The 1,046,608-nt window shown below is 42.4% G+C and overlaps 1 protein-coding gene across 10 annotated transcripts; it reads left to right on the top strand.

Moving 5' to 3' along the window:
• The first annotated feature begins 80,985 nt into the window (after positions 1 to 80,985).
• Positions 80,986 to 1,045,973, top strand: LRRTM4 (leucine rich repeat transmembrane neuronal 4). Of its 10 annotated transcripts, none has more exons than XM_037886267.2 (6): positions 80,986 to 81,622; positions 161,394 to 161,486; positions 441,805 to 441,864; positions 654,197 to 654,401; positions 656,540 to 658,086; positions 1,043,616 to 1,045,973. In XM_037886267.2, the coding sequence occupies exons 4-6, from the start codon at positions 654,398 to 654,400 to the stop codon at positions 1,043,838 to 1,043,840; spliced, it is 1,776 nt and encodes a 591-aa protein (XP_037742195.1). In that variant the 5' UTR covers positions 80,986 to 81,622; positions 161,394 to 161,486; positions 441,805 to 441,864; positions 654,197 to 654,397; the 3' UTR covers positions 1,043,841 to 1,045,973. The 10 variants fall into 10 exon arrangements, with proteins under 10 accessions (XP_037742195.1, XP_043392232.1, XP_043392235.1 ...); XM_043536297.1 differs by lacking the exon at positions 80,986 to 81,622 and adding an exon at positions 156,529 to 156,633; XM_043536296.1 differs by lacking the exons at positions 80,986 to 81,622; positions 161,394 to 161,486 and adding exons at positions 329,365 to 329,462; positions 356,785 to 356,898.
• The last annotated feature ends 635 nt before the right edge of the window (positions 1,045,974 to 1,046,608 follow it).

The raw sequence follows: 1,046,608 nt of genomic DNA, 5'->3' as shown, positions 1-1,046,608 counted from the left end.
AGACTTAACGGTAATCCTAATTTATTTAGTTCAATTCATCCCAAAGCATTTTACAAATGACAAACAGGGAGTGCTTAGGGCCAGTTTTTCAAAGGTATTTAGGGGCTTAAGGATGCTCATGGTATCGTGTAGACGACAGACACTGCGTGCCCAGTGAGCACAAATATAAATAATGGTCTAAACAATGTGGCATTGCTTAAGTGAGTAGAGACACGCCTGAACCCGACGGGTATTGTAGCTGGGTGGTCACCCTGCTCCGGCCCTGAAGGGGTTAAAACAGCCCTGGGAGAGGGCTTCCCTGGGGAGCCAATAGTAAAAGCAGCCTTGGAGAGGGCTGGGGAAAAGGAGTTAAAGCATCAAACCGAGGCTGATTGGGGGAAGTGGCCACAGCTGGGGCCACGCCCCAATCGGGCCACAGCTGGTGCTATCAGAGGGCTGTGGGCCAGAAGCAGAGGAGTCTCACTCTAGTAGCTGCCTGGGAGCAAGGTACCTGAAGTGGAGCGGTGCAGGGGAAGGGCAAAGGAAGCTGGGGAGCTCCAGCCTGGTAAACCCACAGGCTGCAGGCCTTGTTGAAGGCCTAAGGAGGCACTGGGGCTGCAGAGGTGCAGCCTGGGGACAGGCAGAGGCAGCTGGTCCTACCCCCTAGCCAGTGATGAGTGGCCATTACAGACTGCAGTCTGCCCCAGTGAGCGGGGGCTAGATGGTGACTGGCAGTAGCCACTGAGGCAAGGTGGGTTTAGAGGGTTGGGGGTTCCCCTGGCAGGACCCTGAGGTAAAGGGCACCGGGGTTCGTGAGGGACACAGAGACAGTGGCAGGCGAGACACCGGCCTGCAGAGGGCACTCCGGACTGGAAGAGCTAATTCCCAGGACGACCAGCAGGAGGCGCCATGCTGGTGAGTCGTCCCTGTGCTACAGTATGTACCCTACCTGGCACGCTACATGCCCAAGGAGTGCATCCCTTGTCTACATTGATGTTAATAGCAGTATAGTGTCCTCTGACAGAGAACATGGATGCAGCAGCCTTCCTTTTACTGTGTCATGTAGTTACCTATAGCGTATACAAGCTGTATATAGCTACCTATAGCACACACCTATAAGCGTAGACAAGGCCTCAAGATGCAGAGAGGTGTCGAATAGGATTTTCAAAAGTGCCTGTGGAAGCTAGGCTTTCCAGGCTGATTTCAATGGGAATGAGGCATCGAACTTGTTTAGACCCTTCTAATAGCCCAGTGGGCACATACCTGAATCTTTAGGTGCCAAGAGACCTCTGAAAATCTGCCCTTAGCCCAGCCCCCCCGGGGACTGAGATGATTATTCCGCCATCCTCAGCAATGTTACACAGCCATTTAGGAAAGGCAGTGATGAATCCAACTGATCCAACTTAAGCACAGAGGGAATATTGGTCAACCTGGTGGAGTTACCCAAATTCCAACTTAGGCGTGGAAAAAAATGCGCATTGAGGAATGTGCAGCATCTGCACCTCCTTCCCCCGAGGCTGCTGCACTCTTAATCTTGCAAAAATGCGCCAAGGGATTGAGTGATCACAGAACGTCATCCAAAGGACTGCGCAGCCAGCAGCGCAGGAGTTGAAATGGCCACGCTGGAGCATCAGCTTTGTGGTACCAATAGGGGAACCATGCCGTCTGCTGAATCACCATTTCCTGCAATACCTACAGCGGGCCTTGAGCCAACATCCGTTAGCGTCAATGGAAAAACTCCCGTTTGCTTCAGTGGGTGTTGCATTAGGCCCCGCATGCATCCCACCAACGTACAACCCAGGTCCACCTTGCTTAGTTTGTAAAGCCTGGCAGTCAGTGGTACAACGTGACCAATAGCATTACGCCACAACCTCATTAAATGAGTAGTCAGGCTAGCGTTAGTCACTGGTAACACATAACTTTTGTAAGGCAATGATTTCTTAAGCCTGAACTTTCAGGCCTGTGTTTCCTGCAGCTCTGAGAACAAGTCCCACTCTTAGCTCTGCAGGCGTGCACTGTAATCGTGGCCGTGGTGCTTAGTCCATTGAAATCAATGGAAAGACCCCCGTTGACTTCAGTGGACATTGGACCAGGCCTGCTTTCAACAGCACACAGACAGGCTTAAACTAAACTGCTGGATATGAATGTTCATAAATTCAGTTTGATTTAAATCACTTCGGTAAAAGTGAAACTCAAGGCTAAACCCTCTGGTTTCATAAAGCCGTATAAATTGATGCCGTTTTCCAAGGAATTAGAAGGGCTGCTTAGGGTCCCTGAAGATTAGTACACTCCAGTATGTCTACCTGTACCAGGTTACCTGCTGTCACAAGAGTTGTTAAGACTCCACAGTACTCTATCTTGAAAATAGCAGGTGTTCCTGGGGGCAGCAGAAAGCTGAGCTCAGAAAGTTTCACACAAAACTTAGCAAAGTGTCCCATTTTCAAGCCCCACACTAGCTCAGTTCTACATGAATTCATTATCAAAGGTCTGCTAATGACTATCAAATGAACAGTGATCATGGCTACTCACAAAATTATCACCTGCAGAGTAATTTGGTGCAATTCTTGGTTCTCGTTCCAAGGGCCTAGCATGAAATCTACAGAGATAATCAGCAGGGGATGACACTGAACAAATATGTAGACACGGGCTACATAATGCCCAGTTATTACCCGGGTTCCAGCACCTTTGCTAGCAGCTCACATCGTCCTGCTTCTGCTAGCACATTTTTCCCTTTCATATAATATTTTTCTAATGCGGTTGAAAGCTACCAAAGGGTGATTGATCTGAGATTTCTTCCACTCCCATTGAAATCAATAGATACTTCCACCAAGTTCAGGGCAAGCTGCATCCGGGCCTTTCTTCTCAGAACAAGTATAAAATGGGCAGCAACAGAGTAGACCGTGACCAAGTGTCTCAAGAGAGGACTGAGGGTATGTGTAGACTCTGCAGCTGGGAGCAGGTTGCCCTGCATGGGAGACAGATGCACCGGCTCTGCTTGAGCTTGTGTGCTAAAAATAGCAGTGTGGCCACAATGGCACAGGTGCTGAGGAGGGGCTAGCCACCCAAGTACAAAGCCCACTCATGTGGCATGCCTGTGCATGTTCCCACCGATGCCACCGCAGTTCTGTTTTTAGCAGGCTAGCTCAAGCAGAGCTTGCGCCTGTCTGTCTACCTGTACTAGGGAGCACACTGAAGACATACCCTGCACGTGCCTATAACAGGTAAAAAGCAGAACTGGGCAAAAAATTTTGGGCGAATAGTTTATTTGACAAAAAATGCTATTTTGGTCAATGTGAAAGTCTTCACAAATTTGACCCAAATAGTTTTGGCAATTCATAAAATGGCTGGAAAAATTGGTGGTGGTAATGTCCCATTTTGTAATCTTTAACTCAGTGGTTAGGGCACTGACTTGGGGACTCAGGTTCAAATCCCCACTCTGGAAGAGACCCAATGTGGACTTTTTCAGTTCACTAGAAATTCTCCCTCCTCCTCCCCCAAAATCAGATTTGGTTAGACCTGCATCATTTTTTTTTTCACAACTGCCATAGAAGCAAAGCAACAAAAACAATCCAATTATTCACCTAACTTTAGTGAAAAGATTGTCTCTCTGGCCCATTCAGTCCCTGGCTTCTCTGCTCAAGCTGTCAACAAGTGTACCAATTAGTGTCAAATGTGGGTGGTGCTTTCAGTGTGACTAGTGCCTTCCTAATATTGCACAGAATTCTTCTATTTTCTATGAGGATTTAGCCTGGGATGCTTAGATTCATCCTCTTAACATATCTTTTGCAACTTAATTATGGTTACTTCACTTTACATGTTTTAGAGGTGCTTAGTGTTGCTATATCCCCGCATATTAAGTCTTCACTATTTGCTTAATTTTCATATTATTCATTATTATTTTCCTTAATCCTAAATAATACACACATGGAATAAAGTTGTATAACCATCAGTTTCTCTGTCTTATTTCACACCTCTCTTCTTTCTCCCCCCAAAGGCATCCAAGCATTTGACCCTTTACGCACAATCTTGTAAATGGGAGACCATCCAACATTGTAGTTCCAACACGAGCAAGGTTTGTTGGGATTTCTTTCGTCCCATCCTCTCCTCTCATATCAAAGTGTGATCTGAGCAAATGCTGCAATTAGTTCCCATAACACATAATATTTTTCAGCTTCACAGTCCAGTAAATTTAATCCTTTCATTGGATTGACCATAGCGGCAGCATCTGAAGAAAAAACCTTACTGCCGTTGTAACATTAATGATGCTTCAAGGAAAGCAGCGTATGGTCGAAAAAATAAACATGCCACACTTCCTGAGTTAACAACCCAGTGTTATGAATGATCTTCTCTATAGCAGCATGCCAGTTTTTTTCTATTTCTTATACACTGAATTCTTCCCCCCTAGGTAGACAGACAAACAATTCCTTATTTGTTATGTTGTTTTTGAATTGCTAATGATTTATAATCCCCCACTATAATAACAAATGTAATTGTAACCTCAACTACAGAGCTACATAATACTGGTCCATAATTATGGTTAATACAATGAGCCAAATTCCCTGCTCGTGTAAATTGGCACAACTCCATTCAAGTCAATTGTATTTACAACGCTAATTTACAGGCATGGACAATTTGGCCCATGGTGACAAATTGCTCTGTAATGATCGTATGTGTGTGTGTGTACCACTGTCCTCTACAGGATGAAATCAAAAGAGCTCAGTGTATTTTGTCTTAACCCCTATACTGCTTCACCAAGGGTTATGGTGGATTTTCCATCACTGACAATTTTCACATCAAGATGGGATGTTTTTCTAAAAGATCTGCTCTAGGAATAATTTTGGGAAATTCTATGGCCTGTGTTATACAGAAGGTTAGATTGGATGATCACCCTTCTGGCCTTGGAATTTATAAATCTATGAATACTGATGAATTTATCCTCACAGCTTGCCTCTGAGGTTGGTATTATCACTATTTCATAGAAGTGGAGCTGAGACCCAGAGAGATTAAGTGCTTTAATGATAGTGATTCATGGAGTCTGATTACTGGTTATATCATAATCTCCTATCTTCCAAGTCCTACTCCGGTGCTGTAACCAAAAGGCCATCCCTTCTTCCTGGCCATACCATGGAGATTCTCCTTTAACACAAATGCTAAGGGGCTTGTTTTTTCAAGGGCCCTGCAGTTTGGGACCTCAATCATTGTTACTCCACCCCTGCTTTCAGGCAGCATTGAATATCTTCATTCCAGCCAGTACTGAATCAGGACGTGCAGAAATGGCACAAGAAATCCTTTTCAAGAAAGCTCATCTGTATAAGATGAAGGCCTGGCTCCGACATCTTTATAGTGAGTCGAACCAAAATTGTCAATTCAACCTTCACACAGTCCCAAACTTCGGCATGTTCTGAGCTTTGTTCCCCAATTCTATCTCTTGTAGCCATAGAGCTAGCTTAAAAATATTGTATTTAGCAGTAACGCAAGAAACGTACAGGCCATTTTCCTTCCCCACCTTAATCATGCGCATTTACAACCAGAAATTCCTTCTCTCTATGTTTAGACAAGGATAAACCTCTCAAGGTCAGGGGTTTGGCTTTGATTCAGGAAAGCTTCCAAAGGTTAAACAGCTTATCCAAAGAGTAGCTGAACGAAGCACTGTATAAACACACGGTAAAAGAGGGAGTCCCTCAACTGAAGAGCTTACAATGAGGCACAGAGAGGTGAAGTGACTCAAAGGTCACATCTCAGCAGAGCTGAGACTCGAACCCAGGTCTCCTGGGTAAAGCTGGGAATTTTCGGCCAACCTTTTTTTTGGTGAAAAATGCGGATTCGGTGACGCCACAACATTTTGCAAATTCATATTGGTTTCACCGAAGAGTTTGTCTGAAAAAAACAACCGAACAAATGAAACATGTCCATGTTTAAGTTTAAAACAACTTTTCATTGAGAAATTGCCTATAATTTTATTTAAAAAACAAAAAAACCCAGTAGAAATGTTGAAAAATGCTTGTCTGAAATAAAATGAATTTTTTGAGTTGCTGAAAATTTTGAAAAAAATCATTTTGGGCTCAATCCAAAACATTTTTTTTTTATTATTTTTGGAATTGCCAGCAAACTGAAAAATCCTTTATTTGTACACCTCTGCTCCTGAGACCCAATCCCAGATCCTATCCACGAGACCACTTTGCCCCTCGAATCATGTTTCTGTTGCTTTACTTATTTTTGTTTTCTAGATCAGCTTTTACGAGTTACTCAGCCGTGGATGAAAGGTACAGCCTTCCTCTGCAGCTCATGTGCAGAATATACACAGCCAGCCGATTTCCCTAGCTGTTTCCCCAATCTATCTATTTTTAATCATTTGTAATTATTAAAATGTTCTGTTTTTTGATTGTGTAACTGTTTCAGAAAGCTGAGATGAAAGTCAAATACGGTAGCATTTTTCTTCCACTTTTTTCATCAGGCCTCTGGAAACTAATGAGATTTATTCTGAGAATTAGTTTATAATTGTGCTTTAACTGCACTGTGACATTTAATAATGTCAGAAGGATTTTGCTTTAGGCAGAGTGATTTCAGTCTCTGTAGAAAATTAATTACCACTTTCTGAATAAACTGATTTTTTTTTTCAGTGAGCTAAGCAATATTTTCAAGGTTAAGCTGCTTTCTCATATTTTCCCAAAGTCTTAAAGAGAAAAATGTGTATTAGAGATAGAGATCTGGCATGCTGGTTTACATTCACTGCTGTACAAGAAACTGATTGCTAAGCAGTCCGAGTCCTGACAATGACTTCTTTTTGTTTTTTTCTTTTCTTTTTCTTTTGTGATTTTATTTGTCCGAGAATTTTCAAAGGGACTAGTGATTTTTGGGAGTCTCCATTTTCGGATATCCAGCTTGACACCTTATGGGCCCCTGATTTTCGGAAAGCACTGAGCACCCACCCTCTGAAAATCTGGCTTCTCTATGGAATTGGGCAACGAAAAGTCACTCATCACTTCTGAAAAACTTAGCCATTTTCCATAGTGTGGGACTAATCGTTCGAGCTAGATGTAATTTTTTGACTGAAACTTTTTTTGGCCAAAAATATACATTTGGTGACACTGAACCATTTCACAACTTCTTGTCCATTTCACTGAATTGTTCAGTTAAAAAAAAAATCCAAACAATTGTAAATGTGCTTTCAACATTTTTAAAATGAAACATTTTGATTTTTCAGATCTAAAGAATGTCTTGTTTCAAAATGTCCTTTAATTTTTTTTTTAAAGCAAAAACATTTTAAAATGGTCAAAATCGAAACAGTTTTTTTTTTTTTTACATTTTTCGATTCACCAAAAATTTGGGATAAAATTGCTTTTGGTCTGACCAGAAAGTACTTTTCCCCCACTTTTGGAATTGCCAGGAAACTGAAAAATCTATTATTCACCCAGCTCTAAAATTACCACCTCATTTCTGCCACCCTTCATCTGTCTTGTCTATGTAGTTATAAGCTCTCTGTCTGTACAGAATGTAGCACCTGATGTCATAGGTGCTGACTTCCCCTCTGCCCGGTGGGTGCTCGACCATCCATGCTTCAGGCCCCGCCCCTGCCCTGCCTCTGGCCCCGCCCCACCCTGCCTTCGCCCCACCCCTTCCCCAAAGTCCCCGCCCCACCCCGCCTTTTCCCATCCCAGCCACGCCCCCTTCCTGCCCCCATTCGACCCCCTTTCCCCAAGTCCATGCCCCTGCCCTGCCTCTTCTCCGCCTCCTCCCCTGAGCACACCATGTCCCCGCTTCTCCCCTTCCCTCGCGGAAAGTCCTAAGTGCTGCCAAACCACTGTTAGGTGGTGGGCCGGAAGCGCTGGGAGGGAGGGGGAGGAGTGGGGATGCAGCATGCTGGCAGGGGGGGAGAAGGAGGCAAGGATGGGGAGCTTGGCTGCTGGTGGGTACAGAGCACCTGCTAATTTTTCCCCATGGGTGCTCCAGCCCTGGACCACCCACGGAGTCGACGCCTATGACTGATGTTGTTTTGGGCACTGTTGCTCTAGGCACTATTGGAATACAGTCAATCGATAATTATTTCAATCTGCCTCACTGTAGCATGGCCTGCTCTCGCAAAACTACCTCTTCCCAACAATGGGTGCAAATGAACTGTCAGCATGTTCTAGCTGGAACTGTGACCTTGGAGAAAGCCTGTCTAGCACCATTTCAGAATCTGTGGTTAAAAACATGATTTATCCTTGGCTGCATTTGCAGCTAAATTGCGCTCAGGGCCAGTTCAACAGTGATTTTGCTAGTATAGACAAGATCTTTCTCACAACCTGTCTCACTTTCCAACATAAGCCGCACCTTTGTGTCCATGCTTAGCTCAAAATCTCGCCTTCAGTCTGTTCTCATTTTAGCCCCACTTCCCCTAAACCTTGTTGTCCAAGCCCAAGAAAAGGAAAACAACGATCCAGATGGAACCTATTTGCTGTACTGCTGAACAGAACAGATTAAATCCTAGCACCCCATTGGTTTTATGGAGATATTAATGGATGATGGTAGTACAGTGAAGTTAGTGAACAAAAGGATTAATCATACGATCATATGCAATATAGTGTATGGCATTGCCCTAATATTTCCTCTGTCTTTTGATGGAACTGTAGATCTTTTTGCAACAAAATAGCTTGGTCTTGGAATTAGACGAATATGGGAAGCAAAGGGAAACCAGCTAGTAAAGCTGAATGTATTTATTTTGCCCAGCTCAAAACCGATGTGAATATTATGAGTTGGAAAGTGTGAGTCAAACTTGCATGTTACTAGGTTTGCATTTAGCTGAGACTGTGAGGGGAAGCTGCAATAGAGAGGGGGAAGAAGAAGAAAATGCTGATGAAAAAATAAATACAGGATGTATACCATATATCTGGTAAAAAGGGTATTGAGTACTAGCCTAGCTTTGATGTTAGTAATTAGTTCTTCTAATCCAAGTTCAGGGTTTTCTTTTAGCTCGAATATGCTGTTTTAATGTAATAAAATAAGACCAAAGGTTAAATTGGGGGCTGTGGGGGGTGCAATTTGGTGAACTTGTACTTGGGTTGTGAAACTAAACACTGTACTAGTTAGAGTGGTTTGAAAAAGCCTGAAGGTCCAGGAGTGACACGTCGTCACACAACAAAACTTGAGTGGACATTTCTATATGCACTTAGTGTGAAGTACCACTAAGGCTACTTAAAAAGAGCTACTTTGCTGCCTTATCAGGAAGTAAATCTTCCAGTCGAGTGTGTTGGCTTTGCCAAGGGTATGGCAGCAAGGCGGATTAATTTAAACTGCCGACTGGTAAATCAAGCATGTTTGTGACTTTCAGAATAACAGCTGCATTTACATTCACTTTAGGTCAGATCTCAAATTTATTGAAGTCAATGGAAAGCCTCCTGGTGACCTCAAAGGGTGTTGAAACAGGCCCTTAATTCCTTGGGAGTGAATTCAGAGTCAGAAAACTTGCCTATACTCTCACAATGCCTGCTTATGCCCTGTGTGTCTGCTGGCTCTACTGATATCGTCTGAACTCTTTTCTCCTCTACTGTGACTGTTTCTCCTGTTGTGAATAGTTCTTTGATCATCTCATCCTGACCACTAACAATTTAAAACTCATTCTACCTGCTTGACACACTCATTGTGATTATTGTGCCATCGTCTATAACAGATGCCTTTAAAGTGAACTTCAGTGGGAAACCATATTAATTATCGGAAATAAGTGGCTGGGAGAAGGCAGAAATGATCAATTCATTTCTCAACAGGATTCCCACGGTTGCAAATTGTGGGGTCAGTTCCTCAGAAGGTGTAAATCAGTGTAGCTCTCCGGGAGCCAATGGAGTTACACCAGTTGACACCAGCTGAGGATCTGGCCCTGTACGTTTTCTTTCCCTTAAGCCATGGGAGTGAAAGCTCCAAGTGAAGCGCGAAGCCATTCCATCGCTCAAAGTGACAGTGTCTAAGAAAAATGGGAGTGGAATGATGGTATTTAGAGATTCACAGATCCTTTGGGGGACAAAACAACCCAATTCAGGATGGAGCAAGCTGCTGTGATTAAACAAAGTCCTGATATTAAATGGTGAGTTTCTCTCACCTGTCTTTTTTTTTTTTCTTTTTTTTGTAAAGTGCAGTTCAACCCTAACGAGCGGGACAATGGGGATTCCATGATCATGGGTGTCTCCTTGTCACGCCATGTTCTGCCGGGCTTTTGCTTTGCTAAAGGGGAAAAGGTGAAAGGAGCCTTTATTCCCTTGAATCCCCTGTATAGAGACTGGTCACAGTTGCAGTCCTCCTGTCTGCTCTCTGATAGCACCGTTCGAGTGCAATTCAGCACAAATAGGTGGGCCTAGGAGCCCCACCCATCACCTCCGCATTGCCTAATAGAGCTAGCCAGCCATTCAGGCCAGTGCATGCTGCTCACTCCTGAGGTGCAATGATGCTGCACTTGGCAAGAGGGATTATGATACACCCAACGTGGATGTCTAGCATAGTGCTTAGCATCTACACAGATCAAAGAGGCCCCCGGTTTATTAAATGTAATTCAGAAAACCTCCATGCAGTAAACTGCATGGAACTCAGCGAATGAACTCTGGACCATTGAAGACTTCAGTGGGGCCATGAGTTCACCCAGTCTGTTGGCTTTGGGAGGATTAAGGGGTGAGTTGACATTTGAATCCACATTTCAAGAACTAAGGGGGTAGTTGGTACAATTTCTCTCTTAGCACTTAGCTCTAGCCCACAGCTGCAACCGTTCATCATAAGAACACAATTCTTTTCCAAAATCTGGCCCTTATCTAGGGACCTAGAGGTGTTATGGTGGTAAACACTTCTGAAAATCTGTTCCTAATTGTGGCTGGTGGGAACTTGAAAATCTAGCCCTAAATAATGCTCGTGAGATGGAAAACTGATCTTGGTTTATCAATGTCACAGGTCAGCTGGCCCTTTAAGAGCAGCTGGTCTCAGCCAGACCTGTACCAGATTCGCTGTCCCCGGCCCCTGCTGGTCCTGATCATCTGGGAAATTTCTTTAAAAGGGCCAAAAAGCTCATTTTGAGAGTGGAACCTCAGAGGCGTGCTTCCTTTGGAAGGTGCTGAGTGAGTCTGCAGGAGGGCTCCAAGGAAAGACGCAGAACTGGAGCCAGAAAGGTAACCCAAAGGGGACTGGGAACTGAGCCCCGTGGGTTGGCTGGAGAGGCGCACCAGTGGGGAGAAAAAGCTTTTGATTTTGGTTGAACTCTTCTCAGATGGAGAGCTGAAGCATGAGAACCCTGCGAGAAAGAGAACATCCGGAGGCGGAAGAAATGGAGGCAGGGCCTGGCTGCAGTGCTACACTTGGCCAGCAGGTGGTGATGCAAGGTGATGCCCTACAACAATATTGAATTCATTAGCCGTAGAATGTGTATATATTTTATGATTATTATAGTGGCCTCAACCAAGATCAGGACCCCATTGAGCTGGATTTTTCTTCTTTTGGTGTTGGCAGTGCTTGCCGAGCCATCCAACAGCAGCTTCATCAGCACAATGAAGGTCCCTAGGGCCACCATAAAATCTAGTCAGTTGACACTCATCGGCAACATGCACCATTGACTATTGAGCTAGATGCTGTAAATATACATGGTAAGAGACTATCTTGGCTCTGAAGAGCTTGCAGTCTAAGGGTAGATCTGTGTTGCATGGAAAGGTGTGATTATAGCATTGGTAGGTATACCTTTGCTAGCTTTAATCCAGCTAGCACAGGTAACAGGAGTCGTGTTGATGCGGTGGCAAGGGCTAGGAATTGGGGTATGTACGTAGGGTCCCCAGGGGGCTTGTACTCTGCCAGCCCATCCTGTCATGTCTACAGGATTATTGTTACTCATGCTAGCTAGCCTACCCATGTTACAATTACACCTTCGGTGTAGAAATACCCCTAAATGACACTCTCAGAATAAGAGGTGAAAGACGGGTGTAGAGAGATGAAATGACTTGCCCAAGAACACGACAGTGGAAAAGTGGGGACTAGAGTCTTAGACTTTCCAGGGCCTAGCCACTGGAGCACACTGCCTTTCATTGTCAATAACTTGCGCTAATAGCCTCAGAATTCAGTATCCATAGGCATACACTGGATATGAGCACTTCTATTCTACTGTAGCTCCTAACTCCTGTAATTTCCAATCCAAACTCCTCAATTTTAACTCTCATTAAAAACAAATGTCTTAAAACCAATTTATTTCCCCCCAGATATTTAATCCATTAAAAGTTTCATTATAATAATAACTTTAGGGAACTTCCTGTCAACTTGGTAATGACCACATCTTGGATAAATGCTTCGGCCTTGGGCCTCCGGAATATATTAGCCCAGGGAACTGGTTGTTACCTCAAACAGGAAGTACCTTCAAGTGATTTAATGACTCGTGTTTCCCTCATCCTGGGCTTGTTGGAAGTTAGTCTGACACACTGGAGAGATGAAGAAGGTTAAAATAAGTAAAAAAAAATAAATAAATCATAGTTTCCACTGGCAATTACTTAATGACACACTGGTGTTAATGGACTTTTGAAAAGTCAGTCCAAAACACTATGGAATAATCTGCTTTAGCTGTTTATCAAGTAATTCACATAATCTTGGATGACTTCTCTTGTGTTTACTTATGTAAAGTGTTGAATAAATGTTTTGCTAACATACTGCCTTTGCCATTAACGTGGTGTCCTACATCACTTTTCAAGGACTTCACCTGAAGACATGCAAATGAATTGCTAGCTCTTAATGAGGACGCCAGACTGCTCATTTCACCAGGAGTAATTTGATGGTGGGGTTTTGTTTTGTTTCGTTTTTTAAAGAAAAATGTAGGAAGGAAAAGTACAGAGAAAATGAGGGATTTATTTCTGTTCTCAGCTTGTGCCTCATTACCACCGCTTGTTTGTCCAGATTGGCCTGAGAGGAAGGATGGCCTTTTGGTTAAGGAACTGGAGTGGGTCTCAGGAGATCTGGTTTGATTTCCAGCTCTTGTTGCGATTTCCTATATGACTGGACGGATTGTGGAATCTTTGTGTCTCAGTGTCCCCAACTGTAAAATGGGGATAATATTGACCTACTCATGGAAGGGTAGGGGGAGATGCAGTGAAGATGAAGTCAGTAATGAGTGTGGGGAGACACCAGGGTGTGGAGGGCAGTAGAAATATCTAGAGGTTAGGAAGAAAAGAGGTAGGTGTCAGGATCCTAAGCGAAGATAGGTGGAACTAGTGTCAAAAGCATAGTCGGAACAACTTCTGGGGTTTGGGGTCTGTAGTCTGGCCCAGGGTCAGACTGAAGGGTAAAGCTGGAGACAGGTCAGGGATCAGGCTGAGGGTTAAAAGCGAGTATCTGAGTCCTTGTGGGTATTCCAGGGTTGGAGCAGCAGTCAAGTTCCAAGTCAGAGCTGAGGTCAATACGAGGAGTTCAAGAACAGAGAATACAAGGCGGTTGTAGCTGCTAACTTGTGATCCACATTGTTGCCTGGACACTTCCTGGAATGCTCCTTGGGTTAATGTAGGGCAGGGAGCCAATCAGGCACCAGAAGGCTGCTGTCTGTCGAACCCCTTGAGGCAGGACTTCCTGTTGTCTTTATCGGCAGTGGGTCGCGGGTAGGGGAGCACGAATCGGTTACAGCTGCTGCTGGGTGGCAGTGTGGAGGTGTTTCCTGCCCAGCAACTCTGCAGGCCTGGGTTGGAAACCCATTGGGCCTTACATTAGGAGACTGGAGGTGTTGGGACACAGGTAGTGGCATATGGATAATTACCCTCTATGCTGCCTGTTCAAACCCACATAGGTCAGTGGTAAAGGAAAGTTATCAGCTGGCAGCTTTCAATGACCTGTCGTGCTTGGTAGAGCTCAGCCCACTTTCTAATGGGCAAGCATCTCTCAGAAAATATACCTCAACAAATGGAACTTACATTGGGTGACTTTTGTGAAGCCTCAGCAGAGAGGCCAAACACTGGGGGGGAAAAAAACCCTTGGAGATTGTTTATCCCCTAGAGGTCATTCCTTCACACTCAGGTCTGATTTAAGGCACGCTGATGAGGCCATAAGGGGACCTGTGTTGTGCTAAGTATGCAAAGGAGACTTTACTTTCAAGGGGCCTGATTCTGATCTGACTCTCACAAGTGTAGATCTGGAGCAACTGCATCAAAATCAATGGTGTTTCACCAGTGTAAATCAGAATCAAGCCCAAGGCTTGAATCTTGCTCCTTTCAGCTGCACAAAACGAACTATTGCAGTATTTAAAAGAAAGAAGTTTAATCCCTGGAGAAAGAGGCACCTGGTGTTTGGTACAACAGGGCCTTGGTCAGTATTGCCAACCCCAAGCTTTCAAAATTCATGCGGGATGGCCCCCAAAATTCTGAAATTGGCTAAAAATCATGTTTTAAATAAAATAAAATAAAATATAAAATACCTTGGGTTCTTTGTATTTGCCTTCTGGTATCAGAGCTTTTTATGTTTGTTTTCGGCTTTCTCTGCTTCTGTGAAAGCTTAGAGACTGACGTTTTTGTTGTTGTTTCAAGTAAGTTTCTCGCCTTCGTGGCTCACATGATAAAGCGATAAGAGTTGGCAACACACAGCTTGATCCTGCACCGTGGAAGTCAATAGAAGTTACGCCATGAACTTCAATGGGAAGGGGAGCAGGAGCATGCCCCAACAGCATCGGCGCTGTGACAGAAAAAGCAAAGGTGGGCAGGAGCAGCTCGAAAAATGACTGTGAAACATCCCCATGTAACAGTGCATAGAAGCTGCTGCATCATGGCAATCTGGATGATTGCCTGTTTTTTTCATTCCCTCTGAAGCACCTGGTATTGGCCACGTTTGGAAGACAGGGTACTGGGCTCGATGGACCATGCGTGGCTGTTCTCATATTCTTATGGTCGGAAACTTGTTAGAAGTGACTTGTAGGGATGTATTTTGATGTCACAGGTGCCAGCCCAAGCAGAGTTACTCGCTTGTGTAACGAAGCGCAGAATTCATCCTGCTAGCCCTGATGGCAGAGATCCGGTGCAGTATTGCATTGCAAGCCTGTTTCCAATCCCTACACTACAAAGAAAGATGTTTGGTTAGTAGGCTTTCTTTCCTTCCCCCTCTGTGGGTTTGTGATTCCAAGATTTACTAGGAGTAGCAACAAGCCCCACATGCTCCAAGTGTTATAAATCACTGCAGTCCATGGGAAGGAAAATACGAAACTCACGAATGAGCTGCTTTCATGCTTTACCAAGCTCTCTCCAGCCTCAGCGAGCAGTCCTTTGAACACCAGTGGTGGTGAGTCAGGCAGTGAAATGCTTAATGAGGAAAGCAAATGCTTCTGATCACACTCTGTTTCCAGTTGTTTGTTTGCTCTCGCTTATTGCATACGGAAGCAGGAGTGTAACACTCATGCTCATCTGGAAGCTAGTAGATGCGCCTTAGTGATTACGATGTGTTAGGAAGGAACGTGTGCCTTTCAGAGATGTACTAAATTGTGTGAGTTTACCTTTTCTTTTCTTATTTTATTTCTCATCTATGAGTTGAGCTGGTCAAAAATTTGTTGTCAAATGATTAAAAAACCCAACCCTTTCTGTGGGAAAATTTCAGTTTTGCTGAAAAATTTTGATGTTGGGGAAAATCAAAATGGCAGCTCCATGGCTGTCAATTTCAATTTGACTTTTTCCCCATGAAATTGACAAAAGCTTTCTGGGAGGGTTGCCAAGGCTAAGCACCCTAATTCTCCATCTCTCACTACTTCCCAGCTCTAGGGATGGAAAGGCAGAGAACCTGGGTGCTCAGCCTCCCTGCCCCCTTTGTGCCACCCCATCCCCACCAAGCTCTCGGAGTGAGAGAGGCTCACCTGCAAAACTGAAAATTTCAAAATTCCCATTTTCAGAAGTGATTTATGTGCTTAAATGTCATTGAAACTCTGTGTGCCAAGTGAGCTCCTCACTGCAGACTTGTAAAGGTATTAATGGTGCAGATAGGCAACGAGTGGGATTTTCAAAAGCATCTAAGCACCTAACTGTTGCTGATTTCAATGGGAGTTAGGCACATAAACACATTTTAAAATCCCACTAGGTTTCTATTTGCATCTTGAGGCACTGTAACAGGGTGACTGTCCTGATTACAAGATAACCCTCCCCCCCCCCGCCCCCGCACACACCCACACCTGAGAGGAATCAGGTGATCCCAATATAAAAGGCAGCAGGAAGCTGCGTTGAGGAAGCTTAGGAAACAGAAGGTTGTGTGGAGCTGGGGATGGTGGAAGTAGCAGCTACAGAGAGAAAGTTGGGGTTGTGCAGAGCCCTAGCAAGATGAAGTAGGAATTAAAGAAGGGAAGATGAGCTGAAAAACAGTGTGTTTCGTTTGGGCTTCCAAGTTCTGTTTTTTTGCAAACTCTGTTGCCATCCTGAGGAGACCTGGTGAAGAGTGAATTTGAGCAGAGAAGGTCACTGGAGACTGAGTGAGTTCTGAAAAGGGCCTGGTTGAAGGGGACATAGAGGCAGAACGGTCAGAGAGGCAACTCTAGCCACGAGGGGGTAGTTCGGAAGCAGTAGGTGGCCTCTGAGCTACAGGCACCTTCATACCTTTGAAAATCTGATAGTTCAGAAAAGAAATATCCTAAGTCATAGAAATATCCTATAAGTATCCTAATATCCTGGTGCTTTTTGGAAATTCCACCCATAAGGCTTATTTTCAATTAATAATTTTTCTTTTGTCACTCACAACTAGCTATGAAAAATAAATGGAACATTTCAGAACCCGTCATTAATACTTATGAGCTTTACATATGGCCAAAGTATTTCAGTTCATTAAACAGAGTTCCAACCATTAATTATGTACTGCTCATTCAATTTTAATAAAATTGAATATAGTAATATGTTGGAACTGCATGATGTGTTCAGGCCAATAACATTCCACTGATTCTTCCCAAAATAAGAATTACTCGCAGTACATTTTTTTTTCCTGTGTGTGTGCGCACATGCGATCTGTCGTATATAATATGTGTTTATATGGCGTCCATCATTGAATATTTGTAAGGAACACAGATATAAATATATTTACCCCTGTGAGTTAGAGATTTATTACTATTATTGTTGCTGGTTTACACATGGGAAATTGAGTCACAGAAGGATTTAAAATTAATGTAAATGTGTCTAAACCCCTACACTCCTTTAAAAATGTCAACCACTGTCTTCTTTTTCTTTTCGCCTGTCTATTCTATTGTATTTGAACATTGTAATAAACATAATTCCTGATACACCACAGCACTTGTGGCAGGACTTAACTTTAAGAATGTGCTAAAGTCCATCCCTTTTCAGTCAAGTACTTAAGCACATGCTTAAAGTTCAACACATAGAATCATAGACTATCAGGGTTGGAAGGGACCTCAGGAGGTCATCTAGTCCAACCCCCTGCTCAAAGCAGGACCAACGCCAACTAAATCATCCTTGCTTAAGGGTTATGCTGAATCAAAATTTTAAAGATTGAGAATGGGATTGTCAAACCATAGGAGAGCTAGGTGCCCAATTCTCATTCATTTTAGTGGAAATGGGATGTAGCTTCAAAATTTCACTCTAAAGTTCTAACACAATGACCATTGAAGTCAATGTGAGCCGCTTTGTTGGCTTCAGTGGGTATTGGATAAGAGGCCACACTAGCTTAAAACTCTCTCCTCCCCCCCCAGCCCGCCGAAAGCCCCTCTTCCCTGCCCCTTTCTGCTGGATGTCTCCTCAGTTGTGGAGTATCTTTAGCAAATGTCTTCTGTTAATGGTGCACAGCAGCACTGAAGTATAAAGGTTAGTTATATCAAAATATAGACAGTCACACCATGCACAGACACAGCATTGCAGCCTGAAGTCTTTCTACTGACTTCAATGAGAGCTAGATCAGGCCCTGAATGAGCATAACAGTAAACAGCCTTCTTTCCTAAACTATAATCATAGAAATGTAGGGAAGGAACCTTGAGAGGTCATCTAGTCCATCCGACCAGACTGAGGCACTGCCAAATATGCCATCCCGGACAGGTGTTTGGAGGTGTTTTAAGAACAGGTTGATCAGTGGTGGACATTCCACAACTTGCCTTGGTAACCTGTTCCTATGCTTAACTATCCTTATAGTTAAGTTATTCCTAATATCTAACCTACATCTCCTCTGCCTTGCTGCAGATTAAGCCCATTACTTCTTGTCCTACCTTCAGTGGACATGGGGAATAACTGATCCCCATCTCTTTATAACAGTCCTTAATATATATGAAAACTGTTGTTATGTCCCCCACCCCAGTCTCAAATGGGCAGAAAGGGATCTAGAAGGTCTCTGGATAGTTCTGTGGAACCACAGCCCTGGTAAGAGCTCACTGCTGAGATCAGAAGGGCAACATGGTGAGAACTAAAGAGGGATTTTGAACTGTTTTGGGTGTGGAAGAACAAGGTGAAATTTGTGTGAGTGCTATCCCGAGGCCAAAATTTGTTTTTGAGAGGTGGCGGGTGTTATGTTCATGGCATGCAAACAAATGAGATAGAAACACAAAAATAATGTTGCAGGAAGATTGCAGTGTAAAACTACTTTATTTCTTTTTTTCAGAATGATAACATACAAGAACTAAAACTCAGAGATAGACAAAGCAGGCTGCTCCCTAAAACAGCGAGACACAACTCACCCCCACCTTAGACGAGACTGGCTGTCAGCAGACTGATTGCACGGTTCCTTTTAGAGTCCTCTAGCCTTCTAGCAGGACAGGAGACTGCATAGTCTTTACGTGATAGCTTATAATTTTAATACAGTTTTCACCAGTTTCCCACTGCTCTGCGGCTCAAATTGTAGACACTCCCAGCTTGGTTTAATTTTTATCTTTCCCTGTCTTCATCTCTTATAGAATTTAAAAAGAGATGAAACCAGCCAGTTTCTATGGAAGTGTAATGGGGTCAGGTAGAAATTACTCTGCACTCGAAGGGGAAATTATATCCCTGCTATATAATTCTTTGTTGGGTCTAAAAAACACTATAGAAAGTTGCTAATTTTCTTTTCAAGACTATAGGATTTTTTCCCATAAGAGGTATCCAATTGAAAACAAATAATTCACAAGCACGGTGGTTGCTGACAGAACCTTTTGGTTTACTCCTGTCCCATACAAATAAGGGTTTGGGGTTTTTGTGTGTAGATGTGATTAAAGCTAGCACTGTTTTCAGACATGCACACGTTTCCAAAGGACACATTTTATTTCCTATCCTTAAGCATGTAGTCGGGCTGTTCCCATAATAGGCAATGAGGTATATCACGCTGAAAGTTCCTGTTGTGAAAGCAGCATAACTGCGCTGAATGATTTTAATTCGCAATCGAAAGAATCTTGTACTGAAGTGGCTCAAAGGTGAATTACTCAAAGTATTGAGAGCAGAGACTCGGGAGGCTCTTTTTTTCCAGTCACCTTTGCAGCCCTGTAACTTATTTGCAAGTGGCTTATCGGTGCGTATTTTGAATATTTCAATTACACACTTGAAAAAATACTTTAGCGTCATATGACCCAACCCCCCAAAATCCAAATGGTGCTCTACACGTTAGCATTTAAATCAACTCTGAAATAACATTTTAAATTAAAATCAAATACTTTTTGATTTTTATTCCCCCGCTCGGTGAAGAGCTGCTACTGAAGTGTAGCCTTCAGATTATTAAAGACCAAAGAAGGTAGGAGGTGCCCGTTTTTAAAAATGGAGAAAGTAGCAAAATGAAGGGATAAAACAAAACAAAAAGTCAGAGTGTGTGCAGATCGTTATTGTTAAGTCAGAGACTGAATCATGAGGGGATGATATTTCAAGAACCTAAGAACTGATCCAAAACGAATTTTCAGTCAATGGGAAGATTCACATTAATTCCGATGGGGTTTGCATCCGAGTCCCGATGATATATAATGTTTTCACTGCTAGGCATTTTTATTTTTCTTCTGGTGACATGTAAGTCACGAAAGCCTATGTTTAATTTACAGGCACATTATTTTAGTCACACTTGGATTTTGCAGAACCAAGCTCGTGGTGGTTTGCGTTAGAGGTTTGTATTAAATGCAACCCAAATCTTCATGGGTGTTTGAATTTACCAGTCTTAAATCAGTGTGATTATGTTCAGTGTTTTGGGGTTTTTTTTAAGTGGTTGGAGCAGGAGATTGCAGAAACTCTGGTTGCTTGAATTTTGTTCCCGGCTCTGCCTCTGACTCTCTGTACAACCTTGGGCCCTGATTCAGGAAAATACTTCAGCACACATTTAATTCCATCTTTACTCAGGACAGCCATTAGGCACCTGGTTCAATTTTAACCCCATGCTTGTAGTGTTGGGTTCAATAGGCTTTAAGCATGTGCTTAACATTAAGAATGTGCTGAAGTGCTTTGCTTTGCAGTGACCCATTGCTTGCTTATATATATTTGATCTCATGGGTGTAGATTGGAACTAACGTATGTACTTAACTGGGTTATGCCATTACATGATGCGCACTAAGGAGGAGTGAATTTTGCATCAACCATAATCTAGAATCTACTGGAAGATGGGATGAGACAACTGAGGCGAGGGGTAAAACTTTCAAAAGCGCTTAAGTCCATTTTCAGAAGTGACTTTGTGCCAGTTTTTCAAAGGTATTTAGGCACCTAAAGATGCACATTTGATAATCCCACTAGGCATCTCAAATCGGCATCTCTAGATGCCTAAATATCTCTTAAAATCTGCCGTTTGGGAGCCTAAACCCGATAGAAAAACAGTAGAACTTAAGCTCCTAAGTAATTTTTTAAAGTTGGATTCAGGATCCTAAGTCAGTGCGGGTAAGATTTCCAACTGAACCTGAGCATTAACACAGGATTGATGCCTGCTGTGGCTACATGGACTCAGATTCCTTTTCCTCTAGAAAGAAGTTTCTTTTTAAAGACTTGATAAATTCTTAAAATGAGAAGTCTGTTGCAGTCACTGTAAAAGTACTTTTAAAGTGTCAGCAACAGACTGTTATTAGTCGGGAGTAAGACTTTAGATTGTTCACATACTGTCTTCAAAATTAGACCTTGTGGGCCAAAAAATCACTTTCTGAATGGATTTTTAGTCTGGGGGTATGAATCTTTCCGGTTGTTAAAGGATATATATTTTTTCCTTTTAGTGTTTATCTGTAGAGATCCATCCTGTGCTGAATACTGGCATGTTATTAGTGTCATTTCCTCAAAGGCACTTACAAGACTTTTTGAATTTTGACACTAAGATTAGATAAGGGCATAGAATTGACTGCTGATTACCAAAGAGCTCTACTGATGCACAAATGGCTATACTCTCACAATAGAGTGAGTTTGTCCTTTCAGATTACCTCAGTGCCTTGATGATCTTTGAATTGTGCCCCAGGGGTATGTGTGTGACTGAAAGAAACAGCTTCTTCTGTGCTGCTCTGCCTGGGAGCAGAAGCACTTCAGGTGGTGTAGGCCGGTGGTTCTCAACCTGTTTATCATCGTGGGCCGCATGTGTGGCCCATAAAGTATTACCTGGGCCACAGGTTGAGAACCACAGAGCCCCCCACCTCGCCCCCCCCAAACCCCTATGCCCAGCGCCCTCTGCCCAGAGACCCCAACACAGAGTGGGGCCAGGAGCGGAGAGCTGAGTGGGGGGTGAGGGGCGGGGTGGGGCAGGGATCCCAATTCCGGACACTGCTGCACGGGGACCCCCGACCCTGGACCCTACAGTGTGGGTCGAGGGGGGCAGCCAGGGCCCAGACCCTGCTGTGTGGTGCCGGGCAACAGCAAGCAACCTGGACCCTGCTGTGCGGGGCCGAGCGGCAGCCCACTGCCCATACCCCAGAGCCCGCCCCGTGGAGCTGGCGGCAGCTGTCAGCCCGCTGTGCGTCAGGGCAGCCGGGACCCCGGAGCCCGCCGCCTTTGGCTGTTAGCTAAGGCTGTAGAGCAAACTCATTTTATCTCTCTCTTTAAGTGGTCTCGGTGCCACTAGATGGGACAGAACACCACCCCCAGAAGGTGTGTGGGTTACACTTGCTTTTTAGTTTTGCTTACTTTAGCAAACTATTGGGTCTCCTAATCTCAAGTGTGTGGTGCACACTGGCATGGGTCAATATCTGCTACTCCTATTGCATATCAAAGCACAGCATTCCTGCTACAAGCACAGTGGCAGATTGTTCAAGGTACAGGAGGCTGCATGCTACAGGTCTGAGATGACAATCTGTCCCATGCTGGATATCCTGGAGGCAAGGAAGGGGAAAAATAAATCTGTGTCTTTATCAGAAGGATGGTGGTTTTTTTAAAGCAAGTAAGTAACAGAATGCAAGCTGGTGACTTCCTCCAGGATAGTGCTGCTTGGAAGGTTTCTGTCTGGATAAGATGCTTTTCTCCCACACCAACTCTTGGTTATTTTTTATTTACTGTGCACTTATTTGTCTGGTGCCTCGCATGGGTTGGCTCTATACAGGACCTAATATGAAATCAGTGTATGCGTTTCAGGTAGGCTTCCACAATTCATCTAGCTCCTTTGGAGGGAGAAATGGGGGAGAAAAAGAGATTAGTCCCTTGGTTGAAGGAGACTGGAGGTGACTGGGTTCCCAAATGCTTCTTCTAAGATGAAGGCTGTCCTGTTGAATTATCTTGTGTGGAGCAGAGGGCCGGATCCAATTCATACTGAAGTCAGTGGAAGTCTTTCAGTTGATTTAGTGGGCATTAGATCAGACTTAGAGTGGGATCCCGACATAGGCCAAGACCCTTTGCACCTGTTCATTTTGTACATGGTTTGTGTCCCTAATTTTAACTCTTTGTCCCACAGGATGCTCCTGGTTCAATGCCCAGGGAGATCAATAGAGGTCAATAGAGGTCTTTCATGCCTCAGAAGGTAAGAGGTAAGTGGATCTCTGAGATCTGCCAAATCTCCCTCGTCAGTGGATGCTTAACGGTCACAGAACATGTGACCGGCACTGTCAGGTGACTCGCTGCGTTGTAGCAATTGGTACTTGTTACGCATACACCAGTCATCGCAATCCCAAATACATTTGTTTACATGGTAGCCACCAGAGCTGGTCCAGACAGAAAGAAGGATTATATTGCATTAGTACTAAAGTAGAACAACGTCCAGGATGGCTTCAGTTTCTTAAAATCAAATCTTCAGCGAAGATAGGTGGCCTACCATAAAATATTCTGAGACTATACAGGAGATACTCTCTTTAAATAGAAGAAAAAGCTTTACGATCGCTTATGTTCACAAAATGGGATAATTCCCTGGCTTTATTACCAAGTAACTTTGATGTAGAATTAGAACAAATTTGCATTTGAATGCATAATTCGCTGTATTTTTCCTTTGGGGTAATCCCCTGCTTGAAAGCAAGTTTCTTTGTAACGTGCAATGCAAGATTGTAATAGTTTTCCCCTGAAGATGGACAGAATTGTTATGGAAAAGGTCATGCCCTCTTTTGATCAGAAGTGTCTGGAAGCTTGTGTCTGGAGGGACCTGCTTTTTTAAACTACCCAGCCTATCGCTGCAAAATGCCCTTGACTCTCTTCTGTTCAGTCGCTCCTGAAATTGTTGTCCTTGAAGGTGGTAGCTTGCTGTGCTAACGTCTCTCCCTCTGCTCATGCAGCTATGTTCTTTTTTCAGCTTGGTGAGAGCTAGCATGGGTATGTCTTCTCAAGTCACACCCACAGTTCAAAGTGTAGACATACCCTTAAATGGGGATAACAGAAACTCCCTGCCTCATGGGAGTGTTGGGAGGATAAATACGATAAATACCTAGAAGATTGAAGTGCTCAGATACTAGAATAGTGGGGGACCAGGTAAGTACTCCACATAGAGGAAGTTGATGGGAACTCAGACTTGGAGCCAGTAGGGTCAAGGGGATAAAAGATCTGTAGTGAAATCTTGCCCTCATTGACCTCAGTTGGGAGAAATGCCATTGACTTCAATGGGGCAAGGATTTCACCCATTCACTCTGTTTCTGGATTGATCATTGACCTGATGTGTGACCTTGAGTAAGTCACTTCACTTCTCTGAGCCTTTGCTTTCCTGGATGTAAAATGAGGATATTGATCCCTTCCTAAATTGCTTTGACATGCACAGGTGAAAAGTGCTACATGACAGCTAAGCATTATTATTTCCATGCAGTATATTAATGTGGCTTTACTAAGAATTAGTCTCTGCTTTTTCAGGATTGCATTTCTTGTTGGATTCAGACATGAGTTAGATGCCCCAGGAGACGTTAGTTTAACTGTGCCCAAGTTTTCCATTTAAAAGAACATCTTAGTTCCATTTATAAAGGTGGCAGAAGCACCAGTGTAGGCAAATAGCCGCAGCTCCCATTGACTCCAGTGAAAGTGGGGTGTACTCAATACCGTGCAGGAGGCATTCAGCACAATGTAAGCTTAGGCCTCTATTCCTTACAGTCAGGTCTTCCTGAAGACAGCATTTTAGATCCAGAAATTTGTCACTCTGTGAGTGGACTGTGGATTAAACTTCCATGCCTTGTGCCAGTCAACTACAGAATAAACAATGCCCTGGAAAATACGCTGGAGGGGACAATCTTGTATTCATCATGTTTGCACTTAGAGAGCTGACGACTGGAATCTTCAGGAACACCAAGAATTTTTAGCAAGATGCAGAGAGGGATTGGATATTTGTATGGACAACAATATCCAGAGCTAAAATAAACAGTACAAAAATGGTTTGGGGGGAATATAGAAGCACGGGCATCAGAGTTGAAGCCAGTCTGCAACTATTAGGGCTGAATAGGAGACTCTACTGGGGGCAAATTATCTGCCTATGATGGAGTTTCTTGGACCTTCTTCTGAAGCATCTGGTGCTGGCCTCTTGGACTTGAGGAAGAGACAGAATACTGGACTAGGTGGACCATGAGTCTGATCCAGTGTGGCAATTTCTACGTTCCTAGAACCTTGTGCAAATAGAGGATCAATTTTAAACTTCTATTTAGTTACATTATTAGGAGGTTCAAGGGAAGAAAATACCTATAGGCATCAGATAGAAAGAAGGGGGAGATCATGTTTCTTCTTTCCAGCCTGAATATTGAAATGTGAAAATCTCTGTATCTGGGACAAAGAATACATACATTCTTCTTCCAAAGAAAAGAGAGAAAAATGAGAAACATCACCCAGTAAGAATTACAGAGGTGTACAATAATAGCCTGGCATTTCTATACACTCAAAAGGCAGTTTGAAGCTTTGAAGTGAGCATATTGTCCAATTTATCATCTTCCATGCAGCGTTTTTACTTTTAGCAAGGGACATGCATCATAATGTTCAGTCCATTTTATAAATGGATTCTCAACATGAACAGATGGTGTTTAAGATGCCTGATGAGAAAAGACTGACTTTGCTTGGAATGTGGCAATGTCAGAAGAGAAGACAGCTTCTTGGGTTGTTGTCTCATTCTCTGTGACTGGTCAATGTTTGACGCTCTAAACAGTCACCTGCTATGCAGAGGGGCCCATCATTAAAACCTACAGGAAAAGAATTTTTGCTGATGTGAGGTCAGTGCCTGCCACCCACACGTGCCCTGATAACCGAGATAACCTGGCCTAGAAGTTTGAGTTCTAGCTTTACTGACTTTGGATGCTCCGAAGATGCTTATGGTGTTTTGGTAAAGCATTTCCCCTCCAAGTGAAATCAGGAAAGATGCCTAAGAAAAGGCCCTATATATATATATTACCAAAAAAGGAAGCAAATGAATACAGTATTGTCCATGCCACACCCACCCCAACGAACTTTCAGGACTAATGTGCTTTGGAATTTGCCAAATATTTGCAAGAACCTGAGCATTGTAAATTCCCCAGAGCCTAACTACTATTTTTATATGTTACAGTTTTGAACGAGTGTCTGTGGACTAATAGTTAGCTGTGAGTCCACAGCTTATTAGTTTTTGTATTACAGTATGTTATAGTGGTCCTAACCAATGTGCTAGGTGCTGTACATACACACATTAAGAGATGGTCCCAGCTCCAAGAAGCTTACAGTTTTAACAGACAAGTCAGGCAAAGGGTGGGAAGAAACAAAGTATTATTATAATCCCTGTTTTACAGATAGGTAATTGAAGCACAGAGAGACTAAATGACTCTCCGACGGTCACACTGGAGGACTCTATGGCAGAGCTAGGAAATGAGCTTCAGGCCTGTGTGTTAACAAGACCATCCATCCTCTCCAATAACCCCTCCTGCCAAAATGTATTTAATAATATCACCTAGCTTTTAAGTAACACTTTTCATCTGTAGTCTGAGTATTTTACAAAGGAAGGAAAGCATCGTTATCACTTTTTTACAGATGGGGAAACTGAGGCACAGAGGGGCCGTGTCTTGCCCCAGGTCACCCAGCAGGCCCAGTGGTCAAGCTGGGACTCCCGGCCCAGTAAAGCTGTACTGCCTCCAGACTCAGCCGCTATAATGTACTACAGTCTTCTTTAAACTAAGGTGGTTTCACTGATAAGCCATCTCTTCTGTTCTTCCACTGAATTACCGTAAAATCCTGGCTGTGAGTGATCTGCAGTGGCTTTATCTCTATCACAGTCACCTGCGTAGGACAGCTGCTGCTCCACAGTCTTTAATTTGTCTATGCACTCCCCTGATCCTGATTTCATTTTCGTGGCAGAATGCAGACAGTAAAATCTCAGAGGGATTCGTTTAGGTCCCCTACAAATCTTCACTGGAGGTCGACAGTCAAATTAATGTGTGGTATGCAGTAGTTTACCTCCTGGAGCACTTGACAAGCTGTGTGCTGCAGCAGCAGCAAAGTCACCAGGAGGAGGAAGTCCATGCAGCAAGGGATTGAAAATGGGAAACAAACACTCGCTTGCCCAGGGTGATAAACCAAACCAAAGGTTTCCCCCACACATCCGCTTTTCTCTTTCATTTGGCAGTAACTTCCCAGACACCCTGCTGAAGGGCGTTACAAGCTAAGGGGAAACCTCTGATCCTCACAGTTCAATGATGCCCATTCCCCTCTTGGCTGGAGTTTTCTACCTAGTTTGACCAGCTGCAGCTTTCAGAGGATGTCTTCTTCCCAGTTGTGACTTCTCCATGTCCTCTGCAGAGACCCTGGAATCCTAAAGCATGAGTCTTTACTGTTCAGGGACCCAAGTCCTTTAGTGTGGAGGCAGCAGCAGACTCTAGACCTCTTCATGTGGTCCAGGCACTGGGATGTGACAAAGACCCACTTCGGCCAGCGTGTTACATGTTCTATTGCCTGGGGTGAAATCTTCCCCCAAATCCTGGTGATCCCTGGTTGCCAGATCAGCCCCTTTTAGTGTTACCGCAAGACTCTGCCTCGCAAATACCTGTCCCAGGAGGAGGAGAACACAAAGGTCAACAGATCTCCTGAGCTCCGGGGCCATAGCTGCAGCTGCGAACCCGTTATCATTTGACATCCTGTGAAGATTGTGTGCAAGTCAACCAAATAAAAACACAAGGTCCTCGTGCTCTCCTTCCCCTGGGACTGCTGTTTGCTGCGCCAGTCCCCTGGTGCAACTTAAAGCAGCCTGAGGGTGGCAAATCGTGAGCTGGTGTAAACTGCCATAGCTCAACCGAGCTAGCTCTGATCATTTACACTGAGGATGTGCCTATTTTTTTGAAAGCTCTCTACTTTACAGTTTAGAAGCATTTGAGCTCTTATGATTAGCACTTTGATTTTTTTTTAAAAAAGCTCATCAATAAAATATTATATTTACCAAAGTAATTGTAATTAAAAAAATAAGCTTTATCCTTTTTCTTCTTCAATTTTCATATACACTTTAAATACACCAATGAAATCCATCGCAACTTGGTCAACATGAACAAAAATGGATACTTAAAAAGTGCCCTAGACAGCAGTGGGAAATTACAGTATTGCGCACCGCTGATGGCTTACTGTTAAGGAAAGTAAATATAAATTCGAAGCTAATGGGACAGCAAGGTTTGTATAGTTTCCTATTCCTATAATTGAAGTTGTTAATTTTGCAAACTTTGTTAAACATCATTCGTTTTAATGTGAGCTAAAAAGGGATAATTTCTGGGTATGTTTGTCTTTATTACCATCCTTATCAGCTACCTCCTCCCCCCACAATGTAATTGACAATTGGGTCTCATCTTATTGTCATTCTCTGAAGTCAGATCATTTTATACCACTCAATGCCTACTATAGCCACAGGAGTTCCATTTATGGAATGAGGGTAGGAACCAGCTCTAATTGATTAAGATCTTTTATACACGTGGAAGTAATTCATTATCATTATCATTAATTGTTCAAGATCTCTCCAGTATCATTGTTGCACTAATGGAAATAATAGTCAGTTAGTCCTGTGCCATAATGTCTGGTTTTGCTTCATTTGTTTATTATTCCATTCTGCAGTCAAATTGAAAACAAATAAGATCTTCAGGTGGAGTAAATTACCATTGCTCCACGGATTTCAATTATTTCTAATCCTCAGTGTGTATTTGAGCAGACAGGAGAACACTGTAGAAAAGGGATTTTTGTCTCTCATCTGTTGTGTTACAGGTTCATAGTTTTCAGATGCTCCTTTATTCCTTATCTCTGAGCTGATACGGAATTAGATATTCATCAGCAGCAAATAATATGGGTGTATGGAATTGAATGGGGTTTCCAGGGAGCTTCCTCTTCAAGATGTTCAGCCTTAAGGCTGTGGTTCAAAGAGCAGTTTTCTAAAATACAGAACACGATTTAGTTGTTTAATTTTCAGTCTGTGATACTTAGATGTTTCCTGGGGTCTTATTCATCAGTAATATAAGTTAACTTTAACAATCAATACATTATAAAAAGTTTAAATTGTACTGGGGTCATAGAAATGGATACAAATATAGAAAATTCCTGCAGCAAAGGTGCTGTATATCAGTCTGAAGGATCTAGTGCACTCACAGGTTCTCAAACAGTAATTCCTGTGTACTAGGAATTACTTTCCTTCTGTTACAGGTAAAGTACGGGACTGGGAAATAGGACATCTAGCACTTATTCCTGGATTTTCCATGAGACTCTCCTGTATGATCTTTGGCTGGCTCATCAAATGATGTTATTTAGGGTAGGCATGCGTGTGCACACACACAAATGCACTATGGACACTTTTCAGGCTTTAGGAAACCTGGAACTATATTTCAAAGAGCTAAGTCCCCATTTTAGACACCAAAACGCATATGCAGATATTTCCAAGGAGGTCAGCAAGAGAATGCTGAGTTGTCTCACCTTGCAAAAATGTTCAAGATCTTGAAGTGGGGACAAAAATTTGAACTCTCAAATTTTTGCAAACTGACAATTAAAAAAAAAAATTTCAGATCAGGTCAACCAAAATGTTTTTTGATCATTTCAAAATGTTTTATTTTGATTTCCACCATTTTAATTTTTTTATTATAATTAGTTTACATTTTAAACAAAGTGGTTTTGAACTGGACATTTTTTCGTTTAGAAAATATCTAAATTAAACGTTTTGCTAATTTCATAATTTTTTTACACAACAATTTTTCAAGTCAAGAAATTCGTCAAAACCAACCCTTTTCCCACAAAAAAAAAAAATCTGCATTTCTCTCTCTCACACACACATATACAAACTTTTCATCAAATAATTCCTGACCATCCTAGTGCTGAGCTCATTTGAAAATCTGGCAGTCAGTGGGAGCTGCTGGAGAGCCCTTTAGAAAATCTGAACCCATGTGTTTTGAGCACTGAAAAATCTGACCCAGAACTCTTTTCAAAATCTGATCTTTAGGACCTGAGTAAAGCAGGGGCAATGACATTTTTTGTTTTGTTGTTTTCTGGGGGGATGGGTGGGAAGGGAAGCGGGTTTTGGTGGCAGTTCTGAAAAAATTGGGTTTGGGTCAAACCAAATCTGAAAATGTTGGAATTTTTGTTGAATTGAAAAAGTCCATTTTGTCTTTGTTCCAGAGAGGGAATTGGGGCCAGGATCTCGCACGTGCCTGGTGAGTTCCCTACTCGTTGGGGTAAGGGTGCAAAGAAGAGAGGACTGGAGTGGGAGGGAGGCGGGCAACAGGAGCAGCATCTCTACGTCTTCTTGCAGCTAGTTTGTGACGAGCCAAAATTATTTGTGTCAAATTTGCAAATAATTTGGTCAATGAAACCAATATTTTTCATCAAATAAACTATTTGTCTGAAAAATGTTGCCAAGTTCTCGTGCTGAGCACCTGCAGATCCTACTGATTTCAGCTACTGTTATTTATTTAAAAAGAACAGGAGGACTTGTGGCACCTTTGAGACTAACAAATTTATTTGAGCATAAGCTTTCATGAGCTACAGCTCACTTCATCGGATGCACCGAATGCACCGATGAAGTGAGCTGTAGCTCAAGAAAGCTTATGCTCAAATAAATTTGATTTTCCACTGAGTGCATCCGATGAAGTGAGCTGTAGCTCACGAAAGCTTATGCTCAAATAAATTTGATTTTCCACTGAGTGCATCCGATGAAGTGAGCTGTAGCTCACGAAAGCTTATGCTCAAATAAATTGGCAAGTCCTCCTGTTCTTTTTGCAAATACAGACTAACACGGCTGCTACTCTGAAACCTGTTATTTATTTGTTTTACAGTAGCACCACGACACTCCAACTGCCAACAGGGGCAGTGTGCTTGGGTCTCTAGATCCATGTGTATATTTGCTGCCCCAAGGAGCTTGCTGTACTAATAGAGAACACAGGCACAGGAATGGTCTACGTCTCCATTTTACAGATGGGGAAACGCAGAGACAGAGTGATTAAGGGGCTTATCCAAGGCCACAGAGAAGATCTGTGACAGACCTAGGAACTAAACAGAGATTCTCCGGATTTTTACATTTACTGCTTTAACCACAAACCATCTGTCAAGGTTCCTTCCCCACTCTGAACTCTAGGGTACAGATGTGGGGATCTGCATGAAAACCTCCTAAGCTTACTTTTACCAGCTTAGGTTAAAACTTCCCCAAGGTACACATTAATTTTACCCTTTGCCCTTGGAATTTCCACTGCCACCACCAAACTTTAACTGGGTTTACTGGGAAACGTAGTTTGGACACGTCTTTCCCCCCAAAATCCTCCCAGCCCTTGCACCCCACTTCCTGGGGAAGGTTTGGTAAAAATCCTCACCAATTTGCATAGGTGACCACACACCCAAACCCTTGGATCTTAGAACAATGAAAAAGCATTCAGTTTTCTTACAAGAACACTTTTAATAGAAGTAAAGGTATGACCTCTGTAAAATCAGGATGGTAGATACCTTACAGGGTAATTAGATTCAAAACATAGAGAATCCCTCTACGCAAAACCTTAAGTTACAAAAAAGACACACAGACAGGGATAGTCATTCTATTCAGCACAGTTCTTTTCTCAGCCATTTAAAGAAATCATAATCTAACACATACCTAGCTAGATTACTTACTAAAAGTTCTAAAACTCCATTCCTGTTCTGTCCCTGGCAAAAGCAGCAGACAGACAGACAGAGACCCTTTGTTTCTCTCCCTCCTCTCAGCTTTTGAAAGTATCTTGTCTCCTCATTGGTCATTTTGGTCAGGTGCCAGCGAGGTTACTTTTAGCTTCTTAACCCTTTACAGATGAGAGAATTTTTCCTCTGGCCAGGAGGGATTTTAAAGGGGTTTACCCTTCCCTTTATATTTATGACACCATCTTTCCTCTCAACTGGATGTTTAACGCTTCTGACAGTCCAATCATTACCCTTTCCGGGCCCAGTGGCTCTCTGATCAGTTCAGAATTCTGTAGATCATGCCAGTCTGGTTACTCAGGCTGCACTCTGTGCTATGGAGGCCTGCTAGGTTTCCCATCAGAACATCCCTCCATGCTTGCTTCTTGAGGCTGCTCTTTTGAATCTATCCCTCTGAGGAGAAAATGGCCATGTATGCCTTGGCAGGTTCATTTTTGCTTTAAAAACAAGAAAGAGGGAAAGATGGAAATGAGTGTGCAATAAATATGACACCTTGGGCAGGCCTGTTCCCATCTTTGAGGTGTCAGTCCCTCACCACCTTCTGTCCCTGCTTCACTCCCTTCCCTCTCCATAAAACAAATCTCTCAAGGGTAGGATGAACAGACAGAAAATGTGATAATAGGTGGTAATAGGAACCTATATAAGAAAAAGACCCAAAAATTGGGACTGTCCCAATAAAATCGGGACATCTGGTCACCTACTCAAGGGGCACCGGTGTGGATCTAACAGTGAGGTTATATGTCAAGGCTGCAGAGGCATCATGCTCATTGAGAGGCAATTGTAGGAGATGTATGAATAAACAGAGACCTTTGGAAGGTTAAAAGTTGGTTTATGAGGTGCAGTGACTTTCCACCCTTACACATGTGTGCATGCGTGTGCAGCCCTAGGCTAAAGCACTGTCTCCAAAAATGTCGGACATCCTGGCAAAGGTAAAACCAAATGCGCACAACAAAGTTTGTCCGGAGCCACTTCTTTGCTCCAACTTTGCAAATGCATCCAGCCACCCCCAGAGAGAGGAGGTCTGTGCTGTGTCACATGCCACGGCCGCTGTTACAAATGCCATGAAATGATCACTTAAAAAAACCCCAAAACCTACCAGACCTTCTGAGGAACGGAATTGTCACTACCCTGTGTGGAACCTGATACAGCCTGCCATATTCACAGTGCATGCTCTTGGGTGGAAGGCTGTGCAGGCTAGTGGATAGGACAAAGGAGTTCTAGGTTCTACACCTGATTCTGCTGTGGACATACAAAAGTTCAGCCCAGTTGACTCAGGGCCTGATGATTCAAACCTTACTCACGCTGTTGAGCTTTTCCTTGTGTGAACAACCAATGAGGTTACAACAGAGCTCCTGAATGACAGAGAGAGACAGTAAACCCTGTGGAGTTAAGGTTATACCCTCTAACCCTCATCTGTTAAAAGGGTATATTGTGGCGTAGTGAGTAAAGCAAAGGGGGCACTGGTTTGTTGGAGGCCTTTGCTATGTACATAGTCCCAAGAACACGATGTAAGTTGGATCACAGCTCTGCAGAATCGGTCACGTTTCATCTATTTGTGTTTTCAGTGCTGATGATTAAAGAGTCTGAGGTGGCTGAGCTGAGGAGGCTGAACTGGTACGTGAAGGGCAGAGGAGAGAGCTGGATAAATTAGGGGCAATCAGGTCAGTGCTCACAGGCCATAGCAACAGGATGATGATACGGAGGCTGGCAGGGAGACAATCAATCACATTGCAAAAGAAGTGATGAAAGAATCAGAGTGGCACCATCAGCTGTGTTTCGTCTTTGAGAGAACAATCCCGAGGAGGCATCAGAGGGGCCCGAAATAGACTCTCTCCAGTCTTTGCAGATGTTTGGACTCAAATCCACTTACAGCAACTCACAGCTATTCTACTGAAGCAAAACGCTTTGGGGTGAGTGTCCATAGGTGGGGAATGTCGACATTTCATTTCCACAGGGGTAAATAGAGCTAACCCTACTCATCTGAGTGGAGGGGAGAGTAAGGAGAGATCCCCCCCTTTGTGTGATAAGGGCTGGCTGGTATCGCAACCCCTGTGCACAGTGGAGCTCCTACTACATTCCTGTCCGTGTGGAAATATACTGCGCTTCTTAAAAGGGTTAGCAAATTGGTCCCCTCCCACAATCCCTGGTGACCAGGCTGCTCCAGGATTGTTTAATTAGCGATAAGTGATGTGGCAGGCAGGTAGAGTTGAAGGGAAGAGCTCTTTACTTAGTATGCACAGAGGCTAGTGTTTAATAGCAGCCTGGTCCAGCCCCTGATTGGGACCAAACTAGGTTCCTCCTGCAACTGACCTTAATTCTTCAGTTTCACTCATCATATGACAGGGAGGCTTCCCAACGCACTCATTGGGGAAAGAGAGCGGCACTGCCCCTTAGAACAGGTATTGTCTGTCCACCACAGTTTGGCGCCTAGTGGCGAGTTCTACAACCATATTTGCATCAAGCAACACTTACACAAGTAGTCCCTAAACTCAGCTTCTGGGTCTAGCGCCATGTGGCTATGTCCTCACTACAAAAAAAATTAAGCATGTTCTTACCATGGGTTAAAATAGCCATGAAGACACATCAACTAGGCTTTTAACTCAGGTTAATCCACAGCTAGAATGGAGCCTGGAGTTGAATTTGTGCTGCTAACCCAAGTCAAAAGCCAAACTGCCATGTTTTCACTGCTATTTTAATCTGAGTTGGGTCACTAACCCTAGTTAAGAATGCACTCCCCCTGTCCCCCCCCCTCCACCGGGGCAGTGAAGACATACCCTGAGTGAGTACGACTTAACTTGAGTAAGTGTTGCAGAATTGGGCCATGAAGAAGAAGCCCTAACTTTGACTACACAGTAATTTTAATCTCAAGTTAAATGATTGCCAATTAACTCAAGATATTCTAACACCTTGGTAAGGCTAGTTAGACACTGCCCCCATGTCCGTTACAGGCCAAAAACATTTCTTGTATAACCTAGCCTGATCCCTGGTTTGACCAAGTATGTGTTACATGTGGGTGAACTTCACTAGGGAAAAAAGCTATGTTCTTAACTCATGTTAACTAACACGAGAGAGGATCCTAGTGAGGACAAGGCAGTATACACTTTTAACACAAGTTAGTAGGTAGAGGGAAAGACTGTGGGGAGGCCTAGAGTTACACTAACCTGATAACTCATGTTAAAGCTACGAGCTGCCTTGTCTTCACTAGGATTTTACCTTGTGTTAGCTAACACAAGTTAAGAACTCACCGTTTTTCTTAGCAAAGACAAGGGTATGTGGCTTTGTGGAGCCTGGCCCTATTACTATCCCATAAAACCTAGGAGATGTGTAACAAAGGAAACAAACATGGAACAACCTATAATAGAATGTGGATAGTGATAACAACAAGAGATTTTGTTGACTTGTCAAATCTGGGCTTGAATTTACATAAAATCAAGGCATTCATTCTTAAACAGAGCCAGATCTGACAGTTCTGTGTCCTTGTGTTCTGCAAACACGGAGATAACACTGAAAATGGAATTTTAACACTTGACTAGCTCTGCACGTTTACATAAGGCTGTAATGTAAATTCCCAAGATACTTTATTAAGAATTCACTCTATGCCGATTTACATAATGGAGCAAGCATTTCCAATAAAGAAACTCATTTAGTCTGATATTAGTGAAGAATTCTCATGACATTAATACCATAGTTTCATGGATTTTAAGGATCATTAGATCATCTAACCTGACCTCTTGCATAACAGGTCATAGAATTTCAGATATCCAAAAATTTGTGTTTGACTAAAGCATATGTCCCAAAAAGGCATCTAACCATGAGATGGAGACTCCAGCGCCTCTCTTGGTAGTTTGTTCCAGGGGTCAATCACCCGCACTGTTCAAAATGTTTTTTAATTCTAATTTGAATTTGTCTATCTTGAACTTCCAGCCATTGGTTCTTGTTATGCCTTTCTCTGCTAGATTAAAGAGTAGTACTTGGTATTTTCTCCCTGTGAAAATATTTATACCCCTATATACGGTTGTTAGATGCTGAAGTTAGATGGGGAGTTCTGACTGGCATTCTCTGTGTGGTGGCAGGCTCTGTCTCTCAGATCTGGTCTCTGGTAGGTCCACAACAGTTTTTAGTAGCTTTGCACTCCCTGAGATACTCAGATAAAAGGCACGATATAGGATTCCAAATACTGTAATGAATTGGTTACACCATGAGTGTGTTGTATGTACGTACAGTTTCTCTCTAGTTTCTGAAACAAGAACTGCTTAGCTGTGTGTCATGGGACCTGTACTGGTAAGAACTAATGGAGATTCACCTTTCACTCAAGGGGAGGGGCCTGTACTACTCGAGCAAGAGCATTTGCTATTGTCATAAAGTTCAGAGTAGCCATAGGCACCTAATGACTCATAGGAACTACATTTGACAGAGCACTGCACGGGGAAGCAGCAGACCGGGATTCTATTTCTGGCTCTTATACTAACCTACTATATGCCTTTGGGCAAGTCACATCCCTTTTATGTGCCTCAGTTTTCCCTCTGCAAAATGGAAATAATAATGATTAACCACCTTTGTAAAGCAATTTTCAATCTACTGATGGAAAGCACTGTTGTAAGGTAAAAGTAGCATTACTTAACACCGACATATATTGGTGGCACATGAAGATTTCTCATGTAATTGACAAGTGATCATTTCTGATCCATAAAACAAAGAACAAAGTGCATGTGAGCGTTGTACAGACAGACACAGAAACATGGAGGTATTGGATGTGACTGCGGTCAAAGTAGTAACTGGAGGTTATTTTGATGGATGCTACCTACCATTGTCCAAAAACAAGTTCACTGTGTTATGGTGCGTCTGGAGAAGTTGCCTCGGACAATAGCCTGTAATGTATATAAGAAGAACTTGACATTTATATGAACAATTCAGTGAAGCATACCTGACTGCAGTTTTATACTAAACACAGCAAGGAAGGGGGCAGCAGGACATACGTTCAAACCCTAATTCAGGCAATGATGGGCATATTAGAGCATCCCCAGGCTGTCACACTGCTTGCCTATCTCTTCTCTTGGTACAGAGATCTCATCATGCTGAGTTAGTTTTCAACACATGCAGACAATAGAACAGTGTCTCTGTTCAAAGTGTAGGTTCTTTTAAGATGCAGCTGACAAGTAATTGGGGCAGAGAGCCCTGTGCTGGAAAACATTATATTCCATGTAGAATTCTTTAACTGATCATTAAGTTCACTAAAGAATCCTTCTACCTGATTATTAAAAATTATAGGGGAGAGGAGATTATGTCAAATACGGAAAATTAACATTGGAAAACATTTGAACTCTGATTAATACTATGTAGCATAGTATGAAAAGGAAAATAAGTGCTTTTTTTGTTTTGCTCTGTCATATTTCTTAAATGTGGATGTAAAAAATTCAGATCCCAGTATGAAATAAAGCAGTAGCTGAGTGGATCTTAAAGAGACACTGTCAAGTTTAAAAAAAAAGGGGGGGGGGGCAAAATGTTCACATGAGGATGTTGAAAATTACATTCCTAAAGCTATATTTAGACTCTTAAATACAAGTGGATTGACTTCAAAGGATGTTGCTAATCCTCAGCACAAGTGCAAATTAGGCCACTTTTATTTCAGACACCAGCTTTACGCATCTGTGTTGGAGAGTGCTACCACACGGTCAGCATTGCCAGTTCTAAGCATTCAAATATTATGAGTCCGGCCTCCAAAACGCACGAGATTGTCTTAAAAATCATGAGATTACAAAAATATATTTTTGGTCCTTTAATTTGCTGTCTGTGTTTCCGAATCTGTATAGTTCGTGCTTTCCAGTTTTCCTCTGCAGCCATGGTGGCTAGAAACCCTTTTTTCAAATGAAAACCCAGATTATCCCATAACAACTTTACTGCAGGAGCTGGGGCGTAAAGAAAAATACCAAATATTGTGCGGCACAATAAAACTGAGAGGCTTGGCCAACACTGTGTAGTGAAAAGAAATTTTCTTAGTAAGATTTTGGATAATTAAATGAAAGAATTTTAACAAGCCAGTTTTCTTTTCACCATTTTTTTGGTTGATCATTACATTTGATCAGTGGAACTAAATGGGTCCATTTCACTTTCTCTTTGTATTCACTTTTGACTTTCCAGTTCTCATTCACGAGCATAATGTGGGTGCATATAATTAAACTTGCTTTCTTCCTTATGGATTATTTTATTGTTAGAGCACAGGTCATGGAATTAAGCAATCTGGGTCCTATCCCTATCCCTGTGTTTGTTAAAATATTTTTGTTCCTATTACTTTTGCAAAACAGCTTATCGGCCTAGATTCGGCAAAAGTGCATTGCTGAGTAGAGAGGGTATGCTTAAATTGTTTGCTGAATTAGGGTTTTCGATCCTGAACTAAGTGATGGTCTCCCATTAATTTAAACTATGGCTTCAGCCTGGCTGATCTAGGATGTAATGTAAAATTTTGTGAAGTGTGTGCAAACCACTCTCTTGTGCCATATGTTGAGGGTGTATTTTTGTGTGTGTGATGAAACTGAAAAGACACACAAAACTTGCAGAGAGACTCAGTCCTTCATTTTCTTTAACAGAGAGTCTTGTTGAAGTGTTGGGAAAATGGAGACAAGCTCATGGAAACAACAACTATGATCAAGTCACTGAGATGTGTGTGTGTGTATATATATACACACCCACACACAGAGAGAGTATACTCCTGTTTAGCTGAAACCCTATTGTCCAAAACTTGGCAATATTAGAATCCCATCCATGTCCCCCAGCATGATCTAGATGCCCTCTGAAGCATGTTGGGGAACTACTGTCATGGGCCCACACAATCATTCCCATGATAGCAGGGCAGCAGAGGGCTTCCTGTGCTGTTGCAGGGCGGGTGGCACCCAGTCTCTGAAGCCACAAGGTGCAGGGACGGGTTTGGTCCTGGCGTGGCAGAGCAGAGCCCTCTGGCTAGGACTGCGAAGAGCAGTAGGACAAGGAGACCCTGTCCGTGGGGGAGAGGCCAGCCCTCTGCTGAATGGCTCCTACCCTTTTGATTATCCAAATTCCCGATTGTTTGCATAAAATCTGTGCCCCCTGCCCATGCTATTTGGGTAATTGGGAGTATATTCTGTGTGTGTGTGTGTGTGTGTGTACATACACAAACCGACATACTTCATAAGCAATTATTGTGGTCAGCTCTAGGGAATGGCTTGTACCAGGACAACACTTATAAGGTAGCCCACGAAAGCTTATGCTCAAATAAATTTGTTAGTCTCTAAGGTGCCACAAGTCCTCCTGTTCTTTTTGCGGATAAAGACTAACACGGCTGCTACTCTGAAACTTATAAGGTAATGACTTTTTCTTTTATTTCTTGTATCCTATATTAAAGTGCTTTGTTGTGTACATTTGTGCCTTGTATTGACAAGCAACTGAAGAGACACAATGTTCCGGTAACACCAGTGACCTATGTTCTTCATATTTGGGAACTTTTCAGTTTCCTAAAATGAAGTCTCCCGTCACTTCAGACTTAGCCCAAGGAGATTATAACATGTTTGTGGCCCCCATTGTCTTTACTCTGATCATGAGGGAGTGTAGAAGGAAAGACTGCATGCTTTACCAGATGGGGTGTGTGTTTGCAGGTGCTGTTTTTCTTTGTTTTGAAATGGAAGAACTACAGCAGGGAATATGATGTGTCCCACAAAATAATGTATAAGAAAAAAGCATACTAGAAATAGTCCATTCAGAGCCTGCTTAATAATATGCAGGAGTGAACAAGATGCTTGCTTTTCCCTTGACTCGTGCTTCACCTACAAAGACCTGCATTCATATGAATTTGTTGCTGCTGAGCTGTCAGGAAGCCGGTGTCCGTGCAGATACGCGACACCCCCAACCTCCTGTGCCTGTGACAGATGGCCCCAAGGACTGCCTTGTTTGGAGGCTGAATTTTTCAGGAATGTGGGAGTCTTTAGGGGTTAATGGAGCAAAGCCCCATCCGTAATGTCACAGCCGTTCAGTCTAGGGGATGTGTACTGCAGTGGGCAGTACCACCTGCTACAGTGGGGAATCGTGGTGGGGCTAGAACTGCTTGAGAGGCTGCAATACATCTGGCTGACAACAGCGATCGGCCCTGCAACATGTAGACTGCAGGTAGCAGGAGGAGGAGGCACAGAGCAGGGAATGCTAGCTTTGGTGGTGCTAGTCCTACCGATGCAAAATATAGAGCCATCTGCACAGAATATAGGGCTGCCTAGGGCCTCCACCCTCTGTAATCCCTGCAGCAAGCAGCAGAGGGGGCAACCTCGGTTTGTTGGCGCTGTGTACTGTCGGGGAGCTGTGGAGGGGCGAGGGCCAGAATGTACACACCTAAATGTCCCTTCAAATGTGATAGGTCCTGAGTTCTTCCCTGAAGAGATTTGCCTCCCCTCCCAGACCCTGCTGTGGGTTTTTGTACGAGAAAGGGCCTTGGCTTTGTCTTGTTTCTCACTCTCTGCTGCCTCTTGTAAGAGGTGTTTTTTTTGTTGTTGTTCAAATGTCTGAAAGGAATGGGAAAGACACAGCCGACATGAAGGCCAGACCCTATTATACTCCAAACAGTTGACAGGCTCAGCCATTGCCATGGCCTCAAGTTATTTCCTGTTGTTTTGCTCGTGGAATACATGCTTTTCATTTCACCATATCGCCGGCGAGGGTCAGAGTTCGTGGTGTTTGAGTGAAATCACGGCAAGGAGTAAACATAACAACAGCATGATTGAAACCCCAAAGCCTTTCCGCTGACAAGTGATGTTGATAGCAGCCTATCTAGACGTCAAATTAATCATCTGAAGTTTAATTACCTCTGATTGAAGTGACCTATAATTCTATTCTATTTGAGCAGAGCATCCGTAATAGATTCTCCCCTCCTTTTTTCTCATAAATGATGCTCACATGAGAACCAGAGCTATGGAAATGAGAGACAATAACCTGTTTGCTCCACTTATGTGTAGAATAAAGCAGCGTAACAAACAAGGGACCTTTTATTTTTAGTTGCCATGTGGGGCCAGGTTGTACTCCGCTTGCTCCATGATGAGTGCCATCAAAGTCTATGGGGCTGTTTGTGCAACAAAGTGGAGCTCAGTGTGAACAAGGGTATCAAACTCTAGTCCAAAGTGAGGAGTGACGAATCGATGGGATTACTCATGTGGCTGGTTGCTGCACTCCAGCGAGGGTGGCAGAATGTGTGTTGGGTGGATGTCCCTGATGACCCTTGCTACTCTCGAGCACCAGGAAGTCAGGAGGCTTCGTGGTTTCTTGCATGCACACCCGTAGTTTGCGTAGCAGCGCAGGGTGGGAGAGAAGCTTGCCTCTGCCCCTCCAACAGCACAGCGGAGTTGGCATGGAGGACGAAGGTAAGGTGTGCCAGGAAAGGGCTGGCATAACTTGGTCTCTACTTGCTCCAGGGAGGAAGTATCAATGGTACTTATACAGCCCCCATTACTATAGTTCTGAGCACCTCACCATCATTAACGTATTTATCCTCACAACACCCCTGTGAAGTAGGGCAGTGCTCTTAATCCCATGGTACAGATGGGGAACTGGAGGCTAATTGACCTGCCCAAGGTCACCCAGGAAGTCTGTGACGGAGTAGGAGTCTGAACTTGGCTGTCCCAAGTCCCTAGGCTAATGCCCTCACCCCTGGCCAATGCTTCCAAACTGGGAGGCTCACAATAAAACCAGTCGTGGCTACTGGGAGTAACCATCATTTCATTAGTATTAATTACAGTAGTATGTAGGGCCCCAACTCCAGTGAGGGACTCATTATGCTAGGTGGTGTACATGCGCATAATAAGTGACTGTCCGTGCATTTAAGAACGTACAGTCTGCAGAGATAAGAGAGAAAGGAAGCCTCAACATCCCCATTTTACAGATGGGGAACTGAGGCTGAGAAATTATGGGTAAATTTTTGAATGGCACTTAAGTGATTTAGGAACCTAAATCCCATTTTCAGAGGAGACTTGGGCTCCTGGATGACTAAATTCCATTGACTTTCAGTGAGACTTAGGCTCCCTGAGTGCCTAAGCCACAGCTCCCCAAAGGTATTTAGGCACCTTATTCCTGAGAGGATCTGGGCCTCTGGGAGTTAAGCACCTAAATACTTTTGAGGATCTGGGCATTAAGTCGCTTCTGGAAATGGAATTTGGCCTCCTAGCTCACCTAACTCTTGTGAAAATGTTACCCTGTGCAACTTGCCTCAGATCAACTGGGAAGTCTGTGGTAAAGTTGGGAACCGAACACCTCTCCCAGTTCATTGCTTCAGCTACAATGCAGCCAAGCTCTCCATCTGACCAATCCTACCTTTTCTAGAGCACCTACCACCGTAGCATCTTATCTTCCAGCCACATTTCCAGGGAGGCTGTGATTCCTGTCCCTTGAAGTGTGTGAGCAATATCAACCATCTTGTATGGTAAATGTGTGCATTATAGCAGGCATTAAAGCAAATCCTGTGATCCACAGCTTCAATTTGGTGCTTCACGCTATTACTTGAATTTCACCTCCAAAATATATATCAAGCTTTATTAGCTTTACTTATGTTGCCATAGCAGATGGATGGCATCCTTGTATCTGACACGGTGAAAGAATTGATTCCCATTAAACACTTTGCTAGCAATTGCATTGGCATGTCATTAATTGTCATTGTAAATGTTGTCCCTGTTCTTGGCAAGAAAGATTTTGGGCTTTTGGTATGTGGCACCCTTTTAAATATTAAGTTGATACCATAAAATATGTTTGATTGTTTTTGGCTACGTACTTCCTTTAGAAGAATTAAGCCACTATTCAGACTGATCATCCAGCAAGAGTAAGTATTTTTGAATTTTCTCCTCAAAAATCAATGATGTTTGCATCTCATTTAGGGAACCAAAGTGTCTGGGTTAGAATCCAAAATTTTGGGTTCTTTTCTGAACAGTTACTGACTTTGCAGAATTGGTTTGGAAATAAGGCTTAATGGTATGTATGTCTTGCATTGGGCTTCCATGCAGGGTAAATGTTACACACGGTTTTGTGCTGGTATAATTATGTCGGTTAGGGGTAAGATTTATTTTTTTAAACCAAAATAGATACACTAATAGGGACAGATACCCAGTGTGGATGCAGTTATACCAGTATAAACATGCCTCATACCTGTATAGTGTATTCTCCTTTCCCATATAGGAATAAGCATATAAGCATATTTATACTGGTATGATTAAGTCCATACTAAGGGGATTGTACTCTTTAGTATGGTTAAAGTGGTACAACTTTTGTGTGCAGACAAGCCCTTAGGAAGTATCAGAGTAGCAGCCGTGTTAGTCTGTATTCGCAAAAAGAAAAGGAGGACTTGTGGCACCTTAGAGACTAACCAATTTATTTGAGCATAAGCTTTCGTGAGCTACAGCTCACTTCATCAGATGAATAAAGTGGAAAATACAGTGAGGAGATTTATATACACACAGACCATGAAAAAATGGGTGTTTATCATACACATTGTAAGGAGAGTGATCACTTAAGATGAGCTATTACCAGCAGGAGAGTGGGGTAGGGGGAGAGAAAACCTTTTGAAGTGATAATCAAGGTGGGCCATTTCCAGCACATTTCCAGGAGTTAACAGGAAGTAGTTACTCTGACCAAGATGAAATCAGTCCATTGCTACCGACAGGGATTTAGGAAATGTTCAAATGATAGCGATTCATTTTTCTTCTGTGCTTCTTCCCATCATTCTTTTCTGCTTGTTGGCGATAAAGTACACAGTGACCATTCTGAGCATCTGAACCTTTCGTCATGCATATAATTTGCTGTGAGGATATAATCGTTAAAGGCACACTAGCCGCCTCCACTGAAAGTCAAGCAACAATTTGATTGTGATATATTTGTTAGGGGATCTACACTGACGATGTTCCATAGGATCTAGCCGATTGCAAAAGTAGCCATGTGCCCCATGATGCACAGCAGGTAAAAATGTATTAAATTTAAAACAATAGCAAAGAGGAAATCATTATTTAATGGCTTATATACTCAGGTGACACGTACAAAGCATTTTTTAAAAAGGTGTCATTTGCAGCTGTACCGAAGCAAGCTGTGTGTTTGTCGAAGGGCATAAACTAGCCAGGCTTTGGTTGGATAAGCCCTGGGATGGGAAATCTCTCGGGGAAACTCAGGCGCTCTAGAATGTAGCATTTGGTGACTCAGCAGTGGGTGCTGGTTTGTCGGAATTGGCATTGAATCAATGTCACCAGTGTGGCATGAAAGAGCGAGGTGCTGTATCCGAGATCAGAATTAAAATCTCGGTCATGATTGGTCACAGATGTCTCATGGCATTGTTTTCAAGAGTCACTCAAGTGCCTTTGCCACATCCCATCTGGGAGGCAACATATATTCAGCCTTCTTAAATCCCCCCGTTGGTTGAATTGGACGTTTCAGGTTCCTGTCTCATAACCTCGGTTGGTGTTGCTGTGCCCGCTTCAACAGGCGCTGTGCTGCATGCCAGAGATGTGCGTGCTACTTTGGAGAGCAAACTGATTCCTATTTGTAGTAGGAAGCCTGTACAATCAATGCACATGGTTGGAAAATCTCTTTGGGAAGAAAGGAGATCCCACGGTGCTAGAAAAGTTTCCATTGCACTGGAGTGCACACGTTTTGGGATGGGGACTGTCTTTTTTTTTTTTTTTTTTTTTAATATAGCTGTGTGTGCACAATTATCTAGCACAATGGGCCCGCAAGCCCGGTCAGGGTCTCTAAGCGCTACGGTAACACACACACACACAATAACAACAAACAGTGGGAGCACGCAGGGTCTGATCCATCTCCACTGTCGTCAACAAGTCTTTCCATTGGGGTTGAATCAGCATCTCAGAAAGTTCTTACTGGTTCCGCTCTTTATCCCTCAGAACAACAGAAGCATTTTCAGTCTGATTCTAATTTACACTGCTCTGGCAGTGTACAGGGGCTTTAAACAGGAAATAAACTATACCCATCTTAAGGCTCTTTTATGCTGCCAGAGTGATGTAAAGTGCCTTTAAAGTAAATTGGACTTAGCCCCTGTTCGTGTGACCACTGTATTCTAATGGAAACATTCTTCTCCTCCTTTCCTGGCAGCTATTGTGCTGACAAAGAATTAATCCTTTCTGTATGCTCCTAGGCTTATTCTAGGGTCATGTTTGCCCTTCTGATGGCAGTTTTTGCTCTTTTCAGATGCATCTTCATGTTGTTTCTTTGTTCCCTCTTTCATAAGCTATCAGGATACTGCAGAGCTTTAGAAATGATTCCTTGCCTATCTTGTGTATTAGTTCTTTACTTGGAGATGCTTTGTGATAGCTGGTGTCTACCTGCGATCATAACCGCACTCAGTCCTGCTCTTCCCCAACTTCCACTCCACGTTGTCGTATCACTTCATTGGACGCTTGCTTTACCCTGCCTATGTTATTTTTAATATGCCTTTCCAGGTGTGTGCTGACCTGTGCTGGGATCACATCAGCTCTCATAAGTCCAGTCAAATCAGTTTTGGACTGGAGACCTGCAACTGACCCCCAAGGTGCTGTAGGAAGTATTGCTGGTTACTGAGTTGGTATGACTCTTCCTTCTGAGTCATTAGTGAAACAGTGACCCAGCACAGGGCTAACATGTTCCCTTCTGCTAGAGGAGTTGTTTTTTGGATGAGACATTAGCCAAGGTTCTGACCGTGTGTGGCCAGCAGTTTTTGCAAGAGAAGGGTTGTTAACTCAAGTGTCCTAAAAAAATTACATTGGGAACTCTGCTTTCTCCACAGGCGCTCTCTGCACTGAGAAAGTGCTTGGCTTTCATTCCACTTCTTCCCTTCCCATGAGGCTTTGCTCCTAGTTTACAGTGCCGGTACTGCAAGCCCAGAATTCTCTTGATCAGTGGCAGGGACTGGAAACAAGAATGTGGAGCCCCCCTAAAAGAGCCCCGTGATCTTGTAAAAGTCCTTTTCTTCCGTTGCTTGTCTGAAGGAATCCTGATCCTGCATGCTCTTTGCTATTACATCTAATACACTAATTCCAACAGAGAGTAAGGGCCATAGAGTAAACTAAAATCCAATTCCAAAAGTCATACTCTATTAAGAGAGCTTTCAAAGGAGAACATTAGCATTGGCATCTCATCTGAATTGATTGCAGTAGATGGCAAGAATACACATTTTAAACCAGCACAGGATTCTCATAATGCTCCTACACAGAGGGAGTTACATGAGTACAGAGAGAAAACAAAACCCTTGTATTTCTATTCAGAAAGTGAATAGTGCATGGAACAAAAATAGTTTTTGAGGGGCAAGAAGCATTCTCATTAAAATCAATCTTCTTTCTTCTTGAGCTCTATTGTTCACACCATGTATTCTATATTTCCAGTACATTACATTCTACAGTAATATTGTGCATCTGAGTTTAAAAGAGTGTGTTTCACAGGCCTCGGTTGGAATATCTGGTTTTATGTAGACAGGACGCTAAGGAGCACTGGATTGCCTTTTACTCTGGAGTTGACATAGAGTTACAATGCGATGGATGGCAGTCATGTATCCTGCTATAGAATGTTAGCAGCATAAATTACTGCCATTTAATAGTAAGGAATATCTAAAATTCAGCTAAAGCTTAGCTGCCTCTCTTCTTTCATCCCTCTTTAATATGTATGACAGAAACCAAAGCTTACATTTAAGGTATTTCTGGGACAGAGAAAGAGTAAACTAATGAGAAATCCACCCAAATTTATAGAATTTCACTATACTGAGCCTCGTTGGAACTTGAACAGCTTGGCAGTTGTAACACCGCAGAATGTTTTATTGTGGTGCATTTCCCACAAGGTGAATTAAAATAAGGATTAAAAAGACCCTATAAATCAGATTTTTATAGCTGCCGAAACCGCCTGCAAACTGTTGGTACTTGTTTTCAAAATCCACCATCATTCTGCTGTCAAATTGATCTCCGTTTCATTAGCTGAGCTGGCATTGTCTGTGCTGGCATAATCAACTGGTTGCATAAATTGCTGGGAGTTTAATTGTAAGCAATGTCTTAATTTTGTCAACAGCATTGCAGAGTGCCAACGATACCCTTTATGTTCTATTTTTAAGTGTCTCTGCTGAATGTTTTTTCAGCAAATTTTACCTTATTGGGAAATAACGGAGAGATTATATGAGCACTTACTGTAGGCAAAGGGATGCTGTGCATGAAGCCTAAAAGGATAGATCACCAAGGGATTCAAGTACTGGCAAAATGCTCCCTACTCAAACGGTAACTTGGTAAGACATGAGAACAACAGAAGTGACATGTTTGTGTGACTGAGCTGGCAAGTACTGTTGAATAAAAGTTGATAACAGGAGTTTGTCTGGGGGGAAAAGCTCTGTGTGCTACCATCTTATTGCCAAGATCGATTCTTGGCTTTTTTGCAGACACAAGCTTTTAAAACCATAAGAATGTCCATACTGGTCCATCCAGCCCAGTGTTCTGTCTTCTGTCAGGGGCCAATACCAGATGCTTCAGAGGGAATGAATAGAATGGCAATTATCGAGTGATCCTTCCCCTGTCATCCAGTCCCAACATCTGTCACTCAGAGGCTTTGCGACACCCAGTGCATGTGGTGGCATCCCTGACCATCTTGACTACTGGCCATTGATGGACAATAGGATCCATCAATTATAGAAGAGGTCAAAGTTACTGAAGACACTTTAAATCCTGGACTAAGAGCCTAATTCTCCACCACTTTGCAACTAGTGTAGTAATTTGCAGTCATGCAAAGTGGCCATAAAACTGCCGCCATTTGGATCTGTCACTTTTTTTTTTTTACACTCGCCTTGTTCTCGTTTGGCAAATGAGCACAGAAAGTGCAAGGCAGCAAACAATCACTGAAGCCCCCAGTAGTCAACACTGCAGCTTATATGACACAAATAAATATCCAACACTAGTATACTTGACCCTTAATTAATGGTTCACCTATCTTAGTGGCTGTGCAAGTCAACATTTGCCGTACAGGGAAAAAAGATTATAAGACGAATTATCTAAATATGATGCACGCTCCAGTGGTTGTGGAAATAGTTGTCAAGGAGAATTTACTGAGATGATTTATTGACAAGAGGTCTCGTGCTCCTACTCCCACTCAAGTTTTGTAATTTATTTCAGTAGGAGGAGGATCAAGCCATTGTCACTTATTTTTTTGTGTGCACCACTTTTAACATCTTGTGGAAAACTTCTTTTAATGCAGAGATTCAAGGATATTTCCAAAGTCTGCAGAATTTCACTGTAGGATGTTGGAGTAAAATCTCTGTCTCATCCACAAAATGAACCTTTACTGTCTGATTTACACTAATTTCCAACACAGAACTCAGGTTGTTGACAACATACAGAGGGCTTGATTCTGAGAGGTAGTGGCACCGATTGAAAACATGCACAGTTCTGTTCAAGGAGAGGTTTGGGTCTATACTCTTTGGGGAATGATGCCTTTCTCCTCTCATGTGCATAGAATCTTCTGTGTGTATTTCCTCCACTGATCCCTATGGTCCTAAAAAAAAATCAAGCAGGACAAAGACACGGTCATATTGACTGGACCAACCAGATCAAAACGAGTTGGGTTTCCTTGGCTTACCTTCTTTGCCTCTCCTCGCAACTGGCCATCAGTTTTCCACCGATGCCCAGTCTTCTCACACAGTGTTCAGGGAATATCTTTAACCCCAAAATGAACATGCTGAGGCGCAAGGCCTGATACCTAGATGTTTCTCAGCTCCACAGAGGTTCAGGAGTTTCTGCTCAACAATAGAAAAGATACTACCAGAAAGATTTATCTTCAGAAATGGAAAAGGTTTTACCACAGGTGTGCTCACTACAGTTTGTCTTCTATTGACTCTCCCGTCTCTGAGGTGTTAGACTACTTACTGTGAAGAAAGCACAAAGTTCACCTCATTGCCATCACAGCTTTCCGTTCTCCAGTACAAGGCTTTTTGGTATTTGCTTACTCTGCAACCATCGAGGTTTTATAAAAGGTCTGTCAAATCTCGTCCCTAATGTTAGACAACATACTCCCACCTGAGACTTAAATTTAGTTCTTCATTCTTTGACGAAACTGCCCTTTGGACTGTTAGAAGCCTGCTTTTTTCTGAACCTCTCCATGAAAATGGAATTCCTAGTAATTACCACCTCTGCCCAAAAGGTTGCAGAACTGGGAGCTTTAAGGGCTGACCCTCCATGTACTGTCTTTCAATGATAAAGTTTCTCTTTGACCGCATGCATGCTTTTTACCCAAGCTTACTTTGGATTTTCAGATCAATCCTTACATTAATCTCCCCGTTTTCTACCCCAACCTCATCAGTCAAAGCAGGAAGCTCTCCTTAATACCTTACGTGTCAGGAGAGCATTGACATATTATGTGGACAGGTTAAACCTCTCTGATCCTCCATAAGATTCTTTCTTTTGCAGCCAGAGCTAAAGGGATTCCTGTGACAACTCAGAGGTTTTCTAAGTGAGTTTCTGGTTGCATTCTCACCTGATATGAGGTTCCTAATGTAGCTGAACTTCTAAGGTCATTGCTTATTCTAGGACTCCATGTCTGTGATCCTGCTAATGGATGCATCTACTGTGGAAATATACAAGGCTGCTCCATGGGTTTCAGTTCCCCCTTTCTCTGGACACTATGCCTAGGTTGATGCTTCCCAGGCAGATGCTGCCTTTGGCTCTGCAGTCCTTCCGACAGCCTTTGACTGAGTTTTGTAGCCTCCTTCAGCGGTACCGCTAGGGAGCCACTGCAAGTGGAGCACCCCCAAGGATGTTACTTGAAGTAGAAGTACCTGGCGCAGTAACTGGAGCTCTTCAAGATTTGTGTCCCTTTGGGTGCTCCGCTGCCCACTCTCCTTCCCTTTGCTTTGGAGTCTCATTCTGTTGGGGCTTTACAGTGGAGAAGGACCTGAGGGCAGGGCATTCTTACATCCCTGTGTATTCTCAGTACGGGGCATGAGGATGCACATAGCTCGTGCACGAGCTGAACAGACACTGCTGCCGCAAATCTCTGATTGAAGGTGCATGGGGCACAGGCACACCTCAAATGGAGCAACCACAGGGGGATCACAACTGAAAGAACTCCACTTACTGTACAAGGTAAATAACCTCCCCTTCCTGGGTCCTGAAGGACCAATAAAACATCTCATTGCATGCTGCAAATGGTTTCCCCTGAGAAGCTCTGTAAATGGAGCTGTTAACGTTGAAGCTGATCAATACCTTCAACAACCAGCTCCACAGGAAGTGCCTAATATACGGTAGGATTCTCACTGTAGATTGAAGGGAAGGACTTTGTCCTGATTCAATAAAAAATAAGCACCATTCTGTATCATTGCATGGAACAAGAAATAGTCCATCACCAGCTGATGGATTGATTTGTCCTGTGATTGCCCCTCCTCCCCCAAAGCTCTTTAGCAATATACCTTATATTTAATGGTATATAAATGGCAAACATAAAAAACTCCTGATCTGTAGAACATAAAAGTCTGATGCTCCTCTGTTTCAATATAAAATCCTTCACAGATTTTGTTAACACATACTGTACAGGGAATCCATCCATCTCCTTCATCTTAACTTGAAGTGATAAAACCAGGGACATTGGGTACTTAGGAATTTCATTTATCTAATTAAGCATTACAGCATCCCTGTAGGGGATGTATCTTTATCCCCATTTTGTAGATGGAGGAGACTGAGGCATGTCACAATCAAGGAGGCTCCCTACTCCACCTGGAGGACTACCCTATTTAAAACCGGAAGAGAAAGGGGAGGAGGGGTGGGGGGTGGTGGCTGCAGCTCCACACCTGGCAAAAGAGGGTGATCCTTGGCCCAGCTCCCTGAAGACTGGTCTGACTAGACACACAGATTTTTGTTTGGGGACTTTGAAATTCTGAGAATCCAAACATGGGCTCTGAGGGAAGAGCGTTTAAACTACCATTCCAGTGGTCCTTTCAGAAGGCTTCATAAGGGGAGGCATGCTGGTGTTAATTAGTGTTTGGCTTCTCCTTGCCTGGGCTATTAAAGTCAAGTCACTGTTACGCCACTGAAAGGGAAACTGAGGCAGGCCTCAGCCGAGCCACAGACTGCCATGGGGGAGTACATAGGGGTAGCCAATACTTTTTACACCCTCTTACCAGGTAATGGTGTTTGAGAGAGCTGAGTATGTCAGTGGAGATAGTCAGCAGCTCCCAGGATTGGATCCCAGTTTTGCAGGCTCAGGCATCAACTTAACAATGCATTTAAGTATGTGCCCTAGTCCTACTGATGCTATGGGTATTAAGTTACCCAAATAAGTCCTGATCCAAAGCCCAAGACCCCCATTGACTTAAGTGGGTTTTGGACAAGGTCCTTCGTTCAGGTGAGCTTTGGACATGCGTCCAACTTTCTGGGATGCTTATCCCGCCGGACCGAACCATTGAACTTTCTGAGATTTTACCCCGTATTCACACCCAACCCACGTGTTCTGCAGGTGGCTCTTCAGTAACTAACAAATGACTGTAAATATCTGGCAGGTAGGTGTGTGTTGGTTTGGATTTCCTAGCTACTCAGTCAGTAGAGAGAATTTTTGTTGTTGCTGGGAGTTTATCCAAAATCAGTTCAGAGTGAGAGAAAGCATTGACCACCCACCGTGAATGCGTTTTTCTGGTCTCTGCTGCTTCCCTGTTCAGACTCATCTTCTGCGTTGAAAATTAGAGGGGTAAATGTACAGTGTATCATGGCAAGGCATCCAAGATTCCTGTCCTGAAGAGGGAGGTGCTCATCAGCCGCAGAACTCAGCAGAGCCCTTCTGTCCTTAATGATGCTTCCAGGAGCACTGAGAATATGTTCAGCACATGGCTGGCTGTTGGGTAGCTCAAGAAGCATTCAGTTCTGCCACTATTGAAGCGGATTGGCAGACTTCAATGGGTGCAGGATCAGACTGGAAGAGATTATCCATTTATTGGCAGTGCTGGTTACAACAGCTTTCCCTGATGTCTTTGATCACAGAAATATTCTTCCGTGGACAAGGAGGCAGATGGAATTTGGCCAGATTGTCTTGTACCACTGTGAAGCACTGACAAAACAGACAAGTCCTATGTCAGGATAACTCACCTAAAGTTGATGGCACGTCAATGTACAGAAAACCACCTTACAGGCCAGATTCTTGGCTGGTGTAAATGGCTCTAACGCCATTGTTTTCACTGGAGTTTTGCCAAATTACACCTGTGGAGAATCTGGACCCTTTTTCTTGCCTTATTGAGTTTTTATGGACATGAAATTAATCCCCACCATTAACGTGAAAGCTGTGACTCAACACTGAAATGTCATATAAAGCTCAGATCCACGAGACTTCTGTTTTCCTTTGACTTGAGTAAATTTTGGATCTGGCCGTAAAGAAGAGCCAGACAGAGTGCTGTGAATCTGCCCGTACTTCAGTGGATATTATTTGAGTAAAAATGGGTTTGGAAGCAGTGAATAACTTCAGGGAAATTTGCACTCTAAATTGTGTCCGAGCTTAAATATTGGAGTAGATTGTGGAACCCTTATGTCGGTGAGTAATCCTGTTAAATTCGGTGGGACGATTCTTGTGAATAACTGCTCACCAATGTTAACTGTTCAGCAATCTTAGCCAGTAATGATTTTGGGGTTTGATAACATCAGGAGGAGGTTAATCTGAAAAGTTCTAAGATTTGTGTGCTATGGGAAAGTGTCCTAGATGAGAAGAGAAAGCATTAGGGGGAAAATAAATAGAATAGAAGGACGAGCACATTGCAGGATCAGCTGCTTCCTTTATAATCTAACAGAAATGAGCAACATATGAGATTCATTGTACTGTAGCTCATCTGTGGTTTGCCAACGAGAGCTAGGATTGGTACTTTAATGCCTGTGGTATTTATAGGAAATTACTGTAGTAGGTTTATAATTTCCAAATGGAGGGAACAAATATTAATTATGCACCAGTTTCACAGTCAGTCAGAGTCTTTGGAACAAGCCCCATATGAATGTGTTTACCCACTGCCATAAAACTTGTATAGTGCAATGTTTGTACTTCCATAAGCAATAAGTTAATGCAAAAATATTGTTTTAAAATATGTGTTGTGACTCAAATGAAACACAGTTAAACATAGTTCATAAGTTAACAGGTAAAGAGAAAGTTTGCAAGGTGATTGTGCAAGACTCCATCTGTTCAGACAAAGTAAAGCAACCAGAGGACATCTTTAAAGGATGAATGCAAGAGGTTTTGTTATTGCTCTTGATGAGTTTAATTACAGAGAATAGGGACCATTAAATATATCTACAGGACATATTGATTGCTGCATAAATGTACACCTCCTTTTAAAGGCAAAGTCAAAGAAGATTCACCTTTAATTATATGGGCCATCAAGACACACATTGTTGAAAGAGGAAATATTTGGCAAAGTGGAAGCCTCTCTATTATATTTCAGCTGTAAAGTACTCTCGGGTAGTTAGCAAGGGGGAAGGTGTGATTGCTGCACATGCAGCTATACCCAGGATAGCCAGCTCAAAGATAGCTCACGTGATAATAGCAGTGAAGCCTCAGCAGAACGGGGGAAAGCATCTCAAATACGTTCCCAGTGTCCCGGTTGGGCGGGCTGCGGCCATACCACCACCGCTTGTGCCGCTGCATCTTCACGATTGTTGTTCAAGCTACTTTGTGCTGCGGTCACTTCTCCCAGCTGCGGGGGACGCTAACCCCAAGACCCCAGGACAAGGCCGATGTGCGGCATGCGCCTTGTGCTGCCCTCCTGTGTGTGAACTTCTCTCCAAGGGAATGGTTTGCTTCCCTGGTTAGAGACAGGAACTGGGATTCCAAGAGTCCCAACTCTGCAACGGACTGGGTCTGTTACCTTGGGCAAGTTACCTGTAATAGGCATGAGGATACTTAGCTCGTTGGACGGATCTTTGTCAAGTGCTGTATGGCCCTTGGATAAAGGCTGCGCTGTATGATTTTAAAGTATTACTGTAACATTTACCTCCATGGCAAGAATTGCTTTAATAGTTCCAGAGGAAGGCTCTGTTTTGCTTACAAATTCTGGGGCAGATCCTCGGCTGGTTTAGATCAGCATCGCTCCATTGGAGCTGCACCAGTTTACATCAACTGAGGATCGTGCCTTTTGTTAAGAGTGAGGTAGAGGCAATGTTGCCTAGTGGATAGAGCAGAGCTGGGCAAACTACGGCCCGCAGGACTGTCCTGTACGGCCCCTGAGCTCCTGGTCCAGGAGGCTGTCCTCCCTCTCCCACAGCCATGCGCAATGCTCTGGGCGGTGGGGCTGCACGAACCCGGCCTGACTCAGTGCTCTGTTTTGCGTGGCACAGCTGCCTGTCCTGGTGCAGCCAAGCTGCCAGCCACCGGTGCTCCAGGCAGCCGGGGAGGTGGGGAGGGGGGTTCGAGGGGTGGTCAGGGGCGTGGACAGGGGTCGGGGCGGTCAGAGGGCAGGGAACGGGGGTTGAATGGGGGCAGGGATCCCGGGGGGGAAGTCAGGAAGGAGAGGAGGGGTTGGATGGGGTGGCGGGGGGCGGTCAGGGGACAGGGAGCAGGGAGGGTGGATGGGGCAGGGGTCCCAGGGGTGGGGCATTCAGGAAGGAGAGGGGGGTGGAGGGGCAGTTAGGGTCAGGGGGCGGGCAGGGGACTGAGAGCAGGGGGGTTTGGATGGGGCAGGAGTCCCGGGGGGCCATCAGGGGGCGAGAAGCGGGGGAGTCAGATAGGGGGTGGGGGCCGGGCCATGCCTGGCTGTTTTGGGAGGCACAGCCTCCCCTAACCGGCCCTCCATACAATTTTAGAAACCCGATGCGGCCGTCAGGCCAAAAAGTTTGCCCGCCCCTAGGACAGAGCACTAGACCGAGACTTTGGAAATCTGCATTCATTCCTGGCTCTGCCACTGGCCTGCTGGGTGACCTTGGGCAACTCACTTCACCTCTCCGTGCCTCCGTTTCCCCACCTGTAAAATGGGGTTAAAGTGTTTTGAGATCTACTGGTGAAAGACACGATATAAAAGCTCGGTATTATTACTGTTATTATTGTGGCTCCACAAGAGGCTTTAGTTTTTTTAGCTTACATTTTTCTTTGATTCATGCAATAATATCAAATAGCTGCTTCCCTCATGAAAGACTTTTCCATACGCTAATAAATGTAACTAGGATGAAGCTTTTCCATATACAGCCAACCTGCATTTGTCTTTAATTATGGTCATTCTGTAATTACTGTCCCTCAGGGCTAATTCCCTTACGGGGAAAAATCCTATAGAATGTCGTAGTAAAAGGATAAAATTTCAGTATGTCGGATGCAGTGTTGGAGCTGTGCCAGTCCTAGGATATTTGAGAGACAAGGTGGGTGAGGTAATATCTTCTATTGGACCAACTCCTGTTGGTGAGAGCTTACACGGAGCTCTTTGGGTTGAAGAAGGGCTGACCTGAAGAAGAACACTGTGTAGCTCAAAAGCTTCTCTCTCTCAATGACAGAAGTTGGTCCAATGTAAGATATTACCTGCCCCTTCCTTGTCTCTCTAAATTTTCAATAGGCATTTTGGATGATCCTCTTATATTTAACAGAGAATTCTATTCCCAAATTAAAAATACTATAGGATGGCTCAAATATCTATGGAAATGATGGAATTATTTACTAAATATAGATTTTTAGAGTAATTTTTACAGAATTCTATACAATAACTATCGATCCTTATTCCTTTAATCCTTACTAGATATTTTTCAGAAGGGGTCCCAACTTCAGATTGTTGTAGGCTGCCTCAATGGCAAGTTCAATTTGAGAATCAGTGGCAGGATTTGGCTTTTAGTTTTGAATTTACCTTGTATAGAAAAATATCATTCCCTTTCTGCTTCTGAGAAGGGGCCTGATTCTGATCTCAGTTTCACCAGTAACTCCATTGAAATCAGTGGACATACACCAGTGTGAAGTCAGAATCAGGTCGAGCAAGCAGGTGTGAAGATGGTGGGACCGTTTTATTTTATACACCCCGATTAGCTGATTCTGCAGTTGAATTCTTCCCTTCGTATATGTATTGCCATCATTCCAATTACGCACTGGAAAACATATAGGTTTAAGACATAGTATTTTACCACTTAAACTCGCTTTTTGACCAATTTACGCGACTGCAATATTGTTGTGGTATTTGTGCGTGTAGAGGGTGGTATGTTTTGTTTTGTTTGTTGAATGCATTCGACCTTTTGGCAACAGCTGCTCCTAAAAAGTCCTGTTGTCATGGGGATTAAGGCGAGGACAGAATTTATTGGCCATGGGCACAGTTTCAAAAAAAGAATTGTGTCATATCTCGAAGATCTAACTGCCTTCACAGTCTGTGAAACAAAATGTGGGAGATGAGGGGCAAAATTTTGAGAAGTAAATGACTGAGGAGCCTAAGTCCCATTTTCAAAAGTGATTTAGGCACCTTTGGAAATTTTACCTTAAATGTCATAGAAAGTCAATGAGACTTAGGTTTCTAAGGTATGTCTACACTACGAAATTAGGTTGAATTTATAGAAGTCGGTTTTTTAGAAATCGTTTTTATATAGTTGACTGTGTGTGCCCCCACACAAAATGCTCTAAGTGCATTAACTCAGCGGAGTGCTTCCACAGTACTGAGGTGAGTGTTGACTTCTGGAGTGTTGCACTGTGGGTAGCTATCCCACAGTTCCCGCAGTCTCCGCTTCCCATTGGAATTCTGGGTTGAGATCCCAATGCCTGATGGGGCAAAAAACATTGTCGCAGGTGGTTCTGGGTTCATGTCATCAGGCCCTCCCTCCGTGAAAGCAATGGCAGACAATCGTTTCGCGCCTTTTTTCCTGAGTTACCTGTGCAGACGCCATTCCAACGCAAGCATGGAGCCCGCTCAGCTCACTGTCACCGTATGTCTCCTGGGTGCTGGCAGATGCGGTACTGCATTGCTACACAGCAGCAGCAACCCATTGCCTTGTGGCAGCGGACCGTACAATAGGCCTGAAAACCATCCTCATCAAGTCCGAGGTGCTGCTGGCCGCCTCGGTAAGGTTGGTCAGGAGTGCCTGGGCAGATATGGGTGCAGGGACTAAATTAGGAGTGACCTGACCAGGTCATTCTCTTTAGTCCTGCAGGCAGTCCTATTGCACCATCTTCTGCCGAGCAGCCATGAGATGTGGATGGCTTGCAGTCCTTCTGCACTGTCTGCTGCCAGCCAAAGATGTAAAAGATAGATGGAGTGGATCAAAACAAGAAATAGACCAGATTTGTTTTGTATTCATTTGCTCCCCCCTTCTTCCCTCCCTCCCTCCATGAAGTCTGGCCTGAAATACCAGAGGGAGGGATAGCTTAGTGGGTTGAGCATTGGCCTGCGAAACCCAGGGTTTTGAGTTCAGTCCTTGAGGGGGCCATTTTGTGTGACAGTTGTTTTTGTTCCTCCTTGATGTAAAGCCATCCCCTTCGTTGATTTTGATTCCCTGTAAGCCAACCCTGTAAGCCATGTCATCAGTCGCCCCTCCCTCTGTCAAAGCAACAGCAGACAATCGTTCCACGCCTTTTTTCTGTGCAGATGCCATACCACGGCAAGCATGGAGCCCGCTCAGATCACTTTGGCAATTAGGAGCACATTAAACACCATGCGCATTATCCAGCAGTATATGCAGCACCAGAACCTGGCAAAGCGAAACCGGGCGAGTAGGCGATGTCAGCACGGTGACGAGAGTGATGAGGACATGGACACAGACTTCTCTCAAAGCATGGGCCCTGGCAATGCAGGCATCATCGTGCTAATGGGGCAGGTTCATGCTGTGGAACGCCGATTCTGGGCCCAGGAAACAAGCACAGACTGGTGGGACTGCATAGTGTTGCAGGTCTGGGACGATTCCCAGTGGCTGTGAAACTTTTGCATGCGTAAGGGCACTTTCATGGAACTTTGTGACTTGCTTTCCCCTGCCGTGAAGCTCATGAATACCAAGATGAAAGCAGCCCTCACAGTTGAGAAGCGAGTGGCAACAGCCCTGTGGAAGCTTGCAACGCCAGACAGCTACCGGTCAGTTGGGAATCAATTTGGAGTGGGCAAATCTACTGTGGGGGCTGCTGTGATGCAAGTAGCCAGCACAATCAAAGATCTGCTGATATCAAGGGTAGTGACCCTGGGAAATGTGCAGGTCATAGTGGATGGCTTTGCTGCAATGGGATTCCCTAACTGTGGTGGGGCCATACACGGAACCCATATCCCTATCTTGGCACCGGAGCACCAAGCTGGAGAGTACATAAACCGCAAGGGGTACTTTTCAATAGTGCTGCAAGCACTGGTGGATCACAAGGGACGTTTCACCAACATCAGTGTGGGATGGCCGGGAAAGGTACATGACAAAAAAGAAGCTTACAAGAAGTGGAAGATTGGACAAATGACCAGGGAAGAGTATAAAAATATTGCTCGGGCATGCAGGAGTGAAATCAGGAAGGCCAAATCACACCTGGAGTAGCAGCTAGCAAGAGATGTTAAGAGTAACAAGAAAGGTTTCCTCAGGTATGTTAGCAACAAGAAAAAAGTCGAGGAAAGTGTGGGCCCCTTACTGAATGACGGAGGCAACCTAGTGACAGAGGATGTGGAAAAAGCTAATGTACTCAATGCTTTTTTTGCCTCTGTCTTCACAAACAAGGTCAGCTCCCAGACTACTGCACTGGGCAGCACAGCATGGGGAGGAGGTGACCAGCCCTCTGTGGAGAAAGAAGTGGTTCGAAACTACTTAGAAAAGCTGGACGAGCACAAGTCCATGGGGCCGGATGTGCTGCATCCGAGAGTGCTAAAGGAGTTGGAGGATGTGACTGCAGAGCCATTGGCCATTATCTTTGAAAACTCATGGCGATCGGGGGAAGTCCCGGATGACTGGAAAAAGGCTAATGTCGTGCCCATCTTTAAAAAAGGGAAGAAGGAGGATCCGGGGAACTACAAATAAGAGTAACTAGGCTAAATGTAACTTGAAACAAATTTAACTTCTCTTCAGTTGAAATTTAAGGTTGAGAAAATTTTTACTGTTTTCCTGCATGAACATCTGACGTTTTCTCCTAGAAACCAAATGCCCTAAAGACATACCGGATTGCTTATTCAGTTATGGCTGCCTTCCTAACTCATAGTTTTTAGAGAATTCATTTTTAATGACTTTATGCCTCGAGAAAATGCCAGCAATATTGCTCATAAATCATTGTCCTTTCCTTGAGCTCTCCTGGATTAATATAAATTCATTTTAATTACATTTCTGGTTGGAGAAATTGCACTTAATCCCACCTGTTTTTCTAAGCAGGTATGAAGTAGACTGCTGCAGGCCATTAAATAGCAGTGGTATAGATTAATATTGTGATTAGATATAGATGAGCTATATTGAGGGAGAATTTATATGCCACTAGCTATATATAAGGCATTTTAAAGAGGGAGCAGTTATGCTGTACAATTTTTCTTGACTGATTAATGTTTTCCATTTAGCTCTAGATCTTTGTATAAATTTGCCTGTTGTTGTCTAGAATTATTAAACATTCGTTTGGTGTAAAAGTGTGTATATTAATGGTGGAATGATGAATAACATAGGCCCCCATCCTGAAAGTTGATCCACATAGATGTGATAGCGGATAGATTAATTTTAAAGAATGCTAAAGAACAATTATGAGATGTCAGTGAAGCCAGCTGCAACCTCTGCTCTTTTACATATGTGATCTGGTGAGTCAGCATTGCTCTGGGTCGAAGTGGTAGACCTCTCAGCCAGACATGAGCCAAGATGATGTCAGGTATCTAACTATATTTTGGCCTAATCCTGTAAATTATTCCAGTCACATGGATCTCTGTGCCATTTTGGAGTTTAACTGGAGTCTGAACAGTATCATTTCACTCCCACTTTTCACTAGTATAAATGATCTCACAAGGTACAGATGTGAGTATGGTGAGTTGGCTTCAGTAAAGCTTACTTCTGTGTCTGTGTACATGAGATCAGAACTGGGCCCAGTGGGAGTTTGGGCATGGGAGATCTCCCAAAGTACCCAGCTCTTTAAGGTTGTTGCCCCTGTTTTTGGCTGAATATCAAGCTGAGAAAAAATGTCCTATAAATATTTTATTTTTCTTTGGTGACATATTTTGACATGATTAAACTGAAAGTGCTGCAAAAAAATATTGTCAAGCAAACCCCGCAGCCCAAGGAATATGAAATAAAGCTGTGCTCCAGAAAAGCTTTCAAAATCGTACCAGCTTTTCTAAAGCATAATTAGTAGCATAGCTCCTTCCAGTTGTCATTCTCCTTAGCTCTGTCCCCCAAATTACTCCTCCTCCATCTACGAAATTTCTGCTCAGTGCTGACTGCTTTGCTTTATGCCAGCTCACAAAGCTAACCGGGCTGAAAGAATAATACGTTCATAAGTTTGAGAAGTTTTTTGGAGAGCTGGACCAAGAGGAAGAGTATTTTTAGCAGGTAAATCATTCTAATAAGCTGTAATAACTTCATTCCCCCTTTCCAGGTGGTAAATGGACAAAGGAAGCTCAGCGTGTAAGAAGCTATTTTGATGTTCGGAGTGATTGTTTTAAAACAAAGCAGCCCCTCTACCCTGGCCTTGCTCCAAAACATTCTTTGGTTTACTCCAGACTTCCCCAAGCAAGTTTTGCGGACCCCTTTTGATCTAGATATTAAAAAAAAGATATGTCATCCACTTTTGAATTTTGTAGGTTGGCAGAGGAATTTCTGCAGAGCCCTGTGGGTTAGAGAGGAAGCGTGGCCTCCTGATTAAAGCCCTGAACGGAGACTCCAATTCAGTGACCCCGCTACAGCTTTTCTGTGTAACCTTAGACAAGTCACCAGGGGCCAGACTGTCAGAGGTATTTAGGCACTTGTGGGATTTTCAACAGTACCTAAGCAGGTTAGCGGGAGGCAAACCCACTGTCAGACCTGGGAGGTTCACTGAGCTGCAATGACTCACCCCTCCGACAGAGCCTGCAGTAACTCATCACACAGGCCTGCGGCAGCAGCCTGTCCCTGAGCTGGGCCTGGGTCAGATGCATTTCACAGCCCTGTCACCCGAGCCAGCTGACATAGGCCGGCCATGGGTGTTTAATTGCAATGTTAACATCCCTTTGTCTGTGCAATGGCAGTACTCAGCCGGGAGCCCTCCTGCTGCCTTGCAGTGTTACTGACTCCCTAGGTTTCCAGCTTGCTCTTGGCTGGTTCCTGTTCCTGTCCCCCCCCCCAGCCTTGCATGAGCCTTTTCCCAGGCCACTTCAGCCTTGTCCATGTTCTATCCTGACGCTGCTCCAGCCCTGCACTTGCCTCTTGACCCCCCAGACCCTTGGATTGACTCCAATCCGGCTTCAGCCTGCTTCCTGACTCAGACTACGATCCTGATTTGGCTTGGCTATAAACTCCTGACCCTGGTTTTGACCCACTGCCTCTCCTCGGACCCTGCTTTCAGCACTGCCCTCTGCCTGGTCCTGATCCTACGGTCAGGCTTTGACTGCCACTGCAACCACGAGGCCTCACCACCTACAACCCAGAGCTGAAGTCAATGGCAATTAGACCTCTAACCTGTTTGGGTATTTTTGGGATACCACCAGGCACCTACCTTTAGGTATCTAGGTACCTGTGAAAGATCCAGCCCTGGTCTCTCGAGTATACCACACTGCACATTAAACCCAGGGGTATGGGGCGTGGGCTTGTGAACATGGTATTTCCAAGCCCATGTTTGAGCATCCACACCGCATTGTAAGCCTGGGTTTACAATGGCTGGACCTGGGTCTCACAGCCATGCTGTCACGTCAATGCTGCACTACACAGACCTTCTGACTCTTCTCTGCAGCTTGAACTGCATCTGTGCTGCAAAATGACAGGGCTTGGAGCCCCCCTCCCCAGCAGATCCTCAGTCCTAAGTGCTTGCCGACCCGAGTCAGTCTGATCTGTGTGTGGATAGAAGAGTTTGGGATCATACCTGAGTCAGAGTCCGGGCTTTGCCTATAGTGTAGACCTACCCTTCAGTGCTTTCTACCTCATTGCTAAAATGGGGAAAGAAATGCTTACATTCTCCCACCCTCTGTCTGTCTTGTCTATTTAGAGTTTAAATTCCTCAGGAGAGTGACTGTCTCCTACTATATATGCTTAACACTTAATACAATGGGGTCCCAATCTCATTTGGGGCCCACAGGGGCTGCTGTAATACATTATAATAATTGGGATCGTTCCTATTAAATTCTACAGAATTTAGCAGAAAGGGAGTAAATGCAAGATTTTTCTGCTTTTTTCCAGACCAAAAGGTCTAGAGTCCGAATTGCCAACCCTTTTGATCTTTCACTTAGCAACACAAGTCAGTGTTTTATACAGGCAAAGCAAAGATGATTTATAGAGTTTTGCCAGCCTGGGTAATGGAGCTTGTTAGAATAGAGCCTGCTTTTGCTTTTATTTTATTTAAACCTTGCAAGAGAGGAGCCGCTAAAGGCAAATGACAAAGTTTCGAAGTCCATTTCGACTGTGTACGTTGCGTGATGTGATCATGTCCCCCTGTAGGGGGTGGGAAGAGAGGAGAGGGAATGGCCCAGAGTAGAAAAGGAAGATATGCCCCAGTTCTGAGCTAATGAGAAGGAAATGAGATATTACTCTGCAAACTGATAAGTAGACATCTTCTTTGATTAGAAGGAATAACTTGAGCACAAGATTTTTACAGACTGTGGTCTACAAAAGGCATTGTGTAAAATCAAATCTGATTGCGAAGTAGAGAGGCCCTGAAGGTAGGGAGAGGAAGAAAAAGGCAAAGCCTAATTTATGCCACCATGTGGGCAGTAAGGGTTAGTGAGTAGGGCACTTAACTCGCACACAGGAGGCAAGGGTTCTGTTCCTGCTGGGGTAGGTCACTTTATCTCTTCCCCCTACCCCCCTCTGATGTGGGCTACACAACATGCTTCCCAACAGGAAGGTCACTTTTGTGTTTAAGGTACTGGATTGGAACTCAGAGATCTGCCATAGGTTTCCTGTGCGACTGTAAGCAAGACATTTTACTTCAGTTCCCTCTCTGGAAAAGAAGGGAAATAACACTTCCTTTGTTTAGACTGTACACGCTTCAGGGCAGGTACTGTCTCTCACTGGGTGTTTGTAAAGCCTCTAGCACTATGAGGCTCTCCTCTTGGTGGGAGCTTCCAGGCGCGGCTGAAATACAAAGAATAAACTAAGAAGAAGTTAGGTAACTAAGGCCTGCTCTGCACTTAAAACTTAGCTCAACCTCGATACGTGACTCAGAGCTGTGAAAAGTCTAGTTAGAGTAACCAACGCCCCACTGGAGATGCAGGAACAGAGGAATTCTTCTATTGCCTCTTGGAGAGGTGGATTATCTGCATCGACAGAAGCACTCTGTCAATGTCGGAAGGATCAACGCTACAGTGGCATAGCTGCAGCTGTAGCCCTTGTAGTAGAGAGAGCCTAATTCAGGCCAGCCACTGGAGGTTTAAGTCTGAGGCTTGGTGACTGAGTGGGAAATGCTCCCAAGTGTAAAGCAGCTTAGCTGGAAATTGCTATTTTATTCTAGCTATTAATCTACCTTGAATAAACACTGAAATACAATCATACTTGGCATTTTGGTGAGATCACCAGGTGGTGTCAATTAGTGTAATTCCATTGTGATTTCCGGCCGGTTAGGATTTGGTCCTTTACCACAAAGGAGATCAGAGCACTTTAGAAGCAGTAAGCAATCAACCCTCACAACACCCCTGTATGGTAGATAAGTTTGATCATGCCCATTTTACATGAGGTATTGAAGGGCCAAGTTATTTTCAAGGTGACAACGTGAGAATGTGGGTGAGCTGGAAATAGAACCCAGTTCTGGTTCCCAGTCACCTGCTCATATAACTTAGAGAAACTAACATTGTTAGTAAGAAGATCCACACAAGATCAGGACCCCATTGTGCTGGGCACTCAGCAAACATACAGTATGAAAAGAGCTGTCTGGAAGGAGCTTACAGTCTCAGACTAAACAGACACAAGGGAGGGGGCAAATGCACACAGAGATGACAAAACCTTTCAATATAACTATGGAGATAGGTTGCAAAGCCAAGAACAGAACCTAGATCATTTGAATTCCAAAGCCTGTTCTTTAAATATTAGCCTGCAAATCCCACATTTTTCTAGATTCTGCCGTTATTACTAGTGGGAAAAGATGAGAGATTATGAAAGGAAGTTGTTTGGTTTTTTGTGGGGGTTGTGGGGGTTAGTGGTTGAAAGTAGGACAAAGGGGAGCAGAACTCCTGGATTCTGTTCCCACCTCTGTGTGTCATTTTATGACCTTGGAAAAGCCTTTCAGTGCCTCATGTAAAATACAAGGTATGTTTGATGAAGAGCTGCATGCCGCTTACATGGATCCTTAGCTCAAAGTAGAAATCTGGCCTTGTTAGACTGGACTGTGGTTTTGTTATTGAAAGTAGCATTCAATTCAAGTATGATCCTCCCTCCCCTCCCGCCCCCCCGCTTTCATTCTTTGCAACTTCCAGAACAAGAACTGTGGCCACATTTCCCTCTACCAATTGTGGCAAATCCAAAGAGTTCTATGTTATTTATGTAATAGCATCTAGGGACCCCCCCCCCCCAAGATCTGACCCAATTGCACTAGGTGCTGTATGTACATACTATGGGAGATTATCCCGGTATTGAAGAGTTCAGAGTCTAAATAATGTGGGGGAAAGGAAGTATTATTATTCCCTTTTTACAGATGGGGAACTGAGACACAAGAGAGCATAAGGGCTGGATTTTCAAAGGTATTTAGGTCCCTAAAGTTGCAGATAGACACCTAGTGAGATGTCCAAAAGCACCTAAGCAGATTAGGCACCTAACTCTGATTTAAATGGATGGGAGTTAGGTGCGTAGTGGGGTTTTAGAAGTCACCTGTCTTCATCTGTAGGCACCTAAATACCTTTGAAAACCTTGCCCTAAGAGACTTGCTGTAGTTCACAAAGGAGAAAATTGTGGTAACATTAGGAATTGAATGGAGATTTACTGGGTCCCAATCCAGGGCCACCCTTCCTCTGGATGCGTTGGTCCACCATCCTCCTTCTTTCCTGTCAGCACGGGTGATGCCTCTACAGCTCCTACCTTTATAGCTATGAAGTATTTGTTACAAAGTGTCAAAGTCCCTGGGTACCGCTGCCCTTTTTGACACCCTTTTCTAGTCCCCCGAATGCACCCCTTTCAAATGACAGCTCCGTGCCTCCGCTTCTCTTCTGGGTGGGATCCCACAATCCAACCACTCTCTGGCTGGCTCCCCGAGTTACACCCGGCCGTCTTACCAACCTCGCAGGCTCAAAGCACTGGGCAGCTGCAAACGTTTCCTTCTGTGAGCCTGTGGATGGTAATAGCATGAAGTGACATAGCTTCTTCAGAACAAAGCATTATTTAACTGCCAAAATGGTGCAAGTGGATTTAAAACATCAAAGAGACCTAAACGTACACGCTATCCTACCAATGTTAGGCATTCCGGCTCAAGCCCCAAGGACTTAGCCTTGGTCCCCTTCCCCATTCTCTTGTGTACCCACGTACAGCCTGCTTGCTGTAGACCCTGACACTCAGGGTGTATCTGTGCAGCCTGGGTAGATATATGCTCGCTAGGTCTGACTGAGCTATCACCTAAAATAGCAGCGTAACTCTAGCAGCATGGGCAGCGGCTTGGGTAGCCATCCGGTCTCAGAGAGGATTGTCCTAGGGCAGTTAGCCCAGGCCGCAGCCCATGCTGCCATGGCTACACTGCGATTTTTAGAGTGCCAGCATGTTCAGCGCTAATGTGTGCCCCTCTACCCGAGTTGGGAATTGCTCCTCCTGGCTGCACTGTAGATGTGCCCTCAGTCAGTCTGTGCAGCCACTGGCAACTTCCCCCACTCCCTTTCTGCAGGGTACATCTTTGAACTGCCAGGTTCTCACCATAAATGGAGGCATGTACAATATTCCGAAGCAATAACAGAGATATTTTACAGTTCTCCACACTGAGGCTTGGTCAACACTTAAAAGTTCGGTTGACCTGGCTACTTTGATCAGGGGTGTGAAAAAACCCCACACCCTTGCCTGCCCTAGCTATGCTGCTCTAACACCCAGTGTAGACACAACTGCGTTGACGGAAGAACGCTGCCATTAACATAGCTACCTTTGTTCAGAAAGGTGGTGTTCCTACACTGATGGAAAAGCCCCTTTGGTCAGTATAGGCTGTATCTACGCTATGGGTTTTTCTTGGCACAGTGATGTATCTATCCCAGTATAGCCTCCATAGTGTAGACATACCCTATGTTTTTGGCAGTCCCCAGAATCACTCGCATCAGAGGTGACAGGGAAACTGTTGGCACAAATGCATGTGACCCAGCAAACTCCTTTCACAGCCAAGCCTTGCGACAAATTCCGACTGACAGCTCATAGCCTCCTCCTGCATTGCTGGTGTCAGAAGAAGTTTGCAGAAATATGTACGTGAAATCATGCGAATCTTGAAGATACGAGAGTTGACAATAGAAGTCTTGTGGGGGGGGGGGGGGAGAACCATGCAAATGAAATTCCATAATTGTTTATTAAGTATGTGAATAGAATGTGCTCCTAGTTGGTACAGCATGGCTACTTTTTTCATCGTGAGAAGTCAATCATATATCAATTAACCTTAAGCCAGATAAGTAGTTGAGGATTAATTTCCATGATAATATTGGAAACTCGGAGGATGCAGAGGATTTGTTGGAAACCATTTGAAATGTCGTTAATGTCCCTTTTAAATGCACAGAGAGATAACAGAATTAGAGTAATAAAAAAAAACCCACCCCATTTTTCCCCTCCCAAATAAAAAATATAGGACCCTTGAAGGCCAGATTCTCAGCTGCTGTGGCTCTGTCACTCCATTCAAATCCAATTCATACCAGTGGGGGAATCCTGCCTTTGCTAATATCGGAACAGAACGGTGATTTTGAACTTTTGTGCACACGGGCAGGATGCTGATTGAATCTCAGAACGTTAACCCAAGTCCTTCTGCAAATCAGTATTGTCTACACTTGCGTCGGGAGCGGATGCCCCCTCAGATTGGGCCCATCCCTGCCATGGACAGAGCATCTTCTGCAAGGTCCTGAGTTTCCACATATGCTGGCTTTGGCAGAAGCCAAGGGTGCTCAGTCCCTGGCAGGATCTGGCCCCAAAAGTAACTTTCCAGCAGTACTGACTGTTTACCCTTTTGGGCAAAGCACATCTTTAAAAAATGTAAATATCCCGAGGGCTAATTTATACCCTTAGCATTTGGGGAGACTTTTTGTTAAATGATTGACAGGCGGCATGATTAGCTGCTTGTAATCTCCTAATTAGCAGAAATGTCACTTGCATTGCCCTGCCTTCTTGCAGTTTTTTCCCCTGAATCCTCTTTTAGCAGTTATCCCATCACCCACTTGGCCAAAAAGTGTTACTGGGTGTATAATCAGGGGAGCACTCGCAGGGAAACCAACTGTGGGCTCTCCGGCAGTGTTTCTCAACTTTTTGAGCTTGGCCAACCTCCTTACATTTACTATAAAAATGAGAGTAAAAACCTGTATCACTTATAACCACGACAAGCCCATATAATTGTGTGTATTTTGGGAATTTGACAGAATACTTGAGTTTGAAAGGTAAGCAAGTGTGAGGAGTGGGAGAGCAAGATTTCCTCTGCTTTAGATTGGGAGGGAAAAATCCAGCTCCTTCTGACCCACCAGATTGCCCTGGGGTTAAATTATTGGTTCTGCTGGATGCTCTTGGGCAAGTTATTGCCTTATCTGTGCCTCAGTTTTCCCCACTTTAAAATTGGGATTAAATGAGACTGACCTTTTGTAAAGCCCTCTGAGATCTATGGATGACAAGTGCTGTATTGTTGCTTGTTTAGCATTTAGGAAGACATGTACTGTGCCAGGAGATTATGCTACACAAATAGAAGGACGCTAGCCCTAAAGTACTAGATCAGTAGTTCTCAATTTTTTTCCACACCAGGATCCCTACTCCTATCCACCTCTCCCATCTGGCTGAGATCTAGGCAGGATCATATCTCCAACTCCTTCCCATTCACACAACGCACAGTCAACCTGTGAAACTCCTTACCAGAGGATGTTGTGAAGGCCAAGACCATAACAGGGTTCAAAAAAGAACTAGATAAGTTCATGGAGGATAAGTCCATCAATGGCTATTAGGCAAGATGGGCAGGAATGGTGTCCCTAGCCTCTGTTTGCCAGAAGCTGGGAATGAGCGACAGGGGATGGATCACTTGGTGATTCCCTGTTCTGTTCATTCCCTCTGGGGCACCGGGCACTGGCCACTGTCGGAAGACAGGATACGGGGCTAGATGGACCTTTGGTCTGACCCAGTGCGGCCATTCTTATGTTCTTCTTGTGTTCTTTAGCAGTATGAGAAAGGAAGGCTGGTCCTGACCCTCAGATGCAGAACACATATAATAACTGTTACAACTCCATAAACTGTGCATGAATCTGGCCCAAAATGATGACTGTATTTTACTCCTTCAAGTCAGGGAAGGATCTTGAATCAAATATATTGGATATTTGCTTTCAAAATAAGACACTTTCTGTTCCCTTGGCTCCTTTCCTTCCAGACAGCTCCTAAAGTGTTTTTGTTAGAGGATGGAGAGAGAGATTTTTTCACCGAACACAGTCATTTTGGGTCATAGCTTAAGTGGAAAGGGATAAGTACATCTGTCTTGCAGTACTCTCTCAGGCATTGTGACCCATGTAAAAAAGTGGCTTTCATTAGCCTGTGGCATGACATGGAATATGTGCTGTACAATAATAATACCTCTGTCCTCCTTCAGATTCTACTTTAAGGCCAGAAGGGACCATTATGATGATCTAATCTGATTTCCTCCACAACGCAGGCCAGAGAATCTCACCCAGTAATTTCTGCATCATGCCCACAACTTTTGTTTCGGCTCTAGTGTGTCTCTTAGAAAGATATCCAGTCTTGATTTAAAGTCATCAAGTGATCCACCACACCCAGAGGTAAGTTGTTGGAGCGTTTTTCATCTGAAGATATCAAAGCACTTTGCAAACATCCATTATGACTCACCATCCCTGGGAAGTGAGGTGCTATTACTCTGGCTTTACAGTGCAAGGTTATGTTAAGCCTCAGAAGACTAGATCCTCAGCTGGTGTAAATAGCCATGCCTTCATTGACCTCTTTCCTTTCTGGATCTTGCCCTATAAGGTAAGTTAAGGCTCCACTTCAACAGAGCACTTAAGCATATGCTTACATTCATCCCTGTTCCAGCAAAGCTCTGCTGTGCTTAAATCCCCTTGACTTTAAGTTGAGCATGTGCTTAAGTGTTTTGCTTATTAGACTGAAGCACATGTTGAGTTAAGCACAATGCAAGTTAAGCACACAGCACATAGCTTTGCTGCATCAGGGTCTGAAATGCTGGTTCAAGGTCACACTGCGAGACAGTGGAAGAGCGAGGAATGTCATCCAGGCCTTCCGAATCCTAGCTTCCTGGTTCAACCCCTAGTGGATGCTTCCAAAAAGACATGCATATCGTTCCAAGAAAACAACCGCGCTGTCCATGTGTGTGGCACAGAAGGTAGCAGGAAGCAATATGTAGAAATCTATTGTGATGTCTGACTTTCTTTTGTGTTTATGCTGTTCCACTTGGCTGCTACTGCAGTTGCAGAAACTCGGCTTCTGTTGTATAGATACTAAACTCTGTGCATCCCAGGGTAATGGGTGCTGTGCGAGAAATGAAGCATTATCCCACTCTACCTAACACGTCTGTAGGAGAATCCATCAAAATCCATAGCTGTCCATTTATCACTGCAGGTAAATGGCTCCGTTTAACTGGAGAAGCCAAATTATATAAGAGATGGTCTTTTGTCACTGCTGTTATATAAAGAGAAAAAAGAGTGAGATGGTATTTTTACCCCTCAGTGGGATGCAGAAGCGCCTCTTCCTTCCAATTTTTATATAAATGGATTTCACATTACTCAAGTACAATGCACCGCAATGATTGGAAATGTCAGAGTGATTAGAGTAAGCTGACATTTCTAAAGCATCCCACTACATGATCTGGCAAGAAGTTTCAAATTATCGTAAGCAGCTAAAACGCCAAGTTTTTATCCCATGAATGTGACACAGTAATTTCTCTTTATGTGCAGGAAAGGCCTCTGTTGAGCTTCCTCTGATTTTGTTATGTATGAAGGGCAGAGTTTGAGAGAAATGAAGGTATGTCAGGCATTCTGGGAGTGAATTGTCTCTCTTACGATAAAGAACAGTTTATTAGCTATACTTCCTGGACATCCTAGGTTCAATTGATATGCTGTGATCATAGCAGTAAAAATTCTATAAAAATTGAAGATAAAGCCATCAAAGGGGATTTGTATAAACAATATTGTTGCCCCTTTTAACCTGAGCGGTTATCCAATATTTACAACCTTCCGGGTTGTCTCCATTGGGACAAGAAATTGATGGTAGCAGTCAGGTATTTCTTTGGTGCAATACTCCTCATTTACAAAGAATGTTAACAAAGGCCTGTTTCCTTGAATACATTAGAAACAAGTGACAGGAGACAGTTTTCTTGTTCAGAAAGCACTCTCTTGGCTTCCTCTTAGATTCACTGATTTCTCCTGTCTGTTCACTTTTTTTGTACTTTCTGGTTCGGTTCACATATATTAGATGGGGTGGGATCTGAGTTACTACAGAGAATTCTTTCCTGGGTATCTGGCTGGTGAATCTTGCCCACATGCTCAGGGTTCAGCTGATCGCCATATTTGGGGTCGGGAAGGAATTTTCCTCCAGGGCAGATTGGAAGAGGCTCTGGGGGGTTTTCGCCTTCCTCTGTAGCATGGGGCATGGGTCACTTGCTGGAGGATTCTCTGTACCTTGAAGTCTTTAAACCACGATTTGAGGACTTCAGTAGCTCAGACACAGGTGAGAGGTTTATTGCAGGAGTGGGTGGGTGAGATTCTGTGGCCTGCATTGTGCAGGAGGTCAGACTAGATGATCATAAGAGTCCCTTCTGACCTTAATATCTATAAATCTCTGAATCTATAACTGCAACCAAATAAATGCTTCACCCCTTGTGTTGACAATCAGTCTCCAGGGAAGCCTCAGGCCAGATGGCTCAGCTGGTACTCAGCTGAATTGGTCACATTAGTCTGTGGCTTGGGTGGTGGCTTCTATTGTTTCAGCTATCACTAAATAAAGGGGTGTTTAATTGTTCCCCTATTGAGTTTGAAGTGGATTGCAGAGAATTGGGATAGAGAGGACTAAGGAAGTTGTCCCATGGAATCGTGGGATACTTCCAGATGATGCCTGGGACCTAAGTCAAGCAGGGCTGTGGCTACGCTGCAAAGCAATAGGGCTTGGACCCTCGGTCCCGGCTTGATTTGAGCTTGGACCCTCCAGCCCTGCCAGGTCCTGGGACTTGGGTCTGAGTCCTGGGTTAGTGCAATTGCACTGTAGATGCAAGGTGGTCTAGCTTGGAGCCCAGGTTCAAGCAGAGGCTCACATTGCTGTGTAGACATATCCTTTGCGGCCAAACGGGAACTTCTGGTTTCTGAGTTCTCTTGAGAATCTGTTGACAAGAGTTGCAAATCCCAGTCTCTTGTTCAGACCACTACACACATCCCCTCCCAGGTTATCTGAGGAAAAAAGGTAGCAGAGCTGTAGTCAGCACAAGTTCTCGTCTCAAAAAGTTCACCTACCCCAAGGGAAACTGAAAGGGAATCCAAAAGGCTTTGCAGAAAACCAAGACATTAGAAATAATTTAATATCTGTCTTAGGGTTTTCTACTGCTGTCCATCACTCTCGTATTTGAGCACCTTCCATGTAAAATTGATAGCAACAGTAAAGTTCCTTGTGTCATCACGCTCACTATTTCATGCTTGGGATAAAATCTCTGTTTAGGGTATTGATTTTATTTTTATTATTTACTCTTTATTGTTTTGGGGGTGGGTATAGGTTGAATTGTTTCAGTTTGGTTGGTTGCCTGTTAGGGAGTTTGGGGTAATAAGGAGTGTCAATATAGTGAGTGTTGTTATTCTGGTGGAAAGGCCTGTAACCTAGAGGAAGATTTTGCAGTATTGTCACACACTGGACTTGCCGGCTCTCCTCTGGAAGTCTGTAGCACAGGAGGATCGACTGAGAATGCTTTGTCCTGAGCTCCCAACATGCACAGTCTCAGCTCCGTGATCTGCATTTGTGATCTTGAAAATCAGAATGTATGTCTCTCACAAGGAGAAATACAGATCCCTACACTCAGGTCCTTGAAGGTAAAAGGAGCAAAAAGCCTCTTAGTTTTGCCTTTTAATTAAAGTCACTTATTGCTTTAAATTATTTCCCCTTCAGCTCCAATCCTGCTTTGAGAGTTTTTCCTATCCCAGCGATGAATCATAGTTGCTTGTGGGTGAGAGCCAGATAAGCGAGAGACCTCAGAATGGATCATTACTGCGTAAGTAAGCATGAAGCATAGTTTTTCCCTCTCCTACCATAAGAAAATTAAAACTGTTTATTTCTTCCTGTTTACGGCAGTACTTATGAAATTGCTTGTAAGAAAATTATATCTTGAGTAGTGATCTGGGATTAAAGCATATCTCTGAATGACCCTGTAAGAAAGCAGTGATGCAATTTATGCTGATCCAAATCCCCTGAGATGCACCCCATGATTCACCACACACAGCTTGTTCTGTTGCCCATGACGGTATTCTCATATTTCTATTTCCTGTGTAAAACTAGCTTTTGTAGCTGATGGTATTTTAGCACTGGTTGAATGTTCCTGTGTGTTCATGGCTGCTAACTCCTAGTGACTTTAGCTGGGTGATCAATGACTGAACGTGACGATCACACCGATTGCAGATCAATAATGGATTTTATGCGTGCCAAGGTACTAAATTTGCCAAGGGGGAAAGAAAAATGTGAAGTGAGAAAGGTAAAGAGATGAACAAGTGAATTGCTGGAGAACATCTGCGTTACCTTTTATTAATGAAGACTTCGAGCCAGATGGAATTTTGGAATTAATCCAAGTGGCTCAGTAGAGTTATGCCAGGGATTAATTTGACCATTTATTTATTTATTTGTATTGTATTGAAGCCCCACTCGTGGACCTGGACCCCACTGTGCTAGACCCGATACAAATACAACATGAAAAGATGGTCCCTGCCCCAAAAAGATAACCTCAATCTCTGATTCTTATTCTAGTAATTTCATGGGGTGGAATTCCCCCCTGTGGAGAGCTCAATTCTCCTCAAGGTCTAGGTACCACTCAGGCCTTCAAAATGGGGCATGAGTGGGATTTACTTAATGCACAAATCTTCTGCATAGAAGCAAACTTTATCCATCCATGATGAGCTACTGGCAAGTACTTTTCAGTTTCTCTAGCACCCAAATAGACACCCATTTTGAAAGGCTGTGAGTAGTCCACTACGTTTTTTTGTGGGTTTGCCTTAGAACAAGTTTACTGTGTATAAACAACAGGAGTCCCCAAAGGGGGAAATTCACAGTTGGGTTATGTCTGCACATATGGTGCCATGTACAATACAGGCACTGTAGACTCAGCTAGCATGGGTATAAACAGCAGCACAGACGGTGAGGCACGGCTTAGGGGAATACTGTAGAGTGCCCTTCACACCTGAATCCCCAGACTCTATACAGCCTCTCCACATGCCCAAGAAGGGCCTCCTATGTCCATCCTGCTATTTTTAGCAGTTTAGTGTCTTGCTGCTGGACTCTCTTTCCCACCACAGTGAAAGGCTCCAGCAGCAGGGAAAGGCTCTGACAGGGGAGAAGCAGTGGGGCAAGGCTCAGTCAGTTCCCTCTACTGGTGCCTTTCCCCGCTGCCTTTCACTGCAGCGTGTGGCTATGCACCACAGGGACAAGTACGGATGCAGGCTGGCTTTTACTGTGGAGTGCAGCTTCGTGTTTGGTGCTTGTACTCGACATGCCAACGTAAGCGTAGACATAGCCTTGGAGGTGAATTGGGAAAGGATCTTTACAAATGGATCAGTCATAGCTCAAGATACCAGTCTCAGATGCCTTACTTCTAATGCAGTGGGGAGCGATGGTGGCAACCTTCACGTGGTCCTCCCTGTTAAGTACACTTTAATCTATGTGTACGAACTAATGCCACCACTTTGCAGACTTGCGATCATTTGTCGACTTCCCAGTCAAAATAGCAACTTCTCCAAGAAAGACGTTTTTCATAGCCACACTCATCAGCTAATATACCTGTTGATTCTTCTAGGCCAATTCAATGTCGAAGGCCTATCTCGTTCAAAGGTTGATGGACAATAACATAAATGTCCTGGCAGTGCAAAAAACACATGTTGCGGAAGAAGACTCATCATGCCTCAAGACAGCAGGGTATGTCCTTCTCTCCATCCAAAACCATCCAACACTTGGAATGGCTGCCTACGTCAGGCCACAACTGAAACACATAGCCAAAGCACTGCCAGAAATGGATGATGGTTTCATCACTGGTCTCTGAGGCAGGGAGCTGACAATGTATAATGTGTACAAGCGGCCCAACCATCCGTGGCCCTGACTCCTACCAAAATAACAGCTCCTATCTATGGACCTTGGTGATTTTAGCAGCCATCATACAGCATGGGACTATTCGATGAACAACATGGCAGGTGAGAAGCTCACTGAGGGGGCATCAGTACTTGCTGTTGGATGCAAAACAAAAGGATACTTTCTGCTCAGCCTGAGAGAAGAAAGAATACACACCTGACTTATGTTTTGTGCCCACAGACGGCAGCAGATCACCACTCATTGCACCACAAATTGTCCTGGACCTCTTCCAGCACAGGGCAATGGTGGTACACATTGGCCTCAAACTCCCCTGAGACAGGAAGATTGGAACCTGAGACAGGTAGATTGGCTGGGTTTCTCCATTGCTGTCAAAAAGCCACCAGTAGCATACCACCGAAGCCCAGAAACTTCAACCCCTTCACAAATGTTATTATTAAAGCTTCAAAGAAGAATATTCCCCAGCTACAGGAGCAACTTTGCTGGAGCCCACAGAGCAAAATGCTCCTATGGGAGTATGAAGCTGCTCTGACTTGGACTGCTGTCCTGGAATCATCGGACTGTACAAGATGATGACAATGGACAGAGATGGTGGAGGCTACAGACTTCATGCACTCCAGCCATAAGGCATGGGCCCTTCTGCAACACCATCACACGCACAAACACTGTTAGTCACTGCGAACAGCATTGCCAGCCTCCCAGTAAGAAATTAAAAGATGACTGAAAGCCAACAAATGAAAAAAGAGGTGAAAACGGCTCTTAAGGAATCCTGCATGCAAAGTGCCCCTTCAACAAGTCTCTGTCAATCCTCCACAAGAGCTGAGATCGACACTACCCTCTCTGAAACCAAAGCAGGAAAATCAGCTGGCATTGATGGAATTCCTTCAGATTTCCTTTACCATCTCGGGCCAACAGGGCACTACTGGGTGGCAGCACTATTCACAGAAGTCATCACCACTGGCAAACTCCCAACAGCTTGGAGACGATCAAAGGTTATCACCATTTAAAAACCCAGTGCAGAGGGCAGGCCTGGGTTCCCCTGCCAACTCCTGGGAAGTGGCACGGGGCGCTGGCAATGCCAGACAGACAGCTGGTTTGGAAGGACTTTGAGTTCTGCCAAAGGGGAGGACCACGAACAAGAAGTTGCAGCTCAGAGAGCGAGAGGGGCCGCAGGGAGAAAGAGATGACGGGTAGAGACACCGCCAGAGGAGGGCAGTGCCTGGCAAGAGCTAATCCCTGGAGGCACGAGGAGAAGGCGCCACATGAGGTGAGTGGACCCTGTGACAGGTGGTGGTCATTTTAGACTGTAAATCTGATTAGGTATGGTGCATACAGATTTTCATTAGGGCATTTTTTGTTTCTTTTTAAATGGAAATCTAAGCAAATAGTAAACATTTAGCCAGGGGAAACTCTACTGTTCTGTGATTTACCCATTGGCAGTTGTAGGGTTAAAACCATAGGCAATCAATTATCTGCAAGAAGAGAAACTGTAGATTAAAAACTAACTCCTTAACACTCGGATTGTGAAAAGGGCCCCGTCACCGCTGGGTGGGAGGGTGCATCTGTCTTCATCCCTTATTAGATGAGGAAAAGGAAAATATAAACAGAGAAGAGTGCCAATCTCGTCCCTCACCTTTCTCCCACCTTGCCAAATGCCACTTTACTGAGTGGTGTTGTGGGCTATTGCAGCTGGGAGTACATCTGCTATTCCCACGCTACTTGCCATGGGGATGGTCCCGACAGGATTTCTCTATAACCGCAATCTGTTGATGCAAATATTGACAAGCGCCATCTTCCCTTTCTGTTTTTTCTCCAACCCTTCCTCGCCCCGCACAAAAAAAGAAAAAAAAGAAAAGGAAGTGCACACACAGAGAGACAGTACATGTATATCTTTCCCCAGAGAAATTATAGATAGCAGAGGTAGGCTGAGAGAAGGGAAGGAGGGATATCCTTCCAACCTCCACTAATGCATGTAGATAAATGGACATGACTTGTTCTCGCCTGGGGGTTGGCACCTGGTTTGTATGGTGCTCAGTTCAGAAAGTTCATTTGACTTGGAAGGATTCTGTCCTGTTGAGGGAGGTTTCTTATTGATACCTCTGCTGGAAGCAGTACATGGGACTGGAAGGGATTTGGAGGTCATCAAGGAACCCCACATGCAATCATCTTCATAAATGTATCAAGCTCCATCTTAAAATTAGGTTGGTTATTTGTCCCTATTATTACTATCCAGAGGCTGTTCCAGAGCCACACTCCTCTGATGGTAAGAAACCTCCTTCTAATTTCCAGCCCAGCAACATCTCTCCAAAACAGTCACAAATGTTTAAGCACGAGCAGTGTGCTGGGTCTCATGATTATGATGCATAATGGGTTATGGCAGGGAAGGCCCAGTTACATTGTTCCAGAAGCAGTATGTGAAGAAAGATGGCCTCGTGGTTAAGGACATGGCCTGAGACTCAAGAGAGTCTTTGGGTTCTGTTCCTAGTTCTGTCACGGACTTGCTGTGGGCAAGTCCCTTATTAGATCTGTGCCTTATTTGCCCATTTGATCCTTCCTTTGTCTGTTTTTCAGGGCATGTACTCTCCCTTTACTCCGCTTTTGTACAGTGCCTTGCACAATGGAGTCCTGCTTTCAGCTGGAGCCGTCTAGGTGCTGCAGTAATATAAATTACGAATAATAACTAGGTCAAACACAGATTTCCCCAGTGGCTGCCTCAGGCAGCCTAATAGCACCCAAGTGAGCCAGCGTTTCCTGGTTAACACTCTTTTAGCTGCTATACCACTGAGATTGATGGCTGCAGAGAACACAGCACTGATAGGGTTAATTCCCAAGCTGCACCCACCCCTCAAACGCATTTGTCTTGTAATCGCAAAAATCCCGGACTGATATTAATGAAAATGTCACACTTATCCCCTTGCATAAAAAAAAATTCCCTTCAGTAATACATTCCAATGAATGTGATGGTCTTGTCAGTATTTTACATAAACCTGCATGAAATTTTAAATTATTTCTTTAAGAATCCACGTGTTTAGCATCAGACTGGTCCCAGTTCTTCCATGAAGCCCATGGAGTTACACCAGAGCTGAATTTGGTCCCTTTCTCCATCAAAGGCCTAATTTGTCAGGATTTCTGGCTTAGTCTTCCCTTGACGTGTAATAATTAAGCTGATCAGTGTCATGAGATTTTTCCCACCTTTTCCAATCTTTGGGATTTGTTAGGTACATCTCTGAAGGTTGATAAGCACTATGTGTTTCCTCTCTCTTGACACACAGGACTACAAGCTGACGTACCTAAGGCCTGATCCAGTTCTACTGGAGTAAATGGGAAAATGGGATTTTTTTTCCCCACTGAATGCGTCCGATGAAGTGAGCTGTAGCTCACGAAAGCTTATGCTCAAATAAATTTGTTAGTCTCTAAGGTGCCACAAGTACTCCTTTTCTTTTTGCGAATACAGACTAACACGGCTGCTACTCTGAAACTAGGTTCACTTTCTGGATCTTCCACTTTCCCTCCATACTCCCTTGGGCTTAATTACCAGGGAGGTGTGGTGGTTCAGAAATTACGAGCACCAGGCCCTTAATCTTTGTGGCTGTTTGCCCTGCTGTATGGGAGTATAACATGGTGTTTACCTTAGCCAGAAGGCTGGGGACAAGCATGGTTCAGTGGGAAGGGTGCTGAGACACCCGGGTTAAATTCTCTACACTTTCAAGGCAAGTCCCTTAGTCTGTGCCTCGGTTTCCCATCTGTAAAATGGGGATAAAAGCCTTTCCTTACCCCGCAGGGGTGTTGTGAGAGTAAATACATTAAAGATGATGAGGTGCTCAGCTCCTATGGTAAAGGGGGGGGGGGTTAAATCCTTTAAATAGCTTAATATTGGTAAAGTAGTTTGAGATGATTGAATGAAAAGTGCTGTGTGTGGTCACCATTCAATCCCTGATGCTGGCAGTAAGGTTTGTTTCTCGGTCATTTGGCCCCAGAGGTAGGGTTCATGTCACTGATGCACGAGGAAGTTTGAATGCTTCTCTGAATTTCAAAGATCTGCAAAGCAGGATCAGAGATTTCCAAAGTGCAGCTTTCTTCAGTGTGGCTGGATTGCGGTTTGGACAAAACGCCTGTTCTGGGGAGGAAGGATCCCCCTTAAACCCTTGCACAGGCTACCTGGATCTCGGAACTGAAGGGTTACTCGGTGCTGCAAGCCCAGTGAGTGGGAATAGCCAGGCAGGGAAAGATGGGAGCAAATCATAGAATACCAGGGTTGGAAGGGACCTCAGGAGGTCATCTAGTCCAACCCCCTGCTCAAAGCAGGACCAATCCCCAATTTTTGCCCCAGATCCCAAATGGCCCCCTCAAGGATTGAACTCACAACCCTGGGTTTAGCAGGCCAATGCTCAAACCACTGAGCTATCCCTCCCCCCCCAAAGCGGGAGGGTATCTCAGCCTGAGCCTCGGAGGGCTAGTCCTGGGATGGTGCAATTTATGCCCTGCTCCTTGCCCAAGGCTGTGCCAAAAGCCACAATCCTAGACCTGTTTTTTTGGCACTTCTCTTTCCAAACTGGACCAGAAATGCATTTTTTTGTTCTGTCTTTTTAGCAAACTATGCTTTCCCCTCCCCCCCCCCCCCATCTCAAAAGAACCTTGTTTTGGGCTCAGTTTGAGTTTGGAATGTCAGCCATGTTTTTTTTAGCCTAACCACTTTGTTCACCCCTTCATACTTGTACAATCCACATCCTGTGCTCCTCACTTTTCCTTTAGTGGTGACCGGGCCGCATATAGAAGTTGATAAACTGCTGCAGCTTGGTTACCAGAGGTCTGCCGTTCAGCCCGGGCAGGAGAAACTCAGGCTCTTTAAACCAGAGCTCCGAGGTTCAATCCCAGTTGTGATGACCAATCCAAGAGCAACTGTTATTCCTGATGGCATTGAGGGCCCAAGGCATCGAATTGTGTGTTAGAAATCTCTAGTGGGAACAGTTTAAAAAGATCCTCTCCCTTTGAAAAATCAGTGCTAACTTTGCCATTGACTTTCAAGGGAACAGAGTCAGGCCATTAGTGTGATAGCAAAAGCTGCTTTTTCTCATCTTTGATTAACACTTCTTCATATTTATTTTGAGAGAATCACTAGGCATTTGCATCTCATGAAATATAACCTGAATAGTTTGAATGAAAAGGAAAGTTTGGGTCCAGATTTAACAAAATAAATAACTGAGAAGTGAATCAGTGAAATACCACAGGGAGTGGTGGAGTGATCATTCCATCTCTGCTATTTACTTCAGAGTCAGAAATTGCAAGCAAACATCCAATTTAAATACGAAGAAATAAGATGACCGATTAATGTTTTCCTTAATTTTGGAGTCTGTGAAATGCATTGGTGACCCCAGGCTTCCATTCAGGACAGTGTTTAAGTCCTCTTGAAGTGAATTGCTCTTAAAAGTACCGTTAATGTTAAGAATGTGCTTAAACTTTATCCTAAATGGGGATGGGTTTATGTATGTGCTTAACTGCTTTCCTGAACTGGGCCTTCAGCTTAGTTCCTAGTGGATAGTTGCCTATGACTCAAAAAATCTCCATCTCAGTTTATCCTAAATTTTGCACCCTTTTCAGCATATCCTACAGAGAATCTGAAGACTAAATAGACCCTAGGTATTTAGGTGCCTAAAGATGCAGATTAGGTACCTAACTTCCATTGATATCAATGGGAGTTCGGCGTCTAACTCACTTATCCACTTCAGAAAATTCCACTATCTGCATCGTTAGGTACCTAAATACCTTTTTAAAAAAAGACCAAACTACCCTTTACCACAGTGAGAGTTGTAAAATGCAAAAACATCAGGCCACATCCTCAGCTTGGGTAAATGAGCACAGCTTCATTGGTATGAACAACTAAATAAGTCACTGCAAGAATTTGTTCACTCCATATCTCAACTGAGACACATTGCCCTACTGTATTTTCCACTGCATCTATCCGATGAAGTGAGCTGTAGCTCACGAAAGCTTATGCTCAAATAAATTTGTTAGTGTCTAAGGTGCCACAAGTCCTCCTTTTCTTTTTGCGGATACAGACTAACACGGCTGCTACTCTGAAACATGGCTAAATAAAGCACTTATCCTTGACAGACAGAATTATAATTCCAACCCATTCCATCAGTCTTAAATGCTGTTTTAAAATGCCTCCTTACAAATTACACAATTTTTTTTTCAAGTAAATAAACTGATAGAGCGTGAATTTCAAATCTCCATAGACACCATTTCGTGTCTGTATTTTTGCAACTGAAATAAATTTCAGGCACACAAGCTACCATTTTGGACTCCAGCTGTTTGAGCGCCTGAAAATCAGGGGCTCAAATTTCAGTATGGTAGTATCTGCCCACAATTCACTGGGGTCACAAAAATACAGATGGAGTTGGCCTCAAGTACTAAACTGTGCCTGCAGAAGGAATCGGTTAGGCAGATCCTGAGAATCTGACTGTGCTAAGTATGTACATTCATTCACAAAACCTACATTATTAATTTGGATGCATTCTTAGGGAAATGACACATTTGTAAATGTTTATGAATCCACAACATCCAGGGAAAAAAATAAGATGTTTGGCTTTTGGTAGAGGTCATTTTATTCACAAAACTGTACGGGTTTTTCTAACAAACCACTTGCAGTCTGCAATTTTCTGCAAATGTACATTGTTGCTAAAAGATACTGTTGGATAAACTAAATTTGCTGCATTAAGAATAATTCCAAGAGAAATTAGAGAAGCAGATGAGTTCTGAAAGAAGTATTTAGTACTTTGTGTTAGCTTGTATATGTGGCATATTAAATCTGATCAGTATGTTGAGTATGAATTGGGAAATTACTAGGTTCTGTGATAGAGCAAATTTATCATTTCATGTTTTTAGCTAACGCTTTCTGAGTTTTCTTTCCATATGATTCTGCTATGAGATGTTGTGACAAATATGACAATAACCTACAATATCCTGGACAAACCTTTATTGACTTCAGTTTAATATGATAGGAGTTCATTATATCAAATATTCAAATGTTGATGTACTATTAAGGATTTGTATATATTTCCTTGAGGGTAGGGGACCACAGCCCTCCAGGAACTAAGAACAGCATGACTGGGTGTGCTTCCCCACGCAGGCCATAAGAGAGCTGAGTTAGGCCAGGTGGTCCCAATCAGCCAATTAAGTTGCAAAGAGGGGGAGGGGGTTGTAAGCTGAGTGGAGGATGCTAATTAGAAGGACGCTCACCTGTGAGGGAACAGGTGGGGCTTCTCTGAAGCAGGAGGCTGACAATAGAGTGGGGCTTGGGGAGGAAGTAAGCCTGCAGTCTTGCTCCCTCAGGTAAGGGAGATAGCAACACCTGAGAAAAGGGAGAAGAAGGGTTTATCTGTTGACTGAAGACAGAGGGGTCTGACTAGGAAGACTGAAGAATGAAAAGCGTGGAGAAGCATGATAGGAATTAGTCCAGGGGCGAGAGCAGCAAGGTAGATGTGGTCTCAGACCTTCACTGCTTTCTGTAAGGCCCAGGAGTGGAACCCAGAGTAAAGGGTGGGCCTGGGTTCCCTACCAACCACTGTAGAGTGGTGTTGCTTGGCCAGTGAATAGGAAGACTGCTGGAGTGACATTGTTAGGGACGGGGGTGGGAGGACTGCTTAATGCTGCTGGTGCAGAAGGACTTTGAAAGACGGGGGAATCACAGTGTGACCTGACTGGAGAGCCAAGTTGTGAAGCAGCCGTACTGTGACTCTGTGAGTGGGAGGAGAGCTCCAAGTTGGACGACCAGACAGCGGGCGCTGGACTTGGCAGAGCTAATCCCCAGCATCACCAGAAGACGATGCTGCCCTGACGGTGAGTAGCACACCCTGTGACAGGCAGTTAGGCAAACTCACTCAGGTTGCAACACCTCCAGAGAGCTACCACCACCGGGGGAGGAGAGGCTCCTATATACTCGTTCAAACTGGATTCTCCAGGGACCAACAGACAAAGAAAGGTCCTTTGGATAAATACCCTGAGTGTAAAGCGACTCAGGGCCTTCTTTCCAGTCCCACAACTAACAGGACCTCTGGTCCAAGGGGGACCCCCAATCCTTAGGGAAGCGTTGGAAGGTCTTTGACCCTCTGAGGCCCCATAAGACTTTGGTGCTTGTTCTGAGCTGAAACAGTGATGAGCTTGTGACCATAGGAAAACCCCTGTGTGGGGTTTGAAGGATTAATTGCCAACCAGAACCCTTGCCCAAGTGAGGGGGTAATTTCTCATAAGCTTGTTAGCAAGCATTAGAGGTTCTTTTATTGTCTTAATATGTTTTCTGTGTCAAGTTTTTACCTTAAGAATAAATGAGCTTGTTTAGAAACAACTGCGTGGTAACTTAACTGAGGCAGTTAGACGGTGTACCATCTCTGAGAGAAACAAAGCAGGCCTGCTGAAGTAGTCTGTCTTTTTGCTGCAATACAGTGGAGGCAGGGAATTGTTCAACCTGGAAACACTTGGGTCAGAAGGGAGAGAGATGCATATCTCCACCCAAGAGAGCGATAGCTGGGGAGCCAGAAGCCTAAGAGTGGGGAAGACCACAAAGGGGAAATAGGGGTGCAGTTGCCCTGAACCCTGACAGATGTATCCTTTCTACAGGGGCTGTATATGATGAGTGTGAAATTCATCTCTGTACAGAGAAGCCATTACAAGGTCTGTGCACCACTTATGTTCTCAAAATTCGCAGTGCATAGGCCTTGTGCTTGACTTCTGGACATCAGTGTATTTCACATTTAGGGCATATTTTCTAGAATTGGATCGATCTCTAGCGGCCTGATTCTCGCTTACAATAAGGAACCTGTCCATAGATTCGAAGGCCACAAGAGACCACTGTGTCATCTAATCTGGCCTCCTGCATAATACAGGGCATAGAACTTACCCAAAATAATTTCTAGAGCATATCTTTTAGGAAAAACATCCATCTTGATTTAAACATGGTCAGTGATGGAGAATCCACCGCAACCGTTGGTTAATTGCTCCAATGGTTAATTACTCTCACTGTTAAAAATGTATGCCTTATTTCCAGTCTGAATTTGTTGAGCTTTAACTTCCCAGCCACTAGATCATGTTGTACTTTTCTCTGCTAGATTGAAGAGCCCATTATTGAATATTTGTTCCCCATGTAGGTACCGATATACTGTAATCAAGACATTCCTTAACCTTCTCTTTGTTACGCTAAATAGATTGAGCTCCTTGAGTCTATCGCTATAAGGCATATTTTATAATCCTTTAATCATTCTCGTGGTTCTTCTCTTTCCAATTTATCAACATCTTTGTTGAACTCTGGCCACTAGAAATGGACAGTATTGCAGCCATAGTTGAACTGCTAGAGTGGTGTAAAATGTCCTTAGAGTAAACGAGGATCTTGCCCATTTTCTTTGACTTTGTGTTGCTTTTCTGCCCCTTGAATTTTGCTGTGGATTTGGGGGTTAAGGATGCTCAAACCAAAAACTCAGTTGAAACAGCAGAGTTTCCTCTCTTTTTACATAACACATGATATCGTGGTTTAGAGACAAAAACATAAATCAATCAAGGTTTATTCCAAAGGCTTATGAATCTTAATGAACTTTTTGAGCCACCTAGGCTCAGTTTTGCATCAGTAACAAAACTCAGAGGCAGGTGCAATTCGCATGTTTTCAGGTTGGCTTGCCAACCTCTGCACAGCTCTGTCTATCTCAACTGTCTATTTTATCTACTCTATTCGATCTATTTCTATATTGCCCCTATCCCCATGGTATATGAGCAGCTCCCTGTTTCCTCTTTTGCAGTAGCACTGGATAATGTAAGAATAATCTTGTAGATTTGTCTTTAGTTCTGTTGCTGTCTGCTAAGAACGCTTTTCATACTGACGGTATGTACGGTGGTATATAGTCAGGGAATGTTTAACTTGCCAACATCCATATAAAAATATGGACATTATATTCAACATATTAAACACTTGCTGTTGGGAGCTCAGCACATGGGCAGAACTGGACCTTAACTGTGTAATGAAAGCAGATGCATTAAACTGTAAAGACTAAATCCTGAAGCTCTTACTCAGGGCTTGCCTACGCTGAGAAGCTATTGAGAAATATGCATGCATTTAAAGACAGGAGTTGTTGCATACTAACTCTTCATATGGACACTCTTATTCCACATTATTGGTATGCGTACACTGCAGTCAGATGTATGACGGCAGCACGGGTAGACATATATGAGCTTGCTTTAATCTAGCTACTGTGAATACCAATAGCATTGATACCATAGCAACGCGGGTTTCTGTATGGGCTAGCTGCCTAAGTAAAGACCCAGAGTCTGGGGCAGGCTTTTACAACCCACCATAGGCTGGGGAGACATCCTAAAGGTGTCTTTTTGTGGTACAACTTCATTCCACTCATGTGGAATAAGAATGCCTGCATGGGAAGCTAGTGCGGAATAGCTATTCTGAAAGAGTTCCACATTTAGACAAGCCCTCAGACAAAGCTCCCACTGAAGTCACTTGGAGTGTTGGGAGGGTGAGGACCTCAGGATTTGGACCTATGGGTGAAATTCACCCTGTGTCGAGAGTTTGCACAAGGCCTGGGTGACTAGTGCTAGCCCTATGCGTAGGGGTGAATTTCACCATGAGGGCATCACCAGGAAAATGAAAATTGGGACAAGCCATGCCATTCTAATAATGCTGCTCAAATGCTAACTTGTTCTTAACCAACCCTGTTTTTTTTAATTGATGATTACTAAATGCCCCGAGCTCACTTGAAAACTGTGACAGATTGACAATATCCTGTAACACCCTGAATGAACTTTACTGAATTAAGTTAAACCTTATTGAATTAGAGTTAATACCTTGGTGGGTCCATTGTATTGCACAATTTCATTTTTAAGTGTAACTGTTGAATCATAAGTGCTTTCTCTAGGAGGGTGTGGGGGGAAATGTTAATATACCTATTGTATGAGCAATTCTTTAAGAACTCCTGCCCCCTCCCACCCCCACCCCAGAGAGGTATGCATATATTAGTTCAAACTGGATTCTCCAGGGACCAAAAAGCCAAAGAAAGGATTTTTGGATAAACAGCCTGGTTTTAAACCAGCTCAAGGCCTTCTTCCTGAGCCAGCAAACGGACAAGATCCTGGTCCATGAAGGGCCCCAATCCTTAGGGAAGGGTTGGAAGGACTGGGCCTACCAAGGTCCCATAAGACTGGGTTGCTTATTCTGCGCTGAAACTGTGATGAACTTGTAACCACAAGGAGTCCCCTTGGGTGGGAATTTGAAGGACTGCTCCTGCCAAAATCCACGTTGGGGTTGGGGTGAATGTTGGTACGTTTTATTAGGCACCGGTGCCGACTTTTCAAAGTGCTCGACTCCTAGCTCTGACCCAGGCCCTGCCCCCACTCCACCCCTTCCCCCAAAGCCCCACCCTTGCTTCACCCTCGCACCACCTCTTCCTGCCCAGTTCCGCCCCCTCCCCTGAACGTGCCACATCCTCCCTCCTCCCCCTCCCAGACTCCTGCTTCGCGGTGGGAGGGAGGGGGAGGCCGCTGATCCGCGGGGCCTGCTGGTGGGTGGGAGGCGCTGAGAGGGAGGTAGGAGGGAGCTGCTAGGGGGGTTGTGAGCACCCACCATGTTTTCCCTGGAACACCCACGGAGTCGGTGCCTCCGTGTGAGTGTCGGTTTTTAATATTTTCTCTAGGGATTTTTACCTAAAGAATCAAACAGGCTTGCACAGGAAGAGCTGGGTGGTAACTTGTAAGTGTTGACAATCTCTCTCTTATCTGTCTCTGAAGAGAAAGCAAGCAGGGGTGCTTGGCCAGCCTGCCTCTGCTGGGAATAACACAATGAAGGCAGGGAATTCTGCAGCCTGGGAATACTTCAGCCCGAAGGGAGTGAGACGAAGGCCTCCACCCAGAAAGGGAACCTCTGGGGAGCTGGCAGCCTGAGAGTGGGTGCCGATGCTGAGTCACGGAGGGGAAATCCAAGCACAGTTGCCCTGAACTGTGACACACACACTGTGGGCCTGGTTCTCATTTACACTAAGGCCCTTTACACTACTCTGGCAATGGGATTTAAGGTGAGAGTAAATTACATTGGCTCTCATTTTAAAGCCCTTTTACACGGCCACAGCAAGGTAAGGGGGATTTACTGTAAATGAGAATCAGGCCTTTTCAGATATTGCATTTGCTGATATATTTCACCTTCTATGAGGCACACTTTTAGGCGTATCAAATTCTATTTTAATTGGTCATTCTCATGACCTTTCTAAGTACCGCCTTGGTCACTTCCAACACAGATTGGTGGTGGGAGAGCGCTAAAGCGTTTTACACCGGCATTCAGTTACCATGGGCCTGACCCAAAGCCCACTGATGTCAACAGGAGTCTTTCCGCTGACTTCAGTGGGCTTTGAATCCGGCCTTATATCAGCAGGGCTTCCATACCTGCTGCTGTGACATTTCTGGCACCCTGCCTAGTCCTGTTGTTGCTTACATGTAAAAGGAGATTTGCAACATCCAGTTATCCAGGAACAAACCCCTAGTGTAGCTAGCTGAGTTGTTAGATGTTTACACGGTCCTGTGCAATGCACAATAGCTACCTACTGCCCGCAGTAAGAACATTCAAATATGACATTTTGGGTAGAAACCAGCTAATTCAGACTGCTGTCTATCTCTGTGTATTTATATAGCACCCATAAAAATAGGGTTTAGATAGGACCTGACTGATGGTTAGACTACATACTAGCTGCCTACACAAGGGTGAATTTCACAGGAACCAAGTATAGTCTGGTTAAAATGGTCAGTATTGTATTAAGAAGAAAGGCTTAGTGACATGAGTCAAGGAGCATCAGCTATGTTTTGCCATTCTGACACGCTTTGGGGGATCAGCTGGCCTTTGATTCTTATAGTCCATACCGTACATCTGCTTGTGAATGATCACAATGAGATTCATGTTCTTAGTCAGGGCACAGGGGCTGGAATGGGAAGAAGCGATTCTCATTTTTCTTGACTTTAAAATTAGAAAGTTTCTATCTTCAAAACAGCAGCTTTTCCAGGAGTTCTCTGAAGAAAAAAAATAACCTTGGCATGTTACTGTAATTGTCACTTGCTGCTGTTTCCCTCAGCAGTGTTAGGACAAGTGTAGCTTGTACCCTCGAGGCAGACAGCAGTGCTAAATTCTACCCAACTGTGACTGTTGCTTTATTACCAGGAGGACATAGAACTGAGCAGACAGTGCAAAGAAAGATATTTCAGATTCCTCTTATACCCTCAGTTTAGGAAATTACATTTTGCCATGTAGTTTTTAATCTGGTGTATAGACCATACAAAATGACAAGCGGGAATGATTTAATTTTACGATAGCGCCGCACTGGATGGCCATTTTATGTTGCAGTAAAAGAGGGATTTGAAGTATTGGTGTACTTTGCTCTTCCTTCCACTTTTGAGGTCCTTATTTCTTTGAAGTTTGACAATAAAACTCTAAGCATGTTTTCATAGCCTTACTATCTGCTCCGGGAGCCTGAATTCTTACTGCAAAATGGATATAAACAACCAGCTTAGACTGGTAGTTTCTTGCAGTCAGTTTATGCAGGTGTAACTGCACAAGGTAGTGGGGAATCTATTCCTGCCTTTGCGTTGCTGTATGAATCATGTCACAGGATGGGTCTTCTCCTGCCCTGTGAGTACCACTGCCTAGGCTGCTCTTGTGGTCCCCCAACCAAACAAGCACAGGTTGTTTCCATTTCAGCAGGTGTGCATTTATTCTTCAGTTCCAAACAACAGAAGGTACCATAGATATATGGCAAGAGGACACTTGAGCACAGCTTTCTCTCCTCTCTGAAGCTCTCCCTCCCTTTCATTTCCTCTTGCTCCCAAATATATATCCTGCCAGTTGCCTCATCGGCCCCGCCGTTGACACCCAAGCATGAGTAAGCCCCAACAGAAATTAAGCCTGCAGTTTCCCCAGTGCTGCAGCAACCTGAGTAACCAGGGTGCTATGGCGAGCGCCCTGTGACAAATCATAGCTAGATGCTCCCTATCTTGAATGAATCAGCCCTAATTATTTGTTGCCCGGCACTTTGTGCGGTCATTTACACCACTGCAAATCTGCCAGTACTCTGATGTGGTAGCATTTTACATCCACTTTGCGCTGGTGTGAGTGGCGATAGACTCAGACCCAGAATGCGGTTCATAAACATTGTTTTCTTCAAATGTAAAACTTGTTTCCATTACTGGTCCTTGGTTAGAAACCAGGTGACAGATTTTCCAGGCACGTTGGTGTAAATCAGGTGTCAGTTGAAGTGAATGGGATTACACTGGTATAAGTGAGATCAGAATCAGAACTCAGAGGTTGAAAAGACCTCAGAACATTTCTCAGACTTAAAAAACAATTCTAAAAAAGGGTGACTATTTCAGGGTTCTGATTTCGTTCATGCCTTCATTCATTCATATACATATAGTTCAGTACATCCCAAATTTAAACTAGTATGTCAGACAACCAGCTGGTATAAATCAACCTAGTTTCATTGAAAGTCAATAGAGCTACATCTGTTTCTACCAACTGAGAATCTGATCCTGTGTTTTCAGAGACAAAAGTTACTGTGTTTCTCCTGCTGCTTTATTATGCCTTCATGGGAGGCTGATTTTTATAATGTTGAACCTCAAAGGTAGAAATAAAATATTCTTACCACTGTAGTGATACCCCACCCAGTGATGACTTCTACACTGCAAATCTGCATTTGTGTACACTGTATTTCTTTGGGGTACCCAGAAAGGTGATTTAAAGCCATGTAGGGTTTTCTATTATGTAGCAGCTTTGAATAATCATCATGTAATTTACTGCATTGCACCACAGAAATCAAGTCAAATCTAAGGTAAGCTTCCTTTTCAGAGTTCCTTGAGGATTTTTTTTGAAAGTCTGCCAAGCTTAATTCAGCTTTGCGTGCCTTAAAGTTCATGCAGCAAAAATACATACTCCTGCCAAAATTTATTAAACTGGTGATTATTGGAGCTCGGAGGATAATTGCTTAGAGTTCACTTGTTTCTTCGTTCACCTTCTTAATTATTGAAATGACTGAAGTTAACAAGTCTAATCAGATTTGTGGGAGTAATTAAGGTCAGCATTTGTAGGTTCGAGAGAGAGAGAGAGAAAAGGAGGGTGGGTATTACATACAAATGAAATTATTATCTTCGCTTTGATGGATAAGCAGAGAGCAACCTACCAAAAAAAAAAAAAAAAAAAAGAAAAAGAAAAACCTTGAGCAAATTTTCCTCTAAACATTTGTAAGGCTTGAATGATTTTTTTTTAAAGTTTATAATACTCTAACATTTCACGGGAGAATGGGCAAAAGGGAAAAAATTATCGCACAAAGTAGCCTATTACACCCGAATTATTTCACACCCGACATAATTAAAGGAATCTTAATAAATGAACTGCAAAGCGCTGTGGAGTACAAAGCAGAAACAAATGTATTTCATAGTGGGATCTTTGCAGCCTGCTCCTACTTCAGGAGAGACATTCAGGTTTTTTCAAACCACATAGCAAAGTGAAAGGATGCTAAGGACAATGTGGGTATTATTATACACCAGGTTGGCCACTTGGAGGGCAGCATCAGGACAAGTGTCAAGGGTTACCTTGAGGCAGAGACTCCACGGAGCAGGCTCACACCAGGTTTCACAGAGAAGAAATTATCACTGAAGTCAGAATAACTACCTATGCACTAAATTCTATAACACAAAAAATAGTCCTTCACAGAGGTCCAAGGCAAAGTCTGTAAAGCTTAGGCTTCTGACCAAACCAGGTTACTTGAGTTAAAGGGAGAGCTTTTCTGTCCTGATTTCACCCAGGGCAGCCCCCCTTTTTATCTGGGCTGCTGAGCCCTGATTGGCCTCCACCTGCTCCCACCCCTTCTAGATGCTGGAGGAGCAACTCTTACTGATTCTTGCCTGCAGCTGATTGTGGGATGCCTCTCTAGGCAGTCCCTGGAGGTCTAATGTCACTGCTCTTCCCATTCATCAGGACAGTTTGTTAGGGAAGGATGCATCACAGCAACAGGGCCTTCAGTGACAGTCAGCAGATGCTTGGTACATCCTTTCACAGCCAGTCTGATGTAGTGATGTTAATATGGCTTTCTGATCTGGTCCAAATAGTCCTAAGGTGAAATTTTGCTCCTGCTAAGAGGATCAGCATCAGGTCTCTGCATCACTTAAGCTCTTAAAATGAGACTTTATGGCTGAATTTCACCCATAAAGATCTGTCCTTTACTTGCAGATTTAGGCAGTTCCCAGCATGCCATGGCCCCATAAATTTCTACCTGATCATAGTTTTGTTTTCTTTTTCTTCTCATGGATTGGCCCTTTTCTCGAAAACACATGATCAAATCCTTCAGCCATTACTCAGCCAAACTCTTACCGATGTCAGGAGGAGTTCCACATGCATGGCTCATGTCTAGCAGTTTGTCCAGCCCGATGGCAATGGAAAGGGTGGGAGTCAGAGACTGTAAATGGACAAAAAGAAAAGGAGTACTTGTGGCACCTTAGAAACTAACAAATTTATTTGAGCCTAAGCTTTCGTGAGCTGTAGCTCATGAAAGCTTAGGCTCAAATACATTTGTTAGTTTCTAAGGTGCCACAAGTACACCTTTTCTTTTTGCGAATACAGACTAACATAGCTGCTACTCTGAAACCTGTAAATGGACAGTAAATCCGCCCCTAGAACGTATTGGTATAAGATAGGTCTCTTCTGTTGTTCTGCTCTCTTCTCCCTCCCCCGCCCCGTCCTTCGCCCCAAAAGCCAAGTGGTGGAGGGCATTGTGGAGCAGGAGGAGATCTAGATAAGGAGTTCCTACACTCCACAAAGCTTATAGGCCCGACCCATCCCTGGCAGCATAGGGAGCAGAGAGGCACAAACCACCTCTCTTCTGTCTGTACTGGCCCACCGGATGCATGCAGATACAGGACTGTAATGCCACTGATGTCAATAGAGTAACATTCAGGATAAATTGGGCCCAGGTGAAAGAACTCGGTACATGTGGTTAAAACTGGTTGGGAAATGTATGTGTTGTTTTAGTGTTCGTCAAACTTTTGTGAGATGTTTTTGTTTTCCTAGGCCATTTTGTGTGTGTGTGTGTATATACATACATACACACACGTATTTTTTAAATCAAGTTTTTGTTGAAAAACCAAACCATTTTTGTTTTGCAGTTGCCAAAGCCTAAAAAGCTTTCATGTGAAAACACAATCTTTCCAATTAAAGACATATATCCAGGCTTTGGGTTGAGTTTTCCAGTGAATATCTGCCTATTTTAATTGAAAATAATCTGTTGTGAAAACATTCATTTTTGATGAAACGCCATCTTTTGACACAGGTTTTTTGTACAAAACCATTTTTTCTTGTTTTAATATTTAAAATTTGAAATAAAAATTTCAAAGTATTCGAGCATCTTTTATCAGCTGTTTGTTTAATTAGGTGTTCAGGGTCTTGTCTGTAGGGAGACTGTATGTATGTATTGCATTGGAGTTACACTTCTACAGTATGGGGAATTGCAGACTACATGTTTCAAACTACCAGTTTCTATTGTAGAGTAGATATCAGCTCCTCTGTACTCATTTTAAACATTTCACCAGAAAATTTCCACAGACGTGAAACATCTTATTGCAGAAGCAGGAGCTGGGTTTGACAAGAGAAGGCAGCAGTGTGTTCTTACACCATTACACAATCCCACAGCCAATAAAGATTCAAAATCAACTCTCCATCACTTTCAGTTCTCTACTTAGTGGGAGTTTAAATCTTATAACTTGCAATACTTGTATAGTCAACAGAGGGGAATTCCAAATGGATGTCTCTCTGAAACTAAGCAACAGAGGACCAAGACAGAGACTGCACGAGGGATTCTTAGATTAATTGCACATAGCTGATATAAAACCATGAGAACACTTCAATTAACAGGAATGGATTAAGCAACGTCAGGGCTCATTCTGTTTCCCTTGACAGAATAAATCAGGAGTATCTGCATTAAGCTCAACTACATTGTACCAGTGTAAAACTGGTGTGAGATCAGAGACAGGCGTATCAAGGAGGGGAGGGGACTCTGTAATAACCTTTTATGTTAAAAATTCCCATGGCTGGAATCCCAGTTCAGCTCTGCCGAGGGTGGCAGTGAGGGGAACGCTGCATAGGTCAGTTGTGGGCATTTTTACCGCCCCATAGTTTAATCTTGAAATTCAAGCTATGTCTTTTTATGTTCTCAGTCAAATTGTAAGTTGGCTACTGTACCATGTCTCATGAAGCTGTGTCTCCGGGCACAGGCCTACTATGATGGGGCAGAGCAACCCCACTCCAGCAGAGACGAAGATAAGGAAAGCTCATGGGACCAACTAGCCCCGCCCTCTATACTTGCAGCCAATGCCCAACCTGGAAGGGGAATAAAAGGAAAGAGCCTGGCTCATTTCAGGGCTGGCCGGCCAGACAGGAAGATGGAGTTCTGCCTCTCTCTGCCTGAAGCGAGCTTGGCTCGCAGAGTTGCGGAGGGTTGGGCCTGCTGGCCAGAGTAGCCTCAGGGGAGGAGCAGTTAGACCCCAGGAGTGAGTGGCACTTGGGTAAGGGATTGTTTGGGAGCTGAGCCTGAAGGGAAGGACAAGGATGCCCCTGTGGAGGACAGCCCCGGTATTGAGTTGGGTTTGCTGTTTGTTTTGGAATGTTTCAGGGCTGAGCCCCTCCACACCATCCCATCCTCCTGTCTCCGGGGGCATGGGGTGGGAGATAAGACTGGAAGGTTTGCTACACTACACACAGGAGCCATCCGCCCTCACACATAAATATTTTTCTATTATTTCTAAGGCATCCATCATCTTAATATGTAGAATTTATTCCATGTGCATCTCCTTTTGTATGGAACTGCCCCTGAATCACAAAGGAAGTCTGGCACAGTCAGGAGCTGAACCTATTTCTCTCCAGTGTCTTCACCGCAAGACCATCCTTTCTGTAGCATGGCTTTTCCCCATGGGCTTCTAGGTGCATCTTGCTTTCGTTTGGTCTTCTAGATTGTAAAGTCTAAGGGTCAGAGACAGTCCTGGTGATTGTGTCTTCTACAGCAGGATTTCCAACTGTTTGATAGGGTTGACTTCCTACAAGGCGTTTATTGAGTGAACATTTCCCCTCCCAGTTACACCTAAATTGACCACCTCCCCTTCCCTTCATGATCACAGAGCCATGACAGAAATTGTTTCTGTGAGGGAGTAGCATTTAGAAATGATTTAATATGATTTTGAAGATGGAAACGTGGAGGAGGATCCAGTAACCAGCGACTCTCTCTGGTAGTTGGGTTTGTATAGTGCCAATCATATGGTCAATAATAGAGCTTATGCTGAGGGTAGAAATTCCATTTGGAGAAGGATTTTGAGATTTTAAAATTTGGTGTCCTTCCAATTTAGAACAAAACCAGAAATAATGGAAATTCTCAAGTGGAATTTTTATTTTTTAAGGTTTAATTTCTGATCTCTCAGTCAAAATGTTGGACAAAATTGAAATACTTCTTTCCAGTTTTGACTTTTTTTTTGTTTTGTTCATATATACGATTGTACATTTTCTTTTAAAAATTGAAATGAGAAATGGGAATGAAAACATTCTGTGCCCGGGAAAGCGTTCCTAGATTATTCCCTATGCAGCATGAAGCACAGAGTAGCACATAGTGTGGGCTGAGAAACCATTGTTGGATTTTTTTTTTTCTCTGAAATGAAATTTCAGGAAAATCAACACAGTTTTGCAAAGTATTTTGACTTTGACAGAACAACGTTTTCTGATCAAAACTGGCTCTGTCAAAGTTTTCCGACTAGCTCTACTAATAATACTGAATTTCTGACCCTGTTAGGTTGTCAGTTCACAAGTGTATAATAATTTTAGAGGGACTCACCTTTACGAGAGAGGTAATTGCTAACTGATTTCTCTCCGTTGTTGTTCTAAGCTAAACTTACAGGCTCTTTATACCGGAGATGTTTATTTTTTTAAGAGCAGTCTGCTCTGCACAGTTATCAAGAGGACACCCCCCGCCCCTGCAATCCACCCATATAAAACACTTAATTACTCTGCAACTGTGCATATGAATTATTTTATTTTATTCCTTTTTAGATAACATTGTTCTCATTTATCAAGAGAAGAAGCCCATGGTTTTAAATATGCTAGGAGAGAAGGCACAATTATCCCCTATGAATTATCCATTATTTCTTGCCATTATAAATTAGTGATTAGACGTCTCCAACCTAGATGCTGTCTTCCAAACTGAACAATATCAGGATGACCTCAGGCGACTTCATTGTGAATTGAGACCTATTTCTAACTCGACAATTTCCCTCTATAGGAATGGTATTATCTGTGGACCTTTTTCAGCCCTAGCTTCATTTTTATGCTCAGTCTGAATAGTAACCAAAGTTACCTGTCACATTCCTTGCTGGTTCCTGTCTTGAACAAGTCACGCTTGTCTTTGCTATGTGAATTTAAGCATACCAGTGCAGATGCTGGGGAAGGAAATATTGTCTAGCAGGCATATGAACACGGGGCACTACAAATCAGGACATTTGGGTTCTATCTTCACCTTCGCTGCTTGTGGGCCTCAGGTGAACACATTGTGCTCCAACTGAAGTTCGAGTGAGCAGGATTTTGCCCTTAGCCCCTTTGGCTTTGCTTATACAAGAGAACTTTAGCTTGCTAACCACCATTTGGTCCCCCTAGGACATCTATCACACCTTGAGTTCACACACAAAAGTGCTCCTAACAGCATGCTGCCATTACAATCTTGTTTTGGATTCGACTTTCTTAAAGCAAAGGCTGACCACTGTATGTTATCCCCCTGCACCAGTCTCAACCAGCCAAGTGTCAGCATGGATGGGAATTACTGGTATAATAGCCCCAACTTTGAAAATAGTCCTCTCGCTATTGTCCCAAAACACACTGCTTAAATAGCCTCTCTGGTGTACTTTCTGTAGGAATCAAGCTGTCTGGAAGTTGCTTATCTGTGCTGTACACGCCATGGGGCTCAGCTGAGTTATTTTCAAGGAGCCGGACTCAAACTGTCAGAGAAGCATGAAAAGAACAATTCCCAAAGTTACACAGTAATCTCACTGTAAAGAGCTGGAAAATGTCAGATGTTGCTGCAAGAAATAGCTATTTGGGAGCTAGGAGCAAAGCGTCTTCATGAGATTTTTTTTTTTCCCCCGTCTGCCCATGTGCCAGACCACTGCACTTAAATAGCATGCTTGACTTCCATACCTGCGATCACATTTCATTCTTGTGGTGGTTAGAAGTTGTGCTCAAATCATCTAACATGGTTCATTCCTGTGTGTGGATAGAAAAAATAACGTGCTAACCATTTCGGACAGTTATTAATTATTTGTGTTGCAGTTGTGTCTAGAGGCCACCAATCAGAAGAAGGATGGTCTGGTGGTAAGAGACACCCTGGTTCAATTACCTGCCCTACAACAGATTTCTTGTGTGACCTTGGGCAAGTCACTTGGCCTCTCTGTGCCTCAGTTCCCCATCTTTAAAATGGGGATACCACTCCCCAACCTCACCAGGGTGAGGATAAATACATTAAGTCAGTCCAATCACTGGAAGGTTTTTTTTCAACAGGTTTGACAAACATCTGTCACGGTGGTCAAGGCATATTTAACCCTGCCTCAGCACAGAGGTCTGGACGAGATGATTTCTTGAGGTCCCTTCCAGCCAGAGGCAATGCTAGGTGGGCAGGGGCTGCAAGGTCATGTCCACCTGTCCCACCCCACCCACGATTTGCTGCTTGGCTTCGACTACTGAACATGCTCACGTGGACTAAGTACGTTCAGTAACCCTGCTGAAGCCGACTCTCCCCCCACACTCTGTCCCCCTAATATCGGCAGGCATGGGTTGTCTCTGCTTCCAGCCCTATGAGTCTATAATTAAAGATGGTGAGGTGCTCAGAAACTCAATTAATGGGGACTATATAAGCGCCGCATAGTGTCTTAAGCTGTGCATCCAACCACCAGTGTTAAAATCTAGTTCTTCAGCAAGACTGTGACATGTTTTCCCTGTTCAGATAGTTCAAATAGGGCCTGTTATATTTTGTTTAGTCCCAACCAGGTTTAAACAAGGTTATTTTTGTTTAGAGGAGGCAGGAAGGTCAAATGGGCTTGAAGGGTTTTTATGTTTCAATGGATGTCTTTTTAAAGGCGTGGAGGGGAAAATCAATTTCTTTTTCTTTTACTCATGAACCATTGCTTAAAGAATCACTTATCCATAGGGAGAAAGACAGCTTTCCCCCCCCCCCCCCCAAAAACAAACAAACAAACTGTTCTTTCATAAGGATTTACTTACTTTGTCTTTTGAAGATATATCTATATGTAGGCAAAGAACTGGTCCCAGTCTGGGAGTAGCAGTCTCCAGGTGGTGCCATCTGGTCATTTGAAAAATCATATTCAGAAGGGATTTTTCCTCATTGATGCTTACAGATCTTTGTAGCTGTAGGTGGCACAGAATCCCACTGCAGGAAGTGTCTTTGAGTGTGTGGGGGAAGCCCAGTGTTAATGTTAAAGCTCAGGATTCTTCTAAACATTCAAAGTTGCCAAATGAAAGCCCAGACCCTGCAAACACTTATGCAAGTATGCTTAACTTTATGCAGAAGTTTAAATAGTCTACTCAAGAGCAAAAAGTTGAGCAGGCAGACCAATGCTTGCAAGATCAAGGCATTAGTTGCAGTGTTGATTAGTCTTGCAATCTGATTGTGAGTCTCATGACATTAAGGAGCAGGCCCCCCTCCCTCCCCCCCTGCATGGTAATACATGATTACATGAGTCTCAATTTAAATGTTGTGTTTAATGAATGTTTCTAGACCTCATGATTGCAGTGGGAAGTTTGACGTGATTTGCGTGTAATCTAAAGTCTTAAAAACTAAAAGCAAAGAAAAAAATCCCTGCTTTTTAAAAAAATGCCTTTTAAAGACCATTTCAATATTTTTTGGGGGGGAGGGGGGTGATAACGTATAATTTTTGAATGCTTGGGAGTGGCACTGCTTCACCTGGGCTGAAAATGTGTTTCCTTAGGTCTTTCATCCTATTGGTGTCGGGACAAGCAGTCTAGTATGGGTAATTTCAGAGCCATGCCACAGTCATTCATAGAATATCAGGGTTGGAAGGGACCTCAGGAGGTCATGTAGTCCAACCCCCTGCTCAAAGCAGGACCATTCTCCAAATTCAAGCCAAACCTTTTTATAAGGCTAAAAAAATATATATATTTTTTAAATTCCTGGATGCCTCTGCAATTTTGGGTTCCAGCGGAGATATGAAGCAAACTAGTGACAATAATAATAAAGAACTGAAAGCATAGAAAGATCTTAACTAATAGATCCTTGCAGTGCTCCTCTGAACTAGGGAATTCCCATCTCCACTTCACAGAGGCACAGAGAGGTTACGTGACCTGTCCTCTGCCTCTAAGTGAGTCAGTCTCAAAGCCTGCAGGTCTCTGACAAAGGAGGGTCTTCAGCGGGACTTGCATGAGGAGAGGGCAAGGGACTTCCAGTGGAACTCCAAACATTGAGTGCAACTGGAAGAAGACTCAGATGTTTGTGTGAGCAACTGACAAGTGGATGGAAAAGGCTAGAGTCACTGGTGAAGCAGGGGGAGCAGAGGACAGGGAAGATATGGGCAAGGCTTTTGATGGTGATATCAAAAGTTTGAACTCGATGTGGTGCTGGGGGGAAACCGGTGGAAGGAGGAGATGTTCAAAACAACTGGCAAAGAAAATGGTTACTTGGGAAGAGGATTTTATATAGACATGACTGTGTGTATGTGTGTGCGTGTGTGTGTGTGAGGCAGGTGGGGGGGGGGAATAGATGTGAGACCAGATGCTTGGGTGACGGTCCCTGTAAACATCTGCCATGCTTCCTCATTTTCCACCTTGAAGTCTGTCTTCAAACTTTCCTTTGCAGATATGTGTGCAAAAGTCTTGACAACCAACAATTAGGCTGTAGGTGCACACAGACCACTGCCGACCACGCTGACCAATATTGTCTCATTGTTTCCTTGCACTCCCTGATCTCTCTCTTCACTTATGCTAAGATTGTAAGCCGTTGGGAGTGGGAACCATATTTTCATTCTGTGTTTGTACATCACCTACCACTATCTGTGACTGGGATGCCTAGTTGCTATGGTAATACAAATAATAGAGTCAATTTGAGCAATAACAGAGGCCTAGTTGAGAGCTGAGATTGGGATAGAGGTAAAAGAACAGGTCTGGCAGTGGTTGCTTCACTGGAGAACTGACCAACATAATTTCTCAATGCTGAACTGGAAGCAGGTCAGATACCCGCAAGAAGTAAGCACTTCAAGGTGTCTTCGGGCAATGTAAAGAGAGAAATATTTTATCTCTAGCACATCCAAACTTTTATTGACTGAACTGCTTTAGCAAGGGACCTAGTTAAAAGAGGAGGCAGAAATTGTAAAGTCAAGCACCTTGATACAATCTCACCAGCCTGGCTTGGTGACTGGACCACTTGGAACTCCAGCTTTCAGCTGTTGTAAATCAGGTGCGGAAGGCTAAGTTCATTACCAGAGGGGATACGCTGGAAGGAAAGCTGCAGATAAACTGATCAGCACTGTGGTCTGCATGTTGTCATGGCTAAGAGGGCTTGTGATTAAAAACTAAAGCCTTAATTGTAATTGTCACTTCCATATTTAGTCACCTCAAGGCATGAAACATTCTGCTTAAATATTAAACAGTGAAGTTCTTGGGCCTGTTATATCAGCACTAAATCAAGATTCAAGGTGCATTCCAAGTGTCGGCACTGGACTTCCCTATTGCTGATGTTGCAATGTCCCTTTTCAGATGACCATGGCTGTTAATCTCATTAATATGTATAACAGAGTAATGATGGTCTTGTGGTTAAGACACTGGACTGGGAGTCTGGGAAGTGTGGTTCAGTCCCTGTGTGACCTTGGACAAGACACTTAATTTCTCTTTACCCTACTCTCCTTCTGTAAAAGGACACACATACTATGGTGATAAAGGTGATATTAGCACCTCAGTAGGCTGTCACATGTACATCAGTGATATTAAGGAAACAGAAAGACATGGAGAAGGATCTGTTCACCATGAAGGCTTGGTAAAAAGACTGCAAACGTAATAGGATGGGGTGGATCATGTTAAGATACTATCAGACAAGGTTATGTACAACAAAGTATATCCTTGTACTTAACATAATAAAGATGTTATTCTCCATCTTAATCCAAGATTAAATAGAATCATAGAGCAATACGGTTAGAAGAGATGACAAGGGTCAGCTACTCTAACCCCCTGGCAGGATGCAGGATTTTCTGTCTCTTAACTATCCAAGCAAGATAGCTCTCCAGCCTCCTTTTGAAAACCTACACAACTTCCCTAGGCAGTCTGTTCCATTGTCCTACTGATTTTACAGTTAGTAAACTTTCCCTGAGATTTAATCTAAATCTGCTATGCTGTAGTTTGAACCCTTTGCCTCTGGGCCTGCCCTCTGTGGCAAGAGAGAACAATTTTTCTCCATCTTTTATATGGCAACCTTTTAAGTATTTGAAGACTGCTGTCATGTCCCCCCTTAATCTCCTCTTTTCCAAACTAAACATATCCGGTTCCTTCAGCCTTTGCTCATATGGCTTGCATTCCATCCCTTTGATCATCTTTGTCACTTGCCTCTGGATCCTTTCCAGTTTCTCTACATCCTTTCTATACACTGGTGACCAAAATTGGACACAGTACTCCAGCTGAGGCCTTACCAGCACCCAGTAGCTGGTACTATCACCTCCTGTGACTTGCATGCTATGCCTCTGTTTAATACAACCCAGAATTGCATTTGCCTTTTTTGGAGCAGCATCGCATTGCTGACTCACGTTGAGGTTGTGATCCACCACAACTCCCAGATCCTTCTCAGCAGCGCCGTTGCCAAGCCTGTTATCCCCCATTCTGTGTTTGTGCATTTGGTTTTCCTTCCTTAAGTGTGGCACTGTACATTTGTCTTTGCTGAATTTCATTTTTTGTCCATAGCCCAGTTCTCCAATTTATCAAGATCCCTTTGAATTTTAACTCTATCCTCCAAAGTGCTTGCAACCCCCTAGCTTTGTGTCATCTACAAATTTGGTCAGTCTGATCTCTCTCGGTCATTAATAAAGATGTTAAACAACACTAGACCCAGAACAAATCCTTGTAGAACCCCATTTGAGACTTTCCTCCAATCTGACATCATTCCATTAATAATTATTCTTTGTTTGCTATTGTTTAACTAATTGCATATCCACTTCATGGTAGTTCTGCCAAGCCCACATTTCTCTAACTTATTTATGAGAATGTCATGCGGGACTGTGTCCTGTAAGCAGTGACTTGGGGGTCAGTGATTGTGGTGTGTGATTTGCACCAAAGCCAAAGAAATTACTTTAAATTGTACACAGAAACAATCCATAAAATTTTGCTCCGTGAATGTTTGTTGCGGAACTGGGTAAACTGCATTAGTTTTGTAAGCATCTCCACTGGATGTGGCAAGGCGCTAACATCTAATTTAAATTAAGTCTTCAGTACCTTTGTATTGAGGAAACCTGATCTGGGACACCATATAGTAAACTGTAGCCAGACTGTGCTACAGAATGGCATCTCAAGAGTGGATCCATCCCTGTGATTCACCATTCTAGCCACTGAGGGCCTGCTGGGAGTTTCAAGTAGGCTCTACAGAAGATTTCTGGGTGAAACCGAAGAGAATCCAGACAACCTAGTTGCTTTTGAGAAAGAGAAGCTGCAGGCGTGTTAAAGTAAATGCTCACATTTGTTTACCTGTTCAGAGAGAGAGAATCTTTGTCAGGCAATAGTGTTAAAATGCTGTCAGTGTTTATGTGGCGGCAGACAAACGGTTTGCCTACAAGAAGCACATAGACAGGAAGCTTGTGTGGCTGCATGTTCCGGGTGTTGGGGGACCTGGGAGTTTGAGGCAAGATTTAAAAACGCGTCCAGCTGGAAATGTGAGAAGGAGCATGGATCTTGTCATGTATTTATCTGACTGGAAAGGCTTTTATGAGTTGAATTAACCACACAATTTAGTGCAAAGTAATGACCATTTTGCTATGAGAGTGCTGCTCTTAACACATTTCATCTTGCAGCAAGAAGATCAGAAATCAGAGTACTGTGGTTTGGCTGAAACATACAATTTCAGTGCCTCATATTCCACTGTCTTTGCACCTTCTGTCATCATTGACACCAGTGCAAAGTGGTTATAAAATGCTACTAAATCGGGGGGGACATGTTTTACACCTGCCTTGCACTGGTAGAAATGACTGCCCAAGGTGTTAAGCAGTGGAGAATCAGGCTGTAACATTTTCATGCTTAATAGGGTTATTCAGAGGCCTTACACTCAAGAAGGAAGGGAAGTTACTGGAAAACATTATATTGTGAAGCATTTGCTCAGTAACTGCTTTATAGTTGCAACTAAGGGTTTGTTTTCTAAACAGCCTGGAACTTTTTAAAAATGTGGTTCTAAAGCAAGGCGTAGGGGCTTTTATTAAGGTTACTGGGGCATGTGGATGTGGACTCCTGGGGAAAATGGTTTACAGTGTCTATAGTGGGCCCAGGTATCTCTCTTCCCTTGTATTTCTCCTAGCATAAGTTAAACACAATGGGCCTCATTCTGCAGCCACACTGCAGTAAATCAGGAGTAACTCCACAGAAGCCAGTAGAGTTACATGAGTGCAAAAACAGTGGTGTGTGTGAGAGAGTGCCGAACCAGGCCCAGCACGAGTCAAGAACCTGATCCTCGGCTGTGGCTGAGAATGGCATAATGTTGCTCAGGAGACAGAGAATGCAAATGTAGCCTTGATAATTCCCAATACTGGACTGGCTCAGAGCTAGAGACTGTTAGAGCAGTGTCAGGGTCACCCTAGCTTGTCCAACCAAGAGACTTCTACTGCACCACAAGACTGCTGGGGTGATGGGAAGCTGTTGTACCCTTGCACTGGCTGCTGGGAGGTGGGGGTGGCAGCATAGCTGTTTATACTGGTCGTGGGAGATGTCCAGAGGAAGGTGTGAACCGCGACACCACCTTTAGGATGGCTTTGTGATGCCTCGGCATACAGCTGTTGCAGTGCAGCTGAAGATTGCAGCTGAAGACGTAAGGAGGGACGGTTCAGTGGTGAGGGCACTAACTTAGGATAGGACTTGGTCCAGTTCCCTGCTCTGTCACACTTCCTGCATGAGCTTGGGTGAGTCACTTTGGGTCTCTGTGCCTGAGTTCTCCATCTGTGGACAGTAGCAAATTCCTACCTCACAGGGGTGTTTTGAGGATGGATGCATTAAAGTTTGTTAGGTATTTTGGTAATGGGCAGCACATGAGTGCCTTTAATAGATTTAGTGTTAAATCGTAGGGATCTGTCAAGATACTCACAGCGGGGGAAAAAAAGTGATAGTGTCTTTCTCTCCTGCTTAAATCAGAATCATGTCCAAGGTACCTAGTGAATTGGTGGTTGGGACCGTTATATTAATGATGCATGGACTGAGTAAGGAGGACAGTGATCAGATGCAAGGTTTTCCTGGCTTACATACTAAGGATAATTAAACATACTGTAAAATGGAACATAGCAGAGAAGGGAGTTGTACTGGTTTCTAGGCAGGAACTGTGTGATGGCAGGGTAGGCAGGAGATTTTTATGCCGTTATGAATTCTGAAAAATTATCTTGGGGGGCAGTTAGGTCCCAATCATGCAATCAGATCCATTTGGGCAGACCCACTGAAGTTTAATGGGGCTCTGTTTGGATTAAGTGATCTGCTCACATGGATCCAGTTGCATGATAAAGGTCTTTGTGATTAATGGATTGAAGGATACTATCTGGCGCATCATGGTTGACTCTGCATGGGATGTTACCAGTTTGAAGTTAAGTCACATTAAGTGAGGATTACACAGAAACCTGAACCCTAGATCTGAATGTCCCATAGACTTTGGGGAAGTTGGGGTGAAGCTGAAGGTCCCAACTTGATACGTCACCCACCCCCTTTCTATAATGGACTGAACCAGTAAATCTCATAGGTAGGGGAAATTCAGATACATAAGCAATCCTTATGGCTCAGCCTCATCTCAGATTATAAGGCTGATTGCAATAATAGAATAAGTTATCCTTTGCAGACTTGACTGTTTTAGGCTGCCTTATAAGAATGGGAGTTTGGGACAGTGGGATCTTCAATATTTGACACTCAAGGTAAGGATTCTTATTGTAAACAGATGTGTTGCTGACTTTTTATTATTATTATTATTATTATTATTATTATTGTGAAAATAATAATGAGGATCAGGCCAAAAAATTTATTCTGGTTGGATCAATAATTGAATTCTGATACTGTATGGAAAACAAGCCCTCTATCAATCCCTCAAAAGAAGAGTTTAGAAATAGAAAAGAATCACACATAGAAAAAACTCTCCTTAACTATATGTTTCAGAGTAGCAGCCGTGTTTAGTCTCTATTCGCAAAAAGAAAAGGAGTACTTGTGGCACCTTACAGACTAACAAATTTATTTGAGCATTTGTTAGTCTCTAAGGTGCCACAAGTACTCCTTTTCTTTCTCCTTAGTTGTGTTACAATTAACCACCTCGGGCCTGATTCAAAAGTTCATGTGGCCACCTCTGTTGCGGGCAGCAGGGACCACCGGACTGGGAGTCAGGAGAAATGGGTTCTCTTCCTGCCTCTGCCACAGACTTCCTGGGTGACTTTAGACAAGTCCATTTCACCACTCTGTGTACCTCTATTTCACTAACTGCAAAATAGGGTTAAAATGCTTACCTACCTTTGAGTCCCGTGGATGAAATGTGCAGTGAAAGAGTTAAGGATGACTATTATTCATTCATTCATAGAATGGATAAGGGGCTGCACTCCACTGTATGAAGGCTATCTGTGACTTGGTTGTTGGGATGATTACTGTATGAAGATGCTGGTTTAGTTGAGTAGGGAGTTGTAAATGAAACAATGGTTCAAGATAAGCCACCCCGGAAATCATTTCAGAGTTAAGAGACAATGACCCAGCAACTAGCAGTGAAGATTCTAGCTCTTGGCTCCAGTCGAGTTATAAAACTTGTTTTTGCCACATAGGGCCCAAGTGGGAGGCATCAGAAAAAAAGGAACTCTGGCTGCACAAAATAAATGACTCTTCACTTCTGTAAGGGAGGAGCTGTTGAGGCTGTAGTTGGTGAGCTGTGTAGATTGAGGCCCAGAACCCACTGGGTTGTCTAAAGAAGCTAGGCCTAAGATTGTAGAAATGGACAAATAATTGATTTTTCTGTTTGACGGCAGTTCTGAAAAACTGGAGAGTTGACAGTCAACCTGAAACAGAAGAAGAATGGTATTTTTTCAGTAAATCAAAATGTCAGGGGAAAAAAATTAACTTCGGGTTGAATGAAACCATTTAAAAAAAGTAGAAGTCTAGATTCACAAGCGGACTTAGGTGTCTTTGGGATTCATAAAACACAGGCTGAGGTGGTGGGGACCCCCCTCCCTTACCCTAAAGCTCAGAACACAGACACACTCATCTGCCATGTGGGAGAACCAAGTCTGAAATCTTTCTCTGGAGCAGAGACTTGAATTTAGATTCACCCCCACCCAGATGACCCAAATAATTACTATTCTATCATTTCATTTCCTTGTAAATTTTTTGGCTTTTCATCCTGATTTGAGATGAATTTTTTCTTCGTAATCTCACAATTGTTACAGGATGGAAAAATCTCTTTTCTGACCACTTATATTCACAACACTCCTGGAAGATGTTTAAATCCTGAAATATCTTTATTTTAAATTTAAATAGTAATTTAATAACCTCACAAGAACATTTCTCCTTCTACAGGCTTTGTGAATGCTTTTTTATTTAATACCACAACAGGACTTTCTTTTTAATCATGAACCAAATAGCCATATCTCTAAAAATGTACTGGGTACCTGTTACGAAGAAAAATCAAAGCTGCCTAGATATCTCTGGATGTGGTCTTTTTGGCGGTGGTTCTGCCCCCCCCCCCCCCGCCCCCCCTGGAGCTGCAAGTGTTACTTTTTTTCACAAGTATAAACTAAATGTATTCACTCTGCTTTGATGTTACCTTTCAAGATGTACTGCTGTATTTTGGTACACAGTGAATGACTTTCTTTTTGCTTGTCTTTTTCAAAACATAAATTCCATTGGGAATACACTTCTGTGATTAACCTCACTTCTTCACACCTGTCACTCATAGATTCTGCAGTTGGCATCAGTTTTATCTTGGGTTTAAAAACCTTGACGCGAAGGAAATTGACTTATAAAAACATTCTGAGGTAGAACATGACTAGTGTGTAATTTTTGTTGTTCATTTATTTATTCTGTGTATGTTTTGTGTTTTTGTTTTTTTGACTCATTTGATTGCTAGCATATCACGACTGAGGAAAAGCTCATGCAACTGGATGAAATACAGAGGGGGGGAATTTTTTTTTTTCCCTATCGCCTTCAGCAGTAAATTAACTCTTGGCGCTCTCTGGAGCATTGCTGGAAGGTCTGAGCAGATTCACGTTGCACTCAGAGTATGAAGCTGTTGACTCCCATTGACTTGCAAGTAAGTTAGAAATGGGCCTTCAGCACTGTGACCAGTCCCATTCGTTCAAAAAACCATGAGTCAGCCTACCCCCAAATCACGAGATATAAAAAAAAATGGGATCTTATCTTCAAGTTTGAGTATTTAGAATACACTAGGGTCAAACATGAAGGCGAGAAACTATTTTTTTAATGAAAGATGACTTTCTCACATAATGGCATGACTTCAGGAGATGAGACTTTAATATAAACTCCAGATATTATGAGTCCGATGGCAAAATAGTGAGATATGGCAACAATATCTTTGCCACTGGGGGGCTGAGAAGCTCCAAAGCCCATCTCATCCATGGACCTTACCATCATAAATCAGCAATGGGCTTCCATCCCTCCTAATATTCAGTCATGGTTTATGTTTAGGTCTATTGTTGCCATCCATAATGAAAAGAGGTCATGTCTCTCTCTGCTGGATTTATACTTGGAATAGCAAATAACAGTGAAGAAGAAAGGCTTTATGGTTGGTGTGTGACAGCTTGGCCAATGCCAAAGATTGAACTCGGGGTCTCCAGAGGCAAATTAGGCACAGAGGCGGGACAGAAGACACATACCACAGCATTTCTCCCTCCCTGCCTCTGGGGATTACCAAGGCAGTAGACAGGATTCAAGAAGTCTGTATTCAATTCCTGGTTTTGCTGCAGGTTTCCTGTGTAGCCTTGGGCAAGTCATTTTTGTTCAGTGCCTCAGTTTCCTCAGTGGTAAATGGAAACAGTTTCTCACATCCTTTGCCTATTATGATGGCAAACCCTTTTTGGCAGGGTCTGTCTCTTTCTTATGTATTTATGCAACATTTAGCCCAGTGGGTCCCTAATCAGGGTAGAGGCCCCAAGGTGCTACTAAAAAAAATAAATAATAATAGCAGCTGCTTGGGAGTTGCTGGCTAATGTTGACTTCATAATGGGGGTGGGTCAGGGTGTGAGAGAAAAGATGAAAGGAATTGAAGGAATAAGTATCTCATGAAATGACAAGGTTGTTCTTCTCAATTCAATCGCTTGTAAATTAAGAAGGGCAAGACCTTTAAACAAGTGGCAAATGTCAGGTCAATTTACTTCTGCAGGATTTTGTTTAGAAATAAAGCTGCTAGAAAACAACCTGATCTGGTATTACGTTCAGTCAGGTGAGGCCATTCAAAGGTAGGATTAATTGTTAAATCAATTGTACATAAACGTTTTCTGTGTAATGAGTGGATGAGTCTTGACTCCCAGGGTGAGAAGTCATGGCGGTACAAATCAGCTTTTTCTTTCCCTGAAGGACAAACTTCTTTTTTTTAATATGGGGGGAAAATACCCCAGTTTCAATTTTCTAAAACCTCCTGGGTTTCTCTGCAAGTTCCACTTTGAGATGAGATAGAGATCCAATACTGCATTAGGTTTGTCGTACACTTCCAGTAAAATGGAATCGACGCTGAAGGAGTTGATTGAATTGCAGCCAAACGGCAAAATGCCATACTGAGGTTTTCAGAGCTGATTCCAGCTCTTACACACACACGAGAAATGATCCCGCTTTAAAATATATATATATATATATACTCCCCCACCGCAAATATAAACCAAAGGAAATTCAGTTAGCCCACAATACTGCAAAAGGAACATCTGTCTAGCTGAGTCCAGGCACAAAATTGACTTGCTCGTCCTAACACTGATTTTGTGCAAGTCTAATGCTATAAGTGAATAGACTTTTCCAGGGCTGATCTAACTTATGCAACACACAGAAATCAGGATGTTCAGAATAAAGGCTGAAAAGCTCCCCAATGTGCCTAGGTATATGAGCATATCACTGAAAACTGTGTGTCACTGGAATTAAAATATGTGCGGTAATACCTTGGAACCACAGGATGGAGTTACAGCTTTAACTTTGGATTTTCTTGACTTAGTCAAACTACTAATGTTGTTTTAATGCACTGTGTACTTTGACTGCTGTGTAAAATTACAGTGGGTGAGAGTCTTCCTTGTGCAGAGGGCCAGAACAGGGCTTATATATTACTTATGTCCCACTTAAACCATATTTTGAGAATTTAAAGTGCTACATGGGCTTTGTGTGGGTGCACAGAACAGCACTGAATTTCACCCATTGAGATTAATGATGGAGGAACTAGTACAGGCAAAGTAACAATTGTCCAATTCATGCAACACTCGTAGGGTTTAGTTCAGTTGGATTAAGAAGTTTCTTCTCTAGACTGCCCCTCATCAGAAGCCTCTTTAGCTTCTGCGTGCGCGCACACACACACAGAGAGCATTGCATCTTTTGAGTGAATATAGTCCTTGAAGGAGCTGGCTCAACACTGCTTGTGACTGAAGTCTTTTGTTTTGTGCAGATGTACTCCATGGGCAATGACATGCAAGCTTCCTCCCACCTATGGGACTCAGCCCTGATCTGCTGGGACCCACCAATGTGCGTGAGATGAGAATTCAGCCTCTGTGGCCAGTTAAGTCCTTGGCCTCTCTGGACTGGTAGCTGGCAAGAAGGGCTATTTGTGCCAGTTGTGTAAGTGGCTTCTGGGTTGTGGACACTTGTCCACTGGGAACTGAAAGAGGACACCAGAAAATCTGTAGATATTAACAGCTGTCAAACATTACTGACCTGAGTCAGATATATAGACAAGCAACCGAGCTTCGAAAAGCTCCACATCCCAATACCAATGCCCCGAGCCATTTTAAACCCCACTCCCCATTTCCTAGTCTCTCACAGTAGCCTTACATAATTGCAGAGCCCATCTTAAACAATCCTCTGCTTTGCTGCTCTTCATGCTCTAGTGGCTGATGGAGTCAAATGTCTCACATACGGTTTCTAGCCTTGAGCAGACAAAGATTCTATTACAAGTGAAGGTTCTGATACCAGGTCAGGTGGATCTTGAAATACTGCTTTCCACAGGGAGGTGGGATTTAAGAATACGGACAGGATTGAGGTCTAGGATGGCTGGAGAAAAGTCTTCCTTTAAGACTTCTGCTAGAGTGGGAAGGAGGGTTGGAGACATCTTGTGAAGAAGCTTTTTCCAGTCAAAGAATGGGGCTGAGGTACGAGAGTCTTGCCCCAGAATCCGATGAAGTGAGCTGTAGCTCACGAAAGCTTATGCTCACATAAATTTGTTAGTCTTTAAGGTGCCACAAGTACTCCTTTTCTTTTTGCGGATACAGACTAACACGGCTGCTACTCTGAAACTTGCCCCAGAATGTATCTCTTTGGGTCAGGGACTATCTTTTGCTTTTGTATCATAAAAGCATGTAGCATGATGAGGTCCTGGACTGTGAGTGCAGTGCCTCGGTGCTACTGTAATAAGAATAATACCTGTTGCTGACAATGCTTGCAGAAGCATCCCCAGAGGTAAAGGGCAGGGCCTCACAAGACCTTGTTGCAATCTTTCAGTCATTCGAGTGGGTCGTGGCTACAAGGCACAGGAACGGGAATCAAAAATGCTGGCTTCTCTTCCTGGCTGTGCTACAGATAAATGTGACCTTGGGCAAAAATAAATCTTCGCTAGTTTCCCCATCTGTGGAAGGGGGACTTATGGGATAAGTTCACTCACATTTGCAAAGCACTTTGAAATCTTTATACGAAAAAGATGCCATAGAAGTTCACAATATTATTACTTCTAATCCATACTCAACCTTTTATGGTTTGTTCGTTCAGTGGAGATACAGTAACTCTTCCTTGGGAATTTTGGAACAGTTCATGAGTAGAGCCGATTAAAAAGTTGTTGGTGGGAGAATTGTGAAACATTTAAAGTTGTATCCATTTTGCAGGGTTTGAAACAGACCCTTTTAAAAACATTATTGGCACATTTTGTTGACCCAGAAGCTGTTTTTTTCAAGAAATAAAAAATTGACAGTTGTGGTTTTTTTTTTTTTTTAAACAGTTGTCAATTTAAGAATTTTGATATGAATTTTAAATACGTAGTGAAATTTTACAAAATCCAAAAAAGTCCTCAGTTTTTCACAAAATATTTCACTTTTTGGAGAAGGATATTTTTCTTCAGCCAAAAAGCTCTTTGTTCAAAAAATATTTTCACCAGTTCTGTTCATAAGACTCTGCATGACCCTGCCTTTTAGGGTCAGAAGAAACACGTTACCGCTTTTAAAAATTATTATTTGGCGTGCAAGCTGACATTTCCTTTCCCACCCCTTTCTTGTGAAAAGTTAAAAACATATTTCCATTTTTCTGACTCCAGGATTTTTCACTGAATATCAGACACGAAGACGGTTACTGTGACCCCGTTTATAAAAATATCCTAGAAACCACAGTCCTTTGTAGTGTTTTCTTTCTAATATAATAAAAACAAAGTACAATAATCAAAGAAGTCTTTATTATCAGTATCTGTACTTCCTTGGCTTCTGGTCTTGTCACATTTCTAAAGCTAAGCAGGGTTGGACTGGGTCAATATCTGGATGGAAAACCTCAAAATGAATTGGCATTAGTGAGTCACTAGCTAGTACAGTACCTTTTCTCTGAGTCACTGCTCTGGAGCATAATGGTTTTGGCACGGTATCATCCTTTGGATGATGCATAAAGCAAAGGTCTTTAGGAAACGATCCCTTTCTTAAAGGAATGAAAAGGAAGAAATATTGAGCACAATGCAATCGCTATTTAAATTCTGTGCTGTGCACCTTTTTTTGGTCTTATTCATTCATTCCTGGATGCTAAAGCCAGAAGGGATCATCTAGTTTGACCTCCTGTAAACCCGAGCCATAGACCTTCCCCCCCGAAAATTCCTAGAGCTGATCCAGTCTTGATTTAAAAATTGCCAGTAATGGAGAATCGACCACGACCCTTGGTGGTAAATCTGGTAAATTTGTTCCAATCGTTAATTACCCTCATAGTTAAAAATTATTTATACATTAGTTCCAGTCTTAATTTGTCTAGCTTCAACTTCCAGCCATTGGATCTTGTTATGTCTTTCTCTGCTAGGCTGAAGAGCCCATTATCAAATATTTGTTCCCCATGTAGGTACTTACAGACTGTAATCAAGTCATTCCTTAACTTTCTCTCTGCTAAACTGAATAGATTGAGCTCCTTGAGTCTTAAAACATAAAATCCATGTTCTTGTTAAATGATTCACTATTTCTATCAACTCTTACAGGAGAAGTCTCTCTCAGAATGTCAGGCACCAGCAATTTAACAGCAATAATGCAAAATCTGAGGTAATTTTCTTATACTGCTTTTGTTCCTCACATCGTATTCTATTAACCACCCATCTTTTTAATATATAGTCTGCTTGTGTGTGAATTTAGGCCCTGATTCAGCAGTCTAACCAAATTCAACAGCTTGCTGAAGTACTTTGTTGAATTTAAACATACATGCTGAAATTTGTTGCTGACTTGGGGCTATAGCTGGTTAAAGGTGACTGATTTTCAGCTGGTATAAATCCAGATGACTTCTCAGGAGCCATGCCCATTTAAACCGGTTGAGATCTGGCCCTCAAGGCTTCTATTTATCCATAGATCAGGCACCGCGTGGACAGTGGTGCTGCAAGCTTCCACTCCACCAGAGTGCCTTAAACCTGACCTGGAAGAACCATCTTGAAGGGTGGTTGAGTCTCCATCCCTATTTCTACAGAGTCAATATACTCTACTGTCTCTTTTTCCCATAAATTTGTTCACAGACTGTACTTCTGCTGGGTTCCTTTTTTCCATCTCTTCCAATCACTCTTACATCCTTTGGTGCCTCTGTCAGGACGGCTAACGGTGTTAAGTAGTGCCGATGTGTATCATGCTTTCTTGGCTGTGACCATTTTTCCAAAGGTAGCTTGGCTGAGACCATGAAAGTCATTTCACAGGAGCCTTTCAGCCACAATTGGATGGCAACTGCTTTTAGTCACTATCCGCCTGGGCTGGATTTGAACCGACTGTGGAGAGGAAAGGTGCTTAAATCTGTCACCAACCCTCAGAGCTATCCAATCTGTACGTTTAATAAATACAGAGTAGACAGAAGGAGTGAATGGGTCCTGCAGCCTTTTGGATGCCTCTGAATTTATTGGTGTCCTGAATCTTGTCTCTGGACCTGCCTGCTCATCCAGTCGACACAACTGGCTGCTGCAGTGATCCCAATTTTGGCTTCCGGGCCGCGCTGAATACAGGGATAACCACGCAGCATGCGTTCCGAGTGTAGTTTGGGGTACAGTTTTGCTGACCGCTATAGAGTGGGGAAGGGCAGGGTAGGAAAGAACTTCTTTCGCTGAGAGTCTGTCTACACTGCTAGCTTGGGGACCAGAACTCTGAAGGTATGGCAGCATATGCCAGCTGCCTGAGTAATTACCCCGCGTTCCAGAAAGGGCTGTAAAGCCACCACTGAAGCATGTGTTGCTGTGTCCTGACTGTTCCAAGCTTGGGCGTGTCTCCACGAATTGCAATCACACCCTGTGACTGCAGTGTAAACCTCCCCCGTGAGAGGATCAGATTGCTTGGGAGATGTTTGGTGCAGCATAGCAATAAAATACACTCAGCAGATGGATAGGCTCCTGCAGATTCCAAAGAAATGATTATCAATGAAAATAAAACAGGGTTTATGAATAGCCACATTCCTGGCACATAGATCTATCTGGCATCATTTCTTGATGCTATTAATGCACATTCCTGCAGCTTTTCTCTTATTCTCCACCTTAGATTTTATTAATCTCATATATGTCCGTTTCCAGATTCCATGATGCCTGTCTAAATCTCTTCCCAGATGCTTACAGCATCCATTTCTTATCCTTCCAGGTAGATTCTGAGCTTCTTCCAGAGTAAACTGATCATGCTACTTAGTCCCCAAGTAATGCATTCGTTTTCACAAAGTTGATAATCTGTCAGCTATAGCTTTGTGAGACTGTCCCTCATCCCGTTGGAAATGCCATCAGAATGCTATTTGCAGTACGGCTGGCACTCTGGATTGCAAAGCTGCTGCATGGAACGATCTGATTTTCGCAGATTTATGTCAGTGTACTCGGTTAGCCTCAATCTGATGTAAAGATAAAACTCTGGAAGCCAGTGGAATTGCCTGGTGTAAAGTCAGTGGAAGTGAGAACAAAACCCTTCTGTACTGAATTAAATTACATAATTACATTGGGATCAGTGTTGTGGAATTTAGTGATTGCAGGCCCTACATGCCCACAGGTACCCAGAACACCTAAATAATAATGAAAACTGCATGATGTTCAGAGAAAATCAATGGCAACTGTAGGTTGCCTCAGGTATCTTAAATGGAGCATGCAGTTATTGTGTTGTGGTGAAATCTCTTGGTATCCAAATTATAAATCTCTTTATCTATATAGATGGGGAAGACTATGTAACACTAGAATGTACATTATTAGGACTTTTTATGGCTGAGGTTTCAAAACCAGCTAAGTGATAGGGATACTCCCTTCGTATAATATGGAGACACACTTGTATCACACAGGTGGGACACACTTCCTACTGAGGCACATATCCACATATAATGAATTCTATATCGCAAACTCAGGGAAAGAGAATATAAAAATTCATTGGCCTAAAATCTATTAACCTAAAAGGACCATTATGGTTATCTTGTGTGACCTGTTGCAAAACACAAGCCAAAAAAAACTCCAGGCAGCAACTTCTGTATCAAGCCCGTAACTTCTGTTTGAGTTACAGCATGTCTTTCAGAAAGATATCCAGCCTTGGCTTAAACACCGTAAGTAATGGACAACCCACCATATCCCTAGATAAAGTCGTTACAGTGTTTAATTAATTACCGTCACTCTTAAACATGTGTGCATTATTTCTAGTCTGAATTTGTGAAGTTTCATTTTCCAACCATTGGACCTCATTATGCCTGTTTTCTGCTATATTAAAGAGCCATCTATTGTCATAAATCCCTTTCCCATGTAGGTCACGCATTATTAGGGCAGTCAGTTTAGGAGTATATCCTCTTTCTCACTCTCTCAGTCTGCTAGATTGTCTGTTTAGACTGTAAGCTCTTAAGGGCAGAACCCTAGCTTAACAAATGACTATAAAGCATGCGGTACTTGGCTTTATGTAAATAACGATGCTATTAGAAAATTTTGCCTAAGTGTTGCATATTACATGAGTGGCATGGGAGTATAAATGACGCTCAGAGTCAGAATTATATTGACTACATGTTTCGTTGATACATGGGACTCTGAAGTATTTTTAAATGATTTGCGTGTGCCCTGGAAAGATTGTTCCTAGCATGATGGAATGGCTCTTGTTCCACGTCAGGGCAACAATTATTGAAACCAGGACACAAGTTTTCATGTGAGCATCTCTAGGATGAATAGAGAAGGTGAAGAATTTCAGGTGATGCAGTGAGGATGTTTTCTGCTCATATAGGGGGAAAACACTGATGTGCTTGTGAGAGGTATATAAGAGGCATCATGTGACATCTGAGATCTACATGTAAAGGGTATAGCCCCAATCCTGCAGTGACTTCCCTGCTTGTGGTCCCATGTGCTTTCATGGAACCCCTTCAATTTACTGACAAGGGTAAGAGTACACCCTTACAGGGTATCCTTTCAGGATCTGGGCTTATGTTTACCTGTCCATAGAGTATCCATTTGTATAGGGTGAGATCTTGGTCCCACTGAAGCTAATGGGAGTGAGGCTAGGACTTCACCCCAGATCTTTTAAATAAGCTGTGGTTAAATCTGGTTGAAATTTTTTTTAATGGGAAATCCAATTTTGATTAAAAAATAAAATATGTCCGCAATTTTGGGGGGGAGAGGAAGGTTTTGTTTTTTCCCCAACAGTGATGAAGTAGGTTGAGATTTTTTTTAAAAAATATTTTTAAAAGGTAGTCATCCAAGTGTTGCACTTTTCCCCCCTTCAAACAGCTCTGCTGATATTTTTAATGGGCAAACTAATCAAAACTGAAATTATTTATTATATGCAAAGCCTGAAAAATGTGTATTGATCATAATCCTTTTGTGTTTTCAGCTGAAAAACCATGGAGATTCAATTCCATGATCGTAGAGTGTAGGGGAGTCAGTGTGGCCATGTGAAGAGAGCACTACACTGGGGACTAAGAAGATGGGGGGAGGAGGGTTATTGCCAGATCTGCCACTAGCCTGCTGGATGACCTTGGGCAAGTCACTTCCCTGCTCTGTGCCTCAGTTTACCCATCTGTGAAATGGGCATAATGATTCTACCGTCCTTTGTAAAGACCTTTGAGATCCACAGATTAAAAGTATTCTGTAATAGCCAGTTATTAGTATTCCAAATGTTCCAAGAAAAATTTCAACCAGCTCTTACCACAGTTTATTTAAAACACATCCATTTATTCATCAAAAAGTTATGGCTTTTAATGAGCAGCAACCAGTGGAAGCATTTTAGTCTTAAAATGTGTACTAATCTTCCCAGCTACGAGATATAAAGGCCAGTTTTATACCAGTTGCCATACCATTTTGAAATATCAGAACAATTCTGTATCTCTAATCTAATAGACACAATTGATCATTTACCTTATATGTTTCTGGATGGTAATGCTGTGTTTAAAGGCATATGCATCTGAATGTATACACTGTCCACACGATCAGCCCCCAGCTCTTTTGCGTCCCCCCTCACACAGACTTTGAGGAATGCTGGTATAGATTTTCTTAATGTGAGCCATCCTTTCATAGGTGAGCAATGAACTAGCTCCTGTTGATATTTAAATTAAACTATCATTATTGGCATCTGAGTTAGCCACCACTGAAATGGATGAGTCCGTTCACACCGAAGAACGACCGTGCAGGTTCTCTAGAAACTCGGGTAGAGTGGCGTCACTCAGTTCGTGAAAGTGGCTTCTTCATCTTATGTCATCTTCAGGTCGTGTAGGTTTATTATGAGGCCCAGACTCTTCTGATGAAATCTTACTGACTCGAGCTGAAATCATTCATCTTTAGATGCTGCACAATTCCTCCCCCCCCCCGCCCCCCCGGAGTTCAATTAATGGATACGCATTTTGATTATTTATACATTCAAGTCCTTTAATAAAGATTTAGTTGCTGTCATCATGGAATGTGAAAAAGGTTGGCTTGCAGCAGATGCTTCTAAAGATGATTTATTGCTGTGACTTTCTTCACTGAGGAGCTCTGATGCTTGGAGAGGAGTCTGCCTTATGCCTGTGGATTTGGGTTTGAGGGCGAAGGGGAGCTCTCACTTTGGAAAAGCCATTAGCTAAGAGATGCAGGAACAAAAATCACTGACATTTTTGACTCTTACTCATGACATTTTTGAATATTTTAAAACCATCACTTGCATCACAGCACTGCCTCAACATCCCAGTCAGAATCAGGGCCCAGCAGTGCTAGGTGCTATGTGACCAGACAGAGGCAATCTTTACCCTGAAGCGTTTGTCTGTCTTATCCATTTAGATTGCAAAGGGTAGAAGAGGGGAAAGAGTCCGAGAGAGATGAAGTGACTTGCCCAAGGTTACGTTGCAGGTCAGTGACAGAGTTGGAAGTAGAACGCAGGAGCTAGAGCCTCAATTTTTTGTCAATTCTCAAAGCTCAGTTGAAATCAATGGAGCCAGGGCTGGTTTTAAGGGCAGGCGAGCAGAGTGGTTGTTCCAGGTGCCTTCTTCTCTACTGATTTGCTAATTTTCTGTTTTTGCTTTGCTGATTGGCTGGTTTTTTTGTTTTTGTTTTTTTGCTTGGCCTGTTGTCACTGAAAATGTTTTTTGCCCTTGCTGGAAAAACAGCTAGGGCTGCCCCCCAATGGAGCTAGCTATGACAATTTACACCAGCTGAGGATCTGGCCCCAGGTCTTCTGACTCCTAGTTCAGTGTCCTTCCCATTTTAACATAGTCTGTCCACATGCGGCCCAGATTCAACAGAAAAGTAGGGCACAGTCTCTCCAGTTTGACAGCAAATTCAGTAAGTATAGTCAATGGGTCTGACCCACAATGCATTAGACTAATTCTATGCAAGTGTTACCACATTGAAATTAATGGGGTAAAACTGGAATAATTCAGTGGTGAAAAATATTTAGGCCTCATATGCATTTGAGTTATACAATATGAATGACACCTCTGTACAAGGGCTGAAGCCACAAGCAGCCATTGCAAGGCTTTGCTCATGTAACCCACACACCTTGTGGTTGTGGTGGTCTGTCCCATCTGGTGGCACCGAGACCACTTAAAATGAAAGATAAAATGAGTCTGTTCTACAGCCTTAGCTAACAGCCAGTTGGCTTTTAGCTCATGCGGTAGAGGCTCACGCACTAAGCTCCAGAGGTCCCCGGTTTGATCCCGCCCGCCGATGACCGGGGTCTGTCGGCCTTACACTAAGGCCTACTCCACGAAGGCAAGCGGAGGTACATGACTGCTCCCCACCCCAAACACTTTACTGTCCAGTTTTGGAGAAACCAAAGAGAACGCTGAAGCCAGTGAGAGCAGTTGCATGAATAAATGCTCTCTTCCATGAATAACAGCTCTGCAGCCTTGCCCAGGATTTCAGTGGGACTAATCCTATGAGGGATTGCTCACAAACGTGATTAAGAGTTGCAAAATCGAGCCCTTATTAAGCAATGTGAAAATACATGCAAGATTGTCGAGGGGTGATGAAGAGCAATAAATAGATGCCCTGATGTGGAAAGCACATGCTTAAATTGACTTGAGTGGGATTTAAGCACCTGCTTCAGTGCTATCCTGAATGGGGGAAGGGACAGAATATGAAACTGAGTCCTTTCAAAGCAAAGACTCTAGATAAGGGGGCGGAAATAACAACAGATAAACTAAACGAATGTAGTAACAGCAGAAATCTTTCAGGAAACCTTATATACTGTCTATACTTCTTATTGTAGAATGAACATTTAAAGAAATGTACAGCTGTGGCATGACATATACTAATGCAGTAATATGTCACCTAGATTAGAGCAGGACAAATCACACGTGCTGGATACAAAGAAATAGTAGGATTTGGTGCTAAAGGCTGCATAACAGTCCTCTTTCCCCCGGCCCCTTTGGCTGAGCTGCAATGTAGCACTATTTCTCTATTACTGGTTACATTTGACTAATCTGAAGAGCATGATAAAAACCCCATCTTTTGAATTATTTAAAATCCGACTGGACAAAATGCTAAGTACCCCTGTAGGTGGAACAATACTGCATTGTCAGGGGATGGCCAACAGATTCTAATGCATGTGTAATTTCCGTGAAAGTGACTGATGTGGGAGAGGATATGCCCCTTCTGGGTTGATTATACAATTCTTCTGGACACGTAGTAAATAAAAGCATTTCCACCATGGCTTATGAAGCATTGTGTGGGACATCAGCTACTTAAAATTGCATGACAAGACTGGTTTTGCACTCTTGGGGGTTACTCATGACTCAGATATTAATCATGCCTACGCTTCTGTGAATGTGCTGTAACAGACAGTCACTTAAACCTTTTATTTTTTTTAATGGCTAGTGTAGTCTGATCACCACATAAATGCAGAATCCTATAAAAGTGTGTGACAGAAAGATACGTGCATGGTGTTTACAGCAAATGTTAAAAAATATTGAGTTTCTCCCATTTCCCAGCACAAATTCCATATAACTATTTGTGCAGAAGCACTCATGCAATGGAATAGGTAACGTGATTGCTGCACTATAAAAACATCGGAATCTTGTCTTAGACAGGTATTTGGTTCATGCTTGGTTGAGTCTGACTGCAAGTGTGTTGGATTCTCTAACGGAAATTCAATGAAAATCTATTTTGGGTCAGCTTCTCAGCTGGTGTAACTTGGCATAACTCTACCAGAAATCTGTTGGACTGTGTCAAATTATACCAGCTAAGGATCAGACCCATTATCCTTTTTAACAGGAGAGGGAGAAGTCCGAAATACATCCATTTCCATTATGCACTGTTTTCTGTCACAATCCAGATTAATTCTGGAGAACTATGGAAAGCTGTGTTGCTTCTTGCATCATATTTATTATCCCCTAGCAATTTTTGTATCATTTCAATTATGCTCTCAGGTAATGAGTTCAATATACTTTTGTTTTTTTACTGTAAAGCTGTTTATGGGATGACAAGACTATATGATATGGTATTACAGTTACTCCATAATACTCCAGAGTAATTAGAACATAAAATTGAACTGGAACTTTAAAACACATTTCAACTCTATTCCATATATATTGCTCTTCCCTAGGCAAGGACAGTAAATTAATCTTATAGTAAAAAGTCAATATCATATAAATGCTAATGACATTTAAATACAGTATGGTGACTGTACCTGAAAACACAATTAATAAATGGATATAAAAAGTGTGGAATAATTGCTAGAGTTTAGGAACCAGTTGGTTCGGTCTCAGTTTAAAAAAAAAAGAAGGCAGAGTTGATTGCAGAAATGTTCTCTGTCTCATGGTTACACTTGTTTAAGTGGGAATAAGGAAAGGCGTGCATAATATGGCTTAAGGTGTTTTTACTTTGTGCTGTATCCTATCCTTCAAAGCTGTGCATGTTAGACCTGCTCTTTTTCTTTTCACTTTTTAAAAGAGATTCATTAAAATGTGAGAGGTTAAAAATAAGGATTTGTCTTGTAAATTGAGAGGCATACATTCTTCTGAATGCTATAGGACAGCATGAAAGCCTTTGGGCGAATCATGCCACCCATGTTTATGTTGAGTCGTACCCTATTCCACGGATAACTCAATTGGATTCAGTAGTACTAGATGCCAAGTGATCAGTTTCTCTGCGTGAATAAGGGTGGTTGAATGTTGGCTGGAAAAATGAAGTCCCAACTACAGCTGTCTTCACATCCCTTGCCTCAAGGCTTGCTTTATTTCCAAAAGCCTGAACAAATCAACTCAAGCTACTTGGTAGTAACCACCCAAGGCTTCTCCAGTGTCAGCCAACTGGGAGAGGGAAAGGACACACCCTTCTCATAGAGAAGACTCTTATATGCTAGCTTCCCTTATAACTTTGCCCAGATCAGCTGTATGGTAGAGAGGAGCCTGGAACGTGCTGTAGTTCCTTCACAGCTTGTCACGCTGGCCTTTTAGAAACATGACTGTAAGCTGTTGAACATGTGGTCTTGTACTGAAGTCCCCCTTCCCCACACACACACTTTTTTAAAACAAAGGCAGCAGAATTGTGAAGTGAAATGCATGAAAAAAAACAAGTGAAATTGACCCCAAAATCATGTTTTACATTATGGCGTGTGCACAACATATGTGTGAATGCAGAAGATCTGCAAGGCAGGTGCAAAAGATACAATTCCTTCACTATTCTTTCCCCCAGGCTTGTTTGTGTGTTGCTCTGCCTGTTCTAGCCGAAGGCCCTGATCATGCAAACACATCTGTGCTTGACTGTCCAGCAGTGCATAGCCTCATGAGGTTTCTCATGTGTCTACTCGCAAGTAGTGAAGTTAAGCATGCACAAAGTGTTTGCACCATCATGGTGTAGACCCAGGTGATGTAACTATCCATTTCAGTGGACACCTGTGTTTCCATGGAATCCTAATGGGAGCTCCAGCTTGGATCTCAAGGACCACCCATGTGTCTGCATTCAAGGCTCTGGACTTCTGGGTGTTTTGTATAGGGCTGTTGCAGGTGGAGCGTGTCCCAGACCACCTGTGCCTAATTAGACACCTAATGAGGGATAATTGCCTCTTACAATGCTCAGCGGGGAACCTCAGTGGAGAAGAAGTGATGGAAAGCTGGAAGGGTTCTGGCAGGACCAGAGGGTGGACTGCAGAGAAGGAATGGCAGGGGTTCTTCAGAAGAGGAGTGAGAACAAAGGTGAAGGACTGACTGAGTGTCCTGGATAATACCGTAACCAGCCCAGATGGTTGAAATACTTTATTATGAGGACACAGTATATAAGACTTCACAAAGCCTCGGTGAGGCCAAGATCATTTTGCTTGTAATAACTTTGATGTGTAGAAAATAAAAGGCGAAGTTGGGAAGAGAGGGGCCTGCATGATAACTTGGGGTTCAGAAGAAATGGACTCGAGGCCAGGAGCGGACACTTGGGAGACAGTCACCTGCTGACAAATGCCTAGAAAAATCTATATCTTAGGGTTTTATATTCATAGAAATGTAGGGCTGGAAGGGACCTCGAGGTCATCTTGTTGAGCTCCCCATGCTCAGGCAGGTCCAAATATTCCTAGACTATCCCTGACAAATGTTTGACCAACCTGTTCTTAAAATCCTCCAGTGATCCCTCCCTTGGCACCTATTCCAGTGGTTAACTAGCCTTATAGTTAGACCGTTTTCCTAATATCTAACCTAAAGCTCCTCTCCCTTGCTACAGAGGAAGCCCATTACTACTTGTTCTGTCTTCAGAGAACAGTTGATCACCGTCCTCTTTATAACAGCCCTTAACATATTATCAGGTCCCTCCTCGGTCACCTTTTCTCAAGACTAAACATACCCATTTTTTTAACCTTTCTGCATAGGTCAGGTTTTCTAAAACCTTTATTACTTTTGTTACGTTCCCTTAAACTCTTTCCAGTTTGTCCACAGCTGTCTTAGTGCGGCACCCAGCAGTGGATACAGTTCTCCACCTGAGGCCTTACCAGTGTCTGCCCGTGTCTTACATGTGACACTCCTGTTAATACACTCCAGAATATTAGCCTTCTCTGCAACTGCGTCACACTGCTGACTTTCATTCAGTTTGTGATCCGCTATAACCCCCAGATGCTTTTCAGCAGTACTACAGCCTAGCCAGTTATTCCCCATTTTGTAGATGTGCGTTTGATTTTTTCCTTTGTAAGCATAGTACTTTGCACTTCTCATTACTGAATTTCATCTTGATTTCAGACTAATTCTCCAATTTGTTAAAGTTGTTTTGAATTCTAATCCTGTCCTCCAAAGTGCTAGCAAACCCCCCCCACCCCCGTTTGGTGTCATCTGCAGACTTTGTAAGCAAACACCCTCTCTATTATCCAAACAATTAGTGACAATATTGAATGGCAGGACTGACCCCTACGGGACCCCCCTGGATATGCCTGGCAGTCTGACAGCAAACCATTGATAACTACATTGAGTTCGGCCATTCAACAGTTGTTAACCCACCTTACAATAATTTCACCTAGATCACATTTCCATAGTTTGCTTATGAGACCGTCAAAAGCCTTATTGAATTTGATATTTCATGTTTACCACTTCCTCCCGAGCCATTAGGCCAGTAACCCTAGTAATTTCAAAGAAGGAAATTAGATTGGTTTGGCATGATTTGTTCTTGCCAAATTCATGCTGGCTATTCCTTATAATCCTATTATCCTCTGATTGTTTAATCATTTGTCTCTGTATCTTTTTAATGATAGGTACTATGTTTGCCCTTTTCCAGTCGTTTGGGACCTCACTCATCCTCCATGAGTTCTCAAAAATAATCACTAACAGTTCTGAGATTGCTTCAGCTAGTTTCTTAAGTACTTCCGGGTGAATTGGATCGGGTCTTCCCGACTTGAATACATCTAACTTATCTTAATTTCTTTAACCTGGTCTTTCCCTATTTTGGCGTGTATTCTTTCCCACTTGTTGTGCATATTAATTGTGTTGAGTATCTGGTCACAATTTACCTTTTTATTGAAGATTGAAGAAAAAGAGGCACTAAATAACTCCGCCTTCTTGACGTCATCCATTATTAGCTCTCATTCCACCAAACAGACTGAGTGCCTACACTCACAGGTGCTGGAACTAAGGGTGCTGGGGGTTCTGCCATACCTCCTGGCTTGAAGCGGTTTACATCGTATACAGGGTTTACAGTTTGGTTCAATAGCTCTCAGCACCCTCACTGTGCAAATTATTCCAGCACCCCCGCCTCCACTTTTCTTCTTCCTCCTATTAAATTTATAGAATCTCATCTTATGGCCTTTTATGTCCCTTGCTAGCCGTAACTCACGTTGTGCCTTAGCATTTCTGATTTTTGTCTCTACGTGCTTGTGCTATTCTTTTATACTCCTCTTCAGCAATTTGTCCATATTGCTACTTTCTGTAGGATTCCTGTTTTATTTGCAGGTCACTGAAGAGCTCCCACATCGCCACCTATCACTGTAGTATCTGAACTTCTTTGATGTAAAATCAATAGTGAAATCTGGGGCCCTAATCCTCATTGATGCTACTGTAGCACACATAATGATAGCCTAGTCTTCAGGGGAAAAATATTGAGTGACATCTTTAAGAAGCTTGGTGAAATGTTTTTGTGTAGAAGATGGATTCAAAAATCTTTGCATCCCCCGCACCCTCCCTCTCCCCTTCAGCTACAGGGACTGCATTTTAGCTTCCAAAATCATCCATTTGTGAGATCTGAGAATCTTTTTTCTTTCCCTGAAGTGATAAAAATAAGAATTGCAAGATTGTTGGCTTTCTCTCTCTAAATTTCTCCATCTGCTTCCACAGATGTAGAGTAGCTTAGCCGCGCATGAAATGGTTCTCATAAACTATGCAGTGGCTGTCTGTGTATACTTTCCCAGCCAATGGCGTCCCGTTTTTCAGCATGGTTTAATTTTCTACATCACAGAACTCAAAGCTGGCAGATTAATTTCTCCATCCTTTTCTTTATTTGTCATCCTTCCTCCCAACCCTTCCTTGCCTTCCCCCGGGCCACCCCCCAAAGAAACAATTTGCTGGGGTTCTTAGAATTGTGGGTTACTGTTTTTACCCCTCTGAGCCTCAGCAAGTGTGAGTTTTGCTACTGCTAAGCTGTGTGACAATTCCCTGAAACACAAGCTTGTCTGCCTTGCCAGCAAACTCTTTAGGACTCTGCCTGTCCAAATCTTGCCTTGTAGGTAACAAACAATGAACCCCAACCCTTGAGCGCCCCACAGATGTTTCCCTGAAGTGTCCAGCCCTCTCCTGGAACTCTCACAGAAGCTATTAAGTTTGTTGCTCCTTTAAAGAGACAATACACTGCACCGTTAGCTTAACTGGGGTTAACACACCCTTCCCTTCAATCAGCGCACTGAATTGGCTTATAGTTCAAGTAAAACAAGTTTATTAAACAAAAAGTCATAGGCTTCAGTGATACCAAGTATAAGGAACAATGATAGAAAGGGTTACAAGCAAACAAAAGTAAAACTATGCTTCTAAGACTCAAATTTAATTTTGGCAAGTTACAATCTTTGCCTAAGCGCGTTTCTCACCTAAACTCCGTTCCCAAAGACTTCAACCTCCTTGGCTGAAGGATCTAAAGTTCTGTGATTTCAGGAACTCTGGCGCCTTCAGTCCCTCAGATAGTGGATTCCAAAATGGCTTCCTGTGCTTGCTTATATCCTCTACAGTTCAACGATCTTGCTCCAGGAGACAGGAAGCTTGCTGTGGAGACCAAGGAAGTGACGCCATGTTAAATTTTGCAGTCTCCCTCCCCCATCACGCTATTTAAGAGGCTGTCTTCTCCCCTCGCTAGTTTGATGGTTTTGTTTACTTCTTACACAAATTATCTTCATTATCTCTGCCTGATGATCAGGCTGTTCAGACAAGCAAATACACATTCCTCCAAGTCAGATTGTGCTTATACATTGCTTTCCAAACCAATTTAAAGACCATATTCTAGCACATATTTATAACACTTCCTACATGCTCTGTACATACACCCCACAAGAAGATTAACTATCAGTGAGTTACTCATTTTCCAATGATATATCACATGCCACCTTATGGGTTTAAATTGTGACAACAGTGTGTTAGGTGTAGTGAATATGTCAGGCCTGATAAGAGTTGCTGACAGAGCAGTGAACCATCAGTGGGCCCCTGTGTCACAGGAGGGAATAGTGAGGGTCAGGTTTTCACAGTCATAAAAATAGATCAATTCCTAAATCTTTCAAGAACCCATTGTAACAGGTTCCCCAAAGCAATCTCTCTCTCTCTCTCTGGCTACTTCATGCATTCTGTTCCAAGAAAACCCAGGTGTCGGGGATTGCTTGCACTTTTCAATATACCGGTTCATGTAGTTAGCCCCTGAGCGATAGGGCCCTCAGCACTTTATCAATCTTAGAAACAGGTCACCCGGATTACTAGTGTTGCTGCTACAAACTAAACTGCTCTTTTGGTGCGATGTTTTATGTCAGAAAAAGAGACCACGAGAAACCTGATTGGGAGTTATGTTCCCCACCAAAATATGTAACAAACAACTTTTTTACACTGTGTACTTGGGGAAAGAGATACAGAAGAGAAATAGCTTGAAATGGCTGATAATTTTTTTTCACGTCCATCAATCACTGCTCCTCAGGTGTCTTTCAAAAAATATTGGTTTATGTGCATCCCAGTACAAATGTTGCTGCTTCTTTTTCCCCTCCCTCCCCCAATTGTTGCCCATGCTTCATTTCAGGAACTCCGTGCTGACGCAGATGGAAAACTTGAGGCCTGTGCTGGATGCTGTCTAAATATACACTCGGAGACAGTCTCTGTTCTGAAAAGCTTACAGTCTAAAAAGACACTAAGGCAGGCACGGGATGAGAGGGGAAACAGAGGCAGGAGGGGTGAAGTGACTTGCTCAAAGTCATACCGTAGATCAGTAGAGGAGCTGGGAACAGAATCTGAGTCATCTCCCCAATTCCAGTCCAGTGACCTGTCCGCTAGAGATCTTGCTTGATATAAGGGTCCCAGTCCAAGGGGCGCCCCTGATTTCTGTGGGTTTCTGTGCAGGTGAAACGTCAGACTGGCAGGGACCTTGGGGCAAATTGCCTTCCTCTGCAGCATAGGGCCTGGATTGTACGTTAGGAGCATTTGGGCATATTTCACCTCGTCAATTCCTTGACATTGCTGGGGGCTCAGGCATTTGTGGCACCCGGGTCCCTCTTGTTCTCTGCCTGTGGCACACAGTGCAACTCTCTTGAGGACTGAAATGTTTTCGTTTAACACAAGTTACTGGGCTCAATACGGGGGAATGGAATGGAATGTGATATACAGGAGGTCAGATTACATGATCTAGTGGTCCCTTCTGACTTTAAACTCTGTGAATCTGTGATCTGATTGTAGGTTCAGGGTACAAGTGTGCACTGAATGTTTGGATGGATTGTGTCTTGAACACAGGCTGCTGTTGGGGCAGCGCAGAGTCACGCTGCTCAGTGGGAGCTCAGAGCTGACGTTCCTTTGGAAGTGTAACTTCTCAGATATGTGACTGCAATCGCCGTTTGTGTGTGCAAATTAACCTTGTACAAATGGCACCAGCCAAAAAAAATAAATAAAAATGGCTGGATCTCAGCCCAGCAAAAATTAGATTGCGGAACGAGGATGCAGAGTTAATCATTTGTCAATGGGATGACTTGCTGTTGGTCTAGACCAGAACAAAGGGGCAGCAGGGGAGGAATTATGTCTGAGTGGTACTACTGAGGCACAATCCCTCAGGGGATGCTTCTTCTGCAGGCCTGTGCCTGGAGGCACCCTGTGGCCCTAAGATTTGAATGGGAGTTCTCAATCTGGGCCATTTATTGCATTTCTCAGGTCTTGGATTTTTGTACAATAATGGAAGAAGGGAGGCAAAAAGTCTTTTCTAGGAGAGACCTTTTAGCCTCTCCCCTCCCCCTTTTGTGCAGCTACCCAATGGGTTGAACACCAGTCAGTGTCTGTTTAAAACATGCGGCCGAAGGGCTTCTCCGAAGGCGGGGAACAGTGGGATGAAGAAGGCAGGTCATTTTGATTGGTTAGTCTTTCTGTAGCTGATTGAACAGGGACAAACATCCCTCTGTTTTGGTGGCAGGAATCAAAGACGTTGAGTGGTCTGCAAAACACTGTTGGAAGAGGAGGAGGAGAGGGGATTAAAAACAACACTAAAAACATATGAAGAAAATACAAATAAATGGAAAGGACTTCTGTGTTGCTTTTCTTGGGGATGTGTTTGCAAACTGCGATTTACAGCACACAACAGATTACTCTTGATGAGAACGTTTTGACTGCCTTTAGTCAAAGCTCTTCCACGCTGTTAGTGCTCTTCCTCCTCATAATGGGTTTCCCTGATAGACGTATCCACCTGCGCGTTCTTAACTAAAATGATTTCAAGCGTTATTTCTTCAGTGTGTGTGTGTTTATTAATTATGATGCTTTTACTGCATTTGAGTATGTTGCACGGTGTCCTGAGGGCTGGGACATTTCTTATTAATAATAGGTGTTGAATAGGTCACCTTTCATTCACAGATTGCAAAGTATTTGATTAATTCTGCAAAGAGGGTCTGTTTTACCCAGTAGTGAAATGAATTTGTGTTGGGGGTGGAATAGCTATGGTGAGGAAATGCAAAATGGTTTATTCCGTTTCAAGATACGAGGGGAGTTGCAGACTGAAAGCATGGAACTACCCAATTGCAACTTAGCTAAGATTGACAGCAATACCTGTCCTTTTCCCCAAAAGGGACGTGTGATCTTTAATCACCACTAGAGGCCAGAATGTTCCTTGTATTTGACCTTCAAGAGGATAGAGCCCCTGGAGCCCCATAGGGTAGTATTTCAGCAGTGCCATCTTCTACAGCATCCTGGGGTACTTTTTTCCCTTTGTAGTTTTTTGGGCGTGTGGGGTGAGGTTTCCCATCTACGTAAAACTCAGGCTCAACTTTTCTCGGGTTGAGTCGAGCTAGGCAAAATTTCATGGCCAAAATGTTGTATGGCAAAAAGCTTAGATTGGAAACCCCACCATTTTTTTGCAAATTTGTGTCTGTTTTGCAGACTTGTTTTGGCGTAAAGATGGTGAAAAAACGTTAAATGGTCAACATTGAACCTTTTTTATTTTTTGGGGGGTCCAGGTCACTAGTTTAATTTGACCCTAAATGAATTTTGGCTTCGCAATTCACTAGAAATTTAAATAACAACCCGGTGTTCAATTCGACCCCAAACTTTTTTTTTTTACCTTTTGAAATTGCCAATGTGTTAGAGAGCTTATTCCTTCACTCTCCCACTTCCCTGGTCCTTCTCGCATGAACAGAGAGCAACAATACCCGAAGTCCGAAGGTGCAAACAATTCGATGTTTATTGGGGTGAACTTCCAGCAAGCTTAAATCCAAGTTCCTTTTTCCTTATTTTCGAATCCCAACTTACTTCCTGTTTGCCCCTAATTTATATAGTAATAGTCTTAGCTATACCTTAACCAATCATTCTACTGAAATTTAACTAACCAATCCTAACATATTGTAACATGATTAGCTAACCAATTATATCCCACCACCTTAATTAGATTACACCCAGCAAAATTAATTATACAGCAGACAGAAACAATCACAGAACCAGACAGAGATTATACAGACAGACAATAGCAAAGTGGGAACTCTAATGACAAAACAATACAGAAGCGAGGATTTCACATCCCAGCTATTGATAAGTGAGTTCTTGCCAGACAGGATGCTATCAAACTAAGTTTCCTTTTACATTTTCTAGGCACTTCCCTTTCTCTGGAGGTGATAGGAATTATCAGGACAGGATTGTATTCAGGACAGGATTGTATTCCTAACAGCCCAATAGCACCTTCTTTCCATGTGACTAGTTTGGAATGTGAGGATGTGACTGTTCGCTTCCTGGCTTATGGCTGCCTCTGCTGCTTAGCCAAAGGCCTTAGCCTAAGAACAGGGCCTCAAACTGTCACAGTAAGAGAAGGCCCTTACACCAGCAGACAGTGATTTTGATTCTTTCTTTTATACCTCTAGAACTAGCCAAGTGATAAGAATACCCCTAAATTCTTAAAGTACAGGCCTTTACAGACAGGCCTGAATATCTATATCCTAACACAATGAAACTGAAAAATCCATTATTCACCTAGATACGAGACCTAACGAGACCATTTCCTGAGCTATTTATCACCTTTCGGGTTAGCTTGTGGAGGGTGTACTGTTTTCAGTTTTGTTCTTTTGAGCATCCACATCAATTAACTGAGAAATGAATTGTGTGCCACCTTAACAGAATTCTTCAACGTATCGGTAATATGCTGGCTAATAAAGATGGTCAGTTGAGTCAGCTTTCTGTCCACTTTATTTCAAATGCATTGTGGTGTCTTGGCTGTGGACCATCTGTTATTTACAAAGGTGTAAAATTCTATCAGTCTGATCAGGTAGCACTTTAGATTGGAATAAATGACTGCACATGGTGCAAGGCAGTGGGGTATCAGGCCCTAACGTTTTGTGAGGATAGGAAGTGTCAAAAAAGAAACTAGAGAAACCTATAGACTCAGGAGAATGATCCTTCTTTGCCGAACTGTTCTTTGTATGAGAAGTTCAACCCGATTAACATCAAAACATTGTGCATGTCCTTTCAGCTCAAGGTCTTCTTTGGTTGAATAACTTCTCGGTGGTTGAGTAAAGGAAAGCTAAAAGTAGCAATTCTTTCGACCTTATTAAGCACGAGGAGCAAACTCCTTGTTGACTTTTGGGAAGCAAAAAGTATTTTGTCTTCTGTTCAGCTCTTCATAGTTAAGCACATAGTTAAGCACCCCTTGGGTGAAGAGGGCCACCTACAGAGTCACCACTCTCAGCACCCTCCCATCCAGGTAGTGACCTAGCCTGACCCACTTAGCTTTAAGGCTCTGGCAACATCTGAGTTAAGGTGGGACAGCTGAGCTAAGCATCTGAGTGATCCCAGCAATCAGGATGGATACGAGCAAGTGGCCAAAACTTGCAAATATTTGTGGGTTTGTTTGTTTTGCAATAGGATTTCCTAAACTTCTGCATAGTGTGGACAACTTTTTCAGCAGAGTGTCTGTCTCTCGTTGACCAGCCTCCCTTCTCTGTATGGCTGCATACGTTACTTTTCCCATTTGGAAAGATCTAACATTCCAGTGGCAACTACAGCAGTTGCACACATGGAAAAATGAGGAAGTAATGTTGGGGGGGTTTAACCTGTTTTTCATGTGATTAAGCAGCTGGAAATGAGGGGGGGAAAGCCAGCACTGTGTGACCAGGGAAAACTCTGCCCGCCACCCAATGGTCCATAGTTTGGGAATTGCTGTCCTAAAATACTGAGGGTTAGATTGTTACAGCTCTTACTTGGAAGCTTTCCTTCCATTTCCCTATTCAGCCCTGCACCGATTGTGACTCCGGGCATGGAAAGGAGAGCAGGAGCTGCTGGTATGCTACAATCCATAGCGAGCAAGTGATGTCCCTTTTCCCTCTCACTCACTCACTAGAGAGTTGAGTGATTCATTCTGAGCTCTTGAGAAGGTGCCACCACATGCCACCCCTTAGATCAAAGCAGGTTTTAAAGGCTATAAACTAGTTTTAGGGTGCACATTTTTGGTGGATCTGGGATCTTGTCCTCATACATGCCTGTAAAGTGTGTTGCATAAGGCTGGCACTGTAGAGCTAAAATATAATTATAATGCTCTCAGTGTCTTGGCAAAGACATTTTGTAAACCAAATCAGAAAACTTTGCTAACTTTGCATACTGTTTCTGAAGATAATGAAAGTCCAACGACATATGGAACAACTGGTTGGAAATGCCCCCAAGAATCCCTCACAATAAGAGGGTAGCATTAGTTAGGTCTTGGATTACAGAACATGGATGCCTCATTCTAAAACGTTGTACTCAAGGAAGCCAGTGGCCATTTCAATGGTAGGTTTGCTGTTGTCAAAGCTAACACAGCCTGAGACTGCTTAGTAAATGTCCGAAGAGATGTGGATTGTTGTTAGGCTCTAGATTTCTCAGAGGTGTTTGCTCCTTTAAACCTACAGCTATAAAAATTCGCTCTGGGAGAATATAAACCTGTCTTTGATAGGATGATGAATTGTGGAACATCTAGGTCCTAAGGCAAAAGTGATACCTACTGGCATTTTGTTCATCTATGCTACAGGATACCTGTGATCTCAGCAACCCTAAGGGCAAATGTAATTGATCTCAGGTCTCAAAGAAAAGGAGGCCCACCTGTACTAATTTGTGTTGTCCCTTATCACTGGCATAGGACTCTCTCTAAGTCTAAGACATCAAAAGTTGGTTCCAAGATATTTAAAAGTTCAGACTGCAGGTTCCAAGGTATATAATTGCAGGTGAGCTATCCTCATGTTACAGTGACTATATCAGTCTAAACTGGCAGCTTTTTAGAAAATCCCCCCCTATTTTTTCCCTTTACCAGCATCTCGTCTTTCCTTTTTGTACACGTCTCTTCACTGGGATGATTTCAAAATGAGTTATACAATAGGTTAGGTAGCATGAACAGAAAGTGAGCCATCATTGCTACAAGGCCTTTTATGACTGATAAATTAAAATATTATTGTGATGAGATGAGACAGAGAATTGAGTTGTTGTAGAAGGGGGAATCTAGGGAAGAATTTTGAAAAAAAAAATCACAAAGCTAGAATTGCGTGATATGTATGTAAGCCAAATTCAGAGAGGGATAACAATGGCGAACATGACATATCAGTTCATTTGTGTAGATTTGTGTGACTTAGGTGCCCATGGGGCAAAGGGTAGCCTTGTAGCGAGAAAAGCAACCAACAGGATAGCAAAAGATGAAGAAATTACTTTCCTGCTTATTCCTATTGCTGCCAGGTAGTTGCAATTAACCATGCCACACAGCATAATGACAGTTAGCTCTGGTGAAAGAAAATGGGAAATAGTTCACCATCTTTTTTTTTAAATTCTAGAAACTTCAACCAACTCTAGATAATTGCATGAAAGAGGCAGTTTGGGAAAATTGCAATATATATTTTCTCCTCTTTAATTTCGATGAAGCTAGTCACAATGACATATTGTGAAAAAATGTTAAAATCTGTTTGTTTTGATGGGTTTAAATGGACCCTTTGCTGGGTTTTTTTTTTACTATTATTTCACATAATTTTTATTGACATCTGAACCTTAATGAAATTTTTGCTCACTGGAAACCAGGTGTCAGGAAAATGAAAACATTCATAACTATTTTAATAAGGGTTGATATTTTGGATAACGTTTCAATTTTTATAAAAATGTCAAAGAAAGCTGCAGAGTGTCATCGGTATTTCTTTTTTTTTTTTTACTTTTTGAAAGGAAAAGTTATGTCTGATGGAAAAATTTTCTGCTTTTAAAAAAACTTCACAGTTCTATATTCAAGCTTTAAATTTTGACGTCTTGGAAAACTCAGACGATTCTTATGACAGTTGCTAAAATCCTAGGTGGTTATAGCTTTTTGTTTACAGCTGATCAACAGTTTTCCCACAGATCATTATTCCACTGGAAAATGCCAATATGTGGACACTGAACCTTCCTACAGAAACATGCTGATTTTGGCCATTGAATTTTGAGAGGAAAAAAAGTATTTAAATGCAGTTGAAATGTACTGTTTTGACATTTTTGGAATGGAATGTTCTGTTAAGCATAAGGGGCTCGCATATGTTGTAGGAGACCATTTAAAATGAAACATTTTAAGTGACCCAATATGAAATTTTTTCAGAAACTTCATTCCAAGAGGAGTTTCAAAATTCTTTATTTTAGTTCTGATTTGGAATGAAACAAATTTTGAAATCGCAGAATTTCCCATTAAATAGGAATTGTGGTTCCTGCACAGCTCTAGTTTTGTTATAACGTGCATGGACTTCAAAGGAGTCTTGACCATGCAATTACATACACCAGACTGATTTTAGATCGTTGACGGAGCATCAGGCTCACACACACAAAATACATCCAGTCGCTCTGTAAATATTGAGATATTTATGACCATGTGGTTTTCCTGCCATGTCACAGGTTGCGGAGTATTAACCCTGAGGCACGCAGTTTAACCTCAGGACTGATGTCACATCTCTTGGTATGATTAATGTTTGGGGAACTGCTGCCTCTTCAGATACAGTGCAGTTGAGATGGATATTTCAGCATGATGGAGTGGCAAGTGAGAGGGTCCTCATATTCATGACGACGACTTCAGTAGCTCTAGCGCAATCCAACATCCCTTACTCATGAAAATAGTTCCAATGGGACTTACGTGCATTGGGGCCACTGACCTAAATGAGGGTTCCAGCACTTGGATTCTTTTATCCACATATCTCTGTTCGGCAGCCAAATGCAATGACAGCTCAGGAAGTAGGATATTCCTAATGTTTTATCTATTTACTGTATATCTATACAATAGATAAATACTACAATTGTGCGAGCCATCCTACTACAAAACACCTCTTGGCCTAGGCTCTGAAAGCATTGGCCTTTCGCATTTGCTTAGAGCATCATAGTTGTGCCTGGTTAACTTCCAAAGAGCTGTGAGGTGACACTACTGTTTGCACTTCCACTGGTGTAAATCCAAAGTAACTCGGGAGCAGAAAATGACACAGATTTTGACTCAAGAGCTGAACCTGTCACTCCCTCTATATGACTGGTAAATTAAATCTCTGTTGTAAACTGAGGCAGAGATTAGCTGATTTGCACATAGGTCATAGGTTGAGTCAGTGGTGGAGCTGAGAATAGAATGTGTTTTTCTTTTACTTTTATGGCTTCAAGGTTATGCTGTGTTTGGGATTCTTGGGCCCCGATCCTCAAAGGTGTCCAGGCACCTAACTTCCAACGATTTCAGTGGAAGTGAGGAGCCTACATACCTTTTAAGGATCTGGGCTTTGGTGCCCGTACCAGTGCATGATCTGTTCCTGCCTTCTTGCCTCAGAGAAACCTGCTCAGACTCACTGGTTGGGTATCCACATGGTGCTTGTTTAGTTCAGATCCGTCCACCAACACCTTTCAAGTTTTGTGCAACAATGTCTCTTGAATTCTCAGTCCCTATCCCAGGGCCCAAGAGGAAAAGAGGTCTTCCTTCCTGGAGATCTCAGACTCTGGACTCAGCTAGCCCCATTCCTCCCCGCAGCACTTCCTTCTGTGCCTTTTTATCAGTCCCCAGCTGATGGGCTAATTAACCCTTTAACTCACCCAGACTGCTATCCTGATTAGCTAACTACACTTCATTCCCCAGTCAGACCTCTCTGGGGGAGCCAATTAGTGCCAAAGCGATCATAGTGCAGGCGCATGTGTTAACTCCCTGCCCTCTGTCACAGCGCCTATCCCATAATACATTGTAATTTGTCTCTGCAATAAGACTCTGATAAAAATGAGGTGAACAAGGAAATGCCCGTTGTTATATGCAATGCATGTACAATATTCCCTAAATGGTGCATTGTTAACCTGTGGAACTGATTGCCACACTGTAAAAGCAAACCCCTCAGGAAATGTAAGATTGAGAAGAGGATTTGAGGTTGATTATAAATAAGAGTACCTTTAGTTACACTGGCTAGAACACAAGTATATGGCCTCTCAATCCTCCCACTTCAAGGCACCCATGTGTAAAATTTTCAAAAGCGCAAGAAGTCCCATTTTCAAAAGTCTATTGGATACTTGGAAGCCCTTTTAAGTCTCTCTGAGATTCCTGGGGTAAATTTTTAAAAAATGACTAAGTCCAGATTTACAAAGGTATTTAGGCACTTAATGATGCAGAAAGGTACCTAGTGGGATTTTCAAAATGCCAAGGCAGGTTAGGCACCTAACTCCTATTGAAAGCCAATACATAATCTCCTGGAATCAGGATGAAAAAATTCCTTCCACAGGGTAGTGCTAGCAAATTAGCTGCACTCTAGTAGTTTTAAATATGCCTCTGAAGCAGTCTGTATTGGCCCCTGTCAGAGATGTAATACCAAACTCCGGGGATCCTTGGTTTAGTCTCGTATGTCACTTCCTAAGTCGTTGCATTTGTCTTATTAGCACAGCCTGTCTCAGAAGAAAGTAAATTTAAAGGGGAAGAAAAGTTCACCTTGTTTGTCACATGCTGTTGCCCTTTATTGCCCTACTTTTGTTGTTGTTGCACATTGCACTGGCTAATTGAATAATAAAATATGCTTAATTTAAGGGTAACTGATTTGAATTTCTTTAAATGAACTTCAACTAGGTACTAATTTGGATTCACTAAATTGGATTTGACAATTGCATCCGTTTACCTTATTATGTCTATTAATTTGCATTGCATTACATTTCCCTTCTTGGAATGAACATAACTGCTTTACCACTTGGCACTATATTTCCTTTTTAAACAGGGTTTTCACTATTTTTATTTTTTAATTAGCACTTGGTTTTTCATTTGACTTAACCCCATGGCACGACGATATTGTTAGCAAGACAAGCAGAATTACGTTTTTCGGACACTTAAGGCTGGAAAAGTCGAAACATGGTCACCCCCAGTTTTATGAGTTCTGCAATTAATTTTAATTAAGTTACAACCGACTTTTTTTTTCTTCTTCTCTCTCAAACAAAACCCACAGAAATTAAGGCCAGTCCTCCAAACTGTTACACACGTGAGTAATGTTACTCATGTGAATAGTCCCGCTGAGTTTGCCACTGGCCGCAAGATGAAATACAGTCCCAGGTTTATGAATAGTCACAGCATTAGGTGGGTGTAGCCCATGGCAGCTCCACCGGTGGCTACCACAAGCTCCTCTGTCTCCCCATCTGCCAGGATCCCCCAACTTACCATTTCCTTTTAGATTCCTCGCTGGATAGACTTCTCCCAGCTGTTGTGACCTACAGGTGGTTATGCAATCAGTGATGGATACATATGATGGGAAGCCAGGGAAATTTCCTCTCTTCTAGATTAACTGTTTTCTGGTGCTTCTAAAGTTCAGTATTTTCCCAGCCAGGTGATGCACCACAGAAACTGTCATGTCTTCTCTATTTCTAGCGATCTGTAGTTCTATTTCTCTGTTGTTTGTTTTTTCCTGTGGCTTGCATATTCAGTTTGTACCATAGCTTATGAAATCTTTGCATAATTGCTCTCCTCAAGACTTAAACAAATGGATCACTTTATAAAATTATGAGGCCAGCTCCAGAGATGTAGGTTGACGTGCAAAATAGTCTGTTGCAGCTCCCTGTTTCTGGGACCCTTTCTTTGCCAGCCCAGGCATGATTTTAGAGCAGCCAACTGAGAACAGCAAGTGTGCAGTGGTGCTCAAGCCACATCCCTTCATGCTCCTTAGGACACAACTATACTGGCTTTACCTCAGCTGAGGAATATCCTATTGTCATGGAGTCTTGGCTATTTTCTGGTTGATTTGCACAGTGAGATCAGTGCAAAGTGGCAGGATCTCAAAGGAGCATTTGGGACGCTGTGTTCAGTTCTCATCAGAACTAGCTATGAAAAATAGTCTTATCCTGAATGGTTCTTGTCTTCAGGAGAACGCACCCATGGATTTAGTTTTCATTTCATGTGGGTTAGGTGGTTTCACACATTTCTAGAATTCCCGCTTTTCGGAGCAGGGTGGTTTTTGACTGCGCCTATAGATCTTCCAACAGGAAATGTGCATGATGAATTTGATTGTTTCCCATTACAGATTTTTGTCCATCACACGGCTTGTAAGGTCATCCCTCATCTACTGGATGTGCTTTTATGACAGGCTGTTTTTCAGTATTTAATGTGATTTTAATCTCCGTTATTGGCATCTGAATAAAAAATGCAGATGGATGTCTGCAGCATACAATAAATTAAAATTTGCCATGTGATTACAAAGAGGGGAGTTTAGTCTCCCAAACCATCATCTATGACAGGATGTAGGCAGGATTAAAAACCAGGTTATGGCATTGTCCATCTGATTGATGTGTGTGTGTTTGGGGGGAGGAGGGAGGGTTAACTTGCAGGCTAACCACAGTTTTAAAATGAAATTAATACCTGTGAAATTAATTAATCCAGCTGTGAAAGCTGGATTCCCAGGGCTTTGAGGCCGTCTAATCGTGCCTACAATAGTTAACGTGGGCAGCAACTTCCTTTACGCTCCACCTCCATCAGTCACGAACTGGTAGGAGTTCCTCCTTGTGGTGTATTGTGGACTGCGTTGGAATTGCAAACTCTCTCTTTAAGAGTGGGGTTTCCTGGACCTGTCAGCGGGCTAGGGGCTCTGTAGGGAACTGTGCGATCAGAGTCAGTCTGGTGAGAGCCAACTTAAAGCAAGGTTAGGTGAGTTGTGCTTGTCTCCCTTAGAGAGCAGCCTCTCTCTCTCTCTCTCTTTTCAGTTTCCTATGTACTATCGTTCAGAATTCTGAGATGTAAAGTAGTGTTATATTGCAGACTTCCAGCAAGAGTATTAGTGTGTTTACATATAAACTTCTGTGTGTCGGCTGTGAACATAACGCTCTTTGACTGAAAGGACCTATAGGGCTCTGGTCTCTCTTGGGACCTGCCCCCCTCTATGCTGTTCCAACAGCGTAAAAGGAAAAGTTTACTACAGTAGCCACCCCCGGAGGAATATCCTCAGGACACGGTCATCTGCCAGTCTGACATAGAACTCTCCTAAGAGTTCAACACTAGTCTCTCATGTAGGGGAAATAGAGGAGAAGTGACAAGAGCATTCAGCACTCCATCATTCTCAGCTGCTCTCAGCCCCTTTAGGGTCATTGGCTACCCTACAGTAAGCTGGAGCAGCCTTTGGGCTTCCCTAATGGAAACCAGGAGCTGCTGCCCCAAGAATACAGGGAGCACAAATGTGGCCTGAAGCCACCTTTGCCTCCAACTCAGAAGCACATGAATGGACTGCCAGCGCATCAGGGCTGTATTTCGTGCCTATTGAGTTGACACATGACATTTCCAATGCCCACTGGGTAACAAAGCTGACCTGAAAATTTTCAAAATTAGCTATTTTGATGACAGTCATCAAAATTTCAGATTTGGGGGTGGGAAGAACATGACATTTTGATGTTTTGTTTGGTTTTTGCAACCAGCTCTGTTGAATAATCCACTCACCTCCCTACCCCTCCAGGTCCCTCCCCTTTCTGAAGGTAAATTCTATGATGCAGATTCCTGTGCACAAAAAACTGGACTGAGACCAGTTTGTATTACATAGGCTGCCCAACAGCCTTCTGGAAGGCTGACTGAGTCAGAGCTGAACTTGTGACCTAGACGTGGAACACGTCGTTCTACAGCCAGTCCCCAACATCCAGTCAGAGAGGGGCCTGACATGAGTTACTGGAGCTTTCCTGTGCTTGACTGTTCCTGAGCCTGAGATGTTCAGGCTGCCCTGCTCTTCCTGAAAATACCAGTAGCTCATCATTGTCCATGAGGCTTCGAAGCCTGGTTATTCCCCTTTTGCCTTCTTCCCACATTCTCTGCCTCCTTCAGCACAGGGTGGGGATTCAGTCCATTCCAATCGTATCCTTTAAAGGCACTTGGCTTTGGGGAAATTCTGTGGCCTTGGGTTATATAGCAGGTAGACAAGGCGATCACAATAGTCCATTCTGGCCTTGGAGTCTATGAATCCTTCTCTGTTTTACGATTCTTAAACAAGCCGTTTTCTCGTTTCTACCAAACAGCTGAGGTGCACGCAGTGCATTATCAGTTCAGAATCTGACGTTTTGGCTGTGATGGAGCCCAGCAACAATGATTTATGTCTGCGGATGGGCAGGCACTTGATATTTGCTATAGCTCAAACGGTCAGCATGTCTGTACTCCCAGCTAGTGGACACAGTGTTACTTGAAAATACATTTTAAAATCTACTGCAGACAAATGGTCTAAACTTAGAGCTAGTGAAGAATTTTTTTTGAAATTAGAAAATACCATTTTTTTCAACTGTTTTTTTTCTTAAACTAGCTAAAAGCTCCAATCCTATTCATTCTTACACATGTGCTTAGCTTTACTGATGTGACTCGTCCCACTGAAGTCAATTGAAAGTAAACTCCATGTTAGCTCAGTTTGGTTGCTCCTACGTTATGGGGGATAAGAGGAGAAAACGAGCCCATTAATAATATTCGAGTTGATAGAAAAATGGAATTCCTGTAGTGTAGGGGATTCTGATTTTCAGCTTTTTTTTTTTCCTGTCCCAAATGGGCTGAAAAATCAAAATATTGAAACATTTTAATAGAATGAAGTTTTGAAAACTTCCAATTCAGAAATGTCAAAACCATTGGTAACAATATTTTTGACTAAAACTAATGTTTTTACTACAATAATAATAGCACCTAGCTTTTACATAGAACTTTTCATCTATTGATCTCAAAGCACTTTGTAAAGGAGGTCATTGTGATTATCCCCATTTTACAAGTGGGGAAACGAAGACATGGAGAGTGACTTGCCCAAGGTCACCAAGCAGGCAAGCCTGAATTGAAATTAAACATTGAGCTTTTCAATTTTGATTGTAGAAAATGCCCCTGAGAAAACTGCCAAAATTAACTATTTCCCATGGAGAATTTCAGCTTAGATAAAATCCCATTTTCAGATGGGAACATTTTTCATTTCATTTATTTTTGATCAGCCCTAAATAATATATAATAATGCCACAGATAAAACTCAGCAGTCTTGGTGCCTAGTTCTCTGCTCTAATCACTAGACGCGCTGCCCTATAAGAAAACAGTAATGAATACAGAATTATATAGTTATTGTGGATTCTTTGCAACGTTTGGTTCATTTTATTGGATGTCACGTTCTCACCCATTTATCATTTTAGTTCCTTTCAGCAGTTACTCTTACAAAACTGCGTTCGTGCCAAGACTCAAAGGGAAGCTGTAGTCACACCTCAGTGCTCTGTGGCACTGTTTATTCACCTCACCTTTTCAATTAGCAGATGTGCTATTGTAGAAAAAACATCAAGGGGCCCCAACTGAAGGCTGTGTTTCCTCTCTATTGACTTGATTGGAAAACTGGAAAATGACGGTTTTTGCCAGCAGGCGTGTCAGTTTAAGGCAGAGAATCAACCAACCTCATACCTGGCTGCCCAGAGAGCAGCCTGGTAAACCTTTTGGGGTCTGGCCAGCTTTCGCACCTGTACATAAAACAGCTCCTGAATTATGGAGACACTATTATTAATATCTCACTATTTTGAGGCTGAAGTGTATTTCCCCTCCGTAAACTCAGTTGTAACCTCTGTCTTTAACAGTAGGGTGAGGAAAAAAACTTTCCCCAGAGACAGGCTATCCCATAATAGTCTACTGCAGGGTTTCCTGCATCTTCCTATGAAGCAGCTGGTGTTAGAGGCAGAGTGCTGGACTAGGTGGCCCACTGCCCTGATCCAGTCAGTGCGGCAATCTGTGTTCCCAACTTTTCAAAATTGAAATAAGTCTGCTTGCAGTTTCACATGCATGATCGTATGCCGGCGTGTCTGAGGAACAGCGATTCAAGTACTGGGGGGAGAGAGGTGGGTTCTTGATCTGTGCTACACGCTGTGCATGCAGAGAGCAAGAAGATGATCCCTGACTCCAAGGGCTTAGTCTAAGTAGAATCTAAGCACAGATCCAGGTTTGCCTTCTGGACCCATTCTCTGCTTTTGTGTATATTACAGAGGCTAACCCAGGTCAGCGTGCGAGGCACTGTACAAACATACAGAGAGAAAGTCCCTGTCCTGAAGAGCTTACAATCTAAATAGACAACCAAAGGAGAGGTGGACGAAGCGAGGGTCACAGAGGGGAAGTGGTTTGCCCAGGTTCAGACAGCAGCTCAGTGGCAGAGCCAGGAATATAACCAAAATCTCCTGACTCCCAAGCCAGTGCCCTATATACCAATGCTCCTCAACACAGCTGATTCTGAGCTCTTCAGAAAGCAGATTTATGGAGAAAATTCAGAGAGATGGACCGTCGGAGTAAGTTTAAAAAAAAAAAAAAGATTTGTAACTTAAAAAAAAAAAGAGGCTTGATATATTTAGTGGGTTTTTTTCATTATTACTAATCATTTAATAGAACAACTGAGGTTCTCTTAGTGTCCTCCGCTGAATCAAGAGAGGTTTGTAAAGGTGATTATTTGTGCTACACTCTTAAAGTATTATGTTTTGATTCCCTGTCACTTTATTTTGTTCAGACCTCCACATGTTTGGCAGTGATGTATTGTAAACTGAATTATTATTTATAAGCTTCTAGTCTTTAGGTCTTGAGTAGTTTTGCTGTGCACTGTTTAACCACTGCCATGTTCCACCCTTGCAGTAACTGCATTGTGGTGGGTGGTGGACATGCAATATATAGTTGAAACTAGTAAAGTGTGGGGATAAAAGGCACTACAGAAATGCTAAGTTTTATTACTCCTCATAACAGAATATCAATATCACTCTGAAATGTATAAGTTGTCTTGTTGCTTAAATAGAGTTGAATTGAGTTTATACTTATGGGTTAGGAAATGATGGCTCAGTTCTTCAACCCTCACTCAGGTAAGTTGCCCTTACTCAATAAAATGTCTGTGGCGGGGCGAGAAACTGCCATGATACTCTTCCAAGCTCCACCCATGTGATATACCGGAATGAGGAACCACTCACAAGAGACAATGCACATGTTCAAAACATGATCATGCTAATGACTCCCTGGTTTTGCCGAAATCCCATCTCAAGACTTATCCCATTTCCATGAGTTGTGGCTTGTAATTGTGTCTTATTTAGCCGTACAGTCTAAGTACTCTACTAGACTATATCTGCTACCTATTGGTCTGTTTCTTCAAAGTGCTGATGGTCTCCTGCAAGCTTTTGAGCCTTCTCAACCCCAGGTGGAATTCGATGAGGGCTCCCAACATCTCATCACCTTACTAGATCGACCCTGTAAAGATAACGAGGTGACTATAAAATAGCTAGAAGCCTGTAGGACCAAAGCAACCCTTCGCCCAAAGCTGGAACTAAACTAGTTTTTGAACTTCAGAAAATTTGGATCAAGCTCTCTTTTTTTCCTAGCCAGACACGAGTGAATGGGAGACCCCAGAGTTTCTAAGGGAAAGCCTAGAGGGCAGGTTTTCTCACCAGAGTGTGAATCTGTGGCAAATGATTCATCCTGCCACATATTTGGCATCTACCCTTCATAAATGTCAAGTGTGATAACAACAGGTTTTAATAAACCTGTCAGAATTGTTACATTTCAGATTTAGTGAAAAGGTTATGCATTTTTTTTAAAAACCGAAGCAAACCCCAACCACCACGACCCATCACACTGCTGAATTTCATGAGAATTCCTGGACTGTCTGAGTTGAAAGCTCACGGCCAGGTTGATGAGTTAGTTAAAAAGTAAATTCCAGCTCTAACGGGTATTAAAACCTGCAGCACCACCACATCCACGCACAGAGCAGCTAACGGGAAAAGAAGCGTTTTAAGCCAGTCACTTCCTCACTGACGACTTAATTTTGGGAACTGACAACAAGCCCTTGTCGTGATATGCCAGATAAAGAGAGATGCCCTGACACCATCCTGCTCCCTGAAATTTTGTTCTATTTTTTTTTTTTCTTAAGTGGCAGCAAGAATGAGAATTGTTTTGGGACCCAGTTCAGGAAATGAAGTGGTTGCCTCAGTGCCTAACTTTGGCTGAATACATGCAATTGGTTCATATTTATTAAAAGAACAGAGTGCATCTTGTCACCAAGTAAGCTGCTGTCCTCCCACGCATCCTCCAATGCATTTAATTCTCTTCTCTCCATCCGCTGCATAATCATTCCATTACGATTGCAAGGGAAAGAGGTAATTGGTTTCAAATGTTCCTGGCTTGACCAATTTATATTTTAATACTCTGCTGGGGACTTGTTGTTTACAATGGAGCACTTTAATGTTGCGTACATTACTGATTATTCCCTGAGTACTCAGTATAAAAATTTCCCGTCTTCCCCATCAGCTATTTTTGTTTGACCTTGCATGGGCATATTAATATAAGGGTGTCTGTTAAGTTGTTCTTAACTGAATGACTGTAATAATGTGTACAGTAGACAGAGTTCAGAGCAGCCATTAGCCAATATACGTGTCCATTTTAATACTATTGCTGATTTGAATTTAGAACTGTGTTGTGCTACAATATACCCGCTCCTGCTTTCACACCTCAGGCTGCGCGGGGCAGGGAATTGGTCCTTAGTTGGACAGTTGATCATTACACGGTACAATGCCCATTTACAATGGTGCGTGGGTGTGTATAAATACTAAAATATGCACTCGAGCGGTGAGTAAATAACTGCATCTGTGGCTGCAGTGATCTTATGCAATTGCACTTTATTTTGCATTAGGAGGAGAATGTTTATCCAAATCCCCCTCTGTCCCCTAACAGTTTTCTTTTGATCAATTAATCTTCAATTATGCATTTCCATGTGTCCCCTGCCTCCCCCCCGACAACTGAAAACTGAAGGCCAGCAGCCTAACTAGTAGAGACTGATCCATTGTTAATGAGTTTTCTTTCTTTTCTCTTTACAACTGTTTAACATCCGCTCTTCATGTTTGATCAAAGACTCTTGTAGAACTCTGAGATGATTCTATTCAGCAGTCTACCGATCAGCAGGTGCCTTCAGGGACAACCCCAGTCGACACCCATTTAGCACTCAGCCTCTAAAACATGTTCTGTAAATTAGTAACCCATTGATAACTTCTCAGTGACAGGATTCATGAAATATTTAAAGAGCAAAATGTTTGATTTGGTAGATACTGACAATAACTAGTGACTGCATTCCTGTTTGGAATAACATTTATGACAGGTATCAAAGGCAGAGAAAGGAGGGTGATAAATATAACTCAAAATACAATCTGACTATGCATGTAACTTTAGGGACTGCTTAAACATGCCCAGTATTATCACCGTTTGTACGGTTTCAGAGTAGCAGCCGTGTTTTTCTGCATTCGCAAAAAAATAGGAGGACTTGTGGCACCTTAGAGACTAACAAATTGATTTGAGCATAAGCTTTTGTGAGCTACAGCTCACTTCATCGGATGTATTCAGTGGAAAATACAGTGGGGAGATTTATATACACAGAGAACATGAAACAATGGGTGTTACCATATACACTGTAAGGAGAATGATCACTTAAGATGAGCTATTACCAGCAGGAGAGCGGGGGGGGAGGGGGAGGAGAAAACCTTTTGTAGTGATAATCAAGGTGGGCCATTTCCAGCAGTTGACAAGAACGTCTGAGGAACAGTGAGGGGTGGGGTGGGAAAACAAACATGGGGAAATAGTTTTACTTTGTGTAATGACCCATCCACTCCCAGTCTCTAGTCAAGCCTAAGTTAATTGTATCCAGTTTGCAAATTAATTCCAATTCAGCAGTGTCTTGTTGGAGTCTGTTTTTGAAGCTTTTTTGTTGAAGAATTGCAACTTTTAGGTCTGTAATCGAATGACCAAAGAGATTGAAGCGTTCTCCCACTGGTTTTTGAATGTTATAATTCTTGACGTCTGATTTGTGTCCATTTATTCTTTTACGTAGAGACTGTCCAGTTTGACCAATGTACATGGTAGAGGGGCATTGCTGGCACAGGATGGCATATATCCCACTGGTAGATGTGCACGTGAACAAGCCTCTGATAGTGTGGCTGATGTGATTCGGCCCTACGATGGTGTCCCCTGAATAGATATGTGGACACAGTTGGCAGCGGGCTTTGTTGCAAGGATAGGTTCCTGCGTTAGTGGTTCTGTTGTGTGGCGTGTGGTTGCTGGTGAGTATTTGCTTCAGGTTGGGGGGCTTTCTGTAAGCAAGGACTGGCCTGTCTCCCAAGATCTGTGAGAGTGATGGGTCGTCCTTCAGGATAGATTGTAGATGTCAAGGTTCCTTCCCCACTCTGAACTCTAGGGTACAGATGTGGAGACCTGCATGAAAACCCCCTAAGCTTATTTTTACCAGCTTAGGTTAAAACTTCCCCAAGGTACAAACTATTTTACCTTTTGCCCTTGGACTTTATTGCTGCCACCACCAAGCGTCTAACAAATATATAACAGAGAAAGAGCCCGGTTGGAAACGTTTCCCCCTTCCCCAAAATCCTCCCCAAACCTTACACCCCCTTTCCTGGGGAAGGCTTGATACTGTTCGTATGATAACACCTAGAGGTCCCAACTGAGTCAGGGAACCCTGTGGTAGGCACTGCACAGACACAAGAGAGTCCTGGCCAAAAGACCTTGCACTCCGGGGCAAAACTGACAAAGGGCGGGATACAGAGGCACAGGGAGGTTATTACTTGCAGCAGAGTACATCCATCTGTGCCATCCATGGATTTGGCACGGTGTGTCAGAGAATGAAGCAACTTGATCCAGCTCCTATTTTAGTCCATTTTACACTGACTCCAACGAGAGTTGGGTCAAGCTCCTGATCTGAGGGCCGAGGAAGAGGAAATGTGGGTTAAGTCCCTAGCTCTGCCACTGACTCGTGGGGCTAGGTTTTCTCATGTGGCTGAGGGAAGGGGAGCTGAGTTTGGGGTCCAGCTCCAACCCAAGCTACATCTGCTGCCTGGTAGCTTTATATTCCACCATTGACTTTGGACCTCGCGTGGAAGCTTGCTCTTACAGAGCTCCTCCCTGAACTTACCCCAGCACTGAGGCCGACGTGTAAGTCCCAAGAAGGGAAAGAGGAAGGAGGGTCCAGTGGCTAGGGTGCTAACCTGGGACCTGTGTTCGAGTCCCTGCTCAGCCATAGGCTTCTTGTGTAACCTTGGTCAAGCCGCATAGCCTGTTTCCCATCTGCAAAATGGGAATAGTAGCACTCCCCTACTGCAGAGGGGTATTAGGCAACGGGCATTTGTGATTGTGAGTTGCTCGGCTACTATGGTGATGGGGGACCTGTCACAGCGTGGCTGGCCTGTTAAAGGAAGATGGGCCTCAGACCACCTGTCACGAGTTGAACTTTGCCGCCCCAGGTAGGAGAATGATTTGCCATTTGACAAACTCAATCCAGGCCTGAGGATTGGAGGGAGAGGTCTGAAGGGAAGAAGGGGATCGACTGTGGGAAAGAAGTCAGCCAACACACAGGCCCAAGAAGGAGGGCTGTGCAACCACTACACTTGAGGGTTGATTTATGTGCTGGGGAGGCAAAGAATTAAAGCCACAGTCCTAGGAAGGAGGACTGTGAGACCCTAAAGCTGAGGGGTGAGCAGAAATGGGCCTTTATGGGAGGTGAATGATATTAAATAAATGAGAAATGGAATATTTTTCCACTGACCTTGCCTATGACTGGATTATTTTGGGGGAGCTCAGACAGAAACCGAAACAGGGTGCCTTCAGGGCCACAGTGGGGTACCCTGAGGAACAGTGCCTGTTTTCTGGGCCATATAAGTACCTTAGCTAGAAGGGGGGTTCTGCCTGCTTGAGTGATGACACCAGATTCACATCATGTAACAGCTAAACACCCACCCACATCTAGCTGTAACAGAGCATCTCTCCTTTCTGCCTTTTTCTTTGTGTTTATCTGCTTGTTTTACTGGGGTAAACTGACTTAACAAAGTTACAGTGGAGTGAGTGAGCTGAAGACATTTTGGCTGCCACCCATTTAACTGCTTTATAATAACCATGTAAATACTGCCATCATAGCTTGAAAAGCATAAGAGACAAAGGCGATTTGGGATGTGAAATTTCCCTTGTAGCATGTAGTTAACACAGTAGAAGGTTTACATCGTGTGTGCTCATTAAGAAACTAAAACCTGGAGTGAATCCCTCCCCGTCCCCCCAAAAACAATTATCACTAAGCATGGGGTTCAGCAATATAACCTCTCAAACAATCCTAGAACCAGGATACCTGCCTTTGCCTCTTCGTTTAGGGTTGTTGAACAACCAATAATTTCCTTCCAGAAACATTTTGTTGGTTAATCAGCTTAAATTCTCCAAACAATTCCATTACTTTGTAATGGATGCATCCGATGAAGTGAGCTGTAGCTCACGAAAGCTTATGCTCAGATAAATTGGTTAGTCTCTAAGGTGCCACAAGTACTCCTTTTCTTTTTACTTTGTAAGTTATTCCCATGCTTGTTTCACTGGCCATGCCTTTCCATTCTTTCTCACACTGGACTCAGTCTGTGAGACACTGAGACATTGAAGGCAATGGGACTTGATATTAAGCACTACACGAGGAGGCCCTGTATTGTTCGTTGTTCAGCGACTCTCCAAAATCATGTTGATCAATTTGGAAATTCTAGAATAAGAAATTCTACTGTTACTCCCAGTTTCTTGTGCAACATACATCTATTTCTTTCTTTGCTTCAAGTTTCAGATCTGATTTACTTGTCCCAAAGGTAGTTTGTTCTGCTTCATGTTGCCTCGTTCCTCTTGCTTTTGTTGCAAATAAACTAATCCTTTAGATTCCAACTCATGTCATTATTTAAGCCTCATGTTCAGTTGTGTTATAACATCTGCTACATGGCCAGATTTCAGCCTATCACTTTGGTTTTTTTGGCTCGTAATTTAACCAGCCAACTGATATGACAGTGTCAGTCTTTATTTGCCTGCCTGCTATTCACACAGGGTGAAAATCACCCCTGTGCGGGGGGCTAGAGGAGCAAGGACTATAAACAGCTTCAGCCCCATTTAAGCAGTGTCTTGAGGGCTTAAGTGAGAGTTAACCTCTGGAAAGGGGTTGTGCTGGGTTACTTTGCACAGGGTGACCTTCTCCCTCCCAGAAGAGTGTAATATCTTTTTCCCTGTTGGTGAGAGAGACAAGCTTCCGAGCTGACTCAGAAGTTGGCTCACTAAGAGATTGCCTCACCCACCTTGTCTCTCTAATGTTCTGGGACCAACACAGTTACAACAACGCTGCGTGCCTAAACTTTTCCCTGTGTAAAAGTTTCATTGTGTAATCCCGTGCCATTTTACAAGACAGACTGTCCCATTTTCATGAAGCATCAAAGAAGTAGGCCAGTTTCATGCAGGGAACATACACTGTTACAAATCCTATCTACTTTGATGCTGGCTGAATTGTCTCCAACGTAAATTTGAAGCTAAATCCTTTCTACTGTGTGTGAACCAGGTAAACGTAGCAGGTTTACGGAGGGGCACAAAGAGACTAACGGATTTGATGAAGGACACACAATGTGCCAGATTTGCCAGCTGGCACAAAGGATCTATGTACTTGAGATTTCCCATTATCTCTGTCAGGCAGCTGTGATTGTCATTAGGAATGTAGGTCACAAATGCCTGCCCCCTCGAAATCACGGACTCTGACCAAGGTTTTCAAAGGTGACCAATGATTTTGGGGGTATCACTTCTTGGGTGCCCAACCTGAGTCACCTTTAAAGTGGTCTGATTTTGTTTTCAGAGGGTAGCACTCCCTTTCTGGCCTTTTTAGGCTGTCAGAGGAGGCAATAGAGTTTTGCTGTCTATTACCCTGCTGTACCCCGTATCCCAATCCCCTTTAAAAGCAGTGGATAAAATATATGAACAGCCATACTGGGTCAGATGAGTGGTCCATCGAGCCCAGTATCCTGTCTTCCGGTAGTGTCCAATGGCAGGTACTCCAGAGGGAATGAACAGAACAGGGAATCATCAAGTAATCCATCCCCTGTTGCCCATTCCCACTTATGGCCAACAGATATGAAACATTAGAAATAATACGTAAACATGTCAGCACCCAAAATCACTGGTGACTTTGAAAATCTTGGCCTTTTTGTTTTTTTGGTTTTTTGTAATTGCTTTGCAAATGACCTACCTTTTGGACTCTGTTCCTGTAAGTGACAGCAGGTGTGAAAAAAATGTATTTCCTTTCCTCTTTAAAGGTCATGCGGTGGCCATTAAGTCATGTCATAGCTGACATTCCTTCACAGTCTTGGATCGTATACCTGTTGTCAGTGGGGAAGCTGGATTCCAACTGCAAGTTGGTATTTATACTGCTGCTATTCATCACAATCCAAGTATTCATTTCGGTTGCAAAGCTTGTAAAAAAGCGTGGAACCAGGCACTGGGTGAGCCTCGCCCTTTTTCAGATACTGAACTCCCTTCGTATGAGTAGATAAATAGTTACCGTGTTCCCTGATGTTTTGTGTGCACACATTTTAATCTGGAAACTCTTCTGAATTGCTTCAGGACGCATTATCAAAACTTGCTCTGATGTGTAATTCACTTTGAGAAAGCTTGATTCATTTCAGGGGGTGGTGCTGGTGGTTAAGTTGCAATAGATATATCCTGATGTAGAATGTTCTTAATGTAATTGAGGGTAATTCCTAGAGATGGGCTATCCTGGGGTCCCACTCACTACGAGGGCACCTCCTCCTGATTGCTCTGGGGATTAGCTCCTTCCGGGTTGAACACCCCAACCACTTTCTCTCACTCTGTGCAACTCCAGATACCCTTCCTTCATGGCTTGGCCCTCCAGCCAGGTCACTGTGTGTTTACCCCTTTCTTGGGTGTCAAAAGTCTTTGTGTACAGTCTCAGGCAGTCTTCCCATTCACTGCCCAGATGGTACCACTTCCCCAGTGGCTGGCAGGGGAACCCAGACACGCTGTCTACACCAGGTTCCAGCTCAGAGACTCTCTAATCAGCAGGCAAGGTCTGCACCATTGTAAACCCTGCTGCTCTTTCCCTAAACCTTTTCCTACACCCTTTCCCCAAGGTTCCCTTCCTTCCTTCTCTAATGTCCAGATAACAGCTACATGTTCCCTCACTGCCGCCCCTTCCTGGCCTTCTATTAGCCTTGCCTGTTTGTTCTCAGCTAGGCTTCATCATCAGCTGTGGTCTATCTGGTCTTTAGAGGGACTTGAGATGAAAAGACCCTCTGCTTGTCCTTGGCATAGGAGCAAAATTCACCCTTTGTGATTATAACCATCTGCTAATGAGGAGAGGTAGATAGGGCCCAGAGTGACCTAGACAAATTGGAGGATTGGGCCAAAAGAAATCGGATGAGGTTCAACAAGGACAAGTGCAGAGTCCTGCACTTAGGACGGAAGAATCCCATGCACCGCTACAGGCTGGGCACTGACTAGCTAAAGGAAGTTCTGCAGAAAAGGACCTGGGGATTACAGTGGATGAGAAGCTGGATATAAGTCAGCAGTGTGCCCTCGTTGCCAAGAAGGCTAACAGCATATTGGGCTGCATTAGTAGGAGCATTGCCAGCAGATCTAGGGAAGTGATTATTCCCCTCTATCTGGCACTGGTGAGGCCACATCTGGAGTATCGCATCAAGTTTTGGGCCCCCCACTACAGAAAGGATGTGGACAAATTGGAGAGTGTCCAGCGGAGGGCAACAAAAATGATTAGGGGGCTGGGGTACATGACTTATGAGAGGCTCAGGAAACTGGGCTTGTTTAGTCTTCAGAAAAGAAGAGTGAGGGGAGATTTGATAGCAGCCTTCAATGGAGCTAGGCCCTTCTCAGTGGTGGCAGATGACAGAACAAGGAGCAATGGTCTCAAGTTGCAGTGTGGGAGGTTTACATTGGATATTAGGAAAAACTATTTCAGTAGGAGGGTGGTGAAGCACTGGAATGGGTTACCTAGTGAGGTGGTGGAATCTCCATGCTTAGAGGTTTTTAATGCCCAGCTTGACAAAGCCCTGGCTGGGATGATTTAGTTGGGGTTGGTCCTGCTTTGAGCAGGGGGTTGGACTAGACGACCTCCTGAGGTCTCTTCCAACCCTAATATTCTACGATTCGAATGTATGCAATTAATTGCACAATTTCCCCAGATTGTTTTTGTTTTTTAATTATTCCCTTTGTTCTAGTAAGGCATTAGAGCTGAGTGACATTTTTGGGGCTGAAAAATGCAGCTTTGGGTTGATTGATATGGTGAATAGTTCTGGTGGGGGGAACTGGAGAGAATCATTCTTGAAAAAGTCACTTTTTTTTCCAGCACTTTCAAAAAAACAAAAACAAATCCAGCTACATTTCAAAAGTCAAAAAGTTTCCTTTCAAAATGGTTAAAAATGCCTGAAAATGAAATGGAAAAAAACATATATATATATTTTTGGCCAAAAAACTTTTTTTTTTGGTTTGTTTTTATTGTGGTGCAAAAAAGGTGAGAACAAAAATTGGATGGATTTTTGGCCACAAAACTGAAAAAAAAATCAATTTTGTCCTCAGCTCTAGTAGAGTCAACAAGATCAAACAGAGAGAGGAAATCTTTCCTTCTTGGGTACCCAAATGCAGCCTGGGCAGCATCATTTGGTGCAAACTTCAGCTTGCTGACTCAACCCTTTTGTGGATGGATTCCCTGTCATGGGGAGAGGATAGTTAAGTCTTCATGGCACAGTCCTTTCCTTCTCTTAATACAAGGAGACTAAGTGTGGTTGCACTTTCTTACAACATGCGCCACTAGTCTGAGAATGAGCAACTCATTTCACATCAGCCACTGAACAGCCAATGGATAGTCATACTCTTCAGACACGAACCCCCTGCGCTACGATCGAACCCGTGACTTCATCCCTGATTCTGCAAAGACTTCTGCTCATGCTGATCTTTAAGTTAACTCAGGGGATCTCCACAGGTTGAGCATGTACATGAGTCTTTGCCGGCTTGAGATCTTGGAATATAAAAGTACCATAGATCCCTTACAAATTCTGTGAGCTCCTAGACAGGAAAGTAAATAAATTGGCCAGATTTTCCAAAACAAATCGAAAAAATGTACTTGGCATGTTTAAGAATAGTGGGTTCTGCTAAGTGCTGAGAGATCTCTGGAAAATAGGCACTTTCCATCAGGTCCCGAAATGAGGTGAGGTCCTTTAAAAATCTGGGCTTGATATAATTACCATGTATGCCAAATACAGTAATCTAATAAACAGCAAAGAAAGATTCCATTTCAACTCATACATCTCGAATTCGACCATCTTTTGATCTCCCAGAATAACCGATGAAGGAATTTGATAGCAAAAAATTAAGTGGGTAACTTAGGATGTCCTTTTATTTTCCTAGTTGGCTAATACTGAAAATATTCAGACTGGATAGCGGTGTGGTTCAGATCAATAGAAATTTTCTATTAGTGCTGAATTACCCTCATGAGTGGAAGGGAAGCAATCAAGTCAGCCACAAGGAAAGGGTAGGTACCCATGTGTGTAAATTGAGATTGGACTTACATGACTCATTCTTATGTTAGTGCATTGAAATTGTAATGTGGTGCATGCAAATATCAAATGTCATCCGAATGGGTTGTCATAGTAATGTTGACAGGGGCTGATTTCCAATCAGCCAAATAACTATTGAGTGAATCCAGTTCATTTCCAGAAGTCTCTTGTGGCCCCACTTGGTCCCATTACCTGGAATTTCCGAAGGGCTTGTTTCACTGTACCTGGTCAACATTTTTTCCAAGAATTAAAATTTTGGACAAAACGATTTAACAAAATAATTTTAAAAGTTTTATCCTTTTTTGACCAGCCCTGGGTACTAATTGTCACCTAATTGCAGCAGACAGGTTAAGGGATGTTGCAGATACAACTACGGAGTCCCGCCTGCCTATTTAAGGAACTTATGTGGTGCCCCATTACTGTAGTAGCTGAGCATCTGACAATCTTCAATGTATTTATCCTCACAACTAAGAAATTCCTGCAATTATTATAGCTTGACTGAAAGGTATTGCTTTTCCAGCTTGTGTAATAGAGTTTCTAGCACGTTGGAGCGTCAGGAATTAACCTTCCCCTTTGACTTGCCTTCAGGTGAAACAAATAGAAAACAGCACTAGCAAATGGCTTTGATTCAGCACTTTTTTATATTTAGCTGCATACAGAGCTGTAAAGCAAGAAAACAACCTCAGGAGGCACAGGTCCAACGTCGCCACACACTTTTTAGCAAGGAGAGAGATCAGCTTATTATTCTGTGAAGATCAGGGATTTACCTACGTAACCAAAAGTGAGTTTATAATTCAAAATGCAAAAAATAAAAACCAAAGGACAAAGTCCACAGTCCTGCAAAAACTTAGGCAACTGTTTAACTTTTCTCATATGGATAGTCCCGTTGGAAGTCATTGAGCTGTCTTAGCTGAGCAAAGCTAAGTAGCTGTGTAAGCGTTTGTAGGAGCAGCATCTAAATTACACCTGTGACAGATTGTGTACACGTGGAAAATTCAAAAACTCTTACGTCAATTTTATAAATGTTATGTCTGTCTCTATGGGCTTGCTAGCGACTGCATTCCTAGCTCCATGGGGAGTTTCCTGCAGGAACTAAAATTTCTAGAAATTATTTAATGCAAATCCCGAATGCAGGTATCAACTCAGTGGAAGTTTCACCCCGTAGGGTACTAGCTTAAACTGGATTTGTCTGGTTAAAGAGGACTGACCAACAAGAGAGCTCTAAACTGTATAAAGTATCCACCCAAACATGGGGAGAGAGGTCACTCACTTGATCCAAGAACTGACGTGAAACTTGGACCAAGAGTCCCTTCAGAAAGGGCTTGAAGTACCTTGGAATCTACCATGTGGAAGATGGGTGACGCTTGGTAAGCTCTATGCATGCATATAAGCTGTTGGTTGTTTTTAAGATGTATTTTCTCTAGAATGCTTTTCTTCTGAATAAATAGTACTTTGCTTTATCAAAGCTTCGTGGTCACTGATTAATCCTGTCGTTGCCCTTGGGAGAATGGGACTGCAGGTGCTGAACTAAAGTCAACTCTGCTGTGATAATCGCAATGCATAGAAAGCTTCTGCAGCCCAAGTCCCAGTCTGGAGGGAGAGGAAATTGGGGTACTGCCCTAAGACATGTGATGGCTAACGGCCTGAGCCCGAGCCCATGCCCTCAAGGACACAGTGAGAGGGTCAGAAGTGCAATCATCTCGGGAATGGTGAGAACTCCCGCACTGGATTTAATAGATTTCTAGCTTTACAATGTGTGAAGGACCCTACAATCTGACCTCCTACATAACACAGGCCACAGGACCTCACTCAGTAAAGCCTTCTTGAGGTGGCTTGTCTTCTCTTCCTTTATGCTTTAAACCTTGAGGCTGCAATGGGAACCATGTGGGTGGATCTTGGCACCTGTGGGGTGCTCCATTGCAGGATTGATGCCTTAGATAGTTGCAGTCTCAAAGCCTCACTGTTTTTTAGGGTTTTTTTTTTTTTTTTTTTTTGGTATTATGTATCCCCCAGCTGAGCATGCTGCCAGAACTAAAATAATAATAATAATAATAATCCAAATAGCAACCTGTGCTAACACCGTATAGCTGTTTGTCTCCTTCCAGTGGGAAGATTGGATATAGATGTTTGAATCTGCTAATGAACTTGTTTCTTTAGCTAAAGCAGAAGAGGCTCTTCCTTTAGGATCCAGAGGTCCTGGTCTCAATTCCTTCACATGAACCATCTAGGGATGCTGTTAAATATGTATATAATGACCTGGTTTGTATGGCTGTCACTTTTGATTGAATCATACAGGCACTAAGAGGAGGCAATAGAGTTTTGCTGTCTGTTACCCTGCTATACCCTGTATTCTAATCCCCTTTAAAAGCAGTAGATACAATATAAGAACATAAGAACGGCCATACTGGATCAGATGAGTGGTCCATCTAGCCCAGTATCCTGTCTTCCGGTAGTGTCCAATGCCAGGTACTTCAGAGGAAATGAACAGAACAGGTAATCATCAAGTAATCCGTCCACTGTTGCCCATTCCCACTTGTGGCCAACAGATATAAATCATTAGAAATAATACATAAACATGTCAGCTTTTCTTTTTTCTTTTTTTTCTTTTTTTTTTAAAAAGCTACTGTCTTTAAAATTTCTGTCCTTGAGCAGATTTTCGTATGACTGGAATCAAATGTCATTTTCACTTGAGTCCTAGTCAACAAATCTCCAGTGAAATTCTATTAATTTTCAATTAAACTTCAAGTAAACCAATTAGCATTTTCATTTTTCAAGAGCAACAAAGGCAGAATCTGTAATGAGCCTATCCAGTCATTCGCAGAGGAATAAATGGTCTGGACAGATTTCTGCAGTCAATCTTTCTGTGTAACTTCATCAAGTATATTACCCTTATCTTCTCCTCGCTTGTTTTAGGCCTTATGTTGGCTTTCTTGTGGTGTCTGCAATCTCTTCCCCTTCCTCCCTCTTAGTGGGCTCATGTTCCTCCCCCTTTTTTTCACCCCAGTCTCCTCGTGTCATTATGTATACCAGAGTAGCACTTCATGGCTCCATCATGCTGAGGCGTGTACACATGGTGAGAGACAATCCCTGCCCCAAAGAGCTCTATAGCCTAAATAGACCAGGCCAGTGGAAGGAGATATTATTATTCCCCTTTTACAGATGGAAAGTTTAAATGACTTGTGTCAGCTTACCAAGGGAGAGTTGGTATTTGAACCTAGCTTTCCTGAGTCTCAGTGCAGTGGTTTAACCCCAAGGCTATCCTTTCTTGCTACGCTTAGCTCTATGTATGAAGATCAGATTGATTGAAGCACTTTAAGACAGCAATCTAAGCACCCATGTGGCCCCTGTTAGCACAGTAGCTTCATGCTTCACAAGCTTTAATGTATTTATCTTCCCACCACCTCTTTGAGGCAGGACAGTGCTATTATCCCCATTTTACAGATGGGGAACTGATGTACAGGGAAAAAATAAGCTACTTGCCCAATGTCTCACAGCAAGTCTATGGTGGCACAGGGGATTTGAACCTAAAAATCCCAAGTCCTAGGCTAGTGCTCCAAGCACACAGTTACCTCTTTAAAAATGTATATATCTACATTTTATACATGCACAGTATAAAAAAATATTCTGTGTGTGTGTGTGCGCGCGTATATTTGGAGGTGTTACTCTTCATAATCCTACATTCCCATGGAGGAATGAACACAGCAAAGGCTAAGCACTAATATGGAACTGCTTATTTGGAGATTACTTGTCCATTCAGAAAGCATCTAATTCTATTAGGTTTCTGGCAGACCTATGGGAAGCAAGCAGGTGAAGTATCTGTTATATTTCTGAACTGGCAAGGGCTTCTGAATCATACTCTCACTCCTGTAGCATGCAACAGTCAACTAAACACAATTCCATCAATATATGTGTGAAGAAGTAGTGCTATCCAGGGCCCACTTAACATAAACCTAAGTGTGTGTTCTTCTTGACATCCTGCAGAAATTACAGCAGCAGTTCATTGTTCTCCTACTTTGTAGCAACCAGATTTTAAGTGACTCATGGTGGCTTCTGTGGTCATTTTAATCGCGCTTTTGCAAAATGCTGGGTTGAACTCAGTTGTAGAGACCTGAGTTGCCAAGTTCAGAACTGGATCCCTATCCAAATTTCCCAAACCAAGATCACAGGATTCTCTTCATTTAGAAAACCTTTTTTTTATAAAACATGGTATTCCTTGAGAAGTGTGTGTGTGGGGGAGGGACCGTTGGTTTCAGTTGCATGGAGAAAAGGGTTTGTGAACTCAGACTAGTTGTAAGCATTGCAAAACTAATCTGCAAAACTTTGAACCCCATGCAGTTCTTCCAGATGAATGCTGTGGTTTAGCTTTCACGACAAGGTGAGACATATCTGTGTTTCAGTGCTAAGTCCATTGAAATTTTAGGGTTCAGCCAAACCTGCAAAGTGAAACAAAACACAAGGGACTAAAATTTAAAAAAAGGACTAGTGATTTGGGGAACTTCGGACACCTTAATGGGGTCTGATATTCAAAAAGTGATGAGCAATTGCCTTCTTCATATTGGGTCTCAAAATAGGACCCCAAAATTGTGAATCACTTTTGAAAATGTTGAGCAGAGAGTACTGCCATCAGAAAACAGTTCACGTAACCCCATCAGCTAACACGGTCTCGCAACACCAGTAGATCAGTGATTCTCAGCCAGGCTACGTGTACCCCTGGGGATACGTAGAGCTCTTCCAGGGGGTACATCAACTCATCTAGATATTTGCCTAGTTTTACAACAGACTACATAAAAAGCACTAAAAGTCAGTACAAACTAAAATTTCATACAGACAATAACTTGTTTATACTGCTCTATATGGTGAAATGAAAGTCCATATTTATATTCCAATTGATTTATAATTGTGTGGTAAAAATGAGAAAGTAAGCAATTTTTAGGTAAGAATATGGTGTGACACTTGTATTTTTTATCTGATTTTGTAAGCAAGTAGTTTTTAAGTGGGGTGAAACTTGGGGGTACGCAAGACAAATCAGACTCCTGAAAGGGATACAGTCGTCTGGAAAGGCTGAGAACCACTGCAGTAAAATAACCTAATCTGCCTCTTTCATCTAATTTCGCTGATTCTTGGAAGAAAATATATCTGTTCAACTGGGAGAAATGTGAATATACAAGACAAGCTATTAATAACACCCAACGGGTGCTGAAACAGAATGTTTGTTAATTGGCAGGATTGCTTCAAAGCAGCATCTGATAGTTAGGAACAACCTAGACAATGGATGAATTAGGAATCCTGACTGTTTTCCAAAGTGTTATTGATTTTGAAAACAGAAGGGTGGGGGAAGGAGGAGGAAACCCCATTGTGTGTGTATTTTCCTCAGCTGTAGGAACACAGAGCATGTGTGCCTCAGCTGTGCATCTGTAACATGTCAGCCCACCTGTGATTCTTCACTACATTCTCTGTCTGCATGTTTTGTTGAGGGGTTGCTGGGGTGAGGTGGGGGCTGTTTTTGTTTAACTCCCTGGGGAACCGGTTGTGCTCATTATTTCCCACGTGAGCTGCTGGAGGTGACACTTTGCCACATATGGATTTCATTCCCATGATGGGCCCTAGGCATACAAAGGGTAAGGAAGAGATTAAGGTGGAGACTAGGAAGCCAGGCATGCTGCAGGTGAAACTGATTACAGCTCCTATAAAAGCCATCTCTGCAGAAGACAGCAGGGGGCTGGAGAGAAGTACTTCCTGAGACTGAGGAAGAAGGGACTTTGCTAGCCAACTGGAGCACTAAACCTGTCGGGGAATCCTTTCTCTTGCCTCAAAAGAAGTCTACCTGGTTAGTGTTTGGACAGGCTAGAGGGACTGGTTAAAACAACCTGGTCTGTGGACTTTAAATTGGGTTGGTGTGAGCTTGTTTGTAAGCAGTTTTGTTTGCCTAGACTGATGCAAAGGCATCTTTTCCGCCCGAAAGAATAATAGCTGGAGCATGGAACTTCCAGCTCTTGTCTCTTGCTTCCTTTTTTCGGGCCTTTCAAGGACAGTTGGTTGCAGCATTTGAACAGAGGAGAAAAACAAACATTACCTCCTGGGAAACCTGGATTAGCAAGCAGTTTATATTGTTGTCTACAAGTTTAATATGTAAATAAAAAGGAGTAGAAATGATGGGTGAGTCTGAGATCCTGGCCTAAAAAAGTGGGGAGTTTGGGTACTGTGTGCAAAACAAAACACGGATTCATCCTAGGAGCTTTTCCCAGCTGTGTGAAATTCTGGTGCACATTGATTTACAATGGGATTTAGGATCATAAATCACCCAAGCACTCTTGAAAATTGTATTCCCAATCTACACTATCGAGAGAACTAAATTATAAACAAGTTTGCCAAGTATCTGGAGAATATGGAAAAATCCTACATAAATTTTAAGCTCAGTGGGCCAGATTCTCAGCTGACATAAATCACTGTAGCTGAAAGTTACTTAAATTACCTGGGGATCTGGTCCATTTCCATTACCGTCGATACATACAGACCTAGCAACTTGAAGTGACATCTGTCATGCAGAAAAAAAAATGTAGCACTTACCCTGAAAGGGCAGGGGTGTCTGAGGTTTTTTTTGTTTGTTTTTTTATACACAGCTTCAATACTGTATACAAAGAGAAGTGGGGGAAATAAAGACAAAAGTGGGGGAAATAAAGTCAAAACCTACCCTGTAGCTTCACCATCTTTATGAATAGTTATCTGCATCCCAGCCTAGCAGTGATGGTTGAAAAGCTTAACAGAGTAACAAAAATCCTTTGATTTGAACCCTCATGATCTTCAAGTCAAAGGGATATGATGAGATGTAACAAGCATGTGGCAGGAACACGTGCACTCTCCTGTTCCAGGGATGGGGCTGATCGCTAATGAGCTGTCAATTGCTGTGTTATTTCAGGTTTCAGAGTAGCAGCCCTGTTAGTCTGTATCCACAAAAAGAAAAGGAGGACTTGTGGCACCTTAAAGACTAACCAATTTATTTGAGAATAAGCTTTTGTGAGCTACAGCTCACTTCATCGGATGCATTCAGTGGAAAATACAGTGGGGAGACTTATATACACACAGAACATAAAACAATGGGTGTTACATACAGACTGTAACAAGAGCGATCAGGTAAGGTGAGCTATTACCAGCAGAAGAGCCGGGGGGGGGGGGGGAGGGGGATCTTTTGCAATGATAATCAAGGTGGGCCATTTCCAGCAGTTGGCAAGAATGTCTGAGGAACAGTAAGGGTGGGGGGGGAAATAAACATGGGGAAATAGTTTTACTTTGTGTAATGACCCATCCACTCCCAGTCTTTATTCAAGTCTAAGTTAATTGTACCCAGTTATTTCAGATGCTAGGAGTAAAAGCCTGTTTACCTGGCACCTATGGCCTAGATAGAGCACTCATCCAAGCAACATATTGAGTAAACAACGTGCTATCTTGGGAGATGCTGTCGGCAGATAATGTATATCTAATATAATCTATAGAATAGAAGATGATATCGGTCTCTTTCTGATGACTGCAAGCTCAAGTAGTAATTCCGTCTTTAACAACCTGCTCCAGTATCACTTCAGGTTTGGTCTGATATCATCAGACCTCTGCAATGAAATTATAGTTTTCTGGACATTGTTTCTTCTCACCTACTGTCTGATGAGACTGCAGTTAGACTATCCTGAGCCTGATGTTCTGGTTTTATGGAACCCGAAGCCTGCTTTCCTCTCCTTTACTCCAGCAAAACTTCACTGCAGAGTTACTCCTGATTTACACTGCTGTAAGCAAGAGGCGTTTTCCTCCTCCATCTTTTATTTATTTATAGTAAAAACAAGAGTTGTCTGATTTCCCAATGCTGCAGGGTATAGACAGGGCTTTGAATTGGCAGCAGTCCTGTGCCACTTCTTAGTTGCGTCTTTTTTGGCAGGGAGGGGGCACTTTTTGGGGGTATACTGTATGGTAAACTTCAAAAAAGTTGATACGTTGTGGGTTTGTTTGTTTTTTTTAAAACTTGCATCTCTTAAGAATCTAACTAGTTAATTTCTGCCTGAGAAGATTTAAGGTGCCATTATTCCCATAATTTCTGCTGTGGGGATCTGTCTGTTGTAGTTGCATGTCCCTTATGACTGTAGTATCTGTGCACCTCTGTAACGGCGTCAGACTCATCTCTGCGGCGCCTCCTGCTGGTTATCAGCTCACCAGCCTCCGGAGCGCCCCCTGCAGGCTGGTGTCTCGCTTGCTGCTGGGCCCCAAGTCCCTCCCGGACCTCGGTGCCCCCTTTCACGACGGGGTGCTGCCACCTGCAGTACCCTGCACAGATCTGGGTCTCCCCTCCCCAGGGAACCCTCAGCCCCCACCTCGCCTCAGTCTGTGGCCACTGCCAGTCATCACCTAGCCCCCGTTCCCTGGGGCCGACTGCAGTGTAAGCGCCACTCATCATAGGTGAGGGGGATTTGGACCTGCTGCCTCTGCCTACTCCTTGGGCTGCCCCCTGCAACCCCAGTACCTCTTTGGCCTTCCACTAGGCCTGCAGCCTGGGGGGTTTCCAGGCCAGAGCTCCCCAGCTCTTCTGGCCTTCCCCCAGCCCTGCTCCAGCTCAGATACCTTGGTATGCTCCCAGCAGCCAGGTCCCTCCCTCTCCACAGGCTAGAGAGAGAGTGCCCCGACTCCTGGCTTCATTGGCTTTTATAGGGTCAGCCGGGTCTGTTTGGGGCATGGCCACAGCGGAGGCTGCCTCCCACGCAGCCCAGCATTTCCCCTGCCCCAGCCCTCTCCCAGGGCTGGTTTAAGAAGCCCTTCCAGGCAGGAGCGGGGTGACAACCCTGACTACACCCTCACAATCTTTTAATTAGAGCTGGTCAAAAACTTTCTGATGGAACACTTTTCCATCAAAATATGTGGTTTCATCCAGATTGAAACTTTCCATGGGAACGTGTCTATTTTGACCAAGTCCGGTTGCGGGCGTGGGGGAGAGGAACCTTTTGACGCTTTCGGAATGGAACATTTTCATTCTGAGGTGACTTTTTGATTTGAAATGTATTTTATGCAACATTATGTGATAATCAAAACTATTTTGAAATAAAAACGAAATGTTTCGCTTGACACCTCCTCCAGCCCCCAATGAACTTTAAAGGTTCATAAAAACAAATGTAGAAATTGTAGATTTTCCCCAAGAATTGGAAGTTGTTACCTGCACGACTCCACTTTCAATGTATTTATCATCACAATATCCCAATGAGATATTCTTTAATGACTTCCCTACACTGCCAGTTTGGGGCTCGATTATGTGCCTGTGGAGAGACGCAAAGGCGGGCAAGAAACTACCCCACACCCCATTCAGGCCCTAGTAATGCCCCTGTGGTGCTACCAGACCTTGGCTCTGGTCACGGGGGGCCCACTACACCTTTCTCCTCCCTAAGCAGGTGGGCAAAGGCTGGATAGGGAGCGTATAGAACCTAGACTCTGTCTTTCTCTACACACCAGTCAGTGAAGTGGATTAGCCATAAGGGGGAGAAATAATTTGCTGGTGGTGTGGGTCAGTAATCGTGTAGCATAGTTCTGTCCCTGTGTTGTTTCTGGGATGGTGCAGCTGTGCACTGCTTCTTTTTTTCAAGGGCTAGCAGCAAAGCCACAATGTAGCCCTCACTCAAAGCATTATATTTTGGTTACCAACCAAGGGGATTTGCACAGAGCTGTTTCTGGAATTTCTATGAGAAATTTAAAGGTTTTTACTTTTTGTCCTGACTCAGGATGAATTTTTCTTCCAACATCTCAATTTTCAGTAGGACAGAAATTCTGTTTTTCAGCCAGCTCTAGTTTTGCAAAATCTAATCTGATTAGAAATGTTTTCATGACTTCTCAGAATGTGCATACTTTACACTAATGATACACAGATGGAACATTAATAGAGTGCTAATATCTGGGCTCCTGATTCTTGGCTGGACCTTATCTAGAAATTTTCACCAGTGCAAAGTGAATGCAGAACACTGCCATTCTGATCTGGTAATGTTTTACACCCATTTCACACAGCTATAGTAATTACACAAGGTACATTGCAATGGAAAATCAGGCCTTGAGGCATTTGCGGCTTATGCTTTTTAAGTAGTTACCTGTTTTATAAATGCTATACAATATAGCATTTACAACACAGAGCGATGTGTGTCCATTCTACAGTGATGGCCTTGAGCAGACTAGTAATACTGCAGGGAACTCTGATGTTTGGAACTATTATTAATAATAATTTGAGTCAGTTTGTGATCCCCTGATGAACGCTGCTGTATAATTATAAATCTGAATTAATTATTTTACACTTGAGTTAATTGAGGTACAGAGAGGTTAAATGATTTGCCCAAGGTGTCACACCGAGTCATTGGCAGAGCTGAGAATAAAACACAGGAGTCTTGCCCCCCACTGTCCTTTTCTAACCACTTTCAGTGCAAGAATAATCACTCTTTCTTTTTAAATAAGGGTTACCTCACTTGCCTTCTCTAAAATTCAGCCGATCCAAAATGCCCAGGCAACAAGGGAAGAACATCTGGTCTCAGGAATACCAGCACTCTGTTCTCATCAGTGATTTCTCTTTTTATCACCTAGGCCAAAAAATAAAAACCACCAGTGGGAGTGCATGATGCAGTGAAATGATCAAGCAGGCTAAGGAGAGCTCCAGTTGCAATTTGCATATACAAGGTAATCCACGCAAACACTCCTATAAATCAATCTAATTTATATAAGTGAGACTACAAATTAGAGAGAACAACCAAATGACAAACTATTGTAATTACACAAAATCAACTGGTGAACTAATTGAAGTGACAATCTATCAACAAAATGTATATGTTTAAACACCGTGCTACATATAGTAATGAGAAGGTTATGCTGGTGAAAACTGTCTGTAGCTTAGGGTGAGAAACAAGTGGGACTGCACTCACAGAGGTGCATTTTTCAAACCTGACTTTGAAAGCGCCGAAAAGGAATCTTTCTTTTGGTACACGGTCCAAAGCCTATTGAAGTGAGTGGGCCTCATTCCATTGACTCCAGTGGGCACTGGTTCAGTTCATAGAAGCAGGGAATAAGATGAGTTTGTTTTCTTGCTGTCCACAAAGGAGAAACTTGTGCCATGAGGTTGTATGAACACTCAATTTGGGGACCAGAGTGATTTAGATGAAGTGTCATCCAAAAGAGTCACTTTCAGTCATATTCATTCATTTATTACTTGGTTATTTATCTACTTTAAGAAGGCTGAGCTGACCCAGTGGGCACTGAAATGTGGTTCCTAGGACTTTAGATCTTATAGACCGGATACGTGAGCTCATAGATTCTTCCCTCCTTGTTGTTGAATTTAGAGCTGTTCGATCTTTTTCAATGTTTAAAATTTTGATAAAAGTGCCATATAGTCCAATTTTTACCAGAAAAGAGGGAAATATGTTTTGAGATGCCTTTTTTGTGAATGTTGGTGGGTGGGGAGGGGTTGGATGGTCTCGGTTAACAAGGATTAGTAATAGATCTGGACATGTTGAGTCTGTAAACTTTTGGTTTGCCTTCACGTTGAATTAAGTTTGATGGTTCAAATGACTTCTTAATTGTTTACTTAGCTTTATAAACATGCTAGGGAAATGAAAATGGCACCTCTCCACACTCCATACAAGTTCTTCAGTACCATTAATATATAACCCACTGCCAGTAAGCCAGGCAACCTAAAAACTCCAAATACTCCTCCAGCAGTTTCCCGCCCTTACAATTCTGATGACCAGTTTCCCTGGGTCATACAAACTAAGGTTCCTTCCTTGCATCCTAGCATTCAGCAGCTCGATACTCTTCAAGTAGTCCCATTAAAATGAGCGAGAGTACTCGCTAAGCAAAGCACTACTGAATGTGACTAACAAGGGATAGATTCTTCCACTATTTAGCAAGAAACCTGCTACTTTGCTTTTAGACAATAGTCCTGTGGAAATGGTGGAAGAAATATCTCCTCCTGCAAAGTTAATACAAGCTGTAATACTAATGATGCTTCATGTTAACACTCTATGCCATCAGCTGTTGGTAAAACAAGAGCTGAAAAGAAACATGCCTCTGGGGACTTGTTCAGACTCCCCGTAGTCACAATTCTTGTTATCTTTATAATACACACTAAGACAGTATCAAAGACCATGCCAAAGCACAATTCACTCTGGTAAGGCATTAACACACACATGGGGGGGGGGGGGGGAAAGGAGTACGCAAGAAAGAGAAGAGATTATAAACTTCAAAGAATTGCCTTTAAGCAAGTAATATGTATGCAGTAGCTTTTGTAAAGCTGAATGCTTCCAGTACTGATGCATGAACAATATTCACTTCAGCTAACAGCTGCTAAATGCAACTGTCGTGAAGAGCAATCCTCATAAGAATGGCCAGACTGGGTCAGGCCAATGGTCCATCTAGCCCAGTATCCTGTCTTCCGACAGTGGCCAGTGCCAGATGCTTCAGAGGGAGGGAACAGAACAGAGCACTTATTGAGCGATCTTCCCATCCCAGCATCTGGCAGTCAAAGGTTTAGGGACACCCATGGGTTTCCATTCCAGACCATCTTCGCTACTAGCCATTGAGTGGTAACAGCTCATTTAGACTCCCTTTATTTTGTATATATAGTTGGGATTATGTTTTCCCCTGTGCATCACGCTTGATGCATGTTTTCCACTGTGCATTAAATGCCATGCCTGTGAATTTGACTGCTGGCAATTGGCTTGGGAGCTTTCTCTAATAGGAGGCCTGGTGCAAAGTGCCCCTTTGGTACCCCTCCCCTTCTGCATAATTCTGCAATGTTAGTAGTCAGATTGGCACTGTTTGGGGGTCACAAAGGCCACAGTGGGTGCTGAATAGGCTTGTGATTGAAGTGGAGAATGCGCCAGAGGTAATTTTGTTGATATGGCATCATGCAGCCAAAATTAATACTTTCAACATCTATGGGTAGTAGTACACCAAATGGAACTAGAGAAAGAGGGACCTAATTTGATGCAAAACCAGATGCTCAGGAATGCAAGCTGTGACCAGGCTGCTACCGACAAACACAGGCCTCTAAGCATGTATCCCTGGCCTCTGTGCATGCTCAGTAAACGTCAGAACTCTACCATCTGTGTCATTTATTGCTAATGAAACAACTAGGACCAGTTTGGTTCAAAAGCGTATCAATGCTGTATAACTGTCCATTTCTGATTTGGAGGTAGACAGTCAAATATTGGATGCATTTTATATCTCTGCGGAGATTCTGCACAAGGTGAATGCACTGCCCAAAGCTCTATTTTGAGGACCTAAGTGGGCTTCAAGTAATTCATGGACCTTGAGCTGGCTTTCTGTACAGGGGTGTATTTCACCCATTGAGGGACTTTTCCTTCATCTCCAAAGTCTCACCATTTTTATCCCTGACTTTTTATTGCTCGTATCTGATGGGATGGGCTATCTCACTAGAACTTTCTGGTTTTGGAGAGATTAACTGTGCAGATGTTTGGGGGAAGTATCTGCAAAAATCATCTTCTAGGAGTTAAAAATCTGGGATGCACATACGTGGGATTTCCAAAAGCACTCAGCCTGACTGCCTTAGTGGGAGCAGTATTATGCCAAACACTTGTGAAAATCATTTTACTAGTTTGTTTTCTTACCTGTGGGTCAAATTCTGCCAATCTTTCTCAGTCTCTTATTCTGGAAAGAGTTCCATTTAACATCAACAGTAGAATCTCTCTGATGTTTTTTATGCACTGTTTCATTCTGAAACATTCGCATCATAATTCTATTGTTTTTTATTTGTCCTTGTATTCAGTACATGTATAGTTGTCATGGAAATGTATTACACATCCTTTGAAAGATCCTCAGTCACCCTCTTTTACTTTCTAAGATTAATAAGATTCATGGCTGGAAACTTTCGGTGGCTTGTTTGTTTATTTTAAATCCTTTTCTTTTTTTTCTTCTTTTTTTTTTTTTTAAGCATATATCTGCAGAGAGAAATACACAGCATGTAGCCATTCAGTAAAGGCTAAATCTTACTTCAGTAAGAATTATACAAACACATTTAACTTGTTTACTGAACAAACATATCTTCACAGAGCTTTCAGTTACACTGTTGACTTCCAGTAGTATGCAGTGTGGAAATGAGCAAGAGGATAAAAAATGGAGGATACAAAAGAGGAGGAATAATAAACATGTCATTTTTTTCCTGAAGAACAAAGCTGTTTTACATTCAGCCACACTGCCCTTCCTCCCTGGTAATATATTTTTAGAATGACTTAAGAATCCCTTAGAGTTTCAACTGTTTTGAGGGACTTCTGCAGTCGTGCTCTCTCTGACATGACTAAATAAAATATCTTGGTAATGTCCTCCTCAGCTTCTCATAACCCTTCATATATGTATCCTCACAGCACCCCCGTGGGATAGCACTGCTCTACCACCCCCCATTTTACTGATGGGGAACTGAGAGAGTGCGTGACTTGCCCTAGATCACATAGGGAGTCTGTGGTGGACCAGGGAATTTTATCTGGGGTTCCCAAATCCCAGATAGGTGTCCTAACCTCCAGGCTGTCCTTCCTTTAGCTGGTTTAAATCTAACCAAAGCCTATTACTTGAGCTTGGTAAATAAATAACAGCAAGTAATTGATTCAGAGTGAAATTCATCCTCGTGTATCGGGCCAGCATAATGCCTCTGCTCCGTTGAAGATCCGCTGATTCTGGGAAGGTCAACAGATGAGGGCTGTTTTGAGCATTGAAGGGGAGAGAGCAAATTACGAAGTGTAAGGGACCTCACAGAATATGCCCTGCCGGCACCCTTCCACTATGATTTCAAGGAGACCCTGGCACAAAAAAACTCGATTGACTGGAGGAAGTTGAGTATCCAGGGGCAAGGAGGGGAAAAGTACCTCAAGAGTCACATGGAACAATGAAACAAGAATTCAATGTCTCATCCACACAAAGGTCTTGTACAGAGTGATGTAATGACTTGGTTAGGTGTGCAATTTTTCGGCACAGCGACAATGATTGCCTCGTTCCCATTAGTACAAAGAAGGCGTGCAGTCTTGCATGCCGTTATCTGAAAACATTTTTCCAGCTCACAACTAACTTTGCAGCTGTTGTCTGATCTCTGTGAACAATCAGAAAGACTTGGGCAAACCAAGCAGGGCTTTTACAGTCCGATTAGAGAAAACAAGGAGAAATTTGCTTGCCAAATGCATGTTCTCCTAAAATGGAGGGAAACTGAATTTGTTCAAACCAATGGAAAAGTCGACTAGGATGTGTCTCCGCTCCAGTAGTACAGGAGGTAGAATTTCCAGCTTGGGTCGATAGATGTACATGTGCTAGCTCTGGTCGAGCTGAGTCGCAACGCAGCCTGGCTGCCTGAGTACAATTTTATCCAAGACGTACTCTGCCGTTGCCCAGGCAGCTGCGGCCACTGGCTGTTTTTAGCACATTAGCTTGGGGGGAGGGATAGCTCAGTGGTTTGAGCATTGGCCTGCTAAACCCAGGGTTGTGAGTTCAATCCTTGAGGGGGCCATTTAGGGATCGGGGCACAAATTGGAGATTGGTCCTGCTTTAAGCAGGGGGTTGGACTAGATGACCTCCTGAGGTCCCTTCCAACCCTAACCTTCTATGATTCTATGACCAAGCTAGTGCATGTGTGTATATCCCAACTGGGAATTATACCCACCCGGCTGCAGTGTACACGTACCCGAAATGTCCTTCCTAAGATTAATCAACTCAATGAAAGGATACTGGATTCAAAGTGTTAAATACAAAGAAAATTATTCATATTTGAGATCTCCCTTTTGCAAAAATTGTTCCTGCTCTTTTAGGAGGACTGTACTTCTGAAGGAACAGGTCCTCACAGTGGCCTTAGTCTCTCTCTCTTTCTTTTTTTAATATAGAGTTTTGTTTGCTTGTCAGTTAATTTTAAGAAAAAATATCATATCCCTACATTTCATGAGACTGAAAAATATCTGGATTAAGAGGCTGTGTTATAAAACCCTTTGGGGAAAATGGCATTTAGTTTCTGATGGTGAAATATATCCCTGTGCAAAGTGCCAACACAAGTCCTGGGGACCGCTTAAACCCTTGTTTTGAAGGCTTAACTGGGACTTAAGTCTTTTTGCTTGCCCTTTACACTAGGATGAACTTCATTGTTTCCATGACATTGACTGTTTTCTATTTTAGCAACTAAGGAAGATTTGATCAAATTTGATAGAGACCATAAAAAATTCAAAGTAAAGCCCTGCATAGCTCGGTGATTTTATTTGACCTGAGGTTTGTGAGATTTTTTTTTTTCCCCCCTGAGCTTCACCTGGCATTGTGTGGAAAACAGGTTTCTCTCATGGCTTCCAGGCATACCCATAATCCAGCCTAAAACTGATGTAAAACTGACCCAAGTTTGCTTGGAGTTTAGTCAAAGTGAACTGCTGAGCAAAAATGATCCAAGCCTCCCTTTTGCAGGATATTCCAAAACCAGGATCGGTTTGCAGGCTTCTGTTGCTGTCATTTCACACATCTTCTTCAAAGCCTCCTCCATGCAAGGAATTTGATTTTTTTCCCCCCCTCCCACAAAAGCTAAAGGCCAGTCCTGCAAAACGCATATGTGGTGGTAACTTTTCCTTCCCTTTCTTAGTCTACCTCTTGTTTTCAGACTGTAAACTCCACGAGGCAGCGATTGTTCCTTACCACAGTATCTAGCACAATGGGGCTCTGATCTCAGCTGGGGCCTCTCAAAGTTAATAGTAAGCAGTAATAATAAATGTTATGCAATTGATTGGATGGCAACTGTTACATTATGCTGATAAAATCATAGATAGCTTGTGGTTAGTTGTCATTATAGTCTGAACTTGCGATGTATTGACCCCAAAACAGGAAAGCTACAGCAACTTCTGAAGTCTTTGAAGTAATATACTGCACTGAGACCCTGGAAAAGCTTTTTCCCCAGTTCAGCAAATGCTTGTAGGTTTTGATAGATATTCTAAATTATTTTTCAAAAATGAATTATGAGTTCTGAAAGGAACAGAGTATGCCTCTTTAGAGACTCCACTGAGTATTCCCATAGCAGGAAGGTTACAAGAGCCAAAAAAACCAACAACCACCCATCCCTTATTGCTTATACCAGCAATACTGTGAGGCACTAAGAGAAATAAGCATGCTATTGTCTTACGTATGGTGGGTCTGTTTGTGCATGTTAGTAGGAGACTTGGCTCAAAGTCTTCATCAAAGCTTTTCTTTATGGAAAACTAGGTGTTATGTTTTGTTTTTCCTTTTCATTAACTGGAAACTGTCTCAGAAAATGCCCACTTGCATCAGAATGTTTTGGGTTTTCATTGCAAAAAATAACCCCAAACAAAGAAAATACTTTTGTTTCACATGAGACGTAACGGGGGGAAAGAGGCCTAAACAACTCCCAAGTAAGTTAACGTGTGTACATACGTTAGGCAGTGTGGACTGCTAGATAGAGCAGTGTCCTCAGACATCAGAGAAGTGGGTTCTATTCCTAGATCTGCCACTGACCTTCTTGATGGCCTGGAGCAAGTCAATTCCCCTCTCTGTGCCTCCGTTTCCCCACCTGTAAAATGGGGATAATGAGATACTGACCTCTTGTAAAGCTCTCTGAGGTCCACTGCCGAAAAGTGCCAAATAAAAGCTAGATATTATTATTACGTATATTCATATTAGATTCATACAATCAATATTTATATGTATATAACTAATTTTATATTACACACACCAGACAATAAAATGCTATATGAATGTTTATAGTTTACAGACGGGATTTTCCAAAGAATTCCAAGAGAGATAAGTGCCTAACTCCCATTTTAATTTCAATGGGATTTCAGTGGCTCGCTCCATTAGCCTGAGGGTTACTGTTCTGAGCATTGGCTGCATCAGTTGCATGATATCCCACAACAGTGTTTCACTGGCAGATCAGGATAGATCGCTCCCTGTTTGACAGTGTTGGTTGCGTGCGGTCTCGCACGTGTAATGATGTTGTTTTCCTGTCACTCGCTCTTGATGATTTAGACTGTTAGACGTCATTACATGTGCTCTAGGACTTTTTTTTTTTTTTTAACTCGAATCAATCTGACATGCAGAAAACAGACACTTCAGTGAGAGGATGGAACAAAAGAACGGGCTGGTTGTGTCACTTAGTTCTCTAGAAGCAGAGCTAGAAGGATGATTGCTGTCATCTTGTATTTTACTTCCTGACCCACACAGAGCTTAACCCAGCTCCAACAAAATTCATAGATTTTGTTAGCCATACTTCATTTTGTTAGCCAATCTCAGGAGCAAAACATTAGGTCAGTGGAGGAGGAGGAGACGTGAACCTACAAGGATGCAGAGGGATGATAACACTGCACTGGTGTATACCTTAGGGTCTCAAAGCTCTTCACATGCTGTCTAAGATACTTATAGCCCCTCCCTCCCCACGCCTACTGCTGAGCACCTTACAGTCTTCAGCGTATCTATCCTCACAACACCCCTTTGAGGTAGGGCACTGCCCTACTCAGCACTCCGTAAAAATCAGGCCCCTTTTTTATGTTGGCCACCTTAAAAAAATGGAGGCTTCCAAAATCTACTTCGGAAAATCTTGGCCCGTGACTGATATCCCAAGACAGGCCTACTTAATTGAAAACCTATGCTTCCCATTTCATTGCAAACTTATGCAGGTTTTTGGTATTAGTGTTTGTGTAGTGGGGTGTGTGTGTTTTGTATTTCCAGACTCAGAGTTTGTTGCTGGCACAAGCTGCACTGTCGTCATGCCTGCCAAGGGTTTAATAAAACTAGACCATTAAAGAAATCAGACCTAATTAATGCTCTTATTGGATTTGACATCTGGGCACAGTTTAGAGAAAGAATGCAATCACAGAATGGAATGATATTAGATAAAATGAGAATTCACATTTCTTTTTGAAACCTTTAAAGCCAGGACTTCAAAGTGCACAAATCTTGAACATGTTGTGGTCAGCCCAATAAATTAACAGATGAGAACTCCTGCTATCATCTGTTCTCTCACTATCCACTTTCCCTGTCAAAGTTAATGTTTTAATAACATTGGGATAATCTGCTTTAGTTCAGAAATAATCTGATTGAACCAAGTATTAGCACAGGGAGAGTGGCATTCTGTGTGTGTTTGGAGTCACCTTTGCATGCTCTACATGTTTCTCCTCTTAGCTACTTTAGCACATTTTTCATTTTTTCCAATTAATTCTTTATTATATTGCGTATTGCTATCAGCTCATATATATGTAGATGGATAGATATTGATATATATAGATATAGAGAGAGTTTGATTGATGCCAAGCTTAGCTGGGCTTTCTCTTGCCCTGCAGAAGGTGGGTAAAAGTCTGTCTTGTTGTTCGAGGTCAGGCTAGGTTATCATTACTTTTCCTTCTGGCCTTACAATTTATGGCCAAGGCTTTCAAACATGACGAGTGATTTTCAGGTACCCAACTTGAGACACTGTAGATGGGCCTAACTTTCAGAAAGTGCCGAGCATTCGCCCCTCTGAAGATCAGACCCCTTTTTAAGGTGTCTCTCCATTTGGGCACTGTGATGGGCCACACTGGTCAGTAAGGGGTTAATGGAACCCTGGGGAGGCTGTGCATAAAGCAGCCAATTGAAGAGGGGCTGCGAGGAGCAGCCAATCAGGGCCAGGTAGACCCATATAAGAAGAGCTGCATGGCAGAGCGGAGGCAGTTGCCCTCTAGAGCTCAAGGAAGGAGTACTGGCTGCCTTGCAGGAGAAAGAATGCTAGTACCTTGGACAGAGCAGTGCTGGGCAGGATCAGGGGCGTGAGAGTGTGCTCTTGGCTGGCTGCTAACACTGGCATGGTGAGGCCCTGAGGTAAAGGGTGAAGAAGATGCTAGCGTGGCGGGGAAGTGGCCCAGGGAAATGTGCTGAGAGATTGGAGGGGACGCAGCATGTTGCTGCCATCTACAGAGTCCCTGGGCCTGGATCCGGAGTCGTGGGCAGCCCTGGGTCCGCCCCCCCACCTCCCCACTCGACACTGAGGAAGTGGCTGGACCAGCGGACTGCAGTACTGTCCCCAGAAGGGAGGAGCATGGAGTGGGACACAACCAGAGGGCTGTGTCCTGAAGAGGATGTCGTGGTCCTTGGAATGACATGGGTCCAGGAGCAGAAGTGACAGCTGCAAGACATCACCAGAAGAAGGAGCACTGGCTCGCAGAGCTAATCCCCAGGACAGCCAGCAGGAGGTGTTAGTGTGGTGAGTCACAGCCCATCACAGGCACAAAAAATAACTAGTCCTTATTGAGAATCTAGGCTTATGCATCTGTGAACATGGCTTGTGTCTTCCTTTCCCTTCTCTACCCAGTGCAACAACTGGGTAGAATCTGGTCCTGTATAAATAAAATGATAGCCATTAAACTGGACATGCTTAACCTTGTTGTATTACTCCAAATGAGATTGTATACAACCAAAGCTTCTTTAAGACAATGTCCTGTGCTGATTTTAAATCAATTAGCAAAGGTTTATACAACTCAAATGAAAGTAGATCAAAGCAGTTTAGGAATACAGTTCTAACACTGAAAGATGCTTCCCTCCCCCCGCCCCCTGGGGGAGTTATTATACATTCCTGCCACTTACTAAATTGCTCATCAGCCTAGATCATTTCGGCACTTTGCACAGTTCCACAGCAGAGTCGTACTTTTCTGGAAATTAGAAAGCACAGTGTGTGACAGTAAGCAGCAATTAAAACCTGGGATGGCAGAAGGATAAAGGTAAAACCTGCCTCTGTGTATCATAGATTCATAGAATCATAGAATATCAGGGTTGGAAGGGACCTCAGGGAGTCATCTCGTCCAACCCCTGCTCAAAGCGGGACCAACCCCAACTAAATCATCCCAGCCAGGGCTTTGTCAAGCCTGACCTTAAAAGCCTCAAAGGAAGGAGATTCCACCACCTCCCTAGGTAACGTATTCCAGTGCTTCACCACCCTCCTAGTGAAAAAGTTTTTCCTAATATCCAACCTAAACCTCCCCCACTGCAACTTGAGACCATTACTCCTTGTTCTGTCATCTGCTACCATTGAGAACAGTCTAGATCCATTCTCTTTGGAACTCCCATTCCGGTAGTTGAAAGCAGCTGTCAAATCCCCCCCTAATTCTTCTCTTCTGCAGACTAAAATCCAGGGAAATGAATGGAGCAAGTATATGTGTTGGGTAGGGTTATACATTGCATTAAGTTCCAAGCACCTATTAGGTCAGACCATAGCATGTGGCATAATAGCTATGCCAGTGTTCCATTTTGGTTTTTAAATAAACTTTTTTTTAAAAGGCCCTTCACAGTTCAGGAAACAATTACCTCCCAAGGAGAAAATAAAAGGAATAGATGAAAGGTAGCCGAGGACAGACTGCATACATAATTCAATCCCAGTAAATCCAATACATACAACATTTGACAAGAGTAATTAAACACCCTTTGAGATGTTTTATCTGCTGTGGAATATAATATACTGAAACTGTGATAACCTAAAAATGGCCTGACTTCTAAATAGCATTATATCTTATTTGGCTCACACGATGGGTAATTTGCCATATGTTCCAAATATAAGAGCAAAACAATTTCACTGTGTCATTTGGAAAAAGCTTTGGCACCTAATTTTCAAAGGTGCTAAGTGGACTAGCTGCAAATTTTCCATCACAACAGGTTTCCAATGGGAAAATGGGCTTTTGACTCAATAGACCCCTTTTTTTTTCTGAAGAAAAAAAATCTGAAAAATGTCACTTTTTTTGTTTTGTTTTTTGGTCAAGCTAAATACCCCCAAATTAAGACATGTTTGATTCTCAGATGGAAACCAAAATATTGCAGTTGAAAGCTGGATACGCCATTGCAGTTTCCTCATCATTCTATTCTCTATGGAGTGGCTACCCCAGCTAGTCTACATCTCCCATGATGCATCATGGTCAGAGACACCCACGGTGCAACACCTCCCCACACCAACACAGAAGCATGGGAGCAGAGGCACACAAACTGCAACTCCCATGGGCATTGTGCTGTTTCCAAAAAGTATAATTATTTTTGCAGAACCCACCCTCTTCTTTTGACTCGCTCTAGTGCTGAAGTCCTTTGGCATCCAGTGGAGCTGTTGGTGTTCATTGTTAAGATCTGGACTTAGGAAGCCACTTGCAGCGTGTAGCCAAAACAACTTTATTGAATCTACTAACTTGTGAGCATGGCTACGTATTCTGAGCTGCCAGCAGATAGTGCTTTTTAGCAGCTACCCATCTGTTCATCTTCTGGTTTTGTATAGTGCTCCAATACCAGAGTGGTGGGGAACATTTTCGTGAAGACTTTTGTGTAGGTCCAAAAGGATGTTGCAATGCTCTCTGCAGTCAATGGGAAAAAATAAATCCTCCTTGAGGCAAATAAACCGCTGATATGGGGTAGGGGCCAGAACTTTGAAAATGAAGCAGGGGCACAAGGACTAGCAATAGGGCCAATAAGTCAAGTTCTGAACTCAATACCGGAGACTAGAGTATATTTATCTCTAAACACTGGGGAGTAACAGTCCTACTTGCCCCGCTGTGATGCACAGAGTAATGAAACGGAACAGAACTAATGAATTGTTTTACCCAGATGTCTGGAGGCAGCACCTTAACTGAAGCTGCACTGATGATAAGCTTGGAGGCACCTTTTGGGAAGTGGTGCTGGGGAGAAAACACAGAGCTTCTAAGATTTGGGTACCTGATATGCTCCTCCTTGCCCCTCTCTATTCTGGAAGCGGTCATTTACAACTGTCTTTTTTTAGCCACAGGAAATCCCTTCCCTTGAATCAGAGAGGTAGATGAAATGCTCTCCCTCTGAAGGCAACATCTGTGCGTCTCTGTGAATCAGCCAGGAGGGGTGCTGTATATGCTAATCAGCTTGACTACAGTATTGTTAAGGAATGATAATTATTTTCAGGTGGGAACAGGCACTGTTTGACACCTATGGAGGCAAGACAGATGGCATAATTTATTACATATATTCACAACGCTGGGCAGCTACAACTTTATATATTTATATATATATAAATATCATTTCTCTTTGTTTTTGTTTAGCCACTTGCCTCTGTGTTTTTTAGATTAAAAGTGAAAAATCATGCAGCTCGGTACAAACTTCAGTTCATTAGCATGTGTTTACGGTGCAAGAGCTTGGAAAACATTACTCTGTTTTTAATAATTGGAAAAAAGATATTGTGCATTGAAGTAATTGCATTAAACAGACCAACTGGGGTGAGGGGGGGAACCTTTCACATTTCTATCCTCTGCATCTTACACAGTGAGCCCTGTTCCTATTCCTGTTGTTAACTGTTTTGTTAATTTATGAGTTGCAGTTTGCTAATGCCTGCACATCCCCAACCAAGATTAGGGACTCAAGGTGCAGGTCACGCTATAGACACTGCAAAACACAGCCCTTGTCTAGAAAAGCTTTCAATCTTACCAGCCAACACAGACACAGGAAATAACGGTTTTTAGGTCTCCCGTCCTCTCCTGTTCACACCCCTGATGTTAGTGTGTTCCACCCACTTACCTTCTGCTCAGGCCTGCTACTTTTCAAGGTGCTTTAAAATATTCACCCCATGTCAATATATTGCCAACTCTGCTCCTATGTCTCGTCTTCAACATGCTTCTGGAAAAGTGAGTAAAGAAATGTTCTGAGGCTGCGCTGAATATTTGTGACCGGTTCAGCGGGTGAGGGGTTGGCATTTTGCGGATTACACAGGCCAGTAAAGGGTTCTGTCACTGCGTGTCCTGTAACTCTGGGGCCTTTGGGCTGTGCAGCTACGGTTCATAAGAATATAAGAACATAAGAATGGCCATACTGGGTCAGACCAAAGATCCATCTAGCCCAGTATCCTGTCTTCTGACAGTGGCCAGTGCCAGGTGCCCCAGAGGGAATGAACAGAACAGGTAATCATCAAGTGATCCCTCCCCTGTTGCTCATTCCCAGCTTCTGGCAAACAGAGGCTAGGGACACCATCCCTGCCCATGCTGGCTAATAGCCATCGATGGACCTATCCTCCATGAATTTATCTAGTTCTTTTTTGAAACCTGTTATGGTCTTGGCCTTCACAACATCCTCTGGCAAAGAGTTCCACAGGTTGACTGTGCACTGTGTTGTCAGTTGTGCTGACAACAGCCAGCCCACTACCATAAGTCTCATCTTGGTTCTCACCGGCCCAGTTACGGCTTGGAGGGTGACACCAACAGCCCTTCTATTCCCGAGTCTTCCAAATACGTCCTTTCCAAATTCTTAACTGCCAGACATTTGAACTCCGCTCCCCGTTAATCATCCCTGGAAATGTGAAACCAACCCCCTAGATACCAGCTGACTTTAGCATGCATACTCTACACCTGTTTGAGCACCAAAGACCTGCATTGTTTGGCAATAAATATATATTTAATAGAAACACCACAGATTTGAAGTTGAAATAGTCAGAGAAACTGAACATATAAAAGTTATGCAAAAAATAAATGGTAACACACAACCTCAGGCTTCACTCTTCCATATCCATTAAAATCTGTTTTCTCATACACGTTATCTATTGCCATAAAATAGTTTCTCAGTGTATCCCCTAGCTATAGAAAGAATCCAGGTTTATGAACAGCCTCGTACCTTGAGACTGTCCCTCAAGTTCTAGATAAATTCACTCCCAAGCCTGCTATTAAAAGTCTTTTCCTTTTCTCTTTGTCCATGCTTCTGCATGTTTGTTGAGAGTGGGGAAATTTCCTGGGATGTCTTAATGTCTTTCCATAAGCTCTAATGGTCCATCATTGTCTTTTTCTGGGCTGCCCAAGGGATAGCAACTTGAATCCAGTTTTGTGTAAACACCTGGTTTGGGAGGGGCTTCTTCCTGCTTGACTACTTGCCATCCTGCAGTGAGGTGTAGTTGAAGTTGTAATATAGATTAAGAATACAGTTTTCTATATATACAATTGCATAGATTTATCATCACAGTCTGTATGCAGATCTCATAACGACCACCGAGTTCCGAACGTGAGAAGCTTGCATAAAAGACCTCACTTGATATACTTTTACAGTACAATAATGCAATATGCAGTCAGTTGGTTTAATCTTCTGTTCTCCCCTTGCAGTGCCTGGAGCCTGATTGTCATGGGGGGAGAATCCTTTTGCTTCTATCCCCTGTGGTGGTAGGTCGTGTTCCACTATAATTATTGTGCATTTATAAATACTCTGCTTTCCTAAATAGTTCCCTACCATTTAAGGAGTGGATATGTTGGAACAACATCATGTCCATTATGTATTTATTTTCCGGGCCAAATATTGTTTGTCTGACTGTTGGGTGAAATTCACCCCTGTTTTGGGGTCCTACTTATAACCTATGCACCATTTAACACTCATATCAGCCCTCAAAAGAGGGTGTAAGCGGTGCATAGATCTCAGGCTCCTTTTCTGCACAGGAGTGAATTTCTCGAGTGGAGAAGAGAAGAAAGATGGTCCAGTTCTTGAGGTGTTTGTCTGGGATTCCAGGCACCCACACTCAGTTCCTTGCAGCACCATCGACCTTTTGTAGGACTTTGGGCAAGTCACTTTGTCTCCTTGTTTCTCATCGGTAAAATGAGGATAATAGCCCTTCTGTACCGCAGAGGGTTCTTGTGAGGATAAATGCATTAAAGATGGTCCGTTGCTCAGATATTAAAGAGCTATTTAATCTGGTGGACAAAGGCAGAACTAGAACCAATGGCTGATGCTGAAGCCAAATATTCAAATCACAGATCAGGAACACATTTTTAACAGTGAGGGTGATTACCTATTGAGACAAACTATGATGGGAATTTGTGGATTCTCCATCTCTCGATGTCTTCATGTCAACATTGGGTGCCTTTCTGGAAGAGATGCTGTAGTCAAACAGAAGTTATTAGGCCCAATACAGGGGTAATTGGGTGAAATTTAAGGGTCAATGATATACAGGAGGTCAGACTAAATGATCTAAGGGTCCCTTCTAGTTTTGAACTCTAAATCTATGGTAATAGGAGCCATATAAATAACCAAAGGTAAATCTTATACTGCAGATACAGTAGTCCCATTATTTTAGGGTACGCAGCAAGGGAAGCAAAATCTGAAGGGTAAATCCTCAGCTGGTGAAATTCCATTGAACTCCACAGATGCCAATTTAAACCAGATGGGGATCTGGCCCTGATTCAATGGTGAGATTCGGACAAAATCAATATTGTATTTTTCACTATGTTGGATCAAAAACTGTCTGGTGGTGAAATATTATCTGGGAGCATGAAATACTGAGTTTAATAATCTTATATGATCTGGGTCATAATAAAACAGCCCTGCTGCATTATGTAAAATAGATATTCGGTAACTGTCATAAATTAGTTGATGGGATTTTTCATTCAATTTCGACATGCAGAAAAAAAATTAATTGGTTCCTTGAGTCTTAAAATCTGATCAATAATTTAGCTAGCTTGTCTCTTCAATTTTAAAATGGCATTGCCAGCATTTTTAAAGAAATTAAATGTTATTGATTTACACAGTAAATACAATTAGAGAATCTAATCATTCAAACCCCATTAAGGTCTATTTGAGCTCTGTTTTGAATGTGTACTATGTTGTCTTGCAGAGAATGAAAGAAAAATGGATTATTGATGTAGTTGTCTATTATGCATTCATATGTCCTACCAAAAATAAACTAGCAGTAAAAATGGTCTTGTGCTTTGTGACTGAATAGTACTGTGGGACAAAATAGCTACTATGAGGTTGTAAGGATAAAGTTGCATTGCACTTTATCAAGGACTTATTAGCAAAATTAAACTTGTTCCTATTGTTAGAAATGTACAAAGGCTCAGAGTTAGGGCATGTTGAATATTGGGAATGGATGATACATAGGAAGGAAGTGTTGCCTAGCGCAGTGGTTCTCAACCAGGGGTACGCACACCCCTGGGGCTACACAGAGGACTTCTAGGGGGTACATCAGCCCATGTAGATATTTGCCTAGTTTTACAACACGCTACCAAAAAGCATGAATGAAGTCAGTACAAACTAAAGTTTCATACAGAAAAGGACTTGTTTATACTGCTGTATATACTGAAATGTAAGTACAATATTTATATTCCAATTGATTTATTTTATAATTATGTGGTAAAAATGAGAAAGTCAGCCATTTCTCAGTAATAGTGTAGCTGTGACACTTTCATAGTTCTATGCCTGATTTTGTAAGCAAGTAGTTTTTAAGTGAGGTGTAACTTGGGGGTACGCAAGACAAATCAGACTCCTGAAAGGGGTACAGTAGTCTGGAAAGGTTGAGAGCCGCTGGCCCTAGTGCATACAACACTGGGGCTCGGGAGATATGGGTCCTATTCCCAGTTCTACCCCTGCCCTGCTGGGTGACCTTGGGCAAGTCACTTCACCTCCCTGTGCATTAGTTTCCCCATTTGTAAAATGGGGATGATGATACTCTCCTCCTTTATAAAGTGCTTTGAGATCTACTAAGGAAAGGCACTGTGTAACATTTACTTGTTGACTGAGACAAGTGAGGCCCTACATTCAACTTGATAGCATTTCTGTTTGTCTGTCTGTAACGAGATAACTTTTGTACACAGCATCCAATCAGTTCTCAGATTTCCTCCTTTGAGGCAGGTTAAGTTAAAGGGGACTAAAGCCTGGTTTCTCCTGAACGGAAGCATCCACGTGGGGGGGTTAACGTGCTTCAACTTATAGTTTGTCTACACTTAACATGCTACAGCTGCGCTGCTCCAGTGCTTCAGTGTAGATACTACCTATGCCAATGGGCAGGGTTTTTGCATTGGTGGAGGTAATCCATGTCCCCGAAAGGCAGTAGCTAGATAGATGGTCTTCAACTGTGTCTACACAGTTGATTTTTCACATCCCTGACTGACGTAGTTGAAACAACCCATTTTTCGAGTGTAGACCAGGCCTTATTTCCATTGAGTTCATACATTTTGTTGATTCACCGTAATTTTTCTGAGTGTCCGTATGTAATCAAGCCCTGAGTGGAGAGGCTCGTTCCTTTCCTGTCTCATAGCGTTGAACGGATGTTAGGTTCCAGCAAACCTCAGAGGTACCTTTGTTTCAGTGCTGGGTTAAGTGATCCTGGAATATAATTTATGTAACAGTTAAATATTTTAAAATATGTTGGGATCCATAAGAACATAAGAATTGCCAGACTGGGTCAGACCAAAGGTCCATCTAGCCCAGTATCCTGTCATCCGACAGTGGCCGGTGCCAGGTGCCCCAGAGGGAATGAACAGAACAGGGAATCATCAAGTGATCCATCCCCTGTCGTCCACTCCCAGCTTCTGGCAAACAGGGGCTAGGGACGCCATCCCTGCCCATCCTGGCTAATTGCCATCGATGGTCCTATCCTCCATGAACTTATCTAGTTTTTTTTTTTTTTGAACCCATCCACTAGGGTAAATGGTGCTGAACAAATGGAGGATGCTCTCTTGGGGCCTAATTTTGTGCCATTGAAGCCAGTTTTGCTATTGATTTCAGTGGGAACCAACAGGTTTATCATTTTAAAATGTGACCCTAGACTGCAATTCAGGAAAGTAACCTCATTCACGCTTTCCTGAGTTGAGGCCCTAGGCATGCAAGTCTCAATTGCCCATTAAACCCCCCACTCAAAGCCACCCAGTCTCTCCCCGTTCAACCATTTCCGAAATGTTAATGAAGCAGGTTTTGTGTTGCAAAAGTATTTGTGGGATTTTAGAATTGGCAGCTGGGTTCATGTCCTTTAACTCAACACAGAACTCCTTATTAAATCTCCCTTTAAAATCTAACTTGAGATTGAGAAAGGGAGACAACCAACAGTCTACCCAAACACAAAGAAAAAGTGCAAATGGTTTGGCATATGCAGCATGATAATGTGCCCTTAATTTTTCTCTAACGAATGAAAAATAAGTTTTAAGATGGAAACAATTTCATTTAATTTTGAAAATAACAATAAAGTAATGTTATTTTGTTTTATAGTAGCACCTGGAAGAACCATCTGAGAGTGGGGCCCCATTTTGCTAGCCATTAAACACATAATGGGAGGCAGTCCCTGCTCCAAAGAGCTTACAATTCTGAATAGACAACAGGGAGAAAGGGAAACAGAGATAAATGATCAAGCAATATTAGTATCACCGTAGATCATCAACTGGGAATAGAACCCAGCTCTCCAGAATCACACTCCAGTGGCCTATCCACTAGATATCACTGTGTTTCTGCTTTGAGATCATTAAAAAGCAATTTAAGCTTGAGTTTTCACTGCTCGTATTTGCTTTTTGGAAGCATCTATGCTTCAAGGCTTGCTGCTCATTTCAACACATTAACATTTAACTAGTCCAGCCAGACAGACTTTCTTAAATCCCACCCTGCTGATATTCTCTGTGAAGCTGCAGATACGGAACCATTGCATTTAGCTTTTGAACTTGGCTTGTTTCAAGCTCTGCAGTCGGGGAAAAGACAAACAAATGCTTCCTTGTGTTAAGTTTCCCTACTGAGAAAAACAATTAGTACAGTGGGAATTTTATACTCCAGAGGACTGAAAATAGCTGCGGGGTAGGCCAGGTTGGTGTAGTGGCTAGTTTCTGAAATGAGCCATTAGCCTCTAGCGAAATGAGTGGATAGTCTGAGTTCACTTCCTAGGAGGACAGATAGCCTCATCACAAAAGTTCCTGCCACTGTCCATCAGTTGGCACATTTTTCGGAAGCCTCAGCAGAATGGCCAAGGACTTTGATGGACATGGACATTGAGCTGCTTTCTGAAGTCCCTGTAGGTCTGACTTGGGGGAGATGGGTAATCTCACTTTTGCACTTGCACCACACCCTATCACCAGAGCATACATGTCAAGTTCTGTTGGGTTCTATCTTGTCATCCCTCTTGTTCAATATATGGATTTGTTAGGGTTGTAGTGAGAAGGGACAGGTTTATGGTGCCTTGGTTGTGTAAATGGCACCCAGCCCTTTGTCTCCTCCTCATCCCTCCTAAATTATGATCACTTAATCTAGTGTCTGGTTTTGATTGGAGCGTAGTTTAGAGCTACTGTACCTGGCTGAATTTTAGTCCGCACAAGACCCAAAGGCTTGTTATGTATAATAAATATTGTTATTTGGTGGGATTTTAAAGTCCCATTGCTTAGGTGCTTTTGAAAATCCCAACCAGTAGCTTTTTTTATTATAAGTAATAAGCACTTCAGCCTTATGTGGACTGACTTTAAGCCTGGTAACTCTGAAGTGATTTAGACGCATAAGTCACATTAGTTTTCATTGGGGCTCATGCTCCTAAATCGCTTGGACACTTTTGAAAATCCCATCTGCTGCCCATAATGAGGAAGGTGGCTTGGAAATTATATTTTTCAGATAAATTATTATTAGCCCAGTTATAGTAATCGCATAAGAATATTCACTCATAGAATATTCACAGGTAATTCACACAGTGCTAATTAAAATATGCCTCTGAAATGCTTTAATTGTTTTTATCGGTCCTAATCGGTGTAAGCTGTCTATCCTGTGCTCGTTATCATGGTATCCAAGCCCTTAATATCTGATTGTTTGTTTGTTTGTACTGTATTGCCTGAAGGCCCCAGCTGAAATCAGTGAGCCATTATACTATGCACTGTACAACTCTGCGAGTATATAGTGAAAGACAGTCCATCGGCTGAAGACCATGTGATCCAAAAGACAGCTCCAGCAAAGGAAGGGTGATTTCCACTTTGTAGATGGGGAATTAAACCAGGGAGAGATTGTGATTTGCCTCCAGTCACACAGAGTGTCTGTGGCAGAAACAGGAATCTCTTCTGTCCCCGCTGACTACCTTGGCCATAAGATCATATCCCACCCCTTTGATATGCGATTCGTATCCTGGGGTGAAATTATGGTCTCACTGAAGTCAGTGACACAACTCCCAAAGACTTTAATAAAGCCAAGTTTTCATCCATTATGCCGACCACCCCACTGGACTCAGCTGAGGGTGCTCAGGGTCTCTTCGGATCAGGGGCTTAGCACTAACAAAATACCGTTCCCAGTGTCTAGAATCTCTGCATAACAGATATTCTGGCTCTCCCCAGTATCAGGTTATATAGGAGCAGCTAACCTTATTGCAGATGGTCAGTGCAGCAAGCTTTGCCCTGCTTTCTAAAAGCCATCCATGCCTTTTCTGTGTCGGAGAGCACTAATCATACGAGCCTGTTTATTTTAGTAAAATCACTTGCTTAATAGCAGTAGCTAAATATTTCATTATGAACCCTCACACCTGCAAAGCACCCCAGCGACACACACACACCAGTCAGTCTTGTGTCCTGGTTGGATGCACTCTGTGAAAGAACACAGGTTTCATTTGAAAGCGAAGATACGAATTTTTTTCCTGTGTAGCAGGAAGATACAGAAAATCCCTCCCTTTTAATATCTGGGAGCCCCACAGTTTTCAATTACTGTCAGCTCTGTTCCACACTATCCTATCAGGACACAGTTCCTAATTTAGCCTTCACAGTCTCCCACCTGGGAGCCTGCTTTTTGTAACCTGGCAGTGCATTCAGCCATGGGATCATAGCTTCCCCAGGAGTCGAAGGGAAAATTCAGGCATAAACTGAACAGCAGGATAGCCAGCATTGCAGGCTTTTTTCCTGGCTTCTGATTTCAACACCTAATCACATGAAAAGCAATAACAGATCCAATAATTATGCCAAGTATAGCAGTGGAACATACATCAGCATTTTCCTTTGTTTGAAATGCCAGTATGCATTTAGATTTTGTGATATAACCTTTGATTTTATTTCCACCATGCTGGTGTAAATGTGGAATGACTCCATTCAACTCATGCTGCATTTACAGCAGGGCAGATGAGGTCAGAATCTGGCCCATAGCCTCCTAATATGGGGGAACAAATCTCTATGTATTTTTAATACATACCAGAAGTGAGAATATTCAAGTTTTCTAAGTTTTATGCATCCGAGGCTTTTAAAGAGAATACACACACATTATGTTCTAACTGGATACATTGCCCTTCTTTCATTCCTGAGCTAAATTGTTGTGCAACATTAAATACAGTCAGGTTTCGGTCCAGAACTGACAGCCATTTAGTTGAACTGTGATAGTGGGTCAGATCTTGGTCCATCTTTCCAAGTACCCTGTCTCTGACAGTGGAACATACCAGAGCTTCAGGGAAAGTATACAGAACAGGGCAATTGTGGAGCAATTCCTGTCTTCCCCTCCTGGATGCTGGAAGTCTGAGGTTTAGGGTTGTCCCTAGCCGGGTGCGGGGCCTGGGACAACCCCGCCCCAAACCCCACCCTGCCTCTTCTGGCCCCTTTTTGTATAGTTGGGATTGTTTTCCAATGCTCATTACTTGGTGCTTACTGAGGTTAAATTTCATCTGTCATTTCATTGCCCAGTCATCTAGTTTTGTGAGAGCCCCCTGTAATTCGTTGAGGTCAGCTTTGGAGTTAACTTTGCCACCTTGCTGTTTACCACCTTTTCCAGATCATTAATAAATTTGTTAAACAGCACAGGTCCCAGTTCAGATCCTTGGGGATCCTCTGCTCACCTCTCTCCATTGTGAAAATGGAACATTTATTCCTACCCTTTGTTTCCTATCTTTCAACCAATTACTGATCCATGAGAGGACCCTTCTCTCTTATCCCATGGCTACTTAGTTTACCTAAGAGCTTGGGATGAGGGACTTTGTCAAAGGCTTTCTGAAAATCCATTGACTGGATCACATTTGTCCACATGCTTGTTCGCTCCCTCAAACAAAGAGGCATGTTTTTTCTTGACAAAACCTATATTGATCCTTCCCTGACACATCATCATCAGACACTCAGATAAACAAGCTGTTCTTTACTATAGTTTCTACCAATGTGCCTGGTACTGAAGTGAGGCTTACCGGCCTATAATTGCCAGTATCGCCTCTGGAGCCCTTTTTAAAAATCCGTGTTACATTAGCTACCTTCCAGTCATCTGATACAGAGGCTGATTTTCCGTGATACGCTACATGCTATTACAGTTAGTAGTTGTGCAATCTTATGTATGAATTTCTTCAGAACTCGTGGGTGAGCACCATCTGGTCCTGGTGACTTATTACTGTTTAGTTTAACAATTTGTTGTAAAACCTCTTCTCCTGACACATCAATTTTGGAAAATGCTTCAGATTTGTCACCCAAAAAGAATAGCCGTGATGTGGAGATTTTCCATCACATCCTCTGCAATGAAAACCAATGCAAAGAATTTATTTAACTTATCTGCAATGGCTTAGTCTTCCTTGAGTGCTCCTTTATCCCCTTCGTTTAGTGGCCCCAGTGCCTGTTTGGCAGGCTTCCAGCTTCTGACGTACTTGCAAAAATTAACAGTAAAATATTTTTTATCTTTAATTTTGCTTCTCAAATTCTTTCTTGGCCTGCCCTATTATCCTTCTACATTTTACTTGCCAGAATTTAACTTCTCCAGATGTGCCATCATCAGATTCAGGCACAATAATATGCTTAAGAATTTTCCATCAGCACTTTTGTTCAACCGAAAATTTCAGTTTTTGATTCCCCCCCCCCCCCAGGAAGCGTGTATTTTCCTTGAAAAAATTCAATTTTTCATTGGAAAACTAAAAACCAAAAATTTGACACTTTCAGGGCTTTTCAGTTTTTTGACAAAACCCATTTTCCAATGAGCTCTAATTCTTAGATTGATTTCATTACAATTTCCTGTAGCAGAGATTACTACATGTGAGCACAGAAGGTATTTGTGGAGTACCATACTACTCAACATGTGGGAAGGTGGCAGTATCTGGTTCTTATGTTGTAAATCAGTGATTAGATATTCTAAGCTCTTCTGAGCAGGGACTTGTTTGTTTAGATCCAGGTTCCCTTGTACTGCTTTGGCAAAGTAAAGCGACATAAACGTCCCATGTGTTAGTATCCCAGGTGATAGTACTTAGCACAACCTGATCCAAACCCCACTGAAGTCCATAGGAATCTTTCTGTTGATTTCACTGGGTGTTGGATCAGGTGTGTCTGATAAAAATGCGGACTGTGAACAATGAATTTAAATGAATTTGGTAAGTAAAAACCATACACACGATCGACTAGAGACAATCACTTTTTTGCATACCGTATGTATGTCTGAAGTCAAGTGGGTGGAGACATGAATGTTTTATAAAACAGGTCTGCTTGTACCGCAGTCCCCTTCTGACCACTGGCAGACGCTGAGATAGGCAGCTCTGTTGGCAGCAGGAGTCCTGTGCTTCATTTCCAGGTGCAGCACAGAGTCTTCCTGAATTAAGTGAAATTACAGCTGAGACATAAAGGTAACATGGCTGCGTGGCAGAGATGTGCTCACTACAGTCTGAGGGTGAAATCTTGGCACGACTGTGAGTATAATATGTTGGCCAAGTGTGTCATGTTGCTCTCTAGTGACTGGGTTAGACAGAGGTTAACAGCCAGTTGCTGCGACAACTTAACAGACGTGATGCTGAAGGTAGGGAGGGTACTATCCCAGTTGATAACCTATGCTGATGGGGGTGCTCTTAACACATATGGCTAGGAAGGGACATGAACGCCTCCTATTGGTGAATAACCCAGCCGTACACTAGACTGGGAGATCATTATGAGGGTAGACCCAATGCACAAGATGGGAAGAGGGGTTCTGCAGTTACTCAATGATCAGAAGCCACAGAGTTGCTGTCAGGGAGGGCAGGGCTTTTGGATAAATAACCATCTGCCATCAGCAGCCAAACACGGCTGCTGACACCTTCTAGAACAGGTCTGACTGCTGACTGCACTGGGTCTGGGAAGGTGGTCGAAGCATTAGGTCTCTAATGACTGCCACATTGCTTGGGTGTAGCAGAAAGGGGTTAGAAAAGGTGCTCTGGCAATGCCCCTGCTCCTTGGAGACTTACCAGTTGTGGTAGGTTAGACCTGCTCTGATCTATGCTTGGGCCGGTGCAGTTCGGTCCAGAGAACCAAGCTCCCTGGTGGCTCCTCCTCACTCTTCTACACTGATTAGATTGCAGTGCAAAAGAGAATTTGTGTCATGACCTCTTTTACCATCCCCAAAACTTGTCTCTAACTTCACAGAATTATCCCAAGGAGAAGAACACATTTTGAAATGTTTTTTCCAAGGTTCCTGGTCTTTTTAAATATCCCCCCTTTATAATATCATATTTTTGTAATTACTTTAAAGAATAATAATACAAATCTATGACTCCAGGAACAACATCAAGCACCTTTGTATCCTCTTATGTCTCCACTAAGCCCTCCAATCCCCATATCCATCCATCCTGCACTTATCTCAGAGTCATCTAAGCACCTAACAAAATTACATAAATCCATGTGAATGGCTGTAAACCTATAAATTCTAATTCTACAACTAGAGGGGAATTAGGAAAATATCCGTCAGCCAGTTCTGTAGCTCCAGGCTTGAACATCAGCTTTATTTTGTCAATGAAATGGAACTTTTAATAACTGATCGATTGCTCTCTCTCTGCACATTACAATATCAGGAGTAAATACAATTGTATTTGCAAGATAGAAAGACTTAAAGTCACTTAAAATGACAAGCAGCTTATTGGAAATGGACATCACTGCTTTAATATGAAAAATGTTCATGGGCTATAAAAAAGGTAATTCCAGGTCAGATAAAATCTAGTTTTTGATTGCTCGGCCTATAGTAGGATTACACTGCAAAGCAAAGAGATTGTATTTGTCAAAAATGACAGAGTTTTTCTAAGAAATCTATACTCCAGGAGCTATAATTTACTTGACCTAGTTTTTATTTATTGAGAGAAATCGGTTTATTAAACATTTAGAAAAAAGAAAAGGAGTACTTGTGGCACCTTAGAGACAAACAAATTTAGTCGCTAGGGTGCCACAAGTCCTCCTTTTCTTTTTGTGAATACAGACTAACACGGCTACTACTCTGAAAACTAAACATTTAGAGAAATTCTCAGAATACAAGAAAAGGTTTGGAAGGACAGGTGAATAGGCCAAACTCAAGTGTCACAGAAATAACATCTGACTTACAAAAAGCCATATTAAAACATATTGTTTGTTTGTGCCCAGCTTATCAAGCGATCCAAATCACACTGAATCGCTTACTTGTCCTCTTCATTATTTACCCACTCCCCCATTTTTTATCATCTGCGAACTTTATCAGTGATGATTTTGTTTTCTTCCAGGTCATTGATAAAAGTGTTAAATAGCAGAGAGCTATGAACTGATTGATCCCGGCTGGGCCCCACGAGAGAAACACCCATTTGATTCTTCTTTTACAATTACATTTTGAGACCTATCACTTAGCCTACTTTTAATCCATTTAATGTGGGCCATGTCAATTTTAGATCATTCAAGCTTTTAATCAAAATGTTGTGTGATGCTAAGCCAAACACCTTAAAGAAATCTTAGTATATTACACCAAACAAACCTGTAATCTCATCAAAAATTATATCAAGTCAGTGTGACGTGGTGTGCCTCGGGCAGCCCTGCAAAGGGGAGAGCAGATACTCCCAAGACTGGTGGATAACACTGAAGTTAAACTCCCAACCAGTCACAAACTGTGCTTCTGATCCCCCACACTGGTTATCAAGAAGCACAAAAGAAATCAGAGCCCCATTTATTGCATTCCAGTTCTCTGGCTCCCAGTCAGCACATAGGTCCCGTATAGTGATAAGTTATTTAAAAATCTCTGCTCACATATACAAAACGTTCTTCTGAAGCCAAAGGGTTAGCCACGTTACCAGGGCAGTATAGGTTTGGATCTTACCCAAAATACCATGCTGCCAGTCAATCCTTTAGTGTCTAAAACTAAAGGTTTATTATTAAAAAAAAAAAAAAAAAAAAAAAAAGGGGGGGGGGGGAACAAGAAGAGAGATTTTAAATGGTAAAACAGTCACATACATGCAAAGATTCAAGTTCCTAGCAGTATGGTTGAGTTTGCTGGCTTCAAAGTTCCTCGGGAACACATCCACAGCTTGGATGGGTCATTCAGTCCTTTGCTCAGAGCTTCATTTGTGGAAAAGTTACTCCAAAGGTAAGAAGCAGGACTGAAGACAAAATGGAGAAGATGCAGTTGCCTTTTATATTCTTTTGCCATGTGGCTTGTGCTGCCTTTGTTCTAGACTCAAGCTGCCCAGTACATGGCTTGGAAGCTTAGAGTTCTGTCCATAGGCATGCCCCTGTATGCCCTGCTGCGTTAGAAGGTGTACCCCTTGCCTTCTCTCAATGGGTCTGTTGTATAGCTGATGGTCCTTGATGGTCCATCAAGCAGGCTCAGCAGTGCTGATGCCAAACTGTTTGGGGGTATGCCCCAGAAACAAAGCACATGTTTTGTAATACAGACATACATAGACATCTATAACCCAAAATACAAAGGTGATAAAAACACATAAATGAGATTAACATATCTGGCAAAGTATAACATTTTTGCAGACATCTTACATGGCATATCTGGCACAACTCATTGCCATTTTACAATAGTGATATTCATAATATCCTCCAGTGTCCCACAGATTCCATACAGCATTACAGGTCGTTGGACAGAATCTTTTTTCTTTAAAGTCATGTTGACTGGCATATTACCTTCCTTGCATTCTTTATTAATTAAGTCCTGTATCAGCCACTCCTGCATCAGCTGCGCCAGTATCTTGGTTAGGATCAATGTCAGACTGACAGGCCTATAGTTACCCAGATCATCCCATTTACCATTTTTTAAAATATTGGCACAACATTAGCTTTCTTCCAGTCTTCTATAACTTCCCCAGTGCTCCAAGACACATTGAAAATCAACTTTAATGCTCTAGTGAGCTCCTCACCCCACTCTTCTAAAACTCTTGGATGCAAGTTATCCAGGCCTGCTGATTTAAAAAGTCTAACCTTGAGTAGCTGTTTAACATCCTCCTGAGACAGTAGTGGAATGGAGAGTGTTATCAAATATAATTGTATTATCACTCTTCCCCCCCAATATAGAACGGAAATATTTATTGAACACTTTTCTGCATTATTATTAATTCCATCGTTTCCATCTACTAATGGACCAATACAGTTGTTAGGATTCTTTTTGCTCCCAATATACTTTAAAAACTCCTTATTGTCCTTAACTCTGCTTCTCATAGATTTCTCTTTGTGTCCCTTCATTTCCCTTATCAGTTTTGTACAGTTCCTAGCCTCTGATCTATATTAGTTACTATCATCTTCCACTTTTTTACATTTGCAATATATTATGTTTGTATATTGCAGAGCTGCCTTAACTTCCCCTCTAAACCAGGTCTTTTTTTAAAAAAAAAAATAAACCCAACTAATATGGCCTTCTTCCTCAATTGTGGCTTTGGGGGCATCCAGTAAAGTGTTCTTAAACAATTATCAGTCACATTTTTCTGATTAATTATTCCTGTCAGCTGATCTGGCTCATAATTGTTTTCAGCTTTGTAAAACTGGCCCTTTTAAAGTACCAAGTATATATGCTTGTACTTTATTCTGTTTGCACATTATAGGCATGATCAAGTCATCAGGTCCAGATTTATACCTTATGCCTCCCTGGGCACAGCATCTTCAGCCTACAGCTGTTGCACACAGTTTTAGAGACGTAAGCGCCCCTAGAAAGCAAACACCCTATGTACATGCCTACTGGGCCTAATTGGAAATCCAGTCCTGCAAGTCATGATAATTTGTACCTAAGCACCCCTCAACTTATAGTTCTGTGATCTGTCACAGCCAAAGGTCTAATGTAGAATTCCCCCATGTTTAGGGTGACCGGACAGCAAGTGTGAAAAATCTGGACAGGGGTAATAGGTGCCTACATAAGGAAAAAGCCCCAAATATCGGGACTGTCCCTATAAAATCGAGAAATCTGGTCACCCTACCTGTGTTGGATGTGTGACATTTTGGGGATCACCCATATCAGTAAGGGGTTTTATCACCACCTGCCTTGTAACATTGGGTGCCTTAATTCTGTGTTATGGCTCAGAGCCCCGTCACCAGTAAACAGCCCACAAGCACAAACGTCTCCCGCTGATTTCCACCAGCATAGTTATTCCTTGCAGGGTGACCCACAACAGCCTTCCTGATCCCAAGTCCCCCTGCCCCAAATCCATCTACTGTTCCCAGCTAACAGACGCTCAGACTTTCCCTCTCTGGTTCTTCACCCCGGAAGGTATGAAAACAGCCCCCAGTTGTCAGTTTGCTTTGGGACATAAGCTCCACACACTTTGCACACCAGAGACCTGCTTGGGGTAAAAAGAAACAAGAAGTTTGTTGAATAGAAAAATCACAGATTCAAAGATGAAATAATAAGGGAAAGCAAACACAAGTTACACAGAAAATAAACATAAAGCTGCAGCTTCAGGATTTACTCTTCTCCATTAGATAAATTCCCTTTTCCAGCATAAGTTACCTCTTGCCTTCGAATAGTTTCCCAGAATACCCTCTGTCATAGAGGTTATCCAGTGTTTCACAGACAGCTTCCCACTTAGAGGCTGCCTTCAGTTTTTTGATACTTTTCACTTCAAACCCCTGCCCTTTTATCGGTTTTTTGTTTGTTTTTTTCTTTTCTTTTTCTCGGACTGGTAATTCATGGTTATTCAGAGAAGAGGGGAAATTCCCTCTCTATTTGATTGCCAGGGTGTCTCAGTATCTTCCCATTAACTGTAATGGTCCACCATTTGTCTTTTTCCTGGGCTATACTATAGATTACTTGTGTCTGGTTTTGTGTAAACACCAGGCTTGGGAGGAGCCCTTTCCTGCTGTGAGTTATATTTGAAATTATAGTACATGTCATGAGCACAGCATTCTATACGCAGAGATTCATAGCCACGTCTGTACACAAATCTCATAATGGCGATCAAGTTCAGAATATTAGAAGCTGTCATAAAAGACCTTGCTTGATGTATTTTATACACTAATGCTGAACACAGCCGGTTGATTCAATTGCTTACTCTGTGTGGGGTTCAGACCCTCTGTTCCCCCCCTTGTGGTGTCTGGAGACTCATTGTTCCAGGCTGCAACACTTTTTGAGTTGATAAATTGTCATCTATAATATTTAGAATAGTTTTTCAACCATCATTGAAATGCGATCGTGTCTGGGATGAAATGTAGCCCGTCTTTTAGGGGCCATATCTTGATAGGCACTGGGCACCCTCCTTTTCTGTGGACGTCAGGTGGCTCTCAGAATTTTGCAGTAAGATCAGGGGCTCCTAGAAAGAGTGCGCAGCCATTCAGGAAAGAAAATAAAAAATAATGCATCCAATTGAAACTGCAGGGGAGTTTGGGTAAGAAGAGTGCAGTGAGGGCAAATATGAATAAACACTAGAAACCTGAAACCCATGATCATTTGAAAGCGTTTGTTGTATGAATGAAAAATCAAAGCGGATAGGACGTTTTTGGATGTCTGTGCATTACAATACACTTGGAGTTTGTGTTGGCTCGTGGTGGGTCAGATTCACCCCTATGGAGAGGGCCAGCCCAAGATCTATAAAGTCCCACTTAAACTGTTCAGACCCTGTTCTGGCTTTTTTCACAGGGCTGAATTTCACCCTAAAATGACCAGCAAATGATAGCTGTTTACAGTGTTATCTTGGGAGGAGGGGGAGAAACTGTGCTGAATTAGCTTCCAAGGGAAATAAATGCAAATAACTGTGGGAGGAAAGCTCCTAACAGCTGCAGTTTCACCTAGATGCCCTTGTCTGTTACAATGTGTATGAACACACCATCCTCTCAGCAGGGATTGCTGCAAAGGAAGTAATGGGAATATTTGTTTTGAAAGGAAGTTTTATATGTATATGTGCTTGTTCCTTTGAGAACAATGATGATCAATTATGTAATGAGACATGTTTACCCAAAGGCATAATAAATCTTGATTACAAATGTCATAAACAATAATTATGTAGAAGCCTCTGAAGAACAGCATTTGAGAAGCACCCCAGATTCCAAGCATTGGCAATGGTAATACAAAAATTTCTTAAAATGGAGGAGAGAAATTACAGGGCATCCTGAGGCCCCAATCCTGCAAACAGAGTAGTTCAGTGGAGCACAATGGGTGAGCTACATCCCACGCAGAGGTCCAGCGAAAGCCTACATACCACTTAATTCAGACTGAATCTGGTGGTGTGGAAGCACTGTGCTGACCTTCTGCACAGAGGGAACTCCACGCAGTGGGCCAGCATCTGTCTCTTAGTATTGCTGTGGTCACTGACAAGGTTTGTATCTGGGCTGAAATCTAACTTCCAAAATATCAGAGGTTCTTCTCCAGTCTGATTCATCTCCCTGGAAAAGGTCCGAAACCAAGTATCCAAACTTGGCCAGGATTTGAAAGAGTTAGATTAGCTGTTCTAGTCTAGAATCATAGGAAGGCTGGTCTGATGCTTACGGTTCTGGATGGGGACAGCATCGATTCCGGACTCCATCCAGACGGTGTAGTGAGACCTGAAGCTCCCTTTGACTTCAGTTGCAGTTGTGGGGTCTCATCTCTTCTGCAATTTGAGCCCGGAGCTTTGCTCCGCCTCATTTGACACTGAACAAAATCCCTGTCTGCAGCTCTATGGCCAGGGTTATGAAGCAGGTCAGACTAGATGATGATAATGGTGCCTTCTGGCCTTAAAAATCTATAAACCTCCTGGGGCATTCTGAGGCTTAATCAATTGTCAGCGTTGTTGCTCTTTGTATTATTGTGGTGCCTAGGAGCAGCAGTTATGAACCACAGCCTCAACGTACAAGGCGCTGTGCAAACACAAACCAAAAAGATGTTTGCTCTTCCAAAGAGTTCGCAGTCGAAGGGTATATCGACACTTCACTCGGAGCATGACTGCAGCATAGTAGACATACTATGGGCCAGCTTTACCTGCACTAAAATAGCTAAAAATATCCATGTAGATAGGGTGGCAGGGGCTGCAGAAGCATACTAGGGGCCCTGTGTACCATTTGTATTGCTCGCCCAACCTGCCACATCTACCTGGCTATTTTTCGCTATTCCAGCATGGGTACGTGTGCCTGAGCGGCACTCACCCCTCCGAGTGCAGTGCAGATGAACTCTCAGAGGAAGAGAATCGGCAACAGGTACGTGCAGACTGGGGAGCGCAAAGAGAAAGTACTGGTCAGCCTGACAAGCAGCAGCGTAAAGCGCTTCGACATTCTTGCCATAAACCGATGAGGTAACTGCAAAGTGTTGTCAGGACTGGGAACATTTCGTTTTTGATGTTACGGTCTTTCCCTTTCCTAGATTAATAGATTTTAAGGCCAGAGGGGATGGTTGTCGGCACCTGGTCCTCCTCTGAGCTCCTTCATAACACAAGCTGTAGATTTCACCCTGTGATTTATGCATCTAGGACCTAGCCCATGTCTTCTAGCAAGACTTCCAATCTTGATTTAGAGACTTCAAGGGATGAAGAATCCGTCACATCCCGCGGCAAGTTGTTTCACTGTCTAATTACCCTCACAGCGAAAGATGTGCTCTACATTTCCAGTTTGCATTTGTCAAGCTTCTAAGTTGCTACTCTGAGTCATTGGACCTTGTTATGCCTGTGCTAAATTCAAGAGGCCTTTTATTGTATATAGCCTCCCTGTGTGTGTCATCATACGCCGCAAACAAGTCACATGTTCACCTTCTCTTTGATACACAAAGCACATTAATCTCCTTAAGCCTGCCATTGAAAGGGACACCTTCCAGTCCTCCACTCATTCTGCTCACTCTTCTGTGAATCCTATCCAGTTTCATTCTCTCTCAGTATCTATTAGCGCAAGAAGGGGACTGGATTTTCTATTTCATAGGAAGTTCTGTGATTTTTTTTTTTTTAACATTTTTCTGCTCTGAATTATGTCACAATTTTTTAAAAAACAGTTTCAGGTTGATCAAAACATTTCATTCCAGTAAAATTCAACAGAAGTGGTTTCCACGAAATGTTTGGCTTTCAATGAATCAGCAGTTCTTCTATGTATATAATGATATAAGGACACAGTTAAAGCTGATATCGACTAAGTGAGACAAGACGGGTGAGGTAATATCTTTTATTGGGCCCAGTTCTGTTGGTGAAAGACGAGATTTAGATCGACATAGAGCTCTTCATGTCTGGAAAGGTCTGAAGAAAGGCTCCGTAACTCAAAAGCGTGTCTATTTCACCAATGGAAGTGGGTCCAGTAAAAGATATTCCCTCATCCACCTTATCTCTCTAATATTCAGGGACCAACAACACTGCAAACATATAATCTAAGCAGCAGATACAGAATTATGAATTGTATTGACATTATCCCTGAATAATTCTGCTGTCCTTCATTCTCCATTCGCCAGCTAGTTGTTTATCTCATATGGGTTGTTTCATTTTTACAGAAAAGCAAACTTTTCTTATTTCTTGATGAATGAAATGAAAAATTGCATTAATATCAGTGCCAGATAGCTCAAGGCCTGGAGAACTGTTTAGATGAAGGCTGTGTCCCGTTCGTCAGAGTTTTGCCTCTGTAGACGACAAGGTCATTAAACTACATTGAATTACTTCTCTTTCTGGCTCAATACAGAGTGGAAGATGTTATGAACTGCCCCTCCCCCTCTCCCTGACAAACAGCAAAAATATAATTAGGCCTGCTTATCGGTAGGGGGGAAAATGTGTTTATTAAGCATAGATTAAAGATATGGGACTGGTCGATTTTTATCTTTTTTTCACTCACAAGATCCAATTTAGCCGATCGAGAATACAGCCTCCATAGAGTTCTGAAAGTTATTCATTCCCCCCCACACACGTAACTAATATTAAACTTGCAAAGCATGTCTCTGGATATGTTTCTTTTCAAATCATGCATTTACTGTCACTTTTATGTAAACTTCAGGCACATTTGAATGTGTCAGTTTAATTTTACTCCAGTTCCTAAAAGGCTGAAATTTTCAAAGAGCTAGGTGCCCAACTACCAGAGAATTTCAATGAGATTTGGGATCTTTTGAAAATCCAGATCTAGGAGTTTAGGTCTCCAGTTTTCCTACAGAGTTGGCTGATGACTTGAGCTGGTATCAGAAGGAACATATGGTGGGGCGTATAAGCCCCACACTAGTAAGGACGGGGGTTAATAAAGGCTTGTGATTAGGGCACTGATGAGGCTCAAGTCCCTACTCCAAATGAGCCAGAGCAGGGATTTGAACTTGGGTGTCCCACCTCTCAGGTGAGTGCCCTCACTACTGGGCTGTTGAGGGCAGTTCTGCTTCTCATTTTCTTAAAAATTCCATCCTGACCCGAGAAATGCTTCCCAATGAACTTTTTTGCATTGAAACTCATACATTCCCGCTAAACATGTTAGTTTCAATGAATAACTGTTTGGCAAAAAAATTCCCAATGAGCTCTCGACCTTGTTCGAGCTAGTGGAGATTGAGTGTTGACTTTGCTTTTTGCATAGAGTTCATGGAGCCCTATTTAATTTCCTTCCACTCTGTTAATGGAATTGAAAATTTTCCTATAAAGGAGGTGTGACCTAGGGACGGCCCTCACTGGAAATGCCAAGGTCAGACCAGGCTGTAAAAAGGAGCAGATTGATGTCCATTGTACAGCTGATGTCCTTTGACTGGCCATCAAGAAGGCCTAGTGCTGATGCCAATCTGTCTGGGGGTGACACCCAGAAACACAGCACAAGTTTGGAAATACAGATATACCCTACATATCTATAACCCGTAATACAAAGGTGATACAACCACAAAAACAAGATGATCCTATCTGGCAAATCATAACATTTCCACAGATATCTTACGTGGCAGATCTGGTCAGATTCCTTGCAATTTTATGGTATCAGCAATATCATAGTGTCTCCCAGAATCTGTACAGCAGCACGGGAGGTATCAAAGATACAGTTCAAAAAACAAAACACGTTAATGTGCCAGTTACCAATGAAACAAAGTGAGATCAATTTCAGATGGAAGCTTCGTCTATTTGAAAAGAAAAGGCTAAATACCTCCAAGAGGATATGTGCTTGATAAAAATGCTTGTTTAATTTGGTGTTCACCTCATATGAATAACGACTTGCCTCCCTTTTCTCCACCCACCCATTCGCATTATCCAAAGCCCTGTCATCCACTGCAGTCCGATGTGCTCAAGGGTAGGGGAGAGGAGCCAATTTTAATTTTCTGTAGATTATTCAGATGCCTGCATCTGTTGTTTATACTATTTGATACCCAGTCTGCTACAAATCAACAATAATTTGGGTTAGATGTTTGCTAGCTCAAACGACAGCAGATGCCTTGACATGAGAAAAATTGGAGCACGCACATTGAATTTTGTTTGGTGTGGTTTTGCTGTGGCTGCATCTTCAAATGTGCTGAGCTACGTGACGTGCACTGCTGTTCTGGCAGTGATTTTCAGTTGTGTGTGTCTAAGTGGGAGCACTATATAGGATGATTACAGGGACTGATCCCTTGTTTGTCTCATCCATCAGTTATGTCTTCATTGGACCGCTTGCTCTTTGAAGTAGGGACAGCTACTTACTGGGTTTTTTTCCTTACAGTGCCTAGCACAGTGAGACCCAAAACCCGTCTACAAAAAAAAATCGGAGCACGCATGTTGAATGTTGTTTTGTGTGGTTTTGCTGTGGCCGTATCTTCGAATGTAATGCTGAGCTACGTGACTCGCTCTGCTGTTCTGATGGTGATTTTCATGATACCACAGCATAAATGTTAAATAATAATACATTCGTTCAAGGTGCCGTGTACCCCATCTCCCAATGACTTCAAAGGAAGTCCAGTACTCAGCATCCTGGAATATTGATCCTTGCCTCCTAGAATGATCGTATCTGAGTTTCAGTTCCTTTGTTATTGCACTCGGGGTAGGAATGGTAGAGGGGGTGGAAGTCAGTGGGACTCAAAGTTAAGTACACGTGCGCCTCTTTGCAGGGTTGAAGTCTTAGGCTGTAAACTCTCTGGGGCAAGGACTGGCTCCAGATCTTGGCAGGAGCCTGCATGTGCAACTGTAACAGAAATCCCCACCACCATGCTAAGGATTTGCTGGATGTATCAATGCGATGCCATGTGTTTTTATTACATAGAATGTAAAGAAAACAAGAGTGTTCTGAACTTTGAGAACTAGGGCCCTTTGAACCAATTTGATTGGTCCTCTTCTCAACAGCTGCATCGTTATATTCTGCATATGACATGCAAAGCATTCCATGCATTTTCCCCAATTGGATGGCTATTGTCAGTATCTCAAAAGAGCCTCCTGCTCCCTGGACTCGGCTTTGCCATCTCTTCCTTGCCGTTCGTCAGTATCTTCGCGGCAGGAGCCCTTCACTCACTCTACAATTTCCTGATCTTCCCCCTTTCATTGCAGCCTCTTGCGCTCTGTACAGGGCAATCACCGGGATCTCTCCAAGGTGTGACTCATTCTGTAATCAGGACTGGCTAGCTCCAGCCCCTAATAGTATAGCTACATGGGCGGGGGAGGAACCCAGGGCTGGCCCTGAACAGCTGATTTGGGCTGTGGGGCTGAACAATTGCTGTGTAGATGTTCAAGCTCGGGCTGGAGCTTGGGACCTTGTGAAGGTGGAGGCACGAGAGGTAGCGCTCCAGCATGAGTCTGAATATCTGCACAGCAATCTTTAGCCGCGGCCAGGCTGCAAGGCGTTTATCCCCATGTAGATGCACCCTAAGGGGTGAGCCACACTGTTACAGTGACTCAGACGTGATCCAAACAGTTCATGAGAATACTGAGCAAGACATGCAGAACTGTTTTCACAGCTCATTCACGTAATGTCATTCTGACAGTAGTTGCAGGTGATTAGTAAGTTGGCTGAGCCAGAAAAAAAAAACACTCTGAATGAAGGGGAAAAAATCTGACACAGCTACATGTGAAAATCCAGCAACATTTGGCATACATCAAAACATCTTAAAATCAACAGTCATGTTTTAGGACATGCCTAGAGGTATCACTGTGATCAGCAAGGGCTGTTTGCCGAGATTAACCTTCCACCGGAGTCATAAACGGCAGAGATGTGCATGGGATGTCCGTGGAAAAGTTAAATGCTTGACACTCCTTTTATTACTTTGAAAGGATTTAGTACTGGACTGACAAATTTGCAGGCTGAAGACGCCTGTTTATCTGCAAAGTAAAGTATAGCCTGGGTAACGTAAATGCACCACTCTGCTGCAGAAATATATCCCAACCCTGAATTTGGATGCACAGCCTAAATCATTTGGATGATTTAGCTGGGGATTGGTCCTGCTCTGAGCAGGGGCTTGGACTAGATGACCTCTTGAGGTCCCTTCCAACCCTGATATTCTATGATTCAAGAGTTGACAAGGTAACTCAGTGTCTATGGTCTTTGACCACTTTGTTGAAATTGGCAATTCGTGCCAATTACTACTCATTCAGCGTTCACTTTAGCTATACACAGAAATCAAGTTTCTTTTTTGATTACTATTACTTCTTATATATCATCTTGTGCACACATGGTACTCCACTAACAAAGTAAGGAAAGTTCCCTCCTCTGAAGACCTTGCAGTCCAGTAGGCAATGGAGTACATCAGAAAAAGTGGGTGTATTTGACGATCTTGGGCTTGGTTACCACTGTGGTAGTCCAGTTTTCTGTCAGTGTAATGCTATAAAAATTAACAGAATAATGGAGTAATGCAGTAATGAATCAGGCCCCATAACTTGTATATGTGGATATGTATATTCTAATGTTGGAAAATGTATGATGGATTTTAAGATCTACAGTAGGGAGTGTACCTCTGAGGGGCTGAACTGAAGAGGAAGAACAAATCAGATGGCCAAATTGTATTTTGCTGGGTTGCTTTGGAAAAGGATGTTGACTGCATACATCAGGGAAACAACTGGAGAAACTGGTTCTGTCAAGTATGGAAGAGGAAAGATACTGTGTCAAGTGATGGCTTAAAAAACCAAACAAACACGAGAGAAGGAAAACCGAGCTCTAAAATAAATGTTTTAACTTAGATAAGCTTTTTAGTTTGTAGTCCATTAATCGTTATACATCTCTGTCACAAAGTTTGGAACTCAAGATTCAGAAGTGCTGAGCACCCAAAACTCAATGGGAAGTCAATGGGAAACGTATGTGCTCCGCAGCCTTGGAAAATCAGGTCCTTTATAAAGGTGGTAGTGTCATCTAGTGGTTAAGGAGAGAGACCAGGAGTCAGGACTCCTGGGCTCCATTCCTGAGTCTGCTACTGACTCGCTGTGTGACACAAACACTGAGAGTCTAAATATCCCAGTGCTCTAGGGAGGAGATTAGGCAGCTTTGGCCCAATTGACTGCTCAGTCAAAAAGCAAAATGCTACATCTGGAAAATGTGTGCTGGCAGCAGAAGTCCTTTGTACAAGAGCATTTGAAGCAACCTAAATCTGTTTATCAAAACAAAGGGAGGACATAACATGTGCATTTGTATTTAAATGGAACCCAAACAGTCATGGACTTGGCAGTTTTGTATCCCATGACGTTCCAATTCCAGGCCCAGGGTAAGAAATGTGTTTTTTGTTGGATCTGGTTGGATATTGTGTGCACGTACACGTGCATGTAGATGGACAAATATATTCACCAGTAAGTGGCTCCAATTCAATTTGTTGCTCTTTGGGGATGGTATAATTCATCATTAGTGACCCCTTGCAGTGCCAGCAGTCTCCGGATGACACCCAACTCTGCATCTGCTTTACATCAACTGTAGCCAGCATTATCTCCCTGCTTTCTCAATACCTAGCTGAGATCAGCTCCTGGATGAAATGCGGCTTGATAAAGCTGAACCCAGGCAAGACTAGGGGGATGCGGGTGGGAAGAGGGGAAACCATATGAAGAGCTCATTCCTTCTTTTCAGATTAAGTGAGCCTGCAGGGCTGGGGTCCACATGGTCCTCATTGCTGTTGACACCAAAATAGCATAAAAACACCCACTTCTTATCTATGTGAAGCTAGTTTTATGCCCTGACCTGTTGCACACAGATCAGGCCACAGCGATCCTTTCCTTTGTAACTGTCTAAAAAGGAAAAGGTGGCAGGGGAAAAAATTGGGAACATTTACCTTTTTCTAAAGTGTTCATGAACACAGTTCAGCTAAAAATTGAATTTTCAAAAATTCAACCCCCTCAATTTGTGTCTTCCAGGCTCGATTCACTGCAAGTTATTTGCAGCTGAAGGCAAAGCTCCAAGCCCTAAAAAAGTTTCAGCTAGTACAGAATGGAGCAGCCCATCTACTGAGCAGTGCAGGTTGCTTGAAGCACATCACCCCAGTGCTCTTCTTTCTGCCCTAGATGCTTCTTGACTTTACCTACATATGCTAGTTTTATGGCCCCCATTACCACAGTATTTGAGTGCCTCTGTCAAGGTTCCTCCCCCACTCTGAACGCTAGGGTACAGATGTGGGGACCTGCATGAAAACCTCCTAAGCTTATCTTTACCAGCTTAGGTCAAAACTTCCCCAAGGTACAAAATATTCCACCCTTTGTCCTTGGATTGGCCGCTACCACCACCAAACAAATACTGGTTACTGGGGAAGAGCTGTTTGGAAACGTCTTTCCCCCCAAATACTTCCCAAAACCTTACACCCCACTTCCTGGACAAGGTTTGGTAAAAAGCCTCACCAATTTGCCTAGGTGACTACAGACCCAGACCCTTGGATCTTAAGAACAATGAACAATCCTCCCAACACTTGCACCCCCCCTTTCCTGGGAAATGTTGGATAAAAAGCCTCACCAATTTGCATAGGTGACCACAGACCCAAACCCTTGGGTCTGAGAACAATGAAAAAGCATTCAGTTTTCTTACAAGAAGACTTTTAATAGAAATAGGAGTAAATAGAAGTAAAGAAATCCCCTCTGTAAAATCAGAATGGTAGATACCTTACAGGGTAATTAGATTCAAAACATAGACAATCCCTCTAGGCAAAACCTTAAGTTACAAAAAAGATACACAGACAGAAATAGTTATTCTATTCAGCACAATTCTTTTCTCAACCATTTAAAGAAATCATAATCTAACACATACCTAGCTAGATTACTTACTAAAAGTTCTAAGACTCCATTCCTGGTCTATCCCCAGCAAAACAGCATAAAGACAGACCCACAGACCCTTTGTTTCTCTCCCTCCTCCCAGCTTTTGAAAGTATCTTGTCTCCTCATTGGTCATTTTGGTCAGGTGCCAGCGAGGTTACCTTTAGCTTCTTAACCCTTTACAGGTGAGAGGAGTTTTCCTCTGGCCAGGAGGGATTTTAAAGGGGTTTACCCTTCCCTTTATATTTATGACAGCCTCAAACTCTTCAATGTATCTATCCTCACTTCTGTGAGGTAGGCAAGTGCTATTATCCCCTTTTTCCAATGGGGAACTGAGGCACAAAGACACTAAGTGACTTGCCCACACTCAGAAGGAATAACATGATGGGGAAAGCAATTGAACCCAGGTCTCCCAAGTCCTAGGCTAATGTAGGATCCTCCTCCTTCTCCAAAAAGGTGCAGTTCTGATCCCTTGATAAAGCCAATCCCATCGTGGGCTTGGACTATCTTTGGGAGGAATCATGTGTCCTCTACAGACTGTGACTTCCAATGACAGTAATGTTTGACTGGAATGATGACCCTGTTGATGAAGAGAGGGAAGATAATGAGTGCTCACGACAGAACTTCCACAGAAATTGCATCTAGATTACAGATGTGGTGAGGTCTCTATCTCCAAGCATTAGGGCTGTGGGAACCCTAAAGTTTTTCTTGCAAAAAGTTCCCTTCATTGCTAATTCTCATGTGGCTCCATGGAGTTTACCCCATTTCACCTTGTGCACCTGCCAAATGCTTGAGGCCACACAGTGTGGCAAAGCCGGGGTGAGGACACAGGACTTCTGTAACCCCATTCTATCTTCACACCTCATCTCACTCCTCCCGCTATGTGGAACAATCTCTTAAATCAGACACAGATTCTGCCTTCAGCAAGAGACCCAGCATTTGTGGTTCTGTGTTATCTGGTATTTGTGGTTCTGTGTTTCAGCTGAGCTGAAAAAGCCCTCTGAGCAAGGTTTTCTTACCAAATTGGCTTGAAGGCTATTTGTCACAGGGGGCACAGTCTGGGTGCTCTGGGACTGCTCTGAGTGAAGCCAGTCAGGACTCTGGTGTAGCGTGATTCCCCTCTCTGGGCATGCTTACACTGTGGCAAGAATCTTCTTTGTCTTTGGCACTTCCTGGGTCTGACCTCTGAGTATTCAGCCCCCTGTTCATCGCATGAGCTCCCTGCAGCGAGTCCACCTGGATGGGACACCTTGGGAAGCCTCACATGCCCCCAAAGGGCCATGCGACCCAACTTCGCAGTCAGCAGTGACTCTCAGACATCGTTATAAAATAGAAAGGTTTGTTAGTCGACAAGAGGAACACAGTGTAGAACAGAGCTTGCTAGTACAGAAATCAGGAACTTTCAGTAAAGTTCAGCTTGCGGGGGGGATTCAGGGCCTCCCACCTCCAAGTCCCAAACCAGGAGAGTGACCAGTTTCCACCAGCCCAACATCTGACCCCCTTGTAGCCCCTCCTCTGTCCTTTGTCCCTTTCCCAGGCAAAAGGTCACCTGATCTCTTTGTTCCAATGCCTTGCAGAGGAGGAGGGCTGGCCATCGGTTGCTAGGTCACAGAGTGTCGGCCAGTCTCTGTGCTATCGATACTCATACCTGCCCTCAAGGGTGTCTCTGAAATGATCACACACTCTTATCCCACCACCCAGATACTTAAGCAACACATCGGGAAAACTGAGGCACACACACAGGTTCAGAGACAACATTGAGAACATTCCCATTTTGTCACACCATTCTCTGAGTTGCAAAGAAGTCTACGGAACAGGGCAGCGTTTGGACCCACAGTGCGGGCGGGGACAATGGAAGCAACATAAAATGGCAGTCGATTACCAGGCACTTAACATTCTGCTCATCACATGGCTTGTGCTCTGTGTTAGATCTACCATTATAATTCTGTGTTAATTACACAGTGTTGATTATATAACTGCTTAGCAGTTCCTCCTTTTTTAATGAGCACAGCTGTTTTCTGTCCAGCTTCAACAGGGAAAATTTCCTATCTCTAATTTAAAAGTAATACACTCAAAGAAAACTCCAGAGGGTTCTTGGGCTCCTGCTGTTTAATATGCTTTAACGTTTGTGGTGCTAACAGACCTCTTCCAGCTATAAGAGAACTTCAGGCCAACTCTCCCTCCCCCCGCCCCAGTTAGGTGGATCTTTATGACTAATGAACTTTTAATGGAGTTACAAACCGAATAAAAGCCTCACCTCGGTGTATAGAAAACAGTGTTATTTAGGCAGGTTATTTTAAACTGTCTCATGTAATTGTGATAGTTTGGATTTGTGCACTGTGTTCGCTACTTATTGGCCAAGGTGCTTTCTGTTAAGAAAGCCAACAGGCAGCCTTCCCGACAGATAAGCATGGTACAAATGGCTATTTATTTACATTACAGTAACAGTTAGAAGTCCTGAAATAAAGATCCCACTGTACAAATACCTAGCAAATAGAACGGATTGAAATGTTTTCGATGGAACAGTTTTCCCTGGGAAAATGCAGGTTTGTTGAAATTGACATGTTGCTGGGAAACATGTTGTTTTTGACAAAATTTTCAATGGAAAAGTATGAAAATGAATTGTTTCTTGACTTTCACTTTGATTAATGTCAACATTTCTGTTTTCATAAGGCAAAATATTGCTTTAACTTCCTTTTATTTCATTTTGTTTCTACTTTTTAATTTGTGTTAATATTATAATTATTATAGTTAATATTTTATATTGTAGTGTAAGGATTTGACATTATCAGAAACATCATTTTATCCCATTGAAATGAAACATCTTGATGTTTCTGAATTAATATTTTTTGGAATTTCTGTTCCACAAGAAATTTAGAATTTCATCCTGATTGGGAACAAAAACAAATTTTGAAATGTCAGACTTTCTTGCGAGATGTAAATTCCATTTTCCAACCAGCTCTGATAGCAAATGACAATCCCTGTCCCAGAGAACTTGCAATCTAAATACACAATATGTACAAAAGGTGAGAGAAGTGCTGTTATCCCCATCTTACAGATAGGACACTGAGGCACAGAGGGTGTCATTTGCTAAAAGTTACACACAGGTAGTTCAGTGCCTTAACTACATCATCATCCTTCATTTCGAGGACAGATCTGGATCCCAAGCCCCCAGAAAGATCAGGGCCATTAGGATCCACTGATTTAATTTCAAAGTATGAAAGGAAGCAAACATTTACGAATAGCTTATTACGGGTTACTAAATTGTTAATAATGTTTGAATACATGGTTAATCAACTGTCAGTGTCCCACAGGTCAATAGCTTGCCTATAACCATATGTAATGACTTCTGTTGATGTGCTTTTAACCTTCTATAACACACACTACTCCCATCTGTCACGTGTTTTTAAATAATTTTTAATCCTCTATAAATATACTCTTAGTTTAAACTATGACTAATTCGCCCATAATTAGAGGCAGATGCCTCATCCATACAGCTCTGCTGAGGCCAGGCCGACACTACAGCGTTAAGTCTACGTAAGCTGCCTAACGTTGATCTAACTCTGTAAGTGTCTACGCTACAGCATTACTCCCACCGATGTAAATCCCAACGTTCCCTCTAACTTTTTCTATCCATGTGCAGAATGAATTTTGTTATGTGCACCAATATCAAGGTAATGTGCGGATGGGCATCACCAGTAGAAACAAAAAACCTCGATATAATATATATATTTTTTAAAAAGTTACCATAGGGATAATTACTCCAGCCAGGACAGGTTAGGGATTTTAGAACTCAGTACTCAAAGAATTAAATATAAGCATAAGAGGGAAATAAAATTATGAGATGCGTGGACCAGTCAAAAAATGAAAACACCAGCACTTTGAAAGAATAACATTACAGAGAATATATGTGTGTTGCAGGAAGTACCAAGAAGTAACAACAACATTAATAACACAAGTATGTGTTTGGAGGTGAGTGTGAAAGAGACTCTGTGTGTGTGTGAGTGAGAGAGAGAGAGTGTGCGTGTGTGTGTGCTGGCTGCTGGGGAACTGTATGAGAGACTGTGCGCGCTCTCTCTAAGCACAGCAGCACTCACCAGTCTGAAGGCTCGTTCAGACCGCAGCAGCTGCGTCTAACTCCCGAGCCCCCTCTCCCCTCCCCGGCTCTGCGGTACATGGGCCGGGGATAGGCGAGGGAGGTGGACAACCTGACATCAGCACCACCACTTCACCCGGCTCTGTACAGCAAGGAGGAGGGTCCCTGGAGCAGGTGGCCATGGCTCTAAGGCAGAGGGCAGGAACAACACGGCTGCAGAGCAGTGTGGGGAGGGGCACCTGAACACAAGTCGCCGGATGTGTGCGGCACTTGATTGACTCTTGCAGCGCCGCGCAGCTTAGGGGGAACAAGGTCCACTACACCAACCAAATTACTCCAACTGCAGCTCCATGAGAGGCGTAGCGCTTCATAGACTCATAGAATATCAGGGTTGGAAGGGACCTCAGGAGGTCATCTAGTCCAACCCCCTGCTCGAAGCAGGACCAATTCCCAGTTAAATCATCCCAGCCAGGGCTTTGTCAAGCCTGACCTTAAAAACTTCTAAGGAAGGAGATTCTACCACCTCCCTAGGTAACGCATTCCAGTGTTTCACCACCCTCCTAGTGAAAAAGTTTTTCCTAATATCCAATCTAAACCTCCCCCACTGAAACTTGAGACCATTACTCCTCGTTCTGTCATCTGCTACCATTGAGAACAGTCTAGAGCCATCCTCTTTGGAACCCCCTTTCAGGTAGTTGAAAGCAGCTATCAAATCCCCCCTCATTCTTCTCTTCTGCAGACTAAACAATCCCAGCTCCCTCAGCCTCTCCTCATAAGTCATGTGCTCTAGACCCCTAATCATTTTTGTTGCCCTTCGCTGGACTCTCTCCAATTTATCCACATCCTTCTTGTAGTGTGGGGCCCAAAACTGGACACAGTACTCCAGATGAGGCCTCACCAGTGTCGAATAGAGGGGAACGATCACGTCCCTCGATCTGCTGGCTATGCCCCTACTTATACATCCCAAAATGCCGTTGGCCTTCTTGGCAACAAGGGCACACTGCTGACTCATATCCAGCTTCTCGTCCACTGTCACCCCTAGGTCCTTTTCCGCAGAACTGCTGCCTAGCCATTCGGTCCCTAGTCTGTAGCGGTGCATTGGATTCTTCCATCCTAAGTGCAGGACCCTGCACTTATCCTTATTGAACCTCATCAGATTTCTTTTGGCCCAATCCTCCAATTTGTCTAGGTCCTTCTGTATCCTATCCCTCCCCTCCAGCATATCTACCACTCCTCCCAGTTTAGTATCATCCGCAAATTTGCTGAGAGTGCAATCCACACCATCCTCCAGATCATTTATGAAGATATTGAACAAAACCGGCCCCAGGACCGACCCCTGGGGCACTCCACTTGACACCGGCTGCCAACTAGACATGGAGCCATTGATCACTACCCGTTGAGCCCGACAATCTAGCCAGCTTTCTACCCACCTTATAGTGCATTCATCCAGCCCATACTTCCTTAACTTGCTGACAAGAATACTGTGGGAGACCGTGTCAAAAGCTTTGCTAAAGTCAAGAAACAATACATCCACTGCTTTCCCTTCATCCACAGAACCAGTAATCTCATCATAAAAGGCGATTAGATTAGTCAGGCATGACCTTCCCTTGGTGAATCCATGCTGACTGTTCCTGATCACTTTCCTCTCATGTAAGTGCTTCAGGATTGATTCTTTGAGGACCTGCTCCATGATTTTTCCAGGGACTGAGGTGAGGCTGACTGGCCTGTAGTTCCCAGGATCCTCCTTCTTCCCCTTTTTAAAGATGGGCACTACATTAGCCTTTTTCCAGTCATCCGGGACTTCCCCCGTTCGCCACGAGTTTTCAAAGATAATGGCCAATGGCTCTGCAATCACAGCCGCCAATTCCTTCAGCACTCTCGGATGCAACTCGTCCGGCCCCATGGACTTGTGCACGTCCAGCTTTTCTAAATAGTCCCTAACCACCTCTTTCTCCACAGAGGGCTGGCCATCTACTCCCCATTTTGTGATGCCTAGCGCAGCAGTCTGGGAGCTGACCTTGTTAGTGAAAACAGAGGCAAAAAAAGCATTGAGTACATTAGCTTTTTCCACAGACTCTGTCACTAGGTTGCCTCCCTCAGTCGACGTAGTCAGGGTGACGCGGTGTCTGTGTAGTACATCCCCGCTGCCAGGCACTGAGAGCGGAGACCAGTGTGCGGTCAGCACCTGGCAGCAGGGCTCCCAGCTCAGCGCCCCGCGCTGCCCACCTTGAGTCGGTGCAAGCGCTCCTTTGTCATGTAGACAAGGCCTGGGGCTGACATAGCTATAAGTCACTCTATGTTTTGCATAGCCTAAATGGCACACTGATAGCCTTGATTCTCGAGATACAAACTGTCCTTTTGTTTTTCTCAGTATGTTTCCTTGAAAACATATATCAGTGTGTTTCCCTCCAGGTGCTCTTCACAGATGGACCTTGGGTTTACATTATGATAATGTTCTGTTCCTTCTTTGTATTAATAATTGCACTCAGGAAAATGTCTCCTGATCAGTAGAGCAATTTATTTCCTTGATTTTTTTTTCCTGTAGTGCTAGTGAGAATCAAAGTAAATCCTTCTGTTGCTGAATGCTTCATGCTGACACAGCATGCCCTTCCAACTCCTTTCCCCTTCCTCCATTATTCCAGCCTCCTAGTGCTACAGCATAGCAAATATATTTGATTTATTAAAATAAAAACTCAGGGTCAGTTAAACTCTGGAGTTCAGAGCTCTGCCTACAGCATTTAGAGCTGAGGACAACCAGAGCTTTGGCAGTTACTTCCCTGCTATGCTAGAGAACTTTCCTAATGTATCCAGACAGCGGCAGTGGTAATCATGTGTTTTATACTGTACGTTGGCAGGTGAAATGACACGAGAGTAAAGCAGATTGGTGGGCAAAAATAACATAAAATAAAATAAGAAAGGGAGGGAATCCAGTGTTGTGACTTCTGCTGAGAAACAACATTACTGTGAAATGTGATAGCAATTCAATGCCCTCAGCAGAGAGGATGGTGTTAGGGCTTGGGAAAGGCTACGGTAAATGTATTTCTGTGCTTGACTTTGCTAAAAAGTATTGACAGAGTCTTGCTGGATAAAGCCTCATCTTTGTGGCAGCACCAGGAGGTCTGTTCCATTTTTCTATCTTGCAAAGCTTTGGAATGTCATTTGGTATCTGGGCCAGATCTTCAAATGGCTTGAATCAGTATAGCTCCATTGACTTGAATGGAATTACACCAGTTATACCAGCTGAGGTTCTGAGCATGTGGAGGGGTATACTGAAAACAGTGTATTCAAGAGATAGTGTGATCTATGACTGATATCTTACTCCTGGTGGATTTTTTGTTTTGTTTTTATAACCTAAAATCTTTGGTGTAAATTCTGCTGATTTCACCAGGGTTACAAACGGTTTGAATTTTGGGAGGATTTTTTTTTATTATCATTGTTTGTGTAAAAAGTAAAAACGTGAACCAGACACATCTAGATTCCATTTACTTAGATCTTCAAAACCATGGGTGTATGATGGAACTAAGCCAGACAAGAAAGGCTCAAGAATACACCATAATGATACCTGAGAACTCTTTTCCCAGAGGGAAACCAATCTAGTAGAATTGGGAAAGAGTCTTCAGTTGTAAAGTGGCATCTCGATAGCAGGTTCCTGCCTTCTTCTATGGGTGCAGAAGTGTTAGGGTCTGGATTGTGAGTCACTGAAGACTTGCAGGAACCCAAGCTGTTGCATGCATTGTTTGTGCTTTAATGCCCTGAATGGTCTTGGATGATGAGATCCATTCACCCGCTGCCCCCTTACAGCCATGGCAAGGGTTGTGGAACTTCTACTCATGGGGCATGTCTACACTACAAATTTATGTCCACCTAAAGTAATTCAATCACTTTTGCGTGTCCATACTACTCTCCTTGTGTTGGCAGTATGTGTCCTTACCTGGAAGGCTTCTACTGACTGTACTGTCAGTGCGGAGCATTGTGGGATGGCTTCTGAAAGCCAGTAACACTTGACGTAAACACCGCAGTGTCTATCCTGACACTCTGTCAACCTCACTACACCGACTTTGACTCTACTCCTTTCATGGAGGTGGAGTCAAGTCGGCATAGAGGGGCAGTTATGTCGGTGAGACCGAAATTTTAGTGTGAACGCTTACATAGTTAGGCTGACGTAATCTGCCTTGTGTCGACCTAACTCTGTAGTGTAGACCCGGCATTAGGGTTCTCTGAGACCGGACACTGAGCTTGAGAGAGGGCCTTGGTTTGCCTTTGAAATTCTCTTCCCCTGCCAGAGCTGGGATTTAGTGGCCATTAGGGTGTCAGATTCTGCCCTCATTTACACCGTGGGCTATCCCATTGTTCTTAGTAAGAATAGCCCAATGTGTAAAGGAAGGCAATGTTTGAACAAGACTAGGTCAAGCAGGTGTTTGTGCGACAGTGGTAATGGAAGATGGGCAAATCTATTGTGTCTGCTTTATTATGCAGCTAAGTATTTATTCTGTGCTCATTCTAGTATCTAGTCAGCACTGCACTCCATTTCACCTCACTGCATTAAATTTGTATTTTTCATTGAATTATTGCTGTAAAACATCTGTTTTTAAAACGGTGAGGAACCCATAAGCCATGGCAAACAGCACTATAAAAGAATCAAGAACAGCTACAGAAAAAGGGTTAAAAGTTGCCTTTTATCACAGCCCCCAGAGTAGGACGGGCACTGCCACATCCCCAGAATATCAGACATTCGGGTACTTCTGGGAACAGCATGGGCCTGCCCCGGCCGGTGTGACCTCAAACACATGGTGCACGTAAGGTCATGCGGCAAAAAGGAAGCCATTTTTCAGACTGCATTGCTCCGCCCCCAGTGATGTCACCTTGCACGGGCGGGGGGCGGGGTGGGGTGGCGTGCTCTGAAAAATGGCATCCTCTATGTGTCCACCGACTCCATGTGAAAATACCAGACAAAACCTATATCCGGTTCCAAATCACTACTCGATGATTTTTTTTAGAAAACCAGGACTTAAAACCGGACAAATGGCCTAAACAATGACCAGGAATCGCCCTGGGAAGTATTATGCTTCCAAGATAACCCCTCTGAATCATACCCCTTTGGGCTTTCGATGTTCTGCTAAAAAAATGTGCTCTAGTTCAAACAGGAATTATTTTAGGGAAGATCTGTGGCCTGCATTATACAGCCGATCAGGCTAGATGATCACAGTGGTCCCTTTTGGCCTTGTAATGGATGAATCTATGAACTGTACCTCCCTTGCTTAATCCTTGATCCGGGGTTGGGGTAGTAATTTGCTGCTGGCCTGTGTCAGGAAGTGTGAAGCTGAGACTTTGCTGCATTCCTTGCCTCTCCCCAGCTACCACCTGTGAGCAGATAGTAAGTGGCTGAATATTCGTGCTTACTCCTGGGTGCCGAGACTCAAGGTCTGGGTCGCCCATGCAGAAATACTTACTCCTTCAGCTGAGAGCACAGTCCAAATCACAACCTTGCTCTAAATATATAAAAGCAAGTCAGGTTGGCCATAAGCTGAAACAAAGTGTTACCCCTTTTCCTAACACATGAATGTGTCTCACCTATTAGAAGTCAACACGGGTAATTATCCTGTTGCTCTAATTATCTCTATTAGGTGAACCACACATAAAGCAGACCTCTAATTTCTTTGAAGAGGAAGCACATACCTCAATGCCTGTATGCCTGTTAGCCCATTGCAACGGAAATATTATCAGAGGAAAATAGTGCCTTACAACACAGGCAGACTCCTGGCATAGAACAAAGAGGCTGCTTTTTTTAATTAATTATTTACACAATTAATGGAAAGGAAACACTGGACAACTTTGAGAGGATTCATGGTTCATTAGCCTAAGTCGTAATCACCTGCTAATACTATGAAAAAGGATGGTGGAGTGATGAATTATACTTGTTTAGCTAACAACAGGGAGGGTAGGATTGTATTTATCCACGGAGCATGTACCGGCTAGGACAGCGGGGCTGTTGTTGTACGAATGGTCTGGAAGGAAAGAGAGACAAAGGGCCTGAGTCTGCTCTCACTTACTCTCCGGGCTTGTCTACACTTGAAATGCTGTGGTCGTGAAGCTGCAGCAATGCTTCAGTGTAGACACTGCCGGCATAGGTAATCTACCTTCCCGAGAAGCAGCAGCTAGGTTGACAGAAGAATTAGGGATGAGGTCGGCTTAACTGCGTTGCTCGGGGTGTGGATTTTTCTCGTTCCCGAGCAATGTAGCTGGGTCGACCTAACTTTTTAGTGTAGTGCAGCCTTCAGTCTATGTCTACACTATGGAAACTACACCAGCATAGCTATGTTGGCATAGTTATACCAGCATAACCCTGCAGTGTAGATTCAGTCTGCCCAGATGGAAGGGGCTTTTTTCATTGATGTAGGAAGACCACCTCCTGGAACAACGGTAGCTATGTTGACGGAACCATTCTTCCATCACCATAGCTGTGTCTACACTGGGTCTACCCAGCATCAGCATGTTGATCAGGGGTGTGGTGTTTCACACCCTTGACCGATGTAGCTATGTCAGCTTAACTTTTGTGTGTGTGGACCAAGCTTTAAGGATTCTCTACATGGGGAACATTCACAAAAATGTGTGTTTAGAGGAAGGATGGTCCAGTGGCTAGGGCATTAGCCTAGGACCTAGAAGATCTAGGTTCAATTCCTGGTTCCTCCAGACTTCCTGGGTGACTTTGGACAAGTCACTTAGTCTCTCTGTGCCTCAGTTCTCCAGCTTTAAAATGAGCATAACAGTACTGTCCTACCTTACAGGGATATAGTAAGGATACAATCAAAAGATTGTGAGACACTCATATAGCCCCATTATCGTAGTATCTAAGTACCTTAGATGGACAGATAGCTATTTAAGGCAGTGATTGTTTGTTCAGTGCCAATTATGATGGAAACAGTAGATATTACCATAATAGAAATAATGATAAATAAGGTCTCAGGACCAAGCCCCATATTGAATGAATAAGGATAAGATTGGAAGGTGATGATGCTCACTTCCCAAACACGCAAAAGTTTGGGGCTGTTTGGATTGGATTTTGATTTGAGGCCCATTTCTACTCAGTAAGTGGAAGAAAAAACCAAGACTTTTCCAGAGACATTACGCAGAAGAAGAAAACAACAACAAAGCAGTCGTAGCCAAAAGACCAGTTTACGCTTCTTGAGGCATTATATTCTGTCAGAGAAGGCGGTTTCCTTTTATACTGCAGAGTTTGTGTGTGTGAGTGGAGTAGGGAATTAATGTAATATTTCGAACAGCCCCACCAAAACAATGCAAACATAAGAATTCTCTCTCCAATATGTGTCCTAACAAAGAAGGCAACAAACAAAAAGAAATCTAACACTTCTTCAGAAATTGCATGTATAGATAGAAAAACAAAAGTATTCCATATGCTGCTTTCCTTATTATTTCTATTTAATGAACTGGCAAATAAATTACAAAAAGCTTTTTATAAGCCAGTTTGGTATTAATTTTGTATTTCCTGCAACAGCTTGTTAAATTAATGAATCAAAGAAATGGAAATGTCTGCTAATTTAATTACATGCTTACCACTGCTCTAGCATTTGTTTTCGGGATGTGTAATAGCTAGCGGTTGGTTTATTCATTTTTTTGAAGTAAATGATTTTAAAATTAATATTTGCAAACTATTTTTCATTGTAGCTTTTGGGTTATTTTTCCTTTAATTTCTAAGTTTGCTGGAGAATATTAAAAACAAAGAAATAAAGAGATGGTGGCTGGAATAGGTTTAACTTCCTATTACGTATTTGTGGTAGTGTCTACGTGCTTTCTGGACACTTGAGTGCAATGGTCCCTGTTCTGAGGATCTCATAGTCTGACAGAGGTTAGTGGGAGGGTATAAGAATCAATAGGACCAGACAGTGGGTCTGGGAGGCTCCAGCTGACTGAAGCTTCCATGTTGCCACCCATCAGCCACGGCACAGCTGCGATTCATGCACTGTAAACCCTATAGGACTAAGCAGCACAGGAAATGCTGTTCAGGTAAGACCTGACTGGCAGTACCCCCCAGGACCTCTGATTGGTCCAGGCACGCTATTTAAGCATGGAGGGAGTTCCAGGCAGCTGTCTGTGCACCCTGGCCTGTTGCAACAATAGACCGTGTTCTCATTCCCTTTTTCAGACTCCAGCTCTGTTCTCCAGCTCTGGGGTGGGGCTGAGGATGAGGGGTTTGGGGTGCAGGAGGGTACTCTGGGCTGGGATTGAGGGGTTTGTAGGGCTGGGGCAGGGAGTTGGGGTGCAGGAGGGGGTCGGAGGTGCAAGGTCTGGGCAGTGCTTTCCTCAAGTAGCTCCCGGAAGCAGCAGCATGTTCCCTCCTCCGCTCCTATGTGGAGGCATGGCCAGGAGGCTCTGCACACTGCCCATCCACAGGTGCCGCTCCCGCAGCTCCTATTGGTCATGGTTCCTCGCCAATGGGAGCTGCAGAGCCGGCACATGTAGGAGCTGGAGTGGGGACATGCTGCTGCTTCCGGGAGTCATGCCAGGCAGGGAGCCTGCCTTAGCCCCACTGCGCTGACTGGAATTTTAACATCCCAGTCAGTGGTGCTAACCAGGACCGCCACGGTCCCTTTTCAACCAGACGTTCTGGTCAAAAACTGGACACCTGGCAACCCTAAGGAAAGTAGGTCCATTTTGACTCTGAATATGTCTTGTTGTTGAGTGTTGAGATTTGGGACTAGAGAACAGTCCTGGCCAACTATATGTGGGAGAGGTGTCTTTCTTCAGCTCCCTCTAGCGTTCTCAAGTGCGCATTGCACTGAACTCACTGCTACTTGGTTCGATAAAGTCAGGAAAGAAAATCAATGTTTGCCAAGGGAGAAGTATGCATAGTCGGAAAGGAGGAGAGGAGAAATTCTATATCTATGAACATTTTACACAGCACTTGTTTCAGATTGGTTTAAGGCTTTGCCAGGGAAAGTAAGCTTTGATCAATTGCTTTCTTGCGGAAGGGACTATACACTAAAAGAGAAACTGCCTGCACTTAATCTTGGGGCGTATAGGATATATTATTTTATGGCTATTAATTCCATTAATTAGGAGGTAAAACACAACAAATTACTCGTAATAAGCCTTTCAGACAGGATTTTGTTTTAATGGGCAGGCTCATTTATGTCTATGAATGTTTATTTTTCCCAAATCAAATTAACATTCTCCGTATGCTCTGAAATGACCTTTATTTACTCACTGGCAGATACAGCAAGTAATATTTTTTTCCCAGTGCCCAATAGGAAAAGGGGGGAAACTATTTTGTTTTTCAGCACATTGTAGGAATTTTGCTCCCTCCATGCGTTGCTCCTCTATTCCTTTCAAAACAGAGGCATCAAAGGTAAGAAAAGAAGAATGCTTTCTAACGTGGTCATAATTTAAAAGCCAAGGGAATGAGTGACTTTTCCTCCAAAATCACACCAAGTTCTACATGTAAAGGAAAAATGTCGTAAGAGTAGTAATTATTTGCTGGATGTCAGATACCTAATAGACCACATGTAACAAAGCAAAAGGACATGAAAGGAATCCAGACTTTGATATGCAGCATATCTTTGAGAGAGAGAGAAAGAAATAGCACCTAATCCTGTAGAAGCTGATACCGAAGGGCCCAAATTTTGGGGGAGGAGCTGAATTCATAGAAGCAACAGTGGGGAAACTTTCAGCATTTTAACTCCCAAAAGTCTCAAATCATCTAGGCTGGTTCAGCAGGCTGGCGAGATGAAGCAACTTGTTCAAGGTCACTCAGTGCGTCAATATCAGAGTAGTAATTTAGACAGGACTCTTTATAAGAAAGTAAGGACTGAGTTTTTAAAGTCCTTCACAATGCCAGAGCCATGGAGAGTCATTACACTCACAAAACCTTGAATTGTTGCATGGTGAACTGGCCTTGAAAATTTGATCATTTACCGTAGGATTTTCAAAGACACTCATAATTGGTATAATTCTTGTCTCTTTGAAGTCCATGGCAGTTTTACCACTGATGTCAATGGGAGGAGAGTTTGGCCATGGCAGGTACAATCTCAGGTTGAAATTCAGTTCATTTCAGAAGGCCCATTTGAAATTCTATAATTCAGGAGAAAGTGTTTCTACTTCTACATTAATAGAAGGCAGAAAGAAACCCGACCCATTTTTAAGCTGGCTTGTCTTTGTTTTTTCCCCCCACCCCCCATGAGATGAATTTAAAGCTCTTGAAAGTTACCTCACTGACAACACAGGAAACAGTAATGGTCTCCTCCATAGGTCAGGCACAGAGTGGCATAGCCCCAGTTTCTTCACTTAGTCCGCAAATGTGCATCCAGCTTGACCTATGGTGGCCTTTGTGCTGATTAAATCCTTGGCCTGATCTCTGAGGCTACCAACACTGCTGCCGGTTATTGCCAGTGGGCCAAGATTTTAAGTAGGGACTAGTGATTTTGGGTGCCCACTTTGTGACTTTTTAAAGAGGCCTCATCAGCACTTTTTGAAAATCTGGCCCCCTTGAGATGTCTTAAACTGGGCACCCGGTATAGTCACTTGGCCATAGTATTTGTATTCGGCGCCTGTCCAAGAGGAATTGGACAATAGCCCACTCATGAGATGGTAATATCTATTTGCTCCTTTTAATATCTGCACCACTTCAAGCCAGTGACCTACAGGTTTAAATCTCCATATCTCATTACTCAATCCTTGAGCTATTTGTATTTATTTATTCTTGTTCTAGAAATACTTTTGGATGATAGGAAATAATTTAGAAACATAACAATGGCTGAAGCAGTCAAATTGGAAATCGTTTTCAGCACACACTGAGCAAAATATATGGCTGCTTCGTATTCCTGGGAACTCCAGCTATTACTGACCAGGTAATCAGCCTCATTAAGAGGATTTTCATGTGTAAATCTCTGCTTATCAAAACCATGCCAGAATTTATTTTTTCTTCCCTTTTTTTAGAGATCTATCAGTTTAAAAAAAAAAACTTTAAACAAGAAAAAATGAAAACAGGAGGTGCTGAAACTAGTCGTGGGCAACACATCTCCGAGGTTTGGAGTCTTCGTTTGGAAACCACTCTGAAGTCCACGCTTACATTTTCAAAAGTGATTAGTGATCATTGTGGTGCCAGTGAATACACCTTAAAATGGCCTGATTTTCAGAGGGGTGGATGCTCAGAGTAAAATTTGCTGACATATCAGAGAGATTGAGTAGACCGTGAGAATTTATTGAAGGTTTGTTTGTTTTTTCCAGAGGGAAAATGCTGATTAATTGAAACGGAAACTTTTCATGGAAATGTATTGGTTTCAACAAAAAATCCATCATGAATGTTTCTCAAGTCCAGGAGTCCCCTCCCAATGTGCTGGGTCTGGCCCTGTTGTGGGCTACCAAGGTTCAAGTCACTGCTGTGAATCAGGCAGAGCAGGGACTTGCAACTAGGTCTCCCAGGTGTGAGTGCCTTAATCGCTGGGTTATTGGCTATTGTGGTCTCGCGCACTCTCATTTATTTTAGGAAAAGTTCTGAAAAGTTGTTTATCTTCTGATGCGGAACATTAACAAATGTCAAAACCTCAAATTTTTTCGTGTAAAAGAATTCTACTTTTCTGGCCAGCCCTGAAAGGCTTAGAAAACCTGACCTGGGAGGAAAGGATTAAAAAAACAACAGGGCATGTTTAGTTTTGAGACCAGAAGATGGAGGGGACACTTGATAACAGTCTTCAAATATGTCTAGGGCTGTTATAAAGAGGATGGTGATCAACTGTTCTCCACGTCCACTGACGGCAGAACAAGAAGCAATGGGCTTCATCTGCAGCAAGGGAGAATTAGGTTAGATATTAGGAAAAACGTTTGAACTATAAGGGTAGTTAAGCTCTGTAATAGGCTTCTAAGGGAGTCTGCGGTGGTTTTTAAGAGCAGGTCGGACAAACACCTGTTGGGGATGATCTACGTTGACTCAGTCCTACCTCATTGCAGGGCACTGGACTTAATGATCTCTCGAGGTCCCTTCCAGCCTTACATTTCTATGATTCTACTACTGAGATTTAAATAAGACTTAAGCTCTGAAGTGCCTGAGTCACTTTTGAAAATGGTACGTACTCTGTAGGCTCCTATGTCATTCAGTGGGTTTTCAAAATTTTACCGTCCAATCTTTGAGGTCTCTAAGGTTGGGCACCCAAAATCATTAGTCACTTTTGAAAATATGTTGGGCTGGAAATCTTATGTGAAAGTCAAGCCCACTAAATCCACAGCAGAGCTGGGAGCAGAACCCAGATCTTACGACCAAGTCCTGTGGCTTAACCACAGATCGTGCTTCTTCATCCTATCTCACAAATAGGTGATTGCTTGGGTCACTGCATAGCTTGTGCGCAATTAGCCATTTGCATGCTCAGACTCTCCTGTTCTTTGGCACAACATATGTTGCTGAGTCTAGTGCTGGTTTGAGTTGCTCTTTCTGCTCCTGTGTGAGTTTCTCCTACCAGATGAGTTTGCAGAGCTTTCCCATTTTGGTAGCAAAAAGAAAAGGAGTACTTGTGGCACCTTAGAGACTAACCAATTTATTTGAGCATAAGCTTTTGTGAGCTACAGCTCACTTCATCGGATGCATACTGTGGAAAGTATGCATCCGATGAAGTGAGCTGTAGCTCACGAAAGCTTATGCTCAAATAAATTGGTTAGTCTCTAAGGTGCCACAAGTACTCCTTTTCTTTTTGCGAATACAGACTAACACGGCTATTACTCTGAAACCATTTTGGTAGCCTTTCTCTGTGGCTACCTGATTTAGATCAAGACCTGAATGTAAGTTTTACTGGCATGTTCCTGAGAGATGGGGGAAAGAGAGAGAGAGACGGGTTTTTTTTTCTGGCAATCCTGGAAAGGTCATTCACCATGTGACACATACTGTATGCAAAACAGGCTTATCTTAAATCTCCAAACTGTGAACTGTTCAGGCTGGTTCCCACAAGGCGGTGATCGTGCTGGCTCACAGTCTCTATATCCAGCCTTCTGTTATATATAGCCATGCTTTAACCTTGTCTGCTGCTGTTCTTGTTTAATTTTTCTTTCTTGTTTTTCTTTCTTTCGTTCAAGCAAGGCTCCTTTAAGTCAAAATCTTTGTTTAGGCATCTTCAGGGACGTGTGATCAGTGGACCCTCATGTTCAGGCTTAGGTCCTGTAAGGGTCCCAAACTTGTTTTTATTTGATATAATTTATAATTAGTTACTGTCGTATTTTTTCTGAAGCAAAAATGTAACCATAAAAATGTGCAGAACTACAGTGAGCAGAGATGGAAACTGAGGGAAAATGTTGACATGATATTAGCCATACACATAAAATTCATAATTCAAAGATGTGCAGGCCAGAAGTAACCATTAGATCATCTAGTTTGACCTCTTGTATGACACGAGCCATAGAATTTCACCAAGTTACCCCTGTATAGAGCCCAATAACTTGTTTGACTAAAACATATCTCCCAGAAAGGCACCCAATCGGGATTTGAAGACTTCAGGGGATGGAGAATCTCCACTTCCCTTGGAAATTTGTTCCAATGGCTGATCGCTCACACAATTAAAAACGTGCCTTATTTCTCATTTCATCTCATAAGTTTGTCTGGTTTTTGCTTCCAGCCATTGGTTCTTATTCTACCTTTCTCAGATTAAAAATCCCTTTGGAACTCTGTATTTTCTCCCCGTGGAGGTACTTAGATACTGTAATCAAGTCATCTCTTGATTGTCCCTTGATAAGTAAATAGATTGAGTTCCTTGAGTCTCTCACTGTAAGTTTTTTTTGTTTTTTGTTTTTTTTTTTCTCCAGATCTCACATCATGGTGTGGCTCTCTTTTGTACCCTCTCTAGTTGTTCAACATACTTTTAAAAACATGGACACCATATTCCAGTATTGGTCTTATCAGTGCCAAATACAAAAGTAAAATCCCCTGCCTACTCCTGCTCTCTAGTCCTCTGCTTATACATACCTATCTCCCTGCCCTCCCCCCCCCCCGACCCCGCACCCTTATTTTGTTTTAGAATGGTCTTTTCAAAAACCTTTAAGGGACACTGCATGGAATAGTTTGAAAACCTAATCTCCTTAGGCTCCTTTAAATATTCCCACCCAAAATTCCCTTTTACTCACAGTTGATTTAAATATAATTTCTCAGACATATAAAACAAGAGTTACTTGGATGTCAAAGGAGTTATACTCCAGTGTAAATCACATTGGAATCAGACCCACAACACCCTTGGTACTACTGAAGTAGTGGCAATAGACAGATCTGTGCAAACAATTAGGTTTCTTTGCAGCCTGGTTGATTTGACCAGCCTGGTTGATGTGACCGAATGCTACTGCTTCCACTATCTGCCACAATCTTGTAAACTGCAGGGACCTGGGAAACGTTCTTTTTTTTCTTGAAAAGAAAAAAAAACCCGGCAAGCAATTAAACAAATAAGATGAACATCCGCGTTGCAACTAATACGTTTTTTAAACCTCTTTAAAAATAAATCAGAACAGAAAGGCTGGGGAAACCAAAACGCATGCACGTACAAATAAATCCTAACTTGGAAAGCAGTAAATTAATGACAAGGGTTCATGGGACTGCGGAGTGCATCGGGGCACAAATAGTAGAGCAAAATATAATATCTGTGGAAAGTTAACATAATATTAATAAAGAAGACTCTTATTGACTTGAGTGGGAATTTTGCGGGAGTATATTTATTTATTTGTCTTGCAGTCGTGCCCAGAAACTCCAGTCAAGGGGCAAGGACCCCACTGGAACAAAACTAGTGTAAAGGATTTCTTTCAGATTAAAGCCACATCAGGATCATTATATCATCTAGTCTGATCTGCATAACACAAGTTATAGATTTTCACCCAGTGGTTGCTGAATTGACCCAATGTGTTTCTTTTTAATATATTTTGGCTTTGACTTCTCTTTGTGAATCACTTGGTCTAGAGTAGGCATTGATAGATTAATGCTTCAGTATTATGTTGCTTCTCTCTTTTAAAGAGGTGAGACACACCATAGATTTCCTTCAGATCTGCAAGAGCGTCTTAGCCTTCTCAGTAGCATGCCTAAGGCTCTGAAACCCTGTTGCAAAAGGATCAGAAAGAGTCCTGGGCTCAGTCTCCGAGGCCATACTGCCTCTTAGTTCAATGTCAGTAGCAGTGGTAGAATTAGTATTATTTGTATTCCACTAGTGCCTATAGGTCCCAACCAAGATCAGACTCCCATTGTGCCAGGCGCTGTATAGAAGTATAGTAAAAGAGTAGTCTCTTCCTGCCCTGAAGACCGTCAGTCTGAATAGACAAGATGGACTATTACCCCCCATTTTTACAGTTGGGGAACGGAAGCACAATGAGGTTAAGTGACTTGTCCAAGGTCACAAACAAAGCTGGTGGCAGAGTCAGGAACTGAACCCCCATCTTCTGATTCCTACTCTCGTGGCTTCTTTTTCCTATCTGTCAGCATGTGGCCAAACCTTTCCTCAAAGAGTCAGAGTAGGATTAAGCCTGATTGCGTGCTCAAAGATATAACCAAATAAATAAACTGAAGCGTAAGAAAAAGATTTGACTGACTTCTCAGGACAGCATTCAGTATTTTCCATAATCTGTGCTCATTATGGTTCCCACAGACTATGGTGATAGGCACTTCAGAAATGCTGATGAGTAACAGTGGGTAGTGGGATGGATAGAGGTTTTCCTCTATTTTGAGTGAAATACAAATAAATTAACATGTAGAATGCAGCATCTGAAGAATGAGAAGCCTGCAAAGAGTTAATCTGTTGTTAGGTTTGACAAAAAGCCATCTGTTTGAATCAAAACTGATGATAAGAACTACTGCTTTTAAATTAATAAATACTGTGTTATAAGAGTAATTGAAAGTTGCATAAAATATGGATTTGAGACTTTGGATATAAATAATAGAACATATAATTTTGATGAGGGCTTTAAAAGATTTCTATAAAAAGTACCACTCCTGTGATTACTGCAATATTAAAATATGTAACATTTGTCAGATAATCCCATCGGACGATTGGGATTAGTTGGAATAGCATTATTTTCTAAACTGGCATGTCAAAGTTTCACCATTATTAAAAACTGGATTAGAGAGTTATCCTTTAGAAATGGAGTTTAAATCCCTATGAAGTGCAAGTTACTTTACATTTGTTTTAGTGTTGTTCACAAGTTTAGAAAGGATTGCCCTAATTTCATCAACAAAATGGATACTGATGGAAAATGAGCAAGTGGTATAGAGATAAACATAGGTTACAGGAAGGCCACGGACAAAAAACTTCTGACGATAGCTGGCGGTAGGGCTCTGACAATTGTCCTGTGCAGTTTCCATTCTGACCACTTGGGGACCAGTAATGAGAGGTGCTGAATAGGGCTGACCAGAAAACATTTCTGTTTCCCTAATTGTTGAAATTTGGTTTTGTTCTGAGACCTTTCTCTCTTCTCTGCACCTCCCCTGTGCCCCCAATACCAGGTGCTCGGAGAATTTGCCTGGGATTTAGGAGACCCTGGTTCAAATTTCTGCTCTTAAATCAGAGCAGGCACTTGAACCTGGGTTTCTTATATTCCACGAGTGTCCTAACCACTGGGTGATCGGTTATTTTAGAGTTGCTTTCTCTGGTTCCGACCTGCAGTTTCTTCCTGGATCTGAGAAAGCTTCTAGTTGAAATGGCATTTTTTGACAGATTTTTTTTTTAACCGCTCTACAGCTGGTTGCCCTCTGTTTACACTGGGACTGATCCTAGAAGGAGTTGAGAACTTCCTGCAAACTCTGGGATGCCCTCAGCACCCAGGGAACTCAGTAGAAGTTGCGGGGGTGATCAGCACCTTGCTGGATCAGTCCCATTGATTATAGAAAGAGTTGAGGGCACCTGACAGGATTGGGCCCTATGGAAGTACCATGCCAGTTTCTACAAGGACAGGGGTCTTAACTCTGGAGTCTCGTGCTCTTCTCAACAGTCATACCCACTTTTTCATTTCAGCTGGATCTTCCTTTCATGCCCTAAGCTTAGTGTCTTGTGGCTCTGCACTGTTAAACAGCTGCCCCACAAGGGGCTGATTTCAGCAGTTGATGGTTGTGATCAGACATAAAGAGCAGGGGGGTTGCCTTTTGCAAATGAAATGATGGCGAGGGCTAGCAAGAAATGACTTCCCCATCCGGTCAGGATTTTTGAGATTTTGAAAAAAAAAAAAAAATCCTGTCTCAAATTGGGGCGACAGATTGAAATCTTGAAAATTTTTGCAAATTAACAAACTGCAAAAAAATCAGAGGAATCTGTCTGTAATCCCTCTATGGGGTTCCATTGCTTGCTAACAGATTACGGCAGTGAGAGTATGCTACCTCTCTGTTCACAGCCCTGCCCTGACGAAATTTTTGCATAACTATTTTCAGTGGTAGAAGAGGGAAGCCTGGAGATACCAGCCAAGTAAATTATCTTTGGTGTAAATGTTTTCTTTTCTCATCCTTGATATGGAACGACAGTCTACCTTTAACATAATGTGCCAGCACTACATTAAACCAAACCACTACTCTGTATTAAGCATTTCTGCTGTGCATTAAATCTTGTGACCATGCATTTAATAATTGGTGCTGTGATTTAAGCATAGTTGCTTTTTCAATAAAACCTGTTGTAAAAACAAAAGGGATGGGGAAAAAAGAAATTTCAGTTTACAAATCTCATTAAAATAATCTTAAACTGGCTGGATTAACCTCTCAGATTTTGGAAACCCTGAGAACGTGTTGCCATGGCCTCTTTTTTACTTTGCTAGTTCTGTTTTGTCAGATCCCCTCGGTCATGTGGATAAACGGGATTCTAATATACATTTCATGGCAGAGCAAGCCAGGTCCTTTTAATCTAGACTGCCCTGTGAAAAATTAGGGTCTGCTATTATCAGTGCTGCCAGACACTAGATTCTGTGGTGGTTGGAGGTAGCCCGGCTTGGGCAGGGAGAGGTGGCTGACGGAAGAAGGGTTGTGATGACTTCAATGCAGAATGACCCAGTTTAATTCAGAAGACTGCAGATTTGCTCCTATGGCCTCTGAGGGGAGGGGAAGGGCTGGGAAGATTGGTGAGGAGATTTGTAGACAAATTCCCTCCCCTGCATTTTTCTCTTCTGTACTGTCTACCCAGGGTGACCTGTAAGCTGCAGGTTTAGCAGCGTGCAGTACAAGTTTATGAAATTACTGTTACCTGGTGGGTGCATTGCAATTTCAGCTTTAGAAACAATCTAATACTCTTACACTGTGAGCTGTCTTTATTACCTGATTTTACCATCCCTAGTATAATGAGGTCCTGATCTCCGATTGCCATCCTTAGACAAGTACAACAAAAATAAGAATCGATTTCCTTTTCTAATAACTTTCTCCTCACATAGTAGATATGAACCCTGCAAAATTTACACCCTAGTATGAAGCAGTGGGGTTGGTGATTTGCACAGCATGCTCCGCACATGGCGACTGCCAGAAGCTGGGAGTTGACCACAGGGGATGGATCATTCAGTGATTGCCTGCTCTATTCATTCTCTCTGGGGCACCTGGCACTGGCGACTGTACGAAGACAGGACGCTGGGCTAGATGCAGCATTGGTCTGACCCAATATGGCCGTTCTTACTGGCAGTTTGCCTCTTCCCAGGCTAGAAAAGCTGCCAGAAATGTACACTATTTTCTTTGAGCATGGTAATAAGCCTTAAAATAGCTGGGGCCTGGACCTACAAACATTCACATTTACTCTGAGTGATGGGATTACCCACATGCATAGAGTTAAGTATGTGCCGATGTGATTGAAGGGCTGGTTTTACATAGTGTAGAATCTGGTGCTGGCTTGAACATTTTAAGTTAAAATGATAGGGCCCATTTGCATTTGTTGGCAAACTATTCAATTTCATAGACTCATAGAATATCAGGGTTGGAAGGGACCTCAGGAGGTCATCTAGTCCAACCCCTTGCTGAAAGCAGGACCAATCCCCAACTAAATCATCCCAGCCAGGGCTTTGTCAAGCCTGACCTTAAAAACTTCTAAGGAAGGAGATTCCACCACCTCCCTAGGTAACCCATTCCAGTGCTTCACCACCCTCCTAGTGAAAATTTTTTCCTAATATCCAACCTAAACCTCCCCCACTGCAACTTGAGACCATTACTCCTTGTTCTGTCATCTGCTACCACTGAAAACAGTCTAGATCCATCCTCCTTGGAACCCCCTTTCAGGTAGTTGAAAGCAGCTATCAAATCCCCCCTCATTCTTCTCTTCCGCAGACGAAACAATCCCAGTTCCCTCAGCTTCTCCTCATAAGTCATGTGCTCCAGTCCCCTCATCATTTTTGTTGCCCTCCGCTGGACTCTTTCCAATTTTTCCACATCCTTCTTGTAGTGTGGGGTTCAAAACTGGACACAGTACTCCAGATGAGGCCTCACCAATGTCGAATAGAGGGGAACGATCCTGTCCCTCGATCTGCTGGCCATGCCCCTACTTATACAGCCCAAAATGCCGTTGGCCTTCTTGGCAACAAGGGCACACTGTTGACTCATATCCAGCTTCTCGTCCACTGTAACCTCTAGGTCCTTTTCCGCAGAACTGCTGCCTAGCCACTCGGTCCCTAGTGATTTCAAACATGTGTAATACTGTATTGAGTAAATACTGTATTTATTTTCACACTGCAAACTGCAAAATTTAGCATTTTGGGGGGTGAAACCTTAATTTTGTGTAAAAAAAAAAAAAAAAAAAAAAAAAAAAGGCGGGTGGCTTTGAAACCATAAAATGGTCCAGAGTTGACCTGCACATTTTTCCCCCTGTAAAATTTCACTGCACAACTGTAGCCTAAAGTAGGACAATGGGACAATGAGAAATCTAAACTGAGGCAGGAAGACAACCAGCTGCAAACGATCAAGAATGTCCATGCAGATGTAATTTTCCTCTTCAGTGCATAGGCCCTGAAAGCATTTAAACATGTATTTAACTTTAAGCATGTAAGCAATCCCATTGTTATTCAGTAAAGCATCTGAGGAAATGGCAAAGGGTATTCTAATCTGCACTAGCTATCAGAAAAGCCTAAAGAGATTTCCAGCTTTCAGGACGTCATGTTCATGCCTCTTACACCAGCGATGTGAGAAGGCCTGGGAATCCATGATACAGGTTTACATAATAGAAGGATCTTCTTCTTCAGGGGAGATCCTGATCTCCAGAGGCTAAATTTACTGATTTTCGGGTAGCCTACTACTACTGCAGTGATTCAAAATATCCAGAACATACTCTGTAGTAGGGCATTGTCTTTCTCCTGTGTGCATTCCTGATAGCTTTTTTGGTGGATGCGGGAAGGTTCGTATTGAAGTCCCTCCTGGCAGCTATGCCCTTGTGTATTTTTGTGTGTGATGCCATCCAATTGATTAAACTTCAAGACTTTGTTTCTCACCCTGCTGTTGAGTGCAATTTAAATATAAAAGTTTATTCAGCTAGCCATGGGAACTGCATTGCTACGATATGTATAGGAACTGCAAATAAAGTTAACAGCTTCGCCAGAGAATGACAACATGCTGTGCGGGGTGTATGAGTGTGTGTGTGTGTAACTCAGTTTAAAGATGCAGCTCAATTAGAGAATAGGTCAGTCTGCAGAGTTTTTAAAACCTAGTTCAAAGTTTGTGCAAGTTCTTCATTGAATACGATCACAGGCTTTCAGCTCAGTTGTAACTTGTTGCAGTATTTATGGGCAGGAGCAGAGCGAACAGGAATCATGTTGTTAGCGCCTTTCTAGGCATTAGGCTTAACACACAAAACACAACCACCCTGTGCTAATTGATATTGAAATTTAATCTAACTCAATTTGTTTGGAATTTACAATTAAATTAATTTAAATAACTTTTGACAGTACACTCTTTTGAAAGCCTTCCCCTTTTAAAATCCCCAGCAAAGTAAATCACTTCCATTGAATTATTTACGAGACAATTTCATAGGGAGAGCTTCAAAAACCCTCCAGGCAATAATAAAATGTTCTTCACTGTTATAGTCACAATTTGTTCTGGATAATTGTCTGCATTCTCCCACTGGGGAATAGCGTAGTTTAAATGCCAGGTAGGTGCTACTCCTTGGCAAGAGGACAAGCAGTGCCATTCTCAATGGCTAGCGTTGTGCCAGGATTTCTATTCAACCCCCCCGCCGTTTTAGGCTGTTTACATCCTGCCATCAAGACTTGGCAGAGCAGCCCAGAAGCAAACATTGTTGCTATTTAAAAACAAAAAAACCCCAGCCTTTTTTATCCACAAATGAGCAACTAACTGACCGAACAAAAGACCAGATTTTCAAGAGTACAGCACCCAACCCCTCTCACTGGTCACTTGTTAGGGGTCTAAATGGGGAATGTCTGGTTTCAAATCAAAGTTCTTTATACATCTTATCAGAAAACAGAATTTTTTCCCCCCCATGTAAAATTGCTGGCGGGGGGGGGGGGGGGGCCGGGGGGGAGGATGAATTCTGTAGTGTCTCATGGGAGTTGTAATTTGGCTGCATTGTACTCACATTCTCTTCCATAGGCTGTGCTCCTGGGTTGGACTACAGCTCCCATGATGCACCATGATCCCCTTTCTGGTGATGGGAGATGGTGCATCGTAGCCACTGCACAAACATGGTGTATTGTGGGAGAGGAAGTCTGACGGGGGAGACTGGCTTATAAAGGACAATGGGAACAGGAGGCACCTGAACTACGACTCCCGTGAGGTACTGTGGCGGCGTTTCAGAATCTGTTTGGCTTTTCATGCACTCAGTTTTTTGACGAAAAATAGCCTTTTTTTCCCCATGGGAAGCAGACCTGTGTGTGTGTGTGTGTGCGCGGGCAGGGGAAGTCAGCACCTCAATTTTCCATCAAAAAATGTTTTCATCGAAAACTGTGATCAGCCTTAGTCATTTAGGGACAGATGTTCAAGTGAGATCAGTTCCCATTTGGCAAGTTGAAGAAATTAGTAGATTTACTCCGCGCTGATTAGGCCTCAGCTGGAGTCTTGTGTCCAGTTCTGGGCGCCACATTTCAGGAAAGATGTGGACAAATTGGAGAAAGTCCAGAGAAGAGCAACAAAAATGATTAAAGGTCTAGAAAACATGACTTGTGAGGGAAGATTGAAAAATATGGGTTTGTTTAGTCTGGAAAAGAGAAGACTGAGAGGGGACATGATAACAGTTTTCAAGTACATAAAAGGTTGTCACAAGAAGGAGGGAGAAGAATTGTTCTTCTTAACCTCTGGGGATAGGACAAGAAGCAGTGGGCTTAAATTGCAGCAAGGGAGGTTTCGGTTGGACATTAGGAAAAACTTTCTAACTATCAGGGTAGTTAGGCACTGGAATAAATTGTCTAGGGAGGTTGTGGAATCTGCATCATCAGAGATTTTTAGGAGCAGGTTAGACAAATACCTGTCGGGAATGGTCTAGATAATATTTAGTCCTGCCATGAGTGAAGGGGACTGGAATAGATGACTTCTCGAGGTCTCTTCCAGTTCTGTGATTCTCAAGGAGAACAACAGGAACTGGGAACTGCTTGCTGAGATCTGGTTCTAAGGACCTGATGTGGCTCCCACTGAAGTCAATGGAAAGACTCTCATTGAGTTCAGAGGGAGCTGATCCAGACCCTCGGTTAATAATCAAAATTTGTAACCATTTTACATTCTGACCTACCGACATCCTCTCGTTAATGATCAGGACTGACGGCTTCATCCCACACTTACATGTCCTTTTTGTAGAGAACTTCAGAAATTGAACAGGTTCCAATATTTGATGTGGATGAAATGGAAAAAAACAATAGGGTAGGAAAACAAGGCGGGGGGAAGAGGGAAAGGTGTGAGGGAGGAAGAATACTAGGGAAGGAGAGGGAAGAGAGACCAAAGACAACAAGTAAGTTGTTATAAGTGTATCCGTATAAGGAGAAAGGGAAAGGTGTTGTGTACAAGAATTGGGTATGTCAAGGTTCCTCCCCCACTCTGAACACTAGGGTACAGATGTGGGGACCTGCATGAAAACCTCCTAAGCTTATCTTTACCAGCTTAGGTCAAAAACTTCCCCAAGGTACAAATTAATTTTATCCTTTGTCCCTGGATTGGCCGCTACCACCACCAAACAAATACCGGTTACTGGGGAAGAGCTGTTTGGAAACGTCTTTCCCCCCAAATACTTCCCAAAACCTTGTACCCCACTTCCTGGACAAGGTTTGGTAAAAAGCCTCACCAATTTGCATAGGTGACCACAGACCCAAACCCTTGGATCTGAGAACAATGAGAAAGCATTCAATTTTCTTACAAGAAGACTTCTAATAGAAATAGGAGTAAATAGAAGTAAAGAAATCCCCTCTGTAAAATCAGGATGGTAGATACCTTACAGGGTAATTAGATTCAAAACATAGACAATCCCTCTAGGCAAAACCTTAAGTTACAAAAAAGATACACAGACAGAAATAGTTAGTCTATTCAGCACAATTCTTTTCTCAGCCATTTAAAGAAATCATCATCTAACGCATACCTAGCTAGATTACTTACTAAAAGTTCTAAGACTCCATTCCTGGTCTATCCCCGACAAAAGCAGCATATAGACAGACAGAGATCCTTTGTTTTCTCTCCCTCCTCCCAGCTTTTGAAAGTATCTTGTCTCCTCATTGGTCATTTTGGTCAGGTGCCAGCGAGGTTACCTTTAGCTTCTTAACCCTTTACAGGTGAGAGGAGTTTTCCTCTGGCCAGGAGGGATTTTAAAGGGGTTTACCCTTCCCTTTATATTTATGACAGGGTATATCCCTTTAAGCAGTTTGGCAACCTTCCAGGAGGCCTTTCTGTCCTTTGTGACCGAAGCCACCAGAACCCAGGCAAAGCGACAGCTGTGTGTGTCCGTATGTGTGTACGAATGGAAGACAAGTGACCAAAACACTACAGCACGGGGTAGGCAACCTACGGCACGCGTGCCAAAGGCAGCACGCGCGCTGATTTTCAGTGGCACTCACGCTGCCCGGGTCCTGGCCACCAGTCCGTGGGGCTCTGCATTTTAATTTAATTTTAAATGGAGCTTCTTAAACATTTTAAAAACCTTATTTACTTTACATACGACAATAGTTTAGTTATATATTATAAACGTATAGAAAGAGACCTTCTAAAAATGTTAAAATGTTTTACTGGCACGCGAAACCTTAAATTAGAGTGAATAAATGAAGACTCGGGACGCCACTTCGGAAAGGTTGCTGACCCCTGCCCTCCAGAGCTGAGGCAGGTGATGGCGCTGAGATGACGTGGGCTGAAGCCACAGTGAGCAGCAGCCTGCCTGAGGGACTTAGGTCACTTCAGCTGGGTCAGGTGGTGGAGCAGCCCGAGCAGCACTTCCCTTAGGGGCTGAAGGGAGACTGATCTGACACTATTCTTGGACCACTCTCACCCTGGACACCGAACTGTGAGTGAGAAAGCTTGGGAACAGGCTAGAACGCATTAGCCACGCAACTGGAAGAGGAGGACTAACCCTCAATACAACGTTGGGTGTGTGTGTGTGTGGGGGGGGGTGTCTTACCTAATAGATATTGTTAATTGCGGGCTTTCCCAAATTAAATTATTTCCCCTACCCCCTTATGTGATAGAATTCTCTGCCTTTTAAAGCCCTGGATTCAGTACTTGTGAGTTGGGAAGTATTGCCCAGCAACAGTGGCCAGGGTGAGATGTATAGTTTTCCAAGTTGCTGGGGTGGTGCTTGAGCTGGTGTTTGTTCCAGAAGGAACTCCTAGGAGCCTGAATGCCTGGGGCACATGACTGACGAGGAGAGGCTGAGGGAATTGGGCTTATTTAGTCAGCAGAAGAGAAGAATGGGGAGGGATTTGATAGCAGCCTTCAACTACCTGAAGGGGGGTTCCAGAGAGGATGGAGCTCGGCTGTTCTCAGTGGTGGCAGATGACAGAACAAGGAGCAACGGTCTCAAGTTGCAGTGGGGGAGGTCTAGGTTGGATATTAGGAAACACTATTTCACTTGGAGGGTGGTGAAGCACTGGAATGGGTTACCTAGGGAGGTGGTGGAATCTCCATCCTTAGAGCTTTCTAAGGCCCGGCTTGACAAAGCCCTGGCTGGGATGATTTAGTTGGTGTTGGTCCTGCTTTGAGCAGGGGGTTGGACAAGATGACCTCCAGAGGTCTCTTCCAATCCTAATCTTCTATGATTTTATGAAATTGAAGCCAGCCCTTTTTGCTGCCAACACCACCTGGCAGAAGGATTATACATAGATAAGCCTTGTTTGTTTATATATAGTTTGTAGACATGGTTATTTGGCTCCCAACTGTGGTTCCCTCATATTTGTAATGTTATGTAGAGAGCAAAGACACAACAATCGAAATTCAGTAGAGTTGCACCCATGTATGCTGGGCCTGAAAATGGCCCCAAAGTTTCCCTTTCCTTGGGTGAATTAAAAAAATATCCCAAGGTCTCAATATGTTTTCTACCTCAGCACAAATGTAAAACGAGGTGATACCCCCTCCTGATTCCATATATGATGACCAAAAGGAGCACCAATTGCATTAGGAGAAGTTCTCTGCTTGGCTGGCTTATGGAATTTGAGGGGACACAGGGTGAGATGCATTTGGAAAAGAATAATTTTTTTGCCGTAATGGAACTGTCAAGCATTATATTTAGCTGTCAGCAAACTGTTAAAGTTTGCTTGGATTCCAGGAAATATTCACTACAGCTTTTGCACTGATGCCTGCAGTTTGCTCTTCTGATAATCACAGCTTCCTTTGTGTATTCTTTTGCATTTATGCAATTTACCAGAAAAATGGAAAGATTGCCTTTCACTCCAGTAACTGTAATTTAGTGCAGCCAACACTGAGAATGAAAAATGGAGGGGTAAACCTTAGGCATTGTTTTCTCTGCCAGAATCTGAATGAAATCCTTGCAGTTTGTAAAGAAATATGCCTATGGCAACCCAGTTCTGTCTATAAAATGTCCAAGGAGAAGAACTAAGAGATGCAAAAAATTAAGACTGGGGAAAAGGAGAGTGAAATGTCGGGCCTGAATTCTGCAATAGTATTATATGGGTGGACCCAAGCATCCACGTGGGATCCCAATGAAGTCAAAGGCTTCATATGTCAGCAAGTAGATGATCATAGACTCATAGAATATCAGGGTTGGAAGGGACCTCAGGAGGTCATCTAGTCCAACCCCCTGCTCAAAGCAGGACCAATCCCCAACTAAATCATCCCAGCCAGGGCTTTGTCAAGCCTGACCTTAAAAATATCTAAGGAAGGAGATTCCACCACCTCCCCACGTAACGCATTCCAGCTTTTCACCACCCTCCTAGTGATGTTGGATAAGACATGGGTCTGACAACTAAATCAATGCTTTAGTGGTGAGACATCTGGTTAGATGTTAAGCAGAGAAGTCAGAGAGGCACGATGTGACTATAGAGCTGGACATAAGCAGCATTGTTCAAAATTTTCAGTTTTGATTTTTAATTTAATTTTTTCATCAAAATATTGGCCCTTTTTCTTTACAAAATATTCACCAACATCTAATGTAATTTTTGATTTTTTGTGAAAATGTGAGGGAAAAAATCCCTTTTTTGTGTGTGTTTCTGTTTTTGTTTGTTTCATTTTAAACCAGCTCTAGGCACAAAATTCCTGACTTTAATGCCACTTCTGTTTCCGGTTCCCTCTGTGGCTATGGACAAGGCATTTCATCTCTAAAAATCTGTGCAGAAAATCATATTGAATTCACAGGTGTCTTCAGCTAGTTTTGGGTTATTTATGTTTCTAATATTATTTTAGTGATTTGAAGATGAATATACAATGCAGAAGATGGTGCATCGTCAGGTGGAACTTTGAAAATAAGAATGGTTATTATTTTGACAGTATCTCACGAAATACTAGGTGTTTCAAAAACATATATATTTTTAAATAGTCGGTGTCTGCAACAAAGAGCTTGGACAATGGTTTGAAGCAAAGACTTGTATTCATCCACAGGCTGTTGATCATGAAAGCTTCAGGAGAAGTGTGTATATTTGAAGGAGACAAAACAAAGTAAATTGTGCATGTCCAAAACTGAGATTTTATGTGACTGTGGGCAAGTTTCTTTATTAGCATCTCTACAATCAGGGCTGGTGTACACTAGAAACTTACATCAGTATAGCTACATCTCTGAGGGGTGTGAAAAATCCACAACCCGAGAGGCGTACTACACCAGCCTAAACCCCAGTGTGGACGGTGCTAGGTTGATAGAAGAATTCTTCTGTAAACCTAACTACCGTCTCTCGGGAAGGTGGATTACCTACAACAATGGGAGAAGCCCTCCTGTTGGCGTAGGTAGGCCTGCTCTACCTTAGGAAATTTAGGTACATTGTTCAGGGGTGTGAAAAGTCAACATCCCTGAGCGACGCAGTTAAACCAACCTAATCCCTGGTGTAGACAGCACTAGGTCGATAATTGAATTTTAGCTACTGCTTTTCAGGCATATGGAATACCTAGGCTGATAGGTATTATTAATCTATTAATTTTTCAATACAAACTTTTTCTTTGACATAAATGTTTTTTGAAAACTCTTTTTTCCCCAGTTTTTATGTTTATTTGATTAAAGAATGTTATGGGAAATTTCAGAGAGAATTTCTTCTAAATTTCCTACAAAAAATAGGCATTTTTCAGCCAGTTCTATCGATTTTGACTTTCCCCATACACATTTTTGTTGATTGGTAAAGTAAGAAAAATCTCCTTGTCCTTTCTAAAGACACAGTCTTCCTACCCAGCTTTGTGCACAATCCATTACACAGTTTTCTGTTACTATAACAGTGAAGGTGGTTCTTCATTTGCATATGGTTTCAGGATTCAGTTTTGTAGCGAGGCTCGTGACCTCCTTTGAAAGATTACATTGTCTTCAGTGGGCTTTAGATCCATCTTTCTATGTGATATCTTAATGGTTTTTGCAGTGATTATCTTTTAAAGGCACTGAAGAGCTATCAAAATAAACACAGTTGCACTCCCTGCCTTTCAGAACTTTATCCAAAGCCATGGGAGTCAATGGAATTTATCAATAGATTGGTCCCATGCCTACTTCAGCATATCACTAGTTAAAATTTAAGGGCAGGGCTTTACTAACCACTTGGGTAAGTGTAAATGCGGATCCAAGGAAAGGAGGGAGTAGCCAGATAATCCACACTGTGCAGTGGTATTGTCTCCCCATAAAATTTGTCACTGTCAGGAATAAATCTTAGGTTATAGAATGTCCCCGTCTAACCGTGATATCAAACTGGACAAATCCCTGCTGTGGAAATCAGCAACAGAATCATCACATCGGTTTGATAGAGTATGATGAATTAAGATCTGTACTAAAAGCATGATTTACAGCTAGTGGGCAGTAGGTAGCTCTCTCAAGTATCATTCGGAGGTTTCATTTCAGGGCTGTCACTATTGTCGGGTGCATCTGAATTACTATTGCAGATGACTGCCAGACAGCAATAGCTGGCGGAGGACACAGAACCTTTACCAAGTTCCATTTTAGAGGAATGCAATTAATTTTTTTTTCCATCATGAGATGTTATTTCCTGTTCATTACAAATTTATCAGCAACAAAAATGAAAAACATAACCTACCCTTCTTTAATAAAGTTACGGTGAATTATATTATTTTTCTTGTTTAAAGAAGGGTGTATTTTTTGTTCTTCATATGTATTTTTAAACACATGAAAAGGAATTTTGAGATACTGACCAAAGTGACACCAGTTTAAATCAGCAGTAATTTCACTGAAGTCAGTAGAGCTACAATCTTGATAGCAGTGTATTAGCAAGATCAGAATTGGGTCCACTGTATATTATTTCAAGATTGCACTAATTCAGAGGAAGAGATACACGTTATTTAAAATAGGACAGGTTTAAAACCTTTTGTACTGTTAGAAGTAGAGGTACCAGTTACATTTCTACAACTAGGACTGGTTGAAGATTTTCTATCAAAAAGGGGAGAGACTGTGGTGCATTCTGGGAGATGTCTGGCCTGTCAGCCCAACCTGTAGAGGAAAGATGGGACATGGGAACCCAAATGATAACTCTCATGAAGCACCTTGGGAGAATGCTCACATTAAAAAAAAAAAAGAGGCCACGTTTTCAGTTTTCTATGAAAAGTCTACATTTATTTTGGGGAAAAATAATTTTCTGTGTAGCTCCACTATAATTCTTCTCAAAGGATCAAATGACACGTTACAGATGGTACACAAGGGGATGCTTCTTCGTCCACTGCTAAAATACAGTTACCTCTGGGGTGAAACACAGTAGCTGTTTAGCAGCTCACAGCAAAATGATGCCCTCAGAGTATTTTTCCAGGTGGAATTACAGGGGAAATTTAGGGAGTGAAAGTACTCAAATAAGAATATGCCTAGGGTACCAAGATTCATGCCTCTGATCAAAAGACCCTTGAAATCTATGGGAGTCCTACCAGTGTTTTCAGTAGACTTTGGACCAGGCCTCAGATCTCTTACTAGAGCTAGCTGGAGGAGGACAATTGCATTTCATGACTGCTTTTGAGGTTTTGAAATTTCTTGTTTTGTTCCTCGTTGGTATTTGGTATTTTCCATTCGATATTTGCTCCTCTCTTGGTGGTCCCCCCTTCAGGAGAGCCTTCCTCTGAAACCAGTGAAAATTCAGATGAAGTGGCAGGCCCCACTCGCATAGGGGTATGGCCCCATCTTCAGCCAGGTGACACAGATGCTGCCAGATGCATCATGCGCTAGCTAGAGACACGGCTGCTCCCTTTCAAAGGAGGAGCAGCAGCAATGGACACTCCACCCCATGCAGTATGACTGCCTGACCTGCTCATTTGCCCTGTGCTGACAGAAAGGCTCTTGGAAGTAATGATGTATGGCTGCTGCCATTTTACCCTCTCCCCGCACCCCCACGGTGATTTCTACCTTTCCTAGGTATCCTGCATTAGGAGAGTTTGGGTCTTTGTCTCCCCCCCAACCCCCTTTCTGGCTGGTCTCTGTAAAAGGATGAAGAGTCTACTACAGCTATCATTGAGGAGATTTAGGTGAAATTTTCTAAAGCACCTTAGGGAGTTAGATGCCCAGTTGCCATTGAAAGTCAATGCCGGTGCAGCATTATTCACAATATATTCTCAAATGCTTTGTCCGGTCTCTGGTCCTGATCCTACAATTGGATCTGCGTGGAGCCCCGGTGGCTTCACGGGTGCTCCACTGGGGTGCACCGATCTGGCTGTGTGGACCTGTTTGGAGGCCTCATTTTAAATGCCTCCCAGCAGGAGATTCCCATCGTTTCTCATGAGAGACTGTGCCGTGGTGTCTCTCTTTGGATACATCTGCACTCGAGCGGGAAGTGTAATTTCCAGCTTAGATAGACGTTCCGGTGTAACCCATGTCTGCATTACACATGTGCTAACTTTGGTCGAGCTAGCGTGTTAAAAAAAAGAAATGTGTCCTCGGCGGTGGATACCAAGCTGGAAATTAAACCTCCAACTTGAGTGTAGACTAACCCTTTCTGATAGTGAGCCTTATTTCGACTTCTGTTAATTCCCCAGCCTTGGCTCTGGTTCCTCCTTCTCAATATTAAAGTTTTTTTTCCTCTCTGTTTAAACAACATACCACCTCCTCCCCCTTAAAATTAAATAAGTGTGATGTCACAATGTTGGAAGGGGAGAGAGTGGGGAATGGGTTACACTGTGGTTTGGTGCAGTGAGTGTACTGATGTGTTTTGTGGCTTTTCCTACATAAATACTAGCTATGCTTTTCAATTGCCCAACATTCAACTTTTGCATGGCAATTCTGGACATTTCAAATGATGGACTGAGGTCCCCTCTTGAGATCTTCAAGATTGGGCTGCAGCCCTATCTTAAGGAGTAAATAAGAACACATGGCCACCAAGTGTGATGCAGGTTTTTTTTATAAAAAATTACCATTATTAATGCACTTTCGCAAACAACCCTTAAGGCACAAAGTGAGTTTGGTCCAACTTATGAATTATTCTTAAAAAAAAAAATTAAAAAAATCCCCCACTATAATTTGCTGCATCAAACATTTAGACGAGCATTCTACTCCGACTCCTTAAGCATATCTTCTCTTATGAAAGGGACTTTTTTTTGCCAGCTGAGTGTAAAAAGTTGGCAGATAAATTTCACATCATTCCACAGGTATGCAAATCCTTTATTTCTATCAGCGTCCCTTCTCCCTCCATCACTGTTCTCTTTAGAATCATTGATGTCTAACTGATGTTAAAGTCTCTTAATATTGGCATGGGTTATGAAATTGATAAATGAGATGCCAGATTATTGAGGGAGCATCGTTGTTTTTAATTAATTCTCTGCTGAGGAGGGTTTAATTTTTCATTAAATGCTGGCATTTTCCCCAGTGGTTTTAATATTGCCAAGCTGGTTTTATGTGAATGAAGAAAGTTCCTTTATAAAGATGGCTTAGAAATTATTTTTAGTGTTTACATGGCAGGAATTGGTGGCTGTCAATCCTTTCCCATCTTGATATGGATCCACATTGCAAACATGGCAATAATAGTTGGCATTAGCTGTCCTCTTTGATAACCATATCAGATGAGACCAAGGGCTAGAACTGGCTGAAAAATGGGCTAACATTTAAATTCGTCATTGAAATGGAATATATACATTTTTTAATTTTCAACTTGTCCTACCAAGCACTGAAAGGTTCGTGGAGCTAGAATAACCCTATAACTTCAGTTGTAGAGAATTTGGATATTAAAGAGTTAACTGGAATTGGTCTAAAATTATTAATTTTTATATATATTTGTTTTATAAAAATGTTCCTTCCCCCCCGCCCCCGCCACTAGCTGTAGAGTTAAGCATGCTGCTTACATGTAATTTCATCCCTGACTCAGAGACAGGCTTCTTCCATGCTATGAACTAACAACAAAGCACTCACTGGAAGCATGGTGTGTATCCATGTCTCCAATCATTCCAGAGCTATAAACACTGTAACTTATTGCTTTATGGTAGCACGTGCAGGCCAGGGTTCCATTATGCTAGGTGCTGTACAAACATACAGTCCCACATGTGAAAAAGGATGATCCAGTGGTTAGCTTGCTAGCCTAGATCTTGGGAGAACTGCATTCAAGTTTCTGCCCTGCCACAGACTTAATGTGTGTCCTTGAACAAGTCTGTCTGTCTTTGGTGTATATGTGGCCCCCAGAGTGTCTGAGTGCCACCCAGTTTTGAATGTGTTTATCCTTATGATACCCCTCTGAGGGAAAGCAATGCTGTTGTCCCCATTTTACAGATGGGTAAATGAGGCTCAGAGAGAGTAAGGCCCAGTTCCCCCAAGGTAACTGAAATCTGGGGGAGTTAGCTGCCTAAATACATTCGGTGATCTGGGCCTAAGGACTTGCCCCAGGTCACACAGGACGTTTGTGTCAAAGCAGGAACTGAGCTTGCGTCTCCCACAACACAGGCTAGTGCTCTAACCACTAGGTCGTGTTTCCTCACTTAGTCTCGCTGTGCCTCAGTTCCCCATTTGTATAATGCGGATAACAGCACTGTCCTACCTCACAGGGGTGTTGTGAAGATAACCACATTGAAGATTTAAAGGTGCTCAGAGCTGATAGTAATGGTGGTGATGTGAGTACCTACCTAAGACAGATAGCTAGTTCGTTCCTGCCCAGAAGAGCTTACACTAGAGACCTGATCCAAATCCCTGTGAATAGAGCTGGTTGAAAAGTGCCAACTGCTTTTCACAAGAAACTTCAAAAATATTTCTCTTTTCCCCCCAAATTCGCATAATCCCCCCCCCTTTGTCCTCCCCTCAACCCCCTGTGCCCAAATAGAAAAGGGAAAAGTGTAAGGGTATAAAGAAGAAGAGCAAAGGAGGGTTAGGGGTGGAACTGACTGGAAAAAAATGTCCACTTTTTAAATGAAAAACTGTTCGTTTTTTAAATACGGGAAATGGCCCTCCCCCCAATGAAAATTTGTGTGGAAAAGTTTCATTCCTTTAATAAAAAAATGAGTGGCTCCACAGAGATCTTGACTCTCCAGTATTGCCAATCTGCCATTTCCAGAAGCATTAAAATCCACTCTGAGAAAAGGTTTTGCCCAGTGCGCAGCTCCCCTGGCATTGTGGCATTAAGAGACAAGTCATTGGATAGCCTGACCTTTTTTAATTTGCTCCACTTGATTAGATTGAAGAAGAACCATGGGATGTCCTGGTAGTTACATCTACACATACCGTTGATTGGTTTAATCTGTGAGTGAGAGAGATTTTGTGACGACCGCTACTCCCCCCCCCCCAAAAAGGAACAGGTTTCAGTGATTAACTTTATTTTCCTTACAGATTTCTCCACTGATTTGCACTAACCTCTTCCAAGACTTATTGAGCAAAGTGGGTATTTTTTTCCAATAAAGCTAGAGGTCGGGTAGGTTTTTCCCACTTCCATTTACGAGAAGGAAATCCCTTAACTATGATTAGCCTTTATCTTTTGTGTCTGGAAACACAGAAGGAGATCTCAGTTTTTAAATCTTTCAAACTTCTCGCTTCGGAGAAGAAGACGAGTATCAGTCAAACCCAATTCGCTGCTTTAAAAGCCGGCTGTCCATGACAGTGGTTATTACGGATCCCACTGCTTCAGTGATGAAGACATCATTATTATTCCTTATTGCTGTTACAGTCGTGTGAAGAGACCTCACCTGAGATCAGAACCCCACTGTGTTTTACAAACACACGGTAAGAGACAGTCCATGTTTCAGGGCACTTGCAATCAAAATCGAAAAAAGCAGTGAGAAAGCAGTGTCTTCAGGAGCCTAGCTTTGGGATTCCATTTTTGAAAACGTTGGCCAACAGCTTTTGGGTTCTTAGACTATCTGAACTGAAAAACTTTTTTTTTGTTAATGATATACGGCCACAATATGCTTGATCTCTGCACAGATATCCAAGAGGGAAAGAGGGCAGATAAGAAGCTCCCCCATAATGCCCCTGTGCAGGAGCCCCACCCCCATCCACACCACCCAGTAGAAGAGAATGGAACACAGCGCTTTGTTTAAGGACATCTCACCAACAAGATGTGTGCAAGAATCAGAATTTCCTTTTCATGGGGGGAAAAAATCAGAATTTTTGTTCCAAATCCGAATGGAGTGGGGAAAAAAAGAATTTTTCTGCAAAATGGAATTTTCTTTAAAAAAACAAAACAAACAAACAAAAAAACAACAACAACAAAAAAACCCACCATTTTGGATCAATCGGCATGATTCATTTCCATAAAATCCAAATGTTTTTATTCTGATTGTGAAATAAATCAAATAAAATACATTTTGAAATGAGAAACCAGAACATTCCGTTCTGATCACTCTTGACATAGAGGGATTTGGCATCACCCAAATGTTTCTTTCCAACTTTTTTCTTAAATGGAATTTTGTCAAAATTGACGCATTCTCGTGGAAAGTTTCCCTTTCAATAAAATGGCATTTTCCAATGGAAAAAAACATTCTGTAAATTTCCAATGAGCTCTATCACTGATTTTCAGTGATTTTTCTGCACTTCAGGCACAAGAGACCGAATTTTCAGAAGTGCTTAGCATCCACAAGTCCACTTGAAGTCATTGCACCTCTGACAATCAGGACAGATGTCTTTCAGAGACTATGCACTGCCGCACCATTTCCATCGTAGGCACAGGCCTTAACATTACACTGTAGTCCATCGTGTATTTCAATGATCTTCTTTACCTGGGCAGATCTCCTGATTACACATGACTCAAGGCTAATTATATAATTTCATTAATGTTGTTTACACTGGTCTTAGAAAGGACTATTCTGTTTTTCAGCAATGAAGAAGCGAACCAATTCTTTATGAACATGGTCACCTGAGATAAAATTGTTTGGGGCCCACACATTCCACGTAAGGGCAGAAATTTTCCTGAGCAAAGTTCATAGATTGCATGATTACCATACTGTAGCTATTGTAAGCAAACAGTTCAGAATAATGTCACCTAGTTGTCTCACATCAACTTTCTATTTTTAAATCATCTGTAGCTGCTACCAGACTCTTCATTAGCTTATAAAGTGAATAAATCCTTTCAAAATAGGAAATTTCCATCCTCCAGCCTTTCTGGCTTTATTTTATAATGATCTCTGTACTTTGCTGTGTGGAAGTGCCAGCTGAGGAAGAGACAGTCCCTTGCTCAATGATCTTACGATTTGAATACACAAAGAGTGGGAGAAGGGAAGTATTATCCGTGTTTTACAGAGAGGAAGCTGAGGCACAGAGAGATTAAGTGATTGGCTCCAGGTGGTACATGGAATCTGTGGCAGAGCTAGGAATTGAATCAGTCTCCTGAGTCTCAGTCTAGTGCTTTAACCACTATACCATCTTCCTTCTTAGTATGACTTAAGACACCAACATTAATAAAGCGCTGCATGGGAGGAGGTGGGAGGAGAACAACAGAAATCTGAAAACCAGAAAAGTTTCAGTTCTTTAGCACAAGAACTAGACACCCCCCCACACACACAGTTTTTCTTTCTTCAGAAAACCAATCTAATTCCATGATAAATTTCAAATGAAAGAAACACTCTTAGTTTGTTCAAAATCTTCCATCAAAAATAGGTGTTACAAGTATTATTGTTTACTGTTTGTATTACCGTAGAGCCTACAAGCCCTGGTCAGGGACTAGGACCTCATTGTGCGACAAACACAGAACAAAAAGACAATCCCTGTTTCAAAGAGTTTGCAATTTAAGTAGCATTTTTTGACCTGTTCCACCCAACATATACCACTGCAAACAACTCCCCGCTCTCCCTCTTGAATCTGATATTTCCCAAATGATTTTTGGCTCAGCACTGGTATGCAATTCTCCTCTGAGAAAGCAAATAATTTCCAACCACATATGGAGTGGGCTTGGTCGCGGGGACAGTGAAAGCGCAAAACTCATATTCATCGAGCTAAATCAGTGTCAAGCTCCATGCTTGTGAGATCACCAGGACTCTTTCTCCTCTCTCTCAGAAGAAAGGCTTTTAAACATCTTGGTCTTTTTTATTTTGTTTGTTACTGTTGCACACCAGAGAGTGGGAGAATCCCAACTATTTTGCTCCTCTTGTAGTTCTTATTTGGTAACCCATTTATTCATTTCCAAAGTGTTGATGATACATGTGGTAATATAAATGTACCCTCTCCTTTCTGACAGTTACATTGCTTTAGATAAGACCATGACTGAGAAAAATGGAAAAGACTCATATGATAGCTCAGGATGAAATCCTCCAATAGATGATATATTTAGGATGGGATTTTCAAAAGAGCCTGGGAGTTGGTGTCCGACTCCTCAGGTTCCTAGAAAATCCCTGTTTTATTTAATAATTGTTAGAGAGAGTGGCTCAGAACTATAGAAAGCAAAGAAGACATGTCCATATTATATGCATGTATGCAGGTGTATTTCTGACAATGCTGTAAGTTGGTTTGATAAACTCTTTAATGACACTGTTTATAACTGATATAGGATTTCATTCAGACGCCCCACTGTAATTTATCATTACTTAATGAAGACGTATAATAAAGTGTTCAAACTAATGTCATATCCCCTCCAATGCTCTGGATATTTCATCAGCTCCGGAACTGATTTGCATAGCAATTAGAGAACGCCCCTTTGGATAGAGATCAGAACCTTCTGCCTATATTTGTCCATATTCACCAGCTGCCTTCTGGCTCTAGCGGCTGTTTGGTAAAATTAAGCAAAGGATTAATGTGATTCATACTGTTAAATGCCCAGGAGGAGAACATAAAACATTTGTACATACGGATAGCACGTATCAATAGTCTATTTTATGATTATTCAGACTTCTTTAAGCAACACTGCCCAGTCTTCAGATGGATTATCTTATTTTTTCTTTAAGTGTTTTCTGAGTTTTGAATTGAGAGCACCTGTATCATTTTGCTCCCCGCTTTGGACTGTTGTGAGCCTAACTGGAACCTGCCTGGCTATGCAAATGGCAACAATTATGTTGTTTGTACGGTATGCATTCTGTACTATCTTCCTTAAAAAAAGGAAGTCACTTACGACTGAAATGATAAAAATGCCATTTTTGAGTATATCGTATGGAAGGTACTAATCTGTGCTATGTGTATAAAATACAATCACATGCCATAAGCCAGTGTATCTCCCATTTGTGTTTGGTCCTAACCAGCTGCTGTATACTCAGCACTGAAAGAAAAGCTCTTTTAGCTCACTTGGTAAAGGCCTATGTCTTTGGTTTGCAGGATCATAGTTTCAGTCCTTGGTGATAATTCTGGTGTGTGTGTGTGTGTGTGTGTTCTTGTGAAACAGCTCGTGGGCAACACACTGTAGATTCAGCTGGACCTCTAGAGCTAAAAGCAGAAGCTGGAGCTAAAGAGCCAGGCCTCTGTAGTCGCCAGTTGTAACATCTTATATCCTCTAAAAGAAAAGGAGTAGTCTCTAAGGTGCCACAAGTACTCCTTTTCTTTTTGCGAATACAGACTAACACGGCTGTTACTCTGAAACCTTATATCCTCTGTGCATGAGCACAAAATGGGACCTGTAACACACACTCATCAGAGGGTTACACTTGTGTAGAGTTGTAACTCTGGAATTTAGTCCAAAATAGTCCAGATTTGGTGAACTTCTAGACATGCTGCAAATTATACCTGTTTGATAGAGCTTCTGGAGAGGTGAGGTTTTGTTTCCTACATAATGAAGGGACAGAAAGGAGTTTTTGTCAGAGGCTGGCTGCCTGAATTACTCCTGAATTGATCATTTCAGTGCTGCTGAGACTTGACTTGTATTGTTAATAGTATGTCTGGGTGCCTAGAGCCTGAGGAATCTCTTTAGTTATTTTTAAATCTCAAGAAAGAAATAACATCTCTCTTCTAATAAATTGATTAGATATATATCTATTGTTTCTGCACATTGTTCATCATGGAGCTAATTTTCAATGGAGCTCTGAAAATATTCTGTATTTTGTATGTGCAGTTTCTCTAACAGTGCACCCAACTATCCAATTTACACATACAAATTTGGAGTCCTGTTGAAAATTGTCTATATATGTCAATGAAAGTGAAAAACAAACAAAAACCTGTTTTTCTTTGAAAAAATTGGATGGCTTTGTAAAATGTCGTTTTCATCTAAAAAAAACAAAGTTTCCAATAAAAATATTCAGCCTTCTCTGGAGTTATATCATTGTAAGTGAGAGAAGAAACGGTCCAATTGTTTCCATGGAGAAGTACTCAGCTGTGCCTTAAACCAACTCCTTTGGCTCTGTCACTGTGCTCATGGGACGACATTCCAATACAGAGAAGAGAGGGCTCCACATCAGACAGACTATAAATATTTCATATTAGAAGTTGCAGCTCTGAATGCCTGAGTTATATTGCAGTTTACGAAGATCCTTGCTGTGACAAAGACAGGAGGAAAAAAACAAGTTCCTGCGAGCTTTTTTGCCAATGTCAGCTGGTAAAACTGTGTCACTGGCAAGAGTTAAACCCGCAATATATATTCATGGACAGAACTATGACTGAAAATTCATATTCTGGATGCTTTACTACCAGCCAACTAACGAAAAAATGCATTTGAAAGGAAAGTGTGTGTGTGTGTGTGAGAAACCGCAGGAAAATAATGGGGCATATGAAGGTTAAATCCAGTTGCTGGTGGGAAACTTGTTTCTATCCATTAGAGAGTCACCTTCAGGAAACACACATGTAAATCAGCAAAATTTTTGGCTAAGTGTGACCTTTTAAAAAAAATAAAGAAGAAGAAGAAAAGAGAGAAAATCTGTAGGTTTTTGAACATGGATTTTAACACCTGTTAGGATAGGTAGGAGGGTTTGTTGTTGGCATTTAGCTCTTTTCGTATTCTGCAGGTACAAAAGGCCACATTCAAATGAAGCTAACGTGAAGAAGAGTTGAATTTGCAGACACGACTCATTGTGTGACCATGAAACGACAAATAGCAAAACAACTTTTTTTTTTTTAAAGTACAAAGCGATCAGCCCTTCCGATTTTTACTCGTTATGAACAAGTGCCTAGTTGCTGACAAATTTGGCCATCTTTTGTCATGTAGACTCAGGTCGCTTTTATGTGAGTAAAAAACAACAATCCTACTCAGATACTTCTTGGAACAGCCTTCTTATAAGTGCAATAGAAAGGAAGGGGAAATCTTGTGATTAAGGCACTAGGTTGGGGTAAAGGAAATCTGTATTTCAATTTCTGGCTCTCTCTCTCACTCTGTATGACCTTGGGCAAGCCACTTAAGGCTGGATTTTTCCAAGGTTTTGATCCCATGTAGTTCCTATTACCGTCATCTAGAAGTGGGATGATTGTTACCTCTGAATGTTAAGGCCTTGGTCGGTCTGCCTCACTTCTTCATCTGTTAAAAAGGGAGGGGGGGGGTATAGTCCGTCTTTTCTCCTACATTTTGTCTTCGCTCCACGTTTGAAGCTCTGTGGGGACAGGGCCTGTTCTTTACTATGGGCTTGTACAGTGTCAAACACAATGGAGACCTGTTCACGGTATGATGGAAAGCCTATTGAAGTGAGGGGAAAGATTCCAGTTGACCTCAAGCAGCTTTGGATCAGGTCCTGGAGGCCTTTACACTCTACTAGTATGTGAATAATAAATGTTCTAAGAGCATATGATCCTGTACCATGAGCCAAACATTGGACTAATATTCCTTAAAAATAAGCTTTGTTCCCTAGTTGTCATACAGTTGTCCACTGACTGCAGGTGGTCATCCAACTGGTCAGCCATTTCTTTTGGGAAAGATCTGAATAAATAGCTAAACTTACCTGCCCATGTCGTGGTAGTTAATGTCTACATAATACATTCATCCCATTCTCAGTTTATGGTGGTAAGACCCCTGGAAGGGCCATCTGTTCGGCTGCTATTGCCTGAGTTAAAGGATCAAATCTAAACATTTAAAAGCAGTAGCAGACTCAAACCTCTAGAAGGGGACAAAATGGTGTACTGTGTTACTTTGGGATACTTTATATTCTTGAAAAGGCTTTACTCATAGAAGTAGTCCCTTACTCTTGTCAATAGTCCTTTTCCAGATCTCAGTGAACTATTCTCCTGAGTAAGGGTCGGCAGAATTTCCCACCCTTCTCTCCTCCCACCCTTTTAAAATTCCTCCTTTCCTCCAGCGGATTTTCTGCCCTGCGTGATGAATTCCACTGACTAACACTGGGTTCCTGTACATTAAAAAATTATCCCTGGTGGACAGGAGGAAATGTCCAAGGGCCAGAACTGTTTGTATTTAACATTTTTTTTAAAAGAACTTGCCTTTTGTCCATTGAAACTGTGCAGTCTAGTGGCTAATGCAACAAAGTGGGACTGGGATTCTATTTCCAGCTCTGCCATTAATATGCTATGTGATTTAGAGCAAGTTGCTTTGCCTCGCCGTACCTGAGGTACCTCCACCCTTTCTCAGTCTTGTTTATTTTGATGATAAGCTGTTGGGGGTCAGGGAATGTCTCTTACTGTTTGTAGAACGCCCAGAACAGTGGGGCACATAACTCGGTTGTGGGGGAGGAGGGGTGGTCTCTAGGTGTCATCGTAATACAAATAATGAAAACGTTATTCAAGAAGCAAATACCCATCAAACTTTGTCTCTGCGGCACTCAAAGCCTGTAAAATCTTCAGGAGTGAGATGCTGAGCCTGAGAAAGAAATGAAGCGTCTATTAACTTTGCATTGGATAACACTGGCCAAACATTTTATAACTTAATTCAACTTACATTTAACAAATTTAGCCTGATATAAACTATACATGTGCAACTTTTGTCCTTTTCTGTACGTTAAACACAACATTTAGTCACTGACTTGACACCTACAAGTTCTATAATCAGACACAAATTAATTAGCCTCAGCTTGTCAGGTATTAATTAGAATAATTGACTAATGTCTTTCTGGCTGAACACTGCTTTTTGGTTATTTTATGTGCTTAGGGAAATGGGAAATGCAACCACTGAGATGCAGAAAGCCCCCTGAGGTCATCTGCATCCTTCTGCCAATGTATGTTTGTTCTTCCCTTGAGTGTCTTCACTGGTCTAGTTTAAAGCACGAGGGCAATATGGCTTCCACCACTTCTCTTAGGAGAGACTGGTTCCATGGTCTTATCCACCTCTATGACGAGAGATTGTCACCAGATGTTTGGATATGAAGTGAAAGGCTTTCCTTTACAGTCTATTGCACTTTTAACATTTCTGAGAACTTCACCTGAGTTTAGAGTTGGCAGCCCCTTTTATCTCAAACTTGCTGCCGCTTGCAAGAAGACACGGGCTCTTACACAGACAAATTCCAGCAGGAGTAAGCCATTCCTTCCGTAAGGTTGTCAAGGTTCCTTCCCCACTCTGAACGCTAGGGTACGGATGTGGGGACCTGTATGAAAACCTCCTAAGCTTATCTTTACCAGCTTAGGTCAAAACTTCCCCAAGGTACAAAATATTCCACCCTTTGTCCTTGGATTGGCCGCTACCACCACCAAACAAATACTGGTTACGGGGGAAGAGCTGTTTGGAAACGTCTTTCCCCCCAAATACTTCCCAAAACCTTGCACCCCACTTCCTGGACAAGGTTTGGTAAAAAGCCTCACCAATTTGCCTAGGTGACTACAGACCCAGACCCTTGGATCTTAAGAACAATGAACAATCCTCCCAACACTTGCACGCCTGCCTTTCCTGGGAAATGTTGGATAAAAAGCCTCACCAATTTGCATAGGTGACCACAGACCCAAACCCTTCGATCTGAGAACAATGAAAAAGCATTCAGTTTTCTTACAAGAAGACTTTTAATAGAAATAGGAGTAAATAGAAGTAAAGAAATCCCCTCTGTAAAATCAGGATGGTAGATACCTTACAGGGTAATTAGATTCAAAACATAGACAATCCCTCTAGGCAAAACCTTAAGTTACAAAAAAGATACACAGACAGAAATAGTTATTCTATTCAGCACAATTCTTTTCTCAGCCATTTAAAGAAATCATCATCTAACGCATACCTAGCTAGATTACTTACTAAAAGTTCTAAGACTCCATTCCTGTTCTATCCCCGACAAAAGCAGCATATAGAAAGACAGAGACCCTTTGTTTCTCTCCCTCCTCCCAGCTTTTGAAAGTATCTTGTCTCCTCATTGGTCATTTTGGTCAGGTGCCAGCGAGGTTACCTTTAGCTTCTTAATCCTTTACAGGTGAGAGGAGTTTTCCTCTGGCCAGGAGGGATTTTAAAGGGGTTTACCCTTCCCTTTATATTTATGACAAAGGTCCTGTGTATAATTAACTCCTAGCTAAGTTCACTCTAAGCTCTTGCTTAGAGTTAACTCTGCCTCCAGCCCAAGGTTGCTGTGTAACTGGAACATGGGACAAAGGTCAGTAGTGTCCCTTCCAGACAGCACTAAAAGAAAGACCTGAACACCCCACCATGGGTGAATACTGTGCAGCTGTGTGGTAGAACTTGTTTGTCCCATGTCTATGACTATGCCTTCACTGCACAGTTAAGCTGGGGCCTGAGCACTCAAGTTAGCCTGGCCTGGATGTGCATATTCTTTGTGCTGAGAATCCCTAGGATTCTTTTCCAGTCAGTCATGTCACTTACGGGAGAACTTTTGTCCGTTGCGGGAAAGGACTGTCAGCACTCTGGTGGTTTAGCTGGTGTCCTCACTGTAGAGTGGGCAGGTTCCAACTCAGGTGAAAGTGGACCATGGATACTGACTCTCATCCCCAGCCAGGTCAATTAGCTTAGAGTTAATGCACTCTAAACCTATGTCAGAGTGTCTTGTGTGGATAGTAAGAGGTTAAGGCTAAAACCCTGGTAAGATCCTAGGTTAACGCTGCAATGCAGACATGCCTTTAGACTCTGTAGGAGCCAATTTACAGAAATCCACGTTGCTTCCACAGCAATCCACTCTCTGAGTCAAAATCTACAGGCCAGATCCACAGACCTTTAAAGTCAATGGGAATTTTTGGAACAGAGCCCTTTAATTGTGAAGTGTCTCAAAGTAAAAGCAAGAGCGTCATGTCCACAGGGCTGCATTTCAATACAAGAAAATCATCAAACAAAATTTTTTTATCAATAAAAACTCATTAAAACACAAGTTCACATCACATTACATTAAACAGCTTTTTGTAATCTTAAATTGAGTTGCATTGACTCAGCCTAATGAGTGCAATTTAGGTTTGCCAAGGCTTTTTAAATTGTTTTATTACTCTGGATCGCAGATCATTTTACAGAAGAGCAACAATTCTCTGGCATGCTTAGGTATGAATCCACTCCTATGATTTATTCATAGAGGGACAATATCCTGCTTTACTACAGAAGCCAGACCTGCAGGGAAGTGATTTCAGAATAACAATGCCAAGAAGGCTGTAAGATTTCCATTCCATACTCCTATATTTATATATTAACACACACAAACTATGTTAAAAGAACATTATGAAGGTTGCAAAGTTGGGCATTCAAAAGTTAGGAAATACCAGAATGAAGGTTGCCTATGCAAACTAAATTCCGACCCCTTTGTGTGTATGCATAAGGATAGACAAGGGGTAGGCGCGAAACAGAGACTTGTCAGATGTCACACAGCAGGTCAGTGGTGGAGTCAGGGATAAAACTCAGGTCTCCTGAGTTCTATTCCGGTTCTCCATCTATTAGATCAGACTGCCTTTCAGTTGCCTGCCACAGTTGTATGCAGTTCTGATTCTATGTTATAGAAGGCAGAGGTACACATACATACTTGCTGATTCATTAGAGTGTATTACAAAGCTGTACCCAGACCCCTCTACCCACATGGTTGACCTTGAATGGTTACACATCATTATCCATGTCAACTTTCTAGATCTGGCAGTTTCCTTCTGTAGCCACAAGGGGAAAAATTTGCCAGGTTTTCTGTTCGGTGGTAGCTGCCTGTGCTCATCTTTGTTTGCAAAGAAAAGAGGTGACTTGACTGTGGCCAGTAAGAGACTGTAAGAGGTTGCATTTGCCAGTTTGCTAATCCCTGTAGTCACAAGCAGTCCCAATAGGGAACAGCTCAGCTTGGAACAGGGATGAATTGCAACAGACGCACTGTGGCAACAAACCATGAGCTGCATGGCCTGTGAATAGTTTTTTTTTTTTTTATTATTATTATTATTATTATTATTATTATTCCTTTTTCGTACTTTAGGGGACTTCTGAAACAAATCATGTGTGTGTGTATGTTTCCCTTTGGCTAGCAGCAGGCTGTCAGCTTTGGTTTTGCTCCACAGAAGCAAGATTAATATTTGTTCCATGGATTTAACTCACCAATAAAAAAAAAAATAGGCTTTGGTCTAACGTGTAGAAAATCTAGCATTGCAGCTGGTTTTATTTTACTCTTAATGAGGGGAAATGGTAAAGTCTTTGGTTGGTATTCAGAGTAGTTTAATGCTACGATATTTTTATAAGGTAGATAAAACACATGTAAAATGTATTCACTTGATGGTGGAATCAATCTTAATACCTCCCAACCCCCCAAAAGGAAACCTAAGATTTACCATACTGGGTCAAACCAGTGGTCCATCTAGAATTACCCAGCTCTTTTTGTCCATAGATCTCAAAGCAGGTTAGCATCGTTCTGTACATTTTTTTTACAAATAGGAATACTGAGGCATAGGGATGGGGACTGACTTACCTAATATCACCCAGTAAATTGGTGTAGAGCCAGAACTAGAAGCCAGGTTTCCTGACCAGTACTCTATTCACTAGGCAACACTGCCCACATTTTATCCAGTATTTTATCTCCAACTGTAAAGCAATAGGCCAGTGTGAGATAATCTGTCCTTAGGGGAAGTTTCTTCCTATCCTCCATTCATTAGATGTTTGCTTATGTCCTGAAGCGAGACATGCCTCTTTTAAACATCTTGATAACAGGTTCTGAGTGTTTGCCTGAAACACCACACACCAATTCACAAATTGTGGAAGTGGTTCTCTCCGACGTGGGTTGAGCAGTGTTGAGGGAGGAACGCCTCAGATTTCCAAGCCTAGAACAAGATTTGAGCTGAACTTAGTTTTCTGATTGTCAATTTCTTTATTATTGTTTGGGAGCTTTGCTTTCAGGCGGTGAGTTTGGGCTTCTCATGGTTGTGTAGACTGTATTTATAGAACAGTTTGGGAAAGGCATGGGCTCACACCCATATTAAGCGTCTCTCTCTTGGACTCAATTCTGTTCTCTAAATACTGAAGAGACTTCATGCAAGGCAAAGTAATCCTGTTTATGAGGTAGTGAGTATGGTGAAATAGTAGTAAATACTCACAGTTTATGACTGTAATTTCAATCCAAATTCCAGGTATGTTACTCATGCCAGAAATATACATAAAATCACTATTACAATCAAAATTTAAATCAAGGCTCATAAAGCCAACTTGAATCTTTAATGAAGACTTTTTCAAGGGTTTGCTGTCAGTGTAACAAATCAGCATAGTCGGCTTCTCTGCATTCTAGCGAACAGCCTGCAGTTCTAAAGAATGCTTGCCAGTCTCTGTTCTAGAAGGGGTTCACTGTAACACAGATACTGTTTCTGCTGGGTTGCTTACTGCAGGTTTTAGATAGTGATGGAAAGTTCAGAGTAAAAATCTGGTCTAGACACGTATGTAATGACCAGGGTTCCTCCACAGGTCACTGCTTGTAAAGATGCCCCTGACTGAGTTATGTGGGGAAACTGAACTCAGGACCTCACGTTCTATGCACATGAGCCTCTACCGCTTGAGCGAAAAAATTAGCCTTAACGGTAATAGCAAACTTGACGTGGGTCAGTCACTAGAGTGAGACAAAGAGACACACTTTTAGTATTGGGTTCCGTTATCCAGGCTATACAGACCTATCGGTTATGTAAAAGGTGAGTGGCATTCTTAGGAGAATAGATTTTTTAAATAAGGTTTCTGGTATTTCCTGTATTTAGAGAAGCTGGAAGCTAGCACCAGAGCAGCCTTCTGTGAGTGGTAGGTATTCTGGCAGGTCCAGCCCCGGCAAGAATTCAAAGATGCAGAAGGGCACGTGAAAATGACAATACATGAAAACCATATTGTTAACTTCAGGACAGTTCAGTCACATTCTGGAAACAAACATAGGAACATGCGTTCTCCAGATCAATGTGGAAAGTCCAGATTTTATTGAATGAAGTGAGTCCTGGGTCCCTGATGTTTGCAACCATTGTGTCTGAGTGGATTAATAAGAACATTGCGAGGGTCTTGGGTGGAGCTAGCAAAGCAAAAAAAAAAAAAAAAAGTCTGTGGCCCACACTGGTAAAATGGCCTATCAGGAGGTCTTCCAGAGTGCTGCGAAAGAAGAATCATGACCCTACCCCTGACACATAAACCAGATTTCACAGGAGGAAAATAGAGGGAAAGACTTGGCGGTTGGAAAAGGAAGAAAAAAATACAAATTATTTGTGGGGAAAGAAGGGGAGAGATGAGAGGATTGGTGGGTAGAAGAGAGTCGGTAAAATATAATAATAATAATTGTTAAGCTTTGGCACTGTTCTGGGTGCTGTTAAAGATTCAGAGGAGGACAGGACCAGAGTCCTCAGTCGTAAATCAGAGTAGTTCCACTGAGTTCAGTAAAACTAGGCCTATTTACAGCTGCTGAAGACCGTTCTCAGTGTCCCTTCTCCAAGGAACTGATTATCTCAGGAATCTTTTGCAAAACTTCCATAAAAAATGGAAAATGTCCTGCCACTTGAAAAGCAGCCTTACAAGTTCTACTCTAGAGCTCTCCAATCAAATGGGAAAACCATATTCCATTTAAATGCCTATTTAACATCTTTGAATGGAACAGAGATTCCAGTATATCTCACTTCTAATAGGAAGCCACAGGGGGAAAAAATAATTAAATTCCTTCATTTCCTTTAAACACCTTTCAGGGCAATAGCATGAGTCACCCAAGGCTGAAAATATTATTCTTGGTGAAAAAGTCCTGAGGACATTCAATACAACACTAATAATCCTGTTCAGGCCTGGTGATGTTGTCACTGTTGTTGGCAAACAGAACAGTCGTTGTTTTCTGTGAAGATCATGTAAAAATCTATTAAATGGCTTGACAGCTGGAACAGAAAATTGCCTGATTTGCATTTTAAGGGAGCAGAAGATGTGCCGAACTGCATGTGCTTCCTCTGCTATATTCTTGATAGATGAATAAACGCTAAATGTGGCTGGGAGCATCCAGACTTTATTTGTGTACAGTTAGCTCTTCTTAAGAAAATGCAGATAAATCTCAGAGTTTAGCAATTCTTTCTCATCTTATGCACTTATCTTCGCTGCTCCTGTCTGACAGATTTCTTTAAGTGCTTATTTCCTCCCACCCCCTTAAATTTGTCTATGGCCTAAGCTCCAAGACTTTCAAAATGGAAATCGAGCTAACAATTGTTCTTGAGTCATACTTTTTTCACAGACTAAGGCAGTTACCTTGTTGTTGTGAGGAATAAGGGATGTTTGAAACAGGGAAAATTAATCTGGGATGGAGAGGATGAAAAGAGGACTCTTTTGATCAGCAATGAATATGGGTTTTTACTGAGTTAAGTGGTGGATCCTGCACCCTTTTGATCATTCAGAGTTTATGACTGAAGCATTTTATTCTTTTTAATCTTCACTGAATACAGGTGCCGGGGGGGCACTCTGTTGTTATAACTTTAGAAATGCTCTTTTCTGGGAATGAAGAAACATCAAATGAGACCGGGATGAGACAATAAATTGTCTTCACTTAGATATTACTTACTTGCAGTTATTTTCATTAAATGTTCACAGGCATAATTTCAGTTCTTTAAATCAACATGATGACCTAGTTTAAAAAAAAAAATATCAGTTTGGTGGTAATGTAGCTTTTTTTGGTTTTTTGAAAAAGGGGGGGGTGTTTTGGGGGGGGGGGGGTGAGAAAACCTGGATTAGTGCTGGAGGTGACCCACCTTGATTATCATGCGCATTATAAAGAGGGGTTTCAAAGGGGGATGGGTTGTTGCCAGCAGGAGAGTGAATTTGTATGTGTGTGTGTGGGGGGGGGGGGGAAGGGTGAGAAAACCTGGATTTGTGCTGGAAATGGCTCTACTTGAGGATCACTTTAGATAAGCTGTTGCCAGCGGGGGAGTGAGGTGGGAGGAAGTTTTGTTTCATGGTCTCTGTGTGTATATAATGTCTTCTGCAGTTTCCACGATATGCTATGCATCCGATGAAGTGAGCTGTAGCTCACGAAAGCTCATGCTCAAATAAACTGGTTAGTCTCTAAGGTGCCACAAGTACTCCTTTTTTTTTTAATGTAGCTTTAGTTATTTTCAGTGATTGCTTTATAAACCTTACAAAGTACATAAATGTAATCTAACATTAATGTAAGGCTGCCACGTCAGCGAAACAAACAACAGAATGGCGGCTTCTTTTATTTAAATCAAAACACACCTAACTTTTACTGAATGGAGAGAGAGAATTCCATGCGTGATTAATGTTACTTTATACAGTGAAAGCCTTTTATAAATGGGAACATGACAGACTTTTAGCCTTCTATACATTTTCAACAGTTTTTTCCTAAATAATTTATATAACTCATATGATGGTAGACATGAACCACTTCCAGCATGACACTATATGTATAATAATCTTATGCTGAAAACTGTTAATGGGTCTGTGATCGAAAGAGAGTCACAAGTCTGGATAAAGGTGAGGGGTGTGCAAGCACTCTTCTTTCAGGGTAAATGGAAGGCGCAATTAAGCACCTTTTATGTAGTAAAACAGAAGGGAATAACAAAAGCCACTGCCCAAGACAATCAGCCACATGGTAAGGCCTGAGCAAAAACAAAACCAGGTGAATTAAGAGGGTTTTCCCTTAGATTGATTGCAGACACAGAGGCTACAATATTGGTTTTGCATGCATTAGAGCTAAAAAGCCAGCAGAAGGTAACAGATGCAGGTATGAGGATGACCATGAGGAGAAGGAGAGAGAGAATGCTTCTTGGGCACAGGACTGGGTGGAAAGACAGGCTGGGAGTTTGAAAACCAAGGAACCTACCTCCTGTTGTTGTTGTTGTTGTTTCTGTTGTGTTCAGGGAAACAGGACTATGGGCACATTCTCTGTGAACAAGCATGTTTTTGTGTGTGTCACACACACAGAAATGATTAGAAATTCTCACATTTCGTCTTGGTAGATCAACAGTTTCCTGATATTTTTCTGCTGTATTCTCATGGGGCACAAAACTAGCTGACGACTTGAATTTAAAAAAAAGTTTACAGAACAGAAGTACTATTTTATTGCATGAATCTGAACATTTTAAAGCTGATTGACCAAGAAAGCTTGACATGAAAGAAGGATTGCTGCACTATGGGGGCTTCTGCAGTTGTACCAGAAAACTGCTGCAGCTGGTGCCTAATACCCTTGAAAGCGAAGTAAGCAGTTCTTAAATAAGGATCTATACAAATGAAATTTACAAGGCCTTTTTGTAAATAATCAGGCCTGTTTCAATAACTCCGGGCATGTCAATGAGAACTATTTTACTACTTCATAACAAGAAGACTACTCTAGTTGTAGCTTGAGACAGACTAATTGGTTCTGAATATGAATGTTTATGACTTTTAAAGTTCTCAGGTAAAGTCTGTTGCTTGATTGTATATGTACCAATTTTATTTGGTTCATTAATTTTCTGCCATCATATTGCACATTTCTCATAGAGATTCATGCTTTGATGATATTGGACAGACTTTTTCTATTAATAATTCTTGGGTCTGTTCATGAGCGATTTGTTGCGTGAATTTTAAATTTGAGATGCTTTAACAGAACGTGGTCCTATGGTATTTTTCTGCTCCTTAACTGTGACCCTGATTCAGTAATTCATCTAAAAGACTTGCTCTTCAAAGATTTATATGCATGCTTAACTTCACACACTGTAAGAAGTTACACTGAGGTCCATGTGACTACTCATGGGGTACGTCTATGCTGCAAAAAAATAGCACTGAAGACATTCCTGCTTGGGCTGAAGTTTGGACTCTGAGACCCACCCTGCTCTAACCACCCACCCCGCTCATCAGGTTTGAGTCAGAGCTCCAGCCCAAGCAAAGTTGTCTATAGTGCTATATTTAGCACTTCAGCGCAAGCCCGCATCTATAGACCCGGCTCTAAGACTTCCTGCTGCAGGTGGTTTTTTGCCCCATCGACAAACCCACAGTGCTTACGTGAAATCCTTGCCCCCTCCCCCTGTTCTGGCCCTGTTGTGCTTGGTAAGAGGGATGGAGTGATGTAAAGGGACCCTAAAAGGCCTGGTTTTGACTGGGGGGAATATTTGTGGAGCAGGAACTAAGGAGGACAACCGTAAAGCTGTCTTAAGAGTATCCCTTCACCAGCCAGGATGGAATCTAAGAATGCAGTTCTTGTAACCCTGGGAAGCTGCTGTAACTTAGCCAGGTCCCCAGGGCAGTTACACTGGGGCAGCCCAGGTTTGGGAGGGCCCTAAGATAACTTCAGGTTACCTCTCTGCCCTCCTCCTGGGCTGCAGGTTCCGTACTGCACATCTCAGAGGCTCAGCACACTATCTCACCCCATGTGCATAAGTGCTTGAGAGATTGAAACCTTTTTCAGTAAAACACTGGAGCATATGCTAAGTCCCATTGACTTTAAGACTTAGGCACATGTTTAAGTGTTTTGCTAACTATGGATGGATTTAAATCCACGCTTGTGTGTGTGTGAGATTATATATTCCATTGAAGTTTGACTTTAGGACGGAAAATATTGTCACCAATTGTGTCCACCTACAGCTGTTGTTCACAAAATATTTTTTTTCAGAACTGTAACCTGGCTGCACGTAATTGCTTCTGAGTTGGAATTAACCAAGTTGTCGTTTTGGTCTGGAAGTAAAGTTTTATATATACAGATGGGGAGAAATATGTGGAGCCATTTTTTAAGTCAAGAAAACCCAAACAAAACAAACACACAAATTAAAAAAAAAATCAAAATCCACTTAAATAATAGAGGTTTTACAAATCATGGATGGAATTTTCAAAAGTGCTCAGCACAAGTTTAGATCCAGTGTGTGCATAGTTTGGTCAACAATGAGCACTAATGACATTTGTAACGATTCAGGTGTGAAAGTCAGATAGGGTTAAATAGGAATAAGGTGCATGCTTTGGAGTACACAGATTTTGGCCCATTTTCCAGCAGACGTGTAGGATTGGTGATGTCGGGTTTCTCAGGGTTCAAAGTGAAACCAGATGAAATTCTAACTTTGAGGGGGTGCAAATCCTTTTTCCCCCAGTAGACTGACACTAATGAAATGCCCTTATGGATTTCTGCAAAGATAACCCATCAAAAACTGCACAACTGTGGTGACTAAAATGTCCAGCGAGGAAAGAGAGGTGGAAACTCCCCTGACAACGTCTATGGTCTTCGCACTGAACCATACAAGAGGTTTCTGTTGTAGGAGAGTGCAGTCATTGGTGGACTTCTTCTTCTTCTTTTTTTTTTTAATGTTTTCACTGTCACTGTATTGCCCCCAAAATCGCTGATCTTGCTGAACTCCACAAAATGAAAAAATTGTCCCTGAGCCTCAGTTGGCATAGCTCCATTGATGTCAATAAACTTATGCTGATTTACCCTGAGAATCTGTCTCACAGAGTGTTGATTTATGTCTCTAGGGTCAAGGGTCTCTCCTCAACCAGTAGTTAACCCAGGCCACACCAGATTCATTCCCAGCCGGTTATAGCAGACTGCTCATTGGTTAGTCCATTAGAATGTGTACATAGAAGGGCCGTGAAGTTGACAGCACTGTTAAGGAAAAGTTAGCACATGTGACTCCATTTTGGTTTGGGGCCCACCATTGTCTAAAAGCAAGCACATCATGCACCAGGAGGAGTGTTCCTTAGACACTGCATCCCTGTGAAAATCCTCCTCCTTTTCTCCAGCCTGCCTTGACTCCCAGTATCTGTTTTTTGTCAGTCTCTAACTCCCTATCTCCTGGCCTTTGATGTGAGGCCTCCCATCCTGATAATAAAAGTTACTGATGCATGGCTTTAGGACCATGCTGTGTAATTAACATACTGGTTTAGCACAAGGAATGCACCAAGCAGGGATAGGTGGTAGATAAGAAAAGGGTTTGTTTATTGGCTAAGGTTTCCGATGCACGAGGGCAACATGCTTTGCTAAAAAGTATATAACCTTTGTATAATCTGTATTTGGGGTCCCCTCCTGGCTAGCGGGGGGCACCACGCTCGAGCGTAATAAACTTGGTGTTTTTTGGGAACTCTGCAGTTGTGGACTTTGTTTACGTGCCTCAGCCTAGATTCGAACTGTGCGTGACCTATCAGGTATAATTCGCAGCATTTGTGTGCGTGTCCTACCAGGTGTAATTCGCAGCAGTTGTGTGCGTGTCCTATCAGGTATAATTCGTAACAGCACTCAGAAGAGGGCGATGCTGTTGTAAAATGCTATTGATAAGGTGGAGTTACTGAGGGATGTCCTACAGCAGGGGTTCTCAAACTGGGGGTCACGAGTTTATTACATGGGAGTCGCGAGCTGTCAGCCTTCACCCCAAACCTTGCTTTGCATCCAGCTTTTATAATGGCGTTAAAAATATTAAAAAAGTGTTTTTAATTTATAAGGGAGGTCACACTCAGAGGTTTGCTGTCTGAAAGGGGTCACCAGTAGAAAAGTTTGAGAACCACTGTCCTACAGAGAATTGGTTCAGGATCCAGATTAATGTATTTTTCAAGACCCTGAACGTCAAACTCTAGCCCCAGATCTTCGTGAAAAGCTCCTATTGCCTTCAACTGAGTCATGTCCGTGCTTCTCTGGAGACCATCCTAATCTACACCCCACACAAACTATGGGGAGCACGGAATGAGATGAGCTTCTCACCTTTTTCGGATAAGCTTGTGCTCCTGCAAAGATTTACACACATCCTTAACTTTATCCATTAGAGTAGTCCTATGGAGTCCAAGATCCACTCGTGTGTCCAACGTTAAACACATACTTAACTCTTTTGCAGGATTAGGGCTTGAGGCTCCAAGGCCCCCTCGTAATAGAGCACTTACACACATGCTTAATGGTCATGGCCAGTCCCATTCACTTCTACTTGGTTTTTCTTTTCGCTGCACTCTGGGTTTCATTATACATGCAGATCCAACAGACATTTAATTATTATTAGCATTTATTATTTGTATTGTGGTAGCACCCCGGATCCCAGCCATGGACCAGGACCCAATTGTGCTAGGAAATCAGCAAACACAGAACAAAATGACAGTCCCTTCCCCAAAGAGCTTACAATCTAAGCATAAGACGAGATAACAAATAGGTGCATATAGACAGAATTGACGAGATAGAATTAGACAGTATGGATGAATAGACATCCAGCGGTCCAAAAAGAAAGAGTTCTGCCATGTGGAGGAAATAATGACTGCAGAGTATCCATTTACCACAAAGACTTATTTTTAAATAGCTATTAGTAACTCAATTTCTCCCCACAATTGAAATAATTAAAGCCATCTGTAAGATTTCTGATAAGACAACAAGCAGTGGTGAGTAACAGGTCATGTTTCTTAATAACAAAACTGAAACCACACAACTAGATCTCTTCTTTAAAAGCATTTGGAAAGGCAATGCTACCTAGGAATTAAGACTCTAGATAATTTATTTAAATTAAATTGTATTTCATTAATGCGTGCAAAGGAGAAAGATGTTAACAGATGGGTGGCTATCCTGCTGTCACTGGATGGGCAGATTCAGTTGATAAAGATGAATATCTTGCCAAGACTATTGTATCTGTGTTCTACAAATCTTTTTTTTTAAATGTACTTGGCTTTCATTTTAAAATGTATTTGCCCCCAAATTATATGTATTTTTTTAAAAAATGAATGCCATTATCTTTGTGATACAGAAATCAAAGCGCGTTAGGCATTGAAAAGAAATAAGCAAAGACATGGGTGAAATCCTGATCCTGTTAAAGTTGATGGCAAAACTCCCATTAATTTCAATGGGGCCAGGATTTCAAACATGGTCCTTGCTCTGGAAGAACGTGTACTACAAAACTCCTGATCCTGTAGGGTCTTCCGAGTGTAAGCAGGGGAATAGTCACGCTATTGTGAGGAACTTTCCTGTCTGGCAGAGTCCTCGTACCCCAACAAGACTGGACCCAGGATTCCTGGGGGGCTCGACCCCCCAACCCTGCTGTGGCTACCTAGGACCGGGGCTAGGGTGTCCCCACTCCGGGGTACTCTCTCTGCACTGGGCATTTCTCTGACCCACTGACCACTACATACAATTTAAAGCAAATGCAAGTTATTTAATCAACAATTAATTTTAAAAAGAATAAGGAATAATGGGAAAGGTTAAAGGAAATACATCACCCCGCTCTGTGGCAGGGAACATCACAAACAGCGTCTCTGGAATGTCTGGGCAGTTCACAGTCTGTTCTTGTAAAGTCCCAGGCCGCCTTCTCAGGCCCTGGCCGTGCTGCAGGGATGCTGTGGGCTGGACACTTGCTCTGGTGGTGGCCACACGCTCTCAGGCTCTAAGTGGTAGGACCCTTCTTCCCGGTGTCGCCCCCGCCCTGTCGGGGTTACGATCCAAGCCTGGCCTGCAGAGCCTCTTGGCTGAGGCGTCTCCCTGTGCTGGGCCCACTGCCCAGGGTCCCCTTCGCTCTCCCTAGCTGCTCACCGCACCCAGCTCCGGAGACTGCTCCAGCCCCAGCTCCACCACTCGGTCTCTGCACTGCTGCTCCCGCTCTGCCTCCAGCTCCCTGGGCTGCTTCTCTGGCCCCTCTGGCTCTGGTTGCTGCAGCTCCACTCCCAGGTCAGGTCTGCTCTGCAGGCTGCTTCTGTGACTCTGCTCCCAGCCCTGACCTGCTTCCTGGGCTGCTTTTCTGGCCCCTCTGGCTCTGGCACAGCTCTGCTCCACAGCTCTGCTCGGGCCCCTGCTTTCTCCTTAGCTCGGCCCCACTCTGTCTGACCCAGGCAAATCCAGCTCACACGGAGGACGGGCCCCCTGTCTCCCTGATTATCCTGCTTGCCCTGTCATTCAGGCTGACCTGGAGCATTGGCCTCTCCCCATTGTTCCTGGGGGTTCTCAGTCTCAGGGTCCTGATTCCCCATCGACCCTTCCCCCTTTTTAGTACTGGAAGCTAGCAACTAAAACACCCTCACTGAATGTTAGTAAGGGGGCAACAGTCCCCTTACACGAGGTTATCAGGATGAAATACACATGGAGCTTGTCCTTGCAATTCGCTGAACACTCAAACCCCAATCCAGCACAACTTTTAAGTTTATACTTAACTTCAATCAGGAGTAGTCTAATTGACTGAAGTTCGTTACTAGATCAGGGCCTGAGAAGTTCCCATGGGTTCTCCTTAGCACTTTTTGAACTCCTTCCCGGAAGATAGGGAAGTTTCTGCCTATCATGTCTCAAAAAGTCATACTATCTACTTCAGTGAAGACAGGGGAAAAACCCAATATTTTGGGGTCAAGTATCTGATGGGTAGCCGTGTTAGTCTGGATCTGTAAAAGCGGCAGAGTGTCCTGTGGCACCTTATAGACTAACACATATTAGTCCATTAGTCTATAAGGTGCCACAGGACTCTGCCAATATTTTGGGGGTGAGGTGTTAAAGAGGGAGGTGTGAACAATATAAGCCAAAGTCTGTCACGATTTTATTTATCTGGATTAATGTTCAGGGGGCTGGATAGAAACCAAACTCACCCTTATTGTGGATGGGTTCTGGCTTCCAGCTGAGATGATCTTCCTAGCTAATATCATCCAAATGTTTCAAACAGTCCTGTCTGTCTTTGCGCCAACCTTTCTCCCCACCGCACCCCCAAATTGATCCAGTAATAAACATCATACCAACAGTTTGTGACAGTTCTGCTTTCAGCACTCAGTGACTCACATTCCAGCAATAAGGCATTCAATGAACCTTCCTTCCATTTCTAATGTCGTGTGAGGACGGGGTGTTTATTTCCAGTGTATCATAGAATCTGGCAGAAGCAACATGGGATTATTGCATGCAAGTGTTCTTTGCTTAGGTCTACTCAGATTCTTGGCAAACACTAAATCTTGGTTTCCTAATGCCCAATCATACCCTGCTGTAATAAATGTTAAAACAAATGAAAAATAAAGATTAAAGTATACTATAGTTGAATTCCTACAGCACTTTAGCTTACACTTCAATTTCCACAAATAGCTTTCTGTCTTAGGTGCCATGCATTGGGGGGAAAATAATAAAATAAAATAAAATAAATAAATAGTTCCACTTAGATTGAAGATTCAAGAGTAGCAATATGCCGCTAAATTACGTACTGTCATCTATTTTTTATATTGCAAGCTCTGTTGTTGGTAATCCATGTCAGTTACAAATTAAGTTGCATGGAGGTATAGTCCTCGATAGAAATCAATTTTTCAGCACAAAATGCCTTATTTGCAGTTTTATGGCTGAAAACTACTGAAAATAAATGATTTACTGTTTGCATGGGGAAAAAAAGGTATTAAGGGGGTTACTGTTTGAATTTGACTTTTTCAGTCTTTATTGGCAGTCTTTGCCTTCAAATTCTTAATGTACAGTAATAGGCCATTTCATGTAAAATCACTCTCAGGCAATAAAGTGTGCACATTGTCATAGAGGAGTCTGTGTCATATGCAGGATTTTGTCCAGTGAATGGCATGATCTTTCCCAAATTATACCAGCAATATTTCAGACTGCCGAAACTAGGAGAGGTAAAGAGCAGAAGTCATTAGGGGTAACGCAGTGTGAATCTTCATTACTGTATTTATTTTAACTTGGTGACAGCTTCACTGTCTAAGAAATACCATAGCTAAATAGTTGGATGTTTATGTTGGGTAGACCCTCAGCGGTTATAAAATGGTTTCAGAAGAGCGACGTCATTTGGCTTCAGTGGACTTCGCTGGAGCTGTGTCAATTTATAGCATCCAAGAATCTGGCCCATGAAGCGTGTCTACAGTCAGAAGTTGAATTTGATAAAGACAATGTCCCAGATATATTGCATTTTAACATGATGTTTTTTGTTATTAATCCAAATTTCATTTTGCAGAGTAAGAGCTAGGTAGCTCTTTGGTGGTGTTTAATATAGAAAGACCCATGAACAGTTATAAATTCAGTTCTTTTATAGCACTATTTTCTCCTCAAATTCATAAATGTAATCATGTGTACTAAACGATTTAATGGCTGGTTTTCTACTCACTCCCTTCAGTATAAATCTGGAGTGAAGTCTTTGGAATTACATCTCCTAGTGTGAAAAGAGAACAAGACTCACAGTATCACAAATCTGTATTTGTATCTAATAGGAACGATAGGAACTAGGGGATGGATTAGAGCTAGGACATTGGTGTATATTTGTGCTGATTTTGTAGCATTATACATGCCCTTTTTGGCAAGTGGTTATGCCAGTTTGCTTGCATCGGCCAGAGTTTGACCCTCTCACTGTTCTGCTGAGGGGTTTTGGCTTAAAGGAGGCTTTTGCATTTAATGCTTGGCTTCTCAGCAACTTTCTAATCCATTTTTTCCTGTTTTAGAGTTTGTAAGACAATGTGTGATTGCATTACACCTTGTCAGAATATGAGATGGGGCAAAAGCAACGTGCAGCAGAATATAATGGGGAAAAATGTACCGGATGAAATATTTGTTAGCCTATCATGATTGCTTATTCTCATATAATGTAGCACACTGAGGGAAAACTAACAGCTGCCTGCAGGTCTCACAATTTCACAACACTGTATTTGGAGTGTTCAGAACTTCCTTCTGTTCCACAGTCGAATACTATATAGCATGTCCAGCTGTTTTTTTTTTTAAAAGACTCTTGTTCTCATCATAACTGATACAGAATACACAACCGATACAACAGAAAAACTTTCTACCTTTAACAGTTCTACTTTTAACAGTCTTATTCAAGGGCTATTCCTCTGTGTTTTCTAATGCTGGGTCCTATCCTTCCATCTATCTATCCCCCACCTCTCAGAGTGATATTCTTGAAAGATAGAGATGGTTTTGACTTGCTTCTTCCACCCCTGCGCATCTTCTCTCAGATCCACTGAATCACACGGCATCACACTGAAGTCCTGTAGTAGAGATCTTCCCTTTTGTGCAGGACAGAAGAAATGTTAATGCTCTGTGGGCCAGATTCTCAGCTGGTGCAAATTGGCGTAGTTCAATTTGAGCCAATGGGAACTGTGCTGTTTTGCACCAGATCAGGGGCTGGCCCCATATCTGTCGCTATGCATGACCCAACTGTATTTCCCCGTTTCACACAATTCACATTACATGTTGACTAAACTTAGAAATTCTTTAAAAAATAAATAAATAAATACATAGTTTTTAATAAATAAATAAATACATAGTTGGGTACAAAAGTTTACCCAACAAGATGCTATATTGTCAGCCTCATGGGAGGTCTGTCTGGGAAGGGAACAAAGTGGGAAGGAGAGATTTAAGAGCATTCGAGGACAAGTACAATCAGATACTTCCTCTGTTACTTTGCAAGGTGTCTCTCTCCTTTACTTTATGGGGGAGGCATGGGAATGACTGTATTGAAGAGAGACTGCTGAACCCCATGGTGCCATACAAAACTGACAGGCACTCAACTTTTTCTTCTACTTTGGTTACATTTGTCTCGCTACGAGGTCTCGCTACGAGGACTTGCAGAATGGGTGGTTAGAATCATAAGATTTTCTCTATACAAAAGGTGAATCAGTTTGTTCTTGTTCATAGGTCAGAGGGATCAATAATCCCTATAACAGCTTGAATCAATGGAGGATTACAAACAAAAAAACAAGCCAAGCAAATGGAACATGGAACGTACCAAACAGTATGACCTTCTCAATATATACTAAAACTAATCAACAGGTCACAAAAGGCGTAGGGGCAGATGTACAAGGTACCTAAATTATTGTTATGAATTATTTTGTGTTGCTGTAGTTCCTAAGAGCCCCAGTCATGGACTTGGACCCCATTGTGTGAGGTGCTGTACAAAAAGATGATCTCTACACCAAAACGCTTGCAATCGAAGTATGAAATGGGAGAGAACAGATGGACACAGACAGAGAGATGGAGTACATGGAATCAGTGAGACCATATTGGTCGCTATTTTAGACAGTGGTCTCAGCACGCCAGCAGCCTAGCCATTGTCAAGTGTTTTGTAGGCACTGTGGGAAAAAGTTTTGAGGAGGCTTTAGAAGGTTCACAATGAGGTGGTTTTGCCGATGTTGACAGGGGACTCCTCCGAAGTATGAAGATCCTTCTTTGGAAATGGAACGAGTGGGCAATATAGGCTGGCATCATGGGCCAGTCGGAGGTTGGAGATGACTTCTCAGTAGAGAATGAGAGATTATAGGTAGCATGGGGCCTGGCTGTGAAGGGCCTTGGAAGTTAAGATAAAGTAGACTCCTACATGGATTTACAGAAGCACCCAAACAAGTTAGTCCCCTAACTCCCATTAAAAGTCAATGGGAGTTTGGCACCAAGCATGCTTAGCAGCTTTTCTAAATCTCACTAGATACGTATATGCATCTTTAGGAGTCAAAATATCTTTGTAAATTTGGCCTTTGATCCTGAAAACCCTTCCTTGGTCACACTGAAGTTGAAAGGAGAAGTCATGTGATTAAGGGTTTCCAGAATCAAACCCCATTTCTACCTAATATTCCCAGATTAGGGATCTACAAAACCTTTACACATTCTGATCATAATTAGGGGTAGAATAGCTGGGCAGGACCTGAACGTGGCATATAAAATAGACGAAAGTATTAAATTGGTAGAGTAGAAGGGACAATGGAGAAGCTGGTGGGGAAAGAGGAAGACTTCAAGGAGAACTAATGGAGACTCATTCATTCTCACTGTGTTTCCACTACGTCTTGCTGCGTACCCATTGGCAAGTTGCCTAATGTCACTTTGTCCATCTGTAAAATGGGAATAGTGGTACTTGCCATCTCCCTTACGTAACCCCTTTACTCTCTTTTGAAAATCCAAGCCTTAAGGTTTAATGCCAGAAATAGGCATGGATCGTGCTTATCTATGCCACTCTTGTGTAATCTGTGGATGATCCTTGTACTTTTGCAAGCATGATTCACAGGGGACCTGAGAGATTAAATTTTTGAATGAAAAGCCCCATGATGGGTAATATTAATAGTTGTAATAGAGAGCATATGTCAGAGTGAGAAGAAAACCACTGTTCTATTGCCAAACTATAATCAGTTGCTACAAATTGATGCTGTACAAGTCCCAGAAACAATGCCAGGCAGTAAAAGAGAAATGTTCAGACAGTGTCGCTCTCCACCAGAATTGCCTGATGCCTCCAAGCATGGTGCAGTGAGACTCCACAGTCGCTGTGAAGAAAGTTTTGACATTAACTACAATGGCACCTGCTATTTGACATGGACTTTCTGTTGCTGGAGTTTTAGCTGACCGAAAGAACTGAGAGATTTTCTTTTTAAACTGCTTAAACAAAAAGGCCTGGTCATCTCGTGTAGCTTTTATCCAGAGGGGAAGAAAAGGCAACCTAGGTAAAGATAGTGGGTGGTATGTATTCCCCAGGAGATGCTAGGAGGCATGTTGTGTGACTCATTTAGGTTGCCAACAGCTGCAACCGATCCGGCTCTCCTCAGGGCATCCAGGGCCGTAATTCCACCCCGCTTTTTGCTATTAGTTCAATATATCACATGCTCAGTCATGTCTGTTTCCCTTTCTCTCAGTGTGTTAAAAACTGGATCCTGGTTTGCTACATTCTCAAAAACTCCCCTGCTCGGCAAAGCTGACTGCAGAGCATGAGCTGAATTCAAACTCAACATGCTGTCAGGAGATTTCTGCATCAGGAGATGGAATGCAGGTGCTGCTATGCAGCCTACCTATGGATTTTGCCGTGGTGCTGGTCACGCGTGCCTTCAGTTTAAATCATTTAGTTATGCCAAGTCCCGAGCATTCCTGAGAACCCTCAGCTCCAGTTGAAACTCAGGCTCAGCTCTGCTCAGGACTGAGTCCCAAGTCGCTTGTGCTAGAAGCAGGGCCGGTTCCAGGCTCCAGCGTTCCAAGCAGGTGCTTCGGGGAGGGGCTAGAAAGGGACGGCGGTTCCTCCGGCCGCAGTGGCAATTCAGCGGCAGGTTCTTCCTTTTGCCGTACGCGGCAGCAATGTTTTTCACTGCTTGGGGCGGCAAAAACCATAGAGCCGGCCCTGGCTAGAAGCAATGCTAATCAGGTCAATAACCAATTGATAATGCTTCTGACATTGAATATGCATCTCCACATGGAAAAAATAATCACAGTTTCTATTCATGCCACAACAGTGCCTACCTGGCCTGGAAATGAGATGAGCATGGATTTCACTGGGTGCTGAGCACATACTTAGTGAGAGACAGCCCCGGCCCTGAAGAGTTTACAATCAAAAGATGAAACAGACAATGGAATTATTATCCTCATTTTACAGAGCGATTCAGTGACTTTTCCAAAGTTACACAGGAAGACTGTGGCAGAGCAAGGAATGGAATCCAGCTCTCTTGAATCCGAGTTCCATGTCATAGACACAAGACCATGTTTCCTTCCTATTATATCAGTTCCTCTTAACAACTCTAACACCTTCAGTATTATACTGGATGAACATCTCAAGCTGGCTCTGTCAAAAGGGAAGATATGTTTTCGTCCCTTCCATCTCATTGCATACCCAGACTTACTCATGGGGGTTAAGTTTGTTGTTGTTTGTTCTGATAAATGACTGCATCCCTTGAACTGGCAGACTGTAAAGCCCATTGCAAAGAGAATGGAACACCAAGGGTATCCAATTATATTTTCCTCCAAACTTGCCCTTTAAAATCTATTTACATTTGATATTTTTGTGGCTCACTTTTGGGAATTTAGGAGGTCGTCAGTGACAGAAGGTGTAAAGAAGAATTTAAATCATCTTGTGCTCTGGAGGGAATTCCTCTGGACTTTGAAGCTCAGAAACTTTGGACCCTGTGACTTTATTAAACAAGTGAATCTAAGATGCTTTATCCACAAGCTTGCCCTCTTACTAACTCAGTGCACTTCTTGATGTACGGTACTAAAGAGAGCACCAGTTGGACCCTGGCTTTGAAATGTGTTTCCACTTTATCTCTCTAAGAATTTTCAGACCTAGTATGTATTAGCAGCTGTTACTGTCTTCTAACACCACAGACTCTTTTAGGTTTTTCACTCTTTACTTCTATTTAGTGGTCTTGAAGTTGAGTTTGATGCTGGCCAAGAGCCATGTCTCCTGTGGAAGTTCCCTGTATTTCCACCCCCTCTGCTTATTAACTTGGATAAACATCAGAAAATGCAGTCTGTTCCTATGACAGTCCAAAGGAAGAAGAAAAGATATATTGACCATTTCACTTTTGGAGATGCTATCTCCTTTTGCACGGCTCATGCTAACATTCTTCTCCTGCAGACCTCTAACCAATAGGACTGCTACATTTAAAAAAACAACACCACCGCTACCTGCTTTGGTAAAGTAGCAAAGGGATTAGATTCTTTTGGCCTGATTGTCTTTTACATGGTGGTCCCTTTACATCACTCTAGAAGTATAAAGGGGCACAAATTACATTTACATTGACCTAATTCCCCTTTACGCTGCCAGAGCGGTGTTAATTAGTCTTAGTGCAAATGAGAATCAGGCCTGTAGAAATGCATGCGTCTTGCTGTGGTTTCTGTGGTAAAGCTAATTCATTTAACCTGCCCTAGCAATAGGTCACTCATATAGATAAATTCATGGAGGACAGATCCATCAATGGCTATTAGCTAGGATGGACAGGGATGGTGTCCCTAGCCACTATTTGCCAGAAGCTGGGAATGAGCGACAGGGGATGGATCACTTGATGATGACCTGTTCTGTTTATTCCCTCTGGAGCACCTGGCATTGGCCGCTGTCGGAAGACAGGATACGGGGCTAGATGGACACTTGGACTGACCCCGTGTGGCCGTTCTTTTGTTCTTCTATTACTTGCACAATTTACATGCTACCTGAAACAGTGGTTTTTCGCACCCAATCCTGCAGTTGGATACAAGAAGTGGCAACCCCAGAGGAGTTCGGGTGAGATGCAATCTAAACAAATCAGTGTACTTGACATACATTAAACCTCCTTCAAGGCCTAATCCAAATTCCCATCAACTTAGATGGGGCAGATTCAGGCCCTCTAACATTAGCAATATATTCTTGAAGTACTTGAGTAAGCTACTACCTGTTTCCCATGGGGGAAATCCACTCCTGTGCAGAAAGCCCGCAAAGAGCCCATACAACACTTACATCCCATTTCATCCTTATGAAGCGGAGCCGAGACTTTTCAGTAGGTTGCCCATGTTTCCCAAAGGGAAAACGGGACACTCCAAGCCGCTCGGCCAAGCCCTCCACCCCCCACACATGGCTGTTGCCAGTTGCTGGAACCCTGTTAGCCCCCTGCATGCTGAAATGCTGTCTCCCCATCCCCCCAGCCATGGGGCTGGCATCTTTGCTCGCCCTCCTCCCCTCATGGTCCTCCACACCGCCCCCCATTTTTTGGAAAAAAAATTGACATTTTTCCCATTTGCTCTTGCCCACTGATCAAGTCGACAAGAGAAAACAGAACAAATGTCCACTTTTTTGTGGGGTGGGGGGAAGGCGGGATGGCTGCGACAGGGCTTAAAAAAGAGACTGTCCCGGCCAAAAGTCACCCTATGTTGCATGTACTCTTTGTAAAGGGGAGAATTCCACCCCTTATAATTTGCCTAAGAGTGGCTGGTTTGTCTCTGTTTGCTGTCTCACAGCTTTGGCTGCGCTGATCCAGTAACAGAACCACTCACCCTGTGGGGTAGGGCTAAGAGTGAAAGCTTACCAATGAGTGGAGTGGTGATTTTTATCATAAGGATGCTCACCCACGGGGAACTGGGGTGAGACCATCAACCCTCTTTGCCTAAGCCACTGAATACAACTAGTTAAAGCCTGAAGTCTTTAATTGGCCAAAATCCTCACTGGAAAAAATATGCCTCAATTTATATGAGGACAAACTGAATAAAACTTAAGGATTTGTCCAAATTATCTCCTGCAAAGTTAACAGGAGTCAGTGACAGACACATCATCTGTAAAAATCACTGGCACCTGGAGGATGGTGCTGTGGTGGAATACTATGACAACGTTACTCTTGGATCCATGATTCCCAGCTTGCACAAGCACACTCGCACTTGTGATCATTGAGCTAGTGTGCTAAAAATAGCAGTGTAGCCATGGTAGCTCAGACAGTGGCAAGTGGCTGCTGCATGGGCTAGCCACCCCAAGTATGTAACCATGGGCTCATGGCGGGTTTGTATTCGGGGTGGCTAGTTGTGCATCCTTCTTAGTCATTTTTGAAAATCCCACTAGGTGCCAAAATACATTTTTAGATGCCTAAAAAAATCTTTGAAAATCTGGCCCTGTCATGAATATAAAGGGAAGGGTAAACACCTTTAAAATCCCTCCTGGCCAGAGGAAAAACCCTTTCACCTGTAAAGGGTTAAGAAGCTAGGATAACCTCGCTGGCACCTGAACAAAATGACCAATGAGGAGACAAGATATTTTCAAAGCTGGAAGGGGGGAGAAACAAACATTCTGTCTGTCTGTGTGATGCTTTTGCCGGGAACAGAACAAGAATGGAGTCTTAGAACTTAGTAAGTAATCTAGCTAGATATGCGTGAGATTCTGTTTTGTTTAAATGGCTGATAAAATAGCTGTGCTGAATGGAATGGATATTCCTGTTTTTGTGCCTTTTGGAACTTAAGGTTTTGCCTAGAGGGATTCTCTATGTTTTGAATCTGATTACCCTGTAAGGTATTTACCATCCTGATTTTACAGAGGTGATTCTTTTACTTTTTCTTCAATTAAAATTCTTCTTTTGAGAACCTGATTGTTTTTTTCATTGTTCTTAAGATCCAAGGGTTTGGGTCTGTGTTCACCTATGCAAGTTGGTGAGGATTTTTATCAAGCCTTCCCCAGGAAAGGGGGTGTAGGGTTTGGGGAGGATTTTTTGGGGGGAAAGACGTTTCCAAGCGGGCTCTTTCCCTGTTATATATCTGTTAGACGCGTGGTGGTGGCAGCAATAAAGTACAAGGGAAAAAGGTAAAATAGTTTGTACCTTGGGGAAGTTTTAACCTAAGCTGATAAAAATAAGCTTAGGGGGTTTTCATGCAGGTCCCCACATCTGTACCCTAGAGTTCAGAGTCGGGAAGAAACCTTGACGGGCCCTAAGTATCATGTTATATATTTGGAGACAAAATAGATACATTAGTAATGTCATCCTATCTTAGAGAATCCAAATAACCCCACTATATGGACACATAGCATTGCCATCAAATTACATCTGAATGTAAGTACACAAAGGACAAGATAAAAGAAAGGAGACAGAAGAAAAGAAAAGAGGTGTTGTCGCTGATCATGTGGTTTTTACGTTGTACCCTTTTATATATATTAATTCTTAAAAAGCAAGGGATCATTAACTACCTTTTCTCTCCATACCTTGTACTGTTTGTCATTCTATTAATAATATGCACAGTCTTATTAAGCAAACTATCCAATTATTAATCCATTAGCAATTATAATGCACAAAATTCATTTGTGATGTCTCGTCAGTAGGCACGTATTTGACAGACTGTTTTTTTTATTGTCTAATTATGATTTAAAAGGTCGTCTTCCCAAACATAATGAGGAATTAATGAATTGTATTATCCCATAGTTTGCTCGGAGAACCTGCTCACAAATGAAGTGTAATTCCTGTTTTCTGCTTTGAAAACTCATCATAGCCTGTTTAAGTTTACTAGGTGTTGCTGCCCTTTTTCTGAGAGGAGCTGAAAGGTTATGTAATAAATGGCAGCAATTATGGTGTTACCAAAAATAGAACAATTAGTACAGTGAAACCCAAGTTGTAGTTGAGATGTACTCAGATGTCATTTGAGAAGGTCTTTGTGGATCTTGCATTCACCTTCTGATTGTTATAATATTCTCCTTTCTGCTAGTGGAGGTGTGTACTATCTGACAGCATTCAGCCACGAAAGTCTCTAAAGTGACTGTGTGGAAAAATAGCTTTGTGGTTAAGGCACCTGGATAGGTCTCAGGAATAGGGCTAGTCAAAAATTTTCCACTGAAACTTGGTTCAGATGGAAAATTGGGGTTGGATTAAACAAAAATCTTCACAGAAAGTGTATGCTCTCCTCAAAAACTTTTGATTATTTAATTGGAAAAATCCCCAAACCTGAAAAAGTTTGGCTGAACATTTTTTTGGAAAAAAAAATTGTCAAAAACTTCTGAAAATTCATTTTTTTAGTTTACAGTTTTTTGATGAAAAGTTGAAAATTTCACTGTTGAGGGCATGGGGGAAAAATACATTTTCTGTCTAGCTTCACTGAGAATCTGGAGACAGTCCCCAGTTCTACCACTTAATTTCTGTGTGACCTTGGACAAGACAGAAAAATTTTTTGTCTCCCAGTTTCCAGTCTGAAAATGGGGATCATAATACTTCCTTCCTCAACAGGGTGTTGTGAGGATACATTACTTGTCAGGTGCTCAGGTAGTGTGGTGATGGGGGTCATATAAGGTTTGAATCCAACAGAGGATTGAAGTGTGCATTCATGAACCTGAATAGTTAGACTGATGTGAAATGCCTTGCTAGGTAGATGAGGCAATGGAGAATGCTTTCAAAGAAAACTTCTATTTTTTGATGCCCCGTCCCCTTTCTTTCCTGGAAAGAAGTCCTCATAGATGCTTATTATTTTCCTTTTCCCTGCTTTCAGTGTAGTCATCATTCCTTTCATGAATGCTTAATCGCAGGCCAAAAGTCAGGGAGAATCTTTGTGTGTGGTGACACAAAGCAAAAGGCTTTTTTATGGCTCCACAGAACGGTGCGGGGGGAGGGGGCAGTGTCCAAAACTTTGTCTTATTGCAACACAGGGTCACACTATGGATAAGATTGAGAACCTCTAGTGCCCAGGAGTATTAATTCTTATGGGAGACTGTGTTGTCCAGTGGCTAGGGTACTGCCCTTAGGAATCAGAAGACCCGGGCTCTATTCTTGGCTCTGCTGTTTGACCTTGGGCAAGTCCCTTTTTTTTTAATGGGTTCTTTTTCTGCCCCTGACTCATTCTGTGGAACTTGGGTATGTTTTACTTCACAAGGGTGGTGTGAGGCTTCAGTCATGTTTAAGGTTCTTTGAAATCCTTGAATGAAAGTGTAGAGTGCATTAATTATTTGGATTTTTCACTATCAGAGCTTAAGCACTTATGGAGATGTCGGCAATGTTTTAATTGAAATAACTTACACCCAGACTGAGTGGCAATCATTTCATATAGAGCTTCAGATGGTGATTAGCCATTTGGACTCTGAGGATTGTATGTTTTACTGTTTCACTGTCTGAGCTGTGAGGATTAATAGATTGTTCTCCACTTTAAATGACATTCTATAACTCACTTAGGATATTAAAGGCACTGTGTTATGTCTTCTGCTTTACCATCTGAAGTGTTTTGTTAAGGAAACCTAATGGTTTGCTAGGAATTTCATTTCCTAGTCTTATTAGTCACAGGTAAATGGAATGAATACCCACGTCATTTTTAACAATGGATTCTCATCACCACTATCCAGCAGACACTCCAGTTTGTAGTGCTGCCCACTTAGATTGTTATATTTGGTCCCAGCAGAGAAGGAGATGGACACAGGAGCAGCTGATAGAAACCCAGCTGTTTGTGGCTGTGTCTTTATGGTTCAGGCAGCAAAACAGAAATCAAGGCCAGGTTTTGTACTGAGGAGGGGGATCACAGAGCAACCAAACATTTCAAGGGACAGGACATCACGGAGAGCTGTTCCTTTTCAAACATGTGCTGCTTGTGCAATTAAAAACTTCCTAGTACAAATGGTCACACTCAGAGAAACCAAGAATTAATATTTCATCTGATAGCAGTCACTAGACTATTGGCAGCTTCTTACTGGAATTTTTTTTTAAATCCCCCGAACTGGAGAAATGGTTCAAAAGAAATGGGGTGATCGTTGTTATGGGAAAATGAACACATCCAGTACATGGACAAGGAAATAGAGGAGAATTAAATACCTGGATATCTCTGCTATGTATCAATACTCATAGTATACACTCACTTGAAAAGAAACCATCACGTGAAAATGTTTGAATACTGATAGCTATAGTAGGGTTATTAAGGGAGTAAAGACAGAATTATTTTTCACTTAAAGAAAATCCCCAGGTCAGAATACCATGGCTGATGTAAGGAAGTTCCTCCTCTGACATGGTAAAAGTCTGCCCAATTCTTCTTAGTGTAAGCGCAACGTGCCTCAGGTGGCATGTGACCAGGATTCATCACCGAATTTGGTCCACTGGTTTGATCATTACCTTTCCGAGCTTGGTCCAGGTACTGATGAGGAGTGCGACATAAATGCTGATCCATGTCCCCGACCCTGTCCAATAGATAAACAGGACCGTATCATTGCAAAATAGAGAGACAAAGTGGGAGAGGTAATACCTTTTATTGGACCAGAAGACCTGAAGAAGAGCTCTGTGTGACTTGAAAGCTTGTCTTTCACCAACAGAAGTTGGTCCAGTAACAGATATTACCTCACCCACTTTGTCTAATATCCTGGGACTGACATGGCTACCACGACACTGCATCATTGCATAATGTCATTCTTAAAACACAATCAGTCGATTATAATATTTGTTACTATTGCATTGTCGGTGGAGGTATGAATGATGATTTGTAGCACTGCATATTCTTTCCTAAACACCCAATAAAATTAATCCCATCACTAAGCCCTAAACCCTTCTGTAGATGTAGAATACAATTCATTTGAGGTTGGATCATGCCCTAAAGCCAGGCTGGGCACTACTGGAGGAGGAAGGGAAGTAGAAAGGGGGACATTTGCCCCAAAATGATCTTCAAGGGTCCCCAAATTATTGTCAGAAAGGCCAAAATATGTACAAAGTTGTCCAGCTAAGCAGTGTAATAGCAATAAATTGGAGAGTCCTCATCTTTTATGTAAGCTATAAATCACAGCAAAATATTGATACAGTAGCCAAATTTTACTCCTTTAAACTCTAAATATCCAAGATTTTTCCATGGGTCTAATCTTGGAAGGTTATTTGTTTTAAAATAGCAACGCCAGTGCTCTAAAAATAACTACTTGCACTCCCCATAATGGGACCCGAGAGCCAGCCCTGCCCAAAGCATTAAGGTTTCCTAACCTTTCCAAAACTTGGCACTTTTGAAAATCCTGCTAGGGGTCAATCTGAATCTTTAGGAACCTAAATACATTTTAAAATCGGGACCTTTGCAATTTCCTGTGACAATGAGTTCCACAGACTAATAATAAGATGTAGGGGGGGGGGGAGAGTATTTTCTGGAAAAAAATGAATTTGACACCTTTTCGTCTTGCAGAATTCCAGTTATGTGTCAGGGATGCTGTCATAAATATAAATATAGCACCTTTCTGTATACAATGCTGTAAAATCCCTCCTGGCCAGAGGCAAAACCCTTTCACCTGTAAAGGATTAAGAAGCTGAGGAAACCTAGCTGTCACCTGACCCAAATGACCAATGAGAGGACAAGATACTTTCAAATCTGGAGGGGGGGCAGAACAAAGGGTCTCTCTATCTGTGTGATGCTTTTGCTGGGAACAGATCAGGAATGCAGCCTCACAACCCCTGTTAGTAAGTAATCTAGCTAGAAATGTGTTAGATTTCCTTTTGTTTAATGGCTGGTAAAATAAGCTGTGCTGAATGGAATGTATATTCCTGCTTTTGTGTCTTTTTGTAACTTACGGTTTTGCCTAGAGGGATTCTCTGTGTTTTGAATCTGATTACCCTGTAAGGTATTTACCATCCTGATTTTACAGAGGTGATTCTTTTACCTTTTCTTTAATTAAAATTCTTCTTTTAAGAACCTGATTGCTTTTTCCTTGTTCTTAAGATCCAAGGGTTTGAGTCTGTCTTCACCTATGCAAATTGGTGAGGATTTTTATCAAGCCTTCCCCAGGAAAGGGGGGGGTAGGGTTTGGGGGGATATTTTGGGGGAAGACGTCTCCAAGTGGGCTCTTTCCCTGGTCTTTGTGTAAGACGCTTGGTGGTGGCAGCATAGGGTTCAAGGACAAGGCAAAGTGTGTACCTTGAGGAAGTTTTTAACCTAAGCTGGTAAGAATAAGCTTAGGGGGTTTTCATGCAGGTCCCCATATCTGTACCCTAGAGTTCAGAGTGGGGAAGGAACCTTGACAGATGCCATGAGGTGGCCTTTATTGTGAACTGGTATGTTTAATTGATCATTGAGCACATTTTGCACATAAGCCATTATGTTGCATGCAAACAAATGGTCACACTAATATGCTATTTGAATGCTGGCATATTTGCCTCCTTGAATTTTAAAGATCTAATCTTGTGTACTGGAGTTAGAAACTGATGCCAGTTGCCAGAAATATGATTCATCAGCTGCCATCTCCAAACATTTAATTAGAAGTCAGGGCATAACAGTAATAACTTATCAGCATTATAGGGTGATTTGTCATATATTTACAAGCACCTGGGGGCAGGAATGGGAGGGGTCAAAGAACTTCACCTTGCTGAACAAAAGAAGGTTTGGTTTAGTGATCACTGATTCAATGTTGTTTAAATGTTCAGCTGAAAAAAAAAATGGAATGTAACGGTACATAAATTCTCCAAGGAGAAAATAAAGTGTGTATATACATCTATATTTTATGTCCTGAATGTTCTGCACTGTGACAAGGACATGGATGAAGTTATCTTATCCCAATGGCAATGAAACATTGATTAAGAGACTGGTAGCAATTGTGAATTGGCTGTTGCCAGCAAACCGTTACAGTTTACCCGCGTCATGTGGATGTGTTATCTACACCTGAAAATAACTCATTTGCTTCAGAAAATGATTTCCCTCCCTTCAGTCCAGCATTGCAGCTCTTCTTTTTAATTTCTTTTTGAGGGTGTGTTTTACTTTTTTATATCACAGAATTTTATATGCAAGATATTTTCTGTATTTAAAAGTTAGTTGAGTTAAAGAAGCAATTACTCCGAATGGTTGGAATTAGAGAGAGAGCGCTCCTGGGTTCCTAGTTCTGCCAGTAATTTACTGTGGACCTTAGGCAAGTCATAGAATCGTAGAATATCAGGGTTGGAAGAGACCTCAGGAGGTCATCTAGTCCCACCCCCTGCTCAAAGCAGGACCGATCCCCAATTTTTGCCCCAGATCCCAAATGGCTCCCTCAAGGATCGCTCTCCCTGCACCTCAGTTTATCTGTTGCCACCTCTGCTATTTTGTCATGAGTCTCATGATATCTGAGGTAATCAGGTGACTCCTGGACAAAAAGCCAAAATCTCAGCATTTTCTCAAAATGAAATATTCTGAAAATATTTCATTCCAATATTACTATAAAGTTTCATTTGTCGGTTTTATAGTCAAATGATAAAGTTGAAATGAAACATTCTGATAATTGCCTGAAAAAGTTTCAATTCATAGAACCATAGGGTTAGAAAGGACCACAGGGGTCATCTAGTCTATCCCCCTGCCAAGAATCAGGATGTGCTGAGTCTAAAAATCAATATGTTAAATCAGTGGGTACCTAAAAATGTTTCAATTTTGCCCAATCTTTTTCTGATTCTGTTCAATATCTTCATCAATGATTTAGATAATGGCATAGAGAGTACACTTATAAAGTTTGAAGATGATACCAAGCTGGGAGGGATACAGCGTGAGTTAGGTGACCAGTCACCGAGCATGCACATCAAATTACAAGCAGAGAGTGCTCAAAGTAATACTTGCAGCAAATTGGTTGTGAGCAATCCATAAGTTGAGGTATGTTAATATCAAATATGTTGAAACAGGGTGGGCTGCCCCTTTTGGGGCAGGAGGCTCGGGGTCAGCTAGCTCTATCATTGATCAGATGTAACTGAGGAGGGGGGCCTTTTGTCAGTAAGGAAGGGGGAGCAGGAGGGAATTGCCTGAGAGAGGCTAGCAAAGTTGCCATTGAAGGTAGGCAGTGGGAACCTGCTGGGGAGAAAAGGACCTCCCAGTAGAAAGCCAAAAAGTTTGCCAAAAGAGCAAAGAAAGATTCTGCAGAGCCAGGGCATAGCAGCAAAGAACTCATAGAAGGGGTGCTCACAAAAGGGGGCAAATGTATGTTTTCTTTTGTTTAGTAAGGACATGGTGGGACCACTGCTGAAGGTCATAACTGGAGGAGCCTTGACAGGGGCAGACGATCCTCTGTTTATGATTTTTAGTCCTTTGGGCATTGTCAGATTTGGACTCTGAGGACATCATCAGAGATTCTAAGGCCAGAAACGGTCATTGTGATAATCTTCTCTGTCCTACTGTACGTCACAGGCCATAGAACTCCCCCCCGCCCCAAATCCTAGTGCATATTGTTTAGAAAAACATCCAATGTTGATTTTAATATGGTCAGTGATGGAGAGTTCACCACAACCCTTGGGAAATTGTTCCAATGGTTAATTACTCTCGTTGTTAAAAATGTATGTCTTATTTTCAGTCTGAATTTGTCTAGCTTCATCTTTCAGCCATAGGATTGTGCTACACCCTTCTCTACTAGGTTGAAGAATCCATTATTAAATATTTATTAAATATATATAAGTAGGTACTTATAGACTGTAATCCAGTCACCCCTTAACCTTCTCTTTCAGCTCAAATAAAGTAAGTCTATCCATATAAGGCATGTTTTCTAATCCTTTAATTATTCCTGCAGCTCTTCCCGGAATCCTCTCTAATGTATCAACATCCTTCTTGAATTATGGGCACCAGAACTAGACACCGTATTCCAGCAGTGGTCACACCAGTGCCAAATACAGAGCTAAAATAACTTCTCTACTCCGACTCAAGATTCCCCTGTTTATGCATCCCACGATCACATTAGCTTTTTTGCTCTTAGCATCACACTGGGAGCTCACGTTCAGCTGATTAATCGCCGCAACCCCCAAATCTTTTTCAGTCACTGCTTCCCACGATAGAGTACCCCATTCTGCAAGTATGGCCGGCATTCTTTGTTTCTAGATGTACACATGTACATTTAGCCATATTAAAATGCATATTCTTTCTTTGTGCCCAGTTTACCGATTGCTCGGAATCAGTGACCTGACATCTCCATTATTTATTACTCCTGCAATTTTTGTGTCCTCTTCAAATTTCATCAGTGATTATTTTGTTTTCTTCTAGGTCATGGATAAAAATGTTTAATAGCATAGGGTCAAGAACTGATCCCTTGCAGGACCCCACTGGAAACAGACTGTTATCGAAATGAGGAGTTTGTGATGTCCCTGTTCAAGAGTCTAATGGGGGAAACTGAGGCACTGCAATGTTGGGTCTTGCCACCAGGTGGTGCTATGGGATGGGACATTGTGTGACATGTCTAATTGTTTGGAATCAGGAACAAATTCTTCAGAAAATAAACCTGTAGGCAAATAACTTGTTAAAAGAGAAAGGACTCAATTTGTTAAAGAAGGCTCAGATTTTCAAAGGAGCCTAAGTTAGACACTCAAACCCGGCTGAAATTCAGTGTGAGTTGGGCATTTCACTCTCTCAGCGGTTCCTGAAAATCTCACTCTAGATGATTTCCTGTTCATGGTCTATCTGGTTCTATTCTCAAACAATCCATGGACTGAAATATGTTTCCAAAAAAAGAAAAAGGAATAAATACATTTGCACGAAACATAAATCAAGTATTTCACCAGATTCGTGGAAATAGTGATCAGTTTTCAAATGGAATTTGCCCGGTGAATTTTTCACTACCGTCACCCAGCTCTGCCCACAGGGGCATTGTGAAGCTTACTGACGAATGTTTCTTAAAGCACATTGAGATCTGCAGGAGAAAGATCCTTGGATGTAAGAGCAAAGCACTATTTTTAATTTCAGGGATATCTCTGTTACTTAAGTATTAAGTCTGCCTGCAGGCACCCCATGCCAATTAGAAGTGTTCTTTCCTTTAGTTACTGCATTTAGTTAAGTTCACGCCATCTGTTCCCATGGTCAATAGTCTTCTATTGATTCTTCTTCAGTATGAGAAATTCACAGGCTGAGCCGTAAAACAACTCTGAGACTGCTCATAGAACCTTTCCTCACTGTAACTCAGCTAATCGCTTGGCACTTACGTCAGTACTGCAGAGAACTTTTCGTTGGTGGGAGTTTTGCCATTCACTCCAATGGGAGCAGGATTTGGGCCTGGGACTGCCTGAGTTCTTGAAGTTAAGTGTGTGCTTAAATGCTTTGTTGGTTCAGTGCCTTAATCTATTGGTGCTTTCAGTGTAGTTTGCAAGAAGGCTTCCTTCCTACCCCTTCATTGGGTACGTCTATAATGCAGTCTAGCTATCTCGCGTCCCAGAGCAGTGAAGCTGGAGCAGTGAGCACTGCAGCTTGGGCTGGTCCCAGGGTTCCAGGCAGGCTTGTCCATCCTGAGCTGAAGCCCATGTTGCTGTAATTTAACTGCTCCAGGACCCAAGCAAACGAGGTTAAATCGAGCTTGGGTATGTCTACTTGAGCTGTAATTACATGACAGACCTACCCCGGGTCACCACAGGAGGCATTACGTTTTCATGGACGAGCCTCCTACCTTTGAGCTGGTGCATCGTCATCGACTGTCTAATTGCTCTGTGTTTTGAAGCTTATCTCACATCAAGGGCGTGTCTGGTGTGAGGAGGAATCAAACACCTTGGGAAAGTTGTCTGTGATGGTTAACAACTCATAAGAACGGCCATAATGGGACAGACCAATGGTCCATCTCGCCCAGGATCCTGTCTTCCGACAGAGGCCAATGGCAGGTGCTTCAGAGGGAATGAACAGAACAGGTGATCATCAAGTGATCCATCCTCTGTTGCCCATTCCCAGCTTCTGGCAAACAGAAGCTGGGGAATGGGTAACTCAGGTAGCGAAGAAAAAGTGAAGATAGGGCATCTTTCTTAAAACATCCATCCTTCTCCCCCATATTATCTTTTCCATGAATCAGAGCATGGCCTTTTATCAGGAAACTACAGAGAACACAGCCACCTGGTAATTAAGCTAAGTTTCATCAGCTTGATTTCTCAAAGGGTTGTGGTGTTTTGTTTTTTAATTTAACTTTAATTTACACTGGTTATAAATAGGAAAGACTCTTGCAAGAGGACAGCATTGGTGATGAATCACTCCAAACTGCCTAGTGGGGTCCAAGGTCTGATGATGACAATGATAAGGACACACTGCTATGGATGTGAATCTACTCCAGGATGTGGGATTCCCTAAATTGCTCACGAGGGTAGTCATGTAGCTAACTGTGATTGAGTTCTCTTGCCAATACGGTAAATTCAGTCCATCTCTTCAAGCCTCAGGACTGTCAGAAGTTCCTACACAGATGAATCTTTTATAGATAGTCTGAGATTTTGGTGCTGCTCCACTTTAAGGAGACACAAAAGTCAGGGCACAATTCACTGTTGCTTCATACCTTGTGCAGTTGTGACAGCTGCCATCTGTGCATACTAGTAGGTTACCCACTTCCGCTGCTCAAAGGAAGCTCGTCTCAACCATCCAAGACTCTCAGTGGTTCAAATGCTGGATGAGCTGCTCTTTTGGCCGACACGCCAGGGATTGAACCAGAGCTCGCCAGAGCTAAATCATAGAATCATAGAATATCAGGGTTGGAAGGGACCTCAGGAGGTCATCTAGTCCAACCCCCTGCTCAAAGCAGGACCACTCCCCAACTAAATTATCCCAGCCAGGGCTTTGTCAAGCCTGACCTTAAAAATATCTAAGGAAGGAGATTCCACCACCTCCCTAGGTAACGCATTCCAGTGTTTCACCACCCTCCTAGTGAAAAAGTTTTTCCTAATATCCAACCTAAACCTTCCCCACTGCAACTTGAGACCATTACGCCTTGTTCTGTCATCAGCTATTACTAAGAACAGTCTAGATCCATCCTCTTTGGAACCCCCTTTCCTTTCTCTGGCCCTTGGATCAGCAATAAAATAGCTAACGAGGCTGGCATTGAAAGGATCAGAGTTATTAACAAGCCCTTTTAGTAAGCTGAACCGTTTGCACCGCTCATAGATAATGTGTCACGGTGTCTGTAGACTTGGGCAGAAATCAGCACCTTGGTTGACCCTTCATTAATGTTTTGGAGGTTACTGTTGCAGCTATAAGGGCTAGATACTCATGCATGAGCTGCTACAGCTTGAGCTACGATAACAAGGCTTTGTCACTCATATCCTCTGTGGATCAATGCAGTGGGGGACCTGTAACACTAAGTGAGTTACATGGTCACTTACAACAGTGCAAAAAGGATATAAAACCCTGGAATTCTCACTTTGCACTGGTGCAAATCACTGCACATGTACAGGCTGCTGTCATGTAACCCCGCCCCCCCCCCGGTCTGCTCTAATGTACGCCTGCCCAGCCCTAGAACACAGGGGCCCCTGAAAGTCAATGGCAAAACTCCCCCTGAGTCCAATAGGACCAAGGTTGCACCCAGGAAGTGGAATAGTGGTTTAAATCTCAGGGCAGGAGCAGGGTAACTGAGAGTCTGGTGCACAGTTCCAATTAAGTGGAGAAGAATTAATCTTTGACTCATAAATATGAATGTACCTCTTCTTAGCAAAAACTCAATTAGTAGCATTCTCATTACTAAATAAAAGTGTAGTCAATTATCCCGGCAGAGTGGTATTTTCAGGTAGTCTGCATCCAGCACAACAGCTAGAAGAGAGGAAAGAGGTTCGGTTCTATTCTATTCTATTCTGAATCTTATACCAAGCTCATCACTGTAGTATCTGAGCACCTTCCAGTAATGCATTAAGCAATGTGACTGTCACGTGTGGATTGTTCTTTCATCCTCTCCCCAAGGACATTGTGTGTACAGTGGAGGGTTTTGTTTTGATAGGGGTTTTGTTGTTTTTATCTACATGTATTTATGTTAGAGAAGGGGTTCAGACAAGTGAGCCTTGCACTTGAAGCAGAAGGGATGAACTCTGTGATAGTCCTTTGGTGCCATGGGAGTTTATTCCACAGGCACAAACTGGCCCCAGGGAAAGCTCTGTCTCCCGCACAGATGAGCTGTAAACCGTAGTTGAGAGACAGGTGCAGAAAGAGAGATCTTCAGCTTAAAACACAATACGGCCCAGCTTGAATGCAAACGGTGACTGTATGTTGGATATTCATGTCTTCTCCCCTCCCCTGCACAGAGATTTCTTGCACTAAATGACACCAGTCACAGCTATGAAGGAGGAAGGGGACAAAAATAATCTGCTGTTCATAAACGTGTAACTTCCGAATATAGCAATTTAAGAGCAGAGCGATTAAAACTTTCTGTTTCATATAGATGTACTGTGGCATAGGGCTTAATTTCAGGACTCACTGTGCTTTTTGAATATTTCACAGTGGTACCTGCCAAGCAAGGATTGGAAAATGAGATCTGTGCAAACAAAAGCAAGTCTCCTAAAAATAAAATTGGGGAGTGAAATGGAGTGGGCTTTAGGTTTACTGGAATGCAAAGAAAATGCTGCTGGATGAAGCAATTTTAGCTTTGGTTTAGAGATTCAGGAACCTATATGAGTAACCTATTACCTTCTACTGCCACTGCTGTGTCAGCCAATCTTCTGCTTGCTGTGCTTGAGTATAGGTTTCTCATTCAAACAAATAAAACTTGGAAGTGGAAATATATTCCCAACCTTTCCGTGCTGTTTCTTGAAATTAATAATCAGCTTGGTAAAGCTATTGTGAGGGGCACAGTGAGGGCAGGCCAGTTTAAGATAGACCATTATTGGGTCTTTTTTAATGGAAAGAATGCAGGTCTCCATTGAAAAAGGGCCTCCTCCTGACCTGTGATTTTATGGGCTCAATTTCATGCTTGAAGTCTTGAACGCACAATTAATTGTTGTGTGGCATGTTGGACTGAACCCACTGATCAGGTAGACAAGCACGTAAATGGAGTAAATATCTCACTAGGAGTGCATGGAATTAGACCCACGGATCAAGTATTTAGACATGTAAATGGATGTCGTACTACACTAGAAGTTAGGGGACTGGGTTCTATTCCCTGCTATACCAGTGACTTGTTGTGTGGTCTCGGGTAATGGCTGGTCAACGCTTAAAGTGACCGAGCTACGTCGCTCAGGGGTATGAACAATTCACACCCTTCAGAGACTTCGCCCTGATCCGCACTACAACCTTTGCCAGTATAACTATGTCACTCCAAGGTGTGGAAAATCCACAGCCCCGTGTGACGCAGTTCTACTAATTCTTACTTATTGTCGGACAGTGGGCAGCTAAAGAGATGGGCCCAATAAGTTAATTTAACCCCCACCCTCTTTGAAAGAGGAGGGGACGTTCCAGTCCCGGCCGTGGTTGAGTTTCCTGGTGAAAATAAGGGTAATCTTTTGTTCACTTCCTTTGCTCTATGCTTTGATTTTTCTCTCTCTCTCTCAGGCACTTATGATTCCTGTTACCAAAACATTTGTATACCTAACAATCTGTAATGTATTTATCCTCACAAACACCCCTGTGAGGTAGGAAAGTGCTATTATTTTCACTATTCAGATGGAGATATGACACAAAAAGACTAAGTGACTTGGCCAAGGTAATATAGGGAGTATGTAGCTTGAATGGAGATCTCCTGAGTTGTAGGCTAAGGCTGTAATCAGAGCCGTCTCTTGGGTACAGCGAGTCAGGGCAACCGCTCCAGGCCCCGCGCTTTGGGGGGACCCCACGGGCCACCAGTGTGATTGGCCGGCGCTGGGCGCAGTTGGTCCCGGAAGTGACAGATTCGTCACTTCTGCCCCGGGCCCCGCACCACCTTAGGGATGGCCCTGGCTGTAACCATTGGACCAACCTTCCTCCGTGACTTATTGGGGATTTTTTGCAGATTTGCATGCCGTATTTCTTGACTTGCACAGTATGCAAGGTTTTGCATATGAGGGAAAATGCCTGATTTTTGTCATTGTTATTGTTCATTGATGAAATGCTAATTATTTCCAGAGTAATAGAGCTCCTGCCATCTCAAAAGCCATCTCATCCTTTCATTACACTTAAATGTTTGGCTGAGATTTTCAGAGCTGCCTAGGTGATTTTGATGCAGTTACTTTTAATTTTAACTGGAATTGGGTGTTGAAATCACTTCCCCTGTCTTGAAAATCTCAGCCTTCAAGACTTGAGGCTGAGCTTTGTGAAGCTCCCCATACCCCAGCAATTCTTAGAGCTGCCCAAAGGTGTTCCATAGGAAATGTATCAAAAGGAACAGAAAAACACAATTGAAATGGTAAAGGAGAACATACCAATCAAACATAAGTTACTGGGCTCCCCAGATGTAACTGGGTGAAATCTCTTGACAGGTGTTATACAAGAGGTCTGACTAGATGACCTAATGGTCCCTTCTGATCCCTTCAAATGTGTGAATCAGAACAGGCCACTTCACTGTCTGTGGCATTGACCAAGATCTGATATTGCAGGTGAAGGCAAACAAACCCAAACACCTTAAAGAGAATATCACTCACCTAGCTAATTGTGCAGTGTTGTAAATTCTCTGTCCCTCGGAGTCTTTAAGTTCAGACTGGGGGGGAGTCCTGGCCCCAATGAAGTCAATGTCTTTCTGAGGCTATGTCTACTCTTTGAGCTGGGGATGCGATTTCCAGCTTGAGGAGACATACCAGCACTAGCTCTGATTGAGCTAGTATACTAAAAATAGAGGGTAGCCGTAGTGATAAGGTATGAGGGTGCAGAAGGGGTTAGCCACCCATGCACATGCTTAATGTCTTGGATGGATTTAGACATGGGGTGGCTAGACCCTCCTGCTGCTCTTGCTCCAAGGCTACCCTCAACGTTGAGCGTTCTATCTCATTCACAGCTGCTTCGGGTATGTCTCCTCAAGCTGTGAGTCAGACCTGCAGCTTGAGGTGCAGACATGCCCGTAAGGAAATGCTCGAGCTTGACCACAAGTTGTTGAATAGCTGCACGAATCACTGGATGAAATCCTATGGCCTGCATTATGCAGCAGGAAGTCAGACCAAATGATCCATACGGTCTCTTAAAAGTTTATGAATCTATATGGAGAAAAAAAAAAACCTCTCTCGGCCCTGTGCTCACCAGTTTATGCCTCGTTGAATGAGATTTGATCGCTCCGTATTTAGAATCCATTAACACGAATATTATTTCTGGTTGCAGTAGGAGATGTCTGTGGTGTAAATGTATCTTTAAGCAACCCTGCAATTCCTGTAGGATGCAGTAGGTACTCAGCGAGTGTACATTGGTGTAGCTCCGTTGACTTCAATGCTGAAAATCCTGGACCTAGGAAACCACTAAGCAGAAGTACGTTTTTTGGTAGCTCATAAATGGAAGGGATTGCAGGGCTCCAAGGACTGGTAATGGGCTATGGCCCTGATCACTCTCAGTTCACCGGTTGGAATTTAGCCCAGTCGTGGATGAGGTACAGTACCCTGGTGGGGACAGTGTGAGGGGCTCGGGAACTGCTGCTGCCCAGGCTATACTTGCTCTGAAAATAAACAACTCATTTATTTCCCACGGCTGCCAGCTCAACCCCTTTCAGGAGCATCATAGGGGATAATCATCATAAACTTGAAATTCCCTTTTACATGATTTGAGCGTAAAAGCTGTAGCAATGACGGAAGGGGCTGAGCCACCTGGTTCAGACCCCGATCCAGATTTTGAACAATCCAAAATTCAATAAGTGTGAAATTGTGACCATCTTTACATGCTCCATAGTCCCCTGCTTGGGCTGCATGCACTGTTACAGCACAGGCTAGGAGAGGAAAGAAGCCTCCATGGGGTCTACTGCTCTCCGTTGCATACATATGGGAAGGGAGCGGGTAAAATCCGGACTCCCCATTGCACCTGCCAGGACAGCTGAACCGACGTTGAAGGGGGAATAATCTCTGCAGGTTATTTCCGCCCTGGAGAAAGGACAGAGCCAGTGACCAGCCTGGGGCTTGGAGTCACCATTCTGCCCCTGCCCTACTCCTGACGCAGGACAGCTACGGGCTTTCCCTTACTTAGGGCTCAACTGCATAGTTACCATAAACCCTAAGGACTCAATTCTGCAAGTCATGGAGTGTCTCTTACACGGTGATGAGCAACACGTAACTTCCCTGAAGTCAAAAGGGGTTAAGGGCATTCAGTCCATCGCAAGATAAAATCGTGAGGATCCCATTCTGCCTTGCCCTACCTTGTAGAGCACAAAGCGGGTATGAAGCACTACCAAGCCCTGACTTTGGTACAAATGACTCCATGTTGTGCAGGGCAAGGGTGAATCAGAACCTTATTGGCCAGTACTTTTTCCCTGTGTCTTGCTGAAAACCAAGGTGGCAGTTGCCTCTAAACACTCATTCTCTCGCTGATAAAGGTTGGGATTTTTCCCCCCCTGCAGAACTTCCAACCAACCATAAAACATTCAGGGGTGTCAGTAAAAAGATCTATGTCCTAATGAAGAGGGATGTCTCCTCTGAGCTCTGTTGGTTGCCAAGAAACTACTTTTGCAAGTGTGGAAATCTCCAACCACTCCTAAAATAATTGACTGGATGGACACTGGGTGACCTAGCTGCTCTCCAAATGATTTCCTGGAACGTGTGCTCAGGCACCGGGGTAATGCATGCAATATAAATGCCGAGAGAGAGAGACTGCCAGCAAAATGGATGCCTTTAACTAAATGGATTCAAATCCTGTTTGTGCCGGGGAAGCAACATAGTTTAACAGATAGCATACTGGACTGGAGACCTACCTGCTTACACTGGCTTTGCCAACGGACCTGCTGTGTGATCTTGGGCAAGTCCACTTCACCGCTCATTCCCTTCTCACCCTGTGACTCTCTCTCTCTGTTGTAAATTCTTCAGGGGATTGTCTCTCACTAGGGGAATGTCTGCACCAGCGGTTCTCAAACGTATTCAGGCCCCCCTTCTTTGTGTCTGAAGTAGTTTTAGGCCCCTCCCCCCCACAAGTACAGACACCAATTTAAAAAAATGAACATGCAACTCTCACTAAATATTAAAAACAGGAAGGCATTGATTCAAATAGAGCCAACAATCCTCTGTAATAAGAGCAAAAGCAAAACTGCAGTTGTGGTCGCTGCTTACAATTAAATATGCACACCACACTGTAGAAAACAGATTCATGTACAGATGGCAACGACTTTGTATAACACTATGCAAGCTTAACAGAAATCCATCAAAATGCACAGCGCCATTTGAGGACCTGATATATCCGGGGGAGTCAGCTTTGCTCGTTAGTCATTGCTGAGGGGTAAAAAGTATGCAGCTTCCCCCTAACGCTTCTCACACCCCACCCCGAATACATTCCATGCCTCCCCGGGGGACCCCCTCCCAGTTTGAGAACCTCTGGTCGACCCTACAACGACAGTGCTGTGGCTATATCACCGGAGTGCTGCCTGGCAGGAATTCTGGGCAACCTGACAAGCACAGCTGGCCTGCAGCAGGCTGCTTGACTGGCTACCATCCCGGTTCAGTTGGAAGAGTCAGCAGACTGGCCCTTAAGTCCAGCAGCAGCCATAGCCGTTCAGTAGTTACTCAAAGCATTTGTCCATTGCTGTGATAGGACCTGATTGTATCCCACTCTGCTCCTGACTTGGCCCCAGACTTACTCCTGCCTCACTCCAGGTAATTCAGCTCTGGCACCAGGTCACTGACTCCAGTTCTGACCCTGGGCTCCAATCCCTGGCTACCAACTCCTGGTCCTAACCACTCGGCCTGACTCCTGCTATGATCATTGAGCCCGAGTCCTGCTCCAACTACTAGCCATGCCCCAGCCACAGGACACGGTGGCACAGAAGCTTTCTACATTGACGGAAGGGGTTTTCCTTTCATGTAGTTGATCCACCCCTCCGAGAGGCAGGAGTTAGGTTGACAGACAGAATTCTTCCAGCGACTTAGCTGCATCTACACTGGGGGTCAGGTTGACCTAACCCGTGGCAATTTTTTCACAGCCCTAAGCAACGTAGCTAGGTCGATCTAGTTTTTAAGGGTAGACCAGCGCTTAGCGCAATGGGGGGCTCTGACCTCAGTTGGGGCCTCGAGGCACTAATACAAATAACAACAATAGTTAAGTTCCTGGATCAAAAGTGAACCTTGCAGATCATTTATCCCTGTGCAAAGTCAATCAGAACTGGCAGCATTTTACGCTCACTTGGTGTTTACTCCACCCAGGTCTCAATAGCACAAGGTGCAAGGCAATGGGGAGTCAGTATTGTGTATGTACTGTCTTGTAGCCAGCAAAGCAAGGAGCGATCAGAGTGCTGCACTCATCTATTATAGTCCAATATTTTTCCCATTTATATAAAATACTTGGGCCAGATCTCCATCTGGCATTACTCCATCAAAGTCAATGGGGAGTTATGGCTTGAGATCTGATCTCTCGTGATATTTTTGTTATAAGCTGTGCAGTCTGAACCTCAGGTATAAAACCCTTGGGAGAAAACTCTCCGGGTGAAAGATTTTTTGTAAGATTTGTTGTTGGACCAGACAATCCATTTCACCAGCTAACAGCTAATTTACACGGGTCTATACAGCTCATACAAAGGTTTTGTTTACTTCTAAAGAGAAAACCTGTCGGCCAGTGGTTCTGTGTGTTTCCTTTCATTGATTCTCATAAAACTAAAGTTGTGAACTGTGGCTTTTGAAAAGCTCTCCTGCTTTCTCATACATAACTTACTTTTTTTTTTCTGTATTTACAGGACACAGTTGCCAACTTTTACACAGTAAATAAGCACCCTGACTTTCACAATAAGTTAAAAATCAAGCCAATCCCATTTCAAAACCAGGCTAAAACAAGCTAATCCCTAAGAACCCCAACGCTCTACGTGACTAGATCCCTCCAGCGTGCAGTCTGGGACTGTGGTGGGCCCGCTGTGCACTCCTGACTCTCTCCCCCACTTGCTCCTGCTTGCCGGGAGCTGATCAAAAAACAGAAGCAACAAGCTACAAGCCAAAAACTAGCCAACTAGCAACTCACAAGCCAATTAAGCCCAAAACAAGCCCAATTTCAGCGGTTTCTTCATGGGTTTGGCATGTCTGTTACAGAAGATGAAAATCCAACGTAACGGCTATTTAACAAAACAGAAAACCAGATCAAGGCATATTTTTGCAGTCCTTTCTTTTCAAGCCTCTGATATTCAGGAATCAGGAGTTTGGAGGGTTAACAGATTTCATGGTCTCCGCAGTCTAGTCATCTTGCAAGCACTGCCGCTGCCGTGTTGATCCCCTGCCCTCAACTCTGTGGTGTATGAGGCCCCATTTTTTAGAAAGCAAAAGCAATTTTACTGTAGTCTCTGTGATTTAAAGCTTTGTTCCCTGATAAAACACAAAAAAACCTCTGAAGATTTAAAAGCTGTACCACCAGGTTTTTACAACACCCAGAGCCCCGGCTTGTAGTTGTACTACACTTTTGTTGTTGTTGTTGTTGGCCAAAGTTGTGTGAGAAGTTTTCGTAGTTGAGGAGAGATTCTTGGGCTGAGCATGGGTAAAAGGAGTTCTACCCAGATCTGACAGCAGGGCATAAAGTTAAGCACATGCATAAGTCTTTGCAGGATGGGGGTCAAAATAGGCAAGGGATTAAGGGGGAGGAGGCTTATCCAAGGTCACGTAGCTGGTCAGTTTCAGAGCTGGGAATAAATGCAGGTCTCTTGGATCCCGGTCTGCTTTTTGTATCAAATCTGCGATCGTGATGTCGCTCAGTGTCATGATAGTAATTATTCAAGATGTAGCATTTCAAATATCCACACAAATAACCTAACGCTACTGTTATACGTTTTTTGTGATAACAAAAAGTAGCTTAATGAGTATCATAAAGTAGCTGTTGTGAATAAAATCTGTCGTTACTCCTCTGCTTCGGCCCAGTTTCTGCAGGAATGAGTTATCGGCATTAGTTATCGCTCTTTTTTATAGTTATAGCCTGTAATTTCAGACTTTAAATACTCTAAAGCATAAACAATGCTAATTTAATTATGAAGCTCGAGTTGCTGGAATTTGCATGCAGAGGAAGAAATCATTAATAAAGTTTATACAGAGAGAAACTTACAATAAGAATTAACATTTTCTGCATTCCTAGTATAGTGGAGTTTAACGGTCTCTTCTTAGCCAAGGCCAGGACGTAGAAAGATGCCAGGCAGCTCAAGCTGTGTTAATCGTTGTGAGCCACAGCAAGCCAGAGAGAACCACAGAATCTGTCCGCACCAGCCGTTAAAGAATCTCCTTTTTGTATTCATTAAAGCCAAGCCCTGTCTCCTCTTTACCTTGAGGGACTTTACACGTGAAAGTGTAGAGATGGGTTTGAACATCTCCAAGCGTTGGGGAAGTCTAGCTCTTGAGCCTAGTCCTGTGGCTCATATAAAGCTGCCCTCAACATCACACAAAACCTGTCCCCACCACACAGTCTCCCAGCTAAATCTTCACATCTCCCGCTTTGTTGTTCAAACCATTGTTTTACTTTAATCTTGTACGTTTCACCCGCTGTGGAGTCTTTTAGGTAAGTCTTGCACTAAAGGCTTATTTCCTTCCTTAAGCAATGGACTTCTCTATGGAGGAGTAAAGAAGTTTTGGCAACAACAGGCTGAATCATAGACTATCAGGGTTGGAAGGGACCTCAGGAGGTCATCTAGTCCAACCCTCTGCTCAAAGCAGGACTGATCCCCAATTTTTGCCCTAGATCCCTAAATGGCCCCCTCACGGATTGAACTCACAACCCTGGGTTTAGCAGGCCAATGCTCAAACCACTGAGCTATCCCTCCCCCCGAGGAACTGTTTCGTTTGGTTCATTTTTGCTCGGAACTTGCCAAAACCAGTAACTTCCCAGTACAAGCTACTTGGTAACATAGACTTAAGCATATGCTTCCATCCCTGTTCAGCAAAAGCACTTCAGCACATTCTTAATTTTAAGCATGTATTTAAGTCCCATTGAAGTAAAAAAGTCAAAACCAGAAACTCCCAGTCCTGGCTACTTGACTTCTCGACACTGAGGCCCCAATTCAGCAGAGCACTTAAATATGTATTAACTTTAAGCACATGCGTAAGTCTTGTTGGAATCTTTGGAGCAGGGACTCTTATGATGTGTCTGTACAGTAACTAGTACAGGGGGCCTGATCTTGGTTGGCAGGGGGCCTCTATGCACTGTTGTAATACAACTAATAGTAACAATAAGTGTACTGAAAGTGATTAAGGATGTTGAATTGTGATAAGAGGCACATTAATATACCCCATGCCTCACTTCCCAATCTGTAAAATGGGGATAATGCTTCCTTACCTCACCAGGTGGTGTACTACAGATTGTGAGGTGATGGGATTCTTTGGTGATTCGTGCCATGTAAGCAGATGGATAGATACATAGATTGCTGGCCAATATTGTCTTATTGTTTCCTTGGGCTCCCCACATCTGTCTGAATCTGCCAGTTGTCTCTTGTCATATACTTCGATTGTAAGCTCATTGGGGAGGGACTATCTTTTTGTTTTGTGTTTGTAAAGTGCATTGCACAGCAAGGTTCTGGTCCATGACTGGGGTTCCTAAACACTACGATAATATACATTTGTCAAGGTTCCTTCCCCACTCTGAACTCTAGGGTACAGATGTGGGGACCTGCATGAAAGACCCCCTAAGCTTATTCTTACCAGCTTAGGTTAAAAACTTCCTCAAGATACACACTTTGCCTTGTCCTTGAACCCGATGCTGCCACCACCAAGCGTTTTAAACAAAGACCAGGGAAAGAGCCCACTTGGAGACGTCTTCCCCCAAAATATCCCCCCAAGCCCTAAATATCCCCTTTCCTAAGGAAGGCTTGATAAAAATCCTCACCAGTTTGTACAGGTGAACACAGACCCAAACCCTTGGATCTTAAGAACGAGGAAAAAGCAATCAGGTTCTTAAAAGAAGAATTTTAATAGAGGAAAAAGTAAAAGAATCACCTCTGTAAAAATCAGGATGGTAAATACCTTACAGGGTAATCAGATTCAAAACATAGAGAATCCCTCTAGGCAAAACCTTAAGTTACAAAAAGACACAAAAGCAGGAATATACATTCCATTCAGCACAGCTATTTTACCAGCCATTAAACAAAAGGAGATCTAATGCATTTCTAGCTAGATTACTTACTAACTTTTTACAGGAGATCTGACCTGCATTCCTGATCTGTTTCTGGCAAAAGCATCACACAGACAGACCGATCCTTTGTTCCCCCACCTCCAGCTTTGAAAGTATCTTGTCTCCTCATTGGTCATTTTGGTCAGGTGCCTGCAAGGTTATCTTAGCTTCTTAACCCTTTACAGGTGAAAGGGTTTTGCCTCTGGCCAGGAGGGATTTTATAGCACTGTGGACAGAAAGGTGGTTACCCTTCCCTTTATATTTATGACATTTTATTATATTATTATTTGCAGCACCTCCCTCTTCTTCAAGATATTCAAGATGTATCTAAGTAGCACAGAAAGATCTCCTCACTAAGAGAACAGAAGAAACTAAACTCCTTCCCTAACTCAGCTGGTTTCTCTAATGCAGCAACCTTTTGGGAATACAGAAGGACATTGATGATTTGCTGCTAAATGGGGCTCTCTCCAATTCACTTTATTTTTTATTTATTTTGGCTTGTCCCAGGCAGATTCTAAGACAGGTTTAGACGTTCCCATAAACCATTCACGCTCTCCCAGAATGAAACAAAGGAGTTCACTTCTATGTTTTGATAATTCAACTTGCCCGGGATTAGCTGTTTCTTTAATACATAAATCTCTTTATAAATACAGTTGTTTCTGACACAATAAAATGCTTTTATGAAGCTGAGAGGAGGCAGAGCACTAGCTGCAGGCATACAGTTAGCTGAATAAACATAGCACAAGCAAGACCTCTCACAGCTTTATTCCATGCAGTGCTGGGAAGGTACCATATAGATCTAGCTCGCTGTTTTACCGCACTTCTCTGCTGTAGATCTCAAAGCACTTTACAAAGGAGGTGAGAATCCTGATCCCCGTTTTACAAATGGAGAAAGTGAGGAACAGAGAGTTGAAGTGACTTGCCCAAGGTCACCCAACAGGCCAGTGGCAATGCCAGAAATGGAATCCAGGGTTCCTGAGTCCAAGGCCAGCACTCAGTCGACTAGGCCATATTACTTTCCCATTTGTATTTCCAATCGCAAACATTCAAAAGTCCCCAAATCATGAGCTTGGCTTTAAAATTATGAAATTATTTTTTCAATAAATCATCAATTTTTATTTGCTCTTCTGGCTTTTGAGACTTTAGGGTTCATTTTCAAGCTTTTCTCTGCAAGCATGAAAGCTAAATGCTTTTTTTAAATGAAAGTGTAAATACTTACCTAATCAGAGGACTCCAGGAGCTGGGGCTTTGAGAAAAACACCAAATATCACAAGAGCTGTCAATGCTTCACCACACAGCAAGGCCAAATGGAAATCTTCCCCATCTGGGGAGTGACCCAAAGATGAGCGCTCAACCCAGGTGCTCAATTTGTCCTCCTTGCTTGACCTACTTTTTTCCCCTCTTTGCCACTAACCAAATGTATTAAAAATGATATAATACGCTGCATGCAGCTATGCTCCTATTGAAAGTTGAGATGGTTTTGAGATCACTGGTCTCATCTTCCCTTCAGCCCTTTTGTGCCAGCTAGGCTGGTACAAAGAATCCTTAGGGTAAGCGCTAGGGAAGAACATCAGCAAAGTGGGGCACAGCGTGGGCTCTGCCACCTTTGCAAATGCTACCCCTGTCTCCCAGCATGAGGGTAATTTTTGGGTGAGCTCAAAGACAGAAGGACAGACAGTTGGGGCCCAGCTAGAATGGACCTGCACCCTGATGATTCTGCGCCACTCCAATCGCTCATAGGAGTTAACTGAACACCGCTACATCTTAGGGCCGTGAGTAGGAATGGTGCAAGCCACTTTCTCTGTCTCTGCACTGGTGGATCTGGCCCTGAGATTACAGTGTGTTGAGGGTAAGTGCCAAGGGCCCTGATCCAGCAGAGCACTGAAGCAAAAACTGAACTTTGAACACATGACTCGTTCCCCTGAAATCAAGGGGACTGCTGTATCCCATGTTTAAGCACTTTGCTGAGCTGCGGCCTGAATAATTACATTGCCATTGGGATAGCCCGGGCCCGAATGTCTACACAGCTGGTTTCAGTGCTGTAGTGTGAGCCCTGCAAGCCCGAATCTGTAGACCCAGGCTCTGAGACTTTTTGCTGTGGGCTGCCGTTTGTCATGTAGCTGTACCCTGAAAGTCCCAGCACTGGGTTATCGGGAAGCGGCAGGCAACCATGTAGGAGACAGTGTTCCTACCCATTGTTAAATATGTGAAGTTTTATTTTTTTTAAAGAAACCCAACAAATCGGAGTTTCTCTAACAAGTATGGATCCTGGAAATTATCAGTGTCTCAGCCCTTCCTTCAGCACCTCTTTGGCTTCTCCAGAGCAGAGAATTTCTCTCATGCCAATTTTTGCAGTGGTTTAAGTAGCGTGGAAAGATAAATTATGAAATATGTATCAGGATTCCTCCATACTGAAAACAGGTCCCCCTCCAAACAGATCACAGCATAAATTTTGGATTACTGTCAGTTTCAGCTATGCTTAAATCGGAAAGAAGTAGATGCTGCTCATGAATGTTTTCAGACAGACTTTCAGCCCTAATAGTGTTTGTGTGTTTCGCTTTTGCAGATATTTCATGTAAGCATGAGATGACATCTTCCACTCAATTTCAGAACCCATTGGTATTGCCAGAAGAGACAGGCACATTAATGCTTGCTTGATACTGTTTAATGATCTAGTCAATAAATAATAATGCTTAGCACTTAGAATAATCCTTAGCATCCCCAGAGCATTTTCCATCTTCCAAAGATTAGCTAATCATATTACTTTATAGAGAACTCTTTATCTGAAACTAGGATTTTTATTACAGGAGAGCCCTAGAGGCCCACATAAAGATTGGGGCCTCATTGTGTTAGGTGTGGTACAAACAGTCCCTCCCCTGAAGAGTTTACAGACGAAACAAACAAGGCAGACAAAGATGGGAGGGGGAACAAGAAGTACAGGGTGACTTGCTCAAGGTCAGCTGTTGAGCAGTGGAGCTGGGAATAGAACCCAGATCTTTGAGGTACCAGTGCAGTGCTATAATCACTGGGCAGCCTGCTTACTGCCAAAGGGTTTGGGAAAGGCTGCTCTTGAATGTGACGGGCAGGTTTTTTTTCACTTGAAAATTAGAGGAACATGACCAAGGACACAGAGCGAGTCTGTGTCAGAGACACAGGAAGAAAATCCAAGAATACCCCATCTCTTGATCATTTTATTTGTATGGGAGTAATAAGTAGGAGCCCCAATGATCAACCAGAATATCCACAAACAGTCCCCCATTTGTCCGTTGAGTATTTCCATACGGGGACAGCCTTAATTTGGGTCTGTGTATCCTACCCTGAGAATGGCAATTAAAGGGTTGACGCCACCCAGTGCTGAGCACTCCAGCCTGATCCAGCAAAACACATACGTACCCGCCTAACTTTAAGGAATGTTGAGTATCTACGGTCTAAAGCTTGCAAGAGTGCTAAGCACGGGGAAGGATGGAGTCCTGGGAGCCTGTTTCCACTGAAGCCAATGTCCCTAGCCTCCGTTTGCCAGAAGCTGGGAATGGGTGACAGGGCATGGATCACTCAGTAATTCTCTGTTCTGTTCATTCCCTCTGGGGCACCTGGCATTGGCCACTGTCGGCAGACAGGATCCCGGGCTAGATGGACCTTTGGTCTGACCCAGTATGGCCGTTCTTATGTTCCCATTGACTTCAGTGGTGCAGGATCAGACTCTATAGGTGAAATTCACCCCATGCAAAGGGTCAGTATAAAGCCCATCCACTTCAGTGGCCTCGTGAATAGAGTACTGGACTGGTACACAAAAGACCTGGCTTCTAGTGCTGGCTCTGCCCATGGCCTGTTGGGTGACAAGTCACTACACTTCTCAGGACCTATATTTTCCCGTCTGTAAAATGGGTATAATGATGCTGACCTCCTTTGTAAATCCCTTTTTGCTCTACAGATGGACAGTGCTGTATTAAAAAAGCTGAGCATTATGATTTAGTCCTAATTTGACAGAGAACTGGCACATAAGCCTTTGGGCCAGGCCTTTTGCACAGGGTGGGAATTTGATGCTGTATCAATGGATTAATTCCTAAAAATAGATATATATCTCAAGCATCTGTTTATAAATATGCCACAAGGCTGAATTTGAAAACAAAAGGGCATCTGGGTGCTTGTAAGCTTCTGGCAGACATACTTAACTGGCTATGAGAATGCCAGGACTGCGAGATGGGGAATGCAGCTGCAAACCTTGCTGTTCTCTGAGCTTATTGAGACAGGCAATCAGGTCTGGTTATGAAGCACAAGCTCAAATTCTTCAGCTGTTTTTACACAGAGCTTTCTGTCTTTTCCTCTGTGAAAAATGCACAGCTTCTTAATTCCACTTGGCTGAAAGGGGACCTGTAGGTGGCTTCCTTTATAAAGCAAGGGTAATATTGATCTCCACTAATCACATGTTGCTACATCATCTTTCTGTTAGCTACAGCAGAGAGACAGCAATTGCTGTCACACATTTCTTGCTGAGCTGCAGGGCTGACAAATGAGGGAAGGTGGCTGGTGTCACGCCAGCTGACAAGATCAAGCATTGTTCTGTTGCTGAGGGGGTTTTTTTGAGGGAGGCAGAAGGATCACAACGAGAGATCCAGGAGCTGGTGGTGGTTGTTGATATTCAGCTGCAATGAAAATTGAGCCGCAGGGTTCAAGCAGGGACAAGAATTGCCACCACAAATGAACTCAGGAATTGCCAAACCGGATCAGACCAAGGCTCTGTCTAGTCCACAGTCCTGTTTTCATTATTGGTCAGCATCAGATGCTTCAGAGACAGCCACAAGAAACAAATGTGGGAAATTATGGAATAACTTGCCCCCAAGGAAAACTTAGACCCTCATTTTATTATTAATTTGTATTCCGATATCACAAGACGCACCAGTCATGTACGAGGATCCCATGGTGTTAGGTGCTGTACACACCCGGTCAGTCCCTGCCCCAAAGAGCTCACACTGTATTAACATTACAGTAGCACCTACAGGCCCCGTTGTGCTGTACAAACAGCCCCGGCCTCAAAGAGTCGACAATCTAAATAGACAGAGGAACCGGTAGTCCTATAAATCAGCCTACCCCTCTGGTAGAATTGAATTAGAGGAAGTGATTCTCTCTCTCCCTAAACCACTGTCAAATGTGGGAGTAGATTACTACTCACTTTGTACTGAAGTAAACAACTATGCAGGTTGCAGGGCAATACTGAATTGGGTCCTTGGGCCCCCATATGACCGAGAAGTCTATCGGGGCTAGTATTGAGTGGAAATTTTCCAGTGGAACATTTTTCTATCAGCAAATGCTGCTGTTAGAAGCGAAATGTTGAGTGGGAACAGACTGCTTTTGACAAACTTTTGTTTCGGGAAAATATATGGAATGGAGCATTCCGATATGGTTGAAACATTCCATTTTGACCTTTTTGGAAAGGAACACAGCACTTTTCCATTTTAATTTGTAACATTTTACATTATACACTATAATATATAATTTTTTTTAAAAGTCAAAATCAGAACAAACCCTATTAATTTTGTTGAAACAAACTCTTCCGATCAACCTGAAAAAAAAAATTTCTCCTCAAAGTTTCATTTTGCAGGAAGTGTTAATGCTTTTTTCTTTCTGTTAGGTTTCAGATTGGGGAAAAAAATCGTACATGTGGAAGTTCCCTTGAAACTGAAAATCTGGTACCCACCCAGCTCTAGTGGACTTTGAATAAATGTCTCCCTTTGCACGCTTATGGCCCTATTTTGGTCAATGCTGTGTAGTGCAGTGGTTTTCAAACATTTTTTTCATTTATGGACTCCGTAAAAATATTTTAAATGGAGGTGCGAACCCCTTTGGAAATCTTAGACATAGTCTGCGAACCCACAGACCACAGGTTGAAAACCACTGCTATAGATTCTGTAGCCTGCCACAGTTTGATGGCTATTAATAATACCTTTGATTATATTTTCTTGTTCAGTGCAGTTATAGAATATGTTTTAGGAATAAATCCATACACATTCTTTCACCGTCTTCGTGTGTCTTGGACTCTTCCGGATTCAGAGTAGGTACTTTGTTTTTATCTGACTCCCTTTTGATGCAAGGGAAAATACTACCTTCTTTGTGACCTGGTGGCCTCCAATGCTGTTCAGAGTTTTTCTCTAACGTGTACTCAGATCAGATCAAGAGTAGTTGAGCCTATTAATGTCCTGTCAGATATTGCTGACATGGCATAAATGAGATTTATTTAGTCTATTATTTTTAGAAGTAGCTGGGTCAAATAATATTAGGCCTCTCATGAGAAAATAATGTACAATCCATTAATACTTCACCGTGTGTGTGTGTGTGTGTGTGTATATATATATATAAGCCTCAGATAGCATTATCAGTAGTCACTTACATGCTCAAGGGAAACTGCATACGATTAAATTGCTCAAGAGTACAGACGGATTCTCTGGGATATGAATTCCTGAATTGGCATGAGGCCGTACTTTCTGGAGTACTCTTTGTGCTTTTATTTCCCATAAGACGTATGCTGTTAAGGCCCCATCCTGCACGGTGCTGAGCACCCTCAGCTCTCATTAGTCCGTAGGAGAAGACTGCAGATAGAACCTCCTAGGATGCAGTTAGGAACACAGGAATTGCCAGGAAAGAAAATTGCCAGGTGTCCTGATAGAGTTTAATGCCTTATTCACCAGACCTTTTTCAGAAAAGGCATCTACTTATTATATATGCTACCATAGCACATACGAGACCTAGTCATGGACCCAGATCCCATTGCAGTAGACACTGTCCCATGCTCTGTGACCAAGCACTGCTATCCTCTGCAACAGGTAAACAGCCAAGAAAGAGAAAGCAAAATCAGATCCTATGAGTAGATAAGGCAGCCTCCAAAGAGGGAAGGCAAACAAGTATTCTCCAGAGGCAGGTGAGATTTTCTTTTCATTTCTAGGTTCTATACCTCTCCTTTCCCCTCCCCAATAGCATCAGACCAGAATACTCTCTGGCAGAGATTTTCAAAGCCACCTAAGGAACCTGGATGATTTGGTGGCGAATTCCAGAGGCAGCTTGCCTCTTTGGCTCCAGAAAGACTTTCCACGGCAATGGAAACATTTAGAAAACATTGTTTTTAATGTTTATTTGGGGGCTGTCAAACAACAAAGTAAGCAACCCCCTCCCTGCTCTGGTTTTGATGAGATTAAAGCAATTCCACTTTACGATGAGAGGATAATGCTGTAATCTGTGTCTCTTCCCATGCATAGCCTCCCTTTTAAAATATTGTCCATTCTATTAGTGTTCTTACTCACTGGAGCAAAAGCATATTGATAAACAAACAAGTTTGACTCCCAATAACTCATTGCTAGATTGTGGCTATCCGATGGGGTGGCATGTATATGAAATGCACTTCAGGGCGGGATTCATCTTGAGTGGGAAACGAGTGGTGCAGAGGTCTCACGTTGGCTCTCCATAGTTGTGAATGTCATCCACAGAGAGCAAAATTATCTTCTCCCATCATCACAGCAGCAGCTCCCTGTTGCTTTATCTTCGGTGAAATGTCACCGAGGATAGGATTTGGCCTCTAGAGTAATTACACTGACACTATCAATGTGATTCACTTATAAGTTATTCATGTGCCTTTCTCACACAACATGTGATTAAAACTGTGGAACGCCTGACCATGGGAAGTTGAGCCCAAGAACTGAACAAGATTTTAAAAGGGATTTCATAGTTAGATGTATATCAAGAACATCCAGTGTTGTTATTAAAAATAACAACAAATAATGACAACAAACTGGAATGGATGTTAAACCTCAGGCTTCGGGGCCTGTCACCTTTTAATCTGGTCTCTAACTCTTAGGGCGCCACTTCACTGCAGTGTTGGTTAGAGCCATAACTTGAGTTTTCACCCGTACCTGACTCCTGTCCACACACAAAATTCTCTCGTTTGAGTTAACAGGTGCTTTAAGCTCAAGCTAACTGGTTTGAAGCTCAAGTGCTGCTGATGCTGGAGACATTAAAGCAGTGGGTATGCTGCAGCTGAGTTACCAAAAAATCAACAACTGCTAATGCAATCACTTTGTGCTGCTAATGCAATAAATTTGCATATCTCCAGTGTTGTTCCCCAGTTTGATCACTCTTACTGGAGCCAGGCTAGAACAAATGGAGTAACCTCTGTACTTATCTGATCTAACAGTTGCAGTGAAGACAAACCCCCAGAGATAGGATGATATCCATGTTGTTGTCCAATTATCCCACATCTGCCTATTGTGGGGTTCTGACACCTTCCTCTGAAGCACCTGCTGCTAGCCACTGTCAGACACAGGATTCTGGACTAGATGGACTATGGGTCTGATCCACTCAGGCAATTCTATGTTCCTGTGTGAAGCTATACTTTACTTTATCTTACTTTGCTGATCTCAGGACAATGGGTGATGTTACAGTTGATTCAGATGGCATAATCTAGATGCAATGAAATACTTTAAATATAGTTCTTTGATTCTTTTAAATCTGTTTCAGGCCAAACAGCTATTTATGAAGAAAAACACTAGACACAATTAATGCACAAACATGGTGAAATCAGTGGGATTTTATGTACTGTTTATACAGGGTATTTGCAATACAGCAGCCCCTAGAGACTCCAGCTGAGATTGGGGTCCCATTGTGCAAGGTACTCTTCAGGCACTTCTTAAGAGACAAGTCCCTGTCCTGAAGAGTTTACAGTATAAGAGATTGCTCCAAAGCTGTAGTCAGTGGGAGTTTTTTCGTTATGTTTGGATCGGCCCCCTAAAACCGATACAACAGGTGGAAGAAAGGAAGGATGATTATTCCTATTTTACAGATGGGGAACTGAGGCACAGAGATTGAGTAATTTGGCCAGTCCGTAGCAGACATAGGAATTTTTTTTTCTCTGTTTCAAATCTCCATCCAGTGCTTTAACCGTAAGACCCCGTCCTTTCTCTCCAAGTATAGTGCATACAATCAACCAAATTCTGTTCTTTGTTACTCTAGTATAAATACCAACTAAGCCAATGTCACTGCTCTTCTTTCAGAGTGACACTGGTGTACCTGAAAGCAAGCTTTTGGCCTCGTACAGACAGAACCATGGGAATAGCTCACTATCATGATACTTCTCTTATCAATCATTTTATGGGGTCCTTCACACCCAATACAATGTCAGTAGAACCATTACAATGCAAATGTAACTATGCAAGCTCCCAAGATTCCCATGATAAAATTCATTAGACTTGTCCAGCTTCAGTATGGATGATCTTGCTTGAACGTCAGCTAATCCTATACATTTATGTAACTTGTTCCACTGTAAAACCATTGCAAAAATTCATCCTTGTCCTCCAAATTTGACCTCTTTTCATTTCCTATATTTGCTTATGGAGCCTGTGTGGCATTTTATTCTCTCTTTGCGAAGAGAGTGCTTCAGTGTGTTTTTTATCAGTTAAAAATAAATGAATAAATGAAGAAAAAAAATCAGTGCCAGAAGCCACAATACACAAGAATAAACCTCTGGCAATGAAGAAGAGAATCTGCACCATGGAGTGGGGGGGGAAGTCAATAAGGGAATTGATTTTGCTTTCAAAGGGTCGTAACAATTTTTTTTTACAATATTATGAACAATATGTTTACAGTCTTTTAAAATTATTTTTTCCTTCTTTGCAAAATGCGATTTAAAAAAGAAGAAAAAATCTGCATGCCAAAATATCAGAGAATTCCGACTCGGAGCTGGTTGGATTCCCCTCTTCCCCGTCCCACCCAGAAAAAGGTGACTTTTGTCAAAAAATGTTGAATATTGGGGAAAGGTGGAGTGAGAAGAGGGAAGCACACACTTCCATTATCTCTTGAGAAGAGTTAAGATGGAAAAATTTCGAGTGGCCCTGTTCCCAAGGCAAAACCCAAAGATCTTCTCATTGGCTGAGTCCACAAACCGAGGGGATGAGAATGGAGATGGACAACCATTCCTCTCGACCTGATCCAGCACAGTACTTAAACATTTGCTTAACTTTGAACACATGAAGAGTCCTACTAAAGTTTGTTTGGCAACGAGTCACTATCAGATGGTCATTCAATGCAAAATGTTCATGTGAAATATTCTGAGATACAGCACCCCTCCCCCCGCCAGCCCCTTAAGATTGCCTCTATCCTGTAAGTCCTCGCACTGAAATATTAGATTCATTGAGTTTTTATTTAATTAAAAGGAGTAACAACAAAACAAGATGGTTCCTTGTTGAAGGAAAGATTGGACTGGAGGATTGATATATGAACTGAATGATGATCTCTGAAAAGCTTCCAACTTTTGTTTAAACTTTATAATTAGCGTTGGAATAGGAGAATTGCCAAACTCTCATGATGTATTGTGAGTCTTGTGATATTTGATTTTATATATATATATATATATTTAAAGTCGCAGCTCCTGTAGTCAGATGACTGCCTGAAAATCTCAGCTTTCATTAAAGAAAAAAGACCATTTCTTTTCTTCTTATTTGAAGAGAAAAGCTTGAAAATCAACCATAAAGGCACAAAACCCAGGTGGCCAATTAAAAGACCAAACATATATTATTTCCTTGGCTTAAAAATTATGAGGTTTTTTTTTTAACGTCCTAGTTTGTTGGGAGCAGTCTTGTGATTTTTGAACACTTGGGTGTTCCAAGATCGTGGTTCCATTATTCCAGACACTATACAGTCACACAGTGAGAGACACTCCATAACCTAAAGAACCTTTCATTTAAATAGACAAGACAGACAAAAAGTGGGTGGGAAAACAGGCACAGGGAGGTCAGCTGATGTGCCCAAGGTTACCCAGCAGGGCAATGGTCGAGATTAGACTAGAACCCAAGGGCCCTGACTCCCAGTGATGTGGTCTATGCACCTTTTTGGGGAATGAATATTCAAAAGGGAAGAGTGATTATTTATTTTATCTAAACAAGTTTGATCAGGCTTGCTTATCAAGAACCAATTTCAAATTTTTTTCCACAGAAATGTCTGGCCCAATTCATTGCTGGTGTCGGTCTGTCAAAGTCAAAGCGGTTATATCAGCAAAGAATCTGGCCCACCTAATATAAGCTTTTTTTAAGGAACTTTGTGGAAATCTAGTCACCCTTTCCTCTAAGTGATGGAAGTGTTTTGTTCTACTTTGCTGTGCACCTGAGTATTTTTTACAACAGAAGGACTTGCCAGTGATAGTCCCCAATTGTGTTTATTATTTTTCCATTTCTACCTTTCACACCATGAAGTTTTTAACCTTGCAGATCTCAGAATCTCTCTGCATTTCTGGGGTCATGAAGAAAGAAAAATGGAGAGTTAATGACAGATGCAGCTGATGCTGGAGGGTGTTATAGTTTTTAGCCTGAATATTCACAAAGGAAAATGAAGGTCGACCCCAAAGAAGCATGGGAACATTTTCATGAGTGGATGGGCAGGGGATACTATTAAAAACAAAAAGAGCTTTCTGATTATGATTTGTGGCAGACTGTAGGCAATTAGGAATCAGGTCAAAACAAAACATCAGACCCTCAGAAACGACATCTGATAAATTTTCATGAAAAGCAGCAAAAACGAGTTGGTTTATTTATTTAATGTATGTGTTGGTAGTTGGGAAAGAAATGTTGGCTAGATATTCTAGTTCTGATCTTGGGGCAGAACCCAGAGAATACCGGATAGCCTTACAGAACCACAGGTTAACTTTATTCAGGGCTGGATCAAGGCAATGACCCCACCCATGCAAGGGGCTCAGTTGTAGGGTGCCTCCCTGCACCACGGAGCAGCACCAGGCACCTTTTTCTGCTGGTGATGGTTCTGGGGCCAGGTGGCTGCTTCTTCCCTGGTTTATAGAAACGGCTGCTCCTCCCTTTGCTCAGGCAGAAATCACTGCCTTGTTAAAAGAACAGGAGGACTTGTGGCACCTTAGAGACTAACCAATTTATTTGAGCATAAGCTTTCGTGAGCTAGAGCCCACTTCATCTACTGCATGCATCCGATGAAGTGAGCTGTAGCTCACGAAAGCTTATGCTCAAATAAATTGGTTAGTCTCTAAGGTGCCACAAGTCCTCCTGTTCTTTTTGCGGATACAGACTAACCCGGGTGCTACTCTGAAACCTGCCTTGTTAACACTCACTCTATGATTTCAAGCTCTTCTTTGCTAAAGTGGGGGGCTAGAAACAGACCCATGCATATAAAGTGAAAGCTGATATTCTGACACCATCATGTACTTCTGGGAGCAGGGGCCCATTGTGCCCCATCACTATTCTAGACCTCTCTTTATGCATCATTATTATTATTTTAGGATACATTAAGGCTAGACTGAGCCCTAGAGGAACACCTGGGAGGAACTGTGTCTCAGAGACTCACAATTTCACCCCTGCTCTCCTCTCGCTATTGTGCCGGGGGTGGCGGGGTGAGGGTGGGGGAAGAGAAAATTACCTCACCCCCTTCTGATTGTTTTTATGCTAATTTTAAAACTATGTAATACTAGCTGTGCTGCAAAGCCAATAAAATGCAACAATCAAAAGATACAGTTCAACTGCAAACTTAAGGTCTGATCCTGTGTGTATCTGAGCATCCGTGCAACCCACTGATTTCAGCTGGAGTTGAGCACCTCTCAAGGATCAATCTCTTAAACTGCAAAAGGAAAGAATTCTTATAATTAATTAATTATTTCTATTCCATTAGCACCTACAAGATCCCAATTGAGATCTGGACCCCATTTTGCTAGGCAACATGCAGAAACGTAATAAGAGACGTCCCTGCCCTGAAAAGTGTCATCTTAATTTCGAGTAAAAGACAGAAAAAGGATTACTATCTTTAGATTGCACGTAGAGCACCAATGCAGAGAGGGAGAGTGATTTATGTAAGGTCGTCCAGAAAGTTGATAGTAAAGTTAGCAATTGAACCCATGACTCCGAGATAGGGTGACCAGATATCCCGATTTTATAGGGACAGTCCCGATTTGTGGGTCTTTTTCTTATATAGGCTCCTATTACCCCCTGTCCCTATTTTTCACATTTGCTGTCTGGTCACCCTACTCCTGGATCCCCATTCACTGCTTTTAACTTCTCTTTCTATTCCATGGTTACAGGGCATGATTACTCATTTCCTACTTCTTTTCTCAGCAATTTTATTTCCAGCTGGGCAAAGCACTACTTCCACACTGCTGATATGTATGCTAGCTGTGTGATTCAGTGGTTCGATCACTGGATTTGGAGTCAGGTGGTCTGGGTTGTACACGCACAGTTACATTACTGTGAACAAAGAACTTAACCTTTCTGTGCCTACGTTGTACTCATGATCAAATAGGCATGCAGGGAATGCAAAACCACAGTGGTGGTCCTCCTTCCTTTAAGGTCTTTACTCACGCTGATACAGAGAGGTGAATCAAAGGTACGTGAAGGAGGCAGTGTAGTCTAGTGGCTAGAACACTGAACTGGGTCTTTGAAAAACTGGGGTTTGTTCCTGGTTCTGCCACTGATCTGATCAGTGACAGTGGGCAAATCACTTCTCCTCTCTTTGCCTCATTTTCTCCATTTATAAAATGGGGCTGATGCTACTGATCCCCTTTGTAAAGCGCTTTGAGACCTCTGGATGAAACGTTCTGTCTAAGAGATAGGTATTATAGGTGCAATTTGCACCTAGTGTCTGCTGTTGACCAGGCAGCATTTGCCTCCAGAGGAGAGCAGGTTCTTTCCATCACCACTGGTAATGGAACAACTCTCTTTGACTTCAGTGGAAGATCAGTCAGGCCCTCAGGTTGTAGCTGGAGATTCCACTGATAGAAGCTGCTCAGGGAATGCTGTGAACCAACATATCTTCTACGTGTGCTAGCCGTGGCTCCTCCCAAGTCCAGTTGTGGCTGCCCTGGCAGCTTACCTTTGGACATCCTGATGGAAGAGAGGCTACGGCCATCCTCCATTGATGGAAATGCCTCATCCCCCCCAGGCCCGCTTTCCATTAGTGGGTGCCTTCTGCCAGGTTTTGCCCAAACTTCCTCTGGTAACTCGAGTGAGTCAGGCTTGTAAATTTCACTGCTGTTATAATTCTTCACCTTGTTAAGCATAAGAGAAGTAAAATAAGGGCAGAATAAGAGAAGCAAACTCCAGGGGAGAAATTAGCATGCAGTTTGTTCCCCCTCAAAATAAAAAAAACTAACTCATTTGCTTGCTTCACCTGGAGGAACAATTAGCTGCTAGGCACACAAAACGACTGACAAATAGTGTTTGTTAGTAGCAGCTGCTTGTTTCTAAAGGAAATTACCAAAATTTGTTAGGTGTGGGAGACAGTTGTTTTCTAGCAATCCCATTTCAAAGAGTGGTGTGCAAGGTCACTTAAAGAGAAGAGCAGGGTGGCCTAGGAAGGGCAGCATGATCCAGTGGTGAGGGCATCGGTCTAAGCTGTGGGAGACCCCCATTCAATTCCTTGCTCCCCCATGCACTTCCTGTGTGACTTTGGGCAAGTCACTTATCCTTTCTTTGTGCCTCAGTTACCCCTCTGTAAAATGATAATAATACTGCCCTGTCTCACAGGGGTGTTGTATAGATACTATGGCACAGACTGGTGTAGCTCCATTAGTCCAGGGCCACTATTCCTGATTTCCATTGGTTTCACTTAGAGAAGGGCACATGCCACGCTTCTTTACTCAATCTGTCATCCCCTGAACAGCAATAGGACTGTCACACAAGTGGGCACTCCTTCAAAGGGTCTGTCTACATTTGCAGAGTTTTTGCGCTGGAAGTTTCACTGGTGATAGGGAACCGGTGAAAGTAAAGCGCTGGTTTGTGTACTCAGTTACACAGGCGTCAAAAAGTGTTTACGCTAGCAGCCCTTCCATCGCTGGATGAGAGCAGTACTCTAGGGCAGCTATCCCACAGTGCAGCTCTCTCCATTTTGACGATGGGTGTTGTGGGAAGGGGCGGGGGCATCCTGGGTCCCTGCACAGCCTCTTCTCCCCAAAACACTGATCAGCTCCAGTAGCTCAGCATTGCTCCAAGCAGGGGATCCTTTGCTCCGTGGAGCAGCCATTGTCACCTGGCCAGATAAGTGAGCACTTGCCAAGAAAACAGGAAGGGGAGTTTCAAAGTTCCCCGGGGCTTTACACAGGGAGGGATGCACTGTTTATCTGGCAGCAGAGCTCCTGGCCAGAGTGGTCTCACCTAGGCACTGTGGGATATCTTCCGGAGGCTAAAAGCTGTGTAAACAGGAAGAACGAGTCTTCACTTGCACATCACCGCAAAAGCATCACCTATAAGAGCCGTACACCTCTTGCGCAGCTGGTTTTCTTTTTGCGGTGAAACTTCTGAGTTTCAAGGCAAAAAGTCATTGGCAAGGTTAGACGCTCCCACGGTTTTTTGCGCAAAAAAAGGGACTTTTTCTGCTTTAAATGGCAAGTGTAGACATAGCCAAAGTCAGTTCAGCTACATCAGTGTAAAACTGCTATCATTGCAAGGAGTATCAGTGCCAATGGGGAGTGAAGTTGGACTGATTTCAGCCTCAAGAAAGTGTCTGGGGTGAGATGAGACATAATGAGTGGGGAGACAGTTGGTTTTGTGTGTGTTGTTGGTAACTAGGGCCTCAGTTCAGCAAAGTACCTAAGCACATGCTTTATTTAAAGCACACGAGTCATCCCATCCATGTTCACCAAAGCATTTAAGGCCAGAATGTTAAAGGATTTAAACTGTCTAAAACCATAGGAGTTAGGCATCTAAATACCTTAAAAATCTGGTCCTTTAATCATACATTTTCCTTGGGGCAAACTGCTATTTAATAAAGAACAAAATCCTTTGTGTACAATTTTCAAATCCATAGAACTTAATGGAGAATCATCTCCCTGTCCTAGGATTCAATAGGATGGTTCCAAACACCTTTAGAAAGTCTCTCTTTTGCTATAGGATTTTAGAACCATTACTTTAGAGTCCTATTAAAGTTGTATAGAACCCTGTTGGTTTCATCCCTATTAAATTCTACAGGACGCTTCCATCTGGGATGGAACAATAACAGGTCAAGAGAAGAACTGAATTTGTGATGCCTGCGTGTAGAGCAAACCAAAAGTGACACGGTGAGAGAGGAGCTCTGCTCCTGATATTAATCCCCCGATCAATAAAGACAATAAAAGCAAGCAAGAGAGGGATTTAATATCCTCCATTTCCTTTTTATTTTTTTCTCCCCCAATTGCAACAAGCCTGGGCACTTGAAATGTAAGTACTTGGCTCTTTGTTTTTAGGAGACAGTTTAAGCCTGGGTAGCAAATCATTTTACCTGACTGAAAACTATAACAGCCACATGAAGTCCCTGTGGGTGCCACAGTTTAGAGAGCCTGCTTTAACGCTGAGAAATTTTGAAATGAAGCATTGGAGAACAGCTTGTTTTTTCCAATATTTCTTTCCCTGGCAGCAGAATTTTGTTTCCAGGCTCTTTCAGAAGGAATAATCTTTTTCTTCTATGCCGTGTGTTTCCGAATAGCAGAAAGCCCTTTCCTTAAAGTCATTTATTATTTACAGGAATGCACGGTAGGTGCTGTACAAACACATTAAAATCTGCAGTTCCTGCCCCGCAGAGTGTACAGTGTGACTTGACTGATATTAGGGTTATTTTGCAGCTGGGTCCAAGGCCCCTGTTTCTCTTAGGGTTTATCTTTCCCTTCTGGAGAGGAAGGATGGTTTTGTGACTAAGGTACATGAGGGGACCTGAGTTCAATTCCCTGCTCTGCCACACAATCCCCTGTGTGACCTTGAGCAAGACACTTAGGTCTGGATTCTCAAATTTAGGATTCTAAATACCTTTGGGCAGAGCGCGGGAACAATTTTTATAATGGAGGTGGTGAGAGCCATCGAACCAAACTGTAAACCTGGTGTATAATGGAAACCACTTGAAGCCAGGGGTGCAGCAACATCCCTAGTTCCAGCACTTATGCCTTTGAGATTCTCAGCCTTAATCTCTCTCTGCCTCAGTTCCCCATCCGGGAAGTGGGAAATGGGGAACCATCTAACTGAATGACGCACGGTGCGTCCCCTTTCAAGCCATGGTTGGTGTGGAGGTTATGGCTTTGATTCTTGCTTACTCCATTTGGAGTGGTTTGCTCCCACAAGGTTGTATGCAGAGAGTAGTTCTTGAGTACAGAGAGTATGATTGTCCTCAACCCGCGCATGGAGGGACATGGAGCAGGGGCAAACTGGGGTACTTGGAACGTAAGTACCTGGCTGCACAGGTGGCAGGTATAAGAGGCCTGGGAAGGCTCTGGGCTGGACCGTGTGGCTGGGGTTGCTTGGTTGGTCAGCTGGCCGGGGCCGGCCTGGGGCTCCTCTGGTGGCTGGGGGCGCTCAGGGTTCCGCTGGCCTGGGGCTTCTCCAGCCTCGGGGCGGGGGAAGGAGGGAGGCTCAGGGCTCCAGCCATGGGTGCGGGGGGGCCTCCTGTGGAAGGGGTGGGGCTGCGGGGCTAGCCTCCCCGAAGGGGGATCCACCTGCCACCCATGCCTGACTGACCAGAATGAAAAGCTCCTTGAGTCTTCCTTTACCGCCACGCACACGCAAACACATCTGTGCACTGGAACAAGGGCCACGCTTATTCGGGCTTTGTACAATGATCCGTTAAAAATGGGGAATTTAATGAAGAAATAAGATGCACGTTTTCTACCGTGTGTTCACTTATAGGAAAAGCCACAAGTCAAAAAAGCCATTTCTCTTTGGGTGACCAGATGTCCTGATCTGATAGGGACAGATATTTGGGGCTTTGTCTTATGTAGACACCTATTACCCCCCAACCCCCGTCCTGATTTTTCACACTTGCTATCTGGTCACCCTAATTTCTCTACACCATGGGCCTGCTTTGGGCCCTGCTCGATCCTGCAGTTGCAGACTCCTGTGGCTGCAGCGACTGGAACGCAGGATCAATTTGTTTGTCCTTTGTTTGGAACTCCCTCCCTCCCTCCAACACTATAACTAACCTCTCCTGCATGTAACCTATTTTACTCAACACAGCACCGGGCTGTAATGGAAAAGATGCAGTACATAGCTTTCAAGTTGTAACAGGGCTTTAGAAGCTACAATAATCTTTTATCAGAGGAATCTATAAAATAGAAGCCAGTTGAACGTACCAAATATTAGTTTAACTGCTTGTTTACAGTTTCACCATAAAAAGAAAAAATATAGTTTATAAAAAGATCTCTTTAAGCAACACTTAGAATAATGGAGGAGGGGACCTATTGTTTAACCCGACATCATACATTTAATACAGTTACGTTATTGCCACCTAGGATTTTATTGATTATATTTTTTTCAAGTTACTTCTCTAGAAATTTATTGTGTCAGTTCCCAATTTTAGCTTTTTTTAAACTGTGATTTCCAGGAAGAAAGTATTAATGAGCGATTATCTAAGAAGTGGAGGGGAAAGGAAAGTGATTTAAATAAAATGGGACCTTCGGCTGAACGCATATCAGGATGAGTTATTGTTTCTGAAGCCCTAATAAAGAATAATCTGATGGGAACCAGCAACTGTGGCATGACTGCACCATTTTCACACATTTCCAGATGACTTCTGCTCGACGATAAGTCCCTTTCAGTTCACCCACCTTCTGTAAATGAGTCCCTGGCTAGGAAGAAAAATTCAACATTTATAAGAAGTCTGAGTTCTTATTGGACTACCCTAGAACAGTTAAATTGAATAAAGACCCTAGAACAGTTGTAGGGCACTGTGGGCTACATCATAAATTAAAGCTCAGCCCTCTGCAAGGGGTAGCGTGTCAACTGTCCTGTCCCCAAGAGTACTCCTGGGAGACGTTCTCATTCAAATATCCCTCAACTCAATTCCTTTCCTGCATCCACCTTGCTCATGGAAACTGGTGATTTACTGCTGGCCTGTGGTGACACAGACACGCTCAGAAGTGTCTAGGCAGGTATATTACATCTATGTCCCATCATCTCCTTGATATTTTACCAAAGGAGCTGGTGCGTGGTCTCCACCAAAAGCTAAAAACTATCTGGTTATCATGGTTATTGCAGGATGTTTGAACGGGAAACATTTTTAGAGCTATGTAACATGTAGAAAATTGGTTTCCAAAACTGGTGGAGGAGAGACTTGTCCCCTGAGACTTGTCCTCCGATCCAGCGGAGCCCTGTGTTTACAGACTGGGGAAGATGTTAGGACAGACCACCTCTCAGCTGGGTTAATAGCCAGTTAAAGCTTTAGCAGCTCAATCTGAAATGGTTACATTGGTTCTCTCAATTCTGCCCAGGGCTGTCCCTATCCATATGCAAAACACGCAGCTGCGTAGGGCACCAGGAAATTTGGGGCCCCTGCTCCGCCCCAGCCCCGCCCCCACTCCCTTGAGGACTGCAGAAGGGCCAGGTCTGCATTCACTGGCGGTGGGAAGTGCAGCCCCAGCCCCAGCCGCACCGCCGGTGAGTACTGGGGGGCGGTTCCCCCTGCCCCCTAAGCCCCCCCCCCCCCCGTGGAGGCCTGCCCCCCTCTTGTGAGGGGGCTGCGTAGGGCCCCAGAATAGCTAGGGATGGCCCTGATTCTCTCCCACATTCACTCGTAGAGGCTGATTCTGGAAACCCTTCGCTGCTGAGCACAGAGCTTACTCTGAATCCCCCTCTTGAAGTCCTGGGCAGAGTTAGGCAAAAATTTTCAGACAAAACCTTTTTTCGGTAAAAAAAAAAAATGCAGATTTAGTGACACCAAAATGTTTCATGAATTTGTGTCAATGTCACCAAATTGTTCGTTCTGAAAACAACAACAACAAAATTTCTAAAAAAAAACCCTCAAAACATTTTGTTTAAACATTTTTGGGGAAAAAAGTTGTGGGGGGTTTTGTTTGTTTATTTGGAATGATTTTTCAAGTAAAACATTCTTTAAATGTATTTTTAAACATTTCAAAAATGGTCAAAATAAAAAAATATTTCAACTTTGTCAAAATGAAACATTTCACTTGCCCCGGAAATATGGTTATTATCATTATTATTTTATTTTACTTTTGATTTTGCTGGAAATTTTCAAAAATGTCACTTGGAAATTTGGTTTTGACTTTTTGAAATTGCTAATGAGCCGAAAAACCAAAACAAAAAACGTTATTTGCCCAAATCAAGTCATGAATCATATCCAAACCCATGGGAATTCTCACAGCAGTAAGCCTTGGGCCCAATAGTGTGTGGATCGATCCCTTTATGGTGAGAATTAAGTGTTCCAAACATTGCAACAGTATTGTCTGCTCTTCAGAGGGCAGTGGAAATGTTAATTTTCTTTAGCTGCCCGCTCAATAAATCACTGATTGTGTGTTCCACCCCCGTGACCACGATAAACCAGTGAGAGTGGAAATTGCCCAGAAACTCCTGTGGATATTTCTGTTGCTTGGCAGTCAGTGAGAACACATGGCATCTTGACAGAGATCCAGGAAGGAGAAGGCAAAAACAAACAAACAAAGACAGCAGCTTAATCCAGATGTGAGAATATAAGGGCAGCAATGCTGGATTGGGTCAATGATCCATTTATCTACTCCAGTATCCTGAACTAGGTGATTCAGAGGAAACTTCAAGAAAACCCTGTCATGGAAAATTAGGAAATAACCTTTGACCTCTCTGTTGTGACAGCCAACAAGGATGCGATCAGTGCATCTTGACTGGAATTTGTAAAGGGGACATTAGTCTGCAGTGGCAGACACCACCCTATTTATTTGATTAAGCCCCTTAACATGAGCCAACTTCTCAGCTGGTGTAAATGAGAGTAGCTCCACTGAAGTCAATGTTGTTGCACCCATTTACATCAGCTAAGGATCTTCTGGTCCAATAATTTTAGGTCACTTTGGCTGACCTGATCCATATTCAAATGAGTAGTCTAGGGATAAATTACTGACCTCATAGCCCTCCGGTACTCACTACTGTCAGTCTTTTCTGGATAATGGAGTAGAAGAATAGACTCTTCAAAGAGATTTAACTGCTTTAAATGTAAATGAATAGGTTGGGGATATTGTAGTCATTGGATTTGGATGCTGAGAATTCAGCATCAATTCAGAAACAGAAAAGTAGGTATGTTTTGTCGGCCTAAGAAATAGGGCACAAGAGAGCCATAAAACATATGGCTCTAGTTCCTATTTCATTGTCACTTTAGTAATGATCGTCTAGAGCTATGTCAACACATCCAAATATCCTTAGCATCTGTGTTGCCTCATAATTGTCCTATCCGGTGTCCTATATGATGACAGGATTATCCATCATTAGGGTTTTTTTGGGGTTTTTTTTTTTTTGCTTTTAAAATGTAGTCAGTGGGGTCTGTGCCTCTCAAGAGAAGCATCATTTCAGTTGCTCAAACTTTAAACAAATATCTTGTTAGGCTCACAAATTCTGCATTTCCCTAATCTGCGTTTCCCCAGAGGAAAGAAAATTGCTATGCTCAAAAATACAAAGGCAGCTTGTAATTCTGTGTCTCTGAAATAGGGACCGAGTTAGCCATGATTGTGGATACACCTCCGTATGGTCCACCGTATAAATGTCCAGTAGCTCAACATTATCAACAGTTAATGATATAAATAGGGATCAGGGAATCATAGGACACAGAACCTTTCATTGCTAGATTCAATCACTGCCAACCTGGATTGGATTTGAACTGATGGCAAAGTACTTCCAGGGGGAGGGCTATTTTGTGTTCTGTGGGAAGTGAGTCGGTGTTTTCAGTACAGTTCCCAATGGTCAGGTATCTATATCTTTACAACTGGCATTAGCTGTTGGAAACTAAGGTCGTGATCCAGCTCCGAGAGGAGTCACTTTCCATTCACTTTCATGGAAGTTGGATCAGGGCCTATACTGGAGTGGAGACGTGACTCTTCTCTCTCACCCCTAAAAGTTGTATTTTCAGGCCAAGTTGGAGGCATAATGGGAACACCTGCACTGCAGCTGGCTGTGTCTACACTTGAAATGCCACAGCAGCATCACTATAGCACTTCGGTGTAGGCACTACGTACGCCGACGGTAATCCAGCTCCTCAAGAGTCCGTAACTAGGTCTGTCAACCTCGCTATCTCCTCACAGGGTGGAGGGTTACCCTTCAGTGTAGGTAGTGAGTTAGGCATAGAGAGATTGCAATTTGCCCAAGGTTACAGAGGTAATCTGCGCCAGAGACAAGAGCTGACCTCATATCTCATGAATCCCAGTCTACTGCCTAAACCACAAGACCATATATCAGTCTAAGCCCCTTCAAAACCAACCAGTGTGGTTCACCTCTTAAATGCTTACAACGAACCAATCACACATTAGTGATATACAAAGAATTATTCACAAAATATTCAGTGAATCATTTTTAAGAGCGAATAATTTCTAGAAAATTGTAAACGGCTGATAGAAATGTGATTAAATCTGCTGAGTAAATGTTTTCCTTTGAATTATTCACCCATTTCCACCATCAAAATTCATTAACAGAAAATCGACTTACAGTAGAAGGTCTTTCCAATGGGGAGAGCTCTCTCAAGATTCTATGCATTTCTTAAACCTTCAGTTGAGGCTGGGATTTTCAAAGGAGCCTAACAGAGTTAGACACCCAACTCCCATTGTATTTGAGTACCTACCTCCTTAGATACGTTTGAAAATTCCAGCCTTAATGGTTTTTTTAAAATTAAATATTCTAAATTGGAGCAAGACCTTGGCATATGCACTAATGTATGATCACTTGGTTTAAGGTACTCATAGTCTGAATGAGATGTCAGATACAGTGCCGATTGCTTTTCTAAGCCAGATTGGTATGACTTTTTAGTTATCTAGTATATTTCAGCACTGGGTGGGTTAATATGAGAGCTTGTGGGCTGCTGGCTTTATCTGAGGTGTGCTCCTGCTCTGTTTCCGAGTTCAATTTTGCTGATGTAATATCCCCCATAAATCGAGAGATAAGAGCTTGGGTACTGTGTGTCCTTTTGATAAATTTATTGTGATTCCTTGGAGAACAAGCTAGTATTGTACTTCAGCATAGTTACAACATTTGTGGCCTGCTCTCTAAATAAGAGGGACAAAGTGCCTCAGTTGTATGGTATGGTACATGACTAGATGTTTATTTTCTATGGTAGGTGATGCTTAACTTGGAACTCAGCAAATATCAAATAGGTGAACTAAATATTTAGGGTCAGAGTCTCAGCTTGTATAAATCCATGTGGCTCCACTGAGATCAATGCAGCTGTGGCAATTTACACCTGCTGAGGATTTAGCCTGCAATGCTGGAATCTTCCCTATCTTAACATCGGGAGTTAGCCCCTTGGGCACATCTTAGGCAGTCCATATTGGCTTCCCAATAAAAATTTACTGAAGGGTGTTTTAATCTCTTCCATCATGGCGCTTTAAAGTTTGTCTGTAAAGCAGCTCTGTAAAATTGTCATCGTGGTGGGAGGGGTGTGTGTGTCTGCATTTTAGGTATTTCTCGTTATTGAACATATTCATTATTGCTTAAGTTCTTCAGTTTCAAATCTGTTCTCTATTGTGCTAAGTGCTGTTCAAACATATAGCAGGCAAAAGGCCCTTTGCCAAAAAGCTAATTAGGACTGCAAACCACACATACACAAAAAGAAAAGGAGGACTTGTGGCACCTTAGAGACTAACACACGTATTAGAGCATAAGTGAGCTGTAGCTCACGAAAGCTCATGCTCAAATAAATTTGTTAGTCTCTAAGGTGCCACAAGTCCTCCTTTTCTTTTTGCGGATACAGACTAACGCGGCTGCTGCTCTGAAACCTGTCACACATACACAGCGTACAAAGGGCTTTTTCTGCATATACATCATCATCAGGAATAACATTCTGTCGGCAACCTTTTATCCTGTGTCCTATTTTCATTTCTCTCTGCAGGCATAACTGAGAGCAGAACTTGGTTCTGCAACTGTAAAGTTAGACTTTGTCTACCTGTTTCAGCCATCAGTGACCAGCCAGAGCTACAGCTGCACCAGCCTTAATGTAAACAGGGGAAAGCTCCTATTTACACGGCTGCTTGCACCCAGGGTAAATTGCACTGGTGCAAATTGGTTTATAGCAGATTATCTTGTCTACACTAGGGGTCTGAGTGTCTGGCCACCACTGACTGAAATCAGAGAGCAAAGCCCTGGTGCGGACATGGCCTTCGTTACAAAATCTGTTGTTGATGCATGAGCCAGAATCTAATCGAACTCATCCTTCTATTGCTCTGCTGCCTCTGCGGTACTAACACGTAGGAAAAAATCATTAACGCTTATGTTTTGTTTTTGCACTAAACAGAGAGAGAGGACACTGAATCCACACAAGCTGTTAGGTAAGAAGGCGGCATGTTTTCATAATCCTTTTCCGACCATAACAGAATTTTGAGAGATTATAGTTCAGGGCAAAACCAAATGTAGCTAATGTAGGAGCACTTCCGGAGCCTTGCACGGCGGAGCAGTAGATCTGGTTTGTTTTTATTAGGCATACGGAATGCAGCATACCACTCAACAGAACTTTATTAAACACGTTGATTATCTGGCAAGCACATGGCCCCAGTTTGCATTCTTGAGCCTGTAGACTCTCAGCAATCGAGGTCCCTCCTGAAACCTGACTGTTTTTCTTCAGTTCCACTCACCATACTCTGCTGGCAATGATTTGTGCAGCTTAATAGCCAAGTTGACTGTGGGGTTGGATTGACTCTATCAGGTGGCTACTTATGACTTCAGTGGAGCTACTGCTGATTTATACTGGTGTCACTGAGAACAGAATCTGATCCTAAATAAATAATGGGATTCTCTTTCTCTCTGTCTCTCTCTCAGATAATTGTGAGAGGTGGGAACCCAAGGAAGCTTCATCCCATTTTGTGTAGTTTTTTTAAAAAAAAAAATACTTTAAATGAATTCCATCTCTTCCAAAACGTGTGTAATATTTTGTGTCTTAGCAGGAATGGTTATTCCTATAGTAACATATTCTCCTCTCCAGTGTGATTTTATTTTGAACCCATAAGTGAGCAAATATTGTAGCATTTACTGTGGTATTGATTAGTTTCTTTGAAGCAAGTAAATGGAATTGGAAAGTTATCTCACTGATGGCATAAATATTCACTCGAATAAAAGACAGATATTAAGCAGAGTACACACATTCCCTGGACATGCATCACAATCTGAGCTTCTGTACTGCTATTATTATAGAGGGACACATTTTGGGGGATGAGCAGACCTTAAAAGTTCAGAAGTCTGCCTTGCATGAGGATGGAACAGTCTAATGGCCTGATTCATCACAGTGTCACTCCAGTGGAATGACAGGGTGTGATTCTAATAGAGTTGGAACTCTACATCATTATAAAATACAAGTGCAATGCAGTGGTGAATCAGGCAGAGATGTTTCACCTCTCCTTGGTGATCTACATGCCCATCTACCATCAATTTCCTGTAGAGAGTTTTTAAAAGTTCAGTCTGTATATTTAGCTGAAGTTAATTCAAATTATCCAAAAGTCTTCCACGTGCAGTTAGGCCAAGAATTTCAGAAGTGACTAGTGATTTTTTTGGAGGGGGAGCTTTAGGTTTTTGTTTTTGTTTTTTTGGGGGGGCCACTTGACACCTCAAAGGGGCTTGATTTTCAGTGGGTGGGTGCTCAGTTCTTTCTGAAAAGCAGGCTCCTCTAATGCATGAAGTTGGGGCTTCAAAAAAAATGGTATCCTACTCTTTTCCCTCCCCCCAATCACTGTGGTGACTGTTAAAAACCTTGGCTTTAGGTTAGAACTCTGATAAGAACAGACCCAAAACCAGTGCTCAACATAACAGCTTCAAACTTTGGGCAAGTCTGAATACATATTCAAACTTAAATTGCAGCTCAAAATACCTCTGCTTTCCTGTGCATTAGAGAAACAGATATATTCCTACACCGGGAGTGACTGTTGGACAAAAATCAGTGTCGTGTTTCTACAGTTTGCATAAGATCCTCACTCTCAAACATACAGTTGCTATGCTTTATTTATTCCCCATGCTTGGCATTAAACAGTCCCTGGATATTCATTACACCACTATGAAAAATGAAAGTAATTGATTAATGAAGTCCTGGTTTGCCACCACTACCTATCCATCTATCGGCTCTCAGTCTGCAGATGCATAGCCAAAGGACAAAGTTTTCCATTATTCACCAGTTCCCTTGCAGCCTGATAGCTGTCCCTTGCCATGTAGTTAAGACTCAGAGTTTATATCATTGCTGACCTTGTAAATAATGGGTAAGATTGTAAAGCAAAGTCACTGTCTATTGTATTTTGCAGTTATGCCCCTATAATAGCAGGACAGCTAAAACATTGTGTAACCCACACGCCTCCTGGGTGTGGTGTTCTGTCCCCCTCTAGTGGCACCAAGACCACTTAGGGCTTAATGAGTCATGTGGTTTTTAGCTCACGCAGTAGAGGCTCACGCATTTAGCTCCACAGGTCCCACGTTCGATCCTGATGACCAGGGTCTGTTGGTACTACAATTGTGTACTCTATTGAACATGCCATTAAACAATTGTTTGCATTATATTAGAACTTTGTTTTGTCCCAAAGGCTTTGGGAAAAAGAACTCTTCGAAAAAAATGGAATTTTCCATTTGTCAGAAATTGCAACATTTCAAACCTACTTTCCGTTCCAAATTGGAACAAAAAGTTGAAATATGGAAAATTTTCACAAAACAAAAAACAAATAAGTTTTGAATTGATAATGTCAAAATGTAAAATTTCATTATTTTTGATGGAAATAATTTGACATCTCAGAATAGAATTTTTCATCTTGAATTGCCATTTTGAATCAAAACTTTCATTTCAAAATGCCTATTTGAAGCATTTCCCCCCCCCCCCCCCGCACTCCCCCACTTTGATTCTGCTGAGTGGAAAACTGATATGTTTAAATGAAATAGACATTTTCCATGCATTTCCATTTTTGGTAAAGATACATTTTCCATCACTGAAATTTTTCATTTGAAAGGTTTTGACCAATTCTAGTTACTAATCTAATCAAGCATTACAGCTCCATTGACCTTGCAGTCCAAGTTCTGGATGTCTGTCCTTGGGTGTAGAATGCAACATATACTCTAGTCGCTTGCCAAATGTGGTCACAGATGTCTTTTACAGACAAGGCAAGTTCTGCCAGAGGATAAACATAAAAACACAAGAACGGCCATACTGGGTCAAACCATCTAGTCCAGTGTCCTGTCTTCTGACAGTGGCCAATGCCAGGTGCTTCTGAGAGAATGAACATGTCCTGCAGTAGAAATGTATGTGCTAAATTCCTGCTGAAAGCCAGTCGTTGGAAAGCCAGCTGCCCCTCTGTCCCCAACAGACTCCTCTAGTTCCAGTTTGAGAAATGAATATTTTTGTTTAAAAAGGGTTGACTTCCCTTATGCACAGGCAGGCGCAGCTGGAGAGACCAAATCTCATTAATCTGAAATCCGCTGGAAACATGAGCCTTTTTCATATTACAGAGGCAGAGTGATAAGTGAGGTTCATATAAGCAATCTTCTCCTGAATCTTCCTCCTAAATGAAGGGATGATGGTCCAGCAGTTAGAGACTCGGACTTATGAGACCTGGGTTCGGTTCCCTGCCCTACCATAGACTTCCTTTGTGACTTTGGTCAAGCGACTTACCAGGTTTGTCTAGTGTGCTTTATAAAAGGACCAAAACAGGATAGGTGCTTAAGTCCCATTGAAAAGGGAAGCAGGCACATCAGAGAAAGGAACAGCTTTTCTTGTTGACTCACACCAGGTGGGCAATGCAGAAGAAATGAGTCTTGAGGAAGATTTTAAAGAGGAGAAAGTGGTTTGGCAAATTGGGACAGGGAGGCAGCATAGCCCATTGGATAGAGTCCTAGACGAGGGGTCCTGACTTTGCTACAGACCTGCTGTGTTGCCCTGGGCAAGTCACTTCACCTCTCTGTGCCTCGTTTTCCCCATCTGTAAATGAGGGGCAATGATAATGACCTTCCTCGATAATGCACTGTAGATCTCTGTAAGAGCCAAGCATCAGCAATCATGCCAAGGTTAGGAATTATCTTCCAGCAGGCCACCGGAGCACACGAAGCTGTAGCTGAACCAGACGTAATTGGATATTTATCTAATAGCATTGTGAGTGCAGTTTGGTCATGTAACCCACACCCACACAGTGTGGTGCTCTTGCCTCTTGTGGTGTCTAGGCCAGATTCCGAGGCTCATTACAAAAGCAGCTTTGCCTCTCCTGGAATTGACACCTCCTCATCTATTATTGGGAGTGGACTACATCCACCCTGATCGAATTGGCCCTGTCAGCACTGGTTCTCCACTTGTAAGGTAACTCCCTTCTCTTCATGTATAATAATGCCTGCATCTGTAATTTTCACTCCATGCATCTGAAGAAATGGGTTCTTTACCCACGAAAGCTTATGCCCAGATAAATCTGTTAGTCTTTAAGGTGCCACCCGACTCCTTGTTGTTTTTTTTGGATACAGACTAACACGGCTACCCCCTGATTCTGAGGCTGCATGCTTGGCTAAGAGAGCTGTCTTTCAGCTCAGGAAGTAGCGGCTCCTGCGTTTTGATACAGAGGTCCCAGGATTAGTCCCTATTGCTGATGACACTCCCAAGGATGTGACGTCACATTGGCACGATTCAGTATATAGTGGATCCCTTCCAAAGTAAAATAGTATTTTTCACAGAATAACTTCTCTCTGCAGACAGACACTGCAGCTGGCACATTGCGATGGCTTGAAACAATCTGGGGCTACATCTACACTGCAACCAGGAGTGTAATTTGCAGCTTGTGTAAACATACCAGGCGGTCTCTAAACTATTCTGGTTCACTAAAAATAGCAATTTTTAGGAGGACCTGGCAGCATGGGCGAGCAAGGCCCGGGAGGACCAGGTGGGCTTGTACAGCCAGTGCCCCCATATCCTCCCTGCTACGTTTCCTGAGTTAGCTAGATCAAAGCTAGTGCAGGCACATCTAAATGAGCTACAGATTATGCCACCACTTGCACTGTACGCAGACCCTGAGATTTTCATTCTGCTTCAGGATAAGGGGAGTTCCACTGTGCGTGGTGTTGTTACGACATTTCAGCTGCTTTGTGGGAGTGCCCAGGCATTGTGGAATCCCAGAGCCTTTGCCCATTTTGTTACACCAGTGTAACTCTGTTGATGATAGTCTGGATTTACACCCATGTAAGTGAAAGCAGACGGAGGCGTTGAATCTTTCCACGAAAGCTGCTTACATAGGGGCTTGTGTTACAGCAGATGATTGAAATCTCCATTGCAAGAATCTGGCTTTGCTGTCTGAACTGCAGCCCAGGCAGCCCACTGAAGCAGCTTTAATGGTACCTGCTTTTGAAGTAAGGGTCAGGTCAGGGTCTTGGGGAAACTCTCATTTTAACAGCAAACTTCAGACTGGATTATTGCAGTGCACTCTGCCACAAAAAGCCTTCTTCCAGCTTGCTCAGCAGAATCAGCTGGAGGTCTATTAAGGCCTGATCCAAAGCCCATTTAAGTCAAAGCAAAGGCTGCTTTTGACTGGGGAGACAGCATAGTCCAGATATTGGCTTGGAACTCAGGAGAGCTGGGTTCTGTTCCAAGCTCTGCCACTGATCAGCTGTGTGACCTTGGTCAAGTCATTTCACCTTTTTAATGCTTCTGTTTCCTCCTCCCGCCCTTTATCTGTTTTGTCTATTTAAACTGTAAGGTCTTCAGAGCGAGGGCTCTCTCTACTTTTGTTTGTACAGAACCAACACCATTCTAGTTGGGGCCTTTTACTCGCTATAGTTATAGAAGTAATAAGACTGGGCTTTGTCTCATGCTCATATACATCATTGCTCCAAAGAGTGTAAGTCAAGGGTGTTCATATTGCTCTTAACAGCCCCCTTCGGCTCCCATTCCAGTGGTGCAGGATCAGCCCTTATGCCCTGTGTGGTTTAAATTGTTTTTTGAAGCTCTCTCTCATACTCTGTGCATGCTGTCCCAACAGTTGTGATGAGCTCATGTGCTTTCACGAACAGCCCCTAATTCTGAAGATCTGGGTTCTGAAGCAGGATACATTCAATGAAGGACCTTCAATGATGAAATTTGCTTTGTAGCTCTTCCTGTCCCAACAGGGCCTGATCAAAAGTCCATGTGATGTCAATGGAAGTCTTTTTGTTAACTTCAATGGACTTTAGATCATGCCCCAGGTTCTGCAGGCCATTCATACCAGACCTCATGTCTTTTGGACACAGAAGGCCTTTATTTCTTTCCATATTTAACTCATGGTGGATACGGACAACCCATCCTCTTAGAAGATCTTAAAATATGTAGATCAGACTACCTTTCTCTTCCTTCATTTCAGTCTTTGACACTTGAATGGATTAAAGTTCCATCCTTTGCTCTTTTTATTCTCTTTCTCTTCTCAGAAGCATAAGATATCGAAATTTTAATACCTAATATATTCTAGGAGCTCAGGTACTGTGCTGTATTATGTTGACCTTTTTAGTATTCTGTATTTTGATTATCTGGTCATCCTTCCCTTCCTTGCAGGTTAGCGAGCTTGTGAGCAGGAGAGGGATGAAATGAACAGGCAGAATAAAAACAACATCATAAATGGGTCAGAATAGTACAACAAAACGACTGTTGTAATTTACAAAATATATGGTGCATCCCAATGTTTGATATATCACTTCTGTTACCAATGAGAGTGGTTGGCAGTGCGAATAGAAACTAAGAGGGAATAGATGGCAGTGCCAGAAGGATCACACTGCTAGAGGGAACTTAGAGAAGGGTAGTGGAGATGATTCAGGGGATGGAGAGCTTGATTTACAAGGGGCGAGATTAGAAGAACTCAATATGTATAGCTTGAATAAATGATGACTAAACTTGGGGGTATAATAACCATCAGCGTATACCTGAAAAGTGGAAGCACCATGGAGGGAAAAAGATTATTTAGTGTGCTCCAAGGGGAGGTAACTAGGAGTCATGAAATGAAACAGAGCAAAGGCAAAATCAAGAGCAATATCCATACAGAGCTCTGTGATTTAGATTGTGATGTGGACTATGCATTGATGCAATTGAGTAACAAAGGAGTAAGAACTCCCCTACACCTTTGTGTGGGCTCCTGTACCTTGGAGTGCTGATGTGTAGGAATAAGTGGCAGTGAACAGGGACTGGGAAGAGACTTGTCTCAGTCCGCACTTATTTGCTCGCCAGTACAGTATAGCATGGTAAAGGCTAGCCATAAATCACTACCCCTCTTTAGAGCAGGCAAAAAATTATCTCTGGAGCGAGGGAAAGTAGCAGAGGAAATATTACTGGTTTATGCATTTGACGGTGCCCCCCATAAGGCTTTATGGAAATATGCTTATGAATATATATATGACATAACTAGAATATGTTTTATGCTACATATGCCATGTAACATATCTCTGTAAAGGTTATGATCTACTGAATCTATTAATCCTATTTGTATGCATGCATCATTTTTGTGTTCGAAGTTATGAATATTGGGTGTGTACTGGCTTGACTTTTAAGTAGCCCTTGTAAGCATTTGGTCAGCTTCTTGAGAAAGGAATGTGCAAGTCAAATGCCCAATCAAGAAGCACTTAATGGACAATGGATCTTAAGATGCCAATCCACATCTGAGCTTTCCCAGGAACTTGGCTTGGCTGGTAAGAAACTCAGTCATTCATAGACATGTGACTTGCCCATGTGACTCCAAAACTCCATTTTGTACCTGGATTCTACACGGGGGGAGGGGGGAGGTCCACCCACAGGAGAAAGTCTATTTAAACCCCTGGGAGACCCCTCCATTTTGTCTTCAGCTTGCTCAAGAGAGAGCCTCTCCATCCCCAAGGATACCTGAAAGAAACTGGAACAAAGTATAGTAACTACAGGGGGGTGAGTGCTTGCTGGACCCAGACTAGAGGGAGGCTAGTCTGTAAAAGAGGCTTATTGGAACATCTCTGAGGGTGAGATTTTTATCTGTATTCAGCTTCTTACTGTATTAGCATAGATTTGCGGGTTTTATTTTGTTTTGCTTGGTAATTCACTTTGTTCTGTCTGTTACTACTGGAACCACTGAAATACTACTTTCTGTATTTAATAAAATCACTTTTTACTTATTAATTAACCCAGAGTATGTATTAATACCTGGGGGTGGGGAGGGGCAAACAGCTGTGCATAGCTCTCTATCAGTGTTATAGAGGGTAAACAATTTATAAGTTTACCCTGTGTAAGCTTCATACAGGGTGAAACAGATTTATTTGGGGTTTGGACCCCATTGGGAGTTGGGCATCTGAGTGTTAAAGGCAGAAACACTTCTTAAGTTGCTTTCAGTTAGGTCTGCAGTTTTGGGGCACGTGGATCAGACCCTGGGTCTGTGTTGGAGCAGATGGGCATGTCTGGCTCAGCAAGACAGGGTGCTGGAATCCCAAGCTGGCAGGGAAAGCAGGGGCAGAAGTAGTCTTGGCACATCAATTGTCAACCCTAAGGGGGTTTCTGTGATCCAACCCGTTACAATGCCACTGAAGATTCCCTCTGTGCTGGGCTGATCCAGACCAGCTAAGCCAGCATTTACACCTCTGGCTATGGCTTAGGCCAATAATAGTCTTGTTCTTCCTAGAAATTTTGATGCCCTCCTCAAAGTAAGCTTCCGCTCTGACAACTGCCCTCAATTTCCCTTCCATTAATATAATCTTACATTTTCCCCATTTGGCCTACCGCATTTCTTCCTGGCTAACGGTTGTGTTCATTCACAGATAGGGTTTTAGACTAACGTTTCTGCCTGATGGAACTTGAATCTTATCTGTCAGGAGTTTTGGACTCTTCTTGAAAGATCAATTCTTCTGCATTAAGCAAAGTCCAGAACAACTGCTAAATAACAAGTAGGATAAGGATTATCTTGAGTGTTACAGAGTACAATTCAGCAATTGCATTTATAAACCATGTATCTGGGGGACATTTTTGTGATAAACACACACACAACTGTTGTAAAATACCACTGTGTGATCTGTAAATAAAATTTTGTTGTCCAGATAGTAAACGGGCGTTTGATTTGTTGTTGGTGTATTTCATTGAAATATTGGTGGAAGGAAATATAATGACCTCTCCTAATGGGTGCTCCTCTCCACCTCTGTGCATTTCAATTTATTGGGCCTTATTTTGAACTGGAACTAATTTTACCCTACTGTAACTCCACTGACTAATGACCACCTGATTTACATTGGTGTAAGGGAGAGCAGAATCTAGCCAACAGAGTCAAAAGCTAATTCAACTGGTGTTCACCTTTGGCTCTGAAGATACTGTCCTATGGGGTGAAATTGTGGCTCCCATTGATTTTACTGGGGCTAGAATTTTACCTATTCAATTGATCATGGTCTCCAGCTGATTATTCAAGCCACTGCATCCAGGTCTATCTCCTGATGTTCCCAGATCATGTGTCAAAGCCTCTTCAACCTCAGCCTTTGAAACTAATGCTAAGTAGTTTATATGAGCTTGAAGACACTCTGGGCCAGATCCCCAGCTGGCATAAACTGGCATAGCTCCATCGACTCAGTAGAGTTTTGCCAATGTATACCCATTGAGGATATGGTCCTCTTTTTTGTGGATAGTGGATGGAGATACGATCATGGCTATAGCCAGGTCTTTCCTCACCCATTGATAGTTTTGAAAATCAACTCCCAGACCTTCAACTGGCAAGAGATGGGGACCTGGCAGCCAGTGGATGTTAAATAGAAGAACTCAATTTCATTACCAGCATACCTGCCACGCAAAGAAACAAAGCCAGTTTTTAAACCTTACTATGGGCTAGATTGAGACTGTAGGCACAAGCCTGAGCAGAGGGTCATGTAAGACATTTCCCTTCAGGAGTAGCCCCTAGAGACACCGTATCTCTGAAACATCCCTGCTTCCTCTTCCTTGCTTTGGGGAGCAGGAGAGTCATTTATCTCGCTCCACTATGCTGGCTTAAGAGTAGATGGTGTTGAGCCAAGGTACCACTGACTTCTTACCACTCCCCATCCATCTGGTCTGGGGAAGTAGTAAGCAAATGGGTAGCATCACTTGCTTTTATCTGTCTGGAACTAGGATCCAGGTAGTCTAAGTACAGTTATGAAGCTGGCTTTTGTTTCCTTGCACACACGTATAGTCAAAGTCACACTCTGACCCTGCATCCCGTGACATTCGTCCCTACCCATTAGAACATTACTTTTAAAGACATGCACAGAATTGCATGTCTGGTTCGCTTTTGACTGTATCTGGAGTATACTCTGTTCAGTACATGCTCTGTGGTGCAAACTGTTATTGGAACCACCGGTGTGACTCCTGACTTACACAAGTGTGAATGAGAGGGAGACTCAAGCCCTAAGAGTGCATCAACTCAGTCTGCTTAGCTGGTAACTCTGCAAATGCCTCCACTTAAAGGAAATTTTTAAAAAGGAGACATGAGCCAGGCTTTCCAATTGTCATCCGGTTTGGTGCCTGCTAATTAGCTGCTCTTCTTATGGAGAAAGAGGACCGGAAAGCAACAGCACAAAACAGCCTACTGTATAATATGAGATATTGAAGTGAATGATTTAGGCTATGATAGAACACACACAGGATGAGCCAGAACCTCAGTGGATGTAAATCAGAAGAGCTCCAAGGTAGTCAATGGAGAACTGCCAATTTGCACCAGCAGAGGATCTGTCCCCATTTTTTTTAATAGGTTTTACTTTTCTTACACTCCACTGGCAGATATAATCTAGCACAACAAAGAAAGCTCAAAGGCACTTTCCGCACATTCCTCCTTTAAAGATCATCTTTATCTTTTCCTTTGCCTCTAGTTAATTCTTGGCTGTCTTTCACAAAAGGCAGGATGTTTTTCTGTTACCTGCAGCATAATATTTGCAAACACCAAAACATCAACAGCTCTTTTAGTTGCAATTAATATTTTTTTTTGCTTGTTTGAATTATACATGATTTGTTTTTGCTTTTTTCTGGCAGCCAGTTAAAAACCAAAAAAACCCGCCACTAACTCAGCCCAGTATATTTGTGCCAACATATTCTTTTGACCTGGTAAAAACTTAAGTGAGCAACTTGGTGTGGAGCTGAGTGGATGGTGCTCTAGTTATCCATGGAAGAAAAGCATAGGGCTTGCAAGGAAAATGATCTGCTTTGCAAAATATACTTCATCTGATACCTATCTAAGGGCTCTTGCTTGTTTTGAGCTTGCACTCTGTATGTCCTGTGGGACTACAGGGGGGGAGCGGGGAAAAGCATGGCTGAGGCCAAAAGAAGATTGTGCCTCAGAATTAACATGGTGTGAATTCAGCTTGTATGGGTACCACCTGAGACAATTATCTTAGGTTTTACCAAAAAAAAAGTTGGACCTGGTCATGACTTGCATGGAAAATGTCTAAGAAAAAGTCACATGCTGTAGGAAGTGGTGTTTTTCCACGGTCCCAGCTGTGGGGCGTGAGTCAAGGCCGGAAGCCACAGACAGCGCCGGTGTCAGACCAAAGGGTCAGGCTGGAGCCCATGAGCTGTGCCAAGTCAGAAACCCCAATCGATCTGCCGATGTGGGGGTAGCAGAGCAGAGGCAGGGTGAGAGCGAGGGCCTAGGAGCTGGACAAGGGAACCCAGTGCAAGGCCAGATATCAAGAAACACAGCAGGGTCTGCCTGCAGTAATCAATCAGCCAGCCAGCATCCATTTAGTTGTACAGACAGCCTCAAGTTGTTTCCTCCAGCTGTTAAATAGCTTACCTGAGCCAATGAGGGGACCCAGTATCGCTGCTATTCAGGGCCTGTGTGGGTGGGGCAGCCTCTGAAGCCTGAGTTTGCAGGGTTCCAGGCTGCTGTTCACTGCTGTACCACAGTTGCCTAATGGAGCTGTGGACCAAGCAGCCTTCTAGGAGTCAGTAGATGTGGGTTTTAGACTCAGGGCTTGCAAGTGCTGGTAATTCATCTCAGAATGAGTGCTAAACCCAAATCCTGGTAGGGTGCTATAGATGGCCTCTTCCTTTGGATGACACGTAAAATTCTTGTCCTGGCCACTTATGGATAGTCAAGATCAAGTTTCACGTTTTGCAAGAGTTCACAGTAGGGGTATTAGCACCAGTGCTCTGGCCACATTCCAGCTATGCCAAAGTAATTTCCCCCCCATCCGCCCCAAATTCCTTTTTCTTCCTTTCCTATTCTGTTTAACTCCTTGAACAATGTATATCACCATGGAAATGAACATCCTCCAGTGTTGCATTAAACTATGTGATTAGCATCCATCCTGAGTTACTATGATGTGAATAGTTAAATACCTGACTAGATTTACCCCGAAGAGAGCTGGGAAAGAAAGCTTTGGTATCCCTTGTGTACCTTTTGGCTAAGATCTGCAGTAGAATTAGTTTGATATCTGTCTTCTGTCAGGGAATGCATATTGCGCTTGCTGAGGAGGAAAGGGATGATCTAACATTTCGCCCTGTCTCTCTCTTTCCTGATCATAGTATAGCTCCCAGATTTGTGCACACTTTTTCCTCTCAGGTGTAGTGATTACTACCATGCAATAATTTAGACTACTTTTGCTAGTAAGTGCTATGCCTGTTAAGAGCTTGCAATATGGATCCTATAAATTGTCCCAAAATGGTCAATTTGTTTCATTATCTTGTCTGTTGGAAATAAATATGAACAATGATGTTCCCTGAATATGGACTCTCTTGTTCCTTTCTCTGTTATTGCTGTGGCATAAAGGAACTTGGGCTCAAGGAATTAAGTTCAAACACCAGGAAGTTTCTGTTTAAATACATGACATACCCACCACAAATGTTTTTTGCTATTTGTCTTCACCAGGAAAATATGCTGCTGTGTTTGCATTAGATACATACTGGTGTATTAATTTGGAGTGATGCATGTCTTCAAACAAATAATGAATCACGGCCTATTGAGAGCATTACCCATTCAGTTTCCAAAGGAACATGTTTATCAGCATTTTTGCAAGAACACTGCATTTCCATTAAAGGGTACTTTCACTGTAATTTATCAGCTTACTCAACAGCATAGAGTATATAAAACGATAAAAGAAGAGTATATGTTCTCTCTTCCCCAGCAAGAGAGATTTGCTGCAGAATAAAGACAATCTGAGTTTTCTTTCATTGCCTTCATTGATGACGTCTCCTGTTCCTTTAAAGTGTAACCTAGTGGCAGTAATGTACAATAAGGTATATTATATAGTTACTGTGTGCAATTTGAACTAAAAATTAACTTTGCAAAGCTTCTGAATTGAACTGCCATTTGCCTCTCTCAGTAATGTCTTTGCTATTTGCAATTTATTTCTCTATCCCCTTTTCCACTTTAATTTTCACTCTGCAAAGAAACGATTGTCCCCCCTCTTAGATGCACTGTTTAGAAGAGTCATTGGCACCAAGTCCCAGGTGCTGTGATTATGCAAAATGAAATGGGGAATAAGAGAATTGAAGAAACTGGTACTTTTACCTATTAAGCTCTTGGTCTGTTCACCAGGTACAGTCTTTACCCTCTAATGAATGGCTGACAACAGCCACCTTCATGCCACTTTTATTCCTTGGTTCTTTTGGTTCCTTTGGTTATTTTTCTCCCCTTTGGAATGGGGTGTATAGACACTACCCAGAAACTGGCAGGGAAGGGGTTACACTTCCTCCTTGGCTGACAGTAATGGCCACAGCTGTGTTCCCTGAGTGCTGTGTAGCTAGGTTGAGCCAGCTGTGGAGAATTAATTAATAGGGATGCTGTGCTTGGAGCTGGGGTTTGAATCTGACATGTGGTGGTCACTGAAGAAAGAAGTATGGGAATAAACCCAGAGTGAAGAGAACTAATCAGGCTTTGTTTTCTTCTGAGAATGTTTTGCCAAGGTGAGGCACAATTTATATCTTTGTTCTTGGGAGTCTGGCTGAAGAAAGCCTGGTTATATTTATATTTGGGCCTTAAAAGACAGGCCCCTTTTTTGCTGTGTGAAGATAAATCACACTACCCCAACATCCAAACTCTGGTATATAGATTCACTACTGACCTGACTGGCTTGTCACACACTTGTTCTGGGCCTTAACCTTAGTATTTCATCTGCTAACCTCACATTCTTCACTCTGACGCTCTCATCTGTTCATCCATTTTGCTCTCCAGTGCACTGAATGCCTGCTTGCAGTAACTGGGGTCTTGTCTCTGTGTTCAAAGGTTATCCGCTTTTCGGGGTGGTTGAGGTGTGCCTGTAGTTCTCATGGTGTTAGAACAGAAAACAAACTACCAAAAAAATGATGGGGAGAGTGAAGGATCATCTGAAAGACAATGAAGCAGTGACTGGGATGAATGTGTCCTTGAACCCTATCTCATAAGACATTTATCTCTGGCTATAATCTTCTCTACCATTTCCCTGCTTAACCTTGATGTTTAAAGGAAAAGTGCTGCCTTTTTACAGTGGTCGCTTTTGTTTGTGTTCCTGGAGTGCTGGGGTTTTCTTGTTATGTGCTGATTTTGGGGTTTCATTTTTTTAAGCTCCTGTCCACATGGTCTTAGCTAGCTTGCCTCGCTGAAAGCTGCAAAGTTCCACACGGTTTGGGCCTTGTTTTCATTATTATTTGATATTAATTAATTATATATCAGTTCAGTGCACCTAAGAGGGGGGCAATCGCATTTCTTTGCAGTGTACAAGGTGCTTTCTGGACATAAAAGAAGGTACAGAGAAAGGTCAAGAAAGGGGCATGCACAAAGGGATTGATATTACAAATCATCAGGATTCACTGTAGCAGCATGCAGAGTAGCAGCCGTGTTAGTCTGTATTCGCAAAAAGAAAAGGAGGACTAGTGGCACCTTAGAGACTAATAAACTGGTTAGTCTCTAAGGTGCCACTAGTCCTCCTTTTCTTGTAGCAGCATGAGTGATTTTCAGAGGTGCTGAGCATCAGAGTGCCAATTGGTATGTGTGTGTATAAACTTTGTTCTGGGTAACACGGTACGAAAAATGTTCAGAAACACCCACCTGAACATATCAGAATCTGTTGCTTGATTAAGTATATTTTTAAAGATCTTTTTTCTTAAAGCTAGTTCATTTCAAACTAAAGCAGTTGCAAGATGCTATATTGAGATAAACTAGTCAATAGTGAGATGTCTTCTTTTAGCTCTGCACCTGCGAGAGCAGGCCGTGCATGAAATCTGAACATAGTAATATTCTATCAGCTCCCTGAGAGCTAAATGCTTTACCCTTAGCTATGTTTTTACTGCATTTCAAAATGGGGGGGGGGCAGACACTGAAGATAGGTATGTATTAAAGGTTTTAATGCTGCAATTAATATCTACCTGATTCAAACTGTCTTGTGTGTGCTGTATGCAAAACTTAGGAACTCTACCCTTTACGCGCATTACTGAGCAGTTAGACAAATTTAGGGCGCTATGGGTTGTTCTAGTTAGAAGGAGAAATTGACAATAGAGCAAGGAATTTTCTTTGATGCAGTTTACACAAAGATTATACACAAAGTCCTGTTTCCCTGAACATCGTAGGAATCAAACAGCAGGAGGGAATTTCTTTGCTTACTGTTCCAAACCTGCCTTTCCAGCCAACACCCTGTGCCCAAAAGCACCCTGCTAGTTTTCTCTCAGGTCTCTCTGCTTGCCTTTTTGTTTTTGTCTCTCTGTCCAAGCCCCTGTCCACATAATTCGTATTCCTGAGTGGCCTGCGATGTGCCTGTCTTTGAGTAGAGACATAAGCCTATGTTTCAGGTGGAGGCTTCTTAATTGTTCCAAGCTGTCTGAGGACAATGGCTTCTTTAGGTTGATCCTGAATGGCAGGTTATGCCTGACCCGTTATAGAAAGGTTTAACATGATCCATAACAGTATCCTCATCACTGCAGTGTCTCCTGTTGGGGTTCTCTAAAGAGGCCTGCGGGGATTGGATGCCAAACTCCCATTGACCTGTCATGGGTATGGTCAGATCCTTGCATGAAGTGCATATTTTTAGTGAACTTAATGAGCAGAACTTTCAGAGGTGCTTAAGTCTGTTTGACTTCCAGTGAAACTCAGGCTCCCGCATCACGTAGGCACTTCTGAAAATGTTAGCCAATATCCAAGCTGTAAATAGCAATCCAATTTAAAAAGAGATGGCATTGTCTCTGCATGTAAACATTGAGATTTTCCCTGCTTGGGTTCAGCTAACTGCCATTCTCTGTTTTGTTTCTTATGTGCACCGTTTTTCTGAGATGTCGTATAATTTTTTTTCTTTTTAATGTCTAGACTGAAACAGATGATTATCTATTTGTGTTTTGATTATATTTATTTGATTTCCGTTTTGCAGTAGTGCTCAAAATATGCTGGGTGCAGCATAAACATTTAGGAAGACACTGTCCAGAGCAGATTCAAATCTAAAATGGTTATAAATAGAGCTGGTTGAAAAGTTTTCAAATGAACAGCTCCAAATCTCTCCTTTCAGTGCAATAAAAATGTTTTAGCTTTGACTTCATTTGAATTCATTTTGGAGTTTCATATTATATTAAGATACTTTAATATAGCACATTCAATATACTATATTTATTTAACTATTTAAAATATCGATATATTTATATGGTATATGTAATAAATATATTATGCTTAATATTTTGTATGATATTTTAACAATTCAGCATTATCAAAACACAACATTTTGATGGTCCAGTGTCAACATCTTTCAGAATTTTTGTTCCTTGGGAAAATTTTGGTGGTTTTTTCTTTTTTTTCCCCATTCTGTTCACAAGAAAAGCAAATTCTGAAATGTCAGAATTTCCCACCGAAAGGAAATTCCATTTTCTGGGCAGTTCTAACTGCGAATGATGTGAAGAAACTTAAGAGAAGTGTTTTGGATTTGTTTGACAGTGAGTCTTTTTTTAGTGTTCAGATATTCTTTTTGCTGTTGCGGATTTGCTATCAAAACTATCCAGGGTGTCATTCCCCTCCCTCCTCCTCTCCTCCATCTCTACACCCTCCCCCTCCCCACGATATAAGCTTCCAGTTTGGGGCTTAAATATTTCATAAGCCTGCCAGTGCCAACTTCAATTAATACATGTCTCCGGAAGCTTATCCAAACTTGGAGAGAGTCTAGGTTTCTCTCTCAATCTATATATGTAACTGCAGAGGCTACCTCCCTGTATCTATCTTAGAGATAGATCCAATATAAACTCCTGGATCCTGCATGTGTCTAGGCCAAAAGTTTGCAGCTGGTTTTTATGTTACAGACATGAAACAAAAACCCGGGATCTGACTAAGGGGAGGGTTTGGGTCCACATCTGATTTTTTCTGCAACTTTAACTGCTCTCTGTAGTGCTGTATGGTACGGCTTTGATTCCATTGCACATGCTCTTACATAGGAGCGATCCTAGAAATCTCAAGACAGTCACCAAAAGGCGTCTTGTACCTTGTTCTCCTTACAGACGGTTGAAACCACTTATTTTAATATTCGTCAACAGCTTATTGCCAAGAAAATGGTACTTATGGGAACATCTTTATCCAAGGATCTCAAAGTGCTTTACAAATATTCAGCCTCACCGAACGAGTGCTCCGAATGAATAACAGAGAGGTTAAGTGACTTGTCCAGCTGTGTTCGTGGCCCAGTCCCGGATTTCAGTCTCTTCTTCTCATTGGCCCACCGTATGGGTATAACTACACTACAGCTGTGACGCTGCAGGGTAGATGTGCTACAGCGACGGAAGGCATTTTTCTGGGATGGGCTGGAGCTATTGTTAAAGTCTGATCCCGTTTCCTAAGACGACAAAAGGAGATGAGCACACACCGAGAGAGATCTCCCTGTGGTCACAGGCTAATGGCAGTTCTTCAAAATATAAAGGCTTGGCCAAGTAAGCCAGACTGTTCTCAGACAGAAGGCAAAAGGAGAGAGATAGGAAAGAGAAGAAATGAGGTGGGGAAGGAAAAGAACACACAGGGAGAGGGTGGGGAAGACAGAGTCTCACATTCTCGGGGGTATTTGGGATTTAGCTGAAGTTGATGGAGGTGGTGATGTCATTTGGCTTCCTCTCTCTGGCCTGGCCTATCAAGACATTTCTCAGAATTCAGATGAGGAAGGTCCGGGGACACACGGGATGGTGTGGGTGGCAGCCATGTTGGTAAAGCTGGTTCCATTTGTCAGTTTTTCTCCCAAAGGCTTTTTCTTTAGGGACCCCAAAAGGGAGTGATGCGTGGAATAGCCCATCCCCTCATTATTTTATTCACCAATAGGCCTAATTTCCAACACCCCTATTTTGGTTCATTGATTTCTGGTCCCAAATTTCTCTTGTTTGTCAGGCATGATCTTAATACGGTCCTTGAATTATATCAGTAGGCCACTTTGGATGAATTCAGTCTTTCTGTCTCCCTTTTGTCCGTTCTCCCAGCAACATTTATTGTTATAGGTTATTGTGACACTTTAACAACTTTGACTCACTTTTTGCAGTTGACAGGTTTCAGAGTAGCAGCCGTGTTAGTCTGTATCTGCAAAAAGAAATGGAGTACTTGTGGCACCTTAGAGACTAACACATTTATTTGAGCCGAAGCTTTCGTGAGCTACAGCTCACTTCATCGGATGCATGTATCCGATGAAGTAAGCTGTAGCTCACGGAAGCTAATGCTCAAATAAATTTGTTAGTCTCTAAGGTGCCACAAGTACTCCTTTTTTTGCAGTTCAGCTTTCAATTTGGGTAAATTTGTAGGCTGAAATGTTACAAACGGCCCCCAGGAGGCCAATCGCTGGGTAGTAAAATGCACTGTGTTATGTAGGTGGGTTTTGTAGGTGGCTTTCATACGGGCTGTAGTCTGGAGGATTTTTAGAGTTACAAAGAATAATCAAGGCTAGGCATGACTTAAAATGAGCCCTGTTTTCTCAGAGATGCCTAATAGAAAGATAACAACTGTGTGGGGGGGCTTTTATCTTGTTATCCACTCAAGTACTAACTACATTATTTAAGTTCTGCCATTTGGAGTAGCTTACTGGGATGAGTGTTGGAAACAAATTAGAAAGATCAAGAGAAATATCATCGCCGGTGGTTGCAATGCAAATCCCAGGAACAATTTTCATTCTGACAGTTGTTGTTATTTAGAGGCATGGAACAGAGCAGCGCTCCAGTGTGGAGTCACCAAAGAGCAAGGTAGCATCACAATTAAAGTCTAGTGGAATCACAGTGCGGGATGGCAGGGAATGGCACAGAATGTACCCCAAGCCAGGAGAGTCACTAAAAGAACATAGGCAGGACCTTCTGGTGCAATTTTATTTGGGTTATGGCAAATATTTGCAGAACTCTCTGGTAGTACCTGGATACTTTACATAGATCTGAGTTGTTTTTCAACCACAGGGCTGCCAGAGACATTGGCTTGTGCTTCATTTTGGTAAGCCAAAGGGCAGAGATGTAAGTGACCCTTGCCTGTACCTGTGCTTGGGTTAGCAGCAGCATTTACACTCAGGAACTTGAATGCCAAAAGCATGAGCGATGGGTTCTTTGGATAGCAGCTACAGCAGACCACTACACCCTTATGTGGCCCACCCAAGAGAAGGAACAAGGACCCGTACTCTCCGGGTGTGGGTTACAGAGGCACTTTTTGGTCCCTGATTATGGTTCGTTAGCAACAAGTGCTGTGCCAGGCAGAACTGTCGGAAAGATCTTTATTGAGTGGTGGGTGTTAGATGCTGAGCCTCTAGCTATATATCTGCCTCCCCAAACTATGCCTCTTGGCAATGCTTTCCCTTTATATTTAAAGGCTTCCATCTTACTATTTTGTGAGTTTACCTTTTTGACGTATGTCAAGTGGCCTTGTATTTGCACTCATCATTAAAGTACATTTAGCTCCTATCGTTCTGTATACCTGGCTTGTGTGGACAGACACGCTCAGGACTGCCCTTTGTGGAATGGTAATTAGTAATATTATCCTCGTTTTACAAATGAGAATTGACGTAGAGAAGCAAAATGACTTGCCCCAGATCACAAAATGAATCGATGCTCAAAGCTGAGATCAGAACCGACTTCCTGGCCTCAGCTAATACCTCTAATCCAAGCTGCCCCACGCAATCCAGGTGACTCAGAAATGTAGGTATCTCTAAGCAAGAGCCTGATTTCTCTCTGAGGAGCTGAAGATGGAAACATCTTGAGTGCCCCCAAAACAGTTATATGTAGTGTCAATCTTGAGCCAAAGTTTTCTTCTGGTAAGAAAGAATTATGATGTATAATTGATAGAGAGAAATCTCACAGTACCATTGCGCTGTGCGTTCTAGCCATTAGTCTATCAATATTTCATATACATAGCACAGGCACGGGATTCAGTTCTGAAAAGCAGCCTCTGACTTTGCATGCTCGGCACTAAACGTCCAGATTGCTTAGGGCAAGGTGGCCATAGATTCTATGTGACCACAAGGGAATAAAGGGGCATAAGATGCTCCCATACACGCTTCCATGGGCTGCACTCATTGCTGGTCTGAGTGTGGAGGGGAGAAAAAGCAGCAGAGAGAAGTAATCTGCTGATGGTGTGGACCAGTAGCAGTTTACTCCCCTGCCGAGCCAGGGGAACCAGGGAAGGGTGTATGATCCTCAAAGGCACTCAGATACCACAGTGATGGGCTGTGTTATGAGACTGTTGATAGATGGAGTCACAGCTGCTTCCTTAGCCTGGCCTGAGGCAGCATAGCTACTTGTCATCTATTAATCTTACTAATGGGTGAAGTCATCATCTAGCCCTTGGGTGGGCACAGAAGATATCGAATTCTGTGTCAATTTGGCTGGATTCAGGCAATTTTAGCAATCAAGCCCCTTTTATATATACCCCACAATAAATCTGTGACTCTGTTGATTTGTAGATTCCTACATCTGGAGAAAGCTATAGGGCCAGTTTCTCAGCTGGTGCAAAATGGCAAAGCTGCACTGCACTGGTTCACGCTAACGGAGGGTCTGACTGATAGACGCCACGTCATAGAAATAAGCAGACGTGTTCCAAAAAGGAATAGGAAAGCTTCCTCTTTCCTTGTGGTCTCTTGTGCTGAAACCATCTTATCGAAGTGTATATATTTTTAAACGTGTCTTTAAGAACATAAGACGATTTTCAGAATGAGTGTAGAGGAGCTGCCCCTGAGGGGACAAAGTCTTTCTAATCCTGTCAGGATATCCCTGCTCTCTGCTTGTGCCTCTTGTAGGTTCTGTGTTGCTGTGTTCTATTTTATGTGCATGACTGGTCAACCGTGCTCCCAGCATGTGTCTCCAATAATTCATTATTGTCTAAATATAAAACTGAGCAGGGGGGAGGGAGGCGGCGGGAAGGGAGGTCTCATGGTGTTCCAGGCAAACAGCATTCCTAGCAATATACTGGTTTTAGAAGCAGTGGCTCGCTGAAAAGATTTATACTGTGCCATGGCTGTTGGGTGGCCTGTGTGAAATGGATCTGTGACCTCAGGGCAGTTCCTTGGTGGACAGTTGTGTCTACGTAACATATGTCGGCAGTCATAGCAGAATGGCCAAAGACTAAATGAAATGGCAAGGGGATTGAGAATGAAGGACGTTGGTGAGCCATAGGGTGAGAAAACACTACCTGTTGCACTTATTTAACCATTATTTTTTTTAGACAATTACAGGTCTCCTGGTCTATCCCTGCAGCATCTTTCACCTGCTCTTACAGTCAAATCAACAGTGTTTCACCAGGGATGCATTTGGCTAATGACATCTGCAAATGTTTGTTTACTTACGATCAGCTGAGGAGTTTACCACATTTGTACTCCAGTTGGACAACTGGGATCAATTTTTTGTTTCCTGTACTTAGCAACGGTTTATATTCAGGATAATTTGCTGAGTGAGCCATTACAATCCAGCAGTGTGTTTCTTTGTGGCTTTAATTCCATTTCTCTTCCATTATGCCTTTGAACAAACACAGGAATAAGTTATTACAGTTCTCACACAACTACACTTAAAAGGCAGCTCGATGAGTAATGTTTGCAAGGATCATGAGTAACGGCGTGCCAAGCCCCATAAAGGCAAATGGCAGTGCGAGCCGCCAGACAAGGCAACAAGTGCCAGCTAAGGTCCTCCTCCGCTGATTTGTCAAGTCTGAATCAGCAGACCCCGACACGCATCTCGCCCCTCGAGGGGCTCATTGGAGTTCTGCAGCTGTTTCTTCCATCAAAGAAAGTGTCTCTTGGAATTACTTACGCTGGCAACCGTTGGCTCTGCTTCAGTGTAGGATGGAAGCCTGTTTTATTGCCTGCTTTCTTAATGGCACTTTGCATAAGATTACCGATAGGTTCTAGAGATTTGACTTACAGCTCCTGACTTTCAGAAGTGGCTTCCAGTTTGTCCTTGCACTTGCAAACAACAGCCTGTGTGGTTCTGTGCTCATGTTTCCAGACAACCTGCTTTTCTGTAGTGCCTCTAATGCGTAACCTGTAGAGTCAGATATGCATGTCTCCCTTCCAAATACTGTGCCAGTCTGACTCCACTTAACTTACGTGACTGGATCGCATTCCAGATTTGTAATGTTCACATCATTTGAAATGGGTAGATTCAATGCCCATTTAAGTCAATCGGAGAAGTTTGTCGACTGATTTCTGCAGGCTTTAGATCTTTGCCTTTAGCATTTGTTGAGGTTCAAGGAATGTGTAATGGGATCACTAAATGTTTGCTTTAGTCTCCTATGTTACAAATGGTGCACAAAATCTTAAAGCCAAGAGGGAGGGGAGTCCTATTCTTCCTACCTTGGACCATCCAGTGCCATTGGGGGAAATCCCACGCAGCGTGGCTAATAAAAATGTACTCAAAAGGCTATTACTTTCAAAGGACTGGCTGTTACATGGACTATTATTTTCAGTGTTGTTGCTTCAAGGATGTACACCAGACCTTAAGGTAAGAAGCAAAGCACATCAAATGGATGGCAAGTATCCATCTATGGGTGTTTTAAAAGATTGTGAGAACATTACTCAAGCAAAAATTATTTCAGCAAGAGCAAAGGTTTCCTCTGAGCTTAGAAAAATGCATTAATGAAATGTACACGATTGTTTTAGATGCCCAGCATATTGGGATTTTGCAAGTAGTATCGCAAACTGAAACCCAAATTGTCCTGAGCTTGTGGGTATGTCATATAAGAATAACATTTACAATTCTATTCAAAGCATTCATTCAAGAGCATTTCACAGATATAACTGCTATAATTTTTCCTAGCATGATCATTAGTGTCACCACTTGAAATAATAAGACCACCCATTGAAAACTCTAGCTCATGGTGTCCATGAATTCAAAACAGTCAGTTCAATCTTTTTTCAGCGCAAAAGAAATATGGGAAATATCTTACTATTTTCTGCTGTTCTGTAAGGATTTTTTGACCACAACCTGATATCCTGAAATGATGTCAGTTGAGAGCTTGCGGCAAACAGGTTTCATTTCTAAATATGTGCAAGACCTGTAAGTTTGTCCTAAGTACTGTATATTGGCCGTATCAACTGCCCTCTCTGTTACGGTCTATTCTTCAAGTTCTGGGTCTATTTATTTTAAACCCCGATTTCTCAAACTCTATGAAATAACTATCATTCCCTCTATCCTAAATCATGTGATTAATTGCATTGAATAAGAATAACTTCATGTTATATTAGTGTTTCCCCTTTTTTGGCCTGAGCAGCTAGTGAAAGTTAAGGGCCCTGGAGATTTTCCTGTTGGGAATAGAAATTGATGGAGTTTGGTATCTTCTTCGATGCAGTCTTGTGTGTTTATAAGAAATGTACAAAGTCCTGTGTCTTGGAGTGTAGAAGGAATCAAGAATAAAAGAAGCAGGAAGAATGTGTGTGGTGGTTATTAAGTAGAAGAGCTCTTGATAAAGTAAAATCTTTCTTCAGTGACCATCAAAGGAACCATCAAAATTTGGTTTTCTGTGTTAGATGTTTTTAAAAGGTCAAGCACAGTTACACTAATTTCTTGATTATTCCAACTGCATGTGTCTCAAGTGTCTGTGAATTTCTGACTCAGCCCTGAAAGAAACATACTAAGAAAAAAAGAATGGCCATACTGGGTCAGATCAGTGGTCCAACTAGTTCAGCATCTTGGCTGCTGATAGTGGCTGGTGCCACATGCATCAGAGGGAATGAACAGAACCGGGTAATTGTCAAGTGATCCATCCCCTGTTGTCCAGTCCAGGCTTCTAGCAGCCATGGGTCTTGGGACACCCAGAGCATGGGGTTGTGTCCCTGACTACTTTTGCTAATCACCATTGATGGCTCTATCCTCCATGAACTTACCTAATTCCTTTTTTTTTAAACCAGTTATACTTTTGGTGTTCACAACATCCCCTGACAATGAGTTCCACGGGTTGACTGTTGTGTGAAGTACTCAATGTTTGTGTTAAACCTTCTGCCTATTCATTTCGTGAGATGACCCCTGATTCTTGTTTTATGTGACAGGGTAAATAACACTTTCCTATTCACTTGCTCCACGCAATTCATGATCTTATAGACCTCTGTCATATCCTCTCCTTAGTTGTCTCTTTCCCAAGCTGAATACTCCCAATCTTTTTAATCTCTCTTTGTCGGGAAGCTGTTCCATTCCCCTTGTCATTGTTGTTACGCTCCTCCGTACTTTTTCCAAACCTAACGTATCTTTTTTTGAGATGGGGCAATGAGAACAGCACACACAGGCGTGGGTGTACCATGGATTCATAGAGTGGCATTATGATATTTTTGGTCTTATCTCTCCCTTTCCTAATGGTTCCCAACATTCTGTTTGCTTTCGTGACTGCAGCTGCATACTGAGCAGATGTTTTCAGAGAAACATCCACAATGACTCCCAGATCTCTCTCTTGACTGGTAACAGCTCATTTAGATCTCATCATTTTGTATGTATAGTTGGGATTATGTTTTCCAGTGTGCATTACTGTGCACTTATCAACATTGAATTTCATTTGCCATTTTGTTGCCCAGTCACCCAGATTGTGAGATCGCTTTGTAACTGTTTGCAGTCTGCTTTGGAGTTACTTATTTTGAGTAACTTTGTATCATCTGCAAACTGTGCCACCTCGCTTTGTTGACCCCTTTTTCCAGATCATTCATTAATGTGTGGAACAGCACTGGTCCCAGTAGATATCCTTAGGGGAATCCCCTATTTACATATTTCCACTGACAAAACTGACCATTTATTCCTACCCTTTGTTTCCAATCTTTTAAACAGTTACTGATCCATGAGAACACCTTCCCTCTTATCCCGTGACTTCTCATTTTTCTTAAGAGCCTTTGTTGAGGGATTTTGTCCAAGGCTTTTTGAAAGTCCAAGTACATTATATCCATAGATCACCCTTGTCCACGTGTTTGTTGACCCCTGTCAAAGTGTTCTAATAGATTGGTGATGCATGAGTTCCCTTTACAAAAGCCACATAGACTCTACCCCAACAAATCATGTTTATCAGTGTGTCTGATAAATGAGTTCTTTACTATAGTGTCAACCAATTTTCATGGTACTGAAGTTAGGCCTACTGGCCTGTAGTTGTTAGGATTGCCCCTGGCACAGGCCAGAGAACTTCCCCAAAATAATTCCTATGGCAGGTGTTTTTTAAAAAATCAATGTCACGTTAACTATTCTTCAGTCATCTGGTACAGAGGTTGATTTAATGATAGGTTACGGACCACAGTAGTAAGTTCTGCAATTTTATATTTGAGTTCCTTCAGAACTATTTGGTGAATACCATCTGGTCTTTGTGACTTATTACTGTTTAATGTGTCAATTTGTTCCAAAACCTCCTCTGTTGACACCTCTGTCTGGGACAGTTCCTCAGATTTGTCACCTAAAAAGAATGGCTCAGTGTGAAAATCTCCCTCACATCTTCTGCAGTGAAGACAGATGCAAAGAATTCATTTAGCTTCTCGACAGTGGCCTTGTCTTCATTGAGTGCCCCTTTGGTACCTTGGTTGTCTCGTGACCCCTGTGGTTGGGGGCAGCTTCCTGCTTCTGATGCACTTAAAAAAAATGCTGTTCGTTTTTGTGTCTTTTGCTAGTTGCTCTTCAAATTCTTTTTTTGCTTGCCCGATGCTACTTTTACACTTGACTTGCCAGGGTTTATACTCCTTTCTATTTTCCTCAGTAACATTTGAAATCCATTTTTTAAGGATGTCTTTTTTATCTCTAACCATCTCTTTTACTCTGTTGTTGAGCCATGGTAGCCATTTTTTGATTCCTCTTACAGTTCTTTTGGCTGATGGTTTTTTTGTTTTTTGTTTTGTTTTTTTTTTGAGGGGGGAGTGAGTTAGTTTGAGCCTCTATTATGATGTTTTAAAATAGTTTCCATGCAGCTTGCAGGCATTTCACTCTTGTGACTTTTCCTTTTAATTTCCATTTAGCAAACTGCCTCGCTTGTGTATAGGTCCCCTTTCTGAAGTTAAATGCTACTGTGGTGGGTTTCTTTGGTATTTCTCCCTCCTCAAAGATGTTAAATTTAATTCTATTATGGTTGCTATTACTGAGTCATTCAGCTATGTTCACCTCTTGGACCAGATCCTGTGGGCTGCTTAGGACTAAATCAGTAATTGCCTTGCCCCTTGTGCGTTCCACAACTAGCTGCTCCAAGAAGCAGTTATTACTGGTGTCTAGAAATTTTACCTCTGCATCTCGTCTTGAGGTGACATGTACCAAGTCAATATTGTCCATTATCATTGGTTTTTTTTGGTTTTGTAGCCTCTCTCTAATCTCCCTGAGCATTTCACAGTCACCATCACTATCCTGTTCAGGTGGTGAATAATCTATTCCTACTGCTATATTCTTATTAGGCAAGCATTGTGACAAAGTTCCTTCTCTACCTTGGTGGGTCTTGCACTTATTGGAGGATTTGCTCGCCTTGGAGCTTCACGGCAGCCCTCAGTTTGGCCATTTTCATGAACCCACAGTCCAGGTCGACTCCTCCTGTGTCTGACCAGGAGTTGCACACCTCAGTCCTCCAACAGTCCGCGTTCTCGCTCTCAGCTCCTAGCGCCTCTTGCTCCCAGCTCCTTACCCACACACCACAAACTGAAGTGAGCTCCTTTTTAAAACCCAGGTGCCCTGATTAGCCTGCCTGAATTGATTCTAGCAGCTTCTTGATTGGCGCAGGTGTTCTAATCTGCCTGTCTGTCTTAATTCTCTCCAGAAAGTTCCTGATGGTTCTGGAACCTTCCCTGTTACCTTACCCAGGGAAAAGAGACCTACTTAGCCTGGGGCTAATATATGTGCTTTCTATTACTCTCCTGTAGCCTTCGTTTGACCCTTTGACCGCACTCCTGTCCCTGTTGTTTGTTAGTTGTCCCCTGTAATTATTTGGTTTTCCGACCTCCCCCACCCCCCTTAGGTCACCTGCCCACTTCCTGGATCCCAATACAATTACTTTCCTGTAGCCATCTGGCCCGACCCTGTCACACTATCTTTAGAGATTCTGTTGTACTGCTTGATTCATTTAAGATTTTTCGTTTGTTTCTCTTCAGTTCTTATCTCTACTTTATCAACTTCTATCCTCTCCCCTTTACTAGGATATAGAGTAACCCTTTTAATACGTTCTCCTCAAAGGGATGTCTCTGTCCAAACCGTGTGCTCCTCCACACTTATTGGCTTTCCCCCAGCCTTTATTTTAAAAACTCCTCTATGACCTTTTTAATTTTACATGCCAGCACTCTGGTTCCCTTTTGGTTTAGATGGAACCCATCCTTCCTTTCTAGGCTCCTCCTTTCCCAAAAAGCTCCCTAGTTCCTAATAAACCTAGTTCCTCCCCCAAAAGCCATCAGTCTCATCTGTGCATTGAGAGTCCACACATATGCCAACTGCTTACAATGCAGGTAATTGTACATGCTGCATTCAGAACAATAAACTGGATAGCTCCCATTCCGCTCATGGAATCTGCCTGCATTTTTTTTTTTTTTAACTCTTGCTGGGATGTTCTTTGTTTTTTGGGGTAGGGGTGTATTCGCCTCAATTTAGAGACAGTTTGTTAGGTGTATCTGGCGCTCTCACTCCCTCTTTTAATTCCTTTCTAAAATTCCCCTGCTAACTATTCCAGTGGTCTCTTAGGAGCTGGTTTTTAAATCCCTGGTCTCCCTGAGTTAGCCCTGTTCCATGATCAAGGGCTCCTAAAGGGAATAGAGATCAAAGGATGGCTGGCTCGAGTCTCCTTAGGAAGTTCTCAGCCTTCCCAAATAGGTTGCTAGGCTTAGCTCACAGGCCTCCCCCCTCCCCTAACAGACAACACTATAAACTTCAGTCAAGCAGGCAGATGGCAAGCACGCAATGTCAGACAAACTAACAGACAATAAACTCACCCCAGAGGTCATGTAGTAGCTCCTCCTTCACCCGGAGAACTCACTTGTAAAACTCCCGTTTGTTGTTACTATCCAGTAAAACATGATCATCTTTGTAAGCATGAGCAGTGGGTAATGAAGGCTGGGGAAGGCTAAGCCTCCCCAAACCTATGCTAATGTTCCCTGCCGCAGCCCCGGGGCTGGGCTATGGTGGGACTCTCAACTCCTTTGCGTGGCCCAGACTCAGCCCTGGGGTTGGGGACTGCTCCAGGCACTGGCCGGCTGGCCCAGGCTCATGCCGGCCGGGGTTCGAGGCTGCACCGGTGGGTCAGCTGGCGAGAGTGGTGGGGGCGAGGCCTCGGGCGGATGAGGCGGGGCAGGGGTCTAGCCTGTCCAAATTGGGGAGGGGGGGCACGTTCTGCCCATATTTGTATGGGTTTTAGAGCCATCCTATTCAATTTAATGCACAGTGCTGTCTCTGCTATAGATAGTTCAGATAGGATAGTCAACAAAACTTTTAGAAAAGATCTCATTCTCTGTTCTATGGGTGAGATTCTGTTCTGCATGCCTTAGCTAGTGCTGTACATAGGAAGGCCAAATCTGGCTTCACTTTAGTCTCACAAGGAGCACTATCAATTTATGTAGGATTTACTTGCATGAGTAAGATGCACTGGAGTCTAATTGAAGAAATGGTTAACCACCCACTAGATTTTATTTTCACTTCAAATACTACACCGCATATGTGTATCTTGTTAAAATGTATAGGTTAATAGCATGTCTTGCTCTGTGTATATATTTTAAAAGTTGGATGATAAAACAGGTTCCATCATCTGAAAGTGACAATAGATTTTGTTGGAGACAAATTTATAGCTATTACATTTTTGTGCTTGTGTCAGCTAACCTTGGCAGGAAAAAATCCTATTTGCTATTGGGATGAAACTTATTAATCTTTTTTTTTTTTTTCCCTTTGCCTCCTTTTTCCCCGCCCCCCGCCCCCCCCCCCCCCTTCCCTCTTGCTGTTGAAACCTTGTCTTAGACCTTGTCTCTGCTTTTACTCATGGCAGCGAGAATATCTTGTGGGTTGAAATTTCCTCAAGGACCAAGGTGTAATATTTCACCCTTTCTTTTTTCCTTTTTAGGTTTCAGAAAGTAAAGCCTTGATACACGGAGAGGCTTATTAAGATAGCCGTGTATTACACTTTCTCTTGGTGGAACAGCACACTTTCTAACAACACAAGCAAAGTCAAGTGTGCTTCATATAAATATGAACGCTTCCACTTAGAGAAATTTTCACGTTATTCTACAAAATACTTTTGCCTCTTCTTCATTTTCATTCAAGAATATCCAAGTCTTGAAAGCCTTAGAATATATTAAATGCATTAAGTAAGCTTTCCATCATCACACATGAATCAGGGCAATTAGCAGAGCTGGTCAAAAATTTGCTGATGGACACTTCACCATTGGAAAATGCTGTTTTGTTGAACTCAAAACTTCTGCTTGGGGATGTTAATTTTGATGAAATTTCATTAAAAAAGTCAAAATGAAGCATTTTCAAGATGTTTGCACATCTCCAAAACCAACTATTTATTTTTGATTTTGAAATTTTATATTGTAAGTTATAATGTGAAATGCATTTAGTTTTTGATCATTTAAAATATTTTGATTTTATCGAAACCAAACTTTCAATTGACTGAAGCAATTTTTTTTCTTTAAAATTTCATTCCACAGGAAATTTCTAAATTATTTAGAATGAAAACAAATTTTGAAATCATGGTATTTCCCACCAAATGGGAACTGATTCTTCTTTGAGTGCTTGCATATTCCCATTTATGCTGAAGGTGTGTGGGCATCCCCTTGCCAATTCTGGACAATCCCTTGCACCTTCAGGAGTCAGGTGTAACCATCAGTTCCATTAAGGGACATGTGGCGGTCATCTCACTGTTCCACCCTGGCATAGATGATAAGACTGTTTTCGCTTATTTTATTGTGACCAGATACTTGCAAGGTCTGGATAGATGGTTCCTGACTGTCAGTGACTCAGCTTCTTCTTGGGATTTGAATTTAGCGTTGTCTGCTCTGATTAACCCTCCTTTCAAGCCTTTGCCTGTTGGCAATGTAGCTTTCTTTGTGGCCCTCACCTCTTCTAGGAGGGTGGGAGAACTGCATTGTGCCACACACAGTTTTATCCAAGGACAAAGTTTAGCTTAGACAACACCCTAAGTTTCTCTCGAAAGTGATACCTTATTTCCACCTGAATCCATCTCTATATGTGCCAGTTGCCTTCCAAAAGCTACATACTCACAAGGGTGAGGCTCCACACCCTGGACATTTTTCAAGCTCCTGCTTTTTACCTCAATAGGACAAAACCTTTTTGAGTTTCTTCCCAGCTGTTTCTTGTGCTGAGCATCTGAGCGGTCAACTAGTTACACGTCAGACTCTCCAAATGGAGTGCCATCTGCATCACAATGTGTTGTGCTGTCAAAGGGGGAACGTCTCCCAACCACACTGCATTCCCCCTCAGCAACATGTGTTGGCATACCTCCCGATTACGGACATCTGCAAGGTGGCGATGTCGTCTTCCATTCATGCTTGCGCTAGACGTTACACGCTGTCTGCTGCAGCGAGGGAAGATGCAAGCATAGGGAAAGCGGTCCTGTATTCCTCTTCAGACTCCAAGTCCCACTGACAGGGATAAGCACCTGGGAGTCACCTATGGTTTAATGGACAGATTCACTCGAAGAATCAAAAATGATTACTCACCTTTTTGTAACTGACTGTTCAAGATGTGTTGCCTGTGTCTATTACACCCTCCTTCCCTGACACATTGGAGTATACCACCATCTTCCAGTGAGAAGGAACTGAAGGAGAGGTGGGGCAATTCTTCGCTTTATACCCTCACTTCAGAGCATGAGGAGCTTAGCTGTGCGTGGGGTGGCCCCTATGGGTACTGCTGGGAAAGGCTCTCCAGTTCCAGTACCAATATGCCTACCATGTAATGGACATAATCAACAGTTATGAGACAGTCAGTAACCTTTTTGGCACAGCTCTAGGAAGAAGTATTTCATTGATTTTACAGATGGGTAAATCAAGGCACAAAGAAACTAAATGATCTGCCTGAGGTTAAAAAGTGTTTTGAAAGCAGACTTGGGAATAGAACCCAGGAACTCCCTGTTTTGTGCTTTCATCCCTAGACATGCTTCCTTAAATATTAATTCATCCCTTTTCAAATATTCATAATGTTTATTATGTTCAGATAAGAAACTGTTGTTGAAATTCATTCCTGCTCCCTTGAAGCCCACTTCTTCAGCAATGAACTCCTCATTCTGAATTTTTAACACAGTCTCAGAACCTCAGGTCTATGGAGTTAGGAGATTTAGCTCTCTTGGCCAATCCTGACCAATACCTTCATTCGCGGTAGCACCATAGTAAAATGTGGTAACCTCAGGTACTCAGTATCCCCTCTCATTCAAAGAGACTGCCTTCCACAATGCAATATTCTACAAATGCTGGGTTGGGAATGATTCAGAGGAAGAGCCTTGCCAACTGAACCTCCCCCTGCCCCATTTCCATGTTTCTCAGTGGTCTCTCATCCAAGAACTCATCAGGCACAACCTTGCTTAGCTTATGGGAACAGACAATATCACAGCCTGAGGTATGTGGCCACAGGCCCCATTCATTTCTCATAATTCCTTCCAGTTAAAACCAGACAGCCTCCACCAGAAATTTCCCCCCTCCCCCGCCACTAATATCCCTGAACAAGGCCACTGGATAATTCCCGTTTCCTGCATCCAGTCTTGGCAAATTCTCTTTCTACACAGACGGACCAGCCCTTCATGTCAGGACCCCCAGTCTATTTTCAAGTCAGAGAAGTCCTTTATATTGGAATACGTAACTTTACTGGAATGCATAATAAATTCAGAATCCATGACCTCAGGAATCATCTCTTAATGAATGTCAAGATAACTGAGGCCTGCAGGCACACAGAGGAGTCTAAGCAGTCTGTGGGATCTCTGAAGGACAATTCCCTTCCTTTTTCCTGGGTATAAATGCATTTTAAAGATTGAGGTGTTTGCTTCAAAGGCATTTAGCTTCAGGTGAGATAGTGTCAGGCAAACATCCTATGCTATATGAATCATTTGGGGTTACTACTAATCATTTTCGCAGTCAAACAGCGTATCCATGTCTCCTTCAATCTGCTCACATTTAGGTACCTGTTCATCCAAAAATGCCCCGCACTGTTGAGTCTCATTAATTCCACCATTTTTACACAAAAGCCGGGCTGCTTGCACTATAACTCATGAGATTCATAAAGTCAAATGGCAGATTTACACAAGCAGGCAGCTGTCTATGTGCAGAATTATAAGCCATGGAAGAAATATGCAGATGTCAAATACAACCATGCAGTTTTCTCTTTGCAAGTCTACTTTAAGAATTGACATATAATAATTATCAGTGGGGGGGAACTGAAGCAAAATACTGTTCAGAGAAGGCACGGATTCCATACAGCCCTTCGTAGTTCTTCCTGTCTGGCAAGAACGGTGTTTCTTACAAGAAATTGGTGTTTATACAATGCAATTTCATAGAATCATAGAATATCAGGGTTGGAAGGGACCTCAGGAGGTCATCTAGTCCAACCCCCTGCTCAAAGCAGGACCAATCCCCAACAAAATCATCCCAGCCAGGGCTTTGTCAAGCCTGACTTTAAAAACCTCTAAGGAAGGAGATTCCACCACCTCCCTAGGTATCTTCCATCCTTCACCCTACGGGATAAGAGAAGTTTTAAAGGACTAGGACTATTAATCTTTCCCAAAGTTTTTTGGGGATGATAGAGACCAGTGCCTTCCTTCAGTCCTTTGAGAAGCAAGTTCTTGATGACCTATGCTCGATACCCAAGTGCAAGAATATTTGAACAGCATGCAGGTATGTCCACATGAACACACAGTACATAAATATTCATTTTTATAACCAAGATCTCAGATCAGGCAATTAAATACCAAGGATTAAACTTTCAAAACTCTGCAAGTGAGCTGAATGTACGACATGCACAACCACTTTCACAAACTAGGTCAGTGAGCATGTAGCTCGGAATAGTTGACATTTTCAGTGGTTAACATGTAGGTGTGCAAACTCAACAGGCCTCGTGTTATTGGGTTCACAGTCCCTTGCCTGACTCTGGGGATGAATTTGTCCCGAATTAGAGAGTATAAATAAGTGGGCAGGGCTGGGGGTTTTCTAAGTGCACCAGTGCTTTCTTCAACCTCAACACAATCAAGCAGATTTTAAAGCTAAACGTACCGTAATTGTATTTGTGTCTACTTGGGCATGCACACGTTGTGTGCAAAATCTTACATGTGTTTAGATTTTGGGCTAGGCACTTGCTCTCTTTTAAGTATTGGGGTATACACTTCTGCACAAGAAGATTGCAAGCTGCTTGTTTACTGCACACCCTTCACTGCTGATGTTTCCACTGTCACCTTAGGTCTGTATAGATCATAACCTTAATTTCTCAAGACTCCGATGGTTTTTACTGCAGTTCATAACCTTCTGTTGGAGTGCTGTCTTACTGAGACTGTCTCTTGATTGCCCCAGCTTTTCTGTCTGGTTGGTTTTACCATTGTATGTTTGTTTTTGTTTTTTAAAAAAGTGCTCCAGGTGGTTGGAGATATGTTTTGCTTTCCTCTTTTGGGATAATGCTGTTCCAAAGATCTTAGAGCACCTGTTTGATACAGGTTTCAGAGTAGCAGCCATGTTAGTCTGTATTCGCAAAAAGAAAAGGAGGACTTGTGGCACCTTGGAGACTAAGCAATTTATTTGAGCATAAGCTTTTGTGAGCTACAGCTCACTTCATCGGATGCATGTTTGATACAGATGTTTGTGTACAGCTCCGACTGCCCCACAAGTGAAGTGAGAAAAAGGAAAAAACATATTTGTTTTCTACCTACTGAAAATGCAAAGGGAAAGCACTGCACCCTGTTTCTCCCATATGCTGAAAGACACACACACTGAATTGCATGTATTCAGTGTATTCTGACACCAGCATTCTGTGCCTTCCAGATAATTTCTGAGTCTGGCAACAGCAAATGGTGATTTCTTGTCTTGCTTTTTTCTTGACTTTGTGTTCCTGAAATCATAATTACTACAATCTTCAGCAAATTTGTGCTTTAAATGAAATGTTCAGTACCTTTATAAACTCACAAGGAAAATGTTTCCAAGTTCATAAATAGTGCTGTCTACATCTCTAGGCACTTTGCATTCTAAGTAGAATAGGATGTGGCTTATAGAATAAGAATAGGCTCTGTGTTTTGCATCAGCATTAACACAATTTGAGTATCTTTCACCATTTCTAACAAATTATATTAGGATGTGCATCCTTAGATACAGGTGGGAAGGCATGTTAGATGATCTGTCATATTGGCATGATAGTTTAAGTACTGTAAGCAGGTGACGTTTTGACCCTGCTCCTAATATTTCACACAGACTGAATATGGTCCAAATTTACCTCCCTCCAGGAATTTTCTTTATGGTTAGTTTGGTTGGCAAAAAACACAAACCTCAGCCTGATCTTCCTCCTAAAGAACCACCTCAGCCTCTACCCTTAATTCCATCTGCCTTAGAGCTTTTGTCTCTCCACCTTTTGCTAGTAAGGCCCACCTGATCTGGCTGCCAGTGTGAGTCTGAAGAATGTCTCTACCTTGTCGTGCAGAGTATGGAACCTGACATGTCAAATCAACAATAAATAAGAAATGTGTAGAGGGTGGGTATATCATCTTTTTATTAAACCAACAAACCTCTTGGGACTCAAAGAGGTCCCTCCTTTTAGTGTTGCTGAAGAAGAGAAACAATAAAAGATGAGGACATAGGTTAGTTGGTGATGGGGGAAACCTCAAAAGATCACGGTCTCTGAGGTAGGGAAATGCTATTATCTGCATTTGACAGTTGGGGAACTGAGGCACGGAGAGGCTAAGTGAGTTGCCCAAGGTCACACAGGAAGTCTGTAGCAGAGTAGCAAATTCAACCAGGGTCTCCTAGGCTGGCACTTGAGCCCACTGGGGGCTCATTCTTTGTCAGCATTAAATTCATGCTCAGGAAGAATTTAGAAGGAAACAATAGGCAGCTTGCTGCACTGATTCACTGTTCATTTGCAATCCGTCCTGAAAATAGGTCCATGCTGTCCTGGCATAATGAATAAAAAGCCAGTTGATGAATTGCACTGATGGAAAAAAATATTAAAAGTTCCGTGTTGCACCACTGTTGCTGGAGATACACTCACTGCTCTGGGAATTGAAGACTACGCAGCTAGGTTATCAAGTGATTTCCATATATTATCCTGGAACCTCCAGGGGCTTTGCATGAGAGGCAGGCAGGCAAATAACAATTGCAGAGCGGGGGTAAAAAAAACCCAGACATGGATGCTTCCATTAGATTGTTAAGATTGCCACTCTATTTATTAAATGCTTTAAAAGAACGTTGCAGGAACCAGGTACTGAATTAAACTGACAGCAGCAACAAAATTTCCAAATGTGGCTGTTAACTCCCCAGTCTTATTTCATCCATCTGTGCCTAGATAATAAATTCCCTCTCACCGCAAAGTGTAGACACCTCTGTGACCTCTTACCCACTACATATATTTTAATTCTATTAGCAAGTGACACACAATCTTCTGCTTTATCATTGAGATGTAGTAGTTATTTGGATGAGGAATAATAATAATGCCATCTCCAGAAAACCAGGACACTGAGAGTGGAGTAGATGGAGTTTTGTAGTTGCTTGTACATATTTATGAAAGCTATCTTATTATTTTTTTTATCGGTGATGGATACAATCTGTGTTGACGCCTAACTAGATTAAATGCAATACTGTGGATATTCTGCATGGATGCATTGCATAGTCTGGTAGATGGTGAGCAGGCTGAAACATAAGGTAATAAACTCCTGTACAACACAGTTTGGCTTGTTAGTGTCAGACTCCACTCCGTCCACGACAGGGAGAAGATAACAAATAAATGCTGACAGGTGTGAAATAAAAGTACTGCATTATGGTTTTGATTCTTCACTCACTCCTGGGGAAGTTTTGCCAGACCGAGGATCTCCAGATATTTTGAACAAGGGCAAACCGCGTTAAAGTTAGAAGTGGATTGAAGAAGAATAGGTGAATGGTAGTATAGCTGTGAGGCTGGATTTCATGTTTTGGATACCCCTGGCTTTTTAATAATAAAGTAATATTGACATTGATACTTGGGAGACACTTGCCCAGGATCACTTAAAATAGAGCGAAGTCCTGTGTGATGGTCCCCTGCATTTTGAACTTGCTCACCGACAAGCCGAAGAGGACAAGAGGCGCAGGAGGAAGGAGCGGCTGGTCTCCAGTCATGGTAAACAGCCTCCTGCCGAGCCTGAAAACATCTGCCCTCATTGTAATAGAACTCATGGTTCAAGGACTGGCCTTATATAACTCCCATGGAAGATGATCATTCTTGGTAACGAGTGTTCACCCATCATCATCACCCCTGGCATAAAAGAGCATACAATCCTGTACTCCCATGTCCCTCCTATGTTTTCAGAGGGACTACCTGTTTGTTTTTTAAGTAATATTATTTGAATTATAGTAGCTCTTAGGGGCTCCAGCAAACATCTGGGGCCCTTTGTGCTAGGCACTGTACAGGCACTTGAGATGTGTCTACACTGCAATTGGGGTGTGTGATTGCAGCAGCGCATGTAGACGTACCCAAGCTAGCTTTGGTCTAGCTGGAGTGGGTACTGAAACAGTGAAGCTGCACCAGCACGGGCTTCATCATTGGCTACTCTCCTGAGTAATTACCCAGATCAAAGCTAGGGTATGTCTACAGATGCTGCAGTCTCACCTTCAACTGCAGAATAGACCTACCCTAAGTAGGAGACTATTCCTGCAAGGAAGAACACACAACTGAAGAGACAAAAAGGTGGGAGAAAGGGAAGTGTCATTTTGTGGGCTGAGCACTGCACTGGAGCTCAGGAGTTGTGGTTACTATTCCTGATTCTCCCACTGACGTTGGGTTAGTCTCACGACACCTCTGTTTCTTCTCCCAGCCATTGCTTCTCTTTGCTATTTAGACTGTGTGCTCTTTGGAGCAGGGACTCTCTCTCATTACGAATGCACGTGTGCATTGACTAGCACGATAGGGCCGTAATCTCGGCTGGAGAATAGAAGTACTACTGCATTAGGACTAATAAATAATGTGTTATAATTATATTAGATGCTGTTAAAAGCACAAAGTAAGAACAGTCTTTGCTCCACAGAGATTGAATGTAAATTGACTAGACAAAAGTTGGGAGAAAGAAAGCATTGTTTTCCAGGACTTTATTTCTTCCTTGTTTGTTTTTATTTTAAAATAATTGTTTGGTACCCTGAGTCGACGAGCTGGGTCACCTAATGGAATTATTGTTCTGTCAGTCGCCTCACTCTGGGGCAACATACAATAGCAAGACACACTTGCCTCTTCATGCAAAACAGGACTCCAGGCATCATTATTTCATTACAGAGAATTAATGTTACTCTGTTTTACAAGCTGGATTTTAATGCAGTCTGGCAGATTGTGCTTGTATTTCTCCTCTAAATGCACATCCCGTTACGGCTGTCCTACCGCGGATCTAACGATATTCTAGGAAAGGCTGTTCCTTAGGATGCTGATGTGGGAGATGGGCCACATCATTTAAAGTGGATATACATGGACCATAATGGTGTATCCTACTTAGCTGCTCTTTCCCTAATTATGTCCCCAAGTCAGAGGTTGACCATTTTTCTACCACTGCTACTGAGAGTGAAAAATTCAAAATTACTTTCTACTCCAGAGGTTTTGAAGAGGGATTTTTTTTCTTTCTTCAAAAGGATTTTGTTTTCCCCCCACTTGCCCTTTTTTAACATTTTTGCTCCCCTGGGAAACGGGTGAGGGTGGGGTCAGTGAAAGAAGGAAAACTGCAAACAGGAAATGTGAAAAATGAAAGCTGTGAATTCTTTGCACATTTTTTTACTACTTTTCCCCTTCGATCTAGTGTATTTCCTCATTCTTTGGATCTCTGCAAGCTGGAAGCAGAGCTGGCCTGAGGACAATTCCATTTTGCAACAACTTCTGGCGTCTTAAAATTCGTCCGGTTTCAGAGTAGCAGCCGTGTTAGTCTGTATCCGCAAAAAGAACAGGAGGACTTGCGGCACCTTGGAGACTAACACATTTATTTGAGCATAAGCTTTCGTGAGCTACAGCTCACTTCATCGATGCATTCAGTGGAAAATACAGTGGGGAGATTTATATACACAGAGAACATGAAACAATGGGTGTTACCATACATGCTGTAAGGAGAGTGATAACTTAAGATGAGCTATTACCAGCAGGATGGGGGGGGGAGGGGGGAGAAAGCGTTTTGTAGTGATAATCAAGGTGGGCCATTTCCAGCAGTTGACAAGAATGTCTGAGGAACAGTGGGGGAGGGAGGGGGAATAAACGTGGGGAAATAGTTTTACTTTGTGTAATGACCCATCCACTCCCAGTCTTTATTCAAGCCTAAGTTAATTGTATCCAGTTTGCAAATTAATTCCAATTCAGCAGTCTCTCGTTGCAGTCTGTTTTTGAAGTTTTTTTGTTGAAGAATTGCCACCTTTAGGTCTGTAATCGAGTGACCACAGAGATTGAAGTGTTCTCCGACTGGTTTTTGAATGTTATAATTCTTGACGTCTGATTTGTGTCCATTTATTCTTTTATGTAGAGACTGTCTAGTTTGGCCAGCGTACATGGCAGAGGGGCATTGCTGTATGGGAACAAAAAACTGTCGAAATGTTTTCATGAAACACAATTTTGTTGAAAAGTCAAGTTTTCAATCCAAGTTTCTCTTTCTGGTCAGAAGTGACCATCCTCGAAACCCCTGGCTCTACTTCCTGACCAAGTCTCTGGCTCACCCATTGGCTCTGGGATTCGGCTTCTGATCACTGGCTCTGACCCTCAGCTCTGTTCCCAACTACGCTCCCGGGTGTCCCTTGGCCTTGATCCGAGACTCTAGCTCGGCTCTCCTCTAAGCTCCAGGTCTGCCTACCCTGAGAGCTCTGACCATTAGGCATGACTGCCCATGTTCCGGTCGTGTCCCTGAGAGAAATAGGCTTCCAAGGGAGGTTGTCGAATCCCCATCATTGGAGGTTTTTGAGAACAGATTGGACAGACAGCTGTCCGGGATGATCTACGTTTACTTGATCCTGCCACGGTGCTGGGAGCTGGACTTGACGACTTCTTGAGGTCCCTTCCTGCTCTACGTTTTTATGATTTTATGCAAATCTTGAGGCATTTCAGAGCCTATGGTTGGGGCTTTCAAAGGAGCCTAAGAAAATTAGGGCTTGTCGATGCTACAGAGCCTTTGCTGCTATAGCTATGCCGGCAAAGCCCCCTGGTAGAGATGCAGTGGATGCCAGCAAAAGGAGTTCTGTTGAGATAACTATACACCTCCCTATACAACATTAGCTGTGCTGTCAAAAGCGCTTTGCGCAGGATAGTTGTCTACGCTGAGTGTGTTGCTGGCATAACGATGTCGGCAAGTGGGTGTGAGTTTTTAAATTTTTTTCCCACGCTCCTAGCCAACACAACGATGCCAGTAAAACTGTGAAATGTAGACCAAGCGTGGCTTACTTAGCGTCCTTTTCAAATCCCAGCAGAAGTCTCGGTGAAAGTCAACGGGACTTTTGGAAAATTTCTCGCCTTTGGGCGAGGCTTTCAAAGACTCAAAGTGGGGAGTCAGGCACCAGATGCCCTTTAACTTGCAATGGGAATCAGGTACCAAAATTGCCCTTTGTGCCTTCAGTAACTTCCCCCTTTACGTTGAGCATCCTGGCTGTGCTTACTAAATCTGATGAGCTCTTTTTTTCTTTTTTTCCATGAATATAAGCGAATTAGTCCAACCCCGTATTAGTGTAGGAAAATCTCTCATCTTTTCAACCTTGTAAGAGGCTAGCTGAGTCCCACTTTGCACCTGGTGCAAGGAGGCTGTGAGCTTTCGGTTAAAACCCAGTTTTAGGCCACTGGAAACCACCTCTTTGCTGCTGGGAGAGACGTCAGAGGAGAATCACCACCTGTGACTCTGCAGCTCAGCAATCAAATAGTTTAATCATAGAATATCAGGGTTGGAAGGGACCTCAAGAGGTCATCTAGTCCAACCCCCTGCTCAAAGCAGGACCAATCTCCAATTTTTGCCCCAGATCCCTAAATGCCCCCCTCAAGGGTTGAACTCACAACCCTGGGTTTAGCAGGCCAGTGCTCAAACCACTGAGCTATCCCTCCCGCCATTGGCAACCAGAAACTGGTTCCTGTGAAGGTGCTGAATATAAACCAGCAGCAGGGAGAGGGCAGGAGGAGCAAGACAGAGGAGCTCTTGTTTTCATTGTCTGCACTTTGGCTAAGAGAAGCCTTTTTTCATTATGAACGCTCGTTAAGGTTGGGATAGAAACTCTATATTGTGCCGTCTGAGCCTATCACTTGTTTTTATTTGGCTCCTTGGCAAACGCTCTTCAGTAGCAGAAAACAGGCTTCATGTTTTCTTCCCTTTGTTAAAACACACGTCATATAAAAAAAACATGTTATAAGGAGAATTTGTGTCAGAAAAAACTTGGAAGTCCTTGTGTTTGGAGAGTAGTTGAAGATGGGATTATTTTTTATTTCCAGCATGACCGAGATAAAAGAATACCAAGTCTCAGCAGGTCAAGTGGAAAAAAGGAACACCAGCAACAAACTCTACCAAGGAGATCTTAATGTGTTTTCTTAAAGATTAAACGAAGGCTTTGGGTTTGTGGATGTTCATGCATGTGGGTGTGTACAAAAATAATATATATGAAAATCTTTTTTTTTTTTTTAAATTGGATTTATTCACCTCTCTTACACTGGAGTGAAACATGAATAATCAATGGATTTACACCAGTGTAAAATTTGAATCAGACCCGCTGTTTTCTTTCAGGCGAAGGAAAATGGATCTTCTTTCTCTTTTGATGCTTCAGCCTAGCTACGGAAGAAGGGGCAGCTACAGTGAAGGAAATGATACAAAGAGAAAGTAGAGGTTGAAGGTTTCAAGGTACTAACTGTTTCTTTGTTAGACTAACACACAGCACATATCACAGCATTATAAATTATAGGGCTCTGTCTGTATTCTCTCTGTGCAATGGGCGAGGATTTTTCATTTCATGCTTCATTCACAACCTACTAAGTGATTTCACAGAGCCGGCACCTATGCTTAGCACAAAGGGAAGAACAATAATATATATATTGCTGTTAAGCAGATTTGTCACAAATTCTATTTCCACTACAGCATCAGGACACCGAGGACTGTCTTCTTCCCTTGAAAGAAAAGGAAGAGGGGAGAGGGAGAAATGCCATGTGTTGAAAGGGTCTATCTAGGCACATTTGTGTTTTATTTATGGCACTGCATTTTCCATTGTAGACTACCACTTACCCGGTGCCAATGGTTTCTGTTTGTTTGTGCTTCAATCTGGACTGGAATAGCAATGTTTGGAGGCAGATTCTAAGCTTGCTTTTAAGTAACAGGATTTTGGTGGTAAAGGGAGGAGCCAATTTGTAAATTTGGACGCAAATTGGGTCTGAACTTCCTCTGCGTACACTTCAGGAGAATGACACGCGGTTGAATCACCGGACTGGAACTCAGATGACCTGGGTTCAGTTCCTGACTCTGTGTTGTGCTCAGATACTAGTTATGGGGGCCACATAAGAACCGAAGTAGAAAGAGTTGGGGTTTGGGCTCATTTCTAGTTCTGCTTGTAACACTAGTGGGAACCATGAATGGTGCTGTTCCAGATGTTCTTGCTAGTTATGTTTATCTCAATGCATATCAGTTAGATCTTGGGGAAAACATTATCATCAGCTGTGATGACCTTAGATTCTAATCATATTAGCCAGTAAAGCCTGTTCTTCTTCAAAAACAACAAGGAGTCCTTGTGGCACCAAGAACTCCTCATTGTTTAAGCTGATACAGACTAACATGGCTACCACTCTGAAACCTGTTCTTCAGTATCTCTCCAGGAAACGTACCCTGGAATTCTCTGTGCCACTCTCTGCCTTAATTCTCCAATCCATGCCTATGGCCTGTTGATACTCAATGTATTAATAAGATTAGGTAGGACTTGTTCTCCTGCCACATGCTGTAGGGTGCAAATTCCCCTGAAGACTGAGGAAACTAATGGTGAATAGAATGTCTGATTTTTATGACAGTACCATAAGGATTGTACCTTTGACTTCTTATCAAATCTCTGGTTGCAACGTGGAATTGCATTCCTGGGGCTGAACACAATTGTTTTTAAATTTGAAATGATCAGCAAACAATTAAAAATAATCAACTGTCAGGTAGAAAAAATGGTATTGCACACACAGCTTCTCCAACAGATAAACAGGTGAGTCACAGACCGCATATCTACACTGCAGTAATTGCTGCAATGGGGAAAAACGCTCTAAGCTGACAGGAGAGAGCTCTCCCGCCAGCTTAATAACTCCACCTCACACAAGAGGTGGTTGCTAGGTCGGAGGGAGACCGGCACTTACGTCACTGGTTATTCACACCCCTGAGCTACGTAAGTCATACTGAAGTAAATTGTAGCGTAGACATAGCCGGAGAAGTTAAGGCCTTGACCCTGCCAAGATTTAAATATGTGTTTCACTTTACCCACTCTTTATTGATGGCCCTACTCAGATTTCCTAAAGTTAAGCACATGCCTAAGCCTTTGTAGAGATGAAGATCTAAGTGGGCAAAGAGCCAGTTAGTGGAAGAGCAGAGGGTAAGACCCCCAGGAGTCCTGGCTCACTCCTAGACGACATCTCTAATTCTGATATGCACACATGCAAACCAACTGTTAGCTTGCAATGATTTATTATGCTCTTGAACTAGAAGAGATAGCTCAGGAGCTTTGATATTAACAGAGGTGCAAGGAACAGTAAATAGAGAGTTCAGAACACCTGGGAATTTGCACACTTCAGGGATTTGATTTTCATTTACACTGAAGGCCCTTTACACCAGTCTGGCAGTGCAAAGGGGCCATAAGGTAGCTGTGGAGAACAAAAAAAGAGGACAGATTTGAAAGGACTTATCATACCAAACAAACAGACTTGGAGAACCTCAAACAGATCAATAAAACATTAGGATTTAAGAGGCATCTTTGTAATCTCTTGCTACGGGGCCCTCTATCCCTTTGTATTACTCCTGATGTTTTGTTTCATGATAATGGGATTCTTTGCAAATAGGCAAAGACATTGTTTCACTAAAAGCAAAGAATGAAACAAAACGGGTTGTGTCATTTTGTTTGACTAGAATGGCTAATATGCTTTTCTGACAGAGTGAAGTTTTCCAGTTGCATTAGGCTGCCTATGGTGGGCACTGTTTCCAAGGGTGAGGACTTACTGGTCCTTGACTTCCTCCACTTTGGAGTTTGTCCTGTTAAAGGGACTGTTTCCCAGCAGCTGGGGGCCCCTTTAACCTGACAGAACCAAGCAGCTATCATCAAATCCGTTTTGCAACTGGCAGCTGTGTCTTTCTCTTCTTGCTGGTAGGCACCTGTTGTCTTTCCTTTCTTATTGCTAAGGAGATGGCTGTTACACAAGTGTTTGAGATCTTTCTGTGTGTAAATAGGCTAAATTCCAGAAGATGACATTTAATATATAGTTCTTGGTGGGGCTGCTGAGAAAATAGCATTGCTTCCTTGTGGAGAATTTTAAGGGTTCTGGAATTTTTCATTCTAATACAGAAAAAAAGACTTTTTTCTCTTTGTGGTGTTTTTTGTTTTTGTTTTTGTTTTTTTCCATGAAAACTTGAGAAAAAGAGAGAGACCCTCTGACTCAGCCAGCTTAAACCTGGGTTTCCCACATCCCAGGTGAATGCCCGAACACCAGCTCCCTCCCCTCCCCCATTACACCTGAAATTCTCATCCTGCACCTGAGAAACTTTCCCTGCAAAATTTTTCCTCACCACAGATACATTTCTGCAAAATGCTTGTCTTTTTCACCGATGGCAGTTGCTGGGTTTTGTACTCCCAGTAAAACTTGTGCACTGCAAATGGCTCCCTCTAGCAGCTCTTTGCATCGGTTCTTTGCAATGGCACCTCCTTATCGAAACATCATCAGGAGTGACTAATTATGACAGGTGTGCATTTTTTGGATGAAGAAACGGCTCTGTTTGTCGTCACTAACACATCAGTGTCATCTCTGGGTGCCCTGCCCACTGAAAATACAAAGGGTCAGGATGAACAACAAAATACAGTAAATATGCTACAGCCATTTCTGATAACCGCACTTCGGAGTACAATGAGTCCCAGTGACACATCCGCTCTTGCTTAAAAACAGTGATTTGGAAAGCAGCAGTGCCCCTTTGATATGCACTTTTGTTATGGTTGGAGACGTACAGATTATATGGTGCCGGTCCCATTATTGTACGCCGGCAGGTATTACAAGCAAGTTTATCCACTTACCCGACATAGTATTTTTCACACTTAAGGGATTTGATGTTCATTACACTAAAGCCTCTTTACATAACTCTGGCAGTGCAAAGGGGCCTTGAAGCAGGTATCCATTACTTTCACGCTCCCTGTCACGGTTTGAAGGCTAACTGCACTTTTACTCCCCCTCCATGGTCCAGTCCTGGAGTGGTCAGCCAGGTCTCAGGAGCCCTGCTATCACTCGTCTCTGGGTAGGGACCCTTATTCCACTGCTTTCTGACTCTGCACAGCCCCCTACCATACTCTGTGATATCCCCGACAAGCCAGTCTACTGGCCAGCGCCTATGTGTTCGTTTCTCTCCGAGGCTATGGACCGTGTAATGCCAACAGCTGGTAGTCACCATACAGCTCTCTTAGTAATATATTTATTCTTAAGATAAAAGCGTTACAAGAAAAACAGATTTAAAAAACCCAGATTTCCCTGCACACTAAACATGCCAGGAAACAAACATCAGTCTTGGGAGCTCTAGTAGGCCCAAGTCCTTCCAACCCTTGGGCAGGATAGGGCCCCCTTGGACAAAAGTTCATGTCCATTTGCTGGATCAGAACGAGGGCCCTGTGTTAATTTAAACTCTCCTTTATTTACGAAAAGCCCTTTATTTGCCTATCTGGTCTCTGGAAAATGCAGTTTGAATCAGTATACGGCAGCCACCCCAGGAGGTTGTACCTCTCTGGAGTCATTTGCTGTTTCCCATACAAGCATTAATCACCCACTACTGTTTCTAATTCTGGGAGGAGCTGTGGTACACCTCCCCCCAAGGAGTACGATTAATAAATTTACTACAGTGGTCCCCAAAGATATTGCATGGGATTGCGATATCTGTCACACTCACATTAAGATCCTTTTACGCAGCCAGAGTGATATAAGGGTGTTGCATTTTTTTGCTCTCTGCATAACATCAAGAATGAAGTGGGGACGTTTTGGGTTGCAACAGTTTATTAACTTTATGCATACAAGACCGAGCTACATATATGCGGTTGCTCTGTTAGGATCAAGCGGCTTCCGAGATAGAAGACAGGGAGGCCCACTAGAGAGAAGGGTCCCAAATAATTTAAAGGGACACTACTCAATTCCTATGAACGACAATGGGGTATTTGTGTAATGGGGAATTCAGGCCATGATCTTACATCTGATGATCTTTCAGATATTTACAAACATTACCTAAACCCCATGATACATCTGTAAGATAGGTAAGACCCATGCTATAGAGGGATGGCCTGAAATACAGCATGTGCGTCTCTCTCCATCTCTCCTGATGAGGCTGATGCACTTTGCATAAGATATATGAATAGTCGTATATTCTCTGTCACAAAGGAAGAATGGCTCTATAGCTTGGAGACAGGCAGGAGAGGCAGATTCGGATCCCCTCTCCAAAGAGGGGATTTGAGCCTTGGTCTCCCTCCTCCCAGGTGAGGGTCCGCCCCAACCACTGAACTAAAGATTATAAGCTTGCGGACGCGTTTTATGCATCTAGCCCTTTAAACGTGGCCAGAAACAAAACATTTCTGGACGGATGACCTGTTTCCTTCAAGCCAAAATGGCATTGTCTGGTTCACTAATTTTTTTTTTCTGAATTGTTGGGTTGAATTGGATTGGCTCCAAACCAAGGTGGTTTTAGTTTTGTTTTTTCTCTGATTTCCCAGAGCTGTCAGTGAACTGAAAAATCAGCTATTTGCCCAGCTCTAGTTGGCAAGACTGGAATCTAGCTCTAAGACTTCTGCTTCTCAGTCCTTTGTTCGCATTCCCTCCCCAGTTGTATCCATTGTCCGTTCTCTAGTTTAGCTCAAAAGAGTGAATTTAAGATGTTCTTAAAGACTACAATGCCCTTGTGAAGTTCAATTTCTACCTTTTTTATTTTTTATTTTTCTCCTGGCAGATATTTTCTATTCATACCTCTCCACTGCCCTGTTCCTCTTTCTTATAACCCGCAAGTATTCAGAATCTAACCTCTATTTGGGAAGAACAACTGGGTTACTTTGGTGTACAACATCAGTGCTATTTAAAAAAAAAAAAATGCTTGCTGAACATGTTGCTCAGACCCTGTTTCAAAGACCGAACTTTGATGTCTTTCTTATCTCCTCAGTCCATCCCCCACTTAGCTCAAGGAGCCAGAAGTTCAAATCCATTCTTGAAATAACTTTTTGTCCCCCTACTGCCAGAGCTGTTTGGTTTTTTTCTTTTGAGGAGTGGGGGGCGGGGAAGGAGGGGAGTTGTTTTTTGACCCCTGGATTCTGAAAGGTTTTTCTCTGGCATGTAAACAATTATCTCGAGAAATGTGGCAGAGTGTTGTCATAGGAAAGGCGAAGAATTGAGTGTCTTCAGCCTGAGTATAAATCAATGAGTTGCATATGAAGATTTGAGCCATCAGATTTGCATAATGAACATTTTATGCCACATTATAGGCACCTGGTTTACAAATTCACTGAGTGTTTCACCACTGTTATCAGCCATTATAGGAGAAAGTTAAACATCCAGAAGAGAATATTTTGGGAAGCAATATAAATGGGATTTTTTTATTGTATTTTTAACAGATTTTCATGAAACGTCTCTCCCTTCATTGAGGGTTCTCTCTGTGGCCCAATCTCCCAATTTTCTTAGGATTTGTATCCGAGCCTCTTCTAAGGTTACTGTACCTCGGGCAGTATGAGAGGCAGTTTGGCTTTAGGGATAGGATATCTGATCGGATACCAGGATACGTGACTTCTGTGCCTGGCTCTGTCACTTGCCTCTGTTTCCGCTCCCACTCATTGTCTATTTACATTATAAGCGCTTCAGTGTAGAGGTGGGCTCTTATGTGTAGTATGGCATGTAGCAAAAAAGGGTTTTGATCTCGGTGCCACTAGGCACTATATAGGGGGAGATTTTCAAAGGGAGAAATGGGAGGTAGTTGCCTTTGCTCCCATGGATGTCAAGTGAGGGCTGGGCACCTTATTGTCCTCTGGGCTTCTGAAAATCTCTCCAATAATACACTATTGAGTCATCCAATCCAAATCGCAGGTTTTATTAAATACTAGGTAGCCGTCTGTTCCTGGAGGGGCCAATTAACTTGCATCTGACCTGAGTCCCAGTACCTTAACTACCTAAACATCCTCCTTTCTATAGTCTCTTCACTTAACATGTAGCAAATTTCAGTGTTGTGTGTCTCTCTCCTCCTTATGCTTCACTCAGTAAATCAATAGCGGCTGCAGAGATGCATTCCATTATCTCTGCAGTTCCGTTCTATGGCTTTTGATATACGGTGTTTGCTACTGTGATTCATGTTGTCATAATGTCTGTTCATGAAGCTTTCAAATTTCGGGCCTTTGCAGAATAGGCATTTATAAATTACAGTGCAGGATGGATGCATCGTGGGTACTTGGATTTTCAAATAAATGGGGTCACTTTACGAGAGAGATCTTTGAAGAAGAGTAGCCTCCTGCCCATGAATGCACTCACTTCAGAACAATTAAAGGCCATGGTTTTCAGAAATGTGTCGTTACATTGGATGCCGCTATTTATTTATTTATTTTTTTGGCTGTCCAGCTTGACACCTTTAAAGAGGCCTAATTGTCAGATAGCGCTGAGCCTGCCCTCTGAAAATCGGGTCCGTTTAAGGCGTTTCAAGCTCAGCATCCAAAATCACTAGTCATCTTTGGACAACTTTGGCTGTCGCACCAGCACCTGTTTAATTGTTGGAATTGATCTGCACTGCATTGTATGCATTCACCAGGTCGGATCTCATGGTTTTGGATTCTGTCTCATTCCTTATATTCAGAAGCATGGTGCAATAAATTTTAGAGCACCAGAGTGATCACTTTAGATAAGCTATTACCAGCAGGAGAGTGGGGTGGGGGGAGAGAAAACCTTTTGTAGTGGTAAACACCCATTTTTTCATGCTTTGTGTGTATAAAAGATCTTCTATACTTTCCACAGTATGCATCCGACGAAGTGAGCTGTAGCTCACGAAAGCTTATGCTCAAATAAATTGGTTAGTCTCTAAGGTGCCACAAGTACTCCCTTTCTTTTTGTAGATCTGTATGCTGACTCGTGATACTACATCACCTGGGAATAGTAGCATTTTAATTATACGTTAGGGCCATTCTAAGCCATTGCCTTCTCCTCTGCAGGCAGCCTCCTTTTCATCTCCTGCAAAACTGTCCATCACGCACACAACTCCTTGTGAGAAAGTTGCTACAAAGAGCTATGCCGGTAGCAGCAAAGGGTGTGACAAACCTTCCTGCCTGGTGTCAGTGTAGAAAAACCCATTCTGGTGCTGTGTGCCAGCATTCACAATTCTGATGTTTCATGCTTTTCTCACAAAGGACCATATCAAGTGGATTGTTTACATCCTTTGTAAAATAGTCTTCGTGATATAGAAGAGGTGGGACTTTCCATGTAGTGAATGCAAAGGGACTTTTTAAATTAAGGGCGCTGGACACTGACACACCTTGTGCTTCTCTAACTCCCGGACTTTAAACACACGCTGTCTTGTTCAGTGTCTCCTAAAATCCTCACCTGTATTACACAGTCATGGAAAAGGTTACTGACATAGTATTATCAGGCAATATGGTCTAATGGTTAAATGGGCCCCAATTCTGCAGTAGAATGCAGGTGAGCTTTTACATCAGCAAAGGCTTCCACTGAAGTTGATGGGTCTCTGTGATGGTTTAAGGGCCAGCACGTATAGGTCCTGTTGTAGGACTGGAGCCAAGACTGGAACCTTGGAGCTGCCTTCTGGCAGCGGGGAGTTGTGTGGCTTTAGACAAATTCCTTAATCTTTCTGTGACTCATTTCATTTGTCTATAAACTAGGTATGACAATCTTTATCTATTGTAATGTTCTGGTGAGGGAGTATATGTACCCTTGGTTTCTACCGTATGATCAGCCAGCCAAAGTTAAGTGTGTGTGATGATATCGGCTCTAATGAATGGCCCACAGAAGCCAATAAATCACACTGTTGTTGCAGCCAAATGAGATCTGGCAGCCAACTGACCTTTATATGACATAGCATCTGCCTGCCTCTTTGGAAGAGGAGGCTCCAGTTTTATTCCTGGTGATGACATGAAATTTTTTGCCATGGAATCACTACACAACCCAATACCGGTGATGAAAGGCTCCGTTAGTTAACGTTTCTCAACCAATTGGGCTCCTCGGTCAAGAGTGCTGAGCTATTAAAAACCACCGGTTCCCATGATCTTGAATTCTTTTTCGGCTTTGAAAAGTTTAGTTGCTCTAAACCACAAAGTTGCGTAGCTTATTTTAAAACTTGACACAGTCTGCTACTATTTTTAGCAACGTGACACAACTTGCCCCAGTCCCAGTTTGCACACCAGTGTTTCTCAGCACTTTTTAGATGACCTAGATTGCACGTTTCGTTATCAGGAAAATGAGTAATCATGTGGAAGTTAGAAACTAAAAGGCTACTTAAGTGAATAATTCAAAATCTTGCTGTGAATTTGTACAGTGAATAACTGCTTGAACAATGGAAATGCTGTAGGCCAGATCCTCAGCTGATGCAAATCAGCTTAGTGCTGTTGAGTAAAGCGGGTTGGAAAATTGTCGTCGAAGCATTTTCCAATGGAAAACTGTTCTTTTGGTGAAACCAAATTAGTTTGCTAAATTGTTGCAATTTCAATGAAATGTTCGTTCTGAAAAGATGGGAATTCGTTGATGTCAAAGCATCCCATTTTGACTTTTTCAGAAAGAATAATTTTGATTTTATTCAAAACAACTTCACTTGAACATTTATTTTATATAAAAACAGTTGGAGTCAAAATCAAAATGAAATGTTTGGATTGACCTCAGACTAATCTTTTGGGTTTTGTGGGGAGTTTTTTGGGGGTTTTTTTTTTTTGAGTTTTATTTATGAAAAAGAATCAGAAGTTTGGCTTTTCATCTCAATTCAGGGTGACTGTTAGAAAATCTCCAATTTTCATGGGATGGAAAATCTGGTCTCTGATCAGCTCCACAATTGAGTTCAACAAAGCTACGCTGATTGATGCCATCTGAGGATCTTTCCTTTTGTTGTTTCATTGCCATCAAATAGTGGAACAGAAATTTGACATCCCTTGCAGCATTTTGGTAGACGTTATGAACAGACAACATTTCAAACAGTCTGGCAATGTTCTAGGCGTTGGGGATTAAGTTACAATGAAGGTCGCCTGGTGGGGAGAGTGTGTGACTTCAAGAAGCATGCGTTTGCTGTGGTCATAGTAAGATGATGATGGGTGTGGCATGAGTAGCAAGAAGGAGCTGACTCTGGCTGAAGCCGCTCGAAGAGATGGTGACCTTTGTATGGTATGATGAAGGTTTTTATTGTTGTGTTCCCTGTAACCTGAATGTGATACTGTTCTATAGGGCTGGTGCTCAGCATCTTTGCACTGGAATATTGCAAGGCTGGGGTAGTGGTCACTGTTCAAAGTCTAGTTCCCTCTAAATCTGATAGATTTCTGAATGGGAAAATATATTCATGAGTTAGTTTCCCTAATGCTTTCTGAATCTTGAGAAGAGATTGGGTGAAGTGGCAAGCCAAAGGCAATGTGGTTTATGTGCATCAGTGCTTATTTTATTTAAATAGGTGTATCTCAACAAAGGGATGTGGGGAAAAGCAGTACAAACTGGAGTATCCAGACCTTTATGTGAAAATGGCAAATGGTTGAAGCACTTCAATTAAACCAGTGCAGCTTTGTGCATGGACACTCATTTCAGTTTAAACTTGGTTTGTATCACTTTAGCTTTCATTGGTAAATTTACAATAAGAAGCTTACCTATAATCTATTAGTTTAAAACTAGCTTAGAGAGTCTACACACACATTGTACCACTTTATCTAAACTGATTTTAAATTAAGCCAGGGGGTAGACAAGCTCTTAGAGACTATAAACTATGCTTAGTTATTCAATCAGGTGAATGTAAACATATTGTATGCACCTCTCATGTAGATGGAATCTGAAAGCTTTTAACAGCAGAGATTGACAGCCGAGGTTTAAGAACAGATGTGTATCAGGAAATCTTGAAAAACACTGTTGACTGTACCTAAACCATCACAACTAATGAGTGACTGGAGTATTAATTGTTTGAATTTGATCTTTATTTGAGATCAGACAAGTTTCTTTGGCTCACTACCAGTCCCAACATAACATGGCATCCTTTTGTTTTCCCTCTCCCAGCCCGCAAACAATTATCTCAAGAATTTGTAAACCAGCATTACCAAAAAAAAGTAAGTTTGTCTTTATTTTAGTTTAAAAGTTAATTGGATAAAAAAGCATACAGTAGATTTTTTGAGCCTGAGCCTTAAAGCTTTCTCTAGGTGGTTGCTGCCATTTATACTCTCTCTCGATGAAGTTGCTTACCTACATATTGCTGCTCCTCTAGCCTGGTTGTAGCAAAGAATGTGATTGCAAACTTCTTCCTATATCCTATCAGTAACCTCAAACCACACAGGCCAAGGTTAAACTTCCTAAGAGGGACAAAGTGGGCAGTCTCTAATCAGCACGTATGTGGGATATGTTGGCCATAACCTTCTCTTATAATTCAAACCATAATTGGCTTTTTAGTTTAAGAAAAAATCAGTAAGTTTGTGTAACTGTTAGTGGTGCTGACCACCCTTTATCTTTGAACTTAATGGAACTGCAGATGTCAAGTACCTGAGAGTCAGTCCTTCAGCTTCCATCTGCCTTTCACTGTGTTGACTAGAAGCTGAAATGCAAGTACAGAAGCCAGTCATGCAAATATTTCAGAGTTATTTATCTAACCTCAGGTAATTCTGCAGCCCTCACACTCACAACCTGTTCTCACAAGATTCCCGATGTAATTCTCAGACTAAATGACTTAAGTATCCATACTTCCTGGTATCTAATGACATAGTCTGCAGTATAGAAGGTTAATAGCCGCAGTGTAGTGGGCTAAAGTCAGTGCTGGTACTCCAGATCTACACTGATAGGAGTTTTGAATCAGATTTAAGGTCAGACTGGGCATCCTCACTCCTTTTTCTGTCGTCGTCGTCGTCTTCTTCAGTTACACAATGGCAGACTGTATACAGTGTAATTTTCTTCACACGTTACAATGGACACCAGATGATTTGTCATATGGTGAATTTTTTACTGATTTACTATGTTCTGTATCCTTTTTACCTTATTCCTTTTTTTTTTGCTATGGAGTTAATTCTCATGAAAACGCAGTTTTTTCTGTATACTTGTTTCTAAGAAACACAAAATGCATTGACAAATAAGGATATTTTCCCTTCCTCTGTGGTGCTTGGATTGGGCTACTTTAGCCTTCTGGTTGACAATTGCTTTCTGCTGTAAGATTCAATTCCTCTTTCTCTCGTGCACACAAATCTTAATAAGAATTATTGGCAAGACAAGCTATACATACATTGCCACAGTATAAGAAAGAGACTGGTCCCTCAGAGATCTCCCGGAAACAGGTATGATATGCCTAGGAGTATTAGCACTGTGTATTCCTTATCCTGAGGAAGAATGCTATATAGTGCAATACCGGTCCTGGGTGGTGATAATAGCTAACTCTTGTATTGAACTTTTTATCAATGGATTCCCAAGTGCTTTACAAAAAAGGTTAGTATCTTTTCAACATTTTACAGGTGGGGAAACTGAGGCGCAGAAAGAAACTTTCACGGTCTCCCAGCAGGCCTGTGGCAGAGCTGGGAATAGAACTAAGGTCTTCAAAATCTCAGTTCAGTGCACTATCCATCAGGCTATGCCGCTGCTCCATTTTAGCCCACCTCCTGGTTTAACACATTACTGTAAAACATCCCCAAATGTATGGAGCATTGTTCTTTCACCTCTGGTAGAATACAATCTCCGTCATGCAAATTAATTTTATAGCTCCCTTACGTGATTGCTGCAGAAAAGGGGTTTGTGTCTGTCTATCTACAGAGGTCTAAAAGACTAGTGCATGCTAGTGCGGGAGGAAAATAATCTTTCCGAATTCACTCCTCATCCACCTTAAATCTACCCAATTACATATGCAATCAATAATGCCACACAGAAAATAGGCTCAAATGGCTGAATTATAGTTTAATGTTCTGTTGCCTGTCTGACAGCAAAGGGAAGGCTAAATCAATGAAGTAGTCAGTCCAGCAACAGTATTCATATTTCACTAGCCCAAAGAAACAACATTTACTTACTAGTCATGCAGCGTCTATTGTGAGAACCCCCCACAGCCACTTCAGCAATCAAGTGATGTATTGCTGTTAGATAGGGAGGCTCCGATTTTGCTCTGAGCTACAAAAGAGTAAATCCACAGGATGCTATCTCCACTGAAACTATTCTGCATGTGGATGGATGCCAGCACAAAATGAACCAGTCCCTCCCTTGAGGGGCTTTTAGTTTAAATCGACAAGACAGACAAAGCGGAAGAGGGGAAGGAGAGACTCCGGGAGTTGAAGTGAGAATGCTGAAGGTCACAGAGTAGGTCTGTGGTGGAGTTGGAAATAGAATCCAGGTCTCCGGGGTCATGCCGTCTCCTGGCACATGAGAATGAGACTTGGGCCTTACATTTGTAACTAAGCGTTATTAGTCATGTCCAAAGATCTACTCTTCCATTCGAATCCCCTAACTTACGTTTTTGGGGCAAGAGGCCATGTCGATCTCTGTGTTTGTACAGTGACCCTGATTCATGTCTCCAGGTGCCTCCACATCATAGCTCTTGAATGACATACCAACCACACAGGTACTCTCCTTCACCTAAGTGGTGATGGTTCTAAGAGTTTTTTCGAGGCTCCTGAGGTAATGAAATAGTCCCTTCTACCCACTTAGCGAGTCCTATGCTGTTCTGTCGTATCCCTTTGGCTCTTCCTGAGCCTTCTTAGACCTCCCCTAGAGAATCTCTTTGTAGTGTTATTTTTGTAAATGTCAGAGGCGCACACCCCCTTGAATCAACTCCTGCACTTCCCATTGCAGCCAGTGGGGGGACGCAATCTGTGCGTTGGAGGTCAGAGCTGGAGCCGAGGTTAGCAGTCCTCACTTTAAAGTTTTTGAGGTTAAAACGTCCAAGGAAGCGAGCTTGGACCTGGCTTAGAGCCAAAAAGCTTCAAAGTGAAGAATCCCAGGAATAGAACTAAGGTCTCCAAAGTTTCAGTTCAGTGCACTATCCATCAGGCTAGGAGGAGGATGTTTTCAACCTTTCACATCTGAAAGGGTCCACTGCAGTTCTAATTACAGTCTCCCATCAAAATAACCTCCCATAGAGAACATGTTGAACTGGGGCGGGGGGGGGCACGCGGGAGGGGCATGATTTCACTGTACACAGATAAGACAATTGATTGTGGTCTATAAAGCCACCAATTATAGATGATTTGCTGCTGGGTTTTTGTTTTGTTTTTTTTCGTTTTTTTTTTAATTCCCTTGAATATACCACAAAATACAATTCAGGTGACCAGGCACCATCACAGACTTTGTGTGGCTGAACAAATGGAAAGTTTTTTTAAAAAATCCCTGAGTCACCGCAACTCCAAAAGAGAGACAACCACAAGTGTTTAATTGCCATTGACAGATCGGGCCAATGAAGTGTCTGCGATGATTACATCAACAAAACGTTGGCTCTTTTATGTTCAGTGAACCAAAATTCCAAATTGGAGTATTGGGCCAATGAAACATAGAAATCAGTGCCTCTCAGTGGCTGGGTCATGATGCCTGCCAGAGGTCATGAAAGGCAACGAGAGGGGTTGTGAAAATGTTATTACACTCTAAAGCAAAGAAAAATCTCGTTCCCTCCATTGCTTGTGCAGCTTTACCCTTTGTGGTCAAGTATTCTCTGTCAGCCCCTTGAAACACACATCTGCGCATACACACATGCTTTGTAGGTGTATCATGGTTACATTATATTATTTACTTTTATAATCAAGGAGGCCGTGAACATATTTTCTTTTCGATAAGGGGTCACCAATCTGAAAAGGTTGAAAAACATTCATTATAAATCCTTAATGCATCATTCCTGGGGTCCCTGTATATCTTTATTGTTTTGTCCCCTCCATTTTTTAACATTAGCTGGGGAAAGGTCGTATTGAAATGAATAGTTCTACCCACCCTAAAAAAAAAAAGATTTATTCCCCACTATGTTGCCTTCACTTCCTCACAAGTATTGCAATTTAAAAAGTCAATTACGCCTCCCCTGTGTTTCATCTGCCCATTAGATGCTGGACTAGAGTGGCTGACCTTCTAAATCAGCTGGTACAAATAACAAGGCAACACATTGGGAGAAAACAAACTGGAATATTTTAGCCAACCTACAAATTGTCGGGATGCTGGGGTGTTTCGTGAAGAAAACAGACTTCCTTATAATGCAGTCTCAAAGGGTCAGAGCGCAGATTGATAACTTGGCCCCTCCTGCTGTGTGGATTGACAGGTGTTCGTGCATTATGAGATTACAGGGTATTTTGTTGTTAAGGTCAATGTTACATTTCCCCACCCTCACCCCCTCTAACATTTTATTCTTTCCATTGGAATTTTCAGCTCTCTTTTTTCCTTTAGGATTCATATCACATGCTGTTTAAAACTACAGAGGCTAATTTAATCAGGTAGTCTCTGGAATAATAGGAGAGTTATGCTAATTTTTAGATATTACCGTGTATCAGAGTGGTGTGGGGTTTGTTTTTGTTTGGGTTTTTTTGCTGGTGAATAAGTGTGCTTTTATTTTATGAGTAACTTGCTCTTTTTAATGGAGCCGAAATGGTTTCATTAATACATTACAAGCTCATCAAAAAAGGATCAGATAGAATCAATCTGTGAGCAAAGGTAATTGACACCATTGCAGCCAACTTTCATGCATTTCAGGAAAAGCCATGTACGAGAACCTATTTCCATGGAGGGGTCAGGGCAACTCGGCAGGGAACAGAAGGAAACATTACTGAGGCTGCTTCAAAGAAGTGTACAATATGATAATCTTCTATATTCATGGTTGCTGCTGAGGTTGACTCTTGTTTGCTGAGTCCACAGATTTGTACAGGGGCTCACCTTACATGGTTCACAGGCATGTGCCCTTATTCCTGCATTAGGCCTCTGAGCCATTGCAAATCTGCCCCAATGCGTTGCAGTATTTTTTTTTTATTTGCAAAAACTGCTGTAAATTACATGTTACATGTCCGTTCTTTGTTGCTGAGCTATAGAAGGTAATCTTTACCTGGCTGCAGTAGCAGACAGCTCAGGGTAAAATTTTCAAAAGTACTTAAGAGACTTCTTGTATGTTTACAATGTAAAAATATATATTAAAAAAAAACAACCCAAGCACAGTTTGGAGTCTCAGAGCCTGGGACTATGAACTTGGGCTCACGGGGCTTGCACTCTGGCACTAAAAATAGCAGTGTAGACATTCCCTCTCGGGCTCTGAAACCCAGCCAGTGGGGTAGGTCTCCGAGCTTGAGCTTGGACATCTACACTGCTGTTTGTAGCGCTGTAGCATGAGTCCACTCAGGCTCTGAGGTTTGCTGTTGTGGTTTTTTTTTTTTTTTTTGGCATGTGTTTGTATTGTAGATTTACCCCCCTCCCCCGCCTTCAAGGATCCTAAATCCCACTGCAAGTCAAATGCAAAATGCTGCCATTCCAGATCAGCAGGACTGCATGCTTATTTGGCATGCTTGAAATGACTGCAGGGCAGGACGATTGAATGAAGCGCAGGACGATTATTTTTTTTATTTGTATTGTCCTAGCACCTAGGACTCCGAGTGGTGCTAGGTGCTGTACAAACACAGAACAAAAAGAGAGTCCCTGCCTCAAAGAGCTTCCAATCTAGGTATGATGCCCATCAGCAGCATCAACGTAGACACCACTCTCAAGCCTTTAAAATATTGGTTTTTTTTAAGTCCTCCTTTCTCTGTGACGTTAAAACTGCATAATTAATTTCAAACCATGTACACCTTGGCTTCCTATCAACAAAGGTAAGCCTCCCAAGTATTTGTTCCTTAAGTACATAGAGGGAACTTGTCACTATGATGCTTGTAGGACACCGGTAACACTTGTATCTTTTAATAAACAAACATTCATGTGTGTGTTCAAAAAACATTGAGTTAGATTCCAATGATAAACAGTACTGAGCAGCTCTTCGTAATGCTTGCCTTCAACAGAGTTGGTTGTAAAGCCAAGTGATTTACCTTGCCTGAGGTGAAACAGAGAGAGAAAATTATGGAAACAAGGATAGGAATATTCATGGGCTTCCGTTGAGCGTCGTGCTGTGCAATGTTTTGTAGTAGAATTAGATCTTTTAGAAAGACTGAAATCAAATGCCAGTCCAGCATAGAACCTCAGATCAGCTGAATATGCCTGAGTTTGGAAGGGAATGTTTTGGAGTCCAAATCTGGGCTGAAGTGATCCAAAGCTGCATCTGCTGGATTGGGACTCAGGAGACCTGAGTTCTATTCCTGGTTCTGCCACTGAACAGCTGTGTAACTTTGGACGTATTACCTCACCTCTCTCTGCTTGTGTTTCTCCTCATATCTTTTTTATTTACCTTGTCTGTTTGTTCTGGAAATTCATTGGAGCCTAATGGAAAGAATGCTAGCTCAGGAGACCTGGCTCTGCCACTGGCCTGCTAGGTCATCTTGGGCAAATCACGTCTCTCAGTGCCTCAGTTTCCCCAGCTATCAAATGGGGATAAAGACACTGACCGGCTTTGTAAAGTACTTTGAAATCTACTGAGAAAAAGAGCTAGGTAATATTGGTCAGGGACTGTGGCTGTGGTCTGCACAGTGCCTAAAACAATCAGGTCCTGATAATCTCAGATTAGCATAATGCAAATAATAATTATTACCACTACTAGACCCAAGCCAACCCTGCCAGGTGTGGTGGGAAATCAGATGTGGATATAAACCTAAACCTAGACCCAGACCTTGCATCTCATCTCTAACAAAAACTAAAATCTCTCTATTTCTGTGAAGAATTGTTTGGGCTGTATGGTGGAAAATCAGCTCCTCCCAAAATGTTGCCTCTGCTAATCACCCTCTGGCTCTGCTTTCTGTCGGCAGGTGACAGTGCCTTCAAGCAGTCCTTCCCATATCTGTTGTGTTGTCTGTCCCGGGTCACATAAGCGGTAGCCATTCTCTCATCGCCAAACCCCTTCTGGAATAGAACGAGTTCAGCGTGGCTCAAGGAAACAAGGACTACACACCAGAACAAGTATGATGGGATGGGCTGCTGCTGTTCAGCCATCTCTCCCTTTTACGTGAGTGAGTGGGTATAATCTTCTATAGTACCAAAATCCAATGTAATATTCAACGCAGAAGGCTCTTAATGTGTTCTGGAGCTTTTCACTGTAGGTCACTGTGTTGCTTCCCGGGGTACCCAGGGATATCAGAGATCTCACAAACACATGCCCTCAGTGTGAGGAAATCTTGTCTGTGCATGCTGTAGGCCAAGCTCCACTGGCCATGGGCAATGCAAGTTCTCCTCTCCAGGCCTCACTTTTACTCTACAAGTTATCAATAGGCACACCTGAGGCCTCCAAGCATCTCCCTGGAGTGTCCAGTCCCTGGTCCAGTGGACACTTAGCATTCATAGATTCGCTGCTTCCAAAGAAACACTACAGCCCAGTTTACCAAGTCCATCTCACATCGCTGCTTCAGTTGACCCACAGCGGTTTAGATATGTTTATAGTGAAATCAAGTATAAGTTTATTTAACAAAGCGTAGAGATTCAAGAAATATCAAGTAGAAGTATGGGAAACAGTCACCTAGAAAATAAAATTGTACCACAGTTCTAGAATGTACACTTCATGAACAAGATACTCTCATGTCTTGCAGAGTATTGCTCACTCAAAACCCTTTTAGTGTTTAACAGACATGAGACTAGCACACTGTCAGTTGCCAACTAAGTGAAGGATTCCATGTGTTTCCTTTCACCCCCAGGTATACCATAACAACAGTTCCTTTGTTCGTAAACAGGACACCCCCATGTTGGGTGTTTCATCATGTAGTTTCCTTTCTTGTAGATCTCAAAATCTCTTATTTAGCCCCTGGTTTGGAATGCAAATAGCCATACATTGTGAAGCATACAGTATACCATATGCACGTGGCCAGATAGATAGGTATCTGTTACCTCCTGCCTGATAGAAACATTTGAGATGTGTTGTCATCTGGTGACCTGCCTTAACTCCAAGACCTTAAGAACATAATTTTTAGTATCGATACTTTTAAATTATTATCTGTACATACATTTCACAATGAGTGATGCCCAATAGAGATATAAGAACATCAGAATGGCCACACTGGTCCACCTAGCCCAGTATTCTGTCTTTCAACAGTGGCCAGTGCGAGATGCTTCAAAAGGAATTAACAGAACACTGCAATTATCGAGTGATCCAGCCTCTGTCCTCCAGTCCGAGTTTCTTGCAATGAGAGGTTTAGGGACAACAAGAGCATGAGGTTGAGTCCCTGACAATATTGGCTAATAGTCATTCATGGAACTATCCCCTCTGAATTTACCAAATTCCTTTTTTGAACCCAGTTATACTTTTGGCCTTTGCGACATACCCTGGCAACGAGTTCCACAGGTTCACCGTGTGTTGTGTGAAGTAGTACTTCCTTATGTTAGTTTTAAACCTGCTGCCTATTAATGTCATGGGGTGACCCCTGGTTCTTGTGTTATGTGAAGGGGTAAATAACACATCCCTAGTCACTTGCTCCTCGCATTTCGTAGACCTCTGCCAGATCCCTTCTTTAGTCGTCTCTTTTTCAATCTGAATAGTCCCACTCTCTTTTTAATCTCTCCTCGTAGGGAAGCTGTTCCATACCCCTCATCATTGTTGTTATCCTACTCTTTACTTTTTCCAATTCTAATATCTTTTTTGTGATGGGGAAACAAGAACTGCACACAGTACTCAAAGTGGATTTACATAGAGGCATTACGATCTTTTTCTGTCCTGTTATCTCTGTCTTTCCTAATGGTTATTAACAGTATTAGCTTTTTATGACTGCCACGGCACATTGAGTGGATGTTTTCAGACAACTCTCCACAACGACTCCAAGATCTCTCTCTTGAGTGGTAACAGCTAATATAGACTCCCATCATTTTTTGTTTAGTTGGGAGAATGTTTTCCAATGTGGATTGCTTTGCACTTATCAACATTGAATTATATTTGCCATTTTGTTACCCAGTTCCCCAGTTTTCTGAGATCCCTTTGTAACCTTTTGCAGTCTGCTTTGGACTTAATTATCTTGAGTAATTTTGTATCATCTGCAAACTTTTCCACCTCACTGTTCACCCCTTTTCCCAGATTATTTATTAAGGTGTTGAACAGCACTGATTCCAGTACAAACCCTTGGGGACCCCGCTATTCACCTCTCTCCACTGTGAAAACTCACAGTTTATTCCTACCCTTTGCTTTATATCTTTTTTAAACCAGTTTCTGATCCATCAGAGGTTCTTCCTTCTTATCCCATGACTGCTTACTTTGGTGAAGTACTATTACTATTTGCCAGAAGCTGGGAATGGACAACAGGGGATGGATCACTTGATGATCACCTGTTCTGTTCATTTCCTCTGGAGCACCTGGCATTGGCCACTGTCGGAAGACAGGACGCTGGACTACATGCACCTTTGGTCTGACCCAGTATCGCCTTTCTTATGTTCTTATGAGGGACCTTGTCAAGGGCTTTCTGAAATTCCAGGTACATTATATCAACTTGATCACCCTTTTCCACTGGTTTGTTGACACCCTCAAAGCATTCCAGTAGATTGGTGGGGCATGATTTCACTGTACAAAAGCCCCATGGACTTTGCTCCAACGTATCATGTTCATCAATGTGTCTGTTAATTCTGTTCCTTACTATAGTTTCAAGCAATTTGCCTGGTGCTGAAGTTTTTGTGAGACCTTGCATGCAACCTTTGGTGAACAATTGTGCATACATATGACCCGGGGTGGGGCGTCCCTGTAAAACTCTGTACACCTCCTGGGCCCCCTGCCAGTTGGCATTAAGGTGTCCATGACTTTCAGTCACCAGGTCAAATTGATCCCATATTGGTAGTGATCAAAAGTTGTTACTGGTTAATTGCTCCTTGTTGCCTATGTGAAATGAATTGTTTGGATTTAGACCAGTTCCTAGTCCTGTCCTGTGGATAAACACGGGATCTCAATCTCAAGGGGCCTACTCCTCTTCTCCTAATGCAACTGGAAGCAGGGTGGGACTTCAGGTTTGTCAGTTCTGTACCTTTCACGAATGCTGAACTAACATTAGGAGCTGAGCAGAGCCTATTAAAGTCATGGACTGGGATGCTCAACGCCTTTGGAAATCCAGCCCAATGTATATTTATGGTAATATGCCTTTATAAAACATAGTAGGGCCCGTTCTTCTTTTCCAAAGGGATCTTAAAGGAATTGTAAAAGAATTTTAAAATGGGTCTAAATTCATGCTCACTTTAAGTGTTCTTTTCACTTCCAGAGTGATGTAATGGACCTTAGTGTTAATGAGAATCTGGCCCATTTATCTTTTTTTAAAAAGTGTTTTCTAACTTGTATAAATTTTCTCTGACCAGATCAAGTAATTCTGGAACATCAAATGCCCATCTAGATGACTCACTTTGAAACTAGTTATAAACTTGGGGTTTGCTTTTTTGTCCTTAATTAGTAGAGTTGACCTGCTCCAGGCAAAACATCTTCAAACCTCGGGAAATGTGTTAAGAAAGTTTGACATCTCAAGTTGCTGCAGATTTGCCTCTGCACATGTATAATTGTATAATAAAGCTATGGAAACAAATAAGCCATCTTTACAAAAGGTTGCCAGATGTCTACAAAATAAGCCGTCTTTACAATACATGCCCTCAAGTATTTGTCATTGCTGAAGATCGCTCAAGAAATAATCACAGTGTTGTCAGGTCTCCCTTCCCATGTGTTACCTTAAAAATGTAGCACAGCTAGAATCCTTCTAACTGTGTGTTAATAAAGTTTTAGGAAGAGGATTTGTTGGTATATACTATACTTTTCAGTTACAAATGAATGTTAATGTGTTTGATAACATTTTCTTTTTAAAGAAAAATTGGGGAAATTCAATCTTATTTAAATAAGTAAAATGACTCATTACAAATCTTTTGAAATGAGAAGAATTTTTTTTTTAATATAAAGGGGATTTGGATTGTTGACCGGCTCTATTTTTCCATCCGTTCGAAGGCTCCCCTGCACTAGTAGGGCTGTTTAAAAGGGCATAGAGTAAATCATAGAAGGAAGGGACCTCAGGAGGTCATCTAGTCCAACCCCCTGATCAAAGCAGGACCAATCCCCATTAAAATCATCCCAGCCAGGGCTTTGTCAAGCCTGATCTTAAAAACTTCTAAGGAAGGAGATTCCACCACCTCACTAGGTAACGCATTCCAGTGTTTCACCACCCTCCTGGTGAAAAAGTTTTTCCTAATATCCAGTGGCGATCAGACCCCTGCTGTTAGGAATTCACATGTGTGGTGAAATCCAGAGTCTACTGAAGTTAATGCATATTCATTGATTTCTATAGGGGAAAGATTTTACTCACAGTCTGTATCTGGACCAAATCAAAATCCTAATTCTAAGCATTCTCAGTGTTAGGAGCCAATCTAGAATTGGTAAATAAATAAATAAATAGATACATTCAAAATGTTGTTGGTGGGTAGTTTCTGCTGAAAAATTCATTTAAATCTATATTATCTATGGAAAACCGAGTTTCAATAAAAAATCTGGATATCAAAAAAATTTAGTTTTCAGCTGAAAAATTTTGAGATTTGGGTGCTTGATTTTTTTAATTTTATTTTTTTTAAATCAAAAATACCCAGAGTTTTCCAGGGAAAGCAGAGAATCCGCCCTCTCCCCCACAAATAAAATTAGCTTTGTCAAACCCAATTGTCTGTTGTAAAATAGTTTTGACAGGAAAATGTTTGGCCCGGCTCTAATCCCACCTTTGCGCCTCCTACCCATGTCTAACTCTCAAAAGATGCACCTAGAGGTTAGATGACACAATTAAGTAACGCTAAACTCTGACTTTGGCATACACTGCATATTATGCCTTTATCTTTTTATCCACTTGATTCCTTGCTGTGGAAGGTCTGTCTCTCTATTTTTTCCATCCAGCTGCACATGAATAAGTTATACAACATGTACCATCTCCTCAACAGCTGCTTTTCTTTCCCTCACTCTGCCAGTAATGAAGAAAGTCACCATACATTTACATATGAAACACCAACTCCAAAAGACATTTGTTCATCCTGGACCAATACACAGGAGAATAATGAAATGCCAAGCAGTGTTTTTAGATCTATCTGGGCAATATAACTTATTTAAATGTGGTGCAGGTGGTGGCCTATGAAAATAGCTTCTTTTAATGAGACCTAGTTTGATTTTAAGCAGCCGGCACATCTTGCCCTTCGGAACTATCCACTGGCATTTTTTGTAAGTGCTTTCCTTTGCTAACGGAAAGGGTTTGGATCTAAACATCAGCAAGTTCCTCATGCTTTAAACTGAGAGGTTTGTGAATTGGAGTAATTTTTTAGAATAAAGAGAGTAAAGCAATCTATTGGTATATTGGAATTTCCGGTTTGTATTATGGAAGTGTGTCTTCAGAATTTGCCTTCTCCAAATTCTTCATACTGCAGTTTCTTTGGGAGTGGATTCTCTATCACTGACACTTCTCAAATCGGGAATGGATGTTGTTGTTTTTTTTTAAAAATCTGCTCTCGGAATTATTTTGGGATAGTTTTATGGTCTGTGTTATATAGAAGGTCGGACAAGATGATCACAATGGTCCCTTCTGGCCTTGGAATCTGTGAACGCAGATCTTTGATGAGGGGAAAAAGGAAAAATAATTGAATCTTTCTGCATAGCAATCTTCCCATTAAAGTATGAAGTAGCTCACAGAATTTCATAGGAGACCCAGACTGAATATATAATTAAAATAAGTCCCAGTCCTGCCACGATTGAAGCATGTGCTTAGTTTTATAAAATGAGAGTAGTCAATGGGACTATTTGCAGTACCTAAAGCTAAATACATGCTTAACCCCTTGCAGGATCCAGGCTGTAAATAAGAGCTATGCATAGCGAGCGCATGCTGTACAAAACAGTTACAGTGAGCAGGGGGAGATCATTTAATGAACACAGACAAGAGAAAGAAGAGAGGCTCGTCAGCCGATTTTTTATTTATTTATTTTAAGTAAATGAGGCAGATGCACACAAAGATGGCAGGAGCAGCGAAGGAGAAGGCTCTTTCACACTGACACACGTGCACACACACCCGATTGTGTGTCAGAGAGAGCATGAACAATTGCAAGAGTTCTCATGGAGTACAACATATCGACTTCCTTTTTCTTGCATATCTATAAGTGGTAGAGGTGAGCCGCAACTCTGAAGTTGAGATCCAGACCTGAAATTCACATCTTGCTCCCTAGATTTGTAAGGGACTGAACCAGGACTATATCAACCATCCCTCAACTTGAGTGTGCATCCATCTTTTGATATTTCAGTCGTAGGACTCCCAACTTCCGCATACACAATTTGTGGTGCTTTTAAAAATAGAGGCCCATAGGAGAATATATTTTTTTAGGAATCCAGTAGCACATCTCTGTGTATTTTAGATGGTACAACTGAGACCATCTCATGGTTCTGACTGTTCTCACTGGATCCGATCCAAATACCCAATGGCTTTGAGTGGGTTGGGGTGTTAAATTTAACTTGATATAATCAATACATTATTTTGATTGTCAATGTAACGGAATCAAAGGATTTAAAAAAAAAAAAAAAAAAAAGCTTATGCTGAATCAGCAGCAAGACAGAGTCTCATTTTGCTAATCCTCATGAACTGGGAGGAAAATCCTGACATGTCTGGTCAGTCAGTGGAAGTCTCAGCTGAGTAAGGACTGCAGGGAAATACCTAGGGAGGTGGTAGAATCTCCTTCCTTAGAGGTTTTTAAGGTCAGGCTTGACAAAGCCCTGGCTGGGATGATTTAACTGGGAATTGGTCCTGCTTCGAGCAGGGGGTTGGACTAGATGACCTTCTGGGGTCCCTTCCAACCCTGATATTCTATGATTCTATGATTCTATGAAAGTGAAGTTTAGCATAAACACTGTGCATTGGGTACTTTTTGAACAAACGGGGTCAGATTTTTCCAATTGCTCAGCATATTGGGTGCACTTTGAGTGCTGAATGCTCTTGAAAATCTGACCATAAGGGTGACAGTGGGAACTGCTGGGTGCTAAGGGCTTTGGAAAATCTGGCCCTGATCTCTTTGGAAAGTGTTCCTGAATTAGAAGAATTTATATTGCATGATGATCAAGCTGAGTTTAGCAAAAGGAATGATCTTAAAAAGAAATGTCCCAGTGAGAATTTTCATTCTAGGATAGACCATCTTGCAAGCCTGGATCTTTCAGACTACAGTATGTCAGCTAACTCCTGCGCCCGTGCAGACTGCTCTGTCAGAACATGAAGGTGGTGCATCCATGTAAATTAATCTGGCAGATGCTGTTAAAAATAAACATACTTAAATTTTTGCCTCTGTAATGTTCTATGGCAACAAATGCCATAGCATCGCTGTTGATGGTATTGATTGTTTGTCTTATCTTTTTTTGTTTTAATTTTCTTGTATGAAATGGTAAATAGCAGGATCCAAAAATGAACTTGCACAGCTTTGAGGCACTTTAATGGCAACTTTCAAACGTGCGTGGTTATGCTGTGCAGACTAGAGGTTTAAAACAAAAAATCAGAAGTCTTAGAATTCCCTTTGTACTGCAGGAAGGGAGTGACTATGTTCGATTTCTTTTGTTATTACTTGTTGTCCTTTTACCTCTGTCATCACAGGGATTTAATTTTGTTCAAGGGAAATACAGCCTTGATTTTTAACGAAGCTGATTTAGGTTATGTGTCCGGCCCCCAGACTGTCAGGCTCGTGTGGCTATAGGTTTGGTTGTGAGAAGTTCAGGCAGCTCTAGTTAATGACCTACAGCAATGAACTGGCTAGTGCATGTGGGCGTCACTGCCCTTTACTGGATGGAACTGAAGCTGCTAAAGAGTATGGCATAGATCCTATCCCACAAACAGCTAGTGGACGCTTTCCACTGTTATTGTGACGTTCTGGGCTTGCCGCATAGTGACAGCCAGGACATCCTAGCTGGCCGCAGATTTGTAGCAATGCATTGCATTTCTATCAGGAAATCTCAAAATGCTCTGCAAACAGCAATGAAGTAAGTCTTACAGTAGTTCTGTGAGGCAGATAATTATCCCCTTTCCACCAATGGGGAAACTGAGGCATATTAACAGTGAAAAGGCAAGTCATGTAGATTTCATCTGGGCAGGAGGGATAGCTCATGGCTTCTACTCTTGTATTTTAAATGGACCATTCTTTCCTTCTGATCAGCTGCAGTGTGGTAAGGTTAAGGGTTAAGCCATTGCAAATGCCTATCTTCAGTTAATTTCCTCCTGTCTCTGTGTAATACAAAAAGCATTTTACCTGGTCAGCAAATGGCAAGTTGAAAACCACCATGTTTCTGCTTAAATAATGCCTACTTCATCCATTGCTATGTGGAAGAAGCAACAGACCAAATACCCAACTTCTCGATATTCCCTGAACACAGTACTTGCATCATGCTCAATAACATGAGTAAACTTTTATTGCAATAAAATATTTCCCCCTGTATTTATGCAGAGGGCTCGTATACAAATACCATGTTTATTGTAAGTGCATCCAAACGATTATAACCCAGACTTTAAGGGACATCCAATTGCCTTTATCTCAGGCAACAAACATGCTACTCTAATTAAAAGTCTACATGGAAGATTTATAGCAGAGGAGGAGAACCGTTTTCCCAGCAGCATGCCTGCCAAAGACAATGAGCACAACGTTGAAGTCCTCAAAGTGAATCAAAAACTTGTACTTAATGCTCATCTGCTTCCTCCGAACTCAAAGGCCCTGAATGGCTGTCTTGGTAAATATGTTTGCTGCAGTTGAACCACAAGTTGTTGGGTTGAATGCAGGAATTGCTAGATGAGATTCTGTGGCTGTTATGCAGGGGGTCCGACTCGATGATCATAAAGGTCTTTTCTGGCCTTAAAAATCTATGTTCCGTATCTAGTGTAAATCGGTGTAGCTCCATTCAGTGCAACTATGGCAATTGACTCCACTTGAAGATCTGACTCAAAATCTCTGTCTCGTTGTTGGGGTTTCTTGCTTTAAAGTAGCTTGCCAGCAGGCTTAGTAACCCAAAGTATAACAACACCTTGCTTTCATCAGCAGATCTCAAAGCACATTACAAAGGAGGTCAGTGTCGTGATCTCCATTTTGCAGATGGGGAAACTGGCACAGAGAGATGAAGTGGCTTGCCCAAGGTTGTCCAGCAGACCCGTGGCAAAACTGGTGTCGGGACAGGGGCATGGGCGGTCATGCCTAGTGGCTGGAACCAGGAACCAAAGTCAAGGGTCAGAGCCAGAGTCAGGAACAAGCAGCAAAGCAGGGCTGGAGCACACAGGAATAGGGCTGAAACAAGGCAGACATAGGAGTGATTACAGCTCCAGGTACAAGCGTTGAGTAGCCAGTTACCTGTTGCTACTGCTGAGCTTAAGAAGTGGTCCTGCTCCTCCCTTCAGTCAAATAGAAGGCCCTACCACAACCCATCTGAGCCTGTTAATTTGTCTGGAGGATGGACTGGCTAATCTTCCGGCTCAGCTGAAGGAGCTTGCTCCTGATAACCAGGAATAGAACGGAGGTTTCCTGAACGGTGCACCGCAACTCCATCCACTAGGCCAGTTTGTCTATATGAAGAGTATCTGATGCATCATGCATTGTGGGCATCTATGGATATGCTCCATAACGCCCTGTTCCTGTGAGTTGCTGAGTGCTCTCATCACACATTGACCCCACTGGGAGTTGCGGGTGGTAAGCAGCTTGTAAGAACGGGCACTAAGAATCTCCTCCAAGGGAAGCCAAGCCTGAAGCTTGGACCGTGTGTTGGCTCTGTGCTCTGGGAAAACTAGCATGGTGCACTTCTTGTGCGTGAACTCTGCGGGGTCCCTCGTATATTTTTCACTGGACAGAAATTCAGAGCTGAGGGGAAAATTTGGATATTATGTTCACACCACTGTATGAGCGAATATCGCCTATGAAATCATCTGTGCACTTGGCCTGTCTCTAATTCCACTGCCTGAAGCAGCACCTCCAGAAACGGCGATTTATAGCATGGAATATGGGCTTGCTCAGTTCTCATTCACTTCACAGTTCAGGTGCTACTGCAGAGGGTGGGTGATGTGCATTAAAGGCTTTTACAAGTTTCTCCAGCCAATGGGACCCTTGCTATAGGATTTTTAAACCAACACAGAGAATTCCAGCTGAAATTCTCTAAGGGCGCCTAAGAGATTTAGACATCTAATTCAGTCAGGTTCCCTTGTAAATCCTAGCCAAAATACCCGATAGAGTATTCGATAGGAAGCAAGGATCCTATACAATGCTAAGCCAATAGAATTCTGTAGCAAGGATTTCATTAGCTATGAAATTCCGTAGGAAAGGCTTTTTATGTTTTTAATAATAAAATCCAGAAGATTTATGGTATAGACTGCTATTAATCTTCTCCAGAATCCTTAAAGGCTTCATCTCCATGAAATTCTATAGGAATTTTCTGAGAGGACTAATTCGAGTGGATTTAAATATATTTTTTTCCTGTGTGGCTTTTGCTCTAAATGAAAGTTAGTGCCAATTGTCAGAGGCAAACCGTGAAAGTTCCCACTTCATGAAACAAAATGTACCAGAATTAATATTTAAAAAAAAAACCTAAGCTGCTCAGCAACACCTGCAGCAGTGTACTGCATTGCACAATTCTCTTGCCATGAGTATATCCTCCTTCCCATATTTTTAGCAGCTCTGATAATACATCGACTCTACTGCCTTCCAGTATAATTACAGCAATCAGCATCTTGGTTCCCAGAGAAGTGAAATAACCACGTTAACTTTCCTTATTTGTAAGGAGTTCTCTTGGGGAGTTTGTTTTCGTTTTGGCTTGTTGTGGGGGAAATCGGGGAGCTAGATAGTGACAGCACCATGGAGAGTGTTAAGGGGGCTGATCCGAAGCTCAATGTAGTCACGGGGAGTCTTCCTGTTGACTCCAGTGGGCTCTGAATTAGACCCTATTTGCTCAGTCGAACTCCCACTTAAATCAAGTTTCAGAGTAACAGCCGTGTTAGTCTGTATTCGTAAAAAGAAAAGGAGTACTTGTGGCACCTTAGAGACTAACCAGTTTATTTGAGCATGAGCTTTCGTGAGCTACAGCTCACTTCATCGGATGCATAGCATATCGTGGAAACTGCAGAAGACATTATATACACACAGAGACCATGAAACAAAACTTCCTCCCACCTCACTCCCCCGCTGGCAACAGCTTATCTAAAGTGATCCTCAAGTAGAGCCATTTCCAGCACAAATCCAGGTTTTCTCACCCTTCCCCCCCCCCCCCCCCCAACACATACAAACTCACTCTCCTGCTGGCAACAGCCCATCCCCCTTTGAAACCCCTCTTTATAATGCGCATGATAATCAAGGTGGGTCACAATGAGTTTGTGTGTGTAGTTTTTGGAAAAGGGGGGGTGTGTGAGAACCTGGATTAGTGCTGGAGGTGACCCACCTTGATTATCATGCGCATTATAAAGAGGGGTTTCAAAGGGGGATGGGCTGTTGCCAGCAGGAGAGTGAATTTGTGTGTGGGGGGGGGGGGGGCGGAAAGGGTGAGAAAACCTGGATTTGTGCTGGAAATGGCTCTACTTGAGGATCACTTTAGATAAGCTGTTGCCAGCGGGGGAGTGAGGTGGGAGGAAGTTTTGTTTCATGGTCTCTGTGTGTATATAATGTCTTCTGCAGTTTCCACGATATGCTATGCATCCGATGAAGTGAGCTGTAGCTCACGAAAGCTCATGCTCAAATAAACTGGTTAGTCTCTAAGGTGCCACAAGTACTCCTTTTCTTTTCACTTAAATCAAGAGACTGCCACTGATTTCAGTGCGGATGAAAGGAGGTCCTAACCAAAGCACTTGCTTTTAAGGATCCTGGCAGCACTTCTCAGCTTTTTACAAGCCTGGCATTATGAGGTCTTGCTAGACCCCTACTCTACTTCTGCATCTGCTGGTAGGACAGTGGAGATAGCACCCTCTTCTTCTCTTGTAAACCGCAATAAGGAGTTCAGCTGACCATGCTGCCTCCAGATGCCCCCAGCTGAGTCATATCTGCCTCGTCAGCAGCTGTCTGCAACAGCTCTGCTTCCTAACAGTGTAGGTTATGAAGGAGAAGGAACCCTTTGTATGAATGTTTGTGTTTACACAGGTTGAAAGAATGGCCACATTAGTTTGGAAGGGAAAGGGGGTCTGGTGCTTCTTCGTGATTCCAGTATTTTCTTGGCATCTGCAATACGCACATTTTAATGTGTAGCCCCACTATAAATTCAGAATGGTTTCTTATGTGTGAAATACCAGAACCTTCCTTCCTCTGTCTTCACATTCCCTGAGATCTGAATTTCCTCTTGCATCTCCTTAATGCCGTCCTCTGTTATGTGGTTACACTTGCAGTGGTGATCACTGGGGACTGAAAGGAGAACTCACGGGGCTGCAGATCTGGTGTGTATTCAGACTAATCCGGATTGTGGTGCACAGTGAGCACTGAGTGCTTAAGGTGCTTGCAGGAGACCGGTTTTATTCTGTGGCCAAAAGGATCGTGCATTGACAAGTCTCACCATGTTCCGGCCAAACTATCTGAGAATCTCAACCCTCAAATGCCTAATTGCCAATACCAAACCAGTACTCCCTGCGTGCTGCACAGCTGGATCACTTCTCTTCCCAGTGCTAAATACAGCCGTTTTTCTGAGCCCAAGTTTTCCCTATCTCCTGCCGGAAACCGACAGCAGAGAAATGCAGAAAAGCCTTTCCTCTTAACACAGGCTGTTTTGGGGAAAGAGGAGAGACCATTTGCTCTTGGATTCAAAGACTCGATGGCTATTAGCCAGGATGGGCAGGGAGGGCATCCCTGTGTGCTTTACTTAGTCTTTCTTTTCAAAAAAAGTTTCAGTGATCTTTTTACTTCTAACTATACGCCATTGCTAGCTGCCCCTGCATTCAAAGTCACGATATGGTAACGGGCCATTGTTCACAGCACTCACAGGCATCTATACAACAGTAAAGCCTCTGTTTGCCAGAAGCCGGGAATGAGTGACAGGGGATGGATCACTTGATGATGACCTGTTCTGTTCATTCCCTCTGGAGCACCTGGCATTGGCCACTGTTGCAAGACAGGATACTGGGCGAGATGGACCTTTGGTCTGACCCGGTATGGCCATTCTTACGACTCTGTTTTTGGTGCCAAAAAAGGTAGTCGCACTTAAAATGCCCTCCATTCTTCTCCCAGGACGAATCTAGGAACTGAAGCACCTTAAGTACATGTGAAGTATTTAAACTGCAATCTGGATACACATTGTGAAATACACTGAAATGACAGGAAATATACAAACGGGAAAACTCCTCCACAGCGAATGCCATTTTACCATAGAACTCAAGCTGCACTCCTTGTATTTCCCACACTGAGGTTAGCTCATTATCTGCCCCAGTGGATCAATTAACTTTTCTCCACCATCTGCCTGGACAGCTTTACTTCCATCAACACTGCACCTCTGTGATGGCCTTTGACGACAAAAGGACATTAGAAAGCTGAAGAGGAAGCAGGTGAGAGGATGCTTAGTGTCAGTGGTGTCCTTGTGTGCATCTACTGTGCCTGGTGTCAGCAGGTTGTAAAACCTGAGAGAAAACTTCTTTTCAGGCAACAACCTTGCTTGTAGTGAACAGAGTACCCGGTCACAGAATCATAGGCTCCTGTATCAGAGAAGAAGAGTATCATTTTGGAAAGTTATGTGCTTCACTTATTCTTTCTTTTTAAAAAAGTTTCAATGATCTTTTTACTTCTAACTATACACCATTGCTCGCTGCCCCTGCATTCAAAGTCACGATATTATAACGGGCCATTGTTCACAGCACTCTCGGGCATCTATACAACCGTAAAGCAGTGCTCGCACCAAAAAGAGAAGAAGAAACGTTCGTACCAAAATTGACTTACACTTTACAGGGATAATCCCCTCAAAGCTTAAAGAAAAGGGAAAGGGAGAATTTAATCATGAAAAAGATGTCAGTATTCTTTTAAACATAGATGCATAGCTATAACTCTTTGCACCATGCTAAATAATTGAACTTCTACCTTGATCCATCCTTCACATATTTGTCAACGTCCGTCGTCATTTTGTTAAAAGAAAACCTTAATTCGAAGAAGCATACGGTTGCAACTGTAAGCACCCAAAAGTTAGGCAATGACAGCATTAAGGCTGCATGTACAACTTGAATCTGACGCCCTTGTGCGTAGGTGTTATGATACAGTCTTTAAATACGTGATCCATGCAATTTTTATTCCACAGGACTCCTGCCTTAGTCTGTGCACAAGGTGGACCTACTCTGGGGACAAAACAAGGTGTGTAGTGAAGAAGGTGGTCATGTCTAGAACTCCTGCCTCATTTATTGCAAAAGTCTGGCAGGTTTATAATCTTGACAGGGAACTGCAGGAAGAGAACGGACGGTCTCATGGTTAAGGCAATTAATGCCACTCTGGAGTGCTGGATTCTGTTCCTTCTACCACCACAAAGTTCATGTATGATGGTTGGCCATTTATGGAAACCAAAACTTGCACAGATGACCCTGCATGTTCCTCATTTTCAGGGTATCCAACTTGAGATCCAGAAATTCATCAGTTCCAGGACTAGAAAGGACCACTGTGATGTAACCTCGTCTATGTTGCAGGCCATAGAACTTCCCTGAAATAATTCTTGTTTGAACTAGAGTATATGTTTTAGAAAAAGTCCAGTCTTGATTTAAAAATACCTGGGGTTTGATTTTCCTGACCACTCACAACTGCAAATGAACTCACTGGGAGCTCTGCTCTGAACATATGAAGTATAATAAAATGCAGTAAATACTTGTGAAAAATCAGGCCCTAATCTTCTTGAATTGGACACCCAAAATTAATTGGCATTTTTGGGCCTTAATCTTTCTGTGCTTCAGTTCCCCCTGTGTAAAATGGGGATTATGTCACCTCACCTCACAGGGATGTGGCGTAGATAAATTCATAAATACTTGAAAAGCACCTGGCTACTATGATGACAACACCGTAGAAAAGCCCACTTAATGATGAGGATAACCAGAAATATTGAATAAACATCCATTCAGTGAGCATTACCCGTCCTGTGTACTTAATGAGGCAGGGGTCTTATGCAAAAATGAGAAGATCATGTAGTTAGTATTTCAGCGTATGTATTATTAACTGCACAACGTTCAGACCTTGCACTGAATTCAGAAAGCTTTTTCATAAAATATAGAGGTAGATCTGTCTCATTCTTTAGATATTTTAAAACGCAGACTTTCCTGAGCAGACTTCAGTGATATATTATGCCATTTTTTTGTCCCGCAGTCTAAGAATTCTGGTGAATTTTTTTTTAATAAGGAAAATCTGAGTAGATGCACAGTAAATTACTAAAAGAAAGAAGTTGGGTTCCCTATTTTTCCCCACAATAACAAAGCTGACATTCCACATTAAGTACTAAATGGCCTATAAAATTTTAGTTGAGATAAAATAAAGCTATTTTTGTCAAGGAAATACAAATCTGAGCTACAGCTTTAAAAACATTTATTCTAAGTCTCCCATTGAGCCTTCAAAATTGAATATCGTCCCCCTCAAATACCATTCTTTGTTTGGTTTTTTGTTGGTGGTGGTGGTTGCTGTTTTTAAGAAAACCCGTAGGCTCTGAGAAGAAACATAATACGACAGGTTTCATTGGGACATTTCCATCTTCAAGATGTATCTTCTTGAAAAATGTTGTTTCTCAGATGCTTGCAGAGCTTTAAAAATCATTTCAACTAAGAATCAAAAGAAATTATAACCAGAAAAAGACCTCTAAGTACCTGGCCTTTTACTTCCATCCCCCCTGCTGATAGAAGATGGGTCACTGTGATTTTTTTTTTTTCAAATGCTCATGCAACACCAAAGGTTAGTCTTTGGAGATGCTGGATAGCTTTCAGAGCCCACTGATTTTTAGATGGAGCCAAGTGCCAAGTTTCTCAGAGCAAGAGATTGGTGTTTTGCAGCCATGGGGTCTGTCTTGGTTTCTTTTATGTATATGACAACTAGGTCAGGGCCTTATTGTGCTAGGTGCTGTACATGCACATAGTAAGAGACCTCAAAATAAACAAGACAGATGAAAGCTGAGGCAACTGTAATATTAATATCCCCATTTTATGGACGGGAAACTGAGGCACGGAGAAACAGACTTGCTTATGATCATACAAGAAGTCTGTTACATAGCTGGAAATCGAAGCCAGATCTCCTGATTTCCATTTTAGTGCTTTAACCACAAGATCGTGCTTTCTGTCTCCTTAAACAATCAAGCATACAAAATAAGGCTTGCCCTTGGCAAGTGTTGGGTACCTGGGCCTATTCCTCTTTGACTTCAGTGGCAGTGGAGGTTCTTCATGTCACAAAGGCACAAGCCTGTAACGAAGATGAAAATTCCCATTTATCTCCATAAGCATGTTTAATTTCAGAGAGACCACTTTTAATTAGTTACCGATCCATTAGCTGCAGGTGCTCTATGCAAATCAGACACTTCTCTGTGATACTGTGGCAACCCGACCTGTAATAAGACACACTAAGACTACATTTATTTTAACAAATGTGGAATCTTCCGTGAATTTAGCATAGGTGACAGGCACTTGCTTTGATAGCCTGGGAGTCCGAACACCTTCGTTCTTCTCACGTGGCGCTGTGTGGAACTGTGGTGCTCTTCACAATGGGAATAGTTACATTCTCAGCAGCATTCTTTGGTCCCAGTAACCGCAAGCAAATACTGTCCCTGATTCTGAAATAAGCGCCATGCAATAAATACCTCCACAGAGCCCCATTGACTTCAGTCAGGATCCATACAGGTGGAGGGCTCTTCAGAACTAGAGCTCGTTGTAGGATTGGGGCCATATGTAGTATGGATATCCAATAACGCACATCTACCACGTATTACCCTTTCCTGAAAATCCTGGATATTTGAAAATTATTTAGTGTACCATCAATCATATTCATCTGCTTTGTGTGTTATCATTTGCTTTTCTATCATGTTTAATATTTACATAGGCAAATAATAATACCAGAAAGCTTTCCATTTATTCTGAATCTCTTTAAAAGCTCCTTTGGATCCAAGCCCCACAGAGTCCAAATCTTCCCAGCCCCCTTTAGTCTGTATGAGGAATAATGCCGTTCATGACTGAGCAAAGGTTACTGCACAAGTGCTGTGATCTCTGGGTATGTTTTCATGCGCTGAGAGATAAGTAAAAAGAAAAGGAGTACTTGTGGCACCTTAGAGACTAACCAATTTATTTGAGCATAAAAATATTTCCACAGTATGCATCCGATGAAGTGAGCTGTAGCTCATGAAAGCTTATGCTCAAATAAATTGGTTAGTCTCTAAGGTGCCACAAGTACTCCTTTTCTTTTTGCGAATACAGACTAACACAGCTGTTACTCTGAAACCTGAGAGATAAGAAAGTGTTTATCTGCGAAGAAAGCCCAAGAGTTTAGTTTACTAATACCCAAAGCCTCGCAGTGCTCCTTTCATAATGCCATTAATAACACAAAATTAAAAGAAAGACCAGAACAAAGCTCCTCTTCTTGGAACAAGAACCTGATAAACACATACAATAGCAGAAGGGCACACTGATTTATTCCTCAGTCTCCCCACAGTGTTACATTACTATCTGCGCTGCCTGTTGAGAAATATAGTTAAGTGAAGCTGATGCTTCTGGGTGTCTGTTTTTTTCTTTTTCAGGAATGAATTGATATTAATCACATTATGCTTTAAAGTAGTAATGATGCTTTACTGAGTTGCTGTTTCCCTTTAAAACAGAGATAACTCATGACCACAAAGATCTACTTGGAACCTCTTTGACAGGCCATTTTGCACAATGCACCTGGATACTTCAGTAAATCCTAGATTATATCAGATTTTACCTAGTCTGAAAATATTACAGACATGCATTTGTGTCACTGCAGTTAATGTCCTGTCGATGCTTCCCTTAGAAATTCTGATTTTCTGGGGCCTATAAATTAGCCATAAAAACTCATTGTTGGCTGAAATCAGAAATAAAACTGTCTTTAAAGCTATGTAAGATGTGTGACAGACTCCTACGGGAAAAAGCAGGAGCCCCATTGCTTGAAATGTTTAAAACTAGTTGGGAAGGAGTGCTGTATAATGTTCTAAAGGGAACAATCCTCCACTGGCAGGAGATTGCAGTGTATTTTATTTTTATAGTAACAGGAGTGTGCGGCAAGAAAACAATAAATGGCACAAAGTCACAAGTAAGCAACTAGTACACAGCATGTATTGCAAGCAAATAATTGTTTTAAGAAGAGACGTTAAATTATTAACAAGGATGGAACTAGATGATCTGTTAAGAATTTGCCATTGCAAACTTCTATGATATGATGCCAGAAGTTAGCCACTTAATGCAGATGAATAAAATATAATTGGAGGAGCAGATATTCCAGCATTTGGGGTTTTCTGGTCAAGGAAGCTTCACAGAAGATGCTTGGGTATAAATACTAACCCACTTATGATTCCAGGCAAGGGTCACTAGTTTCAAATGTGGCTTCCATGCTCACTCCTTCCTGTTTCAAAAATGGATGTGGTCTCTTGGACGAACAGTAAAAAGAGCCCCCACTGTATCAATAGTCTCTTGCTGTAGTGCTTGGAGGCTAGAGTGAGGGAATAGGGTCCCAAAGCGCGAGGATCTTTCTGTACGGTCTGTCTCTCTGATGGAGTTACATCATCCAGGTGTAAATTTGAGTAAGCGTCTTTAAAACCAAAAACACCTTGGAGCGCTCTCTTTTCAGAACAGGTGTACAAGCACCATCTAATTATCCCCACAACCCTGTGAGGTGGCTGTTACTGTGCAACAGGTATAATTCAGCACCTGCTTATTGTAGTATAAAGTGGGTTGGCCCCACATTTATTTGTATTTAAATTATTTTCATATTCACCCATCCTCGGCCTTTCTCTAAAATGTTATTTTCTACATGAAAATATTTCTATTTTTCTGCATAAAACTCCCTCCACCCCCACCTGCCAAGGGTCTGACAACAATACCATTGGGAAACTAAATATACATGCTGCTGCTTAGAAACCATTGCATTGTGAGCTCTCTGAGGCAAGGATTGTCACTTACTGTATGTCCGTTCAGCACCTTCCTCAACAGGGCCTTAAGCCAGTTGTCTGCAAAATAAAGTGCTGATCTTGCAAATACTTAATCACATGCTTAACTTTATGCACATGAATAATCTCTTTGTAGCCAATGAGAGACACTGAAGGCTGGTGCATAGAAACTGGACTGAGTCATAGGAAACCTGGATTCTCTTCCTGGCTCTGCCACAATGCCCTATTCCACTTTTTTCCCAGCTGTAAAATGGGGGTAATTATACTGATTTCTTTTCTAAAGCACTTTGAGATCTATTGATGAAAAGCACTAGATAAGAGCTTGGTGGTATTGTTATTAAGGATTAATGATTAGACAAACCATGAAAGCCATTTAGTACATTTAACTTCTGTTGTTGAAATGAGTGGTAAGAGAGGGCTCTCAGTATTTCTCAGGATTGGACCTTGGTTTGTTAGCTTTTCTTATTTGAATACAATACAAGAATAGAATTGAAGGGACCCAACAGAAAAATAGATGTTTTCTTTTCTTTTAAAAGTAATTAACATTGAAAAGAGATTTGCGATTCTAATTCCCTCAGTTTGATCAGGGGAATGAATAGATTATTAAGACTCAATATGCTTATATCATCTCCTGCCATCAGTGAAGGGGTGCGAAGTGAAGTATACAAATCACTAAATTGCTTCTAAGCTATTTGACAGCTGAAAATTACAAAATTGATCATCAGACTAATTTATATTTCTCAAAGAAAAGAAGAAGGAAAAAACATTTGGGATTATCATAAGAAATAAATCCTTTTGCAAGCTACATTTTAAAAGCCGCTAGGCTCCATCAGAAACCATGCAGAATCAAAGCCATTCCAATGTAAAAAGCTGCTTCTCTTCCTTTAGCTTTGTCCTCTTCACCTCATATCAACCCTGCTGCATGAGTTTAGGACAAAGTGTGAGTTCTGCTGGCTTCATCCAAAGAGGATGGAGGGAGGCTGTTCTCAGTGGTGGCAGATGACAGAACAAGGAGTAACGGTCTCAAGTTGCAGTGGGGGAGGTTTAGGTTGGATATTAGAAAAAAACTTTTTCACTAGGAGGGTGGTGAAGCATTGGAATGGGTTACCTAGGCAGGTGGTGGAATCTTCTTCCTTAGATGTTTTTAAGGTCAGGCTTGACAAAGCCCTGGCTGGGATGATTTAGTTGGGGATTGGTCCTATTTCGAGCAGGGGATTGGACTAGATGACCTCCTGAAGTCTCTTCCAACCACGATATTCTATGATTCATCTGTATCCAGTCATATTGTCTGAGGCTCTGAGTTATAAGAGATTCTTTCTCATGGGAAGTAAAGGGGCATATCTTTTCCCCAGCTGCAGCAACCTACCTGGAACTTGAAGGGAGGAACATGGGTTGCAGAAGGGAAGAGTTTGGAGGAAGCACCGGGAAACCAGTCTGTATACACATGGCTAGAATGCTAGCTCCAGTTGTCATTTCCCTGAAAATAGTTTTTAATGAAAAGCCAGTTTAATTTTAGGAATCATGGAACCCTCTTATGTTGTTACCCAGCGTGTGGAACATGCAAGACCAGCTTGTGACCTAAGTCAAGACCTGATCCAATACCCACAGAAGTGAAAGGAAAGACTCCCATTGACTACAATGGGCTTTGGCTCAGACAGTGTATGAGCTGGGGAGGTCTGAAGGGATTGTAGAGGAAGGTTCCTCCTGGAAGCCACTAGCATAGTGTGCCTTATTTCAGCCTCACACGCACTCCTGTGCCCCTTACAGAGTGGGAATGTCTGGTGGATCTGCCACTAAGTTCCTCTCTACCAAATATTCTTACATGCTAACAGAGAGTTCTGCTTGGTGATGGAAAGCTCTGGGGTGTGCTATCCACTTGCTTGAGTAATAATTTACTCTGCAACGTAGCCCTGTGCACTTGAGTGGGATTGCAGGGTGGTGAGCAAAGGCATAGCAATCTAGCCCGATGGGCCTTCGCTGTGCAGTGTAAAACTCAACAAAAGAGGTGGTTCCATCTTTTGCCCTGATTCAGTAGGTTAACGGTGTGTGCACACTAGTATTTTTATAAACTTGGATTTTATGCCCACTGAAGTCAATCGCCAAGCTCCCTCTGATTATCAGGGATCCGATCCTGCCCCATTAGGTTTCTGATGATATTGTCCTTTACTTACTTGAAATTGTATCCTCCTATTGAAGTCAATGGGAGCTGGATTTAGCCCTGATGCCCTTCTCAAAAGCTTCACTCTAAGGAGGGTTGGTATTTGCAAGCTAGCATACGACGAGTATCACATTTGAACTAGTAGGTAAGCATGCCCTCTCGTCAGATGTCTAAATACCAAATTCTTGGAGCTAGCCGCATTTCTTGAACTCTTTTTGGCTCATTTGTACTTCTTGGCATATTCTGAATAATAACTTGGCTTATTTCACTCCATTAAGGAATTTTTAATGGGGAGCATTTGTAGTACAACAAGTCTAATGCAGGGATCAATAAAATAATCCTCTAATTCTTGTGTCCAAAACCCTGTATTTTGTCTGTCACCCAAAATGTCAAGTGAGTTTCAGTGTGTTAACCAATGCCACATTATCACCATTAGGGGAACTGCACTTACAGTTCTTGCAATTCCCAGAATTGGCCCCATCTCTACAGTTATCACATGCTTTTCTTTCCCCTTCTCTCTTTGACTCAGTGACAATAATCCATGAATCAGATTTCCAAAGGGGCACACCCTTCCCTAGCCACTCACAGCCCACAACGTGCATACACGAGCCAAGCATAATTCTTACGCACCTATGTCTATGTACACGGGATGTTTTATCCCCATGCAGATCCATGATTGTGTTTGTGCAACTCTGCCCTGCCTGCAAACATTGGATCTGTGTGTGTGCACATTAAGATCGGGTTTATGCTAATGCAGCTCTGCCTTGCAGGCATATATCAGATGTTGTGTGTTCCTATGACTGGACATACGCAAAAGCAGGCATGTGTTCCTTATTTTTTGGCTATTTTTCCATTGTTCTCTTTACCATTTTCCACTTTGTGAAGAGGGTGTCTTCTATACTGAATCATCCTTAGTGCTTGGTACAGTACATTAACTATGTTTTAAGATATATACTTAATGCAAAGGGTTGGCCTTTTAAATTCTGGAAGCTTTTTTAATGGTAATAACACTTAAACAGCATGAGCGGCAGTGGCTGAGTGATTAAGGGACTCGACTGCAATCCTGAAGGTTGTGCGTATCACTTGATCTCGTACTGAAAAGCTACCTTCAGTTCATCCTACTGCGAAATGGGTTCCTGATCCACTGGGTTAGGGCCGTCAAAAATAGCTGAACATGATACTGGCCACATCACTCTCTTGTGTACCATTCACGACAGGTTTCAGAGTAGCAGCCGTGTTAGTCTGTATCCGCAAAAAGAACAGGAGGACGTGTGGCACCTTAGAGACTAACAAATTTATTTGAGCATAAGCTTTTGTGGGCTACAGCCCACTTCATCGGATGCATAGAAGGGAACATATAGTAAGACAGATAAATAGATAAGTTACCATACCAACTGTGAGAAGCTAATTAGTTAAGATGACCTATTATCAGCAGGAGAAAAAAAACTTTTGTAGTGATAATCAAGATGGCCCATTTAGACAGTTGACAAGAAGGTGTGAGGATATTTAATTTAAGGAAATAGATTCAATATGTGTAATGACCCAGCCACTCCCAATCTCTATTCAAACCCAAGTTAATGGTATCTAGTTTGCATATTAATTCAAGCTCAGCAGTTTCTCCTTGGAGTCTGTTTTTGAAGCTTTTCTCTTGCAAAATTGCCACCCTTAAATCTTTTACTGAGTGGCCAGAGAGGTTGAAGTGTTCTCCTACTGGTTTTTGAATGTTATGATTCCTGATGTCAGATTTGTGTCCATTTATTCTTTTGTGTAGAGACTGTCCGGGTTGGCCAATGTACATGGCAGAGGGGCATTGCTGGCACGTGATGGCATATATCACATTGGCAGATGTGCAGGTGAACGAGCCTCTGATAGTGTGGCTGATGTGATTAGGCCCTATGATGGTGTCCCCTGAATAGATATGTGGACACAGTTGGTAACGGGCTTTGTTGCAAGGATAGGTTCCTGGGTTAGTGGTTCTGTTGTGTAGTTGCTGGTGAGTATTTGCTTCAGGTTGGGGGGCTGTCTGTAGGCAAGGACTGGTCTGTCTCCCAAGATCTGTGAGAGTGAGGGATCATTTTTCGGGATAGGTTGTAAATCTTTGATGATGCGCTGGAACGGTTTTAGTTGGGGGCTGAAGGTGACAGCTAGTGGCGTTCTGTTATTTTCTTTGTTGGGCTGCCCTGTAGTAGGTGACTTCTGGGTACTCCTCTGGCTCTGTCAATCTGTTTTTTCACTTCCGCAGGTGGGTATTGTAGTTGTAAGAATGCTTGATAGAGATCTTTTAGGTATTTGTCTCTGTCTGAGGGGTTGGAGCAAATGTGGTTGTATCTTAGAGCTTGGCTGTAGACAATGGATCGTGTGGTGTGTCCTGGATGGAAGCTGGAGGCATGTAGGTAAGTATAGTGGTCGGTAGGTTTCCGGTATAGGGTGGTGGTTGTGTGACCATTGCTCATTAGCACAGTAGTGTCCAGGAAATGGACCGCTTGGGTGGATTGATCTAAGCTGAGGGTGATGGTGGGATGGAAATTCTTGAAATCATGGTAGAATTCCTCAAGGGCTTCTTTTCCATGGGTCCAGATAATGAAGATATCATCAATGTAGCGCAAGTAGAGTAGGGGTGTTAGGGGACGAGAGCTGAGGAAGCGTTGTTCTAAGTCAGCCATAAAAATGTTGGCATACTGAGGGGCCATGTGGGTACCCATAGCAGTGCTGCTGACTTGAAGGTATGTATTGTCCCCAAATGTGAAATAGTTGTGGGTGAGGACAAAGTCACAAAGGTCAGCCACCAGGTTTGCCGTGACATTATCGGCGATACTGTTCCTGACGGCTTGTAGTCCATCTTTGTGTGGAATATTGGTGTAAAGAGCTTCTACATCCATAGTGGCCAGGAAGGTGTTTTCAGGAAGATCACCGATGGATTGTAGTTTCCTCAGGAAGTCAGTGTTGTCTCGAAGATAGCTGGGAGTGCTGGTAGCGTAGGGCCTGAGGCGAGAGTCTACATAGCCAGACAATCCTGCTGTCAGGGTGCCAAAGCCTGAGATGATGGGGCATCCAGGATTCCCAGGTTGATGGGTCTCTGGCCACTCAGTAAAAGATTTAATTTTGCAACAGAAAAGCTTCAAAAACAGACTCCAAGGAGAAACTGCTGAGCTTGAATTAATATGCAAACTAGATACCATTAACTTGGGTTTGAATAGAGACTGGGAGTGGCTGGGTCATTACACATATTGAATCTATTTCCACATATTAAGTATCCTCACACCTTCTTGTCAACTGTCTAAATGGGTCATCTTGATTATCACTACACAAGTTTTTTTCTCCTGACGATAATAGCTCATCTTAACTAATTAGTGTCTCACAGTTTGTATGGTAACTTATCTGTACCATACATATATATATCTTACTATATGTTCCCTTCGATGCATCCGATGAAGTGGGCTGTAGCCCACAAAAGCTTATGCTCTAATAAATGTGTTAGTCTCTAAGGTGCTACAAGTACTCCTGTTCTTTTTGTATACCATTGACTGTGAAACTGATGTGCCTTAACCTTGTCAGCCTAATGAGCCGTTGGCACAATGGGCCTTTGACTTACATAATGCTTTACATTTTTAATGTGCTATAGAAATAAGAACTGATGCTTTATTAATGCCCATTCTCCTTTCTGGTAGGGGGCATCTCTTTGGTTGAGGCTCCAAGACTTTGGTCTGTAGTTTTTAAAAGTTGAAAATTCAGTGGAAAACTTTTAATTTAATCAAAAAATGAAATTTCAGAAATTTTTGATTGCTTCTTGCTGCCATTATATTTGGTCTCTATACGTTTTTTCCCATATTGTTCTCTGTGTGAAGTAGCATATCTAGTCATCAGAGTTTCAGTAGGGCTAGTCAAAAACTTTCAGCTGAAACTTTTTTTAGAAGGAAAATTGGATGTTCAATTAATGTGTGTTTGCTTTCCCAGGAAAATTTAATTTCTCATTTTTAAAAAATATTTTAATTTAGATAGTGTGGTATGGTGCTTCATGGGAGTGTAGTTTGGTTTCTTTATGTCCCCATTTTCATCCATGGGTCAAGCTTAGTGTGAGTATTATGCAAGCAGACTAAGAACTTATTTACGGAAAATCTGTCTTTCATATCTCTGTCCTCTCTTATTGATATTTGTTATTTGTATTACCATAGCCCATGGACCAGGCCCCCATTGTGCTAGGTACCGTACAAACCGAACAAAAAGACAGTCCCTGCCCCAAGGAGATTACGAACTAAGTGAAGGTATTTCTTCGCTGCCTGTCTAGGAATAGGTCTACACTGCAGTACGTAGCGGCATACCTGGAAATTGCCATGCGTGTTGTTGCAAACTATTAAACAGCTGCTGTGTTCTGCTGCAGAGGTGCTTGCATGTTTGTGATGGGAGAAGTGCTTCCTGTGAGTGTGTGTATACCAGTGGTCCCCCAACTTTTTACCTTGCACTGCCCCTTAGTGCTGTCTGTGCCTCTCCCCGCACCCATGGATCCAGGATTGGGGCCGTGGCTCCGGGAGGGGGGGGGGATGCAGACAGGGGTAATGGGGCTGAGACTGGGGCCACAGCTGTGGGTGGGAGTGGACCCTCGGCCAGGGGCTGAAGCCTGTAGCTGGGCGCGGAGCGGGGTAGGCAGCCGGAACCCTAGGTGCAGGGCAGGCACGGGGCCAGCAACCAAGACCTTGGGCACAAGACAGGCGGCCAGGACCAGGAGCGGAGCTAGGTGGTGCTCCCTCCCCACCCCCTGTGGGGGCTGGTCCGGGCCCCAGCCATACCCCCCCGAATGTTACTCCGTGTCCCCCTAGGGGGGCTTGCCCCATAGATTGCAGACCTCTGGTTTCTACTCCTGCACATGTGCACACAGCATGTGAAGTGCGTCTAGATGACAAGGTGCGTCGTCAGCATGATAGTCTTGCAGAGCGGCACAAGCAGGTCCTGCTGAATGATGTAGGATGTTTTGATGCTGATCCTGGGATGCAGGCCAGCTGTGCTTGGTTCCGTTCAGAAAGGGGAATGAGCAAAATGGTTGTGTGCTGGTTTTGTAGCTTCCTGAATCTGGGGGTGTCTGGAACGCTGCGCAGTCCCCATCGTCAGCTACCGCAGCCCAAGAGCTGCTCCACGTTACGCTGTGCTATTAGGGAGCCATTCCACAGCCAGCACTCTGGTGCTTTGACCATACCTCCTCCCCTTCTGCTATTCCTCCAACATGCAGCCACCCTGGGGGTGGAATAAAGCTGTCTCCTCCTGTTTACACTAGTTAAGGAATTCCCCTATGCTAAGGGAATTTCCCAGTGGCCAGTTCAGATGGCTTTCCAGCCCCTCTGTACTAGCCGCCAGTATCAGGGCTCTTTTTTGTAAGCTTATACTTAGAATGGTGTTGCCATGTCCCAGTGCACTAGGAAGGCCAGCTAAAAATGCAGGATGGCTGGAGAGGTCCAGCAGAGAGTGCCACTGAGTCAGCATGGCAGATGTGGCCACTCTCAGGAGGAGCAGTGGTGTGAGAAACTGACCCCATGGGACAAAAGGTGAGAGGTTTTTCGCAGGAGTGGTGGGTGAAATTCTGTGGCCTGCGTTGTGCAGGAGGTCAGACTAGATGATCATAATGGTCCCTTCTGACCTAAATATCTATGAATCTATGAAACTCCTATGCTGCAATGAACTCCCCTTACCAGGAAGAAAACCTCTGGTGCATCGTGGGAGATGTAGTCCATCCAGGGAGCCTTTTAAAAGGACAATTGGAGCATGAGGCATTTGAACTAGAACTCCCATGAGACGTGGCAGCATTTCTGAATGGAAATTTTTCAGTTTTTGTTTTTTCACAGAAATGTTCACATTTTCCATGGCGGGGAGGGGAACCTATTTTCCAGCAAGCTCTACTCTTGGATTCTATTGCCAATTCTGTCACTCGCTTGCTGTGTTTCATTTAAGTTGGTGTTCTCGATCTAGTTCCTGGCTATTCCTTTCATTGTTTGCTCCTAGAACACCTCAGTCTTCTCAGCAGCCATCTCTCTGTCTGCAGTCATTTGCCATCCTTGCTTGTTACATTTTTCTTTCAGACTTGAAAATTTGATACTGTGTACGCTCCTTTTATGTTAGTATTGGCTCTAATTTATCTCTTTTTGGAAGCTTTGAGTTATGATGCTTCAATGCACTTCAATTCCCGGCTAAGTGTCTTCTCAGTGGGTAACCAAATCAAGGTAATGGTCCATTGCCAGACTCCCATGAGTGCATCTGCACCAGACCTTTGCAAAAAAACATGTAGGTACGTGTACTAGTTGACGACCCAGCTTTCAGAGAGCAATTCCTTTTTAGCTCTTATAAGTATGGGCTTATGATTTCATAAAAAGAAGTTAGGTAACTCAGAGGGTACTGGAAAGTTCCTCATGTAGGAAGCTCAAAGACAGCAGGAGTGGAAATACCCTTTTTTAAAAAAAAGTAGTGATGGTTTTTGTACTGTAGTGACAACTGTTGATTGATGACCACACTGACTAGGCTGGTGTCCCAAGCTGACGGTAATATTATTTCTTAATTGATTTATTTCACTTCCCTGTATCACTTGGTGCCAGTGCTTTATGTTATTTGGGTGTTTATTATTTTTAGATGTAACCCACCACTATTCTAAAATCGTATTACTCTTTCATTTGATCGTGAGTTCAAATACCAGACCCTGAGGTTGTCAGTCGAGTGGTATTATTAATCTTAACATAAGCTGTTTTATTTGACGGTTGATCTTATCCATATCTTTGGATGGATGGATGGATGTGTTACATATATGAAAAATAAAATGTGTGTACACGTACACAGCATACACCCATTTATCTGAAACCCTATTATCTGAACCTCGTCATTATCCAATTCCCTTCCTGGTCCCCCAGCATGAGGTACATGTCCCCTGCAGCAAAGATCTCATACTGGGAGACAAGGAAGGGAGGTGGATAATGTGGAGGTTTGGATAATAGAGCAGAGACCCCCACCCCAGCGAGGAGGAGGAGCCCCTGGGTGCTAGGGAGGCCGTCCTACTGCTCAATGACTGCTGTGGCAGTGCAGGAAGCTCTCTGCAGCCCTACTGTCAAGAGAGTGAGGGAGCAGAGCTGCAAAAGGCTCCTTGTGCTCCTGCAGGACTGGTGACACCCGATCCCTGCAGGCGTGGGGTTCGGGGAAGCCTGCAGTCGTCACAGGGCAGAGCAGAGTCCTGCCAGGGAATCTCTGCTTTGCCTTGCACCTTACGCCTGTAGGGACTGGATGTCGTCGGCCCTGCAGCAGTGCAGAGAGCCTTAGCCCCATTGCAGCCAAATGGAGACCCCTGGCCAGGACAGTGAGGCAGAGGAGGATGACACATGCACCCGTCTGCCGGGAAGCTCACCTCACTGCTGAATGGCTTCTGCCCTTTCCATTATTCAAACTCCTGTAGTATCCAAATAAAATCTGTCTTCCATGCTATTCAGATAATTGGGAGTATGCTACATATTTGTGTGTGCGTGTGTGTGTGTGTGTGTACACATATTACAACAGTGTGTTGCAGCCAATGTTTATCTTATGCAGCATCCGAAGACCCCAGTCAGGATTAGCCCCCTTGCACTGGGTGCTGTACAAACACAGAGAAGAGACAATCTCTGTGTGTATCAATGTGTCTTTAAAATAAGAGCTAGTATAATACATATATACATCAGGCTAAATAGCTTTTGGAATGAAGGGTAAGACAGAGGGTGCTGAATTAATTCAGGAAGGGAGGAAAGATGAAGAAGAGGAGCCAAAGGTGAAATGGAACAGGACAGAGCTATGAAAAAAATACCCAAATTGAACTGACTGGAGTTATGCGGAGATTTCTGGTGTAAAACAGGAGTGAAGCACTGGTCAATCCAGGCCATTATGATTATTAATTTGTTGTTATCATCATAACATATAGGAGGCCTAGTCCTGGACCAGGACCCCACTCTGCTAGCCACTGTATACAGAAGATGCTTTTTCTATTATTTAAGTAATATTATTTGACCCTGCGTGTAGTTTGGGGAGGAAAGGGAGGGGTGCCCCTCCTCCCTCAAACTGCAAGGCTCAGGCAGGCACTGAATTTGTCCCCCGTGCGGCCCCGTTGGCCTGACTGGAGTTGCCCCCCCTCCAATACAGAAGTCAAACTACACCTACACATTTGACTAATTCCATGTTCTGTTTTGTAGATCTGGTTGGAAACTTTCTGAGGGAACATTTTGCCATTTGAAAATACTGATTCAATTCTATCAAAATGTTTTGACCACAAACAATTTTGGGGAAGATGGGAGGAGATTTCCTTTTGTAGGAAACGTCGAAATTTCAACTTTTTGTTCTGAGTAGGAATGAATTTTTTTTTCCCCTGTTCTTCAGGAAATTCCACATTTCATTCGGCTCTACTATTTTGCTTTGAAAATAATCAATTTTTAAGGAGGCTGAAAAATGTGATTGTAAACTATAATTCACGCATCAAGGCTGCACTTAAGTCAGGGAGACTTTGTATGTGGTGCTGTCTATATTTACAAATGCAGCTTTTCAGACAACCAGTTGTGCAACCAACAGGATGTGTTTTTTTTTCTCCTGATTTCTCCCTCTCCATTTTTCTTTTCCCACGAGGTCTGTCTCAGAACAGATACTTTTTATTTCCTGCATCCGTCCCCCACATCAGCCAATTATCTTTGCAATCACAGCCTCATGCTGACATAACTCTCCATTATGTGATTTTGTTTGTACAGGTTACTTCTGCATTAGGAAGTGTTCGCTATTCAGATGGCCTCACTGTCATTACATAGGGCTACTGAGGTCTGCAGAATTAAATTGAACCACACGTCTCTGTGCTAGAGATGTTCTTGTCATATTTTTGTCTTGTGTCCATGGGGAAGTGCGTATAGGGAGCCCCTTATCCTTCCCACCCCACCCCAGGAGGCAGAGAATGCTTCCCCTCCTTCTTCCCTGAGCCTAGGTGAGTAGCATTCTTATTTCTAGCCAGGTCCCTGTGTTCCCTTCCCACCTGTGACTACCTAAGGCAGCTATATAGGAAGAACATGTTTTATTAGAGATGGTTGGAAAATTGATGTTATGTCCTGTGAAAAAGTTGGAGATGGAAATATCTTGAATTGGGACAAAAAGTGAAAATTTTAAAATCTTTCCAAGGTGATAGCAAGCAGAATCACCTCGGTGCTGCTTTCCCCAAGCACCTGCCTGCCTTCAGAAGTCAGAGTTAAGCCTGCTATATCTGCAGGCCAATTTTTTTGACTCAGCAGGCAAGCACTTTGTACGGGCATTTCGGGATTATGCAAAATAAACCATTTTTTGCAGGCGCTTAGCTCGTAGTTGTTGAGTTTTTTGTCCCTTCTTCTTTGTTGATTAACTATATTTTTTTCAGTTGTGAATAAGGAATAATGGAACAAACAAAGCATTGTACAATCAGTAAATAATATCCTGCATGGAAGAGAGAGCAAATAGAAAAGAAAATGGAATTACATAGCTTTACAAAATGCCAGCAGTGGTGTCAGGCGTAAGTGGCAATGTTTTCTGTCATTTGTGTTTGGTTTCTAGGGTGGACTGATGCCTTTTGCTTTAATTCCCTAATAACTCGTTATTGAACTTGCCGTCTGTCATGGAATCCATTGTTGTACATCTTTGCTAAGAGCCTCTGAGTCATCACAAGGAGTTCTTAATGCAAACGCTGAATTTACACACACAGTACGAGAGGTGGCGGGATACAGCCTTCTTGGATCAGAAACACAATAAAGGTGCACAACTTGTGCATCTCGAAGGTAACTTTCACCCAGGGCTAAATTCCAGCTTGTTTTGCAGGATATTTGAGGTGAGGCAGAGAAAGTAGAGTCTCTCTACACCTGTCATCTAGGTATTGAACTGGCCTCTGTGCCCTGACCTGGAAGGAGGGCTTTAATGTGGGCCTGTGGACACAATTGGCTCTGCCCCACTACACCTGCAGCAGATATTGTATATGGAGAGGGCCCAGCTCAGTTTGGAGCTGATCAGGAGGGAGACCAGAACTCAGCTTCTTCCTTGCTGGAGGAAGCCTGGTTTCAGCAAAGAGGTTTAGACAGCTTGTTGCCTGGATGAGAGTCCTGGTGGATGGGACGACCGAGCACAAGGAGGCGGACCGAAGGCGTGTTTGTCTGAAGATAGGCCACGAGTACCAGATAGCCCTGTTTTTTGCGTTCTTATCATTCCTTTATTTTTAGAATTTAATACCCCAGAAAGGGGTGGGTCTCAAGCGTGCCTTAGCCGGAGAGCTAGAGCACCACTGCATTGCACCCCATGCGAGGCAGCAACCAACCACCAGAGATGCTGCCACGTAGCGAGGAGTATCCTGTTGGCCCACAAGGGGCACCATGGCTGTGGGCCCAGTAACAGCCTTCATCACCATAATAACTAAGCCCTTCTTATCAATTTTGCCCTTATAATAGTAGTAAGTGTCCCCCTTTTGTACAGCTGGGTAACTGGGACACGCCTAGATGAAGTGACTAGATTGAACCCAGACTCTTTAGGTCCCAGCCTCCGGCCTTAACCATAAGACTATGCTTGCTATTCTTTCCCTCTTGTCCTTTGACATCGGTCCCATTTCTGCCCCTGCGCCAGGTTCCGACGGCTAGTGTAACATGCTTTATACAGCATGAGTCGCATCCTCCTCTAGTGGTCCTGCTACTGCTGCCAGCTAGTTGAGTTATTCCTTCAGCTGACGTGGCAGAAGTCTGTACTACTTTGTGCTGGAGATCCCAGGTTCATCCCCTGTCGGTGACCAGTGGCAGCATTCATTTGACTAGTGTTTCTAGAGCTCTGGAAGGTAATATGCCCACCAACTGAGTCTGGCACAATCCAGTTTGCATTGGGCAGTCGCAGTCGGGTAGTGAATGACATTGTCACTTGGGAACGACTGAATGTACTGTATCAACTGGGCTCTCTTCTCACTATGTCTGTGCAACATGCTGGCTAATTGAGTGGTTGGTTCACTGTCCACATTGAAAAAAGGAAAATAAAATAAGAGGGGGGGAAAAAGCGTTAACTTGGATTAGCTAACCTGTGTTACAATATCCATGATGACATGGCAACTCTGCTTTTAACCTGGGTTAGCAACTCCTGTGTAGGGTTGCACTGGAGCTGCAAACACAAGTTAAAAGCAGAGTTGCCGTATCTTCATTATTTTAACATGGGTTAGCTGGCTTCAGTGTAGACATACCTTTAGGAGGTAGGATCCTCTGCAACTACTACCCAGTTAACCGAGTTACTCCTATACCTTAGTGGCTGTGCGGAAGGTCCCGGGTCTTCTATCTACTCATAATGGAGATAGTTACATCAGTCCTGTGCAGTTATGACTTAGGAAAGCTACTCTAAGCTTGGTCCCACTCATCCCTCCCAACATTGCTCTGGTGGGGAGAAGGGCTACAAATTGGCCTATACTGAGTGTATTTTATTTAATGGTTTGCTGGTGGTGGTTATGTTCTCTCAATAATAACTCAGAACAGCTGCATTGCCACAGAAGCGGAATCTGCTTTGGACTTGTATGTTTATTCTGGGATACAGGGATTCTGTCAGGTAAATGTTTGTGAATTCACACAGCTCTCAAGATTGCTGCTATCGTCTTGATGAAATAAATACAGGACTTTGATTGGTGCCTCCTGGGAGCCAGGAGGCTGGGGAAGTGACTTGAAAATTCTCTCTCAATTTTCCATGAGTGCTTTTAAGGTGAGAAGACAAAGAAGCAGCTGACCCACAAACACGGAGCAGCAAATTTCCCTGACCAGATACCCCAACCATGATCCAATGACCAGAAAATTGGAAGGCCGTACTAGCAGGAGGAAAGGAAAAAATGACAGGGTTGAGCCATAGAGCCTGTACAGTCTTGGACTTTTAAAATTCCACCTATTCCGGGAAAAGAGTGAAAAACATCTGGCAGCATCATCCAGTGGATAAAGCACTGGACTGGGATTCGTTTGGCCTTTAATTTCCAGTTTTGTCACTGACCCTTGGGTGACCATGTGCTCCTAACCCACTTAGGCACTTACAGAAAATTGCCCTTATGTGGACTGCATTTCCAAATGTTTAGTGACTTTGGGTGCCTGTATGTTTGGGAGACCAGCTTGAGGCACTTACAAGGAGTCTGATTTTCAGAAGGTGAGAGCTCAGTGCTTATTAAAATTTAGGCCACTTCAAGGTGTCTCCTGTTGGGCACCCAAAATACTAGTCATTCAAGACCTCTACTCTTTCTCCCATGCTGTGTGTCTATATTCCTGGGACCAGGAAGCTGATGGTGGGTCCAGCCCACAGATGAGAGAGAGAGAGAGTGAGAGTGCGTGTGTGTGTGTGTGTGCGCGCGCGCGCGCACTACGTGTATATAGATATGGGTGTATTTAATACACACACACACATATCCATGCACAAATTTTGCATTTTTTCCTTATATAAAAATCTGTGATAAGTTCTTGTATTATTGTTGTTGTTTACATATATTTGATAACCTGAAAGTATCTGTAGAGGATTTGCAATCTGGATGTTTTTATTTATTTTTTAAAATCTGTGGAGGTTAAGGATTTTTGTTGGGTGTTTTAATGTGGCTCAGTCATAATAAGTGTTAGGATATAGATATTCAGGCTTGTCTGTAAAGGCCTAGACTCGAAGAATTTAGGTGTATTCTTATCACTTGGCTAGTTATAGAGGTATAAAAGAAAAAATCAAAATCACTGTCTGCAGGTGTAAGGTCCTTCTCTTACTGTGACAGTCTGAGGTCCTGTTCTTAGGCTAAGGCCTTTGGCTAAGCAACAGAGGCAGCCATAAACTGGGACGCGACCAGTCACCTCCTCACATTCCAAACTAGTCACATTGAAATAAGGTGCTATTGGGCCATTAGGAATACAATCCTATCCTAATTAATGCCTGTTGCCTCCAGAGAAAGGGAAGTGCCTAGAAGATGTAAAAGGAAACTTAGTTCCATAGCATCCTGTCTGGCAAGAACTCACTTATCAATAGCTGGGATGTGAAATCCTCACTTCTGTATTGTTTTGTCATTATAGTTCCCACTTTGCTATTGTTTGTCTGTATAATCTCTGTCCGGTTCTGTGATTGTTCTTGTCTGCTGTATAATTAATTTTGCTGGGTGTAAACTCATTAAGGTGGTGGGATATAATTGGTTAAATAATCATGTTACAATATGTTAGGATTGGTTAGTTAAATTTCAGTAAAATGATTGGTTAAGGTCTAGCTAAGCAGAACTCAAGTTTTACTGTATAGTCTGCAGTCGATCAGGAAGTGTGTGAGTGTGTGTGTGGGTGGGGGAAATGGAAACAGGGAATGGGGATGGGGAAATTGGAATCATGTTTGGCTAAGGGCAGGAATGGGAACAGGGACACAGGTAAGACTGTGGTGTCAGAGCTGGGAAGGGGGACACTAAGGAAGGAAACTGGATTCATGCTTGCTGGAAGTTCACGCCAATAAACATTGAATTGTTTGCACCTTTGGACTTTGGGTATTGTTGCTCTCTGTTCATGCGAGAAGGACCAGGGAAGTAAGTGGGTGAAGGAATAAGCCGCCGAACAATAAGCAAATGAAAATCTAACGAATTCTCCCTTTGCTCTCAATGTTAGTCACGAGTTGGTAGTGAGATTTCACTTACTGTTTCTGGTTAGCGAGTGGCACTAGGAAGCGCTAAGACTGGGCAAATATCACATTGGCAAAATAATGCCTGACTCCTTTATAATGCAAATTAATTATGCACAACAGCAATGAGAAACCTGTAAATCCGGAAACAAGGAATGCAGCACATGGGCAATCAACAGAGATGCTTCTTTTCTTCTCAAACAGACACGTGTGTTATTTCACGCAGCACATTAGTCTGAGCGAGGGAGGTTGGTTAGCAGTTGAACTATCCCACATGGAGAGTGTAGGATGAGTTTAAGGCCCTAAGGTCATGCAAATTCAGAGAACCCTTTCTACTGCCTCTTTAGCTACTTTGAAAGCAAAAGAACAGGTTGTCTTTTTTTATATATATAGCATGGGATTGAGGAGTGTCAAAAATACCAGTAAGTGAGCCCAGAGCGATGAAATACAACCTGTATTCCATGCACCTTTATAGGAGGAATTCTGATGAGAGAACTGCAGATATATCTTATAATTTTCTTGCATCGTTGTTTGCAGAATTGCTACAATGTAGATGGGTAGGTGTATTTTAGCTTGTGTACTGCTGTTATCCATAGGAAATACAGAACTGGACCAAATGTGTCTATTTGTTATTATTTCTGTGCTCTCGACTCCTAATGTCAGACCCTGTTGTGCCCCTGTAGGCCGCCATAGTCCTAGGGACCCAGAGTCCCAGTCCATGAGAAACGTCAATTTTTGAAGATTTGTTGCTCTTTTCTCCTGTGGCGGGGGGGAACAAAACAAAGGACCACACAATTAACAAAGTTTAGTTGGTTTAGGTGCTGCAAACAACTTGTCCGGTGAGGCAGAGAGAGAGAGACAGATGGAGGCTCGTCTACGTTGCAGCAAAAGAGCTGTGACACTGCCACACCGGGCCCGTATCAACTGACTTGGGGTCAGGGGCTAAAAATCGCCGTGGAGACCTTTGGGCTCAAGCTGGAGCCTGAGTTCCGAAACCCTTCGGCAGGGTTGGGTCTCAGAGCCCAGGCTCCAGCCTGAGCCCGAAACTGAACATCTACACAGCAACATCTACATCAGCCCTGCAGCCCACGCCCCAGTCAATTGACCCAGACTCTGAGATTCAGTGTCGCTGGGTTTTTTTTATTGCAGTGTAGACGTACCATGGAGTGTTTCTGGTGGAGCTGGGAACTGGATTCAGGTCTTCTGTTGCCCAGTCCAGTGACTTAACCACAAGACCTTCATTCCTCTCAAACCAAACCTCGACTGACCTTTACAGAAGCTCTCAAAAGTTGTTACCCTGAGGGTGTTGTGAAGCTTAATTAATGTTTGTAAAGCGTCTTGAGTTCCTTGGGCAGAAGTGCAAGGATGATTATTATTATTACGAATAACAGATGAGCCCCTGAAACAATCTCGTACAGTAGAATGAATTAGCATGAAGAAAGCAATCAACAACAACAAGCCAAACCAGCAATGCTGCTGTTGCCGTGGGCAACATATACAGCTGGTGGTCTGACAGATGTGACAGATGAATCCACTGATATTGCTCTGTCATTTCCATTGCAAATTAAACTGTCTCCCGTGTCCTCATAACAGCCGTCTCTCAGCCAGAAATCACCTGCAGCATTAACTTGCCTGTCCCCGTTGAACTGTCTTTTCCCACTTCTACAGGCCAAGTCCAATCTTGATGTAAACCGGTGCAATTCCCACTGAAGCTCTGCATTCTCTTCAGGGATTTATCTGTGGAGTAGCAGATTAAGCACCAACCCTATTATTGCAGTATCACACATGAGTAGAGCTGAGCAAAACATTTGGACAAACATGTTTTTCACAGAAAAAAGTAGATTTAGTGACATTGAAAAAAACAATCTTGAAAAGTTTCCCTCTTGCCAAATCGTTGTTAGAGAAACACCAACAAAACACCCCAAAAGTCAATGTTTTGTTTCAACATTTTAAAAAAGAAAAGTTTCAAATTTTCAGTTTGAAGTAATGGTTGAGGGTTAATTTTATTTTTAAAAATTTAAAATGTTAAAAAATGCTGAAAATCAAAATGATGTATGTTGGGATGTTTTGACCCCAAATGAATTGTTTTTCAACATTTGCACTCACTGAAACTTTAGAAAAATCTCGTTGTTGTTTGACCCCAAATATGTTTTTTCAATTCATTTGTTATTTCCAGTGAACTGGAAAACCTGTTGTTCACCCAGCTCTACATGAAATCCCAAGTGAGATCATGGCCCCGTTGTGCTAGGTGATGTAAATAAACATGAAGAGACAGTCCCTGCTCCATGGAGTTTGCAGTCTAACTCAGCAAGACCAATGATGGGGGCAAAACAAAGGCACGAAAAGATTAAGTGACTGATCCAATGTCACTGAACAGCTAAGTGCAAGAACTGGGAATTGAACTGTTGACTTCTAGTCTAGTGCCCTATATACTGAAACAAGTTCTCTCACGAGCTAATTGCTTCCCATTGGTCTGTGGACCTGAATTATAACTGTCAGGAGGAGCTTGCTGCCAACAGAACTTCAGATACACAGTAAGCTGGGGAGTGAGGTACTGCTGGAGAAGAGTTGTAATGAGTCACAGGAGCTGGGAGATGAGATGGGACCAAGGTTGATCCCCTCCTAGCCTCTAAGGTTGCCTGTGTTTTGAATTTATATTCAGTGGGGTTTCACATGCTTTCCACCAGGTCTGAAATTGGTCCGTAGCCTATAAATGATTTGTGGAATGGTGCCAATCTGATACAGAGTTTGAACTAATTGTCTCTTGCTTAGCAATGCTTGACCACTGCGCTACCGTTGTGGGTGTTTAATGACGACATGGCCAAAGCGAATTTAGAACCTTTCCACTTGAGGATGCAGGGATGCATCAGAGACATTAATTCAGCCTTGTGATAACCTGTTTGCAGGAAAGTGTTGACATCCTTTTCAGAGAAGGGAAAATCAAGTCACAGAGTTGAAATGATTGGCTCATGATCACACAGCAAGCCAATGCCACTGTTAGAAATAGAGCCCAGAGGTCCTGATTCCCAGTGGCCTGTTCCAACCACTATTCCCCATGTTCTTACAAACAGAGACCCCAGTTCCTCAGTTACTCCACCCCTGTGCTTGGGGGAGGAACAGAGAAGTAGGGGAGCAAGGTGCCTTTCCACTATCTTTGTCCTTACCTGTAGGCTGGGGCAGCCTTAAGGCTGTTGCAACTTACGCTCTGCTTCCTAAGTCTCCTTATGGGTTCTGAAAGGCAGAGAACAGCTGTAGTGTAGAGTCACGTCCCTTACTCCCTGATTTATGTTCCTCACTCCAAGGGCTGAGGAAGAAACCTTCTGCAGACTGTATGCTGGTTAGAGAGCCCCAGCCCCATGGAGGGAGCATTCTAGGTGGCATTTCGCCCCCCGGCCCAATTCATTGTGGCCCCTTTTGCTGCAAAGTGGCATAAAAGAACCTTAGTAACTGAGAATTGGATCCAAAGCATCAAATATATATGAGCGAATGCTGCTTTGCAGCAGCAAATAGCTGTTCGAGACATCCACATTATATATTTTGTTTAAATCCTTCTCTCACTTAATTATCACTCCTGCTAATAGACAAGTTATGTCATCCAAATGCAATAAAGATGGAGGGCAAGATAGGTTCCTCTAGATAAATTCCAGCCTGAAAATCTATAAGCTGCGTTGTTTTGAGTGGGCCATAACAACACACCTATTACAGAGGAAACTAGTGATGAACAAACCTCAGAGAGGTTTTCTTCAAGTCACCACCACCACCTTTCATCTTTCACCATTGTGACAGAGTTGTGAAACTTCCACTCTCCTTTGGTTACCAGTCCATCTGGCAATGTTTCTGACCTAGCTGGGTCTCTTTCTTCCTCTTCCTGGTTTGCCTGATAGAATGAATATTGGAACCTAGTCCCTTGGGATCATCGACACCTTTCTTGATGCTGCATCCTCAGATAGTCCAAGAGTTTGTTCAGATTGCTGCTTTCTACCCCTCCCCTCCCAATACAGGCTTTTTGTTAATTGTAGGTCTTGGAAGTCGATACTACTTTCCTGAAGAATATGCATCATCTTGTCATTTTGGCTTTAGCGAGGTTTAGGTCAGATAAACATGTAATATGATTGGATCCAAGATCTAGGTACCTGTGTACAATTGGCCAGGAGACTTAATGACAATAGGCAGATTTCTGGGACTTGATAAGCTATAAAGGAAAGCTACCTGAGCATTTTCTTGGATATGGCTTGGTTCTAAAGTGGTTAAACATTCAGGAGAAGGGGTTTGTTAATCTTGTGTGTCATCTCATTGGGGACAGGGTCTGTCTTTTTAATACATTTTATGTACAGTGTCTAGCACTTTGGGGTCTTGGTCCTTGACTGGGGCTCTGGGTGCTATCATAATATGTATAATAGCAAATTCCTTGTTATCCCAATGAGCGTCTAGCCCCCAGAGAGACCCCGTCTGTTCAGTGTTAATATGTAAGACTCGGGCTGAGGTTTAAAAAAGGAACCTTGGGTACTTAGATGTCCCACCTTCAACTCATCAAGGGTGTGATCCCATACTTTGCTGAACTTACATGACTATCAAGAATATCCAGAGTTATAAATAATGACAAGCTACATTTGAGAAGCAGTATTAAACTTACTGCTTCAGGGCTTAAGACAATCTCTGACTATCAGAGACCAGGATGAGATGTAATGTGGGGTGCAGATTATCTCTCATCCCCTGCTGTGGGCCTCTCGCACCTTCCTCTGAAGCACCTGGTGCTGGCCGCTGCTGGAGAGAGGAGACTAGATGAACTGTGGCTGTGATCCATTGCAACAATTCCCGTGTCCCAGTGCTGAGCACTTTGTAGAATCGGAACCAGGTTACGGGATTTATTTAAGGTAACATGCATGCAGGTGAAGTGACTGGATGCAAATCAAATATTGGATGGAAAAACTTGTTTTAACCTTCTTGCCGCCTGCCTTCTCAACCATGTGCTCCCCAAATACCAGGAATATTTACTCTTCAGCATGGCATGAACACTGCCTTTGTCTTTTTAAGGGCTGACTGGTTATCCCGGTTTTATGCATTTTCAGTTATTCATGAAAAGCAAATACTAGATACCTTCCCCCACCTGCATATCATTTAAGATCATCTCAACACACACCCTTTCCTCATATTCTGGGGATGAAATATCAATATTTGGCTAATTTTATTAAATATATTGAAAGCTTAGTACAAAAGCTGGGCCTGGTGAGCAATATGAAGAGGAGGCTGGAGTGAATGGAACGTGCTCCTTGAGTTTAATTGACACTGATTCTGGAGACTGAGGGCCAGGTTCTGGGCTGCATCTCTTAACAGCTGCAGCTGAGAAGGCACAACCTTGAGGTGGATGGCAAGAAAGGAGCTAAAAGTCACTTCAGGCCACATTTGCACCTCCTTAGTTCTAGCTCCCCAGGGATTGCTGTGATTTATGGTTTATTGTGGGCTGCCCCTCAGCCCACAATATTTGGATTGCAAAGCACACCGGCCGCTCCCCCTCCCACCCAACTTGAGCTCTCCCCTCCTGGCCCTCCACCCATGCCAACAGCTGCTCTGCAGGGTGGGGTAGCATTGTCTACTCTGCCCCATGTGCTTTGAAAAATCCTTATTCCAGCCCCTTCGCACCGCTCTCGAGGCCCGTACCCAGACCTCAAAGTTTTAATCCTTCCTCCCGGTGTTTTCTGGTGTGAATTAATCTCCTTATGGACATGTCTGGCTGTTTGTTTAATGAGACGGGGTGAGCCCTCTGTTGGTACATTTCACAAAGCGTCTGAGTGGAAATAATAGTCGCTAAAGAAGTGTGGCAAGCCAATAAAACAGCCATTATGATAATGAGGAGATTCTGTAGACCCCACGACTGGCAAGCATTTGAACTTCTCTGTTCAATATGACCATAGAATAGAATATCAGGGTTGGAAGGGACCTCAGGAGGTCATCATTTCCAATTCCTTCTGAACTCCAACTCTAATATAACGCACTGCTGTGGCTTATTTATTTCCATAGACTTCTTGGTTCTCATTTTTAGGTGCAGAGTGCTTCCCCCCCCCCCCCCCCCTTAATTAAAGCAATGTACTGCAAGCATCCCAGTTGTTGTTTTTTTTAATTTGCTCTAATTTCCGCTGATTACATCTTAAACTCTCGATTTCTTTTATATGTTGCAAACAAAGCGGACAATGGTGAAAGAACTTCTCTTCCCAAAGTTTTTCTGTTACTACCAGTGCTGTCCTTCCAGCACCTAGCTGTACAGAAAGAGGAGGCTTAATAAGGAAATTAAGAAATGGTGCTGATTGGCTGTGATAGTTTTAATTCAATCAGAGATTCACTTATGCAACTTACTTGACTTTGGCACACACAAAGGAATATGCTTCTGAATTTTAATTTAATCAAACAAATGGCTGGTACTTAAATTGCAATTATGTGACACCTCTTCTTGGACACTGCAGTATCCCACTTCTTGCTTGAGCGTCTCAACAGTGGTTTGATGCCCACATGTATTGCTACCCTGCTCTACAAATGCAGAGAGTGATCCACAGAGAGGCTAAGTGGGTTGCCAAAGGTCACATGGTGTGTGTATAGTGGACTGAGAGAGAACTTGAGAGTCCAAAATTTGAGAGACAAGATTCAGCCCAGGTTTAACCCCACTTAAGTCTGTGGAGTTATTCTCGGGATGAATATGGCCCTAGAAGTTTATCCACATGCATCTGAACCATTGCAGGTTATCTTCATCCCCTGCCACATTCCATCTGTCCTTCCTATCCATAAAGTCTGCTCCCCAGCATCATCTAATCATCTTTCTCTTCAGACCTTTCCTACTAGTGCTTGATGTTTCTCATAATCACACACATCTGTCACCCCACATCACAATCCCCCTTATCTGGATAGTCGAGTCCAAAAGTGTCATAAGGTTTCTAAATCTCTCGGCTGGCTCGACCCAGCATTGAGGAATCATAGAAGATCAGGGTTGGAAGAGACCTCAGGAGGTCATCTAGTCCAACCCCCTGCTCACAGCAGGACCAACTCCAACTAAATCATTCCAGCCAGGGCTTTGTCAAGCCAGGCCTTAAAAACCTCTAAGGATGGAGATTCCACCACCTCCCTAGGTAACCCATTCCAGGGCTTCATCACACTCCGAGTGAAATCGCTTTTCCTAATATCCAGCCTAGACCTCCCCCACTGCAGCGTGAGACCATTGCTGGAGACCATGTTCCGTTTTACACTACAACTGTTTTCTACCATTTTTTTCTTGCTTTCTTTTAGTTCATGCATATCGACCATTAGCTTTTGTCTTTTCGTTTCACTCCTGTAAGAGTCACCAGATTGTAGTGACTTAGTTTCCCTGTAGAACTTTATATCCATATTGAGTGGCGGTGGTGTTTTCATCTGCTTTATGCAAATTTCATTGTATTTCCTTTGAGGTCTTGCCTTATTCAAGGGGAGAAAAAATAATTCAACGTGTTTTGTTCCTTGTCTTACAAAGTTACTGGTCATAATCAAACTTGAGTTCAACAAGATGTACAGCTCTTTGCAAATGCAGTTCAGATCTTCAAAGACTCGATAAAATTTCTGGAGTCTATTAATGTTTTTTTTTTCTTTTAAACAATTCTTTTTATATTCCATTTTGGCTAAAATTATAAATAAAGTGAACAAAATGACAGAGCAAAGTTTTAAAAAGTCACTTTCATTGAAGAGAGAGCTGCTTTTTTAAACTTAGGAGCCAGGATTTTTTTTTTAAGTGACTTTGGGTGATTCAGGATTTGAGTTTTCAACCTGAGACAATTTATAAGAAGGCTCACGTTTCCAGAGTGTGGAAGACCATACACCTTTTTTTTTTTTTTTAATGCTGAGCTCCCATACTCAGAAAAACTCAGCCTTATAAATTGTGTCAAGTGGCGCACACACAATTTAAGGCACACAAAATCAGTAGTCGCGTTTGAAACTCATAGCCAGGGATGCTCTAAAAATTAACATTTAAAACAAAACTCTGCAAGCGGTAGATTTGGTCCTGTGCTTTAATTATGCGCCAGGCACAGGAAATTATTAGGTCACTGACCAAAACATTGTACTGGAACTTTAAATAACCTCACTTTCAGCAAAGGAGCTTCACCCGTATTATAGGTAAAATGTTTGTTTCTTCGTCTGTTAATATTTGGAATGCGGCAGCAAAATAAAGTAGGCTTGGAAGTATCTGAAGTCGGAAATGTATCCCAGTCCTTCAATTTTGTGGCAAATAATTGGGCCCTGAAGGAATTGGCTATTAAAGTTGTTCTCCTACTTGTGGTATGTGTATGTTGGCACTATTTCTCTTAGCTGCCTTACAGCAATACATTTTGACCGAAGCCCCAAGGACTCCCACCTCAAAGGGATGGAGGAGATACAGCTGTAAGTTAAAGGGATCAAGTTAAAATGATCCAAAGCTTCATTCAGATAAGATATCCACAAGGGGATGAACTCCAAACATTTTAGAAAATTCCCTTGCAAGCCTTTATCCTTCTTCCTGTACTTGTCTGAAACATCTCACTTTTAGTAGGCTTTAAACCTTTCAGAGAGGTTGTCATTTCATTACACCTATCCCAGTATGTGGTGGTATAATGTATATTTGGTTAAGCAATATGTATTTGGCATGGAGCAATATTTGTTCTGTTGCAGCAGATGCCATATACTGCTTTCTTTGTATTTCTGAGGTCTGAGATCCTTTAATGCCACTGAGTAATGGAGAGTTCCTGTAAAAATGCATTTCCTGCAGGACAAATAGAATGTTAAGTTTATCAGACATATGGGTAGCATTTACAGATGTGCCCAAATGATTTAGGAGCCTAAATCCCCTTTTTTCCTCAAAAGTGACTTAGGAACCTAAGAACCTTGGAGAGGAAGGATGGTCCAGTGGTTAGGGCACTAACCTGGGACTTGAGAGACTTGGGTTCAATTTCCTCCTGAACCACAGACTACCTAAGTGACTTTGGGCAAGTCACTTAGCCTCTCTGTGCCTCAGTTCTCCATCTGTACTATGGAGAGAATAGCACTGTCCTACCTCGCAAGGGCATTGTGCAAATAAATATGTTCAGTGATGGGAAACGTGCGGTGATCTAAGATCACTAGGTTAGTCCTGCTGACTTTCCGTGGGACCTAGTCTTCCAAGTGCCTAAGTCACATTTGGAAATTGGACTTGGACTCCTAAGTCACCTAGGCGTTTGTAAAATTTTGCACTCTGTATGTCTATAGTATAGCTCAGATCCACGTAAGCAAATCCTTGAGCCTATGCAGTGCCCCCTTGACTTTAACGGGACTTACAGTAGCCTAAGGGTCCAACCGCATGGATTCGAATTCAGGATTGAAGTCTGTGTTTAGAGCTATTCCAAATGGTGGTGCCCATCAATATGTTTGGCTGCTTGTACAAACTAATCTTCAATGCACAAATTGGGCAATTATCCCCAAATGGCCACACCCACTACCCAACCCACCCAGACTAAGGCTCTGATTCAGGAAAGCATCCCTGTTTGGACAAGCATGTGCTGACGTCACGGTGAAGTCAATGCACTTGATGCAATGCATTGACTTTAATAGGATGTTAGCATGTACTTAAGGTGAAGCACATCCTTAAGTTCTGACATGGAGAGATGGAATAAGCCTGTGTTTATACGTTTTGCTGAATAAAGGCTTCCCTGCCTTTCTTCCGCTTCACATCTCCAGAAAAATCATGGAGAACTTTGGGACCACTGCTTCAGGTTCCAAGGAAACAAAACTTACAAGTCATGATGAATCATTGGGATCCAATCAAGTGTGAGTCTGGGACATGATAAAACTTTAAATGAGCATGTCAGCATAATAAATGGCAAAATATATCATTCCCTTTCCCAAATAGATATATACAAAAGTCGTGTGGAATGAACCTTTCCTTCCAGGAGGGTGTTCTGTGGCACTTAACGAATGGCTTTACTACAGTAATTCTGAATGCTCACGAAATGCACACATGGCCTGGACATAAAGAGAATAGGACACAAAGAGATTGCTAAATCAATTACAAATGTTCTTGATCAAAACCTTTACCAGGTGCCCAAATGGAAATTTACACTATATAACATTAGCATGAATTGGATTAGCAACTTAATGGACTAAGGCTTTCATGTCGAACAGCTTGCTGGGTTCAGAAATCTGTCAGTTGCGGATGACTTTAATCAGGTAGCAACTGGCTCTTGCTACAGAGCAAAGGAAATAAAATACTGTCAAAATTTCCATTCTGTTCACTTAGCTAAAGAAACATTAAATGGTTTCAGCCCTTGCAAGTTTGTGGATTGTCAGACTTTTGGCCCGGGGAACAAGGCCAAGGTCTTCTCGGGCTCAGTCCTGCCAAGTGTTGAGCACCCCATCTCCAGTCCAGCAAAGTCCTTATGGACAGATTTACAAATTTATTTAGGGGCCTAAACATGCCGATGGGCAATTTTGAAAATTCCATTAGGCACCTGAGTCCCATTGACTTTCATCTTATGTGTTGTTTTAAATTCTACCACCTATCTGCATCTTTTGGTGCCTAAATGACTTTGTAATTCTGGCCCTTAAGCACATACTTAAGTTTCATTTTAAATCAGTGGGACTTAAGCACATACTTAAGTGTTTTGCTGAATGCAGGCTGTGCCAAAGAAGGCAGAAGAACCGTATAAAGGGTCTGATCGTATAAGGTATTGAGTGCCTGCAATAGCCATGGATTTCAGTGGAACATGCAGGTCTTCTTCGCTTCTCAGGATCACAACCAAAATGAGTAACTATCATATGAAGCTCTCATTGTGGAAGTCACTGAGGTACTCAAAGAAGAAAGGGTGTCAGGATCAAGCCCCAAAGGTGTGAAGTGCTAAACATTTCCTGTGAGATGCTAATCTAATATAGACTGTGTCCAATTCGTGCATCAGATAATGTGGTCGCATCAATATCAAAAGCTTTTGTGGGAACATGTTGATTTTCGGTTAATTTTTTGATAGTTTTTTGACATTTTCCCTTTTCATTTCAATAATGTCAAGGTTCTTTTTTTTAATTTGGTTTCTACTTTTGTATTACAGTCAAATATTCTAATGTTATGTAAATTATATTTAAATTTTAATTTATATATTATATTTATAATTTTATATTATTTTTACCTTATTGAAACTAAACATGTTGATGGTTCTGAATCTAATTTTGGGATAATTTTAGTTCCATGGGAAACTTTTGATTTTCTTTCTGAGATGGAATGAAAACAAATTTCAAAACATTGGAATTTCCCGGGAAGAGAAATTCCGTTTTCTGACTAGCGCTAATCAACTGCCACTCCCAGTGATGTCGATAGGGAGCTGAGGCCATTGCTAAAGACACTCATGTAAATGGAAGCTTACTTTTCTGCCTCTGTGCTGGTACAGCCAACAAGAGGACTGGTTATGATGATTAGTAGCTCCTCTTAATATTTACTGGGACCCCCAGCTCATTTCATGTAGAGCACCGATCACCTTGAGATTGGCTGCATCTTTTGGTCACTGATTTTATGGATTGAATTCAAACCAGTGACTTTTAGATGAAAAGACTTTAGACTTTCAGCTGCCAGTTGTCTGGGCCTATCCAGTCCCTTTACTTACTTTACAGATTTCAACATCTTGTGTATTAAATATTTCAAATACTTTGGTTTTTACTTTCCCAGAGCGTCTTGGAATTTTCTTGTGTTGCATTAGTGTCCATTTACAGTAGGACTTACTAAGTACTTTGCTATTCAGTTGTCAGAATGAGCTACATATTTTTTTCTCTAGGAAGATAATAAAGAAGTATGAGCTACATGGCTCTGATCAGAGCTTCTAGAAAAGGGAAAGATTTATCCTGAGGAAAGTAATACATTGTGAAGTCTTACAAAAAGCAAAATGAGGAGTGGGGGATAAAACTAGACCCTACCAAAGGTTGGTGCTGTCATTGCCCTGTGGAAAAAATCCATTTGTTAAGTACAGGGCCGCGCGGCCTCGAAAAGTGAGTTCAGGTGTTTACAGGTTCAGCGGCAGCTTGAGTCGGGCATTTTGTGAATCCCAGTGGCACCTGATTCCGGCATTTAGGCACCTAAAGCAGCAGTTAGTCATAGGGTTGCCAGTTTTGGTTGGATGTATTCCTGGAGGTTTTATCAAATGACATAATCTTGAATTAAAGATGAATCTTTAATTCCCGGAGACTCCAGGACAATCCTGGAGGGTTGGCGAGCCTAGTTAGCCACCTAAGTCCTTTTGTGAATCTAGCCCCTGATGTCTAAGTCACTTCTGAAAATGGGATTTAGCCATCTAAATCATTTAGGCCTCGCCGTGCTGAACAGATTAATGTCTAAATACCTTTTAAAAAAAAATCTGAGTCAAGGTGGGTGAGGTAATACTTCTGTTAGGGAGAGAGACAAGCTTTTGAGCTTCCTCAGAGCTTTTCTTCAGGTGGAACTCTGTGTAAGCTTGAAAGCTTGTGTCTCTCACCCACAGAAATTGGTCCAATAAAAGATATTCTCTCACCCATCTTGTTTCTCTATCACCCTGGGACCAACATGGCTACAAGAGCACTGCGTTTAAAAAATCTGGACCTTCGTTACCACAATGCTGAGACATGCCTACTCATAATAAATATGAAATATCTATTATTACTTTTAGTGTCTGACATTCAACCCCGAGTCCTAAAACTTTATTGTATGCTTTTAAAATCTTGAAATCTCTGTAATCGTATAAGATTCAATAATACTTTCAAATTGATTTATTCTCATGTTTTTAAATAAACGGAGTCTCAAAAGGTGAAGAGCACATTAACAGAATATTCCATCTAGCCCCATCATTATTATATTTAAAGTGTGCTGTCTAGAATGCCGTTGATGAAGAGTTCATTGCTTAAAAGGTTATTTTCCTCAAAATAAAAAAGGACCTGAGTGCTGCTCTTTGTGACAAGGCTCATTTCTCCTGCCTACAAGGGACAATAAGCATGAGATTTGAAAGGTCATTGGTCCTTTTGTATGTTAATAAACAATTAATGTGGCCGAAGGGAAGATGTGGCATCCAGTTCTCCAGTCTAAATTTTGGAGAAAATTAATTACTCATGACAAGGGAAGCATACTTAAACCAACATGTCCTGGCTCATTTCTCAGCCATCATTTCAGTCTCTGGTTTATATTTATTTATTTTACGATTTGATACATTGTTTAATCAACTCCAGGTAACCATTATTTTTCATTAACAAGCACCTTCTGAGTCTTCTGTTCACCCCTGAGATTTTCTTGTACTGCAGCATTTCATAAGTGATAAGGCAAAGGGGACTAGAAAAAGAGAGTGACTGAGTGAAAATTCCTTCCAGGCAGTTATATTTCATATGCATGCACTGTCCTATGTGCATGGAATCTAAATATGCTGCTACTCCAGTCATTTTATAGCAGTTGTAGCAGCCGAATTTCACACGCTCTCGTAATTACAATCCTTCCCCCCCCCCCCCCCCCCCCATCATATTGCTACTGCTCAGCAACTGACCATCTGGTCAACATTTAAAAAGTAAAGTTGCCAGCCTAGCGGATGCAAGCACCTCGCCTGCTTAATGGCAAATATTGCAGTCTTACATGGTACACACAAAAGGTTTGTCTTCTGTGTTTCACAATAGCCCGCCAGCCTCTGCGGGTGAGCAATCACTTTTCTAATCATTAGGAAACACATTTTATATTTATAGAATGATTTCTACCTTGTCTATCACTTTACTTGGCTGTCACAATATTTCCCATTGCCTCTAATGAAATCTGAAGTATTATATATTTTGGACGGCAAGGGGCACATCTTTCCACAACAAAGATGCTTTGGGGCAAGATTTTGAAAGGTAGGTGCTTTTGAAAATCCCAGTAGGTGCCCATCTGCATCTTTATAAGCTTTAAAAACTTGCCTCTTCCAGATTAAGGACCGGACGGACGGTATCAAAATACGCCAAGATTTTAAAACACAGGAGCAGTCACGTTAAGCTCCTAAATAGGGATGTATAGTAGGATCTTCAAAAGTGCCTAAATTATTATTTATTTCATTATTCATCAGCGCCCAGGCGCCCCAGCCATGGACCATTGTGTTAGGTGTTGTACAGACCCACAACAAAAAGACACTCCTTGCCTCCAAGACCTTACAACCTAAATAATAAGTGCTTTAGGCATACAGTTCCTGTTGAATGTCCCATTGAATTTCAGTGGGTCTTGTACTCCAAAAACATACATGCTTTTGAATTTCCCACCCTCGACTCCTGCCTGATATTTTTCCAGCATGCTGAGCACCCACCAGCCTCTGTTGAACTTTGATGATATGGTGGTCATTGGGGGCTGCTCGCTGCTCAGCACCTCTGAAAATCAGGCAAATGTTCAAATATGGCCTTAGGAATCTAGTGTTTAAATGTGGATTTGGGATCCTAACTTTAGGCTCCTGTCCTTGAAAATCTTGGGCAATCGGGTGGTTGGTGACAGACAGCATGCAGAGTACTTAAGAGCAAGAATTTTGTTCCAGCAGGTTTAAAATAGAGGTTTGTAATTGTATCTCTTATACAGGTTCCTTGTAAACTCTGTCACAGCATCCTCATGTTGTTGTTTGATGATCATCCTAAGCAGATGGTATTCTGTGCTGTAGACACATTGTGATGCCCCCAGATACAATAGCAGTTCAGCTATAGAAAAGAAGGTAGTCCAGTGGACAGCATGCTGGATTGGAAATTGGGAAAACATGAGTTCTGTTCCCAGCTCAGATATTGTCCTGCTGGGCAACTTTGGTCAGGTCACTTGTGCTCGATGTACCTCATTTTCCTTACCCACCCTTTTCTAAATCTTTTCTGTTTAGACTAAATTGTTTGGGACGGAGACACTCTTACTGTGTGTTTGTAAATGTATATCACAACTGGGCCCTGATCTTCGTTGGAGCCTCTAGCACTATAAACAAATGCTGTATGATGAACTAGGAGCAGATTGTACCAAGTGGCTTTCCAGTTCTGCTTGGGCAATAGAACTGGGGATAGAAGAGTTGGGGATTGGTCCTGCTTTGAGCAGGGGGTTGGACTAGATGACCTCCTGAGGTCCCTTCCAACCCTGATATTCTATGACTCTATGAACTGAGGCATATCCTCAGCTGGCGTAAATAGTCATAGTTTCATTGACTTCAGTGGAGCTACAGCAATTTACACAATCTGAGGATCTGTCCCTTCAGTCACTGTCTAGTGCCTTGTCCCCTGGACCATGCTTCTTCAACAATGTGGGATATAATGGCTGTTGTCGTCTGTGATGTTTCACATCTGGTCTCTTTGTGGTGCTAGCTTGTTGAGAAAATGAGAAATTTCAGTGGGTGCTTGGATTAGTATTAAGTTGAATGTCGTATTTTTTATTTAAGGGTTTGTCTTGTGGGAGCTCCGTGTCTGACACCTGGGTAGCCTTTGAAGTGCCTGTAGCCGCTTTCATTGTGTTGAACCTTTTTGGTTTATAATTACATGGTGGTAGTGTGGAAGCACAATTTTTTTTAGTTGTTGTTTGTTCCATTTTTTAATTAAAGTTCTAATTGTTTTTGACATACAAAGTGTGACAGGGTCTGGCCAGATGGCTACAGGAGAGTGATAGAAGGCCCGATATATTAGCCCCAGGCTAAGTAGGTCCCTTTTCCCTGGGTAAGGTAACAGGGAAGGTTCCAGAACAATCAGGAACTTTCTGGAAATAATTAAGGCAGACAGGCTGATGAGAACACCTGCAGCCAATCAAGAAGCTGCTAGAATCAATTAAGGCAGGCTAATCAGGGCTCCTGGCTTTAAAAAGGAGCTCACTTCAGTTTGTGGCGTGTGCGAGGAGCTGGGAGCAAGAATCTGAGAGTGAGAGGGCATACTACTGGGAGAATGAGAAGTACAAGCATTATCAGACATCAGGAGGGAGGTCCTGTGGGTGAGGATAAAGAAGGTGTTGGGAGGAGGCCATGGGGAAGTAGCCCAGGGAGTTGTAGCTGTCAAGCAGCTGTTACAGGAGCCACTGTAGACAGCTGCATTCCACAGGCCCTGGGCTGGAACCCGGAGTAGAGGGCGGGCCCGGCTTCCCCCTATCCCTCCATCCCCCCAGTTCCCTACTTGATACCGGAGGAGTTGACCTGGACTGTGGGTTCCACCAGAGGGGAAGGTCTCTGGCCTGTTCCCCGATCCACTAGGTGGATCAGCAGAGACTGCGGGGATTGTTCTTCTTCCTTTCCCCATGCTGGCCAGTGATGAGGCTAACTGAGTGAACGGCAGATTTGAGCCACGAAAGTGGCTAAACTGCGGGCTGCCGTGAACCTCTGAGGCGAGAGAATGCACCAATAAGTGCAGGATCCACTAAGGTAGAGAAGGAACTTTGTCACAAAAGGAAATCAAACTGCAGCAGTTACAGACCATTAGTGAGCGGGGTTACAACCCTCCATAAGCAGTAAACAAGGGAACACTGCTTAGACAAGGCTTACATCACTTGAACTATGATACGTGAGAGCATTACGCTGCACTTAGGACATGATTGATGGCAAATAAGGTGCACAAAAAAGGTCAGCTAATGGCAGGGATAAAAATGAGTCTCTTTCCATAAACAGCATAGTGTAATTCAGCTGAGCTTGTAAAATGTGATGAGCATGAAAAGCAAAGGATTTGTTTAAAACTTCATAACATGCTTTTTTTTCTAACCATATGGGTCACTTTAATACTGCAGTTCCATTTATAAATAGTTTATAAAGGGTTAATGCACAATTACTAGATACCTTAATTATATATTTGTAGACTGTAAGGCCAGAAGGGACCGCTGTGGATCATCTAATCTGACCTCTTGTGTAACACAGGTCAGGATATTTTACCCTGCTACCCCTATACTGAACCCACTGATATATTTCTATAGAGTCCAGCAGGCCAATAGGTTTCTTATAAGCATGTTAGTACACCTAACACCTTTTATCAATGCACTTATATTAATCACTAACACATAATACTTATGTCTGCCACATGCTTTCAACATTTACTGATCGTTAGCCCTTTATAAACCATTTATAAACCAATTTTTTTGAAGTGAACTTAGTGCTGATAAAAGGTGCTCGGTTGAACCTCAGACACCAAAATTTTGCTTGCCCAGGATCCTGGGTACATACCCAAGCAGCTACTGAGGTATGATTGTAGCACATGTAGACACCCAAGCTAGGTTTGATCTAGTTACAACAAAGTTAGCTGAAGTCGCAGTGAAGTGTCAGCACAGACTAGCCCCACCCAGCCAGGACCCTGGGTATATACCTGAGTGAAACAAAATAATCAGAAATGTTTTATTTCGACCTGATCAGAATTGTGTTCTGTAATGCAAAAGTTAAAATGTTTCAATGTTGATCTTTATCAAAATAAAATGTTGAGATAATTTCCAGTTGAAAATTTTAACAAAATCAATATGTTCCTGTGAAATTTGAATCAGCCCTTCCCATAAAAAAAAAATCACAAATTTTTTGACCATCTCTAACTAGAGGCATCCTTTGTGTCTGAATTGCTTTCTGAAGGACCTATAATCACCAGGCAGGCTTTTTTACGCTGTCCCGGCCAACACGTCTCTACCTTGCTATTGGGAGGAACACTTACGGGTTGAGAGGTTAGTTCAACCTCTATGCTCACTTCAATTCTTGGCCTATCTGATGAGATTGCTAACCAGGGGTGTCTGGGATGGCCAGCTGGAGTAGTGGCTGTATGGATGTTAACTCTGACAAGTTCTGAGTGGACATCCGTCCCAGAGACCAATGAACTTATTTCATATGGGACACTTACAAGCCATCAGATGGCTTGGGTCATTCCGCTGTGGTCTTTTTCTTTCCTTAATGAGATATTCTGTGTTGTGCTGATCACGTGGGCTATCAGATTCAGATGGAGCCCAAATGCCATGGGAAAACTTACTTTACACCCTTCGGTTTCATTGAGCGGGGAGCAGTTTTCAATTCCAGTCCAAGCTGCAAAACTTAAACATGGCAAAGAAATTATTATTTTAATGATAATAATTTACACTTGCGTAGCAGCTTTCATCCAAGAAAATATCATGTTAGAATTTTCCATTTATAGTATCTCCAGGATGGGTAATTTCACCTTGGTAAGTATTTATATTACATTCTCCTTTGCTGTGTGGGAAGGAAAAAATGTTATGGTTTGTACCTTTGCATATTTATTATAACAATATTTTGCATTTATATAGCCTTTTCTCTCTGAGGATCTGAATGTGCTTTAGAAACATTAGCTTAAGCCTCACAATACCCACATATGGCGTATTATTATTCTGCCACTTCACATGTGGGTAAACTGAGGCACAGAAACGTTAATAGTCTTGTTTTTCGGAAGTGTTGTGGACATACAACTCCAGGTGAAGAAAATGGGATCTGTAAATGCTTGACACGGCTGAAAATCAGGCCCTGAGTGTCGAGGCCAAGTTCACACGCCAGTGGTCTCGTTCAGCAGTGCATTTTAAAGTCCCAAACTCTAAACCCCGTTCACTTCAGTGGGATTTTGCAGACGCTTCAAGTTAACCATGTGCTTAAATGCCATGCTGAACTGGGGCACAAGTTTGTGGCAGAGCTGGGGATGGGACCTAAGAGTCCTTATTTCTGGCATCTGATCCAAAGCCGCTTGAAGTCAATGTGAGCTTTTCCACTGAGTTCAATGGGACTTGGAGCTGACTTTTAATACCTCCTTCTGCAAGCAAAACTGCATAACTTTTCACTCTTAGGTACCTGGCAAATAAAGCCAATTTTACCTTTTTAGATGTGTAATGAATTCCCCACAGAGCAACTCTGATCTTTGTCAGGTATTGTATTTTTGCGGGGAGAGGCTAAACATTAATATATAAAAGCCTATTTATAATTCTTATTTTTCCGACAATTCTCTATGTGCTATTTACTTGTTTAAGAAATGAAATTGCATTCCTCCTGCCCCAAAAAAGCTGTAGGGATCCCTTCATTTAAATAAGTGCAAGTAGCACAAGGCAGACTGATAACACAAAGTCAAAGTCATTTCATAGAAAGTGTTTCATAAATGCTAATTGAGCTAAATGAGGTTAGCAAGCATTTTAGAGAGAAAGTATCCAAAATACAGGATGAATAGCAAGATACGTTCCTTTAATAACATATTACTGCAGTGTTCTGCTGCTAGATTTATAGATCAGTTTTAACTGCTAGTCTTGATTATGTCATAAAGATCTCATGGATTTTTTTTTGGGGGGGGGGGTCGGTAGTTCTGATGGTAATCTACTTTATTAATATTAACTGGCGGCTGACAGTGACAAATTTTGATCAAGCTTAAACTTTAATGTATTCCAATTAGCGGATGACTGTGACATTATGATGTCCACGTCAATCATTCTCCCAAGTGTTTCACTGCTTTTATATATATATATAGAGAGAGAGAGAGAGAGAGGCTCTGCAGAGCATAGAAAACACTGTACAACTTTCATTAAAGACAAAACTGTAAAGATGATTGATTATTTCAGTCACATTCCATTTTGCTCCATTCTTTGAAATACATTTTTAATATTTATTATTATTTCAGAGGCACTTAGTGAATAGATGCATAAAAATGCAAGCCAAAATGTTCCTTTGTGTATGTGCAAGGATTCTTTTATGGCACTCATCACCATAGTACGTTAACTAGAGCTGGGCAATTTTTTTCATACAAATAGTTTTTGACCAAAAAAGAACTTTCAGTTGACCTGAAACTATTCCCAATTTTGACATGAATTCTCCAGATAGTTTTGGGTTCGATTCCCCCACATTACCAGTGATGCTGATTCCCTGATAACCTTTAGCCGAGTGGTTAAGGTACTAATCTGGGAGGTGGGAGACCTGGTTTTGATGCCTTCCTCTGCCTGATGTGGAGTAGGAACTGGAATGCAAGTGTCTCCTCCTCCCAGAAACTAAATGTTTTGGTTTTGGGTTCACTCTTTCGATTTGCTTTACCACTAGGCAATAGAGTCGTTCTCTCTCTCGGCCAGTGACTATGCAAGATGTTATATGAAGTGGAGCAGCTGTAATGGAAAATGAAATAAGGTTTTGTTTGACCCAAGACAAAATCTGTCCGCTTTTTAGATTCACCACTATTTTTTGTTGGAATTTTCACTTTGTATCAAATTATTTTTTCCCCTCAGTACTGACAGTGAACTGAAAAACTAGTTATTTGTGCAGCTCTCATGTTACTATCTCACATTAAGGAATGTGCCTTTGCAGTGATCCAGTGAGGCTGGGAAGAATTATCTCCATTTTACAGGTCAGGTTTAGAGGAGCACCTCAAAGGTTTAGATGTTCATCTAAACTTCTGGAGCCTGATGCACTGCACTAGAACTCATGCAAGAACCTACTTTCTCCCTCATTTAGTCTGGTCCTCGTCCCAGGGCTAAAGCAGCAGGAATGAATGGAACTGTGGGGGTTCTACCGTGCAGGGGGAGCAGGAACGAGCACCAGAGAGGCCACGGGGCAACATCATGTTGCAGGGCATTTTTTTCCAGAAGGGCTTTCCAGTGGTTACAGGAAATTGAAACGGCAGTGGGAGCTTGCAACACCAGCTGAGCACTGCTTCCCCAGACCAGGCACAGGAAGGAGAACCATTTTTCTGGTCCCCTTTACTTTAACCCCCTCCATGGCTTCTCTCCATGACAGAGATGAGGGCATGATGGGATTGATTTAGTTGGGGATTGGTCCTGCTTTGAGCAGGTGGTTGGAATAGATGACCTCCTGAGGTCCCTTCCAACCCTGATATTCTATGATGGGAGTAGATCTGGAGCAGAGAAGAAGAATGTCTGGTAGGTTTACTCTAAAGGGAACCGACTGGTTTATCCATCCAGTGCTGGAGATGTGTAAAGGTCTCCTCTGTAGCTGCTGTGTTTGGGGTGTGCTAGGATTCCAGGGAGGGGAGTAGATTCCAGGAGTTCAGAGAGGGAAGGACGTTTACTCTGTCCTGGCTTCAGGAATGAGGTGGGGACAGCAGAAGGGATAAGCAGCATTTGGTCCTATTGAAAGGAGCCATTTTCTTCTCTAAATCCTTAACACGCCTTCCATGACAAGACGGCTGCCACCTCAACCCTTTTCCTTCAGCCAGCTTGCAAGCAGGCCCTTGGAAGGCTAGGGAGGATTCTGTTTCATTCCTTTGCCAGCAGACAGCATCCATCAAAGAAGCACATCTGTTGGGTTCCAGCGAATTGCCTCAGTGATTTCATCCCAGGGACGAAGAGTCAACAGGGGCTTGTAACAGAGTCATGGACATAACCTTAACTACAGCTTTATGGTCCCCACAACAGTTCTGTAATGAAGCTTGCTTCCTCAGTCCGTCTCTTTTTGTACACCAGTGCCCTTATTAATGAACTGTGAAAGCTGACATTTCCAATAAGGAACAATTAAATGTGAAACCAAATTTTAATGAACTCATTCATTTACAAAATAATAGCTAACTAGCATGAGGATGGTGAAAAATGATTGCAAGCCATGGGTAAAAAGAGTAAATTAAGTCTGACTCTATTAATGTTCTTTAAATACTTTCATTGCTCCGAAAATTAAAACAGGAAACGTCTTATTAACTATTGTACATATAGAGTGGTAAGGTATTCATTCTAAATAGAAAATATTGAGGGCCAGAAACTCTTCAGAGGTCCCAAAATGTTAAGCAAGGTATTAATCAAGTATCTAATTTTAAAATTGGAAGTAGTCCCTTTAACTGCAATGGGACTGTTCTTGTGCTTGCATTTAGACAAGGTGCTTTAGGTGCTTTTCTAAATCAAAGGTCTGAGTTATGACCCCTTTTATACGTCTCCTGTGGTATAAAGAGGCCACAAGGTCAGTAGATCTGCTACTCTGGGAATAGGAGGAATACCTGGATGGCACAGAGTTAACATAGGCCCAGATCCCCAAAGGTCATTAGGCTCCTAATGTCCATTGAGTTTACTTGCAATGGACCTCAAATTGCATTTTATGGTGAAGAAACCATGTGCTATTTCGTCCCCCCACACACTCTAGTTATGAGTACACTACCTGAGGTGTGATAGATGGTTATAAGCAACCTACTGGATGCTTAACAATTGATTAATCATATATTAATCCTTTATATACTATGTACAAAGGTACCCTGAATATAAAGTGGTGTTCTCATCAGAAACTGAAATAACATTGCTGTTCTGTGAAGATAATGGCTATAAAGTCCGATTTTAAATGATCTTGAGATAATTCTATGAAAAAAAAAAAAGAGGATGATTAGTCAAAAGTGGCCCCATTGTGAAGCCCTTAATCATAGTCGTCAGGACATATTCATATGAGTAGCCCCATTGTGCAGTCTAATGAGAGTAATGGCTTCCCCATCTGTTTCATAGCTCTTACCTGGACATGGAGGGGAAGGAAGGTCTAGTGGATAGGTGGGAGACCAGGGTTCAGTTCTCTGCTGTGCCAGTTCTCTGTTACAGGACCCTGGGCAACTCAATTCCCCATTGGTAATAGGTGGATAATAGCACTTCCCTACCTCAGACAGTGTTGGGGGGATAAATACATTAAAGATATAAAGAGACTCAAATACAGTGGTAATGGGGACCATATAAATAACATAGACGTAGGATTTTGTGCCACAGGATCATGATCCTTTGGTACAGTTAAATATTTTGTGTACTTATATCCTATTGACAGGTCTGTTGAGTTGTCCTATGTCCCTTCTTGCCTTGCCTTGGAGGTTTCTGCCTTGCAATTGTGAGAGCAATTAGTCCTGCAGATTGGGCTCCATGCTACCATCAGCTTCTGTGGGCAGACAGTGGCTGAACCCAGTACCTCAGATCTGTGAGTTCATGTAAGCACTGGCTATGAATGTTGTTCTCCGCTTCCCTCTTCAGACAACAATTCAGATTTTTTAGGGGCTTTCCTTGGAGTTTAGCCTCCATAGTGTTGAAAGCGAGGGCAGTCCAGAGTTGTGGGAGGTGAATAGGAACTCTTGTGGCAAAATTCCTCTGCCAAATGCTGCCGCGAATAGAACATCCTACGGTCACTGGATATTTTCAGGTAATATCTGCACTGTCTCTCCATAGGGGTGGAATTCATCCCATGCCAAGTACCGATGCATAACGTATGCACCTTGGAAGTCCCTTTTAAGCCTCACTTTGTGGGTTTAATTGGAATTTTAATGGTTGCACAGACTTGTACTTTTCTTCTGCGCAGGTGTAAATTTCACCCCGTGGCCAGATATCCAAAAGAGCTCAGTCTCCACTTAAGCACAAGATTTACAAAAGTGTTTAGGACCCAGCAGATCCCATTGTGACCTGATGCCAGATTTTCAAAAGAGCTCGGCATCTAAAATGCACCCAACACGCCGAGCTCTTTAAGTCTGCAATGAAAATAAATGTGCAATCAAGCACTCCTTGAATGTCATGAAATATAATGCATGTTGCTTGCTGTTCAGGGAATTCTTGTTGATTTGCTGTGGCTGATGTCAGCTTTAGGTTTGCCATGGTACTTGATAAAGTTCCCTTTTATTTAAAAATGTTTTTTTTTTAAATGTATCTGAGTCTCAACAGGCCAAAGTTAATTTTACAATCAATTGTTCTTCAGAATTGCGGAATTTACAGCATCACCGTAAGGATTTGAGTTGTGTCTGAATTAATCTCAAAGCTACCTACTCATATGTACTCACACAACCCCCCATGTGTCCTTCCCCCATGCCCCCTCCCCTCCAAGGAGTAAGGAATATTTGAAAAGGGGAATTAGAACGAGATTTGGACCCAGGTCGAAAGAAGCCTTACTTTCCTCATTTACACTTAAGGCATTTTCTTTTTGTAAAACAAATAATCTGAGTAAACATGCCAAGAGATTAAAACCTAATTCAAAAGTGTAAACAGAATTTTAAAAAAACAAAACAATCCCCCCACACTTGCCTGAATTGAATAATAAATAATAATAATAATAATATAATAAATCCACTAAACAACACTCGTGGTCGTTAAAAGTCCTGTTAAAGTGAATGTTCCATTCACAGGGGAAGCAGAGCTGCTGTTATCTGAGTCTCAGGATGGCGCTTTCTTTTCAATAACTCGATAACGTTTTAATGAATAAATTAATAACATTATCTGGGAAATGAAGTCCATACATAAAGTTGACTCCTTGCGAATTTCCAAATATTATCAGAAAAGTTCTGCTCTCGGATGGTCAGCAATGACATATGTGCTCAGCAGAATTTTTCCTTTCCCGCCTCCAAATAGAATTGAGTGCTGAAGCTATCCTCATGGCACTGCATGCATAATAGGCTTATTTCACCAAATAATGCAAATGATGGTTTAAAATCATTAACAGCTGGGGATTAGGGGTGCTCATTTTGTTGATGTTAGCGGGATTGTTACATCTCTTTGTTTAAAGACAAAGAACCAAAACAAGTCTCTGTTTTTAAGCACTGACATCATGAATAAAACCTTTTTTTAAAGACAGGTAAAGATGGGGAATATTACTTATATTACAGGAGCCAGCTGAGAGCAGGCCCCATTCTGCTATGTGCTGTGCAAACCCATGGAGACAATCCCTGCCCCCCCAAAAGCTTGCCATGTAAATACAGTTGTGGCAGGACTTTTCCTTCCCTGGGCTCATTGGCTGTTTGCTCCATCCCTCCTCGTCTGTCACAGCCCCTTCGCCTCACCTTCATTTCACTCCTGCCCCCTTTTATGCTCTTCTCCCCTGCCCTATCCCCCTCGCCCCTCCTTTTCAGTGTACCCTCCCTCTTCCCGTCTTTCCATTTAGCTTATTTTCTCGGAACTAAACCCTCTTAAAAATATTTTTTTTAAATGTGGAACAAGTGTGCCATTTTCTGCCTGATCTATATCCTTGACCCTGTATCCTGTGCTTGCAGTGATCTAATAGGACTTTCCAGGCCAAATTCAAAGAGGACAGTGTGGTATGCAATGGTATCAATTACTTATTAGTACAGCAAGGGCTTTTCTAGATGAAGGAGCTCTGCAGTGGGATAACTACATTGATACAGCGGCAAAGAAACAAAGCAAAACAAAACACCCAATATAGACAGGCCCTAAGTCAGTGCAAGATGGAGCATCCCTACTTCTTGATTGCTTTCCCTGCTGCAACCCCTCCCACCCCTTGGCACATAATTGTGGTAGTCATACTTAGGCTTGGACTGCATGACAGAGTTAGGTAGACGTAAAGCGGTGGCTACACTAAAATGTAGATCCAACTGATGTCACTCGCCCACTACACCGAATTAATAACTCCACCTCCGCAAGAGGCGTAGCGCTTAGGGCAAAATAGTTCTGTCAACACAGTGTCAGCGTAGACGCTGTGTTGCTTACGTCGACTGTTGCTACCTTTCAGAGGCCGTCCCATGATGCCCCATGCTGTCCAGATGAGGAAACGTACCGCCAACACAGGGAACGTAGTGCCGACATGCAAAAGTGATTTAATTACTGCAGTGGCCGTATGTGGACGTAATTTAGGTTGACTTAATTTTGTCGTATAGACTTGCCCAAAGCATTGTAATGGGTTGCTGTCACCTCTAAGGTTGCAATTTCTTTAGTGGTTTTAGGCCCAGATTCAGCAAGGTGATTGAATGACTTTCAGCATGTGAGTAATTGCATTGAAGTTAATGGGACTCCTTGTGTGCTTCTGGTCAGAGAGATGCTTAAATATATATTGTGGTCCCTTTTCAACTGTAGTAGCTACTCCAAGTTTGGGGCCGGTGGGTGTTTTTATTGGGAGCAGAAATTGGGGATGGATATTTTCGATGCAGTTTTGTTTGATTACAAAGAATATACAAAGCCTGTTTGTCTGAATGCAGAGGGAATGAAAAAGCAGGAAAGAGCTTCTTTTGCTCACAGCATCAGGAACAGTTTTTTCAGCCTGCACCCCATGCCCAATATACTTCTCCCCAGATTCAGGGTCACCCACACACTTGCAGCTGCTTAATAATCCTATCTCTTACTCAGTCTGTTCTCCGTTTCTGTGGCTTCTCTCCCCACCCCACTTGGTTACAATGCCCGGTTGAACCCGCCTCCCACTTGGGCAGATTATATTAGGCTTTGTCTTAGGTGTGGCCCATTAACTGTCTCTCCTTCAGGTGATTTAAAGCAGACTTGAAGAAGAGCTCTGTGAAGCTTGAAACCTTGTTCCTTCCACCAATGGAAGTTGGTCTCATAAAAGATATCACCTCACCTACCTTAGAATTGTAGTACTGGAAGGGACCTCGAGAGCTCATCTAGTTCAGACCCCTACACTCGTGGCAGGAATAAGTATAATTTAGAACATCCTTGACAAGTGTTAGTCTAACCTGATCTTAAAAATCTCCAATGATGGAGATTGCATAGTCTCCCTAGGCAATTTATTTCAGTGCTTAGCCACCCTGACAGGAAGTTTTTCCTAATGTCCAACCTAAACTGTCCTTGCTGCAATTTAAGCCCCTTGCTTCTTGTCCTATCCTCTGAGGTTAAGGAGAACAATTTTTCTCCCTCCTCCTTCTAACAATCTTTTATGTACTTGAAAATTGTTACCATGTCTCCTCTGTCTTCTGTTCTCTTCAAACTAAACAAACTCAGTTTTTTCAGTCTTCCCTCATAGGTCATGTTTTCTAGACCTTTAATCATCTTTGTTGCTCTTCCCTGGACTTTCTCCAGTTTGTCCACCTCTTTCCTGAAATGTGGCACCTAGAACTGGACAAAATACTCTCTGGGAATGGTTTTCCAACTAGTTATGCATCCTCCTTATAGTTGTATTTCCCAGTTTGTTTATGAAAAGGTCATGTGAGACAGTGTCAAAAGCCTGCTGAAGTCAAGATATACCACATCTAACGCTTCCCCCATCCACAAGGCTTCTTACCTTGTCAAAGAAAGCTATTAGGTTGGTTTGACACAATTTGTTCTTGACAAATCCATGCTGACTGTTACTTATCTTGTTATCTTTTAGATGTTTGCAAATTGATTGCTTAATTACTTGCTCCATTATCTTTCTGGGCACTGAAGTTAAGCTTAACTGGTCTGTAATTCCCCAGGTTGTCCTTATTTCCCTTTTTATAGATTGGCACTCTATTTGCCCTTTTCCAGTCCTCCAGAATCTCTCCTGTCTTCCATGACTTTTCAAAGATAATCGCTAATGGCTCAGATATCTCCTCAGTCAGCTCCTTGAGTGTTCTATGGTGTATTTCATCAGGCTGTGGTGACTTGAAGACATCTAACTTGTCTAAGTAATTTTTAACTTGTTCTTTCCCTATTTTAGCCTCTGATCCTACCTCAAATTCACTGGCATTCACTATGTTAGACGTCCAATCGCTACTAACCTATTTGGTGAAAACTGAAACAAAAAAGTCATTTAGCACTTCTGCCGTTTCCACATGTTCTGTTGTTGTTTTTTTGCCTCTCATTCAGAAACAGGTCTATCCTGTCCTTGATCTTCCTCTTGCTTCTAATGTGTTTGTAGAATATTTTCTTGTTACCCTTTATGTCTCTATCTAGCTAGTTCAATCTGATTTTGTGCCTTGGCCTTTCTAATTTCGTCCCTACATATTTGTGTTGTTTGTTTATATTTATCCTTTGTCATTTGTCTCGTTTCTACTTTTTGTAGGACTCTCTTTGAGTTTCAGATTATTGAAGATCTCCTGGTTAAAACAGGGCGGTCTACTTGCCATACTTCCTATCTTTCCTACACGGTGGGATACTTTGCTCTTGTGTCCTTAATAATGTGTCTTGGAAAAACTGCCAAATCTCTTGAACTATTTTTACCTTTTGACTGGCTTCCCATAGGATTTTACCTTCAACTTCCTGAGTTTGCTGAAGTCTGCCTTCTTGAAATCTATTGTCTTTATTTTGCTGTTCTCCCTCCTACCATTCCTTAGAATCATGAACTCTACCATTTCATGATCACTTTCACCCAAGCTGCCTTCCGCTTTCAAATTCTCAACCAGTTTCTCCCTATTTGTCAAAATCAAATCTAGACCAGCCTCTCCCGATAGCTTTTTCCACCTTCTGACATAAAAAATTGGTCTCCAATACATTTCAGGAATCTACTGGATAATCTGTGCCCTCCTGTGTTATTTTCCCAACAGATGGGTAGTTGAAGTCCCCTATCACCACCAAGTCCTGTGCTTTGGATGATTTTGTTAGTTGTTTACAAAAAGCCGCATCCACCTCTCCTTCCTGACTAGGTGATCCGTAGTAGATCCCTACCATGACATCACCCTTGTTTTTACCCCTTTTATCCTTACCCAGAGACTTTCAGCAAGTCTGTCTCCTGTTTCCATCTCAACCTCAGTCCAAGTGTGTACATTTTTTAATACATAAGGCAACATCTCCTCCCTTTTTTCCCTGCCGGTCCTTCCTGAGCAAGCTATACCCTTCTATACCAATATTCCAGTCATGCATATTATCCCACCAAGTCTTTATGATGCCAACTATGTCATAGTGGTGTTTATTAACTAGCATTTAAAGTTCTTCTTGCTTATTCCCCATACTCCTTGCATTAATATACAGACATCTGAGATTTTGATTTCCACACTATGCTCTCTCTTGTCTCTCCCTTATGCTTATTATAAGGTCCATGCTTTCCCCAGATTCTGACCCTTCTCCCAGGTTTCCAAGTTTTTGACTTACCTGTGGGCTTTGGTCACCTACCCCTGTCGAACCTAGTTTGAAGCCCTCGTCACTAGGTTAGCCAGTCTGTATCCAAATATGCTCTTCCCCTTCCTTGCTAAGTGGACCCATCTCTGCTTAGCAGTCCTTCTTCCTGGAACAGCATCCCATGGTCAAGGAAGGCAAAGCCCTCCTGGTGACACCATCCTTTCAACCAGGCATTTATCTCCAGGATGTATCTGTCCCTGCTGGGGCCCCTATCCTTGACCAGAAAGATTGAAGAGAACACCACCTGCACCCCCAAACCTTCACCCTTGTTCCCAGAGCCCTGTAATCACTTCTGATTTGCTCAGGGTCATACCTTGCAGGATCATTAATGCCCACATGGATGAGTAGCATGGGGTAGTAATCAGAGGGCCGGATGATCCTTGACAGTCTCTCCGTAACATCTCAGATATGGGTCCCTGGCAGGCAGCATTCCTCCTGGGATTCCATGTCAGGCTGGCAGATGGGTGCCTCCATCCCCCTTCAAAAGAGAGTCACCAACCACCACTACCCTACGTTTGTCTCTCTTAAATGGGACATTTATTCACACATCAGTTGAAAGAGTTTTTAACTCAACCCATAACAAGATTTCACCCACCTCATAACGATACCTTGCTGAACTGGAACTTTAATCAGTAGTCCTGAAAGCAGTTCACACAAGCGGGTAAATATTATTATTTTATAGAGGAACCATTGAGGGCACAGGGTGGCTAAGGGATTTGCCCCAAGTCACACAGATAATCAGGGCTAGAGCTGGAAATCAAACCCAATCTAATGATTCCTCATCCAGTGCCTTACCCTCTTGATCACACTTCCCAGCTCCCTTAAATTATGCCAGCCTACACTCATGCTGATGCACATCTCCATATCTGACTGCCACCTCCTATATGACATGACATATAGTTCTCCGTAAGAATAATCATATTTCTAGTCCATAGCATTCAAGCTTACATTTTACTCCTTCAAATGAACCCAGTGTGGAAGGACATTCAGAATATTTCTCTTTCCAGGCATAGAGACGTGCACTTGCCTAATCATATTATTAAAGCATAGTCAAATTCCCAACCTGAGGGTATCTATTTATAAATAAAAGAACATTTTCTAGCCTCCAGTGGTGTAAATTAATGTAAATGCTATTGTTATGCTTATGCCTTACAGTGATGACTACAGGAAATTCAGAATGTTCTCTTTGTGCGTGTGAGAGAGATGGTTCTAATGATGCCAATGACAGAATGAGATTCCTAGCCTTGCATAATCTGTCTTTGAAAAGTGTCCTCCAGAGATTCTTAAGAGCACTGTTACTTCCTGCTGAAAGGCCACTGTCCTTAACACGTGGTTCAGGAATTCTGTATGGATCTAAGGTTGCCAAATCAGAGTTGATGAGCAAGTATTTTGCGGGGCTCTGATCTCACCATGGGAATTGGGAGCTGCCAGTATCTAATTTGCAGGACAAGTCCAAATGATTTTGTCGTGTCCATTAAAAATGAAATTAAAATATTAGTCCCATGATAAAACTGTTAGGGCAAAGGTCCAAAGTCCAGTCTGTATGTCAGGTGACTCAGAAGGGAGGTGCAAAAGCAGCTGAAGGCTCAACTTCACATTCCTTTTTCCTGAAATGACTGGTTGCCAGACTTTTCCCTGATGGTTGGGCTAATGTAGACAGCTGTCAGTGGCCCCAGGTGGCTGTTACTTCTGCCAGGGATTGTTGGGTTACAGGATTATGTTAACTCAAAGGCTTTCTCTCCTTTTCTATGCTAGAAACCAAAGTAACTCACCAGTGAGTGTGTCTTACAAGTCCATCGCTGTTCTGGTCTGCAGAGGACGTGTGTTGTTACAACCCCCAAGTCTGGCTTTCTAATGCAAGCTGCAGTAGCTCATGCTTTTAGCTTTGTAGGTTCCCTGCTCAATCCCTGGTCTGTCGTCCAAGACATCTGCCATTACACCAGGATTTGGGAGTGGAGGTTCATAGGCGCACTAGTTCTCTCTTGGGAGTTTGTGCACGTGTGCACCTGCATCCTCGCAGCGATTGGCCTTCAGAAGAATCCACTGCAGTGGACTTTCTCTAGATTGAGTCGATCTGAGAGAAAAACATGGCCCGGTATTATAAGCAGCTGGGCGATATCTATTCCAGCTTCTTCCTCTGACTGAATGGTGACTATTCTGTGTATGAAGTGGTATCTGCGGATGCCTTTGGAACAAGTAGCTTTACTTACCTATCTCTAAAATAAAACATTCTTTTATCAGCATTTTGTATTGTAGAAAAGAGCAGCGGAAGGGGCAGGAAAAGAGGGGTCTCCAAATGTAAGCTGGCCCTTTAAGAGGTTTGTTGCAGGTGTAGCCTGCCTTTCCAGGTGAAAAGAGGAGGAGGGAGAGGGTGGGGGCAACTCCCATGATGGGACCATGTGACTCAGAACGTGGCCTGCTGGGAGATAAAAAGGCACGGAGAAAGTTTATTTGTAGTTCTGAAACAGGAGAGTGTAGTTTACAGAAGCTAGTGAGAAACGGTGGAGTTCAGGGAGGCAGACTACTAGAAAGAGGGCAGGTGATGTTCTCCAGAACTACTGGGTGAAAGATCTGGGAGAGGAGGGCCTTGCAGGGAACAGGAGCGCGCTAGGTGAGAAGTCCTTGCTGGGAGTTCCACAAAGGACTGTGATCCTGGAAGCAGAGTTAGCAGGAAGCGGAAGCTGGGCTGGAAAGGCTTTTGAATCAAGAGCTATATGGATGATGAAAGTACTAAGCAAGCCAGGGAAAAGAGGCCTGGAAGGCTTTAAGTGTTCTTTTTTGCTAATAAACCACATGCAGAAGGGCAGCAGTGAAAACACCAGTTGGTGGTGATTGGTTTGACGTGAGATAGAAGGTGAACTGAGGCAGCAGATAAGCTCTGGTGCTGGAGTCCAGTTCATTGCTAGTGTAACTCTACTGAAGGCAAAGGAGCTAAACCAGGGATGAGTTGAGCCATAGATTATGGAAGCAGTCAACCTGCATGTAATCTGTAGTCTTTGAAAAGCCAGTGGAGATTGAAATGGCGAGACACATCAAGATAATGACTTCCATGCTCCAAACCCCTCAAATGCAGACCAATAACTTAATAAAACTGATCTGTCTCTCTGACATCTGTTGCTTATCCAGAAATTCTTTTGGATTTGACCTAAACATACAACTGATGGTAATTCACAAACATTCTTCTGACGCTGTCAGCTTGAATGCTTTGGAATTGTGTTAGCAGGGGTCTTGGTAGGATCTCTCTTTAAAACAACCTTTGCTTCCTTGTTGGTGGGGGTGCTCTAGATTTGTGATACCTAGCAACCACAACCACCATTTATTGGGTTGTGTTAGGCAACATGTCAGATCCTCAGAAATGTAGAGCAGTAGTTTTGTGTTTAGCAGCTGAAGTAACACAAAAATAAGACCCAATATATTGAATATTTCATTGTTTGTATGCAAATTTTGTGATTTTCGAATGCTTTGACTGGCAGTACTGCAGAGGTCTATCTGAACGGAATTTACTGCAGCCTCACATCGATAAGGGGATGTGAGACATGGTAGCACCAACCATTTTTGGGAGGCAATTCTATGTGCTAGTGCCATGGTCTCAATCAGCAACTAAAGAAATGTTGTAATTCATGCCTGGAAGCATCAGATCCTGTAGTCAGAAACCTGAGAAAATGTTTGGAGAAAGGCAAATCTATTCGCTGTCATATAAGGTTACGTGAAAGAGCAGGTGACAGGTAAAGAGAGGAACTGTGCTCGGAAAAGATAGCAACAAGGAACTGGGAGAGCCAGACTACCATACATAACTTAGTGCAGAAGCATGGGACGCTCCACTTTGCATTGCAGCCTTATTGGAGGAAAATCTGCAAGGGTTGGCAAACCGTCACTCACTTTAAACTTTGTTTTGCAGCTCCTCCTTGAAGAGAACTTGTCATCCAGAGAGGAAGTGGAAATGCTACTCCTAGATCAGGTAGGACTGCTCTGACGCAGAAGGGGGGGGGGGAAATTGTGGGACACTTATTCCATTATAAACTCCCAGAGTTCAAATCCTTGGAAGCGAGTGAAACTTGATGTTCCTGATATAAAATAAGTGTGCTTTGCATCAGGGAGGAACAACCCTTTGCTTTAGATTGATGCTTATGATGAATACTTGTTATATTTTAGATAGAAATGAGGTGTGGGGCTTTGTCGATATGTGATTTGTTTGTGCATGATGATTCCGATATGTTTGTGCTTCACTGGGCTTTTGTGAACACGGCCTTCATTGGAGGAAGGCTGAGTGGTGTCTCAGGGCCAGAGTCAGCTTTATTACATCACTATAAACCTGGAGTAACACAACTTGAGAGCAGTTCATTTGAGTTGTTGTAGATTTACATAGAGGCAGGAAAGATTTGGCCTTGCATCTCGATAGTTCGTGTTGATAAGAATACCATACCTCCAGTGCCACCTTTAATTTTGTTTATCTCTGTGTTTCACCTTAACAAAGATTTATTTTGCCATCTTCAAGATTAGTGATTAAACTTGGGCTGGTGTAGTACTTACCAGTGTATCGCTGTGTCTGGTTGTGCTAACAGAAAGAATACAGGTTGATAAGCAAAACCACAAGAGCGGAGTGGTTTTTGTGTTTGTGTGGCTGTCTAAAATACATGCATTTTATTCATGTTACGGGTTAAATAAATGGGACAGCTTTTGACTTGGAGGAGACACAAAGTATCAGCTAAAAAAGCCACTTCTTAAGTGGAAAGTAGGGAGCTTTCTGGAAACTTCCCCAAAGGTACCTAAAGAAGAGAGCAGCACTGAAAGAACCTTTATATAAATCCATGGATGAGTTAGTTGGGGATTGGTCCTGCTTCGAGCAGGGGCTTGGACTAGATGACCTCCTGAGGTCCCTTCCAACCCTGATATTCTGTGAATGATTCAATGAAATCAATGAAATGATTCAATGAAATCCAGTTCATAAATTGAGTTCAAGCTTGGTTATTGGTATTGTGAGTGAACTACTACATTTGATCTAACATTGGCATGGACTTGCTCTTGAATCTGTGTGTGTGTGTGTCAGAGATTCAAAATGATAATCTTCATATTGGTTCTTAGAAGTTTGGTTGTACTGAGATATTACAGTCAGGGGAAGCCTAATTACCCGCTGGGTCAGCAAGCTGGGGGTGGTTCTCTGAAAACGCGCAGCATGCAAAATAATTAACATATTTATCTCACCATTTGAGCCATTCATTGCAAGGTATTTCCTATTCAGCAGTCCCTGATATTTGCTCATTTGTACTTCTCTGGAAAACTTGTATGTGAGGATTGCATGTAGCATCAGAAACGTTAATGAAGCCTCACAACACCCCTTTGCGTTAGGTGCTGCACACAGTGTTATACCTACTTTAGGGCCTGAAGCAACTCCCACTGAAGTTTTTCTATTGACTTCAGTCAGAGTTAGGTTGGGCCCACATAGGATTAGAAATTTGAGGCACAGAGAGGTTGTCTTGCCCAAGGGCTCACAATGAGTCAGTGGCAGAGTTGAGAACGGACTTGAACCCAGGAGCCCTGATCGAGAGATGATGTGAGGCTTATTTAATGTTAGTAGAAAGTTCTTATATGAAAGGTGCTTTAAAAATGCAAAAGCAGCCGCTATTGGTTATATCAATCTCTGTAAATGCTGTAAATTCTTGGTGCTCTTTTCCCTTAGCAAAAAATAGGAGAGAAAAAGTAATGCATAAAAAACCGCCGCCACCACCACCAACCTGCATTTCAGTCATGATTAGACGTTTGCCTTGAACCAAACATTTGGTCTCAGGTTGCAGTGGGGGAGGTTTAGGTTGGATATTAGGAAAAACTTTTTCACTAGGAGGGTGGTGAAACACTGGAATGTGTTCCCTAGGGAGGTGGTGGAATCTCCTTCCTTAGAAGTTTTTAAGGTCAGGCTTGACAAAGCCCTGGCTGGGATGATTTAGTTGGGGATTGGTCCTGCTTTGAGCAGGGGGTTGGACTAGATGACCTCCTGAGGTCCCTTCCAACCCTGATATTCTATGATTCGCAAACTTCCAGGAAGTTGGAATCCAGATCCAAATGTTGTGGCTTAACCCCTATCTCTAGCCTTTTATCAACCAGATTCTCAAGTGTCCAGCATCCACAATTGGGAACAGATTTTTCACCTAAATGAGGCCCAGATTTCCAAAAGCAATAAGCACTTAAGTCCCACAGTTATACTTACAGCCAGATTTTCAGCACCCAACATATTGAGATCTCTCTTGAAAATCTAGCCATATGACCTCATTCCTGCTGAAGTGAATAGGGAAATTCCAACTTCACTGACTTCAGTGAAGCAGGATCAAGTCCTTATTGAGGCTTCTCCACAGGAGTTTGAAAAAAAACCTGGTTGGACATGCATATACATTTCTGTATGTTAAGATGAGGCTCCTGTGTGAGCACAAATATTTCTTGCATAAAATATTCACCATTCTCTGTATTAAATATTTCAGAACAATCATACATTTCTATCAGTCACTTTAATTGACACAAGCTCCTTCAGGTCTTTTTTTTGTTTGTTTTTAATAATTAAATCTTTCCGTCTTCATAAAGGGCAAAGGGGGAAAAAACAAGACAAAACATGTGATTCTGTTTTGCAATGTTCAGTCCTTTGGCAATTGCTTCTCCTTGGAGTTTCTCTTTGCCTTATGGCCCAGAGTGAAAATTCCAATCACTACTTGCCAGAAGCTGACAGTTTTCGCAAAACTTTTATCCTCCAGCAGTCCCTTTCCGAATGGTAATTCACACTTTGAACCAATAAGACAAGAACGCTCTTACTTAAGCATTAAACTTAGATCTTCGCACAGGACACAATGTTCTGTGACAAGAATAATTAGCAGTAACCTTTAGAGTCACATGGATCCCGCACAACGTGCAAGAAATTGGTATCCGCATGATTCGTATAGTGCTGGAGGTTCTATAAAGCTTTAATAAGACTGTCATACTGCGATTGGATCTAGTAGCATAGGCCCCTGGGCCTCTGGGGAGGCCCGGAGACTTCATTGGGGTCTCTGCTAGTGGATCTAATTGCAGGATCAGAGGCTTGGTATGTAATTTATTTGTCGAGATGAGGGCAAGTAAATTTCTGATCCAGGCTACAAATCGATTGCTTATTTGCCTGCTTTTTGTGGCAGGGTCTGTATTTGTGTTGCGTATTTGTTTTGTGCGTTTGTACAGCACCGAGCACCGCAGGACCTTCCGCAATACAAGTGATAAATAATGAGTGTGAAGGAATGGAAGATACCTGGTCCCAGTGAACAGGAGTTTCCACTCAGCTCAGCTTTCCCCCTCCATTTGGACCGATGCTCGGGGGAAAGACTACTTAGCGATGGCTTTAATACTTGTGAGATATTAAGGTTCTATACATGGGCCAATTGGTCCAGGTTGAGATTCAAGCCGGGGAGTTATTTTTCTGCTCATGTTAACCTATTTTGCTTTCTTATTATGAACATCTTCCCTGAAGGAAAATACTTGGCCACCTTTAATTGTGTTTATCTTTTCATCACCTGAAATAGCTTCAACCAAAGCCCAAGGTTTGCGGAACTTATTTTTCACTCCAGATCAGAACCATCATTCTTTCCTTGTTGGTTTCATAATGTATGTAACCAAGAATCCTGTTCTCAATAAACCTGAATTAATGAACCTAAAGTTTGGGTTCAGAATCAGACCAGAACCTTTTAGCTAGACCCCATCTCTTTGTCAACGGAGAGGTCCTAAAGTGACTTTGAAGGTCTGTGAGATGTTAAAAGGAGGTTCTGCTTTGTGAGGAGCAATAATTATTGCTCCCCACACATGTCAGGAGTGCCTTATCTGAATGGAACATTTTGATTTTTTTCATTCAAAATGACTTTTTTCCGAACTTTACTTTATGATTAAAAAATAAAATATAAAATAAATTCTAAATCAAAATGGAACATGACAGTTTAATTTAAATAGAACCTTTTAATTGGGAATTCATTTTTTTCAACCATTCCATTTCATGGGAAGTTTTGAACTTTCGACTGGGAACAAAAACAAATATTAAAATGTCAGAATTTTGCATGAAGCAGAAACTCTACATTTCAAGCAGCTCTGTTTAGAACCTTGTGTTTATTACTCAAACAACTTTTCAATTTCTGGCTTATTTTTCAGAAGCGTTTGGTACCTCGTTACTTAAACTCCAAATGAAGTTAATTTAAATCAACACATTTCAGTCTATACCTCATGCAAAGGGCCCAGTCTTGAACTCCTTACTCAGGCAAAAACCTCAGTCGAGTCAATGGGAGTCTTGCCTGAGCAAAAATTTCAGGACTTTACTCTTGTACTGCTCCCATCACAGTGGTATCTGAATGCACCGGGGATGAATTCCTGGCCCGGCTGCAGCCAATGATTTTGCCAATCACTTCATCTTGGATGAAATCCTGGGCTCACTGAAGTATCAAACTGGTTCTTGTTGAGAAATACACTTACTATCCTTATGTTGATTCCTATATCACCAATATCCCCCTCCATCCCTGCCCCCCCCCCAAAAAAAACCCCCAAAACCCACACCAAAAGCCCATCATCCAGAAAAATAAACACACACACACATCAACTTTGGGAGGCTGGGAAACCAACATATTCTTTGCTGGATCCAAAGTGCTTCTCTTTCCTTATGAGGCCTGTAATGATAGTGCAGTGATGACAACTTAATGATAGCAGCCCCGATGACGCCATTCAGAGCCAAGTAGGTGAAGATTACACATTTATTTTGAAAAATAATCATGCAGTTAATTATAGCACTTGACTTTTGTCCTTCCCTTGCCTGGGTTCTTGGGGAGGTTGGTTCGCTCAGCTCGTAAAATACTGCGCCAGTTAGTGTAAAGGTCAAAAGACTCTTGTATTATGATTTGTAATTGCTGGTAATATTGAGTACAATAATTGCAGCATCATTTTAGGTTATTTAACTCATTGCTTTAGCTTTCCTATTTGCATTGTAAATTCTATTCTCTTGTGTACCTACAAGTGCCTCCTTCCTGTTCTTTTGGTAGGGAAAGCCATAAACCAAGAGCCAAGACTCAAACCCTTCTCAAGCTATTCAGATTTAGATCCAAACTTTCTCAGAAATTTGAGGCTCAGGTTCATTACTGTGAAGTGGTCTCTGCCTGTGTTGTGTGGATTGGGAAATGTTCCCCCACTCCTAGCCCAGTACAGTATCAAGTGCAGTCTTCTAAACTACCTCCATTCTGGTGTCTTGGCAGAATTTGAATCCAGGACTTGAAAGCTAAAATCCAAACCAAGCCTTTGAACCTAACCATGTTCTCTTTCACTGCTGCTAATTAGAGAACCACATTAGAGCTGGGTCTCAAAATGCTGGAAAGTTCAGGGGTGTTTGAAGCTGATATTTTTGTTCATGCCCATCTGTGTTTCTCCAGTAGCCTTTTTCTATCCATCTATGTATCTTATGGTTTTGTACTGCCAAACATCACGGTAGTATCTGAGCTCCTTTGACATAAAATCGATTGGCAATAGTGCGGTCCCTAATGAACTTTACCAGTCTTTGGTTCTGGAGTTACAGAAAGCTCTGCTTGGGGAAATATTTTGTAATACTGTTAAGGTGCACCCCAGTATGAGTTGCACATTGGCCCTTACGCTATCTTGCCTGCCACAATGTATACGATGGCAGCCCTTTTTAGACAGGAGGTGTTTATTAAAGGAAAGAGTTACGACTGCAGACACGCTTCTACCCACCTTGAGTTCTAGCATTCTCTCTGTTGTTTACCAGGCCCCACCTCCTATTTGGAGCTATCTCTAAAAGCACACAGAGATATCTAGTGGCTGAATAGCATACTCCTAGTAAGTCTACATTATACTGCTCTGTACAAGCAGGGTAGCTGAGGAGTTCTTCACATGGGCTCTAACTTTCTCCTCTCCTCAGCCAAGTCTATCATGCAGTTGTAAAGGGAGAATTTTTCCCTTTCTCTGCGTATGTATTCACTTTTTTTCCCCTCCTGTGAATGATTATCTATACAAAATGCTTCAAAAGGATTCTTTCAGTTCCAGTGTTCTCAGTTCTTATTTTGTACTCATCTACAGTAATCCAGCCTACAGAGAATGAAAGCTAAGTTGAATGTATGCAAAATCTTTTTTTTTAAAATGTGCAAGAAGAAATTACTTTTCATGCAAACAAGACTCTTTGCTACACAGATGAGCTAATCACAAAGCAAACGTGTTGTTCCAGTCTGTGAATGCAACATGACCATCATAAAATGAATGATGTTTCTTAGAAATGAGATACACTTACGATTGCTCTGTTGTCATGTATATACCATTACATGGTTTTGTCTCATACATACTACCTGTACGTTTTTTATCTAGCATTCTTTGTTACAAGTGGGAGGAGAGGGAAGAATGACAAGGCCAAAACAGCTGAGGATTTAAATGGCTCTCAAAAATAAAACTAAAAGGAATCCTAGACTATCAGGGTCGGAAGAGACCTCAGGAGATCATCTAGTCCAACCCCCTGCTCAAAGCAGGACCAATCCCCAGTTTTTGCCCCCGATCCCTAAATGGCCCCCTCAATGATTGAACTCACAACCCGGGGTTTAGCAGGCCAATGCTCAAACCACTGAGGTATCCCTCCCCCAAATCAAATCAAATCAAATCTCCAAGTAACAAATAAAGATACATGAATGGAATTTTCATTCCATAGGAGATTTTTAAGTTTATTTGCATTCCAAATAGGAATGAAAAACTAAAATTTTGTAACTTCCTGCAAAATGAAAAATTCCAGGGGGGGGAGCTCACTTTGAGGCCATTAAATCATTTCATTTCAGTAACTTACAATCATTTGGTTTTGACTTTTTGTTTACATTATAATATAAATATAACATAATAAATTCAATATTTTAATATATCTACATGAAATATTTGAACATTACCAAAATGAAACGTTTTAACTTTTCCTGTTGAAAATATTGTTGAAATTGACCTGTGAAATGCTTCGGGTTTGACAAAACTGCACTATTCAATGGAAAACTGTTACATCCATTTTTTTCATCCAGATCTAGAAATGAACACCCCTCAGACAAGGCTGGTCTTGAGCAGTCCTTTCTGGGCTCCATACAGTTGCACCCTTCCTAAGGAAATGGACTACAATGATCAGATTCATCTGTATTTTTGCATTATGCCCATTCAGCTCCCTGCAGCCAGTAAATCCCTCTCGCCTAACATAGCAAGCTAGCCTCCATTGTGAAATGCGTCACACTATATATTCCTTTGTGCCTCGTGAGTGAAATGTTTAATTTCCTCTCTGGCCACTGGTTTGTCTGTGGCTTAACATTTGGGGATAGAAATCTGTCCAGACAGTTGTAGTGCACGCATGCTGTGTCTCTTCACTCCTACCTATTAACTAGTCAGCCCCACGGTAAAAAAATCTAGTTTTTAATTCATCTTCTCATTTGTTCTTCATTCTTCCCTCTTTTTGCATTGCTGACTATGGAGATGGTGGCGTAAGAGTTGAGTCTTGCAACAGGAGGGTGGTTGCGAGCACATAGAAAACCAGTTACCAATTGAGAAAAGGGCTGTTGTGTAGCTCAGTGCCTCTAGTGCTTCCATGATCCTAAATTCTCCTGGCACAACCCTCAGGGACCTGTATATGTTAAAGCACTCAGAAGGTCGGAGAAAAAGCTTATTTATTAGCTGCATGAGCATTCAGCTCAAACCAGAACTGTTCAAGTCTTGGGAAACATCTGTGTGGAGGTACTGGTATTGTTGTGTAAGTATATGGGATATTACTACACAGGCCAAGAAGGACATGGTCTCTATTGGTAGGCGGAGCTCTGGAGTGGAAGGCATAACGGGGCTGCAGCGAACAGGTTCCAATTTCCGTAATGTTAGGGTTAAAATTAACATTTTAAATACAGGCTCTCCTTCATACATTAAGAACACAATATCTAGTTACCAATAGGCATGCTCAAAGGCCTAACACTTCCATCCTCTAAGGATAAATAATGTAAATAGTATGGAAGTAATTATGCTATCATGGTGCAATCACCACTGTTTCAATTTAACCCTCGTGTAAGCAGTTTCAGCATGACTGGTTTCAGTAAATCTGCACATGTTTACTCAAGAGCTGGATATTAAAGATATCATATTCTCTTAAAATAGGGTGACCAGATGTCCTGTTTTTATAGGGGCAGTCCCGTTTTTTGGGACTTGATCTTAAATAGGTGCCTATTACCCCCCACCCCATGTCCTGTTTTTTCACAGTTGCTATCTGGTCACCCTATCTTAAAATTGTTTTAGGTTGTAAGTGACTTGAGGAGGGGCCTTTGTATTTCTTTGTTCCGTGCAGTGGTTGAAACATGGTTGAAGCCATCGGAGATCAACTAATAATAGGAAATGATCACTCTGGCATTATATTAAATGCAACTGGGAAACCAATGAAAACTTGGCTTCTACATATTGAGATTTGTTTCCTTTGGAAGAGAATTAGCCAATGCAAGAGGCTGTTATGGCTGATTTAGCACTTCTGCAAAATGCCTTTTGTGTCTCAACAGTTGAGTCCTTTGAGTAAGAGTTTAGTTAACGTATAAACAGAGGAGCAGAGGAATTACCATATGTCATCAGAGAAGAGATCCATCTAGTCTCGGGTAACCGAAAAGCAAGTGTGAAAAATTGGGACAGGAGTGGGGGTTAATAGGCACCTATACAGTATAAGAAAAAGCCCTGAATATCGGGACTGTCCCTATAAAATCAGGACATCTGGTCACCCTAATCTAGTCAAATAGTCTCTGACAGTGGCCAGTACTTTAAGCAAAAGGTGCATGAATCCGCATTAAACAATGAATGAATAATCTGCATGGGTCGGGCGGGGGGGAGGGAGAGTTCTTAAACCTCATTGGTTACTGGTTGATTTAATGCCTTGAAGTATCATGGTTTATATCTCCGATGCATCTTTATCATGTCTGTGGATGTTCACTTTAACCATATACATGTCTATTTATTTACTTTTAATTCTATTAAGATTTTTGTCCTAAATAATAGCTTATAGTTCATTACAAAATATAATTTGCATATCAAATTATATTACCCACTTTATTCTGTTGCATGTACATCTGTTTCATTTTTCAGTGCAAGTATTGTACCTCATTAAAAAAAAATATTGACCTACTATGGAAGGCTTTGGGTATCAAAATACCTCAGATACTATATTTCCCAGCACTAATTAAAACAGTGGTCCACTGCAGTAATAAACATCTTATACCAAATGTGATGGGACAATTTATAAATGCCTTTATTCTATTAAGTGTTTGTCTTCATAAATGTGATCCATAGGAACAATAATGTTTTAAGACTTTACGATAGCTAGTTTTCTACCACTTTAGAAGTTAGCCTGTTGATAGCGGATGCACTGCCATTACTATTTAATGGTGTTGTTAAATATTCATATTAGGATAATAGTAGTTGAGATCGGGGCCCATTGTCCTTAGCATTATAGAAACACATAAGGAGACATAGTTTTACACTTACACACACACAGAATAAGGTCCCTGGTTAGGAAAGCAGTTAAGCACAGGCTTAAGTTTGTCGCTATTCAGGAAAGTGCTTAAATATGTGTTTAACTTCCGCTGAAGTCACTGGGACTTAAACACGTTGTTAGGGTAGTAGAGCATGCACTTAAATGCTTTCCTGAATTGCATATTGTTGAATCTTGCAAATATTTATGCCTATGAGTCATCCCATTGAGTTCAGATGTGTAAGTGTTTGCAGGATTGTGGCATGAGACATTAAAATGTATGTTCCTAACTAATGTTTCAGTGACAAAACCTTTGTTGGACTACAAAGTCCTGCTTTATTGAAGTAATATTCTCAATGTGGCTTGGGATACTGGTAGTGTAGATTGCTAAGTTTCAGAGTAACAGCCGTGTTAGTCTGTATTCGCAAAAAGAAAAGGAGTACTTGTGGCACCTTAGAGACTAACCAATTTATTTGAGCATAAGCTTTCGTGAGCTACAGCTCACTTCATCGGATGCATACTGTGGAAAATACAGAAGATGTTTGTTTTTATACACACAAATCATGAAAAAATGGGTGTTTATCACTACAAAAGGTTTTCTCTCCCCCCCACCCCACTCTCCTGCTGGTAATAGCTTATCTAAAGTGATCACTCTCCTTACAATGTGTATGATAATTAAGGTGGGCCATTTCCAGCACAAATCCAGGGTTTAACAAGGACGTGTGAGGAAGGGGGCAGGAGGCTCCGGTATAGGGTGGTGTTTATGTGACTGTCGTTTATTAGCATTGTAGTGTCCAGGAAGTGGATCTCTTGTGTGGACTGGACCAGGCTGAGGTTGATGGTGGGATGGAAATTGTTGAAATCATGGTGGAATTTCTCAAGAGCTTCTTTTCCATGGGTCCAGATGATGAAGGTGTCATCAATATAGCGCAAGTAGAGTAGGGGCGTTAGGAGACAAGAGCTGAGGAAGCGTTGTTCTAAGTCAGCCATAAAAATGTTGGCATACTGAGGGGCCATACGGGTACCCATAGCAGTGCCGCTGATTTGAAGGTATACATTGTCCCCAAATGTAAAATAGTTATGGGTAAGGGCAAAGTCACAAAGATTGACACTTCCTGGACACTACAGTGCTAATAAACGATGGTTACATAAACACCACGCTATACCGGAAACCTACTGACCGCTATTCATACCTACATGCCTCCAGCTTTTACCCTGACCACACCACACGATCCATTGTCTACAGCCAAGCTCTGCGATACAACCGCATTTGCTCCAACCCTCAGACAGAGACAAACACCTACAAGATCTCTATCAAGCATTCTTACAACTACAATACCCACCTGCGGAAGTGAAGAAACAGATTGATAGAGCCAGAAGAGTTCCCAGAAGTCACCTACTACAGGACAGGCCTAACAAAGAAAATAACAGAACGCCACTAGCCGTCACCTTCAGCCCCCAACTAAAACCCCTCCAACGCATTATCAAGGATCTACAACCTATCCTGAAGGATGACCCAACACTCTCACAAATCTTGGGAGACAGGCCAGTCCTTGCCTACAGACAGCCCCCCAACCTGAAGCGAATACTCACCAACAACCACATACCACACAACAGAACCACTAACCCAGGAACCTATCCTTGCAACAAAGCCTGTTGCCAACTGTGCCCACATATCTATTCAGGGGACACCATCGTAGGGCCTAATCACATCAGCCACACTATCAGAGGCTCGTTCACCTGCACATCCACCAATGTGATATATGCCATCATGTGCCAGCAATGCCCCTCTGCCATATAAATTGGTCAAACTGGACAGTCTCTACGTAAAAGAATAAATGGACACAAATCAGATGTCAAGAATTATAACTTTCATAAACGAGTCAGAGAACACTTCAATCTCTCTGGTCATGCGATTACAGACATGAAAGTTGCGATACTACAACAGAAAAACTTCAGATCCAGACTCCAGTGAGAGACTGCTGAATTGGAATACATTTGCAAATTGGATACAATTAACTTAGGCTTGAATAGAGACTGGGAGTGGCTAAGTCATTATGCAAAGTAACCTATTTCCCCTTTTCAGAGTAACAGCCGTGTTAGTCTGTATTCGCAAAAAGAAAAGGCTGAGCTGTAGCTCACGAAAGCTTATGCTCAAATAAATTGGTTAGTCTCTAAGGTGCTACAAGTACTCCTTTTCTTTTTGCTATTTCCCCTTGTTTTCCTAACACCCCCCGCCCTCCCCTTCCTCAGACGTTCTTGTTAAACCCTCGATTTGTGCTGGAAATGGCCCACCTTGATTATCATACACATTGTAAGGAGAGTGATCACTTTAGATAAGCTATTACCAGCAGGAGAGTAGGGTGGGGGGAGAGAAAACCTTTTGTAGTGATAAACACCCATTTTTTCATGATTTGTGTGTATAAAAACAAACATCTTCTGTATTTTCCACAGTATGCATCCAATGAAGTGAGCTGTAGCTCACGAAAGCTTATGCTCAAATAAATTGGTTAGTCTCTAAGAAGCCACAAGTACTCCTTTTCTAGATTGCTAATGTAATTGTAACTACCAAGATCAATGCTGGAAAATGTGTGGTACCTATATCAAGATTGATCATTACATCCTTCTTATTATGTAGTACTGAAAAGTCCCTGTCAAGAAGATCAGGGACCAATTGCTAGGCTTTGTAAAACATTTAGAGAGACTGTCCCTGTCCTAAATATCTTTTATAATGTAAATAGGCAAGGCAGACAATGGAAGGTGGAACACACACAGAATGGCAAAGAGACTTGCCTAAGGTCACATAGCAAGTCAGTAGCAGAGCAGGGAACAGAATAAAGGTCTCCTTACTCCCAGTCCAATGCCCTATTCACTGAATCATGTTGGATCATTTAAGCTTTTTCTGTTTGTCTAGATAGCTTTTGAAGCATCCAGCCGTGGCTGCTTTTGGGGACAGGATTTTAGACTAGGTGGGCCATAGCCCTTTCCTTCTATGGGACTAGGTTTTGTCCTTATCGCTTCTTCCTGCCTACTACTGGTGTTCAGTTTCAAGATACTGGACTGGCTGTTTTGAAAGTTACCATTCTAAAAGAGCTTTTATTTAATTGGCCACCTCATTTTTGTAATTTCAGTCACATTTCTCCCAACTAGTAAGATCAGAACATGGTCTGAACTGTGTGCATGTAATGAAGCTCAGTAAATGATAGAACTTTCAAAGGAATCAATGGAACATCAAACCCTTTTTTAAAGATGGCTTCCTAATTTGAACACTTTTAATTGTAGCTCTCTTAAAAAGACCTGTCTCATATTTATCTCATGGCTACCTCATGCTTCTGTCTGTTCAATCAGCATGTTTCCTCTCATCTTGTACTTGGGTTGTAAGATCAGTGTCTACCACAATAGGGCCCTGATCCCTGACTGGAACCGTGAGGTGTTTTTGCGATGCAAACAATGTAATACCTAGACCTCATATAGCACATCTCAAAGCATGTTACAGGGTAGGTCTGTATCATTATCCCCATTTTACTGATAGGGACATGGACGCACAGAGAGAGGGGGAAGCATTTTGTCCAAGGTCAGTAGCAGAACTGGAAATACAACCCAGATCTCCTGAGTCCCAGTCTAGTGTGCTATCCACTAGGTCACACTGATATTTTGGATTTGCTAGAATAGTCCTTTTTGAGTCAATATTCAGCAGCACAAAATTTAACCTAGCAAATAAAAGAGACATGGCACTTCAAAATCCAGATGCAAATTTGTGATTTAATACCCAAACATTTTTATTACCATTTGTATTACAGTAGGACCCAGAGGTCCCAATGATACTATGCCAGATATTCTGTAGGCATCTAGTGAGAGACAGTGCCTGCCCTGAAGATCTTATTAGCTCTATACACAAGGCAAAGGGTGAGAAGGGGAAACAGACAGAGCAGTTAAGTGAATTGACCAAGATCACAAAGAAGGTCAATGTCAGAGTTGTGAATAGAACTCAGTCTCCTGACCCTGCCTCCACTCAACCCTATGTTCTCCAAAATGTTTGGATCTAGCTTTGGCAAAGCATCTTCCAGAGGGTGTTTGAATACGTATATCTTGATCAGAGTTTAGACTTTCCAAATTTGCAATGTGGGCACTGTTCAGATCTGGGGGCTTGGTTTGGGACTCCTCATTCTTTATGCTATCTGAACTGGTTTGTATGTGACTGACTATGGGCCAGATGGAGCTGGCCTAGGCTGTATATCTCTGAGCCAGTATGGGCCAGATTGTGATTGGCCCTTGCCTGGTTTGTCCCAGAAGTCTCCCTGCCTTATTGCACAAGAGTAAATCACAGTAGCAGTCCCTGTAAGCAGCTGCTCACCTCTTGCTCTGTCCTGGGAGCAAATCCCTTGGAAAGCATCATAGGAACCAGCACACGGGGAGGGAAGTGATCTTGTGGATGATGTGTTCAACCCTCCCTTTCCCACCTCCTAGCTATACAAAGCCAGCCCTAAGAGAGACTGTGTTTCCTGAGGAGTAGTGTAGCCCTGCACCAGCCCTGTACAAGGCTTTGTGCAGACTGATCTGCTACGCAGTTGGCTTGTGTGACGGCCAGCAACAGGGACTGAACTGGGGATCTCCAGTGCTAAAAACATGAGTCTCCAGTGTTTAAGACAAATTGGCAGCCTTTTAAGTGCAGAGCTGTAATAGATCCATATCATCTGTGAATTGGGCTCAGAAGGGGGCACATAACAGTTTATAACCAGTGGGTTACACCTGCACCTTGTGTTGTCGAATTCACATTGGTGTAAATAACATCTGATATCAAATCAGAAGGGTATCATTTAACATCCACTTTGCGCTGGTGTAAATACCTACGCAAGGTGCACAACAAAAGTCAATCTATCCCTCTAGAAAGTTCCCAGAGACCTTGGAGATGGCTGTAATATGCAAACCTAGATCTATGTTGCCCATAAAATACACGGGTGGATTTTGTGCTGGAAAACTCCCGTTTATAATCTTCAATTGATACAATGAAACAATACCAGCACCCTTGATATTTAGTGCAACCCAGCATAGGGAACAATGCAATTTCGCTGGGAAGTTCAGATTTTCAAAATCTTCTTATCTTCCCGCACTGACGTCAGTTGTGAACAAGAATAAGAATTCCCCTCCTAACACTGTGTAGTGATATGAAATGTCAGATTTTATTATGTACATCTGTTTGAGTGGGTTTAAAATGACAGCTTTGAAAATGAAAAAGAGGATCTGGCCACAGCTTTCAGTAGCACTAGGCAGCAGTTGGTCTTGATTGATCATTTACTTTTTATGATGTGCTAAACTGGGAGTATTAGTGGCTCTTGATTTGGTTTTATTTTAAAGAGTAATTGAAGGTTAAAATTCAGTGCAGCAGCAGGTAAGTGGTTCCAGGACTAATCCTGAGCAGGACCTATATTCGATGGAAGTGGTAGACGCTCAATGTCTTTTAGCATCGCTTCCATCAGGAGTCGTGGCCAAGCAGCTATTAAAGTTTCACCTGCGAGTGTAGAGGAAATATGGTCTGGTGGATAAGGTGCTGGATTATGACTCTGGGTTCAATTCCCTCCTCTCTGATACCTTGTATGACCTTGACTGAAAAGCATTTATCTTCCTGATCCTGAGTTCCCCATCTGTAAAACAGGCATGGTAAATCTTCCCTTTGTCCGTCTTGTCCGTTTAGATTGTCAGGGCAGGGGCTCATTGTGTGTTTTGTATAGTGCTGATCTTGACTCTACTACAAGTAATAAATAGTGAGGGAGGGCACTCGTGACAAAGAAGAGGGTATTGTATATTGTGCCCGAGGTGTTCTTTGTACTAAGTATGGGGAACACCGCAAAGACTGAGGTAACCGTATGTATTTATCTAAGACAAACATAGGAAGTTGTTAAGAGTAACTGTCCTATGTTTTGTTCGGATGCTCATGTTCAGTGACTACTACTGAGTGTGAGGTAAGGATAACAAGGGAAATTAGAATTACTTAAGTTGGATGCTCTTTGGAGCTCTTTCTGTTCTGTTTGTACAACACCTAGCACAACAGGGTCCTGTGCATGACTGGAACTTTTAATGATATTGCAGTACAACTAAAAGAATACGTGTGCAACAGTTCTTATTTTGTTTAAGTTGGTTCAGCCTTTCAATGGCCATTATCAGACACGTAAGTGTTGAAATCCTGACCCCATTTGAAATCAGTGGGAGTTCTGCTATAGACTTCCATTGAATCAGGATTTCACCCATGATACTGTACTAGAGACCATCAAAGCTTAGGCCTGGTCTACACTGCGTGGGGGGAGGAGGGGGAATTGATGTAAGTTACGCAACTTCAGCTACGTGAATAATGTAGCTGAAGTCAATGTATCTTCACTGCGGTAAGTCTACTGCTGACGCTGCCCCGTCAACTCCGCCTGCACCTCTCGCTCCAGAGTCGACGGGAGAGCACTCGGCAGTCGATTTATCGCGTCTTCACTAGATGCGATAAATCGACCCCTGCTGGATCGATCACTTCAGAGGTAAGTGTAGACATGCCCTTAGTACAGATAATAGCACAGAGGTGAATCTGAGTCACAAAGGTCCTGGGAGCCCTGGAGGATTTATCTCAGAATAGATTTTGCCATGTACGTTTATCTATATGGCCCTGCCAATGGAGCTTAACCCAGACTAGAAGTTGGGCTTCTGAAGATGCATGGGCGCTTTGTGTTTTAGTTCAAGCATTGCTGTGGAAAGCAGAGATGGAATATTACAGGTTAGGAAAAATAAGGTGATGAAATTTCCTTGCCCAAGGTGATTTATTTGTGCCAAGCGAAAGAGCAGGAGCTAAAACGATAAGCAAAGGTGTTCCTCAAATTCATACAAATAAAACCTCACCTACACTCTAAATATCTTTCCAAGGGCTGACCTATATACAGTCTCCCTTGTTCCAAGCTGAGCTTGCCCATAACTTCCTTACAATGTCCTATTGTTACAGTCAGGGGAAATTTCTATAGTTTTGATGACAGTTTTGAACTTAACAAGAGTCCAGGAGGGGCTGGATGTTTATATGGGAAACAAGAATATCCAGAGTTTTCATAGATAAGGCTATAAAAAGGTGGCATAAAAAACTTAATTATCCAGGATTTAAGCCAGTGTCTATTGGGATGAGACTTCCATGGGGGGTAGTTTATCCCACTTCTGCTTGCTGATGAGTTTCTTGCCCCTTCCTCTGAAGCAGCTGGCCGCTGTTGGAGTGGATATACCGGACTAGATGGATCTTAGGTCAGATGCAGTTTGGCAAATCTTACCTTGATTAAAGGTTCTACCAAAGGAAAAAAAATCACAGTCCTCCCCCAATTCAAACAAGTAGAGAGCTGACTGAATTTTTCAATTTTTGAAATTAAAAGAGAGAGAGAATCCTGGGTATATTTCTGTTTATAATCATCTTTGATAACTGTACCATATTAGTCTCTCATAGCGTCATAGCGTTTGAAGCCAGAGGGGACCATTATGGTCACATAATATGACGTCAAGCATAACACATGCCGTGATTCAAGTTTCCAGCAGCTAAGGTTATATCATTTGCTTCCTCCTCGTAGCGCTTAGGAAAATTGATCTCAGCGGTGCTATGACAAAGACTTCCTCCAAAAGAAACCTGCGTACAAGGAGGCGTTGTATTAATTTAGATGGAATAAATGGGCCAAAGGTGTTAACATAACCCAGTCACTGTCCAACATTAAACAGTGTTAAACAAGGTTTGGGGTTCAGCATACAGAGACCTCAATCTCAACCGTGGCAAAAGCACCACTAAAAATCACTTTAACCTTGTTTTAAAGAGAAATAAGAGAAGGAAAAACAGTTAAATGTAAAGTCTTAATAAGGCGTTCATTTTAACAACGCGTTTTGTCCCCTTTCCCTTCAGCTGGAGAGAGATTTGAGAAGTCAAAACCCCCTCATTTGACAGTCTGTTTCATGGTATCAAAGATGATGATAGCTCTCCTTTTTGCAGAAGAGAGAAGTTAGTTCAGATGATCTGGCGCTATTGCAGCTGCTGTTGAAGTCCAAACCTATTTTATCTCAGGTGGTGGTTGGGATTCAGTTGAGTTGGTAGGGGTGGCTGTGTCATCTGGGTCCCTCTCTTTGGCCTGGTCTGGTCAGGATGAAGAAGGTCCAGGGTCGCAGGAGATGGTGACGTAGCAGCCATGATGGTAAAGGTCACTCCAGTAGCCTCCATGTATTCTTCCATCTTCCTCCTCTCCCTGTCCAAGTCTCTTTCTTTAAGGACTCAAAAAGGGCGTGGCCAATGAAATAACCCATCCCCTTATTTATCCACCAATTATGCTTAATATCCAAACACCAACTTTTGGTTCATTAATTTCTGCCTCTACATTTTCTGTTGTTACCATGCGTGATTTCAGCACAGTCCATGAGTTATATCAGCAGGCCTTTTGGTTTAGACTCACTCAGTCTGTCTCCCTTTCGTACCTTTTTGTTATGATAGGTTACTGTGACATTATTGTTAGGGGGCTTATTCCTTCACCCGCTTACTTCCCTGGTCCTTCTCGCATGAACAGAGAGCAATAATACCCAAAGTCCAAAGGTGCAAACAATTCGATGTTTATTGGGGTGAACTTCCAGCGAGTATGATTCCAGTTTCCTTCCTTAGTGTCCCCCTTCCCTGCTCTGACACCACAGAGCCTTACTTACCTGTGTCCCTGTTCCCATTCCCAGCCTTAGCAAAACATGATTCCAATTTCGCCACCCCATTCCCTGTTCCCATTCCCCCCCTTAGCAAAACATGATTCCAATTCCCCACTCCCATTCCCTGTTCCCATTCCCCCCCCCACACACTTCCCGATTGACTGCAGACTATATAGTAAAACCTGAGTTCTGCTTAGCTATACCTTAACCGATCATTTTACTGAAATTTAACTAACCAATCCTAACATATTGTAACATGATTATTTAACCAATTATATCCCACCACCTTAATTAGTTTACACCCAGCAAAATTAATTATACAGCAGACAGGAACAATCACAGAACCGGACAGAGATTATACAGACAAAGAATAGGGAAGTGGGGACTACAGTGATAGAACAAACACAGAAATGAGGATTTCACATCCCAGCTATTGATAAGTGAGTTCTTGCCAGACAGGATGCTATCAAACTAAGTTTCCTTTTACATTTTCTTGGCACTTCCCTTTCTCTAGAGGCGACAGGCATTATCAGGACAGGATTGTATTCCTAACAGCCCGATAGCACCTTATTTCAATGTGACTAGTGAGGATGTGACCGATCGCTTCCCAGCTTATGGCCGCCTCTGCTGCTTAGCCAGAGATCTTAGCCTAAGAACAGGGCCTCAGACTGTCACAGTAAGAGAAGGCCCTCACACAGATTCTTTCTTGTATACCTCTATTAGTAGCTAAATGATAAACATATACCTACATTCTTAAAGTATAGGCCGTTACAGGCAGGCCTGAATATCTATATCCTAACAATTATATATTACATAGTGAGCTCCCAATTAGAGTCAATTGGTAAACGCAGTTATAACAGAGGTACAAATCTGGAGGAACTGACTGTCTGTAATGTGTTTATCCTCACAGTACCCCTGTGAGCTAGAGAAGTTTTGTTATCCCCATTTTATAGATAATGTTCTAAATCACAGATTAAATCACTTGCCCAGGGTGCCACAGGCTTCCTGTGGCAAAGACCAAGTTGAATGTGGGTCATAGCCACTTGGATATCCTCCTTCCAGTTGGCTGAAGCTGCTCTCACCAGCCAAACCCACTCTACTTTTTCCCCTAGAAGAAATGGGATTTGTATCAGGATTAAAGGCACATTTCTGCTAAGCAAATGCCCCGCTAGGGGGTCAGGACACATGGCTTCCCAGAATTGATGCAGCGCTGAAGGTCATGGAAGTGTGCCTGGTTCAGAGCTGAAGAAGATATAAAGAAAGATAATGTCACTGAGTTAGAGGTGGGTAGTGGGTGTACATTTAGTACTTCATAGATTCCAGGGCCAGATGGGACCACTGTGATCATCCAGTCTGACCTCCTCTATAACAGGCCATGGAATTTCCCCAGAATAATTCCTACAGCATAGTAAATTGCCCACCATGTGTCAGAGGTGCTAATGAGGGAACTGCCTTCCAATTTTAGGTGAAGTTCCTAGAAATCAGTTGTGCAATGTAAGTGCAGTGAATTTATTAAATAACACTTAGGAGGGCAATTGTTAAATGTAATTGGAATCCTATCTAGGTTCTTATGCTGGGCCCCGATCACCATAGTATCTGAATGCAGGATTCTCCATTGTTTTGCAACTCATACTGTCATTTATTGCAGTGTAAAGTGGTTGTAAAATGCTACCAAATGAGAGGGTGTTAGTCACTTTGCACAGGTGTGAATGTCTCAATAAGGGGCAGGAAAATGGTACCGGCAGACAGCAAGACAGATTGCAGTGATAGGAAAAGGAAGACAAGAAACTGGACTGGATTTGCAACTAAGATTGCCAACCCTCCAGGACTGTCCTGGAGTCTCTGGGAATTTAAGATTGATCTTTCTTATGTTGTGATGAAACCTCCAGGAATATGTCCAACCAAATTTGGCACCCCTATCTGCCACATACTTCCTGTGTGACCTTGGACAATTCATTTTGTCTGCACTGTGTCTTAATTCCCATCTGTAAAATGGTGATTACACGTCCCTACTTCACAGGGATGTTGTGAGGTCAAAATCGATTAAGGATTATGAGGTACTCTGGTATTATGGTAATAGGAAACATTTACAGGCAGGAGAAGAATTAAAGCAAATGAGAACAAAACTATTCAGAGAACAAATTTCAGAGACTCTCCTGCACAGATCATGGTGGTTATGACAGACCCATCAGGAATTGCAGATTCTGTCTATTATATGTCTTCTGTCTTCTAGAGCTGTGTGAATAACATTTTTCAGTTCACTAACAATTCTGAAAAACCAAAGAAAAAATTGTCCAGGGTCAACCAAAACATTTCACTTGATCCAAACCAAACCAAAATGTTTTAATTCAATTTCAAGAATTCTTCAGTATTTTTTTTTAAATTGAAGGTAATTTTGAACTGAAAATTGTTTTGACGAGAAAAATCAAAACAAAAATGGTTTGACCTTTTTCAGAAATTTTTGGCTGGTTGGCTGTTTTTGTTTTGTTTTGTTTTTAACATAAACAATTTGTCAAAAAAGGACATGAATTCACCAAACATTGTGGTGGTGTCAAATTGATATGTTTGCCAAAAGAATGTTGGCTGAAAAATTTCACCTGTCTCCACTGTCTTTATCAGTATTACACTGGTGATATCATGAAAAAGAGAGAGGTGCTATTTAGAATGGTTCATGGGAGTGTAACTGGTAAAACGGAGAGCAAAAGAATAGAAAAATGAGAATAGAGGCTGAACATCATGATGGTGGGCTGTGGAATGGGGAAATGGCAGTACCCCATTGCATAAGACTTCTACAACCAGACGAGACAAAGCATTAAAATATACTGTAAAGAACAGTCCTGCATTTGCAGGGAGAAGATTTGGTTGATCTAATAAGTCCAGTGGGACTCTTACTCAAGTAGTCTTCAGATTTGCTCCCCAGCATATAAACTATATTGTAGGGTAACTGTTCGGAAACAGAAGTTGTAACACTGTCTGCAGCGATTCAAGATCCTGAGTACCAGCCTCATGGCAGTCCATTAGGAGCCAGGGTGCACCCCCCAAATTGGTTGAGAGTTCTCTACTTAAATTTCACCAACCAATTATCAAGTGGAAACACTGTAACAGCCTTAATGTGGAGTCCCAGACAGTCCTCTTGGGTACTCCAATCTTTCTTGCCACCCTTGTGATAGAGGGTCCCTTAGACCAAGAATCAGAGCAATATTCAGGTTACTCCCAGTCCCAAAGAACCAGTCACTTTCCCAAGGTCAGTTGCACCTTAGATCTCCTACCAAAGACCGTGCTTGTCTCCAATCCTAAAACAAACTATGTAAATATATTTATTAAATAGGAAAATTAAATTAGAGAGTTATTTACAAGGTTAAAGAAAGGAAACATTAATACACATATGAGTTACAATCTTAAGTGTCAAAAGGTAAGACAAGCTTCTATAATCAGCAGGCTGAATATGTCCATTAGTGCTAACCCAGGCTAAACACTGGGGATCTTTAGCTTCTGCCGAGAAACACCTTGCCTCCCAGAGTCCAAGCAGCAAGTGATAGTCAGTTCCTTCTTGTCAGAGGTTTTATTATCTTCTTCCCACATGCTTTTGGCTGCAAAGCTCATCTGATAGCAGGAGTCCTTTGTGTGACTCATCTTCACAGAGAGGGGGCAGAACATCAACAGAAGTCTTTTGTCCTCTTGTTGACGGTACATATGGAAATTTCAGTTGCCGTGTCCCACAATAATCTGGTAATCATGGACCTCTCCTTTTGGAAAGGGTGTCACACCGTTTTGTTGAAAATCAGCCCTTCACACTAGTTAATGTCTCTCTCCTGTCTGGCGACTTACACACAGAGGCTAACAATACAACTGCTCAAATATTAGCTGACGCCAGGGGATACAGATATTGTAAGTGAGATTAATTCATGCAGCAACTCACAAGCATTCAATAAAGTCTTGTTTTATTCTAACACCTATTTTAACTATACTAACACACAGGTGAGCCAGGCTGGTTCCAGCTCTGTATTTGCCAGTTTTCAGTTGAGATAAGGGGACCTTTACATGACCCGGCACCTGGTCTGCCAGCATCACAGAAGTATTATTAGATGTAGCTATTGAAGTCCTCCTGGCATGTAGAGGCAATAGCAGTGTTGATAAGTACTCTCTGTGGCTTTGATTAAGCATGCCTCTGTGTCTCTTCAAGGTCTAATGCATCCTAGGGGTAAGAATAATGATGGAATTAAAATGGTATAGAAAAGTGACACTGAATCTCTGCAACTGTCCAGGGAGGTCACTCATGGCACAAGTGAAAGGGTCTGGTTGAAAATGAGAAACAAACCAACAAAAAGCACAGATTAAAGTAAGAACTGTTTAGACAGACTTAATGCTGAGAATGGAGGAAGAAAGGGGGTGGGAATAGACTGAAATGCCTGGTCACTGCAGGATTATTTGACCAGCCAGGGTAGTTGAGAGATGGGTAAGAAAAGAAGGGCACAGTCCTGCATTGAGCCCTCTTGACTTTGGTGAGCTTTTGTGCACACGCAGGGTTTCAACAGCATGGGAGTCACTGAAGGATTGGGACCTAAGAAATGATACCGACAGAACAGCTGGGAGAGTTCCACAAATTGGCAAATCAGGCCACTTATTTAGGTCCCTACGTATGGATTTAGGAGCCCATTCAGAATGCATGCCTGAATGATCAATCTAAATTACTTGTATCGTTCCAATGACCATAGTATTTGAGCACCTCACACTAGCAGGGCAGTGCTATTATCTCATTTTTACAGATGGGGAACTGAGGCACAGAGAGACTAAGTGACTTGCCCAAGATCACACAGGGAGTCTGTGGTGGAGCACAGAATTGAACCTAGGTCTCCCAAGCCCCAGGTTAGTACCGTAACATGTGGACAATCCTTCCTCTCCAAATAGGCCTATTAGCACTTCTCTCACAGGAATGCTGTGACTGCAGAACTCAGCTTTTCAAAGTTGGCTGAATTGCTTGGAGATCTCTGAATGGAAGTCATTAGAGAAGTGGAAAACACTATTAATTAAGAGGAACATTGAGGTAGCTGTGTATTAGAATTCTCAGGCGTGCAGTTCTATGGTACAAAGTTAAGGAAGATCTGTCTTATTTACAGTATAAATAATCTTCTTCTAACTGCTAATTCTCCAGCTCCAGAATACGGTACGTTCCCTCACACTATAGGTCAGGTTTTGAGACAGATTCATTTCCATTTGCATAATCTTTTCAGCCCACTGTATCTCAATTAGACACCAAAGATTTAGCTTGGATCTAGTTGTGTGTCATTTATCGTTCACTTGTCTTCTCTTGGAGTTTGATTTAATCCCCTTGGTTTACTTCAAACGGCTAATTTCTCATTCACACAGTAGTTTATTTGAGAAATTTGTTCCATTGTGATTTTTGGCATTTGTATTTTCTGGGTCTTTTTTAATTGTGATATTTATTTTGTGCTTAGAGCTGTGCCACCTTCATCTACGATCTAGTAAGATTTCATCAATAAAAAAAAAAGTACCATCCAGGCCAGAACCTAGGTGGGACATCTTCACGTACTGCAGGCATCTGTGTTTGTGCTTCTATCTCTATCCTACTTCACCGTCACAGGGTAGTTGGGCCCTGTGCGTAGACCAGAGGTGGCCCAGTTGAACTAATTAAAAGGGAGTAGGGCGACACCTGGAGATATAAAGGACATGAAGAAGAGGAATTACTGGCACAGATTATGCCTGGGAGAGAGAAACTACAGAGGAGTAGAGCCAACTCCCATGGTGGGTCCCTGGAGCAAGGGGCTAGGTGTTCAGGAAGATTGCTTTGCAGCTGCTGTTTCAGAAGAGGAGCAGAGCTGGCTGAAAATGAGGACTTGTTTAGAAGGGAGCTGGCTGGGGCTGGGAAGCTGCCCAAAGCAAGATTACCAGAGACCCCCTAGGAGGGGAGGCCAGGCAGTGAAAGCCTGGGACAAATAATGAGCTGAAGGACTGTTTTGTTTTGTTTGTTTTATTAGCTTATGCTTGGACAAATAAACCTACTTAAATGACACTGGGTGAGGCAGTGTATGCATGAAAGCTGGAGAGAGGCTAGGGTTGCCAACTTTGGTTGGATTAAGTCCTGGAGATTTCATCACATGACATAATCTTAAATTAAAGATAAATGTTTAATTCCTGGAGAGTTGGCAACCCTAAGAAAGGAGTTTTTATGTCACCCTCAGCAAACACGGAAAGGCAGCATGTAGACAGGGGACTGGATTGGAACCCAACAGACCCAGGTTCTATTCCTGGCTCTGTCACTGAACTGCTGTGTGACCTTGGGCACATCACTTGAGTTCTGTGTCTATTTAATCTCAAAAGAGCTCAGCAAGTTGGGTGCAAAGCTGTTGAGAAAATCTGGCTATTAGTGTCACAACATGAGCTGCTGGATGCTGGGCACTTGTGAAAATCTGGCTTTTTATTTAGGTGTCTAAATACAAGCTGAGCCCTTTTGAACATTGAACCATGATTGCTCAGCACTCATGAAAACCTGTCCCTGAATGGACAACAGATAGAGGAAGAATGGGTATGGGATGGAGTGGTAAGTAAATGACAGAGCAGGGGTGTTTAGCATGTCATATTGAGTCCATGTTTTGTGTTGATGAAGGCCAAATAAAATACCTAGCCAGCCTCTTATTATCTATTTACCTATCACTTCCTTGAAGGTAAGAATAAGTATTTGTAGAGGTACCCAACGAGGTGCGTGTCAAGAAAACACTTGAAAGAGGAGAGAATGGATGTTTGTGGAGACATAGCACAGCGGTTCTGTGGTGCAGGATGAGGAGGCAGGTGTGGGAGAAGGCTATAACAGCAGCAACATGCCCTACGCCTCGGAGGGAGCAAGGAGCCCAAGTGAAATGCAGAAAGCAAGAGATTTAAATATACCCATAGCAATGGGCAAGGCTACTTTTTGATGAAGAGCCCAGAAAACTACTTGCACCAGATGGCTAAGTATAAAGTCAGTGGGTCCGATTCTCCATTGACGTGCAGTCGCTTACGCAAGTGTAGAATGTACTCAGACTACTAGTATTTCACAGCCAATTTGCTCTGGTGCATAAATGACTGCACAAGACAGCCGAATCAAGCGCAGGATCTTACCCACGGTGCTTCAGTTCACCCTGATATGAAGCTCTTTCCAAAGCTATGTTAAGCAGTGAGGCCTCTTATAAAGCAAGGCAAGAAGGGGAAACTATTCATAGCTAAAGAGTGAGAGGGAAAACAAAGGCAAAGCGAGGGAAAATGACTTGTCCAAGCAGTCAGTGGTAGAGTCAGGAATGCAACCCCTCTGCTGAGTCCTAGCTCAGTGGTCTATACACTGTAGCACGCGATCATTGCTGTACTATTAGAAGAGCCATTGTGCAGAAGTGATCTTCCTCTTTCATATGGCAGGAGCAACAAGTTCAAGTTAACAGAGAGGTCTGAACTCCATTTGAGGGCTTCGTGAGATGTAGCATGCACCTGTGCTGGGCCTCCTGGAAATAAAAAGATGGGGCACTTGTTCTCAATATGCTTGATGGCAAATCCTTGATTCTCCATTCGTGCATCAGGGGTGCTTATCTTCTGTGTAACATCCTAATACAGTTGTTGGTCATCCCCTGTCTTTGGTGGAGCAGGAAACCAGGCAGTTCTATGGCAGGATCATCTGTAAGGTGCTTGTTTAGGTCAGAGCTTGCCCATTGCATCTGCCACATGTCATCTGGGTTGAAGTTGGATGGCAGAAGAGCTCATCCAACTGCCCAGGATAATCAGCAGGACTTAAGGTGGGTGCAGGGCACGTGAACAAGATTGTCAGGGAGCGAGAGCTTTTGGTCAGCGAGGGTTTTCTTGTATTCACTCAGTGTTGCCATCTCTCTCTGGATGGTTGGAGAAAGGATGTTTGCAAGGACTGAAAGCCAAGGCACCAGAATGGACTTAAGGGTGCCAGTTAGTCTCAGAGCCACATAAGTGATGACAACCCGTGATCCCTTCTGTCTAGCGTCAGTCAAGTTGGAAACCTATCACCCTGGGTTCTTTTTGCCAACATGTCCCATCTCACTTTAAAATCCAGTAAAATCTGGTTCCTTATAGCGCAGAATGAATGGGAGCAAAGTACTGAATAACTGATCTGTTTGTCGATACTGTCCCAGCATGACCAGTATCTTTCATTCCAGTGCAAAGTGCTTTGTGGCATCTGCAGTATTGAAGGCTCCATCTGAAACCAAAAGTGTGTGTGTGTGCGTGTAAATTTTTTTAAAAAGGGTGCTGAAACTTTGAAAAGCTTTTGGTTGATGCTCACAGATGGAAATATTTCTCAGTAGCCCAGAGAGAGAGAACTGTATGTGTTCTGACAAAGCTATAAACGTACTGATGTGTACCCCCCTTTTCTTGACAGGCGAATGAAGGATTACTCCAGCATGACTTGCAGTCTACTTTCTAGACAAGGGAAAAGCCTCTAGATGAATACCTTATGGGAAACCATAAGGAGCCCCGATTCATAAATATTTTATGATGCACTTTTTAAAAAAAAAACATTCCTTTGTATTCTAAAGAGAGAAACAAGCCTTCATTGCTTTTGTAAGTTAACTATATGGCCTTGGTGCTCAGTGAGGTCTTGCGATGCCTTTTTCCCTTTTGAACTCCACAGTGACAGGTATCACTCAAAAATATAGGAACGTGGGAAACACAGGTCAGAGCAGAGGTCCACTTAGTCCAGTGTCCTGTCTGGCCAATCGCAGATCTTTCAGAGCAGGGTGCAGAAAACCCTGTAATGAGCAATTATGCTCCCTGGTACTGGCCAGACAGGACACTGGACTGAGGAAGTCACTAATCAGTAAAAAAGTAAAATGTCATCTACAATTCTCTTCGTAATTGAAAAATGCATTTATAATATCAAGTTGTCAAATGTAGATGTTAATCATCTGGACATTTCACCCCACGACTCCAGTTTGGGTGAGCTGACATCTATTAATTGTACTAATTTTCTAACTCTAGTGAATCCAGGGTAATATAAGCAACATAAAGAAACAATTGCCCTATTTTAATTCACATCTCAGATGGCGATTAATGTTGATCAATACATAAAGTTTAGGACTAAAAAAATTGAGAATACAATTCTGCTATGTCTTTCTGAAGCTCATGATCAGCTAAGGTGGCTGTGAGGACTGCATTATGGTAAGGCTCACATAAAAATGACAGTAATAAAGAGGAATGATATTATATTCCTCCTACATTATATTTCTCTCTGTTAGTGGTACTGTGAACAATGACTAGTGCTTTCTACGCAGGCAGCTGAGAGTGATTAAGCTATGTATGCCTTTGAGAATTTTGCCTTACTGGGCCAAATGGTCAGCTGATGTAAATCTGCAAAGCTCCCACTGAGTTCCGTGGAGCTATGTCAGTTTATGCCAACTGAGGACCTGATCCATGGTCTGGAGCCAGTCTGGTGGTATGGGGCTGTGCATTTTATATGTGATAGAATGAATGTTTGTATGCAAGTCAAGCACTGAAAGTAATGGGTGTGTGTGTGTGTGTGTGTGTGTGTATATATATATATATATATATATATATAAAAAGGGAACACCAAAAGGGTTGGTACATGTGAAAAGGGAAAATAGGAAAAAATATAACCTGAAACCAAGTCGACTTAACTTGGATTTAAAGGGCACACATTGAGATCAGGTCGAACTTACATTGATCGCTCAATTTCAGAAACACAGCATCATATTCACTACTGGCATAAGCTGAAACAACTCAGTTGCAGTCCGTGGGTCACATCCTTGGCTAGTGTAAATCATTTCACAGCAGCTGAAGATTTGCACCGGTTTTAGACCAGTGGTGAACCTGGTTTGTGCAGTGAAGATTACATCATTATGCATCAAAAACATAAAATGTAATAACAAAATTGTAATCCCCCCCCCACATACCTGTGTTCCCTTCTAACTACACCACATGCTTCCTATAATGGCATGCCAAGTACATGCACTACATGCTCCCCCAGCATGGGTCTAAATAGCAGTGTAGTTGGTGAGGCGCTACTTAGGCGAGTAAAGAGACTCCTGTGTCCTGCGGCTACGTACCCGATATGGCTCTCGACATACATAAGATTGATAAACAGCCTGCTACCGTCTTGGCTAAAGGAATGGGATCTCTTAGATGAGTCCAGTACAAGCTTATGCATTTAGATCCAAAGGTCACTTGTTTGGACCCACCCGGGGCACAAAGATAAGAAAGTGAAGAGGCTGATATTGCCTATGTATGGAAACAACTCCCTCTGCTTGTTGTGTACCATTTACTTCTTGCATCTTGAGAACACTGATTATTTCCTAAGTCTACAAAGATTGCTTCCCCTTGTTCCCCATTCCAAACTGTCTGTGAATCAAGCATGTTTGTGCGATAGCGAATACAACATCTCTGCCTCAACTCACGTTTTGCCAAGAAACATGGTTCTTATGCAATAATTAGAGCAAATGCCATTTCCAGTTATTTTAGCTCCCCCCACCCCATTTGCACACAATCTGGAATGGACTCTGGTCTCTTTGAATGTGTTTAGAATCATGTCTTCTGTTTATGGGTGAAAGTTAGCCATGAGTTGATGGGCCAGTACCACCTCTGTGCATCACTTAAGCACTGCTTTGTAGCTGACATGGGACTTGAGTAGTTGCACCCTGTCTCCATAAACGTCAGATTATTGGTTGGTATCAGATTGTTCCCTGCCATGGCCGGGGCCTCAGGCATTGCTGTACCTTGGGCCCACCTGTTCTCTTGTGGCAAACACTGAGTCACTGGAATACTTTGGTCTCATGCTGGTGGTTGGGCTGTGTGTGTGTGATAGGCCCTGGGCTGCTACATGAGGTTGAGTTGGTGGTTTCTCTGGCTTTAAACTCAATGACTTTGTTCTACTTTGACGAGTAATAACATTGTGGCACGTCAGTCACATGGCATTGCTTTTACTCCCAAACTGAATGATTTTCTCAATAGTAGGATAAAAGTCTAGTTCCCCACAAATACTCTTATCTGAATGCACTAAGGCCTTTCCCCACAGGGTATTACACATCCCTGTGCAAAGAGTTCGCACAAGGAGTATTCTAAGGACTTTAGTGGTACCTCAGCCGATGCTGGCTTCTTGTACAAGGGATGAATTTTGAACACCAAAGGACTTGGATTCCCTAAGCAGGCAAACAAAAACTCCCATGTATGGCTGTTCAAAAATAGCAAATAAAAGGGCATGAACGTAATTGGAGTGAACGGTTTTCATAATTGAAATGAATGCCCACAGGCACTTTCCATGACCAACTCGTTAGTGACACAGATTTTTGTTCTTTAGCGGTAAATGTTAGTAGGGGTCATAAAAACTTAGATCGTAGTGGCTTAGACCATCTCTTCTTTTCCATTGTGCATTGAGCATCTAGTCAAACTTGGTAATGTTTTTCCTCAGTACAAAAGCACTTCACACACACGTTGCTCTTTGACTAATTTATGGCGGCCCCTATGAAGTAGACAATGTTTCTATCTTTCTCACTGTCACTCAGATATGATACAGTGGGTTTGTATTTCTTTTCTTTGGTTTTGGTATATAGCCAACGTCCTGTATTCAAAAATCAGTCCAGTCCCGCAAAATCATGAGATTATCTTAAAAATGTTGAGACGTCAAAATAATAAATTTGGGGTTTTTTTATTTGCCTTCTGGTTTCTGAACCTTTCAGGTTCGCATCGTCTGGTTTTTCTTTGCTAGCAGGAGGGAGACTTACCTTAAACAAACAAACAAAAAAGCTGAGATTCTCACCTATTCACATGACTCCAGGAGTTAGGGCTTTATTAAACACCAAAAATTGTGAGTCTACTGATAAAATCACGAGAGTTGTTAACAGCGGATTAGTATGTAACAGTGAAAAGGGACACCTTTCTAATGCTTTAAATGCTTCTGCTATGAATAAAAAAAAAAAGGACAATAAACTCAAACAAGCAGCATACAACAGCTCCCCTCCCCGCCATGGATCAGATTCTGCAGCAGCTCTCACAGAAGGGGCGTGAATCAGTGACCCCTGAAAGTACAAAATCCATGGGTTGTTTGCTTCAGAGCTGAAGTCACTCTTGGGGAATTCTCTTGTGCTAGCCCCCTCTCTTTTAAATTGAGGGGGGATCTTGCTTGAGCCTATCACAACTATACGTTCTCTATCTCTCTGACTTCTAGTGTAAACTGGATTGTGTCCTAAAAAGAAAAAGAAAGGTGTGTTGTCTCTGAGATCAGTGCTCAGGAAAATATGAGCATAACATCCTGTCTACAATAATTCAGTCTCTCCTAGTCTAGATCATTCCTCCTTTTTAACACTGAGGTGTATACTAGGCCTGGATGCTTTTCATTCTGAACTGACAAAGCAATGTGTTGTGTAGAATGGCTTATGCCAGTGAGCATTTATAAATGGGAGCATTTCAAAAGCAGACTCCTGCTTTGTCATTGTCAGAGGATACAAGTTCCCCATAATAAGCTGACAGCGTGGTTACAATTTCTTTGGGATAATTGGTATGGTGTGCTTAGTCTGTGGAATACCAGCCTCCTTTATCTTTGACAGTGTTTTTCTGTTTCTGTTGTTAACAAATCAGTCACATGCCTTGATAGGGATGGATTGGGCAATTTTGCAGGTATAGGATGTTCTTGTATCCTGTGCTGGAGGATAGGTATAAGCTTTGATGCTGTGTTTCCAGGCTGACTCAGCTCATTCTGTGGGATACAGATGGGAGATTGTTGGTCACAAATCCATTTCAAGTGCTAGTATGTAAACAAATAACATCAGTGTGCTTGTACATTGTTAAATGGAACAAAACAGAGGACGTTCGTTCTTGGAAGGGGGCTTTGTTTAGTCATTGAACCACAGGGTTTTTATTCATGGCACTTACATTTAAGGGGTGGATGACATTTTTCCCTATGTGGAGGGCCAATACAAGGCCTGTGTTAACACTCAACTCCCACTTAAACATTAATTTTGATCCCAGAGTTGAATAGAATATCAGGGTTGGAGGGGACCTCAGGAGGTCATCTCGTCCAACCCCCTGCTCAAAGCAGGACCAATCCCCAACTAAATCATCCCAGCCAGGGCTTTGTCAAGCCTGACCTTAAAAACCTCAAAGGAAGGGGTTTCCACCACCTCCCTAGATAACGCATTCCAGTGTTTCACCACCCTCCGAGGGAAAAAGTTTTTCCTAATATCCAACCTAAACCTCCCCCACTGCAACTTGAGACCATTACTCCTTGTTCTGTCATCTGGTACCTGGAAGCTTAATTGCATTTCATTTTTAGTGTGGAATGAAATGGAGGACTGATACAAACGTTGTTCCTGTATTGTACAAACGTGATTTCTCATGACTACCTATATCCTCACCATATTCTTCTAACGTATGGTTTGGTTGGGTTTGTATAGATTTGAAATAGGATGCCAGACTTCTGCACCTCTTACAGTGCCTTAGAAGAGATTTTCAACACATCAGTATTTATCATCCTCCTCCTGTTAGAGACTGGTAAACTGAGGTATAGAGAGGTGATGTCCAAAGGTTTCCAATTTAGATGGCTTATGTTGATCAGCTGCTTAATAGGGGCTTGAATTTCACAGGTGCCCAGCTTCAACTACGCAAATTTGACTTAGGGTTACAGAGAGTGAAATTCACCCTGGGCAGAGGGCCAACACAATACCCATGCACCACTTAAGTCCTGAGTAAGCTCTCCTTTGAAGGCGGATACCAAAAATAACCACCTCTAACTGCTCTCTGACTCAATCCTCAGCTGGAGCTGTAAATAATTGCCAGAGGAAGCCATTTGTAACGTGCAATGATAAGTTTTTTTGGTCCAACAAAACCCAGGAATTACGCTAGGTATTCTTGAGTGCCATCTACTGGCACCTGATTCATTGACTTATATACACACACACACACAGAGCTCTGGAGCACATTTGTAATAGTACTGAGCTCATGCTTCATGTAGCTGAATGGAAGGGAGGCAAAGGTTGTCACATTACTCTCACCTGTTCAACCCCATGGATCAGAGAAAGAGTAAATGCCAGATTTCTTTTACTTACATCAGCTAGAACAGTCCCTTAGCAAGCATTCTGCTAGTGAGACATCTCTACAGTCCTGCAGTCTCCCTGCCAAACCTGAGTACCATAGTCTGCCCCCAAATATATATATATATATATATATATATATATATAATTATTTATATTCCAGGGGTACCTATAATCTCATACTAAGATCAAGACGCCATGGTGCAAGGCACCATCCAAACTCACAGTAAGAGAAAGTCCCTGCCCCAAAAAGCTCACAATTTAAATACATTAAGGGTCAGAGGGGAAATGACTTGGACAGGTCATATAGCAAGTTCATGGCAAAACTGAGAACAGAACCCATGTCTTCTGACTCTTCATCCTATCTGCTGTTTCAAGCATAGCAAATGATGCTTTTTCCTTTACTATACCATCATTTCTCAGCCCAAAACATTCCCGTACATTACGATTCAAGAAACAAAGAGCATACATGGAAAAAATGATCGGTCATTTCTGAACTCCTATAGATAAAATAAAGGAAACAAAGGAAAGTTACTAAGTTGCCTAAATGCATCATGTTTGGTGCGTGAAAACTACTGTTAACAATTTCCTCCAAGCTCTTTGGCAAGACACAGGTTTTCTGAATCAAACCTTCCCCACACCCACCCCCACTTTTTTTTCCTTTTTGCTTACAAGCATCTGGTGGATGTGTATGCTAGCGTTCCATCCAGGTTCCCTTAAATATGCACCAAAATTATTGCATTTGATATATATCAACTTTTAAATCTGTTTAAACCCAACCTTGAATGCCTTTCTGGCAGTATATCACTTCATCAGTCTAACTTAACTAGAGCTGCTTTTTCATTTTTTATTGCCCTCATAAAATCTGGGAATGGAACACTTCGATTTTTCTAGCAGTAATTTTTATTACTTTTAGCCTTTTTTTAAGTACTTGTCAGTGAGCTACAGTACTTTGTATAGAGTATATTTTTCAGCCCTGTATTATATTTTTATTTCAATTTATTTTAGACAGAATGTGTAAAATGCCGCTAAATAATACGTATGGTATATCAAATGAGTGCATTATGAATATAATTAGAATGAATCTAAACCCACTTTGTCCGTCAGGATATGTATATTTCAGTTGCCTACATCTAGTCATACAGCACTTTCAAAGTAATTTCAAAATAATATCTCCTAGATAAATGATAACTCACGTTGTGGCTTTAATGTTGCACATAAAATCGTATTGTGACACAGGTGGGGAAAATGAGTTAATTGTAATTTTTATGTTTTTATTTTATTTTTTAGGGCCATCTAGACCTTTCCCTAGAGTGTGTTCTCACAGAACGTGTACATCTTATACAGTTAAATTCTTTTAAATGTGTGCTCTTTTTATTCCCCCTACTAAAAACATCGGAATTGCCATTCTCCATCAGACCGGTGGTCTTTCTAGTCTGATATCCTATCTGTAACAAAGTCCAGTCCTGGACACTTAAGAGGAAAACGTAAGAAATGCAGCAGTCGGCAGCTATGGAAAAATCTGCTCACTGAGAACATTTTTTCCTAATACCCATTAGTTAGAGATGGGTCTCTGTCCTGAAGCATGAGGTGCCAAACACACACCCCCACACACGCCACTATGGCCCAGTGGATTAGGACTCTGGCCCTGCCACTGTCCTGCTGAGGAACCTGGGACAAGTCACTTCATCTTTCGGTATCTCAGTTTCCTCACATGTAAAATGCAGTTAAGGAGCCTGACCTCCTCTTGTAAAATGTTTTGAGACCTATAAATGAAAAATACTATATAAGGTCAAGGAGGTGGAGGGAGATTTTGTAATGCTATATATTCTCACTATCTATATAAATGTCCAGTTTTTTGGGGAATCTTGCTAAACTCTTGCTGATTCCATGTGGAAATGAGTTCCACAGGCTAATTGTGCATAGTGTGAAAAACAATTTCCTTGTTAGTGGAAGTTATCTATTACTTCTCAAAACGCTTAGGGAAGAAGGAAAAAGAGGTTTTGCTTTTCAATTTTTGGGTGAAATTGTATATTTAGCAGCTACCCTTCAAATTAGAACACCCAATTAGCTCTTGAGCTGTTCCCGTTAATCATGATAAATATGAACCTGTGTCCATAAGAGTTTAATATTTCTGGAAGAAGAAAATAAACTGTGACCAGAAATGTATTACTATGTCACAAATACTCTTTAACTATATCACAAATACTCTCTAGTTATTCTCCTTCCACTAAATGAATATTAATAATACATTTTAAATAATATCTATAATAATACAGAGTGAGTGGAGAATAGGAACACCTCTCTACCTAATTAGAGATGTTGAATGACATTGGGAAAAGGTTTGAGGTTAAATCATCTTTCCTCACACTGCGTTGAATTAGCATAGATTTAATGTGGGTGATAATTTTATGCAAGTGTGAGATCAGTAGTTCAATGCATCTGGCAGAGAGACAGGGGTTTTCTTTCTCTGACAGCACCGAATAAACCCCTATAATCCTTTTCCTTTAGCACTCACGTCCATCTAGGCTTCAGTTTTAATAATAGGCCAAAGGAATCAGGATTCTGCAGAGCTTCCATGGCTCAAGCAAAGGAAGAATAAGATGTTATCTCAGGGTGGTTGTGGTCAGAATCATTAAAAAGACTAATGGTTGGATTGGAGGGCTAAGTTTACATTTCCACTTGCTTGTCTATTTCTGAAGACTCCATTTTTTTGGTAGAAAAGTGTACAAAGTGACTTTAATTGAGCAACTGGCTGCAAAAACTAAAAAGAAACGAGAGAGAACCTGGGATCATCATGACCTTGGGGGTTGAATTGTTTGGCATTTGAGTATGTTTGTATCACTTCATGCTATCGCTGGACCAAACCCATATACTCCAATCTGAATCCCTTTCAGCTGTAGGGTGTTGAAGGATTAGGGTATGCTGGATGAAGAACTGGTTGAGGAAGCTGTCGTGCAGTGCAACACTGCAAGTTTCAGGGGTCCTACAAAACCCAGGAAGTTTGTGTATTTTTGAGCACCGTTTACTGCACTTTATTTATTAACTATTTACTTATACATAGATATTGAGCACTCCAGTCACATGAAGGATGGATACACATCTCCAGATCCCAATCCATCTCTATGGGTCAGGTACTAGACCAGAAGGGGGCAAATTTTGTTTTCAGTGCTGCTGAAACTGGCTGAGCTCATGAGCTTTAGGCGATCTTGGTCTTCAACCCAGCGAAACCTCTTTGTCCAATTTCTCTACTGACAAATCCAAACCTGATCCCAGCCCTGAAATAGTTTTGAATCTGAATTTTAGTGAAACCTAATCCAGATTTGAACCCCACCTCCCTGGCACGTTCTCGCTTTAAACATGGACCATGTCAGGTTCTCGCCTCATTCATCCCCAGCCAACTGAAGCAGCCCAGTTTGCGAATGTGAACATGTATGTTTGGGTTCTGATTTTCCCATTTGTCTCTTTAAATTAGTGCTGGGCAACAAAATAGGCACAAAAGGTCAGATTTTCAAAATAGGTCAGTTTCCGTTTAGACCCCTAAATAGGTGACTACATTATCAAGAACTGAGCATGTCGGTTGCTGAGCTTTTATGAAAATGTGGCCTTAAATGTTGTGACAGGAGCGGCTGGACGAACTTCTGCACCCCTGGCACTTATTTAGTTGCCTAAATTAGGACTGAACTGTTCTGAAAATCTTGGCCCCAATTCGGGGGTGCTGAGATCTTTTGAAAAACTGGCTCTAAATGCCATTTTTTTTGCTGTCTTCTCTACCTTTTGTTAATGCAAAAAACAAATAAACAAACCAACAAACCAACCCCTGTAATATGCCTCTGTAGCCAGACAATAATTCATGTTAAAAACTTGGTTCGTCTATGTTACTGGATTCTGAGAGTTTCATCATTTGGCCTAAGCTGTTACAGGAACACTGGACTTGCCAGAATGGATCAGATGCAAGGTCTGTCTAGTCCAGTGTCTTGTCTCCGACAGTGGCCAGCACAGGATGCTTCAGAGGAAAGTATAAAACCCCAACTATACGCAGATGGGGGATAATCTTCCCTCATCCCCCGCCATACACGTATAATACCTGCAGCACATGGATTAATATCTACTTCCAAACATTGTTAATTAGGACAACTCTGGATAGTCCTAATATCCGATCCCTTTTCGAATCTTGTTAATTTCTTTATCTAAATCACTTCCTGTGGCAGCAAGCCCCACAGTTTAATTACATCTTGTATGAAAAAGTATTTCCTTTTCCCAAAAAGGATCAAGAGCAGAATCTCTGAAAAGCTTGGTTATTGGTGTTCTGTTCAGTTAAAGAATAGATGCTTAAAATCAGTTTTGTGTCCGCTTTTTGAGATTTGTTATATGACTAAAGTTAAGCAGATGCATATACGTTTGCAGGATTGTGTTAGCCTATTTTGTGAAGCAAAATTCTTAATAGGTGCATGTTGGTTTGCTTAATTTCCGTGAGATCTTGCACAAGAATTAGAGCCCTAACATAATTAGTAAGGTTTTATGTTAGGGCGCTAATGTATTTTCGTTGGGTGTGCAAACTTAATGCAACTGTCTTGATCTTTTAACAGTCAATGAATTGGGTTTCCCTGTGTTGCTCATAAATTGTAACCTAATGATAACACTGATCCAAAATAGAAGAGAGCAAGTCATAAATGTGTTGGATTAATTGAAATTCATTTTAGAACTATTGTTTTATGGTTGTCGGCTGGCTAAAATTTGAATTCAGAGTGATTTTTTTAGAAGAATTAAATAGGATGATGACAATGAAGATCTGCATGTAAATTGAGGTATATTATTTATCTTCTCTTCATTCCATAGTACACGTGCTGTGGTGCATACCAGGAATAAATTGCTGCTCCTGAAAGTTTTCATAAGCCAAATCTGACACATAGCAGGCAATAAGAAATGTGCTATGGGGAGGGAGGGAAACACAGCAGCGGGTAACTCAGTATTCAGGTAATAATGTTCAAATGAGTTTAAGAAAATGAGTCCTAGGTACCTAAAGATGCACACAGGCGCTTAAAGGGTTTTACAAAAGTGCCTAAGGAGGTTAGGTGCGTGACATTCAATTGGGCTGTTGGTGCCTAAATCCCTTTGGAAGTCAGTCAGGCTTTGGGGTCTAACTTCCTTTGGCGCCTTTGAAGAATCTCAGCCTTTGTGCTACAGATACCGAACGCCAAGTTCAGAGGGGACGTGCAACGGAGTGAAAGTCAGACATTAGTGACCCTAAGGGCATGTAAACTGGTGGTATGTGCGCATAGAGTAGGCTGGAATGGGGTTTTAAATCAAACCACTTTCGACTTCCTTAGACTTAAAATGAAAACACTTTTTTGTGAAAAACGTGTCCCGCTCTTGCTCTCTCTCTTGTTGAAATTGTTTTTTACGAGCTCTATTTAGAGCTTGGCTACCCAGTGTGGCAATGCATAGCAGAGGAGCGTGAATTGTGGAGCGCTTTCCGGTGTTACACTCTGCCCCGTGTATATCCTGCTGACGCAATCTAAAAAGTTCCTTGTGGGTGTTAACACAGCCCTGTTTCAAAAGGAACTACATCAGTGTGCACCACCTACCTTTTGGAGCATGTTAGCGGGGTCTACGTAGGGGAAGTTGGAGCGCTCTACAATTTACACCCTTCTGGGGTGCATTCCATACTGTGTAGACAAGCCTTCAGATGCTCTTGAATGTGTCCCTGTATATCAAAAGCTAAAGAGGCCTGTTGGTTCAGGGTTGATCTCTTACTGTAAGAGTATTAAAATGTAGCACTGAGGGATGCGGCTTCAGCTCAGATGCTGCAAGTGTGGCAGAATGTCACAAGCGGAGAGGAAGCCTCCTAAGAGTGTGTAGCTGTGGCATGACTGTAAGAAGAAAAGGAGGACTTGTGGCACCTAGAGACTAACTAAATACATTGGTTAGTCTCTCAGGTGCCACAAGTCCTCCTTTTCTTTTTGCGAATACAGACTAACACGGCTGCTACTCTGAAACATGACTGTAAGAGAATGTCAAAATCATTCCATTGCTCTCTTTCTTCATTTTTGCTAAATTAATTGACCAAATAAGAATTCTGCCCCTCGCCCACAGGTCCTTTCCAATAGCCGTTGCAGTAATCAAACAGCACTGTTTCTTTCCAGATAATTTTCTCTTTTTTCCCTCATACATTATGTAGTCAACCAACATGAGGATGAAATTAAAATTAATCATTAGAGCCCTCGATCTAAACTGTGAAATGTATTAAGGCAGAAGCTATTGGGCTCCTTTCCGCCACTGTGAGCTTGAGTGTCCAGCAGCAACCGGGCACAAAAATGGGCAAAAATTAGTGAAGCCTCCTCTGGAGAAGGGCTGTGCAGAGAACTGATTTTTCAGTTCACTGACGATTCAAAAAATATTATTTCAGGCTGACCTAAACCTGGTGAGACAAAAAGACAAAAAATAATTTTTTTCATTTTGCGCTATTACATTATTTGTTTGAAATATAATTGAAGTACATTTTGAAACTCGAAGTAATTTCAAAAACAGAAAGTTTCATTTTTAAAAATGTCAAATGAAATGTTTTGATGGAATTTTTTTTAGGGTTTTTGGTTTTTTTTTTCCCAGCCAGAACAATTTGGTGAACTCAAGAGCTGAGTCGTTAGCCAGAGGTTTGAAGTTGGCAACTCCAAGACCCTTGGAGCTCATGAGAAATGTAAACTGCCTCTCTTAGGTTCAGCCATTAGATTCTGGGCAGAGCACAAGCTGCATTTTTAGCCATTATGATGGAGGTTTTCAAAGCTGTCTCAATTTAGAGACACTGAAATGAATGGTAGATTTGACTAAATGTTCTTGATGGATCTGCAAATCTCTACCGGTATCTGAGAGATCACACCTTTCAACTTGCTCCACAGAGGGAATAAAATGCAAAGCCGGTCTGATTTTGTTAATGTACTGGATTGGGGTTCAGGAGAGAGAGGTTCATTTCTTGACTGTGGCACAAACTCCCTGTGCAGCCTTGACCCAGTCACTTCAACTCGGTGCTCCAGTTCTCCGTCTGTAAAATGGGGATGTATTATTTATTTAGACCGTAAGCACTTCAGGGCGGGGACTGTCTCCTGTTATCTGTACAAACAGTGTATGGGTCAGAAGACAAGGTGGTAGCAATGTCTTTTTCCGTCCATCCCTCACTCCCCCATCTCTGAGCAAATGGGGGACCATGGTTGTGAAACAAGGCTGGATGGGAAGGAGGTTGATGGGAAAGAGCTACTCTATGGGGTATATTTGTGGGGACGTGCCTGTGGGAATGAATTCAGATGCTGTTCCAGTTGAGTACCTTGAATCCTTTCCCTCTGGAGGAGGAGTGGGGGGTTATGATCCAGGCATGAGCAAGTAGCTTGCGGGACAGTAGCTCCTGAGAGGCATCCCTGAGATCTAGCCCTCCACACAATTGCCACTTAGACGGTCTCAGAAATTTGACCACCCCTGGGTTCATCATCCCTGCACAGCATCTTTCCTATTGAATCCAAATGAGAGTTGAGTCCTTTTTTTTTTCTTCATCAATAGATCTCAAAATACTTTACAAATGAAGGTTAGTGTTGCTATCCCCATTTTACACATGTGGAGAAAGGTGAAGGGACCTGCCAAGGTCAGATAGCACGTCGGTGGAAGAGAAAGCTTTGCTGAGTTCTCGTCCAGTGTCTTATCCACTGGACCACACTGCCTCCCAATTTTAAAACAATAGAGAATGTGTCTAAGGGTTTGTCTAGATGGTGAGTAAGTGCATGAAAAGCTGGGGTGTAAATCTGTCTCACGCTGCCATGCCACACACTAATAAGTCCATGTGAACCCTACTGCCACAAGTTAAAATTTCTCTAGCATGCTTTGATCTACTCCCAGTTAGTGTGCGGGACGCTCGTACATTTACACCCCAGCTTGCTGTGTACTAACTCACCATCTAGAAAAGTACTGTGGCTTAAGACAGGGTTGTAGGATACTTTTTGGTGAAGAAGGGGTAATGAAGACTTGAGACCTTAAACAGCATAAAGTTTGAAATCCACCCCTTTTTTCCTCAGTGTTCAAATACATAATGTATTTCATTAAAGGACTCAAGAATAAGACAATTTTGCAGACCGAGTTGAAGCTATTGTTAGCTGCCAGTACAGAAGAAGTGTTTTGATAATTATGTTAGACTTCAGACGTTTCACATTGCTTGTTTAGCCCCATTCTTAAGGATCAAAGAAGCTTGCTCATGCTGAGGTTTATTTATTTACAAGGATTATACTTGTTAACTTGCAGTTTAATAGGTATTAAAATGTAGTTAAATAGGACTCCAACACTGATACTTTAGCATTATGGAGATTATTAAATAATGACCTTGGATTAAATTAAAGCCCTTCCTTCTTCCTCCTACCCATCGATCTGGAGGACATTGGGACGTTGAAACACCCTAGGATAACTGTGCCACAGACTGCCTCCCTGTGCGCTCAGAACTCCCATTGAAATGCACCAGTGAGGTCCATACAAATCATTTGGGGGCTGATCCTGCACTGTTGGGACAATGGGAGTTTCGCCATTGATGTCAATGCAAGCAGGACCAGGGCCTTTGTGAACGAAGAACACAGGATCGATTGCTTCCAGTGTTTTGCATTCTGCTTCCATCAACAGTCAACAGACATTCTGCCATTAACTTAAATGGAATTAGGGCGGTCTCCAGTGTTATATACAACCGTGCTCCTAGGATGCAAGGTTTGGCATGTAAGACTATGGCTGGGTCTCAGGAGTCCACCAAGGGATTTAAATATTGGTTATTTTAAAGGCAATCTCATTATTTTTGTGGGACTTGACTTATATGTCAACGATTGGGTTTGGCTGAGTATTTCTAATCAAAATTATAGACATACATCATGGCCTCATGCATAGAGGGCTGGGACTCAGGAGATCTGGGTTCTGTTTTCTGGGGGTTTGCCACTGGACTGCTGGGCAAGTCAAGCTGTGCCTCAATTTTGTCATCTGTAAAATTGGGATTGTGATACTTAGCTCCTTGGTAAAGCTGTCTGAGATGTACTTATCAAGAGATATTATTAATTTTAGCATGGCATTAAGCAGAAAGATTCAAGGAAATCTAAATCTAAAGGTGGAGGTGACAAACTATGCCACTTGAGAACCAAGTACTACAAGTTTGTCATTAAAAAGTAAGAATAAGTCACTCCTGCAGTTTTCACTGCAGAATTACAACTGCCAGCTGGGATTAGTGAGCAAAGATGGCTTTGGAATGGTTCCAAGATAGGCTGTGGTATTGAATCCTGCATTTAAAGAACTATTACGATGTTAGATGGATGATAATGGAGTCTCTTGCCACTGGTATGCCTTGAAGTCTGTCTCCTTTCTGTCATTCTTGTGCATAGTGTCATCAGAAATAGTTGTAAGAGATTAGGCAGCCTGGGCCATTTTATCCAAGCAGGGCTTTTCTTGGCATATAGCGAAAGAAAGCTACCTAATGCTCTTAATCCTTTGAAAATACATTCCTGAAGAAAGAAAAAATATATATATAATTTCCATGCTTGTCTAGAGACCTTTAAGGGAAAAGGTTCTATAAAGTAACAAGCAATTCAGATAATGCAGCACGATCTAATTATTTTTAAGTTGACAAGAACTGACCTTTCTCACTTTAAAAATGTCACTTTCTTGAGACCTAATAGAAGCCACAAATGAAAAACGCAATCTGCCTTATTCAGAGCCGGGGGAAGAAATGCACCTTTTTAATCCTTACACTTTTCTAGTTCCTTGACCCCAGGTAAAGCATAGAATTAGGGGAAGGAAGAGGTGGGACGGTGGCACCATTCCAGGAGACGGTGATATTTATACTTATTGTATATAAATACAGTTTAGTTTTGAGCTGGTCAAATATAACTCTGTGAATAGGTTACATGACGAATTTACCTGAATGAAATATTTGACAAGAATTTTTTTTTATGAATTACTCACCCAGCGTGGAAAGAAGTCCTGCACAGACGGAGCAGCACAAGACAGAGAGAGGAAGGGTTGTGGAGTGGTTAGGGCACTAGCATAGGTTTGGGGAGGCAGGGTTTCATTTCCTTCCTTGGGCAAGATATTTACAGAAGGGGAACTGAGGTATAGAGAGGCTACATTTAGGATAATAGCATTCACCTGCCTCACAGGGGTGTTGTAAGGACAAACTGATTAAAGATTGTGTGGTACAATAATAGGGATGAATTTCATGGGGGAGGCACAACTACCTGAAAGGGGGTTCCAAAGAGGATGGCTCTAGACTGTTCTCAATGGTAGCAGATGACAGAACGAGGAGTAATGGTCGCAAGTTGCAATGGGGGAGGTTTAGATTGGATATTAGGAAAAACTTTTTCACTAAGAGGGTGGTGAAACGCTGGAATGCGTTACCTAGGGAGGTGGTAGAATCTCCTTCCTTAGAGGTTTTTAAGGTCAGGCTTGACAAAGCCCTGGCTGGGATGATTTAACTGGGAATTGGTCCTGCTTCGAGCAGGGGGTTGGACTAGATGACCTTCTGGAGTCCCTTCCAACCCTGATATTCTATGATTGTATGATCACGTATCACAGCAGAGCAACCCCTTCCCCCTGCCCCCACTCCCAGTATGCTTGAACTAGAAGAGGGGCACACCTTTAAGAATCAGAGAAGGGATCATTCTCTTTTAACTGAACCAAAATTCAGGGGAGGAATCAGCCCGTTGTTTCCCTTTACATTCTTTGTTCAAGTGAATTTGAAGTGAAGGGTGACAGACTAAGCACCATGTGTGGTGAAGTTCATTTGAGCACTTTAGCGGGACTTAATAGTGCACGGTGCTTTGTGTTGGTCCTCTGAGGAAAAATGGTCCAGTGCTAGTCTAGGACTCGGGAAATGGACATTGAATTCCCTGCTCTGCCACAGGCTTCCTGTGTGACCTTGGGCAAGTCACTTGGCCCTTCCGTGCCTCAGTTTCCTTTCTGTAAAATGGGGGTGATAACACTTTCCTACGTCACTGGAGTGTTGAGAAAAAGACACTGAGGGATTCGGACACTAAGGTGGGAGGTGCAGATAAATATGATAGATAGCACTTAAACCCTCAAAGTAGAAATAAAGGTGTTGAGGAATAAGTGCTAGTGCATTACCCCAGTCCAGAGACTCAGTCATGCAAGGTGTTGATGGGGATCAGGCTTGAGGCCCAAATGATGTCCATGTTTTCCTTTTGCCAACCTACATGCTTGGTATGTTGCTCAGAGCATTCTCCTCCTAGCTTTACAGCATAGAAAACCAAACAGAATCTGACCTGACTGGGATACAAATTAAACCAACCTCTGTCAAGTGCAGGGACTTTGGAAAACAGAGTTCAACTTTTCTACATTGATCACCTTGGAAATATTTGCAGTTGCATGATCTTCAACGTTGGTCACCAGTTGATGGGTATAGAATTTCATCCAGAGCAGGGAAGGCCAAACTGAGCCTGAGAAGGAGCCAGAATTTACCAAGGTACATTGCCAAAGAGCCACAATAATAGGTCAGCAGCCCCCCATCAGCTCCCGCCCTGCTCCCAGCGCCTCCCACCCACCGGCAGTCCCGCCAATCAGCGCCTCCCCCTCCCTCCCCATCAGCTGTTTTGTGGCTTGCAGGAGACTCTGGGGGATGGGGTGCGGGAAGAGCGAGGGCACAGCAGGCTCAGAGGAAGGGGCAGGAAGGGGTGGAGTGGGGGCAAGGCCTGTGGCAGAGCTCGGGTTTGAGCCGTGAGCACCCCCCCCGGCACATTGGAAAGTTGGCGCCTGTAGCTCCAGCCCCCGAGTCGGTGCCTAGACAAGGAGCCGCATATTAACTTCTGAAGAGCCGCATGTGGCTCCGGAGCCACAGGTTGGCCACCCCGGTCCAGAGGATCAAACAAATTAAGGTAATCCCCCAAATAGCAGGTCTTTTCATTCGGAGAGATATGGACATAAAAATAAACCATCTGTACTTACGGATGACAGCAAATAGATAAAAGGAAACAAAAGCAAAACCAGGAGAGCATGGCAACAATTAATTGGAGCTGAGTCTGAACCAAAGAGATGCATCTGGACTCTTTCTCTTCTTATACCCCTATTTGTAAGCATACTTCTGGGGGGGAAAAAATCAGACCCGATTCTCCCTTAGGAAAGAAGAAACTGCACATTTCAGAAAATGGAGTTTCCTTACAGTGTTGCCAACTCTTGTGTTCTGAAAGTTCCAGTTCTTGCAATCATATGATTATGCAAAAATCTCAGCTTTCATTAGGAAAGAAAAAGTAACTTTCTGCTCCTCACAGATGTGGAGAAAAGCTTGAAAACTGCATCAGTAAAGGCTCAAATACCAGGAAACAAATAAAGAACACTTATTAAAAAATATTATTTTAAGCCAATCTTTTTGTTGTGTGGGAGGGGCAGTACTGATGAATACTTTTTGGACATTTGGAGATGGCAATACTCTGTGTTTAATTTTTTAAAATTAACTTCTTCCATCAGGGCATCTTGGTGTCTATGCCCAAAATTTCCTGTCTACCATTCGACAGTTCAGAACAATGTTCTACATTCAGGGGTTACCAAACTGAGGTATTTGAGCTTGATTTTTTCATCAATTCGCTGCACAACCATTTTTGAAGAAGGTGGTGCTTGAAACACTAAAATTTTGGAATTGCTGTAATCTAAATTAATACTTTAACCTCAAATGTTAGGACGGATAAATCAGCTGGTTTCGATAAGACTGTAACCATCTTCAGTCAAAACATGAACTGATCCTTTCTAGTCACAGCTCAAATGGACACACACATGTCAAAATATGGTAAAGACGGCTGCTGTCAAGAAATTTTGGCTCGATGAAAAGTAACTAAAATCTTGAGAGCCAAGTTATGCAAACGTAACCCACTCCCAGCTATGGTAAGTAGGCCTATGGCTCAAGCTTGTAGAGGCTCATGCTTTCTGCTTTGGAGGTTTCTGATTCAATCCTGTGTCATCACCAAAGAAATAGTTGCCACACTGTAGATTGAGTATTATTCTTATAAGCACCTGCGTTTTGAGGTGCTTGTCTGAACCAAGCAAACTATTCAAACTATTTAAAGTTCACTATACCCTCGAGTCCTGAATGTGCACCGATGCTTATTGAAAAGTGGTTTGGCATCTAGTCATTTTTTTTCATCTGCATTTTAAAGGTAAGAATTCATTCATTTGATTAAATAGCTTTGATGCTGAAACCGCTATAAATAAATCCCAACAGAGACTGTTCCGTTGCAATCCTGCTCACATTTGGTGAATGGAAGATGGTAGCTTCAGCAAATCCTGGATGGTTCAGGTTTTTTAGACAAGTGTCATTGGATTCAAACATTTTCCAATCTCCCTAATTTACGTTAAATCCTATAATTTATTTATCCCTTCTCTACTAAAGCTGCATTGCCAAAGTAGCAAAAAAGATAACTTCTATTCATAAGCAGTTTCATGTATTTGCAAGGGGGGAAGTTGGATGCAAAGGGACATGTTCTACTACTTTGGGGTTATTGTTAATTTAATGGTGATATTTTTAGTGAATTTTTATAGATTCCAAGACCAGAAGGGACCACTGTTAACATGCCGTCTGACTTCCTGTATAACACAGTCCATAGAACTTCCTCAAAACAATTCCTAGGATATATCTTTTATAAAAACATCCGGTCTTGGTTTAAAAATTGTCAGTGATGAATCCACCATCATCCTTGGTAAAGCGTTCCAATGGTTAATTACTCTCACCATTAAAAAATGTACACCTTTATATCCAGTCTGAATTTGCCTCCCTTCAATTTCTAGCCATTGGATCATGTTATACCTTTCTCTCATAGATTGAAGAGCCTGTTGTTAAATATTTGTTCCCCATGTAAATACTTATGCACTGTAATCAAGGCTCTATTGTGTTTGTGTAATTGGTGGTGATGCTTCATTTCAGCACCATGAAAATACTCATCTTGGGAGCTCAAAAGCTACGTAGTGTCTCTCTGACTGGATGGGTAAAATTTAAACCATTGGTCAGATCTCGCACAGCATTTAGGGTTTTTTATATGTAGTGAACGATCCCTTTGTAAACCCAGTAAAATATCTGCAATTGTCTTCATAGGCAGCACTGCTAACTTCAAAAGGAGCACTGCATTCACAAGGCTTGTAATAAAGATAACTATTTCTTTTATAAGAGAGACAAGGCGAGTGAGGTAATATCTTTTATTGGACCACATTCTGTTGGCTAGAGAGACAAGCTTTCAAGTTTACCCAGAGCTCTTCTTCAGGTCTGGGAAACGTATTCTGTGTAAATTTGAAAGCTCGTCTCTCTCACCAACTGAGTCTGCTCTAATAAAAGATATGACCTCAGGTATCTTGTGTCTCTAATATCCTGGGACCAACATGGCTACAATAACACCGCATGTATCGTATACTGAGTGTTTCACTCCTATGGACAGTCTTTTTGTTCTGTGTTTGTACAGCGCCTAGCACAATAATACAAAAAGATAACAGATCTCAAAGCCCTTTACAAAAGGAAGACCAGTATCATTAGGCCTTTTTTTTACATATAGGAAAAACAAGACTGAGAAATGAAAACCTATTTTAATTTTAAAAAATGGTATTTCCAAGCTCTTATTTTTAAGTGTTTGAAACATCTATTTTGGCAGGAGACTTTTAGGGAATGTTTTATACTACAATAAAAGACTCGTGGCACTGCCATGGCTGGCCTGGGTCAGCTGACTTGGGCTTGAGCTGTGGGCCTATAAAATTGCAGTGTAGATGTGGGGCTTGAGCTGGTGCCTGGTTCTCTGAGTCCTGACGATGGGGGAGGGTAACAGAGCTGACCCAAGGCTGAATGCCTCCACTGCCGTTTTTATCCCCTGGGCCCGAGTCAGTTGACCCGGTCTCTGAGACTTTGTGCCACCAGTTTTTTATCACCGCATAGACATCTCCTGAGTGATTTTTTTTTCTACTTTTTTTTCTAACTTTTTATCAAAAACGCAATTTCAGATTTTAGAAAAATGGCTACTGAAATATTTTTTGGTCAACAAAAAGCCCAATTTAATAACGTCAACATTTTTATTTTAAAAGGGGCAGGTAATATTAACATTAAAAATGCAAGAATATGTGTGCGTCGGTAATTGGATGAAATATTGGGGGTTGTTTTTTTTTTTTTTTTAAGAAAGACTGCTTTTCAATAAAAGAAAAAAAAGGTGTGTTGAAAAGTTTCAACCTGCAGTTGGAGGAAAGGAGGTCCGAGTTCAGTTGTCACAGCAAGGCTTTCTGTCCCTGACACTAAATACCCAAAGAATCTAGGCCTGTAGAATATTTTAAAACCCAAAGCTAGTTTTAAAGATCGAAAACATAAGCAAACCCAAGTGTGCCATTATTTTGAAATGCCAAATGCATGTACATGTATATATCACAATAATAATAATTAATAATAGCTTTCAAATTGATAGAAATATATATATCATCAGCAGCAGCAGCTTTCAAATGGAGACCTTGAGTCCCAGTTTGGAGTATGACATGGATTTTTATCACTGGACTGTTTAAGCCATTCAGAATAAGGGTTTGTCAAGGAAAAGTTGGCAGTTTATATGGTCACATTTAAATAAATGGGGCACTGATCTACAACTGCAGGCTTTGAGTCATTAATGCACCAATATGGCAAACATTTAATCTGAATATGGGTGATGAAACCCTTCATAAAAACTACGTGGCTGAGGATTGTTAGATATTCTCTGGTTGTAGAAGCAGTTTTAACGTGTTTATTAATTCAGTGCTGCTGGAACGGTACATTTAAAAATGCTTAGTGTACACATATGCATAAAGCTATTGCATTAGACATGACCAAGAAAGTCTCACATTAAAATATTAATACTAAGTAGCATGCTAATGAGTGTGCGTCAAATGTGATATTGAAATTAAAGGGAGTACTCTCTCAGTGAGGAAAGCCGCATTGATATCTTAGGGCTTGATATGAAGACCGTCAGAGTCAATGGGGGAATCTTTTCATTGACTTCTGCATACTTTGGATCAGGTCCATAGTCGCATTAGCCAACTCGACCCCACCAGGTACCTTACAAGATGCTCTAAATTGTCAGGATGTTAGTGCAGAGTTTGAAATGGGTAACCTGAATACTGCAGCATCTCGTAGGTAATCAGCAGAAGGTAGGGGGCATTAGTCTTTGAGCCAGACGGTAAACTGTCCGGCTGATCTATCATGACTGGGCCAGTTGTCTTGAATCAGAAATTTGTAAGAGCATCCTGTAATAAATAGCAGGGAGCAGATTTTTCCCCAGGCAGCAATTCGTGGAACACACAGGCTGTGTGCATTGGCTTTAAAAATAACATGCCATATTGTGCAAATTAATCTAAAACTAACACTAAGATCACAGAATCAGCATATTTCTTGTGTATTAGAACTTGGCCAGGATCTTTGCAGCTGCAATTTCGGAAGAAACCATACCTTTTCTCTCTGTTTATAACGCTGTCTAGCTCTTGTGTAGCAATTTTTATCCATAGACCTCAAAGTGCTTTGGAAATGAGATTAGTATCTTCATCGCCATTCTACAGAAAGAGACACTAAGGCACTGGGAGGTGACATGATTTGCCCAAGGTCACCCAGAAGGCCAGTGCCAGAGACAGGAATAGAACCCATTACTTCAGTGCCAGTCCAGGGCCCTCCACTGCGTAGTGATGAGAAATCTTGAATATTTAAGGGTTAACTTGGATGTGATCGGATTAGCATTATGCTAATGTGAAGCTATTTTGTAGAATGGGGGATGGAGAAGAGAATGTGGTAGGAAGGAAAAAAAAATCAATGAAAACGCAGGACGGATAGGAGAGCATGGAGCACGTGGAAATAAATAAAGGGAAAAATAAAGAAGCAACAAGATTCTATTGGGGGGAAAATAGGGTCAGTCAATGTACGGAGCATTATAAAAGGTTTGTAAATCTCAAAAATTAGTAGGAAAAGTTTGCCCATTATTATTAGGACACACTATTTTACTAGGAGCGTGGTGAAGCACTGGAATGGGTTGCCTAGGGAGGTGGTAGAATCTCCATCCTCAGAGGTTTTAAGGCCTGGCTTGACAAAGCCCTGGCTGGGATGATTTAGTTGGTCTTGGTCCTGCTTTGAGCAGGGGATTGGACTATATGACCTCCTGAGGTCTCTGCCAACCCTAATCGTCTATCATTTCTAATCCACTACTCTGTTACGGTTTCATCCTGAGCTATTCACCCATTGCGACAGTAGGGGCAGGGGAGGATAAGAGAAGACATCCTCTCAGATTATGAATAGTGAAGAACACAATCATAATGGCTGTTGACTGTATTCTGGGAGGGATCTCCCAGGGCAAGAAATGTATGTTCTACAACCTACGGACCTCTTACTAACTAAATCACACACGCTGATGGGGATGTGGGGTGAGATGATAACAGTGGTCTTTCTGCCACTTGAGGTAAGGAGAATTCCTTTAGTATTATTAGTGGGTCCTTTATCATTGCCAGGGACCAGACGCTAAATGGTAACATCATTTGTTAACTTGTACGCACAAAACTAGTGCATAAAATTTGGGGTGACCACATGTCCCATTTTGGCTGGGACATTTCCTTTTTTAAGCCCGATCCCAGCCGTCCCAACTTTTCCGGCAAAACGTGGGCATTTGTCCTGTTTGCTCTTGTTGACTTGATCGGTTGGCAAGAGCAAACTGGACAAATGCCCACGTTTTGTTAAAAACAAAAAATGGGGCAAGGTGCAGAGCAACGTAGGGAGTGGTGGTGGTGGTGTGTGGAAATGCCAGCCCTGCGCGGGGGGAGGGGGGTGCAGGGTTCGCGTGTGGGGCAGGCGGAGCTCGGGCGAGGAGCTAATCAAACTGTCCCTGCAACAATCTGGGAACTGTGAAAATGCTCGTCCAGAGAGTAAGACAGGATGAAAAGGGTTAAACCTTATAGTTTATATAAGTATCTAGATACTATATAGATCCTATATAGTATCAAGATTCTTTAGATCCTATATAGTATCAAGAAAAATGGTTATTTTCTTTTACACACTAAATGGTTAGTTTGTATTTATCATATTTATAAATACTTTCCTGGGGGGCAGAGGTGGAGAAATGATCTGTGAGATTCTGTTACTTTTAAAGTATAAACTGTAATCTTAGCCACAGTGATTTTATCACCCGATGAAATCTAGTGCTGTATCTTCTTTCGGTGGTCTCCCATTTAAATGCAGATTTAGGCGGTTTCTGACATAAAATGAACTTCTCAGTGAAAATGTGATCTCTCTCTCTCTCTCTCTCTCTTTTTAATGCAAATGTGGTGGTACCTCTTCAGTAAAGCAGGTAAAAAATCTCCAAACGTGGAATTTTTGATGAAAGCTTGGATCAAAAAAGCAGTTTTCAACAAAACTGCCATCCAAAAGTACCGATAGATTTGTGTCTAGGGTTTTATGCTTTCGGGATTTTTTGACCAACTATAGCACTAGTTGAAATTTTGCGGTTGAAAAATTTAGACACTTTTCTGAACTTCAAAATTTTGAAAAATGAGTGACTTCCTGTCCATTTTTAAGCTTTTATATTTTTTTAGTCCAGCTCTGTTTTTCAGTCCCGGTCGTGAAAAGATTCATAGACATGGTCAACTTTGGGCATGTCAGTAGTTTCACTTAGTTCAGGGCGGGCAGCAGTGGTAAATATCCTATTGAGTTAATAAGACTATGCACATTCTTTAAGTTAATTGTGCGAGAGTCTCTTCAGCACGCAGGCCTTAGAATATAAGTATTTCAGGGCAGGCGGACTTTCTTTTTCTTGTATTTTGTAAAGCACCAGGAATATTAATGGCACTAAACTACAATGGTGCACCGTAAGTGTTCAGCTATTACGTTGATGGGGCTATATTCTTACATGGATGGAAGAAATAATATTATTTTGCTCCTTGTAGAGAAGACTGAGAAGGGACATAACAGTCTGCAAGTACGTAAAATATTGTTATAAAGAGCCGGGTGATAAACTGTTCTCCTTATCCACTGAGGACAGGATAAGAAGTAATGGGATTAAATTGCAGCAAGGGAGATTTGGGTTAGACACTGGGAAAACCTTTTTATCTGTCAGGATAGCTAACCGCTAGAACAAATTACCTGCAGAGGTTGTGGAATCTTTGTCATTGGAGGTTTTTAACAACTGGCTAGAGAAACACTTTTCAGGGCTGGTCTAGATAAAACATAGTCCTGTCTCAGTGTAGGGGGCGGTACTAAATGACCTGTCAAGGTCCCTTCCAGTCCTACATATCTATGAGTCTATGATAAAAGAAAACTTCTCTTATTTCCTTTAATAATTTTAGTTAATGCCTAGAAGCCCCATTGTGTTAGGTGCTGTACATAAGCATAGAAAGAGTTATAGCTTGTCTACGTGGTGGGGTAATGAGCTTGAGGGCGGGGAGAGATTTCTGAAGTGCACAAATGTGTTGCACATTAATTGGTCCATGCAAATCCTGCTGGTGTGTTTTAACATAGTGCTGTTTGAAACAGTGCACCAGCAGTGTCCGCATGGACCAATTAATGTGTAACGTGTTAGTGATGGTTAGAAATCACGTGTCTGTAAAGTGCATTAAGGGCTTGTCTTCATAGTGGGAGTAGTCTCTGTTCCAAACATATGACAGTCTATATTTCAGAACAGAGACAAAGGAATTGTTGTTCATCGTTTACAGACAGGAGCTTCAGGTTCTGAAAGCCCTCCTGGAAATCTGTGGTGGATCTGGGAATTGAACTCAGATCTACTTAGGTCCCAATCTAGTTTCCTAACCACTCGGAAATCCTTCCCCCATTCCTTTGTTGTTGTTGTTGCCGCCAAACTCTGCTTTGTAACTTCAGTGCCAGCACAAATGTGGTAATCACTTCGAGAGTTCTTCCCTTTGGTGCCCACATGGACTTTTTGTTTTTGGATTATCAAGAGATCCTGAGGAAGTAGCAGCAGTATGAGAAGGATGAGAAGTGGCAGAATCAAGGCTATGCACTGTTCTCTGCTATGCCACAAATCCATCTTGTGCCTGGTTTTCATGCACAGTGGAACGTGAAGAGACAGTTTCTGAGTTATAGATTCATAGATACTAAGGTCAGAAGGGTTTCAGAGTAACAGCCGTGTTCGTCTGTATTCGCAAAAAGAAAAGGAGGACTTGTGGCACCTTAGAGACTAACCAATTTATTTGAGCATAAGCTTTCAAATAAATTGGTTAGTCTCTAAGGTGCCACAAGTACTCCTTTTCTTTTTAAGGTCAGAAGGGACCATTATGATCATCTAGTCTGACCTCCTGCACAACGCAGGCCACAGAATCTCACCCACCCCTCCTGCAAAAAACCTCTCACCTATGTCTGAGCTATTGAAGTCCTCAAATCGTGGTTTAAAGACTTCAAGGAGCAGAGAATCCTCCAGCAAGTGACCCGTGCCCCATGCTACAGAGGAAGGCGAAAAACCTCCAGGGCCTCTTCCAATCTGCCCCGGAGGAAAATTCCTTCCCAACCCCAAATATGGCGATTAGCTAAACCCTGAGCATATGGGCAAGATTCACCAGCCAGATACTACAGAAAATTCTTTCCTGGTCAGTACTGCATGTGTTGTACGTTCTCTTGTCATGTTTGTATAAATCAGTCACACTTTATATTAAGGTTCTATTTATAAGGTGTTATTAAAATCTCTATTAATAAGTTATTAAATGGTCAATCTGCTGTTGTAGACTGTTAAAGTTGGGAGGTCAATAAGTTGATTATAACCATGGCTTATAACTATCTATAGCACCTTCTATGGCTATGTTTATAACCATCTAGAACACATGCAACTTATGGCTGTAAAATCTATTGATCTCTTATTAACCCTTTTAAAAGCATTTATAAATTGAACCCAATGCAGTAAATCTGGAATAGCATCACTGATGTCAGAGTTGCTTCTATTTCACCAAGGTACTTACAAAAATTATATTTCAACAGTATCTGAGTACCTCACAATCTTGAGAGAGTTCAAAAGCCAAAAGGTAACTAACAAAATAGGTTTGGGATTCTTTTCTGGTTTAATTTTAGGGGTTTTAACCCAATCGCATGGATTTTTTTTTTTTAAGGCCTGACTCATAAATTTTGAATGCTTGTAGTTGGCGACAATGAAAATCAGGCCTCAATTTGAAAATCTTCTCCAGATAGTATGTTTTCAAGTAAAAATTGTGGCAGGGATCAGACATCAAGATATAAATATATGGCTTTGTGCTAGGGTCAAAATATATTGGGTTTGTGTCCCTTTTAAGACTAAGAATTGTTCTGTATCTTTCATACTGGTTGTCCTTGAAGTGTTTGATGATTAGCCTAGCTGAACATTTCAATCTAGCATCGGTTAGGCCAAATCCTTCGTGCCTTTCTCAGGCAAAGCACCTGTGTGCCCTCTTGAAATCAAAGCTAAATTTGTTGCTGTTTTGTCATTGTAGGCACTCATAGGACCAAACCCTTGGCAGCAGAAAGGAATATACTACCGAGTTCATTCCCGTTGAAGGTGGGGAGGTGAATTCTGGGAATTGTGTTCATGAACAGACCCTTGAAAATGGAGAGCCGCTTCGATTGTTGTATAGATTCAAATTCCTTTAGCAGAAGAGTATATTGCTGGACCACTTGTAAAGCAGAATTTCATTTTGAAAGATAAGACCCTACTGGCAATAGGCTCACTTGAGAGTTGGCTTAAGAGAATGAAACTGCACCTACTTTAACCAGCTATGAATTTGGCCCTGTAACTGTAAATGATGGACGTGATCCAATGTCCACTGAAGTCAGTAGTAGTCTTTTCATTGAATTCATCAGGCTTTATCCCAGGCTTCATGTGAACAGCTTGGATGCTATCATGAATGCTGCCACAGTGAAACTGAATGTAGTGCGCTAACCATTCTACAGTGGCCTCTAGTTTTGCAACTGCAGTGGGGTGGATGCTGTAAGCTGAGGGTAGAAAGCTTATGGGCACAAACTTTAGTGTTTAGGCGCGGACTTGATTTGTGCAAACAAAGACTGTTTCAGCTCATGCAAATCACATGCCTTTGTTCTACTTGTGCCAACTATTCAGATGTGTTAGAAGTCCTTGTTCTACATGGCACAATGTTTAGAGACCCTGCTGGTCTTTAGAGACCTGTTGGAACGTTGGCCAGGTGTGCAAAATTTAAGTAGAGGTTATCGCATAGCTTAATAGGCTCTGTTGTTTGATACCAGGAGACACGCAAGGGCTCCATTGATTGACATAAGAGTTTCCTTGCTTCATAGGAAGGAAACTCTTATGTCAATCAATGGAGCCCTTGCATGTCTCCTGGTATCAAACAACAGAACCTATTAAGCTCTGTGTATGTGTGAGATGAAATTTAACCCTGATGTAACTCCTGGTGAAACCAGTTTGAATGGTATTTGCTTTACACCAAGGTTCAGTTTGAATGTGGGCGTTCTGCTTCTCAGCTGAGCAATTAGTGTTTCTATCCAGGCTGTCCTGTGTTGCTTTAAAGCCTTATGGTTGGTTGTCAATGAGGAGCGTCCATGAGTATGAGGCATATGGGAGATGTTGAATTATAACTGGAATCATTTAACTAACCTAGCAGAATGCTGGAATCCGTTTCATCAGCCTGGTACTGTATATTAATACAATAGTCCTCTGTGCTGCGCAGGCAGAAGGTCAAGCAATCTTCACCAAGCATAAAGATTAATATGAAAATAAGAGAATGAACAAAACATCCCAAATTATCACGTATGTTAAGTTAATGCAAGTTAGGCCGGTACAATGGCTAAGTAAGAGTCTCTAACACCTCTATCAAGGAAAATAATCTTCTGAGTCTTTTTCCTAAAGATTCTGAAATTGAAACAAGAAAAGGAGGACTTGTGGCACCTTAGAGACTCACACATTTATTTGAGCATAAGCTTTCGTGAGCTACAGCTCACTTCGTCGGATGCATGCAGTGGAAAATACAGTAGGGAGATTTTATATACATAGAGAACATGAAACAATGGGTGTTAACATGCACACTGTAATGAGAGTGATCAGGTAAGGTGAGCTATTACCAGCAGGAGAGAGGGGGGGGCGGGGAAACCTTTTGTAGTGATAATCAAGGTGGGCCATTTCCAGCAGTTGACAAGAAAGTGTGAGGAACAGTGTGTGTGTGTGTGGGGGGGGGGGGGAATAAACATGGGGAAATAGTTTTACTTTGTGTAAAGACACATCCACTCCCAGTCTTTATTCAAGCCTAAGTTAATTGTATCCAGTTTACAAATTAATTCCAATTCACCCTATACCGGAAACCTACTGACCTCTATGCTTACCTACATGCCTCCAGCTTTCATCCAGACCACATCACACAATCCATTGTCTACAGCCAAGCTCTACGATACGACCACATTTGCTTCAACTCCTCAGACAGAGACAAACACCTATATCTGTCAAGCGTTCTTACAACTACAATGTCAGGATATAGATATTCAGGCCTGTCTGTAAAGGCCAACACTCTAAGAATTTAGGTGTATTCTTATCACTTAGCTAGTTATAGAGGTATAAAAGAAAGAATCAAAATCACTGTCTGCCGGTGTAAGGGCCTTCTCTTACTGTGACAGTCTGAGGCCCTGTGCTTAGGCTAAGGCCTTTGGCTAAGCAGCAGAGGCAGCCATAAGCTGGGAAGCGACCGGTCACCTCCTCACATTCCAAACTAGTCACATTGAAATCAGGTGCTATTGGGCTGTTAGGAATTCAATCCTGACTTGATAATGCGTATCACCTCCAGAGAAAGGGGAAGTGCCTAGAAGATGTAAAAGGAAACTTAGTTCGATAGCATCCTGTCTAACAAGAACTCATTTATCAATAGCTGGCATGTGAAATTCTCATTAATTTGTTGTTCTATCACTGTAGTCCCCATTTCCCTATTGTTTGTCTGTATAATCTCTGTCTGGTTCTGTGATTGTTTCTGTCTGCTGTATAATTAATTTTGCTGGGTGTAAACTAATTAAGCTGGTGAATATAATTGGTTAAATCATGTTACAATATGTTATGATTGGTTAGTTAAATTACAGTAAAATGATTGGTGAAGCTATAGCTAAGCAGAACTCAAGTTTTACTATATAGTCTGCAGTCAATCAGGAAGTGAGTGTGGGTTGGGGGGAAATGGGAACAGGGAATGGGGTGGGGAAATTAGAATCATGTTTTGCTAAAGGGGGAAATGGGAACAGGGAATGGGGGGAATTGGAATCATGTTTGGCTAAGGGCAGGAATGGGAACAGGGGCACAGGTGTAAGGCTCTGTGGTGTCAGAGCAGGGAAGGGGGACACTAAGGAAGGAAACGAATCATGCTCGCTGGAAGTTCACCCCAATAAACATCAAATTGTTTGCACCTTTGGACTTCGGGTATTGTTGCTCTCTGTTCATGCAAGAAGGACCAGGGAAGTAAGTGGGTGAAGGAATAAGCCCCCTAACATACAGTACCCATCTGCTGAAGTGAAGAAACAAATTGACAGAGCCAGAAGAGTACCCAGAAGTTACCTACTACAGGACAGGCCTAACAAAGAAAATAACAGAACGCCACTAGCCATCACCTTCAGCCCCCAACTAAAACCTCTCCAACGCATCATCAAAGATCTGCAACCTATCCTGAAGGACGACCCATCATTCTCACAGATCTTGGGAGACAGGCCAGTCCTTGCTTACAGACAGCCCCCCAACCTGAAGCAAATACTCACCAGCAACCACACAACAAAAACTAACCCAGGAACCTATCCTTGCAACAAAGCCTGTTGTCAACTGTGTCCACATGTCTATTCAGGGGACACCATCGTAGGGCCTAATCACATCAGCCACACTATCAGAGGCTCGTTCACCTGCGCATCTACCAATGGGATATATGCCATCATGTGCCAGCAATGCCCCTCCGCCATGTACATTGGTCAAACTGGACAGTCTCTACGCAAAAGAATAAATGGACACAAATCTGACATCAGGAATTATAACATTCAAAAACCAGTCGGAGAACACTTCAATCTCTCTGGTCACTCGATTACAGACCTAAAAGTGGCAATTCTTCAACAAAAAAACTTCAAAAACAGACTCCAGCGAGAGACTGCTGAATTGGAATTAATTTGCAAACTGGATACAATTAACTTAGGCTTGAATAGAGACTGGGAGTGGATGTGTCATTACACAAAGTAAAACTATTTCCCCATGTTTATTCCCCCCCCCCCCACTGTTCCTCACACGTTCTTGTCAACTGGTGGAAATGGCCCACCTTGATTATCACTACAAAAGGTTCCCCATCCCCCTGCTCTCCTGCTGGTAATAGCTCACTTTACCTGATCACTCTCCTTACAGCGTGTATGGTAACACCCATTGTTTCATGTTCTCTATGTATATAAAATCTCCCCACTGTATTTTCCACTGCATGCATCCGATGAAGTGAGCTGTAGCTCACGAAAGCTTTTGCTCAAAACAATTTGTCAGTCTCTAAGGTGCCATAGGTACTCCTTTTCTTTTTGCGGATACAGACTAACACAGCTGCTACTCTGAAACCTAAACTGAAACGTGTCATTAAAATAAAAGCAAGACCAGATCTTTTTCTAAAGCATTGAAATAATAACATAATCAATGTGTTCCTTTAAATTGTAATAAAGGATCTAAGAAAACCTCAATCTTTAACACTTGTTCCATTTTGCAATGTTCTTTTATCCACTGTCTGTAACGGTTAGACAGCAAATGCAATTTTTGCCAGAGAATTGCATTTATTCAGTGGGCGGTTAATAGTGAACTGCCTTTTCCCTCCCTCCCCACCCCCACCCCTAGCAAACCAGAAATACAGACAACCCTCTCTCTGAGAACTGTGCATTTGATGTGCAGTTGTCTAAACTGATCCATCGTGGAGGGGCATCTTAATGTTTTACTGTGGTGGGGAAGGCAGGGACTATATATAATCAAGCAGACTCTGTAAGAGGGAAGAAAATAAGCTAAATACTCTAGTAACTGCACAACGTAATGGCATACTTACTATGCTGAAATGACATAAAATGGAGGAAGTGATGCTGTCAATCATTTTAAGATAGAAAATCAGAAAAATGGAAAATAAAAAGCTCCATGCATTAATGTCCCTTGAGTTTTCCTATTGCAGGGGTGTTCGGGCATAATTAAGAGTACCTTCCCTTATGAGTAGTTCCATAAATATTGATGATGTAGTTTACTCCTTGGTTTGACAGGTTCTCATTTACGCTTAGGTGACTTTACAGAGCTCTGGCAATTACATTTACACCTGATTCAATGCCCCTTGACACTGCTGAAGTGGTTTACAAACAATAAATGAAGAAACGGGTTGAAGATTTGTGTGCTAAAGGTTGGATCCTAAGTATAATGAAACGAATGGTATAATATGGTGAGCTGAGGCTTCTGGTTTCCTGCTAAAGTTTGTTCAGTTTCTTATCTCATCTTTCCCTACCCCTGTTTGTCTACTGCATCCACCCATTACATCCTGTCTACAACCAGGGCTGTAAGCTCTCTAGGTCATCTTTGTGTCTGTACAGTGCCTAGCACAATGAGGTCTTGATCCTTGTCTGAGGTCTCTAGGTACTACCATGGTACAAGTAAGTAATAAAACTCCTATTGATTTTAACAGGAGGAGGATTGGCCCCTAACTTTCAGTTTAGGGTGATACTGAAATAGCTGTGGCTGACCTACTAAATCCTGAAGATTGACATTGATAATGGGGGAAAAAAAATCTAACTTGACCTTAATTATATTTCTGCTACAATGTGGCACAAACACATTCCTGATATACTATAGCGGCTCAGGCTGGAAGCATTGGAGATGCGCTTCTGTGGAGCCTCATCATTTTCACATGCTGCTTGAACTAACCGATCTTTTTTTTCCCCACGTGTTGCTACCGTACAAAGAATTTACCAGATTTGCTGTGCTGCCTCTGTATGAAAATCTCATTCTGTATTTCAAAAAGAAGGCAAGCAATGTGATTTTCAGGCAGTGTAATTACATTTATAACTGAAGGTATGCTTTCTTAGAACATTTGACCTTTCTAATAGCTCAGGCAGGACGTGTATGCTTATGTTTTAATTGTCTTAGAGGAATGAGCAAAGGCTGACCTTTAAATAGGGATCTTACTTAGTGATTGCACCAAGAATGGATTTGGCGTAGGAGAATTTTATAATAGGGATCCAGCATTTCCCTCCCCCTTCGTTAAAGATGTGTCATGGGAGCACTAAAATACCCAATGAGACACGCGTTGGCTGGTTGCCATCTGGCAGCCTGGGGAAACCCAGGCATAGGGGAATAAGTACGCAGCACTTGAAATGCATCCAGTTGTATCAAGCCTCCAGAGTACAAACTTTGTGACATCCTCATGGCTTGCCTGGATAGAAGTTCTGCCCTCTGAGCCCAAAGACCCCATTTCAGACAAGGAATTCCATTGCAAAAACTTGGGCCTGAGTCAAAGTTCTTGTCCAGTTTGGGGTATTCCAAGCTCGGTATTTTAGTTACCGTGAAACATTTTGCAAAGATGTTCAGTTGGAAGCAATATATATTTTCATGCATAATGAAATGCTGCTTCTGGTTTGCTCATCATGAGTGTACAAAGCACTGTAAGGACAGTGAACAGTGCTAAATAGACAGCAGGTCCTTGCCCAGACAAACTTGAAGTCCAAACAAGGCCAAATTCTCTGCTGATATACACACTATTAATCTCAATAGAGTTGTGGATTCAGCACTGAGTTTTGCCCATAGCCTATACAAAGCAGATACAGTTCTGTTTAATTTCTGTAGGATCATTATAGGTGCAATCTTGGCTTCTGTGTTTCTTGAGCTGTTGGGTGGACTTTCCTATTTTGGGAAGGTTAGTCCACAGGAACAGTCGAAGTAGGCAGAGATGGTAAAGATGCATTAGAAGAGTGAATCCATCCTTTAGAACTGTAGGTTACATGTCCCACATAAAAGATGGATCAATTACTAATCTATCTTAGCCTACACATAGCCTTTCCCATCCTTGCAGTGGGACAGAAGGGATGGTCAAAGTGGCGAGTGGTAAAAGCACTAGCATTAGAGGGATGGAGATATCGGTTTGAGTCCCAGTTTTGCCACAGACTTTGTGAGCTTGTTCAATTCATTTAATCTTTCTCTGTGCTTCAGTCTCCCGTCTGTGAGACAGGGTTAATGATTGGCTCACTCTTCTTGTCTGTCCTGTCTCTTTGGAGAGACTTACCGTGAAAATGATGGTCCAATGGAACATTGCCCATGGATATTGGAGATATGGATTCAAATCCCTGTTCTGCCATAGACTTCCTGTGTGACCGAGGGCAAGTCACCTAGCTTCTCTCTCTGCTTCATTACCCCCATTTTAATAGCTGGGAAAATAGCACTGCCCTACCTCACAAAGATGTTGTGAGGATGGATATGTGAAAAAGTGTGAGGTACTCAGATGCTATGGTAACAGGTGCCATAGATAGTATGTACAGCACCTAGCACATTGAGAACTCTGAGAACTACTCAAATGACAATAGCAACTCTTAAAAACTGAATGAAGTGAGGTGTTTGTTTTCATTGCCAGTACTGCCAAAGCGACAACTGCTAATAAATAAGTAACTGAATAAACAAACAACCCCTTCACGGAAATATTAAGTCAGTGACTTTCCAAGGCTTCAGTTTTACTAATATCAGCAAACCTCACACATATGGAAGGTACAAGCACTCCGAGACCTGTCGTATGCCACACAACAGGGAGATTTCGTATGCCACGCAACAGGGAGACACATATTTGATTTTAAAAATGTCACCAGCTGAAAATTAATCAGACCCATAATGTGTATTTGAATTCATTTTTATCGCTGTTAGAAGCAATATCTCAAGAGCTTCAGACAGATGTGTGAAATTTGTTAGCAGGCAGAGCACTCTCAATGGATTAGAAAGCACATTCCTCCTCTCCTCCCCTCTCCTCCTCCCCCACAGCCAACTCCTTCCGGCTTTTGCCCCCCTGGTCTTTCTGCACACAGTGAACGTTTCAATATGCAAAAATTTACACTGTCAGTCACCTCTGGACCTTAGCTAGATTATCAATATTTGGGTCCATATTTGTTTCCGGCCTACGTGCACTGCTGCAGCTTGTGTGATCTCTGGTAACTGTTGCTCCCTCCTCAGTAGAGCTGGAGCGTAATTGAGTTTTCTGCCTGGTGAAATCCGGAGATGGCCCCGAATAGTGACAGAACATAATAGTAGGAATTGCCATTTGTAGAAGCCCTGGAGTTCACCCTTGTTAGAAACGTGCACACAGTAGATGAATTGGTTATGATAGTGTGCAATGCTAGATCTCAGAAAATCGATTATTTGGACACATTCCAGTGTTGCAGTCTTGTCAAGGTCAGTGCACATGTGATTTCCTTGTGTTTCCCTTGAGGGAAAGAATAGGTACCCTCCTGTTTGTTTGTTTGTTTGTTTGTTTTTTGTTTTGCTTAAATCATCAGCAAGTCACACATGTGTGCTTTAATTTGTAGCCTTGCTTAAATTATCCAGAGTCCTTCAAAAGAGAGAATCAATTTGACTTTGGCAGCTTTCTCCACAGCGCCTGCCAATCACCATAGTATCCTGGCTATTTTTAAGCCTCCTGAAATCAGTCTGCATTAAGGCAATAGCTGTGCTTGGATTTAAGCCCAGGACTCTATCAATATAAAATGATTTGTTGCAAGTTTAAAGTTGCTTCATCCCTATTCTCTCTTTTCAGTTACATTTTAAGCCCTCATCAAAATGTGGATCGGCAGGACTAGCTAATAGAGCTTTTTGTTTTTTCCTCTGTTCTTTTATAAGGAATGCCTAACACTTCACATGCTCAAATTCCTTCCCATTGCAGTATGAGTGCCTTTCTCCTTTCTGTTGCTCGAAAAGGAGGGGCAGGGATCTTGAATGAAAATATCCTCCACAGGCCTTGTCTGTCTTACACAATTGAAATACCTGGTTGCCAATGCATGTGGAATACTCTGTGTCACCCATATTTAAAATTGCATTACTCTCCCGTAGTCGAATTACAGCTCACTGCCCCAGGGCCGCATCCTGAGGGCCTTACTCTGTTGTTGCTCAGTCCTTACACCCATAAAATGCCATTGAAGCCAATGGAAATGAGCAAGAGTAAGGAAACCAGGATTCGATCCCTACAAACAGCTGTTGTATATGTGCATCAATTCATTGTCTAGCACAAGTTGTGTTTAACTGCACCAGTTGGACTTGAAGTGTGAATTCAACCCCATTTAGTAAAATTGGTGCAAACCACTGTCTGGATGCTCTCATTTCAGTGTACGAGTGACTGATTTTGGCTTCATTTAAATCAGCTGGGAATCAGGCCTGAGCTACATTTAAAATGTAGGTCAACTTAGCTACGCCAATATTCACACCCCTGAGCATCGTAGATTTGCTGACCTACCTCCAGTGTCAACACAGCTAGGTCGACAGAAGAATGCTTATGTCACCTTAGCTACTCGATGGTACTCCTGCTGCTCAGAGGTGGTGTTCCTTATGGAGAAACGCTTTCCGTCAGCATGGCCTACGTCTACATTATGGAGTTATACTGGCATAATTATTGCTCTGTAGCTTTGTCGCTAAGTCCCCATAGTATAGACCTGGCCTCAGTTTAAGCTAAACTGAAATAAGCTCACTCTTCCTTCACTTTAAGAGATCTGTAGGAGTTTACACCACTTGAACCAAATCTGGATGAAGTTGCACAGGTACAACTTTTTCATGCAAACGAGGCCTGCGTTACCTAACAGAACACTTCTGCGTGCAGTGTTGTGACCATGTCAATCCCAGGAGATTAGAGAGACAAGGTGGCTGAGGTGATAGCTTATAGAAGTTTGTCCAATAAAAGATATCCCCTCACCCACGTTGTCTCTAGAACACTTGTGGTTTATCGTTCTTACCTTGACTTCAGTGAAGGTGCAGTAGTTTTACACCAGCCTGTTGACACAGTTGGAAAATGAGGGTGCATGGCAGCTCACGGAATCAGGTTCCCTAAATGGCTGTGGAGTGTTGCAGTTAAACAGATGCTACATATCACCATACCCGTGGCTGTATGTCAAGCTTGGCTTAAGAGGGGAAATGACTTGCCCACAGTCACCCGCTAGGCAGCAATGCTGGAATGATTTGTACGGTGGGGGTGCTGAGAGCCACTGAACCAAACTCTACACTCTGTGTGTGATGGAAACCACTTCAAGCCAGGGGATGCTACCGCACCCCCAGTCCCAGCACCTATGTCCCTAGGCCAGTGGTAGTGGGAAAGGAAACCCAAGTTTCCTGAGTCAGTTCACAGTTCTATCCACTAGGCTACCCTGCCTCCCCATATACATATTTAGATACCGTTCAGCCTGTTATGGTCCCAGTGTGCAACAGACGTGCTGGTGATTTGGTTTTATTTAATTGTAAGCGTCTTTCTCTTTGGAATGTACGCTCAGAGCTTTTGTTTCGGTCACGCTGCATGCTTACAGTGAATTTTCAATGCGAACAGTCAGGCAAAAAAAGTGTGTGTGTGTGTGTGAGAGAGAGAGAGAGAGAGATGGGAAGCAGATAAGATTCTCTAGTGGCGTATAACATAGCCTTCCTCTTGGATTTTATTTCATGTACTTGGCATGTGATATGATTTGGTACATTCTGAAGGCCAACTTTTATTGTCATGTTTTGTGGCCTCCAGAAAAATCTTTTGCTACTCTGAAGCATGAGAGGTCAATAGTAGTTTGGGGAATTCAAAAAAACTCTGGTTCAGGTCCTTGATCTCCAGAAATGTTTCTGAGCTAGAGATAACCCACACTTCGTGTGATGGTTTAACAGAAACCAAAGAGAGACGATGGGGCTGCACAAAAGGCAAGGCAATAAGAGCCAGTCATTTTTTTTTCCACCGAAACATTTTTTAATATGACAATAGCTTTTTTTAAGAAAACCTTGACAATTTTTGGTTTATCATTTAAAAAAAAACAAAAAAACCTGAAGCTGATAACCTTTTAGTAAAAGTTTTGAAGATTTGGTTAGTATTTTCAGTTGTCGATGAAAAGTTTTAGAAACTGGAAATGTTTACCAAAAATGATTTTCACAAACAAACAAACCAGTTTTCAATCTAAAAACTTGGGTTTTGCTTTTTGCTTTGTTTTTGCAGGAATTTTAAAAAAACAATTTTTTTCCCCTAAACTTTCTGCAGAAAATATTTGCATTTTTCAATCAGCTCTATAGAAAATATCCCTCTTCATCTCTCTTCAGTTCATGCACTAGGTATTGGGATACTGTAAGCTTCTGGCCTGATTTTCAGAGATGCTGAGCACCCAGAATTCACTGTGAGCTGTAGCTCCCCAGTGCTTCTGAAAATGGAGCCGTTCATTCCTATGTATGATGTAAGTCTTCAGTCAGATCATTTCACTCAGCTCTGCTTCAGTGCAGTCCTTGTCTGCAACATGAGAGTCAAAAATCCCTGTTGTCAGTATCTGAAGTCTAGGCTGTGTCTTCATGTTACCTTTCGTTCCCCAGTTTACCAGCACCATAAACAAAATCTTCCTGGAGACTTTCCATCAAACCCATTTGTTGATGAGGAAGGGAACGGCTTCTCCAACACTTTAAAACATGTCATGACATTTGCTGTGAGCTGATAGTGCTCCTGCTAATTGAGGTGTCATTGTTTTAGCATAGCCAGAACCTTCGTGGAGCGGAGTGAAGATGTGATGGAAACACACTGTGAATGGAAAACTCGCACAAGGTTGACGGGTTGTCATACAAGGAACGTCACTTCAACAGGATGATCCATGCACCGATCCTTGATATAGGGATTGAGTGTGTGTGCCTGTGAGAGAAAAAGAAAGATCAGAACTTGGTGAATGAGGTCCAGCTGCATATCCACTACAGCGATGGAATGGAGAGACTCATTTAGCTGCCATACTTACTCTTGAATTGAAGCTGCCACAGCTCAGGGTTGCATTTCTCTTCCTCCACCTCCAAAAAAAAGGCCAATTGATTGTCTTAGTAGCAGTCTGGTGCTGCCACACAGGGATAGGGGTATGAATTTGCATTTTTCTGCTTGGGCTAAAGATGAGGAGGGCGCGTCAGCTGCCATCTCTGTCCTACTTTTATTCCACCGAGCCATATCACCCCATCTAGCACAGAATTTTCATGCGGAAATGGCCTGAATCTTAATCCCAAACCAGCACATTCTATTGGAAGCCAGTCTACTCTGTGGAGAACAGTGTAACACCTTGACTCAAGAGGCACCACTAAGTAGGTAGGACACCACATTCTCTACTGGCTGGATCAGATCAACATAGCTCCACTGAAGTCAATACAACTGTGCTGACTTACATCAGCTGAGGATCTGGTCCATATAATGAATTGCAATGATACAACTGGGAAGAGACTGGGACTGGCAAAGTATTTTGTAGTGTAGAAAGAAAGTTCTGCTACTGTGAAGCTTCCTGGGAAGTGGCTCTGATCTGAAAACACCATTATTCTGCACCATTCTGCCTTGACCTTTTAAAAATAGCCTTGAATTAATGAGACGCAAAGGGAAAGAAATAATAATAATTTTATGGCACCCTAGAGGCAGGTACCCACCAATTGTTGCCATAAAAATAACCATAAGAATCTGTGTGATCATAAAAGGTTCAATTATGATGATGTGTTGCAGAACTAATAAAAAGGTATAAACAGAATATAACCTTGAGATGAAATAAATACCACCCAACCATCAGAACACAGCATTGAGAAGGATAGTCACTTGGGATTGGCGCCAGGCAATTAAATGTCAGCTTCTAATTGATAGGGATATATGCTGAACCAAGTATCCAATTCCAGCTGTTCTTCTAACCTCACAATGTTCCTGCTGACAGTTGGCAGGTGTCTTTTCATTTATCATTATAATTATTTACTCACAATAAAATATCTTACATGCGTAGGCTGCTTTTCATGCCAAAGGATCTCCAAGTGCCTTCTGGAAAAACATTGTCCCATTGCTGAAATGCACTCGGCTCTGGTGCGGAACGTGGCAGCTGTTTAACATTTCACAGCAGTGCCACATAAGTTGTCAATGAATTGAATTGACCAAACCTGGATTTGGTCAGGGCAGTGGAATTAACAGCTCTACCGTTACGAAAAGCATCATGAGCTCCTTTTAATAACCCTAATTTTGAGGAAACGTTAGCTTTGTCTTGTCTTTTCTAACAGTATGGTGGTCCAAACATCAATGAATGCATATCTGAGCCAAACATAAGTTCCAAATCTTTTTCAGTAGAGAGAAGCTGCAATCTCAGTTCATCTCTTCCACCACCACCTCTGCATTTCCTGGAGTTCATATTGGAATCTTTTCTCACCACTGTCACCATAGTCACAGGCTGAATCAGAAACCACAGAAGTCCTGTGTTGAAAAATCTGATTTATACATGCCATAATGTGGCAGGTTTCTCACAAACCCAGCCGTGTGTATAAGATTTAGCTTCAAAAGCCGTAAGCGTACAAAATGGTAATAACAGGCTCATCGGTCTAGCAGACAAAGGTACAATACGGTCAGTCAATAGATGCAAATTGAAGCTTGAGAAATTCAGACTGGAAAAAAGGTACACATTTTTAACAGTCAGGGTAATTAAATGCTGGAACAACTTACCAAGGGCTGTGGTGAATTCTCCGTCATTAGAAATATTTAAATTGAGATTGGATGCTTTTCTAAGAGATCTGCTCTAGTTTAAACAGGAATTACATTAGGGAGGTTCTATGTCCATCTTATGCAGGAGGTCAGATTAGGGGGTTACAGTGGTTCCTTCCGGCTTTACAGTCTTTGAATATATGGGATTTAAATGGCATGAAATACAAACATTTGCGTGGCCCTTTACAGAATTATTTTTTAAAGACATTTACAATTTAAATGGGACCAGCCTCGGAAAGGATTATTCTGAATGGATGGAAAGGGAAAGGAAGAGTGAGGATTGAAACAAGCCCAGTGGCTGAGATTTGAAAACCCCAGCTGATGTGAATTATATTAAGTTGCATGTGGAGTATGCAAGTTGTTGGTTTTATTAATAAACTGAGACTGAGGTAGAACTGTGAGTGGGCATGGGGGTGTACACACTATAATTTCCAAAAAAAAAAAAAAATTAAAAGCACTTAGGGAGTAAAAGTGAGGGTGTGTGGATGGACGGAGGCCCTATTCTACATGGAAATCAATGGGAGACTTTATAATAACTTTAATGGGAGTCAGATCAGTCCCTGGAAGAGAGAGGGTCTTCCAAGAGTTGTGCGGGCAGTGTGAAAGAAGACATAAGTGGAGGGAAGAGACAAAAGGAGCTAGAAGATGAGAATGGCCAGAACATAGGACACAAGATGGGGGAGCAGGTGGAGAGCAGTTTGTTTTTCAGGGCCATTGAATCCTAAATTTTAGCCTTACTTTGGCTTTGAAACCTGTATTCCATACCTGAGAGAGAACCTAAATACAGCGTCAAGAATGGAACCACCATCTCCTCGACCCATTTCTGTTGATGACGTTCAATTGTCACTGGAACACAATTGAGAAACCGAGGAGGGAGATGCACTGAGTTGACCGGGACATGAAATTAAATACAATACTTGCAGGCTGACCATGCAGTTTTCACTCTTTGCTGCTCTATGAGATGCCGTGAAAGACCGAAGCCATGCCGATTGCTGGGCGCATACTTAACTCATGCCGTGAATTGTTCTGGTTGCGCTAATGTAGACAGTACGAGTGAAGCCCCGACATATTTTGCTGACCACACTGCTGACTGTTAATGTCTCAATGCTTTTACATTTAGTTCAGCTGCACATTTTGACTTTATACGTTAGGCTTTTACGGATCAAACTGCAGTACAGTACTTTACTAACCAACAGTTACAGTACATATTATTGAATGGCATACACAATTTACTCTGAGATGTTACATGGGCCAAAAGACCTATGTTTATTTTGACTCAATCTCCTATTCTGATGGTCCGCCAGGACTACGAAAACAGATTAATTTTTGATGCATTGTCAATTAAACCATCCATGCCTCTGTTATGGATGCAAAAACATATTTGTGCCGCGACAAAGTTCAGGATCTATCAGATGTGTGTGCAACTTGTATTGCTATAAGGGTCAGAAACCTGGACCTTTCTACAGGCAGAGTTGGAGCAGCTGGAGGCATTCCATATGCCTGTCAAAGCCACATCCTGAGCATAATGTGGTTTGACTTTGTGCAAAATGTCATCATTTCACAGAGAACTGGCCTTGCTTCAATAGCTCGTTATATTCAAAAGTGGCATTGCATGCTTTTCAACCATGTCACCAGCATGGACAAAAACACCCCAGAACACCATGCTCTCAAACTCTTCACTGGTGCAAAAAGGGGTGCATGCCTTGACCTTAACTGGTGCCACCTGGGAGTCTTGTAGATTCACAGGATTAAGCCAGATCTGGGAACTTACCTACACAGTGTCCGGTATAATGCTATCAACTATAGTCAGTCCAGCTGGCACAACAGTCCTCTGTAGACTGTGTGTGTTTGTTGTCAGCTAAACAGCAAACTCGACTGACTGGGCTAAATAGTTTACAAATGCAACCGCAGAACAGAGGCTAAAAAGGTTATACATAACTGTTGTAACTATGATCTTCTGAATACAAAAGGGAACACGGCATGCGCAGACCTGGGTTCTCTTCCTGGCTCGGCCACTGACTCAGTGTGTTTTGGCTTGTTGTACTTAAGCAACCTTCACTGTTACACACGGCAGAGTGATTTTTAGTTTGTTCATTTGCTGTGTCAAGTTAGCATTACCCTTTCTTAGATTGCAAGCTCTTCTGGTCAGGAGCGGTCTTTGTATGCGATTTCAGAGTGCCTAGTATTGTGGGGCTCTGCTTCTGATTGGGACCTTCAGGCTCACCTGTAAGATAAATATTTAATAACATCATTTAAATGAACTGTGCAGGGGGGAGTGGATGTATATGTGCTTTGGAAAGCTGAAGAGGAAGGTCAGTGTGAAGATGAAGGTGACAAAGCTCTTAATTTTAAATAATAATAATAATAATAATAAAATCAGTCTAATCCCTACTGCCCACTATGCTGTCTTTAGCCAAAACACCTCAACTTTCAGATCCAACAGTTAGGATCCAGTTACACATGGCAGCTCAGGTTTTATCAGCTTCTGCTGGCTTGGATGCTCAGCTCAGCGTACAAAATAAACATGGTGAGGATTAGAAATGCTACAGCCTTCTCTGTGTCTAGAATGGCAATAGCAGGAGGACTGGTCCTCCCTTGGAAATCAGAGAGAGGTCATGGAGCCGGTTCCCTCTAGGTTATCAGATTTGGTGACTGAAAGTCACCTGACACCTGATCATTGAGGCTAAGATTTTCAAATGAATCTAAATGAGTTAGACACCCAATTCCCATTGACTTCCGAGTCACTGAGGCACAAAGGGCTGGGATTTTCAAAATTGCCTTAGCTCCCTTTAGGGCCCTTTGAAAATGCCAGCCTGCAAGTTTTTCACATTTTAAAATTAATTGACTTTGGCCTTTTTATGTACACTTTTAGTTTGCTTGCTGTGCACATCGAGTGATGCAGTTTGCAGGCACAAGTGTCCTCAGAAAGCCAGTCTAGAAAAGTGTTCAGAAGTGCTTGTGCTCCCATCCAATTAGGGAACTGAGCCGGTGACATATGACTCATAAAGACTGAGCAAAACAGCTTGGTTGCAGAATTTTCCTGATAAACCCACAATATAGAGTAAAACAAATACATAAACATATATTTGACTGATTCAGTGTGAAGAAATAGTAACATTTATTTTGATTGTCAGTCAAACTAACTAAAAAATGTTTCAAAACAGTTTTGACCACTTGATACGCTGGCTTTAAAAAAAATACAAATCATGACTTTTCTTTCAAACTTGTATGATGATTTAAATTTTTTCCCCAGTAATAAAAGTGTTTGTTTTGCGTTTGTGCCCTGCCTAGTACAACTGAGCCCCATTCTCAGTGGGGCCCCTTGTACTGCCATAATACAAATAACAATTTTAACGATAATATGGTTATGATCAGAAAAAGAGGCTTAATGAATGCATTGCCAGATGTTAATTATTTTCTTCACCGTACTAAGTATTATCACCCCCGTTTTACAGATTGGAATCTGAGCTCTAGAGAGGCTAACTGACTTGCTGAAGGTAAACACCGAAGTTCTCTCTGTTCTGACATAAATCAGTGACCACTGCAGGGAAGCAGTGTGACCTGGCACTGGACTGGCGCTCAGGAGTTGTGGGTTCAATTGCCAGCTCTGCCATTTGCCTGCCGAATGACTTTGGACAAGTCACTGCACCCCCTTGTGTCTCAATTTCTCCGTCAGTCAACTTTGTAAATCCGTTGTAAAGGGCTTTGTGATCGACTGATGAAAAGCACTACATAAGACCTATGCATTATTTCTCTAACCATAATTTGCTGTTACCTATACGTAGTTGAAACTGGTCTTTATTGTTTCTTCCCAGGGGAAAATACAAACCATTTTCATTCAAATGTATTTGAGGTTTTTGTTTGTTCGTTTTGGAGAAAATTTCAAAATGAGGGTGAAAAAACACTTTATCTCATGTCTTAAATATTTTGAAAACTGGAAAAAAAAGGTCTGTTCCTTTGTGTAAATTTGTCTCACGTGTATAAAAAGAGAGTTGAAAAGTGAAAGTTTCCCCCCTCCTCATTTTAATTACAAAAACTGGAGAAGCGGGTGTATGAAAAAAATGACAGGGTGAGCAGTTTCCCACAATTTAGAAACACAAATATAATGTGAAAATGCATGGGGAAAATTGGGTTTTTTTCCGACATTTATTGGTTTGATTTTTTTTCCCAAAACATGGAAAATATAGTTAAACATATTTTTCAAAAAGTTCTATTTTGGACCAAAAAATATTTTTCACTGGAAAAAAAAATTGACCAGTTCTACTGTTACCTTGTGTTCAGTTCTCCCTTTTTGTTATATGCACCTGTTTCATCTTACACTTACTTTGTGAGTGCTTTGGGGCATGGACTTCATTTTCGTTGTGTGTGTATGGTGTCTAGATCAATGAGTCTCCAATCCCTGATTGGGGCCTATGCACCACCACAATACAAATAAGTAGTAATAGTGTAAGAGAAGTTTGTTATAATATTGATTCTAAACCTGGCAGAGTACAATTGTATAGTAAGTGGTGAGTCGGGGGAGCTTCAGGGGCAGTAAAAGAAAACAGAAAAATATTCATCCCAGACATAATTTTGCAAATATTCGCAGCTCTAATGAACGCTCAACAACAGGAATATTTTGCTTGATTAGTAAAGAATGTAAAATCCCTTTTTACAATGCAGAGGATGGAACTCAATCAGCAGGTGATGTTGCTGGGTCTAGGAAAGAAGGGAGGGAAATAAATAAATAAAAACCAGTAAAACTAGATCAGCCAAGGGTGCATCTTAATTAAAACTATATGCTGAGACAAAGAGAGTAAATCATGCGTCTGTGTAACTCTGCAACGATATCAGCAGATTATGACACTAGACTCACTTGAGGAGTGTGTCATTAAATCAGTGACGTTTGCAACGCAATCAGTAAATAATGCAACTTGATCATTATGTTATGCAACTTGATCACTGGATTCAGTAGCTGAAAAATTACCAACTCAGTTTGGTAGATTGAGGGGAGGGTATAGGTATGTGTGTAAGTATATATTTCCCCCTCAAAGTAGCAGGGGATGCAGGGTGGATGTATTCCTGGGAATGAGATTTGTCTTGATTTAATATTGGAACAGACTGGCAGTGCGCATCTGACACCAATCTCTTGCTAACAGGTGTTGATCCTGATGAAAAAGGGTTAGCTGGGTTCTTCTGACTCACTGAGGTGATTCATTATGCTAACCTGACAGAAGGGAGATGGGAGTGGCTCTTGAGAAGAGACGTACGTGTGTGTGTGTGTGTGTGTGTGTGTAATGTGATAAACCCAGCCCAGTTGGGTACAGCAAAGTAGTAGAAGGCAGATATACTGGATAAGTAGTTTTCTGTTCCCTGACTGACCAGAGCAGGGGCTGCTTTAGGCTGGGGTGGACACCTGACTCCAGTTAGCCTGCAAAGACTCAGGTGAGGCTGTTAAGCTAATGTGAACACCTGACTCTAATTAATGCTCCTCTGATACTATAAAAGGGCTCACTGCAGTCAGGCAGAGGAGAACTAGGGAGCCAGAGGAGAGGAAGTGCGGCTGAAGGGCTGGGTAATGAAGACGCCCTCAAGCCACTGGAAAGGGAGCGCTAAGGTAAGGGTGAAGAAGGTGTTGAGAGGGAGAAGCGGGAGAGCTGTGGGGAAGTGGCCCAGGGAAATGTAGCAACTCTGGCAGTGAAAGGTTGGCTGCCAACAGCTGCTACCATTAGGGTACCTGGGCTGGAACCCAGAGTAGAGGGCGGGCCCAGGTTCCCCTCAACCCACCACTACAGAAACACCTCCTGGGAGGGAAAGACAGGCCCCTGTCAGGACAGGAAGCTAAATTATTCTGGAATAAGCCCATAGGGACAACAGAGACTGTGGGAGTTCTCTCACCAACCTCCTTGCTGGCTTATGATGAAAATGGCTCGGTAGACTGTGACCCTTGCCTCTCAAGGGAGAAGGGCTACGTAGAGGGTCACAGTGAGCCTCTGGGGCTAGCGTAATCCCCCAGGAAGTGTGGGACCCACTGAGACAAGGTTGGAGCTCTGCCACAGTAAGTAAAAGGAACTGTGGCTATATATATATATATACAGATACCATAGTCGTAAGTGGAGAGTGATCCTGGAACCTTCAAGACCAAAACCATAAGTCTCTACCGCTTAAGCTAAAGGACATCTGCTTCTGCTATGAAATCGTAGCTTTGTTTTATCATCTATGCTGGCCAAAGTTTGAGGAGACATGAAAATAGATACTCAGCCAGTGTATTACATATGAAGAATACTTCCCGTTAATATTGATGAGGAGAGCAAGACTATTTTTCTGTCCATTGAGAATCCTTGGAAGGAAGAAAATTGAAAAATGGACTCAACCTACAAAATTGAGATTTGATTTCAAACACCCCAAAGATCTGATTTGATTTCAGCCCATTATATAAAGATATGGGCCGTTTGCAAATGATGGATCTGGATTTATATCTCAAAGCCTTCAGAGCTTGAAGATGTTTGGGTCTGGGTGAGAGGTGGGTCTCGATTTGTGCCTATCTCTAAAGAAAATGGACAGCTCATTAGTAAGGAGGACATTCTTAACCACCTACTAGGGTGACTAAGAAAAGAATCTCAATTCAGCAAGGATACTTCTATGTGTGGTAGCCTTGCTCTCATTCTGCCACTCTATAACAATCAGTCTCATTAGAATTTAAATCAGTTCATAAGTATTTTGGCTTAAATAAGCTGTATTTCTGATCAATGTAATGCCATGGTTTTATGTCTCTTTTAAGTCTTTTTAGCATAAAGCAGATAGTCTTATGCTAAATACTGTAGACGTGGTCAGAAGTTGATTAAATTACTTGTAGAAAAGTACAGTAGGCAAACATGGGGAAAAAAGGCACAGAAGAGCAAAATGAACAGAGTCTGAAAAATCCCAAGTCACCCTATTAATAGATTCAATCTGCTGTCAAAAAAAAGATGGAAGTCTAAAAAGACTGTTATTTAAAACAACGCTGGATTAGGAGAGAAAAGAGATTTTTTTCTTCCTCTTCCACAAAGTCTGAGAGCCACAAATACGCTGTGAGCGATTTCCCACTTATCTGCGGATGTGATTTTATTTTTTGGAGTTGCAATAGCAACACGAAGCAGGAGAATTCTTCAACAACAACAACAACAACAAAACAGCCTTTTAAAACTATTTTATTTCTTATTAAGAACATTCTTAGAAAACGTGTGTCCAGAATATTTTAGGACAGGGTGAGATGAAAGTTACGATTTAAGGATGCACAAACTGATCTGAATGAAAAAACAAAAACTTTCACTTGAAATCTGAATGCAAACCATAGGTTTTTTTGGTTTTTTTTGAAGATCACAATAAATGTGGGTTCTTTCCACTACCCCATCTCCATGCTTCTGGGTTCTGAGTACTGAAGTGTGACCAACTACATACCAATAGTTATAGCCAGTTCCCACCCAGATGTAGGAAGCTTTTTTTTCTTGCACAATGTCCAATCTACAGGCTAAATTCTGGCTGCCCCTAAGTTGGTACGATAAAGCAAATGAGTGTGCAGGTGAAACTGATTCCATGTGGTCTAATGGTGAGGTTTGAACTCAGGACCTTTAGCACCAAAAGCGGTAGCTGAGCTAAAGAATTGACCAGTAGTAATAACAGGCTGATATCATCTTATGTTGATTTGTCACCTGAAGGGGGAAAGACCCACATTGTCCCCTATTATGAGTTGTGTAGAAAATTTCTTCCTGACCCCTTCCAACCACAGAACCAAATACAAGTTCAGATGTGCAACCTCCCTCCACATCACGTGCAGAGGTGTTCCAATCCAAGGGTTTGGTGCAGGCCTATCTCTCGTATCAAAACTGGAAGCCATGGGGGTGTTTTAGTCTGGTTTCAGTTTAAGTCCTACATTTTTGTACAGCAGTTAAAAGGCTGGGATATGATTTTATGGTCTGGCACGTACAAAGTTAATGACCTGGGAGATGGGTTGTGGTGTCTCAGAAGAGTTGCATCTGAGGAGTGACAAATTAGTGGTCAAGCAATGTGGGGATAAGTAAGACCCTAGCCAACTGGGCAACAAGATGTTTGCCACGTGTAACAAAACCAAAATGGTGGCATAAGAAAGCCTGGCTGTTGGAATAGAGACCTTAAGTGTTGCTTTCAGATTGTTCTGTTTGAGACACTTTGGGCCAAATTCTGCTCTTGCACTGGTTTAAATCTAGAGTAACTCTGTTAACTTGGTGAATTAAATATGTTCATTCAGTTATACATGAAAGCAGAGATTGACCCCCTTTAGTCTCATTTTGTCTCTGTTGTGATATTTTCCTGGAAAGTCCTTTTGCCTGAGGACAATTTTTCTGTCTTCTGACTGCTCCCAGGGCAACCCAGTGACCAATCAAGGGCAAAAGCCAACGCACACGCGTGAACATGCGCACCCTAAGGTAGTTGCCCTCAGGTTGTTGTTTGTTTTTTTTCTTGTCGTGTGTGTTTCTCACTTGTCACATTTCTCATGCAGCCCAGTGGATATACCTCAGCCTTATACTGTCATTCTAGTCCTGGGCCACTCTTGAGCAGAAACTGACGGTTGTGAAAATGTTTTAGTAGATTTTTTGTGCTGTGGATAAATCTCCATCGAGGTCTAAACACTAAGATGGAGACCCTGGAAATAAGTCTTGGTCACAGCTAAGCCAGTCTTAAACACAAACCTCCACCAGAAAGCCCTCTGAGTCAATTAGGCCCTTGATACAGCTCCATTCAGCTTTAATGTATTTACCTGAGTTACATCTGCTGTTCATTTGGCCCCTGATGTTAACAATCTGATACTGCCTAAGCACTGAACATTGAACTTTACTTTTACAAATTGAATTCCATTGGGCCAGATCTTCAGCTGGCGTAAATTGGAATAAACTTCAGTCGACCTTGACAAATTTATAATACGTGAGGATCAGGGCCTATGGATCTATGCTGATTTACACCAGCTGATGATTTCAACCAACTGAAGATCCAAGCTGTTATTTTGTAATGGATGCAATCACCTTTTTTGACACTGAAATAACATCACAACTCAAGCGGTCCAGGATTCTACACAGTTACAAATCGGTTCTTCTGCCGTCTTGGCTGATCACAAAGGGCCAGATTCGGTTGTCATTTCTCACTTTGAATGGTACCTCACTCCACAATTAATCCCACTAAAATTAATGGAGCAAAATTAATTTATTTGAAATCAAACTGAAGCTTTCTGTGGGAAAGGTTCAGTTTCAACAAATTGCCCATTCTTAAAGTTTTTTTTTTAATTAAAAAGGTTTGAAATTGTCGAAACGGTTTCAAAACCAGAAGTTCTATTTTTGTTCAGAAATCACTTTGTGCTTTGAAATTTAACCTTTTTATGGAAAAAAGTAAAAAAAAAAAAAAAAAAAAAAGTAAAAAAAAAAAAAAAAAAAGGAAGAAATACAATTAAAAGGTCAATCGAAACAAAACACTTTTTAAAATTAGCAAAATGAAATGTTGCAATCTACCCTATCCAACTCCCCCTCCACCCCCGCAAAAAAAAAATCAAGATTTCAATTCTTCGTCCCAATTTGGGATGGGAAAAATGTTCAAAATCTCAAAAATTCTTTCATTTCCCTCCCACCTCTGTTCTTAATGTCTCCCCTCCCACACTTCCATTTATAGTAGTAACTCAGTATCTTTCACGGTACAGCAAACATGAAGCACTTGGACTGATCAGAAACCTAAAAGCCTAGTCACAAGGCCTTCACAGACCAAATATCCCAAACATGCAATTTCCCAAATTTCTTATCTCCAAGTGTATCCACAGCTGCCTCACAGATGCTTTTCCCAATTTTCCCTCTGCATCTGTGCAGATGTAACATTCATTTATGAATGAGTCCTCTAGAAATTATTTCTTTCTCCCCTTCAAGTACCCCCCAAAACAAAAGCAAACTAAAGGCTAGATTCTACCACCCTGACTTTTGCTGAGAAACACTTTCAAGTCATGACTTGATTTCAGTGGGATGTCTCAGGGCAACCTACTTCTCAACATGCATCAATGTGTCCGAATCTGGCCCTAAATTATATTTGCCTACAATTTCCTTTATCTTTAATGAAACTTAATCACTCATCATGTGTCAAACTCCACATTAAACCATCTTGTACAGCAAGAATAACATGCGAGCTATTACACAAACTATAGGTATATGTGTGGCTGAAATGGATACAGTAATAGGAGTGAATCAATCAATGGATAGGTCAAAATCTGCCAACACTTGCTCTAGGTCTTCATCATTTTCTTGATGTACGCTAAGCAAAGCGGCCCCAGAAAGGCAACTGTAAGTCAAGTTCTTGCTTAGCTAAATCTTTCCCTTTGTCAGGAGTAGTAAGTCATAGATGAATTCATTCCAGTGGGGTTCTATTTATCACGTATTTTTCTGATGAATGTGTACTATGCTCATATATATATATATGTGTGTGTGTGTGTGTGTGTGTATAAATATATACCCCCCCCCACACACACACACATACATATACACACATGCACTTATCTTTGTGGTCAGATTGTGGTTCAGAAGCTGCATTAAAATCTATGAGAGTGGATTCTGAGGACTCAAACCAATGAGATCAGAACAGGATACCAATGACGATGATCCGGAATATTTCCAAAGGTACAAATGGCATTTAGGTGCCTAATTCTCAAAGATTAACCTTAAGAGTTAGGTGCCCGTATGCTTTCAAAAATCTCCCCCAATGCCCATATGTTTCCATAAGTGTCACTTACCCAGAAGGATGCCCATGTGCTTTTAAAAAAAATATCAATAGATTTGCAAGGGGTGAGATTTTTCAAAAGCAACTAAAGATTTTGGGGTATGTCCATTTTTGGGTATCCAAGTTGAGCACCCAAAAAAGGTGAGGCATTGAAAGTCACTTTAGTTGCCTTTGAATATCTTAATCTGGGGTAGAACACAACAGACTTTGTTTAACGGAGCAAAGTGATACACATTAGTTTAAGACTGGAAGCAGAGAAGAATCATATATAAGAATTGTGTATCCAATTGAAACTACAAGAAGAATTTTACGTTAGCAGGATATATCTACCAAAATTTGGCCTAAAGATTCAGGCTAATACACCATACAAAAAGTCCAATGGATTTTTAATGGACACAAGTGGTCATATCTCCACAGCATATCTTCTCCATAAGCTGGTTTTTTTTGTTCACGTTTTTATTCTTCCTGCTGCTTTACAGTGAGACTGTCAGAAGCCACGACTGTGGCTAATAGGCTGGTGACATTATTAAGTATAAAAAAGAAACTCATAACGAGAGTGTTCCTCTAGTTAGCTGGGGAAGGTTTTTATTATCACAGCTCATCTGATGCATAAGTGCTTTCTGCTCAAACCTAAAACTCAAAGTAAAACTCACAGGTGTGTAAACCCCCACAAAGCAGAGTCCTGCTAAGTTTTTCACCATTCTAGTAATGGGGAGACATGTCCTTTGCCCTTCCTCATTGTTTATCTCATTATTTACTGACTTTCCCTTAAGTTCTATAATTATGCAATCTTGAAAGAAAATGGTAATGAAAAAATAAGTTCCTCTTTCAGTTCTTCTGTGATTGGAAGGTAATAATGTTCCTTTCAAGATCTCTCTTCTTTTCAAAAATTTCTCCCGTACATGCTCTGGGGAAAGAAGTGACACATCTAAGCTCTCAGTACCTGAAAGGGGGAAAAAACCAAAACCTTTTCTTCAACATTTAGAGATGTGCCTGAGTGGAATGATGGATCCAACCCACCCTGATTTCTGAGCAAGTTCTGCTTCTGATCCAAACTTCCTGGATTTGGCCTCTCAATCTCAAGAATATTGTATTGCAGACTACCATAGAAGCAACATGGTCAAAAGAAAGTCCACGTGATCCACTAGATAAAGCATTGAATTGGGAATTGGAAGAGAGAATTATATTCCTAGCTCTGCCCCTGATCTGCCGTGTGATGTTGGGCAAGCCACTTACATATTTTTAGAATTTAAATTTCTTCATGCTCGGGATACAAGTTCAATGTTTTGGTTTTGACCTTAGCAGATCAGTGGGCAAATCTTTGTAAATATTGTGAGACTGACTTTTCCATTGCCCTGTATGTTGCCATCACTTAAACCAGTCCAAAATGAGTGTAAAATGGCACCATTCTGTTTTTGGTTGCACTTTACAATAACTTTGCATGGATGTAGATGGTTTCATAAGGTACAGTGGGGACTCAGGATTATTCAGATAAATATGTCCCTGGTGCAACTTCATGGATTGAGCAGTTACACAGTGGACAGATTTGTCTCATGTTTCTACCCACTGTGTTTTATAGTGCAATTGAGTAAAACACATCTCTGTGTTCACACAAACACTCCTCCTAATTCACAATGAACGGTGGTCTCAATGGACTTCATCATTATCGGGGTTTTCCTTTGCTTTTATAATATCTTACCTTTTGGCTATTTCTTAGCTGTTTGGGCAAGATTTTCAAAAGTGACTACTAACTTTGTGTACTGTTATTTTAGTGAGTCCTACTTCAGATACCTTTAAAGGTACCTAATTTTCAGTAAGTGACAGTCATGCAGCTGCTATATATTAATTTAATTGAATTAATATTGTAAGTGACCTGGTCAGTCAGGTAAAATTGCTGTACAATTATGAAGGCTTATTAGAATTTCCTGTATGGATTCATCTAACTTAAAAGGAGGCTGTGGGAAGAGCAAACAGGATAGCCACAGAATAGATTTAGATAAGGACCTTAAACCTTTTCTGAGAGAGAGAAGGGAGTCACTTCTCAGCAGCAGCTGAGAAAGACAGGCTGCAGAGGGAGTCTAAGCAGTAGCTCCTTCCCAGATCCAGGAAATGATTAATCTTCAGGGGAAAAGTAAGGTTTGTGTCCAGTGTATTCTATTGTTTATAAATTCTGTTTTCTTTTCCACTTCTTTGGCTCTAAATAAATAATACTGTCCTTTAAGGAGTCTCTCAGGTCACTGGTTTCCACTGTCGTTGTCCAAGAAGGAACAGAGTTTTCAGGGGCTTAAGGTAAATCTCGGTTCACGCGCAAAGGACTGCAACCCAAAGCCTCGTCTGAGAGCAGGAGACTCACATGGTTCCACTCTGAGAGACAAGTAACTGCTCTGAGACCTAGCGTGTGTGCACGTATTGAGACCCAGGGGGATCAGAGGTGCAGGGCTCATCCGGTTGCTGTGATGGTGCTGAACTCACCGTGAACATCACTCCCCTTTTAAGGTATGCCAGAGTGCACACTCAAACCTTGAGGCACCTGGAGTGACGAGTCACTTTTGAAAATCTTGGCTGCAATGAAGTACTGTGCACATGAATGATTTAAACTGCATCTACAGTGCTGCATGATATTTAGTAAAGTCAAGTGTCATTCTACTCTGAAAAAATGACTGTAAAAATGGCACCTCCTTACTCAACAGATCTGCTCAGTCGGTCAGATCCTCAGCTGGTGTAAGTCAGCATAGCTCTATTGATTCAGTGTAGCTATTCTAATATGTTCCACTTGAGGATGCAGTGCCTTACGTGTATTCAGAATCTTATCTGCTTTCTTTTACAAGGAAAAGGTTTTCAATGTGTTTCACTTTAGTTAAACCTAAAGAGTCTTCACCAGTGGTTCCCAAACTTGTTCTGCCGCTTGTGCAGGGTAAGCCCCTGGCAGGCCGGGCCGGTTTGTTTACCTGCCGCGTCCGCAGGTGCGGCCAATCGCGGCTCCCAGTGGCCGCAGTTCACTGCTCCAGGCCAATGGGAGCTGCGGGAAGGGCAGCCAGCACATTCCCTCGACCCGCGCCGCTTCCTGCAGCCCCCCGCACAAGCGGTGGAACGAGTTTGGGAACCACTGGTCTACACACCTAGGACAGAGGTGAATTCTGTTCCATCTTGTGCATCATAAACAGGATTCTATCGGTCTTAACTACTGTTATGGCCTCCATTACAGTAGCATCTGAGCCCCTAGCAATCAATAATGTATTTATCCTCACAACAGCCCTATGAGTCAGGGAAGTGCTGTTATCCCGATTTTAAAAACAGGGGAGGCACGTCACGGAGATGTTACATAGCTTGCCCAAGTTCACAAAGGAAATCTGTGACAGAGCAGTTCCAAGTCCTAGGGCAATACTCCAACTACTGGGCTATCCTCCTTCTCTTTTTAACTGAATTACAGTCAGTTATACCTATGCAATCCCAACGAAGGCAATGGGATTTCAGAGATGTACTTGAGAGCATAATTTTGCTTTTGTAACCGTTTGTTATTGGTGGTAATGTGTGTGATAGAAAGAACCCACAGTTGGACTATTTTATAGCCCAGGTTGAGTTTATAGGGTTGACATGCTGGAAAGATCTCTGGTTCACATTTGATAGAGAAATTGTAGAAACATGCTATATAAGGAACTCTGTAATGTTGTTGTGCATATGCGACTCTATATGGAACCCTACTCTGTGTGTGTGTTTATGTATATATTATATACCTTATATATTCTGTTAATATATTATATATGTGTGTGTATGTGTATCCTCCAATATGTACGTGTATGTGTGTATATATATATAATATCCTTTGTAGGGAGTCATTCTACAGAGTAGTACTGTCTTTTCAGAAATGAAATGTGTTAGGTTTTGGTTTTTAAAGAGGACTAGCTGCCACTTTAATTGCTGAGAGCCCATAACCTGCAGATAAACCATATTCAGGTTAAACAATTGCTAACGCTTTAGAAAAACTGTGGTATCTTTATGCCGGCACCTTCTTCAGCTTACAGTGAAATGTTCCCAAAGGTTAGGTACACTGATGACTTCTGCAACTGACTGAGTTAAAGGCATCCCATACGCAAGAGGAAATGTTTAAAGGATTCAGTCATATTCACTATCGTAAAGCCACATGAAGGATTTGGAAATCTTATTTACAGCATCTATTCAGCAAAGCAGAAGTACTAAAGCACAACCTGAAAATAGCCCAGCATCTCTGCTGCATGTTGCATTTAATTGTAATGTAAATTTCAGGTGTGATAGAATATTAGGGCTCTACAATAGGATGTGAAAACCAATCAGAATCATTTTGGCCAGTGTCATACAGAGAGTAGATTGTAAAGGACATGAATGTAAAGCAACAATACAGCTGAAAAATAATTTCCACATTAATGTCGTTCGCTGTCCCGTAGTTGAGTGAACTACTTAAGAAAAAAATTAACTGCTCTCCTGCGCCTCCAGCTGTTTTCACCAGTTCTGCACTCTACAGGTAAAAATGTTTTTGTTCATACTCAGTACTGGAAGCAGAAATGACAAAAGACTGTAAGGTAGGCTTTCCCAGTGCCACGCCTGAGATATTCAGTTCAATTATAGAGATTCAAGAGGTTGAGGTGAGGTATGGAACGGCATCTGAAACAAACCTGTACTCTAAACCTTTTGAGATTCATACATTACTGTTTAGCTCCCTGATTGTCAGGAGTTACTCTGCGTGTATAAACTTAGCAATGGGGTATGTGTACCCGATACGTTACAGTCAAAATCCAAATGGACTGGGTTCATAAGGTCTGACTCCTCACCATTGTCCCTCTACCAGTGGCTCTGCATTTGAACCACATACTCTGGCCGGGAATAGTGGACCAAGACTGACTTTGGAAATTCCTAAAGTCATAAAGCCCAATACATCATCACTCATGCATGAGCAGGGAGGTTTTTCTGTTGAGTCATTTGGAGATGGATTCGACAAAGCAATGTATGCTACTCAGACCATCCTATATGGCATGAGGAATGTTTGATGTTCTAATAGGTCTTGCTTATTTCTTATATCTTCTGTGATTCATTGATCCTATGAACATTTGCAAGATGAGAGACTCTTGCTTGTTGGGATGGCTAGGGTTGCTTCTGCTATCACCCGTAGCCTCAGTCCCGGTCTGATTCTGCAGCCTTAATGCAGGTAAAACTATTTACAGTGATAGAAATAATAAAAATGGTACCTGTCCACGTAATATAGGTGCCCTTGGCAAATATTAAAATGTATCAGAAAGAATGCTGAAGTCCAACAGCACAATTTAATATTACTCATCACTCATGAGTAAGCCAGGCATTGAACCCAGTTCTTCAAAGTCCCCGTCTGATTCTGCAGCCTTATCTGCCAGACTAGCCTTCCTCACTTTGGACCAAATTAGTATGCCATTGGGCCCTTCCAGGGAATGCCCAGCCAGCAGCCCTGGGAGGTTTGCATAAACAAGGACTGCAGGATGAGGTTCTACAGAGGGTGCCATTTTACCTCTGATTAAGCAATCTTAATGGTCTGTCTACAGACATCGGTCCTCTTGGCATAGGATGGGAAGGGAATGACTTGGGAACTAAATTCTGTAGTGAGTTCACTTCATCATCTAATGAAATAAATGAGAATTGAAGGAAATCAGTGGTTTTGCAGGATCAGGATGATAACTTTGAGATGCTGGGTTATTTAGTGGAGTGAAGGCTGTAAACGTATCCATAGCAAGGAAACAAATTTAACTTTAAGCAGGGGACTAGAGCTCAGAAGTTTCTTGAAAATATGGGCTCCTATGCCAATAACATTCAAGAATTGTTACAAATTTGCTTCCCACCCCCTCCCCCCCCCGCATTGAAAATTGATTAGACTCTTTCATGTTACTGCCTTTGAAGACTAGAAACAATTTAAGTTTATGGGGTGGTGGGGTGTCATAAAAGACTATTCTTCTTTTATATTTGCACTTACATTTTAGATGTTCAGCAAATAATGGTTTAAAACTTTCATTTCAATGTCTCTGGATGTTCACTCTTTAGAATAAAATTGCAATAGGAGAAATAGCTTTTTAAATACAGATTGTTATGGGGTATTTGTAAGAAACCGTCAGATTTAAGTGACTAGTAGGAGTGCAAAGAATACATGTGTTGTGGATAAGGCCACCCTTTACCACAAAGCTTGAACTCAGCTGTATTATATGAAGCTTCATATAACTAAACAATTAAACAAGGATAACAATAGCAAAGCTATTGATTGTACAAAACTTTCTAGCTAGCTTAGTGGACGCTCTACAGGATATTTCACTAGTCCAGGTTGGTACTTATTAATGGATGGGTAAATCTCAAAAAATGCAGATAATTCTCAGTATGCTATTATCATTATTATAATTATTTTATTTATTTGTGCTAGGCGCTGTACAAACAGAACAATCTAAGTATAAGACATGAAAAAACTAGTGGAGTCAGACAGTAGGGGACCACAAGAAAAGAATGAGAGAAGAGATTGGACAGAGTTCTGTGTATAATTCCTTTAACTAGTCATGCCAGCAGTGGTGGAGAATGGATATGGAGAATCTGGCCCTGGGAATGTATATGAGCAGGGGCATGTGCAAGGGGGGACAATCGGGGGCACGGCCCCCCAGTCAGTGGGGGCACAGAACTTCTCCAGGGCTGGGGCGGGGCAGGAGATGACAGCTTCTCCGGCACTGGGGCTGCCAGGGGAGATCTACCTCCTCTGGCTGCTGAAGAAGAGTGAGCTCCACCGACCGAGGTGGGGGGAGAGCCAGCTCCCCAGGCCTCAAGGGAGAAACAAGTCCTCTCGCCACAGTGGGCAGGGGGAGCCAGCTCCTCCTGCCACAAGGGGCACAGAAAATGCCCCTCTAGGAGGAGCCAAGTTTTTATTACTGTGCACGCCCCTGTATGAGAAGTGGAAGACAAGTCACTAAAAGGGATTCTCCAGCTAAATGTGAGAGGATAGAATTGGAAGATACAGTGTCTGAATTTAAATGTGTATGGTGTGTGTCAGGCCGGTTACAGAGTCAGTGTGGAAACCCAGTGCTATCAGCCTGCATCAGTTCCATGGGTATGTGATGATAATGGGGGGGAACTAAACCCAGTGCTACTAAGCAAAACAAGAGATTGGGAATTAAACTCTTCTAAACTCCCCTTTTTTTTAAAGAGAGAGAGAGAGAGAGAGAGAAAGGAAAGGTTATTTAAAGAGCTCCATGCACAGTAACTTCTGTCCACTGACTGTCCCTTTGGGATGTCAGAACCAAATGAAGGACTGGATTCAGAGCTGTGCTCATCTGAAGTCAGTGGAGTTACTCTGCTGTAAAACCAGGGGAAGTGACATTAGACTCCATCCCAAGCTAGTACAATTCTTCGGCATTGTACAAACTTCTTTCAAGTCAAGAAGTTTCAATGTGGCTGGGATTTTCACCCCACGGGATTTTTGCCATTTACCTCAGTGAGACCAAGACTTCATCCTTGCTATCTTGAGTAGCTTGATTTTACTTACAATATGACAGTAATTTGCAAAGATGGTATGTGTCGTCCGACGTTCGGCTGCGTGTGTGTGCTCCCTGTGTGTGTCCCCGCTCTGCACAGATAGCTGGCACGGCAGATCTCGAGAAAACCGTCCAATGATCACAAAGTTCGTTAAGGTGCGAAGGCGCTTGGTTAGGTTTATTGTTAGCAAAGCACGGTCCTCGCTCCCCAGATGAATGTCTACAGTTACTCAAGCACACGTATGCCCGTGACAACAGACGCACCCAAGTCAGTGGCAAGACTTTCCACTGCCCTCTCAGTTGGACAAAGACACTGCCTCTGAGAGACATCTTTATACACCAGTACAAACAAGTGACATATCACTCTTGAGATATCATGATGCCACCCTCTGACGTATTAGGGTGCCACCCATTGCCTTGTACCTGTAGGTTCGATCAAAACATCTCTATTCATCATACTGTCATCCTGACCCTATCCTTAAGCTTGGTCAGCATGTTCCTGTTATCTTTGGGGAATGTGTTCATCGGGGTGTTCTGGTACCACCCTTCTGGAATGTGCTTGCATGAGTGTTTTGTGCCTAGCGCTTCTTAGGAGTATGTGTTTTTGCAATATCAGCCCTATGCTTGCCAAATTCTTTTAGCAGGGCCCACCTCTTGCTCACAACTTAACTGTGCTTTATATCAGCAAGGTTTTGACTTTAGCTCAGGCCTCCGCTACATGGGCTTATGTTTCAGGCCCTCTTCCTATTACAGTATGCATCTTTCAGGAGTTTCCACCCCAACATCAGTGGAATTTCTGTGATGTTAGGATGGAAGATAGATATCTATAATGCTTAATCAGAATTTTTAGATGATAGGGGATTGAGGGAAGAGAAAAATCATGACAAAATTATGATTCCCCCATGCTTTATTTGGTCAAAATTTAAAATCTATAGACAGTTTTTGGTTTTGGGGGTGTTTGCTTACCAAAATCTGTTTTCCCCCCATGTTTTTGATGAAAACACACAAAATGTAGATGGAAATTTAAAATTATTTTTGTCAAATTTTCACAGAAGGAAGAAAATAATGTTCCAACCAGTTTTGTTTTTGTGGATTGTTCACGGATGGTCTATTATCCTTCTGCACCGATCTCTAGATTAGTGACAGGAAGCATCATTAAAACCCGTGTTGCTGTTCGTGAAAGGTGAAATTCATCCATGATGTCGAAGGGCAGCACAAGAATAACTTCCCGTTCACATATCCCTTAAAGTAATGCACGCTCTCCAGCTCACAAGTGATAATAGTTTAAACAGTAATTCATCTGAGAATATAATGCTTTAAGAAAGGTACACAAAGTTAATTAAGCCTTGGAAGCTTTCAGGACAGCTCCTTAATGGGTATAAATTGACATAGCTCCATTGACTTCAAAGGAGCTGTGCTGGTTTACACCAGATGAGGATCTACCCTTTCCTTTCAAAGTTAGAGTTTTTAGACTTGTAATGCCTCAAAGTAACACATAGAAATTCTTTATTTAAAAAAGTTATTTATATTAATTATTCAGTATATTATTATGAAACATGTTCTAGCATGTAAACAGGTGTCTTAATGCATATTAAGACCTAATAGATGGTACAGCAACCAGTTACAAAGCATTTATTAACTTAAATACATAGACCTCTCCATTCTTTATTGTATCTGGCTCAAAATCCTCCAGCCGAACAACATGAATAGGTTGGATGGGTATTATAATGTTCCCCTGGGTATGTCAGTGGCAGTGGGGATTGACTTGGGACTTAATCTTAATCTTGACTTGGGAATCTTAACCTGTCAGTGACCCACCCGAGGGCACAGTGTTGCTGGTGTGTGTCTGATGTGGGAAGGTGTAGTGCAGAGACTATGCAGAACTGGATGTAAATGAACATTGTGGATGATCCATTAAGGCCTTTACATACAGGCAGGTTCCTGTTGTTTTCTCTAGCTCTCAGGCTTACTTAACACATCCTGTTCTGCAGCATGTCACTGCCTACCATCGTCTTGAGTCATGACCTGGAAAAACAATCATGAAAGGCATCAGCTGTGACATTCAGATTTGTACCTGGGGCTTGTTTCAGACCCATTTCTGGTGTGTATATTGAGGAGGGTGTAAACTGTATTTGTCTTGTTCCTCTCTGGGATGTAGCCCTTTTTAAACAAAACAAAACAAAAACAAAAAACAAAAACAGGATATACAAAGAGATTCTGGTTATTGATTTCTTTGAAATAGGCCTAGACAGTACCAGCTTTATCGCTCTCCTTCATTTTTATGGGTAATGAAAAACAGTTTAATACTATTATGTTGATCAGATAGTGTTTAAAAACTCACTAGGGTCTGAAAGAAAGGCCTGAATAAATTGTGAGACTTAGCTTGTGGATGGCTCTGTCCCAGGAGGATTTTTAATTCCAGACTGTAAATCACAAATGGTGCTTTAGAATATTTAATGTTGTACATAATTCTGAGCCAGAGTCTCTCCTGTGCCAAGATGTGTTCCACCAGGAGACTATTGGGGGGCACATGAGGGAGCCAACTGCAGGACCCCAATTTTCAGCCCTGTGCAGCTCCAGCCCCAGCCTCGGGGTTTAGGTTAGAGCATCCTACTCATGAATGCAACAATGATTTGACCATGCCTCCTTCCCACCACACTCCCTACGCTGGGCCTGGAAAGTAGGGTTAGCTGTGCCAGCTTTATGGAAGATTACTTCTCTATTGTAGGAGGGTGGGAGCGATTTTTTTCCCTGGCCAATTGTGGCAAGATTCCAGTTGCTTTGTGAAGAAACCACACTGAGGGAGAATATCTTTCTCTCTCTCTCTATCTCTCTGCAAATCCCTGTTACCCACCTATAGATGCACAAAATACCAAATCTACCTGGCACGTGGCTACTTCTAACAGTGTTATGAGTGGTAGCTGTTGCTGATGTGACTCAGCGGTGATATTTATTGTAATGGGCTATATAAACTAGTCCTAATTACTCCTCAGATTGTTCCATGCCAGTCAGCTCGTTTCCTTTAGGCAACATGGCAGAAGTGGGTCTTCAGGAGGGAATTGAATGCAAAGTAACCTGTCTGTCTAGGTTCTTAGATTGCAAGTTCTAGGGACCAAATATCAAATGTATTTAGGCACTTAAAGATGCAGAAGGTGCCTAGTCGATTTTTGGAATACCTAACAAGTTAGGTGCTTAACTCCCAGGAGTCTCCGGTGCCTAACCTACTTAAGTGCCTCTGGAAATCTCACTGAGTATCTACATCTTTAGGTGCTTAAATATCTGCATAATTAGCTCTGAGTGCCTATATTAACTGAGGCTATTGGGTATTAATGGTGTGCCAAAGTGTTTGACACTGTAGAAGCCGGTGGAAGTTGCATCTATTCATGCCACGGTTGAATTTGGCACAGCACATCTTAGCAATATCCCCACAGCTGTAATTAAAACTCATTCATCACCAATAGCATCTGAAGTTTCAGAATTGGTAGCTCTGCTTTCCCTTGGAAATCCTTAAATAAAGTAATAAGTGAAAGGGAGACGTTACCCTTCCTATTACGGTGCTTTGTAATTTAGAATTTCATCCTATAATATGAATAATTTATTTTTATGACAGCTTTAGCTAAAAATGCAAGTGTAAATGTCAACATTTTAATAAACCTTTGTGGCACAACACCTAGGAAATGGAAAATAGTATCACAGAGACTTCTGAAAACTTTATTACATAATTAAAGAATAAGAATCAAACGGCAATGGAATTAAAATGTACCATTTTATAGGAACACCATTACAAGTGTATGTTACTATAATTAAAGACAACCTAGCGTGGTCTTTCATAGTTCATATTTTTAATAGCCCTTAGGGAAAGACGCCAGATTGCCGCTGAGGACTGAAGTACTTTACCCACGCAAGTCCTCTACATACAGCATGGAAAATGGCAATGCAACTTTTCCTGCCAAAGTGTGTTCTCCCTTACTTTAGGGGACCATTTCCAGGGTAAGAGGGTAGATCATTCTCAGTTCATAATGAGGTCGTGACCTTCCATAAGGCGGTTCTGCAGACCAGATGATAATGGCGCCTTCTGGCCATAGAAACTCTTCATCTATAAAGGGTGCCTTTTTGTGATTCTGGCTTTTGGCAACATGGAAAACTGGGCTGCTGAAAAGCCATTAGATAGACAAGAACTTGTGGTTAATGTGGGCTGGGTTTCACCTACAGACGAACAACAAGGAAATTCTCGGCCATGGAGTCCCTCATGAGCAATGGCTAATATTTTTTTAAATGCTTAGGGAAAATGGATTTTTGCCCTTATTCAGGAAAGATGGAGTCTATGAGAAATATGCAGCTGAACAGTTTTCACTAAGTGTGGAACGCTGTCACAGGTTAAATCTACAGCATATGCGCTCTGTGGGTAAAATCCTATCCTTCCTTACACCTGCGCAACCGCATGGAAGTCAGTAGGCCACATTGCAGACAGCAACCACTTTGAAGTCATTGAGCCAACTCGGCCCTCGGTTATACAGATGTGACTCCCCCTGAAAACAGGGGTTGTATCCATCTGTCAGAACACTTGACCTTCATACAAGTAGCCCTTTCTCTCATGGGGCCAGGTTCCTATCCCATCTCTCATGCCAATTAGCAGCTGTCTCTGTAATTAGTTCTACTGATTTCAGTGGGACTGCGTGCGGCGTTGGGTGCTAGTCAATGTGACTAAAGAGATCAGAATCTAGTTTGAGTGGTAGCCGTGTTTGTCTGTATCAACAAAAACAACGAGGAGTCCTTGTGGCACCTTAGAGACTAACAAATTTATTTGGGCATAAGCTTTTGTGGGCTAGAACCCACTTGATCAGACGCATGGAGTGGAAAATACAGGAGCAGGTATAAATACATGAAAAGATGGGAGTTGCCTTATCAAGTGTGAGGTCAGTCAAATGAGACAATTCAATTAACAGTAGGATACCAAGGGAGGAAAAATAACTTTTGTAGTGGTAATGAGAGTGGCCCATTTCAAACAGTTGACAAGAATGTGTAACAGTAGGGGGAAATTAGGTTTAGGTTTTGTAATGACCCAACCACGCCCAGTCTTTATTCAGGCCTAATGTGATGGTTTTTGTTGAAGAATTGCCACTTTTAGGTCTGTTATTGAGTGACCAGGGAGATTGAAGTGTTCTCCTACTGGTTTTTGAATGTTATAATTCCTGATGTCAGATTTGTGTCCATTTATTCTTTTGCGTAGAGACTGTCCAGTTTGGCCAATGTACATGGCAGAGGGGCATTGCTGGCACATGATGGCATATATCACATTGGTAGAGGTGCAGGTGAACGAGCCCCTGATGGTGTGGCTGATGTGATTAGGTCCTATGATGGTGTCCCTTGAACAGATATGTGGACAGCGTTGGCACTGGGGTTTGTTGCAGGGTTTGATTTCTGGGTTGGTGTTTTTGTTGTGTGGTGTGTAGTTGCTGGTGAGTATTGGCTTTAGGTTGGGGGGCTGTCTGTAAGCAAGGATTGGCCTATCTCCCAAGGTCTGTGAGAGTGAGAATCTAGTTGAAGCCACTGATTTCAATGGCTCTACTCATATAAGTCAAGGTGTATTTGGCCAAGTAAGAGTTCCAGAACTAGGTCTCTTAATTTCTGTGTATTTGTATGTATGGAACTGAGGACACAATTTTTGCCTTACATGCAAAAGCTACATCCCCTGAATCTCTAGTCGACAAAAAGCTTCGCAAACTTAAGTGAAACATATTTCAGGATGTGATTTAGGTCAGATTTTAGTGATAGATTTCAAAAGAGAAGTTTCTGTTAGTAAAACCCTCTTTCAGTCTCCATAAATCTTTCATGAGGTAGCTCCTGTCTAATTTATTTGGCATGCATTAGCATACAATTAACCCAAGTAACTTCAAGTATGGCACAAAAAATAATAATAGGACATAGAATGAATACTGATTCAACCAACATTCTCATCATGGACAGTTGCAATAGTTACACCATTTATTTCATTACAATATGTCCATAAATACAAATTAATGGTGCTTGCCTTGAGCGGTATACAGAACTCTGCACTGTTTGCACTTAGTCAGTAGCACACCATTGCATTGTAACAAATATGTGGCCCCTTCAGGTGACTCTAAGAGCCTCTCAGTGCCAACTGGCAAGAGGGTCACAAAAATATCCTGATCCTGGTATGTACTTTCTGATTCAATAGAGAATATCATGTGACGTCTTTAAATAAAAACAGGTTCGCACTGGTCATTAATGTCATGGTAAAATGTATTTACGGATACGATGTTAGGAGTTTGTATACTGCAAATATGTTCCTAAAGTCTCTATCAAGGCAGAGCTGACAAAAAGGTTTTCTGTCAGACAAAATATCTTTAATCACCTGTCTTTCTGGCATGTAAATTAGATCCTGTAAGTTAGCACAAAGGAGAGTCATTTACACACAAAGCCATTGGGGAAAATGGAATCAACAAGGAGGCAGCACACTGGAGAATAAGGTCATCCTGACCCTGAGGTATAGACAAGGAACTTGGGGGAATATCAGTAGAAGGCAAGAAAGACACACCTTTATCCTTGACCTAGGACGTAATCGGGCAGTGCAATTATATTCATGAAAACAGGATCACAGTCAACCTTGGTTGAGAAGCTGCAAAGGATATTTGGGTGAGATAGACTTCTTTAAGCAGAAGGCTAGCCTATTAAATTTAATCTCTAGGAATAAAGTGGAGATTTTGTTTTATAGGTAGCCCTTTTGTTTCCATTATCCTTTTTCACTGTTACTTAAATCTTGAACCTTTGGTAATAAGCTTATTGTTGTTTTCGCTTTTAATATATCTCTGTTCTGTGGGATTATACTAGGAGCTGACTCTGAGTTGAATCATTCAAGCTGGTGTGTCTACTGTTCTTTTGGGGACAGCAGACCTGGTATGACTGTGAGTGTTCAGTGGATAAGGGACTGGGCACTATAGGAACTGCTTCAAGGGGGCTTGGGGAGTGGGGCGCACCTATTTTTAACCTGCAGGGCAAAGGAAGGGCTGGCATAGTCCAGAAGAGAGGGCTTGGTTGGCTAACAGGCTGGAGGTGTCGGGGAGCTGACACTTAGTTACGCACAAGCATGTATCTCTCACTGAAGACAGGAGGAGAACAAGGTGATTCTCCATCTTGGGTACCCCAAGAACTCTCAGATTTTGATCTTCAAAGTTGTGTTACTGGAATCTCAGAAGGGGAGATGCAAAAGAAAGGGGGATTAAACTCATATCGTTGTGTCCAAAACCCACCTATTCAGCTAAAGGAGACTATCCATTAGTGAGCAGCGATATGAGGCTTAAGACATGCAACCGAGCAGGACTGATTATATCCTGTAGAGAGCAATGCTACATTCTCTGGTCAGTTCATTACAGGTTTCCATGTAGAAGATGATTGTGAAGAGTTTGTGTTATTTTTTCAAGTTTGTTAAAAACGTTTGGGGGGGGCATTGTAAAGTAGAATAATAGTTTCATCTTGTGAGTATGTGATTTGGATAAAATTCCTGGTGTTGGTGAAGGATTAGCTATTTAGATAAGCAAAACTAGAGATGGTGAGGTTTGGGTCCAGGTCTTGTTTTGGTTAGGCTGAGCTTTGGAGTCTGGATTTGAAAATGAACCAGTGTCAACGTTCGGTTTTGATGGTACCTGAACCTCGTGAGATTTCAATTCCAAGTGGCGCATATGTCACATGATGAGCTCTATATACAAGAAGTCCACTTATTTTGAAGTAAACAAGATCCAATGGCACTTTTTTGAAAAAGAAGGAAGGTTCGCCTGATGTTATGGCCAAATTCCCACTTAAGAATCTTCATTCTGCCTAACATAATTCGCCACTCTAGTTTCCACTGTGTGTAGTTGCCACTAAAAAGTCAACATTTGCCTACTATGATATATGAGATCTATCTATTCTTTTTCTAGGGCATGGAACACAAATGCCACAGTGAGCAAATGTTAAGTTTCCAGTGGTGGCTATAGTTTGGTTTTCTTCCATTTTTGTCCTAAACTAGACTTCAGCCCAGGGCAGAAAAGTCAAATAAAATGGGGCCATTTAAGATCCAGGTACTTACTTTGGAAAAGAAAATAAATAAGAGTCTGGCAGGTTATTTCATCTGCTTTATGTAAACTGGTATGTTTTGAAAAAGGAGAAGTTGCCATGACAAGATCAATCATTCTCAGACAGGCAGTCACCATTTGATGAATATTTAAGAATGACAGTCACAATGGAAATGCTTGTGAATGTACAGTGCGCTGGACATGGAATTTTAAAACACACACGTCAAAATGTTAAAAAATCAATACCAGGGCTGTCGCTGATCTAAATGAAACAGCCCGTAGGTGACAAGCTTAAAATGGAACTCATCTGTAAAAATGGTAGGAATTCAGCATTGTTTCTCTACTCGCCTCCTTTTGAGCAAAACATGAAACTTGAGGACCTAAGCACATGCGGTCAGAGGACTTTTTACAATGGCCACGCATGAGTTCCCATGCCAGTTTTTAAAAGCGGAGGTGCATTAGCTCAGATGTTCTGCAACAAACGTTGATGTGTAAAAATAGATTCTGGCTACCTAAAATTCTCCCTGTGCTGTCAATTCCATGATGCAGGTAGCTGCATTTAAATTAATAGCTGAAACAATTCTGCTTTCTATAAAACCCTGCATGATTGATCTACATATACTGAAATTCAGTGTTTCTGAATGAAAGGTGACATATAAGCCAGATGTTGTTGTTTCTGGTTTGGTAGTTTTTCTGTTGATTCAGATGCCATGGAAAGGGATTACAGAGACAGGGTGGACCCAACTTCCTGAGGGACCCACATGGCTACAACATGACTGCAAACAATATGTAAAGTGATTAGTTTACAAAACCATTAAACCCCTGATTCAGCCTTGTTACTTAAGCACATGCCTAACTCTAAGCATGTTAGTGATCCTATTCAAATTTATTTAGTGAATAGGGCCTTGACTTAAATGGGGCTATTTGCATTCTTTAAATTAGCCATGTACATAAGTGTTGAACCTTGTTGAATTGGAGCCTGTCTTATGAACCACCTGCTAGAGGATATTAGTGAACTCTCTAACGAAAACACTACCATGGATGTGCATAAGTGCGTTTAAGGGAAAGCAGAGCCTATGGTTTACCCCTGCATAATTCATATATGCATAATGTACGATATGTATATCCTATGCACGACCACTTCCCAGTTTGTCAGAGTGGTAGCTGCACACTGGAGTCTCAAAGGTCAGAGTCTTTGCTACAGCCATTGTGTAATTTATCCAACTAATTTAATTTTTTTTTTTTAAGGTTATTGAAGTAACTAGACAAATCAGTGAGAATTGTTAACAACAAATTTCACAGTGAAATATACAATCTGAAATTCATTCTCAATGCCACATTCAAACATCTGAGCTAAAAGTTTGATTTATGGAGTGAAATTCACCCCTATACAGCGGGCCAACAGAAAGCGTATGCACCACTGATGTCCTCAGAGCAGGGTTTAAATGAGAGTTAAGTGGTGCATGTGTACTCCTCTTGTTTTGTGTGTTGTTTGTTTTGCCGTTGAGAAGCTGGTCCACAAAGGACAAAAATCATGCCTTCTAGCTAATGGAGTTACTCCTTTAGCTTAAGTGGTAGAGTGAGTGGTCTTGATTCTTCACTAGCCTAGCAGTGTAAAAGGGCCCAGAGTGGGCGCGAATATAATTTTCTCCTGATTTAACTGCCAGGGTCATGTAACGTGGCCTTAGTGTAAATGAGAAGCAGCGCTGGCGGTTTCCAGGTTCGATTGCTGCTGGAGACACATGGGAGGATGCTGTTATATATCGTTAAGGCAGCTTAGATGAATTTGCCTTGCTGTGGTAGCTTCAGCACACCCCGTGCACTGCAGTTGAGATTACAGCGCTCTATGTCTCAGTAATGGCATCAAAGCAACTCTTATGCTGCCTTCATGGTAGGCCTTATTTCACCCTCTGTGAGTATTCATGCTAATCAAACTTTAGTGCTTGACTGTTGAAAGGTAACACAAGTGAAAAGGGTTGAAAACACAGTCAAATAAGAATTTTCTGTTGAATGCAAAGCAAAATTCAGTGTTTTTTACACTGTTTTCTCCGCTCTGCTTCCTTTAAAGGGATATTGCCTCTATGGTACTGGCATATGTCCCATTTAAGAAACAGGGTACGCTGAACAAACACAAATTTGCTCTTCGCTTCTAGTGACGGATTCCTTTTTAATCAGAGGTTTTATAAACCTTTGATTGCACAGCTCTATAAGTATTTTTGACATGGTGTTCTCCTGAGGTCTCTATTACCAGGGCTCATATTTAGAATTTCAGAACGTAAGTACACAGTGAAACAAATTACCATCTAATCTCGCCTCAGAATGCTATCAGAATAAAGTATCATTCAAGATATATATATATATATATATATAAGAAATACAGACACGTACTTATAGTAAAAGGGGCATTTCTTTTGTACAGTCTTTGAGAGACATGCATGCCCGATGTAACTCTGTTGATGACGACAATCATTCTAAGAATGTATTTGGCACAATAATTTTTACTGTTGAGAGTTAGGAGTGAAATGTAAAAACATTTGCAGTCAGATGCTAGTGAAGCCTCGGCTCTGGCATAGAAAAGCAGACTTGTTTGAGACAGTGTGGCCTAGTGGATATAACACTTGACTGGATCTTACAAGAATTTAGATTCTGTTCCTGGATCTGATATAGATTTGGTGTGTGACATTTGGTAAGTCACGTCCCCTCCCTCTATCTCAGCTTCTCCATTTGTAAAATAGGGGTAATGGTACTGACGTCCTTTGTAAAGCGTTTGAAATCTATGGAAGAAAAGTGCTGTATGAGAACTAGATATTACTATTTCTTATGATTTGGAAAATGGAATTTTGATACCATAGGAAATTTTGACATTGCAATATCCAAATTGGAATGAAAAGTCAAAATATTAAAACATTTTGCACAACAAAAAAAGCCAAGAAGTGTTGCATCAAAAAACTGTTAACATGAAAATTGTCAACATTTTCAATTGAAATGAAAATTGTCATTGTGAATTGACCGATTGACGTTAAATCTTGAAGCTATGTCAGATAGGGTTGCCAACCCTCCCGGTTTTGCCGGGAGTCTACCGAAATCGGGTTCTATCTCCTGGAGGCTACTGAAGCCAAACTGGGACATTTTTAGGCCACTAAAAATCTGGCGGAGCAGTGGGGCTAAGCCTGCCCTGGCCCCGCGCCACTCCAAGAAGTGGCCATCATGTCCCTGCAGCCCCTGTGTGTGTGTGTGGCGGGGGTCTCCACGCGCTGCCAGCACCCCAAGCGCCAACTCCATTGCTTCCATTGGCCGGCAACTGTGGCCAATGGGAGCTCCGGGAGTGGAGCCTGCCTTAGCTTCTCTGTGCCTCTGCCCGGGAGCCGCGTGAGGTAAGCAGGGTTGGGGGGCTCCACACACTGCTCCTGGAAGAGGCCAGCATGTCCCTGCTGCCCCGGGGGGGTGGGGGTGGGGTGGAGGGCAGGAGACTATGTGTGCTGTTCCTGCCTGAAGGCACCACCCCTGCAGCTCTCATGGGCCCCGCAGGGTTATGTCAGTCACTTCTGGAGGTGGTGCAGGGCCAGGTCAGGCAGGGAGCCTGCCTTAGCCCCTCTGCGCTGCCAACCAGGAGCCTCCCAAGGTAACTGCCGCCCAGCTCGAGCCAACACCCCGCACCCCTTCCCTCACCACAACCCCCTGCCCCAGCCCTGAGCACCCTCATGCATCCCAAACTCCATCCCATACCCCAACCCCCTACCCCGGCCCAGTGAAAGTGAGTAAGGGTGGGGGAGAGCGAGTGACAGAGGGAGGAGGGATCGAGTGAGTGGGGCGGGGCCTTGGAGAAGGGAGGGGCAGGGGCAGGGCCTCAGGGAAAGGGCAGGGCAAGTGTGTTTGGGCTTGTGTGGTTAGGCAGTTGGCCACCCTAATATCAGACCAAGAGGAGAGTTTATCCGATTAATTCTTCTGAAACCAAGTATTGGAAAATTTCTGTCTTCAATCCATTTTTCAAATGTGATGAGTTGGTTGTGCAGTATTAGGCCAGTAAAAGTCTGGTAATGATTACGCAATCAGTGATTCTGCCACTCTTTTTTCTTTTCTGCCAGGGATTGGTTGCCAGCAGGGGAAGACTGTATAGAAAGTTAGAAGCACTACTGAGCGGGTAGCTCACAGGGGCTTGAGTATCTGAGTTGTGGAGGCAGCTTGGGATGGTGTGTAATGACGCACACCAGGCATTAGATCCTTAACTAAAATTCCTTCAGCAGTTGCCTCAGCAGTGATACATCAGGCAGGCTACCAGGCAAAGTTGAAAGACAAAGGCAGGTATCACAGAACTCCAGGGTCTCAGGAGAGGATGAATATTATTAAATAAGTCTACAGCTATGGGAAAATAGTGTATCCCTACCCGGTCCCCCATACCACACACTCCTCCCTGGACATATTTATAACCCAAAAATAAGAAGCCATATTTGCTCTACCTTCTGATGAGCACAAACTTCCTTTCATATTTTTCAGTAAACGTGTGATCAAATGCAGAAGTCAGGTTAAAAAAGAGTCCTAAAGTTGTGTTTGCAAGCAATATTTGGTGGCAATGATATGTTTAAATACTCCCCCCCACTGTAACCAGTGATGGTCATCTGTTGCTAATCATTAAACTTTTTGTCCATATTTCAAATGGAACAATTACCAGCAGTAATTTGATGAATGCTATTCTAAATTTATGGGTTGATCTTGCAGGCTGACTTTTGGATGCCTTACAGCATTTTGCACATTAGTAGAACAATGACACTGCATGGACGAGACGTTCAGAAACTATGGGCTAAACGTCTTTAAAATGTTGGATAGAGAAATGTAACATTACCTGAGAAATTATCACACAGTCACATATATATTTTTGGACCTTCAGATGGGAAGATTGATTCACACTCCAGCTAGCTCTCTTATTATTTATGATAGTTCCCAGCCAAGGTCTGGGACACAGTGTTGCGATCTGTACAATACAAACACCAACTGATGGAGAGAGAGTCTCTGCCTTGAAGAGCTTACAATCTATGGTAGACCAAGTGTTTGTGTGTGTGTGTGAGAGAGAGAATTATTATCCCTATTTTCCAAATGCGGAATAAGCTTAAGCGATTTGTCCAAGATCATCCCACAGCCAGGAACTGAATTAAGCTGTCCTGAGCCCTATTCCTGTTTCTTAATCATAAGAATATCCTTCCTGTCAAAGAACGATATTCATGGTTCTGACTCAGAAGTCCATGGTAAATTCAGCAAAGCATGTAAACAAGTGCTTATAGTGAAATATGTGCTTAAGAGCCATGTGGGAGAGAGATGGACTTAAACTTGTGTGTACATACCTTGCTGACTGGGAACCCATGTAAACTGAGCCTGAAACTGACATCTGTAGGTTTTGTGCTCGAAAAGCACTGATGGAAAGCTGGTATAAAGTGAGCTGCCTTTCCTTTCGGAATTAAGGTTTTAGATGGGCATAGATCTTTTATAAAGCATTGCATTGCTGACAGAAATTCTCTGAAGAATAATTAAATCATAAAAAAAAGTACCCAGAGCTGCTGCTATTGTCATGAATTATCTGGCAGCACTAATTAAAACAAAGAGAGGTTGAATACCACAGATAAATGAGAAGCAAAGGCTTCTTTATGATAAAATGAGAAGTAGTATTTCTCTTCTCTGACAATGCTATGTAAGTTAAGATACATCAGCCTGTGTAGAGCAGCACGGGAGGAATGAAGATAGAAAATGACCATAGGAACAAATTTTGTAACAGCAAAAGGAATTAGAAATTAAATCAATTCTCAATACTTCAGATGAATGAAAGATACAATTGCTTTGTCTGAGAGTGAGGGAGCTGCTGCATGAATAGTGAAGGAACATTGTATATTAGTGTCAACAGCCAAGAGTTATAAACTGTGTTGTAAAGAAAATAGTTGAAGCAGGACAAATTACATGGAGCCAAAGTGCCACTGCTTTCAGTGGATGTATCACAAAATGACAAGCATGTGATGGGTGAACCTTAAAGGCTAGAGATACAGAAAAAAATTAGTTCAAGTGATATAATTTAGATCTGGATTTTGAAATTCCCAAAATTCAGGTTGGTTCAGATCCACTGTTTTGATTCAACCCCATCTTTAGCTGTAGCGGCTGGTTCAGTTCAGATCCAAAAGTTTAGATGAATATTTGAACCTCTTTCCAACCACTGAAGCCTCTTGAGCATACAAAATTGGGCCTTAAATCTTGAGTTCTCTGTCTCTCCCAGCTCTTGTTTAGAAATACATCAAAACAAAATGTGCTGCAGCAAATGAATGTAAAAAGAAGGGAGGGAGGACTATATCTCATAGAATATCAGGGTTGGAAGGGACCACAGGAGGTCATCTACTCCAACCCCTGCTCAAAGCAGGACCGACACCAACTAAATCATCCCAGCCAGGGCTTTGTCAACTTGGCCTTAAAAACCTCTAAGGAAGGAGATTCCACCACCTCCCTAGGTAACACCCATTCCAGTGCTTCACCACCCTCCTATTGAAATAGTGTTTCCTAATATCTAACCTAAACCTCCCCCACTGCAACTTGAGACCATTACTGCTTGTTCTGTCATCTGCTACCACTGAGAACAGTCTAGATCCATCCTCTTTGGAACCCCCTTTCAGGTAGTTGAAAGCAGCTATCAAATCCCCCCTCATTCTTCTCTTCCGCAGACTAAACAATCCCAGTTCCCTCAGCCTCTCCTCATAACTCATGTGTTCCAGTCCCCTAATCATTTTTGTTGCCCTCCGCAGGGCTCTTTCCAATTTTTCCACATCCTTCTTGTAGTGTGGGGCCCAAAACTGGACACGGTACTCCAGATGAGGCCTCACCAATGTCCAATAGAGGGGAACGATCATGTCCCTCGATCTGCTCGCTATGCCCCTACTTACACAGCCCAAAATGCCGTGAGCCTTTTTGGGAGCAAGGGTACACTGTTGACTCATATCCAGCTTCTCATCAACCGTCACCCCTAGGTCCTTTTCTGAAGAACTGCGGCCTAGCCATTCGGTCCCTAGTCTGTAGTGGTGCATGGGATTCTTCCATCCTAAGTGCAGGACTCTGCACTTCTCCTTGTTGAACCTCATGAGATTTCTTTTGGCGCAATCCTCTAATTTCTAGGTCCCTCTGTATCCTATCCCTTCCCTCCACCGTATCTACTACTCCTCCCCGTTTAGTGTCATCTGCAAACTTGCTGAGGGTGCAGTCCACGCTGTCCTCCAGATCATTAATGAAGCTATTGAACAAAACTGGCCACAGGACCGACCTTTGGGTCACTCTGCTTGATACTGGCTGCCAACTAGACACGGAGCCATTGATCACTACCCGTTGAGCCCGACAATCTAGCCAGCTTTCTATCCACCTTATAGTCCATTCATCCAGCCCATATGTCTTTAACTTGCTGGCAAGAATACTGTGGGAGACCGTGTCAAAAGCTTTGCTAAAGTCAAGGAACAACACGTGTGCTGCTTTCCCCTCAGCCACAGGGCCAGTTATCTCATCATAGAAGGCAATTAGATTAGTCAAGCATGACTTGCCCTTGGTGAATCCATGCTGACTGGTCTGTAATTCCCCGGGTCCTCCTCCTTCCCTTTTTTAAAGATGAGCACTCCATTAGTCTTTTTCCAACCTTTTCTCATCAGCTTTAAATGTCAAAAAGAAAGGTTTGGTTTTGTGTTAGGGTCTGTCTACACTTCAGTCACAGGGATTGCTAGCATCCTGAGCAATGACCCAGGGTTCCAGGCAGACTTGGACAGCCCAAGCTGGAGTCTGGGCTGCTGCAGCTTTGCTACTCCAGAACCTGAGCGAGCTAGATTAAAGCTAGCACTGGCATGTCTACACAAACTTAAACCAATTCGCCCATCCCTCGTTGCTACCAACCAGTTTTTCCCCATGAACTCAGCAACTGATTACCTTGTAAGCTGTTTTACTGAATGTGTATCTTTAATATTTTATTCACATTATTAGTAGTATCGTATTGAGTCACATATAACTTTTTTCAGATTGTCACAACTAAATCGAACAATAATTTCATGATAACATGAGCCACATTAAAGCAGCTCTTGTACTTTAGAAAGGTGCGGGTTGGGCGGAAGCCTGTGTGTGTTTATCTAGATGAAATTTTGCTGATCGAGCTCCTATTTTTCATGTTTCTCTTCTATTGCTGTTAAACTATGCAAAGGATTTTTAAAGAAAACTGTCTATATTTCTTCTGAGGTAATCTGCACCTGAGGCTTATTTCTGTTACAGTGCAAGCTGTTTGGGTCAGCAACAATGATTCACTATGTACAGCATTTAACACTGAACAAAATGCTGAACTCAAACTCAGAACATTAGAATTCCATTCCTGGCTTTGTCACTGACTTGCTGTGTGACTTCAGGCAAGTAACTTCATTTCTCTGTGCTTCTGTTTCCCCTCCTGCCACTTGTCTGTTTAGACTGTAAGCTCTCTAGGGCAGGATTGTCTCTTACTGTATACTTGTACAGTGGTTAGCACAATGGGGCCTTGATCTCAGTTGGAATTGCTTCTGTGTTCTACCACAATAAAATTTAAAGCACCAATGTGGCCTAACCCTGGCTTATAATTTCTCCCCTGGTATTGCAGTTTTGCACTATAAATTCTCCCCAAGCTGTTGCAAGGAGATTTATAATGTTAGAAAATTTCTGATGAGACCAAATTTTTCTCTTAGTTGCCTTGCTGTAAATTGGGAAGACCTTAAAAGAAGTTAATGGGTCTGCATATAGGTGTGTGTTAGTGATAGCAAAATTTGGGACCCTAAAGCCCAATTGTAATTGAACTTTTTTGCTCCACGGTAATGAAAAAATAAAAGCCAGACCCTCTTACTTGCCCCCTCTCCATTACTCTTAGCACCAAATATAAGAGCAGCAAGAACATTCAAAACAGCCTGTATATCACATACTGGATTGTGTTCCATTGCACAGTGGAAACTGGCTTTAATCTATTGAGTATTCAGACATTAAGGATGAGATTTTATGCTGTGCTTTTAAGAGCAGACAGCGAGGTAGCTGCCACTTCTGCTTATGGATGGGGACAGCAGCCATTGTCCCACACGTCTCTTTTTTTAATTTGATCCCAGGCAGAAACTGGAAATATTTCCCCCCCCCCCCCCCCCAATTTTGGTTCAAGTTCAGTTCTAGAAATTGATTGTTTTATTTTGTGAACTAGAGAACTAGCTGGAGAACTTGTCATTTTTTTCTGGACAAGACTCAACTAGAGTCATGCATATTCAGATAATAAAAACATAAAAATAGCCATTTTGGGTCAGACCAATGGTTCATCTAGCCTAGTATCCTGTTTTCTGACGGTGGCCAGTGCCAGGTGATCAGAACAGGACAATTATTGACTGATCCATTCCCTGTCATCCAGTCCCAGCATTTGACAGTCAGACTCTTAGGGACAACGCCAAGCATGGTCCCTGACCATCTTGGCTCACAGCCATTGATGGACCTATTCTCCAGGAACTTGTATACTTCAAAGACAGTTGGTCACCTCAAATGCAGTCCACTGGATTCAGAGTGTATTTGAACAATGATCTTGCTTGGATCACTCTTTCTTTTTTTTTTTTCTTTTTCTTTTTAATTCCTATGTGCAATACTCAGGAAGGCAGACAATTTCTGCTTCTGTATTATCATCCTTTCGGCAATCAGTGCTGCTCTCAGGAGGAGCATTTTTGTGTATGCGTGCATCTGTGTGCACTTGATAGTCCTTGTGAATGTTCAACCAGTCTTAATATGAAAATCAATGGGTCCCAGGGTAGGTATGTCTTCAGTACTAGATCTGTTCCATCTGTAACCTTCAGGCAAAGTACCTTAACATATGAGCAATCTCGTGGCATACAGAGCAGCATTTACTCGGTAATATTGTGTTTGCAGCAGTGGAACTGGTTTTTATTATTATTATTCCATCTCTATCTGCATTCAAATTGTTAATTAATTTTTGTTGAAAAATATTGAAAATTACAATAATATCCTGACAGCAAAATACGAACACTGGGTTCCCCCAGAGAATCGCTCCTGTAGGGATATTCTAGTAATGAATAGAGGCAAGTTCTGCTCTCTCATTAATACATACACAAGGGAGATGAGGTTAGAAAATGGTCTGAACCCTCCTGGCATCACAGGGCAGGATGTGGGACCCTGAAGCTGGCAGGCCTTTATGGAAGAGACTTGAAAAAAAAAATAGAAAATGAGAAACTTTTCTTTGAAATGATCCTATAGAATTTAATAGAAGATTATACCTCTCCCTTACAATCCTATGCAACAGTTGGAAAAAACCTGTAGAAAAGATGTTATTCTCTATTCAGTTCTATAGGTGATGGATCATTGCTATAATATCTTATTTTGTCTGGGATTTTCAAAGAAGCCTAAGGGAATTAAGCACTCAGCTCCCACTGAAATTCAATAGAATTTGGGAGCTTAATTCCCATAGGCAATTTTGAAAAACCCAGCCCTAATTTCTATAGAACACGACTGGCTCCACCACTATTAAATTCAGTGGCTATTTACCACATGACGCTTTAGGAAGGGAGTGTGCGGAGCTGAAGTCGGGTTTCATGGACTTCTATGCACTTTAGCTCAGGCCCTAAATATATATTAACTCCTTTGGATTTGTACTGGTGTAACTGAGAGCAGAACTTGTATTCTCTTGAATACAACTGGGAAGCCATTTCAGGATTGTCTTTAGTGGTTACTCGGCTGAATCTGAGCATACTCTACGTAGCACTTAAATAGGATATTGGCCAAGGATTGTAAATTAAAGTAGAAACTGGCCCAATAAAAATGTTGAGTAATTTTGAAAAGGGCCCAGATGACTTAGGAGCACAAGTGCCATTGGATTTCAGTGGCACTTGGACTCCTAAGACCTGCTCCACCCACAGTTCGTTGCCAATGTAACACTGGTTACAAATGTCATTTTTTACTGATTCGAGTTACACCAGTAACTTCTGGTGTGGGTGGAGTTATACCGATATAAAAGGTGTTATATACCATTATAGCTTATTTTTCTTTCCTTTTCCTTTCCTTGTAGCTATACTGGTATAATTGCATCCATACTAAGGTCTGTACCATTTTAATATACCAATTGTGCGTACAACTCTCTAGTGTAGAAATGGTCTAAGACACTTATATACCGTTGAAAATTCCACTGTCGTTCTTTGTCCTCAGTCTTAAAGGCTGCATGATTCTACGAGTTGTTTCTCCAAATTAAAGAAAAACTTAACAATCATATCTAATAACACTGAGCAAATGCATTTTTGACATTGGTTTTATGTATGGCTTTCCCCATGGTGTCATCTTACTTGTCATCCTAGACAGTTTAGTACTTTGCTTTATTCTTACACCTTTTTTTATGTTGGTGTAATATTAGCCCTCAGATAATTACACAAAGAACATGGGAGAGAGAGAGATTCATACCCTGAGTCACCACTATTTATGGAAGAATCCAGGCCCCAGAGCAATAATTGTGTATTTGTGTCCACAAAATGACTCATAAAATAGGAGAGGTATATAAATATGAGGCATATTAATAAACTTCATCATGCTGTGTGAAACTGGGTTGTTTTTTTATCAGAAGTGCTAATAAAGCTACTCTGGCTGGGAACTAGGTTTTTTGAACTTTATTATAGGGATTACAGGCCTTGTGGCCTTGGTAGAATTGCTCTATAGACCTTCTGTAGAAGGGCAATCTAAATTCAGGAAGAAGTCTTCACGGACAGTCCCTCACATAGGGTCATGAAGAGTCTTCTAATATTATGGCTCTCTAAACTGTATATATCTTAACAGCCTCATTTTCCACAGAGTTATAACTCAGATATAAGATTTCACTCCAGTCTGGAAAGTGGCATCCAAGTTCACAACCTAGAGGTCGGTGACACTAAAAACAAAACTCAAGTCTTCTAATTTCCAGGATTTCTATGTTAAATTACACTTCAGACTTATTTTGAAGACTCGCTTATGCATAGAATGGATTTTCAACCACTGTTCTCTATAATAAGCCCTACAAAAACCTAATCCAGTTACCCCGAAGAATTGCTGCTTCTGAATTTTCTGACGAAACTTCTTTTGTTGGAAAAATGCATATTTGGTAAAATTTAAACCCTTTGTGTGAAAGGGTCAATTTCAGTGGATGTCCTTATCTGAAAAAATGTTTGGGGAGGAAAAAATTGAAATTGTCTAAACAGCTTTCTTTGACTTTTTTTAAAAGAGACGATTTATTTTTTGGTTCAAAAAAAAATTTTTTTTTGAAAGTTCAGTTAATTTATACTTAAAAAGAGGTTTAAAAAGTGAAAATTGAAGTAAAACCTGTTGACTGAATTGATCAGAGGATTTATTGTTTTTCTGGATTACCAGTTCACAAAATGTTTTTATATTTTCACTTTTCATCCCGATGTGGGACAGGAAAACCATTTCCTGCCAAATTTTACTCCCAATCTTTGATGAAGCAAGGATTTAGTGGGTTTGGGTCACAGCAAAGTTTGTATCACATTTTGTGTATAAATGTATCTATTTTGTATCCCCTGTTCTTAACTCCCCCCCTTTCCCCCCAGATTATTTTGCACAGTAATAAAACATACAACTGTATTCAGTAAATAATGGCTACTTAGAATCATAGAAGATTATGGTTGGAAGAGACCTCAGGAGGTCATCTACTCCAACCCCTGCTCAAAGCAGGACCAACACCAACTAAATCATCCCAGCCAGGGCTTTGTCAACCGGGCCTTAAAAACCTCTAAGGAAGGAGATTCCACCACCGCCCTAGGTAACACCCATTCCAGTGCTTCACCACCCTCCTATTGAAATAGTGTTTCCTAATATCCAACCTAAACCTCCCCCACTGCAACTTGAGACCATTGCTCCTTGTTCTGTCATCTGCCACCACTGAGAACAGCTGAGCTCCATCCTCTTTGGAACCCCCCTTCAGGTGGTTGAAGGCTGCTATCAAATCCCCCCTCACTCTTCTGCAGACTAAACAAGCCCAGTTCCCTCAGCCTTTCCTCATAAGTCTTGTGCCCCAGCCCCCTGATCATTTTTGTTACCCTCTGCTGGACTCTCTCTAATTTGTCCACATCCCTTCTGTAGTGGAGGGCCCAAAACTGGATGCAATACTCCAGATGTGGCCTCACCAGTGCCAAATACTTCTTCAAACAATTTCCATAACTTTTCCTCTTGGTTATTAGTACGTGCAAAAAAAGGGAGATAGAGAATGGAGCTTAAAAATAAATGGGCCATATTCATTGCTGCTAAAATGTCCCTTGAAGTCAATGTATGTTACATCATGCATGAATTTGGCCCCTGATATAACAGTGCTGAGTTTGCCAACAATGACTGACAGAACAGGAAGCTCAATGTCATAAAAATGGGGTTTTTGACCATTGGACCATGTCTGACCATTGGAATATGTTCCCTCGAATAGGTGTGGGAAAATTGACCAGAATCTTAGGCATGTCTACACTGTCCTATAGTTTGGACTAAGGGTCAGTGTTGATGTGCCCTGAGTTTTCTAGTCTAACCACTTGACTGCACCGGCTCCCTGTTTTCAGCCCATTTGATGAGAGTGGGGTTTCATTAGTGGCAGCTAGTTCCTGCGCTACACAAAATAAATGGTGTTTCTAGCAAGGGCAAGACTCACTGGTAATGTCAGATACATTATTAGTATCTGTTGAAATATTTTAAATAATTGAATAAGATTTTTTTAAATGTCTAACTCCAGTAGCTTCTTAAAACCAAAACCAAAAATACTTTATCCACGTTTTAGTAACTCTAATTGATCTGCATGGAAAATAGTAAAAAGGCTATACTTTAGTTTTAGGGTTTTTTTTTTTCAAATCTGTCCATTATGGAATTGATATTTGCTCTCTTTGTCTTTATATTAGAAGTATGGACCTTGGCTTCTCCGTAATCAGCATTTATTCTGATCCTTTACCCTTTAATGCCTGCAAATCCAGATGTGATCTGAAAGTGTCCAAAAATAAATCGGACTAGGAAGATGGAAAAGGTCACGTGAAATGAGTTTGAACAGTGTGAGCCCATTCTATCTTTCTGAACACAGTTTCAATGTGATAAATTAGAAAGATGCGTTTAGGTTAGTGAAATTACACTGTGAGGATTCATTCTTTGTATATTCTATCTCGGTTTGATTTTGAGTAAGCTTTTATTTTTCTCTCATTAATTCAATGTGAAATATTGTGTCCTACAGGCCACCTTTACTAGGCAACATGCTGTTTTAAGTGACCACCCTGATTTACAAGTAGAAGCAAAGAGTACAATTTTTTAATCCTTTATTACAAGAATACTTCCATTAAGAACCAAAACCAGTCGCTTCAAGTGGTTGCTTAAGAAAGTTCCCGGGAAAAGTTGTCTGTCCTAATCTAGCTGAATCTGTCTCAGACATTTTGCCCTCCCTTTATTTTGGTCAAACAGATTCTTGCTGAAATCCGTGATTGAGGTTAGTCATTAATGTTGTGTTTTAATAAGGTCATTTCAAATGTATTAATAACATAGGTGTAGATTTTGATTCCAGGCACAGCCCTGAGCAAGGCATGGTGCATAAAACTGGTTGATAATCACCCATTTTTTCATGGTTTGTGTGTATAAAAACGTCTTCTGTACTTTCCACAGTATGCATCCGATGAAGTGAGCTGTAGCTCACGAAAGCTTATGCTCAAATAAATTGGTTAGTCTCTAAGGTGCCACAAGTACTCCTTTTCTTTTTGCAAAAACTGGTTGAAATTTTTCTGATGGGACATTGAAATCCATTGGTGGAAATCACAGTGTTTCACGGGAACATAGCAGTTTCAACTAAACTTCAATTTTGAGGAAAAAATTCAAAGAAAGCATCTTGCAAAGGTCAAGATGTTCTCTTTTGAACTTATTGGAATGGAATGTTGGGAGGGCTTTTTGTTTCTGAACAAATGTTTCAAAAATATTTTTATTCATTTTAATACATTTTTCTTTTGGGTATTTATTTTGTATTACAATGCTAAAATGATTAATCCTTAGTTTTAAAATACAATAAATATTAACGATATGTATAACTCTATATACATATGAAATAAAAATGTGTAAAACTAAATCAAAACACAGGTTTCATCCAAACAAAATATTTCATTTGACCTGATTTTTTTTCAGAAATTTAGTTTTTGTCAGAAATTTAAAAAAAATGGCTTTTTTTTGTTTTGTTTCTATTTCAAATGAAGAAAATTCAAAAAGGGAAATTCTGAGCTTCGACCTGTTTCACCAAGATGCACTATCCCAGGAATAGCTCTGGGAGGTAGTGTGCCTCAGAGACACCCTTCTTGAGGCCTTGTCTACACTAGGAGGATTGTACTGGTATAGTTATACCATTTTAGCTACAACCATAAAACCCTCTAGTGTGGACACAGTTATGTAGGTATGAAAGTGCTTACACTGGTACAATTTATGCTTGTTCCCCCGACAGGCATAAGCTGTAACTGCATAAGTTCAGTTATACTGGTATAACTGTGTCTATGCTTAGGATTTTATTGGCAAAGCTCTGTCAGAGAAAAATCATCCCTAGCTGATGCAGCTTTGCCCGTTAAATTCTTAAGTATAGACCGGCCTTAGTCATAAAGCCTCCCCTTGAGCAGCATAGGGGTGGTAATTTGTTGCTGACCTGTACAATCAGCAAATTATAATACTCCACAAATGCTCAGTCAGTTCCACCAGCCATCAAATGGGTAGGGGAGGAAGGCCACGGTTCTCTCTCTTTTATACACTCCGGCAGCATCAAGGGTCCATAAGTGGTTAGCTCCATTTATGCCCACTTTAAGTCCCTATGCACTTCCAGGGCTTTGATGCGGTCCTCGTATAAATCAGGCTCAGGCACCAGAATGTTAAATTGAAGTGAACTACTTCATTGTCATATGAGCGTGGTCTCCCTTGCGCTTTATTTCTAGATATCTTTCTTAATTTAATGTCAGCTTCCGAAGACACCAACTGAATGATCTAATCATACCTGCTTAGTGGTGATGCTGATAAAATCAAATTAAATCAAGGTGTACAGCTTCATGTCCCAATGTAAACGTAGATGGTGGTGTGTACAGGAATGGGGTAGTATCCCTTTAAATAGATTAAGTGCCCTCCGTGTCGGCTACTGGTGAAGCCATGAGAACCCTGCCAATGCAGCACTTAGAGAGCAAAGACACGAAAGCTTTCAGCAACACTTCATTTCCCCCCACAACCACGACTTTCCTCCAAAGCATAAGATATTGACCCATAGAACCTGACTCAGTCGATCAGTGGTCAGATCAATGCCCTGCACTACTGGCAGAAGTAAGAGCTCAAAACCAGACACCTCGGTTTCATCTTGTCGTGCCCGACATTCCCATACTTTAAAATGATTGTTTTGCAGATTTGATGATACAAATGGGCTCCCAGCTAAAATTTTGCATCCCAAGATTTTGAGCCCAGATTGAATTTTCATGACCACATAATAATAAACCCATTGTCGTTGTGGTTATAATGCAAATACTGACAGACCTTCTATTTGGTGGTAAAAACCAGGCCCTGTATGACTTTTTCAGCAGGTTTTTTTTTTTTTTACAACTGCTCTGACAAATGGCTTTTCAGTGGAACAAATTTTCTTAATCAAATAAGATCTTAATTTTGCAATTCAGAAATTGATTAATTAACCAGATTTTTCTTTGTCAAAAAGAAAATAAATGACTGTTAAAATCTACCCCACACGCTGTCGTTTAAAAAAGAGATTAATGGAAAAGTTAAGGGGCAAGGGAAGACTGTCCAGTCAATCAGTGTTTCAGAGGGGTAGCCGTGTTAGTCTGTTTCAGCAAAAACAACGAGGAGTCTTGTGGCACCTAAAAGACTAACAAATTTATTAGAGCATAAGCTTTAATACATTTGTTCATCTTTAAGGTGCCACAAGATTCCTCGTTGTTTTAGTCAATCAACGGTAACCCTTGTAAATGCAGGAAATATAACCTAGTATCAACCCACAGTTGATGATCTTAACCCCAGAAAGACAAGATTATAAAGCAAGAAGGAACCACTGTGATGATCTAGTCTGACCTCCTGTATAACATAAGGCCATAGGACTTCCCTGAATTAATCCCTGTTTGAACTAGAGCATACCTTTTAGAAATAACATACAATCTTGATTTAGACATTTACAGCCCTTGGGCAAAAGACATTACTGAAATATAAAGTGGCTGTCGCTTCACAAGTGTGTCATGCTGTGGATGTGACCAGGATAGAAATCACTCCAAATCTAGAAATACCAGTCTCTGAGAGCTTATTCTTGGGAGGGCTTCATTTAAGAGCAGCATTTACAGGAATGACATTTCACAAAGAGCACATGGCTCTCACCAGTTGCTTTCTCTTCACAAGAAGATTAAGGCACTGGGCTGGGACTCAGAGTATCTGGGTTCAGCTCCTGACTCGGGCCAGATCTACGCTTAAAAGTTAGGTCAACGTAACTACTGTGCTCAGGGGTGTGAATAATTAACACCTCTGTGCTCTGTTGCTATGTCGACCTAACCCCCGGTGTAGAGTCAGCTAGGTCAACAGAAGAATTTTTCTATTGAAAAACAGAGCTACTGCCACTCTGAGGGTCAGATTACCTCCAGTGATAGGAAAAACCCTTCCATCACTGTGGGAAACATCCACTCTCAGTATAACTGCTGTTCCACAGCTGTGCGGTGTAGCACCTGTACTGTAGACATGGCCTTAGCTACAGATTTCCCACATGACCTTGGGTGAGTCACTTAATTTCTGTGCACTTCTACCTCAGTTTCCCATCTGTAAAATCTTGATAATGATACTTCCCGACCTCAAAGGGATCTTCTGGGGATAAATGAATTAACAGTGTTGCCAACTCTCACAATTTTATTGCATGTCTCATGACATGTCGTGCTTTATGTGAAAATTTCGTATTTTTTTTTGAAGTACCTACCTAAGCTCTTGGCTGCAGGGAAAAGCTTAAAAATATGACCAAAGTGAACAATATGGGCTCAAAATCCAGAAGACAAATAAAAGGAACAGAAAAGTTATCTTTGGCTTAAAAATCATGAGATCTTTTTAATTTTCATTTATTACAATTTTTGAATACTTAGGGTTAGCAATCCTGTGTTTGTGAGGTGACCATATATTATGGTGATGGGACCATCTAGTACCTAACTCTTATATACCTTATATAACTAATAATATACCTAGCTCGTGTGTGTGTATAGATAGATAGATTTGGCATCCTCGTTTCCTTTCTCCTTTAGTGAGTTGGGCATAAAGCAGTTGTTTTGGTAAGCATACATCAGGCATGCGCACAGAGTGCCTGCTCTTTCTCAGCTGGTGTTGGAAAATCATGACTTCAACTCTGAAGATGTTGGCCTCTGTGAGGACACTGACAGTGTGATGATCCTCCCACTTTATGTTGAGGATCTTCTGAAGTAAGTGCTGGTGCTGGTGTTCCAGGCTTTTTTGATGTTTTCTGTAGGTCACCCAAGTCTCTCAGCCATAGAGGAGAGTTGGGATTACCGCCGCTTTGAAGACACCCTGAAGCTAAACATCAAGAGATGCGGCATCAACACCACACACTGGTAGACAGCAGCCCAGGAAAGGGATAACTGGCGAAGACTTGTCAGAGAGGGAACGTCCACTTTTGAGGAAAATCACCTTGCCCTGGTGGCAGAAAAACACGACAAAGGAAGGACAACAGTCGCACAGCAATCACGGCCCAACCCTGTCTTCCAACGCCACCTGCAATGTCTGCTGATGACCCCGTGGCTCAAGGATCCGACTCCTCAGTCACCAAAGGACCAATGAAAAATAAAACCTGTGAAAGAGATCGTCCTTGAAGGATCACCGATGAGAGAGAGAGATAGATAGATAAAGCACCAGACAAAGGGTTCATCTTTGGTTCCTTTCTGAATGTGTTTGTTGGAATAATCAAGTCACTTTTTATCATGTGAGGAATAAAATCTGGAACTTCATTTCCCCAGCCCCGTACACAGGTTGGGATTCCTCACTCCGTACCTGATAGTGCGCAGGAGCACTTGTCACCCCAGATGGTAGAATTTCAAAGACAATTCCCTCAAATGTCAGTTAGATTCCAAATAACACATCCTCTGTTTCTGCACTTGAAAGCAAAACCCATTTGTCTTAGTCGGCTGTAACCTCATCCAGTCCACTTTATGATGACGAGCTTGTTTCTGTTCACAGCCAAGCTGAAGGCAAAGTGAACTTCTCCAGATGGCTCACTGAAGCTTTCATGGACGTTCTGCACTAGGGACAGACTGAATCAGTACAGGTGTCTTACAGAGCTCTTGTTTTAGTGACTGGAGGGCTAAAGCTTTCATCTCTGTCTCCCTAGCTGTAGATGGAAAATCTTGATTGTCATTGACGCAAAGGCCATTGAAATTACACATCAAAGGGCCTCAAAGGGGATGTAAAATACCCTCTTTGTAAAAGCTCTCTCCAGCTATTGGTATAAGGAGTCTATGCTGACCTTGATCCCAGACTCTGGTGGAAGGGTGCTATTGGGGACAGGGAGTGGGAGGGGGGGAGGGTGAGAGCCAGAGGAGGAAGGGATGTGGCTGAAGTGGAGTACACTTATGGCTATTCTCTGCACCCAATGTTCATAGTGTGCTCCAGAATATGGGAACTGCAAAGGTGGCTTAAAAGTGAAGCCAGAGCTCTAACTTGCCCCTGATGCAAGCAGAGCAGCCCTGGAGCAGTTTCCTGTACTTTGTTCCTGCGATGGAATGGAGAATCAATCCCCCCATGAAAAACACTTTCATTTGGTGTTTTACACTAAAGTAGTAATCATCAGCTGATTCTCCGCTGCGTTATATCTTGCATAGTCCCATACAACTGTGCAATGCAAGTGTTAAATAATATTGAATCAGAATGCTCCACTCACACCATGCTAGCATTTTAGACTCCTCCTGCCTGGATATGAATGGGTATGCCTAGACTGCAGTGTAAGCCCAGAGTTAGTGGGGCTCGAGTCCACGAACCCTGGGTGTGAAAGCATAGGGCTCGTGCGTCCACACTGATAGGTGATTTACAGGTTAAGAATTTTTGAGCCCGGACCCCACACAGGGGCTCCAATGACCACACTGCAGTACGCAGATCCAAGTCCAACCAACCCTAGCCCAGAGTTTCTAGTGCCCTCCTTGAATGTGGCCTCTCTAGTCTTGTGATCATGGCAGTGTGGGAAAACTTGGCTGTCCGTCCCTCATGTCACAGGAAGTTGTTACAGCCCATCCGCACATCCTAATGATCCCACCATTTTGGTTTGCGTGCTCCCGGCAACTGTAGCCAGCAACATGGAGGAGTCGTTATTTCAGAAGATCCTCTTGCTTATGCTTTCACTCTGGTTTCAGGAAAGCATCCAAGAGACACTGGTGGACATTTCAGCAGCATTTTCTGACCTTCAGAAGGCATCTGATGGAGTAGGGAGAAGGAGGATGATACAGACATGGCAGACTCGAACTGGCTGATGCTGCTCATACCTCTTGGTAACTGATGCCCTCTGTGTAGACCGATACTTCTTGAGCAGGGTCACAAGCACAGACTGGTGGGAACACATCATGCGGAGCTGGGATGACCACTGGTGGGTCCAGAAATTTTACATGAAGAAAGTTTCGTTTCTGGAGCTTGGTGAGCAGCTCATCCCAATCCTCCAGCGTCAGGATGCATGCATGAGGATGGCTCTACCAGTCCAGAAACAGATTGCTGTAACTGTCTGGAGGCTGGCTGCCCCAGACTGCTACAGGTGCATTGCTAAACAGTTTCAGCCCCCAACTAAAACCTCTCCAACGCATCATCAAGGATCTACAACCTATCCTGAAGACGACCCATCACTCTCGCAAATCTTGGGAGACAGGCCAGTCCTTGCCTACAGACAGCCCCCCAACCTGAAGCAAATACTCACCAGCAACCACACGCCACACAACAGAACCACTAACCCAGGAACCTATCCTTGCAACAAAGCCCGTTGCCAACTGCGTCCACATATCTATTCAGGGGACACCATCGTAGGGCCTAATCACATAAGCCACACTATCAGAGGCTCGTTCACCTGCAGTTCTACCAATGTGATATATGCCATCCTGTGCCAGCAATGCCCCTCTGCCATGTACATTAGTCAAACTGGACAGTCTCTATGTAAAATGATAAATGGACACACATCAGAAGTCAAGAATTATAACATTCAAAAACCAGTCGGAGAACACTTCAGTCTCTCTGGTCACTCGATTACAGACCTAAAAGTGGCAATTCTTCAACAAAAAAACTTCAGAAACAGACTCCAGCGAGAGACTGCTGAATCGGAATTAATTTGCAAACTGGATACAATTAACTTAGGCTTGAATAAAGACTGGGAGTGGATGTGTCATTACACGAAGTAAAACTATTTCCCCGTGTTTATCCCCCCGCCCCCCACTGCTGCTCAGATATTCTTGTTAACTGCTGGAAATGGCCCACCTTGATTATCACGACAAAAGGTTTTCTTCCCCTCCCCAGCCCCCCCGCTCTCCTGCTGGTAATAGCTCATCCTAAGTGATCACTCTCCTTACAGTGTGTATGATAACACCCATTTTTTTCATGTTCTGTGTGTATATAAATCTTCTCACTGTATTTTCCACTGAATGCATCCGATGAAGTGAGCTGTAGCTCACGAAAGCTTGTACTCAAATAAATTGGTTAGTCTCTAAGGTGCCACTAGTACTCCTTTTCAGTTTGATGTTGGAAAGTCAATTGTGGGTAAAGTGGTGGTGGAGATTTATGAGGCAAGTGATTTACTCAGAAGTGGCAGGTATAAACAATAGCCCTGAAATAAGTGCCGGTTTTGAGAGAACGGAGTTTCCAAATGGTGTCAGGGCCATTGATGGGACTCGTGACCATAGTTTGCCTTTCTCAAGGAACACGCGAGTACATAAACCTCAAAGGGTACTACTTCATTATTCTGCAGGCCTTTGTTGACAATGAGCTGAATTGGAAAAGTTAACAATGCCAGGGTTTTCCAGTGATCAGGAGTCTACATTCATGGACAGGCTGGAACACTATTATTGTCATAAATGGAGTTTGTGTTCCCATTGTTATCCTGAGGGACCCAACGTATCTCCTTTTGCCTTGGTTTATGAAACTGTATTCTGATCTCAGAGGGCCTGGCAAAAGAAGATTCAGTTACGCTCTTACCAGGTGCATAATGGTGGTTGAATGTGCATTGACAAACTAAAATCCCGCTGGTGCTGTTTACAGACATGTTTGGATGCCTTTGTTACCACTGCTGTCCACATTATTGTGGCCAGCTGTGCTCGTCACAATCTTTGTGAACCATTTGCCCCTGAATGGAGCTATGACAGTAATGGATTGCTGACCCGGTACACTTCGCCAGAAAGTGCTCCTATCCCAGCTAGAGCAGGATTGCAGCTGGGCAACAGAAGTCAGGGATGCTCTGTGCTTCCACATTATGGACTTGCATGGATCAATGGAAGTGGTAGACTAGTAAGGTTTTTTTTAATGTTTTTGTGCAGCAAGGCTTACAGTATATAAGGTACTGTCACATTAAGCTATGAAATGGGGAACTGTCACTGGACACAGTAATGGGGGTGTTGATTATTATGCATTTTTGTTATGGATGAGATGACTGTTTAGGAAAGGGGCGGGCTTGCATTTACATTCTGTATTATTATACATAGATGTATTGAGTGTGCTTCTCAGCCCTGGTTTTCCAATCGTCAGTCTGGAGCCACTTAATCCTCTTCCTGCGCTGGTCGCTGGTCTGGTTATTCCCAACGCTGCCAGCTTCTTCACTATTTCCTGGTACCTGTGGTCATTCCTGGAACTCGTGCTATAATAGAACTTTTCCCTTGCTTCACCCCAGAGATTCACCAAAATCTGGCTGTGCTCCTGTGACAACCAAACAGCACATTTGGCGCAAGACTTTTTCTGGTCAGTTCCCATTGCAAATATAGGAGAAGGTTCAATGTGTTTGCAGCTCACCAGTCAGAACCAAATGGAAGGGTTAGACGATGAGCAGCTGTGCTTGAAAAAGGGGGGTTGTTTCCATTTCTTGGGAGTCAACTGGGGACTCCTCGGCTAGGAAAGGCAAAGAACGCTGGCCTGTGGGATTGTGGCGGACTCTCAGGGCCCAGGTGTGGGGGCCCACTCCTAAGCTTACTCCACACTGCAAAAGATGGAATTTGGGTCCGAGTCCCTTTGAGACCCCGGCTCAACTTCTTCATCCCTGCAGCCCAGGCCTGAGTCGGAGAGATTAGTATGTAGATGGAAGTGGGGTTTGGGCTTGATCCTGAGCTTACATTACCGTGAAAACATACTCAGTGACTACACTAGAAGTAAGGCAAGGGGGAATTAGGCCACATTCATTCCTTTACTTTTAAGGACCAACCCTGTTTGTTGCATTTCAAGAGCTCTAAAAATCCCAATGTTGCCATTAGCTTCAGCTTGTTTGATTGCACTCTGCATTGAACATCCCACTGCTGTCAATTTTAAACCATTTACTGCGGCGGAGATTTCAGAAGCAAATAATGAACACCTGAGACCATTAAAAGATACTTTTCCTACCACTCAAAAATATACTGCTTCCTAGACAGAGCTGTGTCTTTATTTAGAAGCAAAGACAGAAACGCAGATAATTTGCCTGCACTTTTGTTAGCAAATTACAAGACAAGATGCTTTTAAGAGCGACCTACCAAGGAGGCTACTTATGTTTCATGTGGCTTTTAAAAGCCGGACGCAAAATGCAAACTTGACCTGAGCAGTTTCTTAGAATTTGGGTGGAGGAAAGAGGACCATACCCGGTCACAAAACAGAACAAACGTTTTGCAGGTTAAATCTTCATGCCAGGGAATGCACAGAGCAAATAAACGGCCTATAGGCATGAAGAGGTTGGCTGGGCTTATGGAGAGCTTCAGGCTGGCAGTAATTGTTGGGACTTCTGCATCCTGCGGGGCTGGCTGATGAATCTGGATATTCAGAGCTGCCATTTTCCCATCAACCATCCCTTGTTCCTTATCTCCCCTTGTGCATTTGTGCAGTGGCATCTGTGTAAATTTCCCTAATCTGGGTGAGCCCTAAAACCAAGAGAAAGGGGGATGGTAGTTGATTTGCAAATTCACTATTTACTGTGGCCCTTGATTACAGCTTCCTTAGTCTGATTAGCTTCAGCCACAACATGTGCACGCAGAGGGTGAACCAGGTCCAATCTTGCTTTTATCCTTGGGAGTTCAGGCTGATGAGCCTTAAGCTTCAGAGGGTAGCAGCCCAGCAGGGATCTGCTCTGTTTAGCAGCAGGATTTCCAACTGTTTCACAACACTCCTTGATTTCTTCCCATAAAGAGGAGTTGTAAGAGAAATGTAGAATTGCCCTTTAAAGCTCTCTGAGGCATTTGGCAGAAGCAGATAAAGATCTTATTCAAATCAGGGCAGGATGTGTGCTCCCTCCCTCCCCTGGACGATATTTCCCTTGCCCTAATTTTTTTCACTTATACCACATTTTCTTCTAATGAACAGCCATGCACATTCACTGCTGAAATAACCCTTATACCTGCCTTTGGTCAAATAAATAAGTGCTACATGCCTGAGTGCATCACCTTTGCCATATATCAAGCCTGAATTTCACACTGCTCTTCAGTGTTTCTGGAGACCTTTGTCACCAGATATACTGGCAGCTGAGTGTGGTCTGTTGTGGTCATTCAGTGACTGATCTTTGCTTTTCTATCAGATTGCAAGGCTTAACTTTGGTGCTTTTTGGAAGAAAGAAATAAAAAGTGAGCAGTGTGAGAAATATTTTAACCCTTGCAACACGAACCAGGCCTTTTGGGCTTCAATACAATTCTTTTTTTTCCTTCCAGTCTACTGAACATCTAGACTAGTTTTATTTTGGAAGGGGTGAAATTTAGTGTGAAGAGAATTCACAAGAGAAGGCTGTGTCTTGTAAGGCATTCAGAATCAGTAGTTTCCTTTGCAGATGTGTTGGGTTTCCTAAGTATTTTGTGTGGAGGTCTACACTGAAATATTTTCCCCTCAATTTATGAAGATAAAAATTAGTGATTGAACAAAGCAAAGAAGATGAGGAATGGGAGCTTCATCTTATAATTCAGGACAAGCTACCGGGTGTCAGGCCTCTTAGATCTTATTCGTGGTTCTACCCTGACTTACCGTGTGACCTTTGGGGAAATCAGCTAGGGTAAAATTTGCAAAGCACCAAAGGTGCCAGATTGTTAACGGTATTTAGGCATCTGAAGATGCAGATAGGCACCGAGTGGGATTTTCAAAAGTGCCTAGGTATCTAACTCCCCATTCTGAAAATTTCTGTATGTGCCTATCTGCATCTTTGGGTCCTTGGAAGCCTAAATACCTTCAACAATCTGGGCCTAAGTGCTTTTGCAACCTAAGTACCATTTTCAAAAGGTACAGAGGTACTCATTTACTTTTTTGCTGGGGCTTAAGTCCCTAAATCACATCTGAAAATGAGACTTTGGCTCCTTAGGCACTTTTGAAAATGTTACCTTTCATCTCTTTGTCACTCAATTTCCCCCTCTTTAAAATGGCTGTAATAGGACCTGCCCCATATAGGTTATGTGAGACTTAATGGATGAATGTGTGTTAATCCCTCTTGGGTAGGTCTACAGTGTGAGCATGTCTACACAGTAGTGAGTGTCGGAGTTCAGGTCAGTTGACTTGGGCTTGCAGGGCTCAGGCTGCGGGGTTAAAATAGCACTGTATATCATAGAATCATAGAATATCAGGGTTCGAAGGGACCTCAGGAGGTCATCTAGTCCAATCCCCTGCTCAAAGCAGGACCAATCCCCAATTAAATCATCCCAGCCAGGGCTTTGTCAAGCCTGACCTTAAAAACTTCTAAGGCAGGAGATTCCACCACCTCCCTAGGTAATGCATTCCAGTGTTTCACCACCCTCCTAGTGAAAAAGTTTTTCCTAATATCCAACCTAAACCTCCCCCACTGCAACTTGAGACCATTACTCCTTGTTCTGTCATCTGCTACCACTGAGAACAGTCTAGAGCCATCCTCTTTGGAACCCCCTTTCAGGTAGTTGAAAGCAGCTATCAAATCCCCCCTCATTCTTCTCTTCCGCAGACTAAACATCCCCAGTTCCCTCGGCCTCTCCTCATAAGTCATGTGTTCCAGTCCCCTAATCATTTTTGTTGCCCTCCGCTGGACTTTCTCCAATTTTTCCACATCCTTCTAGTAGTGTGGGGCCCAAAACTGGACACGGTACTCCAGATGAGGCCTCACCAATGTCCAATAGAGGGGAACGATCATGTCCCTCGATCTGCTGGCAATGCCCCTACTTATACAGCCCAAAATGCCATGAGCCTTCTTGGGAGCAAGGGCACGCTGTTGACTCATATCCAGCTTCTCATCCACTGTAACCCCTAGGTCCTTTTCTGCAGAACTACTTCCGAGCCATTCGGTCCCTAGTCTATAGCGATGTATTGGATTCTTCCGTCCTAAGTGCAGGACTCTGCACTTGTCCTTGTTGAACCTCATCAGATTTCTTTTGGCCCAATCCTCCAATTTGTCTAGGTCCCTCTGTATCCTATCCCTTCCCTCCACCGTATCCACCTCTCCTCCCAGTTTAGTGTCATCTGCAAACTTGCTGAAGGTGCAATCCGCACCATCCTCCAGATCATTTTTGAAGATATTGAACAAAACTGACCCTTGGGGCACTCCACTTGATACCGGCTGCCAACTAGCCATGGAGCCATTGATCACTACCCATTGAGTCTGACAATCTAGCCAGCTTTCTATCCACCTTATAGTGGTTGGGCTTGAGATACAGCCTGGGATCTGAGACCCTTCCCCCTTGTGGGGTCTCAGAGACCAGGATCCAGGCTGAGCCCAAATGTCTACACAGCAATTTTATGACCTCGCAAGCTGACCCAAGCCAGCTGTGGTCATGCTCTGGGTCTTTTCTTGCAATTTAGATCTACCTGTTGAGTTTCAGATGGTAGGCGAGATATGTGGAGCATATTACTTATTATCAAAAGGAAAGAACAGTTCCAAAATGTGAATAAACAGGGCTGTTTAGATACTAGATACCCTGGCACTTAGCAAATAGGATAATGGGGGGCCTCTAATGGAGAGTAGTTCCTTGTGGGTTCATACCCAGGGGTGTGGCTTGCTTCTCTCATCTACTTGTGAACTGTTAGGAAGGCTTGTGATCTAAGGAGACAGCATGATACCTTGGGCCTCCTGAAGCATGTAGATATCAGACGCTCGCTTGAGTAATTGAAAGGGGATATTATCGAGGTTAACTTGCCTAAACTTGGGTGAGATGCTGGCACAAATCCAGTGGGCACCAGACAGTCCCCAGCATGGTGTTCCGGTTCAGAACTTGGAATTGTCTGGTCTTTCATGCAAGCCTATATACAAACTACTCTGGGCGGAAGGGTCAGACACACATTCTGAGAATTTTTCAGGGGATTTCTATTACCAAGGAAACCAGATTCCTTTGTTTTTAGAGCTGCAGTGATAGCAGGAACCTGATTCTCTCACATGGTACTGCCAACTTTACTATGACTTCAGAGATAAAAACAGCATAAAATATTGCTTCTGAGTCACTCAGGAATGGCAACTCATGGGGGAGACTCCAAATTCTTTGCTCATGAGGGGAGGATTTGTGGGCCAAAAGGCGGCGTGGGGGGCAGTCTGGAAAGCCTTCTGGGAAATCCAGGGCCATTCCTTCTGGGATTTCAGGGCATTTGTGCAGAGAGCTGCCACGTATGGTGCCTTTTTCTCATCACAGGACGCTGTGCTGTCAGCATCCTTCGCTCCCCAGCTCCTTGCTGCCCATCCCCATAGCCAGAATTGACTCTGGGGAGGCACTCGGTTCAGAAATCCCCTGGCTTGCCAGGGGAGCATGCTGCCTACAACATGGGGGATTTGGGATTTTATTCCAAGTCTCAGCCAGCCATGGGATGACTGTCCTCAGGTTTTTTGGGTGGTGGTGGGGGACTGGGGAAAGGTGGCTTCTCTCCAACTGTTGTTGCTTTGAGGAGCATTTCAAGGCACTGAGCCCTCCCCAAATCCATAAGCATCTTCCACTGGCCGTGGAGAGAATGTGGACACCCTGCACCTTCCAGACAACAGGAGAGGGCAAACGAGCTCTGCCACCGTAGAGGCTGCTGGATTGACCACATGAGCATGGCTATAAATGGGTTTCAGCTTCTGTACTTTCCACAGTATGCATCCGATGAAGTGAGCTGTAGCTTACGAAAGCTTATGCTCAAATAAATTGGTTAGTCTCTAAGGTGCCACAAGTACTCCTTTTCTTTTTGCGAATACAGACTAACACGGCTGTTACTCTGAAACCTATATTAATTGGGACACCTAGTGTGTGCAGTTGATAGGCGTTCGCTAGCTCTTGCAGGCTGAGCTTTATATCAATGTCTCTGTAGTCATCTGCCCATGCATCTGTCTCCCCTTCAGATCAATCTGTGGAGAGAAAGGGTGGGCTTTCAGTTAAGGCACTGGACTAGTATTGAGAATATCTGGGACAGTTCTTGGTTCTACTACATACTTCAATGGTCACTTTGGGCAAGTCATTTAATCTCTTCATCCCTTAGTGCCCCATCTGTTTAAAACATACACACGCACACTTCACTTCCCAGCTGTGTTATGAGAATATGTACTTTGGAGTTGCTCACATACTGTGGTGATGGGAGCCATACAAGGACACACTCACTCACAAAGCAAGCCCCTCAGAGTTCTTTCACTGCTAGGTTGCTACCTTCCGATACCTAGAGATGGTTATCATGTTCCTCCTCTTAATCAGCTGTTAAATTTAAACAACAACATTCTACTCTGGAAAAGTCCAGTGAAATACCAGTTGGTTTTAATTTTGGGGGGGGGAGTTTTGGTTTGTTTTTGTTTTTAGTAATTCTGTTAAGAAGTCCTCAGTGAAATGCAAGACACTGTATCACAAATCTGTGGTCACCTTGGACTACACAGATGTCCCTCTATGCTGCAGGTCACAGCCACACAGAACTCCTGTTCCAAAAGAACAGGTCCCTGTCCCTGAGCTACAGGAGAATCTCCAATAGTTTTTGGCAGTATCGGGCAATTCTGATTCCACCCAGTAGAGGGCACTGGTGCACAGATTCAATAGCCTAGATTATACACTAGGGCAACGGTTCTCAAACTGTGGGTCAGGACCCCATTTTAATGGGGTTGCCAGGGGTGGCATTAGACTTGTTGGGGCAGAAGATGAAGCCTGAGTCCCACCACCCAGGTCTGAAGCCAAAACCCAAGGGCTGAAGCCCTTGGGCATTGGCTTTGTCCCCCCTGCCCGAGGTGGTGGGGTTTGGGCTTTGGCGGGGCTAGGGTGGCCTCTGGCTTAGGTCCCCCCTCCTGGGGTCGTGTAGTAATTTTTGTTGTCAGAAGGGGGTCACGGAGCAATGAAGTTTGAGAACCCCTGCACTAGGGATATAATGGTTGGTCATTTTCCTTCCTTGGGGCAAGAACCAAAGGCGATACTATAGCCTTACTCTTCCCTTGTATCAAAATCTTCCAACAGCTTAAGGCTCCCTCTTCAAACAAGACAAATATGGTCTGCTTTTCACAGGGGATTTTGGGATCCTCTGAAGGCCAGGCCAATCCCAGGTATAGTACTTAGATACTGAGTTTCTGAAAGATTGTGCAAAGCATTTCAGTGAGTGCAAATTGGTTCAAATTTCCAAGCTGGCAAACAAACAAGGAAGGAAGGGAGGGAAGGAAGGAGGGACTGGTCATGTCTAAAATACGAGACTAGTAAAAATCAAACTAAGTATTTCTTTATACATGTCTTTTCCCTATCAGTTTAATTTTTCTCTTCAGCCAGTATGACAAGTAACTATGGCAACCATGTCTCCGTTTCTGTCCTCTTCTCCCCCAGCCCTCTACTTCCTGAACTGGCTTAGTGGAATGTCAGGGAAGCAGCAGATATATTATATCTTGATTTTAGTAAGTGTTTTGACATTGTCCCACGTGCCATTCTCATAAACAAACTAAGGAAACGCAGTCGAGATGAAATTACTGTAAGGTGGGTGCACAACTGGTTGTAAGACCATACTCAGAGAGTAGTTATCAATGGTTCGCTGTCAGACTCGGAGAGTGTATCTAGAGGGGTCCTGCAGGGGTCAGTTCTGGGACCAGTACTATTCAATATTTTTATAAGTGAATCAACTCATTAACTTTGAATTAATCATTAATCTTGTGGCTAAGACAATACCTTGTGATTTTATGAGGCAATGGAAGTACAGAAGAAGAATTCCCTTCTGATACTGCTGCAGCCAATGTACATCCCTGATCCAAAGTTCTGGTTGAGGATGTGGCTTAACCCCGTCCTTTTGTGCTTCGAGTTCAGTCATGTTGCATCAGCACAATTGTTGCTGTTGTATACGGTTGCTGTATGTATGTTGGTAAGTGCTTTAAGCTTGTTTATCGCTGATTTCAAGGGTGACAACTAAAACATTTTTTTTAAAAAAAAAGGGAGGCAAAATAGATTATACACTAAGACCACTTCAGCCATCTTGTAGCAGCTGAAGGAAATAACAAGCAAGCCCAGGAAGTAAAACAAAGCACCACAGTCTTAACCTAAGAAGGAAGGCCAAATATCTGACTCCCCGGCCACCCATGACAGACCCCATTAGGGTAGTTGAAAAGCAAGGCATGTGTTTGTGTACCTTCAGTTTATAGAGGAGTTAAGTGGGCAGCTCTGTACTTGATGCCATGCTGATGGGGAGCATGTAACAGACTCACTATCTAAGAGGCATGTATCTCTGATGATAGCTCTCACAGAGGATGTCAGATAAAGCCAGAGCAGTATGTTTAGTCAAGCCAGATAGTGAAATGGTGTGTGCGGTTCTTATTGGACTGGAATTGCAGCAAATGTAGCTAGCTGGAGGGATGAAAGAGCTTGCTAACTCACCGCTATACGCTTGGGGCCTTGTTCTCTGTTACCTTGTGTATTGTTAGGCTCTTTACGTCAGTGCAAAGTGGATTCAAAATGGTACCAGATCAGAATGGCAACTATATACATGCACTTTGCACTGATGTAAATGACTTCACAAGGCACAGAGCAATGGAGAATCAGGACCTTACTATTGATTTGGGATGGGAGATGCCATTTATTGTGGCTCAGGCAATTCTCCAAACTAAACTCCTGTAGGAGTGGGGGGTCACCCTGCCCTCGAGGAGATGCTGCTGCTTTTGACTTGAGTCAAATTCAAGGCCAAATTCTCTGGCTCAAAGTTTCTAGTTATGCTGTTTTGGGCTGTGATCTCTTCAACTCTAGAAAGCTAAGCAGGGTTTGATCAGAGGCACTGCAGACGGTGTTTCTGTAAGTAGCATTCTTTCCTCTTAGCCAGTAATGAACCAGTTCCCCAAGATCCCAGGGGTCAGCGTGGTGTTAGATGTGCTGCTTTTCTGATAATCTGGGTTAAATGAAGTTTGTTTTAGAAGTTAATGATACACTCAGACAGAATATTTGACTTGATGCCAAAAATCCGTATTAGCATACAGCAATTTTTGATTAAAAATGTAAGAAACTATGGAGATTATTACATTTCCCAGATTGCACTTTATTGTAAGCTCTTTTCTGCAGGGAACATCTTTTTATTCTGTGTTTGTACAGCACCTAGCACAATGGGACCCTAATCTATGACTAGGGTTCCTAGGTGTTACTGCATTATAAATAAGAATTCATGCGGGATTTTCAAAGCACTCAATGTTTTCGTACCTCTGCTCTTATGGAAAGTCGGTCACGAAACTCCCATTGACTTCCATTGCTGCAGAGTTAGACCAACACCGAGTGCCCTTGAAAATCCCATCTTACGTTATTAAAATATTTTATTCATTTACTCTTAAACTCTCTCTCTAGTGCATTTAATGCTCAGAATTGTTGCATGACACTAGTTAAGTTTGTATCACTGTGAAATACTGTGCTTGTCATTTGCCAGTCTTTTCTACTGGTTAGACATTATTGCTATACCAGAATATGAAGAAATAAAGGGATTCTTTATCCTTTTACTAAGGATGACTCAGGATCATTCTGATAGATGAATAACTCTAATTGCTTGGGTTTCATATTAGTTATGTCTAAATGATTGCCTGATCAAATTTGCTCAACTTATATGTCTAAAGATTGATTTTTTTTCTAACTGAGCCATACAGACTCTCACTTCGGGCTCTGAGAGTCAAGCTGGGTGGTTTCTCATTCATGCCTCTGCTCTGGTAATAAATCCTGCAGGTCCAATTCTGCCCTCCTTTACATGCCTGTGATGTATCTGTCTTCTAATTTTTTCTTGCATTACATTTGTGCAACATAGGGAAGTCAGTGGGGTTGAATGGGTGTAAGTGAAGGGAAATTATGGGTCCTGCAGTTGAAACTTTGCTGCCAGATCTTTAGCTGTGTTGATTCTGTGCAGCACACAGTGAACTAAGATTGAAGGATCCAGTGTTTAAAGTAAAATACCATTTTTACATCGTCATTTTTCGAAGTAGATCCACCTTATGCAAAATGCAATACAATGGCGAATCATGCCATGTCCCCCTCTAATGGCTGGTCCAGGTGAAAGATAAGAAGCTACTTTTGCTACCAGTTGCTACTTTAACTCAGGAGGTAGCTCAGCTTTGAAGCTGAAAATCCAGAGTTCTGTCTCTGCTGAAAACTGTGATGGAGGGTAAACTGGCTGCATTTTTATTATTTTAACAACAACAGTGGAAAATTTCATGAAATGTGTCTGCAGTTTTTTCACCATCGTGGGAACTTTATGGTCAGCATTTTTCTTTTTTTTTTTTTTATCTTTCAGTGTTTATGATTTGAATTTTTGAACTTCCGTGGGGAAAAAACACCAAAAAATTTGACCATTTCCTCACCCTGTTCTTTGATCAGTTCCAGGTATTACACAGACTTGATCCTCTTAAAAGATGGCGTTGATACAGTAGTTTGGAGGCTTTATACTGTACTGACAAAAAGTTAGCGTAGATCATGCTTCGAATAGGTACAGGCATTGACCGCAGAACAGAGCGGATTTGGAACAGCAAATAGAACATCATCTCCTCTTTCCTGAGCAGGTTAGTTCGGGTAACAAGCACGTTCTTGAATTTGTAATTCATCATTTTCTTTTTAACCTCTTCCTAATCTGGGTATATTTACTGAAACCCATGAGACTTAGAACCAATCAGCCAGACCAAATGTGAAACATGAAAGGTTTGTCAGCTAGAGATGTAACTTTCAGTGCAGTCTGCATTACCACTTCATTTTGCATTCACCTTCACCTGCCACATAAATTGTACAGCCTGCTCCAGAGTTAGAGTGCAGCACAATTACAGAGCAACATAATGACTGGAGGAAGTAGAGGGAAGAGAACTTGAGTCCTGACCCTGCAGAGGCTTAAACATGCTTTCACTTGTGCCTTTGCAGGACCAGGACATTAGGAATTGCATGCAAGAAGAGATGGGAAAATCCAAGAGCACTGGGTGAGAGCGGAAGCTGCAGATGTTAAGGCTCTTGAGGCAATAGTATATATTAATGGGAGTGTTCAAGAAGCAATGATTGGCAGGGGGTGGGGACAAGATGTGTGGGGGTGAATTCAGGGGACTACCAGATATTTTATACCTCAACTTCTCTGAATCCGTTTTTTGCACCGATAGTCTCAAAATAGTTAGAAATGTTGAAATGGGCCATGTCTGAATAGTTCTCTCTCTTTCTTTTAAAACAAACCAATTATCCACCATAACAAGAATAGAAACAGAAGGTGGTAATTTTTTACACGGCTTAATTGCCTCCCAAAGAGGGTAAAGCAGTTACTTACAAAGACTATATCTTCATCTGCAATGTTGAAATAAAGCCTTTTGAGGATAACTTAAAAGGACAAGTAAAGATCCTTGGTTTATTAAGGAAAGCTGAGTCAAAATTAGCTACTAGCTTCAACAAAACTTGCCCATCATTATGCATTCCTTTTGTGTCATACTGAATAGTGCACGTAGCGTGGGTAGTCATGAACAGGTTCTACAAAACCTAGACAAAAAAAAATTGGGGAGCTGGCCTTTCAGAAGCGGTAGAGAACTTTTCCAGGGGCAAAGGGATGGTTCAGTGATTAAGGCAGTAGCCTAAAACTCTGGAGACCTGAGCTCTCTTCTCTGCTCCTCCACAGAATTTCTGTGTGACCTTAGCCTCTCTGGGCCTCAGTTTCCCATCTGTAAAATTGGGGTGACAGCACTTCCCTACCACATAGTTGTGTTATGTATATTACAGATTTTGAGGCACTCAGATATTTGGGTATAGAAGTACCTCAAGTCTTCTAACTGAAGCTCGCTTGTGCGCTCGCTCTCTCTCTCTCTCGAACTGGTTTCAGAATACAGTTCTATGTTAAGCAACATGGGGCATTTCAAAGCTCAGACTCCAGAGGGCATATTTTGACACTCTTCTTTGCTGTGAGTGAGATGGAGGGACTAATTCTCTGGAAAAGTCAAAAGAACCGTTTCTGTTTACATCAGCAGGTAATTTGGGCTGGAATGTTAGAAGTAAAACATCAGTTCCTATTTATATGAATCAGAGGTGAAGGTTACCCAGGAATCTTTTGGTGCCTAGTATTTGCAATTTTAAATCCCTTTGTTTCCTTCTTTTGAATGAGCATTTTAGGACTCTAAGCCTGTTTGTGGACAGTGGGGCAAACTCAAAAAGATATGCAATCAGGCTGATTTGGAGCAACTAAAAGTGAGGCATCTGTGCACAATTCATTTTGATTTAAAAAGCTATATTCATGGTCATGTAGAGTGATACTCTGAGAACACTCGAGGCGGGACAGTGTATCTGCAGGACATTTACAGCAAGGGCACCAAAACTGCTAGATCTCTCTGCACAACCATATGTATGTGACTCAGTCCTGACCAAGATCCTGGTCCAGTATCTGCTGGACGTAATTTTGGGGAAATTTCCATTGACTTGAAGGGTCTTGGGATCAGAACTGGAGCTGGTCAAAAATGGTATATAAAAATAGATAAATAAATGCAACCAGCTCTAATTAAACTGTAAAATGATTCCCTCTAGGACAGGGGTGGCCAACCTGTGGCTCCGGAGCTACATGTGGCTCTTCCGAAGTTAATACGCGGCTCCTTGTCTAGGCGCCGACTCGGGGGCTGGAGCTACAGGCGCCAACTTTCCAAAGTGCCGGGGGGTGCTCACTGCTCAACCCCTGGTTCTGCCCCAGGCCCTGCCCCCTCCCTCTGAGCCTGCTGTGCCCTTGCTCCTCCCCTCTCCACCCAGAGCCTCCTGCATGCCACGAAACAGCTGATCGGGAAGTGCGGGAGGGAGGGGGCGCTGGCGCTGATTGGCGGGGCTGCCGGTGGGTGGGAGGCTTTGGAAGTGGGGCGGGGGAGCTGATGGGGGGCTGCTGATGTATTACTGTGGCTCTTTGGCATTGTACATTGATAAATTCTGGCTCCTTCGCAGGCTCAGGTTGGCCACCCCTGCTCTAGGAACTGTCTCCATTCCCTAACTCAACCCTGAGCTGCTTCGCTAAAGCCTATTCTACACGGGAAAAAGTTTGCCAGCACAGCTGTACCAGCAAACCCTTCTAATGTTGATACAGCTTTTATCCGCAACAGAGTATAAGACCACCTCTACGCTGGGAGCACTTTGGCAGCATAGGAATACCAGCCTTGTACACAGGCAAATCATTCCCAGTGTGATGCATCTGATATTGGCACAGCTGGGCAAAAAAAAAAAAAAGCCAGTCCAGCAAAAGCTTAGTTTTGATGGTATAACTGCGTTTAAAGAAGGGATGGTTTGCAGCTGTGTTGGTCAGTCATCACACTTTAGCCATGGCCGAAGCTATACTGGGGAAAGCAATCTGTTGCCACGATAGTTTATACCGATTCCTTGAACAAAATAAGCTGCATGAGCACAAGGACATTTTTTTTTGTCAGTATAACTACGTCTATACTAGGGCTTTTGCTGGTATAAAAATGTTGTAAGAAAATACCATTGCTAGACCTGTCCTAAGGCTACCAATTCAGCTGGTGGGTCTTTGTATGAAATAGACATCTACTCACTGGGAATTGAGCTGGTACCACTAACTCACTTTACATAAGCTGCCCAATTATATATATATGTACACTGTTCATATTGCCTTTTTCCACCATAACGTGCCCCCCTCCCATTCAACCCACACCATTTCTTCAGCTGCTGGGCTTATCGTACTTATCAACTGGTGTGATGGACTCAATTTTCCATCCTTTGTTGAGCAAGTTATGCAGTGTCAATTTATGAAGCAGCACCAACAAAGACCAAACTACTGAGAAATGCTGACTTGCCAATGGGGGTGGGGGGAGTTAATTGCAGTAAACAGAGTGGTTCCTAATGCACTTTTCAGTTTTATATTTCTTATGCCAGGGAGCTCTCAGTGGAACCTTCATGCTTTCTTTCTCTGTCTCCTGATACAGCTGATTGACATGTGAACTGTGAGGAAGCAGAGTTTGGAGGATATGTGAACATAAAAAAAAAATAAAGGAATGGTTTCCACCTTACACATTCAAATACACATATTGCCACTTAATCATTTTTTCAGATTGTAGTTATGTGTAACATTTAATCAGAGTAGGATGTAGAGGGTATTTACTTTTTGGGGCTAAGTTAGGTTATTCTTTGTTTTATATATTCTAACTCTGTTGCATAAAATAATGTTCAATATTTCTAGGTAGTGCGGGGAATCATGCATGATTATTGTCAGAATAAAACAATTTTGTCATCTCTAGCAAGGCAGAGTAGGAAGTACATTTTGTGATGTAACTTTTCCTAAGTGCCTAGTGATTTCGGATTTTCACTGTGAGTCTATCTCCTTTTGACTTGTTTGGAAATTGCAACCTAAATGGGCTTTAGTTTTGGGGTGCCCGACTTAAGGCACCTCAAAAAGGGTCTGATTTTCATAACTGTGGAGTGCACAATGAAAATGAAGCCCTTTAAGTGTATCAAGTAGGGTACTCTCAAATCGCCTATTCTGTTCTATTCGGGTTCCTATACCACCCTCATCACAGTAGTAGCTGAGCGTCTTCTAGTAGTGAGATGACTAACGTGTGGTTTAAGCTCTGAACCTCTCTGGGGCTGGGGGTGATGTGTTCAGTGTAGTGGTTTGGTTCTATTAGAGACTGCAAGAAGTGCACCTTGTATATGGAGTGGGAGGTGGTGCTGTTTGTGATGGTGTTTAGTCTCTGTAAGAGTTCGTCCCACAGTCTGGGATTGACCCCCCAAGAGAGTTCCATCTCCTGCACCGACAAGTTTTACGCTTGTGGTAGAAAGTTCCATTGTGCCTGAGAAGAGGCGTTTTTGATCAATCTTCATTCAGGAGCTTTAGGTGAGATTGTAGATACCCTGGGCCGAAACTATCAAGTACCTTGAGGATAAGGATAGAGACCTTGAACTTGACTAGCCACTTTTGACAATTTAGGCCAATGAGTATGGTGAGTCTCACTACAGTTTTTAGTGTACAAGGATCCACAGCAGTAGTGAAGAATCACGCATACATAAGATCCCAGGAGAATGCACATAGCAGGTCCTTACCTAGGAATCATATTTGTATATTCTTTGCATTAAACCTTGCATGACTTGCATCTTGCATTTTTTTTTTTTTTTTTTTTTTTTGCTGGCATGGGAGACTCTGTATTCATACCTTTTGGGTTGTCTTTTAGCTTCTTGAATTGCTACCTGTTTAATCCTTCTCAAGAAACATAAAGTGAATTTCATAGATATTTTATATTTACCTCATCTGTTCTTGGGAGGGACTACAAGCCACCACTTCAGTCAATCATTCATTAATGCACATAAGCATGTGCATTGTTTTCAATGGGGCTAGCAAGACGCTGAAAGCTAAGCCAGTGCCAGAGTGTTCGGTACTCTGCAGTGTCAAATTCACTAAGAGTACAGGGAATGAACGACTTGGGTTTTTCACTGGGTTTTGTTATTCACTTGCTATATGATTTTGGGAAAGCTACTTAATGACTCTTCCTCAGTTTTGCCATCTGTAAAATGAGGATAGTAATATTTATTAGACCTGGTTGGGGCTCAGAATTTCCATTCCATAGGATGTTCTGACCATTTGAAATTTCCTTTCATCCCAAATCAGAGTGTAAAGTCAAAATTTCCCACAGACTTAACCTTCAAAAAAATTTCATTTGAGAAATATCAAAACATTTCATTTTGATAAGTTTGAAGTGTTTCGTTCTCACTTTTATATAATATAACTTAAGTCAAAACATTAGTCAAAATGAAGTGGAATGGCATCAAAATAAAGAGCTTCAATAATTTTTTGGCAAATTTCAACATTGATACGTTCCCATCAAACATTTTGATTTCCTCAAACCATCGTTTTCCAACAGAACCCTGTTTCATTGGAAATTTTTTGACTTGTTCTAATATTAATCTACCTTGTAAGGATGTTATGAGATGTAGTTAATGAAGGTTTTTGAAGTGCTTTGAGATCCTTGGGATGAATGACGCAATACAAGTGCAATGTGCTTTTCTTGTCATTAGGTTTTATATTTTGTATCTCTATTGCAAATACCCAGGATATGTTTTTCAATCTTAGGTTTGCATGATAATTCTATGCTATGTCAAGATGGGGTGACTATTAGTTTAGATAGTGTATTTCTGTTGAGTGCCTCCTATGTAGTAAGTGCTTTCTGAGGGAGCGACTATCTCTGGTTGCCAATACATGGGACAGCTATATTTTTTCTGCGACATTGCCAACTGGGAACTGGACTGTGTCATTTATTTCATATCAGCCACAAAAGAACCAGATAACTTACAACCAGAATAGTTAGAAACAGAAGGGGGAGCTCTCACTGCACCATTTGAGAAGGGGAGCTGGGGGACCGCTGATTTATCCAAGTCAGGTAGAGAATGGAGAACTCCACATTGGTTTTTAGCATTGGAGGGGAGCTATGTTTCCATTCCTCCTTTCCCCTTACTACGTAAAGCTACTAATGACCTGGATTTGAACTGGAATCCAAGAGGGTGAAAGGCTCTATATCTCATTACCAGTCTCCTGAAGCACGCAGTTGCTTCCAAGGCAGATTTAAAACAAATCCTGACCCGGAGTCATCAGCCTTAGATTTAAGTTACTCTGCTGATAGATGCAATTTAAAGATTTTGCCCCACTCCACCCCACCTCATTCTTCCTTCAGTTATATAAATCCCAGCTAAATCTTCTGAAAGAAGATTATGAAATGGTAGATTCTAAACAATGTGATTCAAAAGAAAAGAAAGCAAGGTAGATATTCCTATCCAAAGCCCTCCCCTTCCTCCCCCACATCCCTATGGCACAAAAGACAGTAACATCCTGAGGTTAATTTGCTTCTTCAAAGGAAGCTTCAAAACACAGTACATCTTGCACAGGGTAATATTTCCTTCTCCTTGGTACTAGTTATATCAGATGTCTAAAGCTGCCGTTGTACCAGGTGTTTACTTCTATATTCCACCCTGAATTGCTTTACAAAATTATCATTGATTTAATTGGGCTTTGGATCGAGTAAGGTACGAACTGCAATTTTTCTACCTTGAATTGTCGGTTACGCTGGATTTATCCCCGCTTCGCACTCCCCGAGTAAAGGGGACTTAATCTAACTGAGAATCAACCTTTCCCCCTCCATGCAGAATTCCTGTTGACTTCTTTGGACTTTGGAGCAAGCTGCATGGCATTTATTGTTCGCTTCTCCTCTACAGTTTCTGCTCAAACCTCCCATTGACCTCAGTGGGAGTAGTGTATGATGAATGAGAGCATAATATAGCCACTCTGCCTACAGATCAGTGCCATCTGGCATTGGATAGGCTGATGACTGCCTAGGACTGCCGAGATCACTGAGACTACTAACTTACACAAATACACCTGTCTCTACGGAACCTGGTCTTCCTAAGCCCTCTCCACTGTGTTTTGTTTTATACTCAGTTTGCATATTGTTTAAATCCTACATTGTGAACTCCCTGGAGTAGGGGGATTGTCTTCTGCTATGTCTACTTCACAGGTGCTATGGTGCTGTAGCTACACTGGTGTAGCCTCTTAGTGTAGTCACGGACGACAGTGACAGAAGGAGTTTTTCGGTTGCTGTAGAAACTCCACTCCGAGTGACAGTATCTAGGTTAATGGAAGCTTTCTTCCATCAACTTAGCTGGGTCTACAACAAGGGTTAGGTTGGCACAGCTATGGTGCTCGGGAGTGTGGATTTTTCATACCCCTAAGCACTGTCATTATGTCAACCTATGTTTTAAGTGTACATCAGGCCTCTGCGTTGTTTACTTGGACAGTATTTAGAACAATGGGGCCCCAATTCCTGTTTTGTCTCTCAAGACATGACACCAACATTGATGGGCCAAATTAGGAGATTCCTTGGGATTTTTTCCAGTCTCCAAACCAGGAGGGAGGCCACTGAATGTGCAAGGGTTACTTCTTCCCACAACACTGAGTTAGAGCCAAATTGTGAAGAATGTTCAGTGAAGTTCTATCAGACTTACAGAGCGATATTTTCAGAAGGGATCAGTGATTTGATGCGTCTCAGTTTTTGGATGGCCCAATTTCAGACACCTTAAAGAGGCCTGATTTTCAGAGGGTGGGTTCTCAGCACTTTTTTGAAAATTGGACTCCTTCAAGATGTCTCAAGTTGTTCATAAAAAAATAGAAAACAATTAAAAAAAAATTAAAAAAGGAGGCCCCCCAAATCACGGGTAATTTTCGAAAATCTATGTAGTGCGTCTTCATTCATAGATTTTAAAGCCAGGAGGGACCATTATTAGATCATCTCATCTGACCACCTGTATAATACAGGCCATAGAATTTAACCCACTTATCCCTGTAGTTAGCCCCATAACTTGTGTTTGATTTAAATCATCTCTGCCAGAAAGGCCATCCAGTCTGGATTTGAAGACTTCAAGAGATGCAAAATCCACTTTCCTGAGTAGTTTGTTCCAATGGCTAATATTGTCAGTGTTTAAAAAATTGAGCCTTATTTCTAATGTGAATTTATCTGCCTTAACTCCAAGCCATTGGTTCTTTGTATCCCTTTTTCTGCTAGAATTAAAAACCCCTTCAGGACCCAGTATGTTCTCCCTATGGAGGTACTTATTCACCGTAATCAACTAAGCTCTTGATATTATTTTGGATAAGTTAAACAAATAGAGTTCCTTAACTTTCTCACTGTACGGCATATTTTCCAGGCCTCCAATCATTGTTGTGGCTCTTCTCTGCACCACCTCCAGCTGAATCATGTCCTCATCAAAACGTCCCCTTTCTGTTGGCAGAAGGAAGGAGGGTATGAGTAATATCACTAAGGTTACCCAGTGAAGATCAGCACACAGCATGGCAGTGATAATTTTTTTTGTAAAAACATGTCTAGGACCCCCATTCTACTAGCAGAGCCATGTGGGTGGACTTTGGTGCCTTCATTGATTCCCCTGACGCTCCACACCAGCCCATCCAGGTACTTCTCCTTGCCAAGAGGTAGGGTGACCAGATGTTCCGATTTTTTAGGGACAGTCCCAGTTTTTGGGTATTTGTCTTATATAGTCACCTATTACCCCCAACCCTTGTCCCAATTTTTCACACTTGCTATCTTGTCACCCTACCAGGTGCAAGGTCTGAATTGTCTCATTTCTCACAAGTCTTGTGATGGAAGTGCATCTTGAGGAGCTATTGGAATGCTTAATTCAACTCCTGTTGAAATCCAGGGGCATCTTTCCAATGACTGAGAGCTGAATTGGGGATCGAGGCCCCGATTCAGCAAAGTGAGTAAGCATGTGCTTAAAACGTGCTTTAATTTGAATGGGACTGAAGCAAATTTGCTGAAGTATTTTGTTGAATAGGGATGTACTTAGGCACATGCTTAAATTCAGGCTTATGCATTGCGGAATTGGGGGCTGAAGGAGAGGTTAGTGGCCTTATGTATTTATTCTTAATATGTTAGAAATAATATTGAAATACAGAGAAATGAAAGTGAATCTCTGTCTTTTGTGAATGGCTAATTTGTTTCTGTTACTAAGCTATATATTTTTTCAAAATAAACCCTGTTTGGAAGATAAAAGCACTATCAAGAAGAAACATCATCTATGTCAAAAAATACTAAATAATCCAAACCAGGAAGACAAAACTCCAAATAACCTTGCTTTTTTAAAGTTCTTGCTTGGGCAGTGCTGGATTGAAAACTCTCTTGTGACCCTGGGTCTGGTTTTTCTCTCATTTACACCAGTTTTACATCAATATAATGCCATTGTCTTCAACAGAACTATTCTCAATTTACAGTAGTGTAAATCAGAGGAGAATCACGTCTATAATGCTTGATTTAAATTCAGCTTAAGCACTGGCCAACTTTATTCTTCCTACCCCCCTGTGAATCCCTAGCCTGCAGGGACTACTTTAAGAGGTACATTAGCCTCCATTCAGTTCTAGGCCCATCTGCAGAGGCTAGCAACAAGGGGCCTAATTAGTGCTTGTGGCGTTTTTGGTATGGATGCTGCTCCAATAGAAGTTGGACTGAGACCATCAGATGCATTTCACTTAGGCCTCAGAACCGTGTGCGTTAATATTGTTTTGTGTTTAAAAAGGAAAAAAGCCCAGCAACCTGCAAAGGCCAACTGAGTGCAAAATGAAATCCTCACTAGGATAATTAGCGTAAATCATTAATTTTCAGGTACCCGAGTTGGCCATATTTATTTTAAACACATGCCACTGGTATGAGTGAGAATAGCCACAACATCTGCCATTGGGGTAGTGGGAGGGACACGGTGATGGAAGGAGGAGAGAGTGCTGTTTGCTACTCAGGGCTGTTTATATTTTCTGGCTCAAGCCATGTGAAATCCTATTAAAATCAGCATAATTAATTCTCTTTTATGGCAGTAACAGTTCCTTGCCATTATCTTTATTTGTTTGATAACTCCACTGCAGTAAGCTTGCATGAATCGCTTGAAATATCACTGGCATATCGTATGGGCAAAATCCTGCCCTATCATACCGGAGTGTTCTGTGGGGATCACGAGAGGGTCGATGGGGAAAATGTCCCCTAGTAACATCTTAGCTTGTTCATAGCTCCCCTCAGTGACCGAAGGACCTCTTGTTTTTTTGTTTGTTTGTTTGTTTGACAAATGGTTTCCACCATCACCCAGCTTCTTATATTTATCACAGCTGTTGTAGGCCCCAAGTGAGCCTGGAGCCACATTGTGCTAGGCACATATTAAAAGGCAGGTCTTACCCCAAAGAGTTTTTGACCAAAATAGATACGGTGGAAGGAGGAACAGAGAAGTGAAGTGGCTTGCCCAATGTCACACAGCAGGTCAGAGTGAGAATAGAACCCTGGTGTTTTGATGCTTAGAGTAGTGCCCTATGCAGCAGACCATACTGCCTCTTGTATTTGCACTTTTCCCCATCTTGTAGATTGCAGACTCCCCACCCCCTGGGCAATATTGTCTTTTTATCTGTTTTTGTACAGCACCCAGTGCAATGGGCCTGACTGGGGCCTTTGGTGATGGTTATAAACAAATCATTATTCATGACAACCCCCCTCACCAAACTAATGCTACTTCCGTCAACAGGTGGGGGTCATGCTCCTGTGCCAAGAAGTGTTCTGTGAACCCCAAGTTTTGAAATAACTGTGGGGAAGAGGACAGCATAGCCAGGCACAAGTGGTGGGAAGTTGCTGTGAAATTCTACAGATTTGATATAGACTGCAATCCTTTCTAGAGATCTGTTAATTGTCCAACAGAATTCTAAAATAGGGGTATGACTCTAAATTAAATTCTGTAGGTCTATTGACCAAGCAAAGTATTTAAGGTAGTTCTTCAATATTTACTATTATTTGTACTGCTGTAAAACTGAGAGGCCCCAATCAAGATCAGAGACCTATTCTGCTCTCTGTTGCACGTGGTAAGAGACAACCCCTGCCCTGAGTAGCTTACAGCTTAAACAAGACAGAGTGTAAACGAAAGGAGGGCAGGTTCTCCAGATTTTAGAGAGGGAGAATTTAAGACACAGAGGAATTAAATTACTTGTCCAAAGTCATGTAAGGACTCAGTAATTGAACCCAGATCGTTTGAGTCCCAGCTGAATGCCTTACTCATCCTTGTATAAACCTCTGGCCAGTGTGCTATGAACTACTCAGAGTTGCTTCCATCCTAGCCAGTATTGTTCCGTTAGCATTCATGTGTTGAACTGAAGGAGAAATGCAAGACTCTTCTTGTTCCTTTTCTAGAACTAGCTCTGGCCTGTGAATAATTTATCTTGCTGCAAGGGAGGAGGCATCAATGGGTCCCATTGCTCCAAAGTGTTTAAGCAAGGTGTACAAAGTTAAACTGTGCGGAAGATGAAATAGAATGCTTGGAAGGTTACAAAAATATATGGATGCTGGGAAGTTATTTATTGTATTATTTATGTGGACTACACTCCATTCTTTGTAGCAAACAAAAGTGATATTTCTTAAGGCTGTAACGCTGTCTTCAACTCTTAAAAGACAAATAATCTTTGTTCTCTTACTTAGAATAATAAAGAAAAGTTTTATTTTAAAGATTTAATACTTTGGCTTTTCATCCAGCCAGAGAAAATCATTGTCTTGAAGATTAAAAATACATAAATTACCTCTTTTCCCCATTCCTTGACTACTGCTTATGGATTGGCTGCCTCTTTCCCTTTCCTAATAGAAGTTACAGTCCTGAAGCCAGAAACTTTTTGGCAAGTTAAAGGTAGAGCTATCACAGGAAGGATAGAGGCAAATGCAAATGTCTTTAATTGGATGAGATTTTTTTTCCCCCTGGGGAAGTAGACAATTTGCAAGGTGTCCTGCCCCCTGGATTTCAAATAAGAAGACAACAATAGCAGGCAGTCTTTAAAATAATGTCTTGAAGTGTTTCTGTCTGTGACAGAGTTTCATACAGAAGACAAAAGTTTGTTTTATTTACTTTCCTTTTTTTATTGTATGAGAGATGGAAGGATGGTCTGGTGGTTAAAGCACTTTTGGATTCAGTCCCTGGCTTTGCCATATACTCCCTGTGATACCTTATCCACCTGTTCTATAGATTGGGGAAGAGAGCATCTTTTTGTTTTGTATTTCGTTCTGTGCACATAGTAAAGTGGGTCCTGGTCCATGATTAAGGCTCCTAGGAGCTGTTGTTACAGATGATGACAGAGCTGGCATTTCTGTGGGAGATGTATGTTTTTGAATAATTTTTTTTCAGGGTTTTGTTGGAAAAAGGAAAATTTGAAAACTAAAAATGTCAGATCTGTTTTGGGCTAGATTTTTTTTAGCTGTTGAAAACTGGAGGCTGGGGGAACAGTTACTGACAAAAAACTCAAAAAATCTCAAAGAAAAAAATGGATGAAAATTTAAAAGGTTTTGTTTTCATCAGGTTTTTATTGAACATTTCTACCTTACTCAAGTCGTCATCCTTCTGTGCCTCACTCTTCCAAGTGTATAATGAGGAGATATTTTCTTTCCCATATACTGTGTCTCCTTTGTCTGTTTAGATTGATAGCTCTTTGGGGCAGAGGCCGTCTCTTATTATATGTCTGCAGAGTGCCTAGCACAATGGGACTACGGGTGCTATTGTAATACAAATAACAACAGTGGAGACAGAGAGATAAACCAAATGGCTTAAGTAGCAGTAAGAATAACTACAGTTTTTAAAGCTAATTTACCAGGTTTTATTTTCTATTTGATGCTGCTTTTAAGATCTTTGATTGTTATACAAGAGAAGAGATATCGTAAATTAAATATGATCACATTCAGGAAAGAAAGTCTGATTACTATGTGTTGACTTGGAGATAAAATGTGTCAAACGGGACCTTTCAGCATCAGGATGTGTTAAAAAAGAGACCATGTGATGTAAATGTCTGCTGTAGATGAATAGTTAATGTGGCCTTCTTTTTTCACGGCTTATTAAAAGAGATGTGAAATGTAGCCACAATTAAGTCTTGATACTGTTGTATTTGTATGAATCCCAGTGCTTTCAATGTACCTAAATGAGGGGGTTACGGCATCATGTGATATGTTGAAGAAGGTTAGCAACACTTCTCAGCAGGATTGCGTAGAACTGATGTTTTGTGATCTATATTGGCTACCTATTGGTTTCTAGGTGGAGTGTAAGATGTTGGTTTTAATTCCTAGAGCCCAAAGAGACAGATTTTCCAAATAGCTTGTGTCATGGTTACCACTGACTACAACTCACGTAGGGGTTTGGGCCTTGACTTCTCTTGGGGTGGAATTCTGCAATTTACCTAGCTGGGTGACGGTCCCCTATGAACCAACTTCGATTAACTCAAAGGGTCCAACTGAGGCTGGACCCTGCAAAGGTTACTCTTTCGGAGCCTTTGACAGCAGTTGATTAAAGTGACTCAAACAAAGCGTTGTTCATCCCTCAATATACAAAACATTTGGAGAAAAGGGTGCTCAGAGTAAAAGGCCTGCACTGATGTGTATTGTACCATCAGTAAAAGGCATGGATATTACTTACACCTTTGTAAGTGCTCCTCAACCCACCTAACTCCATCTCTATCAGTTTGTAGCAGCTGCTCCTGTGCCCAGCATCTGTGTCTCTCAGTCAGATTGTCATTTTTTTCATGTTCTGGCTAGCCAGTCTGATCACTTCTCTCTCCCTTTCTGCCAGGGGCACCTTTTTAATGAGTCAAGGTCTTTTGATTTCTGGCTTAATTTCGCTTTGGTAAGAGTAAAATATCCCAGCTTGAATGGAGCCAGTGAGATAAATTCTCTCACCAACTGATGGTCCAGTCATTGTTAACTCCTTGTTTTACCTTTCCTGCTTGGTTTTATCACAAGTACTTTACAGCCTCCTTTGATTTAACTGTGTGTGTTCAATCAGGCAACAATATTGTACAAGAAAAGCGAGGCACACAAAATATTCATAATAGATAATAGACGTTTCCCCATTCATCACAACTGCACTGCTATTTTAGGCATTTAAATGAAGTGACCAGATTTTCAAAAAAGCTCAGTGTCCAATGGGGATTGGCCATAAATGGCTTGAGATCAGCCTACTTGAGAGACTGCCTCTCTCCTGGTGCCAAACTTCACAGCCTTGAAGAGCAAAGATTCAAAAGAGGTGCAGCTGAATCAGAGCATTATTCTTACACTTTCAAACCAGCTTCCCCGACTTTGTCTGTGCGATAATATATGTTAACTTGCACTATATTAAGCTGTCCGGTATCTCTGTGTGAGCAATAGATTTCCATACAAGATGTGGTCCCTGGTAAACAATATGAGACAAAGCTGGGACTCAAGATGTGTGGATGCTTAGTTGCTTTTATACTCGTCTTTAAGAAGGATTGTGATTCCATATATCTTGACAGTCCACAACATTCTAGATTTCTCAGCCTGCCTGGTATGTTACCAAGTGTATATGGTTTTCGAAGAGAATGAGGGTAGAAACTTGTCTGAGGATGGGAAATTTTGTGGCTGTGTCAAAGGCATATGGAGTCTTAAGAGAAATGGCTTTTTGTTTAATATTTTATAAACTGATATAAATAAATATACAATTTGTCTCATTTCTGAAGTTATGGAATGCTTTTACATAATCAGCCCTATGACCACAGTGACCACAGTTGCATTCTCAATTCAGATGAATTGCTGACATCAATGGAGCTATGCTGATTTAGGCCAGCCCTGAATGTGAGATGAATGGCTGTTCTGTGACTATCAGAAATTAATCAGCTCCTAGTGGATAGCTGTTTGCATAGAAAACTCCTATCAATGGCAAAGAGTTCAAGGACTAAAAAGACTGGATAATATGATATCAGATTGTTGACTCCTTCCTTGGTTAGAAGAGAGATCTTTTGTATTCAAGTAAAAACACAGATTCCTCATTCCTCCTCTCCATAAGCATATGCACCATGAGATATTAATTAGAACCCAAGGAGGCAAAGTACTTGTGGGAGGACCTTGTTAAAATACTTGTAGATCACTGCATCTTTGGTGAATAACTCGTTAACTTGGTAGCTGTCTAGGACTGTTAACTTGGTACCTTTCTTGAGCACTAAGAATGTGGTCCAGCAAAGCACTTGTCTCTGAGCATGTGTGTAATTCCATTGCCTTTATTGGGACTACATATGTGCTTAGAGTTAAAAACATGTGTAAATGCTTTGTCGGACAGGAGTCTATATGTACTTTAGGGGACTGATCCAAAGCCCATTAAAGTCCATGGAGAGACTCCCATTGGCTTTGGAACTGGCCCTAAAACAATGTTTAGAGGCATTGACTTAGCTATCGTTTGTTCCTGGAGTCGCAGCCCAGACAGCTTCATGTCAAAGCATTCCATTATCCAATCCATGTATCTACAAGGATTCAAAAAAAGATCATTCCTTCACACGAGCCCTTTCCTGCTCTGGATCAAGATCCTTCTAGCATTGGCAAAGCAATCAGTGTAATTCTTCTCCAGCATAGATTATGACATAAAAGCAAGAAAACAAGCAGCATTGATTGCTTTTGTAATAAGATGACAAGTTTGCTTTGATCACCGCTTTCAGAGGTGATGAAAATGCCCTTTTCACTTTTTTTTTCTTTTGATGGTACATCAATACATGTCTCTAATTCTTTTGAACACATGGCAGGTTTTTCTCTATTTTGACCTCTGGGAAGGCAAGTAAGTGGGTGGGGAAAATAAGTCTGCCATCCAAACCCAATGCCACTCCTGCTTGTGCCCCAAACCCTCCCCTATCCAGTTGCATTTATTTTAATTGTGTATACAGTCTCTTAAAATGCAGCTGGACCAGGGGAATCGGTACAAGGATGTCAATTCTTAGTGCTGTAGTCATGTGTTTATTTCTCCATGGTCAGACAAGGGTTAATCTACTTTGGGTAATGTATTATCTGAGCACCTTACCATCTTTTATGTATTTATCCTCGCAACACCCGTGGGAGGTAGGGGAGTGCTCTTATTTACAGATAAGGAAGGAACTGAGCAACAGAGAGGCTAAGTGACTTGCCCAAGGTCACACTGGAAATCTGTGGCAGAGCAAGGACCTTAACTCAGGTCTTCAGTGTCGCAGGCTAATTGCACTAGTTGCAGAAAAAAGGCTACTCAGGGCTACTCAGCAGGCACTGCTGCAACAGTGTTTTGCACCCGAAGCCACGATGTGAACAAGTCCTTCCAGCTGTAGTTCACATGCTGAAACTTCACAGAAGGTGTAAAGATGGGAAGATCAGAGATGCCTTGAACCACTGAACTTGTCCACTCACAGATGAACCTTTTTAACTGTTCACTTTGAAAAGCCTGCATTTCTGAGGCAAGTCTGAGTGCTGAAACAAAATGTCATGTTCAAGAAGACCAGGGTGCCGTAAGCACATACTGAATGTTGTATAGTTTGTGTATGTGTCCAGAGGCCAGACTACTGACATCAGTAGAAAGATAACTAAGAGGAGAAGGAGGGAGCAGGCAATTTTAACTCAGCTCAGGAAAATTTCTCTTCTACCCTCCTTTAAAAGACAGAGGGATAGAGCAGAATGGGTACTCATTTCTTTCAGCACTTTCATTTTGTTCCTAATGTGTGAGGGGAGATTATTAGCAGATGTAGTGACAAAATAACTCCCCCCTAATACTGTGAGGATATGTGAGGAGAGAAGGGATGGGAAAGGCAAAATAGGTGTCTCGAGTGATTTTCCCTTTTCTCAGTTGACTTTCACAGACAGTTACTTTTTGCAGGACTGTTGGCCATTGCAAAGGATTGGTACGTTGGCTCTGAGGAGGTTGGGATTGCATGCTGTGCAAATGGAAAGGAGGTCTGTGGTCTCTAGCTTTGGGATAATCTCCATTGGTCTTAATCATTTGTAATCACTGCTGTATCCCAAACTCCTGTCTGTGTAGATCGTAAAACCAGCATACAGTTTGTACAGCTGATAATTAAGGGATTTGCCAGCTTGTTTGGATGAAGAAAGAACTGGCTTGAACTCTCACTGAAAATTCTGACTTATACCCAGAGTGGTCTTTTTGTTTATATTAAAAATAATAGGATAACTTCCCCCCCCACCCACAATTATATTTCATTTTCATGCAACAGGATTGTTGCTGCCCATTATCTTCCTATGACCAAATACAGAAGCCCCAAAATACCATGCACAAGACTTCACATGAAGCCCAGCTCTTCAGACTTGCGGTTCAAATAAGCATCCAGATCTTAGGATGTGTATCCACACTGAAGGTCCGTCCAGACCTGCTGTAGTTAACCCATCAAGTGATATTTTCAAAGATGGTTGAACTCCTCTCCTGTTGAAATCAGTGAGAGATTTACCATTAACTTCCATGGGAGCAGAGTTAAGCTAATACGGACTGCTTTTGAAAATCCAGTGTTGCCAGTTTTCATGATTTTATTGCTTGTCTTGCATATTCAGTGAGTGTGTGTTGGTTGGTTTTGGTAAAACCCCAGCTCCTGGAATCGTGTGATTACACAAGAATCTTCGACTTTCATTTTTTAAGCAAGTTTCTAGTCCTTATAGTTGTAGAGAGAAAAGTCTAAAAATGTGATACCTAAAGGCGCTCAGAACACAAGACAAATAAAAAAAAATCCCCAAGTATATTATCCTTTAAAATATAAATTGGGGGAGGGGAGCTGATTCATAATTTTTGCACGTTTGGAGTCGGCAAGATTGAAAATTCCACCCATAAATGTAACACGTTGGCTGGGGAAGCTGAGTTGCATTAACAGGCCTGTGTGAAGGAAGTCTGGTTAACACTAGTGCCGAAAGCTCACTTTCATGAACAATGCACTCACTCTGATGGACATATCTTTTGCAGAAATGAAACAACAAGGAAGCTGAAGTTGTTGCAGAACATTTTAGTTTTTAACCGAAGGAAAGCAGCAGCCTCTTCCACCAGGCAATTTCCCCCACAAGCTTTATTGACAAGAATTTCAGAAAGTAACTTGTAAAACTTTAAAAACAGAACAAAGATGCAGCTTATTGTATATATCAGTTGCTCTACAAAACTTTGTCTGCTGCAGGGATGTTGAGATGAAAAAGGTTAGCAACTGATGTAACTGAACAGTGTTACAAGAAAAACAACCCAGTTATGTCTAGAGTATTAGATCATTAACAAGTTATAAATTGGTAAGGGAGAGCTAGCGGATAATGTAGGGGACTGGCTTAAATTGTGTTCATAGAATCATTCCTGACTCCATGACTGTGACTTTTAACATGTCCCTTAATTTCTTGAGTTTCCCCATCTACAAAATGAGGTTAATATTTGGCCCCTCTTGAGCCCTCTATGGACGAGGAAAATGAGGTGTGATGGGTAAAGTACCAATTAACAAGTTTTAAAATTCAATTTAGCACCGAGTGTAGACAAAAGTGGTGGAGTTGAAAATGCATAAGATGACCATGGTTAATGCAATGGTGTTCAATTATGCATTAATTAAGATGTATTGTTCAACATGTTTGCTGACTACATATACTTCATCCTCCTAGTCTAGATAATGCCTTGCAGTGTGTGTTGGATGGAATTCATTAAAGGCCAAATTCTGCTACATTACTGTCATGGAATAGTATTTTGCCCTGGAATTCAAATCCTGTTGGAGCTAATTGACCTTCATCTTAATCATATTTTACCAAGAAAATGGTGAATTCAAGTGTCTCATGTGAGACAGCTTCCCCACCTCAGGTCTGCTGGCTCTGAAAATTCCAACTCTCTCTAGTTACATTTTCATGGTCCGTTTTCTTACTGGGTGTGAGCAAATCAAAGCGTTATCGCCTTGATGAGGACACCCAAATGCGATGTGTTGCTGTGCCCATACGTGAATATGAAGACATCCTTTATTGTTGCAAAGAGCTATGAAACATCAACGAGCTTGAGAACTCCACCTGGATTTGTTGTATGTACACTTTTGAGGCTAGAGGCACTGTATTGTCATTAATTATTCATAATGGTTATTAAGAATAAAATAATTGCCCACAACCTGAGGGCTTTGCAGTACAGAGTGCAATGAATTGCCATGTGGCAAGTTAGCTTTGATTTTCCAAGTAGCCCAAGGGAATTAGGCACGCAAATCTTGGTGACATTCAACAAGAGTAGGTCACCTCATCCCTTTATCCTCCTTCAAAAATCTCAGCAATCATTTTAAAAACTAAATGATTTATAGACCATCTTTCATCTCAAAGTGCCTTATAAACAAAGCGATATGCACACCCTGCATAGGGATTGCTTCACAACCCTATGAATATCCGCCGCCTTTGGAGTTAAAAGTGAGAGCTCTTCTGTCCGAGCACAGGATAACTCTACAAGGGCTTAAGAAGAAAACTGAAATGGCAGAAGGGAATTTAGGTAGACGATATTAACTCAAGCTAGAAATAGTCCAGGAGACCAGGCAGTAACATCCCTACTCTTACAATTAATTATCCATGGGTTCTTTAATTAACACAGCTCATCAGGACACCCGGGTGGTAGCTTATCCAGAAAACAGTATCTCCAGCAGTCCAGTACCTCCGAGCACCATACAGGGGTGTTGGTTCCGTGCTGGAGCAGAAGCTGAGGGTGCCATTTGTTGAACACAGTCATTGCACCACCACTTCTTGCATCACTTAGAGATTTGCCAAGCCAAGCCTGAGCCAGCCTAGTGCCACTGAGCTTGTGAAATCTGACAGGAGGCCAGCGGGTAACGTAATTGCTGTGCTCTAACAGAGCAGCTTTCGCAATAGGATCTCCGTGCGTTTTACAAACACTGATTGACCCAGTGGTTTTAACGAAAAACGCTTGCAGACCACAAATGTTCTGAAAGCGTGTGAGCTTGAAATTGTTCTCAGAGGGTCTGAGCCTCAGCTGGTGTAAATCGGCATAGTTCCACTCAAGTCCAAGGAGCTGTGCTGGGGCTGTGTCTCAGAAAGATGGTAAGGAGCTTGATGTCATGCCAAAGAGTGGCAGGTCTTTGAAAGATGCTACATGCTCTTTCCAAATTTATTTGACTCTAGGGCAGAGTAGATCTTTGGTAGAATTGCTGTGTTTTGGGATTGCTTTGAAATCTAAATTTTGGCTTGGATTTTGCAAGATTTCCGAGATTTATGAAGGGGATTCCACAACCTCCCTTGGTAACCTTCAGCACAGGACTAGATGACCTCCTGAGGTCCCTTCCAGCCCTACCTTTCTATGAGTCTATGTGGTGCTGAGGTGGGAGGACAGTAGGTGAGCGTAGTGCTGGCACAGTCCCCAGACACTGCTCAGAAACGCTCACTTTTACAGGGTGTGGCACTGGGCGGTCTCCGTGTATTCCTGTTGGGCTGTTGAGGTGGGCCACAGCAATTGCTGGTTTGGAAGATTACCGTCTTCCACTCCTTATACTCGTATGAGAACAAGCACTGTGCTTGTCCCCTTTACAGAGGACCAAGGGAGTGAGAAAAGGCTGCTTACCTTCTCCCTCCCCAGTCGTCATGTGCTGGGAGGTCAAGAACTAGGAGTCTACACCAGGGCAAAAAGTGAGGGAGAAAAGGCTCCTGGCCTGCATCCCCCATTGCACACACCTGTAAACAGCAAGGCACATACTACCCCTTAACCAATAGAATGATACTAAACTCGGGGATTCCAAGCAGTTTCCTCTCAATTAGATCTGAACTGAGAGGAAGGATGGTCTTGAGCTCAGCAGATCTGCAACAATTCAGGTCAAACTTCATGACACCTCAGGCAAGACACTTAATCGCTCCGTGCCTCAGTTTCCCATCTGTTAAAAAAGGGGGATATAACTTCTTTTCCTTTGTGTTGTGTACTTAGACTGTGAACTCCTCCCGGCAGGGACTCTCTCTTACTATGTGCCTATTACTATGGGGCCCTGATCTCAGTTGTTGTCTCTAGGTGCTACAGCATAACAAATAATAATAGTAGGTAATTACAATGAACTGATTTCCCATCCCTGTTCTTTTTCACATGCCCGGTATGCAAGCCTTAGATATTCAGTAGTGCCACTGTGCTTGTTCATATATTTTTGGGTCCTGTTTCTGAACTCTCACCAACTTTTCCCCAATGTGACTCTTTCCTTCAGTGAATTTATGCCAGTTTTACACTGGTGCAAGTGGAATCAGAATCAGGCACCAAGCCATCCGCTTTTGTCATTACCACAGCTGATCTGTTGGTCTCTCTTACTTGAAACACAGAGGAGCAAACTCTTTTTTTATTTATTTATTAATGTATTTATTTTAAATCTTTCATGAAGACTTCAGAAAGAAGTAAAAAGGTTTTGGCCCCACGAGTGAGCTGGATCTCAAATTCTCCCTGAAATGTTGAACTTTTCTTTTGAAACCATGCCAAATTCTTCTCTCACACCTCTTGCAGACCCTGCACTACGCTAGGTACTTTAGGGTGGCCATTTGTTGTGCCTGACCATTGACTAGATGATTTACAGCACTTCCTTTGACAGCCATTTTTTTATTTAATTGACCGTTAACTATTTTTCATGTTGAACAAGGTTACTGCCAGAGGAGAGGGAAAAGGGACCTGAGGATCCTTTAACAGTTAAGAGTGAGGGGAGAAGAGACTGTGCTGTGCATTTGATTCTGAGGTGGTGGTGGTGGGGAATTCTAGTTGAAATTCAGGCATTTGTTTTGTGTTCATGTCACACGTTGTTTCTGCCACAGTTGCTCTCCTTCCCCCTACTGAGCAGCAAACTAAATAAAAGGAGCTTGTGTAAGATTTGGCTCTGTTGGCCAAGTTCTGTTCCAGTGCCAAATGTCTTAAAGGTGCAGCAGCTTTTTGGTGAAATCCTACAATCAATAGCTGTACCACTTCCAGTGCTCAGATGTACCATCTCTCTCTAACCCTGGCTTTTTGTATGTGTCAGCGAGCGTTTGACTGAGACTGAAACGCGCAGCGACTGCTTAGAGATTGCTGTAATTTCACTAAATGCACAGACAAGGATTAGCCAGTGTTGAAGCAGTCAGACTGGGGAGGCACAATGATTGGGCGAGGTAAGACCACGGTAGAATAGAAGCTCTTTATCAGCATTCAGCCTGAACTCAGAGAGCCTACGCTGCCTAAGAACTGAGTGCAGAATGATTCACACGGAATGATGTAAGAAGGAGCCACTTGCAATCCTCCTCCAGTCCCTCTCCCTGGGGTGCACTCTGATAAATCCTGAACGCTCTTTGAGCAGGGGCTGAATTTTATTCTGTGTCTTACGCAGCACTGAACACATGGTTGGACATCACCACTACATGATGATAACAACATGTAATGTTTTCAGACGTGCCCAAGTTCCATTTTCCAAAGTGACTGACATGTCTACCACTGAAAGTAATTGGGACTCCAGTTCCTAAGTCACTTAGGCTTGTCTGAAAATTTTACTTGGTATCTTTGATCCCTGTCCATTGCTCCAGTTATATTGTCTAGTGGTTAGAGCCAGGGAATTCCCTGTGTTCTGTTCCTGACGGTACCAGTGAGTTAGCCTTGGGCAAGCAATTTGACTTCTCTGTGCCTCACCTGTAAAACAGGCTCCATATAGGTTTTACACCTAACTAGAAGGTACATGGAGGACAAGGATCACCTCCATCAAAATCAACAGCTCTCACCACTAAACAAATTACTTGTTACTCTTCAAAGGACAAAGTTACACTTGTAACGAAATGGACTCACATTTTAAACTTTCTCAAGTTCAGTTCAGTACTATTCCTGTCTTCAGTCGCAAAAAGAAAAGGAGTACTTGTGGCACCTTAGAGACTAACCAAGGTTAGTCCTTTTCTTTTTGCGAATACAGACTAACACGGCTGTTACTCTGAAACCTGTCTTCAGTCGAACGCTCTCCGACAGACGGATTCAGCTGCATTGCTATCTGGTCAGAGAACTTATCAATACGAGGTATTTTTATGTAATAATGTTGTCATTTCTCCTGCCATCTTTTTCTTACATAAAAAGTCTTCTCTCTCTCTTTTGTTGAATAAAGAAAATTGGCTTAATGAGAAGGATGGCTTTGCGGTTCAGGCACTGGCGTGAGACAGAGGAAACCTGGCTGTAAAGCCTGGTGCTCTCTCAGACTTTGTGACCTTCAGGAAGTCAGTAAGGAGCAGATTTTTCCTATTGTTCATCACCTACAACTGGGATCAGATTGTGACACCAAATTTTGGCCAGTTTTTATAACTGCTCAGTACACAGCAGATGGCATATATTTTGGAGATCACTTTTGAATGATCACTATTTTGGGGGGAGGGATAGCTCAGTGGTTTGAGCATCGGCTTGCTAAACCCAGGCTTCTGAGTTCAATCCTTGAGGGGGCCATTTAGGGATCTGGGGCAAAAAAAAAAATTGGGGATTGGGCCTGCTTTGAGCAGGGGGTTGGACTAGATGATCTCCTAAGGTCCCTTCCAACCCTGATAGTCTATGAGTCTATATGCAGCAAATTGCACAGAGCTTTGTCAACTGTAGAAGATGAGAGCTAAATTCACCCTATCGGCACCTGAACCTGTCGTTCTAGAGACTTGAAGTATTTCAGTACCAAAGCTTATACTTGCTTTGGCCTAATGATGTTGCTTTACAGCTAACTTTTGTTTGGTGTCAGTAATGACTATGGTGTTTTCACCTTGGGCTGGAGATGAAATATTTTCATTGAGTAGGAAATTTCATTTGCTCATGAGTTTTCTCAAATTTTCGATTAGTGGGAAACACACTCACCGAAGTGTATATTTGTGGCAACATATGCTAAGTGTAATCACTCTCTCCTGTCCCTGAGGTCTAGTGCTATCAAAAAACATGGGTACCGCAACTCTCATCCTATCAACTCACCTCATTATTTGCCTGCTGCAATGACAATGGAGAAGAATTGCACTTAAATACAATAATGCCAAGTGGGGAAAAAACACTCTATTTTGATTGAATAAAAGAACAAGATTCAAAGGAGAGCAGCTATTGCTAAGAGCAAAAACAAACAAAAAAAACCCATGGCATTTGGAGGTAAAAGACATATCATATTTCAAATATTTTTATATAATATAGTGAAGTGTTTAGTAATAGCATCACTGACAAAATTCTTACTCCCTGGCAGGGTTTTGAGGGGATGCCACTTCAAATTCATCCTCCTTGTATACCAACCGCATTAGTATTCTTCACCCACATTAACCCAGCCATCATCAGTTTGGCATGCTAATTAGTATTGTCCCTCTCCTTTTTCTTCTTTTTTTTCTTTCTTCCCATTTGCTTTCTAACACTGCCATCCACTACTATATATGGTTTACATCTTCTTCGCCATTATGCTGACAACCCAGGGCAGCACCTGCCACTTTTGATAAACTGTCAGATTATTTTTGGAAAGTCCACATATGCTTTTCTGGAGCTACAATTTAGCGCTATGATAATCTACTAAATTGTTTTCTGTGCTATGCCAGCTCTTTAGTTGGGCTGCTCTTTTTAAGGCATTAAATCCCCAGATTAAAATTGCGTCCAGCAAATCTTAGGCAACACTCCACTCCACAATGAGACAGGGATTTATTTTAGAGCTGACTGTTTATGAACTGTAGGATGAAACAGTGCCTCAGATTACATCTATCTGTGGTGCGTGCAGGCATGCACATGGCGTATAAAATACAACCTATTTTACGTCCACAGGCACATTTTTATATTTGAACGATAGTAAAAATAAAACACCTGTATAATAAGCTCTAGGCAATTAATTAATCTTACAGCAACATAATTATTAACGGACAATCTTACAACGTAGTAATGACTACCAAGCACAGCTTTTATGAGAATACCTCATGAACTCGCATATCGAAAAGATTAAATTAAAAAAAAGTGGATAGACAATGGATATCTATAGATAGGAATGTCGTTCTGTTTTGTACTGTGTAAAGAGATATGTACTCCCAGCAGGTTTGATGAGGCTTGGCAGAATTCAGTGTTTGTTTTCATAATTTCGATGGATAGTACTGAGGGTTTTTTAGTTTTTTTTTTTTAAGGCTTTTATTTATTTAAATTTTACAGTTGTGGGAAAGTTTGGGGGGATCAGACAGTAGCCAGGTTCGACAATAATTAATGACAATAGACACTGAGATACAAAATTTAAAGCTGAATGATTAACACACACTGTGAATGTCACATTAATCTATCTAATCCCTAAATCAAACTCTAATAAATTCAAAAGCAACATTTTTTTAAAACTAACGATCTGTACATTTTGAATATTATCAGTGGAAATGTTTTTTTTCATTGGTTTGTGTTTTTATGAAGAAATTGACAGTTACCAACATTAACTGATTAAAAAATCTAGTCCTTCCAAGCCTACATATTATACATGATAGTTTATAGGTGGTTTGGCCCAAAACTTGCCCAGGTTTTATTCTGTAGGACTTACAAAACCAAAACAAACACACACCTTAGGAGTACTCAGAGTTTGGGAGACATGAGGAACTGGGCACCAGATTTTAAAGAATCTTCATTCTGGTTAGTCCAAGAGTGTAGTAAAGTAATGCCAGCTGGCTTCAAAATGTTTGTGCACCAAGTGCTTGTTCCTACAAGCATTCTGGCCCTGATCCTGCAAAACACTTCAGCGCTTGAATGGTTCCATGTCCTTAAAGTTCAGCACGTGGTAAAATGCTTTGCGGGATTGGGGCCAGAGTGCTCAGCTTTTCAAGACTGAGCCCCAGATTTCACACTAAGGGGCCAACTCTGCTCCCTTCTAAATCATCAGTGGCAAGATCTGGCCTCATTTCTGCCGAGCAGGCAGTTTTAAAGGAATTCCACAAGCTGAAGTTGAACTGCATTTTAGTTGATAACTTTTGCTAAACTGAAGTTTGGTGGTTTTATGTGTACAATACTGTAAGAAGCCAGTGGTGTTTGACCGAACTCTCCACCTCTCAGTAGGTGCTGGTTCCAATGGGAAAGGGTTCTGCTGCTCATTCCCCTGTGTGGCTGTTCGAGAACTGGCAGTGACTCTTTGGAAAGAGAGGATCTAGTGTGCGGGCTGAGCAGAACTGAGAGGGGAAATTCTGGAGCAGCCAAACTTAAGATTCTTATATTTGTCAACAATGAGCTGAGTCTAGACTTTGCATAGTGTGTGGGTTGTGTTAGTAGAGTAGATTCATCAAGATAGTACAATAGAGATCAGAACTCTGACCCCTGAGTAAAATCACAGAGGTTGGGATCTGAAGTTTTTGGATGGCTCCTACTTTACCAAATTAAGCAACAATTTTCCATCTATTGTACATTTCTTTCTACTCATTTAGTGCTACAGAGCATGCAAATATCTTGAAAGGCTTGATGTTGTTTTTTTTAAATAGCGTTATGTATAAGCTTTCATTTGGTTCATTTCATGGAGGGAAGGGAAATGGCTGACCTAAATAGAAAGACTAACTTTGATCTTTCAAAGATCGAGCTGTTAGCAAAAATTAATTTAAAAATTTACACGTGTGGCATCCTTCCAGAGATTAAAATATATCTTTTAATCAAAGAATCTCAGTGCGGAAGAAAATACAAAGCTAATTTCCTAAAAGGTTGTGCTTTTATGAAAAGAGGTTGACTATTTTAAAATTAAGTAGCTAGGAGTTTAATGACCTCAGTAGAGTCTTTAGAACTGAAGCTGTTCTACCCTGTACGGTCATGGAGGCTAATTTCACAAGCTAAGTAGCATTGGAGGGTCACTACTTGGCTGGTGACTCTACCAAGGAGTACTTACATGTGACCGAAAGAATTGTGGGAGATTCAGTAGATGACATTCTTCCTTTCCAGCCAGTACTCAAGATGATGGATGGTCTTGTAGTTAAGGCACTAACTCAGGAGATCTGAATGCCGTTCCAAGCTTTGTGATAGGCTATCTGCATCATCTTGGGCAAGTCACACATGAGATTTTGAAAAAAAAAAATAGTGGCCTAAATTTAGGACCTAAACATTCATATTTAGGTTCCTAAATCCATGGCCAAATTTTCAAAAGTGCCGAGTACCCAGCAGCTCCCATTGAAATCGGTGGATGCTCGGGACTTTTGAAAATCAGGCCAGTTATTGTGAGCCGAAATATTAATTTAGGAGCCTGAAGTTAGACTGCTGTTTACACCCCCCCCCCCAAAAAAAAAAAACAACAACAAACAACATTGGCCTTCTTATCTCTGTGCCTCAGTTCTCCATCTGAAAATTGGGTAGTATCATTTCCTTTCTCCTATCCTTTAGCGTATCTGTTTAAATTGTAAGATCTTTGGGGCAGGGACTGTCCATTACTACTTACATGCAGCACCTAGCGCTATTGGCCTCAGCTTCAACTGAGGCTTTTAGAAGGTCTTGTAATACAATTAATAATGATTAATAATAAATTGGTTGTAATACACTGGTAGCAGAAGGCTTAAATAGTTGAAGTGAGTTTAATGCACTGAGGTCCTTGGATGACGGGCATGATGTAAACACAAAGTATTATTTATTATTCTTATTACTTATTTAGCCAACAGGTAGATAATAATTTCAGATTGTGGTTCCAATTTACATGATTTGTACATAAAATGGAATTCCCTAAGAAATAATTTGACCTCAATTTCAATTTATTAACGGCATGGCTGGCTGACTTACCCTATTTTGGCATTCTGGTGTGAAATGGGAGATTAAATTAAAGAAGCAATCAATTTGATTCCTTCTGCACACTGTACTTGCATTACTATAAAACAGCAAAGGTATTTTACCGTGTATTAAGACGTGACTCATCAACAGGCAGTTCCTCATATACTCTAGCACTGTGCTCCGTCCTTTTTGTTTTTTTTTCACAAGTATAAACACTTGGCATTAAAATGAACTCTATTTAATTTCCCTACTGTTTGGATAAATAACATTAATCTAAAACTCAAGAAACTAAACTCAGCAGTGACATTAGGCCCTGATCCTGCAAACAATTGTTAGATTTGTACAAACTAAAATAAAAGAACCATCCAGTGGTCTGGGGGCCCTTATCAATCTCTTAAGAAATACACACCAAAATTAAAAGACCTATCAACTCATTCCCAATCAAATTAAATAACTCACCAACAAAATCAGCATAAGAGAAATTAATCGACCCACCTTATACACACACACACACACACACACACACACACACACACACACACACAATCCCACACGACCGCCACCAGCCCTACCCCACATCTATCTAGTCACCTGCGAGGGAGAAAAGGTACAGCACACCCTAAATGCTAATAAACATCTTAAGTTTATGGACCTGGGTTGGAAATGAGCACCAAAGATCCAGCATGTGGATGACATATAATTTGACAGAAGCTGTTTTAAGTACAAAAAGTTCAATGTGTGTATTTGTTGCCAACAATATCTAGGGTGGAATCTTGGTGGATGTTTTGTCATTGACTTCCATGGAGTCAGGATTTCACCTTGAATGTTTTTCTTAAAGACCCACTGCTGGGATTCAGGGTGACGATATGAGAACATCAGCTTTCATTTATGTAAGTAAGTTTTGAGTCCTGAAGGTTTCACAGAAAAGCTTGAAAACATTTTCTAGTCGGTCTTCTGTCTTTTGGGGCCTGGCTTATGATTTTTGAACACTTGGGTGTTGGCAATACTGGGCCTGGTCCAGTTTTTTTTGCAAGTGTTTAGGATCCAGGAAAATTTTGGGTTAGTCTAAACACTGTAAACGGCATTTGTGGGGCTTGATTCTTTCCACCAATTTAAATCTAGAAATATATTTCGACTTAATAAAGTTACCCAAGTCTGAGGTAAGCTGAGAGTAGAATTAAGTCTCCGGTTTTGCACTGTGCTAGATGGGAGGAGAAATGAAGATTTGGTTTAGTGGTAAATGGATATGCAGCTTGACACCGTTGAGAAGAATGGGCTCTAGAAAGTCCTTGCGTTGCTAATTGTGGATGAGTCCCACCAGAATCTTATTAAGACCTTTTGTCAGGTGTCCATTTCCAACAAAGCAGAAACAAAGCTCCCCATGGCTTTCAGATCAAAGTCTACAAAAAGAAAAGGAGTACTTGTGGCACCTTAGAGACGAACACATTTATTTGAGCCAAAGCTTTCGTGAGCTACAGCTCACTTCATCGGATGCATCAAGTGCCACAAGTACTCCTTTTCTTTTTGCGGATACAGACTAACGTGGCTGCTATTCTGAAAGGGATCAAAGTCTGAATCTGGTTCCTGTTTTAGCACTGTCACATTTCATAACTGAATAAATGATTTCATTTTGCTGCAGTTGAGCAGCACAGCTATGCTCACAGTGTGAAAATAATTGAACTGCGATTAAATCAATAGAATGCTCATGAGAGTAATTTAATTTGTGTTCTCAATCAACTTTTTACAAAAAAAAAAAGATGAAATTGAACAATTTAAGGTATTATTTACATATTAGGCTAAAACGGCAATTTTTGACCCACACAATTTCAGTCTTTATGGTTTCAATGACTTGGGGAATAAGTTAATAGTTGTCTATTTTTTAAACAATTTATCAAAAACTGTAGTCTTTAATTCTTCTTGTCCTACAGGGCGAATTAGAACCAATGGACACCTATAGAAATTACTCTAAACAGCTGTAGAATTTAATAGAGAGTGGTCTCCTTTCCAGAATTTTTTTAAATGATCCTGAAGAAAATCAATAACAGGGGTACTATTAAATTCAGTAGGGTGGTCCAGAATATTATGAGAAAATGATGCATTTTCTATCAGTTCCTATGGGAAAAGAAAAGGCATAGGGATATAATTTTAGGCTGCTTTTACCTTCCGTCGCAATCTGACAATGACTGCATCTAGCAGGTTCCCATGCTGCCGTTATGTGGCATGTAAATGTATCCAGAATATCATGTCCACTCAGAAGATAAACACATGTCCGCATTGTGTTTGAGAACTACAGGCATTAACTTGTCTTTACCATTGTGGGTCTAACTGTACAGCATAGATTTGTGTTTGGAAAAAATGTGGTATGAATTACTCCGCATCTGCTCAGGATGCTAATCCTATTAACAACCCCAGAATTAGCTCATAAACAAAAGGGCCATCACCGTCCGTTCTACAGATTATTACTAAAATCCAATGGAGTTTAAATACAGTGCGCCATTTTCCCCTCTTTTGTACTTATCACCATTCCCTACATAACAGGTGCTGATGCTGATAGCAGTTCATCTGAGAATCTACTACCTCTAAGCTAGAATCATGCTGTTATTAGATGCTGATTCTAAATATAGAGTGATAGAGTTTGTAGCCAGAAGGGAACACCAGATCATCTAAGCTGACCTCCTGTGTATCACAGGCCACCAGCACCACTTAGCGTGTGCGCAGTAAACCCAACAACCAACATTAGATCAAAGTACCACTGCCCACAGGAGACTGGACTGTTACCTGCCCCGGGCAGGGAATAGGAGGGACCGAGATGCACCAGTGCCCTAGGCCCTGCAATGCAGGGGAAAGATTACGTGAAGGAGACCCAGATAAGTGGCAAGTGACCCACACCCACGTGCTGCGGAGGAAGGCAAAAAAATCTGACTTGGGGAAGATTCTTTCCCAACCCCACATGTGGCAATCAGTTAGTCCATGACTATGTGAGAAGGAACTAAATATATGTAGGCTTAGTGTTGGCTCTTCAAGTGATTGCACATGTCCATTTCACTGTAAGTGTGTCTACACCTTGTGCACACTTGTCAGAGAATTATCTCTCAGTGGTAAAGCCGTTGGGGCAGTGCAAGTGTCTTCTGGTGATTCATGCCACTGTATGCTGGCAGAAAGGGCAGCACTGCCCCTATCCTCACTCAGTTCCTTCCTAGGACCAGCAATGGTTGTTGGAGCTGAGATTCTTGTATTTGCAAGTCTTCCCCCTTTTAGTGTATACAGTACCTAGAGCATTACTTTTTAGTTTCGTGTAATGTGTTTGTACATAGGTAGATATAAGAGTAAGTTTAAAGTAGGTTTTTTTCTGGAGTCAGGTCACTAGTTCCCTTGTGGGTACAAGGCTTGATAGCAAACTAATCTCCTGGCTTCGAGGCCTACTGCTCATGTAGCAAGTCTATACGACTGAGCGATCCACATCTCAGCTGCCTGAAGTCTCTGGGAGAGACGCATGCGAGTGACAAATGTCACATTTGTAGAGGGTTCAAATCCTGACCTTAAAAAAGGACAGGTCTGCCAGACTCAAATACCAGCTTATGGAGTCTTCACTTCGCCCACCCCTGGAGCCTTTGTGGTGGAATGGATACCGATCACATGCAAATCGGTTAGGAGTGCTCCCCCGATCTGACTGAGTCAAGTGGCAGGCCCTCGTTGGAGGAACCTAAGAGATGACGTAAGTCTCCCGAAGACTCAGTACCGTGGCCTTTGAAATCTACAGTGAAGGCACCAAGAAGAGGCGTGCTCAAAGGAGATGCACCCCCAGACACAGTCTGCAAGCCAGAAGGGATTGCTGTCTCCAGAGACCAGGAAGGGTCCGTTACGACTAAACCCTGAAGTGTTGGTGCAACTTTGAGTACTGCAGGATAGTGAATCCTTTCCAGGTCTGTCTACAGCTTAGGCGGCTTTTGAGGCAGCCCAAGAGAGCTAAACCTGTCACTGCCAGCTTCACCTGTTGTGTGGGACTCCCTCCTGGTACCGGGATTGGAAGTGCTCATATGGTCCTGACTCCAGCCCCCGACCGCCATACAGTACCAGTGTCTGTTACTGCTGCTGCCCCTCTCTGTAAGGTTCCACCCAGGGAGAAGCCAGCGACTATTTTGCCAGTACCCCTTTCTCCGGATTCCGAGCCAGTCTCCAATGGGGTGAGCTCCCCCATGGTCTGAGGAAGCAGACTCCGAGCTCAGGTCATATGTGTCTCGATCCAAGCGTGGCCAACAGCTCCAGTGGGGTGCCTGCTCTCCGTGATATTGGCCACAAGTTCAGCTATCCAAGAACCAATAGCCTGCACATAGCTGAGTCCTGCCTCCATATCAATGACCCAAACTTTGGAACCTGTCTGCTTCCTTCCCACCTTTCTACATCAGCGAGGCATTGGGAGCATCGGCAGCAGGGTCACCCTCTTCCCTTCCCCAGCCTGGGATGGGGTCCTTATGGTTGTTTTCCACAGCGCCTGGAAGGGCCTTATGGGGCCCCTTTCTGCTACTCTGGCCCCTTTACTCATTATAAAGGGGTCCGAGCAGGGTGAGGACCTTTATCCAGATCTGTACGTTATCAGTTTCAGAAAGAATTGAAATCTTCATTAATTCTGCAGTTAATTAACAAAAGAAAGAATCAGCCCACCTGCTGAAGCCGTTTGAAAATAAAACCTCAAACTAGACCAAATTCAATCCTGCCCAATGCTAGTGCAGCTCCCTTTGAAGTCAATAGGCGATGTGCCAACTCATCACAGCTGAATTTGGCTCCAAGTGTGTTGATACATGACTTTGTGTCAACTGGGTCATTTTCCTGAAAATATCTTTGTTTAAAATGGATAGAGATCAGCATGTTTTGACTGGCATACTCTGTTAGGTTTTAAGGGTCGTACATGCTATGGATCTAAAGTACTACCATTAATTCCAAAATATAGTGCATAAATCAGGTTTCATGAGTAATTAAACATCAGATTTAAATTGTAGCCAAGATAGCTGAATTTAAAGTAACGTTTGCTGGTATGCACTTATGTAACGTGCTTTTTCAGCACTCTATTTTACCTGTGTAAACAGCAGCCCTCCCACACTGTGAACATTGCCAAAGCACATTCTGGCTGAAGGATTCTGACAAACAATGCAGACATCCCATTGTTTCTGAGGAATTCTATGCAATGACAAACCACTGCAAGGCTGGAAGAATTGTTCAAAAGGCTGAGGTGCAGCGTTACTCTCTTATTCTCCTGGGAGGAGGTGAAAATATCCTTCTGCTAGTGACACTATGAGCCTAATGTGAGAGAGAGCAGCCTCAGTGGATGGTGGACCAAGGAATATTAGCAGATGGCCTGAACTATGTTGCTATTTCAATCCAAAGGGTATGCCCCCTTTGGTAGCAGCCACTAGGGCATTTTACAGGTGTCTGTTGTTGCTCTCTTCCCAGTCTGAGTTTTGCTTATATCTAAACTGGCATGAGAATCAGTTGGGTTCTGGGAATAATGTTGGAGATGCACTGAATCGTCCAATATTCTAATAAGAGGATTGTGTTTCAATCTGTGCTACTGACTCAGTGTGTGAACTTGGGCCTGGGGCTTAACTTCTTTGTGCCTCAGTGTAAGGGACTGCGGAAGATTTTGTTACGGCCTAGCTAGGGAACTTTCACTTTTTTGAGGCCGCCCGGTTACTGTAGAACATGGGAAACCAACTTTAACCGGTTTGGGCCGGTTCTTTTTGCCCTGTGCAGGTAGCGAAAAGCCCCTGTTGGGAAGTACCTTATTATATATTCATGAGCTGTTTCTGTGCACTGCTTATTAGGGCTTGCTGTTTACCCCTTCGTCGGACTCCGTCCCAGGCAAAGCTCCGGTGTGCTGGGTTCTCCGCCTCCGTGACAGCAACGCTTGAAGTCCCCGTTGCTAATGATGATAATAATCATCACTAACCTTCAATAAAGCCAATAACTCGCTGCTTAGCTGCGTGTGGGTCTCGTTTTCCAAAGTACCTCTGCTGGCCTGCGGTGCTTCAAACACCTTGGCCTAAAACACTCAGTTTAGCCAGTTTATAAATGGGAATAATGATCCTCAGCCACCTTTGGAGTGACCTCAAACTCAGTGCTAAATATTACAGTTATCATTAGTTTGGGGTTAGGTGCAAGGGCGGGGGGGGAGGGGAAGGAGGGGGGAAGGGAGCATGAAAACTGAATTTCCTTCGGTTTGTTCACTTTGATTCATAGTATTTGTTCTTATTTTTCCTGAGTGGGGTTGGGGAGGGGAGGGAGGTAGTGGATTACAGAGGCTGGGTATGGAAGTGAAAGGAAACCAAAACATTCGAGCTGTTTAAGTTCAGGTATAAGTAGGTGGTATGGAAACCTTTAATATTCTCATCTGGATTATACATGATCCATGTTGGTATCCAAAGGAACTGTTTGATACAAACTGAAGTTGGAAAAATATGCTGACTTTTACTTTGAAAAAGGGATGTGGAAAGAGGAAATGCTTGCTCAAGGAATTCTAATGCAGAAGTCATTTGGCCTTCTTCTCATCCTTTGGATTCTCAATGGATCTGACTTGGCCAGACAGGGCTGGAACAAAACTGAATTTAGGAGCAGATGGAATTATGAAACAAGCTCACTGGCAGGTGGTGGTTACAGACATTTATTGGCATGTCATCGATTATAGAAGGGTTTTAAAAATAATAATAATAATAATAACAGTACTTGGGGTACATGGACATTCTTTTTTACCATTATCAACTCCGAAAGACCTAAGCTAAAAACTGAAGTTGACCCAGTTATTTCTGAGTTCAGCTTGATTGAGTACCTGATCCAATGCTCACTCAAGTCAGAGTTTCTCCATTTACTTCAGGGGGCTTTTGATCAAGTCCCTAATTTCCCAAATCATGAGATTTTTCCAAATGCAGATACACTTCCATATGTGGGATTGATGTGTTTAGATAGCCACTCTTGTTTGTGCTATCAAAGGAAGCTCAAGGGCCCACAGCATCTGCTGAAGAAGGTGCAGGCATAGGTGCATGGAAAATTTTCAGGAAAACAAACCTGAACAAGTAATTAAAATATATTTTGTGCTTTCTGACGCATGTCAGTATATGAAGATTTGCCAGGATGGTGCATGAATAGTCCCCGATCCAGCAACGCAGTGAAGCATTTATTGAACTTTAAGCACATATGGAGTCTCACACAAGAGAATTGGGGCTATTCACTTACAGGTAAGCACCTGCTTAATTGCTTTGCTTTGCAGTAACTGTCAACCAAAAAATGAATAGCATTTGCTATTAAGAACCCACAGTGTAGTAAGGAAACTAGTATGGAAATTCCAGTCCACTATCTCCAGACTGTGCTGGAACATTTCTGAGTTTCCCCACAATGTGTGCTATGACTGAAAGCCCCATTCTTTCCCTACTTGCTTACCCGGGGTTCGGTCCAGGAGAGGGGGACTGAACCAGCTCATCCTTTCCAATATCCTTACTGGGAAAATCTTCTCCCTGTACAGGACAGATACAGTCCAGGATCTATGCAAGACCATGCTGGTGAGTGCTTTGTTATAGGCCCTTGGCATAAAGTCCACCAGGAAGGTTGTAGCAGCAACCTCTCCACCACTGGGGAGCCATAGTAGCTCAAATAGCATGCAGAACTGGCCAGTGAAGGGGATGTGGCCACAGTGGCTCGATCCACACTGTTTCAATACACCTGCCTCAGCAATTTCCATCATCAAGACCTTCTATGGAGCTTTGACTGCAATTTAAGGCAGCTCTCCTCCAGTTGAAAAGACTGACAGAAAGTAGTGGAGGAAAAACCACAGTGAGTTCCCACTGAGATATGAGGCACAGTGAGGTGTGTTGTGTACTTCCCTGACTCAGCCTACATGGATCTGTCCCAGCAATATAATCCGTCCTTGCTTAAATCCTTATTTTGATTCATCATTCTTCATTGAGTTGCTTCTAACCTCTCTCTTCCACGTCTTGTGATTTTTTTCATCGGCAGTAAGGAAGGAAGTTCTCCTGGAGTAGTAGGAGGAAGATAAATTAAAAATGAAGAGCCAGTGTAGTAGGTTATAATATGGCAAGTTAGTGCTTTGGATTTCTCTCCCTTTAGAAATGCAAATGGTTTTGAAATATAAACAAGGATATGTCTGCTTGAGACAGGACTGAATAAACACCACCAATCTAAAGACCTCCAGACCCTGCTGAAGTGCAAGTTGGTCCATGTTTCAACAGGTCAATGCCCCTGGGGTGAAATCTTGATCACATTGAAATCAGTGGCAAAACTCCCACTGGCTTTGATGGGACAGATTTTCACCCTTGGATCTTAACATTTCTGAACTTTGGGGAAGGCTCTAAACTATGTAATTACATTCTGTAGAAGAGAAGACTGAGGGGGAACGTAACAGTTTTCAAGCACATAAAAGGTTGTGACAAGGAAGAGGGAGAAAAATTGTTCTCATTCGCCTCTGAGGATAGGACAAGAAGCAACGGGCTTAAATTGCAGCAAGGGTGGTTTAGGTTGGACATTAGGAAAAACTTCCTAACTGTCAGGGTAGTTAAGTACTGGAGTAAATTGCCTAGGGAAGTTGCAGAATCTCTGTCACTGGAGATTTTTAAGAGCAGGTTAGACAAACACCTGTCAGGGATAGTCTAGATAATACTGAGTCCTGTCCTGAGTGCAGGGAACTGGACCAGAAGGCTTCTCAGTCCTACACGTCTATTATTCTACTTCCTTAAATTCCCTCTGTAGTTTTAGCCTAGTGAAAACTATTTGCACTTTCTGTCCTGAACTGTTGTGTACTGTTGCTGTGTGCTGATAAATTAAATAGCCACCATGCTCCACCCCAAAGATGGCGGCATTGCTGAACTTGGTGACTGCTAACTTTCTCTCATTGACTGTGCGACTGAACGTTGTGACTCAGCCATTTTCACTAATATAAGGCAGTTGGCCTGATCCTGCGGTTGATGAGAGTTTTACGTTAGAACAGTTAGACAGGTCCCAGTTTTTCATAAGCCTCTGGATGGAATGAAAAAAACAAACAAAAAACCTACACACATTTGTATGAAGAATCTGAAGCATTTTTAGAAAACTCGTGTAGCATTTTCTCTGTAGTATCATGGCACTGTCTTCCTGAAGTCCCAGTGATGAGAGCTTTAACTCCATCAGTGTCTCATAAAATTGGAATGAAATGGTGAATTACAAGATTTTGATCCTAGAGGGTTATCATGCTCGGAATAAATAACCTTATAGGATTTAGACTCCTGAACAGTTCATTCTTTTGTTGAAGTAATCTGCCCGGATTGCAAAATCCAAACAGATTTAGAGGATGGGAGCTGTTCAGCTTGAAGGTATATATTACTGGACAAGTTTTCAGAGAGAACCTGGTGGGAGTTTGGCATGTGTGAATGAGAGAGGTGTTCTTTTCTCTTTTTATTTTAAGGGGGAGGTGTGAGTTTACTTTGTGACTAAAATTGCATTGAAACAAAAAAGGAACAAGCAGTATATTTAGAGTGTTGTTATGTGTAACACAGAATTTAAAGTAAGGCCATTCAATGCTGTTGTTGAAAGCCAAATGGAATTAGTCAGTTGCCCTGATTCTGATCTCACTTACATCGCTTGTAAATCTGGAGGCACTCAGCTGAAATCAATGAAGTTGCATCACACACAAGTGATGTGAGACCAGAATCAGGCCCTGGGAGGCAGTGTTACCTAGTGATTAAAGCATTGAGTTGGGACTCGGGAGACCTGGGTTCTATTCCTGGCTCCTCTTCTGGTCTGCTGGCTGATGTTTACTCCTCTGTGCCTCAGTTTCCCCAGCTGTAACATGGGGACAATGATACCGTCTGTCTTTGAGCTCTACCTACGGAAATTGCAATATAAAAGCTTGGTTTATACATTGTTTTCCTTCCGCTGTTTCATGTGACATTCTGCTACAGCGCTAATATCATTTTGCAAATAATTTATTTGACACTGCCCCCCCCCCCCCCGTCCTCAAATAATAGATACATTTTTTAATTATTCAGGTCAGCTCTAGATTCTACATTGTTGTTACTTTGGAGCCTATCATTGGGCTTGCTCCAAATTCATTGAGGTCAAGTGAAAAGACTTCTGCTCACTTCTACTGGCCTTGGATTAGGCCCTAATCATTCTTCCAAACAGCCTCTAAATAAGATAGCAGCATAACTAGTGAAAGGCTGGGGTGCGGGGAACCTGGGTTGGGTTGGATGAGCAGTATCTGGCTGTTTTGTCCCTTTGAGTGGGTGATCTGCGTAGACAATAAGTCAGCTATTGCTTACTTGCTACCGACTAATGGGGTTCAATCCCCACGGATGGAGTGTTAACAACTTTCATGTGTTCATTGAAAAATTCATGATATTTGGTGGCTTTCTTAAAACTCCATCTACCAGATTTCTGTGAGAATCCTATCTTTCATTTTTATTTTAAGTAAGTTACTCACCTTTATGGCGGCCGAGGAAAATCTTGAAAGTGTGACCGAAATGAACCCTAAAGGATCAAATACCAAAATGCAAATAAAAAGCAGCACCCAACATTGATTATTTAAAAGAAAAGAAATAACTCATCTTTTTTTAAACTCTTGGAATTAGCAATACTGCTGATAAGCCATCAGATGTGGGGAGGCAGGATTGTGATATGGATGTTTCAGAGCTGGGTACAATTTTATCCAACCTCCACTTAAATTTAAAGCAGGTAATTTTAGATAAATGATCTTAGTTCTGCTCTCTTTTAAAATCATAACTACAGTGGTATCGACTGCGTCCTCCAAGCTATTTTCTTATGTATTTCATCAGTCACTACTAGCTTTTTGGCTGTTGTTCCAGGTTAACTTTTTCCTCTTAAAGATTCCAACTTTACATCTTACATTGTCAGTGTCATACCTAGTGAAAGTAGCAGCTTGCTTTTCCTTGTTCCTCCTGCATTATTGCATCAATATACACTGCAAAGGCAGTGCCTTGTGCATTCTAAGATAATAAAACAAGAGCAATATTAATTCCAGTACAGCTGCTGCAGATACGAACCTTTCATCTGTCTTGTGAAATAGCTCTGAGCCTTGCATGTAACTACAGGCGAAGAAGCATAAACAGGCAGGGAGGTACTTGAGGTGTGGGTCAGAGAAGAAGGCGTGCTAGGCAAGTGGATAAAAATGACTGGAATTTGGATGATTAAAATGTCCTGAATTAATATTTTACTGCTAGAATCAACCCTGTTAGGACACCCACTGCATTTGTAATGACAAGGACATTTCCCCATGTTTGTCTCTAATACAGAACTAATTGGGACAGAGTTACTATTATCCTATTATAGTGTGTTAGAACAATAAACCTACATATGGAATACATATTCATAAGCCTGTTTTTCCCTAACCATGTTAGCTTGATTCTCTGTTGGAAGACATGTCTTAGAAAATCAGACAAAGGGTTTCCCATGTATTATGGTGTGATCGAGTATAGTCTAGTAGCGAAAGCAGGAAGCTGTTCAGAACTGGCTTCTTGTCCAGAACAAAATTTCAAGAGTGTTTCTGTCCTGAATCAGGAGGCAAAGTTGAAATAATGGAAATGTTTGAAAACCAAGAACCTAGGGGAAAAAGAATCAGTTCAGGTCAATCAAAATCTCTCATTTTGATTTTGCCTCTCTTTTTTTAACCTTTTTGGTCTAATGAGCTTAAATTTCTCAATAAAAAGTCCTTTCAATCTAGAAAAGACCATCTTTTGTTAAAAAAAAAATCTAAATTAAATTAAAACTTGTTTTCTTCACATTTGTGTTTTAGTTGGGAGGTTTGTTGTAACAGACTGTGTTTCGCGCGCAGTTTCAATAAATGGGAATTATTTTCGTATTTTAAAAAAAGGTTGTGTTGAAAAATTTCAGATCAGCTCTGTGTGTGTGCGTGTGTTGCTAAGGAGAGCCAGATCGAGTCCATACATATCTAATCAGATCTCGACTTTTAAAGCATGCTTAAGTCCATCGCTTTTCAGCAAAGCACTCAAACATGCATGCTTCAATCCCAGTGGTTTCCTTGGGATTTAAGCATATATTTAAAGTTAAACCTGTTCTTAATGTTTTGATGAATCAGACCTAAATGAAAGCATCGACAAACCTCTGATCTCCCTGGGCACCACTGCTCCATTGTTAGAGATGAGAAACACAGGAACCAGAGGACGGGGTAAGTGACGTAGTGCAGTGTGAGATTTCTCAGACCTGCACATGCAGGGTGTCACTTCCAACAAGTGACATTTGGTGCTAGTGGGAGCAGCAAGAAGCTGAACTTTGGTTTCTCCTGTTCAAGAGGTTTTTAGAGGGAAAGCACATCAATAGACACGTGTGTTTGTTAAACAGCTGAGCTGGGTATGAACCAGATCTTGAATATTTTTCAAACGCTTCCAGTCTCTGACAGTTAGAATCCACGTCTCAACCAACCATGTCCATCTCTAGGATATGGCAGGATGATAAAACTTTTGGATGAGGGTTTACCAGTTGCATTAATGTAATAAGATTAGTTTATAGTAGAAAAGCAGAAGGCATGAAAGGAGTAGCCTTGGAGATTATGAGGATCAGTCTAAAATCATTTTCATTCCAAATCTTAACAAAGCCAAATATAGAAATCCTCCGCACAATGGAATTACACAGTACAACCAGGCAGGAAAAAAATACGTAATTATATAGGATATTATACACTTCATAATTACATTCTAGATATTATATAGTATATGAATTAGCACTTAGATAGTACAATGATAGATTTAGTTTAAATACCATTGATAAATGATTTAAATAATATAGGAGTGTGATTAGGTTTATAAATCCCACACGGGTTGACTGTGGGTTATCAGGAGTCGGAACCCAATTAGGCACTAAGTGGCACCTAGAGGGGTGTCAGGTATAATTAGTGACCAAGTGCAGCTGGGAAGGAGCTGGTTCTTCATAAAAGATGGAGTCCAGGGCAATGGGAGGGCTGCCTGAGAAAGCGAGGGAGGAGACCCAGGTGAGAGGTAACTAGGTACTTCCTCTCTTGAGTGACAGTCTGAGAGGCTAGAAGCAGAGGGTCTGGAGCTGAGAGAGAGCCTGGGAGATGAAGGGCAGTGAAACCTAGGGCCAGAGGCAAGTTGTCCTGAGCCAGGACAAAGCTGCAGGCAGTAAAGTCCAAGTGGCAGCGACAGTAAAGACAAAGGTAGATTTGAACGGGAGTTGCAGGGGGAAAGCAGAGTTCTGCAGTCACACTCTGGGCAGTAGAAAGTAAAGATGCGTGGCGAAAACAGGATTGGAGCAAGCTCCTGTGGCTGACCCTGACGCAAGGAAGGGAGGCAGATCTCTGGGGAGAAGTCTTGAGAATGGCTCGTTACAAAGAGCTCAGGAAGATTCTGGGGAAAAGCCCAGGAGATAGGCTAATTGTAGGATGGAGTCCAGGGGAGGCAGTAGCAAGGTGACTGATGGAACAGACCTTGACTGCTTGTTCTCGGGTCCTGTAACCAGAGCCCAGTGTAAGGGGTGGGCCTGGGTTCTCCTACCAGCCACTGGGAAGTTGGCATGACACCCTCTGATGTAAAGGGAAAAGGACAGATCAAAGCCCCTAGGAGAGAGGTATAAGAACCACTAGGCCCAGAGTCAAGTCTTGGAATTATGTGTTAGACTTGTTTTTTGTTGGACTGTGTTACTCCAGAAGGGGTCGGACTAAATGCGACCTGGCCAGAGTCACAAGAAAAGGCAGAAAGATTGTAGTATCTTTTGGCAAAGTGCTGCTGGAGAGGAGAGAGCCTGCTACACCATGCACAGCCACGAGGAGGTGCCCCAAGAGTCCACCCTTCTACAAGGGAATATGTTATTCTATAGAATAGTATTTGTGAGAGTTGACCGAATACCTGGGAAGGTGTTAACTAGTTGGCTTTCTTTTCCAGGATTTATGTGCATCATTTATGGGCCCATTTATGAGGTTGTGGTTTTTTTGTTTGTTTTTTTTGTTTTTGGTGTACAGGGCATGTAAAATGTCTACCCAAAGTATTACCAGGAATTTCTATTTAGAAATGGAAAGTAAGTGTGTGTGTGTGTGTGTGTGTGTGTGTGTGTGTGTGTGTTAAGTTTCTTGGTCCAGATCATTAGCAGAGTATATGTGTGTCACACCCATTCCTACCTACTGAATTGAAACTGCTGTCTTGGAATGATACACAATTACCGACACAGAATGCCTTGGGGAAGCCCCGTTTCTGGCCATGGATAGGGAACAGTAAGAGAGCTTGCCCTTCAGGTGCTACTCAGGGCTCACTACTCTTTACTCAGGCAAAACTGCCAGGATGGAGTCAATGTGAGTTTTGCTGGAATAAGGACATAATCAGGTACAAGTGCCATGTGATAGATGGGTCAACTATTCTTAGCTCTTCCGATCCCTTCCACTGCTGATGATCGCTAGCTGCTATACAGCACTCTCATTTATAGCTTCCCAAACAGTTTATGCAGGAGGGAGGTGTCATGGTCCTTATTTTTCAGATGGGGAAACACAGAAATGCCAAGTGACTAGCATGGGAAATTTAGCAGTAGAGCTAATAGAAGCTAATGGGAGCCAATGGGAATAGAACCGATGACTCTCCTCAAAACCACACATGGTATTTGTGGCAAGGGAGAGTTATTGGATATTACACCACATAATAAATGCCATATCCTCAATATATTTAGTCATGTTTCTGAGCAGCCTCTGCTGGTGGTCAGTGTTTGCTGTATTGGGTATAAATAGCTCCTTTCACACCATAGCAAGTGGGAGGGAAAGTGGGTCTCTGGAACAGTTTATACTGTAATACATACTCTCTGTACAAGACAGACCAAAGCCATTCTGGGGAGCCATTTGAGTCTGTCTGTAAAATTATAAAGGCAAGAGGTAGTTATTTGTTCTTAACAAATATGTATATATAATACACATCACAATCTTTTGGGGCTTTTCCAGTCTCTTAGGTAAATAAAATATGTTCACAGAGGGTGTTTTCTTATGTGTTACGATTTTTGTGTTTGTAATGTGTGTTTAGCTAATAGACCAAAACAGCCTTTTTGGAGTTATTCCACTCTGGTGGGTAAACATGTATTTATAAATGCTTGTAAAAAATGTATTACTTACCCAATAGACTGTCCTTGCTCCGAAAGAGCCTTTATGGTTTCTCATATGATTCTGTGTTTAGCTCCCTAATAAACATCTTCTCTTACGGTTGCTGAGCACGCACTGTACCGCAGAGATGTGCAAAACAGTTCTAATAAAACAAAAGCAGACAAAACCTTTGCCACGCATTCAAAGTGGTTATTGTTATTACGTGAGCACCGAAAGGAGGCTGAATTGTGCCAGGCCCTGCACAAACACATTGGCTCCTGTCCCAAAGAGCTTATTTCTTTTTCTTTTTTTTTGGTTCTCTGTACAGGGTCCTGGTGTATAATTTGGGTTATTAGGTGCTACTGTGACAGTCACCCTTTTGGCTAACACCTAGGATTGAACTGAGACCTCGAGAGCTAAAAGCATGAGCTGCTACAGCTTAAGCTAAAAAGCAAGCCTCTGTAGCTGGCAGTTGTTACAACTCATAGCCTCTGCAGATCAACACAGAGGTGGGTCTTGTGACATACTCACCAGTGGGTTACGCTATCATAATACAAAGTGTAAGAGACAGTCCCTCTCCCAATTAGATGAGAGAGAAAAAGGGTAGGTGCGCCAGAGCGAGGGTAAGTAACTAGCCCAAGCTCACACAGCAGGTCACTGAGAGAGCTAGGAATAGAATCCAGGTCTTCTGGTTCCTCCCATTCTTAGACGCTATCCACTCTACCATATTGTTGCTATAATGTTTTTTTCTTTTTGCCTTCGATTCCAATTCACTCTTCTGCATTTTATACGTGCTGCTTTGATTCCTGTTTCCCACCTACCCTAGAGTAGGTATTTCTAGGGCACTCATAACCATAGTACGTTAACACTGACTAAAGTAAGCAAGGGTTAGATAAGCTAAATCTATGTTTAGAAGTGGTAGAATAGGCAGGCTCAAGCGGTGTCATGGGCTAGCCACCTGGACCTTGTGGGTACATAATTGGAGTGCCTAGCCCATGCTACCGCTTGCCATTCCTGTGACAGATTTCTGTTACCAATCTGCTGCCGTGTCAGGTGATCAGGCCGATGCCACAGGATCGTTGGAGGGTGGGGATGGGGGAAGGAGATGACAAAACATACCAAGCGCCTAAATTTAAAATCTTTATTGATAAAATAATAAAATAACAGCGGAGAGTGATGGGTGCTCCCCATGTCACTCAGAGGAAGGAAGAAAGAAAGCATTTGTGCCCCAAGCCCTAACCCACTTTCATACTCTCACATGCACTACCCGAGACTGGCCAGGCCTGGGTGTAACGTAAGAAGAAGGGTGGGGAGAGTGAACAGGAGTTCTTGTCCTGGGCCCAGGTCGCCCGAGGTGCGCTGCAAATCTCCAAGTTGCTTCAGCTCTTAGGAGGGTTTTAAGTCCTGGGCTCCTTGGGGTGCGGGGAGGGGGGGGGTAGTCCACTCAGGGACCTCTGCTTCTGGTGCTGTTTGTGCCAGTCCAAACCGGCTTGCTATGGCCTCCTCGGTTTCCCAAAACATCCCGGCTCCGGAGACTTTGTTTTCCCTTCTATTGGCCTTCACTGTCGTCGTCGCATTTGCTCTCACTGCTATCTCTGCAGCTCTGCTCAACTTAGTTCTCCTCATCTCACAGCTGGGCAGCTGCTGATTTCTCCTTGAGCCCATGACCTTGGGCTGGGGCCAGCATCTTACCTTCACATGGAGCTAGCTGAAGTGTTGAGTTAACCCATTCTCTGCTCTTCTTGTTTCTCCCCTCCTCCCCCCGGTCTCTCATATCCTGCAAAGGAAACTTCCACTCTCCACTCACACACCTTTGACCCTCCCCAAAATGCTTTGCGATGCTTGCAACAGTGTTAGCCACGTACAATGCTGATCTGCCTTCCCTGGAGACTCCCTGAGGGAGGGGGCCATTGGGGTGTCACACTACCATTGCTACACGACTATTTTTAGCTGGTATTATTTATATGATGATTTTACAAGTTATCTATCTCATTACCCATCACGAAAATCCAACCCATCAGTTTGTCCTGGTTCCCTAACTTGTTCTGTTCTTTCCTGATCTTTGTTTTGGATGCTAACATTCCAGGTGCTGGTCCATGGAGGAACTTAGCTAGCTTGTACTAAGACATAGAACAAATGTTCCTTGATTTTGGCAAGTTTCCGATATGCTTATGTCAAATGCTTACTTCAGCACATGCGAAGAGTGGTGGGATACTGAGCATGATGGAACAGGGATTATGGTATCAGCTAGTTTAGTCTGTCTCCCTGTTAAAATATTTGTGCTTAATGGTATTGCTGCTCATGGCATACTTCTACAGATGTATGGTGTGATGATACATAATATTAATAGAATATTATGTTAGTCAGCATGTATTATTCAACGTCGATGAGAGTTAGAGCACGTATGTCGATTTGAGCAGAGAATCACACCCCTAACTCCAAGTGCAGACATACCCATTGAGTTGTCCAAAGTAGGTTCAGCTTTTTTACCTCAAGCACTACGCCTTGAGCACAGTCTTCAATCATTATAGTCATAGATTCATAGATATTTAGGTCAGAAGGGACCACTCCTACAAAAAAACCTCACACCTATATCTGTGCTATTGAAGTCCTCAAATCGTAGTTTAAAGACTTCAAGGAGCAGAGAATCCTCCAGCAAGTGACTCGTGCCCCCTGCTACAGAGGAAGGCGAAAAACCTCCAGGGCCTTCCAATCTGCCCTGGAGGAAAATTCCTTCCCGACCCCAAATATGGCGATCAGCTAAACCCTGAGCATATGGGCAAGATTCATCAGCCAGATACTACAGAAAATTCTTTCCCGGGTAACTCGGATCTTACCCCATCTAATAACCCATCACAGGCCATTGGGCCTATTTACCATGAATATTTAATTACCAAAACCATGTTATCCCATCATACCATCTCCTCCATAAACTTATCGAGTTTAATTTTAAAGCCAGATAGATAGTCATGTCATGGAACAGTCTTATCCCAAATGATAGCACTGTAGCGTCATTAAAAGCTGCACGTGTATGCACTGCTTCCAGAGTACAAGTAAACTGAGGCTGGGATTTTCAAGGAGCCCAAGGAAATTAGGCACCCAACTATTGTAATGGGAGTTGGGTACCTAAATCCCGTAGGGCTCTTTTAAAAATCCCAGAGTGAATTCTGAGTCTTTTGAGTGAGTGCACCAAAATGAGCATTGGTGGTCACCTGCCAGGTGTAAGGACCTGCAGCTAGCCTCCTGACCTGCTAGCTTAATGCCAGCCAACCTAAGAAGTGCAGCCGGGTCCCAACTGAGATGCGTGATTGGCCAAACTGCCCGACTGGCTGAGGGAGATAAGCAGACCCACTCTAAAGGCCAGCAGCTGCAACAGTGCTTGTTCCCTGCCTTGTTCCAGTCTTGACCGTGCATTGGATCCAGTCTTGCCTCGCTCCAGGTAACCTGGCCCTGACCCTCCGCTCTGATTTCTGACTTCAACTGTGACCCTTGGCAGCTGGCCTCTGACTCCTCCTCTGCCCCCTTGCTCCCATTCCTACCGACCGACTCCTGTTCTAGCCATGAGGTCTGGCTCTTGTCATCAGGCACGACTGCCCATGTCCCAGTCACTGATATCATCAGAGAACATAGGCAACATCCCTCTCTGCATGGCCCTCTTCTGCTCGGGGAATGGTCTTAAATGTTGTTGCTTCGTAATTCAAATGCAGGCTTTGTCACGAGAGGATGCCGAGAAAACCAGCACTGCGGGGAATAGGTGAAACAAGCTCCGCACCACTGTGTCGCATTCAAAGGACAAAGAGCAGCTGCAGCAGTTCAGCATGAAGCCTGCCGAGTCCAGCGTGCTTGTTAAAGGGAAAGAACATCAAAGGCACAAGAAAGGAAGATCAGATGGTGCACGTTTTCTGTGGAAACGATTGATACGGACAGCACCCTGTCAACGAGCTTCCTGATGAATACTGCACAGTGTCGAATAACAGGACACCCGAGTGAGGTCTCTTCTCTGGTTTGTCGAAGGTCATTAACCAAGTGAATCTCTTTCCTTTGCTGAATCTCTCCTCATCGGCCGGGATGCAGGCCTAAGATGCAGTTGGCATACAGCAAATCATATTGATAGTCTCAGTTCTTCTCTTGTTGCACTTCCCCACACCTCTTTTGAGACTGGCACTCCAGGAGAGGTTCCCCAAAGAGGGCAAAGTAAAAATGCTGGCAAGCAAAGCAGGCGTGCTGCTTTCCTCAACACGAGGCCACTGCCAGAGTCCAGATCCTCTCCCACAGGCATCACACAGAGACTCATCAAGAGGAGACCGCAGCCAACAAAGCAAAAAACAAAGTGGAGCCTTTAGACCGAAAGAAACGTTTTAAAAAGGTCTGTTCCTGCATACTTCAGTGAAAGCTATGCCCAGCTAAATGGGATACTCCAGCAGTATAGAATTGCCTACTTCCATAAACCAATTAGAAAAAGGATACAAAAATATTTAGTGTGCAGTAGCAGGGTCCCCATGCACTATTTAGTGTGTCATATGCTAGCGAGCTGTAGATCTTTATACCCTAGCTTGTGGCGCACTAACTGTTCGTCTAGACAGACAGCCTTTTTTAGGTAAGTCATTTAGCCTCCCTGAGCCTTGGGAAAACAGAGATCTGGTCAAAAAATTGTTGACACGAGAGTTTTCTGACTGAAAATGCAGTTCTGTCAAAATGAAATGTTTCATGGGAAGTGTCAATTTCAACCATTTTCAACAGGAAACAGTTTCTAATTTTGATGTGAAAATGTTTATTTTCTTTTACATTTTAGTTTTTGTTATATTTACATATTTGAGATGTGCATGTGCATAATTTTTTGAGATCAAAACAAAATGTTTCAGTGTTTCCAAATTGAATTTTTTTGGAATTTTTGGTTCCCTGGTAGAATGACCAGATAGCCAGTGTGAAAAATCGGGACAGGAGCTGGGGGGGGGGAGGTAATAGGTGCCTATATAAGACGAAGCCCTGAATATCAGGACTGCCCCTATAAAATCGGGACATCTGGTCACTGTGGTTCCCTGGAAAACTTCAACTTTTCAGCCTGATTCAGGATTTTTTTATTTTTTTTCTCCAAAATGTCACGTTGTCAGTATTTCCCATGGCATGAAAATTTCATTTTCTGACCAAGTCTAGACAATAGCGCCTCCTACCTTAGAGGTATGGTGAGGATGAGTACATTACAAGTGATTGGATACAAAGGCAATGAGGGCTTGGTAACTACCAAAAATAGACAGATATACTGGGCTATAAAAACGGTTGTTTTCAGACATTACAGACATAAGATACTTTTAAACAATCAGAAATAGCATCCCCATAGGTCAAATCTCAATGTACTTTCCTCTAAAGCTATCTCCAGAGTGGAGATAGCTATAAGCTAGTGGTTTATTTTATGATAACATCCCGCAGTCCAATAAAACAGAAACCAGGATAAAAAGTTACGAAAGAAACAATAATTGGCCTCTTGAGTGTAAATATTCTGTCTGTTTTTTTAGAGAACACTTACGTGTGTTGCAAGCAACCTATTTCCTCAGCTAAAAAAAAACCAAAACACCTTATTCTCTATGCCACCAAAGATGGAATAATTGCCAAAGTTATCTGTGTCACAATAACTTATTACTCTAGAAAGATGAAGCCACTACCCAGAGGTCATGCATGACCCAGTAATGAGAGCATCAAACATGACTATAAATAATTAAACCAGATACATTACTAGGCTCCTGATTGTTCTTTTCTCATGGACCACAGAAGTCCCCTCGTGTACAATGTTTATTACTGGTGGGTGCCAGTCACAAAAACTGCGGAGTGCCATAAACTGTGATTTATAAAGGGATTGAAATTAATGAAGGATAAATTAGTAGGGGTGAAATGGGGGGAGAACAAACCAACCCACCCTGTACCCATTTTTAGAAGCAAGCTTCAGACCAAACCTTTCAAGCTTCTTGTTAGGCCTGATTTTGTTTCTTTCTGGTTTTCGGCCAGGATCAAAAATTGAAATTGATTAAGTGCCTCTTCACCAAGACTTCGGGCTAAATTCTTGTGTGTTGCTGTGGTGTGAATGCTTCTGATTTTCCATTAACAAAGAGGAGCCCTACCCTTACAATCATAGAAAGGGGATGGTGGGTGGGGAGGAATCTACACAGAACATCAGTGAAGTCTCCAGGAGAGAGAGCGTAATGAGTGAGTCTCCTCTGTACCAGCTCTGAGAACAATATGACCGTTATCTCTGCCCACAGGAAGATCCTTTTATGTTCTGTCTGTGTCTACCTTTAAATTTCTGAGGTGCATCACCACAGCTGCATATGTAACTCACTGGTGAGTATATGCTACAGGTCCCCTTCCATGCCCTATCTACAGAAGATGAGAGTCTATTACAGTTCCATTCAGGGAAATTGGGTTCTTTAACTCAACCTGTAGCAACTCATGCTTTTAGCTCTGAAGGTCCCCAGTTCAGTCTCCAGTGTGTCAACGAAACATGGCAGCCACCGCAAAGAGATTCAAGGAATAATTGCTCTGAAGTTAAATGACTTGGGCTTTACCCTGTTGTAATTGAGACTAAATTGGTCCTGTTGCCTGAACCTGTTACGTGTTCTTCCAGCATTCCAATCCTTTTAATCAGCAATACATTTTATATGATGTGGGGGAGGTTTAGGTTGGATATTAGGAGAAACTTTTTCACTAGGAGGGTGGTGAAGCACTGGAATGTGTTACCTCGGGAGGTGGTGGCATCTTCTTCCTTAGAAGTTTTTAAGGTCAGGCTTGACAAAGCCCTGGCTGGGATGATTTAGCTGGGGATTGGTCCTGCTTTGAGCAGGGGGTTGGAGTAGATGACCTCCTGAGGTCCCTTCCAACCCTGATATTCTATGATATATACATATATGCGGTGAGGATTTTTTATCCCATCCACAACTGATACAGATGATTCTTTCCATTTATAACGTATAAATTGGGAAATTACAAACTCTATCTAAGGGCATTAGTCAGTCGAGCCCTTATCAGAGCTGGAAAAAACTATTTTGTAAAAGTCCAACAAATATCCTTTCACCGCCATTTAATGCTGTTTGTCCCTTAACAACAGTGATTGATTTTGTTTGGTCTTGCAAACACAAATTATCCCATAATCATCTTAGCCTGCCTGGCATGCTAACACTGACTTATTTGTGTTTCAGTGGGGGGAATGCAGTGATTGTCATGAAAAATGGAAAAGGCTAGAGAAAAGCAAAATTTTTCTTGTTTTTCCTTGGCTGAGGGAAGCGCATCCACTTGCATTAATTTTCACCCTGGTGATGGTTTTAGTTCGATGCAAAAAATGACACGAATTCAACAATTAAACAAATTACAAATTTTTGTTCGATTGTTCCTGATTTCCACTAAATAGTTGCTTGAAGATTCATCAGTGACAATATCCTAGATCGTCTGATTGTTTTCACACCAAACAAGAATACACAGCTGGACACTAAAAAGACCATATTTTCTAACTACGTATAGTTCTGCACAACCGATGGTCTGGTTGTTTAGTATCAGCCTCAGTCCTGCAGGATGAAAATTGCATGGGAAATTTCACACCATTTTTGAATAACTGAATATTTCCTCTCGCAATCATATAAATAACGGGAGCAAACATTGCTGGTGTTCTAACACTCATTTTGTTTTACTAATATGTCTTAGTAGAGATATTTTTAATGGCTCCATCCCCTTTCTCTTCCTCCATACTCTTGTCTAGAGCCCTAATTTCCTCTGTGTGTCATGAGTATAAAGAGCAGCCTTTCCTTAAGGCACTATACTGATTGAAAATATATGTCTTTGACCAAAGGACCTCTTGATGCCAAGTTGCAGAGCTTCTCAGAAATGCATAAAATTACAGGGATCCCCCAGTGTTGGTATTTACATTCTAGTTCACCACAAAGTGTGTCATATCAGGTGTCTACTGAAAGCTTGTGTCACACGGGTCAGCATAACCTCTGTGAAATGTATGTGTGGATAATATTTAAGAATTGTATTCTTAAGGCCTTGAAGTTAATGACAGGTCACCCAGAGGTAGAGATTCCACCAGACAGCAGGTGGGAAACACTTGTATTCCTGGCTGACCATTGTGTGTCTTACAATAGAAGTCCATTTGCACATTGAGTCCAATGCTAATGAAGAGACTTCAGAAGGAAAACTAACAGGAAGCGGTAAACAGCAGGAGCGGGGAATCTTGTTTTAGTGCTGGGTGTCGAGCGGAGCTGTGTTTTAAGATGAAGCTAGCAAGCTGTGGTGTTCTGCTCCTGTGGAAACAGAGGATCTGGTCATTCTGAGTGTGTCCGGTGGGTAAGGGGCTGGGCACGCCACGGGGATGCTCAGAGCACTCGGGGGTTGGAGTGTGCCTGTATCTAGCCTGCATGCAGGACATGCTTGGTGTGCCTGTGGCTGGGAGAGTCATGGAGTTGACCCCTTGAAGGGACAGTCAAGTCTTCCACAGGCTAAGGACAGAGGTTAGCAAGGTGCCTCGCAACCCTGAGCACTCCCGGGAAGTGTCACAATATATGACTCAGGATAAGAGTGTAACGATGACGACACTCCCGGATCGCTCATCTGAAAGGTCTGAGACCACAGCATCTAAAAGCATGAGGCTGTACTGCTTGCAGCTCCTGTAGCTTTGTGGGCAGTAGAAGATGCAAACCTGTTACATGGACCAGTGGGGGACAAAGAACCCCGTTACGTTAGCATGTGTTTCAGGATGATGGTTGGGTAGATGGCGATATAGTTCCATAGTCCCCAGGGGGAATAATCCAAAAGTGCCCTGTTATGAGGGAGCAGGAGGACTTAAGTGGTGCATAGACTTTTCACCAGCTCTCTGCATGCGGAGTGAATTTCGTCCACGGTGCATTCGCCTAATGCCTTTCTCGGTATTTAGGAAGCTATGAGTATGATATTAAATTTATAACAGTTTTCTTTCATTCCAAAGGGTTGTAAAACGAAACAGGAGCTGATGTAAAAAAGGGAAACAAAGTAAAATACAGACACTGATCCTTCCATCTGTCACTGAAACGCAGCTCCCCCTGGAGTGAAACCCAGCAGCTGTACAGCAAAGCCATGAAACAATTTCTGGCATGAAGCATAGAATAAGAAACAATTAAAACTGCAGAAGGAATGTACATAGAGCACTTGACTGAGAGTTCGGGGAAAGGATTTCTATTCCTGGTTCCACCATTGACCTACTCTGTGACCTTGGGCAAGTCACTTCACCCATTTGTCTTTGTTTCCCCTCCTACCTTTTCTCTATTTAAATGGTAAGGTATTTGGGGTAGGGACCGTCCCTTACTATATGTATATACGGTGCCAAGCACAATGGGCTGGCCCGCCACTTGCTATTTTAATGCAAATAATAAACAGTAAGCTAGGCAAAATTACCTCATTTGGATATTTACCTTAACTACAGTCTCATAAAGTGCCATCAGGGTTGTTAATGATCACATGTAATAAGGTCTTTTGTTTGCCCTGGGCTGGCTGCCCTCTTGGCCGACACAGCAGGGATTGAATTGGGGCCTCTTGGTCTAAAAGCGTGAGCTGCCAACCCAAGTCTCTGTAGCTTGGGGCTACAGCAACTCGTATCCTCTGTGGATCTGCATAGATTGGGACCTGTAACACACACTCACCAGTGGGTTACTATATCCCATCCAAGAGGCAATGTACCTCTGGTGTAACTCTGTTGCTAGCAGTCGAGTTCCACCAACACGGTGCCTTATAACATGATGCTGGGACATTGGGTCATTACTGACTATGAGCAGCCTCTTATAATGGGGAGGAGTTATTCACTTGAGTAGTCCCATTGGCTTCAGTGAGGATCCTCGGAGATGTATCCTCCTCATAAGTGTGAGTAAAGGGGTAACAATCTAGCCCTCAGAAGGGTGCCAGCAACCATCTACGTTTGAGAGATCTCTCATTCAAATAACTGACCTATCCCAACCCTGCTAAGCTTATGAGAGGCGACAGGATCAAATCAACAGGTGGGGTTTTGCTGTATACCCCAGATGAATATACGTAATATACAAAGCATTATATGTTTCATACAGTTATAGATATTTAAGAACACTTCATTCTGAAACTTCCATGCCAGGGAAATGAGGAAATACAAGTCTTGAGGAAAGTCTAATCCCCAGTCTGTAACATAACTGGCTGCTGGTATGGCAATAATTATGATGTCACAGCCAGAGAATTATGACTCCAGGAGGGGAATGAGCAGCAGGACCGGATATACTCTAAAGAGCTTGTTTCCATGCCAGTGTCATTAGTAATGAGACTGTGAAGTGGAGGGAAAAAATCATGGTTAAGTGGAAGGAGTTGTTCCTAAACAGGTGGTTTTCTTGTTTCACAGCTCTTTAAAAATTCAGAGCCAAATTTATGACTCTCCTTTACACTGGCAAAAGTCTGCAGTCACTGCAGTGGAGTCCCTTTGGATTTATCCCAGTGTAACTCAGAGATGATAATTTGGTCTGCATTGCCCGGCATTGGCAATTCCATTTGCACAGATAGCTAAAAGTTAGTGGTGATGCAAATCAAGAAGTACACCATTATATGGGTTTAACTTTCATTTCTGCTCTGAGAACATAAACGGGTTTTAAAGCGAGTGTAATGTAAGGCCCCTTTGAACTGATGTAGCTGTGTAAATGGGATATGGTGTAAATGAGAATTAGAATCTATGAATTTAAAAACTTTTATATAGAGAATCTTTCCCATGTAATGTGTTAGCTTGTTTAAGTACGTACAACTTGTGCTGACATAAGAGGCCTCGTCAGTGACTGCTCTGAGGGGGAAGTGCTCAGTTATTGAGGTGCTGAGTGCCCTTAACTGTCATTAAGGGCAATCAGAGTTGAGAGTGCACAGCACCTCGGGGGAGTGCTGAGGATCTGGTGGCATGCAGCCCCTAACCGCTCTCTCTTGATCTGCGGAATAGGTCAAGCAATGGGAAGGAGCAGTGCAACCTTCCCCTATTATTGCATTCTTTATTTATTTTGTATCTGACAGCCATTGCCACCAGGTTTCTCACTTTAAAGGTTGTGATGATTTAGGGATTCAAGCAAAGCGTTGGAGAGGAATTTACGGGATTAGCCATAACTCTTGGGTCCTGGCTGTTGGCGAGTGAGACTCTCCAACATGAAGTGCCATGGCAGTTAAGGCCTACAAGTTAACTGAACCTAGATTTAACCAGTATCCTTTCTCCAACAGCGGATACTAGCAGCTGTCTTAGAGGAAGAAACCCTGCAATGGACAGATAAGGGATAATCTCCCTACTAGGAAGCTTTCTACCTAACTCCCATTAATCAGAGGCTTGCTTATATCCTAAAGCAGAAGGATTTCAATCCCTTCCAAAACTCTTGGTTATTTTTTATTCCTGACTAATTTTGGATATTGTCCACATAAATGTCTAGTTATTTTTTAACCCTCCTGCTAAGCTCTTGGGCCCTACGATATCTTGAGGCAATGAGTTCCACAGGTTAATTGTGCATTTTTTTGTGTATGTTTGTTGGAGGGGAAGTATTTCCTTAAACTTATTCTTCAGGGCATGGTCAGAGACAAAGCTCTTATCCCAGACCAACACCTAAAGTGAGGGAGAATGAGTTAATGTTAATTCTTTTCGAGGAGCAATTCTTGCCTTTCTAGTGCTGATAGCATCTGTTTTATTAAAGAACACACACCCAGCCCATGATATATAACTTGGTACATTTTCAGATTTAAAAATGAGAACCCCGCCTTTCAAGCTGACCAATATTGTTTCATTGTTTCCTTGCATTCCCCCCGCCCCCCGTCTGTCTCCTCCTGTTCTCTTGTTTTGTACTTTGATTGCAAGCTTTTTGAAGCAGGGACTGTCTTCTTGTTCCATGTTTTCACAATACCGAGCATAATGGGCCATTGATCTTAGAGTCTCTCGGCACTACGATAGTACAAATATTAAACAAATAGCAGCATTCTGCCAATGCCAAGCAAATTTCTGATAGGACATTCCTAGTTGCTCTGCCTGAGAGGAAATGAGTGAGAGTAGGGCTACATGGTTCTTAACTTTAATCTGCATGCGCACTACAGAGGTCAGAAACAGGAAGCTTTCACACTGCAGAATTCTTCAGTATTGTTCCACTATTGCGTAACCAGGGAAGGGAAGTTAATGATGCAGGTAAAAGACCAGCAGGTAGGGTCCTGCTACCAAGCCAGTGGCTTCTGCTCATGTCTTCAGCTGGGGAGTAGCTTCTGCCTCCTCTCTATCGATCTCCCCCTCTCCTGCCAAAAACAAGAGATGGGGATGGGGGTAGGAAATAGTTTGCACTTGGACTTGAAATGCTGAAGGTAGAACAAGTTAGATTTCACTTTATTGTCCCTTTTGGGGGCTGACCCTGGGAGAACTCCAGGTGTGGAGATCCCACCAAAGTCCATCATTGCAACGGCAATTCAATGCATGGAGGGCTTGCAGAATTGGACCCATCTTCTGCAAAACTTTCTAAGCCCACTGTACATTTCTCTCTCCTTCTACGACCACAGAGCACCCAAGGTTTGGATGTTGGTCTGAGACTCGTCCACACCCACAGCATATGTGACTTGCTCTGGGGCCAAGCGCACTCCACTCCCATTGACCTCAGTGAGAAAGAAAACGGACACTGACATCAGCAGAGCTTGTGGTTGCTCAGCACCCCTTGTCTGAGGCATTTATCTCCCTGATCTGTCTATTTCTGGGTCTGCAAAACTGGGTTGGCAACATCACAAGAGCAGCCTTTGATGTAGAGTTTTGGCTTCCAGTCAAGGTGGAACCGGGAAAGTCTGGGGTGCATGAGAAATAACAAGGGGAAAGAAAATGTCTTTGAAGTTCAAAGAATAAGTTTATTTCAGGAATGGTTGGGATTTGTGTGTGTGTGTGGCACTTCTGGACAGGTTAGACGCCTGAGATACAATAAATCTTGTGAGATAACCTGTTACCATGAGACTTGAGATTCTGATAAAGTAAGAATCTAGGCAATGATCAATCTCCCACTGAAGTCAATGGGAACCTTTCAGTAGGCTTTGGATCAGGCTCTTGGACTTTTAGGTAGGTGTTAAACTAGACCGAACCCTGAACCTAATGCACGTTGCCCACCACTGTTTCCCGTATTAATTCGTCATTTCTAATCAGTTAAACAGACACTGGCCGGGAGCTGGCCACAGTGCCCAGGCCCAGCCCTGTCGCCAGCAGCTCCCTGAGGGAGAGCGGGCGGCCAGCGGTTGAGATGGGGGGCGGGGAGGTGGGATGTGGCTGGCGAGAGACTCAGGCTGAGGGGCAGGCTCAGGAGCAGCTGGGGTCGGGAAAGGAGTCTCTCCTAACTCGTGTCCGACTAAAGCGGGGGCCCTGGCTGGGTCTCTGAACTGATTGGCCAGGGTGTCCTCGGGGATTCATGTCTCCCCTATGCTGTGAACATGCAAGGTGCTGCCCATGCTACCTCTCCCACTCCTGGTCTCCAGGCAAACTTTGGACCAGGCTTGTCTGTGATGGGCCTTTGATGTTATGGATTACGTGGGTGAGATGATAACTTTGATTGGACTGACTTCTGTTGGGGAGAGAGCCAAGTTACACAGAGCCCTTCTTCGGGTCCAATATTTAGCATTTTATATTTTCGAAGCATAGCGTTGTGGTTGGCCTGGGAGTGGGAGCTTCTGTATTTCATTCCAGGCCCTGCCACTGGTTTGTGGTATGTAGGCAAACTTAATCTCTGTGCTTCAGTTTCTTCATTTTACTACAGAAAACTATGACTGATGAGGTTTAGATGTTAAGGGTGTATTACTTCTCAAAATCCTCAAAGAGCTTTAGAGAAACACCAGTATTAAACAGGTTTCAGAGTAGCAGCCTTGTTAGTCTGTGTCCGCAAAAAGAACAGGAGTACCTGTGGCACCTTAGAGACTAACAAATTTATTTGAGTACAAGCTTTCGTGGGCTACAGCCCACTTCATCGGATGCATGCAGTGGAAAATACAGTAGGACGATTTTATATACACAGAGAACATGAAACAATGGGTGTTACCATGCACACTATAACGACAGTGATCAGGTAAGGTGAGCTGTTACCAGCAGGAGAGAAAAAAAACCTTTTGTAGTGATGATCAAGATGGGCCATTTCCAGCAGTTGATAGGAATGTCTGAGGAGCAGTGGGGCAGGGGGAAAATAATCATGGGGAAATAGTTTTACTTTGTGTAATGACCCATCCACTCCCAGTCTTTATTCAAGCCTAAGTTAATTGTACCCAGTTTGCAAATTAATTCCAATTCAGCAGTCTCTCATTGGAGTCTGTTTTTGAAGTTTTTTTGTTGTAATATTGTGACTTTTAGGTCTGTAATTGAGTGACCAGAGAGATTGAAGTGTTCTCCGACTGGTTTTTGAATGTTATAATTCTTGACTTCTGATTTGTGTCCATTTATTCTTTTACGTAGAGACTGTCCAGTTTGACCAATGTACATTGCAGAGGGGCAGTGCTGGCACGTGATGGCATATATCCCATTGGTAGATGTGCAGGTGAACGAGGCTCTCATAGTGTGGCTGATGTGATTCGGCCCTACGATGGTGTCCCCTGAATAGATATGTGGACACAGTTGGTAACGGGCCTTGTTGCAAGGATAGGTTCCTGGGTTAGTGTTTTTGTTGTGTGGTGTGTGGTTGCTGCTGAGTATTTGCTTCAGGTTGGGGGGCTGTCTGTAAGCAAGGACTGGCCTGTCTCCCAAGATTTGTGAGAGTGATGGGTCGTCCACCAGGATAGGTTGTAGATCTTTGATGATGCGTTGGAGAGGTTTTAGTTGGGGGCTGAAGGTGATGGCTAGTGGCGTTCTGTTGTTTTCTTGGTTGGGCCTGTCCTGTAGTAGGTAACTTCTGGGTACTCTTCTGGCTCTGTCAATCTGTTTCTTCACTTCAGCAGGTGGGTATTGTAGTTGTAAGAACGCTTGATAGAGATCTTGTCGGTGTTTGTCTCTGCCTGAGGGGTTGGAGCAAATGTGGTTGTATCGTAGAGCTTGGCTGTAGACGATGGATCGTGTGGTGTGGTCTGGATGAAAGCTGGAGGCATGTAGGTAAGTGTAGCGGTCAGTAGGTTTCTGGTATACGGTGGTGTTTATGTGAACATCGCTTATTAGCACTGTAGTGTCCAGGAAGTGGATCTCTTGTGTGGACTGGTCCAGACTGAGGTTGATGGTGGGATGGAAATTGTTGAAATCATGATGGAATTCCTCAAGGGCTTCTTTTCCATGGGTCCAGATGATGAAGATGTCATCAATGTAGCGCAAGTAGAGTAGGGGCGTTAGGGGACGAGAGCTGAGGAAGCGTTGTTCTAAGTCAGCCATAAAAATGTTGGTATACTGAGGGGCCATGCGGGTACCCATAGCAGTACTGCTGATTTGAAGGTATACATTGTCCCCAAACGTGAAATGGTTCTGGGTGAGGACAAAGTCACAAAGTTCAGCCACCAGGTTTTCCATGACAGTATCGGGGATACTATTCCTGATGGCTTGTAGTCCATCTTTGTGTGGAATGTTGGTGTAAAGGGCTTCTACATCCACAGTGGCCAGGATGGTGTTTTCAGGAAGATCACCGATGGATTGTAATTTCCTCAGGAAGTCAGTGGTGTCTCGGAGATAGCTAGGAGTGCTGGTAGCGTAGGGTGTGAGGAGGGAGTCTACATAGCCAGACAATCCTGCTGTCAGGGTGCCAATGCCTGCGATGACGGGGCATCCAGGATTTCCAGGTTTATGGATCTTGGGTAGCAGATAGAATACCCCTGCTCTGGGTTCTGGTGGGGGGAGGTGTCTGTGCAGATTTGCTCTTGTGCTTTTTTCAGGGAGTTTCTTGAGGAGATGGTGTAGTTTCTTTTGGTAACCCTCAGTGGGATCAGAGGGTAATGGCTTGTAGAAAGTGGTGTTGGAGAGCTGCCTAGCAGCCTCTTGTTCATATTCCAACCTATTCATGATGACGACAGCACCTCCTTTGTCAGCCTTTTTGACTATGATGTCAGAGTTGTTTCTGAGGCTGTGGATGGCATTGTGTTCTGCACAGCTGAGGTTATGGAGCAAGTGATGCTGCTTTTCCACAATTTCAGCCCTTGCACGTTGGCGGAAGCACTCTATGTAGAAGTTCAGTCTGTTGGTTCGACCTTCAGGAGGAGTCCACCCAGAATCCTTCTTTTTGTAGTGTTGGTAGGAAGGTCTCTGTGGGTTAGTATGCTGTTCAGAAGTGTGTTGGAAATATTAAACAGACACTTCTAAGTGACATCACCATCATTTGGGATGTTGCTAGGTCTAGGCTAGAATTTTTCAGAAGGGCTCCTGATACGCAGTTGGGGACAGATTTTTCAAAAGAGCTCAGTTCCTATTTTAGGTACCTAAATAATTGGTCGGATTTTCAGAAGAGCTCAGGATAGAGGCCTAACTCCCACTGGAAGTCAGTGGGACATAGTGCCTAACTCACTTAGGTACTTTTGAAAATCCCACTAGGTGCTTCTCTGCATCTTCAGGTAGCTAAATACCTTTGTAGTTCTGACTTTTAAGCTGCAACATTCAGTCTGACCCAGAGTTTGGGCGAGTGGAGTTTTGGTTCAGTCCAGTATAAAGAGAGGGGCACTTTGGGTCCTGATCTGAATTTGGATTTCAAATATTTCCCACGTTTTAGCATGTTGGTGTAAGGGAGGAAGACTGGTTGTAGTTAAGCCACTGAACTGGGCCGCAGGAGATCTAGGATCAAGTCCAGGTTATGCACCAGATTTCCTGTGTGACCTCAGGCAATCATTTAATCTTCCTTTGCCTCAATTTACCCATTGGAAAAACGGGGACAATAATACTCCCTTTCTCCCCACCTATGTCTGTTTAGATTGTAAGCTCTTGTCCCTTCCTATCAGACTAACGAATGGGGCCTCAATCTTGCATAGTCTGTATAAACTGCTTTAATATATATCATAAATAACAATAGCCTGAATCAAAATCCCAGCCTAATCTACATATACATACTCAGACACGCACATACGTTCAGGAACCCCCAAAAGGTTCTGCAGCAAACTATACCCACCGTTAGTCATGCAGTAGGTCAAAGGCAGGTGGCCAAGAACTGATGAGGATTTAAATAAGTTGGGTCTGTGGAGTTTAGATTTGTGCCAGATCTATAGATGCCCATCAACTATAGAAAGTACATTAAAGCCTCAATGTCAAAAGATCCTCCTCCACGCAGGCTGACAAGATAGTAATGAAATGACTCCAGCCATTTCACTCCAATTGCTAATTTATTCATAGCTTACTAGCAAACCAAAAATAAATAAATTAAAACCCAAGGTCTGTGTTAAATAGTCCTTTCAACTCCCCCATGCAATTCTGATGCCTACCGGTTTTATTTGCAACCTTTTGGATATATATCATGTGTCTCTCTCAGCTTTGGTGAGTCCAAACTGACTCAAGAGGAACACTGTTCTAAATCATTCCAGCAGAGCTGCTACTTAACATAAGTTCTGTGTCCGGCATGACATGGTAAATTCTGGTTTCTCCCCATTCCTCCAAAAGTTTCCTAGCATTTAATCCAGTCTATATGTCCCTCACCCCCATAGAAGCGAAGTACCTGCCATGAGTTAAAAGGTGGCAACATTATTATTAAAGAGCAACGAAGAACAGGCCCTGTTATTCTAGGGACTGCACAAACACAGAGTAGCAGACAGTTCCTTCCCCTTCCTTCTATGCCACTAAGGCTGGTCTGCACTAGAATAAAGTTTGTCCAGTATAAATGTGTAGGTTAGGGGTGTGATTTTTTAAAAAATATAATTATACTAGTACAACCCCTAATGTGGACATAGCTATATCATTATAAAGGTGCACTATACCATTATGCCACTTTCCAGAGTGGAATAAGCTATACTGGTATAAATACATTTATACTGGCATATGTGTCCATGCTAGGATGGGGGTTCCTATTTAACTGCATCACGACCTTTTCAAGAGAAACAATGACAACAACAAAACAGATACGGGAGTGAAGGGGAAGAAATGACAGGCAAGGGTGGGATGCATAAAAAAAGTCTAGGAGGTTGCCAGGATGGAACAGTATGAATGTATGTATGCGGTAGATGCTGGTTTTCTAGGATGGATAGCTATTTATTCCACTTCAATTCTAGTTAATAGAAGAACCCCATTTCCACAGCAATGCTGATGCTCAGGGAAATATGATGAGTCCCTCATATGCCCATGAAGCTGAGTGAGGTCAATGTTAAACAAATTCACTGCTGGTGTGAATGGGCACAGCTCATTCGAGGGCACAAGCTAGTGGTGGATTCACCACCAATTAACCATGGAATAGGATTTGAACTTGACGAATGCTGGTAGCAGGGTCAGCTGGAAGCGTGTTTAGCCCTGCATGGAAGGAGCAGTCCAGTAGTCAGCAGCAGGTGCTAAGCGAGCAGTTCATACACATGTCAAGCTGTGAAAGAGGGTCTGAAACCTGCTGATGGGTGTATGAATCGAAGGAGCTCTGAACCTCATGGTGCAGCGCAGAACTCTGCAGGTTCGGTCCAAGGTATAGGTAGGAAGGGGTGATATAGAAGTAAAGGAAGAAACATGAGCATTAATGTTAGCCAACACAAGTGCTAATCAAGACACAATAGAGCAAGGTTAGAGGGCATCAAGGATGGCATGCCCTGTCGTGACGCTGCATTGGAGCATTAGTTGGTCAATTCCTCTAAGATGGCTGTAGAGCAGTGGACCGGGATGCGGGCGTTTTGGGTCCTGTTCCCAGCTCTGCTGCTGAGTGAGCTTGGTCAGGTCACTTCACCTCTCTGCTCCAGCTTCCCCATCTGTCAAACGGGGATGATGATACTGCCCTCCTTTGTAAAGTGCCGCGAGATCCATTGATGAAAAATATGAGATAAGAGGTAGGTGGTATTATGATTATTGCTGGTTCAGGTCAGTCCCTCACTGTCATTTTTAAGGTATGAGGTTGGGTTTTTATGTTCAGTTCACATTGAGGGTTTTGTTTTTATCATTTGTAAATCTTGCCACCAGTTCCCGGACTATAATGCAGCCTTCCTTGAAGTTTCAAAGTTTTCCTTTTGAATCAAGGGTGAAGCTGGATAGCTTAGGAAGCCATTCCAGGTGCCACCCGGTTCAGGATTCTATAGCAAAACTTTGCTTAAAAACTCAAGAGCATTTCTAAGGCCTCTCTCTTGTCTTGAGATTGGGTAGAAATGCTAATTTTGAAAGGAGACGAGCAGTTGATTGTTCACCTCAAGCTACAATCCATTCTGCGTGTTGGCTCCACTTGTTTCAATAGAGGCAAATTCTGGATGTGACACACTTATGATCAATTATAGTCCACTGCACTGCTTTTTAAATCTAAACGTGTTACTTATTAAAAATGACAGAGATTATGGAGTGAGACTCCGATCCAGCAAAGAACATTCAAGCATATGCTTAACTTTCACCCAATATTCCAGTCTCATGATTTACATCTACTCTCTGCGTACTCTGTGTAGGGAACAAACACCATTACTGAATCAATAACACACACCTGGAGGACTAGAATGGGAACCCTGAGCCCTCATTTCTCAAACCAGTCATTAAGCACTTGAATGAAAGGAGATCTTACTTATTTGATCTTACTTATTTGGTATTAGTCCCTTAATTTCCGTGGGAACCAGCCACTAGAGAGTGATGTTGCATAGGCCAGCACATAAAGCCAATGCATTAGTATGCATGTATGCATATAGAGTGAAATAGGAGTTAAATGAGACTTGTGATACATAGGCCTGATCTGGCCCTCTGCAGAAGGGTGAATTTCACCTGGTAAAGCTTCCTGATTCTGGAGGCCACTCTATGCTGGCCCTGGCATGAGTTAGAGCAGCCTCGAGTTTGCTCTTACTTGCCCCACTGGCCTCGGGTCCCCATCACTGCAGCGTAGCTCTGCCATGTCCTGTCTCCACCTTTGACACTTCTCTTCTTCAGTGAATATGGAAAGGGTGGTAGCTGGTATCGGAAACAGTCGTTCCAACATCTCCCCCTGCCACCAGGGGAGTTTTCTGGCCATTTGAAGCCAAAATCTGGCCCCTTTGTGCTGATTGAGTGGGGGAAGGAGTTGGATCAAAAGTGAGAAAGTGGCTGTGAATTTAGCATAAATCTGTATAAGATCTTTGAACTATATGGCCCTGATCTGTACTGAAATAACCTCATTACAAAGGATGTAATTAAAATAGTTTAGCCACACAGAAACCGTCCATTCAGACTAAAGCCTGAAGCTTTGTGTTCATTCTCGGGTGCGTGCTGCTGGGTGTGCGCATGTTCTCGCACGTGCACTGGATTTGGCCTGCGAGACACTAGCAAGCGTTTCATTGCACATCTGATAAATGCAATCACAAGAATATTGCTTTTGATTTCTGTAATGATGAAAGCTAAAATGAATTTAAAAGTTTAACCTTCATTATTTTCTTTGTTTTCTTATGACAATATTGATATTAATTGAGATTAGGGAGCTATTTTTAGGTTTGTAAAAAAAAAATAATCTCATTACTTACTGGCACTGAATTCAATTGCCTCTTTGAAAAGCTTTTATTTTTTACTTACAACCTATTATACATTCATATACTTCTTGTCCCTAATAAACTATTAGGCTGTTCTATGCTAGGATTTCTCCCATGCCATTTGGTGCAGGCTATACTTACTCATAAATGTACGAAGATGTAATAGCTGAGATGATAAAATCCAGTGATTAAAATTAAAAAAAAAAGTCCAAGCAAGGGGAAGTCAGCTGTGGAATACCCACATTGGCAGTATTAGAGAATTTTAAAGACAGTAAAGATGGAAAAATGAAGATCCTGGCAACCAGAAAGCCCACAATGCACTTCACAGACTACGTGTGTGTATATAATATATATATATCAGCATACTTTGTTCTTTGGGTGAAATTCACCCCCATGCAAAGGCACAAAACCAGGACTATGAAGCACTTAAGTTCTATTTGGTGGGTGCACAGGGGTGAATTACACTTGTATACCATATTCCATCCAAGGATCTTGAAGCACTTGGCAAGTGTTAATTAATTAAGCCTTGCAATGTGCCTGTGAATCGTTATCCCAATTTTCCCTTCTGCTCATCTAGCAATTCCAGCCTCTGGGCCCTATTCAAAGCCTTCCCCCAACCCTCCTCCCTCTCCTCCTCTGCCCTGTTCAAAACTTTTTTTCCCCACTGCTCTTTTTCTTGCCAATCTGTTTCATACTGCCGCCCATCATTGTAACGACTGAGCATGTACCACTAGCAATAGTGATGTATCTGGCCCTTTTCCTTTCCGGGGTCAAAACTCTGCTTGGGTAGGGCTTTGGAGTGTCTTCTGGGTTAGCTGTTAAGGGTTTGGGGAGCGGGTGTTGGTACTGTGAATTTCACTTGTGGTGAGAAGGCTTTCTGGTGGCTTTGTGGTGAGAAGGCTTTCTGAAAGAGGATGGTCAGACTCTGGATTGGCCTGATCTCCTCTGGAAGACGGTTCGATAGGAATGGTGATTCCTCACTCGGAAATGCTTTGTCCTCTGCTCTCACACTCTTTGTCCTGAGCTATCTCCGGGCCTGTTCCCATAAAATCATCATGGGTAAAGTCTGCTGATAGTACTAAGATTGGGGGAATAGTAAGTAATTTAAAGGACAGGTCATTGATAGCAATTGGATCCCTTGGTGAGCTGGGCACAAGCAAACAAGATCTGCTTTAATACAGATAAATGTATACATACTTAGAGGACGACTCTATCCTGGGAGGGCAGTGACTTTGAAAAACACTGGGGGGCCATGGTGAATAACCAGCTACTTCACCGCTCCCCACTGCAGGGACCGGGGCCCACTCACTACTCTGACTCTCTGGAGATAGGAGTCTCCTGCTGCTTCTCCTTCACTTGTCTGCCCATGCTGCTTCAATTCTCTGGGCCCCTTCCCTGTGGCTCCAGCACCTTCACCCTCTTCTCAGGGCTTCCAGACAGCATGTCCCAGCAGCCCGCCAGGAGCTCCCCTTGCTCCCCAGTCCTTGCTAGCAACTGCCCTGTCCAACGTGCTACCTTCATGCAGCCCGCTAGGTACACAGTGCTCTCTCCCCGGTCCCTGCAGCTCTTCTTATATGGGCCTGTTCGGCCGGGATTGGCTGCTCCTCACAGCACCTTTCCTCCTGGCTGCTTCCCAGGCAGCCTCCCTCGGGCTCCATTAATCCTTTCCATGCCAATGTGGGGCAGATGCCCTATCATCGAAAAGCTGAGGGAGTATCAACTGAGAGAGCTGGGTCATATTAGACGACAAGATGTGGGATATGGTGGCCAGAGGGTACAAGAACTAGTAGTTATGGGAGAAAGACCACGAGGAAGACCTAGAAAAACGTGGTTTGAAGGAAGATTTGAAGACAGTTGATGTTGGCTTGAAAGACATACTTGACAAGAATGCGTGGGGAAGAAGAACAAGAGCTGCCAACCCTAATTTACAGGACAAGGCAAAGACAAAGTGCTAGTTGTCAGTTCCACCAGATAGAAACCCTACAGCCTTGATTCTAGCTTGTATCATGTAAACCAGAAGTGATTCCAGTGTGGTCAATAGTTACCCTGGTTGTAAAACCGGTATGGAAATAGAATCAGATTGCAAGAGTTGGGGCTTGTCTGCATAAGAAAGGTAATTCGGGGTAACTAAGGGTGAGCTTTTAAACTGGTTTTTAGTCAAACAGGTGCAAAAGGCTGTGTGAACATTCTTACTGAACCTTAATGCAGACTCATGTTGGTTTAGTTAAATGGATTAAGAGCAGATTTAAGCTAAACCAAATAAGTCACTCTTAAACCATGTCCTACACAGGGAACTTGCACCAGTTTAACAAAATTGTTTTTCAAGCCTGTGTCGTAGACAAGGCCTTAGGGGAAGGTTTAAGCTAAAACAAAATAAGGCCTGGTCTTCACATAAAACTTAAATCAATGTAACTGTGACATTCGGGGTGGGGGGGTGGAGGGTGAAAAATCACATCCCTGAGTGCTGTAGTTATGCCAACCTAACTTCTGAAGTACATGTGGCTAGGAAGAATGCTTCCCTTGAGCTAGCTGCCATCACTCGGGGAGGCGATGTTCCTACTGTGACAGAAAACCCCCCATACACTATGGCTGCATCTACAACATGGGGTTACGCTGGTATAGCTTTAGTCCCAATAGTGTAGACATGGACAAGGCCACTCTTAAACTGAAATAGGTGTGTCTAGATCAAGGTTTTTACTGACTGAAATAAACTCATTTTACTAAATCTGTGCAAATCAGTGTCATAGACAAGCCGTTAGTGACATTTGTGAATCTGTTCTATCACCAGTGGAAATCACATCGTACAGATGCTAAATCTAGACTGTCAGCTCTTTGGGATTGGGATTGTCTTTGTGTTCAGTATTTGTACAGATCTTAGCACAATGGGGTCCTGGTCTGTGACTCAGACCCTTAGGCACGACCACAATATAAATGATAAATTATAATAATAAATATATCCTCACATGAAGTAATTAATTTAAAACTTCTCAAAACTTCTCAAACGTCGCAAAAATGTTCTTGGTTTTGGTTTGTCTCTACAAAATATTCGAACCCATCTCTCTTATGGAGATTACTTTTTGAATATTTATAATCTCATATTACTCACGTTACATTTGTCACAATCTAGCTCTTGGGGTCTGGCCCATCTTTTTTGTTCAGTGTTTGCACAATGGGGTCCTAGTCTATGAGTGAGGCTGCTAGGTGCTACCATAATGCACCTAATGAATAATGTACAGACATAGAACGTTGGGGTTCTGGTCTGGGACAACAGCTCCTAGGCACACAACCACTGTCCAAATAATAAAGAATAACAATAAAATAATAAAATCACTTTCCAAAACTTAGAGTGAAATTCACTCCTATATAGAGGGTCCCAGGCCTATAGACCACAGAAGTTCTCAAAATAGACCTCAAGTTGTGAATAACCTTTTCATTGACCTTCTGCATGGGAGTGAATTTCATCCTACATTTTAAAAGTGTAGCAGTTTTAATATAGAAATGTGTTTCATTAAATATCCATCTCTTTTTTCAGTTTAATAAGCTGGTTATTTCTCTTGATCTTTGTCACATAATTTGAAAAATTAGTGCTGCAATAAATAGGTTTTGATCTTTGATTTGGTACCAGTGATTTCATTCTATGCAAAAATCTTTGCCGATGCAGCATTGAGGCTGAGAGTTCAATTAATTGCACAAAGGTCTTGATGTACAGAATTAATGTTACACCAGTCATCCAAACTTTGACCCCAGTTCAGTAAAGCATTATGCACTATGCCTGTTCAGAAAAGTATTTAAGCATCTGTTTAACTTTAAGCACATGCTTAAGTGCTTTGCTGAATAGATATGGACTGCTGAGTCAGAGACATGGGCATATGAGAGTCTTTGACTAGTGTTAGGTACCACATAATGAATGTGACTTCATGTTGAAGTTCCAAAAAATGAATAAAGCTGCTGCTATTTTTTAAGCTATTTACAGCTATCTCTGTCCTCATCAGCATACCCTATCACCAAAGGGATCATGTGGCATGTATAGGATAGTGACAGGTCTGTATTGCAGCAAATACAATTTGCTAGAAGGTCTATGGAGCTTTTTTGGGTCAGCAGCTCTGGAAGCAAATTTTGACTGGATCGGGCCCTTTCTGTCATTCAAGCACAAGAAGAGTTGTTTGTGTTGGAACAGAAATATGTGAACTCTTTTGTGTGTGTGTGTGTGTGTGTGTGTGTGTGTGTGTGTGCGCGCGCGTGTGTTTTGCTCTGCCAATTGCTCAGTTTGCTGGGAAACTCTCATACATTAATTTAGACAGACGGGGACTGATTTCCAGCCTGTTCTTAGCCAGGTGTCCTTTGCAGGCGCAGTCAGCTACTTAGTGTAGACAGAAAACTGACCTCTGAATTGCGCCCCCAATTATGATTTGTGCCAGTAAGTTCCAGGTGCATTGAGGGAGGATTTGCAGAGATTACTGCAACTTTGCTAATTTCAATGGGGGCATACATCTGGGCAGAACTCTGTTTATAATCTGGTTTTGTGTGTGTGTGTGTTTATGATCTGTGTATGCATCAATAGAGTTAACCCATATTTGTAAAATAAATTGGTGTCCAATAGTATTTCTCGCTGTTTAGTGTAATGAAAGATTCAAGGTCAAATTCTCCCTGTCACTCCAACGTAAAACCAGAGCGATTCCATTGGCTTCTGCTCCAAACTAACACCAGCATAACTGAGGGTAGAATCAGGGCCAGATTTATGAGCAGAGGACCCATGCAACCGCCGGGGGTGCCAGGTTCGGAGTGCTGTAAGGTATTCAACAGTTTAAGAAATGCGGGGCGGGGGGCGTTGAAGATGCTCCTCGCCTGGGGCACCATTTGATCTGTGGCCGGCTCTGGTTAGAATGTGGCCTCCTACATCATAATGCAATAGATGTGCACACGGGGCAAGATTGTGGAGAGCTGCAGAATGCCTACGTAAGCAGGCTTTATGCAGGTGTTATACCGACAGACCCCAGTCGTCAGCAGGCGCAATTGATCCTGGGACCTCTGGAGCTTAGTGCATGAGCCTCTATTGCATGAACTAAAAACCAACTGGCTCTTCCCTGAAGCTGTAGAGCAGACTCATTAACCTCTTTCTCTCACTCTCTAAGTGGTCTCGGTGCCACTAGAGGGGACAGAACACCACACCCTGGAGGGTGCCCCATACGGGAGGAAGGGGGACAAAATCCACCCTATGCTCCAACCTTGAGGGGTGCTGCAACTCCGAACGGGGTTAATGTCCGTCTGTGCTTCTCCCTGAGGCTCTCTGGAGGATCCAATGATCCTACCTCAGCTCCAGTGTTTTTGTCCATACTTGCCTACTCAGAGCACAATGGAACTCAGTTGCCCAGCTCAACAGGAGTGAGGGGGCCCATCTGTGAAGTCAGCCTGCCATCCAGGGCTACGATGAGCCATCCAGCATCGCAAGGCTTCGTGCAGGAGTGCTGCAAAGAGGCCAAGGTCACGTGAGGTGACTTGTGATTGTAACACTCTCTATAAATGAATTGCAGTTGTATGTCACTGAATTGGATAACTGTCCAGTTGGAATGGTCCCTGGATCCTAGTTATTTTGATTAAATATGTATCTGCCTAGATAACAACAAGGAAATGCATCGACACAGCCTGTCACCCCCAGGTCATTGGTTTGAATCCAGACTGCTGTGAACCCAGCCAAGGCTGGCCAGTGGCTTTTCAATGCTCTGTGTAACAATTATTTGGTGGTCCCAGTCCAGATCCTAGAAAACAGATGCGCACACATCACAAAACCACCGTCGTGACTGGCACGACTAAGCCACCTCAGTGACCAGCTTAGCAGAGGTGCCAAAAGTTAGAGATGTGCTGTGGACACTAAATTGTCTTCCCACTTCTCCCCACTCCACACCAGGAATAAAGCACATGGGCAGGACAGCATGGGAGAAGCTTGCATTGTTTCTGGCTATGCCGTACCTAGGATCTGGATAAATAGACAGGGCCATTCTCCAGATTGATCAATCTGGCACTTTAGTAAACACTAAATATTGGAGGCAAAAAAATGGATGCCTACAATATTGCACTGCTGAAGCGTTAGGAAATCTGGAGGCAGATTTTCAAGAGAGTTCAGCTCCCATTGAAGCATCAATATCAGAGGCGAGACATTCAGAATTGCAGAGGATGTTGCGTACATACTGGGGGGGGCTGAGCTCTTTTGCAGATCTGTCACTGCTTGTGGGTGATGAATACGGCTGGATGAAAATTTTCCATCGAAGCTTTTTCTGCCTCCCCCACTCCCACAATTCGTTGTGTTTTTCCTAAATGAAAATTTTCACGGAAAATTTTCACGGAAAATTTTTGTTTCATTTCAAATTTTCCAATTTTTTTAATGAAAAATCTTTTGTACATTCATTTATTTTACCAAAAACATAAGGAAATTTTGAAGGAAAAAATAGATATTTTCTCTGAATCTCCCAGGAAAAACAATTGGCATTTTTTTGACCAGGTGTAGTACTGAACACTTTAAAATGGGTCCTTATAAAAGCTGACCCTTTAAACATAGATACTTTGATAGTCAAGCCCCATTTCTTCTTTCTAGCCTGCTCTCTCTCCGATCTGGCCTTGGACTCAACCTGCGGCTCAGGAATTGAGCTGCTGCAGAGGTCGGTGGTGCAAATTTCACACCCCACCCCCCCGCCCCGCTCTTCATAGGCTTTGATGGACTTAAGCAGTGGTGCATATTGTGTGTGGAGGTAGAAGATCGTCATGCAAATTACAGAGCTAACCTATTGCATGAAATTGGTCACATTTCATATTAAATGTATGTAACGCATAGTTGATACTGGGTTAATAAGTGATTAATACATATGACAAGCGTGAGTTGTATATGTTATGCGGGATAATAATCATGTCAGATGCAGGTGTTATAGATGGTTGCAGACTCATTACAACCAACCTGTTGGACTCTGTAACAACTGATCAACTGCGTATTGAATAACAATAATACCTGGCTTTTATACAGCATTTTCGTCAGCAGATCTCAAAGTGCTTCATAAGCTTTCATGTACTTAGCCGACCTTGAGGAGGGAAGTGCCATTTTACAGATGAGGAACCGAGGCACAGAGGGGTTAAGTGACTTGCCCAAGGTCACACAGGAAGTCTGGGGAAGGGTGAAGGAATACAGGCTGGGTCTTCAAAATCCTAGGCTAGTGGCGTAACCACTGGACCATCATTCCTATTAATCGGTTATTAATCCTTTATAAATTATTTACAGATGTGCCCTTCATAAAAAGGGAAACCATTTAGTTAGTCTGAGCTTAGATGAAACTGAATGAGAACAGAGAAATAAAATGAAAAGGAGTACTTGTATCACCTTAGAGACTAACCAATTTATTTGAGCATAAGCTTTCGTGAGCTACAGCTCACTTCATCGGATGCATACTGTGGAAAGTATAGAAGATCTTTTTATACACACAAAGCATGAAAAAATGGGTGTTTACCACTACAAAAGGTTTTCTCTCCCCCCACCCCACTCTCCTGCTGGTAATAGCTTATGTAAAGTGATCACTCTCCTTACAATGTGTATGATAATCAAGTTGGGCCATTTCCAGCACAAATCCAGGTTTTCTCCCCCCCCCCTCCCCCCCCCCCCCCCCACAAACCCACTCTCCTGTTGGTAATAGCTTATCTAAAGTGATCACTCTCCTTACAATGTGTATGATAATCAAGTTGGGCCATTTCCAGCACAAATCCAGGTTTTCTTCCCCCCCCCCACAAACCCACTCTCCTGTTGGTAATAGCTTATCTAAAGTGATCACTCTCCTTACAATGTGTATGATAATCAAGTTGGGCCATTTCCAGCACAAATCCAGGTTTTCTCCCCCCCCCCGCAACACAAACCCACTCTCCTGTTGGTAATAGTTTATCTAAAGTGATCACTCTCCTTACAATGTGTATGATAATCAAGGTTGGGCCATTTCCAGCACAAATCCAGGGTTTAACAAATAAAATGTTCTTGGAGCTGCAGTGAGAGTACCAGTAAAATGCTTCCTTAGCAGGAAAAAAGCATGACCATTACACTCAGCCAACCAAACACAAGTAAGGAGTATTAAATTGTCATGATCAAAATCTCATTGGCTTCTCAAGGGATGAAGGCAGGACCCTGTCATCTTGCCGCCTCTGGATGAAATTATCTCCTGTGCAGAGGTCCAAAGCAAGGCTTTTTTATACCTCTTAAGCCTGGTTTTGAGGGCTTAAGTGCCTCAGTGGCCTTGTACTGTCCCCCTGCATAGGGGTGGATTCTCACCCATTCTTACAAATTAACCCTTTCATGGATGTCACACTGTGGTGAAGTATTTACCAAGCTTCTGGCCAGCGAGTTGCTGCGGTGGTCATTATTATGCCACCATCCCCATTATCTAAAATAAAAATAGTTCCTATTCGGGGAGAAATCAGCCAGAAAAGGAGTGTGAAACTGCTCCCTCTGTGGCTTGTCAAATGGGCTGAGTTACAACATTATAAACATGTTTAGTAAATCTTGTCTTGATTTAAAAATTGACATGGCTGGCATTCCCAAATGCCAGCACTTATATTTTTCTCCTTGGAAACATAAATGGCCATACATTAATGCACTAACCTAATATTGCCAGGCTTAGACATTTCCTCCTTTAATAACATTAGGAATAAAGACGAGTGACTTTTTAGCCTGTTGAATTGTTCCAAGGATGAAATGAATTGTAGGGCTTGAAATTTATTAACAATTGCCAGGTTTGAATTATTTTTATAGAGCTTGAGGCCCAATTAACTAACTCAAGGCTGATCTTCAATATAAATGATAACCTCCAACACAATTACTGTGCATGGGAGGAATGGAAAGTGGGTAAATGGCATATTATGTCTCGGCATCATTTTGAATTTAAAGGGTGAGATTTAATTTGAGAGGGAGTAGGGGTGTTTCATGAGCAGAAATGTTTTTTTTCTTAATACTTTTTTCAAATTGAATCCCCCCCCCTTTTTTAAAAAATGACTGTGATAAACAACAGGTGGCTTCCACAATGGTTTGTAACCAAATTGAGTTTTAACATCTTTTGGTGATTAGGGGGTCAGATCCTCAGCTGGTGTAAATTGGAAAGCTTCTCTGAAGCTCAATCTTTTAAGTTTGCTTAGAAGCCTGGGTCTCAGAAGATGAGGTTTCAATTGCCTGCTCTGCCACAGACTTCCTGTGTGACCTTGGTCATGTCACTAAGGGCTTGTCTACATGAGCGTTTAGTTCCAGGCAAGTTGGGATGTGAATCTATTCCTCTGCATGATGATTGTCTACATGGCCCTTGCTGATAAGCGTTAATAGTTCCTTCGAGAGCTCTGAAACTGGATTCGATCAGAGCACATTAACAGCTTGTTCATGTGAATCAGCAGGGTCCATGTGGACTGGTGGAGCGTGCCAGGGGAGTGCGGGGTAGGCATACACCCTCAGCTCAAGTGAACTAACTGTTTGTGCTTCAGTCCCCTGTGTGAACAATGGCTCTTTCCTGCCGAAAAGGGGTCATGGCATACATCCAAGCTTGTGAGGGTCTCATGTCATGGGGGTAAATAAATGCCTAAGATTATCTATTTGATAGCTGAAGCCTCAGGATTTAGCCAAATAAAAATATACCCTGGTACATAACTCGTGCCCAAATGACCCTTTGGGGGAATCCATTCCTTTAAATCCTCTCTGTTTTAATTTTTTGCAGCTACAGTGAAACCTGTCTTTATACCCTGCCAAGTGATTGCCAAAAAATAGCTGCTTGACAGAGGTGGAAACATACATACATCAGAATATCACTCAAGAATTTGATACTTTGGAATAGTTTTGAGACCGGAGCTAATTTAACGAGGGTGGCTTCTTGTGCAGGTTTCAGTATAATTCCTTCGGCTTTTGAATATCTCAGCTGCTTGTTTCCAGGCACAGTTTGGGTTTACCTGATTGGCTGAAGTTTTTAGAAAGGCATCAGAAGCATCTGTACTTGTGTGGGTTGCAATTTTCCAACCCATCCCTCTCACGTTTCTGCTGACTTCATCAAGTCAATCTCAAGCCAGCGACACTCTCCTGGTTGACACTTCTGAGTGGATAACATTCCTCAGAAATTTTACAGGGGAAAGGAGTGGGAAGGAGTAGGGAACAGAGCCCAGAGCGCCTCATAAACAAGATGAGTATCAGTCTAAAAATAAGTCTGATACCTAAATATCAGGTGATGGGCACATTCTAAATTCTGGCCAAGTTTTCTCTTATTTTTTTTATGAAATCGGAGCCTGAAGGTAGGCTCCTGCGCCCACATTTAAGCAAAGAGAGCCATTTTAAAATCAGGCAACTGTCTACTTAAAATGTTGGCTGCAGTATCGAAATGAAGGAAAGAAGCAGAGATGGTTATTTCAAGGGACATCCATTCTTTTAGTCCCTTTTGTATTCTTAATAGCATTGTAATGCTTTAAGAAGAAATATATATAATGGGGAACAAAGGTTTAGTTTCACACTGACTTCAGTTCTAGTCAGGTCTTTTTATCATGCCTGTCACCGTGATGTCTGACCCCCACAAAGGCAAGATTGCAACAGGAGCTCAGGAGAGCAGCTTGGCAGATGGTTGCAAGTATTTTTGTTAGTTTCTTTTCCTGTAAAAATTGTTAAAGAAAACCAGGTTTTTCAATTTTGTCAAACATTTTCTGTGAACATTTTGGGGTTGTGCTGAAAGAGTGAAACCCCCAAACTAAAACTTGGTTTTTGGCTAACAAAAAGGTTTCCTTTTAAAAGTGGAAATAAATCAGGGGTTGGTTGGTTGTTTTTATGTGTGGATAGGGTGTTTTACAAACACCTGAATATTTTTGTCCAAAGCAATTTGTTGTGGTGAAAATGTTTTGTTCTGACAAAATTCTAATTGTCAATGAAGAACTTAAGTTGGAAAAAAAAATGACCATCTCTGGTGCTGATTCATAGTTAACTAAAGGCGGATGGGTGCCTTTAGACCTTCCTTTCTAACGGATGAATGTGCATTTTTGCTACACCACACCAGCAGAGATTTTTTTAAAACAGTCTCCTGCCCAAAGGGCTGATAAGCTGATTCAGACTGTCTGAACTGGGTTCACATGATTGTCACTTAGATTTGACTTGGCTGAGTTCTGGTGGCACAAACTAAATGTATGAAGGTTATACATGTGACACAGTATCTGAAGAACTTGGATTTTCATGTGTTAGGAAGAGAAATAGTGAGAAATTGAGGTGCTCATAATGAGATTCCAGAAAGCTCTGGCAAATGCAACTGAAAAAGAGGTTATGTAGCTTGGGTATATTTTGAGGATATTCTTTCAAGCGATACAGTATTTTTAGAGGCTGTGGGTGTATTCCAAGGAGGCTGCATTGACTCATAATCACATTGATATTGTTGTGTGGGGGGAGGGATGGGGGATTGGTTAATCGCCCCTGTCCCGATTCAGTAAAGAAAAAGTGCCTCTTTATCCCCCATTATGTAGTTTTCAGTCAGAAAGATAGAGGAAGACATTGAGGGTCATAGTTTCAATAGGATCCAGTACAATTAATTAAGGTTTTTTTTTTTAATTAAATGTTTTGTGCGTCTAAAAATACTGGTTCATCTAAACCAAAACAGGTTCAGATCTGATTAATCTCCCGACACAAAAAACATGGGTGGGGGGAGGGAAGGTTCCAAATTGTGAAAACACTGAATTTTGACTTTTTAAAATGAAAAATTCATTTTTTTTTTCTGATTTTAAGCAACCTTTTGATTAAAAAATTTAAGCTAGTTAGACTGGGGGGGTTGAAATCAAAAGAATTTGACCCCAACTAAAAATATCTTTTTTTTTTTTTTGGTTTGTGGATATTTTTGAGATTTCTACTCTTCTTCCTAATTGGGGATGGGGGGGGGGAAATGGACTTTAGAAAATATTCCGGGGTTGTGAAAACCCATTTCCCACCCAACTCTTCCAAGCAGTGTCCACAGTAAGGACTGGAATTTCAGAAGAGTTCAGTTCCCATCGAGAGGCATCTAAGTAACAGCCAGATTTTGAAAGATGCTCAGAACCCAGATCATCGGAAAATGTTGCCACGCACTTGGACGTCTAAATGGTTTATTAGCCCTTTTGAAAATACAACCCCAAATAGGGGGCATTGAATGTTTGAAAACATGACCCTGAGCACTTTTGAAAATCCGGTTACGAGGGTTCGGTTAAGCTCCCTCACACGCGCTCTCTCTCACTTTCATACTGCCCCAGCCCATAGTATCCTGTTGCATTTTGTGTACAGTCAGGCCTTCAGAAGCTTGACCATATATTTTTTTTTGTACCTAGGCAATATTTTTCACTGCCCTTGAGGTGGAGAGGAATATACAGAAATATTAATAAAACAAAAAGACCTTGTCTAGTTTCTGGGGCACAGATGCCATCAAACAAACTCATACCGATATCCAGAGGAGGAGGGAGAGGAGGTCTGCAAACCCTTTTTATAAAAGATAAAATCATCGTTCCAAAATGAGTCTCTAGTTTGGTGTTCACAGACAGTAGATCCTAAATGACAAAGCAATGCAAGAACTGACCAGAGTAGCTTTTTTTTAAAAAAAAAAACTGGAAAAATATGACAGACTAGACAATGTGCCAGCTCAAATGTTTTAACTGACACGATTTTTAAATACAATTATGCCCTTAGCGTGGACAAGGAGAGTAATGTTTGCTGGTCTTGGTTAACCCAAGGAAGAACAGGGGCTTATCGTGATCAGCCGATATGTTTTCAGCATGACTACCTGTTGCTGTCTACACAAGGTGCTAATATTTTTAACATTGTTTTATTTGTAATGCATCAGTTAATACATTTTTAACATGACTTGTTTTCCCATAGTAGGTATGGCCAATAAGGATGACACCCAACCAAAGGCCCAACCAGGGTGTCAGAGCAATTGTATCACCCAGTGGTTCTGTCTGAATCTGTTGTGCTTTATGGCATGTTTCTAAGACGAGCTATATTCATATGCTTTTATAGCCTGATCTAAAGTCCGCTGAAGTAAGTGGGAGTATTTTCACTGATATCACTGACTTCTGGATCAGACCATCTGTGCTCAGGGGTTGATGTGAGGATGGAAGTGTGTGCGTGTGTGTGTGGTGAAATTTGGTTAAGGGGTGAGGATAGGCTGCTAGATTTGTGTCACGGTGGATTATGTTTTTGTAGCTACACTTGGGCTTCTTAAATGCTGTGTTAAAAGCAGCTAGAGCTGAGGTTAGGCATTTATAATTAATCAAATGAATTTATAAATTAAAAAAAAACCCAAATGCCTAAATAGGTAAGCAAAGTTTCAATTAAAAGCTGCAAATAAAAATATAAATAACAATAAAAATGAATTTTGGTGAATGTGACATTAACAGTGAAAGTTTTGGTTTGAAATAGGCTCAGAAGCAGCTAGAAACAAGGACCTTCCCTAATGGTTTGACCGAGGGTGGAGCATTCAGGCACTAAAGGCTTAAGTGTTGCGTTCCTCTCCTCATCCAATGTCAATTTAAATACCGCTTCCTCCATGCCACCCACGCCTGGTACTAGTATGATGACACCCATCTTACCCAGCACATGTGGGACTGAACTAGGGACCTCCTGAGGTACAAGCACGAGCTGCTATGTGAGCTAAAGAGCCAAGACTCAGTAGCAGGAGGAGGCTGTAACAGATTCATATCCTCTCAATGGGCATAATGTGGGGGGGGGGAGCTGTAACACATCCTCACAGGTGGGTTACAGTAGCTCCAGACAATAAAGCAGACATGAAACATATGATAGTGTTTGAGTCTGATCCTGTGCCCCTTGAAGACAATGGCACAGCTCTTATTGATTGAATGGTGCAGGGTTAGGCACTTAGGTCATACCTGTGCGTATAGTCCTTTCTGAGTTGTTGTTCAGATTATACCACTCTGTGAAAATATCAAGTCGTGGGCTTGAGCCACAAAGTTCTGATCTAAACCAAACTTTTCCAAAGTCTGAAGGGTGCTTATATTTGGTGTTCGAGGGCATTCTATTATAGAAATAGGGTGCATGGTGCACATGACGGTCATAAATAACCGCTCATTAATGTAAAGGCTAATGTAGTGCCCATCTTTAAAAAAGGGAAGGAGGAGGATCCTGGGAACTACAGGCCAGTCAGCCTCACCTCAGTCCCTGGAAAAATCATGGAGCACAGGTCCTCAAGGAATCAATTCTGAAACACTTAGAGGAGAGGAAAGTGATCAGGAACAGTCAGCATGGATTCACCAAGGGCAAGTCATGCCTGACTAATCTAATTGCCTTCTATGACGAGATAACTGGCTCTGTGGATGAAGGAAAAGCAGTGGACGTGTTGTTCCTTGACTTTAGCAAAGCTTCTGACACTGTCTCCCACAGTATTCTTGTCAGCAAGTTAAAGAAGTATGGGCTGGATGAATGCACTATAAGGTGGGTAGAAAGTTGGCTAGATTATCGGGCTCAATGGGTAGTGATCAATGGCTCCATGTCTAGTTGGCAGCCAGTATCAAGCGGAGTTCCCCAAGGGTCGGTCCTGGGGCCGGTTTTGTTCAATATCTTCATAAATGATCTGGAGGATGGTGTGGATTGCACCCTCAGCAAGTTTGCAGATGACACTAAACTGGGAGGAGAGGTAGATACGCTGGAGGGTAGGGATAGGATACAGAGGGACCTAGACAAATTGGAGGATTGGGCCAAAAGAAATCTGATGAGGTTCAACAAGGACAAGTGCAGAGTCTGCACTTAGGACGGAAGAATCCAATGCACCGCTACAGACTAGGGACCGAATGGCTCGGCAGCAGTTCTGCGGAAAAGGACCTAGGGGTTACAGTGGACGAGAAGCTGGATATGAGTCAACAGCGTGCCCTTGTTGCCAAGAAGGCCAGTGGCATTTTGGGATGTATAAGTAGGGGCATTGCCAGCAGATGGAGGGACGTGATCGTTCCCCTCTATTCGACATTGGTGAGGCCTCATCTGGAGTACCGTGTCCAGTTTTGGGCCCCACACTACAAGAAGGATGTGGAAAAATTGGAGAGAGTCCAGCGGAGGGCAACAAAAATTATTAAGCTGTTAAACATTGAGGGAAATTAACCATTGGAACAATTTAACTAAGGATGTGGTGGATTTTCCATCATTTTCCATCATTAAATCAAGACTGCATGTCTTTTTAAGACACCCAATAACTCAAATGGAAATTATGGGCTCAGTGCAGAGATTTCTGGTGAGGTACTCTGGCATCTGTAATGCATGAGATCAGAGTAGAGGATTGCCTTGGCCATTTCTGGGCTTAAAATCTATAAATCTATTAAATGAATCAGACAAGGATCTGGCCAAGGCCTTCAAAGTTAGTCTTTGTATGTTCTGTATGTGCACATGAAATTACTTATGTGAATGTAAAGACTGGTATACAGCCAGTTAATCTGGATATTTATTTGAGCTGGTTGAAATTTTTTGAATTTAGAATTTTTGATGAGATATGAAAATGAAGGAAAAAAAACGGGGATAGGTTTTTTTTTTATTTTTTCCCCCCCTCCACTTGTCAACCAATAAATGGTTGGGATTTTCAAAAGCATGGAAGAGAGTGAGATTCACAACCCCTACTGCACGTCAGTGGAAATCAGATGCCAACTGTGCTTAGGTGCTTTGAAAAAAATCTCACCTGATGGAGGTATTTGAAATGTTTTGAAATTTCCAAAAATCAGAACAAAAAAATCCAAAGCATTTTGATTCAGACATTTTTCCAACCAACTCTTTCTCCCATGTCCCGGTATTTTTAAAATCTGAATTCCATGAATTTTGCCAAATATAAACAGTGTCGCCAGCACTCAACATTTAATTTGGGGTCTGAAAATATCTAGGGTGAAATCCTGGCCTCACTGAAGCCAATGGGAAATTTTCCATTAAATGTATGTGGTCATGATTTTGCCCTTTGTATTTTCTTTAGAGCCCCAGCTGCTGGTGTCTGTGTGGCAATCTCAGCTTTATTATTTTTTTAAGAATAAATTCCTAGCTTTGTGGTTGTGGAGAAAAGCTTGAAGAGGTGACTCAAGTGCACCTCAAAGGCTCAGAACCAGAAGGCAAATACAAGGAACCCAAAATGTATTATTTTTCTTTTCAGTCTGGTGATTCTGAAACCAATCTCATGATTCTATTAATTATTTTTTTTTTGTGAGGCCTGACTTGTGAGTTTTGAACACTGGGTATTGGCAATACTGTGTAAATATTCTGTCTTTTGTAAAGGAGGTCAGGAAGAGATAGAAGGCCCAGGTACTTCATAGGCTTACTTATCTTTTGTTATTTACAATGTTGTAGCTGTGTTGGTCCCAGGATATGAGTCACAAGGTGGGTAAGGTAATATATTTTATTGGACTATCTTCAGAAGAGCTCTTTTTAGCTCAAAAGCTTGCCTATTTCACTGGTCCAATAAGAGAGATTACCTTACCCACTTTGTCACTCTCATATCTCTTGCTATCTCAGGGGGAGTTATTTTCATCAGGCTCAATAAAAGCGAAGCAGGGAAGGACAGAATGGTGAAGGGATTGAAGCTGACTGAGTAAAAGAAAAAGACATTTGAGGGATATGGAGGTGTGTGGAGATGACATGATCCGAAAGATGAGCAGAGAACATGTGTTCTGAACATGTGAACATGAGCAGAGAAGCTGTGTTCTGAACATGTGAACATGAGCAGAGAAGCTGTGTTCTGAATGGACGGGGCAGGAATGGTAAGAGTGTCAGAGAAGAAGCGCTCACAATAGTCAGATCACATGGATCTGACTAAGGCTAGGTCATAGAATCATAGAATATCAGGGTTGGAAGGGACCTCAGGAGGTCATCTAGTCCAACCCCCTGCTCAAAGCGGGACCAATCCCCAACTAAATCATCCCAGCCAGGGCTTTGTCAAGCCTGACCTTAAAAACTTCTAGGGAACGAGATTCCACAACCTCCCTAGGTAACGCATTCCAGTGCTTCACCACCCTCCTAGTGAAAAAGTTTTTCCTAATATCCAACCTAAACCTCCCCCACTGCAACTTGAGACCATTACTCCTTGTCCTGTCATCAGCTACCACTGAGAACAATCTAGATCCATCCTCTTTGGAACCCCCTTTCAGGTAGTTGAAAGCAGCTATCAAATCCCCCCTCATTCTTCTCTTCCGCAGACTAACCAATCCCAGTTCCCTCAGTCTCTCCTCATAAGTCATGTGTTCCAGTCCCCTAATCATTTTTGTTGTTGCCCTCCGCTGGACATTTTCCAATACACTACACTACAGCTGGCATCGAGACTCTGAGATCGATCCACGGGTGGTTGATTTAGTGGGTCTAGTGAAAACCTGCCAAATCGATAGCAGATCACTCTCCAGTTGACCTCTGTACTCTACCCACCACAAGAAGAGGAAGGTAAGTCAATGGGAAAGTTTCTCCCGTTGACCCCCCGCGGTGTAGACCCGTACGGTAACTCGACCTAAGGTACCTCAACTCCAGCTACGTTGTTCACGTAACTGGAGTTGTGTAGCGAAGATCGACTTACCACAGTAGCGTAGATATAGCCTATGTCCTGGTCTGCACTAAAAAATAAGGTTGGCCCAGCTATGTTGCTCAGGGGTGTGAAAAATCCACTGCAGGGCGTGTCTACGCTGAAGTACGATGGTGCCCCTGTAGTGGTTTAAGTGTAGACAAAGCCAGAGTGTGAGTTGACACTTTTTGGGTAAAGTAATTGGATGTGTACCTAGAACAAGTCAGGAATATTTTTCCAAAACCGGTTTGGTTTTGTTTTTGTTTATTGGCTGACTCGAAAAAGTGTTGGTACAAGGGGGAAAGGCTTTGAAATTGTCAAATCGTGCTGTTTCAACATGTTCTAAAGGAAAAGTTCTCTTTCTGGTCCAAAATGACATCTTGTTTTGAAATATAACTTCATTTATGCTAAAAAGAAATTAAAAACAAAACACAAAAAATGTCAAAATCTCAATAAAATGTTTCAGTCAACCCAAACAGAACTGTTTTTTGATTTGTTTGTTTGCAAACATTTTTGAGATTTTAGCTTTTTGTTTCAATTCATGGTGGCAAACTTATTCAGAAATCTCAAAAATTCTTGTGGGACAGGAAAACCATTTTTCTGTCCAGATCTAATTTTATCCTTGATGTCACTGCGAAGTTCCAAGTTGCTGACAGTTGCAATGTAGTGATAGGTGTGGTGGTGTTGGTAGATTTGTGATGAAATTTCTCTCTCCTCCTAGGCATGTTGTAAGGGTTATTAGTGTCTGTACAGCACTTTGAAGATGTAATGTGCCATGTAAGTGCAATATATTGTTTATTCCCTATTGTTTATTATTATCATTTCTTTATGAAATGAGATACAAACCATTAAGTTTAAAGGCTCAAGGCCAAACCTCCATGTGCCCTGACAGAATGACAAAAAACCCTAATCACAGCTATTATATTGATCAAAAGCTTAACTAAACAAATACAGAGTCATCAGTCTGGATGATAAAGAGTAGATTTCAGTGTTATCAGGCTCAGTGGTTATTAGTATTGATAATTTCTGCAGATTTCTGATAGCAGCAGGCAAGAAACCTTGCCATTTGGATTGGGATCAGCTGAGTACCTAAAACTTTATGTAAACTCTCTACCTCTTCGGTTTACTTAAATAGAATGGGAATAAAAACAGGCATTTTCATCTTTCTCATACAACTTGCTTCCTTTTGGGCTGGGCTTTAGGTCTAGTCAAAAATTGGGGTTCTGACTCAATTAAAATTTTTATGGGAAGAGTCTGCTTTCCTTGACATTTTTGGATATGATTTTTTTCTGTTGGTCAGAAAACTGAAAATATTTAGTTTAGGCCAAAAATATTTTGTTTGTCAACTGAAAACTCTTTTGGTTTTGGCTGAATTCCCAAAGTTTTCGAGGTGGGGTTTTTCAAAGGAAATCTAAAATGTAAACAAAATTATTTTCATTTTTGTGGAAGTTTTCAGCGGGGAAAAAAAAATTCCAACCACCTCTATTGCGAAATATAATGTGTGACAGCTTCTGGGAGTTTGGCTTCTGGTCTCATATGAAAGCGAGAAAAACAGACATCAAGAAAAATGAAAACTATGGGGAAAGTTTCGTAGGCTTTTTAGATTCTCCTCTCTATTCTCCATTCTCTCCACCCTCCCCCCCAAAAAATTAGATTGAGTTTTTGACAAACTGTTCGATAAATTTTTCTTAGATAATTGTATGTACTAAACCCCAGTGCCCAAGACTGTGGCCTTGTCTATATTAGAAATGTTTATCATGCTTAAAAATGACCTTTAACAATGAAGTTAGCTAACATGATGCTGACCATGACTTTGTTGTGTGTGTAGACATGGACAAATTGTCTGTAGCATCATGTCACCTGTTATGGTTAAACCATTAATCCAGTAGGGTGGGTCCCAGCATCAGATTAGCTTACTTGATTGATAAAAATCAAACATGGTAACATTTGCTAATGAAGATTCATCTAAGGTGAGAGCCTGAAAGGAGATTTGTAAATCGCCTCATGTCTTTATTCCAGGCCAGAATTAAAACCTGGATCAAAACTCCCCTGAACTTTGAGATGTTGGGTCTGGATCAGAAATTTATTTGTGTCTATCTCTAGTTCTTACTGGAGCTGTTTCCCCATCCCTAGTTACTGAGGGCCAAATCTTGACATCTTTAATTAGGCATAGATCCTGCACTTGACTTTGTGTGAAGTGAGGAGGTGGGGTAGGAGGAGGGAGGCACCCCCCTTGACTTCATCTGGAGTTGATTGCAGGATCGGAACCTCAGTTTTTACTCAGGCAAAATTCCCATTGGAGCCGGTAGTCAAACTGGAATAAAGAGCTCAGGGTTTGAAAGATACCTGAATTTTATTATTGTTAATAGTAGTGGAATTGCTAATGGCCGCATCCAGAGCCTCCAGGGAAGATCAGGGCTCCATTGTACTGGGTGCTGTATAGACACGTAGGCCAGTATTTTCAGAAGACTTCAGTATCTACAATTGAGGACAGATTTTTTTCTAAAGAGCTTGCTTCCCTTTCAGCCTCATATATAAGTGGCCAGATTTTTCAGAAAGGTCTGCAGGTTGGGTGCTGAGCTCTTTTGAAAATCTGTCTGCAAGTGGTCACAATGGGGGATACCGGGCCCTGAGCACTTGTGAAAATCTGTGTTTTAGGTAGGTTTCTAAATAGGAGCTGAGTTCCTTTGAAAATCTGACTCATAGCACGAGTTTGTCTGTTACAGGCTGACACTGGTCCTTAAGAGGGAAGAGGCCAGCGCACCTGCGACTGTTCAGTTGACCTGAGGGGGGAGGGATAGCTCAGTGGTTTGAGCATTGGCCTGCTAAACCCAGGGTTGTGAGTTCAATCCTTAAGGGGGCCATTGAGGGATCTGGGGCAAAAATTGGGGATTGGTCCTGCTTTGAGCAGGGGTTTGGACTAGATGACCTCCTGAGGTCCCTTCCGACTCCAACTCTGATATTCTGTGACCTCCAGTTAGTCTTAAGTGAAGGCACTTGGTGGGCCTGGGAAGGGAAAGAGCCTGACGACTGAGTGGGTCAGTCCAGGAGGTTGGCAGGTGAGAGATGTGGAGATCAGGAGATTGAAGGGAAGTCTCTGGGGAAAGCTGGAGAGAGCAGGAAGAGAGAGGACTTTATCAGGAAGCCGGTGGATGGCTAGGCTGCTGGCCTTCCTCAGCCAGAGAGCCCATGTCAGGAGGTTGGAAAGGTCTGGGGGCTAGGAAGCCAGTGGACGGCTAGCCTGCTGACCTTCCTGAGCCAAAGAACCCAAAACAAGAGGGTTGGTGCTGGAGGGCTAGGACTCCCAGGCAGGGAGCAACACTAAGGGAATCGCCCTCACAGCCGTCCTGAGTGGGGAGGGGCTGCAGAAACCTGAGCCCAGAACAAGGGGTTGATCCTGGAAGGGATTCCCTGAGCAGGAGTAGGACTCACAGGCAGGGAGGTCTGGGGCAGTGGAACGCTATGAGGTGTTTTGTCATGGGAGACCTGACATGGGGCTGCTGCTGCTGGGGAAGAGTCATGAGAAAGAAGCAAACCTGGGAGCTCTCAGGAGATAGCCTGGAAAGTGGAGGCCTAGAACAAGGGCAGAGCCTGGGAAGAGACTGGAGACGCACTTTCAGGAGGATGAGCTGGAAATAACGACCCGGGAGGGGGCATGGAAAACTGCTGTGAACATGTCGTATTTTGGGAGGGATGGTTTTATCAGGAGGGTTCTGTGGACTACTGAACATGTACAGCAAGACATTACGTCCAGAGACGGGCTTTGTATCAGACACTGAGAAATTGTGATCCTTTCATGCGCAGAAGAAAGGGGAAACGGAAGCAGTCACCCTCGTGCTGTGGCACAGGGGGGGCACCCCAGGTGGGGGCCACCCTATGACTCTGTCCCTCCCCTTACATGGAAGGTGTATGAGGCCCTAAGTAGACATGGTACACAAAGGGTGGGAGGGGAAACATAGTCACAGAAGTGATTCATAGAAGTGTTATAAGCAAGTAATTCATAGAATATTAGAGTTGGAAGGGACCTCAGGAGGTCATCTAGTCCAACCCCCTGCTCAAAGCAGGACCAATCCCCAATTTTTGCTCCATTTCCCTAAATGGCCCCCTCAAGGATTGAACTCACAACCCTGGGTTTAGCAGGCCAATGCTCAAACCACTGAGCTATCCCTAATTCTTCCATGTGCCCAAGGGCACACAGCAGGTCAGTGGCAGAGTTGAGAGTAGGAACCAGGTCTCCTGAGTTCTGGTCCAGTGCCCTATCTGCTGCACCACACTTCTTTTGAATCTGAAAAAGGTATGGGGACAGGGGATAAAGTATAAATAACTATGCATCTCCATCCCTGCACTGGATATTGAACTTTGTATTTTTCTGACAAAAAGCAATTAACCTAGTTAAGGGGGGTGGGGGGGGAGAACATATTTTCAATATATTTACATTGTAATGTGGCACTTCGAATTAAATTCCCTTTATGTGGATGATTGATTTGTATATTTCACAGGCCCTGCCTGGCCCCTTTAAAATCACTTTCATTTTAGATCTCCAAGTATCCCCTCCTCTCCCCTCCCCTACCCCTCTTCTCCTGCTGAATAAAGAAAATAGAACAATTTATAATTTGCACAAGAAAATTTTTCAGGTTAGAAGGATTTTTTTTTTTTTTTTTAGAGCATGCAGCTTGCTAAATCTGCAGGAAACAGGTGTTTTATTTAGTCTTTTACAGTCACTGCAAGAAAACCATGGCATAAACATTTAATAATCTAGGCAGGGAGATGGGGTAGGGGGCGGGAGGGGGGAGAAGCAATCTGTGTCTTTAATTTTCTTTTCTGAAAGGGGAAAGTCTGCATAGCAATGACAGGATCACTTGTTCATGCCTTTAATGTGCGATCTGTTTTCTCCAGTGGAGGGCACTCAGTGTATCGCAAACTAGAACATTAGCACCAACAAGCTCCAGAGCATCATCACTCTCTGGAAAGCCTTCTGAATTAGACAAGAGCTGCCTCTCAGCACAGCTACAAAACACTTTAAACCTGACCAGCTAAATGGATAAACCTATCCTGCATAGCTTTTAAACTGGGCTCGTCTTATACAGCACAGGAGGCCTGTCTGCTTCAAGAACTGGAGAGCTGGAAGATGGATTGCTGTGTCTGGGAATGGCAAAAGGCAGCAGAATAAGGGATGCTAGGTACCGGGGAAGATTTTCTTATTCCTCCCAGAGAAGTTGGCTTACCTTCATGGTGTGCTATTGCTTTTACGTGCAGATTGCCGGTTAATGCTATTTGTCCTCTAAAGACTTACACAATGGCTCTGAGAGCTTAGGGTCCCCCCCATCTCCTCTGTACCCCCATCCCTGGTTCTGTCTTCCCCACCCCCATCCCCTTCCCCATCCCTTCCTTCCCTCATCCCCAAAATTCTTGCTTGTCCTCTCTAGGGAACTTTGTGTGGGTTACTGGCATGCACGCCGGATGGTGGTGATGTGACGGGCAGCTGTGCTGTGACATGAAGGTTGCAATGGTTTAAAGAAAGGAGACCAATTTAAAAAAAAAAAAAAAAACACAAAAGCAAGAGTGAGACAGAGAGGAGAAAACAGCTGGAGGAAGAAAAAGGGGAAACATCTGTGGATGACAAAAGGATGGGTAAGTGAACTTTTGCTGTATCCTTCTCAGCACAGTTGCAACTGTGCAGTATATTTTTCAGTCAGATTATTTGCTGTTCAAGAGGGAGAACAATCTAAACAGCAGCAGTGCATTTCTTTGCCAGGTGACTCACTGTACTTGCTATTGTATTTTTAGATCATGTTTCCCCCTTCTTTCCTCCTGCAGTCTTTTTATATGTAGTGAATTAAATGCATGCAGTGAGTTAGGGACTGTACAAAGTACATTCACAATCTATACAACCCACCCACACACCTCTATATACATAGATAAGTACACACACACAAACACACACACACATATATATCCATGAGAGATACACATAGGATTTCTTCTGGATTTATATTCATATTAAATAAGCCTGTAGATCTCCTATGCAGGCTGTCAGGAAGGATGTTTAACACTTTGCAGCTTGTGAGGAGTGTGTGTATGTGTGGGGGGGGGGGAGGAAGGGGGGGAACGGGTAATGGATTTTGTTGTATAGGTGGTTTTGAAAAGGCTCACTGGATATCTGAAATGATATCCCTAATGTAGCTGCTAGATTTCCAGCAGTCATTTGCCAGTCTTATTTTTTCAAGTGTGACAGGTTTATTTCCCCCACCCTCACTCCAGTCTATAATAGCTCAAACATATTTCTGGGCTGCTTTTGGCACAAAAGCAATAGTGAAAGATCAGGATTTAAATTAAAAACCTAGCCATTAAAGTGAAAGGCAGAGACACATAGTCAGGGGCTTTTTGGATTAAGAATTCTTGCACTGATTGCCTCTTGGTTTAAAATTGGACCATAAAAGCAAATAACTGCAGCACAGTATTTGAGTGTATGTGTGTGTCTGTGTGTGTGAGAGACAGACGCGCACACAAATAAGAAAGCCACTATTTGTAGAGGAGATAAATTCTTCTGATGGAAGAAAGCAGCCTAATTGTGAGTAAGATTACAACTCTGAGGAGAGCCGGTGGTCCCAAAATTATTACAGCCTTTGAGAAAGTGTGTGCGCCTCTGTGTGTGTGTGTTGGATTTTCTGAGACGTCTTCTCATGGTTATTCAGAGAATGTAGAAAATGTGACTATGCTCGCATAACAGCATTAATACCAAATAACCAATCTGATATCTGAAGTGCAAAATATTAAAATCAGCAGCAGTGAGGCGAGGGATTCAGATTCAAATTTCACTCTTTAAACTTTGTAGTTTTTGCTGCTCTTAAGGCAACATTCCTATATAAGTTTATATATATTTACCTACAGTGTATACAATATACACATATATAGTGTTATACATTTATAGATATAAGCTAAGCGTGAATAAATATGCACGTGTATATATATTTTAATCACAATCATTTTATTATGAAATATGCATGTTAATGTAACTATCAGCATGATATCTGGGTCCGGGACAAATGTTATATGATATAGATACACATCTCTGTTTGTGTGGCGTGTGCATGTATGGAAATGAGAAGTCACTGAAATGCAGTCTCAGAAGTATTATTCAGAACGCTGTTTGGAAACATCTCATGTTCCATTATGCAACAGACACACATTATAAAGGCAAGGGACAAAGTTTATTATATATTGATCCACTTGCGGTAGCTCTTATTTTATATTAATTGTTTGGGATTGGACTACGAAAGATTTACCTGCAGTTGGGTTTATTAAGGACCATTTTACTTGTTGAACTACCACAGGCTGTGTCTCATTTCCTTTTCCGATAGTACTGTACAGTGAATTCAGCACAGTGACTTGACAAATATGTGTATTGCTGAAGCCTCAGCTTCTAATGATAAGGCGATACCAGCTACGAAGAGTGCTGAGGTACAGGAGAACAAGTGACTAGGAAATGGGTTCTCAGTCATCCTAAGGGGTCATAAATCACACAAAAGTAATTTGAATAACAAGAGCAGTGGGGGTGTGAGGGAAGGTAGGATAGGAACTCAAAAAAAAAAAAAAAAAAACACCAGACAGACATACAACGAACATTGCAAGAAAGGAGCCAAACGGGTTGTCTTCAAATTAACTGTACCACTAATGCCTTAGCAGAAACCCCATTGACGTTAGTAATCTGCTGATGGTTTATTTTAATAGCTTTACACTGGACATTTGTCTTCTTTTTAATATTGTAGGTTTCCATTTAATTAAGCAGCTGAGAGGCATGAGTGTGGTGTCCGTGCTGCTGCCTACGGTGCTGTTTCTTATGCTCGCAGGGGCTCAGCGAGCTTGCCCCAAGAACTGCAGATGTGATGGCAAAATTGTGTACTGTGAATCGCATGCGTTCAGAGATATCCCTCAGAATATTTCTGGAGGGTCTCAAGGCTTATCGCTACGGTACAACAGCATCCAGAAACTTAAATCAAATCAGTTTGCAGGCCTGAATCAGCTCATATGGCTTTATCTTGACCATAATTACATCAGCTCCGTGGACGAGGATGCGTTTCAGGGGATCCGTCGGCTGAAGGAATTAATTCTGAGCTCCAACAAAATTACCCATCTGCACAACAAAACATTTCACCCGGTCCCCAATCTCCGCAATCTGGACCTTTCTTACAACAAGTTGCAGGTGTTGCAATCTGAGCAATTTAAGGGCCTTCGCAAACTCTTGATCTTGCACTTGCGGTCGAACTCGTTGAAAACTGTGCCAATCAGAGTTTTTCAAGACTGCCGAAATCTCGATTTTCTGGATTTGGGCTACAACCGTCTGCGGAGTTTATCCCGTAATGCTTTCGCTGGCCTCTTGAAGCTCACAGAGCTCCACTTGGAGCACAATCAGTTTTCGAAGATCAACTTTGCCCACTTTCCACGCCTCTTCAACCTCCGCTCCATTTATTTGCAATGGAATAGGATCCGGTCTCTTAACCAAGGGCTAACATGGACTTGGAGTTCCTTGCACAACTTGGATTTATCGGGGAATGACATCACTGGGATAGAGCCTGGGACCTTCAAATGCCTGCCCAACCTGCAAAAGCTGAACTTGGATTCCAACAAACTCACCAACATCTCTCAGGAGACTGTCAATGCGTGGATCTCGCTAATATCCATCACTCTGTCCGGAAATATGTGGGAATGTACTCGAAGCATTTGCCCTCTTGTTACTTGGCTTAAGAATTTCAAGGGAAATAAAGAAAGCACTATGATATGCGCGGGCCCTAAGCAAATCCAGGGCGAAAAGGTGGGCGATGCTGTGGAAACATATAATATCTGTGCCGAAATCCAGGTTGTGGTCACTGAAAGATCATACCAGCCACCTAAAACTCCCCAGAGACCTCTCTTTATCCCCAAACCTACCATTTCCAAACTGGAAAACAATCAAATGACCTCTGTGATACCCACTCCTTCTCCAGACTTACCTACTCCTGGAGCAGAACCAGAGTATGAGCATGTTTCCTTTCATAAAATCATTGCTGGGAGTGTCGCCCTCTTTCTTTCAGTGGCTATGATTCTGTTGGTTATCTACGTGTCTTGGAAGCGGTACCCAGCCAGCATGAAACAACTGCAGCAACACTCTCTCATGAAGAGGCGCAGGAAAAAGGCCAGAGAGTCCGAAAGGCAAATGAACTCCCCTTTACAGGAGTATTACGTGGACTACAAGCCGACAAACTCTGAGACCATGGATGTATCTGTTAATGGATCTGGGCCCTGCACATATACCATCTCTGGCTCCAGGGAATGTGAGGTATGAACCATGATCCTCCTAAAACCATTTCAGCTGCTGAGAAGGAGAGGTAAATGTTTGAAGCTCTTGAGGTGTTTCTAATCACAAGAAAGATTAATGAGCCTTTTTGCTTTTGGGTTTGCTCAGTGTGAAAGGTTATTTAATTAAATTACAACAATCAGGGAAGTGACGGCTATTTTCAACAGTTTAAACTTGAGAGAAGTTCATTCAAGGATGAGATTAAGTTGGAATAAACAGCCATGTTAAAGGCATATGAGGCCTGATTCTCCTCTTGCATGTACCCCTTTTACACTGGTGTAACTCTATTGGCTTTACGAGAGTCACTCCCCAATTGGAGGGGATTAAAGCCCCTGCTATTTAAGAGAGTGCAGATAGACTAGTAGTATTAAACAAGTGTTTATATCAGAGTTTATGCCAGATCGCATCACAAAAATGGACTCATAAAGATGATGCTGTTTAAACTTGTTACTAGCATTTCCACATTTGGTCCCTGATTCAGCAAACCACATAAGCACAATGGCACCATTATAGTTAAGCACTGCTTAACTGCTTTGCTGAATAATGATGGATTTAAGCACTTGTTTATGTGCTTTGCCGAACTGGGGTCGTGAAGAAGACCCAAGTCAAAAGATACGTTTGCAAGTGCCTGATATTTTTGCCATAAACTTTCAGTGGATACGCCTCAATTGTGGTCAAGAGAGTTGTACCCTCTTACGCCAGGTGTCACTTCGGTTCTGAGTGTTCGGTAGATACAGGCAGGAATAGCCATCATTGTCTGTTTCCCAGGTTCTTTAACTTTGTCAGCTTAAAGTTGAGCTGTCAGACATTTTCTGTAACTATTTGAACATGGATAAATAGAAAGGGGGGTTGCTTTTGATCACCGCTGCTCATTTATACAGGGTAAAAAGGATTTCTGCAATTACAGTGTGTCCTATTAGCAACTAATACTTGGTAACTTAATGTTGTGTGCGCTCTACTGGTATTAAAACAATGGTGGCCCATTGTTGTTATGGAGACCCGAACAGAAAACGTTAAGTGTGTATTGTGCCTGATTCACATCCCTCATATTTCCACTGACGTCAGTGGGTCAGGTTGAAATCAGAAGACAGTTTGGCCAGTCTCTTTGAAAACCAGACGTGTTTAAAGATTAAGGCCAAGTATTTTTTTTAAAGTCGATAGTGATTTTGGTGACCAACTGGAGATACTTTCCAAGGGCCTGATTTTTAGAGGCTAGTTATTCCACGCTTTCTGGAAATAGCGCCCCTTTATGGTGTCTCAAGTTGGGCATCCAAAATCACCACTTGCTTTTGGAACATGTTGGCCTAAAAGAGGCTGATGAGAAAAAGTGAAAGGCTGTGATTTGTGGTTATTTTTCTTAGAGCAAGATCCCTGTTGAAAATGAATGACCTGTTACATCCGTCACTGCCATCAAAAGTAATTGAGAAAGAAGGTGCAAATTCTGCTGCCAGCAACACCGGTGGAAAACAACTGAAGTCAATGGAATTACTCTGGGTTTGCACTGGGGGCACTGGGAGTGCAATTTGACTCACAATGTCTAATTCTGTTCTCATGCAGGTTTTATACCTGTGTAGTTCCATTAACTTCAGTGACGTTCCTTTTTATTTACACCAGGGTAACTCGGAGGAGAATTAGGTCCCTCTAAGGCATGATTCAAAGCCTATTGAAATCAAAGGAACTACTATAATGGCGTCAGTGCATAGAAGATGCTATCTATATTTTAGGTTTGAAAATAAATTATACTGGTGTGAAATCATGGCATCCAAACTGAAAGTTGTGGGTCCTCTCTGGGCAATTAACACAGTGTTTATATGGCATAATTTCTTCATGCTGCAGTTGATCTTAATGGAAAATTAAAGGCTGAGTCAGGCCATGGTGAGGCTGCTATAAACCAAACAGAGGCCACCTGCTTGCAATACATTGTTTTAGTATCTGTTTGATACAATTGATTGCTTTGCTAAAAAAAAAAAAATAATTTAAGCAAGATTTTCAAACCATTTGCCTTGCCAGTGTTTCTTATAAAAGATGGCAAAGGCAACATAACTTTTGACAACACATTTTCAAATCTTATCCTGCAGTTAGAAGGCTTTGATAACTGAATGTTCATAATCAAACTATAGACATTCAGAGGCATAGAAGCAGTGATGACATTTAATTGGAACATTTGCACTCTCTTTAAATGCAGTCTCACGTAGTGAGCTAGATTTTCAGCTGCTGAAAGTCAATGTAGCTCCACTGCCCACAGTAGCACTACAAACGTTTTCATCCGATGAGGATCTGGCGCTGTAACTTTTGTGTTTTAGTTACGAGAGAATGTTCTGAGTCCTAAATGTGTGCACTGGAGAAGTGTAGATTTATTGGACCAGATTCAGGATGTGACCTATAGTTTTCCATTTGGATATAAGATAGGATGAATATTATGTTCTTCGGGCTAAATTTTGCTCTGCTACACCATTGCAAATCTGGAATAACCAGTAAGTTCTGATCTGAACCAATGTAAGTGGGAGCAGAATTTGGCTCTGTATATCGAGGACCATTTAAATGGAAGTCAGGGCTTACAAGGCCAAGAGGGAAAATGTTAGCCAGCTTTAGCCAGTGTTTCCTGCTTAGTTGGGTGAGTGATATTTTTTACCGCTAAATAACAATCCAGTCTTGAAGAATATTGAAGAGGAAAAGTGCAGAGGAGAATCCAGGGTCAATTTGGTAGAGGAACTGTCTACAGGCCAGACCCTAGCTGATGTAAACTGGTGTGTTTCCATTAACTTCAGTGGAGCTAGGCTGAAAATCTTGCCCTGCATTCATGGTGAGACTTGTTATTTCAGCCAGGGTTGACCGCAGTTAATCACATGGGTCATGATCTTCCAAAGACATTAATAACCTTTGTTCATGTGAACGGTCCTATTCTCAATCTCTCCTTAAAGCTCCCCTGTGCTGTGATACTAACAACACACTAGACAATGGCTGGGCAACTGGTGTGTGGCAGCCACTGCTTTTCCTGCTACTCACTAATGTCTTGCTGTTGTCATGGGCTCCAACTCTCTGTTTCTTACATCTCTTCTTGTAGCTATTGTCTCTCGTCCTATACTTGGATTGTGAGTGGTTTGGGGTAGGGGCTGCCTTTTTGTTATTGCCTTTGTAGCGCCGAGTGCCCTGGAGCACCATTCTCTGACTTCAGGTGCTACTGCAATGCAAATATTAAATAATAATTTGCTTCAGTGCTTCTGCTCATGTGAGTAAAGTTAAGCGTGTGCATGTTGGCAAGGTTCAGGCTATAGACTGTGTATTCTGTGGGCCTGATAATCAGCTGGTGTTAATCAGTGAATCTACATTGAAATCCATGAAGCTACTTCGGTTTACAGTTGCTGGGAATCTGGCCTTGTATTTTCACAATGACTTATTGAACACTCGCTCAGGGAGACATTAAAGCACCTGATCATCGAAGACACATGTAGCCTCCATAAGCCCTTCCTCGGCTTGGATTTAACATTCTTTGTCTCCATAGCTACCAGGTTCCATTTGTAGAAGGGTAGATATGCACCATGCAGTACTCATAAATTGGAAATAAAAATCACAGTATATTAAGCAATAAAAGGTTTCATAATTGGGGGGAAATGGGAATGGAATATATGATTAATAATTAAATACTCAGGCAGATATATTTCTGAAAGGGCCCCTATTTTGTAAGGGAGAGAGAGTCATAAATCAGGGCTATCATTTCCCACAGGTCTGACTGGCTCATTCCATGTGCCCAAGCTCAGCTTTCGCGAAGAAGAAAGATTTAGAGGGAAAAGAAGGTCAAGCTCTCATAATAAAGTGCTAGTATTTTGAAGGACACATTGAAGTTGCTCAACGTTTTTTATTGATTTTACTATTTTTTTCCTTTAAATCTTTGTCTGCCTCCAAAAACCCTTAAAAGCAAAAGCAACCATCTCCGCACTTGAAAAATGTGTGTGCTGCAGGAAGGAAACGATGAATTAACGACCTCGTTGCATTATAACACGGGGAATGTGCTGGCATGTTCTAACACTGGGAGTTAGAAGATGATTTCCAAGACTGGGCTAGGGTTGTATAGGCTCTGTCGGGTCACCTATTGCTTTTGCTGTACGGATCCCATAATTAGACGAACCCAGCTAGACTACAGATACAGACGCCATATTTGCTCATACATAACTGGCACTGACACAAGGCACCTGGGTACTCATTTAGGCCCTAACGTAGCAGAGCAATTAAGCAGATCAGGAGATGCATTGACTCCAGCAGGACTATTCACACCCTTAAAGCAGCTCATGTTCTTAAGTGGTCGATGGAATCAGGACCGTATCCTGTAAATAGGGGAATAAATTGCATGGCCACATTTTCAAAATGGCCTTTTTTTGTTTAAGCGAAACAAGGAGAATTTTACCTCCAGTTTTACAAATATAGATCCAAATTCAAACCTCTTATAAATGGGTGAAACTCCACCGGGATCAATGGTATATAATTAGTTACACCTGGCCCAAAGTGTTCCACTTAGCTGTCTGGCAAGGCTTATGATTTTGGCTCCTACCACTCTGTTAGCAGACTGCAGCTAGCTTCCTTTGGCATTTGCATTGAACACCTGTGTGTGCACATACTTCATCTCTCTCATTTGTACGCTACTGTTCACACCTCTACAGTGAAAAGGCAGTTTTCTCAGCCAAACTGTGTGATGATGCACATAGAATCATAGAATATCAGGGTTGGAAGGGACCTCAGGAGGTCATCTAGTGCAACCCCCTGCTCAAAGCAGGACCAATCCCCAACTAAATCATCCCAGCCAGGGCTTTGTCAATCCTGACCTTAAAAACTTCTAAGGCAGGAGAATTCACCACCTCCCTAGGTAACCCATTCCAGTGCTTCACCACCCTCCTAGTGAAAAAGTTTTTCCTAATATCCAACCTAAACCGCCCCCACTGCAACTTGAGACCATTACTCCTTGTCCTGTCATCAGCTACCACTGAGCACAGTCTAGATCCATCCTCTTTGGAACCTCCTTTCAGGTAGTTGAAAGCAGCTATCAAATCCCCCCTCACTCTTCTCTTCCACAGACTAAACAATCCCAGTTCCCTCAGCCTCTCCTCATAAGTCATGTGTTCCAGTCCCCTAATCATTTTTGTTGCCCTCCGCTGGACTCTTTCCAATTTTTCCACATAACATAACATGTCCCATGCAAATACACACTGAGATGGAACCCTGCTACAAAAAACAAAACAAAAAACCCACTTCTAGCAGAAGTTTCTTCACCTACTGATCCTCACCCCCATGCAGGTACTTAACACAAGGCCTATGCGCTGGTTAAGTTACATTTTAGCCCTGGAAATAGGCCAGCTATTGGGACATAAGTGATGTATGCAGGCCTAGTGCAGGACTTCTGCGGAGGAATAAGTTCATGGAGGGAGAGGTTCTTCATTTGCTATTAGCAGGGATGGTGTCCGTAGCCTTTGTTTGCCAAAAGCTGCGAATGGACAATAAGGGAAGGATCGCATGGTGATGACCTGTTCTGTTCATTCCCTCTGGAGCACCTGGCCTTGGCCACTGTCAGAAGACAGGATACTGGGCTAGATGGGCCTTTGGTCTGACCCAGTATGGCCGTTCCTATGTTCTTATGAATAAATTTAACCTTTAATAACCAACTTAATTTTGGCTAGCAAAAACCTCTGTGAAGACTAAAGAACCTTATTTTTAAAGATAAGTTTAAGTTCTTATGTAAAAATAGCCTCATCGGGTCTGCCCCCCTGTGTGAGAGACCTATCTGCTTTCTTTGGTGACAAAACCAAGACTTTACTGCTTTTTACTCCCATTAGCCATGCAAAGGTAATGCAGCTATAACTGAGTGAACTTGAGTCTAGTTCAAATTCATAGAATATCAAGGTTGGAAGGGACCTCAGGAGGTCATCTAGTCCAACCCCCTGCTCAAAATTCTTGTGCATCTTCAAGAGAGATGTTCCTGGAGTTCCAGTGAAGTAGATGATCTTATTCCATTCTTCTTCTTAGCATATGTGCAACGTGCCTCAGGTGGCACGTGACCAGGATTCATCACCAAATTTAGTAAGTTGGTTGGAGCATTAGCTTGCCTGGGCTGGGAACTGACAGGGAGTGCGACGTGAACACTGATCCATGTCCCTCCTTATCCCATTGAAGGCACACAGGATGACTTAAGTGTCACTAGAGGAATAATTTGAAGATCCTGGGGTCACATGGTAGGAAATAAAGACTTCATTTGGCCTGCACAACGTACGGTGATGTCCGAGAAGGGAAGAACCCAACTTGACTTATGAATCTCAGGGCAAGTTTGCGAGGCTGCAGTTGTATATATTTTCACTGTAAACTGAGCACAGCTGATGTGAAAAGCATTGAGCTGTAATTGACTTAGAACCCCACAATGCCACTTTTACACATTCTCTTTGCAGTCTAACCACATTTCATCAGTTGACAAACAAGGCCACCTGTTCAGGTAGAAGAACATCATCTGCATTATGCTCCTGTGCCTTTCACTGGGGTGAAAGCCAAGCCATTTGTCATTTTCAATGATATATACTAAATCAGTCACATTAAATAATACTCATCCAGAATTTCACCTCTTCTACTCTTGCTATTGGACAAGGATAGACCTACTAAAGGAATCCTAATGTAGGCGCACCAGTTGAGACACTATGGGCCTGTGCCTTTTAAGCGTAATTTAGAAGGAAATGTTGACATACTAGTGACATTTACTATCTATTTATTTAAGCACCAACAATGTTCATATAAGACACAAATATTAAGGTAACCTATTACAGGCTAAGGTTGTAATTCTGCAAAGATTTTAATGTGTGCTTAACTTGGCATTTGTGAGATTGCTCACATATATCATGGGAAATATGTGCCTTTGTAGGATCATGGCATAAAACAGAGAGAAAATGGAACACAATGGAAAACTCCAAGAAGGGAATAACTTGTAGGGCTTTAAACAATTGTTGCTCTTATTTCTTGTTTGTTTGCTTCTTGTGGAGGGAATCTTTAGCAAGGGTTTGACTGCAGAGAGAATAGTGGCTTGGGGAAGTGGGACAAGAAGGGTATTCCATACCTAAAGAATGGCATAGAAATGAGAGGGTCAAGAGATGATTGGATCAAGGAGGCTGCCATTGTTAGCACCGAAACCCTTTGAAGGCATCATTCTAGATATGGCCAAAGATAATGATTCCCTTTATGATTCGTATTTGTTGGAGTATCTGAGAATGGACATAATGAATTTAGGTTCCTTGCACCCCTGTTCAACTGTTGTGCTTCCTGGTCTTTTTCTGCTAATTATGGTTAGGCTGCCATCTTACCCACTGCATGTGTTATGTTCACCAGTACAAATGGTGAATCTTCACTTCCTGCTAAATGCAGATGCTCCTGAAAAGGCTCTGTGTTTGCATGAGGAAATTGAATGGGGAGAAAGGTAATATGGTTTTCTTTCATGAAATATTTCCCATGGAAAATGTTTCAATGTATAAGTGCTGGATTGTATGAAGGAGGTGAGAATTTTTAATGTTGTAGGGTACAGCAGCAGGCAGACGACCTCAAGCTCAAAGCGGTTGGAAGGTTGTCTGAGTGAAGACAGGGTAAGTCTTGGAAAGGTCCTCGGGATTTGGCCCAGTTGTAGGAATTGGTGCTTTGAGAAAGGAAGCCTATGCGTTAGAATGTCAACAACACACGAGAGAGGGATCTGTAGTTATACATGCTCTGGGACAGATATTTAAGTGCTCAGTGTTTACAAATGAGGCCGTGTTTTTAAATGAGCTCAGCTCCTGTTTAAGCATCATAGTAAGTGGCTAGATTTTCAAAAGCATCATCATGCTTCTGACAGTCTGGCCATATGTACCACGTTGGCAGCTTCTGGATGTAGAACTCTCTTGAGAATCATATTAGGTCCTTGTTTAAGTATTTAAGTGGGAGCTGAACCTTCTAAAAATCTGGGCCAAACTGTGTGCACTGCTGAGCCCCTGGAAATCCCACTCTGTTGTTCGTTTCCTTTTGTATAAAGCTGAATGAAAAACGGGGGTCTGAAATGATGGGGCCTTCAATTGCAAAGAAGAGTTTCTTGGGTTTTTTTAAAACGTAAACGCATGAGGAGAAGTAGCTCAAGATGGTGTCCCATGGCAGACTCCTCTCTGCCTCTTCCCACAGGAAAAGGCCTGATACTAAAGACATCATCCAGTAGAGAGATCATTTCTCAGTGGTGATGCTCTGGAGAGAAGACCATGGCACTTTACATGAGCCCTGTTAGCAAGGTATATGAGCACCTCATGGTATTTAATCTCACAACATCCGTGTGAGGGAGGCCAGTGCTATTCTCCCCATTTTACAGATGGGGAATTGAAGCACACAGTGACTAGCCCAAGTTCCTACAGGAAGCCTGTGGTGGAGCAAAGAATTTGAACCTAGGTGTCCCAAGTCCATGGTGTACCCTAACCACTGGGCAACCCTTTCTGTCTAACCACGTTGCATCCGATAAGCTCTTGCCAATATTTATCAATCAGAGGTTGATAATTAAATAACCTGCAGCTCTCAAAGTGCACCAAATCCTACCCTACTTATAAAACATTCCTGCACTGGTCAGAGGAAAATCACGGGTGTGGTTTCTCTTCCTATAATCATCCCCCCTCTTAGTATTAGAAATACCACGTGTGTTTTATACATGGTAAGGACTGATGAAACAGATAGGACACTGTACTGGAAAAGCTTTGTCCAAGAAGAAAAATACTTGCACTCCTATTATAATCACCCATGAAAAATCCCTGTGTTGGTGGAATTGTGCAGCTTGCCCTCTTCCTCTCTCACATCCTTTTCTCTCTTCCCCTTCTTCTCCCTCTGCTGCAGCCTGTGATGTGCTGCCAGTATTTTAACTATTTTTTTTTTCCGTTTTAAGCCCATGATGCAGCTCAGGCTAGAGGGAAAATGTTCACAGAAGAAGGGTGAAATTTGTGGAACCTATGAGTTTGTTTTTCCCTTGAAAAATAAAAATGCTTTCTGTAAAGAATGCAAACAAGCTCATTAGCACGTGTCCTGTGGCTGGAAATATTGTTCAGTTGTAGTTCTTGAATAACATACAGGGCCTGACACTCTCTGACACTATGGCCTGTTTGCTCCGCATCGCTCCTGCAAGCGTGAGGTGAATTTAAATGTAATTTACACCCACTGTGCAGCTTCTGTACATTGCTAGTGAGGTGTAAAGGGGGCTCGGTGTCAATGAGAATAAGGCCTATTGAGTATAGCTCAGAGTTTGACTTCTGGAGTGAGGCGATGTGGCTTACAGTCCTTGTAGGAGGATCAGGAGAGTTGTCCTTCCCAGGAATGTTTTTTGAGATTTTCTGGAACTCTCTACAATCTGTACCATGCCAAAGGCTAACATTGGCCTCTCATAGAGTGGCAAGGATGATTGTGTGTAACAGACTAGACAAGTGTATGCTGCAGCCTTCCTTTTTTTGGCTGGTCCACTGGAAGAGAAGTCTACGACGATTTCCGATTGAGAATGTTAGTTCTGTAGCTCGAGTGGTAAAGATCTGTGCTAAGTTGCTGAAGGTCTGGGTTTCAGACCTTTCTCATGATCCAGGTAGGGTGGTCATTAGTATCCAAAGTGAGGCTGCGCTCCACTGGTGATAAAGAAAGTGCCCAACCTTGCCTTCAAAATAGTGGTGAAGTTTTAACAGGGGCACATTTCTGCTGACACCCTGAGCATCGAGGACTGGAACACGAACAGTAGAGTTCTGTTGTTGCTGTGATTGGGGCCTTGGCCTTTCTCGGGAAAATGAGAAAACCAAATCCAACTGAAGGTTACCTTCATGTTATCCCCAGGTACCATTCCCATCTGATGATCGCAGAGTAGGTCTTCCAAATGAGGGATGCAGCAATGGTGTTCCAGCAAAGGTCTCCGAAACAGCAGCCACAACAGAGCACTGAGGGCCACTTGGAAATGGGCTATTAACTGGCTACTATTTCTGACTGAGACAATTTTGAGATTCCCATCTAAAACTCTGACTCTGAGCGACCGTTGTCCACGTGCTGTCTTTCTCTACCTGAATGTGTGATGCTGTCCGAGTAGATGGGTCCCTTATCCTCTGTGTCCAGCTAAAGAACCTTTCTTCTAACTCAAGGAGTAGTCATGTGACTTTCGAAGCTGAGACTCTAGGGTTCAAATCTCAGCTCTGCATGTGTGTGATAATTATCTATTGATCAATATCTGTAGATCATAACCCGTATGAGTTACAGGCTTGAGTTACACAGAATAAATCTGTGATCAGTCCTCCATATTATAGATAAACATTTTGACATGAAAAATCCCTGTATGCTTTGTTTACAGCACCATTGACTTCCTGGTACTTGGTCATTTCAAGCCAGGTATTTTAGGACTGAACACAGATGGGTTGCAGTGGTAAACATTTCAGACACTAATCAGCTTTTATCACATCTGTCTGTGCTGCAGCCAAATAAGCTAGATTGCTTGTAGCCCTCCCTGTGTATACAAAAAAACAAAATGGATCAATTCCCAGGGAATTCCTAGGAGCTCCTGCCACTTTACCTAGCAGCGAGTTTACAGCTATCCAAGACCTGGAGTGTGGGGGCTGGGGAGTATTAGTTTATGTGGGTGGACTCTGTAATGAATTAGTTTTGCCTTGTTACCATGAAGCTGCGTGGGGAGAATGCACGAAGTGGAAAGCTCTAACTGCTGAAGATCTCAGCAGCATTCTTGCCAGGCTGTCTCTGAAAAGAAGGCACTGTGTATGCATGTCCGAGATGAGGGAAGGATGGAAAGGCCCAGGAGATAATGATGATCTATAAGCAGCTACCGTGCCTGTGGTGTAGGGCCCTGGGCAATCGCCCCGCTTCCTACCCCCTACCGCTGGCCCGGGCTTTTAATCTTCTGAATATGCAGAAAACCAGTTGTTGTGGTACTGGTGGGCCATAGAACTTTTATAGCCTGTTGGAGGGGCTCGGAAAGAAAAAGGTTGAAAACCCCTGATGTAGCCATACGCTGAAATGTCGTTGGGTAGGACACGGGAAGTTCATAGTGATTAAAAATGCACTAAATCCTCTCTAAAAGCTTTGTGATTTAAGTCAGTATCTCTGATGTCAAGATGAGTTCACCTAAATAACGGTTCCTAAAAGCATCATCTGAACTTGTTGGAAAGTTCTGTGTAGTTTCAAGGGGAAAAAAAACCCACTGAAAACTGGATTGGGGGATGCTTTCTAAGCATTGCGTTAAAGTGGTTTCATTCGAACAAGGTAAATTAAAAGAAAAAATACCTGTCTTTAAATGTATGACAGCTACAAATATTAAAGTCCCTGGGAATAATGAGGACTAAATATGTATTTGCCATGTCGACCAGTGGCTCTCAAACAGAGGTTTGGGGCCCCCCTGGGGGGGCACAAGCTGGTTTCAGGGGGTCCGCAAAGCATGGCTGGCATTAGACGTGCTAGGGCCCAAGGCCGAAAGCTGAAGCCCCACCATACAAGACTGCAGCCCAGAGCCCTGAGCTCCAGCACCTGGGGCTGAAGCCTGAGCAACTTAGTTTCATGGCGCCCTTTGTGGCGTGGTCCCCTGGGCAGTTGCCCTGCTTCCTATCCCTTCATGCCAGCCGTAGCTTTTACATGGAGAAAAACAATTGTCGTGGCACAGGTGGGCTGTGGAGTTTGTTTAGCATGTTGAGGGGGGGCCTCAGAAAGGAAAAGGCTGAGAACTCCTGATATAGACGGTCTCAGCACAGAGAGGAAGGACCCTGGGGCCGTGAAGTCTGAACTGCCTGTGGCAAGCGACCCTTTTGAGTGAGGCAAGGGGCATGTTGGCAAGACTTTTGTGTGGATTCTTGACCTAGTCGTTGCCCATTTTGTATCTGTTCTATAGCTATAAAATACCTACTTTTTGATATAGTACTTTCTATTTGTAGCTTTCAAAGCACTTTATTTTAGGTAAGTAGCATTATCCCCATTTTATACAAAAGGAAAACTGGGGCACAGAAGTGATACCGCTTGCCGACTGTTACCGAGCAGGCTAGTGGCAGAACTGGAAATAGAGCTCAGTGCTCTTCGGTCATAGACCAGAGCCCTATCTACCACCTCTTTAGACTCAAGGCCTGACTACTTGTCTCCTTTCACTAATTCTGTATTCAGTTAAAAATAAAGAAACAAAGAAAGGTCTTTCTAGATTATTTCTTTGATCAGTGATGTACAAAACAAATTCCTTTTCCGTTAAATAACACTGACATATGTTACATCTTCCTAATCGAGATGGTTCTAGGCCAAAACCCTACATTCAAGCGTTCCCAAACTATGGGGAGTTTGTCAGGAAGAATCAAGAACTCAGGTCATGGGCGTTTGGCTCTTGGATCTGCCATTGACCTGCACCATAAGTCACTTCTTGTCCATGCTTCTGTTTCTCCTCCCATCCTTTGTCTTATCTATGAAGACTGAGCTTTTTGCAGCAGGGGCTCTCTTATTATGTGTTTCTACAGCACCTACAACAATGGGGCTCCAATCTTGGTTGGAGCTTCTAGGCACTACTGTGGTACAGATAATAATCATCCAGACCTGGCCCCATCACATTACTGGCTCCTTGTTCTTCATCCAAGGGTGTGCCTACGCTACGGTTAGACATCGGCGGCTGGCCTGTGCCAGCTGACCTGGGCTTATGGGGCTTGGGCCGCAAAGCTTTTTAATTGTAGACATTCGGGCTCAGATTGCAGCCTGAACTCTGCAGGGTCATCTCGCAGGGTCCTGAAGCCCAAGCCTGAATGTCTGCGCTGCAATTAAACAGCCCCTTAGTCTGAGCCCAAGTCAGTGGCAGATTTTTAATTGCAGTGTAGACACACCCTCAAATTCTTGTCTTCACCTACAAAGCCCTCTGCAGCTCTGCCATTCCTGTATCTTTGATCTGGCCTTTCATAGCGTCAGCCTCCACCCCTACACTCTTTCAGTTACGCCAGGCAATGCTGCATTCATCTGCTTCTGCCACAATTGTCTGTCTTGACTCAGCTTATCACCTCCCTCACCATTCAGCTGCCCTAGCTGTGTCTGCTGTTGAACCAGTGCCACATGAATTTTAACCTGCTCGGATCCCCTGTGAGCTGTAAAGGAGAGATTGGGGCCCTTTGCTTCACTATAACCGCCATTCATTTCCAACACCTGGGTCTGCGTTTGTGGACAGCTGCACAGACCCTGGGCTGAATTTCACTCTCGGTATAGTAAGCTACTCGGAAAATGAATATCTAAGCAGCTGAAATTAAGGGAAGGAAGCTTTGAAAAGCTGACCTGTCCATATTTATCCCATCGCGTCTCCTTCGATCAAAGCAGATGGGTAGGAACAACCTGCTCATTTTGACTCAATAGCCTGCTTTTACTTTACACTACCATCTGCTACAAAGCGATAACGACTAGTTTTCAGTCAAGCTTGAAGGCAAAAGCTTGGGGGTGAGGGGAGAAGTTAAGTGTTACCTTCCATCCTCTAGTCCCCTCTGCTGCAAACAAGCAAGGAATTGGCAAGATGCTTCCAGATGTTCTTTCAGTGTGGTGTCGCTCCCCCATCCCCAGGTGCAGCATCTCTGAATGCTGATCTCCAGTGGAACCTTACTAGTCCAACTACTCTCCAACTGATAATTTTGCTTACTTAAATCATGGCTAACTGATAAGAGATTTTTTTCCCCCCTATCCACTCTAACCCCCTTATTTATCTGAGTGCTTTTGACATGAAATACAGGGTTGAACTTTGAGAATATGTGTATTGACTGTGGTCCTCCTTAAAATAAACAAAACAAATCTTTTCAGTTGCCTGACAGATGGATCGATCCTTCATTACCAAGGTTTGCTGGGTAATATTCTATGGCCCATGTTATGCAGGAAATTAGACTAGATGATCCTAGTAGCCTTAACAATCTAGCTAGGTTTCTTTCTCTCTTTCTCGGTGAAATGCAATTGCATGGAGCATAGTCATGTAATCTTCCTTCCTTCCTTCCTTCCTTCCTTCCTTCCTTCCTTCCTTCCTTCCGTTCTTTCTTTCTTTCTTTCTTTCTTTCTTTCTTTCTTTCTTTCTTTCTTTCTTTCTTTCTTTCTTTCTTTCTTTCTTTCTTTCTTTCTTTCTTTCTTTCTTTCTTTCTTTCTTTCTTTCTTTCTTTCTTTCTTTCTTTCTTTCTTTCTTTCTTTCTTTCTTTCTTTCTTTCTTTCTTTCTTTCTTTCTTTCTTCCTTCCTTCCTTCCTTCCTTCCTTCCTTCCTTCCTTCCTTCCTTCCTTCCTTCCTTCCTTTTAAATGTCTCCCTACTCTATAGTATCTGAGTGCTTCCTAAGGATTTAAAAATGGAAATTAAAATAACTGTCTTTCTTCCTTGTCAGTCTGTGGGAGAAAGAGCTTCATTTGTCGGTAGGGAATTTTATTGTTTGTCTTGTCTGTGTGCGTGTAAATAAGTGTTCTCTGTGTGAGAAGAACGAAATGAGGGAAAGGTAAACTGAACAACTGAGTTTTGATTTTGATTCTGAAATTGTCGAGTTCTATTGTCATGACAGTTTGTCTCTATACAAGTTTAAACAACACTACAGAATGTTATAGACTCCTAGACTTTAAGGTCAGAAGGGACCTTCGTGATCGTCTAGTTTGACCTCGTGCACATTGCAGGCCATAGAACCTCACCCACTTCTAACCTCTGGCTGAGTTACTGAAGTCCTCAAATCATGGCTTAAAGATTTCAAGTTACAGAGAATTCACCATTTATGCTCATTTAAACCTGCAAGTAACCCATGCCCCATGCTACAGAGGAAGGCAAAAAAACAAAACAAAACCCAGGGTCTCAGCCAATCTGACCTGGGGGAAAATTTCTTCCTGTCCCCAAATATGGTGATCAGTTAGACCCTGAGGGATGTGGGCAAGACCCACCAGCCAGACACTTGGGAAAGAATTCTCTGTAGTAGCTTAGAGTCCTCCCCATCTAGTGTCCCATCTCTAGCAGTTGGGGATTTTTGCTTCTGGCAGTTGCCAATGGGCTACATGCCATTGTAGGCAATCTCATCATACTATCCCCTCTACAAACATACCAAGCTCAGTCGTGAATCCAGTTAGATTTTTTTTTTCCCCACTGCTCCCCTTGGAAGGCTGTTCCAGAGCTTTACTGCTCAGATAGTTAGAAACCTTTGCCTGATTTGCAAGTTTTTAAGTGTTCGTGCTGAATGTTACATTTATTGTGGGTGTGTTGTGTGTCCTTGACTTCACTGCAAAGGGCAGAACACAGATCCAGCGTGCAAAAATTTTCAAGTACGATCAATAGGTTTAACACAGTGGTTTTCCACCCTTTTTTTTCATTTAGTAATACATTTTCATTCCCTAATACATTTTGAACTGAGGTGTGGACAACTTTTGGAAATCTTAGACGTAGTCTGTGGACCCCCATGTTGAAAACCACTGATATAATATATTGTCAGTAAAGCACATTGTGTGATCTTATTAAAAGAGACCTTCATCCTGAGTTTATGCAAAGACAATGAGACAAAAAATAATGAAATTTCTGCCCTAAGCCTGGTTATATCTGACATACACTCTACCCATTTCAGTAAACAAGCCACTGGATTGAAATTCTTTAGTTCAGAAGACAGAGACTCCTCAGATGCTATTTAACAAGCCTGCAATAGAAAGTTAATAAAAAAAAGGGAGAAATGAGTTTAAGCACTGCACAAAAACTCAACATAATCATATTGTTATTATTTTTATTATCATTACTATTAAAGTACTGACTAAAAGCTCCAGCTGAAATAATTGAACTAGGCACTGTACAAACATGTAATAAGAGCGCATTGGAGCACTGACGATCTACGTAAACGAGAATGACACAGGATGGGAAGGGAAACGGACACATGAGGTAATGTGATTTGCCCAGCGTGACACAACAGCTCAGTGGCAGAACCAGGAATAGAACCCAACTTTTCAGAGACCTTTTCCAGTGCCCTAGCCAAGGGACCACTCTGCTTTTCACACTTGTATGTCCATTGAACTTGTTTAATTGAAGGGCCATCCCACAATTGGGACCTAGACAAATTGGAGGATTGGGCCAAAAGAAATCTGATGAGGTTCAACAAGGACAAGTGCAGAGTCCCGCATTTAGGACGGAAGAATCCAATGCACCGCTACAGACTAGGGACCGAATGGCTAGGCAGCAGTTCTGCAGAGAAGGACCTAGGGGTGACAGTGGATGAAAAGCTGGATATGAGTCAACAGTGTGCCCTTGTTGCCAAGAAGGCCAATGGCATTTTGGGATGTATAAGTAGGGGCATTGCCAGCAGATCGAGGGACGTGATCGTTCCCCTCTATTCGATGTTGGTGAGGCCTCATCTGGAGTACTGTGTCCAGTTTTGGGTCCCACACTACAAGAAGGATGTGGATAAATTGGAGAGAGTCCAGCGAAGGGCAACAAAAATGATTAGGGGTCTGGAACACATGACTTATGAGGAGAGGCTGAGGGAACTGGGATTGTTTAGTCTGTGGAAGAGAAGAATGAGGGGGGATTTGATAGCTGCTTTCAGCTACCTGAAAGGTGGATCCAAAGAGAATGGATCTAGACTATTCTCAGTGATAGCAGATGACAGGACAAGGAGTAATGGTCTCAAGTTGCAGTGGGGGAGATTTAGGTTGGATATTAGGAAAAACTTTTTCACTAGGAGGTTGGTGAAACACTGGAATGCGTTACTTAGGGAGGTGGTGGAATCCCCTTCCATAGAAGTTTTAAGGTCAGACTTGACAAAGCCCTGGCTGGGATGATTTAGTTGGGGATTGGTCCTGCTCTGGGCGGGGGGGTTGGACTGGATGGCCTCCGGAGGTCCCTTCCGTCTCTGATATTCTATGAAATGGGATGGAACTAAGATGGGGAAATAAAGACAGAGTATCAGAGGGTGGTGAAGCACTAGAATGGGTTACCTAGGGAGATGGTGGAATCTCCATCCTTAGACGTTTTTAAGGTCAGGCTTGACAGAGCCCTGCCTGGGATGATTTAGTTGGGGTTAGTCCTGCTTTGAGCAGGGGGTTGGACTAGATGACCTCCTGAGGTCCCTTCCAACCCTGATATTCTATGATTCTATGATTGCAGAGAGTCAGCACAAGGGCTATTTGTCACTGGAGTGGTGCCTGTCAAGCCCTCTTCACAAAGGTGAATTTCACTCAGAACACCTTGCTTCTCACTTTATCCTAACCCTGATTTTTCCAAATATTGTACACATGTACAGCACCTTTGCTAGATTTGAGCTGTTTTCCCTTTTTCTCAAACTTGGTTCTCATTTTTAAAAATAGCTCTCCCTTATACCTGATGACCTCCAAAATCCCAAATGCTTGTTCAGTGCTCTGATTCGTTACTATCCATCCATCGAATTATCACTGTGCCTTGATGGATGATTTAAAAGAAACCAGGGCCAGCAAATTCCTGCCCTGGTTCCACTAGCGTTTGTTAATGTTTTAAATTATCATGAATCTGAAATGTGCTACTTTTAAAATTTAGAGTGATGTGATTGCCTGAAGCCTCTCCATGTGTTAATTAAATCATCATAATTGTAGTTTCTAGAGACTGACAGGTTATAAATAGTCTATACCCGCCTCCCCAAAGCAATTTGGTAAGAATGACAAGTAAAACTACTATTGTTTAAACTGTACATCAGACACGAGTCCTTCCGATTTTAGACTCTATATCTTGACTGTTATTTCATTGTCCTGAAATAATCGACAGTGCCTTTCTTAAAGGCTGGGCAATTACATTGTTCTTTATGGACATTATGCAAAATGAGGCAACTTATGTTCAGGGTCAACGTCATCCATTTAATTTGACAGGTTGTATGATGAGAAGAACTGAGGATCAGGATTTCACAGGCAGGTTCCTCTCCCCAAGAAGGGACCTAATCCACCCTGTTGTAAATGGCAGAGAAGGAACCATCATTATAAGCAAATTAGTAGATAGACTAGAAACAAGTAGGAGCTTCTATCCTCCTCATCTTCTTTTCCAGGGAAGACAGAATGGTAGAGTTACATGAAACCCAAGCAGCTTTGGTTGGCATGGGGTATCGTGATGATCACTGTGCAAAGTTTTTCCTTCACTTTTGATCCATATTGGTTTTCACCATATCATTTTATCTAGAGCAGGTGAGAAAGCACTGGAAAGTATAATTGCTTCGAACATGAGCTTTCAGCACATGTTCTATGCCTTGCCACCCACAGTCGTTTGACAAATGCCAGTTAGAATCATAGAAGCCACAGTGCTATGGATTAGGTGGATGATGCCAAAACTGTTTTGCTGACATGCCTGGTAGGTTCTTGCTGAACAGTATTGTACAGACACTTGTAGATGTGGGATAGCTTGCCTTTATTGTACTCAACAATAATAGAAGGAACCTACAGGCCTGTATCCTGTAAGACGTTGGCCTCAGCACTTAGCATAAGGCTTGAGGCCTATGGATTTTGGCATAGATAAATGACCCAATGGCAACACCTAAGTTCTGGAGAACTGGAAATAGAGTGTAAGGGGCATTTTGTGCATAATGGCGTCATCCAACTACAGAAACACCAGCTTTTGGAAAGTTTGGGAAAGAACATCCAACCACAAGCATGCCATGGCAACGGATTGACATGTGATGATAAATTCAGAACATTAATATACTAGCCTATAGTATAAAAGTTGTATCCCAGCCTGCGGGCAGTAGGGGAGAGAGATGTAGCCTATCGGAGGTGCCAGAATGTTGGCCACTGGTGGTGAGGGGGAAGGTGATGGGGATGAAGATGATGTGGCTAACATTTCAGTTTGTGCTGCAAGGGATGGTGTGAGGATATGGAGGTGCAGATGTACATTCTGTAGTATCTCTACCTACCTTCCTGAGTCGGAGTGTTTGTGACTGTGCTAAATGTATTTATCAATTATTTGTCAATATAGAAGAGTCCCTATTGTGTGAGTGTTGCAAGTGTGCACATCGGGGCTCCAAGCCTCAAAGTGATAACTGGGATTCTTAAGTAATCAATACAATTAATACATAATCTATAGGTCAGGCCACAGTGGCTAGATCAAAAAATTGCAAAGTAACACAAGGCAACTTGCCACGTGCCTCGGAGATTAATTCTGAGCTCTAGGCTTGAATTCATGGAAGAAATTAGGGCCACATTTTAGCACCTTGCTATGGCCCTTTTTGCCACTCCAATGGTGAAAAGTAACCATAAAGCTGGCTTAATTTGTCATTTCAGAGTTTACCCATTCAGGGGCATGACCAGAACATCTTGCCTGTATAAAGGACCGTCCAGGGACATTACCCGCCAGCATAAGTTAGAGCAGCCAGGTAGGAGGAGGAGGACGAAGCTCTCTAAGGGTTAAAGCCCTCCATTCAGTTGCCTGTGCATCTCAGCTAATGTTCAGAGTATTATAGGTTTCCACAGCTTTACCTGCAAACCAAGCACAAGGTTAGCTGGGGGGAGGGGGCAGCGATTACCAACCCAGGAGAAGTGATACGATGGAAGGCACGTGCCGTGAGGCTTTTGGTCTGCTGACTACTACGGTATTGAAACTACTGGGAGCTGGTGTGAAAATCAGCTGTAATGTAGCTCCCCGGCCTTTGGTCAAGATAAAAATGAGTGAAGGTCTGCTGGAGATCCCTAACCTGTCATGTTCAACACACGCTCATTCTGGAAGAGAGGCCATTGCAGGGATCTTCTGACTGAATGCGCCTTGCTTATTACAGCTCTCAGCAGGCCAGTGACCCTTTCCCATCCCCTCGTCACTTCACTTGTAGAATTATGCATAAGTTCTGCTAGGAACTTGAGTATTGTCACTTGAGTATTCTATTCTTCTGCCAAACTGGAAGCCTATCCCTGTGCTGAGTGAACCCAGCCTTGGTAATATGTCTCGGCTTGATGAGAGAGCAGGCACAACACTGCAGTTTCAGCTGTTTATGCTATGGGGCTGAACCACAGTTGGTGCAGATTGGAAGATGTTGGGGATAAAGGTGCACAGGGGCGTGTTATCTTCTTCGGTAAAACTTTGTGCAAAGCTGGAGTGGGATGGTGTATATTCACCACAGCGCCACACCTGTCCCACTAACTCCTCCCCCAGAGCTGCCTAGTCTCTACCCCTTCCGCAGCATGGATCGTAGATCCTATGGAGAGGGCTCAGTGGGGTCACTGATGGTGCCACAACCTTTCTGTCCATGTCCAGAGGATACCCTCTGTTTGTGGACCTGGAAGGCAGCATGGTCCAAAACATTGACTGAGACCTGAGGTTTATTCCAGCTGCTGCCATTAGCCTGCAGTAGGAGTTTGGCCAAATCATGTCAGGGTAAACTTTCAAAGGCACAAATGGGAGTTAGGTGCCCAACTCCCATGGACTTTCAATGGGACTTTGCTATTTAGACTATTTCTATTGACAATAGCAACCAAGAGACATGAATAGGAGAATATCTTCCATTATCCATTACATCTAATGAAGACCGAAAGAGGAGACAATTTACTCTGATAAAGATAATAGATTCATAGACTTTCAATGGGACTTGGGCACCTAAACTGCCCTTTGTGCCTTTGAAGATCTCTCCCTTCCCCTCTGTGACTTTTTTCCTCTCCCACCCTTTTTGCGTCTTGTCTGTTTAGACTGCAAGTTCTTTGAGATAGAGATTCTCTTGCTTTGTGCACAGACAGCACCTCACACAATGGGACTCCGATTTTGATTGGGGGTCTGTCTCTAGGGCTTAATGTGATATAATCTGGACCCTGGATAGATGCCTATCGAATCATTTTTTGTTCTTGTGGTCAAAGGCTGCCTGATGTGGGCTGCTTTGTCTTAGTCTGTTGTTTTGGTGCCTATTTAGCTCTTTTAAAAACGTCTACAGATGTAGCCGAGACTGGCTTGCAGCACCTCAAGTGCCTTCTCCAGCGACTTTCTGCAGTGCAGTAAAATTGCATGATTTTAATGACTTTCTAACCCACTCCTTTCCCCAACATTATCATTCTCTTTCCCAGAACCTCTCAATCATACATGAGGCTTTTGATTTAAAAAAAGCCGCACTGATGTCCCATGCAAAGTGAAATGGGGAAATAAAGGTAGCTCTTGTACTGCCACATTTGGAACAAGAACTGGACAAATCCGACCAGGAGTCAAGTTACTGGCATTTCTCATGCGCACAAATTTGCCTCTGTAAACCAAACCTACCGTGCTGTTTTTTTCCTTCATCGTTCGCCTTTATTTGTTCAATCTTCTGAGAGACCCAAAGTGCCAAAAACATTCTGCACCCTGCCAGATTCACCTTGTGATGTTTATTATCAATCCCCAAGCATTTATTACATTCATTAGCCTTCAGGAGGTAAGTCCGCTCTTTATTTTATTGTTTTACTCAACTAGATCAGAGATTAGACGTCTCATCGTTGATCCAGATGAAAACTTTTTCTATTGACAATAGCAACCAAGAGACATGAATAGGAGAATATCTTCCATTATCTATTACATCTAATGAAGACCGAAAGAGGGGACAATTTACTCTGATAAAGATAATAGATTCATAGATTTTTAAGGCCAAAAGGGACAATTAGATCTTCTGGTCTGACCACCTGTGCACACAGGCCCTTAGAATTTCACCGTTACCCCTATATTGAGCCCAATGGCTTATATGTGACTAAAGCATATCTTCTCAGAAAGGCATCCAGTTTTGATCTGAAGTCATGTAGAGAAGGAGAACTCACCACTTCCCTTGGCAGTTTGTTCAAATGGTTAATCACTCTCACTGTTAAAAATGGGTTAAATCTTCTTGCTTTTTCTTATATTGCCCCCCATAAGGCTGCTTGGGTAGAGGTCCTGTCTTCCTGTTTCTATACTGATCTGTAAAGTGCCTAGAGTGCTGTTTGCCCTGTAGTAATAAATAATATCTTATTTTATTTTATAATACATCACATTCGTAACCTTGGTTTTCCGTGGAATAAAGGTGGTAGCCTGATCATTTTAATGGAAGCATGAGGTATGTCTGGATCTCTTCTGCGTAAAAGTGATGACAAACTGTAGTCTTTAAAGTAGATGTGTTGTGTGTATTTACATATAGGGAGGCAGTGTGGCCCAGCAGATCATAGAATATCAGGGTTGGAAGGGACCTCAGGAGGTCATCTAGTCCAACCCCCTGCTCAAAGCAGGACCAATCCCCAGTTTTTTTTTGCCCCCAAATGGCCCCCTCAAGGATTGCACTTACAACCCTGGGTTTAGCAGGCCAATGCTCAACCCACTGAGCTATTTCCTCCCCCACCCCCCCTTGCACCAAGACTGGGACTCGGGAGACACTGGTTCAATTTCTGTGTCTGGTTGACTGGGTGACTTCGGGCAAGTCACTTCCACTTTCTGTGCCTTAGTTTCCCCAGATGTAAAATGAATTGTGGGCTTTGATGCTTTGAGGGTCACCCAGACCAATAAGGTGTTCTTTTACCACCTGCCCTGTAATCCTGGGTGCTTCTGTGCTGTGCACCTCTGGCTCAGAGCCCTGACATCAGCAGTGTGCTTACAGCGCAGCAGTCGCACCTTGGCTTCCACCACCCCAGTTACTCCTTGCATGGTGACACCAGCAGCCCTTCCAATCATAGGTGAGGGTGGTCCGGGGCTGGATAGTGACTCCTTTATCAAGTGTTTCGGGATCTGTGAATGAAAAGCACTGTATTTGGACTATTATTTTATATATATAAGATGAAGTCAGTGGCTGATTTACTCCAGTTGAATATCTGATCCATATATCTGAAATGAAATGAAAACTAACTTATTATGTTACTGTAGCATCTAGAAGCCCTAGTCATGGACCAGGACCCCATTGTGCAAGGTGCTGTACAAACAGAGCACAAAACACAGTCCCTGCCCCAAGGAGCTTACAATTTTTGTGGCAGCTCACATATTTCTCTGTGTGTGTGTGTGTGTATATATATATATATATATATATAAACAAAACATTTTGATACAGTGCACGTCGTAGTAACTTGCCAATACAAAAGAGGAGTCCCTCTTTCTAACCTGTATCCCTGAGTCGTACCCCAGCACACAGAGGCAGATTAAAATCAAAACTGATTTGATGTCTTAAATAGAATTTAAATAGTATTTGGTAGCCCAACAATATACAAGAAGCAGGTCATTGGGATACCAGTGCAGAACATTCTCTTGTAATGCCAGAACTGTAAAGCATTACATTTCCATGGGAAGCAAGTTTAAGAAAGTCAGAGTTTATGAAGAGGATAATTTGGAAACTGACTTAGTATACAACTTGCTTTCAAGGTCTGGAATGTTTTAACAAAATAATTGCAGATCTTATTGCATGCATCCATCCATAGGAAGGACTACAAATTGATTCAGTGATTTTTTTTCTTTGTTTAAAAAACTGTAGCCTGTCAGGATCTGTGAATGTCCATGGATTTGGGATTATCATTATACAGAATTTATTAGTTTCACAAGAGCACTCAGGACCCAGTTAGGATCCAGGCACCCTTATTATTTGTATTGCAACAATATCTAGAGGCTCTAACTGAAATCAGGGCCCTATTGTGGTAGGTGTTGTACACACACACAATGAGAGAAGGCGTACTTGTGGCACCTTAGAGACTAACCAATTTATCTGAGCATAAGCTTTCGTGAGCTACAGCTCACTTCATCGGATGCACAAAAGCTTATGCTCAAATAAATTGGTTAGTCTCTAAGGTGCCACAAGTACTCCTTTTCTTTTTGCGAATACAGACTAACATGGCTGCTACTCTGAAACACAATAAGAGGTAGTCCCTGCTTCAAAGAGTTTACAACTAAATAACCGACAGTACAAAGGGTGAGAGAGGGCACAGAAGTGAAATTACTCCTCCAAGGTCACATAGCAGGTGAGGAGCTGAGCCAGATTAGAACACAGACTTCTTGACTCTCAAAGAAGTGCCTTATCCACTTGGATACACTGCCCCATTGAACATGACACTGTCCAAACACAACACAGTCCATGCTACAAAGAGTTTATAATCTAAATGGGAAATTCTTGGCTGGGGGAGGGGAAGAAACTGCCTGTTCCCAGACTTATTTCATGAGGATTCTGGATTCTAAACGTCTCCTGCATATAGACCGACTCTACCTATATGCAAATGACAGTTATTTTTATGGATACTTCTTGATGATGAAGCCTGCTACATCAAGAAAACGGGATTTAGGAGCTTAAGGCACTTCATTACTTCTGAAAAAATTCCCATATATATACATTTACATGATGATGGTGCAAAAACCTTGTTAACTCTGTAACTTCAGATACCAAGATGTAAGTACAGTTTTGGGGCTGGATCCTGTCAGCTGTGGAGTTCCACTGATTCTCAGAGAGAATCAAAGAGGTTCAGGTCATTACAGGATTGGGCCCTTTTCCCATTCATGCTTTTAAAAGATGTTTTTGCTCTCTGTTGTTTTTTGTTTTTTGGGGTTTTTTAAAGATCCTCAAACACAAAAAGCAAATGATGTATCGGATATTTGCATATATTCTTCTGGGATTATATCCAACCAAATGTATATATTACATTGTTTTATGGCTTTATTTTATTTTATTTTTTACTCCCACCATGTTTCCTACATAGCTGATCATAAGCACAGCGTCACCTGCAACAAGGCGGGCTGTCATTTTTCATCCTCCGAAAGCCTATACCGGTGATGATGCAGTTTTCAGTTGTCTCTGTCAATCAGTTGAGCGCTTGAGTGTGTATTCCAGGAAAGCTGAGTTTGGTACCTCGTCTCTGTCGCACGTGTACATTCCATCACCTGCTCATCTAAGAGCAATGGGTAGGTATGTGTATTGGGTAGGGTATTGTGTCTGGGTAGGTATTCGGTCTTCTAGCATGTCCCCGTCCAAATGGAATTCACTGGGATGCATGCAATTAAATGGATCCGCAGGGTGAAATTGTACTGATAGGTAAACTGTACTCGGCAACATGTCTCCTCAAGCTAATAGGTCCTCCTGGAAGCAGAACTCAATGGGGTGGATTTGAGGGGCCTGTGATAGGGGTTTGTAACCAGTGAGCAGCTCACAGCTCAGCTCTGAAGTGACTCGGGGTGGGACAGCGGTCAACTGGGACATCTGCTTGTGCATAAAATTTCCCATCTTCTCTCTCCCGCCTCCTTGCCGTGGAAAGAGCTATGAGAGCTGTTGGAACTTGAGGCTCTTCCGTGGCCTCAAGCAGGGGCAGCAGCATCTTCCAGTGGATAAAACTCGCGACTTAGACTTAGAGTCTATTCCCGTCTCTGCCACTGACCAGCTGTTTGACCTCGGTCAAGTCACTTCCCCTCTCTCTGACTATTTCCCCAAATGTACAATGGGAATAATGAGCAATGAGACTTACACATGGTTCTTAAGCACTTTCAGATCTGCATATGAATTATTATATGTATTACAATATATACATATTAAATTATAATACTTATAATAAAATTATATCGTTCCTTTCCCTACAGAGCCCTCCGAAGTATATATGGAGGCTGTGTGCTGGATAGCAGAGCTGGTCAGAAAACGTTTGTTATTCCCATGCATTTTTCAACAAAAATGGAAAGGTTTTCAACAATTTAAAAGTGGTAGATTTTTCTTAAAAGAAAAGGAAACCCCAAAATAAAATATGACTTGGTTTTCAGGAATTAAAAACTGAAAACCCAGTTTTTTCAGTTTCTGTTCTCTAAATAATAACCCTTTTTCTTGGAAATTTCCATTCTGAAGAAAAATCAATCTTCATTTAAAAATATATAAATCAAACAACAAATCCTATCAGTCCAGTAGTATTAATTGAATTTAAGCCTTAAAAAGATAACTATCTTTATTTATTTTCATTATTATTTGTAGTGTGGTTGTGCCTCAAAGCCCCAGTCGTAGATTAAGGCCCAATTGTGCAAGGTGCTGTACAAACAATGAGCAAACAGATGGTCCCAGCCCCAGAGAGCTTCCAATCTAAGTTTTACATTTCTGCTTTAAGAAGCAGCATATTAGTTCATAGCTAAACAGTAGTAGTTAATTTATTCCCCTAAAATGTGTGTCAGGGAGACAACACACATGACACAAATGACTCTCCTTCCACAAGAAGCATTATCTTTTCCTCCTCTTACTTCACCTCACCCCCCAAAACGGGCATGTAAGAATAGTTGTGATCCTTTCTGATGCACAAACCATGAGCAGAACCGCTTTATATCTCATCCCCTGTGCTATCTTAAATAATTATTAACTATCTATAAAAACTAGTAGGACAATTGAATTCTGCTCCAGGAAAATAAGGAAGCCACTTGCTGCTGCTTCTTTCTTTTTCATAATTGCAATATTTTGATTTATAACCCAGCACTGTACTATTTCCCATCTATTTAGTGGTAGTACCTTTACTGAAGCTTATTATTTCAGCTATATAAGTTTTTAGTTATTGAATTTTACCTTAGATTTCATGTAGGGTGTTTCATTTCCTTCTTTCCCATCTGCACCCCATGATCGCGTCTAAAGCAAGCTCTTATTTTTACCACTGTGTAACTGCAGCTTTCGTCTCCTAGCCCTACGAAAGAGAACATCTGTGAGGCTTGCAGTTTTGTCCACCGTCCATGCCGTTGTGTGCAAGTTTTCCCTCTGCTGAACCCTGCCCTCTGCAGTCTCTTCACAGAATGGTGCTCCCATTGCAGCAACGTGTTTCCTCCCGCACTAATGCCTCCGCAGCAGCTTTGACTCCAGGCCAACATTTAAAATATAGAAAGGAAAGAAAGAAAGATGGATGTTAAAAGCAGCCTGAGTCAAATAATGTTCCATGCTGTGTTAGAGCACCTTTCTCGAGCGCAGAGGGCTCTTATGATGGCCTATTAATCAAGGAACAAATTCAAGCTTCAGAATAAGCCCCTGATAAACACATCTGAATGCTGTGGGTAAAAAAGAGTGAGTCTCAAACATGAAGTTATTTCACAATGAGTGTGTGTGTGTGTGTTTTTACCAAAAAGCAGCAGAATAGAAATGGGAGGTGGATTTGTGATTTACACCTGCCACTTACATTCAAAAAGTGTAATTTGAAATCAGAAATGTGTTGACTTAAGTGAAAACAATTATTTAAGGCAAACAATGTGTCAGGGTGACACATCTGGCACCTGGATTTAATATGTTGCATACAACGTACAGCATTGGCAAGGAGGAGGGTTGGGTTTTTTGGGTTTTTTTTTATGACCTTACAAATATTGCTATGGCCCTAGAGGCAATCAGATGTTATGGTGATATTAAAAAAACCCTACACGGATAGTCATAGGGGCTGGAACTAAGGGTGCAGGGGGAGCTGCCACACCCCCTGGTTTCAAGTGGTTTCCATCATATACAGGGTTTACAGTTTGGTTCAATGGCTCTCAGCACCCCCACTATACAAATTGTCTCAGCACCCCTGCAGACAGTCAGGTGTATGGATGGAGAAGTAAATCACTGGAGTAGAGTAAAACAAAATTGAGATTCAGTATAATTTATAGAGGGCTAATCCCAAACCCATCAAAATCCAAGGAAAGAGATCCAGTGACTTCATTGGGTTTTGTATTGGGTTTTTGTTGGTTCATTGGTTTTTGTATTTGTATTGTATTGTTCATTGGGTTTTGCCTGAAACCACTGAGTTTAATGTTGACTCCTACATGGTTCGAAGCAACAGTAACTAGGCATTCCTGCAGGGCAGGTGTGACACTCCATTGGTGGCTGAGAAGAAGGCTCTTGCACCAAGAGTGGCAATACGGTATAAAAGGAAAGGGAGAAGGCCAGACATGGATTTGCTGAAGGAGCAGGCAAAGGAGTAAAGAGGGACACAGTGTCCATGAGACTTGCTAGAGGAGGCCCACAGAGAGCTTTAAAAATGAGGGCAGGTTTGATTTGGATATAGAAATGAACTGAGAGCCAACAGAGTGCTGAGAGCCTGGGGGTGCCATCAGACCGAAGAGATTCCTATCAAAGCTGTCAGCCTTTAACAGCACAGTTGTTCATTTAGACACTACCACAGTGAGATTTCTCGGGGCGGGGGGCGAGGCGGGGGTTGACCTTTGTTCTGCCAATAAAAATCGCAATGGCAAGGCTCCCCAGAGCCCTCTTCAATCTCGATGGTTTCTCCTTGACTATAGGCAGAGTAATACAAGCAGTAGTGTCTGCACTTTACTAGTACCAAGTCATGGAAATAATTCATGGCTTAGGTACGGTATGCATTTGCTATTTCCTGCTCAAATGAGCACCCCACACTTTTTTGCTTCTGGATTTCTTGGCCCAAATTTTCCAAACTTGGCAATTACCTTGTAGGCAGGTCACACCTTTAGGGCTGCATTTGTGCAAAGCATGTCCCTGCATACATAGTTGCATGTGCACATGCCAGGCTTGCAGATGCTGCACATTTTGCAGCCAGAATGGATGACTTTTTTTCAAAATGAATTCCATCACGTTTCGAGGCCTGTATATGCATATCTAATACCCTTGTGGAAATCTGTGATCCAAATGAATTATAGGTAGGGTTGTAAAAGCAGCTGTCACTGGTCTAACTCTGCTCCCACTGACATTAATAATAAAGCTTCCATAGACTTCAATGGAAGCAGATTTCAGAGTAACAGCCGTGTTAGTCTGTATTCGCAAAAAGAAAAGGAGTACTTGTGGCACCTTAGAGACTAACCAATTTATTTGAGCATAAGCTTTCGTGAGCTACAGCTCACTTCATCGGATGCATACTGTGGAAAGTGTAGAAGATCTTTTTATACACACAAAGCATGAAAAAATGGGTGTTTACCACTACAAAAGGTTTTCTCTTCCCCCACCCCACTCTCCTGCTGGTAATAGCTTATCTAAAGTGATCACTCTCCTTACAATGTGTATGATAATCAAGTTGGGCCATTTCCAGCACAAATCCAGGTTTTCTCTCCCCCCTCCCCCGCCCACACACACACAAACCCACTCTCCTGTTGATAATAGCTTATCTAAAGTGATCACTCTCCTTACAATGTGTATGATAATCAAGATGGGCCATTTCCAGCACAAATCCAGGGTTTAACAAGAACGTGGGGGGGGGGGGGTAGGAAAAAATAAGGGGAAATAGGCTACCTTGCATAATGACTTAGCCACTCCCAGTCTCTATTCAAGCCTAAGTTAATTGTATCCAATTTGCAAATGAATTCCAATTCAACAGTCTCTTGCTGGAGTCTGGTTTTGAAGTTTTTTTCTTGTAATATCGCAACTTTCATGTCTGTAATCGCGTGACCAGAGAGATTGAAGTGTTCTCCGACTGGTTTATGAATGTTATAATTCTTGACATCTGATTTGTGTCCATTTATTCTTTTACGTAGAAACTGTCCAGTTTGACCGATGTACATGGCAGAGGGGCATTGCCAGCACATGATGGCACATATCACATTGGTGGATGTGCAGGTGAACGAGCCTCTGATAGTGTGGCTGATATTATTAGGCCCTGTGATGGTGTCCCCTGAATAGATATGTGGGCACAGTTGGCAGCGGGCTTTGTTGCAAGGATAGGTTCCTGGGTGAGCGGTTCTGTTGTGTGGTGTGTGGTTGCTGGTGAGTATTGGCTTCAGGTTGGGGGGCTGTCTGTAGGCAAGGACTGGCCTGTCTCCCAAGATTTGTGAGAGTGTTGGGTCATCCTTCAGGATAGGTTGTAGATCCTTAATAATGCGTTGGAGGGATTTTAGTTGGGGGCTGAAGGTGACGGCTAGTGGCGTTCTGTTATTTTCTTTGTTAGGCCTGTCCTGTAGTAGGTGACTTCTGGGAACTCTTCTGGCTCTATCAATCTGTTTCTTCACTTCCGCAGGTGGGTGTTGTAGTTGTAAGAATGCTTGATAGAGATCTTGTAGGTGTTTGTCTCTGTCTGAGGGGTTGGAGCAAATGCGGTTGTATCGCAGAGCTTGGCTGTAGACGATGGATCGTGTGGTGTGGTCAGGGTGAAAGCTGGAGGCATGTTGGTAGGAATAGCGGTCAGTAGGTTTCCGGTATAGGGTGGTGTTTATGTGACTATCGTTTATTAGCACCGTAGTGTCCAGGAAGTGGATCTCTTGTGTGGACTGGACCAGGCTGAGGTTGATGGTGGGATGGAAATTGTTGAAATCATGGTGGAATTCCTCAAGGGCTTCTTGTCCATGGGTCCAGATGATGAAGATGTCATCAATATAGCGCAAGTAGAGTAGGGGCATTAGGGGACGAGAGCTGAGGAAGCGTTGTTCTAAGTCAGCCATAAAAATGTTGGCATACTGTGGGGCCATGCGGGTACCCATAGCAGTGCCGCTGATTTGAAGGTATACATTGTCCCCAAATGTAAAATAGTTATGGGTAAGGACAAAGTCACAAAGTTCAGCCACCAGGTTAGCTGTGACATTATTGGGGATAGTATTCTTGACAGCTTGTAGTCCATCTTTGTGTGGAATGTTGGTGTGGAGGGCTTCTACATCCATAGTGGCCAGGATGGTGTTATCAGGAAGATCACCGATGGATTGTAGTTTCCTCAGGAAGTCAGTGGTGTCTCGAAGGTAGCTAGGAATGCTGGTAGCGTAGGGCCTGAGGAGGGAGTCTACATAGCCAGACAATCCTGCTGTCAGGGTGCCAATGCCTGAGATGACGGGGCATCCAGGATTTCCAGGTTTATGGATCTTGGGTAGCAGATAGAATACCCCTGCTCTGGATTCTGGTGGGGGGAGGTGTCTGTGCGGATTTGATCTTGTGCTTTTTCAGGGAGTTTCTTGAGCAAATGCTGTAGTTTCTTTCGGTAACTCTCAGTGGGATCAGAGGGTAATGGCTTGTAGAAAGTGTTGGAGAGCTGCCAAGCAGCCTCTTGTTCATATTCCGACCTATTCATGATGACGACAGCACCTCCTTTGTCAGCCTTTTTGATTATGATGTCAGAGTTGTTGCTGAGGCTGTGGATGGCATTGTGTTCTGCACGGCTGAGGTTGTGGGGCAAGTGATGCTGCTTTTCCACAATTTCAGCCCGTGCACGTCGGTGGAAGCACTCTATGTAGAAGTCCAGTCTGCTGTCTCGACCTTCAGGAGGAGTCCACCTAGAATCCGTCTTTTTGTAGTATTGGTAGGGAGGTCTCTGTGGATTAGTATGTTGTTCAGAGGTGTGTTGGAAATATTTCTTGAGTCGGAGACGTCAAAAATAGGATTCTAGATCACCACAGAACTGTATCATGTTCGTGGGGGTGGAGGGGCAGATGGAGAGGCCCCGAGATAGGACAGCTGCTTCTGCTGGGCTAAGAGTATAGTTGGATAGATTAACAATATTGCTGGGTGGGTTGAGGGAACCATTGCTGTGGCCCCTTGTGGCATGTAGTAGTTTAGAAAGTTTAGTGTCCGTTTTCTTTTGTAGAGAAGCAAAGTGTGTGTTGTAAATGGCTTGTCTAGTTTTAGTAAAGTCCAGCCACGAGGAAGTTTGTGTGGAAGGTTGGTTTTTTATGAGAGTATCCATTTTTGAGAGCTCATTCTTTATCTTTCCCTGTTTGCTGTACAGGATGTTGATCAGGTGGTTCCGCAGAGTTAAACTAACTGCGAAAGCTTTTGAAAATCCCACTCCGTGGGATAGGTTCTTTCATTCCTTTAAAAATATATATGTTCAGATAATAAAAATTAAATGTTCTTGAACAGATGATACTAGAGAAATTCAAAGGATTGTACAAACAAGAATTAGTTTAGTTTTTTGGCCAACTTTTTATTTAATTTTTGTTTGGTTGTTTTTCTGATAATGGCTTTTGGATTGAAAGAAAAAATAAAATAAATTGTTTGAAATTTTTCATGTTTTCAGCATTTGTTTCATTTTTTTTCTTTTTGCTTTCTTTGTTTCTCAGTGGAAAAGTAGGGAGAAAGAGAGAAACGAGGGGCAGGAACTAAATCCTTGCTTTAAAAAAATTCAGAACAAAAATTTTCATTTTGTTTAATATTTTTCCACCAAAAATGATTTTTGGGGTGAAATTATTTTTTAAATTCACCCAGCCCTAGTACAACCATGAATGAAATGATTCTTGGAACTCCCCAATGATGATGGGAAATTTTATCCTCATTATCAGAGGAACCTGAAGTACAGAGAGGCTAATTAGACAAGGTCCTCAAAAGTATGTAGGTGCCTAACTCCCATTGGGTAAAATGGAAATAAGGAGCCTGAATATCTTTGAGGATCTGGGCCTAAGTGATTTACTGAAGGCTGTCAAAGAAATATGTAGCAAATCCAGGAACAGAAAACAGCTTACAAGTTCCCCAGTCCAGTGTTTTAATTGCTGGGGCATGCTTGCTCCTTAGTATAACGGTGTTAACATTTAAGTTTTAAGTGTGCTTATTGTGAGGGAATTGAATTAGCAAATGAATAAGTTATTTTAGTGGCATCCTAAATTACACTGCTAAATTTTTGCTCAGTTATATCAAAGGTTCCTTGCCAACAGAGACGCTAAACCTTACCTACAAGATGATACAGCATGGAATGTACACAGTTTGCTGCCAAATATCTTCCAGGATACTTGGAAGCTTGATGGTAACAAAGGAGAATTTGATCCCGACTCTCCCGAAGTAATTAATTTAAGGTTTTTTTTAATTAGATTTCTGCAGAAGCTGGGTTATTTTCACTTGCATCCAATTAAATTCTCAAGCCTTTGCTTTATCCATATGCTACTGTCTGATAAGCTTTGTTCAGGACTGCAACTCTGTTGAGAGCGATCCTGGGTTTAATTCTTTTTTTATGCGGAATGTATCCCTTAGTTAAAGTCTTGTTGTCTTCCCACAATAAAGGTCTTTCTGTCATATGAAAAGTGCTTCATAGTAGTTTAGGGCCATGGTTAAAGTTTTTACTCTCTGTTTATGAAATTTTTTGTGCTTATAAAAACAAAGAATTTGTATGTCAGAAAATGAAATATACGTTGATGGAGAAAATTGTTCTTTTTTTATTCTTATCATGATTGCCGATGTACAATATTTTGCAACTTTACCACCACCTGATAGGCACAGAAGCCAGCATATCATTAACCAAAAGGATGCTTTCATCATGCCATGTAGCAATTAATCAGCCTCGATATACATTAAGCATCAATAAATGATTTATAGATTTCCTAATATACATGAACAGTATATATTAAAGATGGTAATAAGTACATCAAGAGGAAGATGCTATAGATGGCTATAAGCCGTATAGAATTGGATTCTATTAGAATCTGTAACAATTGATTATCCATTTCTTAAAATATCGATTAATCATTAACCTGGTATAAGGTATTTATAAACGCACCCTCAATGTATTAAGTATGCCAAAATAATCTATAGTCATAAAACAATTCAATGAGCTCACAGAAGTAATGTCTGCTATTGGTTTAGCCAAACTAGGCAGCACCAGCTACAAATTATGGCTATATTTCTTATAGATATAGGTTTGGATCGTAATTGAAACAAACACAATATAAGCCAAAAGGTTGAAACTTGGGGTGTAGATTTTCAAAAGAGACTTGCATTTTGGACCCTTCAGTTTTTGGGTTACCAACTTGTAACAACTTAAAGGGGAGCCTGAATTTCAAAGGAAACAATACTACCACTAATTAAGGTTGAGTATACCCAAAATCAACCTCATTTCAGAGGTCTCCTCTTGCGCACCCTAGATTATTTAGAATGGATACTGGGAAGGAATCAGTTTTCCCATCCCAAATTGGGGTGAAAAGTCAAAATCTCAAAAATTTACACAAAATATTAATCAGGAAAAATGTGTATTGGGACAATTGACAAGTTTCATTTTGATAATTTTGAAATATTTTCTTTCAATTTTGATCCTTTCTAATTTTGTGTTACTTTTAAAATAAATTAAAATTTCAAAACGAAAAGTCATTTTGAAACAAAACCCAAAACTTTTCATTTAAAAATGTTGAAACAGCATAGTGCCTTAACCACAAGACCATCCATTCTCCCTAAAATTAAAAAGAGAGAGAGAGAGAGAGCAAACACCACTTTACCTGGTATTTTTCCTGTGATATCAAAGATTCAAGTGAAGTAGTAACAGCCATGAAGGTACCATCCGTGAGCTGCTTTGTTTGCAGAAGACCAAAGTGAGAATTACTGTGTGTTGTTGGTATGTAGAGATACAAAGCCCACAGAAACAAATGTGTAACCTTTGCTATTTAGATTCAATAGAGCAGTTTAAATTTGGGGGATGGGAAGAGATTTTTTTGTTTTGTTTTGTTCCTTATGTTTACTGAATCAATACTTATACATCCCCATCTCATTGGAAGTGGATGGCTTAGAGTTTTCCCTGTACATCAGGCGATAGCTTTGTTTCAGTAAGAGGCTATATTATTCGTTTCTGTTCAGCTAAGCACTTACATTTTTTTCCCCCTCTCTCCTTGTGTTTCATTGCTAATTAGGTGGATGCCAGGTCTCCTTTGTTTCCTTTTAAAAGCATTTGCTTGGGACTATTTCATCATCCTCTCTGAATCAAGCAACAGAGTAAATATCAAAGAAAGAGCTGTTAGAAGCTTTGCTTGCCACCTGTCTTCTTTCCAGAGAGTCAGTTTGGATTTTTCATTTCTACTGCTGCATCCTTTTGATGTTTTAGCATCTGAAACATGTCTCCCCGCACCCCCCTTTTTGGCCTCTCTTGTTACTTACTTGTGAGACTCAGCTGATTACTTCAGGGAAGGTCCTTGAACTTGCCAGGTTTCTTTATGGGAAGGATCCTTAGAAAAGGCAGTTGCTTTCGTGCTATCTATGTTAAGAGGGCTTGATATGATATCCCCCTCTATCATTGACAAGGCTATATTAAATGTTGCAGCAAAAGATTTCCTACACCTTGAAAAGCTTCATCATGTTTTGTATCTAGCTCGTGCTTTGGATATTGATAATCATTTTTATTTGAATTACGGTACCACCAGGAAGGCCCAGCTAAGACTAGGGGCCCCATTGCACTAGATGTTGTACATACAAATAGTGAGAGACCGTCCCTGCCCCCAAAGATCTTACAACCTGAAGAGACAAGACATACAAAAGTATGACACCACTGTGGTGCCTCCTGCTGTCTGTCTGGGGAATTAGCTCTGTGCCCTCTTCACGTGGTGCCTCACCACCATCACTCCTGCTCTGAGACCCACATCTCTCCAAGGACCGCGGCATCCTCTTCAGCGACGCAGCCGTCTGGCTGTGCCACACTCTGTGTTCCCCCCTTCCCTTAGTGGCTACTGCAGCGAATTGTCTGGCCACTTCCTCGTGGACCCAACATCCTCTTTGCCCTTGCCTCTCGGCCTCAGCCTGCAAACCCCAGCAGCCAGCCAGGACCTGTCTATCGCTCCCCTGGTTCCTGCTAGCGGCACTGCTCTGTCCAGGGTGCTGGCAGTTTTCTCAGCCCTCCAGAGACACAGTCCTTTCTCCTTGGGCTCCCAGCAGAGAACCCCCCTCCTCTGCCCAGCAGCTCCCTTTTAATATGGGCCTGCTTGGCCCTGATTGGCTGCTCCCTTCAGCCCTTCTCTGATTAGCTGCCTCCAGCGCAGCCTCCCTAGGGCTGCTTTTAACTCCTTTTCTGCCAGTGAGGGGCTGCCACCCCATCACAGCAAGAAAAGAAGGGTTATTGTCCTCATTTTACAGATGAGGAACCAAGGCATAGAGAGATTAAATAATTCACCTTAGGTCACACACGTAGTAGTCTGTGGCAGAGCCACGCATTGAATCCTCATCTCCTATCCTGAATTCCTGTGCAGGGCCTTGTTGCAGTCTAGTACTTAACCACAACCACTTAACCTCAGTCATGTTCTTCCCTGTTGTATTACTACAGAATAAAGGCTCTGATCCTACAAGTCTGACAGAAGTGCACAGCCCTTCTGAAAAGGACTCCAAACAAGAACCAGGGTCTACCCATTTAGCTAAGATTGCAGGATCGGGTTTAGTCACTAGAATTTAGGGGCGGGGGCGCTCTTTACTCAATCTAATTCACTAATGTCCAAATTTCCCATACTGCCCTTACCGTCCCCATCCTTAACCTCCTCCCATATGCAAAAGTCACACAATTTAATAGAAAGTAGTTTTGTTTTCGGATCGATCTATCTAAAAAACTAGTGTGTGTGTGTGTGTGTGTGTGTGTGTGTGTACAGGCATCCTCCTGTCTGACGTATTGGAAATAAATTGGGCTGATCAGTTGATCAATCTACTGGAGCTGAAAAGCATATGTCACTATCGCTGGGGACAATAGCAACTCATAGCCTCTGTGGACCAGCACGGAGAGGAAAATACGGGAAGGGATTCTGCCCTAGAGGCACTAGGGACTCTGTCCCACTTCGGAAAGCATGTGGGAAATTTGATCCAATTTATCTTCCGCTCAGTTCACTGTGCTATTCGTGCATATTATTTTAACCGCGCTACGTTTCCATCTCTGCCGTGAGGGATGCGCTCAGGAAGCAGCTGATTTAGTGCCTTGGAGTCTTTCCAACACATGTTCCAGTAGAAGTCACTGCAGCAGCCACAGGACTTCAGTCCTGGTGTCCATTCTTCTTTGAATATCCCATTAGCCCAATATCCTAGGGACAACTTAGGGCTCAGACCTCTCCCTGACTCCCTTTAATTAATAAGCACAAGCGTATCTTTCATTGGAGCTCCACTGGTCACTGCCTGCCTTTGGCATAAAGCCAGGTCTCTCCCTGCTCTGGCTGCACAGCTATTTCTTCAGATACCCAGGCAGCAGGCGGTTTGGTAGAATCCTCTTAATTAGCACACCCTGGTGGGAAGTGAAACGTGCCAATTAAGACATTTTCCTGATCCTCTGATGCTCATAGGGATGCATTGTGCCAGGGAGAGAGAGGCTTCCTTTTTTTGTGACTTGCTTAAAAAAGAAAGAAAGAAAAGAAATAGGCACAAGGCAAAGTATTATTTTAAAAGCATATATATATGGTAAGGTTGACTCATTTAGCAGCGATTACAGAACAGAAAAATAGCCTAGGGAGAACAAAGGTCCAGGCACGGTTGGAGGTTTATGTGCCCAATTCTGTAAGCTATTGACAACCTCCTGCAATGTGCTGTGTCCCCCATCAACTCCTATTGAAGTCAAGAGGTGTTGGGAGAACTCAGAGGCTCACAGTAGGAACTCGGCACCTTTTGAAATGGGGCCAGATGTCAGCAAAACACAATTTGCACTTCCGAATTTGGCTTGTAGACACAACCTGAAGCGGAGCAAGGTAGAGGGATGGATTCTGATCTTATTTTCACCAGTAAAAAGAAAAGGAGTACTTGTGGCACCTTAAAGACTAACCAATTTCACAAAAGCTTATGCTCAAATAAATTGGTTAGTCTCTAAGGTGCCACGAGTACTCCTTTTCTTTTTGCGAATACAGACTAACACGGCTGTTACTCTGAAATTTTCACCAGTGTAACAGTGGTTGTGGGACGGGAGAGCTCACATGAAAAGTAATCCGATCCTGATGGCTGTTTGTCAGTGTGAATCCAGCCCTGGTGGTGAGTGACTGATAGTTCCAGCACTATGTGCTGATAGGAGTTTGCTGTTCTCAGTTCGCTTCTCCATGGACCATCTCTACCTTTTTCTGAGTTTGTACAGTGCCTAGCACAATTGGATCTTGGTCCGTGACTGGGGATCTGAGGCACTATTCCAGTACAGATAAATAATAGTTTCAGAAACCACTCAGGAAAACAGGTTGGCGCTTCAGCAGAGACATCAGGAATTTTAGACTGAGTTTTCCCCTCCCTCTCAGGATTGAAGTGCTCTGTGGAGAGGCTGGCACAGCTTTTGCACCTGGTTAGTGGCTGCAAAGGGGACACCAGTCCACCGGGCTGCCAGTCTGATAAACTTTCCCTAAATTCCGCCCCCCCCAAAGAAACCACCTGCTTTAGTCAATGCACATTCTGACCTTCTGTGCAGCTTATTTAGCTCTGAACTAACAGAGGAAGGGTAGCTGGTAGAGCATTCTCTGTCAGGGCCATGGGCACCCCCTCTCCAGGTCTATAACAACTCAAGTTTGTCAGTCTTCAAGGCACTATGTGAGGCTATTCCTCCCCCCGCCTCCTGCCCCCCGGCACATGAAGAAATGAGTGTTGGATAGGTCTGGCTGTGGGAGCCTGGGGATGATGATGATTGATTGATTGATTGATTGATTGTTTATATTGCAGTAGTGCATTGGAGCCCCTATGCACGGCCAGGACCACATTATGCTAGTTGTTCTACAAACACAGAACCAAAAGACCGTCCCTTATGCATAGCTTACAGTCTATGCATAAGACGAGACTACAGGTGGACACTGACGGGAGCACAATGAGACAATATTGGTCACCATGATCAGCAGGAGTGTCAGTGTAACAGCTAACTAACTCTTGTCAAGTTCCTCTAGGCATCGCCAGTTGTATGTGCGGGAGGGTTGATTCATTTCAAAGCCTTTTTTTGTTTGCAGCTTTTCACAGCGGCTGCACTGGGAGGATTGATGGTTCTGTGTATTTCAGTGTACTTTAAAATAAAATAGGGTCAAGGGTGCCCAGAGGACGCGACGGGTGCTGTTTTATTACATATATTATAAATGTAAATAAATCTCTCTCTCACCTCATTACAAACTGCCACAGCTGCGGTCAGCAGAGGTGCCTGAGCTGAAATCCCTTTGATATAAGAGAGGGAGAGATCTTAAGTCCCACCTAAAACATGTTCAGCTGGTATATTTGTGTGTCAAGCAGCATTTAGACCTTGCACTATTCCTGGGAGGAATTCACCCTCTGCGAGGTTGGTGCAGTAACTGCCCAGTTCTGGATTGGAGGCCCAATATGACGAAGAGCTAATGAAGAGTCTCCATTTGGTTAGGTTGTAGGGACCTTTGCTTTTAGAACAAGCATTCCATCTCCACTGTCTCTGCCTGGTCACAATGTGCAGCACGGTAGTATCTGTGTATTTTCTACTTGGCCACAGAGTTGTTGCACCATTATTTACTATTTCTTTTATTATTATGGTATTAGGTGGCATGAAAGGGTATGATTATGCATTCAGTTTAATCACATTGTTATTATTATTTATTATTTATTATTATTTCATAAAATACTAAAACTCAATTACAGATAGAATAAGCCATCTGGTCCCTGTCACAGCTACTGTATATCATATACATACAGGGAGATTGCTTATTGATTTAGCCAAGTGTGAACAAGTGTTACTAAGAATTCACAAAAGTATTCATAATACGAGTACATACTATCACAGATCACGTGCTGCTCTCAGTTCTTGGCTAGGGAGCATTAACTTTTAACCAAGGATCCTATCTTTAAAAAGGAATGGAGTTACTTTTCTATAGCAGACTATATCATTAGAGCTTCCTGAAGACAGGAGTATTATACATTTTGAGACAATGTGGTGTGTTTGTTTTACAAATCTAACAGTACTTGGTATTCCAGATTTCGGTCCAGATTCTTTACATGACTTGACGTGCATGTGAGTAATCCTACTGGAAGCAATGTGACTGCATAAAACTTTATATAAAGTCTTTGGAGGATCTGCACCTTACCGAATCAGGTTTGAGCAATGGGAAAACTACAAGCAATATACAAGGATGAGAAACATCACAAATGCCTTGAGTGATCAAAACAGCCCAGCTTTCGAACATTCACCGAAGTTGCTCTCATGAGGTTGACAGACCAAGAATCAGTCACAATATTTATTTGGGAAATAAACTGGAATAAGAAATAAATTCCAGAAAATCATGATCTGCTCTTAAAACAAGTTTTGCAGTCAGAAAACGAGACACAGAGCGTGTCTACACTGCCCCACCCTACAAACTCAAGACCTTTAAGTTCACTCTCGGGGCCTTCACATGTGGGAGATATAGCGCCGTACTTTGCACGCTGCTATTCACACCCTTTTAGTCCAAACTGTGGGGCAGCATACATGTGCTCAAAGGCTCAGATCCTGTAGACACAACCATACAGAGCCCCACAGTAGTGCCTGCTCATGGACATAATTTGCTGAAGAAATCAATAATGAAGAATTGATGGACTCTGATCCACTGCGAGTCAGGACTGGAACTGGGGACTTCAGTTTCCAATCCTGTGCTCTGCCCATCCCCCCTTCTCAGGTGTTTGCGTGTACTGTATCTCTCCAGTCTCCCACTCATCCACTCTTGAATTGAGGGCCAGATCCTGGTGAGTGCACTGTGTTGACATTAAAGCTGGGATGGAAGTAGGGCCTGATCCTGAATAATGAGGGACGTTTGATGGAACATTATTGGTAGAATTTGTGTTAATCCATTTTTATGTTTAAATATTTTAATAAAAAAACTTGAAAATAAAAATGCACCAAAAATTCAGAAAACACCAATTTACTGGGATTCTAGGATGTGAATTCAGAGATTCCCAAGGCTAGAAGGGATTTCTGTGATTGTCTAGTTTGACTTTCTGTATAACACAGGGCATACAAACTTCTGTGAAATAATTTCTGTTTGAACTAGATGCCGTTTTCCTCTGAGTCATGTTTGATGTTGGGTATTTGTGACTAAGGTATCACAAGCCTCATCTAATGGAAAATAGGCAAACTACTCTGGATCTTATTTTTAATTTAGGAACCAGAGAACAGTGGCTCTTACTCTGGGTGTTTTCTAATCCTGCCTCTCAACAGAATGTGATCTGTGTTTCTGCAGGATTTCAGAGGGATTTTACTCCTAATAAATACAAATGTTTAAATAGATTATTCTCTTGGCAGTGACTAATGAATGTGAACACTGGCCAAAAGGTGTGGTTCTTTAAGGAGCAGTGTTAGAGTGGGAGCACAGCTTTAGAAAGGAAGGATGGGCCAGAGATTAGGGCAGTCATTTAATATTTGAGAGACCTGGGTTCCAATCTCTGCTTCGCCACAGGCCTGCCATGTGACCTTGAGCAAACCCCTTTGCCTCTCTGTGCCTTAGTTCCTCGTCCGTAAATGGGGATAATAGCACTTTCCTTCCTGTTGGGATGTTGTGAGGATAAATCAACGAAAGATTATAAGGCACTCAGATATTCTGGTAATGAGGGCCACATAAGTACCTAAGATCCAGATGCAGGAGTTGATCAAGAAAGTAACTAATCCGTGCAGGGGTTGAACTGGGGAAGGTGGGGGAGAGAAGGTAGTGTTATGCTTCTAAGCTCTGTCTACTTAAGATAATGTAATTAGTCCTGTCCACTTGACGTGCCAGAAAGGGTACTACTCGCAATATATTGTGCACTTGAAATTATGGTCACACCTACATGTCTGGTTTCCATACAGTGGGGGACCTCTGCACCCATGGGCTCTGCTCCGCTCCTTGGGCTTGGTTCTTTCTTGACTGGGCGTGGGTGGAAGTGGTGGAACTCTCCTAAGTGCCGCCCACTTGTGGAACCAAAATAAGGCATCACTCATGGTAGAGGAGCAACTTTGACATTTAAATTACCACCTTTGGCCGTCTAACTTAATATCGGGAATGAACAGGGGTGCTTCACGGCTCACAGAACTATTCATCCAGCCTCGTGGTTAACGTACAGATCTCGGTACATCAGCTATGCTTGATTCATATTTTGAATGGCTTCTTCCCAACCATAAGGGCTTGAGGCTTCTTATTTTTAGCGAAAGCTTCGATTCTGAAAATCCAAAAAACTGGCAGTGTGCCATAGTGTTTCGTACCCCCTGCCCATGATTTGGTTCCTGGTTCGGGGAGCGTTCCATTGGCAGAGTGCTAGTCCTGAGGAAACAACTCTCAAGAAGCAACTTGTGAGACAACTCAGACCCCAAACCAACGAGGCTGTGCCAGGACCAGGAGCGTATACATTCTTGCTGCTACAACAGAGAGCTAATGAGCAGGCATCATCCTACCGGCAATGCATCATGCAGTAAAGAGGAAACAAGCGTAGCCAGGGGAAACCATCAAGTTGGTCTGTGTGTAGCAGCCTCAGTAAAGAATTTTCCCTTTGTTCACAGCAGCTGAGACACAAGAAACATGCCATTACCCTCCCCTTCCTTTCTGGGAACTGAAGGGGAGCGGCCGCGGCAAGCCCCTCTGACAAAGCCTCCTCACAACTGGAGTCACCTGGGGCCCCTACCTCCTGGTGAATTAGAAGGAGCCATCTAAGCACAGCAGATATCACATAGGAGGGGTGGGCTTAAGGAGGGTTGCAAGCCAAGAAACCAAGACCGATAACGGGGGCCTACTGAGATGGAGGATATTGCTTTATAACGATATCCTGGTGAGAATGTGGTGGAGATTGAATTTGTAAAATGCTCATCAATACATTTAACTCAATCAAGGTGTTACTCCACTGTATTAAGGGACTGTGAGGCTATTAAATAGAAGCTGCATCAATGGCTGTTACAAATTAATGAGAAATCTGGAGGAAAAAGGAATGCATAGCTGCAAACAAACTCAAGCACAATTCTCAAAATTTTTAATTTGGCCTTGACAATGTTCTACCTTATCTAGTTCTTCAGGTGAGATCTCCATAGCCATTACTCATTGTCTATATACTTTAAACTCCATGCTAGCCTTGCTAGTGCATCTGTTAGCCATGCGCTGCACCAACCTTGTGTGTTGGGTGGTTGGTAACTATATTTGAACACACAAGAGTGACATGAAAACGGAATTACTTCTACTAGTATCGCTTCCCTCTGCATAATTGAAAAGAGAAAGCCCTGGACTATCTAGCATCAATAGCTGCAGTGTATCAATCTGCGATATTTTCCAGTAAGTCACTTTTGTCTTAGATACAGTGGGCATTTTATTAAATAAATGCCTTTTCCTATGGTAATGCTGCACTTTTCCTAATGTCATTTGGAATCCCAGAAGCAGATGTCACAGCTTTTTATATTAAATAGCTGCTTCTTATTTTTATTTTGTGATGGTTGCGCACTACATTTAGCAGGAGGTAGTATGTTTGTTCCTTCTCAAGGATGTTAGAAGACTAATAAAGCATGAGGGGAGGCAGAATCAAACTGAAACTTAGATATACCTGGGGTTGTGGCTTCTGCCTTTCCTAGTACAAGTAATATCTTACCTATCTCAGGTACGTATCTGCCCCTACTACCATAGTATTGTAATGTATTTACCCTTACAACACATCTGTAAGTAGGACAATGCTGCTATTCCTCTATTACAGATGGGAAACTGAGGCACAGAGAAGCTAAGTGACTGGCCTAAGGGAAAGTCACAGAAAGTCTGTGGTGGAGTATGACTTGAAACATGTCTCAGAAATCCTAGTTTAGTGTCCTAACCACTGGATCGTCGTCCTCCTCTAATATGTCCTGATTTTCTTCAGTAGTGTTCTGGTAAGAAGTGTGCACTGATTTTATTCTGCTAGATAATCAAAAGTTGATCTCCATCCCTTTAGTATTCCACAGTAGGGACTCATCTACAGTAGGGAAAAGATGTGTTTTAACATGTTTTAAAATCCTAGTATAGACAAAGCATGTTGAAGTTTTATCACATAGTTGGCCAAGATAAGCCACACCTTGCCTACTCTAAGGGTGAAATCCTATTTCATAGAATCATAGAATCATAGAATATCAGGGTTGGAAGGGACCCCAGAAGGTCATCTAGTCCAACCCCCTGCTCAAAGCAGGACCAAGTCCCAGTTAAATCATCCCAGCCAGGGCTTTGTCAAGCCTGACCTTAAAAACCTCTAAGGAAGGAGATTCTACCACCTCCCTAGGTAACGCATTCCAGTGTTTCACCACCCTCTTAGTGAAAAAGTTTTTCCTAATATCCAATCTAAACCTCCCCCATTGCAACTTGAGACCATTACTCCTCGTTCTGTCATCTGCTACCATTGAGAACAGTCTAGAGCCATCCTCTTTGGAACCCCCTTTCAGGTAGTTGAAAGCAGCTATCAAATCCCCCCTCATTCTTCTCTTCTGCAGACTAAACAATCCCAGCTCCCTCAGCCTCTCCTCATAAGTCATGTGCTCTAGACCCCTAATCATTTTTGTTGCCCTTCGCTGGACTCTTTCCAATTTATCCACATCCTTCTTGTAGTGTGGGGCCCAAAACTGGACACAGTACTCCAGATGAGGCCTCACCAGTGTCGAATAGAGGGGAACGATCACGTCCCTCGATCTGCTCGCTATGCCCCTACTTATACATCCCAAAATGCCATTGGCCTTCTTGGCAACAAGGGCACACTGCTGACTCATATCCAGCTTCTCGTCCACTGTCACCCCTAGGTCCTTTTCCGCAGAACTGCTGCCTAGCCATTCGGTCCCTAGTCTGTAGCGGTGCATTGGATTCTTCCATCCTAAGTGCAGGACGCTGCACTTATCCTTATTGAACCTCATCAGATTTCTTTTGGCCCAATCCTCCAATTTGTCTAGGTCCTTCTGTATCCTATCCCTCCCCTCCAGCGTATCTACCACTCCTCCCAGTTTAGTATCATCCGCAAATTTGCTGAGAGTGCAATCCACACCATCCTCCAGATCATTTATGAAGATATTGAACAAAAACCGGCCCCAGGACCGACCCCTGGGGCACTCCACTTGACACCGGCTGCCAACTAGACATAGACATATTTGCTCTGTTGAAGCCTATGGCAAAACTCCCATTGACTTCAGTGGACCCAGGATTTCACCCTAGGATTTTAATACATTATTGGACGACACTGGAACTGAGTCGGGTCAAGTCTTTGTGTCCTGGAACAAACTCCTGGAGAGTTTCTACGTTAATATGAGCAGTCATGGTAATTACCTCAAGTTCATTGTTGAGTTATTACGGGACCAAAATAGACTGGCAAGGCTGTAGTGTGGGAAAATGAGGAATTGAAGGAGAGTGAATTGGAGACTGAGACAGGATCAATCAATCAGCACAATGTGAAAACCCCAGAGGCAATTTTAGTCTCTCATTCATACTATCAGTAGTTGTTGTTTGTACTGTGGTAGTGTCCACAAGCTCCAGTGATAGATCAGGGCTCCATTGTGCTAGGCGCTGGGCAAAGCCAGAAGGAAAAGACGGACCCTGTCCCACAGACCTTACAACCTAAGAATAAGACAAGAGACAGCAGGTGGATCCAGACAAACTGATAGGGGAGCACAATGAGACAAAACTGGTCAGCATGATAGGCAGCGGTTTCATCACACCAGCTGCCTAACGACTGTCAAGTTTTGTGTATCCTGAAAACCTTAAATACTTCCTTTTGTGTTGTGAGAGGGAGGTTTTGTGTCCTCCTTGTGTTCTATTTGCTCTGCTCCCCTTTGCAGGTTCAATCTTCTTGGTAGTAATATCACTGCAACTGTAATGCAGGAATCCAGTTCGCTCTCAATGCAGTTGCTATTTTGCACAAACACTTCCAAATGCTAGCGGTCAGATGAGAATAATTGTACGGTGGCCAGTGGCATTTTTTTGGATGGTAGAAGAATCTCCGTGTCTTGAATCAGAGTCATAAGGGATTGAGCCACCCAGATTCAGAGGGGAGTGATTGTGGGAAAGACAGAGCATCTGCAAATCGGGGTCCGAAGTCAAAGGAAACTGCTGGTGCTCAGCACTTGGTGAAATCAGTCCCCATCTGATCCCCACCTGATTAGCTTGAGCTGGTAAAATCTGGTGGGGATCAGATAAAGGCTACAGCTCTATATCAAAGAGGGATTTCCTTTAGAGTGGCAATAAATCATCTCGTTCCTAATCTGCTCAAAAGCAAGGGAGCTGTTAATGCTATTTCCTAGGACCTAATTTGTGGTATGAGTCTTATTTCATGACATGGGATCAGCTGATCATGCCTCTTCGAGAAAGTGCAGGTGATATTGCTCTGAGTTATGGTTAAAAAAAAAAAAAAAAAAAAAAAAAGTAAACCTGAATGCACTCTTCAATTAATAATAATACCTAAGCACGTTACATTTTACATGCTGTACAAACATTAACTAATTAGTACCCACAACGATTTATATGGTATGTAATTATGTTTTATTCCAGCTGGTGGAATTATTTGTTGCAAATAAATTATCTGGCATATTTAGCTCTTTCCTCCCCCCCCTCCCCCCATTGTTAATGAATTTGTTTGCAAACTGATCTTGATTTCTATGGCGTTATTTGATGGTTTTGCCCAATAGTTCATAACAGTACCTTATATGTTCTTTGTAAACTGTTCACTTCAACATTTTGTACTGTGCTGTTGTTGTTGTTTGCATTACAAAAGCCTCAGTTGAGACCAAACCTCATTGTGCTGTATGCTGAACCCTTAAGCCTGATCTACACACAGGTCTTGTCTGCACGAACTATTATATCGGGTGGGAATCTATCCCAAACTAGTCTGTTGTGGACTAACTGTCCGTGTGCACCTTGCTGATGCATGTTAATGCACAAACTCATTTCAGAGAGGACTAGATCAGAGCATAATAACTAACTGTTAACTCACGTCAGCGGGGTCCACATGGACAGCTCGTCCACGGAAGGGTAGTGCAGGGTAGCTTCACGCCCCAACTTGCTGCAGTCCGATTGTCCAGCCCAAAGATTTTGTACTGTTAAAACTCTGTCAGGGGCCTGATTTTGTTTTCTGGTTCTACCTAGCTCTTATACAATGCTTTTCATCAGTAGATTTCCAAAGGTGGCCAGTATTGTTATCCCCATTTTATAGATGGGGAAACTGAGGCACACAGCGCTGAAGTGCCTTGCCCCAGGTCACCTGGTAGGCTATTGGCCTAACCAGGAATAGAACCCTCGTCTCCTGAGTCCCAGCCCATTGATCAATCCACTAGGTAATGCTGCCTCCCTCCTATACTGGATACCAGCTTTATATCATCCCAATTACACTGGAGTAAAGGTACCATATACTGGTGTAGTTTATTTCCATTCCTGCATGGGTCGAAGCTCCACTGATATAAGCACATGTATACCATATAACTACATCCACAGTGAGGGAGTTGTACTTACTTGGCTGTATCGGTGTAACAATACAACTTTTGTGTGTAGAGAAGGTCACAGTGAGAAACAGTCTCTTCCTAGAGATTTCAATATAAATAGACTAGACAGGTAAATGACGGAAGGGGAAATAGAGACTCGGAGAAGAGAAGAAAGTGTGACAGAGTTAGGAATAGAATTTAAGTCTCTGGACTCCCAGTCCACTAAAGCATGCTTCTTCCCATAATTGTGTCATGAGTAATTTGTCACCTGGGTAAGAGTCGTCACTGGAGTCCTGAAAACCTCAGTTTGGGGGTTGATAATTCTTCCCATCCTGACACAGGTGTTGCAAGGCTCAAATTCACTACCATTTGCAAAGCACTGAGGTGGAAGGCACGATGCTTACTGAACAGAGGAGCTGTGGGTGGTACGTCTCCGAGCCCTCCGGTCCCTGAGCCGCGATTTTGGGTTGAGATATTGAGACTGTTGGCCACTGGCTGTACAAGCTATGCTGCTGTCTGAATGGGCCTTCCAAAGCGGCGCTGCTCACGGACTGTTGAAGCTCTTGCTGCAGAAGGCCTGACATTTAGCATTATGAGATGATATCAGTTCTTCATATCAGCACCGGAAGATGAGCACTGCATCATCCCTCCGTTCTTCAGTTGCAAATGTCTATTAATTTCATATCATAGAATCGTAGAATATCAGGGTTGGAAGGGACCTCAGGAGGTCATCTAGTCCAACCCCCTGCTCAAAGCAGGACCAATCCCCAACTAAATCCGCTGCTTATTTTTATGTTGCTTTCCCGGCAGTCAGCAGCACTGGATCCCTGCTCCCTAACGCGATGTCTCTGTGTGTGATTTCCCCTGCTCATAGACACATGCTTGCGCGAGCTCTCATCAAGCTAACAGGAGTACAAATCACAGGGTAGCTTTGCAGGAGCATGGGAGACGGAAGTGGAAGCACAGCTGAGATGCACCGAGTGCAAACCTACCCAAAACCAGTGGGTCTGGACTCTCGGCCGGGCCTCCACTGCCACGACCCGTGTTACAGTGGCTACGCTGCTATTTCTGCTTGGGCTCACTCAGTGACAGCTGGCGTGAGTATGTGTACACAAGCAAGGGAATCGCACCCCTTCCTCGCAGTGTAGACGTAGCACAAGGGTTGGTCTGCTCACCAAAAGCTGTGCATGGTCTGGCCGACCCATGCCTGCGTGAATCCAGCCAGTGTGGGTGTAACAACAGCAGTGCAGACAGTTCAGTGTGCGCTAGTGAGCGGGGGACAGATCCAGGGTCTGGGCTGGGCTTTTACAACCCATGCTCAAGTCTGCACTATGTGGTCTTCATTCCTGTGTTACCCATGCTAGCTGGATGCAGGCTAGCCCCTGGACAGCCTTTGGAGGGAGAGAGTAAAAAGACTGGGATTGTTTATTTTGGAAAGGAGATTAATTACAGGAAATGTAATTAAAAATACGCCAAATAATGAACGGTCTGGAGAAGATAGGATTGGGGTCTTCTGTTCTCCCTGTGTCATAATATGTGAAGAGCAGAACATTAGATGAAACTGAAAGGTGGCAAATTCAAAACTGATCAAAGAAAACATTTTTTTCCATACAGCCCATGATTAAGCTGTACTCATTGCCACAGGATCTCAATTAGGCCAAAATTACTGTTCGAGTCAAAGAACGTCTGAAAATTGACATGGATAACAATAGTTATAATAGATTAATGAAAAAAATTGGAAAGAGATACAAATCCTCATGCTTAAACCTATCTTTAGTCAAAGGGGTTAGGATGAGACATTCACGGGGCAGATTATTGCACATCTGCCTGACGCCAGATTTTTCCCCCCTTTCTCTGAAACAGCTAGTGCTGGTCACTGTTGGAGACAAGATGCAGAAGTAGATGGACCATCTGTCTGATCCAGTATGGCAATTCATATGTACCAACTAAGCAAGTTTATCCCTTTGAGCTTTATTTATAGTTTCCCTATCTCAGCCTTCCCTATAAGCCTCCCTCCCTCCCCGACCGCACATTCCCTCTTTGCCCCTGAACTGGAGGTGTTCAAAGCTGTGTTAAAAAAAATCACAATTTTAATTTGTCTGTTGGATGAGGAAGGAGCAGAACAACAGTGATAATTACTATATCTGCAAGGAAGTGTTTCTTTTATTCCCTCCCCTTCATTTAAAAGAAAGGCAGCAAGATAGAAATGTGGCCCAAATGCAGCATTTGTGTGGCTGTGAAAGTTCCAGAGATCGTTCCAGTGAGCATAGGATCATTAGGGTAACCACAGCAACTGGGATATTTTTTGCACACTTTGCTGTGAATATTTCAGAATCTGTCGTTTTGTCAAATGCAATGAATTTGTAAATATCCGCCTGGAACATACTTTTCAGAATAGTTCCTCGTAGTTTGATGATGATTGATTTTAATGGTGTTCCATTTTAAAATATAGACACTCACATGATTTCATGGAGAAAATAAAAATGGGTCAGAGATGACTGAAATAAATATTTCTGCTGCGATTGTGGAATCCATTCTCTCACTGTATTAGTGTATTTAGTAGTCAGATTTTCTAGGAACTTTTCTTAACATTCATTAATCCTAGCTAAAGCACTGGGAAGTATTATTCCTCGTCACTGGGTTCATTGGCCCTTTAAGAGGGATGGGGCTGAACCACACCTGTGCCAGGGTTAGAGTCCCTCCTCACATGAAGGGAAATGAACGCAAGGGACATGGGATGGGAGCATATAACTAGAAATCATAGAAGATCAGGGTTGGAAGAGAGCTCAGGAGGTCATCTAGTCCAGTCCCCTGCTCAAAGCAGGACCAAAACCAGCTAAATCATGCCAGCCAGGGCTTTGTCAAGTCAGGCCTTAAAAACCTCTGAGGAAGGAGATTCCAGTGTTTCACCACCCTCCGAGTGAAATAGTTTTTCCTAATATCCAGCCTAGACCTCCCCCACTGCAACTTGAGACCATTGCTTCTTGTTCTGTCATCTGCTGCAACTGAGAACAGCCTAGCTCCATCCTCTTTGGAACCCCCCTGGTCTTCAGATAGTTGAAGGCTGCTATCAAATCCCCCCTCATGCTTCTCTTCTGCAGACTAAACAAGCCCAGTTACCTCAGCCTCTCCTCATAAGTCTGTGCCCCAGCCCCCTAATCATTTCCATTGCCCTCCGCTGGACTCTCCCCAATTTGTCCACATCCCTTCTGTAGTGCGGGGACCAAAACTGGACGCAATACTCCAGATGTGGCCTCACCAATGCCGAATAGAGGGGAATAATCATTTCCCTCGATCTGCTGGTAATGCTCCTATTTGGAACCAAGCCTATTTGGAAAAACAAGTTGGTTATTGGGTTGGTGGAGCTGTGTTGGTCCCAGGATATGAGACAGTCAATGTGGGAGAGATAATATCTTTGATTGGACCAACTTCTGTGTGTGAAAGAGAAGAGTTTTTGAGCTCCATAGAGGAGTTGTTCAGGTCTGGGAAAGGTGATCAGAGTAGGAATATAAGAGTTGCCTGAGTTTGAGAAAGAGAGAGTTTGAGAGAGTTCTGCAAGGAGCTGGAAGCTGATGCAGGATACACATCAGTTGAGAAAGCTGCAGGGGCTGAGTCTGAGGGATGTTGGCACCAGCTAACAAGGCTGCAAAGAACTGAGAGCTTGGAGAAGAGGGGCAGTGAATGGGGCCCCAGTCCCATGCCTTTGGCCCTTGACCGGAGCTTGGCGGTATAATGGTGGAGGCCCCTCCTTGCTGGCATGATAGGGCTGCTAGACCAAATTTGAGTGGTGCTGTGACCCCATGCGCCGGCTTGCTTCCCTCCCCTTGTGCAACATTTCTGGTATCCGTGGGCATCGGGCACGACCAGCCCCTGGAGAGAAGTGGAGCAGGGCACACCAGGAACTTAGCATCCCCAGAGGATGGGAGGGCTGGATCCAGGCTTTTGGCATTGCCTGGAGAAGCTGAGATGTAGGAGGAGGATGGGGCCTGGGGCTCTCAGAACTGCCTGTCCCAGGTGAGGATGGTGCTCTTCATCCTGACCGCCTCTCTGGGTAAGACTATGGGGTAGGACGAGTTCCGGGCTGTATGTGGGGCAGCCGGAGGGGACTATGAGTGGATTGGGTGCAGAGGGGAGAGTGAAGATCTGGGGGCAGAGCCAGCGTGAGACAGCATGGGACTGGGCATGGGGGAGTGACAAGGAGAGAGATCTTAGGTCTGGGCATACGGCAATGGAGGAAGAGCTTTGGGTCCCCTCCTAAGGAAAATGTTGGTTGTTCCCCTGGCCTGGAGGGAGTGCTCAATGCAAAGTGAAGCCTGGTAAAGGCTCTTGAGCCTCCACGGCAGAGCCTGTAGCCAGTCGCTGTTCCATCCTCAATTTACAACCAAGGCAGAAAGATCAAGGGCTTGATTTTCTGTGATGCAGAACCCTGCAGCTCTCCTTGGCTTCCTAGAATAATTTGTGCTCTAGACCTCTGAAAATCAGACTCTACGGCCAGGATTTTCAGAAGGGCTCAGCAACTAGCTGGGGCCAGACTTCGAAAAGCGCTTGTGTGTCGTGTCGGGTGCTGAGTTTGTTTGCAAGTTGAGCCGTTGAAGGTGACAATGAGAGCTTCTGGGTGCTGAGTCCGGTCCCATTTGTGGTCCTCGGCAGTTAAAAATCAGAGCTCTTTTGAAAGTGACTGTTCTAAGCTTCGCCCCACCCCGCCCCCAGGAAACTGATCTGCAGTTAGAATCCAGGAGGAGTACCTGCCTTCCCATCCAACAACACAGACCTCTTTACCACACACCCATCTCCCACCACTTTGAATACTCCTCCCGGTGTTGAATGTCCTCCATTTGTGAGATTGACAGGTAACAATGGGGGTACCCCACAGGACTCTGAGCCCTGGATGTGTGAGGAAGGTTCACTGGTGTGTGGTAGGATGGTCAATTAATGGGTCAAATATTCATGTACTTTTGCCTCATGTTAAGGCGTGATGCCAAGGCCAGTGGAATTGACGGGAAGGCTCCTTTTGATCACAATGGGCAGGAGAGATGACAGGGATTTTCAAAGAAGCCTAAAGGAGATAGGCACCTCAATTCCATTGCAATTCAATAGGAGTAGGTCACCCACATCCTTTCAGGCACCTTTGTAAATCCCAGCCTATGTCGTTTTCTGTGTAACAACAGCACTGAGTCCATTGTTCATGCTTAACTAATAGTGTAACCACTGGGGGGGGGTGTGTGTGTGTGTGTTGCAGGTCCCCCTCCACTGAGGATGTGGGTCACAGCCATTGTTAGAGAGCTGTGGTTTAGCAGCTCATGCTCTTAGCTCTGGAGGTCCCAGGTTGAATCCCTGGTATGTGTCAGCCAAGATGGCGGCCATCACATTAGTACTGAACAGGGTATCTTCATGTTAGCCATTAAGAGTTGAGACAGTCGCTTCATCACCAGGGTCTTGTGCTGCTTTGCATTCCCAGACAGCCGCGAAAAGCAATAAAGCCAGCAGCGAAACAAACTAAATTAGATTTTGTCATAGTTCATCTAAATAAGATATTCTTCTTAACTGCAATATTTGCCTATTTTCTGGACCATTAAATAATATCCAGTCATATTAAAATATGAACTTAGAGTGGTCAATTGACAGGTGTTTCCTTTCCGAGATGCAATTTGCACCACATATGTCTGAATGGTCCAGTGGACAGGGTACTGATTAGAAGGTCTGAAGTCTATTCCAGGCTTTTAAATAGACTCACTATGACCTTGTCCAAGTCACTTAACTGAGTTATCTAAATTCTGTACTTTTTATGTTCCTTATTATCAGTGAGTGCCTTTCAATGTAATAGCAAGAACAATCAGCCAACAAAACTCTCTCTTTTCCACCTGCAGGAGTACTTAAAAGGTGGAATGTGTAGGTTGTATGAAAAGTTTATTCTGGGAAAGCAAAGTCACAGAAATGGATGTGCCTCAGTTTCCCTAGCTGTAGGACTGGGCTTAATTGTTCGTAACTTCTTCTGTACCTATGGAAGAAAAGCCTCAGTATGGTTATTATTTATCACTATCACTTAATAGATGCTAAATAGAGCGAGTCAAAATATTTCAATTTTTTACTTTCGATGAAAATTGTAGTAATTTTTTTTTGTATTTTTTTCTCTTCTCACTGACTCTACTACTACATAAAAATAATTAAATCTCTAAAATAAAAAGACCAAAATCCTGGATCTCCACAATTCCTGAATTAGGAGGTATTTTAGAGTTGGTTCTTCTGTAGAGCAAAGATCTATGGCACTTAATTGGGATGAAATGCATGGGATAGTTCTGACCTCTCTGTCTTTCTTTCTCTTTTCACTGCTCCTCTGTCTTGTTTATTTAGATTGCAAGTTCTTTGGAGCAGGGGATGTCTCTTACTAGGTGGCAGGTGCTGTGCGTTCATGATGGGGCCCTGATATCAGTTGGGGGCTTTAGATCTGTCTCTCAAATATAAATGTGGTCCCTATTACTGTTACTGTTGTAATGTATTTATTCTCACAGCAGCCATATGAGAGGGCAGTGCATTTATCTCCATTTTACAGATGAGGAACTGAGGCAGAGAGGCTAAATGACTAACCCAGGTCATACAGCAAGTCTGTGGAACAGCAGAGACTTGATCCCAGACTGCAAATGCCTAAGCTAATACCCTAACTACTGGCCCATTCTTTTTCATCATACTACCATTTTACAAATAAAAATAGCCATACAATGAAATGGGAAAAGAATAAGGGGAAAAGAACTAAGAAGAGAGGAAAGAGGCAAATGTGTAATCCTACATTATTTTTAATGGATATACCAATTTTACTAACAAATCCTTCACTCACACATCCACCCAGGTACAAGGATTATACCCTTTTTCCTGGGAGCATAGAATTATGTATATTTTTGTTCCATTTTGAATATTGGGTCAAACAGCTTTAACACTCCAGCTTAAAATGCATCACAGTGGAGAGAAGACAATTATCTTGTTTTCTTGCATGAGTCAACAAATGGATTTTTATTAAGGGGGCTGAAGCAATTCATAATGTCATGCAACTGCAAAAGGCAAAGCATAAATTCTTCTGCCTCTGCGCTTCGAAGGGCATATTTAATAAAGTCTCCTGTTTCAGTGTTTAAGTTTCTATTTGATGTTTTTTGATTTCTTTAACTATCCTAAAGACCTTCGTTGATCAAAAATTCATAAAAGCGATCAGTGTTGGCCAAGTGGAAATGTAACTGAACAGCACCATTGAAAGGTCACATTAATTAAAAGAAGCAACTCGGCAAAGTTATTTTACACCCTATTCATGCTAATAGAGTCAATGTCATAACAGATAAAGTCATAGCTTTGTTTTTGGTCCCAAGATGTCATATATAGAGGGTTCCATGTGAGCATGGATTTTTTTCTGCTGGGTAGGGACCGGGGAGTTTCTTCGGGCCAGATTTTCAAAAGACCTTAGCACATCAGGTGCTGAGCATTTTTTAAAGTCTGATCCCAGCTGTGGATTCTGAGCACTTGAAAATCCGGCCCAGAGAGTGAAAGGTTTTATGAACCTTGTGATTAGAGCAGAACTTTTTCAGCCAACCCCTCTCCCCCCCCCCCCCCCCCCCCCCCCCCCCCCCCCCCCCCCAGCAAAAAAGACAGATTTGGTCACTCTGAAACATTTTGTGAATTTGTATTGATTGTGCCAAATTGTTTTGGTAAAAAAACAAACGCTACAAACATTCAAAGTTTTAATTTCAACCCCAAACATTGTTTGAGCCAAAAATTTCAAAACATTCAGACCTAAATGATTCTCGCTCTCCTTCCCCAGTTTTCCAGAATAGTCAATGAACCAGCAAAATCACTTCTTTACCCAGCGCTACTTGTGATCTGGTGTTGGGGTAGTTTGAATTTGTGTATCTATTTTTTCCTCTGAAATTGAATGCACTTTCTTAAAAGCAAAGATGGTTAGAATTGTTTAAGTACAAGAAGAAGCTGGTTCTGTGTCCTGGGGCTGGACTAACACCCCCTAGCTAAGTTACAGCTTACCCTATTCACAGTATGTAGATTGTGGCTTTGATTCTCCTTTGAGTTAAGGGTGGTTTTTACCATGCTGGTAGTGCAAAGCAGCCCTAAAGTTGATATAACCAGCAACAAAAGGTTAAACTCACCACACAGGGAGGTTCTGCTGATGCAGTACCAGCTCCTTCAATCATTAGACCATGTTTCCTTTCACCAAAGGTGTAGTTGCTCATTTCCCTTAAAGCAGGAGGTGAGCAAACCAAAGACCTAATGTTTCAAATAAAGTCCTGGACTTGCCTTTTTCTATGAGTGGTTCCAAAAATCACGAGCTGTAGGATTTCCTGGCTAGTCAGTCCAAATGTGAAGGATATCAGGGTTGTGTGCATTCTGTTTCGTCTTTTAAATTATGTAAATGTGCAAATTAGATGAATCCCTCTGGTTCATGGGGAGTTTACAAGGTGGCTCTCAGTGTAGAAGACCTTACGCACCAATGTTCTAAGGCTGTTGGAATGAAATTTTCAAAACAGCTTATATGATTTAGGAGCACAAATCTCATCAGAATCTAAATTTGTACCTCTTCAGATCTCGTATGCCTGAATTTGGCATATAGGGCACTTAGTCCTTGGTTCAGCAAAGTGCTTAAGTGCAGGCTTAACATTAAGCATGGACTAGTCCTATTGACCTAAAATTTCAGCTTGTGTTGAAGTACTTTAATGAATTGAGGCTTTAGTTTTGCAGCGTATGAGCCTTTGAAGGTGAAAGGTCAGTTTGTATCTTGGGGTTCTGTTGTGTCTTTTCCCTTCAGTTTCTGCCTGTTCTCTCTGCTTCTCATCAACAGTATCTTTAAAAGCTGTTTTTCTCCCCTTTCCCTGTTTGAATGGGCTGGATAATAAAATGCAAAGGCACAAACATGTACACAGTGACAAGAAGGCCAGTTCTGGGCGCCACATTTCAGGAAGTATGTGGACAAATTGGAGAAAGTCCAGAGAAGAGCAACGAAAATCATTATAGGTCTAGAAAACATGACCTATGAGGGAAGATGGGAAAAACTGGGTTTTTTTAAGTCTGGAACAGAGAAGACTGAGAGGGGACATGATAACAGTTTTCAAGTACATAAAAGATTGTTACAAGGAGGGGGAGAAAAATTGTTCTTGTTAATCTCTGAAGACAGGACAAGAAGCAATAGGCTTAAATTGCAGCAAGGGCGGTTTAGGATGGACATTGGGAAAAACTTCCTAACTGTCAGGGTGGTTAAGCACTGGAATAAATTGCATAGGGAGGTTGTGGAATCTCCATCATTGGAGATTTTTAAGAGCAGGTTAGACAAACACCTGTTAGGGATGGTCTAGATCAGTTGTTCTTAACCTTTACTGCAGCCTGCACCTCTTTTTGGTTCTCAAAATATGTTCTCTCACCCCTAATCAAAATATGTTCTCGCACCCCTTATCAAAAATCATTGAAGTAGGTCAGTTCTTTAAACCTAGATATATTTGTTGTTTGTATATTACAGTAATTGTAAAAAATGTATAATGTTAATAAATACATAGGTCTGATGAAACAAAGTAGTTGTACTTACGTGCCTATGCTTAATTTGTGTTTTGGATGATTTACCTTCTAAAAAAAATCTGGAATGTCTCGCACCCCCAGAACGGGCCTCTCGCACCCCAGGTTAAGAACCACTGGTCTAGATAATATTTAGTCCTGCCGTGAGTGCAGAGGACTGGATTAGATGAGCTCTCAAGGTCCCTTCCAGTTCTGTCATTCTAAGTAAGAAAGAGGACCGCATGAGAGAAAGCGGTCTTGGAAGAGCGTCATACATAGCAGCCCTGTGTGGAGAGCTAATCCACGCTGCCACACAGAAATGAGAAATTTTGAGGGTTATTAGACACTGAATCCTCACAGTGCCTGAGCACCAAGTTATTTAGCCCAGGTCTTTGTGTAATTGGGATACATCTGAAATAAGCCTTGTGTTCAATGACCCTCAAGCTCTGGCTTCTATCTGTTCTGAGGTCTTTTTGTAGCACAATTAGTTGGCAGTATTAAACAGATTGGCGGGGGGAGGGGAGATGTAGGATGGCTAAAGACTGAAGAAAGGAGTCCATCTGTGCTCTTCTTTGTATTGTATTATATATAAAAATCAGGAACCGTTTCTAAAATGAGTCATAACAAGGGCTGGTCAAAAAATGAGAAGGGGTAGCAAGCAAGTTTTTTGTGGGGGGGGGACACATTCGAACTCTGCTGCACCTCGGTTTGAAATAGCCCAAATTTGTTGAGAACCGGAACACGCTAAAAGGTCCATATATTTTGCTGTGGGGCAGGATCGGTGTCGGTATTCTTTGTAAGGAGATATTTCTGGTGTCTTGATTTCAGCATTGATTAATTACTGTCTGGATTTAGGATGAAGAGCACGGTTTTTCCCCTTGTGTATTGCTGACCCCTATACCTTGGATTGGCACATTTTTATGTGGGAGGGTGCTACTGAAGAAAATGTTTATTGTTACCATCTTAAAGCATTTTCACATGCTAGGGTATTTTCTTCCATTAATTTACCTTTTCTCTTGTAACAGCTAGAGCTAGCCAATTTCACTCAACTGATAGTATCAGTACTATACTGTAGTAACACTAGCCTTCTTACACAAAAGATAGGCCCTCATGTGGGCAAAACCTACCATGAGATAGCTATGTGCTTGTGAGCACCTAGACATCTTGTCTACCCTTATGTTCTCTTCTTTTGTTGTGCCTCATTTTCTGAACCACCTGGTGCTATTCTTCTTTGCTTGTCTACCTCCCGGTTTGTGTTTTCCGCTTGCCCTTATGCCAGAAGGCCTAACAGAGTCTGCTTCTCTTTGAGGGGATTGTTGTTGTAGGTTTCCAATGTATGGTGAAGTCAAGACTAAGCGTAGAAAAATCCTATTCACACAGAAATAAACTGGAGTTTTATTCTTGATTTAATTGGGGCCAGGATTTCAACCTAAGTGAGTAGATAGGCAATACTAGTCTGGAAATGAGCTTCCTGCAGAGTCTTATTGTTACAACAAATTGGAAATTACATCTAAAAGGACACAATTATCTGCATGGCTACTCAGGAGGATGCCAACTATGACATAACTAATCAGTGAGGCTGTATATTACATGTTGGACATGGGTGATGTGAAATCAATAGTTTGCTGTGGAAAAAAACATGAAATCTCAGTGAAAAAGAAACTGCATGCCGTTTTGAGTTTGTGAAAGACAGTGCTGCATATATGACCAAATAGTAGAACCCTGGTTCTCATTTATACTAAGGCCCCTTTCCAACAAACATCCCGGCAGTATAAAATGGCCCTACCCTGTGTGTCAATATAATTTGCACCTTTGCACTACCTGAGCAATGTAAATGGGCCTTAGTAATCAAGCTCAAGGGAAAAACAACATGGGGTCAGATTCTCAAGTGGTCAGCGCTCATGGTTGGAGCCAGATGTTCAAAATAGCTCCGTTTCCATTTAAGCACCTAAATGAGGGCCAGATTTTCCCAAGCACTCGGTACCCAGCAGCTCCCCTTGTGACACCTGGAGCCAGGTTTTCAGTTTTTAAACTCTGCCTCCTACTTATTACTCCAGTTTGACACTTATGTCATCCACCTGCTGAATTTGGGACACATTGCTGGATACAAATTGCAAAGAAGAGCTGTCCACAATCCTTTATTCGGGTTTCAAGGCATGGTCTCAGTATCTAATGCCAATAATCCCAAAGAGAAATATGTAATTTCTTGCTGTTTTCGCCCATGCAGAGTGCTTAGATAACGCTGCATCTCCTCTGTCATAAATGCAGAATGCTTAGATAACGCTGCATCTCCTCTGTCATAAAGCTTGCTCCAAGTGACGACAATGTTGTTATGTGACATTAAGAAGGTAGCACAGCCCGCAGTAGTATTTCTGCAAATGCTTAAAGTATGAAGCAGATCAAATGAGAGCTCACCTTATATTTGACAAGATACTGGATTTGGCTACGAGTAACAGGAGAAGCTTGTAAGCACAGAGTGACAAAAAACACCATGTAGTTTGCACCCTAGAGCTGTGTGCAGTCACCATTATCAGCCAGCTACAGAGTTCTTAGAAGCAGAGTCTGCTAGGAATTGGCCCGGGTCTGCGCCGTAAGAGTAGGGAGCAAACTGGTGGTCTGCTAAAACAGATGACCACATCCTGGTGGGCTATATGGTGCATCCATTTGGGGATTGACCAGAGAGTCCTTGAGTTTCCTGATTAGCAGTCATAAGTAGAGGTGATCAATGGCCCAGATATTATCTGCAGCTGCTCTTTGATGCAAGAACTACTCTGTCTCCCTTCCACCCCTTCTATTAAGGAATAAAATTGTGGCATATGTGCCCTTCCGTTCATTTAATGCTTTGTCCTTGAGGTGTCACTAGCACAGAAATTGCTGCCCTGTGAAACTTGCTATTTTTGTTCCGTGAAATGGCACTTTTTCCCCCCCATGGAAAGAATAGTGTTACTGCTCATTCAGGGTCTGAGTCTGCCCCTTGCTCACATACAAAGAGCAGTCCCTTACCCATTGCAATCATTAGACCTGTTTTCAGAATAAGATCCTACTTGGCGGGAGTGGGATGGAACTGGTCCCTAAATTCCAGTGAACACGGAGATGCTACAGAAAGAGTTGTTGGTCATTCGCTAGGTGGTAGAGATCTCTGTTCACCTGATAGACCATCCCCATCACAGTGTGTTCCCATAGGGCATTGTGATATTGGAGAGAATTAGCTTAAAGTGAGATATAAAACCCATGGCGCTGATAATCTATAATCATTAAAGCCTTGATTCAGTTTGACTTCAATGTGAATGAAGCACATGCTCAGAGTCAGAAACTTAAGTTTTAACTATGCAAGCATACAGCACTTCTAAGGTTTATCTGTGCAGGGACACTCAGGAAAATTAATCTGAAGTAACTAAAGGTGCGAATTTAAAGTGGATTAGCCACGCTGCATTAAACACCTGTGTGGACACACTAATTCAGAATTAAAGTGGACTTCATTTGATTTAGATTAATTTACTTTGGAAGTGGATTGAGATAAACTGAATTAAGGCCACTTTAATTCTGAATAAAAGTGGTCCACCCAGGCTTTTAATACAGTGTGACTAATCCACTTTAAAAAAAGTTCATTGGAATTAATTTTCCAGAGGGCTGGTTTACAGTAGAAAATTAGATTGACCCAGCTACATTGCTCAGGGGTGTGAAAAATTCATACTCCTGAGCTATGTAGTTAATCCAACCTAAGTCTTTGTGTAGACAGCACTAGGTCAAAGGAAGAATTCTTGCCTACTTATACAAAAACATGACCATTTTAGACACTTCCCTAACAGGGAAGGAGTCATTTTTGCTGAATATAGATCATGATTTGCATGCAGTGTCCCAGGCACACGCACGTGAAAACTTTTATGCTGTTAAAATGATAAATAAGTTACATTTCACAAGCTATGGGAACCAGCTAACACATCTTTCAGCTAAAAACACATTACAACATCATCTTTCATTGCTGACTGTGAATATTGGTTAGGCTATCATTCTCCACTCAAGTGTGTGTCTCGTATCTCATCCCCTGTTAACTTCATTGTGCATTCTTTTTGTTTTGTCATTTTCTTATCGGAAAAAAATACCAATAAAAGGGTGAACATTAGAAAACCACAGAATAGAGCAGGATGAAATCTCCTTAGCTTCAGTGGCAAGATAAATATCCCAATAAGAAAGAATTAGATTAATTTTTTTCCAAAACCTGGATTGATTCTGGTTGATCCGTAGCATGAACGTAAAGATACTGCTTGGTTTATGTTTGCACCTAGAGGTTCCATCTGAAATCCAGGCAGCCTTGTGGCTGTTACCATGGTCCGTGCCCCCAAAGAGCTCACGATCTAAATAGACAAGGAGTTGGAAAGGGAGAGCATTGTTACCTCCATTTTACAAATATGAAACTGAGTCACAGAGAGATGAAGGGACTTGCCCAAGTTTACACAGGAAACCTGTGGATGGTCCAGAAACTGAACCCAGATCTGGGTCCCAATCCAGTGCTTTATCCGTGAGACCATCCTTCCTCTAAAGATATCTGGAGCCAAACATGACAGGGCTAGACTCCCTTTAGCATTGCTTCTTGTGCAGTCACATAGGCTAGTGTAAAATGCTACTACATCAAAATGGTAATGATTTACATACAACTTGCACTGGCATCAAAGAGAGCACAAAATGAAAGGCAGTAGAGAATCTGACCCTACAAAAATATGAATCAATAAAAATCATCTGTGGTTGTTCTGTGTCACAAGTGACAACAGACAAAATACTTTGCATTACCATTGGGCTTGCATTTTTCTATCTGTAAATTTCACCAATTATTGATGGAAATAGTTTTTGTCCTGTGTGTGTTTATGGTGAAATCAACGTTTACCGACACTTACTGATTTATAAATCGAATCCTTCCGAACCTAATTATCTTCCAATTAAATACAGAGGGCACCATCTTGGCTGCCTTCTCGGTCAACCAGAGATCAAATTGCGTCCCTGTATTTTGTTTTATGCAGAGTCTGTAATCAGGTCTGATTATTTTAATCCTGAGAGACAGATAGCTTGGGCTTTCAGTAAGAAACAGGCTATGCTGTGTTTTGATACAGATTTGCTGGTGCTTAAATATCTATAGCGACAGTTGGAATAGGAAATTGTAAACATAGAACTGGTGCACAGTTACAGCTTTGCATGGTTACGGTTTAGTTGGGTCTTTTACAGTCTCATTTCTTTGCCTTGGTGGGATATCATATGTCAGGGGTGACCAACCTGTGGCTCCGGAGCCACATGTGGCTCTTCAGAAGTTAATATGCGGCTCCTTGTCTAGGCACCAACTCGGGGGCTGGAGCTACAGGTGCCAACTTTCCAGTGTGCCGGGGGGTGCTCACAGCTCCACCCCTAGCTCTGCCACAGGCCCTTCCCGCCCCCTCCCCTGAGCCTGCCGTGCCCTCGCTCCTCCCCTCTCCACCCGGAGCCTCCTGCACGCCACGAAACAGCTGATGGGGAGGTGCGAGGAGGGAGGGGGAGGCGCTGATTGGCGGGGCTGCCGGTGGGTGAGAGGCACGGGGAACGGGGTTGGGGAGCTGATGGGGGGCTGCTGACGTATTACTGTGGCTCTTTGGCAATGTACCTTGGTAAATTCTGGCTCCTTCTCAGTCTCAGGTTGGCCATCGCTGTCGTATATGTTTACAGGTGTTGGAGATAATTTGGTTATTTATAGGGTTGGAGATAGTTTGGTTCAAAGTTAAATATGCAAACACCAGCCCTTTTTTAAAAGGAGATAATTTGTACAACAGCCCAGGCAAAGAAACAGATCTCGTTGAATAAAGGCATACACAGTGTTCTGGAGTTATTTGCTTCTTCATTTAATCTGTTTATTACAATAATTTTGTTTCTAAACTGCAATACAGTAGTCAAAATACAGTGTTCAATTAAGAAAGAGCAGAGGCAGCTGGCAGTGAAAGAAAATTGTAAAGTGGTACAAAGAACAAACATTGAAACAAAGTCTGTCTTTTGTAGACTTACATTTTGATTCTATTAAAAAGCGGGCAGAGAAAATAAGGCAAGAATAATGTAATCAATGTAACAGGCAATCATACACCCTTAAAATAGATAGTACTTTGTAAGACTAATTTCCACAATTGTTGAGCTGTAAGTGCTTATGAAGTCTGAAAACCCAGGTGGGGGTGTTGAGGCGGGAGGCTGATAGATAGATAGACAGAGAAAGAGAGAGAAACACCACACAGACATACACAGAATCTCTGTTGCTTTGATCCTGCAAACATTTTCTCATGTGCTTAACTTTACTCACATGAGTAGTCCCACTGTCATTGAGTTAAGCGTGAACATAAGTGTTTGCAAAATTGAGGCCTGATGTCCTGATCCAGAGCCCACTGATGTCAGTGGGAATATTTCCATTGATTTTTTGATGGGCTTTGGATCAGTCCATGAGTTTGCAAAGGACTGCGTAAAACTATAAAACAGGAGCCTAGAGCGTATCTGTCTGTGTGTATGTGTGGATAATAGTAATTTCCAGCGTTCCAGCAAAATACAAAGAGAAGGGCATATTTTTAAAGCCTTGGCATGTCTTACACAGTCAATATTCCATTCCTCTGTTCATTTCAAAGCCTCGTGTGATAGCTCTGCATCAAGTCAAGGTGTCAGTGGAAGGCTGTTGAACTTTAAATGTAGCATCTATGGTAGCAGGGGGATTTCCTAGGCGTTGCAGTTGACATCGCATTCGGGGAACGCTCATTTCTTGGAAGTGTCAGAACTTCAGAAAGATGCAGATTTTTGTTTAGATTTTGCCAAGCTTGTTAAAAAAAAAATAAAGAAATCTTTTAGAATTTGACTCTGCTCAGCAGAATATAAACTGTTGCTGGTGGTTGGTGTTTGTATGTAAGGTCTGACCCGTGCAGACAGCAGAGCCTCCTGTAAGCGGCTCAGGCTTCGGGTGGTCTGCCTATGAAGCAGGTGCAGTTCAGAAAGGCTTTGGGGTGCTACATGGCAGGATATACTATCATATAATTAATACAGGGGTGTCCAAACCAGGGCTTGTGAACCGTATGCGGCTCTGTTAAAGTGCAGCTCGCGGACTCCCCCACACTACCCCACCCATTCTCCAACTACCCGACTGGGGCCGGGGGAGCTCAGGGGTTCTACCCTGCAGCAGGCGCCTGATAGAGCTTGGGGCTTCAGCTGGAGCAGAGCTGAAGCTGCGAGCCCTGGCAGGCACACCCGACTCTCAAACTTCTGAAGGTTATTGCATGCGGCTCAGAGGGTCAGTCAGTTTGGCCACCCCTGATATGATATATAATATAATAAAATATAATATAAGAAGGATATAATTGACAAACAAGGGCATGACTCACAGAAGAGAGATAGAAGGACAGTCTGTTTGGTGAGAGAGACTGGGCACTTTGAGGTGTTCACGTGACACAAAGGGCTTGGATATTGGCCAGCTCAGAATTCCCTGGGTGGAGAGAGCTCTCAGCTGATCTCAAATTGGCTGAGCCAGCTCCTACGTGATTCCTCACCCCAGACTTGGTGTAAGGGATGTGTTGAGGTTGGAAGTGAGCCAAGGAAGGGAGCGGGCATGGCTTGTGCTGCTGCACTTCGGCAGTTCTTAGCTGGCATATGGGTCCTTGGAGGCAGTTTCCAGTTGTTGTATGTTAGAGCAATCCAAAGATTGCTCTTGGAGGAGAGGAAGGTGGTTATTAACAGTCAATGTGGATTCACCAAGGGCAAGTCGTGCCTGACGAACCTGATTGCCTTCTATGATGAGATAACTGGCTCTATGGATATGGGGAAAGCATGGAAGCAGTGGGGGCAAAAGGCCTATCTGGCTTCAAATTAAACTTGATAAGTTTATGGAGGAGATGGTACGATGGGATAACATGATTTTGGCAATTAATTAATCTTTAAATATTCATGGTAAATAGGCCCAATGGCCTGTGATGGGATGTTAGATGGGGTGGGATCTGAGTCACTACAGAGAGTTCTCTGCTGAGTATCTGGCTGGTGAATCTTGCCCACATGCTCAGGGTTTCAGCTGATCGCCGTATTTGGGGTCGGGAGAGAATTTTCCTCCAGGGCAGATTGGAAGAGGCCCTGAGGGTTTTTTACCTTCCTCTGTAGCGTGGGGCACGGGTCACTTGGTGGAGGATTCTCTGCACCTTGAAGTCTTTAAACCACGATTTGAGGACTTCAGTCGCTCAGACATAGGTGAGAGGTTTATTGCAGGAGTGGGTGGGTGAGATTCTATGGCCTGCATTGTGCAGGAGGTCAGACTTGATGATCATAATGGTCCCTTCTGACCTTAATATCTATGAATCTATGAATATATCTTGACTTTAGCAAAGCTTTTGATATGGTCTCCCACAGTATTCTTGCCATCAAGTTAAAAAAGTATGGATTGGATGAATGGACTATAAGGTGGATAGAAAGCTGGCTAGATTGTCGGGCTCAGTGGGTAGTGATCAATGACTCCGTGTCTAGTTGGCAGCCAGTATCAAGTGGAGAGACCCAAGGGTCGGTCCTGGGGCCAGTTTTGTTCAATAGCTTCATTAATGATCTGGAGGATGGCGTGGACTGCACCCTCAGCAAGTTTGCAGATGACACTAAGCTGGGGGGAGAGGTAGATACACTGGAGGGTAGGGATAGGGTCCAGAGTGACCTAGACAAATTGGAGGATTGGGCCAAAAGAAATCTGATGAAGTTCAACAAGGACAAGTGCAGAGTCCTGCACTGAAGACGGAAGAATCCCAAGCACCGCTACAGGCTGGGGACCGACTGGGTAAGCAGCAGTTCTGCAGAAAAGGACCTGGGGATTACAGTGGATGAGAGGCTGGATATGAGTCAGCAGTGTGCCCTTGTTGCCAAGAAGGCTAAAGGCATATTGGGCTGTATTAGTAGGAGCATTGCCAGCAGATCAGGGGAAGTGATTATTCCCCTCTATTCGGCACTAGTGAGGCCACATCTGGAGTATTGCGTCCAGTTTTGGGCCCCCCACCACAGAAAGGATGTGGACAAATTGGAGAGAGTCCATCAGAGGGCAACGGAAATGATCAGGGGGATGGGGCACATGACTTACGAGGAGCGGCTGAGGGAATTGGGCTTGTTTAGTCTGCAGAAGAGAAAAGCGAGGGGGGATTTGATAGCAGCCTTCAACTACCTGATGGGGGGTTCCAAAGAGGATGGAGCTCGGCTGTTCTCAGTGGTGTCAGATGACAGAACAAGGAACAATGGTTTCAAGTTGCAGTGGGGAGGTCTAGGTTGGATATTAGGAAAAACTATTTCACTAGGAGGGTGGTGAAGCACTGGAATGGGTTAACTAGGGAGGTGGTGGAATCTCCATCCTTAGAGGTTTTTAAGGCCCGGCTTGACAAAGCCCTGGCTGGGATGATTTAGTTGGCGTTGGCCCTGCTTTGAGCAGGGGGTTGGAGTAGATGACCACCTGAGGTCTCTTCCAACCCTGATCGTCTATGATTCCATGGTTGTTGTAACCTATTCCAATGCTGGGGCTGAGGCTGGAGCTGCACAGGGCAGAGAATCAGGATGCTGTAGCCACTTCCCAGAGAACCTGAACCATTGCTTGTTTCAAGCAAATCTTGGCTCAAAAGAATCCAGTCAGGAAACTTAATTTCCTGGCCTCAGTCATATTTTGTGAGGCTTAATATCCCTGTCACATGACGGGGATGGTTTCTACTGACTTCAGTGGCTGCCATTGCAGACTCAACCTGGTTATTAAATATGTGTGCCCCAAATGACTCAGGTAGACCAGAAAAAGGAAAGAGAGAAAAAATGGACTTTGAAAATTCAGTCCATACATTCAGTTGTCCATAGATACAAGAGAGTCAGAGAGAAAGGATGGGCCTGTGGTTAGGGTAATAGCCTGGGATTTAGGACCTGCCTCCTCTCCCCAGATTCAATTTTCTCTTCCAAGTGTTCTTTGTGTGATTTTAGGCAAATCACTTTGTCTCCCTGTGCCTTGTTTCCTTCTGTAAAATAGGAATAATAGGACTGCCCTACTTCAGATTGAAATTGTGAAGGTAGAATCCGTGAAAGATTCTGAGATGCTCAGGTATCATGGTGATGGAGAGCTATGCAAGTATCTAAGATAGCCTGTAGAGAGTAGTCAGGCATGCTGGAGTGAATCTAAAATAGGAAAGAAAGCTTGAAGACTCGGTTGCATGAAATCAGACTCCTCCTGGATTTAATTACTTTTTCAGGGATGGGACGATATTATTCATGGAAATGTAAATTAATTATTTAAAAATTAAAATTCTGGTGTTTTTCATAAAAGAGGGGACAAGTTCTGTATAAATCTAGTTTCAAGCAGCAAAATCCACTCTAGGACATGCAGATGTAATGTCTCATGCTTCAGGATGCTACTGGAAACTGTATATCATTACCACTGTTTTATTTAGTATTACCTACTTATTCTACCATTATAATAGAGGGGGTAAATATGACAATCCTTTGACAAATTTTTTGCAGAAATCTCCTAAATACCAGCCTCCAATTAGCTGGGATGGACTTTCCATATGTTCTGACTGAGGCAGTCTTTTGGAAATGGGAGGAGATAGTTAGCAAGGATTTATCATCGAGATGTGCTGTGTTAACTATGAATACCAAAAGGGATTTGAATACAGCAGCGTCAAACATAGCAGTTTCATTTCACAGGGGTTCCTGTGAATATTTCCTTTGGCTGTAATTTGCATGGTATAATGTAGGGTGAGTGAAAGCAACTGTCCCCTGGGGCTTGATTCACAGAAGATAAAACTCAAAGCCAACATTTTCCTACTTAGATGCCTAAAGTTAGTCACCTAAATGAATGTCTGATTTTTCAAAGGTGTTGAGTATCTGCCACTCCCTCTAATGCTGTGGGATTCGGCACCCCTGAAAACCAGAGTACTTTTTAGGTGCTTCAATAGGGAATCAGGACATATTTTTAGAAGTATTTATATGCCTAAAGATGCAAGTAGGAGCCTAATGGGATTTTGCCATGGATGTTAAGTGCCGAGCTGCTTTTGAAAATCTCACGAGCTAGGCAACTGTCTGCATCTTTGGGCACCTAAATATCTTTAAAATTCTTGCCCTAAGCAGTCAAATTACTTGGGAAAAACTACATGGCAACTTCTGATCTTCTAACGAAGATTCTCACCGACAACCTAGTGAGGTAGGTTCGTATAATAGTGCCAGTTGAACAGATGATCTACAGGTTTGCTCGGCCCTGTGCTCATCGGCTGATCGCTGCAACAACTTCCTGACTCCTGTCTGTCTTGTCTACCTAGACTAAAAAAGGGGGAAAGGGGCAACAGAGACACACAGGGTATGTTTACACAGTCTGCAGCAGCAAGCCTCCCAGCCTGCGTTGACAGACTTGGGCTAGTAGGTCTCGTGCTAGCGCTCTAAAGACAGCGCTTTGAAGTTGCAGCTCATTCTGGAGCTTGGACTTGGAAGGCCACCCCATTCTCAGGCTTCAGAGCCTGAGCTGCAAATTCAAAGTGCTTTATACACAGCTATTTTTAGAGCGCTCGCGTCAATGCTGCTAGCCCTAGTCTGTCAACCTAGGCTGGGAGGCACGTTGTTGCCGGTTGGTAGGCATAAACAGAGAGATTAGATGACCTGCTTTGGATTCAGTGGTGGAGTCAAAATTAGGACCTAAGACTCCTGATTCCCATTTGTATTCTCTGAACCCCAAAGCAAGGCTGCTATACTTAAAATCTATGTGAAATCAATGTCCGCTTCTCATACTTGCTGTGTGTTAATTTAGTTATAACCCAGACTGATTGCTCAGATAACATTGTATTTCCCCATTTTGAAGCCTCAAAACATTTTCTGTTTCTATCCTCAAAACACACTGAGAATTTAGGGTATTGCTAAAGAAGCTCCTTTGGGTTCAATATTTTATTTTAGCCAGGTGCTCTGAAGAGACAAGGGTTATTTGTATAATGATATTTGAGTTGAGTGAAGAAGTTCTATGTTTTACTGGATCCTTAGATCTTTCTGAAACATTAAGATATTTTGCTCAAGCATTTTAGAAAGGTTTTGAACACATTTTTTCCCTTTGCCCCAGGGGAAATTAATTTGAATGCCAGAAGAACAGGTTTATCTTTCAATATATGTTTGTGTATCGGGAAGAAAAAAAAATCTGATTTTTCAGGCTAGCTCTCAAGAGAGGTCTGCCAAGAGTTTCTCTTCTCTTTCAATGGTGCATTGAAAAAGAAAATGAGCCAGGAACATGTCCTCTAACTTTAGGGAGGCCACAATCATACTATACAGATCGAGATTTCAAGCACTCCTAAATTCAAGGATTAATTGGTTCGTAGAGTCATAGACCTACTTAAATTGGCAACATTTATTGAAGAAAACTGTCAGATTTCCACACAGCTTGAGTTCCAGGTTTGCCTCTTGTTTACCAGGGACCATATTTTTTTCTGGAATAGTTGAAGAGTGGTGATTTTTCTTAATGAAATTTTTATGTACTTTCGAATAAAAAATTTGAAATTAAAAATTTTCAACAAGCTCAATGAGTGGTCAAAAACAGGATACATTGTAATGAAAACTCATCACTTTATTTTGTCACAATTTAACAAAAAGTTTGTTGAAAAATAGAAATTCAGAAAATTTCAACCAGTGGTAGTCTGGAACTCTCTACAGTGCGCAGAGACATCTAGTGGATACATGATAAAATGCAAGTATACTTACTACAAAAGGTGTTTGGACCAAAACCTGCCTCAGACAGGATATCTGTTAACAAACTATGTAAATGTCTGACTTCTAGCATGTATAGTGAATGGTTACACCTATTGCACAACCTATTGTGACAGAGCTGCTTGGTTTTTGATGTGTTTAGAAGTTTAACAGATGTCCAGTGAAACTTTTGCTTAAGGTTTGCAAACATTTTGAGCAAACTTGGGCCCAATGAAACCATCCTACCTTAGGATGTTTGGGTATTAGTTGGACGTTCTAAACTGCCCAGAGTTGTTTTTGAGAAGTAATGGGTTAATTTTTCAAAATGGAGTGGGGGGAGTTTTGTTTAGGGCCTGGAACTAGGAGCCATGTAGGGAGGGCAGGGTTCTGCTTTCTCAGCCAATCAGGACAAGTACTAGGAAGGAGGGTGGGGCAGCATATAATCTCTCTTCCCTCATTGTAATGGGGAGAGACACTAACAGTAGGAGGACACTTCTCTTAGGTCAGGGAGAATGAGGCTGGAATGTTTTGACTCTGCCCCCGAACTGTGGAGGAACATATGGAAACCGAAACCACCAGAGATGCCTGCGGAGAAAAAGGTTTCAGAAGGGTAGCTGTGTTAGTCTATATCAGCAAAAAGAACAGGAGTACTTGTGGCACCTTAGAGACTAACAAATCTATTTGGGCATAAGCTTTTGTGGGCTAAAACCCACTTCATCAGATGAATGGAGTGGAAAATACAGTAGGAAGATAGATATACAGAGAACATGAAAAGATGGGGTTGCCATACCAACCCAAACAAGACAAATCAATTAAGGTGAGCTATTATCAGCAGGAGAAAAAAAAAACTTTTGTAGTGATAATCAGGATGGCCCATTTCAAACAGTTGACAAGAAGGTGTGAGTAGCAATAGACAGTCTCTATGCAAAAGAATAAACGGACACAAATCAGACTTCAAGAATTATAACATTCAAAAACCAGTTGGAGAACACTTCAACCTCCCTGGACACTCAATTACGGACCTAAAAATGGCAATTCTTCAACAACAAAAAACCTTCAAAAACAGACTCCAACGAGGAACTGCAGAACTGGAATTAATTTGCAAACCCGACACCATCAAATTAGGCTTGAATAAAGACTGAGAGTGGATCGGTCATTACACAAACTAAAAACTGTTTCCCCATGCTAATTTTTTCCCCTACTGTTACACACACTTTCTTGTCAACTGTTTGAAATGGCCACCCTGATTACCACAACAAAAGTGATTTTTTTTCCTGTTTTTAATAGTCCACTTCAATTGATTTGTCTTGTTAGAGTTGGTATGGCATCATCTTTTCATGTTCTCTGTAAATATATATATATTTATCTTCCTACTATATTTTCCACTCCATGCATCTGATGAAGTGCGTTTTAGCCCACAAAAGCTTATGCCCAAATAAATGTGTTAGTCTCTAAGGTGCCACAAGTACTCCTCGTTCTTTTTGGGAAGAAAAAGGACATTTGGTTGTGATTGGGGTTTTTTTGCCCAATTTTTGTTAGTTTGAGAGGCATCACAGCCAGCTAGTCAGGATGGAGCTGTGTGAATCTAACTTAAAGAGCCATAGCCTGCTCCTGTGGGTAATGTAACAAACCAGTGGAGCAACAATTGCAAGTATTGTGCATGGTACAAACAAATGCGCAATCTGAATTTCACTTTGGACAGAATATCCTGAAGTTAAGATTCACTTTTTTCATGAGTATTTGTGCTCTTAAAGCATGGGTGTGCAAATATAGGTGGCAAGTGGTTGTGAACCATGACGGAATCAAAATCTGCTTTTGAATTTGTATGGGGAAAAAATGGTGCCCACCCCTCATCTCTCCTTTTGACTGCTTCTGAATGGAGAATGTTGTGCAAAAGGATAGAGGATATTTATGATCTCATTGCCTGCATTAATCAGTGTTTTTTAAACATATGACAATATATTGGTTCATATATTCACAATTATTTGAGCTTTGGGCACCTGGTGTGACAGATGTATTGACAAGTGACCACATAATGCAGCAGTTAATAAAGGTCTACATGTTTAATGACATCAGACTTGCTAATTTGGGAGTCCCTCATGGAAATGAATATTTATTAGGCACTGGCTGTTTATCATTAATCTTGCAGACATGATTTGAAAGCCCACCAGATTTAGAGGGCAAGATGAAGGTAATATTATTCTGCACAAATGAACAAGTGGGGTGGGAAGGTTTGGTATTGCTGAGTTGCGGAATGGATATAAATTCTAACACCGTAGCACAGGATATGATGGAAGCCCCTTTCCTGGGGGCAGAGAATGGGAGAGGGAGAAAGTGTTCTGTGCTGAGAATAAAAGTGTTAAAGAGACAGCAAACTCAGCCATATACATTCAAATGGAACCATAGGGATCGCAGATTATTTCCTCCTGTTCAGGCCACTTTGTGCCACCTACCGAAACTGGCCCTGATTATCCAGCTAAGAATTCTGCCAACACGAAGGAGCTACCTGCTGGTGCAGAGAGTCATTGCTGGCTCCTATTACAGCTGCCCTCTCCTCACACACTGGTGCAGGTGGGAGGAGTATATCTAAGATACAGCTATTCGCAACTGGCATATAGTCTCAGAGAATATAGCCTGTTGACTTAAGTTAGAGCAACCTCCAAAGTGCTCTGAATTTCCCCAATGGTCGGGGTCAGGTATAAATTCAGCCTCGGAATCAGAAAGGCATCATTTGCCTCTCCTGGACTCTTGTGTTAAGTTTATCTGAGCTTATCTGGCCCAGTGATCTCTCTAAATGGAGGGGAAAGAGGGAGAAATCAGTGCGAGCACCCCTAAATTTTGAGGGGATCAGAATACAGAATCAGACTGTCTAGCTCTACAATGAGCCAAACTAAAACAATAGATTGGAACATGCCTGAATTTCATTGGAGAGTTTCAGTATCTCGGTCCCCATCTAATCTAGGTATTTATACAGTGCTCATCACCTTGAAATCTGAAATGCCTTCGGCCCCTCTTTAATTAAGACTTTGTGTACTGAAAGTGAACTTCCCAAGTGTTCAACCATAGCAAAGTTAATTTAGCTTGAGACTGGGAATACCATTAGAGCTGTGTCCATGATGAACCTCAAAAGAGACTGGATTTTTGCATATTGTTGCCCTAGTTTTTTGCATAGTTCTTTGGCAACAAACCTCAAAAATCCAGTCTCTTTTGAGGTTCATCATGGACCTACATGCAAGATGAGCTTTGCAAAAGTTTCAGCAAAATTTTGGGGTAAGGCCTAGGTAAGCTTGTGGTTTCACATAGTTTCAATCACTCAGACTGTGGCTGTTTGAGTTTCACCTATGGGTCACTGACATATAGGAACAGAAACCAGAAGGCAGAGTTGCTCACAGAAGTGACGTGACACCTCTGGGTTTTGTCTGCATTTGATTCAAAAAGCCCATTGAAGGCGACAGAAAAGCTGCCATTGGCTTCAGTGGATTTTGGATCAGGCCCAGTGTGACCAGTCTTCCATTTATTTGTATTGTGCTAGACCAGGGTTCCTCAAACTTCATTATACCATGATCCCCTTCTGACAACAACAATTACTACACGACCCCAGGAGGGAGGACTGAACCCTGAGCCTGCCCAAGCCCCACTGCTTCGGCAATGGGGAGGGGCAAAGCCAAAGGGCTTCATCCCCAGGTGCGGGGAGAGGGGGTTGTAACCTGAGCCTCACCGCCCAGGGCTGAAGCTCTCAGGCTTTGGCCCAGGCAGTGAGGCTCAGTCTTTGGCTTTTGGCCCTGGGCGGTGGGCTCAGGCTTTAGCCCCGGGCTCCAGCAAGTCTAACACCAGCCCTGGCGACCACATTAAAATGGGGCTGCAACTCGCTTTAGGATCCCGACCCACAGTTTGAGAACTGCTGTGCTAGACCATGTACAAAGAGAGAACAAAAAGATGTTCCATGCCCCCAAAAGCTTGTACTTTTGTGTCTTTCCTTCTATTTGTGTGTTACAAAAAATACAATACAATTATTTATTTTAAGAGTTTCCTTGACACATTCAACTGTATGACCACTGATTTTTGGATGCTTCATTTTTGGGTGCCTCAGCTTGAGACATCTTGGGCTTGATTTCCAGAAATGCAGAGCACCTGCAAAACCCATTAATTTCAGCTGGCATTGTGTGTAGTAGCCTTTTCTGAAAATCAGGCCCAAAGTGTGTCGGATTGGGGATCTGAAAATTAACACACCCAAAATCAGCTTTTGAAAACATGGACCTCGTTTGTAACCGTTTCTATTTATTTTCCCAACCAGTTATCATGTACATCAGCTTTCTGACCCTCTCCTCTAGTTATCTCTGATGGTGCTAAAGGAAGAGTCATCCCTGAGTAATCTGGGTCTCCATGGAGAAATAGGGCTAACTTTTTTGAAGAAAAGGAGCCCTGTTTCCATGTGAAACTGTGTGCAATTGCTTGCCTAAATTTGTGAATGTGATTATTACAAATGTGCATTCATTTGGGTGTTTGCGTATACAAAGGGACATGCAGATGCCCACCTCAGTTACTTGCAGATGCAAATACCAGGTTTGGGTGTGAAATCGTATTAAGGCCCAAAATCCCGCACTTAGATTTTTTATGTTTGCCTTGAGCCCTTTTGAAATCAACAAGGCTCTGTGTGGATGCCAATAAAAATACAATTGCAGGATCTGGGTCTAACTGTGCGCACAAATGACATGCAGAATGCTAAATAGCCTGAGGCTTCTGGACTCTTTGAAAACCTGGTCCTTAATGTAGTATTCAGGGTCTTCACTCAAAAAGAGAGTTGGAACCATTTAAAAATAAAAGCAGAGAGATCGCTTGTAAGGTGAATCTGCCATTTACTGTAGCCATGTTACTGCAATATACAGAATGCCGTGTGAAAGAAAAGCGCTAACAAATGTTCCATTTAATTTGCTCTATTTCATAACGTTCCTGATTTTTTTTTTTGTAAAAGAACAACCCTTTGCTGACTGAAAAGAGAAGCATGGAGGGGAAGAGAGAATGAAAGCAAAGTGGCTTGGTAGAGATAGAATTAGCATAATCAGGCAAAGCACAATAAAAACGCTTTGCAGTGACAGCTCTTTTGCATAATGCTGTCTCACTGACGTGTTACTTAATACATATTGCAATGTGGGGGGGCACATTCAAATGGGGGAGTTTGTGCTGTTGTAATCAAGATTCAGTTGGCATTCCATCATCAGCCCTATTTTAGGAGCATAACATGTTGGGAAACTTTAATAGTGAGAAGAAATTTAAAGTGAAATGCCTTGGTATTGTAACAATGAAGTTTGTTTTGTTTTAATTTGTGTATTTTGGTATGTGAAAATCTGTTTTGCAAGACGACAGCCTGAAAAGAAATAAATACAATTAGCTCTTTTTACATACTTTATAAGTGGAAATGCATGCCATTATTCAATAATATGGACTGTGTTTTCAGGATTTTAATTTTTTTTTTAATACATAGATTTAAAGCATTTGAGGCCTCAATCTGGCAAGGTATTTAAATACTTCAATGGGACTTAAAGTTAAGGACTCGTTTAAGGACCCAGTTCAGCAAGTTGCTTAAGCATGTGCCTATTCTAAGACAGTCTTTGGTGAAGTCATTGGGGCTACTCATATGCTTAAAGTTGGGCATGTGTTTAAGTGTCTTCTGTTCCGTATAGGTTCTTATACCGTGCTCATCACTGTAGTATCTGAGTGTCTTCCAGTCATGCATTAAGCAACATGATTATCTTCTATCACACATTTGTTCTCTCATCCTCTCCTCAGGGGAGAAATATGGACAGTGGAGTGCTATTTTTGTTTTCCTCAAGAGTTGCAGAAGAATTGCTCAGAGTGCAAAATGGTTTCTAAGGCGGTGCAATTGGTCGTGGCTGCTCATATGACATTGTGTGGTGGGTTTGCAGTGTGGACTGTGCTCCACTAGGGACATAGGTTGGGCCAACCAAACTCATTGTTATTTGGGACTTAAACTAGGACTTGCGCCCAAGTTGTCAGAAGGGAATTGTTACTGCTCTCACCGTAGAGTTGGGGCTTGAGTGCTTCAGGTCCTTGTGGTGCAAACAAATTGCTTCCCCCTCTTCTGATTATTTTTCTGCATATGCGTTTTTTCACTATTTGAGTTGCCCTGTGTATCTTACATAGCTGTATCCACCATTATCCCTGGAGCCTGGCCCAGGTAACCACATAAACCTCCATTGAGTTGTGCATCGTTTCCTCCTGAAGCCATAACTCACTTGGGAATTGGACTCTCACTTGCCAGAAAATCTAGGAAACCTACAGGGAACTTCACCAAAGTTTGGAGGTTTTTGTAAAACTTAAAACTAGTTTCTGGACTTTTTTTTTTTTAACCAAAAGTCACTTCCATTGAAAAATGGTTGGGTTGGTTTTTTTTCATTTCAAAACAGAAAATTTCCATAAGAATGTCAGTTCTGACCAAAAAAAATGAATTGACTGAAGTCTACATAAAAAATCCCATTCTGAGTCCACACTAAAATTAAACAATTTTTCTTTTCAAATGAAATTTAAAAAAATCCAATTTTTAAACAGTTCTACTTAAAACCAGGAATTTTAGTGTGAGTTCAGGAGTTATGACCAAGTTTTTTTTTTTTAATAGGCAACCCCCCGAAAAGCAGGTCTTTATCCATGCCCTGTTATGTATGATCGCTGGCTTGTAAAGATTGTTACAAAGAAGACACATCAGGTATCCTATTGGAATGAGAACACCACTCAGCGTTAAACAAGAAGGAATCCACTCCCACTTCTTGAACTGGCAGAGTTCAAGCTTGTTGCAAGAGTGATACATCAGGCCAGTTCCTTCAAAGTCAGTGGGAAAACGCCTAGTGGAACTCAAAAAATTCTTGGCCCTTAGTTTCTAGGAACCAGATCCACAAAAGTGTTTAGGCTACTAACTTCCAGTGAAATGAATGTAAGTTAGGAACTTAAATACCTTTTGGATTTGTATCTTGGTGCACTATGCCAGTGAAATCACTGTGGGTTGAAAGTGCTCAGCACTAGGTTAGAAGAAACCTGTCCAAGTGAATACTGCTACTCACTTAGAGGATGCTGATCACCCTCTTATGAATGCAGCTGCCATGAACAGAAAGGCAAAGGAAGAAGTTAAAGGAATTAAATAAACACCGGTTGAATTTTTACGTCTCCTGCAGTGTGTTCAAATGTTCTGGTTAAAGATCCTTTTGCAAATGGTGATTTGTGGTTCGTCCACAGAGATTTCATTTCCCTCGGGCGGCCCATGGACAGAACATGTTCATCTGCTTATCCACACTACTGTATATGATTACAGGGCCTCGGTGTGAGTTGCTTGAATCAAATCTGTTCCATGCATATTACCATAATAGGCCAGATAGGATGCATGGTCAGAACACAGCTGTTTTACAAATTAATCATGGCGAGAAAGAACTTTTCATGGGGAAAAGAATGTGTGCTGTATTTTTAATAGCTTTTTAAAAAAATCCTGGGATCATCTCAAGTTTGCCTTTGTAGGACACAGTCCAACCGATAAGACTTAAAACTAGTACAGCCAGCCATCCTTGGATGGAATGAGACTGCCATTTTGACCAAGAATTTGAACCAGTCATGACCTGGGTTTGGTGAATTTCTGGGCAAAGTCAGCTTCAGGGAAGATGGGCTCTGGTGCATTGTGACAGCGTATTTCAGGTTTGTACAGAGTCTTCCAGTTGATAATCACTAAGGGGAAGTATGTTAGCAGCTTATAAGCCTCTGAGGTGTGGAAATGCCATGAAAGGAAAAGAATTGTTGATGGTGCTTCACAGGGAAGACAGCTAAGAGTAGTAGGATGAGATTAATCAAAAATAAATTTAGTCTGACTAGCCTGAAAACATTTCTCAGTGGTGAAGGGTAGAATTTTCAGAAGTGACTAACAGACTTAAGAGCCTAAGTCCCAGACAACGTCAATGGGATAATTCTTATATTCTATTTTCAAAAGTGATGTAGGCACTTTTGAAAATTTTTCTTGAGATCTATTAGACTGAATTAATTCACAAAACAAAGTGGTAGAAGCCACTTTGCTTAGGTCAATTAAAGCTGTGCTGGAGACTGGCTGGTTTCCATAAAGCTTATTTTCCTCTCAATGTATTTTATCATCCTTTTTTCTTAAATGTATCAAATAAAAAAGACTATTAATACAGTTGAAACACTGGAATTAATATAATTTAAATCCCAATGTACAGGTTTCAGTTGCATAGCAGATTCATGTTACAATAGAAATTAGCATCGGATCCCCTCCTTGTCTGTTCAGAAGAGGATTATTCCCCACAGTATTATTATATAACAAATTTGTATTTTTAAAATGTGCGCGCGCACACACACAAAAACACACTCTTAAGAAGGAGTGTTTGTGGAAAGATATGGAGCCTGATTCTGATCTCACTGACTTTAATGGAGTTGTTGGTTTTTGTTTCTATTGTGTGCATGGGAACCTGGGTTGTAATACCACAGCTCACTAACTGTCCATGTGCACCAAGTAACTGCTCACTAAAAGATCCCCATTGATTTCAATGCATGCAGAGTTAGGCCAGCTCTAGATGCTTTGTACATCCCAGTGGTCTAACAATAATTAGATTTTCAAAACAGTCTAAGGGAGTTAGAGGCATGGATTTGGGCACCTCAGTCTCTTAGGTTAAATCTACATTATGAGCTAGGGGTGTGATTTCCCCACTCGTTTATGCATATTCATGCTAGTGCAATGTAAATAGTCCATTTCATGCCTTCAATGCACAATGTGCATGATATATTCCTGTCATATAAGATGATAAATTTGCACAGTAGGATCTGTAAATCTGTATTTATGCATGCCATATGGAAGCAAATAAAAAAAATCATTCCCTCTAAGCTTATTCTTAAAATTAAAAAGTTTCTATACCTGAAATGTACTAACCAGAAGAAATTGAACTGTGCACCAACATTGGGTGATCCACTATTAAACAGTGTTAGAGTAGGTGACTGCCTTAGGGCAGGTCTATACTACGGGGCTAAGTTGACCTAAGTTACGCAACTCCAGCTACGTGACGTACCTTAGATCGACTTATTGCGGTTTCTACACCATGCTGGACTGATGGGAGAAACTCTCCCGTCGACTTACCTTATGCTTCTCATTCCAGTGGAGTACCGGAGTTGACGGGAGAGCAATCGGCGGTCGATTTAGTGGGTCTTCGCTAGATTAACTCCCGGTGGATCGATTGCTGCGCGTCGATCCCCCGGTAAGTGGAGACAAAGCCCTTAGAATGTTAACCCTAGTCCTTTAGTTCAAAAGGTTGCTTTTCTTGCCTTTGCCCTTCGCGAACTGAAGCACAGTGTCAGAGAGATCCAGAGATTGGCCAATGGCATTTTCAAGTGATAAAATAGCCAGCGATGTCAGTCTCTCGTCACCCATTGTTGGTCAAAGACATGTTTTAATGAGCCTGAGCTTCAGAAGTCTTGGAAAGTTTTCAAACATTATGTGTTAAGCATGGCAAAAGAAGTACTACTTTTATAGTCTTGCATAGATAGGGTTCGATAGTTATCTCTGGCATCTCATTAAATATGTCCATTATTAGTTGCTGTTTACTTTCTTCAAGTCTTAAAACACAAGTACATTTTCACAATTACACCATAAAACAAGGTTCACGATGTCGCAGCTGGGCTCTCACTTTACTTCATTCTCATATCTCGCTGATTGAATAGTGACGCCCTGCCCCTTATATATCTGCGAAGGCATGGCGGACAGCATTCGAGGGGGTTCAAGGAAAATGTCGTTCTCAGGAAGTCTGAAAGATTCCACGAGATTCTACAAAGGTCCAGAACATTCTAGGTTAGTGAAAAATATATCCACATACAGAATACCTGAAATATTTTACTTCAAACATTCTATTTCCCCTGTTGTCGCTAACAACAAAAACAGCACCACAAGCCCGGCACCTGATGAATCTTGCCCATATGCTCAGGGTTTAGCTGATCGCCATATTTGGGGTCGGGAAGGAATTTTCCTCCAGGGCAGATTGGAAGGCCCTGGAGGTTTTTCGCCTTCCTCTGTAGCATGGGGCACGGGTCACTTGCTTTAGGATTCTCTGCTCCTTGAAGTCTTTAAACTACAATTTGAGGACTTCAATAGCACAGATATAGGTGTGAGGGTTTTTTTTTGTAGGAGTGGTGGGTAAAATTCTGTGGCCTGCGTTGTGCAGGAGGTCAGACTAGATGATCATAATGGTCCCTTCTGACCTAAATATCTATGAATCTATGAAAACCTTAGGTGGTCTCCTGGGTAGCCTGTCCCTAAATTTAGCCCTCGCTGTTTTTCTTCCTTTAATATCATTACTGTGCATTGCAGCAGCTCTGCATTTCCAACCTGAATGGAAATAAGCTGTGCATGCCAAATTCCATGACTGAGCAGCTCATCAGTGTTGAGCCGTCAGGGCTAATGGAGCAGGTGACTTCAAGATTGAAAATGAATGCCAATAACTTCTTAGGTCTGTCTCGTTCTGTTGTGTTTAAAACAAAATTAGAAAACTATATGTATAATGCAAAAAGGAAAGGAGTACTTGTGGCACCTTAGAGACTAACCAATTTATTTGAGCATGAGCTTTCGTGAGCTACAGCTCACTTCATCGGATGCATACTGTGGAAACTGCAGAAGCTCATGCTCAAATAAATTGGTTAGCCTCTAAGGTGCCACAAGTCCTCCTTTCCTTTTTGCGAATACAGACTAACACGGCTGTTACTCTGAAACCTATATGTATAATGGCAGCTTGCAAACTGCTTATGAAATCAGTAAGCTTGCTCACGTGTCAAACAAATGCAATAACTGCCGCTTGGCGGCAGTATAAGATCTAGGGCAATTCTTGGTAATATAAAGGGATGAACAAATGCTGCTTATCCTCCAGTGCATGTATCTGTTAGCGTTGCAGAATAGAGAAGGAGAACTACCAAGCTAGGATGCAACCTGCCCTACAGTGATGGTATGGTGCTTTACTGAAGATTAACTACCAAAGGGCCTGTTTCTCATGTCCATTGAGTCCTATTTATAACACTCTGACAGTGTAAAAGGGCCTTTAAAGTGTCCAGTAACATTGATTTTAAGGCCTGTTGACACCTCAGGAATGGTTCAAAGGGGACTCATGCCGTTTTGTTCACTGTAAAAAAAAAAAAAAAAAAAAAAAAAAAAAATGTGTTCTTACGACACATTAGCTAACGTGTGCTAACAAAGACAAGGACAGAACCTTGGTGAAGACAAGGCCACTGTAGTTTTAACACGTGTTAGCAAGTCAAGGTAAACTCTAGGCTTCCTCCTCTTGTTTCCTTTGACCTGCTAACAAATTTTAAAACTACAACTCCCTTGTCTTCGCTTTGTGTGACCATATAGTGCAGTGCTGATTCCTATTACCCCAAACAGTGCACACAGCAACCTAAGTAGGGGCCAGATTCTGCTGCTTTTAGTCACGTTGAGCTGTGCCTCACTCCTTTACTAACCTATTGATTTCAATGAGACCAGCCAAGGAGTAAGGTGCTGTTCAATGTAAAGAAGAGGAGGGCATAATCCAGCCCTAAGACAGGACCCACCTCCGTGAGGCATGTGTATTGCTTATCCCCATTTTACAGACAGGGAAACTGAGGCACAGAGAGTTGAAGTGACTTGCCCTTGGTTATACAATGAGTCTGTGGTAGAGCTGAGATGAGATCACTTGAGACCAAATGATGGGTGTGTCCTGTGCACAACCCCTGCCCCCAAAATTTGAGAGCATATTTGACAGGGATAAAGTTTTGGGGCCAACTTCTTGGCTCGTGTAAATGGGTGCAGCTCTAGAGACTTCAGTGGAATTTCACCTATTTACTGCAGCAGAGAATTTGACCCATGGATCTTCTAGGGTAGCTATCTCCACTATGTTTTAGCACCATGTTTAGAGAGCATGTTCATTGTAGATTACAGATCTTGCTTAATAAAAACCTAATACTTAGCTGTGACATGAGACCCATTAATTTACAAAAGGGAGTATTTTGATTTGTATCTTCTAGAAATGGTGAAATAGTCATTTTTAAGAACATAGTGTTTTAGATAACTATTGCAAGTACAGCATTCTTTCCAGCATGCTGCCAAAGGGCAGGGGGAAGAAGGGTTTGAAATGAAGGAACAGACCTGGAGAGCATGTCTCCAATTTGGCAGAGACTGTGGATGTATGACATCTGGCCTGAATCAGTGTAGCAGAGGCATGAAACACAGAGTGATACCACTGCAACTCTGGAAGGAACTAGAGAGAGAAAGAAAAGCAGTACTGCCAACCGCAAGCATTCAAAACTCATGAGTCGGGTCCCCCAAAATCATGATATTGGCTTAAAAATCATGCCATTTTTAACAGAAGCAACTGGGCTTCTTTTTGATGTGCTTTCTTTGTTGTAAGCCTTTAGGGTGCACTCAGTTAACGTTTTCAAGCTTTTCTCCACAGTCATGGAAACTGGACTCTACCTACTTATAAAATGGAAGTGGAGGTTTTCATTAAATCACATCACTCCGTGAGCTGGGGCTTGAATTAAAACACAAACTCACAATAAAATAATGAGAGCTCGCAATACCGAATATGTACTGATGAGGAAGAACCAGATTAGCACTGAATATATTATGGGCCGGGGAGAAAAGTTGGTTTCCTTCCAAATGCCATTAACCTCCTGTATAGGCCCTTTTGTAAAAAGGCAGGGGAAAATGGATTCATTGCTGTTTTGTTGACAAATTATCTCATCCAAAACTACTACCACTAAATCACTGAAAATAATTAATTCAGTATATCCCACAGGACATCCATTCATGAAGGTGCCTGGACTGGGGAAGGTCCTCAGCTGATGTATTAGCTTCAGTGGAACGATGACAGTTTATACAGCTAAGGTTCTGCCCCATTGATGCTACCCCCTTTACAATCATTCATAAAATCTTGTTCAAATAAAAAGCCAGGTTGCAAATCCCTTATTCCCAATGGTGAACAATTATTCACATGAGTAGTCCATATTGAAGTCAATGAGACTTCTCGTGTGAGGAACTGCTCCCTAAAGAGAGTAAATGATTCATAATCTGACCTACATTTAACAGTTTTTTTTTAATAGCACGAGTTTGTTGCCAAACATTTCCAACCCTTTGAAATTGCAGATTTCCAGGCTGAGCAAAAATGGCTGCAATTTTCTTTTAAGGTGATAATGTCACCACAGCTTTTGAATTAAACTGATTAAGCAAAACTGGAATAAGCCTCACTCAATAGCAGGTGTAAACTCCTATTTGAATTATTCTCATAATGAATTTAAAAAAGCTCCATTACAAACACTGTGGTTCCACAGATGGTAGCATTGAAAGCTTCTACTTATCCACCTTAGTTTAATTACAAGCAAATTAATACAATTTACTTCATTATATGGGGTGAGGGGAATGCTAATTTGAAAGAAGGCAGCACTGATGACAATTACACCCCAGGCTGGATCAATCGGGACTGGCCAGTGGAGTAATGCTATTGCTAGAAATGTGATGGAAGCCATTAAAAAGGCTATATTTGCCAACAGATCACACACACACCCCACATTAAAGGCCTAATCGTGCACCCATTAAAGCCAGTGAAAGGCTCTATATTGACTTCCCTGGGAGTTGGCTCAAGCCTTAAATTTGGATTTTAGGTATGGGGTAAATATTGGTATTCCCAGTGCCACTGGTTGGTAAATACTGATTTTGTACTGGTGGCCACACTTGTACTTTTTTTTGGAAGATGAGACCAACAACTCCTCTCTTTCAGACGGTGGTTTTTATATGCAATAATACTCACTTGGTGCCAACTCCCCCATTGAAGTCAATAGCCCTTGATTCTCAGGGAGGGGGCAAATGTTCTGATGTACCTATTTTGAGACCTCGCTGTCCTTGCCTCATCTAGGGCTTTAAGCAACAAAGAAATAAAAGTAAGTTTATGAGCAGGAGGTCCCCTCTGCTCTAGATGTGAAGGGTGAAATTGAAATTAATGGGAATTTTGCCATTGACTTCAACGGAGCTAGGATTTCACCCTGTAAGTATAGATAGAGCAGTAGGAGGCAGATATGACTGGCAGTAGAGAATCGTGGAGCATGCCACACTGTAAAAGGAACCTCATTTGAAACATTCAGTTTAAAGTGCTTTTAAGATGGCTTTGCATAATTTAGGTTCATAGAAATAGTTTAAACTCATAAAGATATTCCTATACAAATTGGAACACCAGTCTCCAACCGTCATCTAATCCTATGAGATATAAGTAACCTTGTATAAAACAATACAGTGAAAAAGATTGTTCCCCCTGATTTGCCTTGGCTAAGATCATTTTGTAATGTCAGCTATTGGTTTCTAAGGCTAAATGGGTTGTCATTACACGAAGAGCAAGTAATAGTTAAAAAAAAATAGTGATCTCTCTGTTTTCAAATGTTCTACACCAAATTGTGAGACGTGGGGCCTGATACTGCCATCAGGTAGCCCCAACAACTCAGCATTTTGCAAGATTAATACTACAATAGTGTAACTTAAAAATAAAAAAAAAATCATTGTATTTCTTGACATAAGTGTAGACTAAAGCAGATCTGATTTCAGGATTGCATATTAAACTGTAAGGATGCTACTTGGTGGCCTGTTTCCATTACCTCCATGCGAAGTATTGACAGCTGAAACTCAAAAGGCTTTGAGCTTAAGATCAGTTCACATTCTTATTTGAAGCTTAGTCTAACCTCCTCTTGAGTCAACCATGCTAGGCTGGAAAGCTCCTGAGAACAGGGTTTGTTGTGGGATTTCTGCTTTCTTCCTACTTCTGATCCCAAGAAGAGCCTTTCTTGTGGCACTTTGTCTTTAGCTTCTACTTCCAGCTGGTAGAGATCTGATCTCTGGGAACTGAAAATCATTGTTTAGAAAAACATCCTATCTAAACCTCAGAGAAGGCTTGGTTCGAGTTTGGATCTGAAAGTGAAAGGATCTTCATGATGTTTATTTTACTTGAGCAGCTACATCAATCTCTAATAGTGGATTCTACAGTCCTTACTTAGGCAAAATACCCACTGAAGTTAATAGGAATTTTGCCTTTCTGGGGAACAATGAACTGGGATCAATATGAAACGAAAGGACTTTTTATGATGTCCTGTTTTGCATTTAACCGTGATTGCAATAATAGCATAGTAATGAACTGGTACTTGTGTGTGTACGGCAGTGCCTCTCTCTAATGGATGGAATCAGGACTGTGTGTCATAGTCTCTATACTCACAACAACTAATAGAGATTCTCCTTGCATTTAAGGACAGGGGTGAGGGTGGGAATGAGGAGGAGTGGCACTGTACACTTAGAACTCAGATCTGCTGTTGTTTATGAAGTTTTCATTGACTATGGTGTTCACCGTAATGGTGATGGTGAAATCCCCAGGTAGCTATGGATTTGTTTCAATATCTTAAAGGTTGAAATCTTCAAAGGACCCAGCTCCCCTTGGAAATCAATGGGATTTGAGTACCTAACTCTCTTAGGCTCTTTTGAAAATCCCCACCCAGTTATACTATATATTTATTTTATATACCTTCAAGTACAACTATTAACTACCTTTTCAGGTAGCACGATTCTTGGACATGTTACCACTGAAGCTTAGTTAGTTAGTTTGTTTTAAAAAGGAAGACTTCTCTGTATACCTGAGGTGAAGTAATCTGATTGTAAAACTCCATTTTTTCTACTCCATTGATCCAATTTATTTTCATTTTTATCTGTGCTGAATGGACGGAACCCATTAGTCATTTCAGGGAAGGGTGCAAATGATCTTTTATCATATCCGCAAAGCTGCTGGGATACATATTGTGCCCAAAACTCAGAACGCGAGGAATAGAAAATATCTGTTGGTAAAATAGCAGCCATCGCTTCTGAGAAAATGGAAACTACTCTATGTACCTTGAGTTCAGAGGTGTATTTGAAATCACCTAATTTGATCGTTTACAGTTCAGCGCACAAATTCACTCCTATTCAGGGATAAATAAAATGTGAGCTTCTGTTAGGCCTAAATCTGTCACTTCTGCTTTCTACATCTGGAAGGATTTTACTTCACTGTCATGCATGTGATTTAGCAATTACCGTATGTTAATTACAACATGTGATTTATGGAATAAAGCTGAAAAAATGTGAAATAATGATGGACTATTTAAGTTTTCTCATTACCTAGTTTTCCCAATGGGCGTTAACATATTAAGCCAGATGTTCAGCTGGTGAAGAATGTACATCAGCTGAGGATATGGTCCATCATTTTCAGTGTTCTCAATTAAGGATAACTCACTGGATCAGGGGGACAGTACAATAGTAATGCATCACTTAGGTCTCACTTGAGACCCAAGAACAAGGGAACATTCAATGAAATAAAAAAGCAGCAGATTTTAAAAATGAGAAACAGAAAAGCTTTATTTTAATTAGCCTTTGGAACTCATCGAGACAGGAGAGCTTAGGGGGTGTAAAGAAAAATGACTGTATATGGGTAATGAGAACATCCCAGAGTTAAAATAATAAGGATTGAAAAACATGTCAAGATTCTTGGGAGGGAAATAAATCCTCATGTTTCAGGGCAAAAACCAATCCCTAACTAATAATAGGGATTGGGGAACACACTTTCCTTATGGATAGGATATTCTATAACAGCCTAATGCAGGATTTCTTGCACCTTCCTCTGAAGCAGCTGCTATCGGCCCTGTCAATTCAGAGCTGAATTAAATGGAAAAGTGATTGGACCCAGTAGACTGTCTCTATGTTGTGTGTAGAGGTGAATTTCACCCTGAGCTAAAATCACTGGGCTAGATTCTGATCTGAGTCCCTCTGCTGTAAATCCAGACTTACCTTTTATCATTATTACTTATTATTTGTAAAGGGGGAGCCTAGAGGTCCTATTCAGGGATCAGAGCACTAGGTATGTATGTGTTTATGCTAGACACCGCATAAACACGTACATAACTAAAAGAGGGTCCCTGTCCAAAGGTCTTGCCATTTAAATGAACCTGTGTGGATGAGATTAAATCAGGTCCCCACCCCTCATCATATGCAATTTAGCAATGAATCTGTTCAGCAGTCGTGTGTCTAGTGCGGAGGGAACTTGATTACCTGCCCATGTTCCTCTTTTTAACATTTTTAGTCAATTACAGTTTTTTTCTAATTCCTGAAGGAAGTTCTTGGCCAATGACGACTTCATTAAACCCTATGAATCTGCCTCAGGAGCACAGGTAGTAATTTGTGCGCATACATATCAGTCTATCTGCTAGTAGCCCTCTGGACAGCATCTGTCTCTTCTACCAAAATGAGGCCTGCCCTGCTATTCCGTGGGCCAGATTCTGATTTCACTGATAAGTGGAGTAGAAGGGAATCACTCCATATACACACCTGTTAGAGCTGAGATCAGAATCTGGCCCGGTGTGATTGACTGATACAGCAGAGGATGAGGCACCAAGGCAGAGATAGCTAGCAGCATATTTTTACAGGCGATGATGTGTCAGATCCCCTACCGCTTTCCTCCCCCTCTCCCAAATAAAGGAGAAAGAAAGGGAGGGAAAGAAGAGGAGCAGCCATCCTCTGTTAGAAATGTTCCCCTGGGAAACAACCGTGTGTCATGGAATAGATGGAATGGTTCTGAGTGTTGTGCTTATACTGGGGTGTGGGGGCAGGGATGAATTTATGGTTCAGGAACTGAACTGGAATTGAGGAGGTTTCGGTTCAATTCCCCAGCTATGCCACAGACTCCCTGTGCCAACTTGGGTAAATCACTTAATTTCTGTGTGCCTCAGATAATATGCTTCCTTTCTCCCACCTTTTGTCTTGTTTATCTCTCTCTCTCTCTCTCTATACACACACACATAGATAGGTATAGATATTGATATAGAGAGAGAGAGGAAAAAAAAACCCAATTCTTCAGGGCAGGGATTGGCTCTTTGTGTATATACAGTGCCTAGCATAATGAGACCCTGATCGTAGGGTCTCCAGATACCCATAAGCTATCAGAGTTTCAGACTAACTGCACCTGTTCTCCCACTCTGTGGTCCACTCCAGGGGTGTCCAGTCACTTGTGAGGCCTCCACCTGTCTCTGGACAGGGACCTGTTTCCCTTTCCCTTTTTGACTAGTGTTTTTAAAGCTACACAGCCCCCTACTATGCACTGTGGTATCCCCAATAAGCCAGTCTGCCTAAAGGCCAGCACCTGCATTTTGCTTGCTCTCCGAAGGCCAGGATATGCCAGCAATTATAAGTTACCATGCAGCTCTTCAAAAGCAAGCATCTTTATTTTATAAACAAAAGCATACAGAGAAAACTTATAAAAGAAAAAGTGGATTTACAACACACTAAATGTACCATAAATCGCCAGTCAAACCTATGGGGCCATGGTAAGCCAAATGCTTTCCAACCCTTCAGCAAAGGTTGGCATCCCCAAAGGATCAAAAGTCTTGTCCATTTTCTGAATCGAAAGGAAGGCCACAGATCAGTTCAAGCTCAGCTTTTTATACCAAAAGCCCTTTCTTTGTTTGGTTCAAACTGAGTTTTCCAAAGACTTAATCTCTGTAACCCTAGGGCATGGTACCGCTCTGGAGTTTTTTGTACTCTCAGAGACCCGACTTAATCACCCCCTGCTGTTTTAAGTCCCTGGAGGAGTCGTGATAACATTCCCCACATGGAGAAGAGCACAATCATACACAAACTATTCATAAATTTAATACAATAGTCCCCAAAGATACTGCATGGGGTTGCAATGTCAGTCATAGCTTCTGTCACTGATTGGTCCTTGTTTAACACCTTTCATCGGAGCATCTCACAGCCCTTTATAAATGTTAAGGGACCAGATTGTGCCAGATTGCAAAGGGGAAGCCCCAGGAGGCACTTTGTGCTGGGATGCTGCTTATTTCCCTCCCAGGCAGTGTGCTGGTTCCTGTCACACAGCCATGACCTTACCTGCCTGCCCTTCACACCAGGGCACCGGAAAAACACCAACCCCCACAATTCTGTATGCCCCCCTCAGGTGGGCTCCTTGTATGCACATAAGACCCTGGCGGCCCCCTGAGAGAAAGGTAAAGATTATTCTGACCATTTTAAACACAGGCATAGAGAGTTGAAGTGACCTGTCCAAGGTCCTTGTGTTAGCATATGTTCTGTGCAAGGTGACTGTATCTCTAATTCTAAAACCAAAAGCTATGGCTATGTCTAAATTGCAATCAGGAGGTGTGATATGTAGAAATCTCTGATCTAGCTTTAACCTGTCTAGCTCAAGTATCAACACAAAAGAAGCCACAGCAACACAGGTGTCAGCTCGGCTGTACAAGCCAACTGGGACCCAGGGTACTTCCTTGGGCGGGTAGCCAGCACTGAAGCCTATGCCACCACAGACTCACTGCTATTGATAGTCTGTTTTCACCTCTCACCCTTTGTCTTGTCTCTCTAGACTGTAAGCTCTTCAGGAAAGAGAATGTCTCTTACTGTGTATTTGGCAAACTCACCAGCTCCTGCATTTTATCTACCAAGGTAAATAGCCTCCTGGCTTTCCCATCTCAGAGATTAGGGAAAAAAAAGATGTAATGGGGCTATGAAATACTGAATGTTCCCGGTGTTCCAGAAACCAAATGAATGAGGTGTGAAAGAATAGGAGGAGGCCCCCTGCTGCACCCCAATCTCTTTTATTGCTGAATTCTGCATGGTTAAGAGGAGTATTTCTAGTCTTTTAAAGACATTTTCTATTGTTTCTCCATGAACTCTGAGATGTCAGGCCCTGTGGCAGAGAGAACCTAAAACGAGGGATTTGTTTGTGAGGATAATAAGGTTATTCATTTTTCTACTTTTCAAAATATGTCCCCGAGGCAAGCGCTTAAAGTAAATAAGTACCTCACAGATCCACTGATAGAAGGAAGGTGTTGTTTAATTCTTGCATATTTAGGAGAGAACTGTCAAACATTGTGCTGGTTGGTATTTGCAGAGCAAATTGCTAAAATCACTGGTGAAGCAAGAGGCAGGAATCCTGTCTGGTGAAGATGATACAAATGTTGTAATAATAATATGAACACTGTTTTCCATCTGCCATCAGGGGATCAAACGTTACTTGATTTTGGTGCCATTCCTATGAAGCGTGCATAATTATTCATTTTGTTACAGATTGAAGAAGAGGGTGGATGTGTAGCAGAGGGATTAAGTGATTTGCCGTTGGTCATATAGTGAGTTCAGTAGCGGAGCTAGAAATAAAACAAACGAGTACTGACTTCTGATCCAACCTGCTCTAATCACTACACATCTTTCCCAAAGCCAGGAACAGACCTCAGGAGTCCTGCCCTGTGCTCTGAACACAAGACCCTGGGAATACAACTCAATCCTTGTGCTCTAACCACAAAACACACTCTTACTGAGCCAGGTATAGAACCCAGGTGTTTGCCTCCCAGTCACTCCAGCTGTAATCATTAGATCACATTCCTTTCCTCAGCACCAGTAGGAGCACCCAGGATTCCTGTTTCTGAGTCACTCCTCCTCTGACTACAAGACAACCCTCCCACGCAGAGCCTAGAAATAGACCCGAGTTTCATTTCCCTCTGCTACCCACTAGTCCCCACTTCCTATACCATGTTTGGAATCCAGTCCCTTCTTACCTGTCTGTATTGTGTTTCCCCGTGTAAAAGGCTTGCCTTAAAATAATGAGATAGTTTAAAATAAAAAATAAACATATCTCTGTCCTTACAGGTACTTATGCTGTTTAATAGGTGCTCCTAGCTAGCTAGCAGGCAGATAATCTATCAAACATTTCAGCTGTCTGCACTGCTGCTGCTCTGTTCATTGCCAACCAGCATACTGCACGTTGTTAAACCGGGCAAAAAAGCCTCAGAGTGAAGCTGATGAATTAGGGAAATGGCAAGGAGCCAGTTTGACTGTCCTTCATCCAAACCATTGCCCGTGCCCCTTCTTCCGAAGCAGCTGGCGCTGAATGCAGAGACAGAATACTGGATTGGATGGGCTGCAGGTCTGGTTCAGAACAGCAATTCTGATGGTGTCATTTTTCAGGCCCAATGTAATGTGAAAGCAACGTCCTGACCAGACAGTGGCCAAGGATGGAAGTTTTGATTGAGACCAGACAGCAGGCTACTCAATAGCTACTCAAAGACAAACCCAGGATTTTAACTTGGATCTGTATTTCAGCCCATTTTTGACATGTCTTTCTTCTTGACATGGGGTGCTGAGAGCTTGGATGCCGAGAAAATTAACAGGCAAGGGCTAAGCATTGATCTAGTTTGCTTTAGTTTAATATTCCAGCGATGATGCTGTTGCTTTGCTTTCAGGATTCAGGTAAGGCACTGGATTTACAGCTCTGTGGATGTGCCTCATTTTGCCCTGTCCAGCAAGCTAAACCCCAAGCCCAACCCCAGTTGAGTTCCCTCCTTCTCTTTCCCTTGGTCTTGCTACTGAGGTGCCCAACAAGGATGCCAAATAGTGCTAACTCTGTGGTGGCTACTTGTCCCTTAGGATAGGGGAAAAAGACCCCCCTCTTATTTTGCAATAGGCTGTTTGGATGACAGCACTTTTCAGTCATTACTAGACATTATCTGTGGTTTCAAATTCAATCAGGTAACTTACAGCTGAATGACTTTGTATCCATTTGCTAACTCCCTGAACCAGCCAGCGTCCCATTGTTTTCCACTGGCTTTTGAAGGCATTTCACATCTCTTGCAACACACTAATGAGCACCTGTGCATTAACTTGGCTTCCCTGTGCGCTGTAATTCATTTTCATTGTTGGCGTCTGACGGGTTATATAATGTCCAATTTGGGGTGGTATATGTAGCATGTTGCTACTCGCAAAGATCTTTATATTTCTGTCATGTCAATGCCTTGTTTAATTTCTCCAAGGTATGTGATACACTCCAAAGTGCAGTATTTTTTCTGTGAACGAGTGAGAATGCAAACATTGCAGAATTCTGGGGGCTGTCAGAACTGCAAGTGCAAATCTCCCATAGGGCTGGATTTTGATACGTTGATATGTTGAGCGTATTGGTTTCCATTGGAACTGCCTGAGGAGTACGGGCTTGATCCTTCAAGGTGTAAGTACTCTGGGTCTGATTCTGCAAAGTTGTTGTATTATGCAGATAAAGCCATCTGGGCAGGAGACGGCTTTCTCAGGGGCCGGTCCACGATTGTGCAATAAACTCCCACAGGAACCAAGGACCAGTGGAAACTTCTCCACCGTCTGCTCCAAGTGCCAGGTGCATTTCTTTGATGTGCCTGCTCTAACATTTATTATCATCAGTTTATTCATACTGTGGTAGAGTCTAGAAGCCTCAGTCAGGACCAGGACCCCTTTGAGCTAGGTGCTCTACAAATGGAAGAAAAAGCTGGTACCTGCCCCGCAAAACCAGACTCTCTAACTATAAATGCAGCACACACACAGAGAACAATGGGTGCATTTTTAAAAAAAAATCTTCCAAAACAAAATACTACACTATCCAATTCTCCCCCTGGGGAGAGGGAGAAAGAACCACACATGACAGATGCTAGTCATGTTGCTTAATGCACTGCTGGAAGGTGCTCAGATACTATGGTGATGAGGGTGGTACAAGAACCTGTACAGCGTAAAATAGAAGCACTGAAGTACATGCGTATTACCCCCAAGCACATGAGAAGTCCCATTGACTTAAGAGCGTGATTATCAGTATTGTGACACTACAAAACACAGTTGTGGTGAGAGCCCTAGTTAGACTAGATGATCATAATGGTCCCGTCTGACCTTAAAGTCTATGAAATAGCCCATAAAATCAATCAGTGGGGCTGCCACCACTTACGCCATACTCCTTTTTCCCCATTCTATATGTGTGTGTGCGTACTGCAATGGGCTTTGGATCAGACCCTGCCTGGGGAAATGTGAGTCAAACAGGGTTAGTTCATTGGAAATCATAGATAGAAGCGTTAGTATCACACAGCCCCAACCACAAATATCTGCCTACTGCACTTCATCACCAGCACTACCCAAGCACAGCTGTATCCCCTCATATGCCGTATTCACCACCCTTTCTTTTAGGACCTGAATTCAATGGAAAGTCTTTCATAAGAACATAAGAACGGCCAGACTGGTTCAGACCACTTTTCCATCTAGCCCAGTATTCTGTCTTCTGACAGTGGCCAATACCAGGTGCTTCAGAGGGAATGAACAGAACAGGGAAATTTATCAAGTGATCCATCCTCTGCTGTCCACTCTCTCATCTTCTGGCAAACAGAGGCTAGGATCACTCAGAGCATGGTGTTACATCCCTGTCCATCCTGGCTAATAGCCATTGATGGATCTATCCTCCATGAATTGATCGAGTTCTTTTTTGGAACCTTGTTAAAGTTTTGACCTTCACAACATCCCCTGGCAAAGAGTTCCACAGGTTGACTGTGCATTATATGAAGAAGTGCTTCTCTTTGTTTATTTTAAACTTGCTGCCTGTTAATTTCATTGGGTAGCCCCTAGTTCTCATCTTATGTGAAGGAGTACATAACATTTTCCTATTCAGTTGCTCCGCACTAGTCAAGATTTTATAGACCTCTTTCATATTCCCCCTTAGTCATCTCTTTTCCAAGGTGAAAAGTGCCAGTCTTTTTAATCTTGCCTCATGTGGAAGCTGTTCCATCATTTTTGTTGTCATTCCGTGTAACTCTTCCAGTTCCAATATATCTCTTTTGCAATGGGGCAACCAGATCTGTATGCCATATTCAAGTTGTGGGCATACCATGGATTTATATAGAAGCATTATGAAATTTTATGTCTTATCTGTCCCTTTCCTAATGCTTCCTAACAGTCCGTTAGCTTTTTTAACTGCTGCTGCGCACTGAGCAGATGTTTTCGGAGGACTTTGCACAGTGAATCATAGAATATCAGGGTTGGAAGGGACCTCAGGAGGTCATCTAGTTCAGCCGAGCTCTTTCTTGAGTGGTAACCGCTCACTTAGACCCCATCATTTTGTATGTATAGTTGAGATTGTTTTCCAATGTGCATTACTTTCATGGTTTAATTGGCTTTAGATTGGGCTCTGAGAGCCAGCTCCAAACCCCACTGAAGACATCTTTACATTGACATCTATGGCTTTGGATCAGGTCCTCTTTAATACGGATGTGAGAGAATAATTTGTACTGTCAATGATTCTGTTTGTCGGTGATAACAACAACAAAAAATCAGCAACTAAAAGGCATAAAGCAAAACAGACCCTTGAGAGGCGACAGATTACTGAGCATCGGCCTGTAAAATCTAAAGCAATGTTAGTTACATAAACCCACTTACAATTTAGCAGTCATCTAGATGAAGAAACCAGGCAATAAGCTGCTTGCTTAAATTTAGAACCATTAGTCATCTCATCACACCTCCAACTTTTCTTTTTTGTTCTTTTAATCTCTTCTGCAAATATTTATTTTTAGAGGAACTTGCTGCACTTTGGTTCATGCACAGCAACATGGCCTAAAATACCATCTCTCAGAATTAATTCTAGGGTGTTGGTTTGTTTATTCCGTTTTACAGAAAAGCAACTAAAATTATACTCCTTGCTGTGTTCCAAGTATCCTCTCCCCTTGTCCACCCCCATTTATATATGAAAAATATAAGCAGCCGATGTGCAGTGGCTTGACTGGGCTAATTCTAGTTAATGGTGTTGAAAAGCAGTTTGTGGCTTTCATTTACCCTACACTTCCAAGTTTTGAAATAATTCTCTGGATTAACTATAGCAGATGGGAGGCTGATCTGAAGTGGTTTCAGTTCTCTGAAAAAATGGAGACTTCAGTTCTAATACCAGCAGTGATCACTTCTAATTGCTCAACTGCTGGGCATGGGGACTGTTTAGGGGACTTTGTGCAGACCTTTGCATACAAACATCTCTGTAACTCAGAAGAGCTAAGATGATTTTGTGCCTATGAATCTGTTTAGAAAATTTCTTTTGCTCTTTGGAGGCATTAATGTTGAAATATTTTCTTAGATATGCCGCTATTCATAACGCAAATTGTGGCTAACTATTAACCCGTGATACTTTAAGATCTCAAACAAGACGACAAGGTTAGCATATCATCTACCGTACTTCTATTATTATAACTGATGATGTTGTTGTTAAAAATCATTTATATTGTGGTAGCATCCAAAGGCCCCATCCAGGTTTAGGGCCCCTGTGTACAAATGTATACAAGACAGTCTAATTTTTTAATTCAAGTTTTTGGTGAAAATGTTCTCTTTCTCACTCATATCCATACAAATTAGTAACAGTGAAACAAGGTACTTATCCCAAAACACATCTTAAAAAGTTTCTTTAGAAGAGATATTATTTGTCCTGAGAACTTTTTGCTTAGATATTTCATCTTAGTGTTATACTTAATGGAAAATAACCCCTTTAGATGTTGCCTCGAGCAGTGGCTGTAAAATAAGCATGTAGTCAAATGTGCCACAAAGTCACATCTGGTTATTAACAGCATTCTCGGTTCTCAAAAAGCATCTAAAGATTGGCTAGGCTTGGAATCCTGGCTATTGACTATGTTTCAGTCCACCTAAAGTTTCCTAGCCTGTCACCTATGTCTCCTGATAACTCAAAAGTAGGTTAAATTCCTGTCGGGCTCCTGGCTTACTTTTAGAAATGGTCCCAGTGCACTTAGGGCCTGATCTTGGGAAAAGCTGAGTGCTTTATTCGACACTTCTACACATAATGAGTATATAGCATCACCCCCGACATGTCATGTCCACTTAGTTAATTTTTTCTTATTATCTGAAGTGCAGGTACCAATTTTCACCTGTAGATTAGTTTGAATGGGCACTTTGGTAATCGTGTAGAGAACTCTTCCTTTATTTAAGAGGCTTTTGGACAGGCTGAAATAATGGGAAGGTACCTAACAAAAATAAATGTCTTTTAATTTGACAGCACAGTCTAGGGGTTAGAACAGGAATCAGGTTTCAAGTATTTCGTTTCACAATTCTGCAAAGCCCATCTTTTTTTCCTTGAGATTTGAAGAGCAGATGAACTGGTGGGATGTCTACACAATTGACCGAAGGGGGAGTTGTTATTATGGAGCTGTTCTGTTATTCCTGGAGTAATGCCATTAATTTAGCAGCTTCTTGACGGGTTGTGTGACTCTGGGTAAATCACTGAACACCCCCTGTCCCTCAGTTTATACATCTCGAAACAAGCAGTGTTAACTTAAGAATTTTCAGTTAATTCTTTGACAACTTTGAGATACTAAAATGGATGATGCTGTGGAAGTGCAAGGTCTTTTCTTTTCTTTTCTTTTCTTTTCTTTTCTTTTCTTTTCTTTTCTTTTGTTATTTCCTAGGCCCCAATCCTGCGAGGTTCTCCATGTGGGTGGACCTCTGAACAGGAAGGAAATCAGCTGGAGTACTTCCATATGTTTGTACAGTCACTGAATTGAGCCTTTAGTTAGCGTATCCAAATAAGCACGTGCCTTGGATAGAATATAGTAATGGGACTGATTTCTAGAAGAGCCAGACTCTTCTTGCAGTCAGTGAGAGCTGCAAGTGTTCAGCATCTCTGTAAATCAGGCCCCATTAACTGAATCTCTCACACAGCTCACTTTAGTGAACTACCTAACCCCTACTTAGTAGAGCATGACCGTGCATTTCTCACTGATCAGCTGAAGACACACCTCTGCAGAAATCCCTGCTACTAAAAATGGCTGAGAAGTATCCATTAATCACAAGGAGCACTAACCGTTTCTTTATGCTCTCTGCTGAACAGAGGCAGGAGCCCTGTGTTCCATTACACATTTTACTTGTCAACATGAAATGCATGCAGCACATCAGAACTCTGTCTGCTAGTCTGTAGGGAGAGACAGCTTTTCTAAACCTCGTTATTTTTTTCCTGGAGGGTTGTCTCAAGGGTCGGTTCATGGATGGACTACTCCTTTTTTCCATGTCTAGAACAAAACTTCTTGCTGTCGCAGTTCAGGGCAACTGCAGCTCTGTTCCCCCTCCATGGGCCAACAAGGACACCCACTCTCAGGCTTCTGGTTCCCCAGCCATCACCTTTCTTGAGTGGAGATGTCTCTCTCTCCCTCTTGATTGGGATTTTTCTAGGGTGCACAAGTTCTCTCCTTACACTGTGATATCCCCAGCAAGACAGAGCACCTAAACAGGCCAGAGTCTCTGCTTTGCCTTCAGTTTGAAGGCTAGGAACAGGTAATGGCCCACAGTTAAGTTACCGCAATGTTCTTTCTAAGCAAGCACATTTATTCTTAAACTAAAAGCATTACAGAGAAAACATGTTAAAAACAATAAAAGAACCAAAACGCCTGCAAATATGCTCACCAGAGATCTTCCTCGCTCCAACAATGGGTCTGCTCAGTGTCAGTCCTTCCAACCCTTCCCTAAGGATGGGGCCCCCCTTGGACAGAAGGTCCTGTCCGTTAGCTAGATCAGAAAGAAGGCCCCAAATCAATTTAAACTCAGGCTATTTACCCAAAATACCTTTCTTTGTGTGTTGGTCTTTGGAGAATCCAGTGTGAACTAGTGTATGTGAATCTACACATGCGGTGGTACCTCTCTGGGGGTGTTAGAACCTGGCTGATTTACCTTAATCGCTACCCATTGTTCTTAGCTCCTGGGGAGCTATGGTAGCCCTCCCCCATAGGGTAGAACTCAATCCTATATTCATTTAAAACAATGGAACATATACGCTGTACGGGGTTGCAATATTTATCTCGAGTCCTCCATAGAGAAGTTAGTGCAATCCTGGCCCACAGTAATACACACATTTAATATCATACCGTCTTTCAAGAGTATTGTGGGAAATTGCCTTAACTGTCACTCTTGCATGATTATTGTTCCAGTGGGGCAATTCATCTGAGCTGGTCTTCAATACAGTCAGTAACATGAGTCTGCAGAATCTGATTCTATAATGTTTATGTGGTCATGGTCTATGTTGTTTATCGGGAAGCGATGTAGTATGATGGTTAGAGATGAATATTATGAGTCAGGACTTATGGTTCCCAGTACTGGCCCTGTCGCTGACTTGCCTTCATTACAAGATGAGTCAGGCTATGTGCCCGTGTGAGGGAATAGACCTTCTTTTAAACCCCTAAATGGAATACCTGGTGCTTGGGTCCATGTGTGGCAGAAAGGAGTAGGTGGGGCTCTTTACCTGCTTACTCCCTTTCTGGAGCAACTGAGGCAGGGATTGGGCCGATCCTTTGCCCCCACTCCTTATTTGCCAGAGTAGCAGAGCCAGTGCTTGTGGGGAGCAATTTACTGCAGGCATAAAAGGGCAGAGAGGTATCAGAGGCAATTGTGATTCACAGGAGTGTCTCGGCGTTCCAGAGCCTCTTAGCACTTGCCCTGTGGTGGTGCATCTTATGAATCATCCCTTGTTGTGAGCAGTGCCGAAAAAAGACAAAATTTAGCCCTAAATTAACTTGGGTGATCACTTTCTTTTGTTTTTGTTACTTTGGGCCTGATCCAGAATTCATTGAAGTCAGTAGGAGTCCTTGCACTGACCTCAACAGACTTTTGGGTCAGGCTTTAGGAGTGTAGGGTTTGGAGGATTGGGCACTTGTGTCTTGACTGTTAATGCCATGGGTATTGAATACAGGAAGTGTGGTGGGGGGGTAGGGATTATGGTGTTTCAGTCTGTGTGGCGTTCTGATACCGGCCCCCTATGTGCATTCACCATTTTAACTCAGGCTGAGCAATCCAACCCAATATAAAGCAGGTATATCAAAGACACTGACGCAAAAGGAGTTTTGCTCACATGGGGACTGCAGAATCAGGCCCTTTGTAAGGTCATACATGCTATTCAACTCGGCGTCACCACAGGTAATCACAGAACTTCAGTCAGCTGTTCCATTTGTCATATAGCATTCACATAGGCCATCAGGGCCAAATTCTGCTCTCTCTCTCTCAGTAATGTTGCAAGTGGGGGAGGTTTAGGTTGGATATTAGGAAAAACTTTTTCACTAGGAGGGTGGGGAAACACTGGAATGCGTTACCTAGGGAGGTGGTGGAATCTCCTTCCTGAGAAGTTTTTAAGGTCAGGCTTGACAGAGCCCTGGCTGGGATGATTTAGTTGGGGATTGGTCCTGCTTTGAGCAGGGGGTGGGACTAGATGACCTTCTGAGGTCCCTTCCAACCCTGGTATGCTATGATTCTATGAATGTAAATCAGGATGGAATATCATTCGCTTTAGGGAGACACAGTGGATAGAGCTCTGGACTAGAATTTAGGAGACCTGGGGTTCTATTCCCGTTTCTGTCACTGGCCTACCAGGTGACCTTGGGCAAGTCACTTGGCTGCTCTGTGCCTCAGTTTCCCCATCTGTAAAATGAGGATAAAGATACTGACTTTCTCTGTAAAGTGCTTTGAGAGCTACTGATAGAAAGTGCTGTATAAGACCTAGATATTATTTATTTTATTCTCTTACGGAGTGAAATACATTCGTGCCCATCTAATTGAGGGCAGAGTCATGCTCACTCTGCAGCATGCTCACTCATAGCAGCACCTGTCCTTAGAAAGGAAAGACATGTCATGGCCACACAGGTCAGGTGTAAGTGATCGATTAACACTCAGGGAATCAGACCGTTCCGGGGACATGGCAAGATACAATTGTGGTGCAAAGGGAAAAAAGCAGGCAATTAAAAGTGTACCACTGGATTCTCAAATTAAAGCACAGCCTCTGGCGTGAGATCCTGCTCATGTTCCAAAAGCATATCACGTGCCAGGGGGCTACCGCATTGGATTTTTTTTTCTTCCCTTAATCTCTGCTGCTTGGTAACTGCAGTATTTTTGGGACTGATTCTTCTGCTAATTGCTACCCAGAAATAGCGCCTAAGTTTGGCAGGGCTTTCAGGAGAAGAATGAAGGATTTTTTGGGAAAAAATAGATACGTCTAAAAGTTGTATTAAAAAAAAAAACCACCCTGCTTTATTCTTCTCTCTTTGAAAATTCATCATTCAGTCATATTCAGGACGAGCTGGATTGTGACAAGGACTAGGAGAAAGGGAGTCCAAAAGAGTTTGGGGTGCTTTAAAGGGGCTAATCCTAGCTATGGTCAGTGTAGGCCCTGAGAGCCCCAACTGTGATCCTTAGACCAGGGGAAGATAGGAACAGGATCACTGATCTTTCCTGCTGGGCCTGATAAGGTAGGTGTGCTCAGAGCATGCCTAACTCCGCACAAACCTTCTGGGTGTGGAGAGAGGCCTTCCTTATAACATAGAGCCCGGTTGTTTGGTTAATCACCTGGGACACAGCAGGCGCTGGTTCAATTACCCTCTCTGCTGAGAAGAGAGGATTTGTACAGGGATCTGCCACCTCTCAGGTGAGCATCCTAACCAGTGGACTATAGAGGCATACTTACCTGGCCCAATTAATATGTAATTAAAGTGGAATTCAACAAGCGAGATGGAGAGAGGTGCACATCAGAATACAGAAATAATCCAGTGGTTCGGGTATTCATCTGAGAGGTGGCAGATCCCCGCTCAAACAATGAGGCACCTGTGACAGACCCAGACCAGTGGGGTGCAGGAGTCTGGTCCTATTGGGATCCAGGAAGTGGGCGGGCAAAGCTCGCCCACCGCTAAAGGATCCCCCCCCAGCCTAAGGGGGAGATCCACAGGACCTGGAGGCCAAAAAATTACGGGGGACAACTAATGAAAAACAGGGACGGGAGTGCGGTCAAAGGGTCAAAAGAAGGGAACCGGACGGGGACACCGAGCAGAGAACCCCAGACAGCGCCCACCGCTCCTCAAAGGCGTCAAGGGAGTCGGTGGACGCCGCCCAGAGGAACTCTGCCTGGAGGCGTGAACGGACGGAGGATCGGAAATAGGCCCCGCAGTCGCAGGAGACTCCATCGGCCAACCTCCTCACCCTGGTTTTATAGATGGCCACTTTAGCCAGGGCCAGGAGGAGGTTGACCAGGAGGTCCCGAGTCTGGTAGAAGGCAAATATATTGGTCACTGGATGACCAGGTTTCTGTTCCCTGAGTGACCAGAGCATGGGCTGCCCTAGAGCAATCGGGAACGGGCCAGAACCAATTAAGACAGGCAAGCTAATCAAGACACCTGGAGCCAATTAAGAACTTTCTAGATTCAATTATGGCAGGCAGGCTAATCAGGACACCTGGTTTAAAAAAGACCTCCCATCAGTTAGTAGAGGGGTGCGCCAGGAGCAGGGAGTGAGAAGGCGTGCTGCTGGAGGAGTGAAGAGTTCAAGCGTGATCAGGCTTCAGGAGGAAGATCCTGCAGTGAAGATAAAGAAGGGGCTGGGGGAAGGCCATGGGGAAGTAGCCCAGGGAGTTGTACCTGTCACGCAGCTGATACAGGGAACATTGTGGACAGCTGCTATCCACAGGGCCCTGGGCTGGAACCCGGTGTAGAGGGTGGGCCCGGGTTCCTCCCCATCCCCCCAACTCCTGATCGGACACAGGAGGAGTTGACCTGGTCTGTGAGAAACACCAGAAGGGAAGGTCTAAATTGGAAAGGGATCTGCCCTGTCCCCGACCCACTAGGTGGGGCACAGAGACTGCGAGGATTGTTCTCCGTTTCTCCCATGCTGGCCAGTGATGAGGTTAGCTGAGTGGATGGCAGGTTTGAGCCACTTGCAAGAGTGGCCAAACTGAGGGCTGCCTTGAATCTCTGAGGCAAGCAAATCCGCCAAGAAGCGCAGGACCCACCAAGGCAGAGGAGGAACTTTGTCACACACCCAAGATTGGAGGCTACTTTGAAAAGAATTGTCCTTTGTCCCTCAGTTTACCCAGGGCCCAATAGTTAGACATTTTAATGACAGTGGTGAACTTTGGTTCTCACAAGGAGCTGAATGGTCTTCAGTGGTTAGCAAGAGTTGCACAGTTGAGCCTTAAAGATTGTATACTACTCGGATGATATTTCGATGCAAATTGGGAGTGAGAATGTGGCATGCTGGGTCCAGAGCCCACCCGACCCAAGCATCTGTTGCTCTAAAGCTACTGGAAATATGTATTAAGTACACAGTCTGAAAGGATTTTATCTGAACCTGTCAATCAGCAGGGAATGCTGTAGTTATTTTGTACCAAAAGGTGATATAATACTTACCCATTTTTATTTATCTGAGTCACGTTTTTCTGACGGGATTCTGCAGAAGGAATCTGAGCTGAAAATGCAGGCAACTGTAAGCAACATCTGAAGCTGTATATTTTAAGTGGCAAGCAAGGTAGGGGATAAAAATCAATGGAGTGGTTTCTGTGTCCCATTATAATTGAGGGGAAAAAAAACAAATGGCTCGAGAACTTCCTGGTGCAAGGGCCTCTTAATCAATACAAGATCATGTGGCACGATTGATTTCTGCAGACATTGCTCATAAGGACATTTTCTAGAATTTGTTGTCCCTCCTGGTATATTGTTGTAAGAAAACTTCCACTATACTGAGTAGGCCTGCTAATTTTTACATACTTAGTAACAGTCATTACAGTGGAGCTAATCTACCTCAACAGATGCACTGTTGCTCAGGGCTGCTTTGCTGCGAAAGGCTCTCTTATACTTCTTGTTATTGCCATTGCATTTGGAGACCCCAGTCTGGATTGGGATCTCTTTGTGCCAGGGGCTATCGTACACTGGATGTACCCATCCCCCAAAAGCTTGCAGTTAGAGCTGCTCAGGAAATGTGTTTTGTTCCTGCAAAAAATGCTGAGGAAAACAAAGTTGTAGCTGAAATACCATGGAGATATTCCAGAAGGGATGGTCCCTCGCAGTATAAGGATGGACAGTTGCTGGAAATTTGGTAGTACAGATGCATCCTTTTTGCCTGTTATATCTTTGTTATCTTGAGCATAGTTTGGTTAGCAGATTACTAACGGTGATAGGAAGTTTAGCAGTAGATTAAATTGACAGACATATCTCTGTTTACGCTGGTCAGGCAAACTATGCTAGAGCTCTGTTAGCAAAACATTTAAACAGAGTTGTAGCTTGCGTGGTCCTGATCCCAGGGCACATATGATCTTATAACACCCACCATTTCACAGTCGCACCAGCAGAGATAGCTGAAGCTGTGGAGTTTGTAACGTTTTAATTAATCTCACAACTCATGTCGATGATGATGATATTTATTTGTCTCACTGTAGGAAGCCGTCATGGACCGGGACTCAATTGTGCTAGGTGTTGTACAGGATGAAAAGACAGTCCCTGGCTCAAAGAACTGACAACTCAGTCACAAATCCATGCAATCACTGTTCTCTCCAATAATCTCCCATGGATCCTGGAATGCAGGCATGCACACAGAGAAAACACGTTTCAGAGTAACAGCCGTGTTAGTCTGTATTCGTAAAAAGAAAAGGAGTACTTGTGGCACCTTAGAGACTAACCAGTTTATTTGAGCATGAGCTTTCGTGAGCTACAGCTCACTTCATCGGATGCATAGCATATCGTGGAAACTGCAGAAGACATTATATACACACAGAGACCATGAAACAAAACTTCCTCCCACCTCACTCCCCCGCTGGCAACAGCTTATCTAAAGTGATCCTCAAGTAGAGCCATTTCCAGCACAAATCCAGGTTTTCTCACCCTTCCCCCCCAGAACGTCTTGGGGGAGGTTTTGCAGGAAAAAAACAAGGGGAGACAGGCTACCTTGCATAATGACTTAGCCACTCCCAGTCTCTATTCAAGCCCAACACTATCCCCGATAATGTCACGGCTAACCTGGTGGCTGAACTTTGTGACTTTGTCCTTACCCATAACTATTTTACATTTGGGGACAATGTATACCTTCAAATCAGCGGCACTGCTATGGGTACCCGCATGGCCCCACAGTATGCCAACATTTTTATGGCTGATTTAGAACAACGCTTCCTCAGCTCTCGTCCCCTAACGCCCCTACTTTACTTGCGCTACATTGATGACATCTTCATCATCTGGACCCATGGAAAAGAAGCCCTTGAGGAATTCCACCATGATTTCAACAATTTCCATCCCACCATCAACCTCAGCCTGGTCCAGTCCACACAAGAGATCCACTTCCTGGACACTACAGTGCTAATAAACGATGATCACATCAACACCACCCTATACCGGAAACCTACTGACCGCTATTCCTACCTACATGCCTCCAGCTTTCACCCTGACCACACCACACGATACATCGTCTACAGCCAAGCTCTGCGATACAACCGCATTTGCTCCAACCCCTCAGACAGAGACAAACACCTACAAGATCTCTATCAAGCATTCTTACAACTACAATACCCACCTGCGGAAGTGAAGAAACAGATTGATAGAGCCAGAAGAGTTCCCAGAAGTCACCTACTACAGGACAGGCCTAACAAAGAAAATAACAGAACGCCACTAGCCGTCACCTTCAGCCCCCAACTAAAACCCCTCCAACGCATTATTAAGGATCTACAACCTATCCTGAAGGATGACCCAACACTCTCACAAATCTTGGGAGAAAGGCCAGTCCTTGCCTACAGACAGCCCCCCAACCTGAAGCGAATACTCACCAACAACCACATACCACACAACAGAACCACTAGCCCAGGAACCTATCCTTGCAACAAAGCCCGTTGCCAACTGTGCCCACATATCTATTCAGGGGACACCATCACAGGGCCTAACAACATCAGCCACACTATCAGAGGCTCGTTCACCTGCACATCCACCAATGTGATATATGCCATCATGTGCCAGCAATGCCCCTCTGCCATGTACATTGGTCAAACTGGACAGTCTCTACGTAAAAGAATAAATGGACACAAATCAGATGTCAAGAATTATAACATTCATAAACCAGTCGGAGAACACTTCAATCTCTCTGGTCACGCAATCACAGACATGAGGGTCGCTATCTTAAAGCAAAAAAACTTCAAATCCAGACTCCAGCGAGAAACTGCTGAATTGGAATTCATTTGCAAATTGGATACTATTAATTTGGGCTTGAATAGAGACTGGGAGTGGCTAAGTCATTATGCAAGGTAGCCTGTCTCCCCTTGTTTTTTTCCTGCAAAACCTCCCCCAAGACGTTCTGGTTAAACTTGGATTATTGCTGTGCACATTGTAAGATGAGCTGTTGCCAGCAGGAGAATGAGTTTGTGTGTGTGTTTTTTGGAAAAGGGGGGGTGTGGGGGGGGTGAGAAAACCTGGATTAGTGCTGGAGGTGACCCACCTTGATTATCATGCGCATTATAAAGAGGGGTTTCAAAGGGGGATGGGCTGTTGCCAGCAGGAGAGTGAATTTGTATGTGGGGGGGGGGGGGGGGAAGGGTGAGAAAACCTGGATTTGTGCTGGAAATGGCTCTACTTGAGGATCACTTTAGATAAGCTGTTGCCAGCGGGGGAGTGAGGTGGGAGGAAGTTTTGTTTCATGGTCTCTGTGTGTATATAATGTCTTCTGCAGTTTCCACGATATGCTATGCATCCGATGAAGTGAGCTGTAGCTCACGAAAGCTCATGCTCAAATAAACTGGTTAGTCTCTAAGGTGCCACAAGTACTCCTTTTCTTTTTAGAGAAAACACGGGCCCTTCAAATGTAAGGATGGATGTGGGGAAATGTGATGCACCAATGGTTTTAATTTTCCAATACATTAATCTTTAATGTATGCCATCTGTAATTAGAAAGAGGTGAGCTTTAATGGTGTGAGCACAGAGCCGGGAGCCAGGAACTCCTGGCTTTTAATTCTGGCTGATGCTGGCTCCCTCTGAAACTTCATCTTTTTACCTCAGTTTCCCAATCTATAAAATGCAGACATCTTAATGTTTATGTACTTCATAGCTGTGGGGCACGGAGACGATTATTATTTGCACTGTATGGCACCATTAGTGAACATAGTGCTGCTATCTAGCAAAATAATAAGTCAGATGCACTTTCATAAAAGTACTTTCAAGAGACCAAGTGCTTTCATCATTACATAGCTAGGTAATTTAAAACCAAAAACAATAACTGAGCTAGCATCTGTACTTTAAAAGGAGTCAAATTAACAAGGGGCTATTAGGGAACATAACGAGGAGATGGTTAGTAAAGTGATGAACAGTGTAGGGTGTACTTAAAGAGCTGAGACCTTCTGAAAACGTTCTGTAGTTGTTTTGCTTTTTTCTTTTAGTGCGAGTTGCTTGCTTTACACCATCACAGCATTATGTGAACAGGCAAAATTTACCCCAAATCACTGAGTTGGTTGGTTATTAAATTTCATGAAGCAAAGGGAAAGGCTTTGTTGGCATGAATTTCCCCTTCCGTGATATAAACTAACTGAGAGAAATGAACCATTTCTGGAGACCGGGACCAAAGAGCCACAGGATCATTTAGGCTCTGATCCTGAAAGCTGCTCTGCATGGACTGATCCCTGCTGAGTGGAGACGTTTTTACTCCAATAGGGTCTCGTATGGGGTTCTGTCCACTCTGTGCAGCTTGTGGGACTCGGACTTTAGAAAGTCCACGGCTAACTATGGTATCCTGAGCTGGCCAGCCAATGTGTTAGGATATGTTAGGACACTGGAGTAAAACACCTGCAGCCGGCCCAAGACAGCTGACTCAGACTTGTGGCACTCGGGCTGTGGTGCTATAAAATTCCAGTGTACACATTTGGGCTCAAGCTGGAGCCTGAGCTCTGACACCCTCCCCCTTCACAGTTGTACATATCCTTAATGACCTGCTCACATCCGATGGTGCAGGACAAGTGCTTGTCCTCTCGTTCCTGCCATGTGGATAACAACTCGTCTGTCAGCTCCTTCTTCACCATCCCATATCCCATTCTCACCACTACCGCCCCTACATACCATCTATAGGCTTGCTAACATCTGTAAAGGGGCTGCCATTTTTACCATCCTTCTTCAAAAATGATAGTGAGAGATAAAAGAATATACAATTATATAATGGAGTTATCAATTGTATGATGGCATCGGACTTGGGACGGAAGAATCCCAGGCACCGCTAAAGGCTGGGGACCGACTGGCTAAGCAGCAGTTCTGCAGAAAAGGACCTGGGGATTACAGTGGACGGGAAGCTGGATATGAGTCAGCAGTGTGCCCTCATTGCCAAGAAGGCTAACGGCATATTGGGCTGCATTAGTAGGAGCATTGCCAGCAGATGGAGGGAAGTGATTATTCCCCTCTATTCTGCACTGGTGAGGGCACATCTGGAGTATTGCATCCAGTTTTGGGCCCCCCACCCCAGAAAGGATGTGGAAAAATTGGAGAGAGTCCAGCAGAGGGCAACGGAAATGATCAGGGTGTAGGGTACATGACTTACGAGGAGAGGCTGAATGAACTGGGCTTGTTTAGTCTGCAGAAGAGAAGAGCGAGGGGGGATTTGATAGCAACCTTCAACTACCTGAAGGAGGGTTCCAAAGAGGATGGAGCTCGGCTGTTCTCAGTGATGGCAGATGACAGAACAAGGAACAATGGTTTCAAGTTGCAGTGGGGGAGGTCTAGGTTGGATATTAGGAAACACTATTTCACTAGGAGGGTGGTGAAGCACTGGAATGGGTTATCTAGGGAGGTGGTGGAACCTCCAGCCTTAGAGGTTTTTAAGACCTGGCTTGACAAAGCCCCGGCTGAGATGATTTTGTTGGTGTTGGTCCTGCTTTGAGCAGGGGCTTGGACTAGATGACCTTCTGAGGTCTCTTCCAACCCTAATCTTCTATGATTGCCTGTGATAGCAGAGGACTGGACTTGATCAGGAGGTCCTACATTCCCTTATGGCAGCGGGGAAGTGCCTGGATCTGTTATCTGTGCATTTCTAGATTCTTGCATCCAGGTTTAATTTTCTTATTGTTTTTTGGAATATTAATTGGACTCCACTTAAACATACTTTCAGCCTTTGCTCCTTTCTAATAAAGGTTTGCATTTACTTACTACAATTCATTTGACTTGGAAAAAATTGTAAATTCATGGTTGGCCTGGCACGACTCATATTCTTTGTATTTCAGCAGTGCCTAAAGGTCTCAGTTGAGATCAGCACCTAACGATGCTGATGCTCGGCACAGTGTATGCATATAGCGAGACAGGGCAGGGACTGTGAGCAGCTGGCATTGTGAATTCCTTTCACCCCTTGAAGCACTACTGTGATTTATTTGTCGTGCCAAGGTGCCTATGAAGTATCAGAGCCCCATTGTGCGAGGCACTGTACACACACAGAAACATGCATTAGGTCCTGTCACGTCTTTTACTCACCCAGTGTATGCACGGGCCCATTGTTACAACATACCAAATGCATTCTAACACTCAGGCATAGTGAGATGCGTTAATGTCAACCCAGCAATTCCAGCTTGACTCTGAGCTGTGACAAGAATAGCAAATGACTCATGAATCTCTCCTCCAAAACACTGTCTCATTAACAACCTGTCCTCATTACAATGAACAGTTGCATCCCTTATGCACACACCTCAGCAGTAACGAGCATGGCATGCAAGGTTTACCTCCTGCCATCCCGCAGGATATTAGGACTGAATGCTCTTCAATATTAACTAAACTTACCATGAGGCCATCTGACCTCCCAAATTCAACAAAAGCCTCAAAGAAGGAATTTCAAACGTCAGTGGCTTTACCACACTATCTTTCCTTTGATTTGAACTCCACACGCTTCCCACGTACCTTGCCTGATACAAATCAATCCCTTCCAGACCAAAAACTTAATGTGCAAATGTTCCCAAACGTGGGGGTGTAAAATTTCGAGCATATCCAGAGTTTGGGGTTTGGGAGTTTTGCATTCAAATTGGCCCAGTAGGGATCCAGATCCAGAGTTTAGGTCCATTCCCGTCTCTATTGGAAATACAGATTATGGGTATAATTTTCAAAAGCATTTCAGCGCCAGATTTGTAAAACTATTTTAGCACCTAAAGATCACTAGTTGGCTTTTCAAAAGCACCTAAGTGCCTAACTCCCATGAAAGTTAGGTGCACAGGTGCTTTTGAAAATCCCACTAGGCACCTATCTGCATCGTTAGGTCACTAAATGCCTTTAAAAATCTCTGTCTTAAGACTCCTAAGAACCCAAATCGTTTTTTTTTTTTTAAATGGAACTCAGGAGCTTTTGATAATTTTACCCCCTGCCTGAATTGACTAGATTATGTATGAAAAGGTCCTGCACTTTTTAAGGCTCCAGCAATTTCACATCAAGGTTAATAGAATAAGTAAATCTTTCAAATCAAGTGCCTATATAAAAATAACGCTATCTTGAGAATTGTTCCATGTTGGACCAATTTAACTTATTTTATATAAATATAACTCTAATGCTGCCGGCTTTCAATTATATCTAACCCTCAAAGAAAACGCTGACTCATTATTTCAGTTTAACCATGTCACTGGTTGAAAAACCAATACAAGAGTATATCCCGGTTCCAACTCACAAGCCTGATTTTCACTTGGGCTTGTCTACATGGGGAAATTAGCCAGAATAGCAATGTAGTCGGAAGAGAGCCTGAGACATGAGCCCTTGGATCAGAGGCCTGATTTGAGGCCTGGGCTAAAGTGGTAGTCAAACTTTTACTGATATAAAGCAAAGACTGGCTGTGGGTGAGAGGCAGGACCTGCTCACAGAATCTGGCAAGAACAGGGCTGATATTGCAGAAATACACATTCCTAATTGCTACGCACAGAGTACTCATGCAAACACATCGGAATATCCAGTGGTACCAGAATATCCAGTGGTACCAGAACATCCCGATATCAAGGGTGGTACAAAAACATTCCCCAAGGGTAATAGGAATGCACTGACCCCTCCTAAAAGGCAAGGTCAGGACGACATTACGTAATAGAGCTGTTCTGATTGAACCAACGTGTACAAGATGATGGGTGATAACTAACCACATCAGAGGGCAGTAACTATGTCAGAGGGGCAGTACGTAACTTGTTTGTATCGAGCTATAAAGATGCATCTCAGAGGGAGTGTCTTTGTCTAGCCTAGGGAGGAACAGAAAGTCCCACCGTTCACTAAACTGGTCCATTGTTACGGGCATACATGTATTAGTGGTGTGGTAGAGTCTGCGGGATGCTTCATCGACAATAAACCTGGCTGGGTGCCTTTGTGCCTTAACGGATCTGGTGGTGATTGAGCAGTTCGCTGGAGGTCTACTGTGCCAACTATCTGAGCAGAGCTGAGACAGCACACAGGGGGAACACACACATGCAGCTGAACATCTCTCAACAAGCTATTCTGGAAAATCTTGCTGTGCAGATGCTTTATTCCAGAATAGCTATTTTGGTTCATTTCCCTGCATAGACAAGTCATTACGCTAAGATCCTGACCACTTCAAGGCCTCTTTTCACTGCCAGAGTGGTGTAAAAAGGCTTTGGTATAAAAGAGAATCATGCCTAATGGAATTCTCCCAAAGAGTTATATGCAATTTGCAAATAACTAATTTACTGGACAATGATGTTATAATCCGAACATTACAAACTCTTGATGGGACAAGCTTTGCCATGCCCTGGATCTGCCGAATAGCCAGAGAAGTCTTGATGGCTAATCTAGAGTGTAATGTTTTAAATCAAACGAATAACATCCAGCCAGCTTTGCACAGGGCTGTGCCTGCATTTAGAAGAAAATGTAATTATCATCAGTAAAGATGATGTGGATGATGTAAAGAAGATTATCCCATGTAGTTATTCAACAACCCAGTTACTAGTTTTCTGGGGGATGAACTAGATGACCTAACACCTCTTTCCCATTTCTAACTTCCCTGATTCAGCAGCTTTTCAGCAAGCTGGGAAGGTCTCCCTTGCTTGCATGTATTTCCAAAGAAGCAATACGGAACAAAACCAGTTCACATTTCCGCAGGGGCCGCTACCCAAAGGATTCAAAAGCAGCTTGGGTAGTCTTGTGGTTAAGGTCCTGGGTACACCGGAAATCTGGTTTCAGTTTCTGGTTTTGCCACAGACTCCCTCTGTGACCATGGGCAAGTCACTTAGCCCATGTCTACACGACAGGCACTAAAGTGGCGCAGCTACGGCACCACAACTGTGTCATCATAGTGCTCTGGTATAGACGCTTCCTACTGTAATGGAGGTTGGCGGGGGGGTGTTCTGTTACGATGGGAATTCCTCCTCCCCGTGCAGCGCTAGCTAGGTCAACAAAAGCATTCTTCCATTGACCTAGCCAAGTCTACATCAGGGATTAAAGGGGCATAACTACCAGGTTCCGGTGTGTGCATTTTCACATTCCCTGAGTGCTGTAGCTATGTCAACTTAACTTTTAAGTGTAAACTGGTCTTTAATCTCTGTGCCTTAGTTTCCCAACTGTAAAACAGAGAGACCAACACTTCCTTTCTCCTACTGTGTCTGTCTGTTTAGATTGTAAATTCTTTGGAAATGGTTCTGTCTCTCACTATGTACAAATCCTAGCACAGTGGGGCCCTAATTTCATTTGAAGGTGCTACCAGATTAAGAACAATAACTACTTTGCTCACAGAAAATAATTATTAGCACGTACTGCGTGACAAAGGCACTCATGCTGTCCTATTCAGTGCACCTTATGTCTTTCATAAAGAACAAAATAAGCTGGACTTGTAGGAAACAAATTGTGTATTATTAAACCAAGAGATACAGGGCTTGATTTTCAAAAAACAGCACCTGTTCTTTCTCTCTCATACACTCGTGAGCATCTGGAGCAACTGTCCTGAAGTCACCAGAGATACTCCAGCTTAATGTTGGTCTAAGTGAAATCAGAAGCAGGTTCCTAGACCAAGTTATCACTTACTCCGTTGCAGTGTTGCCAACTCTCAGGATTTTATTACCCTCGCTCCTGGAGCCCTGTGATTACAAGAGACTCTAAGCTTTCATGGGGGCGGAGGCGGGGGGGAGTTCCTAGCCCTGGTGGTTGCAGAGAAAAGTTTGACAATGTGAACCCTCAAGTCTCAACAATCTGAAGACTAATAAGAGGAACTCCAAGTGTATTATTTTTCAAAATATCATGATTTTTAAGCCGATCTCATGACCTTTTTACATATGGCATGATTTTTTGTTTACAGTTCATGTTGGAATGCTAGAATGCAAGGCTGGAGAAAGCGGGAAGTTAAGGAGGCTTTAAGCCATCTTTAAGCTCTTTGTATTCTGGGGCAGCCAGGGCCCCATTTAGCCTCAACCTCAGGATAGTTTGACCTTATGGTCTGCTTCCCGTGGGTCCAGTACTCAGACAAATCAGGAACGCAGTGTGCTCTGACTGCACCTCCTCTCCTTCCCCATCCCAACCTTCTAGGAGCAGAGTTGGGGCAGAGCCCTTACCCCCGTTCTGTGCTGGCTGGGATAGGCCATCTGCATGGCCATCTTCTCAAGGGACCATTTATGCCCACTTTAAAGTCCTTTTACACTGCCGGAGTGGCCAGGGTGTAACTGAGAATATAATGTTTCAACTGAGCAATATGCTTTCCCTTCTAAACTGCATTCCTGTGTGCTGTTAAACAGCTGTCTCCGTCTGGCAGTCTGTCACGCCCTTGGGAGACTTAGTGAGGAAAGGTGTTGCTAATTATATACATACGTATGTGTTCACACACATACGTGCATGCATGGGAGCACTCAGAGTACACTGACCTGCATATTCTCTGTCAAATAATTGATGTAGCTTCAACCCCGCACTCCCTCCCACCCACCCACACACCACCTCTCCCCACCCACCCTTCCAGGAAAAATGTCAATTTATATAAACCTTAAAAGCCTTTAATTGAAAATCATAAAACACCCAACCATTTCAGTCTAACTGGCTGAATGGGCTGCTCCCCTCTCCCTCCCTCTTACACTCCTGTTGACCTGGAAGGCAGGGGAAGGTGGGAAACAAAGGTCAGAAGGACATTCAAACCTCTTAGTTGGTTCCATTAACCATCCTTTTCTTCACTGTACAGAACAGGCAAGTGGCACCTCATTGAAAGCATAGTGCTGCAGTCTTGGCTAGACCGCCACTCGCCTCGTCCTAAGCCAAGTGCTTAAAGCATGTTATACTAAATGAATGAGTGCACTTGTCCTTTTGGGCTGATGATAGATGGCCTACCTCTGGCTGGCTTGGCCCAAAACGGTTGCTTTGTGTGTCTCCTTCCTTGCATTCTCTGTGCAGCTCTCTCTCTTTCTCCTTGATATGTAGGGCCAGATTGTTCCTGGAAGAGAGACAGGTGGGTGCACAAGCAAAGAAAGCCTCCACTTGGCCTTTGAACCCCTGCACATTGAATTCGCAGTGCCTGCGTTCCCTTGAGCTTCTGCATCTTCCCTGGGATCTCAGGGACACAAAGCAGGGACAGGAGGTGAGGGCATGGAGGCAGAGCTATCCAGTCACAACGAGGGAAGCACACTGAAGCACCTAAGGGATTGGGCTCTCAGGTACAGAAACAAGCCCCCACCCGGAATGGTTAACCCTTTGGGACAGTCTACACGAGAAAATTAGTTGCTCAGAGGTGTGAAAAATCCTGGCTGAGTGACGTAGTTAAGCCAACCCAAGTCACTGTGTAGACAGTGCTAGGTTGACAAAAGAATTCTTCCATTAACCTAACTGCCACCCCTTGGGGAGATGGATTTTCCACAGCAACTGTGTGTGGGGGAGGGGAGCTCTCCCACTGCTATAGTGAGCGTCTGCAGTGTCATGCTGCAGCAGCTCCACTGTACCGTTTTACGTGTAGACAGAGCCTTTCTCTGCCTTGTCCAGTTCGGCCCAATCGTGCGAACGTGTGACACGCGCTTAACTTTAATCACGCAAGTAGACTTCTATGGGACTACACTCATGTTTCAAGTTGAGCAAGAGTGTAAGCGCAGGCAGGAACATGAGCGTGTTACATTGCTCAGGGGTGTGAAAAAGCCAACCTAAGCCCTGGTGTGGACACCGCTAGGTTGACAGAAGAATTCTTCAGTCAACCGAGCTACCACCTCTTGAGGGGATGGGTTTACTACAAGGGATGGGAAGAATCCCTTCCATCACTGGAGCATGTGTCCACACTACGATGCTGCAGTGGTGTAGCTGTGCCATTGTAATGTTTGTAGTGGACACTAGGTAAATAATTATAGTTCCATCAGAGTCCCTACTTCCTGTTGTCTTCCTCCTTATTCTCCTCACACCATTGGTAGAGCTTGCCCCGGAAGAGAACAATTCAGTGTTTAATGGTGCCAGTTAAGAATGGAGAATATAATTCAGGCCTCTTTATCTTGCCCGAAGGTCGGTAAAAAGTCAGGCTTAAAACTGCTAATGCAGCAGCCTCAGAATAAACTAGATGAAGTATTACTCAGGAATGTGTCATCTTAATAAATGAATGGCTTTAAAATGTTTAATTAAAAGGTCATATGTTGTTTTCATTGCTGCAGGATGTTTTGTAGTTGTGTCAATTGGGTAACGCAGGGCACACATTATGTGCACTGAAATTAGAGCGCTGATGTGCCTGATGAAATGCAGAAGGCCTGAATTAGATGCAGTTGTCAACTGAAATACAGACTGTGTCCCCCACTTATTTGTAATATAGTAGCTTCTAGAGGCTCCTGTCAAGACCAGGCCCGTGTGCTGTGCATTGTACAAACACATAGTGAGAGACATCCCCTTCCCTAAGGATTTTCACATCTGAATAGCCAAGGCAGCCTTTAAGGGATGAAGGAGAAACACAGAGGTGTAGCATGGACGATCAGTACCAGAGCTAGGAATAGAACCCAGGCACCCGGAGTTCCAGTCCATTGACCTATACGATGGGTCATGCTGCCTCTGAAATACAAGGTGGTTTGCAAAACACATGAAAGACAAGATTGGAAACACTTGGGTGGCAACAATCTCTCTGATGAAGTCAACCAATGAGGGAATAATTCCAGCACAAGCAAGCACTAAGGTGTCATTGTGAGTATGTTTGACTATGGGGATGGGTGAAATAGAAAAACCAAATGGATGGATGGAAGGATGGATGTGGCCTGGTATACACTAGATTTCCAGGGTCGCTACCATGGTGGAACAGCAGCCTTGGTACTGGGACAAATGAGAGGGTTCCCAAAAATGTCGAGTGGAACAGGTTTGTGTGTCTATATGTGAATATGATACAGTGTGTGTGCATATAGCTATGCATATATGTATATGCACACCTGCCTACAGAATACAAGTGTGAATAGCTGTAACGGTTTCATTGCCATGAATCTGGGATCACCTGCCTAACTCGGATGTGGTCGTGGCAGGAGTGGCCTATGCAGGTCAAGGACAGTGGCTCAACATTTAACTTTCTCATTTAGCTCCTTAGTTGGGACTTCATCTGATACCCTTTTTTGACTGCTGTGTATTTCTCCCTAACACCCAGACACCGGTATTTAATAAGGGATGAGTTTACGGGATTATCCCATCCATTTGAATCCATTTAGATATAGATTGCCCAAAGTAAGCTGCATCCTACCTCTTCCTGATTATGAGATGGGGCTTGCGATGGTATCCACAGAAGGTGCTACAGTTTAGAACAGTTGTTTGTCTCCACGAGGAAAAGGGCATGTGCTCTTGACCTAACTGCTCCATGCCAGTTGGGTGGACTTTTTTGAAGCCATGACGTAAACCTACCATAACCTTACTTGTATATAAATACTTGGCACTTTAATCACCCTCAGCGTCACTGTGCTGTGCCAAATAATTTAATGGAATAACACACACCCTAAATAAGATGGGTCATGCACAAAAAGTAATTGCAGTGCCAGTGGCTTTACAAAGTGTTGTAGGGAGCAATGGAAATCATGCAGTAATTGCCGCAGTAATCTCTGTCCTCTGATAAGTCATTGAGGGAAGTCTTGAATTTACTCTTCATTGCAGTCAAACGTTGGAATCTAGCAGACATCCTAGCCATCTGGTGTGCTGTAAATCACGCCAATAACATGGCTCCCCTCACAAAACTTTAATTATTATTCAAACATCCTCGAGGAGAGCAAAACAAATAGCTCCACACAAGTACCTGTCCCAAAGAAAGGTCAGTTACAGTATCAAGAGGATACTGGGAGCAATCTTCTGAAAGATAAACGAAACAAAGATATGCTACCTGCAGTGATTTAATCTCCCCTGATTGCTGATTGACATTTGAAGGATGTCACTAAAAATATGGCATGTTCATGGCATGACCCTCATCGGTCATTTTAACTCATGCTCTCGTATATTTCAAATATGTTCTCAAGGTGACCGGAAACTGGATAGCTGTTCAGATTGGGATTTTTTTTTTTTTAAATCACAGCCGGGAAATATTACTGAATGTAAAGGTTTAAATTTGAATCCATTTTTCTTTTTCTCCCTCATCGAGGGGAAAGAAAAAGCCTTTATGTCAGTGAAATTTTTACAAGGGAGGAGTGTATTATAATAATCTTCCCTTTCAAAAAGAGAGGCTGATGGCACCTTTCATCCAAGGAGTTCAAAATGCTTTCCAAACATCCCAGTTTTGCAAAGAGTAATTAAATAGGGACTGAACCAATGCCTATTGAAATTCTTGGATCTGTCCCTTTGGCCACAATTCAAGGAAGCCTCCCCATTCAGGACAGCACTTAACCGCATGCTTAATTTTAAGCACATACTTAAGTCCCATTGAAGTTAATGGGACTTCAGCACATTTTTATCGTTAAGCCCGTGGTGCTTTCCTGAACTGGCGATTTAGTGAAATAAAAAGTAATTTACCTCTTTTACACATGGGCAGATGGAGGCACAGAGAGGTTAAGGGTAGGTCTACAGAGCAATCTGAGGTGTGACTGCAGTGTGGGTAGACATCCTGCACTAGCCTGTTGCATGCTAAAAAACAGCAGTAGAAATGTGGCAATATGGGCTTCAGACCATGCTGTAGAAACATGCTGGGAACGCTGGACTCCTACTTTCATAGAATCAAAGAAGATCAGGGTTGGAAGGGACCTCAGGAGGTCATCTAGTCCGACCCCCTGCTCAAAGCAGGACCATCACCAACAAAATCATTGCTGAAGTCTGCACGGCTGCATCTACGCTGGTGTTTTTAGCCATAGTTGTATGGGTGTGTCTGCCTGATCTGCAAACAAACCTCCAGCTGAAGAGGAGACATATTCTAAGTGAATTCTCCAAAAGCACCGAAGAAACCAGTGACTAAGAGGGACTATCTCATTGGTCTGTCTACTCTGTATGTCTTTATCTTCTATTCACCATTTAGACTAGAACACAATAGGTTTGAATGCCAGCCCAGTGCTCTGACCATTATTTCTAGAGATGTTTCAACATCCAACACTGAAATATAGCTGCTCCTACGGTGGAACGGTAACAGTTTAACAGCACAAAACAATAGTACACAACAATTTAAGACAAGACATGAAAATGAAACTGCAGGAGGAATTTAGGCAGGAAGAATGTAACTACCTGAGGTGGAATTTGGCTCGGCACCTAGGTTCATCCTAGATGTGTGAGAAATATTCCTGTGTAAATGCAAAAACCACCCCAAAAGCAATGGCTTCCTCATTGTGCAATACGCTCAAGACTGGGCCCGCCTTCACAAAACTAACGAGGAACGTTAAGTTTAGTAGCAAAATTGGGCCTGTTTCTGAATAACAAGGAACCCCGGTTTTTTGTGGTGGTGTTTTTTTTTGAGTCAAGTTGCCCAAATTTAGACAAGTGACCATATGTTTCCTGTGCTAAAATAGACATTCTGTCAACGTTGCAAATCAAGCTAAGTCTATGGATTGCTAAAGGATGCAAAGCAGAAGAAATTTAAAAAACCAAAAAAATTTGGGAAGCCAAAGTTCTGTGATTCAAGAGGAAGGAACTGTTGCAGGAGTGCTCTAGTTTTGTATATTTTTAAATAATTAATAGTTAAGGTGTCGGTAGACGGTGCTGAAAATCATGTGGGTTTTGTAGAACTAGGAGAACTTCAGTATTGCAAATGGTTTCCTCTGGGTGTTCTCCACATCAGTTCTTCACTGGAATGTTAGGGCATCGGGAGGATGGAAAGGACAGCTTGCAAGATGACTTCCATTCTTCCAGGAATGATATTTCAGTGCCAGATGTATAGATATCATTCTTGCCGGGATGATATGGTGGTTAGAAGCCCCTCCTGAGTGATATTGATATCCAATTCAGATATTTATATTGAACCCAGTACCTCATAAACACTATTTTATCTTCACAACACTGCAGCAAAGTAGGAAAGTGTTATCTCTGTTTTAAAGAGAGATTAGGTGATTTGATCTCTCAGGAAGTCTGTGGCAGCACCAGGAATTGATTCGATATCTCCTGAGTCGCAATCCAGTGCCATGATTACAGGGCTACCATCTTTTGCCAAGTTATTTTCCAGAGAGCTATCTCCAGTCCTAATGAGCTAGTGATTTGTAAGGTAGATACCAAAGGGGCCTTAACTGCCCAATTTTACTTCAGGGTGATCTGAAAAACGGAGATGTCATTGTGAAGGCTTGTCACTGAAAGGTACCCCTTTCCTCACCTTCTTTGTATGTACTGACGCTTCATTAGGCAATAAGAAGCTCATTTGTTGTGCCAAGAACAAGACCATTGAAGTGTAGCGGTGTGGAGGGCAGCTCATAAAATGTCTGGCTCGTTCAGTGCTTTAGGCCTCTTCCTTAGGATCACCAAGCGCTGTCTGTTTTTCTCTCTCAACCTTGGCTCTTTTTAAAGCTGTGAATTTCTGAAATCTGGCTGGCGTGGGCCAGCCTCTCAGCTGATGAAAATTTAGTGAAAGTCCTGTTGAAATCCCCCAATGTGCACTGGTTCATATCTGCAGAGAATCTGGCCCAATATGGAGTTGTGCTTTGATAGTAGACATGTTGTTGTTTTGAAGTACAAAAATACAATACCGTTTATTTTTCCCTCTCTGGCCTTTTGACAATTACAACAAAAAATCATGCCAAGGCTAGGGTGACCAGATCGCAACTGTGAAAAAACGGGACAGGGGGTTGGGGTAATAGGCACCTATATAAGAAAAAGTCCCAACAAATGGGACTGTCCCTTTAAAAATGGGACATCCGGTAACCCTAGCCAATGCTGCCTGGGGTGGACATAGGAGACGCTTATACAATAGGCAAATACATTTGCAAGTATGGGTGTTGGGGGCTCCAGGGTTAAACTGAGGACCGGTTAATTTTCTCCCTGTGCACTGCACAAGCCCTACATTGATCAGCAACTTTGAAGTCTTTTGTGCATATGTGCCAGTTCAGAGAATGATTAAAGAGGAAAAAGGACCAGATTCAATAAAAGCTCTGCCAGCCTGTCATTCTTCAAACCTGCCCCCCGCCCTCCCTGAAAATCAGTTTTGAGGATCTGTGTGGATTTGAGTGGTTTTCCACCTACAAAAGTTAGACACAGAGGGGCTGATTCTGCTGTCACTTAACACCAGTCTAACTACACTGTCTTCAATGGAATTACTTCTGATTTCACCATGTATGTGAAAAGAGATACAGGCCTACCATTTTTGTTTAATCTGACCCTGTATGATGCAAGTGCTGTTTTTCCTTAGAGATGCCCTGGAGCCCTGGATTAGCAAATAAGAGCATTTCCAGACTAAATATCCTCCTATATCAGAGGCAGCATTTCTGCTCTGTAGGAATGAGAACTGAGGAAGATAAGGAAATCTGCATTGGATAATTAAAATCAAAGTGTATTATTCTCCCTCCAATCTTCACCCAAGCCTCAAACCAAAGCAGACTTGGCGTTTTAAAAAGTTTCTTCAAAGGTTTGTTAGTTCTTTCCCTTCTCCATCCTTTTTTCTCTCTCTCTCACCCAGTCAGCAATTTCTGCTTCTACCCAAGACATAAAGTGCCAAAATACAGTAGGCCTGGCTGTTTCTCCTGGTATTTCAGCCAGTCTACTCTCAGGAAATGTCACAATAAAACCTGCTCACAGGAGTTTTCTAGCCCACCGGCCAAACTAGCTAGTGCAGAAAAAATAGCAAAAACATCAAAGGGGATGCATTGCATCCCCAGTTCCTGCCCCCCATCCACTCCCCAGTGCAATCTCTTCTTCTTAGGGGTAAGCCCAAGCCAGACCAACAGATCCAAATGCCTAGTATCTATCTACCTAAAGTAATTCTATGTCCCTGTCATGATATTATCTGATATCGGGGGTAGCCATGTTAGTCTGTATCCACAAAAACAACAAGGAGTCCGGTGGCACCTGAAAGACTAACAGATTTGTTTGAGCATAAGCTTTCCTGGATAAGGGTTTTTTACCCACAAAAGCTTATGCTCAAATAAATCTGTTAGTCTTTAAGGTGCCACCGGACTCCTTGTTGTTTTTGTGGGTATTATCTGAGCATCTCATAATCTTTAATGTATTTATCCTCACAAAACTCTGTGAGGTGGGGAAGTGCTGTTATCCTTATTGTACAGATGGGGAACTGAGGCACAGCAAAACTAAGTGACTTTCCCAAGGTCGCACAAGAAGTCTGGGGCAAGAGCAGAGGACTGAGCCCATTTCTCTCAAATCCTAAACTGGTGCCCTAACCACAAATTGTGGGTAACTTAATTCCAGAGCTGCACATCACCTCTCAGGCTTGTCTATGATGAGTGGTACTGGAATGAGAAATCAGATCACTTGTGAACCATAGGTTAGCTAGGATGCTGGATCCTGGTCTGAATTTAGCAGCTTGTGACCATCTTTCATTCCCATTAAGACCTTACCTAGTGAGATAAATGGGAAATGAGGTCACTTGACTATCTGCAGGATTGAACCAAGGATGTGAAATTACGGGTCGTAACAAAAAACCTCCTTACAATCTTTGGATCCATTTCAGGAAAACACTTAAGCATGTGCTTATCTGTAAGCATCACTTCAATGCGTGTTTGTCTGAATTGCAGCCTGTAAGACGAGCAAACAAGTCTGTGGCTATAATCCTGGTCTTTTTAAAGTCAGTGGGTGTTTTGAAACGGAATTTTATTCCAGGTGACAAGAAATTTCACAAGATTTCAAGCCAGGTAAGGCAGCGGTCAGAAATTCCATACTGAACTATTGAAAAATGCTCAGGTTATACAAAAATAAGCAGATATTCTGAATCACCAACATTGCAGTTCTGTCACATTTTGATTCCCCTTTGCACCCAAATCAACAAAATACTCCAGCTTCAAAAAGCAACTATTTCAACCCCAAGTTAGGGTCTGTTAGAGATCAAGAGAGTCTGAGAGCTACTTCTCTAACCCACTTTATTTCCTAGGCGGAAGAGAAAGTGGATAGTGTCAATGTCAACTCTTGCCTTCTCTACCCATGGAACAGTTTCTTAACAGTGCCTCAAGCCTGTTCTCATTGCCTAAAGGAAAATCATAGAATAATAGGACTGGAAGGGACCTTGAGAGATCATCTAGTCCAGTCCCTTGCACTCATGACAGGACTAAGTATTATCTAAATAGTGTGATGTTAGGTGGCAGAGAGATAGAAAGTGAGGAAGAGAAGGGGTGAAGGGTTGGAAGAAGAAATTTGAGAGAGAGTCTTAATAAAATAAAATTTAAAACAACCAACAAAATAACTGACAGCGTCGGGACTCCAATGCTGTACCCGCTTTCCGATCCTAGTGCAAACCCACCCCTCTGTGTTTCGCCATTTAAATTGGTATTGACTGCTGTCAAGCCAAAAATCATTCCTACAGTCACATCAAAAGTTCTAGCTTTTTATTTAAATAGACCTATTGCTGTGGACTGAGAATGTCAGTGAAAAATAGGCTTCTGTAGAGCCTCATCCTGAAGGTATAGATTAATTTCGGGCCCCACCCTGAGTAGCCTGGCCCTGATCCAGCTAAGCACTTAACAAAGAATTTAACTTTACACACAAGTGTTCCTGGTGGCTTAAAACTCCAGTTCAGTCAAATACCTAATCATGTGCTGAAATTTATCACTACTTGAGCCCAGGGTTTAACCACTTGATGGAATAGGAATGGAGCTAAGCTACATGCTTATATTCTTTCCTGATTTGAGTTGGAGTTCTCACTGCTCAGCACCTTGCAGGATCAAACCCCTAGAAATGTAAGATGAGAGCAATGTTCTAATTGCAGATGGGCTGGAACATAACCCCCACAAATCCAGGCTCAGGTCCCAGTCTTGCTAGTGAATCCTTGCATATATGTAGAGCGCCATTAAAATCACTGGGGTTCTGAATAGGCGCAGAAATTCTCCTGAATGGGTCCAGTGGCAGAATCAAGGCCTTAGCATAAGGAAAGTCTGTTAAACTCTCTGAAATGCAGCATCATAGTGAAATGCACCGATCATGGTAATGCTTAAAATGTTTTACAGAGTGACAGCAGTCTCTCCATGATACACTTCGCGAGTGAGTTCCGTTAAAAACCTGTTTTTGTTTTTTTTTTAGCTCCCACACCTCAGAAACCCACAAGAAAGGCATGGTGGCCTCAAAATAGGTAGATTAGGTCTGAGGATGAGGTAGAGGGTTTTGTCTGTTTTGTTTTTAAATGTAAAATGCATTTGACATTTCATTCGTTCCCCAATTCTTCTCTGATTCATCAGTGTAAATACAAAATCACCATATTTAAGCCAAGAAGGTTGTGAGGGTTGAATTGACTGTCACATTTGGCCCATTTATTGAAGTAGGTCTAGAGATTTTCACATGAGTTGAGCTTTTGTGCCTTTTAAAATCTCTCCGGTTATTCTCATCTTCCACCTTTTACACATGGGTAAGTTGCAGCACAGAGAAGTTAATTTACATCAGAGCAAGTCAGTGGCAGAATCAGGAAATTAAGTCAGGAGTCCTGATTGCTACTGGAGCTCGCTGAAATTTTGCCCCTCAACATATATTTTGATAGAAAATTGCTTTGCTTTTCTTTTTTTAACCTAACTGGAAAACGTTCACAATTGTGTTTGGGGGAAAAAAGGGGGTCATTAAAAAACTGAAACCTCTCAAAATTTCAGTTTTTGATTGGGGGAAGGACATCAAGTCAACCAGTATTTAGTTCTTTTAATTGAAAACCTGAGAATTTTTTGTTAAAAAGGTAGACAAAAAATGAAATCACTTGTGTTTTCAGTGAAATTTCCTTTGTATGGGAGGGGGAAAAAATCATTTCCCAACCATCTGTAATAACTAGTGCCACGTTCAAAGTATTAGTTCACACTCCTCTCCACGAACCAAAATATAACTTTTATTGTAGAAAGTGGGTGGATAAGCTGCCTCTATTTTTTCCCCCACTTTCCTCCACCCGCTCATCTGCAGAATTTGTGGGGATACCCTTGCGTCTTCATTTACAACTAGTGATCTATGTCTCGGGTAGGAAAAGCAAAAAAATTGTACCAGAAGTGGCTTATGGCAGTAGCCACAGCTCGGTGTGGGTGTGTGTGCGCGCACGTGTGTGTCGTAGCTTTACATATATATAATATGCCAATTCCTTTGCTTTAAAGAGATGCTCTACACTTGCCTCTAATAAAAACAAACCCAGCTGTTCCTTTAAAGTTGAATTTTACTTTAAGATGTCTTAATCATAGGTTGCATCATGAAGGCTGATGGTGTTAATAGACAAAGCCTGTTCCATAAAATAACATTTTCTTACCAGGAATAAGGAGTCAGGCGGGGTTTAGCGCTCTAGATTACAAGATGGGCAAACAGCATAATTCTTTAGATTTTTTTTATCCTTCTTGGAACAGGGACTGGTTTTCAAGTCTTTGAAGCAGTAGTGCAAGCTTCATGTTATTATGATTTATTATTAGAGTAACAGTAGCATCTAGAGGTTCCAGTCAGGATTGGAGCCCTGTTGTGTTACATTCTGTATAAACAAATAAGATGATTCACTCCCTCCTCTGAGGAATTTGCGATCTTAAAAACCAGGCGTCATGAGAGCTAATGGATAGGGCACCCTAGTGAGATTCAGGAGACCTGGGTTTTATACCCAGCTCTGCCACTGACCTGCTGTGTGACTCAGGGCGAGTCACTTCCCCTCTTTGTGTGTCTGATCCCCCTCCCACCCTTTGTCTGTTTAGATTATAAATTCTTCTAGGCGAGTATTGTCTCTTACTTTGTGTTTGTATAGTTTGTGCTTAGCACAATGGGGTCCTGGTCTCAGGTGGGACCTCCAGGTGCTATTATAATATAAATAAGTATAAGTTTGCTCTGATGTCTTTCCGTAGTGTAAGCTTGGTATGCCATTAGTAATTACACATGGGTGAGGACTCATTTCTTGGGAGACAGGATGGGAGAAGTAAATAGATCAGCAGACTGGAAACAGAACGCCTGTGCTAACTAACGTAGGTAAAGGGATCAGTAAGTTAAGAGACAAAAGGTCTGTACTAGCTAAAATAAGGGGGAACACCCAGGGGACCATTTACAGAGGACGAAATTAGCCTGGAATGTAAGATGAGGTAAAAAGTAAGCTGTACCTGGACCATGCCTGGGTAAAGCAATACTATACAGGGATTGGTTTCTACATGTAACCAAGCCAATCCCCAAATGCGCGATGGCATGTATAGTAAATGCAATATAATGTGTAAATGTATATAAAGGAAGAGGTTTTCTGTGTAACTTTAAATGTGTGCCCTATACCCACCCACCCGCAACGCTTGCGTCAACTCAACTCAGCATAGCTGTGCTGTACACAAAATCTGGAGTCAAACTGAGTTCTTAGGAAGCCAAGGGGAAAGAGGTCTCAGAGGGAATCCCAACACCTAGCAATCCATGGTAGAGCCCTGGTTTCAAAGTACTGTAAAAGAATATTATGATTTATTAATTATTACTTAAAATATGTATGATCCTTCAAGGTGCTTCAGTGGCCTGCAGTGGTCTGCTAAAGCGCCACTGAAATCGTAATGTGATGCTGCTCATTCTAGGTACATGGGGCAGCACCAAGAAATAGACACTAGCTGATGGGAAGCAGCAAAATGGCTAAGGAGAATAGCGAAACAGGATTTTTAAAGCCAGGCCAAAGTGTGGTGAACTGAAGGGAGAGGATTAATTTTTAGAACATGCATTCATGACTCAGGGCTTTTTGGGTTCGAGCTTGATCTCTGCCTGGGCTCTGTGTGACCTTGAACGAGTCATCCGACATCCGTATGTCTTTTGCAGTGTTATTGGAGCTCTGTTGGTCCTAAGACATTAGAGAGAGACCAGGTGAAGGAGGTAATCTATTTCACCGGACCAACTTCTGTTGGTGAGAGAGACAAGCTTTTGAGCTACCCAGAGCTCTCCTTCAGCTAAGAAAAGTAAGGGCTCTGTGTGGCTCGGAAGCTTGTCTGTTTCACCAGAAGAAGTTGGTCCAGTAAAAGATATTCCCTCACCTGCCTTGTGTCTGTATGTCTCAATATTCATATCTTTGAAATAGGCATAAGAACTCACAGAGGGACTGAGGGTGTTTGTTTAATGCTTGTAAAGTGTTTTGAGACCTTTCAATGGAATGTGCTGAAGAATTACAAAACATTACAGCGTATATCAGCCAGCGCAATTAGTGACCGTGCGTGTCCTTTGAGTTAGCCTGGAAGGGGAGTAAAAGGGTAATTTATTCAGGATTGAGTCCTGTAGCCTGACACAGTGACATTTAGAGTATGCCACACAAGTGTGTGTTTAATAGACTCTTTAGGCCTGATCCAAATCCCATTGAAGTAATTGACAGTGTTTGTGAGCTTTGGATCAGGCCCTTTGACAGGTGCATCAGGCAACACCAGAAATGTCAAGGTCCCTCGGCAAAAATTCAGCACAGTACTGCAGCGCCCTGGACCACGCTCCCTCAGAATCCCCACAAATGGTCACTCACAACAGCTACCCTGCCCTATCCATCATGGGCAAGGGATACAAGGTGGGTCTTGCAGCATTCCCTGAACATCATCAAACAAGTCCTATTACAAATAGTTATGATATACAGAATCACAGTATTTCTTAAACGAGCATTTACTAAAGTAACACTCAGACACAAACAGGCTTCCGCCCAACTTGAGTCACACCTTTGTCTCCCTTGTTTACCAGGGACCTACCCTATTTTGACCTCTATACGGCACAGAGAGACACCGAGTGGCTGAATAATAAAATAAAATAACATATCATTATATGGGCCAAGGTGAGGAAATGAGTTCCCAATGCAAAAAGAAAACAAAATTGTGAATAGTCAACAAAACAGTCAGTAGTGAAAATTAAAATGTATTTTTAAAATGAGTTCTATTTTACTATCCCAAAATGTTATTAACAACACAGTTAAGATATTTATTTTACAACACATGATTTTAATTGGGATGCCTCTTAACCTAATGTGTGTGGAGCATTAAAATAAACTTCCCGAGGGGCTGGGGGAATATTGGAAAAAAATAGCAGAGTGGGTTTATTTTTATTTTATTGTTCTAAAAGAAAAGGAATTCACACAGATTTATTTTTTTAAAAGCTTTCAGAGTAACAGCCGTGTTAGTCTTTATTCGCAAAAAGAAAAGGAGTACTTGTGGCACCTTAGAGACTAACCAATTTATTTGAGCATGAGCTTTCGTAAAACCTGGATTTGTGCTGGAAATGGCCCACCTTGATTATCATGCACATTGTAGGGAGAGTGGTCACTTTGGATGAGCTATTACCAGCAGGAGAGTGAGTTTGTGTGTGTATGGGGGTGGGAGGGTGAGAAAACCTGGATTTGTGCTGGAAATGGCCCACCTTGATTATCATGCACATTATAGGGAGAGTGGTCACTTTGGATAAGCTATTACCAGCAGGAGAGTGAGTTTGTGTGTGTGTGTTTTTTGGGAAAGGGGGCGGGGGGGGGCGAGAAAACCTGGATTTGTGCTGGAAATGGCCCACCTTGATCTTCATGCACGTTGTAAGGAGAGTGGTCACTTTGGATAGGCTATTACCAGCAGGAGAGTGAGTTTGTGTGTGTGGTTTTTGGAGGGGGGTGAGAGAACCTGGATTTGTGCAGGAAATGGCCCACCTTGGTTATCATACACATTGTGAAGAGAGTGGTCACTTTGGATGGGCTATTACCAGCAGGAGAGTGAGTTTGTGGGGGGGGGGGGGGGCGGAGGGTGAGAAAACCTGGATTTGTGCTGGAAATGGCCCAACTTGATGATCACTTTAGATAAGCTATTACCAGCAGGAGAGTGGGGTGGGAGGAGGTATTGTTTCATGGTCTCTGTGTATATAATGTCTTCTGCAGTTTCCACAGTATGCATCCAATGAAGTGAGCTGTAGCTCACGAAAGCTCATGCTCAAATAAATTGGTTAGTCTCTAAGGTGCCACAAGTACTCCTTTTCATTTTTTTTAAAAGTAACAAATGATTGCCAACCTTCTTTTCGTCATTATTGATAATTACCTGACTTACAGGAGCAACTCGAGGTTCCAAATGAGAATGGAGCATCTTTGTCCTCGGTGCTGTACATATACATCGAATGATACAATCCATCCCCCAAAGAAATTACATTCTAAATAGGCAAGACAGACAAAGGGACAACATAGCTGGCCAGAGTAGTGACTTGCCCAGGGTCACACATCAAGTTGGTGGCAGAGCTAGGAAGAGAACCATTTTTGTTTGACTCCTCGTTGAGCGCCATGGATTGTACTCTTTCTCTCATTAAAGGTTCGGTTTTGGAGAGAGTGAAGATTCAGAACCATTTCTTTGTTATATGTACAGGTTCATACATAGATTGCAAGCCTGTAAAGAGAACCATGCTTGCATGCCTGTTGGTGTGATTATTTCAGTGCTGCTGGGATTTCATCAGGCAAGGTGAAAAAGTGCCTAGAGCCCTGGATCGGCATCTTTTTTTGTAGTTTTAAATATACACATACAAAATAGAGCCCCACTGAAGTCAGTGGGGTTCCATGCAGCTTCAGGGCTCCCTCCCACTCTCCTTGTGTGGTGAGAGTCTGAGTGAGGACAGTTCAGTGTTTCGTTAGAATGTGTAACTTGAAATCTGGTAGAGCAATAGGTTGGAAGAAAAATTGCTCAGCCGTCAAAAAGCCTTCTCTTTTGATTTTGTTCTGCCTTGTCGGTCTGCAGTCAGCTGGCGGTGGTGTACAAGCAATTTCAACTCACTGAAATTTGCTCTTGACACTGTACAGATTACATTCGAGACATTTTTACCTTTAAACACATCATGCAGGACACCTAGGTACACATCAAAGGGAACACCGAAGTAATGAGAGAGAAATTAAATCATGGTTGTGACACCTTTACTAAAATGTAGACAGACTGCTGTGTCTCTGATTTGAATACTCCCCAATAGCCAGTAGATGGTGCTTTTAGTAATCATGTTACCAGGGGCTACTTGTTTATTAAGTCTTGTTTTCTTCAGTGGTGGTTTAAATAGGTTAGAAAAGCAACACTAACAGTGTGATGCCCCAGGAAACGGAAGACAATACAGTATTATCCGTCTTATGGTACATGTTTCCGTGTCGGCGTCTATACAGAATATCCAGTTTGGGAGCCCTGGCATTCAAAAGAAGCCAGCATCCAACAGTTCCTATTTAGACATGTAGACCCTAGTTGTCAAAAGAGCTCAGGGCTAGTTTTTCAAGAGCTCAGCACCTGCAATTGGGGTCTGATTTTCAGAAGAGCTCAGCCCCCTCATTTGAGCCCCTAAATAAAGGGTAGATTTTCAGACGTGTTCAGCACTCCTTATTGTGATACTCATGTCCGGAGCTCAGAACCCAACATGGACTCAACTTCTTTGAAACATGTGACCCCAATGTGACCCTGTGGCCATATCATCTCACGCAATGCTGGGATGCATAAATGAGAATCTTGGATAGGAATAGCGAGGTTATTTTACTTCTGTATTTGGTATGGGTAAGACCACTGCTAGAATACTGTGTCCAGTTCTGGTGCCCACAATTCAAGAAAGATGTTGATAAATTGGAGAGAGGTCAGAGGACAGCTGCAAAAGTGATTAAAAGATTGAAAAAAAACCCATACCTTATATTGATAGACTCAAGGAGCTCAATCTATTTGGCTTAACGAAGAGAAGGTTAAGAGATGACTTGATGACATTGTATAAATACCTACATGGGGAACAAATGCTTAATAAAGCCCTCTTCAAACTAGCAGAGAAACATATAACATGACCCAATGTCTGGAAGTTGAAAGTAGACAAAGAGAGACTGAAAATAAGGTATGATTTTTTAATGCTGAGAGTAATTAACAACTGAAACGTGATGGATTCTATACCAATGACCATTTTAAAATCAAAATTGAATGTTTTTATAAAATTAGGCTCTAGGGATTATTTTGGGGGAGTTCTGTTTTACAGGGCGTTAGACAAGATGATCACAATGGTCCCTTCTGACCTTTGATTCTATCAATCTATGAAAATCTGTGCCCTAATAAGCAATGAGACTTTCAAGTTTGCTCAGCCGCTGTCATTGAGAACAAAAATTTCACTGGGAGCCTCTGGGTGGCGAATCACCTCTTGAGAATTCGTCTACTTCAATGAGGTGCCTAAACGGAAACGGATCTCTTTTGAAAATCAAACCCTTAGTTTTGTATTGTTATAGCTTTAATACAAAGCAGAATATGAAATGAAAGGTTGTCCTGGCTCAAAGACCTTGCTGTTGAATTCCATCAAAATTAATGCAGTTACATTTGGCCCACTGTGTTTAAATGAGAGAGAGAATTTTTTTTACAAATGAAAAATGTTCGGCAATACAAGATCATCGTCGTACAGTAGTTTTTCCCCCCCTGGATCCTGAAAACACTTATTGGCATGACTAATATATGTGTATGCATGTACAAACAGTTGCTTAAATGTTGGTGTGACCAGGTCCTTCCTGTAGATCAGTTTCCCTGTAGCTTGATGCATATTTACATCCATGCAAAGTGAGTGTAAAATGCTGCCAAATGAGAATGGTGGCATAGTTCATCCACCTTGCTTAAGGGTACGTGATGGCTTGAGGCACAGGCCCTGATATTTATTTTTCCTGATGGGTGCTCCACCCTCTCTCTGCCCCTTCCCCTGAGGCCCCACCTCTTCCCGCCCTGCTCCACCCCCTCCCTCGAGGCCCCTGGCCCGTTCGCTGCTGTCCGCCCTCTCCCAAATGCCTCCTGCCAGTTGCTGAACAGCTAATCAGTGACCCCAATGAACAGCTGGGGCTGGTGGGTGCTGAGCACCCTCTGTTTTTTTCATGGGTGCCCAGAGCACCCACGGAGTCGGCACCTGTGGGTTGAGGTGCCACGCAATGGAGAATCAGGCCCTGTGACTTTAAGTACAGCACTAGACAAGTAGTGCCGTACAATGCAGTCAGCATGCACTTTATTCGGATCATTTTGGAGTCTCTCCCTTCTTTGTTGTGTGTGGGACTGGGGTATGAGCCAGTTTTGCACTGCTATCTAATTCTATTTTACGATTCTTCCTTATTGCCGATCAATATAGTACCAAAGGCACTGTTCTGCATCGTGACACTGTGGAATGCTCTGTATTACCCTAGGCACCTACACATAGGGAAAGATGGAATGGGGGCAGGAGGGGCTGTAAATTATTATATACACTAAGGGAGTGAAGACTTTCAAAACCACCTACAAGGCCATACGTTCCCAATCCCTATTAATATCAGTTGGGATTTGACCACCCGAGGCAGATTTAAAAACCTCAGCCTAAAATGTCCATGCATATTAAGGCTTCTCTTAAATAATGGTGGGTGTGATCGGTCCATCTAACCCAAGAACCAATGCAAACCACCTACAAGGACTCAAACCCAGCCAGCTTGAATTATCTCTGCCCTGTTCAGTCTAACTCCCCGTCAGAATCCTGGTCTCTGGTTCGTTCCATTCATAGTGTGAAGATGCTTTCCCAATGCTCAGCTCCCATAATTGCTCCCTGCCTGAGCGAACTGCAAATTCCGCTGCTTGGAATGCTTTATCGATGTGAATTATGTGACCTGTTGCATTTATTTTTTTGTATTTAATCATGTCAGTCAGGCGTTATCTTCCATGCTTTGAGGAACGTTGTTCTTATAAATAGTTAAACGTGTGTAGGAAACTTCTATTCCTGCTGTAAATCTGTAAAGAGAGCTAATTTTATTATAAGGGGCTGGGGGATGGAGGCAGAAGCTATTAATTTTACTCTACAACACAGATCCTAAACAGTTAATCCAACATATTGGTTTCCTCCTAATTCATCAAATAGAATTGTGCCATACTGATGTCTTCATGACAAACAAAGTTTACATGTGGATTATATATTACAACTATTTTAGGCTTCAGGACAAATTCTTCTCCAACTTAAATCACAGCAAACAATCTTAGTAATTTCTGTGGGAGAGAGATTTTTGTTACCGGATCCTGCTCCTGTTAAAGGCAATGCACTGGCTAAAATAGGACCAGGATTCGGCCTTGGTGATGTGCTCCTACACCAGTGAAGTCACTAGGACCAAAAATTGGACCTTAGAGCGGCTTGAAATTTTCAGAAAAAGGCTGTTAGGAAGTTAGTAAATATTGGTTCCCTTTAATCAATCCAGGCCTGTTTCAAAGCCCCATATATTTTTGTTGTGGGGGTATTCAGGGGTAAGAAATTACATCAGCTATATAAAGCATTAAGGCAAGAGGGAAGTTGGTAGAAAGACAGAAGGAGGAGGAAGATGAGGCTTCAAAAAGCAGAGGAGGATGGCTATTAGACACTCTAGCCCAGGTCTTGCAAAGAGCTCAGCTTCAAACTGAAAGCCATTGAAAGTCGGTGGGACTTGCACTCCTGAATCCCATAGATGCTTTTGATAATTGCAACCTAGATTTTTTAAAACACTTCAGCCTGCTGGATGCTGTATTTCTGGTACTGTATTTCTGAATGAGCTGCAAGGGGAATCAGGGAGGCCAGAAAGGAGCAGATTGCAATAGTTAAGGAGATAACCAAGAAACTGGCAAGCATACAAGCTGGCAGACAGAAGAAGGGTTGGATTTTTGAGATGTAGAGAGAAGCAGTTATGACTAATCTAGTTCAGGGTAGAATTTTTTTGAGGGAAGCCAGATGTAACATGGCATATTTTGTTCAGCTGTAAAGCACCTTAAAAGCTGTGCAGCAATATTAGTGGTGCAATGAAATTTTTAGGATTTGCGCTTACCTTTTGGACGATACCTGCTAAATACTCAACACCTGAAATTGTCAGTGCCTAGATTGAGCATTTTATGTGCTGTACTATTCCTGCATTTAATATATATACACACACACACACACACTCATTTATTTAGGAATCCTTTTTAATAATCCAAAAGTTAGGCTTTGAGAGACCATTACATTATAATTTGGTCTCTGTACCACCTTGGAGCAATTTTGCCAGCAGCCAGCAAGGAGGACCAGACAACTCTGAAGTTAGTTCAGGGCTTACCTGAGGCTAGTCCTAGTCCTTCAGAGCCAGTGAGATTTCGGGACAGATCAGCACACCCAAACACACAGACCTTGAGACTGAGGTATGGGAAGACCATTCTTTTACCCTCTTAACAAGACAATTCAGAGGAATCTACAAGAGGAGAAGCTAGTGGACTTTCCATGGTCCTTCTCTCATTTTCCAAAAGAAAGAGGTTATGGGGACTTCAGTGGAGAATTCTGATGTATTGGGGGGAGGGGGGGAGAGACACTCCTAAACTCTTTCCTTTGAGACAATTAGATTCCCCCAAATATAGTGTTACCTTCTGACAGGCACTTTCCCCCTGCATGTCTTTTGGGCATCGGACATTTAAATTTGGTGGAGCCAACTAGCTACAACGCTAAAGTGGCCACTGTGTAACTGGCTGCTGCTTGTTGTATGCCTCTCCTCAGCAGCTGGTTAGTACTAATTCCTTTTGTTTTCCTTTCTTTCTTAATGTAGCGGAGAAAGGCCTGTTCTCTCAAGTATCGTACTATTTTTATGGATCGAACTCTGTAGTACCTGCCTTTCACCTTCCAACTGTTATTTTCCTTTTGACTCAGATCCTTTGTCCCAGGTTCATTTGCCAATGCTGTGTAGTAACATAGGTTCTCAGAATAATGACTTCACCATCATCAAATGCATCAGGCTGTTACCTGGCCTGCTGGTCTCCTTCCTTTCTCTTACTCGTTTAGCATGGCTACCGCTGATTTGGAAACCTGCCATTTCTTACCTCTTTTGTTCGCCCGGAATGGCTTTCCCAGAACATCTGACTTGGCTTAATGACAAATTCCAAGTGCCAGCAAAGAGAGTTCCTAGCAAGAGCTTACCCTGTGTGATCAAATAAATGCAGCCATCTTGCGAGGGTCTGAACATATAATTATTGCCGAAACATAAAACAAATATATGGGCATGAAATCCAAAGCGTTAATTTCTGGACTGAATTTCCTGCTCCATCTAAATTGTTGTGAGGGCAGCCGAATCAATGGATGTGTGGCTTGCAGACTAGTATACCAGCTGTGTTCTTGGCAGGCAGAAAGAGCCAATTATTATCAACATTTTTTCCCTCACATAACATTTTCACAGAGTGTTACTTAAATACTCCTGAGGAAGTGGAATCTTAATTATATACTGTTTTAAATCAACAAATTCTACAGGATGCTGAAGTTCTCTGTTTAGCCACCACCGAAAATGACCACATGGGGCAGTGAAAGTATAACAATCTTCAGTCGAAATTGATCCCACAACCTTCAACATCAATGCCCAAACTTTTACCACGAGAGCTGAAGGCGTAATTCCATTTACTAGCATCAGTACTAGACTCTTCTCCTCTATGTGGATGAACCATGAGCGGGAATGTGGCACACAGTTTATGAGCATCTTACATAAGCTATACTTCTATTTGTCTACTTATTTAATTTATTTCCATGATGACCTAGAAAGATCAGCGTGAGTGGGGAATTCAATCTTTATCGTCCCTTCTGTCCTTAGTGTTTCTATTCTTACAGTAATAGTGGTCTATCAGCTGGGCTCAAAGGCCAGCTGGGAAGACCACCAGGTCATTTTTTAGAAGCCACCCAATAGGTAGCGACTGCTTCGATGAGTAAAATTTTCAAAAATGCCTAAGTCCCATTTTCAAAATGAGTTAGGCACCGAGGAGCCTAAGTCGTACTGAAAATCAGTGAAACTTGAGTCCCGAAGTGAAATAGGAGCTTTTGAAAATGTTCCCTTATGTATCTGTAAGAGTCTCAATATCTCTGTAGCCCATTAAGCAGTCCCTGAGCCATTCAGTCACCTTGTACAAGCTAGAATGTTCCTTTGGTCATTGCTCTTGTCTTTTATGTTTTGCTCTTGCCATTAGGGAAGCTAGTAGAAAAAAAACTTGTCCTCTTTGCCCTCTGTTTAGCATCCTGCTTTGAGCAGAAGAGTCGTTGAGCTTAATATTCATCCAGTAAATACAAGTGAAAAGGATACTATTCATTTGCAGTTCTATTAGTGGAAACTACGGTTAACAATTCAAATCTCGGAGAAAGATAATTGCTAGAGCTGATTGCCAGCCATCTCCTACATTGACTCACAGGGCAAAAGAGAGAGAGGGTGAGAAAGAGAGGCTAAAATTATAGCACAACTCTCCAAGGAATATTAATGTAATAGTTTTAACACAATTCTTCTCACTTTTTATCAAGTAAAGTTAATAAAAAGGATGGCTCTGGTAATTTTTGCAATATTACATTTTCCTTGCAAAAATTGTGGCTCACTGTTCACTTTGTGAACTAATGTAACTTTTACTTAGGAGCACATTATGCCTTTGGGGTGGGAAAGCTCATTCTGGAATTTGAATCTTGTTTGCTAAAAATGTATCTGCAAATCTTCTGGGGATATTACTGCAAGGGAGGACCTCTTGTTGTGGCGGCATACTGGTGTGAATGCTCTGGGAGCTTGGTTGTGAATGTCATCCCACACATGATCATTAGGCAGCTCTGTAGGGTAGATTTGATTGGATTAGTGAAAAGATTAACCATGTATATCATCGTTATTATTTATTTGTATTCTGGTAGCCCCTAGGAATCCCAGTCACGGGTTAGGGCCCCACTATGCTTAGCATTGCACAGGCAAGGTAACCAAGACAGCAGTCGCTGACCTAGAGGACTCATAATCTGCCCATCAGTCAGGATGCAACAGGCAAGTGAAACACACAGATGGGTTTGGGTAGTTTGGAAAGATGAGGCAACAATAAAAACAGTAAAACCAATGGAGCTCATCTGAAAAGCAGAAGTCTCAGCTTGCCGCTTAGCTAAGCAATGCCAGAGTGATTTGTAGGCATTGTGATGCAGGTTAAAGGCTGTGTGTGTAAGGCAGTTATCTGGGATACAAGTTTTATATGGTTATTGTATCCAGGTGACCTTTTCACTTGCTCCAAGACAGAGTCTGTGTGCCCCATGTAGGGTCAACATTTTACTTGTGGTGGGAAGAGAGAGAATAGACACAGACCCTTGTGTTTCAGCAGAGAACCCACTGATCAAGAACTCTGGGACAGTTCTACTGGTTATACTCAGCTACCCTAGGGCCCCTTTATGGTTGTTTGATAAAGCAGCCATAGTGTAAATGAGAACCTGGCTCTCTGAGTTTAACTTAACTCCACACAATCCGTTCCTGGCAAGAAAACAAGCAAACAACAAAAGACAACAGAAAGTCCAGTACAAGCTTTCTCTCGAGACTTGATTGTTCCCAACATGGTTCTGCTCAGCCCATGCTCTAGGTCATTGCTGACTCAGACCCAATATCTTTGTGTCATGTCAGGTCATTTTCTTGCCCCTTTTATTGCCTAAACTGGCGGGCTTTCCCTATCAGACAGTCTTCTATCACTTGAGCTAAAGGAGTAACTCCGCATAGCTTCCAGAAGTAATAGGCTCTTATACGCTCTGTTGATTAACCACTGTACAGAGATTTCAGCCCTTTCTTCTAGAACAGCCATTAACCCCTTCCTGCCCTGGCGCACAGTGGGGTTTTGTCCATACCATCACAATTATATCAACTGAAATAGTTTTTCCAATTTCCAATCCATTTTTGGGTCAGTTCATATTTTAAATAGATTGCATTGCCCATCCTTTATCTTTAAAGCCAACGTGGTTTTGGGTACCATTTGCTAGTGGCCCCCCCCCCCAAGCATTAATTAATATTATTTTGGTGTTGTGTATTCTGGGTACATAATGTAATCTGTACCCAGAACACACAAAACCAAACTCAAAATTTCCTATTCAATTTACTATTTCCTTCTAAACCAGGCTGCTTAATGAGCTTACTCTAGGATAAAAATATCACCACCTGCTGTATGCAGCAGCACAGACAGCTAATGCAATGTATTCAGATCGGTCTTACGTTTTCTGACAAAGGAAAGTACCTCCTGGGGGTTCATTCCTGCAAATGAGATATAAAATAGTTTCACATTTCCCTGGGGTATCAGCCCTGCTCACTCCATCAGACTGCAGTGGACTGAGATCTATTAAAAGTTTTAAAACTAATCATCTGCTCGGTTACAATGTCCTTACCCTGCTTGGGAAGGTATTGTCAGCCTTCTATCACTCTGTCAACACTCTTGGTTGGAGATGGTTAAAAGTGTTGCTATTTTTGCAGCTATGAACAATCTAATTCCTCCAGACTTGGTTCCTACCTGCCACTTTCTGAGTGTGTGTTACATATGGGTTTGTAACATGTACAGTACCCAGATTTTATAATAAATGTGTACTATACATATATAAAATAAACACATCCTTCTTTGTCTGGCGTAGCAGAAAATGTGCTTCTTGGAAAGCTGGCATGGCAATACGTACTCTTTTGTAATTACCACACAGCTGACAATCCAAAAGCCATTCCAGAGAGGTTCTTAACTCCTTTTGCATGGTACTGTATCCCCGCAACTCCTACTGAAGTCACCGTGAGTGGATCTCACAGGAGCACCCAGGGGATCCAGTCACGGACCAGGATCCATATTTTTAGGTGCTGTACAAACACAGGACAAATTGTCAACCCCAAGCATTCAAAGATAATGAGAGGCTTCAAAAACTCTTGAAATTGGCTTAAAAATTTACACTTCAAAAATAGTAAATCCTAGGGTCTTTTGATTCTCCTTCTGTGTTTTAGTCTTTAGGGTTCAGTTTTTCTCCACGTCCATGAGGGCTAGAAACTTACTGGAGTTTTTTAATGAAAGCTAAGAGTCTCATGTGATAACAGGACTCCAGGAGTTGGGACTTCAAGAAAAGAAATATTGTGAGACTTGTGATAAAATTGCGAGAGTTTGGCAACACTGGGAGCAGGTCCATATTTGGAATGGCCAGGCGGTTTGCATTGTCTTGACAGATTTCTTTGAAAGCTGAAGGATACTTACAATGAGATCATATTATAAGCCAAATTCTGCTGTCTTTAGTTATACAAAACGTCCACGGAACTTGGTCAGTGGATTTGGCCCCACCAGATGTCTGAATGGCACTTGACATCCTTTTTCGTACCTTCCAGGCCTTTATTCAGGCTTTTGCTTCCTCTTCTCATGAGGTAGTGTCCTAGTTCTAAAAATCTAGTCGCTTTGAATTCAGGGCTGTACATAACACAAGGGACAACACAGTCCCCGTCCCTGAGGAGTTCACAGCACCCACTGAGCCTTATTTCTTTGCAGTTGCTTAAAATAGCCTCATTAAAGCGAATTAAAAAATTGGTATGAGACTCCAGCCAGACATAAATTTCGCATGCTGCTTTCTACATTAGCAATCTTAGAAGTAAATGCACTGTGCTTCCACTGAGGACAGCAAAACATCCTGAAAAGAGGAGCGCAACAATTATGGGACCTGGTATTTATAGCCTTTAGGAAAATGATCGTTTTGTGGGTGGTGGGAGAAGGTGGAGATTCGTTCAGAAGAGGGAAAGTAATCTGCATTGTTGTGGTTCGCTATTATTAATCCAAGCAAGCTTGAATCATTCTGAGGGTGGACGGGGAACAAAGCCCTTGGCTGGGTATGTGAGAGGCAGCACATGTCCTCATCCTGGAAAATATGTTTCAAAATAACGGGCAGTGGATGCATTGCAAAGGCAAGATGCTTTGAGATCTACTGATGAAAAGAGCTAGTCATGATTATCATGCTTAAATATCACAAACCAGAAATATACATTTTTCATGATCCAACTTGTAATGTCATCAAGCTTTTTAGTTGTGACGTATGTTCAGGGATTTGGTGAGCTGAAATAAATGGGAAGTGGAGATTAAAATGCACAAGGAAAGAGGAGAGGAAAAGCAGATTGAGCTCTTTAAGGCTCTCGTTGTCAGGCATTTTCTCTAACCCACCATTTATTTTCATGGCTCTTCTCTGCACCCTCTCCAGTTTTTCAACCAAAATTGGATGCAGTATTTCACTATTGGTTTCTCCAGTGCTGTATATGGAAGTAAAACCACCTCACCTCTCTATTCATACTCATTACTCTCCTGATCAAACATCCAAGGATCCCACCATGACCAGCTACGGAGGGCTGTGCGTTCAAACACAAGATAGAGTAATGAGCTAGACGGAGTATGTAGATGAGTATGGTTGTGCCTTATTATTTCTGCCCGGGCAGAAAGGCGAGAATTTTCAAAAGACTGGGCACCCACGATTGGGGTCATATTTCCAAAGGAGCTCAGCATTTTGGGTGCTGAATTCTTTGGAAAATCCAGCCATAAGTGTCAGACCAGGAGCTGCTGGCTGCAGAGTACTTCTAGAAATCTGGATTGTATTTAGGAGCCCAAATGGAAGATAAATTACTTTTATAATCTGGGTGAAATTGTGGGTGCTGACTTTGCATTTGAAAATCTAGTCCCAGGCTCTTTTGAAAATGCTACGCCGGCCTAATAGCAGCCATGAAACCAAAGAGAGGAGCATGCAGTTAAGCACTTAAATAGCACAATGGTGATCTCACTTCAGATCAAATCAATTTTCTGTTTACACTCTCGCCCTTTCTTGTCCTGTCCTCTTTAAAAAAGGAAGCTGGCACGAGGGGTGTTGGCTTGAGAGTTGCTGCTGCTCAGTTACGGCAAACTAGCTCTAATTCTAACCTTATGTGCTTGTGTATAACGTGCACTGATATTTGAATAGGAATGCTTCCTGCTCTGGGTCACCCAAGGACTAACTGATCCTTATTCCCCAGGGACACAATCCAGCTCCCATTGGAGTCGGTAGCAGTTTTGCCTTTGATTTCAGTTGATGCCCAATGTGAGTCCAAATAATTGGTGCTTACACCAGTGGGCCAGAGTATGCAGTAAAGAGAAAGCTACGATTCCGGATAGGTTCTTGACGCCCAAGAATGTTCTAAAAATAAACATGAATCAAGTCAAATCATCTGATGTTTTGGATATTAGGAAAAACTTTTTCACCAGGAGGGTGGTGAAGCACTGGAATGGGTTACCTAGGGAGGTGGGGGAATCTCCATCCTTAGAGGTTTTTAAGGCCTGGCTTGACAAAGCCCTGGGTGGGATGATTTCGTTGGGGATTGGTCCTGCTTTGAGCAGGGGGTTGGACTAGATGACCTCCTGAGTTTCCTTCCAACCCTGATATTCTATGCTTCTATGATGTGTGGTAGTAACAAAAACCACCACCACCACCAGGCTGGGCAAGAGTCTGTGTCTGGATAATTAACTTTTCTGGTTGAGCAAGAATTATCTTCATCCAGCCCTGACCCATTCATTCCCAGCAGTGAATGGTAAAAGGGCCATCGCTAAATGAAGCTGACGATATCGGTTCCAAAACCAAGCAGCTCTGAGTCTGCATCACACAAGTCCATTTCTAGGCATCAGTCCAGGCCTTTCCCAGACAGGATTTTAGGCCTGGAAATTAGCATGAAGACTTAATGAAACCACTTAACCTTCTGTTTTCCCCACCTCTGCCAACAGTGGAATTCCATCCTCCAGCTGAAGCCCTACACGCACAATTTGCTAAGAAATGGAGAATTGCATTATGGTGAGAGTGGTCATCACTGACTGAGCAAGCTGTTTAACCCATACTTTGCACTGAGCACATGAATAATCCTGTGTGCTTAAATATCTTGCTGAATCAGGATCATAGTTTTGGAGACTGCAGGAAGGGGGAGCCCATTTTATACAGGAATTCAATGCGGTTGAATGGAATACAGCCTCCAGAGTAGGAAATTGCTTTGCAGGGCAGGTGGGTTTATTAAGGCTCTATGATCCTAACAAACCCATTGGAGAATGAAGGACTCCTGTGAGTGTTCGCTCAAATGTCAGTGTGCCTTCTTACTTATTTATTTTCATGGTTCAAAACGTTTCGTAAATTTTTATTTTATTTTTTTTAAAGGCAGTTTCGTTTTCCATTCTGTCCTTTTGTGCTGCTTGTTTCTACTTGGAAAGGGAAGCAAAAGAGCAGGAAACAAAATGAGAGGAGATTTTCCTGAGACTTCCAGCCTAAGCATTTGATATCATGAGTGGAACCGGAGAGAAGGTCAGGTTTCAGTAGGGACATACTTCGTTGAGAGGCTAGAGGCTGAGGAATGTGATGCCTGGTCTCCACCTAAAACCTTGGTTGGACGAGCTGCGTCACTCAGGGATTTGAGAAATTCACACTGCTGAGGGACGTGGTTACGCTGACCTAAACCCCATTGTAGACACTGCTAGGTCAATGGAGGAATTCTTCCATTGACCTAGCTACCGCCTCTCAGGGAAGTGGATTTACTAAAGTGACGGGAAAACCCTGTCGCTGTAGTGTCTACACTGAAGTCCTGCAGTTCAGCCACTGTAGCATCTGTAGTACAGACGCATCCCAAATCTGAAGGTTGCTTCGGGATGTGGCATAGAAACAAACAGCAGAGTCCTGAGCATGTGACATTGGCTCTCAGTATGTAAATCGCTGCTTCTTACCACTCAGCCTACTTTGCTGCATGACCCCAATATTAAAAACAAAAACAAAAAACTTAAATCCACAACCATCAGGATTTCCTTCATGTATGAGCCTCTCAGGGCAGGGACACTATTACCAGCAGGAGAGTGGGTTTGTCTGTGTGTGGGGAGGGGGGGTGAGAAATCCTGGATTTGTGCTGGAAATGGCTTGATTATCATACACATTGTAAGGAGAGTGATCACTTTAGATAAGCTATTACCAGCAGGAGAGTGGGGTGGGAGGAGGTGTTGTTTCATGGTCTCTGTGTATATAATGTCTTCTGCAGTTTCCACAGTATGCATCCGATGAAGTGAGCTGTAGCTCACGAAAACTTATGCTCAAATAAATTGGTTAGTCTCTAAGGCGCCACAAGTACTCCTTTTCTTTTTGCGAATACAGACTAACACGGCTGTTACTCTGAAACCTACCCTCTTTTATGTTTGTACAGTGCCTAGCGCAGTGGAACTAAACAAGCCAAGATTTTCACATGTAATTTTGGGTTCCTGATTTCAGTTACTGTGGCACTAACTTCTGGATGGGAGGAGCACATGTACCTCTTATTGACATCAGTTGGAGTTGAGTGCTCTGCTATTTGGAAGATTAAGCCCAAGGGGTCTCAAGTTGGCACCCAAAATCACTGGCAACTGTTCAGATGTCTTCAATAATTAGGAAAACTTGACTTGAGAAGAAATGTCAACTCCTGCCACAAAGTCAGAGGTGCACTTCAAACAGTAAAGCATTACCGTGTTTTGATCCACTATCAGTTTTGAAGGCTGTGTCGTTATAAAAAAACCTCCAACCCTAACAAAGAATAACATCTATCTCTGATTGTAAAGACTGAGAACAAAAGGGAAAAAAGGGAGGGGGAAAGATATGTCTTCAGAAAACATTTTAGACAAACAAATTAAGATATAAGGGGATTATAAAGGGTGGGGGAGAATAAAAGCACCCACAAGAGTGAGCTATTTTATGTATTGAAAGGAGAGAAAAACTCTCTTTTCTCTAGAGCATAGACTAAGAAGAGCTTAATCAAAGTCAAAGGACAATTATAATGTCAGAACAAATTATGATAAAATACTAGATCTAGAAACTGGCACAAGAGAAGACAGAGGGGCCTAATGTCTGGCATAATTGATTTCAGGGCTTGGATGGGGAATGCTCCATATTGTAGAAACATCAGTTGTTCTGTTTTCTTAATCATTCAGCCTGGTTGTTCAGTTGGCAATGATGTTCTGGGCAGCTGTGAAAATAACATTCTGGGTAAACACTGGGACAAGGCAAATGTAAATACTTGATATCAGTTACAGTTAAAAAAGATTGTACTTTCTGTACCTCCTTGTAAGGGGTAAATGAGAGAATATGCAAGTGCTTGGAGTCCGTTGTTTGGTAATTCTTATATAACCAGGTTCTGAGTTGTTACGTGATTGTGTGTGGCTCTATTAGCCGAACGGGAGATTTCAGGTTAGACCGGTAAAGCAGCCATAATAATGCATAACCCTTTTCATCATAGATTTCAGGATGTTTACAAAGGAGATCAGTGTCATCATAGCCATTTTACAGCTGGAGGCACGGAGAAGTGAAGTGACTTGCCCAAGGACACCCAGTAAGTCAGCAAAAGAAGCCAGGTCTCCTGAGCCACAGTCCATTGCCCCATCCCCTGGACCATGCCATTTTAAAGGATTGCACCTGTGTCATTTTTATACAAAAATATTTTATGCCACTCTATCATGCATGTAAAGTGCTTTATATACTCTCCTCCTGTGGCTGATCCACGGCGCTTAGTCACCTACTGCTGCTCCCAGGTATAAGAGTTAGGCCCAGATTTTTTAAGATATTTAGGTTAGGTGCTGTGACGAGAGCCCCGCGTACCACCTGGAACTTTGAGTCTGCTGTGCCCCCTTAACTCTCTGGCCTGGACTGTTTCTCATGCTGCTTTCCTAGTGACAAGCAGCAAACCTCTCCTGGTGCTGTGATCACTCAGTCCACTGCTTGCAGGGACACACCCAGCTAAATTGCATAAATGCTTTCTAAGCCACTCATGAACCATACACTGGGAAACACCAGCAAATCCCTTCAGCCTTGCACCCTTGAAATGTACTGTCTTGAACAACGCAAGCTCATTAATTAGTTCACCACTTCATCAAAGGATAGTGGACATGCACCAGCCTTAGTAATCTGAGCAAATTCCCCAAGCACTTTAGAAAAACTCACTGGTAAGGATAAAACATTAAAATAAGTTTATTAACTACAGAAAGATTTTAAAGGATTATAAGTGGTAGGCATAAAGGTCAGAGATAATTACCTAAGAAAATAAAGAGTGAACACACATTCTAATTCCTAAACTTTCAGACTAAGCAAGATTTGAATCAAACAGCTTTTCTCACCCCACTGGATGTTGCAGGTAGGTTACAGTTCTTAATAGAGAGACTGAATTTTCTTCTCAGCCTGGGACCAATCTCCTCAGTTCGAAGTCTTTGTCTTCCAAGTATTCTTGTTGCCTTCAGCATAGGTTGGAGGAGGAGAGAGGTGGTGCCACTGTCCCTTACTTTATACTCTCCGTTCATGTCCTAGGGAAGATACTGGCCCAGGCATATCCTGGTGGGCCTTGCTGAGTCACAGAGTTGAGTAATCTCCCACTGTGTGGTGCTTGTGCAACGGAGTCACAGAATTGAGCAATCCTCATTGTGTGGTGTTTGCCCAACTCTCTCTCACAGAATTGTAAATCTCCTGTTTACAATTCCCCTGCTGGTCAATGGCTTGTGATCGTCGCTTACTGCCCATTTGGGTGTGGGTCACCACCTTTGTTGTCACTGGAAAGCTAGCTGTGTGCATCTCCCAAACTCACAACATATTTCAGTAACAACCATATAACAAAATCTCATTACGCCATAAACACTAACGATATACATATTTTGACAGAACAATGAGTTTCAACAGATCATGACCTTTCATGTGGTACCTTACAAGGCGTGCCTTGTATGACACCTAACAACCATATACAAATGATGAGTATGGGGGTTACAGGGTGCAATTTTAATTTACAGTGTGTCACAGGTGCCGAAAGATTGTGTTCTGATGCAGAAGGTCCCCAGTTCAGACCCTGCTGGTGTGCTGTAATGGAGGTCATTACACAAAGTTGGCTCGTTCCATGTTGATTGTGTTTTTAATGTCATGTAAGGTTCCTTCTGTGTCGGAAGATGACAGTGTTCAATACGTGGCACATTTCAGAGGGGTTTTGAATGAAAGGTACTATTCGCTATTCCTCAGCTCTGGGCCACAGTTTAACCATTGTTCTTCTCAGTAAGGCATGGAGAACTTGTGTGGTCTTGGGAAGGAGGTAAGGGAGTCGTGCTGCGGAGACAGCTGCCCCTATTCAAAGTCCGTGCACTCCATTTTCTTTGGGGCATGATTCAACCCTAAGGTAAGTGGAGCCGGTGAACAGTAAAGTAGTAGTGGAGAGAGAGAAAGAGGATCTGTGGAAGACAGAAAGACAGAAGGTAGACTTATGGAGAATAAACAGAGCAGTGAATGTCTGGGAAGAAAGTGATGCATCTAAGTCTTGGTAGGTGATATTTACGGGCTACATGTTACTTTGTAGAAACTCCCAGGAGAAAAAGAATTTCTCCAGGATATTGTTTCTTGAGCAGCTGATCTTCTCTGTGACAGATCTCCATTGACTTAAAAGAGGGTCTTGAATCTTTGGGAAGAACTTCCCGTATCAGAAGCCTCTAAAGTTGGGTTTTTTGACTGTGTGCTTGATGTGCTTGAACTGCAGATTGAGATCCAGAGTTGCTGAATGTTTGGAGTTGTTTAGGTTTGGATCCATCAGTTTTTATGGGCCAGATTTTACTCATACTCATGATCATGTGAAGTCAGTGGAAATATGTGTCAAATAAGGTTCTCCCCAGGAAAAGAAAGAGTGTTAGATTCTGGCTCTCTTTGATTTCTTTCCCATGAGACATGGGAATGTCACGCCACAAATGAATGGCTAATAATAATAATTCAAGGAGGTTACTTTATTTCCTCTCTCAAATGTTCCGATAAGAATTATTCTTTTCTTTTCTTTTCTCCTGTAAAGTGATAATTTTGAATGACAACACCCTGAACATGTGCCAGCAGATGACACCAATAGCACAATTAATTGAAACGTGTTGGTGCCAGAAGTTCAACATTTCAAGGATTTAGTTAAAAAAAAACAAAACAAAAAAAAACAAAATCCAGACAAATCTGATGAGGTTCAACAAGGACAAGTGCAGAGACCTGCACTTAGGACGGAAGAATCCCGTGCACCGCTACAGACTAGGGACCGAATGGCTCGGCAGCAGTTCTGCAGAAAAGGACCTAGGGGTTACAGTGGACGAGAAGCTGGATATGAGTCAACAGTGTGCCCTTGTTGCCAAGAAGGCCAATGGCATTTTGGGATGTATATGTCGGGGCATTGCCAGCAGATCGAGGGATGTGATTGTTCCCCTCTATTCGACTTTGGTGAGGCCTCATCTGGAGTACTGTGTCCAGTTTTGGGCCCCACACTACAAGAAGGATGTGGAAAAATTGGAGAGAGTCCTGCAGAGGGCAACAAAAATGATTAGTTTCAGAGTAACAGCCGTGTTAGTCTGTATTCTCAAAAAGAAAAGGAGTACTTGTGGCACCTTAGAGACTAACCAATTTATTTGCACATAAGCTATGCTCAAATAAATTGGTTAGTCTCTAAGGTGTTGAAAATGATTAGGGGACTGGAACACATGACTTATGAGGAGAGGCTGAGGGAACTGGGATTGTTTAGTCTGCGGAAGAGAAGAATGAGGGGGGATTTTAGCTGCTTTCAACTATCTGAAAGGGGGTTCCAGAGAGGATGGATCTAGACTGTTCTCAGTGGTAGCTGATGACAGAACAAGGAGTAATGGTCTCAAGTTGCAGTGGGGGAGATTTAGGTTGGATATAAGGAAAAACGTTTTCACTAGGAGGGTGGTGAAACGCTGGAATGCGTTTCCACCATAGGGAGGTGGTGGAATCTCCTTCCTTAGATATTTTTAAGGTCAGGCTTGACAAAGCCCTGGCTGGGATGATTTAGTTGGGGATTGGTCCTTCTTTGAGCAGGGGGTGGGACTAGATGACCTTCTGAGGTCGCTTCCAACCCTGATATTCTATGATTCTATGATATGTTGAACTATATTTATTAGTGATGCAGACATACAGCCTGACTCTTTCCCCCACCTGTGATGGTGTAAATTAAGTTTTACTGCATTGAAGTCATGGCATTGCACAGCGGTCAAAGTGGTATAAGTGAAAGCAAAAATGGGATTCTGGGATATCTGAAAGGAAATCAACTTTCTATGCTGGAGTTTAGCCTGCAAGGTTCAAATTCAGAGCCAAATGCACCGAAAGTTTAGGAGTGTTGATGACTTAATTAGGCTCATTTATATTAATTGGGTTTGAGTGTGAACTTTAAATATGACTTCTGGACCTGGAGTAGATTCTTACCAAAGTTTGGAGAGGTTTGGATTCAGGGTTTCTCTGCTCCATTATTAAATAAAAACGAAACAACCCAACAACAAAAACTGTAGGTGCCCATTAGGTAACATTCCAGTATATGAAATCCATCCTGACTGAATAAATGTGTAGAAAGCATCCTAATTGTCCCAGATTTTTCCAATAAACTAGCTCAGAAGGTAGAGAAATAAAAAACCCTTGGTATATTACACCATGCAACTCAGCTCAATATTAGGTTGCCTGTTGCCATAGTTGCAGCTAGGAAAATGCATTTTTCTCAAAGATTTATAAACGTTTGCAATGTTTTTAGCTCTTTGTGGCGAGACATAATATCCAATGCCCCCAAGTAGAATATAAATTCAAACACTTGGGAATCATTCAGATCACATTTGAGCCTTGTTACGTGTAGGACAAGAATAGTGTCTCACTGGTGTCCATTAATGTATTTTATCCTGCCCGCTCAGAAGATAACTTTCAAGTATAGAAATACTGGAGACATAGAAAACAGGTTCCTCAAGCTTCCTCTCTGATCCTTCAGACTCAAACCATTTTGCTCAATGGTAGCCATGCTGGTGCATAGAACTGGGCACCTGGTCTTTGCTGTCCTTGTTGTTAAGAATCCCATGTGCATTAGTAATGATCACAACTTTGTAAGATTTGATTCATTAATAGTCTAAAGTGCTTTGAGATTCAGGGAGGGAAAATGCCCGAAGGTCCGCATATTATTTTAATTATTTATTGGTTGCTTTCTTGTTGTTTACTTTTGCCTGCACTGCTACAATGCCTTGTGGGTTTAGGGTGCATCTGAAGGCACATTTGCATGCTGTTGATAAGTCATCTTCTAATGAACCAGAGCTGCTCACATTCAGGATCCATGGTCTCAGAAGGGATTGAAACTGGGACTTTGTGTCCACCACCTGAATTAAAGAAATAATTCCATTAAGTAGCTAATGTTGTGGTTGCTGGGGTTGGACAGTAGAGGGAGACATAGTCACATTAAACTAGCAAATTATACCATGGACGAGATTTTCAAAAGTGCTCAGGGACAGATTTACAAGTGCTCCGCAACCAGCCGCTACCACGATGACTCTCATGGTTAGATTTTCAGAAGCTCAGGGTGCACTCAATGTGAAGCTGAACATGTCGAGCTCTTTTGAAAATCTGGCTACTTGGGCTGGGATTTTCAGAAGCGTTCAGCGTTGAATTATCTTTGCCCCAGTTGAAGCCAATGGTAAAATAAATAAGAAATCAGTAGAAGTAGACTGACACTATTGATGAGCACTTTCGAAAATCTGTACCAGGCGATCTTCCTTGAGCAGAAGAGCGGAGAAAGTAGCCTGGAATTTTCAAAGGAGTCTTAAAGGAGTTAAGCACCTTGATCCCCTTAAAAGTCTATGGGAGTTGTGTGTCCTGAATTCCATTTGTGGCTTTGCAAATTTCCCTCCTGAATCTCACAGCTGTCTTAAAAAAAAAACAAAAAAAACAAAAAAAAACAACCACTTTATTCCAGTATCCCTTGCCAACACAAAGTTCATATACATCTATAAAATTTGATTATTTCACTTAAAGCAAAATAAAAAGCCGCATTGTACTCATTCTCAAACCCTACTGTGAAACAATGAACTTGGACTGTGGGGGAAAAGAATGTATCTAACAGTAGAATCCGTTGTCTGCTATAAGATAGCATACATCAAGCCCCATTAATGTTTGTTTGTGTTTTCCCTGGTTCCCTCCCCCTTTTTAAAAAAGTTAATGAACCATAAGGAAAGGCTGAATTATAATGAGATGTTTATTGTCAGGATCATGAGTTAGGGGTACAGTGTGCTAGTAACTTGGGAGAGAGAAACATTTTTGTTCCGGAAGATTGTAAAATCTTTCTTCAAACACCACCTTTTGTATCACTGGAGATGGATTTATTAATGGGCTGTACCTTTCGACAGTCTATATATCTTATTAACAATAGTTTGACTTACGTGTGCTCTGAATGTGTAAATTTTAACAATGTTACTTTTTGCTTTATTTCTGGGAAACCTTAAAAAAATGGAATGTATTTCTCCTGGGAATTAAGAAGTTGCTTGTGTAACTCTTAACTTAGCTCTGGACAGCTTCATCTACTCAGAATTATTTTAGTTTTAATAAAAACTAGATCATCAGGCAAGATGATCACATTGGTCCCAACTGACAATAAAACCTAAATATCTAAGGGGAAAAATGTAACACCAATATACATGTGACAAATTAAGACCCAGTGGAAGTGAGTGCAACTCCATTAACTTCAATGTAGTAGCACTTGCTTAAATTCTGGTCTGAATTTGATATTAAAGTTAACTTTTAGAGCTGATATGGAAGGTGATATAACTCACATAACAGTAATGGGGCTTCAGTGTAAGATAGTGAAACCTACCTACCAATGGCTAAATTCTGCTTTTAGTTACTCTGGTGTAAATCTGGAGAAACAGCCAGATTTTTCAAGGTTTTTAGGTGCTTATCTCCCATTGCTTTCAATGGTCGTGAGGTGCCTAAAAAACTTGCAAATATGGCCCTTAATCCACTAAGTGAAGAGAACTGATTTGAGTTGACACGGATGTAACTGATATCAAAATTATTACTTAGAGAAATGTAAGAATGGGAAAGTCGATATGTGGGCTGGCCAAAATCCCTGATTCCTTAAACCACACTTCTCATTCACTCTCACATAATTAGGCCTCTTCTCTCTAGGGTACTTATATGGCACCATTACTATAGCATCTGAGCCCACAACAGTTGTTAATGTACTTATCCTTACGGCAACTCAGAACTCTTATGCCCATTATACAGATAGGTAAGAGAGGCACAGCAAGACTCAGTGATTTGTTTTAGGTCACACAGGAAGCCTGTGGTAGTGTAGGGAATTAAATATGTGTCTCCTGAGCCCCGGGCTGATGCCTCAGCCTCTGGACTATACCCTAACCTTTGTGTCTCACTCGTGTTAATATGCCCACTGTCTTCACTCGGGCTACTTGTGTAAGTACCAGTGGGCCTGATTCTTCTGTATCTTGGTGTCATAGAGTTTAAGGCCAGAAGAGACCACTGGATCATATAGTCTGACCTGCTGGCTATCATAGGCCACCAACACCACGCCACAACCTTCATGCTAAATACAACCACCAGAATCAGACCAAAGTATCACAGCCCACAGGAGACTAGACTATGATGTGCCACAGGCAGAGAATAGTAGGGACCGAGGTGCACCAAAGCCCAAGGCTCCTGCAATGGCAGGAAAATGATTGTGAGATATACCAGATATCTTAGAGTTTGTTCCAAAGTCACTTGTAGTCTGTGGGCGTCTTTCCGTTGACTTCAGGGGGCTTTGAATCAGGCCCTTACATAGTGTCAACCAGGAGAAATCAGTAGCTGCATATAAGTGGAATAAGAACTGGGACCAGTGCAAATGAGCAACACAGAACAATAATTATTAAAACAACAAGGAGTCCGGTGGCACCAGACTCCTTGTTGTTTTTGTGGATACAGACTAACACGGCTACCCCCCGATACTTGACACCATGCAAAATAATTACTAACTTACACTGACTTACGACGTCTTTCTAGTTATTTTTCTTGCTACTTCCCTGTCCTCCAGCTCCTGGGTGCGTGAATTACACACACTTACCAATTTGTAAGTTACAACACCTTTGTGTGTCACCTTTGAATTTAGGCCGAGGAGTTTAAAAGTTAAAGTCCTAATGCTCGCGCGACCAGGAAAAGTTTGGGAGATTTAAATAACAGACTATTTCAAGGCAAGGGAGGGCAGCATAACTGATGTTTGCATGGGGCTCTCAGGCAGCCGTAATTGCAGACCTTAAAAACAATTTTCCCAGCGGGCATTAGGACAAAATAATAATGTGCAAGCTATGATATACATTAATATACAGCTAGTGTACATTAATATACACATTTCTCCTCCTTTGCCTGTTACGTGAGGGCTGGTTGCTTGTATTATCTGGTGGATGCTTATAATGGTTGTAGAGCTGAGGGTGGAATGCAGCAGTCTGTAATATAAATTTCAGCGCCGAAATGCAAGGATAAAGCCTCTTTCCGTAGAAATTAGACACACTATCCATTGCCTGCCGTGCTTTTAAGGACAAAATATTGGTGATTCATCAAAGTGAAGTTAAGTTCTTTTTTTTGGACTCTTACACGTGACTGAGGAGACATAGAGGGTCTGATTCTGAGCTAATGAAATATAGGCCAGCTTGGAGAGGACCTTTATGCCACCACCTTTATACTTCCAAGAAATCCATGGCTGCTGCGGGCCAATTCAGCCCATGGCATAAATTAGAGCAGCCCTGGGGGCTCCTCTAACTTGGCGAGCATCAGTCCCAGAGCCCCCAAAGTACAGAGCACGCTAGCCGTACACTCTCTCACCCTTCCATCACTCCAGCCCTATTCTTTTCCTGGTTTCCTCTTATTCCAGGGAGGAAGTAATTTGCTGCTGGTTCATACTGGAAGCAGATTGCCTTCTCTTCCATGTCTGAATGGCTGAGCGCCTTCAGGCCCAATGCTCCCAAATCTTCCATGTGCCTTTCACAATTCTGCTTTTATTGTCACTGTACAAATCAGCTACAGCTTTATTTGCCATTCTTTGAGCACCAGTGACAGAGCGGAGGTGGAAGGTACCCATAATAAGAAATAATCTCGTCAGGAGTTTTACATGTCATCATTATCCCCTTTCCACGAGAGCCATGGCAGCGCAGGAAGCACTAAGGACTCGTCCAAACTGTCTGGGCCACCCAGCTCTAAGGAAGTTGCAGTGTTTAGTCTGTACCTTAGGAATGGGGAACAGGCCTCATTTGATCAAGGATGATAGTAGCATGACTATACCATGCGTGTGGGATCTCTCTCTCTCTCACTCACACGTGCGCTCCACACACTCTTCCATCCTTCTCTGTCCTTCTTTAAATTCTGTGTGAAATGGGAACTTTGATTGTTATGATTATGTGAAACCTGTACAGAAAGTATACTTCTGTATACTTCAGAAGGAATCCCTTGTAAATAGAACTATTATAGGCATGGTTCTGAACCATCTAGGGCACAGTCAAAGGTCACTGTTTAAAATCTATGATGTGGATACACTTAAACATATATGATTATTCATGTCTAATCATTTTTGTATAATTAAATTCTGGAAAACTGATGTCTACTGAATATTGCACCTTTGGGTTTTTCCTGCCCAGTGCTTGATAAGTACCAGTGGTGTGTGTTCATTATTATTTAGTTATCTATTTTGATAGCATCCCAGAGGTGCAGTGGTCCAGTGGGAATCTGCTCTTGGCTCTGCCACTTAACTGCTGTGTGACCTTGGGCAAGTCACTTTAAAAAAAATCTCTCTGTGCCTCAGTTTCCCCTTAACATCTTTTCTCTCCTGTCTACTTGGATAGTAGTAATCTCCTCTGCCCATGGCCAACTTCTTGATATTTGCTTGTACAGTACCTAATACCATGTTCTGACCTCAGTTGGATGCTACTGTCGTAGAAGTTTTTGCCATAGAGCTATAGACTGAACTATTCAGTAGCCTGAATTTGTTGCATCTTTAGACTCGTGGTGGTGGCATTCCAGAAGAAAAATGATGAGCTTTTTTTGGGAGTGATCAGGTGTTTCCCATATGGTATTTGCATTCAAGAGATGTACATAGGATTGCAGCAAAGTGATACGAATGGTTGCAGTGCGGAGAATAATTATGTATCTTACTAAAAGTGTGCATTCGTCTGCTTGGGTTTGGAAGAAGCAGCCAAAATATTTGCTTAAGTGCCAAGTGGAGTTAAGCATTTCAGGAAAGAAACTGGTTTACAATAATTTTGGTTCACAGATTTTTCTTGATGTGAAGTTATTCATCATTCCAGCCATCCTAGGTTAATTAAGCTAGGGGGAAAACTGCCGAGTTTGCACTATGGGGAGTATCCAATGTCTTATAGGTTGAGGATTTACTGTATGGGAACTTATGATTACTGAAATGATATTTCTGAGGGGGTTTTGTCCTTTTTTTTAAAATTAAAGGTAACTTTTTTCTCCTGCTACGTATAACCAACCAGGGCCGTCTTTTAGGAATCACAAAATTGAAATAGCCATGGAAGGACGTACCAAGTTGCGGGACATCACTGAATTGAATATGGGACTCTAAGATAGAGAAATAGACGCTTTTGAGAGACGGCGGTTCCAATTCTCCATTGTTCTGTTCAGCACAGAAATGAGCATGTCACAAAAGGTGGCTCAGCGTTCCCTGATGTCTGAACTATCCTGTGTTCTTGCAGCAACATCCCCCATGGGCCATTCATCATCCTGGAATAGATGGACAACCCCATGTTCTGGTCCAGGGTCCTTACACCAGGAGGTGCAGTGCAGAATCATTGTGGCAGTTCTAGACAATCAGGGATATGCCCTAGGTGCCATTTTTACCCACTTTATGCCTCTGGAGTAATAAGTCCGAGGTAGAATGGAGAATCACCTCCCAGATACTTATATAATAATGTGCATGAATCACCATGTGTATATATATACACGTACGTGTGTGCGTGTGTATACATGTACGTGTGTGTGTGTATATATATAAATAATACAAGTACAAACCCAGAGAGAGAGAGAGACTGCTATCCCATGCAGGCCTATCACTATCGTATAGACAGACAATAAACATTTTCCCTCTTTTTATTTCCATTACTGCAGCCAAATATTTTTTAAAATACCATTTCTTTCGGAAAGTTAGCCTTTGTAAAAAGGAGATAAAAAATAAGTAATTGGTGAGGTGAGCCACTGTATCCTTTGAGCTTATTGTGTGGGATTTTGAAAAGCACTCAACAATGGTCTAACTCTGCTCCCCTTAAAGTCGAAGCTAAAACTCGAAGTGGAAGGAGAGGTAGGTCAATTTTCAGCTCTCTTGAAAATCCCATCCATTATTATTAATGACATCTTTACTTTTCCCTGCTTTCTGCTGAGTGGACAGCTTCTCACCTACGGTAGTTCTTGATTGGTCATGTCGAAATGACACAGACCCAAAATCCCAAGTCTCAGTGCATCCAAGCTCAGATCCTAAACTAGAAACAGAGTTGGACCGATCTTCACGATCTACAAGAATAAAGAAAATAAGCCTAGGTTGACAATTAGTGCTGACATCATGTCTTACCTGCTATTGTAGACAGAGTCAACACCTGCTACAGACAGAGTTTGAGATGCTCTGTGAAGACAAGGGAATTTAGAGAGATTAGGGGATGGGTTCTCTCTTGCTACGAACCTGTGCTTGGCACAGAAACAGAGGTGCAGGCAAAGGGAGCTCAGAGCTGCCTTGCGGCTGATCAACATGATCGCCTGGGTTCAACAGCTCCTTTTTCAGATCTCTGCTAGAGAAGGAGACTGAGCTATCCAAAGCATTGTAGGGAATTTAGAATGCTTTCACTAACTTTGATTAAATATTTGTATATAAGTCCCGTAAGCTGCTTTGAGAATCTCCCCAACAGTCTTAGATCTCCTCTTCTCACCAGGTATCTGCCATGCTGTCTCTAGCAGCTGTAAAACAGGTTGGCTCTGTCTATACCAGCAGCAAAACCATCCTCACCCAAATGCATAGAGATTCAGGGGTGGCCCATGCCTGACACCTGTTGCAGCTCACAGGAGGGTAAAACTCGTCTCTGCAGGAGACAGAGCTTTCTCAGCGCCTGGTCTGAGGCTGTGGACCTAACTCCCACAGGAGCTAAGGACTATAACAAATCTCCCCACCTTCCATTCCAAGTGCAAGGGAAGCTTCTGCAACCTGCCTTCCCTCATATAAACACGTGTCTATTTAGAAAACCAACACAAATCCCTACCAAAACAAACCCCTACTCTTCACATACAATTCTCCCGCAGAGGAGAAGGTGAGAGAGAGGGCACACTTTATGTAACAGATATTAGTCATGTCACTTAATGTGCAATTGGAAGATGCTCAGATACAACGGTGATGAGGGTGGTATAAGAACCTACACAGAATACAATAGGTCATTTGCCTGCTGTAGATGGGGCTTAAAAGAACTAGCTCGCTAGTGAAGTTGCCTTAGGCAGTAATGCTTCCATGTCTCAGCTTCTTCTTGAAACAGCACTATACAAGGAAAGTATTAAGAATTTAATAGCAATGAAGACAAAGCCACATATCCCACCCTCGGAAAAACCAGATTCCATCACCTTGTACAGAATTGACGGACATCAGGTTTACACCTTAAGAATCCATTGACTCTTATCCAAGATAAGAGAGTTATCTTATCTGCTAATAACCCTTTAAGATCTCTACTTGCTTCTGAATGGAGAAATCATTAAACTCCGTGTAGCCTGTCTGGCTCCCATAGATTGAATGATCACGGGGTGGCAACCTTTCCAACTTATGGACTTTTTGCCATTTGCCGCTGAAGAAGAAGAAACAGATGGTTATGAAAAGGCATTATTCATGTGTGCTTTGGAGGGTCCGTATGCTTCAAGCAACAGGTTGTGTTTCACAAAATAGCATTATAACTTAAGATGCTGGAGGCTACAGACTCAATTCATAATGGCTGGGCAAGAAAGGGCCAAAGTTGCCTTCCCTGAATGTAGTGTATCTGAGGATGAGTCATCTGTGTAGAATTAATTCTTCCCAGCAGAGACTGGGTCTAATCCAACAGCCATTTAAACATTCCCATTGACTTCAGGAGAAGTTGGGCTGGACTCTGAAAGGGGAACACCCCCCATACAGTCAAGTCATCTGTGTAGGAACTTACAGAGTCCTCATCACCATAGTATCTGATTTTCCTCAAATCATTAATGGACTGGATCCCTCAAAGCACCTCTATAAGATAGGGAATTGTTATCCTGAGACACATGGTAGACTAAGTGACTTGCCCAAGGTGATGTAGAAAGTCAGTAACAAAACCAGGTATTAAACCCAGGTCTCCTAAATCTGAATCCTCTAGACCATTGTCCCGCTCTTATCACAGTGACGTATTTTGCTCTGTTTTCTTCAGACCGATGGAGTGAGTTCTTTAGTTGTCAGATACCATAGACCTTGAGAGTTTTTTATGTTGTGATTATTCTGAATTAAAATATCCTGTGTTCGAGATAGCATCACAGACATTGAAAAAGAATTAGCAAAGACCTTAATATTAGTAGGATAGACAAACTGAATGAAAATTGGAAGTGTATTATTTAAATTGCCATTTGCAGACTGGTTAATAATAATTAGCACTTCTTTCGTGACTATTTCATTGCACTCTGAATATGTTAATAAGTTAATTACACTCAAGGACCACTCAAGTGTCTTGTGAGGCTTTCATATTATCATACTTATATCGCAAGCTCTTTGGAGGCAGGGACCATATTTTTGTTTGGTGTTTGTACAGTCTCCTAGTCCATGACTGGGGCGCCTAGGGGCTATGCCAATACAAATAAAGAATCATAGAATATCAGGGTTGGAAGGGACCTCAGGAGGTCATCTAGTCCAACGCCCTGCTCAAAGCAGGACCAATCCCCAACTAAATCATCCCAGCCAGGGCTTTGTCAAGCCTGACCTTAAAAACTTCTAAGGATGGAGATTCCACCACCTCCCTAGGTAACACATTCCAGTGTTTCACCACCCTCCTAGTGAAAAAGTTTTTCCTAATATCCAACCTACACTTCCCCCACTGCAACTTGAGACCATTACTCCTTGCTCTGTCATCTGGTACCACTGAGAACAGTCTCGATCTATCCTCTTTGGAACCCCCTTTCAGGTAGTTGAAAGCAGCTATCAAATCCCGCCTCATTCTTCTCTTCCGCAGACTAAACAATCCCAGTTCCCTCAGCCTCTCCTCATAAATCATGTGTTCTAATCCCCAAATCATTTTTGATTAGAAAGAAAGAAAGAAACAATAGAAAAGAAAGAAAGAGAATAATCTGCATTAGGAAAAGTGAGGCACTGGGAGGTTATGAGACTTGCACTAAATCACACAGCAATGAGTCATTGGCAGAAAAGGGACTAGAACCCAGAAGTTCTGAAGACGAAGTGTTCTCTCACCACGAGACCACACTCCCCTACATAATTTCAGAGCAAGAAGTATGAATGAGGAAGCATAAGCATAAAAAATCTATAACCTCTTTAATTCTTACCTAGAAACTTTTATTTGACTTTACAATATCTGAAGCAGTATAATATGTTTAATATCAGGATTCCTTCCTCATTATTGCTTAATCCTGTCCTCTTGCCATCCTTTCTAATGTCTTTTAAAGTGCTATTTTGCTATAGTAACAAAGGCAAATCCTATGATACAAGTAAACACCTGTGCCCATACGTAATATTAATCTCTTCTGGAATCAACATTCATTCACTCTCTTTTCTTAACCCTCTTGCATACTCAGGTACATAGGGCATCTGCCAGTTTTCATCTTTTCTTTCAGTCTTGTGCTGGTCTGTTCAGGCTTCTGAGTGTCATGTTGATGGACTTGGCTTCTCTGTTGTTCTGCTTAATGTTTCCCTAAGTTGCCCTCTTTCTAGGTGGTGCCAGTATTATCTTTTGCTGTGGACACTGTATTCATGGCATCCTTGAAGCGTATCCTAAATGTGTCCACCATTGTCATCTTACCATATTTGATGCTTTAGATTAGTTTGCTCTACTTAAAATCCCTGATGTTAAAAGAAACTCTTTCCAATGGACTCTGAATATCATCCGCAGGAATTTCCTTTGGCATGAGTTGATCTTCTTATCAATTTCTGTGGTAGATTTCCATGATTCTGTTTCTTAAAGGAGGACAGATATGATGATAGAGTTAAAAATTCATATTTTTGTGTCCGTGTCAATCATGCTACATTTCCAGATCTTTTGAACTTTCAACGTTCATTAGGAGACAGTAAAGCAAAGCTGTTTGTACAGATGCTGTATAAGAAGAGTCACTGAAGTTGTTTTCCCCCTATATTCATGCTTTTTTTTTAAATCTGCAAAAAATAATTATACATATTATTTTGAACAGCCGTGCTCCTCTGATGAACTCAACAGGGATGAAACCAGTAGGCTTCTATAGAAATTGTCCTTGAATGTTCAGATTTTAATAGAGAGACCAGGTGGCTGAGGGAAATATCTTTTATTGGACCAACTTCCGTTGGTGACAGAGACAAGCTTTTGAGTTTACACAGAGTTCTTCAGATTTCGGTAGTGAGTGATCTCATTTCTATAGATTTATTGAACCATGCTGTAGAATTCTGTATCAGGGATACAATTCTCTATTAAATTATACAGCATAGGATGGTTCAAACAACGTATAGAAAATGTTATCATCTGTTGTTAAATCTTGCAGGACTTTTGAGGAGAGATTAATAAGACTGGGACTTTTCATCTTGGAAAAGAAATGACTAAGGGGAGATATGATAGTGCTCTATAAAATCGTGACTGGTATGAATAAGTAAAGTAAATAAGGAAGTGTCATTTACTCCTTCTCCTAACACAATAACTAGGGGGCACCAAATGAAATTAATAGGCAGCAGCTTTACAACAAGCAAAAGTAAGTATTTCTTCACAGAACACACAGTCAACCTGTGGAAGTCTTTGCCAGAGGATGTTGTGAAGGCCAAGACTATAACAGGGTTCAAGAAAGGACTAGATACATTCCTGGAGGATAGGCCCATCAATGGCTATTAGACTGGATGGGAAGGGATGGTGTTCCCAGTCTCTTTGGCCAGAAGCTGGGAATAGGCAACAGGGAATGGATCACTTGATGATTACCTGTTCTGCTAGATGGACCTTTGGCCATACTGGGTCAGGCCATTCTTATGTTCTTATGTGTTTCCCACTATTAACTTGCCTCAAGTCTTAAAATATTTCGAGTGAATTTTCAGCCAGATTGTTTCACATTCAAGTAAAGACATCTATAGCAATGACTGTAGAGTAAACTTGTTGATATGGTCTCTCAGTAGCTACACTGATGGCCCTTTAAAACTTGCCAATTTGCCTTAGCTAGTAAATAAGATTTTATTCCGTAGATTGGCAAATTGCAGACATGGAGGTAGCTTTATCTATTTGTCTTAAGTAAAACTAAACTTCCCTCATATGAAGGCCAACACTGAACTAGTTCTCAAATCTTCTTTGTGCAAATGGATGGGAGAAACCCACTATGGAAAACTCCTGTAGAATTAAATAGGATTTCGTAAACATGTATTCGTGTCCAATATAAGGCACTTTAAACATCTATACAGAACAAGATCTTTTCCACAACTTTCTTGAACCTTTCTATCAAATTGTATAGCAGGGATGTAACTGTCCATCACATGGGATGGTTCCTAACATTTACGACTGGGATTTTCAAAGGTGTTTAAGAGATAGGGACCCAATCTCCCGTTGCCTTTCAGTGGATTTGGGCACCCAACTCCATTAAGATCCTCTGGAAACCCCAGCCTATACAGAGATGAATTTATTAAATTTGATAGGACTTTTCCATAAGGATATCAACAGTAGAGGGATTCCTTTAAAATGCTCTTGGTGGATTTGCCATTTTAACCTGGATTATCTCTCTGCTGTGCATACACACCTTCTCTTTTGAAAGTGTAAATTGTTGACCTTCACTGTTTGTTTATTTATTTATTTACCAAGCAAAACGCTATGAAGAATACATAATGGCTGTATCTTGGATATGGAGTTAATCCCAGATACAAGACAAGACCTGACACATAATCTATCCATTATTGATTATTCTCTTACATGTAGGATGAATTCAATCTCTGCTGCCTCTCATGATAGCCCTTTTTTATTCTTTATCCCCAGCAGCTTGGATTTACAGAGACATCTGTGGTATTCTTCTTGCATTACGCTGCTAAAAGGTTTCGTTTTAGTTAGTCTGAAATTAATGTCCCATTGAAAGGAAATTGTCGTCCTCTCTGGCTGATTAAGGTGACAGCTCTCATTGGATAATTGCCATTGCTATTCAGCTATTTAAAGTAAGAATAATGACCATTGACCAGTCATAGAGGTGAGGATTATAATTGTTAGATGAAGCTTGCAATAGCAGTATCACGTGGGCTTTGACTGCTGGGGGGTGGGGATGTCATAAACAAGGACGGGAGGTCATGTTTAATACAATATTTCCTGTGGGCTAGGGGTTGCAAAAGAATTTGGCATGTCTAATGCACCCATCACTGTGGTATCCATGAGCTGCCCTACTAAGAGGTATGGGAAAGTTTTGCCAACTCAAAGATAAGTCAAGACGAGGGAATTCTAACTGGTATGTGTTAGAGCTTGTCTAGGCTAGGGAAGTTGGCACCCATGTCACTACATTGATGTGGTTACACCAGTGCAAACCTCTAATGTAATTGCATTGCACCAGTGCAAAGTGGGCCTTGCACCAATCCAACACCCCCTTTCTTACACCAGCACATTGCCTCTCCAACAGGGGATTGCATTGATGTAGCTACACAAATGTGGAAAAGCCCCAGTAGACAGGTCCTTAATGTTTTGGCAGTTTGGAGAAATTGTCACTGAGTTGTAGGAAGAGCTGGCTCATTTGCTAGAGTGGCTCTCTTTTCTCTCCATCAGCAGTCTATTGAAGCAGTACCCCAGCAAGGTGTTAAGGGGCACAGATATGAAATGAATGTCCCTGAGCACTTGTCCTTGTTACAACCTTATGGCAATTTTCTCCACAATAGGGTGCTAAATGCAAAATCACGCTCAGATTCCAACAAGAGCCATTTACATCCTTCCTCACTGAAGTCCCTCCTTGTATTTTAAGTTGGATGCAGTGCTTTTCACTTCCTGTCCTAAACCATTGCACTGTGTTGCCGTGCTCTGTTGAGCTAATGCTGCCTTCCACCCCAGAAGTAATGTTCCTTGGAGCCCATTCTACATCTGCTTTGCTGAGTGCTGTGTGATCTTTGGAGGAAGGGTGCTAGACATGTCAATCACTGCTGTTTAAGGGCTCAGTGCTGCTCTTCTTGCTACGCGCTCCCTTTTAAGTCAACTAGCAGTTTAAAGGGTATTCACAGCAATATCCAAGGTGATTGGAATCCCTAATGTCATTGTAGCGTAATGGTATACCAACGAATAGTCTTATAAAATCATGTGTTTTATATAATGGAGATAATAGTTTCCTGTCAAAACCCATTGACACATGCTAATTTTGACTTGTTAGAGTCACTCTTGATTGACTATATGGTTTCCAATCATTGAACCTCCTGGAAAAGAAGCCACAAAGTCAGAACAGATGTTCTAACACCTAACGAGAAACATTTTGCTCATGGGGAAATGCTCCCATGTAATTATTGGTATTCTATAGATGTCCAGAAGACAGGAGTGGTTAGGAGTTGTTTCTTTATCCTTAGCTGTATTTTGGTTAGGTTATTATTACTAGAATTTAATGGGAAAATTCATAGCCAATTATATATTTAGCTTCCTTTTTTTCTGTTTGCACATTGTCTGTGACTTCCTCAAATGTATACAGCCCCCCCCACCCCCCCATTAGCTCCAATCTGTAGTTCGTTCACAAGCCGTTTGTTACATGTAACCAAAATGGCCAGGAATCATTTAGTATTGATTCTGTTCGCTATTTGAACAAACGTGGCTCGTTGGGTACATCTGCACTTCAGTTGTGAGGTGTGACTGGAGCTCATGTAGACGTACCAAAGCTGGTTTTAATCTAGCTCGCTTGGGTACTAATAGCAGGGAAGCCACAATAGCACAGGCTGCATGGAACCCCGAGTAATCACTCAGGGGGTCAGCCTGCTCTGAAGCATATGGTGTTGTCATGCCCGAGCTAGTAAGATTAAAGCTAGTGCAGGCATGTCTATATTAGCTACAGTCACACCTCGTGTTTGCAGTGTAGACATACTCTTGAGCTCCATCTACTCAAGGAGCAAGCGGTGTGATTCTCAGCTTGTACATACGCACATGCACTAGCTTTCGCTGAGCGAGGGTGAGTATAAATTCACAGCGTAGCTGTGGTAGTAGGGGCATCAGCACCAGGGCTTAGCCTTGCCAATCAGGTCTCCTCGGGGTTCAGGCGGCTTTGGACTTGGCATGGTGCAACAGCTGCCTCCATCGATGTTCCCACATCTGCGCTGCCGTTTATGCTCACGCCATGTCACACCAAGCTATCATGAGGACGTGCGCACATGCTGGGGATCAAACCCCTAGCTCGTCGGGTAGACGGAGCCTTCGAATCAGGTTTCCGCCGCTAATGCTTGCGTTTGTGAGTTCAGCATTTTTCTTTCGGCAGACATTGTCTTTAAAAAAAGGTTGATTCAATGACAATTCCAGCTGGTGAAATCTGTTGCTATGATTTTTGCAGGCGGCGCAACGAAAAGGTCATGTACACACACGGAGACCCAATGTTTTTGGATTACACCAGCACCCAGTGGGCCCAGCTGAGACTGGGGCCCCGTTGTGCGAGGGGTAAAAAAACACATAGTCCCGTTCCTAAAGAGCTTTCAATCAAAGGGCCTGTCCAGGCCAGGATAACAAGCTTCACCTGCTAATACATTTTTAAAAATACAAATTTTCATCCTAATACACACAGGGCTTTGGGGTGATTTTCAAAGGCATCACGGGCAATTAGGCAGCCAACTCTCAGCACAAGGCAAGATTTAGTACTTGGTATTACTTAAAACCTGACTTTGGAGCAGAAAACAGAAGAGATTGTAAATTAAGCTCATGGTGCTATACAGAAAAATCTAATTATCAGCAACCACTTGAAGGCAAGATACCCCTCATATATGTTAACCAGCGGCTGAGGATTAGTTTTATTGATATTGTAAAATAACTTTCCCTGTCACCTGTTCCATCTGAGTGAAACTAACTGATTTGTGACACTGATTGATTTGCCAAAATACCATAGTTCTGTAATGCAAATGCATACACAGGCAGGAATTAATTTCCATGTAGCCATCTTCTTCCACCAGTGAACCACGTCAGCAATTTAACACCAAGATAAAGAAACAGCACCTCCTCATGGTGGAGGTACTCTCTGCACTTGTCTTCACAAATGACTTGCATCTTTCCTGGAGCATGGAGGAAAACATGGACCAGATTGCTGCTTACTGAGTCACAGTCTGTTTCCCATTTTGCTCCCAGAGCAGCACAACGACCCATTGCCCTTTGCTCAGAGATTGTGGCAAAGCTATAAATTAGCCCATGAAGAACAGACACGGTAATAGAATGAGTTGTGTCCATGTAAAATCAGAACAGGACCACTGTTTTTAATAGCACCATTTAAGGCCCTGATTCAGGAAAACACGTAATGTCATACTGAAGTCCATCCTTATCCAGGACAGCACTTCATTAAATATATGACTTCAGTGGAACTTAAAAGCTTTGCTTAAGGTTAAGCATATGTTTAAATGATGTCCCGGGTATGGGTACTTTCCTAAAACAGAGTCTAAATTTGTAACTGAGAGCATAGGGGGAAGGATGCAGACGTGCTCAGGAGATTAGTAGTAATTATCTAAGCCTTCTAAATCTATGTTGCCATTTGAAACTGGCCAGAAGTTGTTACTGTTTGTTGAGTCTCAGATTAAATTCTCCTGATCATCTGTGAAATTTGGATCGTAGATATTCCCTGCTTTTGGAGCACAGTAGCTGTATAGACTGAATGTAGTACTGTAATAAATTAAGCCTTTAATACTGCGTGGTGCTTCATAAAACATAAGAGATGTGCTTTCTAATTTGAGTATGTTCCTTTGTTAATTGCAATATCTATTTAGGACATGCGTTAATGTCAATATCCTTAATTTAATGGAATAGTTCCTACCCAAGTTATGATGTTCCCCCCTCCCACACACACTCATGTAAATTAGTGCTGTGCACACGTAATGGATATGTTAACCAGATAATGTTTTTAATGTGAAAAAAAACTGCACAATTTAAACTCAAGATTTCTAAGAATCTTGTTTATTTCTATTTATTTGTTTCTCAGAGGAAATTAACAAATACTAAATTTCTACGGTGTGTTGCCTCTCTTACCAGCTCACGCTATTAAGCCTCCATCAACTCATGATGTGCTGTGAGGAATGAAAAAGGAAATGAACTATGAATCCTTTCACCTGTAGGCTACACATTTGAATCTAGGGGCCCAATTGAAAACACGTGCCATTGGATGTAGCACCTGCTTCCACGAGTAGACCCATTGGTGCCATTCAGTCATGTTTGCAAAAATGGACTCTGTTGGTAGTTACTCAAATTGATTAGGTAACCTCTGTGATGTTAGGTGGCCGTCTTAGTTCAGTTCCACACTGAAACTAAGCGGTGCTTTCAGAGTAGCCAAGGGCTGAATGGATATGGAGAATCACCTCACAATCAGTCAAGCAAATCTGGGACTTTCTGCAAAATTAGTCTAACAACCCCTCTCTAGGTTGTAACAAATCTCTGGCCACCTAGAAGCACATAGCTGTCCCCCACATTGCATGCTATTTCATGGTGAGAGCAGAGATGGACCTCAAAGTCTCCAGCTCCAACAACATAAAATCCTATCACTCAAGTAAAGGCAAATAATTTACACTATGGGAAATCAAGGTCACAGGGATTGTTGGTACTAGCTGCATAAAATATTTCACACCAATATGGTGGAATATGATGCCTTTGATCTTCATTAATTTAGTGGACAGGGGATTTGGCTGTTAAATGAACCTCCAGAAGAAATCAGACAAATCTAGACTCTGACCTTTAACCCAAGCAGATCTTTCTGCAACCAAACAAGGAAAAAAAGCCAAGAGACACTATGATTGAGGCCATGAATCATCTCACTATTGCCAATCTATTTTATGTGGAAGGTCCTCAGATACTGTGGTAATGGGTGACAATACAAAACCTAAGTTAGTTCGTTAGAATAGCCAAAACACTTAGGAACATATAGTATGGAACAAACTTGCATTCACTGGAAAATAGACCAGATGATCTACTGGGTCTTTTACGCATCCCTGATTTCCCAGAGTCTGTGGAAGCTAATAATGCTGCAGAATGGGATAGATTACTGAAAGTACTAAAGGACAAATGGAGGTTTGGTGAAAGCCTGTGCTTCTTTCTGGCCTGTTCTTGCTGTCTCTCATCTGTGCCTGGAGGCACAAAGGCATGATGCATACTCTGCAATAAGAAAAGGAGTACTTGTGGCACCTTAGAGACTAACCAATTTATTGGAGCATAAGCTTTCGTGAGCTACAGCTCACTTCATCAATGAATCATCATCATCCGATGAAGTGAGCTGTAGCTCACGAAAGCTTATGCTCAAATCAATTGGTTAGTCTCTAAGGTGCCACAAGTACTCGTTTTCTTTTTGCGAATACAGACTAACATGGCTGTTACTCTGAAACTCTGCAATAAAAGTAGCATATGTGCTTTGTTCTTACTTATTCTGGGCCAAATTTCGCCTGCATGCCGCACAGTCCTGTTAATTTCACTGGGATTGTATGGAGCATAAGCATTAGCGGCACTCGATCATTTGTCTCCGGTGCACTAAATTTTAATTGTAGCCAAGATCTGGAATGAAAGTCGTCGGCATGACATGCCTTGGTTAGCAGTAAATATGCATGAGAAAGACTATCTCTGTGAGAAGAGCGTAAGAGATTTGTTTAAAATTTTGAGTCTTAAAATTAACAGTCACATAAGTAAGTCAAATGTTGTGATGTGTATCTCCCAATTTTATGTTTGGAATCAGGATTTAACCCTGGAGCTCAGTGCACCTTTCCCACATACAGCAACTCTTCTTTTTTATGACTACAGCACCTTGAGACCCCAACAGGATTGTGTGTTTAGTACAGTGGGAACCCACAGCAAGAGACAGTGCTGGATCCCAAAGAGTTTATAATTTAGAGAGACAGGAGAGATGAATAACGGAAGGAAGGGGAAGTGGTGTTATCCTAATTTTATGAATGGAGGACTGGGACAGAGAATGATGACTTGCCCAAGGTCACAGGGGAAGTCTGTGGCAGATCTTGACACTGAGTTGAGTTCTCCCCTCACCTCCTTGATCTCAAGATCATCCTTCTTCTTTGTTGTCATCCAAGATGCTGACCACTCGTAGCTCACGTTGACTTCACTTTGAGTTGTGGGTGCTCAGCACTTTTGAGAAACAGACCATTTAACTTTTGTTAGTAAATAACAATTGAATTTTAGAAAGTGCACTGCAGGGGGCACAGTCTTATGTGGGAAGAGAGGCAGGACCTGAATGATTGCTGCATTACTCCACTTTTCCAACAGTGGAATTCCATTGAAATCAACGTGATTACATTAGGGTGACCAGATAACAAGTGTGAAAAATCGAGACAGGAGGTGTGGGGTAATAGGAGCCTATAAAAGAAAAAGCCCAAAATATCGGGACAGTCCCTATAAAATCGGGACCTCTGGTCACCCTAGATTACATCAACATAAAATGAAAGTAATGCAGTGGTGGGTCAGATTCATGGATTAGATATGTGCCCTAATAGGTCTCTTCCATCTGTTAATTTCAGGGTACAAATCTATATTTTTTATATGGCCCTCATGTAGTATCTGAGTGCCTCACAATCTTTGAATGTCTTTTCTCTCACAACACCGCTGTGAAGTACCTTCTAGTTCTTAACTTCTAGCATTATATATATATATATATATAACTTTTAGTATTAAGTGAAATTAATGTACTCAATGAAAGAAACACATTTGTCGCTGCATAGTAAAACCAGCAATTGAATTTTGTACCTTTGTGTGCTTGTTTTTTCCATGACATTACACTCTGCGTTCAACAAAACCACTCCTTGGTCTCTTCTAGCAACCTTTTCCCATTTTACCAAACAGATAACCCTGCCCTTACTCAGAATGGACTATGTGGACCCACAGCTGCATCTTACAAAATACAAGTCGTGGTTTCTTTCCCTCTATCTGTACAGTAATATCTAAGGCTTTGTCTTCACTGCCCCCAAAGAGTCGTGGTGAGTTTTTTTTTTTTTACTATCGGAAATCTAACACATGCCAGTTATCCTGCTGTAAAATCCTAGTGAAGACAAGGCTCTACCATGAGGTAGGTAGGCAAGGTCAACATTGTACCACTCCCCTTACCTGTTTTCCTCATGGTACAAACTAGTGCCTTGTCTCCCCCTAGGATATCACTGTGGGATAGCTAAGGTATGTTACTTATCCCACAGTAACACGCTCCCTGTGCAAAAGCGCACACACCTCTTTTGCAGTGAAGACAACGTACGCATTGACACGTATTTAAAATATCTTTCTCTCACCTCCTTCCTTACCTGTGGCTTGCTCAGTTCACAAGCTGTTTGTGTACATGTGGGAGTGACTGGGTGTGGTGTATGTTGTGGTCTCACTGAAGGAGAACTGAGTATTTTAGAAAACAATCTCTCTGCTTCAAATTTTAGCAGCCATCTATCATCAAAAAAACTCTCAGTGAGAAACTGATTATATTTCCCAGAAGCCTGGTGGTTCAGGACCTGTTTGTACAAATACAAATGACATCCCTAAACATCCCACTAAAACAAATTAGATTTATTCAGAAGTGTTCAACGAACAGCATTTTGAATGGGATCTATAATGGGCTTTTTAATTAAATGAATATAGTCATTTCATAGAGACAGTTCTCATTAGTACAGCAATATCGAGTTGACCATTTCTCTCTAATTGCGTTGTATATTTATGTTGGGGCTCTGTTTTAGGTTTGGTTTGAACAGATTTATGTGTGACCGTGTCTTGACACCTAATGTATGTTCAAAAGGTAAATATCCCAGCTTTCCAATTGAAGATGTCAAATATTCAGCAACATAAATTATTGTTTACCGTTGCTTGCCTTGAGTGTTATATGTACACACTGCAGTATAAATGACTGTGGCTATTTAAATGGATTATTTTTGTCCAACAGATTGAGTTCTATTGAATTACATTGATTTCCTGTCTTTTATGAGACAAGACACTTTTATTATCTGCCATGTATTTTAAATTTTAAAGGGACAGGAATATAAATTCCACTAAGGCTGAGAAAACACCATCTTTGTATCTCTCCACTTCTCTTCCACTGTGTTTGATGCACAACACAAAACAGTCCTTATATGATTTTATTGATATTTTAACCGCAGTCTTTTCCTGTCTGTTTTTCAGTTAAAGGTCCTGTGTTTTTATTCTCCATCACTTCCAGTGTGTTTAAAAGAAAACAACAACAAATGCTTAGAAGGAAACATATGAGCCCAAGAGATCTCTGGCTCTGTAAAGGCCTTGATTTAAGTGGATTAATACACTGCTCACTCCTCTGGGCCTGTGGAACTGATTGAAATGTCCTGCAGGAGAAGCCAAAGTAGTGGATGCTGAGAATCCATGAGAAACTCCAATCGCTATCCCACAAATCCCCAGGTAATTTCATCTCTGACTGTCTCACCGCAGCAGCCACGCTGGCCTAGTTGCCACTGAAATCAATGGGAACTCTGAATGCTCAGCATCTTTGAAATTCAGGCACTTAAGTGCCTCACTTTAGATGCCCACGTATGAAAATTGTGGGCTTTGGACCAGATCCACTGCTCGTATAAATTGGCATTGACTTCAATAGAGTGGCTTCAATTTACTCCACTGGAGGATTTGGCCATGTAACAGAGTGCTAGATGCCTAGAGCTGGCCCAGCACTCTGGTCATGAAAGTACTAACTCTTCCCTCTGGAATGGATTTTACTGGGAGATGGGTGCTCAATGGCTAATTAAGCAGGGGGCTGACGAGATAATGAGAGAAATCAACCTATCATCTGGGAACAGTTAAAAGACAGGCGGGACGTGCAAGGGGAAGACTAGCAGGGGTCGGGGATTTAGGATCTCAGAATGAGAAGATCTTTCCCTTCCCCTCTCTGGAGAGTTGGCTAAGGGGGAAGTTTAGGTCCATGTTGCTACACAAGGCTGCACGAATGAACTGATGGAGAGGACTTAAATAACACACTGGTGCTTATAAACCTGGAAAGCATCCAGCCTGTTTGTGGTGGTCCAAAGGGTGGAGAAGAGAATCCTATCACAGGCCATTGTACAGAGATTTGAAATTGTAGGGTGGGATTTTCAAAAGCATTTAACATTGACATAATGCTGCTCTCAGTGAAGTCAACAGGAATTTCACCATTGACTTCAGTGAGAACAGAGCTCAGCCAATGCTGAGCACTTCTGAAAATCGCAACTCTGATGTTTAATGAAGGTTGTTTTAATTACAATATTTGCACATACTAGTAAACTGATTTCTCAGCATAACTTGTGAATCATTTGCAAGTGTCTAGCAGGAAGAGACTGAGCTTATAATATTTCGGTATTAAAAAATGAATTGATCTTAGCCTTTCATGACATGGAAAATAATATATCATCGTGATTGCACTTAAAAAGTTCATTCCAGTCCTAATCACTGACTAGTTCTTGTAATGTTTCCCATTTTATGTCTAAGGAATATCAGTAGAACCTAAAATATCTCTAAAACTAGACTGAAATTTTCAAGTGCACCCATTGTACCTTTGCAACAGCTTCATAGGTACAGAATTATGGAAATTAAAAGGCTGCAATGAAATGCAATCCTTTGCAAACACACACACTTTCGGTAGTCATTACATTCCTTTCAAGTATCATGATGTCTCCCCTGCCCACACCGGAAGTTGGTCTTTTGATGAGAGCAAATACTTGGAATCAGGATTTCTAGTTTCTATGCTGAGAAGAGCTGGTTGGAAAAGATTGTTTTGTTTCCAGGGGTAATTTTGACAAAAGAAAACTTTTTTCCATTGGCATTTTCTGCAGAAAATTCTGACTTTTAATTGAAATATTGAAAACGGAAATATTTTGTCCAAACCCTGCAAAATGCTGGTTTTCCAAATGTTTTAAGAAATCGGGTGTTTCAGAAATACTGAAATTTTTCACAGAAAGCGGACACTTTTCACACACAGAACAAACAAACAAAAATTCCATCAAATAACCAGTTAAGACGGATTTTTTTTTTTGACCAGCTTTAATACTGAGCGCTGCCACTGATTTGTGTTACCTTGTGCAAAACCTTTCATGTCTTCAGCTGGATCATAAGAAAAACGGGCGTAATAAAACATGCCTAATTCTGCATCTATTGAATTCAATTGTCCTTTATTTGGACCTGGATTGGGTCCTAACAGGGATGTTTTGAGATGTAACAAGGGCTAGATGTTAAAATTGTAGGGCTTCACAATCTCTGGGAAAAGGCACCATTTCCAAATGCATATTTCTTGAATTAGATTCAGGTTGCTTCCTCTGATTCATGGGCTCAGTGCACCCATATTGTACAATATACTCAATAGGACACGGGAGAGTTAAACAACTGCTGATCACAGGGACTTCCCTTATGATCATCTCTTGCAGAGGCTGTGCAAGGAGAGGGAACATTTGCCATTTAAGAAAAAAAAGTCCCAGCAGAGCGTTTTGGCTCAGTGTGTAATACAGTTTTATATGTCAAACTTTAACTTCTGCAGCATCTTCCTCAGCGCCTTTTGCTAACAGTAGTTAGTTAAATAAGAACGGCCATACTGGGTCAGACCAAAGGTCCATCTAGCCCAGTATCCTGTCTTCCGACAGTGGCCAATGCCAGGAGCCCCAGAGGGAATGAACAGAACTGGTGATCATCAAGTGATCCATCCCCTGTCATCCCATTTCCAGCTTCTGGCAAACAGAGGCTAGGACACCATCCCTGACCATCCTGACTAGTAGCCATTGATGGACCTATCCTCCATGAACGTATCTAGTTCATTTTGAACCCTGTTATAGTCTTGACCTTCACAATTTCATTTGGTGACCCATAGTTCTTGTGTTATGAGAAGGAGTAAATAATACTTCCTTATTTAATTTCTTCACACCAGTCATGATTTTATAGACCTCTATCATATCCCCCCTTAGTCGTCTCTTTTCCAAGCTGAAAAGTCCCAGTCTTATTAATCTCTCCTCATACGGAAGCCGTTCCATACCCTGAATCATTTTTGTTGCCCTTTTCTGAACCTTTTCCAATTCCAATATACCTTATATACATAGGCTTCCCATCTGAACCCAGGGATGTACTTTAGATATTAGTATATGGATTTTAGAATGGGAAATGGAGGCTCAGAGGTCCCGGCTCATGAGAACATCTAAGGGCTGGTGCTTAAAGTTGAGTGTGCTTTTCTGAATCAGGAGCAGAGCAGTGAAGTTATTTGTCAAAAGTTATATAAACTGTAATTATCTTAGGCACTGAACACTCATAGCTGCCTTGCAGATTAATTGGAGGTGGAGGTGGACAGCATCTTTGAAAAACAGAACTATAAGGAGTCAGTGGCAGAATCGAGACTAAAACCCAGGAATCCTGGTTACCAGTCCTCTTTGTTAAACGCTAGCCTCACTTTTCTTGTTTCTGGCCAAATTGTCTCAGTGGAACATTTGCCTGAGTTAAGAACTGCAGGATTTGACTCTCAGTGAAATGGCAAAAATCTCATTGCTACCTAATCGACACCCTGCCTCATTATCCACAACTATTATGCCGCTTGAGGGCTGTGTTTTGTAGCTCTGACCTAATAGATGGGAAGTGTACAGAGTTTTTATTACGTGCAAGAAGAAACACCAAATTATTTTTATAACCTCTTTGTAGTTCCAATGGCATTGCAAACTATTTAATCTTCAACTCAGAATGTCATCTGAAACCCTTGCTGTGTATGTATATGTAACCTTTATAGCTTTCACCCTCTCAATCATAAATGTGAACAAGTGTAAGTGTGTACACACACACACCCTTGCGCCCATCTTGGATACAGACGTCCGTTCTAGGTGGAAACTCTATGACTTGGACCCGTCTCTAATAAATATTTGAGAAAGAGTTGAACTGTTATTATATTTTCAGTAGACGTAGAGAATGCCTGTGGTCTAATGATTAAAAAAAAGACACATCGTTTCTCAGTTATTGTTTAAGATATTGATTCATTAGTGTATTTACACAATATTCAGAGTTATTAATAGTTAAATAGGGCAAATAAACCTCTGCTAGTGGGAATCATTAGTGTTATCATTATACAAATAATTTTAATGCTACTTAATGACTTTGTTAACAACTGTGAAGGTCAGGAGCATGTTTTCTTCCTTTGTTTCTACATTCCAAGAGCAATACCCAAGGAAACAAAATGCCAATCTTGTTAGCTGAAGCTAGCTTAGAAGAAGTGATTGGGCTACGTCTGATAGTATTAGACCCTGTGATGCCATCTGGAAAGCATTTGAGGAAAACAATGTAATTAGAAACAATTGTGCTCTTTCATTATGTGGTTTCTGTATTACCATCATTACTCTCTCTTTAATTTTAGTTTTAATAACACTTTTATTATCATTGAGGCCAGTTACATTAATAATAATGATGATTGTTTACATCATTCCTTTCTTGCATAGACCTCAGAGCACTTTACAAAGGAAAGTCAGTACCATTATCCCTGTTTTACAGGTAGGGAAACCGAGTCCGAAGGCCATAAGGTGACTTTACCCAAGGTTAGCCAGCAGATCAGTGGCAGAGCCAGAAATAGACCCCACATCTGCTGATGACCTTTCCCTTGATAACACTGCCTCCCTGAGATACTGTTTTTAAAAAATTCATCTGCTTCTTATTTCAGCATATTCTCCCTTTAAATCATAATTATCGGTGACATTGCAACACTCTCCAGTGTATCTGAGCTCCGAATACTCTACGGATTTTAAGCACAAAAAGTGATGCACATGCCCTAATAATACCTTGGACAGTCAACTAGAGAGTGAGTTGAGTTAGTTTTCAGGCTCTTCCCCAGAATTCCAGACTTTTGTGATCCACAATTGTGTCCCATTTTAGATATAGGACAAATTACAAATCTGAGTTCCCGGTTCAGGGGTGGATGAATTTAGAGATTTTGTTTTGGACACATCTTTTGCTTTGATGCCATTCCCAAAGAGACTATTGTGTGAATTCAGGGGATGAATAAGAACCTGGCGGAGATCTGTAAACTCTTAGGGCTGAATTGCAACCTGAAAGATAACTGGAGCACTTCACACTCGCCTGAAATTGAGGTTTGTTATTTGGAGATTAAAAAAAAATCTGTTCTTGTGGTGAAAAAATGAGGGAACTAAAAATCAGTCCAGCCCCGCACCACCCCTGTCCCCCAAATAATAAAAGGCATTTTGTTCAAAATGTTTGTATGCAGCTTCCCTTAAAATTCTGATATTGAGACTAATACAAGTTACTCTGGAAAATCATTTGGATCATCCAACACATTCCCATAGGGGTTAAGGGATATTCCCAAAAAGTATATATTCAGGCGTCTTATCCCAGACTGTAGCCAGAATATCCATGAGGACATGAGATGAGAAAGTGTCTTGTGACTGGGAGGGGACAAACTCTTTTAAAATTTTCTCATCTATAAATCTCTCCAGCCACCATCACTTATTGTCCTTTGCTGAGCACCACCTGATTTGCCCGTGTTTCTCCTGGCATTGAGAATGCAGCATCAAAGAGTATGTCTACACTGCAGTCTGGGGGTCTGACTGCAGCTCGTGTAGACATACCCAAACTAGTTTTAATCTAGCTAACTTGGGTACTGGTGGCAATCAAGCCATGGCAGCATGGGCTATCCAATCCTGCCCAGAACCCCGGGGAATTACTTGGCAGGGGCTACCCTGTCCTTCACTGTGCTAGCATGGGCTAGCTAGATTACAGTTAGCTCAGGTAGTTCTATCAAAGATGCAGTCACACCCCAATGATTGCAATGAAGACGTACCCACGGATGGTCAGATCCCTCTTCTATGACCTGATGGCTGTGTCTGACCTTACTGTCCAGTGCACAAATCACTTGAATCCCAAAATCAAATCTGAGGTGTGGGTGTATGTGTTTTAGGCCACTGGCTTTGATAATGAGGCTTAATGCAATGCAGAGCATTCTGCTGTGGTGAGAATTCTTTAGGTACTTGGAATATATTTCACTGCAGTCATTATATCACCTCAGTGTGCTTGGAGCTGGGGCTGAATGAGCTTATTGACATACATAGTAGCTTACTCACACATCTGCTCAGTTTTACTCACAGCAATAGGACTTCCTAATGTTTCCCCCCCCTTTCATTATTTCCATTACTTTGAGCTAATGTACATTATTTCTCTCAGCTGTCAAGCCCTTGCAAAGGGTTTCATCCCACTGAGTGTAATAACATTGGGTTTTTTTTTTTAAACTAAGTTGCAGCTTGCTGTTGGGCTTGCTTTGTTCTCACCAAAGGAAGGGAAAGTATTAGCTAGACTTGCAGTGTGCGTGTGTGTGGCTTACCTGCACTTTGTTATGAATGCTTTCAAGCTGTCAAAAGGATCATCAGAAGCAATTTTGGGGAACAATGTAGTGTGTAAAAATGCATGGTCTCTAGCAAGCTCTATGCCTTGTTTAATTGTCTAATCATAAAAATCTTTGTAATGATGCCAAGGAGAGAGAATTAGGCTTTTTACACCATTATTTCAATCATTTTAATAACAATCTTGACTGTTTTGATGAGACTTGGGCCATTTTCAAATACACATCAGACCTGAGTTCGTTTATATATTTTTAAAAAAAATGTCTGCAGCACAGCGCCTAGCTATTAATTTCAAGACCTTTACTTCAGTGCTTGGTAGGGTAATTACCTTTATTCTTTATGCTCTAGCAGTCCTGTCTTCTGCATAAAAGTGTCTCCTTCTCCAAAGGGTTATACCCTTCACTCTAAAAATAAATGTGTGTAGGAGGGAGAACAGGGGAGGAAATCAGATCAGAACTGTGGTGTACGGCAATTTCCTACACTTTCTGTCGAGCACCTAGGGTCACCAGTTCAGAAAAGCATGAGGGACTTTCAGTCATATTGCGGGGTAAGAGGAGTGGATAGTGGGCGGTGTGTGTGTGTGTGTGTGTAAAATAAAATTTATATATTTTACACACACACACACACACTGGCACCATGGTCATTCCTATGCTGTCTCTGGGGTCCTAAAATGTGGCATAGGCCCCACTCTTTCTGTAACCTCAATAGCTGGTCGACAGTACAACTATTTGTCCTAGATTTTTTTTTTTTCCCCTATAGCAGCCATCACTGAATCCTGTAAGATGTTGAGTTACTATAGTGTGAGTGCCATATAAATATTTTGGGAGATAGGCCCTCTGTCCGCAGCCCTCTGAGCATGTGCACAGGTTTGCTCACCTGATCAAAGTTGAATATACGCTTAACTGTTTTGCAGGACTGGGCAAATAGATAATATCAAGTGCAGGTTTTCATTGCTGATGAACTCAAGCTGTTTTTATCCATCTCTCCAGTGAGATACAAAAGTGAGCAAATGTGATAGTTTGGGGGCGTTTACTGCAGATTAAAATCTTATGGGGATAAATCCTGCCCTGCATGTAGAAGTGATTCCACTTCCAAAGGATCTGAGGGGTCTGTATCTCTTACACAGCACATAGGCCAGATGTGTAGAAGCTGCCGTCGCTTCCAAGCTTGGTGGAGTTTAGAGCTGGGCTTTGGAGAAAGGCATAGGGTGGGTTAGAGGACAGAGCATCCACCTCTGTCTGGACCTGCTGACTGTGGAACAGAAATTCATCAAACTCATGGGATGCTGCGGTAGCAGCTTTATAGCAGCCCTGCAGCTACTCACTGGTATAGAGGGCAGGTTTTCTATTCGAGCTGGGCCGGAAATGTTTTTCCTATCCTGGCATTTTGAGATTTCAAAAACTTTTCCTATCTGAAATCAGGATAAAAAGTCAAAATCTTTAAAATGTTTGAAATCTGATCATAGAATCATAGAATATCAGGGTTGGAAGGGACCTCGGGAGGTCATCTCGTCCCACCCCCTGCTCAAAGCAGGACCGATCCCCAGTTAAATCATCCCAGCCAAGGCTTTGTCAAGCCTGACCTTAAAAACTTCTAAGGAAGGAGATTCCACCACCTCCCTAGGTAACTCCTGGGAGGGGAAAGAGAAAGAGTTCAATTCAATCAAAATGTTTGATTTCAACCTTTTTTAAAAAAAAGAATTTGAATTTTAACCGTTTTAATTATTTTTTTTTTAACAAAAAGTCATTTTGAACCAGAAAAACAGATATTTTTTATTCAGAAATATCAACATGGGATGCCTCAACAGTTGTGAAACTTTTTTCCAAGTTGTTTGCATCAAAACAGACGTTTCCCCACAGGTTTGGTTTTGACAAATTGGTATTTTCCTCCCCCCACCACACACCCTGAAAAGGGGCGGGGGTATAGAAACAGCCCCAATCACCACTGTTTCCTACCCTTAGCACTCCAGAAAAGTTCCCCATCGCAAAGCCGCCTTCTCAGTCTGAGGTGGGGGAATTCACCCTTTTGAAAACATAAGCAAGTAATCCAATGGGGCCCCTGATTATGCAGCATTCCAGTGCCCTGATATTGCAAACCGGGGTTATAAAGTAGCAAGAGGTTATTTTGTACAGTGGGTCGAAATTATTCCCTGAAAATACATTCCTGATGAAAAATGGGCTTTCACTGAAAATTATTATTTGAGTTGTTTTGTGGGAAAAGGTTGTTTTCAATTAATGCCATTGTTTTAGCATGGGAATTTTTGAATTTGAAATGTTTTTCTTTTCTGGTTTTGAAACAGGGTTTGGGCTTTGTTGTTCATTTCTTTTCCATTTTTTCCACACTCTCCCTCCTCCCCCACCTCCCCCTTTTTTTTTCTTTCTTTATCTATTCTGTAACTTTTCAGAACTGTCTCAGCTCTTGCAAAATTTCAAAGTGGCACACTCTTAATTTTTCAGTAACGAAGGGAGAAGATTTTTGGTTTCATACAACTTTTAAATCACTTAAATCATAAGTGGTGCCTTGAAGCGTTTCATTCTATAATTTATTTATGATCACAAAACTATCCCGATTTCATACCACAGTGAATCTAGATGATTGGCAATCAAAAGGTTGTTTTGGTGTGATGCTTTTCAGTCCTTTCCAAAGGATTCATTCCACTATCATTGCCTTTTGAGTCAATTGACTAGATGGCTTTTTTTCCCCTGTAGGGAGTTAGTGTTTTCTGGTGAGTGGGAGTCAGGATGCCTGCGATCTACCCTCAACTTTGCCATCAGCCATTGACTTACTTTGTAACCTGGGGCTCAAATTTTCTAAAGTGACCACTACGTTTGAATGCTGCAGTCTTTGGGAACCCAGCTTCAGGTGCTCAAGTGTGTAAAGATGAGCACCCAAAAACAGAACCATCCAAAATCTGTGGATACCTTAGAAAACTTTCTTTCAACCTCTATGTGCCTCAGTTTATCCAATTGATATACAGGTACAACACCACTATGTCACAAGAGATAGTGTGGACATCAGTTGGTGGGTCCAATCCTCCAGTTGCACTGCATGCTTCACCCCCAGAGATACTGCAGGATCAGGTCCAAGGTAGATACACTGAGGGGGTCTCAGAGGAAAGGTACTATACAAGTAGGAACATACTATTATGAATGACATGGTGGAGTATGGGCATGAATGACATTATCTCCTCTTTCTTTCCATCATCCCCTTACAAGTACTGGGCTTGTTTCTTTATCACCTTGTTCCCCCTCAGTCACATATGCCAGTGCAAAGGGAAGATAAAACGGTACCAGAATGGGGATACCTTGCCTTCACTTTGCATGTTGTGCAAGGTAGTGGGAAATCAGACCCTGGCTTTAGAGTGATATACAGATGTCACTCGCTATCCTGTGCGGAGTTCCCAGGCGACATATCTCTTTTAGCGTCATCCACACATCTCTTTTAGACCCTCTTCACATCACTTACCGCAGGAGATGATCATAATACTGTTCCTGTACTAGAAACCACATCCAGATTGCTGTCACAGGTCTTTCAGGATTATCCAGTTACCAAGCTCTCTGAGTCAAGGGGAAGGATATAGTCTTTGTTCTAGAAAGTTCAAATCTCTCACCCCTGGCTACCTCCTAGCTCCCAGATGTGGGGTCTTGACTACTTATTTCCTTGTATGAGCTACACCTATTACAGAAAATGGTGGGTGAGGAAAAGGAAAGAGGAGGTGTTATTAATCATTGGTGTCTGTTGCGGCTGTGGCAATATAATAATCTTCCTTACAGCACAATACAACATACTTGACCGATGTCGTAAAGCTCAGGTCATATCTGCCTGCCATTAAAATGATTTCTCCTCCAAAGGTACTTGCTACCTTCACAGTCATGTTGAAAACTGTTCACCTCCTGTTCATGTTTATTCACTTTGGTTAACCACATCACCCACTTCTTCCTTTCCTAAGGTAATTCCTGTATGCTTGCTGAGAAAACAATAGCGGGGATGCTGAACTGGCATTCAAGGAGGAAAAACTGCTGCAAATCTTATTCACAAAAATGAGAGATCGTTGACAGGCTTAGATTGTAAAATCTTCTGAGCAGGGACCATCTTTTGGTTGTGAGCTTCTATAACTATGCATTAAAATTAAACTGTAAAATGCATATTAATGTAGATATTCCATGATGGGCCTAGCACAGTAGGGCCCCAAGCACTATTAGGGCACTATGGCAGTACAGACATTATCACAGTGAACACAAGGATGAATGTAACAGGGTGGCTTGCTTTATGGGCTGGAGAATCTGGGGCTAAGCCAACCCTGATTACAGGATGAGCCCCACTTGTGAGTAATCAGGTGGTCCTAGTACACAAGGAACAAGAAGCTGCAATGAAAGGGGGAAGTGCAGGAAACTGCAGCTATGTTTGTAGAGACTGCAGGGAGGGAGCAAGAGGGCTCCTGGAGGGTAGGAGTCAGCAGGTGAAAAGCTCAAGAAGCAGGCAAGAGGGAGGAAAACTCCCCAGGCAAGGAAGCTTGGGAGAGACTCTGTCCAAGCAAAAGGTAGACTGCAAAGGACCATCTGGAAAGTCTGGTGGAATGGGACAAACTCTACGCAGGTGGTGCTGGGAAGCAGAAATACAATCCCCAGGGAGGTGGGGCTCTGTCCCCCTGAAGGTGGGATGAAGACTCTGTGAGTTTGTGTTCTGTTTTTGAAAGACTTGATGTTGTTTTGGACTTCTGTGAGAGAGCCTGAATTAGCGTTTGGGGCCTGGAAGGCCAGTATTCACCTGAGGACTGAACAAACGGGACCTCTTGTGGGAATTGTTTGAATTACCTTTGAACTGTGAGCTCTTCAAGGGCCCCAAGGGAGGGGGAGGGATGGAGAGCGAGTGGGTTGGGAGGCAGCTGCCTGCGTGACAGGGAGTTTATGGGTAAAGCACAGGACTGGGTGCCATACTTGTCTGTGCCACAGACTGCCTGTGTGACCTTGGGCAAATTACTTCATCTCTCTTGCATTTCAGTTTTCCCATCTGTAAAATCAGGAAGATGATACCTATCTCAAAGGGACACTGTGAGGCTAAATTCATTAGCATTTGTAAAGAGCGTGGAAGTAGAGCCACTAAAAAAAATGGTAAAGGTGAGAATTTTTTTTCAACATTTTTGGTAAATTCTGACTTTTTGTCTAACTTTTAGCAAAGTGTTTCCAAAATGGAAAAATTCTGACTAGCTCAAAGGTGCCCCTGCCAATAAAAAGAAAATTACAAAATTTCCTCAAAATTGTATTTTTGAAATTAGACCTTTGGACCAAATATTGTTGAAAAATTGACATTGGGAAAAATTCAACTCGCTCTATGAGGAAGGTTACTTTAATGTTTGTAAAGGTCCTTGGAAGATGATACAGAGAAGTGGGTAGTATTGAAAACGGACAGACTTTTGATTGTGGGCTTAAATTTAAGACTGAGCAAAGCAGGAAAAAATCTGAAATATCAGAAAAACATAAGATAGATTTGTTTAAAAAAATCCTATTCCTGTACATTCTCCACTTTTTTTCACATTTATATAAATGTGCCTGTCGATCTAAGGGTACTTAAAATAAACCATACATTTGTCAGCACTGAACAACTGCCAATCCTGTGTTAGCAACCATAACAATTACTCCGTCCAGCCACCCTCTCGAACACTGCCTCTGAGAAAACAGACAAGATTTGCAATAGCTGTGAAGGTGAACAAGTGTGGGGGGCCTGTCAGATCAAGATGGGGAGGAGAAAATAATTTCTGGAGCTGAGATGCCTTAGTTAATAAAAATTTGCCTCAGTCTAGTTCCTTTCACAACCGGGGAGTAATTAAGCTTCTCAACCCAAGATGTAGAAAAGCATGACTATAAACATAGTGGTGGTGGTGGTATTTTCAAAGTCACTCGGCATTTGCCTAAATTAACTCTGTTTTGGTAGACGTCAAAGATAAAAACCCCCATTGGCTTCAAGGAGGGTAGATACAACCCAGAGCTCCTGAATGCTTTTGAAAATCTCACCTTAAGTGACATCCCAGAGTCACCAGATGAGTAGGTGACAGAGTCAGGAATGGAATCCAGGCATGCGGGCTCTGTTGGTTCTACTCTACTCCCGGAACACACATTCCTTTCTCTATTACTGCAGATGACCTGCAGTGGCTCTCAGCAGTGGAAAGAAAAAAAAAAAAACAAGCCACAGATCCACTGAGAGCAATTTAGTGTTTTCCCCTGAAACATGTAGGATTAAGAAAATATAAATATATTACCGAAAAATTCCTCACTCAGAAGCCACAGTTTTCATGGAAATGTGTTTGAGAGATTTTCAGTCTTTCTGTGGAACGTGGCAGCTTCAGTTTAGTGAACTGTTCCCTTGGAGAGACCAGAGCTTGCAAGGGAGTACTATTCAAGCAATTCCTGTCTGCGAAGCGTGTGCAGCTGCTGAGATAATCCTGCCAGCAGGCTTCGCTTTAAATGAGTGGACTTCTGGCAATTTTTTAAAACATTCTCTTGTGTAAATATTTCCAAAATTTTACTTCTGAGTTAAAATCTTCTTGTAAGCTTTGATTTACCTTGATCCCCCAGGTGTCTAAGCTAATGCTGGAACAGTTATGGATTATGGATGTTGAGTTTGGTGAGTGGGAAAGCCTTTTTACTGTAGCTCAAAAGTACATATGGCAAGGTTTCCAAGGATGATAAATGTATGGGGGGAAAGGACAAAATTACACCTTAATTATACTATCCTTTTAAACACCATCTTCTCTATTTATACTGCATTCACCAGTGTGGTGTCTTAGTTTGTGTGTATCTGTGTGTATATATATATAATTTTAGTGTGTGTGTGTGTATATGTGTGTGTGTGTGTATATATATATATATATATATATATATTTAAAATACCTAGAGCTATTATATGTTCTCTATAAATAGAATGGAAAGGGAAGATAAAGATACAATGTAAGTTAAAAGACAAACTGTAGTATGAAAAATATGAAATTCTAAGGTCAAGGTTTGCATGCAGAAATATTTCTACTTTGATTAAGAATGGGCAGGTGGCAAATTATTTGGGAATTGCCATCACATAATTATAGACTCGATTTGATATATAACATCATTGTGCATTTTTTTCTCCTCTCCCCCATTCATTCCTTTGCAATAAAATAAGTGTGTTTTCATTTTTCAACTATGGTAGAAAGGTTTAGTTACTTGTAACAGGCTGGCAGAGTTTGCTTGACGCACCCGTCCCTCTTAGGAGATGTTGATCCTGTTAAGAAAGGGTTAAGTGGCTTTTGCTGAGTCATTGACAGGTGGCGTGTTAACAGTTATGGATCTAAAAGAAGTGGGAATGACTGTCTGTGGAGGGAGGATTCAGTGTGTGAGTGGAGCAATACTGAGGGAGGAACCCTAAGATGGTTGAAATAGTCTTTGTGTGCCTAAGTTTTCTCATCTGTGAAATGGGGTTTTTCTAGTCTTTATCCAATAAAACAAACCACACAACCACATGGGCACAGTTGGATAATACCTTTTTCTACCTACACATAAATATGCCAGACCTCCCTACATACATACTGCTATTCTGATTTATTTCTGGAGGTTTTTACAACACAGAACATGAGGGCTACTAGAAGGCTCACAAGCTATTTCAAAAATAGTATTCTTCTAGTATATAGCATGTGTTGGTATTACTTGCCTCTGAAAGGGATGTTGAGTGGCTTAATTGATTAATATTTGTTGGAGTTGTCGTGGAAGGTGCTTTAGAAGGGCAATGCGGATCTTTGGGGTAGGGACCTCCTTTTTGTTAAGTTTGCAGAGTGCCTAGCACGGTGGCGCCTAGGTTCTACTTCCATGTGAATAATGAATTGTTGGTTTTCCCCTTGGCCAGTGTTTTTGATATTTGTGTAAGTTTTGTACGGAAGGAATTTTAAAAATTAGATCACTGAACAGCATTCAACACCTTGTAGGATATTAAATCTTCAGCTTAGTTTGAATTAGTCCTTTAGGGTGAAATTCAGTCCTGTGAGACCAGCACAAGGCCCGTGCTCAACTTAAGGCCCATTTTAGCCTTCAAAATAGGATTTAAGTGATTCATTGTGACTTTGTGCTGGCTTTCTGTACAACGGTGAATTTCACCCTGGAAAATTGCCAAATTCTCTAGGCAAGGCTCATTATAGAATGACCATATTTTATTTTAACTATGTATCTATTCTCATACAGCACAATTTTCTGTGTGTCCATTCAGCAGTAACCTTTTGTTATGCATGTGGCAAACAGCGTGCCAAAAAACAAAACAAAAACTGGCAGGAGAAATGGAATTTGTAGGCTCAAGCATTGCGCTCGGTGCAACAGTGCCGTTCCTTGACTCTAATCCAGGTCTAATATTTGTCCAGAGCCATTGGAGAAAAGAAGTTGGAACAAGACAAGTGCTTGTTGGCTGGATGTAAATTCAACCTTTGCAGCTTTTTTGATAAAAGGGAGGAAATCTGTTTATTCATATTTCCATTCAATTCAATGATTCCAGAAATCCCTCCATTCCCTTCACTTTGATGTAGATGTGACTGTCTCCCTGAATGGCTTATTAAATTATACTTGTGAACTTCCAAAGCACTCTCATTAGTGCTAAGTCTATTTTGCCCCAAAGAACCCAGTGGCAATGATATTTTTTTAAAAGGAAATGGAGTAGCTCTTTGAGTATGAGCTTTAGCAATTCTGCAGCTTAGATAGGCAGTTTTACAGCTGATTTTTCTCTAAGGATGCAAGTTAAATTCCCTCTTCTAGAGCACAGCCTATTTTAACCATTTCTGTGATCCAAATACATGGTAAAAGTTAGAGGAAATATGTTTTGTGGGGTTTAGTCCATCACAAACCAGACAGTCGGGTGCCAGGCAGTCAAAATGGATAGGAAGGACAGCTTCCTCCTTGCCAGCTATAAATCTATGCCTAACAAAGTGAGTTGCTTATTTAAACTTCCTTATGTCCTGCTGATCCTGAGCATGGGATGGTGCAGTGAAAATTAGCTGAGAGAGAAGGCTGCACTGTATGTGGTGGTTACAGCTCTTGAGATGTGAAAGGCTCCCACTGACTTCAATGTGCTTTGGTTCAGACCCATAGCTGATGTGAGCTTTTAACAGCTGGACTCTTGAAACTCACTGCTCACCAGAGAGCAGATCCTCAGCTGGTGTAAATGGTCAAAGCTTAGCTGAAAGCTGTGAAAATTGGCATCTACCTCCAGATGTCTCAGGAGGTGTGGGACAGCCTCTGTCCAAGGTGCTGATTGTGCACATGCAGGATGTACTGAAACTTACCATCTCACATAAAGGGTGTGAGTAAATGTTTGTATATATTCTTTCAGACCTTATACGTGTGTGTGTGTGTGTGTGTGTGTGTGTGTGTGTGTGTGTGTACACCACACATATATATGTGTGGTGTACACACACACACACACACACACACACACACACACAGATATATATGACATGTATAATGTCTGAAAGAATATATATATATAGGAGGCATACACACGTATGCTTATGTATAATTTGATTAAATCTGGAGATAAATCCACAGTTGGTGTAAATCAGCATAGCTCCACCTAAAGACTTTTCTGTAAACTAGTGGTGGTAGAGTTTTCACACTGATGCCTGTGCACGAGGATTCAGCAAACACTATAGTGAACACATATGTGCAAGGTCAGACCAATGTGAGAACCATAAGCAAGGTTACATGTGGGACAGCAAATATTCTCCATGATCGTTGCAGGCTGTTGTATCCTTGCTTTGTGCTATTTGCATTTTTCACATAAGGTGTTAACATATCTGTCTTCAGATTGGTTGAAGGTGAGAAATCTGCTGCCAACTTGCTCTGTTGTGCGCTGTTGCTTTCCAGTTGCTGGGGTCAGCCCGACATGCTTTCAAGTTTGTCTTCAGTGTGTCTTTCAGTCATTTGTACCTGGGTGCTTCACTTTAGCTAACCATGAAATATGGCATTGGGTATGAATGAGAAACCCAGACTAAAGTAGCTGAGCTTTTGTTGGTGTGTTTTGAATGTCAGCCATCCAACAATGATTAAGGATTTTGATATTGGGAATCCTGTCCCATGATTTGACCTTGCAGACAGACTGACAGCAGTGCATATGGAACTGACCAAGTTTCCTGATGTGGCAGCAATATGTTGTCTATCTCACCCCTGTATAGAAGTATTCTAAGTACAACAGCCTGATAGACATTTAATTTAGTGCTTATTTTGAGGCCCCTATCATTCCAAAGGGAGTGTGCAGTATTCCAAATGCAGAGTTGGCTTTTGCTTTGCGATGAATAATCTCCTCATCAATTGTGGCATTCTATGATCACGTATTCCCTAGGTAGCAAAACTTCTCCATGGATCTGGAAGGAGCACTGTTGATCTTAATAACTATATAGACATGCACGTCCCCCATTACAGGTTGGACCAGCACTTCAGTTTTCTTTAAGCTAGTTCTGAAACCGAAACTATAGACTACACAAGTGAAGTGATCAGTTTTAAATTGAATGTCATCAGTCACGTGAGCAACTAATGCCCAGTCATCAGCAAACAAAAGCTTAATGAGTAAATCTGCCACGTTTTGTGCGAGTATGGAAACATTGCATTTCAAACAGCTTTCCATCAGTGCGGATCTGAATGAATACTCCTCTGTTAATGTCATGATGTGCATCCATAAGCATAGCCCATTAAAGGATGTGAAAGAGTGTATCCAACCTTGTTGGTTTGATTTCATCAGTAACAGGGAGGGGGTCAACTATCTCTTCGTTTTCACCACTCTGGCCATCATCCCATCATGGAAGGACTCAATGGCAGAAATTTTGCAGGGCATCCAAAGATGAGTGACAGTTTCCAGAGTCCCTCGTGGAGTCAAAAGCTTCATCTAAGTTGACTAACATCATATAAACACCACAGATTTACTCTTGGTGCTTTTCCTGAAGCTGATGTACTGTGACGATAATGTCTGTCGTGCCCCATCCACACTGAGACTCAGGGAGGATGGTTTCCACAAGAGAGGTGTGTTAAGTCTGTTTAGTATGATCCATGCAAAATTTTCCCCAGCAACAGAGAGTAGAAAAATGCCACAGTAACTGTCACAGCTTGTCCTATCACCCTTATGGTTTATAGAATGTTGAAATCCTGTGGCACTGACTTTTGCTCCCAGATGATGCAGAAGAGCCATGTGACATGTAACGTGATCGCCACCGTGCTTATAGATCACTGCTGGAATGCCATCCATTTCAGGAGCTTTTGCTTAGGACATCTGCTTGTTTGATGTTTGTATACGGTGCTTTAAACCTTCAGCGCACTTGCAGGCATTAAGGACCTGATTCACCTATCGCTTTGATTATCGACCAGTGTAATTTAATAGGCATCAGTGAAATTACTCCTTATTGACATCTAGCATGAGAGAAAGGAGAATCAGCCCTAATTATTTAATCCTGGCAATGCTGCCATGAGATAGGTAAATATTAATCCCTTTCTTCCTTGATCTGACAAATTCCAGTTTTGTTAAATGTCCAGACACGCTACAAATCTCAGCTATTTTGCTGGGCATTTGGGAAAAGGCATGCTGAACTGGTGGGGTACAAAGTATAGATTCTGAGATGATGATGCTATAATGTGATGGGTGGTTTCACTGTTGAGAAATAGTGTTCCATAAACATTCAGTGCTAAATGTTAGATGCTGAAACTTAAATGGAGTCTGAGAAACTGAGACAAATCCTGTGTCTACACTGTGACGGAGGGTGCGATTGCATGTCAGCTACTCACACCTATGCCAGCTTTAATCTAGTTAGTATACTAAAATATAAGAAGCAGTGGTTTAGGCTTCGGTGTGAATTATACAAGCATGGAAGGAACCTGGGTGTGTACTCGCATTGCTAGTCCGTACTGAAGCCTGTGTTACATTTTCACTGTTCTTGCTTGCTTGTTAGTGAGATGAAAGCTGGGGCAGGTATGCATACCTGAGCTGCAAGTTGCAGCTTTGATTATAGTGTAGAAACACCCAAAGAATCTAAAATTGTTTTCTGGAGTCCACCCACATAACCAGTGTCAGCCAAGATTAAAACTCCCGGCGTCCAGTCCTATGGTCAGATCAGTAGACTACAGAACAGACTTTCAGAGATGCTGAATATCTGTACTTTAGTAGGAGGTGTGGGTGCTGCTTGGCACCACTGAGAATCAGGCTCCAAAGCTATCTCTAGAAAGATTTGGAGACCAGTTATTTTGTGTCACTGATGGCATCGAAATATAACTACAGAATCATTGGAATGTAGGGCTGGAAGGGACCGTGAAGTCATCAAGTCCAGTCCCCTGCACTGTGGCAGAGCCAAGTAAACCTACACCATCCCTGACAGGTGTTTGTCCAACCTGTTCTTAAAAATCTCCAGTGATATATTCCACAACCTCCCATGGAAGCCTATTCCAGAGCTTAACTACCCTTATAGTTAGAAAGATTTTCCTAGTATCTAATCTAAATCTCCCTGGCTGCTGATTTAAGTCCATTACTTCTTGTCCTACTTTCAGTGGACACGGGGAACAATTTGTCACCATCTTCTTTATAAGAGCTGTTAACATATTTGAAGACTGTTATCTATCTCCCCTCAGTCATCTTTTCTCAAGAGGAAACATGCCCATATTTTTTTTTAACCTTTACACGTAGGTCAGGTTTTCTAAACTGTTTATTGTTTTTGTTGCTCTCTTCTGGACTCTCTCCAATTTGTTCTAAACTGTAGTGCCCAGAACTGGACACAGTACTCCAGCTGAGGCGTCACCAATGATGAGTAGAGTGGGACAATCACCTCCCTTTTCTTATATACGACACTCCTGTTAATACACCCCAGAATAATGATAGCCAATTTCCTAGCTGCGTTTCATTTCTGAATCATGTTCATTCATGAGCCACTCTAACCCCAGATCCTTTTCAGCAGGCCTACCAACTAACCAGTTATTTCTCATTTTATAGTTGTACATTTGATTTTTTTTCCTTTGGGAAGTGAAGTACTTTGCACTTGTTTTTATTGAATTTCATCTTGTTGAACTCAGACCAATTCTCCAATTTGTCAAGGTCATTTTAAATTCTAATCCTGTCCTCCAAAGTACTAACAACCCCTCCCAACTTGGTGTCCTCTTCAGATTTTATAAGCATACTCTCTACTCCATTATTGAAGTCATTAATGAAAATATTGACTAGTACCAGAACTTGGACTGACCCCTGCTGGACCTCACTAGATATGCCTTTCCAATTAGACAGTGAACCATTGATGATTACTCTTTGAATACAGTCTTTCAACCAGTTGTGCATCCACCTTATAGCAATTTTCACCTAGAACACATTTCCCTTGTCTCTTATGAAAATGTCATGTGGGACTATGTAAAAAGCCTTATTAATATCAAGATATGTCACCTCTACTGCTTTCCCCCCTATCCACTAGGCTAGTAACTCTGTTCAAGAAAGAAATTAGGCTGGTTTGGCATGATTTGCCCTTAGCAAATCCATGCTGGTTCTTCTTTATAATCTTCTTATCATTCAGGTGTTTAGAAATTAATTATTTATCATTTGTTCCATTATCTTTCCAGCTGTTGAAGTTAGACTGACTGCTTTATTATTCCCTCTTTATTACCCTTTTTTAAAGATCGGTGGTGTGTTTGCCCCTCTCCTGTTTTCTGGGACCTCACCCATCCTCCAGGAGTTCTCAAAGATAATTGCTAACAGTTCTGAGATTGCTCCAGTCAGTTCAAGTACCCTAGAATGAATTTAATCAGGCCCTGCTGACTTGAATACATCTAAATATTCTATATAATGAGACTGAGGACAGACATATACACATACAATGTCACATTTAGGTGAAGTTATTTGCTATGAAACGCTGAAGTTTTGACGGGTGACATGCTAAATGTTTTGTCACGGTGCTTAAGAGCAATAAAAGAAACCAAACCAAAATAAAATTGAGAGGCTAAAGCATCAAATATGTACTGAAGGAGAAAATGTATTCTAGCACTGTATGCAGGACTATTGCATAAGGCCATATTTGGAATGCTATGTGAAGGCCAGACTACCTCATTATCAAGAGGACATTACAGAAGTAGAAATGGCAGTGCAGATAGAGGGCAATCCAAATGATACAGGGAACTTGCTTATCTGACTTTAGTCACAAATGATTAGAGTAGCCAGCTCCGTATTTGGGAAAGATTAAAAGAGGATCTAATGGAGGTATATGCAGTTCTGAGTAGAATATAGAGGTGAGATGTTTTCTGCTGATGCGAGTGTCAAATACAGGAATTGGGGACATGATAGTAGAAGCAAGTGCTGTGTGCTAACTGTGCAAGTCCTCCTCCATTTGGCAAGGTGTAAGGTTCTTTTGTGCCCGTGAATCCTTGCAGTAGCCATGCATGCGGTTGTTAGTGGAACGGCTGGGAGTAGGATCTATGCTCCATGGAGGTGTGTTGGCTCTGAATATAGTGGCCTGGTGTAGAGTATTGGAGAGAGGAGCAAGGGAAAAGGAAATCAGCCTCTTGGAATCAGTTGTATAATCCACGATGGCTCCTGTGATTACAGAGCCAACAACTATGGGTCATGGATGGAGCTCACACACCCTATGCCTCTTGCTCAAGAGAAGATTTCAGTGTGATTCTCTAAGCTCAGGAAGTCTTTTATCAAAATATCTTTTTTGTTGTCTTCAGTGGCGACTTGAAATTGCAGAGTTTTTCTCCCCCCGGATTTTCTCTGTTCTTAGCAACCGCGCTACTCTCAAAGACTTTAGGGCAATAAAGCCAACTTGCCAATGATCTCATGAGCATGGCTTTATTTAGAACATGTTAATGTTAGCGTTCTCCAACTCTATCTGCAATGTAAAAGGATCCGCTGGTGTTACAGTACATACAGTCCCGAAGTACTGACAACATTATAGAAGAAATGTTGTGCCAGTCTCCTTTAACACAGAACTTTCTAAAGTGCGGCTTGTGGCTCAGTGGTAGTCTATGGAGGGCTGGCTGCTCATTTCATACCAACTCCTCTTCCTTATTTTCAGCAGCTAAACTTCATTACAAGAGAGCTAACCATACATTAGGTACTTTGCTTATGTTTCTCTTCCACATAAGCAATTGTTTTAGTTACCATGGGGAAGTTGCTTGATCACCAGTGAAAGCAGTGTGAAAGATTGTGAGGGGGAGAGGACAGAGCAGGGGAATGAGGAATGACATAAGCAAGGTGTCCTGGAGCTCAAGCTCTCTAAAATGGGGTCCATGCTATAGAAAAGACCAAAAGCCCATGCTCAAATATATGCAAAGACAAAGCTTTTAAGTTACGGTAAAATGGGAATGGGCCCACCAGCCAAGTAAAAATGAGAATCCACTGAACAAAATTTAAATGGAACCTTTTATCAAGTTCTGGGTTATTCAGAACCCCCTCTCCACACAGCCCCCAATTTTCCTTTCTCCCACCTTCATATCCCTTCTCTGGAACTAGAAGTGAAAGCACCATGGCAAATGTCTGTTCCGGTGTGGACCAGAGGCAAAGAACTGGAAAATTCCTGTGGAGAACTTTTTCTTGCAAGATTTCTATCCCAGCTTTGGAAACCAAAAGCTACTAATATTGTCAGTCATGGATGGGCTAGACATCTCTGCCCTGACGTGTTCCAGCCTCCTGCTACATTTGGGGAAAGTATTTCCTACTGGGGTTAAATTTTTGAAAAATCCACTATTTGGAGGCTGATCTGTGCACTGAAATGCTGTTATTTTTATTGTTGTTCTGTTAATTGGTAATATCAGACATGTCAATACAACAGCCACAATTTGGGCACCATTGTGCTCAGCATTGTACAAACATAGTTATTATTTAACATTTATATTGTGCTAGCACCTAGAGGTCAACAGGTCGGGGCTCCAGAATGCTAGAAAATAATAATCCCTGCTTTATAATCTAAATAAAGTAGCCCTGCTGGAGATGAATTAGAAAGATATTGGGTATAGTGCAGGTAAGAATGCAAGGCAATTACGTATGTGGCTCTGCAGTCTATTTCTTGGATTCAGAAATAAAATAATTGGTTTCATAAATAGCATTCCTCCATAAATATGGCATATTTGTTTGTTGCCAAAAGTGGCAAAGATCTGAAACTGGAGGAATTATTTGTTATATTTAAGCTTGGAAGGATTAAATTTTTATTGGTAAATGTCAGCTTCCCTGTACACACACTGTGACAGGGTCGGGCCAGATGGCTACAGGAGAATAATAGAAGGCAGATATATTAGCCCCAGGCTAAGTAGGTCCCTTTTCCCTGGGTAAGGAAACAGGGAAGGTTCCAGAACAATGAGGAACTTTCTGGAAACAATTAAGGCAGACAGGCCGATTAGAATACCTGCAGCCAATCAAGAAGCTGCTAGAATCAATTAAGGCAGGCTAATCAGGGCACCTGGGTTTGAAAAGGAGCTCACTTCAGTTTGTGGCGTGTGCGAGGAGCTGAGAGTGAGAAGGCATACTACTGGAAGACTGAGAAGTACAAGCATTATCAGACATCAGGAGGAAGGTCCTGTGATGAGAATAAAGAAGGTGTTGGGAGGAGGCCATGGGGAAGTAGCCCTGGGAGTTGTAGCTGTCACACAGCTGTTCCAGGAGCCACTGTAGACAGCTGCAATCCACAGGGCCCTGGGCTGGAACCCAGAGTAGAGGGCGGGCCGGGGTTCCCCCCATCCCTCCATCCCCACAACTCCCTACTTGATACCGGAGGAGTTGAACTGGACTATGGGTTCCACCAGAGGGGAAGGTCTCTGGCCTGTTCCCCGATCCACTAGGTTGATCAGCAGAGACTGCGGGGATTATTGTTCTTCCTTTCGCCATGCTGGCCAGTGATGAGGCTAACTGAGTGAACGGCAGATTTGAGCCACAAAAGTGGCTAAACTGTGGGTTGCCGTGAACCTCTGAGGCGAGAAAATCCGCCAATAAGCGCAGGAGCCACCAAGGCAGAGGAGGAACTTTGTCACAACACACAGACAAAAACCTAAAAAAAAACTTCCATTGAAGATCAGAATTTACAGATAAGAAAAATGCTGATTGATAATTTATTAGACTTTGATTTAAGAGTGTTTGCACATTTTGCCATCTGATGGTGGCCATTTGGGTGCTAACAGTTTTAAGCTTTAACTTTTTGAATCTCAACATCTCCTGTCATTAAAGAGTTAACTTCCCCTGGCCGCAACTGTGCAACCCTCCATATTATTTTCCTATTTCTCAGACCAATGCCCTCTGTGGGGAGTGTGGGTTGGGGTGGAGGGCGGGTGTCAGCTAGACAAAGATGGTATTTCACAGAAAAATGAGAGGGAAGCATGATTGACTTGGCTATAAATGATGCCATTGATGAACGTACATTTTTGCCATTTTATTTATAAGCAGCCGGTCTGAAAAGAGAATCCAGGGACCTTGTAAAATCTCAGCATCATCAGTTATTGTGCAGCTATTTAAAGTTAATAGCACAATTAGGCAGCAAGAGGAATTGATTTCAGTGTTTGGTATGAACAGGAAGCAAATGGCTGAGCACTGTTGAGCTTAAGGCAGTGCTGGGCAATACTTCATGGACAGGCTGATAATCAGAGTAAATTATGGCCCCATTCAGCCCTAGCTACAGGGACAAAGAGAACTTAAAATCCAAGCATGTTCTAGAAGTTTCTCCTCATGAGTTGAGCATCATTTTTGGAAGATTTATGAGATTCTTAGACTCCGAAGCGGAATGTACTGCAAACGTCTTAAGGGGGTGGCTAACAGCTTGTAACAAATCTCCCGGCAGAGTGAGTGCTGGTTTGACCCAGGCACTGGAGAATGGCTGCGAACAAATTTAGAATGTTCATTACACTGCCATAGGCTCAGATGCGTTTCTATTGCAGTAGAAGTCACATGGTCCTTGGGGCCATCTAGACGCACAGCTCAGGCATTTTCTCCCCCACTTCCCATTGCGGCATGGCAGCATAAAAGAGATTCTGAACCTGTTATCCCTTGCCACCACACAAGCCTGTAAATGCTAGACCTGCCCCAGCCCCAGGAACTCATGAGCTACCTTACCCTGATTAACCTCATGTACTGTCCATGCCATTTGGAGATGAGTATATCCTGGGTTTACTAGTGTATGCTGTGTATTAAACTTGCACGCTTATAAAGGCTGAAATTCTTCCAAATACATAGAATGGCTCTGAATTGTCAAGGCATGGTTTGATAGTGGTGCATGGAATTAGAACACAAAGGAGAAGAGATGCTATCAACTTGCATGTAATTCCAGCCAGCAAGACTTGACTTTTTACTTTAGTGAGCAAAAGGATGGTGACCATTTCTCGGGGCATTTATATCTTTTTATAGTTACTTTAGTGTCTGTCCTAGCTAAATGTATGTCCTCGCTAAATGTTACTTTAGTGTCTGTCCTAGCTAAATGTCTGTCCTAGCTAAAAGTCACCATCATTTTTAGAGGTCAATACCTGACCACCTATACTTCGTCCTATAGCCTAACATCCTATCTGTGATTTTTGCTCAGTTCCAGCTATTCTGATGTGATTTTGGGAAGTAGACTTGCTTATGTAATGACCGTGCAGTCGGTAACAGAATAAACTTACTGACTTAACTGTGGGTTTGTTGTATAAATTATTACAATATTTTTTGTTTGTGGTGTTTCGTAATTGCTAGTAATTCGGTGGAAAATCCCTGTGTACACAAATCCAGTTTAATTTAAATAGCTTTAGTGATACTCAGTGGTAGCTGATGACAGAACGAGGAGTAATGGTCTCAAGTTGCAGTGGAGGAGGTTTAGGTTGGATATTAGGAAAAACTTTTTCACTAGGAAGGTGGTGAAACACTGGAATGCGTTACCTAGGGAGGTGGTGGAATCTCCTTCCTTAGATATTTTTAAGGTCAGGCTTGACAAAGCCCTGGCTGGGATGATTTAGTTGGGGATTGGTCCTGCTTTGAGCAGGAGGTTGGACTAGATGACCTCCTGAGGTCCCTTCCAACCCTGATATTCTGTGATTCTATACAAGTGTCTTAATGAGATGTCCAGTTTGGCATTTAGCCGTATACATTTGGCATTTGCTAGATCAGTGCAAATCCTTCCAAGCTTGGGCTGAAAAAGGTTTGCTGGTTTTATTTATTTTTCATCAGAATGGCAAATGGCAGCAAAATATAGTGCTGGGATCCAGCAGCCCAAAGTTCAGGATGTTCTGACTCACTGGTTAAGTTTGGCCAGTTGCAGGGATAGGAGACAGCAGTAACATTCAGCCTGGGATCCAGCTTTGAATTCCAAACTGCCCTAGAGTTGAGGAGTGCTTGGATCCGGACCTACAAAAGCATTTCTCAGCAGCCTGTGGACCTTGACTGCTATGTCCCTTGTGGTAGAGAATAGACAGTACCTGATGTAATGGGTTTGAAGAAGATTCTTTAATGAGGCTGCTGGACACAGACTGACCCTGTGTAGCTTGTTTTAGCTCTCTCTAGCTCCCATGACTAAACATGAACTCTGCTGCCTAGGGTCATCATCACACTGTGCTTCCCAGTGTCTGCGCAGTCATGCTATGGGTTGATGACTACATTACACTGAAGTTCAGCTTTGAATGGAACCCAGTTTTTTCACAGGGTGGAATCTCATTATGAAGCAGTAAGCCTGGTGTGTTTGTGTTTGCAGAGCTTAGCTGGAGCCAGAAGCAGACTAGTGATATGTTATATTTCCCCAATGTATCTTGAACCTTATAAATGCCACAGTTGACATACTCTGGCAAGCTGCCACCTTAAAATGTTTGCATATCTCCAGGTGAAACAAAAAGAACCTCTGCAGATTGACACATCAGAAAGAAATTCACAAAACACTAATTCTCTGCTGCCCTGCTACTTGTGTATATATTTTACCTGTGTAAAGTGAGCACAAAGTGGGTGTAAAATGCTGTCAGATGAGAATATTAGGAATCTGTACATATTTACATGATGACACAAATAGCAGGGCAAGGCAGAATGAGGTCCTAGAATAGCTGCTGCTTTTCCATTCTCTTTCATTTTAATAATAATAATAGGTAGCACTTATAGCGACACTTCCAATGATAGACTTTGCAAAGGTGGATAAAGTATTGTTACCCCAGTTTTGCAGAACAGGTAACTGAAGCACAGACATATAGGTGACTCATATAGGTGTTAGACAGGTGAGTCCAAGACACAGTAGGGACCCAAGGACAGATTAAGAAAGGTATTTAGATGCCTAAAGATGTAGATAAGCACCTACTAGAATTTACAAAAGCACATAAGTAGGTTAGGCTCCTAACTCCCATTTGAAGTTAATGGGAGTTAGGCACTTATGCATTTGCATGTGAGCTCCCAGTGACATGCTGTGGAAAAAAGGGCTAATATGATCCTTGGATGCATAAACAGGGGGATATTGAGTAGGAGTAGAGAGCTTCTATTGCCTTTGCGTTTTGGCACTGGTATGACTACTGCTGGAATAATCTATCCAGTTCTGGTGCCCGCATTTCCGGAAGGATGTTGGGAAAAATTGGAGCTCAATCTGTTTAGCTTAACAAACAGAAGTTTAAAGGGTGACTTGACCACAATTTATCAGTACCTACATGGGGAACAGAAGTTTGATAATTGATGGCTCTTCAGTGTAGCAGTCAAAGGAATAATGAGAACCAATGGCTAGAAGTAGAAGCTAGATCCGTTCAGATTAGGAATGAGGTGTGAACGTTTAACAGTGAGGGTAATTAAATCATGGGAACAATTTACACAGGGTTGTGGTGGATTCTCCATCACTGGAAATGTTGAAATTTAGATCAGATGTTTTTTTCTAAATGATCTGGTCTAGGAGTACTTGGGCAAAGGCCTACGGCCTGTGTTATCCAAGAGGTCAGATAAGACAATCGATGGTTCTTTCTGACCGTAATATCTATGAATCTTGGTAAATCTGGCCATAAGTATCTGGTATAGAATCTTCCCTTCTAGTGTTAGTCTGATTAAATTCTGCAATACCCTTTCCATCTAAAGATAAAATAATTACCCATGTTTTTGGAGTGTAACTGGGAAAATTTGTTCAGCTGAGCAGTCGCAAGGAGACTTAGCAAATTCACTACATCATCTTTCCACAGTACCTGGAACCTTTTCTTTTTTTTCTTGCTAAGGCCTTTTTTACAGTTACTGTCAACATTCCCAGTTGAACTGAATAATTTACCCTTTTAAACTGACAGCAGCTGTCATTATAAAAATTGCAGGGCCAAGTTTGACAGTATTCACACAATAGGGGGAACTTAAACTTTTAACAGGCTTTGAGAAAGCCCAGACTTTTCAGCACATCTTGTCAGTCTGTACATGAGCTCATCTCTGCCTTGTGAAAACTTGGCAGATTAGAAGATTATATCTGACAGATTTGAAACAGCATTGATGACATTCTCCAACAATAATATCTCTGTGAAAGGATGGGGAGGGAGACATAATGAAAAATCATCTTTGGAAATTTGGTGAGCACTTTACAAATTGAAGGATGCTCCATGATCATAAGAACATAAGAACGGCCATACTGGGTCAGACCAAAGATCAATCCAGCCTAGGATACTGTCTTCCGACAGTGGCCAATGCCAGATACCCCAGGGAGAATGAACAGAACAGGTAATCATCAAGTGATCCATCCCCTGTTGCCCATTCCCATCCTCTGGCAAACAGAGGCTAGGGACACCATCCTGGCTAACAAAGCAGATAAGTTCTTTTTTGAACCCTGTTATAGTCTTGGCTTTGGTCATGGCTAACTATTTATCATTCATTCTGCTCAGGGTGGGTGTATATCCAAGATGGTTAATAAGGTGGAGACGACTCCTGATTTCCACTGGAAACAAAGCATTTCTCAGGTTTTCAGGCTTCTTGCTTTTCAAGAACCCGTGTGCCCTTCATACTCATCAGTGGCTAGGATTTGAAAGTAAGCATTAGCAGGGGCACATGTCTGTGGCAAGTGTAATATGGTACTAGGGTACGTCTGGCAGCCTGAGCCGTCTGACACAGTGAACAGTCAAATAGAAACTGAAGTCATTACACTAGCGCAGAGTGTGTTTGACTGCCATGCCTAGCCGTCATTGTGTGTTTGCTTTTCCTTTTGTCAAGGTTAGTGTCATAACTACTGTTGTCTGCTACACGGTATTGATTTGTTTTGCAGAACGTTACGGAGCTGTTCTTCTGTCTGAGCTGGCTGAATAATGACAAAAACAAATATACTCTCAAATCAACAGCTCTAATTTTGATTCACTGTTGTTCAAGGGGGTTACTTGTTTGTGGATATCAATATGGGTTGTACACATGAATATAAAGTCGCTGGGGCTAGCTGATTAATGCAAAGGGCAGCAGTTGGCCTAGTGAAATCAATGCATCCATTATTGGAACTGCTGGAAAAAAATCTCAGTATTTTAAAAATGTGGATTTTTTTCATTTCACATTTTTTTTTTCCAAAAATTGAAATTGGATGGTCAAGAACAATGTATCTGTCATGTGGTCAACGTGACTGGCCAATGCTATGAAATGTACTCAATGTACTGGGTGTCAAGCTCAGTTTGAGATCCTCCAATCCAAACACGGTGCTTATTAAACCCATTGGGCTATATTGTTCCCTGAGGCATAGCCCTGATCAAGGCATCACCTGCACCTCCCCAAGCGGAACCTCCAAGGGCACGGTGACTCAGGGTATGTCTACGTTGCAATTGAAGGTAGAATTGCAGGTTACGTAGATATACCTGTCCTGGCTTTAATCTAGCTAGCATGGCTAGCGATAGTGGCAAAGTTGCAACAGCATGGATCCTGGTGCAGGCTAACAAGGCAAGTAATACCCAGGGTTCTGGGCGGCCTTGCAGAGCCTGTGCTGCTGCAGTTTCTCTGCTCTTTTTAGCAGTGCTGGCTAGATTAACGCTTGCCTGGGTACGCTTATTTGAGCTGCAGTCACACCTCTGATACAATGCAGGCGTACCCTGCACACCCGAGTCCGAATTCCTGCCCTGCTTCCATGTACCAGCAGCAAACTAGTTGCTCTCCATGCCATTTGAACTATACTAGCCTGCAAGTGTCAGGCTGGAGACAAGGTTCTGCCCAGTGGCTGCCCCCTTCTCCAAGGAGGGAATAAGTAGGCACTCAGCCCTTCTTAATCCTGATTGTGGAACCCGCCGGTGAGTGTGTTGCAGATCCTCCTCTGTCCTTGCTCCATTAGGGGCTGAAAGGGGCACTTCCAAAGCTAAAAGCATGAGTTGCTACGGCTTGAGCTCGGGTTGTAACAGACTCCGGTCCTCTGCAGATTATGCACAGGGAAAGACCTGTAACACGCACACAGCCTGAAATCCATATGCCTGGAGTTAAGGAATTAAACTTCTGTCCTGTATTGGGTTAAGATCTGAACTAGAATCCTGAGTCATAAGAATTTCACACTAATAAAGTGCTTCAATTTATTTGGACTTTCAGTCTTTTTTAGTAGGCCTGTCACCCTTTTTTTTTTCCTGGCGTAAAATAAAGAAACCGTCAGCAGCTCTATCTGAACTAATGCAGTAGATCACGATAACTGTTCTCCATAGTATGAAGCACACTGTCAGTGCTAAACCAATAATATGATAATAGATATACTAGCTTTCTGTTTTATTTCTTTTGCTTCTCCCTTCTCTTCCAGCTTAGCCTGCAAGAAACCTAACCAAACCACCATCCCATTCCCCAAAGTTACGGGGTGGGGGGTGCTTATTCTTCTTGCAGTCTAAGTTGTTGGCTACAGTTGTGAGCCTCTACAAAATCTCTGTGTGTTTCAGTATCTGAGGCTTTCCCTGTCGCTTAGGTCACTTTAGGTAAGGATGTATCCAAAGTTTATGGTAATGCCAGTGAGTTTCTGAGGAATTCTGGCCCTTTCTGACTTGAAGTAAAAGAGAACTTGTTTCTTGTGTTCAGATCTTAATGGGAGGGATTTTCAAAATCACTTAGTGTTGACCAAACTCTGCTCCTGTTGAAACCATCCCAACCAATGAGTATTCAGTTATTTCTCCTGATTCACATCCAGGTGGCAGAACAGAGAGGCTGGTAATGACTGAATGTAGCTTCCATCTCTTAACTTTCCAATGGGCTGTGAGCTAGTAGTGGGTCTCGGTCTGTTTCTGATGGAGTGCACCAAGAATATCACTGCAGTTCACACTAGTTGAACTAAGATTGTTAGTTGCTATGATACTAACTTTTCTACACATTTTATCTGGGCTGGGTTGGTACCACTTATCTGGACTGGAAGGGCTTATGACCCCTGACCATCTCCTGAGCTATCCAGTGCTGTTTGTTTTCCTCGAAATCTTTTTGTGAAGCATTCCACGTCTTTTTTTTTTTTTAAATAAGTCATTGGTTCTCCAACAAAACTTTGTATCACTGCCACAATAATGTGCCCATGAGTTTGCCACCAATTAATGTGGTAGTCCAATGGAAGCAATGAAAACTGAACATAGGAATAGCAGCATGGGCCCCTCGAATTGTAAAAACAAGTCAAAGGCCATTAAGCATCTAAAGGCTGGTCTACAGACAGTTTACGTATCGCATAACTATGCCAGGCATAGACCGTCACCAGGATGCCGTTATACCAGTATAAAGGAACTAATACCAATATGAGAAAAGGATGCTCCATGGTCATAAGACCATGTTATTCCTGTCTTATAAGACCAAGTTATTCCTGTATGAGAAGGAGAATAAGCTCTAGCAGTGAAAAGCCCCTTTATAATGGTACTGTGTCCGTATACGGGAGTAGTATCACTTTACCGACATAATTATAGCAGTACAACTTTTGTGCATAGACGAGTCTTAATCCATTCATAGCTCTTCATTCCCTCATATAGTGAAAGCAGTACAGTCAAAACTCAGATACCAGTATAGTTAAAGCAGTGCAATTCTACTGTATAGACAAGGCTTAATTCACTTGTGATGAACAGTAGCTCTGTTAAGTTCCATAACTGCATTCACAAGACAAAGCAAAAAACCACTTTCAGACATTTGATTCTTCCAGAGCTTCGGGTTAAAAATATCTTGCAAAATAAGTGGGGGGAGGTGAGACCTGGGCTACATTAATACATCTCCTAAAAACTTTGCCAAAAAGAGTGGCAGATAGGTTATTACACACAAGGCAGGGTGGTAAGAAGACATGTAAGTGCTATTTATTTATGTAATGATATTTTTGGACTGCCAAAGGGCTTATGCATTCAGCAATGATTAATCCTGCGGGGTGGGGGGGCGGAGAGGAGGGATTTTGTAACATTATGGAATGGAATCAGTGAAGCAAGAACCACCTTAGTTCAACGGGATGATTATCCTTTTAAAAGCAACTTGTTGCTCAAAATTTGGGACCTGGTCCAGCAAACCACTTTGGCGGGTGCTCCAAATTAAGCAGACACTGTTCCACTGAAGTAAATGTAACTACTTATGTGCTTAAAGTTAAGCATATGTCTAAATGCTTTGCTGGATCCAGGGTCTTGAAGCCTTAACCTTACTTTTCCTCGTCTTGCAATAATACGTCTCCTTGATAACCCTGCAGATGCCCTTGGTAACTCATTAACAACACTGGGCGTTTTTTGTTTGGCAGCAAAGTAGGGATTTTTCCCTCCACTGGATAAAACGTGTTGCTTTCATTCCTGGAGTGCCGCTCTCCTTTATATTGTTAGAAGTGAAACTCAACCCTGTCCGGAGAGCTAGCATGAAGCCTCTGAACAGCCTAAGCCCTATTTCAAGCCCTATATTTCTGCCTACCCAGTCTAGTACTCTTCATCACTCCCTTACGGAAAAGCCCTATCGAATTGAATCAAAAACCTTTCTACTGAGGTTTTTTGAACCACCCAGTAGAATATAATAGAGAATTATATGCCTGCAATATAATGTAATATAGGATGCTCAATTATGGAGCAACTCCATACTTTAATTTGTGTTGATAGATGCGTATGTATGCCTGTGTGTAGATATAGCCTCTGTCTCCCCTTTCTCCTCTGCTTCAAACACACATTACTTGTCTTTGTTTGGAAGGTCCTTCGTGGCCTGTCCCTACCTGACTCATCTTTCATAGGCCGTTGAGATGTCTGCTCCTGACTCTACTCCACCAAGGATACCAGCTTTTATTATCCACTTTCAAACAAGTACCTTTGTGCCTTCTCCTATCCTGTCCCTCCGGCTTTGGAGAGCAGATTCCCATAGATCGCTTCAAAGCCACCTCATTGTCCTCCTTCAAATCCCTCCCAAACTCGTCTCTGCCCTGATGCATACAGAGGATAGATGACAATAGTTAGACAGCTGGTGAACCCACTGACCAATATTGCCTCATTATTTCTTGTGCTTCCACCATCTCATTGTTGTCACTGTTGTGTCCTGTCTTCTAATTAGATTGTGCCTGCCCATAAAGATCATAGTCTTTTTGTGTTTGTACATTATGTACATTGGAATGGGGCCTTGTGTGTATTTGTAGAAATAAACATGAAAAGATCATTCTCTAGTGAATTCTGTTCACAGAATTCACAGAACCTCCTATGAACTCTAACCAGTGTACCACACTCTCCCTTGTCCGTCCTGAGTTCAAAAGGAAAACATTATCTTCAGAATGCTACTGGAGTGTGACATGCTACGTCAGTCCCTCTGGTGTTCTAAGGGTACTTCTACACAGCCCATGGCAGCGAGCATCTGAGCCTAGATTGACAGACTCGGGCTCGTACTACTGCGGTAAAAGTAGCTGTGTAGATGTTGTGGCTTGGGCTGAGGCTCAAGCTCTCAAGCTCATCCCCCACCCTAAGTCACAGAGTCTGAGCTTCAGCTCAAGCCATAATGCTTACGCAGCTATTTTTAGTATGGTAGCATGAGCCTGCATCTGTTGACCCAGGCTCAGAGGCTCACTGCCAGGGAGGGCCACTTGTTGTGTTGATGTACCTTACGTGGGCAGTGGTAGTTCTTAGCTTGTATTTGGCTTAATTTCAGCGGACACACGATTGATTATATTTTGTGCTGCCAAATCCCTCCTGCTCTGAATTTCATTTTCGGCAAGACGGTCGTTTCCTTCCTTCAGATTGTTTAATTGAAGCATTGGACAAGGGGATGTGTGTGTTGGGGTAGCAAGGTTGTGTGAGTGTGTGTTGTTGAACTAACCGTGTGGGCACGTGTTTGCAAAAAGAGGTTCGCACCCAATGTTCAAACATGTTGAGCTCATGGAAAAGATGTCCCCTTCTTCTGGATCTCTTAAAACTGACCCCAGTTTTGGGTGCTGAGTAGAGCTGGCTGGGAATTTTGCAATGAATTATTTTTTAATCAAAAAAATCTTTTTGTGAATCCCCAAGCTGTTAGTGAAACAGGGCTGGTTTTGACAAATCTCCCAACTCAATTTTTTTTTTTTTTTTGGGAGGGGGGAGATTTGATATCAAAATGTCCCCTTTTGACATTTTCTAAATGAAATGCTTTGGGGGGCTGTCAAAATCGTAGTAAATTTGGACTAAAGTGGGGGGAAGTCAAAATCAAAATAAAACATTTTGACGTTATTGAACAGTAAGTTTCATCTGACCCAATTCTTTTTGAAACATGAAAATTGTTGAGATTTCAACTTTGTCCCAATTTGAGTTGGAGAAAAATTCTCTCGGGATGGGACGTCCAGTTCCTGCCCAGATCTAGAGGTGAGCTCTTCTTAAAAATGTGGCCCTTTGTGTTGTGCAGAAGGCCTTTCAGTTTATTGAGGTTTGGGAGTGTCATCCTATTCATAGGTACCATTGTTATGACGCTTCCTCCACCAAGTGCAGGAATATGTTATTTTGGGAATCCATTTGAGGGGAAGGAAATACCAGTAACTTCCCCTCTCTTAGCCCTGATTCCCCTAGATCTTTGAGGGGGCCACTGTTTAGACTATTTGTCTCCATTTGTGATCACCAAGGGAGCAGCCAGTGGGAGCCAATGCTCTCAAATCTCAAAAGGTCATTGTGGAGAAGCAGGAGTAGCTTGAGAAATCCTCATGCTTCAGGACAACTACTAAACAAAGGTAAGGAAGAATCTTTCCCCGCATGCAGATTATCCCATCACTGCCTACTCAGCGTTTCCTGTGAAGTAGCTGATAGGACAGTGGATTAGATGAAACGGTGCTCTGACCTGATATGGCTGTACTACGTTCCTAAAGCCCTACAAACCATTATTTCAAAGGAACCAGTTTTTCTTTCCTCTGACCTGTTCAAGCCAAGAAAGAACCGGTTTCCATGTCTAAGGCTAGCCCACTGACAAGAAATCCATCTTGTCTAGGTAGTAAAATTAGCTCAATCTTATACTCATTGTTTTGCACAACCCAAGCCCATATCTACATTAGGCCAGTTTTATGGCCTGATTTTTTTTAATAACGTGTAAACCAGCATAAATCACAAGGGGAAAAAATCGAACATAAAACCCCTAAAACTCAAACGACTGGCTCAAAACCTAACCACAGGGGCACTGTGAAATGCTGATGAATGACACGTAATTACTTATTAGATGTAATTCTTGTCAGTCAGCTCAAAGAATAATTACTAAACCTCACCTTGCATTATTCAGCAAAAGAACCACAAAGGGAGAACAAAGTTAAATACCTGAAAGTCTGTTGGCTCAATTCACCAGTAAGTACATTTGTTCTGCTATATTCATTGACTTCCCTGGGGCATGTTGCCAAATTATATCTCCTAGGAGAATATGATAGGAGAAAATTATTTTTTTGAACAAAATGTTCTTTGCTGCCCTAGTATAATAGAGTTGTTGTTGCATAGATGTCACTTTATTCTCATCAGAGGGTCTGATGCGGAGCTGGCTGCACCATGGGGAGTCACACGTGGGCGGATGAGGGCCGATTGGCGGCCCACCAGTTAGGATACTCGCCTGGGACTCCAAAGGCTTGGATTCAGGTACCTCCTCTGCCACAGATTTCCTGTGTGAGTTTGAGTAGGTCACGTCGTGTCTCTGTGCCTCAGTTCTAACTCTGTGAAGCTCAGGGAACGGCCTTTCTTACCTCACAGGGGAGGGGGGAGGATAAATGCATTAAAGATGGTGAGATGCTCCTATACTACGGTAGTGGGTGCCATATAAGTACCTGAGAGAGACGTGCAGCTTAAAGGGAGTTTAGATAGTGGGAGAGGCTACCAAAAAATGGAAAGAGAGAAGAAGAAAATAGGAATTGAGCCTCTTGTGTGTCTTTAGTTCAGTACCATGGATTAAAGAGTTTGTGCTTACCTGACTCTCAGTATCCATTGAGGATCTTGGACTAGCTTTTTCAAAAGTGCTCAGCAGCCAGCATTAGCCCCATATTTAAAAAAAAAAGACAACAAGCTTGCCCTCAAGTGGCCAGCTTTTCTAAATATCTCTTTAGGGTGAGGCTCTCACAGAGGTCAATGAGAGCAGAGTTAGGCCAATGCAGAGCATTTGTTTGAAAATCCCAAGCATAAGAGTTAAGGGGAAACTGAGAATAAAGGCAGCTGTTGGATTCTGAACTCTTTTGGAAGTCTGGCTCCTTTGCTCTCGAAAAAGTCAATGGCAAAAATTCCCTTGACTTCAGAGGGAGCAGAGTGAAAACGCTGAATATTCAGTCTGGAGAGCAGCATTGCTGGATGAGATGTAATGGACATACATGTATGTTCCACAATGATTGCAGAGTGAGAAAGATAATCAGTTAATGGGCCAATCCTGCTCTCATTGATGGCCCTGGCAATGCTCCATTGATGTCAATGTGGGTATGACTGGATCCAGTGTTTCTACTAGTATGATTTATTGGCTAAGGCAGACGACTTGAAGTTCCAGCTCTGCCACTGACTCATCTTGTGACCTTGAGTAAGTCACTTCATCCATATTAAATGGGGATAATAATTCTGGACCTACCTCCAAAAGGCTATCATGAAGCTTGATTCAGTCATGGCTACGAAGCGCTCTGAGCTCCTCTGGGGAGCTGTGCTGTGTAATTGCAAAGAAAAGGAAAGAGGAAAGAGAATCCCCTCTGTCTCTTCCGACTGCCACTGTGCATTGTGGGATTTTAAAGCAAGAAATAGTGTTCGGAGGGGTCTCTTTTACGTGCTCTTGCTCTGTCCTCTCCTCCTATCACACTGACAACGTGGATGCATTTGAAAGCTGTTTTCTTTACTCATTCTTCCTCTTTCCAGCACCTATGGCTCAAGACTTGCCTTGGTTCTCTCTCTCCTCTGGGGAAAAAAAAATCATACTCCCACCTTGATTACGGATTCATTGATCTCGTTACAAAAACCACATTTAATACCAGGAGCGCTACTGGGTTGCATGCTTGCAGGGCTCTCCATTTTCACCTATTCGCAGTCTCCTGTTAGACCATATGACTTCTCCGGCTCCTTTTTCATGGTGAGCTAAATTGACGCAAGTGAATAGCTTGACACCCAGGGATCCTTGATTTGCTTCTTTGTCAGAGTTCACGAGTGGGGCAGACAATTAATTTCTGAGTTGGAGGAAGTGTGTGCGTAGGCACGTCACTTGGTTGATGGATTTTCCAGTAATCATTACAAAAACTAAATACAGACCAAGGAGAAGGGATACCGTTATCTAAAAATTGGGTATATGTAAAATTTTGAAGTCCATTCTGAACACGCTAAGTTATACCCTACCCTGCGTTATGAGTTGAATTAGATGTCAGGTGTTGACCACTAGAAGCTTTTAATAGTTGAATGCTGCCGTCGTTGCGGGGGACAAAAATGCACTCTTTAAATCAAGTGGGTAATTAATTTTCATGACAAGCTTTCAAAGTGCTCGACTGAGATTTTAGGCCTTATGTATGTGATTTGACAGTTTTGAGTTTGCCTCCCCCTCCTGTAGGTGAAAACGGAAAGCCTTGCTGAGTCTCCTCGCTAATGCGTACAGATCTTCATAAACTCAAGAGACGGGCTTATTGCTTAAAACGAAGTATCCACTTCGGCATCTGCTCCTCAAAGTGTGTTTTTTCAGCCCTTTGTGACTGCATCCGTGTGTATCTGTTTCTTTCTTTAAAATCTGCTGGAAAAGGCCTTTTATTCAAAACGAGCTGCTAGTAAAGTCTGAAGCAGAGGAAAGCAAATGGGCTTGCTGATGGGAGAAAGGAGGATACTCTAGGGCCAATGACTGCAGGGTCCTTGGTTTAGGATTCTCCCAGCCCTTGACTGCCCGAGACTGAGGGGGACTGTGCTTATCTCAAGAGCTAAGGGTGTAGAGCTTGCTCCCGTGTGCGGCTGAATGTTTTCAGGCCAAATTACCGGTGTCAACTGGCACAGCATCAGGGGAGCCGCACAGACTTATATGAGCTGAAAACTTAGCCCTTGATGCTTTGTGATGAATTTTGTTTTTAAAACTGAATTTAAAAACAAAGGGTCATATTTGTACCTTGATTTCACATGTGATACTAGAAATGAACTTGGACCAATTATTTCCATTAAGAAATGCACATGACTCCTGAGGTCTCTTTCTGTTTCTGCCACTGAGTTACTGAGCTAACCATGGGAAAGTCACTTATCTTCTCTGGGTGAAATCCATCCCTTTGCAAAGAGCCAATAAAAGGCTTTTGGCGCACCCTCTGGGCCCCAGTTTACCCACTTAAGTGGTTGCAGATTTGGGTTTTTTAGCCTTGTAGTAGTCTCAGATCCAGTGTTGCCAGTCAAATATCAGCCATCAACTCCCATCCTGGCTAATTACAGAACTTCCCTTAGGATCCTAAAGATTTTAAGTGGTGTATTGTGCAGTGGATGTCATAAAGATGGCACTGTTTTTATAACCGAGTTCAGTATCATTGGGATCCAAGGTAATTGGCTACAGTGTAAAATGGCTTAATAAAAAGTGACATATTTTAATAAGGGTAGAGAGTAATTAGGTTGTGTAATTTGTGGGGAAGGGAGGGGGAAATCTCAGTGTAAAACAAATTGCTGTTTTTTATGTTCATTAAACAGATTACAACAATTTTTTCGTGTTAAAAATGACAAAAATGTGCTCTGCTGACGGAAAGGACATAAATGCCTCGGACAGTAAAGCCAAAATGTGCCTTCTGCAAAGTAACAGCTTTTTGAATCAAAAAAATTCTGTGCTGGTTCTTACGGGAATCTGACTCTGGCTACCTCCAGTCCTCACTGTATATCCAGCTACAGTTTAAGACTGAAGTATTTTTGAGTTTTGAATACAACTGGGTGAGTGTTTTAATTACAGATATGAAATGTGGCATGCTGATATCAATTGTAGAGAGCATGGGCCTTCCCATGACACACAATACATCTTTCGGGCTGCCTCAGCAAGAGAGGCTTACAAAGCAGGTATGGTGGGAAAGGGAGATTGAGTGTGTGAGAATAGAATCATAGAATATCAAGGTTGGAAGGGACCTCAGGAGATCATCTAGTCCAACCCCCTGCTCAAAGCAGGGCCAATCCCCAATTTTTGCCCTGATCCCTAAATGGCTCCCTCAAGGATTGAACTCACAACCCTAGGTTTAGCAGGCCGATGCTCAAACCACTGAGCTATCCCTCCCCCTGATAGATCTGCAATTAAAGAGAAATGCATTGCAGAAGTGGTTGTTAGATGCAAGCGCCCAGATCCAGGTATTTAGGCTCCTAATTTCCATTGAACTAAATGGGAGTGAGGTGCTTAAATGCCTTTGAGGATCTGGGCCTAGATGACTATGGAGACACAGTGTATTGTATTATACAGGTGCTCTCAGGATGAAATGCCTTTGATTCTTTATTTTTTTTGTCTTTTGTATTAGAGAAATGACCAGGAGATTGGCAGGTGCTGTAGCTATTGGTTCATAAATACCCTTTAGAGTGTATTTGTTGTAAAACAGAACCCTTGCTATATGTAAATGCCATGAGGGTTAATACGATATGACATGACTAAACTAATTTGGAATAAGGAGGCACTCTTCTTCCAGAATAAGGGCGTCCATACATGAAGTTAATCAAGAATAGCTATTCTGAAATAACTCCCTGTGTCGACAAGCCATGAAACCACATGGTTTTTCAAAAGAGCCTGGCGGAAGCTTTATTTATTTGCCAGAGCTGAAATCACTTGGCAGAGCTAGGCATTTGTCCGTTAATCAGTAGGTCTGTGAATTAGATTCTTTGACGATTTGTGACGGATCACTTGTAGCAAAGGTATATCTGTTTTTAACCCGCAGGATTTGAAAGTGCAGCAAATAGCAAAATTATGGCACAACTGTATATTGTCTCTGTGATGTTACCTTCATAACCACTGAAAGAAGTTTCCTTTTGGGAAAGGACTTATGTGGATTTGCTTGCGGCGAATGAGAGAGGAATTTATTATAGCCAGGCATTATTATTATTATTTAACTGTACACCAGCATGCTCGCCACTGAAGGGCAGCTAAGGATCACGCTGGGACTGACATCGCACAATTTGCCTGGTGGTTTTAATAGCCTTTCTATTAATAAATGTCACTAATATAGATCAAAACCATGATTATCGTAAAATAAATATGGAAGGGAAATGTACAACGTCTCCCATTCAGTTCCACTAGCTACCCAAGAGAATTATTTATGCCTTTATTGTCAATTTTCAGAACCATTTTCATTTGTTTGTTCCAGATGCTGGTAAGAAATAACGTAATCGTAACAAAATGATTCAGAATGATTCCACGTGAATATTGCTTCTTTACTGCAGAGAAACTTCTCCACGTGTAAATTATATCCCTGCACTTATTCATTATTCCCTCTCCTCGACCCTGCATGTCAACCCCTCTCGGTGAGGAAGAATGAAATTGCACCACTGAACACGGGCACTCCGTTAGCTGCGAAATAAATCTCAAGGTCAAATGGAAGGGAAAGCAATGTGGTCTAGTGACTAGAGCACTGGACTGGGAGTCTGGAGATCTGGGTCCTTTTCTTGTCTCATCGTCCTATCTGATTGGTTACCCCGGGCAAGTCACTTTCCTTGTGTGTGCTTCTGCTTCCTTTCCCACCTTTTGTCTGCCTTATGCATTTAGACGGTAAGCTTTTCAGAGAAAGGGACTGTGTCTTATTACATACTATGCCTACTATGAGGCAGGCATAGTCTCGGTTCTATTGTATTAATAGTGATAATAACAAAAGGAGGGAAAAGTCAATACATGTATTGAAACAGGAGGATTTTGGGCATCTGAGTGGCACTCTTTTAGGAGAAGTCCTATTCCATTGCCTTACACTGAAAAGATCATGCTGAATTTAGGCAGCCCAGGGTTGAATTATGTCTTTGATTATACATGTTCAGCTCCCCCTGTCAAGTCAATTGGGATTGTGTGGGTTTAATCAAAGAGAAAATTTGGACCCATTGGATTCTCTATGTGTAATGCTCTCGAATATGTGCAAAGTTTGAGACCTGAATTGTAATCAGCCATGCAATCGGGACCCCGGCTTGACTGCAGAGAACTTTAAGAGCGGCATGCTTTTTTATCAGGATGTATTTATGCAGCCTACAAATGGATGTGGCTGAGTCACTTACATTTCAGTACTATAATAGTTTTGTATGATGGGTTAACATCAAGGCTTCATATGCATCAAAGATAAAATTTTGTTCATTCTTTATTTAATATGAAAGAGTCTTAATACACAAATATATCTCAAATGTACTATTGACCCAAACTCCAGGAAATACTGTTTGCAATGAGGCTAAAATACACTTGGGGTAAAGATGCAATTCTTCTCCTCAGTACGTGCACCGTAACTAATAGGTAGGGGTCGACCTAGATTCATAAAAATGCTTAAGAGGTACCAAGCCATAGGCCTTCGGAACCTTTGACGTAACTTAAAATACATAATCAATTATACCCTAAGTGCAACAGTACAATTCAGTATAACCCACCACCAATAAGCTTGGTAACTTAAAACTCGACTATTCCCTCCAACAATTCTTCACCCTGTCCTCCACCTTTATTTTCAAGTGTCCAGATAAAAATGCTTTGCAAATTGCCTGAGTGCCATCAGCTCTGGACTGTTGCAGACCAGGGTGGGAGAGTGAATTCCAAACGTCGTCGTCCCTCCACAGAAAGCATGATCCACAGCCCACTGAAATAAATCCAAGTCTTCCCATGGGCTTTGATGAGGTTCAGATCAGGCCAATGGAGAGCCCAGCCAGCAGCCCTGCTCTCCGTTGCGAGCACCCCTGCTGTGGCAGCGTGGCATCACTTATTTAATTACCTCCTGTGAATTTAGGTGTCTAACTTTTGTTACCTGACTTGGAAAATCATGGCTGTGTCCTAGTACACTTTTTCTTAAAATGTTCTCTTTCGACTTTAACCAATATGACAGTCAAAGTTATTTTTATTTTTAATTCTCCTGCGACCGATATCAATGTTTCAGATGATCATAGATTTTCAATTCCATCTTTGTGATCTTGTTGACATTTGCTATTTGTCATCTCCAAGCTTTGCATCAGCTTCAGATGTGAGAATTAGATGAGACTCCCTCCCCCATACATCAACCCATAAGCTGGGGAGCAGATGATCCCCCAAGAGACTTTACCTTGCTAACTTGAATAAAAATGAGTAGAGGGATAACATTTATTATGTGTGAAATGTTTTATTGTCAACTTACAAAATAGAACTGATGCCTCTTTTTCTTTCCATCCAGACATTAGCATTTTAAGACTATTTTTTTTTATTACTGCATAAAAAGTTTTCCTCTGCATTTGAACTCCTAAGAGGCACTGTTTTTTTTTTTCTTCTGTAATTCATCAATTGTTGGGTGCTCCAAATGACTTGACACAGAAGGCAGATGACATTTAAATGGTTCCTCTCTCGGCAGTCTCAAAAGTTGCATTTCTATGTTCAGTATATCGAAACTCTTGGCCACACTTGATATTAAGTGTACATTTATAAAGAAATAATAAATGGTTGATATTAATGCTATGTTGCAGATGATTATAAGTGTCACCCACTGGTCAGTGTGTTTTGTCCCTCTCTGGGTCTGATTCACATAGGAATTACAGCTGCCAGTACAAGCTGTAGACACTCATGCTATGAGCTATGGAGGTCCATGGTTTAAACTCCAGTGTCAGCCAAGATGGTAGCCATAGAATCATAGAATATCAGGGTTGGAAGGGACCTCAGGAGGTCATCTAGTCCAACCCCCTGCTCAAAGCAGGACGGATCCCTGACTAAATCATCCCAGCCAGGGCTTTGTCAAGCCTGACCTTAAAAACTTCTAGGGAACGAGATTCCACCACCTCCCTAGGTAACGCATTCCAATGTTTCACCACCCTCCTAGTGAAAAAGTTTTTCCTAATATCCAACCTAAACCTCCCCCACTGCAACTTGAGACCATTACTCCTTGTTCTGTCATCTGCTACCACTGAGAATAGTCTAGTGCCATCCTCTTTGGAACCCCCTTTCAGGTAGTTGAAAGCAGCTGTCAAATCCCCCCTCATTCTTCTCTTCTGAAGACTAAACATCTCCAGTTCCCTCAGTCTCTCCTCATAAGTCATGTGTTCCAGTCATCTAATCATTTTTGTTGCCCTCTGCTGGACTCTTTCCAATTTTTCCACATCCTTCTTTTAGTGTGGGGCCCAAAACTGGACACGGTACTCCAGATGAGGCCTCACCAATGTCGAAGAGAGGGAACGATCATGTCCCTCGATCTGCTGGCAATGCCCCTACTTATACAGCCCAAAATGTCATTGGCCTTCTTGGCAACAAGGGCACACTGTTGACTCATATCCAACTTCTCGTCCACTGTAACCCCTCGGTCCTTTTCTGCAGAACTGCTGCCGAGCCATTCGGTCCCTAGTCTGTAGTGGTGCATTGGATTCTTCCGTCCTAAGTGCAGAACTCTGCACTTGTCCTTGTTGAACCTCATCAGATTTCTTTTTGCCCAATCATGTAAGGACATCAGTAAGAAGTGTTATCAATGGTTATAAGAGACTGTTGACCTCTATAACTATTGACTCATTTGATAACCTTGTATAAACTATTTAGAAATGCACCTGTAATGTAACCAAACATTTCACAAGGAATATGCAAAAATCCACTATTCCTGAGCTAAGTCCCACTCAAGCCCTAACTTGTAGTTGCAAATGAAAAGGTGGTGCTCAAAGCACCAAACAAAGGTGGGTAAGCAGCATTATTCCTACTTTAAAATAAGACCGAGATAAGTGAAATGATTTTTAGAAGCTTTGGTACTGGAATAGCTGGGAATAGAACTCAGGTCATGTGACTCCTATTCCTGCCTCTGTGGAACAGTGTGGACCCCTGTGGTCAGGCACACTGAAGGGGTCATTCCAAAGGGACTGGTTACAGTCTGTGGTACAGACCAGATCCTGTGGATCTAGGACAGTTGTGTAGCAAGCAAAATGGCAAACTGGACGAGGCACTAGATAACTATTAAGCTTATGGATGTCAACCACTTTGTTTCTAAATATGAAGCAGTCTGCAGTCGTTTTCATACAGTGCTGATATATCAAGTTTGATAAAATAAAAAATTATGGCTGAATCCAAACTCAGGTCTGGCAGCTGCTGGACAAGCTTTTCTGCACACCTCTCCTGGTGCAACATATCTGTCTATGCTGATTTGTATCCTGCAGTCATCACCAGGGTGTCTACGCATCTTTTAATAAAACATCCTGCAAAGTCCTTATTCAAGTGAGTAGTCCCACTGGATCCAAAGAAACTATATCCCCTGTGAAAGGCCACCACATGGATTCATTAACCCCCCTAATTTCCATGCACAGAGTATTTTGAAATCCGTATTCCTGCATCAGTATCTTCTGCAATTGGCTCCTCATGCTGCAGTCTTCCTATTTTCCATGCCAGTTAGCCATATTATTGTTATGGGCTGAAGCCCTGTGATAATACTATAATTCTGATTCTGTGTTCAGACACAGTGGAGAGTGACATCTGCAGGGAGCTGATTGCAGTTCCTGGGTCATTGGCTGTCCAGCACTGGTAAAGGTTAGAACACCAGGAGACCTGCTCTTATTTTCACAATTGGTGCAAGGTCCTTGTCACAGGGTCCCTGCAGGCTTGCTCTCTCTTGAGCCTGCACCCTGTGCCTAGGCTGGAATAATAAAGAATCTTCCACGCCTTCTTTTGCTGGATCACCCAAGTGTCTTTATTTACCGTGTTCCTGCATTTCCCAGGTCCCCCAACAGCTAGTGTCCCACAGACCCTCCCCAGGGTCTCCTGGCTTTTAAGGCTTCCTTCTTTGGTAAGGAGACAGCGATACCACCCTCCTGTCTCCACCCAGGCTAGCCTCCCACTGAGGTTTCCCCAGGGCTTTTATAGCCCTCTCGTGCCTCAGCCCAGCTGTCGCTAGTTAGCTCAGCATGTTCCTCTGAGCCAGCCCTCATTAGGGCTTGCAGCTGGGCTCCCTGCTGAGTACCTGCATCTCAACACACAAGCTGAAGGTGGAGCCTCCTCTGCCAGCTTCTGCTACACAAGGAGAATTCACAAATTCTCCTACACAAGGAGAATTCACAAATTATCTCCAGCTCTTTGGTGGTGGGATCCGGTGTCGTCATATATGTAATTATGGTCCATTTTCAACAGGAGGTATTTATTAAGGAAAACAGCTACTGTCTATATACAGAAACCAAAAGGTTTCCACACAGCTTGAGTTCCAACTTTGTTTCCCTTGTTTATCAAGGACCACACCATGTCTGAACCTTGCGTATAGCAATCAGCCCTCTAGTGGATGGATAATATAATTGCACAGGTAGAGAGCAGCAATGCCAAGCAGACTTCCCCGTTCCATTTCCCTTGAGATTAATCTGCTAGGCTTTCATCTTGGCCTGCAGAACTGGAGAGTGTTAACTGAGCCTTAATTTGCAAACCTCCCCTCTGGAGTCAAGCAGCTGTGTGCTTAATAAATCAACATATGGCCTTGCCCCGACTGCTCTCCTCCTTGTGATTCTTCCACCGCTTCTGATGTTCCTCCACCCACAATTCTGCATCATCCACTCCTATTGTCTTCATTTCTTCTCAATAAACATCCACCCAATATTTAATCTTCATCTGATTGTTATTATTCCCCAATGGCAAACTCCTTCTGCACAACTTCATAATGTACAAAAGTGGGTGCTTAATATTTCAGTGGGGAAGTGGATTCATCATTGAAATAATATTTAATGGCATTATCTGTTGGGGTTATTTTTTGTCACTTCTATCGCAGAATACAAGAACAACACTTTTTGGAGTGTGTGGGAAAGGAAGGTTACATTTATGCTGCACTCAAACAAGTGAGCACTTGTTTCTTTTCAATGAGATGCTCAGATAATTCCGACAACAGTTGTTAACTTGTCAAATGAAAAAACAGATGGTTAATAAAAAGATTATTTTTTCAGTCTGACTATTTAAAATTCAAGTTTTCTCATGGAACAAATTTGAATTTCAAGTGTGATTAGAGACAAAAGAATAAGTCTTTTAAAAAAGACATTTTGAAGTTTCTTAGTTTCTTCCCCTCTGACTTCTAGAATAAATTTTGTTCAGTTGAGACTCAAATGATTCCACTAACTTTCTCCCTTCCCGTTTGTCCAGTGTTGCAAATTTAACCTGAGCTCTGAAAAGAAACTGTGTTCATTCTTCAGTCATCTGCCAGAAAGAGAGATTCTCCATTTAGAACATAACTGGCAATTTTGTTCATTCTGTTCTATTCATGTGCTTATGCTTCTCCCATCACTGTGGTATCTGAATACCTGTTGCATGTTCCAGAATAGAACCCATCTCTTCCATTGCTGTACTAGGTCTGCAAAACTGTGTTCGTTAAGTGAGCATCTGTGAGTCAGACACACAGAGCAGATTTGTTCTGAGTAAGAAGGGGCTACTTGTGAATAGACTCCCCTCCTTCCTTCCCCCCCACCCCAAGACCAAATTCACCATTGGCCTGCACATTGTGTCGTCGTTTACACCAGTGCAACGTGCATGTGAAACACTATCATTATGATTTGGAAATGTTTCACACACCTTTGTGCTAGTGTAGATGGCAACACCACGTGCAAGGTTATGGTGAATCTGGCCCTTTGAATCAGGAACCGGGGTGCTATTTCTGATTCTGCCGTGGACTCCCTCTGTGACTTTGAGAAATTCATGTCTATTTCCCCATCTGTACAACGGCACTATGGCTTACAAGGGGGCTAAACTCATTACTGTGTGTGAAGTGGTTAGATTTTTGGGCCCAGTCTAAGTGCAAATTATTAACGTTTATTGGTCATTGTTACTTAAATGGATTGAGGGTCAGGGTTACTGCCTGTACTCTATCTCAGCTGAGGAAAAAAATTTGGATGTGAAGAGCAAATAGTGAAAAGCATCAATTTCTAACCAGCGAATCTTGTGTACACCTTAGTGGGGTATGTGCACAGGAAACAGACTGGTAAGATAGTTGTTGCTTTCGGTTGCTCTGAACCACTTCAGCATATCCCAATTTTTCAGATGCTGAGCTCCCACTTGGCTGTATGGAAACCAATCATGAGCCCTGCGAACCTGCCATTGGGTGTTAAAAGCCTCCCCTTTTAGTGTTTACACCTTTAATATTCTCACTATTCCCTGGCTACCTCTCCATATCTTCCCACTTTGAGGAGACACTGGGGTGTTTATGGTAATATGTAATATGGTCCTTCCTTTCCTTTCGTCCCTGCTTTGGTCAGCTATGAAATATTCTGTATACCAGTATTGGTAATTTTCATCAGTGGTATCTGAGTTCGCACCCATTGACGTGAATGAGCCATTTCAGCGCTCATGTCTTTTCCTCTCTTCTAAATGTTCTATTCGAGATCTACTCCTTGAACCTCTGCCTGTTTGGAGTTTTATGTTCTCATAGTATCTGGTGTGTAGGGGTTCTGCCATCGTGTCTGACGTTGGTGGATGATCAAACTTTTGCTGTGGTATACCCAAGGGTATGAAACTCACTCTCTCCTGAAATATGGCTCATTTCATCTCTTCCCCACTAAATCTAAACTTCTTTTTTCTCAGGAGTTTTTAAATTGCTATGGCTGTTGCTGGTTGTTTTGTACTTTCTGTTTTTGTTACTTTGTACCTGCTGTACCTTGACGAAAGTTTTGTTGAGAATGGGATGTTCTTTTATTAACGACTGAGAAATTATTTTTAGGATTGTTGTTCAGTGTCCTGAGTGCCTTTGCAGGGTGATGCTTGAGAAAATCATTATTAAATAATTATTACTATTATCTGCATCAGTCACATATAATCTCATTTTGAAGGTTTTCGCTGAAAACATAAGAGTTAAACCCTCTTCTTTTTCTGAATGAAATTCCGGAGAATAACTGAGAGGTCTCTCTGCACCCCCAGAATATTGCACACACTGCAAAATATTGCTATAACATATCAGTTCAAGGAGTAAAATGCATCTCTGGTGCTGTAACAAAATTCCTGGTGCCTTACTGATGTGCTGATTTTTACAATGGAAAACACATTTAGAGAAAATGGGTTAACAGTTGGATACCCAGCAATGAGGATGTTGCGTTCACCAGAAAGTTTCTATAACAACAAAAAAGTGACGGTAGAAGCTGCTCATACTGGATTGAAATTGAACAAAACTGACTTACTAATGAAGTTTAAAATGACTATTGTAGCATTCCTTTGTACGTGAGTATGTCTCAACTCTCCATTTTGGATCCTTCTCTGTAGGATCTGAGCACCTCACAATCTTTACTGTCCTTACTCTCAAAACTCCTGTGTGAGGAAGGGAAATACTAAGTGACTTGGCCAAGGGAACACAGGAAGTCTGCAGAGGAGCAGAGAATTGAACTGACATGTCCCACGTTGGCGCTGTCATCGTTGGGTCATCCTTTCTGTCAAACAAGGGGATCCGAGCCATCAGTTTGACAGATGCACAAGAAACTAGACTTAGCTGGCGATGGCCCAGCAAGCTCTTGCTGGGAAGCCCCATTTCTCCCAGTGGATGGTGTCGGTTGTGTCCTTTTTTTTTTTTTTAAATTGATCCTTTTTGTTTCACATATATCCTGTTGTCTTGTGTTTGCTATCATCATTTTATCTAGATGATGATCTGCTACTAACATCACTGGGAGACCGTGTAAATATTAGGTCTTCCTGTGCATCCACGTTATGTGTAGGCTAATCACTGGGCTAGACGTGTAGATTGCGTAAAAACTGCCACCCTTGGGAATTATCCCTACATTGGCTGACGGCTGAGTATGGAACCTCCATCCGAGCAATATTGCTGCTTGCTCTCCGCGTTAGGAAAACGCGGTGATGGTGCGGGAGGGGCTATGGATATCTGGGGCGTTGTGATCTCAGAAGTAGGGAAGCATGCTTTGTAGCAGATCAGTTGTATTCCTTCCTGCTGCGTGGGCCTCATCTGTTCCCTCTTCAATGGAAAAAAACCTTACAGCTGGGGGATGGGGATGGGGCTATCACATTAGATGATAGCAAGCAGAGTGAGAGGGGGCTGGAAAGCTCATCAAGATTTTGATCTCGCAAGGCTAATCATCTCTCTCTGCAGGCATCTGCCCTTATGGAACAACTTACAGATGGGGAATCAAATGTAGCCATCCAAGAGTCTGACATTAATTTGTATTGACTAGTATTCCCATCACCAAGGCTGCAACAAGTACACTTAAAAAAACCCCAAAGCTGTCAAATCAATTCTCCAAATGTTATAGCTTTGGCCATAATCAGGCAGTGTTGTCTCCAGCAAAACTTTTTTTGTTGCTTGTGTACACAACTCACATAATCATCCCCTGTGTGCTAAACCAGCCCCCAGTTGCGAGCCTGATTCTAATGCCAGTGAGAATCAGGAGTAACTCCAATCACGTTGCTTGGGTTAGATTGGAATTGTCTTGATCAGGGTACGTTTATGCAGCAATAAAAGACCCATGGCATGACGACTGCTGGCCCAAATGCTGGAGATGCAGGGCTAAAAATTACAATGTAGATATCTGGGTTCACGAGCCTGGGCTCTGAAACACCATGAGGGGTCTACACTGAACTATTTAGCCCCACAGCCCAAGACCCATGAGCTGAGTCCGTTGCAGTGTGGATGTATCCTGAAGGCCAGATTTTCAAAGGAGCTCAGGTGTCATTTAAGCAGGAAAATAACTGGGCATATTTTTAGAAGAGATTTTAAAAATCTGGCCACCAGTGAGAAGCTGCTTGGTGCTGAGTAGAACTGGTTGGGATTTTTTTTTTTAATGAAATGTTTCTTCATCAGAAAATGCTCATTTGTGTTAACCAAAAACTGTGTGTAGGAAAGAGGCAGTTTTGATTAATTTTCCATATTTTCAGGGGAAGTGGGGAGAAGCTTAGTTGTTTCAACTATTTTGAAATTCTTTCTTTTTAACTTTTCATGTTGAAATGTAAGCTAATTTAAGGTTTTAAAATCAAAATTAAACGTTTCAACTGACCCAAAATTTCAGACTTTGGGAAATTTTGCAAACATTTTCAAGATTTCAACTATCTATCCTGATTTGGGAGGGAGGGGAAGATATTTGAAATCTCAGTTTCACGGAATGGGAACACTTTTTCTCTCCCAGTTCTAGTGTTGTGTACTTTTGAAAGTCTGGCCATAAACATGTCCAGAACTGGAGGGAGATTAAGGGAGATGACACTCAGCCAATGTCACTTGATCCTTTTTTTTTTTTTTTGGTATATATCATCATCATAGGCAATTTGGAAAGGATGGTTCAGATGACCCAATTCTTTAACCTTTCCAGGCATGTATTGGACTTAAAACACTTCAGCATGACTGTCTCCCTCATAGTGGAGGAAAGATAGGACTCAGTTGTTGTCATGAAGGGGATTCTTTTAATCAAACTGCTTGACACCGAAGGTACAGAACCAGGAAGACCTGCAGTATCTCTCAGGATGGTTAAACACAACATGTCCTGCCTCGTGCCCTTGTCAAGAATATCCCTAAGTTTTGGTCTGCAGGAGATGGCTGACTATACCGCAGCTCCTGATGTTATGGCTGCCATTTTGGTCGACACACCAGGGATTGAACCAGAACTACAGCTTGAGCTAAAGAGCGACACTCTCTAGCTGGCAGTAGCCACAGCCTGAGATCCTCTGTGGATCAGGCACAGAGGGGGAACGTATAACACATACTGTTACTCTTGTCCATGCCTTCTCCTTTCCAGGTGCTTCTGTGTGCTTCCTCCCACTGGGGGGCAGCTCTCTTCTTGCATCTTCATTTGGGGAAAGGGCTCAGGGGAGGGGACATCATGCAGAAGTTAGTGCTGTTGCTATTACTCCATTATAGAGTGGTCACTAAAACCTTGTCCCCAACCCTCTGAAGAAGCCAATGGGCTGCAGTTGTGCTGCTGACAACTTAGATCGGTTACGCTCGCCTGTGGAATAACATAATTCTCGCCGGCGGTAACCTTAGTATTTATGAATCGGGTCTTTATGATGCATGAAGAGTAAGTGTCCTTCACTTGGTATCCTTTCCCCTCTACCATCCCCTAGCTGTTGAACCTCTCATTCCTTTCCAGCTGCCACAGGGTTTGTGCTGTGCCACCCACCCCGCTGATTCATGTTGTCGAATGTAGTTTGCTCAGGGAAGGCCTGCTTACACGTTTTGCGAGTAAGCTCCATAAAAGTAAGATGCCTCTGTAAATCTCAGATAAGGCAAGTCATTCTCGAGCACAGCTCTGAAAGTGAAATAGCCTGTGTTCTGCATATTCATGACTCACCTCCACCGTATAAAAAGGAGAGAACCCTGGTTCTTAACAGCAGTTTTACAGCTATGATATGTTTGATTTGAATTGCAGATTAAAATATGATTTTATGTTTCTCCGTGTATCAGATTGACTTTTTGTCTTTGTTTTTTTATGAAAATATTCAGGGTTTTGTCAAAAAACTGAAAGTTGATTTTTATTTTTTTTCACTTTCAGCAACTGAAAGCTTTTCAGTTAAAGTCAAAGTGTTTTAGTTGCTGAAAACTGACATTTTTAGTTTTCTGGGTTTTCAAGGAAAACATGATTTCCCCTCCTCCCCCAACGGGAAGAAATAATTTCCCATCTAACTTTAGTGTATATCCATTTTAAATGGTAACATGATTTAAACACAGGTCCAAAAGTTTAATCAGCACTGCTGTCCCTGTCCACAACTGCTAATTTCCAGGCTCAAATATTAGGCGACAATGTTCAGTGCCACTTGCCAGCCCAGGGTGCTTAGCAAGTGAAGGGAGGTAGAGAGCCACTGAGAAGCACAGAGTGTTGTGTTTGTTCAGAAACCTCAGCGAAGGATACTTTTCATTTTTTTGTTACGACACTAGACACCTGATCTATATAGCTTGGATCCAGATCAAGAGTTTTCCAAAGTTGAGGGTTGTGTGGCTATGTGATTTTGGTTTGGTTCATTATAAAGAGAAGATAGGTAACCTTGCAAAGGCAGGGTCTGAATTTCCTTAAAGTCTGAAGGCATTTGGATCTATGGTTTTGTCTGAGACTATCTCTAATCGTGGTAAGGGATAATACTATGTCATCTCAACAGAAGTGATTTAGGAGCTCTGGTGGAATATAGGGGCCTTTATTTTTGTTTTCCACTGGCTATTAGAGATGAAATGAGACACTTAGTAGCTTTGGCAATTGTCATTGACTAATATAAGCAAGAACAGGCTCTGTTATGGAAGAAAGACCAAAATATAGTAATAGAGGTACATTAGTAAATGTAGGCCTAAATGTTCGCAAATTGCTAATTTGGGGTGCCTCAACTCTTGGGTGTTGAACTTGAAATATCTGAGAGGGGACTGATAATCAGAATTTGCTGAGCTCCCCCGCCCTGAAATTTGGGCCCCAATTGGGTACCCTAAAAATGGAGGCACCCAAAAATCACAAGTCACTTGTGAAAATTAGGGCCACTGTGTAACAAGCCGTCATCTTGATTGTGGCTAGGGATTGAACCCAGGACATCCAGTGACTCTTATGCTTGGGGAGGGTGTGGGGTAACAACCGAGGTCCTTTACACTGTTGTTCATCGCTCACATAAGAGTGGCAAAAGAGAAATGCAAAAATGTTTTGTGTTAAGGAAATGTGGGTCCAGCCATGCAACCCTTAGCCAGGTGAGCAGTCCCATTGAAACCAGTGAAGCTACTCACCCAAGTAAGGTTTGAGGATCTCTCTTTTTCGGAGAGAGATTGGTTGTTTTTCAGAAGAAACTTGTTCAAAAACGATCATCATGTGACGGTTGTTCAGTGAAATGAGTAGGTGGATGCAGCCTGGTAGAGACGTCCACCCCACAGATGCTACCACTGGCATCAGAGGGTGTCAGAACTGGTACCCTCATTGCATGGATGAAAGTGGGCCAGGAGACAAGACCATTCTCTCAGCCATGGAGTTAAGGCCCTTCCTGGACAGATTTCACGTACCTTTTCAGAGCAGGATGGTAATGCTTATACTTCATCTGATTTAATTGTTTGCTTCTGCCTTTACAATGGATTATTCACTTTGAAATGTGCTAGGAGTAGCCCAAACAAGAATCTGTCCCTGCTGGTTCTGCATTATCCTAATCCGCTTCGTAGGGATAGTAATATTCACAATAGCAGGAAATCTTTCAGTGATTTAGGAACTCGGCACGTTCTGGAACTAGTTCTGTCGTGTATATTTCACATGAGCTAATCAGTTGGGTATGGGGAAGTAATATTTAAACTAGCAGAAAATCATTAGATAACTTACAAAATGCTGAAGAGACACAATGAGAATATGAGGCTTCTTTTGAATCCAAAAATGATTTAATTGTTCTCTGCTGTTCAAAACATTCGTCTTGGTAAAAATTAAAGCGATTTGTGTTAGGCAGAAAATTGTGTTCTGCATTAATATTTGCTGAAAATGAATCAATGACAGATTGTCAATTGGCTTTTCTAACTAAAAAGAGGGGGACAAAGTATTCTTTTTCATGCACAATAGTTTTTCAGTGCTAATAAGGAAATTCTGTAAATCTGCTCATGCTTTATAGCAGTGGTTCTCAAACTTTTATTTTTGCGGACCACTTGAAAATTGCTAAGGGTCTCGGCGGACCACTTAGTGATCTTTCCAAATGTTGTTTGTACCGTTAGCTAACTGTTGCAAAGCGCTTTGGATAAAAGCGCTATATAAAAAAACTGAATGATAATTAACATTTTTTGTTCTACAAACAAAAGCACACAACTCATATTTTAATATTGAATGCAATGGATGTGCCCTCTCTCCGTCGCCGTGGCAGCCCACGAGCTGGGTCTGGGACGGATGGGGGTCTCTCCCCTGCCACAGAGCTGAGGTTGGAAAAGAGAGCCATTTCTCCCTGGCAGCTGCAGCCCTGGAGCTGGAGAAAGTTGCCTCTTTCTCTGGCCACTGCAGTCCTGCAAGTCCCAAATTTCCCCCACCCCCTCTTCTCAGCCTACTGCCCCCTCCAATCTACCCCATATTCCCCCCAAGGCCACCATCTCACCTTACATGTGCATCTTCTCCAGGGTCCAGGCACCTAATCAATGGAGCCATGTCTGTGTGGCTCCACTAATTAGGTGGGTGGCCCTTCATTCTCTCGTGTGCGGCCGACCAGGCGCGCACCTTAGAGGGCACTATCTATGGATCACCTTAATGGAACTTGCAGACCACTGGTGGTCTGTGGAGCACAGTTTGAGAATCTCTGCTTTAGAGTTTAATTTAAACTATATCTCTGTCCAGTAGGATTATCCTCAGACAGGCAAACCTCCAGAAACTTACAAGCCACCTCTTTCTTTCAATGCTGAGATGGTCTGATAGCTAGGAACTTCTTGCTTCTAACTATTCCCAAATATTTACGATATTTATCACCATTGCACAATAGTTCTTAACGCTATATAGTTCATCTGTTTTCTGTAGAGAGAAGGGATTATCTAGCTTCCGCTCTTAGACATTGTCCCTCCTGTACCATGTGTGGCCGTTTACCTTTATGCAACGAGCGTGTAAAGTGCAATCGCCCACTTTGCACAGTCATAAATGACTACACAAGGTAATGGAGAATAGGGTCCCTGGATTCTTAAAATTCCACCTATCCTGTATAGATAAGGAGTGTCTTTGTTTTACAGGAACTCAGTGATATTCCATGGAATTTACTGTGCAGGACAGACGTGATTCGAAACCTCTGGGACTATACTTTATACATAGCACACCACTGACACATTATTGAAAGGCACTGGGCTCAGTTCCTCTCCCAGATAAATGGGCATAACATACAAATCAGTGAGATATAGGCCCACATGCAGCATGTCTAAAGCCAGATTTTGCCTCACTGTGGTAAAAATCTTATTATTTACTCTGATTCCAGATCTTTATTTTTAAGTTGCCTTGTGAATTTTCTTGGCCTGGTATTTACATGCAGGATGTTGACCAGATCTTCTTCTTGTGCTTCTTGATTATAAAGCTAGAAGGGACTATTAAATGATCTAGTCGGATGCCCTGGAAAACACAGGGCATGGAATTTTACCCAGTTACCCCTGTATTGAGCCCAGAAACTTCTGTTAAATTAATGCTGATTTTCACCAGATGAGGATTTGGCCCATTATCGCCTGTCTCAGAACTATATAAAGCAGCAAGCAAAAGTCACAAATGCAGAAAATTGTGACCCCCCCCCACCTCTTCTCCCTCCCCACCTATGCATTGCTTGCTTCCGTGTGTGATTTGTGAACTATTTGAAATGTCAGTAATGCTCTAATCTTCCCCTTTGGAATAATCCATGAGAATGTTAAGCGAATGAAGGAAACAGTGGTTGCAGTCTATTTATTCGTTGACCTAAGGTCACAATCATTTTAGAACAGCAAGTCCTATTGTGTGGGTGCATGTAATCATAGGGGAGGAGGGAAGTGATGAAGGCCTACAAGGCAACCTGGATTAGAGGTTATGCTGTCCCACATGGCCTTCAAACCTCTGTTCAGATCTTCTTAAGGTGATCAGACCCTTCTCTGACATAAAAAAGGATGAAGATTAAAATGATTTCTCGTGGGCTTGACCTTATTCCTTAAAACAATAATCTGTTAAACCCTGGCTTCCAGGCTCAGACCGCTGATGATAAAGACCTTTCCTGAGAGACTGAGAGAGAAACTTTAACCCCTTCAGTGCTGAAAAATACAGAATGCTGTCTCTCTTGCTGCTCCTTATGTTTGGGAGGAGCTCTCGGTAAACCTGGGCATAGTTACCTCATTGTGCTCCTTAAAACTCGACTATGCCGGGATGTCGACAAAAAAACTTGACAGTGGTTAGGCCGCTGGTGCCCTGAGATTGCTGCCTATCATGCTGACCAACATTGTCTCATTATTTCCTTGCGCTGCCCCATATGTCTGCCTCTGTCCATTTGTTGTGTTCTGTCTTATACCAGTGGGAACGTGGGCTTCAGGATCAGCTGCACAAGCCTGACTGACCTCCCCTGTCCCTCGAGAACATGCTGGCTTCCGCAGCCCTTGCTGAAGCTTGCGCTGACATATTCTCACTGTTGTTTTAGCAAGCTAACTCAGTTAGAGTTACGTGAGCTGCAGGCAACATTCCCAGCTGCAGTGTAAAGATACCCTTACATTGCAGGCTCTTTGGTCCATAGCTTTGTGCAGTGTTTGTACAGGGCCTAGCACAAGGGGACTTCTGACCATGACTGGGGCTCCTAGTCACTACAGTAATGCAAATAATAATAATAAACAGAAATAATCTGTGGCCTGACCCTATAGTCTGACCACTGCAGGTGGATCTCTTACACCTGTATGGAGTCCACCCATGCAGATTGCAGAGATGGAATGCACTTCTATGCTATAAAATGGGGGATAATTAACTCAAACCTTGAACTCCCAGTCTCCCCTCACCACGAGATATACCTCTGATGCTTACCAGGGTATGTGTGTGTGTGTGGTTGTAAAAAGAATGTCTTCAGTTTGAGTGGAACATTCTGTACTTCACTAAGGAGCCAGTGTGACAACTTTAAATGTGGGCAATATGTCTGTTTCATCAAACAAAATTACATTTTAGAGACAACTTTTTAAGAGATTTCAGTACCGCTTGATATAGAGTTTACGGTCGATCACATTGAACTGATTCCTTTATTTTAAGCATCACTCAACTTTCTTTGAAAATAATAATAAAAAAAATAGCTTAGTGGGGAGTCTGCTGCTGAAATGATAAACTACCAGCAGAACGTTAAAGCGAAGCTGTAACAGCGGAGATTTTAATTTCAGGCACATCGCAGCATATCTCAGAAAATCAGCACATGGGGATGGATATTTCGGAGAGATGCAGCGATAAATGCCCCCCATCTGAGATTACAATCAGATGCTTAAATGGAGAGACAGAAAAGAATCTGCATTAAATCCTAATTCTGGTGGGGTCATGGCGCTCCTCCTCCAAAATGTATTTAAATGTATGCTTTTGGTTCTCTTTGTGCCTGTCAATTTAAGCAAGAACCCCAAGGAATATAATGAAAGAAGTGTGTGTGTGTGTGTGTGTGTGTGTGTGTGTGTAGTTTCTGGGCCTGAGTCTCCTCTCACTTACACTTGTAAACCTACTGGAGTTGTATAAACATAAAGCTTGCATTAAGTGAAAAGAATCAGGCCTAGTTTGACTGTATATGGACCCAATCCTGCGAATCCTTTGTCTGCATGGGCCTGACCTAAAATCCTTTGACATCAATAGATTGTGGATGAGACCCATATTCATCTTCCTTACTTATGTAAATAATCCCATTAAAGTCAATGGGACTACTCAGGAAAGTAAGATTTTGCAGGGTTGGGTTTACCCTTTGTAGGAAGATCTTGAGGAAGGATGATCATTACCAAACCCTTCCCCCGAATCAACAGGGGTGCTAGTCAGTATCCTTCTCTCAAGTGTGTGTGTGAGAGAGAGAGAGAGCGCGCCCCAGAGAATAATGGTGTGCAGGATTGGGTGCATAGAAGTATTATATATATATGTTGTATGTGCATAACAGACACATACACCTATGTACGGATAGATACACATTTTAGTTAATTGTTTTCTGGATAAACAGAAAGATGCTTAATTATATTGTAGTCAAGCTTCATAAACTAGCGAGGCTAGCACTGTTTTCAAGCACTAAGCCTGTAGCCTGTACTCAACCACAGAAAAGAGATACTTGATAATGGCGTAATCTGAATCCATTACTGTTAAACAGAGACAATATCCCCGCTGGCAGATTTTTTTAACTGATAATACATTAAGAGCTTTTATATAATGAGAGGGAGTTTATCACAAAGGTTTTATGTATATTCTCTACAAAGTGTTTTACTTGTCATATAAGTTCTATAAACGGTGCTGTATTTGCAATGGATGATCAAGTTTTACCAAAGTCTCTTCTGATAAGTAGCACCATAAAATTAAAGCTATTGTTCTCCTGTGAAACATGGCAACTCATCCGTATCAAAGACTTTGAGTGGCTAAATTAATAAAATATTGATTAGGGAAAACATGTTCTAATATATGGAGAATACACGTGTCATGTAGGCAAAAGTTAGTTATCCAGACCTTCTTATTGGTAGTTCTCTGTTCATAGCGGTGGAAAGGTACGTGTAGTGTTTCCCACTCAGAAAGATCTCTAACCCTGAACCCATTCAGGGCAGTGGAACAGAAACTGAGACAGGAACAAAAATGAACTTTTCTGATTCTGTTACACCAATCCCAGCTGCATTAGTTTGCAGCAGATAGAGATGTAAGATGATGAAACTACTGGAATGGATTCCTCTTACCCACAAGGAAAAAAACTTATCAGACATATCTTTATGACTTTTAAAGAAGACCTGTGAAAATACAATGAGCCCATTTCAGGGACCATATTCTGTATTAGCATAACTCTTTTATGGAGTGCAAAGGAAGATTGAAGGCTAAATGTCTTCAAATCAAGACTGGGTGCCTTTCTGGAAGATACGCTTTAACCAAATAAACGTTAAGGGGGTTGGTGCAGGGGTAACTAGGTGAAATGTAATGGACTATGCTTGACAGGTCAGAGGACGTGATCTAATAGTCCCCTCTTCTTTTAAAATCTATCAGTCTATGAAATCCGACTTCTCTGTGTCCTACAAATAGAGCTGTGCAAATAATTCTTTTTCTTTTTCAGTTTGGTTGTCAAATCAAAAATTCATTAAAAAAATTGTCTGGGTTGTCCCAAAGTGATTTTTTTAAAAAAATTTTGGCCAAACAAAAAAGTTTTAGGATTGAATGGAAGGTTTCATGTTTGAGGGTTTCTTTTACCTCTTTTAAAAGAAAATGGAAGTAAAATTAGCAACAAAACGTAATTTTGAACTGAACAATGAAAATGTTCGATTTACAAAATGTCACAACGAAATATTTCGAGTTGTGGAAGTTTTTTCTTTCAGCTAGAACAACATGGTGAATTTGATCTGAATTCATTAAGAGTTTGTTGTTCCAAATATGCATTTTTCAGAGCAAAAAAAAAAAAAATCTATCCAAAAATTTTTGATCTGCTCTACCTATATATTTCAATAGAATAATGGCACCACTAGAGACCAGCAAAACTCAGACCTTGAGTTGAGGTCTTCAGTTTCAGGACCCAGTAAATTATTTAATAAATAAGTAAACAAACAAATAAATAAAAAGGCCTCACCTTACAAATTTCAGTAATAGCTAGAAGCTTCCCCCAGTATTGAGGTCCCACAGTGCTAAGTGGTGTACAAATGTAAAGTGAAAGACAGTCCCTGCCCTAAAGGGTAGACAGTCTGAACAGAAAAAATACCCAAACGGTGAAAGGCAGAGAGAGAGGAAGTGTCATCTAGTGGGACAGTAATGGAACCAGGGTTAGAACCCAGATTTCCTGAAACAGTCTAGTGCCTACCCACTAGGTTCTACAGCCTCTCATGAATATTGTTAGCTTTTTGGGGTAGAGGCTCTTTCCTACTATGTGTCTCTGCACACCTAGCACAATGGCACCCCGTCCCTTCTCAGGCCTGGGGGTACGACTCTGATATAAAACAATTTATAATATTCTTTCAGTTTTGAGAATTGTAAAAAAAATGTTTTTCTTTTCCCACGTTTTGAAAGATTTTGTCTTTTCCAGAGATAACGAGGCTGGGGCATTTGTTTTCTAAGTTAAGTATGTGCATTGCTGAGCTGGGGCTTGAATAACGTAATCTATCTAGGAATTTATATTGATCACCATGGTATCAGAGCAGAACCTTGAAAATTCATCCATCACCAATTTATCACCAAACACTTACATTGAAAATGGAGAGAGATTTCAGTCACTTGAATAACAATATCCCAGTTAAAATGGGGGGGGGGGAGGGTGAATTCCTTCCAGTTTTCTGCTATAACTATGGTAACCTGCATACTGTATTAGTTTTCTAAGAGGTATGCCAAAAACACTCATTTACTAGATGAGAGCTAGTAATTTACAAATAGGCAAAGCTGTATAATTAGTAAATATTACTGTGTTCTTTTACATTACGGTTAACAAAGGTCATTAATTTTCCATCCAATTTTTGTTTATGGTGGCTCGAAATTGTTCTTAGTGTTTGGATTTTTAATTATGCTAACTTCAGAGGAAGAGTAGGTTAGTTTTTTTACTTCTCTGCATAGATCGTTACGGCATTTCCTTTTGTTATCCGTCCTTACATAGCTTTAACTCCTGTAGTAAAGTATACAATCAGAGCTGAAAAGTTTGGATCTGGCTGGGTGCTGTTCAGGGCAATTCCCACTGCATTCAGTCCAGTGTGTTTTTGTAAACGGAGCCTTTTAAACCCAAACCAACAGGGTTTGTCATGGAGGTGCCAATTCAACATTAACAACAGCAGCACATCCTGGTCTAATGAACTTAGAATGTGTAGAATGCCACTGGTGTGATTAAAGTGAATTTCACAAGTGCAGTTCAGAGAATTTCTATATAAGCCATTTGAAGAAGGAAATGTGTATTTCATTGCTGTAAGTCTAACTGCCATGGGTCTGTGTATATTGTGCTCTAACGGGAGAGTTAATGAGAGTGAGATAATACCGACAGTGAATTTTGGGTTGGGTTCTTTGGCTCTTGGCGTGTCATGTCTACATCTGGGTATCGGTTGTTTGGCTATTGGTATTTTTGACGTTGGGGGGGGAGGTGTTTTGTTTTGTTTTTTACATTCTGATCAATTTGGCGCTTGAACTGTCTCATTTGTGGGTTCATCCTACAATTGGATCCATTCAAGTGGAGTCTTATGCCTGTACAGAACCCCATCAAAGTCAAGCAGGTCAGGATCTCTGATCACGTTAAAGGGGAAAATGTGTTAGCAAAGTCCAAGTCTTTGCATTTGAAATGGCTGCTGTGCAGATCTGTGCTTTTTGTTTGTTTCAGTTTTCAAATAACAATAATTCCCCATTTCCTAGACTGGGGTGTGGAACTGCCTCAACAATCTCGTGCCCCTGCGAATGTGAAAGCCTGTGGAGACATTACATTATCAAGCTGAGCTGGTTTGAAAAAGAGATAATAGAAGTCTATGGAGAGCTTGCTGTGCTGTCAAAACAAGTCTTAGCGATGGCAGGTTCTATCACCACTGGAGGAACAAAGCAAATTAAACATGCACAATAATTAATGTACTTGGAGCGGGGGATGTCAGCTGGACACTTTCGCTGAGAGAGCCTCAACTGTTGTAATAAAGTTTGCGGACGATACAAAGCTGGGAGGTATTGCCAATTTAGAGAAGGATCGGGATATCCTACAGGAGGATCTGGATGACCTTGAAAACTGGAGTAATAGTAATAGGATGAAATTTAATAGTGAGAACTATAAGGTCATGCATTTAGGGATTAATAACAAGAATTTTAGTTATAAGCTGGGGACGCATCAATTAGAAGTAACGGAGGAGGAAAAGGACCTTGGACTATTGATTGACCACAGGATGACTATGAGCCGCCAATGTGATGTGGCCGTGAAAAAAGCTAATGCGGTCTTGGGATGCGTCAGGCGGGGTATTTCCAGTAGAGATAAGGAGGTGTTAGTACCGTTATACAAGGCACTGGTGAGACCTCATCTGAAATACTGTGTGCAGTTCTGGTCTCCCATGTTTAAGAAGGATGAAATCAAACTGGAACAGGTACAGAGAAGGGCTACTAGGATGATCCGAGGAATGGAAAACCTGTCTTATGAAAGGAGACTCAAGGAGCTTGGCTTGTTTAGCCTAACCAAAAGAAGGTTGAGGGGAGATACGATTGCTCTCTATAAATATATCAGTGGGTTAAATACCGGAGAGGGAGAGGAATGATTTAAGCTCAATACCAATGTGGACACAAGAACAAATGGATATAAACTGGCCATCGGGAAGTTTTAGACTTGAAATTAGACGAAGGTTTCTAACCATCAGAGGAGTGAAGTTCTGGAACAGCCTTCCAAGGGAAGCAGTGGGGGCAAAAGACCTATCTGGCTTCAAGATTAAACTCGATAAGTTTATGGAGGAGATGGTATGATGGGATAACATGATTTTGGCAATTAATTGATCTTTAACTATTCATGGTAAATAGGCCTGATGGGGTGGGATCTGAGTTACTACAGAGAATTTTTTCCTGGGTATCTGGCTGATGAATCTTGCCCACATCCTCAGGGTTCAGCTGATCGCCATATTTGGGGTCGGGAAGGAATTTTCCTCCAGGGCAGATTGGAAGAGGCCCTGGGTTTTTTTCGCCTTCCTCTGTAGCATGGGGCACGGGTCACTTGCTGGAGGATTCTCTGCACCTTGAAGTCTTTAAACCGCGATTTGAGGACTTCAATAGCTCAGACATAGGTGAGAGGTTTTTCGCAGGAGTGGGTGGATGAGATTCTGTGGCCTGAGTTGTGCAGGGAGTCAGACTAGATGATCATAATGGTCCCTTCTGACCTTAATATCTATGAGTCTATAACTGTGGAACTTGCTTCCTCTTTGGGCTCAACAAAGCCCCCATGTATTGACATTCAAGGCCTATCTGTAATCCTAGGCTCTAAACAGTGGTCATGATGAGTTAACTGAGTGAAGGACTGAAGGAAGGTGTATCCTACACACTGCTCCTGTCCAATGGGGAGTCTGGGGAGGAATTGTGCCTCTGAATTCTCCCTAAGATGGTGAGGTTCTGCAACGCTCCCTATTCAGGGTAGTAACTAAATGCCACAGTCTAGCTCTATATATTGCATATCCATCCGTCCAATCTAATCTAATAATCCCAGGCAAAAAGTACAATAAAATGGGGGTAGAGAGTGTGTCCCAGGAATTTAGAAAAAAGATACATTCCAGGGATGTATCCCAAAACCAAGCATTATAAAAACAGGAAATTCAGAGTTAAGGTTAAATGTCAAAGAAAACTGAACACATTCAGGTATGGAAAAGGGCACCTTTTAGGGGACATTTCCTTCCCTTGGAGAGTGATCACTTTAGATAAGCTATTACCAGCAGGAGAGTGGGGTGGGAGGAGGTATTTTTTCATGCTTTGTGTGTATATAATAAGATCTTCTACACTTTCCACGGTATGCATCCGATGAAGTGAGCTGTAGCTCACGAAAGCTTATGCTCAAATAAATTGGTTAGTCTCTAAGGTGCCACAAGTACTCCTTTTCTTTTTGCAAATACAGACTAACACGGCTGTTACTCTGAAACGTTGCCTGTTGAATCTCTTGTGCTGTGAAGGCCAAGGCAGCAGTGCCATGGACAGCCTTTCAAGCATTGATGCCCACGCTACTACACAGCTATGGGACCTTTAGAAAGCAATTGCAGTTGGACCAAATAAACTACTACTGGGAACTCAGTCTCCCTCGTTCACTGCGTCATTACAACTGTTAGAATTGTTGCATGCCAAGTAGTTGTCTACAAAAGCTGGTGATGGGTTGTTACCTCTGGTGTTGCAAACCCATTTAAGAGTTACTTGAGCTGTTGATCTGAACCTCTCTCTGTAGCCTATGCAATCATATGAATCAGACACAAAAATCATTCATAACTAAGCTTAATTCCAATCTAATTTCTTCAAATATTGCCTGTGCACAAGATTGCAATTATTCTTAACCATATGGAAAGTGGGAAGATCTTTCGAGATGAAAAAAGGCTGTCAGAGATGCTAAATTTCTTAAGTGATCCAATTTATGATTTAGTTGAACTCCAACTAATAAACAAATTTATTTGTAAATTTTCAGGAAATTCATTCTATACTCAGTAAGTACTGCTTGGCGAGGGGGAAAACGGTATTCTTCCTACATAGCCACGAGATCGAATCCCTGTTTTCAATGCAAAACAGAGCTCAACCTTAACAGTGGAGTTGCGACTGGTGCTTCCGTAACTGCCCTATCTGAAGTACACGGCACCTGATCCAAAGCCAGCTGAAGTCTGTGGAAGGCTCCCAGTGACTTTGATATTCTTCGGATCAAGTCTACAACCCCTGAATGTAAGGAAGCAAGAATAACACTATTATTCCTAATATAGGACCTAACTCAAAAACCCACGGAAGTCAATAGGATTCTGTCCATTGTCTTCAATGAGCATTGGATCCAGGTCCCTATTTACTAACGTAGAACATGCCAAGGCAATTCCCTTTTTAAATAACTTATTAGGTACTTATCTTATTAACTTAACTTAACTTATTAGGTACTTATTTTATCTGGTAGCTATTGCTTCACTCTTATGCCTTCCCCAGTGACCCTGCTTTCTCATTCATTCTAATTCTTATGTCTAAATTAAGCTGTCAATTCAAACAAATGACAACTCAATCGGTTTTATTATTTATTATTATTACTATTTATTTCAAGGGGGAAACAGTGTACTCAATCTGTATCCACTCTGGGCGTATCTGTGCTAGAGAAGAAAAAACAATCTGTACTGAGAGAAACTCCTGTGAAACATAATTATACCATGTTTTGACATTTGCTTTTATTTTGTTGTGACCAGAAAGAAAAATGGTGTTAAAAATTGAACTTTTTATCAACAGGCAAATGCTCTATTTTCTCTGTCATCCTTTGCAGGCTCTGTAGAGCAATTGAGCTCAATCAATAACTTCACCAATTGTGGTGTAGAATATGTAGAGTTCTCTGTAGAAATGTCACAGCAGCATGATGACAAATGATCCTCAGGGAGCCGTGTTATCTAGTTGTTAGAGCGGGGGAATAGGAGCTGGGAGACTGGGATTACTACTCACTTCTTGTGTGACCTTGGGCAAATCAGTGTGCAAAATTATAGTAATACTAATTTTTGAGATCCTTTGATTAAGGATGCTGCTGTGATGACCCCCCCCCCCCCATGAATGTGTCAACAGCAGGATCTTCAGCACAGGCCACAGGTACTGGAGATGGAGTAACTCTTTAGCTGATAACATTAGTACGTTGTTATCCTCTGTTGGAGGATAGAGTGGAGTGTAATCTACTTTTCCAGTGTGTGCGTGCAAAATTTTATTAATTCAACTATTTATTAATAGATACTTTAAGAACCGGATTTAAAAACCCACTTGCAGTTTGTGCTAAACTCAAAAGTTCAGGTATAGCTAAGATAATCCTCTGAAGTTTTGGATGCTTATCCAAAGCCTATCTCCACTTTATGAACCTCCTGAGTCTCCAGAATGGCTAAAAATGTCATTGTAATAGGTCTCTTGTGAAGTGCCCAGAATATCCATTTCAGTTCCCAGCTACAGAAATATCTACCCTGAGAGCAGCCTTCCCATAATATTTATGTTCTTCAGCCTCTCCTCCTTGCTGGCCATGGAGGCTAGAAGGAAGGCAGTCTCTTGATATTTCAGAACCTTAAGTAAGGTAGGTCTGCCTCAGAGGAGGTTCTATATCCAAATCAATTTGCCCATCTGATTTTTAGCCCATGTTTCCAAAATTCCCACTGGGAAAATTCTCATATTACTAAACCTTGTCCTGGCTTCCTAGAATATTTACCCCTTTACTGACTAATAATTGAAATGAGCCCACTCATCCTGGTCTAAATATTAGGGGTTTAGAATCCCAACCTAAATTTGAATGCTGGTGAATGATCTGAGACAAATTTCCCCATCCCAAGAGCTTTGGAAAGTTGAAAATCCAGATCTGGGTCTGAACTTGGTGGCTTGAGACCATCTCTCATTCATGATAATATTGTTTCATATAGCGGGAGATAACTGGGTTTCCAAAACTGCATGAGTTGCTGATTGAACCGTCCCATCACTCATTGCTTATGATATAAGCTCTTGCTGTGGGGGCCAGTAGATATTAAATCTGTATGTACTGAGTGTGTAGATGTCCTTTTCAAATTTGCTGGGTTTTTGTTTTTCCCCTTGTCAGAATGATCACAGATAGTGTATCTATTTGAGTTATAACAGTAAAGGTCAGAATTGATAACAGACCATTTTAAGGCACTCTTGCCAACACTTTGTGGAGTTGGAAGTTTGGATGAAAGATATCAATAGAGGTTTTTGGAACTGCAATTTGAATTACGAAATAATGTGCAACATGGCAAATAAAAATCCATTGCAAAAAGGTACTCCGTGCTGTTTAGCATTGATTTTGAACATGTCTAACAAATGATTTCTCGATTAACACAGTGTCCTTCTTTGTTTGTGCAGTGAAATGGAGAGTCCTGACAAACAGAATTGTCATTGATTTAATCATAGATTCCAAAGCAGGAAGGAATGACTGTGATCATCTGGGTCCTTAATTACAGGGGCCCAGTGCTATAGCCCGTACTCAGCTAGTTAGTCTCATTGGTTTCAATGAGAATTAGACCCTAAATAGGTTCAGATCGTAAAACCAGATACATCTATTTACATATCGTGTTAAGGTCAACAGAGCTAAAGGACTACTAATCAGCTCCAGGCATGGGCAAATGAATATTCATCATGCCAATATTTTTGGACAGGTGTTGGGAAATAGACATCTGGCAGAACAATGCTAATTTCAATGCTGTAGCATTTGGCAAACATGTCATTTGTTTTGCCCATTCCTAGCAATAAGCCAGCAGACTACATTACTTTGTTTATATCTGGTTTTTTTTTGTTTTTTGGAAGCCTTGACGTGTTCAAAATCAATGCAGCAAAAGTCACGTATCATAGTGGGTGCAGCATAAGTGACCTTTTGTCCCCTTATATATATGATGGCCAGTGCACATCATGCTTCAGCTCCCATCATGCTTCGCTCAGAAAATATGGCATGTTTGTCAGGTTGAGACGGATGAGGTAAGACTGGCTAAGACTGTGGGGACGGGGAGGGAGAGCTCAGTGGTTTGAGCATTGGCCTGCTAAACCCAGGGTTGTGAGTTCAATCCTTGAGGGGGCCATTTGGGACAAAAATTGGGGATCGGTCCTGCTTTGAGCAGGGGGTTGGACTAGATGACCTCTTGAGGTCCCTTCCAACCCTGAGATTCTATGATTTAGGTCTGTGCCGAGGGACCCAGTTCCTGGAGTTGGGATGATTTACACTAGAATCTCAGTGTTATTTTTTAAGAAAAAAGTTAGTTTCTAGCCCCTGGGGTTGTGGAGAAAAGATTGAAAATGAGACATGAGCGTAACTGAATGTGACATCTGCCTGAGTCTGCAGCCCGAAGCTGTGGCTCTGAGAGGCAGGGACCTCTCCATGCATCTGTTAGCTATCAGATCCATTGCTCAGTGGGGCCCCACCAGAAAAACCTGGGTCTGGCAGAAGAAGAGTGCAGTGGCCCTGGGCCAGCCTCTTAACCCAAGCAAATACTGGGTGTAAGCTCTTGTCGGGAGTCCCTACTTTCACCCCGGCCTTTCCAAGAATAGAAGACACCGCTGCTGCTGAAGGAAGGGTGAGAAGGCCGTCCTTTACCATTACCGCTCTGGGTGGGAAGAGGACGGCCCCTGAGCCCTCTGTTCCAAGGGTGGGTGGGGGAGTTTGGCATAGGGGTGGAGCCAAAAGGGACCTGTGCTGTGTTGTGCTTAGAGTCCTAGATTGCCTCTTTTGGGGCCCTGGGCTAGGAAAGGGGAATCCTCAGCTACTGCTTTAGGCAGTTTTAAACCCTCCTTTGTGCAGCTGGAGGAGTGCAAAGGGGGGGCTTATCTGAGGCCAAGGGTATGACCCTGTGCTTCTGATAATGCATGTAAGTCATCTGCGCTGGGGATGATGGTATAGAGACAGCATATCAAAGCTGGCAATCAAAGGGCTTTTATCAGGCATACTCACCCTATTATGCTGATCAATTTTTCATAGGAAATCATTAGTATCTTTTAAATGGGGAGGGTAGAGTGTGCATCAGAGGTGGCAGGCATGTCAGCATTCAGACATTTCACTTGCGGTATTTTTAACTAACAACAGGATGTCGGGAATGTTGGCCATAAATTCTCTGAAGATGAGAGATTTGAAGGGAGAGAGATTAATTACTGTACAATTAACATAGCATTACCTGCAGTGTGCAGAGGTTACAGTGAGGATGGGGACACAGAGGATCTTGTTGAAATGCAAAGGAAGAGGCCAGTTCTCCATCCTAGTCATTGTTCATTCTTATTGTCGCACTTACAGTAGGAGAGACAACATAATTCACTGATCTGAAGCTTTATGCATTGTTTCAGACCAGTGGAATGAATTAAAGATGGACTGGCTGCCTTTTACTTTGGGTTTTCTTGCTTGGAGAGGGTTCTGTCGCTCTTTTCTTTAGCATGATGACTTGAAATCTATTCGTGAACTTCAGCATTAGTCTCTTCTTTGTTTGTACAGAACCTAACACAATAGGGTCCTGGTCCGTGTCTGGGGCTCTTCAGTGCTACCTCAATGCAAATAATAAATGGTAGAGGTGAGTTTTTTAATGTTCATTTCTGCTTAAAGCAAAATTAAATTAAATTAAATCAACCCACAGAGTTTTGAAAAGAAAAAAGAGAGCAGCAGTGTCAATGGGAGGGAACTTAATGGGTTACTTGGCAGCTGTAACAAGGTGGCTTGCCCCTTAAGGGCTGGGGAGCCTGGGGCTAGCCAACCCTGATTACTAAAGTAGCACACCTGGGTTGGATCAGTGGCCGGCCACAATGAAGGAGCAAGCTCAGGAAAATGCAGGCAGTTAGAGGCTCCTGCAGGGAAGACCCTGGAAGGGTCTGAAAGCCAGAGCCAGAAACTTGAGGCTCCAGACAGGTAGGATCTGGGAGTGGCCTGGCAAAGCAGAGGAAGGCCTGGGAGTAGCGTAAATTGAAGACTGCTGGGAGTGAGCAGGCTCCAGCAGAAAGACTTGGGATGTGAAGTCTCCCTGCTGAAACTGAGTGTGACCCTACAAGAGGGTAAACTGCAGGGACTCTGTTTTGACTTAGAGTTTTATTCTGGAGCTTTATTTATGCAAATAGACTCAGAGCCCTGAGAAGGGGTAGGGAGCAGCCAAGAAAAGCCTGTGTGGAGTTTCAGAAGCCCTCTGGGGGAGAAGTAGTTAGAAGGGTAGTGCAGGGGCATCCCTGGCCCTGAGGGGGTGCACTGGAGGCAGCTGACCCCACTGCAGCAGCTTGGCAGTCTAGTGACTCATTATGTATTATTATCCTTATACTGTATAAAGGATGTAAATGTGAGGCTGTATTTAGTGCCCTTCAGAAAAAAATGATCCAAGCAGTGATTTTTAATCCACCATCTGTGGGGAATTAAGATACTTTAGCAGTTTGCAAAAGGCATGATCCTAATGGGTGAAATTCACCCCTGTGCGGAGGACCGGTGTGATGCCTCGGCGTCACTTTAACCATCAAAACTTTGAAGCATTTCCAGACTTAGAGTGCACTTTCCGCCTTCTGGTTTTGGGTGGCGACAGCTGGTGGTGTTTTGATTTATTTCATATTTGGTCACTGAAAAATGTGCAAGGTGATTTACAGAACCCTGTGGACATACAGGGTAAAACGTTCAAAAGTAAGTTTGGGCCAGACTTACAAAGGCATTCAGGTGTCTAAAGTTGCAGCTGCCTTTTTTAATTGACTAGATTTCAAGTTCACCGTGGGCCACATTTTTCAAGAGAGCTCAAGGCCAGAGTCTCTGAAGTGCCCAGCTACCAGTTGTGACGCTAATGGGGGCATTCTCAGCAGATCTCTGTTCCAGAAGTGCTAAGCACTCTTGAGAGTCTGCCTGTCTCTTAATATGCCAACTAAAGATGCTGCATTACTGATTCAAGTGTGAGTGAATACTGTATAAGCCAGAAAGTTGTTGCTTCTGTCAGATAATCTCATATCTTGAACATTCACATTCACATAGCTGGAACGTTCCTCAGTATTTATATTCCTCTCTATTCCTGATAGACATTATATAATCTAATGAAGCCTCTTTATTTTGGATGTACGAGTGAATTACTGTGGTTAGTAACAAGTGACGCCATCACTGAAAGCCTAGCTTCAAATAAATTATCGATAGAGAAGGGTGAGGAATAGAATACCTTGAACACAGTGTATGCACAATGTTTCCCTGCACGTGCAGCTGTATTGTCAACAATGGGCTCTCATTTTTGGGTGTCCAACTTGGGACATCAAAGGTCTGATTTTTCAGAGGCACTCAGCATAAGAAGCTTTCATTGGTTTCAGATACAGAACAGGGTGCTCAGAATCTCTAAAAATCTGGTCCTGACTTAAACACATAGAATAGGGACCGGACGTTTATATGGAGTGATGGGGTGAAGCCATTGCAGAAATGAGAGTAAGGGACAGAGCTGATTAGCTAGCCACACTGTCAATCATCCAGAGAGACACGGGAAGGCTTTCCCTTCTTGCAAAGGGTTTTGAATAGGGAAGCCCTGCATAAAACTGCTGACTCCCTCCCTGCAACTTGGACTCTGTCGCTAGGTTGGTGAGGAAGGGTCACCCGGAGGAACCTGGGTCTGTTACATTATATAGAGCACTTTGGATGGGTCAACAGACTGATGTCATGTTATAGAAAGATATCCCTTGGTGTTTATTTTGCTAACCCCCTCTGAATTGGGTCTTGCTGATTTGTTTGGACCACCCTGCTGTCACATTCCCCTACATATGGATACTGAGACCATCCAGTGTTACATTAGGACAGATTTATTTTAAAAGACAGGATGAGATATAAACCTCCATGGTATATTCCAGCTTTGAATGGAGAAGGTTAGGAAGGAATGGAAAAGATTTGGAAGAAACTTTTCAGATGGACAGGCTAGAAGTGAGGGCTTCTCAGACATTCCTTGGAAGCAGCTTGTAGAGGCTGCTGTCACCTATAGTGCATGAAACGAGGTGACCCACTGCTCTGATGCAGTAATGCAATCCCTATGTTCAAGTCTCAGAATCCCATTGGATGCTGGTGGCCTGGCTTTCACAGATGCTGAGCACCCGCAGCTCCTCTTGAATCCATGGAAGTCGGGCTGTGGGTTCTGTAGTAAAGCTAGAACCATCCAGACTGTGACTTATCCTCAGAAATAAGCAGGTCAAAATACAAATGCAGGGTTTTTTCTTCCTGATTTTGAAACATTCATGGGAGGAAAGACGTGAATCCATAAATAAGTGGGCAGCGTATCCATAGCAAATGGCTGAGTATACGTTGGCAGCCCATTAAAGGAGTCTGGCATATTCTGAATCAGTCCAGAGTAGCATTGATGCCAGATTGGTTGGCTTCCACAGGGCCTCCTGTGTTAGAGAAACAGATGAGCACTGGGTAAGGCAAAGAACCGAGCAGCCTGGTGAGACAGAGCCCACTGCTCATCAGGTACTTGGATCCTGCTTCAGGTTTTGAGCTGCATGGGGAAAAGTTGCTATTTTGGTGTTGGAAGTTGGTGGCTTGATTTTCCCACTGGGTGCTCAGACTTGCAAGGTGCTGAGCACACCCTGATCTTAATTTTTGCAAAGCACCTGAGCACGTGCTTAACTTTAAGCCTGTGAGGGTTTTTTTTTCCATTGGAGTCACTTAAGTTAAGCATGCACTTCAGTGCTTTGCAGGATCAGGGCTAGTGTGCTGAGAATCTTCAAGGCTCCGTCCCTGACAGAGAATGAGTCTGTGGCGTTGTAGCAAATTCTACTCTGCTGCACGGGTCTTTAATGCTACTGAAATTAGCAGAGCCCTCCTTATTACACTAGTTGTAACTGAGAATTGTTTTGGCTATCTGATGGAATTAGAGCATATATCCGTCAACCTAAAATGGGCCACACTGTACTAGGAGCACAGACTGAACATAGTGTGTCTTCCATCTAAGGTAGCATAGATTTCACTAACTTTGCAGTCACTGGCCTCAGTGCACTGTTTGTGAACAACTGCCTGACTGTGAAAGATAAAAGCCTGCAACTACTAGGTTCTCAGTGGGGGCGGAACCGCACGTTCTTGAAACTGAAGGTCATGGATACTTCCCCTTAATGCTGCTTGTGTGTGATTCAGCGAGCGATGACTCAGTCTTCCATGCATAGAGTAATGGATATTTATTACAACACGCCTGACATAATGAACCTCAGAGTAGCAGAGGAAGGTGGGAGAGGATAACTCAGTGGTTTGAGTATTGGCCTGCTAAACCCAGGGTTGTGAGTTCAATCCTTGAGGGGGCCATTTAGGGATCGGGGCAAAAATTGGGGATTGGTCCTGCTTTGAGCAGGGGGTTGGACTAGATGACCTCCTGAGGTCCCTTCCAACCCTGAGATTCTTTGAAGGTGCTTTTGACATGACAGGGTTTTGTATTCCCGAAGGAAGTATTTGTTGCAAAATGTAAAGAGCTCTTTTTTTGGTAGCAGTCTTATGCCGTGAACGCCAACCTAGCTGTTACAATGAATTAAATCAATGTGTGTACGCCACTCAAATGCTTTACAGTAAGGTAATGGTAATTGGCAACACAATGCTCGTTTTCAGTTATTATGTAGGCACAATCCCATAAATCATGCAAGACTGATATGCTGCATTAGGTATACTGCCCTCAAATTAACTTGGGGTAATATTTTTTCTTATTACAAAACAGCCAATCTGTGGATGTCATAAACAAGTGTGTCTTGCCAATTTTCTTTTTATTTAAAAGAGGAGGATTTGCAAGATCTGAAATCAGATCTGGGTGAGAACAAGCACCTGCCATTTAATTATTAGGATTTACCCAGGACATACCAACTAGAGTGTAGAAATTAACTAAAGGAAAGAGGGAAAGAGACTGGATTTCTCCATGCAATTAATGGATATGCATTGAGTGAGCTGCTGGAACAAATGAATTAGCTCAGGCCTGATCGTTGGGTCTCTGCGATAGTTTGCAAACTGTATTGTAGTCTATGCCTGGTTTTCTCATAGGCTTAAATCCATCATTTAAACAGGTTCAGGAGAGCCTACTAAAATCAATAATGATTTATTGTGAGCCATGTGCCGTTTCATTGTATTCATCTCTTTGTGTCCGTGTATTTACTATTTTACTGTCATAAATATTCAAAATAGAGGTTCTGGCATTGGGGCTTCACCCAAAGCCATTGAAGTCAACGCAAACTTGAGTGTGTTTTGGATCGGGTCCTTATATATGGAGTATCAGCTGAGTTTATTATGAATCAGAGTAACTAACAGCAGAATTGAAACTCTAAGCCATACCTACAAAGTTGTCAAGGGTTCTGTGAACTGGGGAAGAAATTCTGACTGCTCTACCTATGTGTATGTGTAGACACATGTACTCCCTGAGACTTGCCAAAATGCATAAAAGTTTCAGCATTGACTTTGGGGTGTTTTTTTGCATTGGTTCATCAAGTTCAACAAAGTGGGTGATAGACTCCGTGCCATGACCATTTCAGGCACAACCTTCCACCTTGACTTTTCTCCAAAGAGAGTATCATGCTGGCCTGAATGCTTCCTGCAGCCCAACCACTCCCAATTACCTTTCTTGGACATAAATCATTTAGAGATCCATTTACAATGAGGCACTTTTTCCTACAAGGAAGATTGGCTGCAAGAGCTTTAGATTGGAGCATAGTCCAAAAGAGTGAGATGGTTTACAAGCCTCACGTGGCCCTCTTTCATTAACTACACTCATTTATAGTCAGGCGTTTTATGTGTTTCTTCTCAGTGATAATACTGGAAATGATGGAGTAAAATAGAGTCCTGTGTTTAATCAAGAGAGCAGCTCATTCCAACTCTCACTAAAAGATTTAAGGCTAAGAAAGATGGCCGGGGAAAGATTTAGCCATCTCCCAGTAAAAAACAATGAAAACTGCAGATTGTGAATACTGAATAGGTATGGCTCAGAAGAGCACACATTAACCAGTGTTTTGCTGCTATGGAGGTGCTCTGGGAGGGGAGAGGGTGATGCCAAATTTGATGTCCATCCATTGCAAAAGCATTAACCTGATTTTATATATATCATCTTCTTACTGGGTCCCTTTCATTCTCATGCTCCATCGTTGACCGGGAGATGCTCGTGTTGACAGCTGTTGTTGCTGACTGCACTGGAGGAACACCAGAGTTGATTGTCTTCTGCACCGAAGTCATCTTAGAGGGCCAGGTTCTGAACCTTGGTTCTGTTCTCCTTGCCCTGCTCTAAGTGCAACATAAAGGTTCCCTAACTGGACACTTCCATGATGTCCCCGGCACATAAAGCAGACAGTACTGGCTCTTTGTCCTCCCCCATCCTGCTCCCCCTTTGGGCATCCGGCAATGTTCCTGGACAGAAGGGGGTGCAGCCAGAGCTTGCTGCACTTCACCAATTCCTAGTCACTGGAATAACTCCACGGCAATCATTCTGTTAAGCATAAGAAATGCACTTTACATGTGTAAATGTGTGCCCAAGGCTGCACAGAATTAGGCCTTCCCTAACTAATTCCTTCTGTCAACCCCCCTAGGAGACAGGTGTGGTGTAGTTAGCTCCATGTTACAGATAGGGGAGATGAAAGCAGAGAAGTTAAGTGACTTGTCCAGGGCCACATGTTGGGATTCATTATCGGAGCCAGGGTTAGAACTGGGGAGTTCCTGGCTCCCAGTCCTCTGTACAGACCATACCTCCCTCAAAAAAGACTGTTTAAATCCTGAATTGAAAAATCCTTCTATGGGATCAATTCCCATCATCAGCCATGACATTTTACTACCTTTCTGCATAATAACAAATACTGTTGGTCAAAACAATCTCTAACTCCCACTGTCTTCAACAGGAATTCAGGTGCTGATGACTTGCAAGGTGAGGCTCTTTGTATATTATTAATTTAGCTGCAGAAAAATTTAGCTTTGCTAAATTTGCTTGAGTATAGCTATTTTTGAAAAGAGTAAACGATCTTGGTGCTTCCTTGTACCTTATGGTGCCTATGAATTTGTGCCAACCTGCAAGATGTTGGACCGTGAGCATATATGACGTAATTTCCAGAATGGAAGAATTTTATCTAAATTGACTGGTTTTGTGCCATTTTGAGTTGGCTGCTGTGCAGTTCCCGCTTCCTCATGTCATTGCAAAGGTGATGATGTTTCCTGACAGATAGAACACAACATTCTTTCTATTTGCGTTGCTCATCTCAGATATGTAAATCAGGCAATGTGTCTGACATAGAGCGGAATATGGCCCTATGCACTATAGCTTTTCATGGTAAATGAATGTTGCTTAACTCATTAGTATCTTAATATATATAAGTTTCTTTTCATTGCATTCAGCTTTCTTAGAAAGCTGCTGTTCATTTGGACTTTATTGAAGGAGTTATATACAAAGTTTGGGGTTTTTTAACAGTGTAAAGCAATTAAGGTCTAATTTTAACAGATGCTGGCACCCTCTGCTCCAATAATAATACCTAGATGTTATAATAGCACTTTTTATCCATAGATCTCCATATGGGGAACCGGAGGCACAGAGAGGGGAAGTGCCTTGCCCATGGTCACCCAGCGCATCAGTATCAGAGCTAGGAATAGAACCTATGTCTACGCAGTACCAGTCCAGTATCTTATGCATTCAGCCAGACTGTCTCTCTGCAGTAGGTGTGGGTGCCCAGCACCTCTGAAAATCAGGACCTTAATTTTTAGGTATGTAGTGAAATGCTTTCTTCAGCTTCTTATATCATGCCCATCACTGGTGGCATCTCACCAACCTATGGTGGAAAAGTTCCCCAAATAAATGCTCCTATGTTTTCGGGACTATAATATCACTGGTAACTAGGATGGATCAAAACGGCGTGCCTCTCCTAAGCCTGGCAAAATTAAATTTTAAACCACAGCATAACAGCTGGCCTGCCTGATGTCCAATCCACTGCAGAAAAATAGTTCGTTGTAGCAGTGAATACCTTGGAAGATCTGTTTGCACCCTCATGTGCCTGTATATTATTTCCCCAGAAGATACAGTGCCCCTAGCTAGCTTACACTCAGTGTGGTCTAGCAGTGAAATGTCATCACTGGAAATGCTGCTTTGGAAGGGAATGAGTATTCCTGTATAACACAATAAGGAACATACAGATTTGTTACACTGGATGAGACTAATTAGGCCAGTGTCCTACCTCTGAAAGTGCCACGCACCAGATGTTTCAGAGGAAGGTAGCCTGATTTGGGTAATTATGGCATAATTCTCCTGCAGAGGACCCTCCTTCATAACCCTCATCAGTCAGCTGTTGGCCTATGCCTGGAAGCATGAGAGTTTAATGTTCAGAGTACTCAAACTTGGTAGCCTCCAGGCGTCTGAGCCATCACCCAATTTTGCTAAGAGTTCTGCTCCCATGTAGGCACCAAAAATGACATAATTACAGAGCAAGATGAACAAAGAACCAACTGACTCAACAATGAAAGGCTGATGTGGGCATCCAGGAGTACCTGAGGATCCACCACAACCCCTAGGATTATGCTCTCAAATCTCCTCTAGAAAGAGGGCAGCTGTCAGCTTGATCATTTCCTCTGCATTGCCCTCTAACCAGTGTTACATCCATCTTGCCAGGATTGAGCTCCAGGCAGCTTGCCCTTATTCAGGACCTATCTTAGCTCGACATTGAGAAACATGAGACCACAGTGAAAAGGTGACCCAGGCCTGAGGGTCTTCAGGATCTTGATATCCCTACAGTCCAATGTGTATCGTATCTTCCACTGCCTTCATTCTGAACAGGAGAGATGACAGAACAGAATTTGATGAAGAGATGATATGTAGCCCACTAGCGAGTGGCTTACACTTCCCCTGCATGTCTAATCCACAGAGGTCATGGGCCTGTTGCAGCCCCACCAATACAGCCTTCACTCTGTAGCTCACACTATTAACTCTGGATGTCCCTGGTGTACCAGCGAAGATGGCGGTTGCCCCAGTTGCATCTCCAGTACAGGCTAGCATATAAGGCACTGAACTTGGAGTCAACAGACCTGGGTTCTATCCCTTGACTTGTCAGTCACATGCAATGTGAATTTAGGCAACTCGCTTTCTTTTGGGGAAAATTATATTTATTCACCTTTTGTAAAATGCATTCAGATCTACTGATGAAAAGTGCTATACTAAAGCTAAAGTATTATTATTGTCTCTCTCTTTGTCCTTCTTTCAAACCTTTGAAATGATTGATTTTTAATAGCTACAGTGCAAACTCTAAACTTGATATCCAGTAAAAGGCTTCATTTATTACATTTCACTTACATCTCACTACTGATGCAGGATTTAAACAGCCCCAAAATCACTGCTTTTTCAGAACTGTCTATTGAAAGGTAAATGTACTGTAAATTGGTGTAAAGCTTTCAGTTTTGTCTTATTTCAAGTTGAGACAGTAGTTAAATTGTAGCCTTTCATTCCTGCGAGATTTAGAAGAGAAGGCCATTCATTCTATCACGTGGGCCATGGAAAAAAGGAAATCTTGGAGTCACTAGTAGTTAAAGATCAATGTTAATTCAATAATGATGATTATTGAAATCACCACCATGATATTACTTAAATCACAAGGTCGCAACTGTAAACAAAATTGAAATGAGATTTTGGATTGCTTGTTTACAAAGAAAGGGAAGCCAGAGTTGAGAATATTTTCACTATTGAGAATTATACTTCAATTAGCACTTCGTTGTTTACTCATATTACCCCACTTGAATGTTTTGTATTGGTTATTACCAGAACTGGCTGGCGGGGGACGGATTTCCAGCAGAAAATTTTGACAGAAATAAATTAAAAAAAAAACAAAAACTCTGGTGAAAACTTGAAATCTAAAATATTTTGACTGGAAACCATCTCCCATGATGCACCCTGATGTCCCCCCTTGGGGTGGGAAGGTGGTGCATCATGGCAGTCACATGGCTGCAGTGCATCATGGGAAATTAAGCCTGACTGGGTAGTCCAGCCCATGGTACCATGAGCCACTGTGGTAGCATTTTAGAATTGATATGTTGTTTGGGGGGTTCATGTTTCACAAAGAAAAATCCATCTTTTCTGGGAAAAACAGATTCTTTGTTGCAAAACATTTTTTTTAGTCAAAATCTTGGTCAAACCAACACTGATGGACATTTTTTGACCAGCCATAGTTATTACCACTGTATTTTAAGCACTAATTCTCTTCTTTTTGGTGCTTAACTAGGGTGTTCCATGTAAGTTTAATGCCCCTGTTTCATCTCACACATGTGTGATCACACTGAAGTCAGTTAAACGACTAACATTGGTACAGCTAAGTGCATGGATTTGTTTGCAGGTCTGGGGCCTGACTCTGGTGATGGGGGAGAGGGATGGGAGGGAAATTCATGATAAGTTTTGCAATTATTTCTTCTTTTTTTCCATCAAATGCTTTCACTAGCTGTAAAGCTGGTTGAAAATTGGGAGGGTGGGGAATTTTTTTGTGTTTGAAATTTTGAAATGTGAGAATTTTTCCAAGCAGTTCTGTTAATACCCATGACAGATCCTAAACAAAAGTCCCAAATCTGAACATCCCGAGCATTTAGAGAATGTTCAGAACCTGAATGCTGAGCCAGACGAATGAGAACTTTGGAAAACTTTTTGTGTAGTAGCACAACTCTGCAATGTTAAGGTTGCAAATCTTACTAGGGAATTATTATTTGCTGCATGGCATTGGAACGCAGGAGACCCAAGCTCTATTCCTAGCTCTGCCACTGGCCTGCAGGATGACCGTGGACAAGTCACATCCCCGCTCTGTACCTCAGTTTTCCCATCTGTAAAATGGGAATAATACTGCCCTCCTCTGTAAAGACATTTAAGATCTACTGATGAGAAGTGCTATATAAGAGCGAGGTGATACCACTATTAGTGCCAATAATGTAGTGTGCGGAGGTAAACGCAGAGAAACTACAGAATGCGTTTCTTAAATATGGAATGGCTTAAGCCTGTGCTTAAAGTTAAGGGGATACAGGGGAATTGCAAGGAGGAGTCCCATTTATACCCTCAGAATAGAATATGAGTGGGACTTCAGTGATTCCTAGCCCTTCTGTACAGGAACAAATTTCACCTTTTGTCAATGTTTTCTGGTGTGTGAAATGGGTATAAAGTTTACCTACATAAAAGAGGTGTCATGAAGCTTATTTTATGTGCCACTGAGATCTAGCCCTGTGTTTTTACTGCTTTGAGATCTTTATGTGAACGTTGCCATATATTCAGTGTCGTATTCGTTGGGAGGGTATTCATAGTAGCCACTAAGGGATGTAGAGCGAGTAGGTAAGAGTCTGGACTGGTTGCTGTGGCATCTGTAGGTGTGCTCAAGCTAGTTTTGATCTACATGACAGTGAAGCACAGGCTAGCCTGGCCTACCTGGGTCAGGAGTGTATACACGAATCGTCAGCATCCATGCTGCCACATCTTCACTGCTGCTGTTACTCAAGCTAGCTATGATCCACAGGTGCAGTCACACCTCCTGATTGCAGTGTAGACATGCCCAGTGAAAGAGGAAATAAAGACCGTCAAGAAGTATTCATCCCAACCAGGGAGTACTTGGTCTCTGTAATCTCTATGGTCAGTGTTAACCACCATGTAATATTGATGATTGTTTTTAAATATTTGCCTTGTGATTTGAAAATAAACAGCATGGCCCTGAGACTTCAGAATCTTTTATCTTGCTGTTCAGCGTGACACTGAAGTTTGAAGTTCCAGCAATGAGATCGTGGTTCATTGTCTGTATAATTGAGGCACCTACAGACCCTGATCTCAAAGGTGTTGTACAGAAAGTGCCTGCCTCCAAAGAGTTTACAACTTCAGTCCTATCACTGATTTTCAGTTAATTCTTCATCTCTGGGTTTACAGTTAGAACTAAGGTGACAAATTCACGGCAGCTTTTGGGAGAAGGGGCAGGCAGGGGGCTAGATTGCAAATTACTCTTTTGGAAAGTTTAGAAGTGAGCTTTTAATGGGGAAGAGAGAGAGAAAGTAGAATAAGAATTTCCCTCTGTGATTTTTCCATCTGTCTGGGAAAAGATTGAAAGCAGTCCCAAGGCGTGACGTTGCATCTATTAATTCTAGGAGCAACACTCGACACATGGCTAATGATCCACTGTATGGATTCATTTCCTTTGGTTTCAACAGCTTAGTTTTGGGCATTAGGATGATGGATTTTTCCTGATCCTGAAGGGTTCCATTTGAAAGTCAAATCTCTTGCCCCTGTGTGGAAGAATGCTTAACCCCTTCAGTACCCGGGACGAACTTAGTGTTCCTCAGCAGGGGAACTGAAGATGAATTTCTTTCAGTTTGTAATCCCTCCTTCTCCCAGCCCCTTTCCATAGCACTATTAATCCTAGCCAACCTCTACAGTCTTCCCTCTCCCTTCCCCTAACACTTTCTGGCCATTTCCCTAAACCTTGATTCTTCTCCAAGATCCCCAAGCAAACCTACTGAGGGACAATTCCTTTTTTGCCTCACCTGTGCCACTTGCTGTCCCTTCGCACTAACCCCCACCTCATCTCCATCCCCAGTCTCCCCAGATGTGCACTTCTGATGGGCCCACTTTCTCCTGGGTTGTTCCCTGGTTGAGAATGCCTTGTAAAGAGGCAGGTCCCATTTGCTGGCCTGGGCAGACACATACAAGGCAAAAGTCCTCTTCTATCTCATTTCCCCACACTAATTTATCTCCCCTATGCAAACTAGAAGATCCAAGAAAACAGCCAGTTCCTAAAAGGAGGTATTATCCACATGAGAACTAGAGAAGGAGGAAGTGGTAAAGGTACTTGCCTGAGACTCAGGAGATCTGGTCTTCATTCCTAGCAGGATGTGTTTACACTGCAATTAGATACCTGCCGCTGGCCTGTGCCAGCTGTCTCAGACTCGCAAGGCTTGGGTGAACGGGGTTGTTTAATTGTGGTGTAGACATTTGGGCTTGGTCTGCAGCCTGACCACTGGGGCCCTCCCACCTCATAAAGTCCTAGACCTTGAATGTTTACACCACAGTTAAACAGTCCCTTAGCCTGAGTCATCTGGCATGGACCAGCCATGGGTTTTTAATTGCAGTATAGACATACCCAGACTTTCCTGTATTTTTGTGGGCACGTCCCATCTTTGCATCTGTTTCCCCATAAGTAAACTGCGGTATTCCGAGTTCTCTATTTCACGTAGATATTGGGGAGAATTCCTCAGGGCTTGTGACGTACTCCAATACTAATTCAAAGAAGACTAAACAGGTCCTTAAGAGTAACTAAGCAAAAGGAATAAAAAATAAATAGTTTCGTTTAAGTCACGGACAGTAGAGCTGGACAGAAATGGATTGGGGGAGGAGGGGGAACTTTTCATTGGATGTTGTTTATTTTCTACCCATCATGCCTGCTTGGCAGTTAAAAAAAAAAAAAAGGAATATACCAATAGGAAAGTAATAAAGTAACACTCGTACAATTATATTCTTCCCTACAGAATAACTTTGTTCAAGGCCAGATACCAAGCTTTAAATATTGCACTAAGCCAACATTATCTGTGTGAACTTCGTGGGTTTAGATTGTTTAGAGTAAATATATTTATTAGTTTGGGGTTTTTTCCCCTCCGCTTAGTCTTTTTCAGGGATGCACGTACTCAGAATTGACACTTGTATTGGTTAAATATGAAGTATCTGCTACATTTTCTCACAACAAATTATGGGATTGCTGAGAGCCCTGGACCAGTTTATAGATTTAAGATGATTGTTCTCATTACCTATTCTTGTGTACCTTCCGAAGGAAAAGCACTTCCAGTGATTTACCAGTCTAAAGAAAAACACAGACAACTTAATAAGAAAGGACTGAGCTATACCAATGAAATATAATCATTCCATGGGAAGTGTGGACTAGTGGTTAGGACTAAGACTTCTGTTTCAATTTACTGGGCACTCAGATTATGAAGATCTGCCCATGTTAGATTGTGCCACTCTCTCAATTCATGAGCAGGACAGTCATTCAATTCATTGAGGTTCAGATTGATAGCAGAGGTGGTGAGCTTTGTAGTTGCAAAGAGTTCCTTTAGAATTCAGTTCACAGGTCATAGTCCAATGTCCAAATCTCATATTCAGGGTTTACCAGCATACCTGGGACCTCAGTCTTGTGACTCAATCTTCCCCTGATGAAGTCTAAGCAGATCTGAGACTTGAGAGGCAGAAATCCTAGATTGTGTTCTAGGCTCTGCCATCAGCTTTTCTGAGTGAACTTGAGCAACTCACTTCGGCCTGGTCTGCATGCAGTTTTTGTATTGGTATAACTGTCAATTAGGGATGAAGGGTATTTTTACTAAAGTAAAAAGAAAAGGAGAACTTGTGGCACCTTAGAGACTAACCAATTTATTTGAGCATAAGCTTTCGTGAGCTACAGCCCACTTCATTGGATGCATACTGTGGAAAGTGTAGAAGATCTTATTATATACACACAAAGCATGAAAAAATACCTCCTCCCACCCCACTCTCCTGCTGGTGATAGCTTATCTAAAGTGATCACTCTCCTTACAATGTGTATGATAATCAAGTTGGGCCATTTCCAGCACAAATCCAGGTTTTCTCACCCCACCCCCACCCCCCAAACTCAAAAGTAGTTACACTGGTACAGCCCCTACCTAATGTGGACACAATTATACTGGTATCTTATACCCATGTGGCTTATTCCCCTTCCTGGTGGGGATTAAGCCATACTGCTATGAGCACATTTATATTGGTGTAACTGCATCTACATTAGGGTATTGTACTACTTTAATTAGACTAATATACAGTAATTTAAGCCGTATAATTTCTGGGTGTAGACAAGGCGTTAATCTCTCTGTATCTGTTTACCTTTCTTTAAAATGAGTAACAAAATTTTAGAAACTTTTTTTATATTATAAGGGCCAGATGCTTAGCTGATGTAAATCCAGCATAACTGCCTTGATTTCAGTTGAGTTAAACTGATTTAACCAGCTGAAGATCTGGCTCTGCGTTAGAAACTACCTTTGCAATCCTGTTGTCCGTGTAACTATGTCTAATGTAGCATGTTAAATTTGAGTAAGACAATTATAATTGAAAGGTTTGGGAGCCAGGACTCCCTTTATTGACTAGTTTTGTGAGCTTGGGCAAGTCACAACCTGTGTGTGACTCATTTATCCATCTGTAATATGAGGATAATACTATCTATCTCCAAAAGGAAGCCGTAAGATTTCATAAAAATGTTTGTAAACTGTTTGGGGACCTTCAAGTGCTAGAGAGAGAAATTAGCCCTCTTATTCACAGACTTCTTTCCCAGTAGCCTGGAGCAGTTGTAGGCCCTAATCCCGGAAACGCTTATGCGTGTGCTTAACTTTGCACACATGTGAAGTCCTGTTAAAGTCAATAGGCCAGATCCTTAGTTGGGGGAAGTTGATATGGCTCCATTGACTTATATGGAGCTTTGCTGAGCCTACAGCAGCTGAGAATCTTGCTGTTTAGAACTAGGTATACGTGCAAAGTGAAGTACATGCATAAGTGTTTGCAGGATTGAAGCCTTAGGTATTTAGGGAACTTAGCTGTGTAAAGGCTAACTTCCTGTCAGAGGGATCTTCCTCTGCCATCTCCTAGCAATGGCCTATAGCTTTGCATAGATGAGAGGTTCCATCAGAATGATCCTGCCATGGCTTACAGTGCCGCACCCACTCTCAGTCTAGAGGACACTGTCAGTGTGTGTGTTGTAATTTTGCAGAGTGAGTGGAGCAGCCGCCATCACGCTGGGAAGAAAATTGATAACTCTGCACTGTCACCAGCAGGGCACTTGTATCAGTCTCATTGATTTTCTTCCCTACTAGGCAATGGCTGCTCCATTCTTTCTGCAGAACGCTTCCTTTATGGACTTTGTTATCGTGGCAGTCATGCGGAAGACTCTTCCAGTAGAACAGAATGATATTATTAGCGAGAAGGTTGTTTGATGGAGCCACTTGGTACACGAACCATGAAGCCCACTTCTGCTTTTCCTTGAAACGAGAGCACCTGACTGAGACCAGAAGCAATTTCATTCATGTGAAGGTTTTCCCATTTTCAAAATCTGGTGTGTTGATCCAGCACAATTCTCTTTTAGCGAGGAGAGTGACTGGGAGCAGGGTGGGTGTAGGGGGGATATTTCCTCGTGTCTTTTTGTAGTAAGATCTGGAAACTTGCCAGAGCTCTGACGGCAGGAACTGAGCCACAGAACTTGGGCTCAGGAAGGTGGGGCTAGCGATGGTCAGTTTTTGCTTTGCAAATAAGGAGCATATCTTGAGATGCTGAGCCCCTTCCTGACACAAATGCAATATTACCAGTTCCGAGCATTCAGAAATCATGTTGGCGCCCAGAAAGGTGAAAGCTGAGATTCTCATCTAATTACAGGCTTTAAGAAAAAGACTAAATATTGTGAGACTTGAGAGAAAACCACAAGAATTGGCAACTCTGAAGGCCACAGCTAGGCTCTGGGCCCTGACGCTGCCAACACTTGTGCATAAAATTTCTTACATGCCTATGAGGAGTCCCATGGAACTCAGGAGGTCTGGGATATAGAACTCTTTTGTTCTCTTTACTGACTTGTTGTGTGATACAGGGCAAGTTGCTTATCCTCTCTGCTACTTCATTTACCCATCTATAAAATGATATCTACTTTATTGTGAAACTGATTGATTGATTGATTGATTTTTCTCTGTAGGATTATTCCTTTTCATAAAATTATTCATGTGCCTACCAACTGGTGCACTGGGCTCTTACACTGTACATTTTGGATTGTGGAAAGGGTTCATTAGGTTTGTTGCCTCAAGTCCTTGCAAAAACTTTCCTCCCATTGAAACAGCAGAAATAAGCAGTAGAAAGAAATATTTCTAGGAGAATTGAGAGCAGGAGCTATTCTCCAAGGTTCAGCCTTAGAGCCATTGCACCACTTAAGCCTTCAAAACGTGGCATAGGTGGTGCATTAGACCATCTTCCGGCTCTGTGCAGAGGAGCACATTTTGTCCCTTAGCAGCAGCCTGTACAAAGTTTAACACAGATGATACGCTTCAGCTGAACGCAGCAGAGATGTGTTCAGTGCTTGCGGTCACAAAGCTCAGCCGCTCATTCTGTAGTAAAATTCCTAGAACATCTTCCTCGTTGTTCTAGCTTGTTGTAGGAGGGACTGTCACTTTCTACTGAAATTTCTGTTTGTTCTGTTGAAGCCGTAATAATACAAATGCATCAGCTGTGCCTTTTCCTCCAAGGATCTGAACGTACTTCACAAACTTTACAGGCTGCGTTTTCCAGTGAGGTCCAGACAGGCCTCCCTCTGTGTGTGTGTGTGTGCGCATTATGAGATATTTGCATAGGTAAACCCCATCACCTGAAGACACAATTGACACCTGTCCAGATTTACAAAGCTTTGCAGGCATTGTGGTGGGGCAGGTAACCCCACCACCGGTTGAGAAAAGGTTAAAGAACCCCTGTGGTCACACTCAGCCCCAGCTGGCCGCACCTGTGTGGCTTGTCGGGCCTGGGGGATTGGCCCTTGAAAGGGCGGAACTCCGCAGAGGTGGGATGGTGCTTTGAGGTTAGCTGAGCTGGAGATCCCAGACCCAGGGCACTCGGTTAGCTACTGAGGAGCCACTTGAGAGCACCACCAGCCTGAGCCCTGTGAGAACAGGTGTCTGTCTGTCCGGCTTGTTTCTTTCACTGAAATCCCTAGCATTGATTCTTGGCCTTTTCATAGAATCATAGAACTGGAAGGGACCTTGGGAGGTCGTCTAGACCAGTCCCTTGCACTCGTGGCAGGACTAAGTATTATCTAGACCATCCCTGACAGGTGTTTGTCCAACCTGCTCTTAAAAATCCCCAATGATGGAGATTCCACAACCTCCCTAGGCAATTTATTCCAGTGCTTAACCCCCCTGACAGGAAGCTTTTCCTTATATCCAACCTAAACCGCCCTTGCTGCAATTTAAGCCCATTGCTTCTTGTCCTTTCGCCATCCACGAGGGTGGGAGCTAAGATTTCTGTGGAGCTGGAAAGACTGCTTCCCCTCCTAGGCGTGAGGGGGTAGCCTCTTTTGAGCCTTCTTGTTTGGATTGTTTTATCATCTCCTTCTCTAGAAGGGGTGGACTCTGAGATACAGCCAGAGGGCTGTACCCCAGGGAATTGTGTGAGGTAAGCAAGGTTTTCACCGTCACCCAAGAGGGTGACCTTTGACAGGCATTGCCAGATGCAAATAGGTGCCTTGTGGTATGCACAAATTTACCTAAGCGAGTTAGAAACCTAGCTCCCATTGACTGTCATTGGGATGTAGCGGTCTAACCTGTTTAGTCACTTCATAAATCCCACTAGGTGTGTTTCTGCATCTGTAAGCATCTAAATACTTTTGTAATGTGACCCATAATCTACTACCTATGCTGCTGCTCAAAAACGGTGCATGTATAACAAGATGGCGAAGGATGAATAAGCCGCAAGTGGCTGGCTCGCATAGAGGCTACCTCTACTACTTCTGCCAGTGAATGGAGTTACTCCTATAAGCTCAAGTGCCCCAAGTGTCTGCTCTGGTGTTGACAATCCTAGGTTTTTTCTCCCTTCCTGTTAGAGCTGGTCAAAATTTGGAATTCCCGTTCACCAGGAAATTCTGAAATCCTGACTTTTGAAAAGCAAATTTTCAAGATCTTGGAATGTTTTTGCAAAATGAAATATTCCCAAAAGGTGGTGTTTTGACCTTATCAAAATATTTTTTGACCCGTGAAAAATTTGATTTAAATCAGTCGGTTCCTGTGAAATGTTTCAATGTCACCAAATCAGCATTTTGCAACGGAAAGCTGTTCTGCTAGACAATTTTTGGCCAGCTCTAATGGTGAGCTGACCGTTAGTTGGGATTATTATATGGGCAAATGTTTGCATGAGGCTCTCTCTTTTTGAAAAGGTGTCCCGACATAACTAACCTCACAGCACCACTGAAGGGCAGGTCAAATGGACTTACAAATATTAGCTGTGTTCCTTTTTAAAAAAAAAATGCCCAGGGCTGGGAAGAATGAAAGGGGCTAGATTTTACTAAATTGCATGTAAGGACTTTTGTTTCACAGGAAAGGTTTTTCAGAAGCACAAAGGGGAGAAGGCCGTTCCCCTCCCCTCAAAATGTTAATGGGAATTAGATGCCTAACCCCAGTTCATGCCTTAGAAGATCTCCCCCTGTGTTCTTAAGAAATTAATTATCTGAAGACCAGAAGGAGTCATCAAGTGCATTATTTTATGGAAAATGTCAACATGAATTAACAAATAGTATTTGCCTAGAAATTGTAATTCCAGTTGAAGGTTGTTGGGTGGGCTGTTTTTGGGGTTTTTTTTTTAATACCCTAGTTAAATTAAAAACCATCCAAAATAACACTATTAACTTTTAGCTATTGGCAACAGAGAATGTGGCTGGTGGTTTTTATTTTTTACGTTCCTTGAGAATCCCATAGGCATGGCTGCTTGTCTAGACACCTTCATTTTTTATTCTGTACCAAACTTGTCTTCAGTGCAGTTCCTAGATTCCACTTTACAGTGGAAGAAGTGGCATGAAATGAAATAAAAAGAGAAAGGAAAGATATCTGTAAAAACTTCCTCGCAGGAGAATGTGCTTAGATTGTCAAATGCAGGTGTGGAGGGTTTTTTTTTTAAATTTAATGTAGTGTTATATGTATATTTATGATCAAAAAGCTACAATGGGCCTAACACTGGGGTGATTATGAGCACTGTAAAGCAAACCGGTTATATCCCAGGCAGAGAAGCCTTAGATTCTTAAGTAATTACTTAAAACTGAGCTTAGAGAATCTCTCTGTTCTTATATGGTAACCTCATCCTATAACGTTCGTGGATTTTATCCTCACAACACTCTGTAAGGTAGGTGCACCTAAAGCTAACACTCATCTTTTCTCCACAGAAATGCAGATTTGGGTCAATTGAAGCAATTTGTGTTAAATGCACTGAACTGTTCTGGTTGAAACCATTCCCCGCTCACCCCCAAATTCAAAATAATCGCAACATGTTGTTTAAACTTTTTTTAAAAAACAAAACACTTCCTTTTTTTAATTTGAAATGACTTTGTTTAAAGACTTACTTAAATTTAATTGAGGGAAACATTAAAAGGTTTAAGTTTGAAAGCAAAACCTTTTCATTTTGCGTCATTTCACTTCATCCTAAATTATTTTCAGTTTTTCAACTGAAAAATCCCACGTTTGTACAGCTTTAGTGCCCAGTGTTACCCCCATTTTTCAGATGCGAAAGTGAGGGACAAGGCAGGTGAATTGAATGGCCTGTGATCACATAGCAAGTTTGTGGCTGAGCGAGGATTTTAACCCATGTTTCCAGAGTTACAGGCTAATGCTCTAACCACTAGACATGCTTCCTGAACCGTGTTAACGGCAATTTGCAATATATTTGAAGACTTCTTCAGTACTTCGGGGAGGTCCAATGGATGGCGCACCTCAGACCCAGCTGGATTTTTGCAGGTACCCACCCTACTCCGAGGGAAAAAAAAAAAAAAGCCAACTTTCAGTCCCTGTACAAATAAAATACTTTTAAAAAAATCCATGATCTACACAAACTCAAGGGCTGATCAGAATTTAACTGTCTCTTTAATCAAACAAACAAACAAGTAGACCCCAGTTTCAGGTAGATTTAACATACTTATGCAGAAGTGCATTTTTAATAGCTAATCTAAGCCTGACTGTATATGGAAAATATCAATCTATTAGGCAAGCTTCCAGCATTGAATTGTTAATACACTTCTAAAGAGTAAAATGTAATTTTCCTCAACTGCTCAAAAGAGATCACGGAGGCTGTAAAGAACAGTTTAAAGCTGTAACAACAAAATAGAATTATGATTGACCACATTTCTTTGTACTTTGAAGGGCTGTGGAGATTTATATGGGAATAGTGAAACAGAAAATTAACTGATTTTAAGAGAGAGGAGTCTGCTATTCAAAAGGAGAATAGTAAGGTTTACAGGTTAAGGGCCATGCCATCAACTGGTGTAAATCAGTATAATTTTATTTATTCATCTGAGGATTTGGTTCTAAAACTCAACTGAGGCATGTAATTAGTCATTTAGGGTGAAATCCTGGGCCCACTGAAGTCAAGGAGAGTACTACCACTGACCTCAATGGAGCCAGGATTTCATCCTGGAAATGTGGGCCTTGAAGCCTTCAGGTTTTCTGTAGAAGGTGGTGGGGGGGTGGGGACAGGACTCAGTGATGTTAACCATGTTGCCAACTCTAGTCAATAATATGAGACTTGCAAAATTTAGGATTTTTTTTCCCCCCTTAATAAAAAAAAAAAGCCCTGGGTATTGAATGCAAATTCTGGCCCTCATGATTGCAAAGACTAAAGTGCATCCTAAAGACTAAAAGGATAGCCTGTAATTCAAGAGACCTGGTTTCAGTTCCCTGCTTTGCCCCAAACTCCCTGTGTCCCATCTATAAAATAGGGATAACAGCATTGTCCTACCTTACAAGGGTGTTGTGAGGGGTGTGCAGTGATTGGAAAGTGCTTGGATACTGCAGGGATCATATACATGGGAATGGTAGGTAGATTGTTGGTGGTGTTAACCACAAATATTAAAAAATCATGAGCCAGGGCCCTTAGAATCATGAGGGTTGTTTGGTCTTTCAGAATATGTTTTGGTTTCATTTTCTTTGCCTTCCAGTTTCTGAGCTTTTAGGGTGCACTCCCTTCACCTTTTCAAGCTTTTTCTCCGCAACCATCATGGGTAGAAATGTACTTTTAAAAAAAATTCCAATGAAAGTTGTGGTTCTCTTGGAATTGCATGCTAGCAGCAGTTATGGATTTAAGAAAACACCGAGTATTGTGAGCTTCATGATAAAATCCCAAGAGCTAGCAACAGTGGATGACAGCCCAGGCTTTGCACTGAGTAGTTCTGCAGCCTGGGTCGTGGAGAATTCTTCCCCTTGGCACCTCTCTGTGGCTATTTTGGACTGGACAATTGTGTATTAATTGCCCATTGTGTATTAATTTTCTTACTCCCACAGGAATACAAAGTGGCATTCAGTGTGTATGAAGCCTTGATAAGATACTCGCCTATGTAATTTAGCTTCATGGCAAACAAATACTAGAACGGTCTATACAATATTAATCTATTAAGAGCAAGAATCTAATTACACCTTTATTGCTTACATAATTTTGAACTAATTACCCTGCAAGGAGCTCAGCATTTGACAGAGCTTTTACTTCTCCTATAAATATGGGTGTTTTTTCTATTTTTCTTTAATCTACGTTTGGCATTTAATGCACAATAAGTGCCTTTACCGCTATAAATCTAAATTAAATGTTTATTGGAGGTAGCTCATTTAAAATGTTAAATTACATATAATCATGTTTTAATAAAAGAGGACTGTGCAGATGTTTTTCAGGAAGCATTTTAAAACAAATGTGATGCACAGGACTCGTGATACCACAGTGCAGTATTAAATGCCTGGATAGATTAGATAAGATTATAATGTGAACTCATTCCCTGGAGTGGTAAGCCTTCAATGTTTGGCTTCCAGTAATTCCAGGATAGAGTGAACTATTTCAGAAAGAGTAAATATTTTAGAAACAGCTTGGTTAATGACCAAGAGAAATCAACTGCACATAAAATCCTGGGCCTTGTTTCAAGAAAGCAAATGGGACTGCAAGCATGTGCTTAAACCCCAGATTTCAGAGTAACAGCCGTGTTAGTCTGTATTCGCAAAAAGAAAAGGTGTACTTGTGGCACCTTTAGAGACTAACCAATTTATTTGAGCATAAGCTTTCGTGAGCTACAGCTCACTTCATAGGATGCATACAGTATGCATCCGATGAAGTGAGCTGTAGCTCACGAAAGCTTATGCTCAAATAAATTGGTTAGTCTCTAAAATGCCACAAGTACTCCTTTTCTTTTTAAACCCCAGAGGCTTCCTGATTTGGGCCCCTGAACTCTTAAATTCCAACTAGACCCTGCCATTGAGTTCCCCTTTCTGATATGTTCTTGGACTCTTACGCTTGTAGGAAAGTGTTGGAACCTCTGCTTCTGTAGTCTCAAAGGCTTAGCCTTACAGCCGAATGGCTACGCAAAAATCCTCTCACCTAAAGTCAGGTACCTTCATTTGCTGGTAGGGTAGAGTTGTGCCTTTTTGTAGGTTAGCTGGAAAGTTGAGCATAATGGTCTTGTAGATACAACACAGGACTGGCAGGAAGAAGATCTCTCTTCTCCTGATTCAGTCTTGGTCTTGCTCTGTGATGCTGTTTAATAAATCTTTTAGCCGATCTGCTCCTTTCAGAATGTAAAGTGGGACGGTAATTCACCTCTATGGGCTGTGGGGAGGGTTAATTTATTAATGTGCCGAAAGCACGTTGTGACTCCCAGGTACGAGTGGTTGTATTATTATACCCCTCTGGATTTTTTTTTTTTTGTGGTTACTCTATATTGTCCAAAGGATGCATACGGGTTCCATGCTCACGGCGTGCAGTTACATACACAAAAATGGCAGTTGCGCATGCAATTGTCCTTCGTGAATGAAAGACTCCTTCAGCAAGCTTTGGAATGGGCACTTGTTGAGGCTGCTCTCTGCATGTGGACTTGGAGCTGCACACAGATCTAGCCACAGCCTTTGGGCATTGAACTGCTGAAAGTTTGATGCTTTGCTCGGCAGGCTTGTAAAGGGAGCTGCACTTCCCTTTGTGGTCCTGGGATAAAATGAGTTGTACCACAGAGTAAAACCCTCAAGCCGCTAGGGGATTGCTTGGTGGCACTAGCAGCTGAGTTAGCCAGTCAGTCACCGCCATCCATGAAAATGTAAGGATATGATTTTCAAAAGTGCCGAAGTGATTTAGGAGCAGAAGTCTGAAAGTCATTGGGGCTTCTAAATCACTCAGGCATCTTTTAATAGGGGATTGATACTTCGGACAATCTCACCCTAGAGGTAGCGGTAATCCGTAGTGCACACAGTGCATTCTATAGCACTAATTTAAGATACCGTAATAGCTCTTTTGCAGTCTTTCAAAACCAGCAGTTAAAACTGCCAGCCTGGAACACACAGTCTACCCATCCTGGCTTTAGTACAAGGAGGGTGACAATGGACAAACCCCAAAAGAGATTTTATTTGCCTATCATAAAGCAATTCTCAAGCTAAATTTTAAAGCTGTGCTATGCAAAATATCTGTTTTGGGCATTTCTGTTGAATGCCATAGTGTATTTTTTTCTTTAAATTAGGGAAAGTAACATCATTTATAGTTTGGCTCGACTCTGCAAACAAAGTAAAATTTTCAGCAGGCATTAGGCATGTGTGCAACTGACTGCATTTATGCATATCTATCTACAGGCCCAGTTTTGCAGGTGCGGTCACTTGGCACATGCAAAATCAAAACTCCAGTTTGAAACTTGTTCCTTCTTTTATTGTTGATCAGTTGAGTGACCCTAGAAGAGCACTCCATATTTTTTTTAAAAAAAGTTTGATCTCAGACATGACAACACATTGCTAGGGCATTTTTTCATAGTGCTAATGCATGCATAGTGCTAACCCCCACTGGCTAGAATATCTGGAGTAATTAATTATGAAATTTAATTGTGAAAAACAGTCTAGGATTTACGGTGTAGTGTGTTTTCTTATCAATCAGTTGGAGACTCCAGCAATCAGAGGTGTGGACTGAGAGTGAGCCAACTTGAGTTGTGTGCCTGGATCTCTCACTGACTTGTTGCAGGCACTTTGGCAATTCAGCCTTCATGTTCCTCACTTTAAAATGGGAGTAATAATAAATCGCAGAGAGGCCAATCAAGTGCTTTATTAATAATTATTATGTGCTTGTGTAACATACTAGCGAAGCATGTGCTTTTTTCCTCCTCCAGTGGCTCGTCTACTAGAGGATAATAGCCTACTACTGCCGCTAACTACTGGAGCTGCTCTCTTGGTAGAGGCATGTGCTGCTTTGTTGAAGATCCTGAATTCAAACTTGCTGAGTATACTTGTGGATAGTCTTTGAAGTTAGTAAGAAACTCAAACTACTTAATGAACTAAGCGGTGCCTAGAAAAAATATTCATTGACTCTATTGGCTTCCTCATTAATAGCAAAATGATTAGATAAGTATTCAGGGCAGTGTATTCTAAAGCATAAACTGTCTCCTTCTTCCATCTGCTTCATTTTAATATATGTAATGAAATACGGGATCCCAGCCTGAATTGTCAAACATTTTAACCGACAGAAGCTATGTTATGACCCACTTTCCACTCCAGCTCTTCAGCTAAACCTTTATCTCTCTATGCCTTTGAGTCACACTTCTGCCTGATCAACTGGAATAATCTGATCTGATCCAGCTAGAGTTCACTGGGTGAACTGACTATATTTTTAATCTATAGCATAATTTTATCAAATGAATAAAGGGAAGTCTAGCCCTCATTTAGGACCCGAGCCAAAAAAACCATTGAAGTTAGTGGGAGACTTCCTGTTGATTTCTGTGGGCACTGGACTAGGCCTTTAAGTTTGATCCATTCAGAATTTGTTGTCTCCCTCCCTCCCTCCCTCCCAAACATGCACACACAGATCTTCCCCTCCTTGGAATGTTACTTTGTAATTACTATATGTGAAAAAAACTCCGCTTACACTTTCTTCTAGGGAAGGTATTCTCTTGAGGAGTTAGAGCCAGGATCTATTCTGGATCTGCTGCTGACTCACTCTATAACCTTCAATAAAGTCCAAAGAGCTTAACAGTCCAATTTTAATCACTGGAGAAGAGGGAGAAACAAAGAAGAGGGGGCAGAAAAAAGGAAAGGGATGAGGTTTACAAAATTAGGATCATATCTTTAGTTAGGTTAAGAGGGACCTGTAACAGGGTGGCTTCCCTAGCGGCTGAAGAGCCTGAGGCTAAGCCAACCCTGCCAACAAGATGAGCCCCACCTGAAATGGAGCAGGTGATTCCCCCTATAAAGAGCAACTAGAAGATGCAGTGGGGGGATGAGAAACTTGTAGGAGGTGGCAGGCTCCAGCAGAGACTTGTAGGACTGAGACTCCAGCCAGGGAGGCCATGGCGGTGTCCTCCTAAAACTGAAAAGGCCCCAGGCAGGAAGATCTGGGAGTAGGATGATCAAAGACTGGTAGGAGTGAGGAGGCTACAGCAGGGGATCCTGGGATGTAGGGACTGAGGCTATAGGCAGGAAAATCCTGGGAGTGACCCGACAAGAGGGTAAACAAATGGATTTTGGTTTTGGACATTGAGTTTATTTTATCTGAATAAACCCTGACCCCAAGAAGGGGTGTTGTGAATGGCCAAAAAAGGTGTGTGGAGTTTAAGAAGCCCCTAGTGGGTGAAACTGAGGGAGGCTGCCTGTAGCATGACCCCAGGTCAGAAAGGGGTGCTCAGGAGACAGCCGCCCTGTTAACTGTACCATTCTTCCACACATGGTGTTAGTTTATTTTGAGCCATATCCTGTACAGTGAAGGAACACCTCTCCAAAGGTTTGGATACTTTTGGTCTGACACCTAGGCTGTAAGCTGTTTGGGGCACAGACTGCCTCTTACTGTGTGTTTCTATAATGTCTACCACATTGGGCCTCCAATCTCAGCTGGGGCCTTGCGGTGTTACTCTAATACAAACAAATATTAATAATCTACTCACAGATCCAAATACAGGGAGAGTTACTCCGTGTGCGGTGGAGGGAGAGTTGGAACCATCTAGTACATGTCATGATGGTAATACTGTTCAGTTTTTGTCAAGCTCTTTATTTACTCTAGCTCTTACCTTCATTATTTTTTTCCCATTTCTCCTCATCTACTTTAGCTGTCTTTGCCTCGTAGTTAATACTGTTTTGTACAGCACCGAGCACAATGGGGTCTACGCCCATGACTGGGGCTCCTAGGTGCTACTACAGTACAAATTTATGTTCATTGTTATTAAAAGGGTCCTAGGAATAGATCCAAGCCCCATCGTTCAATAGTGTCTGTATGGAATTTAGAACAAAACAGTCCTTGCCCCAATAAGTTTACACTCTAGGGGATTGTCTTCACTACTGCGCTAAATCTGCACCGCTGTGATCGATACAGCAGTGACGATTTAGCGCATCTGGTGAAGACGCACTACGTCAATGGACGCACACTCTCCCGTCGACGACGTTACTCCACCTCAACGAGAGGCAGAAGCTATGTTGGCAGGAGAGTGTCTCTTGCCAACATAGCGTGGCGTAGACACTGCGTTAAGTCAATGTAAGTTACGTCACTCGGGGGGGAGTCACACCCTTCAGCGACGTAACTTAAATTGATTTAAGCAGTAATGTGGACAAGGCCTAGGTTATGAGCTAATAGCTACTTATTTATTTATTCATTCTTCTTGGGGGAGGGGGTTCTAAGGCAAAATTAGCACCCAACTGATTGTACTTTGGTCACTCTCCCTCTTTATAAATGGATAGATATATTTCTTTCCTTTCAGTGCAGTCTTATGCTATTTTTGTCATTGACATCAGGGGAAGGTGGTGACAAGGTAGATATGGGCAACTTAACAGGGACTTGAAGACCTGGGTTGGATCACTTCAGTGCTGTTCAGAAAGGGCAGGGCGTGTGGTTGCCTGACTTCCAGACGGCCTAACTACTCCCCCTCATGACCCCAGTGGCAATGGAATTGAAGGTTTTGGCTGGTGTCTCTTTGTGCATGATGATGCAGGTGTTACAATTGTCTATGGGTTTATCTTTCAAGTGGCTTTTCATGTGGAAATGGCTGTGTACATGGGCGACAGAAGATGGGTCTCCTGCTGTGAGTGATTGTTGCTTGTCTGATTTCACGCACACAGGAAATTTTTGCTCAGTGGTGGGATCATTCATACAGTTCAGTGCCCTTCAGTTCCTTATTGGCTGACTGAATTGCCGTAGAATACTGTTCGTTTTCCTAAAGTGATTACTGTAATAAAAAAAGCACTTCACTAGCGATGGGAAGGAAGAAGAGGAAGCCAGCACTGATGAGAGGAAGAGCACAAAGGACCAGATCCCACACGCCAAACTACATGAGGGTCAGTGGGAGTTCTCTGTTACTCTAAGAAGGTTGCACTGGTGCTTCAGGCACTGAGCTGCAATTCTGCAGATATAGGGTCTGTTCCAGGCTCTGCTGAAGACATTCTGTGCCACCTTGGGCAAGTCGCTCCTAGGTTGCAATTCATTTGTTAATGTAAATCCATTGTTGTTCACCTAAGCCCACACGTGAGTCCCAAATCAGTGGGACGTAAGCGTTCTGTTGAAGAGCAATGAACTGCCGAATAGGGGCCAGGAACTCTCTCTTGGCTTCAGTTTCAATCTGCAGAATGGACCTAATACTTCATGTTTCTTACCATTTGAGTGTCTTATCTATTTCCACTGTAAATTTTTCACTGCAGAGATTTTTATTCCCTATTTTCCTTTTCTGTCGCAGTGGGGCCCCAGTCTAAGCTGCTCTGTGTTTGTAAAGCATGTAGAACAGTGGGGTGTTGGCCCATGACTGGAGCTCCTGGACAGTACCACAATACAAATACTAAAGAATAATAAGATGCAAGGAGCTACTGTAATACTATTAATCATAAATGAGTTACAGTTCCCAAATGTCTTCTACATACTTTGTTATTTCTATGAAGCCTGAAGAGTCTTTTCAGGTTTCTATTCGTAATTACATTACTCTAAATCCTTCCTGCTCGGATGTTGCTTAGGGCACAAACACGGCTCTGCTGTCCCTGTCTGTGTGCCAGAATGTCTCCCTTATTGTGTTTCTAGATAGCTTGTTGGCCTTTCACCTAACCCTGAACTTGGAGGACCGTTGATCTGCTTTTTGTCTCATCTACCCTTTGACCTGACTGGCTTAGGTGGTACTGCGAAGAGCTAAAACTCCTGCTAGCGTAGCTCGCATGGTCATTGGAGATCACAAGCTTTCCCACTGCATCAAAGTGCAGTCTCCAGGGAAGGAACCTATGTGACCCAGTCAAGAACCCGTTGTGCTATACACTGTAAAGGCACACACAGTAAGAGACGGTCTCTTTCTTGAGGAGCTTGCAGGCGAAGTACACAGGACAAAGGGTGGATGAGAAAACACTGGCAGAGAGAAGGGGAAGTGACTTGCCCAAGGACATGCAGTAGATCAGTGGAAGAGCTGGGGATAGAACCCAGGTTGCCCAGCTCTGATCCAGTGCCCTGTGCACCGGAAACAAAATTATTTCCTAATCAGGGGATCCTCACTACTCCCATTGACTCGAACAGGAGCAAGCTCAGATCCTGGGTTTTTCACTTATTGCAAAAGAATTAGCAGTTCTTCTGTGCAGCCTGGTGCAAATGGGTTTCTGAATTGATAGGACAACAATTAATGTTTCGGGTACCAATGCCTTCTGGGCCTGATCAACAACCTACACCATGTTTCACATGTGGGGAGTGATGAAGTCTGTTCTCCTAATTTATCACATGCTAGAGGAACCTGCTGGGAGGCTGATTGTATTCAGAGGAGTCAAAGCTCATGTTCCAAGCAGGCCAAAATAATGATGTGCAAATTGGAGGGGAAGGGGAAGAAGAAATGACTCAATATTGTCGAGAATAATAATGTTGAGTCAAAGCAATAATTCAACAAGTTGTTCTATATATCCAATTGAAATATATTCATACTCTCAGAGACTTTGAGGCCCAAAGGGACTATTAGGATGATCTAATCTGACCTCCTCCAGATTGCAGGCCACAGAACCCTGCCCACCCACTCCTGAAATAGGCCCATGCTCTCTGGCTGAGTCAGTGACATCCTCAAATCAAGTTACAGAGAATCCTCCATTTACCCTCATTCAAACCAACGAGTTACCTGTGCCCCATGCTGCAGAGGAAATTGAAAAGTCCCTGAGTCTCTGCCAGTCTGACCTAGGGGGAAATTCTTTCTCAACCCGGGTGATCAGTTAGACACTGAACATCTGGGCAAGACCCATCAGCCAGAGCCCTGGGAAAGAATTTTCTTGTGTGACCTTCAGCCTGTAAATCCACAAAGGGCCTGATCCTGCAAGGTGCTGAGCACTTCAGTACCAATAATGGGGCCCAGATCCTGAGCTGGCGTGGGTTGGTGTCGCTCCACTGAAGTGAGTGCTGCGATGCTGATATGTACCAGCTGTTGGATCCGGCGTGATGTGCATTGACGGTAATGATTTTTGGTAGCAAATAAGTGTCTTCAATGGGGTTTCTTTTAACTCTTCCTGTCTCTCCCATATTTGAGGTACCTAGCAGATTTATTAAAGGGAGCACACCGAAGTCTCAGTTTCTCTATCTCTCGATCCCTCCAGTCAGCAGGAATTCTTCACTTACTTTGTCTGTACCGCCTTTCTTTTTGGGGGTCGTGGTGATGGTATTACAGGAGGGCCCAGCTGAAAGGTGAGGTGTTGCATTAAGCTCCAAAGCTACTAGGGGTTGGAGGTCTTTCTGACCTCTTCCTCAGGTAAGTTCTGCAAATGAGGGCCAGTTTCTAGGAAAATTCTGCCTCCCGCACACAGGAGTTGCACTTCTCTGGTTTCAGAGGTCTCAGGCTGTTCCATTGTCCCAGTGGAACAATAACGTTGTGGCCAATCAGTGTGATGTGGTTCCTCAGAAAACCTGGACCAGCTTCACTGAAGACTTGGGAGGCGGGGTCTAGACCAGTGTATCTGACTGGGTATTCTTCCTTCCTTGAAACAGCGGGTCAATTCAACAGCTGGCACAAATTGCTACAGCTGCATTGAAACCAACAAAACTGTCAGCTTAGATGTGGCTCCGAAGCTTGTCTCTCTCACCAACAGAAGTTGGTCCAATAAAAGATATTACCTCCCCCACCTTGTTCCTCTAACAGCCTGGGACAAAACAGCTACAACTATGCTGCGTACAACTTACACCATCTTCAGATCTGATCATCCTAATTCTTTTTTTTCAGTCAAAGTTTGATCGGAGGTTTAAGACTAGCTTCCTTGCACAGGTGAAAATCCTAAAGTAGGTGGGCCCGATCCTCAGCTGGTGTATGTTGATATAGCTCTGTTGATTTTCACCAGCTGGCTGTGTGGCCTGACACATTCAGCAAATGGTGCAAACCGCAGGAAATACGTTGGGGCGGGGGGAATCCAGTACTGTCTGGGGACGTGACTGAGCGTTCAGAGCTAGATAACACATGGGTAAGTGGAGGAATATTTCCTTCCCACGAAGTATTTTGCATCGCTTATCAGAAAGAGAACCTTAGATTCCTGGTTTCAGAGTAGCTGCCGTGTTAGTCTGTATCCGCAAAAAAACCCTGAAAAAACCAGGAGTACTTGTGGCACTTTAGAGACTGACAAATTTATTAGAGCATAAGCTTTTGTGGGCTACAGCCCACTCCTGTTTGTTTGTTTGTTTTTTTCCCTTAAATTCCTGGTCCTGTGAGGTGCTGAGTCAAGGGTAGGTAAGATGAGGAGCTTCAGACCACCTTGCAGGATTGGGCCTATTCATTTTTTTCTGTCAGTCTGTCACTTCTCTCATGCCCTGGAAGTAAACTTGGCTCTGGCCTGCATTGTGTAAAGACTCAATTAGCATACTCAAAGACCAGGAAATGGAGCGAGTCTTTACCTGCAGCCTCAGAGGCTTCCTTTGCCTGTCAGTGTCTTAAAATAAATGATAAAAAGCAAGAGCCTTGAAGTGAGAACATTTCACCAGCTTCCTTCCACGCTGCCACCAAGCTCCAGCATGCTATTAATTACACAGCCATGCTGGGGAAGAGCCTCTTCCAGGGTCAGCAGAAGCTGCAAATTGAACAACAGCTTCATATTCAAACAGGGAATGTGACTTAATCTGTATGAAGGGGGTTCGTTGTGAGAGCTGCAGATACGGGGAGGCTGAGGTGCTCGGTCATGTGCCTGGTTTCTGATGAGAATGACAGAAGTTCTGCTGAGACCGTGCCAGGAAGGAGGGAAGCTTTGCTGGACCTAATAAATGCTGTGCCCCTCGTTGAGTTCTCTCGCTTGTCTTCTGCCGTGGACACGCAAGTGCATCCAGAAATGTCTGTTTATCTTGGGAGCCTCTTTGGCCTTATCACCATAGTAGCTGAGTATCTCAAACTTTTTAATGTGTTTGTCCTCATGTGCCTGTGTGGTACAGAAGGCCTATTACCTATGCTTTTACAGATGGGGAACTGAGCCCCACAGAGCCTAATGGGGCCAGATTTTCAAAGGTGTTTAGGCACCTAAAGATGGAGATAGGTGCTGTACCAGTGTGCGGCAGGGCCCCCTTGGCTCCTGCCTCTGCTAGGTCCACAAAGTCACTCTGAGATGGTGGGGTTAGTAACCAGTGGTGCAGTTTATTCACAGGCTTGTTCCCACCACCGTTTCACCGTGTGCAATTGGCCCTTCACCGTGTACAAATGGCCCTTCACCATCTGCAGGCAGGAGGGAGGGAAGAGCTACCTCCCTGCTTCCACTCCTTGCCTTTTCCCTTTCCTTCTGCTCTCCCTGCCTTCCTTCCTCTGAGGCTTTTATACAGCCCTAGGCTAAGTAGGTGGCAGCTGTCTCTGCTTTCCCAATTAGGGTCAGGTTACCTCCAGCCAGCTCTGGCATGACAGAGGGCTAAATCAGCAACTCTTTGCCCAGCACCCTGTCACAGGTGCTTAGTGGGATTTTCCAAAGAGCCTAACTCCAGTTGGTGTGTAACCTGTTTAGGCGTTTTTATTTTTTAATCTTATTAGGTGCCCATATACATGTTTAATTGCTTAAATGCCTTTGAAAAACTGGCCCTCAGCAACTTGTGCAAGATCACAAGGGAAATCTGTATCAGAAGGGTAGCCAAAAACAACGGGGAGTCCGGTGACACTTTGAAGACTAACAGATTTATTTGCGCATAAGCTTTTGTGGGTAAAAAAACCTCTGGCAGTGCAGGGAATAGAACCCAAGTCTTCAAGTCCTATGCTAGAGTCTGAATCACTGGGCCATTCTTCTCCCAAGTTTGACCTTCACAACAATAAACTAGGCGACTTTTATTTACGGGAGTTGATTCCACACTCTGTTTGGAGAAGAGAGCATTTTTTTTTAACATACCTTAATATTTGGTACCTCTTAGAGATGGCTTGCAACAAAACCACCAAATCAGTGTCTTGGATGAACTATCCAAAGCTCTTGAGTTGAATCATAGAATATCAGGGTTGGAAGGGACCCCAGAAGGTCATCTAGTCCAACCCCCTGCTCAAAGCAGGACCAAGTCCCAGTTAAATCATCCCAGCCAGGGCTTTGTCAAGCCTGACCTTAAAAACCTCTAAGGAAGGAGATTCTACCACCTCCCTAGGTAACGCATTCCAGTGTTTCACCACCCTCTTAGTGAAAAAGTTTTTCCTAATATCCAATCTAAACCTCCCCCATTGCAACTTGAGACCATTACTCCTCGTTCTGTCATCTGCTACCATTGAGAACAGTCTAGAGCCATCCTCTTTGGAACCCCCTTTCAGGTAGTTGAAAGCAGCTAACAAATCCCCCCTCATTCTTCTCTTCTGCAGACTAAACAATCCCAGCTCCCTCAGCCTCTCCTCATAAGTCATGTGCTCTAGACCCCTAATCATTTTTGTTGCCCTTCGCTGGACTCTTTCCAATTTATCCACATCCTTCTTGTAGTGTGGGGCCCAAAACTGGACACAGTACTCCAGATGAGGCCTCACCAGTGTCGAATAGAGGGGAACGATCACGTCCCTCGATCTGCTCGCTATGCCCCTACTTATACATCCCAAAATGCCATTGGCCTTCTTGGCAACAAGGGCACACTGCTGACTCATATCCAGCTTCTCGTCCACTGTCACCCCTAGGTCCTTCTCCGCAGAACTGCTGCCTAGCCATTCGGTCCCTAGTCTGTAGCGGTGCATTGGATTCTTCCATCCTAAGTGCAGGACCCTGCACTTATCCTTATTGAACCTCATCAGATTTCTTTTGGCCCAATCCTCCAATTTGTCTAGGTCCTTCTGTATCCTATCCCTCCCCTCCAGCGTATCTACCACTCCTCCCAGTTTAGTATCATCCGCAAATTTGCTCAGAGTGCAATCCACACCATCCTCCAGATCATTTATGAAGATATTGAACAAAACCGGCCCCAGGACCGACCCCTGGGGCACTCCACTTGACACCGGCTGCCAACTAGACATGGAGCCATTGATCACTACCCGTTGTGCCCGACAATCTAGCCAGCTTTCTACCCACCTTATAGTGCATTCATCCAGCCCATACGTCCTTAACTTGCTGACAAGAATGCTGTGGGAGACCGTGTCAAAAGCTTTGCTAAAGTCAAGAAACAATACATCCACTGCTTTCCCTTCATCCACAGAACCAGTAATCTCATCATAAAAGGCGATTAGATTAGTCAGGCATGACCTTCCCTTGGTGAATCCATGCTGACTGTTCCTGATCACTTTCCTCTCCTCTAAGTGCTTCAGGATTGATTCTTTGAGGACCTGCTCCATGATTTTTCCAGGGACTGAGGTGAGGCTGACTGGCCTGTAGTTCCCAGGATCCTCCTTCTTCCCTTTTTTAAAGATGGGCACTACATTAGCCTTTTTCCAGTCATCCGGGACTTCCCCCGTTCGCCACGAGTTTTCAAAGATAATGGCCAAGGGCTCTGCAATCACAGCCGCCAATTCCTTCAGCACTCTCGGATGCAATTCGTCCGGCCCCATGGACTTGTGCACGTCCAGCTTTTCTAAATAGTCCCTAACCACCTCTATCTCTACAGAGGGCTGGCCATCTCTTCCCCATTTTGTGATGCCCAGCACAGCAGTCTGGGAGCTGACCTTGTTAGTGAAAACAGAGGCAAAAAAAGCATTGAGTACATTAGCTTTTTCCACATCCTCTGTCACTAGGTTGCCTCCCTCATTCAGTAAGGGGCCCACACTTTCCTTGGCTTTCTTCTTGTTGCCAACATACCTGAAGAAACCCTTCTTGTTACTCTTGACATCTCTTGCTAGCTGCAGCTCCAGGTGCGATTTGGCCCTCCTGATATCTTTCCTACATGCCCGAGCAATATTTTTATACTCTTCCCTGGTCATATGTCCAACCTTCCACTCCTTGTAAGCTTCTTTTTTATGTTTAAGATCCGCTAGGATTTCACCATTAAGCCAAGCTGGTCGCCTGCCATATTTACTATTCTTTCGACTCATCGGGATGGTTTGTCCCTGTAACCTCAACAGGGATTCCTTGAAATACAGCCAGCTCTCCTGGACTCCCTTCCCCTTCATGTTAGTCCCCCAGGGGATCCTGGCCGTCTGTTCCCTGAGGGAGTCGAAGTCTGCTTTCCTGAAGTCCAGGGTCCGTATCCTGCTGCTTACCTTTCTTCCCTGCGTCAGGATCCTGAACTCAACCAACTCATGAAAAATGAAAACTTTATTTTTGAAAAAATTTCAAAGTTGTTTTCATTTTGGAAGTACCATTATTCATTCCATTCCCATCCCCTGAAAAAATAGTTTATATTTATTTTGCTATTTTATTGAAAAAGTCTAAAAAAATACTCCCCCCTCCCCCCCCCAAAAAACCCCAGTGTTCTTAATTTTATATATATATATATATTTTTTTTTTTTTCTAGGTCAAAAAGACAAAAAGAAAGAAAGAAATGTCTGACAATACTGAATTTTGTTTAATTCCCCCCTACACACACGCACACAAAAAAGAGATTAGTTGTGGGAGCGGGAGGGAATTACCAGCCCTGCTCTTACATCTACAAAACTGGCCAGGAATCTTGTGAGATCAAGTTTGGTGTTTCCTGTTCCAGTCCCAACTGAGGAAGTTCAGATTAGGATACAAAAATCTCACAACCAGCCCCCGTAGAGTATTCGGCCGTAGTCCCTTCTGCGACTGTTTGGCTGAAGACCGGATATAGGGAAACCCTGTGTGAAGAAAACAGCAGGCACCAGTTGTGTTTAGCTAGCCTGGGAACAAGAGTCAGAACTCGGGAGATTGCCTGGAATATTGACAACTTTAAGTATTCAAAAGTCATGAGTCAGAAGCCTCAAAAAATCATGAAATTTGCTTAAAATCAAGAGATTTTAAAATCAAATATATTTTGGGAGCTTTTTTTATTTGCCTTCTGGTGTTTGAACCTTTAGAGTATAATGGGGACACACTTTTAAGCTTTTCTCTTAAACCACACAGGGTAGAAACGTACCTTTATAACAAAAGCTGAGATTCTCAGATATTCATGTGACTCCAGGGGCTTTAAGGTAAGATGCCACATATTGCAAGACGCAAGATAAAATTGCTAGAGTTGGCAACAATGTCTCTGCCTCCTTGTATTGTATCCTGCTTTATTAAAATAAAAGAAAGTGAATATAGGTCCTGTGCAGAGATGCAGTAAATACTTGTACAATGCAAAATGTGACCCCCATGCTGTATAGTACATCAGAGGAAACACTCCAGGTTTATTATTTATCATTTAGATTGGTACCTCCTTGTGCCAAGGATCATGCTATGTTGGCATTTCTAGGAAACAAAGCTGCCTCCAGCAAGAGTGACTGTTTATAGAACTGGAAGTTTGTACAACAGAAGGCAGGCAGCCCAGATGGCACAGTTATGAATGAAGTTGGAGATCTTTCACATCTCAAGAAAGACCAGGTTTGTATGCCCCATCCTAACATTCAGAAACTGTTGTCAGCACTTGTTCCAAGCTGAAATTTGATGGATCTATGTGATTGAGCAGTCCTGACTCCTGATTAAGGTGCTGATTGGAGTGGATTGTGCCTATAAGAATACACACCAGGAGCTGAGTTGAGTGAAGCCTACAGGCGAAGTGATTTCTGAGGGACTGTCATAAAGATCTTTGTGCAAGCTGCCTCTGTATCTGATACCAAATCAAGGACCATTACACTTATCCTGCAGTGAGATTCATATGGGTGTGGGGATATGCTGTAAATTACAGGATAGGGGTCTGCATGAATCGGAGATTTGGGTTGCTTGAATACTCCAGAACTGGGCCCAATACACAACTATTTCCAGTATGCACAATTGTCCATCACTGCAATATTTCCATCTTTTGGTCTCTAGCACTTCAAATATGGGCAGATTTTTAGCTGGCTGCATGAAAAACTAGGAGAAAAAGCATGTGAGAAGATGGTGTACAGAACAATCCTACTTGCCTGTATTTTCTTCCCTCTTGCTGTGATCATCAAGACTGTTCCAAGATTGTCTAGATTGGCTAGATTGTCGGGCTCAACGGGTAGTGATCAATGGCTCCATGTCTAGTTGGCAGCCGGCATCAAGTGGAGTGCCCCAAGCGTCGGTCCTGGGGCCGGTTTTGTTCAATATCTTCATAAATGATCTGGAGGATGGTGTGGATTGCACCCTCAGCAAGTTTGCAGATGACACTAAACTGGGAGGAGAGGTAGATATGCTGGAGGGTAGGGATAGGATACAGAGGGACCTAGACAAATTGGAGGATTGGGCCGAAAGAAACCTGATGAGGTTCAACAAGGACAAGTGCAGAGTCCTGCACTTAGGACGGAAGAATCCAATGCGCCGCTACAGACTAGGGACCGAATGGCTCGGCAGCAGTTCTGCCGAAAAGGACCAAGGGGTCACAGTGGACGAGAAGCTGGATATGAGTCAACAGTGTGCGCTTGTTGCCAAGAAAGCCAATGGCATTTTGGGATGTATAAGTAGGGGCATTGCCAGCAGATCGAGGGACGTTCGACACTGTTCGACTCTATTCGACACTGGTGAGGCCTCATCTGGAGTACTGTGTCCAGTTTTGGGCCCCACACTGCAAGAAGGATGTGGAAAAATTGGGAAGAGTCCAGCGGAGGGCAACAAAAATGATTAGGGGACTGGAACACATGACTTATGAGGAGAGGCTGAGGGAACTGGGGATGTTTAGTCTGCGGAAGAGAAGAATGAGGGGGGATTTGATAGCTGCTTTCAATTACCTGAAAGGGGGTTCCAAAGAGGATGGCTCTAGATTGTTCTCAGTGGTAGCAGATGACAGAACAAGGAGTAATGATCTCAAGTTGCAGTGGGGGAGATTTAGGTTGGATATTAGGAAAAACTTTTTCACTATGAGGGTGGTGAAACACTGGAATGCGTTACCTAGGGAGGTTGTGGAATCTCCTTCCTTAGATATTTTTAAGGTCAGGCTTGACAAAGCCCTGGCTGGCATGATTTAGTTGGTGTTGGTCCTGCTTTGAGCAGGGGGTGGGACTAGAAGACCTTCTGAGGTCCCTTCCAACCCTGATATTCTATGATTCTAAGAAGCGTACGTGTGTGATTTTTACATATAAAGAGCATCCTCTACTCAAGCAGAGTAGAATTAGTTTCTGTACTAAGACTGAAGAGTGTATAAAGCTGATTTTGTCACACTGCAAGATGGCTTCCTAGTTGAGCAACTCTTAACAAAAATCGAAATATTTTCCAAAAACACCCAGTTTAGAAGACTAAGAAACTTTGGTTCTGAGGACTAGACTTTCAATGGGGCTCAAGTCTATTTTGAAAATACAACTGATCTTAAATCTCTCAAATCTTAAATCTCTTAGGTGGTTTTTGAAAATGTTACCATCTGCCTGGAATGTGTAGCTGCTTCATTTGCTTGGAGTTTTTTATAAAGCCCTGTGTTTTAGACGAAAAATGGAAAATTCATCATCCGTTTTTAATCCCATCATTTCTATCTCCATCATGCCCACTCAATCCTATCCTTCTCCAGCAATACTTCTAGGTGGCTCCTGATTTCCTTTATGCCATCTGCTTTTTAATTACCTTTGCTGCTATTCCGTATGTTTATTACACTTTGCATCATGTGGCTGTGTCTGTTGTGCAAAAGCAAGTGGATGCGCTGAAATCCGTTGTCTTTGGCATGAATAATATATTTCTTCCTAGAAGTAGCTGAGTGAGCAAATCAAGTTGCGACTTCAGCGTTTTGGAGAGTCCAAAAAAAGAAGCATCCATTCGCAGTATTGCCAGTCTCAAGTGTTCGAAAATCATGAGTCAAACCTCAGATCATGAGACTTTCTTCTTTTTTTAATTCTGTGCTTTTTATTTTGTCTTCTGGTTTTTGAGCCTTCAGAGTGTATTTGGGTCATGCTTTCAAGCTTTTCTCTACAATCGTGAGGGCTAGAAACTTTGTTGTTGTTGTTTTAATGAAAGTTGAGGTTCCCAGTAGCTGGAGCTTTTGGAAAGACACCAAATTCCACAAGAGTGGCAGTAAGATCGCTGGAGTTGCCAACACTGTGTTCAACTAGCTGAATCCAGAACATAGAACCAAGAGCTCTGTCGGTATATGTAAATTCCTAGAACCTTTAATAAACACCCTCTTCTTACTTCAGGAGAGGTCATCTTTTAACAAATATATTCTAATTTTATATTTTAATATTATTATTATTATAGTTTAAATATATTCTTACAGGAACTTGGCCATACTCAATGGGAAGCAAATGCAGCCAGTGGAGTTTTCAGGCTTAGGGCGTGTATTATGTGTCTATAATAACTAGAGTTGTTGACAATTTTCCAGTGGAACTATTTTCTGCTAGAAAATGCTGACTTGACAAGCATATCAATTTTGTCAAAGTTTGTTAATAAAAAATTGACATGTTTAATTTTGATAAATTCAAAGTATTTTGTGTAGACATTTACATTTTCAAATGCTAGTCCACTTGCCTTATACATTGGACCGTGCAAATCTTTCTCTCTGTCCCTCTCCTTTCTGATACCATGCCCATCACCTTGATATCTGAGTTTGGGCTTGGTATGCCAACCCTGTTCAGTTTCTGCTGAAAAGTCAAATTTTTCCTGATGAGTTGAGGCTAATAAATATCATGCTGCTGATTACACACATCCTGCTGCAGAGATGATCCGTAGCAAACATGACAACAATCTTCAGAATGACAGTTACTGGCATTTATCTTTAAAGAGCCCAGAGATCTAATGGTTTTCCTGAACCAAGTAAAACATGAATTCTATACAGTCCATTTTTTTAAATTCTCTTTCCAAAGGCTTCAGACAAGGAACCCTGTGTGGATCCTGAAATAATTGTTTTTGGTTTATGCCTAATCACTCAGTGGTTCAAATAAGCAGCAGTCAGAGCAAGGCACTTTTTGTCAGTAAATAACACTTTCAAAATGGGAAGAATAGCATGAAAGGTTATCTTTAGCTAGCTTAATATAATCATTGAGATCAAAGAATTACAAAAATGATTTATGAATCTACAGCAAATTAAAAAGGCTTTCACATTTGATATTGACATATCTAGCTCTGAGGCTCTCATAAGACTGTTAAGTTGTTCACAGTATATATTGACATCCTCTTGTTTTTCAAAGGCATTAAAGGTCTGCAGGAAACCATTGTTTGGAATCCTTTTAATTTTCCATGCTCACGACTATATTAACTTGTTTATGCTGCCCTAGAACTTGACATTTTTGTGGCATTTTACCCGTGGCGTCATTAGGATTTAGCAGGATGAAAGCGCTTGCATCTCCGCTCTCAATGAAATTTGTACACTGAAAGGGTGGGGGATGCATGAAAAAGATCGTGACACAGATCCTCAGCTGGTGTAAATGGACATAACTCCACTGGCTTTAAGAGAGCTACACTGGTTTACACCAGCTGAGGATCTGGACTGATGGTCTTGTATTTTCGTAATCAATCTCGTAAGGAAGTCGCGTAAACGAAGGCAAATTGAAATGTCAATTCCTTTTAAGTATACATATGTGTGAATAACTAATATCAGAGCATTGCAGGTGGATTAGTTGTCTAAATCATCCCATTTAAGCCAAGTGGTCTGTTAGTGTAACTGCATTGGCGTGATAGAGTAGAAGGTTGTGTAGCTCATGAAATATCCGCTTTAGTGTATGGTCCTGGTGGGTATATATACTAAGATCTGGTCTACATTTAAAACTTCTTGGCAGTTAGGGGTCTGATTTTTTTTCCCAACTGATACAGATATATTAGTAAAAGACTTAACGTACGTAGTTGTAACCGAATAAGCACTTTTATACCAATATAATGACAGGTTTCAGAGTAGCAGCCGTGTTAGTCTGCATTCGCAAAAAGAAAAGGGGGACTTGTGTCACCTTAGAGACTAACAAATTTATTTGAGCATAAGCTTTCGTGAGCTACAACTCACTTCATCGGATGCATTCAGCTGTAGCTCACGAAAGCTTATGCTCAAATAAATTTGTTAGTCTCTAAGGTGGCACAAGTCCCCCTTTTCTTTTCATATCAATGTAACTGTGTACAAACTAGGCATTTTTGCCAGAACAGCTATATTGTAAAGGAGCCATTCTTCAGCTCAAGTTATAGTAGAGCCCTGTGCTTCAGTACCATAGAAAAGGGTTGCAAGAAGCTGCTATTTTCTGTCGCTTGTTGCATTTGGTTTTAATATTCGTCTCCATTCACCCCCATAGCAATAAACACCCACTCATCATCACAATGATCTTGAGGAGTGGTGCGCTCTCTCGTAGATGCCTCATTTCAGTTTTATTTACCAATTTTAGGGAGGCTTTGGTTCAATAGAGGTAACAGGTTTGAATGGGAAAGTGATTTAGATGGAACTGTTGAAAGAAAAGGAAGCTGAGAGCTGTGTTGATTGCTGGAAGAATATAATTTGCACGTGAAGAGCAAGACAACCTACTCACCGTTTCCCACAGAGTTGTAACCCACGTGTTTGACCATATGGAAGCTGGCATTCACACAGAATGAATGTAAATAAAGCTTTTAAATTGCTTTGATATTAAAGCAATTTAGGCTTCTCTCTCCACAAGTGTTTCCATGCTTTCCCAGACACAGTGAGCATAAATGAGTATTCTCCTGTCTAGATTGCATTTGGACTGGGGTAGGGGGAGTTTTAAAACCCCAAATCCTGATTACTTTTATTGCTTTTTTGGATTTTGGAATAATAACCTGTCTTTTTATCCTATATTTCATTTCTCTTTTTATTTGGGGGATATTTTTCAGAAGCCCAGAGTGAAAGGACTTAGATACCCAATCCCATTGACTTTCAGTGGGCGATGGAAACCTAACTCCCATTTCAGCCTTGGAAAATCTCAGAGATTCATAAGGGCAAAAAACTGGGCCTATTGAAGTTAAAGGGTCTAATGGATATAGGGCTTGGCTATGAATGGGTAGACCTGCATTCTAGTCCCAGTTCTTCCGCTGACCTTCTTTATGACTCTAGGTAAGTCACTTACGCTCTCTTGAATATTTGGATTGCAGGATCTTCAGTGCAGGTTTAATTATAGATGCTAGCAGTGAATAGATTAGATGCACCCTGTATTTCTTACCATCTAACACAATGTGGTTCCAATCAAAGTTGGGTCCTCTAGGCCTCTGTAATATAAATTATCATAATGATCCCTTATCTAGCTTGGGGTCTTTGGGTGCTACTCTAATATCAATATTTAATAATTAATTTCAGGAGGTGAAAATCACCTTAGGTCAGTTGGAGGTTTCCTATGACGTATATTAAAAATAAACTGGCTAAAAATAAGGAGAAACAGCCTGTGCAGCTGAATTTTTCCCTGGGATATAATTCAGAAAGTAAGACTTATGAACGTGAGTCAGTATTCAGCATCCAGGGATCAGAAAACCTCAGAGGTCTTAAATAAGGGGCCATCTTCACCACTGGTGTAACTCCAATGGAAAGTTCAATGCATTTAAAAACAGGGATGAATTTTGCCTCTGTGTGTGTCTAAACTATTTACAGATGCTGATACAGTAACTTATTGTTTATATTACAGTAGTGCCTTGATGTCCTAAGCAAGCTCTGTATAAATACTCAATGAGAAGGCAGTCGCTGCCCTGAAGAACTTATCTAAATAGACGAGACAGACGAAAAAGGTGGGGTAAAGAGGCACAGAGAGCTGAAGTGACTTGCTTAAGATCACAGAGTAGGTCAATAGCACATCCAGGATTAGAATACAGTTTTACTGAGTTCCAGTCCAGTGCATTATCCACTAGACCACGCTGCCTTCCAAAGCTATCTTACATCATAGGCAGCTGCACCTGTATTCCCTTTCTATGGTCCAGCAAGAGCACCACCTCTAGGCTCTCAGCTTCTTGGTCAGAGACCCGTGTCTCTCTCCCTCCTTACTGGGGTATTTCCAGACTGCACAGCTCCCTGCCTATGAAGTGAATGCCCCAGCACAATCAGGCTGCCTAAGCTGGCTTGCTTTACATTTCTCCTCAGAGACAGTAAACTGTGTAATTGCCTCCATTAAGTTACCATGCACCTCTCTTTAAGCAAACACATTTATTCTGAAGGTAAAAGCATTACAGAGAAAACCTATTCAAAACAATAAAAAGAACCTTCACGCATGCTAGTAAGCTTAGTAGAGTAACTCGCTCACTCCAACAAGTTGGTTGGTGAACAGTCCTTCACACTTCACGCAGGGGTTTTCCTGTGGCTACCAGGTCATCATTCCTTTTGCCCAGAACAAGCACCCAAGTCTTATGGTTTTCAGTAGGCCAAAGTCCTTCCAACCTTTCCCTAAGGAATGGAGGAGGGACACACAATCCCTGTCCCACAGTGATACATAAATTTAATGCACGAGAGTTTGTCCAGCATATTGCAGGAAATTGCCATCTGTGTCACAATATCTACCTGTGTATGTGCGTGTGTTATACCTCGCTGCTCTCCTTTTTCTCCTCTCACCCTTCTGCCATCTGTGCTTGCTGCTCCCTATTCTCATCTGCCAAGTCCCACCTGCTTTGGCTTGAAATCTTTCCTTACGGATTTTGTGTGCAGGATGAGCACGTGACCGTTCCGGTTTGGTAGTGCTTTACACTGACTTTGCACAGGCAAATACCCAGGCTCAGTGCAAGCCAAGGAAGATTGCAGCCCAGTGTCTGCATTGTCACACTCCCAAAAGTGCATGGCCAGATTTTTCCAAAACCTCTTGCAGCCACATTTTCAAAAAGCTCCTTTAGGCACCTGTATGAAGTCGCCAGTATTCAGAAGGTCGAAAATGTTCTCGGTGGGAGCTGTTGGTTTTGGAACACGTTTGGAAAGCTGGCTGCCTCTTCAGATGACTAAAAGGGAGGGCCGCTGGATGCTGAGCTCTTTTTAAAACCTGGCTTGTAATGAGTGTGTCACTTACGCTGTGCTTCATTTCTGTTAATCAGAAAAGTAGATGTTCCTATTGATGGTCCTTCAGTAGCAGTGTCTCTTGCTATTCTTTCTCGTGCTCTCCAGAGTGGTACGTAGCAATAGAGCCAAGGGGGAGGGCACCATTATGAGCACTAACTTTTATTTTTGCCAATAGTAATCTAATGGACAGCAGAAAGGGCCTATAATTGGGTTTTGCTTGAGACGCTGAATAGGAAGCATGCTGCACAAAATGTACACAAACTTCCCCCATGAGTTACACACGTTCTTCTGATTAGAGAATGAGAGGGAAGGACTAAAACAGAGCGGTGGTTATCACGGGGTTTGGAATTTTAGCAATAAAGGGTAAAAGTAAGGCAGACATGGCCTCACTCTATTATCAAGGTCAAGGAGACGAATGACGTTTCCTAATTTAACAAAAAACCTCTTGAGCAAATCAATTAACCCAGATTGCACGTGTGTGCTCTTAAAATTGGCACTATGATCAGTGTTTCTGATTAAGATAAGGATACATGAAGGTATGTTTACTGGAGAGGAACTGCTGACTCCCTGCAATGTTAATTTGACCGTTGTTTCAAGAGGACATTTCATAGGCCTTGCTCTGATTTGCCTCCCCCGGCCCCCATAGGAGATGGCACCTAGCTAACTTCTTTTTGTGCCTTTGTAAACCTCCCTCTTAATATACTATTAGAGCTGTGTGAATAACGGATTTATTGGTTTTGCAGCAATTGTGAAAAATCAGGGGGGAAAATAATGTTAATACAAAAAAGACATTTTGAGAAATTTTGGAGGAATCAAAAAGTGTGTGTTTAAAGTTGAACTAAATGTTTGTTAGATTTCTGACACTCTTTAAACATTTTTTGAGCTTTTCAAAATAAAATTCAAATCAAAACGGTTCATTTCAAACATGTCCAAATGAACCTGACACAAACTGAAACATTTTGGTGTTGCCAAATCTGCTTTTCACCAAAATGTTTCTGCTGAAAAGCTCTGCCCAGTTGTATAGACCATACTGTAGTTCTGGAGCATCCACTGCCTTACACTGTATATGCTTGAAGAGAGAGCACAGCCTGCAAATATCCAATCTGGCTGGTTTTGTGGTTAAGACACTGGGTCATTGACCACCGCAAGAGACATGACACAATTCCAAACCTCTTGAACTTTGGGCCCATCTGTAATCTCTTCCCCAGAGCCCAGTGAAGTTTAGCTTGTACCTCTTCAAACTACAGTGGATTCTTTGAAGGTTGTAAGAAATAAATCAAAGAATCTGACTAATCATGGCTCAGGGTCATACAGACAAATGTCAACGTGTGTCTGACAATGCATACGACATAAGTAGTAGGCATGCATCCGATGAAGTGAGCTGTAGCTCACGAAAGCTTATGCTCAAATAAATTTGTTAGCCTCTAAGGTGCCACAAGTCCTCCTTTTCTTTTTACATAAGTAGCGTATCATGATAGGGACACAGGCCTGGCAAATTCATAAAGTGGGTTTGTGATTATGTTTGGGGGGGTGGGCGCGGGTTGAAAGCTAACGTAGGGGAAATCTTCCCTAATATAACTCAGATGAAGCTAATTCACATTCCTGTTTAACATAATTGTGCTTGATTAATTTCTCACGCTAGTGTAAATCAGGAGAACTCCACTGAAGTCAGTAGCATTTTGTCAGGTAAGAGAAAGTAGAATCAGGAACAATGGAATAAACCAGTATAAGAGTTAGGTGCCTAGATACCTGTGAGGATCTAGGCCTTACAAATCTAATGAGAACATCCTTCCTTTCTAGTATCCATCCCTATGGAATTAAAGCGGTGTGTCACTGGTGTGACAGTCGGTTTCGGCATATTGACTTCTACACAGTTACACCAGGGATGAACTTGGCTCACTGCCTTCACCATGCAGTCAAAATCCAAACTTTGGAAGAATAAAAATAGATATTGAGTCTTTTTCTTTTTAAACAGCCTCAGCAAAAGCAAAATAAGAAAGGTAAGGGAAGGGCTTTGAGGCAGCTAAAGCCAGTGCACTGCCTTAAAGCATCTTATTCAGTACTGTTCTGTGCTGTAGAAACCATGTAGAGATACCTGTGGCCAAAGGGAGACAAATAGGGGAGACAGGGAAGAAGTATCATTGATGCCATTCCGCTGTTCCTATCCCATGATAGGAGGCTGCACCTATACCATTCCAGTCCATTCAGCGTCAGACAGAATTCAGTTAACTTCAAAAGGCAAAGTGCATGGCTAACCCTGCTACCATGTGACCTTGAGCATGTGGGGGGGTCTTTACATGTTGTATCTCTGGCGTATAGCAGAAGAGAAATGAAAAATTCATGGAACAGTTTTCTAGCGATATGTGACTTAGAATATTCTTTCTCCCCCCAACTAGACCCTCCATCCAATTTTCTCTTTCATTTGCCTTAAATTAAAGCAGGGTTTCTATGGAAGTGATGGATATTGTCTGACTCTTAATACTTAATGAGATGCCCAGTAGTACAACAGCGTCAATAACTGTCATTATTTGTTACAACACGAAATCTTTTTTTTCATATGCTAAATCTTGAAAGGGACATATCCTTATTAAGAACTTTTTTAGATAGAAAATATTAATAGGATTCTGCTAATAGGTTCTAATTCATGGATTGTAATCAAATATAATTGTCAAAAGTGTTGGTAGAGTAAAGATTTGGATCTGTGACCTGCTTCCAACTGGATACGTTCCGATTCAGTAATTACTCTTGAGTATTCTGCATTAAGTTGGGAGGGGTTCGTCGAACTTCAAAAGATCCCAGGTAGACAAGAAGGTTAACAGTTCAAGAATTATATAGTGTTGATGAAAATATTGCTGTGCTCATCTGAAACAACAGTGATTTTAACTACTTGTTTTAATATAGGGCCTGCTTCCATTGAAAACACTGGGAGCTTTGCCATGATTTTGAATGGTCACTGGATGCAAGAGGACAAAATTCTGGCCCCATTGCTGCAAACCACACACTGAGTTCAGTCAGGTCTGGATTTTACCCACAGTATCAATTATCTGAGGCTATATCTACACTGCCCCACAGTTCGGACGATGGGAAGTGTTGTAGTGTAATTCCCCAATGCGCATGCTGTAGGTACGAACTAAGAAATTCCTAGTTTGCAGTAACATAATCCTCTTCAAACAGGATTACATTAGTACAAAATAGAAACTTTTTAGTTCACGCTCAGAGCGTCCACACAGGGCAGTTATACTGAAGCACTTTGATGTACACCGCTCTTTACACCCCAATAGTCCAAGCTGTGGGGGTAGTGCAGACAAGCTGACAAATAACCTTAGTTTTTCAGATTGTTAATTAAACCTCATTGTTAAGTGTTGTATCTGCTTTGTAAGTTAAGCATCATACAAAGAAGCAGTATTGTTTAAACTCCTTGCGTATGCAAGGTTTAGTTCGACCTTGAAATATTATGTAGGTGGAGTACTTTACACCTTTACCTGAAGCAGCTAATACTAGTCTCCATTGGAACAGGCTACCAGCCTATGTGTATTACTGTTCTGATCTAATATGACTATCACTCGGTACACAGCATGATTGTCAGGGTTAAATATACCATTTCAAGTTACCACCCTTCCATTTTATCACATTGATACTCTTTGTTAAATATCGCATAGTGCTTAGGAGGCATTGACCGCGGTTTGGATAATGCATCTGCCTACTTCAAACCCTCCCCTGTAATTTCAGCTGGATATGCTACTCTTCACTTTTTCTCCTGTAGCGTAGCTATGTGCTGTTAGGCAGCTGCCAGCTTCCATCTCAGAGGCACCACGCTGCCTCCCTGTGTGATATTAGCAACTAAACACCGATGTATGCATGTTTGTCTCAGGCTTTCTCTGAGTACAATTACAGGTAAATGCCCTGTCACTACTGTGGCGTTTATTCCTCTTACATAGATGCACATTACTTTTACATGCATACACTTGTGTGCTTCTCTCTTAATAGAATTTGACCCAAAAGTATCCTCCTTATCATTTCATTCATATTCTGTCCAATTTGCTCTCAAGAGTAGGATATTCATGATTAGGTAAAATGTAAGGCACACAAACCTTTTTATTTATGGAAGGTATATTCACCTGCTGCACTGGGGATTTCCAATTACATTAACCAAAGATTTATTTCTAGCTGGCACCTAGAAAACTTGAATAATTGTGAATGGCAGTAAATTGCGTGATACACTAAGGGGCAAAAAAAATCCATAGTTGTACTTCTTCACCTGCCTGCATAAATAAGACAGAAGGGAATTGATGGGGTAGGTTACCAAAGTGGGCAGTATTTGAAAGTCTCTTCTTAGGACCTAAATAGCAGTGAAGGTCAGAAGAACCTTTGCCTGCCTGTCTGGTATTTATAGTGAGTAAAATTCAAGTCCTGCATGAGCATCACTATAATTTCCGATGAGACATAATTCACAGAGCTGTGCGGGTAGAGCAGTGGGTTCTATTTCTGTCTCTGCCACTGGCCTGTTGAGTCCCTTTGGACATGTGTGACAAAACTTTGTGCCTCAGTTTCCCCAATCTGTAAAATGGGGGATCATTTTGCCCAGCTTTTTTTGCAAAAGTTCTTTGAGCTCTCTGGAATAAAAAGTGCCAAGTAGTATTGCTGATACTGCTTACTCATGCATCTCATCCATCTTTCCCATTGCCTTGTCTGCCAGCTCACCCCATTGGCTGGTTCACCCATCGCTTGATTATGTCACAATCCTTGTCTGAGTTCTGTCTTTGGTCTGCCTCTTTGCACAGTGCTTGGCGCAACAGAACTCTGATCCCTGAGTGGGGTTACTAGGCCTACCGTGATAAAAATAATAATATGCTTGACAATAACTAGCGCCAACTCTCTCTCACTTTCATAGGGACGTATCCTTTGAAGTGCATACATATCTCCTACTGAGTTCAATCCAAACTCTCACAGCATTAACTTCATCTGAACAAAATGTGAACAAGGGTAAATATTGTTTGCAGAGGTGCGGTAGCGGTGTTGGTCCCGGAATATCAGGGAGATGAGGTGGGTGAGGCAATATCATGTATTGGACCAACTGCTGTTTCTAGCTTACCCGGAGTCCTTCTGCAGGTCTGGGAAAGGTACTCGGCGTGTCACAGCTAAATATAAGGTGGAACAGATAAGGAGTGAGCATGTTAGTCCAGCTCACATCACAAAAAGCCACCACCGCAGCAGGCACTGATTGATTGTCCAAGTAGAGTGGTCAAGGAAATCTGAATTCCCCTTTCATTCTGGAAGAGGTCCCAAGTTGAGTCACGTCGGCTTTGATCTGGCCAAGAAGACATTCCAGTGATTCCATGAAATCGTCCAGGGGCTTCACTCTTGCGATTGAGTTTATGTGGAAGGTGCTCAGAGACTGCGCTTTTGGGCAGCGATATAAAAATCCAAGAGAGAGTGATCCTGTGCCTATTGAAGCCAATGGTAAAAGTCCCAATGACTGCAGTAGCACAGAATCAGGCCTATGGGGAGAGGAAAAATCTCTGCTCATGCCACAGAGGTTCTAAACAGAGGCTTGTTGTCTCCACAGCTGCTAAACCTGCAGCTTTCATCAGCATTGTGACTGGGATTTTCAAAGGGAGTCATCTATCCTTGTTAGGTTATTGCAGCTGAGCAGCTCAATATCTTTTAAATGTATTTTAGCCTCTCAACCACGCCAGTCATGTGAAGTGTTATTGTCTCAATTTTACTGATGGGGAACCAAGGCACAGAGAGACTAAGTGACTTTGCCAAGATTTTTTTAAAAAAAAAAGTCTTAGAGAATAGGGAACGGAACCCAGGTCTTTAGAGTCCCAGTCTGGTAAGCTGCCCACTGGACCATCATTCTTATTAAAGTTCCATCTAAATTGGGCACCTGACTCCTTTATATTCCTTGGGCAATCCCAGACTATATTGATTTAAATCCCTATTAAATAGCTTTAAATTATAGGCATAGGTGTGGGGTGGGAGGGTGTTCATGTGCGTGTGCACAAGTTCACAGGGTGTGTGTGGAGGGAAGTAGGTTAACATTTGAAACTGGCAAACCTATTCGTAACATTACTCAGGGCTTCTCTACACTTAAAATGTTGCAATGGCACTTCGCTACCTATATTGACAGGGGGTTATGTCGATATAATTGCATTCGAGGGTGTGGATTTTTCACACCTCTGAGCCACATAGTTATATTGACCTAATTTCCTAGGGTGAGAAGGCCTCAGTAATGCCATACATAGTGATAAGCACCGGCTGAATTCAAGCAAGGGCTTTTAAATAGAATAAGTGGGTATGGAAAATAAATCCAAGATTTCCATAGGGACAATGTTCAGATTAGCCTTAATCTTTCAAAGGGGGAACGGAAAAAAATAAAGAATTCTTTCTGCACCTTAAAATAAATGTATCCAAGGGAGCATGCTACACTCAACTGTTCCCTACAGCATGAATGCATAACTCTGCTCTCTCAGATAATGGATCGGTGCTGCAAAGTTAAAAACCCTCCTGGAGTCAGAGGCTGAAAAATCGTCACAGGGAAATGTGCACTCTGAGAATGGCTGATTTGTGTGTGCCACAGCATGCCATTGCATAGGTGCTTCTGAGGATTCACGGGATAACGAGCACTTTTATTTTTAAACACTACTGTGCAACAGAGCTCTTCCAAATTGTATATCGTATCGTGTATTGCATATCGATTAACGATGTTGCATAATTTATGCTTCCACTTATTTCATCACTCTGGAATTTCGGTTTTCCCTGGCAGTTGCTAGATTGCTTTTTAAATTTAGTCTGAGTTGAGAGAAATTTATTTTTGTGTTCCTCCTGCATAATTTTTTCTTAAATATTGTTTTGTAAATTATTGTGTTATCGACTCATCTGCATACTGAGCTTTCCTGTCTAGTTCCTCAGCCAGACTCCTTTAAATCATGTATGACATCCTTATTATGTCTTATTTCAGACTATCCCCCGATGATCCATTTACTTTCGTTGTATTCCTCTCTTTTAAATCAAATGAATGGATACAAACTTGAAAGCAGTGGAATTGAATAGACTAGATTGTGTCTCTTTACTTCTAGATACACAGAAGTTTGAGATGGAAAAGACCTGTTAGATCATCATATGAGTGATTTTTCCCCTCAGCCTTGGAAGAGTTATAGATGCTGCTTCAGTGAAGAGGGCTTCTGCACTTCACAGCTACCTTCTTTTTAGAGGAAAGAACATCAAGTGCTTCGGCACTACCGTGAGACTAAGGAGACCTGGGTTCAAATCCTTGCTATGCTCCGGACTTGTTATGTGACCGTGGGCAAGTCACTTAGGCTCTGTCTATGTTTACGGTGGCGTGTAGAGTAAAGATACTGTATGCACCCTTAACCCTGGGTATAAATAGTCCTGTAACCGCTGAGGCACTGCTCAGGGGAGTAAAGTAAAGACACACCAGAGTCTTCTGGTATGTACCCCACACCATTCTCTACACATCCATGCAGCCCCTCCCTTGCCAACATTGCTCTTTTTAGCAGTGTAGTGTCCCTCTGCCAAAGACTTTGGCAGCGAGGAAAGGTTCTGGCTGGGAGAGGAAGCAGGGAAAGACTCCAGCAGGCCTCCCCGCTGCCAGAGCCTTTCTCTGCTGCATGTAGCTACACACGGTAGTGTGGTCACAGCTTGCTTTTCACTGAGACATGTATGCAAGGCCTTAACTTTACCTCCCCATCAGTAAAATGGGGATAGCACTCTCCTACCTCATGAGGGTGTTGTGAGAAGAAATATATTCAAGCAGGTAAGGGGGGCCATGTAAGTACCGAAGAGAGAATAACCAGGGGCATTGGATAAAACCTAATCCTATCCTGTAGTCTCTGAAAGCCCACAGCTCCCTGCACCATGGTGTAGATTTTTGTCTGAAAAGCTCCTACTGTCTCTGGTGGTATTTATTTAAAAAAAAAAGTCTATTCTGTATATATTTGAAATACAAAGCAGAAAATGTAGTAATAACAGCAGGAACTTAGCAGAATTGGAAAAGAGAAGATTTGACGTGTATGAGGAAGACAAGAATATCCTGAGTGGTTATAGCACATATTAACCAAAAAAAAAAAAAAAAAAATTAGGTGTGAGAAAAGAGTTTATTGCTTGAGGGTATAAAGCAGCTTCTAATTAATGGGAGTTAGGAAGTAACTTCCCTGGAGGCAGGTTATTCCATTACTGCCTACTGCAGGTTTTTGTCTTCTTTACACCTGGCTGAAACTGGCTAATGTTCAAGACAGGATACTGGGCTGGATAGGCTCCTGGCAATTCCTGTGTTCCTAACCTATTTGATTTATACAGTTGCTTTCTTTCTGAGACTGCTGCCCCTCATGCTGACCAGCATTGTCTGATTGTTTCCTTGTGCCCCTTCCCCAGCCCCCCGTCTATATCCACTTTTCTCATGTCTTCGATTGTCAGTAGTTTGAACCAATTGTTGCATTTTTGCTGCGTGATTGTACAGTACCTTGCACAGTGGAGTCCTGGTCCTGACCGGAGCTCTTAAGTGTTACTGTAATATATGCAACAATCATCTTTCATCCAAAAACAAACATTGAATCCAATTAAACTTCACTCCCTTACATGCATTATGTTCGCCTGCTTTGCAAATAAGAAAATAGAGGCAATGTGAAAGTAAGGCCTTGATTCTGTGAAGGGTTAGCTTAACCTTAAGCATTCGTCTCACTCCCAATGAAGTCAATGGGATTTAGGCATGGTATGAAGTGCTTAGCTAAATCTGGGGCTAAGAAACCTGCCTAAATTTTAATACAGCAAATAAGATGCAAAGTCAGGAATAAACCTGGCCCCAGTTTTCTTGCTGTCCCGATCTGACCAAACTGCTTATCCTGTTGATTCCATATATTTTGCTATAACAAAGTCTTGTGCAGTGTTCAACAGACAAATGCAAGGGACTACCTAGGTGTCGACAGCTGTCTTTATTCGATTTCATCTACCTGAATAGAAAAGTGGTTGATCAATGGGATTAAAATGAGTACCAAAATAATGAAATATTTTCCATTTATTGTAAAGTGTTGTCAAACTTCCTTTCAATGCAACTTATTCTTATATTATTCTTGAAACTATTCAGCGGCATTTCATAATGTGGAGCAAATCATTACTTCCTTTATTCTCCAATTGTAAAACCACTAATCATGATTAATACAATGGTACTCAGTGTATATGCAATATATTATTCTATGTGAATTCTAATATAATTTAGCACTTGGGTCTTAGTGTCCAAAATCTATTACTAAATTATCTATTACCTATAGAAATACATGTGACAGAAATGAATGCCAAATGAAATTGTTACGATCAAGTGCATTACAAATGAAAATCAGATAAATTCATAATGATGTTTCAGTATTTCAAATACTATATAATTGAGCAATTTCCTTTGCAAATAGATCAGTGATAGGGAAGGCTTTTGTGAGCTTTTACTGTACTGTGTTCTGTATAGCTCAGCTAACTAGAGAAGGCAAATATGGGCCAAGTTTTGCTCTGTGATATTTGTACAACTCTATTTACTTGGAATTAGTCTCTATCATTCAGTTAATTGGGTTATGCTACTGATCATCTTTGCTCATAAGCTTCTGTGAGTGGGTATATTACACATGCATATTACAGCTGGTCAGATACTTTCTGTCACTATCTTGGTTTTTGCTTAAAATAATTTTTTGACAAAACAATTTTTTTCAATAAAAAATTTCTCTAGAACTTTAGTTTAATGAAAACCAAACTGTGACCGGTTCCCCCCCGGGGTGCCACTTGGAACTGGGACACCACTGAGCCTGCTTGTCCCACCAGCCTCAGTTTCCCTTATTCTGTGCTGCTGTGACAGGCTCTCAAGTCCCCTTCCAGCACATGTGTATACACACACACACACAAGTAGAAACGCACCCAGCTGCACCTATATTCACACAGATGCTGAGATCAGCTCTGCTTGGGAGAGCTCAGCTAAGGTATTGCCCAGCATGCAAGTGCACACCTCCTCTGGAGTGTAAACCCAAAATGGTATCGTTTTGCGCTGCGCAGAGAACTATACAGCGTAAGCTCGTAAAATTCTCCCTCTGCCTCAATGTGGAGAGAGAGATGCAAAAGCTTTCTGCCCCAAGTATGAGTTCCACACTGGTTTTAGACACCAAACAAAACCAGTTTATTAACTATAAAAGATAGATTTTAAGTGATTATAAGAGATAGCAAACAGAACAAATCAGATTACCGTAGTAAATAAACAAAAACCGCAGACTGAGCTTAATACACTAGATAGGTAGGATATAAATTAGCAAATTCTCACCCTAAGTGTTAAACAGGCTGGCAGATCCTTAAGGCACAAGTTGCCTTGGCTTTCCCAGGTTTTCATACACAAGCTAAAACTCCTCCTAGCCTGGGACTATCACTTCCCACAGTTACGTCTTTGTTCCTCAGGTGTTTCCAGGTGTGTTGTTGGGAGAGTGAGATCCCCCCTCCATGACGTCGTTTTCCCCCTTTTATATCTTCTTCCCACTTTCTGGAAAGCTCTTTTGCTGTGACCTGGGTTAAACAGTTCCCATTGTGTAGTGCTATCTCTGAGAGGTTTCTACTGTACACAGTTCCTGGGATAAGCCTTGTGTTTGTGTGCATTTCAAACATTGTTTGGCCTTTTTGCTGTTGTACCTGAAAGGCTAGTTGTGGGTGTTTTCAACCTCATGACATGTTTCAGTAACACATACCTAGCTAAACTTCATAACTTCACATACGACGATAGCACATACAATCCAATGAGATGTGACTGTCTAGCAGATCAAGACTTTTAGAATGACACCTCAGCAGGCATACTTTGTATAAGGCATATCCTAATTACATGACAGTGGTGAATATTGGGGGGTCAGGGTGTGTCACAAACATTTTCAGTTTTAGTTTCCAGATTGTTTTTAAGGACCTCCTCCCCCAAAAAAGAGTTGATTAAAAATAGAAAGAAAAAAGAAATTTTTCCTTAGAAGCTTGGGTGCCCACACAAATTCCTGACCAGCTGTAATATGTGTACACATTTATGTGAGCAAGGTTTATCACTGATATAGCTTATATATTGTATAGCGTATGTGTGAACATACGTGTACATATTATTGTTATATTAGGGCTGGTTCAAAAATTTCCTTCAGAACACTTTTGATAGAAAATTTGGTTTGGGATTAAATGATTTAGCCAAAAAAGGTGTCTATTTTCAGTGGAAAATCTGAGATTTCATTTTCAGTTTTTCTATGAAAAGTCAACATTTTTCCTGGCAAAAACCGTTCTCCCACCAGCACTAATAGTGGGTGTGTAATTTTCTGTACAGGGAGAGTTGCCTGTTGGAAACTTGCTTTTTAAATGGAAAATTGCATTTATTACAGTTTAATATGGATTTTGAGGGTTTCCCTTTCTTTCAAGAGCAAATCAAACACAGAGGCCACGTTTAAACTTTTTTAAGGTTTTTGTTTTCATTTGAAAACACTTTTTTTGGCATAAGCATTGTATGCTAACCATGCCAAACTGATGGGCTTGTGATATGCACCAGTACTCATTTGAAATCTTTTGCTAAGAGATTCCACTTGTCAGCGAAAAAAAAATGTATTGAATGTCAGGATATTACTTTACATATTATAAATAATGAAGGAAAATTTATTTGTCGTCTTTATCTTCTTGATTTCTATTTCAGCCTCCTACACGCTAATTTGAGAAAACTCTGTGATGTATTGAACATTGAAGTCCCACAGGAGACTCTGTTCCATCTGATTATAACACACAGTAAAATATATGCTGTTAAAAAGAGCCAGATCCTCAGGTGGTGTAACCTGTTATAGTTTCATTTACCTTGTGGGGGGGGGGGGGGGAGGCGGGATATAGATTGAGATCTTTACCTCTGCTTTCAGCCTCTTTACACTGGGTAAAGAAGCAGAGTGATGCAAAGAAGGTCTAAAAGCCTTGGATCCAGCAAGGGGATCATGCCCCTCATGCAAAAACTGCGCAGGACAGCCATATAGACCCTCTCATAAACCCTGGATAGGATATACTGGAGGTGAGATTGGGGCAGGAGTAGCATGTCAGGGATAGGGCCACTGCACTCAGCACTATAGGTATTCTGAGCAGCACTGTGTGTGGTCCACTCAGATGCTCAGGGAGGCTGCCATAACCTAGACAGACCTAAGGAGCTATATAATTACACTGGGAGACACTCCAGCCCCAAATCCAGAGGGCAGAGAGATGACTTAAAGGCACCTAACCCCCGCCCTTTGCCTGGGATGCAGATTCAGTTAGGGGCTTAGCACAGAATCCCACCAAAGTGACTTACTCCAGTTGAGGATCTGCCCCCCTTCTTTTTTAACCATCCATTCGTTATTTCCTTTTTATTAAGTAACCCATTTCCTCTGCATCCTCTTTCTGCATGCTGTACCACCCAGCCCATGGCCCATGATTTTTCCACTCTTTCTTCCTTCACGTCCACTTCAGCCAAAATTCCTATATGCTTCCCTACTTCCCTCAAATAAATATCAACAAAATGCTTTGTCTATTGAGAATTTAGTGTCTTTGTTATGGGCAATGGGGCAGATGCTCCTTTCGTTATCTCTGTTTTAAATTTGGATTCACTCCTTTGTCTTCATGAAGATACTCTGGATGTAGACTAGTATGAATAAGAGCTTAGAATTTGGCACAATAGAAATAAATAATATAATGATCCCATGGGCTTATTCCTTGGATGTTGATAGTGGAGATGGGCTGAGCCATGACACTTGTATTTACATCTGAAGATAACTTCTCCATAGTTTGGGGAGTAATATTAGGTTCTGCTTTTCCAGTACAGTCCTATATCATGCATTCCATTCATTGCTAGTTATTTTTCGGCACCCAACTTAAAGTGGCCTGATTCTCAGAGGTGAAAAGGCACTTTATGAAAATCCAAACCCCTTTAAGGCATCTCAAATTGGACACCCAAAATTATTAGTCTTTTGAAAACCTTGGCCTTTAACCTTTACTAAGAGCAAACAATGACTTCTATTCCCAAGCTACAGTGGAAGCTTTGCCTGAATGAAGGGATGTGTAAGGACTCCGGGATTAGACCCTTTTATTGTTAGTTTATTGTTCTTCACATAAAAGGGCTCTAAGAATTAAGTGTTCTCTGTGCGGTGTGTTTGAGGAAAGTGATCCAAATGCTATCAGCTATGTTATCTCAGTTTCCTTAGAAACCAGCCCAGGGTTACACTTGTATCGTTTTTATTAAATGCCGCTGTTGGATCAAACAGAAAAGGGACGGAGCTTATTCATGGACTTACACATTCATCGCATTCATACCCTCATGCACCCACACACTCTCACAGGCGGAGAGTTACCGGAGACAGCAGAGGAAGCCGAGAAGCTGAATCATAATAGATCTGGTGTGTCCACCTGTGGTCATGGATCCGGGCCGGCGAGCAGGTCAAGAAGCAGGGGGCTTGTGCGTATGCCTTCTTCCTTGTGCTGGAACTAGGCAACTCCTGTCACATACACTGAGTTTCCCTTCTGTGTCCATCCACGAGAAGCATTCCCAGGCCTCGCTCCTTTCATGAATACCGGGTTCTTCTTTTCTTTACAGCACCCTATGATTGCCTTCTCAGGGCAGATTACATCAAATACACCTGGCTCCGGGTTCTATTCTCTTTGCAGTTCCTCTCCGCCCAGTCCCACATACACTCCCTTGTTCACACTCCCTTATCTCCCCCACACACTCCCTTGTTCACACTCTCTCTGATTGCGTGATGGGGTATTGCAAAACTTGGAGGTTCATACAAGTGGTAACTGAAAAGCTTGCAAGAGTTACAAAGCTTAAAAGGCTATGCTAACAATAACTAAAGTTACAAAGTTTGCAAAAGTTCACAGAACTTAATGATCATACTACCAATGACTGAAAAGTTACAAATCTTACAATCGCATTCTGCTGGCTTGAGCGGAGGCTTTACATAACAAACTAGACCCCGATCTGGAATTTGAGTGCGGCTTTCTCAGTGCACTTTCCACAAAGCAGAGCTATGTCGCTAGCTATTGGGGCCTGATCTAAAGCCTGTTGAAGAAAATGGGCATCTTTCCCTTGATTCGGACTGGGGTGTGATGGCACAAACAAATCTAAAAGTGAGTTGTTTGCCAGTCTGTCTTCTCTGCTGGAATTGCAGCGCTGTGGTTATTCTGGCAGCGTAGTGAGTGTTTAACTGCTTTCTCCCTATGGTACCTGCTCTTGATCAGGAACTTGAAACCCAACCTTTCTGCATACATATCTGACAATTTTCTTTCCAAATTACAGCAGTGGTGTCATGGAAAGTTTCATTTCTGAACTGCACGAATACAGATAGGAACAAAAAGTGTCAGATAGCATCACACTCCTGTAATGCACCCTTTCTGCAGTCAACATGCGTCAGCTCACAAAATGCCGAGAGTGACAGTTAGACTCTGACACTTTAATACTGCATTATAAATCACTGTCACCGGTACCCCATCACAGCACGCACTTGTTTCAGCAGATTTCCTCCTCTTCTCCTACCACCCTCCTCTTCCCCACCAAAAACCTTTCTCTCCTCTCTCTCTCTCTCTGATATTGCCTATGTCTTAGAGGACCATTTCTAATTTACCAAGGTGAAGCATGATAAATATTCAGTCTTGTAATATTATCACAACAAATACCCCCTGCACAAAAAACAAGCTGGGTCTCCCAACACTAATAAATATCCATTAGGCTGGATCTACCTGAGGTAGGCTGGCAAATTGGAAGATGTCATGCAGGTAAAAAAAAGTCTAATACTGAAAAATTCTATATGATAAGGGGCTCTGCATTTAGGACCTGATCCTGTGGGAGTGCTGAGCCCCCCTCAACTCCCACTGAGTCTGCTGATGGCATCCCACTGAGCTCAAAGGGAGGTCGCTCAGCACCTTGCAAGATGGGGGGGACCCTGCGGCCAGCTGTAGCCTGGTAGCAAAGAGAGGAAGAGCAAAGGATGTGTTTGCAGTGCTGTGTACGTTGTTCTCTGCTTGGCTTCCCAAGTGCTGAGCTCCCAGCAGCTTCACAATGAAATATGACCCGATGCGGAAGCCTCGATTTACAGTTGCAGGGTGGAAATTCTCCTGTGTGTGGCAGAGGTTGCCTGCACAGCTACCCAGGTGACCAGAGATTCACTTGGAGGCATGACTGCTTGGGAAGCACTCTAATCTAGGGTCCACTGCACTTGGCGAGGACTCCGGAGAGCGAGGTTCTGATGCCACAGACCTGCTATGTGACCTTGTGCAAGTCATTTTGCTGCTTCTCTGTTTTGCCCTTTGTAAGACTGGGATAGGGATACCTGCAGTGTAAAGCATTGTGAGATCTAACAATGACCTACGCTATGTGCAAGAACAAGGTGGTATTATTATTTGTATTACAGTAGTTTCTAGCGCCCCAATTGAAATTGGTACCCCCTTCTGCTAGATCAGGGATGGGCAAACTTTTTTCCACATCTGGGTATGGAAATTGTATGGCCGGCCATGAATGGTCACGAAATTGGGGGTTGAGGTGCAGGAGGGGGTGAGGGCTCCGGCTTAGGGTGCGGGCTCTGGGATGGAGCCAGAACTGAGGGGTTGAGGTGCAGGAGGGGTTTCCAGGCCAGGGAAGGGGGTTGGAGGGGGGTGAGGGCTCTGGCTGGGGGTGTGAGCTCTGGGATGGGACTGGGGTTGAGGGTGCAGGAGGGTGCTCTGGGCTGGGACCAAGGGGTTCGGAGGGTTGGAGGGGGATCAGGGCTGGTGCAGGGGATTGGGATGCTGGTGGGGTACAGGCTCTGGGCGGCGCTTACTTCAAGCAGCTCCTGGAAGCAGCGTCATGTTCCCCCTCCCATTCCTGTGCAGAGGTGCAGCCAGGTGGCTCTACGCGCTGCCCCGTCCATAGGCACTGCCCCCACAGCTCTCATTGGCCTCAGTTCCCAGCCAATGGGAGCTGCAGGGGCAGTGTGCAGAGCCCTCTAGCTGCCCCTACATATATAGGAGCCAGAGGGGGGACATGCCACTGCTTCCGGGAGCCACGCAGAGCCACGCAACGTGCAGAGCGGGACAATCCCCCAACCCTGCTCCCTGCCTGGAGCACCAGAGCGGGTCAAGCTCTGGACCCTGCCACCTGGCAAGAGCTCAAGGGCCGGATGCGGTCCCCAGGCCGTAGTTTTCCCATCCCTGTGCTAGATTCTGTCCAAACCCATAGTAGGAGATGGTCCCTGAGCTGAAGAGCTTACCGCCTAAATCGACAGGACCAGAAAAGGGTGGAAGAAAGTATACTATCTCCATTTACAAATGAGGAACTAGGTACAAGGAGATTAAATGTCCTTCATGAGGTTACAAAGGAACTTTATTGTTGGTCTGGGAATTTAGCCTAGATCGTCTGGGTCTCAGTCCAGTGCCTTACACATAAAATCATCCTTCCTCTCCAACTCAGTTAATTTATCCCTACAGGTCCTTGTTTTTATTGGTTGAAAACCAGACTCCTCATCTTTCTTTGAAAGAATCTTTGTTAATTAATTTCCCTTTAAAAAATAACTCTGGACATGCATTGTAAGAGGGGTCTGTATAGCTATGCTTTTAGTTATGGTGTACTCTGTCAAAATGTAACATGAGAGACTCTTAATCCAGGACTTACTGACTGGACAGATGATTTCTCTAAAGGAGCTGTTAGCATCTCTTGAGTCAGTGCAGACTTAGGTAGCTTTGATCTATGCATTAAGTATTAACACTACAAATTTGTATGATGTCGATACAGTGCTTATATTACAGCTGCTTTTAAAAAATTTCTGACTGTCATGACCGGTTTTTCTGAACCACACAGAACAAGAAGTCCATGCTATAGGTGAAGAGCATGCTCAATCAAAGCCATTGATATCTTTTTTTGGTCCACGTTATCACAGTATCTGAATCACCTCACCATTTCTATTGTATTTATCCGCTCAACACCCTTGTGAGGAAGGACATGCTGTTATCCCCATATTGACGATGGGGCACTGAGGCACACGCAGGCTAAATGACTCGCCCAAGGTCACACAAAAAGTATGTGGTAGTAACTTGAACCCACGTCTCCCAAAGTCTCGAGGTTAATGCCCTAACGAATGTTCCCTCTAATTTTTGACAGGCCATGTGCGCAAAAAATTTCTTCTGTCCAAATTTTTGACAGGCCTTGTGTGCAAAAAATGTCTTCTGTGCAAATTGTTGTGCTTCTGTGCAAATTTTTGTACGTGCGGTGTTTCTCCGTGTGCGTGGGGTTTAGGATCTGTGTGCGCGTGCACACGTGTGCAGCTTAGAGAGAACAGTGGCCCTAATCACTGAAACGTGTTTCCTTTCCAAGGTATCAGAGTGCCCCTTCAGAGCAAAGCATCTGGTTTTATTTTTCATTCTTGCTATAGTTTTTAAAAGGCCACAGTTGAAATTGTTACATTTATTTTAAGGGGGTAGATATTGTAATGATTGATCATTCAACATGCTTACTGAAATTCAACAACTCAAGCCTGTAACAAATAAGTATATACTTACATGGCTGTTAATCCCAAATAAATATACCCTTAACGATCAGTTGTTGCAGCGCTTGAACTTGCTATAACAGCTGTTCTAAATTGAATTACAGCAGGGGAGAGAGTGTCAGGTCTAAGGAGTTCTGATCACAATTCTGCCACTGCCATGATAGTGACAAGACAATAAGGCCCCCCAGTTCAGCAAGGTGGTTAAGAGTGTGCCTTATGTTAAGCATATGAGTTCTACCACTGAAATCAATAGCACCATTCACGTGGTTAAAGTTAGTTATGTACTTAGGGACCTGACTAAGTGCCGAGTGCCAGATTTAAAAAACAAAAATATCCTCAGTAGATTGGATTTTGAGCACTTTTAAAAATCTCAGATGAATATGTAAAGACTTGGTCTAACTTTTAGAAACTTTTCTTTAATTCCTAGTGGATGGAAACTGAGTTGTCACTTTCCTTTCCCCTGCCTGCATGCCTGCCTTCCTTTATTTTTCCCTCCTTCCCTTCCCATTTCATTTTGTTGTTGTTGTTCATCTTTTTTTTTTCTGTTGTCCCCCTAGTTTTTTGGGGGGCAAATGCAATAAAATATAAATCTGAAAATCTGGTCACCTATTTAAGCCCCTGGATAGGAGCTGAGATCTTAAAAACCACGGGCCAGATCCTCAGCTAGTGTAATAACTGTAGCTCTGTTAAAGTCAGGAGATTTACCCTCACTTATGCTAGTTGAGGATCTGGCCCGCAACACGGAACTGCTGACAGATCTCTAGCTGTAGTGGCTCCATGGGCCAGGGTTCTAATAATGGTTCGGCGAGATGGACACACGATAAGCCGTGAACAAACTATCTTAAGGGGTGTTAAAGGTACTATGGAGCATGCCCGCGTAGGTCAATAAATACTAATGCTTCTATTTCTCCTCATCCCAGATTGGGGCTCAGTTGTCAAGGGCCCAGTGGGGGGCAGATTTTTAAGAGCTTAGCTCACATTCAGGCACCTAAATAATTTTCCAATAGTGTTCAGGGCCTAGCCGCTCCCACTGTGACACTGAAATCCTGTTGCAGTCAATGTGCTCACTTATTTAAATGCTTAAACAGGAGGTGAACTCTTAGTCCCTGGTTACAGCTGCAGAGCTCTTCTGGACCTAGAGCTTGGCTACATTAGTAACCTTACACTGGAAAGTCAGTGCATTAAACTCCATCAGTTTAAGTGTGGTTGAAACTGGTGCTTCTGTATTAGGGTTTAGCACTAAATTCAATTTAGATGAACCTCTGAGTTATGTAACAAGGCTTTAGGATTCCGCGAGGAAACAGAAAGGATTCCTTGCATTTGCAATCGTTAAAATGGCAAAGCAATGCAGTTTGCCATTTCTTTTGTATTTGTTCTTTAAGGACCTTTTTAGCATCTTCATGGACAAGTGGTCAAATCCTGCTCCCCTGGAAGCCGTTGGGGCTACTTGCATGAGTAAAGTGATCAGGATTTATCCTTATGTCATACTTGCAGAGATGACAGGACCAGGGCTGACTCCTGGTTTTGAGGGAGGAAGAATGCTTCTTAGTGAGTCTTCTGAGTTTCCCTTGGTTTTGGTTCTCCCAGGTGAATGGGTAACATGCCTGGGGCGGGAGGGGAAGGAAGCATCCTGCTAAAATCTTTTTTAGCTGCAGCTGGGTCTAGGTTTGTCTGCAGATTCGCTTCCGAGTAAATCCGGAGGAGCATGGGAGCCTGAATGAACAACTGAGAGCTTGATCTTGTTTGCCATAGAATTGTAACCATGAATAAAGAATGCATTTAATATTAAGTAGACGCCGTTCGCACTTCAGGGAGCTAGTGTTCTGTTGCATAGGGCACTTGACCGGGAGTCATGAAACATGGATTCTATCCCTTGCCTCTGACAAATGTGTGATACAGGGCAACTCACTCCCTCAATTTGTCCTGGTTTTCTCGGTTATGTATTCAGGTTGCAAGTTCTTTGGGCATGGATTGTTTCTTGCTATATGTGTGTTTACAGTGCCCAGCATCATGAGGCCCCAATCTCAGTTGGCATCTCTGATGTGTAATAGAGCTGCTACTACTAACTTCCGTCAGTTTCCCTATAGTCAATATGGCCTCAAATAACTGGAAAGTTGTGGTAAAGTGTGACTAGTAATTCCCCATGCAAATATCTGTCTGCAACATTTGGCTGTTTCAACCCCCCAGGATGAAAGGATAGTGCCTGAATTTCACAGAAGGGACGGTCAGATCATCTAGTCTGATCTCCTGCCGAACAGAGACCAGAGCATTTCACGCAGTTACCCCTGTACTGAGCCCAATAACTCACTTTTAGCAACCTGTTCAATACCTAAACTTGCCTCTAAGCAGCACGGAGACACTTAGCAACAAAGTTCAGTGCTCACTTTTGAAAAGTTTTTTTGCTGTTGCCAAAGTGAGGTGTATTCCAAGCAGCCATGAGTTTCCTCACATTATCCTCACTCCCCAGGCGGGTAGACATTAATATTGCATTGGTGTACATTCTCAGCAACCTTATGGTGTCTTCCATGGATGGCACAGGGCACCCGTAGGCTTTGAGCTCTGTGAAAATGCAGCACAGCTGCTAATTGAAAATGTGAGCTTGAAATAACACAAGTTAACCACCAACTGAGACCAATACCGTTGGTTTTACAGTACATACAGTGTAGGGTGAAGCTGGAGAAGCCATTTTCTCAGCTCTCTCTCTCTCTTTTTTTTTCAGATACTATTTTATTTGTCCACTTGCAAAATATTCTTTAATGGCAAATGACTTCCTGTGCAATGTTATGTGCCTGTCAGTAACTAATACGGAAACATTTTTATTTTTTTAAATAACAAGACCTTGACTGTTTAGCTTAAATGACAACATGACAAGGGAGCTGAGAGAAGCTAATTGTTGGACATTTAAAATATCAGGAGAAGGGGGGTGTTGGAAAGGTTTGCAGGCACAGATTAATGAAGCATAACGAATTAATTAGGCTAAAGTTGTAAATGAAATGAAAATAGCAAGGGAGGCAATGATAATGGGCCCAATCCTCAGACGGTGTAGATCAGTGTCATTCCACTGGTTAACTCATCTTAGCTGCCGAATGTGTGTTTTGGGTTTTTTTTTTTTTTTTTTTTTTAGAATTGAGTCTTCTTGATATGCGGAACAGTGTTCCAAGTTACAATGGGATGGAGAGGCAGTGATATCATATGGGTGTCAAAGGCTACATATCTGGCAGAATGCCTTTCTCTAACTCTGCCCGCATTTTTTGCCCCCTAGTGAAAGAGGTGTCACTGGAACAGGGCAGCATTTGGGGAAGTGAGAAAACAGTTGTTATATGTGGAGAGGTTAAGATGACAATATGCAGACTGCCAAGTAGTTTGGGCTTGAGGTGCTGTTAAGGGCCAGGAAATAATTATATTTTCCATAAAATCTACCCATCGACGCCTGTCTTACAGATTGCACAGTCACTGCCTTTTGCCTTCTGTGGTCAAAATGATTTTTTCTACTTCTGTTGTTGAGATGACTCAAACATTTTTTAAAGCAATTTCTGTCCATCTCGGCTTTTTGGCTTAGTTCAGATCTGGTATCAGTTAAACATCTGATATGTTCCTTATCAGAAGGTTATACCTGCCCTTGGAAGGAGGTGATTTCAAGAGTGTAATGTGTCTTCCATCTCTGACAAATGGAATACTATCAATCAGTCTTTGACAAATCCCTCTGAGAGCCAGTGGGAGTGCAAAGACTGCCATTGACTTCTTCGGTCGGATTTGGATCAGACCCTCAATGCAGAGAACGTTTTTGAAGGTGAGGAGAGCAAAACTAACTGAACACAAGGAGAGTAGCACGTGGAAAGAGAGAAAAATAGGAAGAAAAGTAAGATGAGTTGAAGCAAAAAGGAGAAATGCTTGTTAGGAGAAAAGAATTTGATTTGAAAAAAAAAAAAGAGAAAAATTACTCATGGGGAATTAAAAAACCAACCCAACTGGGAAAGTTAGAATGACAAAATGAAGGTGATGTCTGGGGGAAGAAATGTGATGGGAGATTTGTCTGAGAGGTTGAGTGGGCTGAAATATTATTTAAGAAAAATAGCAACAAGACAGAAGAAAGGACACACACAGGGATGTACAGAAGAGGGAAAGAAAAAAGTCAAGGAAGGGGAAATAAGAGGGAAGTAAACCAAAGGAGTCATGACCTCATCCAGACACGACTGAAGTCAGTGGGAGTATTTCCATCAATTTAAGTTGGCTTTGGATCAGAACAGTGGGGGGGCCTGAATTGACTCTCACATACGATTTGACATTTTTAAATATACTATTTGAAGTCAGAATGCTGCAGTAAACCCCAGATTTTTCTGCTATGTGCCTGCATCTTACGCCTATAAGCTCTGATTCTACCAATGTTGGAATCGCTCAGATGAAATCGAGAGTCATGCGAGTGTATAATGTGTATATAATGTATAGTGTATAACGAATTAAGAAATGACTCATGTTTGCAATTGCTATAGATTGTTATAGAATCCCACAGATCAATAGTCATAATGGTCTGATTATGTAAATGAGCTATACATGTTTAACCCTTTATTAAGATATCTACTACTAATTTGTAAATCAGTTATAGATTGTGAAAGTCCAACCAGACCATCAGTGGTTTAATCCATAAATGAGCTTATAAATGTGCAATACATTATTAACAGCTGTTTTAATAAATGGTTGATTGTTAATTGGCTGCTAGAGTCTAACAGCACCATCTACTGATGTTTTTACAATCTAGAGCACATACAACTCATATCCACATAATACGTGATCAAGGTGCTAACGGAGTACTCAAGGAAGAGAAGGCCATTGCAGAGGTGCTAAATGAATTCTTGGTATCTGTCTTCACTGCAAAGGATACAGGGGAGATTCACATACCCGAGCCATTCTTTTTAGTTGACAAATTTGAGGAACTGTCCCAAACTGAGTTGTCAATAGAGGAGGTTTTGGAACAAATTGATAAACTAAACAGTAATAAGTTACCAAAATCAGATGATATTCACTCAAAAGTTCTGAAAGGAACTCAAATTTGAAATTACAGAACTAATTACTAACTAACTGTGGTATGTAACCTATTGCTTAAATCGGCTAATGTAACACCTGTTTTTTAAAAAGGTCCAGAAGCAATCCTGGTAATTACAGGCCGGTAAGCCTAACTTCAGTGCCAGGTAAATTGGTTGAAACTACAGTAAAGAACAAAATAGTCAGATACTTAGATGAACGTGATATCTTGGAGCAGAGTCAACACAGCTGTTGCAAAGGGAAGTCATGCCTCACCAATTTATTAGCATTATTTGAGGGAGTCAACAAGCATGTGAACAAGGATGATTCCATTGATATAGTATGCTTGGACTTTCAGAAAGCTCTGACAAGGTCCCTCACAAAAGGCTCTTAATCAAAGTAAGCAGTCATAAAATAGGAGGGAAGGTCCTCTCCTGGATCAATAACTGGTTAACAGATAGGAAACAAAGGGCAGGAATAAACAGCAGTTTTCAAAATGGTGAGGGGGTAAATAGCAAGGTCCCCCCAGGATCTGTACTGGGACCAGTGCAGTTCAACATATTCATAAATGATCTGGAAAAGGATGTGAAACAGGGAGGTGGCAAACTTGCAGACAATACAAAATTACTCAAAATAGTAAAGTCCAAAGCTGACTGAATAGTTACAAAGGGATGTCATTGAAACGGATGACTGGGAGACAAAGTGGCAGATGAAAGTCAATGCTGATAAGTGAAAAGTAAAGCACACTGGAAAACGTACTCCCAGCTGTACATAAAAAAGAATGATGGGGTCTAAATTAGCTGTTACCACTCAAGACCAAGATCTTGGAGTCATCATGGACGGTTCTCTGAAAACATCTGCTTAGTGAGTAGTGAAAGTCAAAGAAGCTAACAGAATGTGAGGAATCATTAGGAAAGGGATAGATAATAAGACCGAAAATATAATAATTCCACTATATAAATCCATGGTACGCCTATACCTTGAATACTGTGCGCAGTTCTGGTATCCTCATCTCAAAAAGGATACCTTAGAACTGGAAAAAGTACAAAGAAGAGCAACAGAAATGATGAGGGGTTTGGAACTGCTTCCATATGAGCAGAGATTAAAAAGACTGGGAATGTTCAGCTTTGACAAAGAGATGACTAAGGTGGGATATGGTAGAGGGCTATAGAATCATGAATGGTGTGGAGGAAGTGGATAAGGAAGTGGTGGTGTTTTACCCCTTCACATAACATAGGACCTGTTGTTCCCCTGGCAAAATTAATAGGCAGCAGGTTTAAAACAAACATAAGGAAGTACTACTTCACACAATACATAGTTAACCTGTGGAATTCTTTGCCGGGGGATGTTGTGAAGAATAACTGGGTTCAAAAAGAGCTAGATAAGCTAATGGAGGATAGGACCTATCATCCAAGATGGTCAGGAATGCAACCTCATCCTTTGGGTGTCCCTAAACCTACAACTGCGAGAAGCTGGGACTGGATGACTGGTTGAACCTCTAAATTGCCCTGTTCTGTTAATTAGCTCTGAAGCATTTGGCACTGGCCACTGTCAGAAGACAGGATATTGACCGAGATGGATCACTGGTTTGACCCAGTATGGATGTTCTTATCCAAATCATGCATAGAATAACTTATTAACCCTTTTAAAATATACCCCTTATTATTATTATTATTATTATTATTATTATTATTATATTTTATTATACATGTCAGTTCACCCTTGCACAATCCCCACTGAGCACCACATGCAGAGACTCTTTGGGATGTCTTTTAGCCCTTGCGTTATGTAGCTGTGTTACCTCCCTTGTATTGTCTGCTAACCTGGCCTCAGGATTTGGGCCATTGTTCTCAGAACAGCTGCTGTTCATATCTTTGGAAAACAGTCATGTTCGTTCAGATTGAGCAACACCCTATACCCAGCGAGGGATTTAGCTGGATCCAAAGCACATATGGTGCCTGGTTCTCCATGCATTGTGCTAAATGCAGTTCACAGAGTATGAAATCATGTGTTCTGTTGTATAATAAGAGGAGTCTCTGTGTTTTTTTTAAGTGTCGCTTCTAAAACGCAATCATCACAAAGTGCTTTACTAAGTCAAATTACTTATTGATGGACTTTTGTAAAATAACTTCCATGTACAGTACTACCCATGTAGCTTGCATCAGTGTAACTGCTTTAGCGTATCTGTTAAATGCTTACAAGTGTGGTATCCCCTTTGCTGCTTTCAGTTTGTTTGGCATTTTGGGGCAGTAAATTCGCTAGGATTTAATTTCTTTGCGTTGCTGCTGAACAAGATTCCCCTGGGCACTTATTTCTTACCTGTTCTCCAGGCCATGGTCTGTCATGAGTAGAAATTTCTAATTGTGCCACATTGCATCATGATTTAGTAATTGTTTGGCTAAGAATATAAAGCGTTGGCAAAGGTGAGACTCTTGTCACGAGAGGCTTTGTTCCAACACATTTTCCTTACTTCTGCTCTTCAGGTGTCCCCGCTGAGATTAGTTCTCGCCGGATCAGGGTCTTTAAGCCACTCCACATCCCTCCATTAGATTGAACGAGGCAAATCAACTCATGTCTTGAGGCAACATAAATTCCATAAGTTGGTTATCTTACCGCTCTACTCGATCATATTTCTGCTGCACAAATCACTGCAGTGACTAGCTGAGCTAATGAGATAGCCGCTTCAGTTCACTATGCGTTGTCCTGGGTATTTTCAGGGCAGAAAATCATGGCTGGAATTTTCAGGAAGTTAGATGCCTACCTCCCACTAAAAATCAAATGCCCCTTAATTTCTCTTTCTGTGATTACCTCACAGACCTTGTTTTCTCATATTGATGAGAATGAGGCCTGGTCTGTACTGGGGATTTCTCTCAGTTCATGCAATCTATAGCCAGCTATTGATATAGCTGCACCAATTCAGTGGAGCTAATGCCTGCCTGATGTTGGGATATGCACCGCCAGTGGAAATCATGCCTTTCCATGCCTGCATTTCAAGTCAGATCTTTAGCTGCTGGAAATCAGCATAGGTCCATTGGCTTCATTGGAGCTACAGGGATATTCACCTTGAGGTTCTGGCGGTTGGGGGTTTATACTTACAGCTCACCAACAACTGGTGGAATTGGGACAAATTCCCAAAGGGGACAAGGCCGAAGGCAACTATAGAGTAATTACAATCTATGACACGCAGCAGGAGTTGATCTTTGGCAGTGAAAGTCAAGTTCACCCTGTCAGCATGGACTGTATTGAATGACCTGGTGTTTTTTTCTTTTTTTTTTCTCTTTTCTGAGTGATGTTGTTGGCATCTTATCAAAACTAGTAAAACTTTTGTGTCGCAGCGTTTTTCATCTTCAAAGCTGATGTTACTACACTTTCATTATTCAACCCATCAGGCAGCCACATTTTCATAAAGGAATAAGATTGCCTGCCAGGGTGGTAAGCATTGCTGAATAAACGGGATTGTCATCCAACCATGACTGGTTGGATTATAGCATTTAGACTCTGTTGCTTCAGTAACTTTTCTTAAACAAAGATCATAGCACAACTTGAGCCTTTAAAACTACAGGAGGGATGGAGGAGGCATTTTTAAAGGGCTTCAAGTTTCATGTACAGATTAAGGGAAATCCGTGTGGGAGAGGTTAATAGAGTAATGCTTTTGATGAGTGATGATGGTGGCATAGGAAAACAATCCTTTGTGTGTCTTAACTCCATCCTGTTAACCCAAAGCTCGAATGCGTAATTGCTTCTCAGTGCCACTAACGGGTGAACTTTAAGGGATTCAGATTTCTGTTCAGATAAGTGTCCAGGCTTTTGAGCTCAAACCACAATCTCAAAACAGAACAATTTCACCCTTTGAATGATTAAAAATCTGCTTCTACACAGCAACGACCTTTTCTACTGGGCTGACTTGCCTGAGATCACTTTGGGTGATACGAGCAAGTCATTGACTCTCCCTGTTCCTCCCTTCCCAACCTGTAAAATGGGGCCTTCATCCTTGAAAGTGGGGGTATTGATGCTTGTTCTCCCACGCTTTATCTTGTTTATTTGTGTCATGGGATCTTCAGAGAGTGTCTCTTATTATGTGCACAGTGTCTGGCGTGACATTGTTGCGGCCTCTAAGATGTTCCGTGATATAAATAATTATGTAGAAATTTCAGTGCCATCAGAGAGTGGTTCTTTCTTTACCCCAACTTGTTGACCCATCCCTGCTCAGTACTTATTCAGCCGTAAATTCTTTATCCCAGTGGGTGTAGTTGCGGTTCTGTCCTGCTTTGTTGCTCTGTTGTGCTGAATGAACGAGTTAAAGGGTCACACAATGAGATAGACAAGAATGCAAAGCTGCCTCTAACCTTGAACCGCAGGTGAATCCCATAAATTTTAAATATTGGATTTAAGTTTTCGAAGACTCTTGATAGAAATACTACCAAATGAGAAATACCGGTAGGATTTACACCATACTTTGATTTAATTATTTCTTGGGAAGCACTGTGTCCTGTCAAGGCATTTGTCCTTTGCTGTCAAATCAGCAAGCACCAATTTCCTTTTTCCAAACAGTCCCTGTAATGCACTGATAATAAATAAGAATGAAAAATTGTGCATATGATTATTGTAATTTCCGGTGTCATGATAAAATAATAATCCTTTTACCCATACTGACTATGCTGTATATTCCTCTACAGTCTCCCACACTTGGGTTTTCTTATGCAGTTTCTTATAGTTCTACAGTATTTGGTTTTCCCTTAACGTATTCACAAGGAGAAGAAAGAAGGAGTCTTCATAAAGATCTCCACGTTCTTTGTTAGGGTGACTGAACAAAGAGCAAAATTTCAAGAGGTTATTTACTTGCCCACTGGCCAGGGAAAATTTATTTTAATATCCAGAAATAGGTTTGGGTTTGGGTTTAGGCATGTGCTTTTAAAGGATGATTTATTATTTGTATTGCTGTAGCAGCTGAGAGCTGCAGTCAGCAATTGGGGCCCCACAATGCTACGCACCATACAGACATTTACTAAAAGGACAGTCCCTCCCCCAAAGTGCTTATTGTCGAAGGTTAAATCCGATGAAGTCCGAAAGCTGAATTGCTAACACCTTGTGGTCTTAAAATGGCCCTTTTTGTGCAAGAGTAGAGCTATTAACTCTGGTGCCCTGGCTAATTCAAACCTGAGTAACGACCTCTCCCCCACCAATTTTCTGTGCACTTTCAGTTGGTTACGGCATTGTTTTAGATTCACAGAGTTTAAAGCTAGAAGGGACCATTTGATCATTTAGTCAGACCGCTTTTATAACAGGGGGCAGAGAATTTCGCCCAGTTCTTCACATTCAGTCCTAAATGTTTATGTAGTGTTCCTGGGCACTGTCATCAGCTGCTACGTTTCATTACAGAGGTAGCCACGTTTTAGTGGAGGAGGAATGTACTCAAGATACAATTTGTTATGCTTGTAAAGTGCATTAGGCTCCTTCAGGTTGAAGGGTGCCGTATACATTTGGGCTATGATTTTCAAAGTTGCCTGGGGAATTAGAATGCTCAATTCCAATGAATTTTAATGGGAATTGAGTCTCTAAATCCCCTAAGTAGCTTTGAAAAAAATATTTAAATTATTACTCCGGGGGAATTCTGTGCCAAAAAAAATTAAAATTCTGCACACAATATTTTCAAATTCTGCAAAATTTTGCATATTTTATTTGTCAAAATAACACAGTATAATCACACTAGTTTCAATTATTTTGGTCATTTATTTCAAAGTACCAGTCAGCAAGTATGTTCGTAGTAACACAGACAACAAAAAAGATACAGAAAATGTTTTTTGACAGAGAGATTCCTTACTAAGCATATTAATAGAGAACTCTGAGTAATAATTCATTTAAACTACAATACAGAACTGTGTTTTCTGAACCCCCCCAGAAGCAGTGCAAAGGCTGGGGGAGTCAGGGGTAACGGAGGAGCTGAGGGAGAGAGAAACAATTGCTGGGAAGGAGCCTCGGTGTGAAATTGGAGGGTTGTTGAGTATGGGTGGGAAAAGTATGGAACACGTGTTTTTTTGGGCGGGGGGGAGGCCAGGAAGAGACTGTTAGGGAGCTTCCCCAAAGCAGACCCTGGCTGACCCCTAGCCTCTCACGTTCAGTCAAGCACGTGTCCCTCCACCCCCACTCAGACACCCCATCCCCATCCGGCCCTTCACCCCCTTCACCTGTCCCCATGTGTCTCTGTGCCCCACTCAGCCACTCCCCTGTCCCTCTGTGTGGTCCTGCACACCCTCCCGCATCACCATGTGGCCCTGTACCTCCCTCCCCACTGTGGCCTAGTGCCTCAACTCCCATATAGTCCCTGCCCCAGCCTGTTCTCCCCCACTAGCCCTTATGAGCCCTGTCTGACCCCCAGCACCCACGCTGTCTGTCTCCCATAGCCTCTGTCTCCTGACCTGGCCCTATAGGTGCTGTGAAGAAGGCTCTGTAGGCTCTTTCTCTTCCCTAGCTCGCTGGAAGCAGCAGCTGTGTTCTATTGACACAGTGCCCTCCGGTAGGCAAAAAGTGGAACTGCAGCAACTTTTCAGCAGAAGCTTTTTTCTACACACAAAAAAAATATGTGCGGCTCATTAATTATGTGCACGCGCAGCAGCACAGAATTCCCCAGGAGTAAATGATAGGGAACTAGAGGAATTCAGAATTAGATGAATGATTCATGTAGTTCAGAATCTCCAGTATCAGATGCTTCAGAAGAAGGGGCAAAAAAAGTCCCTATGATGGATAATTATGTCATAACCTGCCCCGGAGAAAGTTTCTTCCAGACCTACGATACTTAATTGTTGACCTGAGTCATGAGAGTTTATAGTCCTGATCACATTTTTAGCCTTTCTGATGTAACACTGGATGTTTCTCAATAGCCTAAAAACATCTAATGATATTTTGGATCCTACTGCTTTATCCTTATTGTTTATTACAAAATACAAAAGTCAAAAATGTTTCATTACACTACAGCATGTAAACAGCAGCTCCAGTTTACACCAACTTTTATTGATTTAGTGAAATTCTGTTAAAACAAAGTAATAAATTTTCTGCAAGATATATCCACTGTTAGTAGATGTCTTGTTAATTATTATTATTATTCTCTTTGTAAGGGTTAATACAGCATGAGAACTTCAGGGGATTTCATTGGTTGACATAGTGCCTAATGCATGGATTTCCCTTTGGAAGCCAAAAGCCTTTTTTAGTAGCGATAATGACTTCTGTTGTAGTTAATCAATTGTACAGTATGAATGTGTTGCCATCCTTTAGAAATGTAGGTAGTGGTGTCCAGAGGCCTCGGTGTTGCCTCTGAGCATCACATCATCTTAGTGCAATAAATTTAATCAAAGTAAGAAGAATAACAACAACAAAAGCCACAATAAAAATGATTTCCACCTGTTCAGCTATGACAGCAAATCAAGATCTCCCTGCTACAGAGATGCAACGTTTTGAAAACCCTCTAGAAATATGCTGTATGTGATGCTTGGTACAGAATAGTTTTGGAGGTGTTGTTTTTTTTTTAAGACCATTTCTCATTCATCATATACTACCTACTTAACAGGGATGTTCAGAGGGTATATTTCATTAATTTCTGTTAGGTGTTCACATACCAGAATGGAGGAGGGACTGTGTAAGTATTATACAGATATTTATGTATTTTTACCAGTATAACTGTTTTGCTTAAGGATGTGATTTTTTTTTATTTTTTTTTTTACTGACATTGTTACACCAGTACAAAATCTACATGTAGACTAATCGTAACGCTGCTCTGGCAGGGGATGGAAGCCTTTAAAGTGGGGACTGAATTCCATTTGGGGCCTTAGTGAAAATGAGAAACAGGCCCATCGGTTTTAATAGGGAAGGATTGCCTTTCTACAGAATTTTTCAACAATCCAATCAACGTCTATAGGAACGTCTGTATTTTCAAAGGAACAAATGTGAGTTAATTGCCCAACTCCTGTTGATTTTTCTGTGGGAGTTGGGTGCCTAATTGCCCTTTGTGTCTTTTGAAACTCTCCCCCAAAATTCTCTATTTAATTCCATAGGGCTTTCCTATAAGAATTAGATTATCAGCATTGTCTCAAGTGATGGAGCTTCCTCCTTCAGGTTCATTGGTAAAGTATTTCACAATCTCTTAGTTCTCATTGGCAAGGAGATTCTTTTCCTGCTATTCATCCTGCATTTTCTTTTTCTTAGTTTCTTCCCATTGGTCCTACTCATGCCCACCATAAATAATTCTTCTCCAACCTCTGTGTTTCCCCCTTCAGGTATTTACAGGCAGATATGGCCCACCATAGAGCTCCCTTAGCCAAGAAGGTGCTAACATGAAGACATCTGCTGGTAGAAATATTCTAGTAGGTATCTGAGTACAACCTGCCTGCCTAATTATTACATGTCATGTTTAATTGTACAACTGAAAATATCAAATCAGACTACCTCTTATGACATGTTGTGACTGAAACAGCCCACAGTCATTCACAATGGGACATGTTGCCCAGAAATTGAAATATTTGTTCTTATTTAACACAAATTGTCATTATTTCCCTGAAGAACCTGAACCAATCACGCTTTTCTTTCTAATTATTATCGTGGTTTCTGCTGAAAATGGTTGGTATGGGTGTTCATTATTCTGATCGGTTTTGTAGCACTTGTCAGATATTTCAGGAAACCGAGCAGAAGAAGATCCTATTGTGCAAACTGTAGCTTGTAACCTGAGAAATTTCCCGAAAGAGGTCCAAATTCTCTGTTGATGTAAATGGGAGAAACTCGTTTTAAGTTAATGGAGATGCATGACTTACATCAAGAGAGAATTTAGCCCTCGTGTATTTTAAATTGAGGCTGCATATTTCATTTATTAAAGTTAAAGCTGCATATCAACCTCGACTTCAGCTGGCGTAAAGCTGTGTGACTCCATTAACTTCCATGGAGAGAGCTGGATTTACATGAGCTGATGATCTGGATGGATCAGTTGTTGTAACCTTTTGATTTTTTTTTTTTTTTTTTGGTTAAGGTCCAGTATTGCCAACCCCAGGTGTTCAAAAATCATGAATCAGGCCCCCTAAAATCATGAGATGTTAAAAAATAATAAACCTTGAGTTCTTTTTATTTGACTTCTATTTTTTGAACCCTTTAGGGTCAGGCTTTTCACTGATAGCAGGAGGGCTAGAAACTTACTCTTTTTTTAATGAACGCTGAGATTTTTAATTATGTAATTATGTTGTTCCAGGAGCTGGGACATGAAGAACAGCACCAAATATGACATTTGGTGATAAAATGGTGAGAATTTGCAACACAGAACTGCATACACTTTTTGGATGTAGCCACTCCTGGGTACGGTTGAATCCAGATGCTTTTACTCAGTTTTTAATCAACCCTGACTCCGACAAATTTCCCAAGGTGAAATTGTCCCTTTTCCAGACAGCTGGCACAAGGCCTATGCGTCTGAAGGCTTAAGTGGGTCTTAAGTGGTGGATAGGTATTGTGCTGGACTTGTGCAAGACAAATTTTGGCCTAAATCAAGTCGGGGATTTTGCTCAAATAAGGACTGAGTAAGCGTCTCGGGATTTGCCCCTTTGGTTTTAACAAGGGTTTTTGGAAGTAAGGGCTTCCAGATTTGAGGCCTGATATTTAGTTGTGCTAAACACCTGCAGCTCCCAACAGGAACTATGAGTGTTGGACACCTCTGAGAATCAGAAGAAAAGATAGTTTGGGATTAAGTCACTGTCTTGGGACTCAGGAGACCATGGTTCCATTCCCAGCTCTGTCACAGTTTTCCTGTGTGACCTTGGACAAGTCACATGGGTTTTCCGTGACTTAATTCCTATGTGTAATGCTACTTTACAGAGGTGTAACAAGGACTCATGCATCTGGTTTTCCTGGTGCACCCAGATATTAGGCTAGTGCCTACATATCTAGTACATAGCTACAAAGATTGACCTATGGTGCATAAGTATGTGCAGATCACTAGATATGCACATAGCTATATAAACGCACAAACGCAAACATGCCGTTTTCTTTTATTCACACTGCAGTCCTGACAGATGTGTTCTCAGGAAGGTTCTGCCATATTCCACAGCTGAACGGAGACTGTGTGTTATTGAAACAAAAGAAGATTAATTAGGCTGTCACTGTGTGAAATTGGGTTTGTGGGGGGCAGGCACGCTCAGAAGCCTGCATGGAGGTTGGCCATTTTTTTAATTGTAGGAAAAAGAAGAGGCGTGGAGGGGGAGAGAGAGAGAGAGAAACATTGGCACACAACTGCCAGCATACATGTGGCAGGATGTTTACCCCAGTGGCAGTGCGCTATTCATTCAGGAGGAGTGACGCAATCGTAGATCTTGCCTTGAGATCGCTGGCAAGATTCATGAAGAGGTTGTGTGTAATGGGGCAGGGGGGGGGCGGGGAGAGAATAGATAAATGCATCTGTAGGTGTTTACTCAAATGACACTCTCATCTCTGGGTTTGTTTATTTGTTTAAAAACTAGTATGTCCCAGATGCTAAACCATCCCAATGTCACACGTTCTGGTGTTTCTGTGGCTACAGAAAGCTTGATCCATCCCACCACAAGGACAAGTGTGTGTTTGCGTCTGCAGGTGGGACCAGTTGGCTTTGCAGCAAGGGCAACTGAGTTCCAAAAAAAATAGACATGCCTAGGGAAGGATAGGTGGTATTTGCACTACCGCTCTCCTTTGGGGCAGAGAGCTTTAAGTTTCAACTAAGGCTAGATCGGCACACACCATCAGCATCTCGGGGCGGGGAATGAGCTGAATTAGCATCTCTCTAAGGTGCCCTGGCCACATGCTGACACGCTGGCCAGCAATGCCTGCTTTTGGAGGCTATGTTGGCTGGTTCCATGCCCCCAGTAGAGCAGGGTTTGTGAGAGACACAGCTTTGTCTACCACTAATACTTTTGTTGGTCAAACTTTTGTTGGTCAGGGGTGTGAAAAAAACACCCCTGACTGCCATAAGTTTCACCGGCAAAAAGAGCTGCTCTGGACAGCGTTATGTTGGCAGGAGAGGCTGTCCTGCCAACATAGCTAATGTTGCTCTCTGGGGGTGGTTTAATTATGCCAGCAGGAGAGCTCTCTCCTATCGGTAAAGAGTGGCGACACAGGAAACCTTACAGTGGCACAGCTGCTCCTGTCGTGTAGACAGAGCCTTATGGCGCCATAAGTACTTTCTGTTGCTGAGAGCTCTCAGCCCTGAGCTACGTTTAGAGTTAGAGCAGGGCTGAGTCTGGTGTACAGAATGAGGAGCTTTCAGGATCAATTCATTAAAATTCAACAGCATTTATGAAGCAGATCAGAATGCAACTGATCTGTTTAAAAAAAAAATCAGCAATTGGAAAATATTTGGCTGTCCATGCTTTGAGAGCTCTGGTTTGGAGATATCTTTCCAAAGACACAGGAATTGAACGCTGGGTTCATATTCTTTTAATTTAGTTTTGTTGAACCGTGTGCAACTCAAAAAACAAACAAACAAACAAAAACACCCCACCACCTTTTATATTCTTTTCTTCTACTGTTGGCGAAATTCCAACTTTGCGACAATATTCTGCTTCCCTGCATTCTGCCTATGGTTTCAACTGGATGTGATTATCTTAATGCCTGTCTTTAGCTGTTGTGGATTAGAAATGCAAATAGCTGCTACATTTTACACCAGAGGCGACTGTATTCTGATTGTGGGTGATCTGCATATAGCCCCCTTCTGTGTGTGGGGAGGGGAGGGAATGGAAGGGAGAAAATACTACAAAAAACCCCACAGGGAACACAGCATTCTTTGCTTGTCGGGGGAAGGATTAATGGAAGCAGGCTACGTTGCAACTGCAAAGAGCGAGAGGCTCTTGGAACCAACCCTGCAAATATTGTGGAGTGCTGCTCTTCCTTGCGCTGTCCTGGGCTACCCCGCATATTAACAGCAGAGCTAACCATTGCCCTCTGATCTGGTAGCTGTGCATTGTCCTTACCAAAGAGGTATAAAAGCAACAGACCAGGAGTCAGTGCTTCAAGGAGCAGCATGAGCTTTAGCAGGGGATTCCACCCCCATGAAACACATGGAGATGTTGCTGAGGGGATGCTGCTGACTTGGAGGAAGAAGGGAAACAAGGTATGTGCATTGCACTTTCCTCCACAATTGCCATGGGTTGATTTGATTACAGCCTTGATTACAGTAGCTACACGGAGAGCATAAATTTGATAATAGAGAGCTCTGCAATCTGGAAGACAAAGGTCTAAGAAGGTCCAATGGCTAGAAGTCTAAGCTAGAAAAATTCAGACTAGAAATATGGTGCAAATTTTTCTCAGTGAGGGTAATTAACCATTGGAACAACTTACCAAGGGTTGTGGTGGGTCCTCCATGATGGGCAATTTTAAAATCAAGATTGGATTTTTTTTCCCTTAAAGATCTGCTCTAGCTCAAACAGGGAAAAGAAAAATAACCAGGGAAGTCTTATGGCCTGTGGTGTATACTGGAGGTCAGATTAGGTGATTGCAGGTTATAGAGCCAAAAGGGACCATTGTAAGGTGTTTGGACTCTGTGCATTTGATCCTGTTGGTGCCATGCAGTGCAGGGGATCACAGGCCTTAGTTCTGCTGTTCCATCGTGGCGTGCCCAGGTCAGCGTGATTGCACTGGCATCACTGAGAACAGGCTGTGTCCCGTGAGTGCTGACCACCTGCTGAATCCCCCAGAGGCTGTGGGTGCTCGTCTGCCACTCAGGATCACCCTGTGAACCCAATCCTATAAAAAGCTTGAGAACCTTTTGAGAATTGCTGAGCTCCTTCAGCTATCCTTGTAGCCTGCATGAGCAGAGGGCACTCTCGCTGCAAAGGATCAGCCCTCGAGCTTGTATATCAGTTTAAGGGCCTGATCCTACACAATTACAGTCAATGGAGTTGGCTTGAGCTTGCGTCCAAAGTGCTTTGAGATCATTGGAGATGAAAGGTGCTGTACATGTGCTGTCAATTACGATTCCCAGGGCAACATTCCATTGTAATAAAGCAAATGGTTGGCTCTGAATTAGTGCAATTTAATATTTAACCTCTGTCACAAGGTATTTGAAGATGAAAGCACAAACTATATAAATATATATTTTGTAACTTTTTAGTGAACGTGACAGAACAAATGCATGATACCTATCAAAGGTCGCTGATCTTGGCTCTGTGGTTTGCTGATCCAGCAGAAACGTGCCTGACCCGGAGTATACTCTTTCCAAAGATAGGGAACCTCCATCTGTTTATATTACAAGATCCATGAGGCTCGGCCAACTTTTTTTTTTTTAACTTGATCATTTTTTCAGACTTCCAGACCTTCCATGTTTTCTCCCAAGGGTGCATGACCCTGCTGCATCTGCAGATTCTACCTGAGAGACTGATGCAGACGTCTGACCTGTTGTGTTAAATGCTCATGCAAATCAATTGAAGAGAATAGACCTAGTCCTTGAAAGAAGCAAATAAGAAAGCAAAAAAAAAAAAAAGGTTGGATATTTTACTTTCTAATTCAGAACATGTTGATGAATAAGCCCATGGAACTCATTGCCAGTAGATATTATTAAGGCCAAGAACAAAGCAGGATTCAGGAAGGGGTAGGATTAGACATTGATATGGAGAACAAGAATACCCAGATGTATGACTTAAACTGAAATCTCTGGGGCAGGGATCCTCTTTTTGTTCTGTGTTTGTACAGCAGCGAGCACGATGGGGGCCTGATCCATGACACGGGCTTCTAGGCACTATGGCACTGGTTCTCAACCTAGTTACCATTGTGGGCTGCCTATGCGGCCCACAGTGTGTTATGTGGCCACATACAATACTATCTCCCTGGCCCTGAGGATGTCACATGGGCCGCAGCTCTGTGCTGATTGGGCTGCAAGCGGGCCACAAGTTGAGAAACACTGCACTATGGTAATACAAATATAATAGATGATGATTGTAGTAAATATAAAAATAATAAGAGTGTTGGAAGGGATATTAACCCTCATGCTTCATGGCTTAAGCCAATTTGTAACTAATGGACGTCAGGAGGAGACATTCCCTGAAGGTTGACTATCCCATAGGTTTCTTGCTCCCTCTGCTGAAGCATCAGGTGCTGGCGACAGTGGGAGACAGGATACTGGACTAGATGGACTCTAAGTCTGATCCAGTCTGGCGATTGCTATGTTCCTGTGGAGGTTTGTGACAGAGGGAGAAAATGGTTAGGGTTGTAAAGCATATATCTCTCAGCTGTCCAATTGTTCTGGTGGTTTTGATTAATGTCTGTCTGTGACGTTATGGACTTGAACTGGGACCATATAGAACATTGTTGCAACCAAGGTCCTGTAGTGGCACCAAATCTTGTGTAAAGGGGGTCAAATAGAGTGTCTAAGATGAGGTTATGGTTTGCTGGTTATGATTATGCTGTCTGTTTGCATGTATCATTTTTGTATTTAAAGACATAAGTATTGGCTCTATACTGTCTGTCGATCAAACTTATGCTATGCTTCTGGGTGACACCCCAGACAAGTTGGTGTCAGCTCTGCCTAGCCTGCTTGCTGGCCCATTAAGGACCATCAGCTATACAATTGACCCATTGAGAGAAGGCAGACATGCCTTGCGACTCGGCAAGGGATGCAGGGACATGCCTATGGACTGAACTCTGACTGAACTTCCAGGCCATGGGGTGGACAGCTTGTCTTTGGAACAAAGAAAGAAAGACCACATGGCAAGAGACTATAAAAAGCTGCTGCAGCTCCTCCATCTTGTCTTCAATCCTGCTTCTTACCTCTGGAGGGACTTTGCTACACTGAAGCTTTGAACCAAGGACTGAATGACCCATCCCAGCTGTGGATGTTCTCCAGAGACTTGATTTGATCTGCAGTTTATTCAATCACTGCTGCAAGCCTGAACCAAGAACTTCGCCATTACTGTATGTAATTGATTCCATTGAACCAATTCCAGCTCTCATCTATATCTTTTCCCTTTTCTGAATAAACCTTTAGATTTTAGATTCTAAAGGATTGGCAACAGCGTGATTTGTGGGTAAAATCTGATTTGTATATTGACCTGGGTCTGGGGCTTGATCCTTTGGGATCGAGAGAACCTTTTTTCTTTTCTGGGGTATTGGTTTTCATAACCATCAGTCCCCACAACGAGTGGCACTGGTGGAGATACTGGGAAACTGGAGTGTCTAAGGGAATTGCTTGTGTGACTTGTGGTTAGTCAGTGGGGTAAGACCAAAGTCTGCTCTGTTTGGCTGGTTTGGTTTGCCTGAGAGGTGGAAAAACCCCAGCCTTGGGCTGTAGCTGCCCTGCTTTAAGCAATTTGTCCTGAATTGGCACTCTCCGTTGGGTCCCGCCAGAACCAGCATCGTTACACTGTCCATGGGATTCATCAGGGACTTTAGAGCAATGAAACTGAGAGGCTCTGGATCTGCTCGTCTGTATGTTGACCTCTGCTCGTCTGGTCGAGCCTGGACTGACATTCCCACCCATGTTCTCTGAATGCAGTGTCTTCTCTTAAACTTTCTCCTTTAACTATGATAGCGTTGGTGTTGGTGTTCCCTTGGGGTGTGGCATGTGTGGTCATGGATGAAGCCTTATCTTCAGTGCTAAAAAGATGCATTTTTTACCTCGAGGTAACTAATTCGTGTGAGCTATCCTGTGAAAACACCATGAACACAAGGCATTTTACTTTTGCCATGAGGTCATTGAAGTGAGGTCAGCCCCAGGCAAAAGGATAGGGCTGACCTCACAGCAAAACTAAAGTGTCTAGTCTTCACTGAGTTTGTTATGTATGTTGGTTACTTCAAGGTTAAAAAGGTGCCTTTTTAGCAGTAAAGACAAGGCCTGAGTTTGATGGCAGGCATCTGGGAGAAAGGAAACCATTTGAAAGGTGGCTTAGAAAAGTAAGAGCTGTGACTGGCGGAGAAAGCTGTGGGAGGAGCCAGGACAAATTGAAAAGTTGGCTTTTCTTCCAGCTCGCTCATTTGTGGCCAAATACTTTTCTCAGTTGCGGCAGAGTAAATAGGTAGCAATGCCAGTGAAGTCAGCAGACTCGAGGTTTACACTGGACTATCCAAGAGCAAAATTTGTCCTAGGGTGAAATGTCTGGCTGCGCTGCTGAAACCAATTAATAGAAGAAGGCGGGGGAGTGAGAGGAACGGAGTTTTTCTCCTAGTATTGGAGGGGGAAGTGTTATGGCCTGGAATGCTGGTCTAGACTCATTTGTTGTTTTGGAGGGTTGTATTTCATGACAGGTGGATGGGTGGGTTTGAGTTCTGGCCTATGCTTTCATTTTAAGATTAACATATGCTCCCCTACTCTCTCTGCAGCCTGTACTGAAGCACTGGAGTTTACTGCTGTCTGTCCAGGAGCTGGGTTTGCTTGCCTATCCTCTAACCTCCTAAAATGGCCAGAATCTGCTTTCTTCCATAGGGGTTACATGCTAGTAAATGCGTCTCCTCATTACTTACTTAGAAGCAGTGTATTCTTTGTTATCCCGCTGAAGATCCTCTCGTGAATACTGCAGGCGACATTCATAAATAGACCCTTAATTATTTAAAACCATTTTCCCCATTAACTAACTTAAGGATGTTGCCTTTCATCTGTCCAAGTTGAATTTATTGCAATGAATTATAAATTTCATTTCAATTAAGTTTTGTACATATACATCTCGAAATCTTGTATCCATCTGTTTGCCATCTGTTGACTGGTTTGCTATTTCTGCAGAGTACATCTTTCTTTTACTTTTAGATGGTCAGATATGCATTGCTGGTTTATCATTCATTTCATCTTCAAGATGAAACTCAACTGCATCAGTCTTCATAGGCTCCTTAGATTTCTGAGACAACTAAAATAATCATTAATGGGTTATTTTGATTGGCCTTGTTTTCCAAGTGCGCTTAATTTGAGTGGAAATTTCTGTATTTCTTGACATAGAAGCAGATTTTAGAAACTATCAAGAGACTCAACACTAGAGTGAGGGTTTAGTCCCAGTCCGTAAGCTCTTTGGGACAGGGATCATGGTTTTGTCCTGTTTGTACAGCGCCAAGTCCTGGTCCATGCTTAGGACTTGTAGACATTGCCGCAATACAAATAATAATACATTTGTTTCTATATTTGTACTGCGGTAGCACCTATGCGCCCCAGTCATGAACCAGGACCCCATTGTGCTCGGTACTGTACAAACACAGAACAAAAAGACGCCCTCTGCTGCAAATTGCTTACAGCCTAAATACAAACAAAAGACGATAAGTGGATACAGACAGACAGGGGAGCACAAGGTTAGTTAACCCTAGTCCGTGAACGGCAAAAATAATTGGGAGTATACATAACTGTGCTGTCTCAGGAGCCTATCTGGGAGAGAACTATTAATAAGTCACAATTCTGTCCCCAGCTCCTCCCTTTCCTAGGGGGAAATAGTCTGCTACTGGCATAGACCGAGAGCAGATAGCTTTCCCCACTACATGGGCTCACCTGTGCTGGACAGAGCATTGGGATGGGCAGAGTCAAGGTTCCTCCAATCAAATAACCCTCTTAACTTGCATGAGAGGTGAAAGCATGAGCCCTGTCGGTATTGCTCTTCTTTCTCCAGGCCTGCACTGTTACTGATGTGGGTAACCCACACAGAGGAGTTAAGGAGACAATTTACACAGAATGAGCCATAATGTTGCCTTCTGACAGAAGTATATCCCTTGCAGGGTCTTTTGCTGGTCAGTAATATTCAAGACTGTGCTGGTGGTTCAAAGGAGCTGAAAAGTTGGTGTAACCCACCAGCTGGGGATTCTCTGGGATGGGGGTGTTCCTAAGTGATACAGAGCTCGCACCTGGCTGCTACCACTTTTAGACCCGTGCTTACTAGTCCTGCTCCGAGACTTTCCATTGACTTCAGTGTCAGCTGGAGCTGGCTCCACTGGGTGCAGCTGAGGATGGAAATGGAAACCTTGGCCAAGTTGGTAGTGAACAAAAATTGAGACCATTCGGCGGCTGTTTGGTGGCCACATGTAAAGTGGGTTGTTGGTCTCACCTGTTCATTAGGAACCAGGCTGTGCATGCAAACCCCACTATGTAATTAATACTACAATAAGTCATCATAAGCAAAGTATCGAGGTTTCAGCTTCTAATGCAGTGCAGATAACATCTGTTGAGGAGTAGGATAAAGTTGAGGATCAATGTAATGGGCCATCAGTAGGGTTGCCAACTTTCTAATTGCACAAAAACGAATACCCTAGCCCCACCCCTTCCCCGAGGCCCCACCCCTGCTCACTACATTCCCCCTCCCTTGGTGGCTCGCTCTTCCCCACCCTCATTCACTTTCACTGGTCTGGGGCAGTGGATTCGGGTGCCGGAGGGGATGAGGGCTCTAACTGGGGGTCCTGGCTCTGGGTCGGGCCAGAAATGAGGGGTTCAGGGCGTGGGATGGGGTCTAGGCTGGTGCAGGGGTGTGTGAGGGCTCTGGGCTGGGGATGAGGGGTTTGGGGTGCAGGAGGGGGCTCTGGGTTTGGGGGCATTCAGGACTGGGGCAGGGGATTGGGGCTCGGGGTTGGGGCATGGACTTACCTCGGGCAGCTCCTGGTCAGCAGCGCAGCGGAGTTAAGGCAGGCTCCCTGCCTGTCCTGGCTCCGCACTCCGCCCCAGAAGCGGCCAGCAGGTCCAGCTCCTAGGCAGAGGGGAGGCTCTGCGAGCTGCTCTTACCCACAGGCACCACCCCTGCAGCTCCCGTTGGCCGTCGTTCCCAGACAATGGGAGTACGGAGCAGGTGCTTGGGGCAGGAGCAGTGTGCCGAGCCCCCTAGCCTCCCTGTCTAGGAGCCGGACCTGCTGGCTGCTTCCGGGGCACTGCGCAGAGCCAGGACAGATAGGGACTAGCCTGCCTTAGACCTGCAGCACCATCGACTGGACTTGTAACGGCCCGGTCGGCAGTTCTGACTGGAGCCACCGGGGTCCCTTTTCGTCCGGCTGTTCCGGTTGAAAACCAGGTGCCTGGCAATCCTAGACGTCGGTTACTCAAAAATTGGATTCAAGCAAAAGCTATGAAAAAAATCCATCAGATTGCAAGGCTGGCTTTCCTGGAATGTCACTCTATTTTACAACCACTTACAGCAGCAGAACTGACTTGTGCAATTATCACATTTTTTCAGGGTTTACTGTACATATACTGTCCAAGGTGGCTGCAAATTGTGTATATTGCTGGTAACAAGCAAACAATGCTATGGCACATCCAGATCCTAGTTGTGAATGATGGAAAAGGCCTAATGGAATGAGTCCATCCCCTTGCCAAGGGAGACTCTAATTCCCCAATAGAGGGACTTCTCTCCTACTAAAATGATTGCTCTTGATTCTCACTATAATTCTCTGAAATGGAAGCAATTTTCAAGCTTATCTCAATTCCTCTTGGAACAACCTGTGTGCAAACGTTACTTGAAAATAATAATAATACTGACTAATAGGTGAATAGTGAAGCAGGAAAGATTAAGGCCCAGATTTTCCATTAAATAGATTGGTGTAGCTCCACGAACTAGAGTAAAGTTAGTACTGAATTACACCAGTGGAAGAGAAAGGGAGCAGGAGCATCACCATTTCACTAGGGTCTATTCTCTAGCATTTCCAGAGTCTATTCAGGGATAGAATTCAACAGAGGAACTCCTGTGCCATTCTTCCGGTGTTTCTCACCATCCAGCTACTGTAATAAATATATGAGATAAAAATCTTATGGTCTCTGACGTGCATAGCACAAGTGTGTTGGAAGAAATGGGAAATTCTGTCGAACAGCACCGTAATCCACTGACCTATTTGAGAAGTTATGTGTCATCTAAACCTAGTGAAGTTCTCAGTGACCGTTTCAATACAAGAAAGATACAGATTAAGTGAAGGGGGACGTGCTAACTATAGATAAATAAATGTGTGAACACAAAATAAGAAATGGAATGATTTAGGGTAGTCCACATATAATTGGGGGTAGGAGTATGTCCTGGTCCGTGATTGGGGCTGCTAGGTGCTACAGGCGTACAAATAATAATAATGGGATGAATTTGTTATTTGTATTATTTTTTATGCCCAAGAGCCCCAACTGAGCTAAACTGTTGTGTATATACACATAGGAAAAATGTACAGTCTTAAATAGACCAGACAAAGGGTGGGAAACAGACACACTGAATAACTCACTGATTTCCTCGGTGTCACAGAGCCAAGAACTGAATTCAGACTTCCTGCGTCCTACTCTAATGCTTGAACCTGCACTTCTCAGGGGAGACATTTTAATGGTGAGATCTGCTAGCCTTTGGATTAGTCTCCCCATAGTGGTGCCGAAAGCCCATTGCATTGTGATATTTTAAAACTTTGGCAGCCGGAGATAATCCTTTCCTGGCAGAGGGATAAATTAGATGATCTCAAATGTCTTTTCCATTTTACACAAAAAATACTTAGTTTACAGTTAGGAAATGCCCACGAGCAACCTTATCAATACAATTACGAAAAATCAAGCGAATCACTAGTGAAGGCAGCCATAAAATCCAGTCCAACCTCATTTCACAGGCTTCCCATCTAAATACCTGCTGACTCCTCACTTCCTCGGCAAACTCCCTTTTGTTTCCACCATGCAAATACCCACAATGCACCAGTGGGAGCACTACTGTAGACAGGATTCCAGGCATGCTGCTTTGTGCTTGAGTGACTCTTCATGACAGAGTGCTCCGAACAATGGCACTTCCTCCACGTTGCTGTCACCGGTCAGAGCAACGGCCTATAAGCGCTCTTGATAAACAGAACGATTTGCTCGTACGCTTTCTCTTCAGCATTACAGCAAATGCATGAGAAAAGCATAATCAAATACCAGATACACCATTGTCAGTCTTTCAAACTCTGGATCCACATGCATGCTCCAGATTTACACCACTATAACTGAGAGAAGAATCTTGCCCAAGATATTTAGCACGAATGTCACTGGAACAGAATTTATTTGAGGTGAGTTGGATACAATTTTTGCCAGGCACAACAACATCTGATAGAGATGGGATGCTGTGGGCAGGATTTAGTGCATCTTCTCTTTGTATTCACCTCACTCAACAAAGCAGAACATTTATTTAGTATGCAAAGGCGGTTAACTGTCTTTCTAGTGCATTGTTTCAGCAATCATGAACGGCGGTACATGTACATATCTATTTGTAAATGTATGACTTTCAAGAGGAGAGAAGATCATGAGAAACTCTATTTACTGGAATATTGACGGAGAAATGAATTTCTCTGCTAAGTTGAAGGCCTTTTCTTAGCGGTATATTTGATTATTATTTTTCTTATGGAAGATTTCCACTGTGATTGTTAAGACTCCGCTGTTCATTTTAGGAGAATCAATTTGCAAGAATTATACGTTTCATGTTCTCTTTTTTAGCATTATAATGTCCTGGGGCCAATCTCTATATGTCTTTTAATAGCCATGGATATAACTGCCACTTAGGGGAAAATATTGTTCTCGTGTGGAAGATTTGAGGTTCTAAGGGGGAAATCTGTTTTATTGCAAAGGATGGGAGGGGGTGAGCAGTTTAAAAAAAAAATCCAAATGGGATAATCTTTCTTGCTAGGCGGGGGAGTAGGGAGCTTTTCCGTTTACTAGCACAATACTTTTTTTGTTTTGTTTTGTTTTTTGCTATTCTGCTGCCTTTGCAGTCTTGCTCCAGTATCTGTTGTTTTCTGTTCTGTCACTTTCTTTAGCATCATCGGTGATTTGAGATGGGGTGCAGTGCCCTGTTACTCTCTAGCCATTGCCAGATGTTTTCATCCCTTAAAGGATCTACCCCTTTGAAAACGTTTTGTTTGTTTGGCTCTCCTAATTAACTCCAGGCCCAATTCAGTTCCCATAATTTTATGGGAGAGGGACTCAGGAAATCTGGGTTCAATTCCCGGCTCTGCTGCAGACTCCTTGTGTGACCTTAGAACTGATCACTTAATCTCTCCAAATCTATAAAATGTGGACAGTAAACTTTCCTTTCTCTCCCCACATTTGTCTCATATTTAGGCTGTAAACTCTCCAAGGCAGGGGCGGTCTTACTAGGCGTCTGTATGGCAGCTGGCATAGTGGGCTTTAATCTTAGTTGGGAATCTGTAGGCCCTACCCTAATGCATAATAGTAATGCATAATAATACATTAAGGAGACAGGAAACACCTCAGTAGGAACTGGATCAGGCCCACTAAAATGGAAAAAAAAATAACATTGAAAGCCTAGTTTAGAACTCTAGTGGTGTATTAAGTAGAAGTTGAACTGTCCTGAGGGTCTGAACACTGTTTATGGTCTGCAGAGAATTAGTACCATTCCTTACTGTTACCAGTCTATGACAGTGATTGTTCGCTTTGATTTTGGATAAAAGACATAAAATGATAACGCCATGATACCCGCAAATTACAGCTTTCCTTTTTCCAAGATCATGGCTCTGCATTGGCACAAGAAGGACAGTCAGATACATTAGCCATGCAAATTTACTCCTTGCCTGATGGACCTTCATTGTCCCAAATTAATGATAGCAAGGTCAAACCCTTCCCTTCATCATTGTGTGTAAATCTGTCCTTTAAATTACTGGCTTGTGTTCAGTGTAAACCCAATTGTTAAGAATGAATAGATACCCAGGCTAGAAAACACACACACACACACACAACCCAAACTGCATTTGCAGCAGAACCCTGGCCACTTCTGTGCATTAGCTACAGCTTCAATAAAGGCAAAGTGGCCGTTAAGCTTTTCAGCTTGAGTGACTTTTTTTTTATTGCACTTGGAAGGGAAATGTTGGTGGCACATGCCCAAAATAATAAAAAATTATAAAATAAAAGAGTGGCAGAGAAAAGGTGAGTTTTGGGGCTGGTTTGTAATTTCCGATAGACGTTTTTCAGAGATGCACGGCTGAGTTGAGTAAGAGTATTCAAGATAGCCAGAGAGCATCTTAGCTGCCATTTACTATGTCCGTGTTCATTATGTATCTGAGTCTACACTCTGGCCCTTGATGAAGGCTGGGCCAGTTGTTGGGGTTCAGGATGAAAACACTCTCAAATGCTCTTCAGTTCTTTTTGTCGTGCAGTTAGGACTTGAGCTTTGAGGAAGTTCACCTCTTTCACCCTGAATCTCTTTAGGTTTCTTCCTTCTGCAGTCCTACAACTATTTAGTGTCTCGTTCAAAGCCAAATCAACACAGGCTGGTCTGGTTGATTGTCTACACTGCCCGAAACCATGACTCAACTTAGGGCGTCCCACAACGGTACTGTTGGTTGGGAACCAGAATTTCTGTTCTGTGGGAAATTCTGATATTGGGAGGGGAGGGAAGGGGAGGAGATGGGGGGGGGGGGGGGATAGGTCAGATTCAGACCAAAAAGCTGCAGTTTTGAAATTTCCTGTCAAATGAAAATTCCAGGAAATTTCAGTTTGGGATCATTGAAACTTTTTGTTTTAGTGGCATTCTTTTGAGTCTCACCATTTTGACTTTTTATATTACATGAAATCGAATATGCTATAAATTCATAATAGTCTGTCTGTCTATCTATCTATCTCTCTATCTATCTATAAAAGTCTAGATGAAATGAGTCAAAAGGATACTATCAAAACATTTTGACTTTTTCCCTTTGAAAATTTCCATCAAACATTTTTCTGCAAAAAAGGTTAGATTTCAACGTAACTGCATTTCTTTTTTTCTGGACAGGAAACTTTCATGGAAAAAACGTCAACCAATTCGACTCAGCTGTGTGCCCAGATTTGCTTTAAACAGTCTGTAGATGTTCACATCCAGTAACCACATCAGTAGTAGTCTCTGTCTACTCCACTCATGGCAGTAGACCCAGATGACTACTGTGCCCTTACAGGTGGAGACAGAATGGCAGATCTCAAGCTCTAGAATTAAGATTTGGTTCCTAATAACCAGAGCTGGAAGCAGGAACTGAAAGACTCCATCCTTTATCAGTCTGACAGGAAAACAAATCCCTTAGTATATGATGTAGTTCATTACTTCAGTGAATATTAGCTGTCATAGACCACTCCCTGTCGCCCATTAGGCTGAAGAACCATATTCGATAAAAAGCATAATTCGCAATACATTTATTTTCTGAAACATCTTTTCAAATCATTATACTCAGAAGTGAGAATAGTTAGTTTTGCACGGTTTGTTCTATTTGACTGTACTTTTTACACATGATTGATCTGTGTTAAACTGGGAACTTTTCCAGTTCTAGTCTCTTGGCTCCAGAGCAACTTTAACCGCCTTGCCTTTCCTTCATTTGCACAAATAGATTGTATTCTACCAGGAAAGATTTTTTCACTTACAAATAAGGATGCGAGATTGCAGTGTCCCAAAGGGATTGTGCAGGTGGGGGGAGCAAGGGAAAAACTGATAACGTATACTTCCCCAAATGCTTTAAAAGGAAATTTCTAAACAAAGTATTAAAACTGCAATGCTGGAAGGAAACTCTTGCATGAAGAATAGGTTTTCAATAGTAAGGACTCAACCTCCTCCCCACCCCCGTGACTCCGAACTGTCTCCCAGGTGGGGTGCGAAATGACATGGTGTTACTCCAGTTAGGTCAGTGCTGTAAATCTGGATTCACACTGATGTCTAAATTACAGATTAGATTCTGGCCCAGTGGCGTTGCACCAGGGATGAGTTTGGTCCCATAGCTTTAGCATCTTATTTTACACCAGGATGACTTTATATCTATGAGAGTGAGAACAAGCAAAAGCAGCCCAAGCAGAAAACTAATCTCAGTACATCAGAGCTGTAATTCTTACAGGATGTAGTGGTTAGTCATTGTTAGCAAGAGAATAGCTGGCTGCCAATCAGAGCAATGACAGGTGTACCTGTAGTGTAGGAGATGGTTTAGCAACCTATGCAATTTTAAAAAGCTGCATCTCCGTCAATATTGATTCCCACATTTGAAGTCAGATGAGTTTAATTCCTGATCCCACTCAAAACCCCGTGCTGGTAAACGTAATCTTGCACCATGGTGAATGCAACTACATAGCTGCAGTGGCTATCTAAATCATGGAAAGGATAACTGATATATTGAGCACATCACCAAAGCGGAATATAAACCCTCCAGCACTTGCTGGCAATCAGGCTTCCTGGATCTATGCAGAATTATTTCCATAATATCATCTATCAGCGATGAGGTAGCAGGGCCTGGGAAAACTTGCTGCTCCAAAGAAAAATTGATTCCTTCTCTGATTCTGAAGTTTGTAAGACTCCCCCCCGCCTCCTTTGTTTAAAAAAAATGTGTAAAATTAATTGGAAATGACAAGAGGAAAATGATCCAGCTGAATGCTTTGATAAGCAATCAAGGCTTAATAGATTAGAAAATCTAATTAATTACTTAATTACACTGGAAGTGGTGGTTGTTGGTAGATTGTTCATTGAAAAGCCATTGTTGTCCAGATAGATACACCCATTGCATGAATATCAGTCGTTCAGAATCTGTTGCTGCTGAGCTTGGAATCTTAGTGAAAGACATAGATAGTCTAGACAGATACAAGATACTGAGTGCTTAGATTATACTGTCTATCTTCCAAGTGCCTTATAAGCATTAACTAATCAATCAGTACTCCTGACAGGACTCATATGAGGCTGGTAGATAAGTGCTATCCCCACTTTAAAGATGGGGAAACTAAGAGAAAGGGCCTAAGGTCACAGGGAGGCGTCAGAGCTGGAAGTAGGATACAGATTCTCTAAAGTCACCTTGCCTTTAAGAAACTCCAAATTCTTGGAACAGGAGGGGCTCTTATTATCCGATTTTACTGATCTTTCTGTTTCGGGTTTTTTATGCTGTACTTACCACAGCGGCAGCACTTGGCATTGAAAACGAGATCAACAAGTCGTCTCCAGTTGCGGAGTTTCAGGCACAGAGAGGTGAAGTGCTTTTGTCAAGACCACAGGGCAAGTCAGGACTTACTAAGGTGCTTGGATACCCGCTAGCCCCAAGCTGCTTGGCACTTCTGCTGCTCCTGTTGCTGCTGCTACTATTATTAATAATAATGAATAATATTACTTGTATTATTTGTATTACCATAACATTTAAGTGCCCTACTCAAGGACTAGGATCCCATTGCCCTAGGTGCTGTCCAAAAAGATGGCTACTGCCCCAAGGAATTAATAGTCTTAACTGTCTCGTCAATACAGCAAATCATTTGAAAAAATGGCTGTCGTATGATAAACGTAACTGAAGGGAGAGGGTCAGATTTCAGGAGGGATCTAATTTGGGGCAGCATCAGGAACTCCTGAATGCAAACCTGGATCTGATTCCTCAAAGACAACCACTAAAACTTTATCATGTAACACTAGCCTCTCAGCATGTATAATGAAGGTCTCTTTCCTACAACACTGTGTGCCTGCCACATCACTTACTGCTCACGACAATGGCTGTCCCATGATTACTCAGATTCCCATGCCTTTATTACTAGACCGATGCAAGGCAGTAACAGCAGCAGGTTCAAAATATTAACAAACTTTTGTACTCTTGCGGAGCGGTCACTGAATAGAACCCAGATGGATCTTATACTAAATGGATTCCACTATTACTGAACTGTCATCCGTGTAGGTGGAGGAGTTAGGATAACATATTTACACATCAAGAGAGAAATTCACCCCTGTGTAGACCCAGTACAGGTCATTTCATGAGTTGGAGAGGAAAGATGGCCCAGTGGTTAAGGTATTAACCTAGACCACAAGGGACTAGGGTTCAGTTCCCTACTCTGCTACATTCTCCCTCTGTGATCCTGCGTAAGTCAGTTAGGCTCTGTCTAAACACAGGAAGTATGTGGGATGACAGCACTTCTTTACCTTGCAGGGGTGGTGTGAGGAGAAATATATTAAAGATTGTGAAGCACTTAGGGCCAGATTTTTAAAAGTATTTAGGCACCTAAAGATGCAGCTAGACATCCAGTGAGATTTTCAATAGCAAGGGGGAAACCTGCGTGCTTTTGAAAATTTCACTAGGTGCATCCTTGGAAGTTTTTAAGGTCAGGCTTGACAAAGCCTTGGCTGGGATGATTTGATTGGGGATCGGTCCTGCTTTGAGCAGGGGGTTGGACTAGATGACCTCCTGAGGTCCCTTCCAACCCTGATATTCTATGATTCTATGATCTTTAGCTGCCTAAATACCTTTAAAAATCTTAGTTACTATGGTAATAGGGGCCATATAAGTAGTTACTTATACTCACCCACTTAAGAGGTATATAGATATTGTGTTGGCCCTCTGCACGGGGGTGAATTGCACCCTAAAAAGAGTTTCTATGTTGTTTGCAATGTTGTGGTAGCCGTTACCTTGAAAGCTTGTCTCTTTCACCAACACAAGTTGGTCCAATGAAAGGTATTAGCTCACCCCCCTTCTATCTCTGATTTATTTTTAGAGCAGTTCAAAACAGAACAGAAGGGAATAGAAATGTGAAAGCAAACTCATTTTTTCTTATGTAATTATTACTTTTATTCTTTTCTGGCTTAGATATTTAATACAGCACTCTCTGAAGGAGTCCTCCATATGTAAACCAATTAACAGTCTCTGAAATATGGAAGAGGTGCCACCCTTGTAGTGAGCAATAAACAATGTGAGAACATATTCTTGTAAAACTCTGCTAGAACAGTGTTTTTAATATGAAACACAAATTGAACAATAGTGTCTAAATGTGATTAATACAAAAAGAGGAACCTAATTAGTTGATTTTTTACCACACATTTGGGAGTGTTCATTTAAGCGGTGTTATTAATAGTTGAGCTTTCCCATAGTTTTTATTTATTTATTTTAAATTCTTCCTAGTGCTGTGTTTCTTACGAGTTAACTAGCTTTTGCCTGGATCAGTGCTTTTATGGGCGAACATTGCAGAAAGCCCAGGTTGCAGCAAGCATGTGTTGTCTGAATTTCATTGGAAACACTGTCTCCCCTGATTCAATCCTGGATGAACGCAGAAGTATAATACCAATGGCTGCAATGCTGCTGAAGTTGCTATCATTCAGATAGGATGTAAAATGGAGGTATCTTCTCTGAAAATATGAAATATCCCGTGTCCCTTTTTGCAAGAGGAGAAGTAGGAATTCTGGCAAAATATGTATGTCCTGACAAAACTTGGTAATTACATTCTGCCCACTTTAAAGGGACAACTGTATTTCCAACTCTTGTGATAAGTAGTATTTTTCTTAATGCCCTAACTGATTCTTACATTGATTCCTCATTACAAAGGTTGAACCTCTTCCATACTTCAGAGACTATTAATTGGTTTACATATGGAAGAGAAGCAGCTGTGTTAGTCTGTATCCGCAAAAAGAAAAGGAGTACTTGTGGCACCTCAGAGACCAAATAAATGCTCAAATAAATTTGTTAGTCTCTAAGGTGCCACAAGTCCTCCTTTTCTTTATATGGCAGAGACTTTCAGAGAGTGCTGAACTAAATCTCTAAGCCAGAAAAGAATAAAAGTAATTATGAGAGCCTTAGCTTTCATTTTTTAAACAAAGTTTCAAGATTTTATGGTTGCAGAGAAAATCTGAAAATCTGACCCAAATGTATCCCACAGCTCAAAAACCAGAAGGCAAATTAAAAAAAAATCCAAGATGTATTCTTTTAAAATTTAATGAGTTTTTTATGCCAATGTCATGATTTCAGAGGGCCTATTTCTTAACCTTGGGTGTTGGCAACACTGGGACATGAGTGTCAACTTGAAAAATCATTTTTCCATCTGCAAATATTGTACCTACTACTGTTGCAAGTGACCATATGGTCAGTTGCATTGAGGGTCTGTGGGGTAGGGAGCTCCCATGCAAGCTTCTCTCTGCTTTCCTAGAAGATATTTACTAATAGTAGCAAATCTGAAATTGAAGAAGCTTCATGAAGCATGTACACAGAGAGGAAGGGCAATGGGTCTGGGCAGATGTAGTGTTTTCCTTGAGCTGGCCCCAAATAATAATAATACCTACGTCTCATATTGCACCGTTCATCACTTGAGCTCAAAGTGCATTACAAAAAATTACCCTTTTTTACAATGGGGAAGCTGAGGCACAGAGGGAAAGTGATTTGCCCAAGGTCACCCAGCAGGCCTGTGGCAGAACTAGGAATAGAATCTAGAGCTCCCGAGTCCTAGTCCATTGCTTTGTCTACTAGACGACACTGCTTAGGTAAGTTGGACACTCAGAATCACTCTACCCCCTTTTGGAAATCTTGGCCCTTGTGTACAACTTTCTATATCTCTTTTTGCTAGGTTTGTTAAAGCACGTTGAGATGAAGAGTATTAGAGAGCAGACAAATGCAAGATAGTCCACACAGTCATAAAGGAGCTGCAAGTTCTTCCTTTTAATTGATATTTAGTTAGATGCAGCAGTCGCAGGTGCTGAGGGGATGAGACAAATGGAACCATCTGTAGAGCTGAAGTCCGTTGGGGAAAGCCCTGGTGCTTCAGCATTCTGCGGCATTATCAACAGGAGAGTGCAGAGCTGATTGCACTGAATTGGTGTAGCAGAGAGTGGCAGCCGCCTGCAACAGCAGGAGTAAACTTATCCCCATGGTCTCCCTTTTTACATCATTAGCTCCAACAGTGCCAGGGAGTGGGATGGATTTGTATCGCCCTGGAGTCACCCACGCATGCCTCACAGGGCATGAGGTTTGTGCTCTCAGTGTCGTTTTGCCTTTCTCTGAACAGTTAGCGAACAGATTGTCCGGTGCTTCTAGCTGTACTGTGTGCCATGTATCTCTTTGGCTGCTGCTGTTTCATCTAGAAATGTTTTCCATAAGTTGAGGTTGCATGCTGTTTCCTTTAATTGTACTTCAGTTTTGTTCTCCTTGAATGTCTCTGCCTCATCTGAGAAAATACGTTATCAAGTTCCAACAGTTCTAACCTGAACCCGAATGTGTTCCATCTCTACAATACCAGAGCAGCTCAAGAATTGAATCTCTTTCTCCATGAACGTGCTTGAAGCACAAATCCTTCCCAGTCTACCTTGGAGTAACCACCTGAGGGAAAATTGCCGCTAGGGTTGAGGTTGCATAACAACCTCCTCAGGAAATTAGCTGGCACTTACTTCATGGGGAGCAAAAGCTCACACTCTCTGCTTGTCTGGGTTACTGTGCAGCAGAATACTCTGTTCCTGTCTGGCTTCAGTCGTCTCATATCAAGTTGTCTCACACACAACTGTACTCAACCACGCGCATCATAACCGGAACGATTCAACCCTCAGCAGGATTGTGGCTCCCCGTGTTAAGCAATATCACTCCTCCACACATTCGTCACTAGAATGCTTCAGCCAGAATGCTTGAGGAGATCAGGGCAAACCCAAGCCTACCGCTATTCACAGATCCCTTCGACCAAGAACCTGCTTGTTGTTAAGGCAACCGTTGTGGGCCCATTTGCCCTGCCCAGATTTCTCTGTGATGTCAGTGTGGCATGAAGAATGGTTATAACTGACTTGACCATACATGTACATGACTTCGATGTGCCATTCCTCTCTTGGGCCCTTTTGAATGGATTTCTAATGGGCCAGGGTCAACATGCAGCCAGTGTTCACACGTGGGGCCAACGAGAGGATCCCACATGCAGCTGGGGACAAAGACAGATAATGTCACGTATCACTGATGACTGCCCTGTGACCAGAGTTGACGGTGGTCTGAGGCACTCTGCTGATGGATGCCACAAATTGCCTTGGCAAGCTCCTCCTCTGATAAGGAGGAGAACCTGAATCCAGAAACATTGTCCAAAGAGAGTTGCGTAGGAAAGCAGCAAACTATTCCCAGGATATACTCATTAGTGCAACACCTAAATTCTGGCACTTTGATTAGCTGGAAGGTTCCCAAGGTTTGATAGATCCTTGGTAGGAATGCTTTGTTCCACTCTTCGCTACTGAAAAATTCCAGTGACGCAGTTTAATGCCCGCTGAAGTTAATGGTTCTCTTTCCAGTAATTCAGTGACTGTTGTGTCACACCCCAGGAGGAGACCAGATAAATAAGAAGGTTCTCATTTGCAGACAGCAGTAAATGACATACTTTTCAGTTTGTTTTTAATATACTCTAGAGAGCACTACTTCACTGGCAGGAGATAGGTGCATCCCATCTCTGACTTCTGTGATTCTGTTACGTGATTTGCCACTTTGTTCTATTAATCTCCTCTGGTTCTCTTATTTCAAACTCTGTTTATGTATTGCTATCAGGACTGGTGATGGGTGAGCCTGACAGTGCCCATTAGACACCCATAGGTGGGATTTTGCAAAGTGCCTGAGCGTACGTCTACCATGCAAAGAGAAACCCGTGGCACCAAGTATCAGAGTCCAGGTCAATTGACTCGGGCTCACAAGGCTGAGCAGAGCCGTGTAGACATTCCCACTTTGGTTGGAGCCCAGGCTCTGAAACCCATTGAGAGGGGAGGATCTTGGGCTTAAGCAGGAATGTCTACACCTCTATTTTTAGCCCCTCAACCCAAACCTAGTCAACTGACCTGGGTTCTGAGACTTGGTGCCAGAGGTTTTCCTTTGCATTGTAGACATACCCACAGTGACATAGAAGCATAAGCCCTATTGATTTTCAATGGGACTTGTGTTCCTCAGTCACTTATGTGCTTTAGAAAAATCAGACAACATGTTTAAAATCTTCTTTGAACCTGTCACTAAGAGAGTGGGTTGAAAAATGGAATTTTCATCCTGTAAGAAATTCCACTTTAAAATTGTGTTTTCATCTGGAATCAATATGAAAAGTAAAATCTTGCAAATCTTCGCAGAAAGGAAATTCTGAGTAGCTTCCGTTTGGAAACATTAAAATAACCACGCTGAAATGTTTGGTTTTGATAATGTCAAAATATTAAACAAAATATATACACATGAAATATTCATTTTATTATTTATATGATGTAAAAGTCAGAACAAACTGAAACAGGAAAATGAGAATGAAACAATGAGAAATTTCCATTTTGAAACGTTTCAAATTTTTTCCATTTCAAATGTTCTTGAAATGGACACGTTCATGTGAATCATTTCAATGAAAGCACATTTTTTGATGGGAAATTGTTCTGTCCGTAACAGTGTCTTGTGTAATACAACTTCCTGTTTCATGATGATGTCTTCAAATTAAGTGGTGATGGACTCAAACAAATCTTCAGGCCCAAATGCCTCCAAGCTTTGGGGTTAGTCTCATCGCAGCTCCAGGTTTTGCAACTGAAGATCCATGCGTATGTTAAACCTGAGGTTGACTGAAGTGAAAGGAACTTCAGTGTGCTGCAAAATATGATGAGTGGTAGTACTAAAATTAGTGGCAACTCTAATGTCGAGCTCTGGGGATGAGGACCCTCTCCCCAAACACACACGCGTGGAGCCTTCCTGAAGTTGTGATTCAGTACCAGGACACAGCTGGTGCTAATGTTTGTGCTGATTCTATTCGGGCACTACTGACCGCTGAATACTACCTCACTCCACAAATAGCTGTGGTAGGGTCCGTTGCTGCACAGTGTAACATATCGTATCAGGGAATCTGGTCTATTGGATGTAGAAGCTGAGGTGTTTTATTTGTGAAAGGCAAAGCAATGACCACTTACATATCAAGTGCAGACATAACTCAGGAACCGTCCTCCCTCTCGTTACAGCTATGAGAGAGAGTGGCTGAAAATATAAAATAAGCTATCCATAGCCGAGGAACGGGTAGTTTTTTGCTTGAATTGCTTTACATAATTGATCCCTCAGCCAGCACTCCTTGCAGAGCAAGCTTTCTTAGCCTGACTAGGGAATCCCAGTGCTCACAGTGAAAACGGCATAGGTCAAAGTGGTTGGATAAGCCAGTCTGTCCCCACACAAAATACCAGCAGAATATTAAAGAGTTTCTTTTCTCTGAATGCAGCTTGGCCAATGGACTGGCCATATCGAAGATCGTATAGAAAGCTGAAAAACAAAATGACCAACATATGTAGTTTGAGGAGGGCGAAGGGGAGGAGAATCAAAATAAGAGCCCTGAAGCCAAAATACTGCACCAGCATAAATAGTTTTCAACAGAGGATCCCTGTAATCTCTGAACTTTTGGACCTTTCCCTATGTAGGGTGGCCAGATGTCCCAATTTTATCGGGACAATCCTGATATTTGGGGCTTATTCTTATATAGAAGTCTATTACCCCCCACCCCCGTCTCGATTTTTCACACTTGCTGTCTGGTCACCCTGTCCCTATGTCATCCTGTCTTGCACTTTGGATATATCTCAGTGACTATGCAAGTTATTACGGTTGTATTCCAGTTTTACAGTCTGCCTGAGTTATTCCTCAGAGGGCTGGACAGGGACTTCTAGCTTCTACTGGGCTGTGTTTAGCCCCAAGGAATAACATGTCTTACCCTGCTTCTGACTGGATTTCCACTCTGTGTGCCGGTGCCACACGTTGCTCGCTTGCGCGCGCTCGCACTCTCTCTCTCTCTCTCTCTCTGATCTCATGGCCAGATGTCTGTAACTCAGGGACACTGTTACAGTTTATATCACTAGACCAGAGTTTTGGGGGGATTTTTGCTGCTTCCTTCCTTCCCCTTCATTTAATACGACCTCTCTCTGGCTTAGGTCTTCCTGACGTGCCAGTCACCATGGAATTTAAGATGGCCTTTTATTGACCTTGGTCTGATCGATAGCGCACCGGCCTAGGAGCCGAGAGACTACCTTCTATTCCTGGCTCAGCTATTGATCCAGTGTGTGACCATGGGCACATCTGCTCTCCTTTCTTTTTGTCTGTCTTGTCTATTTAGATTGTAAGCTCTATGGGGGCAGGGTCTGTCTCTGATTTGTGTGCACAGCACCTCATGCAGTGGGACCCACGTTCCAGTTGGGGCTTCCCAGTGCTACTATAGTACGTAATGATGATGAGAGGGATGGGCAATTATTGTTTCTCTTCTATTACTTGGCTAAAATCTGATTTTGTTCTGAAAATTGTTCCCTTTATGGAAAAGTTGCCCATCTTTAATAAGGATGAAATCAATTGGATTCCATGGAAATTTCTTGAAAAACCTATACAATTTAATAGAAAATGAGATCTTTTCTGTAGACTTTTTTTAAAGCCATCTTATAGAGTTCAACAGCAGGGATTTAACATTCACTATTAGACTGTATAGAATGATATTTTTAAAATCAGAGTTTATTGATGATCTTTTTTTGTTAAATTTTATAGGACCCACACAGAAGGGTGAAATAAAGACCATGCTTCAGGATGCTAAGTATAACTTATAAAATCCACTTTCCTTTCTGCCTCCTCCGTTGAATGAATTATGGAAAGATAACAGACTTGTTAGTGACTATGGGCCTGATCCAAAGCCCTTGGAAGTCAATGGAAAGGTTTTAACAGGTCAGTCCATGTAAGAAGTAATAAATGGAGCCTCCAATTTTTTGTTTTTTTACCAAAAATAAGGGACATTATTTTTTTCCAACATTTTCCGATTTTCCAACAAGAACTATTAAAAGGCTTCCATCTTAAATGTGGGTTGCCTGGAAGACATATTGTGATCTTGTTGATCAGTGGCAGAAACCTGATTGATTTAAATAGCAGTAAAGATTTAATTTTCTGGGACTATGTGTGTCCATCAAATTCAGAGTAAAACCGTCCTCTGCTTTTCTGATATGGGCACTTGATGGCGATTTCATCAGAAGAGGCTGACCAGGTGGGTAGTGTAGCATGTTGGGATCAGTGCTGCCCTCAGCTCCCACTGACTCCTGGGTCAAAGGCACAGTCTGGCCAGCTTTCTAACTTGCCACTGAGGAAATGGCACAAAAATCCTGGCTCTTGTTGGCTAGAAGCTAGCAAACATGCAGTGGGTCACGTGTATGCCAGAAGTGTTTGTGTATGCCAGCTGTTTGTGGCACTCTTGTTCTCTCTGAAGAACCATAATGTGCTGGGTAGTAAGTTATGACTTCAGATAGGATCAGAGGAGCATTCTTGAGAGAGGAAGAAAAACCACATTGAAAAGGGAATACATGTTTTTCTTCTTCCTGTCCAGTTAACAAGGTCTCCCATGGTTCACCTGGCCATGTATTTCTGTTGGACTGTGAACTGATTTCTGCAAATACCCTTTCTTTTTTCCTCTAGGCCAGTAAAAGTAGCTTCCAGCTCAAATTTGCGGTTTGATGTAGGTTGGCTTTCTAAAAGCCTCTGGAAGTGGAACTCAGGTATAGATCACACAATGTTTTCAACTGTAATTCTAGCCGTCTGTTGAAATATAATTTCAAATTGGCATTGTTATTCTGGACAGTATTGGATGATTTCTTGTCACTGCCCAATAAGGGGTGTGTATGCGTGTGTGTGTTTATCCTTTTCAATTTGCACATTATTGTTTGCCCTGTTTGGAACATGAGAGCTCTGACTCCTGGAAATGCAATCACTCTCTCAGCAGGATTCTCAGTCTAGCCTGTGAAGAATGAGAAACAGTTTCCACTCTCTCACCAGGTGAGGGATGGCAGGTGGGTGATGGTAAAAATTCAGGGTCATTAGGGACTAACACTTGAAATGACATTGATTGCAGTTATACCGTCTCATAAGTACGAGTGCATTTGTCTGATCACATAGCTACAGCCCTTGATTGATGATTTTCAGTAACCACGGCCCCGATTCAGTGAAGCACTTAAGCACAGGTGGTGTCCCAGGGAGTTAAATGTCAAAGTCAAACTCTTGCCTTTGATTTGCTGAATCGAGGACTGTGTCAGAAAACTGACAGGGCAAATCTTATACTAATTTCGATAGAATTCTATTCTCTATCAGTTCTTCTACCACCCTCATCACCACAGAGTCTCTGAGCACCTTCCAGTAGTGGTGTGACTAACATCTGTCACAGGTGGTTCTTTGTTTCATGCTCTCCCCAGCGGGAGAATCGGGTGTGCAGTGTATTGTTTTGCTTTGTTGAAATGTACACACCGCTATGAGTTTGTTACAGAAAGCAGGTCAAAGAAGTGTGCTTTGCACTCGGAGCAGAAGATGGTGAGGTCACTTCCTTTGGGGGGTTGGTGCCACCCACTTGGACTGGCTCCCAAGTAAACTGTCTCCTGCAAACTCAAGCTTGACCCTGAAATAGATCAATTATTTTTTTACCTCATTTGGGAAAGATTAATTATAACACTTGCGTGAAAGGAATTAGAGTGGAGTCTGCTTATTAGCAACCTCTTGGTTCTCAGCAAAAAGTTGCAATTATCCAAAGGTTGGTGAGAATCAGGAGGCAGATTTGAATCAGCCAGCCAGGGGGGGAAATTCTGGGCCATGCACAGTACCTCTCCCTGCAGCCCCACAAACCTACCTTCGGATGGGAGGGGAGGCTGGAGGCAGGGAAGCAGCAGGGTGTTTTGCAGGGCTGCAGGGAAGGAAGCTCTGGGAAGTACTGGAGAGCAGAAAGGTACTGTGCTGGCCCGCAGGCTCCCAGCACCCCCACTCCCTTCAGAAAGCCCAACATCCAGGTTACAGCCCCTTCCCCACTGCTGCCCTGGCCACAGCCTCCCTTCCCAGATGCAAGCAGATCTGTGTGACTGCAACCAGAGACGACACATCAACAAGTTGTCAATAAGCAGCATGCCTGTTGCCAGTATTCAAATCCCATTAACACTAAAGCCAAGGGGATGAGATTGGTTCCTGGCAAAATGCTGCTGTTAACCAGAAGTTGTCAGGTTTGCTATTAAGAAATATTCACTATATATGTTTTGCAAGTACCTCAGACCAGCTGAAAAGAAAGTTGAAGCACATCCCATGTACTCAAAAGGAGGCATCACAAGTTGAGTGACTTGCCCAAGGACATAATGTGAATCAGTGGCAGAACAGGGAATGGAGTTCTGGCTCCGAATGCCATGCTATAGCAATCAAAGCCATGGTACCCCGCTTGAGAACCTGCCCTGGTTTCACTGTAAAGGTACAAAGAGTGATTTTTTTTAAACACAGGTGAGAGATGAGGCCTGTGAAATTATCCATATCTCCAAACAAGTGAACATACTTTCAGGAAGGTAAATGCTAACTGAGGAAAGCTGTGTATTTTGCTATTTTCAGGCCTTGTCCCCAGAGTATTTTGAAGATATCCATAAAGATCTGAGGAAACAGTCTGTAGGAGTAACGGTCCTCTTCCATATTGTAAAGCTTGCTTGGTTAGGGCTTTCTCAGGGGAAAGTGATTAATTAGGACACTAGCCTGGGACTTAAAAGACTAGCATTCAATTTCCTGCTGTGATAAACTTCCTGAGTGACCTTGGGCAAGTCACTTAGCTCCTCTGTGCCTCAGTTCCCCATTTGTACAATGGGGGTAATAGCACTGGCCTGCGTTGCAAGGATGTTAAGAGGATAAACACAATAAGTACTGAGAGAAATTTGGCTATTCTGGTAAGGGAACCGTAAACCTACATTAGAGAGAATCTTAGGATCACTATTAACTACTGTGGTTTTTATATCACGCAAATACTCGGTCTCTTGCAGTCCCTGCATTAATTTAATGCTTATGAAAGGTACCAGATTGACACCTTTGCTATTGATTGTTCTATCCAGAATAAAACAAGCAGCATCAATAGAAAGTTATTGAACCTCACCTAACCTACACAACTGTGGATGGTCCCTTAAAATGCCAGGTAAAGGCTAAGAGGCGTGGATAGAAGGCCAGATTTTCCAAAGAGCTCAGCACCCATCACTGGGACTGGGACAGAGACCTCCTATCCCTTTGAGACACCAGAATGAAGCCACCAGACTTTCAAAAGAGCTGAGCTCCCACTGAGAGCAGGAGCTGCTGGTGGCCAAAAATCTGGGCCTGAATGATAACAAATCTTCTGTCTCTGGGGTCCATTAAGTTGTAGGTCTGTGACAGTGCCCCCCATCAGGCTTTATGGAAATATGCTTATGAATGTATATATGACATAACCGGAATATGTTTTATGCTACATATGCCATGTAACATATCTCTGTAAAGGTTATGATCTACTGAATCTATTAATCCTATTTGTATGCATGTGTCATAATCATATTCAAAGTTATAAATATTGGCTGTATACTTGTTTGATTTTAAATAACCTTAGTCAGGCATTTGGTCAGCTTCTTGAGAAAGGAAGGTACCATGTAAGCAATGGCTGCTGCCTGTAAAAACTGACTCCTGCATGGACATGTTACTTGCCCACGTGACTCCAAAACTCCGCTGTGACGGGTTGGATCACAGAAACCCCCTTAGGGCTGCCAACTGATGTGCCAAGACCACTTCTGCCCCTGCTTTCCCTGCATAACCTTTGCAGAGATATGTTACGTGGCATATGTAGCATAAAACATATTCCAGTTTTGTCATATATACATTCATAAGCATATTTCCATAAAGCCTTATGGAGGGAACCGTCACAAGGTCTTTCTGCTTAGGCTGCCAACATAAGAAGGGAGAGGGGATAGTAGTGATTTGGTTATACGGACACGGCTGGCAAGGAGCTGGATGGACACCATCAAACTCATTTCACATAAGCCACTGCAGAGCTATCCCATTGCAACAGCTGTCGGTAACTGCCAGCGTGGGCTGTATCTTAGAGGTGAAACGTGACCCAGGACCAATCCTCAACTCAGTCATCAGGAAAAAAAAAAAGTGACACAACCATGGTATCCATTTTTCAGCATTCAATGTACAGTTTCTTTAAAGAAATGGTCCGTTGCTTTTTTTTTTTTTAACATATGCAACCTTGCAGCAAACTTTTATTGTAAATTCGCCATTCTCCCTTACTCAGATTCTCCCATATGCTGTAGTACACTTGTCCAGATGGGATGATGAATTTAGCTGCTGTCAACATGTTTCATGGTTATATTTCCAAGACAAACTTTTGAACAACATGCCCGGTTTTCACTTGGGATGAACATGATTACTGATGTGGGTTTTTCCTCTCTCCTTGGGAATTCCTCTTGTAAGAGTCAGAAGGCAAATCTAGCCTCAAACCGAGTGCAGTTTTTGTTGTGTTTAGCAGCCTGCCTCTAAGCTGTCTTCTTCAGATACCACCTGTGGAAGATACTTTTGGCAAGCATCTAGCAGAGCACAGGTGCAAGGAAGAAGGATTGTCTTTGTTCCTGGCACTGATCTGTGACTTCATTCTGAAATTGAGATTCAATAATTGTTCCCCACTCCTTGTGTAACCTTAGAGTCTTAGACAAGTCATTCAGGGCCAGATTTTCAAAGGTTTTTAGGCACTTTTGAAAATCTCACTCGGTGTCTATCTGCATTTTTAGGTGTGTAACACCTTTGGAAATCTGGCCCTGAATGATTTGTCTAATTCCTAATGAAACCAAATGGGAGTTGGGCACTGAATCTGCTTCGGCATATATGAAAAATTGCTCTGGATGACCAAATACCTTTGAACATTTGGCCCTAAATCTCTGTGCCTCAGTTGATCATTTGTAAAATGGGACTTGCCCCATCCTCGAAGGGATGTTACGTGGGTAAATACTTGAGAAGTTCCTTGTATATTATAGTACACATATCAATACCAAGCAGAGCTAATCAGAAATTGGGATGAATGTTTTTGAAAGCATTTTGTGAAAAATTTTGTTCTCCAAATTGCTGTTTTCTTTTTAGAGTGCTTGAGATTTTTTAAAAATTCAAAATTTCACTGAAGAATTTTCACAAAAAGATAAACAATCTCCAGTTTTTTCCCTACACTCCTCCCACCTGCTCAAGTACTTAGAGAGTCTTATTAATGTAGTTCTTGGATTGATTTATTTTTCCATTGTTAATGAGTGCTGACCCATAGCCCCTGCAATTATATTGGTTTGAAGAAAAGCACAAAGGGATAATGAGATTGAAACTTGGACCTCTGACTGTTCTCATTTTGACTTGTTTTCTAGTCCCCACGCTATGTTTACTACCATGCCAGCTTGCCATATTATTTTGGTTGGGATGACCTCTCTCTCCATAAGAGCTAACATCAGCTTTCTAAATCTGCTTACCTATTTTATGGTTTTATACTGCCACCCATCAGTGTAATATTTGCATACCTTGTTGCATGTAAAATCAATAGCAATAGTGACTTCTCTAGTGGATTTTATGATGAGGCCTGGTGTTGAAATGCTTAGGCTCACATTTTTAAAGGTATTTAGGCATTGCTGCGCCGAGCATCGCAAGGCCTAACTCATTTAGGAGCCAGAATTTTATTTTCAGAGGGCATTATGAAGAATTCTAAATCCCATAGACTGCTGATGAAATTTAGACTCCTAAATCCTTTTGAAAATGATATTTAGGCTTCTAAATCTGTTAGATATTGTGACACTGAGTACAGGAATGCCTAAATACCATTTAAAATGGGAGCCATGCTGACCGGTAGCATAGCTGAAGTCCATAGAACAAGGATGGTGGAATCCTTTTCCTAGAATTTGGTGGTTTGATTTAATCCTTTTGTTAATATATTTGTATAAATGTTATTAGTCCAGTATTAGTGTTCACGGAAAGTACGATGGACACGACTGACAGCCCTGTAGTCTGTCGTCTTGTGGTCATCCACCATAAAGCTACAGCATGAGCATTAGCAGTGCAGGTTTTCCCCTACGCTGCCTTCCCCAGGGTGCCTCATCTCTGATATGCAATGAACGTTTTTTAGGCGTGATACAATCATTCATTTTTCATGCCCAGCTGATCCCTGGGCACTCTGCTGAGATTGCCAGCAAGGGTGCCAGGTGTGAGGGTGTTTTTGGTGACATAGGATATGTTCCATTTTTCTATTCTGAGTCACTGTCTAATGACTTCAATAGAAACCCATTTCCCTGACTAAAACTTACACTTACACACAGTTGAGAAAATCAGTAGTGGTTGATAGAGCAGATGCCTGAACCGACATAGTCGTGCTGTGTGTGTAAGAAAGTGACGACACCGTTCAGAGTAAGCCAGGTATGTTTGGCCACTTTTGAGAATAAGGGTGTATTTGTGACAAAGACCCTGGGAAGCAGGAGGTCTGGGTTGAAATGCTGGCTCTGCCACAAACACCTAGTGTGACATTGGGCAAGTCACTTAATCTCTCTGTGTACGAGTTCCACATCTGTAAAACGGAGAAGATAACCCACCACATATCTGGAGAGGCAGAGTCTAAATGGGTAGAACTCTGGGGTCAGGAGATCTAAGTTCTATTTCCAGCTCTGACCTGGAGTAAATCACTTTCCGCTCCCACCGTTTGTCTAATAAGATTGCAAGCTCTTTCTGTGGACAGTGTCTCTCATTCTGTGTTTGTACAGTGCCTGGCACGCTGGATCCCTGGTTGTGGCTGATGCCTCTAGGTGCTACTGTAATACAAATAATTGTGCCACGTGTAATGCACGTGGTCTTGTAATAGGGCAGAATTAGATTGAATACTCCTTCTTCCTGGGTTAACTATCCATTGTTTCCTCTAACTGAGAATATTGCACTTTCTCAGTGTCGTTGGGATGAGATATGCTATGGAGAGATGCATCTCTCTCATTCCTGCAATATACTTGTCTGTCTGGCATTACTATAGCAAGGAGAGGAGCTCTGTGTAAGCTCATCTCTCTCACCAACAGAAGTGAGTCCAATAAAAGATATTACTTCTCCCACCTTGTCTCTCTGTAACAAGGAGAGGCTTTCTCAAGGTACTCCTGTAGTCCCTGCCCAGCACTGTCAGAAAGATGGTTAATTCTTCCCTATTCTCAGTTATAAGTATCACCAGCTGTATCATATTGAAAAGTGAAGGGCATATTAACATCAAGCTACCAAAAGCCTTCAGAATAATTTTGTTCCACTTGCATAAAACTGCCAGTCTAACTGGATGAATATCCTGGATTCAAAAGCTGTCTCGCTGAGTTCAGTTTATGACTTGGACGAAGGAGAGGGCACAGGGTGGCACGCAGAGCTGTATCCAGGCTTCCCCGTTTGGGGACTTGAGGGGGTGGGTTTTCGACCGGAACACCAGGTCGAAAAGGGACCCTGGTGGCTCTGGTCAGCACCGCTGACCGGGCAGTTAAAAGTCTGGTAGCTAGTGCTGCAGGGTTAAGGCAAGCTAGTCCCTACCTGTCCTGGGGCACCACACTGCACCCGGAAGCGGCCAGCAGGTCTGGCTCTTAGGCGGGGGTGGGAAGGGGGACAGGAGGCTCCGTGGCCAATGGGAACTCGGGAGGGGGTGCCTGCGTGCACCACGGAACTTTCTTCTCCCCCTGCACCCCGCCTAGGAGCAGGCAACCTGCCTTAGGCCCCCGCTGTGCCGCTGACCGGGAGCCGCCTGAGGTTAGCCTGTGCCCCAAGCCCCAACCCCCTGCCCTAGCCATGAGCCACCCCAGCCCTGACCCCCCACAAACCCAGACCCCTGACCCCCCACAAACCCAGACCTCCCTCCTGCACCCCAGACCCCTCATCCCCTCCACCTCAACCCCTTGCCCCAGCCCAGAGCCCCTTCCCACACCCTGAACCCCTCATCCCTGGCCCCACCTCAGAGTCCTCACCCCCTCCTACACCCCAAGCCCCTCATCCCCAGCTCCACTCCAGAGCCTGCACCCCAACCCCCTCCCACATTCTGAATCCCTCAGCCCCAACCCACCCCCCGGCCTGGAACCCCCTCCTGCACCCCAAACTTCTCATCCCCGCCCCCAGCTGGAGCCCTCACCTCTCCCACACCCCAATCCCATGCCCCAGCCCAGTGAGAGTGAGCCACCAAGGGAGGGGGAGTGTAATGAGCGGGAGCGGGGCCTTGGGGGGAGGGGCGGGGCCAAGGTGTTCGGTTTTGTGACAGTAGAAAGTTGGCAACCCTAACAAGTGGTCATGGAGAGGGTCAGGCTGTCGCGGATATAAGAGGAATATGCAAAAGGAGTATGGGAAAGGAGGGGCCAGTAGAGGATGCGCCAAGGAAAGGCAGAATCATTTATCCATGTTACAAACTTAGATATAAAACTTTAAGTGATTGTAAAGTGTTCAGTGTTAGCTGAGCTCTGCTCCCTCTGAACTTAATGGGAGATCTTCAATAAGAGGGGTGTTAGCTGAGGCTGGGTGCTGTTGAAAACTACACACTAAGTGCTTAAGGTTTTTTCATTATAAATAAAAGCCACTCCTCTTCCCCTCCCCCATCCATCACCCATTTATCCCTTGTAGGTATAACTCATACAAAGAGATCTCCTGGAAAATGTGTGTACAAAACCCAAAACTTACGTTGTTAGAAAGGGCTAAGGCTGAAAGTGTGATTGTTTCAGTGGTGTCCAGTCACCATCCAAAAACAATACACTGTTTACAAAATTCTGCACCTTTAAAAAGAATCATAGAATATCAGGGTTGGAAGGGACCTCAGGAGGTCATCTAGTCCAACCCCCTGCTCAAAGCAGGACCAATCCCCAACTAAATCATCCCAGCCAGGGCTTTGTCAAGCCTGACCTTAAAAATATCTAAGGAAGGAGATTCCACCACCTCCCTAAGTAACACATTCCAGCGTTTCATCACCCTCCTAGTGAAAAAGTTTTCCCTAATATCCAACCTGAACCTCCCCCACTGCAACTTGAGACCATTACTCCTTGTTCTGTCATCTGCTACCACTGAGAACAGTCTAGATCCATCCTCTTTGGAACCCCCTTTCAGGTAGTTGAAAGCAGCTATCAAATCCCCCATCGTTCTTCTCTTCTGCAGACTAAACAATCCCAGTTCCCTCAGCCTCTCCTCATAAGTCATGTGCTCCAGCCTCCTAATCATTTTTGTTGCCCTCCGCTGGACTCTTTCCAATTTTTCCACATCCTCCTTGTAGGGTGGGGCCCAAAACTGGACACGGTACTCCAGATGAGGCCTCACCAATGTCGAATAGAGGGGAACGATCACGTCCCTCGATCTGCTGGCAATGCCCTGACATATACATCCCAAAATGCCATTGGCCTTCTTGGCAACAAGGGCAGACTGTTGACTCATATCCAGCTTCTAGTCCACTGTAACCTGTAGGTCCTTTTCTGCAGAACAATCAAACAACAAAAACCAAACAAAATATCCGGCAAAGAATCATTTTGGAGCCCACTGCAACATACTTTTCCATCCATACTCACTGTTATCCCATCTGACTTACATCACCCACCTAACCTTAAATCTTCCCCCTAAAATATGCAACCAATTACTAGGAGAAAATAAAATCTCCTGGCCTACAAGGGATTCGTTTCCAATACTTCGTAGCCTAAAGTATCACGACAGGGCTCAGTGCACAGAATGGCATAGGTTAGATGATATACCACACAGTCAATATAGTTAAAAATACAGTTCTACAAGGCATGCATTTACTTACATAATCCTAGAACACAATATAATCAACACTTTTTCAAAACACAAACCAATCAATCATTCCAATTCTATTCATAAAATATTCTCCTACCACTCCAACACATCACACTGAGAGAAAATCCATAGGGCTCTGACATAATTAAATGTGCTTTGGAACTATCATTCTTTCAGAATCTTTATTACACTGTTAAGAAATAATAATTAAAATCAGTGGTATGCATTCAGTATCACATTTCCATTATAGAACAGAATAAGCAGGCAAAGTTAAGGAGGGGTGAATGCTGGTGAGTGACAAATGATTATATGACAATGGGGAACTGGCTGGAACTTTTTTCTGTTTATCACCATCACTGATGGTTTTGGGTTTTTAAATTTTTAAGACGTGTAGATTTTCATGAAGGAAGTGTAAAAAGTTGTTACCTGAACTCCACGACTACTCAGGACATGATTTTCTTCTTAGTTACACTGGTGTAAATAGGGGGTTACTCCATTCACCTCAGTAGAGTTAAGTGGTGTAAGAGGGGAATCTGGTGTGTGCAGACACACACACAGAGTCTTAAATGGTCACTTACCTAGTTATTTGTATTCATCACAGACATTTTAATAATAGGTCTTAGATTTTTATTCAATAAGAATATCAGGCTGCAAGGCCCTCTGTGCTGTGCCCAATATAATTAAGTCTTGACAAGTTATGATATGATCCATGCTAAATAGAGCAGACATTTTTTTTTAGCAGGGAGTGGGCAGAGACACCAAAAATCAGATCTTTTGTAATGCAGCTCAAAACCTGATGCTAGAATAAATGACGATACATGCCATCTCTGTTACTGACGATACATGCCATCCCTGTTACTGACGATACGTGCCATCCCTGTTAATACAAATCTGATGGAATACTAAAAAATGCTGCTGTTTCAAAGACTTTCCTGTTAAGCAAACGCCTCTGGGGAGACATACATGAGTTGCAGTTAATTTCAAACTGATTTGTAAGGAGGGATTGGAGCACAGTTGCAAGTGATTGAGCTTATATGTACAAAAGCCTGACCCTATTGGATCTGGTCTTTTACAGTGGGTGGTTGCTTTCCCTCCTATCGAGCCTGCTTCCCATTAACTTTGTTTGCCAGTTTTGTCTTATCAGAAACAATGCAGACTTCTTGTATAGCGAATCTACTCGGGATCACTCTTCTCCTTGCTGTGCAGCGCTTCAGTGGACTGTTTGCTACAGATTTGCTGCGGGTGACTCTGGTTCTAATTCAAAACAACCACAAAAAACCTCACGACAACCATGTCATAGACTCGTAGAATATCAGGGTTGGAAGAGACCTCAGGAGGTCATCTAGTCCAACCCCCTGCTCAAAGATGTCCCATCTTGACAACCTGGCATGAAGTTGGGGCCAATCTTTCAAAGGCATTTAGGTGCCTAAAGATGCCTAAAGATCCTGTGTGATTTTCAAAAGTGCTGTAAGAAGGTTAGGCACCTCTTATTGACTTCAGTAAGCTCCCCCAACCTGCTTGAGGCGCTTTTGAAAATTGCCTAAACACCTCTGAAAATCTGTCCCTATTTGTGTCCCTAAAAAATATGATCTTGAAAATATTGTGGCTGAAAATAGCTCAATGACATTTAAAACCCAAACCAAAATCCAATCCATGACCCTATTTCCTAGACCACACGTGGTCAGTGAGCTGAGCAGGCCCCTCTGGAAACGGGTTGCAAGTGACTGCGGTTGTATAAAAAGAGGGTTTTCAATGGATCTTGACATCTACGCTACAATCCCTTAAGATCCATCAGCACTGACTCTTGTGTACACGAGCCACAACCCAGAAAATCACTAAAACACAAGTTTAAGCCCATGTCTAGTTCCATTGACTCGACACAAGTGGCTCATGCTATTTTGATTTGGAAGACAACCCTGAATCAGTAGATGGCAAAAATATAATTTTCCTGTGTATCTGACCTGCCTGAAACCTTGATGTACTGGAAATATAATGTGTGGGAGGCAGCCTGATTACTGGACCAAAGCAGTTCCAGTAAAAGGGATAATTATCCCAGTGACCAGTCTTCAGAAGTTATCTCTGATTAATTGTTTTGCATTAAAAATGGGGGTGGGGAGTACAAAAATATTTTTTAAACTTGTTTGCTGAAATTTCAAAATGGTTCTAAACTTTCAAAGCTGATTAAAAAGTGTGGGGGGGGGGGGACCTTGATGATTTGGGCGGGGGGGTGTCAATTTTGTATGGAAATCATCATTGAAAAATCCAAATTTGAATAATTTCACCCTGCACTATTTATTTTGCACCCTACTGTGAAAGTCCTTTTATTTTTAGGGATGGGAGGCACAACTAAGCAAAACTTCAAGATGGGCTGAGCTTGTGTGATTTGGTTGCTCCCAACAGATTGATGCCTTTTAGTCCTATTGGGTAGAGTCCTAGTCTTCAAAACTGAGAGTCAATGGGACTTCTTCAGGGCATAACGAAGTGGATAGGTTTTCTGGTGTGCTTTCTGTTCTGTTCAGAGAAAAGCTTGAAAACGTGAGTCCTAGAGGTGTGATTTAAGATCTCATGAGTTCCAAGGCAGTCTCATGATTTTTGAACCCTTGAGTTTGGCAACGCTGAGGATGCGTTTCATGAGCTAGATGGCAGACTGCAAACACAATAATTTCCTATTTTATAGATTCTTGGCATGTCAGGTGGGTTTATTCCCCTCCCCCCTACCTGAATCGCTTTGAATGTAATGCTAAACAATTTGTGTGTGGCATGTCCTTTTATTTTATTTTATTCTTTTACTGGAATGGCAAATTAATCTTCTACCTATTAGAACACAGACCAAATAAAGAGACCCCGCCAAGTTTTGGGAATGGTGCCTCACGTCGTAGTACTGATCTTTGATATTCGAAGGCTAGCAAAGTTGCAAGTAGCCATAGCATAGTGATTGCAGAATTTCTTGTTGTTCATTGCAGTGTGACACAGAGCATGCAAAAAACCCCCAAGCGATTAAGCATGTGGCAGATGAAAAATGTCTTCAGTTTGAAGATCGCAAGCATTTGTTTCCGTCGTATGGACTGGATTAATGAGACAGTTTGCCCACGTAGTACCGGGTGAGAGAACCTACTTTCTGTGGATTGTGAAGGCCTTGTCCAAGTTCGCAATTAACTTTAGTCATGGAAGTAGTCCCACTGACATCAGTGAATAACACTGCAATTTTTACTTCAATGGCATGGCTGATGTGCTTTAATTTTAATGATCTTCAAAGGGACTAGTCATGCTTAAAGTTAAGCATATGCTGACATGCATTGCTGGATCAGGGCCCAAATTAGCTGAAAATCTGAAGATCATAATTGGTGAAGATAGCCAATGAGAATCCTGAACTTGCACCCACTGAAGCAATTAGAAAACTTCCCATTAATTCCAGTGGATGCAGGACTGAGCCCTAAAGTTTACTTTATACTAAGGATATTTTCTAAGCGGTTTTAAATCCAGTCAGAATTGTACCGTAGTCCCTGCATAAGGTGACTCACCCGATGAGGTTGTCTTGAAGAGGGTTTAGCTGAATAAATTGGAAGATTACCCGGGGGTACACAGCAATGAGCAGGCCACTCTGAAAGCAGCTTGCAAGTGACTATTGTTGTACAAGAACAGAGCATTTTCAACGGATCCTGACACACCTGCGACAATCCCTTACAAAGCTGCAAATCTCATGCAAGTAAATCAAATATGATTTGGTCCATCGTGTGCACTGGTGTGACATGAAATGGGGAGAGGGATTTTTTTTTTCAGATATTATAACCTCATATTGAGATAATGCGGTGTTGCTATCTGGGACACAGGAGACCTGGATTTTATTCCTGGCTCTGTCAGCACCGTCTAGATGACCTTGACCTTGACCAGTCACGTCACTGCTCTGTGCCTCAGTTTCCCCCACTTGTAAAGTGGTAATGATGCTTACCTCCATTGCAGTGCACTTTGCGATCTACTGATGAAAAGCATACATAAGAACTGAGTATTTGGAAGGTTAGTTCAGGGCCTAACTAGAGAGGAAGGATGGTGGTGCGGTTAAGGCGCACTGGGTTTGGGTTCAGGAAAACTAGATTTGATTCCCAGCTCCTCCACAGATTTCCTTGGGCAAGTCACTTAATATCGCTGTGTCTGTAAAACCAGAAAGAAAAGGAGTACTTGTGGCACCTTAGAGACTAACCAATTTATTTGAGCATAAACTTTCGTGAGCTACAGCTCACTTCATCGGATGCATAAAACCAGAGTAAGCATCCTATCTTGTCTCTTTAGACTGTAAGCTTTTTAGGGCAACTAGTGTCTCTTAGTTTGTCTTTTCTACAATACATAAGACAACAGGGTCCTGATCGTGGTTAGGGCCTCGAGGTTCTACTCTGAATAATAATGATTATCTACATTTTGGTTCCCGTAGCCCAAAATGGCCTAACAATTGCTACGGTGTTTGTGCAGTATCCCAAAAATGGTAGCTCTGTAACTATACTAGTTACATTAGCATATTTGAGCTCTGTGACTGAAGGAGAAACGCAAATGAAATGGAAGGGTTAGGAATACTCCCAGGACAAGATACACAATTTCACAGTAGAAAGTCCCAGGGTACAAGGCTTCAGTTCTTTTGTTTTTAAGAACACTTTGTAAAGAAAAAAATGCATATTTCTTTCTGTCCTGCCATTAGGGCTATTTTTTCAATGAATATTCATGTTTGGGGAGGTCAAGAAAGTGGCAGCACTGCAGTCAAAAGTCCTTGTCTCATCTCTAGGTTAGCCAAAGTATAGACAGCCAGAATGCAAGAGATACTGTGGCTTGGTAATTACAGTTATCATCACTTGAAGTGTCTGACTTCTATATAGAGGAGAGGAAAAAGTAATTCAGGCTTCTGTGTTGCCTTAGACTTTTTGGACCAGATTCTGCTGCCAGGTAAATCAATTGCAAAACTCCCTTTTGTCTTTGACATGAGCGGAATTAATTATTTTGTATTATGTTGGCCCTTAGAGGACTCGACCAAGATCAGAGCTCCATTATGGCGGGCAACTGTAAAAACTTATGTTGAGAGAGAGTCCCTGGCCTGAGTACTTTATAATATTTATAGGGATAAAGGGAAAATGTGGCTTCTTATTCCCATTTTACAGATTGGAAATGAAGACACAGAACGATTGTTTTGTGCAGTTTCTTGCATGAAGTTTGGCACAGAGTTGAGAATTGAACCAACATTTCACGAATACCAATGAAATCATAGAAAAATAGAAATGCAGGGCTGGAAGGGACCTCAGAGGCAGGACCAGGTATGCCTAGACCATCCCTGACAGGTGTTTGTCTAACCTCTTTTTAAAATCCTCCAAGGACAGGGATTCCACAACATCCCTTGGAAGCCTATTCCACCGCTTAATCCTTGTTATAGTAAGAAAGTTTTTTCCTAATATCTAACGTAAATCTCCCTTGCTGTTAACTAAGTGGACTACTTCTTATCCTACCTTCAGTGGAAATGGAGAACAATTGACTACAATCCTCTGTATAGATTTCAGAGTAGCAACCCTTACCGTATTTGAAGAGTGTTATAAAATAATCCGACCTCTTTTCTGAAGACTAAACATGTCCAGTTTTTTTAAAACCTTTGCTCATCAATCAGGTTTTCTCAAACTTTTATCATTTTTCTTGCACTTTCTCCAATTTGTCAACCGCTTTCCGAAATTGTGGCGCTCAAAATTGGACACGCTATTCCCAGCTAAGGCCTCGCTAATGCTTTGTAGAGTGGGACAATTATCACCCATGTCTTACATACGACATTTCTGTCAATATACCCCAGAATGATATTAGCCTTTTTAGTGACTACATCATATTTTTGGTTCATATTCAATTTGTGATCCACTCTAACCCCCAGATCCTTCACAAATAATGGATCCTTCACAAGTCCTTTACTCTGTTTAGCCCTTATGACTTGTTCCACAGATCACTGAAGTCAATGGAAAATTCACATTAATTTCAAGCGCTTTGTCTGTTCAGGAAACAAACCTGAACTACGTGAAGCATGACACACTACCAAATATTGTCAGGATTATAGATCTGATAAAAATTTGGGGGGCAGAATTTTTCCTGATAGAAAAATATGTTTTTGTCAAAACTGACACTTTTCATGGGAAAATGCCAAAATTGCATAGGAAATGTCTACTAATCCCGTCGCAAATTTTCGGTTTGTTTTGCCATAAAATCTTTTCTTCGTCGTCGTCTTCAGATTTTCGGTTTCCAAAATCCAAAAGGACATTTTAAGACTGTTCATTTTGAAAGACTGATTTGAAATGAAAATTTTTGTTTGGTTTCAACTTAATGTCATGTTTTTAAAACTGAAATGAAATTACATGAAAAATTGGGGAAGGGGGAGTCACTTTAAGATAAACTAAAATGCAAGGTTTTGGTTGTATTGCTTGGGAATGTTGATTTGAATGGGGGAAAAAAATATTTTGAGTTGGATTAAAACAGCTGATGGGGAATTTTTTGGTTTTCTGGCCGCTCTTCATGAATGCACTGAAACCGTCAAATATTATACCACTTTATAGTAGAGTTCCAAGTTCAGTTTGAGCTACGGCTCAGACCACGGCAAACATGTTCCAGATGGAGTTTGCAATTCACCCAAAATATATAAGCATTGGTTAATGACTGGCCCTCCTTTCCCAGCGTTGTGATGCAGCCAATAAAGCACCAACTAACATTTTCCTTCTTTCTGTCCTTCTGTAGCTTGCATAATATACAGACTATAATTGAATGTCAAAGAAGTTTATGTGGTATTTAGACTGCTATAAGAAATGCTAGATCTGAAAATTGGTCTGAATGGATGGTCGCCGTTCGACGTGAGTAGGTTCTTCAATTCTCCTCTACAGTGATGCTGTGTCCACCTCTGGTGTTTATTATTCTGTTGTATTGTAAATTTTTTCCCTGGCACTTTATGAAGTTCAAGCAACTGCATTTATTACAAAGGGCACATAAATTATTCCTATTTTATTGTGACTGAGAAATAGGCTGCAGTGCCGTTGTTTTTAATATTTTTTTTCCAAACTGTTTTGAGGATGATGCATGTAAAGAACGTCAGAAAACAGTCTGCACCGACCATCTGAATGTGAGTGTGATTCTAGGAGAAAGGGGTTTCGTTGGTCAGAAAATTGAGGTCTTGGGCCTCACACCTGCTACCCACGAATAGAAGAGAGGAGGAAAAAACAGTGAATTTAAAAAAGCTTTTGGGATAACGGGATGGTTGAGGAGACTGGGTCTGAACCCTTTCATCTCTGGAGCAAAGGTTCACTTCTTGTGTGGGTTGCTGCTGCTGCTCATACTTGGCTATTTACAGAGTGCTTTCCAACCCTATACTTGGGAGTGCTTTGCAAAGCATGGTCAGCATCTTGAGCCCCATTTAAAATATGGAGAAAATGAGGCTCAGAGAGGTTAATAGAGCAGGTCACATAACAGGTCAGTGTTAGAGCCATGGACAGAACCCAGGTCTCCTGAGTCCTGTTCCCTCTGACAAAAAGTGTGAACTGCTGGATGAAATTGCTAAGGTTAGACCCGATGGCAGAAAACTTTTATGGGGGTGGCACAGGGTGACATTGGCCCTCTAAGAGAAAGCAGGGCCAGTACACCTGTGACTGGTCAGCTGGCTGAGTTGAGCTTTAAAGGAGGGTTCCTGGACTGAGAGAAATACCCGATGAGGGGGAGTCTTGCCAAGTCAGACTGACAGCCAGTCAGAAAAGGGGCAGAGTGAGTGGCCATGGGGCTCTAACTGCCCGCTCTCTGCAAATAGCAAGCCTTGGAGAGAACTAGGACTGTGGGGGGAAGCAGGAGCAGAAGGACTGCCACAGTCCCTGGGGAGGGGAGGCAGAAGGAACCTGCAAACTAAAGCAGGGAGTTGTAGCCCAGGGTGAGTTGAGGAACTATGTTGTGGTTGATTTGTCATAAGTCTGGACAATAAAACTGCATAGAAGAGACTGTGGGTGTGGCAGTGAGTCCTTCGCAGGCTGGGGAGGAGGCCTGCCTTGTCACACGGACACTGTGAGTCGACCACCTATCTGGATTTACATGGCACACTAATGCTTATTAGCCATTGACTCCCAGTCTGGAATGCTATCCACTGAGCCATAGTGAAATCCTTTATTAACTGTAAAAAGCTGTTTGGTAGCCCCTGTGAAATGAGTTAGTGGTCTTGGTCCCGCTTCTAGTAGACGGGTGTCTTACCTAGGGAGGTGGTGGAATCTCCATCCTTAGAGGTTTTTAAGGCCCGGCTTGACAAAGCCCTGGCTGGGATGATTTAGTTGGTGTTTGGTCCTGCTTTGATCAGGTGATTGGACTAGATGACCTCCTGAGGTCTCTTCCATCCCTAATCTTCTATGATTCTATGACAGTTATGATGACCACTACAGTTGTCACTGATCATCCCCTTCTAGGATATTTGATACAGAGGCCAAGGAATGAATGGGCAATGGAGATTGAATTACATCGTCACTGCTAGAGGCTGATCCCTACAGGTCAAAACTGAGTCCTATCCATGCAAAATGTGGAGGTCTGACCTGCCACTGTACTTATTTTGTACATATAGAGAACATCAATTACTAAAGCTATCTATCAAGCATATTTCTCACATGAGCACTAAAATAACATTCCTGGAAATTATTTCCAAGTTTGAGGCTATAACCCTTTTTTCAGAGGAAAATATCTTTAGCAAGCTGCATTGTTTCAAAATTTGGAGATTTGATGCATTAGAGATCTCTCAAAACAGTGCAGCATCTTAAACCAGCAGGGCATGGTATTGATCATATTGTTCCAATATTGTATTTAAGAAAACAAATGAAATCTCATGTATTAGAAAAATAATTTCAACCAAAAGCTTTTAATTTAAATGTACTTGTAAAATAAATAGAAAAGGGGTCAGTGAATCCAGAGCCATGACTAAGGACCTCTTAGGTTTTGGGTGATACTGTGGAATACGCTAGAATCCTGGTGTCATAAATATAAAGGGAAGGGTAACCACCTTTCTGTATACAGCGCTATAAAATCCCTCCTGGCCAGAGGCAACATCCTGTTACCTGTGAAGGGTTAAGAAGCTCAGCGAACCTGGCTGGCACCTGACCCAAAGGACCGATAAGGGGACAAGATACTTTCAAATCTTGGGGGAAGGAAGGCTTTTGTTTTGAGCTCTTTGTTTACATTTTCGTCCTCTCTTGGGATTGAGAGAGGCCAGACAGAGAATGAAAATGTAAACAAAGAGCTCAAAACAAAAGCCTTCCTTCCCCCAAAATTTGGAAGTATCTTGTCCCCTTATTAGTCCTTTGGGTCAGGTGCCCGCCAGGTTAGCTGAGCTTCTTAACCCTTCACAGGTAGCAGGATGTTGCCTCTGGCCAGGAGGGATTTTATAGCGCTGCATACAGAAAGGTGGTTACCCTTCCCTTTATATTTATGACACCTGGAAAATTGATACTGCACACCAAGCAACTCAATTTTGTGTCACATTTTCGACAGTGGTCCCTATTAAAGAGACGACGTTTACCCAAAAAGGCATCTGGGTAGACTGTCATCTCTTTGGGGAAGAGACTCTCTCTTGTGTGCGTACACAGTGCCTGGCATATGAGTCCCTTTCTCCTGCCCTTTGTCCGATACTTCCCTGTTTCGCAGGGGTGGGGGAGGATAAATTCATTCATAACTGTAAGATGATCAGATACTGCAGCAATGGGAGCTCTGGAAGTACCTAGATAGGTTATTACTTATTTGTATTACCATAGTGTTTGCAGGCCCCAAGGGATATTAGGGCCCCATTGTGCTTGCTGCCGTATATATATGATGAGATGGTTTTTGCACTGAAGCTATTACAATCTAAATAGACTAGACAGGCAAATGCACAGAGTGAGTCTCATTTTCCAGATGGAGGTAAAATGAAGCATGAAGTTATTAAGGTGGGAGTTTCAAATGAACCTAAGAGAGTTAGGCACCCAAATCTCTGAAACTCCCTTTGAAATCCTTCCCTAAATGACTTGACCAAAATCACATGAGAATTATATGGCAGAGTCCCCTACTGAACCCAGATCTCCCAATCACAGTCAAGTGCCGTACCACCTTTCCTCTTGATAGATAGTTAAATAGTGAATTCTGTCTAACTTTGCCAATTTTCAATGATTAATTCCTTTGACACATCTATTTTGTCCAATTTCAATAAACATCTTTAAGGGTGACTGCTTTAAATGCTTATTAAGATTTGATTTCCTCCAGCAAAGGTTGGAAACCTGCACTGTATTAGCAGTGCTTACTACAGGTCTCTCCGTTTTCTGAAGCTGCCGTTTTTTGTACCCTTGCAACTTTATAAGAATGTTCTGCTCCTGATCCCAACAGTGAAACCAGAATGTATAAATATTTCAGACACATTACATGAGCCTTGTTGTCCCAACCAGCAGACCCTTTCTGCTCTAAAGAGGCACTGGGATCCATCAATGGTACGAGCTTTTCTTCCGGTGTGATAGGAAGAGATTGCATTGCATTGTGTTACATTGTAGTAACATTTTCCAGCTGAATGTGCTCCACACCTGTACCGTAGAAAAAGTATAAAGGTAACCATGTCAACCATTGTCTGGTTGGCAACCAGCTCTTTGAACTACGGACATGCGCCTGACCTCCTATTACCTAGCTAGTTTGTTTATAACTGGTTTCTGAGGGCTATGTGACACTTATTATAGCTACAAGTATCATGTCTCCATTGGAGCCAGTGCAAAAGTTTTAAGGTTCTAGTGCCATGTAACTTTTTGGTCACTTTTTCTGTTTTGCTGTAAGTTTATTTATTTTATCCAAGGGTAAGTAAGAGGGAGGGGGAAAGAGGTAGTTACCAGGGAAACTAATGGACACTTAAATAATCCTCTCATGTTTCCACTTACATGAGAAGGAGCAGACAGAGGCCAAAATATTAGTAGATATTGTTGTTTGAATTGCAGTACCCCGTAGGAACTCCAATCAAGGACCAGGGCCCCGTGGTGTTAGGTGCCGTACAAACACAGAACTAAAAGACAGTCTCTGCCCCAAAGATGATGATATCATTAGCATTGAATTACAGTTCCTCCTTGAAGCCACCTCTGAAATCAAAGCTCTGTTGTCCTAGGCACTGTATTACACGTTGTTAGAGACAATCGCCATCCAAACAATTTACAGTGCCTTATAGAACATCCTATTGAATTCAGTTAGTTCAACAATTCAGTTAATTCTGCTCTATGAACGGGATGGGGAGACGAGAGACCTGGGTTCTAGTAATAGCTCCGCTCTAAGCTCACTAGCCAATTTTTGACAAATCGCTTCATTTTTCTGTGCCTTAGCATCACCCTGTGTAAAGTGGGGATGCAGCACTTTGATGGGTTTGTAAGTGTTTATTAACTCACCGAGCCATCTTGGGCAAGTCCTTTGACCGCTGTTGATCCGTCTGCAAATTGAGGATGAAGATATTTAATTGTCTTACAGGGGTGGGTTTGCGAGGCTTAACTGATGAATAATTGCAAAAGCACTTAAGCTCCTTGGATAAAAGGTGCTGTACAAGGGCAAAGTATTGTCATTTATTTAGTCTTGTTGGAAATATATACCATTATTTAACTTCGTGGGCACTCTGGTACAACCTATAGAGAGAGTGCATGCTTTATAGAATTTTGCAAAATCCTAGCACAATGTTTTTGGGTAGGAATTTGACTAGAGTATTCCCTACTTACGTTCTGGATATTAGCTACTACCACACTTGAACTTTCGAAAACTGTCTGATGTTTGTTGGCCTTGTGTTTTTATTTATATTTTTATACACTGGAATCCACCTGGCACAACAAAAAGATGACAGAGCTGGGTGTTTTTTTCTGATTCTCTGCTCAGCACTGCAATGCTGCGATTATTTTTTGTTGTTGTTGAAGCAGCACTGAGAGGCCTCATTGTGCTAGGCACTGTACAGTCCAAAAAGACAAGACAAAATATGTAAGTGAAACAGAGAAGTGAATTGAGTTTCCCAAGACCCAACAGCAGGTCAGTGGCAGAAATAAGAACAGAATCTAGGTTTCCTAGATTCTAGACCCATGCCCTATCCATGGGACCATACTATTCCTCACACTGCACTGGCTCTGGTATGAGTTAAAACAGACTGAGGACTGCCCTAAATTACGATGGCTGATAATTGACTCCAGGGAGGAAATTGCCAAATCACACTCTAGTAATGGCTGCCCTTAATATGCCTCCCGTGCTGGGCCTGCAAGAGATGGTGGCATAGAAGTTATCTCCATGTCCACAGAGGATTCTGCTCTGCCAGGGAAATCTACAACTGGTTAGATGTGGTAGCTTCTGCTTGTTTTGTAGGGCAGGGAATCTGCCCCCTAATTATGTTTTCATCTCTACCTCTTTGTCCTTTCACATTTACCATAATCCAACACTGTTTTTAGGATTTACCCCATTGGATGCAGCGGGAGGACGGTAGCTACAATTTGCCTAGCCTTCGCCTTAAAAGGACCCAGATGAGGCAAGCTGAACGCATTGTTCTCCTATATAAGATCACGAATTTACCTGCCTATTGTATGAACCTGGTACATGTTCATCTTACCCGACACGTCCCCTTCCTTTGTATTACCGCACAGAAGGCATATTAAGTGTAATTTGTAGCTATACAGGTAACAAAGTAATTCTGAATTGTTTCATGCATCAATTCACCCATGTGCAGGGCTTGGTTTATCATTTAGCTATTGCAATGTGCAATAATCCCGTGAACCAATTTTGCTACTAATTGGACCAGGCTATTATATACAATTCAGAAGGATGTTCAGAAACAGCCTGTACCTTACACTCGTCCCTTTGTACACAGTGCAAATCATAAAGATAAATTGGCTCCCTTGGATTCACTATTTGTCTTTTGTGAACTCCTCGCTTCACCCATTTACTGATCCTTTAAATCTCTTGTTTTCTCCTACATGGTGAAATTCCAGACCTGGTTCTAACTTACTCCATTCCTGTTTGTGGGGGAGGTATCTTTTAATCACCTTTGCATCTCTGTATTCTGGGGTCATCCAGGGTTCCATCCAGTGCCTGGTGTAAGATAGAGCAGCCTCAGTGCTTCTGTGGCTTTGCTTTGCTCTCTGGGGAGCCCCTTGGGAAACAAAGAAGGGTCATAGTGCAGTGCATTCTAAGCACACCCCTGATCTTTCCCCTCCATCCTGGGCTGGGAGCAGAAATGGTGTAGAGCCCTTACACCAGCTCAACGTTGACTGGAGAAAGAAAAGGAGGACTTGTGGCACCTTAGAGACTAACAAATTTATTTGAGCATAAGCTTCCGTGAGCTACAACTCACTTCATCAGATGCATTCAGTGGACAGGAGAGACCCTCTATGCAGGGGTTATTCTCCACAGGCTATTTATGACCATTTTATGTTTCCAAAGTAGGAGATAGGGGCTTTAGTGTAACTGAGAATCAGGCCCACTGTTCTCTCATATTCCTCTAGCTGCAGTACATTGCTGTTATTGTAGGGTTGTTCTCTGCACCCTGCTCCATTCTCAGGTTCATCATTGGCCTTGAGTCATGTTCCAATTTTGGGGGGTACCTTCTAGCATTCAGCAGCAGGATAGGCAGTCTTAAGGGGTTCGCTGCATCCTCAGGGCTACAGTAGCAGCCACTCCATGACCTGGAGAGAGAAAAGGATTCTGTACCCCAGCATTCCACAGATATCACCAGCACATAGCCGGTCAATCTGGGCTGTACACCGATTCCTAGGATTCAGGCCAGAGATTTGGCAGGTTTCCTCCCCTTTTTTTTTTTTATCCCTCAGTGGAATGCGAACATTGTGTTGCACCTGGGATGAAGCACCATCGGACTTGTTAAATGGACATCCTTCCTTGGTGCTCAGCTGTGAAAGCTCTGCTTCAAGACTCAGAATCTTGAAGATGCAGAGAGAAAATATAGATACTTGCTTAGCATATGTCTTAATACGCGGCAACTAGCAATAGACAAACCCCTGGTTCAGAAGTTCAGAGGGTCAGCTTGAATATTTTTTGCCAAGGGCAAAAAATGCATCAGAACCGGGAGAAAGGATGGTCATGTGGTTAAGGTACTGATTGGAACTCAGGCAATCTGGGTTTAGTCCCTGGCTCTGCCAGCGAATTCCTGTGTGAACTTGGGGATGTCATTTAGAGCCAGATTTTTAACAGAGCTCAGTCCCCACTTTGCTCAGCTCGTCGGAAAATCTGGCCCTCAATCTGTGCATCAGATTGAGCAAATCCTAGATTTCCTGCTTGTTTGCTGTATTCCTTTCTCCCACCCATTCGTCTGTGCTTTCTATTTAGCTCGTCAGCATTTCTGGGCAAGGACTGTCTCTCACTAAACATGTGAGCATTGCCTAGTGCAACAGAACCTCCGTTTGGTTTCCGGCCTCCAGGCCCTACAATAAGAACAATAGATTTGGGTTGAGAGGGATTATTTATTTTCCATTTTTCCCCCCAGTCTGTTACACCTTCCTAGTTAGAGACCTGGTTGTGATATTGCCTTGATCTTACAGATGAACTCGACATTGAGCATTTGTTCTAGGTGGCTGTAACTAGTATAAACCTGACAAAGGGAGAGACCCCTTGCAGAAGGTTAACAACAGCTGTGGCCTCCTGTTCCACCACTCCAGTGACGCACCAAACTAATACAACACACACACAGGAAGTTGAATTGCTTAGCCTCCTTGCTGATCCCTTTTGACACCCAAGGGTTACCTTTCCCAAACAGAACAAATTTGAAAAATAGCAAAGTAGCTGGAGACTATTCGGTTCATGCCTGACTAGTTTAGAGGCTGGGCAAGCATAGTGTCCCACGTCCACGTGTGCTGCAGACATTTCCAACAGCAGCTTGTTGTGTTTTCAGTGCCTGCAGGGCTCACAGGACAGGTTTCATTTCTTCTGCAGTATCCTTTCAGCCTAGTCCTTTTCATGTACTATCCATCACTGTTGCTGAGCTCAAGCACAATAATGGTCTAAGCATCCAGCAGCTGCTTTGCATATAAATGTATTAATGTTGATTGTGTTAAAAGAGCTGTGAGGGTTTGTTTGTTTTTTGCTAGGTTTACATAAAATCTCATCATCCACATAGTGTAATGAGCCAGCACGCTGTGCACCACTTCACCCTGCTGGATAGGATCAGAACCGCTGAACTTCATGTCCAAGGTCCTATACTTTAGGGTGACCAGATGTCCCTGAAAATTTCCTGATTTTCAAAGCGGGTCTCGGTCTCCTAGGCAGGTTTACACAATATAGTCAATTTTCCATTTTTTATGAGCAAAACAGATGGAGCATTCATTACAATTCCCTTATGACTTTGAAAAAGATCTGGGAGCCAGGAGACCATCAGTTAAAGACTCACCTCTTTGAGAGACCATTGTTAAATTCTTCGTGTACTCCTTATTACTGAAGGACACATATCCCTCCCCTGGCTGGCAATCAATTATTGATCTCCCCGTTTTACAGTAAGTAAAGTTAAGTAAGTAAGTAACATGGTCACTTCTGGCAGAGAACAGAACACAAGCCTTTGCTTTCACAGATCCCAGTCTCCTGTCGTTAACCACACCGCCTTTCAGAATGAATGTGCCAAATATATGTTCCATACAGCTAGCTTCCTACTGGGCCTTTTCTTTAGCTCCAGTGGTAGAGGATCTTGTGCGCTTGGTGTAAGATCTGAGTTATGTCCCCGATGTCTGCTTTAAGGTCTGAGTGTCTGTGGTGTGCCGCGTCATCAGATAGTGCTGTGTATTTGTTACAATAGGGAAAGAAGGTAATAAGGTTGTTATGGTTCATAGCCAGTAAGCAGATAGTCTGACTCTGATCCTCCTGATGACGATACTGATCTCTTTTGTGATCGTTTTCTTACTTATCAGTAATCACAATTCACAAAGGATAAAATTCACCCCTTTTGCAGAAGGCCAGCGCCACAGTTAAGACCTTGAATGATTCATGGGCTTCTGTTTGCCCTCTGCCCAGGGGTGCTGTCCCCTGCCCTAAGTGTGGCCAGCAAGGCAGTAACCAAGCCAGGAATAGAACCTAGAAGTTTTTATTCAAAATCGCCCGTTCCAAGCACCAGACTGCATTCCCTGTAACGTGTCTCTTTAGATATGGTGCAAGCCACCTGCATATATATCTATAATAATGAAAGGAAAATAAGTTATCCTTCCAGAGACATTGTCAGGCTTAAATCATCCCTACCAGGAGGAGGTGAGGAGGAGCGTAAAACATACCAGAGAAAAAGAACCTAATTATCTGGTACATCTAGTATATAATTGGCCAGATTCTCTGGTCCGCTCTGCTGAGGTAGAGAAAAGGGACTGGAGATGGCCCATAACTCTCCTGGTCTGGAGGTGTCCCAGGAGGTCTAGAGTCAACATAGCCACTCCATCCCAGCAATGCTGAGCACAGGTGATGGGGAAGGCTGGGGAAGAGGAGTGGGCTAGAAGCCCATGTGCTCTGGCTATCCCTACCTGGCAGATGGTCACTAGGGGAATGTTTTCAAATGGCACTAGTTAGAGCAACCTCCAGGCTGCTCTAACTTGCATTAGGGCTGGGGCAGAGAATCAGGCAGCCCCAGCCAGCTCCCTCACAGCCCTCGGCCATCTCTGCTGAGCTGAATGAGCTCAGAAAATCTATATCTATATGTCTGACCTATATTTGGCGGTGTAGTTTAGGCCCCGATCCTACATAGTGCCATGGCAAGGCTGACTGCTAAACTTGCCCAGAACCCTATTGGCTTCAAAGGGGGTCTCCTCAGGTGCAGTAGTTGGCTCCCATGCTACACAATGCACTACCGGGGCTTTAGACTGTATCTCAATGGGGCAGGATCTAAGTCTTTTTAAAGTGCCATGTAAACTGCGGTTGCTCAATAAGCATTTTTATTCCTTTTGCTTTGATAGAGTAACTTAATGGGTATGCTCAAGGTTCTTTTGCTTCAAAGATAACTAAGCTGAGAATATTTTCTGACCGATCTTTCTTTCAATTTTCGTGAGGATTTTGAGTGTCTTTCCTGTTGATTTCCCTACATATTGTAAAACTTGCCTGGAGGAAGGAAAAAGTCATTTGTTTTCTGGAGAGTATTAAAAAAGCAATGCTATCGTTGTGAAATATCCCTGCCTGCAATGCTGGACAATCTTGCATTAATTTTCTGCGTGTTTGATCTCTGATATCCACAGTGTCTATAGAACATGAATAAGGCATGAACCGAAGTTTTTTTTATCAGTTTTCTAATATTGTTTCCTATATGGTTTTTTCCCCTTTGTTTTGCTTGACTGCCATTTTTGTAATCTGTTCAAAGGCAATAAGAAGCCACTATTACAGACATCCATTTTAAGCGGGATGCTCAGTTTCGGAGAAAATCCTGGTCCCATTAAAGTCTAGGGGAGTTTTCCTAATACTTTGTATTTCTAAAGCACTTTATGAACCTTAATTAAAACTCACAGCACTCCTAGATAGTGCCTAATTACCACACTAATGGGCTTATTAAAATACTTGGGTAGGTTAGTAGTGCTATCTATTCATTGCTGGATAAATAGAGACAAAGACTGATGAAGTAATTTCCAAAGTTCAGGCATACTGTCTGTACAGAAGATAAGAATAGAACTTAGGCGTATTGATTTCCCATTGCCTACTCTAACCTCTAGACCAGCGGTTCCCAAACTTTAACAACCTGTGAACCCCTTTCACTAAAATGTCAAGTCTCGCGCCCCCCCTCCAAAAATGAATATTTCCAGGGATTTTCTCCTTTACCTGAGTATAAATTATAAAAGCAGTGATCTTGGAAATACAATTTTTTTATGACATGCTTATTACACACTACTTATTAATGATCATTTATCATTACAGTATTTTTATTACATTATGAAAACGGCAACACTCTTCCAAAATCTCACTTTTGTAGCTTGTATCACTTTGAATAAGCCTGTTACATGACAAGGCTCCTGTTTCATCAAGGAGTAAAACAGCATGAAGGTATTTAAGAAGCCAACTCAATGAGCTCCTCCTACACAACCATTCAGGTCTTGAGCAGTCCAGGGGCAAACAACACACGTTACAACAAAGCTTAAACTTTTTCTTCATAATAATTTTTAAAAGAATACTAGCTGCCTATTTAATTTTAAAAACAGCAAAAAATATCCACCTCCCTTTCCATTCTTATAAGGAGTCTTGAAGTTTAAAATCTCCTCAGTGTGATAGATATGCTTGCTTTGATCTGCTTAGCTCTTGAAAGTCCAGGGGCTCCGTGCTGCTGGCCCCATGCTGCCCGGGGTCCCTAGGGACAATTCTGTCCGCCATTAAGGAATTTTTTTCCGAGAACCCCCTGTAACATTTCGCGAACCCCGGTTTGGGAGCCACTGCTCTAGACTACACTATCTTCCAGGACCAAGAAAAGAACCCTGGAGTTCTGATTCTGAGCTCTTTGCTGTCTCTACTGGACCATGCCCCCCCTGTAAAGTGAGCAATAGATTCCAGGAGTCCTGATTCCCAGCCCCCAGCTCTAACAATTCAACAATACTCCCGCCCAGGGTCAGGAATCGGACCCAGGAGTCCTGATGCTCTGCTCTCTCCAATAGACCACACTCCCACCCACAGCCAGAAATTGTGACTCCCACTCCCTAGCTCTACACTCCTTGCCGGAGCCAGGAATAGAAGCCAGGAGTCCTGTCTCCCAGTGATCTATTCTAACCACTAGACCCCACGCTCCCTTCCCTGTTATTTGACTCTGCAATTTCCCATCCTTTTCAGTGAAGCTGGTGATTCTATAAACCCTCACCACCAACGTGAGTCATATAGACCGGTACTTTTTGGAAACCGCGGGGTTGCAGTCTCCTCTCAGCGTGGGCACACAGCTCCCTTTAGTGCTAATGAGAGTGACGTATGAACGTCAAGAGGGAAAGCTATCCCTTATGGTGTCGGATTAACGTGCTTTTCAATATGTTTGTGCGCCCGTGCACGCTGATTTCACTGCTAGGAGCAAGCGGAGGCAATTAAGCTCTTGTAATTTCTCATGAACAGAGTCCCGCTGAGGCATGAAGGCCTAGAGGAGGTCCCTCCTGCATGCAGGAAGGACGCGAACATGATTTGTAGTGCCTGTAGTTTCTTTATTCTCCCTCATCAGAAAGAGCCCGTCCCAGAGGAACTTGGCATATAAAAAAGTCTCTCCGAGAAAAAACAACAACAAAAAACAACAAATCCTTGAACTCTTGCTTAGTTTACAGTGTCATTTCCCCCCTTTAACTTATGAATTTCTTGACTGGAAGCTTCAGAGTCTAGACCCCTTTGTTGATCCACAGACCATGTGAAGCAGTATAAGGAGACAGTTGAGTTTGCATGGCTCGGTCTGTACTAAGGAGGTTTGCAGTGGTGCCACTTTGCAGTGAATGTGATGGTGGCGGATGGGCTTTGTGATGTGCACACCATTCCTGTAGGGACTGGATGGAGAGCCATTAACCTCTTTTTCCATATAGAATGCCAAAGCTGCATCATGTTGGGATGTCCAACTTGAGACACGTTGAAGGAGTCGATTTATTTTTGAAGTCCCCAGCAGCCACCCTCTGTAAAATCAGGAGTCTCAAGGTGAGCACCCAAAACTTGAACCTTGCATCCCAAGTCACAACCCAAAATCTTGGTCACTGTAGCTACTTTGCTCACTGCTGACTGGGACGGGGTTGGAACCTGAGGTGAAAGGCTCTGTGTCTGGTTATCTGTTGTGATGCTGCTTCTTGGTTTCAAAAAATGTGTTAGATTCATTAGCACGGTTCGATTAATTAATGCTAGTTGTTGGGGCAATTTTATGGGCAACTATTTACTCAGATCAGCTGAGACCCATCAACTCATTTCATAGAAGCCACATAGCAGCCCTTGCTGTTTGATCAGCCTATGCTCAGGTTAGATTCAAACCAGTATTGTGTAGAAGGAAAACCTTACCTCTTTTGTTAACAACTCCTCTAAGTCACCCAGTCCTCCCTTTCCTGTAATATTTTGAATCTCTAGACAAAAGTTGTCATGGTCTCGGAGTTATACCTATCCCGATCTTGGGGACAGAATGTTGTGCATTCTTAGTCACATTTGCAACTTTAAGAATTCTTTTTTTATTTTTTTGGTCTCTCCATGTGCAGATTCCTTGTCCAACTTTAAAAGAGTATTTAAAACTTTTAAAGAAACCATCAATTTCTGGGTAGTTCTCCTGCATGCTATAAATTCTGAGCATATCTAATGGAAAGCCAGTATTTAACACTAGACAAAGACTTATTTCACTCATTCTCCAATGCCTTCATTTGTCACTGTGGCAGCAACATTATCAAATGTTCATATTAAAGACTGTACATATTTATTGTGAGTAATGGATGGAACAGGTTGCCATCTTTATGATCACTGCACGAAAAAAACAACTCTACCTTTTCCCTTATTGTCATAATTCTTCCTCGACAGAAGCGATGTGCTTGTTTTTTCAAATGCCATCTTTCACAGAGGCTCCACTTCAGCTACCAGTCTCTGCTTAATGTCATTTCCAATATGAAAACATAGGGCTAGCAGCAGTTCTGTGCTGAAATCTGGGGAGAGCCAGTTAAAGCTACCTGATTCTCAAGATGTTCCAGCTGTGGCATAAATTAGAGCAGCATAGGGGCTGCTTTAATTTATAAGAATTGGCTATGGACCATACTCCAGCTGTGAGCTGGCAGAAAGGAGTTGCAATCCTTCCCATTCGAAACATCACTCTCTCCCTGCTCTTGACACCCTCTCGCTCTCCTGGCAGGCTCTCTGTGTCAGGGTGTTGGGGGGAAGTTGGCACAGGAACTCTCTGCCCCCAACCCTTACCCACTGGGAAGTGCCATCCAGTGGTGGTAGGGGAAGAATTTTCATCCAGCCAGCGGTGGCCAGATCCCAGCCCTTTTGCACCAGAACCAGGAGTGACATTCCCCAGGGTGTAACCTGAACTGCTTGTCCCCTTAACTCTCCAATCTTGGATGCAACCTCTTCAGGCTCTGATCTCTCACAGCCTCTAGCATGCAAAGTCACTCCCAGCTGAGTACATGAATGCTGTGCATAGCCATGTATGAATAGATACAGGGCGACACCTGCATATCCCTCAGTCCCAGCTTTGCCCTCCAGAAATGCACATCTTGTACTGTTCAGTAGCCCACTGGACCGTACAGGCTCATAATTAGTTCATCATTCCAACAAAGAATGAATATGCATCAAACTTGTCTCAAGTGGCAGTTGCCCAAACACTTCAACTCAACACATTGGTGTAGATAAAACAATAAACAAGTTTATTATTAAGGTAATAGTTACGTTTATTAACTAGAGAAAGATAGATTTTAAGTGATAGGGCATATAAGTCAGAGTTGGTTACAAAAGATATAAAAAGATAGATTTACAAGCTAATTCCTAAATGTTACCAAGGCTCATAATCAAAACGGTGTATCTCACCCAAAAGCTTTCTACAGTCTGTACTGGCTGGAAAATCTCCAGGCCAGGACCACTCCCCCGAGTTCAATGGAGTCCCTATGTCTTTCAAACGATCTTGCTGCCAAGAGTAGAGATGGGGAAGGAGAGGTGATGGGGAGGCCATTGTCTCTCTCCTTTTTCTACTCTGACCCTTTGTACTGGAAAAGTATTTGCTGGGTCATGAGGTCAGGCACTTCCATGGCATATGTGAGTGCAACCTGTCCTTCAGGTGAATTGTAAATTTCTTGTTTACAACTCCCCTGCTGGTGACTCTCCAATTAAGCAGATAATGGCCTTTTAGCACCTAGCTGACGTGCCAGCATGCCTCTGTCTTTGAGAAAATTGTCTATTACCCAGAACTACAGCACGTTTCAGTAACAATCATATGGTAAAATCTCCTAGCTCCAAATGCAATGTTGATACACACGTTTTAACAGGACAATGATGCTCAGCAGATTGAGTTTTCAAATGTTACCTCACAAGGCATACTTTGTACAAAATATATCGTAACCATATAAAAGTGGTGAACATGGGGTCCAGGGTATCACACCAGGTCAGAGATGCTGGCCCATATTCTATTTAGCAGACCAATGTTCACGTAAAGGATCTCCCTGTTCCCTGAGTAGCCCCATGTAGATCATGTTCCATCTCTCCCATATGCAATATGGGGGTACGCTCGACTCTGGGAATAACCATCAGATGGGAGGGGAAAGGTTATGACTTCCCATATGTTTTTTTGCTGAAATTGTGAGGGAGGTAGGATATACATATGGATGCAAGTTGCATCAGACTAACTACTAGCAGTGCTGGGATTTTCTGGTTCAACCACTGCAGTAGTCTTTACAGACACACCATTGTAGGCCAGGCAGTCTATTCAGTCTCACCATAGACAAGCTGGGAGGAATCTACCTCCCGTTGGGACCTCTGGGCATGCTCAATGCCAGGTCTGAGACTCTCCCCAAAAGATTGATTGCCCTCAGGGCTGGCCTTGCCATTAGGTGAACTGAGGTGGCCGCCTCAGGTGCCAGACTGTGGGGGGCACCATTAGGACCCAGAGTGTAGAAACTTGTGTCTGCTGCAGGTGCATATGTATTCTCTCTGCTCCAGATGCACAGAGATGGGGGAGTGCTGTGCTGGAGGAAGGAGGGCACGAGAGACATAACAGGCAGCAGGAGAAAAGATGAGAGGGAATAACAGAAAGCAGAAGGAGCTGCAGGGAGAGAGAGGAGGAGGAGCCTCTTATGTACCTCTCTATCACCCCAAGGATCCTGGATTGATTAACACCAGCTTCTCAGGGAGCTTCTGGTTTCCTGCTGCTTCCCTGAACACACTTGAGGAGAACAGGCACTCAACTGAAGTAGTAGGAGCCAGTTAGGCCCTTAAGATGCTGATATCTTCCCTCACTCAGGCCCTGCTACCAGCCTGCTTATTTGTCTCAACTGAGTGTTGAGAGCCACTATAGCTGGCACAGAACAGCAGTCATGAGTGAAAGAAGAAAACGCCCCTCTGGGCCAGCATTCAGAAAAAGAAAGAAAGCAAAGGAAGCTTTTCTATCTAAGCAGGAAGGAGCTCTCCTGAGATACATAGACACAAATGTTCACAGTGAGCCTTCTGGCCCCAGTGAGGATGTGAGTGGTGAGGAGAGGCCTGATCTTCCAGTTAGTCAGAGTGCAGGTGACCTGGCAGCTACTGCAGCATCCATATCTCTATCTCAAATGGATGTAACCATGCACATTCCTGAAGAAAAGTGTAGATCAGAGAAGGGTGTTGTGGAGCTGCAAGAAACAGCTGCTATGGAGTTTAGTTCCTTAAGTCTAGATGATCCAGGACTGTGGACCCCTTGAGCAGTAGCCTGAGGGACTTCCTTGTACTGCATGGGCCACAGCAAGTGAAAAACTTTGTGTTCCCCAAAGACAATGAAAATAGAAGTTTCTATCCAACACATTACGGGCATGAAATCCCCAATAGTGACAAAGTGGAGAGGCCATGGCTTATGTACTCAAAAACCCGGAATGCTGCATACTGTTTTTGTTGCAAACTCTTCCAGTCTAATGTTCCAGCCACATTGGGTTCTACAGGAACAAAGGACTGGCAGAATCTGGCATGCCACGAGAAGGCAGCAAATCACCAGAGAGCATTCCATAGGTGGAAAGAGCTTGAGATGAGACTAAGGTTAAAGGCTACCCTAGATGATCAGCATCAAGAGAAGATTGCATCAGAGTCTCTTTCCTGGCAAAATGTTCTGAAAAGCCTCGTTGCCATTGTGAGAATGCTTGCTACCCAAAACCTAGCACTGTGTGGCACTTCAGATCAGCCGTACGTGCCAAGCAATGGAAAATTCCTTAAAATTGTGGAGCTGATGGCTGAGTTTGATGCTGTACTCCAGGAGCATCTAAGAAGAGTCACCACCCAAGAAATGTACACACACCACTACCTTGGAAAAACCATTCAAAATGAGATCATACATTTACTGGCAACAAAAGTCAAGCAGAAGATTGTGGCAGATCTGAAGTCAGCAAGATATTACTCTGTTATTCTGGACTGCACACCTGACATCAGCCATATGGAACAAATGATTTTAATGGTGTGTTTTGTAACAACACCAGAACCTAGTGAAAATGTCCCTGCAGTGGTGACTGTCAGAGAGCATTTTCCAGAATTTATTGACATTGATGATACTACAGGAGCTGGTATGACAAATGTGCTTCTTAAAAAGCTGGAAGATACGGGATTTGTGATAGCTGACATGAGAGGTGCCAACAGGAGAGGAAAGAACAGAGGAGTGCAGACGCAGATCCAAGAGTTAAACCCTTGAGCTTTTTTTGTCCCATGCAGTTCTCATTTATTGAACTTGGTGGCCAGTGATGCAGCATCAGCTTCTAGTGAGACTGCTGAATTTTTTAATGTAATTCAAAGCATCAATGTATTTTTCTCTGCATCAACTCATCAATGGCAAATTTTGAAGCAACATCTGGGAACATCTTCTCTGACACTGAAACCACTGAGTGCCACACGATGGGAAAGTCGAGTGGAGGCGATAAAGCCTATCAAACACCAAATTGGGAAGATAGATGATGCCATAGTTGCCATTATGGAGGATAATGCTGTGACAGGAACTGTTCATGGGAGAACAGTGGCAGAGGGAAATGGAATCACCAGAAACATACATAAGTTCAAATTTCTGTGTGGCTTAGTGTTGTGGCATGACATAGTGTTTGAAATAAATGGTGTAAGCAAGAGACTCCAAGGTGTTGACCTTGAGATATCTGGAGCAATGGAACAACTGGACAGAGCAAAGTCATACCTACAGTTTTACCGGTCAGATGAGGGATTTCAAAATGTTCTGAAGAGTGCACAGAAGTTGGCAGAGGAACTTCACACTGAAGCTATTTTCCCACCCATTCAAGAATACAAGAGTCACTGAAGAAAAAGACATTTTGATTACGGGGCACGGGATAATCCCAGAAGAGACCCCAAACAACAATTCAAAGTTGAATTCTTTAACCAGGTGCTAGATTGTGCAATACAGTCAGTTGAAGAACGTTTCATGCAGCTCAAGGAACACAGCAGTATATTTGGGATGTTGTATGATATTCCAAAACTCCTCACTATACCTGAAGAAGACCTACACCAGCAATGCAGGGCACTAGAGACAGTGTTGACACATGATGACATGAGCGATATTGATGCGAGTGATTTAGGTGATGAACTGAAAGCCCTTTCAAGATACATTTCAGCAGGATCAACTCCAAAGGCTGTTCTGGAATATATGTGCACAAATAAGATGACCACCCTCTCTCCAAATGCTTTTGTTGCTCTGCGCATACTTCGAACGCTTCCGGTAACAGCTGCCAGTGGAGAACGCAGCTTCTCCAAGCTGAAGTTATCAAAACACATCTGCGCTGCACAATGACACAGGAGAGGCTGGTCGGCCTTGCAACCATCTCAATAGATCATGAGCTGGCCCAGCTGGTGGACCTTCAGGAAGCAGTTAAAATCTTTGCAACCAAGAAGGCACGGAAAGCACCACTTTGATTATTCAAACAGATAAAAATGCCAGTGTTTACTGTGCAGACAAGAAAAGTTACATTTGCTGTTCAGGCGTTTGAAAGTGAAGTGTTACTTAAAATTTTTGAACAAGGCATTTTAAGTTGTTTGTTCTCCTTTATTGGGGTAGGCAGCAGAGCAGTACCATGAGAGGAGTAGAACAGGAAGAAGGCAGAATTGAGACCTTTCAAAGTTTTGGCCCAAGCGAGCGGGTATGGGGGTGTCATTTGAGCTCCCCGCCTCAGGCGGGCCAGCCCTGATTGCCCTATAGGGCAGTGTAGCTGGGCAGAGTAAAGACCATATCTCTGTCAATGAGGAGGGTTGGGTGGCCCATATGGTTCGCTCACAGGGGTGGTCATTACCCTTGAAATTATGGGGTGAATCCCCCGGGATGTTCAGTACCTTCTGCAGCTGTAGAGCTGAGATGGACTGTGGAGACGGAAATTTGTTTTGGGCTCTGTTGGCAGCCTTTCTGGGCAAAACTCTATAGTATTTGATGGAGAAGATTAACCTTTCTACAGAATTTTAAATCAACCTGTAGAATTATATAGTAGGGAATATAGTTTTCTTTTAAATTCTATGTAACTTATTCTTCTCTTACACCAATTTTACACCAGTGCAATTCCTTTGAATTTGGTGGAGCTACCTTTGATACACAACACTGCAAAGGAGAGTCCCTCTACTATGGGTGTGACACCCTTACCCCATGTTCACCACTTTTATATAGTGGTTATATTTTGTACAAAGTGTGCCTTGTGAGGTATCATTTGAAAACTCATCGTCTGCTGAATGTTGTCACCTTCCTGAAATGTGTGTAACATCACTGCAGATCAAAGTTAAGAGATTCTACTCTATGATTGTTACTGAAATATTTTGTAAGTCTGGGTAACGCCCACAAACCATTTCAGAGACAAAGACACACTGGCAACCAGACAGGTACCAACAAAGACAAGTGGGCTATCACTTACTTAAACAACCATTCTTCAGCAATGGGGAAGTGTAGACAAAGAATTTACATTTCCTCTCAGAAATGCTTCCGACCTCATGTACACAGGAGACTGTTTGTCTGTACCTCGGTGGGAGGTAATCCTCAAAGAGAGGAAGAGGGTATAAAAAATAAGAGACCGTGACCTTCACCTCACCCCTCTCCTCCTTCCATCTCTCTGCTCATGACGATGACGACAATGACTCTCAAAGAACTGACCAAAAGTGGGGAATGGTCCCAGGCTGGGAAAAGTTGCAGCCTGTGAAATGTATTGCAGCTGTTGGTGAGAAAAACTCCTTTCTCGCATTTAAACTTATTCGCCTTGGTAAGTTTATGAACTAGCTTGCATGTTTATCCTTTTATTCCTTTTGTAACCAGTCCTGACGTATATGCATCTATATTTGTAATCATTTAAAATCTCTGTTTCTTTCGTTAATAAACTTGTTTTATGGTTTTATCTAAGCCAGTGTGTTTTGGTTGAAGAGCTTGAGAATCCCTACTGAGGTCAACAAGCCTGCTGCATAATCATTACCCATTGTTGGAAAGACAAACTATCGATGAGCATGTACTGTCCAGTGGTCTACTGAGCAGGACAAGATGCGCATTTCTGGGAAGCAAGGCTGGGGCTGAGGGATGTGTGGGTCTCTCCCTGTATATAATTCATGGATGGCTGAGCACAGAATTCATTGATTCAGCTGGGAGTGACTTTGCATGCTGGTGTCTGTGAGTGAGCAGATCCTGGAGGGGCTGCTGTTCCTCAGCGAAGCATTTTAAATAGCATGTCAGGCTGGAGAACTAAGGGGACGCAGTAGTCCAACAGTTCAGATTGCGCCCTGGGGAATGTCATAGAGGGATTTTGAAAAAGTGCTTAAAGAGAATTTAGGTACCTAAAGATGCAGATAGATGCTAGGGGATATTCAAAAATGCCTAAGCAGGTTAAGCACGTAAATTCCATTGAAATAAATGTGAGTTAGGCACCTGACCTGCTTAGGAGCTTTTGAAAAAAATTCCATTAGGTGCCGATCTATCTACATCTTTAGGAGCCTAAATACCTTTGAAAATCTGGTCTTTAGGCATGAAAGAGCTCATCAGACAGATTTTCAAAACAGCTCAGGCTCAGTTTAGGCCCCAAAATAAGAGCCAGGTGTGGACAAGTGCTTAGCACCCCGCTGCTCCTATTGCAGCATTTGTGGCCAGATTTTCAAAAGAGCTTAGCAACCAACATGCTGAGCTCTTGACAATCTATCACATATTTAGGTGTAGGAATGGAAACTGAAAATGAGGTACTTTGAAAATTTGGCCCAGGAGTCCTTTGGGACTTGTGGGCCAGATTTTCAAAGGTGTGCGTGTGAGCTCAAGATTCAGATCGGTGCTTAGTGGGATTTTCAAAAGTTCTAGGTACTTAACTCCCATTAGGTGCCCAGGACAGATCATCAAAGTTATTTAGGAACCTAACCTAACATGAAATCAATGGGAGTTAGGTGCCTATGAGGAAATGGGGCCTATGCATTTTTGAAAATTTTACAAGGAGCCTTTCTGCATCTTTAGATGCCTTAATATAATTGAAAATTGAGCCTTGTGACTCTAAGTACAGTTGAAAACATCACCCTTTCATCCCTTTTAAATTTTATAGAACTCTTTCATAAGGGAAATTATACTAGTAATGATAGCAGCAGTATCAATGACTTTCAGAATAAAATAAATATCTGGTTATTCTATCACCTCCTCCACAGTGGAACGTGAAAAATTGCCATTCCTCTCTCATCATACTTCCCAGAAAAAGGTTCTTTTCTTCTAGCAACAGTTACTCCATAAAATAAATATAAAGCAATTTAAAAGAAATACCTTATCCGAGGAACAATAACAGGGTTTAAAAGATTTTCTCTTCTCCAGTAGTTTTCTATAGGGAAACCATTTCACTTACTGATGAAAAGCTGAAATCTGCCCACAGACAGAAGAGTGGGATATTCATGACTTTCCCTCTCATAATTGGGAGTAGTGTGTCCAGTTAAATAATCCAGTGAAAGGTTTGCATTTAAAGGGGCAGGTACTGTTGTGGTCTGGTAGGACAGATACTCCCTTAGTTATCTTCAGAAATGACTCAGTGAAAGAAAGAATAGAATTCCAGGGTGCATATCGTATCCATTAAACTGACAGGCATTCTAACAAGATGACGTTATATGGGGGTAGGGTGACCAGATGTCCCGAATTTATAGGGACAGTCCCGATATTTGGGGCTTTGTCTTATATAGGTGCCAATTACTCCCCACCCCGTCCCGATTTTTCACCCTTGCTATCTGGTCATCCTATATGGGGGCTTGTAACCTGTAATATACTTTTGCAAGGAAGGATGGACAAAATCATAATGGCCTAGTTTTTATATTATAAATAGTTTATGAAAGTATATAACATTATTATTATTTTAATAAATGATTCGTCAATTGTTCAGCAAGCCCATAAGTAGCCTTATAAGCATGGCTTTTAATAATCTATTACACTAATGTGCTTATGACCCTCTCTAACGCATACCACTCATGTCTGTACCAACTGTAACTTAGTTATAGTAGCTTACAACTATAGCTTATAACTATTACCAATTACTATATCTATTAACCATTTATTAACCCTTTATAAAATATAAATAGAAACTAAACATGAAGCGTGACCATGATAATTGATAGTATAGTGCTTTTTATCCTGAATTACTCTCTAGGCTGTCGGTTCTCAACATTTTCCGTACTAAGACACCCTCTCCAGCTGGCTAGGATCCTGCTCTTCCGTTTGAAAATATGAGACGTGAAGGAGTTTTGTGCTACTCTGAAATTTGTGACCCCTGACTCTCATTTGCAGCCTCTACTTTGACCACTTCTTCTCTCGTGCTTTACTGATGAGATGCAATCTAATAAATAGATACAAATATTAATTGTGATTTAAAGCACACGGGAGCTGGTCCTGTAAAGTACGTAATCGGTATCACAATTGCACGTGGAAAGCACTGGTCACTGTGCATGGTGTTTCCAGTCCACAGAGAATGTGAGTCTGTTGCAGTTACACAACCTGTCTCCTTAGCTGAAGCTGTAGCTATTTCTGCATTTGGCCTGAGAGGTCCTTGTTCAATCCTCAGTCCTGGCCGAGATGGCAGCCATAGCACATGCTGTTCACTGTCCTTGTCAGCTCATTTGCATTCGAAAGGTGAAACCTGCAAATTCACTCTGACACTTGCTTATGCGCCAACTTCCTCCCAGCAACTGTATGTGAAAGGTCGCAAGACCTGTGCTCTGGGCCCGTCCAAACGGGACTTGGGAGATGGGAAGGGGCATGATGACCCTGATTTTGCTTCTTGATCCATGAGGACAGATATTTCCATTGATGATGATGCATCAAACAAGAAGCCACATGGGCACAGGGCACCACACGTGCACATCAGCTCATAGGATTTTGACTTATGTGGGGAGAAATGAAGGTGGGGAAAGTAAGTAGAGAGATGGGGACAAAGCAATAAAGCAAAAATAGGCAGAGTACATCAAAAAAGGAAAAAATTTAAAGAAATATAAGGGAAGTAGGTTTGGAGAAAAGGGTGGACAAATTAGCCAACAGGCAAAAGATGGAAAATGAACTTTGATATTCATAAATAAAAGACACATCAGGATCCAGAAGGGAAAGTGGAAAATAAGAAGAGAAAAGGGGGAAAGTCAAGGGAGATAAAGTACTTTATTTAGCAGAAAGTTTGTTTTGTACAGCATTTTAAAGCTGTGGGTTATTAGTGGTTTCCTAGTGCACACCCAACCAAAGATTTTCCCTTTTTGATGGAGACAAGGTGATACCCCCTCCTAAGATTTTGACCCTATACCCTCTCCTCATTTTCCTTGGGAAAGCTGACAGGCACGGACTTGGTGATTCTCTGCCTGACAACTCAGGCCTGTGCTTTCTGTCTCTTTCTCTTTCAATCTCTTTCTGGCTGCACTGTAGGGTCTCTGCTGCAGTTTTGGTTTGTGTATCCTGAGAGCGCCTGGTCTGACCTTGACATCTTTCAGGCAGGGCTCTGCACCATGACTGCACCTTAGTTAGGCCCTATGTGTTCCTTCCTTCCTTGCCTGTGTCCTCTCCTTGTGGAAGCTACATAAGCTGCTGACATGATTTGGTGGGAAGTGAATAAAGGAGGTTAGGAAACAGTTTCTCTCTGGCATGGGAAGGAAAGTGAACATGAAATTGCAGTAAACTGATCAGGGAAGTCACACACCCCCTCATCTTGTCAGATGAACTCTGTTCAGTGCTCCAGGCCTAATCCAGGCTTGTTCTAGACTCGGACAAAGTTCTCTGTAGGATTTTTGAACCTTGGTATACCTAGGGGGACTGTCAGGATTGGTGGCAAAGATTTTGTAGACGAGCAGTTCAAGACTGAAGTTGAGCAGTTTACCTGAGACTTATTCCAAATTCATGCACATCCCCTTGGCTGAGGTATATTCCATGAACAGGGTTTCTCATGAGACTTCTGGCACGTCCTCGTAGAGCTAGTCACAATTTTTCATTTGATTTTTAAAATAAAATGCAGATTTTTTTTTTAAATCCAAATGGGTTTTTCTACAGAAAATGTCAGTAAATTTTGGGAGAGAGGGGGAGAGGGTTAAAAACTATTTTTGTTGTTTTGTTTTGTTTACAGTAACTGAAAATGGGATCTGTGTGTGTATATATGTGTGCACGGGTTTATATAATTTTATATACTATATGTATCATGTGTAGCTCTGCTTTTTGTGTGTATTTGCAAAGGCACAGCTGAAATGTGCCTTACCCTTGGAATGTAAGGTGGTCAGAGATGTGATGGCTCTTAGCAGTTGGCAGACTCAGCAGGAAGTCCAAGGGCTGAAGTCTGGAGACAAAGGGCCTGTTTCAGAGCCCACTGAAATCGATGGAAATCTTTCCATTGACTTCACTGGGCTTTGGATCAAGTCCTAAATCACTCTTTCACCTGTGCTGGACCTTGGGGGTCACAGCTGGAGCACACTGGCAGTGCCATGGAAGCTTGCACCTCTTCTGCGGGTAAAGGCCCTGGCTCTGGAAAACATGAATTCTATTAAGTGTGCTCTGAGGGCTTTTCTACATGAACAATCAGGCCGCACTAAACTGGGAAGCAAACCTACCCTGCACTAGCCTGCTATGCTCTAACTGCCTGTGTGCAGACTGCTGATGCACAGTCACAGTTTGCTGGAGTGCTTTGAGCTAGTGCTCTGTGAAATGGGACTGATTGTTCATGTCAGTGCCCTAGATATACTTCATACTGCCTCAGTGCAGGAGAATGGACTAGCTACCTTATGGCGTCCTGCCAGCCCACATTTGTATAACTCTATTATTCTATACAGTCCCATTTACTTTAATGGGTTTTAAGTATATGCTTAAAATTAAGCACATGCCTAATGCTTCCCTGAATCAGTTCCAAAGCGAGTTTCCAGGGCTTTCAACTCGTCATCTTTCAACAGCATGAAATTCATTAAAATTTCCTATATCAATTATATCTGGCTAATGTATCTAATCAATTTATCTTTTAGGTGAAGCTGTGTATTCCACTAATCCTAAAACTATGACTTTATATCTTGCTTATTATTTTTTACGTTAAATGATATACAGTATAAAATGTGCTCTGAAGTAGATTTAACAGCAGACATATTAATTCAGTAACAAAACTATTGTGTTCAGAGACTAAATATTAGTGCAAATGAGAAAATATTACCTCCATAATTCCAATGTCTGTGTGTTCAGGAATTATGGATACACTTAACTTTAAAGGTTAACTTAATGTTGTTCGTTCAACAAGTACCATTAGATAAATACCTGTTTAGGAAACAGATTAAGTGCAAATTGGGTTTATCTTAACTGCAAAGCGCTATGGTGCAGGCAACCAGAGCACTCACCTGGCTGAGAACTTTCATGCTTTATTTTTGTTTTCTACAGAAGAAAACTCAATGGGATGGTCATTGAGCTATTCCACCTGAGTGAGAGGACCAGGTCTGGGAATATTTTTTTAAAAAGTGTTTATTTTCTAATTTAGGCACATGAGCAAACAGTACTGGAAATTATTAAATTATAGTTCTGCCCATATAATTAACTACAAGACCCAAATTTTCTAAAGTAACTAGTGATTCAGGGTATCTCGATTTTTGGATGTCCAAATTGAGACGCCTTACTGATTTTCAGAAAGGGCATAACTTCCTATCTGTCTTAAGTAACTTATCTTATTCTCAGCAATGTAATATATGCGTGCCTCACAATCTTCAAAAAGAAAAGGAGTACTTGTGGCACCTTAGAGACTAACAAATTTATTTGAGCATAAGCTTTTGTGAGCTAGCTTATGCTCAAATAAATTTGTTAGTCTCTAAGGTGCCACAAGTACTCCTTTTCTTTTTGCGGATACAGACTAACACGGCTGTTAGTCTCAAACCTGTCACAATCTTTAGTGTATGTATCCACACAACACCCCTGTTAGGTAGAAAAGTGCTATTATCCCCTTTTCACAGATGGGGGAACTGATGCACAGAGAGATTAGGTGGCCTGTCCAAGATCACACAGGAAGTCCATGGCAGGGAAGGGACTTGAAGGTGGCCCTCCCAAGTCTACCACCCTGACCATTTTGCAGAATCAAGTTTGGGTAATGTACGAAAAGAGGAAAAGAAAGAGCATGGATTTACTATGTGGATGTGGATATTCAACATGTGGCTATTCAACAAGGTTCATAAGAATGGCCATACTGGGTCAGACGAAAGATCCAGCCAGCCCAGTATCCTGTCTGCCGACAGTGGCCAATGCCAGATGCCCCAGAGGGAGTGAACCTAACAGGTTATGATCAAGTGATCTCTCTCCTGCCATCCAGCTCCACCCTCTGACAAAAAGAGGCTAGGGACACCATTCCTTACCCATCCTGGCTAATAGCCGTTAATGGACTTAACCTCCATGAATTTATCTAGTTCTCTTTTAAACCCTGTTATAGTCCTAGCCTTCACAACCTCCTCAGGCAAGGAGTTCAACAGGTTGACTGTGTACTGTGTGAAGAAGAAATTCCTTTTATTTGTTTTCAACCTGCTGCCCGTTAATTTCATTTGGTGGCCCCTAGTTCTTATATTATGGGAACAAGTAAATAACTTTTCCTTATTCGCTTTCTCCACACCACTCATGATTTTATAGACCTCTATCATATCCCCCCTTAGTCTCCTCTTTTCTAAGCTGAAAAGTCCAAGCCTCTTTAATCTCTCCTCATATGGGACCCATTCCAAACCCCTAATCATTTTAGTTGCCCTTCTCTGCCAGTATATCTTTTTTAAGATGAGGAGACCACATCAGTATGCAGTATTCAAGATGTGGGCATATCATGGATTTATATAAGGGCAATAAGAGATTCTCCGTCTTATTCTCTATCTCTTTTTTTAATGATTCCTAACATCCCGTTTGCTTTTTTGACTGCCGCTGCACACTGCGTGGATGTCGTCAGAGAACTATCCACGAAGACTCCAAGATCTCTTTCCTGATTAGTTGTAGCTAAATTAGCCCCCATCGTATTGTATGTATAGTTGGGGTTATTTTTTCCAATGTGCATTACTTTACATTTATCCACGTTAAATTGCATTTGCCATTTTGTTGCCCAATCACTTAGTTTTGTGAGATCTTTTTGAAGTTCCAAACGTTCTCACCTCGCTGTTCAGCCCTTTCTCCAGATCATTCATGAATAAGTTGAATAGGACTGGTCCTGGGACTGACCCTTGGGGAACACCACTTGGTACCCCTCTCCATTCTGAAAATGTGCCATTTATTCCTACCCTTTGTTCCCTGTTTTTTAACCGGTTCTCAATCCATGAAAGGATCTTCCCTCTTATCTCATGACAACTCAATTTACTTAAGAGCCTTTGGTGAGGGACCTTGTCAAAGGCTTTCTGGAAATCTAAGTACACTATGTCCACTGGATCCCCCTTGTCCACATGTTTGTTGACCCCTTCAAAGAACTCTAGTAGATTAGTAAGACATGATTTCCCTTTACAGAAACCATGTTGACTTTTGCCCGACAATTTATGTTCTTCTATGTGTCTGACATTTTATTCTTAACTATTGTTTCAACTAATTTGCCCGGTACTGACGTTAGACTTACCGGTCTGTAGTTGCTGGGATCGCCTCTAGAGCCCTTTTAAAATATTGGTGTTACATTAGCTGTCTTCCAGTCATTGGGTACAGAGGCTGAGTTAAAAGACAGATTACAAACTATAGTTAATAGTTCCGCAATTTCACATTTGAGTTCTTTCAGAACTCTTGGGTGAATGCCATCAGGTCCCAGTGACTTGTTACTGTTAAGTTTCTCAATTAATTCCAAAACCTCCTCTAATGACACTTCAGTCTATGACAATTCCTCAGATTTGTCTCCTACAAAGGATGGCTCAGGTTTGGGAATCTCCCTAACATCCTCAGCCGTGAAGACTGAAGCAAAGAATTCATTTAGTTTCTCTGCAATGACTTTATTGTCTTTAAGTGCTCCTTTTGTATCTCGATGGTCCAGGGGCACCACTGGTTGTTTAGCAGGCTTCCTGCTTCTGATGTCCTTAAAAACATTTTGTTATTACCTTTTGAGTTTTTGGCTAGCTGTTCTTCAAACTCCTTTTTGGCTTTTCTTGTTACGTTTTTACACTTAATTTGGCAGTGTTTATGCTCCTTTCTATTTACCTCACTAGGATTTGACTTCCACTTTTTAAAATATACCTTTTTATCTCTCACTGCTTCTTTTACATGGCTATTAAGCCACGGTGGCTTTTTTTTCCCCCCTGTGTCTTTTAATTTCCAATCCAAAGCCCACTAAAGCCAATGAAAACACTCTCATTGAGTTCAGTGGGCACCAGATAAGGCCCTAAAACATGGACAAGTGATAGCTGATGAAGGTGAAGATTTAGTTTTGTATTTTTGTGGGCTGTGTGAAAAAACAAACCTTTACTGCAGTGCTCCCTACTTCCTCACATCAGCTCTTACCAAGGGCACCTCCTTATCTAAACATCATTGGGAGTGACTGATTCTTAATTATGTTAATTAACGGCACCCTGCTGTAGAAAGAGTAAGCCCACATTGAATTCTAGCCTTTGAAAGAATTTTCAAATAAGTCTTTTCTCATTAGACCGGTAGCACTAGCATCGTACGCTTTTCATCACAGCACTTTACACGTTAGGTATTTCACTCGCTTGGCAGCTCTCTGAGGTAGGTAAGCAAAACTATTGGCCCAGATTTTACATTCTGTTTTAGCAGTTCTTTGCCAAGGAAAATTCCAGTTCAACAGAGTTATGCCCCCATAAAATCTGTGCAGCTTCCGAATTCTGCCGTCCATTCCTATTCGTCAAAGTTCGACCACATGCTTAAGTGCTTTGTTGGATAGGGGTGAACTTAAATATGTGCTTACATGCTCTGATGAACTGGGGCCCAACTCAGTGGAGAATCAGGCTCACTACTGAGCATTCAAGAGAAAACTGAACAAGCATGAAGCCCTGAGAAACATATGTTTTATGCTGCTCCAGAATTTCATTTGGTGTCAGGTACGCTCAGCTTTGTTCTGCTTATTTTAGTGCAGTTGTTATTCAGCCATGAGGATGTCGAGCCATTAACCTCTCCAATGTTAATTTCACTTTGAAAGGGAAGATTTGCATTCCTAAATTTCTCCCACTGAATCTTTTATGTTAATCCCTCAGATACAGGTTTATGTAAATTTTGCTTGTAATGGAATGTTTGTTTCAAGTGGGCGGCTGTTAAGACAGCAATGTTTAGACCATTTAGTGGGAAGATCTACAGAGGTGAAGACTTCAGAAGTTAATACCAGCTAATTAATACAGCCCATTAGCTGAAAACCTTTCTGAACGCTTAGTGCTTCTAGCATAATACGTTTTTGGCTGATAGAGTCAAAGCTTACTTCGAAGAACAGATAGCACCTCATTCATTGGCTTAATCAACTATTTGCAACACTTCAGGGACTGTATTTGGCCTTATACAAAAACATGTAAAATGAAGTTAGATTGTCCCTTCTGAGTACAAAGATTTACTGAAAAAAAGTTGTCGTCTATAAATCTCAGTGACATCGGAGTATATTTCATTTTAAGGTACATTTATTTCCCTATATTAAATAAACTATCAGTTTAAACAAAAATAAATATTATTGGACAGTACAACTTTTAGAAAAGGAAATAATTCGTTTAGAAAGGATTGCTAACAGATATGTACTGGCGCATGGTCTTGTGACAAATATCTCATCATCTTTCATTCAATGTCTCTGTCTCACGCAGTCTACTGGGCTGGGCTGTCCTAGAGTGTAATAATGAAAGAGTACACTTAGCCAAAGACTGAATGGATATTATGATTCATCATAAAAGAAAAAAGCACTTTCTGTATCTGTTGTACTCCTACCTAAGCAACTGTTTGTCTGCATTACAATTTGCTATGTTCCAAAGCCAAATTTAGAAACTTTTGTAGCCTAAATTGCAGCGATTACTGGCGGCAGAGTGGTACAACAAATAGAACATAGGCCTAGCGGCTAGGATATAAAAATTTTGTTCTTGCCTTTGTCATCGATTTCCTCTCAAATATCCGCTCTGTGCCTCAGTTTACTCACCTGCCCAGTGAGACTAACATCATATTTGTCTTCCTTTGTAAAGGGCTCTGAAATCCTCAGATGCAAAGTGTTGTAGAAATGTTAGGTACTATTGTGTTTATTACAGTATTTATAGTAACCTGTTTTTGCGCTCTGAATGATTAAATTGTAGTTTATTATTTGTTTTGCAGTAGCAATCTAGAGGCCTGTAACCAGGGTGCTGAGTCAGAAGCTGACTCAGCACTGTCACTCAAATCCCTAGCAATATAGGTTAATTGGGGCCTAATTAGAGAATCAATTAACAAGTGGAGCTACAGCTGAAGTGCTAATTAGAGGGGGAGGCAACCCCAGGAGCTGGGAACAGATGAACGGAAAGGAAGGAAGCCCTGGAAAGGGGGAAGCAGAGAGCCGGAAGAAAGGCAGTAATGGCTGCTAGCACTGCTCCCTTCCTTGAGAAGCAAGTCGGCGATATGGCTGAGACTTGTAAATATCTAAAGAGCACCACAGGACACGGGCCGGCTGGAACAGTATAATAAAGCATGGTGGTAGAAGGAGACCTAGAGTGGGTGTGGTCTGTACTTAAGGTGAGAAAGACCCCAACTGAGATAGGTGTTCCATTGAACTTGGCACTGTACAGACATCTCTGCCCCAAAAAGTTTACAGTCTGAGAGGAGGTAGGAAGTAGCATTTTCCCCATTTTACAGTGTGGGAACTGTTGTGTAAAGTAGATTAAGTGACTTGTGGAAGGCTATGGCAGACGCCAGCAACGGAACCTAATTCTCCTGTGTCCCAGTCTGCTGCCTTAACCATAAATCTTTCCTTACTCTTTTAATGAAGCGAGATATTCGTTATTCTGGAGACTGGATTTAATATGTTTATCAATTCCTTGTATGGGAATTTAGATCAAGTTCCCATCTGGTGCTTAAATGGAAAATCTAATAGCTTCAACTTGTTTTAAAATGACCAATTTCCTCAACACTATTCAGCATTACGCATAATAAGGTCTGATCCTGCCAAATTTTCCTTGTACATGAACAGTCCTACAACTAGTCACCTCAGTAGGGACTGCCCATATGACTGACAGTTTACACAATCAGGCCCATTCTCTGAAAAGTACTTATAGGCCTTATTCTCATTTGCACGGAGGTCTCTTCATACCACTCGGTCAGTGTAAAGAAGCCTCGGAATGGGAATAAATGTAAGCTAACGCAGCAGTGTAAAGGGATCCTAGTGTAAATGAAAATCAGCCCCTTATGTCTTTCTTGAAATACAACACAGAGATCACATCTTCCATGAAATGAAGGGACATTCCAGTTTGTGGCAGACCGTCCTCTGAAGGCTTGAAGTTTGACTTTGATTTGGAAAAGCACTCAAACATTCGGATGCTCCTCCAAACTCTTCGTATGGACTGCAAAACTCCCCAAAGCAAACTTTCCTGGGAGATTTTTGGCACTTCTATATTCAGTCTTGGCAGGAGATACCTTAAGAATAGCTTTTCGTGCAGTATTCTGACACATCTATTTCCAGGGCTAGTTCCGCTGGTTGGTGTTTTGGATCCTGTCTAAAAGAAAGCAGATACGTTAAAAGTCCTGCTACGAAGGGATGGGTTTGCAGTCAGACAGGGCATGGCAAGTTAGTGCCACGGGTAAAGGAAAAGGCTATCCATTTCAAGAGATCATTGCTCTCTCCTTCAAGAAATAAGTCTTTATGCTGGAGATATTTGAACCAATGAAGCACAGCAGCTAAGTCAGTGTAGCTACATCATTGCAAAACTCCTCAGTTTAGACAAGCTCTCAGTGGGATCTCAGGAATGTGCAAAACTGTTTCTTTAACTGGCATTGTTCCTGTCAGCTGAAGAGAGAAAACAACTTGAATTGATCAAGGGATGGTTTGGAAAAGTACTGAGAACTGGTTGATAAGGAAAACACATTTAAATGCCATTTAGGGATATTACTGTGATTCTGATTCTTTTAACTCCTGTTTGGAGAAGAGGGAATAAACAATGATGTACACAGGGGGATCCAGGTGGTTAATGTACTGTATATTATTACTGTAAAGCACAGGACCTCAATCACAAAGATCTACCGAACACAAGCAGTCCTTGGCTTTTATTGTATCGTAAAGACCGACCTTAAAAGCTATGGACAAATTCAAACACTGTTGTAAAATGGTGCAAATCCCAGTTCAAATGAGAATTGTATCTGCTGACCCCAGGGCTCAATTGGGTACATAAGTGATCTCGGCTGTGCCTTCAAAGTCTTCTGAGTGGCTAGATTTTTGCACTGGTGCATTTAAGATGAAAAAGTTTGAATAACAACTGGGAGTGTCTTGGAGTCCCTCCAGCATTCTGTAGAGGAAAAGGACAAAACTACTACCTATTAGATTTGAATGCAGGAGGAACTCGTTGTGATGGGATCCCCGGGGGGGGGCAACCTGGAATTGGGCTACCACGGTGCCCCCTTAACTCTCCAGCCTGTGCTGTCTCTCACAATGCTTTGCTAGCGACAAGCAGCTGTGACCACAATGCTTTGCTAGTGACCAGGTGCGGTTATCACTCTGCACAACAGCATGTGGAGCCCCACATGCAGCTGGATTGCATGAATGCTCCCAGAGCCACTCCGAGAAAGGCACCAGCCAATTCCCCCCAGCTCCACAGCCTTGAACCCCAGAACTGCACCATCTTGCTCTGGTCAGAAGCCTGACCACTGTACGTTTATTACTCAGTCTTCCCCTCCCTCAGTGTGGAGAGGACGTGCACCAGCCTTTTTAAACTGAGATTTCTCAAGCACTTCAAGCAAAATACACTGTTTTAGAAAAGTATAAAACAAATTTATGAACTGGAGAAAGATAGATTTTAAGTGATTATAAGTGGTAGGCATAAAAGGTCAGAGAGAGTTACCAAAGAAAATAAAAGATAAGCGCACGTTCTAAATCTTAAACCTTATTACACTAGGCAGTATTTAGATCAATCAATGTTCTCACCCCACTGGATGTTACAGGTCTCAATACACAGGCCTGGACCAGTCTGCTCAGTTGAAGTTTTCATCTTCTCAGCATTCTTGTTGCTTCCAGCGTAGGTGGGGGAGGAGAAAGGCCAAGACATGTTGCCACTGTACCCCTTTTTATATCCTTAGTCCATGTGCCTAGAAGACAGTTGCCCAGACATGTCCTGGCGGGCTTTGTTGAGTCACTGGGTTGAGCAATCCCCCTGGTGTTGTCTTGGGCAACTGAGTCATAGAATGCATCCGATGAAGTGAGCTGTAGCTCACGAAAGCTTTATGCTCAAATAAATTTGTTAGTCTCTAAGGTGCCACAAGTCCTCCTTTTCTTTTTGAGTCATAGAGTTGAGCGGTCCCAATTATGTGGTGCTTGGGCAGCCCTCATTGAATTGTAAATCCCTTGATTACAACTCTTCTGCTGATTAATGGTCATTGAACACCCTCCTGGGTGGGGGTCTTTTGTATGTCCCTAGCAAATGTACAGCATATTTCAGTAACAACCATACAACAGAATCTCATAACATCATACACACTAATGATACACATATTTTGACAGAACATGTGGTTTCGGCAGATCATGACCTTTCATATGGTATCTGACATGGCATATTTGTATGAAATATCACATTAATATATGAATGATGAATAAAGGGGTACAGGGTGCTATTCTGAGGTACAGTGTGTCACATTCATTCTACCACAATAAAAGTTATAATTAGCATTAATAGCTCTGAGATGCACTGCATTTTCATACCTGTCTGGAAGAAGTATACCATGCAATGAAAAGTCATGATGAACTGGCTCTGTGCTCTTCATTTAAAGCTTGGAAGGGACTATAAAGAAGTATTTGTTACAAGATAGCATATCTCCAGCTGTGGTGAGTTTAGCTGTAGCACGACCGGAATAAACTGTAACTTGTATTTCCTGTAGATTCTCCCCCATCCCCATGGAGCAGGCTTTTTTCAATTTGATCAGCTCATCTCCTGCAGATTATTAAATTACTTGCAAAGGCAGATAGGAAAAGATTTGTATCTAATGTTTTGCTATTAATTATATTAGTTTTTAGGATTAACGTTTAAAAGTATGGGGTATTTTTAAAATTCTTTGTTTGTTATGCCAGTGTATGGAAAGATGCTTACCAAGGATTCAAATAAAAGGGAGAGAGGGGATCCAGAATAGGCCTTGGGATCCAGAGATCCAGGATTAGGATCCAGGATAGATGGGTCTATGCAGCACTTGAGCCCTCTACACAGTTTTGCGTTCCGTCCACAAATAGTCCCATTGACTACAATGGAACTCAAATAGTCTTGTTTATTCTAGTAAGAATTAAGCATAAGTGCTACCCACCAAGTGTAAGGGCTGCAGAATTAGACCTCTATGAAAGGGATTCAGAGAGACTCTGAAAAGTGTTTTAACGTTGTTATTTTTTAACATCTATATCGTGATACTGCCAAGCGGTCGACCTATCCAAGGGCCCATTGTCCTTGGTGCTGTACAAACACCTAGTTAAGCAGATCATTCACATGTTTCTCTCCTTTTGTCTCTGTTTTTTTTTTCTGATGCAGGTGCCTCACCCCATGAAGACCTTGCCCTATTACAGCTATGACCAACCAGTGATCGGATACTGCCAGGCCCACAAGCCTCTCCATGTAAATAAGGCGTACGACACCATCTCCCGGGTGGAGCAGGTTGAGACCACCAACCTGGACCTCAGTCGAGACCACAGCTTCATAGCTACAATTGCGCGCTCAGCCGCTCCAGCCATTTACATTGAGAGAATACCAAACTAATCATGGAGACCGCTTCTTCGGGAATGGGTGGGAGTAGGGAATTCTTTTGAGGGACTTCCATCTCAGAAGAGAACAGGACAAGAAAAAAAAACAAATAAAATCTACCATTCCAGTTGCAAATGTTCCACCACAAACAAAAGGAAAAGGGATAAAGAAAAGTGTGGAATTTCTGTCTTGCAATTCAGCGCTGAGAACTTGAAGATTTTCTTTGCTTTAAAACTTTCAAACAGACTCCTTGTTGTAAATATTAAAGAGAGATTGTCAAGTTCTTATTAAAAATAGATTCACTCTAGCTACATAAAGGGATGGATTAAGAGTTCTGTTTGTATATTTGATTTTTCTACGTTGCACGGTTCTTGAGAAGGAGAACCACAAGTAAAAATGAGGTGGGAGGTTGCAAGGTGGGTCAGTCATAGCTTCTTTATTAAGTGTTTGTTACTCTTAAAAGCTTTGTTTAAATTGATTTTTCTTTTCTTTTTTAAATCAAACAACAAAACGATGGCTATTTTATTTTACTTTTCGGGGGGAGGGGTCAAGTGCTAATATTTTGAACTCCAAACATGGGCATTACAGCTTGTGTTGAACCAAAAGGACGTTGGCAATTGATGCAGCAGAACAAAGGAAGAAAGAAAAACAAACAAAAACCTTGGGTGCATGTACATTTTAAGACCCATGCTGTGCACTATGGAGGGTGCTTTGGATTTTTTACTATCTTCATCGTGCTTCATTGTCAACATTATAATTACCATTTGGGCTCTAAAAATGGGGAAACCTGATGGAATATCAGTTCACACATTTACAATCCAGAGATGTCATAGGCAAAAAATAATGGACTTTTGGGTACCCAAATGGATACAATGTGCCCAAAATGGATTGGAAGGAAATGCATAAAGCAGGAGCATTTCAATGAAACTCAATAGCCGACACAATTTCTAAAACACAGGAGAATGTGTAGCATTCGTTTTGTTTTGTTTTTTTAATTAATTATTATGATGAGTTAGCTTTTGTGTAGATTTTATCAATAAAAGGACAAAAAAAGTGGTGGAAAAAAATAAACATATTATTTTGTGGTTGGGACACCACAGCCAAGATAATGTTTGAATGGTTTCTCTAGATGTGTTACATGGTAACTCGGCTGATTTTAAGGGAAGAATCACCAAAGCCTCCTGTCACCTTTTGGAAAAGAGCCACAAGAATGATTTGAAGTCTGGAAAACCTGAGGCTAAAGAAGCTCAGTCTATTTAGTTTATCTACGACAAAGTTAAAAGGTGATTTTTATCAGAGTCTAGAAGCATCTACATGGGGAGAAGGTTTCTTTAATCTATTAGGCAAGATCCAATAACTGCAAGGAGAAGCTAAACAAATTCAAACTAGAAATAAGATGCACATTTTTAACAGTGAGTGGGATTAACCCTGGGAACGACTTAGGCTGGGGTGGATTCTCCATCACTAGAAGTCTTGAGATCAAGATTGGGCATCTTTCTAAAAGGACATGTACTAGTCCAGCCTTAAATTGTGGGATTGATGCAGGAGGTACTTGGTGAAATGCTGTGGCCCACGTCATGCCAGACTCGAGGACCCTAATGGTCCCTTCTGACCTTTCAGCCAACTCATTGTTCTGGAATGGAATGAGGAGTCTGTGCTATCATTATTAATTATTGTTTATGCTTTCAATGTGCTAGGCGGCTTCCAGACATTCAAGAAAGGATGACTCCCTGCTCTGAAGAGCTTTCAATCTTGGGACAGACAGACAGAGGTTAGTGGAAAGTGAATAGGGAAATGTACAAGTCAGCTCATTTCACTGTAAACAGCATGCCAGAAGTGGGTGTCTGAGAAGGACATAAAGGAGGATAGAATATGAGGCTTGAAGAGGTTGCAGCATGCATAGGGGACAGCATGGTAAAAGGTATATTGTTCATGCTGATAACCCACAGGCTACAATAATCAGAGTGAAATTTAGTCCTAAGTCGAGGGACGGCTCTAGGGTGGTGCACCATTTAAGCGTTCAAAATCAGGCTTAAAGCTCTGGTCCAAAGCCCACTGAAGTCATTGGAAAGACTGGGAATGAGCGACAGGGGATAGCTCACTTGACGGTTACCTGTTCTGTTCATTCCCTCTGAGACACCTGGCATTGGCCACTGTCAGAAGACACAATAATAGGCTAGATGGACCTTTGGTCTGACCCAGTATGGCCATTCTTATGTTCTTGTGGACTCCCATTGACTTCAGTGGACTTCGGATCTGGCCCTAAGAGGGATTCAAGTAGCAAATTGGCTGCATATTGGCTTTTTTGCACAGGAGTAAATTTCAGTAAGCTGCAAAACAGAACTCCCATAGACTTCAGTGGGAATAAAATCAGACCCATTACTGACAAATGGATTGTAAGAAATCCATGGCTGCTAACTATGACTTAATGGTTGTCACTGTTCTTATTGCTGTGGTACTTGGAAGTCTGTGGCAACAGTTGAAATAGAGCTCTCTTCCCACTACTCCTAAAACAAAAGGAAAATCTCTCAGGGCCTATGCCACACAGTTGTGTAATTCTGCTTCAGTCCAGTACACAGCAGTGGTGTATCTGCCAACCTGCTCCCAGCAATATCAGAGACAGAATAAGGTGTCTTTTTCTTTATTCAATAAGTAATGAATCCAGTATTGCCAACTCCTAGCATATGTTATGTTTTCTTCAAGCCCCAGCTCCAGGAGTCATATGTATACCAGATTTCAGAGTAACAGCCGTGTTAGTCTGTATTCGTAAAAAGAAAAGGAGT

This window comes from Chelonia mydas, chromosome 26, assembly GCF_015237465.2.
Source record: "Chelonia mydas isolate rCheMyd1 chromosome 26, rCheMyd1.pri.v2, whole genome shotgun sequence".
In the NCBI taxonomy this organism is placed as follows: domain Eukaryota; kingdom Metazoa; phylum Chordata; order Testudines; family Cheloniidae; genus Chelonia; species Chelonia mydas.
The sequence above is the reverse complement of the archived record's forward strand: the minus strand, read 5'-3'. Positions and strand labels throughout refer to the sequence as shown.

What these genes read in the sequence shown, in the direction of transcription:
- LRRTM4 (XM_037886267.2), top strand. An exon ending in CTGGCTCCAGGGAATGTGAG is followed by an intron (nt 658,087 to 1,043,615) that starts GTATGAACCATG and finishes TTTCTGATGCAG; the next exon opens with GTGCCTCACCCCATGAAGAC.